Raw genomic sequence first — 1,144,952 nt, 5'->3', positions numbered from 1 at the left:
TAAGCGTAGCTGTGAGTTTTTACCTCAAGTTACTTGATTTACACACCAAGTCAGCACTTGGTACTACAAACGCTAGATTGGCTAGCTAGCTATCGTCACTCAAAAAAATCTCTTTATACCAGCCAGCCAAATACAATGGTCAGCAACAAGTGTAGCCTATGTATCAGACCACAATAATCTGCTGTTGATGTCAACAGCAATGAACCACGTGTGAATTTGCACTGTGTTCCTACCGTGGAAGGAACTTTGCCCAATAAGTGAGTGATTTGCAGTTCATGTTTCAAACCAAAATATTCAAGTGTGACAGTGTTACCAATTTGGGTTGACACTGAGGGTTGGCATGCCAATTGAAACTGCACATCATGTATCTTTTGCTTACTCAAGACCATAACAAGACCATGGCGGGTAGGAGCGTTGGGCCAGTAATCGCAAGGTTGCTGGATCAAATCCCCGAGCTGACAAGGTAAAAATCAGTTCTGCCCTTGAGCAAGGCAGTTAACCCACTGTTCCCCAGGCGCCGATTACTATTATGGCACCCCTCCGCACCTATCTGATTCAGAGGGGTTGGGTTAAATCCCGAAGACACATTTCAGTTTCCTAGTGTAGATTCCTCTGACTTATCCTGTGTCCCCAAGATGACTGAAAGGGTTCAACGCTGTTGAAATTACACAATAAATTACATGCATTTGTACTGTCCTCCTTAAGGTGTATGCAATCATAATTTGACAGCTAGCCAAACTCCAATCAAGAACTGAACCAGAGTCAGGGATAGGCTTTTCATAAACCTCCAGTTTTATAGTTGAAACGGTGTAAAACTAACAATACAGATTTTTTTAATTATTGGAGCGGCTCAGACTAAAAGGCAACATAAATGCACAACAGAGTCTAACCAATGTTTCATAGTTGCATAGTGACAATATAATACTTGACAAACACTGTATAGTCATGGCCAAAAGTTTTGAGAATGACACAAATATACATTTTCACAGTCTGCTGCCTCAGGTTGAATGATGGCAATTTGCATATACTCCAGAGTGATCAGATGAATTGCAATTAATTGCAAAGTCCCTCTTTGCCATGCAAATGAACTGAATCCCCCTGAAACTTTTCCACTGCATTTCAGCCCTGCCACAAAAGGACCAGCTGACATCATGTCAGTGATTCTCTCGTTAACAGAGGTGTGAGTGTTGACGAGGACAAGGCTGGAGATCACTCTGTCATGCTGATTGAGTTCGAATAACAGACTGGAAGCTTCAAAAGGAGGGTGGTGCTTGGAATCTTTGGAGTTTGGCTGGCTACCATGGTTATCTGCAAGGAAACACGTGCCGTCATCATTGCTTTGCACAAAAAGGGCTTCACAGGCAAGGATATTGCTGCCAATAAGATTGCACCTAAATCAACCACTTATTGGATCATCAAGAACTTCAAGGAGAGCGGTTCAATTGTTGCGAAGAAGGCTTCAGGGTGCCCAAGAAAGTCCAGCAAGTGCCAGGACCATCTCCTAAAGTTAATTTAGCTGCGGGATCGGGGCACTACCAGTACAGAGCTTGCTCAGGAATGGCAGCAGGCAGGTGTGAGTGCATCTGCATGCACAGTGAGGTGAAGACTTTTGGAGGATGGCCTGGTGTCAAGAAGGGCAGCAAAGAAGCCACTTCTCTCCAGGAAAAACATGGACAAAGTAGCACAACGTACTACACGCTAGCGGCTACACAAAACAGCCACTGGATGGCGCCAAATCAAAAGGCACTTGGCCAAAAGAATAGAAGGCCAAATACCATGGTCAGCAACAAGTGTAGCCTATGTATCAGACCACAATAATCTGCTTTTGATGCCAACAGCAATGAACAATGTGTGAATTTGCACTGCGTTTGTACTGTGGAAGGAACTCTTCCTAATAAGTGATTGGCAATTCATCTGAAAGAGGCCACTATTAATTAATGTTACACACATACCTCAAAGACTAGCAAACCCTCAGTCTTCTTGGGCTAAAAGGAGTATGATCCCTGAGATGTGTCTCAGGAACTTCTTAGTGGTCCCCTGTATAGTAATCTTGAGTTCCACTTTGCGCACTTTACTGTCACTTCTAGTGAAGGTGGAAGAGACCAGTGCCATGGGCCACACGTTGCGGGTGACTTGATTGTCTATTAAGAGCACAAGATCTCCCTCTTGTAGGTTGCAGTGAGCTTAAGTTCACTTTTGTCGGCCCTGCAAGGTGGGGATGTACTCACGGCCCCAGCAAGACCAGAACTTTCTGGCGAGGCTCTGCACCCTTCTCCACTGGCTCTTGAAGAGGTCTTTGTCAGTGAAATCTCTGGGAGGAGGAGGTGCGCCAACCTTTTGGGTAAGCAGCATAGCGGGAATCAGGATGAATGGTGAGTCTGGATTGGTGGATAGAGGAGCTAGAGGTCTGGCATTGATAATGGCTGTGACCTCAGCCATAAGGGTGCACAGAACTTCATGTGATAGTTGAGGAGACTTATTCTGTAGCAGCATGGAGTCAAGGATTCTGCGTGCCATTGCAATCATGCGCTCCCAGGCACCTCCTATGTGAGAAGAGTTGAATTCCCATGTACAACCTTGCTCACTTAGGTAGCTCTGGACTCTAGGCCTCTGACGCTGCTCCTTTCCGAGTTCCAACTCCATACAGTCTCCTATGTTCCACAATCTGATCTTAGCTGTTTTGCTAGTCCAGAGATGGCGAAGAACCTCCTGAGGGCGTTGATGCAGCTGGAGGAAATGCAGCTGACACTATGACTTCGATGTGCACTGCCCGAGTGCTCATGCAGGTGATAAGCACTGTCCAGTTTTTGCTTTGAGCTTGACCTCCTCTGGTACGGCGAGCAGTGACTGTCCAAGGGCCAAAGACATCCAAGCCCACATACGTGAAGAGAGGGGATGTGCTGAGGCGTTCAGGTGGCAAGTCTGCCATTTTCTGTTCTTTCTGATTCCCATGGAGCTTCTGGCATGTGATGCACTTGTGTAGGACAGAGCTGATGAGCGTCTTACCCCCGACAATCCACAGGCCTGCTGCTCTGACGGTTCCTTCTGTGAAGAGACAGCCTTGGTGTTTCACCTGCTCGTGGTAGTGCCGTATTAGCAGTTTGGAGATGTAGCTGTGTCTTGTTAGGATAAGTGGATTCTTCTTGACACTATCCAGCCATGCATGTTTTAGACGGCCTCCTATTTTGATGAGACCCTCATCCGAGATGCGATTCTGCTTTGAAAGTGTACTGCTCTTAGAAGTTTTTATTTTCTCTTTGTGTGCAGTGAACACTTCAGCGTAGGCTTCTTTTTGAACTGACCTGAGGATTACATTATTGGCTTGAGACAGCTCTGCTGGGGTGCGGAGTTTGTTGCACTGATGCCAACCTCTGCATTTGTTCGGCTGGCCCGTCGGGTTTGGCTTGAGGGAGCGAGCAACAATGTTGAGCAATGCAACAGCTCTCAGTATGGAATTACAGGTGGAGAAGCGCGTGAAGCGCTCTGAGGTAACTGGTTTGTCTTTGACTTGAGTGATGTAGCTTTTCACCTCGGGGCGGATTTCCACATCCAAGTCTGGACTGACCAGCTCAAAGGGAACTTGTGTCTCTGGGTGAGCTTGGTTACGTTTGTACAGGAATGCTGGTCCTGTGAACCATGATGTACTGGTGAGCTTGGATGGAGGAACCGACCTTGAGGTGTGGTCGACGGGATTGTATTCTGTGGGCACGTAGTGCGCATCAGTATGGTCTCTCCCTCAACAACATGCTGCTCACAGGCCCAGACCTAAACAACATTCTTCTGGGAGTTCTCATCTGCGTCAGGAAAGAACATGTAGCAATAACGGCAGATATCCAACAAATGTTTTTTTGTGAGAGAAGATGCGTTGGACTCTGTTGTGCACATACATGTAGAAGTATTTAGTCTCATTGTATATGTATCCTGTGGCAGACCAGTGGGTTTGGTCAAAACATTTACACAGATCAGACACAGACAGAGTAGGATTAGCTCAGTTTCAAAGGTGTTTATCAAAATAATAGTCCAAAATAAAATAATAGGTCTCCCCCAAGAGACCCTCTCTGGGAGACCGTCTTCTGGGCTCCGGGTCTTGCTGTATCCTGTGGGGATCAAAAACTGAACTCACTCCTGTTACCTCTGCAACCGTTCCCAACTAAACAGAAGTCCTTTCTTCCCCCAGTCTCTCCCCTGTGTGCTGCCCTTCTGGCAGCTTTATGCGACTTGTACAGCTGGTGAGCAATCAGCCCTTGATTACTTACCAACTCCCAATCAGCCCCAATTAGTCCTGGCCGGAGAGACCGTCGAGACCTGGCACGTCCAGCAGATGGAGCCATCGCCTCGTGACGTATACTCCGTCTGTCACCAGGCCTCGACGAGTCTCCCTCTGGTGGCTGACCTGCTGTACGCCACAATCCCAAGACTACTTTACTGTCGCAATATAAGTTAACAATGTCTGGTTTGAGGTTTATTTAGTCTAGGATGAGCTCTGCCATTCCTACTGCCAACTGTTCCACATAGTTTGAGGCGGGATATGCTCCGCTCAGATTGAGGGGTTAACTTGGCTTTTCCCAAAACAAAGCCCACTTCACTTTGTCCATCTTTATCAGTGGCTCTGTGGTACGCCACTGCATCGATGGCTTTGTTGGAAGCATCTGAAACCACACATAGCTCTGTGCGTTTTGCCTATGAGAGGGAATTCTTAGTGTACAATGGTTCCTCCTTTAAAAGTTGCGTCATACTGCAGCACACCTTGCAGGCTGCAGCAGAATTCTATGGCACGTTATTTAATTGTCAGACATTTTTACCATTAATGCTCGTTAGTGCTAGTTTGACCACCAGAGGGCATCTTTGAGAAGCACTTGATAGTCTTCAATATTGGCATTAGTAGAGGATTTAAAACCTTTTTTGTAAGAACATAGTATATTGGATTGATTTTAAGAAATGTAGCTTAAGGAATTTGCTTAATATTATGGTGTTTCTATTCCAAGAAAAATGGTGGGGGAAAACCCTCAGGGTTTCCGTTAAGATGGAAAGGAAAATATGGCGCTGTACAACTTGACGGTCCGGAGTAGGCTACAGTACTAAGAGCATAAGAGGAATGGAGGATTTTAAATAAATATCTAAGGGGCATTTTTCTTTAGGGCAAATCTGATCTGAGAGATTTTTTGTATTTTTTATATATAATTATAAATTAATTAATTCATAATATTAATCGCTTTCATTTAAAAAATATATATATATTTTGGAGATTATTTTGTTTTCATTAAACCTAGAGTGAGTGAGAAAATGGCCATTCTTGAACATGGGGTGAGACATTCTCCCTATTTTTAAATAAAGCCAGTTTGTTATTTAGATTTTTTTTCTTATGTTTTTAGAGGGAGAGAAACTAAAAGCTGCCTCATGGGTCCCCCATGGCCGGCACAGGTATCGAACCAGCATGTGTAGCAACGCAGTTTGCCCTGCGATGCAGTGTCTTTTTATTTTATTTAACTATGCAAGTCAGTTAAGAACAAATTCTTATTTACAATGACAGCCTACCCCGGCCAAGCCCGGATGACACTGGGCCATTTGTGCCCCGCCCTATGGGACTCCCAATCATGACCGGATGTGACGCAGCCTGGAAACGATGCTGTGAGCCTAGAGTGAGAGAGAAAAATGCCTTTTTTAACATGGGGTGAGACAGGTATCAAACCAACATCTGTAGCAATGGAGTTTTCACTGCAATTGTAACGACGCTCCTCCTCCTCTTCATCCGAAGAGGAGGAGCAGGGATTGAACCAAACTGCAGCGTTTTGAAATGACATATTTTAATTAAATAAGACGGGAAAAACACGAAACGAAAACACTTGAACAATTAACAAAATAACAAAACGAATGTAGACAAACCTGAACATACGAACTTACATAAAACACGAAGAACGCACAACAGGAAAAATGACTACATAAACCGAAGAACGCACGAAACAGTCCCTTATGGTGCAACAAACACTGACACAGGAAACAACCACCCACAACCAACAATGTGAAACAACCTACCTTAATATGACTCTCAATTAGAGGAAACGCCAAACACCTGCCTCTAATTGAGAGCCATACCAGGCAACCCTTAAACAAACATAGAAACAAAAAACATAGACTGCCCACCCAAACTCACGTCCTGACCAACTAACACATACAAAAACTAACAGAAATAGGTCAGGAACGTGACAGCAATGCAGTGTCTTAGACCACTGCGCCACTCGGGAGGCCCCATCCAGAAAGTTTTTAATGCTGATCAATTGCCTTGCACAAAGTATCAAAATACAGAGAGGTGTTGGTAAGCGTATATTGTTCTGCTAATAGCCCAAATAGGCTATTATAATACTGTACATAATATCCAGGTCAGGATAACCAAAACTTTATTTAAGACTATCAGAAAGAATGTTGATACTTATTTATTTTGATCTAAAGCCATGAATGAGTGAGTCACTCAGCTTTATGTAGGTGCCGAGGCTATATGGCTATGCCATTAACTTGATTATTTAGCAGACATCACTTGCTTATATTCAGTCAACACATAAACTCAGCAAAAAAAGAAACGTCCTCTCACTGTCAACTGCGTTTATTTTCAGCAAACTTAACATATGTAAATATTTATATGAACATAACAAGTTCCACAGACATGTGACTAACAGAAATGGAATAATGTGTCCCTGAACAAAGGGGAGGTCAAAATCAAAAGTAACAGTCAGTATCTGGTGTGGCCACCAGCTGCATTAAGTACTGCAGTGCATCTCCTCCTCATGGACTGCACCAGATTTGCCTATTTTTGCTGTGAGATGTTACCCCGCTCTTTCACCAAGGCACCTGCAAGTTCCCAGACATTTCTGCGGGGAATGGCCCTAGCCCTCACCCTCCAATCCAACAGGTCACAGACGTGCTCAACGGGATTGAGATCCGGGCTCTTTGCTGGCCATGGCAGAACACTGACATTCCTGTCTTGCAGGAAATCACGCACAGAACGAACAGTATGGCTGGTGGCATTGTCATGCTGGAGGGTCTGGTCAGGATGAGCCTGCAGGAAGGGTACCACATGAGGGAGGAGGGTGTCTTCCCTGTAACGTACAGCGTTGAGATTGCCTGCAATGACAACAAGCTCAGTCCGATGATGTTGTGACACACAGCCCCAGACCATGACGGACCCTACACCTCCAAATCGATCCCGCTCCAGAGTACAGGCCTCGGTGTAACGCTCATTCCTTCAACGATAAATGCAAATCTGACCATCACCCCTGGTGAGACAAAACCGCGACTCGTCAGTGAAGAGCACTTTTTGCCAGTCCTATCTGGTCCAGCGACAGTGTGTTTGTGCCCATAGGCGACGTTGTTGCCGGTGATGTCTGGCGAGGACCTGCCTTACAACAGGCCTACAAGCCCCCAGTCCAGCCTCTCTCAGCCTATTGCGGACAGTCTGAGCACTGATGGAGGGATTGTGCATTCCTGGTGTAACTTGGGCAGTTGTTGTTGCCATCCTGTACCTGTCCCGCAGATGTGATGTTCGGATGTATCGATCCTGTGCAGGTATTGTTATATGTGGTCTGCCACTGCGAGGACGATCAGCTGTCCGTCCTGTCTCCCTGTAGCGCTCTCTTAGGCGTCTCACAGTATGGACATTGCAATTTATTGGCCTGGCCACATCTGCAGTTCTCATGCCTTCTTGCAGCATGCCTAAGGCACGTTCACGTAGATGAAGGGACCCTGGGCATCTTTCTTTTGGTGTTTTTCAGAGTCATTAGAAAGGCCTCTTTAGTGTCCTAAGTTTTCATAACTGTGACCTTAATTTCCTACCTAATTTGCCTAAGCTGTTAGTGCCTACAGGTGCATGTTCATGAATTGTTTATGGTTCATTGAACAAGCATGGGAATCTGTGTTTAAACCCTTTACAATAAATATCTTTTATTTGGATTTTTACAAATTATCTTTGAAAGACAGGGTCCTGAAAAAGAGACGTTTCTTTTTTTGCCGAGTTTATATTTTAAGAATATCATGGAATATAATTGAAAATGTTCATTTCTCAATTCTTTTCTCAGAGCAGCACAAAACGGTGCTTAAAAAGTTGACAAGCAGATATTTTGGAGAAATAAAAGTGAGTGTTTGTAATCTGAATAAAGGTCAAAATAATATTTATCAAGGCCAAAATATTTATTTATGTTTTTTAGAGAGAGAGAAACCAAGGACATCACGGCCAGCCAAACCTGGATGATGCTGGGCCAATTGTGCACCGCCCTATGGGACTCCCAATCATGGCCAGATGTGATACAGCCTGGATTCAAACCAGGGACTGTAGTGATGCCTCTTGCACTGAGATGCAGTGCCTTAGACCACTGTGCCACTCAGGAGCCAGGACCAATATGACCAACATATATTGTCCTGCTAATAGCCTATCCTAGAAACGTTTGCAGAATTCACAGCCTGCTACACATGTAAAAAAACATGGTTAATAATAATATTAATAATAATAATACTTTTTCCCCCTTCCACATGTTAAAGGTTCCAATTGATAATGTTTTTTTAATCAATTAGTATATTTGAGTTTACCCACAATATTTGTTATATTATTTGTTCTGGTGGATAAAACTTGCAACAAATCACGGCCGGTTGTGATACAGCCAACCTAACTAAGAAATATATTTGATGATAGTATTCTCCCCCTACCCTCCTTCTAGGCAAGTCTATTGTCCTGCTAATAGCCCTGCTAATAGCCATAATGGCGCTGTACAACGTGACTGTGTGTGTTTGAAAGAGTATTTTCCAGTAAGCAACAATTTGTTTACCTTCATTAGCCTTCTTTTTTCCCCAATATTTCTGTCATTCAGTGATATTATTCCCATAGTAATTCATTATGGATCCATAACTAAATAAACATCTGCATTTTGAAATAATATTTTTATCATTATTTTATTAACGAAAACATAAAGATGCTGATGAAGAAATGCAGTACTGTATAGTATATGCTTTATCCGACATTTTGTGATTGCATGAGGCTGCCCACACGCACTTTAAACATTTTGGTAATAAATTATTTAAAGCATTTTGAAGATAGAAGCCGCCTGCATTTGTTTATTAGGCTACTGTGCAGTCTGACAAGTAAACATAGCCTACAGTACATACTGTAGTAAACATGGTCAAGTGCCTAAATCCTTACATAAGGGAGAGCAGGCCATGTCCAGACTTTCTCGGTGACCTCAAGTACTCATTAACTCTGTCTTTAATGTTTTTTCGGGTTGCATCAGTCATGGACAGTACTTCAGTACACTTGTGAAAAACAGATGTTTGAAAACCTGTTTTCAAAATGCCTCCCGCTGTCCATCGCCACAGCATCTTGTTCTTTATTGTAACCACAATGTCACAAATAATTTGTATATACCGCTCCAATTATGTTTAGAGTTTGGGATTTGGGATTTACAAATGTGCGCTTTTCATGTCATTTTTCATTAAATCCAGTTTGGATTTAAGTATAACTTTTGACAGACGCCTTTAGTGTTTTAGTTTGAACGTGCAGACAGGCACTAAGAACAGCGGGAATGTTTCCCTAGTCAGCGCCATTATTAATGCAATGCCCCTTAAAGTGTTGCTCTGTGCTACCCAGTGGGGCGGGGTGGGGGTCCACCCCCTTTCTCCCTTCCCCATGGTCTAGGTCCGTCTTCTGTGCGCTGCTCTGCGGCATGTCCTGTGCTTCCTGCCCTCGTGCCTTGAACCTTGTGCGCTCACCGCTATCTCAGTGGATAAAGCTGGAGAACTGCAAGGCAATCCCATTGTGCGCCACTCGGGAGCCATGACCAATATGACCCACATATATTGTCCTGCTAGAAACAACCTGCTACTCTTGTGAAAAACAGGGTTAATAATATATCTGTGAGAATATCTAAGGGGCTTTTATATAATTCTAAATGAATTAATAATAATAATTATAATAATAGCTTTGTTTTAAAAAATAACTATATTTTGGAGATGATTTCGTTTTCAAATAACGTAAAGTGAGCGAGACAAAGGCCATTCTTGAACATGGGATGAGACATTGTTACTCATTTGTACATGAAGCCAGTTTGTTATTTAGAAGGATTTATTTCTGTTTTTTGAGGGAAAGAAATCAAAAGCTTACCATCACCTCATGGGTCTCCCGGTCGTGGCCGGCACAGGCAGGAACCAGCATCTGTAGCACTGCAGTTTGCACTGCGATGCAGTGTCTTAGACCACTACACCACTCAGGTGCTGTACAATGTGACTGGTCGGGAGCAGGCTACAGTACTACAGTCAGAGCAAAAATAATCCTAACATTTCCACACCGTAATTGTAGTCTAAGTTTCTTTTAGAATAAAAACCTTAGTGTAACAACAGTTTTAGTAAGTAATACTGATGAGTAGTAACAAAAAAAGAAGTGTATTTTTAGAGACACAGTAGCGCCTTGAGACCCAAAAGCATAATCAGTGCTCTAACTCATTCATACTCTCTGTTTATCTTATATGCACAGTCACTTTAACTATACATTCATGTACATACTACCTAAATTGGCCCGACCAACCAGTGCTCCCGCACATTGGCTAACCGGGCTATCTGCATTGTGTCCCACCACCCGCCAACCCCTCTTTTTACGCTACTGCTACTCTCTGTTTATCATACATGCATAGTCACTTTAACGATACCTACATGTACATACTACCTCAATAAGCCTGACTAACAGGTGTCTGTATATAGGCTTGCTACTCTTTTTTCAAATGTCTTTTTACTGTTGTTTTATTTCTTTACTTACCTACACACACACACACACACACACATACCTTTTTTTCCCTTATTTTTTTCGCACCATTGGTTAGAGCCTGTAAGTAAGCATTTCACTGTAAGGTTGTATTCGGCGCACGTGACAAACTTTTATTTTATTTTATTTGACCTCCCCCTTGCTCTGGTCTGGAGCAATGAAGTAGTGACGCAGGGTACCTTACTAAACCAAAAATTACCTCTAAGTCCCGCAGCATATTCACAAAACTTTTAGTTGAGCAACCACTGTAGGTGTGTGGGATATGCAGCTGCTTCAGATCTTGTAGTGAGGCCTTCCATGCTTCCCATTTTTTCAGATTTTTTTCAGTTCCCGCAGTATGCCTGTGTACTGTATGTTTACTGGAGTTACCAGGCTGAGAGAGTCGAAGAGGCTGTTTGCCGTTGACAGGACTCCACGTCGTGTGAATGGTTTGCTGCTGACTGATACTCTGAAGGTGTCTGTTGCTATTTCCCAGCATAAACCAAGACTGCGTTGCATGGGTGTGGTTTCTCCCCCAGAGGCCTAAATATTTTATGCCCTTGGTATGGTCTTCTGGGGGAAATGCCTTCATTACAATCGCAAGGTTTGATGCAATCTTGTGCAGTCGTAGGTTTGACTCTGCGAGTGATGCTTGTGTTCTTCATAGCAGGTCGATGGCCTCTGTGTCTGTGGGCAGAGACTTGAGCCCATCATCCACATATAAATGTCTCGTCATGAACTGTTGAGGGTCTGCTCTGTGGTCTTGCTCACCTTCTTGAGTGGCTCGCCTGAGCCCGTAGACGGCGACGGCAGGAGATGGGCTCTTGCCGAAGACGTGGACCATCATCCTAAATTCGATGATGCCTTTTGTGATGTCATTGTCTCTGTACCATAAGAATCTCAGGTTCTTTCCTGACGCGGATGAGAACTCCCAGAAGACTGTTGTTTAGGTCTGGACCTGTGAGCAGCATGTTGTTGAGGGAGAGACCATACTGCTGCGCACTGGAGTCGAAAACCACCCTGATCTGTGGAACCACCCAGCTTTTGTGGATGGTAGACCCAGAAAGTCGGGAGGTACCAACACTCTTCCCCATCCTTCAGTGGGGGTGCTGGCTCTGCATGGTTGTTTACGAATATCTTCTCCATGAAGGTAACAAACTGCTCTTTCATCTCAGGCTTCTTGTCCAGGCTACGGCGTAGAGAGTTGAGACGGGTGAGTGCCTGTGTGCTGTTGTTCGGGAGAGTTGGCCTGGGTACTCTGAAGGGGAGAGGAGCTACACAGCTGTTTCTCTTGTCCTGTTGCTCCCCGCCATAGATCACCTTTTCTTTCAGATGAATGTAGCTCTGACACGGAGTGAGGAAGGAGGGCCGTCCGTTCTCCAACACATTCGTTTTGAAGCTGTTCACGATTGGCTTGTGTGCGTTTCCCGGGCATACTTTTCCTACTAGGACCCAGCCTAAGTCGAGTCTCTGAGCAAAGGGACATCGTGTGGTTCTTTGGTTTGTTGTCTCACTTTATGCACTCTGACGATGTCTCTCCCAAGCAACAGAAGGATCTGGGCATTTTGATTGAGCTCTGGAATGTGGGTGGCCACAGACTTGAGGTAGGCGTAGTGAAGTGTTACCTCTGGGGTTGGTATTTGTCATCTGTTATTGAGGATCTCATTGCACTCGATGAGTGAAGGAAGGGCTTACCCCTCTATTCACTGCCTCGATCTGGAAGCTGTCCTCATTTCTTCCTGCCATTTCCATGATTCCAGCTCAGGTCCTCAGAGAGTTGGGTGTAAGGCTGTAAGCCCCTTACCACATACCTTCGTACATTGGGAGCTGATTGTGGGTGGACTGGTAGGGTTTCTTTCCCCCTCCCCGCCGTTCTCTGACATAGAGCCGGGGGGCTGTTTGGTCCGAGGGGCAGGGCCTGGATTTATTGCTGTGCTGTGCCGTTTACGTTCACACTTTTTACTTTTCAATGCCATGGTGGTCATTTTCCAGGTGAGAGGATGAAGTACAGCACTTTAAGTATATTCCCTTCTCTTTGAGAATGACCTTGCGCTCATCGATGGCAGGCATTCTTCATACCGAATCACATTAACTTTGTTTTGGAGGTGTTCAGAACAAGGTTAAGGGCAGAGAAAGCTTGGTGGACACTAAGAAAGCTTTGTTGTAGAGTGTTTAACACAAAAGCCAGGGAGGGGCCAGCTGAGTATAAATATGCATCATCTGCATATAAATGACTAAGAGAGCTTCCTACTACCTGAGCTATGTTGTTGATGTAAATTGAGAAGAGCGTGGGGCCTAGGATCGAGCCTTGGGATACTCCCTTGGTGACAGGCAGTGGCTGACACAACAGATGCTCTGACTTTACACACTGCACTCTTTGAAAGAGGTAGTTAGCAAACCAGGCCAAAAAACCCTCAGAGATACAAATACTCCTTAGCCGACGGACAATGGAATGGTCTACCGTATCAAAAGCTTTGGCCAAGTCGATAAAAATAGCAGCACAACATTGCTTAGAATCAAGGGCAATGGTGACATCATTTAGGATGACAGCCAATCAGCCTGAGTGTTTGTGTGCCAAGCTTTCACCAAATGGTGTTCTTAAGGTGGAATAACTCTGCCAGATCACGATCCAACCAGGGGCTGAACCTGTTTTTAATTATCATTTTCTTTATGGGGCGTGCTTGTTAACAATACCACTGAAAAGACAAAAAAAGAAGGTCCAAGCATCTTCGACAGAGGGGATCAAGCTGATTCTATATTAATTTAAAGAGGCCAGGTCATGAAGGCTTGCACATTAAAGTTTTTCAGCAAGCGTAGCCTTTTCTGGAGGTTTGGAGTAATATCTTGTGGAATTGGTAATAATCAGAGAGATTTAGGGAGTGCCATTGTTTTAAGACTTGGTTAAGTGGTTTAAGCATGTCCCAGTTTAGGTTACCTAGCAGGACAAATTCAGACTTAGGGTAAGTGGCCAGGAGAGAGCTTAGGGCAAGGACGGTACAGGCCGGTGCTGATGGTAGACGATAACACCCAGCAACAGTCAACAAAGAGCAACTATCATACAGTATGAGTTAGCAAGACAGCATGAACAGATTTGGGACCAGGCTAGAGCATTTCTAAGACCTTCACCACTAGCCTGGTGTGTACAGCAGCCACCTCCACCAGCATCAACCTAGGAAGGTTAGGGGGGAACCAGATCAGCTGCTTCTCTGCCAGTCGATGTTCACCTGTCTGTCTTGTGTGTGTGTGTGTGTGTGTGTGTGTGTGTGTGTGTGTGTGTGTGTGTGTATGTGTATGTGTATGTGTATGTGTATGTGTATGTGTGTGTGTGTGTGTGTGTGTGTGTGTGTGTGTGTGTGTGTGTGTGTGTGTGTGTCTCATCTTTACCAAAAGCATATTCCTCTAAGAAGTCCATGACCTCATGGCCCTTCTCATCCTGCAGATCTTCCTCAGCGATGACCCTTAAGCACATAATAAAGGGGATCATGAATAGAAAGGAATTATGTAGCTACAAGTTATCAATCTGTTCGCAAAGCTATATTTTATAATCCTAAGGCTTTCACTCTTACATTTGAGAAAGCATGTAACATATATACTTAAATAATATGATAATGTATTCCTGTAAGTAGCAAAGTCAGAAACCAGCTAGACCAGGATGATTTAGCTACCAATCTGACCACAAAGCCTGAGCTTTCATATATGATCTATTATAATTTAGGCAATACAAAGACAACATACTGAAGTGCTGCTTGTTTACCCTTATGCTTCAGGTTCTTCTTATGCTGAAAAATAGGTAAGAGTTAAAACATGTATTCATTCATTGCCTGTTGACTGGTTCAGCTGTGCTAAAAAGCACCAGCTAATTACCAGCAAGCTACCTCGGTGAACATGCAAACAATGACCTAAAAGGAATTGTGTAATGTTAATCCAAGCTAGCTAGTCAATTTAGTTAATAGCCAGTTTGTACCACTGACTCATCATGGGCTTCGATTAACATGCTAACCGATTAGCATTTGAATCACAGTGAATATTTTCGGCAGTGAACATGACAAACTGACAATAAAGGTGATCATCTTAGCTAGCTAACACATGAGCTATCAACATTAATCCAGCTAGTTAGTACATGGAGCTGCCGGTCAGCTAGTTAGTCGTTATCTTCCTGATTGGCCGCCCCCAGGTGGTAAGGGTAGGTAACAACACATCCGCAACACTGATCCTCAACACAGGGGCCCCTCAGGGGTGCGTTCTCAGTCCCCTCCTGTACTCCCTGTTCACTCATGACTGCACGGCCAGGCACGACTCATTAAATTTGACCGTATAGTGCCAGGACAACAACCTCTCCCTCAAAGTGATCAAGACAAAGGAGATGATTGTGGACTACAGGAAAAAGAGGACCGAGCACGCCCCCATTCTCATCGACAGGGCTGCAGTGGAGCAGGTTGAGAGCTTCAAGTTCCTTGGTGTCCACATCAGCAAAAACCTAGAATGGTCCAAACACACCAAGACAGTCGTGAAGAGGGCACAACAAAACCTATTTTCCCTCAGGAGACTGAAAAGATTTGGCATGGGTCCTCAGAACCTCAAAAGGTTCTACAGCTGCACCATCGAGAGCATCCTGACTGGTTGCATCGCTGCCTGGTATGACAACTGCTCGGCCTCGGACCGCAAGGCACTACAGAGGGTAGTGCGAACGGTCCAGTACATCACTGGGGCCAAGCTTCTTTCCATCCAGGACCTCTATATCAGGCGGTGTCAGAGGAAGGCCCTAAATATTGTCAACGACTCAAGCCACTCCAGCCACCCTGGTCATATTGTTATTTTACTTCTGCTCTTTAATTACTTGTTACTTTTGTCTCTTATTCTTATCCATATTGTTTAGAAACTGCATTGTTGGTTAGGGGCTCGTAAGCATTTCACTGTTGTATTCGGCGCATGTGACTAATAAAATTTGATTTGATTACCTAGCTCTTATTCTTATGTACTGCCATTTTAAAATAAATTAAGTGGACCCTTTTTAATGTTCAATTTTGTTTCACGCTGGGACCGTTATATACAAAAAACCTTCAAATGTCACTGGCAGAAGGAACACTGTTAGACTAAAATTCTCACCATATTCTTTTTAAATGTGACTTGGTGTGTATTTGACTGGTTACTAACCTGCCTGAGGCGGCCTGTGCCAAAACAGATTTAGCTAATCCGCCACAGTGGCACCAGGAGGATCAAATCAAATCTTATTGGTCACATACACATCGTTAGCAGATGTTAATGTGAGTGTAGCGAAATGCTGGTGCTTCTAGTTCCGACTGTGCAGTAATATCTAACAAGTGATCTAACAATTTCACAACAACTACCTTATACACACACAAGTGTAAAGGAATGAATAAGAATATGTACATATAAATATATGGATGACCGATGGCCGAATGGCATAGGCAAGATAAAGTAGATGGTATAGAGTACAGTATATACATGAGATGAGTAATGTAGGGTATGTAAACATTATATAAAGTGGCATTGTTTAAAGTGACTAGTGATACATTTATTACATCTAATTTTTTATTATTAAAGTGGCTAGAGATTTGAGTCAGTATGTTGGCAGCAGCCACTCAATGGCCTTGAGAAAGAAGCTGTTTTTCAGTCTCTTGGTCCCAGCTTTGATGCACCTGTACTGACCTCGCCTTCTGGATGATAGCGGGGTGAACAGGCAGTGGCTCGGGTGGTTGTTATCCTTGATGATCCTTTTGGCCTTCCTGTGACATCGGGTGGTGTAGGTGTCCTTGAGGGCAGGTAGTTTCCCCCCGGTGATGCGTTGTGCAGACCTCACTACCCTCTGGAGACTCTTACGGTTATGGGCGGAGCAGTTGCCGTACCAGGTGGTAATACTGCCCGACAGGATGCTCTCGATTGTGCTTCTGTAAATGTTTGTGAGTGTTTTTGGTGACAAGACTAATTTCTTCAGCCTCCTGAGGTTGAAGAGGCGCTGCTGTGCCTTCTTCACCACGCTGTCTGTGTGGGTGGACCATTTCAGTTTGTCCATGATGTGTTCGCCGAGGAACTTAAAACTTTCCACCTTCTCCACTACTGTCCCGTCGATGTGGATCGGGGGGTGCTCCCTCTGCTGTTTCCTGAAGTCCATGATCATCTCTTTTGTTTTGTTGATGTTGAGTGTGAAGTTATTTTCCTGACACCACACTCCGAGGGCCCTCCTCCTTGTAGGCCGTCTCGTCGTTGTTGGTAATCAAGCCTACCACTGTAGTGTCGTCTGCAAACTTGATTGAGTTGGAGGCGTGCATGGCCACGCAGCCATGGGTGAACAGGGAGTACAGGAGAGGGCTGAGAACGCACCATTTAGGGGCCCCAGTGTTGAGGATCAGCCGGGTGGAAATGTTGTTTCCCACCCTCACCACCTGGGAGCGGCCCGTTAGAAAGTCCAGGACCCAGTTTCACAGAGTGGGGTCGAGACCCAGGGTCTCTAGCTTAATGACGAGTTTGAAGGATACTATGGTGTTAAATGATGAGCTGTAATCGATGAACAGCATTCTTACATAGGTATTCCTCTTGTCCAGATGGGTTAGGGCAGTGTGCAGTGTGATTGCGATTGCGTCGTCTGTGGACCTATTGGGGAGGTAAGCAAATTGGAGTGGGTCTAGGGTGGAGGTGATATGATCCTTGACTAGTCTCTCAAAGCACTTCATGATGACAGAAGTGAGTGCTACGTGGCGATGGAGGAGAGGGCAATGGCCCAGACCAGTGTAAAGGCCCAGTGTGGCTACACGTATCACCGATTAAACCTGAGGGGCTTGTAGTCCACCAAGTAGAAGATGAAGCAACTCTGGGAAGATTTGGAGCATAAGTAAACAGTATTGATAAAGGGGAAGTTATATATTGTATAGATCAATAAACTATTAAAGCACCTTATTTTTTTACATATATTATGTGTCCCTAAGTTTTATGAACAACCTGTAAATTTGCACTGTGTTTGTACTGTGGAAGGAACTTTGCCCAATAAGTTAGTGAGTTGCAATTTAAGTTTCAAACCAACATTTTGAAGTGTGACAGTGTTACTAATTTGGCTTGAGACTCGGGGTCGGCATGCCCATTGAAACTGCACATCATGTTCATGATCATGATGTATCATTCGCTAATTCAAGACCAAACAACTAGTGTAGATTTCTCTGATTTACCTTGTCACCCCACTGTCCTGAAGATGACTGACTTAGAGCATATTGAGTGTTCCTTATTTTGTAAAGATCAGAATGGAAATACCTTTTATTGTGAACGAGTTATAACTGTTTTAGTGACTGATGGTACTTTTCAAAAATTCAATGGAATTATTTGTGATGACGCAATAATTCCATCAATCTTGTGACTCTACAAACTTGGATGCATTTACTGTTTATTGTGGTTGTGTTTCAGATAATTTTGTGACCAATATAAATGAATGCTAAATAATGTATTGCGTCATTTTTTTGTCACTTTTATTTTAAATGAGAATGGAATATGTTTCTAAAGACTTCAGGGAGACTTTTGCAGTCTTGATTTTTCATGACATTTGACTGTGCATCAGATGCCAAAAAAATCATATTATACAGCAATTTCATCAGTTAACTGTGAATACACAGATAGACCGTTTGTATCACTGACTCAACATGGACTTCGATTAGCAGGCTAATCGATTAGCATTTGAATCACAGTGAATATTTTCAGCTGTGAACATGACAAACTGACAATAATGACAAAGGTGATCATCTTAGCGAGCTAACGCATGAGCAATCAACATTAACCCAGCTTGCTAGTACATGCAGCTGCCGGTCAGCTAGTTAGTCGTTACCTAGCCCTTATTCTTGACACCAATTCCATTGTATTACATTGGTTCATTGGACATCCCCTTTAGCCTTGTGAGGGAAATGCCCTGAAGCTGCCCAAATGCTCTGTCTAAACACAAATACAAAAGATACACTTACTGTATGCAGTTTAGCAAAGTTGCACCTGGCTGTGTTTTGAGTAACAACTGTTTACGACCGAAAATGTTTCATGGAAAGGTCCAATGGATATGTAAGAGCAAGGTGAGAGGATGTGTCATACTTAGGCAGGAGGCTGTTTTACAGCCAGAAGCAACTGTGCTAAACTACATACAGTACGTGTATCTTTTGGATTTGGAAGATCATTTTGCGCTGGTATGAAAGTTAAGTTCCAAAGGTTTACAAAATGCTATTCTCAAGTAAGGATTTTCTATATGTTAAAACAGATCGTCGTGATTTTAGTTCACATGGAGCCAGCTGTGGTCCATACCTTCAGTCGAGAATCCAAAAGGGGGGCCGGCTGTAAGCCCCCTTGGGTTCTCAAGAGCTAGTAGTTACATAGCTAGCTAGCTACCAATAAGCAGCTGGCTATCTAGCTAACAATATAGCAGTCAAATAAAATGACTTGATACAGTTGAACAAAAAATTTATGCACACGTAGCTATCTAGCCAATTTAACTGTAACAGTCTCTTAACTGTGCATGGATGAATGATTCATTGCAGAACACTGAAAGTGAAACACATTATTCTCACTGGCATGAACTTGGCATTTTTTCTGACATTCTTGACTGAGTTGCATTGATGGCACTAGCTGAATTCAGGGCAACACATTGTTAAAAACTGTAGCTTTACTTTTCATGTTGTCCATGATGAAAATATGAGTAATCCAAAGATCTGTCATTAATTACATATCTATGGTAATGTTAGTAGGGCAGGACGTGTTATTTGAGAGGCCTCTATCTTGTTCTAAGAGGATACATATGCAAATAAAAGATGAACTGTCATTGGTCTATTATAATCAGATTCCGGGGGAAGTTATGTGACGGGCCAAAACTTGACATCCCCAAAACAAGATTAAATTCCAAGTGTTTAAAAAAAAACATCTCTTACTCTAAATGGGCATTATCATAATTTTCACAATTTCATAGTACCATTTCAACCTCATAGAGTGGAAATACTATGTAAAACACAGGAACATCTATTTTTTGACTGTACTGCCATTTTAAGATAAATTAAGTGGACCCTTTGTAATGTTCAACTTTGTTTCACGCTGGCACCATCATATACAAAAAACATTTCAATGTCACTGGCAGAAGGAACACTAGGCCAGAGTGTTAGAGTAAAATTCTCACCATATTCATCTCTATAAATTTGACTTGGTGTGTATTTGACTGGTTACTAACCTGCCTGAGGCGGCCTGTGCCAACATAGATCCTGCCAATCCACCACAGTGGCACCAGGAGGTTCGAGGAGAGGGCCATGGCCCAGCCCAGTGCCAAGGCCCAGTCTGGCTACAGGTACCACCATTTAAACCTGAGGGGCTTGTAGTCCAGTAGAAAGTAGAAGATGAAGCAACTCTGGGAAGATATGGAGCAGAAGTAAACGGTATTGTTAAAAGGGGAAGTTATATATTGTATAGATCAATAAGCTATTAAAACACCTTTTTTTAGCATATATTATGTGTCCCTAAGTTTTTTATGAACAACCTGTGAATTTGCACTGTGTTCGTACCGTGGAAGGAACTTTGCCCAATAAGTGAGTGATTTGCAATTCAAGTTTCAAACCAAAATATTGAAGTGTGACAGTGTTACTAATTTGGGTTGACACTCGGGGTCGGCATGCCCTTTGAAACTGCACATCAAGACCATAACACTAGCGTAGATTTCTTTGACTTATCTCGTCTCCTCACTGACCCCAAGATGACTGAAAGGGTTCAACGCTGTTGTAATTCTGCTATAAATGTAATGCATTCATTGAACAAAAAAATATACTTTTCAGAACCTTTATTATACTGAAGTCCATGTAAGTCCGCTCACAAATGTTCATATTACTCTGTTAGCCTGGTTACTATGTCATGATAGTTTCCATCTCTGCTTTCTGGCCAGGGGGGAGTTATTCATCAGGATGACAGAGGATTGCCAAACGCAGGTAAAGTAAAGAAAGTATTCATATTTTGATTCAGTCTTTTTAATACATTTTTTAAAATCATCACTATATGGCTAATCACGGTGTGTGTTTATTTCATGAAAATAACTCCAAAATGCAGTATATATTTCTTATCACTGATTTCCGCAGTGGCGGTTCTAGCTTGTATGGCTCGCTGGGCGAACCCCCCCCCCCCATAACATTTAAACTATAGAAATATAAAAACATATACAAAAATAAGACTCAAAAATATCCAAAAGAACAAAGACAAATAGAAACAAATTTGTGTTGATTTGGTACTCGAGCATCAATACATTACCCATCCCCCAACACTGTCAACCAAAAGTCAAGGCTAAACTAATTCACCTTGGTGGTGTGCAGACTGGTTTTATATTATTCTTAACGATTTTGCACAAACCAGAAAACAATGTCTGTGAAACTATATATTCACAGTATTATGAATGAATTGTGGTTTATTTGGTAGCATTTCGTAGTGTGACTGATTTTACTAATTGCATTAGTACTGTATAAAGTTTTAGGTGCGCTATTTGATAGATTCCCCCACTCCCCCTACCTCAGACTTTCAGTGGGGAGACCTGAGGTCAACCTACCTCCGCCCCATCTCTTACTTCTGAGTGAGAGACCTTTCCAGGCAGTAGCCTGTCGAGCTCACAAACTAGAATCAGGCCGCCCACTCTGACAAGATTAATTGACCCACAGTCCCACACGGTGACATGAAATGATTGACGTGACGTGCAAATCATTGATAGAAAACCAATCGCGCAAATGTCACCATTCCCCCAAAAATCGTGCGGGAGCCCCGTGCAGCCCCTGGCAAGATGCCGCCCTGGGCAGCTGCCCATGTCACCTACACCTAAATCCCTGAGCCTCCTTTTGCAATTGAAATGCTCAGTCTACCATATTTGAATATATTTACATACGAAGACTTTATTTGCTGATAGGATCGACTTGACTCTCTAGAGCCCACCCCTTTAAAAAAGTATGTTTTCAGGCTGGCACATGGTATTCAACTTTATCAGTTCGAGCCCTTTCCTGCACGAACAGAATGTCTTTTTTTTACTGGATCATGCCCTCTGTGTGCATTAATGAGCATAATTTGCTGGTATCAAACTATTATTAAATCATGTATACACTGCCATTCAAAAGTTCGGGGTCACTTAGAAATTTCACAGAACTTTGCAAGTCCTCAACTGGCAGCTTCATTGAATAGTACCCGCAAAACACCACTCTCAACGTTAACAGTGAAGAGGCGACTCCGGGATGCTGGCCTTCTAGGCAGAGTTCCTCTGTCCAGTGTGTGTATTATTTTGCCCATCTTAATCTTTTCTTTTATTGGCCAGTCTGAGATATGTCTTTTTCTTTGCAACTCTGCCTAGAAGGCCAGCATCTCGAAGTCGCCTCTTCACTGTTGACGTTGAGACTGGTGTTTTGCGTGTACCATTTAATGAAGCTGCCAGTTGAGGACTTGTGAGGTGTCTGTTTATCAAAATAGACACTCAATGTACTTGTCCTCTTGCTCAGTTGTGCACCCTGGCCTCCCACTCCTTCTATTCTGGTTAGAGACAGTTTGCGCTGTTCTGTGAAGGGAGTAGTACACAGCATTGTACGAGATCTTCAGTTTCTTGCCAGTTTCTCGCATGGAATAGCCTTAATTTCACAAAACAATAGACTTGGCGAGTTTCAGAAGAAAGTCTTTGTTTCTGGCCATTTTGAGCCTGTAATCGAACCCACAAATGCTGATGCTCCAGATCCTCAACTAGTCTAAAGAAGGCCAGTTTTATTGCTGCTTTAAATCAGCACAACAGTTTTCAGCTGTGCTAACATAATTGCAAAAGGGTTTTCTAATGATCAATTAACCTTTTAAAATGATGAACTTGGAATTAGTTAACACAACGTGCAATTGGAACACAGGAGTGATGGTTGCTGATAATGGGCCTCTGTACGCCTATGTAGATATTCCATTTAAAAAAAACATAACAAAAAAGCTGTTTCCAGCCACATTCTTTCAGCCTCCTGAGGTTGAAGTGGCGCTGTGGCGCCTTCTTCACCAGACAGTCTGTGTGTGTGGACCATTTCAGTTTGTCGGTGATATGTGTCACGAACAGGCTCGTCATAAATGGGGGTCGCCACATACAGTTGAAGTTTACATACACCTTAGCCAAATACATTTAAACTCAGTTATTCACAATTCCAGACATGTAATCCAAGTAAAGAATCCCTGTCTTAGGTCAGTTAGGATCAACACTTTATTTTAAGAATGTGAAATGTCAGAATAATAGTAGAGAGAATGATTAATTTCAGCTTTTATTTCTTTCATCACATTCCCAGTGGGTCAGAAGTTTACATACACTCAATTAGTATTTGGTAGCATTGCCTTTAAATTGTTTAACTTGGGTCAAACTTTTCGGGTAGCCTTCCAGAAGCTTCCCACAATAAGTTGGTTGAATTTTGTCCCATTCCTCCTGACAGAGCTGGTGTAACTGACTCAGGTTTGTCGGCCTCCTTGCTCGCACACGCTTTTTCAGTTCTGCCAACACATTTTCTATTGGATTGAGGTCAGGGCTTTGTGATGGCCACTCCAATACCTTGACTTTGTTGTCCTTAAGCCATTTTGCCACAACTTCAGAAGTATGCTTGGGGTCATTAACCATTTGGAGGACCCATTTACAACCAAGCTTTAACTTCCTGACTGATGTCTTGAGCTGTTGCTTCAATATATCCACATAATTACCCTCCTCATGATGCCCTCTATTTTGTGAAGTGCACCAGTCCCTCCTGCAGTAAAGCACCCCCACAACATGATGCTGCCACCCCCGTGCTTCACGGTTGGGATGGTGTTCTTTGGATTGCAAGCCTCCCCCTTTTTCCTCCAAACATAACGATGGTCATTATGGCCAAACAGTTCCATTTTTTTTCATCAGACCAGAGGACATTTCTCCAAAAAGTACGATCTTTGTCCCCATGTGCAGTTGCAAACCGTAGTCTGGCTTTTTTATGGCGGTTTTGGAGCAGTGGCTTCTTCCTTGCTGAGCGGCCTTTCAGGTTATGTCAATATAGGACTCGTTTTACTGTAGACATAAATACTTTTTACCTGTTTCCTCCAGCATCTTCACAAGGTCCTTTGCTGTTTTTCTGGGATTGATTTGCACTTTTCGCACCAAAGTACGTTCATCTCTAGGAGACAGAACGCGTCTCCTTCCTGAGTGGTATGATGGCTGCGTGGTCCCATGGCGTTTATACGTGCGTACTATTGTTTGTACAGATGAACGTGGTAACTTCAGGCATTTGGAAATTGCTCCCAAGGATGAACCAGACTTGTGAAGGTCTAAAAAAAAAATGCTGAGGTCTTGGCTGATTTCTTTTGCTTTTCCCATGATGTCAAGCAAAGAGGCACTGAGTTTGAAGGTAGGCCTTGAAATATATCCACAGGTACACCTCCAATTGACTCAAATGATGTCAATTAGCCAATCAGAACTTCTAAAGCCATGGCATAATTTTCTGCAATTTTTCAAACTGGTTAAAGGCACAGTCAACTTAGTGTATGTAAACTTCTGACCCACTGGAATTATGATACAGTGAATTATAAGTGAAATAATCTGTCTGTAAACAATTGTTGGAAAAATGACTTGTGTCATGCACAAAGTAGATGTTCCAACCGACTTGCCAAAACTATAGTTTGTTTACAAGAAATTTGTGGAGTGGTTGAAAAACAAGTTTTAATGACTCCATCCTAAGTGTATGTAAACTTCCGACTTCAACTGTACTTACACCGATAAACGTAAAACTTTCCACCTTCTCCAGTGCGGTCCCGTCGATGTGGATAGGGGGGGGGGGGGGGGGGGGGGGGGGGGGGGGCTCCCTCAGTTGTTTCCTGAAGTCCACGATCATCTCCTTTGTTTTGTTGACATTGAATGAGAGGATATTTTCCAGACACCACACTCCGAGGGCCCTCACCTCCTCCATGTAGTCTGTCTCGTAGTTGTTGGTAATCAAGCCTACCACTGTAGTGTCGTCTGCAAACTTGATGATTGAGTTGGAGCCGTGCATGCCCATGAAGTCGTGGGTGAACAGGGAGTACAGGAGAGGGCTGAGAATGCACCCTTGTGGGGCCACAGTGTTGAGGATCAGAGGAGATATTGTTTCCTACCTTCACCACCTGGGGGGCGGCCCATCAGGAAGTCCAGGACCCAGTTGCACAGGGCGGGGTCGAAACCCAGGGTCTCAAGCTTAATAATGAGTTTGGAAGGTACTATGGTGTTGAATGCTGAGCTGTTGTAAAGGAACATAATTCTTACATAGGTATTCCTCTTGTCCAGATGGGATAGAGCAGTGTGCAGTGTGATGGTGATTGCATCGTCTGGACCTATTGGGGCAGTAAGCAAATTGGAGTGGGTCTAGGGTGGAGGTGATATGATCCTTGAATAGTTTCTCAAAGCACTTCATAATGACAGAAGTGAGTGCTACGGGGCGATAGTCATTTAGTTCAGTTACCTTAGCTTTCTTGGGAACAGGAACAATGGTAGCCATCATGAAGCATGTAGGGACAGCAGACTGGGATAAGGATTGATTGAATATGTCCATAAACACACCAGCCAGCTGGTCTATGCATGCTCTGAGGACGCGTCTACGGATGCCGTCTGGGCCGGCAGCCTTGCGAGGGTTAAGACATTTAAATGTTTAACTCATAGTCGGCCACGGAGAAGGAGAGCCCACAGTCTTTGGTAGCGGGCCGTGTCAGTGGCACTGTATTGTCCTCAAAGCACGCAAAGAAGTTGTTTAATTTGTCTGGGAGCAAGATGTCAATGTCCGCGACGGGGCAGTTCTTATTTTTGTAATCCGTGTTTGTCTGTAAACCCTGCCACATACGTCTCCTGTTTGAGCCGTAGAATTGCGACTCCATTTGTCTCTATAATGACGCTTTGCTTGTTTGATTGCCTTACGGAGGGAATAACTACACTGTTTGTATTCAGTCATGTTTCCAATCGCCTTGCCATGATTAAATGTGATGGTACGTGCTTTCAGTTTTGCAGTATATACATATGAGATGAGTAATCCAAGATATGTAAACATTATTCAAGTGGCATTATCAAAGTGACTAGTGATCCATTTATTAAAGTGGCCAATGATTCCAAGTCTGTATGTAGGCAGCAGCCTCTCTGTGTTAGTGATGGCTGATTAACAGTCTGATGGCCTTGAGATAGAAGCTAAATGCCTTTTCGAACATGTGAATTTTCATGTGCCATAATAACAAACTTGTATGCCATCTGTAAATATGAATAAAATTGTTGGTTTGCTACAGAAAAAGTCAGCAACCTTCCAGCTAGCCATGATTGACTGAGATAATGAGTGGGCTGGACATGCCGGGAAATGAGTTTGGATTGGTCTGCCATATAGCATGCTTCTGTCTATTTGAGCTGGTCAGTATTGGTAGGTAATCCTGTCTAACGTGGCTTTTATTTATTTTTTATTGCTTTGTAAAACTGCAAAGTTTTGCTCTCCACATTCTGGAGGACTGAGTTTTGAAATCAGTGGAATTCGATTATGATAGCTAAGGAGATGGAGAAAACACTTGTCTCCGGATTACATCTTCAAACTAAGCGCAACCATGGCATTCGTGACAGGGTGACGCGTCCATCCATGAATGATGTATACAGGTAAGATAGTCTAGCGTTACGTGTATGATCTTATTATTCATATCACAGAGCCATTTGCATTGCTAGTTATAGCCTAGCGTTAGCTAGCTAACATTGAACCTGGTTGGTTAGCTACCTGCAGATTCATGCAGGGTAGTAACATCATGAGTTGGGATTATGGTTAATTGTTTAGCTAGCTAGCTAGCTACATGTCTTAACAAAAGACTCCACTATGCATGTATCCATTTCAATAGAATGTCACTGCAACAACTGTTGATATACGTAGCTGGTAAATTCGCTCTGGCTATCCACTCCGATTTCAGACCACTGGTAAGATAGTCTAGCTAGCTACATTTTTAGATACATTAACGTTTATAATTTTGACATCAAGTCTTTTTATTTCAAGTTAAAGTGTACTGTTAGCTAGCTAATGTTAGCTGGCTCGCTAGCTAACGTTACGTGTATGAACTTATTATTTGTATCTCAGAGCCATTTGCTTGGCTAGTTATAGCCTAATGTTAGCTAGCTAACATTGAAGCTGGTTGGTCAGCTACTTCAATCAAATGTATTTATGAAGCCCTTCTTACATCAGCTGATGTCACAAAGTGCTGTACAGAAACCCAGCCTGAAACCCCAAACAGCAAGCAATGCAGGTGTAGAAGCACGGTGGCTAGGAAAAACTCCCTAGAAAGGCCAGAACCTAAGAAGAAACCTAAAGAGGAACCAGGCTATGAGGGGTGGCCAGTCCTCTTCTGGCCGTGCCGGGTGGAGATTATAACAGAACATGGCCAAGATGTTCAAATGTTCATAGATGACCAGCAGGGTCAAATAATAATAATCACAGTGGTTGTCGATGGTGCAATAGGTCAGCACCTCAGGAGTAAGTGTCAGTTGGCTTTTCATAGTCGATCATTCAGAGTATCTCTACCGCTCCTGCTGTCTCTAGAGAGTTGAAAACTGCAGGTCTGGGACAGGTAACACATCCGGTGAACAGGTCAGGGTTCCATAGCCGCAGGCAGAACAGTTGAAACTGGAGCAGCAGCACGGCCAGGTGAACTGGGGACAGCAAGAAGTCATCAGGCCAGGTAGTCCTGAGGCATGGTCCTAGGGCTCAAGTCCTCCGAGAGAGAGAAAGAAAGAAAGAAAGAAAGAAGAGAAAAAGAGAAAGAGAATTAGAGAGAGCATACATAAATTCACACAGGACACCGGAAAAGACAGGAGAAATACTCCAGATAGAACAGACTGAGCCTAGCTCCCCGACACAAACTACTGCAGCATAAATACTGGAGGCTGAGACAGGAGGGGTCGGGAGACACTGTGGCCCCGTCCGACGATAATCCCGGACAGGGCCAAACAGGCAGGATATAACCCCACCCACTTTGCCAAAGCACATCCCCCACACCACTAGAGGGATATCTTCAATCACTAACTGACCATCCTGAGACAAGGCCGAGTATAGCCCACAAAGATCTCCGCCAAGGGGGGGGCGCCAACCCGGACAGGAAGATCACGTCAGTGACTCAACCCACTCAAGTGACACACCCCTCCTAGGGACAGAATGGAAGTGCACCAGTAAGCCAGTGACTCAGCCCCTGTAATAGGGTTAGAGGCAGAGAATCCCAATGGAGAGAGTGGAACCGGCCAGGCAGAGACAGCAAGGGCGGTTCGTTCAGTGCCTTTCCATTCACCTTCACACTCCTTGCAGTTTCATGCAGGGTAGAAACGTCATGAGTTGGGATTATGGTTAATTGTTTAGCTAGCTAGCTACATGTCTTAAAACCTGTCTAGGACTGGGGTTCCGCTAGTGCAATATTTAGAAAGATTTCACTTTCACACATTAACAAGTCCAACACAGCAAATGAAAGATAAACATCTTGTGAATCCAGCCAACATGTCCGATTTTTAAAATGTTTTACAGCGAAAACACCACATATATTTATATTAGCTCACCACCAAATCCAAAAAAGCACAGACATTTCTTTCACAGCACAGGTAGCTTATACAAAACCCACAAATAGAGATAGAATTATTCACTAACCTTGGAAAATCTTCATCAGATGAGTCATATAACATCATGTTACACAATACATTTATGTTTTGTTCGATAATGTGCTTATATATATATTAAAAAAATCTCAGTTTACATTGGCGCGTTATGTGCAGTAATGTTTTGATTCCAAAACATCTGGTGATTTTGCAGAAATACTCATAATAAACATTGATAAAAGATGCAAGTGTTATTCACATAATAAAAGATAAACTTATCCTCTATGCAGCCGATGTGTCAGATTTCAAAATAAACTTTACGGAAAAAGATTCATCTGAGAACGGCTCCCAAAGCCCCAACCAGCCAAAGAAATAGTCACTATTTTGGCGTCAATAAAAGCTACAAAAACACTATAAATATGCACTTACCTTAGAATAACTTCATCAGAAGGCACTCACAGGATTCCCAAATCGACAATAAATGACTGAAAAGTTCCATAAAGCCCATCATTTAGCCACTTGTTGTTAGCATGTTCAGCCCAGGAATCCATTTTCATGATGCACGAGCAAACCTCCAGGCAAAAACTCAAAAATTTCCGTTACAGGTCGTAGAAACAGGTCAAATGATGTTTGCAATCCATATTTAGTATGTGTTTTACATTAATCATCAATACGGATCCAACCGGAGAATTTCATTGTCTGTAGAAAGAGCATTGGAACGAGAGCGCTCTCTCTCCCTCGCGTGCAAATCCTGACTGAAAAATCTGACGACCACTCACTAGAACAGCTCTTCTGAGCCCCTCCCTTATAGTAGAATAACAAGACTAAAATCTAAAGACAACGACATCTAGTGGAAGCCCTAGGCAGTGTTTTTTCAGCCATATCTACAATGATTCTCATTTGACACTGTTTTGAAAATCGAGTTCTCATTTCCTGTTTTGACCTCTTCTCAGGTTTTTGTCTGCCAAATGAGTTCTGTTATACTTACAGAAATAATTCAAACAGTTTTAGAAACTTCAGAGTGTTTTCTATATAATAGTAATAATAATATGCACGTATTACCTTCTGGGACAGAGTAGGAGGAAATTTCGTTTGGGCACGCAATTTGTTCAAAGTTGAAATGCTGCCCCCTATCCCTATGAAGTTCTAACAAAAGACTCCACTATGCAAGTAACCATTTCGGGTGCGTTTGTAAATTCAGTCTGGCCATCTACTCCGATTTCAGACCACTCTCGTCTGAGTGTGCCAGAGCACAGAATAACTGATGAATTTACGAACGCTCAACACCGGTTGAATATAGCCAGTAAACGCCGGAAGAAAAACGTAATACAATTTTTGGCAGCATTTTTCATGAGCATAGCTTCCACATGTATGTACCAGCTCACGATTTGTGTGTCATCCGTTCTCTTTATATTTTACAATGGAAGGGGAGGGGTAACAAGCCGTCATATCGGGTTAGTCCACTAGGGACTTTTAATTGCATTATGTTAGTAATCAATTCAAAGTATATTGTGTGTGTGTGTTTATGTATTTTTGTGTGATTATTTAGTTAGTTAGTAAATAAATTAAGCCAATTTGTGTATCGCTGAATCATCATTTAGAATTGTGCGATGTTCAGAATGAGACTGATATGAGGTAATAATGATTCATGGATGACTGGTATGATAACGATATATTCTGATATATTCTTGAGTTAATTTGGGAAGGTAACTCATTAAACAAACTTTTTCCAAATTACTAATGAGTTACTTGATGAATTTAATCACCTAATAATTAAACATAGTTCATTGATTTGATAAAATAGCCGTCATCACATTAATGGGAGTCACGTCACGACAGTACTTTTCAGGAATTATTTGTGATGACGCAATAATTACATCAATCTTGTGTCTCTACAAACTTGTTGGAAGCATTTACTGTTTGTTTTGGTTGTGTTTCAGATTATTCTGTGACCAATATAAATTCATAGTAAATAATGTATTGTCATTTTGGAGTCACTTTTATTGTAAATAAAAATAGAATATGTTTCTTAAAACTACAATAATGTGGATGCAACCATGATTATGGATTAATTATGAATGAATCGTGAATAATAATGAGTGAGAAAGTTAGACGCACAAATATCATACCCTCAAGTCTTGATTTGTGCGTCTGTACAGCAGCCACCTCCACCAGAATTAACCTTGGAGGATTAGGGTGGAACCAGGTGTCATGACGTGGGCCTGATGTGGGTGAGGTTTATGACCCCCATAAATACCTTTCCCATTTTTCCTCTCTCTACTCTACTGATGTGACTATTGAAAATCCCTTTGTTAACATGGAGAGTCTGTTGACATCAAAAGATGGGAAACGGAACCATATTTCGGTAATCCAACCAGTTGAAAATATATGCGTTAGTACTAAATGAATATGATGCCAGATCAGTTGGCGTCTGAGACATTATTACTGATGATAGGACGACATAAACTGTATCTGTCACGACTTCGACCGAGGCAGGCTCTCCTTCCCGTTCGGGTGGCGTTCGGCGGTCGTCGTCACCGGCCTATTAGCTGCCACTGATCCTTTTCTCCCCCTCCCTATGTGTTTATTGGGCGCACCTGTTTTGTATGAGGGTTAATTAGTTGGGCTTATTTAATCAGCCGGCATACACGTTTCTTTGTGCGGGATTGTTTGTTTGTAAGTGGTGGTGTTTGTTTCGTGCATCGTGTTTGCTGTACTGTTTTCGTATTCCCCGTGTCTGGGGTTGTTTAAGTGGTCACCCAGTGTGTTAGTTGGGTGGCCTAGTTTTCTACATGTTCATTAAAGAACATTTGGTTATTGCACCTGCTGTTGCCTGCGCTTGACTTCCACTCCGACACCCAGGCCTTACAGAATCCCGCACCACAAAAAATATGGAGTCAGCAGGAGCAGCGGCCAACCCTCTCCCATCGATGGAGGAACAGGTGTTCCATCACACCACGGTTATCCACCGTATTGGATCAGCGATGGAGTCAATAATGGAACGTATGGATCGATGGGAGAGGAGTGGTTTCCTCTCTCCACATTCGGCTCCTCCAGCCCAGGACTCTCCATCCCTCGGCTCCAGCGCTCTCCATCTGACACTCCCGAGGGATTATGATGGATCGGCGGCGGGGTGCCAGGGGTTCCTACTCCAACTGGAGCTGTACCTTGCCACCGTAAGACCCACTCCCTCGGGAGCGGAGAGGGTGAGTGTCCTCGTTTCCTGCCTCACGGGTCGTGCTCTGGAGTGGGCGAACGCAGTCTGGAATGGCCCAGACTCAGCGAAGGAGCACTACCCAGAGTTCACCCGCCGTTTTCGGGCCGTATTTGACCATCCTCCAGAGGGCCGAGCGGCGGGAGAACGACTGTTCCACCTTAGGCAGGAGAAGAGGAGCGCCCAGGATTACGCGCTGGAGTTCCGGACCCTGGCTGCAGGATCTGGGTGGAACGACAGGGCCCTTATTGATCACTACCGGTGTAGTCTCCGGGAGGACGTCCGCAGGGAGCTAGCATGTCGGGACACCGCTCTTTCCCTGGATGAGCTGATTGACATGTCTATCCGTCTGGACAATCTGCTGGCTGCCCGCGGGCGTTCTGAGAGGGTCCTGTACGTTCCACCACCCAGCCCCTCCGCTCCTATTCCGATGGAGGTGGGAGGGGCTGGGCAGAGGGGTACCGGAGGAGGAGGCTCTCCCTGCACCAGCTGTGGTCGGAGAGGACACACGGCCGATCGGTGCTGGGGGGGTCCGTCTGGGAGTCGAGATGGCAGGCGGAACACTTCTCGATCACCCCAGGTGAGTCCGCACCAAACTCACCCAGAACCCCCTGTTAGTCACATGTTTGTCTTGATTTTTTTTTCTTAAATTTTTCCCCTCTTCCCAGCATAGGGCGCTAGTCGATTCAGGCGCAGCTGGGAACTTTATGGATCGCGGACTCGCTTTTAGGTTACGGGTTCCGCTTGTGCCGATAGATTCTCCCTTTCCCGTGCACTCCCTAGATAGCCGGCCATTAGGGTCAGGGGTGGTCAGGGAGACCACGGTTCCCCTGGACATGGTGACGCAGGGGAATCATAAGGAGCGTATTAGCTTTTATATTATTGATTCGCCTGCGTTTCCGGTGGTACTAGGGATTCCCTGGCTGGCCCGGCACAATCCTAAAATTTCGTGGAAACAGGGGGTTCTCCAGGGGTGGTCAAAGGAGTGTTCTGGAAGGTGTTTGGGAGTTTCCATCGGTGCCACGTCGGTGGAGAGTCCAGACCAGGGTTCCACGGTGCGCATTCCCCCCGAGTATGCCGATTTGGCAATCGCTTTCAGTAAAAGGAAAGCGACTAAATTACCACCTTATCGACCGGGAAGGGATTGTGCGATAGATCTCCAGGTAGACGCTGCGCTTCCCAAGAGTCACGTGTACCCATTATCCCAAGAGGAGACGGTGGCTATGGAGACATATGTCACTGAGTCTCTGGGACAGGGGTACATTCGGTCCTCCATCTCACCCGCCTCCTCGAGTTTCTTTTTTGTGAAGAAAAAGGAGGGAGGTCTGCGTCCGTGTATTGATTATAGAGGTCTAAATGCCATCACAGTGGGGTTTAGTTACCCACTACCTCTCATTGCTACGGCAATGGAATCATTTCACGGAGCGCAGTTCTTCACAAAATTGGATCTCAGGAGCGCGTATAGTCTGGTGCGTATTCGGAAGGGAGACGAGTGGAAAACCGCATTTAGTACCACATCGGGCCATTATGAGTACTGCGTCATGCCGTATGGGTTAAAGAATGCTCCAGCCGTTTTCCAATCCTTTGTAGACGATATTCTCAGGGACCTGCACGGGCAGGGAGTGGTTGTTTATATCGATGACATTCTGATCTACTCAGCCACTTACGCCGCGCATGTGTCTCTGGTACGCAAGGTGCTTGGTAGACTACTGGAGCATGACCTATATGTCAAGGCTGAGAAGTGTGTGTTCTCCAAACGAGCCGTCTCTTTTCTGGGTTATCGCATTTCCACCTCGGGCGTGGTGGTAGGGAGTGACCGCATTAAGGCCGTGCGTAATTGGCCGACTCCGACCACGGTAAAAGAAGTGCAGCGGTTTTTGGGTTTTGCCAACTACTACCGGAGGTTTATCCGGGGTTTTGGCCAGGTGGCAGCTCCTATTACCTCACTGCTTAAGGGGGGTCCGGTGCGTTTGCAGTGGTCAGCAAAAGCGGACAGAGCTTTCAACAGGTTGAAGGCGCTGTTCACGGATGCGCCCGTGTTGGCGCATCCGGATCCCTCTCTAGCATTCATAGTGGAGGTGGACGCGTCCGAGGCTGGGGTAGGTGCTGGTACGCCACCAAAACTCCACCCCTGTGCTTTCTTCTCGAAGAATCTCAGCCCAGCGGAGAGTAACTATGATGTGGGGGACCGGGAGTTGTTAGCAGTGGTCAGTGCCCTGAAGGTGTGGAGACACTGGCTTGAGGGGGCTAAGCACCCTTTTCTCATCTGGACCGACCACCAGAATCTGGAGTATATTCGGGCAGCCAGGAGACTGAATCCACGTCAAGCAAGGTGGGCCATGTTCTTTACCCGATTCCAGTTTACCTTAACCTGTCTAGGATCAGCGTGGCGCTAGCGGCACCCCCCCCCCCCCCACTGAAAAACCAGTGCCGCGAAATTCAAAAAAAATATTTTTTTAAAATATTTAACTTTCACACATTAAAGTCCAATACAGCTAATGAAAGACACAGATCTTATGAATCCAGTCAACATTTCCGATTTTTAAAATGTTTTACAGGGAAGACACAATATGTAAAGATGTACATCTATTACCTAAAAACACATTAGCATAATCCACCATCTTTTATTTGTCCACCAACACCAGTAGCCATCACCAATTCGGCTAAACTAAGATATTTATAGCCCCTAACCAACAAAAAAACTCATTAGATGACAGTCTGATAACATATTTATGGTATGGGATAGGTTTTGTTAGAAAAAAGTGCATATTTCAGGTATATGGCATAGTTTACAATTGCACCCACCATCACAAATGGACTAGAATAATTACAATGAGCAACGTGTTTACCTAACTACTAATCATCAAACATTTCGTAAAAATACACAGCATACACGAATCGAAAGACACAGATCCTGTGAATACAGACAATATTTCAGATTTTCTAAGTGTCTTACAGCGAAAACACAATAAATCGTTATATTAGCTTAGCACATAGCAATTAGCAGCCCAGCATTGATTCTAGCCAAAGTGAGCGATAAAAGTCAACATCGCCAAAAGATATTAATTTTTTCACTAACCTTCTCAGAATTCTTCCGATGACACTCCTGTAACATCACATTACAACATGCATATACAGTTTGATCGAAAATGTTTATATTTAGCCACCAAAATCATGGTTAGACAATGTGAAATGTAGACAAGCTGGTAAAGAAAACGTCCTTGCGCCACTTAGACAGTGATCTACTCTTATACATAAATACTCATAAACGTGACTAAAAAATATAGGGTGGACAGGGATTGATAGACAATTTAATTCTTAATACAATTGCGTTATTACATTTTTTAATTTATCCTTACTTTTCAATACAGTTTGCGCCAAGCGAAGCTACGTCAAAAAACATGGCGTCCTAAGCCACTAAAATGTTTCGACAGAAACACGATTTATCATAATAAAAATGTCCTACCTTGAGCTGTTCTTCCATCAGTATCTTGGGCAAAGGATCCTTTCTTGGGAGAAATCGTCTTTTGGTGGAAAGCTGTCCTCTTGCCATGTGGAAATGTCAACTACGTTCGGGATGAACTGAAAAGCGTGCCCAACTTTTCACATCGTTGCAAAAATTAATGTCCCAAAATCGCACTAAACGGATATAAATTGCTATAAAACGCTTCAAATTAACTACTTTGTGATGTTTGTAACTCCTATAACGAGTGAAAAGATGACCGGAGAAATATAACAGGCTAAACTAACGCTTGGAACAGGAGAGGGTCGGTGTCTTCCACGCGCGTTACGCAGCAAGAAAAGACTTGCTAGCTAAAGGTTTTTTTCATTTGTAGGGCCTGTGAACGAGCAATCGAGCCCGTTGGAATCGTCATCACGTAAAGGCATCCAGGGGAAGACGTAAGAAGTGTCCGTATAGTCATAGCAACGACAGAGCCCTTTTAAATGACTTCAGAAAAGTGGCCAACGTTTCTCAAATCTGACTCCATGTCAGGGAAATTGCTGTAGAATGGGCTCTGTTCCACTTAGAGACAAAATTTCAACTCCTATAGAAACTATAGACTGTTTTCTATCCAATAATAATAATAATATGCATATTGTACGATCAAGGATTTTGTGGGAAGCCGTTTAAAAAATTAGCCACATTAGCATAAATAGTCTAAACAGCGCCCCCATCCCCAACAGGTTAACGTATAGACCGGGCTCCCAGAACGTAAAGGCGGATGCACTGTCCCGTTTTTACGACTCGGACGATCGGCCCACCGAACCCACTCCCATCCTTCCCGCCTCTAGGCTGATAGCACCAGTGGTGTGGGAAGTGGACTCGGACATCGAGCGGGCGTTACGGGCGGAACCCGCTCCTCCTCAGTGTCCGGTGGGGCGGAAGTACGTGCCGCTTGGTGTCCGGGACAAATTGATTCGGTGGGCTCATGTTCTACCCTCCTCGGGTCACCCTGGGGTGAAGAGGACAGTGGGGAGCCTTCGGGGGAGGTATTGGTGGCCTACCTTGGCAAGAGACGTTAGGGTTTATGTTTCCTCCTGTTCGGTATGCGCCCAGAGTAAGGCTCCTAGGCACCTTCCTAGAGGGAAGTTACAACCCCTCCCCGTTCCACAACGGCCTTGGTCGCACCTGTCCGTAGATTTTCTGACCGATCTTCCCCTGTCTCAGGGGAACACTACGGTACTGGTGATTGTGGATCGGTTCTCGAAGTCCTGTCGTCTCCTCCCGTTGCCCGGTATGCCTACAGCCCTACAGACTGCGGAGGCATTATTCACCCACGTCTTCCGGCACTACGGGGTGCCGGAGGACATTGTTTCTGATCGGGGTCCCCAATTCACGTCCCGAGTATGGAGGGCGTTTATGGAGCGGTTGGGGGTCTCGGTCAGCCTTACCTCCGGTTATCACCCTGAGAGTAATGGGCAGGTGGAGAGAGTGAACCAGGAGGTGGGTAGGTTTCTGCGGTCGTATTGTCAGGACCGGCCAGGGGAGTGGGCGAGATACATTCCCTGGGCCGAAATGGCCCAGAACTCACTACGCCACTCCTCTACTAACATGTCCCCCTTTCAGTGTGTATTGGGGTACCAGCCGGTCCTGGCACCATGGCATCCGAGCCAGACCGAGGCTCCTGCGGTGGAGGAATGGGTGCAGCGCTCCAAGGAGACATGGAGAGCCGTCCAGGAATCACTCCAACAAGCTAGTGGACGGCAGAAGAGGAGTGCTGACCGCCACCGCAGTGAGGCCCCCGTGTTTGTACCGGGGGACAGGGTCTGGCTCTCGACCCGAAACCTGCCCCTCCGCTTGCCCTGCCGGAAGCTGGGTCCGCAGTGTGTAGGGCCCTTCAAAGTCCTGAGGAGAATAAACGAGGTGTGTTATCGATTACAACTCCCTTCCTATTATCGTAATAACCCCTCGTTTCATGTGTCTCTCCTCAGGCCGGTGGTAGCTGGTCCCCTGCAGGACGGTGAGGTACCGGAGGTCCCTCCTCCCCCTCTGGACATCGAGGGGTCCCCGGCGTACACGATACGGGCCATTCTGGACTCGAGACGCCGGGTGAGGGGCCTGCAGTACCTCGTGGACTGGGAGGGGTACGGTCCGGAGGAGAGGTGCTGGGTACCGGTGGGGGACATTTTGGATCCGTCTATGTTGAGGGATTTCCATCGCCTCCATCCGGATCGCCCTGCGCCCCGTCCTCCGGGTCGACCTCGAGGCCGGTGTCGGCGCGCTGCGGGAGCCGCGCGTCAGAGGGGGGGTACTGTCACGACTTCGACCGAGGCAGGCTCTCCTTCCCGTTCGGGTGGCGTTCGGCGGTCGTCGTCACCGGCCTATTAGCTGCCACTGATCCTTTTCTCCCCCTCCCTATGTGTTTATTGGGCGCACCTGTTTTGTATGAGGGTTAATTAGTTGGGCTTATTTAATCAGCCGGCATACACGTTTCTTTGTGCGGGATTGTTTGTTTGTAAGTGGTGGTGTTTGTTTCGTGCATCGTGTTTGCTGTACTGTTTTCGTATTCCCCGTGTCTGGGGTTGTTTAAGTGGTCACCCAGTGTGTTAGTTGGGTGGCCTAGTTTTCTACATGTTCATTAAAGAACATTTGGTTATTGCACCTGCTGTTGCCTGCGCTTGACTTCCACTCCGACACCCAGGCCTTACAGTATCTTGGAAAGTCTACACATTCTAGTTATCAGATTCACATGGAATTGTTATGCAGTTGCAATGTTTAAATATGAAGCTATTTGTGAAAGATTAAATGTAATTTTAGCTTCTAAATGAGAGAATTGGGTTTTCATGAGTGAACTATGCTCAACTCAGTGGCCCTGCCCATGTGAACAGACATTGGTTATAAACTATGAAACACACCCTTCTCTCCCCTCCTATATAAGCCCTTGACGAAAATGTAACCTTCGGTTCCGAGGACGTAGGGCGACGGTCCTACGTTAAAAGGGCTCAGATAACCTAACGAAATCAGCATTGAATTTCAAGGTGAAGATGACGGTCAGCACGCCGAAAGGATGAATTTCGACTATACCAGCCAGAATATAGCATGAGCTTAACCTGTCTAGGATCAGCGTGGCGCTAGCGGCACCCCCCCCCCCCCCCCACTGAAAAACCAGTGCCGCGAAATTCAAAAAAAATATTTTTTTTAAATATTTAACTTTCACACATTAAAGTCCAATACAGCTAATGAAAGACACAGATCTTATGAATCCAGTCAACATTTCCGATTTTTAAAATGTTTTACAGGGAAGACACAATATGTAAAGATGTACATCTATTACCTAAAAACACATTAGCATAATCCACCATCTTTTATTTGTCCACCAACACCAGTAGCCATCACCAATTCGGCTAAACTAAGATATTTATAGCCCCTAACCAACAAAAAAACTCATTAGATGACAGTCTGATAACATATTTATGGTATGGGATAGGTTTTGTTAGAAAAAAGTGCATATTTCAGGTATATGGCATAGTTTACAATTGCACCCACCATCACAAATGGACTAGAATAATTACAATGAGCAACGTGTTTACCTAACTACTAATCATCAAACATTTCGTAAAAATACACAGCATACACGAATCGAAAGACACAGATCCTGTGAATACAGACAATATTTCAGATTTTCTAAGTGTCTTACAGCGAAAACACAATAAATCGTTATATTAGCTTAGCACATAGCAATTAGCAGCCCAGCATTGATTCTAGCCAAAGTGAGCGATAAAAGTCAACATCGCCAAAAGATATTAATTTTTTCACTAACCTTCTCAGAATTCTTCCGATGACACTCCTGTAACATCACATTACAACATGCATATACAGTTTGATCGAAAATGTTTATATTTAGCCACCAAAATCATGGTTAGACAATGTGAAATGTAGACAAGCTGGTAAAGAAAACGTCCTTGCGCCACTTAGACAGTGATCTACTCTTATACATAAATACTCATAAACGTGACTAAAAAATATAGGGTGGACAGGGATTGATAGACAATTTAATTCTTAATACAATTGCGTTATTACATTTTTTAATTTATCCTTACTTTTCAATACAGTTTGCGCCAAGCGAAGCTACGTCAAAAAACATGGCGTCCTAAGCCACTAAAATGTTTCGACAGAAACACGATTTATCATAATAAAAATGTCCTACCTTGAGCTGTTCTTCCATCAGTATCTTGGGCAAAGGATCCTTTCTTGGGAGAAATCGTCTTTTGGTGGAAAGCTGTCCTCTTGCCATGTGGAAATGTCAACTACGTTCGGGATGAACTGAAAAGCGTTTCCAACTTTTCACATCGTTGCAAAAATAAATGTCCCAAAATCGCACTAAACGGATATAAATTGCTATAAAACGCTTTAAATTAACTACTTTGTGATGTTTGTAACTCCTATAACGAGTGAAAAGATGACCGGAGAAATATAACAGGCTAAACTAATGCTTGGAACAGGAGAGGGTCGGTGTCTTCCACGCGCGTTACGCAGCAAGAAAAGACTTGCTAGCTAAAGGTTTTTTTCATTTGTAGGGCCTGTGAACGAGCAATCGAGCCCGTTGGAATCGTCATCACGTAAAGGCATCCAGGGGAAGACGTAAGAAGTGTCCGTATAGTCATAGCAACGACAGAGCCCTTTTAAATGACTTCAGAAAAGTGGCCAACGTTTCTCAAATCTGACTCCATGTCAGGGAAATTGCTGTAGAATGGGCTCTGTTCCACTTAGAGACAAAATTTCAACTCCTATAGAAACTATAGACTGTTTTCTATCCAATAATAATAATAATATGCATATTGTACGATCAAGGATTTTGTGGGAAGCCGTTTAAAAAATTAGCCACATTAGCATAAATAGTCTAAACAGCGCCCCCATCCCCAACAGGTTAAAGTATGGCAACTTGGTATGAACTTTGAACTCTTATTCACTCCAGAAGTGATACCTCCTAGCCGTTGAGTTAGCAGCAGTCGCTAAATGTGGGCTAGGAGAGGACGGACAGAGTATCCATTCTACCACGCTCCAATTCACCAATAGACAGTCTTCAGAGGACCAGAGATCCATGCTGGACCACCCGGCCTCCCATCTACCGAAGCGCAGCTCAGAGTAAATATTTATTGAATTCTCCTTTTTCAAATGGCCGGTTATTTAGAATGCATAAGATACTGTATTAATGATAGCATAGCTTCTCCCTAAGTTGCTCAGTCTTCCCGCTCTTTCACTCAAACCCCCCCTTTTCTTTGTGTAACCACCCGCTATATCGGCTCCGCTCACCAGGTCCATCAATGTATGATTCATTCTGTGTATATGTAATTCTGTGTGATTAGTTAGGTATTTAGTAACTAAATAATTAAACCAAATTTTGTATTGCTGATTCAACTTGTTAGCCAGGGTTCGTGAAGATAACCAATAATTTACAACCTTCAGATGAGACTAAATAATGGGAGGCTTAAATATTGACTGCTACTGACATAAAAGATTACCAGGTCTTTAAGAGTTTATTCGGAAGATAACAGCTCTATAAACATTCTTTCGTGGTGCCCCGACTTTCTAGCTTAAATCAGGTAATATTAATTACAGAGAAATGATTTTATAGAATAGCATGTCATATCACTTAATCCGGCATAGCCAAAGACACGACACAGGCCAGCTGCTTCTCTGCCAGTCAATGTTCATCTGTCAGTCCTCTGTCTGTGTGTGTGTGTGTGTGTGTGTCTCATCCTCCTTGTTAAAGATTGTCACTCCACCACTTTTGGAAGATCTAAATTTCCCGAAAAAAGGTTATGATCAGATAGAGTGTTCAGAACACTGATGTTAACCTTTCTTAAATCATGTCTACGTAATGACCAACACATCTGGATTGGAGCTGTGAACCCAGATTTTCAATTGATACATTTTAGGTAATAAGCTTCTAGTGTTAACGTGCAGAAAACCCAGGCTTTTACGAGAGCAGACATCAGTGAAGCAGATAGAGCACAAGTCAGAATTGGGGCTAGCAACGTTTAATGGGCCAGGGTGTACATGCACATTTCCAGATATCATCAGCAGTAATACAATCAGTGCACGGCAGAGGACAAGGATAGCTCTGCAGTGTTCATTTATGACATTTGGATGTGCATTAGATGGCAACAAGATCATTTTGTACAGCAATTTCATCTGGTAACATGAATACAAAGCCGGCGAGAGATGGTCAGAATAGGATGGAAAGCCAAGAGTCTGTGTAACCAATAGAGAGTCCCAAGTGTGGGAACAAACAGTCTGTCCCACGGTTGGGTTAACAAGCAAGTTCATAGTCAACAAAGCATGCAGGAGTCATGAGGCAAATAGCATAAAGCACAAGAAAAATATACAATGACTTAAGGCTAGCCATTGTAAGTTCAGAGTCATTCACCCTTGACAGTGCCTCTGGAAAAAGCTTTGGAGAGAGGGGGGAGTGTAGCAGGGGTACCAGTACCAGACAGGGGGAGACAGGCCAGGGCAGACGACGAACAGATTACTAGGTGGAATTCAAGCAGCAGTGCAGCAGGCAAGGGGAGTAGGTGTCACACCCACTTGGGAGAAGCTTTTTTCAGGAGGCAGATTCCTTGTAGAAAATCTCAGCTAGCTAGCTAACATAGCGAGCAAGTCTCTGTCCACCGTTTTGTCCCACGTGGTCATTATCTAGCTATATCTGTTCAGTTTCAGCCAATGGTCCTTTACGACGTCCAAACAAAATTGTTCTGTGGCTGTTGTATTTTAGAGATTGTAATGAGGATATCTTCTGATGTGATCAAAGCAACAATATTATTTCTTATTGAGGTAATTTACAATCTAAGTGTCCTGGCTGCATATCAGTTCAACATAGAGATGAATCCAGGGGTTACTGTCGTCTAATTGTCACGACTTCCGCCGAAGTTGACTCCCCTGCCTGTTCGGGCGGTGCTCGGCGGTCGTCGTCACCGTCCTACTAGCCGCCACCGATCCCTTTTTCGTTTGTCTGTTCGTTTTGTCTTATTTAGTTGCAACTGTTGTTTTTGTTTCTTTATGAGCTTCCCTGTAATTAGGAGTTTGACCCGCCCTTGTTTTGTGCGGGATTGTTTTTGTTACGTGTGTGTATGTTGGGTGTTTGGCAAGTGTTTTCACTGCGCCCTGGATTTTTGGGCTTATTCAGTTTGTTGTTAAAAGAAAAAATAAGGAATATTTTTCCCAAGCGTCTCTCTCTCTCTCTGCGTCTGGTTCTTTCGCTCACCTAGTCCCGCGTGACACTAATGACATCTGCACAGCTGGAGGGGGCTTCAAAGGCCTCTGCTTTGGGTGGGGGAAGCTGTGAAACTCCTGCCATTAATGGGCTCAAGGGCGTTGACACCTCTCACGTCACACCTCAGTGCTAATTGATCTAATCTGTTCTGTCCTAGCAAGCTTGGTAGCCTTAACTTAGCATTAAGTCCTTATAAAGTAAAATATATAATTTTAATGTATTTTTTTCTTGGCTTTAAAAGTAGCTTCAGACTAAACATTACTCACTCAGTTCCAGGTTGGACTGTGTTTTCAGGTTTCTTGTACTTATTTTTCTGGTCATTGGTTTGCCAGAGCATTTGCTGTATAGACCTTGGAAATTAGTATCTTTGGTAGTAGTAATCCTTCCAGGTAATTTTGTCCAAAATCAGGTTGTAGGTTTGGAGTTTTGATTTGGAGTGAAGGTTATCTTGTGGAGGGTAGAATCCTGTATATGTCCTTGCAGAAAAATCCAAGTTTATCTAACTCTATCTTTTTGTCAAAACATGCTGAAAAATGCAGGAGCCCATCTGCTCATGATCCCTCTCTCTTTCTGCCCTAGTAAGTACACAGTGGTAGAATACCTGACCACTGTGACTGACCCCCCCAAAAAACAAGACAATCACGGATTACAAAGAGAAAATCAGCCACGTCGTGGATACTGACGTCTTGCTCACGGACAAGCTAAACACCTTCTTCACCCGCTTTGAGGATAACACAGTACCACCGACGCGGCCCGCTCCCAAGGACTGTGGGCACTGTGGGCTTCTCCATGGCCGACATAAGTAAGACATTTAAACGTGTTAACCCTCGCAAGGCTGCCGGCCCAGACGGCATTCATAGCCACGTCCTCATAATCTTCAGAGCATGCGCAGACCAGCTGGCTGGAGTGTTTACGGACATATTAAATCTCTCCCTATCCCAGTCTACTGTCCCCACTTTCTCCACCATTGTTCCTGTATCCAACAAAGCAAAAGGTAACTGTGTAGCGGTATTTATTAAAGAGGGGTAAAGATAAAGATTTTGTTTGGGCACCAGTCAGGTATTAACCATCCCGAAAGGAAAATAGTAGAATAGAGAGAGAGAGTACCACTACCAGACCCACACACATCAGCAGAAGAGACTGCCTAGAGTATAGCCTGTTTACCAGATAGCCAGTGGAGAGAAAAGAGAATACACACCATATAAAACCCACGTCACAGCATAGGGGTAACCCCACCAATAATACCTCGTACAATAATAATGGCAGAGCAATTGAACAGCAACTTCATTGAAACAATTTACAACAAAGAACCCAGTCATCAACAGAGGATTTGCAATCTGTATTACCTTCCAGTGGAGGAGTGCAGAGGCTCTGAATGTGAGGGGTATTCATAGACAAAACAAAGGCCTTAAAATGTCCACAATCTTCTCGGCAACATGTCATTAGTACACACCACCTCAATACAGTTCAACTAACAATACACAACTTGCAAGCAACCTCCCTTTTAAGTAAAATGTCAACCCAAATAGTTCTGGCAGGGCAATAATAGTCCAGCGCTAATGAACATCAACAGGAAGTGCATTTGGTTTTAAAAATAGAAAGTCTGCTGCAGTGTAAAGCACTGGAATGATAGAGGGAAGAGAAAGAGAGAGAGAAAGAGATCTTAGCTGTTGACTTCAGGCTTGTCTCCACTGACAGTTGTACTGTCTGACTGTCTGATGGTTTGTTGGCTTGTATGTCAAAGCTTCGCAACAATGTTGCTACTAATCCATGCGATCCATAACCGGCGCGGTCCCAAACGATAATAGCCACGACCTAGAGCGGTCACACGATGGTTGAGTTAAACACTTTATAAACTAAACACGCTGAACATAAACAAGGACTTCTACAGCATAGCACACACATTAAAACTGTCGCGCCAACCAAGAGATCCTTCCCAGAGAGCTGAAAGAGCTGTCTTTATCTCCTCCTTCCTTACTGCTGATGCGCTCTTAAAGTGGCAGCTCATGGTGAAGGCCATACAGGATTTCGCCACAACTGAACTAAATGACTATCGCCCCGTAGCACTCACTTCTGTCATCATGAAGGTCTTTGAGAGGCTAGTTATGGATCATATCACCTCTACCTTACCTGACAGCCTAAACCCACTTCAATTTGCTTACCGACTCAATAGATCCACAGGCGATGCAATCGCCATCGCATTGCACACTACCCTATCCTATCTTGTCAAGAGGTAAGAATGCTGTTCATTGATTATAGCTCAGCCTTCAACACCACAGTACTCTCCAAGTTCATCATTAAGCTCGGGCCCTGGGTCTGAACCCCACCCTGTGCAACTGGGTCCTGGACTTCCTGTCGGACTGCCCCCAGGAGGTGAAGGTAGGAAACAACACCTCCACTTCGCTGATCCTCAACACAGGTGCCCCACAAGGGTGCATGCTCTGCCCCTTCCTGTACTCGCTGTTCACCCATGACTGGGTGACTGACCAAAGACTGACCAACTCAATGATGACCCATGACTGACCAACTCAATCATCAAGTTTGCAGACGACACAACAGTTGTAGGCCTGATTACCAACGATGATGAGACAGGCTACGGGGAGGAGGTGAGGGCCCTGGTGGAGTGGTGCCAGGAAAAGAACCTCTCCCTCAACGTCAACAAAATAAAGGAGCTGATCGTGGACTTCAGGAAACAGCAGAGAGAGCCCCTATCCACATCGACGGGACCGCAGTGGAAAACGTGAAAAGCTTCAAATTTCTCGGCGTACACATCACCGATGATCTGAAATGGTCCACACAAACAGTGTGGTGAAGAAGGCGCAACAGTGTCTCTTCAACCTCAGGAGGCTGAAGAAATTCAGCTTGGCCCCTAAGCCCTTCACAAACTTTTACAGATGCACAATTGAGAGCATCCTGTCGGCTGTATCACCGCCTAGTACGGCAACTGCACTGCCTGCAACCGCAGAGCTCTCCAGAGGGTGGTGCCGTCTACCCAATGCATCACCAGGGGCACACTGCTTGCCCTCCAGGACACCTGCAGCATCTGATGTCACCGAGAGCTGGGACCGAGAGACTGAAAAACAGTTTCTATCTCAAGGCCATCAGACTGTTAAATAGCCCTCACTAGCTGGCTACCACCCAGTTACTCAACCCTGCACCTTATAAGAGGCTGCTGCCCTATATACATAGACATGGAATCACTGATAACTTTAATAATATTTACATACTGGTTTACTCATTCCATATGCATGTACTTCTACTGTATTTTAGTCAATGACACTCCAACATTGCTCATCCTTATATTTATACATTTCTTACTTTAGATTTGTGTGTATTGTTTTGAATTGTTAGATATTACTTCACTGTTGGAGCTAGGAACACAAACATTTCGCTACAACCGCAATAACATCTGCTAAATATGTGTATGTGACCAATAACATTTGATTTGATGTATGGAGCCTACATTAAACAGTCAGCATAAATGTGGTATTGACACTAGAATGCTGCTGGTCTCTTATCCCATGTAAGCCTACTATCTCCTGCCATTGTGCCCTTGATCAAGGCACTTAACCCCCCACAAAGTAGAATAACTGCACTGTTAGGCTACTGTATAAAACAACCCTCTATCGGGAGAGCTACTGGGTGTGCTTGCTTTTGATCCAGCCCTGAAACACACCCGAGTCGGCATTATCAAGGTCCTGTTGAGTAGCTGATGTTTAGGCTACAATTCTACTGGGCACATACGTCAGTTTAACTTCTATTCCACGTCTGTTCAACAATGTTAATTCAAGTGTGTGCCAAATGGGAATGTAGTGTGTTAGAGCAGGGCTCAAACACAAGACTGCCCACCCAGTAGCTCTCCAGGAGTATGGTTGGCCACCCTTGATATAAAATATTGCAAAATTACAACCAAATACTTGAATGTCTTTATACAGTTATTCCCTCATTCAATGAATCAGGGATAAAATAGATAAGGTAGGCTACTCCAAAGCATGGTAGCTAAGACATGTTTATTTATAACCTTACAAGGTCAAAATATTCATGTTTCAGTGGAGATCTATGCACAGCATGGACGTTATTCGTCAATTAGGCTATTCAATATTTGTTTACGTTGTCGGAATTACATAGCTAGACTACTGTTTAATAGAGGGGAATCCCAGCTTTCCAAAAACAGTGTCAGATGTATTTATCAACAGTGCCGGTGCAAAGGTGACAATTACATCAATGCTTGTAACTAAATAGTGAACTAGCGAGATGGCTTGTAGAATGGCTAGTTATGTTTTGAATTGGCAATATAGTTTATCATTATTTTATAGGTTACCTGTTGCTGAAATGTCTCTCTCTTCGGGCAATGGTCTACTCTCGCACTGGCACAAATGCAGATGATGCACAGAACACAGAGACGAGCTAAAGGTTATAGGTCTAATTCTGATCATTGCAGATATGTCAATTTTTAAAGCGGCAATCAGCAGATGAAACAATAACAAAGCGGCCTGGAGCTGGATAAATGTAATCACTCTCAAATTCATAAACAGAGCAATGGATGCAAGGATTGACCATCAATGATATCCAAATTATAAATTGAACCATGTTTTGAGGCTATATTGTATTTGTTTACATTGCAGTAAAACAAGCTTAGCCTTGCAAAAGTAATAATCCCCCTTGGCATTTTTCCTATATTGTTGCATTACAACCTGTAATGTAATTAGATTTTTATTTGGATTTTATGTAATAGAACACAAAATAGTCCAAATTGGTGAAATGAAATGAAAAAAATTACTTGTTTAAAAAATATATAAAAAATTAAATATGGAAAAGTGATGCGTGCATATGTGTTCATCCCCTTTGATTTGAAGCCCCTAAATAAGATCTGGTGCAACCAATTACCTTCATAAATCACATAATTAGTTAAACAAAGTCCATCTGTGTGCAATCTAAGTGTCACATGATCTGTCACATGATATCATGATACCTGTTCTGAAAGGCCCCAGAGTCTGTAACACCACTAAGCAAGGGGCACCACCAAGCAAGCGACTCCATGAAGACCAAGGAGTTCTCCAAACAGGTCAGGGACAAAGTTGTGGAGAAGTACAGATCAGGGTTGGGTTATAAAAAAATATCCAAAACTTTGAACATCCCACGGAGCACCATTAAATCCATTATTAAAAAATTTAAAGAATACGGCACCACAACAAACCTGCCATGAGAGGGCCGCCCACAAAACTTACGTACCAGGCAAGGAGGACATTAATCAGAGGCGCAACAAAGGGACCAAAGATAACCCTGAAGAAGCTGCAAAGATCCACAATGGAGATTGGAGTATCTGTCCATAGGACCACTTTAAGCCGTACACTCCAAAGAGCTGGGCTTTACGGAAGAGTGGCCAGAAAAAAGCCATCGCTTTAAGAAAAAAATAAGCAAACACCAAAAGGATTGTGGGAGACTCCCCAAACATATGAAAGAAGGTACTCTGGTCAGATGAGACAAAAATGTAGCTTTTTGGCCATCAAGGAAAACACTATGTCTGGAGCAAACCCAACACCTCTCATCACCCCGAGAACACGATCCCCACAGTGAAGCATGGGACTGGGAAACTGGTCAGAACTGAAGGAATGATGGATGTCGCTAAATACGGAGAAATTCTTGATGGAAACCTGTTTCAGTCTTCCAGAGATTTGAGACTGGGACAGATGTTCACCTTCCAGCAGGACAATGACCCTAAGCATACTGCTAAAGCAACATTTGAGTGGTTTAAGGGGAAACATTTTGTCACGTTCGCTGGAATAATTATCGGACCAAACTGCAGCGCAATATGGTTTCCACATAATATTTATTTGAAAACGCACAAAACAACAAAGAAAGAACGAAACAAACAACGAACCGTGCCTACAGAGGTGCTACGTGCACTAACTCAAAACAATATCCCATAAAACACAGGTGGAAAAAATGCTACTTAAATATGATCCCCAATTAGATACAACGATAGCCAGCTGCCTCTAATTGGGAATCATACCAAACACCAACATAGAAAACTAAACTAGAACCCCACATAGAAAATAATAACTAGAAAACCCCCCAGTCACGCCCTGACCTAGTCTACCATAGAAAATAATGGCTCTCTATGGTCAGGACGTGACAGTCAAGGAAGACTCCTGCCATGGAGTGAGACTGGACACCAGATCTGGACTGGACATCAGTGCAGAGGAAAGCTCCTGCCATGGAGCTGGACCGGACGCCGTGCCTGGAATGGGCACCAACGCAGAAGAAGACTCTGGCCTTGGAGCTGGACTGGACACTGTGCTTAGACTGGGCATCGGCGCAGTCTGGAGGTGGAGGTTCCGGACCGTTGACCGTCGCAGGAGGTTCCGGACCGTTGACCGTCGCAGGAGGTTCCGGACCGTGGACCGTCTCAGGAGGTTCCGGACTGTGGACCGTCTCAGGAGGTTCCGGACTGTGGATCGTCTCAGGAGGTTCCGGACTGTGGATCGTCTCAGGAGGTTCCGGACTGTGGACCGTCGTTGGAGGTTCCGAAATGTGTTCCGGTGGCTTCATCACTGATCTCTGTTCTGCCTGCGGCTATGGAACCCTGACCTGTTCACCGGACATGCTACCTGTCCCATACCTGCTGTTTTCAACTCTCTAGAGACAGCAGGAGAGGTAGAGATACTCTGAATGATCGGCTATGAAAAGCCAACTGACATTTACTCCTGAGGTGCTGACCTGTTGCTCCCTCTACAACCACTGTGATTATTATTATTTGACCCTGCTGGTCATCTATGAACATTTGAACATCTTGGCCATGTTCTGTTATAATCTCCACCCGGCACAGCCAGAAGAGGACTGGCTACCCCTCATAGCCTGGTTCCTCTCTAGGTTTCTTCTTAGGTTCTGGCCTTTCTAGGGAGTTTTTCCTAGCCACCGTGCTTCTACACCTGCATTGCTTGCTGTTTGGGGTTTTAGGCTGTGTTTCTGTACAGCACTTTGAGATATCAGCTGATGTAAGAAGGGCTTTATAAATACATTTGATTGATTAAATGATCATTTGGAGAAATAACGATTTCTCAGGTGCACACAATTTTCGAATTTCGGAAGGGTTGAGGACATTTGAGTCATAGACTTGTCACGAATTTGCAGAGAGAGGAGGGTTCTCATTCTAGTATCTTTTCTAACATATCTCCCCCGAGAACTTAATCGAGCATCACACAATTGCGCAACATTTCTGTTCTGGGTTTCAGAGATTAGTCTACACATAACAACAACCATAGTAGGCCTAGACAATACACATGCAACTAGAATGTAATAGCTTTGTCAGGACCATTTTCATTTCCCATATCAAACATTAGTGTAGAGATCATGTCTTGAACCATGTTGTTATTTGCATGACTCTGCCTATACTTAATAACCACATGTGTAAGTGCATGGAAAGTAATGAGGTTTGAGATCCAGAAGGGGGGAAATAATAGATTTCCTCTAAGGCATTTAACTGAATATCAATGTGACTCTTCAACAAATCTGTTTGCCTTTTATCAGACACTCTTATCCAGATCAACTTACAGTAGTGAGAGCATACATTTTCATATATTAATTTTTCCGTACTGGTCCCACGTGGGAATCAAACAAACACACGTTGCAAGCGCCATGGTCTACTGAGCTACATTCGACTATTAGTCTAATGTTCAAAATGTATTTGCAAAGCAGCACATACACAATTTAAATGTAAAATATTTTATTAGTCTCGTGATGCAGATACAATGAGGCAAAGACCACTCAGAAATGGTCTGACTAAGAAATTTAGTCAATCCGCCAAGTTCATACAAATTCTATTATGTATTCTGACTGATTCTCAGCCACTGGAAATAGGCCAACAGTTAATGTGACCTATCTAGATGCATGATATCACTGGCATTAGGCCTAAACATTGTTATCTTATCTTTTCCCAAACTAAACTTCAGGACATATTTAGTTTGGTCAGTAGGTGGCAGTAGTAGATCATGCTAAGTGGCACCTCAAATGTATTTCTTCTTCACTGTGGTTGTGCATCTCAAAGGGTAGTGTAGCCTATAACATTAGTGTATGAGTGTATTTTTTTGCCCTTTGTAATGTATGAAGAAGCTGATCAGATTTGGGTTTAGCTTAGCTAGATATGCAAAGTATTTATTACAATTTTGCCTGGAACATGTTATGTTGTACACTAAATCAGTGTTTCCCAAACCAGGTCCTTGTGTATCCCCAACAGTACACATTTGTATTGTAACCCTGGACAAGCACACCTGATTCAACTTGTCAACTAATCATCAAGCCCTCAATGAGGTGCATTTGTCCAGGGCTGCAACAAAAATGTGTTCTGTAGGGGGTACTCGAGGACCAGGGTTGGGAAACACTGCACTAAATCATAATCAGAAGTGTCCAAAATACAAAAAGGCTACAGGGGAAGTACAGGACATAATTTATTGATAATTATGTTACAACCAACTGTGATTGTTTTCAAATGAGCCAAGGAATACCCTTCAATATTTTTAAAACCTTAAAAAACATTACAACATTTTAATTAGGCCTAATCTCATTATTGCATTGGAAACTGACTGTTTTTCAATTACACAAAGTAATCAAAATGAAGAAGATAATACAGTGCTTATGTAAATTTAGACAAGGAAAACTCATTTTCCTCACTAACAAGCACAAAAAAAAATATGGGTTCATTCTTCACTCAACAATGGTACAAAGCAGGTAATTGAGCCTTATTCACATATTGGAAAATTAATTGTGCTGTCAGCAGACGACTAGGCAAATTTTGGTGCTTTCCGAGTAACTGCCGTCGTAAGGCAAATTTGATTTGATTTTGTTGGAGGTTATCACAATAAGCGGTCACTCTCCTGTCCATTAACTGGCTGGCGCTTAATTGTCAACACGCCAGAGACCTCCCTGATGCAGGAATCTGAAGAGAGGACCCCACGTCTGTTTCTCACTCTCCCCATCTACTCAAATTGTTTCCTCACTGGCATCACAATAATAATTTCACCCTAAACAGAGACAGGCTATCCTCTCATTGTTGTTTCGGGGTAGATTGATGCCTGCCAATTGATCCACTTCACCATGTATACCCACATTGTTTCAGTGAAAATGACCATCGCAGATCCTCACAAAAGGGTCCATTTCAGATTGTCTGATAGTCTCATATCCTCACAATTGACCGGCTCTGTCCTCAAAGACGGGCTTCCCCTTTGACAACAGTGGACATTTTACACTCATGTATAGCCTACTTGTCATTCAATCAAAAGCCTCCCTAATGTCCCCATTCAAGCACCTCTATTCATTAAGTGCAATATGTTTCTCTGTTTACCTTGCAATTTCTTTAGAATTCTGATGAAGAAACACATAATCTCTTTTTACTTCCCACACAGTTCAGTTTTTAGTCTAAACTGTTTCATGAAAGCAACCGAGTACCTATTGTGCATGGTGGTAGTGGTTGTGTGGCTGGTCTGTATCTCGGCTGCCATACAATAGCCAATGGGTGTTGTTTTGTGCACGGTAAAGAAGGTGTCGCCCAGCTGTGTTGCATCCATAAAACATTCTCCAGCTTGTTGCAGTTGAGTCATTACTGAGCCATCCCTTACCCTTTTGGCCTCATTGAGTGAAGTGCCCTACACCTAGGAAGCCCCACGCAGGGGCATCATGAGATGAGGAGTATGATTCCCCTCATCTGCAAAGCAGCACAACAAAGAGGCACTCTGCTAATTATTTTAATGAGATCTTTTCATCACCGTTAGAAGGGGCACATTAGGTAGCAATTCCAGTCCATTTTATCAGCTGAAAATGTCCATTTGTGAACCATTCGCCGGTAGTAGTCTTCAGACACTCCCTCATTAGTGGATAAGGAGGTGAAAATACGGAGATTAGGTAGAAATACTGGCAGATAATGTGCTGATGTCAAATTCAATTTGAAACAGCGGCTTGTCTGTTCAAAGTAGGACTCACTCGCATTGTTTAAGGACACCATCAGTATCATTGCGGTGTACAGTAACACCTCTTGTACTTCTGACCTTTCAAAGCTTGTTGTGTTCTAGTTTTCCCCAAATCTTTATTTCGGGGATGGTGGCCTACTTGGTCCTAATACTTTTGAATTCAATGATAATAATAGGATCTTCCATTTCTATTTTATTTTAACAAAGGCCAGCCTATTATACCTTTGCTTATGTTTTAATCAGTCACATTGAGCTTTGACATTATAGTGTTCTGATTGAGGTTGGTAACTAAAGAAAATTAAAATTCCACTAGTTACACTATTTATACAAAGTATGTGGACACCGCTTCAAATTAGTGGAATCGGGTATTTCAGCCACACCCGTTTCTGACTGGTGTATAAAATCGAGCACACCGCCATGCAATCTCCATAGACAAACATTGGCAGTAGAATGGCGTTACTGAAGAACTCAGTGACTTTCACCTTGGCACTGTCACAGGATGCCACCTTTCCAACAAGTCAGTTCGTCAAATTTCTGCCCTGCTTCCACAGTCAACTGTGCTGTTATTGTGAAGTAGAAACGTCTTGGAGCAACAACGGCTCAGCCGCAAAATCGTAGGCCACACAAGCTCACAGAATGGGACCAGTGGGTGCTGAAGCGCGTAGGACGTAAAAATAGCCTGTCCCTGGTTGCAACTAGGGCTGTGGCAGTCACTCAATTTTGTCAGCCGGGGATTGTCAAGCATATAACTGTCAGTCTCATGGTAATTGAACGTTAATTAACATAAACACATTTGGCATCTCCTGGTTTCCACACATAGCCTACAAGCTACAATACCTTTGGAATATCTACATTTTAAAAAGTCCAATAAATCCATGTGCTATAGCTTACACCTTCACAATAAATCCATTATTTATTTTAGACAGTTCTAAAGAAGCATGATTTGAAGAAAATGTAGTCTATTTCAGAAGAAAAGAATAGCATACTCTGAGTTGTTCTTATTTTAGGTCCTGACGTGTCTATGCCAAATGGCTGTGGTCTACACTAGTTAATTTACCAGACAAGATTTGCTTAGAATTCCATGGCATTATTTTATATTATTTTATAGTATGAAGAATACAATTGAACAAAGCTGAATATAATATAAATATTTTCTCCAAATTATTTGAGGGAGTGCGCACATGCGGCTATCTGTGTTGAGCGGTTAACAAAGAAATAGCTACTCCTATATGCTTAATTTAGAGATATTAATGTAACTTTAATTGTTCTACAAACGTTGGGCTATATGTTTTGATTTTAAATAAATTGGAAGGCTGCATGTTGAGACTAATGATGATTTGAAAAAAGTCACTTGAAGGGCATGAGTCTGCTTTATTTTTTTGTGCAGGCTGTACACACTTCAATAGTCTTTCATTTACAATTTCACAAGCACTTGATAATGCCTCAAACTTCCCGGTGGCATCCCCTTTGTGGCCGTAATGCAAATAAAAAAATCCAGGTATTTTGTGGCTCGGAGTGCTGGGTTGTGCCATTGTCTCTGAGTTCCGCGCAACCCGAAGCGCCTATCACTCACATGGCTCTCCATCAGGTGATCAGGTCTTTCTCACAGGCTACAAGTGAAGACAGACACATCAGGTACGCAACTGCGCGTGTCCTTATCCAATTCCGAGGTGCATATTGAAGTTACTGTCCACATTTACTTTTCATCAGCCAACAAGATGAGTAGGCCTAACAAACAGCAAAAGCACTAGCCTATGTCAATCTACTATCCCCCATAGTACAAAAGTCAACCTATTCTATTCTGTGCAAGAAATAAATATTCCAAACAGTCTGGGACAGTTGTGGTGTGCAATAGATCCCAAATTAATTAAAAAATAAATAAAAAAATGTTTTATGCAATGTGGCTGACGCAACAGATCAGAACATTTAGATTAAAATGTTGATAAACTATTAGGCTATTTCTTCACATTATAAGCACAGCAATGCAACACATGGCAGTAGGCTATAAGCGTGAATGTTCCATTAGAGGGAAAACACCATAATCAAAAGTGACTGCACTTAAAACTCACCACTGCTTATGTATACCAGTTAGGCTCTAAACCCCTTGTTCTGATGGGATCCTCCTATTTTTAGTTGAGGTCATCACTGTTTTCTCACGCAATTGCATAGCCTATAGAAAAGAGAGCTCATGGGATCTCATGAATTGTTTGATTAGATTTTCGAATACATTTGCATTGATGTCAGAGTGATTAGAGGAACAATAGAGTGTTGAGTACCAGACAGTTAGCAAGTTTGGTAGGCTACTAATGACCATCAGCAGCATCAGAGCTTGGAGAAGCCTAATTACCATGACTAAACAGTCACATGGAATTTGACTGCCTTCATGACTCGTGACCTCCGGTGTAGTGGCAATACGGTCATCGCAAAAGCCCTAGTTGCAACACTCACTACCGAGTTCCAAACTGCCACTGGAAGCAACGTCAGCAGAATAACTGTTCGTTGGGAGCTTCATGAAATGGGTTTCCATGGCCGAGCAGCCACACACAAGTCTAAGATCACCATGCGCAATGCCAAGCGTTGAGTAGTGTAAAGCTTGCCGCCATTGGACTCTGGGGCAGTGGAAACGCGTTCCCTGGAGTGATGAATCACGCTTCACCATCTGGCAGTCCAACGGAAGAATCTGGGTTTGGCGGATGCCTGCCCCAATGCATAGTGCCAACTGTAAAGTTTGGTGGAGGAGGAATAATGGTCTGTGGCTGTTTTTCATGGTTCGGGCTAGGCCCCTTAATTCCAGTGAAGGGATATCTTAATGCTACAGCATACAATGACATTCTAGACGATTCTGTGCTTCCAACTTTGTGGCAACAGTTTGCAAAAGGCCCTTCCTGTTTCAGCATGACAATGCCCCCGTGCACAAAGTGAGGTCCATACACAAATGGTTTGTCGAGATCGGTGACATCATTGAATGTAACAGAGTGACACTGGGGATCAACTCAGCCAGAAGGAGGTGAAATCAGATAGCTCAAATCAGTTAGATTTATTTGGTGAGATAAGCTGTGTTTTTTCATTACAAGGTTTCTGAATTCGTGGATTTGTATGCAGTTATTCTAGGTTGAAGAGAAAGAAGACCACATGTGGGCTCTCCTGCTGTTCACTCACTCCCTTGCTCCATTATTTTTGCCTCTCTCTCCTTGAATAGGTTGCAGTTATAAAATCTGTCACTAGGAGCTGCACAAACATAGTGATAAATTCACATCCTTTCACCTAATCTCTACTAAACCCACTCACTACCTGATGTGTGTGTAGTGTAAATCAACAGGATGTTTAATGTTTTGTTCTGTACTCCAATTTAAACGAGCTGAGGGGGATTAACCAACAGACATTTACATGTGAAATGTACATTTTTTTCCCTCAAGAAGGTGCAAAAATATACACACGGCGAATGGAAGGAGAAAGTCTCCCATGTCTTTCATTTTACAAGCTTCCAGTTCCCTTAGATGTAGCAGCAGAAAATGGCGTTGTCCTCAAAGGGAGTTTTTGTTTTTGCACAAGACATGTTTATATACAAAATAAACAACACTTACACAAGAATAGACAATTATTTAAATTTTTTTAATAAAATGACAATTTCAATAAGTCACACAATCTCACCGGTCCAGTGAAAAACAAGTCATATTCTACTCATAGACCTACAGAATGAAGACATTTTACTGTTGAAAATGAGAGAGAAATTGTTAGTTATAAAACCCCACTGTTCACTGTAACCTATTACATGCCATTACGGACTTAGGCTATTTGCTATTGGATAATGATCATTTCAAATGGCTAGGATAGTTCACACTCTCACTGGATTAGTGAAAGTCATGTCCCATACCACTCATACACTATGGCATTTTTTATTGTGGAAATTAACATTTGGGCTAGTCGTTTTGAAATTATTGTGGTAAGGTGCTGTGTCTCTGTATAGGGCAATGGCGAAAGTGTGGTATAGATATTTGGGTGGACAAACAATAGACGTGGAGAGAAATGTGTAGTTTTATAGCTCATCTCGTGCTATTCTTCACATTTTGCCATAAGGATGAAAGAAAACATTTCAGTTTTAAAGCAAATTTCTTGCTACTCTACACATTTTGCCATGAGGCTGAGAGGAAATGTTGCACTTTTAAATTAACTATCCAGTGAAAATCTCACTTTTAAAAGTACATATTCTGTTAACTCATTCCCAAATAATGTTGCTGACTCATCCTATACTCGCATTTGTGGCCAAAGCATAATTTGGATAAAAAACACTTAAAAAACAACAAGGAGGATGAGCTGGCCAATCAGCGGTCTATTCGCATGAATATTTTTAATGACCGGTATACACCCACACCATTCTGTTGTTGGGTTACGCCCATTCCAACACAGGAAGCGGCTTTTTAACATACTTAATTAAAAACTTTTGTAAGGAAAAATATTTCACTCATATTGTAATTAATTATAAGTCATATTTAATAGAAATCTGGAAACACTGGACAGTTAGTTTAAAGGTTGACTTTGGGCAAAAATTCTAAAATAACGGCTTTAAACTGTATAACTGATCGATGCACCATAATAGCAGGTCATTTCAATGCTTAGAAACAAAATACAATATGAATACGATATTTGGCTACAGAAGTGCCATTTCTTATCAATTTCTACAGCTTCCGTCCCCAAAAAATTCCTGTGAAATTACATATTTGTATTTATTAAGGATCCCATTAGCTGCTGGCAAGGTAGTTACATCCAATACAAAATATTACATGACATTACATTTCATAACACATTAAGTGTGTGCCCTCAAGCCACTAATCTACTACCACACTACTCATATTTTTTTAAATAGTAAAACATTAAAAAAATACTTTTTAGGTCAAACTATACTAAATATAATCACATCACCAAATAACTATTTTGCAATGAAGGTCTACAGTAGCCTCAACAGCACTCTGTAGGGTAGCACCATGGTGTAGCCGGAGGACAGCTAGCTTCCATCCTCTGGGTACATTGACTTCAATACAAAACCTAGGAGGCTCATAGTTCTCATCCCTTTCCATAAACCTACACAGTAATTATGACAACTTCCGGAGGACGTCCTCCAGCCTATCAGAGCTCTTGCAGCATGAACTGACATGTTGTCCACCCAATCAAAGGATCAGAGAATTAATCTAGTACTGAAAGCATAAGCAACAGCTAGCTAGCACTGCATGTGGTGAGTAGTTGACTCAAAAAGAGAGAAAGACAATAGTTGAACAGCTTTGAACAAATACATTTCTTCCTAAATGAAAGAGAAGCAAGAGAGAAATAGAGGGAGCAAGAGATTGTCATTTTTTTTCAGTTTCACTTACTTATCTAGCAAATGCAGTTGGCTAGTTTAGCCTACAGAATCACCCTGCTCAAACAGAGGGATGCTATGTTAGCTAGCTGGCTACGAGTATCCAACACAACACAGGAACTCTTCCAAGTCAAGGTAAGCTTTTGGTATTACTAATTTATTGCCAGCTGGGCCCACCGGTGTAACTGCTTACTGACTGTACACTAACGTTACTGCATGATTGTAGCAGATTTACTAATGCGTTAGTTCGATTATCTATGCTGACTATGACGTTACTTTAGCTAAAACGGTGACAACTATGTAGGCTGTGTGTAGTGGTTTGGCTTGGAAAGGTTTTTTCACCTGGTCACATACAGCTGATGTGTTGTGCATTGAAGTCCTGTTATGAGATTGAACGTGGCTGTTATGAGAGTCAACTCTGTTTACGCGTGATCGGGGGTGTATTCATTCTGCCGATTCTGTTGAAAAACTTTTCTTAAAAAGAAAGCAAACAGAACAAAAGGGGGATAAACATACCTGCATGTGTACAATAGAAACTCTTGTTTGCAACTGTTGGACTAATGATTACACCCTACATCAGCTAGATGCAGACAAGAGTGTAGTGTGCAAGGCGGTATTGAATGTCACTGTCTGCCACCTCAAATTTGTTTCTCGACCTGTGTGCACCTACTTTGTAAACTTTCATTCATAGACTAGGTTGTAGCAACCTCATATCGAGTATAGGGAAAATGTGAGTATTATGTAGTAGCCTAAACCTAGTAGCCTAAATCGCTGTTACATTGAACTGGGTGAATGGAATATGAATGAGAGTCATCCAATATGCTGTAATAGAAATAAGGCCACTGGCCGCCACTGGTGTATGTGTGTGTAGAGTGCATGTGTCATCATGTTTATGTGTATACATGTGTCTGTGCCTGTGTGTGTGTGTGTGTCTCTTTACAGTCCCCGCTGTTCAATAAGGTGTATTTTTATCTGTTTTTAAAAATCTGATTCTACTGCTTGCATCAGTTACTTGATGTGGAATAGAGTTCCATGTAGCCATGTCTCTATGTAACACTGTGTGCCTCCCATAGTCTGCTGTGGACTTGGGGACTGTGAAGAGTCCTCTGGTGGCATGTCTTGTGGAGTACCCTATTTCGCCTATGGTATAGGGGATGGGAGGGGGTTGTCTTGGTCTTGGGTCAATGCCTATTTTATTTACATTTTATTGCACCGTAGTATACTGGTATTTGATACCTATGATGATACCTGTTATGTGTTTTTTAATTCCATAATACTGACTTTAAATGCTGCCTGGCGTCTCTGGAGAGAAGTCATTTACATGTGCTAGGTCAATATTCAGTCTTGTTAACGTCTGTAAACCTATACTTTGCCGTTTAAAATATATATATATATTAGTCTGAGTTTGGCATTAATGACGCAGACGGAGGCTTTGACATTGACCACTGATATTCCGCTAGAAGGATTGCAGAGTAGACTGCACCTCACTGAAATATATAATATATGAAATTATTTTTTGTCAATGGTTTTTAAATTCTTATGAGAATAACAGATGCTCGTTCAGTCAACAGCAACAATTGGCTGTTGAAGATAAAGGCTCAACAGTGTCTTAACATTACATGATCCAACACCTTAGTATTCACACTCTCCTGATGTGAAGATTGTCAGATTCTTTGGAAAAAGCCTTCTCTAAACGTATCCATTGTGTTCCTGAATATTAAACGTCGCCATTATCAATAGTCAGCCTCAAATTTCGATTATCTTTTGAATCCTCTCAATGGCAAATATGAGCAAAATGATAGACTGCCTTTCCTTAACCATAATATTTGAACACATCTTCCTAGGTTATCCTCATATCTTTTTAAATAAAAGAAAGCAAAAGGCAAAAACTTTTATCAAACCAGACTCACGCCCGTCCATTTCTATCATCCAAAACATGAATATGTAATTTCGGCTCACATGGAAACAAGAATATGCAGCAGTGGTCTCTGACCCAGTCTGGGAAATTAATTTGGCAGGGGCAATGCTGTTTTCAATTGCCATCCACTCTGAGAAGGGAAAGGGAGCCATGTCTGGCTATGTAGTGCCTATTATGAGTTGATCTGTACAACAGTAGCTATTAAGAACATCAGAGAGGCATGGTTACCAATAGCCTCTTAGATATTCCCCTGCACCTGGCACAGGGGCATAATTGGCTGAGGACGGTAACCTGCTCCCTCTGTGCTGGGGTATATGCTTCTCTGGTAGCTATATCTCCAAACCCTTTTTCCCCATCTACCATCTATCCATCTGAGCCCCTAGGCCTGTCACAATGTCTTGTATCATCCAGATTAGCATAGTCAAGAGCCGTTAGCATTGTACAGCAAAAAGAGCCTGCTCCCTCCCCAAAACTGTATGTTTTGGCAGTCTCCTCTGACTTAGCTTGTTAGTTTCAAATTGCTACTACTGACTACACAACATATTTTACTCAAGGGCTGACATTGTGGATAAAAGTTTCGGTCAACCATTTGCATGTAGTGTAGGCTAAATCCTTTTTTAGTACATTCGTTTGAGAATGATCCAGCTTGTGGGTGTTACCGCCTCCTTGATGAAACCCAGCAACATGAAATGAAGCAGTCCAACATTCTTAGAACATTTGTAGAAGGATTTGTTGTTGTATAATTTGTATAAGGATAGCCATTCGGCGAAGATGGAGTTGAACTCTTCAAACAGCCAAAACAGCAGAACAAACACAAGTCACAATTACCAGGCCTACTCATTCTGTTCTGATATCATTTTAGGTTTGGATACTTCTGCTGCACATTTTGCGCTTCCTTCTCTTTGTCCACAATGTCCTTCAAAAGAAGCCAATTCCCTAGCCAAATCGCATCAGTTTCACCACCATCATTATCCGAGCCCAGCTAAGCATGCTCCTTGGGCTCTCTTTAAAAGGCCCAATTTGGTATTTGACCGACGAGACCGTTGGAAACCAACTTGCGATAATTAGCAGTGTTATTAAATGTACACAATCTTGTAATGCGCCAACTTTGTAGCCGGCGAGTGGCAGGAGCAACGATGGGCTCCAGCAGTGGCCCCCTTTGATAAAGACAGAAGTAGCAGCAGCAATCTTCAGCTATTGCACTCAGCCCGCCGAGTCCCTCGCCTGTCTCTCAGGCCCTCACTTCAAAGCCATGGGACATAATGTACAATCTCTTAATAGCTTTAGACCAAAGCCTCCCGGGGGCTCTCTGCCACTATATACCCTACCTCAGTGTAAACACCTAATCAAGATTGCCTGGGCCTGGCCACAATAGCAAGCAAATAGCAATCCAAGATCCGCAGCCCTTTGAAGTCTTCATTGCAAAAGCTGATATTTCCTGGGCGGCTCGAGGTAAAATGGCATGCCGCGATTGCCTGGACTTTGTTGTGGCCCATCTCGCCGAGAGGAGGACAATTACGACCCCAATTTAGCAGAATAGATATTACACAGCTTACGATGCTCAAAATGCAATTTGGCTTAGATCATTTGGCTCCAATTGATTGGGACTTTTATAATGGGTGACAAAAGGCAGTGGCAGGGGGCACGGGCAGAGGTTGTGGCCTGTTTTGCCATGGGAGAGCTGGGGAGAGAGGTGGGTGTGTGGGTGGATGGATGGATGGATGGATGGTGTATGTGGTGGAATCATTGACACCTGTTACTGATCTATACACAAAACAGCTGCTGCTCCAACAGTGTCACACCTGGACACTGTTAGGATCACCTTGAGTTTGATGTGCCAAATGACCAACAGCTAACTCAGTTACAAAACCAATCTTTAAATATCAGCATTTAAAGAGACCTGTTTTTCAAATATTTGCCATTGAAATGGAAATGATACATACAATATAGGCCTAGTTTCCCCTGGTTTCACATTGAGAAGTTAGGCTACTACTCATAAAATGTATTTCTACTGATTTTTTTGGTCCACCTAGATTAGCCGGCAGCCATTTTAGCACCGGTTTCTGATAGAGGACAGGCCATAACGTCACATGTATCCTGCACCAAATCCCACCATGATAGTAATACAAAAATGTCCCTCTTCAGACCAAAATAGAATATCATTCAGTTACTTCTTTCATTTGCTTTTTATTGCAACACCGGTTCTGCTTTTTTCGCCGCTTAGCTATCATCTGTGTGCCTTCTTGCCCAGATAGGGAGGACACTGCATCGTGTTATCAGCCCAGCTCCCCGCATACCTGGCCTTTCAGCAGATAGACAGAACAGTTTGACGCCACACTTATTGATGGATATATTACAACTCCATCCACTCACTCTCTCTGACCTTCGCCTATTCACTCTCCCAGAATTAGTGGCATTCAACAAGGAACTCCTCAGTCTGTCAATACCATCGATCCTCTCAGATTGTCCTTGGGATGCCAAGGGAGGCCTCCAAGTTAACTAAATGATTTTCATTACGGCATTAGCTGAAGACATTCTCTCTCAAAAACGGTGCATTATAGGACAACATGAAGGAGATTGGATATAATGTGAGGGTTTGTGGAAGCTTAGGCCGAAACGTGAGGGAATTGATTGTTGTGCAGGCTACTAAAATTATTTATATATATATACATATACATATAGGTTAGGCCTATGCTACAGATTTGACAGAGTAGAGTGGGTTTGGTGGCTAGCGAAGCATCAATACTATGTTTTTGCCCAGTATTCTTGTAACACATTTTAAGCATGCAGTTTAGTGCCTTAAAATGCATTCTCTCAAAATAGTATTTTTCTTTGGAATGTTTTTGTCATTATTTGGGGAAAATAAGGGATACATTGGGCAGTTTTGAGTATTGTGCACCTGACTGGACTGTCATTGATTGACTCGCAGTTTATCGTGCCTTGAAATGTTTACCTCCAATATGCTTTGCTCTTATGCAAACCATGTATTTAAACAGTGTTACACAGCACAGACAAAAATGTTCCCATCTAGATACCTGATGTCTTTCAATCTGTCCCATGAGGGGCTCTTTAATTTTGAATGACACTTTTTGCCCCACTCTCCTTAATCTTTTCTCCATTTCTATCCGAAGATTTGGGATACTACTGAGGAGATTACCATTGGTGGGAGCCAGGAGAAGGAAAGCCAAGAGGACAATTCAGACCCAGAGCTGAGGTGGCTCCAAAAAACCCAGCAACTCAAGGTGGGACCCTCTCCACTCCTTTTCACATTATGATCCCATTGATTTTCTCTCCTGTGTGTTTTTGGTGGGGGTTGCTTACGAAAACACCCCCATTGCCTTATAACGCATAACTTCCAGCGCGGGGCTTTCTGCTCAAGATGAAAATGTCTGCACAGTGGGTGCACTACTGTCACCTGGGATTTTCATTTTACCCCCACGACAGACCCAATCTTCGTCTGATGGAGTTGTCGAGGCACAATAGGGCCTTCGCCTGAAAACACTCCTGAAACGGAGCCTCTACAGGCGGGAAAAAGCGAGGGGAATGGAGAAGCATCATTATTTTGAGCACTTGAGCGGTCACCCTAATGCCGCCTTGGCAGAGGAGAGGAGTGTAAATATTTTCCCATTAGAATGAGGGAAAGCTGGTGTTTGCTAAATCAGAGGCATTAGATGCTGAGGCACACAGCTTCGGAGCCCGGCAGAATAATTTGTGAGGGCCATGCTCAGAGGAGCTCCGACATTACATGAAAGGCCCTCTCTGTACATGGCCACGACAATAGCCACAAAGCATCAGTTACATAAGGAAAGAGGGGTATTTTTTCTGCATTTTGGGTGGAATCTTCCATCCATCGTCCCACTGATACGTTGAGTTAAGGAACAGATGATACCCCTCTTATGTTGTTCACAAATTGAAAATGTGATGGTTTAAAATAATAATTTTAAGTGTATTTTTTGTTTTTCTCAATCATGGGAAGTACATTATGAAGTTGTATTTTTCTAAATAATATTTTGAAGTACTTTTTGGGTTTTCTCTATCATGTGAAGTACATTGAGGTTGTATATCAATTAAAGAAAATGTCCAGTACATTGGCATCCTCCTGGTTCTTGAAATATTTGGTTATTATTACCATATTTTCCTTGGTCAGATAGGGTCCTTCTTAGATGCATTACAGACTGTAAGACTCATCGATCAAGCGTTATTTCCATTTCCTACATCATTGATATTGACCTAACCCTGAACTAGTATTTAGTTTTTTCATTATTGTCGTTGTTGAGCTGATCATATCGCTGTTAGCCTATTGGTTACTTACTGTGATGTTATTCCACATGTGTGTTCTGTTTTTTACAACTCCTACTCACAGGTTACTCAGATCTCCAAAGACAATAGAGCTCAGTGGACAGTCAATCCCAAACTCAGGTGGGCAAAGCCAGACAGAGAGACTGCTACCTGAGCCCCCCCACTGACATCCCTAGACCCACAGCCAGGATCAAGGCTCACTCCCACTCCTACTCCCACCCCCACTCTTACCCTCACCACCAACCACAGCATTAACCCCGCCTCCAAGCACAGTGGCACAGACTTCCAATCTAGCATACTGGAGACCGGCCACACCAGTGCCAACGCATATCCTTAAGACAGCCCCCCCACCGTCCACCTCAACATCAACCTCAACACCTCTCCCTTTCCTGCAACACAATCACCAGGACGTGGTTCTCACCATAACCTCACCCTGTAGCGGTACCGGGCCCCAATGGAAGCCCCAGTCTACAGATGGATACAGGCCTAATGCTAACGTACCGCTTAGGAACGCCATCCCACCCAAGCACTCACTCCTTCCACCAAGACGGTTGGGTACAGCTCGCTTTGGTTCCACAGGCTGCTGTGTCTCCACCAAGCCCAGGTTGGGGCTCTCGCTGCAAGCAGGGCTTCCAAGGGATGCCCCTCTCTCCCAATGCAGCAGAGAACCACTGCACCTCTGGCACCAGGAGAACGCCCCATGGCACAGTGAAAACCTCATTGTCCTGCAGTATGATGATGAGGATGGTCACACGTCTACTTACACCTCTTAGACGCAATGCTCCTCTGGCTCCTACACAGTGCTGCCCTCTATAGGTAAAACAATGATGGGAGCTGGGCAGTGACAGAACCGCACAGAGATATACCTCCATGCAGAGAAGCAGCTCTGAGGGCTACCTGGCACAGATGAGTAGAGAGAAACAATTGAAATGAGAGAGTCACTTACAAGGTGTGTGTGTGTTAATTTGTAATTGCCACACTAACTAGCCAGGCTATTGTTACATTTCTCAATATGGTTACTGGGATAATTACAGTACATGACAGCCATTTGCCTAATCTCAAAGGGCATAATCAGTCACACAAGTCGCACAAACAATGTGCTTTGACGACAGATGATATCCTCACATTCTCCTTTATAAACGGAACAACTAAAGGAGGGGCCCTTTAGTGGCAACGAATGCAAAACAGCAGGTTAATTGTCTAATTCCTGTAAGATGCACTTAAAGCTTTTACTGCAGTGGAATAAATCAGGGACACGTAAAGTATTTCTTGGTAGTCTTAAACAAATCTACTTTGAAACAAAAGTATACACCTCACACACATGGTTATGGGCTTAAAAAAAGAAGACACCAGTACCATGTCAGATATAGAGTTGAAATGTGTTCAATTTGGAGTTTTCATCCCAATATTACACTTTATATACATCACAGAGAAGACTGAAATATAACAAAAATATTTGACATAGAAAGACCGGATTTTTCGTCTGTAAAAAATAAATAATGTTTATATTTAGAAAATGTGCTACTAGCACTGAGATGATGAGGTAAGAAAACTATTTTGAGACGTGTTAGAGCAGGGGAGTCAAACTAATTTTGCCCCGGGGGGGCGCATTCGGTCGCATTCGGTCTCACACAAGGGGGTGGGAGGTGCGCACTGAAAATGAGTTATATTTCTTTGCCCTCATAAAGATTGTCCTCTATCCTTTGTTTTAACATTTTTGATACTCCCTGACTGTAGCTTTAATTTAGGTGATTATTAGCTGGACACAGTCGATTTGGTTTTAGTCATTTTAAAGTATATTGAGTTTGTCCCCCCCTCCCACAGTGGTTTTATTTTTTAAATCAAACCACCCGCTGTCTAGATTTAACCCCCTCACAGGCCAGATCCAGTTGTTAGAAAATAAGGTGAATAAAAGAGAGCAAGTGAGGCAAAGACGTCCATTTGCATGTAATGACGGCCTCTTTGTCGTTCACCAGCTTGAGCCCTGCAGGTGTGTTCCACTGATGAACAGAGAAAGTCATCCCCGCTCCCATAAGGTAGTGTAGCACAGACTGCAGACATCCACATACAGTAGTAGATATTCACTTTCGAAGACAAAACACTCAGTTCATGTTATAACGTAAGTAACCTACTATTATTTATTTAGTAGGTAGCTACCGTAAATAGATACTCTACTGATAATTGTTAAGGTACCAATTAGTTTGAGAAAATGTATTTTATCACATTATTTCCATAATTTAAGCATAGATTGGAAACCCGGCGATAGTAGTAAGGGCCAGTGTATGAAAGGATATCGATAGGTAATTGATGCTCTTACGATGGTTACGGTTGCCAAGTTTTGATCTGACTAACTTTTGATCTGACTAACCCATCAGTGTATGTGTATTTAGAGGTCACTTTACACCACAATTGCCACTAGCCTCTCCCCCTGCCCTTTTTCTCTCCATGTATCCCCACTGTGCCATGTTCACCATCATCTGACAAGATTACAGGGTAGATTTGTAAAACACCCCAATGTGGAGGGTATCACAAAAGTGAAAGCGGATGAGGGTGGGGAGGGGGTTGAAAAGAAAGAAAGATAAAAACAAAACAAGAAGCCGTCCCACAGTGTCCATGACCAATGGCTAATTCCAAAGTGGCCTGAGCCCCTAAAAGGAGCCAGTCCGATCTGGAATGATTAGTCCCCTATTGTCTGGGGCAGCTTGTGGATTGCTTCTCGAGTGCACCTCAGACATACATAGCGGATTAAGGCGCTTACCCTCTCTCTCTGCCTAAGAGAGAGCATCTCTCTGTCAACCTGTCCCTGGGACTCCACTCCCCAGGGTACAATACACACTCCCTCTTTATACTAAAAGGCCCAAACATACAGGCACTTAGGAATGACCAGTGTAAAGGATAAATGTAATATTTTTGTACTTAGGCAGGCATCTTTTCCGGAACCAAGTTTAATGTATGTGTGTGTTTCTCATCACCTGCCTGTTTAATAACTATTCTCTAGTAATATTTAGCATTTACCTGTGTGTGTGTACGTGTGTGTGTACGTGTATTGTCTTAGGCCTCCTCCCTGAAGGACTACAAGCAGCTGTTTCAGGACGTGAATCTTGGCTGCCTTGGGCCTGATTACACCATCACAGAAATGTCAGTGTGCCTCTTCCCACCTTATAACCAGTAGCCATACCATCATAACAATATGGTCGTATGGCTTCCAGCAATCCTGTACTCTATGCTTTACTTCATTCAGCAATCTTAAATTGAACATTTGAAGAAATTATTATTTTTAACGTATAACTTGAAACACTTATTTAACTTTAACACTTAAAAAATAAGTGTTTGTTTTAATAAAACAACAATGAAGGTAGTTCTAAAACAGACAACAGCAATGACTAGATGGCCCATAAATCCATTTACCCAGTTCATTTTATTCGGCTGATGATCTTCAATAGTCTCTTTGTGCTTCCATTATCCCCCGCCCCTCTGTCCCTGTTTCTCATTAATGACTTGCCTCATTCTGAACAGATTAAATTGGATTTACAAAGCAAATGAGAGTAGCCCTGGAAGGTTGAGTGGTATTTGGGGTCTGATGTATCTTTTGTTAATCCCTGAGAGTAAAAAGTGAGCATGTATGGCCAATTTGCGCTAGATTGAGGCTGCCTCTGTCTCTAGGGCCGGCCCTATTAGTGAATGATATGTGTAAATGTTGATAGGCCCACTGAATGGTTTGTTGTATTTGGTTTTGTCGGGCGGTGTGGAGAGGCTCCGCCAAGGTATACACAAAGAGAATAGGGCCTTAAGGGAGAAATGGCTCAGTTAATTAAACCCACTCTTTTGTAATCTCCCCCTCTGCTCTCTCTCTCTCTGTTCTTTCACAACATGGCCCAGGACAAGAAAATGAGACGACAGAAGCTGTATTCAAATGTGATCCGTGAGCAGAACAAGAAGATAAGTAGGATTACCTTTCTGTCGGACGCCAAGAACCCATTGGGCAGTGGCAACAAGGACAACATGGTTCCCAGAAGGAAGGTAACAGAGAGAGAGACCGAGAGAGAATCAGACAGACAGACAGACAGACAGACAGACAGACAGACAGACAGACAGACAGACAGACAGACAGAGAATTAGAGAGACAGAGAGAGACTCAGGGAGACAGAGAGAGACTCAGGGAGAGAGAGAGAGTGGGGGTGAGAGAGAAAATTACTTAGAGGTGAAGAGACAGAGACAAACAGAGAGAGAGAAAGAAAGAAAAAACAAACAGAAAGAGAGAGTACATTGCTTCATAACAAGTTCATCCATCTCATCCCGGTTTCCTCAGTCAATTTGTCCATCATCATCATCTGTCAGCTTGAGTGTATTGCAACTCCAGTCCCCACTTTTTGTTATTTACAGTACCAGTCAAAAGTTTGGACACACCTGCTCATTCAAGGGTTTTTCTTTATTTTTATTATTTTCTACATTATAGAATAACAGTGAAGACATCAAAACTATGAAATAACACATATGGAATCATGTAGTAACCAAAAAATGTTTAACTTTTAATGATCGGCTCCTTTTATTAAAATGTTCACCTAAAATGACATACCCAAATCTAACTGCCTGTAGCTCAGGACCTGAAGCATGGATATACATATTCTTGATACCATTTGAATCGGAAACACTTTGAAGTTTGTGGAAATGTGAAATGAATGTAGGAGAAAATAACAGATTAGATATCGTGAATGATAATACAAACAAATAAACATGCATTTTCAACAACAAAAATCATCTTTGAAATGCAAGAGAAAGTCCATACATTCAGATAGGATTTTAGGTGTAATTTAGATGTTGTCCACAAGATAGCAGCAGTGTGTATGCAACGTTTCATACTAATCCAGTGAAGAATTACAACACTACACAACATTTTGTATCAAGTTTGCCAGGAGTTTGCCCAAATGTGAAAAATTGGTCAATTATACATTTTCAAGTACAAAAAAATATAAAAAATGTAACTAGGCAAGTCAGTTAAGAACTAATTATTATTTACAATGACGGCCTACCCCGGCCAAACCCTAACCCGGATGACGCTGGGCCAATTGTGTACCGCCCTATGGGACTCCCAATCACGACCAGTTGTGATACAGCCTGGAATCATACCAGAGTCTGTAGTGACATCTCTAGCACTGAGTTGCATTACCTTAGACCGCTGCGCCACTTGGGAGCCCAACTATAGAGAACATACAAAAATGCTATGGATATAAAAAAATTACGTTTACACCTCCAGAAATGTCATACATTGGGGGGGGGGGGGGGGGGGGGGGGTGAGCCAGCAGTGGGGGTCAAACTGTAGAACCCAGTTCCAACATTTGAATACACATTTTTTTTTTTTTCAAACTAAACTATGCTACATTTTATCTCTGGGACCTCAGGATGACAAATCAGAGCAAGATTACTGAATGTAAGTACATTATTTACCTTCAGAGGTAAATGTAGCAAACCAGTTGTCGTGATAAAAGCGTTTTGTTGTGCACTCAAACAATAGCATGTTTTTTGTTGTTGTAATAGCTACCTTAAATTGGACACTGCAGTTAGATTAACAAGAATTTAAGCTTTTATTTTTTATTTTACTAGGCAAGTTAGTTAAGTACAAATTCTTATTTACAATGACAACCTACCCTAACCCGGACGACGCTGGGCCAATTGTGATTCCAGTTGTGGTACAGCCTGGAATTTAACCAGGTTCTGTAGTGACGCCTCTAGCACTGAGATGCATTGCCTTAGACCGCTGCGCCCCTCGGGAGCTTTCTGCCCATATAAGTTATGTCTATGTCCTGGAATTGGCTGTTGTTTACAACGTCATTCTAGTTACATTATCGCATATTGAGCAACAACCGTCCCGGATTAGGGACACCGATCCCTTAGAGGTGAAACAAATCAAAATATTTTTTATATTTGAGATTCTTCAAAGTAGCCACTCTTTGCCTTGATGAGAGCTTTGCACACTCTTGGCATTCTCTCAACCAGCTTCATGAGGAATGCTTTTTCAACAGTCTTGAAGGAGTTCCCACATATGCTGAGCACTTGTTAGCTACTTTTTCTTCATTCTGCGGTCCAACTCATCCCAAACCATCTCAATTGGGTTGAGTTCGGGTGATTGTGGAGGACAGGTCATCTGATGCAGCACTACGTGTTTTGGGGTCAGTGTCCTGTTGAAAAACAAATTGTAGTCCCACTAAGCAAAAACTAGATGGGATGGTGTATCGCTGCAGAATGCTGGGGTAGCTATGCTGGTTAAGTGTGCCTTGAAATCTAAATAAATTACTGACAGTGTCACCAGCAAAGCACCCCCACACCATAACACCTCCCCCTCCGTGCTTCAAGGTGGGAACCACTCATGCGGAGATCATCCGTTCACAAATAGTCTCACAAAGACACACGTTAGTTGGAACCAAAAATCTCAAATTTGGACTCATCAGACCAAAGGATAGATTTCCACCAGTTTAATGCCAATTGTTTGTATTTCTTCGCCCAAGCAAGTCACTTCTTGGGGCAGCAGGTAGCCTAGTGATTAGAGCGTTGGGTCAGTAACCAAAAGGTTGCTGGATCAAATCCCAGAGATGACAAGGTAAAAGTCTGAACAAGGCAGTTAACCCACTGTTCTCTGGTAGGCTGTCATTGTAAATAAGAATTTGTTCTTAACTGACTTGCCTAGTTAAATAAAAAATACATATTCTTATTGGTGTCCTTTAGTAGTGGTTTCTCTGCAGTAATTCGACCATGAAGGCCTGATTCATTCAGTCTCCTCTGAACAGTTGATGTTGTGATGTGTATGTTAGTTGAACTCTGTGAAGCATTTATTTGGGCTGCAATCTGAGGTGCGGTTAACTCTAACGAATTTATCCTTTGCAGCAGAGGTAACACTGGGTCTTCCTTTTCTGTGGCAGTCCTCATGAAAGACAGTTTCATCATAGCGCTTGATGGTTTTTGCGACTACACTTGAAGAACTTTCAAAGTTCTTGAAATGTTCCGTATTAACTGACCTTAATGTCTTAAGTAATGACAGACTGTCATTTCTCTTTGCTTATTTGAAGTGTTCTTGCCATAATATGGACTTAGTATTTTACCAAATAGGGCTATCATCTGTATACCATCCGTACCTTGTCATAACACAACTGATTGGCTTAAACACATTAAGAAGGAAATAAATTCCACAAATTAACAAGGCACACCTGTTAATTGGAATGCATTCCAGGGGACTACCTCATGAAGCTGGTTGAGAGAATGCCAAGAGTGTGCAAAGCTGTCAAGTTAACAGGTGGCTACTTTGAATAATCTCAAATATAAAATATATTTTGATTTGTTTAACATGATTCCATATGTGTTATTTCATTGTTTTGATGTCTTCACTATTATTCTACAATGTAAAAAAGTATTAAAAATAAACTAAAACCCTGGAATGAGTAGGTGTGTCCAAACTTTTGACTGGTACCTATAACAAATAAATCCCCATGCACTGAGATTGAGAGTCTGAGAACGATTACGGACACGTCAACATTCTGTCACAAAGTTGAATCGCCAAGTTCACTCAGCCATATGAAAGCCTAGTTGTTTATCAGCTCTTGCAGGTGTACCTTTCCCTCCCCCTCCATCTCCAAACTATTCTTCTGTAACAATTTACTTAAAGCCTACAGGTATAATGCTTTATTACTTGTTATAAGCATGAGCTTTTATGTCATCTTAAGTCTTTATAGCAAATGTTCAATTGACTCAAGGTTGCTGTTATTTAGTTAAGAGGCATGATATAGGAAATTATAAGAGCATCATACAGTCTTACAATCAATTATAATGGTATTATACTGCATCGTCATTATACCTGTCAGTGATAAATAAAATTTTACCTTTATTTCCATTGTGTTTCAGGCCCTGGAGTTTGCCAGGTGCATCCTGCGGCCCAAGGTGGTGCCCCTGCCTCAGCAGACCAAGACCAGAGAGCCAGAGTGGGCCCAGGAGGGCCCCAGGGGCCACACTCGCCTCCTGGAGGGCTTCGACATATCCCAGCTGGCCACACTGGAGGCCCTGAGGAAACGGCGAGAGCAGGAGAAACAGACCGTGGCCCACTTCAAGGTGGTGCACACCATCTGACACTACACCGACCCAGTTACTTTACAACACACTGGAATCACGCAACAACAGGTTTCCCCTTATAGCTGACACGGCCATCCAACTTTTGGGGAAAGGCAGTATATGGACTATATAGACAATATGGAGGAATAAGCAGGGAAATATTGCAGCAATCGTTCATTCATGCTTGTGTCAAAAACTGCAGTTTGGCGTGTTACAGAGTAGCCTGTCTGTATGTGGTTGTTGACATAAGCATTTACTGTATGAATGCATTTTTACGACTAATGAAGTCGTAGCTTGCTCGTTTGTTCATATGATTTGATGTACTTAAACCATAGGTAAACAGGGTACTTATACCACACCGTAATTTAAACTGTAGGCAAACATGGTACTGTAATCCCAAACCAAGTGTTGTTGTTTTTTGTTGAAAGTTGATTAGGTATTATATTGATGTTTGAATAATATGCAAATGTTTGTACATATTTCAGATAAATAATTCTCTGGCTATTGATAATGATTCCACAATTCCTTGAATATCTCTCTGCTAATATTCCTTACAATTGCTCATGAGTCATGACTTTAGTGCACATGATCTGAAAATGTTTAATACAGCTGCTCAAGTCAATTCAGGCATAACACATATGGTTTGTTGTTGTACAATATTACACATACAGGGTTAATAGTACAATACTATATACAATCTGAGAGAACATGTACACCTTCTAAAGCTTTGTGTAGGTTGTTTGATGACAAGGAATCGGCAACTGAGTACAAAGACCATGGCTAGTCCATTGGTAGAGATCTAATGGTCAATTTGTTGTCATAATGACAAAGGACACTTATGGAAACACTAAAAACACAGTGCGCTCCGCCTATTCTCATTTTTTTTAGTTTTGATAGCACTCGACATTGAAACATCCTTTGTAAATTCAACAATACATCATTAAATCGGAAAGCTTTTGGTACTGCGGGCTATATTGTCTCAGTTTTGGGGGGTACTAGTCGGTAATTCACACGTTGGCATTTTATCCACATTTCCAATTTGCCCCCTTTCACCCTCTCACGCACCTGGTTGCTGCTGTTAATCTGAAATAATCTGCTCTTTTTGTTCCGTGCCTGATTATTTTCTCCCTGTATCCCCCGTCTCTACTTCCAGATACAAATGAGTCAAACAAAGATGACCCTTTGAAGCCCACCTGATTAGGGCTCCGTAAACTAGTGATAATTTTCCCACCAATAAAACAAATCTCAAGCACCCCCCATGTCTTTAATAGAACCGTCAGATCATTATAAAAGAGCTATTTACTCCTATGTAATATTTTAATTTGATTATAGTCTCTATTTAACCCATCATGGCGTCTTTGATGCACTGTGTTTTTAGTGTTTAAGCCTCAGATGCGTGGGGGTAATAATAAATACCGGACCTTTTGAATTAATGAGAAACACTGCCTATCCAGACCAACTCTCTTTGCATCTTTCCCCCCACCCCTCTTTTGCCATAGAAATCCAGTTAATTGAAGGAGTCTCTCACCACCACACATGAAGGGGGCTAAATTAGCATCCCTTTCTGCCGATTGGAATAGCCTAGGCAGACGCGCACACTTTGATGTGAGGACAGCGCCTAAGTAGGCGGCAGACCCCTGAAAATGAGCTGATGGCCCCACTATTAGGCCCAAATGCAGATGCATCCATGTGTTGCAAAACGCTTAATCTTTTAATTGATCACCTTCCGCACAGCCTATTCTCTTCAACGCTTTTTATTTTCTCAGTAAATCTGCATCACGTTTTGAAAACGACATGATTTGCTTTTCAAAGGGCGGGAGAGTGCTGCATATCCTGTTTGGATGAGCCTGTTAATGTAAACCTTCTAAATTGATGGGGAGCTGCCTCCTGGTGCACATTTAAATGACTGAATAAATTAAATAATAGCTGGTATTGATGATTTTGGCCTGTGTGCGTGTGCGTGCGTACGTGTATGTGTATGGGTATGGTATGTATGCATGTGTGTGTGAGTACACATGTGCATGCTTTTAAAGGCTAAGGCCCAGAAGGCTAAGGCCGGCTCTGTCTGCAAGTGTGGGTATAGATGTGCGTACACAGACCCGCTAGACACTGCGGCCCCTCATGATGAGTTCAGATTTTTTGTGGCCATCAAAGTTGCCCATGCCTGCTATAGATGATCACAGTTCACTAATTGAGCTATGAACGATGACCATTGAAGTTCCATTACGTTCTGATCAAACCAATGTGTTCCCAGTGGTACCCTGAGTAGTGCTCTGGCCAGGTTCTCCATGATTAGGTTTTTGGTCTCAGGGATGACCTCTATGGATTGGAATCCACCCACTCACTCTTGTTACACTTTTGGTGTGCCAGGTCATCTAGAGGTTAGAGAGGTGGTCCAGCAACCGGAGGGTCGCCAGTTCGAATCCCAAGTCTGATAGGAAAATCTTGTGGCAAGTGGCATGCCATCTCCTGCCATTGCACCCTTGAGCAAAGCACTTAACCCATAATCTGCTACAGGGGCAGACCCTGGCATGCAACTCCTTGGTGTGTGTGCGTAGGTGTTTGTGCTTCTCTGGGGTTTGGGTTAAAAGTAAAATTGTCTGAAAATAAAATGGACAAGAAAGTATGTTTCTACTAGAGATGATACCTAAAGAAAAATGTAGCACTCATTGCCATAGCAGAAGAAATTGGCGTAGTTACTCAAATGGAAATCATTATATTTCAATGTTTACTCACCTGTAGGCCTAAAGGGTAGTGTTTGCATGCTATTGGTGAGTATTATCTAAGGTGAGTATCTTCTAAGAATGTGTACAAACAACAAACCAATTCAATGGGCCAAAGGCCCTACTGATCCTTATCATATTCAGAGAAAATGAAAAATGGGTGTGTTACGAAGGAGTTACTTTCACCAAGACATGGACATTATTTTCAATATTGTGATTTAAACTCCCAACAATTACTGTTGTGTTTTGATTAAAACATGCTACGTGTTATTGCTGTAACATATCTGTGTATCATTCATTATACAATGAAGAGCTATCAAATCCCTTAGCCTAATTTGTCCCAATCCTTTTCTGTTAAAGGTCCAATGCAGCCATTTTTATCTGAATATCAAATCCTTTCTGGGTAACAGTTAAGTACCTTACTGCGATTGTTTTAAATTAAAATGGTCAAGGGGGGGTCAAAAAGGAAGCATGACAGAATATGATGCATTTGAACAACAGCATAAATACAATTAATTCACTTGTGCATGTCAAAAACAAAATGACCCCCTGCTGCACATGCTGCCACTGTTTGGAACAGATTGATTATAACATTTAGAATGAGCAGCCAGCTCACAAAGGAAAGAGTGCACCAGGGAGAACTCAACAAGCCTGCAGATGCAGTTAGTGAAAACACATCATCTAACTGGGGATAGGTAGCTAATATAATGTCACAAAGCATGATGTGCTAGCCAGTTAACTTTCATTCTGAAATAGCTTAATATTTATGGGTTAGGCAGATATTAGTTTACATAGACTTGAAATTGGCATGGGAGCTAACATCAGCTAGCTGTAGCTTTCTAGCTGTTTATCAAAGGTAGATAACTGGTTAACTTGACCCAGAAAATATACCAAACTATTTCTCAATGTTTCTCAAAATGATTGTAGCTGGCTAATTAATTTGATCGTGCTTTGTGATACACCCTGTTTTAGGCTGTTTTAGTCCACACAAAATGTCACCCTGCCACCTACAGCACAATATAACCTAATGAACACCACGGGGGAAACAATAAAATTGACCATCCACATTCATGCTTTTTTGTCCTACCAGATCCGCGATGAGAAGGTTCAAGCTACTGTATCCCTCTGTCCTTTGACTCTTGTTGGATGTAGATGACCGTTATGACAGGCTTCAATGACTGTTATAATCGTTTATTTACAAGTTAATTACAACTGGCTTTTTGCTTTAGCGCCATCGGTACCTGATAGAGCAGATCTAGCCTCACGTGCAGAAGTAAGCCATCTGGCTCTAGAGACTCATTGGGAGGGAGACTAGAGCAGACCCAAAAGTTCTGACTGCACGCACATGTGAATGACCAAGGACAGTCCATTTACTTTGACTGTTACATTTTATGCTATGAAATCCTGCAAAACAATCCAAGCAATGTTCGCACAGCCTATGTGCTCATGGAGCTGCTGTTGCTGGCAGATTCACTGAGGGGCAGAGTAGTTAGTAAGATAACAGCTTGTTGTGAACAATATATTTTGCAAACAGAAAAATGTACACATTTACTGCACTCTTGAGCATTTAAAACATAAGCCATGAATTATATATAGAGAGTTTTAATAATACAAAAATATCAAATCGACCTAATGGGCCACACTAAGATTTAATTCAATGCATATTGTTTTCAAGTGTGGCAGTGGTGTGCAAGAGCTGACAAAATTCCAGGACTGTAGGCTACTGAATTACTTGCTTTTATCCTGAAATCTTTCCTTACTTCCAGAAAATAATTATGTTTTACAACATTCCTTAAATGTTCATAAAATTCTCTGGACAAATCAGCTGACTTGGGTGTCAAATGTTGTTTGTTTGGTGCTGGTGTCCTCGATTCATATTCTACCATGTAGAGGCAAAGACCAATTGTTGGTTTACTTGTAATTTCACCAACATTGTGCACAAATTATTTGAGTTAAATATCTGTCAAAATGTCTCCATTTAGCTTAGCATTCCAATTTTCCAAATGTCCCAAAATAGCTTACATTGAACGCAATGTTTTTGTGATAGACCCATGTTTTCTTAAGCCAGCTGCTTGAGTCAGTGGGCGAATTCTATTATGCTGAGCCGCTGGGCATCGGTCTATGGCCCTTGACGTGAACGGGCAAAAGCGGTGAGGGAGGAGCACCTTTCCCAAATCGAAAAGAAATCTGCACAGCTTGATCATGTTGTCAACAAGACAGCATTGTGTATCGTCCAGAAACATACATCTCTTTTCCATAAAACGATTGTTTTCATTTTCTGACTAGTTTTCGTTGGGAAGACAGATAAAGTTTTTTTTTTTTTAAATCAATCACTTTCGCATGTGAAAACACAGAATCCTACTCATGAATCATTGTGCTTAATTACGCCACTTTTGTTTTGAGCCGATTTCCCCGTGGGCTTTGAAGGGGGCACTTTTTGTTCACGCCCGTTCCGAAACGAAAGCAATCAACTTCACCCGGTGCAAAACAGATTATTCGAATCCCCTCACTGCTCCTTTCAAGACATTTGGTGATCCAGTAGGCCTAGCAGTAACCAATAATAGCCTAACTCAAGTTCAATAAAAGTCATGACAATGTTTATGAATAGCTACCGCTCTACGTTACATGCAACAACTATTTGTTATTGTATGATGACGTATTTATTTTATTCCACAGCGGGGTCCCAGCTACCAAGGCGTCTACCACAGCATGAGCAAATTTAACAGATAGCGTCCAATTAATATCTCCTCCACTGCTAAGTGACTCGTGTAGTAGTGGTTCTGGTCCATGGCCTCGTTTCCCAGAGCCTTCGTAGCGTTAAGATCTTACGATGTACCTTTAGTAGCCGAGCTGTTTAACAAAGCCTTTGTTAGTAACGTGATTCTTAATTAAAAACCTTCACACATCTATGAGTGATCCAGACTATTCGTTGAGCAGCCAAAGTGCATCGTTGGATGCTGTTTTGCCCTTCTGCATCATTATATTCACAGAAGATCTCCGCTAAACATTGAATCAAGATTCTTATATCTGTCTGACTGACCGCAATTACCCCAGAACAAAGTTGACTACAATTATAAAGCTCGCAGTGTTTGCACTTGTTACGAACAAGTGAAAGATTAAACGATGCTTCAAATAAAAACCGACATGACTTCGTTAAACGATAAATAGGCTACATGTGCCTATTTCAATCATATCGAGTTATATTTTGCCAATAGGCTACTGTCTGTAATTTTGTCTTCAATACGGTTCATGATGTGTGACAAGATGTGCACAGTGATATGCCAATCTGTTAGTTAGTGCATTAGTATTGGGTAAGCATAATAAGCCGCCTCAATATTTGCAGAAATAGGTGTTAATATTTCTCTAGGAGCTGATCCTTCGTCAGTAATGGGGAATAATTATAATGTTAAAGTAGATTTGAATGGAGAAAGCTGATCGGAGAGCAGCGCTACTTTTCTTTCGATCCTATCAATATCGACACATGGTCTAATGATGCACTTAGGCTTCTCTACGTGCATGTTTGGGAAACACTGTTTGGCTCGTAAATAACGATGCATTGGGTAGCCTACGATCATCGCAATTCTTAATTTACACCGAAACTGGGAGACGAGGCCCTGGCTCTTCAAGCAGGTGGGGTTATTTTAGTAAAACGTAATTACAACTGACCTCTCAAGATACGGCCGGGGAATTTTCTGTAAAGCCTAAGGTAGGCTATGTGAATGTCGAAAGGCCTATGCAAAATAATAGGCTACTTAAAAATATTATTATAACCATAATTCGTAGCTATTATTAATTAATTATCATTATTCGTAATATTATTAAAGTACAAAGAGATCGTAGAATCGGACTGCCAGGAAATAATCATTGTCTATAATTGCTTTTCAAAAGTAGGGTTAGGCATACTTCCCGAAATATAATTATGAGTTATGAGTAGGTATTCCAAGAAACTATTTCAATTAAATACAAATATATCTATTCAAATAGTTATAAATCTCTAGCGTCCTATAAGGATTGATTTATTGACTAATAACTAACTAATACTAAAGTATTAATGGCATTAAATTGAAACATTGGTCAGTTCATCCAAGTTTATAGGAAAATGCAACTGCAATCCCTTAGCCTAATAATAAACCGACAAATGTACATGATCAATGGTACAGGTTAAACAATTAGTTATGTTTATCATGCACGTTTTAATAGTAAAGCAATAACACTTCAAAAGGCATATGCTGCAACATATTTCGATTACCAGAACGAAAGTGCAAAAAGAAAGGGTAAAAATGTGACATGCTGAAATTAAGAGCTAAGTTGTTTTTGTTTATCAAAGTAGGAACATACAAATGTATTTTCTCACAGATTGTCTCCCAAAATAATCAACTGGTCCTGCATGGGTCAACGTAAGACGTCTGCATAACTGGTGGCTTCAAACATTCACCAAAAACTATCTTAAGATGAAAATGACTGTTTTTTGTTTGATTCGAAGTTGATGATAATAATAATGATAATAGTATCCTAATAATGAACATGGCTTCAGATTATATTTTGTAGGCCTATGTACAATTGTTTGACATGATGCATTTTACACAGCCACGGAAATTATAAATATAGACAGCCTAAAGGGAATGTGTAGTGAGTGACATATTACGCATAGACGCTTGAATAAATAATACTTTGCATTATTGTCATTGATTTGTTTAAAAAAGCAATATATCATTTCATATGTAGCCTAAAATACACGATTCAATATTGACATTTACACTGGGTTATGGCTATTTGTTTTTAAAACAACTTGCCACTTGCACTATAGTGAACGTTCTGGCGAGCAAATATCATCCTCGATATCAACATCGTCCTCATTTTCCTCTAACATGTATGAGTCTGGGTCGATTCCACTGTTTAGATCATCTGTGTTTTTTTCGTTGAGTTCACTCTCACTTGAGTTCTCCATGGATCTATCTAAGTCATTCGGATTTTTCTGGTCGTCTTGTGTTTTCCTCAGTTGCTTTTTATGCTTCATCCTTCTGTTTTGAAACCATGTTTTCACCTGTGTGACAAAGGTGGAATATTTCATAAACTTGCTTTGCAGCACAATGCGACCATCCCGAAAGGTATGATTAGTGTGATGTAGTTTAGGTTTCTTACCTGGGTTTCCGAGAGACTTAACGCGGTTGCCAACTCCACTCGTTCTGGTGTGGATAGGTACCGTTGTATCTCAAATCTCTTTTCCAGACCAGATAGCTGCGAATCCGAGAAGACCGTTCTCGCCTTCCTTCGTCTGCAATGCTTGCCGGGTAACTCCGGATGATGCTGAAATAACCCCGGCATTTGCATCCCTGTGAAATATATAAGGCATTCAACATTGAAATTTCAACACAACTTTTGCAATTATATTAACAGTTTATTTGTTTTAAGTTAAATTCAATGTACTCCATGCAATTTCTTCACATTGTAGAATATTACTCTAGGCCTCGTTATATTTAGCACACCATTATATAATGGAGTATGATTTTTTTCCCTGATTGAGTTGGATTTATTCGAAAACGTTTTGCACTAACTTTTACGCACGAAAAGGCCAATGTACCTGTTGCAAAACGCCCAAGACCACTCCATCGTTTTGTCAGGCTGTTAGGATTGGTAGACTACTAAAATGGAAATTATACATGCACCAACATTATGAAATAACATCCTTTTGGAATGAAATCATTATAGGCCTAATGAAATGTCGACGTTGGCTTAGCTGTTCTTGCACTCTGTAACTGCCTTCGCTTCATTGAATGCATGAACCAATCCAGTGCCTTCCTACTTACCAGACGTGAAGAAATACTGGTGATGGTCCGGCTTGTGTAGATGATGGTGCGGGTGAGGCGCTAGTATCGGAGTGGGCATCAGTGGGTATCCATATTCTAGGAGAGGCATCCGGGAAGCCAGAGAGCTTGAGAATGGCAAGTGGAATACCTCTCTCAGGGGCTTTGGTTTGTGTAATAAAATATCTTCGATGAAGAACGACGTTGACCTCTGGGCTGGCATCTGAGGCACCGGGGACGTGTAGTTCAGATTCATCTTATATCTCTGAAAACACCTTCACAATTGAGTCCGTGTGGTGTTGATTATATGTGCACCCTAACAAACTAAGGAAGGGAAGCACTAAACTTCTTGCCTCCGTCTCCTCAGTCTCAAACGCTAGAATGGTCGTCTGTGTGGCAGCCAGTGAGTGGTGCCAGGTAGATTAGCCTACTATTTATTCAGAGGGAGGTAGATTACTATTTATCCAAGTGGAGCGACTGTGGCAAATTATAAAACTGATGTGTACTCAGCCAATAGCACGCCGGTGGGGCGGAGAATGGAATTAGTTGTGTATGGATTAATGATGGTGACGACGGAGAGGGAGGGTCGCTCGCCATGGTGCTGAAACAGCCTTCCCACCGGAGCCCTGCAGTCTTTCCCTCCTGCACCTCAGTCAAACTTGCTTTCATTCGTCCCCTTTCCAGTGAATATAAACTATAGACATATATCCTACTGTTTTAGGCCGTTAGACTATTATTTATATTGTCATTTTACCAGTGTTTTTTATTTTTATAAACAAACATCAACGTTTATAACAAGGCATATGCTACACAATTAGGCAACACTAATGATTAACAACTGGAGGTGATTTGTATAACGTTTCACTTTCTACATGTAGCATATCTTATCATGTTTAAATGACCTCAATAGGTGGGATTGCTGTTGGCATCCCCAAGTATACGACAGAAAACTAACATTTACTGATCTGAATAGCATTTTATTTTTGTGCAACAGTTCCTACCTGTTGTTTCCCTAATACCTAGTAGGGTGTCTGTCTCCTACTATCTTTTCATAGTCATCCCCCGGATCACTGATGCGGGGGATGACAGGTGTATTTGCTAATTCCGCCATAAATTGGCTGTAATTGTTGGTATTAAAATCTGGGAGAGTACAAGTGGTGCTCCTGCGCCATTTAAGCGACGGAAGCCTTAATTTGTTGATATCGTGTTGTCATCACATTTCCAATCACGCTAGCTAATGTGAAAGTGTCTTAATGCAGGCAGTATTCTCGCTGCAACGCTATTAGGCAATTAGGGGAGATGTTAGAGCGGAAGTAGTAATCCTTGGGCGCGAGGACAGGATTTCCATTTGATCAGGTAGGCATAACAAATTAATTACTGAATTCAATTACTCACGAAAGTGCATTACTGCGCCAAATCTAAAACACGTCCTCCATATGCATGAGCTTATATAAGGAAAATGGGTGTAGACCTTGCAAATGACTCAAAATGTCAGTTTAAAGAATATGGAAATGTGACAGATTTAGATACTGTTTTAGTTTGTGTTTCTTTCCCTGAGCACAGAGTCCATACATCAGAGAGTACACTTTTATGGCAACCACAGAATTAGACAGTTGAATGAGTAAAATGGAAGAGTGAACAGAGAAATGAAGTGATGTAAATATAACATGACTTGAAGGGCTTAGCTCACTTTGATAATGCTCTTGATGCCTATTTCATTTAATTTTTTACATATGGCCTATCTGTAGAAGGCAATTTGTATAAACATTTGTTGAAGATAATTGACCTATAGGACAAATGATCTGTCTGAAAAAAACTTGCAAAGCATATTAGGCCTATTATTTTAAATGTCAAATAAATAAATCGTGGACTAATACGTGAAGGCCTCAGATGCACGTGCATCTCCTCTATCCCTAAAGAAACATCGGGGTAACTAGTTGATTTTAGATGAAAATTTGAAAGTGATTGAACAAATGGCAATTACATCGTCTTTGCACGGATAGTCAATAGGATCTGTTCCGTTCTTAAGGTGGGGTTAAGCTGCTTTTGCAGCCAACTTCATCAAGTAAAATGTGGTGCCTGGGAGCCATTGCGTCACTCTAAAGTAAGTGGCGTATTATTTTCGTTCGATAAGAGGCTTGCAGCATTGCATTTGGTAATACGTCGGTTAGCTTCAAAGACGACGGGTCAATCTTAGCAGTTACAATATTTATTGATCTGGTAACAAGAGAAATCAAATTCAATCTAGTGGAAATAAGTAGTTTTTGTTGTTGTTGCAATTCATCTTTGTTTCATGTCAGGGTTAATATCACGCACCAGTGGCTCGGGCGCATGGATAGGTTCTATTAGATCATTACGTTTCAGTGACTTTTTGGCATCAATAAGATGATTGATTGTGAAACACCAGAGGACATTGTTATGTCATATTCATTTAAATATGTGTCAATTTTTCCAATACCTTTATCTCAAAACATGGTCCCAATAGGCCTAAACCAGCATTTCCCAAACTCGGTCTGGGGACCCCAAAGGGTGCACATCATGTTTTTTGCCCTAGCACTACACAGCTGATTTAAATATTAAACTCATCCTCAAGCTTGAATATTTGAATCAGCCGTGTAGTGCTAGGGCGAAAAACTACATGTGTACCCCTTGGGGTTCCCAGGGTTGAGTTTGAGAAACGCTGGCCTAAACATTTCTGACATCCATCAATTAACTCCGGTCAATGTTTAACCAATCGAAGTGACATCTTCACACACATTTCACACACAATATGGCTGTGTTTACACAGGCAGCCCAATTCTGATATTTTGCCTTAATTATTGGCAAAAGAGCTGATCTGGTTGGTCAATAGATCAATTAGTGGAAAAATAATCAGAATTTGTCTGCCTGTGTAAACGCAGCCTACAGTATGTGTTTTGCGAATATGTATACCTGGCACCAGTGCATCATCTTGCATGCAATCTATTTGGTTTCCTTGTAAGCCTATATGACATCTGGGTCTTCCACTTAACCAATCCTGTTAGTCTGGACAAAATATCATCCATCATGTTGTACAAGAATGCCTGCCACAAGAACACAACATTGGTGTATGATCCAAACACATATATATATATATATTTTACATAGTTCAACATAGCAACTTGTTGTGCATCCCCTACATACTATACAAAAATATTTTGAAAGATATACACATGAAAAATACTATGTTTTTCTGCTGTAGGCTGACCCTGGACAGTAATGTTGTATAATTTCTTGATGCCTCCCAAACTCTGCTAAAGCGCTAAATAGGTTGTTATAGCTATTCCACAATATGGATTGTCATACCTGGAGACAGTGCATCTGTCAAAATTTATTTTAGGTACTTGGATCACTTAACTTGACCAGATCTGGGATAGTTTGTCTGTATATAGTATATCAGACCTGTATAGTCAAAATGGGCAATATGTCTGACGTGTAAAAATGGGCCCGTACAAATATAAAAGACAAGCATTTAATCATTGAAAAGGTGACACGTTTACCCCCAACGTCCTTTATTCATATAATTTAAATTCTATAATCCATGTTCCAAAAGTAAATAGTGGGTTGATCCATCTTGACTCTCAAATACGGGGAACAGCCACAAGTCAGTGGCTCTCAAAATCATAAGATATTGATGATCATTTCTGAAGTCTTCTAGTGAGAGTTTGAGTTTCTGGGGCATTCGTGCATCCGATAGGCACACATATAGAATATACCTTTATAAAAAAAGACAAAGACATCACGTTGTACTTTTGCACACACACACATACATTGAAGGACCTAGACCAAAATGATATAAAACACAATTCAGCTGCCATTAAAAATTCTATATTCCAAAAAAGCAGATAGTCTGTAAGGAGATTGAAGCATGTTGAAGTAAATAGGAGCTGTACATATTCAGCCTGGAATCGATGTAGCACACATTTGTTCTCACTGAATTGCCTGGCTGGATAAAGGTTAAATAAATATAACAACAATATATTATTCCTTTATAATACTCTTGGGTCCGTATTCACAAAGCGTCTCAGAGTAGGAATGCTGATTTAGGATCAGCCCCCCCCCCCCCCCCCCCCTTTTATTCATCATGATTAAAAGGCAAACCTGATCCTAGATCAGCAGTCATTTGCTCTGAGACACTTTGTGAATATGGGCCCTGGATTGACCATTGACTATAATACATTTTCTTAAATAAAACATTTGTTCACAGCTGAATGTTATGTGGGGAGTGTGACCAGTGATGTCTTGGTTTTACCTGAGAAGAAGGTTAGCACCACTGACACCCAGCCGATGATGTAGGACCAGGAGAACCTCCAGTTGCCATAGCGTTTACCATAGTAATTAATCGTCACACCAGTGTATACTGCCATTGCTAGCAACACGAAAAAGCCTGGAGAGAAAGAGGAGATCAAACTACTTAATGTAACATTACATCATTTAATGATGGCATCCACAGGCATCCATGTTTTTGCATTCTTTGATTCTTAAAAGATTTTCCTGCTTTAGGTTTTAACATGGAAATGATTATGCACAACCATTTAGTGAACAGTTTGCATTGGGGGAGGCCCTGTGTTAAACTCACCTGCATGTAATTCTCACAGAAACCACTTTATGTCACCTCATATCCCACCCCGGCTGCCTCTACTTTTGCTCAACTAAACATTTCATCTGTCTCATTTCAACTTGGGAAGTCACTCCAACATAACGATGTTGAGGTACATTGATCTTATATTTGTTATTTAGAAAAAGTTATATTTAATCTAATGAAGTTAAATCTATAAACATTTCTATATATATATATATATACACCATGGGGGCGCCTAAAGATAAATCATTCACTTGATTAGAGATATATTTTTAAATCAGTTTTTGATAAAGTAGTAACACTTAAAGTTAGCATGTTTGCGGCAACCCACATGGGCAGTGACATATTTTTTGTTGTTTTGTACTTCTATACTTGATTTGAAATGATACATACTGTCAGCTTTAATTTGAGGGTATGTTCATCCATAAAACGGGAACCGCTTAGAAAATTACACCACTTGTTGTACATAGTCCTTCCATTTAATGGAACCAAAAGTATTTTGACAAATTTACTTACAGTGCCATCAGAAAGCATTCAAAGCCCTTGACCGTTTCCACATGTTGTCGAGTTACAGCCTGAATTTAAAATAGATGAAATTTAGTTTTATTTGTTCACTTGCCTACACACAATACCCCATAATGTCGTAGTGGAACTATGTTAAAAAAATTTTTTTACAAATTAATAAAAGATGTTAAGCTGAAATGTCTTGAGTCAATAATTCAACCCATTTGTTATGGCAAGCCTAAATAAGTTTAGGAGTAAACATTTGGGTAACACTTTATTTGACACCTAGCATCATAACACACCATGACATGGTCACAACCATGTTATAATGTCATAACAGCTGATATAACCTGTCATAACATTGTCATAACACTGTCATGACACATATTTAGACTTTCTGTGACAAATATTGCAACATTTTATGGCTGGTTATGAGAAAACCTACCACAAAAGGCAAACCATTCAAATCTACTTGTAAATAATATGTTATATAACATTTCCTAAAATTGGTAATTTTTTACCATTGTAATTGTACACACATTGATGTCCAACATTTGCCTAGCCCAATGCTCTGTCGCTGATGACTGGGGTGAATGCAGGAGCAGGACAAAACACTCTCTTTGGGACTTATGTTGACATATGGTCATGTAAGTGATAGGCCTATCGGGCTTATATTATTAGCCTTACAACAACAACACATTTTCTGTGATAGATTCTATAAATGTTCATATTTTGGAATCAAAGTTTGTTTGTTCACAACAATTGTATTGTAGTCCTCCATGGTTTTGCTTTAATATACATGTATACTTAGCGCTACCACTAGGGGGAGACATTCAAACTGTTAGCAGCAGGCACGCACCTCATACGTTGGAAGAAGAGAAACAGGATGAGAAGCCCAGTGGAAAAGGTTTAATTTTCCATGTCTCATTCATCTTGTTTTCAGGTTTATAACATTTATAGCGATAACATGTTTATTACAAAATGATGAGTTTTCTTGTAATTTTGACGGATAATTTAAGTGTTTTGACAGTGAAAATGGAGTGAGATTTTCCACTTCATATGAATGTAGCCAAGTAAGCTAGCTAACTTTGTATATAAGTCAATGAGACAAGATGAAGTCTCGGGTTAAATGTGTTTTCGTTAAAACATTTTGTCTCTTAAATGGTTTTATTTTTTGACAAAAGATGGCTTGTATTAAGTGTATTTACATGAGTACATATGAACCACGCTAATGATATGTATTTAAGAAGGTTACTTTTTATGAAATGTGTATCTAACGGTTGCTGTGAGCGTTATTTAAGAGGTAGGGTTCCAGAAATGTTGGAAGATGGGCAGGGACTCAGCAGTCCTGACTTTAAGGGCAAGGTTGTTCCACCATTGGGTTGCCGGGACACAGAAGAGCTTTGACTGGGCTGAACGGGATTTGCCGTCCCGTAGGGGTGGGAGGGCAAAGAGACCAGAGGTGGCAAAACGTGCTCGGGTTGGGATGTAGGGTTTGAGCATAGCCTTAAGGTAAGGTGGGGCAGTTCCCTTTGCTGCTCCGTAGGCAAGCACCAGGGTCTTGAAGATGATGGAAGTCAGTGGAGGAGCAGGTGACATGGGAGAACTTAGGCAGGTTGAACTCCAGGCGGACTGAGGCATTCTGGATAAGTTGCAGGGGTTTGATGGTACAAGCAGGGACCTCAGCCAACAGAGAGTTGCAGTAGTATAGATGGGAGATGACAAGTGCCTGGATTAGGACCGGCGCCGCTTCCTGTCCGAGGAAAGGTCGTACTCTATGGATGTTGTAGAGCATGAACCCGCAGGAGCGAGACACTGCTTTGATGTTTGCAGAGAATGACAGGGTGTTGTCCAGGGTCACACCAAGGTTCTTTGCACTCTGTGAGGGGGACACCGTGGAGTTGTCAACTGTGATGGAGAGATCTTGGAGAGAGCAAGCCTTCCCCAGGAGGAAGAGCAACTCCGTTTTGTCGAGGAGCTTAATATGGTGAACTGACATCCAAGCTGAGATGTCTGCCAGGCACACAGAGATGTGTGTCGCCACCTGGGTGTTGCTGTTGTTGTTTTTTTGTCATCGTATTTTTTATAAATTGTATGACACTGTCACCATAAAGCATTGTGACCATCCTGTGTCACTTTACTTGGACTAAGAAAATACACTTTATGACACTGTCATGAAGCATTATGACCAGGGTTGGGGAGTAACGTATTACATGTAAACTCTAACTGTAATCTGTTACTTTACCCGCAAAAATATTGTAATCAGATTAGATACTTTTGAAAAACAAGTTGATTACTTCGAGGATTACTTTTGAATCCCGAAAGGATGTTTGCATAAAAAAAATCTTTGACACTTCTCTGTTTTCTCAATGTGATTCAAATCAGCATTGAAATAATTTGCAAATTTAAATTTGTTCAATGTGAGCGAGTCTGACCATAAGTCAGAGACCACTATGATGACAGACAAAATGTGTTTGATGGATCGTGGGAAAAGAGCAGGAATAGGCTTTTGTAGGCTACAGTCCAAGCTATGCCTTCCAATGGTGTGACTGCTGTCGGCATCCAAAGATTATCCAACTTGAATAAAAACTTGGAGGTAAGGATGACAGCAGTGGTTTAGTCTACGGCGATACGGATATCACTTATTATTGATATCTACACAGCGCATTGATGTGAATCACACTGCTGCTCTCTCATTTAGCTATTTGTGCCTTACGGATTGTGGTTGTTGTGGATGGCTGTTCACAAATCTAAATTTGTATTTGAACCCAATAATTCAAGAAGTTTAAACTGCCTAACAATCATTGTTTTTGAAACCAGTGGACAGCAAGTGAAAAATGCACTCTTTCATCAGCTGCATAGTGCGGATCCCAGCCTACGGAATAAAAGTGAGGCTTTTATTGCTTAATCTAATTCATGTTGATAAAAAAAATCCATAGGCCTAATGGACACATGCTCAAACTCGCACCGTTTTGATATACTGAAAGGGGCAATCTGTAGTTGCTACATCCATTTTTGGACTTATAAAGTATATATACTGTACACTACCGTTCAAAGTTTGGGGCCACTTAGAAATGTCCTTGTTTTTGAAAGAAAAGCACATTGTTAATGTTGTAAATGACTATTGTAGCTGGAAATGGCTGATTTTTTATGGAATATCTACATAGGCCTATAGAGGCCCATTATCAGCAACCATCACTCCTGTGTTCCAATGGCACGTTGTGTTAGCTAATCCAAGTTTATAATTTTAAAAGGCTAATTGATCATTGGAAAACCATTTTGCAATTATGTTAGCACAGCTGAAAACTGTTGTGCTGATTAACGAAGCAATAAAACTGATCTTCTTTAGACTAGTTGAGTATCTGGAGCATCAGAACTTATTGGTTTGATTAGAGGCTCAAAATGGCCAGAAATAAATAACTTTTTTCTGAAACTCATCAGTCTATTCTTGTTCTGAGAAATGAAGGCTATTCCATGCGAGAAATTGCCAAGAAACTGAAGATCTCGTACAACGCTGTGTACACCAGTCTCAATGTCAACAGTGAAGAGGTGATTCCCGGATGCTGGCCTTCTAGGCAGAGTTGCAAAGAAAAAGCCATATCTCAGACTGGCCAATAAAAATAAAAGATTAAGAAGGGCAAAAGAACACAGACACTGGACAGAGGAACTCTGCCTAGAAGGCCAGCATCCCGGAGTCGCCTCTTCACTGTTGACGTTGAGACTGGTGTTTTGCGGGTACTATTTAATTAAGCTGGCAGTTGAGGACTTGTAAGGCGTCTGTTTCTCAAACTAGACACTCTAATGTACATGTCCTCTTGCTTAGTTGTGCACCGGGGCCTCCCACTCCTCTTTCTATTCTGGTTAGAGAGAGTTTGTGCTGTTCTGTGAAGGGAGTAGTACACAGCATTGTACGAGATCTTCAATTTCTTGGCAATTTCTCGCATGGAATAGCCTTCATTTCTCAAAACAATAGACTTGACGAGTTTCATAAGAAAGTTCTTTGTTTCTGGTCATTTTGAGCCTGTAATCGAACCCAGAAAACCTGATGCTCCAGACATTCAACTAGTCTAAAGAAGGCCGGTTGAATTGCTTTGTAAATTAGAACAACAGTTTTCACCTGTGCTAACATAATTGCAAAAGGGTTTTCTAATGATCAATTCGCCTTTTAAAATGATACATTTAGATTAACTAACACAACGTGCCATTGAAACACAGGAGTGATGGTTGCTGATAATGGGCCTCTGTACGCCTATGTAGATATTCCATAAAAAAATCAGCTGTTTCCAGCTACAATAGTAATTTACAACATTAACAATGTCTACACTGTGTTTCTGATCAATTTGATGTTATTTTAATGTACAAAAAAAGTGCTTTTCTTTCAAAAACAAGGACATTTCTAAGTGACCCCAAACTTTTGAACGGTGGTGTATATCCATTGATTCATGAAGAATAGAACTTATAAATGCCTCATGAGCTTAGTTCAACTGTCACATTCCATGAGAACCCAAAATATAAGCTTGTTTTTCTCAGAACAAGGTTAAAACAATATTTCTGATGTCATGGAAGGTCTATTAATCTGAACAGAGTCAGGGGCAGCCATTTTGCCATTATTTCATCTGTGGATTTACCCTTTAAACAGCTGCATATTATCAAGATATCAAAGTGTCACCAACAAAAAGGTAAAGAATAGGCCAATAGCAAATGCAGCATATGGCATTGATTTTTCACGTGTAAATAACACGTTTCAGTAGTGCTCAAAGCATGCCATTCCATGAGCGCAGCATTTATTTTTCAACTCAAATCAATGAGCCCAATCAGTCCTCCATGGCAACAAAATCATAAACAACAGAGTAGGGCTGGCTAATAAGTCCTTAGTTTTCGGGTCATGCTCAGGTAAAACAATTTTGCTAATCTATACTTCCATATTTCCACGTCCTATTCTTGAAGATCAAGGGGTCATTTATCAGAATGACTGAAATTCTGATAGACTTTGGTTTTTAATTAAAATATATAATTTCACTATTATATGTAGTAAAAAGAGATGAGTTAGAAGAAGCCTACATAACCAATCCATAAAGTAAAATTGAACATCCATATATGGCCAGCTATGTAAATTTAAACTTTGAATTATCCTGCAATAGATGTCGTTCAATTGGTAACATACATTTTTGTCTTCTTCTAATGGCTCTTTAGGGGAAAGTAATCTGTAACTGAATGTAATCAGATTACGTTACTGAGTTTGGGTAATCCAAAAGTTACATTACTGATTACAATTTTGGACAGGTAACTAGTAACTGTAATGAATTACATTTAGAAAGTAACCTACCCAGCTCCGATTATGACCATCTTGTGTCACTTTACTTGGACTAAGAAAATACACTTTATGACACTGTCAAGAAGCATTATGACCATCCTGTGTCACTTTACTTGGACTAAGAAAATACACTTTATGACACTGTCAAGAAGCATTATGACTATCCTGTGTCACTTTACTTGGACTAAGAAAATAAATTTTATGACACTGTCAAGAAGCATTATGACCATCATAATCCTATAAGCCAGATAGTTCTATCATGTACATGTCCTTATGTCAGGGATCAGTCACAAAGAGGGTGTCTTTTCCTGCTCCTGAAATCTGCTCCTGCATTCATCCCAGTCATCAGAAACAGAGCATTGAGGTAGGTGCATGTCTGACATCAATGTGCACGCAATTACAATTATAATTTAATATGGTACATTTCAGAAAATGTTATATAACAATCATACTGTTTACAAGTAGGCTATGGTGTAATGAAGAGGTTTGCCTTGTGTGGTAGGTTTTGTGGGTTTTGACAATCTTATGTAGGTGTCATAACCAGCCATAAAATAATGCAATATATGTCACAACAGGTCTAAATATATGTGTCATGACAGTGTTATCACAATATTGTGACAGGTTATTTTAAGTTTTGTCAGCTATTATGACATGGTTATGACCGTGGCATAACGTGTTGTGACGCTAAGAGCGAAATAAAGTGTTACCAAAATTTGCTTAACAAGTCAAATAAGTTGCATGGACTCACTCTGTGTGCAACAATAGTGTATCACTACCTCATCTCTGTACCCCACACATACAATTATCTGTAAGGTCCCTCAGTCGGGCAGTGAATTTCAAACACAGATTCAACCACAAAGACCAGGGCACCTAAAAAAAAGAATGGTAGATGAGTAAAAAAAAATACTAATTTGAATATCCCATTGAGCATGGTTAAGTTATTAATTACACTTTGGATGGTGTATCAATACACCCAGTCACTACAAAGATGCAGGCGTCCTTCCTAACTCAATTGCCGGAGAGGAAGGAAACCGCTCAGGGATTTCACAATGAGGCCAATGGTGACTTTAAAACAGTTACAGCGTTTAATGGCTGTGATAGGAGAAAATGGAGGATGGATCAACAACATTGTAGTTACTCCACCATACTAACCTATTTCATAGAGTGAGAATAAGGAAGCTTGTACAGAATAAAAATATTTCAAAAATGCCTCCTGTTTGCAACAAGGCACTAAAGTAATACTGCAAAACATGTGGCAAAGAAATTCACTTTTTGTCCTGAATACAAAGTGTTATGTTTGGGCAAAATCCAGTACAACACATTACGGAGTACCACTCTCCATATTTTCAAACATAGTAGTGGCTGCATCATGTTATCAGTATGCTTGTTATCGTTAAGGACTGAGGTGTTTTTCAGGACAAAAAAATATGGAATATGGAATATGCAGCTAAGCACAGGCAAAATCCTAGAGGAAAACCTGGTTCAGTCTGCTTTCCACCAGACACTGGGAGATGAATTCACCTTTCAGCAGGACAATAACCTAAAACACAAGGCCAAATCTACACTGAAGTTTCTTACCTAGAAGACAGTGAATGTTCCTGAGTGGCCAAGTTACAGTTTTGACTTAAATCTACTTGAAAATATTGCTAGACCTGAAAATGGTTGTCTATCAATGATCAACAACCAATTTGACAGAGCTTGAAGAATTTTGAAAAGAATAATGGACAAATGTTGCCAAATCCAGGTGTGGAAAGTGCAACATTGCCAAAGGTGCTTCTACAAAGTATTGGCTCAGGGGTATGAATACTTACGTGAATTAGATGTGTGCATTTCATTTTCAATACATTTGCAACAATTTCTAAAAACCTGTTTTCACTTTGTCATTATGGGGTATTGTGTGTAGATGGCTGATAAATAAAATGAATTGAATGCTTTCTGAAGGCACTCTGTATGTGTATTAAAGTAGTCAAAAGTTTAGTATTTGGTCCCATATTCCTAATGTGCAATGACTACATCAAACTTGTGACTACAAACTTATTGGATGCATTTGCAATTGGTTTTAGTTGTGTTTCAGATGATTTTGTGCCCAATAGAAATTAATGGTAAATAATGTATTGTGTCATTTTGGAGTCACGTTTATTGTAAATAACAATATAATATATTTCGCAACACTTCTACCATATTGTGGCTGCTACCACAATAATAATTATTGATAATCCTGAATGAATCGTGAATAATAATGAGTGAGAAAGTTACAGAGGCATAAATATCATACCCCCCTAACCTCCCCTGTTATTGGTAATGGTGAGAGGTTAGCATGTCTTGGATGCATGTCCCTGCAAATACATCACAATGTAATCGTCTGGCTATGACGTCATAGTCTGGTAGTATACTGATTTAATTTTTTTATTTTTATGTATAATTTAGGTGACCATAATAAAAATACAAATAAATTACACAACATATATGAGATTTTGCAAAGTGGACAAAAATACCCAGATAACAACCAAAATATTGCCTTTTTATAGTCCTGACATTGCTTCAACTAGAAACATATTTAAACCAAATAACATCATTATGAATTTTGCCTGTTGGGTTTAAGTGGTTCATAAAAACAATTTGATACCATTCCATTGACAAAATCTTTGAAAAGACAGATAATTTGAACTAAAAGTTGTGTTCTTCATCCAACAAAGTACTGCATAGATTATCAAATAAGGACAACAACATTACATCAAGCAGTAAAAGGTGTAAAATAAGTGAAAATAAGTAAATTAACCAAACTTACATGAGATGAAGAACAATATGCCTGCAGCAAAGGTTTTGTCAAACCTGTCGAAGGACGAGTAGTGGATGAAGGCCATGATGCCGATGATGATGCCCATGAAACACGCCAAGAGGGAGAGGATCATGAGTGCTCGGGTGGCATCCATGTGGGCTGCAGGGGTCAAAGGTTAACAGGGGTCGTCAGGGTACAAGAGTGGCTGACCCTGGCCTGTTCTGACCTGACAAACTACCCATATTGGTAAAACATTTGAATTGGGCTTGGCAAATGATAATCTTATTATGGAAAGCATGTCTTGATGCTTATGCTGTGACTAGGATAATGACTCTTTTGTGCCAAAATCACCAATTCAAATGCAATTGTTCACTGATGGATAAGGCGTAAATGCAGTTTAGATACAAAGCGTGATATAAGAATAGTTTTAGTCAATGGAAGTTCAAATCAATCCTTTCTGTGGGTTTTCGGGTTACACTTTGCTTCCTGGACTTTGCCTTTTTATAAACAGATGTGGTGTGATTGACATAGCTTCAATCACAACATATCGTGATTCTTAAGTGACAAGCCGTACCAATGACATGGCACAAAAAAATTAAAAAGCACCTTTCATTTGTTATGGCTTGTTATGAACAGTTATGACATGTGATGGGTGTTATCACAGTGTTATGACATCATTGTGTTCACTGGCCGTAGTCCTCACCAATACTTTCGTTGTGTGTGAAGCATTTCCCCGGCATGCAGTACCGCCACAGGCCCTGATGCATGTAGTTATTGGAGTGCCGGTACTGAATCCAATAATCGGTTGCCGTGGAAACAATCAGGAGGATGTTCCCCACGCCTGCACAGAACAGCCCTCCGCCCATGAAGCTGTACATCCTGCACCTGCAGACTGACAGAAACACACACACACACACACACACACACACACACACACACACACACACACACACACACACACACACACACACACACACACACACACACACACACACACACACACACACACACACACACACACACACACACACACACACACACACACTGATGAGAATGAGGTCACTTAGCATACGGGGGTCAGCTGCGGCCCCCTCTCAACATACACACACACTTCAGGGAGAGAGGGCCAAAGTGTCTGTAATTGCATTGTAATGAACACATCATTTCCACTGGATTGAATCGAGGGGTCACAGGCATGGGTCTACTCTGAGGTCCACTTTGTTCTCTGGGAGATCAGTGAGAAAGGATGGGCCCTCACAGGCACCTTTTATATTATCGAGCTTCACTCAGGGCATCTGCCCAGGATAACTTTGATATTTGATACATGGATTGTCTACTTGTTCCACCTGAAAACAATATTGTCTACCAAACCCTAGTTGTTCTCATTTAAATGTCTCAATTTATTTCAAATTCAATAGATTTACATGGCAGGTTATGTCTGGTAAAATATTGTTAATAAACATTGCAAATATAGTATATCCACATTTTAATGCAGATTTTTTTTATGTCTCTATGTATTGTTGTTCTAATAGCAGAATTTGTCAAATACATTAACATTAAATCTGTCATCCCTCTCAAATTCAGCTCTACTTTTCCTCTTACTGTGAGAATAGACACTAATTTGCCATAGATACTCCTATCAATCAGCTATCGGTTTTACACTCGCCAGAAGAGGGCAACCTAGTTGTTTTTGGTGTCACCCATATGGATTAAATCCATATTACCCTAATATTCCATCCATACCCTATTTACACCAACAAAATGGCTGTTTATGATTTGGTGGGGATTTTACAAAGGTCTATAACTGATTCTACAGGCTAAATATTTGGTAAATATTTCTCACAGTGGTTCAATAACCAGAGTATTTCCAAACGCAAATAATTGTATTGCTCTTTTTCCAATACAGCAGATAGCATGTGCCGATGCTATTAATGCAAGTTGGTGATATCAACAAGTACATCTATATTCTCCTGAATTTATGTAGTATAGTCATTCATTTGAATATTTAGAATATAAATCTACATTTATACTGGAAAGAATCAGAGCTTGACTGTCACACACAATCACACAAAATAATTATTTCCAAGATGTCATTATTGCATAAATTCAACCACACGCTGACGAGCTTACCTTTATTGACCCCTTTTATGAAGACTAAGTGACTCTGTATTGAAGTCGGGTTGCCTGACAAAATACAACAAGGCCCCTATAATGCCAAGACAGGCAGATTTCCAGCAGGCTAATAGCGCTAACGTTTGAGTCGGTGAATAGGGAAACGCGGGATAGAACAAACGGAGAGGGCAGACAAAGGGACCGGCGGAGAGCTAGCCAATCAGCGTGGACTAGTTTTGTCGTTTGGGAATCTGCTGAAAAAACAGAAATGTCCAAAGCTGGCAGGTTGAAGTTAATACTGATGACTGGGTGGTTTCTATTGAAAGTGGAGGGCTGAAGCAGCTATAATGGAGAGCAGGCCAGGCGTTAAATCAGAGACTCTGCCTCAACCAGTAGTGCTTATTTTAATTTCCAAAACAAACAAAAGTCACAGAAAATTCAGCAAATATTCTCCCAATTAGTCTTTCCTTGTCCCATTTTTGTATCAAAGGTATTTGTTTATAGATGCAAGCTGTAAGAGGTACTCATATCATTTTGTGAGGCATACTCACAATTTCAAGATATACTCTATATGAGAGTTGACCATGATTGGTTCTATATACAGTCAGGACCATCATTATTTGCATCCTTGATTAACATGAGCCAAAAAGACTGTATAAAATAAATAATACAAATACTGAGCAATATTCTATGATTTTTTTATTTTTTTATTATATTATTTTATACAAATACAATTGCTTAGAGAAAGAAATTTAAGTAATACAAACATATCAAAGGGGGGTAAAAATGATTGTCATTCCTGTTTTCAATACTCTAGCATCTTTCCCTTGCGAGGTAACGACGCTGAACCTTTTTCTAAAATGTTTTACGAGATTGGATAACACATTGGGAGGGATCTTGGACCGTTCCTTCATACAGAATCGTTCCAGATCCTTGATATCCTTCGTCTGTGCTTATGGACTGCCCTCTTCAATTCAAACCCATTTTGATTAGTGTTTGGGGTTATTGCCTTGCTGGAAGATCCACTTGTGGCCAAGTGTCAGCCTCCTGGTAACCACGTTGGTAACCAGGTTTTTGGCAAACATTTCCTGGTGCATGGTAAAGTTCATGATGCCGTTGACCTTAACAAGGGCCCCAGGTCCAGTGGAAGCAAAATAGCTCCATAACATCAAAGATCCACCACCATATTTTACTGTAGGTATGAGGTACTTTTCTGCATATACTTTTGTTTTTCAAGTCCAAACCCACCACTGGTGTGCATGGCCTAGGAGCTCTATTTTCATGTCATCTGACCATAGCACCATTTTCAATCCAAGTGCCAATGCCGTTTATAAAACTCCAGGAAGTGCTATGGTCAGATGACATGAAGATAGAGCTCTTTTATCCTCTCAAGGGGAGGGTGCTGGAGTATTGAAAACACAGGTGCCACTCATGTTGACCACGATCAAAAAAATATATATAATGATAGTACTTTCTCTGAGCAATTGTATTAGTATAAAATATAAAATAATATAATTTCCCTTTTTTTTGCATAAAATATAGCTATTTATAATATAGCAGTTCATTGTATACAGTCTTTTTTGCTCATCTTTATCAACTGTGCCAATAATAATTAATGTTCGACAAAGTTGCACCACTAATAGGTTTGACAACCAGATATAGCACTAAAATGTCAAGCTATGTTGAACTAAAATGGTGCAGAATATGTCCAATGTGAACCAATATGTCAGAGAACCATGGTCCCCTAACCCCCTTTTCTGGAAATTCACCAATAATTTGGCACCCAACATCCTTTTATCATCTATAGAGGGCCCTGGGGCACCCTCAACACAAAAGGGTATTTCCTGAAAGAAAGAATGTAACCCATGGCAATAAAAATGTATGTTTTAATTTGCACACTCAAATGTTATGAATATCTGTGGCTGTAATAAAAACAGGATTCAAAACTTTTGTTTGATTTTAATTGGCCTTACCTTAAAGTTGTAATTGAACCGTTTTTTCTCAATATCAAATCATTTCTGGGTAACAATGAAGTAACTTACTGTGATTGTTTTCTTAGCAAAGACCAATTTCTAAAGCAAGATTTTTGCTAAGACTGTCTGGGAGTGGTCTGCGTGGGGAGGAGAAAACGGATAACTAGCTGTTATTGGCAGAGAGGTTTGGAACTCTCTTTCTTATTGATTGATTAATTATGTAATTTACTGCCTGATGATGGCAACATGAAAGGCCAAAACTCCACATCACCGAAACAGGCTGACATTTCAGGCGGTCTTTTCAAGTAGCTCTTACACTAAAAGAGCATGATCATAATTTTCACATTTTCACAGTATTATTCCAACCTCATAGTGTGGAAATATATATCAAACACAGACAATCTTATTTTTGACTGCACTGTGCCTTTAATGCACAGTTCTTTAAATTGTACTCTTAAAAGCAAGAGAATAAGCATCAGACTGCTATATCGCTCTCCTCAACCACTGAAGCTCTCCCCAAGTGAGAGAATCAATCATTCGGTAACTCTGCATCGAAAAGATACAAACTGCCCCCAGCATCAAAGCACATTTCCTCTGTATCATTCATCATCATGAGAGATTACAAACAAACACAAACTAGCTAGGCTAGTTGATTGCTCTTTTTAGAATAAGGGTTTGTTTTTCCCTCATATATCCATGCATGTCCGTTACGACTGATCTGCCTCTCCTGTTGGGCCTTCCCTCGCCTCAGCACACACTCACCCTGAAGATGAAAGGAGAAGAGTTGCTCCATTACCTGCATTACAGCAAGTTGCACAGACCAATTGACGACTACAAAATGTCCTGGGAAAAGGATTTCTCCTCCTCATAGATGTGAGTGGCGTACTTACTTCCAACTTCATTTTTATAGACCCCCGCCTATTTTTCTTTCATTTCAACTCAGCAGCCAGGAGGGTATTTGATATCATCCTGCACCATCAAAGTGGACAATATGCCTCTGTGCTGGAAGAGAAAATCCATCTTCTACAAATCCATCTAGCTTTTGACAGATGAATGTTGTTATGGAAAGCACACATTTATGCAAGCTGGGGAACGATCAAACAAAATATTTTAAGAGAGGTTCATAACATTAATGGTTTCATGAGCAATTAGAAATTATAATTTTGGCAGGCTTTGACTGAGAGTTACATGCATGTGTCCATTACGATGCCATTGGCTTTTATCTCCGCTTGTTGCGTAGCCTTTTGGCTTGCCTCCCTCTGCCTAACATCACCAGCCATATACTTCCCTGGTCTGACCAGTCTGTCTGTAAATCACCAGTGGCCATTCTACTGGTACTTGACATAGAGCCTCCTGGCCACTGTGTCCATACAGGACTGGGCCCAGATTCATAAAACACTTCTTAAGAAAAAAAAAGGATAATAAGATAGTTTGTAAGTGTAATTCCTCAACAATAATGTTCATGTTTTTCTTATTAACTTCTCAAATAGCTTCTTACCAACTTATTAACTATCTTCTTAGATGATTGTCGCTAGGCAACCAATCTAGTTAGCTATCTAGCTAGTAATGGCAATCATGCTTGCATATTTATTACTGAGATTAATGTTCTAAAACATGTTCTTGGGTTTAAAACAACCAGTACTGAAACTTTCAGATTAAGTTTGTTAGTGAATTAAACATGTTCAATGTATTTCATTGTCTTTCACTGCCCTGAGTTGAAGACCGGCTATCTTGGAATTACGAACATTTCCAAGAAGAAATCAAAGAACATGATCAATAATCACATTTCTATGTATCTTTTGAGGAATAGTAATTTTTCGTAAATCTCTTCTTAAGTATAAACTTAAGGGAAAAAGAAGGTTATGTGAATCCAGGCCTAGGGTCAACATCACTCCCATCTTTCGAGCTCCTTCTTTTTTATACCGACAAAACGTTAAGCTGCCGTTACTATCTTTAATAAGTCAATATAGATTGTGTAAATTGGGATAATTTAAAATTTTAAGTTGACTAAACTGATGCAGCAAAAAACGTGAACTAGTTATTTGAGACTACAAATCATTTTGCACAGTGTACTTCGCATATATCAGATTTTCTTGGCCTTTTTTCCCTTCTGGATCATGACAACTATGGGTAAACATGTTGCAGCCTTCATCACAACAATATTATGCACTGCTTATTGACGAGAAAACGTAGGAAGTGACACACAGGCACTGTTGATTACAAAATTGGATGATTGTTGTAAACCAAAAATGTATTCAGTATAGGCCTATACAATTACCAGGGAATAAAGCCTAATATTCTATTGTTATCAAATAGATTTTAAAGGCTATGATGATATTATATTTACCTTATTATAGAGGTGGGAATACATATTAAATAATTTGACCTCACTCTATATTCACTGTCCTCACTTTGCATTGCACGATAACAAACCATCATGCTAGCCATGACATGTAAAAGTTGTTGAATGCAGCCGGGAAAATGTTTTTGAATCCTTTAAGTTGCCAGCCGTATTCTGCTTAAATGCTTAAATCAACTCTTTCTAATTGGATTTTGAAGCCTTCGGATGGCTAATTTGGACGGCAAGTGCGTTCAGCGTTTTCCTCAGCATTTAAGTGGTGGCTTTAATCAAAAGAGCATGCGGACGATGCTCCCCCCATCCTGCTAGACAGCGCCGTGGATGGGGAGATAAACCCTTCCACTTAACCACTTAAATGAATATATCAAGAAACTAATTTGCCATTTTAATTGCGTGATTTAAGGAGACGCTGCTTCACTCTCCCTCTTCCATTTTGGTTGATTTCCAATGTGAGCGCACATTAGATTGATCTAGGAAAGACTGCAGAAATCACAACACTTAAGTCTTTTCATTTCCCCCCTAATGAAATAATTGAAATTCCTGTCACTGTCTGCACTTTAGCGGCACACATACACACACATACACACACCGGAGGCAAATGGATCGTGAAAGGTTTTTGTTTTTCCTTTTTTTCCTCCGTTGCTTGTTTCCTTTTCTTTCCTCTGTCTATCTATTTTCGCCCTTGCAAGAGCCAAAGATTCATTCCCTCTGTCAAACCCCAAAATCGCTCAATGCATGTCCATTTTGTCAACATTTGCTGGTCCCATTAAGTGATTGCTTGCAGAAATTACAGGGGACATTTCTCCTGATACGTTCCCTGAAACACCGCTGTGAACATTAAGGAGACATTATTGGGTTCCATTTTCTCCCGACTACAAGGTTATCCATTAGGGTGGCACACAGCCCTAAATTTTTCAATTTTCTCCCTCACCAAACTTGACTTCGCACATTATTACAGCCTCAAATTATATCCGAAAAAAGCTATCTCGCTCCATGTTGCTCCTCTTCCTAGGGCTATTTGCCCACACTGATTCTGGAGTGTCAAAATGGGGACATAATTTGGCCTAATAATGATTGATAGGTGGATGCTTTAAAGGGTAGGAAGCATGAGTTTTTACTCACCAATGTAACATTACACAGTGTGGTCAAACACTTCGTTGTAGTCACAATCTGGTTACCTATACTACAAACATAGTTATGTTTTTGGGTTATTATATATTTATTAACTTATTTCCGGATATCTTCTAAACTACCCACAATGCACTATTTCTCAACGTCATATGGAGGATCTACTCTGTACTACCGAGTTTGTATGCTAGCTTGGTAGCTAGCTCAAGCTGGCTAACGTTATCCACTAGCCATGCTAGCATGTAATTACATTCCAGACCAAGCATACTCTTCACAGACTTTGTGGCTGTGTTATCTAGTGGGAACTTGTTAGCACAACAGGCTCTGGTGACTTCTTCCCGTAGGCTCAAAACAAAAGAGAACATCCTACGTGCTTGCTCTAAGTTGGTACTATCTCATCTCATATTGGCTTTGTGCTAGTGCGCTAGCTGATGGACATCTGGACTCTATCTATTTGGGATTTCCCTGACCTTCCATCGGCCAGTGAAGCAACCGTCTCCCCCTGGGTTTGGTAGCTAACTCAGCCTGCATGCTTTTACAAGTTTTAGTTGTGTTGTGTTAGTTGTGTTCAAACAGTTCTCTTTTAGTTGGCTAGGCTGACTAGGCTAATAGCTAATTGGCTAAATAGCTAACGTTAGCTGGCTGGCTAGCTTGCTGGCTAAGATAATTGCATATAGCTAACATTATTTAATAACTGGTTATTATGCATTTCCAAATCTTTGGTTTACTTTAACACCCTAAGGTCAATGTCTGCACACCCGTGGAAATCTAATTAGCATTAAAAAAAATCCCCATAAAAATGTGCCAGTTTAAGATAGAGATATCGTTTTTTTTGCATTGGAGGCGTCTCAATCCACCGCATCCGCCTGTCGCACTTCCGTATCTGCAGTGAAAGGTGACAGAGCTAGAGCGGTGTTTTTCAGACCATGGCCCGAATATTGGTCTTCTCACAAAATCGTCTGTGGCCTCTAAACGGTTTGTCCTACAAACTATTATGGAAAGGCAACAAATAAATACTTTGCCTGAACTAACCCTTTAATTAAATGTGTGTAAACTTTTGGGCTGTGAATAAGGAACCTCGAATATAGGAGTGAGCAGAGTTCAAGTGAAGGCTTGATGGTTTTATTGTAGAATAAAGACATTTCCGCTTACCTTTTGCTGCTCCCACAAGGGATCTTTTCATAAAGCTTTTAGTGAGACAATTTTGACCGACAGTCTGTATTTCTATCTCACTAAAAGCTCTATTTTAAGATCCCTTGTGAGAATGGCAAACAGTAACTGAACATTACTTTATTCTACAGTTCTTTTATGTTCAGCTCCTGTGCTAAGATGGCTGTACGTAAAACACTCTCCTTTCATTTATAAGAGTCGTTTAAAAAAAATATTACCATAAGAATATACTTTGTTTAGAACAAATGTTTTTGTTGTCTTCATACATCATTTGACACCCTTTTTCTTAAATGGTTTTACTCCCTTCTACCTTTTGAATGCATAATGGCCTTCCAACATACATCTATATGCATACGTGGTACCCTTTTTTCTGCACATTCCCACAGAGTGAGAAAATGACATATTACAGTGGTAAACATCTTGATACACTGTGGGTGTGTTCCTTGGACAGACTGAATAAAGATAAATAATAAATAGAGATACATTTAAACGGCTTAATCTTGGATTATGGAACTAAACCAATGAGAATTAAACCAATGAGGGACAAGGTTTATGTTATGTACATATTCCTATAGACCTGGAGTTATTTTTAATAATAATTAAAAGACACATTTTCAAAGACTGGGAATGTGTTCATGCAACCACTTTCAGTAGTTTGGTTTTGATCAGTTTAGGCCAGGAGGCTGTGTAATCTACCTAGAAATTATGTACAATTTGGAAGATCACTTGGTCAGATAAACATTTGAATAATGTTTTTTTTTTTTTACGATCAGCAAACACATATGGTGTTCTTATTATAGCAAGCCAAATCAATGATATGCCGAATATTTAACTACATTTGATAAAATACTCTGCGCCAATATTTTGTTATTCAAAAGATAACCTTGATGTGCGGGTCACTGGGTAAGCGACCAAATAACCCAAACTGAGAGAAATTGTAAACCCAATACAGCGACTTACGCATTCAAAACAAACAAGTAAACACACAAACAGGTCAAGCCTCGTCAAAGCGCTTTGGGAGAGCGCCATCGTATTGGCGGTGGAGGCAGGCTCAAAGGCCACACACGCCCCCTGTGGCGCTGACATTCTCATCGTGCCTTGCCCATTAATTCTGCCATTGTTGATGCCCCGGTCTCATGGGGTCCTATCAAGCACTCAATAACCACTGCTTATCCAAAGTCCACTGGCAATTCCCCTCTCTCTGTGTGTCTGTCACTGGCTAACCCGGGCCAGCTGACAACACATGGGAGTACATTGCAACTGCCCGGGCTGCAAGCCTTTCACTGGCACTATTCAAAAGGCATTATTACCCTTTAATTGTAAGAGTCAAACTCAATTAAGCAAATCTGTTTTGGGGCAGATGCCACTCTCTGTATTTCCCTGTCGCTCTGCATGACCAAGCTGATCTCCGAGGCCTCCTGAAACAAGCCTTTGCATCGACCCCCGGCCGGGGGGGAGACATGTTGCTAATTGAGTTATCGCTGGTCATTTGCTCCCCTTAAGTGAGCAAGAAGAAAAAGGAGTTCGCCGCCTCCTCTGGGGAAGTGAGGAGTTTCCCAGCCCTGGAAAGGGAGGGAGCAAGCACCACTTAATCCACAGGGATGGGATGAAGGAGAGAGGGCTGAGGGGGTTTAGGGCAGCTCACCGGCAGCCCCGTTTCAGCAGGGCGCCAGACAGCCATGGATCACCTTTCTTTCTGCTCACACGACGGGACCCGCAGGCCCACTGCTCCTCGAGCACTCTCTAACTGTGTGAAAAAAAGAGTCAACTGCTCCCATCTACTGTAAATGTATTGTACACGTGAAACAAAAACTCTTGTGGTTTGAGATTATAGTCATGTGATTGTTAATGCTATAATGCACAACAATGCCAATGTTCATTAGGCTTGTGTCCAAATTGTATATGGTAGCCTAAGTATTATGATTGCCTTCAATGAAAACAACCACAGAAATTGATGACATAGTGATACGACTAGCAACACGTATCTTAATCACTTGTTATATAGCCGTCACTATATCCTCCCCATCACTTTATAATAGTGGCAGGCACACAACTGGCATATTGTCAGTATTCACCCCGGTGGGGATTGAGTGAATGAGAGCACCCACCCAGTTGATTTAAATGTGTGTGATATCATGCCTCTTTCACTCCCACCTTTGTTGCTGTCAGAATGGCGAGGTCGTCACGGGTCAGCAGAGACACATCCATTGGCAGGGGGGCTGCTTTGTGTGTGACTCTGCCCCTACTGAGGGGATGGATGGGATTTGATCTTCCCCAGAATGTACAATTGTTTAAGCAGCCACACAAACATGCCCCCCTCTCGACCCCTTCCATATTCCCAACCAGAACAACCAGGATGACCAAGACCCAGGGAAGTACAAGGGCTCATGTTGGGAGGATTACCCCTGAATTGGTGAGAGAATCTGGGGGGAAAAGCCTGACAACGCCACTCCTTCCTGCCTCCCGCCAGCACCTTTAGCTTAGCCTAAAGCCCCCTCACTCTATCCAGTCTGGCCGTTAAGCAGATGAGCAAACAGGCTAGACAAATGGTGGTGGAGGAGGGGTTAAGTGAAACAAGTGTTTTGTCACCTTCAACATGTGTGCTGAGGCTGCTCCATTTGGGGCCCACCACATGGTACATCTACAGGAAACTTCCAAAATAAAGGAAACACCAACATAAAGTGTGTTAATAGGGTGTTGGGCCATCACGAGCCAGAACAGTTTCAATGCACCTTGGCATGGATTCGACAAGTGTCTGGAACTCAATCGGAGGGATGCGGCACCATTCTTCCATGAGAAATTATATAATTTGGTGTTCTGTTGATGGTGGTGAAAAGCGCTGTCTCAGGCACGCACTCCAGAATCTCGCATAAGTGCTCAATTGGGTTGCGATCTGGTGACTGAGACGGCCATGGCATATAGTTTATATCAGTTTCATTCTCATCAAACCATTCAGTGACTATGTGTCATGTGGATGGGGACATTGTCATCCTATGGGGGCATAGCAATGATAGCCAAAATAATGGCCAACCCAGCATTTTTATACATGACTCTAAGCAATGGAGATGGGATGTTAATTGTTTAATTAACCACACCTGTGTGGAACCACCTGCTTTCAATATAGCCAACTTTGTATCCCTCATTTTCAAGTGTTTCCATTATTTTAGTAGTTACCTGTGTATTGCCATTGAAATGTTGCATATGGCTTCAGAAAAAAAAAACACTTTCAAAATGTGAAAAGTTACCGTTATGTCTGAAAGTATTATGCAAAATAATTTCAAATAATTACAAATGTAGTGTAATGAAACAATACAGTAAGCTACCATGTACCAATGTTTAACACATACGACATGATTTAAAAACATTTCCCAAGAAAGAAAATTGAATTGAACCTTGATTCCATGCCAAATTTAATTTCAAAACTACTATCAATGCTTTATGAAGCGGTTACAGAAGTAGCTTTTAGAGGCTCACTTTTTGTCAAGAACTGAAAGGACGACTAATTCAGAGACCTCCATGTTGTTTTTGCAGTCCTCGATATAAGAGGCTTGTTAGTGCCACTGCACTCTGACTTTCCCTTGTAAAACGGCTTAATCATCACCCACATTAATTAACAACTTGTTTTGCGTTAGTAAATGGAACCCACAGTTAGTGCATAATTGAGTGTGCATTTACGTTTTTTTTTTCTTCCCCAGCCCCCCTCTCCTGGTTCCTCCTCCGTCAATCACGAAATGATGGCGGCTAAAGAACAAATGTGCCACTTTAGGGAGAATCGGGGCCAACAGTCAGCAAAGTAATTAACTAGATCATAAGGCAATCTTTTTAATTATCCCCTTCAGTGGCGAAGGCAAACTCTGGACTTCCTGATTACATGCCTATTGACTCTGAATCCTATAACGAAATGTTCAGCTCGTCGCTCAACTTCCTAATGGAGTCTAAAAGAGGAGTCATTTACAAATGTTGGGCGGCTATATTAAAGCAGAGTGCCTGCATACAACCTTTAAAATGTTACCGCCAATGCAATTTAGCCTGTCAAGTAGGCTTTCATGTACTTAAGCTGGGGTTACCCAAGCATCAATGCAATTAGCGAACCTACATTTTTTGCCCAAGTACAGTTGATGGTTGATTTTAAACATGTTACACACCTGTTCTGCATACTCCTTTAAATCATTAGGCAATTATTTTTCTGAGGTGGGATTTATGGCTCTGAAAGACATGTTATTCAGGCTTGTGTTGTATTGTGGACACTGCATGGGGCTCTTTGAGTGGTTTTGTTTGCCGTGGACATCATGGCAGGGAAATAGGAAGTAGTGTGGCTAGTCTAAAACCCAGATGGTTTAGTTCAGATTGATTGGCAGCCTTCGCTAGACAGCATGCCAATGATCATTCCAACTCACCTATTTTGTTTTATAGTGGGGTTTCTCTGTAGCCCAGCCTTCCCAGTTTCACAATGTGTGGCTTGATATGAGCAAAAAGCTCATCGCTTCCTTCATGTGTTGCTTTTCCTCATGAAATATGTTTAGCAGTGGAACAAAGGGGAATCAGTTGGCATAATTATAAGCACAGAACCAGGTAGCGTTTCTACATTAATTTGGACACCATAGAACAAGAATAGATGTGGTTATTTAAGACAACATATTGGTTGAATCCACAGCCACAGTATCCACATTCTCAGTTTCCCCTCTTACAACATTGCCAAATCGCTCAATATTACCACTTTAAGTATAGTAATTTATCAGTAAAGGGCATATAGTATTCCAATAACTAGTTGTAATACTAGTAAGTATAAGTACATGTTCTCCTGTAAATATCAAAAATATCTAAGCAAACTCTAAACACAGAAAGCCATTGAATGAGCTTCCATTGGTTTTTAAACAATAAGTGCCTTCGGGCACAGTAGCAACCTGCATGAACCTCCCCTATCGTCTATTGCACTATCAAAAGCAATTAAAAACAACTTACTAGTCCATTGTGAAGCAGCTAGATGAAATGGTAAATGCAGGCAGGGCTGAAGTTTCTTGAAACCCCATCGAGACACTCAGTGTGACTCTAAATGCAGATAATGAAGAAATGGAAAATTGAGGCCAAATTGACCCTTTCACAGCATGTTAAGTCAGTTTGTATGGGTACCTGTGGAGGCCATCCCCTTTCCCATCAATAAAATAATTTAAGAACACATTATACTTCTTTGAAAGGCCCCATTTGTCTGACCAGGTGACTCCTAAAAGACCTGTTGGATTAGAGACACCCTGCTTCAGGTACTTTTAAATCAACACACAAGCAATGACTTAGCAACCATTGTGTTCGAGTGAATATTAAAGAAAAAAAATAGAATATGCTGGTTGAAATGTTTTTAATTTGGATAAGAACTAGGTCAATGGACGGATAGGGGCATGTTAATGCTGTGTGCAACAAACACTCAGACTGAGTACATGATCAGGAAACAGATGCCATAGTTCGACAAATATAACTTAGGTTATTAAATGAAGCACAAAAGGCTGAGGTGGTACACATTTCTTACTGTTACACAGAAGCTAGATCAATTACACCAAATGTTCAAAATAAAGAGTCAGGTCTAAAATAGACACCCTTGATAAAGATCAGCAAAAATTCCTAAAATAATGTAAATACTGAGCTATATTGTATGCTCAACATTTCTCAAAAAAGTAGGGGTCAAAATTATTACAATACCTCACCCTGTGAGGATACGGGCGCTGATAAGGGCGCTGGATCTTGCCAGAAGGCCAGAAGTGGATCTTCTAGGAAGACAACCCAAAGTGCACATTAAAATGTTTAATTGGTCTCAAAAATGTACATTTTGTAATGGCCATCTCAGTCACCAGACTTGAAGCCCATGGTTTAAATTGAAGAGGGCAGTCCATAAGCGCAGATGAAGGACAAAAGGATCTGGAAGGATTATGTATGGAAGAATGGTCTAAGAACCCTCCCAACGTGTTCAAGTCATAAACACTTCAGAAAAAGGCTCTGTGCCGTTACCCTCTGAAAGTGAGGCATCTCTCTCTTAACAAATGTATTAGTGTAAAATAGATTTCAATTTTTTTTTTGCATACAACATAGCTATGTATATTCATTATTTAAGAACCCCTGATTTATAGAGTAATTTTTGCTAATCTTTATCAAGGATTTCAATAATTTCAGACCCCACTATATAACACAGCACTCAGGTTGGCTTAAAGAATACACAGCACACGTGAGGATGCCACGAACTACAATACATTTAAAACTAATAAAAGCTACCAATGAATCAGAATGAAGTCAAAAACAAAATGGTAGCCTTGTCCTTTAAAAGGTAAAACTACAATACAAACATTGAAAATAGAATCTTGTTGGGCTCCAATCTGCAATACCTAGTTACAAACAATACACTTTACTTCACCAAAATGGTCCAACAACAATTCACTAACGCTCAACCATCATTGGGGCCGCTACCTCTCCCTGGTCTGGCTTGCACCTAGAACACACCATGTGCTCCTCATCTATAGGAAGGGGCACAGGTGTGCTCAATCACCTCCTTACCTGGAAGCAAGAACACACAAATAATCAATCCCAGAGCACATTCAATACAATAGCAACAATGCAAATGATGTAGACGTTCCAAACTCATATTGTTTGTGCCGAGGCCTATCTATCTATATGACAAAATGTGCATATTTATTTCTTACCCTGTACGAAAAATTTCAGACAGCTTTGTTTTTGTTAACCTGCCTGCTGTCACCCTTTAAATTACCTACACAAATCATCTTAAAGCAGGGCTGCCCAAACCTCTTCCTGGAGATCTACCTTCCTGTGGGTTTTCAGTCCAACCCTAATTTAACACACCTGATTCTACTAATTAGCTGCTCAACAAGACCTTAACTAGCTGAATCAGATACCCTAAATTAGGGTTGGACTGAAAACCTACAGGACAGTAGATCTCCAGGAAGAGGGTTGGGCAGCCCTGTCTTAAAGTAATCCTTGACCTAAAGAATAAATTTTCCAAAAATGTGGGAAATGTATGCTGCTCAATATGCTTTATGGGGGTTATTGACTTGCCCTTTTTTGTTTCATTTTCAAATTTTGGAGAAGCATAGTATTTCAGTGTATATTAGGATTGGACGTGTTATTTGCACATATCACAAGTTAGCTCATGTTGACTATTTCCAAGCAAATACTTATCAACGACATGCGGCACTTGTCATGGCACATCTCCATGTCTCCACCTGTCTGGCGTCAAGTAGAACCCTGTGTTACCTCGCCTGTCTTCCCCGATTGGAGCTCTCGGTGGCCAAACAAAGCAGTGATTTGGCATGTTAGCGTGGGTGTTGAGGCTAATAAGACAGAGGGGCCGCCGTAATGGACAGAATCTGGGCGGAATCACAGCTAGCCTTGTCGCAGCAGGGAACCAGTAATACAACTAATTTCTCCTCTGTCTCAGTAACCGCACAGACTGAAACGGGGTCAGCAAAGGTGCAGGCAGCTCCAAATGAACAGCTGTTGCCTTCACGGAGCAGAAGAAGCGACACATACCAAAGCATAGAGACAGGACAATACCCCTCCCTTTCCCGCTCCCCCTTTTTCTATAAATGCAGAAGTTTGTATGTTCAAATTAGGGTCAGGACCTGTGCATATTTCTTTCATACTTCGGTAATCATTTTACAAAGCCATCCCTATCATCCACACTGTGTTTTTGAAACACTCAATATGGGGATGTGCAATGAAATGTAGGCAGGGGTCATGGTAAATTGCTTGGCCAAGGTTCGGATTGTTTGTTGGGATGTGGAAGCAATTGGTTATTACATAGATGGCTCTCGTAGGGAAATAAGGGACAAGAGTCTACATTGGAAATCCTTAAGGTGGCTACATGGAGCAAAAGCCATGGTGGTAAGAAGCCGTATATACACTAATGAAACAATATACAGGTAAATTTGTAGGGTTCTGAGTGAATACAGTGTCCATCTTGCTGTTTGATTGGAATGTATTACACAGAACATGAAGATATGAATTTCTATTTTACATGGTGATTGCTACAGTATGTCATTGGAATATTGGCAGCTGTATACTTGAATGTGTTGTATATACAATTCTAGTGCTGTAGTACTAGACCAGGGGTTGCCAAACTTTTTCACTCAGCCCCCCCCTGCGCACCACATTTATTTATATTGGCACAACCAATGTTCATGACACAGACTGTTCACACCCCTCTTGTGGGTGAAGAGAAGATGTTGCAGGTTTAAAGCTTATTTCCTGCAATTATACACATTTTGTCATGGGATGCAGATAATCTTTTTCAGTTTAACAGCTAATTTTCTTGCTATTCTATACTTTTCCCCATGTCTGATGTGTATTCATGTGATATTTACGTGACTCAAGCATTACAACAAAATATATGGGCTAAAAAACCAAGCTAAAACACGTTATTAATAGCTGTCTAAGGTATGCAATGACTGACATGATAAGAGAAAAACTGGTGATGGACTACCCAATTTCGAAATTGCACCTTGTGCATCCTACCATTACAACTTTCAAGAGTAAGTTTAAAGCCGGACTACACCCCCACCCCCCTGCCAACCCCACATTTTGGGAACCACTGTACTAGAGTATTAGTGCTTTAACAAACAAATTCAACACTGTAACTAAAGGTATTGATCAGAATCACACTGCCAAGTGTAACGGATGTGAAATGGCTAGCTAGTTAGCGGGTGCGCGCTAGTAGCATTTCAATCAGTTACGTCACTTGCTCTGAGACTTAAGTAGTGTTGCCCCTTGCTTTGCAAGGGCCTTGGCCTTTGTGGAGCGATGGGTAACGATGCTTCGTGGGCAACCGTTGTTGATGTGTGCAGAGGGTCCCTGGTTCGCGCCCGTGTCGGGGCGAGGGGACGGTTTAAAGCTATACTGTTACATTGATGCTGTTGACCCGGATCACTGGTTGCTGCGGCTTTTGTGGAGCGATGGGTAACGACCGTGCTTCGTGGGTGACTGTTGTCGATGTGTGCAGAGGGTCCCTGGTTCGCGCCCGCGTCGGGGCGAGGGGACGGTTTAAAGTTATACTGTTACACAAGCTTGGTGGTACGTATCAACACTAGCTACATCATCATACATACAATGCCTTGCAAAAGTATTCATTCCCCTTGGCGGTTTTCCTATTTGTTGCATTACAACCTGTAATTTAAATGGATTTGTATTTGTATTTCATGTAATGGACATACACAAAATAGTCCAAATTGGTGAAGTGAAATGAAAAAAATGACTTGTTTCAATTATTTTTGTTTTTTTTAAGAAACGGAAAAGTGGTGCATGCATATGTAATCACCCCTTTTGCTATGAAGCCCCTAAATAAGATCTGGTGCAACCAATTACCTTCAGAAGTCACATTGTGTGAAATAAAGTCCACCTGTGTGCAATCTAAGTGTCACATGATCTCAGTATATATATACATGTTCTGAAAAGCTCCAGAGTCTGCAACACCACTAAGCAAGGGGCACCACCAAGCAAGCAGCATCATGAAGACCAAGGAGCTCTCCAAACAGGTCAGGGACAAAGTTGTGGAGAAGTACAGATCACGTTTGGGTTATAAAAAAATATCTGAAACTTTGAACATCCCACGGAGCACCATTAAATGGAAAGAATATGGCACCACAACAAACCTGCTAACAGAGGGCCACCCACCAAAACTCATGGACCAGGCAAGGAGAGGACCAAGCATTAATCGGAGAGGCAACAAAGAGACCAAAGATAACCCGGAAGGGGCTGCAAAGCTCCACAGCGGAGACTGGAGTATCTGTCTACAGGACCACTTTAAGCTGTACACTCCACAGAGCTGGGCTTTAAGGAAGAGTGGCCAGAAAAAAGCCATTGCTTGAAGAAAAAAAATAAGCAAACAGATTTTGTGTTCACAAAAAGGCATGTGGGAGACTCCCCAAACATATGGAAGAAGGTAGTCTGGTCAGATGAGACTAAAATGGAGCTTTTTGGCAATCAAGGGAAACGCTATGTCTGGCGCAAACCCAACACCTCTCATCACCCCGAGAACACTAATCTCCACAGTGAAGCATGGTGGTGGCAGCATCATGCTGTGGGGATGTTTTTCATCAGCAGGGCCTGGGAAACTGTACAGAATTGAAGGAATGATGGATGTCGCTAAATACAGGGAAATTCTTGAGGGGAAACCTGTTTCAGTCCCCCAGAGATTTGAGACTGGGACGGAGGTTCTCCTTCCTGCAGGACAATGACCCTAAGCATACTGCTAAAGCAACTCTTGAGTGGTTTAAGGGGAAACATTTAAATGTCTTGAAATGGCCTAGTCAAAGCCCAGACCTCAATCCAATTGAGAATCTGTTGTATGACTTAAAGATTGCTGTACACCAGCGGAACCCATCCAACTTGAAGGTGCTAGAGCAGTTTTGCCTTGAAGAATGGGCAAAAATCCCTGTGGCTAGTTGTGCCAAGCTTATAGAGACACACACCAAGATACTTTCAGCTGTAATTGCTGCAAAGGTATAATATAATATAATATGTCACCTGTCATATCTGTTTCCGATGCATGCACCATGACACGATCTTGTCACTTCAGACATTCAGTGAAATAAGATGTGTTTTCTTGTTCCTTGACATTTGGTGACATTTACAGCGTTGTTTATGTCTTGTTTGTTTATGTCAGTTAAAATAAAGTATTACCAAACTATTTATGTCATACATTTCCTGCAGCTTAACACTACTTTATCCACTTAGGGCTGAAAAACCAGGTGAACACGACAGGAATCAATTAAAGCCTGTTCGTTCAGTCAGGATACAGCACTTAATGCTGATGCAGCGCTCTCATAGCAACCAACCACCAGTTCAGCCCGAGAGCAAGGGAGAAAGGGGGATGAAGGAGGTAGAGAGGGACTGAAATGCAAATACAATCTACGCTGGTGACGCATTACGCCCTCCCCGTTAGGAGCTGTAATGGATTAAAGGCCGCAGTCGCTCCACAGTTTGCCAGTCAATGTTCTTTATTTTCTTTATTTTCCGTATCGTCCCCAATCTCATCCCCTTCCCCATTCGTTCGGATGCCATTGGAAAGAGTCGATTTGCCGTCAATCGCCATCTCGGCCAGCGGCATTAATGCGCGTCCACAAAAGGATGACACGCCACATTATCACCTCACTTGCTTTCAAATTAGAGGGGCGAGCAGCGCTCCGGCGCAGCTTGTGACTGGTTAACACTATCAGCTATTTGTTGGGGATTGGCCCTAATACAGCACCGTCTAAAGATTTCATCAGGCATTTGATGACGGAAATAAACCACTGCCCAGAGGGAAATTGCTCTGATTAATGGAATTAGGAGTTGGAGGGGAATCAATAAGGACAGGGCCCACTCACATGGGGGACGAGCCTAGCTGCAAATCATGGCAGAGGGAGACGAGTGTGGCTGCTCCAGTCCAAGGAGCTCCGCCCAAGGCCCACGGCAGCACACGGTGGCCCACCGGCACACGGCCCCCTCGGCTCTAATAGGGTCGGGGCACCACCGTGTGCGCCTCGAAAAGCCAGGGATTAGCGCCGGGCCCCGCGCCATGGTGGCCACTAGCAGCCGGTTCCCTTCAAATGGCCGACCATATGGGTCCTTCTAGATGCGGAGCATTTCAATACAATGCAATCCATCTCCGGAGGAAAAAATATACTGTAAAGCTTTTAAAGCAGGAGACAAACAAGCATAAAAACCGTGTGCCTATTACCCAGGCATTGTACTCGCAGGGTACCGGGGCCCATCTCCACCCCTCTCTCGTCCCAGCATTCTTAGCCAGTTAAGTGCTCTCATGGTGGAGCCTTCCCCTTAATGCACCTCTGCCCCTCACCCCGACTCCCCACCAACCCCCTCACCCCGAACGGCTTTGTGTCCAATTCCGGTCCTTTGCATGAACTGCTGCTGGCGGGTGACTAGGGGCAGATAGGGGTGGGGGTGGGGGTGGGAGACTCTCTTTCTTCCCTGCCCCCCTGTTTGTCCATATGATTCTCCCATTACTGAGTGACAATCAGATGAGAGAGGCATCATGCCCATTGAAGGCCATACACTTGTAGCTAGACATTAGAATATTAGAGTAGTTTGTTTTATGTCAGTCACAAAGAGGGTTGTTTTTGAAAGTACTACTGCTGCAGTAAATTTACCACCACACCGGTCTTTTGAAAACTGTTCTGGAAATTCACACAGATTGGGTTGATGCATGGACTGTTCTCAGAGAACCACTGTTCACATACCATAGTTTATTATATAGTTGCTATCTAAATAAATAGTATAGTAAATAGTTGCTATTTAAATAAATAGGCTACATATTCTGTAGTTCAAGTCTGGTGAATAACTGAAAAACAAGAGAGTGTTTGCACCCCTAGAAATGAGGAAGATCCTGTGTGTGTGTGCGTGTCTGCGTGTGTGCTATCACGGATCATTGATATCATTCAATTGGCTTGCTTCTTTCTCTTTCAAAATGATTGAGATAGACCTCTTACCGCTCCCACCCCTTACCACTCAAACGCTGGCAAGTTTTTGTTCGAGGTCACTTTCCTATTCCAGGTAGCTAACCATGTTTGACAGGTGTTCTAAGACCTGTGTGAATGTCTGTAGAGATCTTTCACCATAAACTATGCATCTTACCTAAAAGTTATAGAATTAACAAATAACTTTGGATGACTGACATGTTATTCGCTGTCTACTGGGTTCACATAATACTAGTTTTGTTACAAGACTACAAGACTACGACTCCAGACAGCGACTCTTGGCTGTACCTGACTGACACCATGTAAGCTTTCTTGAGAGACTTTTCCATGATAGTGAATGCAGTTATACCCTTGTCATTGTCTGCCAGGCAATTCCTGCTCTTGTAAACTTACAAAGGCCATTTGAGCCAGTGGTGTATTGGTGTTAATGATGTTTGATGAACTAATAACTACTGTGACTTTTCTATGTTGGTGAACTGAACACCTCAGTTCAGGAGATCCACAGAGTGTGCAGACCTTTGTTCAATCTCAGTACTTACACACTAACACAACTAATCAAAAAATCATCAAGCTCTTGGTTTGTTAAGTCTGGTGTGTTGGTACCCACAAAGCCTACACTCCATGTCTCTCCAGGCTCAGGTTGAAAAACACTAGTTAAATGGTTTGTTTAATCATTCTCAAATCTGCAGCAGTAGTGACCCCTGCTGTCTACTGTTTGTTTTCACACTGTTGTATCAATGTCTTTTATTACATTGGCTCAAAAATGTTGACATAGGTTTACATACTGTACAACAAGCAGGTCTGTGTTGACGTCAACAGGTATGTAAAATAGAAACAGAATGGACCATAGAGGTTACAAATCAGCACCCATAGGCCAGGGTATTTGGTAAGAGCATGGGCTGGATCATTTAGAATCATTCGTGGGTGATGCTGCTGAATGTTGGTGATACATTAACCTAGTGGAATACTGTCAGCACCAAGAACACCCATCATATACTACAAAACAATTTAGTATAAAACTTTAGGAAATCTTGATTGATAAAATTAGTATGGTTACAACTTACAAATGCCTTTAAAAGAACTGTAGCGAATAGCCTACTTACCTAACTGTACATTATCCAATACAGTAACTAGCCTAATAGATGCAAAACATCTTAGGACCCTAGAGATCTGCAGCTGATCGCACTACATGGAAAAAATGCTTTGCTTATTAAAATGGTTTAACGAACAACCAATTGTAGCAGAAGGATAAGATATATCTATCTCTAAATCCCTTTAGTCAAGGTTACTCCAGAGTGATCTGCTTTGCTGCAGGATCCGGCTGAGCTTGAGGTCCAGCATCTCCAGTTTGCAGTCAACAGGACTTTTCACCCATGTAAACCCCAACCGCCCTGCTCTTTTTCAACAGGGGTGTATTTACTAGGAACCAAACGGAAGCAAATGGGCAGGAACGGGGAGGGACTAACCTGAACTTGGCGTGTACTAATGAATACACCCCAGCATACTGTACCCAAGTTTTCCAGAAGCCTCAGAGAGAAGAGATGGGGCTGAGGGTATCCACCAATGCTTGCTAATCTGGAATTAATGGTGAAAACCTGCAGGGAACAGAGGACTGCATTGTGGGAGTTTCTGGCAGGTGCTTTGAAATGGCTGAAGGGGAAGAAAGGGACTTCGAGGTAATCACTGCAGATTTGTTCCTCCTGGTTTCATCCCTCCCTATGAAGATTAGACCCATACGCTCAAATGAGTCCTACCAGCAACATGACACACAGACATATTGCACATGGACTTGACAAGAGGAATAAAAGAGAGTCTCAGCTTTTGGCCTGTGGTGGTTAAAGTGAGACAATGTGAGAAATAATATCACTGACTGGGATAGCCCCATAGCATTGTGTCTAAGCCCCTCATGGTGTATTCATCAAATGCATTAAAGTAATCCCATTGCCAATAGCGTCTCCATAATGAGCTTACACAGAGGCTCTTTGGAGATTGAAACGAGCAAAACAACACCACAATTTGTCATGCTCAAAAATATAAATGATGTCAAAGAGAAGTAGAAGACCCGGGTTTGATCATGTTTCAACATCAAAGAAAACTTAAGCATGTCACCAACAAAGGACCAAATGAATGCCATCATATGAATACACAGAAACCTTGAAACTGTAAATGTAAACTCTTGGACTAACGAATGTTGTTGAATATGATATGTCGACAAACTGTCCACTCAATTGCAACAAAAACACATCTGACCAGAGAGGATTTTTACTAAGTAGAGCTACAGATGTAGAAATAACCGGCCAATATCTCCTGAAATGAAACTGATAGATGAAGGCTCTCTAAGATCTTACGCTCCTTGGAAATTATTGTTATATCTGAGCATAGCGATAGTCTGCTGTCACAAAATATCTTTCGCTTTTTGCCTCGAAAAAGGCCTTCCCATGACTCCCCTCAGGAACATTGAAGACACCCCACTGTTTAAGTGAGATGAAGCAAGCAGGATATCACACTAACACACAGAGACCTCCTCAAAAGCTCTTGTTTGATTCAATTCTCCCAATTCTCCAAAAATGGCTTGACAGGATTTCTAAATGGCTAACCACTGTTGAGGAGCTTGCGAATCAACTCCACTTTTTTTCTCTTCCATAGATTGTAGTTTAAAGAGGCAATCTGGGATTTGTACATCCATTCATGAAGAATCCTTTAACGAAGGGGAACAGGCAGAATAAGAGTTGGTGAGGAACATATTTTAGTCGTTTTTTTAAAACTTCATGTGAAATAATACACTGCCTGCTAATTGAACCTTAAAATTGAGAGGGCCATACGTTTAAGGCGAGGAATATACCTGGCTGAAGCACAATGATGTGCTCTCCAAATGAAGGGGATTTTGTACTAGTGACGTTAACCCAACATCTAGCAACCTGAAGAGGTTTGGGTCATTTGGCATAACGGCTAAGTTGGTTGACATTCGCAAAGTCCTGGGATCAAGCCCCACTTCGGACTACCTCCTGACTTCGCTACAATATTGACAAATATAGTAGACAATATATAAACTCTATTTCCCATACGTCATCTTCTTCAGTAAATTCTTATAGCATCCCATAGAAGAACATTGCTGCCACCTATTGTACAAACGTGTAACATTCTCCATGTTCTAAAACACTAAATACTGGTAAATCCAGCACCTGTTTGTATGCTTACCATTCTCCATGTTATTTCAGGGACTCCCTATATCTTCCAGAAACAACCCCTAGCCTCTTATCCCCTAGCCTATGCACTTGACTAGTAGATCTGAAAGGATTGGATTGGTATGGCCATATGGCTCTAGGTATGGCAAACATTTAAACTGGTTTAGGCCTATCAGAGGAGAAAACGAGAGCTATTACCTATCCAAATCTAATTCTTTCAGATCTACACAAGGGGCTAGTGGTTGCTTTTGGACATGGTCCTCATGAATAGTCCCTTGATCTTGCATCATAAACACCTTGATTCAAATACAATAACAACTTACCACCAGCAAAAAAATGAATGAGAACATTGTGCTTCATGGAATTAGAGTATTGAGACACACAAAATAAGTATAGGCTACTCAACAATATATTAAAATACCATACTTTAACCTACTTATGGATAGCCTTTTTAACGTACTGTACTGTATATTCATATCACAGCAGGTTGATGGCACCTTAATTGAGGAGAACGGGCTTGTGGTAATGACTGGAGCGGAACCGTTCCGGCCATTATTATGAGCCATTTTCCCCTAAGCAGCCTCCACTGATTCATAATTTTTAAAATGTTAATAATTAAATTATTTGATATAAATCATTTTAATGTTTGATATAAGAAAGGAAATATCTATATAAAACATTTTAATGTATCTATATAAAACATTTTACAGCTCTTTGGGCAACATATCCATTGTTTTTGTCAAAATTACACAAGCTCAGGAAATTTGGTTGCGAATAATTGATGGACAACAATATTCCATGCTTGTCACTGATTTTCAAGCAGATTTAGCAGACTATGGCATGTTTTCCTCTAACTTTGTACCTCTCCTTTACTCCTTTCATATTTCTTTTGATCATATTATACTCCCAAGCCCCTGCCGGTAACAAGCATACCCATAACATGGTGCTGCCACCACAATACTCATCTTATTCAAAAATATTCACACCTGTAATGACTGCCAATGGTGCTTCCACCAAGTTCCCCTATTGTATTCACACTGTATACAAACGACTGCGTCTGCAGGCACCCCAACAACTACGTGGTTAAGTTCTTGGACGACACCGCTGTCCTCTTAAACAAGAGCTCTGACACCAACGGCTACAGTGCAGAGATTGAAGGATTTATCAGATGGTGTAATGAACATCACCTATAACTGAATGTGGAAAAAAACAGAGGATGTGGGAAAAAAACTGAGGAGATGATCCTTGACCCTGTCCATTGGGGACCACAGCCCCATAGTGGTACACAGAGAGAACGTTGAGCAACACCATAGTACCCTCCAAGCTCATCATCAAGCTGGAGGCCCTGGGTCTCTCAACCCCTCCCTGTGCAACTGGGTCCTGGACTTTCTGACGGGCCGCCCCAGGTGGTGAAGGTAGGAAACAACATCTCCACAAGGATGTGTGCTCAGCCCTCTACTGTACTCTCTGTTCACCCACGACTGCATGGCCATGCACGCCTCCAACTCAATCATCAAGTTTGCAGATGACACAACAGTAGTGGGCTTGATCACAGCAGTGGAGAAGGTGGAAAGTATTAAGTTCCTGGGTGTACACATCACAGACAAACTGAAATGGTCCACCCAGACAGACAGTGTGGTGAAGAAGCCGCAACAGCGCCTCTTCAACCTCAGGAGGCTGAATAAATCTGAAGAAAACCCTAAACCCTGACAAACTTTTACAGATGCACAATCGAGAGCATGCTGTCGGGTTGTATCACAGCCTGGTACGGCAACTGCACAGCCCTCAACCGCAGGCTCTCCAGAGGGTGGTGCAGTATGCACAACACATCACCGGGGGCAAACTACCTGCCCTCCATGACACTTACAGCACCCGATGTCACAGGAAGGCCCCTAAGATAATCAAAGACAACAACCACCTGAGCCACTGCCTGTTCACACAACTATCATCCAGAAGGTGAGGTCAGTACAGGTGCTTTAAAGCTGGGACCGAGAGACTGAAAAACAGCTTCTATCTCAAGGCCATCAGACTGCTAAATAGTAATCACTAACTCAGAGAGGCTGCTGCCCACATTAAGACCCAATCACTGGCCACTTTATTAAATGAATCACTAGTCACTTTAAACAATGTCACTTTAAATAATGCCACTTTAATAATGTTTACATATCTTACATTGCTCATATCACATGTATTTTATACAATCTACTGCACCTTGCCTATGCCGCTCGGCCATCGCTTATCCATATACTTATATGTACATATTCTCATTCACCCCTTTAGATTTGTGTGTATTAGGTAGTTGTTGGGGAATTGTTAGATTACTTGTTAGATGTGTGTGTATTAGGTAATTGTTGGGAATTGTTTGATTATTTGTTAGATATAAATGCACTGCCGGAACTAGAAGGACAAGCATTTCGACTACACTCGCATTAACATCTGCTAACCATGTGCATGTGACCAATAAAATAGGATTTGACTTGAAGTGAACTCCTATACGTACCTGGGGGTCCACATTGACAGTGGGCTGTGCTGGCACACCCATGTGGAGAGCATGTACCACAGGAGGTTGGTGGCACCTTAATTGGGGAGAGCGGGCCTGTGGTAATGACTGGAGGCGATTTCATCGGAATGGTATCAAATACATGTTTTCTAGGTGTTTGATACCATTCCATTTACTCCGTTCCGGCCATTATTACGACACATTCTCCCCTCAGCAGCCTCTACTGGCGTGTGCTCATGCATCCAACAGCGCTTGCACTTCTTGCATTGACTCAGGGTCTATGGAGTCAACCAGATGATCATGCTCCTCTTGTATAGATCCACCATTGAGTCAATCTTACACTACGGCATTGTTACATGGTTTGGTAACCTGACAGTGCAGGTCAAAGCCCAAATCTTGAGACTGATGAAGACATCAGGGAAGATTATAGGCATGACACTTTTCAGAGAGGCCAGAAAGGTAATATCGGACCCCACACATGCATTGAACACAGAGTTCCAGCTGATGGCATCGAGGAGGCATTACAGGGTGCCTATATGCAGGCTGAACAGATATAAACATTAGTTTGCACCACTGTCAATAAAACTGCTTAACAGCAGGGGGATCCTTAGTAAAAAATAAATACATACTGTACAGTCACAGGACAGTTTAAGGTACACGACCCCATTCACGAAAATGGATCGCTATATAAAGCAGGTAGACAGGCATCGAGGCATTCAGTTACTGTTCGATTGAAAGCTAGAATGGATCCAGTATCTCAGAGACGGCAACCCTCCTGGGCTTTTCACGCACGACTGTCTAGGGTTTACCGAGAATGGTGAGACAAACAAAGAACATCCAGTCAGCCACAGTCCTGTGGGCGAAAAACATATTGTTGATGAGAGCAGTCGAAGGTGAATGTCAAGAATCGTGGAAGCTAACAAATAAACTCACAAATAATGGCACAGTTTAACAGTGGTGTGCAGAACAACATCGCGTAACACATAACTCATCAATCCTTGTCACGGATGGGCTTTTGCAGCAGACGACCACACCGGCTCCACTCCTACCAGCAGAAAACAAGAAGAAGCGGCTCCAGTGGGTACGCGGTCACCAACACTCGGCAATTAAGGAATGGAAAAACATTGCCTGGAACATGACAGCGAGTTCAGTTTACTTGAGTGGCCTACGCAGTCCGCAGACCTCAACCCAATAGAGCATCTTTGGGCTGTTCGCAACGTGAATGTAACGCCGTCCAATCTGCAGCAACTGCGTGATGCCATCGCGTCAGCATGGACCAACATCCCTGTGGAACGTTTGCGACACCTTGTAGAATGCCACAAATAATTCAGGTCGTTCTGGTGGCAAGACCCAGTACTAGATTGGTGTACTTAATAAACTGGCTGGTTTTTCACCTAGTCGGCTCAGGGACTCAAACCAGCAACCTTTCTGTTACTGGCACAACACTCTTTACCTCTAGGCTACCTGCCGACAGACATGTACTTAACCTTTGTGTGGGGAGGGGGGTGTATGATGGGGTGTTATTCTCAGTTGATTCTATAATTGTATGTATTTATGTGGAAGCAGCAGCACTTTCTATTGTCCAAGCCAAATATCATATTAACTATGGGGTGAGAAGACAGTACTTAGTCAAGACACCTATGTATTTATTATTTTAATGAATTTTTAAAATGTTTTATACATTTTCTTTCGCTTTAGAAATTTGCAGTAGGTTGTATACATCTATATATATTGTTGCGTACAGCAGGTCAGCCACTGGGGGAGATTCGTCGAGGCCTGGTGACAGATGGAGTATACATCACGAGGCGATGGCTCCATCTGCTGGACATGCCAGGTCTCGACGGGATCTCCGGCCAGGACTAATTGGGGATTGGGGGTAATCAAGGGATGATTGCTCACCAGCTGTACAAGTCCCATAAAGCTGCCAGAAGGGCAGCACACTTGGGAGAGACTGGGGTAGGAAAGGACTCCCATATAGTTGGGGGCGGTACCAGAGGTAACAGGAGGGAGTTCAGTTTTGATCCCCACAGGATACAGCAAGACCCGGAGCACAGAAGACGGTTTCCCGGAGAGGGTCTCTTGGGGGAGACCTATTCTTTTCTTTTGAGCTATTACTTTAATAAAAACTTTTAAAACTGAGCTAATCCTACTCTGTCCGTGTCTGATCTGTGTAAACGTTTTGACCCAACCCCCTGGTCTGAAACTTTATATATATCATTATATATAAACAGTTGGAGTCATTAAAACTTGTTTTTCAACCATTCCACAAATTTCTTGTTAACAAATATAGTTTTGGCAAGTTGGTTAGGACATTTACGTTGTGCATGACACAAGTCATTTTTCCAACAATTGTTTACAGACAGATTATTTCACTTATAATTCTCTGTATCACAATTCCAGTGGGTAAGAAGTTTGCATACACTAAGTTGATTGTGCCTTTCAACAGCTTGGAAAATTCCAGAAAATTATGTCATGGCTTTAGAAGCTAATTGCTTAGGCTAATTGACATCATTTGAGTCAACTGGAAGTGTACCTGTGGATGTATTTGAAGGCCTACCTTCAAACTCAGTGCCTCTTTGCTTGACATCATGAGAAAATCAAAAGAAATCAGCCAAGACCTCAGAAAAAAATGTGTAGGCCTCCACAAGTCTGGTTCATCCTTGGGAGCAATTTCGAAACACCTGAAGGTACCACATTCATCTGTACAAACAATAGTACGCAAGTATAAACACCATGGGACCACGCAGCCGTCATACCGCTCAGGAAGGAGAAACGTTCTGTCTCCGAGAGGTGAACATATTTTGGTGCGACAAGTGCAAATCAATCCCAGAACAACAGCAAAGGACCTTGTGAAGATGCTGGAGGAAACAGGTACAAGAGTATCAATATCCACAGTAAAACAAGTCCTATATCGACATAACCTGAAAGGCCGCTCAGCAAGGAAGAAGCCACTGCTCCAAAACCACCACAAAAAAAGCCTAACTATGGTTTGCAACTGCCCCTGGGGACAAAGATCGTACATTTTGGAGAAATGTCTTCTGGTCTGTTTGGTCATAATGACCATTGTTATGTTTGGAGGGAAAAGGGGGAGGCTTGCAAGCTGGAGAACACCATCCCAACCTTGAAGCACGGGGGTGGCAGCATCATGTTGTGGGGGTGCTTTGCTGCAGGAGGGACTGGTGCACTTCACAAAATAGATGGCATCATGAATTAGGAAAATTATGTGGATGTATTGAAGCAACATTTCAAGACATCCGTCAGGAAGTTAAAGCTTGGTTGCAAATGGGTCTTCCAAATGAACAATGACCCCAAGCATACTTCCAAAGTTGTGGCAAAACAGCTTAAGGACAACAAAGTCAAGGTATTGGAGTGGCTGTCACAAAGCCTTGACCTCAATCCTATAGAAGATTTGTGGGCAGAACTGAAAAGTGTGTGCGAGCAAGGAGGCCTATAAACCTGTCTCCGTTACACCAGCTCTGTCAGGAGGAATGGGACAAAATTCACCCAACTTATTGTGGGAAGCTTGTGGAAGGCTACCCGAAACGTTTGACCCAGGTGAAACAATTTAAAGGCAATGCTACCAAATACGAATTTAGTGTATGTAAACTTCTGACCCACTGGGAATGTGATGAAAGAAATAAAAGCTGAAATAAATCACTCTCTACTATTATTCTGACATTTCACATGCTAAAAATAAAGTGGTGATCCTAACTGAGCTAAGACAGGGAATTTTTATTTTGATTAAATGTCAGGAATTGTGAAAAACTGAGTTTAAATGTATTTCGCTAAGGTGTATGTAAACTTCAGACTTCAACTGTATTTATTAAATAAATTCTATTTCCGATATCAATAACACGTATATCATCAATATACTTTTCTATATCGGAAATATTTTTTATAGATATTTTTCCTGTTTTTGATTTCGATATTAATTGTTTTCATAATATGAATAATAAAAAAAGGCATATGATGATTCAATATCGGATATATAAAAATATGTTTTTGTAGCATCCCGGAGTTGCCTCACTGTTGACGTTGAGACTGGTGTTTTGCGGGTACTATTTAATGAAGCTGACAGTTGAGGAATTTTGAGGCGCCTGTTCCTCAAACTAGACACTCAATGTACTTGCCCTCTTGCTCAGTTGTGCACCGGGGTCTCCCACTCCTCTTTCTATTCTGGTTAGAGCCAGTTTGCGCTGTTCTGTGAAGGGAGTAGTACACAGCGTTATATGAGATTTTCAGTTTCTTGGCAATTTCTCGCATGGAATAGCCTTAATTTCTCAGAACAAGAATAGACTGACGAGTTTCAGAAAAAAGTTATTTGTTTCTGGCCATTTTGAGCCTGTAATCGAACCCAGAAATGCTGATGCTCCAGATACTCAACTAGTCTAAAGAAGGCCAGTTTTATTGCTTCTGTAATCAGAATAACAAGTTTTCAGCTGTGCTAACATAATTGCAAAAGGATTTTCTAATGATCAATTAGCCTTTTAAAATGATAGACTTGGTTTAGCTTACACAACGTGCCATTGGAACACAGGAGTGATGGTTGCTGATAATGAGCCTCTGTATGCCTATGTAAATATTCCATAACAAAATCTGCCGTTTCCAGCTACAATAGTCATTTACAACATTAACAATGTCTACACTGTATTTCTGATCAATTTGATGTTATTCTAATGGACAAATTTTTTTCTTTTCTTTCAAGAACAAGGACATTTCTAAGTGACCCCAAACTTTTGAACGGTATTATCATTTTTTAAATGATTGATATCAGAAATATTATTCAAATAAAAAAAGCTTAAAACACCTTTCCATTGCCTACAAGGCTACTCATACCCTAACCCATTCATAGATGCTGTCGACCTCTAAACGCATCACTTGAGGTACGGTTCTGGAAACATAAAGGAATGTATCTTTCATATCAGGTACAGTTTAGGAAACACAAGGGATGTATTTTTCATTTCATTGCGAAATAATTTTCAAAAAATAAAAGGTTAAATGTCTACACACCTTTATAGTGTTCCCACATGGCCATATTTCCATGTTGCAGTGCTTCTTCAGGGAAAACAGACACCTGTATTAATAAGCTGGAAGACGGACGCCAAAAATGTGTTGTCACTGAAAAATACTGTTGACTGCAACTGTGTTAAAACTGGTTAAAATACTGTACAGTAAGAGTATATTTTGCATTTGTGAAATTATTCTGATATGATATGAAAGTTCAGGGCTTTATGTTTCTAGAACCGTACCGCAATTGAGAATTGATTCACGTTTAGATGGAGAGCTTTCAATACTAGATTCATTCTCTGATCCTTTGAATGGGTGGACAACATGTCAGTTCTTGCTGCAAGAGCTCTGATAGGTTGGAGGATGCCCTCTGGAAGTTGTCATAATTACTGTATAAGTCTATGGAAGGGGGTGAGAACCATGAGCCTCCTCGGTTTTGTGTTGAAGTCAATGTACTCAGAGTAGGATGGAAGCTAGCTGTCCTCTGGCTACACCCTGGTGCTACCCTACAGAGTGTTGTTAAGGCTAGTGTAGACCTTCATTGCAAAACAGTGTATTTGAATCAATTATTTGGTGACGTGAATATATTTAGTATAGTTTTATCTACAGTAAAAGGATAACTTTTTGAATGTTTTACAATTTTTATTTTTATGAAATTCACTGAGGAGGATGGTCCTCCCCTTTCTCCTCTCAGTAGCCTCCACTGGAAGAGAGAGAGAATGACATTGTGAAGGTTGATGTGTCTGTGAAGAGTGGGAAGAAAGAAAAGATGGGGCTTGAAAGGAGTGACATGTCAGTGATTCTTTGCTGATAAGAATAATAAAAAAATAAAAAAAAGTAAGGTTTTTTCAAAGAAAAAGTAAGATGTGGGGATTTGTCTGACCTGTATGAGGTGTCAATGTAACAGTTTAGCTTCTGTCCCTCTCCTCGCCCCTACCTGGGCTTGAACCAGGGACCATCTGCACACATCAACAACTGCCTCCCACTAAGCATCGTTACCCATCTCTCCATCAAAGCCACGGCCCTTGCAGAGCATGGGGAACAACTAGTTCAAGGTCTCAGAGCGAGTGATGTCACCGATTGAAACGCTATTAGCGCGCACCCCGCTAACTAGCTAGCCATTTCACATCGGTTACATCAAGGTAGGGGGAATGTAGGCTGGGGAAAGTGCAGTCTATCAAGAGTGATTCTTTGCTAATAGGAGTATGATTCAAATAAAAAATAAAGCATGGGATTTGTCTGACCTGTGTGAGGTGTCAGTACGATAAAAAAAGTCGAGCATGCGTATTTGTCTGACACTATGAGGTGTCGAGGTGGGTTTGAAGTAGCCTAGAGAAAGTACAGTCTATCCAGGTACTAGATTCATTATGATAGGGTGTATCTCTATCATGAAGAGGGACTGAGCATTGCATTTGGTTCAACTGGGGGCACAAGAGGTAACATGTTTTAGCTTGAGGAAAAGGGCTCCTCTCAAGAGGGTGATAACAGTGCCGTTAAGTATAAAGGTTGAGCAACTTAAGAGGAAGGTTCCCGGTGTGTGTGAGGCCAAGCGGCTTAGCCGCAATGACAATGGAGTGAAGGAAGAGAGCATGGCTGTGTTGTTGTACTTTAAGTTGGAGGTTCTCCCTGATAGGTTTTTAGAATATTGGAGCTATCAGGTTAGAGCCTTCGTACCTACAGCATTGCAGTGGTTTCGCTGCCAGAAGTTTGGTCATGCAATGACAGTGTGTATGGCAGGATCAACTGAGATGTGTTAGATGTGGGGGTTTTCATTTAATGGAAACATGTCTGGAGGACATAGTAATTGTGGAGGTAGTCATGAAGCCAGGTCTACAGAATGCATGGAAAAAGTGAAACAGATACAGATAGCTAAAGTCAGAGTAGGACAGGGTGTTACATATGCAGAAGCAGTGAAGGGTTGAGGGTAGAGAATGCTCCCTCGGCCGCTGTTACAGAAGGGCAAACGGCAAAAGTGAATGTTCCCATTTCAGCGTGTGTACCTCAGAAAATGTGCGTTGACAAATACCTTCATCGCGATGGTCGTGAACTGTGCAAGTAGAACACACCTTTGGACACACCTAGTCATTCAAGAGTTTTTTTTTTTTTTTTTTTACTATTTTCTACATTGTAGAAGAATAGTGAAGACATCAAAACTATGAAATAACACATATGGAATCATGTAGTAACCAAAAAAGTTTTAGATTGTTTTAGATTTGAGATTCTTCAAAGTAGCCACCAGTCACCTGCCTTGATGACAGCTTTGCACACTCTATTTCTGGTGTCCCACTATCTAAGGCAAAAAAATCCAGGAGTAGTTAACTTCTCTAGGATAGGGGGCAGCATTTTCATGTTTAGATGAAAAGCATTCCCAAATTCAGCTGCCAGCTACTCATCCCCAGAAGATAAGATATGCATATTGTTAGTAGATATGGATAGAAAACACTCTGAAGCTTCTAAAACTGTTTGAATCATGTCTGTGAATATAACAGAATTTATTTAGCAGGCGAAACCCCGAGGACAAACCATTCAGATTTTTTGTTGTTGTTGAGGTCACTCTCTTTTCAATGGACTTTCATTGGGAATACAGATTTCTAATTGACCTTCTTGCAGTTCCTACCACTTCCACTGGATGTCAACAGTCTTTAGAAATTAGTTGAGGGTTTGAAAGGGTTGAAATATGGGGGTTGAAATATGCTTATCTCTCTTTGTTTACAATGGTGCTAACTCAGATAATAGCGTCGTTTGCTTTCGCCGAAAAGCCTATTTGAATTTCGTCATATTGGCTGTATTCACAACCAATGTAGCTTTAATTTGGTATCTTTCATGTGTGATTTAATGAAAGTTAGATTTTTATATAATTAATTTGAATTTGGTGCTCTGCATTTTCTCTGGCTTTTTGCCAAGTGAGACAGTAGCGTCCCGCCTAAACTCAGATTTTTGGATATAAATATGAACTTTACCGAACAAAACATACATGTATTGTGTAACATGAAGTCCTATGAGTGTCATCTGATGAAGATCATCAAAGGTTAGTGATTCATTTCATCTCTATTTCTGCTTTTTGTTACTCCTCTCTTTGGCTGGAAAAATGGCTGTGTTTTTCTGTGGCTATGTACTGACCTAACATAATCGTTTGGTGTGCTTTCGCCGTAAATCCTTTTTGAAATCAGACATGTTGGCTGGATTCACAACAAGTGTAGCTTTAATTTGGTGTCTTTCATGTGTGATTTCATGAAAGTTTGATTTTTATAGTAATATATTTGAATTTGACGCTCTGCATTCTTACTGGCTTTTGGCCAAGTGGGACATTAGCGTCCCACATATCCCAGAGAAGTTAATGCACGCCACTTGACTCGTATGGAGAAGGGGAAAAATGAGCAACGTTTATCTGTGTCATTGATGTTTGATGAGCATTTAACACCCTATGTAAAGTTGGGATTTATAAGATGCGTATCTTATCGTAAGAGCGTTCATGTAAAACCCGATGCAATGCAAGAAGTGTAAAAAGTTTGGCCATGTGTCAAGTGTTTGCAGACGGAAGGAATATGTTAGTGAAGAGTCTGTGAATGTAAAATGTTGCAACTGTGGTGGGGATCATATGTCCCGAATTCCCTGAGGGCCCTGTTAGGGTGAAAGAGGTTGAGGTGTCAAGGATCGGGCCATGGATCGTCACTGGAGGCGCATGGAGCTGGCATGGAGCTGGCACAGGATATACTGGACCGTGGAGGCGCACTGGAGGTCTGGAGCATAGAGCTGGCACAACCTGTCCTGGCTGGATGCTCACTTTAACCCGGCAAGTGCGGGGCGCTGACACAGGACGCACTGGGCTATGCAGGCGCACTGGAGATACCCTGCGTAGAGCCGGCGCAGGATATCCTGGACCGAGGAGGCGTACTGGAGACCTACTAGTGACACCCCCCTCCTAGGGACGGGATGAAATAGCCCTACTAAGTCAGAGACTCAACCCCCGTAATAGGGTCAGAGGCAGAGAATCCCAGTGGAGAGAGAGGAGCTGGCCAGGCAGAGACAGAAAGGACGGTTCGTTGCTCCAGTGCCTTGCCGTTCACCTTCGCACCCCTGGGCCAGACTACACTCAATCATAGGACTTAGACTTAAAGGTCTCAATCTATTGCCAGAGGGCTGAGGACACACCACTGGGGGGGGGGGGGGGGGGGGGGGCTGTGTTAAGAGATAGTGTGGAGGAGGTGTTGTTGCCAATACCCACAGCATGTGTTCTGCCCGTCAGGAAGTCCGGCATCCAGTTGCAGAGGGTGGTGTCCAGATCCAGGGCTCTGAACTTGGTGTCGAGCTTGGAGGGAACAATAGTGTTGAATGCTGAACTGCAGTCAATAAACAGCATTCTCACATAGGTGTTCCTCTTGTCCAAATGTGATACCGCCGTTTGAATACTGAATAGCAATGGAGAAGGCACCTATCCCTCAATGTAACCAAGACTAAGGAGATGATTGTGGACTACCAATCAAATCAAATTTTATTTGTCACATGGTTAGCAGATGTTAATGCGAGTGTAGCGAAGTGCTTGTGCTTCTAGTTCCGACAATGCAGTAATAACCAACGAGTAATCTAACCTAACAATTTCACAACAGCTACCTTATACACACAAGTGTAAATGGATGAAGAATATGTACATAAAGATATATGAATGAGTGATAGTACAGAACGGCATAGGCAAGATGCAGTAGATGGTATAGAGTACGGTATATACATATGAGGTGAGTAATGTAGGGTGTGTAAACATTATATTAAGTGGCATTGTTTAAAGTGGCTAGTGATAGATGTATTACATAAAGATGGAGTAGATGGTATAGAGTACAGTATATACATATGAGATGCGTAATGTAGGGTATGTAGATATTATATTAAGTGGCATTGTTTAAAGTGGCTAGTGATACATTTTTTACATGTATGGCAGCAGCCACTCAATGTTAGTGGTGGCTGTTTAACAGTCTGATGGCCTTGAGATAGAAGCTGTTTTTCAGTCTCTCGGTCCCTGCTTTGATGCACCTGTACTGACCTCGCCTTCTGGATGATAGTGGGCTGAACAGGCAGTGGCTCGGGTCGTTGTTGTCCTTGATGATCTTTATGGCCTTCCTGTGACATCGGGTGGTGTAGGTGTCCTGGAGGGCAGGTAGTTTGCCCCCGGTGATGCGTTGTGCAGACCTCACTACCCTCTGGAGAGCCTTACGGTTGTGGGCGGAGCAGTTGCAGTACCAGGCGGTGATACAGCCCGACAGGATGCTCTCAATTGTGCATCTGTAAAAGTTTGTGAGTGCTTTTGGTGACAAGCCACATTTCTTCAGCCTCCTGAGGTTGAAGAGGCGCTGCTGCGCCTTCTTCACCACACTGTCTGTGTGGGTGGACCAATTCAGTTTGTCCGTGATGTGTACGCCAAGGAACTTAAAACTTTCGACCCTCTCCACTACTGTCCCGTCGATGTGGATAGGGGGGTGCTCCCTCTGCTGTTTCCTGAAGTCCACGATCATCTCCTTTGTTATGTTGATGTTGAGTATGAGGTTATTTTCCTGACACCACACTCCGAGGGCCCTCACCTCCTCCTTGTAGGCCGTCTCGTCATTGTTGGTAATCAAGCCTACCACTGTAGTGTCGTCTGCAAACTTGATGGTTGAGTTGGAGGCGTGCATGGCCACGCAGTCGTGGGTGAACAGGGAGTACAGGAAAGGGCGCAGAACGCACCCTTGTGGGGCCCCAGTGTTGAAGATCAGGTGGGTGGGGGTGGCCCGTCAGGATGTCCAGTACCCAGTTGCACAGGGCGGGGTCAAGACCCAGGGTCTCGAGCTTGATGACGAGTTTGGAGCGTACTATGGTATTAAATGCTGAGCTGTAGTCGATGAACTGCATTCTCACATGGGTATTCCTCTTGTCCAGATGGGTTAGGGCAGTGTGCAGTGTGGTTGCGATTGCGTCGTCTGTGGACCTAAGTAAACTGGAGTGGGTCTAGGATGTCAGGTAGGGTGGAGGTGATATGGTCCTTGACTAGTCTCTCAAAGCACTTAATGATGACGGAAGTGAGTGCTACGGGGCGGTAGTCGTTTAGGTCAGTTACCTTAGCTTTCTTGGGAACAGGAACAATGGTGGCCCTCTTGAAGCATGTGGGAACAGCAGACTGGGATAAGGATTGATTGAATATGTCCGTAAACACACCAGCCAGCTGGTCTGCGCATGCTGTGAGGATGCCGTCTGGGCCTGCAGCCTTGCGAGGGTTAACACGTTTAAATGTTTTACTCACGTTGGCTGCAGTGAAGGAGAGCCTGCAGGTTTTGGTAGCGGGCCGTGTCAGTGGCACTGTATTGTCCTCAAAGCGAGCAAAGAAGTTGTTTAGTCTGTCTGGGAGCAAGACATCCTGGTCTGCGACGGGGCTGGTTTTCATTTTGTATTCCGTGATTGACTGTAGACCCTGCCACATACCTCTCGTATCTGAGCCGTTGAATTGCGAGGAAAAGGAGGACCGAGCACTCCCCCATTCTCATCGACAGGGCTGTAGTGGAGCAGGTTGAGAGCTTCAAGTTGGTGTCCACATTGGTGAATCTTTGTATTAAATTCATTAGTTGAATATGTGGGGGCAAAGGACAGTCTTTTAGACAATACCCTTATGCAATCATCAGAAAGGGGTTCTCCAGAAATGTTAATCACAGCCTTGTTCTGGTCCTGCTCTGTGTGGTTGGATAGTCTTGATTTCTTCCTCCGCCTCCGTGTTGGCCTCTTCTGCGTCCTCTCCCTCTCTACTCTACTCAACAAATTGGATGCAGTCTATCACAGTGCCATCCGTTTTGTCACCAAAGCCCCATATACTACCCACCACTGCGACCTGTACGCTCTCGTTGGCTGGCCCTCGCTTCATACTCATCGCCAAACCCACTGGCTCCAGGTCATCTACAAGTCTTTACTAGGTAAAGCCCCGCCTTATCTCGGCTCACTGGTCACCATAGCAGCACCCACCCGTAGCACGCGCTCCAGCAGGTATATCTCACAGGTCACCCCCAAAGCCAATTCCTCCTTTGGTCGCCATTCCTTCCAGTTCTCTGCTGCCAATGACTGGAATGAACTGCAAAAATCACTGAAGCTGGAGACTCATATCTCCCTCACTAGCTTTAAGCACCAGCTGTCAGAGCAGCTCACAGATCACTGCACCTGTAAATAGCCCATCCAACTACCTCATCCCCATACTGTATTTATTTATTTATCTTGCCCCTTTGCAACCCAGTATCTCTACTTGCACATTCATCTTCTGCACATTTATCACGCCAGTGTTTAATTGGTATATTGTAATTACTTCGCCACCATGGCCTATTTATTGCCTTACCTCCCTTATCTTACCTCATTTGCACACACTGTATATATACTTTTTCTACTGTATTATTGACTGTATGTTTGTTTATTCCATGTGTAACTGTGTTGTTGTATGTGTCGAAATGCTTTGCTTTATCGTGGCCAGGTCGCAGTTGTAAATGAGAACTTGTTCTCAACTAGCCTACCTGGTTAAATAAAGGTGAAATAAAATTTTAAAAGTATGACGCTACAAGCTTGGCACACCTGTATTTGGGGAGTTTCTCCCATTCTTCTCTGCAGATCCTCTCAAGCTCTGTCAGGTTGGATGGGGAGCGTTGCTGCCCATCCAACCTGGCCCATCCAATTTTCAGGTCTCTCCAGAGATGTTCGATTGGGTTCAAGTCCGGGCTCTGGGTGGGCCACTCAAGGACATTCAGAGACTTGTCCCGAAGCCACTCCTGCATTGTCTTGGCTATGTGCTTGGGGTCATTGTCCTGTTGGAAGCTGAACCTTTGCCCCAAGTCTGAGGTCCTGAGCGCTCCGGAGCAGTTTTTCATCAAGGATATCTCTGTACTTTGCTCCGTTCATCTTTGCCTCGATCCTGACTAATCTTCCAGTCATGGGTGCTGAAAAACATCCCCACAGCATGATGCTGCCACCACCATGCTTCACTGTAGGGATGGTGCCAGGTTTCCTCCAGATGTAACTCTTGGCATTCAGGCCAAAGAGTTCAATGTTGGTTTCATCAGACCAGAGAATCTTGTTTCTCATGGTCTGAGAGTCCTTTAGGTACATTTTGGTAAACTCCAGGTGGGCTGTCATGTGCCTTTTACTGTGGGGTGGCTTTCGTCTGGCCACTCTACATAAAGGCCTGATTGGTGGAATGCTGCATAGATGGTTGTCCTTCTGGAAGGTTCTCCCATATCCAAAGAGGAACTCTGGAGTTCTTTCAGAGTGACCATTTGGGTTCTTGGTCACCTCCCTGACTAAGGCCCTTCTCCCCCGATTGCTCAGTTTGGCTGGGCGGTCATCTCCTAGAGGAGTCTTGGTGGTTCCAAACTTCTTCCATTTAAGAATGACTGAGGCCACTGTGTTCTTGGGGACCTTCAATGCTGCAGATATTCTTTTGTACCCTTCCCTAGATCTGTGCCTCAAAACAATCTATGGACAATTCCTTCGACCTCATGGCTTAGTTTTTGCTCTGACATGCACTGTCAACTGTGGGACCTTATATAGACAGATGTGTGCCTTTCCAAATCATGTCCAATCAATGGAAACAGGATGCACCTGAGCTCAATTTCGAGTCTCATAGCAAAGGGTCTGAATACTTATGTAAATAAGGTATTTCTGTTTTACATTTTTTATACATTTGCAAAAGTTTCAAAAAATCTGTTTTCGCTTTGTCATTATGGGGTATTGTGTGTAGATTGCACATTTTTTGTTTGATTCAATCATTTTAAGAATAAGGCTGTAATGTAACAAAATATGGAAAAAGTCAATGGTCTGAGTACTTTCCAAAGGCACTGTATATGATCAAATTAGGCCTATTTGTGATTTCAGGTTAGATATTGGAAATGTAAATACTGCTACCTGTATTACCCCATTGTCTCTCAAGTAAGACGACAGAAATCAAGCAAAGCAGAACATTTTGAACACACAACATTCTCTGCTCTCATAAGCCCATGCAAAATATCCTGTGATCTATTGGCACATGCAGTCAATGTCCAGCAGAGGGCACCATGCAGCTGCATAAAATACTTTTGTTCAAACTAGAAGTCTTATATTGACCTAAAGTATGACCCTCCATAATGTGACGTTTTTGGCAATATATTGTGCATAGATAAGTTCTTAGTTGCTATGCTTAAATATCTGGTTGATAGGCCTACTGTAGGTCAGTTCAGGGGTGCATAACTCTGGCCCTGTTGTATCACTGCCCTCCTGTTGGATTTCATCCTTGCTTTTTCACTCAACTGATTTCTAGGTCTTCAGTTGACCAGTAACATGTATTGGTCAATGAGGTGCCATGGAGAGGAAAACTGTCTGTATTGCGGAACTGGAGTTGTGCAATGTGCATCTCTGCTGTTGGTCGTGATAAAGCTATAGCATGGCCAGTATATTCTACTGCTGAATATTACCCATATTTCCATTTTTATCCCAGTCAGCAAAGGCTATTGTAATGCAGTGCTCATCTTTTGTTTCATGAATGTAGATGAATGTCCTCGCATTAGGATTCAGCAGTGCTACAATTATGCACATTGCAATACTCTGTTCCAACCAAAGCCTTTGTCGAGATCTCTATTGAGTAGTACCGTGTTCAACTGGGAGAGGTAAGTTAATTATTGATGAGAACTGAATATGGTATAAGTGGGGCCACAGTTTAATGGTTATATGAATAGTGTAGTGCAACCCATAGATCTGCTATGGCATAGTTATTCCACATCAGTGGAAAAGAGTCACAGTCTTTGTGTGTCTCATTCTTAGCTTGCATGAACCTCCGTCTTAAGCCTTTTTTCTCAAATTCTCTCTGTATTTATGTGGTTATTTTCATAATATATGGTGTCTATTAGATTGCCCAAGCTGATTATCATGCCAAAGTCAAAAGAAAATAAATGTCAGAAATGTCAGGCCATTCATCCATCTCTCTGGGACCGAAACGCTGTGTCATTTACCATAAAAATGATTAATTATGACTGGGACCGCCAGAGCGTGGCACCCATCAACAGCCCGAACGGTAGCACACCTTGGCGACGCAATTCAAACTCACTGTGTGATCAGCTTCTCAATTCCTTGTCCAATTCCATAACCCTCTCTTTCCCAGTACAGTACCACATTCTCCACCCTCTCATCTTCCACTCTCGTCCTAGAGTCACTCCAACACATACAGTACCAGTCAAAAGTTTGGACACACCTAGTCATTCAAGTGTTTTTCTTTATTTTTACTATTTTCTACATTGTAGAATAACAGTGAAGACATCAAAACTCTGAGAACACATATGGAATCATGTAATAACCCAAAAAGTGTTAAACAAATCAACATATATTTTATATATGAGATTCTTCAAAGTAGCCACCCTTTGCCTTGATGACAACTTTGCACACTCTTCAATAAAGAAAAACCCTGGAATGAGTAGGTGTGTCCAAACTTTTGACTGGTACTGTACATATCTACCTACATTTTCCTCGTACCCCTGCACATCGACTTAACTGGTAACACCATGTATATATCCAAGCTATCATTGTGTATTTAGTCCCCGTGTTACTATTTTGTTCTATTGTTCTACTATTATTATTTCTTTGTAAAATGTGTATTGTATTCTGCATCGTTGCAAAGGGCCAAGAAACAAGCATTTCACTGTTGGTCCCACCTGTTGTTTACAATAAAAAAAATATTTAAATATGCAGTTTATCTCCCCGCAGGTCCCCACAGTGCCGGCCCCTTGCCCAATATATCTGCTTTTTGGGGGGGGATGCCCGTACTCGTAACTCAGTAGGGAGAGTGGATGTCTACTTTTCCTTCTTTGCTTCAGCACACAAGATAATTTATCAACATCTGACTGTCTCATCGCAGATGGGGGCAAGATGAGGTATAAAATGCAAACTGGTGGAAGACAACTTGAAATATGCATGAGGGACTGCGTGGTGTAGCCTAGTTGCCTGCCTGCCTAGCTCCTCATATTCCTCTCTTCGTAAAGTATATGGGTGTGTGGTGGGGCTCAAACTAGTGAATGTAGAAATTAAATGAAGGGATCACTGAGCCAAGCGGGCGGCTCAGTGATCCCTTCATTTAATCGGTACATGCACATTCATGCTGAGTTGCCATCGTAGAGCAACAGCAACAAGGAAACAGTCGGTGATTGTATTTGATTAACGCTTTATAAAACAGTATGGATTTCAGCAAACAATGAAAGGCATGCAACAAGAGGACAAACATAGGTACACGGTAAGGGTGTAAGTAATTGAAAGGTGTACATTTTGAAGTATCGACTGCATAGCAACTCGAAGGAGTTGGAGGTTCACTCCAAAAACTTTTGTCTGCACTCACCTCCGAGGACGTGGTGTCGTGGAGTTGAAATATACTTGGCTAGCCGCAGCAAGATCCCGGCACCATCCTAGTTAACCTCCAAATCTGACTCCATCACATTACACCTGCAGTAGTAGAGATTGGAGCCCTATCCTTATCTCCTTTACTCTGAGTCCTTTCACTATTTCTTTTACATGGCGCAGGGCCTTCTCGGTTCTATCTCAACTGCCATAGACATTCCTGCCTGTTACCAAGCCCCTCAGGCTGGCAGAGTATTTGTCAGCGAATGTCAATGAATACAATAATAATTCTTATGGCTTGCTTTGACGTGTGGTGCTAAGCAGGATTGTCAAAGAATCTATTTTTCCCGCATGCCTTATTTTCAGCTGCAGCAGCCCTGCCATTCCTATTGAGATGTGGCTTCAGATTTTGACAATTGATCTTGTGGATTTCATTGACACTTGGACTTGACTGCAGTTGCACTTCGCTGAACCTGACTGGAGTTGCACTTGCCCGAGCTGGTTAAACCTTTTTACCATTTGCATTAAAAACATATTTACCCTTACAAAAATACATTTGTTGCTGCAAACTAAATAGTGTGGCACAAAATGTTGTCAGATGTTTGCAAACGTTTTCCACTAGTGGTGAATCTGCGGCAAACCTTTGGCAACAATAATATTTATTGCCACTAGTGGCAAACAATTTACCAGAAGTTGTTTCAGGTGAACACATGAGTTACAAAACCAGTAACCATAGATTACCAATCAACCAACCTATCGAGCTAGCTACAGTTCTTACCAAAGTTGTCCGGTGAGTGTCTAACTTATTAATTAAACTTCCTAAATGATGCCTAGTTAGTAATGTCATGTTTTATGGGATAGAGTAAAACATATTTACTTGATAACAGTTTTAAACTGTCGGCACTACTGACTGATTAGTGCTTAGCCAGCTAACGTTAGCTATCATATTTTTGGCACAGTTCATGTGATTGGAAGCTAGCTAACTAAAGATTTGCCTAGACACTTATATTTTTAGGTGAATACATTGCTTTCAATTAATACCAATATGCATGTCAATACGATAGTGTCACAGTTCAGTAGCATGTTAGCTAGCAACAATATGAGTTGATCTGCCATCAAAAGCAAAACTTCACTTGCAGATGAATACCCTTCCCTTACCCGTGGTGATGGAAGAGGCTGTATTAGGAGGAGGATGCATAAACACCCTGGAAATATTTTTGTGGTGCACTCCCTCATGACTTTTTGTTTGTATAAATGAGCCTGTCATCTTCAAGAATGATAAGGTACAGTTGAAGTCAGAAGTTTGCATACACTTAGGTTGGAGTCATTAAAATTCATTTTTCAACCACTCCACAAATTTCTTGTTAACAAACTATAGTTTTGGCAAGTCGGTTAGGACATCTATTTTGCGCATAACACAAGTAATTTTTCCAACAATTGTTTACAGACAGATTATTTCACTTATAATTCACTGTATCACAAATCCAGTGGGTCAGAAGTTTACATACACTAAATTGACTGTGCCTTTAAACAGCTTGGAAAAATCCAGAAAATAATGTCATGGCTTTAGAAGATTCTGATAGGGTAATTGACATCATTTGAGTCAATTGGAGGTGTACCTGTGGATGTATTTCAAGGCCTATCTTCAAACTCAGTGCCTCTTTGCTTGACATTGTGGGAAAATCAGCCAAGACCTCAGAAAAAGTCTGGTTCATCCTTGGGAGCAATTTCCAAACGCCTAAAGGTACCACGTTCATCTGTACAAACAATAGCACGCAAGTATAAACACCATGGGACCAAGCAGCCATCATACCGCTCAGGAAGGTGACGCGTTCTGTCTCCTAAAGATGAACCTACTTTGGTGCGAAAAGTGCAAATCAATCCCAGAACAACAGCAAAGGATCTTGTGAAGATGCTGGAGGAAACAGGTACAAAAGTATCTATAAAAACGAGTCCTATATCGACATAACCTGAAAGGCCGCTCAGCAAGGAAGAAGCCACTGCTCCAAAACCGCCATAAAGAAGCCAGACTACGGTTATCAACTGCACATGGGGACAAAGATCGTACTTTGGAGAAATGTCCTCTGTTCTGATGAGACAAAAATAGAACTGTTTGGCCATAATGACCCTCATCATGTTTGAAGGAAAAAGGGTGAGGCTTGCAACTTTGCTGCATGAGGGACTGGTGCACTTCACAAAATAGATGGCATCATGAGGTAGGAAAATTATGTGGATATATTGAAGCAACATCTCAAGACATCAGTCAGGAAGTTAAAGCTTGGTCGCAAATGGGTCTTCCAAATGAACAATGACCACAAGCATACTTCCAAAGTTGTGGCAAAAGGGCTTAAGGACAACAAAGTCAACGTATTGGAGTGACCATCACAAAGCCCTGACCTCAATCCTATAGAAAATGTGTTGGCAGAACTGAAAAAGCGTGTGCGAGCAAGGAGGCCTATAAACCTGACTCAGTTACACCAGCTCTGTCAGGAGGAATGGGACAAAATTCACCCAACTTGTTGTGGAAGGCTACCTGAAACGTTTGACCCAAGTAAAAAAATTTAAAGGCAATCCTACCAAATATTGAGTATATGTACATTTCTGACCCACTGGGAATGTGATGAAAGAAATAAAAGCTGAAATAAATCACTCTACTATTATTCTGACATTTCACATACTTAAAATAAAGTGGTGATCCTAACTGACCTAAGACAAGGAATTTTTACTTGGATTCAATTGTGAAAAACTGAGTTTACATGTATTTGGTTAAGGTGCATGTAAACTTCCAACTTCAACTGTAAGTAAATGCATGTATTATTCTCATAAATGTAGCCCATACATTGATTCTTTGTAACAATTATATATTTAACCTGTTTTGGAGACTGTTTTTTTGTTCGGAATTTCGGATGATTGACGTGCCCAAAGTAAACTGCCTGTTACTCAGGCCCAGAAGCAAGGATATTCATATACTTGGTAGCATTGGATAGAAAACACTCTGAAAATAATGTCTGTGAGTATAACAGAACTGATATGGCAGGCGAAAACCATAGGAAAATCCATCCGGAATCTTTTTTGTTGTTGATGTCACAGGCCATTTCAGTGCTAACCTATGGGAAATACAAATAGATAGGACCCAAATAACAGTTTCTATGGCTTCCACTAGATGTCAACAGTCTTCAGAAAGGGTTTCAGGCTTGTTTTTTGACAAAAGAGCAAGTAGTTGGAAAAACTACAAGGTGTCTCTCATTAGAAAAGTAGTCTTGTTGGGAGGTGTCACGACTTTTGCCGAAGTCGTTGCCTCTCCTTGTCCGGGCGGTGTTCGGCGGTCGACTTCACCGGTCTTCTAGCCATCATCGATCCATTTTTCATTTTCCATTGGTTTTGTCTTGTCTTCCCACACACCTGTTGTCAATCCCATTCATTACCTGTTGTGTATTTAACCCTCTGTTTCCCTTCATGTGTTTGTCAGAGATTGTTCGTTGTCAAGTGTTGTGTTGATTGTGTATAGGTGTGCGACGGGTCTTCGTACCCAGATTTGTTTTATATTTTTTTCCGTGAGTGTTATGGAGCAGATTACTGGGACTTTAATTAAAGTACTCCATTCTACACTCTATTTGACTCTCCTGCGCCTGACTTCCTCTGCCACTTATACACGCCATTGTGACAGAATCTCTGACCATAAAAAATTAAGTCAGCAGGAGGAGGCACTTCGCTAATGGAGGTTGAGGAACGCGTCCTGGAACACGCGGCGGAGATTGACAGTCTGTGCGCTGCCATGGATCGCATTGTCCAGAGTATGGACCGCTGGGAGAGACAGGGAGCTTGTCCAGTACCTCCACCACCACCTGGAATTCCTTTGAACGTTTTTTATCCTCCGGAACAGAACAGGATCCAGTTATCCCTACCCACGGGATACAATGGAGATACTGCCAGCTGCCAGGGTTTTCTCCTAAAACTGAACTTGTATCTGGCCACGGTCTCTCCAGTACCATCAGACCGTGAGAAAAGCTTCGCCCTCGTCTCATGCCTTACCGGGAAAGCCCTGGAGTGGGCCAACGCTGTGTGTGGAGAGGATAAGGCGTTGGACCATTTTGAGGAGCTCATCTGCCATTTCCGGAAGGTATTCGACCACCCATCCGAAGGCAGAGCAGCAGGTGAGCTCCTCTATCATCTGAGGCAGGGGAAGAGGAGTGCTCAGGAGTTCGCGTTGGAGTTTAGGACTTTGGCTGCCGGCGCTGGATGGAGCAACAGGGCTCTGATCGACCACTACCGTTGTAGTCTACGCGAGGACGTCCGTCGGGAGCTGGCCTGTAGAGACACCACCCTCAACTTCGACCAACTGGTGGATATGTCCATCAGGCTGGACAACATGCTGGCTACTCGGGGACGTCTAGATCGGGGTCTGGTTGTTCCATCCTCCCGCACTCTCTCTCCCGAACCTATGGAATTGGGAGGGATGGTGCGCAGGTCGACCGGAGTGGGTACCCGCTCGAGCACCATCTATGATCGCAGAGATCACACTGCTGATCGGTGCCGGGTTGGTTCCTCTGGGAATAGAGAAGGCAGGCAGGGCACTCTGGCATCACCCCAGGTGAGTAGGCACCATACTCATCCAGAGCCCTCTGCTGCACTTATGTTTGTCTCTGTCACCTTTCCGGATTTTTCCCTGCATTCCCAGTATAAGGCGCTAGTAGATTCAGGCGCGGCTGGGAATTTCATTAATAAAAATTTTGCTCATAGTTTAGGGATTCCTGTTGTTTCTGTGGATATGCCTTTCCCTATTCATGCCTTAGATAGTCGACCAATAGGGTCAGGGTTTATCAGGGAGGTCACCGCACCTTTGTCTATGATAACGCAGGAGGGTCACAAGGAGAAGATTAGTCTTTTCCTTATTGATTCCCCTGCGTATTCTGTGGTGTTAGGCCTACCCTGGTTAACTACTCATAACCCCACTGTTTCTTGGCCACAGAGGGCTCTCACGGGGTGGTCGCGAGAGTGCTCAGGTAGGTGTGTAGGGGTTTCCGTTGGTGCTACTACGGTGGAAAGTCCAGACCAGGTTTCCACCGTGCGCATTCCCTCAGAATATGCCGATTTGGCACTCGCCTTCTGTAAAAAGAAGGCGACTCAATTACCACCCCATCGACAGGGGGATTGTGCGATAGATCTCCTGGTAGACGCTGCATATCCCAGGAGTCATGTGTATCCTCTGTCGCAAGCGGAGACAGTGGCTATGGATAATTATATCTCTGAATCCCTGCGTCAGGGGTTCATTAAGCCATCCATTTCACCCGCCTCTTCGAGTTTCTTTTTTGTGAAGAAGAAGGATGGCGGTTTACGCCCGTGCATTGATTATCGAGACCTTAATAAAATCACGGTAAAATATAGTTACCCGCTACCTTTGATCAATACAGTAATGGAGTCAATGCGCGGGGCCCGCTTCTTCACAAAATTGGATCTCAGGAGTGCGTACAATCTGGTGCGTATTAGGAGGGGTGATGAGTGGAAGACGGCATTTAGCACCACCTCAGGTCATTATGAGTACCTGGTCATGCCATATGGGTTGATGAATGCTCCATCAGTCTTCCAATCGTTTGTAGATGAGATCTTCAGGGACCTGAACGGGCAGGGTGTAGTGGTGTATATCGATGATATTTTGATATACTCTGCTACACGCGCTGAGCATGTGTCCTTGGTGCGCAGGGTGCTTGGTCGCCTGTTGGAGCATGATTTATATGTCAAGGCTGAGAAATGCTTGTTCTTCCAACAATCCATCTCCTTCCTAGGGCATCAGATTTCCACTTCAGGAGTGGAAATGGAGAGCGACCGCATTACAGCCGTGCGTAATTGGCCGACTCCAACCACGGTAAAGGAGGTGCAGCGTTTTTTAGGGTTTGCCAATTACTACCGGAGATTTATCCGGGGTTTTGGTCAGGTTGCAGCTCCAATTACCTCACTGCTAAAGGGGGGACCGGTGCGCTTGCAGTGGTCGGCCGAGGCGAATAGGGCTTTTGGTAAACTGAAGGCTCTGTTTACCTCGGCGCCTGTGTTGGCTCATCCGGATCCCTCTTTGCCATTCATAGTAGAGGTGGACGCATCCGAAGCTGGGATAGGAGCAGTGCTCTCTCAGCGTTCGGGTGTGCCACCGAAGCTTCGCCCCTGTGCTTTTTTTTCGAAGAAGCTCAGCCCGGCGGAGCGTAACTATGATGTGGGGGACCGAGAGCTGTTAGCTGTCGTAAAAGCCTTGAAGGTGTGGAGGCATTGGCTTGAGGGGGCTAATCACCCTTTTCTCATCTGGACTGACCACCGCAATCTGGAGTACATCCGGCAGGCGAAGAGACTAAATCCTCGCCAGGCAAGGTGGGCCATGTTTTTCACTCGTTTTGTGTTTACGCTTACTTACAGACCAGGCTCCCAGAACGTCAAGGCAGACGCATTGTCTCGGCTGTATGACACAGAGGAGCGACCCATGGATCCCACTCCCATACTCCCAGAGTCGTGTTTGGTGGCGCCAGTAGTGTGGGAGCTGGACGCGGACATTGAGCGGGCGTCACGTGCAGAGCCCTCTCCTCCTGAGTGTCCAGCTGGTCGTCTGTACGTTCCGTCTGCTGTCCGCGACCGATTGATCTATTGGGCTCACACATCACCCTCCTCTGGTCATCCTGGGATAGGTCGGACGATGCTCTGTCTTGATGGGAGGTACTGGTGGCCCACTTTAGCTAAGGACGTGAGGATTTATGTTTCCTCCTGTTCGGTGTGCGCCCAGTGCAAGGCTCCTAGACACCTGCCTAGAGGTAAGCTTTTACCTTTACCCGTTCCTCAACGGCCGTGGTCGCACCTGTCAGTGGATTTTGTGACTGATCTTCCACCTTCACAGGGTTACACCACGATCCTGGTCGTTGTGGATCGGTTCTCTAAGTCCTGTCGTCTTCTCCCTTTGCCCGGTCTCCCTACGGCCTTACAAACTGCGGAGACTCTGTTTACACATGTTTTCCGGCATTATGGGGTGCCTGAGGATATAGTGTCTGATCGGGGTCCCCAGTTCACGTCAAGGGTCTGGAAGGCGTTCATGGAACGTCTGGGGATCTCGGTTAGTCTTACCTCAGGTTTTCACCCCGAGAGTAATGGGCAGGTGGAGAGAGTTAACCAGGATGTGGGCAGGTTTCTGCGGTCCTATTGCCAGGACCGGCCAGGGGAGTGGGCGAAGTTCGTGCCCTGGGCAGAGATAGCCCAGAACTCGCTACGTCACTCCTCCACTAACCTTACCCCTTTTCAATGTGTATTAGGGTATCAGCCGGTTCTGGCTCCTTGGCATCAGAGTCAGACCGAAGCTCCTGCGGTGGACAATTGGTTTCGGCACGCTGAGGAAACTTGGGAGGCAGCCCACGTCCACCTTCAGCGTGCCATAAGGCGCCAGAAAATTGGCGCAGACCGTCGCCGCAGTGAGGCCCCGGTGTTCGTACCAGGGGACAGGGTCTGGCTCTCGACCCGAAACCTGCCCCTCCGCCTGCTCTGCCGGAAGCTGTGTCCGCGGTTTGTGGGGCCGTTTAAAGTCCTGAGGAGAGTGAACGAGGTATGTTATAGATTACAACTGCCCACTAATTACCGTATTAACCCCTCGTTCCATGTGTCTCTCCTCAGGCCGGTGGTGGCTGGCCCGCTCCAGGAGGCTGAAGTGCGTGAAGTTCCTCCGCCTCCTCTAGACATCGAGGGGGTCCCGGCGTACGCTATTCGATCCATTTTGGATTCGAGACGTCGGGCGAGGGGCCTTCAGTACCTCGTGGACTGGGAGGGGTACGGGCCGGAGGAGAGATGCTGGGTTCCGGTGGAGGACGTTTTAGATCCTTCCATGTTAAAAGAATTCCACCGCCTCCATCCGGATCGCCCTGCACCTCGCCCTCCGGGTCGTCCCCGAGGCCGGTGTCGACGCGCGTCAGGGGTGGGGGGTAATGTCACGACTTCTGCCGAAGTCGTTGCCTCTCCTTGTCCGGGCGGTGTTCGGCGGTCGACTTCACCGGTCTTCTAGCCATCATCGATCCATTTTTCATTTTCCATTGGTTTTGTCTTGTCTTCCCACACACCTGTTGTCAATCCCATTCATTACCTGTTGTGTATTTAACCCTCTGTTTCCCTTCATGTGTTTGTCAGAGATTGTTCGTTGTCAAGTGTTGTGTTGATTGTGTATAGGTGTGCGACGGGTCTTCGTACCCAGATTTGTTTTATATTTTTTTCCGTGAGTGTTATGGAGCAGATTACTGGGACTTTAATTAAAGTACTCCATTCTACACTCTATTTGACTCTCCTGCGCCTGACTTCCTCTGCCACTTATACACGCCATTGTGACAGGAGGTGCACGCTCTTCGTTATTTATCTTCCCTATTGAACATACTATTCTCCATCTTAAAACTTCTTGCGTATCAGTGGGACGCTAGCGTCCCATTTCGAAAACTTCCGGTGAAATTGCGGAGCGCCAAATTCAAATTTACTATAAATATTAAACTTTCATGAAATCACAAGTGCAATACCTCAAAATAAAGCTTAATAAAAGTATAGAACCTCCTTTTGATAGAAGCTGTAATCTAATTCTTACCTTAACATTTAACAATAATTATCACAGAGTGATAAGAGGGATTATGAGGGTCATTTTTTTGGAGCTTTTCTAATAACCATTTCACCTGGGTTCATGCAAGTGACTGATTGATGGTGCCTGGGAGGATTCTCAGTATTTGGCATTATGCACAGAAAATTTTTAGAGTTTCAAGGTCTCAGCTTGGAGAAAAGAGGACTCGTGACATATTGGTCGGTCACATGGATGAACCAAACGGTAATGATGAATAATGCAAATATAACTTGTCTGCGTAACTAGTCTGTGTTGACCCCCCCCCCCCCCTCCTAACGGGACTGCCCTGATGGAGCTCCTGACAGACGTGTACTACTTGGTGCATGAAGCTTGTTGGAACCTCTTCAGCTTGCTGATAATAAATAATTATGTATTTAAGATTTGGTTTTCCATCAAAATAATAAATATTGCAAGTTTAAGAATATGTCTCAAGGGAAAAGATAAATCGTCCTTATTAAGCTCTCCAGATCAATTTCCATCAATGGATGTCGATTTAACTTGTTTTGACTGTTATGATTAAACAATAAGGCCAGAGGTGTGGTATATGGCCAAAATACCACGGCTAAGGGCTGTTCTTTGGACAAAGCCCTTAGCCATGGTATATGGGCCATATACCACAACCCCCTGAGGTGCCTTATTGCTGTTATGAACTGGTTAACAATATAATTAGAATAGTAAAAAATATTTTGTCATTCCCATGGTACACAATCTGAGCCACCACATTTAACCATGGAAACTTGACTGGGAATATGGCCTAATATAGTAGTTATTCCCCCTGCAAGGCAATCAAAAAAGCGTAATGTCGGTATAGGGACAAAGTGGAATCGCAATTCAATGGCTCAGACACGAGATGTACAGTATGTGGCAGGGTCTACAGGCAATTTCGGACTACAAAAAGAAAACCAGCCACGTCACGGACAACGACGTCTTGCTTCCAGACAAACTAAACACCTTCTTTGCCCGCTTTCAGGATAATACAGTGCCACCGACGTGGCCCGCTACCAAGGACTGCGGGCCCCCCCTCTCCTTATCCGTGGCCGATGTGAGTAAAACATTTAAACGTGTTAATCCTCGCAAGGCTGCTGGCCCAGGCGAACTCCCTAGCCGAGTCCTCAGAGCTTGCGCAGACCAGCTTGCTGGTGTGTTTACTGACATATTCAATCACTCCCTATCCCAGTGTGCTATCCCCACATGCTTCAAGATGGCCACCATTGTTCCTGTACCCAAGAAGGCAAAGGTAACTTAACTAAATTACTATCGCTCCGTAGCACTCATTTCTGTCATAATAAAGTGCTTTGAGAGACTAGTCAAGGATCATATCACCTCCACCTTACCTGCCACCCTAGACCCACTTCAGTTTGCATACCGCCCCAACAGGTCCACAGACAATGCCATCACACTGCACACTGCCCTATCCCATCTGGACAAGAGGAATACCTATGTAAGAAGGCTGTTCATTGACTACAGCTCAGCATTTAACCCCATAGTACCCTCCAAGCTCATCATTAAGCTTGAGGCCTTGGGTCTCAACCCCGCCCTGTGCAATTGGGTCCAGGACTTTCTGATGGGCCGCCCTCAGGTGGTGAAGGTAGGCAACAACATCTCCACTTCGCTGATCCTCAACACTGGGGCCCCACAAGGGTGCGTGCTCAGCCGTCCTCCTGTACTCCCTGTTCATCCATGACTGCATGGCCATGCATGCCTCCAACTCAATCATCATGTTTGCAGACGACACAACAGTAGTGGGCTTGATTACCAACAATGACGAGACAGCCTACAGGGAGGAGGTGAGGGCCCTCGGAGTGTGGTGTCAGGAAAACAACCTCTCACTCAAAGTCAACAAAACAAAGGAGATGATCGTAGAGTTAAGGAAACAGCAGAGGGAGCACCCCCCTATCCACATCGAAGGGACAGTAGTGGAGAAGGTGGAAAGTTTTAAGTTCCTCGGTGTACACATCAGGGACAAACTGAAATGGTCCACGCATACAGACAGTGTGGTGAAGAAGGTGCAACAGCGTCTCTTCAACCTCAGGAGGCTGGAGAAATTTGCCTTGTCACCAAAAGCCCTCACAATCTTCTACAGATGCACAATTGAGAGCATCCTGTCGGGCTATATCACCGTCTGGTACGGCAACTGCACCGCCCTCAACCGCAAGGCTCTACAGAGGGTGGTGCGGTCTGCACAACGCATCACTGGGGGCAAAATACCTGCCCTCCAGGACACCTACAGCACTCGATGTCACAGGAAGGCCAAAAAGATCATCAAGAACAACAAACACCTGTGCCACAGCCTGTTCACCCCGCTACCACCCAGAAGCCGAGGTCTGTACAAGTGCATCAAAGCTGGCACCGAGAGAATGAGAAACAGCTTCTATCTCAAGGCCATCAGACTGGTAAACAGCCATCACTAACACAGAGAGGCTGCTGCCTTCATACAGACTCGAATCATTGGCCACTTTATAAAAGGATCACTCGTCACTTTAAATAATGCCACTTGAATAATGTTTACATATCTTACATTACTCATCTCATATGTATATACTGTATTTTATACCATCTATTGCATATTGCCTATGCCGCTCGGTCATCGCAAATCCATATTCTTATTCCATCCCTTTAGATTTGTGTGTATTAGGTAGTTGTTGTGGAATTGTTAGATTACTTGTTAGATATTACTGCACTGTCGGAACTAGAAGCACAAGCATTTCGCTACACTCACATTAACATCTCCTAACCATGTGACCAATAAAATTTGATTGGTTGAAAGCCATGGTATATCAAATCAGCATTCAGGGCTCAAACCACCCAGTTTATAATTGTAAATAAATCCTGTTTGCGCTTGTGCATAACTATAGATAAATCCGACAGCAGAGTTTGAGTGATAAAAGTTGGACAGAGGATCTCAATCTCTGTGCAAGAAACACTTGGACGAACTTCAAAAAACGAATGTTGGGCTATTTTCTGGCAATTGTGCCATTATTATGTGCCAGATGTTAAGACTACAAACCCTTGTAAATGGCTTATTTACAAGATTGACTTGTTATTCAATAGGCATTGGCTACTGACTAAAATCTGGGTTTATAATTGCAATTCAACTTTGCCATGGTTTGCTGATCTAGATGCAGGCAGCGTATAGCCCGTGCTAGGCCAACATCTCATTTCAGGGAAAGGTCTACAATGAAACTGACATTTAAAATGTGGAGAATGATACATTCGCGATAGAGCGGTGACCACGATCACAATTGATACCTTGCAATTTAATAAACTAAACATGGCCGTGAACAATTAAATAATAATAAGGCTACAACAACAAACTGCTATATATTAAATCCAGATCCAGGTGGGCTACACAAGTGGACCAAATTGATTTACAATGACTCCAGTGATATCGTAATTTCAACATATTTATTGTACTGTATCAAATGGTAGGCTACAATGTCAGTCGCCTCCAATGGCATAGAAATGAATAGCCTACTTGATGGCCAACAAATGCAAATGTAGCCTATCATTCTCCAAAGTTAATGTCATTTTCATTGTGGAAGCATGTGAAGGAGTTCCATAATTTCCATTTACGCAGCACTTCAGACCCTAGATCTGAGCATGAGTAAAACCTTTCGCTTGATACAGTTATCCATAAGAAAAGTTGACATTAGAAGGCAGTTTATTTTAAACCACCTCTGAGCGAATGTATCTAAAGAGCTCTAGAGCGCCTTTGAGTTTTTTTCCATTGCTTTGTCACCGTTATTTAAGTTCCAGTGTGTTAATTTAATATGTTTTATTGAAAAAGGGTGTCTCCACAATGACCAATCTAAATAGACTACCTACAACTAGTTAAATGGTGTCACAATGTGTGTGCCTGCTGCTCTGTCTCCATGACTCAAGCTGCTTTTTCTGTAGCACTCTCTCAACCCCCACATAACCCTCTGGCCCTCCCCACCATTTCCTCACTCACTCACTAGCCCAATTTGCCGGAAACCGAGAACATGGCAACCCTGCACATAGCCTACACACCCAACCCTCTACTGCTCCTGCAGCTTTTTTTGCAGTGAGAACGTGCAGGGAGGTATTTTGCCAACATCTATTTAGGCATATTAAAACACTTCCGTTTTTTCAGATGACGAGTAGAATCCGATCCAACAACCAACTGTCAGTCATGTGCTGTCAAAATAACTCAACTGTCTAGTTTGCCTGTCTGTAAAGAGAAGGGCGGGCTGTATGTTGATCCTGCTGCTCTGATTGGAGAGAGTGAAGCTGTATTTCTTGTCCACTAGCTCCAAAATATCACCGATCACTTTTCCGTTTTCGGTCTGATCATTTACATTGCTGCTGCCTGCTAGTATGATAATCACATGGTGAGGACGTTTGCTATCAAGCTATCAATGTGCATAATATCTAATAAGTGTGGCAAGGGTAGGGAAAAAATATGAAACTAACCCAGGTAGCACAAACATCTGGCCCACATCTGGCCTGATTCCGGCATGCCAGATCTAAAACTGCTGGCCCGGGTCTGGCAGCCAGATTAGGACTGAGTCCGAAATGAATGACGGTACAGACTAGGCCCGAGTCATTCGGCCCAGATCTGGCAGCCTGAACTGAGCCAAAACAGCCATTTTAGAGCCAGAATCAGCCCAGCAATGGCCCAAATCCACTCGATTTCCTCCCACCACTCAAATGTTTTTATATTAAATGTAAGTAGTAATATTGCAGCTATCAACAGAACTAATGACAACAAACATAAAAAGTTCTCATTTTAAAACAAAAATATAAACGCAACATGCAACAATTTCATAGATTTTGCTGAGTTACAGTTCATATGAAGAAATCAGTCAATTGAAATACATTCATTATGCCCTAATCTATGGATTTCAAATGACTGGAATACAGATATGCATCTGTTGGTCACAGAAACCTTAAAAACATAGGCCTCACAATGGGCCTCAGGATCTCATCACAGTATTTGTTTGCATTCAAATTGCCATCGCTAAAATGCAATTGGGTTTGTTGTCCGTAGTTTATGCCTGCCCATACCATAACCCCACCAACACCATGGGGCACTCTTCACAACATTGACATCAGCAAACCACTCGTCCACACAACGCGTAAGGGTGGTTGTGAGGCTGGTTGGACATACTGCCTAATTCTCTATAACTTCATTGGAGGGAGCTCATGTGTCACGTTCGTCGTTTGGATGAAGAGAGGAGGACCAAGGCGCAGCGTGATAAGAATACATTCTTCTATTTATTTAACGAAACGAAGAACACTTAAACTTCATCACCCTCCCGGATACGGGATCCTCCTCATCAAAAAAGCTGACTAGCATAGCCTAGCCTAACGGGACAGGGATATCATATAATATCATTTTCATGAAATCCCAAGTCCAATACAGCAAATGAAAGATAAACATCTTGTGAATCCAGCCATCATTTCCGATTTTTAAAATGTTTTACAGCAAAAACACAATATGTATTTCTATTAGCTAACCACAATAGCCAAACACACAACCGCATATTTTCACCATGTTTCCACCGCATAGGTAGCTTTCACAAAACCAACAAAATAGAGATAAAATTAGTCACTAACCAAGAAACAACTTCATCAGATGACAGTCTTATAACATGTTATACAATACATTTATGTTTTGTTCGAAAATGTGCATATTTGAGGTATAAATCATAGTTTTACATTGCAGCCACCATCAAAAATAGCACCAAAGCAGCCAGAATAATTACAGAGAGCAACGTGAAATATATAAATACTCATCATAAAACATTTATGAAAAATACATGGTGTACAGCAAATGAAAGATAAACATCTTGTGAATCCAGCCAATATTTCAGATTTTTTAAGTGTTTTACAGCGAAAACACAATATAGAATTATATTAGCTTACCACAATAGCCAAACACACAACGGCATTTCTTCATCGCAAAGGTAGCTTTCGAAAAAAAACAGCAAAAGATATAAAATTAATCACTAACCTTTGGACAACTTCATCAGATGACAGTCTTATAACATCATGTTATACAATACATTTATGTTTTGTTCGAAAATGTGCATATTTATAGCTACAAATCCTGGTTATACATTGTGAATACGTAGCAACGATTCACCAGAATCTCCTGAGATATTTTGGACACTCACCTAATCTGACCAAAGAACTCATCATAAACTTTACATAAAAATACTTGTTGTATGGCAAATGAAAGATGCACTGGTTCTTAAGGCAACCGCTGTGTTAGATTTAAAAAAATAACTTTACCATAACATACAGCTTGCGTTATTGTGAGACAGCGCTCACCAACCCGGCGGAGAATAGGAGTCAACATTTTACACAGAAATACGAAATAACATCATAAATGTTTTCTTACTTTTGCTGAGCTTCCATCAGAATGTTGTACAAGGAGTCCTTGGTCCAGAATAAATCGTTGTTTGGTTTTAGAATGTCCATTTCTTCTGTCGAATTCGCGCCACAATGCTAGCCAAGGTTGCTAACATTCCCATCCTCTCTTGGCGCAAAGAACGGAAAACTCCAAAAGTCCCAATAAACGTTGAATAAACTGATAAAACTCTGTTGAAAAAACCTACTTTATGATGTTATTATCATATGTATCAAATAAAATCAGAGCCGGAGATATTCGCCGTGTATACTGAACGCTTTTCAGAAGACAATGTCGAGGTCCCTCGCGCGCCGTCGAAGACAAAGAAAATACCGGACCTGTCACTCCAAAAGCTCTTGTTCGGCCTCAGAACAAGCTAGACACCCCAGTCTACCTTCCACTGCCTGTTGACATCTAGTGGAAGGCGCATGAAGTGCATACAGATTGATAAAAAAAAGCCCGTTGAATAGGCAGGCCTTGAAACAGAGCCTCGTTTTCAGATTTTTCACTTCCTGTATGGAAGTTTGCTGCCAAATGAGTTCTGTTTTACTCACAGATATAATTCAAACAGTTTTAGAAACTTGAGAGTGTTTTCTATCCAATAGTAATAATAATATGCATATTGTATGATCTAGAACAGAGTACGAGGCCGTTTCATTTGGGCACGATTTTTTTCCAAAGTGAAAACAGCGCCCCCTATTGACAAGAAGTTTTAAACAAACTATGCAAAACAACAAACGAACGTGAAGCTATATACTGTATTAAACAAGTGCAGACACAGGCAACTTACATATAGACAATAACTCACAAAATACCCAACGGAATATGGCTGCCTAAATATGGTTCCCAATCAGAGACAACGATAAACAGCTGCCTCTAATTGAGAACCAATCTAGGCAACCATAGACATACAAACACCTAGACTAGTAAACACCCCATAAGCATACAAAACCCCTAGACAAGACAAAACACATACATCCCCCATGTCACACCCTGACCTAACCAAAATAATAAAGAAAACAAAGATAACTAAGGTCAGGGCGTGACAGTACCCGACCCCCCCCCCCCCCCCCCAAAGGTGCGGACTCCGGCAGCAAAACCTGACACAGAAGGGGAGGGTCCGGGTGGGCCTTCTTACGGTGGCGGCTCGGGTGCGGGACGTGGACCCCACTCCACCATAGTCATTAACCACTTTGCTGGCACCTCTGGAGGGGGGACCCTTGCAGCGAGTCCCGGACTGAAGACCATCGTAGAGGACGACACTGGACGGAGGGGCAGCTCCGGACTGAGTGGGAGCTCCGGACTGAGGGGCAGCTCAGGACTGAGGGGTAGCTCAGGACTGACGGGCAACTCCGGACTGACGGGCAGCTCCGGACTGAGGGGCAGCTCCGGACTGAGGGGCAGCTCCGGACTGAGGGGTAGCTCCGGACTGAGGGGCAACTCCGGACTGAGGGGTAGCTCAGGACTGAGGGGCAGCTCCAGACTGACAGGCAGCTCCGGACTGAGGGGTAAATCCGGACAGAAAGGCAGCTCCGGACTGAAGGGCAGCTCCGGACTGACGGGCGGCTCCGGACTGACGGGCAGCTCCGGACTGACGGGCAGCTCCGGACTGAGGGGCAGCTCCTGACTGGCGGGCGGCTCTGGCGGCTCCTGACTGGCGGGCGGCTCTGGCGGCTCCTGACTGGCGGCTCCTGACTGGCGGGCGGGTCTGGCGGCTCCTGACTGGTGGGCGGCTCTGGCGGCTCCTGACTGGCGGGTGGCTCTGGCGGCTCAGGACAGACGGGCGGCTCTGACGGCTCAGGACAGACGGGCGGCTCTGACGGTTCAGGACAGACGGGCGGCTCTGGCGGCGTTGGACAGACGGGCGGCTCAGGCGGCGCTGGACAGACAGGCGGCTCAGGCGGCGCTGGACAGACGGGCGGCTCAGGCGGTGCTGGACAGACGGGCGGCTCAGGCGGTGCTGGACAGACGGGCGGCTCAGGCGGCGCTGGACAGACGGGCAGCTCAGGCGGCGCTGGACAGACGGGCAACTCAGGTGGCGCTGGACAGACAGGCAGCTCAGGCTTGCCGAGGCGCACTGTAGGCCTGGTGCGTGGTGCTGGAACTGGTGGTACCGGGCTGGAGACAGAGCACCTCAAGCCGAGTGCGGGGAGAAGGAACAGGGCATACTGGACTGCCGAGGCGCACTATAAGCCTGGTGCGTGGTGCCGGCACTGGTGGTACCGGGCTGGGGGCACGCACCTCAGGGCGAGTGCGAGGAGCAGTAACAGGGAGTACTGGACCCTGGAGACGCACAGTAGGCCTGGTGCGTGGTGCCGGAACTGGTGGTACCGGGCTGGGAACACGCACCTCAGGGCTAGTGATGGGGAGGAGGAACAGGGCGTACAGGGCTCTGGAGAGGCACAGGAAGCCTGGTGTGTGGTGTTTGCACTGGTGGTACTGGGCTGGAGACACGTACCTCAAGGCGAGTGCGGGGTGCTGGAACTGGAGGCCTGGTTCGTGGCGCCGGCACCGGAGGACTGGTGCGAGGGGCTGCCACAGGAGAGCTGGTGCGTGGGGCTGCCACAGGAGAGCTAGTATGTGGGGCTGCCACAGGAGGTGCAGGACTAGGGAGGCGCACAGGAGGCCTGGTGCGTGGGACTGGCACTGTCATTACCAGACGGTTAGCACGCACCTCAGGACGAATATGGAGAGCTGACTCAGGTAACATCAAAACCCGGACACGCTCCGTCGGGCGGATGTCGTGTCTCATGCACCAACACAGCAACTCCCTCATTTCACTCTCCTCCAATTTCCCCATGAATTCCTTCACAGTCTCTGTTTCACTCCCCTTGCTCACCTCCAATTCCATCTTTCAACCTATAGAATGTTGTTTTATATTATACTTATAGTTAGTGGAAGGTTAAAATGTATTGATAACCATAATGGATGGACTTTAATTGTTGTTCAACAAACAATACGTTATTGTGATAACTGTTGTGTCACATACGTTTCTGGCTGTGAACTGTCTGAGTATTTGGCGCATGGTGGTGTAAGGTGAAGACAGTTCGTCAGAGAGGCTGAGGGTGGAGAGAGAGTCTGCTGGCAGGAAGACAAACAAGCAGTGGTGTGGACTCGAGTCACATGACTTGGACTTGAGTCAGATTTGAGTCACAAATATGATGACTTGCAACTCGACTTTGACTTTAACACCAATGACTCGTGACTTGGACTTGAGCCTTATGACTCGACCTGACTTGATACCCTCCCCAAGCCCAAATATAAAAAATGATGCTATTAAAAAAAGTGTGCAGCGCATCAACTCTTCATTTAACTTCTTATGGCTGCAAGGGGCAGTATTGAGTAGCCAGATAAGATGCCCATTTCAAACGGCCTCGTACTCAATTCTTGCTCGTACAATGTGCATATTATTATTACTATTGGATAGAAAACACTCTCTAGTTTCTAAAACCGTTTGAATTATTTCTCTGAGTGAAACAGAACTCATTCTGCAGCACATTTCCTGACCAGGAAGTGGAATGTCTGAAATCGATGCTCTGTTCAACTTCCTGCCTATACATGGGCATAAAACGTAAGAGTCTACGTACACTTCATAGACCTTCCCCTGGTTGTCAAGAGGCTGTGAGAGAAGAAATTTTGTGTTCATCTTATTCTGAATTGGAATACAAGCTCTTTGTATGACGTGTCCCTCATTTCCGGTACTCTTGGCAGCGCCAGTTGGACAGTGGGATTGCCTTCTGTTTAGCTGCCGTTATGGACGACTACTATCTCCGGTTTAGATTTTATTTGATACATGTGACCATATCATCGTAAAGTATGTTTTTTCAATATAGTTTAATCAGATTATTTAAATTTTTTCGGGAGTTTTGCCGTGTTCCGTTCTCTGACTTTGTTGACGTTGGAGAGATCCGTGCCACTTGGCAAGTGCCCATGCTAAATGAAGAAGGAAATTTGCCGTTCCAGATCCAAACAACGACTGTTCTGGACAAAGGACACCTTGTCCAACATTCTGACGGAAGATTACCAAAAGTAAGAAACATTTTATGATGCTATTTCTAATATCTGTCGTGCATGTGAACTGGTCGTCGGCGACCAAGTGTTTCTGGCTATTGTGGCTACGCTAATATAACGCTACATTTTGTTTTCGCTGTAAAACATTTAATAAATCGGAAATATTGTCTGGAATCACAAGATGCCTGTCTTTCAATTGCTGTACACTATGCATTTTTCAGAAATGTTTTATGATGAGTAATTAGGTATTTGACGTTGGTGTCTGTAAATATTATGACTGCTTTCGGGGGAAATTTCTGATTGTAGCTGAAATGTAAACTATGATTTATACCTGAAATATGCACATTTTTCAAACAAAACATATGCTATACAATAAATATGTTATCAGACTGTCATCTGATGAAGTTATTTCTTGGTTAGTGGCTATTTATATCTTTATTTGGTCGAATTTGTGATAGCTACTGATGGAGTAATAAACTGTTATAGTAAAAAAAGTGGTGTCTTTTGCTAACGTGGTTAGCTAATAGATTTACATATTTTGTCTTCCCTGTAAAACATTTTAAAAATCGGACATGTTGGCTGGATTCACAAGATGTGTACCTTTCATATGCTGTATTGGACTTGTTAATGTGTAAAAGTTAAATATTAAAAAATAAAATCTTTTGAATTTTGCGCCCTGCACTTTGAGCTGGCTGTTGTCATAAGTGTACCGACGTCGGGCTTGCACGCCAAACAGGTTAACGGATTCCAGCAGCCAATCAAATTGTGCCAGCGGAGAAAAGGTTGTGCGTGGCAATGCAGAGGAACGTCAGCGGGTGAATTCAGATTGAGCCATTGGAAAGATGATACCTAAAAGGATTTTCAAATATACAGACTACGCTGTAGTCAACAAAAAACAGATTGCAACTTGCAAAACATGCAGGAATAAAATTACAGATGGAGGCGCAACAACTTACAACTTTGTTCGACATTTGAAGCTACGCAAAGAACGGTAAGTCGTGGCTAATATAGCCAACAGCTACAGTATATATAACTTTGAAAGTATAGCATGTAGGCTAACATAACGTTAAATCAATGAGCCTCCACACAGTTAGCCAGTGCGGGAACGTGATCATTGCACCCAAGATTGAGACCAGGCAAGATTGTGCTACTGCCCCGCTCAATATTTTTTTTTATATGCTTACAGATTTGAACAATACCAGATGAACAAAAGTGTCACAAGAACCACGACATTCTCCAATCTCACAGTTCATGGAGACCTGTGTAGGGCAGTACAGCATGAATAATCCACAGCAGAAAGCCATCAACAATGCAATACTGTCCGACCTGGTTATCGATTGCAACTGGCCTCTATCTATTGTGGAAAACAAGAGTTTTCATCACTTTCTGTCAGTGGTTGACAGTAGGTACAGCCCAGTGTGTCATAGAACATTGACATCAAAAGTAGAGAACCTCGCTACAGAGAGACGTTCAAAACTGAAAACTCAGTTGAGCAACACAGACCATGTTTCAGTCACAGTGGATATTTGGTCCAACCGAAAGATGAGAGTGTTCCTTGGTGTCACTGTGCACTGTATGGAGAAAGATGGAGAGAGGATACAGCTCAAGTCCAATCTCTTGGCTTGTGACCGCTTCAAACGCCCACACACGATCAAAAGAATCTGTGAGCAATTTGAGGCCATATGTGGTGAGTACAGCATTAAAGATAAATTGGACCATGTCATTAGTGACAATGCTGCCAACATGAGAAAAACATTCACAATGTGCTTCCCCATTGAACAAGAAGATGAAGTACATGACGAAGATCACCTTGATGACCCAGAGCTCTGGAATAACCTAACCCTGGAAGACCAGCAAACAGTGGATGCTGCTATTGCCTAAAACAGCGCTTGCAATGTTTTGCCCACACTCTCCAGCTGGTGGTGGGAGACGGCTTGAAAGAAACAAAAGTGATGACTCCTTCTCTTTTAGAGTTATCAAAAATCAGCTCACTGCTACATACAACCACAACATTCAAAAAGGTGTTTGAGGCTGAATTTGGGGAAAGAGGCATCCCTGCTGCTGTCAACACAAGATGGAACTCAACACTGAGACAAGTGAAAGCAGTTATCCAATGTGACCATCTAAAGCTCAGTCATGTTCTAGAAAAGGCTGGGCACAAGGAGTTGTTGTTCCCAGTACGGGAGTGGAATAAGTTAAAGCAGTTGGTGGACATCTTGAAGCCATTTGGAGAAGCAACAGATATGACACATGGGGAGATGTTCCCTCGGTCCTTTCCCTGAATCACCACCTGGAGCAGCGGAAGCCTCAAGTCCATTTCCTGAGTGGCCTGGTCAGAATTCTCCAGGCATGCCTGAACAAAATATTTATTGGAATCTTCATCAATGTGAAAATGGCCAGGACACAAGATGGAATCACTGCCCCTTTTCAGATCCAGTCTACCTCAAAGCACCTGCCTTGGATCCAGCTCTTTCTCTGATGTGGATGGAGCACCATGTGCTGGTCAAGGAGGAGGTGGCACAAAGAGTGAAAGGTAACTATTATTGAGTTTAATTTTTTTCTCATAATTTAATCCAATTGACTGCAACAATAATACTTTTTCAGTTTAACCCACTGCATCACCAATACTCTAATACCGGCCTTTTTTGTTTCTGCTATGCTTTTACATGTTTTGCCAGAACTGATTCTGCAAGATGCTACAGGGACTGAGCAAGCTTGGCCTCTTGTCGATGAGGAAGAGCGAGAGGATCAAAGTCTTGGACGAGTAGAAGCGCTGTTTGCAGCATACTGTAAGAGGCTGTTGGGACCACTCCAGCACTACAGCTAAGTCACTACCTTGACATATGCGAAGGACAGAATGCCCTCTTCCTTCACTGTCCCGAGTGGCCATCAGGGTCTTGGCAGTGCCTGCCTCCAATGCTCCGTTGGAGCGTGTCTTCAGCCATTGTGGCATCATATTGCGGCCTGCACAAATGACTGACAGACCTTTATCGAATTTGGTCTTTTGCAAATGCAATGCATCATAAGGCGCTGATAAAAAGATAAGATAAAAAATGAAAAATGTTTATGCATTACACACACACACACGTAGTCTCCATGTTCAGGTTTTATCTCCCATCTTTGGGATCTGTATTTTTTCTCAGACATTCAGGCCAGTGTTCAAATTGTAGGCCTACTTGTAGTTCAGTGTCAGTTGTTTTGATGTATCTTTTAATAAATTATTGTAACTCTTATGGCTGCAGGGGCAGTATTGAGTAGCTTGGATGAAAGGTGCACAGAGGTGCCCAGAGTAAACGGCCTGCTCCTCAGTCATAGTTGCTAATATATGCATATTATTATTGGATAGAAAACACTCTGAAGTTTCTAAAACTGTTTGAATTATGTCTGTGAGTATAACAGAACTCATATGGCAGGCAAAAACTTGAGAAAAAATCCAAACAGGAAGTGGAAATTCTGAGGCTGGTTGATTTTCAACCAAGATCGTATTGAAATCACAGCGAGATATGGATGAGTTTGCGCTTCCACTAGATGTCAACAGTCTGTAGAACCTTGTCTGATGCCTCTACTGTGAATGGGGGCCGAATGAGAGGGGAATTAGTCAGGTCTGCCATGACCTGACCATTCTTTGACCATGCGCGTTCACATGAGAGGGAGCTCTGTTCCATCGCTCATCTGAAGTCAATGTAATTCTCCGGTTGGAACGTTATTCAAGATTTATGTTAAAAACATTCTAAAGATTGATTCAATACATCGTTTGACATGTTTCTACTGACTGTTACGGAACTTTTGGACATTTCGTCAGCTTTTAGTGAACGTGCTTCCTGACGTTGGATTTGTTTACCAAACACGCTACAAAAATAGCTATTTGGACATAAATGATGGACATTACCGAACAAAACAAACATTTCTTGTGGAAGTGGGAGTCCTGGGAGTGCATTCCGACGAAGATCAGCAAAGGTAAGTGAAGATTTATAATGCTTTTTGTGAGTTTTGTTGACTGCACAATTTGGCGGGTAACTGTATGGCTTGCTTTTGTGGCTGAACACTGTTTTCAGATGATTGAATATTGTGTTTGCATCTTTAATTCTATGTAAAACATGTATCTTTCATCAAAGTTTATGATGAGTATTTCTGTTATTTGACGTGGCTCTCTTCAATTTCTCCGGATATTTTGGAGGCATTTCTGAACATGGCGCCAATGTAAACTGAGGTTTTTGGATATAAATATGAATTTAATCGAACAAGACATATATGTATTGTGTAACATGAAGTCCTATGAGTGTCATCTGATGAAGATCATCAAAGGTTAGTGATTCATTTTATGTCTATTTGTGCTTTTTGTGACTCCTCTCTTTGGCTGGAAAAATGGCAGAATTTTTCTGTGAGTTGGTGGTGACCTCACATAATCGTTTGTGGTGCTTTCGCTGTAAAGCCTATTTGAAATCGGACACTTTGGTGGGATTAACAACAAGATGACCTTTAAAATGGTATAAGATACATGTATGTTTGAGGAATTTTAATTATGAGATTTCTGTTGTTTGAATTTGGCTCCCTGCACTTTCACTGGCTGTTGTCATATCATCCCGTTAACGGGATTGCAGACATAAGAAGTTATGGCAGGATTGTTTTAGGTGTCTAGAGTATATCTGGAGAGAGAGAGAGCACTACAATATTTTTGTGTTGTCATATTGATGTCTTTCTCATGGCTACCCATGTATTTCCATGGAAATATAAAGTTTATATTCATGATTTGCGTAAATTGAATATACTATTACTCTTGTTAAATATTTAATGGTATTACGTTTGGTGAAGAGCACATTACAACTTGTTTAGAACTCGAAACTCAAAGTTTAAGACTTGACTTGATACTTGACCGTCTTGACTTGGGACTTGAGTGCTAAGACTTGAGACTTGTGACTTGTAAAACAATGACTTGGTCCCACCTCTGCAAACAAGAAGACATGCATGTATTGTCAAGCACATCACTTTATATGGGGTTCAAGTGAGGAATGGGATCAGCTGGAAACACGAATCATTCAACCTATAGAATGTTGTTTTAAATGTTCCTTATATTTTCTTTTCAATGAAGAAGGCAGCAGCTGATTCACCATTGACGGTGTAGGGTCAACCATGAATAGTTTCGCAAAACTATTTATTGTTCTGTGGTCGACCACTAACCATATGCAAATAATTTAGGTAGCTAACGTTACACAGAACCACCAGGACCATAAATATAAAACATATATATTTTATGTGTTACTGTAATTCAGCGTTTAGCTTCCATAGTACACATGAAACTAAATAAACCATTGTCATCATTATTGAATCTTGATGCGCTCTTTGCCATCTCAGGGTTGCAAGATTCCTTTGTGACTCACTGGACATAGCTAGCATAGCTAACTGTGACTGTTAACAGGGTGCTTTCTTGCCTAGTCTTAGCTAGACTACCGATGTTTTAAAAACAAAAGCTAAATTAGCTACCTAATATCACATAGGCTAGACCCTAAACATATTGACTTAGCTAGCTACCTTTGCTCTAACAGTTAGCTAAGATCGTTAACTGATGTTAATGTAGAAACTTTGACAACAACCATGACCAGCTCAGAAATAAAGCTAGCTACAGTGTCACAAACTAATTAGCGACTGCGACAAAATACACTACTACAAATATAATAGTTACAATGACCTATTTTGAACTTTTTGGTATCTTCTCTGTCTGTCCTCGACTGTTAACCAACTGACTGACTCTCACAACGACCGCTGGAAAGTCAGGCGCCGTGTGTTTTTGGTTCCTTTAGAGGTAATGTTAGGTACCTATTAAGGATACTTCAGAAAGTATTGATGTTGGCAATTGACGATACATGTATGCTGCTATTTGCTATGTTGAAAATTACAAATCACAGATTTGTAAAACAGACAAGAAATAGAAGCCTATTTTTGACTTGGTGTCAGGTCTCAATCCCAATGTAAAACTACATCTATGTTTAGGTTCAGCAACAATTTGGCATGCAACCTTGGGTTATGACAAAGAAACACTATAACAAAGTTACAGAGCTGGGGATACAATACCTGACTTACGTTGTTTTATTTTATTTAGTCTTCTCAGAATGTGCAGGCAGCCCATAGCCCAATGTTCGATGTCTCACAAATATGAGGTGTGCAAAAATAATACACGTGACATTAAGCAGATGCTTTTTTCCAAAGCGACAGTATGCATGCATTATTTTTTCCGTTCGTGGCCCAGGGAATCGAACCCACAATCATGACGTTTTGAGCTCCATGATTTTTTTCTGCCATGGTCGTTATTTATTTAGCTATTATAATAGGCTATAGACTAAATTTGTAACAGTTTAATAGGCTATTGAAATAATTCAACATGCACGGTTGTAGGCTGCATCACTCCTTCAGCCTAGGTAGCAGATGATCAAATGGAAGATATAGGCCTGTGCGTTCCTCCAGGCTGCTCTCTGCATTCCCCCGGGCACGTTCCACTATTGATATCATTAAGCCTATGTTTTTCGAAAATACAATTATTATACCACAACTGTCAGTTGGATGAATTGCCTTGGCAAATGAGAAATGCTCACTAACAGGGATGTATACAAATGTGTGCACAAAATTAGAGAGAAATAAGCTTGTTGTGCCTATGTCAAATTTTGGGGATCTTTTATTTCAGCTCTTGAAACATAGGACCCAGACTTTACATGTTGTGTTTATATTTTTGTTCAGTGTAGATACATTTCAATGTTTTTTAACACACAGTAACCAAAAACCTGATAGAATTTGCAAAACAAAATGTTCGCCACAAGTTTCCCAGAATTGTTTTCCAGAAGTTCATAAGTTGCTGCAAATTAACCGTAACAGTTTGTCACAAAACTTATTTGCATGTGAAAATATGAGCTTGCTGCAAATTGGCTGAAGGTTTGCCACAACTGTTTGCCAGAAGCCTGTTTTTCCAGTTAGGGTACTTCTGTGGCTCCCCTTTTGTTTAGGCTTACATGCTGACCAAACCGCGCGTACGTCCGCCTGCGCTATTGTGTGCAAGTTGATTTTGTTCACCCACATCAGAAGCGATCAGGACATGCAGGTTGAAATATAAAAACAACTCTGAACCAATTCTATTAATTTGGGAACATGTCAAAAAGCATTAAACATGTATGGCAATTTAGCTTGCTAGCTTGCTGTTGCTAGCAAATTTGTCCTGGTATATAAACATTGGGTTGTCATTTTACCTGAAATGCACAAGGTCCTCTACTCCGACAATTAATCCACAGATAAAACGGTAAACCGAATTTGTTTCTCGTCACCTCTCCTCCTTCCTTCAGGCTTCTTTTTCTTCTTTGGACTTCATATGGTAGTTGGCAACCAACTTTATAGCATTACTACAACTCACCGGAGTGTGGACCTAAGTTCATCTTTCAATCACCCACGTGGGTATATGCTCCTAAAAACCAATGAGGAGAAGGGAGAGGTGCATTGCAGTGCATTGAGCGTCACAAATAGAACCAATTTCTATTTTAGTGCATGGCCAAGCAGACAATGATTGAATAACATGTGTGTGTACATTTATTTTGCAACGGAGCGGTGTGGTCAGCATGTTAGATGAACAGGCGAGAAAGGAGAATGTATACAAGAAATGTCTGACAGACAATTCTGTTTTCTTTGCCAGGCCAAAAAAGGCAAGTTTCCCTTTATGTCCTTTTACCTGCTCTTAGTCTCTCAGGGACATAGCACGTAATGTTGGCTCTTCTGCTTTTTCTATTCCCAGAAAATTGCCCTGCAAATGATGGTGAAAAGAATTATAATCAAAGTGAATATTTTGGACAGTAACCATAGTGTAGTGAAATGGCACAGTTTTTCAAAGCAAAAACATATAATTGTAGTGCATTAGCAATGCAGTTGATGGCCTCTCGAGTGAACTGTTTGGTCGTCAAAGTGTTAGACCGGGCAGGTTTGTCAATATGGAATTATTTTAATGGGTTTTCACAGGAAAGGGGCTCATTTAGGACAATTGTGTGTTCTGAGTGGGATCTGCTGAGTAGGTGCTGATTTAATGCTTTACGTAATGTTGTGTTATTTTACAGTCTGACACACACAGTCCACCCACAAGGATATTGATGGGATTGCACAACATCTTCATTGGGCACATGTTTAACCCATTGCAAAGGAACTATACTTAAAGTCACTTTTCAGTAAAAATCTACTTTTAAAAGTTAATATTCTGATAATACATACCCAAATAATGTTGCTGACTCATCCTACAGTGTATACTTGTATTTGTGACAAAAGCATACATTGGAGAAAAAAACATTTTAAAATCCCCAACTTGTCTCTCAAACAGACCGTTTTAAAAATGCTTGCTATTTCCTTATAGAGGATTATGTCATCCTCCTGATGAGGATGAACTGGCCAATCAGTGGTCTACTTACATTAATATTTTTTATGTATACGGTATACGCCCACGCCATTCTGTTTGGGTACGCTCACACATTTCCAACACAGAAAAACTGCTTTTCAATATACTTAATTACCCTTTTTGGAAGGAAAACTATTTCACTCATATTGCAATTCATTTTAGGTCATATTTCATAGAAATCTGGAAACACTGGACAGTTACTTTAATGCAATTATCCCAACACTTGGTGTACCATAGAAATGTGTACAGTAAGCATGGATATGTTAACACTATAAGGGTCATTCTTGGGCTTGGGTAATATTTCAGTCCCCTGACTTTTTATATTATATTATATACATTGGGTCACCAAAATGAAAATATTTTCTATATAAATTGAAATGTCCAGTATAATGAATTGAAATAAATATAGCATTCATTTCAACTCTATTATTAAAAAATCTTATTTTTTAACTGACAATAAGAATTGTGTCATGTCCCCCAGGCGTTTTACAAAATGTTTACTTGGGAAATTAATATTGAAATTTGCACATAATTAATAACTTTTGCCATTAATGCAAACATATATTTGTGTTCTTTTGTTGAGAAAGTATTTTTATCAAATAAATGCATGATTATTGATTAAAATCACACAATTTAGCTCTGTCTCTCAGTCTACACTCAACCTCGTCACGCCAACCAAACTCTGACAATAAAAATGGGCAGTCCACCCTTATGTGCCATCATTAACAGGAAGTGACATCATTCAACCATTTTCAACTGCATGGTAGAGAAACAGGCAAGTAATCACATTGTTTTATTTCTGTATTTTGATGTTTTTTCAAGTCAGGTGGGGATCGTCGAGGTGACTAACTCAACCCTGTTACATGAAAATATTGTTACTACAACACAGTCTGCACTTGGGTCTTACCTGAACCCTGATAGTACGAACTGGCCATGACTGACCTAGCAGACTTGGACCAGCTACACATCGCCATCTCCTCCCAAGAAGCTCTCTTTGGTAGATGTGAGGAGTTGCTTCGTGGTCTGATGGAAGGGTTCCAGGATGTGGTCGAATGTCACAACCTAGCATTGGACACTTTGCGAGAGCAATTCCGTGGGTTGCCTACTTGGCAGCCTACCACGACAGTAACCTCCCAGCCCCTCAGTAACCCGGCTGGTTGCAGCGCCGTCGCCCCGGGTTCCCAGAAACCCCGCTTACCTCCCTCGGAGCAGTACGATGGATATTCCAGAACCTGCCGAGCCTTCCCCCACCAGTGCTCTGTTTTCGAGCTGCAGCCTTCTTCGTTCAACCTCGGACCGCTCAAAGATAGCGTACATTATTACGCTGATATCCGGGAGGGCACTCGCTTGGGCCACGGCGGTGTGGGAGTGACAATCCGCCGTCTGCCTCAGTCTGGAGGTATTTGTGGTGGGGGTGAGAAAAGTTTCAGGCTCTGGTGTCCGGAAAGGAGGCTTCCCGGAAGTTACTCCAGCTTCGGCAGGACTCCCTCAGAGTGGCAGACTATGTGGTGAATTTCCACACACTATCAGAGGAGGGTGCCTGAAACCCTGCACGGATTATCGGAGGAAATAAAGGACGAGCTTGCAGCCCGGGAACTACCGACGGATCTCGGCTCACTACGGGAACGTAGGAAGGATAAGAGGTCTGATTGCGGTCCCAATCGCTCACTCAAGGATCCCACCTTGGATCTGATGAACTCCGAACACCGCCCTTTTGCTCCTTCCTAAGCCAATACAGCTCTGCAGGGCTAGGCTGTCTCCAGCCGAACGCGTATGCAGGCTTAACACCCAGAGTTGTCTGTATTGCGGTCGTGCTGGTCATTATGTGTCTACCTGTCCCTTCAAGAGACGGAGTAATGTAAGAAAGGATAATGTTGCTTCTCCCCCTACTCGCCCCCCTCTCCAGTCCAAGTCTCTCCAGATACTCGGCGGCCGATGTGAGTCTTATGGACGTTACCCTGGCATCTGAGCTGGGCATCCCCATTCAACCCCTCTCCATTCCCATGGATGTTAGAGCGCTGGACAGGCGCTCTATAGGCTGGGTCACCCCCCCATACCACCCCCATCAACCTACGAGTGTCGGGGAACCACAGTGAGACGATCCACCTCCTGCTAATTGAGTCTCTGCAGGTTCCTGAGGTATTGGGATTATCAAATCTAATTTATTTATGAAGCCCTTCTTACATCAGCTGATATCTCAAAGTGCTGTACAGAAACCCAGCCTAAAACCCCAAACAGCAAGCAATGCAGGTGTAGAAGCACGGTGGCTAGGAAAAACTCTCTAGAAAGGCCAGAACCTAAGAAGAAACCTATAGAGGAACCAGGCTATGAGGGGTGGCCAGTCCTCTTCTGGCTGTGCCAGGTGGAGATTATAACAGAACATGGCCAAGATATTAAAATGTTCATAGGTGACCAGCAGGGTCAAATAATAATAATCACAGTGGAGGTCGAGGGTGCAACAGGTCAGCACCTCAGGAGTAAATGTCAGTTGGCTTTTCATAGCCGATCATTCAGAGTATCTCTACCACTCCTGCTGTCTCTAGAGAGTTGAAAACAGCAGGTCTGGGACAGGTAGCACGTCCGATGAACAGGTCAGGATTCCATACCCGCAAGCAGAACAATTGAAACTGGAGCAGCAGCACGGCCAGGTGGACTGGGGACAGCAAGGAGTCATCAGGCCAGGTAGTCCTGAGGCATGGTCCTAGGGCTCAGGTCCTCCGAGAGAGAGAAATAAATAAAAGATTAAGAAAGAAAGAGAGAGAGTTAGAGAGAGCATACTTAAATTCACACAGGACCCCGGATAAGACAGGAGAAATACTCCAGATATAACAGACTGGCCCTAGCCCCCCGACACGCAAAAATACTGGAGGCTTAGACAGGAGGGGTCAGGAGACACTGTGGCCCCATCCGACGATACCCCCGGACAGGGCCAAACAGGCAGGATATAACCCCACCCACTTTGCCAAAGCACATCCCCTACACCACTAGAGGGATATCTTCAACCACCAACTTACCCTCCTGAGACAAGGCCGAGTATAGCCCACAAAGTTCTCCGCCACGGCACGACCCAAGAGGGGGTGCTAACCCAGACAGGAAGATCACGTCAATGACTCAACCCACTCAAGTGACGCACCCCTCCCAGGGATGGCATGAAAGAGCACCAGTAAGCCAGTGACTCAGCCCCTGTAATAGGGTTAGAGGCAGAGAATCCCAGTGGAGAGAGGGGAACTGGCCAGGCAGAGACAGCAAGGGCGGTTCGTTGCTCCAGTGCCTTTCCGTTCACCTTCACACTCCTGGGCCAGACTACACTCAATCATAGGACCTACTGAAGAGATGAGTCTTCAATAAAGACTTAAAGGTTGAGACCGAGTCTGCGTCTCTCACATGAGTAGGCAGACCATTCCAGAAAAATTGAGCTCTATAAGAGAAAGCCCTGCCTCCAGCTGTTTGTTTAGAAATTCTAGGGACAGTAAGGAGGCCTGTGTCTTGTGACCGTAGCATACGTGTAGGTATGTACGGCAGGACCAAATCGGAAAGATAGGTAGGAGCAAGCCCATGTAATGCTTTGTAGGTTAGCAGTAAAACCTTGAAATCAGCCCTTGCCTTAACAGGAGTAGAGAGGCTAGCACTGGAGTAATATGCTAAAAAATGTTGGTTCTAGTCAAGATTCTAGCAGCCGTGTTTAGCACTAACTAAAGTTTATTTAGTGCTTTATCCGGGTAGCCGGAATGTAGAACATTGCAGTAGTCTAACCTAGAAGTGACAAAAGCATGGATAAATGTTTATGCATCATTTTTGGACAGAAAGTTTCTGATTTTTGCAATGTTACGTAGATGGAAAAAAGTTGTTCTTGATATGTTCATCAAAAGAGAGATCAGGGTACAGAGTAACGCCGATGTCCTTCACAGTTTTATTTGCAGCGACACAATCCCTCGATTGACTGGTCTACTGGTGCCATCGTGGGCTGGAGTCCGTTCTGCCATGCCCATTGCCTGAAACCAGCTCTGCCTGCCCCTGGACGTCTTCCTGGGGGCTTGGAAATAGCCCCTAACCTCTCTGCCATTCCTGCGGAGATCCAGGACCTCCAGGAGGGGTTCAGTAAGGCCCGGGCCACTTCGCTTCCACAACACCAACCGGTACCCAAGGAGGTTAAGCCGGATGCGCTGGCACGCCGCTATAGTCCCACGGCTACACCCAAGGAAGCCGAGACCTTTCCACCCTGCTCCAAAATCAATAGCCCCTCTGCTGTTCATCCTCTGTTGCCCTGTACCCTCCTTATACTTCCTACTTCTCATGTGTCTAGATCTAAACCCATGTCTCACACCCCTTTGTCTTCTGTCTCCACCCCCCTCCAAGTGACGCCCATCTTCCCCACATATTTATACCTGTTTTTTCTGTCTGTCTGTGCCAGTTTATCTTGTTTGTTCAAGTCAACCAGCCTTTTTCTCAGCTGCTGCTTTTCTCCAGTCTCTCTTTTTCTCAGACTCTGAGCCTGCCTGCCATCCTTTGCCTTTGCCCCTACACTGGATTTCCGACTTCTGCCTGACCTGACCCTGGGCCTGGGCCTGCCTGCCGTCCTGTACCTTGGCCCCACTACTCTGGATTATCGACCCCTTACTGCCTTGACCTGAAGCATTGTTACTTCAACACAGTCTGCACTTGGGTCTTACCTGAAACCTGATGAAGGCAGTGGTGAGCACGTCAAAATACTGACCCAGAAAAAAGGGAACAATACCTTGAGAGAGAGCATCAGAGATGGAAAAGGCAGGGAAAAAGAAGAAGATCAGTGATTTAAGTGAGAGACCAGAGTCAGAAGTGTAAACAGCGGAAAACAGCATACAAAAGAAGCAGGGAGCGGAAAGGAGTACTGAGGACCTTGACCACTCCTCCACAAAGTCCAGATCATGTTCCAGAGCAGTCCCCACAGCCAGAAATGTTGAAGAATGTGGCGGACTGGTTGGTGGCTGTGACATCAGTGATGCACAGGACCTTTAGAAAGCCCTCAGTGACACGAACATATCAGTGAAGCTGATTGCCAATGTTGAATGTGTGATGGAGATGATGCCAAGCCCAATTAAAGCAGTGCCCTCCAGCATGAGAAGACACCAGGTCATCATCCTTGCTCCTGGTGAGCTGATGTCTCATGATGTCAGCTGCCTTTGTTCAACAAAGGACCTAAACCGTACATGCTTTAAAACACAGCACTTCAGTTTCAGGCAGAAGGTCCTGGCTGCTCCAGAACAGCCAGCCAATGAGAAAAATCAACAACCTAGGGAAAAAATCCAGTGGGGAAATCCAGGTCTACTTGGGCAGTGGTGTGTAGTGGAATATGATGATGACCTTTATCTAGGCATCATCCTCGGCACGGATGAAATGAGTCTACAAGTGAAATGTATGCATCGTGTAGGACCAAACCTTGAGATGATTCCACCCCCACAGCGTGTGACATTCCGCCACATAGAGGTTGAGAGAGATGTGTGTGCCAGACTCTCAGGAAGAAAACCATGAATTAATGAATATGGTGCTCCTGAGAAGGATAGTTATGCTGACACTAGTGCTGTAGTTACAGCTGTTCTAGCATTCTAAATGCCATTAGAAAATTGTCCTACAGTTTGATGACACGTTGAACTTTTCTGATGAAACCTGTTGAATTGTTTTAACCTGTTTTTGATAGGAAATTATATAAATAGGTAGGGTAGTACTTACTTGTTTGTTACTATTTCAACTCAATTGGACACTACCAAATTGAGTTGAATACTTCTGGTGCTAGGTCCAAAGAAACAAAGTAATTCATGTGCAATTGTGTAAGTGATTTCTAAGTAAATGCCTTGTCATTGCTGAATTGTAATTTAGCTATAAACATTTGAATTAGAATACTAGAATGGACATTAACCTTCTGATAATGGTCTAAAGGTCAGCCATTTTGGTCAGGGAGTTGGTCAACCATGTGCTATGATAAGATATTGTGTAAAACTAGATGGTAACTTTACATGAAGTAAAGTTGTGGGGCTTTCTTTAGCTCTTTAAAAATATGTTTGTGGTTGTGGAAGAAGTTCAAAACGTTTTACATTACTATTCAAAGCAAAGCAGTTACATATAGTCAAAGTTCAATTTAGTTAAATAATTGGTCTGATTACTTCAAGACTACTTTATCAACCTTATTCCTTTGGATTGTGGGGCAGTTAGATGACAATAATGTCATGACTGTCCTGTGAGGATCAAATGGCTCAGATCAGCTTGACAATGGTTGACAGAGACTTTTGCCCGCCCAAAACTCTAACGTCCAAAAAGTTAATACATAACCATTTGGGGAATGGTCAGTGGGGAACTATGGAAAACAAATGTAATATTGGTTTACATTTTGTGATATTTTTTTTTTGATGGGGACAAAATACTGTAACTTGGAAAGTATATCCCCTTTATCTGTCAGGTTTCCATCCAATACGTTGTGCATATAATATGAACAATTATGAAAGTATTTTTGTTAAGATATTGAACTGATTTTAGGAGGTATAATCTATCTCCTATAAACTGTGTATAAGTAAGTAGCCACATCCCGAGTGAGGTCGGAGAGTGTGTCAGACGGACGGAGCGTATAAAAGCCTTGGTAACAAAATTAATGTTAGACCAGAAAAGCGTGGTGTGATCGATACACGTCTGAAATGGTTGGAACTTTGAACCCCAACACGAGGTGAAGAAAATGATCTCACCTACCAGACCAGGACATCGCCAGTCTGCAGCTGTGCGTGTAACGTGGTTCAAACTCTGGTTATCCACACGAGGTGGAGAAAGGATTAAGTTTATATCTAACATGTTGGGAAAGTGGCCAGAAGTTGGAAAGAAAAGAAAAGCATGATACATGATACCCAGAATGCATTGTATGATATCAACAAACATGGCTCCACAAATAGCTGGCAGTTAGCTTAGCATTAGCTCGTTATAATCAGTACAACCTTCAAAGAATAATTTTTCACACATCATACGTGTCCATTACAATCTATGCAAGAATTGGAATGCATGATTTGTCACCAGTACTTGAAAACAAGAATAAAACAGTAAATACATTTTTACTACACAAACCATTTTCTGATAATGATTTATTGATACAAGTGGTGCATGCCAGCAGTCAATCACTTAACCTCTGACGCTCACTTGGAGCCATTCAGTGCTGTTATTAATGTATGTAGCTAGTGGACTAAGCTGTAGCGTTCACATGTCAGAAATGCAGAAATTCTTGGGATTTAAAAAAAGTCTGAAAATGAAAGTGAGGACGTCCACGTCTCCTGATGTACTGGCCTGTCTCCTGGTAGCGCCTCCATGCTCTGGACACTACGCTGACAGACACAGCAAACCTTCTTGCCACAGCTCACATTGATGTGCCATCCTGGATGAGCTGCACTACCTGAGCCACTTGTGTGGGTTGTAGACTCCGTCTCATGCTACCACTAGAGTGAAAGCACCGCCAGCATTCAAAGTGACCAAAACATCAGCCAGGAAGCATAGGAACTGAGAAGTGGTCTGTGGTCACCACCTGCAGAACCACTCCTTTATTGGGGGTGTCTTGCTAATTGCCTATAATTTCCACATTTTGTCTATTCCATTTGCACAAAAGCATGTGAAATTTATTGTCAATCAGTGTTGCTTCCTAAGTAGACAGTTTGATTTCACAGAAGTGTGATTGACTTGGAGTTACATTGTGTTGTTTAAGTGTTCCCTTTATTTTTTTGAGCAGTGTAGTATACTATTATATGAAATTATATGAATATACTAACATTATATCATTAATATATTAATATTATACTAACATTATATTTTTTATTTAATGTAATACTATTATACTGATATACTTGTCAAGGCTGTGGGTAACTGGTGAAAGCAGTCAGGCGCAGGAGAGCTGAGATGCGTGGACAAGGTATTTAATACAAGATAACACCAGTATAAACACAATACTATGGTGAGGGGGAACAATACCGGTACCATGAAATAAACGGGCGTAATAACAAAACCCGGCAACAAAATACCAGCTGTCAGTAACAGCCTGAACACGCACACAAACATGGGGGAAACCAGAAGGTTAAATAATGAACATGTAATGGGTGAACTGAAACCAGGTGTGTAGAAAACAAAGACAAAACAAATGGAAAGTGAAAAGTGGATTGGTGATGGCTAGAAGGCCGGTGACGTCGACCGCCGCTCGAACAAGGAGAGGGACTGACTCCGGCGGAAGTCGTGACAATACTAATTTACTAGGATAGTGGATAGTGCATCTGCAGTGGACAGATGTAGATTGAGCCAGAGTCAGGATGCCACTGCCACCCCAATATTTTCTTATTTTAAGAGGCCGAAGTCAGGAGACCTAGATATGTTTTTTAATTTCCACCCCCAACAAAAGTGTGAAAAGTCTGTGGTGCAGAAGATGGGACCAACAGAAGTGGCTGTCATACAGTGAAGAGAACCATTCTTTATTCTGCTTCAATGGCAGACTGGAAGCATATCCATCAGAGAGTGGAAGAGCACGAGAAGAGCATTATGCATAGAGGTTATGCTGAGGCCTACTTTCTAAGGTCCTCCAAAGGTAACATTGAGAGCCTGTTCATCGGCAGTCAGATGTCTGCTCATAGCACTCACTTCTGTCACCATGAAGTGCTTTGAGAGGGTAGTCAAGGATCATATCACCTCCACCTTACCGGCCACCCTAGACCCACTTCAGTTTGCATACCGTCTCAACAGGTCCACAGACGATGCAATTGCCATCACACTACACACAGCCCTTTCCCATTTGGACAAAAAGAATACCTACGTAAGAATGCTATACATTGACTATAGCTCAGAATTCATGGCACGAAGCCTCCAGTGATGATCCATGGCAAGAAGCAAGCCTCCAGTGGTGATCCATGGCAAGAAGCCTCCAGTGGTGATCCATGGCACGAAGCCTCCAGTGGTGATCCATGGCACGAAGCCTCCAGTGGTGATCCATGGCACGAAGCCTCCAGTGGTGATCCATGGCACGAAGCCACGAGGGTCTACGTCCCGCACCAGAGCCGCCACCACGGTGAAATGCCCACCCAGACCCTCCCCTCCAGGACCAGGGTTGGAGAGCCTTGGACTAGTGGATCTATTTCTTATATCAATGCATTTGGAATTTGATAAGTCACTATAAAGGTGCAATTCCCAGAAGTGGAGCTGCCACTTAATGCAATGGATGGGAAGCTTTATCATTGCATATAGTTCTAATTCAAGGATAATGGTTTAAAAGTTGAGTCACACTGCGGTACACCTTGCGTGCTGCTGCAGCATTCTGTGGCACGTTATTTAATTCTCAGCCATTTCTTCTGTTTCTGCAAGTTATTGCTAGTTTGACCACCAAAGGGCATCTTTGAGAAGCATTTGATAGTATTCCGTATTGGCATTACCAGAGAATTGAAAACCTTTTTTGTAATAACATAGTATATAGGATTGATTTTAGGAAATTTGGCTTAATTCATTTGATTAATATTATGCTGTTTCCATTCAGAGAAAAATTGTCAGTTTGTAAATTCAGACCGTTTCGCTCTCGAAGCGCACACTGGACATTCGGGCCGAGGAGTAGGGTTGATTTGAGCGTTCTGGCCTTACAACAGCAGTCAAGCACCCAAGCTAACGTTGGCTAGCTACTTCCAGACAAAAATGAGACCACTGACCATTTTACTCGCCCTAGCTAGAGCTGGTAAGGCAATTTTAGTGTTAACCAGAGCGTTGCTGACTGTAAATGTGCTACTGGAAACAATTTAGTTACGCTTTTTTCCCCGACGTTTACTGACACTGGCCATATTCAACGAGTGTTGAGCACTGTTAAAGTAATTATTCTGCGCTCTGGTACACTCAGACGAGAGTGCTCTGAAATCCGTGTAGATAGTAGGCTTTTGTGGAGCGATGGTAACGATGCTTCGAGGGTGGTTGTTGTCTATGTGTGCAGAGGATCCCTGGTTTAAGCCCAGGTAGGGGCGAGGAGAGGGACAGAAGCAAAACTGTTACATGGGTATCATTTTAAATCAGGAGAATCTCCTCTTTGTATTTATGTAAGTCTGGGCAGCGAGCTCGTTTGTCATCGATCGCTAGACCAGAAATATACGTTTTTATTTTTCCCCTACTTTTTCATTACGCAGCATAAACACAGTTTACACCATCGAGGTGCGGATGTGCCGTGGAGCCCAGTTTCATAATATGACCATATTTCCCAGCTGCTTGCCGTCGTTTTGAAGTAATGGCGAAAAAACAGGCCTTATTTTTTCATCCTTTTTTTTCATCCTGCCAGCTCCTATTAGTTCTATTGAGCACCGTGGCACCAACTCGCTAGTTAGCGGGGTGCGCGCTAATCGTGTTTCAATCGGTGAGGTCACTCGCTCTGAGACATTGAAGTAGTTGTTCCGTTTGCTCTGCAAGGGCCGTGGCTTTTGTGGAGCGTTGGGTAATGATGCTTCGAGGGTGGCTGTCTGTGTGCAGAGGGTCCCTGGTTTGAGCCCAGGAATATTAGTTCAGAATCTAATGTTTTAGAGACCATACACAGATCGGCTACATACTATAGCTAGCTACACATCCATAGGCAAACAGTTATGCTTATCCTCCACTACACAATAAACAAGTAAATAGTTAGCTAGCTATGTAACTTCAGCTGCATTGCAAGGCAAGCTTACACAATTGTACATTCAATTTTCAGTAAATGCTTTAGCTCGCTAGATTCTATACATCCACTGTTTCACAAGACGACAGCCTGGTTAGCTGGTTTTCTCAGGAGTCCCTAAAACATTATAGAACACAAATTTCAAATTCATTCTCCAAACACTAGCTAGCTGGCTAATGTTAGCTAGTCTGCTAAATAGCGATTTTCGTAAATTAACTTTATGACAAAAAATATGCACAAACGTTTGTCTCTACATTAAGTAACATATTCCTCTCAATTGTACATTTTTTGATTTCTTGACATGTTATGACAACTTACATCTGGTTCCACCGTAATGTTTTGTCAGCCATCTTTGTTGAAGAACGACACAAGGCAAGGGTGGCTTGCGTCAAAATTCGTCATTGGAACCACTCGATATGATTGGTCATATAAAAACCTTGGGACCCAAATGCATAATGAGTGCTCTCACTCCCCCTTGTCGTGGTCTGGAGCAATGAAGCCGTGATGCTGGGTTCCTCTAAGTCCCGCGGTGCAAGCTCACAACTTTTAAAGGAGGAACCACTGTATGAAAAGATCCCTGGTGGCATAAGTGTGTGTGTCTGAGCTGTGTGTAAGTTGACTATGCAAACAATTTGGGATTTTCAACACATTCATGTTTCTTATAAAAAGAAGAAGTGATACAGTCAGTCTCTCCTCAACTCTTAGCCAAGAGAGACTGGCATGCATAGTATTTATATCAGACCTCTGATCACAATGAAGAGCAAAACGTGCCGATGCAGATGGTGTCGTTGATTGGCTGAGATAATGGATGGGCTGGACATGCCGAGAGATGAGATCGGATTGGTCTGCCATGTAGCATGCTTCTGTATATGAGCTGCTACGTATGTGTGGATAATCCTGTCTGCTGCAGCTTTTTTTAAAGATATCATGAAGAACTGAAAAATAGCGCTATCGGCAAAGCTCAGTAGGAAACGTTATGATGGACTTCCCCCCAGGTCCTGAGCGCTCTGGAGCAGGTTTTCATCAATGATCTATCTGTACTTTGCTCTATTCATCTTTCCCTCGAGCCTGAGTAGTCTCCCAGTCCCTGCTGCTGAAAAAAATCCCACAGCATGATGCTGCCACCACCATGCTTCACCATAGGGATGGTGCCAGGTTTCCTTCAGACATGACACTTGGCATTCAGGACAAAGAGTTCAATCTTAGTTTCATAAGACCATTTAGAATCTTGTTTAGGTGCCTTTTGGCAAACTCCAAGCAGGCTGTCATGTGCCTTTTACTCAGGAGTGGCTTCCGTCTGGTTGCTCTACCATAAAGTTACAATTGGGGGAGTGCTGCAGAGATGGTTGTCCTTCTGGAAGGTTCTCCCATCTCCACAGAGGAACTCTGGAGCTCTGTCAGAGTGACCATTGGGTTCTTGGTCACCTCCCTGACCAAGGCCCTTCTCCCCCGATTCCTCAGTTTGGCTGTGCGGAGGCCACAGTGTTCTTGTGGACCTTCAATAATGCAGACATTTTTTGGTACCCTTCCCCAGATCTGTTTCTTGACGCAATCCTGTCTCTGAGCTCTACAGACAATTCTTTTGACATTATGGCTTGATAGTGCATGTCAGAGCAAAAAACAACTGTGGGACCTTATATAGACAGGTGTGTGCCTTTCCAAAGCATGTCCAATCAATTGAATTTACCACAGGTGGTGTCACGACGTTCGTTATAGCGATGAGACCAAAGCGCAGCGTTATTTGAATACATCTTCTTTAATGAAGAAAGAACACTGAACGAACTATACAAAAACAACAAAACGAACGTGAATCTATATCATAATAGTGCTGACACAGGCAACTAACCATAGACAATCACCCACGAAATACTCAAGGAATATGGCTGCCTAAATATGGTTCCCAATCAGAGACAACGATAAACAGCTGCCTCTAATTGAGAACCAATCTAGGCAACCATAGACATACAAAATACCTAGACTAGTGACAACCCCATAAACATACAAAAACCCTGGACAGGAGAAACATATCACCCTTGTCACACCCTGACCTGAGCACAAATAATAAAGAAAACAAAGAATATTAAGATCAGGGCGTGACAGGTGGACTCAAATCAAGTTGTAGAAACATCTCAAGGATGATCAATGGAAACAGGATGCACTTATATAAATAAGGTATTTCAGTAAAAAAAATACAAAATAGCTTTTTCATTATGGGGTATTGTGTGTAGATTGATAATGATGTTTTAAATGTATTCAATTCATTATAGAATAAGGCTGTAACGTAACAAAATGTGTAAAAAGTCAAAGGGTCTGAATGCTTTCCGAATGCACTGTAGCCCCTCTAGTAATTTACCCTTCACTAAGACCCACCTCCCTCTTGGGTACTATTGCAACCTCGGTCAACATGTTCCAGGCATTTCAGGAATCACAAGAGTAAGTACCCCATTTAAACAATTTGATTTTGGATGAAAACAGTTTTTGCAATACCCTCAATGGCTTTCATGCATTTAAAACCCAAGCTTGTTGGAGATGTCAGACTCGACAACAGTTGCTATCCATTGGAGCGCTGCGATTGGTTGCCCCAAATTCTGGGGCGGGGCTTAGCGAAGGGTCAATTTAATAGGATCTCTATGTATAAAACAGCACATTTTTCTCTCTGTCACATGGCAAAAAATAAATAATCCCCCCACCGCCATTAGGAACACCTGCTCTTTCTATGACAAAGACTGACCAGATGAATCCAAGTGAAAGCTATAATCCCTTATTGATGTCATCTGTTAAATCCACTTCAATCAGTGTAGATGAAGGGGAGGAGACAGATTAATGAAGGATTTTTAAGCCTTGAGATAATTGAGACATGAATTGTGTTTGTGCCATTCAGAGGGTGAATGGGTAGAACACAATATTTAAGTGCCTTTGAACGGGGTATGGTAGTAGGTGACAGGTGCATCAAGAATGGTCCACCACCCAAAGGACATCCAGCCAACTTGGCACAACTGTGTGAAGCATTGGAGTCAACATGGGCCAGCATCCCTGTGGAACGCTTTCAACGTCTTGTATATTCCGTGCCCTGACAAATTGAGGCTGTACCAAGGGCAAAAGGGGTACAATTCAATATTAGGAAACTGTTCATAATGTCTGGTTCACTCAGTGTATATTTTTTGGGGTTGGGCTGGGACCTTGCTCGAACCTAGCAGGGCCCTGTGAAACTGTTCTATGCCACTGTTTACATACTGTTCTCCACTAACACAAGTAAACTCAGGAAAAGAGCAAAGCTGTTTTTGAGCTGAAGGGTTTTAAGTAGGTCCATAAATGCTGAGTATACACTACATGACCAAAAGTACGTGAACACCTGCTTGTTGAAAATCTCATTTCAAAATCATGGGCATTAATATGGAGTTTGTCTCCCTTTGCTATAACAGCCTCTGGGAATGCTTTCCACTAGATGTTGGAACATTGCTGCAGGGACTGAATTGCTTCCATTCAGCCACAAGAGCATTAGTGAGGTCGGGTACTGATGTTGGGCGATTAGTTCCGGCTCGCAGTTGGTGTTCCAATTCATAGCAAAGGTGATCGATGGGGTTTAGGTAAGGGCTCAGTGCAGGCCAGTCAAGTTCTTCCACACTAATCTCGAAAAACCATTTCTGCATGGACCTTGATTTGTGCACTCGGGCATTGTCATGCTGCAACAGAAAGGGCTGTTTCCAAACTGTTTCCACAAAGGTGGAAGCACAGAATCGTCTATAATGTCATTGTATGTTGTAGCGTAAAGATTTCCCTTCAATGGAACTAAGGGGCCTAGCGCGAAAAACAGCCCCAGACCAAACTTTACAGTTGCCACTATGCATTGGGGCAGGTAGTGTTCTCCTGGAATCCGCCAAACCCAGATATACAGTGGGGGAAAAAAGTATTTAGTCAGCCACCAATTGTGCAAGTTCTCCCACTTAAAAAGATGAGAGGCCTGTAATTTTCATCATAGCTACACTTCAACTATGACAGACAAACGAGGGAAAAAAATCCAGAAAATCACATTGTAGGATTTTAAATTAATTTATTTGCAAATTATGGTGGAAAATAAGTATTTGGTCACCTACAAACAAGCAAGATTTCTGGCTCTCACAGACCTATAACTTCTTCTTTAAGAGACTCCTCTGTCCTCCACTCGTTACCTGTATTAACTTCTTGCAACTATAGGGGGTGCTGTTTCGCATTAGCATAATTTGCTCTACAGATTAAACTGCCTAGTACTCAATTCTTGCTCGTACAATATGCATATTATTATTATTATTGGATAGAAAACACTCTCTAGTTTCTATAGCCGTTGGAATTTTGTCTCTGAGTGAAACAGAACTCAATCTACAGCACTTTTCATGATAGGGAGTCAGATTTCAGACATCTTGACCCCTGATCTGGAGTCAGTTTAAAGGTCCGTGTAAATGCTATGGAGAAACAGACACTTCTTACGTCTTCCCCTGGATGTCAGTACGTGATGACGCTTTGAATGGAGTCGATTGCGCAATCAGTGCCTCTATAAATCACCAAATACCGGAAGTAACTTCCTTTGGCTGCCTGCGCCTGGCGTGCGAAGGACATCGCACTCGCCTCCTTCCAAGCTTTAGTTTAGCCAGTAATATTTCTCCGGTCATGTTTTTACTAGTTATAGGTGTTAACAGCATTATAAGGTAGTTAATTTGAACCGTTTTATGGCAATTTATATCCGTTTAGTGCGATTTTGAGGCATTGCTTTGTTGTGCACTTTGAAGCGCTGGGCACATTTCGGGGTCCCGGTCGTACGTTAGTGGGCATTTCGACAGACAAGAGGACATCTTTCGACCAAAAGAAGATTAGACCCAAGAAAGGATACATTGCCCAAGATTCTGATGGAAGATCACCTCATAGTAAGAAATATTTAAGATGATAAATCGTTGTTCTGTAGAAAAATGTTAAACGCACGTTCCGCCATTTTGTTAGGTGTAGCTTCGCTTGGCGCAACCTGTATTGAAAAGTAAGGATAATTTAAAAAATGTAATTCCGTGATTGTATTAAGAATTAAATTGTCTATCAATCGCTGTCCACCCTATATTTTTTAGTCAAGTTTATGAGTATTTATGTATAAGACTAGATCACTGTCTAATATGGCGCACGACATTTTCTGACCAGTTGGGCTACTTTTGTCATTGTCTAACCATGATTTTGGTGGCTAAATATGCACATTTTCGAACAAACTCTATATGTATGTTGTAATATGATGTTACAGGAGTGTCATCTGAAGAATTCTGAGAAGGTTAGTGAAAAAATTAATACATTTTGGCGATATTTACGTTATCGCTCTCTTTGGCTAGAATCAATGCTCTGGTAATGTTTGCACATGTGGTATGCTAATATAACGATTTATTGTGTTTTCGCTGTAAGACACTTAGAAAATCTGAAATATTGTCTGTTTTCACAGGATCTGTGTCTTTCAATTAGTGTATGCTGTGTATTTTTACGAAATGTTTTATGATTAGTAATTAGGTAATACACGTTGCTCTGTGTATTTATTCTAGTCGAGTTGTGATGGTGGGTGCAATTGTAAACTATGATTTATACCTGAAATATGCACATTTTTGAAACAAAACCTATCCTATACCATAAATATGTTATCAGACTGTCATCTGATGAGGTTTTTTCTTGGTTAGTGGCTATCAATATCTTTATTTGGCCGAATTGGTGATAGCTACTGGTGGAGAGAGAAAATGGTGGACAAAGAAAAATGGTGTCTTTTGCTAACGTGGTTAGCTAATAGATTTACATATTTTGTCTTCCCTGTAAAACATTTAAAAAATCTGAAATGGTGGCTTTATTCACGGGATCTGTATCTTTCATTAGGTGTCTTGGACTTGTGATTTAATGATATTTAGATGCTACTATTTAATTGTGACGCTATGCTAGCGATGCTACTCAGTGTGGGGGGGTGGGGGGTGCTCCCGGACCCGGGGTAGATACTCGTGAAAGGTTAATGGCACCTGTTTGAACTTGTTATCAGTATTAAAGACACCTGTCCACAACCTCAAACAGTTACACTCCAAACTCGACTATGGCCAAGACCAAAGAGCTGTCAAAGGACACCAGAAACTAAATTGTAGACCTGCATCAGGCTGGGAAGACTGAATCTGCAATAGGTAAGCAGCTTGGTTTGAAGAAATCAACTGTGGGAGCAATTATTAGGAAATGGAAGACATATAAGACCACTGATAATCTCCCTCGATCTGGGGCTCCACGCAAGATCTCACCCCGTGGGGTCAAAATGATCACAAGAACGGTGAGCAAAAATCCCAGAACCACACGGGGGGGACCTAGTGAATGACCTGCAGAGAGCTGGGACCAAAGTAACAAAGCCTACCATCAGTAACACACTACGCCGCCAGGGACTCAAATCCTGCAGTGCCATACGTGTCCCCTTGCTTAAGCCAGTACATGTCCAGGCCTGTCTGAAGTTTGCTAGAGAGCATTTGAATGATCCAGAAGAAGATTGGGAGAATGTCATATGGTCAGATGAAACCAAAATAGAACATTTTGGTAAAAACTCAACTCGTCGTGTTTGGAGGACAAAGAATCCTGAGTTGCATCCAAAGAACACCATACCTACTGTGCAGCATGGGGGTGGAAACATCATGCTTTGGGGCTGTTTTTCTGCAAAGGGACCAGGACGACTGATCCGTGTAAAGGAAAGAATGAATGGGGCCATGTATCGTGAGATTTTGAGTGAAAACCTCCTTCCATCAGCAAGGGCATTGAAGATGAAACGTGGCTGGGTATTTCAGCATGACAATGATCCCAAACACACCGCCCGGGCAACGAAGGAGTGGCTTCGTAAGAAGCATTTCAAGGTCCTGGAGTGGCCTAGCCAGTCTCCAGATCTCAACCCCATAGAAAATCTTTGGAGGGAGTTGAAAGTCCATGTTGCCCAGCAACAGCCCCAAAACATCACTGCTCTAGAGGAGATCTGCATGGAGGAATGGGCCAAAATACCAGCAACAGTGTGTGAAAACCTTGTGAAGACTTAAAGAAAATGTTTGACCTCTGTCATTGCCAACAAAGGGTATATAACAAAGTATTGAGAAACTTTTGTTATTGACCAAATACTTATTTTCCACCATAATTTGCAAATTAATTAATTAAAAATCCTACAATGGGATTTTGTGGATTTCTTTTCTCATTTTGTCTGTAATAGTTGGTGTACCTATGATGAACATTACAGGCCTCTCTCATCTTTTTAAGTGGGAGAACTTGCACAATTGGTGGCTGACTAAATACTTTTTTGCCCCACTGTATCCGTCGGGCTGTCAGATGGTGAAGCGTGATTCATCACTCGAGAAAACGCATTTCCACTGCTCCAAAGTCCAATGGCAGTGATCTTTACTGTGAGCTTTATTTTAACCAACTCTTGTCATTGTGCATGGGGATCTTATGCTTCTGTGCGGCTGCTCGGCCATGGAATTCCATTTCATAAAGCTCCCAACGAACAGTTCTGGTGCTGACGTTGCTTCCAGAGGCAGTTTGGAACTCTGTAGTGAGGATTTTGGTTGTAATACAGACCATTTATGAACTGAATTGTTGGACAGGTGGCGTCCTGTGATGGTGCCATGTTGAAAGTCACTGAGCTCTTCAGTAAGGCCATTCTACTGCCAATGTTTGTCTATGGAGATTGCATGGCTGTGTGCTCGGGGGGGAATAGGTTTTGTCGTGCCCTCTTCACGACTGTCTTGGTTTGCTTGGGCCATGTTAGTTTGTTGGTGATGTGCACGCCAAGGAACTTGAAGCTTTCAACCTGCTCCACTACTGCCCCGTCGATGACAATGGAGGCGTGCTCGGTCCTCCTTTTTCTGTAGTCCACATTCATCTCCTTTGTCTTGATCACATTGAGAGAAAAGTTGTTGTCCATGCACCACACGGTCAGGTCTTTGACCTCCTCCCTATAGGCTGTCTCGTCGTTGTCGATGATCAGACCTACCACTGTTGTGTCACCGGCAAACTTAATGACGGTGTTGGAGTCATGCTTGGCCGTGCAGTCATGAGTGAACAGGGAGTACAGGAGGGAATTGAGCACGCACCCCCGAGGGGCACCCGTGTTGAGGATCAGCGTTGCGAATGTGTTGTTACTTACCTTTACCATCTGGGGGTGGCGCGTCAGGACGTCCAGGATCCAGTTGTAGAGGGAGGTGTTTAGTCCCAGGGTCCTTAGCTTAGTGATGAGCTTTGAAGGCACTATGGTGTGGAATGCTGAGCTGTAGTCAATGAACAAGATCAGTTTAGTCCTGAACCCTTATATGAAAAAGTCCCTGTGATAAACTCTGCAGATTCTATTGACATAAATCTGATTTTGAAGTAAGAAAGTAAATATTTTGACCAAATGTGTCTTTGTGATGGCATGAACTGCTTCATAGTTCCATTCACAAAACTTATAGCAAGTTAATAACTAGTCTGTGTAGAGATATTTCATGCAAGTTAGTAATGCTAACGGTTTTGGGTTGTATGGCATATGTCATGTGACTCTGTACAGATTCTGCAAAGAGAGAAAGGGGTTGAGAGAGCTTATTATTTATGCCCACTGCTCTCCGGCCCACCTCTCCAGCTGCCTCCCAGCCCACCTCTCCAGCCACTTCACAGGGCACCACCCCGCATGTACAGTATCAGGCTGTGGCTGGGAAACAGCAGATTACTCTTCTGATTTTAACCCAGTTGATGTACGCCCCTTCCAAAAAGCAGGGCCTTGGAAAATTACAACAAGGGGTAGGAAGAGGAGAACAACTGTGATTTTGGTGGATAAACCTGTCAAGCAGGCATTGGAAGAAGTGCATCAAAAGTTAAGCACTCAACAACAACAAAAATGGCCCTGCCTTAAAAAACAGCTGGAAAGAAGCAAGCCAAGACAAACCACACTGAACAACAACAAAAACTGTCCTGCTCAAGAAAAAATCCAAAACAAAGCAGATTGAACCATAAGATTCCGATTCCTCCAACAAGGAAAACTTCTGCATTGTGTACATGGAGCACTTTAACAATTCCGAGTCCAAGGAGGTCTGTGTGCAGTGCTGGGAATGCATATTATGGGCCCACCAAGCATGTATCCCAGGACAGCCAAACAGTACCACTGTCACAACTGTGGTACTGAATGTGAACATGTCCAACATTCAGTGACACACACACACAGACACACACCACAAACATCCAGGTGTTTAGTCTAGCCTAGTTGTCGTTTGGTTGAGAAAGACCATTTAGTGGAGGGTAAATTTATTAATTTTTCTGCCAAACAAAATGTTAAACATGGCAATGTTGCTCTCATGGTCTCAATAAAGGCATCCAATAATTAGTTGAATGTCATGATTTATGCACTTTTTCATTATTTTACAATTCACCTCACTGTTACAACTAACCCAGACCATGGGGTAAATTGTAACACTTCACTCCTTGTATTTAAGACAACACTATGCATTTACAGTTTGATTTACATATATAATAACCACGCCAATTTGTAAAGGACATATGTATATTGTTTGTATCAAGTTTTGAATACACTACCATAAATGATCTCTGAGAAACTGACGAAAAGGTGAAACGTGTTACCATCCCCAGTCTCCCCTAGTGGTGCAAGGGTCAGCTGCTCCTGCAATTGCTATTAACCCATCTGCAACCGCCCACATATGTGATGAAGTGAAAAACTGAGGCCATCACCCGACCCTAACCGACAAATATAGAAAAGGCGCTGTACTGTAGGCTACAGTCAGAGACAGCAGAACGATTTTTTGACAAGGGGTGCAGGATATTCTTTTGCCCAATTTCGATATGTTTCTGTTAATAATTTCAGAAATTTTGGCAGGGTATTTGTTAGTCAACTTGTCTATAAGTAAATACATGCAGCTTCTCTTCCGTCATTTTATATGTTGCCACAGAAGACTAAATAAACATTTGCTCACCAGAATAATATTATAGAATAAATTATTCAAATGAGTTGACATCGGTAATGTTTTCTCTGTCATCTCTGTTTATTTCTTGGAGCAAATACGTTTAGGGAGCAGGGAGAAAATACAATAGGTTATAGACATACAGTCAGTGTCCAGATTTCAGTTTCCATTTAACCAATCTAAATAGGAGGCTACAGTTCCCTTGACGTGCCATATGCCTATTTGAAGTCACATCTTGTGACAGTCGAATTTGTATAGCACCTCACAACCATCACACGTATAGGCACTGCAATCATCATCCTCTTTTACCACTTCACCAAATCATTCTCAAACATGACTTTTCTGGACCTCTCTTCTCGTTGTTTTCAGCTCTCCGTATCGCAGCTTTCCTCTTATTGAATGAAACTCCGACATTGTCCTTTTTGCCTCAGTGTAACTACGTTAACTTTTTCTGCCTGTTTCCAAAAGCGTTTGGATGTAGGCTATTTGGGGCGCGTAAAGTTAGGCCCCAAAGCTTAGGCTTACGCATCAATGCCAGATAGCCTGAAAATAATTAAAGAAAAACCTCAATGTAGCCTATAGATATATAGATTTTTATGTATTGGTTTTTCTTTATTCAACCCTACGGATATATATCCGTGGGGACTGCAGGTTATGAATCAGTTATGAGTCAACCTGCGCACCACTACCTGATAGTTCCTAAAAGAAAGCCAATAGCAAATTTGATCACATTTCTGTAGAGGTGTGGGAAGAATGTGGCAGTGACTTTTCCCAACAAACAATGCATGCCGCCTTATTGTGCCAAACACTGGCCGCGCATTCTGCATGATTGATTGTCCTTTAGAACAATTTAAAAGTAGATGCTACACTCTACACTTCTATGCAAAATACGAATTGTTGTTCAATATTTTGTTTATCAATACATGATTGTGTTTCTATCTCCTGCCTTGGTAAGTATACTTTAGGCTCTGAAATGAAATAGACTAGGCTATGATGTCGCGCTCCTAATATCGCACAGCATTTCTGTAACCTACCCATATTGTCACATAGGCTACTGTCTATGCTACCCGTCTATTTACTTTAGAGCATGCTTGGGTATTGAATGACCAATTAATCAATTTGTTGTGTATCCGGAATAATTTAAACCAATTATGTCAGCAAAGGAGAGACATGTCCTGCAATATGATTATGATTTAGGCATATAGGCTGTAATAAAAGTACAATAAATATTAGACGACATCCTGCTATGCGATCTACCAATGTCGAATGCATCTGTTTAATCATTACGCCTACGTTTTAATGTTTTTGCCTAAAATTTTTATAATCCCCTGTCCATCAAACACCTCCCATTTCCCCCAAACGAACAATAAGCATATTTGCTTGCAATACAGCTGATAAACCTTCTAGAAGTTGTGCGGACGAATAGTGTGAGATTGGCGTGGAGATATGTACACTTCCCTTCAAGTACAAAACTGATAAAAACCAACCTTTGCGGGAAAACTGGCGCACACAAGATTTAGAGTATGTTTGTGCGCACGCACCTTTGATAAATGAGGCTCCTGGACAGCAGCGTCTTTGTACGCCACTGGAAGCCTATCCAAGCAACCTCTTACAAATCACGACCAATACATTAGTGAAGGAGGGACTTGGTACTGCTTGTGTTGGTGGCTGCTTTACAGTCAGAGGGACCCGGGACATAGTCTGGTACACTTCACTTTTCCCAGGATTTGCGTTTGTAGTAGCCTATATCCGAGCGACAACACCATCTTCTACTACTACACAGATAAACGACCCGTCAAATCACCATGAAGAATCCTATGTTCTGGGTTTTGCTGACCGGAATGACCATTCTTCTGATTCAACAAGGTAGGCTATTTTAATTTTGCTGGAGAAATGGCAGGTGCCATTAGTGTAATAGCTATTGCATTATCATGTAGCATATATTAGGTTAGCGCGCACCTCTTCTAGAGATGCGCGCGCTTTTTATATAGGCTATTGTAGAACCCTTACATATTGCGTGGATCCGAGATTTGACATCACATGCCAAAAAAGTGGCAGCGTAGACCAAGCGATTAGTGTGGGACTTGACTGTCATAATGTTGGTGGCCTTAGTCATCAAGCAATTTCGAGGTTTGTCTCACTAGTATAGCTCCAAGTGCTTGTAAACCCAATTAAGGCTACATTATGAATATGTTCCCTATCATTGCTTCTCTGATGCAGCAATTCGTCCGTGTCTCTTGATGCACCTTGTGACTCTAACCGCCGAGCTTATTGACGCATTGTAAATCGCACTCTGACAGGAGGACTTTGCGTAAAGTTGATTAAGTATTAGTGGTTAATCCGCATCTACAACGTGTTCAGGCCATCGAAGTTAAGCCGTGTTAGCCCTCACAGGCAACCCCCGTGATTGGAAATGCGACATTTGCTATTGAGGGAGTATCCTAGCCTACTTTATTAGTGACATGTGGCATGCTTCTAATGTTTTCTCTGTAGGCCTAATTGTTGTGGGCAGCTTCACTGAATGTTTTTCTATTAGCCAACAAGTTGCTTCTTCACATAGTCCATATGTTTTAATAGTTTTGTAAATACTGTAGAATCTTTTTACCTGGGGCGGTAGGTAGCCTAGAGAGTGTTTGGCCAGTAACGGATAGAACGCTGGTTCGAATCCCCGAGCCGACTAGGTGAAAAATCTGTCGATATTCCCGTGAGCAAGGCACTTATCCCTAATCGGTCCTGCAAGTCCCTCTGGATATGAGTATGGACTAAAATGGAAATGTTATAGACTCCATCAATCTAATTTAATCACCTGTCTTCTTATGCGCCATCATGAGAATGCCAAGGCAAGTGAGAATGGGACACATTAGGCAATGTAGGCTAGTGGATGAGCAGTTTGGTAATCTGTTTTTTTTGGTAAGTGGCATACCGTATGTCACTTACACAAAAAAGAAGATTACCAAACTGCTCATCCACTAGCCTACATTGTCTAATGTATCCCATTCTCACTTGCCTTGGCATTCTCATGATGGCACATTAGAGAGCCACAACAATGTGTAGAGGACAGGGATGTCCTTTGTGGAAAACAGCCCTATGACAATTTCCCCCTCCAACCACTCGGCTCTGTGTGTTGAGAATTGAGTGCATTAGACGAGCACAAGTGGCAAGGCTGTGCCTCGTTGTCTAGGAGGCTGAGCAAGCTTGTGTTTTCCTCCCCTCTACCCCCTCCCTCTTCCCCCTCCTCTCCCTTGAGCCTCTCTGTGTGGCTCCGAGGCAGATCTGTCCGAGCGTTGCCAGGATGCAGCACATATTCCTGTGGCGCTCCGGCCAAGATCCTCGCAGGTCCTGTCTATTGTGTCCCCCAGTCCTTCCACCAGCCTGCCTCAGCCAAAGGCGAGAATTATTGGTGGTTAAATCGAAATTTGGAGCAACAGCTGTTGTTCGACTTCCAACCGAGAGTGCGGGGGGGGGGTAAGCATTGTGAGGGTGTTAAGCTTCCCATGTGAAAAGACATGAAGATCCTTGCTGATGGGTAGAGTGTCCTTTTCTTATAACAAGGCTACTAAATAGAGATGACCTCCCCTGGCAAAATATGCTGTTTTAGTGCGCCCTCCCTGTGAAAAGTTTACATTTGTACATTTTAGCAGACGCTTTTATCCAGAGCGACTTAGGGTTAAGTGCCTTGCTCAAGGGCACATCTACCAATTTTTCACATAGTTGGCGAAGAGATTTGAACCAGCGACCTTTCAGTCACTGTTCCAACGCTCTTATCCACTATAGGCTACCTGCCGCCCAGTCAGTCTATGCCCACTGTGCCCATCTCTTTGTACACAATGCACATAATACCTTATAGTGCTTTTGAAAAATTAATCAATGAGCATAACACACAGATGGAACACTATTACTAGCCAAATCTGACCAATCTGCATTGAAAAGTGATGTTTAAAATTTGACGAGAAAGAGGAACATGACCAATTCACATTGAAAAGTGAGGACGTTATACAGTAGAACACCAGAAATGACCTATTATTTTCCTTTGCTTTAAGAAAGTGCCATCTTATTGGGTTCGCCCTCATTTTTCCAAAGTGACACTTCCCCTGTGCTTCCCGGCACAATATGTTATTAAGCAAATTAGGTGCAGATGAGGATCGTGAATAATTTACACCGGTTACTACCCAGATGTGAAATTGCCACTTTGCCCGTTTCATCAAAATAACAACAGGGCTTGCTCATTTCCTGAAGGCGCAAATTATAAGTGAGAGGTTTTTAGAGGTCATAGTTATAATAGTGGGACATTTGTCACTGTTGTTTGGGACAATTTATTGTCGCAGCATTACAGTATTATAGCACAGTATTTCAACACTCATACATGTTTGTAACTTGTTGATGTGCTTGTGCTCTGTAGACACTTCGTCATTTAAATCCAATCATATTTAATACTGTCTATTGAAACACCATCAGGTATGCATCAGAGATGGTCTGTAAACCCGATTGCATGATGAGAAATCTTGTCTGAAACCTGACTTGTGTTAGCTCCCCGAGTGAATGTCTAAGCTTTAGCTCAGGGAACTAACACAGTCTTGTGGCACGCAGGAGACTAACCCTGGTTGGTCACATATAGAATCTGATAATTATCAGGAAAAATATTCACAGTGCTTAGGCCTACCCTTAGGCATGACATTGACAATGCTATTGACTGCCATAAAAGTATACTCACTATTCAAATGGGATGTCGATATTTTATCAGTAAATAGCTAAGCAATATGATGAAAAGATTCCAAATATTTGCTTCTTGCAGCTTTTCCAAACCAAAGACATTTAATGAATTAACATAAACCCTTCACCTCAAATCCATATTAATTTACCGTGTGCACAAATTGCATTCTAAAGCCGTTAAATATGTCTTCGCGGGAATTTCAATGTGCTGAATTTGCCCCGTCCTTGTTGCAGTTGGCTCTGCGCTTCCTGGAAAGAAGAAAAATGCTGCACTGTCATTACGCCACATTATTGTTATTGTTATTGTTTTTTTTTTTTTTTTTACAACTATTTTTTATTGTTTTTCCACAGCGCCCCACAAACAACACAAAACAAAGACAAAACTCCCACTGTACAACACATTCCCCAAGGTGATCAACATATGGTTTCCCAATTTTCTGGGGTTTTGTTTAACTTTATAATATACACTGATCAAAAACTTAAACGCAACATGTAAAGTGTTGGTCCCATGTTTCATGTGCTGAAATAAAAGATCCCAGAAATGTTCCATACCCATAAAAAGCTTATTTCAATAAAATGTTGTGCACAAATGTATATACATCCCTGTTAGTGAGCATTTCTCCTTTGCCAAGATACTCCATCCATTTTATTTATTTAACTAGGCAAGTCAGTTAAGAACAAATTCTCTAATGGTAGATAGCTAGATTGTTCATTTCAAATATAGTATCTGTGACCAATGATTCTCCTCAATTTCTTACTTTAGATCTGTTTCCCATTTTTTCCTTATAGGTTCTGAAACATCAGGTAGAGTTTCAATCAACCCTTGATATAACTTGGAAATCATCTTCTTTTGGTAATTCAAAAATATTTCTGAGTTGTAAGATAAGACAGATAAGATCACGTCGACAGATATGGTGCTCTGCTTCTAGCTCTTAAGCAACTTTGCAGTATTTTTATTTTTTTGTGTGTTATTGCTTACATTATTAGCCCAGAATTTGTTTTGTGTTATTACACACAGCGGGAAATACGTTTTGGATATCAGAGTGCCAGTAACTCACCAGCATTACAACCAGAAATAAAACGTTCCCAAATTGGATCCTATGTTCGTACCCCCCAGGGCAATTAAAATTATTCCAGAGGCTGCTCCAAAACACCCCTGGCGGATTCAAGATATACGGAGTGGATTGTAGTCCGACTCAGGTGGCGTGCACACCCTCCACCACTTCTGAGTATATGACTCGGTAATGTTCAGTCTCTGGATAATAAAGTAGATGAGCTCAGGGTGAGGATCTCCTTCTAGATCGACACCAGGGATTGTAACATACTCTGTTTCACGGAAACATGGCTCTCTCTGGATATACTGTCCCCGTCCATTCAGCCATACTGCTTTTTGCTGCTCCCTTCCTATAGGCAGAAACTCAAACAGGAAGTACCCATGCTAAGGTCTATTCAATGCTGGTCTGACCAATCGTAATCCATGCTTCAAGATTGTTTTGATCACGCGGACTGGGATATGTTCTGGGTAGCCTCTGAGAATAACACCAGAAAGTGTATTGCGGATGTTGTTCCAATTGTGACTATTAAATCCTACTCAAATCAGAAACCATGGATAGAAGCCACATCCGCGCAAAACTGAAAGCACGAACCACCTCATTTAACCATGGCAAGGTGACTAGGAATATGGTGGAATACAAACAGTGTAGTTATTCCCTCCGTAAGGTAATCAAACAGGCAAAATGTCAGTACAGAGACAAAGTGAAGTCGAAATTCAACGGCTCAGACACGAGACATATGTGGCAGGGTCTATAGACAATCACGAATTACAAAGGGAAAGCCAGCCACGTCGCGAACACTGACGTCTTGCTCCCGGACAAGCCAAACACCTTCTTCGCCTGCTTTGAGGATAACACAGTGCCACTGTAATGGCCGACTCCCAAGGACTGTGGGCTCTGGTTCTCCATGGCCGACCTGAGTAAAACATTTAAACGTGTTAACCCTCACAAGGCTGCTGGTGCAGACTGCATCCCTAGCCACGTCCTCAGAGCATGCGCAGAAGAGCTGGCTGGAGTGTTTATGGATCATGCCCCTATTCACATCAGCGGGACCGCAGTGAAGAAGGTGGAAAGCTCCTCAGCGTACACATTACTGACGGCAAACTGAAAAACAGCTTCTATCTTAAGGTCGTCAGACTGTTAAATAGCCATCACTAGCCGGCTTCTAGCCGGTTACACAACCCTGCACCTTAGAGGCTGCTGCCTTATATACATAGACTTGGAATCACTGGCCACTTTAATAATGGAATGGAACACAAGCCACTTTAATAATGTTTAAATAATGTATATACTGTATTCTATTCTACTATATTTTTGTCAATTCCACTCCAACATTGCTCAATCGAATATTTATATTTCTTAATTCCATTATTTAATTTTTAGATGTGTATATTGTTGTGAATCATTTTTAGATACTACCCCACTGTTAGATACTACTGCACTGTTGGAGCTAGGAACACAAGCATTTCACTACACCCGCAATAACATCTACTAAATATGTGTATGTGACCAACACAATTTGATATGATTTGTTTTTAAGTACTTAAAAAATTTACCTTGGATAATCCAAATATTTTTTGTAATTGATTGAATAACAGTAGAGATCCTTCATAGTACACATGTTCAAAATTCATGATGCCACTTTGGAATCAAGACTTAAAGGTGTTGTCAACACTGGAGGTAAGGTGGGGTTATTCCAAATAGGGGTATCTGGCGATATCAATTCTCTCCACCTCATGAATTTAGGTAAATTTTCCCAAATACGAATGGAATTGAGAATCATTGGATGGTCTGTTTTTTTCTTCAACACATTGGACCCAAATTGGTGAATATATTTGAGATCATAAGGTAAAACATGTATTGCTTTGATACTCCTCCATGCACAAGGATAGTCTGCTGTCCATTGTTTAAGTGAACGCAGTTGTGCAGCCCAGTAATACATCTTTACAAGAGGTAGTTCAAGACTTTCAGCTTTATAGGGTAAGTCTAAAACAGTCAAATTGACTCTTTAGATCTTTCCATTCCAAATAAAGTTGGAGAGCAGGCCGTTTATTTATTCAAAAAGTTGGTTGGAATTTAAACTGGCAGAGCCTGGAATAAATACATCAACCTTGGTAGTATATTAATTTTGATTTTGACCCTACCTAACATAGAAATAGGGAAAGATCTCCATCTCTGAACATCAGATTCAATTTGATCTAAAAGGAAAATGATAAAATGTATATGCCTCTTCCAGAATGGATGGTATCAGTACACCAAGATATTTCACATGTGTCTTTGTCTATTTCCACTTAAATTGACTTTCTAAACTTGAGAAGTCATAATTAGAAATGAGGAATTATTTTAGTTCTCCCAATTCACTTTGAATCCTGATACCGAACCATATGTGTCCAACAGTAGTCAAATAAATTATAGAGAATGTTCTTGTTCAGATAAATAAAGTAAAATGACATCTGCATACAATGATATCACATGTTGATCACCAATCTCTATGCCCCAGATTGAGCCATGAGTTATAATTATTGACGCTAGGGGTTCTGGCAAAGGAAATACATAACTAGACAAAGAGCATCCCTGTTTTGTCCTTCTTGATAACTTAAATGATTCAGAGATCTGTCAATTTGTTTGTATAGATGTTTCAGGGATTTGTACAATAGCTCAATCCAGGAAAGAAATACAACACCAAAACCAAACTTGCCCATTCCACCCTATGTGACGATCGTCGTAATCCTCCTCCTCGGACGAGGAGGAGAGGCGAGAAGGATCAGACCAATATGCGGAGTGATTAGTGTCCATGATTATTTAATGAATCGAAACTGAACACGAAACAAAAGAACACCATGAAACAATCGACAAACAGTCCCGTGTGGCACGAATGCAGACACGCGATACAACCACCCACAAAACACACGTGAAACCCCGGCTGCCTTAGTATGATTCTCAATCAGGGACAAACGATCTACAGCTGCCTCTGACTGAGAATCATACCAGGCCGAACACAAAAACCCCAACATAGAAAAACACACAGACCAACCCACCCAACTCACGCCCTGACCAACTAAATAAATACAAGAAAAAAGGAAAACAGGTCAGGAACGTGACACCCTATCAAATGCTTTTTAGCATCTATTGATACTGCCACTTTTGGAGAGTTTGAGTTCTTAGTATGATGAATTATATGGAAAAACGTATAAACCATTTTTGATCTGAGTAAATTTATTTTTGTATTACTGTTTCTATACAAAAAGCCAATACGATAGCAATGATTTTGTAATCCACATTCAATAGGAATACTGGTTGGAAGGATCTGCATGACAATGGATCCTTATCTTCTTTTAAAGTAGGGTGATTATAGCCAAACAGTGACTAGGGAAGTACATTTTTCTGTCAAGATGCTATGAGCATAAGTAACATAGGCTTTAGTAATTTGGGATGAAAGTGTCTATACAATTCCACTGGGAATCCATCAGTACCAGGAGATTTCCCATTTTGGAGATTATTGATGGCCTCCAACAATTCACCTGGGGTTTTTATCAATATACATTTTCTCTTGTTCACTTATTGGTAAAATGGCCTTAAGGAAATTGTCTATATCCTCCTTTGAACTTCTGTTTTTTGGATTGATACAGTGTGTGATAAAATGTTTTATTAAAGACTGAGCTGATTTCAGAAGAATCCATTGTTATGCTACCATCTGGGATTTGGATGGTACATTCCTCTTACTCTTTAATTTGCTAATAAATTAAAGGTGAATTTACACCTTGCTAAACACATTGTTGCTTTGATTCCATGGCAGCAATCTCTGCAGATCAGTTATATTCAAGCTTTAAAGTATCAACTGTTGAAGTGTGCTAGCATTTCTATCTAACTGTTTTCTTTCTAAGTTGTGAAATTTCTGTTCTACTATTTCTAATTTGTTATGGTCTTCTTTTTCTTTGGGGAAGAGTAAGACATCATACAACCTCTCATATATTCTTTGAGAGCTTCGCAGACAACAGTTGGGCATACTAAATGATCAACATTTATTTCCTAAAGCATCCCGGAGTCGCCTCTAAACTGTTGACATTGGAACTGGTGTTTTGCAGGTACTATTTAATGAAGCTGCCAGTTGAGGACTTGTTAGGCGTTTGTTTCTCAAACTAGACACTCCAATGTACTTGTCCTCTTGCTCAGTTCTGCACCGGGACCTCCCACTCCTCTTTCTATTCTGGTTAGAGCCAGTTTGCGCTGTTCTGTGAAGGGAGTAGTACACAACGTTGTACGAGATCTTCAGTTTCTTGGCAATTTCTTGCATGGAATAGCCTTCATTTCTTAGAACAGGAATAGACTGACGAGTTTCAGAAGAAAGTTCTTTGTTTCTGGCCATTTTGAGCCTATAATCGAACCCACAAATGTTGATGCTCCAGATACTCAACCAGTCTAAGAAGATCAGTTTTATTGCATCTGTAATCATCACAACAGTTTTCAGCTGTGCTAACATAATTGCAAAAAGGTTTTCTAATGATCAATTAGCCTTTTAAAATGATGAACTTGGATTAGCTAACACAACATGCCATTGGAACACAGGAGTGATGGTTGCTGATAAGGGGCCTCTGTACAGCTTTGTAGATATTCCATAAAAAAATCTGTCGTTTCCAGCTACAATAGTCATTTACAACATTAACAATGTCTACACTGTATTTCTAATCAATTTGATGTTATTTTAATGGACAAAAAATGTATAAATGACCCCAAACTTTTGAACAGTAGTGTAAGTATTCAGCTCCTTTACTCAGTACTTTGTTGAAGCACCGTTGGCAGCGATTACAGCCTCGAGTCTTCTTGGGTATGACGCTACAAACTTGGCACACCTGTATTTGTAGAGTTTCTCCCATTCTTCTCTGCAGATGCTCTCAAGCTCTTTCAGATTGAATGGGGAGGGTCGCTGCACAGCTATTTTCAGGTCTATCCAGAGATGTTTCATCGAATTCAAGTCTGGGCTCTGGCTGGTTCACTCAAGGGCATTCAGAGACTTGTCCTGAAGCCACTCCTGCATTGTCTTGGCTGTGTGCTTAGGGTTGTTGTCCTGTTGGAAGGTGAACCTTCGCCCCAGTCTGAGGTCCTGAACGCTACAGAGCAGATTTTCATCAAGGATCACTCTGTACTTTGCTCCGTTCATCATTACCTCAATCCTGACATGTCTCCCAGTCCCTGCTGCTGTAAAACATCTCCATACCATGATGCTGCCACCACCATGCTTCACGGTAGGGATGGTGCCTGATTTCCTCCAGACATGACACTTGGCATTCAGGCCAAAGTGTTCAATCTTGGTTTCATCAGACCAGATAATCTTGTTTCTCATGGTCTGAGAGTCCTTTAGGTGCCTTTTGGCAAACTCCAAGCAGGCTGTCATGTGCCTTTTACTGAGGAGTGGCTTCTGTCTGGCAACTCTACCATAAAGGCCTGATTGGTGGAGTGCTACAGAAATGGTTGTCCTTCAATTGTCATTTACCTCCAATCAAGTTATAGCTCAGAGTTATATCTCCAAGTTATAGCTCCAATCAAGTTATAGTCTGGCTCAGAGCCTGGGGAACATGGGCCGTGTGTGTGTGCCTGAGTCACCAGCACTATCTACCCCGTCGACCCCAACACCCTGCAGATTGCTGAGGTGGACAGAGGCACATACTGGCGCAACCCATTCAACAGCCTCGTTAGTCCACGGCAACTGGAGGAGTTTATTGTCATGGGTACTGACGTCATCAGGAACCAGAAGCTGGGGGCGGGAGCAGGCATAAGGTCCAATAAGCACATCCTGGCTGAGGTGTGAGTGCAGAAGACCTCAGAGATGGACACGGCTCAGCAGTACCACTGTCGCAACTACCTGGGCCACCTGCTCAACATGACTTTGCCAATTCCAATGTTACTGACAAGTTTCTGAACAAGATGAACCCTAGTCATATTCCTGACGTGGTGCTGATAAAGAAGAGCTACGACTGCAGCAAGAGGGTGAATGGCTACTATATTGTAGTAGCTACTATATTGTAATCACTACATCCTATGGATTTGGATACTGCTTTAAAGCAACTTTCTGCAGCATTAGTAAAGATGTGATCAATACATGTTGATGATTTCATTCCTGTGCTGTTTGTAACTAACCCTAGTACAGTGGATTGTGAAAGTATTCACCCCCCTGGAATTTTTACTATTTTTGTAAAGGCAGTCATTGTTGTTCTCCCCCTTAGACGAGGAGGAGCATGGATAGGACCAAGATGCGGATTGAGGGAAATAAGCCATCTTTTAATGACAACAGCAAACAAGACACTACAAAACTACAAAACAACAAATGTGACTAACCTTCAACCGTCCTGTGAGGACACAGGAACAAACACCCACAAAACCCCAGTGAAACCCTGGCTGCCTTAGTATGACTCTCAATTAGAGACAAACGATACACACCTGTCTCTAATTGAGAATCATACCAGGCCGAACACAAAAACCAACCTAGAAATACAAAACATAGACTACCCACCCAACACTCACGCCCTGACCAATAAAGACATACAAAACAAGAGAAAACAGGTCAGGAACGTGACAATTTTGTTGCCTTACAAACTGGAATTAACATTCATTTTTGGGGGGTTTGTATAATTTGATTTACACAACATGCCTACCACTTTGAAGATGCAAAATATTTTGTATTATGAAACAAACAAGAAATAAGACAAAAAAATGGAAAACTTGAGCGCGCGTAACTATTCACCCCCCAAAGTCAATACTTTGTAGAACCACCTTTTGCAGCAATTACAGCTGCAAGTCTCTTGGGGTTTGTCTCTATAAGCTTGGCACATCTAGCCACTGGAACTTTTGTCCATTCTTCAAAGATGAACTGATCCAGCTCCTTCAAGTTGGATGGGTTCCGCTTGTATACATCAAGCTTTAAGTCATACCACAGATTCTCAATTGGATTGAGGTCTGGGCTTTAACTAAGCCATTCCAAGACATTAATTGTTTCCCCTTAAATCACTTGAGTGTTGCTTTAGCAGAATTCTTAGGGGCATTGCCCTGCTGGAAGGTGAACCTCTGTCCCAGTCTCAAATCTCTGGAAGCAAAAGTTATAGCAGGAAGCACCAGTGACTAGATCAATAAAAAAAGTGGTCAGATGAAGCAGATGCTAAGCTACAGCACTGTTTTGCTAGCACAGACTGGATATGTTCTGGGATTCCTCAGATGGCATTGAGGAGTACACCACATCAGTCATTGGTTTCATCAATAAGTGCATTGATGATGTCTTCCCCACAGTGACCCTACGTACATACCCCAACCAGAAACCATGAATTGAAGGCAACATCCGCACTGAGCTGAAGGCTAGAGCTGCTGCTTTCAAGGAGTGGGACTCTAACCCGGAAGCTTATAAGAATCCTGCTATGCCCTCCGACGAACCATCAAACAGGCAAAGCGTCAATACGTGTGCTCCCTCTTTGGCCTCTAGGTCACCAGGCTGCTCATTAGGGCGCACACCTGTCACCAGCGTTAGGCGCATAATGACACTTACCTGTACTCCATAACCTCCTTGATTACCTGCCCTATATATGTCACTCCCTTTGGTTTCTTCCCCAGTCGTCATTGTTCCTGTTCTATGTCGGTGCGCGTGTTTCTTGTTTTGTTCATTTATTAATTAAATGTATTCACTCCCTGAACTTGTTTCCAGACTCTCAGCGTACATCGTTACAACAGGACTAAGATCAAATCGTACTACACCGGCTCTAACACTCATAAGATGTGGCTGTTACGGCTGTCGTCGGAATGAGACAAAGGTGCAGGGTGGTAGGCGTACATTTTGAATTTATTAAATTCCAAAAAAACAAGAAAGAAAACAAGAAAACAAGAAAACGACACGTAAAGTATTGTAGCGCTAAACCAGCAACTAACAAAAACAAGATCCCACAACAGAAAGTGGGAAAAAGGGCTGCCTAAGTATGATTCCCAATCAGAGACAACAATAGACAGCTGCCTTTGATTGGGAACCATACTTGGCCAAAAACAAAGAAAGACAACATAGAATGCCCACCACAAATCACACCCTGACCTAACCAAATAGAGAAATAAAACAGCTCTCTAAGGTCAGTGTGTGACAGTAGCAGTGCTTGCAAACCATTAGACTACAAAGAGAAGCACAGCCGAAAGCTGCCCAGTGACACGAACCTACCAGAATAGATAAACTACTTCTATGCTCGTTTCGAGGCAAATAACACTGAAACATGCATGAGAGCACCAGCTGTTCTGGGAAGACTGTGTGATCGACGCTCTCCGCGGCCGATGTGAGTAGGACCTTTAAATAGGTCAACATTCACAAGGCTTCAGGGCCAGACGGATTACCAGGACGTGTACTGCAAGTATGCTCTGACCAACTGGCAAGTGTCTTCACTGACATGTTCAACCTCTCCCTGTCCGAGTCTGTAATATCAACATGTTTTAAGCAGACCAACATAGTCCCAAGAACACTAAGGTAACCTGCCTAAATAACTACCGACTCGTAGCACTCAAGTCGGTAGCCATGAAGTGCTTTGAAAGGCTGGTAATGGCTCACATCAACACCATTATCCCAGAAACCCTAGACCCACTGCAATTTGCATATCGCCCTAATAGATCCACAGATGATGCAATCTCTATTGCACTCCACACTGCCCTTTCCCACCTGGACAAAAGGAACACCTATGTGAGAATGATATTCATTGACTACAGCTCAGCGTTCAACACCATAGTGCCTTCAAAACTCATCAATAAGCTAAGGACCCTGGGACTAAACACCTCCCTCTGCAACTGGATCCTACGACTTCCTGGCGGGCCACCCCCAGGTAGTAAGGTTAGGTAACAACACATCCGCAATGCTAGTGCTCAACTCAGGGGCCCCTCAGGGGTGCGTGCTCAGTCCCCTCCTGTACTCCCTGTTCTCTCATGACTGCACAGTCAGGCACGACTAACACCATCATTAAGTTTGCCGATGACAACACTGGTAGGCCTGATCACCGACAACGACAAGACAGCCTATAGTGAGGAGGTCAGAGACCTGGCTGTGTGGTGCCAGAATAACAACCTGTCCCTCAACGTGATCAAAACAAAGGAGATGATTGTGGACTACAGGAAAAAGAGGACCAAGCATGGATTCATTCTCATCGACAGGGCTGTAGTGGAGCATGTTGAGAGCTTCAAGTTTCTTGGTGTCCACATCACCAACAAACTTACATGGTCCAAGCACACCAAGACAGTCGTGAAGAGGGCACGACAAAACCTATTCCCCCTCAGGAGACGGAAAAAATTTGGCCTGTGTCCTCAGATCCTCAAAAGGTTTTATAGCTGCACCATCAAGAGCATCCTGACTGGTTGCATCACTGCCTGGTATGGCAGCTGCTCGGCCTCTGACCGCAAGGCACTACAGAGGGTAGTGCATACGGCCCAGTACATCACTGGGGCCAAGCTTCCTGCCATCCAGGATCTCTATACCAGGCGGTGTCAGAGGAAGGCCCTAAAAATTGTCAGACCCCAGCCACCCCAGTCATAGACTGTTCTCTCTGCTAACGCAAGGCAAGCGGTACCGGAGCGCCAAGTCTAGGTCCAAGAGGCTTCTAAACAGCTTCTACACCCAAGCCATAAGACTCCTGAACATCTATTCAAATGGCTACCCAGACTATTTATTTCTCCCCACCCCCTTTTTTACACCACTGCTACTCTCTGTTATCATCTATGCATAATCACTTTAATAACTCTACCTACATGTACATATTACCTCAATAACCTCGACTAACTGGTGCTCTTGCACATTGACTCTTTACCGGTACCCCCCTGTATATAGTGTCGCTATTGTTATTTTACTGCTGCTCCAATTACGTGTTACTTGTATTTCTTACTCTTATTCTTTTTTTTAACTGTATTGTTGGTTAGGGTCTCGTGAGTAAGCATTTCACCTGTTGTATTCGGCACATGTGACAATATTTTACATTTTCTATTTGAAAATGACTGTAAAAACTGTTAAGACCCCTTGGATTGATGAGGAATTGAAAAATTGTATGGTTGAGAGGGATGAGGCAAAAGGTAGGGCAAATAAATCTGGCAGCACATTCGATTGGTAAACGTACTGCAAATTGAGTAAGCATGTGACTAAACTAAATAAAAAGAACAAGAAATTATTCTATGAAACAAAAATAATGGATATAAAGAATGATGGTAAAAAGCTTTGGAGCACTTAAAATAAAATCTTGGGCAAAAAGGCAAACTCCATCATTCATTGAATCAGATGAATCATTGGCAACATTAGACATGCCAGCAACAAAAGCTGACACTACACATCCAAGTATATCTGACAAAATTATGAAAGACAAGCATTGTACTTTTGAATTCTGTAAAGTGAGTGTGAAAGCGGTGAAAAAATATTGTTGTCTATCAATAATGACAAGCCATCGGGGTCTGACATCAAAGAGCTGCAGTTAGTGGCACAAAACCCTAAACAGCTAAATATTGTAATGAATGATTTGGAAATTGACTGAACTACTTGGAGTTCCCCTAGATTGTAAACTGTCATGGTCAAAACATATGATACAACAGTAGCTAAGTTCGCTAAGAAGTCTGTCCATAATAAAGCACTGCTCTGCCTTCTTAACAGCACTATTAACAAGGCAGTTCATACTGGCCCTAGTTGTCACACCTGGACTGCTATTCAATTGCGTGGTCAGGTGCCACAAAGAGAGGTACTTACAAATTACAATTGGCTCAGAATAGGGCAGCACAGCTGGCCCTTAAAAGTACTGTGTGTTTACAATTTCAGCATCTAGGCTGTATGGCATTTGAAATTCTTCCATTCCGGTTGTTCCACAGATTTCGGGGAAATTCTATGAAACAAAGATTTGAATCTTTCAGTAATCTTTTTATCCGCTGTTCTCTGGAGCTTTTCTCTCGATTTTTTTTTACATTATCAGATATTTTCTTAATCTGCTTGAACAGTTTGCCAGTGAGGATTTCTGTTATTAATGTCTCTAAGCTCACTTTGTCAGCTACTCTGTGGAGATTTCTGGTATGACGACCGTGAGATAGTCAGGTGAAGGTGATCCGTTTGACATTCCCTTTCTTTACAAAACATCTGCCTCTTGTATACATGTAGGAAAGAACTCGAATACAATAAATAACTGAAACGTTATGTTGGCAACTGCATGTTATGGCAAATATTAGATTGAGAAATAGAGACAAACAAACATAGCGAAACAACGTGACCATGGACCAAGTAGCTGGCGACAATACTTTCAATCACACAACATTTCAGGCTGCTAATAGTGATGTGGGAAAAAGATCGATACAGTTACATATCGGAACATTCTTTTTTAACAATATATCGTATCGTTTTGATAATATCGCAATATTATTTTTCCGCTATTTGGCTGTAACTGTTTGGAACATCAAATCACAAAATCACAGAGTCGAATCGCAACACATATCTTATCGGCACCTAAGTATCGTGATAATATTGTATTGTGAGGTCCCTGGCAATACCCAGCCCTACAGTAGCTGCTAACAAACATGGTCAAGTTCAGTGGTGTGGTCACTTGGCGTGTGGTATGGTTTAGTAAAGCAGGAAGACTGATTAATAATCCGTGCAGAGGACGACTTCAGAGCAGGCCATTCATGGGTTGTCATGTCAAAGGAATGCTCAATGGAGTTCTGCCATCCAGGACCTCTACACCAGGTGGTGACAGAGGAAGGCCCCACATTTCTTTCTTTCTCCAGCCACCCAAGCCATAGACTGTTCTGTCTGCTATCGCACGGCGGTAGCCATAAGCCATAAGACTGCTAAATAACTAATCAAATGGCTACCTGCATTGACCATTGTTTGCACTAACTCTATGCACACACACTGGACTCTACCCACACATACTTACACTGACACCCCAACACACACACACACACACACACACATGCTTTCACACTCACCACATACTGTCTCTTATCTATCCTGTTGCCTAGTCACTTTACCACTACCTATATGTACTGTACAAACAGTGGTTCTTCCTGTAAAAGTTGCGTCATACTGCAGCACACCTTGCGGGCTGCCGCAGAATTCTATGGCACGTTATTTAATTGTCAGCCATTGTTGCCATGCTAGTTAGTGCTAGTTTGACCACCAGAGGGCATCTTTGAGAAGCATTTGATAGTCTTCAATATTGGTTGTACTAGAGAATCTAAAACCTTTTTTTGTAACAACATAGAATATGGGATTGATTTTAAGAAATTGTGCTTAATTCATTTGATTAATATTTTGGTGTTTCTATTGCAAGAAAAATGAAACCCTCAGGATTTCCATTAGGAAAATGTGACGCTGTACAACTTGACGGTCGGGAGTAGACTACCCTAATTGTAGTCTAACCAATACACAAACGGACCTTTATTTAACTAGGCAAGTCAGTTAAGAACAAATTCTATGTACAATGATGGCCTACACCAGCCAAACCTAAATGACGCTGGGCCAATTGTGCGCTGCCCTAAGGGACTTACAATCACAGCCAACCTAACTAAGAAATACATTTGAAAATACAATTCTCCCCCACTCCCCTTCATGGAAAGAGTATTGTCCTGCAATACTCTTGGAAAGAGTGGAAAGATGGAAAGAGTATTGTTCCCCGCCCTCTTCAACGCATCATTCTCCGCCTGACTCTCTGCCAATGACGAGTGACTCTCCGCTAATACCGCCTGGCTCTGGACAATGCATCAGCTGTTGCCCCTATCTCTGCACACAGATAATGTTTATCTTTTGGATGTTATGGGTGGAGTTTGGGGCGGGGTGAGGAGTACTGGAAAGGTGTGGCTTTCAGGTTACAATGGGCCATAAGTATACAGCAGATCGCCGATTGTCCTCACTTTGAGTATGCTGTAACAACATACTGTAGCACGATGACCAGGATCTCTATTCATTTAAGTGAGCAGACTAGGGCTTTCAGGAGGAACGGGAAATCTACTGGAGATATTTCAAAAATACTGGTAGACTTGGGGATTTTGGTCACGGACAGTGCTATTCGCAAACACTATCATCAGATGCCTGTGTTACGCCGAATGCAAAAGCCTGGGAAAATTAACAGGTACAGTAGGCTACAATACTGTAAAGTAGGCCTAATAATGCTTAAATAAATCGACTGCTGGTATTTACTGTATGCTGCACATTTTTACGTTGTATTCCATTTCCAGCGAGACTATTCAAGCGATCAACTCACTAATGGATGAAGATGCACTCTGCAAAGGCCATCAAAATTGCTACAGAAAAAAGGAAGAAGATCAAGCATGCTGAGTCCCAAGCATCCCCTCAAACTCCATGTGTGGGTGGAAATTTTTCGCCAGGGACCAGGCTCATATTTAATTTTTTATAGGAAGTTTAGCTATTTACAAAGCAAGATGTACATAAAATATTGTAGCCTACACCTCACGGACTGCTATGTGTTCCACAATAATTCACTGTTGCCTCCTTTTTCAGGTATCATGGCTCGAGATTTCTTTGAGGAAGAAATCATTAAGTGATATGCTGGACCTTATGTCAGAGAGGTATTTCTGGGACCACATTGTTTCTTTCAAGGTAGGATTATAGCAATATTTGGTTTAGGCCTATTTACATGTATATTTCTAGTATTGTACCTGATGTTACCTGTTAGGCTAAATGTATTTTTTTTCTCCTCCAGATGCAGACAATGACTCAAACCAAATTGTGGGATTTACACACCTACAGTAGCCGGGCTATGAAGAGTCTATTGTCCTGCTAATAGCAAACATTGTTTGCATGATGGGCTACACCTGCTACAGTACTACAGTGCACTTGTGAAAACCTGTTTTTAAAATGCCTCCAGCTGTCCATCACTACTGTAAATAAAAATAAAGCATCTTGTTTCCATTCTGTATTGTAACCACAATGTCACAAATCATTTGTATCTATCTTTCCAATTACTTTTAGTGTTTGGGATTTACAAATGTGTGCTGTGAGAAAATCTAATAATAATAATGGCTTTGTAAATAAGGATGAATTATGAAAGGAAAATGACATGCGCAAGAGACGGTGGTAATATTTTTAGAGACTATAATACATGTTGTCCAGGTCAGGAAGAATGCTGCTACTTATTTATTTTGATCCAAAGCCATGAATACGTGAATCACCCAGCTTTATGTAGGTGCCGAGGCTATATGACTGCGCCATAAACTTGATTATTTAGCAGACATCACTTGCTTATATTCAGTAAACAAATACACTACCGTTCAAAAGTTTGGCGTCACTTAGAAATGTCCTTGTTTTTGTCACGATCGTTATATAAATAATCGGACCAAGGCGCAGAGTGCATAGAGTTCCACATTTTATTTATCGTGAAACTTCAAGAAAACAACAAAGAAATAACGAACGTGAAAGATCGTAGCGCACATACAAAAAACAATATCCCACAACGCAGGTGGAAAAAGGACCACACTAAGTATGATCCCCAATTAGAGGCAACGATCATCAGCTGCCTCCAATTGGTAACCATACTCACACCATCATAGAAAATAAAAACTAGAAAACCCCCTAGTCACGCCCTAACCTAAAACACAGGGCGTGACAGTACACCCCCCCCCCCCCCCCCCAAAGGTGCGGACTCCGACCGCAAAACCTGAACCTAGATGGGGAGGGTTAGGGTGGGCAACTAGCGTCGGTGGTCAGGGTGTGACAGTTTAAAAAGCACATTTTTTGTTCATTAAAATAACATCAAATTGATCAGAAATACAGTGTAGACATTGTTAATGTTGTAAATTACTATTGGAGCTGGAAAGGGCAGATTTAATGGAGTATCTACACAGGCATACAGAGGCCCGTTATCAGCAACCATCACAGAGAATAGGTCAAAGCAATATGGTGGATACCTATATTGAGCAATTGTTATAATCTGTCCAGGTCTTTCAGTATAGATGAAAGGGAGGAGATGAGGGGAGGAAGCCAGTTTCGAGATGGCCCCATATGTCTCCTCAGTCCTCATCCACCCTAACAGTTGGGCGTCGTCACTCAATACTTTTCTGTCAGCCGAACATCCCTACCAGTGGGAAAAGTGCCTTTTTTGCATTTGGATCTGTCCTAGTGAAGCGGAACTGTAGTGGTGAACGTTATCGTGGACCAGATGGAAGAGTTAGCCGTTTGCTAGCACATGGTCAGTGCAGTTAATCCCTATATGTCTGATTGCTGGGAGCCTGCCCAGCGCTGGTCCGTTTGGGTGCAGGGAATGGGATAGGGCCGATATTTCAATTAGTGCTATCACTGATTGTGCTGGAAATCTTGGCAAGGCTTCGGCATTGGCAGTCTGCGAGAGTGTCATTAGGAGGCTTTTGAGGCACTGGAGACTGAGAGTAGTGTTTTCGGAAGTTGTGAGATGATGACACAAACCACGTTTCCATCTAGCCATTTCATGTGGATGAATTACCTGAAGCATGAAAAAAGTCACGACTGGGCTGATGGAAACATGAAATGCCAGGACAAGATTATAAAGGCCGACAGACAATTAGTTCGTATGACATGGTGGGACCTTTTTCTGTCGGTAAAATTAAATATGCGAGAAAGGGCAGGTCTTATTCTGGTGACATGATGATTGATGTTTGGAAACAAATATAAATAATATTGCTCTTATCCATAATAATATCATAATGTAGGTAGCCTACCCGCACTGTATCTAGGAGCTGTTGGCTAGAGCGCATATGCCCAGACCTGAGTGGGCACATTTGCTATACTGCAACAGTTTCTGTGACAAAACAATAGAGTTGAAAATGCGATGGAAACCCATTTAAATTTAATATTCAGTACAATGTGAATGTAAATATATTTTACAGCAAAGGTAATTTTTTTGTGCACTATATCACACACAGCATTTTATCCTCAAAACTTCATATTGTTTGATGCAGATTTTAAAATATTAGCATTAAACTCTGTTGAAATTTGGATGGAAACCTAGATTTGAAGTCTTAAGTTTACATACACCTTAGCCAAATACATTTAACTTGGGTCAAACGTTTCGGGTAGCCTTCCACAAGCTTCCCACAATAAGTTGGTTGAATTTTGGACCATTCCTCCTGACAGAGCTGGTGTAACTGAGTCAGGTTTGTTGGCCTCCTTGATCGCACATGCTTCTTCAGTTCTGCCCACACATTTTCTGTAGGATTGAGGTCAGGGCTTTGTGATGGCCACTTCAATACCTTGACTTTGTTGTTCTTAAGCCATTTTGCCATAACTTTGGAAGTATGCTTGGGGTCATTGTCCATTTGGAAGACCCATTTGGGACCAAGCTTTAACTTCCTGACTGATGTCTTGAGATGTTGCTTCAATATATCCACATCATTATCCTACGTCATGATGCCATATATTTTGTGAAGTGCACCAGTCCCTCCTGCAGCAAAGCACCCCCACAACATGATGCTGCCACCCCAGTGCCTCACGGTTGGGATGGTGTTCTTTGGCTTGCAAGCCTCCCCCCCCCCCTTTTTCCTCCAAACGTAACGATGGTCATTATGGCCAAACAGTTATTTTTTTGATTCATCAGACCAGAGGACATTTCTCAAAAAAGTACGATCTTTGTCCCCATGTGCAGTTGCAAACCGTAGTCTGGCTTTTTATGGCGGTTTTGGAGCAGTGGCTTCTTCCTTGCTGAGCGACCTTTCAGGTTATGTCGATATAGGACTCGGTTTACTGTGAATTTAGATACTTTTGTACCTGTTTCCTCCAGCATCTTCACAAGGTCCTTTGCTGTTGTTCTGGGATTGATTTGCACTTTTCGCACCAAAGTACGTTCATCTCTAGGAGACAGACGGCTGCGTGGTCCCCTGGTGTTTAAACTTGCATACTATTGTTTGTACAGATGAACATGTTACCTTCAGGCGTTTGGAAATTGCTCCCAAGCATGAACCAGACTAGTGGAGGTCTACCATTTTTTTCCTGAGGTCTTGGCTAAAAATCTTTTGATTTCCCCATGATGTCAAGCAAAGAGGCACTGAGTTTGAAGGTAGGCCTTTAAATACATCCACAGGTACACCTCCAATTGACTCAAATTATGTCAATTAGCCTATCAGAACCTTCTAAAGCCATGACATCATTTTCTGGAATTTTCCAAGCTGCTTAAAGGCACAGTCAACTTAGTGTATGTAAACTTCTGACCCACTAGAATTGTAATACATTGAATTATAAGTGAAATAATCTGTCTGTAAACAGCTGTTGGAACAATTACTTGTCATGCACAAAGTAGATGTCCTAACCGACTTGCCAAAACTATAGTTTGTTAACAAGAAATTTGTGGAGTGGTTGAAAAATGAGTTTTAATGACTCTAACCTAAGTGAATGTAAACTTCTGACTTCAACTGTAGCGACTGTGATGCAAAACTTGAGTGTGTCCTTTTTAGAGGATCATCATTGCCCTCTATGGCAGTTTTATTTTCACATTGATAATCCAATTAATTTGTCATCGTCCAAACACGCCTGAAGCTGACAGAGACATTTTTGGAAATGTACAGTACCATTCAAAAGTTGACACACCTACTCATTCAAGGGTTTTTCTTTGTTTTTACTATTTTCTACATTGTAGTATAATAGTTAAGACATCAAAACTATGAAATTACACATGGAATCATGTAAGAACCAAAAAAAGCTAAACAAATCAAAATATATTTTATAGTTGAGATACTTCAAAGTAGCCACACTTTGCCTTGAGGACAGCTTCGCACACTCTTGGCATTCTCTCAACCAGCTTCATGAGGTAGTCACCTGGAATGCATTTCAATTAACAGGTGTGCTTTGTTAACTTAATTTGTGGAATTTATTTCCTTCTTAATGTGTTTGAGCCAATCACTTGTGTTGTGACATGGTAGGGGGTGTATACAGAAGATAGCCCTATTTGGTAAAAGACGAAGTCCATATTATGGCAAGAAATTTGAGTAAGTAAAGAGAAACAAGAGTCCATCGTTACATTAAGACATGAAGGTCAGTCAATTTCAAGAACTTTGAAAGTTTCTTCAAGTGCAGTCACAAAAACCATCAGGTGTTATGATGGAACTGGATCTCATGAGGACCGCCACAGGAAAGGAAGACCCAGATTGCAGCCCAAATAAATGCTTCACGGAGTTCAAGTAACAGACATATCTCAAAAACAACTGTTCAGAGGAGACTACATGAATCAGGCCTTTGTGGTCAAATTACTGCAAAGAAACCACTACTAAAGGAGACCAATAATAAGAAGAGACTTGCTTGGGCCAAGAAACATGAGCAATGGACATTAGACCGGTGGAAATCTGTCCTTTGGTCTAATGAGTCCAAATTATTTATTTTTGTTTCCAACCGCCATGTTTTTGAGAGGTAGAGTAGGTGAACGGATGATCTCTGCATGTGTGGTTCCCACCATGAAGCAACGGTCCATTAAAATAACATCAAATTGATCAGAAATACAGTGTAAACATCGTTAATGTTGTAAATGACGTTTGTAGCTGGAAACGGCAGATTTTTTATGGAATATCTCCATAGGCGCACAGAGGCCCATTATCAGCAACCATCCCTCCTATGTTCCAATGGCATGTTGTGTTAACTAATCCAAGTTTATAATTTTAAAAGCCTAATTGATCATTAGAAAACCCTTTTGCAATTATGTTAGCACAGCTGAAAACTGTTGTCCTGATTAAAGAAGCAATAAAACTGGCCTTCTTTAGACTAGTTGAGTATCCGGAGCATCAGCATTTGTGGGTTCGATTACAGGCTCAAAATGGCCAGAAACAAAGACCTTTCTTCTGAAACTCTTCAGTCTATTCTTGTTCTGAGAAATGAAGGCTATTCCATGTGAGAAATTGTCAAGAAACTGAAGGTCTCATACAATGCTGTGTACTACTCCCTTCACAGAACAGTGTAAGCTGGCTCTAACCAGAATAGAAAGAGGAGTGGGAGGCCCCGGTGCAAAAGAAATCTGCGGTTTCCAACTACAATAGTCATCTACAACATTAACAATGTCTACATTGTATTTCTGATCAATTTGATGTTATTTTAATGGACAAAAAAATAGCTTTTCTTTCAAAAACAAGGACATTTCTAAATGAACCCAACCTTTTGAACGGTAGTGTATTTTGATTTGTTGAAAACCTTTTTGGTTACTACATGATTCCATATGTGTTATTTCATAGTTTTGGTGTCTTCACTTATTCTACAATATAGAAAATAGTAAAAATAAAGAAAATTCCTGAAATGAGTAGGTGTGCCCAAACTTTTGACTGGTACTGTATGTGTCCAGATATGTTGGTCTTGGTAATGTATTTCTGACCTGTAAGGAAAATCAACATATTGTTTTGTAACATTGAGACTTAATTTTGTTTACTGTATGTGATGTTGACATATATGGATCTTCTGCATAATACAAAATGTGAGTGTATTGCTGAACTGAAATGAGTTAGGCTCGGAAGTTTACAGATTGTGTGTGTGTATTCGTATGTGCGCACGGGGATACATACAGTGAGCAAATGTTTTGTTATTTTGTCTCTGTACTCCAGCACTTGGGATTTAAATTATATAAAGACTATGAGGTTAAAGTTCAGACTGTCAACTTTCGGGTGAACCATTTAGAAATTTCTGCACTTTTTGTAAATAGTCCTCCCATTTTATTGGGACATATTCACTTATATGTGTATTAAAGTAGTCAAAAGCTTAGTATTTGGTCCCATATTCCTAGCATGCAATCATTACATCAAGCTTGTGACTCTACAAACTTGTTGGATGCATTTGCTGTTTGTTTTGGTTGTGTTTCAGATTATTTTGTGCCCAATAGAAATGAATGGTAAATAATGTATTGCATCATTTTGGGGTCACTGTTTTTGTTAATAAGAATAGAATATGTTTCTAAACACTTCTTCATTAATGTGGATTCTACTATGATTACGGATAGTGAATAGTGAATAATGATGAGTAGGAAAGTTACCGATGCACTAATATCATACCCCCAAGATATGCTAACCTCTCACCATTACAATAACAGGGGAGGTTAGAGGTATGATATTCATCCCTCTGTAACTTTCTCCCTCATTATTGTTTAAACCTCATATTCATTGTATAATTTCAAATTAAAAGTGCTGGAGTACAGAACCAAAACAACAAAAAATGTGTCAGTACCAATACTTTGAGCTCACTGTATGTGTGTGTGGTGGAATCATGCAACGCAATGCTAGTGATTTGTGTCACACCCCCAAGAGTGGAGCGCCAGCATTACTCAGGCAAATCATGTTAATAATATTTTTTATCACTATATCATATCATCATATCAACAGCTGTCATAGATGAGCTCCAATGGCATTTACAAACATAATTAGGCTGTATGTGGGGATGCTTATATGGATGTGCTGTCAATCGGTATTGGTTGCCTCAGCAGGCTTCCCAGAGCCCTTAGTGGGTAGGAAGATATCCTTAAGCTAACACTGTGATATTATGTTGTCAACTGATGGGTTTTACATTCACTGGAAGAGGGACATTGTCCCAATATTGTTATAGCATGTACTGTGTATGGATGACAGATTTAATGCTGTGGTTGCGTGATATCTTGATATGAATAGGCCATTGTCAAAGGTGACCACACTCAATAATCAGCTCTAGTTAACGGTGGTCCTCCTGTGGTAAAAGGGTCATTGGCGGCATGCTCAATCAATACAGAGATTGGCTCATCGAGTTGTTGTTTATGGTTTCACATTAGTGAGATTCAACTAATCTGTATTTATTTCTCCCCTTTTTCCCCCTTTTAGTTCGATTCAAGCTTCTCCGTCTGTTTTGTTAGTAAAATTGCAATGTCTCTAGAGAAATATTAGACCTAATACTGAAAAATATATAATTAGTAGGTGTGTATATTGAAAACACACTAACGATGAAAGTTGAATGTGGATGTTGATTCAGCACCTCATTTGCATCGGAACTTCTCCACAGGTCTCTTTGCGTGACTTAACACTGCAATGTCAAACCAAATCAAATCAAATGTTATTGGTCACACACACATGGTAAGCAGATGTTAATGCAAGTGTAGCGAAATGCTTGTGCTTCTAATTCCGACAATGCCGTAATATCTAACAAGTAATCTAACAAATTCACAATAACTACCTTATACACACATATGTAAAGATGTGAATGAGAATATGTACATATACATATATGGATGAGCGATGGCTGTGCGGCATAGGCAAGATGCAATAGATGGTATAGAATACAGTATATACATATGAGATGAGTAATGTAGGTTATGTAAACATTATTAAAGTGGCGTTATTTAAAGTGACTAGTGATACCTTTATTAAAACATGTTACGGCTAGACGTGCCACTAGCGGGACACCTTGACAACATCCGGTGAAATTGCAGAGTGCGAAATTCAAACTACAATCAATCAATCAAGTTTATTTTATATAGCCCTTCGTACATCAGCTAATATCTCGAAGTGCTGTACAGAGACCCAGCCTAAAACCCCAAACAGCTAGAATGCAGGTGTAGAAGCACGGTGGCTAGGAAAAACTCCCTAGAAAGGCCAAAACCTAGGAAGAAACCTAGAGAGGAACCAGATTATAACAGAACTATGCCAAGATGTTCAAAAATGTTCATAAGTGACAAGCATGGTCAAATAATAATCATGGATAATTTTCAGTTGGCTTTTCATAGCCGATCATTAAGAGTTGAAAAACAACAGGTCTGGGACAGGTGGCGGTTCCATAACCGCGGGCAGAACAGCTGAAACCGGAACAGCAGCAAGGCCAGGCGGACTGGGGACAGCAAGGAGCCACCACGCCCGGCAGTCCCGACGTATGGTCCCAGGGCTCAGGTCCTCCGAGAGAAAGAAAGAGAGAAGGAGAAAATTAGAGAGAGCCAAGATTTTCAAAATGTTCATAAATGACAAGCATGGTCAAATAATAATCAGGAATAAATCTGTTGCCTTTTCATAGCCGATCATTAAGAGTTGAAAACAGCAGGTCTGGGACAGGTAGGGGTTCCGTAACCGCAGGCAGAACAGTTGAAACTGGAATAGCAGCAAGGCCAGGCGGACTGGGGACAGCAGGGAGTCGTCATGCGCGGTAGTCCTGACGTATGGTCCTAGGGCTCAGGTTCTCAGAGAGAGAGAAAGAAAGAGAGAACGAGAGAATTAGAGAAAGCATACTTAAATTCACACAGGACACAGGATAAGACAGGAGAAGTACTCCAGGTATAACCAACTGACCCTAGCCCCCCGACACAAACTACTGCAGCATAAATACTGGAGGCTGAGACAGGAGCGGTCAGGAGACACTGTGGCCCCATCCGAAGATACCCCTGGACAAGGCCAAATAGGAAGGATATAACCCCACCCACTTTGCCAAAGCACAGCCCCCGCACCACTGGAGGGATATCTTCAACCACCAACTTATAATCCTGAGACAAGGCCGAGTATAGCCAACAAAGATCTCCACCACAGCACAAACCAAGGGGGGGCGCCAACCCAGACAGGAAGATCACGTCAGTAACTCAACCCACTCAAGTGACGCACCCCTCCCAGGGACGGCATGAAAGAGCACCAGTAAGCCAGTGACTCAGCCCCTGTAATAGGGTTAGAGGCAGAGAATCCCAGTGGAGAGAGGGGAACCGGCCAGGCAGAGACAGCAAACTACAGTATTATAAATATTCAACATTCATGAAAATATTTGTGCAATACATCAAAATAAAGCTTAACTTCTTGTTAATCCAGCCGCAGTGTCAGATTTCGAAAAGGCTTTACGGTGAAAGCACACCATTCGATTATCTGAGGACAGCGCCCTGCATACAAATGCATGAAAAGAATTTTTCAACCAGGCAGTTGCGACACAAAAGTCAGAAATAGCGATATAATAAATGCCTTACCTGTGAAGATCTTCTTATGTTGGCACTCCAAAAGGTCCCAGTTACATCACAAATTGTCCTTTAGTTCGATAAAGTCCTTCTTTATATCCATAAAAACTCAGTTTAGCTGGCGCGCTTCAGTCATTAATCCACCGGTTTCCCTCCATCAAAATGCATACAAAATGAATCCCAAACGTTACAAATAAACTTATCTAAACAAGTCAAACAACGTTTATAATCAAACCTTAGCTACCCTAATACGTAAATAAACGATAAAATTTAAGACGGAGTATTGTTATTGTCTTTACCGGAGATAAACAAAAAGAACGCGCTCTCGTCCATGCGCATGGAAACACTACAGCCAAAATGGGAGTCACTTAGAAAAACTACAACTTCTACCTAATTTTTGCAAAAACCAGACTGAAACTCTTTCTAAAGACTTGACATCTAGTGGAAGCCCTAGGAACTGCAATCTGGGAGGATTTTGCCTTATAATAAAAGTGACAGTCATTGAAAATAGTGGAAGGCAGAATTTTTTGGGGGGGGGGTGGTTTGTCCTCGGGTGTCGCCTGCCATTTCAGTTCTGTTATACTCACAGACATTATTTTAACAGTTTTAGAAACTTTAGAGTATTTTCTATCCAAATCTACCAATTATATTATATAGCTTCTGGGCCTGAGTGACAGGCAGTTTACTTTGGGCACGCTTTTCATCCGGACGTCAAAATACTGCCTCCTAGCCCAAAGAGGTGGCCAGAGATTTGAGTCTGTATGTTGGCAGCAGCATCTCGATGTTAGTGATGGTTTAACAGTCTGATGGCCTTGATAGAAACTGTTTTTCAGTCTCTTGGTCCCAGCTTTGATGCAGTGGTACTGACTTCGCCTTCTGGATGATAGCGGGTTGAACAGGCAGTGGTTCGGGTGGTTATCGTCTGTCGTGTCTTTGGCTATGCCGGATTAAGTGATATGACATGCTATTCTATAAAATCCTTTCTCTGTAATTAATATTACCTGATTAAGCTAATCATGTAAATGTAATTAATTAGAAAGTCGAGGCACCACCAAATAGTGTTTATAGAGCTGTTATCTTCCAGATAAACTCTGAAAGACCTAGTAATATTTTACATCAATATTAATCATGACCTTATTTCAGTTTCATCTGAACATCGTAGAATTCTTGGTTATCTTCACGAACCCTGGCTAACAAGTTTAATCAGCAATACAAAATTGGGTTTAATTATTTATTTACTAAATACCTAACTAATCACACAGAATTACATGTACACAGAATGAATCATACATTGATTACACATTGTCATAAAGGAAAACGTCCCTAGCGGACAGAACAGATATGACAGCTGGTTACACAAAGAACGTGGGTTGGGTTTGAGTGAAAGAGCGGGAAGACTGAAGAACAAAGGGAGAAGCTATGTTTCTATCGGGCCATAGGCAGCTACTCTATCGTAAATATAGAATCTTATGCATTCTAAATTACCACCCATTTGGAAAAGGAAAATGCAATAAATATTTACTCTGAGCTGCGCTTCAATAGGTTGGTGGTAGATGGAAGGCCGTGTTGTCCAACAGAGTCCTTTGAAGAGTGTCTCTGATTGTAACGGAATACGTTGTAGTGTTGTCGTTGTGTGGTAGACGGGATACTCTGTCTGTCCTCTCCTATCCCACGTTTACAGCGGCCGCTGCTAACTCAACGGCTAGGAGGTGTCACTTCTGTAGCGAATAAGAGTTCAAAGTTCATACCATTCGCAACCAAAGCTCACGCTGAGATTGGCTTCGTTCTGTAGTTATTATCTGAATCCTTCTGACATCGGACCGTCGTCCTAATGTACCCGGAACAGGAGGTTACATTTTCGTCAAGGGCTTATATAGTGAAGGGAGAGAAGGGTGTGTTTCATAGTTTATAGCCCATGTCTCTTCACAGGGGCGGGCCACTGATTGAGCAGAGCTCTAATCTTATGAAAACCCAATTCTCTCATTTGGAAGCTAAAATTACATTTTATTTTCACAAATAGTTTCATTTAAATTGCACAACAATTCCATGTGAATCTGATAACTATAATGTGTAGACTTTCCCAGATACAGTTTATGTCGTCCTGTCATCAGTCATAATGTTTCAGATGACAACCCAACTGACATCATATTCATTAAGTACCAACGCATATTTTCAACTGGTTCTATTACCGAAATATGGTTCCTTTCCCTCCACTTGTTTGATGTTCCCAGACTCTCTATGATTAACAAAGGCTATTCAAGAGTCCCTCAGTAGAGTCAAGAGAGATGGAAGGGAGAAAGGTATTTATGGGGGGTTCATAAACCTTACCCACAGGCCAACGTCATGACACGTCCTTGATGATCTTTTTGGCCTTCCTGTTACATCGGGTGCTGTAGGTGTCCTGGAGGGCAGGTAGTGTGCCCCCGGTGATGCGTTGTGCAGATCGCACTACCCTCTGGAGAGCCTTGCGGTTGAGGGCGGTGCAATTGCCATACCAGGCAGTGATACAGCCCGACAGGATGCTCTTGATTGTGTGTCTGTAAAAGTTTGAGTGTTTTAGGTGACAAGCCAAATTTCTTTAGCCTCCTGAGGTTGAAGAGGCACCGTTCCTGAAGTCCACGATCATCTCCTTTGTTTTGTTGACGTTGAGTGAGAGGTACTTTTCCTGACACCACACTCCGAGGGCCCTCACCTCCTCCCTGTAGGCCATCTCGTCATTGTTGGTAATCAAGCCTACCACTGTAGTGTCGTCTGCAAACTTGATGATTGAGTTGGACGCGTGTATGGCAACACAGTCATGGGTGAACATGGAGTACAGGAGAGGGCTGAGAATGCACCCTTGTGGGGCCCCAGTGTTGAGGATCAGTCGGGGTGGAGATGTTGTTTCCTACCTTCACCAGATGGGGGTGGTCCGTCAGAAAGTCCAGGACCCAGTTTCACAGGGTGGGGTCGAGACCAAGGGCTTAATGACGAGTTTGGAGGGTATTATGGTTTTAAATGCTGAGCTGTAGTCAAATCAAATCAAATGTATTTATATAGCTCTTCTTACATCAAAGTGCTGTACAGAAACCCAGCCTAAAACCCCAAACAGCAAGCAATGCAGGTGTAGAAACAGGTGTAGTCAATGAACATCATTCTTACATAGGTATTCCTCTTGTCCGGATGGGATAGGGCAGTGTGCAGTGTGATGGCAAATGCATCGTCAGTGGACCTATTTGGGCGGTAAGCAAATTGGAGTGGGTCTAGGGTATCAGATAGGGTAAAGGTGATATGATCCTTGACTAGTCTCTCAAAGCACTTCATGATGACAGAAGTGAGTGTAATGGGGCGATAGTCATTTAGTACAGTTACTTTAGTTTTCTTGGATACAGGAACAATGGTGGCCATCTTGAAGCATGTGGAGACAGCAGACTGGGATAGGGATTGCTTGAATATGTCCGTAAACACACCAGCCAGCTGGTCTGCACATGCTCTGAGGACGTGGCTAGGGATGCCGTCTGGGGTTAACACGTTTGAATGTTTTACTCACATTGGCCATGGAGAAGGAGAGTCCATAGGCTTTGGTAGCGGGCCATGTCAGTGGCACTGTATTGTCCTCAAAGCGAGAAAATAAGTTGTTTAATTTGTCTGGGAGCAAGACGTTGATGTTCGCAACGGGGCTGGTTTTCTTTTTGTAATCCGTGATTGACTGTAGACCCTGCCACATACGTCTCGTGTTTGAGCCGTTGAATTGCGACTCTACTTTGTCTTTATACTGATGCTTTGCTTGTTTGATTGCCTTGGAGGGAATAGCTGCACTGTTTGTATTCGGTCATGTTTCCAGTCGCCTTGCCATGATTAAAAGCGGGGGTTCGCACTTTCAGTTTTGCTCGAATGCTGCCATCAATCTATGGTTTCTGGTTAGGAAATGTTTTAATAGTCAGTGGGTACGACATCTCCGATGCACTTGCTAATAAACTCGCTCACCGAGTCAGCGTATACATCAATATTTTGTCTGAGGTTATCCGGAACATATCCCAGTCCACGTGACCGAAGCAATCTTGAAGAGTGGAATCCGATTGGTCAGACCAGCATTGGATAGACCTGAGCACGGGCGTTTCCTGTTTTAGTTTCTGTATATAGGCTGGGAGCAACAAAATGGTGTCATGGTCAGATTTGCCGAAGGCAGGGCGGGGGAGGGCTTACTATGCATCACGGAAGTTAGAGTAGCAATGATCCAGAATGCCAGCAGCTCGTGTCGCGCATTCGATATGCTGATAGAATTTAGGAAGTCTTGTTCTCAGGTTAGCTTTGTTAAAATCCCCAGCTACAATAAATGAAGCCTCAAGGATGTATGGTTTCCTGTTCACATGAAGTTCTTTCAGGGCCGACGATGTACCAGCTTGGGGGGGGGGGGGGGGGGTGTAACAAATAATACATTACAAAAATAACTGCATAGTTTCCTAAGGACCTGTAGCGAGGTGACCATCTCTGCCGGCACCATCTTAAACTTTGTTCATTGAATTTCATGGAAACTTATGGGGGCCCTCGTAATAAATGTTCAATGCTTGAGTGGCAATCTTAATGGCCTTTTGAGGTCAATATAAAAATGTATGTTTCTCATTAATCACAATCCCATTGTTGTGGTTTCTCCAAAATCATTTTCTTAGGTAAGTAAAACACATTATTCAATTAGGCCACAAAGAAATAGTTTTTTCGAAACCGGTCTCATTTTGCGTTTAGAAAAATCATTGTTTTCATCAAAAGCCTTAGACTGATTTTCATATGCAAATATATTTTAATGATCAGCACTCACCAAAAGGGCTGGCAGCATGTTCCAGTTTTGCAGACTGAAGCCGCTGGGATGTTAGCCATCCCAAGTGAGGGGGCAATTAAAGCCGTTACACATGTGTGGCTCTCAGCTATTATAGTGATGGTACTACAGTAGTCTAATTCTGAAGATTCTATTAGCAAAATGCTCATTCTTCCACGACAACAGACATGTGTCTTTGAAACACATACGTGAATGACAGCCCAAATTGAAGATGAGTGCTGTTAAAGTCCCTCTCTGTGTTTTTTTCTCCTGATTATCCAAGATAATTGGACAAAATTAGCCAGTCAGTCAATCAGTTCACAGAACAAAGGTTTGGATTTGAATAGACTTGACACCTTTCTCTAGCCATTAAATACAGTCGGTGGTAAGTAGTTATCCATCAAGTGAAGCAATTACAATTGGTCATTCTGTAGGCTACTCATCCACCAAGGTGCTTCCATTTGAGTCAGGAGGCAAAATTGAAAGATTCCCAGGCAAGATTCTTGATTGACCATTAAACAGGTGTCTGAGTTGAAAATGGGGTACGAAAAAACTGAAAATGGTAATGCTTTCAGAGTTTATTGGGAAGTAAGAGCTTAGAGCTTGTTTGGGGAGAAATACATTCATTTCATACCACGGTCAAGTTCCTTTTGTTTGAACAAATAGATTAACTCAGAAAAACCATTGACTTCTCTTCACCATAATGTTATTTTTTTCTGAATCATTCTTATTAAACCAACACATATTTGACTCGGGACTTTTGTCGATTGGAAAGAAAAAAATGCAGGTCATCATCAATTTAAAAAAGTGAAATGTACTGCATATCATCACTCCTGAAAGTTGGATTTATATTATAATTTGATGATATCAGTCTACAATTGGGGGCCAGTCTATAATTCATATGTATAACATTTCCCTGAGACCCTCAGTATGCTAAATATGTAATATATTCGCCCATTCTTCTTAATCATAGCAGATTGCACTTGGCCTCATACTAACTCATCTCATTAAAAGTTGACACGTAAGTGAGAAACGTTTGAAACACACTCATTTTCATGTCCCCAATGGATTTTGCAGTGGTGCTTGAACATTTAAAATTTGATTGAAAATTTATGTCAGCTTTTCAGTGTCCAGGAGAGAGGATGGCAATACATTAAACATTTGTATTTTTTCTTGTCCTCTGAACTGGTGTTGCTCTTTTTTTTATTTTTTAAATACATGGATGTAAAAATTGTATTTAAAGGTTTGAGACCACTAAGACAGGAAGGGGATATATGGTCTGTGTTTTTACCACAATCATCAGAAAATGAATAATTTTCCCTGCAGGTATTTCTTGAAAGGCTAGTTCTGTTCTGTGATGGTATCTATTTTTAGTGACCAGGGTATAAGTGAGTTGAATGTCTCTTTCATCCTAGAGACATCAAACATACAGTTTATAGATAAGACTTGAATACAATGATAGCCGTAACAATGTACATTTGTCTTGAGTTGATTTGTCAGTTTAAACATCAGATCATATTGAACTTCCAACCTCATATATCAGCATCCAACTTCAAAACTTCAAACCTGTCGGCATACATGTTTAGCTAACCCATATTGGGTTCTAGATGACACTTAGAGTAGTGTTTGTCGCTAGTCTTATCTTTCATCTCAACTGTACTGTAAGTTATGTGCAGAAATTGAATAGTGTAAGACTACTCTGGTGTTATGAAGCAAACGGTGGCAATAAGATAATATGACATGGGCACTCTGCTGCCAAACGTGTCAAAGCACTTTTTATTTTAAATCTCACTTCTCATCTACTAGATTTGAATATCTCATTACCGGCTCACAATGAGATTTGTGTAGAACAAGATGAATTGTGATATAATAAAGACTCCATCCAGCATTAGGCTCGTTGTACAATTTCAATGAGCTAACGCCGCGCTAATGAAAGTGTAATGTGATGAACCTGTGTGCTGAGATTTGCTGGGTTTTTAAAAAGAGCTAGGGTTGGAAACATGAAGCACTGTCAAAACAGACATTCAGACACTGGCGACCGCTGATTGGCTGAATAAATGGGTCGCGAAGTGGTTGGAGTTGTCAAAAAAGCAGCATAACAGAAATATGATGCCAAGTTTTCTAATTACTGGTAGTTTCTTTGAGAAGATATACAAAGAGATCTAGTCTTATCGGGGAGGTCCGGAACAACAGCATAAATACACCTCTTTCACTTTAGCATGTCAAAAACAAAATGACCACTTCTGCACATGCTGACACCGTTTTGAACAGATTTGATTATACTATTAAGAATGAGCAGCCAGCTCACGAACGAGCGAGTGCACCAGAGAGAACGGTCGTCACTCGTTACCACAGCTACAAAGTCATGAAGCCCGCCTATTTGTACAATTTCTCTTCTTAAAGTTTGATTTAAACCTAGCCCTAACCACACTGATTATCTTATACCATACCCTAACCTTAAATAAATGTTTGTTTTCATACATTTTTACAATATAGCCAATTTTGACTTTGTGGCTGTGGTAACTAATGGAAAGCAAGGAGAACACAGAAAGCATGGATGCAATAAGTGAAAACACATTATCTAACTGAGGATAGCTATTGTAGCTAACAAAATGTCACAATGATGTGCTAGCCAGGTACCTTTCGTTCTGAAATAACTTCTTATTTCTGAGTTTAGAAAGACTATGGAGCTATCTAGCAAGCTACCATACATGTGTAGCTCGCTAGCTAGCTGCTTATTTGACAAGCCCTTAACCAACAATGCAGTTCGAGATAGAGTTGAGAAAATATTTACTAAATAAACTAAAGTAAAAAATGTTTAAAAAAAAGTTACAATAAAATAACAATAACGAGGCTATATACAGGGTGTACCGGTACCGAGTCAATTTGCGGGGGTACAGGTTAGTCGAGGTAAACTATACATGTAGGTACGGGTAAAGTGACTATGCATCGATAATAAACAGCGAGTAGCAGCAGTATAAAAACATTTGTAAATAGTCGGTCCGGGTGGCCATTTGATTAATTGTTCAGCAGTCTTATGGCTTGGGGGTAGAAGCTGTAAAGGGGTCCTTTGGACCTAGTCTTGGCACTCCGATACCACTTGCCTAGCGGTAGCAAAGAGAACAGTCTATGACTTGGGTGACTGGAGTCTTTGACAATTTTTGGGGCCTTCCTCTGACACCGCCTAGTATATAGGTCCTGGATGGCTGGATGCTTGGCCCCAGTGATGTACTGCACTGTACGCACTACCCTCTGTAGCGCCTTAATGTCGGATGCTGAGCAGTTGTCATACCAGGCGGTCAGGATGCCCTCGATGGTGCAGCTGTAGAACTTTGATCTGGGGACCCATGCCAAATCTTTTCAATCTCCTGAGGGGAGAAAAGGCGTTGTTGTGCCCTCTTCACGGCTGGTGTGTGTTTGGAACATGATAGTTTGTTGGTGATATGGACACCAAGGAACTTGAAACTCTCGATCCGCTCCACTACAGCCCTGTCGATGTGAATGGGGACGTGTTTGGCCCTCTTTTTCCTGTTTTCCTGCTCATGTTGAGGGAGAGGTTGTTGTCATGGCACCACACTGCCAGGTCTCTGACCTCATCCCTATAGGCTGTCTCGTTGTCGGTGATCAGGCCTACCACTGTTGTGTCGTCAGCAGACTTAATGGTGTTAGAGTCAAGCTTGGCCACACAGTCATGGGTGAACAGGGAGTGCAGGAGGGGATTAAGCAGGTCGTCTGCTTGAAACGTGTAGGTATTACAGACTCGGTCAGGGAGCGGTTGAAAATGTCAGTGAAGACACTTGCCAGTTGGTCCGCGCATGCTCTGAGTACACGTCCTGGTAATCTCTCTGGCCACGCGTCCTTGTGAATATTGATGTGTTTAAAGGTCTTACTCACATCGGCTACGGAGAGTGTGATCACACAGTCATCCAGGAACAGCTGGTGCTCTCATCCATGCTTCAGCAATTCATTGTACTCATCTGGACTCAATCAACTGCTCTCCTTACCTCCCCTATATCTGTCTGTTCCCCAGCTCTGTTCCCCGCTTCAGCATTATTGTCATCATGTCGTTTTGTTCCCCGTGTTCTGACGCTGTTCCTGTCCTGTTCCATGTCCGTTCATTAAATGTTTAACTCCCCGTAACGGCTTCTCCTCTCCAGCGTCGGTTCTTACACTAATAGACACACACCACAACCCCTCGTCTTACCTGACGTAGCTGTTCTGTCCTGCCGATGCACGGAAAACCCAGACAACTGTATATTATCCGTGTCGTCGTTCAGCTACAACGCAGTGAAACATAAGATATTACAGTTTTTAATGTCCTGTTGGTAGGATATTCTCGAGCAGAGCTCCACCAGTTTATTCTCCAGTTATTGCACATTGGCCAATATCACAGATGGTAGAGGCTGGTTACCCACTCACTGACAAATTCTCACAAGGCACCCCGATCTCCTACCCCTGTACCTCCGTCTTTTCTTCAAGCAAATGACAGGGATTTGGGCCTGGTCTCGCAGAAACAGTATATCCTTCGCGTCGGACACATTAAATAAAACATCTTTGTCCAGTTCGAGGTGTGTAATCGCTGTTCTGATATTGTCACGCTGGTATGTACAGTTGAAGTCGGATGTTTACATACACCTTAATCAAATACATTTAAACTCAGTTTTTCACAATTCCTGACATTTAATCCTAGTAAAAAATCCCTGTCTTAAGTCAGTTAGGATACCCACTTTATTTTAAGAATGTGAAATGTCAGAATATTAGTAGAGGAGTCGCTTAGGGCGGCTCACAATTGGCCCAGCGTCATCCAGGTTTGGCTGGTGTAGGCCGTCATTTTACATAGAATTTGCTCTTAACTAGTTAAATAAACGTCAGTTTAGGTATTGGTTAGACTACAATTAGGGTGTGGAAATGTTATGCTCTTAGTACTGTAGCCTACTCCCGACCGTCAGGTTGAAGAGCGCAACATTTTCCAAACAGAAACCCTGAGGGTTTTGTTTTTCTTGGAGTAGAAACACCATAATATTAATCAAATGAATTAAACACATTTTTTTTTTAAATCAATCCCATATACTATGTTCTTACAAAAAAGGTTTTAAAATCTCTAGTACAGCCAATATTGATGACTATCAAAAGTCTTCCCAAAGATGCCCTCTGGTGGCCAAACTAGCACTAACTAGCATGGCAACAATGGCTGACAATTAAATAACATGCCATTGAATTCTGCGGCAGCCCTCAAGGTGTGCTGCAGTATGACAACTTTTACAGGAAGAACAACTGTATGTACAGTTGAAGACAGAAGTTTACATACACCTTAGCCAAATACATTTAAACTCAGTTTTTCACAATTCCTAACATTTAATCCCAGTAAAACTTCCCTGTCTTAGGTCAGTTAGGATCACCACTTTATTTTAAGAATGTGAAATGTCAGAATAATTGTTGAGAGAATTATATATTTCAGCTTGTGTTTCTTTCATCACATTCTCAATGGGTCAGAAGTTTACATACACTCAATTCGTATTTGGTAGCATTGCCTTTAAATTGTTTCACTTGGGTCAAACGTTTCGGGTAGCCTTCCACAAGCTTCCCCCAATAAGTTGGGTGAATTTTGGCCCATTCCTCCTGGTAGAGCTGGTGTAACTGAGTCAGGTTTGTAGGCCTCCTTGCTCGGGCACGCTTTTTCAGTTCTGCCCACATATTTTCTGTAGGATTGAGGTCAGGGCTTCAGCGACTTCAATACCTTGACTTTGTTGTCCATAAGCCATTTTGCCACAATTTTGGAAGTGTGCTTGGGGTCAATGTCCATTTGGAAGAACCATTTGCGACCATGCTTTAACCTCCTCACTGATCTCTTCAGATGTTGCGTCACATAATTTTCCCTCCTTCGTGATGCCATCTAATTTGTGAAGTGCACCAGTCCCTCCTGCAGCAAAGCATCCCCACAACATGATGCTGCCACCCCCGTGCTTCACGGTTGGGATGGTGTTCTTCGGTTTGCAAGCATCCCCCTTTTTCCTCCAAACATAACGATGGTTATTATGGCCAAACAGTTCTATATTTATCTCATCAGACCAGAGGACATTTCTCCAAAAAGTACGATCTTTGTCCCCATGTGCAGTTGCAAACCATTGTCTGTCTTTTTTAATGGCGGTTTTGGAGCAGTGGCTTCTTCCTTGCTGAGCGTCCTTTTAGGTTAGGTCGATATAGGACAAGTTTTACTGTGAATATAGCTACTTTTGTACCTGTTTCCTCCAGCATCTTCACAAGGTCATTTGCTGCTGTTCTGAGATTGATTTGCACTTTTCGCACCAAAGTACGTTCATATCTAGGAGACAGAAGAGTCTTCTTCCTGAGCGGTATGACGGCTGCGTGGTCCCATGGTGTTTATACTTGCGTACAGATGAACGTGGTACCTTCAGGTGTTTGGAAATTGCTCCCAAGGATGAACCAGTCTTGTGGAGGTCTACAATTTTTTCTCTGAGGTCTTGGCTAATTTCTTTTGATTTTCCCATGATGTCAAGCAAAGAGGAACTGAGTTTGAAGGTACACCTCCAATTGACTCAAATGATGTCAATTGGCCTGTCAGAAGCTTCTAAGCCATGTCATCATTTTCTGAAATTTCCCAAGCTGTTTAAAGGCACAGTCAACTTAGTGTATGTAAACTTCTGACCCACTGGAATTGTTATGCAGTGAATTATAATTGAAATTATCTGTCTGTAAACAATTGAATGACAAATTACTTGTGTCATGCACAAAGTAGATGTCCTAACTGACTTGCCAAAACTATAGTTTGTTAACAAGAAATGTGTGGAGTGGTTGAAAAACGAGTTAAGTGTATGTAAACTTCCGACTTCAACTGTATGATTCAGGAGACAGGCGCAGAAATGCGTAATAGTTTTTTTTTTGCCCAAAATTATGGAGTGCTGTGTAAAGGCACGGGGACAAAGACCAAAACATACACGTAACAAAAACACAGGGTTGAAACCCAAACAAAAGAGCGAGGAGTACCTCTAATAAATAACACTAGTGCACAATGATTATCACACGGAACGAGAAATGTAATCATCTACGCAAACGACAAGGGCACGAAAGCCCAAAACACACAGCACAGGTACTCACACGCTAATCGACAGCCCAATGGAAGCCGAAGGGCACACTTATACAAGTACTAATCAGTGGGAATAGGGGCCAGGTGTGCACAATGAAAGTTCCAGAGGGATCCGTGACGATATCCAGAAGCTCTTTTCAGTCATAAGTAGGGCTGTGGCGGTCACAACATTTCATCAGCTGGTAATTGTCAAGCAAATAACTATGGGTCTCACGGTAATTGACCGTTAATTATCATAAACACATTTGCGTCACCTGGCTTCCACACATAGCCTACAAGCTACTGATGCAGACCTTTGGAAAATCTACATTTTCGAAAGTTTAATAAATCCATATAATTTAGCCTAGACCTTCACAATAAATCCATTATTTATTTTAGACTGATCTATAGAAGCATGATATGAAGAAAATGTAGTCTATTTCAGAAGAAAAGAATAGCATACTCTGAGTTGTCCTGATGTGGCCATGGCTGTGGGCTACACTAGTTCATTTAGCAGACAAGATTTGCTTAGATTTCCACGGCATTATTTTATCGTATGAAGAATACAATTGAACAAAGCTGAATGAAATTATATATTTTCTCCAAATTATTTGAGTGTGCACATGCGGCAATTCTGTGTTGAGCGGTTAACAAAGAAATAGGTACTCCTATATGCTTAATTTATTTAATGTAATGTCAGGACCCGGTACGAACTCGGGTCTTCGGTGAGAAAAACAGTGACTTAGCAACCTGAGCCAAAAAATAGTCAGCAGAACCCAGAAGATGAGGCAGACACAGCAGTACTTGAGACGGTGTTTTAATAAAGTAAAAAGGAAAGTACTTCAGGAAAAAATATAAGTCCACAACGTCAAAAGTAATTCCAAGAGAAAAAGGTATAACCTCCAAGACAAAAGATAAATCCACAAAGTGGTAAGAACAGCAGGGGCAAAAAACCTCAAAAGAAAAATCTAAATAAATAAATAAACGAGAACAAAAACAGAGTACCTCAGAGAATCCAACGGGAGAAACAAAAGTTCACAGCATGGTTGGGGATGGGTGCTAACATTCAAACACAGAGCAAAGAACTGAGGAAAACTAAGGGTTTAAATACATACAAGGGAAATGAGGCACAGCTGCAAATAATAACTGGAAATAAGGGAAAACAAAAGGGTCAAAAAAGCCCAATGGGGGCATCTAGTGACCAAAACTGGAACAATCCTGGCCAAATCCTGACATGTAACTTTAGTTGTTCTACAAACGTTGGGCTATATGTTTTGATTTTTAATACATTGTAAGGCTGGATGATGCAACTCTAATGATGCAAAGTCACTTGAAAGGCATGAGCTCTGCTTTGTTTTTTGTGTAGGTTGTACACACTCCAATAGTCTCTCATTCACAATTTGACAAGCACTTGATAATGCATCGAATTTCACGGAGGCATCCCCTTTGTAGCCGTTATGCACCCTAAACAAATCCATGCCTTTGTTTTGCCCTTCTCCCTGAGTGCTGCTTGCTCTGAAGCACATCCTGAGCGAGATTAACGAGCTTCATTTTCAGAAGTTTTTTGGCCACTTTAGTTGTGATACCTTATCAAAATATATAGGCTACATGAGGTGTGCGACTATGATTCTAAAAAGTAAACAAAAAAAGTATGTTTCTTATGCTGGGCATCATTCACAAGCGATAGTCATTCACACGTGATAGGCTAATATTGTGACTCAGACTATTCTTGATTTTATCCTGTCTTTACATATACTGAACAATATATGTGTGAAATTTGTTCTGATTTAGAATGGACCATTATCATGCGCCTCTCTCAAAACATGTCATCTATGCACTTAAATAGTGGATGGAGGATACTTTTCCCATGATTCATTTTCATGCCAGCCAGGTAGGCTATACTCCTGTTGTAAAGATAAGCAATCTGCTTAATATTAGGATAGTTGATAAATAAATATAGTAGGCCTAGCCTATAGATAGCTCATGGGATCCTCCTCTATTTAGTAGAGGCCATCATTCTGTTTTCTCACGCAATTGCATAGCTTATAGAATGTTGCGCAACATGAGCTCACTGGCTCTTATGAAGTGTTTGATTTGATTTTTGATTACATTTTCATTGATGTCAGAGTGATTAGAGGGACAATAGAGTGGTGAGAACCAGGCAGTTAGCAAGGTTGGTAGGCTACTAATGACCATGAGCAGCATCAGAGCTTGGAGAAGCCTAATTACCATGACTAAACGGTCACGTGGAATTTGACTGCATTCATGACTTGTGACCGCCGGTGTGGTGGTAATATACTCACCGCAACAGCCCTGGTCATAAGAGACTGTAGCATTAACATTAGGTACAAAATAAGTTACAAACAATGTGAAAAAACACACAAAATAGCACAGTTTGTTTGGAGCCTGTAAAACGTCAGCCATCCCCTCCTGGAGTCATTCTCATCATCCACCATTTTTGTCCTACCAGATCCACAATAAGAAGGTTCTAGCTAGTGTATACCTCTGTCTTTCGACTTTTGTTGGATGTAGTTGTCCAGTTTATCAGGTGCCAGGCTCCCATGACTGTTATGATTATTTGTTTACAAGTTAATTACAATAAGCTTTTAATTTTAGCTCCATATGTAGCTGATGGAGTAGTTCTAGTGTCACGCGCGAAAGTAAGCTGTCTGGCGCAAGAGACTAGAGCAGACCCAGAAGTTCTGTTATAATTTATACTATGAAATCGTGCGATTTAAATTGGGGCAGTTCCCTCATAGCAAATTGCCGGCAAGACATATCCAAGCAATGTTTGCACGGCCTGTGCGCCCATGGAGGCACAGCTGACGCTGCTGGAAGTCACTGCGGGGCAGAGTACTAACAGACCAGCTTGTTTTGAACAATATATATCTTTTTTAAACAGTAAGATGTGCACTTTTACCACGTTTCCTAAGGGATAACAGGTGTGGAGATACATACACTTAGCAGCATCATTAGTAAGGGGAGTTTATTTAGCTTGATTGGCTAGTAGCGTCTACCACTTTCCTTCAATAAACTGTCCCATGTCTCCATATCACCACTGTTAGCCGAAATCCCGTTCAGACCAAACACACAGTCTTAATTATGTGAAATGATTTCTCACTACGGTAGGTTTTGTGTATCCACTCTAGAGGTCGACCAATTATGATTTTTCAACGCCGATACCAATACGATTATTGGAAGACCAAAAAAAGCCAATACCGATTAATCGGCCAATTTTTTTTATTTATTTGTAATAATAAGAATTACAACAATACTGAATGAACACCTATTTTAAGTTAATATAATACATCAATAAAATCAATTTAGCCCCATAAATAATGAAACATGTTCAATTTGGTTTAAATAATGCAAAAACAAAGTGTTGGAGAAGAAAGTAAAAGTGCAATATGTGCCATGTAAGAAAGCTAACGTTTAAGTTCCTTGCTCAGAACATGAGAACATATGAAAGCTGGTGGTTCCTTTTAACATGAGTCTTCAATATTCCCAGGTAAGAGGTTTTAGGTTGTCGTTATTATAGGAATTATAGGACTATTTCTCTCTATACGATTTGTATTTCATATACCTTTGACTATTGGATGTACTTATAGGCACTTTAGTGTAACAGTATAGCTTACATCCCTCTCGTCGCCGCTACCTGGGCTCGAACCAGGAACACATCGACAACAGCCACCCTCGAAGCAGCGTTACCCATGCAGAGCAAGGGGAACAACTACTCCAAGTCTCAGAGCGAGTGACGTTTGAAACGCTATTAGCGCGCACCCCGCTAACTAGCTAGCCATTTCACATCGGTTACACCAGCCTAATCTTGGGAGTTGATAGGCTTGAAGTCATAAACAGCGCAATGCTTGAAGCATTGCGAAGAGCTTCTGGCAAAACGCATGAAAGTGCTGTTTGAATGAATGCTTACGAACCTGCTGGTGCCTACCATCGCTCAGTCAGACTGCTCTATCAAAACATAGACTTAATTATAACATAATAACACACAGAAATACGAGCCTTAGGTCATTAATATGGTCGAATCCGGAAGAGAAGAGAAGTGACACAATTTCACCTGGTCAAAATTGCCTGCTAACCTGGATTTCTTTTAGCTAAATATACAGGTTTAAAAATATATACTTCTGTGTATTGATTTTAAGAAAGGCATTGATGTTTATGGTTAGGTACACAGAGCAACGACAGTCCTTTTTCGCGAAAGCGCACTGCATCGATTATATGCAATGCAGGACACGCTAGATAAACTAGTAATATCATCAACCATGTGTAGTTATAACTAGTGATTATGATTGATTGATTGTTTTTTTATAAGATACGTTTAATGCTAGCTAGCAACCTACCTTGGCTTCTTACTGCATTCGCGTAACAGGCGGGCTCCTCGTGAGGCAGGTGGTTAGAGCATTGGACTAGTTAACCGTAAGGTTGCAAGATTGAATCCCTGAGCTGACAAGGTCAGGGATTGTCGTTCGGCCCTAGGCAGTTAACCCACCGTTCCTAGGCCGTCATTGAAAATAAGAATGTGTTCTTAACTGACTTGCCTAGTTAAATAAAGGTGTAAAAAAAAATGCAAAATCTGCGTCCAAAATTACCGATTTCCGATTGTTATGAAAACTTGAATCAGCCCCAATTAATCGGCCATTCCGATTAATAGGTCGACCTCTAATCCACTCCCACGTGGAGCCGATACGCAAGGTACATGCCGTTTCACTAAAAACAAGCCCACACTGGATCGTCAATAGTCTGAAACCCTGTTGGGGAGGGGGGTTAAAATAATATCTAAATCAGGAAATCCGGGGAGCCAAGACAGAAATGAATCACTCCTGTCTCTTAGCATATTTTCCTGTGCTTTTCTTTGATACCCCAACACACTGTATCTCTCTCTCCAGATGGAGCGCCTTTTAGAAGTTTTTTGCTTTGCCACTAGGTACTGTGTGTGAGAACGGAAGAAATAATATGGCTATTAATTTGCAAAAGGGTGGTTAGCCATTCCCCCCCTATAACTTGAGCCCATTTACTTTGTAATTCACTATTGGAATTTGCCCGAGCAAAATAATTTAAACAAGATCTTTTTTTCTCCAGGGGTTGCAGGTAGGCTAGTGGTTAGAGCTTTGGGCCAGTAATCAGGTTCCTGGATCAAATCCCCGTGCTGACAAATCCCCTAAACTACCCACAGTTCCCTGGTAGGTAACCATTGTAAATAATAATTTCTTCTTAACTGGCTTGCCTAGTTAACAAAAAATGTATCAGACATTGTAAAGGTCTATGTGTAGCTGGTGCAGCGGAGTCAGGTGCAGGACAGCAGAGATGAGTAAATAAAAGTAACTTTACTCAAAGTCATCAAAATACAAGATAAATCCAACCCCACAATACAGACCACAATACAACAAACAATCACTCACAACCAAACATGGGGAACAGAGGGTTAAATAAAAAACAGGTAATTGGGTGAGTGAAACCAGGTGTGTAAGACATAGACAAAACAAATGGAAAATGAAAAGTGGATCGGCGGTGGCTAGAAGGCCGGTGACGCCGAACAAGGAGAGAGACCGACTTCGGTGGAAGTCGTGACAGACATTTAATTTTAAAAACAATATTGTATTAAATCAGCAAAATGAGGCTGTTAACATGTCGCTAGTGTCTGTGTGGGTTGATCAATTCAATTCAAAAGTTGCTGATGGACGAAACCAACCAATGCTTACAAAATAATGGGGATTCGGGGCCTTCCAAACACACACACATTGAAATGCATGACTTTAAATAGAAACTCCTAAAAGATTTTCCTTTTGCAAACTTTCAGCGCAACGGCCCAAAATAGCCATGGGATTGATGACCAGTCCCCCCCCCCCCCACCCCACCGCGTCCCATTCTACACTAACAATTATGACCCGTTGTATAAAGCAATTTGTGCAATCGCTTTGAGAGGTGCAGCATTTCTTTGCATAAAATCTGATTGGATTTTTACAGTCTGCTCCTGGCATGGTCGTGATTATCACAGAGAGGTATTCTCCGTCAATCTCCTGGATTTATTTGCCACTGTGGATGATTCATGGTCTGATAGCCCCGATTTAATTAAGAAATGCATCAGAGTTTCCAGATTTAGGAAGAGCTTAACAGGGGACGGCAGGTAAGGGCACAGCTAGGCCCTCCAGGCTTAACAACAAACAATGTGCTCTAATGTTGCTTATACTCTAGCCTTTTTTCCTTCCTAATCCATTCAGTGAGAAATCAAAGCAAGACTAATGGGTGCAACGAGAAAAGGAGTCCCCCCCTTTGGGGGAACCTAGAATTACACTCATGTTTTATAGATTGCTTGTGTAGATTGAAAGTAAACATGTTATTTTCCAATCCAGGCTGTATATCTTTCCAGCTTTAGGGATGTAGGCGTATGTGCCACTGTATTTCTTTGTCAATGTTGTATTTAGTTCCCATAATGTTGCTTTCGGTCAAAAACATAAGTTCCAGCGTGTGAGAACAGTGTAATTGTGTCCCGGCTTTGTCTCAGAAAATAAATAGGAAAACATTAGGGTGAAAGTAGCCATTTCTAGAATAATGGAGGAGGAAATATTTAATGGGAGCTTTAAACGGCTTCCGGGTATTCTTGTCACGTTGTGTTTCCTTTGTAACAAAAGTTTTCTTTGTCATAACTTGTTTTCGTCATAATTAACAGAGATCTGGACTTAGCTGACATAACCAACATTTTTCCTACATCAAATTCAATGGCTTTCAATGACATTTTTGGGCATTGAGTTGTGCAACAAACACAATGGCAGAGCAGGATGAGGAATGTGTGTGGAGCAAGCAATGTACAAATAGAATTGGTTTTACAGACATTCTGGATGTTTGTCAAAAATTGTTTTATTTCTTTGAAACGGATTCATGTCCCACTTCCTCCAATTTATCTCATATCCATTTGCAAAACAAATGGGCACAGCCAACCTAATGTATTAATTTTTGCCGAAGCCAAAGGAAGTGCATTGCTATCTGTATTATGATATTGGCTTATACTGTTCAATGGTATAGGGCAAAAAACCGAAAAGTATTAACCAAGCAATGCCACATACATATAGAATTTTAATATAATGCAGTGGCACATAGAAGAAAACTAGTTTTGACGTTAACTGTAATCAATGATGGCAACAACCTTTCTGTTTGAATTAGTTGTGTCGTCCTCCAACACGTTTCCACTGTGAGTGGTGATGCTCCAACCAACAAGAGACAACTCTGAGGGCGAGACACTTTGAGCTGACAGGTAATTTTGTCTTTGTCCACGGGGCTGCAGAGTACCACCTGATTCCCTGAAACATGGTCTGTTCTCTTGTAATGTAGAGCTTTTGAAACGCAGTGCAATAAGACCTTAGACTAGGAGGGACAATGAGTCCAGACTGTCACTGAGAAAATGGACTCAACTCCAGCATTCTGTCTTTTCCATCTCCCTATAATACTGGAGGGTCCTGGAGAGCTGCAGTTTGGGCAGCAAAAGCTTAAAGAGTGAATTCTTCCATTAAGTTTTCTCAACGCTCCGTCCGTCGAGCTGCTGCTAAATATACATAAGGCATGTTATAGGACAAGCCAGGGCCTTTTTGTGGCGAATTTGTAAAGTGATGTCCGGCCTCCACCAAGGGGATAAAACCTGGGACCCTTCCAAGTGCGTTGGCAATCAGTCTGGCGCTTGTTTCTTTCCAGCCAAAGTCACAGGTAGCAGTCAGTTGGGCCGTCGATATTCAATTAGTTTACCCAGGAATTCTTTGCATGAGCGCCCGCGGGGGGTGGGCATTCCTCCTTATACTCCACCTCTTTCTTTCTACACTCGCTTATGTCAGCCTTGGCTGGACGACTGGACTGTCTTTATTGGATAAACATCGGAGGATGAGTGAGTGACAAAGGGCCCTCCTGGATCTTATCTCTGTGGCAGGGGAAGAGTACCCAGTGTGCAAAACCTGGTTGATATGATATCATTACAACCAGTTTACAACCCAAACTGGTTGAGAGAGTGGGGAGGGAGAGTGAGAGAAAGCAAGGTTGTTTTATTTTCTAATTACAATCTCAGCATCAGATCGACCTGGATACCCTCAATGTTCTGTTGAAATGGGGTTTGAAATAGCTTTCTGCTGCAAAGCTTGTTAGAAGATGCAGGCACTACAGACAGTTTGTGTTTTGTTATGTGATTTGATTACAGTAGTAATTTAGAACATTCACAAGGGGTGTTTCTCAACATGCATACCACCGTGCTCCGAGCACGCAAATTGGAGCACGGGGAACAGTCGGATTAAATCCAAATCAAAGTATGTGATACGGAGCAAAAAGGGCAGTTCTCAGATGCTTACTTCATTTATACACATTTCGATTTCCATATACACAAAAATCGTATTTCTCTCATTTTGTGAACACATTTGTTTACAGTACATCCCTCGTGGTGAGAATTTCTCCTTTGCCAATATTATCCATCCACCTAACAGGTGTGGCATATCAAAAAGATGATTAAACAGCATGATTATTACACCTTGTGCTGGGCACAGTATAATGCCACACTTAAATGTGCAGTTATGTCACAGAACATAATGCCAAAGATGTATCAAGTTGAGGGAGTGTGCAACTGGCATGCTGACTGCAAGAATATCCACCAGAGCTGTTGCCAGATAATTGAATGTTCATTTCTCTACCATAAGCCGCCCCCACCGTCATTTTAGAGAATTTGCCAGTATGTCTAACCAGCCTCACAACCGCAGACCACGTGTAACCACGCCAGCCTAGGACCTCCACATCCGTCTTTTTCATCTGTGGGATCGTCTGAGACCAGCCACCAGGACAGCTGATGAAACTGTGGGTTTGCACAACCGAATAATTTCTGCACAATTTGTCAGAAACCGTCTCAGGGAAGCTCATCTGCATGCTCGTCATACTCACCAGGGTCTTGACCTGATTGCAGTTTGGTGTCGTAACCGACTTCAGTGGGCAAATGCTCACCTTTGATGGCCACTGGCAAGCTGGAGAAGTGTGCTCTTCACGGATTAATCCTGGTTTCTATTGTACCGAGCAGATGGCAGACAGCGTGTATGGCGTTGTGTGGGCGAGCGATTTGCTGATGTCAATGTTGTAAACAGAGTGCTCTATGGTGGCAGTGGGGTTATGGTAGGGCAGGCATAAGCTACGGACAATGAACACAATTCCGTTTTATCGATGGCAATTTGAATGCAAAGAGATACCGTGATGAGATCCTTGGGCCATCACCTCATGTTTCAGCATGATAGCTCCCGAGTGGCACAGCTTTCTAAGGCACTGTATCTCAGTGATAGAGGTGTCACTACAGACCCTGGTTCGATCCCAGGCTGTATCACAACGGGGTGTGATTGGGAGTCCCATAGGGTGGCGCACAATTTGCTCTGTGTCGTCCAGGTCAGGGGAGGGTTTGGCCAGGGTAGGCTGTCATTGTAAAATAAGAATTTGTTCTTAACTGACTTGCCTTGGTTAAATAAAAATAAATAAAAAATGATAATGCATGGCCCCATGTCACAAGGATCTGTACACATGTCCTGGAAGCTGAAAATGTCCCAGTTCTTCCATGGCCTGCATACTCACCCAGACATGTCACCAATTGAGCATGTTTGTGATGCTCTGGATCAACTTGTACGACAACATGTTCCAGTTCCAGCCAATATCCAGAAACTTTGCACAGCCATTGAAGAGGAGTGGTACAAATATCAACAGCCTGATCAACTCTATGTGAAGGAGATGTGTTGCGATGCATGAGGCAAATGCTGGTAACACCAGATACTGACTGGTTTTCTGATCCACGTCCCTACCTATTTTTAAAGGTTTTGTGACCAACAGATGCATATCTGTGTTCCCAGTCATTTCAAATTCATAGATTATGGCCTAATTAATTAATTTAAATTGACTGATTTCCTTATATTGTCACGCCCTGACCATAGAGAGTTTTTTTATTCTCTATGTTGGTTAGGTCGGGGTGTGACTAGGGTGGGACATCTAGGTGATTATATTTCTATGTTAGCCTGGTATGGTTCCCAATCAGAGTCAGCTGTTTATCGTTGTCTCTGATTGGAGATCATATTTAGGCAACCATTTCCCCTTTGTGCTTTGTGGGATCTTGACTATGTATAGTTGCCAGTGAGCACTATAGCAGCTGCACGTTTTGTTATGCATTTATTGTTTTCTTTGAGTTTCACTTCAAAATAAAGAGGATGGAACCATACCGCGCTGCATCTTGGTCCACTCATTGTAACGATCGTGACATATATGAACCGTAACTCACTAAAATCTTAGAAATTGTTGTATGTTGCGTAATTTTTTTGTTCAGTGTATATATATTTATATAAACATTAAAATACAAAAAGTTATGGGAAGCACAAATAAAGCATCACAAATCACCTAGAAAAAAAGGTACATTCCTCCACAAGTAAGTTCCCAATCAATACTATAAATTGGACGAACGCACCAGAACATCAAGATTTGTTTTGTCCCAGCAATAAGGTGCATTTAAACTAAAACAGATTTACCTAGCTCTGTGGAGACCCTACCAACTTCAAGAGTTAATCAATCCTATGAATGGGTTAGGCAACTCAGTTGTCTGTACTTCAACAGCAAAGTTGGATAAGACGAAAGTTTAGGAAGTACGGCCTTGTAAATAAAAAGGAGAAATGTAGAGATCTACGGGCCTTCAGCGAAGTCCAGCCAACCTTTTAGATTCAGGATGCTTAACTACCTTAGACCGCAGGCTAACTGACAAAGAATGGGTAGTTATCTAGCTACCCACAATGGATTTGTAACTAATGTTGGCCATCTACCTTTCATAACAACATTAGTTTTAGGTCATTTTGTACATGTAAAACTAGCTGGCTAGCAAGGTTAATATGATTCACATACAACTGGCTGTTAATTGTGAAGTTACAAGCTTGCGTTTGCTTTATGTAGTTATCTTGTTTGGTCTGTATTGATTAACGGTAATGCAGTAGCACGGTAGTGCGCAGTGCTTCTCAAATGTACATTTCTATGCGTTCTCCACACACTTGTCCTCACAAGAACGTACTCCAGAGAACGTCCTCGGAGAACGAGCATGATAGTGTGGAGCACAGTAGCAGGCATATTGAGAAACAACCAAGGTCACGTGATAACGTCAAACAGTTAGATCATAAGACAAGAATATTCAAAAATTACCCCAAGGCTACCATTTTTTGAGAAAACGAATGCACCTGCATTACATTTTTTTAAACTATAGATAACCCTTCAACCTCTCTCTGTATCTCCCAAAAAAGGAGAGAGAGAAGTGATAAAATAAGCCACAGAAACAGCATATTCTGTTTGAACTGCTGCAGATAACAGAGTTCATTGTGGAGAAACAGAGAGATGGGAAAGTGAGAGAAGGCAAAGATGATTCTTAAAGGTAGACTCAGCGAGATGACTTTGCCTGCACCAAGTAAATACAATAGTGGGTCAATTTTCGCAAGAAATAAGTGTTAAAGCGTGAGGCTTAACTTCTCCTCTGTTTTGGTCCCGTAGCTACCATGGTGAAGTGCACATGTGCAGATACTCTATGAGACTGTGAGAGCGAAGACTTGCATCCCGCTCATCTCAATATCTGCGTTGCTGCTTGTTGCAATGTCATCTCGCTGAGTCTACATATCAACACCATGCCCTTTGATGGAAGAGAGCGATCAGATTCATTTCTCCATGTCCTCCGTAGCCTGCAAATAGATAGAGCAGCAGCAGGCGTTGCCCTCCCTTTTGTCCGCTTGAAGAGCTGGAGGGGCCACTGTAGTGTGTTTGTGGCACCTTTAAAACGCTGAGTGTTAACTTTGCCCCCCCCCACACACACACACACACACACACACACACACACCCACTGACCCACACACCCACTTGAGGTTAGACAACAGCTAAAGAGCATGTAATACATGGTTAAGTCACTCCCTCAGTGTGTCATGAAGGTTGACAAATGAGATTGCGGTTGCCATATATAGGCTACCCACAAAGCATATTTTTAATATCTCCTATTGGATTTGCGCAACGCTGATTCATTAACATAAACACATACTTCAACATGAACATACATCTTAGAAGAGCATCTGTCAGTATTAAATTGTGCATGTTGATGCTTTGTCTGGTGCACTCAAACTAGACAAATCATGTGAAGGTGATCAGGTTTTGGATATATTATGCAACACAATGGTTTACTGCCCATTAAAGATACATGAGAGTTTAGCTATGCCCCATCAACTTGTGACCGGTAGAACCATAGCAGAGGCTGGAAGCAATGATTTATTTAATGCTCAGTCCCCGCTATGGACATGTGGAGCCAACACACACGCAGACAGCAAAGACGCAGCCTGACTTCGTTGGAACACATCCCTCACCGCCGACACATTGGAAAAACTGCTGATGACAGAGGTTGAAACACCTCCCTCTTCCTCCATTCTGAAAACAGTAGAAAAACAAATACCCATTCCCTCCCCATTCCCTTGTGTTAGCATTGAAATTAGCTTTGCATACCACTAGAGCATCTGTCCGTGGCGGGAGGTAGCAGCCTAATCCTATTACAGGACGCATAGATGAGCAGACTTCTGCCTGCACAATTCTAATCTGGCCCAGCTCCCAGCGTAAGCACTTTTTTCCCTGAGCAAACTTTAGCTCAAAGGAGAATTTAGGTGCTTGTCGACCGCATTTTTTTCCTCTCCTTCGTAGAGAAAGATCATACAAATGAGTTCAATCATTTTTTTACTCTGCTGTTTTTCTTTTAAGTGACCCACCATGCCAAAAGCAGGGCCAGAGGCTCTCCCTAAAAAGCTTTGACTGCTATATAAAGTCTGTCAACAGCACTTTGACTATGAGATAGCCCCCTGAATTATTTCCTTCAGTAGGAGAGACTGATTAGACTGGGGTGAGATACATGAAGCCTGATGCACAGTCCCACTGGACACGGGATGTCAAATGGATTACACACATATGTGACTCGTTTCAGGAAACTGGGAGTATGTCGCACTTCACAAGAGAGGAATTTCAACGTAAACAATTTTTAAAAATCAAAATGCATTTTTGGGCAAAAATGCTTTCTGGAAAATGTGAACTTTCATGTGCCTTAATAACAAACTTGTATTCCATCCGTAAATACAAATAAAATTTTAAGAAACCTAGTTGGTTTAGCCATGGAAAAAGTTAGGAACCTTCCTGATAGCCATGATTGGTTGAGATAATGAATGGGCTGGACATGCTTGGAGATGAGTTTAGATTGGTCTGCCATGTAGCTTGCTTCTGTTTATAACGTGAGCTGATCAGTATGTGTTGATACTGCTTTCTACCACGCCGTTTATATAACGTTAGCCATTGAGAACTACAAAAGTTTTGAACTTTTCTCAACAACATTGATGCCTTGTATTTAGCAGTTGGTATCGACAGATCAGTTGGAAAAAGTGATTTGCTATTTTCTGCACACACCACGGTCAGTGAGATCCGGAGTGACTTGACACAACACTGGCAAAACAAGATGTAGCTACAAACAAAACAGAGTTACTGTAAATGGTCCAGTCGGCTATGAAGCGTTCATCCAAGTATACTGGTAAGAGTCTAGCTACATTTTCAGATATTATACATTTCTAATTTTGTCAGAAAGTAATTTTCATTGCAAGTTAAAGTATACTGTTAGCTAGCTAGCAAATATTAGCTTGCTGGCTTGCTAGCTAACATTACATGTAAGATCTGTGTAGTAATATTATTCTAATCAGAAAGCCATTTTGCATTCTTAGTTTTGCCTAATGTTAGCTAGCTAACATTGAACCTTGTTGGTTAGCTTTAGCTAACTGCAGATTCATAGTACAGCTATGACAATGTTTCTACTGGTTGCTAATAGTATGAGTTGGGATTATGCCAGTTCATTGTTTAGCTTGCTAGCTAGCTACATATCTAAACAAAACACTTTGTGATTACATGACTCATCAAGTTAGCCAGGTATGTCTGGGGGTGATTACGGCCATCTATTGTATTTAATGAACATGTGTACATGTCTAGACAATTGTGACCCATCCACTTAGCTAGATGTGTCTGGGGGTTGGTTATAGCATTTCCTTCACATGACCCATCAATTTAGACAATTGTGTCAGGTAAGTGTCATCTAATACACTTTCTGTTTTTGATATTGCTACTATGCAAGTAACCATTTTACTGTACTGTTTACACCTTCTGTATCATGTGACAATCAACTTTTTAGTTTATTGATATAGTGGGTGTTTACCAGAGACAGTAATGTCAAGAAGGATATAGGATATAGGCCTAGGACTAGATAAAGTGGACTTTTTCATTATTATAGGCTATTACTTTCACCACTTTCAGTCTTGAAATCTTTGGTTGTTTACTAAACAAATCACTTTGTTTAGCAAATTGCCTCACGTGAATTTTTAAAGAGATGGGTGGGGCTAAGGCTTAAGAGGGTGTGAACGATGCTGAATGGGTGTAGACAAAGAGGAGTGCTCCAGTAGATGTACCAAAACATTCAAGGGACATTTTCTCAAAAGTGGGGTTACAAGTTTATCAACTTTCCCATTGTTCTTCAACTGTAGTGTTTGATATACCATTTTCTAGTCTTTACTTTATCCTATGTAAAAAATAAAAAAAAAGACAATTTCAAATGTTGCTTCTGAATCGAGGCGGTCGTTCACAAATTAGCTTTAAAATAAAATATGGTATAAAGTGGTGACCTATGCCTGCGGCTTGCACATTGCTTTGGCAATATTGGGAGCTCAAGGCAGCCAGTTCACCCGTGATGCAAGTCAGTATTCGACGTCCATCCATCTCTGATGACATCAGGAGATGAGATGGAAACCGGTGACTAGGGGCATCAGTGAGCTCTGTTAGCTTCAAGTAGGTTTCGGTTTTGCTAGGGAGTTGTGGATGGGGATGGTGGATGCATTTGTGTCTGATTCCAAAGGTTGCAACGCCGAATCCAGCTACAGAAATGTGTTTTTGAGAAATATGTTTTAAGCCTATCCCAAACATTAACCCTTACCCTAACCATTCGGGGTGAATGCCTAACTTTAAGATTTTGGAGTTAATCCCTGAACTTAACCTTCAACACTTGATGTTTGCAACAACTTCTAAATGTCACGTTTGAGAAACATGGATGAACGTTTAATTCTTATGTGAGAGCTAGATGCGCCAAGGACTACCAGTGCCCCTTGTCTGGCGACGTGATTTGTGTGCTACGCATTTCTTAATGCTATTGCAATCCTTCTTCGACTTGGATTTGCGCAATTAAATGTTGAAAATTTATGCCTGTAACAGTCATCACTGTGTATCTTTCTGTAATAGGCAATGTCTATGCAACAATAAATCTCTCCTGAAAAGAAATCAGTACAGACGTCAAACATAGCACCTGAAATCCCCTTTTATCCAAATGTGGATCTCTTGTCATTATCTGGAAAAATGACATGTCTGCACTCTGACTGTCGGCTCACCAATCGGACAAAAGCATAATTACGGCGGATTAGTTGTACAAATGTAGAGGGGAGAGAAAAGGGAGTACAGAATTCGTTACTCATCAAATGGTCACGCTTGACCTTTTGGATTTTGACGTCAGTACGTTTTAGAAAGCATTGAATCCTAATGAATAGAACATGCCGTCTCTCCTCTTTCTCCTTCCCTCTGATTTGAAGATAATGTGTCACCTGTGTTAGTCTGAGACAACAGATTCCTGCCACAAGGGCAAACACACTTTCGCAGCCTTGCATCGCTATGCAGGGTTTATCAACCTGTTCTTAAACCCTCCAACCCCTCCTAAATCCACCGGAAGTTACAGGAAAACGTGCTCTGAGTGCCTGTCAGCCAATGGAAAATTAAAACCTTTCCGGGGACACTGTGGAGCCGTGACAACTGCATTACGGCGATAACGTGGCACCGGGCTGATGGGTGAGGCAGATTTCCCTGCATCCCAACGTTAACGATATTTTAGGATTGCTTCTGGGGGTGAGGAGATTCTCCTCTCTCTCTCTCTCTCTCTCTCTCTCTCTCTCTCTCTCTCTCTCTCTCTCTCTCTCTCTCTCTCTCTCTCTCTCTCTCTCTCTCTCTCTCTCTCTCTCTCTCTCTCTCTCTCTCTCTCTCTCTCTCTCTCTCTCTCTCTCTCTCTCTCTCTCTCTCTCTCTCTCTCTCTCTCTCTCTCTCTCTCTCTCAGCAATAACACATTCAATACACATTTGCAGGGGGTGCGGGAGAGGGGCAATGGTACATTGTGATTAAGTTGGGTTTTAGGCAAGTGGAAGCTGAATTGTGTGGTCTGTGAAGGGTGGCAGAGCTCAGTACTTATGACATTTTCTGGGACCTGCGCTCTCCTGGAGAGGCTTGGAAAACATGACCATGGAGCACTCTCCGCGGAATGATAAGTGATGGGACGGGATTTCGCCGGCATATTCAGTAGCCATGCTCAACCTTACAGAACGCTCAAGATGGAAGCGGACAACCTAGAACAGACGCGGTTCTCTTATCTGGACAAGTAAACCACATTTCCTGCCAAGTCCTGTATTTGCCCTCCGGGGGCAGTCCATGTGACCTTGGCTGCATTAATTTGAATTCACTTGGTATTTCATCTGATTCTAATTCACCCGACCAATCTGATTCTGTTAATTCTCAGAAGCATATTCTCACTTCTTTGGACTATTTTGTCTGCACTCTGAAAACAAGACCAAATTAAAAGGGAATGGATTAGCCTTAATAAGAACCACAACTCATGCTAAATGAGTCGTATCATGAATCAAGTGTATACTCAGAAAGCACCTGGTTGTATTTTTATAACTGTGAATATATAACAAAAGGAGATGTCCTTGCTGGAATTGGACCTTCTTTTCTATGATGAATGAACAAAAATAACACAATGCTATACATTTGATGAGAGCCCTATTGAGTGATAGTTTCTATGATTTCAGAGTAATTGAATGTGGGCTCATGAACCTTTATGCGAGTCTAAAATAAACGCACACTTTATTGCATTGTGCTTATAAATCATATTTCCAAAAATACAGCACTGAAGAATCAGAAGGAGGATGTTGGTTCTCATACTAGACCAGTCAATCCAGTTAACATAAAGATTGATCAAATCTTTAGTGCCAAAGTCTCGAATAAGGGGTGCAGATAAAGTGGTGTGTGTGTGGGGGAAAATTGCTTCCTGTAGACAGTTTTCCGTCTGCGGAGACCTGCACGCACCAAGCTAATTCACTTTGAGTGTGCAGATGGATCGGAGCACCCGCTAAATACTCAATAGACTGATAAATAGCATTCGCAGTGCTCTTGGCACGCTATCATGGCTGCAAGAGCTCTGCCGTGGTCAGAAAGTGGTAGTCTCTGGTTGCCTCTTCTACTGAAGCCTAATGCTTTGCTATATAAGCCCCAAACTAAAGTCATCTCTCTGCTTTGATAGAGATATGAGCCAATAAAATAAAGAGTAATGACTAAAAGGTTAAAAGCAATATCCTTTCAGAGCTGCCATTTGTTTCTTAATACCTCTGAAACTCTGAACATTATTGATCTCTGGTGCTGCATGACTTTGCAAAGTAATTACTAGGTTATAGGATGGGATTTTGTTCCTCAAAGGATACCTTTATTACTACAATATAACCTTCTCCCCAAAGAAATACTATGTATTCCATACAGCATGTTTATTTTGTGTGCAAGGGAGATTAAGTAATGTCCAATTTATATTTGCAATTTATAATATAGAGGTTTGGAAAATAAAATAATTTCCCCCGTCAAAATCCCCCCTGTAATATTTCTTCACATGAAATTTGGTCCCTCCCTATCTGACGTGCGGCATCTCATACGCAGGAAAGCAAACCTCTATATACATAAAGATAATAAAGCCTCTTTTTATTTCGCTGTTTTTGACTTGAAAGTGAGGGGAGAGGAGGAGAGAGAGGCATATACATGACTGGTCTTGGAGGGAAGAGAGTGTTCTGATTATTGTGCTCCATGCTGTTGCGCATGGCTCCTCTTCCCAATAGCCCGGAGCGGCCTGCTTCGACTCGGGCTGCCAACCAACCAAAGGTGGAAATCAGTATTCCTCTGAGGCTTTCCCGCCTTTCTTCCCCTCCAACTGTGATGTCGTCCACACAGGAAACTTATTTGGTTATGTGAATTATTTTTCTTCAAGTATAGGAGTAAGATGATGCTCTATCCAATGCTCAAACCAATTGAATCCAAATACATATTCATTATCCTATAGTATCAGTGTTGCAAGTTTATAGTTACCATAGCAACCCCTGTCAAAAAGGGGATGCAGGTGAAATGGGAGCTAAAGAAAATATGGTGTTATAGTGAACAGAATTGTAAAATGTTCTGTTTTGGTCGGACTTGGGCCCAGCTGCTGATAGCGAGATAATATGGACAGCAAGCTTGACCAGACCCATGCAGATGCCCAGAGCACGGCCACTAATTTCTGTACTGCATATTCTCAGGAAACATACATTTTGTATAGGGGAAGGTTCCATTGTTGGGAGGCTTGAACTCAATTAACAATTATGCATGAGGCTCCACCGAATAGCATTCAACAGCATGGAGGAGGGTAGGATGGCTGAAAACAGCATAAAATAACCAGTATCAGGTTGATAATTGTAATAGTTGTTTGCATGAAGACAAAATATATCCAGGTCAACATTTTCAGGCCTAATAAACTTCACAGGCCTCCTGATACCTCAGGTATAAGTTCTAGCCCATATGCATCATTCTCTGTACAGGTTACATAAACACCTGTGATATTAAAATCTCTGTTGTATAGCCCAGTCAAGGCACATACAGTCAGGTCCAAAATTATTGGCACCCTTGATAAAGATGAGCAAAAAATACTGTATAAAATAAATAATACAAATACTGAGCTATATTGTATGCAAAAAATGGGGGACATTTTATGATATTCTAATATAATTGCTAAAGAGACATATATAGAGGTCAAAATGATTGGCAACCCTGTTTTTAATACTCTTGCACATTGGGAGGGATCTTAGACCATTTTACCATACATAATCTGTCCAGATCCTTGATATCCTTTATCTGCTCTTATCGACTGCCCTCTTCAAGTCAAACCACAGGTTTTCAATGGGGTTCAAGTCCGGAGACTGACCACTGACCATTGCAAAATGTCTTTGTTGATTTTGATTAGTGCTTGGGGTTATTATCTTGATGGAAGATCCACTTGTGGCCAAGTGTCAGCCTCCTTGCAGAGGCAATCAGGTTTGTGGATAAAATGTCCTGGTACTTGGTAAAGTTCATGATTCCGTTGACCTTAACAAATAATATCAAAAATCAAATCAAATTATTTGTGACATGCGCCGAATACAACAGTGAAATGCTTACTTACAAGGCCTTAACCAACAATGCAGTTTTAAGAAAAAATAAGTGTTAAGAAAGTATTTACTATAAACTATATAAACTGAAGTAAAAAATAAAGAAGAAAGTAGAAAAATAACAAACAGTTAGAGAGCAACAACAAAATAACAGTAACGAGGCTATATATAGGGGGCACAGGTTAGTCAAGATAATTGAGGCAAATATGTACATGTAAGTAAGGTGACTATGCATTGATAATAAACAGAGAGGAGCAGCAGTTTAAAAATAAAAGGTGGGGTTCAATGCAAATTGTCCGGGTAGCCATTTGTTTAGCTGTTCCGGAGTGTTATGGCTTGGGGGTAGAACAAGGGCCCCAGGACCAGTGGAAGAAAAATAGATGCATAACATCAAAGATCCACCACCATATTTCACAATAGGTATGAGGTACGTTTCTGCATATGCATCTGTTTTTCAATGCCAAACCCATGACTGGTGTGCGTGGCCAAAAAGCTCTATTTTCATGCAATCTGACCATAGCACTGGTTCCAATCCAAATGCCAATGCCATTTATCAAACTACAGACGGGGCTATGGTCAGATAACATTAATATGGAGCTCTTTGGCCACACACACTAGTGGTGGGGTTAGCGTTGAAAAACTGAAGCATCTAAAATATGGTGGTGTATATTTAATATAAAAATATTTTTGAAAAAGGCTCAGTGTCATTATCTTCACAATGGTAGAGCACTGAAAACAGGGTTTCCAGTACATATTTTGAATGTATTACTTGTTAAAAGTCCAATGCAGCCCTTTCTTATCTCAAGATCAAATAATTTCTGGGTAACAATTAAGTACCTTACTGTGTTTGTTTTAAATTAAAATGGTCAAAAAGAAACAAAAATAGGGGGGGGGGGGGGGGGGGGGGGGGCTGAAAATTAGCTGTTATTGGCAGATAGGTTTTGAACTCTCATTCTTATTGGTCTATTAACTTTACCGCATGGTGATGTAACCGTGGAAAGCCAAAACTCCATCCCATCAAAACAGGCTGAAATTTCAGGCAGTCTTTTCAAACTGCTCTTACACTAAAAGGGCCTTATCATAATTTTCCAAATTTCACAGTGCTTATTATTACAACCTCATACTGGGAAATATATATATGAAACCTAGAAAAAAAATCCAATGTTTGACTGCTGTTGGCAATTCTGAGCTTGCAATATAGGTCAGTATTTGTATTATTTATTTTATACAGTCGTTTTTGCTCATCTTTATTAAGGGTGCCAATAATGATGGACCTGACTGTATACACTGAGTATAGTAAACATTAGGAACACCTTCCCGCCATTTTGCCCTCAGAACAGCCTCAATTCGTCAGGGCATGGACTCTACAAGGTGTAAAAAGCGTTTCACATGGATGCTGGCCCATGTTGACTCCATTGCTTCCCACAGTTGTGTCAAGTTGGCTGGATGTCCTTTGGGTAGTGGACATGTCCATTCTTGGTACACACAGGAAACTGTTGAATGTGAAAAACCCAGTAGCATTGCAGTTCTTGACACAAACCAGTGCACCTGGCACCTACAGTACTATGTCTCAATTGTCTCGAAAAAATCTTTCTTTTAGCTGTTTCCTCCCCTTCATCTAAACTGATTGAAGTGGATTTAACATGACATGGGATCATAGCTTTCACCTAGATTTACCTGGTCAGTCTATGTCATGGAAAGAGCAGGTTTTCTTAATGTTTTGTATACCCTGTGTATATCACGCCAACAGTTCACATTCACACTGTAACACACGCCTATGAAGATTAGGCTGCATCTTTTCAGAGGATTCCAATGTTCTGCCTAAAAACGTTGTTCTCTGCTGGCTAATCATCATAGGCCAATGTTTTCTCTCCACATAATTAGAATGGAGAACACAATTACAAATCCTCCAGTCAACGTGATTACCTCCTGTCACTCCCGGCACCTCGTTCCCTAATTTAATGTATTGCTCAATGATCACTCCACAGTCATAAAGGCAAGAGGCTCACTGTCCCCACTTGAAGTCCATTTCCTAACCATCAGCTTGTGCTGTCTGATAAATGCCAGCTCTGGGAGGGCACACTGTGTTTTGAAGCTATTACTGCAACCCCTGACCCACTCTCAGACACTAGTGATTAATGCCCAGGCCCTTCCCTCTGGGCACACTGGTAGAATCAACGTTGTTTCCACATTTCATTGAAATTACATTGAACCAATGTGGAATAGACATTGAATTGACGTCGGTGACCAGTGGGTTTGCTGTTCACCCCCATGTAACGTACGATACAGGATTAACAAGCCCCTGTCATCGCCAATGAGAGCAATAAATGGCTGCCTGAACTACAGTTTGGATACTGATGAGTTCTGTATATGCAATGTTATGTAAGTACTGGTGTTTAATTACACTGATGGTTGCTTGCAGTCCTGTACTAGCTAATTTGGCTTTCATCTTAAACCTACACCTGCTCTATTGGATTCTCAGGAGATGAATTTGACATTCAGTTGTAGGTGTTTGTTGGCATCCAATATCAATCAAGGATTGAAGAAAAGTAAGCTACTTTCTTTCAAACGTTAAAGATGGGCTGCTATGAAGTGAATCCATTCTATCAACCATGTAGCTTAACTAAAATATCCAGATGCTGATGTGAAAGATAACAGTTCATAACAAGCGTGAATATCATGATAAAAAAATCATGTATTATTTTTTAAACCTATACCATACCACCTGCATAATTACCGACACAGCTCTACAGACAGCAGTGCCTTGTATAATTGAAAAGGTGTATGAATAATCTCTTGTAATATGTAAATGGCACACCAGGGAAACACCTTGCGGTCAATTAGACTGTAAAAAGCAGAAGCCAGAGCCTAATGTAATGAAGAGATATAGGCTTGTATGGAATGACTTTCAATCAGCAGTATTCAGAACAAAAGCGACACGCCTCGTCAGCAAGTACAAGGGTTGGTAATATGTGGAGGTTAATTTCATGCGAGGAAAGTGGAGAGGAAATCAAAATTTCATCCACAAATGGACACCCTTTGAAAGACTCCCGGCAGGAACAGTGTTTTTACATGCTGTGACATTTGTGCTGTCTATTCTGATAATTTTTGGTGAGACAGGCTGCTCATTGTCAGTTCTGTCAGGATATTGGTGACATTGCAGGTGTTGAATGTCATGTCAGCGAGAAAAGTGGATTATATTTGGTCAACAGAAGTAGGTTAGATATTGGCATGCAGCTGCCCAAGCATAGTCCCCAAAAGATCAACAAACACTATTATTTGTATTTTGCTGCCTTGGTGCATAGCATAGTTGAACTGGTGTTTTGCATCATAACCTTCATGTTCAGTGCATGCAGTTAATGTATTCAGGCTATTGTACAGTGAAAAACAGTCTACAATAATACATTAACTGGTTTTAAAATGGTGCAAGTAACTTATTATATTTTCCTTTAAGGGGCAATCTGCCTTTGGAACATACATTTTGGACTTTTAGATGAATGATATTGATGCTGTAAGAATATAACTTATAAATGCCTCATAAGTGTAACTACTGTCATACTCCATCAGCACCCCAAAAATAAGCTTGTTTTACTCCATTGCTTGTAAACAATGGATTTGAAAACAAACACTGTACACCCTCAAAACAAGGTCAAAACCCTCACTGTCTATGAACTTCAGAGTGGTTACATTTCTCCTGCCCCGAACCTCAGCTGTTTACCAAAACAGTGGTGGGTTAGATATTGTTTGAATTGCAGATTTCCCCTTTAAGTGGTCCATGAAAACTAAGAAGTTTTTTCTAACACTACAAGATGCTGTCTGCAGGTTACCCAACTACTCACACAATTCATCAATGCTTACTTTGCTGAATTAGATGACACATCTGATAAATTTGTCTCAGAATATCATCCATCAGTGAACATGCCAACAGTAAAACCCATATCCTCACCACCACCTATTCTTCATCCCACTGTCTTTCTCTCTTTAGTAGCAGTCTTTGGTCATATCCTTCATGTGTCTGGCAAGGATTACTGGGCTTGCGGGAGATCTTTGGGGAATGGCTAATTTTGTGACTCAAACCTCTCACTAGATAAACGGCTCAAGCTGCTGTACACTGAATCGGAGAGCTTTCCACATTGCACATTCCGAGCCTGCGCTGAAAGCCTGATATTAATGAAAAGGTCAAAGCAGGTGGGTGGTTTGATAGTGGCGGGCAGAAACTGCCAATTCTCTCTCTTTACCGCCACGGTGCAGAGCAAAGTAAGAAACGAAGAACTGAGCTCATGGGGTGGGGGTATTACTTAGGAAGCTCACTTAATTCACAAATGGTTTTCTGTTGCAGCCACCTTCAAATTGTAATTCAAAACATGCCAGCCAGCTTTTGTCCATCTCCTTCTAACAGCAGTCATAACTCATCTTCTTACCTCATCTTTTGTCCTTCTTTGGTGTTTGCAGCTAGATTGAGATATTAACATCCCTCAAATGTCTCAAACTCCCGACACAGACAAATTCATTCATTTGCGTATTTTAATCTATTATCCATCCGAATTAAGGTCAGTTGTAAGGCTACTAATTGGTTCTTGGATTTGAGTATCAGACTATTCTCTGTGGCACTAATGGAAATGAATGGGCAGATCTCTGGTCTGTCTAATTTGGCAATAGAGGAAAAAGACAAGACAATGATATCCCCAGCCCTTTTATTTGCTCCGAAATTTGAACTAGCAATTATACCACAGAAACAAAGGACAAGGACCTCCGCAAGTCATTTTGTTGTAGGGGTTATTATAAGTGGTCCTTTATCTTTTTCAAATTTGTTTCAAACGACTTAGTCCATTTGTATCACTACAAGATAAGTGAAGGACATTTGCCTAAGACTTAACCAAGAACTTTGATATTTATTTTATGACTGTTTACAACTGCTATATAGACCAAAAGATCCAGTTCTGTTGATGCAAAGCTAACACATTGAGTGGTGATTATAGAATTTTGGGTAACGATTAATAGTCATGCAAATCGCAAGATTATAGTCATAATTGTCATTTTTGTTGAAAAATGTTTTAAGCTTGTAATGTATCATAATGCATCTTTTCAAATTAGCTTTGACATACCTACTGAATATAACACCGTTTGGTTACACCACTGTCCCCCCCCCCAAAAAAATTGACAGATTTTGACCTTTTAGAAATGAAGCTTCACCTCCTGAAGTGTCGTTCTGCTCATAAAATGATTACCAACTTTAACGTAAAAATGTTAAACTGCTTGAGTAAACTATATCTACTTGAAAATAACGTTGAGACAATTATGCATTAAAGATAATTATGACTGTCCATAATTGTCTGTTACACGATTATACCATTATTGTGCCAGACCTAACATTGAGGATAAATGAATAAGCAGTTTAGTTACAGGGTTTGGCACAATAATTTAAATCAGGACCATGTGTCTTGATAGCAAGCAATACAAACCACTCCAGCCCGGTGCGTTCAATAGCCCGAAAGTTGTGTATAAACGATTACCAAGGTGTCACGGCCGTCGAATGAAGTAGACCAAAGCGCAGTGTGGTGAGCGTACATATTCCTTTTTATTAGGATGACGCCGACAAAAACAATAAACAATACAAAAACAACCGTGAAGCTTAAGGCTATAGTGCCACAAACAAAGACAACTTCCCACACTGAAAGGAGGGAAAAGGGCTACTTTAGTATGGTTCCCAATCAGAGACAACGATAGACAGCTGTCCCTGATTGAGAACCATACCCGGCAAAAACATAGAAATACAAAACCCCCCCCCCCCCAAAGGCGCGGACTCCGGCCGCAAAACCTGAACCTATCGGGGAGGGTCTGGGTGGGCATCTATCCGCGGTGGCTTCTCAGGTGCGGGACGAAGATCCCGCTCCACCACTGGTGCGACTCTGGATGGTTCCGACGTTGTGGGCCCCGGACTGGGCACCCTCATTGTGGGCCCTGGACTGGAGGCCATCGCTGGGGGCTCCGGACTGGGGACCGTCGCTGGGGGCTCCGGACTGGGGACCGTCGCTGGAGGCTCCGGACTGGAGGCCGTCGCTGGAGGCTCTGGACTGGAGACCGTCGCTGGAGGCTCCGGAATGGAGACCATTGTGGGAGGCTTCGTGCCATGACTCCTCACTGGAGGCCGTCGTGGGAGGCTTCGTGCCATGACTCCTCACTGGAAGTTTCGTGCCATGGATCATCACTGGAGGCACCCTTGCCATGGATCATCACTGGAGGCTTCGTGCCATGGATCATCACTGGAGGCTTCGTGCCATGGATCATCACTGGAGGCTTTTTGCCATGGAACATCACTGGAGGCTTCGTGCCATGGGTCATCACTGGAGTGAGGAGACGTCTGGTATGTGGAGCTGCCACAGGGCTCACCAGGCTGGGGAGACATACAGGAGGCCTGGTTCTGGCAGCAGGCACAGGACTCACCAGGCTGGGGAGACATACAGGAGGCTTAGTTCTCGGGGCGCAGGCACAGGACTCACCAGGCTGGAGAGACATACATGAGGCTTTGTCCTTGGCAGAGGCACCGGATACACTGGGCCGTGGAGGCGTACTGGAGGTCTCGAGAGACATAAAAAGGCTCTCTAAGGTCAGGGCGTAACACAAGGGAGGAATACATGTAAGACACAAGTTTGCATGCTTTAATGTAGCTGGTTTTGGGCCCTCACTTTCAAACTTTCCAATAATGTTAGAGTCAGAATTACCCAGACAGTGACTGAGTATTGATAAACCTCCACAATGATCATTGTTTTCAGTATATTCATTTAATGTCACTTGGACTCCCAGTGTTGGGGAAGCTATTCTGAAAATATAGTTTACTAAGCTACCAATTACTTCACACTGGAAGAAGTTAAGCTACACTAAAGTTACTCTAAAGCAGCATATTCACCCCCTTTGCTATGAAGCCTCTAAATAAGATCTGGGGCAACCAATTACCTTCAGAAGTCACATAATTAGTTAAATAAAGTCCACCTGTGTGCAATCTAAGTGGCACATGATCTGTCACATGATCTCAGTATATATACACCTGTTCTGAAAGGCCCCAGAGACTGCAACACCACTAAGCAAGGGGTACCACCAAGTAAGTGGCACCATGAAGACCAAGGAGCTTTCCAAACAGGCCAGGGACAAAGTTATGGAGAATACAGATCAGGGTTGGGTTATAAATAAATATCCGACACTTTGAACATCCCACACAGCACCATTAAATCCATTATTAAAAAATGGAAAGAATATGGCACCACAACAAACCTGCCAAGAGAGGGCCACCCACCAAAACTCACAGACCAGGCAAGGAGGGCATTAATCAGAGAGGCAATAAAGAGACCAAAGATAACCCTGAAGGAGCTGCAAAGCTCCACAGCGGAGATTGGAGTATCTGTCCATAGGACCACTTTAAGCCGTACACTCCACAGAGCCGGGCTTTACAGAAGAGTGGCCAGAACAAAATAAGCAAACACATTTGGTGTTCGCCAAAAGGCATGTGGAAGACTCCCCAAACATATGGAAGAAGGTACTCTGGTCAGATGAGACTAAAATTTAGCTTTTTGGTCATCAAGTAAAACACTATGTCTGGTGCAAACCCAACACCTCTCATCACCCCGAGAACACCATCCCCACAGTGAAGCATGGTGGTGGCATCATCATCAATTCCTGACATTTAATCCAAGTAAAACATTCCTTGTCTTAGGTCGGTTAGGATCTCTACTTTATTTTAAGAATGTGAAATGTCAGAATAATAGTAGAGTGACTTATTTCAGCTTTTATTTCTTTCATCACATTCCCAGTGGGAAGTTTACATACACTCAATTAGTATTTGGTAGCATTGCTTTTAAATTGTTTCACTTGGGTCAAACATTTCGGGTAGCCTTCCACAAGCTTCCCCCAATAAGTTGGTTCAATTTTGTCCCATTCCTCCTGACAGAGCTGGTGTAACTGAGTCAGGTTTGTAGGCCTCCTTGCTCGCACACACTTTTTCAGTTCTGCCCCAAAAAATTCTATAGGATTTGAGGTCAGGGCTTTGTGATGGCAATTTCGATACGTTGACTTTGTTGTCTTTAAGCCATTTTGCCACAATTTTGGAAGTATGCTAGGGATCATTGTACATTTGGAAGACCCATTTGCGACCAAGCTTTAACTTCCTGACTGATGTCTTGAGATGTTGCTTCAATATATCCACATCATTTTCCTACTTCATGATGCCATCTATTTTGTGAAATGCATCTGTCCCTCCTACAGCAAAGCACCCCCACAACATGATGCTGCCACCCCTGTGCTTCATGGTTGGGATGGTGTTCTTCGGCTTGAAAGCCTCCCCCTTTTTTCCTCCAAACATAACGATGGTCATTATGGCCAAACAGTTCTATTTTTGTCTCATCAGAACAGAGGACATTTCTCAAAAAAGTACGATCTTTGTCCCCATGTGCAGTTGATAACCGTAGTCTGGCTTTTTATGGCGGTTTTGGAGCAATGGCTTCTTCCTTGCTGAGCGGCCTTTCAGGTTATGTCGATATAGGACTCCTTTTATTATAGATACTTTTGTACCCGTTTCCTCCAGCATCTTCACAAGATCCTTTGTTGTTGTTCTGGGATTGATTTGCACTTTTCGTACCAAAGTACGTTCATCTCTAGGAGACAGAATGCGTCACCTTCCTGAGAGGTATGACGGCTGCTTGGTCCCATGGTGTTTATACTTGCGTACTATTGTTTATACAGATGAACGTGGTACCTTCATGCGTTTGGAAATTGCTCCCAAGGATGAACCAGACTTTTTCTGAGGTCTTGGCTGATTTCTTTTGATTTTCCCATAATGTCAAGCAAAAAGGCACTGAGTTTGAAGGTAGGCCTTGAAATACATCCACAGGTACACCTCCAATTGACTCAAATGATGTCAATTACACTATCAGAAGCTTCTAAAGCCTTGATATCATTTTCTGGAATTTTCCAAGCTGTTTAAAGGCTCAGTCAACTTAGTGTATGCAAACTTCTGACCCACTGGAAATGTGATACAGTGAATTATAAGTGAAAGACTCTATCTGTGAACAATTACTTGTGTCTTGCACAAAGTAGATATCCTAACCGACTTGCCAAAACGATAGTTTGTTAACAAGAAATTTGTGGAGTGGTTGAAAAACGAGTTTTGACCTGTTTTGGCTGCAGCCCGACGTCGGTACACTTATGACAACATCCAGCTCAAGTGCAGGGCGCGAAATTCAAAATATATATATTTTTAAATATTTAACTTTCACACATTACCAAGTCCAACACAGCATATGAAAGGTACACATCTTGTGAATCTAGCCAACATGTCCGATTTTTTAATTGTTTTACAGGGAAGACACAATATGTAAATCTATTAGCTAACCACGTTAGCAAAAGACACCACTTCTTTACTCCATCATTTTTTTACTCCATCAGTAGCTATCACAAATTCGACCAAATAAAGATATAAATAGCCACTAACCAAGAAACAGCTTCATCAGATGACAGTCTGATAACATATTTATTGTATAGCATATGTTTTGTTAGAAAAATGTGCATATTTCAGGTATAAATCACAGTTTACATTGCAGCTACAGTCAGAAATTGCACCGAAAGCAGACAGAAAAATTACAGACACCAACACTAAATACTCATCATAAAACATTTCTGAAAAATACATAGTGTACAGCAATTGAAAGACAGGCATCTTGTGATTCCAGACAATATTTCCGATTTCTCAAGTGTTTTACAACGAAAACACAATATAGCGTTATATTAGCGTAGCCACAATAGCCAGAAACACTTGGGCGCCGACGACCAGTTCACATGCACGACAGATATTAGAAATAGCATCATAAAATGTTTCTTACTTTTGGTGATCTTCCGTCAGAATGTTGGACAAGGTGTCCTTTGTCCAGAACAGTCGCTGTTTGCATCTGGAACGGCAAATTTCCCTCTTGATTTAGCATGGGCACTTGCCAAGTGGCACGGAACACCGCAAAACTCCCGAAAAAATTTCAATAATCTGATTAAACTATATTGAAAAAACATACTTTACGATGATATGGTCACATGTATCAAATAAAATCTAAACCGGAGATGTTAGTCGTCCATAACGACAGCGAAACAGAAGGCAAATCCATGTCCTCTTTCGCGCGCTCCAGAAACAGGAAATGGACGGTCACGTCATACAAAGAGCTTTAATTCCACCTCAGACCAAGATAAACACGAAATTTCTTCTCTCACCGCCTCTTGACAACCAGGGGAAGGTGTATGAAGTGTACGTAGACTCTTACGTTCATTGCCCATGTATAGGCATGAAGTTGAACAGAGCATAGATTTCTGACATTCCACTTCCTGGTCAGGAAATGTGCTGCAGAATGAGTTCTGTTTCACTCAGAGAAATAATTCAAACGGTTTTAGGAACTAGAGAGTGTTTTCTATCCAATAGTAATAATAATATGCATATTGTACGAGCAAGAATTGAGTACAAGGCCGTTTGAAATGGGCACAATTTAACTGGCTACTCAATACTGCCCCTTGCAGCCATAAGAAGTTAATAACTCCAACCTAAGTGTATGTAAACTTCCGACATCAACTGTAAATGCATATTTGATCTGCGCAAGCATGAGTGAAGTGCAGTGGGCTCTCCTCAAACTGAGAAGTTTATCCGGCTCAGTAAAGCCTCAAACATAAATTGTCCACAATGCAGAAATGGACTACTTCTATGTGAATTAATGAGGAGGTGGAACACACCACAATAGAAAGTGTTGTAAGACAATACAACTTTTTATGAAAATAATTTGAAATTGACAAGTTGAAACATAGCCTATAGATAATTAGCAGGCAGTGCGTGTTAACGGTACTGTTGTGTAATAATCACATTTTGGAACAGTGAGTGCATTCTGACATCACGTGCATGAAACAACTCACGCTGGGGGTGACCGTTAGAGATCTTTGGAACTCAAGTGTGAAAAGGTTAAAGATTGCAGTACACCAGTGGAACTCATCCAACTTGAAGGACCTGGAGCAGTTTTGCCTTGAAGAAAGGGAAAAAATCCCAGTGGCTAGATACCCCAAGAGACTTGTAGCTGTAATTGCTGCGAAAGGTGGGTCTACAAAGTTTTGACTTTGTTTGGGTGAATAGTTATGAACCATCAAGTCTTATTTCTAGTTTGTTTCACAATAAAAAATATGTTGCATCTTCAAAGTGGTAAGCATGTTGTGTAAATCAAATGATACAAACCCCCCAAAAATACATTTTAATTCCAGGTAAGGCAACAAAATAGGAAAAATGCCAAGGGGGGTGAATACTTTCGCAAGCCACTGTAGAACGCTGATCTATCGGTAGTCTAAACTGTGGCAATTAATGGAGGTGTTTTCAGTCTGAGTATCTCTCTTCTCTGGCACTAGAGTCCTGCATCAGCCAACAACAATAAAACTGTCGGTGGTCCTGGAGTTAAGAGAGAACTTGGGTAAATACAATGGGGGAATTTCACATGACATGTTGACTGACAATTTTCAAAAAATATTCAGTGGGCTTTTGGTTTCTCTCCCTCTAAAAACAGAAATAAATAATTCAAAATAACAAACTGGCTTTATTAACAAATGTGTAACAATGTCTCACCCCATGTTCAAGAATGGCCTTCTTCCCTTTATTCAGATTACAACCGCTCACTTTCTGTTATTTTAAACGAAATCATCTCTATAATATAGTTAATTTTTTAACAAGCCATAAAAGTTGGTTGTAATTTCAGTTTAATCCACCAGAAAAGACAGAAGTTAGGAACTTGTCTGTCGGCCCTGTATTAAAGACCAAAATTGGTTAAATAAAATTGTGATAAATAAAAATATATACCAGTTTAATTTAAGGACCAAAAAATTGACAGCTGTGTCATATAGATTGCAAAATAGTTGGAAAGAGATTTTCGATATACAGATTCCATGGCACATGCTTTATGAAGTCAAAGGTGCCCTCTGGTGGCCAAACTAGCACTAACTAGCATTACTGGCCACAATGATTGACACATAAATAATGTGCCATAGAATTCTGCGGCAGCCTGCAAGGTGTGCTGCAGTACGACGCAACTTTTAAAGGAAGAACCACTGACAGAAAACATTATCTACTATTTCTATTGGGCACAACATTATCTGAAACACAACTAAAACAAACAGCAAATTCATCCAAAAAGAGTGTAGCGTCACATGCTTGATGTAGTCATTGCAAGCTAGGAATATGGGACCAAGTGCTAAATTTTTGAATACTTTAATACACATACAGTGGTTTCGGAAAGTATTTGGACCCCTTGACTTTTTCCACATTTTGTTACGTTACAGCCTATTCTAAAACGAATTACATTTTTTCTCCCCTCATCAATCTACACACAATACCCCATAATGACAAAGCAAAAACAGGTTTGTAGAAAATGTTGCCATTTTTTTAAACAAATAATTACAATTACATAAGTATTCAGACCCTTTACTCAGTACTTTATTGAAGCACCTTTGGCAGCGATTAGAGCCTCAAGTCTTCTTGGGTATGACGCTACAAACTTGACACACCTGTATTTGGGGAGTTTTCCCCATTTTTCTCTTCATAACCTCTCAAGCTCTGTCAGGTTGTATGGGGAGCATTGCTGCACAGCTATTTTTAGGTCTCTCCAGAGATATTCGATCTGGTTCAAGTCTGGACTGGCTGGGCCACTCAAGGACATTCAGAGACTTGTCCCGAAGCCACCCTGCATTGTCTTGGCTGTGTGCTTAGGGTAGTTGTCCTGTTGGAAGGTGAATTTTCACCGCAGTTTGAGGTCCTGAGCACTGGAGCAGGTTTTCATCAAGGATCTGTCTGTACTTTGCTCCGTTCATCTTTCCCTCAATCCTGACTAGTCTCCCAGTCCATGCTGCTGAAAAACATCCCCACAGCATGATGCTGCCACCACCATGCTTCACCGTAGTGATGGTGCCAGGTTTCCTCCAGATGTGACGCTTGGCTTTCAGGCCGAAGAGTTCAATTTTGGTTTCATCATACCAGAGAATCTTGTTTCTCATGGTATGAGAGTACTTTAGGTGCCTTTGCCAACTCCAAGCGGGCTGTCATATGCGTTTTACTTTTACTGAGGAATGGCTTCCGCCTGGCCACTCTACCATAAAGGCCTGATTGGTGGAGTGCTGCGGAGATGGTTGTCCTTCTAGTAGGTTCTCCCATCTCCACAGAGGAACTCTGGAGCTCTCTCAGAGTGACCATCGGGTTCTTGGTCACCTCCCTGATTAAGGCCCTTCTCCCCCGATTGCTCAGTTCGGCCAGGGAGCCAGCTCTAAGAAGAGTCTTGGTGGTTCCAAACTTCTTCCATTTTAGAGTGATGGGGACCTTCAATGTTGCAGAATTGTTTTGCTACCCTTCCCCATATCTGTGCCTCAACACAGTCCTGTCTCGGATATCTACGGACAATTCCTTCGACCTCATGGTTTGGTTTTTGCTCTGACATGCACTGTCAACTGTGGGACCTTATATATCATGTCCAATCAATTAAATTTATCACAGGTGAACTCCAATCAAGTTGTAGAAACATCTCAAGGATGATCAATGGAAACAGGCTGCACCTGAGCTCAATTTCGAGTCTCATAGCAAAGGGGCTGAACATTTATGTAAATATGGCATTTCTGTAGTTTTTTTGTAATACATTTGAAAAAAATTCTAATAACCTTTTTTGCTTTGTGATTACTGTCTTGTGTGTACAGTACATTGATGAGGGAAACAAATTGTTTAATACATTTTAGAAAAAGGCAGTAAGGTAACAAAATGTGAAAAAGGGAAGGGGGGCTGAATACTTTCCGAATGCACTTCATAAGTGAATTTGTTCCAATACTTTCGATCCCCTAAAATGGGGGGTCTATGTGCAAAAAGTCCTGTAATTTCTAAACGGTTCCCCAGATATGGATGTAAATACCCTCAAATAAAGTACCAGTCTGCACTTTAACCTTATAGTCAATGTAACATTTCAAATCTACGGTGCTGTAGTACAGAGCCAAAACAACCAAAAATGTGTCACTGTTCCAATAATTATGGAGGGCACTGAAGTTTACCTAACAAAATTAAATGTCATAGACTACAAATTGCTCTGGAGTAAAATATTAACAGAATGTGTAATTTAGCCTATTAAACACAAGTGAAAATTTGGCACGTCTGATGCCAAAAAAGAAAAATATTCTTGTCTCCTCTTTTCTTTCTGCTAAAAAAGTAGATGTGTAGTTTCAGCAGTTAGTTACACCACTACATGGCAAATAAATAAAATAATTACTGAAAACACTACCAAGATTAGAATTTACCACCAAGCCACAGCAAAATATAATTAAATTTGTAATTAAAATACATGTAGTTCACTACTCCCCAACACTGTGGACTCCCTGTATTTATCTATTGGCACAACATCTTCCAACTTCTTGTTTCTTGGGACATTTATCTTCATTTGTGTCTGTCCTCTTTCCTTTCTTCATTCCTTCCTCCTACATTTCCTGCATCCTCTTTTTTCAAGCCTTGGTTTGTAGGTGCAGTACAAGTCAAAAGTTTGAACACACCTACTCATTCCAGGGTCTTTCTTTATTTTTACTATTATCCACATTGTAGAATAATAGTGAACACATGAAATCTAAGAAATAACACATTTGTAGTAATGAAAAGTGATAAGCAAATCAAAGTAGCCACATTTTGCCTTGATGACAGCTTTGCACACTCTTGGCATTCTCTCAACCAGCTTCATGAGGTAGTCACCTGGAATGCATTTCAATTAACAGGTGTGCCTTGTTAAAAGTTAATTTGTGGAATTTCTTTCCTTCTTATTGCGTTTGAGCCAATCGGTTGTGTTGTAACAAGGTAGCGGTGGTATACAGAAGATCGCCCTATTTGGCAAAAGACCAAGTCCATATTATGGCAAGAACAGCTCAAATAAGCAAAGTGAAATGACAGTCCATCATTACTATAAGACATGAAGGTCTGTCAATCCGGAAAATATCAAGAACGGATGTAGTTGTGTAGTTCCCACCGTGAAGCATCGAGGAGGAGGTGTGATGTGTGGGGGTGCTTTGCTGGTGGAACTGTCTGTGATTTATGTAGAATTCAAGACACACTTAACCAGCATGGCTACCACAGCATTCTGTAGCAATACACCATCCCATTTGGTTTGCGCTTAGTGGGACTATTATTTGTTTTCAACAGGACATGACCCAATACACCTACAGGCTGTGTAAGGGCTATTTGACCAAGAAGGAGAGTGATGGGGTGCTGCACCAGATGACCTGGGTTCCACAATCACCCGACCTTCAACCAAATTGAGATGGTTCGGGATGAGTTGGACCGTAGAGTGAAAGAAAAGCAGCCAACAAGAGCTCAGCATACTTGGGAACTCCTTCAAGACTGTTGGAAAAACATTCCAGTTGAAGCTTGTTGAGAGAATGCCAAGAGTGTGCAAAGCTGTCATCAAGGCAAAGGGTGGCTATCTAAATCTATTTTGATTTGTTCAACACTTTTTTGGTTACTACGTGGTTCCATATGTGTTATTTCATAGTTTTGGTGTCTTCACTATTATTCTACAATGTAGAAAATAGTCAAAATAAAGAAAAACCCTTGAATGAGTAGGGTGTCCAAACTTTTGACTGATACTGTATGCTCCGGGTCAAACCCGATAATTGTTCTCCAAAATATTTCCATCGGAAAAGTCAAATGGGCAGGATGTCTTTATTTGAAGAGCTTATTGGTTGTGTTCGGCACTGAGTCATTCTAAGAGGCCCTCTTTGATCTCAAGGGGTTCAGCTAATGGATGTCAAAAGCATGACACAGTTGTTGACAGCATGATGCCAGGTTCTTAGTTATTAGTGTCAAGGTTTAGACACAAGGCACTCAGGGAATACCTGGTTCTCTCAAAAATCGATTTTGAAATATTCAAACTAGTGCATTCAAAATATTTTTCCTTTCAAGCCATAGGCCTATGCTGAAATAAAACTGTCCAAAACATATCTTGTAAAAGCAATGTGTCTTTCGGAAATGATTGGCAAACAGATCTGCTCTCTCTATGCCAGTACATTAGTAATCATATTAGGGATGCAGATTATATCTCGGCATGAATGAATAAAATGTTCATGACATTGTAATCTGTTACACAAACTTTGAAGTAAACGCACCCTCCCCTTCTGCAATTTAAATACTTAAATTATGTAATTGGGTCAAGTTGAAAATAATATGGAATTCTCATTTCACAAAGACCCGCTGAAACTGAGTTTGTATTCATTTATTTGTGATTACTCCACATTTGCCACATATGTTGATGCTTCGTGAAGACTATTAGCAACAGCCTGCAGCTCTCAGAACCCCTCAAATCACGTGTTCTAGTTGTGAAGGTGTTCCACTCAGGGAAAGCATTCCACAAAGCTTGCTAGGGGCAGGTAGGCTACTGCGGAACAGATAAGCCGTGTCATTTTGCAGCACAGAACCGCTCTCAGGTATTTTCTGCCACAGACTGGCCAAACTGTAAACGGTCCGTTTGCGCCTTAAATGTAGTTGTACAGTACACTTTCATGGATGACGGCATGAGCACGGGAAATGGCCTCGAGACTACATGTACCCCATGCAACCTCGTAATTGAGACAAAAAGGGAACCAAGTTGAAGGTGCTGGGTTTATTAAATCGTAAATCACGCTTGGACAGTATAGCAATGATGGATGTGTCACACTGGCCGAAAGTCGGGCATGTTGATTTGAGTTACCTTTTGTTGGAAACCCTACTGTTTGCATTGCGTTGGCTGTATATGCCCACATCCCTCATTTATCTAATATCCATATCCATCTCCAACTCTGGTACTAAGATTGTGCCTGCTAACACATTGGACCCCATCTATGGCCACTGAATCACACTTGAACTGAGTGATATATTGTACCAGAGCCCTTACGCTCCACTGCATGTAATATTCATGTCCTCACATAAGAGACGTTTGGTGGCTCTTTCAAGTTCAGTGAACCAACAGTTTATAATGCACTATGACCAGTTTTACAATGCACTTTACCCTCTCTGTGCAATGTATTATGAATGCATTTCTAGATTTAAAGCTTTTATAAAGAAAAACGTATGTGGCCATGAGCTATAATTAATTGTGTTATAACAAAGTTGTATAGACAGTTTTGTAATGCACTAGGCATCATATCTACACTGTTGTTTTCAACAAAGTGCTTCCAGATTATCAGCAGCTCATTTAGTGTAATTCAGTTCCTGCTTAGGGACTGAGGCTATGAGACAAGCATGTTAGAGGAGAGAGAGCTGGACACAACAGCAGTACAGGGAAGGTGTGCCAAGTACAGCCAAACACACGCTCTTGTAAAAAGCGATATGTGGATATTAGAAACATTTATTTTCCATTATCTTTACTTTTAAACAAATACTCCAATACCTTTATGTTGAACGTTGAGTTTATAGATGACCTCTCATGGACATGCGTAGGTATAGTTGATTGCAATTGGTTGGAACCGGATACATTTTTTTTTTTTTATGTCCTGTGTAAGCTTGAGCAGTTACTAACTATCCATATTCATTTACAACCCTTGAACCCAACTGTATGCATCAATTGTTTGCCGTTATTCAATAGCATTGAGCAGCCTAATTGAGATGTGTTATCTAAATTTGCATCCATAAGGGAGTATCATATATGAACAATACTCATTAATCTTTAAACCCCTTTGGAGGTTTCCACCTACGTTTGACTGCAGGTATCAATGAGGGGAATGAACAATTTGAAATAGGCTAAGGAAGCTAACCGCCACAGCTGTCAATCTACATTAGCACTTTTATTTCAACCATATGAATGGTCCTCTGGCAGACAGTTTCACTTTAAGCTGCCAAGTAAACATGTTAACAAAATAATTCACGGTTAATTGTCATGCAAGGTGCCACTTTGGTGCTGTTGCTAGGAGTGGAGGCAGCTGGAGTTGGAGGATTGCTGGCGCACTCAAGGTGCACTACACACCCCATTGCCTTGGGAGAGTCTGACATTGTGGTGTGAGCCAAGGCACGGATCATAAAAGCTGCCGGGGCAATGTTTCTTCACCTTAAAGGGAAATATCACCCAAATTACAACTTGACACTGGTTTCCTTATCCTGTAAGCAGTCTATGGACAAGGTATGACAACAATCCATGCATTGGTTTAGTTTCCTTGGCACTTTATCCACATACTGACATTTGTGGCACAAATGCCATTCAAATCATGGGGTCGATAGTAGCGTTTCTTGCGCATCATGTTCAAATCATCAATAAGTGACGTTGTTGAGCTTCACAATCAATTTGAGGTACTTTGGGATTAACAAATACAAATACAGTTCTGTACTCTTACATCTGTCTGTCATGTTCATTCATCATACAGAAGCTCAGCTGCTCAGCTTTCTCTATTTTCTTTGCTAAGAAAGTATATTTGAGAGAGGGACGCAGGGAATCATGGACTGGCCTGGTTTCTAGGTGGAATTTGCTTTTCAGTGCACAGAAGAGCCAAATGACTTGAGAGAACTTGATGGGTGTGATGTTTCCCTCACCACTCTAAAGTTATACCAAATGTTATGCGAAGGACCATAAGACATGTCTTGATGTTGTGAGCATACGTTACGACTAGCTAGCTGTCGTTGGACTGGCAGCTAAAGGATAAAGATATTTAAACAGCACTCCCATTGAGAGCATGTTGACATTTCTCTAATGGCCCACAGTAAGATCAGCACAAAATAAAATGCGCTTCCCTAGCAATACATAATTCCACATTTTGTCCCATCTCTAGTAACGTGTTACTGCTCTGCTGACTTCAATGCAAAGTTTGAAAATAATCCAGTATTTTAAATTGGTCTTTAACCTTTTTCAAATGCTTGGCTCAATCAATTATTAATCAAAGAACTCAAATTGAACAAGCTCATTTCTGCATATGTTAGTGAGGACCCTGTGGAATTGAAAGCGGTAAAAAAGCAGAAGGGCATACGTGTAATTTTTTAAAAGAGAATGAATGTTGTTACATTTTGAATTAAACATGAAAGGAGCCATGTTGAATTTTCAACCGTCACAGCCCTCTTGTAGTTATTCCGTTTATTGTGACAATTGACGGTCGAGTAGCAACACACAGCTCCTCTTATCACTGCTACTCAGGGTCTCTCTCAGCTTAAGGATATGTGTATGTCTCGCCGACTGTTGGCAAGTGACAGGACATGGGGAGTGGTTGTTTCCACAAAATTACCATATAAAAGTGTGCCCAAATTGTCTTGAATTGAGCCTTGCCAGTATGATATTAGTATTGTTCTGTAACAACATGGCAGCTGACAATTTAAATGTTAGGACTCGGTCGCTCACAGCACCGACTGTAAAAGTACAACACCCATTGGTTCACAGATGATGTAATCAAGAATCAGGCGATGTCAATCAGGGTCAAACTGAAGGGAGGATATGTCAGGGCTTACCCCTCTCTCTGCATGAAGACAGACAGGCCTGGTATAGATCCTTATCCATCGGTCTGCAATCGGGCAATCCAATTCACAATGAGATCCCTCCGGACTGAGTCAAAGTCCAAGCAATTGGCCAAGCCGAGCCTGTAATTTATATTTTCCAGAGGAAAGGGTGGATCCATGTCAGCTCAGAGACTGCTCTGGCACATTTCGAATGGCAGTGCAAGGATAGAAGAAACCTGCAATGGTGGAGGTGTCCATTAGATATGCCATCTGCAGGAGTATTACGAAATAGTGGACAAGTCAGGGCCAAGTCACAAGCAGAGTGTTCAAACTCAGTATGATAGTCTCTTGACTTTGCTTTCACTTATCTATGTCAGAAAATATAATTTTCCTGGTGTTTGTCCTTTTGTTCCAAGCACCAGGCCCACTCTGAAAAGGGAGCTTGACACGCTACAACTGACTCTGGAACCAATGCGGGAAAGAGCTCTGGGAACACGACAGCTAGCTGAGTGTTTGAGAACAGTCATCATGGTTTCCCCACTGTGTTTGAGGCCCTAGTTATTTCCTCAACTGTTGACCTTGTGGAAATTGGTGGTTGCTCCCTGGATACCTCGTGGTTCAGGTCACAGCAGACTGCATCTCATCCTGCAGGAAAGCCTCCTCTAAGCTCGGCTGTGTGAAGTGCCCCTCAGAACTCTAGCTAGTACTCAACAGACTTCTTTCTGCTAGAACCCAAGTGATCATTGAGTAACTGTGAGATGCTTCATGGGCCAATCCCTATATTATTAATAAGTAGATATGGCTATTTTTACAACAGAACAGAAGAGAATGAGCACAATAGAGTTTCATGTATTATTAGCAGTTTAGATGCAAAGTGTTCTTGTCAATATACACTACCGTTCAAAAGTTTGGGATCACTTAGAAATGTCCTTGTTTTTGAAAGAAAAGCACATTTTTTGTTCATTAAAATAACATCAACTTGATCAGAAATACAGTGTAGACATTGTTAATGTTGTAGATTACTTTTGTAGCTGGAAACGGCTTATTTTTTATGGAATATCTACATAGGCGTACAGAGGCCATTATTATCAATCATCACTCCTGTGTTCCAATGGCACGTTGTATTAGCTAATCCAAGTTTATAATTTTAAAAGACTAATTGATCATTAGAAAACCCTTTTGCAATTATGTTAGCACAGCTGAAACTGTTGTGCTGATTACAGAAGCAATAACACTGGCCTTACTACATCTGTCCATAGAACATTCTTCCAAGAGTCTTGATGATCTTCCAGGTGCTCTTTGGCAAACTTGAGTCAACTATTTGGATGAGATGGGTCCCATTATGTCTGTTGAAAACCAAACACTGCAAGACTCGAAAATGGCTGTCTAGCAATGATCAACAACCAACTTGACAGAATTTGAAGAATTTTAAAAATATTAATCTGCAAATATTGTACAATCCAGGTGTGCAAAGCTCTTAGCGATTTACCCAGAATAACTCACAGCTGTAATCGCTGCCAAATGTGATTCTAGCATGCATTGACTTAGCGGGTTGAATACTTACATTATGTAATCAAGATAATGATTAGTGTAATTTTATTTTTACAAATGTTTGAATTTTTGTACCACTAGGACATTACAGAGTATTTTGTGTAGATCGTTGACAACAAAATGACAATTAAATCCATTTTAATCCAACCTTGTAAGACAACGAAATGTGGAAAATGTTAATGTAATAAAATTGTATTTTTTTTATCAGAATTTTATCAACAACTTCTCAACAGCTATAACAAGTTGTCCACCACAGGAAATTCTGACAACCTAATTAATAGAAATGCCCTTTTGGAGTTGCAGCTAAAGCTATGGGATGTGCAAAAACTTTTGGTTTAACAAGCCATCCGTCTTTTACTCTCTTTGAGAATGTAGACTTTACTACTAAGATTAAATGGGTTATTTCTGAATACAATCTCCTGGTGTCTGACCTGTCTGTGTCCCCACTCTCCCCCTGAGGGGGATTTTAGTAGAAGAGACTGAGTCTGGTAAATGATAGAGCTGAGGTAAACTCAGGTGTCAGAATGTGCAATTGCGATCCCCTGTGTTATGAATAGGCTTGTCTGAGGGGAGCCTCCAAGATGGCGGAAAGCGACCTTGAGGCACAAGGTACGATAGATATAAATGTTATGACAGTGGCTTTTCTCCTCCCCTATCATAATTAGAACAGGATATACCATTAGGGGAGTGTAGAGGAGAGAAGAGGGTGAGGCTCTACAGTGCAGCCCACACACTTTTGTTTTTCTCTTGTAGGCTTTGGGAACTGAGAAGGGCCCCCTTAGCATTTATTGCAAGTTGCAATCTGTAGTGTCAGTTTTGGTCAAACAAATACATGTTTTTAACCCAGTAGGTTGAAGGGGAAGGGTAATTAAGGGAGTACTGTGTACTGATTGGATTAAATACAGCTACATGTAGAGTTGTGTGTGCACAAGTGTGCATGCTTGTGTGTGTGTGTTTGAGCATATAGCTACAATTAGACATTACATATGAGAACAATACATGTACACAATTGATCCCTGGGAGACAGTCAACTTCAATTTGCCTTTGGGCCAATGATAAGGCATTTGTGGAGCATCTCAGTAATGCTTGTAAGCTACACCTCTTCTCAGAGACCTATAGTATTGGAGACTTGAAGAAGAGTGTGTTAAACACAACTTATTGTTCCCAGCCAGGCAGGCACTACATTAATGGTTGCCTAGGGTGGTATTAAAAATGTATCAGTCACCCAGTGATAACAAGCTGCTGCTGTTCATGAGCTTGCTACTACAGCTCTATAAAGGCTTTCCAAGAACAGATGTGAGAGGTGTTTGGCCCTCGAACAAAACACAGGCTTCAAAATGATGATCCTTTGGGAAGAGAGACTCCTAGCTCTCAACCTATGTCTGTTTCCCACTGATTGTACTGACTAAAATACTGCTTAGTTTACAGTTCAGTATATTAACTCCTAATGAAATGAAAACGATTCTTTGATGTCATCGTATCACCTCAAAGTAATTGTAAAACCTTATTTCTGCCTGGATACTGGATATCTCACAGCAAGAGGAAGCCAGGGGATAGACATAGCTGCTATTACGGCTATAGTGCCAGTGTCGGTTACATTTATCTGTAGAGAAACTAAAATGGCATTCCTCTTAGGCTCTCTCTTTCCAAGTCCTGAAAGTAATTTCATCTTGGCGCTGATTTTATGTATTGGCGGTGATGGCTACACCCAGAGTCCAATACCGATATTAAATAAAATGCTGACTGCTTCTGCTGTGCATACTAACTGCTTGTGAGAATATGAAAACCAATTCACCAGAGGGAGCCATGTCGGGGCCTTAACAGCCTGTGGGGCTACCAGATGTCCCGTGACACCGATGCTTTAAACAAGACCAATTACCAACATACAGGAATAAGGATTGCAATTTTTTTTACAACACTCTCGGTTCAGGGAGGCTGCCGTTTATTTCTCACAGTGAACCTTAAAACTTTTCAGGACATTGAGGTTAATAGCGACAAAAAATCGTAGAAGCATACTACCTCAAGATAAAATACTAAGAAATGTTAATGTATGTGATTTTTTCTTTACAAGCCATTACGTTGTGCAGACTGCAGTTTTTTTTAATGATATGCATTCATCATGTCCTCTCCATTGTAAGACTAGAAGGCTGTAAGCATTGTGGCATATTAAAGGCAGTTTTTTGTAATCCCACTTCAGAATTATATTTTGTGTACCATGTGAGGTGCATAAAAAAAGAACATTTCTGCTTAATTTAGTGTTCCCCCAGATTCTGGTAAGGGACTAGAAAATGCATGGTTTGAAAAGCAGTTATTGGGTCATAATCCTCTACAAGGGGCACCTGGAGAGGGTTAGGGGGAACTGGAGGCCAAATTCAGGGGACACAGATGGGACTCATGGCCAAATTCCATATCTTTGAATTAATGCTGCGTGAAATGGTCTACAACTTGTATTTTGCATCCTAAATATGGATAAAATTTGCTTCAATGGGCATGACACCTTAGACCCTCTCCAATACATCACATTGATTGTCAAGTTTCCTCTTATGACAGACAACACAGTCGTTTCCTTGTCCCATATTTCGAGAGACTGACCTCGTCATACCTGCCAGTGCTGACAAGATAAATTGATACCATGCTGACCTGTGGTTTTGGATTTTCTTCCTCTTCCTTTTCTTGGGGAAAAGTTGCGGTACTTCCTGATGCAAAAATGATACATCAGTGCCCTAGAAAAACAAGTAATTATATCAGTGGGAGTAGAATCCCAGTGAGAGAAATCTCATCTCGCTAGCATAGCAGCAGGTCCTCAGAATCTGCCTCTCCCTTTCAAATACCCAGGAAGCAAATTGGGACGGTGACACCGGTGTGCCATATGGGGAGAATATTGTAAACAGACACATTTTTTGAGATTGCAGACTTTAAAGATGTTCTATGTGCATGTTGTTGTTTTGATGGATGTTTTTCCATCTGAAGTGCTACGCCATTGTATTATTCACTCTGCCTCGAGTGCACAATACACAGAGGCGGCACCCGCATTGATGTGGACTGTCATCTATACATACAGTGGGGTTTGAAATTATTGACACCTTTGATAAAGATGAGCAATAAAAAAATATTCAAAATCTGAGCTATATTGTATGCTACAAAAAAAAAAAAAAATCTATTTAGACCAATACAATTGCTCAGAGAAGTACATTTTGTTTAACAAGTAATAAAACTAATTCTCAAAAAGGTAGGGGTCAAAGTTATTGATACCTCTAAAGATTCTTACACATAAAGTAGTAAAAAGTGTAGTGTTTGGTCCCATATTCCTTGCACGCAATGACTACATCAAGCTTGTGACTCTGTTTTGGTTGTGTTTCAGATTATCTTGTGCCCAATAGAGATGAATAGTAAATAATATATTGTGTCATTTTGGAGTCACTTTTATTGTAAATGAGAAAATAATGTTTCTAAACACCTCTACATTAATGTGGATGCTACTATGAGTACAGATAATCATGAGTGAGAAAGTTACACTGTTATTGGTAACAGCCTTGCCTTAAGATGTTGCAGCGTAGTGGTCACCTATTCGGACTTGTAAAAAGGGCCTGTTCTTTTATGTTGCATGACAGCAGATCCCAGCAAAGTCACATTTTCCCCCATGTTCCTTCAAAGTAATGTCTACAAACGAGGAGTCTCTACATGATGAAGCTGGAGAATAGAGATGTAGGGTGCACTGGATTACGCACTAAGATGGAGCCGTGTAATGGCGTTCCTCCATTGGGATCATAATGTCTTAGTTGCTGAGGTGTAGCTGGCCTTTGTTTGCTTATGGAGTTCTATAGATTGGCCAGACCTACAGTACTTTCATCATGTGGATAAAGGCCAACCAGGAACTGCACATACAGGAGCCCCTGTTAGTGGCTGAGCTATGTGGGCTGTAGGCCTATCTTATTGATATTCCAGACATGTCCTTGACACCTCCCAGAGTTAATTTTATCAGATGCTGGAATTTGAGAACTACCATCTGTGTCCCAATTTACTCAGATGTGGGAGGTGTTCTTTTTTCTGCAGCTGACAAACTACACCTTGAGCTCTGTATTAATATAACTTGTATAACACCTAACCGTATATTTAGTGCTCTGTGTTTAGTGGAACCCCAGACAGACTCAGGTGGTAGTGCCGTACTCTGTTGAAGATACTTTTTTGTCAGAAGCAGCGCGTGTGTGCGTGTGTGTGTGTGTGTGTGTGTGTGTGTGTGTGTGTGTGTGTGTATGTAGTGGCTTTGGCCTTCTTCAACAGCCGTTTGTACAATTAGGCCTCTGCCTCTTTTCCATTAAGGAGATAAAGCCGCCCATAACAGCAACAGACTCTCTTGCCAATAATTATTTTGGAGTAGTGATCAAACATTGATGAACAAAACTGTGTTTTGTGTTTTGCAAGGAACAAATGCTAAATAATATTCCTCTTGAGAGTTGTAAAACACAAAATAAATGTGGGGAGTGCCTAACTATTGCGTTAATGACACTTGTTCGAACATTGAGATGGCATGTATTCTCAACAAGACGATAATTTTGAACTAGGTAAACACTATAAATAATGGAATATGATTTGGTACATTAAGTCTCAGTGCATGAATGCGCAGAACTAGGCTATATTCCATATTACTTATTGAATTGTTCTTTGGTGTAATGATGCTTGCTTTAGGGAGATGATAGTGAGACTGCTTCTTTTAAGGAGGTTTTAAGTCCTAGGGTTTGTTAGGGGATACATTAATGTATTCCTTTCACCTGCTTTTTCTTTAATTCGGATGTTATTTACTTCGCAAATACGTATGTCAAATTAGAGATGTATTTTTTTTAAGAACTTCAGCTTGGAATAAAATGATCAGCCAAGCGCAAAGGGGAGGAATCATGATTTACCTCAAAGATATCTGCACAAGGTTTATCTGTTCATGTACATCAAGCTGTGAGCAAAGCTTGTACTGAATAAGAAATGATATTCTTGGAATGTGACCATGTTGTTCTCTGGAGGGGTTACAGCTATCAGTGATATGGAGGAGAAAACAATCACAACAGCACTGATGGTTATCATTGTGATATTACAGAGCTAATGTCCTTTTTGACTCTGCCGTAGTTGGTTTGCTACCAGACCTCCTCAGACTAGCATTTCCATTGAACAAATACACGTGTCCATATATTCTCTATGCTCCTCTCCTATGGTCTTGGCTAACTTCATTATTTTGGCAAATTAAAATAATTTCTCATATTAAGCTTGAGTGTTCAACGCATTATTAAAACTGATTCCAAAGAACTCTATAGATTCTATGAACTCATCATTACTCAGGGTGAGACCGAGATGCAGACACTTGAGGCAGATTTATTGAGGACACTGGGGCAGGCCAAAGGCAGGTCAAGGACAGGCCTGGGTTCATAATCCTGGTAAATAGTTGGTAGACATAGACGGCAGGCAGGGTCAGGACAAGCAACTGGGGAGACTAGAGCAGAAAAACGCTGGCAAGACTTGACGGGACAAGACAAACTGGCAACAGACAAACAGACCTACTCTCGGCCCAGACAAACATTTGGGCAGAGGGGTATGTTGACATTTTCCTCTACCAGTGGCCGAGCAGGGAAGGGTGTTCTGGGCATACGTCACCCTAACAAGTTGCTGGCTCCAGGTGGTGGGGGTTGGCCGAGATGAGGCACAGAAGAGTTGTTATCAGGTTCTGATTGGCACGCTCCGACTGGCCTTTAGATTGAGGATGAAACAAGGAGGACAGGCTGGCCCGACGACCAAGTGAGGGTGCAGAACGGCTTCCAGAATCGTGACAAGAACTGAGGACCATGATCGGAGTCTATATCGTCAGGAAGTCCATGGATTCGGAAGACATGCTGTACCATGAGTTGGGCTGTCTCATTGGCTGAGGTTAACAGATGTGGAGAACATGCTCCTGAACCGAACGGGAAAAGACAAAGATGTCGTCAAGGTAGACAAACAAGATCCGGTTCAACATGTCACGAAGCACATCATTGACCAGAGCCTGGAACACTGCGGGAGCGTTGATCAGTCCGAATGGCATAAGCAGATACTCGTAGTGCCCTCTAGCTGTGTTAAAGGTCGTCTTCCATTTGTCTTCTTCCTGTATCCGAACCAGATGGTAGGTGTTCCGAAGGTCCAACTTCGAGAATACAGTCGCCCCCTGGAGAGGCTAAAAAGCCGAGAAGAGAAGTGGTAGCAGGTAATAGTTATTTATCATGATGTCATTAAGGCCCCGGTAGTTGAAACAAGGGAGACGGGTTTTGTCCTTCTCCACAAAGAAGAACCCTGAGCCGGCAGGGGAGGTAGAATGATGAATGATCCCTGCCGTCCATGGTCTTGGTCTCCAGACCAGACAGGGAATAAAGCCACCTCCAAGGCAGTGTAGTGCAAGGGAGGAGGTCAATGGCGCAGTCATACGGTCAATGCGGCGGAAGAAATGTGGTGTGGGCCTTGTTGAAAACCTCCCGGAGGTTCTAATACTCCGCGGAAACGGCGGAGAGATCTGAGGCTTTACCCAAGCCTGCAGGAGGACATCCAAGGGTGGGCTGCGCCGCATTGAGGCAATATGCTTGGGAGAATCGGCTCCAACCCCTGATTAAACCGTAGCCCAGTTGATCAGGGAGTTGTGCCTCTGGAGCCATGACAACCCCAAGTGCATGAGGAAATACAATGAGTAGAAACTGCATGAACTCACTGTGATTCACTGACATTCGCAGGTTGATAGGAATCGTACTGTGAGTGATCCTGCCAATAGAGCGTTCGTAAAATGCTCTGGCATCCATGGAAACGGAGAGGAGTTGTTTGGAGATACCCAGCTCCGACACCAGGGTAGTGTCCATAGAGCTCTCGTCGGCCCCAGAGTCTATGAGCACTCGTTGAGATTTAATCACCCCATAACAGGATAGCACGGAGAGGAGTAATGGGAGATGGAAGACTCCCTGTATGGCCCAATAGCATACTCGTACCTACTGATGATCCTAATGGCTTTTTACTGGACAATACAGCCAGATTTTAGAGCTCAGTCTGCGTAAACATTCCTCGGGACAATCTAGCCCTGCCCAATTGCATGGGAGCCGGAGGAGGCGAGTCGATAGTCCTTGATGTTTTCTGAGGGAACTCGGGTGACATCGGACTCTCTCGAGAGTGCAATCATTCCGGGGTTCTTTGGAGGTGAATGTAAAAATGTTGGGAACAGACCTCCTCTCCCTACTGCGTTCCAGTAGTTGCCCATCGGTCCTTATGGTCAAGGCTATGAGAGAGTTGAGGTCCAATGGCAGCTCCCGGGCTGCAAGCTCGTCCTTAATTCCCTTCGATTATCCATGAAGAAATGTGTCAAACAGGGATTCCGGGTTCCAGGCATTCTCGGCGGCTAAAGTGTGAAAGTCTACCGCGTAGTTTGCCACACTGCGGGAATCTTGACACAGTTGAAGTAACTTTTGGGGCGCCACTCTCCCAGACAATGGAGAGTCAAACAGCTCCCTTACTTCCACCACGAAATCCCCCAGACTAAGGCAAACGGTGGATTGTTGCACCCACACTGCCGTAGCCCAGGTGAGTGTTCTCCCGGACATCAGTGTTATACTATACTCTTTGAACGGTCCGACGGAAATGAAGAGAGCTGCAGCTCGAAAATGAGGGAGCACTGGGAGAGAAAAGCCCGGCAGGTTCCGGGATCCCCAGCATAGTGTTCCAGAGAAGGTAAGCGGGGTTCTCGGGAAGCCGGGGTAGGCTGGGGAGAAACACCGCTAGTACCGGGGTTACTGAAAGTCTGGGAATTTTCCGTTGTGGGTTGCTGCCTAATAGATAGTCTGCGGAATTGTTCCAACAATGCACTGATGGCATGGGCATGGTGTTACGCCAAGGTGTGGAATCCTTCCATAAGGTTATGTAGAAACTCCTCGTGTCTTCCAATGGTGGCTCCTTGTGAGGAGACAGTGTTGAAGAGCTGGTCTGAGTCTGCTGGGTCAGTCATGGCCAGTTAATACTATCATGACTCAGGGTGAGACCCACATGCAGACACGTAAGGCAGATGGTTCAAGTCTCAGAGATGTATTGGCAACACAGGGGCAGGGCAAAGGCAGGTCGAGAACAGGCATGGATTCCTAATCCTGGTAAATAGTTGGCAGACGTAGTCGGCACGCAGGCTCAGGGTCAGGACAGGCAAAATGTCGTAACCGGGGAGACTAGATAAAAACCAGAAAGAGGAAAAAACCCGGAGAAAAACGCTGGCAAGACTTGACGGGACAAGACGAACTGGCAACAGACAAACATAAAACGCAGGTATAAATACACAGGGGATAATGGGGGAAATGGGAGACACCTGGTGGGGGTGGAGACCAGCACAAGACAGGTGAAACAGATCAGGGTGTGACAGAACTACTCTCTCTTTTTATTATTCTTCATAGTCGTATTTCATTAAGGTAATTCTTGAGAAACTTGTTTGTCGACTTGAGTTGTATAACTGCTATTATGTGTTTTATTGGAATAACTTTGTATAGCCACTCATATTATGTGTTTTGATAGAAACTGAAATAGATTAACCTAGTGTTGTATAACATCAAGCAATAAAATCAAGAACATCCGCAGAAAGCTCCACACAACCCTTTGGAACATGTACTTGACTTTTATCAGATAGACACAGCATGGAACAAGACATTTTCCCAGAAATGTTGAGAAGTCTATCTGACTGGGTAAGACGTGATATAATTTTAGAATGCATAGCTAGTTCTCAATGCTCTCGCACAACACCAATTACAGTTAATTCTCCAGGTCAGTGGGGCTTGTCAAATTTATACAGACTGGACCTGCCTCTCTGCTTATGTAGATTTTAAGTTGATTAGCAATCTTTGTGCCTTTCCCTCATTTATTTGCAGACTACGAAGCCAGCTAGGTTCAAGGCACAAATAATAGGCTGAGAAAAAAAAGTTATGATGATGCCAGAATAGAAGTCTTTTGAGGGAAATAGTACTATGACCTCAGTACTTCAAACATGATATTGGTGAGAGGAGAAATGTTTCTGAAGATTTTCTGTATTATTTTTCTCCCTTTGTCATAGTTTCTATTCATAACAAACTCTCTATAATCTCTGGGGAAATTAAGCTTAATAAAATACTGATTATTGATATAGAAACACATATGAATTAATGAACAAACATATACACTACATGACCAAAAGAATGTGGACGCCTGCTTGTCGAATATCTCATTCCAAAATCATGGGCATTAAAATGGAGTTGGTCCCCCCCTTTTCTGCTATAACAGCCTCCACTCTTCTGGGAAGGCTTTCCACTAGATGTTGGAACATTGCTGCGGGGACATGCTTCCAATCAGCTACAAGAGCATTAGTGAGGTCGGTCACTGATGTTGGGCGATTAGGCCTGGCTCGCAGTCCGCGTTTCAATTCATCCCAAAGGTGTTTGATGGGGTTGAGGTCAGGGCTCTGTGCAGGCCAGTCAAGTTCTTCCACACCAATCTCGACAAACCATTTCTGTACGGACCTCGTTTTGTGCACAGGAGCATGGTCATGCTGAATCAGGAAAGGGCCTTCCCCAAACTGTTGCCACAAAGTTGAATGCACAGAATCGTCTGGATGATTGGATGTCATAAGGTGAATGCACCAATTTGTAAGTCGCTCTGGATAAGAGCGTCTGCTAAATGACTTAAATGTAAATGTAAAATGTCTAGAATGTCATTGTATGCTGTAGAGTTAAGATTTCCAATCACTGGACCTAAGGGGCCTAGACCGAACCACGAAAAACAGCCCCAGACAATTATTCCTCCTCAACTAAACTTTACAGTTGGGACTATGCATTTTGGCAGGTAGCATTCCCCTGGCATCCGCCAAACCCAGATTCGTCCGTCGGACTGCTAGATGGTGAAGCGCGATTCATCACTCTAGAGAATGTGTTTCCCCTGCTCCAGAGTCCAATTGCGGCAAGCACCACTCCAGCCGACGCTCGGCATTGCGCATTGTGATTTTATGATTGTGTGTGGCTGCTCTGCTATTGAAACCCATTTTGTGAAGCTCCCGACGAACCACATCTCTCTCTGTTTGAGCCTGGTGTTTGAGTAGGCTAAAATAGCTAGTTGCATTTACTAGTTAAGTAAGTGGAAGTGAAAAACTACAACGAAATATAGCTAGCTCTCTCTCTCTCTCTTGCTTCTCCTTCATTTTTGAAGAAATTAATCTGTTAGAAAATGTTTAACTATTGTCTTTCTCTCATTATTATTATTATCTTTTCTCACATTAAGTAGTTGACTCACCACTGCAAGGCTAGCTAGCTGTAGCTAATGCTTTCAGTACTAGATTCATTCTCTGATCCTTTGATTGGCTGGGCAACATGTCAGTTCATGCTGCAAGAGCTCTGATAGGTTGGAGAATGTCCTCCAGAAGTCGTCATAATTACTGTGTAAGTCTATTGAAGGGGGTGAGAACCATGAGCCTCCTATGTTTTGCATTGAAGTCAATGTTGCTAGAGGAGGATGGAAACTAGCTGTCCTCCGGCTACACCATGGTGCTACCGCAGAGAGTGCTCTTGAGGCTAGTGTAGACCTTCATTACAAAACAACGTGTTTTAATACATTATTTGGTGACATGAATATACACTGAACAAAAATATAAATGCAACATGCAACAATTTCGGATATGTTACTGAATTACATTTGACATAAGGAAATCAGTCAATTGCAATGTATTAATTAGACCTTAATCTATGGATTTCATATGACTGGGAATACAGATATGCATCTGCTGCTCACAGATACCTTCACAAATAGGTTGGAGCATGAATCAGAAAACCAGTCAGTATCTGGTGTGACCACCATTTACTTAACGCAGCGTGTCACATCTACTTTACATAGAGTTGATCAGGCTGTTGATTGTGGCCTGTGGAATGTTTTCTCACTCCTCTTCAATGGCTGTGCGAAGTTGCTGGATATTGGCGGAACTGAAACATGCTGTTGTACTCGTCGAGCCTTCCATACATGCTTAATGGGTGACTTGTCTGGTGAGTATGCAGGCCATGGAAGAAGTGGGACATTTTCAGCTTCCAGGAATTGTGTACAGATCCTTGCCACATGGGGCTGTGCATTATTATGCTGAAAAATGAGGTTATGGAGGCGAATGAATGCTCACCTTCGATGGCCACCAGCACGATGGAGAAGTGTGCTCTTCACGGATGAAACCCTGGTTTCAACTGTAACTGGCAGATGGTAGACAGCGTGTATGGCGTCGTGTGGTCGAGCGGTTTGCTGATGTCACCGTTGTGAACATAGTTCCCTATGGTGGCGGTGGGGTTATAGTATGGGCAGGCATATGCTAAGGACAACGTACACAATTGTATTTTATCAATGGCAATTTAAATGCACAGACTGACAAGATCCTGAGGCACATTGCCATGCCTTTTCATCCAAAATTCCGAATGCTGCCCCCTACCCTAGTGAAGTTAAGTATTGCAGTAATTTAATTCGGTGTAGTAGCTGACGTGTACGGTGTTGAGTCATTCGCATACGTAGACACACTGGCTTTACTCAAAGCCTGTGGCATGTCGTTAGTAAAGATTGAAAAAGTAAGGGGCCTAGACAGGTGCCCTGGGGAATTCCTGATTCTACCTGGATTATGTTGGAGAGGCTTCCATTAAAGAACACCCTCTGTGTTGTTAGACAGGTAACTCTTTAACCACAATATTGCAGGGGGTGTAAAGCCATAACAAATACATTTTTCCAGCAGCAGGCTATGATCGATAATGTCAAAAGCCGCACTGAAGTCTAACAAAACAGCACCCGCAATCTTTTATCATCAATTTCTCTCAGCCAATCTTCAGTCTTTTGTGTAAGTGCTGTGCTTGTTGAATGTCCTACCTAAACGTGTATTACTGACTATAAATTTGGATTTTGACCCCTCCCCCCCTTTGTTCAGGGACACATTATTCCATTTCTGTTAGTCACATGTCTGTGGAGCTTCTACTGCACTGTTGGAGCTAGTAACACAAGCATTCTGCTGCACCTGCCACTACACCAGCAAATCTGTGTAAGCGCCCAATGAACTGATTTAAGACCTTAGCATACCCACCGACTAATTAAATTAAAACGCTTAAGCCTAGAGACTTAGCATTGACATTTTAATTCAGATAAACACCTGTCAAAACTCTTTATACTTCTTCACATCATATGCATGAGCTTCTCTATCTACAGCAGAGTGTAACCTAACCTAATCTACACTATACAGTGCCTTCACAAAGTTGACCTTTTCCACATTTTGGTAAGTTACAGCCTTATTCTAAAATGGATAAAATAAATACAAATCCTCAGAAATCTACACACAATACCCTATAATGACAAACCCTATAATTTCATTGGTCATCCTTGAGATGTTTCTACAACTTGATTGGAGTCCACCTGTGGTAAATTCAATTGATTGGACATTATTTTGAAAGGCACACACCTGTCTATATACGTTCGCACAGTTCACAGTGCATGTCAGAACACAGTGGCCTCCATCATTCTTAAACTGAAGAAGTTTGGAGCCAGCAAGACTCTTCCTAGAGCTGGCTGCCTTGCTGAACTGAGCAATCGGGGGAGACAGACCTTGGCCAAGGTGGTGACCAAGAACTCGATGGTGACTCTGACAGAGCTCCAGAGTTCCTCTGTGGAGATGGGATAACCTCCCAGACGGACAACCATCTCCGCAGCACTCCACCAATCAGGCCCTTATGGTAGAGTGGCCAGACGGAAGCCATTCCTCAGTAAAAGTAACGCACATGACAGCCCGTTTGGAGTTAGCCAAAAGACACCTAAAGGACTCTCAGACCATGAGAAACAAGATTCTCCGGTATGATGAAACCATGATTGAACTATTTGACCTGAATGCCAAGCGTCACATCTGGAGGAAACCTGGCACCATCCCTACGGTGAAGCTTGGTGGTGGTAGCATCTTGCTGGGGGGGATGTTTTTCAGCGGCAGGGACTGGGAGACTAGTCAGCATCAAGGGAAATATGAACAGTGCAAAGTACAGAGAGATCCTTGAGGAAAACCTGCTCCAGATTACTCAGAACCTCAGACTGGGGAAACGGTTCACCTTCCAACAGTCAAAGACCCTACGCACACAGCCAAGACAACACAGGAGTGGCTTCGGGACAAGTCTCTGAATGTCCTTGAGTGGTCCAGCCAGAGCCCGGACTTCAACCCTGATCGAACATCTCTGAAGAGACCCTAAAATAGCTGTGCAGCGACGCACCCCATACAACCTGACAGACCTTGAGAGGATCTGCGGAGAAGAATGGGAGAAATTCCCCAAATACAGGTGTGCCAAGCTTGTAGCGTCATACACAAGAAGAATCAAGGCTGTAATCCCTGCCAAAGGTGCTTCAACAATGTACTGAGTAAAGGGTCTGAAAACCTATGTAAATGTGATATTTACATGTAAAAAAAAATATAAATTAGCAAAATCAATTAATTCGTTTTTAGAAAGGGCTGTAACGTAACACAATGTGGAAAAAGTCAAGAAGTCTGAATACTTTCTGAAGGCACTGTGTATAGAAAAGTATGGACACCCCTTCAAATTCATGGATTAGGCTATTTCACCCTCCCGCATTGCTGACAGTTGTATTAAATTGAGCACACAGCCATGCAAACTCTATAGACAAACATTGGCAGTAGAATTGTATTTATTTACTTTTTTATTTTCACCGTTATTTAACCAGGTAGGCCAGTTGATAACAAGTTCTCATTTACAACTGTGACCTGGCCAAGATAAAGCAAAGCAGTGAGACAAAAACAACAACACAGAGTTACACATAAACAAACATACAGTCAGTAACACAATAGAAAAGAAAAATCTAAAAAACTATGTACAGTGTGTGCAAATGTAGAAGAGTAGGGAGGTAGGCAATAAATAGGCCATAGAGGCAAAATCATTACATTTTAGCATTAATACCGGGGTGATAGATGTGCAGATGATGATGTGCAAGTAGACATACTGGGGAGCAAAAGAGCAAGAGGGTAAGTAATAATATTGGGATGAGGTAGTTATTTACAGATTGGCTGTGTACAGGTACAGTTATCGGTAAGCTGCTCTGACAGCTGATGCTTAAAGTTAGAGAGGGAGATATAAGACTCCAGCTTCAGTGATTTTTGCAATTTGTTCTAGTCATTGGCAGCAGAGAACTGGAAGGAAAAGCGCCCAAAGGGAGTGTTGGCTTTGGGGATGACCAGTGCAATATATGACCTTACTGAAGAGCTTATTGACTTTCAACCTGTCAGTTCGTATATCTGGGTTTGGCGGATGCCTGGAGAATGCTACCTGCATAAATACATAGTGCCAACTGTAAAGTTTGGTGGATGAGGAATAATTGTCTGAGGCTGTTTTTCATGGTTCGGTCTAGGCCCCTTAGTTCCAGTGAAGGGAAATCCTAACGCTACAGCATACAATGACATTCTAGACTATTCTGTGCTTCCAATTTTGTGGCAACAGTTTGGGTGTTTCGAGATCAGTGTGGAAGAGCTTGATTGGCCTGCACTGAGCCCTGACCTCAACCCCATCGAACGCCTTTGGGATGAATTGGAACTTAATGTCCATGATTTTGGAATGAGTTGTTTGACGAGCAGGTGTCAGCAACCTTTTGGTCATGTAGCGTACATTGTAAACTTTAATTTGTAGGCTAGGTTGTAGCAACCTCATGTTGGTATAGAGAAAGTATAAGTATCATGTAATAGCCTAAACCTATCAATGTTACATTGCGCTGTGTGAATGGAATATGAGTGACAGTCATCCAATATGCTGTAATAGAAATAAAGCCATGCTGATAAAAATAAAATCATCCTCCCTAATCTTAAATATCACCGTTCACCACTGATCTACAGTAGTAGGTATATTAGGATCAGCTATGTCGAGAATACTGTGAATTCGTACAAGGGAGTAAACAACAGCACTTACTCATCCATACTGAGAGGGTCCTCACTTCTAATCTTTAAGGATTCTGTGGCACCACTGCCTGACTTTCAAACAGCATTAAAATAGATCTGAGCTCAACCATTGGCCGTGGAATGGTAAAGCTCTTATGTTGGGAGGTGGCTTAGAAAGAGTCAGTCAGTTTCGTTTTCACGACACTTTCTCTCTTTGGTCTTATCCATTAATCTGTCAAAGGAAGAGCATACATATTTCCCAAATAAATTAGGCCCGGTTTTTGGTATCTTAATAATGGGCTACCCTGCCTGTAGACATCTTTGGTATTCATGATGATATGTTGGATTAAGTCAAGCAGCTGCTTACAAGAACATTGCTTTGTGCCCATTTGTTTCTGCCTCCAAATGTCATTTCACTTTGGAAAGATTAAGAATGACATGTCTTCTATATCATGGTCTGCTTATTTCTCTTACGGAATATCTCATCGAGGCTCTCCTTTGAGTGTCATTTCTTTTATCGTCCTCATTTCATATTGCACCATAGCAACCATTTGAAGGGACATCTGAGAATTCTGTTTTAAAGGAAAAGACCTAGAGTATAATTAAAGAGCAAGCAGAAAATAAGAAGGCATCTATGATGAGACCTCAATCTTCATGATATAAACATTCACTTTCAGTCTTCATTTGAGGTGTAACTTTTTCAGTACAGCTAAAACTAATCACTGGATCTAAAGGGCTACCAAGGTGGATATGAAATAAATTAGGAGACTGTACAGTTGGTGAGATGAATTGCTGAGAGCAGTACTAAACTTAGGTTTTTGCATGTGCCAATGATATGGGGCCGCACTCATACTGTCTGTGATCAACGAATTCAACGGAACAGAGACATCAATTAGACTCCAATGACACATGTCTGAATAGGTTTCTCATCCCATTAATGTATCTTCTGACGTAAAAGAAGTTACACACATTCACCACAGAAGCCCTTCATTCTGGGAGAGGCTGTCACCGCCTGACTCTGAGTTAGGGCCTAAAGAGTATCAATGATCAACAGAACGACGTGGCAACAAAGAAAATGGTACAAAAACTGGGCGCACCGTAGGATAAAAGCATGTCACTTAACGAGCGATGAGGAGGAATTCATTTTCGAGTTCCAGGGCGAGTTCGCTGCACTCCCGCTCAAGGCCAACAGACCTTTATTTGACCGTCCAGTTCACTCCTCTTTCATGGTATCACTAATGGATGGAGAAGCGCTGTGTAGCCTTACCATTGATTATTTCAGCGAATTCCCTATTCTCTCACTTTGTTTGCTTTGATAGAGGAAGTGTGTGAAAGAGACTGAAGCGGGGCACTGTCTTTCCACTGTTGGGGGCCTGTTGTCTGGAAGAGGAACCAGTGAGATGGAAATTGAATGATCTACTGCTGAGCTTTGCAATACCTGGCTGAGATGGTTTTTGTAGGTTTCTTGTTCTTTAACATGTACCACTCAACTTGAAATACTAATATTTTGTGATGTTGTCCATAATACAGGTTAAATATGTATTTGTATTAATAATCATCAATAACTAATTTGGTATAAATACGTCAATGGAATATTGTAGACTGTAAATCATAGACGGCTTTATGAAATACCCATAATCAAGCCAAGAAACACTTTGAGGTGTCAGTTTGTTGTTTTAAATAGATGTTCAGTGAGTCCTAGATAAACATACACAATGATAAGGATGTTCTGAAAATATAATATAATCATTGTAGATTGGATTGAAGTTAGACCAAGACTATTACACTGTCAAATTGAATAGCATTACACAGTGTCTTCTTATCAGATACAGTGTGACACATTGTTATCCATGGCTGTGAATTATTGTTAATTAAATGAAATGGATTCCTTGTTCTCCATAGCATGTGTTTGAAAGTAGAGCTGAGGGTTGTCATTTTGACTGGTTACCTCGCCTCGAATTGGTAAAGTACATTTTTATCTTCTCTGGACTTTAAAAAAATATTGTTCAGTAGATGTCTGTGCCAAACGACTTCAAAGTGCTATATTTAGCTTTTTAACTCTAAGTCAATTATACTTTTTTTTTTAAGTCCCTCAGAATTTCTGTGGTAATTTCTAACACGTCAAAAACATTCTCAAAGATAGTTGAATAACTCCAGTAGGTACATCCAGAATTTAATGAGGGCCCAGAACAGACGAAAACAAAAAGGAACACACAAAAATGCTAAATAAATGCAAAGACAGTTCCAATTTTCCTGTCCTCAAGCTTTTTTTGAGAGTGGGGTAACTGCAGAGCTAATTTGTAACACCCAAGGGATCCTTCAATGTATTTGCCAAACCTCTGGAGAAGCCAGTTGGCACAAGTAGTGTCTGCTATGGGTGTCTGCTAGGGGGGGGGGGGGGGGGGCAACTGAGCACACATCATACAAACTCTGCTTTATTTGGGATTATACTATCTTGCTCCCTAGAAAATATGACAGATTCATGTTCTGCTATAACAAACTCTGGTACGCAGTTATGTTTGAAGGCTAAGTAGAGATTGTGGGCTTTTGGGCATCTTGGAGGGATGTAGAAGTGTGAAGAGTAGGCTATAATTCTCCCAGGTATAGATGCCCACTGGTGTGCCCTCCCACTCCTACCACCAGCATCAGATCTACATAGACTGTCATGGTTGCTTGATTCCCTGTTAATTGCTTTGTTTTTGATGTGTTCATGTTCACTCCATGACTGAAAATACCCATAAGCCTATGTGATGATGTTCTGATATTTTTTTTGAATGAAGGACCTTTGCATAACCCTTGCATACGAACGTGTTATGGACACACATTTTGTCGTCAGCATCTTTGAACAGAAATGGCAGAGAAACAGTTTGTGCCATTACAGTGGAGTGTTGTGTGGTCCCATGCATTCCCATCCACACACCAGGCCTCCTCCCCTCTGTAGTTATTGGAGAGCCCTCCCCAGTTCATCGACTGTGGTGGGGTACACACATCTCACTAGCTCTCTATCACATGATCTGCAGCACACTGATGATACAGCCTTTGAGACTTTTGACATGAACCCATAACCTCCCCCTTTCCCCATGAACTCCCCACCCTAAACCCAAGGCCCTGTCTCTATCCCGCTCTGAGAGGGATACAGTACAGAGATCTCTCCTCCCAGCCCCACCATACCCCCTATTTGGAGGAGCAATTTCCACCCTCCTGGCAGAACAGCAGGGACCCATGATTGATGTCGCTCTCCAGGAGTCAAGATTTTTTATGAGTTCCAGGAACTTGCGAGAAGAAAAAAAAGAAAAATAAAAGAGGTAAAAATAACAGCAAAAAATGACAAACAAGAGAAGATAAATGAAAATCTTGTGGCAGTGAGCGAGCTTGGCATCCTCTAGGAGGATAAAACTCCCTTTTTCTTTACCGTTTGACTGGATAAGGAGAATTAAACAGGGGGCTGAAGGGATTATTTCTTAAGGACTGTACTGTAGAGTTACAGTACCTTCAGAAAGTATTCATACCCCTTGACTTATTACACATTTTGTTGTGTTACAGCCTGAAATCAAAATGGATTAAAAATATGTTTTTAAATATATCACCCATCTGCACACAATACCCCATAATGACAAAGTGAAAACATGATTTTAAAATGTTTTGCAAATATATTGAAAATGAAATACAGAAATATCCCATTTACATACTGTAAGTATTCACACCCCTGAGTCAATACATGTTAGAATCACCTTTGGCATCGATTACATCTGTGGGTCTTTCTGGGAAAGTCTGTTATAGCTTTCCACACCTGGATTTTACAGTATTTGCCCATTATTATTAAAACAATTATCTTCAATTTCTGTCTAATTGGTTGTTGATCATTGCTAGACAACCATTTTCAAGTCTTGCCATATATTTTTAACTAAAAGCTGCTTGAAAATCTAACTCAGCCACTCAGGAACATTCACTGTCTTGTTGATAAGCAACTCCAGTGTAGATTTTCCCTTGTGTTTTTGGTTATTGTCCTGCTGAAAGGTGAATTTATCTACCTGTGTCTGGAAAGCAGACTGAACCAGGTTTTCCTTTAGGATTTTGCATGTGCTTAGCTCCATTTCTTTTTTATCATGAAAAACTCACCAGTCCTTAAAAATTACAAGCATACCCATAACATGATGCAGCCACCACTGTGCTTTAAAATATGGAGAGTGGTACTCAGTAATGTGTTGTATTGGATTTTCCCCAAACATAACACTTTGTTTTCGGGACAAAAAGTGAATTGCTTTGCCAAATTTTTTTGTAGTATTACTTTAGTACGTTGTTGCAAACAGGATGCATGTTTTGGAATATTTTATTCTGTACAGGCTTTGTTATTTTCAATTTGCCAATTAGCTTAGTATTGTGGAGAAACTACAATGTTGTTGATCCATCCTCAGTTTTCTCCTATCACTACCATTAAACTCTAACTATTTTAAAGCCACCATTGGCCTCATGAGCGGTTTCCTTCCTCTCCGGCAACTGAGTTAGGAAGGACACCTGTATCTTTGTAGTGACGGGGTGTATTGATACACCACCCAAAGTCTAATGAATAACTTCACCATGCTCAAAGTGATACTCAATCTCTGCTTTAATTATAGTTTGGGGATGGCAGGTAGCCTACTGGTTAGAGCATTGGGCCAGTTACCGAAAGGTTGCTGGATCGAATCCCTGAGCTGACAAGATAAAAATCTGTTGTTCTGTCACTGAACAAGGCAGTTAACCCACTGTTCCCCAGTAGGCTGTCATTGTAAATAATAATTTGTTCATAACTGACTTGCCTAGTTAAATAAATATTTTTTTATATAGTTTCCCTTCTTTGCGAGGCATTGGAAAACCTCCCTGGTCGTTGTGGTTGAATCTGTGATTGAAATGTCCTGCTCGACTGAGGGACTTTACAGATAATTGTATGTGAGGGGTAAAGAGATGTCAAACACTAGTATTGCCCACACTATTCAATCAGAAGCTGCTTCTTCTCTGTTGATCCTTTTCTTACATAAAAAATAAATGTACAGTATATTGAACGCCTATGTAGCTACATGCATAGCCTACCTGATTGCTGTGCGTAAAGGAAGGATCTTGATCAAGAGCAGACAGACTATTTTGTTCCCTTCAGATTCCAACTGCTGTGATTGATGTATGCCGGGTCATGGACAATATCACTCTAGTTACCAGAGGGGATCTGATAACAAACTACACTTTAAGTACCCCTAACCACACACACACACACCCACACACACCAACTCCATACTGTCAGTCTTTTAAGACAAGAAAAGTTTTTATATCAGCTTAGACTTCCCAACAGATTTCATTCATGGTTACTTAAATAAGGAAAGCGCTGTGAGCTGCACCTACAGTATTTAAATATAAAGCTGAGGATATCAAATGTTATTAGCCTACTAACTGTGAACTTGTAATGGAATGGTATGTGACCGTGGTACATTTTAAAAGCCACAACAGTGGCAACGAAAGGGAAAATACCAAGAAAGGGCATATTCAAATCTAATGTCCTTATCACAACTGCACACAAAGCACGTTTGACTGTGAAATGTCAATGTTTAAGTGATGCACACAGATAATTCTTTAGTGTTATTTTTTTTTGTCATTTGACTCATTGAGCTACAAAAATGACGAAAGCAGTCCTTTTATATTAAGGAAAAGAAAGATGACACATTGACAATAATGTGTTCATTTTGAATACTATACTGTAAGTTTAGTACGATTCAGCTTTGAGTCCTTGATCCTTCTACTAAATGGCATTAACAACGGACCTATTTATGTATCAAATCAAACTGTATTCGTCACATGCGCAAAATACACAAGTGTAGACCTTACCGTGAAAGGCTTACTTACAAGACCTTAACCAACAGTGTAGTTCAAGAAAGAGTTCAGAAAATATTTATCAAATAAACAAAAGTAAAAAATTATAAAAAGTAACACAATAAAATAACAATAACGAGGCTATATACAGGGGTTACCGGTACCGAGTCAGTGTGCGGGGGTACAGGTTAGTTGAGGTAATTTGTAGATGTAGGTAGGGGTGAAGTGACTATGCATAGATAATACCCAGCGAGTAGCAGCAGCATACAAAACAAATGGGGGGGGGGGTCAATGTAAATAGTCCGGTGTCCTTTTGATTAATTGTTCAGCAGACTTATGGCTTGGGGGTAGATGCTGTTAAGGAGCCTTTTGGTCCTAGACTTGGCGCTCCATTACTGCTTGCTGTGCGGTAGCAGAGAAAACAGTCTATGACTAGGGTGGCTGGAGTCTCTGACAATTTTATGGGCTTTCCTCTGACACCGCCTATTATATTGGTATTAGATGGCAGGAAGCTTGGCCCCAGGGATGTACTAGCCGTACACACTATCCTCTGTAGCGCCTTACGGTCAGATGCCGAGCAGTTGCCATACCAGGCGGTGATGCAACCGGTCAAGATGCTCTCGAGGGTGCAGTTGTAGAACTTTATGAGGTTCTGGGGACCCATGCCAAGTCTTTTCAGTCTCCTGAGGGGGAAACGGTTTTGCCATGCCCTCTTCAGGACTGTCTTGGTGTGTTTGGACCATGATAGTTCGTTGGTGATGTGGACACCAAGGAACTTGAAACTCTCGACCCACTCCACTACAGCCCTGTCAATATTAATGGGGGCCTGTTCGGTGTGCCATTCATGTAGTTCACAATCACCACCTTTTTCTTGCTCACATTGAAGGACAGGTCGTTGTCCTGGCACCACACTGCCAGTTCTCTGACCTCCTCCCTATAGGCTGTCTCATCATTGTCAGTGATCAGGCCTACCACTGTTGTGTCGTCAGCAAACGTAAGGATGGTGTTGGACTTATGTTTGGCCATGCAATTGTGGGTGAACAGTGAGTACAGGAGGGGACTAAGTACACACCCCTGAGGGGCCCCAGTGTTGAGGATCAGCCAGGCAGACGTGTTGTTGCCTACCCTTACCACCTGGGGGCGGCCCATCAGGAAGTCCAGGATCCAGTTGCAGAGGGAGGTGTTTAGTCCCAGGGTCCTTAGCTTGGTGATGAGCTTTGAGGGCACTATGGTGTTGAACGCTGAGCTGCAGTCAATGAATCGCATTCTCACATAGGTGTTCTTTTTGTCCAGGTGGGAAAGGGCAGTGTGGAGTGTGATTGAGATTTGCATCATCTGTGGATCTGTTGGGGCGGTATGCAATTTGGAGTGGGTCTAGGGAATCCGGGAGGATGCTGTTGATGTGAGCCATGACCAGCCTTTCAAAGCACTTCATGGCTGCCGACGTGAGTGCTACGGGGCGGTAATCATTTTGGCAGGTTACCTTTGCTTCCTTGGGCACAGGGACTATGGTTGTAGGTGGACATGGCTCTGGCTTCTTATTCTTCATGTTGCCAAGGAGACAGATTCCACTGGATCTTTGCCACTTAATTCATATCAACTCCTTATTTTCAATTTGTTGTTGCAGATTTTTACAAAATGTAAATGTTTGTGGTGTAAAAAAAATGGGTTGTGTTTAGAATGGTGAAAAGCTTCTGGAAGTTGTTTGGGTACTTGGGGATTGTCACGTTCTGACCATAGTTCTTTTGTATTTTCTTTGTTTTTAGTATGGTCAGGGCGTGAGTTAGGTGGGTTATCTATGTTTTGTGTTTCTATGTTGGGGTTTGTCGTTTGGACTGATATGGTTCTCAATCAGAGGCAGGTGTTTGTCATTGTCTCTGATTGGGAACCATATTTAGGTAGCCTGTTTTGTATTGTGGGTTGTGGGTGATTGTTCCTGTTCGTGTGTTCCTGTGGTCTGTGTTCACATTTTCGGGACTGTAGCGGCTTCGGTTGTTTTTGTCAGTTTATTGTTTTGTTCGTTCTTGAAAGTATTCGATTAAATATGAATACACACCACGCTGCATCTAGGACCGACCATTCTAGAACGAAGACTATCGTTACAGGGATGGTCCTCAAAGAACTACTAAGCCCCTAACTTTACAGCATATTAATCAAAAGTATTTTTTGGTGACATTTCCTGGACCTGAATAGAGCAGAATCTTAGTTTGCCGCCATGTATGCTGGCTAATTTTGTTTGCACAACCTCCTCCACAGATGTACCGCCTCCTCCAAGACTTTAGTTCCAAAGAAAATGTATTATATCAAACTGAGTATGGTGGAACACATGGGCACTGTCTAATGTCCATTGCTCATGTTTCTTGGCCCAAGCAAGTCACTTCTTCTTATTGTTGTCCTTTAGCAGCGGTTTCTTTGCAGCAATTCGACCATGAAGGCCTGATTAACGCAGTCTCCTCTGAACAGTTGATGTTGACTCTATGAAGCATTTATTGGGCTGCAATTTCTGAGGCTGGTAACTCTAATGAACTTATCAAATTGTATTTGCCACATGCGCCAAATACAACCTTACAGTGAAATGCTTACTTACATGCCCTAACCAACAATGCAGTTTAAAAAAATTAAATAAGAATAAGAAATAAATGTAACAAATAATTAATGAGCAGCAGTAAAATAACAATAGCGAGGCTATATACAGAGGGTACCGATACAGAGTCAATTTGTGGGGGCACCGGTTAGTCGAGGTAATTGAGGTAATATGTACAAATAGGTAGAGTTATTAAATTGACTATGCATAGATAATAACAGAGATCCTCTTATTTTTCTTTTCTTATTTCAGCTGTTCTTGCCACAATATGGACTTGGTCTTTTACCAAATAGGGCTTTCTTCTGTATACCACCCCTACCTTGTCACAACACAACTGATTGGCTCAAACGCATTAAGAAGGAAAGAAATTCCACAAATGTACTTTTAACAAGGCACACCTGTTAATTGAAATGCATTCCAGGTGACTACCCCGTGAAGCTGGTTGAGAGAATGCCAAGAGTGTGCAAAAGCTGTCATCAAGGCAAATTGTGGCTACTTTGAAGATTCTCTATTTGTTTAACCCTTTTTTGGTTACTACATGATGCCTTATGTGTTATTTCATAGTTTTGAGGTCTTCACTATTCTACAATGTAGAAAATAGTAAAAACAAAGAAAAACTTTTTGCAACTGTTGGTAGCGTTAGCTAGAGCTAGTCGGCTGTACCTGCCACAAAACCCCTCTATTTTTTAGTCTATAGCTTGTTCTCCATCTTCTTTTTAAATATTGCGCATGTATTTCCCTGGCTGTTCAAAACTCATTTTCTCATGTTCTCTCTTGTCTCTCTGCAGCAGACACACTGTATAGTGAGCAATATGTTTGGAACATCAAATAGCAATACTTATAGAATCATGAGAATCACAATACATATCATATCGGCACTAAATATCATGATACTATTGTATCGTGAGGTCCCTGGCAATTCCCAGCCCTAGTGCTATGTCTCTGATGTTACTGGTGGGAGGTTGTTCCAGCTAGCGTAGTCTGTTGCCCTGTTGTTTCCTGTAAGATCTCAGACTGCTCTTCATCTTACTGTCCATTCCTGTGAATGATGGTGCATGAGGAGACACCCCTGGCATTCTGACAGTCATTCCACCTCCAATGTTTCCTACCTGTCCCCAAGTGGAATTGTGTGCTGAAAGCCTCCCCCCCAAAAAGGCACCTTCGTTTTATCTCAGCACCAGCAAACTGTGAATCCTTAAGTGCATCTTATAATGGATCCTCTCACATTCAAGTCAACAGAGCATCCTGACACCTACGATCTGGGGAAATCTAGAGAAAACATGGCTGGTAATGATGAATTTAAATGCAAACGGCAAGTTGACACGGGAAACAAATTACACCCCTCACTTGGCTAAATTGCTCCAAATCGAAGACGAGTCCTGAAACTTGAGCAAATTGCATCCCTGATTTATGAAAAAATTGAATATGGGAAACAAGGTAATGGCTAATTTCTCCCCCTAGTCCAATTGACTGTGGTGGCGGGAAGATACAGGCATCGATTTGATGGATGATTACAGAATCGTTTTGAATACGTGCCATTTTTGCTCATTCCCTGATCGACATGTAGGTTAGCTATTTTAGGCCTGATTCATAGATTATGAACCCTCTTATACCCATCCATTATGGCCAACCAGGGTATTCACAGTGTTTATTCAGTTTCAGGAAATGTCTCTTTCTGCTCCTATACTAATGCAACTTTGATGATTATTGATGCTCATCAGAAACATGGTAGTCATACATGTAGTAGAAAAATAAAGGAGTGAACAAATGTGAAAGATGATGAAGGCCAGTGATGAAGATGCGTCTAGCGACTTGCTGGCACCGAGGCCCAACGTGACGACTCAATCACGAATTATGGCATTGTGCTGATGGCTGACCATATGTTGGCTATCACAAGAGTCAAACACATCTTATTCGTGGCTTTCTCTGGGGCGGGATATTCCCACAGAACCCTGGGAGCACGGACACCGTTCGAGGTATGAAGACAGATTAAAACTTTAATGGACAAAATTAATGTTACCGTGTGAATTAAATTGTCTTGTTTGGTTTATTTCAAGAGTTCACGAAGAGCTTCACATTTTTATATGTTCTATTGTAATGTACGAGTTATCAATGTCTTTTTACAGAGTTACTTTGTTAATCTCTTCGCCAGACGGCGGTTAGTTCAGATGTGCGCTCCTCTCATTTAGATAAGAGTTGTGATGATTAGATTCAAGAATGCGTGTGATGTTTTTATGCCCTTTGTGTTTTATTTTAGCCAAGCAAAGTGATGGTAAATAAATGATGGGGGTTATTGAGTTCCGCCGTAGTCAGGATAAAAATTGAAGGGATATTTCATTCGGCACGTCATTGTAAACCAATCTTCTGGTATAGTCTATGTTACACCACAGTGTGTTTTTATACAAAATATCTAAGTATACAAGTATCTTTTCACATTTGTAGCCTTCTGGTATGTACCATTTAATAATTGTATTCTTATTGCTTAACTGTAATAAATCAGATTACTTTTAAATAGATACGTACGGTAGTCTGTATATTGCTGAGTAATATTTCATGAATTATTCTTTGATGTATGGTCTAATGGTAAAATATATTCCTAGCCTGGCAGGTAGGAGCTTAGGGCCAGAACCGAAAGGTTGCTGGATCGAATCCCCCGAGCTGACAAGGTAAAAATCTGTCCTTCTGTCCCTGAGCAAGGCAGTTAGCGGAAGACACATTTCAGTTGAATGCATTCAGTTGTACAACTAACTCGGTACACTCTAAAAAATAAAAGGTTCCTGGAGTATCCTTTAGGGGTTCTTCAAATTGAAACTGTAGGGAACCCATATAAGTTCGTTTAGGATTAGGATAGGATTAAAAGGGTTCTTCAAAGAACCCCTTTTAATGGATCCTCGAAGAGCCTGTTGAAGAACCTTTTGGTGTAAAATTCTTTATTATCCCCCCTCCCCTATTATTATTATTTGTATTATTATTCATAATAATATACATGACAATAACACAATATTTTAGTCATCAGTGTTTAATATTATTTTTGTGGAAAAGCAGAATACAAAAATGTAAATATGAGGTAAACTCCTAGCAGAGCCCGAAGTCCAATGGGTATATCCTCTGGCATGTTGTTAGTGTTGATGTTCTCCATAGCCAGAATGATTTTGCAGTGCATGGTGATCAAACAGGTTTCCTGTTATATTCAGAGGTGTAGGGAGGGTGAAGTCTGTGAATCCATTTTTTTTTATTATACAGATGTTTAACAAAACATGCACACGACAGTATTAATACCTTGGTTTTTGTGGTAAATGTGAATGACAAAAACTTTTCATACACATACCTTGTCCATAATGTAGAGGCCTATTGGATTTTCATTGAAAAGGTAGAGGAGGATGGTACATGTGATCTGCATAACATACCAATACCAATTGGCATACCTTTAAAGCATCCATATTCTTACCTCATTGTTGATTGATATCCATTGATTTGTGCCCATTTTCTGTTTTAGAAAGATTTGCACGAATATGAAAAGCTAGATGGTATCATTATAAAACAATATACATTTAGATCATACAAGGGACAAACCTTACCTTAAATTGAGGAGAATATGACATTTTTCAGTTAAGTGCCTGCACCTGCTGTCTTTTCAAATTCAAATCCAAATATTTCAGTTGGGCAGTTAGGTTCCTGCAAGAACCCCCACCAACTAAGGAGGTTTCTTGATGAACCCCACCTCCTATGGGGTTCTTGGAAGAACCTTTTGGGGGGAAATTTCAGTGCCAAGAACACGAAGGTTCTTTGAAGATCTTAGAAGAACACTTGTTGAACCCCTAATTGTTTGAGTGTATCCCCCTTTTCCTTTCCTTTCCCATAGCATATATGCTTGGCCTCAAACTGTGCAGCTTTGAGCTAAGGTTATCTCTATCATTTAATGCTGGGACATTCATCGCAAGATATTAGCTATTTGTCTCTTAACCACTTAATAATTGTATAAACGTAATCCTAGACACGTGCAATAGTACTCCATGTGGGGACGATAAGACTTGCTATCTTACTATCCAATGGGCATGTTTATTGGCCTATAGCATTCACATGATAATGGAGTCCGATTGATTATTATATTAGGGTCGTATTCCTACACAAATCCTACACAAATTTCTGTCATCCTCAGTCGAAGTGGATTTTCACTAATCTACATACACATAGAAAGGTGTTTCGTGTACTATCACCACACCAAGCAGTTTCCCCACTCTGAACCGGCAGAACAATACAGTCAGCTCTAGCACCTATGGATCTCTGCCGACACTGCTTGCACTCAGTGTAAGACATCCTATTAAAGTGCCTGGACAGAGTAATGGGAAATCATGCTCACTTGTTTATAGCGCTTTCTTTCTTCTGTGGGGCCCGAATAAGAATGTGGCAGGTGTATCAGTGGGATTGAACAAGCACCTCCCGGTTGTCTGATAGATTGATTGCTTGACACAGGGCTGACCTTTATCTTCATCCCATTTGAGCCCTCTTCCATTTCTTTCCCACACCTCCCACTAAAAGTGGCTGTCCATTGAAGAACACTAACATGTAGGAATATTGTCTTACATTTACCCCCATTAAACTGAGGAGGATATAAAAAAATACAAAAACAACTCCGCCATTACACCCCAGTTAATATTATCCTCAGAGAGAGACGTGGCTCGGAATACATAAGGGCAGCCGGGAGTTAACTGGTGCCCAGCCTATTTAGCATACCTAATTGACCTCTAGCTCAACGCCCGTTTCTGTATTCCCCTTTCCTAATATTATTTTCTGACTCAGTGCGAGCAGACATTTTTGTGATTCGCAAGCTTAATCACGGTTCAAGCCACCGTTCCTGTTTTGCTAAAGATGTTGATGCAACTAATGCGACACTGTGGCCTTCGGTATTGTGTGTTCTCTTCTTTTCTTCCTCAGACAGTTGTAGTGAACGGGAGCCAAGTTCACTCAGGCTTGAATGGAGGCACTGTAATTTAATAGGCCTTGCACAGTTCAAGGGTACGATTTGAAAGTGCCAAAGCAGCAATCACTGATTAATAAGTTGTAAGTTACAGTATAACTATTGCTGTGTTTGGCCATTATACATAACATTGTGTACAATGGCACAAATCCAATTAACTTTTCCAGATAAATGTAAAACAAAACAATAACACAGCATCATTACACCAAATAGGTTTTTTATTTTTATTTCAAAGAATTAGTGCTGGACACATTTGCATGATTTAACAGAATAACAATAGGCTAATTCATTTCTTGTCTGCTTCTTGGAATCACCCATCAGATATTGGACACTGTCACATTGAACTATTTAGCGCATGAGTACTGGCCTCAAATAGCCAGTCTATCACAATGGGATATCTCCGGAGAGACTTAGCATACTAAAAATACTTACATCGTCCTAATGGGGATTATTAACCTGAAAACACAGAGACATCTTATTTTAAGCATGGCGAGGAAAATGACAGGAAAGAGGTTTGGATTTGCCGATAATCATGAATAAACGTTCCACAGAAATGACAGATTTTCATATTTGTGAGCCCTAGTCAGTTTTATTTACCTTTCCAAACTTTCCATTGAAGTTCACTTTGAAAGGCCATTTTTTTGCTCATGGTGAATAATCATGAGAGGTACAGTCAAACATACCTGTATCTTTCTGTTGATATTGCTTTTATGCATTAGACAAAGGCTGATCATATATGCACCCTGCGTGCTGATATGTTTAACTGTTAGTTAATGAAAGGCCTGAAGTTCAGCCACCGAGGCTCAGACCATTTGCCTTTAACAAAGGGTACTGTAATGGAGATCTGAGTGGCTCTGAGTCGGCTCCGTTTACCACCCCGGTTGTGGTTTAATTGATTTGGATTGCAGAATAAGGCCGGCTGACACGGTAGTAAATGCTCGGCCCCACAGTTGTTTGCCGCTCAGCTAAACGTCCCCGGGCCAATGCTGCTTTGCATGGGCAAGACACCACCTTAACAGCTCTGTTTGGGATTCATAGACTGTGGCCACCGCTGGTTCAATATTTAGCAGACTGAGGAACTCATCGAGAAAGGACTCTCTTTTTGGCCCCCAGCCAACATCCTTCCCCAAGAAGGCCTTGAACCTGTGAGGGTATCGTGGCAACAAACTGCGGGCGAGATGGACATAGGCTGCTAATGCTGCTCCTGCTGCTTAATGAAACCAGGTTTCTCTATCCTTAAGCCATTACACTGCCTCTGTGGTGTCACAGGTAGTAGTAGCTACAGCTCTGAATTGGCTGTCACGGTACCAATTTAGGCTACACACAGCAGAGGTCGAAGATTGGAACAGATGATATGACTCATGGGTCTGCACTGCGTCGCCAGATGTATCACTCGAGCGGCTCCATAACCGTCCCATTATCCCCTGATTTAAGCTTCTCAGGGCTAATCTGTCATAACAAGCAGACCGGCCCAGCGGCCCCCAGAGATGGGCCTTGTACAGTCCCCCCTGGCTCCCTCATTCCACTTCCCAACATTCACTAGATGTTTAGTACCCCACACCTACTCCCTCCCCCTCTTACACCCATCATCCCTCAGATAGGAGATCAATCAATCTCTGAAGGCCAGAGGGACCCTGGTTGTTGAGGGGAGGAGTGATAAGTTGAAGAGGCACGCGGCCAAATGCATTGTGATTAGCTTAGTATCAGTTAGAGATGCTCTGTCAGCGCGCGATTCCCCGTGCCAGGGAGGGCTAGCGTTAGATAAATGAGACAGGCTGGCATAAGGACATGCACACCTGCACTTAACAACAAGCACAGGGCTAGAAGTGGCACCTATCAATCAACGGCGACGCAGGACGGGACAGGCTCACGGTGTCACGTGACACAATATGAAGCAAATGTCCAGTGTGCTTTGTAGAGAGGTGCGCCGCGCTGTCACTGCCAAGATGGATGATCATCCTACATCACTCTGTGCTAGGGGTCCAGTCTGAAAACAACCAACACACAATGATAACAATAGTATAAACCACAAGCCTCTGTCTGTTGCATACCGTGTCAGTTGCCACAATGCTATTTATTCATGGAATTTTAACACGCTTCCCCCCACCCCGCCTCAGTTCTTAAAAAGAGATAATCAAATTCTAAATGTCCAACAGACAAATCACATTGCGACTGCTACTCCCCCCCCCCCCCCCCCCCCCTCTATTGTAGAGGAATATAATCTCCCGGTTTGATCTTCAAACACATCTGAGCAGTGATCATACTGACACCTCGGTGCCAGCCTGTGTTATTCGCAACGTGTTGTCTGTGGCATGTGAAATTAATGCACAGGGGTGATTTATTGGAGCCGAAGCAAAGACTTGCTGCTGGGCACGTGCGGCGCGCCGGGGTGCAGGTAACCCCTTCTGCACACACTTGCACGTACACACATCTCGTTCTCTATTTCTCTCTACCTCCCTCCTGCTTGCTGCCTGTGCCGCATTTCATTTGTCATTGCCTAAGTAATCTGAGGAACGTGCTGAAAGCACGGCCGGCCGCCCACTGATAACCCTGCCAAACCTGGAGGACCCCAGCTGGCAGCTCTCAGAGGGACGTTGTTCCCGAGTTAATAGAGACTGACTATAGCTCGGCTTCAAGTGGACCCTAATGTGCATCAGGAACAGAATACTTGTTTACACTTGAGAGATCTGTGAATATGAGAATTAATCAGCACCACCAGTAATCGGCAGTACCGCAAGTAGGAAACATGTCCTCCTCGACTGCTGGTTCTTTGAATCATGCTGCCATTGATTAAAAGTCTAATCGGGCTATGGAAATCTGTGATAAATATATGGATGTATTTTTTGGTTGGTTGATTGAGATTGAAATAGATAGATTAAGATTGATAAATTGACAGACAGACGGGAGAGACCGGCTGATAGTTTCCTATCATATAAGGTTAAGGAGTGTGGAATCCTTTTCGAAATCTTGTTTTCGACATCTCCCAGGCTCCTCGGCCCTTTGATTTATAACCCATTCATCTTCCATGTAGCGGGAGGTGGGTTGGACGCACTGCCATCCTCTGTTGATTATTCAGTCATTTACTCATTTAGACACAAAGTCACTATTGGAGAAAAATGTTGGCTAAAGGAATGACTGCATAAATAATCTATCTTATTTTGTTGACATCAGAGAAGTCAGATATTTAACAGGCCCTCCCACCTAAAAACATACAGATTGGGAGATTGTGTGTGTGTGTGTTGGGGAGGTGGGGGTGAAAAGACATGTCTTTAGAGTGGCCGATCATGTGATTAGATGCAGGAATTGAAAAGGCATGGGTTTTACGGCAATGTTGAATGTGTTAATGTGCTGTTAAGGAGAACTATCCTCAAGGTACGTTCATTTAAGGGAGGGGGGAATTCTACCTCAAAGCCCACACCATCACTTTTCTTTAACCAACTATGGATGTATGGATGTAGAGAAATAAATTGAACAAGCCATCACGCCTGCTGTTCTCATAACCAAACACATTTTTGTTGCATACCAAAACCAAGTTGTTATAACCGCCACCTTCCCAATATGTGATGTCTCATGTGTACATAGCTACTGTATAGCTATGTTGGGGCTGGCAGAACCAATAGACAGACCAATATTGGATGATGTAGATAGCAATTCTGATAGCAAACCACGGCAATCCGATTGTGTGTAGGCTACTTTTTACCACATGCCCCTTACCTTACCAGGCTTTTGAAAGTGATCGCCAAGGTGTTTTTTTGTGCCCTGACAGACTAAACAGTGGGAGTTTAGTCTATATGAGTATTCTTTGCCCCTGGTCCAGGAGGGCAGTGTGTGTGTGTCTGTGTAGTCAAGTGTCTGTGTTGGTGTGACCGGTGTAGATTGCCTCTGCGTTGTGTTTTGATCGGCTTACATATGAGCATAGGATCAGCGTTGGTGTCTTTTATTCTCTCTTTTATTCTCTGATAAGGACAGGAAAAACTTACATAAACAAATGCTGTGCTGCCCTTATCCACCAACTCCTCTCTCCCACATGGGAATAGTAGACAGGGTGCAATAGAACAATCAACTTGTCTCACATAACAGTACAATATAAGGTAAATGCAATGTACAGCATGACATAGAAGTGTACAGTATAGTCTATGGGCCTAGGCTAACCAACTTTCTCAATGACAGCCAGACGTTATGTACAGTGACATGATATGCACATGCGAACAGCTGTCAGTAAGTAAAATATCGTAAAAGTATCTTAACAAACAAAAACTCATGACCCACCTGATAATGACAGGACAAACTTACATAAACAAATGCTGTGCTGCCCTTAAGTGCCAACTTCTCTACAAAGTACACATCAACAATGAAAAGGGACAAGAATAACCACGCTAGCATCTACAGACACAAATGCAGTAGCTAGCTAGCATGTACTGTACAACATTTACAAACCAGAAATGACTGAAATGCATACATACCACAATATAATTGTGGGATTGCTGACAACGTCACGAAAATGATGCACGTGCATCTATGTGGTCGGAAGGTGTGGGTTCTTTTAATTATGAACGGTCAGGCGGCAGCTTCTTCTCATTGTTCTTGTTTTGAGGTGTTTTGACTGATGTCATGTCTATGCTAATACGGCAAACCGTTGCTAGTTAACTAATCAATAACTGTAACTGTAACTTTTTTGAGAGACAACATGTGCTCATTGTGCAAATGTATTTATATTTTCAATAAACATTTGGAGACTAAATATAGTTTACATGTTGTCAACCCCGTCTGCTTTGCCACATAGTTGCGTACCCATCTGTTTTGTTGCTAAACAACCAACATGTCGATAGGACTGATTATGATTTTCAGTCTTTTTTTTAAATGTTTTTTAAATTTTTTTACAGTTACCGACCTCTTCCACATGAGTACAGTGGAAGAGGTTTATGAGGGGGAATGCAGAAGGAGAAGAAATTGTGCTTCATTAAAAAGTGCACTTACAACTACAAAATGAATGTACACTAATATCAGGCAAGGGAACTATTCAGATTGTGTAATTACAGTCGTATGAAAAAGTTTGGGCACCCCTCTGAGGCTGCATAATAATTTACTCTGTCGTCACAGAAAATGATCACAGTGGCATGCCATTAATTTTCTAATAAAAGCCAAGTACTGGGTTATTGTCCAGACAAAGATTTTTAGTGTAGCAATATTAAGTTGTATGAAATTAAATCAGATGTGAAAAATAGGCTATGCAAAAATGTGGGCACCCTTGTCATTCTGTTGATTTGAATACCTGTAACTACTTAGCACTGAATAATTGGAACACACAATTGGTTTGGTGAGCTCATTAAGCCTTGAACTTCATAGACAAGTGCATCCAATCATGAGAAAAGGTATTTAAGGTGGCCAATTGCAAGTTGTTGTTGTCTTTGACTCTCCTCTGAAGAGGGGCCTCAAAACAACCCTCAAATGACCAGAAAACAAAGATTGTTCAACATTATGGCTTAGAGGAAGACTACAAAAAGCTATTGCAGAGATTTAAGCTGTCAGTGTCCACTGTGAGGAACATATTGAGGAAATGGAAGACCACAGGCACAGTTCTTGTTAAGGCCAGAAGTGACAGGCCAAGTAAAATATCGGAGAGGCAAAGGCGAAGGATGGTGAGAACGGTCAAAAACAGCCCACAGACCACCTCCAAAGACCTACAACATCATCTTTCTGCAGATGGTGTCACTGTGCATCGTTCAACAATTCAGCGCACTTTGCACATGGAGAAGCTGTATGGGAGAGTAATGCGGAAGAAGCCTTTTCTGCACACACGCCACAAACAGAGTCGCTTGAGGTATGCAAACGCACATTTGTACAAGCCAGCTTCATTTTGGAAAAAGGTGCTGTGGACTGATGAAACAAAGATTGAGTTATTTGGTCATAACAAGGGACGTTATGCATGGCGGCAAAAGAACACAGCGTTCCAAGAAAAACACTTGCTACCCACAGTAAAATTTGGTGGGGGTTCCATCATGCTGTGGGGCTGTGTGGCCAGTGCCGGTACTGGGAATCTTGTTAAAGTTGAGGGTTGCATGGATTCCATTCAATATCAGCAGATTCTTGGGAATAATGTTGAAGAATCAGTCACAAAGTTGAAGTTACGCCGGCGCTGGATATTTCAACAAGACAACGACCCAAAACACTGCTCAAAATCTACCCGGGCATTTATGCAGAGGAACAAGTACAATGTTCTGGAATGGCCATCCCAGTCCCCAGACCTGAATATCATTGAGAATCTGTGGGATGATTTGAAGCGGGCTGTCCATGCTCGGTAACCATCAAACCTAACTGAACTGGAGATGTTTTGTAAGGAGGAATGGTCCAAAATACATTCATCCAGAATCCAGACACTCATTAGAGGCTATGGGAAGCATCTAGAGGCTGTTATTTTAGCAAAAGGAGGCTCTACTAAATATTGATGTGATTTTTCTATTGGGGTGCCCAATTTTATGCACCTGTCTAATTTTGTTTTGATGCATATTGCACATTTTCTGTTAATCCAATAAACCTAATTTCGCTACTGAAATATTACTGTGTCCATCAGTTATTTGATAGATCAAAATGGAATTGCTAATCCAAACACCCAATTATTTATAAATGGAAATTGTCAGGGGTGCCCAAACTTTTTCAAACGACTGTATGTTACATGGCCAATCGTCCCAATTCAGCACTAACACTGAACAGCCTGTAACAGGTCAACAAGATCTTGATTAGTAATTGATTAGGTTGAACTACGTGTTAAAGTGTGAAACTGAGACATTAGCCCACACACAAACTCCACATCAAGAACAGGAGAACACTGGTTGTTATAGGTCATTTCCATGTAAAAGGACTTATGAGTACCAACATGTGAAGTTCAAAGGAGCATATCAAATTGGGTGTCAAATGAAAGCTAAGAGTCTATATTCTTGGTAAAAGAAGGCATAGATACATTTTTCAACCATTTTCCATAAAAATGTTTTGGCATAAGTAAGGGGTTGATTTCTTGTCAAACCGATGGGAAAGGGGTCTTAGAAAACATCTACCAGAAAATGTCTTAAAAGGTATTATAAATACTTCAAAACACAATAATGCTTAAGTACATATTTAGGAACTTAATTTGATCACCCAGTTTCAGGATAACTTTCCTGCAATTTGAGGTTTAAAAAGGCTTCTGAAGATTGTAATTTCCACTTTGAAATTTCAGACTTGATTTTCCATTACGAGAAATGTATATACCCCTACAAAATTGTCCATTAATTATAATCCACATAATAATTTACATTTCCCGTTGCATTTATATTTAGTTGGAGAAATTTGTCTTGTGCGTTGTAAATCCGTTACCAAAAACCCACATATCTTTAAGATATTCAGTAATTTCTCTCCCTCGTGAGGAGGGAGGAGAATGAAAGTTCACAGAAGTAACACGTAAAGGTAGACCTACCAATTAGTTGTAGGGCTCTGTTTTAGGCTGTCATTAAGGCAGCACTAGTCTACAGTCGTGGCCAAAAGTTTTGAGAATGACACAAATATTAATTTCCACAAAGTTTGCTGCTTCAGTGTCTTTAGATATTTTTGTCAGATGTTACTATGGAATACTGAAGTATAATTACAAGCATTTCATAAGTGTCAAAGGCTTTTATTAACAATTACATGAAATTGATGCAAAGAGTCAATATATGCAGTGTTGACCCTTCTTTTTCAAGACCTCTGCAATCCACAATGGCATGCTGTCAATTAACTTCTGGGCCACATCCTGACTGATGGCAGCCAATTCTTGCATAATCGAAGCTTGGAGTTTGTCAGAATTTGTGGGTTTTTGTTTGTTCACCTGCCTCTTGAGGATTGACCACACGTTCTCAATGGTATTAAGGTCTGGGGAGTTTCCAGGCCATGGACCTAACATATCTATGTTTTGTTCCCCGAGCCACTTAGTTGTACCTTATGGCAAGGTGCTCCATCATGCTGGAAAAGGCATTGTTCATCACCAAACTGTTCCTGGATGGTTGGGAGAAGTTGCTCTTGGATGTGTTGGTACCATTCTTTACTCATGGCTGTGTTCTTAGGCAAAATTGTGAGTGAGCCCACTCCCTTGGCTGAGAAGCAACCCCACACATGAATGGTCTCAGGATGCTTTACTGTTGGCATGACACAGGACTGATGGTAGCGCTCACCTTATCTTCTCCGGACAAGCTTTTTTTTCAAACTACCGGAAAGGGGATTCATACAAGAAAATGACTTTACCCCAGTCCTCACCAGTCCAATCCCTGTGCCTTTTGCAGAATATCAGTCTGTCCCTGATGTTTTTCCTGGAGAGAAGTGGCTTCTTTGCTGCCCTTCTTGACACCAGACCATCCTACAAAAGTCTTTGCTTCACTGTGCGTGCAGATACACTCACACCTGCCTGCTGCCATTTCTGAGCAAGCTCTGTACTGGTGGTGCCCCAATCCCGCAGCTGAATCAACTTTAGGAGACGGTCCTGGCACTTGCTGGACTTTCTTGGGCCCCCTGCAGCCTTCTTCACAACAATTGAACCGCTCTCCTTGAAGTTCTTGATGATCCGAAAAATGGTTGATTTAGGTGCAATCTTACTGGCAGCAATATCCTTGCCTGTGAAGCCCTTTTTGTGCAAAGCAATGATGATTGCACGTGTTTCCTTGCAGGTAACCATGGTTGACAGAGGAAGAACAATGATTCCAAGCACCACCCTCTTCTTGAAGCTTCCAGTCTGTTATTCGAACTCAATCAGCATGACAGAGTGATCTCCAGCCTTGTCCTCATCAACACTCACACCTGTGTTAACGAGAGAGTGGCAGGTCTGAAATGCAGTGGAAATGTTTTTTGGGGAATCAGTTTATTTGCATGGCAAATAGGGACTTTGCAATTCATTGCAATTCATCTGATCACTCTTCATAACATTCTGTAGTATATGCAAATTGCCATCATACAAACTGAGGCAGCAGACTTTGTGATTTATTTGTTTTTTATTTGTGTCATTCTCAAAACTTTTGGCCACAACTGTACAATGCACACTCTTTGGCAATTTCGACTTGTAAAAGCCAGCGCTCTGCTATTTTCTAACCCTGACGCCAGGGTTGGTAATTTACCTGTCTTTTATCAGCTAGCTTGCGCTGAAGTGGGAGGGGTGGAAATTTATGAGGTACAGTACACCAGTCAAAAGTTTGGACACACCTACCCATTCTACATTGTAGAAAATAGTAAAAATAAAGAAAAACCCTGGAATGAGTAGGTGTGTCCAAACTTTTGTCTTTAAAAACGTGTGCCAATGTTCCAATTTCAAGCAGCACTACTAGAGATATTTAAGACTCTTAGGAGTAACGCAATTGGTTATGACATTGATTTTGCCAGTGGAGGTTCATAGTAGCCTATCTGCAGCCTATAACCAATGTTTTATTAAAATAACACGAGCAGCAAGTCAACATTTCAGTTTTTTCTTTATATGAGACATTCTTTTTGTCCATGCATCTTCCGTAAAAACTTTAGACTTGTTAGGCTTATGGGTGATGCCTATTGGATAAAGTGAATGTAGGAAGTCTGTTTAGGAATATCAAGTTATTACAATATACTGCTTATTGTTATTCCTTTATCATTTACAAAAACAAAAGGCATCTTCTACTTTCATCTGTTAGACGTTTAACTGTCAAATCGTGGGAATTCTTGGTGCTGAATCTGCTTGTTGCCCAGGTTATGTTCCTGTTTGTTTGTTAACCTTTCACATGGCAAAGTCAGTAACAGGCCATATAAACAGTGTTGGTAGGCTAAACTTATTATAAAGTTTGGGCTATGTCAAAATGTCCATGGCTCGCACATGCAGTGTATTGCGAATGCAATGTGTATAGACACATATTTCCATGTTGAAGCCAAAAAAACAACTAGATTGGCTACATGTTTGTTATAACTAGGCCTATCGTAGTGTTACTGTATACTTCGATGGATACGACAAACATCCATGCCTCCTGACGAAGAGTCTTTAGGCCTACTGTACGCACACATTTGCTTATGCTCATGGAACGAGAGATGCGATTTATGATATCATGCTTCTAACCCGATCCTTCTTAGAAATATTGTTGTTTTAAAAAAACAGATTGATTATTTGTTTAATTTGATTTTAAAAAACACATTTATTGAAAAGATTCACCGTCCATGGGTTAATATTATGAATCTACATGGCTCCAATGCAATTTCATCTTCTATTTCTGGAGATGTGCAAATATGATCTGTAAGATGGTTGCATTATGCTTATAAAACATTACATTTGGAATCAGTAAAAGGTTGAGTGGACATTCCCATTGGGCAAAAATGAATGCAGTAAGCTAAAAATATCAGCACACTAGGATCATCATGAGAATGCGTAGTCTAATGTGCAATTGCGTTGATTCCCGCCATTCGTTCATTTTGGTACAGCGTGCCCCTCAGCTGATTATCAGCTATTGACGAACACACCTGGGTCTCCAAAGACAATTCTCCTCCTCGATAGTGTGCAACGAATTCTACTAGATGATAAGCCAAAATGAGTTTGCCTTCCTGGCATTTAACACTAGAACCGCCGTAGGCCAACAGCTACTTACGTTTGATGTTGTAAATTTAAAATATCGCCTCCAAGAAAGCTATGTCCTTCTCCCAAGTGTTTGTATTTTGCATTGCTCATTTGTCAAAATGTTGAACTCACAAACAGAAAAGTATTAAAGCCTTTTTTACCAGTTTTTTCACACCTATTCCCAACTTAACTTCTCCTTACTGAATGAATGACAAATGGATGAATGGGTGATAATTGTGCACATTACTTCCCGATTGAATTTAAATTAGGCCTAAATGAATGATAAGGTGGGTGAAGAGGTTGATTTAATTTAGAAATACAATAGTGTAATGATGAGTTTGTGTTATGCCTATTTATCAGCTTTGGCGCTCATGTTTGTAGGAAATAATTGAACCGTGCACCTTGCGAATTGATATCATTTTCTTTCACGTTTTACTTTGTAAAAAGAAGCTGTTACGGGACTGTTTTATTCACTATAACTCTGTGACTAATCACATTTATTGTAAGGGAAACTAAAATATGCTACGTGTTACAATAAGCCTTTAGAATAATGAAAAACATATCCTTGACTCTATCCGAGTTGATGAGCGAAGAGGAAGCATAAGATGCCAGCCCACTGAATGAATGACAAATAGGCGAATGGGCAATAATTGTGCATGTTACTTCACAATCAAATTTAAATTAGGTCTAACTGAATGATGAACAATAGTGTAATGATGAGTTTGTGTTATGCCTATTTTCTCGTTACTGGTGCTCATGTTAATCATTTGACCAAGCGCCTTGCGGGTTGATACCAATTCTCTTTTACGTTTTACTTTGTAAAAAGAAGCTGTTATGGGAATGTTTTCTGGCCAAGATTAAATTGACAAAAGTGTGATGAGTGACAGTATTATCAGTTGTAAAATTGTACATGAAGAGAAGGGCGCATCTTATAATTGACAGTTGCAGGGAACGAAGCCTTACTTTATCAAATCCTCCTTCAGATTCACATGCAGTAAAACATTTTGATTTCTATATAGTATCAGAAAGAGTGTATTCTGCATTTTCTATGACACTTACCTTTGTCAAAATTCAAGAGGTGCAGCTTGGGCTGTGGCGGTCATGACATTTTGTCAGCCGGTGATTGTCAAGCAAATAACTGCCGGTCTCACGGTAATTGACCGTTAATTAACATAAACAAATGTAGCATTTCCTGGCTTCCACACATAGCCTACAAGCCACTGATGCAAATCTTTAAAAAGTCTGATAAATCCATGTAATATATCCTACACCTTCACAATAAATCCATTATTTATTTTAGACAGGTCTAAAGAAGCAGGATATGAAGAAAATGTAGTCCATTTCAGAACAAAATAGCATGCCCTGATCTGGCTATGCCACATGGCTGTAGGCTACGCTAGTTAGTTTAGCAGACAATATTTGCTTATAATTCTGTAACATTATTTTATAGTATGAAGAATACAATTGAACATAGTTGAATAAAATAGTAAGGATATGTGCACATGCAGCTATTCTGTGTTGAGAGGTTAACAAAGAAAGAGGTACTACTATATGCTTAATTTAGAGTTATTTATGTAACTTCAGTTGTGATACAAATGTCGAGCTATATGTTTAGATTTTTATTACATTCTAAGGCTGCATGATACGAGTAATGATGATTTGAAAAAAGTTGCATGAAAGGCATGAGCCTTGCTTTTTTGTGCAGGCTGTACACACTTCATCAGTCTCTCGTTCACAACTTGACAAGCACTTGATAATGCCTCAAATTTCCCGACTGCATCCTCTTTGTGCGGCCGTAATGCCCCCTAAAAAAATCCATGCCTTTTGAGGCCAAGTGTGCCCTTGGGCTGAACGTAGCCTAATTATGCTCAGCCCAAGGAACCATGTGAGTGCCGAAGCACCTGTTGCACTCACATGGTTCTCCGTCACATGATCGGGTCTTTCTCACAGGCTACAAGTGAAGACAGACACATCCGGGACGCAACTGCATGGGTCCTTATTCAATTCCCTTGTGCATATTTAAGATATTGCAAGAACTGTCCACATTTACTTTGTCAGCCAACAAGACGATTAGGCCTAACAAACAGCAAAAGCACTAGCCTATGTCTATGTACTATTCCCCACCGTACAAAAGTTGACCTATTCTATTCTGTGGGTGTCACGTTGTATAAGGATCAGAGACAGGCACAGGAATACAAAATCGTTTTTTTATTACTCCACCCAAAATACAACATGTCATGAAAAAGGCACAGGGACAAAGCCCAAAACAAATGTGTATATAAAATATACAGGGAATAAACCCTAACAAAAGAGCGAGGTTTAAACCTCTAAAGATTGCACGGGACAAGACCCATAATAACACTACATGGGACAAGACCCGATAATATAACAAGTGCACAATACACGTCGCACAAAAGCTGAAACAACAAATCACAGGTACTCACAAGACCAACGGACATGGGAACAATAACCGACAAGGACAATGGGGAACAGAGGGCATATATACGTATATCATACTAATCAGGGGGAATGCGAACCAGTTGTGCGAAATGAGACAAGACAGTCCGGGGTTGGTGGTAATGAAACCAGTTCAGTGACGCCTAGAAAGCCGTAGACGTGAATGAGCAGCAATACTGGGGGAATCCATGACAGCGCGAGAAATAAATATTCCAAACATATTCTGTGACAGTTGTGGGATGCGATAGATCCCAAATTAATAACACCACTAGCATCAAAAAAACTGTTTTAAGCAATGAGCCTGACACAACAGATAGCTTAAAATGTTGCTAAACTATAAGGCAATATCTTTCACATTATAAGAGCAGCAATGCGCACACAGCAGTAGACTATAAGCGCAAATGTTCCATTAGTAGGAAAACACAATTCTCAAAAGTGACCGCAAATGCGATTATGCATGTAATGCCTTTATTATAAAGGTACATGTTAATGGTGAAATTATCTTTCCCAAACTTGAAACTCACATGTTGCATATTTATTTATTTATTTTTTATTTTACCGTTATTTTACCAGGTAAGTTGACTGAGAACACGTTCTCATTTGCAGCAACGACCTGGGGAATAGTTACAGGGGAGAGGAGGGGGATGAATGAGCCAATTGTAAACTGAATATGAATGCCAGTTAGGCTCTACACCCATTGTAAAGTGGATTAACTTCTTCTGGCTGCAAGCCCGAGGCCGGCCACAATATGACAACAGCCACTTCAAGTGCAGGGCGCGAAATTCAAAATATATTTTTTAGAAATATTTAAATGTTCACACATTAACAAGTCCAATACAGCAAATGAAAAGGTACACATCTTGTGAATCCAGCCAACATGTCCGATTTTTAAAATGTTTTACAGCGAAAACAGCACGTATATTTGTGTTAGCTCACCACCAAATACAAAAAAGGACAGACATTTTTCACAGCACAGGTAGCATGCACAAAGCCAACCTAACTAACCAAGAACCAACCAAACTAACCAACAAACAACTTCATCAGATGACAGTCTTATAACATGTTATTCAATAAATCTATGTTTTGTTCGAAAAATGTGCATATTTCAGGTATAAATCATAGTTTACATTGCAGCTACAATCAGAAATTGCACCGAAAGCAGACAGAATAATTACAGACACCAACGTCAAATACCTAAATACTCATCATAAAACATTTCTGAAAAATACATTGTGTACAGCAAATGAAAGACAGGCATCTTGTGATTCCAGCCAATTTTTCCGATTTCTTAAGTGTTTTACAGCGAAAACACAATATAGCGTTATATTAGCTTACCACAATAGCCAGAAACACAAGCCATTTAGCCAACAGCAAAAGTTAGCGATCGTAACAAACCAGCAAAAGATATATAATTTTTGACTAACCTTGATAAGCATCATCAGATGACAGTCCTATAACATCAGGTTATACATACACTTATGTTTTGTTCGAAAATGTGCATATTTAGAGCTGAAATCAGTGGTTATACATTGTGCTAACGTAGCATCTTTTTCCCACAACGTCCGGATATTTTTCTGACACTTTTTCTGACACACATATTCTGACCAAATAACTATTCATAAACATAACTAAAAAATACATGTTGTATAGGAAATGATAGATACACTAGTTCTTAATGCAATCGGCGTGTTAGAATTCTAAAAATAACTTCATTACGACATCCAGCTTAGGTATAGCGAGAGAGTACCCAAAAGCTGGGCGCAAACGACTAGCACAACATGTTTGACAGATATATGAAATAGCATCAGAAAATGGGTCCTACTTTTGCTGATCTTTCATCAGAATGTTGTACAAGGGGTCCTTTGTCGGGAACAATCGTTGTTTGGATTTAGAACGGCCTTTTTCCCTCTCGATTTAGCAAGCACACTTGCCAAGTGGCGCGAATCTCTCCATCGTCAACAAACTCAGAGAACGGAACACGGCAAAACTCCCGAAAAAATTTCAATAATCTGATTAAACCAAATTGAAAAAACATACTTTACGATGATATTGTCACATGTATCAAATAAAATCAAAGCCGGAGATATTAGTCGTCTATAACGACAGCTGTACAGAAGGCAAATCCAGGTCCCTTGACGCACTCTCCAGAAAACAGGAAACTGGTGACACGTCATACAAAGAGCTATTATACGAGCCCAGTGTAACGGCTTTCCTCCTCCTCTTCATCAGAAGAGGAGGAGCAGGGATTGAACCAAAATGCAGTGGAGTTTGTAGACATTATTTATTAAAGAAAAACACGAACTCGACTAATACACTAACAAAACAAATAAACGGTGTAGACAGACCTAGACGACGAACTTACATAAAACATGAAGAACGCACGAATAGAGAAAATAGGCTACACAAATGAACGATGAAACAAACAAACCGAAAACAGTCCCGTGTGGCGCAACGACATACACAAACACAGGAGACAATCACCCACAACGAACACTGTGAAAACACCTACCTAAATATGACTCTTAATTAGAGGAACGCCAAACACCTGCCTCTAATTAAGAGCCATACCAGGCAACCCATAAACCAACATAGAAACAGAAAACATAGAATGCCCACCCAAACTCACGTCCTGACCAACTAACACATATAACAAACTAACAGACATAGGTCAGGAACGTGACACCCAGATCAAGTTACACACTCCATTTCTTCTCTCACTCCTTGTTGACATCTAGTGGAAGACGTATGAAGTGCATCTAAACGAATAAATCAAGGACTTTAATAGGCAGCCCCTAGAAGAGAGCTTCGATTTCAGATTTTCCACTTCCTGTCAGGAAGTTTGCTGCAAAAGGAGTTCTGTTTTACTCACAGATATAATTCAAATGGTTTTAGAAACTAGAGAGTGTTTTCTATCCAATAGTAATAATAATATGCATATTGTACGAGCAAGAATTGAGTACGAGGCCGTTTGAAATGGGCACCTTTTATCCGGCTACTCAATACTGCCCCTGCAGCCCAAACAGGTTAATGCACTTCATTTTAAGAAGTTATTTGGCCACTTTTGTAATGATACAAACCTTATCAAAATATATAGGCCTATGGGCTAGGCTACTTGAGATGTGCGACTATGATTTGAAAAAGTCGCAAAAAAAGCATTCACTGTTTCTTGCCTTAAGCTGGGCATCATTCACAAGTTATAGGATAATATTGTCACCCATCACACTATTCTTGATTTAATCTTGTCTTTACATATACTAAATAATATATGTGTGAAATTTGTCTTGATTTAGAATGGACCATTATCATGCACCTGTCTCAAAACAGGGGCAGGGGGAAAAATACCGGTCATCTATGCACTTCCATAGTTAATTGTCATGGCAGCCAGCTAGGCTATACTCCTGTTGTAAAGAGAAGCTTAATATTAGGAAAGGTGAGAAATAAATATAGTAAGCCTAGCCTATAGAAAGCTGATGGGATCCTCCTATTTTTAATAGAGGCCATCAAAACTCTGTTTTCTCACACAATTGCATAGCCTATATAAATGTTGCACAACATGAACTAATGGGCTCTCATGAAGTGTTTGATTAGATTTTCGATCACATTTGCATTGATGTCAGAGTGATTAGAGAGACAATAGAGTGCTGAGTACCAGGCACTTAGCAAGTTAGACTACTAACGACCATCAGCAGCATCAGAGCTTAGAGAAGCCTAATTACCCTGACTAAACGGTCACGTGGAATTTGACAGGCCATCATGACTTGTGACCGCTGGTGTGGCGGTAATATGGTCACCGTAACAGCCCTAGGTGCAGCTCTGTTTCCAAATGTCACTTTTTTCATGAATATAATGCGTTGTTCATGCATTCAGGGCATGGCAGCATTGCTCTGGCTACTAAGCAGACTAGTAACATAATACATGTAAAATTCTCTGTTCGGTTTTCTTTTAAATACATTTTCTTATTTCCACAATGTTTCTTTAGACCTGCCAAAATGAAATTAAATGGACTTTTTTGTGATGGAATGGAACTCGTGGTTTTTAGTTTTTACTTAAAGATAGGGTAACATAAATTCATGAAAATGCTATTATGTTCTTTGAAATAATAGTTTTTAGTTTTCAAATGTTACCTAAGACCTTTATAAACACAACCAAATTATTATTGTTCTAAGTTCTTTGGAAAGTATTCAGACCCCTTTACTTTATCCACATTGTGTTACATTACAGCATCATTCTAAAATGGATTATATAGTTTTTTCCCCTCATTAATATACACCCAATACCCCATAATGACAAAGCAAAACAGGTTTGTATATTTTTTTGTAAAAAGAAAAGTATAAAAAAAGAAGGAAATGTCATATTTACTTTAGTATTCAGACCCTTTACTAAGTACTTTGTTGAAGCACCTTTGACAGTGATTACAGCCTCAAGTGTTCTTGGGTATGATGCTACAAGCGTGGCACAACTGTATTTGGGGAGTTTCTCCCATTCTTCTCTGCAGATCCTCTCAAGCTCTGTCAGGTTGGATGGGGAGCGTCCATGCACAGCTATTTTCAGGTCTCTCCAGAGATGTTCGATTGGGTTCAAGTCCGGGCTCTGGCTGGGCCACTCAAGGACATTCAGAGACTTGTCCCGAAGCCACTCCTGTGTTCAATCTTGGTTTCATCAGACCTTTGGGTGCCTTTTGGCAAATTCCAAGCGGGCTGTCATGTGCCTTATACTGAGGAGTGGCTTCCTTCTGGCCATTCTACCATAAAGGCCTGATTGGTGTAATGCTGCAGAGATGGTTGTTCTTCTCGAAGGTTCTCTCATCTCCACAGAGGAACTCTTTCTACTATTTAGAACGCAAGTACAGGTATTCGGACATGGTCCTGGTCTGAAGTAAACTAGGACCCGGTCTAGCCATTGCATTATCAATTATTTAAGCAGTATTTGAAATGAATGGAAATGTTGAATATCTAGTCAATTTCTACACAGTAATTGTTTTACTACCCTCTGGACTCTCAATGTGGTGGGTTTTCACGAAACATGATTGATTGTAATCGCTGATTGACAGGGGAGATCCACAGAGTGATAACGCTGGCACGTGCGACTAAGGACCTGACTTTGCCTTGGATACAAATAATACATAAAAGATGATAAGGCTGCACTGAGACACAGGGCTGCTGCCTCGGCTCATTCAGTGTGTGTGCTTGTGTGTGTGTGTGCTGGGACACTGATTTGTGTTTTATTATAGCTATGAGTCTTGTACATGTCACACTTTAATTGAACGAGAGAAACAGATCATGTTCTCCTGGTTCGAATGGAAAAGAGCTTTGACTTCTTGGTTTAAGTCATGCTATAACCGATCTGTTCAGTAGCCAAATGTTTAATTTATAAGCCACTTTTTTTATAACCACCAAAGAAAGACTGCTCTTGCTTGTCAAGCTATGGCTCTGATTTCACATACATTCAAGCCTTTTAAATACCCTTCAGTTTACAAACCATCTCTAGCTTTTTATTGAAGCACAACTTCAACTAGTATTTGAGCTCAGTTTGAAAACCTGATTGATTTGGTCTCTTTTCATCTCCATTGCCTATGGTAAAAAGCAGTCCTTCTACATTTCAAAATGCGTTAATTAGACAAATAAATCAGAGGTAGACTGCTGTTCTGGATCTAAGGCCGTCTACAGATGGGATACGCACATCACTATCTGGAGTCGGTCGGTGTGGTGATTGTCTCACTGAACTGTAGCGAAGCTTTCATCCCGTTGATATTCACAAGCATCACAACGATTTACTTAAATGGGAAAGAAGGCTGGAGCTTCTCGCACCCTTTGTAAATATGCTCTAAAGTGGCAAGAGCATCAAAGGAACTGTCCGGGACTGTATGGGGAAAATGTAATGCTGGGAGGGAATCGCACACAGAAAGCTATTACAGACTACGCGAGCAACCTACTCTCTTGTTTTTTAATCAGTGTGAATGTTTGGGTGTAGATGTTTTTGGGGTTTGATAGTCGACATTTCGAAATTGAAAGGAAAGGAAAATGCAATGAGAAACAATGTCTGAGTGTTCTACATTGAGAGATTGTCTCCTTCCTATGAGCCTACATCTGGTCGTGGGTTTCTTTGTATCTAGTGGCTCTGAATCTCTGTGCCTCTTCTAATCACTGGCTTGGGGGGTGACAAAAGAGACAATGTCACAGCCAGACCCCCGTGGACCCCTGTCACTTGTCATGTGTGAGTGAGCCTCCAGGACACCTTTATTTGCTCCACGAGGTGCCAGTGTGTGTGTGAGATGGTGTATGTGTCTGTGCACGCCAGTTTGTAAGTGCTCGTCGGTGTGTCTATTTGTCCTCTGTACCCGCCATGCTCCCAGCGCTACACTAGGGCTACTCTCTGGGGGTCCGGCCAGTGCTTCTGCAATAAGAGCCCTGCTGGGTGGAATAACAGAGGGCCGAGACTGAGAAAGCGAGGGGCTGCAGCAGCCACTTTCCCTCTGTCGTTTTGGTTTCCGCTATTATTCTATGGACTTTGCTCGCTGAGGGTCACTTAACTAGCAGCCACCCCAACCCTCCAACAATACTGAGTCATCTATGTCATACTGTATGTCCCCAATTGAATCTTCAATCCCCCCACAACCACCCTTCCTCCTTTCTCCTCCGGCATTTTGGAATCCTTATGGCCCCAGCCAACAAGACTGATGGTGATCTGCATCGATTTCCTCTCGGCCGGTGAACGACATCGGCGGGAAGTTCATCAGAGGTGCAGGTCATGGTGACATTAATGAAGATGACAACAATGCGCCGGCTCAAATTGATCTCGATCTCTCTACCCTCTCACTCTGCTCTCTCATTCTCTCTCTCTCTCTGCTCTCATTCTCTATTTTCTGTCTATCTTTACCCTCTCTCTCTCTGTCCTTTCAATCGAACGGCGGGATTATCTCTGCGCCGGTTTGTGACCGCTGAATATTTTATTATCGTTGGACATTTTTAAAAGTTGGGATGTCTGATTAACGAGCGTGCTTTAACCCTGCTCCGTTAAGCGAGTTGGGGAAAATATCTCTTGAGATCTGTGCATGCTTTTTGTTTCTCCTTTTTCTTCTCTGGATCTGTTAGGCAGATTGTAGGCCAGCATACATTTTTAACTGTAGAGTGGCAGACTGTAATTTTTAATGGCATGTTTCACTTCGAGTGCCAGTGGCAAAAGTCTCACTTGTTCCATTAGTAACTGGTCTGTGAGGAATAATTGGTCCCAGTGTGTAAACCTTTCAATTAGTGTGTGCAATCTGGAGCTTTTTGTCTTTAACTGTAGAACCTAATATCTCTTATATTGATCTCATCCATTAACAAATCCTGAAGAAGGCTTAAAGGGTCATTACATTTCAAAATACAAGTTTGTCAGATATTTTCAGACCTCTAAAGTGGTCTTATTTTGAAAGAGTTTGATTTTGTTTGTCTTAAGTGAAGACAGCATTCATTTTTCAAAATGGTTGAATAATTTGTTATTCAACTTTGATCAAGGGATTCCCATTGAGGTCAAAATACCTCTTTCACAAGGGAGACCTAGCCAAAAAAGGCAACTAAATAATAAACACACAGATCATTCAACAAATACAGTGCATAATAGGACCAGGATGATACTCGTTAGGATCGTGGCAAGGAAACAAAACACAAAGCAGATTTCACTTAGAAAAACATCCCTAATGTTGGAAACAAACATCATTATGTTGTCAACTTGAGTCCCATTTATTCATTTTCCAAGCTATAGCACACAATATTTTATTTACAGCAGGCTTGAAAAGGACCAAAGAGTTTGGTCGGCTTCCTGTTTTCATTTTTTGTCAATTTTCTTTAATATCGATATCAACAAATACCCAACATCGTTGTAAAACATGTAGACATCAATACTTTAAACAGTTGCTCACTTGCTGCAATAAGTCTGTAGCTTTGAATTCCTCTAAATACAGTTTATTTGTCATTTTCACAGCAATATTTTCCTACCAATTCAGGAAGTAGAAACATTCAACCTGAATGGAGGCATCAAACTCAAAGTATAATAACCATGCCCTTCGACATTACAAATATGTAATTGTTGCCTTTTCAGAAGTCTTCCTATAGACATTATCGGGGAATTTGCAAGGCACCCGTCTACTCATTGAGCCTCACTTGTGTTATTGGCCTCAGTGAGAGGAGAGGAAGCTAGTGTTGCATAGTGTTGCATAGAACCTTATCATACAATTCTGCCACAGCCTAAGTTGTTTGCTGAATAGTCACAAATGCATTGCCAAGGGCATTCCCAAGGCGACAAGCCAAATCAATGTCAGTGTATTTGCTGGGGGTTCAACAGGCACTAAGGCAGTCATTTAACACAAACTACTTTTACTGACCCAGGTGGACTCTCAAAGGCACACATTCTCCCGCTGTTTTCAGTCAATGTTGCCTGTGGAAAATCCAGACATTGACCATTTTGTCGGGTCACACTGCATGACGGTTTTGTCAAAGTGTTGGGATATGAGACATTTCTCAAGAAGCGCAGATGAAATTACTGGTGTATTACATTGCAACTACGGCAGACTGCTGGAAAAATACATTTTTCTTTAGCTGCAATATGTCTGGCCAAATGAAGGCTTTACAGGAATGGTAAAACAATGGAAAAATACTTTTGTAAAGCATCTATATTGGATGACCATGGACTGATGTTGGTCTGATGATGGTGTTGCACCTGGAAACTGGGTTTTGATCCTGATCAGTCCTGGACTAAAAATCACTTTTAATGGAGAATTTCCCTTGATCATGCTTTTAGTCCAGGACTAGGCTTAATCTGTGTCCAGTTCCTGGACCCACATTTAAAAACAGATAGATATTGTGTCTGAAATTAGGTTTTGTTAATTTTAATTGTTGATGTTGATAAGAGGAACGACTGAAAATATTTGTGAAATACTGTTTGCCTGTTATTGACATGTGTTTTTGGTCATTGGTCCATTCCAAGTATTTATTAAATGAAAAAGAAAAGATGGGATTGAAGACATTGGCAAAATTCATCTAGCCTACTTTTCTGAATTTGGCCTTGATCAAATCCCGGAAACGAGCCAAGAGTACCCTTTCATCTCTCAACATATTGTTTGATTTGATGTGTCAGTGGCAAGGCTAGCAGTTTAGTCTGTTACCTCTGCCCACTAGAGTCCTCCTCCGAATAGGACAGAATACAGTTTCTAAAGCGAATTGTAATGTTCACTGGCAATGAGACTGAACTGAGTCTGACTGTTGATTCCGTCCAAAGTTTGACAAAGCGTTAGATGAGTTCAATACAAGGCAAACAAGGCTTTTGTCCAACCCTTAAATGGTATTCGTTCAGAACATGTTTGTACGGCGTGTACTTCGCCCTCCATTCACTCCTTTTGCCTCTGCTAGTGAACTGTACAGTAATTCAAATGTTTTATGGGTTATCCCAGTGCACAAAAGGCAGGAAGGCAAGGAGGGAGTCATTGAAAAGGGCAACTATCGTGGTAAATAATGTACTACATTCGGCTGTGCTCCCACCAACGGGCAGAGATTAGTGCGTGTTTAACCATTGTGTGGTGTTCATGTTTTTGTTATTCACCCAATGTTTGCGGGTCTGATGGACCCACAACATTATTTTTATTTTTTTAATAACACAACCATAATAATTTATTTAAAAATACTTCATACTTAATACTTAGATATTGCAATATAGACAGCATAATGTACTGTCCATGGTTAATATTTGCCATTTACCTCTGCTAGATCACATTTATCAATAAAAGCGCTATTCATTTTTTTTTAAATAAAAAGTGATTATTGTAAACAAAAATCAATTATAATCAAGAAATGGGTGGAATAAATCATGTTTATCTTGAAAAAATATAATGAAACAAGGTTTTCATCACTATTGATGTTTATTGCTTTTAACTGAACAAATTGGAAGGACAAATTTTACATACTGTACAGTTTTTTATGGAAATGATAAATGAGCCCCATTGAACACAAATGAAGGCAGGTCTACACACCACACCATGAGGGACAGAGTTTTACTGTGTGTGTTGCAAATGTATTTCTTGCACTTGATGCATGTGTACAGTGTCTTCCTGTCCTTCTTGAGTCCACACACCTCACAGTGCTTCTTCTTGTTGCTACCTGCTATCTAGAATGATGAAAACACTTAGTTCAGGAATTTTACTGACTTATCTCACTCACTCACTCACATATATAGTTACAACAGGCCAAGGTAGGAGAGTCAGACACACACACATGCAACAACATCACTCACACTTACTTCTGGTATTGGAGTTGTTGGTTCTGTGGGTCGGGCAGATGGGGCACCAACATCCTCCTCCTGAACCCTCCTCATGATGGCTGCATATTATTCCTTGGGATATGTTGCCTCCTCTATATTTGAGGTCTTACCAATGCCTTGCCCAGCTCCTTTAGAAAGAGCTGTCTCTTCTGGAGCTTCCCTCTGTTCCAATCTGTGTTCAACGCCATCCAGATGACAACGCGTTGTGTGCTGAGATGTCCAAGATCTTGAAGAATATCACAAGTGGCCAGCGTAGGGTTCTTCTTTTGCAGCTGTAGACAGTCACCAGCTTGTCTAAATTGTCCACCCATCCTTTTGTAGCATTGTAATCCATTATGATTTCTGTTTTTTGATGTTCCTGGCCACAGATTCTCCCATCAACATGCAGCGTACGCAAGAGTACCACATTTTTGCCTTTCTTTGACACGTAGGACACTAGGGACGTGTCGGTCGTGAACACAAACTTTAAGGAATGGATGTTCCATGTATTCAACAGCTGAGGTGGGAGCTCTGGCTTGTTTTTTCGTATTGTTCCTACTATCGTCAGCTTCTTCTTGAGGAGCTCCAGTCCCAGCTTGTGCGAAGTAAAAAAGTTATCGCATGTGATGTTGTGGTCACGGAGTCCCTGTGTCACGTCCAGGACAACCCGCATCCCTTGGTTCATCTCAGGGGCTCCTCCATCTGACTTCCCCATATACACTTGCAAGTTCCACGCATATGATGAAGCAGCATCACAGGCAGCCCAGATCTTGATTCCATATTTTGCAGGTTTAGACGGTATTTATTGCCTGAAGGGGCAGTGGCCCCTAAATGCATAAGCTGCTCATCAACAGTAATGTTGGGCCCAGGGTTGTAAAACAGGGGAAGGTGGTCCACCCACTTGTCCCACACTGACCTGATTGCAGCTAGCTTATCTCTCTGCCGCCGAGCTGGTCTGGTGTCTCGGTTATCGAAGCAGATAATCCTGGAAATAATGTGGAAGTTTTCCAGAGACACCAGTTGTCTGCCAGTTTCTGAGTTTGGCCCATTTCCTTCCAACTCTCTCCAAAAACATGCCTTCCCTCCAAATTAGTGCAGTCCAGAATGATTTTCTCAATGGTGTCTGGGATGAACAGTTCAAAAGAAGACTTTATGTCCTGCACATGAGTAACCGCCATCCACGTCGGCCCTGGTTGCATCCTTATCACATTGGCAGCCATGCGGGTGGCTCATACCTTGGGCAAGTAGACCATTCCATTTCAAAATGTTTTGACATCCATATTTCTCCTCCTGCAGGCTGCTGATGAGCTAGTTGCTGACGAGCTGGTCCTGGGGCTGGCTGAGGGTGAATCTCATCCTCTTCTTCCAACTCACTGTCAGACTCCGAATTGACAGAGACATGATCCTCATATTTGGAAAATTCTTCATCTTCCACAGTGGAAGACACTCCTTCCACACTAGCTTCTCTTCCTGCAACAATTATTTCTATGGCCCTCCGAGCAGAGATGATTTTTGCCATACTGATTTATTGTGGTAAGGAGCCGGACATGCAAAGCTATTTATTTGTTGTGTCCCTCCACCAATTTGAACCTGGCTGGGGTAGAGTGTGGGAAAATAAAGAATTTTTCACAATGTATCGAAATAATGTATTGTAATAACATTGTGCAGGTTCCCGCAAGACATTGTATAGTTTCACACACTACAAAGGGTAAATAGTGTGAGAAAAGCGGGAGACAGGCAGACCAGCAGGGAGACAGACAGGTTCTTCGTGCTATGTTGAAACAGCAGGCCCAGAGAGGTGGAAGACAGAGTGAAGGCACACAGCAAACCTTTTTTGTTTCATTTTTACTTGTTTTCATCTACACACACACTTTCCCACACTTTTATTACCCTTGGCTCTAGTGGACCCGAACACCACATATGTAATATAAATGTGTAGGGGGGTGCACAGTGTGAACTCAATGAAAATGTGTTATTTTACATGTTCTTCACAGAAAATGAGCCAAGGCCAATGAGTCTCAGGTTGAAAAAATGATTCATTGTATAATTTTTCTTTTAGTAAACATTGAAAATGGGTCCCACAGACCCGAACACCACACAAGGGTTAAAAATGTGCCAGGTCAAGGGAATATACACTGAGAGTACAAAATATTAGGTACAACTTCCTAATATTGAGTTCCACCCCCTTTTGCCCTCAGAACAGCCTTAATGTTGAGGCATGGGTTCTACAAGGTGTAGAAAGCGTTCCAGAGGGATGCTGGCCCATGTTGACTCCAATATTTCCCACAGTTCTGTCAAGTTCGCTGGATGTCCTTTGGGTAGTGGACCATTTTTGATACACACGTGAAACTTTTGATTGTGGAAAACCCAGCAGCGTTGCAGTTCTTGACACCCTCAAGCCTGGCACCTACTACCATACCCCATTCAAAGGCACTTTAATATTTTGTCTTGCGCATTCACCCTCTGAATGGTACACATGCACAATCCATGGCTCAATTGTCTCCTTCAATAAGGGATAGTGACATCAATAAGGGATAATAGCTTTCACCTGGATTCACCTGGTCAGTTCATGTCATGGAAGGAGCAGGTGTTCCTAGTTTTTTGTACAATCAGTATAAGTTATTCAGCATGGTGATGCATTTTAAAATCACATTGTTATTAAGTACAGACATGTGTTCAAATATAGTAGGCCTATTTGTTTTCTTTCAAATACTTTGAGCATTTGATTGAGCCTGCCTGTAGTGCGAGAAAAGGTGGGGTTTTCACTTTTGGGACTATTCTGTTGGTTCCATTGATTTAACTACAGGTTGAAGTCGGAAGGTTACATACACCTTAGCCAAATACATTTAAACTCAGTTTTTCACAATTCCTGACATTTAATCCTAGTAAAAATCCCTGTCTTAGGTCAGTTAGGATCACCACTTTATTTTAAGAATGTAAAATGTCAGAATAATAGTAGAGAGAATTATTTATTTAAGTTTTTATTTCTTTCATCACATTCCAAGTGGGTTAGAAGTTTACATGCTACCAAATACTAATTGAGTGTATTGCCCTTAAATTGTTTCACTTGGGTCAAACGTTTCGGGTAGCATTCCACAACCTTCCCACATTAAGTTGGGTGAATTTTGGCCCATTCCTCCTGACAGAGCTGGTGTAACTGAGTCAGGTTTGTAGGCCTCCTTGCTCGCACACGCTTTTTCAGGTCTGCCCACACATTTTCAATAGAATTAACGTCAGGGCTTTGTGATGGACACTCCAATACCTTGACTTTGTTGTCCTTAAGCCATTTTGCCACAACTTTGGAAGTATGCTTGGGGTCATTGTCCATTTGGAAGATCCATTTGTAACAAAGCTTTAACTTCATGACTGATGTCAGATATTGCTTCAATATATCCAAATCATTTTCCTGCCTTATGATGCCATCTATTTTGTGAAGTGCACCAGTCCCTCATTCAGCAAAGCACCCCCACAACATGATGCTGCCACACCCGTGCTTCACGGTTGGGATGGTGTTCTTCGGCTTTTCCTCCAAACATAACGATGGTCATTATGGCCAAACAGTTCTATTTTTTTTTCATCAGACCAGAGGGCATTTCTCCAAAAAGTACGATCTTTGTCCCCATGTGCAGTTGCAAACCGTAGTCTGGCTTTATTATGGCGGTTTTGGAGCAGTGGCTTTCCCCTTGCTGAGTGGTCTTTCAGGTTATGTCGATATAGGACTCGTTTTACTGTGGATATAGATACTTTTGTACCTGTTTCCTCCAGCATCATCACAAGGTAATTTGCTGTTGTTCTGGGATTGATTTACACTTTTCGCACACAAAGTACGTTCATCTCTAGGAGACAGAACCCATCTCCTTCCTGAGCGGTATGACGGCTGTGTGGTCCTATCGTGTTTATACTTGGGTACTATTGTTTGTACAGATGAACGTGGTACCTTCAGGAATTTGGAAATTGCTCCCAAGGATGAGCCAGACTTTTTGGAGGTCTATACATTTTTTTCTTAGGTCTTGGCTGATTTCTTTTGATATTCCCATGATGTCAAGCAAAGAAGCAGTGAGTTTGAAGGTAGGCCTTGAAATACATCCACATGTACACCTCAAATTGACTCAAATGATGTCAATTAGCCTATCAGAAGCTTCTAAAGCCATGACATCAGGCACAGTCATCTTAGTGTATGTAAACTTCTGACCCACTTGAATTGTGATACAGTGAAATAATCTGTCTGTAAACAATTTTTGGAGAAATGACTTGTGTCATGCACAAAGTAGATGTCCTAACCGACTTGCCAAAACTATAGGTTGTTAACAATATTTTGGGGGAGTGTTTGAAAAACGAGTTTTAATGACGCCAACCTAAGTGTATATAAACTTCCGACTTCAACTGTATATGAACCCAGGCCTGATATGTAGCCTATGCCACTGGCCCGTCTTCAACTGTTTTTATTCAAGTCTATCTACCCCCGCAGGCAAATTTTCCGACAATGAAAAACTCCAACATTGTAACCTCATGAATCACAAAATATACCAATGGCCATACTCAGTAAAAAACGCTTACCGGGTGTCTAATAACAAAGCCATATTTCTCTTCTGCAAAATGGTTGAATGGCTACACATTTGGATCCACATAGTCAATATGGATCATATCTGATGTCTGAAACTCAAATAAACACCACCACATATGATCGATACCACTAAACTTACTCACTGCACACTGAAAATGTATTTATTTTGACACATCCCTGGCCGGAAACTCTCGATTGCCAGTTTTGATTGAATATTGTCCAAAGTAGAGGGAATAATTTGTTGTCCTCAAAATAACTGCTCTTGGTCATCAGCTTAGCAGCAACGATTACACAGAGCTTCCCAGAATTACAATGAATAATTTAACAGACAAACAAAGTGGATTATTAGCTAAGCTTTGAATTCTCAACCAACTACAACTGTGATCAGTGACCATTTTCCTGGGTAGGGATTATAGTATAAACTATATCCTAGAAAATGGTTGCTGTGCTTGGCAGTAGCCCAGGGGAGCCTTGGTGCACATGTGTATTTGTGTGTGTCTTTTCTGTGTTTTCTATGTTTGACACATACATGTGTGAATGTTTGTATGTGTAAGGTTCATGTGTGTTTCTGTATTGCTGCCTATATGTTTTTGTCTTGTGTGCATAGTTTCATGACTCTTTGTGTGTGTGTGTGTGTGTGTGTGTGTGTGTGTGTGTGTGTGTGTGTGTGCGTGTGTGTGTGTGTGCGTATCGCTGCCATTTTGCTTGCGCTAAGCATCCCTAACCTTTGTTACGCTATGCCAGATCCTCTGGGAGAGCCTACTCTTTGACACACACTCAGGTAACTAGTTCTCCCCTCCTCTACGGCAGCCTATCCACTTCATGAATGATCTACGGTAGCAACAGGGGACACCACTGTAGTCAGCAGGGGACACCACTGTAGTCAGCAGGGTCCTTGATATCATGCATTGCTCTAGAGGTTGTGTGAGCTTGTATTTATCCTAATACTTCTATTTCAATCGCTATTTTTTGTTGGGCTATATTGACTCGCCCAAGTTGAATATCAAGATGGTTTACATTAATGTTTATCCTGTATAAGAGCTTATATACACTGCTCAAAAAAATAAAGGAAACACTTAACCTGTTGAGGACAGAGGGCGCTGTTTTCACTTTGGGGGAAAATCGTGCCCAATTTAAACGGCCTTGTACTCAATTCTTGCTCGTACAATATGCATATTATTATTACTATTGGATAGAAGACACTCTCTAGTTTCTAAAACCGTTTGAATTATATCTGTGAGTAAACCAGAACTCCTTTTGCAGCAAACTTCCTGACAGGAAGTGGAAAATCTAAAATCGATGCACTGTTCTAGGGCCTGCCTATTAAAGTCCTTGATATTTATTAGTTTAGATGCACTTCATACGTCTTCCACTAGATGTCGACAGGCAGTGAGAGAAGAAATGGAGTGTGTAACTTGATCTGGTGTCGAATAATAGCTCTCGGCATGACTTGTCACCAGTTTCCTGTTTTCTGGAGAGCGCGTGAAGGGACCTGGATTTGCCTTCTGATAAGCTGTCGTTATGGACGACTAATATCTCCGGCTTTGATTTTATTTGATACAGTGTTGGCAATCGAGAGTTTCACATGCTGTTGTGCAAATGCAAAACAACAGGTGGAAATTATAGGCAATTAGCAAGACACCCCCAATAAAGGAGTGGTTCTGCAGGTGGTGACCACAGACGACTTCTCAGTTCCTATGCTTCCTGGCTGATGTTTTGGTCACTTTTGAATGCTGGCGGTGCTTTCACTCTAGTGGTAGCATGAGACGAAGTCTACAACCCATACAAGTGGCTCAGGTAGTGCAGCTCATCCAGGATGGCACATCAATGCGAGCTGTGGCAAGAAGGTTTGCTGTGTCTGTAAGCGTAGTGTCCAGAGCATGGAGGCGCTACCAGGAGACAGGCCAGTACATCAGGAGACGTGGAGGAGGGCGTAGGAGGGCAACAACCCAGCAGCAGGACCGCTACCTCCGCCTTTGTGCAAGGAGGAGCAGGAGGAACACTGCCAGAGCCCTGCAAAATGACCTCCAGCAGGCCACAAATGTGCATGTGTCTGCTCAAACGGTCAGAAACAGACTCCATGAGGGTGGTATGAGGGCCCGACGTCCACAGGTGGGGGTTGTGCTTACAGCCCAACACCTTGCAGGACGTTTGGCATTTGCCAGAGAACACAAAGATTGGCAAATTCGCCACTGGCGCTCTGTGCTCTTTTACAGATGAAAGCAGGTTCACTCTGAACACGTGACAGATGTGACAGAGTCGGGAGACGCCGTGGAGAACGTTCTGCTGCCTGCAACATCCTCCAGCATGACCGGTTTGGCGGTGGGTCAGTCATGGTGTGGGGTGGCATTTCTTTGGGGGGCCGCACAGCCCTCCATGTGCTCGCCAGAGGTAGCCTGACTGCCATTAGGTACCGATATGAGATCCTCAGACCCCTTGTGAGACCATATGCTGGTGCGGTTGGCCCTGGGTTCCTACTAATGCAAGACAATGCTAGACCTCATGTGGCTGGAGTGTGTCAGCAGTTCCTGCAAGAGGAAGGGATTGATGCTATGGACTGGCCCGCCCCTTCCCCAGACCTGAATCCAATTGAGCACATCTGGGACATCATGTCTCGCTCCTTCCACCAACGCCACGTTGCACCACAGACTGTCCAGAAGTTGGCGGATGCTTTAGTCCAGGAGGAGATCCCTCAGGAGACCATCCGCCACCTCATCAGGAGCATGTCCAGGCGTTGAAGGGAAGTCATACAGGCATGTGGAGGCCACACACACTACTGAGCCTCATTTTGACTTGTTTAAAGGACATTACATCAAAGTTGGATCAGCCTGTAGTGTGGTTTTCCACTTTAATTTTGAGTGTGACTCCAAATCCAGACCTCCATGGGTTGATAAATTTGATTTCCATTGATAATTTTTGTGTGATTTTGTTGTCAGCACATTCAACTATGTAAAGAAAAAAGTATTTAATAAGAATATTTCATTCATTCAGATCTAGGATGTGTTATTTTAGTGTTCCCTTTATTTTTTTGAGCAGTGTATATTTATCAATACACACGTTGTGGATGTCTTACTTCAGTAAACAGGAAATGATAATGCAGACAATCCAGTACCCAAAGCCGCTATCGCTCTCCACAGAACAGCAGCGATCTGATAGGGGGACTGTGCTCCAGCCCATGCATGTAGCAGCATAGTCAACATAGTCACGTTATCTCTCTCTCTGTTTGGGCTTCTCTAACCTAATATAGCAGGCATAGAAAGACGCCTGAACGGATTCCCACTTCCCACAATGGAAGTTAGGTTGAAAATACCTGCCTCTCTCGGCCCGACCACGGTGAAACCTGCGTCCTGCCACAGGACACGTCATAAGACCAGCTCCTTTTGCCCTGTGTCCTATCCGCCTGCGTGAAGCGTGGCGACAGTGTGGGCCTTCATGGCTCCTCAAACCCAAACCTAGGCTCCTACTGGACATCAGTGTCCTCTGAGCCCATGTAGATTCTTACAGATGTCCAGCCATGCACACACACACACACACACACACACACACACACACACACACACACACACACACACACACACACACACACACACACACACACACACACTTGTTTTACTATCCTTGTGGGGACCAAATGATTGATTCCTATTCAAAATCTTATTTCCCTAATCCTAACCCTTAACCTAACCTAAACCCCTAACCGTATCTCCTAAACCTAACCCGTAACCCTAATTATAACCCTAAACCTAAACCTGACCCCTAAGCCTAAAATAGTATTTTTCCTTGTGACTTTTTCTTGTTTTACTATCCTTGTGAGGACTTCTGGTCCCCACAAGGATAGTAAAACCAAACACTTACACATACCTCTTCTCTCAGCTTCTCTCTGGCTGCTATTTTAGTGCAGTGGCTTCATATCAGAAATAAAGCAGGATGATAATGATGATGGTGGTGGTGGTTTTGGTGGTGGGGAAGGGGTAGGGGAAGGGGGAGGCTTTCCTCTGTGGCTGGGCATTTTCATACTGATTGATGAGAAAGGCAAGCTGTGTTCTGGGCAGGCTGGGGGTCCATCCTCTGGCTGTGTCTGATATACTTATCTTGGTTCAATGGGGAAATACCATAGTATAGCTGGGGGATTAGCACAGAGAGCATCACACAAACGTGACAGGGGCCCCGAGTGAAACACAATCTGGACAAGGGGGGAAAAAGCATAGAGGGGGTGGCTCGTGACAGAAAAGCATCTGGTTTGAGTGGGGGTTGGAGGGAGAGAAGGGGACTGAAAGTCCATGTTTTCTGTCTCTCTTGTCAATGGGTTTAAAGAGAATATGGCAATATCAACTGGGTGACAGAGCGGAGAGGGAGAAACTGAATGACAGTGTAACTGGGTTGGGGATTTACTCACGATTGATGTGATCCTGTGTGAAATTCTGACTGTAAAGTCTCAGGTCCCTTTGGTAAATTTCATTACCATCTTTGTGTTCGTGACAGTTGTTTTTTTCCCATCATTTTCTAGTCGTGTTTTTCCCAGCAAATTCAGCATAACATGCCTCCCGGGCTTCAAAAGAACAATACAGCTTGTTGCCATGTCACAAAATTACATTATTTGTCACAGCAACGACTTGCTTAACTACAGGCCTTCACGTTATTGCATCAACTTTCATAGCAGAGAGGATTGTAGACAAGTTAAGAAATAAGCTCATCGTATTCCCAGTTTGATACACAGGTGTGGTTGGTAATCATGATCAAATGTGGAGTTACAAGACCATGCAAATTAAATTAAATTATCTGTTACCTTGTTTTGTTTTCAGCAATCTATTTATTATTTGGCTCAATGCTATTTCTGTATTCCACATTGACTGCTCTTATAAGAAATGAACATTTGTCTCACACAGAGAAGCTTTGATATTCTGTCTGTAAACAATGGAGATTTGTAAGTCCTTAATGCACAGGATCAAAGCAGGACCTATTTGGTTCAGTGATGTCATCCACGCTTGCATGCTCGCACAAACAGAGATGCAGGCTCGCGCACACATTCTGAAACACGCAGAAACACACACCGACATTCAGAAAAATGCCAACACACACATACACAGATACACATTATCTGTAAGTGTGAATGTTCGTATGTTCATACACTGAGTGTACAAAACATTATGAACACCTGCTCTTTCCATGACAGACTGACCAGGTGAATCAAGGTGAAAGCTATGATCCTTTATAGATATCACTTGTTAAATCCACTTCAATCAGTGTAGAAGAAGGGGAAGAGACAGGTTAAAGAATGATTTTAAATTAAGCCTTGAGACAATAGAGACATGGATTGTGTATGTGTGCCATTCAGAGGGTGAATGTGCAGGACAAAATATTTAAGTGCCTTTGAACGGGGGTATGGTAGCAGGTGCCAGGCGAAACGGTCTGTGTCAAGGACTGCAATGTTGCTGAGTTTTTCATGTTCAACATTCTCCCATGTGTATCAAGAATGGTCCACCACCCAAAGGACATCCAGCCAACTTGATTCAACTGTGGGAAGCATTGGAGTCAAAATGGGCCAGCATTCCTGTGGAACGCTTTCGACACCTTGTAGAGTTCATGCCCCGACAAATTGATGCTGTTCTGAGGGCAATATTAGGAAGGTGTCCTTAATGTTTTGTACATTCAGTGTATACTGCAGTACAGAACATCCTTTTGTAACATGGCTTGAGGGATGGGGAAATGTTCATTTACACAAGTCAGAACAAGAGAGATGGAGAGAAAGAAACTCATCCAGGGATATTATCTACAGCAGAATCATACAGGGCAAAAATATCATGAACCCACTGCATCACTCTAGAGACTTAACCATAGAATAAACATTGCTAGATGTCTTTTTCAATACCTACACTGTCATTCATATTTTATACATCCCTCCTTGTCATCTTGGCGTAGGGCTTACTGGTCATAATATAGGTGTCTGGAGATAGCAAAGTACAGTACCTCTGAGAGATCTGATGTGCCAATATCCCACTTTAGACTCTTCCCTGTTTCACACTCAGCCAGGCTAACAATGTCCCAGTGGTCACTGAGGTAGGATTCAACATCTCAAGAATAACAATGCTCCAAACACTTTCACTACATGCTCACTTGAAGCAAAAACAATGGCCTTTGTAAAGATTTCCAAGCAAACGTGGTTGTCAAGGTGGTGTTCCAACAGACAAGCACCAGTGTTTATAAAGGATTATAAATCAAAGCAAGATAAATGTTTCATACAAGAATAGTATAGTATTGATGTCCACACCTATTCTATAACCTCATGTAGTTTTCCAGATTATAGTTAATTCTGCAATATTTTCAGTAATCATCTTTAGGATGCCTCTAGAATGTCCTTGAAGAAAGTAAAGTATCTTCTACATCCTCAATACAATCTTGTGACATTTATGACCTTCAGAAACATGGCAGTGTATCTTGTAGTCTGCAACTGAAAGTAAAGTGTACAATGGAGAACATTTTGCATATGTTTGGGTATACAATACAAGGAAAAAATCTAATATTCCAGATTGATTAAGTGATACATTAGAAAGTGAGAATAGAGGTCATTCAGAAAATCAGCCTTCTGTAATGAGTTGTTAGCCCAATTCCCTCAAAAAATGTTAGTTGTCTTCTTTAACAATAATGTCTGTAATGGTGTGCCCCAGGGCTCTGTACTTGGTCCTCTCTTATTCCCTATTAATATAAATAATTTAGACAAGAATGTGCAAAATACGCAACTTCACTTTTATGCTGATGATACTGTTATTTATTGTTGTGCCTCGTATCTCACAAAAGCTTTCCAGAACTTGCAAACTGCTTTTTATACTGTTTAACACACCTTGTGTCAATTGAAGCTTATCCTCAATACTGACAAAACTAAACTAATGGTGTTTTCTAAAGCAAGAAATAGATCTCTGAACCTTTCACCTATTACTACCTGTCAGGGCAATGAGATTGAGACTGTAACCTCATAACTATCTTGGAATTTTAATTGATGATGGCCTCTCTTTTAAATTGCATATTCAACAACTTACAAATAAATTTAAGCTGAAGTTGGGATTTTATTTTAGGAATAAGGACTGTTTTTCTTTTGAAGCCAGAAGGATGCTAGTATCAGCTACATTTATGCCCTTTCTAGACTATGGGGATATTTTATATATGAATGCTTCCGCTCAGTGTTTGAAATCAATTCACAACCTCTACAATGGCGCTTTGTGTAAGGCCTGTGTGTCGGAGTGTGAAGTCAAGCGCAGGAAACAGCAGGTGCAATAACAAATGTTCTTTAATGAATACAGAGAAACTAGGCCACCCTACTAACCCACTGGGTGTACTCCTTAAACAACCCCAGACACGGGGGGAAACGAACACAGTCCAGCAAACACGATGCACGAAACAAACACCACTACTTACTAACAAACAATCCCGCACAAAGAAACGTGCGGGCCGGCTGACTAATAAGCCCCACTAATACACCCTAATACAAAACAGGTGAACCCAATAAACACATAGGGAGGGGGAGAAAAGGATCAGTGGCAGCTAATAGGCCGGTGACGACGACCGCCGAACGCCACCCGAACGAGAAGGAGAGCCTGCCTCGGTGGAAGTCGTGACAGTACCCCCCCTCTGACGCGCGGCTCCCGCAGCGCCCCGACACCGGCCTCGAGGTCGACCCGGAGGACGAGATGCAGGGAGATCCGGATGGAGGCAATGGAAATCCCTCAGCATAGACAGATCCAAAATGTCCCCCACCGGTACCCAGCACCTCTCCTCCGGACCGTACCCCTCCCAGTCCACGAGGTACTGCAGGCCCCTCACCCGGCGTCTCGAGTCCAGAATGGCCCGTATCGTGTACGCCGGGGACCCCTCGATGTCCAGAGGGGGAGGAGGGACCTCCGGTACCTCACCGTCCTGCAGGGGACCAGCTACCACCGGCCTGAGGAGAGACACATGAAACGAGGGGTTAATGCGATAATAGGAAGGGAGTTGTAATCGATAACACACCTCGTTTATTCTCCTCAGGACTTTGAAGGGCCCTACACACTGCGGACACAGCTTCCGGCAGGGCAAGCGGAGGGGCAGGTTTCGGGTCGAGAGCCAGACCCTGTCCCCCGGTACAAACACGGGGGCCTCACTGCGGTGGCGGTCAGCGCTCCTCTTCTGCCGTCCACTAGCTTGTTGGAGAGATTCCTGGACGGCCCTCCATGTCTCCTTGGAATGCTGCACCCATTCCTCCACCGCAGGAGCCTCGGTCTGGCTCGGATGCCATGGTGCCAGGACCGGCTGGTACCCCAATACACACTGAAAGGGGGACACGTTAGTAGAGGAGTGGCGTAGTGAGTTCTGGGCCATTTCGGCCCAGGGAATGTATCTCGCCCACTCCCCTGGCCGGTCCTGGCAATACGACCGCAGAAACCTACCCACCTCCTGGTTCACTCTCTCCACCTGCCCATTACTCTCAGGGTGATAACCGGAGGTCAGGCTGACCGAGACCCCCAAACGCTCCATGAACGCCCTCCATACTCGGGACGTGAATTGGAGGCCCCGATCAGAAACGATGTCCTCCGGCACCCCGTAGTGCCGGAAGACGTGGGTGAATAATGTCTCCGCAGTCTGTAGGGATGTAGGCATACCGGGCAACGGGAGGAGACGACAGGACTTCGAGAACCGATCCACAATCACCAGTACCGTATTGTTCCCCTGAGACGGGGGAAGATCGGTCAGAAAATCTACGGACAGGTGCGACCAAGGCCGTTGTGGAACGGGGAGGGGTTGTAACTTCCCTCTAGGAAGGTGCCTAGGAGCCTTACTCTGGGCGCATACCGAACAGGAGGAAACATAAACCCTAACGTCTCTCGCCAAGGTAGGCCACCAATACCTCCCCCGAAGGCTCCCCACTGTCCTCTTCACCCCAGGGTGACCCGAGGAGGGTAGAACGTGAGCCCACCGAATCAATTTGTCCCGAACACCAAGCGGCACGTACTTCCGCCCCACCGGACACTGAGGAGGAGCGGGTTCCGCCCGTAACGTCCGCTCAATGTCCGAGTCCACTTCCCACACCACTGGTGCTATCAGCCTTGAGGCGGGAAGGATGGGAGTGGGTTTGGTGGGCCGATCGTCCGAGTCGTAAAAACGGGACAGTGCATCCGCCTTTACGTTCTGGGAGCCCGGTCTATACGTTAACGTAAACTGGAATCGGGTAAAGAACATGGCCCACCTTGCCTGACGTGGGTTCAGTCTCCTAGCTGCCCGAATATACTCCAGATTCTGGTGGTCTGTCCAGATGAGAAAAGGGTGCTTAGCCCCCTCAAGCCAGTGTCTCCACACCTTCAGGGCACTGACCACTGCTAACAACTCCCGGTCCCCCACATCATAGTTACGCTCCGCTGGGCTGAGTTTCTTCGAGAAAAAAGCACAGGGGTGGAGTTTTGGTGGCGTACCAGAGAGCTGTGATAGCATGGCCCCTACCGCAGCCTCGGACGCGTCCACTTCCACTATGAATGCTAGAGAGGGATCCGGATGCGCCAACATGGGCGCATCCGTGAACAGCGCCTTCAACCTGTTGAAAGCTCCGTCCGCTTTTGCTGACCACTGCAACCGCACCGGACCCCCCTTCAGCAGTGAGGTAATGGGAGCTGCTACCTGGCCAAAACCCCGGATAAACCTCCGGTAGTAGTTGGCAAAACCCAAAAAACGCTGCACCTCTTTTACCGTGGTCGGAGTCGGCCAATTACGCACGGCCTTAATGCGGTCACTCCCTACCACCACGCCCGAGGTGGAAATGCGATAACCCAGAAAAGAGACTGCTCGTTTGGAGAACACACACTTCTCAGCCTTGACATATAGGTCATGCTCCAGCAGTCTACCAAGCACCTTGCGTACCAGAGACACATGCGCGGCGTGAGTGCTGAGTAGATCAGAATGTCATCGATATAAACAACCACTCCCTGCCCGTGCAGGTCCCTGAGAATATCGTCTACAAAGGATTGGAAAATGGCTGGAGCATTCTTTAACCCATACGGCATGACGCAGTACTCATAATGGCCCGATGTGGTACTAAATGCGGTTTTCCACTCGTCTACTTTCCGAATACGCACCAGACTATACGCGCTCCTGAGATCCAATTTTGTGAAGAACTGCGCTCCGTGAAATGATTCCATTGCCGGAGCAATGAGAGGTAGTGGGTAACTAAACCCCACGGTGATGGCATTTAGACCTCTATAATCAATACACGGACGCAAACCTCCCTCCTTTTTCTTCACAAAAAAGAAACTCGAGGAGGCGGGTGAGATGGAGGACCGAATGTACCCCTGTCCCAGAGACTCAGTGACATATGTCTCCATAGCCACCGTCTCCTCTTGGGACAATGGGTACACGTGACTCTTGGGAAGCGCAGCGTCTACCTGGAGATCTATCGCACAATCCCTTCCCGGTCGATGAGGTGGTAATTTAGTCGCTTTCTCTTTACTGAAAGCGATTGCCAAATCGGCATACTCGGGGGGGAATGCACACCGTGGAACCCTGGTCTGGACTTTCCACCGACGTGGCACCGATGGAAATCCCCAAACACCTTCCAGAACACTCCTTTGACCACCCCTGGAGAACCCCCTGTCTCCACGAAATTTTAGGATTGTGCCGGGCCAGCCAGGGAATCCCTAGCACCACTGGAAACGCAGGCGAATCAATAATATAAAAGCTGATACGCTCCTTATGATTCCCCTGCGTCACCATGTCCAGGGGGACCGTGGTCTCCCTGACCACCCCTGACCCTAATGGCCGGCTATCTAGGGAGTGCACGGGAAAGGGAGAATCTATCGGCACAAGCGGAACCCTTAACCTAAGAGCGAGTGCGCGATCCATAAAGTTCCCAACTGCGCCTGAATCGACTAGCGCCATATGCTGGGAAGAGGGGAAAAAATTTAAGAAAAAAAATCAAGACAAACATGTGACTAACAGTGGGTTCTGGGTGAGTTTGGTGCTGATTCACCTGGGGTGATCGAGAAGCGTTCCGCCTGCCATCTCAACTCCCAGACGGACCCCCCCCAGCACCGATCGGCCGTGTGTCCTCTCCGACCACAGCTGGTGCAGGGAGAGCCTCCTCCTCCGGTACCCCTCGGCACAGCCCCTCCCAACTCCATCGGAATAGGAGGGGCTGGGTGGTGGAACGTACAGGACCCTCTCAGAACGCCCGCGGGCAGCCATCAGATTGTCCAGACGGATGGACATGTCAATCAGCTCATCCAGGAAAGAGCGGTGTCCCAACATGCTAGCTCCCTGCGGACGTCCTCCCGGAGACTACACCGGTAGTGATCAATAAGGGCCCTGTCGTTCCACCCAGATCCTGCAGCCATGGTCCGGAACTCCAGCGCGTAATCCTGAGCGCTCCTCTTCTCCTGCCTAAGGTGGAACAGTCGTTCTCCCGCCACTCGGCCCTCTGGAGAATGGTCAAATACGGCCCGATAACGGCGGGTGAACTCTGGGTAATGCTCCTTCGCTGAGTCTGGGCCATTCCAGACTGCGTTCGCCCACTCCAGAGCACGACCCGTGAGGAAGAAAACGAGGACACTCACCCTCTCCGCTCCCGAGGGAGTGGGTCTTACGGTGGCAAGGTACAGTTCCAGTTGGAGTAGGAACCCCTGGCAGCCCGCCGCCGATCCATCATAATCCCTCGGGAGTGTCAGACGGAGAGCGCTGGAGCCGAGGGATGGAGAGTCCTGGGCTGGAGGAGCCGAAGGTGGAGAGAGGAGACCACTCCTCTCCCATCGGTCCATTCGCTCCATCATCGAATCCATCGCGTATCCAATACAGTGGAGAACGGTGGTATGATGGAGCACCCGTTCCTCCATCGATGGGAGAGGGTTGGCCGCTGCTCCTGCTGACTCCATTTAGTAGGTGCGGGATTCTGTAAGGCCTGGGTGTCGGAGTGTGAAGTCAAGCGCAGGAAACAGCAGGTGCAATATCAAATGTTCTTTAATGAACACGGAGAAACTAGGCCACCCTACTAACCCACTGGGTGTACTCCTTAAACAACCCCAGACACAGGGGCAAACGAACACAGTCCAGCAAACACGATGCACGAAACAAACACCACTACTTACTAACAAACAATCCCGCACAAAAAAACGTGCGGGCCGGCTGACTAATAAGCCCAACTAATACACCCTAATACAAAACAGGTGAACCCAATAAACACACAGGGAGGGGGAGAAAAGGATCAGTGGCAGCTAATAGGCCGGTGACGACGACCGCCGAACGCCACCCGAACGGGAAGGAGAGCCTGCCTCGGTCGAAGTCGTGACACTTTGAGATTTATTTTAAACTGCAAAACTTTTACGCACCACTGCACTTTGTATACCAGGGTTGGCTGGCCTTCTCTAATCACTCGTAGGCTCAGTCACTTGTATACTTTTATTTACAAAGCCATTTTGGGTTTACTACTATTTTATTTGGCCATTTTTATTGCTCAGAAATGTGGTGGGTACTCTCTTCAACTGTTCCAAATGTCCGAACTGAATTTGGTAAAAGGGCTTTTATGTACTCTGCGCCATCGTCTTGGAACGCCTTACAAAATACTTTTAAACTGGAAGAACTTGTTCCAATTGGTGTTTTTAAATCACTGATGAATGATTTTGAGACTGATTCCCTGACCTGTCAATATTATTACTTTGCTGTTTTATGATTTTCTTTTACTCTTGTGATTTCTATGGTTTTTACTAGATTACTTGTAGTTTTTCATGTTGTCTGTCTGTAATTGTGTAATGACTTGGTGCTGCTCATCTTGGCCAGGACGCTCTTGAGAAAGAGATTTCAAATCTCAATGAGCCCTTCCTGGTTAAATAAAGGTTAAATAAAAATGTAATTCAATTTAAGATTGCACTCACTTCTTGTTTCTCTTTATTTTTCTTGGTGCTCTGCTTGGCCTTACTGGACCTCTAAAGGTAAGATATTGTAGCCTTGTATCTCTCTAAAAGGGTTATTCTGGCATGTACATTGTGTACTGTTCCCCAGGCCTATTGAATTGATCATACGATTTACTTAGAACTAGCCACCGTGCTTCTACACCTGCATTCTAGCTGTTTGGGGTTTTAGGCTGGGTTTCTGTACAGCACTTCGAGATATTATCTGATGTACGAAGGGCTATATAAAATAAAATTGATTGATTGATTGATTGATTGAACTGTTGGCGAGATAAGTACATAGGCAGGCAGTGGGCATAAAGGATCTAGCCCAGAAGTCTAGAAATACTGTGATACACAGTTTGCTGTTGGTATGATCAGTGGCTCTGCTCATCATCATCATGGTGTTGATCCAGAAACAATCAATCAATATACATTACAGGATGATCTTTGACATCGTGTTATTGTTGACATCATGTTCAACCGATTGGAAATTGTACCCTTCACAGTATCTCCAATCAGATTGTGCTGGTACTTGCACAGACATATTCAAATGATCTAGTTATATTCAGAAATTGGCCTTTGTTCTGAAGACGGTCACTCCAATAAGCCACCCTATACATCACAGATGTCTAATTGTTTTCCACCATTCCACAAATGCCTAATGAACGATCCTCAATAAGAGAGCAGAAGGGAAGCGAAAAATGAAAGTACATTTTTTTTGGAGCAGTCGGATGGGCAGATCTTTAATCCATCGCAATGCAAGGGGCCACTGGCAATCAAATTAACATAATTATTCATTAATATGCAAATAAGCCCAGATGTTCAATGAGCAACAGATGTGCTCTTTATGTTTCACAACAGCACAATATGATGAACTGCCGGGGGAAAGCACTACTGACTGGATAGAAAGCATGGGTAATTTATTACAATGTGTTTTTAAAGATCTCAAGTTATTATTATTTCAAAGCAGGCATAACATCAGATGCCCATACAAAATTAAACTTCCCTTTCACCACCACGCCAAAAAAGCTCATTCTAATCTACTGCCACAACATCCGGGCGATGCAGGCCCAGCAATGTTACACAAAAGGCTGCAAAACAATTACTTTAAGCAGGACTATCAAATCAGTCTTGGCAGAGAACTGCCAGGCCAATACAAAAATTAGAAATAAGCGGGCTTGAATAGAGCTATTTTACTCGCTGATGAAGATGTGCCGTTAATGTTTTAGAAAAGCACATTTCACTTACAATTACAGTACCTTTGCAATGTCCAACTGAGAAGGCACTCTTGAAGCCCAGTAAGTCATGAACACTTTTAAAAGTGATGAAGGGATAGGTTTTGGGTTATTTGGGGTGTTAACATGAGTATCTAGTATGTTCTCTCACCATGTGGCTCTCCCAGAAAGATGGATCGATGACAGCCAGCTAATTATCCAAAATTGTGTGAAATAAGGTTTATACCACAGCGTTTTCTGACAAGAATGCAACTCCACAGAAGGTTAGTGCCACTCAGCTGTGCGTCGTGGCAAACACCTTGCGTGTCGTGCATTATTTTCCAGAGAATGCATAAAATGTACAAGGTATAATTGACTCAACAACAAGAACCAATATACAAATGTAGCATTCTTAATCAACCAGGAAATCAAGTCATATGTGGCTGTTTATCAACGTTAGCTGGCTAACTTAGGTTATTCCAGAAAGCAGGATAATTATGTTTTTGCTTTTGGCAAACCTTTCACCTTAAAGTGATAGATCACCCAAATTACAAAATGACACATTGGTTTCCTTACACTGTATGGACAATATATGACAGCAATCCATGGTTTGGTTTCCTTGGCACTGTTTCCAAATGATAATGTTTTAACATTTGTGGCACAAATCCCATTCAAGTCATGGTGTCGATATGTCCAACTCATCTGAAAGCAGGACTCTAAATTAAAATGTTTGATTGGTAGCACTGGTGCTCCATAACATTTAGGACCACCAGAAAATATGTTTAAATTGATTGAGATACAGCCTATATTGGGCCTATACGAATTCTAGCTACTTTTTTAATACTTTTCCTTTCGTTCTGTGCCCCTAAATGTTTGGATTTTTATGTATTTACTTAATTTATATTTTATCAGGGAGTCATAATGAGATCAAGGTCTCTTTTACAGATCAGCCCTGAATTACATAAATTACAGAAAATACACAGATCAATATAAATACAAAATGCAAGCAGAAAGAAAAACAGTCATAAAAAACTAACAAATTCATCTGTAATAAGGTCCTCAATCAGCTTTCTGAATTCCCCTAGAGGCACAAATAAAATTGTTCCACAAATAAGGTACAAGAATTACCTAACTCATTATTAGAGACCAAAATCCTTTCCAGAGTTAACCATCTCTGAGACTGGGTGTGTTAACTCATATTTGAAGTTTATTAAAGATGTTAGGTACAGTGAGACTTTTTCTAAAAGGGTTTTATAAATGAAAACATAGCAATGAATGAACATACGTGACATCGGGCAACCAACTTTCTCGTAGAGAATGCAGTGATGAGTACTAAAATTGTTGCCTGTAATGAAGTGTAGTGCTCGATTATAGACAGCATCTAATTGCTTTAATGAAGTGGCAACTGCATTCATGTAGATGATGTTGCCATTATCTAAAACCGATAGGAACGTCGACTGAATCATCTGCTTTCTATCATGACACAAGGCGAAACCCAGATGCAGACACAGGATGCAGATGGTTGGAATCTTACAATGTTTATTAATCCAAAAAAAGAAAAGGCAGGAGAATGGCCGTGGACAGGCAAAAGGTCAAAACCAGATCAGAGTCCAGAAGGTACGGAGTGGCAGACAGGCTTGTGGTCAAGGCAGGCAGGATGGTCAGGCAGGCGGGTACAGAGTCCAGAAACAGGCAAGGGTCAAGACTGGGAGAACTAGGAAAAAGGAGAATAGCAAAAAGCAGGAGAACATGAAAAACACTGGTTGACTTGGAATAACATACAAGACAAACTGGCACAGAGAGACAGGAAACACAGGTATAAATACACTAGGGAAAATAATCGACACCTGGAGGGGGTGGAGACAATCACAAGGACAGGTGAAACAGATCAGGGCGTGACAGCTTTCTACTATTTAGTGAGAGGTAGCACCTATTTTAGCCAATATTTATTCCCAGCTTCTTTACTAACTCATCAATATGCCCTTTAAAATACATATTTATATCCATCCAGATGCTCAGATATTTGTAAGCAGTGATACGATCAATATGGACACCATCCAAAGTACATACTGTATGCTTAAATCGTCTGAGTTATTTCTGGGCGCTCTAGAGAAGAACATATACTTAGTTTTACCAGCATTCAATACTAATTTCAGGTCAATAAAGTTTTTCTGTAATACAAGGAAGGCAGACTGTAGTTCAGATAGAGCCTGGTCAACCGTGGGGGCAATACCATACACAACAGTATCATCAGCATACACATTTTTTTTATAGACAAGTCAATATTGTTAATGTTAACAGTTAAAAGTACAGGACCCAGAATTGACCCCTGCGGGACACCTTTTGTAATATCCAGGAACCCTGATTTAACACCATCAGTAGATACACATTGAGTTATATATGTCAAGTAATTTTTAAACCAGTTACATGCAGCCTGGTCTAGGCCAATTGAGGAAATCCTCGGAATAGTTTCTATCAAATAAAAAGCCTGCCGAGATAAAATGAATTGAAAAGCAACACTTATCGCATTCCTCTCAGTTATGATGCCAGAATCAGACAGAACTTGCTTAGGCAGGGAAGAAGAGAAATTTGTATGATTAAGTGCATTAACTGTTTTCCAAAATTTAGAAGGATCACCAGCAGAGTCAAAGATATAGCTTAAAAAGTAACTTGATTTAGTTTTCTAAAACGAGATAGTTCATCTGTTTCAGAATTGTCTGAAATATTGCCAGTCCACTACAATCAGTTTTCCTGGTTCAGACCTGCTTTCTCATCTTAATGAGCTCAGATAGCTCTGAAGAAAACCAAGCGTTAGATCTATCTTTGACTCTGAATTGTTTAAAAGGGGCGTGTTTAACTGCCAGAGGATTACATATGGAGGAGAATTTTTCCAGAGCCAACTCAGGGTCATGAATACAGGAGATAGTGGCTAAATCAGAGTAGAAAATGTCATGTAAAAACGCGAGGAGAAAAAATGTATCTTCTTAATTAAATAAGGATTTTGTCAAAATGAGTAGGTGATGAGGGTAAGGCGGAGTCAGGCGCAGGACACAGAAATGAGTAATAACCGTTACTTTACTCAAAAACAATATTCCATAAAGGAGACAAATAATTCAGGTCACAAAACGAGACAACTTGACGATAACAAACACGCACAAAACCAAGGGGGAAACCAGAGAGTTAAATAGGGAACAATGATATTGAAATGGAAACCAGGTGTGTATAATGAAGACAAAACAAATCAAAAATGAAACATGGATTGGTGGTGACTAGAAAACTGGTGACGTCCGAACAAGGAGAGGGACCAACTTCGGAGGATGTCGTGACAGATTTGTATTTTGCTGTTTTGTCTCTCTATGCATACTATGGGACAATGATCACTGAGATCATATGCAAATACTCCACTAGACAAATATTTATAAGGGTTATTAGTAAGAATTACATCAATCAATGGATATACTGGTAAATTACCAGATTGTTAGCTAGCTAGCTAATGAGGTAACATGAATGAACAAGGTGTTAACAAATGGTTAATGGCCCACGATTAGTTTTAGAAAGCCCCACGACATGGTTTATGAATGTAAAATTTGTCCACCAAAGCATGATAGAAGGAAATAACGGTTTAGGCTAGAAACAAGCAGTTTTGTCTTTAGTAATGGTGTAACCACGGCAATCATGACGTTCACTTTTTTCTCTAAGCCACACGGAAACAGTGGTACAGCGAAGCCTAATCATTACAAATGATTACATTCCAGCTCTCACAGAAAAATATTTAGGCGCATATGCAACAAAAATGGTCGCAATTTAGAGCCCTGTCCGAGAGTACCTAAAATGTATTGTGAAGCTCAACAAATTCACTTATAGATGATTTAAACAGGATTCGTGAAAAATGATATCTGTACCATGAATTGAATTGTGCCAAAAATGCTAAAATGTTAGCATTTGGAAACAGTGCCAGGGAAACTAAACCAAGGCATGGGATGCTGTCATACAGGACAAGGAAACATTGTAAGGAAACCGATTTATAATTGAGTAATTTGGTGAACTATTCCTTTAACCACTTGCTTGCGTGCCTACACCTAACCTTACCCAAACCCCCAACAACCCTAACTACTCGCCCACTCCCTAGCCTTCCTCAACTTAACCTGTCGCGCCTGCATGTACTGTAAATATTGGACATTTTACGATTTAAAAAATATTGCTGTTGGAGCCTGTTGGAATCCAGGAAATGTGAGTATTTGTTGTGAGATCAAGTTTAAATGTCATAGGACACAACCCGGCCTATTGTATAGTATATAGCCAGACTACCTTTTGTGAACTTTCAACGAGTCCTAACAAATGAAAGACACCTCCACACATTACCTACTCTGTCATTCCTTTTGAAACTGGCGTTAATATGCATTGTGTGAGGTCTGCTGGGTTACTGTGCAGCATGACAATTGCTGGGACTGTTTCAAATGAATACAGTATGACACCACATGAAATTGAAATAAGCATTGTAATTCAATGGCTCAAATTATATTCCATTTCTCTCTTTTTCTCAAATTTTCTTTTGCTCTTCAATCACCTCTGATTATTTAGCTGTCAGCGGATGTCTTGTGTCTGTGAACAACATCATTATTCATCATTGGCCCTCTGCGGCTGAAAAGCAGCTCGTTCCTTCAAAAGATTTTGGCAGCTCACAGTCTCAATCAACGGGCCTTAGTAGTGAGAGGATGCGTCAAGATCACAATATGATACTTGTAATGGCATGCTCCTGGTAAACACATGAATAAGGCGGTGAGGAAAGATCCCCCATGCTGCTTCGAGTCATTTACATCTGATAAGAAAACACTGGCTGAGACACCAAAGCAAGCCTTTCAGGCCTGTTGCTCAGAGTCAAACATAGGGTACACAACAGTAACTATAAATCTGTATCTTCCACCACTGGCGGAGAACATGCTCCCTCAGAAAAGATCCTACAGGCAGCAGGCAGACAGTGTTTTTTCTTATGATGGGAAAATAACTAGGTTCAGTGTCATTTGGCGTAACCTCACAGTGCAGTTATATCGGTGTCACTAGGAAGCACCCAGACGTATTTGACAAAGGTTTCTCCTGCAGTGTCGTGAGTTTATAGATGTCAGGTCCAACGATCGCTCCTCTAATGAGATTGTTTCATTGGGTCTTTCAGACAGTCGCCACATGGCATGCAGGTCAATAACAAAGATGAATCTTTTAGTAAGCCTGTTGCTAAGTTACACAGTGGTACAAGGCCACTGGTTTTGGCTCCTATACTGCATGTACTTCAGACAACACTGAAACATCACCTCGCACATGCAGTAAAGCAACATTGGAGCTGAGAACAGAGAATGGGTTTCATCGATCCAATTCATTCTAAATCGAAAAAACAAGATGGCCGTCACCCTTTTGTGGGGCACTATGTCCATGACGCCTCTTGAAATGCATGTCTGAAAGCACATGGAACTAGCCTGTGATCATCAATACAATACGCTACATTTAAAAACATTTTTTTTTTAAAGCTTAGGATATTTAAAACATACAACATACTTGCAGTGAAGCCGCTCAACAACTACATCACATTAAACATCTAACAGACTCACATCCAGAGCGACACACATAATGGGATATAAACACATATATCTCTGCTGGCCGCCCTCTTCGGATTTCTACGCACCATATATCTTTCAACTATGCTGTGATGTTTAACATACAATTTCAATCTATCCAATCGAATAGAATCCACAGATTGTGAGTTGAAGATAAATAAATATATTATTTTCAGCCATACCTGAAGCTGAGACCAGAAACAGACTACCTGAGGGTAATACCAAAATAAATGGTCTATTGATTCTGTATCCTCACAACAAAATCTGCAGAGCTTTGATGGTTGTATGCCCCAAATATTCAACATTTTGTTAGTGGCAAGAATTCTATATAATAATTTTAGCTGAAAAGCACGAAGTCTTCAATTTTGCGTCATTTTATATATCAACTCCTTCACCCTGTACCACGGAATCGGTACATCAAAAATCTCTTCCCAACTATTTTGCAATCTGTATGGCATAGCTGTCATCATCATGGTACTCAAATGAAACTGGTATGCTTTCCTATTTATGCTATTTTTATTCCTCTGCCAGTTTTGATCCTTTATATTGGGCAGACAGACCAGTTCCCTACCTCCTCCCGCTGCCACCTGCCACCTCCATTTTTGGGGTAATATGGCAATCAATTGGTTGTAATCTTGGATTGAGCAGACCTTCCCGTGCAATTATGATAACTCCATTAAAAACATATCTCTACCATTCCAATTTACAATATCATTTAAAAACAAAATACCCTTTTCAAACATCTTTCCCATAAATACAGGTATTTTATTAACCAGCACATTTGAGTTCAGCCATAATATCTGTTGTAATATTTGTTCTATCTTTACAGGGGGATGAAATACGCTTAATTTACCATTGTCCATGTGGGGGAATAACACACAAAAGGAATGGCCAGCTTTAAACTCAAAGTACATTGTTTGTTGTCTTTAGCATGACCTCTATGGTCCCAACCACAGTGCCCACCCTCACACACACATCTTCCTGACATGCAGCCCATTGTGCAACCATTAGAGAACACACAAGGATACTCATCTCCATTTGTATTTCTTCCCTTTCTCCATGGTCAACTGAATTCAGGGACGACCTTGCATCCCTCCTGAACACTTTTCCCTTTGTACCTTTTAATTAAAATCGTTCTCAACTGTTGAACGAGACCTCGCTTTAGATGTATCACTGATTCCCTCCTGTTTCATAATTGTCTCTCCTTGAAGTTCAATTTGTGTTCTGAAGCCACACAGGGTGTATTTGTACCTGAAAGTGAACACAGTTTTTTTTTATCACTTTCTTAGTTAACAAAAACATACTGTATATTGAAAAAAAACACCCACAGCCACCCACATTGTTTTATGTGCAGTATTGAAGTGAATGGCAACACTGTGGTTGAGGGATTATAAAACCAACATGATGCTGATCTGTCTTGAGGGATCATGGCAATCATATACAACACCATATGAGTTTGTGTCTACTCTTCATGGAATGTATCACCAAAAAAAGTTGAAAACATGAGGCTGTGCTCTAGTATGCCTCTGTTTTGGGATTCATTAGTAAATATTTTGGTTTTGACAGTGGAGCCAGGTTGGCTGTGCACTGTCACAGATAATCTGGTAGTTAAAAAAAAGCTGCCATATTCAACTGTAGTGTCTCAAGTGACAGAAAAAAGTTAGGAAGTGGGTTTTAGTGGCTGTGTACCTCGCAGTTGGGAAATCATAAGCTAATATGATAATAGGGAGAAATCCTACAAAACACACTTCCACAGTACTCCTCCGCGTTTAATGGAATGTGCTTGTTAATTTCCCAACTTTTTCAATTTTGTGCAGAATATATTTCCAGTACCATTTCAGAGTTTATAGGTGGTGAGGAACATATTTTGGTGGGACCACGGCCACCGGAATTGCCTGTTTACCGTTTTGGCGAGGCAATGGTAATTATGGTCATTCAACGGCTGATAGCGCAGCGCTCTGCCTCATGTCTTCATCCCTAAGGCAAGCCATGTTATTACATGTCAACCTGAATCAATATCGCTGGACACCTTACATTTTCTATTTGCCGTAGATCAGTGCCCTCCCTCAAGACCCCTTTTCTAAATGAGGTCAACCCCTGGCCCTCACCTGGAAATGTATTAAATTATAGCCATATATTTCAAATGACACTCGGCTGCCGCATTTTAATGATTTACCCAATATGACTGAGCACTGCTCCCTAGACATTTACAATGCTTCTTCTCCTCCCCCCCCTTCACCCCTCAAGAGGTGAGGACTACTGAGAAATGGTGCCTTTGTTTGTCGATGCTGAGGTATGTTGGTTCTTTAACCTACAGTATGAGGCATAACCTTCTCCCGAGGGAGCCTTGAAGGAGGCAGAATTCTAATAACTATGACCTTGCAGCTACCGCTTCTCAAATTGATGGTGGTCTATGCTTGCTGGGTGATGTAATCCTCAGATTTTTTGTCTGGCCATTTGCCAGCAGCATGTTATTAAAACGTTTAATGTATTGGAAAAATCATTCATTATACATGGAGATTCCAGAACTTAACGTGTGGGTTGGTAGACTCACATTTGGGGAGGATCAAGGGATGGGTTTGGGTGAAATACTTCCAGGAGGTCTAAACAGATCAGAGGGGTTAAGGTTAACAAAGAGGTCTGTCTCCCTTAGAGAGTGCCGATGTTCAATGGTTATTTATGTTTGGGACCTGTGGTAGGTTTATTGGCAGTTACTAAGTGAGGTATTGAGTGTTTGTTTGCATTGTCTCTGATTGAATAATTGTAATTTTTCTCCGGAGCGACCACAACAAATAACCGTCTTCTGCATTGCTATTGATTGCTTCTCCTTGACCGTCAAATCGATAGCGACTGGTATCTGTGTTCAAGAACAACGAATCACATTATAAATAAGAGAAAAACATTCCCTTTGTAAATGAAATGGGTCCAGAAAATAACAGAGCAAAATCTGAAAAGTTTTTGGGGAAAATCAAACTTTTAGTTACATGGTAGTGAGTCATTCCACAAGTTCTAGTAGTGCATATTTGGAAAACATTTCAGTAAACTTCAATCATAACATAAGTATGTGATACATTGCACCTGTAAGTAGGCCGTCATTGTAAATAAAAATGTGTTCTTAACTGACTTGCCTAGTTAAATAAAGGTTAAATATATATATATATATATATTTTAATCTGTAATACGTGTAAAATACATCAGAATAAGGGTCCATCGAGAACAATATCTGAGGATAGCTCGTGGCTATTTACCAAAATACCATAATCTTTAAAGTAGCCTCATGATTGATGGTGCATTTCTTTTGGAATGAACATTGCCTTCAGGGACATATTTCCTTGATTCATGGCAAGGCTTTCTTACCAAACATTCTCTGTATCATACCGCGATGCAATATCTTCTGACTGAATGCTTGTAACATCTAAACAGGAATCTAGTTGTTGTTATGATGTTATGATTCAACGCTACCAATATAGCACGAGACCTCCAACGTTCCCTTCTCAAAGTGAGTCACGGTGTTTTGCCACAGAAATCGAAGTTGGACAGAACTTCTGTGACCGGGTCAAGTGAAACGACTACTTAGCCCCAGTGCCGGTTTGGGTTTAGCCCTGTTTTACTGGGCCTGCCAAGAGGTGTCACTGTCAAAATCCTGTCCAAAGAGAGAGAGGGGGGCTTCAAGCGACGAGCCTAAGCAGGAGGCTCTTTCATAGAAAACCTCAGCAAAGCCTGAATTAAAAAGCTCTACAGTGTTCCGGAAATTGATTCCCCCCTCCTACTTTTCTCTCCATCACTCGATACCCACCCGAAAGCTTTTCAGCTGTAGTTTTTTTGGCACAGCTTGTGCCCATCACTGATCTCTTAACTCTTAAATACAAAACCCCATGGAAACCCGCATTGGTGTCATGTCAGTCCACTGTTGAAGCATTCAAAGTGAGAGATTAGAATTGTGAGGAGTCCTTTTTTGTGTTTAGTGGCTTCGCCGTCCAAAGCTGGCACAAAGCACTGTAGTCACAGCAATTTGGCATGGGCAAGCATTTAGTGAGCAAAGCCTCCACAAACAGCTGTGATTGTGGCCAATGGCATAGAGTGCATTGTGTTTGGGCTTTGCTCGTATTGCTCGAGTCAATTGTGTAAGCCAGGCTTTAGAAAGAAGAAGCAAACTGTACTTATACCACAAAGAATAGGACAATCCAGTGTGAAATTAAAACTGTGAAACAAAAGACGGAAGAGAGAAATTCCAGTGTTCTTCCTCCTTCTTTTCTCAATCTTATATTATAATTCATTTGCTGGGCATTGAGCTCATTAGTTTATGTGTCTGTATAATGCAGTATTCCACATTGAGATGTTCGTAGATAAAATTAACAACATACTGAAGAGCACCATAAAGAAAAAACAGTTTTACAGAAAAGCAATACAGCACTCAATTAATTTAGTCTCAGTCAAGTGCAATATACTGATAGGTACTCTCTCCCTTTTTGCAGACAATATTTGATGTTTTAGTGAGATGTTGTGGTGATGTTTTGCAAACTCCTGTGGACAGAAGATAAACTCGAGGGTAATGTGCTGGTGCTTATCTTATCTGCCAACTCTGCCACACTGCTTACTACAGCTGTGGGCACTAATACGAATTAACTGTAACACACAACTCCATTCAAACTCATATTATTCTCTACTCATAACAACAAAGCCATGGAAAACAAGTGTATATGGATTCTCTCTGCACTAGATCTTGATATTGTATCGTTGTCCATGCAATTACCATCCCTCTCAATTGTGCTTAATTCAGTTATCGGATTGCAGCAGAGTAGCAATAGCATCAGACCTTGGGCCATGATTTGGGCCTTGCACAACTGGATTTGTATTTAGAAAATCAAGTAAAAAGATTTGGGGTATATATGCCATTTGTGCATTATATTGATTTCTATTATGTTCAGTCTAGTATGTGTTTTTCGACATATAGAAAGTGTTTCACAGTACAGCTGCTCATTTTCAATATGTAGGTGCCCATTGGGACCATTTAGTAACAGAACATCTGACACTTGTACAAAGAACCCTACCTAACTACCTTATGCAGTGAGCACATTAGCCACATCCCAAATGTACAATAAAAAGTCATTGGATCTATGAAATCATGGAACTAAATCATATTATAATCCAGAATCCATAGGAAAGCATTAGGTTAGGTACTCCTTGGAGAAGATCTAGGATTCCTAGTGGCCACATTAGAACCGTGACCTCTGCCAGCCCTGTCTAAACCTTTACAATACATTGGATTTTCTCCATTTGCTGTCTCCCTTTGAAGTGGTTTCCATACATTGATTGAATAGGCCCTCAGCTTCCCCATGCTCCTCATCTCTCAGGGCTGCCAACCCTATCCCTCTATCTGACTGGGGCACCTGAATGTGTGCCAACTCAATTGGGTTTCACTATTGGCAGTGGGATTTGCCACGGTAAAAGGAACTGTCCCCAAAATGGCAGGCCAGAGGCTTGATTAAGTATCACAGGTGCATTAGTTCAGTCCAGGGCATATTGGATTCACACCTATGACCAAAGTGAGTATGGCCAAATGGGCCATGCGAGGGAAGGTCCATGCGAGGACAGGTCCGTCTGAGCCTGAGCCCCTCAGTTTCCCCCTTGGCTTAAAGGGAATGATAGCACATTGAGGGCCACAGTCCCCATTCAGGCAATAACAGCTCTTTAATGGTGCCTGCCCATTCAAAGCCATTCAACGGTGCACAAAACGTCCTGCCTTGTCCATTTCTTCTGGGCCTAGGGACTCTCTAGTATTTGGCCTCAGAGGTTCTTCAACAGATCACTGTCAAAGGCTTCTCGGTGGATAGCTATATGGCCTCACTTTCAAGCAGAAGCGTCCAAAGCCAAGTCAAATATATATGATGGCATATAAATTGCATGTGAGGAAAAATTCATGGGACACGGAGAGACAGAGCTCACGCTGTGAATCATTCTATGGGGACAGTCAGAAAAATAGGTCACAGACAACAGTAAATCGGAGGCTGCTTTTGAAGGAAAGATGATTGCAGTATTGCTGCTCTGTGGCAATTCAAAAGAAAAGAGGATCTTACATTCAGGAAATTGTGAGGAGACACATAGTAAAGTTCAAAAAGGTCTCGGGAAGAGAACTCTTTTAAGATTTGACAGTAGCACTTGTTCTTCCTCATAATCAACGTTGTACTGTGTTTGGAATGGAAATTGTCTCTGCTAGGAGGTTGAAACTTGGACGTAAGTGGATCTTCCAACAAAACAATAACCCCAAGCACTAATCAAAATCCACAAAGAAATGGTTGTTTGACCACAAAATCAACATTTTGCAATGGCCATTTCAGTCTTCGGACTTGAAGAGGGCAGTCCATAAGCTCAGACGAATATCAAGGATCTCGAAAGATTCTGTATGGAGGAATGGTCTAAGGAATGGTATTTTTTTATCAAGGGATACAATAATTTTGGACCCCACCTGTACACACTCACACACATACTGTACATATTTAAATGTCTGAACAGAGCCAATCTGCACTTCCCTCCACTCAAATGTGCAAAACACTCTTGGGTATCCACCCTTTGCTCTGTGTTGTGCTTTGCCTTTGTAAACCTTTGCCTTGAAGGCTAGGCCATGCTCCCCTGCGACAGCATGAATAAAAGGAAATCGACGCGTCTGCTACGGTGCGCCTGTGTGTGCGTCCTTCAGGGACGTCCAACTCCAAGCAGACACTCTAGTCACTGGAGTTCCACACCTGATCAACTTAACTTTTGATTCATAGATGGTTTCTGCTAGGTAAGGAATCATGCAACAGTATACATATTTTATGTTAACAGAATGCTATCTCTAGAAACATTGCAGGAACAGTCCAGTGGGACTATAGTCACTGCATCAATTGAAGAGAATGTTTTTTGCTCTAATAATGTTTCATTCTATCCACTGTCACCTTGCAAACAAGACAGAATTTACCCCCTATACATTCCGGGACGGTTTCCTGTTAGCTCTGGATGCTCAATGCACTTCCAGCCCAGCATCCACCACAGCACGGGAGCACATATTGTTCCACCTTTCAGTAATGTTGGACGGGAGTGAAAGCTCCAACGTTAGCGATATTAGCTCAGTTGTGACGTCTGTGGCACAGCATACTCCCTGCCTGTTAATGAAGCCATTTTATCCATGGCTTGCCATCCATGGCGGGTATGGTTATTTCAGAACTCTCTCAGTGATACGCTCGTTAAAGCCCCAGTGTCTCAGATCAATTGTTTCTTTGCCGAAGTGAGTAAATTTCAGTCTTGAATAGAAGCCACATCTTCATATTAAAGCTACAGTGTGTAAAAAAAAAAGAAGTGTAAATAGGGCGAACCCTGTTTCTGTTAAGAGACGGTATGAGAATGATGTTCGCTACACCAAAACTAGAGTTTGGATAGAATACGCCATCATTTCATATCGTCATTTGAAACAATATATGGAAATACGCAATGCATTGTAACTAGGTGAGGCCTATAAATGCATTCATACTCCACCCATCCACTCATTATGGTAACTCAGTAGCCTTATTTGATCAAAGGAAAAGTAATCAGTGTGACACACACAGACAGACACACACACAAACACCGTCATTGTGGCGCACAGACATGCACACGGCCACACAAAAACACTCAAGACACCGAAACAAATAAACAAATTAAAAAGCCAATTATGGCACGTGGCGGCATTGTAGCAAAGAGAGAGATGGAGCGAGACAGAGACTGCCGACCGTATTACCTCCCGAGAGAATTCTCAATATAAATCGTCACAGCTGTGCATTTTCCCCCTCAAGCCAATACCACGGCTCTCAAGGAAGTACACTGGACTGGAAACTGCATATCCTGACGCCGCGTTTATTGTAGTTGGGGACTTTAACAAACAAATCTGAAGAAAACACTATCGAAGATCTATCAACACATTGGCTGTAGTACTCGCACTTCAAAAACTCTCAGCCATTCTTACTCCCCCTCTCGGGATGGCTACAAGGCCCTCCCCCGCCCTCCCTTTGGCAAATCAGATCACGACTCCATTCTGCTCCTCATTCCTCAAACAGGAAGTACTCGTGCTAAGGTCTTTCAACGCTGGTCTGACCACTGATATCATGCTCACGGACAAGGTAAACACCTTCTTCGCCCGCTTTGAGGATAACTCAGTGCCACCGACATGGGCTGCTCCCAAAGACTGTGAGCTCTCGTTCTCCGTGGCCGATGTGAGTAAGTGAATTAACCCTCGCAAGGCTGTGGGCATCCCTAGACGCGTCCTCAGAGCATGTGCAGACCAGCTGGCTGGAGTGTAAACGGACATATTCAATCTCTACCTATCCCAGTCTGCTGTCCCCACTTGTTTCAAGATGTCCACCGTTGTTCCTGTACCCAAGAAAGTAAAGGTAACTGACCTAAATGGCAATCGCCTCATAGCACTCACTTCTGTCATAATGAAGTGCTTTGAGATGCTAGTTAAGGATCATATCACCTCCACCTTACCCGACAGCCTAGACACACTGCAATTTGCATACCGCCCCAATAGATCTAAAGATGATGCAATCACCACTGCCCTATCCCATCTGGACAAGAGGAATACCTATGTAAAAATGCTGTTCTTTGACTACAGCTCAGTGTTCAACACCATAGTACCCTCCAAGCTCATCATTAAGCTTGAGGCCCTAGATCTCAACCCCACCCTGTGAAACTGGATCCTGGACTTCCTAAAGGGTCACCCCAAGTTGGTGAAGGTAGGAAACAACACTTCCTCTACGCTAATCCTCAATACAGGGGCCCCACAAGTGTACGTGCTCTACTCCTTCCTGTACTCCCTGTTCACCCATGACTGCTTGGCCACCCATGACTGCTTGGCCACGCATGCCACTAACTCAATCATCAAGTTTGCTGACGACACAACAGTGATAGGCCTGATTACCAACAATGACGAGACAGCCTTCAGGGAGGAGGTGAGGGCCCTGGCAGAGTGGTGCAAGGAAAATAAGCTCTCCCTCAACATCAACAAAACGAAGGAGCTGATTTTGGACTTCAGGACACAGCAGAGAGAGCATGCCCTCATCCACATCGACGGGGCCACAGTGGAGAAGGTGAAAAGCTTCAAGATCCTCGGCGTACACATCACTGACCATCTGAAATGGTCCAACCACAACGTCAGCGTGGTGAAGAAGGCGCAACAGCGCCTTAACGACCTCAGGAGTCTGAAACTACAGATGCACCACTGAGCGCATCCTGTCGGGCTGTATCACATCTTGGTACGGCAACTGTACCGTCCACAACCACAGGACTCTCTAGAGGGTAGTGCGGTCTGCCCCAACGCATCACCGGGGGCACACTGCCAGCCCCCCAGGACATCTAAAGCACCCGGTGTCACAGGAAGGCCAAGAAGATCATCAAGGACCTCAGGCACCTCAGCCACAGCCTGTTCAGCCCACTATCATCCAGAAGGCGAGGTCAGTACAGGTGCATCAAAGCTGTGAACTAGAGACTGAAAAACAAGTTTTATCTCATAGCCGACAGACTGTTAAATAGCTATCACTAGCCAGCCTCCACGCAGTACGCTGCCCTGAACTTAGTCACTGTCACTAGCCGGCTACCAACCCGTTACTCAACTCTGCACCTTAGAGTCTCCTGCCCTATGTACATAGACATGGAACACTGGTCACTTTAACAAGGTAATACTGGTCACCTTAATCATGTTTACATGCTGTTTTAACCATTGCATAGGTATATACTGTATTCTAGTCAAGGCCATCCTTTTCAATTGTTGCCGCACATGTATCCTACGTATTCTTCAGATATATTACATCATGTCTATACATCCCATCACATACACTGTTTCTATATTTACAGTACCAGTCAAAAGTTTGGACACACCTACTCATTCCAGGGTTTTACTTTATTTTTACTTTCTACATTGTAGAATAATAGTGAAGACATCACAATTATGAAATATCACATATGGAATCATGTAGTAACCAAAAAAATCGTTAAACAAATTAAAATATATTATATATTTGAGATTCTTCAAATTAGCCACCCTTTACCTTGATTAATGCTTTGCACACTCTTGGCATTCTCTCAACCAGCTCAACAGCCTTGAAGGAGTTCCCACATGTGCTGAGTCCAACTCATCCCAAACCATCTCAATTGGGTTGAGGTTGGGTGATGGTGGAGGCCAGGTCATCTGATGCAGTACTCCATCACTCTCCTTCTTGGTCAAATCACCCTTACACAGTCATTGTCTTGATGAAAAATAAATGATAGTCCCACTAAGCGAAAACCAGATGGGATGGTGTATCGCTGCAGAATACTGTGGTAGCCATCCTGGTTAAGTGTGCCTTGAATTCTAAATAAATCACAGAAAGTGTCACCAGCAAAGCACCCCCACACCATCACACCTCCTCCTCAATGCTTCACAGCGGGAACCACACATGCGGAGATCATCCGTTCATCTACTCTGCGTCTCACAAAGACACAGCAGCTGAAACCACTCAGACCAAAGGACAGATTTCCAAAGGTCTAATGTCCATTGCTTGTGTTTCTTGGCTCAAGCAAGTCTCTTCTTCTTATTGTCTCCTTTAGTAGTGGTTTCTTTGCAGCAATTTGACCAAGGCCTGAGTAACACAGTCTCCTCTGAACAGTTGATTTAGAGATGTGTCTGTTACTTGAACTATGTGAAGCATTTATTTGGGCTGCAATCTAAAGTGCAGTTAGGGGTGTTGCGGTGACCGTATTACTGCCACAACGGCAGTCACGAGTCATGAAGGAAGTCAAATTCCACATGACCCTTTGGTCACGGTGATTAGGCTTCTCCAAGTTCTGATGCTGCTGATGGTCATTAGTAGCCTACCAAACTTGCTAAGTGCCTGGTACTCAGCACTCTATTGTCCCTCTAATCAATTTGACATCAATGCAAATGTAATCGAAAATCTAATCAAATACTTCATGAGAGCCCATGAGCTCATATTGCGCAACATTTCTATAGGATATGCAATTGTGGTAGAAAACAGAATGATGGCCAGTAATAATACAAAGACGAGGATCCCATCAGCTTTCTATAGGCTAGGCCTACTATATTTATTTCTGAACACTGTAATGTACTTGTACTCTTGCTCAGTTGTGCACCAGGGCCACCCACTCCTCTTTCTATTCTGGTTAGAGTCAGTTTGCGCTGTTCTGTGAAGGGAATAGTACACAGTGTTGTAGGAGATCTTCAGTTTCTTGGCAATTTCTCGCATGAAATAGCCTTCCTTCTCAGAACAAGAATAGACTGACGAGTTTCAGAAGAATGTTATTATTTTCCGGCCATTTTGAGCCTGTAATCAAACCCACAAATGCTGATGCTCCAGATGCTCACAGGAGATAATGGGCCTCTATACGTCTATGTAGATACTCCATAAAAAAAATCGGCAATTTCCAGCTACACTAGTATTTTACAACATTAACAATGTCTACACTGTATTTCTGATCAATTTGATGTTTTCTTAATTGACAAATGTGCTTTTCTTTCCAAAACAAAGACATTTCTAAGTGACCCAAACTTTTGAACGGTAGTGTATATTGTCGAGAATACTTTGCATCTAAACTGCTAATAATACTCTATTGTGCATATTCTCTTCTGTTCTGTTGTAAAAATAGCCATATCTACTTATTAATAATATAGGCATTGGCCCAATATCATTTTCACCATAGAAATGCACATTTATAGTAAAAACATTACATGCTTAGTTGGATTTGCAGTCTCTTTTTATAATGTTGTTCCCCACTAATGGAACATTCACGCTTATAGCCTACTACCATGCACACATTGCTGTGCTTATAAAGTGAAGAAATAGCCTAATAGTTTATCAGCATTTTAAGCTAAATGTTCCGATCTGTTGCGTCAGCCGCATTGCAAAAGTAAGGTTTTTTGATTCTAGTGGTTTTACTAATTTGGGATCTATCGCATCCCACAACTGTCCTAGATTATATTTGAAATATTTATTTCTCACACAGAATAGACTAGGTCGACTTTTGTACTATGGGGGATGGTAGATTGACATTGGCTAGTGTTTTTGCTGTTCGTTAGACCTACTAATCTTGTTGGCTGACGAAAAGTAAATGTGCAACATTCCTTTAATATCTTCAATATGCACCTCGGAATTGGATAAGGACCCGCGCAGTTGTGTCCCTGATGTTTCTGTCTGCACTTGTAGCCTGTGAGAAAGACCCGATCACGTGACGGAGAACCATGTTAGTGAGAGATGCTTCGGATTACGCAGCACACTCAGGGAGAAGTGCACAATGCGGCACTCCGGGCCGCAAAAGGCCTGGATTTTTTTAGGGCGCATTACGGCCACAAAGGGGATGCCGCTGTGAAATTCGAAGCATTATCAAGTGCTTGTCAAATTGTGAATGAGAGACTATTGGAGTGTGTACTGCCTGCTCGTGCGTTTCAAGCAACTTTTTACAAATCATCCTTAGTCTCATCATGCAGCCTTACAATGTATTAAAAATCTAAACATATAACCCAATGTTTGTAGAACAACTAATTTACATGACTAACACTAAATTAAGCATATAGGAGTACCGATTTCTTTGTTAATCGCTCAACATAGAATCGCTGCATCTCCATACTCCATCAATTTGTTTGGAGGAAATATTTATATTTTATTCAGCTTTGTTCAAATGTATTCTTCATTTTATAAAATAATTTAAATAAAGCCATGAAATTATAAACAAATATTGTATGCTAAATCAACTAGTGTAGACCACAGCCATTTGGCATAGCCACATCAGGACCTAACAAAGACAACTCAGAGTATGCTATTCTTTTCTTCTGAAATAGACTACATTTTCTTCATATCATGCTTCTTTACACCTATCTAAAATAAATAATGGATTTATTATGAAGGTGTAGGCTATGTTACATGAATATATTTGACTATTTTAAATTGCTTGTAGGCTATGTGTGGAAGCCAGGAGATGCTAAATGTGTTTATGTTATTTACCGGCCAATTACCGTGAGACCGACAGTTATTTACTTGACAATCACCAGCTGATGAAAGTTCTTGATCGCCATTGCCCTAGGTGCAGTTAACTCTAATGAACTTATCCTTTGCAGAAGAGGTAACTATGGATATTCCTTTCCTGTGGCGGTCCTCATGAGAGCCAGTTTCATCATAGCACTTAATGATTAAGAAAGAAATGTTAAAAGTTCTTGACATTTTTCGGATTGACTGACCTTAAAGTAATGGACGGTCATTTCTCTTTGCTTATTTGAGCTGTTCTTGCCATAATATGGACTTGGTATTTTACCAAACAGGGCTATCTTCTGTATACCACCCCTACCTTGTCACAACAGAACTGATTGGCTCAAACGCGTTAAGAAGGAAAAAAATTCCACAAATTTACTTTTAACAAGGAACACCTGTTAATTGAAATGCATTCCAGGGGACTACCTCCTGAAGCTGGTTGAGGGAATGTCAAGAGTGAGCAAAGCTGTCATCAAGGCAAAGGCTGGCTACTTTAAAGAATCTAAAATCTAAAATATGTTTTGATTTGATGAACACTTTTTTGGTTACTACATGATTTCATATGGGCTATTTCATTGTTTTGATGTCTTCACTACTATTCTACAATGTAGAAAATAGTAAAAATAAAGACATAGCCTTGAATGAGTAGGTGTGTCCAAACTTTTGACTGGTACTGCATATATTTATAATCCGGACTCCGACATTGCTCGTACTAATATTTTTATATTTCTTAATTCCATTATTTTACTTTAAGATGTGCCTGTACTTTTGTGTATTGTTAGATATTACTGCACTGTTGGAGCTAGGAACACATGCATTTTGCTATACCCGCAAACCCATCTGCTAAATATACTAAATATGACCAACACAATTTGATTTGATTTGATTTGAGGGGGAGAGAGGGATTAGTGAACGAGGCCAGATGGCAGAGGGAGGGAGTTCAGATGGAGTCATCTGAAGCCAGGACCTGAGGAGGGCTGAGCAGATTGGAGGATAAGCGTAACATAAACCATATTACTGGTGTTATTATTATTGTAATAATCAGAGTAATGATACAAAAGAGTCAGCTTATTATGTCAAATGGTGGCAGTCAAGAGACCTGAGCCACTGATGGTGCTCTGCTCAGGGCAGAGATGAGCTCTAATGCCATTTTTCTATTTGATATGCTTTGTGTGTGTGTGTGTGTGTGTGTGTGTGTGTGTGTGTGTGTGTGTGTGTGTGTGTGTGTGTGTGTGTGTGTGTGTGTGTGTGTGTGTGTGTGTGTGTGTGTGTGTGTGTGTGTGTGTGTGTGTGTGTGTGTGTGTGTGTGTGTGTGTGTAAATTCAATGGAGCTAGAATTTAGTCGAGTCCATAATGGCTTAAAACTGCAGTGCAGGAGAACAATATTTGCTCCGATTCTGATATATTGCTCATAGTATTGCTCAGTAGAATGTGTAAATAAAAATAAACCCAGTCCTTTGAAATATTTTGCAACTTTTTACCAAACTTCGCCGACAAAATATTTTACAGGTCTTTGACATATTTCACAGCTTTTTACTGAACTTCACAGCCTTAAATATTTAGATGGCCTAAATATTTTGCAGACCAAAATATTTTGCTGCTGTGAGATCACTCAGAATGTTACCTGATGTGTTACAGTGCCTTCAGAAGTATTCACACCCCTTGACTTTTTTTAATTGGATTTTAAAATGATTAAATGTAGATTTTGGCACTGATCTACACACCCATAATATCAAAGTAGAATTATGTTTTTATATATCTTTACAAATTAATAGAAAAATTAAAAGCTGAAATGTCTTGAGTCAATAAGTATTCAATCCCTTTGTTATGGCAAGCCTATATAACTTCAGCAGTAAGAATTTGCTTAATAAATCAGATAATATGTTGGATGGACTAACTAACTGTGTGCATGATATTTGAATGAATACCTCATCTCTGTACCCCACACATACAATTATCTGTAAGGTCCTTAGTCGAGCAGTGAATTTCAAACACAGATTCAACCACAAAGACCAGGGAGATTTTCCAATGCCTCTCAAAGAAGGGCACCTATTGGTAGATGGGTAAAAAATAAAGCAGACATTGAATACCCCTTTGAGCATGGTGAAGTTATTAATTACACTTTGGGTGGTGTATCAATACACCCAGTCACCACAGAGATACAGGTGTCCCTCCTAACTCAGTTGCCGGAGAGGAAGGAAACCGGTCAGGGATTTCACCATGAAGCTAATGGTGATTTTAAACCAGTTCCAGAGTTAAATGGCTATGATAGGAGAAAGCTGAGGGTGGATTTTCATTGTATTTATTCCACAATACTAACCTAAATGACAGAGTGAAAAGAACGAATCCTGTACAGAATTAAAATATTCCAAAACATGCATCCTGTTTGCAATAAGGCACTAAAGTAAAACGGCAAAAAATGTAGCAATGAAATTAACTTTTTGTCCTGAATACAAAGCATCATGTTTTGGGCAAATCCAACACAATACATCAGTGAGTACCACTCTTCATGTTTTCAACCATGGTGGTGGCTGCATCATGTTATGGGTATGCTTGTCATCGGCAAGGACTAGGGATTGTTTTAGGAAAAAAATAAAAGAAACAGAGCCAAGCACAGCAAAGTCCTAGAGGAAAACCTGGTTCAGTCTGCTTTCCATTTCTTTGAATTGTTCTTCCACTCTGACATTAGAGTATTTTGTGTAGATCAATGACAAAAAAATGACAATTAAATACATTTGATCCCAGTTGTAACACAACAACATTTTGACAAAGTCACGGGTTGTGAATACTTTCTAAAGGCACTGTAAAACTAACACCACACAAGCTGTTCACACCACGCAAGCTTGTGGACATTGTGATTGTATATTGATGCTGTTATGTATGTTATGTAGTAAACGTGCAATCACACCAGTTCTGAGTGAACTCTGTGCGCATTCTGTTACCTGCAATTGATTGAATTGGGGCCCAAGTTCTACAGTAATAATTTACTCATTCATCTCCACCGATTACTAAACATGTTTGGCATTTTTTATGGAAGTTAGTCGATGGGAAGTTGGTGTCAGTCAATGCATCCTTTATCCAAGTATAATCCTTTTATTGATATGGTCCTGTTTGGGATAAACATAGCAGAGGGGAAAACAAGCTTGCTTGCTCTCAATATGCGCTGATCTGCCCACAAGGTCTGAACAGAAGCAAATGCAGAAAAGTAACTCATTCCTATAGTAAAATGTGGTGGTGGATCTTTGATGTTATTGGGCTATTTTGCTTCCACTGCTCCTGGGGCCCTTGTTAAGGTCGACTTTAGCTGTGTGTGTGTATGCGTGTTTGTGTGTGATCTGATCTATCTAGTGAAGATTCAGTGTCTCGCTTCTCATGTAATCTGTCACTGTCTATATGAATGTGTGCATACATGCTTGTGCATGCATGCATATATGTATTTGCCTGCATGCGCGAGCAGTCTCTGTTCTGCCAAGTGCATGTTAAAATATTTGTAATGTAATTACTTACATTCTCCGGCTGCATTGCTTAGCATTAGAGTGGGCAGGGGGACATCCTCCTGCACTGTTGAATAATACAACAAGTTCATAAACCATGTCCCAAGAACATACCTCACGTGAACGAACACAAGGAGAGAAAAAAAACTAAAATCTGTGATGGAAATGTTGCAGAATAAAGTGTCATGAATAATTGAAGAGGTTTTTGAAAAATGTATAATTACCCCACTAGTTTGAAGGTCACATATGCACTCGAAGGGGAAATTGAGTTAAAACATTCATTTCTTGAAAAAGTGATCGATGACCAAGGGGGAACAATGATTGAGATTTTGGCTAGGCTCCATAGTTGACAAAGGTTGGGGGGAAAGAATAGTGGATTGTAGTGAATGAGGATGTTATCTATCTGCTGGCTTCTCTTATTAATGACGTGATATATGAGTCATGCACAGCTGGGATGGAGTAAGCCTACCACCGGAGCCCTCGAGACGCAGACCAAGACCCAGACTAGATATTTTGAGACCCAGACCCAACCTCTAAAGACCCAGACCAAGACTGGATCTGATGAGACACAGACCCAACCTCTGAAGACAAAGACCAGGGCTAAGTGTATCAGGACTGTGACAAGACAGTGACAAAGTGCATAAGGCATCTTTTCCCCAACTGTTAGTCATTGCATGCCCAAACAGCTCTCACATTATACTGACTCTTGTGTTGTGTCATTATTGAGCCAATAATGCTGACACGTGATGCACTGGTACCACATGAGTTGAGAAATGCCTAAGACTATGGTATTTTCTGAAACCATTAACCAAGACTAGAACAGCAGGTGCCAAGAACCAGACCTGGGCACTCAGCCAGACCAGGACCACTGTTCTGTGTTCTCAGGACCAGGGGCCATATGTATCAAGTGTGGGATTGCTGATTTATTATCAGTTTTGCCTTTTAGATCACAATTTTTAAGATTACAAGGACAGGGGGGACCTGATCCTAGTTCAGCATTCCTTCTCTGAGAAGCTTGATACATAGGGCCCCTGGACATCAAGATTTTATACCTGATGCTCGTGTTATATAACAAAGAAGGCACACCAGGCATGTGTTAAGATATTTCAAGGCCAGGGTAACTACAGGGCTCCATAAAAAAAAACTACTTGTGAATTAATGTACTGGAGCATTTAACCCTACTAACTATGATTCTCATTTGGGCTTTGACATAAGCACACATACATGATATGAAGGAAAACACTGCAGACGTCTTCACAGGAAATTAAATTCCCTTAAATTGCCCTTAAATTGCTTTTTGCTATTTTGCCACTTATCAGGCAGTTTTAAAAGGCTGTTTCTAATATGCAGCAGGAAGATAACTGCTCTGCTAGTGTATCCAACACGACTTGACAGGTCTCTGATGATGTAAGGGTGGTAAACATAAGGCTAGTGAGCTTTTACAACAAAACAGTAGACAACATGTATATTTCTGTAAAGTACTGTATCTGTGAATATAGAGCCCTTTAAAAACTCTCTCCGGGTGAAATGTTCCTCTGTGGAAGACAGTCAGAAGCAAGCAAGCTGTATGAAATGTGAAGGAAACATTCCAACAGAGAGAATACTGTTATTTGAAACCTTATTGCCCTTTCCACTTTGTTATGGAATCTAAGGTCTTGTCATATGGAGGGAAAATACACTATGGTGCTCTATTCCACAACTTGTAGTTTGTCTGGTTGGTGACATAACATCCATATGTTTTGTTGAGGATTTGTTAGCCTGTCAATTTTCCATCCTTTGATGGGGAACAGTTTTAACCCTCTATTTATCTTCCCTTCGATCCCCCTCATTTTAATATGAATCGGCTGTTGTGTCTGGGCAAATATCTTACATGATAATTAGTCTGCCCAAATATGATCAATAAAAAGTCATTAGTATGGGAATTTAGCACTGTTTAATTATTGATCACTCTTCAGAGTCGGGATCGGCACTGCATATTAAAAATACTTCAGATTGCCATCATCGAGAGTGGAATTCATTTGAATTGGTCAGAGCACCAGCTAATCTCAATGTTTTTTATTAAATTATCAGGATTTGAATTTAGTTCACATCCAACGAAGTGAGACAAGAGAAGAATACTAACTAAGAAATGAGAAAAGAGGGGGAGGGCTTTCTTCAAAAGCTAATCTTGACAATAGCGGTTATCATTATGATCTTTTATGTTCTTGGGATCAATTAGAATTACTGCAGATTTTCACTTTGCCTTACTTTGTTTAGAAGTTCAAATATGGGGTGTGGAGATACGTAGAGAGAAGGGGAGTGTGACTCTCCTTGTGAACTGTTGCTCATAATCATTTTTTGTTGTTACCTTTGTGGAAGAGGCCTGTAGAAAATTAAAATAAATAGCAAACCATTTTAAAGTCAAGGCTCCTAGCTCGGAAGCTTCCTCAAATCAAATCAAATCAAATGTTATTGGTCACATACACATAGTTAGCAGATGTTATTGCGAGTTTAGCGAAATGCTTATGCTTCTAGATCCGACAGTGCAGCAGTATCTAACAGGTAATATCTAACATTTCCACAATAAAACCTAATATCTAACAAATTCAACAACAAAACTTAAAACACACAATCTAGTACAGGAATGGGATAAGAATATATGAATATAAAATATATGGATGAGCAGTGACAGAGGGGCTAAGATGCAATAGATAGTGTAGTATACAGTATATACAAATGAGAAAAGTAATGTGAGATATATAACATTCTTAAAGTGGCATTATTAAAGTGACAAGTGTTCCATTTATTAACGTGGCCAATGATATCAAGTCTGTAGGTAGGCAGCCGCCTCTCTGTGCTAGTGATGGCTGTTTAACAATCTGATGGCCTTGAGATAGAAGCTGTTTTTCAATCTTTCTGCCCTAGCTTTGATGCCCCTGTACTGACCTCGCCTTCTGGGTAGAAGCTGGGTGAACAGGCAGTGGCTCAGGTGGTTATTGTCCTTGATGATCTTTTTTGCCTTCCTGTGACACCAGGTGTTGTAGGTGTCCTGGAGGGCAGGTTGTTGTAGGTGTCCTGGAGAGCAGGACGTTTGCCCCCGGTGATGCGTTGGGCCACCCCTCTTCACCACCCTCTGGAGAGCCCTGCGGTTGTGGGCAGTGCAGTTGCCATACCAGGCGGTGATACAGCCCAATAGGACGCTCTCGATTGTGCACCTGTAAAAGTTAGTGAGGGTTTTCAGTGACAAGCCACATTTTCTCAGCCTCCTGAGGTTGAAGAGGCACTGTTGCGCCTTCTTCACCACACTGTCTGTGTGCGTGGACCATTTCAGTTTGTCGCTGATAAGTATACCGAGGAATTTTAAACTTTCCACCTTCTCCATTGCTGTCCAGTTGATGTGGATAGGGGGGTGCTCCCTTTGCTGTTTCCTGAAGTTCACGATCATCTCTTTTGTTTTGCTGACATTGAGTTAGAGATTAGTTTCCTGACACCACACTCCGAGGGCACTCACCTCCTCCCTGTAGACTGTCTCGTCATTGTTGGTAATCAAGCTTACCACTGTTGTGTCGTCTGCAAACTTGATGATTGAGTTGGAGGCGTGCATGGCCACGTAGTCGTGGGTGAACAGAGAGTACCGGAGGGGGCTGAAAATGCACCCTTGTGGGGCCCCAGTGTTGATGATCAGCGGAGTGGAGATGTTGCTTCCTACCTTCACCACCTGGGGGCGGCCCGTCAGGAAGTCCAGGACCCAGTTAGACAGGGTGGGGTCAAGACCCAGGGCCTCAAGCTTAATGATGAGTTTGGTGTTGAATGCTGAGCTGTAGTCAATGAACAGCATTCTTACATTTTTTAAATATATTTTTTTAATTTCACCTTTATTTAAACATGTAGGCCAGTTGAGAACAAGTTCTCATTTACAATTTCGACCTGGCCAAGATATAGCAAAGCAGTGCAACAAAAGCAACACAGAGTTACACATAAACAAACGTACAGTCAATAACACAATAGAAAAAAATCTATGTACAGTGTGTGCAAATGTAAAAGAGTAGGGAGTTAAGGCGAAAAAAAACGAGGAAGAATTTATATATTTACATGGGACAAGACGGGACAAGACAAAATACACGTCCGACTGCTACGCCATCTTGGATAAGGTATTCCTCTTGTCCAGATGGGATAGGGCATTGTGCAGTGTGATGGCGATTGCATCGTCTGTTGACCTATTGGGGCGGTAAGCAAATTGAAGTGGGTCTAGGGTGACAGGTAGGGTGGAGGTGATATGATCCTTGACTAGTCTCTCAAAGCACTTTATGATGACCGAAGTGAGTGCTACGGGGTGATAGTCATTTAGTTCAGTTACCTTGGCTTTCTTGGGAACAGGAACATAGGTGGACATCTTGAAGCATGTCGGGACAGCAGACTGGGATAGAGATTGATTGAATATGTCCGTAAACACTCCAGCCAGCTGGTCTGCGCATGCTCTAGGGGTGCCGTTTAAATGTTTTACTCACGTTGGCCACGGTGAAGGAGAGCCCACAGTGTTTGGTAGTGGTTCAAGTCGGTGGCACTGTATTGTCCCCAAAGCACGCAAAGAAGTTGTTTAATTTGTCTGCGACGGGTCTGGTTTTCTTTTTGTAATCCGTGATTGTCTGTAAACCTTGCCACATACGTCTCGTGTTTGAGCCGTTCAATTGCGACTCCACTTTGTCTCTATACTGACACTTTGCTTGTTTGATTGCCTTATGGAGGGAATAACTACACTATTTGTATTTGGCCATATTCTCAGTTGCCTTGCGATGATTAAATGCGGTGGTACGTCCTTTCAGTTTTGTGCGAATGCAGCCATGAATCCACAGTTTCTGGTTAGGGAAGGTGTTAATAGTCACAGAGGGTACATCATCGCCTATACACTTCCTTATAAACTCACTCACCAAGTCAGCGTATACTTTAATGTTGTTATCTGAGGCTACCCGGAACATATCCCAGTCTACGTTATCGAAGCAATCTTGAAGAGTGGAATCCGATTGATCAGACCAGCGTTGGATAGACCTAAGCATGGGCGATTCCTGTTTTAGTTTCTGCCTATAGGAGCGGAGCAACAAGATGGAGTAATGGTCAGATTCTTTAAAAGGAGAGCGGGGGAGGGCCTTATATGCATCGTGGAAGTTAGAGTAGCAATGGTCGAGCTTGTTACTCTCTCGTGTACTGTAATCGATATGCTGATAGAATTTAGGTAGCCTTGTTCTCAAATTAGCTTTGTTAAAATCCTAGGCTACAATAAATGCAGCCTCAGGATATATGATTTCCAGTTTGCATAAAGTCCAGTGAAGTTCCTTGATGGCCATCTTTGTATCCGCTTGCGGGGGGATATACACGGCTGTGACAATAACGGAGGAGAGTTCTCTTGGGAGATAATACGGTCGGCATTTGATTGTGAGGAAATCTAGGTCAGGTGAACAAAAGGACTTGAGCTCCTGTATGCTGTTACAATTACACCATGTGTTGTTTATTCCTGTTGGCGCAATGCACTGAAAATCCTGACAGCATGTCCCAAGCTAGCCATGTTTCCGTGAAACAGAGCATGTTACAATCCCGGATATCTCTTTGGAAAGCAACTCTGCCCTAATTTCGTCAACTTTGTTAAAACCTCTAATGCCTCACAAACCCGGATCCGGGAGCACCCCCATCAAAAAAGCTGACTAGCATAGCCTAGCCTAAAGCCACAGGGATATCATATAATAAAATGTTCATGAAATCACAAGTCCAAGACACCAAATGAAAGATACACATCTTGTGAATTCAGCCATCATTTCTGATTTTTAAAATGTTTTACAGGGAAGACAATATGTAAATCTATTAGCTAACCACGTTAGCAAAAGACACCACTTCTTTACTCCATCATTTTTTTACTCCATCAGTAGCTATCACAAATTCGACCAAATAAAGATATAAATAGCCACTAACCAAGAAACAACTTCATCAGATGACAGTCTGATAACATATTTATTGTATAGCATATGTTTTGTTAGAAAAATGTGCATATTTCAGGTATAAATCATAGTTTACCATTGCAGCAACTATCACAACTCTCACCAAAGCGACTAGAATAACTACAGAGACCATCGTGTATTAGCTAATTACTCATCATAAAACATTTCTTAAAAATACACAGCGTACAGCCGATGAAAGACACAGATCTTGTGAATCCAGCCAATATTTCAGATTTTCTAAGTGTTTTACAGCGAAAACACAATATAGCGTTATATTAGCTTACCACAATAGCAAACATCACAACAGCATTGATTCAAGGCAAAAATAGCGATAACGTATAAACCACCAAAATATATTAATTTTTTCACTAACCTTCTCAGAATTCTTCAGATGACAGTCCTATAACATCATATTACACAATGCATATAGAGTTTGTTCGAAAATGTGCATATTTAGCGGCACAAATCGTGCTTATACAATGAGAATAGTGTCCAAAACCTCAAGCAATCTGTCCCGCGCCATCTTGGAGAGGCACCTATTCTAATCGAACACTATTCATAAACTTGACAAAAAAAATACAGGTTGGACAGCAATTGAAAGACAAATTAGTTCTTAATGCAATCGCTGGGTTACATTTTTAAAATGAACGTTACTTCAAGCATACAGCGTGCGCTAAAGCGAGACCGCACCTTAATTCATGGCGGAATTATTATTTGACATTTGTCAACATAAGTACGAATTAACAGCATAAAGACTGCTTACTATTTGTTGAGCTTCCATCAGAATCTTGGGCATGGTGTCCTTTCTCCAGAACAATCGTTGCTAGGTTGGAGAACGTCCTCTTCCACGTTGCAATTAGCAGTAAACAATAGCATGAGAGAGATACCCAACCCCCTAGAACGCCAGAAAATGAAATACCCGAAAATCGCAATATACTGACATAAACTGATATAACTCGGTTTAAAATAACAACATTATGATGTCTTTAACACCTATATCGAATAAAAACAGAGCCAGATATATCTAAGAGCTAAAACAGGAGCTTCTAACACGACATGCCAAGATCCTCCCTGCGTCAGAGCGAAGAGTCAAAAGAGGGGACACCTCGTTTCCAAGCAATTTATAAACTTTCAGATCTGCCTAGAGACTCCATTTCAAGTCCCTCTATTCGCTGACACCCAGGGGAAGGCGTATGCAGTGCATCTCAACCAATAGAGGACAGGCAAATTAATAAACTGTTCTGGGAACAGTGAGCAGATTTCAGCATTTTCAAATCCTCATAGGAAAATTGCTCTAAGTCCAGTTCTGTTTCACTCACAGACATAATTCAAACGGTTTTAGAAACTAGAGAGTGTTTTCTATCCAATAGTAATAATAATATGCATATTGTACGAGCAAGAATTGAGTACGAGGCAGTTTAATTTGGGCACTATTTTTTACAATGGTGAAACAGCGCCCCCATATTGACAAGAAGTTTTTAACTAGGGACTGGACATTAGCGAGTAATATACTCTGAAGCGGTGGGTGGTGTGTGCGCATCGGAAGCCTCACTTGAAGACCGCTCTGGCACCCTTTCCTCCGGTGGAATTGTTTTGGGTCGGCCTCTGGAATCAGTTTGAATATCCTGGGAGGTGCAGACAAAGGATCTGCTTTGGGAAAGTCTTCCTGATCGTTGTGCTGGTTGTGCCGGTACGTTGACGTCTCTCTGATATCCAATAGTTCTTCCCGGCTGTATGCAATAACACTTCAGGTTTTCTGGGCTAACAATGTAGGAAATAATTCATAAAAGAAGAAGCGAAGCTGCCATCTCTATTGGCGCCATCTTATTGTATTGCTTTTCAAGAGGGTTTTATTGCACTGTAAACGTAGATTTATTTTCTCTAAACAGTAGTAACAATGAATTTCTATCAGTTTTAATGACCACAAAACAGTGCACGAATGTCATTGAGCATAACCATGTCAGACTGAGTCTCAGTGGAATTAGAGTTGGGAGGGTTCAGAATTCGTTTAGTCATCACTATGTTTGACATGCTATTCCTTATACTATTCTCCCTACACTGGATCAGTTAGACTACACTATTTATGATGAAAAATGTAAATGTAAGATCTGGGAATCATTATGACCATCATTCATGATAAGAGACTTCACAATAGTCCAACTGCAATCAAATGTTTTAATGGACTGCAAGCAACAATGAGAGAGAATTTTAATTGGGCGAGCTGGACATTTTTCAAAACACAGCTAAGTGCACTCCTCTGTATGATAAAGGAGTACACGTAGCAAGCAGATAATTTGCAGTATGCGTGTTTATTGTACTGGTGTTTGAAGCTGATATTTAAAAAGCAATTTCTGGCCTCAATTACATAGTCAAGTCTGTTTCAATATGCTGCCTATTATGGTAGGTAGTAAAGCGAACAATGTCATTGACAAAGCAAACTCTTTCAATCCGGGAAATTCCAGGCCCAAATGAGAGGATGTCTAGAACAGAACAAAAGCCAGGGCCAAGGATATTTTTGAAAGTAAAACATTTTCCTCTCTTCATACATTAACGTTGATCAATATTTAATGTGTGGTATAGCAGTGTTTGTTTTCTAAATGAAAAGATCTGAGGTTATTGTGATTATTGTAGCTATGTATGATAATCATGGAAAACTTTATCGGAAAACAGTAATTGTCTTGCAAGCAAAATACAGGCATTTATTGACGTTGTGTCGTAACATCTTTCTTCCGTAGTGTATGTATGTATGTACAGTATGGTCATGTTCTTGTTCACAAATAAAATATGTTAGATTGAACACTGTTTATTGAAAGCAAGCCTTCTTTACAGTATGTTCAGAACCCCAATTAATTCCTTCGTTTCTCATGTTCAAGCATTTACTTTTGCAAATCTTGTAGCCAGAGTTTATACGTCTCACAACTAACTTTGGACTGAGCTCAAGCCTTCTCCTCATTCTTCTCACAGTACTTTTGTTTAGATATTCAAACACTTCATTTCTTGTTGTGAGAATGGGAAAGTCAAGGACGACATGAAAATATAGTTGTTTGGCGTTGACACAAAGAAGCATATGCAGAAAAGTACCTCAATCCAATGGTAAAATAGGGAGGTGGATCTTTGATGCTATGGGGCTATTTTGCTTCCACTGGTCCTGGGGCCCTTGTTAAGGTCAACAACATCAGAACTTTACCAAGTACCAGGACATTTTAGCCCAAAACCTTGTTCCCTCGGCCAGAAGACTGCCATTTGGCCGCAAGTGGATCTTCCAGCAAGACAATAATCCCAAGCGCTAATCAAAATCCACAAAGAAATGGTTAATTTACCACGTCCATCTCAGTCTCCGGACATGAACCCCATTGAAAACCTGTGGTTAGAATTGAAGAGGGCAGTCCATAAGAGCATACGAAAGATATCAAGGATCTAGAAAGATTCTGTATGGAGGAATGGTCTAAGATCCCTCCCAACCAGTGGAGGCTCCTCAGAGGAGGAAGGGGAGGACCACCCTCCTAAGTGAATTTCAGAAAAATAAAATAGTGAAACAATAATAAAGTTTATCAGCCTCAGAAATGGCAGCCCAAATAAATGCTTCACAGAGTTGAAGTAACAGACACATCTCAACATCAACTGTTCAGAGGAAACTGCGTGAATCAGGCCTTCATGGTTGAATTGCTGCAAAGAAACCACTACTAAAGGACACCAATAAGAAGAAGAGACTTGCTTGGGCCAAGAAACACGAGCAATGGACATTAGACCGGTGGAAATCTGTCCTTTAGTCTGATCAGTCCAAATTTGAGTTTTTAGTTTCAACCTCCATGTCTTTGTGAAATGCAGAGTAGGTGAACAGATGATCTACGCATGTTTGCTTCCCACCATGAAGAATGGAGGAGGTGGTGTGATGGTGTGAGGGTGCTTTGCTGGTGACACTGTCTGGAATTTATTTAGGATTCAAGGCACACTTAACCAGCATGGCTTCCACATTATTCTGCAGCGATACACCATCCCATCTGGTTTGCGCTTAGTGGGACTATCATTTGTTTTTCAACAGGACAATGACCCAACACACCTCCAGGCTGTGTAAGGGCTATTTGACCAATACGGAGAGTGATGGAGTGCTGCATCAGATAACCTGGCCTCCACAATCACCCGACCTCAACCCAATTGAGATGGTTTGGGATGAGTTGGACTGCAGAGTGAAGGAAAAGCAGCCAACACATGCTCAGCATATGTGGGAACTTCATCAAGGATGTTGGAAAAGAATTCCAGGTGAAGCTGGTTGAGAGAAATCCAAGAGTGTGCAAAGTTGTCATCAAGGCAAAGGGTGGCTACTTTGAAGAATCTAAGACATAAAATATATTTTGATTTGTTTAACACTTTTTTAGTTACAACAGTACATGATTCCATATGTGTTACTTCATAGTTTTGATGTCTTCACTATTAGGTGTGTCCAATCTTTTGACTGGTACTGTATATAAAAAAAGAAATCATGCTCATAAAAAAAATCATCCTCCTCATCCACTGCTGTCAACATGTTTTCCAATCTTACAAAATCTTTTTGAAAAAAGCCATTATCCTCACAAAGGGAGGGCGCTGCAGTAGTGAAAACAGTGGTGCCAATACATTTGACCCCTGTCTTTTTTATATTTATTTTATTACTTGTTAGACAAAATCTCTTTCTCTTAGCACAGTATTTTTTTTCTTTGTCTTTTTTGCTCATCTTTATCAAGTGTGCCAGTAATTATGGACCCGACTCTTTATCCCATGACTGAATAACTAGTGCCAATGTGCAGAAATGTAGGTAGATCATGGAAATTGTTGAATGCAGAAGTTAAGTCTATTTTGTAAAAAAATTAAAACTAAAACCACGTAGCTAGGCGGTGTACAATTGACTTTCAATTGCACCATGATAAAGCAGAAACGAGACAGAAACATAAGACAAGTAGACCACGTTTTTTTTGTCTGGCAGATGGGGGGGGGGGGGGTCTGCGCCCAGTGGGCTGTTTGGTAACTACATCATTTGGAACCTGCACCTGCCCTCTCCATTCTCTCCAAGGAGGCAATATACTGTAGGCTATACTGTAAGAGAGCTGGGACATAGTTGCCAGAGGCTGTGTCACCTTTCTGCCTTGTTGTCAGTTTGCAGTGGCTAAACAGCCCTGAGCTTATTAAGTGGGTGACCAGGAGGTTAGAGACCCTTGGTATAGTAGGTAATCTGCTAAAAATGGATTTAGCCACCCAGCAATAGGCAGTGATACTTCTTGCTGATCATTGTACAATGAGTCTTCGGCTCAGAAGTATCCGTCCCATGGCAGCCTCTATGCTCATGTGGCTTCAGTGATGCACGCATGCAGACACAGGCAAACGTATACACACAGACACACACACACACAGAATATTGTGTCGAAGCTGAAATAACTGTCACCAAAAAAAAAGAGAAACTTCAGAGGAGGCACCAATTGAAAGCTTAGTGTCGTCTCTGCGACTTGAGAGATGATGGCGCTCATTCCCCAGAGATCTCTCTGAGAGTAAGCAAGTCATCATCTGATTGGCTTCAACTATCCTCTCCTCAAAATCCACCTCAACCTGTACTCTTCTTGCAGATGGCCACAACGCACCGGTACTGAGGTGCAGTCATGAGGGATCCGTAAATCCTATCTCCCCTTTGGCTGCGATGGTAACAGGGTAGTTACCTCTTGCAAGTCCTCTTAGTCAATTCATTCAAGTGTGAGCGAAACCTCAAGTAGAGTAATTATTCTTAATTTGTTCTTAACCGGTCCCTGTTACAATTTTTACCTGGATGATTTCACCTTGACTTCACCTTGATGGAAGGTTAGGAAGACCAATTGCCTACAAATTAGAACAGTCCTTAGCAAACCCTCCATCAACAAGACGAACAAAATGCCTATCAAGTGACCTGCTGATATGGTCATCAAACAGGAAAGGCAAAGACCTTTTCCATGTTTGGACTAACAGTAAATGCTCACGTTTGGCTGATTCTGACAGAAAGTACTGTAAATGAACATTGAAAGCATGCAACATTTTAAAGCACAGATTGTGGGCATGCTGGTTTCCCTTTTGGGAAATTGCCTTTTAATTTCTAATGAGCAATTGCACATTAGAGCATAATAGTCTCTAATTGAAGTAAATTTTGCTCCCTCGAGGGGATTCAAAATCAAGCAGCATCAAACAATATGTGGTAATGGAATTGAAAAAGATTATATGAATTATGATAATATTAATTATTTGTAAAAATACAGTATAATTGTGTAATATAATCTTGCACTAGAAAGAACAGCTAAGTGCACTTTTAACGTTTTGTTATCAGTGATGTTATTTTGTACCACCCACAGTTAACACATTTGAAGATAAATCTCAAGGATCCAATAGCCACGTTGGGTCATACTGAACTAGAATGGAGCTAAATGAAAAGACCAGTCTAACGAGGTTAATTGCTATATCAAAGCACAGTTCATTTGATTATCTACATGAATAAACCATGAATTGATCAATAAAAAGTAAATGCATGTACTGTATACTTGAAATTCAGAAAAAAAGGTTTATTATGGAATAAAAGTGTAGATATACATACATCACAAATCAATGTTCAAATTTACATTGAATTATTTTGGAAAATCAGTAAACATATAGAATCATATCCCAGAGGCAACATGCATGCACATATATTGAATGAGTACATTTTGACAGTCAAAATGTTCAAAGGAGTTTCTTCAGTCTAATTTTTTCCTCAGAGGGAGCCTGTGGTCGATTATGTAGACCACATATCTTAAAACTTAATCTCTCCAAATGAATCTTGTATAAGTAGCTAAGTGGAGGTCTGAGGCCTAGGGGGGACCCATTAATGTGAGGCATTGCCTGAATCAAGACATAATTCTTGCTAAAAGTTTGTCGTATGTGGCTGATACTTTAGCATGACATTTATAAGGCATTTGTCAAAGTAGCATTCTGTAAAAGGCAGACAGATTATGAAGTTGAAAATAAAGGAATGCCAGAGCAGTGCTTTGCTCTGTATTTTGATGCACTCAAACGGATTGTTTCTCTAGAACGTAATGTGTGGTTGATGAGGCCTACACATACAGTAAATGTCTGCACTGAGTGTACAAAACATTAGGAACACCTAATCTTTCCATGACGTAGACAGGCCAGGTGAATCCAGGTGAAAGCTATGATCCCTTATTGATGTCACTTGTAAATCCACTTCAATCAGTGTAGATGAAGGGGAGGAGACAGGTTAATTAAAGAAGGATTTTTAAGCCTTGAGACAACTGAGACATGGATTCTCTGTGTGCTATTCAGAGGGTGAATCGGCAAGACAAAATATTTAAGTGCTTTTGAACGGGGTATGGTAGCAGGTGCCAGGCGCCCCGGTTTGAGTGTTGAGGCTGTTCTGAGGGAAAATGGGATGCTACTCAATATTAGGAAGGTGGTGTCCCTAATGTTTTGTACAGCCAGTGTATACTGAAGTTTGGACAAATCAGTGTTATTGGTAACTTGCCTATGGGAAGATTAAATCCAACACACTTTTCATGTGTGCTGTGCTGTAAAAGAAAAATGATGATAAGGTAGAACATGCACACTCAGATACTAAAACAAATGTCATTTGGATCGAAAAATGGCAAATTTAAAGATCAACAAATAACGGTATGGGTTGGAACTTTGAGTGTGAGGACCCCACTTTACCTAACCACTACCTTGTCTCCCATGTTCCTTTACGTTGACTTAATAGTCTCAGAGAAACTATCAATCACACTCCACACTACCTTTTCCCACCTGGACAAAAGGAACACCTATGTGAGAATGCTGTTCATTGACTACAGCTCAGCATTCAACACCATAGTGCCCACAAAGCTCATCACTAAGCTAAGGACCGTGGGACTAAACACCTCCCTCTGCAACTGGATTCTGGACTTCCTGACTGGCCGCCCCCAGGTGGTAAGGCTAGGTAACCACACATCTGACACACTGATCCTCAACACTGGGGCCCCTCAGCAGTGCGTGCTTAGTCCCCTCCTGTACTCCCTGTTCACCCATGACTGCATGGCCAAATATGGCTCCAACACCATCATTAAGTTTGCTGACAACATTGAGACAGGGAGGAAGTCAGAGACCTGGCAGTGTGGTGCCAGGACAACAATCTCTCCCTCAATGTGAGCAAGACAAAGGAGATTATCGTGGACTACAGTGAAAGGAGGGCCAAACAGGCCCCCATTAACATCGATGGGTCTGAAGTGGAACGGGTCGAAAGTTAAGTTCCTTGATGTCCACATCACCAATGAACTATCATGGTGCATACACAACAAGACAGTTGTGAAGAGGGCACGACAACACCATTTCCCCCTAAGGAGACTGAAAAGATTTGGCATGGGTCCCCAGATCCTCAAAAAATTCTACAGCTGAACCATCGAGAGCATCCTGACCGGTTGCATCACCACCTGGTATGGCAACAAATACCCCAGTCACCCAATTCATAGACTGTTCTCTCTGCTACCGCACGGCAAACAGTACCGGAGGGCCAAGTCTAGGACCAAAAGGCTCCTTAACAGCTTCTACCCCCAAGCCATAAAACTACTGAACAATTAATCAAATGGCCACCCGGACCTGTACCCCCGCACATTGACTCGGTACTGGTACCCCCTGTATATAGTCTCGTTATTGTTATGAAAATATCTTTTGATACTTTTTGATTTGATACTTACATTTTTTTTGTAAATACTTTAACTCTTTCTTAATTTCTTGAACTGCATTGTTGTTTAAGGGCTTGTAAGGACGCATTATACGGTAAGGTCTAAACACCTGTTGTATTCCGGGCATGTAACAAATTTGATTTGATAGACCCCAGGGCAACGTATGTAGCCTAAACTTTTGAAAACCCTATACATCATCAAAGCTCTAAGCAATCTGAAACAATCTGTGCGTGTTTGGCAATTTTATGTGTGATTCCAAAGCCACCAGCAGCCGTTTTCACATAAAAACACTGTTTGAAGTGAGATGACAACAAAGTGAATGACATAAAAGCCTAGCACAGCTACATTTAGTGTTCCATCACAAACCTATTGTTGCAAGTGTTCCAACCCACTGGGAACAGTCAATTCAACATTTATTCCATAGTTAAACGTAATTTCATAAACATGATGTGGAAACAACGTTGATTCAACCACAGTGTGCTCAGTGTAGGGTGACTACATTTAAAATATTCAAATGCGGGACAAAATGATTTTGCAGGACATTTGCGATACAATGTAACCTATATGCATTTTTTGGGGGGTGGGCAGAAACCCGAAAATTCATTTAGATCTTCTTGCAATTGCATTACTGTTTCATGAGCAAATTAGAGCAGATGGTGTTATTTTCACTACATGAGAGTTTTCTTGTTGGACTATTCAGCTAACCATCCGAAAATCTCATAACAAATCAAGTGGTGTTTTTGGTGTAAGAGTAACGGTATACTATGCTATTATATTTGTTTTTGTAATGTAGAATACTAATTAAGTATTGTGTTCTTCCAAGACATTGATTCAGCCAGTGGCGTGTATTCATGGATGCCAAGGGAAGCCAGGCTTCCCCAAATATTTGACTAATAAAAAAAGAGAAATTATAAATCTTTCGTCTCTCTGTTTCCTTCAATTCACAAGTGGCTCACCGGAGAAATCATCAGAGCGAGGGAAACAGCGCTCCTCTGTCTCAGTATGTGTAGCCCACGTATCTGATGCTGTCTTCACCAAAAGAGAATGACATGTTGCCACATTAGTATTTGATTGATTGATGCCATCAAGCATTTGGCCTAATACAGCTATTTATTTTCTTTTGTAGCTCTTCATCAGAAGCACGCTTTTGTAAGTAGTGAGGCCGAGCTGTCCTCTCCATGTTTAGCTGGAATTTAGCCCAAAAAAGGGTTTTGAGAAATCTGATTGGTTGACGATAGGCCTATGACATCGGCCTACGTTCTGTCTTGCGCTGCAAAGAATATAAAATCTCAACAACGATTGGAGAAGTGTTTAACATCACCAGTACCACATCCTGATGATATACTGTATATTTTTTCATAAGCGCAACGTGACCGCAAGAGACAGGCTGGAATGTCTGACTGAAATACGGGACAAATCAATCTTTTTATTTTTTTATTGGTGGTGTTTGAATTTGTTGATAAAATTAGAGAAGTTTTTTGGGTTGTGGTGTAAAGGGCCAAAATGTGGGACTGTCCTGCACAATCTAGGACATGTGGTCATCCTAGCCCAATGGGAAGAAGTATCTTACAAGGTTTTTGGGACAGCGAATGCCCATGAATATTGCATTAGCTTTCATACTTAACTAAACTCCTTTTATGTTACTGCCTGAAACTAAAAGGTAGCTGTCCTCTTTATGGATTAATAACGTTCAGGACAGATTTGCCATATTTATTTACTCCTATTTAATTGTACTTCCTACTGATTTCCACAACAGAAGTGAAGTGCAAATGTGCTTGGGAGCGTCAAACAGACGGAATAGCACCAAATTGAAATTGGTGCCACGAATCAGCACTGCCAAACTTTGTTGTTTGGCTAGCAGGATGTCTTCGCTCACTCGTAATGCTGAGCACCTCCAAAAGTCAATAGCTTCAAGGCCTTTCCGGGAACACTTCCGTATGGAACCTCATCTGCCAAGAAAACTGCACAAACGCTTAGCCCGACTCGGTCTGCACATTGAGTAAATAGCTGCTCTGAACCTTAGTAAAGGTACGACAAGCATTAAATACTTCCAGATTTTTTTAAACATAGGCAATCATCACATTTCTTTCTCTCTGTGGAAAGCAGGACTGTATTGCGGTTGCTTAATATTCTCGCTTAGTGAATATGAAATGGCGGGGCCTGTCTATTTGAAGGTACCATTTAAATGAGGCAGGGGCCAGTCGGGCTGCCATAGCTGTGCCCTGGCACGACAAGTCACTATGGAAAAAACCTCATCAGAATAAACCTGCCAGTCATCTTAGCCACCTGACATTATGTTTTATGCCTTAAAAATAGTTAATCCCCCCTCTCTCTCCTTTGGAACTCGGAAACCGGGGAAAGAGATTAAGCAGCGGATGTTTATAATATCAGCCATAGGTGCACTCATGCGCCGGGATGTTTTAAATCAGGCATGAAATTCATTTTCAAACTCCCTTTCAAAGGAGGCCTATGTAATGAGACCAATATGCATTGTGTTTTGGATCTGACGGCTAGCAGTCGCACTAGTAGTCTTTTATAATCTGCGCGAGTTGTACGTCTCTGTCACTCCCTTGTAGGCACCAACTGCTTTTCATCCAAACATCAGAGGCAAAAAGACTTTGACTTTGCTTGTGTTTATGTGTGTGCGGTCACAGACGGGACAGTTGTGGTAGGACTGTGTTGTGCTGGGGCTTTGTCTTTTGGTACATGTGCTAAATTATGGCACTTTGAATGCTAAATTATGTCACTTTGCTGTGATCTGGCACTTAGATTAGGCTTGCTTGGAATTGATCATGCGGCTGTCAAGGTGTCTATCGCAAGAGCCTTTAGCTAACTTGTCTGTTTCTTTCAGTCTCTCTTTCTCACACACACTACAGTATCTCTCTTTTTCTTTCGTTCTCCCTCTCTCTCTCTGTCCCTCCCTCCTCTCTATCATTCCTCACTTCTCACAGCTGCTCGGGCAGTAACTTTAGTTCGCTGCACATCATATACAGTATAATCAGTGTCATACTCTCAGGCATGCTACACTTTGGTTCATGCTACACTCAGGCCCAAGTCCATTACAATAGCTTAGACACAGTGCCTTGCAAACGTATTCAGACCTTTTGAATATTTTCACATTTTATTGTATTACAAAGTGGGATTAAAAATAACTTAATTGTCATTTTTTTGGCAGCAATCTACACAAACTACAATGTAATGTCAAAGTGGAAGAAATATTATAATATTTTTTAAATATTAATACAAATTGATTAACTAAAATATAGTTACATGTTGGGATCATCTTTTGCAGCAATTACAGCTGTGAATCTTTCTGGGTAAGTTTCTAAAATCTTAGTTTGCACATCTGGCTTGTGCAATATTTGTCCATGATTTTGGGTAGCATGGCTAGACAGCAATTTACAAGTCTTGCTATAGATTATAAAGCAGATTTTAAAGCAAAAGTCTAAACTGGCCACTCAGGAACATTCACTGTCTTCTTGGTAAGCCACTCCAGTGTAGATTTGGCCTTGTGCTGTAGGTTATTGTCCTACTGAAAGGTGAATTCCTCTCCTAATGTCTGTTGTAAAGCAGACTGAAGCAGCTTCTCCTCTAGGATTTTTCCTGTGCTTTGCTCCATTACATTTATTTTTTATCCTGAAAAACTCCCCAGTCCTTAACGATTACAAGCATACCCATACCATGATGCAGCCAAAACCATGTTTGAAAATGAGGAGGCAGTTACTCAGTAATGTGTTGTATTGAATTTTCCCCAAACATGAGGCTTTGCACGTAGGCCAAAAACTGTATTCCTTTGCCGTGTTTTTTTTACAGTATTACTTTAGTGCATAGAAGATGTACTGTATGTTTAGGAATATTTTTACTCTGTATATTTGTATTCTTCTTTTCACTCTGTTGTTTAGGTTATTACTGTGGAGTCACTACAATGTTGTTTTCTCCCATCACAGCGATTGAATTCTGAAGCTGTTTTAAAATCCCCAATGGCCTCATGATAACATCCCTGAGCAGTTTCATTCCTGTCCTGCAGCTCAGTTCAGAAGGTTGACTGTATCTTTGATGTGTCGGGGTGTTTTAATACATAATCCACAGAATAATTATTAACTTGACCATGCTTAAAGAGATATTTAATGTCTGATTTGTTATTGTTACCGATCTACCAATAACTCTCCTTCTTTATGAGGCTTTCGAAAAGCTCCCTGGTCTTTGTAGTTGAATCTGTGCTTGAAATGCAATACTTGACTGAGGGACCTAACATATGTTGTTTGTATGGGGGACAGAGGAAGGATTATTCATAAAAAAATCATGGCAACTGCTTTTATTTCAGAGTCCATATTACTTATTATGTGATTTGTTCAGCCACATTTTACTCCTAAACTAATTTAGGCTTGCCTAAACAAAGGGGCTGAATAATTATTCAATGACTATATACTGGGTGGACAAAACATAAGGGACACCTGCTGTTTCCATAACATAGGCTGACCACGTGAATCCAGGTGAAAGCGATGATCCCTTATTGATGTCACTTGTTAAATCCATTTCAATCAGCGTAGATAAAGGGGAGGAGACAGGTTAAAGATTGATTTTGAAGCCTTGAGACAATTGAGACTTGGATTGTGTATGTGTGCCATTTGGAGGGTGAATGGACAAGACAACAGATTTAAGTGCTTTTGAATGGGATAGGTGCCAGGTTCAACGATTTATGTCAAAAACTGCAAAGCTGCTGGTTTTTTCTTGCTCAACAGTTTCCCACCACCCAAACGACATCCAGCCGACTTGACACAACTGTGGGAAGCATTGGAGTCGACATGGGCCAGGATCCCTGTGGAAAGCTTTAAACACTTTGTAGAGTCCATGCCTCAACGAATTTAGGCTTTTCTGAGGGCAAAGGGGCATGCAACTCAATATTAGGAAGGTGTGCCTAATGTTTTGTACACTCAGTGTATTTTAGTTAATACATTTGTATTAATCTTTAAAAAAGTTTATTCCACTTAGACATTAGAGTATTTTGTGTAGATTGTTGACGAAAAATTACATTTAAATAAATGTTAATCCCACTTAGTAACACAATAAATGTGAAGGGGTCTGATAATATTATCTTGATACTGAGAGAGGGTAATCTTTAATGTTGTTCAATCTTTGAAACATTATTGAATTGTAGCAAACACCCTGATAGGCCTAAACTCTTTTAAGCTCTTTGTTATGCCAGTATGTGAAACCTGTATGATAATTACGCAATGGTTTGAAAAAACTAACAAAAATGTACATTACTCACTTCAGCTATTCAGATTAGTTTCACTTTGAACAGGGGTGGAAAAAGTACCCAATTGTCATACTTGAGTAAAAGGAAAGAGACCCTAATTGAAAATGACTCAAGTAAAAGTGAAAGTCACACAGTAAAATACTACTTGAGTAAAAGTCTAAAGGAATTTGTTTTTAAATATACTTCAGTATGAAAAGTAAATGTAATTGCTAAAATATATATAAGTATCAAAATTCCTTTTATTAAGCAAGCCAGACGGCACTATTTTCTTATTTTTTAAATGTATTTCTATGGATAGCCAGGGGCACACTTCAACACTCTGACATTATTTACAAAAAACGAAGCATGTGTGTTGAGGCAATAGGGATGACCTCTTGATAAGTGTGTGAATTGGACCATTTGCCTGTCCTGCTAAGCATTCAAAATGTAACAAGTATTTTGGGGTGTCAGATAAAATGTGTGGAGTAAAAAGTAAAAACATTTCTTTAGGTATGTAGAGAAGTAAAAGTAGTCAAAAATATAAATAGTAAAGTAAAGCACAGATACCCATAAAACCTACTAAAGTAGTACTTAGAAGTATTTTTACTTAGGTACTTTACACCACTGACTTTGACCAAGTCCAGGAGATAAATCATTTTGTAACAGCCCCATCAACTCATCTTGCGTAGCCTACTGTAGCATACACCAAGGCGAGTTAAGAGGTTTACCTGGTTGGAGGTCAGTTAATTTAATGTAAGGTCACATATTTTCCTTATTATCTTCCCACATGCATAATGATCAAATCCACAATGACATTGTGTCCACACAATGCATCCCATTTCCTCTCCCCACGCTATATTTACTGTATATATGTATATGTTTTGCATAAATATGCTTTTACCTCAAGTTCAACTCATCAGATTCCACTCCCCAGTGACATGTTAGACGAATGCTCGAGAAAGGTTTTCCCTGACGTATTTGACTAAACTGACAAGCGTCGGCTGAGCGCAAGCATAATAATGACAATCTCAGGGGACTTCAACTGACACTGTATCTGACTGCAAACGTCCATGCAGAGGCTAATACTGAGACTTCTTACCCTTGCCTTTGCCATAGACCTGCTATGCCCCCAGAACTACTGATTTCAATATCCAAACCTCTGTATTGGAATTATTCTGTTGACTGAAGTTGAGGTCAATTCAGCACAGTATTTTAGATCATGTTTACGTCACAGCTTTGGTTGACCACAATCACTGTATACAAATCACGTGTACATATTGTTTACATTGCTACAGCTTAATGGGAAGGGAAAACATTCACATTCTTAAAATAAAGTGGTGATCCTAACTGACCTAAGACAGGGCATTTTTACAGGGATTAAATGTCAGGAATTGTGAAAGACTGAGTTTAAATGTATTTGGCTAAGGTGTATGTAAACTTCCGACTTCAATTTGTATATACCCCAAAAAATATATAGGGGATTGGAAATGGATGGAAGCCACAATCTATCTGCAATTTTAAAACTTATCTACCCCCTAAATGAAAGAATGTACAGATCACAGTGAAAGGGATGGATACTTTTATGAGGTGTGTCTACTGTATAACGTAGATGTTCATTGTGAAGCTCTAACAATTGCATCCGATGATAGTTACAACAATTTGAATTTAAATGCAAATAAAATGTTTGACTTTGTCACATATCAGTGTTTACTTATGCTTTAGAATAATTTCAATACCTTTTACTATTCCTGTCCATGCGATAAACATGTTTTATTCTTAATGTAATGCATGTGTTTTTATTTTATTCTCTTTCTTAGGTAAGTGAAACAAATTGTTCCAACTGATTGAAAGCGGACCACCTCAAGCGATCTCATTCAGCTGCACCGTGCCGCCGGTAGAGTATTTACGCTTCACTCCCATGAAGGTTGTATTTCTTCCCAATTAATGACAAACAAAGTGAAAAATGTTACAAAGGCCAACATCGGGCATCATTATGCATTTGCACTCGTTTACAACAGGGCGTAAGTGTTCAAAATAGTCCTCTGTAAATGTGAACCTTTCTTTGACTCCGATGCCCTTTCCAACTCATTCTTATTGCCATCTATTACACAAAATGTTTTGTTACAAGCAAAGCAAAGAGTTAGCAAAGATTGTTGATGTGGGCTTAGCCTGTCTATTGATTCAGTGCCACAAGGCAGTGAAAAACTAAAGGCGTTACACAAACATCTTTCAACTGTACCATTGTCAGGAGTTGTAGATGTGGTAGTAAGATGTGGTAGTAAATTACATTTTAGGGAAAGGTAGTGCTTTGCCAGTGTGCTGATGTCCCTCTCACATCTGTGTCATGCGGCGTAATTGAGTGCAAATTGCATATCAGCTCCCCATCAATGCAATTAATGCAGGAGTTGATTTTGTCTCATGGGGCATAGGTTGAACGCATATGCTCTGTGATCAGATGGTATCTTCCACATGGGCACTGAGACAGTGGCATTACAGACACTCAATTTTGACAACTGAATAGATAATTGGCAGGTTGAATCAAGCGCAGACCCTGTTCAAGTACTGAAGCATCCTCCCTTCCTCCCTCCATTCACTGATCGGACTTGATCAAGCTTTCCTCTGCCAGATGTCATCATGTCAGATCAGTGATTACCACAAGAAACCTTGAACGAAGGAAGAAAGGAAAGAAGGATTCATGTTAGGATTAGACGAACAGGTCCTCAGTCTATGCACTGGTATAGAGGACTGAAAGCATTGGTTTGTTTAGTACTGTAGTTAGAGGTATGAAAATGCATTTCGATGAACAACAGAAACATACGCTGCATTTAATCATGAATTGCATTTCCTGATAAAAATGTTACTTTAGTTCAACGGGTCCTTTGATAAATCCCTCCTTTGCCTTATTTAAAAATATATATATTTTTTAACCTTTATTTAACTAGGCAAGCCAGTTAAGAACAAATTCTTATTTACAATGACGGCCTACCCTGGCCAAACCCGGATGACGCTGGGCCAATTGTGTGCCACTCTATGGGACTCCCAATCACGGCCAGATGTGATACGGCCTTATCTGTGTCTTGTCTGTTTTGTTTTCGGATGAACAGTCTGGTTATTGATGCACACTGCATATTACAAACAGCACGTGTTCAATCCTGGGCAAGCGCAGTGAGGGCAGCATGATGAAAACCTTTTAATTGTTTGAAAAGATTGTATCAAATAATAACATAATAACATAGAAAAAGGGAAATTGATTGCCACAGGCTATGTTCAATTCAATGCGTATACAGGTCTCTATTAGGTCTCTCTGTTTGAAGCGCTTTTGAAATAGGTTTTCAATATCACATTTCCACTCTTTTATCATTTCCCATTGTGCTCTAGCATGTATCGACAGGCTCCAGCCATGCCATTGTGTTGCTAATTTGGTGTTTTCTGATGTTCCATTTTGGTGTTGCCTGTAAACAAATTAGTATGCACCAAGTTGATAAAACACCCATCAGGGGAGGCGAAAGGGGGCATTAATTGAGAAATGTTACTTAAATGTGCTCAAACCAAACAATACTATCTCCTTCCAACCTCTGCTTCTACTCTCTAAATCTCTAAAAGTCCAATGCTGCCATCTTTTATCTCAATATCAAATAATTTCTAACAATTAAGTACTTTACTGTGATTGGTTTAAATTAAAATGGTCAAAAATCAATAAAAATAGCTTCTTAGCAAAGAGCAATTTCTCAAGCAAAAATGTTGCTAGGACTGTCTGGGAGTTTCAGTTGAGATGGGAAAGCCGAAAAATATAGTTATTGGCAAAGAGGTTTGGAACTCTCTTTCTTATTTCCCTATTAACTAATTTACTGCATGGTGATGTCACATGGAAAGCCAACACTCAATCAAATCAAACTTTATTTGTCACATGCGCCGAATACAACAAGTGTAGACTTTACCGTGAAAGGCTGTCTTACAAGCCCTTAACCAACAGTGCAATTCAAGAGGAGTTAAGAAAATATTTACCAAATAAACTAAAGTAAAGAATTATAAAAAGTAACACAATAAAATAATAATAACGAGTCTATATGCAGGGGGTACCGGTACCGAGTCAATGTGTGGGGGTACAGGTTCATCGAGGTAACAGAACATCATCAATCAATAGACAAGAACAGCTCAAGGACAGAACTACATAAAAAAAAATTAAAGGCACATGACGCCTACATATCAATGCATACACACAAACTATCTAGGTCAAATAGGGGAGAGTCGTTGCTTTATCTGTTTTTTGAAACCAGGTTTGCTGTTTGAAGGGGTCTATATAATACTGTACGCATTCTTGAATTTGAATTTGTTCTGGATTTGGACCCCTGGTGGCATGTTTGGTTTTGTAAGAGTGTGTGTCAGAGCTGTGTGTAAATTGACTATGCAAACATTGTGGGATTTCCAACACATGAGTGTTTCAAATAAAAAGAAGTGATGCAGTCAATCTCTCCTCAACTCTTATCCAAGAGAGACTGGCATGCATAGTGTTTACATCAGCCCTCTGATTACAATGAAGAGCAAAACGTGTTGCTCTGTTTTGGGCCAGCTGCAGCTTACCTAGGTCTTTCCTTGCAGCACTGGACCACACGACTGGACAATAATCAAGATTAGACAAAACTAGAGCCTGGAGAACTTGCTTTTTGGAGTGTGGTGTCAAAAAAGCAGAGCATCTCTTTATTACGGACAGACCTCTCCCAATCTTTACACCCATTGAATCTATATGTTTTGACCATGACAGTTTACAATCTAAGGTAACGCCAAGTAATTTAGTCTCCTAAACTTGTTCAACAGGCACACCATTCATTACCAGCTTCATTACCAGTCTAGAACTTAAGGAATGATTTGTAGGAGACATACACATTGTCATGCTTCTGCCAACAAATCGCCTGATACCAACAGGATCGGACATACACACACACACACACACACACACACACACACACACACACACGCTACACACAGATCACAACCGCTGCTACCAGACTCTTATTCTGATTGCAAAATTCTACACAATGTAATCACTTGTCCCCCAATTCCGCTTCCCTAAAACACGTGTAATTTTTGTACTATAAATTGTGCCTTCCTGTATTATACTTACGCAAAGACAATTATTCAATTCTACTGAGCCATTTACTTTATATTCGTATTCATTTGCATTTCATTGGACAGTGTATACCATGTACATATAACTAATACAACTTGAAACTTATCTGTCAAACAGGTAGGAAATTATGCCTTTCTAAGGCCCTTCTCAGTAGTTGGTATTAATACTTATCTTATGAAGGTGCACAATGGGCTTTACAGACGTGGTTCCTTTGCGCTCGTTGAATACATGTAATTCAACCATTGAGAACCCTCCCACTTGCTGGCCAACTCATGGAGTTTTCATTCAATAGGGTTTTCAGCAGTAGCGGTTGGTGCCGTTTAAGATGAGAGAGGATGATTTTTTTTCTTATTTCTATTACAGCATATTGGATGACTGTCGTATTCCATTCACCCAGCTCAATGTAACATCGATAGGTTCAGGCTACAACATGCTACTTAAATTTAACTGCATCTAGCTGATCTAGGGTGTAATCATTAGTCCAATATTTGCAAATTAGAATTTCTATTGGACAAATTCAGGTATGTTTATACCCGTTTTGTTCCCTTTGTTTCCGTTTAAGAAGCGCTTTTCAACAGAATCGGCACATTCTCCTCCTATCAGCTTTCCTCTTCTCTTGTGGACAACACGTCAGCTGTCTGTGACCAGGTGAACAAAAAAAAACATTTCAAGCCAGACCTTCATATCATGACCACTAACCGCTACAAACAGCCTACATTGTTGTCACGTCATAGTCAACATAGCTGCTAGAATGAACGTGTAAGTAAACCCGCTATAATTATGCAGTTCAGTGTACAGTCAGGAAGCAGTTTAGCAGTTACACTGGTGGGCCCCGGTGGCAATAAATTAATAAAAACAAAAGATTCCCTTGACTTGGAAGAGTTCTAGTGTTGGATAGCCATAGCCAGCTAGCTATCATAGCGAGCCGGGTGTTTGAGTAGGCTAAACTAGCTAGCTGCATTCACTTGCTATTTAAAATCAAATACAACCAAATATAGCTAGCTCTCTCTCACTCTTTTGTTTCTCCTTAATTTTTGAAGAAATTAATTTGTTCAAAACTGTTCAGCTATTGTCTTTATCTCTCTTTGAGTCAGCTACTCACCACATTTTATGCACTGCGGTGCTAGCTAGCTGTAGCTTATGCTTTCAATACTAGATTCATTCTCTGATCATTTTATTGAGTGGACAACATGTCAGTTCATGCTGCAAGAGCTCGGATAGGTTGGAGAACGTCCTCCGGAAGTTGTCATAATTACTGTGTAATTCTATAGAAGGGGGTGAGAACCATGAGTCTCCTAGATTTGTATTGAAGTCAATGTACCCAGAGGAGCTCAGAAACTATCTGTCCTCTGACTATTTTATTTTACATTTTTATTGAACCTTTATTTAACTAGGCAAGTTAATTAAGAACAAATTCTTATTTACAATGACGGCCTACCCCGGCCAAACCCTCCCCTAACCCGGACAACGCTGGGCCAATTGTGCACCGCCCTATGGGACACCCGATCACGGACGGTTGTGATACAGCCCGGGATCGAACCCAGGTCTGTAGTGACACCTCTAGCACTGCGATGCAGTGCCTTAGAACGCTGCACCACTTGGCCCCCTACTGTAGACCTTCATTGCAAAACAGTGTATTTTTAGTGACTATGTGACTATATTTAGCATAGTTTTATCTAAAAGGGATTACTTTAATGTTCCACTTTTTAGTTTTATGAAATTCACTGAGTAGGATGGTCCCCCCTTCCTCCTCCGAGGTTCATCCACTGGTTTTCAGTACATTTATCTTAAGCCATCCTTTTAAATAGAGTAGAATACATAGGGAGAATGGATTCAGAAAATAGCGTCTTTGTCTCAATTTCAGCACAAACTGGTAGATTAAAAAATACTCTAATCTTGTAGATTATTTAGGAACATTTTATGGTTAGGAACGTATGTATGAATCATTAAAAAAAAAACTGGTTTGGAGCGTCTTTGCGCACAGAATACATTGATAAATAAAAAAATAGTGGTTTGATTCATCATAAAAGTTGTCATATTCATGGTCAATCTATTAAATATTTGAAGATAAAAAAATTAAAAATTACAATAGGGGTTGAACAATAGTCCTATAAATCTACCCTAATTCTCTCTAATCATGGATCTGTATGACAGTTCCATAACTGTTAAAATAGGTTACATGTCCCAAATTATTGCACAATGTTAGCCTAATGATCCATTAATGCTAGCGATATTTAACATGATACAAATTGTAAAATAAACCAGAGAAAAGCACATACATCAAGCCGTTTCAGTCCTACAGAAGCCTATAGCTTGAGTGTCCAAATTTCACCCGCTTAAATTATGAGGGCAAACAATTAAAATTCGGAATAACAGCACAGCTATTTATATCCTAATTTACTGTGGAAAAGGGGCCGTAATACAAGTCATGTTGATAGGATTTTCAGTTTGCTCCCATATGGCTGGTTTCACATTATAATCTAAAAATATAAATCTAAAACAAAAACAAAATATAAAACAAATATAATCTAAAACAATTACTATGTGTATTTACAATCCTCTTCTCCAAACGGATTATTCATTTACCCAGCTCTTATCAATAGGGCTTATCCATAAGTTACAGTGCAGGGAGAATGCTGTTATTTCTATCAGAATAAAAATTAGGTAGATGCTTTTTCCACTGGTTTCCTCGCGCGTAAAGGTGGTGGAATTAAGTATCAGTAGACACCTCCGCCATGCCATCATTTATTCAATCGCCATCCTTCCTAACGAATAGGATGAATAGCTGGTTATTCTCATGCTTAAGTTCAAGGTCAGGATACGCATAAAGAGAACTAGAAAGGGAATACGGCTCCATTTACACATGCCTAACTTGGGTCGGAATCAGGGCCTTAGTAAATAAATAGAAACATTTAACAGGCGTATGGACAACGCTGCATTGACAGGAAACAGAATGGCTTTTTTTATACCTTCTCGCAAAACTTTTGATCGACGTCCCCTTGGGCGAAGGGGGGTTTGAGGTGTTGTCATGCAGCCGGAGTATCAAGTATCTTCTTGCCCCCACTATTAGACAACAGCAACTTTGAAACGAGGGCAGAGAGCGAGAGAGAGAGAGAAGCCTGTGGCTGACAATAATTGCCTGCCCACAGAGAAGGTCGTTTTCAGATGGCGGGGGCTAAAAAAGTCATTAGTCCGGGGCCTTCTGTCAGCCCCTATGCTGATCAGTTCTCTTGGATTGAGCCGGCAGAGTAACATACCTCAATCATAGTTACAGCGGTCGGAGTGGATCTCAAAAGAATACCTATTTGAGACCTTGATGACTGATACAATGTAAGATTATTATTGGTCGAACCAGGGAGCGAGGGCTCATTTGTAGCGGTGCAGAGAGCGACGGCATTAGAGTGAAGCAACCAGCCAGAATTTAAAACAGAGAACCAGAATTAGAGAGAATTATCCAGAAAAAGAGAGAAGAAGCCAGCAGACAAGCAATGATGCTACTATTAAGACTTCCATCTCTCCACACAATGGAACCTCCACTGCAGTAGAAGTCTCTCTCCTCTCTCCAATTTCGATTACCATCACTTTTTCGTTATCAGCAGCACCACACAGCTTTGTCCTCTTGTTTGATATTGTCCCTGAAAGGCTTGTGTTGTGTCTTCGTCTAGGGCCTGTTCATTGTTATGATATCAGTTAGGCTGTAAGTAACTCTCCCTCTATCTATCATATACTGTAGCTACATGCGCCTTCACTCAACATTATAGACAAAAAAAACTTGTGTAGGTGATGATATTGTACTCAGCAATTATACCTGGCCTACGTCTGTGTTCTTGCCCAGACTCTGAAATTACACAGGCATGAATAATAGGTACAGCACAGTCCCACTTCAGAAGTGAAATGTCATGCAGGTAGTGTAGTGCCACAGAGACAACCTTTCCATTTTAATACTGTATGCTCCATTGGCGGCTCCATTATGCTAATGTTTAAGGCGATGCTGTTGAAATGATTCGTTAACATAATAACGGGGAGCTAATTGGGCGAATTCCACGCCAGATTACTGGGAGTGGTAAATCACCTGCCATAACCTCCCAGTCATATGTGGCCACACACACACACACACACACACAAACAAACACTTGCACATACACAAACAAATGCATGCAGGCACCCACACACACGCCAGCATATGCATGCACGCAAGCACGTGTACACTCACACAATACAGAGTTTAAATTTGAGTTCTACTTGTGGTTACCCGAATCGCTCTCTCTGGGTTGTAGCATAGCGAGGTAGCCTGCTCACAGTACAGGGACAGACACAATGTGAGAACAGAAGTGACTGTGAAGGGAGGAAAGTCCGTCTGAATACTGAGTCAATGCCTGTTGTGTAGCTCAATCACATGGAAACCTAAGCAAATCTGACCTGACACTTTCAGATAACTTTTTACCTCGCTGACACCGTAATCACAGAATAATCTAACAATCTCACGGTTTAAAAACAGTTTATATTCATCAAAGGTGTTAATAATTTTAGACGCCACTGTATGCTAATGTAACATTATCTATTTAACTCACTGTAGTATTTCAACATGAAATCCCATCACAATCATGGAGCTGGAGACTGTTCAAATGACTAATAGACATCTTTCATCTGAGGCTCTCAAGAGTCAAGGGTGTCAATCATTTTGGAACCGGTGTATATCCTCTCATTGCTGTGCCTTCCATGTTGTGTGGAAACGGGCCCATTGAGTTAACCAACTCCCCCCAGTATGTCTTCCCTGTAATCAGAAGGCAGTCATGTGTTAACCCAGGTCTGATAAACTGTAATACACAAAGGGACAGGTTTGCCACAATGTTTTTCATATGTGCTACATTTGCAGCTGCGTGTGTGTACAGTAACTGTCTATGAATATATGGGTGAGTATACACAAGTGCGTATTCATGCATGTACGTGTGTGTGTGTTCGTGGGTATGTCTGTGCGTGTGTGCATTGATTAAGAAATGATTAATGCCAGTAGACACTGAATCCTGTAATTGAAAATCCTTGTTGAAAGCTATCCTTAGTTGACTCTGCTGCTCTACTATGTTGATGTACATACAGCATTGTCTTTGAAGAATCAGATTGTATTCCACCATAATCAAACAAGAAAACGGTCACCCAGAGGCGGCGCTCCTAGTAGCCGGGGACTTTAATGCAAGGAAACTTAAATCAGTTTTACCTAATTTCTATCAACATGTTAAATGTGCAACCAGAGGGAAAAGAACTCTGGACCACCTATACTCCACACACAGAGATGCATTCAAAGCTCTCCCTCACCCTCCATTTGGCAAATCTGACCATAATTCCATCCTCCTGATTCCTGCTTACAAGCAAAAATTAAAGCAGGAAGCACAAGTGACTCGGTCAATAAAAAAGTGGTCAGATGAAGCAGATGCTGAGCTACAGGACAGTTTTTGTAGCACAGACTGGAATATGTTCCGGGATTCATCCAATGGCATTGAGGAGTACACCACATCTGTCATTGGATTCATCAATAAGTGCATCGATGACGTCGTCCCCACAGTGACCGTACATACATACCCCAACCAGAAGATGGCAGGAAGGCCAAGCTTCCTGCCATCCAGGACCTCTATACCAGGCGGTGTCAGAGGAAGGCCCTAAAAATGGTCAAAGACTCCAGCCACCCTAGTCATAGACTGTTCTCTCTGCTACCCCACGGCAAGCGGTAGCAGGGCACCAAGTCTAGGTCCAAGAGGCTTCTAAACAGCTTCTACCCCCAAGCCATACGTTTCTTGAACATCTAGTCAAATGGCTACCCAGACTATTCACATTGCCCTCCCTCTGCACCACTGCCACTCTCTGTTGTCATCTATGCATAATCACATTAATTTATTAATTCTACTTAGATGTACATACTACCTCAACTACCCGGTACCGGCACCCCCCTGTATATATTGTTATTTTTTATTGCTCCTCTTTAATTACTTGTTACTTTTATCTCTAATTCTTATCCGTATTTTGTAATCTGCACTGTCCGTTAGGGTCTCGTAAGTAAGCATTCCACTGTAAGGTTAGTGGAGTTGTACATACAGGACAACATACCTGTTGTATTCGGCGCATGTGACTAATAAACCGTGTAGCGCGATACAACTCCAGACAGTCTTCATATGGAATGTCTTGCATGCTAATGTCAAACCCACCATCTCCACTAACCGCCAAACTCTAAATCGCCCCTTTGTTGAGCCAAACCCCCATTGATAGCCATCAATATGCATATATTATATTCACACATCTATGCGGGTACTGTAGATCTAATGCCAGTCAATCCATATACTTTTGGTCTCTCCAGCTTTACCCACCATGTCAAGTCATGAATAGGCCATTGTATTCCGTTTCTGGGGCTACAAAAACATACATCAGACCGTAGGAAGTCCATTTATCGACATAACCCATGTACACAAAAGGAGTCATTCAGTGTTTCCCACATAGTCATCATGTGACGTCTGATATTCTAGAGACCACCTACGTCCCTTATTGAATCGATATTGCCCTGTAATGAACTCTGAAAGATTGAGTTTGGGAAGCCAATTTGCAATGTCAATGCCTACCGTAGCTAACACATTCTACTTGTATTATCATCAGTGGTGGAAAAAGTCCAAAATACCTTAATTAAAGTGAATGTCACCCAGTAAAATACTACTTGAGTAAAAATCTAAGTATTTGGTTTTAAATATACTTACAGTTGAAGTAGGAAGTTTACATACACTTAGTTTTGGAGTCATTAAAACTCGTTTTTCAACCACTCCACAAATTTCTTGTTAAAGTCGGTTAGGACACCTACTTTGTGCATGACACGAGTCATTTTCCTAACAATTGTTTACAGAAAGATTATTTCACTAATAATCCACTGTACCACAATTCCAGTGGGTCAGAAGTACACATACACTAAGTTGACACCGCCTTTAAACAGCTTGGAAAATTCCAGAAAATGACGTCATGGCTTTAGAAGCTTCTGATAGACTAATGAACGTCATTTGTATCAGTTGTAGGTGTACCTGTGGATGTATTTTAAGGCCTACCTTCAAACTCAGTGCCTCTTTGCTTGACATCATGGGAAAATCAAAAGAAGTCAGCTAAGTCCTCAGAAATAAATTGTAGACCTCCACAAGTCTGGTTCATCCTTGGGAGCAAGTTCCAAACGCCTGAAGGTACCACATTCATCTGTACAAACAATAGTACGCAAGTATAAACACCACGCAGCCGTCATACCGCTCAGGAAGGAGACGCGTTCTGTCTCCTAGAGATGAACGTACTTTGGTGCGAAAAGTGCAAATTAATCCCAGAACAACAGCAAAGGACCTTGTGAAGATGCTGGAGGAAACAGGTTCAAAAGTATCTAAATTCACAGTAAAACGAGTCCTATATCGAAATGACCTGAAAGGCCGCTCAGCAAGGAAGAAGCCACTGCTCCAAAACCGCCATTAAAAAAGACAGACAATGGTTTGCAACTGCACATAGGGACAAAGATCATACTTTTTGGAGAAATGACCTCTGGTCTGATGAAACAAAAATAGAAATGTTTGGCCATAATGACCATCGTTATGTTTGGAGAAAAAAGGGGGATGCTTGCAAGCCGAAGAACACCATCCCAACCGTGAAGCACGGGGATGGCAGCATCATGTTGTGGGGGTGCTTTGCTGCAGGAGGGACTGGTGCACTTCACAAAATAGATGGCATCATGAGGTAGGAATATGATGTGGATATATTGAAGCAACATCTCAAGGCATCAGTCAGGAAGTTAAAGCTTGTCGCAAATGGGTCTTCCAAATGGACAATGACCCCAAGCATACTTCCAAAGTTGTGGCAAAATAGCTTAGGGACAACAAAGTCAAGGTATTGGAGTGGCCATCACAAAGCCCTGACCTCAGTCCGATAGAACATTTGTCGGCAGAACTGAAAAAGCGTGTGCGAGCAAGGAGGCCTACAAACCTGACTCAGTTACACTAGGTCTGTCAGGAGGAATGGACCAAAATTCACCCAATTTATTGTGGGAAGCTTGTGGAAGGCTACCCAAAATGTTTGATACAAGTTAAACAATTCAAAGGCAATGCTACCAAATACTAACTGAGTGTATGTAAACTTCTGACTCACTGGGAATGTGATGAAAGAAATAAAAGCCGAAATAAATCATTCTCTCTACGTTTCACATTCTTAAAATGAAGTGGTGATCCTAACTGACCTAAATCAGGTAATTTTTACTGAGATTAAATGTCAGGAATTATGAAAAACTGAGTTTAAATGTATTTGGCTAAGTTGTATATAAACTTCAGACTTCAACTGTAAGTATCAAAAGTAAATGTAATTGCTAAAATATACTTAAGTGTCAAAATTAAATAATTTCAAATTCTTTATATTAAGCAAACCAGATGGCACAATGTTAGTGTTTTTTTTAACATTTATTTACAGATAGCCAGGTGCACACTACTACACTCAGACATCATTTACAAAAGATGCATTTGTGCTTAGTGATTCTGGTGGATCAGAGGCAGTAGCGATGACCAGGGATGTTCTCTTGATAAGTGTGTGAATTGGACCATTTTTCTGTCCTGCTATGCATTCAAATGTAACAAGTACTTTTGGGTGTCAGGGGAAAAGTATGGAGTAAAAAGTACATTATTTTCTTTAGGAATGTAGTGAAGTAAAAGTAAAAGTCGTAAAAAATATAAATAGTAAAGCAAAGGACAGATACCCCCAAAAACGACTTGTTGTAATTTTGTACGTACCCTTTTCCTGCAGTCAAATGACCTAGTGGCCTCATGGGTGGAATGTTATTCATATCTTTCATAATTTCATAAACATACAAAATAAACGCTGGTGTTTCTATGTCAAACCGTTTTGTTATATTTCAGTCTTCTGTGATGTATATAAAGTGTAATATAGGGATGCAAACTCAAAATGGAATACATTTAGACTCTGCAGTATATCTGACATGGTGCATGTGTTTTCTTTTTTGTAAGCCCATAACCATGTGTGTGAGGTGTATACTTTTGACCAAGATCAAGAAACACTCTGTGTGACCCTAATTTAGCCCACTGCAGTATACGGTTTTAAGTACTTTTCACCACTGATCATCATCCACGGGTTGCCTGGTTTCATTTTGTCGACTGGTGTCCATGTAATCTTGTCTCATAGCGTGAATGTAAATATGTACTGTATTACCGTGCTTTTTCTCAAGCAGGGGTGGCTTACAATTGGCAATTGAAAAGAGGAGTTTCGACAGATCAAACTCATCAACAGAGGTCGCACAGTGATTTTCAGTGCAGTCCTTACTATTCATAAATTAATGCATGATCTTGATACTAGACAAATTGATGGCACATTTATTCATGACTTAGTCAACTCAGTGGGTGGCTTTTGAATGTTCCATTGTTCCAGACTTGTAACAGCATATCAATACATAGCATTCCATTGTAGTCTTCCACAGACTCTAGTTATGAGGCTGTGTGGGCAAATACTGTATTTTGGGCTTGTTGGGTTTGGAATATTTAGTCATTTGACTGTAGGGGGAATTTGGCATGCCTCGAAAGTCACTTTCTTTATTGGACAATAATTTTGATGGCGTCGACCAAACGCATGCATGTGTGTGGTCAGCCCCTCTAGTCTGAAAATGTATGTTATGCCTTGTGTCTGAGTTAATGGGAGTTGTCAATCAAACGGACTAGTTTTGTGTCATATTTGCAATCTTTGGTTGGACTGAGACACGAAAGGAAAGTGCGCACACAGCATTGTAAAACAATATTATTCTGATTAGACTACAGGGGAAGGATTATAATGAGTTGTTTTGCTGACCTCAAGACCCATATAGTGACTTTTAACCATTTTAGTTGTATGTCACTGAAGCTGACATTAGTTATATGTCACAAGGATAACAGGAGAAATCTGGTGATAGGGAGGAGGTGGGGATGTATTGGGGTCATTCAACACCGAGTGGGAAACTCACAAAATGTGGTTTCCCACTCGATGTTGCATGCCCTAAATAACACCCCCACTTCCTCCCTAGCACCAAATTTGTCCTGTTATTCTTCAAGCCATAGCCGTGGCATGATCCTGTGTGGCTCAAGTGGTAGACCATGGCACTTGCAACATCAGGATTGTGGGTTTGATTTGCGCTGGGGTTTCCCATACAATAAATGTACTCTTACATACTCTCACTTTGGATAAAAGTGTCTGCTAAAATGACATGTAATTGAACTAGAGGTGAGGTGACGTATAACTACTATGGTTAAATGTCAGCATTCTGACATATTTCTAATGATATGTCTGGATTTTAAAACCTCTGTTCTGTCTCAGATGACACAGGTGGAGTTTTGTCTGTAATGTGCTTCCGAAGGCTCACAAAAATATATTAACTATGCCTCGTAATTTTGTTTGTGTGGACCTGCTTGTGAGTACATACAGTAGAGCACTCCGCAGCCCTTTCTCCAATGCAATTTGAACTAGTTTAACTCAAGTGTATCTAGAATTGGTTCAGTAGCTGATTTTAACATTTTCCATGCTGTTTTGCAATTAACTTTTCTTTTTAAATGTCCCATTGAAAATGCTTTGACAATTTTGGGCCCCTACTCTCCCAAACTGACTATAATTAATTTCCTCTAAACTCAATTTTCATAACTACAAAATGCTGGGGAAACCAAATTGCAATGTTGATTTCTAATTTATTTCCTCTCCAAATTGTGTGCAGGGAGACGTTGATGTATTATCAGCAATCCATTAACTACATTTCTAATAAGACACCTAATCTAAGGGGCATAAGGAGACTTCCGATAATGAAAGCGATTTAATGTCACTGTATAGACCTGTATATATCCCAGACAATGTGTAGAAAACAAAATAAATCATAGGGAATTGCATTATTTTGGATCGAAATGTACTTAAATGCTAAATTAATTTAAATACATGCCTTCTTTGTTTCCAAAACTTCACGGAAACACGGTGGAATTACACAGAGAGGGAAGGTACATAAACTGCACTGCGTCAACACAAATCAATGACAGCTAATTAAATGGTGAGGACGGGGTAAACAATGTATTGGACCACACCTTTAATGGTGACTGGCATATATTCTGCTGTCCAGGCCAATATTCCCAACAGTGAACAACGGACCCAGAATCACTGTATTCTCTAACGTTTGTTCTATTGGATTGTGGATACGTTCATTTTATTGGTTGTCTTAAAGGGACATTTTTCTAAATCATATCATCTTCAGCACCACCCCAACATCAAGCTATGTGAAAATGGCTCTATTTTATGTTTTGTAGTAAATCATCAACCAATTAGTTGACAATTAGTAGGCAATTAGTAAGCACTGCCTACTCATAATTGGTTAAAATCACATGATGCACACCGATCATGTAGTTGGAAACACTTATCTTCTGTTATCTTTTTTATTACAAAACATAGGAAACCATTTTCACATATGTTGATGTTGGGGTGGTGCTGGAGATGATGAATATGAAGTTGAAACATTTCCCTATCACGGAATACGTCAGTACAGTATTCCCAATGGAAGGAAAAACTAAATCAACAACTTAATGAAAGGAGTTTGAGAAAGACCTTTGTGTAACATCGAAAATTATTGAAGTAAATCTTACTTTTCTTGACCAGTTTAGGTGCTTTGCCATCTTGTCCAAGGCACACAACTGCTCTACTTTATAAAACTACAGTTGAAGTCGGAAGTTTACATACACTTAGGTTGGAGTCATTAAAACTCGTTTTTCAACCACTCCCCAACGTTCTTATTAACAAACTATAGTTTTGGCAAGTCGGTTAGGACATCTACTTTGTGCATGACACAAGTAATTTTTCCAACAATTGTTTACAGCAGATTATTTCACAAATTATTCACTGTATCACAATTTCAAAGGGTCAGAAGTGTACATAGAGTAAATTGACTGTGCCTTTAAACAGCTTGGAAAAGAAAAGAAAATTATGTCATGGCTTTAGAAGCTTCTGATAGGCTAATTGACATCATTTGAATCAATTGGAGGTGTTCCTGTGGATGTATTTCAAGGTCTAACTTCAAACTCAGTGCCTCTTTGCTTGACATCATGCAAAAATCAAAAGAAATCAGCCAAGACCTCAGAATACAATTGTAGACGTCCACAAGTCTGGTTCATCCTTGGGAGCAATTTCCAAATGTCTGAAGGTACCACGGTCATCTGTACAAACAATAGCACATAAGTATAAACACCATGGGACCACGCAGCTGTCATACCACTCAGGGAGGAGATGCGTTCTGTCTCCTAGATATGAACGTACTTCGGTGCGAAAAGTGCAAATCAATCCCAGAACAACAGCAAAGGACCTTTAAAAGATGCTGGAGGAAACAGGTACAAAAGTATATCCACAGTTAAACGAGTCCTATATCGACATAACCTGAAAGGCTGCACAGCAAGGAAGAAACCACTGCTTCAAAACCGCCTTAAAAAAAGACAGACTACTGTTTGCAACTGCACATGGGGACAAAGATTGTACTTTTTGGAGAAATGTCCTCTGGTCTGATGAAACAAAAATATAACTTTTTGACCATAATGACAGTATGTTTGGAGGAAAAAGGGGGATGCTTGCAAGCCGAAGAACACCATCCCAACTGTGAGGTGGCAGCATCATGTTGTGGGGGTGCTTTGCTGCAGGAGGGACTGGTGCACTTCCGACTTTAACTGTAGATTTTTATGCTTCATATTCTTCTTATCCTTCCACTATATTGCTATTTCAGGCCTTCTATCCTGAATGGGCACACCATCAATGATGTGTCTTCTGAAGTGTGGCAAGTAAATGCAAATGGTTCATCGTATACATAAATAATTGAGCAGTGTGAAAAGGCAAAAAGTATCTAATTAAACTAAAATGTTGAAATTGCCTCTTACTGTCCTACATATCGTTAAGAGCAAATTTGCATATTTTAAATTAAGTTTGGGCGAGTACACTAACTTCACTAACACCTACGGATCCAGCATCAGTCAAGCTATGGGACTTTTATTATTATTATATAGCTCAGTTATTCATAGAAGGCTGCCTCTGGATAGAGAAGCGTACAGTATCCTGGGAAAGTGCCACTGCATGAGTTGCTGGCCAGGAACTACTGTATCTGGCTACAGGCTGAGTTAGTGTTTTAATTGGTTAACTGCCATGTAGTATGTTTTGCATATGTCAATGCTCTTCCACGTTTACACGGAGGGGAAAACATGTTTTCTATTCGGTTTGCTGTCAGCCAAAACATGTTTCTCCCTCTCTATAGCAGATCATTAACATAAACATGACATACATATGGGTCTTTGAACAAATCACTGTGTCTCTGAACATATTTCCCCTTAGAAATAATGACTACATTTGTTTAATGATTTTATGTGATTGATGACCCTGGGTGGTTCCCAATGCTCTTCGTAGCAGTCAGACCATCACAAAATGATATTGTATATTACTGTATCAGTCTATGGCGCTCTGGCATTGCTCGTCCAAATATTTATATAATTTTAATTCCATTCCTTACTTTAGATTTGTGTGAATTGTTGTGAAAATGTTAGATATTACTGCACTGTTGTAGCTATAAACACAAGAATTTCACTACACCCACAATGGCATCTGCTAAACACGTACAGTTGAAGTCGGAAGTTTACATACACCTTAGCCAAATACATTTAAACTAAGTTTTTCACAATTCCTAACATTTAATCCTAGTAAAAAAGGTCAATTAGGATCACCACTTTATTTTAAGAATGTGAAATGAATGAGAATGATTAATTTCAGCTTTTATTTCTTTCATCACATTCCCAGTGGGTCCGAAGTTTACATACACTCAATTCGTATTTGGTAGCATTGCCTTTAAATTGTTTAACTTGGGTCAAACGTTTTGGGTAGCCTTCCACAAGCTTCCCACAATAAGTTGGGTGAATTTTGTCCCATTCCTCCTGACAGCGCTGGTGTAACTGAGTCAGGTTTGTAGGCCTCCTTGCTCGCACACGCTTTTTCAGTTCTGCCCACAAATTTTCTATCCGACTGAGGTCAGGGCTTTGTGATGGTCACTCCAATACCTTGACTTTGTTGTCCTTAAGCCATTTTGCTACAACTATGGAAGTATGACCCATTTGCGACCAAGCTTTAACTTCCTGACTGATGTCTTGAGATGCTGCTTCACCATATCCACTTAATTTTCCTACCTCATGATGCCATCTATTTTGTGAAGTGCACCAGTCCCTCATGCAGCAAAGCACCCCCACAACATGATGCTGCCACCCTCGTCCTTCACAGTTGGGATGGTGTTCTTCGGCTTGCAACCCCCCCCCTTTTTTCCTCCATACATAATGGTGGTCATTATGGCCAAACAGTTCTATTTTTGTTTCATCAGACCAGAAGACATTTCTCCAAAAAGTACGATCTTTGTCCCCATGTCCCCATAGACAACTGGTGTCCTTTATCTTTACAGACTTTGAGATCACTTTCATGTGTGAAAGTCAATACCAACCATTTCCTGAGTTATTCAACCAAACAACACTATGAAGATATTACAACAGTTTTCAAATCATGCTTAGAATGATACCGTAGTCTGGCTTTTTTATGGCAGTTTTGGAGCAGTGGATTCTTCTTCTTTTCTGAGCGGCCTTTCAGGTTATGTCGATATAGGACTTGTTTTACTGTGGATATAGATACTTTTGTACCTGTTTCCTCCAGCATCTTCACAAGGTCCTTGTTGTTCTGGGATTGATTTTCACTTTTCACACCAAAGTACGTTCATCTCTAGGAGACAGAACGCTTCTCCTTCCTGAGCGGTATGGCGGCTGCGTGGTCCCATGGTGTTTATACTTGCGTACTATTGTTTGTACAGATGAACGTGGTACCTTCAGGCATTTGGAAATTGCTCCCAAGAATGAACCTGACTTGTGGAGGTCTACAACTTTTTTTCTGTCTTGGCTGATTTATATTTTTCCCCATGATGTCAAGCAAAGAGGCACTGAGTTTGAAGTTAGGCCTTGAAATACATCCACAGGTACACCTCCAATTGACTCAAATTATGTCAATTAGCCTATCAGATGCTTCTAAAGCCATGACATAATTTTCTGGAATTTTCCAAGCTGTTTAAAGGCACAGTCAACTTAGTGTATGTAAACTTCTGACCCACTGGAATTGTGATTAAGTGAAATTTTCTGTCTGTAAACAATTGTTGGAAAAATTACATGTTCCATGCACAAAGTAGGTTTCATAACCGACCTTCTAAAACTATAGTTTGTTAACAAGACATTTGTGGAGTGGTTGAAAAACGAGTTTTAATGACTCCAACCTAAGTGTGTTAAGTTCCGACTTCAACTGCATGTGACCAAGAAAGTTTGATTTGAAAACAAGGATTTAGTTTGAGGCTTGCTCTATCTTATTTGACATTGTCCACCTGAATCAACACTGCTGGCCTGAGTAGATAGATGGAGATGATTCATTCATACCCTTCAAATAGTCCCAGGTCAAACACATGCAAAAGAAGCCTGCACCGTCGGTTGTCTGTGTGGTTTACAATGATTCTTTGTGCTTTATGATATGATTATGCCGTGCCCCCCAGTCAGGCCCCGCCGACGAATCAGTATACGTGTAAATTGCTGATGAGTTTGATTAAAATTATTGTAGCGACGATTATAATGCAATTAGCATAAGCCATTTAATGAGTGGCCACGATATTGTCACATTGTTTTATCAGCTGCGGCTTAACACTAGAAGCGCAGAGGCAGTCATTTTGACTGCATATTAATTTAAAATGGAAATATCATTTTTAGAGTCACTCCGTCCTTGACTTTACCTAAATAAGTGTATTTAACGGACGTATTCTATTTGAATTTTTTATAAAGACGTTTTGATTTCTATATAGTATTAGAAAGAGCAGATTCCACGTTTTCTAAAACAATTACCTTTTTTTCAGAATATCACTTTTTCCAAGACTAACCGCTGTTCCATGTGCTCCACAAGTGTGAGCACCCAGCAGCACATAGCATACAGTAACATAAGCTCACGAAAATGCTATTGTGTTCTTTGAATATACATTTTTTTCATATTCTAATATTACCCAATACTTTCAAAAACACCCAATACTTTCAAAAACACAACAAAATGATATTTTTTTCTGATAGTATATATAAAATATATTTATTACTGTTAGAATGTTGCTGTCAACTTGGCTGCTCATTGATGTTCTAAGGGGTTAGCGAGGCCCGACAGTACTGTGCAGCCGTATTTATTGACCTGGCCAAGGCTTTCGACTTTGTCAATCACCACATCCTCATCAGCAGACTCGATAGCCTTGGTTTCTCAAATGATTGCCTTGCCTGGTGCACCAACTACTTCTCTGATAGAGTTCAGTGAGTCAAATCGGAGGGCCTGTTGTCCGGGCCTCTGGCAGTCTCTATGGGGGTGCCACAGGGTTCGATTCTTGGGCCAACTCTCTTCTCTGTATACATCAATGGTGTCACTCTTGCTTCTGGTGAGTCTCTGATCCATCTCTACGCAGACGACACCATTCTGTATACTTCTGGCCCTTCTTTGGACACTGTGCTAACAACCCTCCAGACGAGCTTCAATGCCATACAACTCTCCTTCCGTGGCCTCCAACTGCTCTTAAATACAAGTAAAACTAAATGCATGTTCTTCAACCGATCGCTGCCTGCACCTGCCCGCCCATCCAGCATCACTACTCTGGACGGTTCTGACTTAGAATATGTGGACAACTACAAATACCTAGGTGTCTGGTTAGACTGTAAAAACTCTCCTTCCAGACTCACATCAAACATTTCCAATCCAAAGTTAAATCTGGAATTGGCTTCCTATTTCGCAACAAAGAATCCTTCACTCATGCTGCCAAACATACCCTCGTAAAACTGACCATCCTACCGATCCTCGACTTCGGCGATGTCATTTACAAAACAGCCTCCAATACCCTACTCAACAAATTGGATGCAGTCTACCACAGTGCCATCCGTTTTGTCACCGAAGCCCCATATACTACCCACCACTGCGACCTGTACGCTCTCGTTGGCTGGCCTTCGCTTCATACTCGTCGCCAAACCCACTGGCTCCAGGCCATCTACAAGACCCTGCTAGGTAAAGTCCCCCCTTATCTTAGCTCACTGGTCCCCATAGCAGCACCCACCTGTTGCACGCTCTCCAGCAGGTATATCTTTCTGGTCACCCCCAAACCCAATTCCTCCTTTGGCCGCCTCTCCTTCCAGTTCTCTGCTGCCAATGACTGGGATGAACTACAAAAATCTCTGAAACTGGAAACACTTATCTCCCTCACAGGCTTTAAGCACCAGCTGTCAGAGCAGCTCACAGATTACTGCACCTGTACATAGCCCATCTATAATTTAGCCCTAACAAATACCTCTTCCCCTACTGTATTTATTTATTTTGCTCCTTTGCACCCCATTATTTATATTTCTACTTTGCACATTCTTCCACTGAAAATCTACCATTCCAGTGTTTTACTTACTATATTGTATTTACTTCGCCACCATGGCCTTTTTTGTCTTTACCTCCCTTATCTCACCTCATTTGCTCACATTGTATATAGACTTATTTTTCTACTGTATTATTGACTGTATGTTTGTTTTACTCCATGTGTAACTCTGTGTTGTTGTGTGTCGAACTGCTTTGCTTTATCTTGGCCAGGTCGCAATTGCAAATGAGAACTTGTTCTCAACTTGCCTACCTGGTTAAATAAAGGTGAAATAAAATAAAATAAATAAACAAGTGTTTTAATCAATGTTGCATAATTACGACACTGCATAGCGCCAAGAAAACTCTGGTCAACACTCTGTGGTGCAGCAGGCAAGAATCCTCAAGAAAGTGTGTGCGTTTCAAGGATAAACAAACGTGTAAGAGGATATGAAACAGGAGAATTTGAGTGAAAGACCGTAAGTCTGTTTTGGGATATTTGGACCAGTTTTACCCGTAGTTTTACCCGTAATGTCATTGGCTCCTAGAGGATGTCAAGAATCTTAGGTAATAAACAGAGAGCTTAGTGCCACCCCGGCTTAATAAATGTCACTTTTTGAATCTTATTACTCCAAACAGCCCCGAAACGCATGATTAATGACACCCCTCTAATTATACATGCAGTGTTGGAAGGCGTTTGATGATCTCATCTCCAGCAATATTTATAACATGTTATTGCCAGTGGTGTTCAGATAATTCCTTTACCGACCACCCCTCACCCTCATATATGGACACATTCAAAAATGTAAAATGTGTCAATAGAATAAATCGAAAAAGGCAGCAACATTAACTGGTGGAGATTCCATCATGGTGAGAAGAGACACTAAATATTAGGCGAGAAGGGACGTTAGGAGTTTATAGCCGTCTATGACAAGTCATTCATCGTCGCCAATTGGGTGGCTGAAGGGCAGACTCGTAAATGTTCCCAAATATATGTGACAAAAAAAACAGGTCATCCTTGGAGGGCGAGTCGAGCACTCCAAGGATGAGCCCGCACATGTCCTTAGCTAAAGCTCTGTGTTGACATTGCAGATTACCTACAGTATTAGGAGAGGGAGAGGCTATTGCTTGCCAATTGCTGTCACTGATTCTCTTAAATAAAATTACACATGATTGGATGGACTGAGAAAGTGTTGTTTAACACTGTATTCTCTTTCTACCCTTTCTCCAAGCAGAGATTTGCATTCATGTATTCTTCTAACTATGTTTGATTCTTCAGATCTGCAACCTTAAAATGTTACTCTTCTGTTTCTCTGACTTAAACGTGTCTTGAATATTCTGAGTACTTATTATACATTTGAAATCTGCATAATGGAGATTTAAATGCAAGCTTTCCTCAGAGTTGACGCTAAAACCACACACACTGGATTGTGTGTTTGTGAAGTCATGGAGAGGTGGACTGCTTTGCATCCATCAACGTCAATAGGTTCTGTCTCCTCTCTTCCTGTTATCAATCACACGGCTCCAGGAAAAATATTTCCGCCACACCCAAGGGGGAATGAGTTTGAGAAAGAAATCCATGTAACATTTAAAGGTTGCTGGGCTCATTAATGTATAATGAGGTGTCCTGAATCTTGCTTAGTTGGAGTCCAGTGTTGATTACTGTCCAGGAGTAATGTGGAGCTAAGGGCAAAGTATCTTTGGAATGAGGGGCTCATTTTCTACAAGGAGGATAGTTAGGGGGGTATGTTCCAATATTATCTCCGTACAACCAGGTGTGTAAAACAAAGACAAAACAAATGAAAAATGAAAAGTGGATTGGCAATGGCTAAAAGGCCGGTGACGTCGACCGCCGAAAGCCGCCCGAACAAGGAGAGGGACCGACTTCGGCGGAAGTCATGACATCGTTTGAGGATGCTCATGGCATAGGCCATAAGTGTTTCTCTTCTCAATCCTTTTAGCATATTTATTTTGTCCTAAAACTCCTAGTACCACCTCTATCAATTTAGAATTGCCCTGGAAGCTTTCCATGAAAGTGCGTACAGTACTTTAAAAATGGATAATGGTTCCTTGAAATTGAAATGATGCACGTGCCTACTGTAAATTGGTCATATCTCAAGGATGTTTCCATTTGAGTAATATTGTGTTTTTTCAACATACTATATAGACAATTTATTTTCATAATCAAACTTCCTGTGTGCTGTTGATTGCAAATTGAAATTATGTAAATTCTCATTTAGTACCGGTCTCTTTTAGATGTGGTACTTACAACAAACAATCACCAACAAGGACATGAGGGGGAATAGAGTGTTAAATACACAACAAGAAATTGATGGGATTGGAACCAGGTGTGATGGAAGACAAGACAAAACCAAAGGAAAATGAAAAGAGGATCAGCGATGGCAAGAAGGTCAGTGACTTCGACCCCCGAACGCCGCCCGAACGAGGAGAGGGACCAACTTCGGCGGAAGTCATGACACTCTCCATTTAATGCTATCGCCACTTGGTCCATTGACAATATCATTTCCATTGGTGGTTCCCCTAGAGCAGTGGTTCCCAAACTTTTTATAGTCCTGTACCCCTTCAAACATTCAACCTCCAGCTGAGTACCCCCTCTAGCACCAGGGTCAAGGCACTCTCAAATTTAGTTTTTTGCCATCATTGTAAGCATGCAACACACACACTATATGATACATTTATTAAACATAAGAATGAGTGTGAGTTTTTGTCACAACTCGGCTCGTGGGAAGTGACAAAGAGTTCTTATAGGACCAGGGCACAAATAATAATATAATAATAATCAATCATTTAGCTCTTCATTTAGCCATCTTACATATAAAACCTTATTTGCTCATCAAAAATTGTGAATAACTCACCACAGGTTAATGAGAAGGGTGTTGTCACGTTCCTGACCTGTTTTCTGTTGTTTTTGTATGTGTTTAGTTGGTCAGGGCATGAGTTGGGGTGGGCATTCTATGTTATGTGTTTCTATGTTGGGTTAAATGTGTTGCCTTATATGGTTCTCAATTAGAGGCAGGTGTTTGACGTTTCCTCTGATTGAGAACCATATTAAGGTAGGCTGTTCTCACTGTTTGTTTGTGGGTGATTGTTGCTGTGTCTGTGTTTTGTTGCACCACACGGTACTGTGTCGTTCTTTCATTTGTTTTTTCTGTTTGTGCGTTCTTCGTTATATGTAGTTCTCATGTTCAGGTCAGTCTACGTCGTTTGTTTGTTATTTTGTAAATTATCAAGTGTAGTTCGTGTCAGTGTTCGTCTTGCCTATTAAATTCATTATGTCTACATACCTCGCTGCGTGTTGGTCCAATCCATGCTACGAGAACGAAAATGACGACCGTTACAGGTTTGTTTGAAAGGATGCCCATAACTCCACAATGTTGGGTTGTACTGGAGAGAGTCTCAGTCTGTTTCCACACACAGCCTGTGCCTGTACTTAGTTGTCATGCTAATGAGGGCTGAGAATCCACTCACATACGTACATGATTGCAAAAGGCATCAGTGTCTTAACAGCACGATTTGCCAAGGCAGGATACTCTGAGCGCTGCCCAATCCAGAAATCTGGCAGTGGAATTTAGATGAGGCTTTCTTGTTCAGATATCAGTAAGTGGACTGGAGGCAGGGCATGAAAGGGATAATGAATCCAGTTGTTTGTGTCATCCGTTTTGGGAAAGTACCTGCGTAATTGTGCACCCAACTCACTCAGGTGCTACGCTATATCATATCTGACAATGTCCGTAAGCTTGAGTTCATTTGCACATTAAAAAAACATACAGTGGTGGAAAGACCTGTGTGTTGTCCTTGTTAATGCAGACATTAAAGAGCTCCGACTTCTTAATCGTAGCCTCAATTTTGTCACGCACATTGAATATAGTTACGGAGAGTCGCTGTACTCCTAGATTCAGATCATTCAGGCGAGAAAAAACTGTGTCCAAAACGTCTTTCAAGCTGTCGGGCATTCCCTTGGCAGCAAGAGCCTCTTGGTGGATGCTGCAGTGTACCCAAATGGTGTCAGGAGCAACTGCTTGCATGCACGTTACCACTCCACTGTGTCTCCCTGTCATGGCTTTTGTGCCATCAGTACAGATACCAACACATCTTGACCTCCATTTGATGTCACAAAGCTCTCCAGCTATCCAAATATTCCCTCATGTTGTCCTGGTTTGCAGAAGAGAATGTCTTCCTTAATTGAACCCCCATAAACATTACTGACATATACCAGGAGCTGTGCCAGGCCTGCCATGTCTGTTGACTCATCCAGCTGTAACGCATATAATTCACTAACTTGTATGCAAAGCAGTAATTGTTTCAAAGCATCTTCTGCCATGTCACTGATGCGTCATGAAACAGTGTTGTTTGATGAAGTCATTGTCTGTAGAGTTTTTTTGGGGCCTTTTCCCCCAGCATTGTCCCAGCCATATCCGCGGCAGCAGGAATAATTAAGTCCTCCACAATAGTATGGGGCTTGCCTGTATTAGCCACTCGGTAGCTCTCCATATAAGACGTTTCTAGCCCCTTCTTATTAATGGTATCTGTTGCTTTTATACATGTCTTATTACTCAAAAGTCGTCCTTATTCTCGCTCAAAAAACCCTGGAGAATTAGTCAGAGTGTTAAAAGCTTTCAAATGCAGCTATCAGCTGCTGAAACACAGACTGAAGGAAAGAATCTTCTATGCGTTTCCGGTGTTGATATCATTTTAATATTGCTTTCAAAGATGATAACAGTTCACAAGGGCAATTAGTCTAGTTTTATCACGTTTTCTTTGATATACAACACTCTTAAAGATGGAACGTTGCATTGATAGGACTATTAGGCCTACATAGAACTTTATTTTATGAAAAAGTGGTTTCTGTATTTATTGATGCTGTCCTCTAGTGTGAGGCATAATGCTCAGAGTTTCCACATTATGCAACCATTTCATAGAGCTGATATATTCCTTTACTTTCTCAAAGCTACGGAATAAAGTGGACCTCTTTACTCTGGGTAGCGCTGTCCCAGATCAAATTGTCAGGATGAGAAGAACTGAGGAGGTAGAAAATTGGCTTTAGTTTTTTGATGTGTGTGTAGGCAGATGCTACTGTTCTCAGTCTCAGCTCATCGGGACAAATCTCTATTCAAACCCTGAACTAACCATGCTTTAATGAAGGCACATTAACAGTAGGTTGATGTCGAGGGAATATTGGCAATTGAGAGCATGTTTTACCTGTTCTCATTTTATTTTACCTTTATTTAACTAGGCATGTCAGTTAGAACAAATTCTTATTTTCAATGACTGCCTAGGAACAGTGACGGCCACATAACAACAAAGTAGTCGATGTGGTGTGAGGACAAGACACACACATTGTGGAAGATGCAGGCAGGGGAACAGAGGTGATTGATTTCTTGTTATTGTACAGGCCAATTGTTATTGGGACAGTGAACATAGCAGGGAAGCTCCTCCCTATCTAATCCAACTACTGACAGAAGAAGAGCTTTCAAATGTGGACCGAGGTTAGTCGAGAATGAGCTCACCTTTTTTGCTTCCCGTCGATCCTGTCATGACTCCCAGACTCCAGAACCCAACGTCTGGGAGGGGTTTTAAGAAGTAACACCGGCCATAAAAAAAATCATGACAGCTATATGTTCCCCTCTTTCTCTTAAAAGTGACTTTAACACAGTTATAAGTCATGAAAACTACGTTTTCCCATTTGATCCATCACCATCTTATGCCCCTAATAGTGACATAGGGTTATCATTAGCTGCGATATAACAAGTGCTGCATCATTCTTATGACATTGTTATCTAGCTTAACGGCTCCCTTGCTCTGGTGAAGGTAGCGGACATATGTCACTGGTCCTCAAAATGAATAAGGGTTGTCATTAAATCAAATTATTTATTTGCCACATGCTTCGTAAACAACAAGTGTAGACTATCATTGAAATGCTTACTTACGGGTCCTTCCCAACAATGCAGACAATGCATTAGCTGCCACGATGCCTTATTTCAAGTGTTGCATCATTCTTATGAAAGTGTTAGCTATTTAGCTTCATGGCAGCTGAGTTGAGGTGAAGTGTTAGCTAGCTAGCTTCATGGCAGCCAAGTTGAGGTGAAGTGTTAGCTACTAGCTGAGAGTACAGAGCTAATAAAATGCACAGCATGGAGCCAGACTGTTCATCTCTGGGCCTCATCGACAGGGAGAAGGAAGGGGAGTCTGGTCCCTGACACAATAACTCAGCGCCGTTTACCATCCGCCTCCGAATGAGGAGTAGAGGCAATAGGGGAGGCATAAATCTTGGCTGAAATCTCTTAGATTGCATCCGAATGGCCCTTTAAACAACCACCGTGGCTGCCACTGCGACTCCATCAGAACGATCCATCGCCTTCGGCCTTGTACGATGAGTCTCTCCACTCCAATCACAGATAACAACAAAAACAAGGTGCCCCTGTGTAGAAAATGGGTGTTGGCGCTTTTCTTCTGCACTCGGAATAGCACTTGTCCTTTAGTGCACAAGTGAAAAAGAGTACTTACACATTCGAGTAGGGTTTGGCTTGGGTTTGAATGTAAAATCCATAAATGCAGAGAGCTATGTCGGAAGTAAGGTTTGTCAAGGTCAAGGAGAAAAGTGCAGCCACTTCAATCATGACTAGGCCTGTTGAAATGAGCAAAGGGAAAAAGTATTGCGCATAATCTGTCAATTTATGAGCAGCCATGCATTTCAACATCAAATAATAGAAGCAGTAGAGAAGGGATTATGTTACTCAAGGTGTTCTGTGAAACTGAGTAAATCATTTCTGTTCTTTTACTCCCCTTTTTTAAAATTGATTGGTTGCTGACCATCCTTATTTTTTCTACTGTCCTGAAAGGTATATTACCAAAAACCATCAAGTCAACTTAGCAAAGTCATCATTTGGATTTTCCTTTCTTGCTGAAATGGATAATACCACAACAAAGTATTATTATTTATTCATAAGCAGTTGTTGTCTGAGTTAACACTAAGAATGGAAAATTACTGTGCTGATCAAAACTATACTGTGTTGCAATTTAAGGAACACTAATTACAATTTGAGGAGTGGTTTGATCGTTAGCGCCGGTGAGGCGACCATAAGACAAATTATTAATTTCCTTATTCACGGCTGTTGGGAATGAAAGGGAAACCTATTAAAGCGGGTGAAATGCACACTGTCCGATCCTGGGGAAACTGACGAAGGCATGACCTTTCAATTCGGCAATAAAATCGGAGTGTATTGCTGTGCAATGAGGAAATGTTTTTAATCATAACAAAGTTGCTGGGTTGAAAGTCAGTCCCAATGAGGTCGTTTGTGATTTATTATTTATGATGTAAACAATTATGTCCTCGCCATATGGCGTGGCATCTGCGAGGAATACGATATGGCGGCTAAAGTTATTGGATTTCACGACCTGTCACTGACTAATGCAATGTGAAATGTCATGTGACAGTGTTGAGTGGGCAATCAGTGTTAAATAGAAATTTGACATATAGTACATTATATAATAACATTAACCATTTAATGCCTAATAAGATTTTTGTCCCACTACACCGTTCCACAAACTGCATTGGACTGCTTTGTCTAAGTGTTGGGCAGCCTATGGATCTTTCAATTGATTGTTAGTTTCAAGGCCATGATCATAGTTTGGAATGTGAATGGAATGATAGCTAGATAGTTAGACAGGCGGACAGAAAGACAGGAAGGCAGGGAAGTGCACAGGCAGGCAGGCATTGGGATAGACAGGCATTTTTTATTTAATTTAATTAGGATCCCATTAGCCGACGCCAAAGGTCGACTGCTAGTTTTCCTGGTGTGCATCTATCAGTTACACATACTTGTAAGTACATATACAGTGCATTCGGAAATTGAGACCCCTTGACTTTTTCCACATTTTGTTACTTTAAAGCCTTATTCTAAAATGTATTACATTGTTTTTTCGTTCATCAATTTACACCTAATACCCTATAATGACGAAGCAAAACAGGTTTCCCAAAAATTTAGCAAATATCACATTTACATAAGTATTCCTTTACTCATTACTTTGTTGAAGCACTTCTTCTTGGGAATGACACTACAAGCTTAGCACACCTTTATTTCGGGTGTTTCTCCCATTCTTCTCTGCAGATCCTCTCAAGCTCTGTCAGGTTGGATGGGGAGTGTCGCTGCACAGCTATTTTAAGGTCTCTCCAGAGATGTTCGATAGGGTTCAAGTCCGGCCTCAGGCTGGGCCACTCAAGGATATTCAGAGAATTGTCCGGAAGCCACTCCTGAATGTCTTGGTTGTGTGCTTACGGTAGTTGTCCTGTTGGAAGGCAAACCTTCGCCCAAGTCTGAGGTCCAGAATGCTCTGGAGCAGGTTTTCATCAAGGATCTCTCTGTACTTTGCTCCGTTCATCTTTCCCTCAATCCTGACTATTCTCCCAGTCCCTGCCTCTGAAAAACATCCCCACAGCGTGATACTGCCACCACCGTGTTTCACCGCAGGGATGGTGCCAGGTTTCCTCCAGACGTGACGCTTGGCATTCATGCCAAAGAGTTCAATATTGCTTTCCCCAGACCAGATAATCTTGTTTCATGGTCTGAGAGTTCTTCAGGTGCCTTTTAGCAAACTCCAAGCGGGCTGTCATGAGCCTTTTACTGAGGAGTGGCTTCCGTCTGGCCACTCTACCATAAAGACCTGATTGGTGGAGTGCTACAGAGATGGTCTCCCATCTCCACAGAGGAACTCTGGAGCTCTGTCAGAGTGACCATCGGGTTCTTGGTCACCTCCCTGACCAATGCCCTTCTCCCCCGATTGCTCAGTTTGGCCGGGCGGAGAGCTGTAGGAAGAGTCTTGGTGGGTCCAAACTTCTTCCATTTAAGAATGATGGAGACCGCTGTGTTCTTGGGGACCTTCAATGTTGCAGACATGTTTTGGCACCCTTCCCCAGATCTCTGCCTCAACACAATCTTGTCTCTGAGCTCTATGGACAATTCCTTCGACCACATGGCTTGGTTTTTGCTCTGACGTGCACTGTCAACTGCACGACCTTATATAGACAGGTGTGTGCCTTTCCAAATCATGTCCAATCAATTGCATTTACCACAGGTGGAAACCAATCAAGTTGAAAAACATCTCAAAGTTGATTAACCTGTCTAGGATCAGCGTGGCGCTAGCGGCACACCCCCCCCCCCCCACTGAAAAACCAGTGCCGCGAAATTCAAAAAAAATATTTTTTTAAAATATTTAACTTTCACACATTAAAGTCCAATACAGCTAATGAAAGACACAGATCTTGTGAATCCAGTCAACATTTCCGATTTTTAAAATGTTTTACAGGGAAGACACAATATGTAAAGATGTACATCTATTACCTAAAAACACATTAGCATAATCCACCATCTTTTATTTGTCCACCAACACCAGTAGCCATCACCAATTCGGCTAAACTAAGATATTTATAGCCCCTAACCAACAAAAAAACTCATTAGATGACAGTCTGATAACATATTTATGGTATGGGATAGGTTTTGTTAGAAAAAAGTGCATATTTCAGGTAGATGGCATAGGTTACAATTGCACCCACCGTCACAAATGGAATAGAAAAACTACTTAGAGCAACGTGTTTACCTACTTACTAATCATCAAACATTTCGTAAAAATACACAGCATACACGAATCGAAAGACACAGATCCTGTGAATACAGACAATATTTCAGATTTTCTAAGTGTCTTACAGCGAAAACACAATAAATCGTTATATTAGCTTAGCACATAGCAATTAGCAGCCCAGCATTGATTCTAGCCAAAGTGAGCGATAAAAGTCAACATCGCCAAAAGATATTAATTTTTTCACTAACCTTCTCAGAATTCTTCCGATGACACTCCTGTAACATCACATTACAACATGCATATACAGTTTGATCGAAAATGTTTATATTTAGCCACCAAAATCATGGTTAGACAATGTGAAATGTAGACAAGCTGGTAAAGAAAAAGTCCTTGCGCCACTTAGACAGTGATCTACTCTTATACATAAATACTCATAAACGTGACTAAAAAATATAGGGTGGACAGGGATTGATAGACAATTTAATTCTTAATACAATTGCGTTATTACATTTTTTAATTTATCCTTACTTTTCAATACAGTTTGCGCCAAGCGAAGCTACGTCAAAAAACATGGCGTCCTAAGCCACTAAAATGTTTCGACAGAAACACGATTTATCATAATAAAAATGTCCTACCTTGAGCTGTTCTTCCATCAGTATCTTGGGCAAAGGATCCTTTCTTGGGAGAAATCGTCTTTTGGTGGAAAGCTGTCCTCTTGCCATGTGGAAATGTCAACTGCGTTCGGGATGAACTGAAAAGCGTGCCCAACTTTTCACATCGTTGCAAAAATAAATGTCCCAAAATCGCACTAAACGGATATAAATTGCTATAAAACGCTTTAAATTAACTACCTTATGATGTTTTTAACTCCTATAACGAGTGAAAAGATGACCGGAGAAATATAACAGGCTAAACTAACGCTTGGAACAGGTGCGCGCCGGTGTCCTCTAGGCTCATGACGCAGCTCCCAAAGAATGACTAGCTTCAGGGTTTTTTCATTTGTAGGGCCTGTGAACGCGCAATCGACCCCGTTGGAATCGTCATCACGTAAAGGCATCCAGGGGAAGACGTAAGAAGTGTCCGTATAGTCATAGCAACGACAGTGCCCTTTTAACTGACTTCAGAAGAGTGGCCAACATTTCTCAAATCTGACTCCATGTCAGGGAAATTGCTGTAGAATGGGCTCTGTTCCACTTAGAGACAAAATTTCAACTCCTATAGAAACTATAGACTGTTTTCTATCCAATAATAATAATAATATGGATATTGTACGATCAAGGATTTTGTGGGAAGCCGTTTAAAAAATTAGCCAAATTAGCATAAATAGTCTAAACAGCGCCCCCATCCCCAACAGGTTAATGGAAACAGGATGCACCTGAGCTCAATTTCGCGTTTCATAGCAAATGGTCTGAATAATTATGTAAATACTTTTTATTTTTTATAAATTTGTTAACATTTCTAAAAACCATTATTCTGGAGTGTTGTGTGTAGATTGATGAGGGGGGGGAGTATTTTATCCATTTCAGAATAAGGCTGTAACGTAACAAAATGTGGAAAAAGTCAAGGGGTCTGAATACTTTCCTAATGCACTGTACACAAACTAGGTTTGCTGTTCACTTGCGCTACATGAGATGGAAGTTCCATGCAGTTCCATGGAGTTCCTATCAATCTTGGCTCTGTATAACACTGTACATTTCCTTTATTTGACAGACAGACAGGCAGACATACAGGTATGTGGACAGACACGAAGGCATGCAGACAGGCTGGCATGCAGACAGACATGGGGACAGACAGAACAAACACAACAGAAAAAACAAAAGAAAAATAACAAACAGAAGAAAACCTGTGCAAAACAATTGTTGACTGATGATGATCCTTGATACAATCATTGAAAATGGCTTTGAGTGGGTTCAAAATAACCATTTCCCCACACATCTTGAGCCTTTACACCATGAACATGAGGTGAGTAGCAGACTACTACAAGCCTTTGCATACCATTTCAAACCCCTCAGAGTGGATGAGGAATCTCAGAATTTTGGAATGCTCAATACAGATCACATAATCAGAAATACGCCATGTGTATGCACATACTAATGTGTTTGTAAGTGGAGTGTCCCCATTGTAGTTCGGTACAGCTGCAAAATAGAGGAAAACCACGTGGGGATGCATGTACGTCTGCCCCCCCACCTCACCTAGACAGCTGTGCGCCCACCGATGCCATGCCGCAGACTGTGTCAAACGCTCCCACAGCGCCATATGGCACAGGCTCCACCCTCTATATAGTCCCCGCTAATTAGTACAAATCAAACTCATTTGACTCCAGACGAAATTGACTATTCATACTTTGTTGCTAGAAATTAATTATAGGCAAATTAATGGCTCATTTTTCACATTCAGCAAATTATCTGGAACTGATATGGCTACAACTGATGGATGATGCTATAGTATAATTACAATTAGAATTTTGTGGGGAGATATCACCATTGTGGGGTTTGAATAGTATTTGTTAGCCGCGCTTGATTGAGCTTGGCTGGTGCAATGGAGCCAATAGAATAGTCCCAAAAGTGTAAACCTTGCCATCTGGATGGACAGGTTTTCAAATACTATGAAATAACGATTATTGACAGTGAAGGGTTCAGCCTAGAACATGAGGGAGGGGTGACCCTAAGTTAAGAAAAGGGAAGTTCAATCAGAGACATGAGGGGAGACTGCTGGGCAGGGACCAACCAGGGTTGAGAAAATGGACGTTTAAGGAAAGGGAAGCTCGATCAAGGATATTTAATGTTAAAGTGGTTTTAAAAAAAAAACATCTGTAAAAATATATATAAAAGAAAGAATATATCTTGATTACATAATTATTCTACCCCCTGAGTCAAATCATGTTAGAATCACATTTGGCAGCAATTACAGCTGTGAGTGAGGCTTTCTGGGTAAGAGCTTTCCACAGCTGGATTGTGCAACATTTGCCCATTATACTTTTCAAAATTCTACGCCAACCAAGAGCATCAACCCAGATCCAGAAGAGCTATCTTCATTTTCTCTTTCCTGACTGCTGATGCGCTCTTAAAGTGGCAGCGCACTGTGAAGGCTCCGTTCAGGATTCCGCTACACTGTTTGCGACAAGGCAATAAAGTAATACTGCAAAGAATGTGACAAATCAATTAACTTTTTTTTCTGAATACAAAGTGCTATGTTTGGGGCAAATCAAATATAACACATTACTGAGTACCATTCTATATTTTCAAGCAGTGGTGGCTGCATCATGTTATGGGTATGTTTGTAATCGTTAAGGACTGGGGAGTTTTTCAGGATAAATAAGAAACTGAATGGAGCTAAGCACAGGCAAAATCCTAGAGGAAAACCTGGTTCAATTTGCTTGACATTGGAAGATTAATTAATCTTTCAGCAGGACAATAACCTAAAACACAGGCCAAATCTACACTGGAGTTGCCTACAAAGAAGACAGTATATGTGGCCGAGTTACAGTTTTCACTTAAATCTGCTTTAAAATCTATGGCAAGACCTGAAAATTGTTGTCTAGCAATGATCAACAGCCAATTTGACAGTGCTTGAAGAATTTTGAAAAGAATAACGGGCAAATGTTGCACAATCCAGGTATGGAAAGCTCTTACCCAGAAAGTCTTACTCACAGCTGTAATCGCTGCCAAAGGTGATTCTAACATGATTTGACTCAGGGGGTAGAATACTTATGTAATCAAGATATCCTTTCTTTTATATATTATTTTACAAATGTTTTTTTAAACCACTTTAACATGACTTATCTTTGATTTGAGCTTCCCTTTCCCTAAACATCCCTGTTCTCAACCCTGGTTGGTCCCTGCCCAGCAGTCTCCCCTCATGTCTCTGATTGAACTTCCCTTTTCTTAACTTAGGTTCAGCCCTCCCTCATGCTCTAGGCTGAACCCTTCACTGTCAATAATCGTTATTTCATAGTATTTGAAAACCTGTCGGGCCAGATGGCAAGGTTCACACTTTTGGGACTATTCGATTGACTTCATTGCACCAGCCAAGCTCAATCAAGCGCGGCTAACAAATACTATTCAAATCCCACAATGGTGATATATCCACACAAAGGTTAATCTCCCCACAAAATTCTAATTGTAATTATACTATAGCATCATCCATCAGTTGTAGCCATATCAGTTCCAGATAATTTGCTGAATGTGAAAAATGAGCCTTTAATTTGCCTATAATTAATATCTAGCAAAAAAAGGTATGAATAGTACATTTTGTCTGGAGCCAAAATAGGGAGTCAAATGAGTTTGATTTGTACTAATTAGCAGGGACTATATAGAGGGTGGAGCCTGTGCCATATGGCGCTGTGAGAGCGGTTGACATGGTCTGCGGCATGGCATCGGTAGGCACACAGCTGTCTAGGTAAGGTGGGGGGGCAGACGTACATGCATCCCCACGTGGGATTAGGCTATTCTGCAGCTGTACCGAACTACAATGGGGACACTCCACTTACAAACACATTAGTATATGCATACACATGGCGTATTTCTGAATATGTGATCTGTGTTGAGCATTCCAAAATTCTGAGATTCCTCATCCACTCTGAAGGGTTTGAAACGGTATACAAAGGCTTGTAGTAGTCTGCTACTCACCTCATGTTCATGGTGTAAAGGCTCAAGATGTGTGGGGAAATGGTTATTTTGAACTCACTCAAAGCCATTTTCAATGAGTGTATCAAGGATCATCATCAGTCAACAACTGTTTTGCACAAGTTTTCCTCTGTTTGTTATTTTCTGTCTGTCTCTGTCTGCCTGTCTGCATGTCAGCCTGTCTGCATGCCTTCCTGTCTGTCCACATATGTGTCTGTCTGTCTGTCAAATTAAAGGAAACGTACAATATTATACAGAGCCATGATTGCATGGAACTCCCTTCTATCTCATCTTGCGGATGTGAACAGCAAACCTGGTTTCAAAAAAAGAATAAAGCAACACCTCATGGCACCATACCTCTTCCCATGTGACCTACTTTTTGTGTACAGTGCATTTGGAAATTATTCAGACCCCTTGACTTTTTCCAAATGTTGTTACGTTACAGCCTTATTCTGAAATGGATAAAATACAACGAAACAGTTTTTTTGACATTTTTGCAAATTCATAAAAAATAGGAAGTATTTACATAAGTATTCAGAACATTTGCTATGAAACTCGAATTTGAGCTTAGGTGTATCCTGTTTCCATTGATCAACATTGAGATGTTTCTACAACATGATTGGAGTCCACCTGTGTTAAATGCAATTGATTGGACATGATTTGGTAAGGCACACACCTGTCTATATAAGGTCCTGCAGTTGACAGTGCAGAGAGACTAGTCAGTATTGAGGGAAAGATGAACCGAGCAAAGTACAGAGAGATCCTTGATGAAACCCTGCTCAGGACCTCAGACTGGAGGGAAGGTTCACCTTCCAACAGGACAACTGGTCAGGTCGCAGTTGACAACTGTGTGCAGAGATATCCTTGATGAAAACCTGCTCAGGACCTCAGACTGGTGGGAAGGTTCACCTTCCAACAGGACAACTGGCCAGGTCGCAGTTGTAAATGAGAACTTGTTCTCAACTAGCTTACCTGGTTAAATAAAGGTGAAAAAATACATAAAAACAATGACTCTAAGCACACATCCAGGACAACACAGGAGTGGCTTCCGGAAAAGTCTCTGAATGTCATTGATTGGCCCAGCCAGAGCCCGATGAAACATCTCTGGAGAGACCTGAAAATAGCTGTGCAGCAACGCTCCCCATCCAACCTGACAGAGCTTGAGTATCTGCAGAGAAGATTGGGAGAAACTCCCCAAATATAGATGTTCCAAGCTTGTAGCGTCATACCCAAGAAGACTCGAGGCTGCCGAAGGTGCTTCAACAAAGTACTGAGTAAAGGGTCTGAATACTTATGTAAATTTGATATCAGTTTTTATATTTTAGCAAAAATTTGTATAAACCTCCTTTGCTTTGTCATTATAGGGTACTGTGTATAGATTGATAGAATGATGAGGGTAAAACAATGATTTAACCTGTCTAGGATGAGGGTGCCGCTAGCGGCACTCCCCCCCCCCCCCCCCCCCACTGAAAAGGCAGAGCCGCGAAATTCAAAAGAAATATTTTTTTTAAATATTTAACTTTCACACATTAAAGTCCAATACAGCTAATGAAAGACACAGATCTTGTGAATCCAGCCAACATGTCCGATTTTTAAAATGTTTTACAGGGAAGACACAATATGTAAAGATGTACATCTATTACCTAAAAACACATTAGCATAATCCACCATCTTTTATTTGTCCACCAACACCAGTAGCTATCACCAATTCGGCTAAACTAAGATATTTATAGCCCCTAACCAAGAAAAAAACTCATCAGATGACAGTCTGATAACATATTTATGGGATAGGTTTTGTTAGAAAAATTTGCATATTTACCTGTGTTTACCTACTTACTAATCATCAAACATTTCGTAAAAATACACAGCATACACTAATCGAAAGACACAGATCCTGTGAATACAGACAATATTTCAGATTTTCTAAGTGTCTTACAGCGAAAACACAATACATCGTTATATTAGCATAGCACAGGTGCAAACATTACCCCAGCATTAATTCTAGCCAAAGTGAGCGATAACGTCAACATCGCCAAAATATATTCTTTTTTTCACTAACCTTCTCAGAATTCTTCAGATGACACCCCTGTAACATCACATTACAACATGCATATACAGTTTGTTCGAAAATGTGCATATTTAGCCACCAAAATCATGGTTAGACAATGGGGAAAGTAGCCCAGCTGGTGAGAAAATGTCCGTGCGCCATATTAGACAGTGATCTACTCTTATACATAAATACTCATAAACGTGACTAAAAAATATAGGGTGGACATCGATTGATAGACAATTTAATTCTTAATACAATCGCGGAATAATTTTTTTTAAATTATCCTTACTTTTCAATACAGTTTGCGCCAAGCGAAGCTACGTCAAAAAACATGGCGTCCTAAGCCACTAACATTTTTCGACAGAAACACGATTTATCATAATAAAAATGTCCTACTTTGAGCTGTTCTTCCATCAGTATCTTGGGCAAAGGATCCTTTCTTGGGTCTAATCGTCTTTTGGTGGAAAGCTGTCCTCTTGCCATGTGGAAATGCCAACTGCGTTCAGCATGAACTGGAAGCGTGCCCGGCGATTCACAGCGTTTCAGAAATAAATGTCCCAAAATCGCACTAAACGGATATAAATTGCTATAAAACGCTTTAAATTAACTACCTTATGATGTTTTTAACTCCTATAACGAGTCTTAACATGACCGGAGAAAGATTACTCCCAACACTAATGCTTGGAACAGGTGCGGGTCGGTGTCCTCCACGCGCATAACGCAGCTCCAAAAGAGTGACTAGCTACAGGGTTTTTTAATTTATAGTGCCTGTGAACGCGCAATCGACCCCATTCAAATCGTCATCACGTAAAGGCATCCAGGGGAAGACGTAAGCAGTGTCCGTATACTCATAGCAATAACAGTGGCCTTTTAACTGACTCCAGATCAGGGGCCAAAATTTCTGAAATCTGACTCCATGTCAGGGAAATTGCTGTAGAATGGGTTCTGTTCCACTTAGAGACAAAATTTCAACTCCTATAGAAACTATAGACTGTTTTCTATCCAATAATAATAATAATATGCATATTGTACGATCAAGAGTTTTGTAGGAAGCCGTTTCAAAAATTACAAGATTACCATAAATAGTGACAACAGCGCCCCCAGCCTCAACAGGTTAATCAATTTTAGAATAAAAATGTAGCCTAACAAAATGTGGAAAAAGTCAAGGGGTCTAAATACTTTCTGAAGGCATTGTAATATGGTCTGAGAATAACAATATTGTCAGGCCAGGCATTTTGCCAATATGCTAGTATGGTGTATTAGGCCTACTGCCCAAACCTCATTCCTACAGATCTTTTTTTATTACGCTGATGATACATTTTTCATGTAATGTTTTAAAAAGATTCAGAGCGGTAGATCTTGGCTTGCTTTTTGACTGCTAAAGTGATCTTGACTCAGAAAAGGTTGTCGAACACTGCTGTACACACTCCAGGCGGTGGTGTATGTTTCATGATTTTGATAATGTACAGGAACTCAAGTCCTTTTGTTCACCTGACCTAGAATACCTCACAATCAAATGCCGATTTTCGGTTATAGTCACAGCCGTGTACATTCCCCCCAAGCCGATACCACCACGACCCTCAAAGAGCTACACTGGACTTTGTGCAAACTGGAAAGAACATATCCTGAGGCCACATTTATTGTAGCTGGGAACTTTTATAAAGTAAATCTGAGGAAAATGCTTTCGAAGTTATATTAACACATTGCCTGTAGTACTCGCGCATCCAAAACTCTCTACTATTGTTACTCCTCCTTCCAGGATGGCTACAAGGCCCTCTCCCGCCCTCCCTTTGGCAAATCAGATCAAGACTCCATCCTGCTCCTGCCTTCGTATCAGCAGAAACTCAAACAGGAAGTACCCGTGCTAAGGTCTAGTCAACACTGGTCTGACCAGCATGAGTCCATGCTTCAAGATTTTTTTGATCACGCGGACTGGGATATGTTCTGGGTTGCCTCTGAGAATAACATTGACGTACAGTATACATGGACACAGTGAATGAGTTCATCAGGAAGTGTATAGGGGATGTTGTTCCCACTGTGACTATTAAAACCTACCCAATCCATCAATCGTGCATAGATGGCAGCATTCACGAAAAACTGAAAGAGCGAACCACCACATTTAACCATGGCAAGGTGACTGGGAATATGGTTGAAAACAAACAGTGTAGTTCTTCCCTCCGTCAGTCATTCAAACAGGTAAAACGTCAGTAAGGAGACAATGTGGAGTCACAATTTCACGGCTCATAAACGGTATGTATGTAGCAGGGTCTACAGACAATCACAGATTACAAAGGGAATCTGATGTCTTGCTCCCGGACAAGCTAAACACCTTCTTCGCCCGCTTTGAGAATAACACAGTGCCACAGATGCAACCCGCTCCCAAGGACTGTGGGCTCTCGTTCTCCGTGGGCAAAGTGACTAAGACATTTAAGAGTGTTAACCCTCGCAAGGCTGCTGTCCCAGACGGCATCCTTAGCCACGTCCTCAAAGCATGCGCAGACCAGCTGGCTGGAGTTTTTACGGACATATTCAATCTCTCCCTATCTCAGTCTGCTGTCCCCATTTGCTTCAGGATGTCCACCATTGTTCCTGCACCCAAGAAAGCAAAGATAACTGAAGGCAAACGTAACTGAATACCGCCCCAATAGACCCACCGACGATGCAATCGCCATCGCACTGCACACTGCCCTATCCCATCTGGACAAGAGGAATACCGATGTAAGAATTCTGTTAATTGACTATAGCTCAGTCTTCAACACCATAGTAACCTCCATGCTCATCATTAAGCTTGGGGCACTGGGTCTGAACCCTGCCCTGTGCAACTGGGTCCTGGACTTCCTGACAGGCCACCCCAGGTGGTGGATGTAGGAAACAACACCTCTACTACGCTGATCCTCAACACAGGTGCCTCACAAGGGTGAGTAGTCAGCCCCCTCCTGTACTCCCTGTTCACCCATGACTGCATGGCCACGCACGCCTCCAACTCAATCATCAAGTTTGCAGACAACACGACAGTAGTAGGCTTGATTACCAAAAATGATGAGACAGCATACAGGGAGGAGGTGAGGGCCTTGGCAGAGTAGTGCAAGGAAAATAACCTCTCCCTCAACATCAACAAAACAAAGTAGACTGGACTTCAGAGGGAACACTCCCCTATCCACATCGACGGGACCACAGTGGAGAAGTTCCTCGGCGTACACATCACTGACAGTGTGGTGAAGAAAATGCAACAGCGCCTCTTCAACCTCAGGAGACTGAAGAAATGTATCTTGGCCCTTAAGACCCTCACAAACTTCTACAGATGCACAATTGAAAGCATCCTTTCAGGCTGTATCAACGCCTCGTACAGCAACTGCACCGCCCACAAACACAGGGCTCTCCAGAGGGTGGTGCGGCCTGCACAACGCATCACCAGGGGCAAACTACCTGCTCTACAGGACACCTACAGCACCCGATGTCACAGCAAGAACATGAAGATAATCAAGGACAACAACCACCCGAGCCACGGCCTGTTCATCCACTATCATCCAGAAGACGAGGTCAGTACAGGTGCATCAAAGCTTGGACCGAGAGACTGAAAAACAGCTTCTATCTCAAGACCATAAGTCTGTTAAATAGCCATTACTAGCCGCCTCAACCCTGCACCTTAGAGGCTGCTGCCCTATGTACATAGACATGTAATCACTGGTCACTTTAATAATGTTGACATATTGCTTAACTCATTTCATATGGCAAAAAAGTATTTAGTCAGCCACCAATTGTGCAAGTTCTCCCACTTAAAAATATGAGAGAGGCCTGTAATTTTCATCATAGGTACACTTCAACTATGACAGACAAAATGAAAAAAAAAAATCTGAAAATCACATTGTAGGATTTTTAATGAATTTATTTGCAAATTATGGTGGAAAATAAGTATTTGGTCACCTACAAACAAGAAAGATTTCTGGCTCTCACAGACCTGTAACTTCTTCTTTAAGAGGCTCCTCTGTCCTCCACTCGTTACCTGTATTAATGGCACCTGTTTGAACTTGTTATCAGTATAAAATACACCTGTCCACAACCTCAAACAGTCACACTCCAAACTCCACTATGGCCAAGACCAAAGAGCTGTCAAAGGACACCAGAAACAAAATTGTAGACCTGCACCAGGCTGGGAAGACTGAATCTGCAATAGGTAAGCAGCTTGGTTTGAAGAAATCAAATGTGGGAGCAATTATTAGGAAATGGAAGACATACAAGACCACTGATAATCTCCCTCGATCTGGGGCTCCACGCAAGATATCACCCCGTGGGGTCAAAATGATCACAATAACGGTGAGCAAAAATCCCAGAACCACACAGGGGGACCTAGTGAATGGACTGCAGAGAGCTGGGACCAAAGTAACAAAGCCTACCATCAGTAACACACTACGCCGCCAGGGACTCAAATCCTGCAGTGCCAGACGTGTCCCCCTGCTTAAGCCAGTACATGTCCAGGCCCGTCTGAAGTTTGCTAGAGAGCATTTGGATGATCCAGAAGAAGATTGGGAGAATGTCAGATGAAACCAAAATATAACTTTTTGGTAAAAACTCAACTCGTCGTGTTTTGGAGGACGAAGAATGCTGAGTTGCATCCAAAGAACACCATACCTACTGTGAAGCATGGGGGTGAAAACATCATGCTTTGGGGCTGTTTTTCTGCAAAGAGACCAGGACGACTGATCCGTGTAAAGGAAAGAATGAATGGGGCCATGTATCGTGAGATTTTGAGTGAAAACCTCCTTCCATCAGTAAGGGCATTGAAGATGAAACGTGGCTGGGTCTTTCAGCATGACAATCGTCCCAAACACACCGCCCGGGCAACGAAGGAGTGGCTTCGTAAGAAGCAATTCAAGGTCATGGAGTGGCCTAGCCAGTCTCCAGATCTCAACCCCATAGAAAATCTTTGGAGGGAGTTGAAAGTCCGTGTTGCCCAGCAACAGCCCCAAAACATCACTGCTCTAGAGGAGATCTGCATGGAGGAATGGGCCAAAATACCAGCAACAATGTGTGAAAACCTTGTGAAGACTTACAGAAAACGTTTGACCTCTGTCATTGCCAACAAAGGGTATATAACAAAGTATTGAGATAAACTTTTGTTATTGACCAAATACTTTTTTTCCACCATAATTTGCAAATAAATTCATTAGAAATCCTACAATCTGATTTTCTGGATTTTTTTTCTCATTTTGTCTGTCATAGTTGAAGTGTACCTATGATGAAAATTACAGGCCTCTCTCATCTTTTTAAGTGGGAGAACTTGCACAATTGGTGGCTGACTACATACTTTTTTGCCCCACTATATACTGTATTCTACTGTATTTTAGTCAACGCCACTTCAACATTGCTCGTCCTAATATTTATATATTTCTTAATTCCATTATTTTACTTTTAGATGTGTGTGTATTATTAGATACTACTGCACTGTTGGAGCCAGGAACACAAGCATTTCGCTACACCCGCAATAACATCTGCTAAATATGTATGTGACCAATACATTTTTATTTGATTTGAATCCCTATATGAACACTGTCACACATAGGAATTGTCGTATTCTTGCTAATGCTCCAGACTCATGTCATGGTCCATTATGTGCCGATTGCTTTCTTCTAATGGTAGAAACGGAATCAGGGTTTGCACTCTGAGATTATGCTGCATTTGGTCCTCTGTTTGATCTAGAATGTGGGTTCACGCTTGAAAGTATTTTAATTCCAATGTTATACGTCTTTAACATGAATAAACCATGAGGGGCCAAGCTGGTTGAAGTCTTATCCAGTCATTTACTGTTATGGGCTTTTGTTAAAAAATTAAGTCAAAGTCATCTCACGGGGCCCTGTGGATGTGTTTCATGTATCTGTTCATCAATGCTGGTGCTAAATGGATTTTGCAGTTATGTATCCTATTCTGTTTTGTCATAGATTGAGTTTGTATAGCTGGAAGACTGGTACAATGTTGCAAATGAGGGGAGGCTAATTAGCGTCTGACTGCAGCACATGTCACATTAAAGATCCTGCAAAGGCATCCTATTTCCCAAGTAAAAATAGCCTTTTAATGACCAAAACATCACCCATAACATTTGTACAATGCTACTGTTAAAATACTACTGTACCAATAGGCCACATATAATTCCGAGCCTAAATACTATACCTCACCCTATTATCTCTGCAAAATGCCCTCATGGTCAACTGATAAGACTGATAAGAGCTGATAATGGACTGTTGGATATCAGACCAACAAGCAGTAATACACAATTGCATTTCTATTGTTTTGTAACGAAGTACAAAATACAGTTAGTTCACTGATACAATTCTTCATCTTCACAAGAATTAGTAAAGCTTGAGTCATCTTAGAACAGAGTTTCCCAAACTCCGTCCTCAGGACCCCAAGGGGTGCACTACACAGCTGATTCAAATAATCAACTAATCATTAAGCGTTGATCATTTGAATCAGCTGTGTGGTGTTATGACAAAAAACAAAATGTGCATCCTTTTGGTCCTGAGGACCGAGTTTTGGAAACGCTGCCTTAGAAGCTTGAGACATAATGGAATGTATACTAAACAAAAATATAAACACAAAACGCAACAATATAAAAGATTTGACTGAGTTACATATGAGGAAATCAATCAATTGAAATAAATTCAGTAGGCCCTAATCTATGGACTTCATGTGACTGGTAATACCGATATGCATCTGTTGGTCACAGAAACTTAAAAAAATGGGCCTCACAATGTGCCTCAGGATCTCGTCACAGTATGTCTGTGCATTCAAATTGCCATTAATAAAATGCAGTTGTGTTCTTTGTCCTTAGCTAGTGCCTCCCATACCATGATCACAAGGTTGAAATCAGCAAACCGCTCGCCCATACACATCGTCTGCGGTTGTGAGGACGGTTGCACGTACTGCCAAATTCTCTCAAACGATGTTGGAGGCAGCTTACGGCAGAGAAATTAATGTTAAATTCTCTGGCAACCGCTCTGGTGGACATTCCTGCAGTCAGCATTCCAATTGCACACTCATTTAAAACTTGAGACATTTGTGGCATTGTGTTGTCTAGCAAAACTGCACATTTTAGTGTCTATAATATTGTTCCAAGCGGTGTGGCGGTCACGAAATTTCGTCAGCCAGTGATTGTCAAGCAAATAACTGTCGGTCTCATGGTAATTGACCGTTAATTAACATAAACACATTTAGCATCACTTGGCTTTCACACATAGCCTACTAGCCATTTTTTGTAATGTCTAATAAATCCATGTAATATAGCATACACCTTCACAATAAATCCATTATTTATTTTAGACGGGTCTAAAGAAGCATAATACGAAGAAAATGTAGTCTATTTCAGAAGAAAAGAATAGCAAACTCTGAGTTGTCCTGATGTGGCTATGCCAAATGGCTGTGGGCTACACTAGTTAATTTAGCAGACAAGATTTGTTTATAATTCCATGGCATTATTTCATATTATTTTATAGTATGAAGAATACAATTGATCAAAGCTGAATAAAATATAAATATTTTCTCCAAATGATTTGAAGGGGTGCGCACATGCGGCTATTCTGTGTTGAGCAGTTAACAAAGTAATAGGTACTCCTATATGCTTAATTTAGAGTTATTTTATTAATAGAACTTTAGGTGTTCTACAAACGTTGGGCTATATGTTTTGATTTTTAAACTCCACGGGATCAGTGTCCCTATAGACAGTTGTTGCTAACGTGCGCCCATGTGACTAAAATTACATCCAACTTTCCAGAACATAGACATGTCTTATATGTGCAGAAAGCTTACATTCTTGTTAATCTAACTGCACGTTCCAAATTACAGTAGGTACTGTATTACAATAAATAAATACCATGCTATTGTTTGAGGAGAGTGCACAACAACAAAACTTTTATCACAGCACTTGGTTTGATACATTCACCTCTGAAGGTACAGTTGAAGTCGGAAGTTTACATACAGTACACTTAAGTTGGAGTCATTAAAACTTGTTTTTCAACCACTGTGTGGACATTTCTTGTTAACAAACTATAGTTTTGGCAAGTCGGTTAGGACATCTACTTTGTGCATGACACAAGTAATTTTTCCAACAATTGTTTACAGGCAAATTATTTCACTTATAATTCACTGTATCACAATTCCAGTGGGTCAGAAGTTTACATACTCTAAATTGACTGTGCCTTTAAACAGCTTGGAAAATTCCAGAAAATTATGTCATGGCTTTAGAAGCTTCTGATAGGCTAATTGACATAATTCGAGTCAATTGGAGGTGTACCTGTGGATGTATTTCAAGGCCTACCTACAAACTCAGTGCCTCTTTGCTTGAAATCATGGGAAAAATCAAAGGAAATAAGCCAAGACCTCGGGAAAAAAAATTGTAGACCTCCACAAGTCTGGTTCATCCTTGGGAGCAATTTCCAAATGCCTGAAGGTACCACGTTTATCTGTACAAACAATAGAACGCAAGTATAAACACCATGGAACCACGCAGCCATCATATCGCTCAGGAAGGAGATGCGTTCTGTCTCTTATAGATGAATGTACTATGGTGCGAAAAGTGCAGGCGGCGGTTTTCAACTGCGCATGGGGACAAGATCGTACTTTTTGGAGAAATCTCCTCTGGTCTGATGAAACAAAAATAGAATTGTTTGGCTATAATGACCATCGTCATTATAGTCCGACCAATCGGATTCCACGCTTCAAGATTGCTTCGATCACGTGGACTGGGATATGTTCCCGCACTGCATCGAACAACAACATTGATGAAGACGCTGATTCAGTGAGCGGGTTTATTAGCAAGTGCATCGGCGATGTTGTACCCACAGCGTCTATTAAAACATTCCCAAACCAGAACCCGTGGATTGATGGCAGCATTTGCACAAAACTGAAAGCGCGAACCACTGCTTTTAATCAGGGCAAGCTGACCGCAAACATGACCGAATACAAACAGTGTAGCTATTCCCGCCGCAAGGCAATCAAACAAGCTAAGCGTCAGTATAGAGACAAAGTAGAGTCGCAATTCAACGGCTCAGACACGAGAGGTATGTGGCAGGGTCTACAGTCAATCACGGACAAAAAAAAGGAAAACCAGCCCCGTCGCGGACCAGGATGTCTTGCTCCCAGACAGACCAAACAACTTCCTTGCGCGCTTTGAGAACAATACAGTGCCACTGACACGGCCCGCTACCAAAACCTGCAGGCTCTTCTTCACTGCAGCCGACGTGAGTAAAACATTTAAACGGGTCAACCCTCACAATGCTGCAGGCCCAGACGGCATCCCCAGCCGTGTCCTCAGAGCATGAGCAGACCAGCTGGCTGGTGTGTTTACGGACATATTCAATCAATCCTTATCCCAGTCTGCTGTTCCCACATGCTTCAAGATGGCCACCATTGTTCCTGTTCCCAGGAAAGCTAAGGTAACTGAGCTAAATGACTACCGCCCGTTAGCACTCACTTCCGTCATCATGAAGTGCTTTGAGAGACTAGTCAATGGGCCTACCGGGTGGCGCAGTGGTCTAGGGCACTGCATCGCAGCGCCAGCTGCGCCACCAGAGAATCTGGGTTCGGGAGGTCCGTGGGGCGACGCACAATTGGCCTAGCGTCGTCCGGGTTAGGGAGGGTTTGGCCTGGCCGGTAGGGATATCCTTGTCTCATCGGGCACCAGCGACTCCTGTGACTACCGCCCCGCTCCTGTGACTACCGACTCCTGTGACTACTGCCCCTGTGACTACCACAAGATCATACTTTTTGGAGAAATCTCCTCTGGTCTGATGAAACAAAAATAGAACTGTTTGGCTATAATGACCATCGTCATTAAAGTCCGACCAATCGGATTCCACGCTTCAAGATTGCTTCGATCACGTGGACTGGGATATGTTCCCGCACTGCATCGAACAACAACATTGATGAAGACGCTGATTCAGTGAGCGGGTTTATTATCAAGTGCATCGGCGATGTTGCCTGGCGCAGTGCGCGCTAATCAAGGGAGCCAGGTGCACGGTGTTTCCTCCGATACATTGGTGCGGCTGGATTCCGGGTTGGAGGCGCGCTGTGTTAAGAAGCAGTGGCGGCTTGGTTAGGTTATGTTTCGGAGGAAGCATGGCTTTCGACCTTCGTCTCTCCCGAGCCCGTACGGGAGTTGTAGCGATGAGACAAGATAGTAATTACTAACAATTGGATACCACGAAATTGGGGAGAAAAGAGCATAAAAAATCATTTAAAAAAAGAGAGACTAGTCAAGGACCATATCACCTCTACCTTACCTGACACCCTAGACCCACTCCAATTTGCTTACCGCCCCAATAGGTCCACAGACAACGCAATCGCAATCACACTGCACAAACCCATCTGGACAAGAGGAATACCTATGTGAGAATACTGTTCATCGACTACAGCTCAGCATTTAACACCATAGTACCCTCCAAACTCATCATCAAGCTCGAGACCATGGGTATCGACCCCGCCCCGTGCAACTGGGTCCTGGACTTCCTGACGGGCCGCCCCCAGGTGGTGAGAGTAGGTAACAACATCTCCACCCCACTGATCCTCAACACTGGGGCCCCATGAGAGTGCGTTCTCAGCCCTCTCCTGTACTCCCTGTTCACCCACGACTGCGTGGCCATGCACGCCTCCAACTCAATCATCAAGTTTGCAGACGACACTACAGTGGTAGGCTTGATAACCAACAACGAAGAGACGGCTTACAGGGAGGAGGTGAGGGCCCTCGGAGTGTGGTGTCAGGAAAATAACCTCACACTCAACATCACCAAAACAAAGGAGATGATCGTGGACTTCAGGAAACAGCAGAGGGAGCACCCCCCTATCCACATCGGCGGGACAGTAGTGGAGAGGGTAGAACGTTTTAAGTTGCTCGGCATACACATCATGGACAAACTGAAATGGTCCACCCACACAGACAGCGTGGTGAAGAAGGCGCAGCAGCGCCTATTCAACCTCAGGAGGCTGAAGAAATTTGACTTGTCACCAAATACACTCACAAACTTTTACAGATGCACAATCGAGAGCATCCTGTTGAGCTGTATCACTGCCTGGTACGGCAACTGCTCCGCCCAAAACCGTAAGGCTCTCCAGAGGGTAGTGAGGTCTGCATAACGCATCACCGGGGGCAAACTACCTGCCCTCCAAGACACCTACACCACCCGATGTCACAGGAAGGCCAAAAAGATCATCAAGGACAACAACCACCCGAGCCACTGCCTGTTCACCATGCTATCATCCAGAAGGCGAGGTCAGTACAGGTGCATCAAAGCAGGGACCGAGAGACTGAAAAACAGCTTCTATCTCAAGGCCATCAGACTGTTAAACAGCCATCACTAACATTGAGTGGCTACTGCCAACATACTGACTCATCTCCAGCCACTTTAATGATGGAAAGATTTATGTAATAAATGTATCACTAGCCACTTTAAACAATGCCACTTCATATAATGTTTACATACCCTACATTACTCATCGCATATGTATATACTGTACTCTAGACCATCTACTGCATCTTGCCTTTGCCGTTCTATACCATCACTCATTCATATATATTCTTTGTACATATTCTTATTCATTCCTTTACACTTGTGTGTATAAGGTAGTTGTTGTGGAATTGTTAGGTTAGATAACTCGTTGGATATTACTGCATTGTCAGAACTAGAAGGACAAGCATTTCGCTACACTCGCATTAACATCTGCTAACCATGTGTATGTGACAAATACAATTTGATTTGATGAAATAAATAAAAGCTGAAATAAATCATTCTCTCTACTATTATTCTGACATTTAACATAGTTAAAATAAAATGGTGATTCTAACTGACCTAAGACAGGGAATTGTTACATGGATTAAATGTCAGGAATTGTGAAAAACTGAGCTTAAATGTATTTGGCTAAGTTGTATGTAAACTTCCTACTTTAACTGTAAATAATGTACTTACATTCAGTAATCTTGCTCTGATTTGTCATCCTGAGGGTCCCAGAGATAAATTGTAGTACAGTTTTTTTTGATAAAATACATTTTTATATTCAAATTTAGGAACTGGGTTCTAAAGTTTGAACCCCTGCTGTTTCTGTAGGCTGTGTGTAGTGGTTAGCAGTCAATGGTAATGATATGAAGGTTTGGCTTGGAAATGTTTTTTCGGATGTCCGGGGTAGGTAGGGAAAAGGTGAGAGTAGGAGAGTGCGTAGATATTGTAGTTGTGAGAAGGAATTATATTTACAACAAGCAATGTGATCATGCTGTTATGTGGCTGCTATGAAAGTTAACTGTGTTTACGTGTGATGAGGGTTGTATTCACTTCGCCGATTCTGTTGAAAAATCTTTCTTAATACATTGTAAGGCTGCATGATGGGACTCTAATGATGATTTTTTTTTAAGTTGCTTGAAAGGCATGAGCCCTGCTTAGTTTTTCGAGCAGGCTGTACACACTCCAATAGTCTCTCATTCACAATTTTACAAGCACCTGACAATGCCTCGAATTTCACAGCGACATCCCCTTTGTTGCTGTAATGCCCCTAAAAAATCCATGCCTTTTGTGGCCTGGAGTGCCGCTTTGTGCCCTTCTCCTTGGGTGTCCTGCGCAATCCAAACCTTTCTCACTCACATGGCTCTCTGTCAATTGATCAGGTCTTTCTCACAGGCTACATACAAGTGAAGACAGACACATCGGGGACTCAACTGTGCTCGTCCTTATCCAATTCCAAGGTGCATATTGAAGATATTGGAAGAACGTTCCACATTTACTTTTCGTCAGCCAACAAGATGAGTAGGCCTAACGAATAGCAAAATCACTAGTCTATGTCAATCTACTATCCCCCATAGTACAAAAGTGGACCTATTCTATTCTGTGTGCGAAATAAATATTCCAAACATAGTCAGGGACAGTTGTGGGATGCATAAAAAAAATGTTTTATACTATGTGGCTGAAGCAACAGATCAGACCGTTTAGCTTAAAATGTTGATAAACTATTAGGCTATTTCTTCATATTATAAGAGTAGAAATGTGTGCATGGTAGTAGGCTGTAAGTGCCAATGTTCCATTAGCTTAAAACACCATTATCAAAAGTGACCACAAATGCTATTATGAATGTAATGCTTTTATTATAAAGGTGCATTTTTATGGTGAAAATTATCTTCCCTAAACTTGAAACCCACCCACTGCTTATTTTTACCAGGTAAGTTGACTGAGAACACATTTTCATTTACAGCAACAACCTGGGGAACAGTTACATTGGAGAGTAATGAGCCTATTGTCAACTGGGGATGATTAGGTGGCCATGATCGTATGAAGGCCAAATTGGGAATTTAGCCAGAACACCACGGTTAACACCCATACCCTTACAATAAATACCATGGGATTATTAGTGACCACAGAGAGTCAGGACACCAGTTTAGTCCCCAGTCACTGTCCTGGGGGATTTTTTAGACCAGAGGAAAGGATGCCTCCTACTAGCCTTCCAACACCCCTTCCAGGAGCATCTGGTCTCCCATCCAGGGACTGACCGGGACCAAACCAGCTTAGCTTCCGAAGCAAGCCAGCAGGGGGATGGAGGGTGGTATGCCAGTTAGGCTCTATACTCCTTGTAAAGTGGATTCATGTGCTTCATTTTAAGAAGTTATTTGGCCACTTTAGTTGTGATGCAAACCCTATTAAAACATATAGGCCTAGGGGCTAGGCTACATGAGGTGTAAAATCAAATCGAATTGTATTTGTCACACGCGCCGAATACAACAGTGAAATGCTTAATTAGGAGCCCCTAACAGTGCAGTTAAAAAAATTGGATAAGAATAAGAGATAAAAAAAAGAGCAGTAAAAAATAACAATATATACAGGGGGGTGCCGGTACAGAGTCATTGTGCGGGGGCACCGGTTAGTTGAGGTAGTATGTACATGTAGGTAGAGTTAATTAAAGTGACTATGTGTGAGACTATGCTTAGAAAATGTCGCAAAAAAGCTTTGTTTCTTATTATTCACAAGTGATAATATAGAATTCACAAGTGAAAGGCTAATATTGTCACCCATCAGACTATTCTTGAAAAAATACATGTCATCTATGCACTTAAATATCGAATAGAGGATGCTTTTCCCCATGGTTTATTTTCATGCCAGCCAGGTAGGCTATACTCCTGTTGTAAATATAAGCAATGTGCTTAATAATAGGAAAGTTGATATGTAAATATAGTAGGCCTAGCCTATAGAAAGCTGATGGGAGCCTCTTTTTATTAGTGGCCATCATTCTGTTTTCTCCCGCAATTTCATAGCCTATTGAAATGTTGCGCAACATGAGCTCATGGGCTCTCATGAAGTATTTGATTCAATTTCCGATTACATTTGCATTGATGTCAAATTGATTAGAGGGACAATAGAGTGCTGAGTACCAGATAGTTAGCAAGTTTGGTAGGCTACTAATGACCATCAGCAGCATCAGAGCTTGGAGAAGCCTAAATACCGTGACTAAACGGTCATGTGGAATTTGACTGCCTTCATGGCCACCGGTGTGGCAGTAATGCAATAGCCCTAGGTGCACCTGTTTAATGATCATGCTGTTTAATCAGCTTCTTGATATGCTACACATGTCAGGTAGATGATAAATGCTCACTAATAGGTTTGTAAACAAAGTTGTACACAACATTTGAGAGAAATAAGCTTTTTGTGCGTGTGGAACATTTCTGGGAACTTTTTTATTTCAGCTCATGAAACATGTTTACAACTTTACATGTTACTATAATTGTACTGGGCAATTCTTTGAAGCCTGCCTTTGCATTATAAATGACAATATGTTCCGAATTGTACAGTATATATTGATCAGACATTTATTTGATCATTTACAATAGGCCATCACAGACAAAATATTGATCAACATATACACTCTTGAGAAATAAAGGTGAGAAATAATGGTGAACTGTCATCTGACAGAAAAATTTATATTAGAACAATAAGACAAATATATTGTAGACACCCCATTTGATTCGTATAATTTGTAACCCTCATCTCCCATCCGAATGCTTAAAAACCAAACAAAAAAAAGAACGTGATATCATGTAAAAGTGAATTACTTATGCTTCAGGAAATACAACCAACTACAGAGATTGATGGGAAGGGAGCCGGGAGAGGAGAGAGACCCATGTACCCCACTTCAATCAAGCAGGCTTCAGTCACACACTTGGCTTCAGTCACCCCCAAGATTGAAGAGGGAGACAAATCCAGCATTGGCCTCCTGCTTGTCAGGCCTCTCACACTGGGCAGATGGGTCCTGGGATGGACAGCTTGCACAGCTTCCCCACATATGACGATAGATCAAGGGTGACCTCATTGAGGAGGAGATTCAGGAGCCTGTAATGTTTTTGAAAGGGAAAATGTTTGTTAAATGGGTAGTGAATTGAATTTCCTTTTATCTACTGTTCTGTGTTATGATGCTATCAATTTGTTGATGTAGTGATCTACTCATTCTACAATGTGTTTTCTGGTGTTTTTGAAGTACTCAATGTGCAATATTTGGTTGTGCACGTTTTGGTGAAACTTTTCAATCTTTGTATTTGGAATGCGTGTACCAGAAATTATCAATTGATTTGAAATGAATAACTATGACTTACTGTCTTCACAGGCTTCACAGCATATCCCCCTTCTTTGGTCTGTTTTCAATCAGAATATCCAATCAGCATTGCCTTGGGGAAAGCTGATTTTTGTATCACAGCATTGCTGCTGTGGTGGTGGCCTGGAAAGCTGTGCAGACAGGAGATGTAGACATTTTTGAAAGGTCTATCATTACAGCTTGATGATAGTGGAAAGACGAAAGAAGATGGAAAGTGAAACAATAATAACCCCCACCCCATCATCATGATTAGCCCCAATGACACAACCTACATCAACTGTAAGACAACAACCCACACAATGGAATGGCAAAATATGATTTTCAGGGGTATATTACAAAGAGTATACACACCGCAACTTCTTTTGTGGACAACATTCATTCGTGTCAGCTGTGTGCTGGCAATTCTCAGACTCAATGTAGAGGGCTTAGGGATGGAAGAACTAAAACCATATAGTGACTATCAAGTGTGCTACGGAAAATGTCCCATTCACAAGTCAAAGCAGCCACAGTTACAGCCACCGTGTCAGACTCAACAAACTCTGATACTTACATTATGACCAGCGCTTGAAAGATCCACTGATAAAGATGGTACAGCATCCGTCCTCAGGATTAGCTTCCTGGCAAAACCCATCGAATGTTCTTCCCAATTGATGAAGCAACTTCGCTCGATATGTGCACTGCACACACGTGTGACATGATCGTAATTTTCGGTGCAGCCTGTCCGCCCGAAATGAAAAGCAGCCACTGTTGTTGGATGTCTTCATTCTTTGTAAAATAGTGTAATGTTGAATGAACACTATGGAATCCAGTCACAGCACAGTGTGCTTTTTCCGGGTTAGTTGCCAGTATTGTTCTGCCACGTTCTGCTTGAGCTATCTTACGGTTTGTAAACAAAGCTGTACGATGTGCATATGTGATGAAGGTTTTAAGGCGTTACATGTTTAAATGAGTTAAGATTATAAGATGCTACCATAGGTGTATAAAATGTATGGCATTACATGACGTTGCATAATACCTGAAGTAATGCCTGCCCACTGAATCCTAGCGTTTGACATGGGGGAAGGGGACCAGTGACTTTATGATCGACTTTGTGAACGTACCAGCTACAGTAATTCTTCATACTTGGGCCAGTCCAATTTGATGAAAAACATGATTTTTAACACTTTAAACAAAAAAATAAAAAGGTTAAAAAAAGGTATGTCAATATTTATGCAATGTCTTATCTACAACATCCTGTGTACAAGTACAACCAAGTTTGTTGTCACAAAATATATTCAGAAATAAATAAATACTGCATGTATTGTACAGCCTCCCCGCTACTCTATGATGTTGAATCGCCCCACCCACAGGGTAGCTAGCTAGTAGTTAGAGCCCAGCTCATGACAGCCAGGCTGCTGATGTATAAAGGGCCTGTATCTTTATTGCATATCCCAGTCGGTTCTGTGTTGTTATCCATCTGCGGGCCTCGACTTAATTGCGTCCCAAATGGCACCCTATTCCATATTGTGAGCTAGTAGTGGACCAAATAAGGAATAGGGTGCCATTTGTGACACATTCTGAAGCCTTCTCCCTGTGCTCCTTCTGTACGCCTCAATAGAGTCATCAACCCTGGAGCTTTGGTAGGCCATAGACTGACTTGTGTGTATATATGTGAGTGTGTTTGTACAGTGTGTATGAATACATACTGTGTGTTTGTGCGTGCGTGTGCATTGAGTCTCCCTCACTCTGATATTCACCAAACAGAAATAAATGCCATTAACTACGTTTCTTTTAAATGCACAATTTCTCTTTTATGTCAGCTGGAGGAAAATGGAACACCTCTATGGGGATGCCTCATTTCCAACCAAGTTTGATTTGGAGCAAATTAGGATTCCTGAGGAGTGATGAGTAAATACCTGTTGATATTTATCACAACCGGGAAATAACAATAAAAGATGGCATCTGGGAGCATCTGATTTTGCTGATTCTGTACTGGGAGGGAAAAGTTGGTAATTGGAAGAAAGTGAAATATACTATATTTATAGTCAATTAATTCCCATGATGTCTCTTAGCAACACATTGATGTTGAAGAGTCTTTCAAATGAGTTAAAATAAATTCTAAACACAGAGGATTCCAAGAAGTAGCAGTGTAAAGGAGAATGGTTTTGAGACAGATTGATTAAAGCAGGGGTGTAAAATCCAGGTCTAAATGAAGTGTTTATGACTGAACTTCAGTGAGTACCATAAAGATTGCGCAAAAAAAATATATAAAGGAGAGCAACATTATTGTCATGGATGAGACAGCAGTGTGGTTTGACATGGTCGGTTCAACTACTGTATGGGGGATACGGAACAAGATCTCACGGTCTCCCTTCAGTGTTCAACATTTTTCCAGAGAAGGGGGTTTAGGTTGTTAAACGAGAAAAAACATGATAGTTCATTTTAGGCATTAATTCTGACTCAGGGACCAGGACAAACATCAAATACTGACATGAGACAGATATTGTTGCAACTATGGGGGATACAAGGCACAACAAGGCATATCGAGTGACAGAATGGTGCTTACGTGTGAAATCGGTGTGTGTGATAGTCAGTCCAGTTTTTACAAGTCTGAGCTGCGATGGATTTGCTGTCATAATAGTCATACTGGTCATAAACAGTGTGGTAGTCTTTTCAACATTTTATTGAGCGAAAGCTGTGTGCATTAAGGAAATAGACGCCTGGCTGAAATGGAAGAGTCTCTAAAAAGCGACGTTGTGTTCAGTGATTGAAGCAAATAAACACCCGGGCTATTAATTCAAGTTTTACCGTACTCTCTTTTTCTGGTTGTCTGTCTTGCCTCTGTCATCCAATATGCTCACAGGTCCAACCTAAGCAATTAAAGACAAAATACACCAATACTCTCTCTCTTTCTCTGACCAACAGGTTGTTACATCAATCTAATTTCAACATAATCATCAGCACTATGTATACATTGATTCAGTGTTGATAGTAAAATGGTATGTTTGAATCATCGTAATTGTCATGCCATCAACCTAAATAGAGGTAAATTGAAGTAAACTGTGAAGCCAGATTGCAATGATTCATGCCTGAACATTGACTCCTTCAGGTACATGAGGGTTAATGCACTTCAGTGAGAAAACAAGTCGACCATCCAGATCAAAACTATGTTCGATTCAGCTAAACTATCAGCAGCTTCCATACTTATTTGCGTAGACTACCTAAATGACATTGAATAGAAAGTAACCCCAAAGGACACCATGATTTCAATGTGAAGGTATAATATCATTCATCCATGGTTAATTGTTTTTTTTAAACTTAAGTAGTACTTTAGAAGTAGGTACACACAATTCCTTCGACCTCATGGCTTGGTTTCTGCTCTGACATGCAGTGTCAACTGTGGGACCTTATATGGACAGGTGGTGCCTTTCCAAATCATGTCCAATCAATTGAATCTACCACAGGTGGACTCCAATCAAGTTGTAGAAACATCTTAAGGATGATCAATGGAAACAAGATGCAGCTGAGCTCAATTTTGAGTCTCATACCAAAGGGTCTGAATGTAAATAAGGTATTTGTTTTTTATTTTTAATACATTAGCAAAAATTTATAAAAACATGTTTTTTCTTTGTCATTATGGGCTATTGTGTGTAGATTGCTGAGGATTTTCTTTCCATTTAATACATTTTAGAATAAGGCTGTAACGTAACAAAATGTGGAAAAAGTCAAGGGTTCTGAATACTTTCCGAAAGCACTGTACTATCCAAGCAGAAGATGCATCTCCTTCAAATGTTGATGTTTGTTTGCGTTTACAATTCAATATCCAGTTTGTCTACAATTGTAATGATTGATATGTTGGATTCACGTCTCCAACTTAACCAAAAATCGAAGTAAAAAAATTGCACTAAATCAAATCAAACTAAATGCACTTCAAATAAAGTTTGATTTGATTTTGTCCTATTAATTAACTTAGATTTTAAATTGAGATAGAGATGGGAATCCAACACATTAATTACTTGTAGATTACATTTGAAATCGACCAATATACAAGACAATATCTAAGGTAAAAGTGTATTATTAATATCATGACTTTTGCATTCTATTTGTAGGGCTAATGTTACTACTTCTAAACTTACAAAGATCCAATCAACCATGGATGAATCATAGTATACCTATCTACACGTTGAAATGATGGTGTCCTTTGTGGGGCAAATCAGATGTCAATCACAGACGGTTGGTGGCACCTTAATTGGGAGGGAAGGACAGGCTCGTGGTAGTGGCTGGAGCAGAATGAGTGGAATGGTATGAAATACATCAAACACATGGTTTGATGCCATTCCATCTACTCCGTTCCAGCCATTCTTATGAGCCGTCCTCCCATCAGCAGTCTCCACTGATGTCAATGTAGCCTACATAAACCCAACCTCAATCTAAATGTACTTTCACATACAGCTTGTATAAGAAAAGTTTGAGGAGTTACTTTCAACTATACAGTGTTATTTATGGAGTCTACGCAAATGAGTATGGAAGCTGATCACTGTCTAAATGTGTTGACATGATAGCTCAGCCAAAATGAACACAGCTTGTTTCCAAAACTAAGCAGGGTACATACAGTTAGGCATCTGGATGATAGACTTGTTCTTGTTGAAGTGCATTTGCTTTCATATTTTTTATTGAATCTTTATTTAACTAGGCAAGTCAGTTAAGAACAAATTCTTATTTGCAATGACGGCCTAGGAACTGCCTTGTTCAGGGGCAGAACGACAGATTATAACCTTGTCAGCTCGGGGATTCAATCTTTCAACTTTTCGGTTACTAGTCCAACGCTCTAACCACAAGGCTACCTGCCGCCCCATATACCAGTAGGAGTCACTGTTCAGGCAGAAATTGTTGAACTGTAGCTTCACATTTTATTTCAATATACCTCTTTATTTAGATTAATAACATGATGTTGAAACAATGACGTTGATTCAAACATGCCATTTTGCTATTAACATTGAAACAACGTCAAATAAAATATGTCTAATCAAATCTAAAATTTCAACCACCCAATCAATATATTGAATATAGGATCAAAACGATTGAATGCAATTTCAATGTATACAGACTTCTGATATTGAAGTTAGAATTATGTAACAACCTGTTAGTCAGGATAAGTCAATGTATTTTTTTTGCATTTCTACGAGGTTTAATAGACTCTTGACATATTTTAGGTAGGCTAATTAATAATAATAATAATAATAATAATAATAATAATGAATAAGGAAAAGAAAGTCCAGACCTGATTTCCCAAAATTATATTCCGCTAGCAAATATTTTTTATTATGATAATTTATATGAATTTATTTATACGTTTTACAAAAAGTGTTTAGATCAATTGATAGCGACAGAGTTATACATTGTATAATATTATTTCCCATGTGCATCAGAGTCACATCTTCATCTGGCATTTTACCACTTGTTTCTAGCCTAAAGCATCACAGATTTATTAAAAAAACAACATTATTATTATTAATATTTTCTTTTTACTCCTCAATCAAGGAAGAGCCGCACCCCCCACAAAATGTTGGCGCCCCCTAGCTCTGGAACCTATCACATTTCAGGGAAGACCCAGATGCAGACAATGTCGAAGTAACAAAAGTGTATTACTAGTCCAAAAGGTACAGAACGACAGGCAGTCTCGGGATAAGGGCAGGCAGAGATCAATAATCCAGGGTGGTGTGACAAGGTACAGAAACGGCAGGCAGGCTCAGGGTCAGGGCAGGCAGAATGGTCTAAACCGGGAAAACTAGAAAACAGGAACTAGAAACAGACAGGAGCATGGGGAAAACTATTGGTAGGCTTGTCAAACAAAAGTAACTCTCAACAGACACTGGGGATAATGCGGAAGATGGGCAACACTTGGAGGGTGCACAACACCTGGAGGGTGCACAACACCTGGAGGGTGCACAAAGACATGTGAAACAGATCAGGGTGTGACAGAACTCCTGGTCTAGATTGAACCTGATTGTCTCGCTCCTGGCAGGGCTGGGAGAAGAGGAGTGCTAACTCGAAGCGCCCTTGCCTTGCTCCCGTTCCCCATGCATTAGCTCCGTGCATGGTGGAAGGTGACTGGGGGCTAATAAATAGATTTTTCATTCCTCTCCAGTGGAGAGCCCGTAGCACGCTGGGCCCGGGCTGAGGTGGTGGTGGAGTAGCGGCCCACTCCACCGGCTGTCTGATTCCTTGCCCAATGCCTCGGCCCCCTTTTCTCTTTTTCCACTGGGTTTTAGTGTGGATTGATACAGGCCTCTATGTTGTTTTGTTCACCACTATTTGTTGAGATGGGACATTATAACCCTGCTCCATGTCCTGTTATTTAGAAGGGTTGATATATGGTCATATTCTTTGTCAAAATTCTAGATCTATATAGTCGATATTCCTTGAATTGATGCAGATTCTCAATGTTCCTTGAATTGATACAGATTCTCCATGTTCCTTAAATTGCTATGGCCCTATTCCTTGTTGTACTTTTTATATATATATGTATTTTTTTATTTAACCTTTATTTAACTAGGCAAGTCTTGTGACTCTCTTACCTGACTCTCCATGGTCAGTGGATTGATACTTACCTTTGTGCCACGTTACTTGTCGAGGGGTTAATACAGCTGTGTCACATCATATCATGTGTTCTATTTTATTCTGTCATGTTGCCCTATTCCTTGCCTGTCAGCCTCTTTCGATCTAGACTCTCCATGATTGATGCAGGTGTGTGCTGTGTCACATATTTTGAGGCGTTATTACAGCCTTATGCCACATCTTCTCTCTTTAGCCTTAATATGGATTAAGAAAGTAGACCCCGTTACTTATTTAGAGAGGTATATGTGTAACGGATGTGAAATGGCTAGCTAGTTAGCGGGTACGCGCTGCTAGCGTTTCAATCAGTTACGTCACTTGCTCTGAAACCTAGAAGTAGTGTTGCCCCTTGCTCTGCAAGGGCCGCGGCTTTAGTGGAGCGATGGGTAACGACGCTTTGTGGGTGTCAGTTGTTGATGTGTGCTGAGGGTCCTTGGTTCGCGCCCGTGTCGGGGCGAGGGGACAGTTTAAAGTTAAACTGTTACATATGCAGTCCTATGGCTTCCCAACTCCTCTTTTCAGACTTACTATGGCTTAAACTAGTCCCCTTCACTTCTTTAGAGAGATTAGTAAAGCCATATGGCTCGATCCCTCTTATGTGAAATGCCAAACGTCACCCCTCCCAGGCCTATGCTGTATGTTCTTCTCTCTGCAACCTTTTTATTGGTCAATAGTAATTTTCTCTAAGAGATCCAATAGAATTGTATAGATCTGTCATTCTCATTGAAAGCATGTTTGATAAGCGGTAGATCTGTTCTATGTGCACTGTGCAGTATTTCTATGCTTCCCCTCTACAAATTTAGTTTGTGCTTCTTTTTACTTTTGGTTTTGTACATCAGCTTCAAACAGCAATTTTGCAACAGAAACATATATTTTTGCTTATTTAAAATATATTTCAGTGCGGTTTCGATGGTACAATGATTCTCTACACTATACATTGCTTGTTGTGTCACATAAACTGAAATCTATTTCGAATTTTTGAACCAGGAAATGGCTGAGATATTTCTATATATGGCGGCTTTAAGTTATTCTACACCGTATGTAAGTCACCCACTGTAGGCCTTTCTATAGATATACCTAAATAATCCTAGCTGCAATTGCAGCCCAGTCCTCTTTTTTATTAGAGGGGTACGTATGGTACTATACTGTACCCATATTCTCTTTACAGATCTTCACTTAACTAAGACAGCCTTGCATTACTGTCACATCCCTCTACGAACATCCAATGAATAATTGCAGCCCAGTAGCATGTACAACTCTGGTGACAGGCTTTCAGTGGACAGATACAAACACAGATTCAGTCCACACCTCCCTTCTCTCTGGAGATATTTATGGTTAATGGCAGCTTCACAATATGCCCACATTTACTCCCCTGCCTTCAGAAGGATGGATTCTGTGGCATGGCGCTTGCAACGCCAGGATTGTGGTTTCGATTACCGGGGCCAACCCTACGTAAAACGCATGCACAAATGACTGTAAGTTGCTTTGGATACAAGCGTCTGGTGTATGGCATATATAATTATATTATACTTATGCCACTCTTATGGGCCCTGGTCAAAAGTAGTGCACTACATAGGGAATAGGGTGCCATTTGGGATGCATGGTATGTGGGTGAAACGTTCATATGCCCCTATCTGTTGCCTGTAGATCAGGTTTGGGCAATCATACAGTATCCTGTGAGGGCTGGTGAGGTGCAGGCTTTTGTGCCAGGCAAGCAGTGACACACCTGACTCTCCTAATCAAAGTCCTGATTGAGGATGGGCAATCTTACCATGCGAGGGTCAATGTGGTTGCGGGCTTTTGTTCAGGCTTTTGTTCAGTCAATGGCTTGATTGAAGTCTATGACCAGTTGATGAGTAGAATCAGATGTGCTATCGCTTGGCTGGAACAAAAACTAACTTCGCCACATAAACCTGTCTACAGTAGGATAGATTCTGACTCCTGCCTTATGCTTCATTCCACTCTCTGCCTTCCAGCTCTAAACCGCCCATGTACCCTTCTTTCTACCGTATTTAGAGAGTAAAATACAGCCTTTTACCCAAAGCCTGCCTAACTATCCACTTCGTAAACAACTGTTGTAGACTAACAGTGAAATGCTTACTTATAAGTTATTTTCCAATAATGCAGAGTTAAGATAAATGATTTAGTGACATGAGGAATAAATACACAGTGTATAACAAAACAACAATAATGAGTGAAAATAACATGGCACCAGTACTGAGTCAATGTGTAGTGGTACGAGGTAATTGAGGTAGCTACTATATGTACGTAGGGGTAAAGTGACTAAGCAGCAGTGTATGTGTGTTGCGTCAGTAGCAGTGGAGGCTAGTAACTTGAAACATTTAAGAGGATGGGAGACCTACGGTATAGGTGTGGAACGCACGGAGACAACGAAGTGTGTTTAAAAAATTGTCATAGACAAATTTTATAAAGACATAGTAAAATATTATGTGGAATGGGAATCAGAAAGCTACTTACACAGTGTTGGAAAGGGATCACAGCAATGATTGAATGAGGGTATGAGGCATGAGATGAGGTGTTCAGAGGCTTGACCAGTGCAGGTGTAGTGGTCTGGGTGTAGCTGGTGCAGAGGAGTCAGGCGCAGGACAGCAGAGATGAGTAACACAAGGAACTTTACTAAAAGATTCCAATAACATGTCGTAATACCGAGCCCACAATAACGAGCCGGACAAACATAAAACAATCACACACAAAAACCATGGGGAAAACAGAGGATTAAATAATGAACATGTAATTGGGGAATTGAAACCAGGTGTGTAAAACAAAGACAAAACAAATGGAAAATGAAAAGTGGATCGGCGACCACCGAACGCCGTCCGAACAAGGAGAGGGACCGACTTCGGCGGAAGTCGTGACAGCAGGACAAGATTTGACTGGGAAGATAAAAAACAATAACACAACACACTACACAGAGCTAAGAATGAGTTAGTCCAAGCAAGGGGTAAAATCATTGATGTGTAATGTGATTTGTGTATATGATTGATTCTACATACAAAATTGATAGAGGTACTCGCAGTGCTTGGAGTGGAAACATTCAATGTGCCAGTGGATGAGCGGGCAAATGAGAAGTGGCTTCAGTTCATATCAGGAGAAAGTTAACAATGGTCTCTATTGCACTCCACACAGCCCTTTCCCACCTGGACAAAATGAACACCTACAGTGGGGCAAAAAAGTATTTAGTCAGCCACCAATTGTGCAAGTTCTCCCACTTAAAAAGATGAGAGAGGCCTGTACTTTTCATAATATGTACACTTCAACTATGACAGACAAAATGAGGAAAGAAAATCCAGAAAATCACATTGTAAGATTTTTAATGAATTTATTTGCAAATTATGGTGGAAAATAAGTATTTGTTCAATAACAAAAGTTTATCTCAATACTTTGTTATATACCCTTTGTTGGCAATGACAGAGGTCAAACGTTTTCTGTAAGTCTTCACAAGGTTTTCACACACTGTTGCTGGTATTTTGGCCCATTCCTCCATGCAGATCTCCTCTAGAGCAGTGATGTTTTGGGGCTGTTGCTGGGCAAAGTAACCCCTGAAACGTTCCTGAATAAATACCTGATCATTCACATACCTGACGATAACTGACAACTGCAGCAGACTGGTGGCACCACACGTCCCAGAGTGGTGGGGCAATTTTTACCTCCCAGGGCCTGGAGTTTTTCCTTATATGAAACCTAACTAGGAAAACTCTGGACCCTATAAGGCATGACAGTGATTCATCAGTTGTAAAAAAAAACTGATATGGGCTATCATGGGACCAGTTTTTCCTAATCAGGTCACATGGTTTTAAAAAAACTCCTGAAAAAAAAATTCTGGTCCTGGCGGGAATGAAAACCCTTCCAAACTGCAGCTACCTTAAATTTGTTCATATAAATATATTTAGACTAGATTAGGAGGGGGATTTCCTCTACCCAGACACATAGACAACAACTGATAGACAACAGAACTCACAGGGCTGAGTTTGTTTCATGCATGTTTGCATCATGCAGGCCTATGCAACTGTACAGCAGGCCTTATAAAACATGTACTCACATCTGTCATCACAATTATGTTGACTGAATAATTCCAGTTAATAATTTAAAACGTATAGGCAGCCTAGACAGCCCAATTTGGAATATTAACCAAATTTGATCACATTCACATTTTCTCCTAACACACAAATGGACAATAAATACATAACGTTACCAATTAGTTTACCCTGACCAGATGGACAGGGTGCATAGGCTATATCCAGCTGCTCTTACTAGTAGCCTACAGTTGATCAGACTGAAAAATAGTCTCATTTTTTAACAGCATGACAGATTTCCAATGTTTAGGTGTAGCCTAGGCTGCTGTTACATTTATGTCATGGGTTTTTGCTTGTGTCTATCCGGAGTGATTATGCGTTATCTTTGCTAAATAAATACCAGCAGAAAGTGGAAATCCTACTTAAGCGCAGGTGAAAAAATGTGCTGCGTCAACCTCTCTCTTTAATCTAACTTTTAATGGATGATGCGATGGAAGCATTCAAATCATTCGGAATTGTTTTCGATATCCCAAAAAAGACAGTTGAATGTTCGATATGTTCAGCAAGTAAAGCAAATGTAACGTGCAATTACCTCGGCAAGCTCATTGTAGTTGCCCTTGTTGGCTTCCCATCTCGTCGTGTCTCATAGTGTAAAACCAAATTCTTGCATGCCCAAAAATGCAGTGGTGGTGATAAGCCACTTTGAATACACAGACCTTTGTCATAATCGATGCAGCTTTTTCCCAAAAGCTTGAATCTGATGTGGGCATTTAAATTCTCCCTGCTTTTGTTTAGTCGTTTAACTGAACGATCAATGTTCTTCAGGTCACTGTACCCACCTTTCGACCAAGACTCAGACTTTCCAAAAAGCAGGCAAGGCCAGCAATACAGGCGGCTCAATGAAAGGCTCCCTTTTAACCAGCTATACTTTTGATACCAGTTTGTATTGAACGCCCTCACCTTTTCATCAAGAAACTGATCTCAGGCAAAGGTTGACCCTTGCTTTTAATTCGCACCTTTTCCGTGTATCCCAGAGAATGAAAGGGGTTCTCAAACAAAAAGTCCACAACATTTTTGGCAGCACTGACCATTCTGGTGGAGAAAACTGCACACTCGCATTGGTAGCAAATGTAAATAAATTGCACTAACTGGACACAAAAATAAAAATAAAAGCAAGAAAACTATTTATAATATACCTCCTCCATCTCCTGTAATTTGAAAAAAAAATGGAATTTGAATTGAATAATATCTAAAAAATGCTCAACTATCACTCTTCATAATGCTCTGTGGCACAATCCCAATACAACACACTAGGTTCATTCTCTGATCCTTATTCTATGAGTGGATGGACAACATGTCAGTTCATACTGCAAAAGCTTTGATTGGTTGGATGACGTCCTCCGGAAGTGGTCATAATTACCCTGTATGTCTATGGAAGGGGGTGAGGCCTCTTAGGTTTTGTATTGAAGTCAATGTAGCCAGAGGAGGACGGAAGCTAGCTGTCCTCAGGCGTCAACATGGTGCTGCCCCACAGACAGCGCTGTTGAAGTTACTGTAGACCTTAATTGCAAAACAGTTTATTTTAATAAATTATTTGGTGACGTGAATATATTTAGTATAGTTTTATCTAAAAAGCATAACCTTTTTAACGGTTTCACTATTTGTATTTGTATAACATTTCACTGAGGAGGATGGTCCTCCCCTTCCTCCTATGAGGAGCCTCCACTGGTCAGTAGACGTGTGTGTGTGTGTGTGTGTGTGTGTGTGTGTGTGTGTGTGTGTGTGTGTGTGTGTGTGTGTGTGTGTGTGTGTGTGTGTGTGTGTGTGTGTGTGTTGGATGTCAGTGTAAGTAATGTATGTATGAGTGTCTGGGTAGAGTCCAATGTGTGTGCACAGAGTCAGTGCAAGATAGTTAGTGCAAAAAAAGGGTCAATGGACGTAGTCCGGCTAGCCATTTGATTAGCCATTAAGCAGTCTTGTTTAGAAGTTGTATGGCTTGGGGGTAGAAGCTGTTCAGGGTCCTGTTTGTTCCAGACATGGTGCACTGGTACCACTTGCCGTGCGGTAGCAGAGAGGACAGTATGTGGCTTGGGTGGCTGGAGTCTTTGACAATTTTTTTGAGGTCCTGGATGGTAGTGAGCTCGGCCTCAGTGATTTACTGAGGAATAGCAAGCAGGCATTCCGAGAAGAAAATGTATTCCCCAGGTCATGTCTCCTCTTCTTTCCTTGACTGCATCCCAAATGGTACCTTATTCCTAATATAGTGCACTACTTTTGACCAGAGCCCCATGGGCCCCAGTCAAAGGTAGTGCACTATAGGGAATAGGGTGCCATTTGAGACGGAGGACTTCTCTCTCCAGGCTGTCAATGGGTACATGCCCATTTGGGTGACTTTGGAGGGGTAACATTAAGCCCTTACTCTGTGTCCTCTCCAGTTTCAACTCCTTCCTGCTTGCTTTCTGAGGGGGTAAATCCAAGACCTGTGCCTGGTCTTCACTGCTGCTTCTTCCTAAAGCTGGATTAATGCCTAATACCAGGGCTTTTAATCCTCTCGGGTTGTACTGTAGGCTGTGAAGTAGAGGTCTGGCTGAGTGATAAACCAAACGAAAGGGAAAGAGAGGGTGATCCCTGTGTCTTCTTCTCTTATTATGTTATGGATGAATGAATATGAGTAGCGGAGCATTAGTGCACACTATTATATTATAGCGAGCTTCTCCGTGAACTTGAAATGACTTGACGTTCGCCACCCTTTAAATAGTGATTGGGATGATGCATTTCTTCCCAGTTCATACAATGCTTTGTTCCGCAACTACATTCAGTCAGTGTGTCATTAGTTGTTTTTTAAGAATGAGCTGTGTGGGTGGCCATGGTCTTATACAGAAATACAAAGGGGACAATCTACATTTTGAAATATCAAGAAATATGTGGGCCTACTTGGAAAATAGACATTTTAACAGACTATAATCTGAGTTTTCAGGGAACAATATAGCCTACAATGCAATTTCAAATGACAGCTACAACACAATAGTACATGGAGCTTCTGAACATTACAATAATTAATGCATATGGTTGGTTGGCACATCTACAATACTCTCAACAGTGGTTCAACTGGAAAATGTGGTTCTATCGCCACCTGCAGGCAGACCCAGGGTGGTGCTGTTGGCTCTCACTGACTTTCCTAGCAGGGGAAAACATTTAAATGTTATATTATATTGACTGTTTATTTTTATTTGTTTATGCAAGCTCTGTACTTTGCAGAAATGTCTGCAGACATCCTTTTGTAAATTATTTCATTAATTCCTTTCATTGCTGTAAAACCTTTGTACTACTAACAAGGCCAAGTACATTACAGGGTCTGTCATTGAATTTCATGTCACTCATGTTGTGGAGTGCCTCTGTCCCCGACCATTTTCTTTTTAAACTAAGAGGGGAAGGAATGTGAGTATAACATAACGTCAAACCTGGGTATAGTACTTGAGAAAAAAAACGAGGTACGATTGACTGACTTGATTGTCTGTCACAATGGAACTAACGCAATAGTCCCCCACCCATCTGGCACTCCAGGCAAGCTCAGCCAAATGTTCAAAACATCTGAAAGATTTCCAATACCATTTGAAACAGGGTTTGCATAACATAACATAATTCAACACAATAGAATCCCTTTTTAATCTGAATTGAATGTGAAGAAAATCTATCCCCAAGGGGCCTTAAAAATGCATAGGTAATAGTAAGGCCCAGTATACGGCCTAGAATGTGGATGAGAAATGAGCTGTGTTAGCCTTATCATCTAAATGTTAATAGCTTTACTACTGGAAAATACTATTGACCTCCCATGGGGAAAGTAGTTAGAACCTGGAAAATACCTTCCACCTCTGCTATACTATGGACTATTATGTTGAGCATATTGATAATTCCATTAACATTTCCATGTGTTGACCTGTCCTTTCCACATCACTGTTTGTTGCAGAATAGTTTGTACTCAGTAATGTGTTAAATGTTTTGATCTTTGTGGGTTGGAAAAGGACTTCACATCAATTTTGGGTCAACAACATGTTGTGGGCTGCTGTAAGGCAGTGAGATATGGCTTGAATGGAAATTGAACATAAGCCTGAATAATTAAGCTACTTCAGCGATTAGTTATTTTGTCCGGATGTGTGACTACCGTAGCTCATGTGGTTTTAGAATGGCAGAGGAAATTATTGTAGAATGGCAGAGGAAATTATTTAAGCTTAATTGGTATAGCATTATCATACAAAAAAAACGACTACTACTGTTGCTGCTGGTACTACTACTACTAAAACTACTACTACTACTACGAGGCTGCAGCTACTAATACCAAAAATCGCTACCACTTGGCTGCTTCTCCTTTACCCACTACTACTACTACTACTATTTACTACTTTAAGCATTTTAAAGGCCATTCCCACAGAGACAAGTGAATAATTGTTTAGCACAAATCTTCCTATTCTACCAAGTCATAAACTCCACACTGCCTCTGTAACCCTTTCCCCTGCTGCCGTCCACAACTCACAAGCTGAGGCATTTTCTTCTCTATATGCTACTTCATTGTCAAGAACAGAGAGTACTGTGCAGGAATTAAAATAGATTCAACCCATTTGCACAGCTGAGAATCTATCCTACCTTTGGTAGCTTAGCAACTGGCATTGGTATGCGGTATAGAGAGTTTAAGGTTGAGCGGAGGGTTAATGGAACGTATAGAGACTCGTCCCCACATGTTTGCCATTATCATCCCTGATCACTATAAGCCTGGTGGAATCGCTCTGTTTAATGGGGGATATCTGCCTATCTCCCTGTGTCCTAATGACACATGCATCATCCTGTCACTCAGCAGATGTAAATATGGACCTGGCCTTTGGCGGTGCGGTGGCAGCGTGCTTATAGGATAAACTTAAAGCAGCTACTGTGGAATAATTTGGAAGGCTTCCTTCCTTCTTGAGATCAGTGATCGGATATGTTGGATATTTTAAAGTGAGGTTTGGCAATGCGTTGCTTTCACGAGGCCTAATTGTTTCAAATTAGGGATCTCTTCAGTTTGGAAGGAAAGAAGGGGGCCATTTGAGGGGACTTGAGAAATTTGAATGGGTCCTGTACGGTAACTGAATTTTGTCACTTCAACACGTTCTCAATTGGTTGTTTTTGTTGCATAGAAATAAATAAATGAGATGACGCAAACCACATTTCTTGAGAACGGAGGCAGATGGGTCGTCTGCCTTGAACTATCTGAATCAATGACTCGTGAACTGAGTACACAAAAACTATTTCATGTACTGTATTGTTTGTGTACATTTCACTCTCGCAAAACATATTTCACTGGAATCTGTCGTGTCAAGTCGAAGCAACATTCACGTGTTCGCACCACAACACACACACACCCCATCCCGCATGTTTTCAATCATTGCGAGAGAGCGCCTCGGATGGCCTCACATACAGTGTCCCCTTATTCCCCTATTGTTAAGAGCCCCCCACTCCTGTCCATCTGATGCGGGAAAAAGCAATTTCCCATTTAAATACAGTATGCTCGAAATTGCCATTAACTCCCACCACTGCAGCAATCCAAGTTCGCTGAATCTTGCAAGGCTTGTGGCGGCTGTAGTACCCTTTCATGTGGTTCAATTCTGAGAAGGGAAAGGCAACACTGAACACTGAGAGCAATCCCGTAGACGGCCTGTTTCAGGTGTTCACTGTAAATTCCAATCGATTGATGCTATCGAGCGCTGTGCTGCCTGAATCCAACTTGACGGATCCCGCGGAGGCCAAGGCGTCCAAATGGCCCGGCGAATAAGGTTGTTTTGACAGATCCGTTGTGGTTAAAAGGCCCTGTATTGAGCACAGGGAGTGACTGGAGCGCAGGAGCTGCGAGACGAGAGCATTTTAAAGGCACTGCCATCAGGCCGTCACCGCCATTCACTCGGTTCAATGGCATGGTAAACCCATTTAGACCATTTGAAAAGTCACAAACACTCTGGGAAAGACTAGTTCTCCAGCCAACCCTAGTGGGACTATAGATATTGGAGTTTGGCTTTTTAGTAGATTTGGCTTCTCTAAGGTATTCAGAAAGTGGGATATAGAAAAGATGGATAACTTACGCACACCTTTTCTTATGGCTCATCAGCTTCATCTTCAGACTATGTTTAGAAAAGACAATTGTCGTTATCATGAGAACAGTCAGTTCTCTCCCGGTTGTATGAAGAAACCATATTCTCTTTCACTTGAAATATGCAAAGATTTAGTTCGGTATTCATGTATTCAGCCATTCAGATGTATGCATGTGTTCACTGCAATTTGCATATTCAGTAGTGGACTCATCGTCATTGCATGTTCAGAATTATATCCACTGTATTGGTTACATGTTAAAAAAGATCCATTGTGAATAACATCAGTGGTGTATGTGGATCACACAGTGAGCTTCAAAAGTATTGGGACAAGTGGCACCGTTTCTGTTGTTTTAGCTCTGTACTCCAGCACTTGGTACAATGGTACAATGACTATGAGGTTAAAGTGCAGACTGTCAGCTTTAATTTGAGGGTATTTTCATATCGGATGAACCATTTAGAAATTACATCACTTTTGTACATCGTCCCCCCCATTTTAGGGGATCAAAAGTATTGGGACAAATTCACTTATAGATGTATTAAAGTAGTCAAAAGTTTAGGATTTGGTCCCATATTCCTAGCATGCAATGATTACATCAAGGTGTGACTCTACAAACTTGTTGGATGCATTTGCTGTTTGTTTTGGTTGTGTTTCAGATTATTTTGTGCCCAATAGAAATTAATAGTAAATAATGCATTGTGTCATTTTTGAGTCACTTTATTTGTAAATAAGAACAGAATATATTTATAAACACTTCTACATTAATGTAGATGTTACTGTGTTTACGGATAGTCCAGAATGAATCGTGATGAAGAGTAATAAAGTTACAGACACACAAATATCATACCCCCAAAGACATACTAACCTCTCACAATTACAGTAACAGGGGAGGTTAGTATTTATGGGGGGTATGATATTTGTGCATCTGTAACTTTCTCACTCTTCATTTTTCACGATTAATTCAGCTTCCACATTAATGTAGAAGTATTTAGAAACATTTGAAACATTTGTTTGTGCTGGGCTATAACAAAAACATGCCCACCCAGTGGCTCTTCAGGACCGGTGTTGGAGACAGCATGCTGAAGCTGGATTACTAGAACATACAAAAGACATTGATTCTAAAAAAAGCGGCACTATGCACAGGCAACACTGCATATGTACAGTGTGGGCTTATTTGTGGTTCTATTTGTGGCAACAGTGTGAGAAGCTGATAAAGTGGTAGATGTGGAAGTGTTGGTAATGAAACGGCAACTGTAGCCGCAGTAACTGAATATATTGAGATTAACTGAATTAAGCTTGCTCCATGCATCCCCCTGTCACGAATATCCGACTGGTTATCTTAGACAAACTTCTGGTTCACTAGGGTCAGCGTGAGCAAGACTCTACCCATACTTATTATCTGGTTTATAAATCAGCTCAACTACCAAACCACTGGGCATGATCACATCCAAATGATGGTTAGCATCTACGCCCGTTCAATTACTAGAGCGTGTCATGGAACATTAAGATGCCGCTGCAGTGGATAGCAGCCGTTTTACGGGATCCTGACCAATTCTGCTATTTTGTGTATTTTTTAACGCTGATCTTAACTTTTTATGTACATGTCTCCACCATCGTTTCCTATGACCAAAATCAGCTTCTGGAGATCACAACAGCGATCTCTAACCTTGATTCGGATTACAATGTCTAATTCAACGAGTCGGCAGCTCTGGACATTCTGCTTTCTCCGGACCAGGCCCTAATCCTCGGGACTCTAAAAAAGTTTTGTTGAGTCTGTAATGGTCAAGCTCAATCAGGGCAATTTAGTATGGAATGGGGAAGAATCTAGTTTTTTTTTTTTTACCTCAAAAGTTTTGGTGATCTCGTTATTTTTCATCACACATGTTTGATCTGATTGAGGAACAGTATGTTTCTTGGGATAGATGTCCATGTCATTGCAAAATAGATCACACTTATTTTCTCTCTCTGTCAATCCATGCCTGTGAAACCATTGCAGAGATTGTGTCTGTTCGGTCAAGGTTGTAGATTCATTCTTGTTTCTTAATATTCCATTTTGATGCTCCAGTAAAAAAGACAGCACTTTATTTGGAATACCGTAAACCAGAAGAGGCATATCTCTATGTGGGCAGTTCAGTGTCCTACTACTGCGTAGGCCTACTGTGCACCTTAAATAATTTTCCTATTCACAATAGTCCTACACATACAGTTATTCAAAGTATAATCGAGATTACCTTCTCTGACCCAAATTACGTTTATTTGATTATTTTTCCATTTCCACCTTTAATTACATTAGATCATCATTCCACAGGAGTGAGTCTGATGAGCTGAGGGATTGATACAGAGCAAAAAAGCCTTTATACTTTTGACTTCATCAAACTACATTTTTTTCTCTTTTTTATTGTGAGTATCTCGGCGCAGTTTTTTAACCTGAGTAAAATGTAAAATAATGGTCGGGAAGGAGCTCGAGTTCACTGGAGCGTAAGGGAATAGGAATTAGCCGAGGTTGGTTCTAATCAGCCCGTGCCATAGGTGGCTGGGAGACTATCAGCCCGGAGAGAAACTGCTTAATAACAGCTCATTAAGAGAATAGTCCATCACTGATAAGGGGGCCCCTGGGACGTGCTAATTAAAAAGAAGGGCTGTCAGGGGCTGAATTGTACCTCGGCAGTACCAGATGAACATGTAAGTTTAAGTGCGAGACAAAAGGTGCTATATGCTCTCAGTTTTCCATTGTTCTACCCACCGTGAGGCGAGGTGACCCCAGATACACTGTGCCAGGTTCCTTTAGCTGTTGTTTAACACTGGTTGTATTAAAAGTTGAAAAGGTTACATTTGTACAATGATTCCACAAAATAAGTTTATTTTTTTTGTCCGTTTACTGTAATGTCATTGTGTGCAGGTCTGCATAGTGTGTGACTGTGTGAGCATGTGTGTATGTGTGCGTGTGTGTGTGTGCCGTGTGTGTGTCATCCCCCACTTGGTGGCAGAAGAGTTCTACTGAATGAACCTGGTTCTTCCTCGATCATCACCACATTGTTAAATGCACTGGTCCAAAAACACCATATGAGATGATTCAAGAGCACACACTTCAGTCGCCAGAGATCAACATTTGATCATTGCAGGAGTGATGAAGTTCACCTGAGTTTCATGTTCAATTTGAATATGTCCAATGTGTGCTGAGCTCAATATATTTGTTTTTATTTGGTGGTACTTTAATGGAGGTGGTGGACTTCATTGTTATGGCCTCATGTTAGATAACACTTCATTTGATGCTTCACCATGACATGAACATGACCGTTTCACCATGAAATGTAGTCTACCATGCTATAGGAAGGTTGTTAAGCAGCTGTGTAATATCAGTACAGTCAAAATGCTAACTGATACCTCTGTCATGACAAAGGTCATCTGACTTGCGTGATCACGAATGGACATGACACCCATAGAAATAGAAGCACTAAGTCACACCAACACATTTCTTAACACACTAAGATATTTCCATATTTTCAGTTTGAATATTAGTATTCACTCACAAAGACCATCCAAAGTGGAGTAGCAAATTCTTATTCCCCGTTATGTGCAGGCAAATGAATAACAGATGACAGAAGAGAGACTTACAGCTAGATAGAGAGGTAGAGAGACATTGATCAGGGTTAAATGTATCTCTCTTATCTCTCCATTGCCAGAAGCCATGAATTTTATTCCATGTCTGTTAAAAGCATCTGATCACTGGGTGGCACCCACTCTAGGCCACCGCAAATAGATAGGCTGAGAGGCTTGGCAACACTGTCACCCAGACGCTTCAGCTCCAGTGACCATATAAAAGGAAATCAAATTAAAGGTGCTCGGGATTAAGATTCTGTTAGAGACCCACCATCTCCCACATGGAGTTCGGAGTTGGAATATCAGTCTTCTTGATATTCTCTTCTTCGGTGACGAACAGCTGATTTTGCCCAGACAGGACTTAGTTAATATGATTTAGAATGTGTTTATATCTTGGTTGTTTTCCCCTTATTCATTTCATTGGTGCTGCTGCCATTGATAGTAGGGCCAAGGAGCATTCATACACAATGCATTTATATTCTGGGAAGAATTGACTTAATGACAACCTCCTTTGGCCGCAATCGATGGGGAAGAAGGCGAAAGGTGCATTATGAAGCAAAGAAGACACATAATATCACATCACACAGTCATCGCCATCACTCTAAACTAGCGTCCTTAAAATGTCACCTCCAGAAAAGTACCCACCACATTCCTATAATGCATTGCAGATGTCACTACAATATATTTTTTTTCGAACGTGCTCCATTATTTAAAAGCAGTAGGTTTAGTGCATTCAAATGCTTCTTGTACTGTCAGAAAATCACTTTTGGATTCATGCACCGAACAACATATTTTTCGAACAAAATGAAATGACTGCATAGTGATTCAAACATGCTTTTCTACTTTGCGGGAAGAGGTTTTTAACTTAACTGTATCTTAGAAAATATGTACGCTGCTTTACTGTATCTTAGAAAATATGTACGCTGCTTTACTTTGAATAGGTCTCAAATAGCACTGTTACCTTGAAATGTCACAGGTTTTTATAAACCATTAATTCAACACAAGTTCTTTCCTCACCACTAAGGTCACTTAATCATATAACCATCAGCAGCTAACCTTTGTGTATTTACAGCAGTTGTTTTTCATTGTTTAGTTCAGAATGTCCGTCACATATTACCTTGACATTTCCTGCCATTTTCAGAGTTCAACAAAAGCCAAACATTACCACAACACTTTAACGGTGAGTGGACATTCCCACTTTATCTTTATATTGTATATCTCTATCCAGCTCCTGTGAAAAGTCTAAGTTGCCTTGTATGTATTATACGCCCACAGGGAGTAATTATGGTACCTGTAACTTTATTTAGACAGCCTATTTAAAACAAGTTGTTGTTTAGTTTTTATTAAAATTTGATTAGAATTAGGCTATACACTGTCTTATTAGGCCTTAGCTATACACTGTCTTGTTAGAGCCTAGTGAATTGAATCTTGCTTATTGACTATGTTGCCCATGTCCAGATGGCAATTTACAATATGCCTATGTTTAACAATGTCTTTCCATGTTGAAGAAATGCAATTAGAACAATGCGGACTGCTAATTTTCATTTTCATTCGTCTTTAAACGGTGTTGGAATGTTTATTTTAATATCTTATGTTGTTCTTGTCTATAACTGTTCGGTACTTTATCATGTATTTGTATATTGTATGTGGACCCCAGGAAGAATAGCTGCTGCATGTGCAGTAGCTAATGGGAATCCTAATAAACTAAACTAAACCTCGTTGGTAAGCTAGCTAACTTTACCATTATATCCAAACATTTAGGGGCACAGAAAGAAAGGAAAAGGGATAGCTTCTTCAGGAAATCAATGATCACAGCAAGGAATGAATGACAGACCTCTTGCATGTGGTCGTCACAAACCACAACAAGAGACAATGTATAATTTCCAATTGAATGCACCTCATTAGGAAACTTGTGCTTTTACACAGATAACTTTCAATGGCAGGTATTTGTGTCAACATTTTAACTTTTATAATAAGCAGATGTCTTTACAGTATTACATATTCGTTTCCAGGGTAGAACATGTGCTTCAAAAGTAGCTAGAATTTATAAAGGCCCAATAAATGCTGTATCTCAATTTTAAAAAGTATTTTCTGGTGCTTCTACATTTCATGTGGTGCACCAGGGCTACCAATGATTTTTTTTTTTTATTTAGAGCCCTGGATGGCACCATTATTTAATGTTAGACATTTGAGGCAAGACCAGCCGTGTGGGTATGTTTGGCTTAAATGTGTATACAAAATGTAGCACTATCAACACCTGCGTTTTGCTGCTGTATGTTGATAGTGTAGCACATGGAGATGTGTGAAACTTCCTCTTCAACCTGATGTTTCCCCACTAACTGGTACGACACTTCAGGAGGGCGGTCACGTGCTAGCAAGGCAGAGGTCCTGGGGCCTCGTTTATCAACATTGCGTAGAAACTATTCTAAAATACTACTTACGAACGGAATTTAGAATGTTCATACACATATAGAAAAAGTGATTTATCAAACCATCCTACCAGCGTCATACACACATCTAGAAGATAACCATAAATAAATACTAATTGTTCTCAGCCTCTAGATGCATTTTGAAATGCACATAATTAATCATATGGTCAAAATCATCCCTTTAAAGCCTGTGGGGAATATACAACGCCGTACCATGAAATACAATGTCGCAACCAAAAAAAAGCTAAGAAAAAAAAAACATTTCAGAGTTTGAAATAGAGGTGCTAGTGTCAGAGATTGAGTCCAACCAAAATGTTTTATTAAGCTTAGTCAGTTAAGCTCAGTCAGTTGTGAAAATAAAAACGTAGCTACAAAGAGAGGACCGTTAAGACAATTAGTTGCTTTAGTTTTAAATATACTTTTAAAAGAGTAGTGAAAGACAGCGACCCGGCTCTATGCGTTTAACTGGTTTGTGACTCACTGACACCACCCCTGGTATTAACAAGGGAAGGACTGTATGAAGATGTATATGCTACCTGCATGTATTACAATACAGCTATACACAAAAGGCAGCATACAACAATAGTAACTAACTATTAAGATCAATATACAAATGTCACACAACTCACTTTGTGCACGCACACCATCCCACAAGTCCAGAAAGATGTTATTGAGTCCAGTTGTTGATGGGCAGAGATAGAGATGTTTCTCTCTGTCACTGCTTGTACTGTGTGACCTGTATAGCCAAGAGGATGGGCAGATGTCCGGCCCCTTACTAACATTAGGGTTGTGAGGTGCTGATAACAGTCACTGGCAGGGAATTCGTAACAAGCAGGCAACACTCACCAATAAGCCATTCATTCTCAGCAGCTCAGTCCTACAGGCGTATAGCCATGAACGACATTCAGCACCATCTTTTAAGCATCACCAGCACATTAAGAGTGGAAGCATTTTCTGTTCACAGAGTTGAACTCATTTTGGGATGGTGCTTTTATGGTGATGTGGGTGCCTTCTATTATTCTGTTTGTATTTGGGAACACATTGTTGGCAAAGAAACCCCTCTTGACTTCAACCTGTAGTGCGATGGTGTATGGAAATGATATGTTACAGTTTGTTTTGCTGATTGCATCCAAAACATTGGCTCATCGCGGTCTGTGAGATGCCGATCGGCAATCTCCCGCTGAAAAGTGTCCATTGCCAAAAACCTGAGGGTAGATAGCACTTGGAATGGCATGTGTTTGTCTTTCTAAAGTAGGTCTTAAATCCTCACAAATCCTCTTAAATCCTATAAGATTGGTTTTGGGAAACAATATCTGATGAGCCAAGCTGTACTTTCTGCAAAAAGTCCCACCTGTCTCTAAAAACACCAGAGCAAGATCAGCCTCTCTGTCACGCCTGCTTCCGCTCTTCCCACCTGGCGCTCGAGGGTGCCAGGCTGCCTTGCGCACCCCTGCCACCATCATTTACGCACACCTGCCTTCCCTCCTCACGCGCTTCAGCGATATTGGACTCACCTGGACTCACTCAATCACCTGTTTATTACTCCCCATACCTGCTTCTATTCTCCAGCGTCATTCCTTACAGAATGCAGCAGCCATCGCACAAAGCATTGGGGAGAACTGGCATTTTGGTTGGTGGTGACATCGGTCCTGGGTCGCCGCCGATGGAACCGGGGGTCCCTAGACAGCTCGTCGGGCTTCCACGTACTAGCTGGCTCGAGAGGTTTCCTTGCCCCGGTTGGCTCAGAAGGCGCCCATTCCACATCGGGCCTCAGCTGAATCGTCAGGTATTGTTCGCCCAGCCGGCCCATGAGTTCTTGTTTTGTTGGTGACGTCGGGCTTGGATTCCGCGGCCGATGGAACCGGGGTTGCCTAAGCCGGCTCATCAGGCTTCCACATCCAAGCTGGCTCGAGGTGTTTCCTTGCCTCAGTTGGCTCTGCAGGTTCCCATCCCACGTCATGCTCCGCCAGATCATCGGGATTCCACAACACAGCGGGATCGACAGGCGTTTATGCCTCAGCCGGATCGTCAGGCTCCTACGCCTCAGCCGGCTCGCCAGGCTCCCACGCCCCTGCTGGTTAGAGGGGAGGTTACCCCCAGCCGGCTTGCCCAGCGCAAGCCGGCTGGAGGGGGGGGGCGGGGTACTGTCACGCCTGCTCCTGCTCTTCCCCCCTGGCACTCGGGCGCCAGGCTGCCCTGCATTACGCACACCTGCCACCATCATTTACGCACACCTGCCTTCCCTTGTCACGCACTTCAGCGAAATTGGACTCACCTGGACTCACTCAACCACCTGTTTATTACCTCCACTAGATTTGTCAGTTCCCCAGCTCTGTTCCCCGCTGCTGCATTGTTTGCCAACTGTCTTTGTGTTTCCCAGGTCTGATGCTGTTCCTGTCCTGTTGCATGTCCGTTCCTAATTAAATGTCAACTCCCCGTACCTGCTTCTATTTTCCAGCGTCATTCCTTACACTCTCATACGATTTCCCATTATCTCAGTCTTTTATAGTATTTCACAAATGGTTTCACTTTCCCACGTGCCTCTAATTTAACAAATGACTGTACTTTATATGGATTATTATCATAACAAATGCACTGATGTAGTCAAATTATATGATATTGCCTGTCAAGATACAGTTGCATGAATTCACAATGGAAAAACCAATAAATCATTTCACACATTTTCAACATATACACTGAACAAAAATATTAACGTAACATGTAAAAGATCCCAGAAATGTTTCATATGCACAAAAATCTTATTTCTCTCTTGTGCACAAATTAGTTTACATCCCTGTTAGTGAGCATTTCTCATTTGCCAAGATAATCCATCCATCTGACAGTTGTATATCAAGAAGCTGATTAAACAGCATGATCATTACACAGCGGCACATTGGGCTGAGAACAATAAAAGGTCACTCTAAAATGTGAGGTTTTGTTACACCAGAGCTGTTGCCAGATAATTGAATGTTAATTTCTCACCATAAGCCACCATCGACGTCTTTTTAAAGAATTTGGCAGGACGTCCAACCAGACTCACAACCGCAGACCATGTGTATGGAGTTGTGTGGGCGAGCGGTTTGCTGATATCAGCGTTGTGAACAAAGTGCCCCATAGTATGGGCAGGCATAAGCTACGGACAATGAACACAAATGCATTTTATCGATGTCCAATATCCAGCAACTTCACACAGCCACTGAAGAGGAGTGGGACAACATTCCACAGGCCACAATCAACAGCCTGATCAACTCTATTCGAAGGAGACATGTCTTGCTGCATGAGGAAAATGGTGGTCACACCAGATACTGACTGGTTTTCTGATCCACTCCCATACCTTTTTCTAGAGGTATCTGTGACAAACAGATGCATATCTATATTCCCAGTCATGTGAAATCCATAGATTAGGGCCTAATGAATTTATTTCAGTAAAATGGTTGAAAATGTTGCGTTTATATTATTGTTCAGAATATTTTTGTTCAGTATTTTCCCCCCGTTCACGAGGCTAAGTAAGCTTCACAAGCAGTTCCCTTATTCCTCCACTTGTCACTGTCCTTACGCATGGTCATGGCTGTGCGTATATCTACTCTCAAGCAAATGTTCATATTGATAAATCTCAGACTTTGCGTGGAAGTGATCCCATGCATGGTTTACGCACATATTTGCGCCTACGCATGATTGATAAATGAGGCCCCTGGTTCTCACACCTCTGATCACCCTCTGCTGACACCATAACGGCTACTTCTGTATCAAAACAATGTGTGAGCTCAGTGGCCCGAGTGAGTCCTCATTCCTCTAGCTTTGTTGGGGGAAAAAGGAGCCTACAGACTTTCCGAATCATCTTGAGCACTGGGAGAGCACAGGTGTTGGCCAGGAACAGCTTGTGTGTTGGGCCCGTGATATTGTGATGAAGTGACAGTTAGTAGCCTCTTTGGAATTCCACCACCTCCATGTGGTGGCGTTCTGGGGTGACATGGCAGATCTTCGATTCACACAGCTGGCCGTGGCGAGTGCCAACTGTGCCCGCCGACCGCTCCCTCCCACAGATGTCAGTGCCGGGACCCGTGACCGTATGTCTTGACCTTGTTCTCTCGCCTTAATGTCGCTGAATGGGAAGTGAAATGTGGATACTTGTAGGTGTCCCTTGAAAAATTTAAATTTGAATCTCAATGGGACAACATGGTAGAATAAAATTATCCAAAAATGAATGATTTGAGATGCACCGGGCTGCTTCACGACACACGGCAAAGCTGTGGAGAAACGGAACATATTGCTTTCTCTCTGTACACCGTCGATAAGAATAAGATTATCGACGAAGTAACATGTTTGCAATAGCAGACCTGCAGTAGTCAGAATGGTTTTAAAGGCTTGAGAGAGACTGTTGAAATGCAGCTCTCCCAATTGTGGTTGCGGTTCCTTTTCTATTTTCCTTTCGGACAATGGTATTTAATTTGTCTTCAGTAAAACTATCTATGAAAGGTGTGAAAGCTATATGCTCAGTTTTGAGGAATGTGTGTGTGATAGGTTATTTCAGCGTGTGGCTTCCGTCGTTCAAGATGTCTACAGTATTTCACTCCCTGCTGTTTTTATAGCTGTACACTGTTTTAAAATGGGTCACCTTCATGACAGTCAAATATCTCCATAGTATGAGATTGCATATTCATTCCAACAGCAGAGGGCCCTAATTATTTATTGGTTCCTATTCATATTGGCCTCCACGTGCTGCTATAGCCTACATTACCAAGCTACAGCATCCCTTCATCATTATAGACACAAGCTCATATCCACGCCATCCACCCCTCAAACTGGTACCACCACAATCACTGCTCTTTATCCGTTAGCACACTTCAGAGTCGACTGATTTAGACTGAGAATCCCCGTGGAATCACTGATGGGGAGCAGGTGCTGTAGTGCAGGGTTTCTCAAACTCGGTCCTGGGGCCCCCCCTGGGTGCACATTTTGGTTTTTACCCGAGCAATACAAAGCTGCACTACACAGCCAAGGTGATAATGGCCAAGTCATTTTTTGCTTGTTTTTGCTGTTCTTCTAATAGGATTTTAGAGCTTTTAAATTGTATACAAGCCCATTAGGCCTAAATCAGCTTTCAAACAATGTATTGGACGGGGGAAAAATTCATTACCACTGAACATGATGCATCTGACTTGAATATTTTCCTTATCTTCATTTTCAAATGGATTTAATTGAATAAATTAGGGCAGATACCAATTAATAGTTGAAATAGTTATTCAATACAATGGATCTGTAACGGCGTTCCTCCTCCTCTTCATACAAAGAGGAGGAGTAGTGATTCGACCAACGTGCAGCGGGTTGTGCATACATACTGATTTATTAACACAAAGACGAAACACTAAAACAAACACTTGGAAGGATTACAAAATAACAAACCGACCTAAACAGACTTAAACTTAAGAACTTACATGTAACACGAAGAACGCACGGACAGGGAAAACAGACTACACAAAAACCGAACAAACATACCGAAACAGTCCCGTGTGGCGCAACATACACAGACACGGAAGACAACCACCCACAACGAACACTGTGAAACAACCTACCTTAATATGACTCTCAATTAGAGGAAACGCCAAACACCTGCCTCTAATTGAGAGCCATACCAGGCAACCCTTAAACCAACATAGAAACAGAAAACATAGACTACCCACCCAAATTCACGCCCTGACCAATTAAGCATATACCAAAACAACAGAAAACAGGTCAGGAACGTGACAGGATCGTAGTTGAGGCAAATTTTCAACACGGTTTGTGGTATAATTTACTGATTTCCCATTGCCACCCATGAATGGTTTTCGGTCCCCCCTTTGCCACCCTACTAAATAAATCCTAGAATCGTCCCTGACAATAGTTTCTTGCAATACTGTACCTTGTATGGCATAAGTATGGCATAAATTTTGTCTGACAAATGACAATTTCCTAATATGGATGCTGTAACATTGGACTTAGTTTGCAAGCTCAAGTCAACGTCTTCTATCTCAAAGTCTTTACCCGCTGTCATTAAATAGTCATAATGCCACATTCTTAAAGTGGCATTACACCATTTTTAAAAAATCAGAAATGCATAACCTTTTGGCTTTAGGGGTGCTTGTGAGCAAACCCATAAGCATTTTACGCCATTTGTTTGAAAGGTTTGGTATCCTAAAATAAAGGATATTGTGGTTTAATGATGTAAGTAATGTATACATATTGTACCTCAACCATACAGAAATGTATACATATTGTACACAAACCATACAGAAATGTATACATATTGTACACAAACTATACAGCCTAACTGTATGGTAAACAATTATCAACTAACTTCCGTCTGTAATGTACCTTTAAGACCCCTGATACAACAAATGCAGTAGCTCATAGAGTTGGTGCTCATACCTGAATCAAGGGCTCTCAAAGACAAACCAAGAGCTTGAAACCATCCGTTGATTCACAGTACAAACAATAAGCAGTTTGGAGGGGTCATTTGTCAAGGTAAACTAATTGGTGGTAAATATACATAATATATTATAAATGCGTCATGGCAAAACATCAACCAACTCTGCCTTTGGAAAACGATCTAAGTCTAAAGTCTTCCTCGTTTCCTCATGTCATCCACATCTGTCTGGCTGTACAAACAACCCAAGGCTGCCAATATGCAAATCCAATGGTCCGTTTTGGAGGAAAGTGTCGACTGGTGTTTATATCAGTCAGAGTACTGTTTGTTTGTTCTCCACTGCTTAACATTCTGCTAAGGTGCCATTTTCCCGGGGTCTCTCTTTTGAAAGAGGGAGCGACAGCAAACTTTTTAAATCTCTCTCCCTTTTCTCTTCATGAATATCCAGATTTTTTCTCTCCTTTTGCTCTGACAGATTATGCATCATGATTTTTAATTGATCCCTCTGGGGTGGGATTTTCAATGTTTGTGGGATTTAGCATTGCTGCGGTTTGAACTCCACGCTGTGATTCCCACAGAAAACACGAACCCTTGAATACCTGACTGACTGGGGATGCATCTAATTGTCTATAGGATGATGTATACATCGCTTAAGCATGTTCTCTTTTGTACAATGTTGTTTTTTAGGGCATTTTTAAGGGGAAAGTGAATTTGAGGTGTCGGGTTACGGAGAGATGGAGGGAGAAGGAAAGCATTTTAGGTATTAAATATTAGGTAGGAACTAGACAGCCCCCTCTTAATTTTTATCCTCCAATTTTTTATCTAGCGAGAATGAGCTTTATGGAGCGGTACTGGACTTTAATCAGTTTCCTGATGCCAAGCAGCCTGGTGCCCTATTCAATGCCGATGGCAAAGTTGCCTCAAAACAAAGTGACGTATGTTAAGCACGTGGAGTAATGACTCAGGATTCCGATGCGAAAGTGTTTGCTCTCGTGACAAAAACTCATACAGTGCATTTGGAAAGTATTCAGACCCTTTGACTTTTCCCACATTTTGTTACGTTACAGCCTTATTCTAAAATTGATTCAATATTATTTTTTTCTCATCAATCTAAACACAATAATCCTGTTTTCGCTTTGTCATTATGGGTTTTCTCAATTTTGGAAAATTCATGAAAATTTAAAAACAGAAATACCTTTATTACATAAGTATTCAGACCCTTTGCTATGAAACACGAAATTGAGCTCAGATGCATCCTGTTAACATTTCTCATCCTTGAAAGGGTTATTTAACTCGATTGGAGTCCACCTGTAGTAAATTCAATTGATTGGACATGATTTGGAAAGGCACACACCACACTATATAAGGTTCCACAGTTGACAATGTATGTCAGAGAAAAACCCAAGGCATGAGATTGGAGGAATTGTCCGTACAGCTCCGAGACAGGATTGTGTTGAGGCTCAGATCTGAGGAAGGGTACCAAAAGATTTTTGCAGGATTGAAGGTCCACAAGAACACAGTGGCCTCCATCATTCTTAAAAGTTTGGAACCACAAAGATTCTTCCTAGAGCTTGCTGCCTGACCAAACTGAGCAATTGGGGGGGAAGGGCCTTGGTCAGGGAGGTGACCAAGAACCCAATGGTCACTCTGACAAAGTTCCAGAGTTCCTCTGTGGAGATGGGAGAACCTTCCAGAAGGACAAACATCTGTAGCACTCCAACAATCAGACTTATCTGGTAGAGTGGCCAGACGGAAGCCACTCCTCAGTAAAAGACACATGAAAGCACGCTTAGAGTTTGCCAAAAGGCACTTAAAGACTCTCAGACCATGAGAAACAAGATTCTCTGGTCTAATGAAACCAAGATTGAACTCTTTGGCCTGAATGCTAAGCGTCACATCTGGAGGAAACCTGGGACCATCCCTACGGTGAAACATGGTGGTGGCAACATCATGCTGTGGGGATGTTTTTCAGTGGCAGGGACTGGGTGACTAGACAGGATGGAGGGAAAGATAAACGGAGCAATGTACAGAGAGATCCTTGATGAAAACCTGCTCCAGAGCGCTCAGGATCTCAGACTGGGGTGAAGGTTCACCTTCTAACAGGACAACAACCGCAAGCACACAGCCAAGACAATGCAGGAGTTGCTTAGGGACAAGTCTCTGAATGTCCTTGAGTGGCCCAGCCAGAGCCCGGACTTGAACCCAATCGAAAATCTCTGGAGAGACCTGAAAATAGCTGTGCAGCAACGCTCCCCATCCAACCTGACAGAGCTTGAGAGGATCTGCAGAGAAGAATGGGAGAAACTCCCCAAATACAGGTGTGCCAAGCTTGTAGCGTCATACCCAAGAAGACTCAAGGTTGTAATCGCTGGCAAAGGTGCTTCAACAAAGTACTGAGTAAAGGGTTGAATACTTATTTAAATGTGATATTTCCTTTTTTAAGAAAAAAATATGTAAAAAATTCTTTAAACCAGTTTTTGCTTTGTCATTATGGGGTATTGTGTGTAGCTTGATGAGGAAAAAAACAGATTTAATACATTTTAGAATAAGGCTGTAACGTAACAAAATGTGGAAAAGGTCAAGGAGTCTGAATACTTTCAGAATGCACTGTATGTACTTTATCTGCCTTCCCAATAAAAAACTGGTTGGCAAATTCTAACATATAATTTATGGGGAAAACATGTTATGTGTTTATGAAAGATGCACCATGCTGCCTTGTTGACAATATGACCAGGTGGCGAAGATTACTGTTCAATTTTCAAAGCGCGCTCCCCCGTCACCGCTTTTGCCCCCTCAACGCTTTTTTCACGTCATGGGTCACAGCCCGGTGCACCCCGTTATATCTTAATAAAACTCCCTCATTGACTGTATCCATCTTAAGATAGCCAACATCCAACCTACATCTCAACCAATGACTCATCAGATCATCCAGTGCTCTCTCCCATGCCCTTTGGTATTAATGTCTTCATCCCTGCCCTCTGGGTTTTTGAGGCTTAGAGGCCAGATGATCCATGCTCATTAATGTCATACGGTCCGAGGTCATGTGTCATTGTGGTATTCCCTCGTCATTACCGCTCGTGAGTAACTTAATCTAACAAATCCTCTTAGGATGATATGAGAATGATATCTTCATATCAGTCTGTCCGTTAGCCCTCCCCACAATCCCCATGACCGATGTGGTTCTCTCTCTCTCGACATCGATCAGATGGCATAGTGATGTATTAGGATGACAGGCCATATGGATGACTTGTAATACATTATGAATATATTTCCCTAAAGCGTTTTAGCCCGGGGCTTGATGTCTGATGCATGGCGATCTGAGTTAATTTCGTCTCGTTGGCATGCAGATGAAGAGTTGGGCCTCCAAACCATCAACCACAATAATTGAACTGTCGTCCAAAAAGCTGAATTCCCTATTCATAAAATTTGCATTAGCCCCGTATCGGGCGAGTTTTCTCTCCTCGACCTCTTTTACTCAAGTAGGTTGAGTGCATTTTTAAGATATACAGTAACTGTCAGAAGACACGATTCAGAGCCTCAATATTTCAGATAGAGGTGAACAATTCAAGAGAGAGGAAACAAAGTTTTATAATGATGACCCCAAATTTGTAAAAAACAACAACAACAATTGTTTCCTGCCACTTCTAATCTGAGCCAGCTACTGGGTGACTGATGCTGACTGCAGGTCGGTGTGATACTTTGTGGGCACGGTGAAAGCTACAGAATAGCACTACCAGGAGGTGTGAGGTACAGTACATTCAGTGAGATAACATAACGGTAGGAGGAAGAAACAGCTCAATCCCTAAATCAAATGTTAGGAAATGTGACCTGTATGTTATCCATAGGACAGTGGCGGGATATTTTGGGCGACATGTCAGTTGGAAGATTCTATGCGCTAATGACACAGACAATGCCTGCATAAGCGATGACATAACATCAGCATGACCATTTGACCACTACAGTGCCTTCAGAAAGTATTCATACCCCTTGACTTATTCCACATTTTGTTGTGTTACAGCCTGAATTCAAAATGGATTAAATAAAATACAAATCTCACCCATCTAACCACAATACCCCATAATTACAAAGTGAAAACATGTTTTTAGAAATGTTTGCAAATGTATTGAAAATTAAATAAATAAATATCTTATTTACATAAGTATTCACACCCCTGAGTCAATATATGTTCGAATCACCTTTGGCAGTGATTACAGCTGTCAGTCTTTCTGGGTAAGTCTCTAAGAGGTTTGCATACCTGGATTGTACAACATTTGCAAATAAAAAAAAAAATGTTTCAAGTCTTGCTATAGATTTTCAAGCCGATTTAAATCAAAACTATAACTAGGCCATTGAACCTTCAATGTTGTCTTGGTAAGCAACTCCAGTGAATAGCTGAAAGATGAATTTGTCTCCCAGTGTCTGTTAGAAATCCGACTGAACCAAGGTTTTCCATTCTGATTTTGCCTGTGCTTAGCTCTATTCCGTTTTATTTTTATCCTAAAAAAATCCCTAGTCCTTGCCGATGACAAGCATACCCATAACATGATGCCACAACCACCATGCTTGATAATATGAAGAGTGGTACTCAGTGATATGTTGTGTTGGATTTGCCCCAAAAATAACGCTTTGTATTCAGGACATAAAGTTAATTTCTTTGCCACATTTTTAACAATTTTACTTCAGTGACTTATTGCAAATAGAATGCATGTTTTGGAATATTTGTATTCTGTTCAGGCTTCCTTCTTTTCACTCTGTTGTTTAGGTTAGTATGGTGGAGTAACTACAATGTTGTTGATCCATCCTCAGTTTTCTCCTATCACAGCCATCAAACTGTAACTGTTTTAAAGTCACCATTGGCCTCATGATGAAATCCCTGAGCGGTTTCCTTCCTTTCCGGATGCCTGTATCGCTGTAGAAAATGGGTGTATTGAAACATCATCCCAAGTGTAATTAATAACTTCACCATGCACAAAGGGATATTCAATTCATATTCAATTTATTTTACCCATCTACCAGGTGCCCTTCTTTGTGACGCATTGAAAAACCTCCCAGGTCTTTGTGGTTGAATCTGTGTTTGAAATTCACTGCTCGACTGAGGGACTACAGATAATTGCATGTGTGGGGTACAGAGAAAAGGTAGTAAATCAAAAATCTAGTTAAACTCTATTATTGCACTCAGAATGAGTCCATGTAACTTATTATGTGACTTGTTAAGCACATTATTACTCCTGAACTTATTTAGGCCTGCCATAACAAAGCGGTTGAATACTTATTGACTCAAGACATTTCAGCTTTTCATTTGTAATTGATTTGTAAAAATGTCTAAAAACACAATTCCACTTTGACATTATGGGGTACTGTGTGTAAACCTAAATTTTATCCATTTTAAATGCAGGCTGTAACATAACAAAATGTGGAAAAAGTCAAGGTGTGTGAATACTTTCTGAAGGCACTGTATATGAAATTAGTACATTCTGATGTGTCACAGTTTATTCCATCATATTTATTTTGTTTACATTTACATTTTAGTCATTTAGCAGACGCTCTTATCCAGAGCGACTTACAGTAGAGTGCATACATTTTATTACATTTTACATACTGAGACAAGGATATCCCTACCGGCCACACCCTCCCTAACCCGGACGACGCTATGCCAATTGTGCGTCGCCCCACGGACCTCCCGGTTGCGGCCGGCTGCGACAGAGCCTGGGCGCGAACCCAGCCCAGCCTGGGCGCGAACCCAGAGACGGGAGGGCGGCTGGTTATAGCTTTGATTAGTGATTACCTCTTTCTACGTTTCATAGTTTCCTTCCAGGTTAGGAGCAGTTAATCAGGTTTTATGATCGAAAAAATAAATGACATTGCCAGACCCAAAATAGATTCCCACTAAGTATTTGATGTCAGGCGATGTCTTTTGGACGTCTTTTTTTGGTCCTCTGTCTTTTTTCCCGTTTTTTTTAGGTGGTCCTGATCCACCTTGAAATCCTAACTAATCTTAGACATCCACAGACTATCGGACGGCCTATATTTGACCCAAACATAGACGCTCAGATTTTGTCCGGTCCGGACTGTCCTTGATTTAGCCCAAATTTTAGGCGTCTATAATTGGTTTAGATTTAGTCCTTACCGGACCGGACCAAATCTGAACCAATCGTCGACATCTATGTTTCACAAGTTTGGACAGTACAGTACAGTAGAGTACAGCACAGTACAGTACAATACAGTAGAGCACACTAGAATACAGTAAAGAAAAGTAAAGTATAGTGTACTGTATTGTACCCTACTTTACTCTAATGTACTCTACGGAATTAAACTCTACTGTATTGCACGGTACTGTATTCTACTGAATTAAACTATACTGTACTATAGCATGCTTTACTGTACTGTACTATAGCATACTTTACTGTACTTTACTGTACTTCACTTATCTACTCTACTAAATTAAACTGTACTGTACCGTACTGTCATGCAGCCTTATTTACAAGTTCGAACACTGGAATGTAAGATGTAATCTACACCTCAATTAAGCAGTTAGAAATCCTCAGTATTTAATTGAATGATTTTCTATTTGAGTGCAATAATTTCTTTATAGCCTACACTTTCTCGTTCTGGAGTTCTAACGCAAGTGGGATGGGTGTGGCTTCATGACAATGATCAAGTACAGCTCCAACGCAGTTACACCTCCAACATCGGCAAAATATCAGGGGCGTATTCATTATGCCGGTTCTATTGCAAAACGTTTCTTACGCGGAAGCAAACGGAACAAAACGGGGAGGGATATACCTGAATTTGTCCAATAGAAGCTCTTGTTTTTCTCTGTTTGCCTCCGTTTGGTTCTTAAAAGGTAAATGGTTTCTGTAATGCTTAAGCCCCTGCTATGAGGGTGTCAGCTATTGCCGGTTAACACTTGATCTGATTGAATCTAGGCCTTAAACAGCTGCAAATTATCGAGATATCAAAGTGTCACCAACAAAGCTAATAGGCCTGCGGCATTCATTTTTAACTTGCAATTAGCACTTTTTGGTAGTGCACAAAGCATGCCATTCCATTAGAGCATCATTTATTTTTTAACTCAAAGCAATGATTCCAAGTCCTATTGTTGAAGATCAAGGGGTACTAAAATAATTGTAATGACTGGAAATCTATATCTTTAATATAAAGATATATCCTAATCATATTATTATCTGTACTGAAAACAACCAAAATACGAAATCTATATAGCTAAAATCTACAATGCCATGTAAAAACAAGTTGCCGTTGAGGTCTGCTTTCTAAATGAACCTAATATTGCTAATTGTTATTTAGACAAAATCAAGACGTCAATATTCTTGTAATGTTTTTTTATGAATGTTTTTTTATTACAACTCACTTTGAGCAAATTCTGAATTTGCGATTAATCACCGCAAATCCTGCGATTAGCTCGATTCATTGTTTTTAACGTTTGACAGCCCTAGTTATAATCCAATACCTTGTAATTATTATAGTGGAGGTTTTAATGGATTCTACCGTATAACCCTCTACTCCTCCACATGTCCCATTTAGTGCAAGAATAAACATGATGTTTCTTTTGGTGAAATCATGTTAATATTGAGTATATTAAAAGTGTTTTCATCAAACAAAGCCTTGTGATTTTCATGACAAGCAAAATGGGCTCCAAGTACCTTGACTGGCATCAATGTATTGACTTGTTCCAAGTTTTAATTCATAAATATGTATGCATATGTTTGTGCATTTGATGTAGGCCTACTGTGGCATCAACGCCTCTAGAGGCGAATGGAATTCTTCATGATCACATTGTTGCATTGATATAACTGAGGTAATAGTGTTTGATACAAAACAAACAAACATGAATACAAACATGAATAAAGGCATGAATAATATATTGATAAATTAGGGATAGAATGAAAGATGGAATTAAAATGTTCATGAGGTGGGAATTGAATGTGTTTGTGAACAGCTGCAGAAGAGAGAAGAGTTCCAAATGCTAGGTAAACGACCCACGAGCATATTCTCAACGGACCAGGACCTCATTTCCCAGAGCCTTCGTAGCATTAAGATCATCGTTAGAACAATCTTATGATGTATCTTTAGCCCAGAGTCTTAGATAGTAACATGGCTCTTATAAACCTTGGACATGTACGAGTGATCCAGACCAAAGTGTATCGTTAGACTTCTAATGTAATATTACAAATACAGTACCAGTCAAAGGTTTGGACACACCTCATTCAAGGGTTTCTTTATTTGTACTATTTTCTACATTGTGGAATAATAGTGAAGACATCAAACTATGAAATAACACATGAAATCATGTAGTAACCAAAAAAGTGTTAAACAAATCAAAATATATTTTAAATTTCAGATTCTTCAAAGTAGCCACCTTTTTCCTTGATGACAGGTTTGCACACTCTTGGCATTCTCTCAACCAGCTTCACCTGGAATGCATTTCCAACAGTATTCAATGAGTTCCCACGTGTGCTGAGCACTTGTTGGCTGCTTTTCCTTCACTCTGTGGTCCAACTCATCCCAAACCATCTCAATTGGATTGAGGTCGGGTGATGGTGCAGGCTACGTCATCTGATGCAGCACTCCAACACTCTCCTACATGATTCCATATGTGTTATTTCATAGTTTTGATGTCTTCTCTATTATTCTACAATGTATAAAATAGTAAAATAAAGAAAAACCCTTGAATGAGTCCAAACCTTTGACTGGTACTGTATGTATTTGAAATTTTTTGTCAAGCTTAGTTTTATCCAAAGCTGAATCCTATCTGGTACAAATTGGAAACACCTGGAACACTATGAATGCCAAGCTTTTGTCAGAGGTCAGGGGAACAACAATAATACAGCATGCTCTCCAATATAACCAGCGGTACAGTCGGTTGGTGTATATAAATGCGCATATTTGCCACAACCTGAGCCCATTGCAAACTCACAATGATGGAGCTATCCTTAAAAAAATACAGGCTCCCACGAGAGGAGATACTCAGACTACTCGACCTGCACTGACATTCACAGGCAATGTGTACAGGGACATTCTATGGGCGAAAAAAAAACTAATCGAGCAGTTAGGATCATACCATCTGATAGTGAGGACAGTGAGCTTAAGGGCAGTGATAGTGAGGAAGAATGGATCAATGTAATCACTGCCAAAGGTGCTTCAACAAAGTAGTGCTTAAAGGATCTGAATTCTTATGTAAATGTGATCTGTTTTTTATTTTAATACATTTGCGAAAATTTCTAAAAACCTGTTTTTGCTTTGTCATTATGGAGTATTGTGTGTAGATTGATGAGGAAAAAAGTATTTAATTTATTTTAGAATAAAGCTGTAACGTAATATTTTAGGGGGGAAAGTCAAGGGGGTCTGAATACTTTCGGAATAGACCATAAGCTAAAATGTACATTCTATTCTCCTGACATTTACTTTATCTTCATATTCTTATCTTGTATTATTTCTTATTGTTGTTGCATTGTTGAGAAGGAACCTGCAAGTAAGCATTTCATTGGGTGATGTATACCATGCTTATCCCGTACATATAGCTAATGAAACTTGAAACCTGAAATGTGAATAACTGAACACGGCCCTTAGCTCTTAGCTGTCACACTTACAGGTTCACTCTGTGCTTGTTTGGGAAACACTCTTAACGTTTTAATCTCTGACTCCCTCTGGTGGCATTTTCTGAGCTACACATAAATTGTAAACTACCTACATTAGATACACTTCAATTTCAAAACTAGTCCTACAAACGTGTTTAGTACTGTTAGAATGCTAGGAACAGTGGGGTTCTGATTCAGTTCTACATCAACAACGCGACTACAGAGCCAGAGCAACAGCAGGCAAAGAAAAGCGAAATAAAAATATTTAAGATATAAAATTGTGTGGTTTTGGTTTCCAAATTGTCCCCTTGTTGGGAATAAGAGTTTTGAATGTCTCGATTTGAAATAAAATATGTTACCAATTACCATTCCAAAAGGATAAAAAAAGGACAAAAAAATGATCTCTTACCTGGCGGCGGTGGTGCTCTAAGCAGGCACAAATTCTCATAGGAACACAGCCATTTTAAAAGCGCTTTTGCAACGTGCCATGCCTTCATTGTTTGTCTTACAGGAATGACATACATATGAGGAGAAAGCTGAAGTCGTAACCTTTTCCCTGGTGTAATCAGAACTCCTGTCTGATTTCCAGTTTGTCCATTAGAAAATCACATGACGTGACATGGCCACTGGAAACCAGATGTGTCTGGTGTGATCTGGTTTGGGTAGTACCTCACTGTGCGAAAATGGCTGAATGGATTTTCAAGCCTAAAAATGGCCCTAGCGATCTGGACTTTTGAGTTATCAAGCAGCTGGGAAGCGAGGCCCAGAAACGGATCAGTGCTACTGAAAGCCAGCCAAAAGCCCCCTGTGTGCTCCTTTTGGGCTGAATCTAGGACCCAATTACAGGTCACACAATCACCCGGAGGTGTCCTGTGCACAAATATAGACATGTATGAGGGAGAGAATATGCCTTATTAATCCTTCATGATGAGATCCACATGAGATCCATTATGAGATCCGCTCTCTACTTATTTCTGTTAATCCTCTTTCCTCCGTCTGACTGAAAACTGTCTTGGCACGGTGAGGATGAAACGCGGCCCGCCGCCATCTGCTCAGAACAGCTAATAAAAGCAACGCAGTCAGACTGTTAAATTATGCCTTTTTATGATCATGATGTCTGATGGGAATGTTTGGCTACTATTGACGGCCGAGGCATTCTCTGATGGCTCACTGTCCGTTGACTCCACCCACCTATTCCCTTTTAGATCATTCTCAGATGAGACATGGTTGACTGAAATACTTTTTTAGGTCAGAGACTGATCCTATCAATTTGACTGGGCTGCCTGTTCTCCAGTCACTCCTCGACCCCCCAACTGCCAATTTAAAACCGGTTAATATGCAGCTTATTGTCTGATGTCCCTCGTCTGTAGCACTCAAACATTACCGTGGCAACAAGTCAGGGGAAGATGGATGAGAAAAGGGGGGTGGGGGGGGTCAGTTCATCGCTTGCTGTTGTACAGAAACACACCAGTCGACTGATGGTGGCCCGTCTGGTCCGAAGCTGCCCGCAGCTTTCTGTGTGTCTGTCTCATTTCACAATTCATCAAGCAAGCACAACTGTCTTCAGCCCCAGCCATCCATCATGGCCTGTCAGCCAGCCATCAAAACCTGAGAGATGAGGCCCTGGTGTTGGAATTCCATTAGTCCCAGTAGCTAGCCATCCCACCTTGTTTTGCCCTCAACGAGATAATAAAACCATCAGCAAATCAGGAGAGCTCCCCCCTTGGGATGTGAATCAGTATTAAAGCCGCATTGACTTACATTCGTTATATTTTTTTATCCTTTTGGGTGTTTGCTCATGAATGAAATACTTTAGCTTTTTCCCCACTCCATTTTTTTCTTTCTGCCTTCTATTCTTTGCATATAGAAGGGTTATTCCCCCCCCCCCCCCCCCCCCACAAAATGCAGGAATAGTTTAGCTTAGTGATTCTATGGCAGCTCAGACTCCATTACGTGGCTGCTGGGCGTATGTAGAACAGATGACTTAGGCTCATAAACAGATTTTGTTTCTAAATATAACTTTGCATGTCTGTCAAATGACAATTTGTCTAATAATGGGGGATGGTGAACAAATATCACAACAGGTGTTTCGAGACGAAAGATGGCACAATGACAGTGTTTAGGGGAGACCGGGTTTGGTTGTCACAGTGCTTATTACTCAAAATCTGGGGAGGCTGTCTAATAATTTCAAGATAAAAATGTGTGTCCTCTATGGGAGAGGTCATCCATGTGGTCAATTCAGGTCAGGATCACAAAACATTGAGGTGAGAAGAATATTTGCATTTGTCATCGTTGAAAGTAAATACTCATATGCTTGTTATTTCTTTATTAAATAGTTGTATAATGGGAGTATCCATAAACAATTACTTTTATTGAAAAGAGCTTCATTTCAAGCCTATTGTTAAGTTCCTAGGTCAAGCCAACTAGCATCTTAATTAGCATGGGGGGGGGGGTTGTCACAATGGGCGGATTCGATTATACTGAGCCGCGGGGCACCGGTCTATAATCTACCCGGTGAGGTAGGAGCGCCCTTCTCAAATTGATCAGTAATCTGCACTGCTCGGTCATGTTGTCAACAAGGCAGCATGGTGCATCATCTAGAAACATACAACATCTCTTTTCCATAAAACATATGTTTTGAAGGCAGATAAACTGTTTTTATCAAAACCAATCACTTGTCCAGGCCAGATTGTCACAATCTGACAACCATCCCCATTGTAACAATCTACCCAGTAAGCTAAATGGTGTTGAAAAGACGCCTACAGTAGAAGGCTTCTTTTCCAGTAGTTGAAAAGATATCTTTGTTTCACAAGTTGGACAGCACAGTACAGATCAGCAGAGCACAGTACAGTGCAGTTCAGAACAATGCAGTGCAGTACAGTTGTCACGTGTGCTCCCTCTCCGGCCTCTAGTTCACCAGGCTGCTCATTATGGCACACACCTGTCACCATCGTTATAGAATGACGCCTCACCAAAGGGACGCATCAGGGGGTGTTTATTTTTTTGTTTTTGTGTTGGAGGTGATACCGGGTCCGGGTGTCTGAACCGGAGCTACCTGGGAGGCCTCAGACGTTTATTGGAATCCCATACCTCGGCGGATTCGACGGGTTCCCCTGCCTCAGCTGGCTCGATGGGTTTCCATACCTCAGTGGGATCGATAGGCTGCCATGCCTCAGCTGCCTCGATATGCTATCATGCCTCAGCTGGCTCAATAGGCTCCCATGCCTCAACTGGCTCGATAGGCTACCATGCCTCAGCTGGGTGAACAGGTTCCCGTGCCTCGATGAGGCAACCGGGGAGGTCTCAGCCGGCACATCAGGCTCTCACGCCTTAGCCGGTTCATCAGGTTTCTGTGCCTCAGCGGAGGTGACCGGTTCGCTCCTGATCCCCGGGATCGTCCCTGTGGTTGAAGTCCTGTGGTCGGGGAGGGGGTACTGTTACGTATACTCTCTCCGGCGCTCTAGGTCGCCATGCTCTCGCCCCTCAGCCGGATTGACAGGTTCCCGCGCCTTAGCAGAGGTGACCGGTCTGCTCCTGTTCCCCAGGATCGTAATTTTTGTTGGTGTCCTGTGGCTGGAGCCGCGAGTCGGGGAGGGGGTACTGTCACGTGTGCTCCCTCTCCGGCCTCTGGGTCACCAGGCTGCTCGTTATGGCACACACCTGTCACCATCGTTACAAGCATCAGCGCATAATGACACTCACCTGGACTCCATCACGTCCTTGATTACCTGCCCTATATATGTCACAACCTTTGGTTCCTTCCCCAGGCGTCCTTGTTTCTGTTTCTGTTTCATGTGTGTGTGTCGTTCATGTTTCTTGTTTATTAATTAAATGTTTCACTCCCTGAACTTGCTTCCCGACTCCCAGTGCACACGTTAAAACAGTAAAGCAAAGTAGAGTACAGCTGAGTTTAATTCAGACATTTCTAAGTGACCTCAAACTTTTAAATGGTATTGTCTGTTGAATTCAAAAGGTACTCGCACTCAAAACCATGAAAATTGATAACCCAAGGAGGTTGAGATGCAAAAGAATACAAAAAGTGTCATGCCCTGATCTTTTCACCTGTCCTTGTGCTTGCCTCCACCCCCCTCCAGATGTCGCCCATCTTCCCCACTTAACCCCTGGGTATTTATGCCTGTGTTTTCTGTCTGTCTGTGCCAGTTGGTCTTGTTTGTTCAAGTCTACCAGCATTTGGTCTCACCGTCTGCTTTTCCCCAGTCTCTCTTTTTCTCATCATCCTGGTTTTGATCCTGTCTTGACTCTGAGCCTGCCTGCCTGTCGTCCTGTGCCTTTGCCCTTACTCTAGATTACCGACCTCTGCCTGACCTGACCCTGGGCCTGCCTGCCGTTCTGTACCTTGGCCCCACTACTCTGGATTATCGACCCCTGCCTGTCGTTTGCCTCCCCCTGTTGTTGCAATAAACATTGTTACTTAAACACAGTCTGCATTTGGGTCTTACCTGAAACCTTGTCACAGCCGTCGTAAGAAGTAGACCAAAGCGCAGCGTGGTGAGCGTACATATTCCTTTTTAGTTAGGATGACGCGGACAAAAACAATAAAAAATACAAAACAACCGTGAAGCTTAAGGCTATAGTGCCACAAACAAATACAACTACCCACAACGAAAGGAGGGAAAAAGGGCTACCTAAGTATGGTTCCCAATCAGAGACAACGATAGACAGCTGTCCCTGATTGAGAACCATACCCGGCCAAAACATAGAACCACAAAATCATAGAAAACAAAACATAGAATGCCCACCCCAAATCACACCCTGACCAAACCAAATAGAGACATACAAAGGCTCTCTAAGGTCAGGGCGTGACAGTACCCCCCCAAAGGTGCGGACTCCGGTCGCAAAACCTGAACCTATAGGGGAGGGTCTGGGTGGGCATCTATCTGTGGTGGCGGCTCAGGTGCGGGACGCAGACCCCGCTCCACCTCTGGCTCACCACACTTTGGTGGCACCTCTGGTGCGGGGATCCTCGTTGCGGGCCCCGGACTGGGGACCCTCGTTGCGGGCCCCGGACTGGGGACCCTCGTAGCTGGCCCCGGACTGGGCACCCTCGTTGCGGGCCCCGGACTGGGCACCCTCGCTGCGGGCCCCGGACTAGGGACCCTCGTTACGGGCCCCGGACTGGGCACCCTCGTTGCGGGCTCCGGACTGGGGACCGTCGCTGGTGGCTCCGGACTGGAGGCTGTCGCTGGAGGCTCCGGACTGGAGGCCGTCGTTGGAGGCTTCGTGCCATGACTCCTTACTGGAGGCTTCGTGCCATGGATCATCACTGGAGGCTTCTTGCCATGGATCATCACTGGAGGCTTCGTGCTATGGATCATCACTGGAGGCTTCTTGCCATGGATCATCACTGGAGGCTTCTTGCCATGGATCATCACTGGAGGCTTCTTGCCATGGATCATCACTGGAGGTTTCTTGCCATGGATCATTACTGGAGGCTTCTTGCCATTGATCATCACCGGAGGCTTCGTGCCATGGATCATCACTGGAGGCTTCTTGCCATGGATCATCAATGGAGGCTTCTTGCCATGGATCATCACTGGAGGCTTCTTGCCATGGATCATCAATGGAGTGAGGAGACGTATGGGCAGTCTGGTACGTGGAGCTGCCACAGGGCTCACCAGGCTGGGGAGACATTCAGGAGGCCTGGTTCTGGCAGCAGGCACAGGACTCACCAGGCTGGGGAGACATACTGGAGGCTTGGTTCTTGGCGGAGGCACCGGATACACTGGGGCGTGGAGGCGCACTGGAGGTCTCGAGCGTAGAGCCTGCACAACCCGTCCTGGCTGGATGGTTATCTTCGACCTGCAAATGCGGGGCGCTGGCACAGGACGCACTGGACAGGGCAGATGCACCGGAGACACAGTGTGAAGAGCCGGCGCAGGATATCCTGGGCCGAAGAGACACACTGGAGACCAGGCGCGCTGAGCCAGTAACATCCGTCCTGGCTGGATGCTCACCCTAGCCCGGCAGATGCGGGGAGCTGGGATGTAGCGCACAGGGCTATGACCACGCACTGGAGACAGTGCGCTCCACCGCATAACACAGTGCCTGACCAGTACGACGCTCTCTCCGGTAAGCACGACAAACATTTTGGGGGCTACCTCTCGTGCCTGCTCCGTTGCCGTGACTCCAGGTAGCGAAGTCGTTCCTCCCTCGCTACTTCAGCCTGTTTCCACGACAGGGTCTTGTCCCCTGCCATTACCTCCTCCCATGTCCAAGATGTCCTCCATTCTCTCTTCTCCCGGGCCCAAGATCCCTACTCCTCCTGGCCACGCTGCTTGGTCCTTTGGTGGTGGGAAGTTCTGTCACGGTCGTCGTAAGAAGTAGACCAAAGCGCAGCGTCGTCAGCGTACATATTCCTTTTTAGTTAGGATGACGCCAACAAAAACAAGAAACAATACAAAAACAACCGTGCAGCTTAAGGCTTTAGTGCCTCAAACAAAGACAACTACCCACAACGAAAGGAGGGAAAAAGGGCTACCTAAGTATGGTTCCCAATCAGAGACAACGATAGACAGCTGTCCCTGATTGAGAACCATACCCGGCCAAAACATAGAACCACAAAATCATAGAAAACAAAACATAGAATGCCCACCCCAAATCACACCCTGACCATACCAAATAGAGACATAAAAAGGCTCTCTAAGGTCAGGGCATGACAAACCTGATAAAAAGTGAAAGTGCAATGTGTTATTAAACAAAAACGGCGAATACGTTTTTGCTTATGCCTTCATCAGTGCTGTTCAAACAAGTTAGGAAGAAACATACTTAAGGAGACATAACATAACAGGCGCAACAGGTGCAAGCAGATAGTTGATTAGATACTGGCGAATAGGGAGTCAATGCATATTAACAAGGAATATGTAGAAGACTATAAAAAAATTGACAATTCAAATGTCACATATAATTAAAAAAAAAAATATCAGAAGGTAATCAACTATCTGCTTGCACCTGTTGTGCCTGTTACGCACAGCAGGTGTCTCCTTAAGTACGTCTCTTCCTAATTTGTTTGTACAGCACTGATGAAGGCATAAGACGAAACTTATGCACCGTTTTTGTTTAATACTTATTACGTAAAAAATACTGTTCACTAAATAAAGGCTTAACTTTTTTTATATATATATAAAGCCTTTACTTTTTCAATTGTTGCTGATAAAAAATGGCAAACACTGTGACAAATAAATCTAATTTGATTTGTCTCGTTTTGTAAACAACAGGCGTAGACTGACAGTGAAATGCTTACTTACGGGCCCTTCCCAATAATGCATAGAGAAAAATTGAAAAAATTATAGAAAGATAACATGAGGAATAAATACACAACGAGTAATGATTACTTGGCTATATACACAATCCCATATGTGACAACCAACCCTGGGATCGGGCTGGTTGTCACAAGTGGACAGAGTGTGTTTAATGGCTTATCACTCCAATGTTGGAAAAGATATGAGGATAAAAAAGGTCCCTATTTCAACCCAAAACCTTAGTCTTGTAAGATATACTGGTGCTGAGAAATACACACATTTGTAAAAAGTGTGAAAACCAACCCCGTTCTCCCCTACCCAATAACAGCATTGTGCATTTGATTCAATGTTTATTTGTGCAGGATAAGCCTGTTTTTTTTCAATGTGCTTTTGCAGTGTAAATAGGATGTCAGTCCCTCCATTTATGGCCCACTGTGAGCAGTATTATGTCCCTCTGTTATAGCAAATGTAATGTCTATCTACATTCTTGTAGCAAATGAGATGCACGGCACTGGTGTCCTAGTGAGAATGGAAGGGAAGGTAACATGATGTTGCCTAAGAGACAACTGAAATTGATTGACAAAAAAAAAAAACATGCAACATGCAACAATTTCAACAATTTGACTGTATTACAGTTCATATAAGGAAGTCAGTAATTTTTTAAATATTCATTAGGCCCTAATCTGTGGATTCCACATGACCTGGCAGGGGCACTGCATTTGTGGGTGTGGATGTGGGTACGTAGATCCGCGAGCCACTGCAACCCCTCATGATGAGTTCCACATTTTTGGCGGGCCAATCCCTGCTTTAGAGGCTGAGTAGACACATTTTTTTATGATTTTGTATTATTTCTGGCCCTTTTCAAAGAATAGAAGAGATCTCATGTGATATAATGATGTTTTAGGATAGCTCAAGGTCTAATTCTTATGGACATATTTATTCACAGATATTTAGTAAAATATTTTCTTTTCACTAAAAGAGGGCCTCATATCAGTGGGAATAAGCGTCCACTAGAAAGTGAATTTTCAACTCAAGAATATTCCCACTAATAACTTAAGGGACAGATTAAGGCTCACATTTACAAAGGAGACTTTGGGGAATATTTGACTTTGCGAGGTGAATTTCTGCACTCTACAGTCTTATATTATACTTGGGGGTTCCTCTTTGCTGCTCACTGGAGAGAAAGTCTTTCTATGGACGTTGTTCCAAGCAAATGTATGCCCTGCCGTCTTTCCCCTTGTCGCCCCTGGTGACAGGATTATGTCCTGTCATTGCGCCTCTCTTTGGCCCAACGGAACGAGCCCCCAATTCTGAAATCACCCACTCTGTGGTGTTTTAGTAGGTAGAGAAGATGAGCAATGTTGTCTCATCTCCCAGCAATGGCATTACTCCTTTTCCTTAATCCCTAAAATGGACCTTCAGGCAGTCAATTTGCAGCCAGCCGAGTGTGAAGCTCATCTAATGATGGGTTATTGACCCGTTTCCTGTTTTGGGGCGACGAGAGTAGAGGCAAACTGAAAGAGTTCCTGTTTTCACACATCAGGTTCGTAACGTCAGCCAACCCTCTTTCCAGTCAAACATGTACATTTCAATAAGGAAGGCTTTTTTCGGGCCACATTTCTCCCGATCGGTCATCTTCATGTCAAAACGGGCATGTCATGTAATCCTCCTGCTGTTTTAGTTTTTTTTGTCAGCCGTCACCAGCTAGCCCTGGGTCTGTAATTAAATGCCAAGCAGATGGAATCATCCTTCATAGTTATTTACATTAATTCATGCGGGGTGTAATTGAATCGGGAGGGCAGGGCTTGGATGGAGGACAGGTCTCAAGGAACTCAAGAAAAAACACATGATATCATAGCGGGATTTTTTACCATCTTCTACATAAATCTTCAGATAAAGATAGACAACCCATCATGCCTCTGTGCTAGTCAATGTTAGTCAACAGATTTAGGTGATTAAGGAATAACACTTAACTCTGGCAGAGTGCCAAAATGCCACTGGGCCATTGCACTTTGCTCTCATTTTTTGATCTGTTGCCAGCAGGTTTACTCACTCACAGAGCACTGATTCAATTAAAATATATTAAGCTATTAGTTATATGCCGCATATATTACTTAAATGCCCAGTGCGGTCAACATTATGTTTTACCTATGTTTTATGTCATATTGTACAACAGCCGATGAAAGTAACACTGTAAAAGTGTGACATTTTTTTATCAGTGTTATTTCCTGATAGTTGCTGGTTGAAAATACAAACTACACAGGACCTTCTAATCAGCAGGTTTGAAATAAATTGGTTAATAGACCCAAGAGAATCCCAAACCTCTCTGCCAATTACAGCTAGTTTTTAGTTTTACCCTCTCCACTCAGACCACTCCCAGACACTCATAGCAAATTCTTGCTTAGGAAATAGTTTTGCCCATTTTAATGGAAATCTATTACAGTAAGGTACTTAATTGTTACCCGGAAATGATTTGATATTGATATAAAAACAGCTGCATTGGAACTTTAAATCTCACAGTAAAAAAAAATATTAGAGGAATTTGGATCCCTTTACCATTCAATCAATTACTGGCACAATGTTGCATTCAAAGATGCAAGTAAATGAGCATAAAGTAAGTTTGTGATTAAATCGCATTCCCAAAGGGGATTGGGGACATCATCTGGTGGTAGATCGATCTCTCTCCCTCTCTCTCTCTCTGTCTCCCCAATCTCCCTTTAGCTGTGTTTGAATACTCATACTAACATACTGTATACTACATACTTAATGAGTATATACTACATACTATTAGTTAATTTTAGTATATTGTAAACTAACGGTATCCTTTCAGTTGAGCGTACTAGCACTTTGCCTGTCTAACGGAAGTTGATGCTGTTGCTATGCAACTTCTTGCTAGCTTGTTAGCATAACAAATTACTAGCTAAACATCTTACGACTTAATTAACAATCTCCATTAAGAACGCACAACGACTATACCACTTAGATAAGCTAAGAATGACATAAATAATCAAGTCAACTGGTTGCGTTCGTAAATTCACTCTCGTCTGAGTGTGCAAGAGCGCAGAATAACTGACAAATTTACGAACACTCAACACCATTGAAAATGGCAGATGTCTGTAAACATCGGAAATTAAGCAGCATTAAATTGTTGCCAGGAGCACAGTTACAGTCACCAACAATTTGGATATTATGAAAAAAGCTTAACCATCTCTGCAACGGGTGAGTAAAATGGTCAGAGTGAGGTGTTCACTAATGTATGTCTGGAAGTAGCTAGCAAGCTAGCCAACGTTAGCCAATTAGCTTGAGGGCTTGACTGCAGTTCTGAGGTCAGAACACTCGCTCAGATCAACCCTACACCTCGGCCAGAGCGTCCAGTGTACGCACTGAACGCTCCGAGATCAAAACGCAATTTACAAACACACAGTTGGGTAGTTGGTTAGATAGCATCTAAACTCAGCAAAAAAATAAACATCACTTTTTCAGGACCCTGTCTTTCAAAGATAATTCGTAAAAATCCAAAAAACTTCACAGATCTTCAATGTAAAGGGTTTAACCTGTTGGGGATGGGGGCGCTGTTTAGACTATTTATGCTAATTTGGCTAATTTTTGAAACGGCTTCCCACAAAATCCTTGATCGTACAATATGCATATTATTATTATTATTGGATAGAAAACAGTCTATAGTTTCTATAGGAGTTGAAATTTTGTCTCTAAGTGGAACAGAGCCCATTCTACAGCAATTTCCCTGACATGGAGTCAGATTTGAGAAATGTTGGCCACTCTTCTGAAGTCAGTTAAAAGGGCACTGTCATTGCAATGACTATACGGACACTTCTTACGTCTTCCCCTGGATGCCTTTACGTGATGACGATTCCAATGGGGTCGATTGCGCGTTCACAGGCCCTATAAATCAAAAAACCCTGTAGCTAGCAAGTCTTTCCTTGCTGCGTAACGCGCGTGCTGGACACCGACCCGCTCCTGTTCCAAGCGTTAGTTTAGCCTGTTATATTTCTCCGGTCATCTTTTCACTCGTTATAGGAGTTAAAAACATCATAAGGTAGTTAATTTAAAGCGTTTTATAGCAATTTATATCCGTTTAGTGCGATTTTGGGACATTTATTTTTGCAACGATGTGAAAAGTTGGGCACGCTTTTCAGTTCATCCCGAACGCAGTTGACATTTCCACATGGCAAGAGGACAGCTTTCCACCAAAAGACGATTTCTCCCAAGAAAGGATCCTTTGCCCAAGATACTGATGGAAGAACAGCTCAAGGTAGGACATTTTTATTATGATAAATCGTGTTTCTGTCGAAACATTTTAGTGGCTTAGGACGCCATGTTTTTTGACGTAGCTTCGCTTGGCGCAAACTGTATTGAAAAGTAAGGATAAATTAAAAAATGTAATAACGCAATTGTATTAAGAATTAAATTGTCTATCAATCCCTGTCCACCCTATATTTTTTAGTCACGTTTATGAGTATTTATGTATAAGAGTAGATCACTGTCTAAGTGGCGCAAGGACTTTTTCTTTACCAGCTTGTCTACATTTCACATTGTCTAACCATGATTTTGGTGGCTAAATATAAACATTTTCGATCAAACTGTATATTCATGTTGTAATGTGATGTTACAGGAGTGTCATCGGAAGAATTCTGAGAAGGTTAGTGAAAAAATTAATATCTTTTGGCGATGTTGACTTTTATCGCTCACTTTGGCTAGAATCAATGCTGGGCTGCTAATTGCTATGTGCTAAGCTAATATAACGATTTATTGTGTTTTCGCTGTAAGACACTTAGAAAATCTGAAATATTGTCTGTATTCACAGGATCTGTGTCTTTCGATTCGTGTATGCTGTGTATTTTTACGAAATGTTTGATGATTAGTAAGTAGGTAAACACGTTGCTCTAAGTAGTTTTTCTATTCCATTTGTGACGGTGGGTGCAATTGTAACCTATGCCATCTACCTGAAATATGCACTTTTTTCTAACAAAACCTATCCCATACCATAAATATGTTATCAGACTGTCATCTAATGAGTTTTTTTGTTGGTTAGGGGCTATAAATATCTTAGTTTAGCCGAATTGGTGATGGCTACTGGTGTTGGTGGACAAATAAAAGATGGTGGATTATGCTAATGTGTTTTTAGGTAATAGATGTACATCTTTACATATTGTGTCTTCCCTGTAAAACATTTTAAAAATCGGAAATGTTGACTGGATTCACAAGATCTGTGTCTTTCATTAGCTGTATTGGACTTTAATGTGTGAAAGTTAAATATTTTAAAAAAATATTTTTTTTGAATTTCGCGGCACTGGTTTTTCAGTGGGGGGGGGGGGGGTGTGCCGCTAGCGCCACGCTGATCCTAGACAGGTTAAACACTGTTTCCCATGCTTGTTCAATTAACCATAAACAATTAATGAACATGCACCTGTGGAACGGTCGTTAAGACACTAACAGCTTACAGACGGTAGGCAATTAAGGTCACAGTTATGAAAACGTAGGACACTAAAGAGGCCTTTATACTGACTCTGAAAAACACCAAAAGAAAGATGACCAGGGTCCCTGCTCAGGCATGCTGCAAGGAGGCATATGTGGCCAGGGCAATAAATTGCACTGTCCGTACTGTGAGACGCCTAAGACGGCGCTACAGGGAGACAGGACGAACAGCTGATCGTCCTCGCAGTGGCAGACCACGTGTAACAACCCCTGCACAGGATCAGTACATCCGAACATCACACCTGCGGGACAGGTACAGGATGGCATCAACAACTGCCCGAGTTACACCAGGAACGCACAATCCCTCCATCAGTGTTCAGACTCTCCGCAATAGGCTGAAAGAGGCTGGACAGAGGGCTTGTATGCCTGGTGTAAGGCAGGTCCTCACCAGACTTCACCGGCAACAACGTCACCTATCGGCACAAACCCACTGGACCAGACAGAATTTGCAAAAAGTGCTCTTCACTGACGAGTCGCAGTTTTGTCTCACCGGGGGTCATGGTCGGATTTGCGTTTATCGTCGAAGGAATGAGCGTTACACCGAGGCCTGTACTCTGGAGCAGGATCGATTTGGAGGTGGAGGGACCGTCATGTGCTGAGGCGGTGTGTCACAGCATCATCGGACTGAGCTTGTTGACATCCTCTTCCCTCTTGTGGTACTCTTCCTACAGGCTCATCCTGACATGACCCTCCAGCATGACAATGCCACCAGCCATACTAATCGTTCTGTGCGTGATTTCCTGCAAGACAGGAATGTCAGTGTTCTGCCATGGCCAGCGAAGAGCCTGGATCTCAATCCCATTGAGCACGTCTGGGACCTGTTGGATCTGAGGGTGAGGGCTAGGGCCATTCCCCCCTAGAAATGTCCGGGAACTTGCAGGTGCCTTGGTGGAAGAGTGGGGTGACATCTCACAGCAAGAACTGGCAAATCTGGTGCAGTCCATGAGGAGGAGATGCACTGCAGTACTTAATGCAGCTGGTGGCCACACCAGATACTGACTGTTACTTTTGATTTTGACCACCCCCCTTTGTTCAGGGACACATGATTCCATTTCTGTTAGTCACATGTCTGTGGAACTTGTTCAGTTTATGTCTCAGTTGTTGAATCTTGTTATGTTCATACAAATATTTACACTTGTTAAGTTTGCTGAAAATAAACGCAGTTGACAGTGATAGGACTTTTCTTATCTTTTTTTGCTGAGTTTAGTTAATATACTGGCAGGTTCGATGTATTAGTAGCCAACTAACATTAGGTAGCTAGCTAACATACCGGTACATTCTTCTGTAATGATTTGCTATGAGGTTCATGAGGATAGAGTAGCTAACACGTTTTCAGCCAACATAACCTTTCAAGGACACACGTTCCGCTAGCGGCACACCCCCCCCCCACCCCCACTGAAAAGGCAGAGCCGCGAAATTCAAAAAAAATATATTTTTTTAAATATTTAACTTTCACACATTAAAGTCCAATACAGCTAATGAAAGACACAGATCTTGTGAATCCAGCCAACATGTCCGATTTTTAAAATGTTTTACAGGGAAGACACAATATGTAAAGATGTAAATCTATTAGCTAAAAACACATTAGCATAATCCACCATCTTTTATTTGTCCACCAACACCAGTAGCTATCACCAATTCGGCTAAACTAAGATATTTATAGCCCCTAACCAAGAAAAAAACTCATCAGATGACAGTCTGATAACATATTTATGGAATAGGATAGGTTGTTAGAAAAATGTGCATATTTCAGGTAGATGGCATAGTTTACAATTGCACCCACCGTCACAAATGGACTAGAATAATTACAATGAGCAACGTGTTTACCTAACTACTAATCATCAAACATTTCGTAAAAATACACAGCATACACTAATCGAAAGACACAGATCCTGTGAATACAGACAATATTTCAGATTTTCTAAGTGTCTTACAGCGAAAACACAATAAATCGTTATATTAGCATAGCACATGTGCAAACATTACCCCAGCATTGATTCTAGCCAAAGAGAGCGATAACGTAAACATCGCCAAAATATATTATTTTTTTCACTAACCTTCTCAGAATTCTTCAGATGACACCCCTGTAACATCACATTACAACATACATATACAGTTTGTTCGAAAATGTGCATATTTAGCCACCAAAATCATGGTTAGACAATGGGAAAGGTAGCCCAGCTGGTGAGAAAATGTTGGTGCGCCATTTAGACAGTGATCTACTCGTATACATAAATACTCATAAACGTGACTAAAAAATATAGGGTGGACAGCGATTGATAGACAATTTAATTCTTAATACAATCGCGGAATTACATTTTTTAAATTATCCTTACTTTTCAATACAGTTTGCGCCAAGCGAAGCTACGTCAAAAAAGATGGCGTCCTAAGCCACTAACATTTTTCGACAGAAACACGATTTATCATAATAAATTGTTCCTACTTTGAGCTGTTCTTCCATCAGTATCTTGGGCAAAGGATCCTTTCTTGGGTCTAATCGTCTTTTGGTGGAAAGCTGTCCTCTTGCCATGTGGAAATGCCAACTGCGTTCGACATGAACTGGAAGCGTGCCCGGCGATTCACAGCGTTTCAGAAATAAATGTCCCAAAATCGCACTAAACGGATATAAATTGCTATAAAACGCTTTAAATTAACTACCTTATGATGTTTTTAACTCCTATAACGAGTAGAAACATGACCAGAGTAATATTACTCCCTACACTAATGCTTGGAACAAGTGCGGGTCGGTGGCCGCCGCGCGCATGACGCAGCAAGAAAAGAGTTCCTAGCTACAGGTTTTTTTTATTTATAGTGCCTGTGATTGCGCAATCGACCCCATTCAAATCGTCATCACGTAAAGGCATCCAGGGGAAGACGTAAGCAGTGTCCGTATACTCATAGGAATAACATTGGCCTTAAAACTGACTCCAGAACAGGGGCCAACATTTCTGAAATCTGACTCCATGTCAGGGAAATTGCTGTAGAATGGGCTCTGTTCCACTTAGAGACAAAATTTCAACTCCTATAGAAACTATAGACTGTTTTCTATCCAATAATAATAATAATATGCATATTGTACGATCAAGAATTTTGTAGGAAGCCGTTTAAAAAATTACACGATTACCATAAATAGTGACAACAGCACCCCCTAGCCTTAAGAAGATAACGTGTAAAGTAACTTCTTTGAAAAGTCATTACTTTATTAGATTGCTTAACATTTGTCATAATTAGTTAAAGAAATGAATTTGTATCTGCTCTCGTCGGCTGCATATTTTCCAACATTTTCTTCAAATCTGAAAATGTTTTATGAAGCCACACCCATTTTCGGAAGAATTGCATTATGGGCCCTAAAAGCACGTAAATCGTGTGCACTGCTTGTATACTTCGTATTTTGTCAAATGTAGTATGACATCCGTGAACTTTTAGCATTCTACCTATATCCATACTATGACCAATAAGCATAATTCATACTCAATTTACTTCACAAATAGTATGGTTAGGGTGGTTAGTATGAGTATTCGAACACAGCTTTTCTCTCTCTATTATGCTCTCTCACCCTCTCTCTGTCCCGGGTCGTTCCATTTCAGCAAGCCATGACACCCACCTTCTCAGATTGTTCTGAAATTGTTTCTGTAGTTAGAAACAGATAAGTATTCCTGCAACATTATTTTATTGAAAGAAATTAAGCTAATTGATTGCACCCAAATTGGCCATTTCAATTTATTGGATTCATACTGTATAATCTTCAATAAATATAGTATCCAAAGTCCGATTTGGACCAAAACTGATTAAGGCGTGAGGAATCCCAAAAATTGGTCAAAAGCTACCCACGGACCCCCCAGACCCAACACCAAATCCACCCCAGTGGCCAGTATACAGTATCAGTTCCCTATGTTTGACAAGTAGTATGAAGCTGCTGTTTGGATAATTATTTATTCAACCTCTATGTAATGTATTCTCAGTGAATTTGGTGATGTTTTCCTTTCCCTGTTCAGAGAAATTAGTCATTGAAGTTTTTAGGTTTACAGTGCATTTGAAAACTATTCAGACCCTTTGACTTTTTTCACATTTTGTTATGTTACAGCCTTATTCTAAAACGGATGACTTTTTTCAATCTACACACAATACCCCATAATGACAAAGCAAAAACAGGTTAAAAAAAATATATATCACATTTACATAAGTATTCAGACCCTTTACTCAGTACTTTGTTGAAACGCCTTTGGCAGCAATTACAGCCTCGAGTATTCTTGGTTATGACGCTAAAAGCTTGGCACACCTGTATTCATCTCTGCAGATCCTCTCAAGTTCTGCCAGGTTGGATGAGGAGCATCGCTACACAGCTATTTCCAGGTCTCTCCAGAGATGTTCGATCGGGTTCAAGTCCAGGCTCTGGCTGGGCCACTCAAGGACATTCAGAGACTTGTCCCAAGCCACTCCTGCATTCTTGGCTGTGTGCTTAGGGTCGTTGTCCTGTTGGAAGGCGAACCTTCGCCCTAGTCAGAGGTCCCGAGCTCTGGAGCAGATTTTCATCAAGGATCTCTCTGTAACGGAATTTACGAACACACAGTTGGATAGTTGGTTAGATAGCATATAGTTAATATACAGGCAAGTTCGGTGTATTAGTAGCCAACTAACGTTAGGTAGCTAGCTAACATACTGGTACATACTGCTGTAATGATTTGTTATGAGGTTCGTAAGGATAGCGTAGCTAACAAATTGTCGGCCAACATAACATGTAAAGTAAATTATTTGAATAGTCATTACTTTATTACATTGCTAAACATTTTCTTAACATTTGTCATAATTAGTTAAAGCAATGAATTTGTATCTGCTCTCGTTGACGTCGGCTGCATTTATTCCCCCATTTCCGAACAAAAATCTTAAAACCTGTTTTTGCTTTGTCATTATGGGGTATTGTGTGTAGATTGATGATGGGGGGAAAAAATCATAAATTTTTGAATAAAGCTGTAACGTAACAACATTTTGAAAATGTCAAAGGCTCCAAATGCACTGTAAACCTTCAATGACAAATTTTCTGAACAGGGAACGGAAAACATCACCAAATTCACTGAGAATACATTACTTAATATATACTGGTCATTTTGTGGGATTTTGGGGGTCCGTGGGTGGCTTTTGCCATTTATTTTGATTCCTCACATCTTTGGTCCGAATCAGACATTGTGTACTATAGTTACTGAATATAATATGAATCCTATCAACTAAAATGGCCAATTTGGGTGCATTCAATTAGCTTAATTTCTCAAAGTTCAATTTCTTTTAACAAAATAATATTTCAGGAATGCTGATATTATCTGTTTCTAACTACAGAAACGATTTTAGAACAATCTGAGATGGTGGGTGGCTGTCAGAAATGGTATGAAGAGAAAACCACCTCCCATGCAATCCAAGGAGAGAGTGTGTGTGTGTGTGTGTGTGTGTGTGTGTGTGTGTGTGTGTGTGTGTGTGTGTGTGTGTGTGTGTGTGTGTGTGTGAGTCCCATTTTAGCTGATGTTCAAGTGTATAAAGCCCCTGCACATCAAGGTCCTTGCCTGAGTAGTTGAAACCAGGATGTTTCAGTCAGAGCACTTCTCCTAAAAGGTCAACTCCTGCACAGTTTCCGAAGAACCCTGATGAACCCTGGTCCTGATGCAACATGAGTTATGGGAGAAGAAAATGCCCCAGTGATAGTATTTCTCTCTTCACCTTTGATTCAAGATGGCCAACAGATAGTAAAATCTACCCACCATGATGGACCATGGGTTTCTTCTTTGTTTATAGTTATGAGAGGTTAAATGGAAATCAACCTACAGATGAACATTGGCAAACAAAGAGGCCAGTGATGAGTCACGAATCCCAGGGCGAAAATGAATAAAACAATGAGCGCACGGGCTGTAATCATGGGCCACACTGACACACAGGACCATCCAGTCCAGGGCCTGATTATGTATCTGTAGTGTATATGATAACAATGCTTAGATAAAGAGCATATGCATAACAAGCCTGAGGGTATTAAGATGAATGTGATGCTAGAGATGCTAGTCTTGTATCAGGAAGATAGTCTACTCTCGTGCCTGGTCTATAAAATGTCAGAGTATCTGAAAGATGTCAGAATGGGGCTCCAGTTGAATGAATGTAGATTTCCGCCTAAATAGACATACCCAAACAATTTTTTTTCATTAAAAATAACTGGTATTGTTGCATAGTTTTACAAAAATCTGAAACTCACCTTTCTGGTGAAAATAGTTATACATTGCTGAGGTGTACTAACGTTTGAGGACACAAGCTGAAGTACATAGTAGAAAATTATGAAAATATATAAAATTATTACAGAAAAATTATATTCAACAAGTGGGCTTGAAATGACTGAAATGCCTTCTAAATTTAGTAACAATCAAATTGTAAATTACTTACTATAAGATGTTAAATGTTTTAGAACTATAAAATAAATATGATCATACTTAGTGACAGTGCAATATTGGCACTAAGTCATATAACTGTCGACAGAGAATTTCCTCCTAAATATCCACTGGGAGGCGAAGAGACATTTTTCAAATGTGTGCAGACTCGTTACAACTTCAGCTTTAAGCACAAAGTGATTTAGAGAAAAGTGTCCAAGAAAAAGTGATCTTAGTTCAATTCTATGAAATTATGTAGTATTTTTTCATGCTGAGTTTTAAATCTGGCTGAAAATATAACAGGGATGAGATTCACACACACAGGAAATAGTTATTTTCTCTGGATAGGCCAGAGAATGTGACACGTCACTCGCAAATGTGGGGTTTGAAACCTGACACTTCAAGTCAGCTCCCCTGGGAGAGTGGAAGCTGAGAGCAGAGAGATGGGGCTCTCTGACATTATAAGACACGGGACTTATAGGAATGGTTGCAACTCTTCTAAACACTTGGCAGGTCTTTTCAAATGTTTTCAAATGTATCATATCAAAATGCAACTGATATTGCATTTTGCAACTGTGTAACTCTGTGTTGTCTGTTCACACTGCTATGCTTTATCTTGGCCAGGTCGCAGTTGCAAATGAGAACTTGTTCTCAACTAGCCTACCTGGTTAAATAAAGGTGAAATAAAAAAATAAAAAAAATAAAAAAAAATATTGATACCGACTTTCTGTGTTGGTGCCCACCACTTCTGTTTACAGTACCTTATTCAAGACGATGGATTTACCATCTTTAAATTGCAGATGGAAAAGAAAGATAGGGTCGCCTGAAATTAATTCAAGCGAGAATTGGTCATCTTCTATATCCCCTCAAGCCTCCTGTCTGCAATCAACATTGTGCAATGATATACCAAGAAACCAGTACCTTTGGTCCGTCTGTCTCTGCTTAAAGGCAGTTAGCCCTGCAGACCTTCAGTTCCTTTAAGTCTTTGTCTTGTGCAGATGAGTGATCACTGGAAAGGTTTCGGTCCCATTGCACTGATGAACTAGTTAGATACCTCACAGCTACACCCTGTGTTTTCGACTGGCGTGTTGTGTATACAGGATGACAGTGACCACCTCTCTGCTTCTAGGCTTTCAAATGTAGAATTGGGGCTCCTGTGTCTGAACTTAGAGGATGACTGTACTTCTGACTATTAGAGTGACAGGAGCGATATCCAATTCAATTACTTTGGGAGACACTGGCTATGGCTGGGATGTGTCTAGAGGCTAACCCCTATAAAAGATCAGCTTTCCCTTGCCCAGCTGTGTCCTCACTCCGCCTCTGGTACCTGCTACTACTAACCTACCTCGCTCATAAATGCAGATGGCAATTTTCTATTTGATCATTTCAAAGTGTTCCTTATGCACAAAATCAAATGGATTCCGGTAGTGTGAACGATATGGAAGAAAAGATAAGTAACGTCTCTTAGTCTCGTGGAATATTTCAGAAACGAAAGTGGAGCGAGAGCGAGAGATTGAAGAGTAAGGGGTAACTGAAGAGTCTTGGAAGCAGATCGATCAGGTCCGATGGAATATGTCTAGGGTTATTCAGGTGGTTTCACTATGTCATTAAGACTGTGTTTACTGACAGCGTTGTTTGGGATCAGGCCGGCGAAGTTGTTTGGATTGGACAGGATTGTGGCCTGATCAGAGGAGCATAGCCTCTGACTGTGATATATGAGTTTGCTGTGCTGGACCCTCACCTTGGGCTGACTTTGTTACCATATTTATTGCGCCGGGATTGCTGACGACTGCCTTTTTTTTCTAATTGAACATCATCCGACCTAATTCACCTCATTCTCGTGAAAGAACCAGCCAAGAAGTTAAAGAACAAAACAGGTCAAGGTTGTGGGAAGTGGTGCGCATTTAGCATATTGAGAGAGTAGAGGAAATAGTGCATCTTCTTCCTTAAAATTATTGCAAGTAATAAAAGTTAGATTTTTTTTAAAATGCTGTGGCGCATCTTGCAGTTTGTGCTGCTCCCTTGTCAAACAAAAATTGCAGTGTTTTTCTTCGCCCCGAAGCCTGACAAAGGCTCATGTCTGGTATCAGTAGCAGCACCACAGTGGTAGACCTGCTGAGGTTTATGCATTATTATTGGGGGCGGGGGGGGGGGGACAGTGAGCAGAGCTTGTTATCTTTGCTACATGTGTGACCTCCCCCAGGAAACTCCTCCTGTAATAACTGCTCAGTGTGTGTGCTGAGTTTCTGAAACATATCCGTGGTCCGCCACATCTAAGTGTCTGTACTAATACTTTTACCCCACATTTAATGCTTGATGGGAAGATCTCATGAATTTCCACTCCTTATGTAATTGAAGGGGAGGGAGGGAGGGGTTATAATTCACCAGATAACATGAACACATTAGTATTTTTGTTGATGAGAGGGGCAATATTTTATCCCTAAACAAAGAAAACATATAGGATTTAGGGTACAATGTTCTCATACTGTGTCATACTTCGATCAGTCAAGCAGACACTCTACGGTAGACCCATATCGTTACACTGATATGCTTATGGCTGTAGCAATTATTGCACATATGGCTTCAGCAATTGGTGTACCCTTCATAATGTTGTTTACATTTGCCCTTAAGCATAATGATGTGGGGTAGAATATTCAATTCAACACGTATCTAATGTAATAATTTCAGTAGCGTATCGTAAAGTAATTCCAAGGTTTTAACTGTTTATATACTGAATGTACCTGGCTGTGAAATGGGGTCAGAATAAGAGTTGCAATTGAATCCTGAAGCAGCATACGACTCTCGTGTTTCTGCATCCTGATGGGTTCAGTGTTATACTGTTGGTGTTATCAGTTTACACAATATTCATTGTGAGATGAACGCAAGAGCACTGCTGATCATTGGGCCTCGTAGACAATACGAGATAGTGATGACCACGAAGAGGGAATGAATAAACACTCCATTTTCTTGTTGTTGGACTCTCCCCAGCAACAACCATATTTGTGGCCACTTCTTATTTGATCTTCATGTAAACACCTTCCAATGTTCACATCCTCCATCTAGTCCCCTCTGTACCCAAACCCATGGCTGTGTGGCCTGCGCTTTAGCAAAATTATGGTTTAAGATGGGTTCAAATGGCTTAAAGTGCAGATTGGCCACGCCACACAAAATGTCCTGTGAAGGCCTTGTTCTCGGTCCGGTCTGTATCAGTTGTCGGCAGCTTGTGCTCTATGCAATATGGATTTGAACCATCTGCCGAGGGTTTGAGCTGCTCCTCCCTGTCTGCCTCTTGGGCTGACATCAGAGGACAGGACACTGGAATGAGCAGGCTATGTAGGCCACTCTGAGCATTCCATCTGAGTATCCAAGGTTGCGAGTACATTATGGAGGCTTTGCATTTCTGGCTGTCTGTTTGTTGGCATATTATCAAGAGCCACAGCCATGCAGTGGGAGATATAAAACAGGGATCAATACGTTTATGATAAAAGTTTGTGCAAAACACAGAGACAATTCATGTGGTCAGGATGCTAGCTGGCTAATTTGTTCACACAGTCTTTAGCTACGTTCATTAACTTGTCCAGGGATTTGTTGTCGACATTTAGAAAGTTTGCATAGAAAACAGATGTGAAGATTGCCTGCTACGGTGTTTTTCCATTGGTCTGTCTTATGTCAATAAAAACAACTGGAAATAATGACGTCACAAAAAAAGTGTCTGAAGTGTTTCTATTATCAATTTTGGCAAATTGCGCTTTAATAAATTGCCGACAGCCTCTATGCCCTCCCACCTATCTGTTTCATGTCTCAAGTAGTCCGCAAAAGCCAGCATGAATAGAATGTACAAATGTACTAATACATTTCATATTCTAATAATTCTCATGTGCCAAAGTATCCTCATGGTCCATGCCATTGGGAAACTTGCTCTCCTGTAGATCTGAATGAATTGGATGGAATAAAACTTGCATCCAGCCAACCAGAAATGCAACGTCAAGCAATTCAAGCATTCTTGAAAGTTAAGACAATCCTTGTCCTGCAAAGAAACATTATTTTTTATAGTTGAACATTTTATTTAGCAAGCAGTAGGCATTTAGAATTAAACGTGGAGTGGAGCTTTATAGTTACGTGATGACATCACCTGCCCCGCGGACCTTCACAATTATTCAGCAATCCTCATTTATTCGAAAAACACAGTTTATCATAATTTGATGCAATAAAGAAAGTTAGACAAAATAAAAATCTATCCTTGTCGAACGGATACAAATGTTATCCATCTTTAGAACATTTCTCTTAAAGCTGCCATTTCCATTACACATGTTGCAAGAATTTTTGTTGTTGCAACATTGCTTTTGTCGAATAAACCTGGGTCAATGGAAACCTGCCTAATGAGTGAACAATATTTTGGAGCCATTTTGACATTCAGGCTTTTGAGCAGGACCAGAAACTATTTTATCAGTCTTTTCTCCATCGAGTGCTGGGTTTATTGTAGGTGGCCATTTAATCGATTTTTTTGTGTCTATATATTTTCCAGTTATTTTTCATGTCCTCTTGGTTTATTTGTGACAGGAAAAGAGACAGGAACAGTTTTGAGAGTATGGACGATGACTTATGTCAATAGATTTTTATGTCTGCTTCTTCTAAAGTCTCCCAAAGGTTGCGCCAAAGAGCATATAAAGCATAAGTGTCTTCAGTTTTGAACTTTTTGAAATGTAGTGTTATTTTTTCATTAGCTAGAGATACGACTTCAAAGGAAATCTTTAAACTACTGAAGGTGTGCGTTAGTGGTGAGTAGTAGTATTAGTATGAGTGGTAGTAGAGGTAGCAATGAGTTGGGGTTAAATGCATATGCATTTCTTTAGGATACATTAAAAGAAGCACCACTTCGTGCCATTTACTACTATAGTTGGCAGTTAGCCAAGTAGCCCAAGTACAGGCTGAGGGCACATATTACCACTATTCTGCAGTCCTGTTTCCGACTGGTGTTATTTACTGAGAAATAGTGAGGTAATAACAGTGTTCAGATTTAATGGAAGATGTTTAGTTGTGTGGGAGTTATTCCAGTAGGCTTTCGCCTCCAAATGGGGGTTAGCTAACCTTGGTTAGGTATCCTCTATATAACCTGCACTGTGAACTGGCATTAATTTTACAGTAGGTATAGGTATGAAATCGACTCGAGAGTCTGGGCCCACTTGTCCCCTATAATCTTTTTCACAGTGGTGAAATGGAACAGGATAGGAAGAAAGTGTTTTCCCTCCAAGGCTTGTCAAAAAAGCTCTCTGAGGCACAGCAACTTATCAGAGGAGTTTACCACCATGTTTTGTTTTTTACGTGAGAGGGCAAATAAAGGATGCTATCATATGAGGTGAAAGAAAAATCTGTTGATGTGGTATAGACTTAACTAGCCATCGGACACACACCCACTCACACACTCATGAGTGTGCACATGCGCGCACACACACACACACACACACACACACACACACACACACACACACACACACACACACACACACACACACACACACACACACACACACACACACACACACACACACACACACACACACACGTGTGCAGTCATCCATGCACACAAACACATACCCAGCCCAGCTGTGCATCTTCCCGCTGGTTCGTCTCCTCTAGAGAAACCAGGTGACACACCGGGAAGCCACGACAACAACCCTCAGGGTAGACATCGCTGTCTCATGTCTGCCACACTTGCACCTAATTCCTCCAGCGCGTAATGAGCCACTTGATCATCATGCCACCTTTGGCTGGATCAATGCAGAGAGAGAGCAGGGAATGGAGTGTATATTTCCCCTGCTGAGGACTCCTTCTTATCAACAAAGCATAGAGTTGCACAATGGGCCAGGCTGACCCCAATGGCTTCATGTACCGTTGTGGATCAGTATGAGAGGAGACAGCGAGAAAAGCCAGTCGAGGGTGTTAAGTGGTGGAATGCAGAGAGAGGTTATCTCTGAGTGTGGGGATTTGAACTTTCGAACACATTTCTGGTTTAAAACATCCTTCATGGTTCAAATGAGTTTTGTGAATCCTCTCAATCACTCTAGCCAGCATCACTATATTGCGTATACATTTACTGTAAGTTGAAATTTGGTTACAGCAACTAAGACCAATAAATGTAGTTTTATAGTTTTTATATAGTTTTTTTTCAACTTTGTTGAACAAATTGTGAAAACATAATGGCATTGAGTGTCAACGAAAAAAATACATCGTTATGACTCATACTCTTTGTGTTTTGCATATGTTGTCCGTCAGATAACAATGAATCAATGACAGTATGACATCATACTGCCTGCTGTCCACTCTCTTTAAATGCTAACTAACAGCTATTCACATTTTCCAGCTGTTTCTATGTCAGACAGAGATGTCCTTTGTACTCGGCTCATAAGTAAAACATTTCCTTTCAAAAGGGAAAGGTTAACTTTTGATGTCCATGTATGTAGTCTATTGAAATGGCATGCCAAGACCGCACAATGACAGGTGTAATAAAGGAAAATGAATAGCTGCTGAATATCATAAATAATTGGATGCCTAACAGGTGCTATGACATTTGTTCACTTTTGATTGCCATACAATGGCATTCGTTTCATAATTGCCGTGCTCACGACTGAACTCAGCATCTAAACGGACTTGCTAGCCAATACTACCTATAGCTCAGGGTAAACAACTATCTTACACAGTAAACAACTATCTTGATGTGATAACAGTGAACACTTATTGAATGGAATTCGGAGGAGAATATACAGTTGAAGTCGGAAGTTTACATACACCTTAGCAAAATACATTTAAAATCAGTTTTTCACAATTCCTGACATTCAATCCTAGTAAAAATTCCCTGTCTTAGGTCAGTTAGGAACACCACTTTATTTTAAGAATGTGAAATATCAGAATAATGGTAGAGATAATGATTTATTTCAGCTTTTATTTCTTTCATCACATTCCCAGTGGGTCAGAAGTTTACATACACTCAATTAGTATTTGGTAGCATTGCCTTTAAATTGTTTAACTTGGGTCAAACATTTCGGGTAGCCTTCCACAAGCTTCCCACAATAAGTTAGATGAATTTTGGCCCGTTCCTCCTGACAGAGCTGGTGTAACTGAGTCAGGTTTGTAGGCCTCCTTGCTCGCACACGCTTTATCAGTTCTGACCACACATTTTCTATAGGATTGAGGTCAGGGCTTTGTGATGGCCACTCCAATACCTTGACTTTGCTGTCCTTAAGCCATTTTGCCACAACTTTGGAAGTATGCTTGGGGTCATTGTCCATTTGGAAGACCCATTTGCGACCAAGCTTTAACTTTCTGGCTGATGTCTTGAGATGTTGCTTCAATATATCCACATCATTTTCCTGCCTCATGATCCCATCTATTTTGTGAAGTGCACCAGTCCCTCATTCAGCAAAGCACCCCCACAACATGATGATGCCACCCCCGTACTTCACGGTTGCGGTGGTATTCTTCGGGATGCAAACCTCCCTCTTTTTCCTCCAAACATAACGATGGTCATTATGGCCAAACAGTTCTATTTTTGTTTCATCAGACCAGATGACATTTCTCCAAAAAGTACAATCTTTGTCCCCATGTGCAGTTGCAAACGGTAGTCTGTCTTTTTTATGGTGGTTTTGGAGCAGTGGTTTCTTCCTTGCTGAGCGGCCTTTCAGGTAATGTCGATATAGGACTCATTTTACTGTGGACATGGATACTTTTGTACATGTTTCCTCCAGCATCTTCACAAGGTCCTTTGCTGTTGTTCTGGGATTGAGTTGCACTTTTCGCACCAAAGTACATTCATCTCTAGGAGACAGAACGCTTCTCCTTCCTGAGCGGTATGACGGCTGCGTGGTCCCATGGTGTGTATACTTGCGTACTATTGTTTGTACAGATGAACGTAATAATTGCTGGAAAAATTACTTGTCATGCACAAAGTAGATGTCCTAAACGACTTGCCAAAACTGTAGTTTGTTAACAAGAAATTTGTGGAGTGGTTTAAAAACAAGTTTTAATGACTCCAACCTAAGTGTATGTAAACTTCCGACTTCAACTGTAGATGATTCTCAGGGTTTCCTGTTCAGAAAAATATGATTAGATTTCATATCTACATGGCCATGTAAATACTGTATTTGGGTAATATTGCAGACTAAAAAGCTATATATTCAAGGCGGTTACATACGCATTTCTGTGAGACCTTGTTGTCTTTTCCTGATTCCATCTGGTAGTCACTTTAGTCATTACCATTCTCTTTGTCCTGGGAGCTGAATCTGACATGCACAAGGTTAACCACAGTAAATGCATAGCCTTGACTCTGGGATCGTAATAAGTATGTCCAACATACCTCTGCACACTCACCGGCATTCTGCCTCCACTTCGAATAACCAAGGTTACTGTGTAATAGCTACTACAGTCTGTGTATTACTGGAATTGTATGCATGTAGAGTGAACAGTGCAAGCTTCACAAAAATGCCTTTGAACATAGAAGAAATGTGTTCAAAAAACTCATATCATTGTATTTTCAAAATATTTTTTTTCTGATAGCACTTCAACAATTATGTCATGTCACATTCCATGAGTTGTTTGTCACCATGATTTTTAAAATTTGATTTGCATCCACACCTACCATTCTGTACTATTTAGCCAAGCCTATTTACATGTATACAACTCCAAGGCCTTAAACATACTCTTGACACTTCAGTCTTTTCAGTTTTTTTAAACCCTTTCACTTCTCAATTAAATCAGTCAGTTAAAGGAGGTAGATACAAAGGAGAACCATCTAACTAGTGTTCCGTTAAATGCTTGTTGTAGATGTGAAAATTTAGTCTGCACTTGTTTTCAATGACCTGCAGCGATATAGTTTTTTTTACCTGTTCCTAGTTCTGAAGAGACAAACAACTTGAACATTCATGACTGTAACGGCAGATTTCCTCCTCTTCGTCTGAAGAGGAGGTGTAGCAGGGATCGGACCAAGACGCAGCGTAGTTAGTGTCCATGTTTTAATAATAAACAACTGAATAAGACACAATACAAAATAACAAAAGTGAATCTAACCCAAACAGTGCTATCTGGTGCAATGAACACAAAGACAGAAGACATCACCCACAAAACCCAACACACAACAGGCTACGTAAATATGGTTCCCAATCAGAACAATGACAAACACCTGCCTCTGATTGAGAACCATATTAGGCCAAACAACAAACCCAACATTGAAACACAACATATAGGTAACCCACCCAACTCACGCCCTGACCACACTAAAACAAAGACAAAACAGAGGAAAATAAAGGTCAGAACGTGACAATGACATTGGCTAAGTTCAGAGAGTAGGTTATTCAATTGCATATTTTGAGTCGGAAAGATAGCAGGCTGAGCCTGATAAGCCCAGAGCCCTTGGAATGTTAAACGATTAGGTGATCAATAAAATACCTTATATTTCAAAGAGCTAATCCCAACATTTTAGCAAAAGTTTCTCCCAGGGAAGCAAACATATCACTAATCAATCAATCGCTCAATATTTTCCGCTGCTTGGCAAAGGGGTGCCGTGACATTAACATAATCTTAGATGGTAATAAGTACAAGGCATTTCCTTAATTCCAGCAAGATTCAATTAGTCCACATTTAATTTGTTTTAAATTGGTAAAAAGCATGTTGTAAATCCAATCTCCATACCAAGTAATTGCTGCCAAACTCTCTCTGTGTGTGCTTATGCATGTGCGCACATGTGCTGGTTTCACCACATGAAGTAGAAAGACCTACTAGGGAAAACGTAATCTGGCAATTTTATACCTGGCATTTTAAGAGAAACTACTATGTATAAATGTAGGATCTTAATTTCACCTATATTGTAACAGTAAAATAATTCTTTGATAATAATTTGAACGTTTCAGCTCGTTGCTTTCTCTGTCTGAGAAAGGTCCACTTTCTTTGGGAGAGATGTCAAATGGAACTTAATGATGGGATATATGGATGGTGACAAATTAAGTAGATTTTTTTTGTACCCACACTACTGTAGGAGTTGAATGAGTCTGTTCACCCTGGGGAGTGGGGCTGTAGAAAATGGACAGAGGCTAAGAAGGAATGAATGAGAGTGGGGTTTAAATGGACCTTGTGAGAGACAAATGTATATCCAAGAGGTAGATGGGATGCTTTGAACAACGTAAGCACAGCTTTTGAAAGAAGTGCTCCAAGATACAGTACTTTATCTCCCTGCCGCACTGAAAAACAACCTTTTCACTTGTTGTTGAATTGGTTAATGAACTGGATTGCATTAATACACAACTTCCTTATGATTTAACAATCCATTTGAAGCAATTTGTTTTAATATAAAGTCCTTGATGAAGTGGGAAAAATTGAATTTCAATCAACGGAATGTATTGTAGTACAGTCATAATGAAATAACGTAGAATAATCTGTCACACATCCGACTGTAGCTGAGGCGCAGGAGATGACGAGCAATACTGTAATGGAATGAAGTGTCCACGCACTCAGGATCACGGCACACGTTTCATTTTATTAGGCTAAGCTTTCGGTCGCAAGACCTTCATCAGAGCATGCTTAGTCTAATTATATGACAGTGTGCATTGCGCCTGCGTGTGTGTGGAGACTTCATTCCATTACAGTATAGTCATAATGAACCACGTAATCAGCTATGATTTTGATCATTATATCACTACCATTGTTTCGTTGATTAGCTAGACCACCCAATTTGGCATTTTACATCTTTGAGTGGCTATGGTTGATATTTAAGCTACCAATGCTAAATATCAGGACAAAATACATAAAAATGCACCAAATTAAAACTATTCAATTTAGTTGAACAAGAGTTATAGGTAAAACTGTTTTCTTAGACTGAATGGATTATTCCTCATTAAAACCATTAATAATGAACGGGTAGCAGCTCATGAAGTTGTCTTGCTGCTATGCTGACGTGCATTAGACATAATGCACATCAGCAATATTATGAATAATAGATAAAATCATAAGATTAAGGCCATAAAGATACAGTGGCTCTCATTGTACAGTAAATAAGGTCAACATGAAATCTAAGGTACTAAGTCATATTTCCCTTATATTCCTTAAATAAATCACTGCAATTAAAAACAAATACAAATATTAATAATACTAATCTTTATCGGGATGATAAAAAATTGTCAGTGTAAACTTAAATGACTAAAACCAGATATAAAATATGTAGAACAGATAATGGAGCAATATTCAGTTGAAGTCGGAAGTTTACATACACTTAGGTTGGAGTCATTAAAACTTGTTTTTCAACCACTCCACAAATTTCTTGTTAACAAACTATAGTTTTGGCAAGTCGGTTAGGACATCTACTTTGTGCATGACACAAGTAATTTTTCCAACAATTGTTTACAGGCAGATTATTTAATTTATAATTCACTGTATCACAATTCCAGTGGGTCAGAAGTTTACATACACTAAGTTGACTGTGCCTTTAAACAGCTCGGAAAATTCCAGAAAATTATGTCATGCATTTAGAAGCTTCTGATAGGCTAATTGACATAATTTGAATCAATTGGAGGTATACCTGTGGATGTATTTCAAGGCCTACTTTCAAACTCAGTTCCTCTTTGCTTGACATCATGGGAAAATCAAAAGAAATCAGCCAAGACCTCAGAAAAAAAGTTGTAGACCTCCACGAGTCAGGTTTACCCTTGGTAGCAATTTCCAAATGCCTGAAGGTACCACGTTCATCTGTACAAACAATAGTACGCAAGTATAAACACCATGGGACCACGCAGCCGTCATTCCGCCCAGGAAGGAGACGCGTTCTGTCTCCTAGAGATGAATGTACTTTGGTGCGAAAAGTGCAAATCAATCCCAGAACAACAGCAAAGGACCTTGAGAAGATGCTGGATGAAACAGGTACAAAAGTATCTATTTCCACAGTAAAACGAGTCCTATATCGACATAACCTAAAAGGCCACTCAGCAAAGAAGAAGCCACTGCTCCAAAACCGCCATAAAAAAAGCCAGACTACGGTTTGCAACTCAACTACACATGGGAACAAAGATCGTACGTGAAACACAAGGATGGCAGCATCATGTTGTGGGGGTGCACCAGGGACTGGTGCACTTCACAAAATAGATTGCATCATGAGGAAGAACAATTATGTGGATATATTGAAGCTACATCTCACGACATCAGTCAGGAAGTTAAACACTTGGTTGCAAATGGGTCTTCCAAATAGACAATGACCCCAAGCATACTTCCAAAGTTGTGGGAAAATGGCTTAAGGAAAACAAAGTCAAGGTATTGGAGTGACCATCACAAAGCCCTGACCTCAATCCTATAGAAAATGTGTGTTTAGACCTGAAAAAGTGTGTGCGAGCAAGGAGGCCTAAAAACATGACTCAGTTACACCAGCTCTGTCAGGAGAAATGGGCCAAAATTCACCCAATTCATTGTGGGAAGCTTGTGGAAGGCTACCCGAAACGTTTGACCCAAGTTAAACAATTTAAAGGCAATGCTACAAAATACTAATTGAGTGTATGTAAACTTCTGACCCACTGGGAATGTGATGAAAGAAATAAAAGATAAAATAAATCATTCTCTCTACTATTATTCTGACCTTTCACATTCTTAAAATAAAGTGGTGATCCTAACTGACCTAAGACAGGGAAATTTTTACAAGGATCAGATGTCAGGAATTGTGAAAAACTGAGTTTAAATGTATTTGGCTAAGTTGTATATAAACTTCCGACTTCACCTTTATTTTTTGAAGAACAATCACCAAAATAAAAAGTAAACAGTCAGGGAGAATCAAGAATTCACAAAATATCCTTCCATTTTGTTGGCATTGATTTTGTTATAATGTTTGCGTCACTCAGATTGCATAAGCATGGCAGAATGTGTAGAAATTCACTTTAAAACTGCACATGATCTCTCAGCCCCATGGCAAAATCTGTTGAATTGCAGGAAATGTGGTTTAATACAGCAAAATATTCTATCTGTGGCCAAGAGGACGCCCTTTAAAACCACACCATTGGCCATTCCCACTACCCCAGACAGATTGAAAGATCAACGGAAGAGGGGAAAAATGTGATTTTAATCATTTTCAAATGGATGGCCCGCTGACATTACATTTAGTGTTATTATTGGTTGTCTCAGATTTCCCAAGGTGAAATAAATACTTCTGACAGCTTTACTGCTGCATAGGCAGGGCAGTTATGTGTGACCTCTCCATGTTATTGCTAAGGGAGTATAGGACAACCAGTGGTCTTAGATGGTAATATCCATCCAGTCATATTCAGATTTCCCTATTCCACCCGATAAATATACTGTGCAGCAGTCAAAACATAGCCTTGGCATAGACATGATCCTATTGTGGCCACAGAGAAGATCAAAGGTTGCAGATGATGGTAACGATCATGGATTAACCAACAGATGAAAGACTACTAGAGCCTTGAGTCAAGGCAGTGACAAATACCACCATCCTTTCTGTTCACCCTTGGAAAGAGAGAGAAAAAGAAAGCGAGAAAGAGCAAGCGAGTAAGAGAGAGAGAAAAAGAGAAGGCAAGCCAGTGAGAAAATTGAAGAGGGATGTGGGAAGCAGGTAAATCAAAGGGGGTTGTGTGGATTTCCTAAACCAAACAAGTTGTTCCAAGCGGTGTGTAATTCACTCCACAGATGATGGGTTTTACAGCCCTTTTGCCTGTATTCTATGCAGCGGTTATCTGTAAATCTGTCAGCGAAATAATAAATTCCATTCCCCCTCTCCATAATCTAATTTGCCTTTGGTGCCAACGGTGCATCAAATGCCTCTGACTTCTTCTCCGGTGGTGGAATCCTGCACTAGTTGCCTTGGCGCTGGCTGCTGTCGCCGCGCCGACGGAGCCCGGGAGTAAATCCCACCTGTCCCACATGAGCCGCTCCGTCAACTGCCCAAAAAATCCATTATCTCGGAATGTTTTAAGGGCTTAATGGAGTCCTTATCTTTATTTTGCACTGGGAAAAATATTAATTACACAGCGTAGTAAAAGTTCCTTGGTTATCATCACCCCCCCCCCCACATGTACTGTATCTATCTATGCTTTTCAGTGCTGAATGCAAATGTTTGGTTCAGGCAGGTGTCGACTAAAGCCGACGTGTGCGTTTTCACAGTACTGGTGGCTGCCAATCATTGTGTCTGTTCTTGCACATCGCAACCAACCTCTGAACACAGGAGTTACTATCAACGAGATAAGGGAAAATAACAAGCATGTGAATGTCGCTTCTGTCTGGCAGGGTAGTTTGTTAGAAACCAAGGTGAGGTTTTTTGTTGTTGTGTGTTTTCCCCTTCACACAGCGTGGTGTGACATTTCTCGACAAACCTTTGGAGTGTTGTAAAGGATAAAAAAACATAATTGGTACTGTATGCTAAGATATCTACGGTGATGTATACATAGGAGATTCAGAGATCAAGCAGTATACACTTTCCCATTGTGTTCCTCTCCATAACAAGCCCTTTCCTACAATCCCTTGGTCTTAATGACTTTGTACTTCCTTTCGCATTTCACTGAAGCACTAACAGGCTAGAGCAGGGAGGCAGGCAGCATCCCTTCAGTAAGGCGAGTGCAAATGAAACCCCATAATTACTAGTCACATTGAGAGAGAGAGAGGACACAAAAACAGCAATGTTTGGTTTTTTATTTGTACTGGAAGCATAGCTAACACGTCTGTGGATGCTGTGAATTCAATAGGAGCAGGCTCATTACAGCACAACACTTGCATCCTCTACGTTGGCGGGGTCTCCATGGTGATTAAGGTCTCACAACCTGGTCTCAGAACATTTTGTATTATTCTGTACGTAAATCCAAGACACTCCATTTAGTATGATATGTTATGTTTCGTATGGCATATATTCATTTGTGGATGTCCATCACCCATTTTGTATGATATGTTATGAATTACAATTTGTATTACATTACAAATTTGCAAAACATACAATATGTTACAAATTTGCAAAACGTATGATATTTACAAATTCTAGGTAGGTGACTAGGTGGCTAACGTTAGCTAGGCTAGGAGTTAGGGTTAGAGGTTAGGGTTAAGTTAAAGGGTTATGGGTAGGGTTAGGGAATGGTTTAGCTAAAAGGGTTAGGGTTAGGCAAAGGATTCACTAAATGAGTTAAGGTTAGGGTTAGGGGAAGGGTTAGCTAACATGCTAAGAAGTTGCAAAGTAGCAAAAAATGTGTAAGTAGTTGAAAAGTTGCTAGTTAGCTAAAATCCTAAAGTTGTCTGTGAAGAGATTCATCAAACTCGCAGCCTTTGGGTTGCTAGACATTCACGTTATACGCCCACCCATCAACCTCGACCAACCACCCTCCTAAGTAACCATATCAAACCTAATATATCATACTGAATGAATCTACTTGCACATCATCATCTGCTAATTTATCACTCCAGTGTTAATCTGCTAAATTGTAATTACTTCACTATTATGGCCTATGTATTGCCTACCTCCTCATGCCATTTGCACACACTGTATATAGACTTTCTTTTTTTCTATTGTGTTATTGACTGTACACTTGTTTATTCCATGTGTAACTCTGTGTTGTTTGTGTCACATTGCTTTGCTTTATCTTGGCCAGGTCGCAGTTGTAAATGAGAACTTGTTCTCAACTAGCTTACCTGGTTAAATAAAGGTGAAATAAAATAAAAAAAATTAAATGGAGTGTCTCGGATGTATGAACAGAATAATACAAAATGCTCTGAGACCAGGTTGGGTCTCATCACATTGAAGTTAAAAAAGGATAACTATGACACGTGGGTAATTATAGGTAATATTGCAGAAGAGGTGAGATAAAGAAGACGAAAATGTCGACACGCATTGGTTTAGAGCTTAATGAAGGCTTATGGTTTTCTTAGCAAGAAGGTAGAAAATAACTGTGGGGGTGGGCTTAAACAACTGCCACATCTTTGATGTTGAGGTCTTATTAACTGACCAGTAAAGCGGTCCATACTTACGCCTCTGTCTTCCAGAAAAGGTGTACTCAGCCGTTTTACTTCAGATCAGTCCAGTTCAGACGAAATCAGCTGTGTTTTCTGTGAAAGGCTTATGGTTGGTTCTGTGAAAGGGTCAAGGTTGGTTCTGTGAAAGTGTTAACTTCTGGACTGACTTACGTTTTCTTTTTTCCTTCTGACTTCTCAGACTACCGAGTGAGCTCATTTGGAATACTTTCATAAACCCACTGTGCTATTATTACAGATAAAGAATGAAACAGCAAGGGAGCTATGTAACAGCATTCAATCAAAAGCACATTAAAGATGATTGACTAATCAAAGTCGGGGAATTGAATAGGGAAACACAGTGAACCAGATGACCCTGCGCTGCACATACACTTTTCTACTTTATAAACTGTGAAAGAGATGTAGAAATATATATTTTTAGATGCCTTATGACTGTGCTCCATAGTCACTGGAGACGTCTATGTAAGGCCTACTACACATGTTATGAGTTAGCTGACCATGACTCCATCTGCATGAACACTACTGTTGGAAAATTTATTTTAACTCACAAAATTAAGTTCTAACAAAACCTTACCAAACTGTGTGTTTGTGTGTCTTTGATAGTCAGAGTGAAATGAACTAGGCGTGAAAGCAGCTGAAGTTTATATATCATTATGGGTTCATGATGGTACATTATTAGTGACAGGGAGCAGCTTTCTCCCTCCAGAGGGAAATCTCGTCCAAGAAGATGGTATTATGTCCATGAGAATAGAACTCTATAACGAATAGCCATGTGCACAGTCCCGTCTCAAGCAGACACTTTTACAATGATCTACTGCAAAATCCCTTAGAACAGCAAAACGTGTTTATTAAAGTGCAATCGTCGAGGGAAACAAACCTTCGAAGCGGAGCAGCTGTTGTGTCGCTGGATGTCGCTCACCCTCGAAAGTGCTGAGGTAAAATAATCACACACACACACATCCTCACAACTCACTCACAATTCTCATTAATCTGGTCCTCCCCTAATAGCCCCAGTATAAATCTCCTATTGCCTCTAAGGCTGCGTTTACACAGGCAGACCAATTCTGATCTTTTTTTTCTCATTTGTCTTTTGACCAATCAGATCAGCTCTGAAAAAGAGCTGATCTGAAGTGATTAGTCAAAATACCAATAAGAGAATATCAGAATTAGGCTGCCTGTGTAAATGCAGCCTTAGACTCGATTAAAGATACAACAGTAAAGTCAATTTTCTTATCAGCGCATTGGCAACTGCATGTGAATAGATTCAAAACAGTACCAGGCTACATGTTTCTTTTTTTCTCTTTTTTTTGTGGTGATGATGCTTGCTTAACTGCCCATGCTGGAGACATACAGCACTGCGGTATTGAGTGTTTCAAGAGATATGCTCCCTATAGAATGATATACTGTACAGAGTGCAGCTATTCTCTCTTCCCACAAAACTCTCTCGTAGAGACAGATTCAAACGAAGACACTTTAGAAAATACATGTAACTCCCGCCTAACCTGTGGTCAGGTAGAACGCATGTTCATCTCTCAAAACGAGTTGGTGCTCATACTGCCCAATACCTTTACTGCCCCCACACTGTGATGGCTGAATATAGTGTCACTGCAAAGTGCACTTAATCTGCCTTCCGTAATCTGCCTTGCCTTCCAGTCAGGGAGACATTACCAAGGGGTGATAAAGAGGAGTCCATAGACATCATTCTTTTTATTAGAAACTAATGGTCTCTTCCACTTCCAAGATGTCCACCGGGCACCTTGAGCTATAGGGCCTTCTCTCTTGTCGATTGCTTGAGCCCCTCCTATGATTGAGATCTGGGAGATGACTCATCCCTGTGGGGCGGGGGTACACCATCACATTCCGAATCCCGAGCGACTTAGAGTCCCTCTCCAAAGCCATAACCACCGTCTTCTTCAACAGACTCCTTTTGGTGACTGACGCCTCTCTGGACGTTTTTTCACGTCTTGTTTGCTTACTTCTAATTATAGTTTTTTTCCTGGAACTCAAAACTCTAGATGAGCATATCGCGGTCGCGCACCTTCCCGGACGCGCCAAAAGCAATTCCAGTCATTCCACACTATGGGAAAACTCAGTAAAACATTCCAATTTGCTGTATTGGCTTTTCACAAAGTTCGAATGGAATGCAATTACACTGAACAAAAATAAGCATCATCAGCCGGGCGCATGACCATGGAGGACCTTCCCCTTTTATGACTTGTCCAGACAGAAGTACAGACTGACATACACTTAGCTGCCACATACATTACTTTACATGAACTGTGACAGACTGTGCATATGCGTGCCTTTTGTTGAAGACCTAAATTAGGCTAGATTAAGCAAATTGCAATCTATTGTTCACTGAATTTCAATGGCTCCGATGACATATACTGTATGTGGCAAATATGTGTGCGTGTATCACAAAGGGTCATTTCTACATCAGGGAACATTTTGGGTTATAAACATAATCAAATACACCCAATTTTATAAAATGGCTGAAAATAAATATTTTGACTGACTCATAGGACTGATATCAGCAATAAATACGGTAAAAAAGTTGCAATTGTGTATGCCTTTACTTTAGGTGCTAAAACTATATGAAGCCTGTTTTTTTCTTTTAATAATGCATAAAGAAAGACATTGAGCAAGTAGTTAGTTGTTGAATGATATTGAGAATGTACAAAAGCAAACTATCCACCCAGTGGTAATTGCTCATTGCATACCTGCTACAGTAATTGTTCAACTGTGTGGATGTGTTTCTGTTTCCTGATTGGTGGTTGTGTCCATATAAATAGAATCTCATTCTGTGATTGCGTCATTGTGTTTGACAGACACAGGGTCATGTTCAGTAGTCACAAAATGGCGGTTGTAACTGCATTTCTACTATAAAAACACTCATTTTTGGTTTCAAAGTGTTTCCTGTTCCATACTTTTAATAACGACTGCCTATAATTTAATTTGGCCCTCCTTAAAAGATAGGCTTAAAGTGTATAGGAGAGTCTTCCACTAAATAACTGCCGTTGAACTGCCAATTTTTAAGGACCTACCCTTCACACTCATTTAAACTTTGGCTGCACAAATGATTTTTAGGAATCAATAATGGAACTCCTGGAATGATGGCTCGCTTAGGCTATATAAATGCACTGCTATTAGGCCTCCCGAGTGGTGCAGCGGTCTAAGGCACTGCAGTGCTTGAGGCATCACTGCAGATCCGGGGTCGATCCCGGGCTGTGTCGAAGCAGGCCGCGACTGGGAGACCCATGAGGCGACGCACAGTTGGCCCCAGCGTCGTCCGGGTTAGGGGAGGGTTTGGCCGGAAGGGACTTCTGTGGCGGGATGCTGACACGGTTGCCAGTTATACAGTGTTTCCTCCGACACATTGGTGCGGCTGGCTTCGGGGATAAGCGAGCAGTGTGTCAAGAAGCAGTGTGGCTTGGCAGGGTCGTGTTTCTGAGAATGCATGGCTCTCGACCTTCACCTCTCCCGAGTCCGTACGGGAGTTTCAGCGATGGTACAAGACTGTAACTACCAATTGGGGAGAAGGGGTAAAAATAAAATAAATGCACTGCTATTAGATGATTGACACAAATGTAATAGCCAGGGGTGTGAAAATGCATGTTATGAGTCATGGGCAGTATATTTAGTCCGCATGCCTTTATCCACACCACCGAAACAGTTGAGTCATACCCAGCAATTTCACTTAAATTTCCCCGGTTCAAGGTTTGAATAATATAGTCTATCTGTAGGTCTAGTCTATAGCATCTGCATAAAAACACACACAGTTTATCCATGTTTACAATTGCATCCTTGATTAACAGTAATGTCCACACACCTGTACAGCTATTCACCAAGGTCCCTGCTACCATGACAACCCCACCCCCTCCCCCATTCTCCCTCCTCTTGCCAGAGCTCTTACTGTGAGGGGGTTTAGCAACAAACTCAAATTGGTGGTGCATACTTGTAAAGATTGGGGAAAATAATGGATTCAATGAACCTGATACTCGTTTTTGGTTTTGAGTGAAAATAGAAAGGACATTAGTGCTGCTATCCCTGCCTATTTGAAATGTGCAACAAACCCCAAGTGCTGAAGGGATAGTGGAGATTACTAAAACTATATTGTATAGAGTCAATCACAAGAGTTAATCACGCATGTGTGTTGTTGTTTGTGCTCTCTTCTTCGGATTTGGCACCAGTGGTTTAAGTTTTATCACGTCATCTCAACCGAAATACCTGTTTTAGGTTTGCTCTGCGTGCTGTCCACGACTGCAACCGTTCATTTTCAATGAACGTGAAATTGCGCACTGTCATCATCAATACAAGCATTTGGACCATTCGGAAAGGAAAAGTAAACATTTCCATGCGAGCTGCGGAACAGAATGGAACAGACTGCCAATATATTTTGGAGTGCGCAGTAAGGATAGCTACCCTTGCATAGACTATGCTGTACCTGGAAAACATATTTGGATTAACAGATGAACAGTAGGCTATTAACTAACCCGCGCTCGCTCCACAGGACCGCTATACGCATTTGCCTTTTAAAACAACGGACGCATTGTCTCGACAAGCAGTGGGATTTATAAACCGAAGATGGGTATTTGTGGATACTTTACCGTGTCTTGGAAGTGCCTGGTGGTTCTGTCTTTCAGACTGCTGTTTCTTGTCCCCGCAGGTTTGCCTGTCCACAGTCAAGGGGAATCCCAAACCGATAGTAAAGTGATGGACAATATTACCGTCAGGCAAGGCGAAAACGTCTTTCTCAGGTAAAACACTTTCTCATTATTCTTACACTCACTATAATAAGTTGTATTAACTATGAGTCCAACGTTGCTTTACCGATTTAAAGTAAAATAAGGGTGGTTTATGTCTGGTTAAACGATACGATTCTAAGTGTTGGCTGTGCTTATGATGGAAGAAGCCCCTATACAGGCATGTGCACAGATAGGACTTTACCTTTGCAGAGCACATGCTCCTTTGCACTTCCAGTAGCCAAAGTGCTGCTTTTGGCTGGTGAAATAATTTCCCCCCCAAATATTATTTTTAATATTTATTTTGTCATTGTTTTTCAGAACCCACTGCCTCAAGTGCTCTTGACATGGTCAAATTCGCCCCCGTCCAGTCCATTTGTTACACCTGTTGATTACGCAGGGCCAGCTCTAGCCTTTTGGGGGCCCTAAGCGAGATTTGGTTGGGGGTGCCGCCGTCTGTTGGAAATTTTCCAGTACCTTGAGAATTTTCCAGTATCTATACTGTTTTCTTAGAAGTAGTAAGCATAATCAATATAGGGTTAACCATTAGACATATGTAAGCAGAATCCATGTGATTGTGCAAAGCTGGATCAACACAGGCCTGGTCATTCTGGGTCATGTGAAGGACTTTGGATCGTCTACCTCACAGCAAATCATTTTAGTGGCCCCCCTCTTGACGGCAGAGATAATTTTTTTGTTTTGAAGTTCATTTCCTGCAATTTTACACAGAGGTGGTTCCACAGGTTCAAAAGATGTGTGGCAAAAAGCCTATGTGTCTTTTCTGGGGCTTGGAGTTTTTCCTGATCTCATGACCTGGTCAGGTAAAACTCTGGGTTCTATTCATAGGCTATGACAAAATATTATTATTATTATAGATAGCTTCCCTTTTCATCTGAGCTATGACTATAGGTCTGGGGGTTTTCTTGTCGGGTCATGTGAATTCTAAACTCACCTGACCTGAGGTGGGAAAAAAACTTTCCAACTACCACAAACCTTGTTGTGATTCATTATGAATCTGATGTCAAAAGAGCCAGAGAACAACTTCAATGGACAACATACTCTGTAGTTTAGTGAACTCCTATGGCAGGGCTGAGCGTTATGCAAAGAATGGTTACAGTGTATTTTTAAATATTAATTTCAGTCTACACACACACACACTGTTAAGCAGTTGACTTTGAAAAATAAAAAAGACAGACAGGTTTCAGTGTAGAAAAGTATTTACATTTTATGTCCTGAAAACTATTAGTTCATCTCATTACAGTGCTCTTCTGCAATTATTCATTCTGGAAGCTTTAGTAAGGCAGGGTTACATTTAACACTATACACAGTAGACTTTGTAGCAAAGTATTTTTGTTATGTGTAAGTAATAATACCACTAACCTTGTGTTTTCCTGATTGGTTCCCTGGCGCTCACTGTAGGAACTGATTGCCTGTTAAATCTATATATTCAATCATTAAATCAACTATTTTAATTGAAAATAATATCCCCGTTTTAATGAAGTAGATTTTATTGAATGTCACTCATTCTATTGCACTCTATTCTAACCTAACCTGCTAGTCGAAAAATACTGACACCATGGTTGCCTATCGTATTTGTGAAAGTTATGGTTGTTCCAGAATCTACCAATTCTCTCTTTCTGCATTAGCCATCCATTTTGTTATGGTTGGACAAATGTTTTCAATTGATCTGTGCCGACTGCTCTGTGGCGAATTTGTTGATTTTTTACTTTTATGACAGTGAAATTTGTGCCACAAATATGTGTGAATAATCACCAGCAGTGGAAATATAATAATATGCCAAAAAACATTAATGGACTAACAAAATGTCTGACTAACCTTTTCAGGCACTTCAGTATCCATTGGCCTTGGATAGCAACAGCAGATAATTGTATCTTCTTTATCCTGTGTCAAACACATTTATTCAGTGAGTCTAAATTATTAATATTAGCGGCTGGCTGCATGATTGCATCAACCTAGCTAGCGGAAGTTAGCTAGCTATCTAGCTAGGCTACTCTAAAGCTAACGTTAGTAGTTTTGTGACCTAGCTATAGATTGGATCATTCTAGATAGTTTTAGACGACTTACTAAACTGCTTTTATTAAAACATATAGTGCCTTGTTAGCCCTGAACACTCTTTCATGAGGCAGGCAGGAGAGAAGGGTTTCCACTAAATAACACAGCCACAAAGTCAGATTCCGTCAGGATTCTATTACGTTTCTTTTTATCTTAAAAAACTGCTGATTCCTTGCCAATGACAAGCCTACCCATAATACAGTAGAGGTTGTTGACTTGAAAAATTGAGGAGGATGGGAGACCACCGGTATAGGCGCAGACCGCACGGAGATGACAAAGCATGTTTCAAAAATCAGCAAAGACTAATTATTTTAACCTAAAGCATTTAATAAAGACATTTATTGTATAATATTATGGGGAATGGGAATGAGAGGGCTACTTACAGTGTTGGGAAGGGATCACAGCAGTGATTGAATAAGGGTATGAGGCATGAATTGAGGTGTTCAGAGGCTTGACTTCAGTGCAGGACAGGGGTTGAGGTGTTCATAGGCTTCAGTGCAGTACAGGCTCATCATGGATGGATGGTGTTGGAGAGTTAGTCCTAGTAAGGACTAAGAATGACTTAGTCCAAGCAAGGACTAAAATCATTGATGCATGTTCATCCCATACAGCATGTCAGATCTCTAATGTTTAGGTATAGCCTGGGCTGCTGCAACATTTATGTAATGAGTTTTTACTTCTGTCTGTCCGGAGTGATTGTGTTATCACCTTTGCTAAATAAATAATGGAAGAAAGTGGAAAGAAAGCCTACTTGAGCGCATGCAAAAAAATGCCCTGCGTCAAACTCTTTTTAATCTCACTTGTAATAGATCATTCTGAATTGATTTCTACATCCCAGAGACGACAGTAGAAACTTCCATATGCTCAGCAAGTAAAGCATCGTAACGTGCAATTACCTCTAAAAGCTTGTAGTTGCCCTTGTCAGCTAAACTTTCCCTTTTGTTAGCAGTTGATGTTATTCTTCAATAACACAGACCCCAAAGCAAATCAGGAGGAGAAACATATATTTATTCAAAGAGAACAAATCATAGTTGTTATGCTGCTAAGTAGATGGTAGATGGTCATGCTTCCCTGTTCTAAATGTCTTGTCATCTGAACAAAGAGACAGGATGTAGTTTATAACCCAACCCTACCCTGTGGTTGATCAATTTGAAATCCTTGCAGTAAAATTGGGCCAATGGCCAAATAATAAGTATCCCATTTCAGGCTCAATGTATAGACAATTTGGACCAATGAGAACCTCCCACATGTAGCTATGAGTCCTGGACTGAAATTCCTCCCGTGTCCCTGGCCCATTAATCTTCAGTTCCCCATTACAGAAAAACAACTTTTTTTCCATTTGATTATTATTTCCCTCTTGACCTTAAGTCCTCTACGTTGTATATTCATCTTTGAATATTCTTACACTTTCTTTGTGCCTCTATGTAAAAGCCAACTCTTGCCTATAAGCTGCTTGTGACCCTGCAAGTCCCTGCAGCAATGTTCCAACATCTAGTCGAAAGCCTTCCCAGAAGAGTGGAGGCTGTTATAGTAGCAAGGGGGGACCAACTCCATATTAATGCCCATGATTTTGGAATGAGATGTTCGACGAGCAGGTGTCCACATGCTTTTGGTCATGTAGTGTATGAAGAGTGGTACTCAGTGGTGTGTTGTATTTGCCACAAACATAATGCTTTGTATTCAGGACATAGTTAATTTCTTTGCCATATCTTTTTCAGTTTTACTTTAGTGCCTTATTGCAAACAGGATGCATGTTTTAGAATATTTTTATTCTGTACAGGCTTCCTTCTTTTCACTCTGTCATTTAGGTTAGTATTGTGAAGTATGTAATTGATCCATCATCAGTGTTTTCTCCTATTACGGCCATTAAACTCTGTAACTGTTTTAAAATCACCACTGGCCTCATGAAATCCCTGAGTGGTTTCCTTCCTCTCTGGAATTGAGTTAGGAAGGATACCTGTATCTTTGTAGTGACTGTGGGTGTATTGATACGCCATCCAAAGTTGAATTAATAATAACTTCTCCATGCTCAAAGGGTTATTCAATGTCTGCTTTTTTTACCCATCTACCAATAGCTGCCCTTTCTTTGCAAGGCATTGGAAAACCTCCCTGGTCTTTGTGGTTGAATCTGTGTTTGAAATTCACTGCTCGACTGAAGGATCTTAGAGATAATTGAATGTATGGGGTACAGAGATGAGGTAGTCATCCAAAAATCATGTTAAGCACTAGTATTTGGCATGAACATAATTCCACTTTGACATTATGGGGTATTGTGTGTAGGCCAGTGACACAATCTCAATTTAATACATTTTAAATTCAGGCTATAACACAACAATACTCTCTTCCTGAGAGGTGTTAGCCATACAGTGCATTTGGAAAGTATTCAGACCCCTTGACTTTTTCCACATTTGTTACGTTACAACCTTGTTCTAAAATGTATTAGATTAAAATGTTCCCTCATCAATCTACACAAAATACCCCATGATGAAAAAGCGAAAACATGTTTTTAGAATTTTTTGCAAATGTATTGAAAATAAAAAACAGAAATACCTTATTTACATAAGTATTCAGACCCTTTGCTATGAGATTCGGCTCATGTGCACCTGTGGTAAATTCAATTGATTGGACATGATTTGGAAAGGCACACACTTGTCTTTATAAGGTCCCACACTTGACAGTGCATGTCAGAGCAAAACCAAGCTATGAGGTTCAAGGAATTGTCCGTAGAGCTCCGAGACAGGATTGTGTCGAGGCACAGATCTAGGAAAGGGTACCACAAAATGTCGGCAGCATTGAAGGTCCCCAAGAGCACAGTGGCCTCCATCATTCTTAAATGGAAGATGTTTGGAACCACCAAAACTCTTCCTAGAGTTGTTCGTGCACTAAACTGAGCAATCGTGGGAGAGGGGCCTTGGTCAGGGAGGTGACCAAGAACCAAATGGTCAATCTGACAGAGCTCCAGAGTTCCTCTATGGAGATGGGAGAACCTTCCATAACGACAACCATCTCTGCTGCATTCCACCAATCAGGCATTTTATGGTAGTGGCCAGACTGAAGGCACTCCTCAGTAAAAGGCACATGACAGTCCACTTGAACTTTGCCATAAGGCACCTAGATACTCTCAGACCATGAGAAACAAGAGCTCAAGGGTCTGAATACTTAAGTCAATTATATTTCTGTTTTTTATTTTTAATATCATATGCAAAAATAAAAAAATGACCCGTTGTTGCTTGGTCATTATGGGGTATTGTTTGTAGATTGATGAGGGCAAAAAAAACGATTTAATACATTTTAGAATAAGGCTGTAACGTAAGAAAATTTGAAAAAAGTTTAGGTGTCTGAATACTTTCCAAATGCACTGTAACTATACATACTGAGGGCAGGCTGCATTCAAAATCTGTTATCCTGGTGTTTCCCGGGTTAAAGGGGCAGTGCAGTTCAGTTGATTTTCCTATTTTTTTAATGATATTTCATATCTGGAATTTTAGCATGTCCAGGTGGGATGTAGTTTTTGTCCCAGAACATGACATCACAATCTGATCGGATTATCTTGACCAATGACCAGTCATCTTTTATTTGCATAATGTATCCTCCATACAATTAGGAATTAGAATAGTAATTTAATTGATTGTTATCAATAAAACGTCACAACAAGGTGCAGAGTGTTCAATTTGCCTGCTGGTGGGAATCGAGACCCCGGCTCCGCTAAAACCATTGACAACTGTGTGCCGTTTTCAATGGATTGTTAAATAAACATGAACTATTTGGTTGTAATACTGTATCATCACCTCTTGAAGAGCATAGTCAGAACTACACATTTTGGATTATTCCATGTAAAACAATTGCACACATTTAGCTCCATCATCAGAATTATACAGCAAGAAACTGCATGCGTTTCATGATCAGTAAACAATTGATCATGTAATTTCAGTTACGTGAGAGTAGCCTCACGATATCTCTCAATATTGGCCACCATTAACAGTGGTGAAAAAAGTACTCAATTGTCATACTTGAGTAAATGTAAAGATACCTTTTATAGAAAATAACCAAGTGTAAATTAAAGTCACCCAGTAAATACTACCTGAGTAAAAGTCTAAAAGTAAAAACGTAAATATCAAAAGTAAATATATTTAATAAAATATACTTAGTATCAACAGTAAAAGTATAAATAATTTCTTATTCCTTATATTAAGCCAACCAGACGGCACAATGTTCTTGTTTTTTATATTTATGGATAGCCAGGTGCACACTCCAACACTTACACATAATTTACAAATAAAGCATTTGTGTTTGAGTCCACCAGATCAGAGGCAGTAGGGATGACCAGGGATGTTCTCTTGATGTGTGTGAATTGGACCATTTTCTGTGCTGCTAAGCATTCAAAATGTAAAGAGTACTTTTGGGTGTCAGGAAAAATGTATGGAGTAAAAAGTACATTATTTTCTTTTGGAATGTGGTGATGTAAAAGTTATCAAATATATATTGTAAAGTACAGATACTAAAAAAAGTTACTTATGTAGTACTTTAAAGTAATTAAGTACTTTACACCACTAACCATGAATGTGATATGAGTGATATAAAATAAAAGTGAACTATACAAGTATGAGTGGTTTAGTTTAATTTCCTGTTCTTTGGGGTCTCTGCCTGTCAAAGAGCAGAAGGGCTGTTTCTTCAACCAATGTAGGCCTACTTAGCAAAGTTAGCTAACATCCTCTTTTCAACATTGTTTTTAATGGTGTTTAATCACAATTGCTGCTGACAGACATGATAGATTATAATAGCTAATTAGCTAACAACAGATCACGTCAATATGTCTAGTTAACAAGCTAACTTTCAGTGGATAAACTAGATGATTATATATCCAAATATTGTTTGATTTGCTTAACATCTATAGTGGTGATGACAGTAGTCCGACTGACAACTTAACCAGGACGAGGACTTGCTGATGTCAAGCTCTTTCCAAAAGCCTAATCTCTGATCAAGAAAACCAAATGACACGTTGTTTGCTTACCTTGCTAGCTACATGCCAAATGAATTCTACCCTCACGTATCTGAAATTACTGATCATGAAAAGCATGCAGTTACATGCTGTATAGCTCTTATGACATCTAAATGTGGAATAATCAGAATTGTGTAGTTCTGACTATGCTCTTCAAGAGGTGATGATATTAAAACCAAATAGTTATAATATTTATTTAAAAATCCCTTGAAAACGGCACATAGTTGTCAATGGTTTAGCAGAGCTGGTGGTCTCCTTTAGTCTTGCTAACACCAGCCTCTCTACGTCCTTGACTTGAGTCACAGCTCGCTGTGTAGTCCAGATGATCCTATCCATAAATCAGGCCTGTGTATGTACATATAAACAAATGTGTATCAACACACCCACACTGAGCATTTCAATGGCAAAAGGAGGTTCAGGGATAAAAATATATATATTTGGACTTATTTTCATTAAATAAAATCAGTAATGCATTAGACATACAGTGATGATTTAAAAAATACAATTTAAAAGACTGCATGGATGGGGGCTTTAAGAAAAAGTAATCATGGTAGCATCCACATTAATGTAGAAGTGTTTACAAACATATGTGATGGACTGGCTCCATTCGGTCTTATGTTTTTTACATTGCATAAAGGTAGAGACTCAGAGCTAGAAAATTGTATATCATACTCTACAGTTGAGGAACAATGGGAAGGTAATTCTGCTTTGAAATTTGATAAACTTCACTTTTGAATGTTTTGGTACATACTCTTCTTTGTCTACACCCATTCAGCATCATTCACACCCTCTTAAGCTTTTGCCTCACCAATCTCTTTAAGGATTCACGTAAGGCTACATACTAAACAAACAAAGAGTTCAAGACTAAAGCAAGGTTTATACTACAGGTGTGTTCATTCGTTTAATCTGGAGTGCCAGATTTGGCATGAACATAATGAACATAGCTAGCTAACAGTACACATAATCTTACCCGTATACATGGATGGCCGCTTCCCTGTCACGAATGCCATGGTTGCCCTTAGTTTGAAGATGTATTCTGGAGACAAGTTTTTTTATACAAAAGCCTTCTGTGTGTTCTCTTTCCGACTCCGTCTGCATATTTGCAATCAAATGCCAGAATCTCCTTAGCTATCATAGTCTAATTCCACTGATTTCAAAACGCTGTCCTCCAGAAAGTGGAAAGCAACACATATGCAGTTCTACTACTTGATATCTTTAAAAAAAAGCTGCGTTACTAACTACCTCATGTTATAGATAGAGCGTGCTACATGGCAGACCAATCGGAACTCATCTCTCTGCATGTCCAGCCCACTCATTATCTCAGCCAATCATGGCTAGCGGGAAGATTGCTGACTTTTTCCATGGCTCCTAATTTAACAATTTATTTGTATTTACAGATGGCATACACGTTTGTTATTAAGGCACATGAAAGTACACTTGTTCCATGGCATTTCTGCAAAAAAAAAAAAAAACGCATTTTCATTACAAAAAAAAAGTTTACGTTCAAATGGCCCTCCTGTGAAGTAGTCATGTGTGACATACGCCTAGTTTCCTGAAAGGAGTCACATATTATATTCTTATTTATAATAAAAGTGACTCCAAAATGACACAATACATTCTTTACCATTAATTTCTATTGGGCACAACATTTTCTGAAACACAATCATAACCAACTGCAAATGCATCCATCGAGTTTGTAGTCACAAGCTTGATGTAGTTGTTGTAGTTGCGTGCTAGAAATATGGGACCAAGTACCAAACTTTTTAATACTTTATTTCTGAGGCTTTTATGGGTGTCAGTAATATTGACCCTTGGCTTAAAGAAAATGTATTACTTCAAATAAAAAAAATCTCTGAATAGTTATATTAGTATAAAATAATATTTGTACTTTTTTTGGAGCATTACTTCAGGATTGGAATATTTATTTTATACAGTCAATATTGCTCATCTTTTTCAAGGGTGATCATTTCAGACCCCACCATATATATCTTTATGACTAGGTTTCAGGAGTATATACTTATACTTTTAAGTGATAATATTGCCATGTGTTTTGTTAGGCCCGAGACACAGGGTTCGAGGGTGTTCTCACTTTTATGCAACAGGGTACCAGTATATTCAAATAATGATTGATATATTTTCATTAAAAACTTTCTTTTGATGAATATATTCATACTATTTCATCCTTCCAAAAGATATATCCCCGACACAAATCTAGGGTTGCTACTCAACGCGGTTGGTCGATCGAACTATCGGTTCGGTTGCCAGAGACACGACCCAGTCATTCGTTCTAAATGTTCCATTGCTATACTGGCTGGCAACGTTCTTATCCCTTGCTTGTTAGCTAGCCAACTACGACTGACTTACAGTCACTTCAAAAAGAATACCAGCAAAGTAGTTTCATTTGCATTTGTTTAAGCTGTTATCTAGGGACATTCATTTGGATACATCCATAACAATGAGCTAAAGAGGTGTAATTTTGCCTGTCGTAAAAATTGTGCTCACTTGTCAGGACACTGTTGTTCAGAGGAGCTAGCCAACAACACAATCACTTCAAACTGAACCTTTTTTCAATTTACATTTCTTTGTATATAGCCATAAAAATTATGCCAGCTGATTCATGATTTCAACTGGCTGAGAAACACTGCCTGCCTGTCTGTCTCTTCCCGACCTGTTCATTACTATGGAACAGCTGGAGATCAAATTTGAATATTGACACAATGTTGCAAATGTAGGACGGACAAAATCTCTGCTGTTGAAAACTAAATGTTAGTCTTAAAGAAATGTGAGATAATGTCCAGATGATTTTTATAGTGGAGATCAAGTTTATAAATTGCTTGGCTGGGCTGATGAGACAGTGGACTCCACGGTCAGATGAAACAGAGTAAATAGGCATTTTAACGTCATAGATGTAGACGGTTGTAATTTGTGGAATAGACACCAGCTGGAATGTGGTTTTAACCAATCAGCTTCCAGGATTAGACCCACCCTTTGTATAAATCAGCAAGAGTGTAAATAATCACATACTTATTGCAGAAAACCTTTCTCTCATTTGGTGGAGGGGAACTCTACCCAGTACTTTGCCTCAAACGCTCTGATACAATCTTTGATACAATATTTCCTCAGCCATGGTGCTTGTCCCTTCCATGTTGTCAGCTAATGTAGCTGCTCTCCTTATCACTGTATATAGCCTCGTTATTGTTATGTTATTGTGTTACTTTTATATATTTTTTTACTTTAGTTTATTTGGTAAATCTTTTCTTAACTCTTCTTGAACTGCACTGTTGGTTGTAAATTGCTTGTAAATAAGCATTTCATGGTAAGGTCTACACTTGTTGTATTCGGTGCATGTGACAAATAAAGTTTGATTTAATTTGAAATCCGAAGTTACTGGACTGTATCAAATCCGCACAAATTTCCAGAGCAGAGGTGCACTGCTCACTTAACTTAAAACAACACTGGCTGCTGCATGCCAATCAAGCTGTGGCTTTTCTCCCTCGTCCTCATTTCAAATATAGCACTAAATACATTTATTGAATGACTCTTGGGAGATGTGGATGTACAAAAATTACCAGTGTGGCTGCCTGATGTTTGCACATTTGCAAAACTAAGTGAATGACTAGACATTTTGTGTTCCATCCCCACCTAATTGTAATATGAAAATTCTGAGGTTAGCGATTAGCACCCAGCGGTGAATGTCACTATGGCGACCGTGTATTGAGGGTCTTCTGAGCTGCTTATCTTCCAGGAGAGATGAGTATAGTCCCACAGCCATGTGACCTCTCTCTGTGGTGGTATAATCATCATCAACTTGCTGAACAGCAATCATTAGCCACATTTTTAGGTTGGGTTAAGCACATACGTAAGCCTTCATATGCTAACTAGCCAAGATATTTGTGTCTACTACATAATATAGTGCAGTTTCTGCATTGTGCTATGTCTTAAAATGGACATTTTCAGCTTTATTGGCTTGATTGATATTCAATTTAAGGCTCGGCACACAATCATTTTGGTAATCTTTTTTTTTGTACAACAGCCTCTGTCAACCAGTGACGTCATTATTGCAATGTAAACCTTGAATATTGTGGTAGTTTAGCAAAGACTCTGGCAATGCCCCACATTATAAGTCAATAATGATTGTTGGCAACAAGAAATCTCACAGGAAACATTAATTTATCTTTCTCCTGATTATTGTGTTATTGATTTTCATTCATGTCCATTTCCATTTAAAATACTAGATGTAATTTAATATACTAGACGTTTTCTTTAAAGACTAGCCATCAAATCTGTTAGTGCAGAGTAATTAGTTGGTGCATATAACTCCTTGCTGTTCAACAATTTCAAAATGGAGATGTATTTTGCAGGCCCATGTTTCTGTCAGAGTTGTTCGAGTTCTCTTCAAAGAAATATTCAATTTCTCCCAAAAGTTACCCCTAGACCAAGGTGATAATTTGATTTCACAGAGGGATGTTAGGGATTCTCTTTGTAATCCCATTTCCCCCACACCTTGCCTCATCTAGTCTTGCATCTATCATCTCCACGATTTCATGCATTGTCCTCAATTTGCAATTAACCTGATGCTGTAATCTGGAGACCAAGACAGGTTTGGAGATGTCGTCAGAGAACACTCAGGGGAGACATGAAATTTAGTAGCAGACTGGATGTGGAAGGAAATGGATACTCAAGACAAACTATAACAAGGTTTTGAGAAGCCATTATGCAAATTAATGGTGCAGTGTCGCTGTACATGCACGTCCCTCACGTCTCTTGTCTGGCTTACCGATGATAAGGTACTGTAAACCTGTTATTTTTTACTTTGGCCTTATCAAAGACGAAGCGAGGAGAGGGAGTGCTGTCCGGCTGCCATGGGGTATGTCTTTGAGACAGCTGTTCGTCAGCTATTTCTATCCACAATGTCAGGGGGCTAATGGCATTGTGCTGCCATTTGCCTGGTCTGGCTTGGAACCAAAAAGCTCAATATCAAACCCAGGGCTGTGAATTCGCCACAGCTCCTTAGCTAAGGGGCCCTGGCATGCAATAAGGTCTGGCATTAACCCACTGCAGCCAACAAACACTGGCAGCTTCTCGTTATCCCCGCAGTGATAACAATAATCACAAAAAAACGCAATCATAGAGTTCCACAAAGGCTTCCCCCAGGGAATGGAATTTGCGGTCAAACATGATTTTGTTTGTGTCATTTCCACGTCTGTGGACAGAATATGATCACTTTCAGAATTGACTATCTACCTCAGTACACCTTTCCACAAGACTTAGGCCTATTCCATTCTGACAGCCACAGGACCCATTTGGCCCGGGCCCTAATGACACAGGACAGTTTTGCTGACTGCAGTTTTGTCGGCCGTAATAAATTGCATGTTTTTTCCTGACTTGTGTCTTTCCTTCCCTTTAAAAGCTCGGGTAAGGCTGACTTGTATTATCAAAACAAATGGGTGAACTTGCCAAATCATATAAACCCGCAAAATTGCCAATCTTCAACAGAGAAAGAGGAAGACACAGTTCGCTGGCATTGGATTTGATTGTATTGTCTCCGGCATATGCAGTGGAACCAGCTTGGCCTACATTCACCAGCAATTTTTTTTTTTATGGAAATAATCTTGTATTTCCTGTGGATTACAGGAGTGGGGATTCTCTAAACTGAGGAACAGGGTCGGTTCACAGTATGATTTCTTGATGACTTTTGTCTTTCTCTCTTTCCTTCTCACTCCCCCGCTTTAAAGACATTTTAAGGCCTCTGGTAAACTATTCAAGAAATTACCAAGACACTAATGTGGTGTGGGAAATTGAAATTGACAGATTCAGGTTTAGCTACCCAGGAAATGTTATAGGATTATTTAGGTTGATACTGTGAGAACAGAACTACTAAGCAAACCCTGAAGCACATGAAGACAGACTCTTCTACTGTAATTTGTTAGCCATTTGTTAGCAGTCCCACATAGCTGATAACCCCAGATCAATCTCTCAATGGAATGGCCAAGTTTGCTTTTATTTGTTGGGTGTTATGGTCAAAAAGTATCATGATAAATTGACCCATTTTGCTCGATAACAATAATACAATAAAATAAAATATAGTTATTTTCCATTAGCGGCAGAGCTGTATGATTCAAGAAATACATTAGCTATTTCATCTAATATTTTCAGGGAATGCATAATTGAAATTGATGTGCTACCTGTCAAAATAGGATCAAGAATGATTAGATTTATTTTTGTCTCTAGAAATTAATTTGTCTTAATCTTTTTTGTACATATTAGCCTAGGCCTCAGCTATATAATTCACCACCTGAGATACAGTGGTGTAAAGTACTTAAGTTAAAATCTTTAAAGTACTACGTAAGTATTTTTTTGGGTAGCTGTACTTTACTTTATTATTTATATTTTTGCTTACTTTACCTTCTACTTCACTACATTCCTAAAGAAAATAATATACTTTTTACTCCATACATTTTCCCTGACACCCAAAAGAACTCGTTACATTTTTAATGCTTAGCAGGCCAGGAAAATGTTCCATTCACACACATCAAGAGAACATCCCTGATCACCCCTACTGCCTCTGATCTGGCAGACTCACTAAACACACATGCTTCGTTTGTAAAGGATGTCTGAATGTTGGAGTGTGCCCCTGGCTATCCGTTTTTTTTTTTATTAAACAAGAAAATGGTGCCGTCTGGTTGCCTAATATAAGGAATTTGAAATTATTTATACTTTTACTTTTGATACTTAAGTATATATAAAACCAAATACTTTAGAAATTTTACTTGAGTAATATTTTACTAAGACTTTTTCCACCACTGCTGAGATAGTGAGAACTCATTACCTAGATTGCTAACTCAAAATATTAGTGCTGAGCGATTATTGCTTTTTGAGGTTGATTTGGTTTAGGTTCGTCCTTTGAAAAATAATCACGGTTTTCATCTTCGGTTTAGATGATTTATTTATTTTATAAATGCATTGTGGGTTGAATGCTGTAACAACACAGAATAAAGCAAATTATGGTAGTGACTGCCCATTATGTCTACTTATTTAAACCTCTTAAGGATCCTCCCCTTCGCCTAAAATGAGAGACCCAGATCTAACAGGCGTTAGCATATTCTTGGTAATATTTTAAATGAACCACTTTGAAGTTTGTGGAAATGTGAAAGGAATGTAGGAGAATATAACACAATAGATCTGGTAGAAGATAATACAAAGTATCTAAACAACTGTTCTTTTGTTTTTTTTTGTACTATCCCATTTGAAATGCAAGAGAAAGGCCATAATGTATTATTGCAGCCCATGTGCAATTTAGATGTTGGCCACTAGATGGCAGCAGTGTATGTGCAACGTTTTAGACTGATACAATGAACCATTGCATTTCTGTATTTTTTTTAAAATCAAGACTGCCCAAATGTGCCAAATTTGTTTATTAATAGCTTTTCATGTTCAATATTGTGCACTCGCCTCAAACAATAGCATGGTATTCTTTCACTGTAATAGCTACTGTAAATTGGACAGTGCAGTTAGAGAAGTGCAGTGCAGTAACAAGAATTTAATCTTTCTGCCAATATCAGATATGTCTATGTCCTTGGAAATGTTCTTGTTACTTACAACTTCATGCTGATCGCATTAGCCTACATTAGCTCTCCGATCACGAAGAAGTTTGCCATCCATAATTATTAACATTACTTTACTTAAGAGGGCTAGGCGTCCCGTCAGCGGGACACCTGTCGACAACATCCAGTGAATGGACGTCAACATATTTTTCAACCAGCACAAACTTAATAAAATCATAAATGGCGATTAACTTACTTTTTGAAAATATTCCTCTGTTTGCAATCCCGAGGGTTGTTTTGTTAGATACAATCCTTCTTTACAACACAAAAAGACGCCATCAATTTCAGTAATCCACTCGTTCAACATGCAGACAAAGGAATCCAAAAAGCTACCGCTAAACTTTTTTAAAACAAGTCAAACTACGTTCCTATTTATTCCTCAGTTACCTTAAAATGTAAATAAACTATAATATTTCATAAGGAAAGAAGTATGTTCAACAGAAAAGTAAAATTAGCAAGTGTGCGTCCTCTTTGTCGCGTGCCCATAGACTGATTTCCAACTGTGACTCTTTGCACTAAACTCACATTTCTTCCTACTTTTGGAAGAAATAAGCCTGAAACCTTGAACAAAGACTGTTTACATCTAGTTGACGCCATAGGAATTACAATCTGGGAGCTGGAATTACATAGGACCCATAGGTTTCCATTGAAAGAGCATGGGGGATCTCAACAAAAAAAATCTGTTTGGTTTTTCTTTTGAATTTCGGCTACCGTATCAATTGTGTTATTGTCTCATACTTTATTTTTTACATTTCTACAAATTTCTAAGTGTTTTCTATTCAATGATATCAATTATATGCATATCCTGGCTTCTGGGCCTGAGTAACAGGCAATTTACTTTGGGCACGTCAGTCAGGCCGAAATTCTGAAAAAAGGACCCTAGCCCGAAGAAGTTTTAAATAAAATATTTTGTTTCTGTAAATTACATATTTGTTCTTAGCATGATGACTTTATGCAATTAATAAAACCCCAATGACGGTAGTGACTGCCCATTACTGCTTATCACTTAAAAATAAACCAACTTTGATAAAATATATACATTTTATTAGATTACTTTTTTATTTCATTCCCAGTCATTATCTCATCTCGACTCAGGCAGTATCAGCCAGCCAGCCATCCATCTCTGTGCTCCTCAAAGATTCATCCTATTTAGCTTAGTAGCCTAACGGTGACTAACCTCGATCGGTACACATTTTCTCCACTACAACATTCAAACGAGGCTGCAATGAATACTAATGGGACTGTAGCGACTGTGTTGGCATCAAAATATGGGGTGTGAACTACATTTCTATTCAAGTGTTGATTGACATGGTAATAGACCAATAGAAATTATCAATGGTGATTGTAAAGTTAATTACTTGTCAGTTTATCAATAGTTAATTCAACAATTGTGCGAGCCATCATGTCTCAAAAACCGTGACAGCCGCAGTTTAATTGTGAAGATACATTTAGCGTTGCTCTAAAAACTCTATTCATATTTGACACAAACCTTCAAATAGGTATAAGGGCACACTGCGAGACCCGGGAGGCAGATTGTTTGAGTCTTGATATTTATTAAACAATCCAAAAGGGGTAGGTAAGAGAATGGTCGTGGACAGGCAACAGGTCAAAACCAGTTCATAATCCAGGAGGTACAAAGTGGCAGGCATGCTCGAGGTCAGGGGAGGCAGAATGGTCAGGCAGGCGCGTATGGAGTCCAGAAAACAGGCAAGGGTCAAAAACCGGGAGGACTAGCAAAAGAGAATAGAAGCAGGAGTACTGGAAAACCACTGGTTGACTTGAAAAACATACAAGACGAACTGAGAGAGGAAACACAGGGATATATACACCGGGGATAATAAGCAACACCTGGAGGGGGTGGAGACATCACATGACAGGTGAAGGTGTGACAAATAGGTATGTAATGAGACAATTTATAAACTCTTTATAGTGTTTCATTGACATTTTAGAGGTGATAAGTTGGACAAATCGGGTGAAAACAGTCATTTCCTCACACATTTCCACACCTCCCTTTCACTATCACGCAGTAGCTTTCGCTTCCCCACCTGGCATTTTTAAATAGACCTGGTGGAGCTCCATTGCCTTCTTGGTTGGAACATTGGCCGCAGGTAGCCTAGTGGTTAGAGTGTTGGGCCAGTTAACCGAAAGGTTGCTGGATCAAATCCCTGAGCTGACAAGGTCAAAATCTGTCATTCTGTCCCTGAGCAAGGCAGTTAACCCACTGTTCCCTGTGCACTGAATATGTGGATATTAATTATGGCAGCCCCCCACATCTCTCTGATTCAGAGGGGTTTGGTTAAATGCAGAAGACACATTTCAGTTGAATGCATTCAGTTGTACAACTTCAATCATGAAGAGCTGGGCAGCATGAATGTCTTGTCAATGATTTTGCTGGAAAGGGGAGAAATTGTGCTTTACAATGGTATTCATATTACAGTTGTATTATGTTTTTAGACAGGCTTTCCTGACCAAGGCTTTCCTGACCAAGAACCAATTAGACCAGGCAGCTGTAGGTGCAATGGATTCTTGTCATAGTAGTTAATTACCACATTTTCTGCACTTAACTATGATGCATATTGCATCCTGTTGAAAAATTAATCTTCCTACAACATTCCACAGTTCATGCTTGATTAGATTTCTGTGTAGAGAAAAGGCGTGTTGAGCTCAAACACACACAAAAAAACAATTTAAATTGAAATTTCAGCTAATTGCTCAGAACTACTATGATTTTGTTGCTAGATAGCCATGTAATTGATTAATTTAACAGTAAATGTAATGTCCTCCAAAAACTTTCCATTGGTAGTAGGGATATAACGATTCGCCAATATGTATCAGTCTATGATTCAAATGTTTAAGACATGAGTGCATTGGTCCACAGGAACCAAAACCGATCCAAATGTAGCATGTAGTGTAATATGAAAATCGATTCAAACTTTACATCTCACCGGTTCACTAACTTTCAAATGACATTTTCTATCTTCCGAAAAAATAACTAATCTTTTGTGACAAATGACACGTCTTCTACTTCAATGTAGAACTAAGCATCAAGCATGTAAGAGCTTTATAGTAATTGATCTACAAGTCATTTTGTATGCCGAACTTCCCCAGGCAATAACAATAGCCTAGTCGAGCTGCGCACTGTGTGTAGCATCACGCGCTGACTAACAAGAGGTTGGCATATTCCTGATCTTGCACATCTGCGTGGCACCTTCCGCATTTAAGCGCTTGTAAAATGGTTTGCGCAATATTAGGCTTTATTAGTTGTAATTTGCTAGGTTATTGTTATCAAATGCAATGCATACAAATTATTTGACCGAAATAAAAGTAAGCTTCCGGAGACACAACTCTCATCTGGCTATACCTGCTTGTCTGAGCTTACATTACATTTTACCTTCACCAATAGTTTGGTAGCTTTGCTTTAAACAATCAATGTATATGGTAATTTCTTAGATATAGTGGTTACTGTGATCATTTTATTACGAGGACAGCAATACCTTTTGCTAGCCCCACTACATGGTCGAAGAAGGGGAAGAGAAGCTCACTCCCTAAAAACTTCCAAACGGTCAAAACCATTCGAATGGGTGGTAGATGCCCATTCTACCTAATATGGCTCAACTCAGGTGCCTACATACACCATAGACATATTTACACACACACACACACACACACACACACACACACACACACACACACACACACACACACACACACACACACACACACACACACACACACACACACACACACACACACACACACAGAGAAAAAGAGAAGTCAGCTCAGAGAGGCCCAGCACATGCGTTCCATCAGCAGTAGATTTTAGTTTAAAAAAAATAAGTTTATGCAAAACAAATGTGGGAATCAAATTGTATCGCATCGAACCAAATCGCATTGATTTAAGGAGCGTTGTATAGCCTAATCACTGAAAATTAACCCTGAAGCAAAAATCCTTCAGTAAGAGGAAGGCAATGATGGTGACGGTAATTTCCGGTTTATCGTCCCAACTCTACTGTTTCAAGTAGGATTAGCTTTTTTGGCTAATGGTTACATCTCCTTTTCATATGGTCTTCGGTCATTTGCTCTCTGCCAGTCATGTCTTTCAGGCTAAGTCAGTGGAGAACTAACCATGAACCTGCTACAGCACAATACAGTCAGCATTTCCTCAAGCAGGGCTTCAGCTTTGCTGCATTATTGTGGTAAACTGCATTAGACTTGTCTGGCCCAGGTGCAGAGTTCAGAGAGCATTTGCAGTGCTGTAATGTTAGCGTAGCCTACTTATCGAAGACTGAAACCTTGCCCAGGTATTAGCTAGCAAGCGTGGAGAGGGAAAGGGAGAGGGTGCCCCGGATAATGTGCTTATGGGACATACGGTTCCACCTCCCTTTTCAGCCCGAATATATTCAGTATCAATACTGAAAGAAATACAGAGCATGCAGCATACCCGCACACACACTCACTGTAAGCTACTGGTATTCAGAATGACAGACAGAGTCTAACAGATGGATGCATTCTGACTAACACATACACAGTCAAGACACGCACACGCACAGACACATACACACCCACAATCAACTGCAACCAAACATACCCAAAGTACACTGCAGTTTGTAGCAGTGGTTGGAAGTTGTTTCTTCATACATAATTAAGTGGCTTTATGGATTGAATTTCTCACACTTCATTCATACTGATGTTCACATTTATAGTACACGCCAGTCACCACACACACTCACATCCATAACTTCAGCTAAATGGCTGTCGGATGTCGTGGCAAAGATGTAGCTCATTACAATTTGTCTTCCTTGACGTTCACTTGAGTTCGAAGACTCAAGGGTTTGTTTTATAGTTAGTGCAGAGGTCCGCATCATAATAGTTTCCTAACGCGAGGCAATTTGAGAAAGAAATACCAGTGCCTCCCTACTTATTGCTCTGGGGAGGCTCCCCTACCATTAACAGAACAGAAGAGGGATGTTAGAGATCCGTCTCTGGGATAAGAGAGAATCAGATGGTATTTAAGACATAAACTGGGTGGTTCGTGCCCTGAATGCTGATTGGCTGACAACCGTAGTATATCAGACCGTATGCCATGGGTATGACAAAACATGTCTTTTTACTGCTCTAATTATGTTGGTAACCAGTTTATAATAGCAATAAGGCACCTCAGGGGTTTATGGTATGTGGCCAATATATCACGGCTAAGGGCTGTGTCCAGGGACTCCGCGATGCATCGTGCATAAGAACAGCCCTTAGCCCTGGTATATTAGCCATATACTTCTGCCCCTCGTGCCTTATTGCTTAATTGTATCTTCCCAAATGGCAGTCAGCTTGCTATGCCAACACAACCAAAGTGATACACAACCCCCCCCATAGTGGGAACAGAGGGATGAGACTATTGTAAAGCACTGCTGGGTTTAAGGCATCTGGTAAGACTGGAATTTCTTATAGTTCGATATCACCTAATGTTCAAAGGCCAGTCGCTCAGTACCAAGCGGTTCAATAGAAACTCATTGTTGATTCTGTTTCTTCCCTATACCATGAATATCATAAATAATAAACAGTACATCATATCATAAATACTGATTTTCTACTGATTTTAGGATTGAAAATACAATATTTTCAACATACAATATATGCCAGTTAAAGACGACTTTCTACAAAATATTTAGATTTGCATGATCATATTTTTACCAATCATTCATGTTCATAAGCAAATTTCGTTTTTAGTTTTTTTTTTTTCACCCATAGTGTGTGCTTTGAGGTCCCTAACTAGTATGCCTGGTGATGTAACATATTGTATTTATGCCCAAGTGTACTGAACACAATTTGGGCCAAATAAAGTGGCTTGCGAAAGTATTCACCCCTTCATGGCATTTTTCGTATTTTGTTGCCTTACAACCTGGAATTAAAATTTATTTTTGGGGAGTTTGTATCATTTGATTTACACAACACGCCTACTACTTTTAAAATGCAAAGTATTTTTTATTGTGTAACAAACAAGAAAAAATACATTACTATTCACCCCCCCCCAAAGTCAATACTTTGTAGAGCCACCTTTTGCAGGAAATACAGCTGCAAGTCTCTTGGGCTATGTCTATAAACTTGGCACATCTAGCCGCTGGGATTTTTGCCCATTCTTCAAGGCAAAACTGCTCCAGTTCCTTCAAATTGGATGGGTTCCGCTGGTGTACAGCAATCTTTAAGTCATACCACAGCTTCTCAATTGGATTGAGGTCTGGGCTTTGACTAGGCCATTCCAAGACATTTAAATGTTTCCCTTAAATGACGTGAGTGTTGCTTTAGCAGTATGCTTAGGGTCATTGTCCTGCTGGAAGGTGAACCTCCGTCCCAGTCTCAAATCTCTGGAAGACTGAAACAGGTTTCCCTCAAGAATTTCCCTGTATTTAGCGTCATCCATCATTCCTTCAATTCTGACCAGTTTCCCAGTCCATGCTGATGAAAAACATATATCTTTGGTCTCTTTGTTGCCTCTCTGATTAATGCCCTCCTTGCCTAGTCCATGAGTTTTGGTGAGTGGACCTCTCTTGGCAGGTTTGTTGTGGTGCAATATTCTTTCAATTTTTTAATAATGGATTTAATGGTGCTCCATGGGATGTTCAAAGTTTCAGATATTTTTTTCATTTCACTTCACAAATTTGGACTATATTGTGTATTACATGAAATCCAAATAAAATTCAATTTAAATTACAGCTTGTAACGCAACAAAATTGGGAAAATGCTAAGGGGGATGAATACTTTTGCAAAGCACTGTATTTGGGTAGAATGTGTTAAATGGAAATTAAGTCTGGATATCAATATATTGTCACTGCAATTCCCCATTTTGCAAATATACTGCAGTAGTCTACCACTAATTATACACTATATTTTGATGAAATGTTTGTGTTTGTCAATGTAAGTGACAATGGTGCCATTAACAATACAGATGTTTACATTTATATTGATGGCTAGATTGAAAGAAAGAAATCTAAGGCCACCGATTGATTACACAAACAGCTATTCTACTTCATACTCTTTATTGCTATCGCATGCAGTGCTATCATGAAGAAGGAGCATCGCAAATTACATGCATACATTCATGACTAATTCCAGGCAGTGTGCTCTCTTAAATTTTAATCATATAGCAGAAAACCCATCAAAAACGTTTTGAAAAAAGTACTGTGACATAGGATGCATAACAGCATACTGTACATCTAAAATAGTCTTCTATGTGCTTCAGTGTCGGTCTATTCCACAGAGGACGTCAGCAGTGTTTTCCACTAGGTTAAACAATCAATTAAACAGTCTAATTTTCAGGCAACTATCTTTTCCACTTAAATTAACTAGGCTATTTTTGGAAATCAAAAGGAGGTGGTCTACGGAGATAGGTGGGAAGGGCTGAGAGTAGCAGAGGGCTGGGTTTAAAAAGCTCATGATCGGTAATGGTTATTACTGAAAACTCTATATTGATGTCTGAGTACTAACTATCCCAAATGTTATGTGTATATCAAAAAAATATAAATGTCTTTGTTATGTAACAGTGTAAAAAAAAGTACCATGTTGGTAAAATGTATATGTTACATATACAGTATGTAACGAGTGGCAAAGTGGTCTAAGGCACTGCATCTCCGTGCTAGAGGCCTCACTACAGACCCTGGTTCGATTCCAGGCTGTATCACAACCAGCTGTGATTGGGAGTCCCATAGGGAGGTGCACAATTGTCCCAGCGTCATCCGGACTAGGGTTTGGCTGAGGTAGGACATCATTGTAAATAAGAATTTGTCCTTAACTGACTTGCCTAGTTAAATAAAAATGTAGTAAAATCTGCAAAACCAACATTTTTAAAACAATGTCACTTTTGTCCTCCAAAGAGGGGTGGTGGTGGATGAGCTGAAACACCGCTACCCATTCATTTTCAATGGAAGGAAAGTGCTGAGAAACGGAGAGGGCGGGGGACCGTTGGGCGGCCGAACGTGGCGTTGGAGGCGGTGAAAAAGTTCAACATTTCCCAACTTTATGCAAATCACTAGCGGTGACCGCTGGGCAATGACCAATCATATTGTGTGGTTCCCATGACAAATTTGACGCTATGCGACCCAAGGCTGGAGACTATCTTCGGCAAAGATGGCTGATAAAAATACGAGGATGGAAGCAAATGTAAGTAATTATAACGTCCTAACGAATCATGCAAAAAATTACAGTTGAGAGAAATATTTTAGGTAATGCAGAGAAAAACAATTATGCATATTTCTTTGGTCATAAAGTTTATTTACAAAAATCGCTATTTAGCAAGTTAGCTGACTAGCTAACATTATCCAGCTAGCTGACTAGCTAACCTTAGCCAGCTAGGTGGCTAGCTTTATGGGTGTTGTGACATGAGTATGAAATTGTAATTCTGGGTGTCCCTAATGTTTTAGGGACTCCTTAAACAACCAGCAAACCAGGCTGTCATCTTGTGAAACAGTGGATGTAAAGAATCTAGCTAGCTAAAGCGTTTGCTGTAAATTGAATGTAACATTTTGTAAGCTTGCCTTGCTGATATTTACCATGCAATGCAGCTGAAGTAATGTAGCTAGAGAAGTATATTCTTGCTTTTTGTGCAGTGGAGGATAAAAAATACCTGTATCAGCTATCATAGCCAGTTGTATCAACTTCAAAACAGTCTGAATGACATTAATGAAGCATATGGATTGAGTAGAATATAATATAACTTTGTGCTAAGGATGCAAGTCGTGTATATACATGTAGTTATTACCATGCATGAGATCCCAACATTGTAGCATGTACATTTAATATATTCACTGATCATGTACTCTACCTTGGTAAATAAAGGTGTAGTTCAGGTATGAATGTCTGTGAGATTCTTTTTCAGTCATATCTAATTCCAGCAGTATCAAATTCCAGTCTTTGAATGATGCTGTGTCTGCATGTATGTACTACAATTATACACTTCAACAGTGTTTACCAATCCTGGTCCTGGGACATCAGTGGTTACACATTGTAACTATGCAATAGACTAGACACATGATTTAACTAGTTAAAGGCTGATTTGTAATTCGTATATACATAAATAGTATTTACAAACAGTACACTACACTTCCTATGCATCATGTAAATACTCTAAAACTGGTTCATCTCAATATTTAATTTCCTTCATCTGCATTGATCTGATAAACACAGGATAGGTGTAGTATTTCATCAAATGAGAGATTTAATTTCAACCAGTAGAGAATCTAAAATGCTTTATAGAAAGAAGATCATTACCCAAGGGTTATAAATACATAATAGATGCATTATAAATTATATTATTGTAATATTATATTATAACTACAAGTTAAATCTGTATTTCAATGCACATATGGTGTGCATTATAAAAGCAAAGGAATAAAGAGGATGTGGCAAGCAAGAGTGGTGTAAAAGACAGAAAGGGAAAGAGGTGAGAACAGAGGAGCAGGGAAGACAGCATATGATTAATGAATCACAAGGCAACCCTAATATTCTCTCAGTTCATCACAATTACATAATAGCGTCTTTAGTGGTGTCTCCTAACCAGCATTGGGCTCCCAGTCGGCCCAAAGGTTATCTTAAGTGCGTGTGAGGTGGCGATGACGGGACTGGGGGTTGGCATCCTCTCTCACATCAAAACATACCTGCAGACGAGAGACAGATTGAGAGAGAGAGCATGTTTTTTTCTAACACTGTCAGTCATCATAATCATCAGGAAAACTGACCTTGGATCCTTACCTCTGGGACTACTACATCTATATATGTATTTCAATGTAAAGCATCTCTTTAATAATACTTCCTGTTGAGCGGACCAAGCTACCTCTCTCACCTCTGATCATGCTGTGCCCTCTATGTAACCAGTTCAGATGTGGGAGGGGTTCGGCTGATATAACCTAGAGGATTTAGGGAGAAGGGGAGAGAGACTGTTATTGAGAAAAATAAGGTAGTTAAAAAGACAGTGTTCAACAGGAATGTGTGTGTGTGGCCTCACTTGGTAGCCACACTAAGTGGCTAGAGAGTACTGTATGCTGAAAAACATGCACAGACACATGAGGACAAATAATATAACGTAGTTATAGAAATAATGAAATGTCTTACTGTTCTCCATGGTTGGCCTTCTTGCCTATTCTTTGAAGGTGGAAGGAGCCACAGTTATACACCTGAGCCTGCTTACTGCACAACACAATCCATCAATCAGATTGATACATGAGTGTGTAGGTGTGGGTTATAGGGTGTCTAATTGTTCAACATTTTTTCAATATGGGTGACTTCAAATAGTCTGTTTTTGTTTTTGTACAGACATCACACTTTAACCTAAACAGCACCCTCCACCTGAGAAGTAGAAACTTTGAATTGAATAACTGCAGTTGACATAGCTAAGTAAATGAAATAATAGTCTTATTGCAATGTGGATGGCTCTTAAAAGAGGATTTGGTTGTTCATAGTGTAGTCTATGGTGTTGCCAGTGAACACCACCCTCTTCGAAGAAGTGGGAGATGAAGATCTCCTGCACACGGATTGCCTCTCTTGCTGCATTGTTGGACCATCCAGCAACATACAGCAGACTTCTCCTCTGGCACACGGCGGCGAGCTGCAGATCCTCTCCTGGTCCTTGTGTCCATCCTCATGAAGTTATGCAGGACACAGGTGGCCTTCACACACCTGAATTCCCCCAGGAGGCAGTCCCAGATGGCCCTGGTCACCCAACCTTGCAGTGCCCTACACGGTAACTGTAGGCAATTGTTTTGAAGGAATCTCCAGTTACAAAGTATATGTAGGAATATGGAAGAGAATGTCTTTATTAGAGTTTTACATCACCAGGTAGATCATTGTCGATTACTACAGTATAATATCCCTTATAACAAATCATGGATAGATAGATAGATGCATGTGCACACACATGTGCATGTGTAATCAAATTGGTCACATACACATGGTTAGCAGATGTTATTGCGAGTGTAGCGAAATGCTTGTGCTTCTCGTTCCGACAGTGCAGCAATACCTAACAAGCAATATTTAACAATTCCACAACAGAAACCTAATAAACACACATCTAATTAAAGTAATGGAATATGAATGTATAAATATATGGATGAGCAATGTCAGAGCGGCATTGGCTAAGATGCAATAGATAGTATAGAATACAGTATATACATATGAGAAGAGTAATGCAAGATATGTAAACATTGTTAAAGTGACATTATTAAGGTGACTAGTGTTCCATTTATTAAAGTGGCCAGTGATTTCAAGTCTGTATATAGGCAGCAGTCTATCTATGCTAGTGATAGCTGTTTAACAGTCTGATGGCATTGAGATAGAAGCTGTTTTTCAGTCTCTCGGTCCCAGCTTTGATGCACCTGTACTGACCTTGCCTTCTGGATGACAGTGAGGTGAACAGGCAGTGGCTCGGGTGGTTGTTGTCCTTGATGATCGGGTGCTGTGGGTGTCCTGGAGGGCAGGTAGTTTGCCCACAGGAGAGCCTTGCGGTTGTGCAGGTGCTGTACCAGGCGGTGATACAGCCCAACATGATGCTCTCAATTGTGCATCTGTAAAAGTTTGTGAAGGTTTTAGGTGACAAGCCAAATTTCTTCAGCCTCCTGTGACATCGGATGCTGTGGGTGTCCTGTTTGGACCATTTCAGTTTGTCAGTGATATGTATGCCGAGGAACTTAAACTTTTCACCTTCTCCACTGCTCTCCCGTCGATGTGGATAGGGGGGTGCTCCCTCTGCTGTTTCCTGAAGTCGACGATCATCTCCTTTGTTTTGTTGACATTGAGTGAGAGGTTATTTTCCTGACACCACACTCCAAAAGCCCTCACCTCCTCCCTGTCTCGTCGTTGTTTATTTTTTTTCTCCCCAATTTCGTAGTATCCAATTGTTAGTCTTGTCTATCTTGTCTCAGCGACGAAGGTCGAAAGCCATGCGTCCTCCTAAACACAACCCAACCAAGCCGAACTGCTTCTTAACACAGCGCGCACCCAACCCGGAAGCCAGCCGCACCAATGTGTCGGAGGAAACACCGTGTACCTGGCGACCTGGTTAGCGCACACTGCGCCCGGCCCGCCACATGAGTTGATAGTGCGCAATGAGACAAGGATATCCCTACCGGCCAAACCCTCCCTAACCCGGACGACGCTAGGCCAATTGTGCGTCGCCCCATGGACCTCCTGGTCGCGGCCGGCTGCGACAGAGTCTGGACTCGAACCCAGAGTCTCTGGTGGCACAGCTAGCACTGCGATGCAGTGCCCTAGACCACTGCGCCACCCGGGAGGCCTGTCTCGTCGTTGTTGTTATCAAGCCTACTACTGTTGTGTCGTCTGAAAACTTGATGATTGAGTTGGAGGCATGCATGGCCATGCAGTCATGGGTGAACAGGGAGTACAGGAGGGGGCTGAGCACCCACCCTTGTGGGGCCCCTGTGTGGAAGATCAGTGAAGGGGAGATGTTGTTTCCTACCTTCACCACCTGGGGGCGACCCATCAGGAAGTCCAGGACCCAATTGCACAGGGCGGGGCTGAGACCCATGGCCTGAAGCTTAATGATGAGCTTGGAGGGTACTATGGTGTTGAATGCTGAGATACAGTGGTTGCTCAACTAAAATTACTGTGTTTATGCTGTGGTATAGTACAGTACCCTGCATCACTTACTTCATAGCTCCAGACCAGCGCAAGGGGTAGTTAGAGCACTGATTATGCTTTTGGGTCCAAAGGCGCTACTGTGCCTCTTAACTGACAATGAATGGGCGACATAAACCAAATAGAAAAGGATAATTGTGCACAACTTCAGTATTACTTACTAAAACTGTTGTTACACTAAGGTTTTTATTCTAAGAGAAACTTAGACTACAATTAGGGTGTGGAAATTTTAGGATTATTTTGCTCTTACTGTAGTACTTTAGCCTACTCCCAACTGGTGACATTGTACCGTGCCCAAGACACTGCACCGCAGTGCTACAGATGCTGGTTCTATACCTGTGCCGGCCGAAACCGGGAGACCCATGAGGCGACAGTAGGCTTTCGGTTTGTCTCCCTCTAAAAACAGAAATAAACAATTCTAAATAACAAACTAGCTTTATTTACAAATTAGTAACTATGTCTCATCCCATGTTCAAGAATGTCCTTTTTCTCGCTGACTTTACATTATTTGAAAACGCAATCATCTCCAAAATGTAATTTCTTTTTTTAACAATGTGATTATTATTAACAACGTTTCTAGGATGGGCTATTAGCAGGACAATAATATTGGTCATATTGGTCATGGCTCCCATGTGGCGCACAATGGGATTGCCTTGCCTTCTCCAGGTTTATCCACTGAGATAGCGGTGGGCACACGAGGTTCAAGGCACGAGGGCATGGGGCACGGGACGGGCCGCAGAGCAGCGCACAGAAGAAGAACCTAGCCCATGGGGAATGGAGGCAGAGGAAGGGGGAGCCCCACTGGGTAGCACAAAGCAACACCTTAAGGGGCATTGCACTAATAATGGCGCTGAATAGGGAAATGTTCCCGCTGTTCTTAGTGCCTGTCTGCACGTTCAAACTAAAACAATGTAACTAATAATGGTGTGGAAAAATGGCCCTTAGATATGAATTCGGAGGGCAGAAATTATTAAATATTAAAGCTTTAGACCTCTCACTAAAGGCGTCAGTCAAAAGTTATACTTAAATCCGAACTGAATTTAAGGAAAAATTACATGAAAAGCGAACATTTGTAAATCCCAAACTCTAGAAGTTATTTGTGACATTGTGGTTACATTAAAGAATGTAAACAAGATGTTGTGCTTTTATTTACAGTAGTGATGGACAGCTGGAGGCATTTTGAAAACAGGTTTACAAACACTTGTTTTTCACAAGTGAACTGTAGTACTGTAGCAGGTGTAGCCCTATTAGCAGACCAATAGACTCTTTATAGCCCGGCTACTGTAGGTGTGAAAATCCCCCAACTTGCAATGTATTCGTTGCTTAAGTACTCTAAAGTGTTACATTTCTAACTCAAAACAGCAGTACAGTATTTCTTCATCAACATCTGTATGCTTTCATTAATACAATAACAAGACATAGTGTCCAGCATATCTCTTGATGATTTCTTCCTTAAAGAAGTCTTGAGCCATGATACCTAAAAAAGGAGGCAATAGTGAATTATTGTGGTACCCGTAGCAGTCCGTGCGGTGTAGGCTACAATATTTGATGTACCTTTTGCTTTGTAAATAGCCAAACTTACCAAAAATAAAATATGGGCCTGGTCCCTGTCAAGAAATTGCCCCCCACACATGAGCGGATGCTTGAGACTCGGTTTGCTTGATCTTCTTCCTTTTTTCCTGTAGCAATTTTGAGCAAATTGCTCAAGGGCCACAGTTGATTCGTCTGTGAAGATGACATCATTGAATGTCTAGCCAGCTTTGATCCATGTCTGGGACTGCAGACACGAAGTTCTTTGTTTGTCAGATAAATCATCTTGTCGAAACTAGAGAACAGTACAAAACAAGCGAACACACATGGTTAATGTTCTGAAAAAAATATATACATACTGTATATACAGCATATATATAAAATGTCTTACCATAAATCCACACAAGTTTCTTCAACTGTCTTCTGACTGATTAGAGCGACTTTGTGCAGTGATGCCAGCAGATTACAGATTGCCTTGCCGATCGCTCATCATCTTCATTTATTAGTGAGTTGATGGCTTGAATAGTCTCGCTGGAAATGGAATACAATGTAAAAATGTGCAGCATACAGTAAAGATCAGCAGTCGATTTATTTCAGCTTCATTTGTAGCATTATTAGGCCAACTTTACATTACTGTACCTGTTCATTTTCCTGGGCTTTCGATCGTGTTTGCGAATACCACTGTTTGTGACCAAAATCCCCAAGTCTACTAGTATTTTTGAAATGTCTCCAGTAGATTTTTCAGTTCCTCCTGAAAGCCCTAATCTGCTCACTTAAATGAAATGAGGATCCTGGATGTCGGTTTTGATGGATGGATGTAATTTTGATGTGCAGGCAGTCCTTGATTGACTTATGTGAAAGCTGGTTCCTGTCGTGAGTCTATATTGCGTTCATAGAGGAAAATGAGGACTCGCAGGTGTATGTCGATCCAAACATTGTTAGCACATAAAATGCAAGTTTCTTTATTGTGCTGTATTCCTCTGAGTATGCCACCTACAACACACACAAGGACTCGGCACTCCTGAGCTCATCTCTGATTTGGCTCGATGTCTGGAATTCAATCAGCTCAGTTTGAATTGCGGCCTCATCCAGCGAGGGTATAGTTTTCTTAGCAAGGGAGGAGTATCACGTACAAACACAATGATATCCTTGGGCATGCTGTAGTCTTCAAATCTGGTGGATAAGTTGTCCCTCAGCTGCTTGATAAAATCTTACATTACCTCTGTGACAATGCTGTGGCCTGGTCCAAATCCAACAACTCAAGCTTCCTAGTAAAGGCCTCAAATTACTCCACCATGTCCACGACTGTTTCTCTTTTCCTTGTAACTGCATATTTAACCCGTTTAAATGACGGAATATGTCCGCGAAAAAATCTTTGTGTGCATCTTGCAGTTAACGATTCAATGTTTCTGCGTAGGGATTCTATATGGGGCAGGAATACCACTGAAAGTTCAATGCTTAGATTCACAATTACGTCTGAGATTGAATGATTTGCAAACAGCGATATTTTCATTACAAATAAGACACACTGGCTTGGCATTGGGAAAAGATGGAGAGATGAACGCATATCACTCTGTACATTCTTCTCTGAAACTTCGATTTTCATTATCCACATTTCTTGATACTTTTTGAGAGCGACATTTTATCTTGCTATCAAGCAAATTATTTTGAACAAATGTTTACTTTAAAAAAAGTAGTGTAGCCTACAGTAGGCTACATACTGTAGACCTGTTTTTCCCCACCAATCAACACACAGAGAAATAGACAAAAAATAATAATTGAATAGAGACATAGTGATTTTATGAGAGTAATCAGATCAAAATTATTATCTTATTGTCACTGAATTTATTATGTACTAAGCATATGTGTTAAACATGTTACATTTGTAGTGTAGGCCAATTCATTGTGATAATATTACAGTGGCTTGCAAAAGTATTCACCCCTTGGCATTTTTCTTATTTTGTTGCCTTACAACATGGAATTAAAATAGGTTTTGGGGGGTTTGTATCATTTGATTTACACAACATGCCTATCACTTTGAAGATGAATCAAACCCCCCAAAAATAAACTTAATTCCAGGTTGTAAGGCAACAAAATAGGAAAAATGCCAAAGAGGGTGAATACTTTCGCAAGCCACTGTAAGGTGGAGGTGATATGATCCTTTGATTAGTCTCTCAAAGCACTTCATGATGACAGAAGTAAGTGCTACGGGGCAATTGTCATTTAGTTCAGTTACTTTTGCATTCTTGGGTACAGGAACAATGGTGGCCATCTTGAAGCATGTGGGGCCAGCAGACTGGGATAGGGAGAGATTGAATATGTCTGTAAACACACCAGCCAGCTGGTCTGCGCATGCTCTGAGGACGCGGCTAGGGATGCCGTCTGGGCCGGCAGCCTTGCAAGGGTTAACGCGTTTAAATGTCTTACTCAAGTCGGCCACAGAGAAGGAGAGCCCACAGTCCTTGGTAGCTGGCCTTGTCGGTGGCAATGTGTTATCCTCAAAGCGGGCAAAGAAGGTGTTTGTCTGGAAGCAAGACTTCGGTGTCCGCGATATGGCTAGTTTTCCTTTTGTAACCCATGATTGTCTGTAAACCCTGCCACATACGTCTCGTGTCTGAGCCGTTGAATTGCGACTCCACTTTGTCTCGTTATTGACATTTTGCCAGTTTGATTGCCTTGCGGCGGGAACGACTACTCTTGTTTGTATTCTGCCATATTCCCTGTCACCTTGCCATGGTGAAATGCGGTGGTTCGTGCTTTCAGTTTTGCGCGAATGCTGCCATCTATCAACGGTTTCTGGTTAGGGTAGGTTTTAATACTCATAGTAGGTACAACATCTCCTATACACTTCTTGATAAACTCATTGACCGTTTCGGTGTGCACGTACATATTATTCTCAAATGCATTTGGAGTTTGTTTTTTACAGTGACAAATACATCAAGATAGCTAATATGAATTTAGGTAGCTGGTGATATTGTATTCACTTAGCTAGCTATCTATATAGTATGTAAAGTTGTGTAGATAGCTAGCTAGCTACGTTAGCAGCTCATTCCGTACAAATGTGCATAACTGCGACATTCAAACGAGACTGCAATGAAAACGAATGGGACTGTAGTGACTGTGTTGGCATCCGGGGTGTGAACCACGTTTTGATTCAGCGTTGATTGACATGGTAACAGTATTGGAGAAAATATGAAAAAACGGATCCCTCTGACGCTGTACGTTACATCGTGATGTGTCACTACGTAACGTACAGCGCGCATTTGCAACTCATTTTGTGCCGTACAGCCTCTTTCCACCAGGGGTAGCCCTTCTCTCACAGATTAAAATCATGCTTAACCATATACACTTGTAAGAAAACTTAATTATTCATGATTTTTGTCTAAATTAATATAATTATTGCTAATATTAAGCGGGCATTTCATGGCTAGGGTGCCAATTGCATTTTGTTGCGCATCATTACTGCGAGCCATCATGACACTCAAAGCCAGAACAGCTGCAGTTCACTTGTGAGGCTAACGTTAGCGCAGCCCTAAACCCCTCTTCAAATTCGACACAAACCTTCTAACAAGTATGGGAAGAGACATTACATAAACTCTTTGTTTTATTTACATTTTAAAGTTGATTAGTTGGACAAATCGGGTGAAAAAACCTGTTTCCTCACACAACATATTTCCCCCTTTCACGATCAACTCGTAGCCTTCGCTCCCCACCCGCCATTTTTAAAAAGACCCGACGGAGCTCATTGCCTTCTTGAATTATGCAGAGATGGGCATCATGAAGGTCTCGTCATTGATTTTGCTGGAAAGGGGAGAAATGGTGCTTCACATTGGTATTGATATTACAGTTGATCTGGAAGTATTAGGTTTTTTGGTGCGCAAAAGTAAGGTCAATTGTACGGACCAAGACGATGTACAAAAGTGAGTGAGTTTACGTTAGTTAGCTAATAATACATTGTTTTTTAACATTTTCGAAATATAATTTACTTACTTAAATAGGTTCTCCCGGCCATGTGGACGATTGGAAACAGGGCAGCAAAGTTTGTTTGTCAACAGAGCGTTTTAGAGCATATTACTATTTACCTCTGAATAAATTCATGAAATGGAGAATATATTAATCTATTTACCCATTTAATAACCAGACCTTCATACAAACTTGCTATGCTGATACCTTGATGCACAATCGAACATGCTGCCATATGCTGCCAGCACGCCCACAAGCGAGCCACTTTGGGCGGCACGCGGCAATTTACCGCGTGCTAGTGTACACGAGCCGTAAGAGAGACATTTAGCTCCCTAATTTAGCTCCCTAATTTGCATACTGGTAGGCTTTTTGGTGAATATCTGCAGATAAACTATGAAAACATTCGATGAAGATGGTGAATCCTCCTCACTGTAGGAACAAAAAGTAGGCTTGTGGAGAGAGAGCCTCAATCTCACAATATTATAAAAGAAAACAGATTGAATTGTTTTAAAAGCTAATGATATATGGTATTTTCAAAGATAATGATATAGGTACTGATTTAATCAAAGTTTTGACCTCACTGTCAAGGTGTGTGTGTGTGTGTGTGTGTATTGTTCACTTATGCCATAAACAGACATGTCATAATAGCAACCACCTTTCCTGCCTCCCTTTTTCACCCAGTGTACTTTTTTATTAAATATGAAATCTCTAAAATGTCGTTTTTAAATAACTTGAACCTATGAAATTAAATTTTAAAGTGGAACTGACAGCGATTTAACCACTTTGCAAATATGAAACAAAGAGACAATCATAATATCAGAAAAAAATGTAAAATTCACAGTTTATGCTTCAAAAACATAGGTTCTATTCGACTCAAAACTCCATGACGTACATTACGGAATAGATGGATGCAGTTCAATGCATGATTGCTATAGTTCACTAATACGTGTCTTGGTAATCCCCAAAATATTACTATCAGGTTGTTAATCACAGCTGGATGGGTACATTGTTTGTTGCTTCCACCCATTCGGGATGCACTGTTTCAGTTTTAATGGCTCAATATTTTGAACAAAAACAGACAACTGTAACTAAGGCTGGGAATGTCAATACAATCAAACTAGCAAGGGCAATGATCACAAGTCAGTTATAACGTGACTAATAGGCTAGCACACATGTCAAACACAAGGCCCGTGGGCCGAATAGGACACACAAGCGAGAATAAATTATTCAAAAGTTGAGTCATCTACTTTATGAAATTACAGCCTGAGGCGCTCACATTGGTGAATTCAACTTCAACTGCACCTCCCGTTTGCAGCTGTGCAGAGGAGAGAAAGTGTACAGATACATGCCACAGTTCTAGCTAGGCTACTAAAGTGTTGCAATCTGGCTTCGGTTTTTAAAGCTTGACAATGAATAACTAAAAAACAATATCTGCAACAAAACACCATGCAAGGGAGAAATATAGGCCTATTACAGCAACATTTGAGCAGTAGTTTAGGCTGGCTACTCAACTACAAGACATTTTGAGTGCACCATACATCAATGCTGCATTTAACTGCACCGGTGATCCATGCAGTGCAACAAAACTGTTAAACATGTTTTAAGTTTAAATTTTACAACCAGCCTATAGTTCAGTTTTTGTTATTTGGAGTTATTAAGTAATGTCATTGGAGTAATGGGTGAGTGACCAACTTTTCCCCCTCATATCGTTTTTTTGGTGGCTACAACTAGAGATGCAGGTGTAATTTGGTTAGCTAGCAAGACATGTTATTACAGTTAGCATATCTCTTAGTCGTCAATAAAATGAACGAGCAGGCAGGCAAGTTCCCATGCAGTTGTCAAAACGTGGGTTGGGACGAGTAGCAATCTGCAGAAGCACGAGCAGGCTACTATTCCTAATTTTGACGGCCAACCAACTCAAAACATTTGAGAGGGTTTAACTAATGTTCCCTCATTAGATTTTAGCTTATCTCGCTCTGACTAGCATTAGTTGTTGATCTTGTTGTTGTAGATATCTATTAATTGTCCAAACGCACGGCCTCTTTCCTACTCTGTATTGCTACAGAATTTTAACAAATGCTTTACTATACTATTCACAAACATTCTATGAATTTATGAAAATGTGAAAATGACCATATCTAAGTGCTTGCTTGTCAAAACAAAGTATCATTCTTCCTGGAGGTGTATTTCAATACGATTTCATGTTACTAAAACGCTGTCAGTTCCACTTTAACTTTCATTGTCGTGAAACACTTTTAATATAAACAAGAAGTTTATTTTAGAGATACCATCATCTACTCCTCAAACTCCAGTGTTTGTACAAAAGCTGGATTTCACATTGATGATATGTTAAACCAGTTGTACTCTTCAAAAACCAAACAGTAAATCTCAGAAGCTAAGATTATATGCATGTGTGGAGTATGTGGCTCCTTCAGAGAACTGTGACTACCACTCCACGCGACGGGTTCAAAGGACCCATATTGACTCCCCTGAGCAAATTGGCCCCTCAAATCTGAGTGCTGTTGTCTTTTTGTAGAGTCAAGTGTCTTTTAAGTCCCTGGGAAGCGAGGGCAAATGGGGCGAATTGACAAGCAGACGAATCAATCTGGAGAAATTTCCACATCACAGAGGCTCTCAAGGCTCGCACGGAGAACAGGAGCATGTGAAGAAGATGAAGGTGCTCCAGCCGGGTTCTTCTAATCAGCCAGGGCTCCAGGAGTGACGCCATCCTTGCTCTCCCATGTTCTGCTCTGATAAAAGCATCCTTTCTTCCCTAATCAATGAAGAGAGAGGGAAAGGGCGAGAGTGAGCTAAGCTGGGGAGCTAGATCTGCAAGCTCTGCATGGTTTTAAGGGGGGGAAAGGATGAGGTTTCTAACTTTTCTTTGTAATCATCTCCTGTTTGCGTTGATGGCAGGATGACATCCAGCTGAACGTAAAACCTTGGAATAGCATTGATATGGTGTAGTGCAGTAATCGTGTTCCAGCGTAACAGTTAAAAAACAATAACAATGCTCTCTTGTCTGCTGACGTATTTTCTGATGAATTCGAGCACACCTGAGGTTGTAGACTTTCCTCCCCTTCAAAGGTGAATGTTTTAATCAAATTTTAAAATGGGTTCATTTAGGTCTCTCATGCTGAGAAGGAAGCATCTCTACTTTGAAGTTGGCCGTTTTAATATATACATTTTTTTGCCTCTCTGGAAAGTCAAAAACGCTAAGCCACTTAGATAACTATTTTAGTATTTGGAAAATGTATGACCTTCTATAGGGTGTTCTTTATAGCAAGTTTTGACAAGAGCACAAAAGGTTTAAACTTTTAAGAGCTCCTTCAAAGATCTCCTTGTTTCAGGTCAGATGGAAAATAAGGTTACTGTTAATTAAACTAGTTTATCTTCTCCTGTAACCTTGTTCACTCCCATAATGATGCCGGGAGAACAACTTCCACCAAGGGTTTTATTAAGGCATTTAATATGGTGCCTTGGTAACTGCTGCACACTATTGTAGTTATTGCTTTTATTTTTGTCCTGTAATATAACTCAATGATATGTTGTGCGCCTCCATCAAAGCAACATAAATCTGGCATTTGAACATGCATTAAGACGAACTGCCAAACCCATTAAAACAATTACAAGCAACCCAGTCAGAGACATCAACTTGGCTTAGCACTATTATGGCAACTAACAACTCAACTCCTTAATTGAACCTTTCAACCGAAGAACCATATACAGTAGGTCCTTTTTGGAAAATATTGGTGATATGGTATATTTCCAGTTGTATAGTCACAATATAAATCATCCAGAGTTTTGATATTGCATACAGACTATGAATAGACAACATGTATAATACATTTACATGTCAGTTGAGAACTCTGGACATTATAGTAAACTTATAATAAGATACAAAATCAGTAATCATCTGAAAATGAAAAATGCACATATGGTTCTTCGGTTGAGGGGTTACATTTGAGGTGTAATCTGTTTTGAGCAGAGTCGTTTTTTAACAAAAGCCTGAGTGTTATGGCCAGGTCGGCCAACAAAAAAACCTTGCGGTTCAGCCAGCTCTCCGCTGCACCTGAGGAGCATCCTGGAGAATGATTGTATATTCTGCTGAGGTAAGCCAGAAGTTGCGCTCTCTCCCTCTGTTCTCTAACTACTCTTGAGCCAGCTGCCCCCTATATGTTTCATGATCTAAATGTTGGCTGAGCAGCAGCAAATGTTACTTGGTATTATTTGGGATCTGCCAGAGGATTGGCTCTCGCCTCTGTTCCATACCGCCTTGGCTGCATCTCAATATTTTTGAGGCAGTGTCGGCTTGCCTTTGTAGGGACTTAAAAAAATATATATTTTGACATATACAGCAGGACAGGGTCTGCTCGTGTATTGGTCTATTCATCAATTGGAAAGTGTTATTCCAGCCGGCGACTCCTGGCTGCATGCAAATGCAATGGTGTCGGTGGGAAATTAATTATCACAGATCGGAAGCATCCGATGCGCAGGCTGACTGGCGTGAACACGGCATCCCCATGTGTGCCTTTGCCTTGTCTTATCTCGAAGGTTAAGTGTAGCTTCACACCAACTGTCTGGTCGACTGTTGCACATGGCTAGCTCCATCATTACGGCCCTGTGCACTCTTGACATTTCCATTATTTCTTATCGTGTAACAGGGCCTTTCTCCATAGTGAGCCGCGGATAAGTGTGCCTCTCGGAACGTTGGCAGTGGTTACAAGCACAATAGGAATCATGTACAGTGCATTCAGAAAGTGTTCAGAGCACCTGACTTTTTCCACATTTTGTTACATTACAGCATTCTTCTAAAATTGATTAAATTACTTTTTTATCTCAATCTCCACACAATAACACATACTGATAAAGTGCAAACAGGTTTTTAGATTATTCTTTAAAAAAAACATATATACTTATTTACATAAGTATTCAGACCCTTTGCTATGAGACTCGACATTGCGCTCAGGTACATCTTGTTTCCATTGATCATCCTTGAGATGTTTCTACAACTTGATTGGAGTCAACCTGTAGTAAATACAATTGATTGGACATTTGGAAAGGCACACACCTGTCTCTTTAAGGTCCCACAGTTGACAGTGCATGTCAGAGCAAAAACCAATCCTGTGCCTCAACACAGGATTATGTTGAGGCACAGATCTGGGGAAGGGTACCAAAAAATATCTGCAGCATTGAAGGTGCCCAAGTACACATTGGCCTCCATTATTCTTAAATGGAAAAGGTTAGGAACCACCAAGACTCTTCCTAGAGCTGGCCGCTTGGCCAAACTGAGCAATCAGGGCGAAAAAGTGTATTGATCAGGGAGGTGACCAAGAACCCGATGGTCACTCTGACAGAGCTCCAGAGTTCCTCTTTGGTGATGGGAGAACCTTCCAGAAGGACAACCATCTCTGCAGCACTCCACCAATCAGGCCTTTATGGTAAAGTGGCCAGACGGAAGCCACTCTTCAGTAAAAGGTACATGACAGCTCGCTTGCAGTTTGCCAAAAAGGCACCTAAAGGACTCTAGGACCATGAGAAACAAGATTCTTTGGTCTGATGAAACCAACATTTAACTATTTTGCCGGAATGCCATGCGTCACGTCTGGAGGAAGCCTAGTACCATCCCTACGGTGAAGCATGGTGTTGGCAGCATAATGCTGTGGGGATGTTTTTCAGTGGGAGACTGACTGGGAGAATAGTCAGGATTGAGGGAAAGATGAACAGAGCAAAGTACAGAGAGATCCTTGATGAAAACCTGCTCCAGAGCGCTCAGGAAATCAGACTGGGGTGGAGGTTCACATTCCAACAGGACAATGAACTTGCCTGTGTATTAACTATGCTATTTAACCTGTTGGGGATGGGGGCGCTGTTTAGACTATTTATGCTAATGTGGCTAATTTTTTAAACGGCTTCCCACAAAATCCTTGATCGTACAATATGCATATTATTATTATTATTGGATAGAAAACAGTCTATAGTTTCTATAGGAGTTGAAATTTTGTCTCTAAGTGGAACAGAGCCCATTCTACAGCAATTTCCCTGACATGGAGTCAGATTTGAGAAACGTTGGCCACTTTTCTGAAGTCATTTAAACGGGCACTGTCGTTGCTATGACTATACGGACACTTCTTACGTCTTCCCCTGGATGCCTTTACGTGATGACGATTCCAACGGGCTCGATTGCTCGTTCACAGGCACTACAAATGAAAAAAACCTTTAGCTAGCAAGTCTTTTCTTGCTGCGTAACGCGCGTGGAAGACACCGACCCTCTCCTGTTCCAAGCATTAGTTTAGCCTGTTATATTTCTCCGGTCATCTTTTCACTCGTTATAGGAGTTACAAACATCACAAAGTAGTTAATTTAAAGCGTTTTATAGCAATTTATATCCGTTTAGTGCGATTTTGGGACATTTATTTTTGCAACGATGTGAAAAGTTGGGAACGCTTTTCAGTTCATCCCGAACGTAGTTGACATTTCCACATGGCAAGAGGACAGCTTTCCACCAAAAGACGATTTCTCCCAAGAAAGGATCCTTTGCCCAAGATACTGATGGAAGAACAGCTCAAGGTAGGACATTTTTATTATGATAAATCGTGTTTCTGTCGAAACATTTTAGTGGCTTAGGACGCCATGTTTTTTGACGTAGCTTCGCTTGGCGCAAACTGTATTGAAAAGTAAGGATAAATTAAAAAATGTAATAACGCAATTGTATTAAGAATTAAATTGTCTATCAATCCCTGTCCACCCTATATTTTTTAGTCACGTTTATGAGTATTTATGTATAAGAGTAGATCACTGTCTAAGTGGCGCAAGGACAAATTCTGACCAGCTGAGTTACATTTCACATTGTCTAACCATGATTTTGGTGGCTAAATATAAACATTTTCGATCAAACTGTATATGCATGTTGTAATGTGATGTTACAGGAGTGTCATCGGAAGAATTCTGAGAAGGTTAGTGAAAAAATTAATATCTTTTGGCGATGTTGACTTTTATCGCTCACTTTGGCTAGAATCAATGCTGGGCTGCTAATTGCTATGTGCTAAGCTAATATAACGATTTATTGTGTTTTCGCTGTAAGACACTTAGAAAATCTGAAATATTGTCTGTATTCACAGGATCTGTGTCTTTCGATTCGTGTATGCTGTGTATTTTTACGAAATGTTTGATGATTAGTAGTTAGGTAAACACGTTGCTCATTGTAATTATTCTAGTCCATTTGTGATGGTGGGTGCAATTGTAAACTATGCCATATACCTGAAATATGCACTTTTTTCTAACAAAACCTATCCCATACCATAAATATGTTATCAGACTGTCATCTAATGAGTTTTTTTGTTGGTTAGGGGCTATAAATATCTTAGTTTAGCCGAATTGGTGATGGCTACTGGTGTTGGTGGACAAATAAAAGATGGTGGAATATGCTAATGTGTTTTTAGGTAATAGATGTACATCTTTACATATTGTGTCTTCCCTGTAAAACATTTTAAAAATCGGAAATGTTGACTGGATTCATAAGATCTGTGTCTTTCATTAGCTGTATTGGACTTTAATGTGTGAAAGTTAAATATTTTAAAAAAATATTTTTTTTGAATTTCGCGGCACTGGTTTTTCAGTGGGGGGGGGGGGGGTGTGCCGCTAGCGCCACGCTGATCCTAGACAGGTTAACCAACTATCCAACTGTGTATTCGTAAATTCCGTTACAGAGAGATCCTTGATGAAAACATGTTCCAGAGCTCGGGACCTCGGACTTGGGCGAAGGTTCACCTTCCAACAGGACAACGACCCTAAGCACACAGCCAAGACAATGCAGGAGTGACTTCGGGACAAGTCTCTGGATGTCCTTGAGTGACCCAGCCAGAGCCCAGACTTGAACCTGATCAAACATCTCTGGAGAGAACTGAAAGTAGCTGTGCAGCAACACTCCCCATCCAACCTGACAGACCTTGAGAGAACCTGTAGAGAAGAATGGGACAAACTCCCCAAATACAGGTGTGACAAGCGTGTAGCATCATACCCAAGAAGACTCGAGGCTGTAATCGCTGCCAAAGGTGCTTCAACAAAGTACTGAGTAAAGGCTCTGAATATGTATGTAAATGTGATATTTCAGTAATTGTTTTCTAAATGTGCAAAAATGTCTAAAAAACCTGCTGTTGCAATGTCATTTTGAGGTATTGTGTGTGTAGATTGATAATTAATTTTAGAATAAGGCTGTAACGTAACAACATGTGGAAAAGTCAAGGGGTCTGAATACTTTCCAAATGCACTTTTAAGGGGCAGGTATAGCAGTTACAGCATGTAGTTGTTGCCTTTTTCTATGAAAAATCCTGTAGTAGGTTGATAGGTGAGAGGGCTCAATGATTACACAGAATCACAGCACAAAGCATATTACAGAAGAACATCCTCAAAAGCCCAAATGTTAACTGCATGTGCCATGTGTCCACCGGCAGGTCTCTACCTAAAACTGAAATAAACACCATCCTTAGTAATATTGTTATTTTTTCACTTACTCCTTATTGTACAGGCAAACTTGTCCTTGAGCTCATATTCAATCATTCAGTGTTTTCAATAGCTACTTGCAACACTGGGATTATTGTTTGACATTATATGACCTCCAAAATGTAATAGTTTGTATTTGTAATAAAAACCTGGCCTCAAGGGGCTTAAAATTCTCCATGTTGGATAACTGCAAACATTTAGTGGTTGGGCGACTAGTCAAGTGAACTCTTAAAATAATTTCAATTTTTTGTTTATTTTTACTTTTCCTCACGTTCATGGAGCTCAACTAGAGAGACAAAATGTGGCTGATACCCAAACAGAAACAGCAGGTGTCTGAGTGGTGTTCAGTGTCACCACCTATTGTATGCAGTAATCATGCACCTATGAGCTATACTGTTAGCACTGAGGCAGATTACCATAGTAGGAAGTCCACTGTGTGAAGTTCACCCTGCATTATCAGTTAAAACATAAATATCACTGTCATGTATACCTCTGATATGCCTCCCAGTAAAGCAATAAAAAAAATCTAGAATCACAGAAAAGTGCTAAAAATATCCATAATTAACATATGTGACTCGTTTCAGGAAACTAGGTGTATGTTGTGCGTCACTACTTCACAGGAGAGGCATTTAAACTTTTTTTTATTTTTTTATCAGAATGCGTTTGGGAGCAGAAAAGCCTTCTACAACTTTTATCCTTTCATGCGCCTTAAAAACAAACTTGTATGGCATCTGTAAAAACACGAGCCTAGTTGGTTTAAGGCTCTCCACTTTCTGGAGGACCGAGTTTTGAAATCAGTGGAATGCCCGGTGGATGCAGAGTATAATAGCTAAGGAGATTGAGAAAATTCAGGTGTTTGATTGCAAATGCGGAGGGAATCGAACACAGAAGGCTGTTATATAAAACACCTGTCTGGATTACATCTTTAAACTAAGGGCAACCATGGCAAGCATTCATCCATGTATACGGGTAAGAGAGTCTATTTGGATGCATTTTCAGATATTACACATTTCTAATTTTGTCAGAAAGTCATTTTCATTGGAAGTTAAAGCATACTGTTAGCTAGCTAGCTAATGTTAGCTGGCTGGCTGGCTTGCTAGCTAACGTTCCGTGTATGATCTGTGTTATTTGTATCTCAGAGCCATTTGCATTGCTATTTATAGCTAGCTAACTTTAAAAATAACAAAATTATTTAACCTTCATTTATTGACCCTAGCTAGTTGGTTTGCTTTAGCTACCTGTAGATTAATATAGGGTAGTAATGTCATGAGTTGGGATTATGGTTAATTGTTTAGCTAGCTACATAACTCTGATATAAACATTATAGCCAACAAACATTGGATTTGTATGATAACTACATTTAGTTTAGTTATTGTTGGCTGTCGTGATAGATATTAATCTAACTGGCTAACGACACAGCTCTGAGAGGCTGCACCGAGCACTAACACATAGCAAAGAACAGCCGGCGACCTGACACTCATAACCGACCCTGACATCACCCGCCCACCTGCACTTCTCTCTCGCTCTTCACATTCAACGAGAGACAGACAACAACACAGTTGTGCAGGGGGCAGTGGAGGGAGCATCTTATTCCCCGGTGGAGCCTGGAAATGTTTGTTCCCTTGTACTGCGTGCAGCAGTGAAAACTCATTTGAATCTGTTTGGTACTAGCATGCTATTAAATGTATAATCTGTGACATGTTCGTTGTTGTCACGGGGAAAGGTCTGATGGATACCTTCATTTGTGAAAAATGTATTGAACTTGATGCAGCTAAAGAAAGGATTGTTACTCTTCATGAATAAATAAATAATTTGACCAAGCACTTTGAATTGAATAAGGATTCAATGAGACTATCGGCATCTTTAAATGCTTCCTATCAAAACATCCAAGAGGATAATAAAGGGACCTTCCTGGACAATAATCCATTTCTGCCACTGCACCCCTCTACTAGCTTGAACCAGAAAATGGCTTCTCATTGTTCGTCTCCAGGTGAGCGTAAATGGATGTGTGTCGGTGCTCCTGCCTTCTTCCCCTGCGTCCGGACTTAAGAATTTCAAATTGCTTTGAGCCCCTTTACCAGCTGTCTTTTGCCGGGGGCTTGGGTGTTCCCTCCATGGCTGTGGATGCCCCTCCAGCTACCTCTTCCTGTCCTAGTCAATCAACTGCCTGGGCACAGCCCGGATCACCGCGGCCCCCCTCCGCTTTTCCATGCTCTCTGGATCAGAGCTATGTCCCTTTGGCTGTTATGGCCTGCATGCAGTCGGTGTCTCAGCAGCCCTCTTCTCAGGTGAGTACTGTGGCTCTGGCCTCGCAATTTGCTTAGAGACGTGGCAGAGGCCGGATCATTCTGGAAATTGTGATAGGGAGTTCGATGGTGAAGGATATATCAGTACCTGGGGAAAATAGTTTGTGTTTTCCTGGGGCAAAAGTTCAGGATATCACCAAGTTGCTTCCCGAGGCTGTGAGTCAGTCACCGGGGGCTGATACTGTCATGGTTCATGTGGGGTCAAATGACATTATGAAGGGCAGCTCAGAACAGCTGAAGATGGATTTAAAAGAATTGATTGGGTCTCTACTTGACACCAACAAACCCCCCCATAATATCTGGCCCTCAGCCCTCCCTAAATCGTCACTTTGAATGGTTCAGCAGACTTTTAGCCCTCAATAACTGCCTACGAGACTATTGAATCTCTGTAAAATTCACATTTATTGACAATTTTGATACCTTCTGGAAACAAAGCTCCTATTATAAGGAGGATGGGATCCACCCAAATAATTTCACAGCATTATAAGGTGCCGTTTAGACAATGACTTATCAATGACCCAAGCCCAGCTCAGTTCATCCCTACCATTGTTTCGCTGAGTTGTCATAATGCTTCAGCGAATGTACATTATCCTAAGGGTGTTGGAAGACAATGTAAATAACCTAATTTATGTCCCTCTTACTGCCCGGAATGCCTCTGCTGATCCTACAGCTATTGTATGAAATATTCATATGCCTATGAACCAGAGTAATACAGTTGGCACTGAGTGTGCCCTAGTAGGAAGTCCACGGTGTGCAGCTCACCCTGCACTAATAAAAATAACCTGAGTATGTCTATCTCTGCTTAGCTTTCCAGTAAAGCAAGAAAAATAATCAAGCATCCCAGAAAAGTCTTACAAATATCCCACGTTAACATATGTAGCTTAAGAAAAAAGGTTAATCAAATCAATCATTTGCTAGTAACAGATGACATTCATATTCTGACAATCTCTGAAACTCACTTAGATAATACCTTTGATGATACAGTGTAGTAATACATGGTTATAAGATCTACAGAAAAGACAGAAATGCAGAAGTTGGAGGTGTAGCTGTTTATATTCAGAACCACATTCCAGTAAAGCTTAGAGAGGATCTCATGTTAAATACTTGTCACGTTCCTGACCTTATTTCCTTTGTTCAGTCTTGTTTAGTTGGTCAGGACGTGAGCTGGGTGGGCATTCTATGTTATGTGTTTCTATGTTTGGTTTTGGGTTTTCTAACTATCCTGATATGGTTCTCAATCAGAGGCAGGTGTTTTACGTTGTCTCTGATTGGGAACCATATTTAGGTAGGCTGTTCTCACTGTTTGTTTGTGGGTGATTGTTCCTGTTCGGGCGTTCATGTGTTTATGTCCTCAAGTTCAAGACTGTAGCGTCGTTGGTTTCGTTCTGTTTATTGTTTTGTAATTTGTTCCAAGTGTTCTTCGTGTTCGTCTTCGTTTATATATGAAAGTATGTATTCAAACCACGCTGCGCTTTGGTCCGATCCTTGCTCCTTCTCAGACGAGGAGGATTACGACGAGCCTTACAATACTGTTGAAGTAATATGGCTACAGGTTCATATGCCTCACCTAAAGCCCGTTCTGGTGGGAAGCTGCTATAGACCACCAAGTGCTTACAGTCAGTATCTGGATAACATGTGTAAATGCTGGATAATGTATGTGATATCAGTAGAGAGGAATACTTTCTGGGTGATTTAAATATTGACTGGCTTTCATCAGGCTGCCCACTCAAGAGAAAGCTTCAAACTGTAACTAGTGCCTGCAACCTGGTTCAGGTTAACAATCAACCTACCAGGGTAGTTACAAACAGTGCTGGAATGAAATCATCAACATGTATTGATCATATCTTTACTAATGTTGCAGAAATTAGTTTGAAATCAGTATCCAAATCCGTCGGATGTAGTGATCACAATATAATAGCCATATCTAGGAAAACCAAAGTTCCAAGGGCTGGGCCTACTATAGTGTATAAGAGGTCATACAATACATTTTGTAGTGATTCCTATGTTGTTGATGTGGAAAATATTTGTTGGGCCATGGTGTGTAATGACGAGCAACCAGACACTGCACTTGACCTATTTATGAAATTGCTTATCAGAGTTTCTAATAAGCATGCCCCCATTAAGAAAATGACTGTTAAGTCCCTGTGGTTTGATGAGGAATTGAACAATTGAATGGTTGGGAGGGATGAGGCAAAACGATGGCAAATAGAAATGGCTGTACAACCGATTGGCAAACGTACTGCAAATTGTGAAATCATGTTACTAAACTGAATAAAGAAGAAGAAGAAACTACACTATGAAACAAAGATAAATGACAAAGAAAGACAGTAGAAAGCTTTGTAGCATCTTAAATGAAATGTTGGGAAAAAAGGCAAACTCAGCTCCATCATTCATTGAATCAGATGGCTCATTCATCACAAAACCCACTGATATTTTCAACTACTTTAATTAATTTTAAATTGTCAAGATTAGCAAATTTAGGCATGGCATGCCAGCAACAATCACTGACTCTATACAGCCAAGTATATCTGACCAAATTATGATAGACAAGCATTGTAATTTTGAATTCCATAAAGTGAATGTGTAAGAGGTGAAAACATTATTGTTGTCAGACCCAGGTGGCCTGTACTTGTTGATAGACATCTCGGATGGAGAATTACTGAGGATGACAGTAGACGATATTTTCATTCCTATTTTCCATCTCTTCAATCTAAGCCTACAGGAAAGTGTGTGCGCTCAGGCCTGGAGGGAAGCGAAAGTCATTCCGCTTCCCTAGAATAGCAAAGCACCCTTTACTGGCTCAAACAGCTGACCAACAGCCTGTTACCAACCCTTAGTAAACTTTTGGGAAAAAATGTGTTTGACCAGATACAATGCTATTTTCCAGTAAACAAATGAACAACAGATTTTCAGCAATCTTATAGTGAAGGGCATTCAACATGTACGGCACTTACACAAATGACTGGTGATTGGCTGAGAGAAAATGAAAATAAAAAGATTGTGCGAGCTGTTTTGTTAGACTTCAGTGCAGTTTTTGACATTATCGATCATAATCTGCTGCTGGAAAAACATGTGTTATGGCTTTACATCCCCTGCTATTTCTATATTTTTCGTAGCTGTTGTTAGGTTCTGAATAAACAGAGTAAAAAAAAATGGACGGCTAGGAAAAGCTCAAATTAAACTTTATTCAACCCACTAGGTGCTTCAGCTGCAAGCATAACATACAATCACCTCCTTGCATGTCTAAGATAAACTATCCGTCTCTGACGCTAGGCAGGAACCCAGTCTGTTGCTCTTAATGGTATTGTCATGGCCCTGCCTAAGTCTAGAATCTTCATGTGTGGAAATGTGTGTGTGCAAGATAGGACTGTAGTTGGAGAGTCCCCCCCCCCTCCCAGAGGTTTCTTCTCTCTTCGACTGTTGATCTTATCTCGAGTTGAGTTCCACATCCCTCCTCCTAGTTTCACCGACCTTGGGTTTCCTTATCAGAAACTGAGACTTGACTGTTGCTCTTTACCTCCTTTCTTAGGAATTTAATATTCAGCAATAACATGTTTGAACAAACAGAAATATCTGTACTTCCTCTTGTCTTGCTCAGTAGCTTTTCATACACAAAGCAAGTTAGAACCCAACATTCCCCCTTTACTGTTCAACATTACATAAGCTTTGAAATTACTTATAAATTAAACACCTTCGAGACTTAGGGCCTCTGTCTGTATAATCTTCACCCACGGCTTAAGGCCCTGGTCTCAACATTATAATCACGCCAACCACACTCTTACTTCCCCCTTTCTGTCATTACACCTCCCATTGTACAACTGATAATGCCATTTCAGCTGAAGCTTTTGACTTTCTCTTCCTCCTTCGGGTTCCTAAGAGAGTGATAACAAAAGACTTGGAAAAAAGAGAGAGAACACAAAGTATTGCAATTGTTATTAATGTCTTAAGCTTAATATATGGCAACAATCTAAGTTTGACAACGTGACGATTCCCACTCTCCCTTATTCTGACTATACCTTCGGGAGAATTTCTACTGGGGTCCACAAAAATAAAGGCTTTTTTCACCTCCTCATGCTTGTACCCAGACCCCAGTCCCCCTTAGGCTGTTCCCACCCCATGTCATCCTCACTTGGCCCTTCGTCTCCCTCCATGGCCACACGATACACACGTGCTGTGGCCTTAATCAGCTTTATCTCTTCTTGAGGCAAGTCTGAACATTTCAGCATTAATGCTTTCAGAAGATGATATCCCAGCAATGCCAACAATGTCACTCCTGCTACTACTAACACTGCCCCTGCTGCATACTTCAAGATACTCCTCACTTGTTCAGTGGTCCAATTCCAAGCTGTTACTATAGCATTCTTCACCACCCCTACTGAGTGTGATGAAATAGAACTACGGACGTATTCAAATAGACCCAGTTAATTTAGCTGTCACTGACACACAGCCGAAATAGATTGCCACTGGGACAGTGACGCATTTGATGACACTCCTCCCCTTGAACCCCATGAAAGTGTGCTTCTCGTTGAGTCTATCACTCAAATTTAAGACCCTTAGCACAAACAGACACTGGCAGAATGTACATTTACAGGCAGGGAGTAATACTAACGTTAACATAAACTACATTCATCTTGTGTTTCTAGCATTAACTTTTCTCAGTACGGTCCCGTGTGTCCTTGTCATATACTGTCGCGCGTGGCATGTTAATGACAGATCGGTATCAATGCATTTCTAGTCTAAATTACTATACATTTCCCCAGTGTGCAGACCTCCACAATCAACCCGATACCCCAAATAAAACAATTTTGGCCAATTGTAAATCAATTACAGCCAATGATGACCCCCCCCCTCCCCCCCGGCACACATTCTTCTGGCATCTTTTCATTTTCTTCTTCAGATACACTACATTACCAAGAGTATGTGGACGCCTGCTCGTCGAACATCTCATTACAAAATCATGGACATTACTATAGAGTTGGTCCCCCCCTTTGCTGCTATAACAGCCTCCACTCTTCTGGAAAGGCTTTCCACTAGATGTTGGAACATTGCTGCAGGGACTTGCTTCCATTCAGCCACAGGAGCATTATAGAGGTTGGGCACTGATGTTGGGTGATTAGGCCTGGCTCTCAGTCGGCGTTCCAATTCATCCCAAAGGTGTTTGATGGGGTTGAGGTCAGGGCTCTGTGCAGGCCAGTCATGTTCTTTCACACCAATCTCGACAAACTATTTCTGTATGGACCCCTTCCCCAAACTCTTGCCACAAAGATGGAAGCACAGAATTGTCTATACTGAACAAAAATATAAACTCAACATGTGAAGTGTTGGTCCCATGTTTCATGAGCTGAAATAAAATATCCCATAAATGTTCCATACGCACAAAAAGCTTATTTCTCTCAAATCCACCCATCTGGCGTGGCATATCAAGAAGCTGATTGAACGGCATGATCATTACACAGGTGCACCTTATGCTGGGGATGATAAAAGGCCACTCTAAAATGTGCAGTTTTGTCACACAAAACAATGCCACAGATGTGTTTGCAATTGGCATGCTGACTGCAGGAATGTCCGCCAGAGCTGTTGCCAGATAATTGAAATGTCCATTTCTCTACCATCATCGTTTTAGAGAATTTGGCAGTACATCCAACCGGCCTCACTACCGCAGACCATGTGTAACCACGCCAGCCCAGGACCTCCACATCCATCCTTTTCACCTGCAACTCCATGCCCATGATTTTGGAATGAGATGTTCGATGAGCAGGTGTCCACATACACTATATAACCAAAGGTATCAACAATAATGAAGTGTTATAATGCCAGGCTTCGCCATCAGCTGTGTCCTTGATGACCTCTGTCTTCATCAATTGCACAGTGATTAATGCTAGCAGCTAGCACCAGTCGTTGCTACAAAAATAATCTCAACACCATACTGTCGCATCCCATTTCATTTGCCTTGTTCATTAGATGCGCAAAAAAAAACACTCGATGACCGGCAGTGGCTGACTATTACAGTCATTTACTCCATGGGAAACAAATGGTTGTCTATTTTGGCGTGTCGTCAGGCATGTTCCAGCATGCCACTTCTCTGCTCACAGCAGTGGCGTGTGGCAGGCTGGCGCTGCCTTTTGTCCTCCACAGGAAACTCAAAGTGCCAATTCACCCAAGGGGTGTGTGTGGCGAGCGTGGGCACCAGATCAAACCCCCTCCACGGGCACGTGTACCATACCAAACCCAATGCACATCAAAGGCTGGAATGACATGAAGATTTTTAATACATACATCATATAGATGTAGTATTTATCTGTGGGGTATAAATACAGTGTGACAGAGGTAGGGTTACACATTTTGGGGAATATTCAGAGGTGTAAACTTTCCATGGGAATTACATTTACATTTAAGTCATTTAGCAGACGCTCTTATCCAGAGCGACTTACAAATTGGTGCATTCACCTTATGATATCCAGTGGAACAACCACTTTACAATAGTGCATCTAACTCTTTTAAGGGGGGGGGGTTAGAAGGATTACTTTATCCTATCCTAGGTATTCCTTAAAGAGGTGGGGTTTCAGGTGTCTCCGGAAGGTGGTGATTGACTCCGCTGACCTGGCGTCGTGAGGGAGTTTGTTCCACCATTGGGGTGCCAGAGCAGCGAACAGTTTTGACTGGGCTGAGCGGGAACTGTACTTCCTCAGAGGTAGGGAGGCGAGCAGGCCAGAGGTGGATGAACGCAGTGCCCTTGTTTGGGTGTAGGGCCTGATCAGAGCCTGAAGGTACGGAGGTGCCGTTCCCCTCACAGCTCCGTAGGCAAGCACCATGGTCTTGTAGCGGATGCGAGCTTCAACTGGAAGCCAGTGGAGAGAGCGGAGGAGCGGGGTGACGTGAGAGAACTTGGGAAAGTTGAACACCAGACGGGCTGCGGCGTTCTAGTTGACATATTATCGAAACTATATGCTAATTAATAGTAATACCATTTAAATATATATGTTGTTTGTATTGGACATATTTACCATATCAAATGGAGACAGAAACATAAACATTTTACCTTATCATAAGTAGACATCATTGCAAATGATTAAAAATCCTTCCAATAAAAATAATTTTTTTAAAATGTAGTTATGAATTGAACTTTAATTAAATGAGTTGACTCTTCACATGGGATGATTTCACTGAACAACAAAAGAGAATATTGAATGATCCCCAATGATCCATCGCATCTCTCAAAAATTGGGGAAAATGTATACAATTTATTTTTAGCTTTTATTTATTTCATCACATTCCCATTGGGTGAGAAGTTTACATACACTCAATTAGTATTTGGTAGCATTGCCTTTACATTTTTTTCACTTGAGTAAAACATTTCTGGTAGCCTTCCACAAGCTTCCCACAATAAGTTGGGTGAATTTTGGCCCATTCCTCCTGACAGAGCTGGTGTAACTGAGTCAGGTTTGTAGGCCTCCTTGCTTGCACACGCTTTTTCAGCTCTGCCCACACATTTTCTATAGGATTGAGGTCAGGGCTTTACACCATAGGCCTTGTTGATCTCTGCACCAGACAGGATGCTCTTGCCAGCATATTTGGGGTCCAACATGTACGCTGCGGCGTGTATGGGTTTCAGGCAGAAGTCTTCACGCTTTTTGATGTATTTCAGAACTGCAGTTTCCTCTGCTTGGAGCAACAGTGAAGTGGGCAGGGCAGTACGGATTAATTTTCTTACATCTGCAAGCAGAGTCTGAACATCAGACAGGATAGCATTGTTTCCTTCAATCCGTGTAATGGCTACTGCTATAGGTTTCAGGAGTTTCAGGCTGCTTTCCACTCTCTCCCAAAATACATCATTCAGGAGGATCCTCTTGATGGGGCTATCCATGTCGGAAGAATGTGATATGGCCATTTCTTGGAGAGACTCCTTCCCCTCCAGGAGACTGTCAAACATGATGACAACACCACCCCACCAAGTGTTGCTGGGCAGCTTCAATGTGGTGATCTTATTCTTCTCACTTTGCTTGGTGAGGTAGACGCTGCTATAACTTGATGACCCTTCACATACCTAACCATTTCCTTGGCTCTCTTCTAGAGTGCATCCATTGTTTTCAGTGTCATGGTGTCCTTGAGGAGCAGATTCAATGCATGAGCAGCACAGCCAATGGGTGTGATGTGAGGGTAGGACTCCTCCACTTTAGACCAAGCAGTCTTCATGTTCGCAGCATTGTTTGTCACCAGTGCAAATACCTTCTGTGGTCCAAGGTCATTGATGACTATCTTCAGCTCATCTGCAATGTAGAGACCGGTGTGTCTGTTGTCCCTTGTGTGTGTGCTCTGGTTGAGGGGTGGAAATTATGTAGGTAATTATTCCTTGACCACGAACATTTAACCACCCATCAGAGATGATTGCAATACAGCCTGCTTTCTCTATGATTTGCTTGACCTTCACTTGAACTCTGTTGAACTATTCATCCAGCAAATTAGTAGATAAAGCATGTCTGGTTGGAGGGGTGTATGCTGGGCAAAGAACATTCAGAAATCTCTTCCAATACACATTACCTGTGAGCATCAAGATGTGAACCAGTTGTATACTCAGCTCGAGCAAGACATTCATCAGCATTTCTCTGACGATGTTCCTCCATTGAGTCAAAAAACTTCTGATTCGAGGAGGACCATGAGCTGTTGCTATCAATAAGGTGTCTGATTCATCATTTTCACCTCAAATAGAAGTAGACACTTTTGTCAGAGGTTGCTTGTTGTGAGCGCTGAGGGAAATTTATGCACTTGGACAGATGATTCTGCATCTTTGTTTTATTCTTCACATATGATTTGGCACAGTATTTGCAAATGTACTCAGCTTCTCCTTCTACATCAGCTGCAGTGAAATGTCTCCACACATCAGATAGTGCTCGTGACATTTTCCTGTTACGATTATATATATATATTTTTTTTTTGAACAAGTACAATTCCATGTACATATAAATAGTTAAGCAGTTAGATTAAATAACTCCTTTGTATGATAAATGTTTTAAAATGAAACATGTATTGGAACAGGTGAATTAACACTCCTCAGTTAGCAGACTCAAGCAAACTAAAACCCACATGGTAGCAAAAACTAAATAGCATAACTTGTTCACAAGTTAGAAATGATTTAAACACACTTTGATGTAGGCTACTATTTACTAGTTAACAAAAAATCATGCAAAAATCACCCAGTATTGTAATCAAAACTTACCAGAAAGCATGTAGTCCTTGGCTCAGACAGTGTAGTAGTGTGGGCTCAATAGCATCTCATTCTGTGTGCAAGATATTGAGAATCAGCTGTACATGTGATGGAAGAATGCACTGTGCATGCAGAGGGTTGCAATTCCATTGAATTGGGTATAGTTTAACCAAAATATGCCACAAGACCCATAATTGTCTTATGTGTATCCCACAAAAAGGTTCATAAGCTAACTTTTTTGATGAATTTAAGCTATATTTCCAAAATTCCAGGGCTAACTTCCCATGGAACATTTCTGGAAATTTCCCGGAAAGTTTCCAACCCTATGCAACCCTAAACAGAGGCCCCTTTCACAACACCACAACCAAGTATCAGAGAGAAACCCCCAAAAATACTGTTAAAGGGGCAATCTGCAGTAGCTGCAAATATTTTTAGACATATAAATTAATGATATGTACCCATTGATTCTTGAAGAATATAACTTATAAATGCCTCATGATCAAAGTTCAACTGTTGTACCCCAACAGAACTCAAAATATAAGCTTGTTTTACTCCCAATGTTTGTAGACAAAGATAATGTAAAAAAATCTATATAGCCTCAAAACATGGTTAAAACTATCATTTTAAAAGCATGGATGGTCAATCCTTGCATCCATAGCTGTGTCTATGAATTTGAAAGGGGTTACATTCTTCCAGCCCCATCCTTCAGCTTGTTACTGAAACAGAGGTGGGGAGGGTACTTTGTTATTGTTTCAACTTCTGTTTGCAGCTTTGAAGGAAAAAAGACCCCCGTGGACACGTGTACAGTACCAAACACAATGCTAAACAAAAGCTGTAACGACATGAAACGTACTATACATCTCACTACCACATAAAAAGTAAGTACGTCTTACACTAGCCTTAGCTTGTGCAAGCTTTAATGCCTCATTGGAGCAGGAGCCTATCTCCTGTTTCTGTAGTGTGAGGTATCCACAAGTACACCCCCTGGATAGAACGCTAGTCTATCGCAGGGCCTTACCTCCAGTCTATCATCTCAAGCAGACACACATCGGGTCCCATTTTTACTAGGGTATGCCTCGGCTGGGAATCAAACTCCCAACTTTCCAATCTCATGGTGTACACTCTACCTACGAAGCCACTGAGTGTGACATTACCACATACTAATTATTTGTGGGGTATAAATACAGTAACAGAGGCCTCTTTTACGACATCAGAACACAGTATTTCTCAAATCGATAACATCTGGTAAATGAGAAGTAATGAAATTATCTATCTTTCTCAAATTCACGTGACATTGTGTCACGATCGTGTACTGGAGAGAATGAGGACCAAGGCGCAGCTGGATATGAATACATCTTCTCTTTTTTTATTTAAAAGACGAAGATGAACACGACACGAAACACTTTAACAAAACTATACAAAACAACAAAACGACCGTGAAGCTACAAACGTTGTGCACATACAAACAGGCTACAAACGTTCTTACATAGACAATTACCCACAACCAATGAGAGCCTATGGCTACCCTAAATAAGGCTCCCAATCAGAGACAACCGAAATCAGCTGTCTCTAATTGGGAACTCATTCAGGTAACCATAGACTCTCCTAGATAACTAACCAACATAGACAACGCTAGACATATACACTCAACACAAAACCATATACTCCACCCCATAACCCCTTTACCAAATAAACACCCAAAACCAACAAAAACATAAACATAACCCATGTCACACCCTGACCTAACTAAAATAATAAAGAAAACCAATAATACTAAGGCCAGGGCGTGACATAACCCCCCCCTTGAGGCGCGAACTCCGGGCGCACCATACACAGTCTAGGGGAGGGTCTGGGTGGGCTTCCATCCACGGTGGCGGCTCCGGCTCTGGTCGCGGTCCCCACGTCACCACAGTACCTAAACACCTCCTAGGCTTCCTCCAAACGACCCCCCTCCACCTTAACCCCATTGCATTCAGGGGCAGTTCCGGACTAAGGGGCAGTACCAGGGTAAGAGGCAGTACCAGGGTCAGGGGCAGTACTAGGGTCAGGGACAGTACCAGGGTCAGGGGCAGTACCAGGGTAAGGGGCAGCACCAGGGTAAGGGGCAGCACCAGGGTAAGGGGCAGCTCCGGACTGAGGAATGGCAGCTCCGGACTGAGGGACTGCAGCTCCGGACTGAGGGACTGCAGCTCCGGACTGAGGGATGGCCCATGGCTGGCTGACGGATCTGGCTGCTCATGGCTAGCTGACGGATCTGGCTGCTCATGGCTAGCTGACGGATCTGGCTGCTCATGGCTAGCTGACGGATCTGGCTGCTCATGGCTAGCTGACGGATCTGGCTGCTCATGGCTAGCTGACGGATCTGGCTGCTCATGGCTGGCTGACGGATCTGGCTGCTCATGGCTGGCTGACGGATCTGGCTGCTCATGGCTAGCTGACGGATCTGGCTGCTCATGGCTAGCTGACGGATCTGGCTGCTCATGGCTGGCTGACTGATCTGGCTGCTCCTGTCTGGTTGGCGGCTCTGGCAGATCCTGTCTGGTTGGCGGCTCTGGCAGATCCTGTCTGGTTGGCGGCTCTGGCAGATCCTGTCTGACGGACGGCTCTAGCGGCTCCTGTCTGGCTGGCGGCTCTAGCGGCTCCTGTCTGGAGGACGGCTCAGTGGGCTCATGGCAGACGGGCGGCTTTGCAGGCTCATGGCAGACGGGCGGCTTTGCAGGCTCATTGCAGACGGATGGCTCAGATGGCGCTGGGGAGACGGATGGCTCAGATGGCGCTGGGGAGACGGATGGCTCAGATGGCGCTGGGGAGACGAGCAGTTCAGTCATCGCTGTGCAGACGGCAGACTCCTGCCGGCTGAGGCGCACTGTAGGCCTGGTGCGTGGTGCCGGGACTGGTGGCACCGGGCTGGGGACACGCATCTCAGGGCTAGTGCGGGGAGCAGGAACAGGGCATACTGGACCCTGGGGACGCACATTAGGCCTAGTGCGTGGGGCCGGAACTGGTGGTACCGGACTGGGGACACGCATCTCAGGGCTAATGCGGGGAGCAGCAACAGGATGCACAGGACTCTGGAGACGCACAAAAAGCTTAGTGCGTGGTGCCGGAATTGGTGATACCGGGCTGGAGACACGCACCATAGGACGAGTGCGTGGAGGAGGAACAGGGCTCTGGAGACACACTGGAAGCCTGTTACGTGGTGTATGTACTGGTGGCACTGAACTGGGGCGGGAAAGTGGCGCCGGAAATACCGGACCGTGCAGGCGTATTGGCTCCCTTGAGCATTGAGCCTGACCAACCTTACCTGGTTGAATGCTCCCCGTTGCCCGACCAGTGCGGGGAGGTGGAATAACCCGCACCGGGCTATGTAGGCGAACCGGGGACACCATGCGTAAGGCTGGTGCCATGTAAACCGGCCCGAGGAGACGCACTGGTGGCCAGATATGTAGGGCCGGCTTCATGACATCCGGCTCAATACTCAATCTAGCCCTGCCAGTGCGGGGAGGTGGAATAACCCGCACCGGGCTATGCACACGTACAGGAGACACCGTGCGCTCTACTGCGTAACACGGTGTCTGCCCGTACTCTCGCTCTCCACGGTAATTACAGGGAGTAGGCGCAGGTTTCCTACCTGACTTCGCCACTCTCCCTTTAAGCCCCCCCCAAAGAAATTTTTTGGGTTTTCCCACAGGCTTCCTACCGCTTCGTCGTGCTGCCTCCATTCGCCGGTATCCCTCCTCGCACTGCGCCAGAGAATCCCAGGCGGGCTCCGGCACTCTCCCTGGGTTGATCGCCCACCTGTCGATCTCCTCCCACGTAGTGTAGCCCAGATCCTTTGTAGGTTCCTTTTCCTGTCTCCGAGCTAGCTCCTCATATCGCCGCCTCTCTGCTTTCGCTGCCTCCAGCTCAGCTTTGGGGCGGTTATATTCTCCTGGTACCTCCCGGTCTAAAATTTCCTCCCATGTCCATGAATCCTTGTATTTCTCCTGTTGCCGCTGGTCATGCCGCTTGGTCCTATGGTGGGTAATTCTGTCACGATCGTGTACTGGAGAGAATGAGGACCAAGGCGCAGCTGGATATGAATACATCTTCTCTTTTTTTATTTAAAAGACGAAGATGAACACGACACGAAACACTTTAACAAAACTATACAAAACAACAAAACGACCGTGAAGCTACAAACGTTGTGCACATACAAACAGGCTACAAACGTTCTTACATAGACAATTACCCACAACCAATGAGAGCCTATGGCTACCCTAAATAAGGCTCCCAATCAGAGACAACCGAAATCAGCTGTCTCTAATTGGGAACTCATTCAGGTAACCATAGACTCTCCTAGATAACTAACCAACATAGACAACGCTAGACATATACACTCAACACAAAACCATATACTCCACCCCATAACCCCTTTACCAAATAAACACCCAAAACCAACAAAAACATAAACATAACCCATGTCACACCCTGACCTAACTAAAATAATAAAGAAAACCAATAATACTAAGGCCAGGGCGTGACACATTGGTTAACATTATGAGCGAAGAATAGCAATAAGGTGCTTTCACATTGACACAAGAATGAGACAATTGCTCTGGGGGAGATCCCATTTTATTTTCACTTAAGCAAGAGATTAGTGCTTTCATCAATGAAGATTGGTTAATCACTTCCTTCATAATGGATACAGATACATAAAAATGGTATCCACGAGTTCATCTGACTCTGGGGAAGTAGATAAAGTTATTGTTATTGCCAAAATCCCAAACTATCCCTTCAATACATTTTTATTACCATTGCATTCCTAATGGTTTATGTGCAACAGAGTGCATTCGGTTTTGTTTCAAGGGGGGCTTTAACACACAACCTTCTACGCAACTCAAAGCCAACAGTCTTAGAGCCTATTTATTATTGATCCAAAAATGTGGTCGCAGGCACTGTATGGAAGGTGTGACGCAATTGCGAAGCCTCCGGAGGCACGCAGAGGCTCCGTACCGCATCGCTGTGCACCTCTCAAACTTTGTAACAATGTGGAGGGCTCCGTATAGCTCCGCATTGAGATGATTGGTTGACAGTAGGTGAGGACAGGATGTCCTGTATAAACAAACTCACTTCCTTGACAACAGCTCTGGCGCTGCTCAGCGTAGCACAAGAAGTATGAATGCCCTGACTTCTGCAGAAGCCATTACACTGTAAATGCTGCACGGTCAATGCAGACATTGGAATGACCATACAGCGCCTTTTATCCAATAAAGCAAGAAACTGGTCTGTCAGCATGAGCGACAGTTGGGTTCAGATCTCAGGGAAGGTGATGTCACCAATGTACTCCAGCAAATAAACTGAGGGTGAGTTTCACATCTAATATACAGTGGAAGTGGGAAGTTTACATACACCTTAGCCAAATACATTTATACTCAGTTTTTTACAATTCCTGGCATTTAATCCTAGTAAAAATTGCCTTCCACAAGCTTCCCAGAACAAGTTGGGTGAATTTTGGCCCATTCCTTCTGACAGAGCTGGTGTAACTGAGTCAGGTTTGTAGCCCTCCTTGCTCGCACACGCTTTTTCAGTTCTGCCCACAAATTTTCGATAGGATTGAGGTCAGGGCTTTGTGATGGCCACTCCAATACTTTGACTTTGTTGTCCTTAACCTGTTGGGGATGGGGGCGCTGTTTAGACTATTTATGCTAATTTGGCAAATTTTTGAAACGGCTTCCCACAAAATCCTTGATCGTACAATATGCATATTATTATTATTATTGGATAGAAAACAGTCTATAGTTTCTATAGGAGTTGAAATGTTGTCTCTAAGTGGAACAGAGCCCATTCTACAGCAATTTCCCTGACATGGAGTCAGATTTGAGAAATGTTGGCCACTCTTCTGAAGTCAGTTAAAAGGGCACTGTCGTTGCTATGACTATACGGACACTTCTTACGTCTTCCCCTGGATGCCTTTACGTGATGACGATTCCAACGGGGTCGATTGCGCGTTCACAGGCCCTACAAATGAAAAAACCCTGAAGCTAGTCATTCTTTGGGAGCTGCGTCATGAGCCTAGAGGACACCGGCGCGCACCTGTTCCAAGCGTTAGTTTAGCCTGTTATATTTCTCCGGTCATCTTTTCACTCGTTATAGGAGTTAAAAACATCATAAGGTAGTTAATTTAAAGCGTTTTATAGCAATTTATATCCGTTTAGTGCGATTTTGGGACATTTATTTTTGCAACGATGTGAAAAGTTGGGCACGCTTTTCAGTTCATCCCGAACGCAGTTGACATTTCCACATGGCAAGAGGACAGCTTTCCACCAAAAGACGATTTCTCCCAAGAAAGGATCCTTTGCCCAAGATACTGATGGAAGAACAGCTCAAGGTAGGACATTTTTATTATGATAAATCGTGTTTCTGTCGAAACATTTTAGTGGCTTAGGACGCCATGTTTTTTGACGTAGCTTCGCTTGGCGCAAACTGTATTGAAAAGTAAGGATGAATTAAAAAATGTAATAACGCAATTGTATTAAGAATTAAATTGTCTATCAATCCCTGTCCACCCTATATTTTTTAGTCACGTTTATGAGTATTTATGTATAAGAGTAGATCACTGTCTAAGTGGCGCAAGGACTTTTTCTTTACCAGCTTGTCTACATTTCACATTGTCTAACCATGATTTTGGTGGCTAAATATAAACATTTTCGATCAAACTGTATATGCATGTTGTAATGTGATGTTACAGGAGTGTCATCGGAAGAATTCTGAGAAGGTTAGTGAAAAAATTAATATCTTTTGGCGATGTTGACTTTTATCGCTCACTTTGGCTAGAATCAATGCTGGGCTGCTAATTGCTATGTGCTAAGCTAATATAACGATTTATTGTGTTTTCGCTGTAAGACACTTAGAAAATCTGAAATATTGTCTGTATTCACAGGATCTGTGTCTTTCGATTCGTGTATGCTGTGTATTTTTACGAAATGTTTGATGATTAGTAGTTAGGTAAACACGTTGCTCATTGTAATTATTCTAGTCCATTTGTGATGGTGGGTGCAATTGTAAACTATGCCATCTACCTGAAATATGCACTTTTTTCTAACAAAACCTATCCCATACCATAAATATGTTATCAGACTGTCATCTAATGAGTTTTTTTGTTGGTTAGGGGCTATAAATATCTTAGTTTAGCCGAATTGGTGATGGCTACTGGTGTTGGTGGACAAATAAAAGATGGTGGATTATGCTAATGTGTTTTTAGGTAATAGATGTACATCTTTACATATTGTGTCTTCCCTGTAAAACATTTTAAAAATCGGAAATGTTGACTGGATTCACAAGATCTGTGTCTTTCATTAGCTGTATTGGACTTTAATGTGTGAAAGTTAAATATTTTAAAAAAATATTTTTTTTGAATTTCGCGGCACTGGTTTTTCAGTGGGGGGGGGGGGGGGTGTGCCGCTAGCGCCACGCTGATCCTAGACAGGTTAAGCCATTTTGCCACAACTTTGGAAGTATGCTTGCGGTCATTGTCCATTTACGACCAAGCTTTAACTTTCTGACTGATGTCTTGAAATGTTGCTTCAATATAACCACACACTTTTCCGACCTCATGGTGCCATCTATTTTGTGATGTGCACCAGTCCCTCCTGCAGCAAAGCACCCCCACAACATGATGCTCCCACGCCCATGCTTCACGTTTGGAATGGTGTTCTTCGGCTTGCAAGCCTCCCCCTTTTTCCTCCAAGCATAACAATGGTAATTATGGCCAAACAGTTCTATTTTTGTTTCATCAGACCAGAGGACTTTTCTCCAAAAAGTACAATCTTTGTCCCCATGTGCAGTTGCAAACCGTAGTCAGGCTTTTTTATGGTGGTTTTGGAGCAGTGGCTTCTTCCTTGCTGTGCGGCCTTTCCAGTTATGTCGATATAGGACTCGTTTTTACTGTGGAAATAGATAATTTTGTACCTGTTTCCTCCAGCATCTTCTCAAGGTCCTTTGCTGTTGTTCTGGGATTGATTTGCACTTTTCTCTAGGAGACAGAACGCGTCTCAATCCTGAGCGGTATGACAGCTGCGTAGTCCCATGGTGTTTACACTTGCGTACTATTGTTTGTACAGATGAATGTGGTACCTTCAGGCGTTTGAAAATTGTTCCCAAGGATGAACCAGACTTGTGGAGGTCTACAACTTTTTTTTCTGATGTCTTGGCTGATTTATTTTTTTCCCCATGATGTCAAGCAAAGAGGCACTGCATTTGAAGGTAGGCCTTTAAATACATCCACAGTTACACCTTCAATTGACTCAAATGATGTCAATTATCATATCAGCAGCTTCTACAGCCATGACATCATTTTCTGGAATTTTCCAAGCTGTTTAAAGGCACAGTCAACTTAGTGTATGTAAACTTCTGACCCAGTGGAATTGTGATACAGTGAATTATAAGTGAAATAATCTGTAAACAATTGTTGGAAAATTTACTTGTGTCATTCACAAAGTAGATATCCTAACCGACTTGCCAAAACTATTGTTTGTTAACAAGAAATTTGTGGAGTGGTTGAAAAACTAGTTTTAATGACTCCAACATAAGTGTATGTAAACTTCTGACTTCAACTGTATATGCAAAATAGCATTATAAAACTTGCTGTAGGCATTTGTAACAGCTCATGGTTTCTTACAACAAGCATTACATTCATAAAACATTTCACATACACAACATGACCAAGAGTATGTGGACACCTTCTCGTCAATCATCTCATTCCAAAATCATGGGAATTCATGCGGAGTTGGTCCCCCCTTTTGCTGCTATAACAGCCTCCGCTCTTCTGGGAAGGCTTTCCACTAGATGTTGGAACATTGCTGCTGGGACATGCTTCCATTCAGCTACAAGAGAATTAATGAGGTCGGGCACTGATGTTGGGCGATAAGGTCTGGCTCGCAGTCGGCCTTCCACGGGGTATTGTCTTGCTAAAACAGGACAGGGCCTCCCCAAACTGCTGCCACAAAGTTGGAGGCACAGAATTGTTTAGAATGTCGTTGTATGCTGTAGCATATAGATTTCCCTTCTCTGGAACTAAGGGGACCCAACAATGAAAAACAGCCACAGACCATTATTCCTCCTCCGTCAAGCTTTACAGTTGACACTATGCATTCAGGGAAGGTAGCGTTCTCCTGGCATCCGCCAAACCCAGATTCATCCATCGGACTGCCAGAGAGTGAAGCTTGATTCAAGTCCAGAGAACGCGTTTCCACTGCTGCAGAGTCCAATGGCAGCGAACTTTACACCACTCTTAGGGTTATGTGCAGCTGCTCGGCCATGGAAACCCATTTCATGAAGCTCTCGACGAACAGTTATTGTGCTTAAGTTGCTTCCAGAGACAGTTTGGAACTCAGTAGTGAGTATTGAAACCGAGGGCAGATGATTTTTACGAGCTTCAGCACTCGACAGTCCCATGCTGTGAGCGTGTGAGGCTTACCACTTCGTAGCTGAGCTGTCGTTGCTCCTAGACGTTTCCACTTCACAATAACGGCACTTACAGTTGACCGGGGCAGCTCTAACAGGGCAGAAATTTGACGAGCTGACTTGTTGGAAAGGTGGCATCCTATGACTGGGCCACTTTGAAAGTCACCGAGTTCTTCAGTAAGGCCATTCTACTGTCAATGTTTGTCTATGGAGATTGCATGGCGGTGTGCTCGATTTTATACACCTGTCAGTAACGGATGTGGCTGAAATAGCTGAATCCAGTCATTTGAAGGGGTGTCCACATACTTTTGTGTATTTAATGTAGGTTGTTCATAGAATGTGAAGAAAAGAACAATAGCAGACTAACCAACAAGGCTATTATTCTAGATTTAAAGTCAATTGTCCTGGCTTGAATGCCAAACATATCCAGGGTTTTCAGAAAATGTTATTGCATTATACACTGAGTATAAAAACATTAAGAACACCTGCTCTTTCCATGACATAGACTGAACAGGTGAAAGCTATGATCCCTTATTGATGTCACTTGTTAAATCCACTTCAATCGGTGTAGATGAAAGGGAGGAGACATGTTAAAGAAGGATTGTAAGCCTTGATACATGGATTGTGTATGTGTGCCATTCAGAGAGTGAATGGGCAAGATCAAAAAATGTAACTGCCTTTGAACGGGGTATGGTAGTAGGTGCCAGGCCACCCGTTTGTGTAAGGAACTGCAACGCTTCTGGGTTTTTATTGTTCAACAGTTTCTCGTGTGTATCAGGAACGGTCCACCACCCAAAGGACATCCAGCCAACTTGACACAACTGTGGGAAGCATTGGAGTCAACATGGGCCAGCATCCCTGTGGAAATGCTTTCGACACCTTGTAGAGTCCATGCCTCGACAAATTGAGGGGGGATGTAACCCAAAAGGGAGACAAGTCATACATACACTCTGCCCTCTCTCAACTTCCCTTTGACTACGTGATAGGCACTCAAGTGTATAGCAGGGACATTTCATCACTTGACTGCCAGTGAGTGCAGTGCTGAAAGAAACCACCATGTATCCAGTCAATTTAGCCTTCCTCATATTAGCCTGAGCATCTAGTAGGGGGCGCCAAATGCATTTCCCTCTGTATTAACCTCTACACTCAAATGTTACATGCTAATATTCATTTCATGTAACCCCCTGCGATACTTGACCAAACCTATTGAACAAATATTTTCCTTTGTCACAACAACAGAGCCAATAATATTCCAGCACATATTTTTAAGTAAGGATTCAACCCATATTAGATTGCAAAAGAGCCAGTTGGAGACCTCCATTGGACATTAGAGGGGCTATAGCTTTTTTCCTTGTGGTGTGGAATGCCTGTCGCTTGCTGTTATTTCCCTCCTCTGTTTTTTATGTGTATTACAGGGCCTTATCACTTCCTACGTAACAAGGCCAATATGTTCTGTCTTCTTTAAATTTCAAGCTTATTAACAGGGGATGAAACTAACGCGGGGGGGTATTAATGGGTAGAATTAACATTTGTAGACATGATCCTCTATGAAATTTCAGTCGAGCAGCGGCAGCCCCAACTGCTTCCAACTCTCCCTCGCTCTCTCTCTGTCCCTCTCTTGCATGCAAATATATAGATTGGTTTACTTGTTGGCTGCTGTCAAGGGATCAACTTGCAAGTGAGCTTGTAGATCTGCTACAGTAATCTCAGACCAAATCATAGGAAAACCCTATTTCCCTATAACCCTATTTCCTCTGGAAATGTTTGTGTATTGTTAGGTTGTTTACTTATAAAGTTTTTGCACTTTCACAGCTACACCGTGGACGCCTTTCCACTCTGAGTTTTTTCCATTTTATTGAGAGGATTTGAAGTGCCGCCAGTTTACATGCAAACACATTGAGAGCTGCCTTTGTAGTGTTGAAGGACAAATCAACAAGCTATTCAGGCTCGTTGATGACGCATCAGGGACAATTCAGCAAACAGCTTGATTTCCTGATTGCAGCCTTTGATTCGTCTGCCGAAGGTATTTTACCCAATTGTTTTGTTCCCTTTGGACTTGGCCTGATCGAGTGCTCTTGGTTCCCTGATCGAAGTACCCCATATAGCCCCACGGCAAATGTATGATTTGATTAAAAGCTGCTGCCTTTTGAGAAGGAAAATTGTTTGAAAATTGTTCAAGGAACCAAAAATGGCATGCTTGTAGAAATGGTAGGAAGCAAAAAAGTACAATAGATTACATCAAGGAGACATGGAAATTGTGGCAACAGATAAATAAAAGGATTCATTCTAATGCCCACAATGGCTATTCACAAAAGAGTGAATCCTCACCAAGGGAGGACAAAAAAATACCATGATTTTCACAAGATTTAATCCATAGTATGGTTCTTTGGAGAAAGGATTGTTGACATATATTTGACATTTGTAAATAAAGCATAATTGAGAAAGCATAATTGAGAAATAATTCAAAGTTGGTATATTTATGACATTGTGGCCTTACCCAGGCCTCCTTTAAGACTACATAATGTTTAATCTGTAGGTTCTACAGATTTGTAATATGAGTAGTATTTTGATTTCAATAACAATTTTTATTTATTTTATTTTATGAATATATAAAATAAAAAATACAATATTGGTCACATACACATGTTTAGCAGATGTTATTGTGGGTGTAGCGAAATGCTTGTGTTTCTAGGGAAATTATTTTAAAATATAAACATGAATATAGAAAATATAAAAATGTGATTTGGCAAATGTTTCAAATTATTGTTGAACATAATGTACTCTACTGGCATATACAAGTTTCAGAGTTGGATCTCTGCTAGTTTGAAAGATATGGCCCATTTTATACAGAGAAATTGGCATAGTAGGCAATGTAACCAATCACAGCCCTCCTTTTATTGTATCATTGCACATCCTGCAAATTACCAGCGAAGGGGACATTTTTTATCCATTTTCACATTCACTCTGTTGGCTTACAAATTGGACTAAAAGTAGCACTCTGGAACTTTGATATGCATATAGAGTATTATGTTCAACAATATATTGACACATTTGCTGACCCAACATTTTAATGTTTTTATATTCATGTTGATATTTTTCCATTTTTATTGAAAATTGTGATTGATATCAAAATACTACTCATATTACAAGAAAGGGTAATGTTTTATATAACACTAAGTTTACATTCTCACACCTTTAATGGGAGAGGAAGTACAAAATGAACAGTGGTGGAAAAAGTACCCAATTGTCATACTTGAGTAAAAGTAAAGATACTGACTGAAGTAAAAGTGAGTCACCCACTAAAATACTACTTGAGTAAAAGTCGAAGTATTTGATTTTAAATATACTCAAAAGTAAAAGTATAAATAATTTCAAATGTATTATATATGGCAAACAGACGGCACAATTTGTATTTTATTTTAAATTTACGGATAGTCAGGTGCACACTCCAACACTCAGACATAATTTACAAATGAAGCATTTGTGTTTAGTGAGCCAGCCAAATCAGAGGCAGTAGGGATGAGCAGGGATGTTCTCTTGATAAGTGCATGAATTGGACCATTTTCCTGTCATGTTAAGCATTCAAATTGTAACGAGTGCTTTTGGTTGTCAGGGAAAGTGTACGGAGTAAAAAGTACATTATTTTCTTTAGGAATGTATGGGTGTAAAAGTGAAAGTGGTCAAAAATATGAACAGTAAAGTGCTGATACCATCAAAAACGAGTTATGTAGTACTTTAAAGTATTTTTACTAAAGTACTTTACACCACTGAAAAGGAAGGATAAAGGCTTAGACACTGTAAACTTAGTTTGTTCCAGGGACCTGACATTTGAAGTGTTTTGTATTATTAAAGTAATTTCTGCACTACTGGTTCCCTGAATGGCTTTGGTTGATTTGATCAGTGTATTCCCCGAGGAACTCTACAGGTGTTTGAAAAGAAGAATGATCATGTTCACCATGGTAATAATCATACCTTAGGATTCTCCCTGGTGTTGAATGAATACTAAACATTTTTAGTCCTTCTGTAATAGGCTTTCATTGATGGGAACATTTCAAAGCCAAATGAATGGACAATCAGGAGGTCCAAGTTGAAACATGTCCTATTGTGCCCAATAACAATACATATGATTTCACAGAAATAAATTACATTGCAACTAATGAACACAAATCAAAGGTAATGCAAGTTTATGAACCATGATTAGGCCAAGGTATGAGGCACATTTCAATTATATATACAGCACCAGTCAAAAGTTTGGACACACCTACTCATTCAAGGGTTTTTCTTTATTTTTACTATTGTCTACATTGTAGAATAATAGTGAATACATCAACACTATGAAATAACACATATGTAATCATGTAACGAAAAAGTGTTAAACCAACACTTTTTTAGTTACTACATGATTCCATATTTGACTGACTGCGTTGATTTCAGTCTTATGTACATTTGAAATTGTGTTTTTTACGTTGGATAAAAGCAGAGACACAGAGCTCCAAAATGGTACTTCATACACTGCATTTGAGGAACAATGGGAAAGTATTTCTGCTTTGAACCTTCAAATGTCCTTTGAATGTTTTGGTACTAACTGGAGAGCTTTTCAATTCAATTCAATTCAATTCAATTGACTTTATTGACATGGCAAGTTCGTTATTACTTACATTGTCAATGTATACATATCGAAAATAAAAATCAAATATATATGTATATATATACAAAATATATATATATTTATATATAAATAAATGGTGGGACCAACAGCAAAAATAACAGTAGTAGTGGACATGGGATTACCATTAACAACAACTACAACAACAATATTAATCAGAACAACAATAAATTAAAGCAACAGTAGTAGACCAGTGTCAATATGACTTGAGAAGACATATGACCTGGTATGAAAGACAAAACAAAACTAAGCTAAACGGGAAATATTATCAACATTACTTTGCATTTTTCACTGGCTGTCCCTCAGGTTGTGGCAGGAAGACACACATTTGGCTGCCAAAACTGCACATTTTGGCTTTTCACCCAATAAATATTTGATTTTTTCTTCATCTTTTATAGTTTCAAATTCTTTGTATTGAGTTATAATTTTGGGAAAGAAATATGCTCTTAGGTCTGAGTATTTGTCACAGTGTAGTAGGAAATGCACCTCTGTCTCTACCTCTCCTCTGGAGCAGAGTGAGCACAGCCTGTCCTCTCTGGGCAGCCAGGTTTGTCTGTGACGACCGGTCTCTATAGCCAGACGGTGCTCACTGAGTCTGTACCTAGTCAATGTTTTCCTCAGTTTTCTATCAGTCACAGTGGTCCGATAGTCTGCCACCATGTACTGTCTGTTTAGAGCCAAATAGCATTGAAGTTTACTTTGATTTTTTGTGGTGTCTTTCCAATAGGTTATATATTTTTCTTTTTGTTTTGTGATGATTTGGTTGGGCCAGATTTTCTGAGGGCTGTCCCGAGGCTCTATGGGGTTGGTTTGGGTTGGTGAACTGAGCCTCAGAACCAGCTGGCTGAGGGGACTCTTCTCTGGTTTCATCTCTTGACATTGTAGAGCTGTGTGATGGAATGTTTTAGGGTCACTTGTTTTTAGATGGTTGTAAAATTTGATGGCTCTTTTTTCTATTCGAATGAGGAGGGGGTATTGGCCCAATTCTGCCCTACATGCGTTATTTTGAGTTTTTCTTTGTACTTGCAATACAGTCTTGCAAAACTCTGCATGCAATATTTCAGTTGGATGTTTGTCCCATTTAGTAAATTCGTTATTAGAGAGTGGACCCCATACTTCACTGCCATATAGAGCAATTGGTTCTATAACTGATTGAAAAATTTTGAGCCAGATTCTAATTGGAATTTCAATTTTGATGTTCCTTTTAATGGCATAAAATGCTCTTCTTGCTTTGTCTCTCAGCTCATTCACAGCCATGTGAAAGCTACCTGTGTTGCTCATATTTAGTCCTAGATATGTGTAGTTTTTGGTGTGTTCTAATAGAACTGTGTCCAAATAGAATTTATATTTGTCATCCTTATTTCCCGACCTTTTTTGGAATATCATTATATTTGTATTTTTTAGGTTAACGGTCAGAGCCCAGGTCTGACAGAACCTGTGAAGACGATCTAGGTGCTGCTGTAACCCCTCTTTAGTGGGAGACAGCAGCACCAGGTCATCTGCGTACAGCAGACACTTGATTTCAGTGTTGTGTAGGGTGATACCAGGTGCTGCCAATTCTTCTAATGTTTTTGCCAATTCATTAATGTAGATGTTAAATAATGTTGGACTTATTGGGCAGCCCTGTTTCACTCCCCGCCCCTGAGAGAAGAAGTCTGTTTGCTTGTTGCCAATTTTAACCGCACATTTGTTTTTAGTGTACATTGATTTAATAAAATCATATGTTTTTCCTCCAATACCACTTTCTATTAGTTTATAAAAAAGACTTTCGTGCCAAATTGAATCAAATGCTTTCTTGAAATCTACAAAACACGAGTAGATTTTGCCTTTGTTTTGGTTAACTTGTTTATCAATTAGAGTGTGGAGGGTGTAAATGTGGTCTGTTGTACGATCATTTTTTAGAAATCCAATCTGGCTTCTGCTCAGGACGTTGTGTTCGTCAAGGAAATGATGTAGTCTGCTATTTATAATACTGCAGAGAATTTTGCAGAGACTTTTCTTTGTCTACACCCATTCAGTATCGTTCACACCCTCTTAAGCTTTAGCCTGGCCCCATCTCTTTAAGGGTTGATCCGATTGATCCGAGTGTTCTGTAGTAACAACAGCAGTCAAGCAGCCAAGCTAACTGGCTAACTTGCTAGCTACTTCCAGGCACAAATGAGAGAACAGCTCACTGAACATTACTCTCCCTAGCACAGCAAGTTAAGGAGTTTTTATGTTATCCAGAGCATTTGTGACTTTAACTGTGCTGCTGGCCACATTTTAACAACACTTTTTTCCTGACGTTTACTTACGGGTGTTGACCATTCGTAAATTCATAATTTCTTCTGCGCATCTGGCACACTCAGTCGAGAGTGCTCTGAAATCGGAGTAGATGGTCAGGCTTAATTTATGATCACATCCGAAATGGTTCCTTGCATAGTGGAGTCTTTTGTTGCAGATAGCTAGCTAGGTAAACAATGAACCATAATCCCAACTCATGACGTTACTACCCTGCATGAGCTATCTAACTTTAGGCTATAACTAGCCAAGCAAATGGATCTGACATACGATTAAGATAATACACGTAATGTTAGCTAGCGAGGCAGCCAGCTAATGTTAGCTAGCTAGCTAACAGTAGACTTTAACTTGAAATGAAAACAACATTGTCAAAATTAGAAATGTGTAATATTTGAAAATGTAGCTAGATTATTTTACCCGTACTTATCATGGTTGGACGCATCTCCCTGTCACGGATGCCATGGTTGCCCTTAATCTGGAGACAGGTGTTTTCTACATCTCCTTAGCTATCATACTTTAATTCCACTGATTTCAAAACTTGGTCCTCGAGGAAGTGGAGAGCAACACTTATGCAGTTCTAATAAGCAATATACAGTTGAAGTCGGAAGTTTACTTACACCTTAGCCAAATACATTCAAACTCAGTTTTTCACAATTTCTGACATTTAATCCTAGTAAAAATTCCCTGTTTTAGGTCAGTTAGGATCACCACTTTATTTTAAGAATGTGAAATGTCAGAATAATAGTAGAGAGAATTTTATTTCTTTCATCACATTCCCAGTGGGTCCGAAGTGTACATACACTCAATTAGTATTTGGTACCATTTCTTTTAAATTGTTTAACTTGGATAAAACATTTTGGGTAGCCTTCCACAAGCTTCCCACAATAAGTTGGGTGAATTTTGGCCCATTCCTCGTGACAGAGCTGGTGTAACTGAGTCAGGTTTGTAGGCCTCCTTGCTCACACATGTTTTTCAGTTCTGCCCACACATTTTCTATAGGATTGAGGTCAGGGCTTTGTGATGGCCACTCCAATACCTTGACTTTGTTGTCCTTAAGCCATTTTGCCACAACTTTGGAAGTATGCTTGGTGTCATTGTCCATTTGGAAGACCCATTTGCGATCAAGCTTTACCTTATTGACTGATGTCTTGAGATGTTGCGTCAATATATCCACCTAATTTTCCTTCCTCATGATGCCATCTATTTTGTGAAGTGCACCAGTCCCTCCTGCAGCAAAGCACCCCCACAACATGATGCTGCCACCCTGTCCTTCATGGCTGGGATGGTGGTCTTCGGCTTGCAAGCCTCCCCCTTTTCCCTCCAAACATAACGAAGGTCATTATGGCCAAACAGTTCTATTTTTGTTTCATCAGACCACAGGACATTTCTCAAAAAAGTACAATCTTTGTCCCCATGTGTAGTTGAGTTGCAAACCGTAGTCTGGCTTTTTTTATGGGGGTTTTTGAGCAGTGGCTTCTTCCTTGCTGAGCAGCCTTTCAGGTTATGTCGGTATAGGACTCGTTTTACTGTGAATATAGATACTGTTGTGCCTGTTTCCTCCAGCATCTTTGCAAGGTCCTTTGCTGTTGTTCTGTGATTGATTTGCACTTTTCGCACCAAAGTACGTTCATCTCTAGGAGACAGAACACGTCTCCTTCCTGATGGGTTGGACGCTGTGTGGTCCCATGGTGTTTATACTTGCGTAGTATTGTTTGTACAGATGAACGTGGTACCTTCAGGCATTTGGAAATTGCTCCCAAGGATGAACCAGACTTGTGGAGGTCTACAATTATTTTTCTGAGGTCTTGACTGACTGGCACTGCGTTTGAAGGTAGGCCTTGCAATACATCCACAGGTACACCTCCAATTGACTCAAAGGATGTCAATTAGCATATCAGCAGCTTCTACAGCCATGACATAATTTTCTGGAATTTTCCAAGCTGTTTAAAGGCACAGTCAACTTAGTGTATGTCAACTTCTGACCCACTGGAACTGTGATACAGTGAGTGAAATAATCTGTAAACAATTGTTGCAGAAATTACTTGTGTCATGCACAAAGTAGATGTTCTAACCAACTTGCCAAAACTATTGTTTGTTAACAATTTTTTTTTGGAGTGTTTGAAAAATGAGTTTTAATGACTCCAACCTCAGTGTATGTGAACTTCCGACTTCAACTGTACATGTATATTATTTTTTTTACAAACGCCATATATCTCGAAGGTCTTTCCCTAGCAACATATTCCCTCGGAGGGTAACAGAGTCACATTGGAAGATTTTAAAATGGAGGCTATTTGTTTTGAAGGGTTCCAAGTCCTCAATTGGGTGCACGTTATTAAGAACTTGTTAGCAGTAAATATTAAATTGTTTTGTTTTCATCACTCTATGTCATTATTGTAGCGCAGAGCAATGCCACGCTACTCACCATTGTTTTCTACCCACAGCTACAATAGACTAGCCTCGTGATTACCAGACTGATTACAGCAGCGCTATCATTCGGTGGTAGCGAACATTCATGTCATCTCGCAAGATCATGCGGCTTGCGAGGCTAACAATAGACATGCTAAAGTCAGTTTGTGTTGCATGTTGAATGAGCACTGCATCTCCTCCATATGGCTAATTGAAAACATGTAACAGAAGCCATTATTTGAAATTGTGCGATACCTGGAAACAATGTCTCAATTGCAGAAAAGTGAATCCACTCAAGAGCTTCACTTGCAAATGTGTTTGTTTCATGGCAAGTGACTTGAGCACAGCAATCACAACAACATTGTGTCTTAATTAGGTTTTCATAAACATGGAAAAGGCAAGTGGGGGGGTGACGAAAAAATACAAACCAGCTTTCTCTGTGAAAGGTAGATGGGATCCAAAAGAAACAAAACCCATGTGACAACAATGTTATAAATCACAATTTACTGTAAATAAGGTCCTATGTTAAAATATAAGATGGTGTTCCGTCAGTGCCTCTGACAAAGCCCACCAACAGAGGGCGACACCAACACTACATAGAACAAAGGGCAATTCAGCTTTCTGTGTTGATGTATCTCACAACCATAACCCTTTTGCCTGCAATTATTTTAGGGAATTGGTTGCAGTGGTGTCTTAGTTTTGATCCTCTACACATTTGTGAACTAGTTAGAAAGGACTGGGTGAAAGTGACCTGGCTGTATAGATATGACCATTACTTCAGAGATGTACTGTAGGTCTAGTAGAATTAGCACCAGGAAACAAACACTGTGTCACTTGATATAGGACTGAAAAAGTTATTGCATGTCAATAAGTGCATATGTTATGCTATCTATAAAATGTAGACTGTGAATCAATCTATCGCTCTCTATCCCCCTCCTTTTGTTCTGTATGTCTCTCTATTCGCCTCTCTCTCCTTCCCTTACTTTCTCCTTTCTTCTCTCTCCCTCCTTTACTGTCTTCTCTCTCTTTCTCTCATCTCTCTCTCTCTCTCTCTCTCTCTCTCTCTCTCTCTCTCTCTCTCTCTCTCTCTCTCTCAGATGCTTAAAACACTTGTCATGTGTAGTGAATAATGCATGCTAGCATGCACATGCAAACACACATCTCCTGTAGTGAGACCACAGCAGTTGCGCTTACCCCTTAGTCATCTTTTATCAAGTGAGTATTGTAATCATCACGTGTATTCCACTTAAGAATACACATTGAACTGATAAACACAGGGCTCCATTCACTCGAGTTCTAGAATGTGCGCTGTAGTCCTACTATTATCTTTGGGGTTCATTGTGAAAAAAGCAACAATGTGCAGTTAGAGGAAAGTCGTATTACGGTGATGACTGTTATTCAACATTGAAAATCCACCCCTAGCATTTGAGGAGCAGATTGTTGTCAGCTGGACTGGCTGGTGGAGCATGTGTATGTGTGATAACCTGGATGTTGCTGTGGCAGATCAGAGCGTTAGGGGATCTAAGACAATCTTGCGAGGACATTGACTCTGTTGCCACTCGGGGCGCAGAGCTTGATCCGTGATGAGTATGATGGCAGACACATAGGCATAGCCTAAGATCAGACGATGCTGTTTGATCCTCAAGGGGGAGACATGGACCCCCATACCCCCAAAAAACCTAGCCCCTATAACCCCTAGGCACGTCATAGCTAGATCCAAAATAATTGGATATGTATAAGCAATATAGTAGCGGGTACGCCTTACCCTCTGATAGGCTAGTTGGAATTTTTGCCATATTACTTAAACCAATCCAATCTATTCAGATTTACAAGTGTATACAGGGTTTTGGAGCTAAAGTGTCTTCAGAAAGTATTCACACATTGGACTTTTTCCACATTTTGTTGTGTTACAACCTGAATTTAAATTGGATAAAGTTTAGATTTTTCTCACTGCCCTACACACATAACCCATAATGTCAAAATGGAATTATATATTTCACATTTTTTACAAATTAATTAAAAATGAAAAGCTGAAATGTCTTGAGTCAATAAGTATTCAACCCTTTTGTTATGGCAAGCCTAAATACATCCAGTAGTAAAAATGGACTTAAGTCACATAATAACTTGCACGGTCTAATAAGTGTTTAACATGATTTTTGAATGACTATGTCACGATCGTTATAAGGAGTGGACCAAGATGCAGCGTGGTATGTTTCCATCCTTTATTTGGAGCAGAAACTTAAAGAACAAAAACAATAACACGAACAAACGAAATGTGAAGCTCAGAGTAGTGCTCACAGGCAACAATACCAAGACAAGATCCCACAAAGCACAATTGGGAAAGGGCTACCTAAATATGATCCCCAATCAGAGACAACGATAAACAGCTGCCTCTGATTGGGAACCATACCAGGCCAACATAGATATATAATACCCTTAGATAACCCACCCTTAATCACACCCTGACCTAACCAACATAGAGAATAAACAGCTCTCAATGGTCAGGGCGTGACAGAGTACCTCATTTCTCTACCACACACATACAATTGTCTGTAAGGTCCATCAGTCGAGCAGTGAATTTCAAACACAGATTCAACTACAAAGACCAGGGAGGTTTTCCAATGACTCGCAAAGAAGGGCACCTATTGCTTGATGGGGTAAAAAAAATCAAAAAGCAGACATGGAATGTCGCTTAGAGCATGGTGAAGTTATTAATTATACTTTGGATGGTGTATCAATACACCCAGTCACTACAAAGATACAGGCATCCTTCCTAACTCAGTTGACGGTAATGAAGGCAAATGTTGACATTAAAACAGTTAGAGTTTAATAGGAGTGATAAGAGAAACTAGGATAGATCAACAACATTGTAGTTACTCCACAATACTAACATAAATTACAGAGTGAAAAGAAGCAAACCTGTACAGAAAAAACTATATTCCAAAACATGCATCCTGTTTGCAATTAGGCACAAAAGTAAAACTTTGTATCCTGATGTTTGGGGCAAATCCAACACAACACATCAAGCATGGTGGTGGCTGCATCATGTTATAGGTATGCTTGTCATTGGCAAGGACTAGGGAGTCCGTTTTTTGGGATAAAAATAAATGGAATAGAGCTAAACACAGGCAAAATACTAAAAGAAAACCTGCTTCAGTCTGCTTTCCAACAGACACTGGGGAACAAATTCAATTAAAACACAAGGCCAAGTATACAGTAAACTGGATTTGCTTACCAAGACAACATTTAATGTTATTGAGTTGCCTAGTTACAGTTTTGACTTACATTGGCTTGAAAATCTATGGCAATATGTGAAAATGGCTGTCTAGCAATGATCAGCCAACAATTTCACAGAGCTTGAAGAATGTTTTTAATAATAATGTGCAAATATTGTACAATCCAGGTCTGCAAAGCTCTTAGAGACTTACCCAGAATCACCCACAGCTGTAATCACTGCCAAAGGGGATTCTAACATGTATTGACTCAGGGGTGTGAATACTTACACTACAGTACAAAAGTTTGGGGAGACTTAGAAATGTCCTTGTTTTTGAAAGAAAAGCACATTTTTTGTCCATTAAAATAACATCAAATTGATCAGAATTACAATGTAGACATTGTTAATGTTGACCATGAGCATTGTAGCCGGAAACAGCAGATTTTTTATGGAATATCTACATAGGCGTACAGACAGCTGAAAACGTTTGTTCTGATGCAAGAAGCAATAAAACTGGCCTTCTTTAGGACTAGTTGAGTATCTGGAGCATCAGCATTTGTGGGTTTGATTACAGGCTCAAAATGGCCAGAAACAAATAACTTTCTTCTGAAACTCGTCAGTCTATTCTTGTTCTGAGAAATTAAGGGTATTCCATGCTTGAAATTGCCAAGAAACTGAAGATCTCGTAAAACGCTGTGTACTACTCCCTTCACAGAACAGTACAAACTGGCTCTAACTGGAATAGAAAGAGGAGTGGGAGGCCCCAGTGCACAATTGAGCAAGAGGACAAGTACATTCGAGTTCTAGTTTGAGAAACAGATGCCTCACAAGTCCTCAACTGGCAGCTTCATTAAATAGTACCAGCAAAACACCAGTCTCAACGTCAGCAGTGAAGAGGTGACTCCGGGATGCTGGCCTTCCAGACAGAGTTGCAAAGTAAAAGCCATATCCCAGACTGGCCAATGAAAATAAAATATTAAGATGGGCAAAAGAACATAGACAGTGGACAGAGGAACCTCTGGCCGCCTGGCACCACGCTTATTGTCACTTAGGTCACTCGTTTTGCCAGTTGTAACGTTCAATCGAACAGTGACTAAATGCCTCGATGCCTGTCTGGCTGCTTTCTATAGCAAGCCACGGCCACATGACTCACTGTCTGTAGGAGCGAACAACTTTCCTGAACAGGATGGTGTACCGAATAAACTGGCAACTGGTTGTACTTTGCCATGCTATATGAAGCAATACAGTGATATATACAGTACCAGTCAAAAGTTTGGACACACCTACTCATTTAACTTCTCTGGGACGCTAATGTCCCACGGCCAAAAGCCAGAAAAAATGCAGCGCGCCAAATATATTACTATAAAAATCAATCTTTCATGAAATCACACATGAAATACACCAAATTAAAGCTACACATGTTGTGAATCCAGCCAACATGTCTGATTTGATACATTCACCTCTGAAGGTAAATAAAAAGAGGGTGTGATTGGGGTAGGTGGGGATGGGGTTTGGAGCTGTTCTTTGTAAAATATAAATATGAAAAGAACTGCAGCAAAAGTTTAAAATCTGTAATAAAATTATATTGAAAGAAAGTATAAATGCTATTTCATAAACCATTATAAGACATACGTACCAGTAAAGTTAATTTTATATTGTGAGGGTAATGACAAAATTACATATTGGTTTGCACAAAAAAATGCTATTATAGATACAGTACCATGACTTGTATGGGATTTGTACCACAAATGCCAAAATGTTAGCAGTTTTAAACAGTATCAGGGAAACCTAAAGTATGGATTGCTGTCAGAACTTGCCCATAGACTGCTTACAGGGTAAGGAAACCAATAATTGGGTTAACCACTACTTTAAGCAATAAGGCACAACAGGCAAACTATAATTGTTTTATTAATATTTAGTTATATCCATAACAATGATGCTTATGCGTGATTTTGCTTGGCTCAGAAAAAGTTAATGTCTCATCTGGACTCCGTTTACTCTCTATTGTATAGGGGGACTGCATTTCACAATTGAAACACGGTTTTCTGATGTCGGACAGGCAGACAACAAGGTTTACACAAACCCCCGCTGTTACAAACCAAATGCTAGGCTAGAAAAAGGGGGAAATAATGTGCAAGTTGAGATATATTCAGACAGTCACTTGAACATAATTATATTCTTATGACGCGCAGTGATTATTCCAATTGAACTGTTAGCAGGAACAGATATGCCAATATCTGTGAATATAGCATGGCTTGGAACGCTGCTCATCCAATCAGCATCTAGGATCCAAACAACCTGTTTTATCATTTATTTTACCGACATGTATAATCAATCAAATGCATGATACCTATTATTACTGTTGTTCATCATTCAATAGGTTAGTATTGTCAATACAATGTTTCCCAGGGCAGTCATACAGTAGCCTATCCATTTCAGCTGTCAAAGTGGAGTAAAGAAAACAACAAGGCCCAACACAATGGCAAAAAAAGTCCATCCATTTCTATTGTACGCACAGACTCGGCCTGGATGCTTTGCGTGTTGTCTCCTTTACCCTCTAATAATATTACATACATGTCAGTGAATGGCTGTCACGACCGTCGAAATGAGTAGACAAGGGCGCAGAGGGACAGTCGCTGGAGGCTCCGGACTGGGGACAGTCGCTGGAGGCTGGCACAGAACGCACCGGGCTGGAGAGACGTACTGGAGGCCGGGTGCGTGGAGCTGGCCCAACGCGTCCTGGCTGGATACCCACTTTATCTCGGTAACTGTGGAGAGCTGGCACAGGACGCACTGGGCTGTGAAGGCGCACTGGAGGCATAGTGCGTAGAGCCGGCGCAGGATATACTGGGCCGTGGAGGCGGACTGGAGGTCTGGAGCGTAGAGCTGGCACAACCCGTCCTGGCTGAATACCCCCTGTAGCACGGCAAGTGCGGGGAGCTGGCGCAGGCCGCACTGAGTTGTGCTGGCGAACTGGGGATACCATGCGTAGAGCTAGCGCAGGATAACCTGGGCCGAGGAGACGCACTGGAGACCAGGACCGCTGAGCCGGCACAATCCGTCCTGGACAGATGCTCACCTTAGCACGGCAAGTACGGAAAGCAGGCACAGAACGCACCGGGCTTAGGGTGCACACTGGAGGCACGGTAATTACAGGGAGTTAGTTCTTGTTCCCCCCTTTGCTCCGCTCGCCACCCCGTGTGCCGCCCCCCGCCCATTTTTTTTTTGAAACTGCCTCTCAGGCTTCCGTCGTTTCCTTGATTCCTGGTCTCGTCGCCGTTCCTCTCTCGCTGCCTCCGCCTGCTTCCATGGCAGGGTCTTGTCCCCTGCCATTACCTCCTCCCAGGTCCAGGATGTCCTCCACTCCTGGGCAAGCTGCTTGGTCACTTGATGGTGGGATCTTCTGTCACGACCATCGAAATGAGTAGACCAAGGCGCAGCGTGCATAGAGTTCCACATGTTTTATTCCGATGAAACTCACAAACAAAAATAACAAAGTGCAACGAAACGTGAAGCTATGTAGTGCTCGAAGGCAACTAGACATAGACAAGATCCCACAATCTAAGGTGGTAAAGGGCTGCCTAAGTATGATCCCCAATCAGAGACAACGATAACCAGCTGCCTCTGATTGGGAACCATACTAGGCCAACAAAGAAATAGAAACATAGATTTGCACACCCAAGTCACACCCTGACCTAACCAAATAGAGAATAAAAAAGTCTCTCTAAGGTCAGGGCGTGACAATGGCAGATAAACAAGCAGCCTTTTACTGTTTCACTTGTATGCATATTCTCCAGTGTGTCTGTGTGTGTGTGTGTGAGTGTGTGTTGTTTACCTGCACCAGGGGCCACTGTTCTTCCTTGCTTCTCTGCCCGTGTCCAGATTGATGTTCATCAGCAGAGGCCAGACATCACTGTAAAGGCCTGACAATTGTACAGTATTGATTAGGCCCCCAGACTAATTTAAACCGCATATGGTATTATCAATATCAGGTTTCTGGCGCGGTTCCGGTAGGCTAGCACATTCAATCACCTGGGTTTAGAGTTGGGGGCGGATTGGAGGATTGGATGGATGAGTGGAGCTCTGCAGCTTGAATATGGGATAATTAAACTGGAGGGAATATCCCAGACACACAGACCTTTATATTTGCAGCTAGGTGTGGTTTATGTTTTTGTGCTTTTTTAAATTCTTTGAACTTGTTTTGAGGTTGTTTTGAGATTATGGGACTGTTTGGTTAAATGATAGAAATATGGTTAATTGATGTACGTCAAATGGAAGGGCTAATCAGTGTCTTGACTAAGTTTAATGGTAAATGTGTATCTGCATTTTACAGTTGTTGTTAATCGTATTTGCTGGGTGTTTTGATAATGGTCATTCATTTGGCTGTGTGTTCTTTCTGCTAAAAGGTCATGCAAAGTTCAACACCAAACAATATGTAAGCTAGTTAAACTGGACACAGTATGTTCAGATTCATATACATTCCAAAATGTAATACTATAATTATCCAAGCTGCTAATTAGCCAAACTTAAGTTCTCAATTTTGGGGTCCCATTATCTAATGTAACTGTTAAACTATTGTCTGTGGTTGCATTGCCCACAGTGGGCTTGAAAGTTGGAGCATCAAACTGTGGCTCCAAAACGTAAAGGGGCAAATCCGAGGGTCAGGGCTCACATATTAACGGGGATAGCAATTATCCGAGTGAATGAGGCTGCGATTTCATATCCATCAAGTCTACAAAACTCTCCACTGGTAATCCTTCTTAAACTTTTCACCAGCAATTATGTCGTCGCCCGCCACATTCTACTTTAATGCCTCTTTCATCTTTCTTGGCCAACTTTTCCATAATCTTGGGCTGATTAAAAGATGGAAGTGTGAAACTAATTAAAGATCGGTTGATGCCAATGGAATCACTGTTAAAAAATAACTATACTGAACAAAAATATATAAACGCAACATGCAACAATTTCAACGATTTTACTGAGTTACAGTTCATATAAGGAAATCAGTCAATTTAAATAAATAAATTAGGCCCTAATCTATGGATTTCACATGACTGGGCAGGAGCATAGCCATGGGTCAGCCTGGAAGGGCATAGGCCCACCCACTTGGAAGCCAGGCCTAGACAATCAGAATGAGTTTTTTCTCACAAAAGGGATTTATTACAGAGAGAAATACCCCTCAGTTTCATCATCTACCCAGGTGGCAAGCAGGTGAAGAAGCCGTATACGGAGGTCCCAGGCTGGCATGGTTAGACGTGGTCTGCGGTTGTGAGGCCGGTTGGACGCACTGCCAAATTCTCTAAAACAACGTTGTAGGCGGCTTATGGTAGAGAAATGTATGTTAAATTATCTGGCAACAGCTGTGGTGGACATTCCTGCAGTTAGCATGCCAATTTCAAGCTCCCTCAACTTGAGACATCTGTGGCATTGTGTTGTATGACAAAACTGCACATTTTACTGTCCCCAGCTCAAGGTGCACCTGTGTAATGATAATGATGTTTAATCAGCTTCTTGATATTATCACATATACTCCCTCGCCGGCCTCTAGGTCATCAGGCTGCTGATTATCCAGCACACCTGTCACCATCGTCAAGCGCACCAGTGCCTCATGACACTCACCTGGACTCCATCACCTCCTTGATTATCTTCCCTAAATCTGTCACTCCCCTTGGTTCCTTCCTCAGGTGTTATTGACTCTGTTTCATGTCAGTGCGTTGTTTGTGTTTCGTGTTTATTGTTTTGTTCATTTATTAAAACACTCACTCCTTGTACTTGCTTCCTGACTCTCAGCGCACTCATTACAGATATGCCACCCCTGTCAAGTGGATGGATTATCTTGGCAAAAGATAAATGCTCACTAACAGGGATGTAAACAAATTTGTGCACCAAAATTGAGAGAAATAAGCTTATTGTGCGCATGGAAAATTTTGGTGATGAGTGCGACACGAAGGATACACTGCTTTCCCTAAACCAGGCCCAAATCTCCGTCATTTGCGTGAAGAAAAGACGGAGATACCGGGGGCGGAAGTCGGGGTGCCTTGTGAGAATTCGTTGGAGGGTGGGTAAACCCCCACTACCCTCCGTCCTATTAGCCAATGTGCAATCACTGGAAAATAAACTGGATGATCTACGATCAATTCTATCCTACCAAAGGGACATTAAAAACTGTAATATCTTATGTTTCACCTTGTCATGGCTGAATGACAACAAATAATATAGAGTTGGCTGGGTTTTCCATGCATCGGCAGGACAGAGCAGCTATGTCTGGTAAGACGAGGGGCAGGGGTGTGTGTCTATTTGTCAATAACAGCTGGCGCGCAATGTCTAATATTAATGAAGTATCAAGGTATTGCTATACTGAGGTATAGTACCTCATGATAAACTGTAGAACACACTATCTACAGAGAGAGTTCTCATCTATATTATTCGTATCTGTGTATTTACCACCACAAACCGATGCTGGCACTACGGCCGCACTCATCGAGCTGTATAATGCCATAAGCAAACAAGAAAATGCTCATCCAGAAGTGGCGCTCCTAGTGGCCAGGGACTTGCAGGCGAACTTAAATTAGTTTTACCTCATTTCTACCAGCATGTCACATGTGCAACCAGAGGGAAAAAAACATAGGCCCCCTTTACTCCACACACAGACAGAGACGCATATAAAGCTCTCCCTCGCCCTTCATTTGGCAAATCTGACCATAATTCTATCCTCCTTATTCCTACTTACAAGCAAAACCTAAAGCAGGAAGTACCAGTGTCTCGCTCAATATGGAAGTGGTCAGATGACACGGATGCTACGCTACAGGATTGTTTTGCTAGCATAGACTAGAATATGTTCAGGGATTCATCCAATGGCATTGAGGAGTATACTACCTCAGTCACCGGGTTCATCAATAAGTGAATCGACGACATCGTCCCCACAGTGACCATGCGTAAATATCCCAACCAGAGATATGGATTACAGGCAACATCCGCACCGAGCTAAAGGATAGAGCTGCTGCTTTCAAGGAGCGGGACAGTAATCCGAACGCTTATAAGAAATACCGCTATGCCTTCCGACGTACTATCAAACAGGCAAAGTGTCAATACAGTACTAAGATTGAATCCTACTACACTGGCTCTTACGTTCGTCGGATGTGGCAGGGCTGGCAAACTATTATGCACTAGAAAGGAAAACCCAGCCGCGAGATGACCAGTTACGTGATCCTACCAGACGAGATAAATGCCTGTTATGCTCGCTTCTAGGCAAGCAACAATGAAGCATTCATGTATGCACCAGCTGTTACGGACAACTGTGTGATCACACTCTTCGTAGCTGATGTGAGCAAAACCTTTAAACAGGTCAACATTCACAAGGCCGTTGAGCCAGATGGATTACCAGGACGTGTACTCAGTGCATGCGCGGACCAACTTGCAACTGTCTTCACTGACAGTTTCAACCTCAGCCTTCAACCAAGTCTGTAATACCTACATGTTTCAAGCAGGCCACCATAGTCCCTGTGCCCAAGAAAATGAAGGTAACCTGCCTAAATGACTACAACCCGGTAGCACTCACGTCGGTAGCCATGAAGTGGCTTAGAAAGGCTGGTCATGGCTCACATCAACACCATCATCCCGGAAACCCTAGACCCACTCCAATTCACATACCGCCCTAACAGATCCATAGATTAAGCAATCACAATCGCACTCCACACTGCCCTTTCCCACCTGGACAAAAGGAACACCTCTGTGAGAATGCTGTTCAATGACTACAGCTCAGCGTTCAACACCATAGTGCCCACAAAGCTAATCACTAAGCTAAGGACCCTAGGACTAAACAACTCCTTCTGCAATTGGATCCTGGATTTCCTGACAGGTCACCCCCAGCTGGCAAGGGTAGGCAACAACACATCTGCCACGCTGATTGTCAAGACTGGGGCCCCTCAGGGGTGCGTGCTTAGTTCTCTCCTGTACTCCCTGTTCACCCTTGACTGGGTGGCCAAGCACGACTCCAAACGATGAGACAGGACAACAACCTTTCCCTCAATGTGAGCAAGACAAAGGAGCTGATCGTGGACTACAGGAAAAGGAGTGCCAAACAGGCCTCAATTAACATAAACGGGGCCGTAGTGGAGTGGGTCGATAGTTTCAAGTTCCTTGTTGTCCACGTCACCAACAAACTATCCAAACATACCAATAAAGTTATAAAGAGGGCACAAAAATACCTTTTCCCCCTCAGGAGACTGAAAATATTTGGCATGGGTCCCCAGATCCTCAAAAAGGTCTACAGCTGCACCATCGAGAGCATCCTGACCGGTTGCATCACCACCTGGTATGGCAACTGCTCGGCATTCCGACCGTAAGGTGCTATAGAGGGTAGTGCGTATGGTCCAGTACATCACTGGGGCCAAGCTTCCTGCCATCCAGGACCTATATACTAGGCGATGTCAGAGGAAGACCCCAAAAATTGTGAAAGAATCCAATCGCCCAAGTCATAGACTGTTCTTTCTGCTTCCGCACAGGCAAGCGGTACCAGAGTGCCAAGTCTAGGTCTAAAAGGCGCCTTAACAGCTTCTACACCCAAGCCATAAGACTGCTGAACAATTCATCAAATGGCCACCCGGACTATTTACATTGACCCCTCCCCCTTTGTTTTTACATTGCTGCTACTCATTGTTTATTATCAATGCATAGTCACTTTACCCCTACCTACATGTACAAATTACCTTGACTAACCTGTACCCTCGCACATTGACTCGGTACCGGTCCCCGTGTATATAGCCTCGTTATTGTTATTTTACTGTGTTACTTTTTATTACATTTTTACTTTACATATTAAGTTTATACACATGTGCTTCTTATTTACCCATCATTATGTCCAGTGTATTACATCCCTTTTGACTTGATGTTGTTTTTGTTGACCTCTAAACTGTTTTAACTGCACATAGCATACACTGGGTCAAGTTGTATGTAAAATACCGTCTCTTACAACTTCCTGATATAGAGTTGATATGAAGCCAACAATGTATAGAATAGAAACCAGAAGTTTAAGCCACACTTCGAATACTAAAACAGTGATAAATCACTGAGTTCTTTCTCATTCTAAACCTACGGTATGAAAGCTTTTGTGTTTTTAACTTGGCAAGTCAGTTAATAACAAATTCTTATTTTCAATGACAGCCTAGGAACAGTGGGTTAACTGCCTTGTTCAGTGGCAGAACGACAGATTTGTACCTTGTCAGCTCGGGGATTCGAACTTGCAACATTTCGGTTACTAACCCAATGCTCTAACCACTAGGTTACCCTGCCGCCTCCTAACGTTTGAGGATCCTTATTCTCATTCCGAACTCACTCAAGGTTTTTGAATTTGCATTCGGGAGAGACGGTCCTCTGGATAATTCTTCTTCTATTTAACCATCTGGTGAAGCCCTCTCAACTTTTTCCCGCCATCTGTTCAGCCGAGCAAGCACCGCCGAGACGCTTTGGAATGTTTGTACAGTCGTGGCCAAAAGTTTTGAGAATGACACAAATGTTAAATTTCACAAAGTCCGCGGCCTCAGTTTGTTTGATGCTATTTGCATATACTCCAGAATGTTATGAAGAGTGATCAGATGAAATGCAATTAATTGCAAAGTCCCTCTTTGCCATGCAAATTAACTGAATCCCCCCAAAAAGCTTGTCCGGAGAAGCTTGTCCGGAGAAAAAAAAAAAGCTTGTCCGGAGAAGACAAGGTGAGCGCTACCAGTTGCTTCTCAGCCAAGGGAGTGGACTCACTCACAATTTTGCCTAAGAACACAGCCATGAATAAAGAATGGTACCAACACATCCTCCGAGAGTAATTTCTCCCAACCTTAATCCCATTGAGAACTTGTGGTCAATCCTCAAGAGGCAAGTGGACAAACAAAAACCCACAAATTCTGACAAACTCCAAGCATTGATTATGCAAGAATGGGCTGCAATCAGATGTGGCCCAGAAGTTAATTGACAGCATGCCAGTGCGGATTGCAAAGGTCTTGAAAAGGAAGGGTCAACACTGCAAATATTGACTCTTTGCATCTACTTCATGTAATTGTCCATAAAAGCCTTTGACAATTATGAAATGCTTGTAATTATACTTCAGTATTCCATAGTAACATCTGACAAAAATATCTAAAGACTGAAGCAGCAAACTTTGTGAAAATTAATATTTGTGTCATTCTCAAAACTTTTGGCCACGACTGTAGATCGCCGCTGTGACTGTCAGTTTCCTTGTCGCACAGATATGAAAAAAGTTTCTGTGACTGTCTCAACGTCCGTTGTCGTGGTTACCAGACTGCCACAGCAACCTGACCAATCCTCCTGTGACAAGACGATACAGGAATTCTAAAATTATTAGATAGAATGACCTACTTTTATTTTGTCACACTGTGGCAGTAAGCTACTTTCTGTACGCTACAGTACGCTACGTTACCTTGCAAATAATTATGTTGTTGTGGGTTTATTTTCCTGCAATAATTCATAAAAAAATTGTTAAAGTTAACGACATCAGCTGTCGTCTGGTCATTATTTGATTAGCTAACTAGCTAGCAATGAACATAAACATTGATTAGAAAATTGCTTTTAGTTGCCTAGCTTGCTACATTGACATTTAGAGAATAATTTTTTTAACTGATGTGATTATTGTTGTTAAAATAGAGAAAGTATGCTATTTGGAGCACTGGGTTGCCGATGTCATGCAGAGGCTGTTGTTTTGTGTTTGTACTTTTTCATAACATAAGTTTGATGTTGGGAGACAATAGAATGTCCATGATGTCGCTACGACAATTGTCTACAGACATGTCGATAGACGAACTGTAAACCACCATAAGACATATTTTTCGAGACAATATCCCATAGAAGGTGGAAAGGTGACGAGGGCCAGGCCAACATTTTTGCACACTGCAGAACCACGTTTGAACAATGTGTTACTATTTTATAGACTATTGATAGGCCCACAGGGTTTCCTCCCTCCCACATTTGACCCAGAAAGAGCACAGAGCATGAGTTTTGCTGAGAGAGGCCTAAATCTTTCCAGGGTTGTTAAAATAGATAGGAAATACACAGATATTAACTCCAAATCAAATGTATTTATATAGCCCTTCTTACATCAGCTGATATCTCAAAGTGCTGTACAGAAACCCAGCCTAAAACCCCAAACAGCAAGCAATGCAGGTGTAGAAGCACAGTGGCTAGGAAACACTCCCTAGAAAGGCCAAAACCTAGGAAGAAACCTAGAGAGGAACCAGGCTATGAGGGGTGGCCAGTCCTATTCTGGCTGTGCCGGGTGGAGATTATAACAGAACATGGCCAAGATGTTCATATGTTCATAAATGGTCAAATAATAATAATCACAGTAGTTGCCGAAGGTGCAGCAGGTCAGCACCTCAGGAGTAAATGTCAGTTGGCTTTTCATAGCCGATCATTCAGAGTATCTCTACCGCTCCTGCTGTCTCTAGAGAGCTGAAAACAGCAGGTCTGGGACAGGTAGCACGTCCGGTGAACAGGTCAGGGTTCCATAGCCGCAGGCAGATCAGTTGAAACTGGAACAGCAGCACGGCCAGGTGGACTGGGGACAGCAAGGAGTCATCATGCCAGGTAGTCCTGAGGCATGGTCCTAGGGCTCAGGTCCTCCGAGAGAGAGAAAGAAAGAGATGGAAACGACAGGCAACAAATAAAAGTGTCTCTCACTGTCTCTCACCCACATTTCTCACAAAAATGGATACAAAATGCAATCATGGATAATTATAAGACAGCAGGAGAATTTATAAATTGGCTACAATAATTACAAGGACTTTTCAAGCACCAAATTGATTAAAATTCAGATTTTCAAGGTAGGCCTATTCCAGTACTTGAATTTCTGAGCTCCAAATTCAAATTCAATTAAGTTACTTCAAGCCCCTTGCATTGTTTAAAATTGCAGGTGTAACATGGAAACCAAAATATATTTGTCATGTTATTTCATTATCAGATTATATTTTGAAGAAGCCCACTAGACTATGTAATTTGTTTGCATTATATCAAGGATAATTAATAAGAATAGGATTTGGTGTTGCACAATAGTCTATCCTACACAATTGCTCACAGTTGATTCAGTGTCCAATCCTAGGCACAAAAACATATGAAAACAATCATCACCTTGATGCGTTCTCTGTTAAATCTAACGAGACCCTGCTGAAAATCAAGCCGACAACAACAGATGATCAGCATCAATTCGCTAGGGATATTTCTAGGCCGTCATTGTAAATAATAATTTGTTTTTAACTGACTTGCCTAGTTAAATAAAGGTTAAATAAAAATAAAATAATATTTTATATACACAGACACATTACCAGTCCAAAGTTTTAGAACACCTACTCATTTAAGGGTTTTTCTTTGATTTTACAATTTTCAGATGATGATGTGTGAAAATATCACTCCATAATTACAGCGTGACACCAAATGTGCATGCAACAAGTACTATGCATAATTATTGAAGAACCACATTAACCCTCCTGCTGTGTTCCAATTGAATTTGACCGATTTACAAGTTTTCTCTCTGAAAAATGTAGTTAATTTAATCTGATTGTCAGGTTCCGTGACTTTGTCCACACAGGGCATCTGAACACACAAAATACATTTGGATGATTTTCATTCGATTTTTTGTGTTTTATTTAACTTTTGTACACCTGTGGTGTTCCCGGTCTTGAGTTTAGGCACATGCCCATTCATCAGATGGACACAATTTCTCTCCTAGACCCCCACATGTGTGTTTGAGCGCACACACACATGCCTCACTCCCCTTCTTGGCTTCCATGGCAACCCCCACGGGAACCTTTCCCCAATAGAATCTTTCCCCCACAAGAACCACACCTGGTGGCATTCTCACAAACAATCACAACATTGTTTCAATAATATATAGAACTTTTCTGGAAGCTCTTGTTTATAAAGCTTTTTTGAGGCCTTGCTCATAATTCATTCTGTGGCAGCACAATGACCAAACGATATACTGTATGTGAGGCTCTTGATCATATCTTTGATCATGACACCGGTGAGGAGGAGAGAGTCCTTGTTAAACTTTGACACAAAGTAGTCTGTGATAAATAGTACAATATGTTTCATCTGAGTATTTGTTATAGTCAAAATAATCCATACATTATGCTTTTTTTTAAACTCAAAAACGAGTGGTATGAGCTCTGGTCAATGAGGCCTACAGGCCATAAACAGCAAATATAAGTTCAAAACTTGTAATGTTCACAAGAACTTAAGTTGATTAAAAGATCTAACACAACATTAGGTGATAATATATGTATTATTATGGATGTATAATCAGCTATAATGGGGCGGTCATTTTGGACCGGGAACACAGAATGAATTAACCTGAAACAAACACAACAGGTGGGTTAATGACAGTATCATTATAGGTTTTAAGTATCAAGTAAAGGGTAAAGTGTAAAGTTAAAGTGACTTTCGGTTAGAAGCATTGGATTTTGCAATCACATACTTTTTGGGGGATTTGTGTGTCATTGAAAACTGTTTTCACCCCATAGCATAAGGAGACACAACATTTTACATAGTTACATTGCATTTCCGAGATCTAGGATCCAGGATTCTTACAGGGTTCAAGTTCAATGTCAAATTTAACTGATTAATGCGTAATATATGATATAACAACAATTTACACAGCCATTAATGCAACGACAGAAAAGTAATGTTTTATGTCACCAGATGTTGGGCAATCTGTCAAGACACCAACCATGAGAAAGGGTCAAACAACGCGTCAATTTGATTGAATATGTTCCCCCCTTAATGTTATGACATCAAAAAAATTGGCTGATTATTATCAATGACTTATCAACAACTGTAACAAGTTGTAGGAAATACTCGCTGGTACCCTAGTTTATAGAAAGACTCATTTACTGTAATGGAAGTTTATTTGCCTGCTCGGTAACCAGGAAACCATTACAATTTCCAGCTGATTACAGTTTGGGCCATATGACACCGCTTCATTACGGATGAACAGGGGTGCAGATTGTGTATATTTCCTTTTTTGTATGTATATGTGGATATTGTTTATGATTGACTGTATGACACAGGGTGCTCAAATTACTTGTTTTTGCACTGCAGCCCTTGTATACCAATAGAGGACCACAAGTCTTTAGACTTTGTGTGTGTATAATCCTCTGCAATTTTAGTATATGTATTTGATGCCTAGTGTAACAATTGTGTGTATTTTAAATTGTCAAAGAAAATACATTAAAACAAAAAACTTTTTGATCGACTTTAAATCTTAAGGCTCGGTAAATCTAAGTGCTGTAGGCAGCGCTAAAGGTTCGTGCTGTGTCAGAAATATGTTTACTATTTTCACAACCAGAATTATGGGTGCAGTAGCTGGCACTGGAGCGAAAGGGCTGGGTTTTGATTAGGAAACAAGTTGAAGGTGTGTGGGCTTGACCCCTCACTGACCTATTAGAACATGCTCCCTGGCTAAATATGTGGTTGCTTCAAGTTGTGTATTTACTGTTTTTTATGTATTGCATTGTCATCAACTCCAATTCGAATGTTAGTCCATTATAGCCTAGTTTCTTAAATACCCTACAAAAACAAAATATGGTTACCACTGCCCTTCAGAAAATCCATTTATATTGTGTTTTAATGCAATTTTTTTCCCACCCTGCTCCTATGTATTCAATGTATTCTATTTCATATTTGGCTCCCGCTCTACTTCTTGGCTATAATGACGCATCTGGCAGTTCCTCCGCTATGTACTCTTAGAACTAGGGCTGTGGCGGTCATGACATTTTTGAAGCCGATTATTATCACGCAAAATTCTGTTCTCAATTTAATCTTGTCTTAACTAGTATGTAAAATTTGTTTTGATTTAGAATGGCTCATTATCAAATGGGCAGGAACAGTGGCAGGGGTAAAAAGACATGTCATCAGTACTCGAATAGCAAGTTTTGCCGGGTAGACTACTCCGGTTTTATCTGCTTAATATGAGCAGCTGAGAAATAAATATTGTAGTAGCTGGAATCCAATTATTTTTAGTGGCAACCATCAAAACTCTGCTTCCACACGGGGTTGCAGATAGAAATGTCTGGGTTTAGTGACTGTACATTATTTATAATGAGGGATACCTGGAAATGAAAATGGATTGCCCTCACTTCAGTAAAATATATATTTTACCTGACCTTCCTTGAACACTTGAAAAAATAAAAAAGTGACCCTCCCATCTACCCCAAAAAATAACTAAAACATAAAGTGGATAGTAGAGAACACGCCTACTGTTTAACCTCACGACTAGGATCGAACAGAGCCTCTAGATATGCAGTTTTAGAAACTGTTCTTTGTGTTGTAAGTATTAGCCTACATGGCAAAGTAGCCAGAAGGTTGTGGATTCACATTCCACCCGGACAAAGGTAGGGGTGAAAAGATCCTCATTATAAAAGCACTGCATGACTCAATCATTTTATTTGGTGTCCGATTAAAAAATAGACAAAACCTAGCTAACACAGAGTGGGATTGCCTTCACTCAACAAGTGTGTTGCTATGATAATAATCCCCGTTACAACAGTTCTTAGCCACGTGGTTCCGCTTGCCTTACCATTTCCCCCGCATAATGAACACGTAAACAATTCATACAAAAAGAACGACATAGACTGACAGGTTAATTGTCAGTTACACTCCCACCAATCACCTGTGATTTATGTGAAGGGGTTCTGCAGTTCTGGGTCATTGCCTGAGATCTCTCCCACATTGACTTGTCCTTTGGGAGGTTCCTCCTGCCAAAGAAAGTCTGAACCTGTGAACCAGTTGGAAGCCATGAGCTGTTCTGATATCAGACCTATGGAAGCTTTATCTGCAGGATTGTCTTCAGAGGTCACATATCTCCATTGTTCAGGATCGGTGCTTTGATGAATGCGTTGAAACGGTTAGCTACAAAGATGTGGAATCTACTGGCTTCATTGTTGATGTAGCCAAGAACTACATTCGAGTCTGTCCAGAAGTATTCCTGTAGACCTTGTATCTCTAGCTCCTTTTTGAGTATGTCACTTGTTTGAACAGCTACCACCGCTGCTGAAAGATCCAGTTGTGGTATGGTTGTAGCCTTGGAAGGGACGACTCTCGACTTCCCCATAACTAGGGAGCAATGAACTTCTCCTGCTGTGCTGATTGTTCTGAGGGATGAGCACTCTCCATAACCTGAGGTACTAGAGTCAGAGAAGTGATGGAGCTCATAACTCTGAACCTCCTTGAAACTTGATGGCAAGTAGCCTCGTTGGATCCTTACTTCAGACAAGTTTTGTAGACCTTGGAGCCATAATTCCCACTGGGGACATAGGTCATCTGGAAGGGGTCATCCCAGTCGATCTTGTCACAACACATCTGCTGCAAGATCTGCTTCCCTGCTAGGACAAAGGGTGCCACAAACCCAAGCGGGTGTTGTTCTGAGGCTACTGTAGACAACACTCCTCTTCTTGTGTGTGGGCGCCACTTGACAGCTCCTCTGAACTGGAACTCATCTGATGCTACACACCACAGTACACCAAGCACTCTCTCCATGTGTGGTTCACCCAGAGCCATATCCAGGTCTTTGGTACCCTCGGCACGTTCTTCCTTGGGAATTGTGGCTATAACTTCCTTGCTGTTGGAGATAAACTTGTGCAACCGAAGTTTGCCGATGCTGCAAAGCTCCGTTGCTCCTTTCACCAGCTGGGCTGCTTCAGCTTCAGACGATACGCTGGTCAACCCATCATCAACATAAAAGTTCCTTTCTATGAACTGGATCAACTCCTTGCTAAAGCTTCCTCGTCCTTTGGCTGCAAGTTGGCGCAACAAGGAGATGAAGCTGCGCCAAAAAGGGGGCCTTCATATGATACACTGAGGGTTGAGACTCTAGATCTCCGTTCTCCCACCAAAGGAACCACAGATAACCTTGGTCTTCTGCTTTCACATGAAACTGGTGGAACATGCTCTCTCACATGATTGCGACTGGACTCATACAGAAAACGGCAAAGGACACCCAGCAATGTGTTTGTCAACTCTGGACCGGTAAGGAGATGGTCTTCAAGCACGTCTCTTGAAACTTCGCTAAGCAGTCAAAAACGACTCGTATCTTCCAAGGCTTTTGTGGGTGATAAGCCCCATGGTGCGGGATGTACCATACTGGATGCTTGTTAATTTCCTCCTCGGAGACCTTCTCAGCATCTCCACAAGCTATGTTCTCTTCCATGAAGGCTGTGTAGTCCTTGTAGTACTGTTTGTCTCTCCTTAGCCTCCTTTCTTGGCACTTGAGACGGTGAACTGCACATGTCTTATTGTTCGGCAGGTTGGGTCTTTCTTCCTTAAACGGCAGCGGCATCTCGTAATGTCCATCGTCCTTGCGTCTGATGCCTGCTTTAATTTTTGTCAGGAACTGGATATCCTCTTGAGATTTGAGGTCCTCTTCTGCGGCCCTCATTAAAGTCGGATTCAAGCGTCTTGATAATGTCCAGTGATTACCTCTCTTACGTGTGTTCTACAAAGATAGTTTACTTGATTTGTGAGGTTGGAAGAGGATTGAAGACTTGGCATGACCTGTCTAACAATAACCCGATGACTCACTCCAATAGCGTCGCCATAGTCGATACATGGTTTTCCACAGCTGACTATGCTCCAGCCAAGGTCTGTTCTCTGAGCAAAATAATGATGTCCCTTACCAGACACAATTTCTCTTGGAAGGAGATGTAGCCAAATAAGAGGCCGACATCACAGCTCTGTTGAGAAGCAATCTCCTCTGCAATGTGTTCAAGATGAGACCATGCTCTTGCTGTCTCTGGAATGGGAATATGATCACTGCTTGTGGGAATAAACTCTCTCTCGTTGGGAGAGGGATTTTCTTCTCCATGTATTACCTTCTAACCTGCAAACCAGAAAACTTCTGGCAGGGCACTATGGTTTTCCTTGAAGCCATCGTAGAAAGTTTCAGTTGTACTGGCTCCTTCCTTGTATTGAGAGCTTTTGTTGTCTCTTCAAGTGTAAAAGTGGTGTCGCTCTGGGTGTCAAGAAGTGCATACCCATACTGGAATGATTGTGGAGGTGTGAGTGATGTTATTGTCCCTTACGATATGGCCTCACTTGACGCCCTTGTTTCCAACAGGCAGCTTCATTAAATAGTCCCCGCAAAACACCAGTCTCAACGTCAAGGCGACTCCGGGATGCTGGCCTTCTCGGCAGAGTTGCAAAGAAAAAGCCATATCTCTCAGACTGGCCAATAAACAGAAAAGATTAAGATGGGCAAAAGAACACAGACACTGAACAGAGGAACTCTGCCTAGAAAGCCAGCATCCCGGAGTCGCCTCTTCACTGTTGACATTGAGACTGGTGTTTTGCGGGTACTATTTAATAAAGCTGCCAGTTGAGGACTTGGGAGGTGTCTGTTTCTCAAACTAGAACTCTAATGCACTTGTCCTCTTGCTCAGTTTCCTCTATCTATTCTGGTTAGAGCCAGTTTCCGCTGTTCCGTGAAGGGAGTAGTATACAGCGTTGTACAAGATATTCAGTTCCTTGGTAATTTCTCACATGGAATAGCCTTCATTTCTCAGAACAAGAATAGACTGACGAGTTTCAGAAGAAAGTCTTTGTTTCTAGCCATTTTGAGCCTGTAATCGAATGCACAAATGTTGATGCTCCAGATACTCAACTAGTCTAAAAAAAGGCCAGTTTTATTGCTTCTTTAATCAACAGTTTTCAGCTGTCCTAACATAATTGCAAAGGGGTTTTCTAATGATGAATTAGCCTTTTAAAATGATAAACTTGGATTTGCTAACACAACGTGCCATTGGAATACAAGAGTGATGGTTGCTGTTAATGGGCCTCTGTACACCTATGTAGATATTCCATGAAAAATCTATAATTTCCAGCTACAACAGACATTTACAAAATTAACAATGTCTACATTGTATTTCTGATCAATTTGATGTTATTTTAATGGACAACAAATGTGCTTTTCTTTCAAAAACAAGGACGTTACTAAGTGACCCAAACTTTTGAACAGTTCTGCCCACAAATGTTCTATAGGATTGAGGTCAGGGCTTTGTGATGGCCACTCCAATACCTTGACTTGGTTGTGCTTAAGCCATTTTGCCACAACTTTGGAAGTATGCTTGGGTTCATTGTCCATTTGGAAGACCCATTTGCGACCAAGCTTTAACTTCCTGACTAGCTTACATTTACATTTAAGTCATTTAGCAGACACTCTTATCCAGAGTGACTTACAGTAGAGTGCATACATTTTATTACATTTTACATACTGAGACAAGGATATCCCTATCGGCCAAACCCTCCCTAACCCGGACGACGCTATGCCAATTGTGCGTCGCCCCACGGACCTCCCGGTTGCGGCTGGCTGTGACAGAGCCTGGGCGTGAACCCAGAGGCGCAGTGGTCTAGGGTGGAAGCTTAACTGGCGCTTCCAGGAATGCAGCCTCTCTCATCGTCACCCAATGCCTAGGTTTACCTCCACTACTTACTTGCACCCTACCATGCCCCTGTCAGTGCATTATGCCCTGAATCTATCCTACCACGCCCAGAGGTCTGCTCCTTTTACTCTCTGTTCCGAACGCACTAGACGACCAGTTCATATAGCCTTTAGCTGTACCCTTATCCTACTCCTCCTCTGTTCCTCTGGTGATGTAGAGGTTAACCCAGGCTATGTGTGTCCCCAGGCGCTCTCATTTGTTAACTTCTGTAACCGAAAAAGCCTTGGGTTCATGCATGTTAACATCAGAAGCCTCATCCCTAAGTTTGCTTTATTCACTGCTTTAGCACACTCCACCAACCCTGATGTCCTAGCCGTGTCTAAATCCTGGCTTACAAAGGCCACCAAAAATTCAGAAATGTCCATCCCCAATGTCATGAACCAATATACACAGTCAGTTAGGAAAGCAAAGGCTAGCTTTTTCAAACAGAAATTTACATCCTGCAGCACTAATTCCAAAAGGTTTTGGGACACTGTAAAGTCCACGAAGAATAAGCACCTTCTCTCAGCTGCCCACTGCACTGAGGCTAGGAAACACTGTCACCACCGATAAATCCACGATAATCGAGAATTTCAGTAAGCATTTCTCTCTTTCTCTTCTCCACTATGCAATCCGGTTTCAGAGCTGGTCACGGGTGCACCTCAGCCACACTCAAGGTCCTAAACGATATCATAACCACCATCGATAAAAAACAGTACTGTGCAGCCGTCTTCATCGACCTGGCCAAGGCTTTCGACTCTGTCAATCACCGCATTCTTATCGGCAGACTCAACAGCCTTGGTTTTTCAAATGACTGCCTCGCCTGGTTCACTAACTACTTCTCAGATAGAGTTCAGTGTGTCAAATCGGAGGGCCTGTCGTCCAGACCTCTGGCAGTCTCTATGGGGGTGACACAGGGTTAAAATCTCGGCCCGACTCTTTTCTCTGTATTTATCAATGATGTCGCTCTTGCTGCAGGTGATTATTTGATCCACCTCTACGCAGCCGACACCATACTGTATACATCTGGCCCTTTGGACACTGTGTTAACAAACCTCCAAACGAGCTTCGATGCCATACAACACTCCTTCTGTGGCCTCCAACTGCTCTTAAATGCTAGTAAAACTAAATGCATGCTCTTCAACCGATCGCTACCCACCCACCCGCCCGCCCGCCTAGCATCACTAGTCTGGACGGTTCTTACTTAGAATGTGTGGACAACTATAAATACCTAGGTGTCTGGCTAGACTGTAATCTCTCCTTCCGGACTCATATTAAGCATCTTCAATCCAAAATTAAATCTAGAATCGGCTTCCTATTTCGCAACAAAGCCTCCTTCACTCATGCTGCTAAACATACCCTCGTAAAACTGACTATCCTGCCGATCCTTGACTTCGGCGATGTCATTTACAAAATAGCCTCCAACACTCTACTCAGCAAATTGGATGCAGTCTATCACAGTGCCATCCGTTTTGTCACCAAAGCCCCATATACTACCCACCATTGCGACTTGTATGCTCTCGTTGGCTGGTTCTCGCTGCGTATTTGCTGCCAAACCCACTGGCTCCAGGTCATCTGTAAGTCTTTGCTAGGTAAAGCTCCGCCTTATCTCAGCTCACTGGTCACCATAGCAACACCCACCCGTAGCACACGCTCCAGCAGGTATATTTCACTGGTCATCCCCAAAGCCAACACCTCCATTGTCTGCCTTTCCTTCCAGCTCTCTGCTGCCAATGACTGGAACGAATTGCAAAAATTACTGAAGTTGGAGACTGATATCTCCCTCACTAACTTCACGCATCGGCTGTCAGAGCAGCTTACCGATCGCTGCACCTGTACACAGCCCATCTGTAAATAGCCCATCCAACATACTACCTACCTCATCCCTATATTTGTCTTTTGTTTTTTCTGCTCTTTTGCACACTAGTATTTCTACTTGCACATCCTCGTCTGCACATCGATCACTCCAATGTTAATTGCTACATTCTAATTACTTGGCCACTATGGCCTTTTTATTGCCTTACCTCCTTACTGAATTTGCACACACTGTATACAGATTTTCTATTGTGTTATTGACTGTATGTTGTTTCATACCATGTGTAACTCTGTGTTGTTGTCTTTGTCGCACTGCTTTGCTTTACCTTGGCCAGGTCGCAGTTGTAAATGAATACTTGTTCTCAACTGGCCTACCTGGTTAAATAAAGGTGAAAAAAAAATAACCTCCCCATGGGCGTCTCATCCTCTGAGTATCATCTGACCACCCCATCTCTTGGACTACACCATGTGCTACATTCTCCCCATCTATGGCTCCTTCCCCCTGACCACACCAAGTGTCTGTGTCAGGTGCACGATTGGCATTTGGAATGAAAACAAGGCTAGTTTAGTCTGTGTCTGCAATAACTAAGGGTTCTTTGTTTCTGTTACTACAGGTTCACTGTTGGGTGACTGGACTGTGCAGTGTCCTGGCCTTATGAGCACCGCTCTCTCTTGTCTTCTTGCCCTAACATAGCCTTTGCACTGCTTCACCCAGCTCTTGACATCCTTACTCATTGTGGGCCAGTAATAGCTCTGTCTCTTCATTTCAAGGGTGCTTCCCTCACTATAATGCCTTCCGTGGTCAGGTTGTGTCCCATACACTTGGAGACGCAGTGGCCCAGGCACAACTAGCTGGCACACTCTCTCGCTGTCCCTAGGGTTATTGATGCGTCAGAATAGCACTCTTCAGATGTTTCCACTGATAAGTCAACTTATTCAGCTTCGGCCCCACACCACGCAGCTGATCTCATCCTGGTTAGGCATTTGTCTTCATAGCAGTGAGGACAGGACCAATGGTGGGGTCATCCCTCTGGAGTCTTTGGATATCTTTCCAACTGTATCCATGGATTTCCCCTACCAAATTAACTTCTTTCATTGCGGTCCCAGGTATGCATGTACCTCTCCTGTCATCGCCACCCATTTAGGCTCTCCCTGAGGAGGGATCCATGACAGGACTTTATTTGGCTTTAGCATTCTGCTTCCTGGTGGCCGTTACCTTGACACAACCAGTTTTTCCACAGTCCTCTGTGTGTGCTACCACATGTTTCAGGTTGGCTTCCTCTGAACACTGAGTGTGGCAATCCATCTTCCTCGCACCCTTTGCCTTGATGACGAGATCTTGCAGTTCACTAATCACATTCATCCCTATGTGTGTAATTACGAACACATACTTTCCATGCAGTGTTCTCTCCATATATTCAATGTCTGCTTCTAACCACCAAACAATGGGGATGTCTAGTCCAATTGAAGCGTTGAGTCTGACCTATTTAGCGGACCCTCTACCTTTGAAATATTTCCTGAAGTATGATTATTTGATGTTGGTTACCTCTGATCCAGAATCCAATAGAAAGTTTTTGTCTTTATTCCATTGATCATCATTTCAACAGTCAGGCTAGCCCCAAATGCTTTACTTTGGCGAGACTGTGTCACCCAACCTTCTGCCCATTCTGCTCTTCTGCTTCTTATCATGAATGAGCCCTGGGTACTTCTGTAACATCAACTGAATATGTGACAGGCTTGGATTTGTGCTCTGCACCTTTGTCTTGCTGGCACAGCTTATTAGTATGTCCTGGCTATCCACAAGTGTAACAGATGAACCTCAAGTCATTGTCTTTTGGAGGGGACTTTTTAGGTTTACCTTCTGGGTTATGTACAACCTTGAAAAGCCCTTCTTGACGAGCAGTCAGCTTCTGTATTGCCTCATGTAGCAGTTCCAAGGTTAGGGGAGAATTGACATCTCCAGCAGCTACAGCTTTCACAGCGGATCCAGCACACCCACTGTTCCTGGATGAAAGTACTACTCTTCTTTCTCAGACCAGGTGATTGCGGCCTGCATGAGCTCAATGAAACTCAGTTTTGTGTCCTCCTTTTGTTTTCCGATTGATTTCCCTCCTCAGGAAATAGTCCCTGAAGCCCAGTACAAGCTGCTCCTTCAGAGCTGTGTCAGTGTCAGCACTTTTGAGTTCATCCTGCAGGTTGCTGGCATACATGCGTCTCGCCAGACATCTGTCTCCTAACATATTAGTCTTATACCAATAGGGACATTATCACCATATGTTTCTTCTAAAATACGGAATATTTATTCTATGTCAGCCTCTCCTGCACTGAGCATGGACTTCAGGGTTAGCTTGGCTTCACCCTTTAGATGCTTTTTGACTAGCTCTATTGGGTCCTGACACTCTTGATACTTTGAATGCAGAAAGCATGGAGGCTATCCACACTTCGACACATAACTCACCAGTCTGGGTTGGGTAACCGCTACAGTCTGGGAATGTTCAGTTTTTTGGGATCTACAGTAGATCGTAGCTGGTGCCTGGTGAGCTGAGGCCTGCTTGTCAATTACAGTTTTCGCCAGGGAGATTGCCTGCAGCAAGGCACTAGATTGTTCTAACAGCCTAACCTGTAGCCTTTCAAACTATTTCTTTAAATATTCTTGCTCGGCCATGTTCGAGCCCTCAAAGACCTTTAACTCGTAGTACAGCATTTAGGGGGCTGTATTTAAGGATTATTTATATTTTTGTGATGCCAGATTTGATGACGGGTAGACTAGTGCTCCTACTCGATACTCTATTGCTATGAAGTCCATTTTGTTTCTCTCACAATTACATATGATAGCCTATTAGTTAGTTCACATAAATATTAATTTATTTATTTGGACGTTGAAGCTAAAATGTTTAATTTGGCTCTACTCCAGCAAATGTTTTATATAAGGTGACAGTACTGAATGTCACTTTTTATTTTATGGTATTTTCTTACATACACTATCTTGAGGCAGCAGGGTAGCCTAATGGTTAGCGCGTTGCGCTAGTAACTGAAAGGTTGCAATTTCAAATCCCCGAGCTGACAGGTACAAATCTGTCGTTCTGCCCCTGAACAAGGCAAGTAACCCACTGTTAACTGCCTTGTTAACACATTGAAAATAAGATTTTGTTCTTAACTGACTTGCCTAGTTAAATAAAGATTTAAAAAAGTTTGAAGTCACTTATAATGTCAATAATGTCCATTAAAATACCATAAAATTGATCGAAAATACAGTGTACACATTGTTAATGTTGTAAATGACTATTGTAGCTGGAAACGGCAGATTTTGTATGGAATATCTACATAGATGTACAGAGGCCCATTATCAGCAACCATTACTCCTGTAATGGCATGTTGTGTTAGCTAATCCAAGTTTATATTTTTAAAAGGCTAATTGATCAGAAATCTATTTTGCAATTATGTTGGTACAGCTGGAAACTGTTTGTGCTGATTTAAAGAAGCAATAAAACTGGCCTTTTTTAGACTGGTTGAGTATCTGGAGCATCAGCATTTGTGGGTTCGATTTTCTGGTTTCAAACTGGCCAGAAACAAAGAATTTTCTTCTGAAACTCGTCAGTCTATTCTTGTTCTGAGAAATTAAGGCTATTCCATGCGAGAAATTGCCAAGAAACTGAAGATCTCGTACAACACTAATCACAGAACAGCGCAAACTGGCACAACCAGAATAGAAAGAGGAGTGGGAGGGCCCAGTGCACAAATGAGCAAGAGGACAAGTACATTAACAATGTCTACACTGTATTTTGGAAGAGTTTGATGTTATTTTAATGGACAAAAATGTAGCTTTTCTTTCAAAAACAAGGATATTTCTAAGTGACCCCAAACTTTTGAGCGGTAGTGTATGTTTTACCTTTTAGAAATGAATGCACTTATGTATCTAGTCCCCCCATTTGAAGGTGTCATAAGTATTTGGACAAATTCACTTCTAGTGTATTACATTTTGTCAAAAGTTTAGTATTTGGTCCCATATTCCTAGCACGCAATGACTACATCAACCTTGTGATGCAAACTTGTTGGACGTATTTGCAGTTTGTTTTGGTTGGGTTTCAGATTATGATGTGCCCAATACAAATAAATGGTCAATAATAGATTGTCATTTTGGAGTCACTTTTATTGTAAATAAAAATATAAAATATGTTTCTGAACACTTCTACATTAATGTGGATGCAACCATGATAATCCTGAATGAATCATGAATAATAATGAGTGAGAAAGTTACAGATGCACAAAGATCATGCCAACAAAACATGATCATTTTTGAGAGGTATGATGTTTATGCTTGTAACTTTCTCGTTATTCACAATTCATGATTATCATGGTGGCATCCACTTGTATAAAAAAAAAAATTGTATTCAGTGCTGGGCTTCTGCTTTAAACCGGTTTGGGATAGGGGGCAGCATTTTCACGTTTGGATGAAAAGCGTGCCCAGAGTAAACTGCCTGCTACTCAGTCCCAGTTGCTGGGATTTGGATAGAATTTGGATAGAAAACACTCTGAAGTTTCTAAAACTGTTTGAATGATGTCTGTGAGTATAGCAGAACTCATACGGCAGGTGAAAACCTAAGAAATATCCAACCAGGAATTGGGAAATCTAAGGTTTGTAGTTTTTCAACTCATTGCCTATCGAATATACAGTGTCTATGGGGTCATATTGCACTTCCTAAGGTTCCACTAGATGTCAACAGTCTTTAGAACCTTCTTTGATGCTTCTACTGTGGAGTGGGGGCAAATGAGAGGGGATTGAGTAAGGTCTCTCCCAGAGTGCCATGAGCTGACCATGCTCATGGCATGAATTTGAATCATGTGAGAGTTAGCTTGAGTTCCATTGCATTTCTGAAGACAAAGGAATTTTCCGGTTGGAACATTATTGAAGATTTATGTTAAAAACATCCTCAAGATTGATTCTATACTTCGTTTGACATGTTTCTACGGACGGTAACGGAACTTTTTGACTTTTCATCTGCTCCAAGTGATCGCGCGTCATGAATTTGGATTACTGTGCTAAACGCACAAACAGAAAGGAGGTATTTGGACATAAAGATTAACTTTACAAATCAAACATTTATTGTAGAACTGGGATTCCTGGGAGTGCATTCTGATGAAGATCATCAAAGGTATGTGAATATTTATAATGCTATTTCTGACTTCTGTTGACTCCAACATGGTGGATATCTGTTTGGCTTGATTTGTTATCTGAGCGCCGTACTCAGATTCTTGCATGGTTTGCTTTTTCCGTAAAGTTTGTTTGAAATCTGACACAGCGGTTGCATTAAGGAGAAGTATATCTTTAATTCTGTGAATAACACTTGTATCTTTTATCGTGAGTATTTCTGTGGCTCTGTGCAAATTTACGGGATGTTTTTGGAGGCAAAGCCAAATGTAAACTGAGGTTTTTGGACATAAATATGAACTTGATCGAACGAAACATAAATGTATTGTGTAACATGTTGTCCCGGGACTGTCATCTGAAGAAGAATGTCAAAGGTTAGTGATTCATTTTATCACTATTTCTGCTTTTTGTGACTCCTCTCTTTGGTTGGAAAATCGCTGTATGCTTTCTGTGACTAGTTGCTGACCTAAAATAATGATAAGTTCTGCTTTCGCCGAAAAGCCTTTTTGAAATCGGACACTGTGTTTGGATTAACGAGAATTTTCTCTTTAAAAGGGTGTCTAATACTTGTATGTTTGAGAAATTTGAATTATGAGATTTCTGTTGATTGAATTTGGCGCCCTGCAATTTCATTGGCTGTTAGCGAGGGGTTCCACTAGCGGAACGGGGTTCCCAGACAGGTTAATTGATCATGCATAGTGCAAGGAAGAGGAGCGAGCCAGCCAGGCAGTGTTGTAGTACTCGAGACAGGTCTAGGTCTCGAGTCCGGTCTCGACCATATATTGAGTTTCTCGGTCTTGTCTCTGTGTCAGATACTTTTTTGTCTCGGACAATGAGGACTCATAATTTCTTCCCATAATTTATTCCCGAGACCAGCTGAGTCTAGCAGTCCAGCGGAGTAAAAGACTCAGTTTCCATTCAGTCAGCGGATAAAACCGCTTAGCCAGGCCAAATATATACACCACAGGAGGTTGGTGGTACCTTAATTGGGGAAAACGGGCTCATGGTAATGGTTTCCAGGTGTTTGATGCCATTCCATTCGCTCCGTTCCAGACATTACTATGAGCCGTTCTACCCTCAGCAGCCTCCACTAATATACACTCCTTTCAGACGGCCTCTTAACAGGGCCAACTAGCTGGAAAAGTTTGAGGGTTTATCTAATGTTCCTTTGTTAGATGTTAGCTTATCTTGCTCTGACTAGCATTAGTTGTTGATCTTGTTGTTGTTGATGTGTATAACTGTGGCCTTTTCATGGTTGTTTGATCAATAGGACTGTAAAGTTCCCAAATGTAAGAGGACTCCCGTGGTGTTTACATATTTGCAGGAATCTATTCAGGTGTATTTTGTGGCTTTTGGCGAATGCGTTCTAATGATCTAAAGTCGCACTGTTGCAACTGCCTGTAAACGCAGAGTAAGTTTCAAAGTGAATGTTGGCAGGCCTGTGTGGCAAATGGCTTGTTTGTATAAAGGCCTACTGTAGCTCTGATTGGCTATAGCGCACCGGTTTGTGGTCCCGTGTGGCTCAGTTGGTAGAGCATGGTGCTTGCAATGCCAGGGTTGTGGGTTCAATTCCCACGGGGGGACCAGGGTTCAATTCCCACGAGGGGACCAGGATGAATATGTATGAACTTTCAAATTTGTAAGTCGCTCTGGATAAGAGCGTCTGCTAAATGACTTAAATGTAGACTCCGGTCCTGGACAAGACAGATATTTTTATTCTGTTTTATTTACAGCAATGTCTGTTAATTGTCCGGATGCATGGACACTTTTCCACTCTATATTATTATAGAATTTTCACAAATGCCTTAGTACACGTCATCCCAATCATTCTAAGAATTTATGAAAATTTGAAAATGACCATATCTAAATGGTTGCTTGACAGAAAATGTTTTTAAAAAGTGTCATATTCTTCCTGACGGTGTATATGAACAGTTTTTAAAAAGATTTCATGTTGCTAAAATGCTGTCAGTTCCACATTAAATGCAACAATGTTTCACACACAAGTTATTTTTAAAGAGATTGCTAACAGCAAGCGTGCTGCAATAAAAACACAGTTCCACTCACCAGATGATGATCATTTGAAACTTAACTTCAAAGCTGACAAATTAGCAACAACATCCTCTTTGAAAACACCTGATGCAGCCATTGCAAACTAGCCAACAAGCAAGCTAGCTAGACCGTGGGAAAACTCCTGCTCGCTATTGCGTAGTGACCTGTTGGCCTTCAAGAAGGCAGAAGTTTCCATACGTTTTTGTAAAAACGGACCCACCCATTGTCAAAATGTGATGCTAAAATGTTGCCCAAATAAAGTTGAATGGCAGATGCCTTTATCTAGCTTCTGATGACCTTAGCTAGCTAGATTTATCTTCCCAGAGAACAGCAAAAGAAAAATCCTGATTGGATATTTTTTTGTCTTCAGTGTTAACCCTTTCCTTTCCAACAAAATCTGAACAGATTAAATCAGAACATCATTGAAAATAATTATATCATTATAATCATTATTTTATAGATTACTATGAAGGCATAGAAGGCCCGTTGTTCCCCACTGTTTGGGTTTGTAATAATTTGTAGAGTGGCCCTATTTTCCCTCAGCATGCATTTTTTCACTTCTGAATGTCTAAAAAATCGATATCTTGTTCTGAAAGATGGACACAGAAATACTGGACATTTTGAACTCTTATGAACCCTTCCTCCGGTTTTGACTCAGACTCAACTTGCTCCGGTCATGGTCTTGAATCGGTCTCGCTTTAGGTGGTCTCGATCAATTATTTGTAGTTCTTTAAAGTAAATAATGCATATTTTTATGACTGCTGAATACCACCAAATAATCACTTAGATCATGTATTTTCTGGTAGAGATACATTGCGAAGAAACTGCTCTCCCTCTCGATCGCACATTATTCAACCTCTTCTCTCCATGTCTGCCCATACTAACCTAACCTAGCAGACAGAAAAGAAACACACAGACAATGCATTATCTGTGCTTGTTTTTCGAAGTGGAACAGGGGAACCCAAGAGCAGTCGAGGAGATTGGGATGAAGTAACCAAGGTATTTATTGAAACACATGAGGAAGATGGAGTGCAGGCCAGGGGAAGCTCGGGTGGGTTGCAGCAAACCAGGTGCAGAGGCTGAGGCTGGAGCGAGAGGGGTTGGTACAGGGTAAGCAGGTCCTGAGGGGAATCCAAGGGAGTAGTAGAGTGGGGATTCCAGGACAGAGTAGCAGGATGACAAGACGTGGTACTGGAGACAGGGACCAGAGTCAGAGCGGGCGGAATGAGCAGATATTACGATCTGGCAGCGTGGAAGTGGCAGGGCTGAGTATTTGTAGAGGTCTTGATTCTGGAACAGGTTGCAGCTGGCGGGTATCTGCTCTGAGGAGAGGAGGAGACACAGGATGATCAATAGAGGGCGTTGCAGGAGCAGATGTGACAGTGCTAAACTATGTAGAATATTGGCCTTTTGGAAACTACAACTCCCTACTACTTTGCACAGTTCGGGCTTGATCTGATTTGTCTAGAAAAACTGTTCAATGTGCACATTGAGCTCAGAGAAAAATAAAACAAAATGGAATTCAAATCATTGAACCCAGATTGGTCAATAAGTTGTTCAGAAAATGAAAATTGCTAAGCGCTTATAGCTAACCTGCCTTTGTAGGAAGTAGTCCCGTTCATTTATCATGCTGCGTATCAGCAAAGCCAAGAAATTGTATTAGGTTTTATTGAGACAATTGATGCCTTTCAGCACATTGTTGGTTATGGTGGATGGTGTGAGGAATTTTAATTGGTACACATCCTGACATAAATATCATGCCGTTCTGTCTGAAGTGAATCATACATGTCTTTGCCTGTGAAATGTTAAACGGGGGAACAGAGAAGAGGAATGCCAAAGTACAAAATATAGTCAATGGCTAATTGAGCTGAATCATAATTGGCTGTTGTCCCTGATGGGTGACCTGGATCACTGGAGAATTTTGTGGTGTTTTTTTAAAGGTGAGTTGCTGCAAAGTGCCAAGCCAGCCACCAAGCGTCTCGTGCCGCTGCGCCACCTCCATGCCACCCCGGATGCTGTGACTTTAGAGAAGCCTAATGGGTATTTTTTTGCAAAGTGCACCTTTATTTGTGTGTGTGTCTGTTCCTCGAGAAGACAAGGTGATTTTCAGCTGGCAACTAATCCGACTGCAGCACGCTACGAGCAGTTGATCTGTCACACTTCATTTTTAGGCCCTGGCAAATCCAACCGAGTACTTTAATTGACCATTAATTGTGCAATAATTATTTCCTCCCTCTCCGATTATTTCAACCCTCCCCTTGGTTAGGTGGAAACAAGGGGACTTTCATGCTTGCCGTGGATGTAATTATAACACAATTACTAGTTTGGTCCAGTATAAACAGATGTACTGACATGTTATGCTGCTAAAGAGAAAATGGAGATGTAAGCGTGGACGATAGGGCTATGTATGAACTTAATTGTATTCGTCTCATTTGGTTCCTAGCATTAAATGAATGAGGCAGCCGTGTCTACAGTATGTATTTCCCTATTCACTGTCGGAGCACTCAGTATGTCTACTGTATCTTCATGAAAACATGTATCTGACAAAAACATATTTTTGGGGGATATTCAAAGTCCCTGAGAAACCATTTAATAAAAATGATGAATACCATTATGTCACTGTCTCTACATGTGCGCTATTGGCATTCCTTTTTAGATTCATACAACTACACATATCTCACATTTCAGTACATTCTAACATTTTTGTTGTTGAAAATTGTCTACTTTTAGCCATCAAAGCGAGTTGCTAGTTCAAGGGAACGTGTGTCTGTATTGTGCCTTCCTGTCCTCTTCCTTACTAACTTAAGTGCTGGGAGTTTATTCAGACATATAAATGGCTTTGAAAGTCTAGGAAAAAACGACAACTTTTGCCCAACTTTTGCCCAGGCACTTTTTTGTGCGCCTCAAAAATGTCTGACTTTTACGCACCTTTGTTGCACTAATACTGTACATTGGATTAGTTATTGTTATTCGCTGGGAAAAGGGAAACAAGGGCCTCCCTTGTCTCTGATGCCTTGATTAATTGTGTTTACCCTGGTCCTGTGTAAAACATTTGTACAGGCGTGCAGAAGCTAGCGCCCCAGTGGTCTGGCCTCTGTGTGTGGGGAGCTACGAGAGAGTTAATATGATTCATGTGGGTGCTGGATCCTTGGCTGGGTTTTGTGTCCAGCTCAATTAACCGAAGGTTCATACACCCCCCCACACGCCGGGAGACCGCAGCCCATCAGCCCATCCCAATAGTTTACTGTGTGTGTGTGTGTGTGTGGTGTGTGTGTGTGTGTGTGTGTGTGTGTGTGTACGTGGTTGGTTGGATGGCGTGTGTGCGTGCACAAGCTAACGGTTTTGATGTGTTAATTTGGGACATGAAAACATGTGTGGGTGGATGTTTTCTTTCCTTTCTTTCCTGTTTTCTTTTCCACGGTGTCAATTGCTTTCACCCAGTGAAGCCAGCTTCGGACAATTCTCCTATTCCCCAAACAAGTGTACCGCCATCTCATTTAAGTGCCCCCACGGGGCCCAAAGCAAGCAAGTCAACCCAGCCTATATGACCCGCTGGTGACCCCAGCTAGGAGCGGATATAAAACCAGAGATGCAGTATAGTGCATTCATCTCGGAACACATGGGAAATCCCAGTGTTATTACACAGTAGCATCACAGCTTTAGCTGTGCTTGCTAATTGCAGCTTGTGGTTCTATGTAAGAATTGAACCAATGAACAAGTCAGTTTTTACACTCATGCTGTCTTCATTCCTTTTAGGATGGCAATTTGCACTGGCAATGGCAAGGCTGTTTCAAATATGGCCTGAAAACATTACTCGTACATTGTTTTCAACTGTCATGTCATCTCCCAGAGTGACTTTCCAATTGATCTCACTGAATTGTAAGCTACAGACAAATTTTTCCACCTGCTTTTTTGATTTGTGTTCTAATGAAAGGCTTTGGCCATGATAGTACTGGTCTATGAGATCACTAGTGAATCGTACTGCATGCGGACATGTGAAGTCCCCCATTGTTTTAAATGAGGGCCGGATCCACTCTATTGCCTGTGTGTGTGTGTGTGTGTGTGTGTGTGTGTGTGTGTGTGTGTGTGTGTGTGTGTGTGTGTGTGTGTGTGTGTGTGTGTGTGTGTGTGTGTGTGTGTGTGTGTGTGTGTGTGTGTGTGTGTGTGTGTGTCACAGATTTCGCACAAGTATTTGTGTCTATTTCACGATAATTTGTGATAGCGAGTTAGTGTGTCTGTGTGTGTTTGGGGTTGGAGGCTCAGGGCTATGGATCCAGCCGGCACATCAGCTCATCCACCTCGCCAGGCATCCAGAGAAACGAAGCGATCACCATAGTAACTATGGAGGCAGAAGCCGTGTGGGGTTGGTTCACCAGTGTGGTTAAAGGGAATAGAATCAATGAACTCTGACTGACTGAACAGAGCTAGGCTGGGGTGTCTCGGTGGAAAGTCTCTCTCTCTCCCTCCCTCTCTGCCTTTCTCTCTCGCTTGCCTTTCTCTCTCGCTCCCACTCCCTCTGCCTTTCTCTCTCGCTTGCCTTTCTCTCTCGCTCCCACTCTCTCTGCCTTTTCTCTCTCGCTCCCACTCTCTCTGCCTTTCTCTCTCGCTCCCACTCTCTCTGCCTTTCTCTCTCGCTTGCCTTTCTCTCTCGCTCCCACTCTCTCTGCCTTTCTCTCTCGCTTGCCTTTCTCTCTCGCTCCCACTCTCTCTGCCTTTCTCTCTCGCTCCCACTCTGTCTGCCTTTCTCTCTCTCTGCCTTTCTCTCTCGCTCCCACTCTCTCTGCCTTTCTCTCTCGCTCCCACTCTCTCTGCCTTTCTCTCTCGCTTGCCTTTCTCTCTCGCTCCCACTGTCTGCCTTTCTCTCTCGCTCCCACTCTCTCTGCCTTTCTCGCTTGCCTTTCTCTCTCGCTCCCACTCTCTCTGCCTTTCTCTCTCGCTTGCCTTTCTCTCTCGCTCCCACTCTCTCTGCCTTTCCCTCTCTCTCCCACTCTCTCTGCCTTTCTCTCTGCCTTTCCCTCTCTCTCCCACTCTCTCTGCCTTTCTCTCTGCCTTTCTCTCTCGCTCCCACTCTCTCTGCCTTTCTCTCTCGCTCCCACTCTCTCTGCCTTTCTCGCTCGCTTGCCTTTCCCTCTCGCTTCCACTCTATCTCTCTCATCTTAACTGAGCCCACTATGTAATCAGAACATAGTTGTTTATATATGTTTTATAATTAGAATGATAAAGAAAAACAAATTCTAGTCGTAGGATGTTGTTGTATTTGTTGTCTAAAAACACATTTCTGAACTGTAGTGTTTGTTTCTAGAGTTCACATTTAAAGTTATGCATTCAGTTATGTAAAAAAAACTCTAAGAACAATTGAATATTGCCTGATAATGGCCACCTGCCTGATAAATGCAGGACCATTATAGAGAACTGTATTCTCAATCGAATGTGTGCGTTGCCCCCCATGAAATGGTTCATGGCCACTTCTCACCTTGTTAATACCAAATCCCCCATATACTCAGCAATCATTCAGTCACCATGTTTCGCATGTTTCGCATGTTAGGGCAGATTTACAGTGCACAGACACACATGAACATTGTGTGTGAGAGAGCGCTTTTCTGCCCTCACTAAATAATCAAAACAACAATGGGTCCAACTTGTTTTCATGAAACAAAAGTCTCTATTTGACATTCTGTACTATGCTATCCTAAATGCTATGCTATGCTAAATCATTTTGTGAAATTGACCCGACTGAACAGATACCGATTCATGATCAATGGTGAAACAGTAGACAATAGCAGACATACATATGGCCTAGCACTTGCGGGGACGACTATTCCAAAGACTAATGTCGCCTGGAAGTTAGGGCTGGGCGTTATTGCCTAAAAATATATATATATATATATATTTTTTTTTTTTTTGAACTTATGGGCAATTCACAATATATATCTCATTTAAAAAAATGTTTTCTCTAAATAAGTGTTGTAGTACAATTAAAGCTCAAATACAATGCATTTCAAACAGACAGCAAAAATCTAATGAATTCAGAGCTTGTGAAGTTATACCTAGGCTAAATATAAGTCTTCCACAACCATAAGACCCACTAATAATGTAATGTTATTTTATCAAATAGTTTAATTAGCTTTTTGTTGTTGCAATAGTCACTTTTCTGGCTTCAAGTCTGTCCTTGAAAATTCCCTTTTTTTGTTACAAATTTAACTAGAACCGGACTAGACAGATAGTATAACAGCTTTTGCCAAAAATGCTGCTAATGGTATGTGCTACAAATGCTGTTTGCGACAAATTGAGTATTCATTTTTCAGAATCAATGTTCATTGATACTAGAGATATAAAAAGGGTATTGTTTGAAAATGTAACTTCTCTATTACAGTGAATGAATGCCTTAATGTGTTTTGTTGTCCATATTACCGATAATTTTGGACCAAACCTCAAATGAAAATAGCGAGTTGAAACCGTTGGCATAGAGGCAGGGGGAGGTGCTTGGTGTGTGTGTAAACCATAGAGGAAGAGGCGAAGCGCTAAAATCTGTCCAAAATAAGGACAATTTGTTTCTATGGGCTTATTTTTGACCTAAACTTGTCACCTGCCTTCCCGCCTTTGGGACAACGAATCCCATTGTTAGGGCAGAGAGACGTAAAGCTCATCATTATATACAGATCTCTGGTGTAAATTGGGAATGTATGTGCACACAGCCCAGAGGAGCGAAGGAGAGGAGACCAAAAATGCAACATGAGAACAAGCGGACATAAACGCTCATAAAAATGAAAAAACTTTGATTCTTGCGATACAGGCATTTGGAATAACGCGCAAAAACATACATTCAAATGAATTTGATCTATCGCCCAGCCCTACTGGAAGTTATCCAGGAGTTATACATTACAGCTGTTTATTTATCCTGGGTACGTGGATGCTTAATCAATCTAAGCCAAGCAAAAATAAATATAGAACTTTGTCGCAAAACAATCAAGGCTGTTTGTTGTAAAACATTTTCCAAATAAGCTTACTGTATCCTCTGATGCTGATTCTAAAGTATTTTCCCAGGAAATGCCATTTTACCCTACATGTCATGTAATTGATTTATTTGTTCAATCTCAGGTATTTCCACACAAAACAGAATAAATAGTGAGGCTCTCATTATATAGTGAATCTCTTATTATGTTTTAAATGACCTCAACTATTCAGCACTATGGACTTCTTTCTGTTCATTGGCAAGTTTATGGAATGTCATACAGGTATAGCTTGTACTGTGTATGAGAGACACCTGTATAAGTGTCACTAAACTAGTAGTTTGTTGTACACACAAGTATCCTGCAGAAGGTAACTGTAAGACAAGAAAACACACTGCACATATAGACACTTGCTCTAAGGCTAATGGATTGACATGCACTTTGGTAAAAACATTATTTTCTCCCTTTCAGGGTTAGTTTAGATCACCGAAAGCATGATGATGTGTTTGTTTGTTTGAGGTACAGTATGTAGTTATTCCTCTTAGCTGTTACCTTGGAGCGCTAACGCTGACAGATACCCATTTGTGTTGGTAAACCAAAAAATAATACAGGATTGACCATGACGATCTTGTCATTCCTTTAAAGTGCATTTAAATTACATTAGCGACCTTTTCTATTTGAGAACTAAAGTTACGCCTCTACATAAACACTGCCAACAAAATCTATTTCAAGGTGCATCATTTCAAGGTTGAATAAACAATCTTTTTTACTTTACTTGCAACAGAGACTCTTAAAATGCACTTTTCATACAACAAAAACACATATATGATGTTGAATTTACATAGTGCTGGGGGCATGTTCAGCAGGGCACAACGTTCTGGACCATTCTGTTAGAAATATGTTATGTAGAACAAATCCGATATTTTTTCCACTAATTGGGTCTTTTGACCAATCACATCAGATCTTCTCACATCAGTTATTTTTCAGAGCTGATCTGATCGGTCAAATTGGGCGGCTTGTCTAAACGCAGCCTCTGGCATGTAGACTAAGGAATCATATCAGTTCTATTGATGACATTTCTATCAGCAACATTCCTCAATGTTTGCCAACTGACACAACTGATGTGAAATAACACAGGGTATCCTTTGTGTCACGGTACTCCTCCTCCTCCGAAGAGGAGGAGCATGGATTGAACCAAGGCGCAGCGTTTTGAAATGACATAATTTTAATTAAACAAGACGGGAAAAACACGAAACGAAACCACTTGAAATAATTAACAAAATAACAAAACGAATGTAGACAAACCTGAACATACGAACTTACATAAAACACGAAGAACGCACAACAGGAAAAATGACTACATAAAACAAAGAACGCACGAAACAGTCCCGTATGGTGCAACAAACACTAACACAGGAGACAATCACCCACAAACAAACAGTGAGAACAACCTACCTTAATATGACTCTCAATCAGAGGAAACGCCAAACACCTGCCTCTAATTGAGAGCCATACCAGGCAACCTATTAACCCAACATAGAAACACAACACATAGAAATGCCCACCCAGCTCACGTCCTGACCAACAAAACAAAGGATAAACACAATAACTAGGGTCAGAACGTGACACTTTGCCTTTATATGCAATGCTTTTACATGCAGATGGACTAAACAAGTAAGAACAGGTTGTGTCAAAGCTTATTATGCAACTTTATGTAATTAATACAGACCCCTCAAATGATCATGACCTCACATTTGTCATGCAGTGAAGTTCATATGACAAGCGATAGTGTGAAATTTAAGTGACAGCTACTGATTCAAATATAATGGGGTTAGGAAAGGGGGTACCATTGTTATTCAGAGATAGTACCTGAGTTAATGGACTGTTGATATCGTCTCATTTAGCTTCACTTCACCTTGTTATGGTGCTCTCAAATAAGGAAGCAAGCACGTGTGTTTGTGCCTCTTGTCTTCTTTCGTCATGGGATGATACTATTTATATGGATATCATTGATGTGAGACATTTGTGTTTGTTGTTGATTATTATTTATTTTTGTTTATTCCCTCCAAGATTGAGTGACCAATGAAAGCTCTCCCTTCCTCTGAATGCTTTCACATTTATTTTTTACATGTTTGAATCATGTTTCTTTTCTTACGACTCTATTTCTCTTTACAATTTTTGTTGTAGTTGTTGATCTAAAAAGGCACATTTATTTCCTTTTGCTTTCAGTTTGTATTTGTTTGGTTACTGATATGAATAATTTCAACTCAATACTATTGGCATCAAGTTGTCTTCATAGAAGATGACCTCTAACTGATATTGGTTGATCAAAGACGTAGATCTGTGAATTAAAATAGCTTAATAGAATACGCTGGTCAAATCAATGCATCTCCCCTGATCTGCAATGACCCACAAGCTGTGCATCTCTGCAATGTCTGATGTTTACAGGCAATGGCAATACATCCCCAGACAGTCTCCGTCTTCAAATTCATGGGAAACCCTCTGACTAATAAGCTTAGTTTAGCACCACATTTTGTTTGATATTCTCCAGTACATAGCCCTTCCATTAACTTCCTGTGGATATTCCAAACTGCGTAAAAAACAGCAAGACCAGCCAACACCCAAATATAAAATATGTATGTCACAGGAAACCAATATTTACCTTCCTAGTTTTTGTATTTGAACAGTATTAGTTTTACAATTGCATGCAGACTCTTTTTTTAGAGCCGTCCATATTGTTTAATAAATGTCAACCATACAAAATGAATCTTTTGTAGTACTTAAAACATAAATTGTTGTATTCCCTATGAACTAGCCAATGACGACACTGCATTAAACATTAACCAACTCCATTGGAGCTCGCACTGAACAAAGTATACTAGAAACCTCTAGTTGTGGGGAAGAGAAATGACATGCATTTTTTATTATATGCACAGTGCACCAAGGAAAAGGCAAGAAGTTGTTTATCTCACTGCTTCATTTTCACTTTCTCATAGCGCTGAAAGGGTCAACACTTTTCAGGATTAAATTGGTTTGCAGTCTGTGCGACGGTGTTGAGGGAATAATGCAGGATAAAATATTTATTTGTAGGAATTATGGGGATTTGGTGTGGAGGTTGAACACACCCTATTGTATGATGACCTTGCATAGCACATGGTTTGAAAAGCAGGGCTCTTGCTCAACAGCACCCCATAGCAGGCGAGGGCTTTTTGCAAGTCGAGAATCATTTTACCATATAATCAATAACATGCAACCTGAGAGAGATATTGTTTGTTCTCAACAGGCTTTGCAATCTCAGAGACCCAGGTAAGTGCTACAACATAAGGGGACATCTTCCTCATGTTATGTCTGTTTTATCATCCTCATATCACCTTGTCAATTACAAATTCTTAACCAATATCTGTGACTTTCCTATTACTTCTCCCCCAGTGTCTCTCAACATGCTGTTGAGTTATCTTTACATTTATATGTACCCAGTAGGATTCTTCAATCTCCTGCTGTGCTCTCCTCGGTTTTATCTTCTGTAAGGTTTCTGGAATCATAAATAAAATCCTAACTATGGCACTTTGAGCATTTGCAATTCTGAAAAACTGAGAAAGAAGGGGCTGAATATTAAGTAAATAGTTGACTCTGGTGACATCATTTCTATTTTGAGTCGAACCAGAAGGTCCTGGGAGAGTTGCTAATGCACCATGTGTCTCTCTCGACAACCTTGTACTTTTTGCACCTCGCAATGCATCTCCTTTAGGTATTACTGGTAACAAATCCTTGTAGAGGCTTTGTGGTTACGTTCACCATGGGACACATTTGTCACAGTAGCCAGGTCCCAGGATTCATTCTTGATTCACTGTGGTGCACTTCAGAGCAAGAAGACAAAAATAGTGTCATACTTGGAGAACATTAAAAAAAATATTTAATGTTTCCATGTAAGGATAGCCCACAGTATATTATAAAAGAACATCCCACTGGGGAAACAAATGATCTTCACACTTTTAACACCCGCACATTACAATGCATGACCGGAGCTCTACCCAGTTCCCGTGCCCTTGACTGGCAGTCCAAAAAAGGCAAAATCAGCTACACCTCAGCGCGCTCCCAGGTGATTTTGGAGGTTACCCTTTGTGAAAGAAAGTAGTCCAACAGGGTAAATAAGGCAGGAGACACCATTATGCCATCAACTGGCAACTGGGTCAGGGATTCATCAAGATCATTTCTATTTCATAATGAAGAATTAGGAGATGTTTTATAGAACGTGTTGTTGCCAATGGCTCTCTACCTTGAAATAGCGTTTGATGAATTATTAAACTTCCTGTCAAAGAGGTGGTAGTCTGTGTATTATGTGAAAGGACCCCTCCAGAGGAAGTTGCCGTCACTATTTCTTCTTAATTCCTGTCCTAGTGTGGTTTAGTTCAACCCTCCGAACACTGAGTTATGGCTCCTTATATATATATTGATTAATCAGGCATGCACATCTCCACCTTCCGTTTGCACGGCCCATATGTTCTCTGGCACAGCCCACACTCCGCAAATTGTAAACACAGCAAAAAGCCACGGCCAGGGTTGCTTTGCTAATGCTACGGAGCATTACGGTTTTACCGTCGAAGCTAGAGGCTAGCTAACCTCCTCCCTGGACCAATAAAGCTATCTAGTTACTAATACAATAGCCCAACTTCTTGCACATTGTTTTGATGTGTCGGTTAAAATAAGGCTGTCAGTAAAAAACTGAATAATCAGCTTCCATTCAGTCAGCGCATTAAACCGCTTTGCCAGGCCAAATTTCTACACTCCTTTCTTGAAACATTATTATCTTAACAAGCTTTATATCTATCATAGACATGTTTGTGCAGTGAAGAACTGATAGGCCTTCAGTGTGTGACAGGTTTGTGATTCTGAAAGGACAGCAACTGTAATACCGGCACACTCATGTAGGAGAGTGCGTTTTTTGTCAAACACAAAGGGCCAGTGGTGTAGTGGAGGGTATAGCAGGTATAAACCGTATACCCACTTTCTTTTCAGTGGGTATTGCGTATACTCACTTCTTCATACCTACTGATGCGTATCAAAGTGGTGTAGTGGAGGTATACGACTTATCAATTATGTAGTACAATAGAGAAATCATGCACAAAGTAGCCTATACAATCGCAAAGCATGTGAAATAGCCTAGTTTCACCGTGATATCATCTGCAGGCAGCAAGAGTGTGCAGCTCTCAACTGATTTTGGCATGGAGCATCTCACAGAAGAATGACATCGGTAGCCGGTAGGGTAGGAGAGATGTTTCATCTTGTGATATCAACAATGGGTATGCAAACCAGGTATTGAAAAAGTTTAGTCGGAAGTGTTGGTTAGTAAAAGGGGATACATAGTCAGTTGTACAACTGAATGCATTCAACTGAAATGTGTCTTCTGCATTTAACTCAACCCCTCTGAATCAGAGAGGTGCGGGGGGCTGCCATAATCAGCATCCACGTCTTCAGTGCCCGGGAAACAGTGGGTTAACTGCCTTGCTCTGGGGGAGAATGAAAGATTTTTACCTTGTCAGCTCAGGGATTCAATCCAGCAACCGTTCAGTTACTGGCCCGACACTCTAACTACTAGACTACCTATTGCTATTTATGATGCGCAATTGTCATCATTACCTGCTTGCCGTAGAGGTGTAGACATGGATGGGCCTGGGTGGACACAGGTCCACCAACTGGGCAGCCAGGCCCTGACAGGCCCACCCAATCAGATTGATTGAGAGTGAAAATCAGAAAAATCTAGGATTTTAGGAAAATCTAGGAAAATCTAGGATTTTTCACACAGAATGCCTTTCCTTTACTGGGCAGGCCATTTGAGAACTTTTTGGCAAAATTAGAGTATACCCACTTCTACAGGCACCCCTGCATAGGGCCGATAGAAAGACACCAGTCACACACAGCATGATGTTAAAGAATAAACAGTCCATGAACTCGGACGTAATAAGCCAGTCGGTCCTAATCATAAAAATACAACCATTAAGCATTTCCCAATCGAAATGTACAACTATTCATTTCCATTGCAAAAAAATATTTCATGTTTAGCACACAAAGTAACCAGAGACCTAAAGTTTAATGTGAAACTGACAAACAGACAATCAGTCAAACATATCCAATTCCCAATTTATGCTACGAAACCAACTCTAAGAGGTTTTAAAAATAGGTTATATTTGACTCAATGTTCCATGACGTACACTAAAGCATTGTTGGCACAATAGATGGATGCAGTTCAATGCATCACTAATATAATTCACCAATACATTTCTTGGCAGTCCCAAAAATATTGCTATCAGGTTGTAAATCACAGCTGGCCTGGTATGTCGTTTGCTGCCTCCATTCGGGATGCATTGTTTCAGTTTCAATGACTCAATAATCTGGACAAAAACTGATGAATGTAAGTAAGGCAGGGAATGTCAATACAATCAAACTAGCAAGGGCAATGATCACAAGTCATTCATAACGTGGCTAATAGGCAAGCGTATATATTTATGTAGCAAGCTAAAAACACAGAGCCTAACGTTAGCTAGGGTGAGTGGCTGACTTTTTCTTGGCTATACAGAGCTAGGAATAAAGGTGTTATTTGGTTAGCTTGAAAGAACTTGAACGACTGTTATCCAGTTAGCATATCTCTTGCATTCGCAAATTCACTCTGGTTATCTACTCCGATTTCAGAGGACTTTCGTCTGAGTGTGCCAGAACACAGAACAACTGCTGAATTTACGAACGTGCAACACCTGCTGAATATGACCGGTGTCAGTAAACGTAGGCAAAAAAAAGTAAGTTATTCAAGAACGCTCTAGATAACATGTAAACAGCCTAACCAGCTCTGCTACGGCGAGTAAAATAGTCAGAGTGAGGTGTTCTCTCATTTGTGACTGGAAGTAGCTAGCTAGCAAGCTAGCCAACTGTAGCCAGTTTGCTTGGGACGAGCATGCATTGGCAGGGAAGCTGGAGAAGGACTAGGAGGCTACAATTCCCCATCATTTATCAGTGCAATTTTAACGGCCATCTAGCTAAAAAAGTGGAAGAGGATTTATTTAATGTTCCTTCGTTAGATTTCTATTAATTTACTTTTGAGTCATTTAGCAGACACTTATCCAGAGCAACTTATAGTAGTGTAGTGAATACATTTTCAAACTTTTTTCATACTTGTCCCCTGTGGGAATCAAACCCACAACTCTGGTGTTTCAAGCACCATGCTCTACCAACTGAGCTACACGAGACCAAGCTCATCTTGCTGTGCCTAGCATTAGTTGTTGATCTTGTTGTAGCGGTGCATAACTGAGGGAGAGCGAGACTACCTTTTCATGGTTGTTTGATCAATTTGACTGTCAAGTTCCCAAATGTAAGAGGACTCCCTTGGTGTTTACATATTTGCAGGAATCCATTCAAGTGTATTTTGTGGCTTTTGGTGAATGCGTTCTAATGATCTAAAGTCACGCTGTTGCAACTGCCTGTAAACACACATTCCAGTTCAAAGTGAATGAATGCAGACCTGTGTGGCAAATGGCTTGTTTGTATAAAGGCCTACTGTAGCTCTGATTGGCTATATTCCGTTTAATTTACTGCACGGCGGCTTTCCCACTCTATATTCTATAGAATTTTCACAAATGCTTTTGTATTCATAATTCCCAAACACTCTAAGAATTTATGAAAACATGAAAATGACCATATCCAAGTGGTTGCTTGTCTGAAAATTTTTAAAACATGTCACAATCTTCCTGGGGGTGTAAATGAATAGATTTCATGTTGCTAAAATGCTGTCAGTTCCACTTTAAATGCAACAATGTTTCACACACATATGTTATTTAAAAAGAGATGGCTAACAGCTGCACCATCGAGAGCATCCTGACCGGTTGTATCACCACCTGGTATGGCAACTGCTCGTCATCCGACTGTAAGGCTCTACAGAGGATGGTGCGTACGGCCCAGTGCATCACTGGGGCCAAGCTTCCTGCCATCCAGGACCTAAATACTAGGCGGTGTCAGAGGAAGGCCCAAAAAATTGTCAAAGACTCCAGTCACCCAAGTCATAGACTGTTCTCTCTGCTACCGCACGGCAAGCAGTTCCCGGAGCGCCAAGTCTAGGTCCAAATGGCTCCTTAACGCCTTACATTTACATTTTAGTCATTTAGCAGACGCTCTTATCCAGAGCGACTTACAGTAGAGTGCATACATTTTATTACATTTACATACTGAGACAAGGATATCCCTACCGGCCAAACCCTCCCTAACCCAGACGCTATGCCAATTGTGCGTCGCCCCACGGACTTCCCGGTTGCGGCCGGCTGCGACAGAGCCTGGGCGTGAACCCAGAGACTCTGGTGGCGCAGCTAGCACTCCCGCCACCCGGGAGCCTTAACAGCTTCTATCCCCAAGCCATAATACTGCTGAACAATTAATCAAATGGCCACCTGGACTATTTACATTGACTCACTATTTATTATCTATGCATAGTCACTTTACCCCACCTACATATACAAATTACCTCTACTAACCTGTACCCCTGCACATTGACTCGGTACTGGTAACTCCTGTAAATAGCCTTGCTATTGTTATTTTATTGTGATACTTTTTATTACATTTTTTAAAATGTAGTTTATTTCGTAAATATTTTCTTAACTCTATTTCTTGAACTGCATTGTTGGTTAAGGGCTTGTAAGTAAGCATTTCACGATAAGGTCTACCTACACCTGTTGTATTCGGCGCATGTGACAAATAAAATTGGATTTGATTTGAACAACAGCAAGCGTGCTGCAATTAAAAGCACAGCTCCACTCAGCAGATGATGATGATTTGAAACTTAACTTCTTGTTGAAAGTTATTCTTGAAAAGGGAGAAGCTAACAAATTAGCAACAACATCCGCTTTGATATGACCTGCTGCAGCCGCTACAAACTAGTCGACAGTAAAAGCAAGCTAGCTAGACCGTGGGAAAACTACTGTTCGCTATTGCGTTGTGACCTGTTGGCCTTCAAGAAGGCAGATGTTTCCATACATTTTTGTAAAAACGGTTCCACCCATCAAGCCAAAATGTGATTGGTTGATTCCAATGTCACTCCAAAATGTTGCCCTAATACAGTTGAATAGCAGATGCTTTTATCTAGCTTCTGATGGCCTAGACAATGGCTGACTTAGCTAACTAGATGTATCCCCCCAGAGACCCGCAAAACAAAATCCTGATTGGATATTTATTTATCTTCAGTGTTAACCCTTTCCAATAAAAACTAAAGAGATTAAATGAGATCATTGAAAATATAAATATAATTATTATATTATAATAATAATTTGATCAATGCTTAGCCCTTCTCTGAAGGTGTAGAAGGCCCATTGTTTCCCACTGTGTTTGAGTTATTAATAATTTGTAGAGTGGCTCTATTTTCGCTCAGAATGCATTCTTTCACTATTCTGAATGTCTACAGAATCCATATGTTGTTCTGAAATGTAAACACAGAAATACTTGACATTTGGAACTCTTATGATGGTGGTGATTTTACAAAATTACAATCATAGTCTTGAATTGGACTGGCATTTTTCTGGTCTCAGTCTTGACTAGGTCTCGGACCCCTTGTCCCCCCTCCGGTCTTGGTCTTGACTCTGTCTCGCTTTAGGTGGACCTCAAACGCAACACAGGTTATAGCCAAGAGAGGAGGAAGTGGTGGCTTGTTAGAGCACAGACATGGTTCTAATTTCAGTAGTGCTCATGAGGACCCCAATAGTCAAACATATTGTAATATTAGGAACTTTCAGTAGTCAATGTGTGATGGGTCCTGAGCGTAGGAGTAGACTATAATGAACATGTGGACTTTCTGTACATTGTAATGATTTATTTTCCATTGTTTGCTCAGCTTGTAACTGTAGTTGGTTATGTTAACATTATCAGAACAAGTATTGAATGATAAACAGAACAAAATATGGACCCATTCTGTGATTTATATTTTTTTATGATCCATTTAATCCACATCCTCACTTTATGTCAATATTACAATATTGCTGCTTGGCCAGCCTCTGCCTTTGGTCTGCATCCCATAGCCCGGGAGTCCTCAGTCCTGCATGGCACATGAAACAGATAGGTAGGTTGTTGAATTGTCATTATGTCTGTCATGGATCCAGTCCTACATTACCATTTCACTGTTTTTAGTTTAGCCCAGAGAACTGAGAATCAGGCAGCTATTCTCTCTGTCTGTATACAGTCAAGACAGTGCTGTCAGGTTCCTACCCACTGTGTACATCAACACCTGGGTCATGCCACCCATGATTGTCCAGCCTTGTTGTAGTCCTGACTCTACTTCACCTAGGTGGCGTAGGGATTTTAGCAGCGTTGGACAATCATAGACAGTGACCTGACTTGCATTGTTGGGGAGATAATCCTCTGTCAGTTTTCTGGGCTTGTGTGAGTTGGGATGTTACTTACAGTGAAATAGGCCTACCTTCACAATAAGCTACTCAAAGCTACTCAAAAAAATAACCCAAAGGTGGAGTTAGTGAATAGTCACATTGTCTGTCTGCCTTGGATCAATGTATAGCCTAAATTCTATGAATTTGCTTTCTCCGCTTGAATATGTCATGGTTTCACTTTAGTGGCTTAGAGATAATGGCATATAGGCAACTACAATATTAGTTCTCACATTTGGAGCCAGTTGGATAGGACAGAATATTACTCTGCTAAACACAAATGTGCAAAATAACTAATTTCACTAGCCATATATACCTAATCTCTTTTTTTAAAGCAAGCTAGCTAGCTAATTAAAATGATCTATGCAGTAATCACTCCTCCATTTCCTGGTTGCTAAAATTCTAATGGTTAGCCTAATTTCAGTTTGTGACAAACAAGCAAGTATAGTGTAGAGCATCATTGTACCATCTAATCCGCTGTGAAATAGATTTTACATAATCATAAATATTGTATTTGGTGTACAAAATAAAAGCAGAGAAATAGCGCACATAGAACAGTCCTACAGATCTATCACATTTCTATGTGAATTTGGTTGGGTCGCCCAAAAAGTAACATATTGCAGCTTTAAAACATAATTCTGTTTTGTCCTGAACTGTAGTTTGCACGTTTTGATATTACTTTGCAACATTTTGTATCACATTGGCCGGCAAGCACACGTTCACTTTGACAGCTAGGTTTACTGTAGAGACACTTTGCAGTTTTGGAGTCAGCTTCATATTTTGTAACATAAAAGGGAAAGGCGATACCAAGTCACGAATAGTGTCTTCCGCATTTAACCCAACCCCTCAGAGAGGTGCGGGAGCTGACGTCATCGGCAGTGGTGCAGTAGCATTAGCTACTACTGGTAAAACAGTGATTTACTTACTGAGCTATATATAAACTTAGCTACTTCATATGGATTTACTTCACTGTACTGTTACCTACAGCGCATTCGGAAAGTATTCAGACCCAATTACTTTTTCCACATTTTGTTACATTACAGCCTTATTCTAAAATTGATTAAATAAAAATGTTGCCTAATTAATCAACACACAATGACCCATAATAACAAAGTGAAAGCAGGTTTTTAGATTGTTTAGCAAATGTATAAAAAACAAAAAACAGATACCTTATTTACATAAGTATTCAGACCCTTTGCTATGAAACTCAAAATTGAGCTCAGGTCCATCATGCTTCCACTGATCACCCTTAAAATGTTTCTACAACTTGATTGGAGTTCACCTGTGGTAAATTCAATGGATTGGACTTGATTTGAAAAAGGCACACACCTGTCTATATAATGTCCCACAGTTGACAGTGCATGTCAGAGGTTGAACCAATTGTCTGTAGAGCTCCGAGACAGGATTGTGATGAGGTACAGATCTGGGGAAGGGTACCAACAAATGTCTGCAGCATTGAAGGTCCCCAAGAACACAGTGGCTTCCATCATTCTTAAGTTTAAGAAGTTTGGAACCACCAAGACTCTTCCTAGAGCTGGCCGCTTGGCCAAACTGAGCAATCGAGGGAGAGGGGCCTAGGTCAAGAAGGTGACCAAGAAGCAGCTCTGTGGCGATGGGAGAACCTTCCAGAAGGACAACCATCTCTGCAGCACTCCACCAATCAGGACTTTATGTTTGAGTGGCCAGATGGAAGCAACTCCTCAGTAAAAAGGCATATGACAGCCCGCTTGAAATCTGTCACAATACACCTAAAAGACTCTCAGACCATGAGAAACAAGATTCTCTGGTCTGATGAAACCAAGATTGAACTCTTTTGCCTGAATGCCAATCACCACATCTGGAGGAAACCTGGCACCCTACGGTGAAGAATGGTGGTGGCAGCATCATGCTGTGGAGAGGTTTTTCAGCGCCAGGGACTGGGGGACTAGTCAAGCTAAGGGAAAGATGAACGGAGCAAAGTACAGATAGATCCTTGACAAAAACCAGAGTGCTCAGGACCTCAGACTGTGGTGAAGGTTCACCTTCCAACAGGACAATGACCCTAAGCACACAGCTAAGACAGAAGGAAATAAACAATTGAATCAATTTTAGAATAAGGCTGAAATGTAACAAAATGTGGAAAAAGTCAAGGGGTCTGAATACTTTCCAAATTATATATATTTTTCACCTTTATTTAACTAGGCAATTCAGTTAAGAACAAATTCTTATTTACATTGACGACCTACCCCGGCCAAACCCTAACGACACTGGGCCAATTGTGCGCCACCCTATAGGACTACCAATCACGGCCAGTTGTGATACAGCCTGGAATCAAACCAGGGTGACAGCTCTAACGCTGAGATGCAGTGCCTTAGACCGCTCCGCCACTCGGGAGCCCATAGTATTCTAATTCACAGTATACTATAACTAGCTAGCTAGCCAGCAAAATGTTTATATAGTTAGTGACCCATGGGCCTACTCTTGATGCTGTAGCACTGATATGCATAACATGTCTCCAGAAACGACGATGTATCCCAGCTGTGTTGACATTTCACCTGTCCACGTCTTCATCCACTTTTGATGTCACTAGCTAGCTATCCAGCTAATGTTAGCTAGGTGACGTTAGCCATGAGGCTAGCCCCTGATATGTCGTTTGCCTAATGTATGCCTAGCCAGGCTGCTTGCTTTAATGTTTGCTCTTTTTTAAGATACAGCTGATGTGTTATGCATTGAAGTCCACAAATGAAGTGAAAAGGTGAGAGAAGGAATACAACGTGGCTGCTATGAAAGTGAACTGTGTTTACGCGTGATCAGGGCTGTGTTCATTCCGCCGATTCTGTTGAAAATCGTTTCTTAACAACTGTTGGACTAATGATTACACCCTAGATCAGCTAGATGCAGGCAAGAGTGTGCAAGGCGGTATTTAATGTGTCACTGTCTGTCACCAACATTTTATCTCGACCTGTGTGCACCTATGTTGTAAACTTTCATCATAGGCTAGGTTGTAGCAATCTCACGATGGGTATAGGGAAGATTTGAGTATCATGTAGTAGCCTAAACCTATCAATGTTACAATGAACTGGGTGAATGGAATATGAATGACAGTCATCCAAAATGCTGTAATAGAAATAAGGCGAAGCTCGTGATAAAATGTTTTGTCCTCCCTCATCATAAACGGCACTGATGCCTATGCTTTTCCCATTTCGGAGGAATGGCGTGAATGAAGAACAAGGAAGGTGACCGACCAGATATGCCAATCAGCCAAAGAAGTTAATGTGTTCTGTTGGATCTCTTCCAGTAAAGTGCCTAAGGAAGTTCTCAGCTTTCCATTAATTGGAGTTGCATGGCCAGAGATGCACACACACACACACACACACACACACACACACACACACGCACTACCCACGTTGTAAGTCTTCTTGTGTGACCTCCAAGTCAAGTCATCATATAACAGTAAACCTAAGGTTACCCAGGCGTTCCACAAATAGAGTATGATGAAAATTCCATTAGCTCCTACTGTAATTGCATATGATTTAGCATAGTTAACATAATCAATATAGTAATCTATTGACAGATATTAGTGATTTGTCAAACACTTGACATGGATAGCCCTGGACCAACACCTCCAAAAAGTTAGCTGAATATGGGTTAATGACTATGACTATGACTATGATGAAAAGGATATTGGCTTTTACTGTATCTCACAGAAGATGTTTGAATGCACCACATGCAGTACATATTTCTAAAGCAACAAAGGTCGGGTTCTCTTAGATATCCTAGAGAAATACGTCCACAGAGGCATCACAAGCACTGTGGTCATTTGCTATGACCGCCATCGACATTCGATATCGAGCCTACACAAGCATGTAACTTCTGACTTATTTTCCCTTCATGACACAACAGCCTCCCTTGACACTGTCCCACCCCCCTCACTCTCATCACTGGAACAGGTTGCCATAGAGGGAAAGCTGTGACATCGCAAATGGGGCCTGCTGTGGTCTCTCACCTGCTGCAAAGCAATGCGTTACTTTTCCATTTGTATTTCAACTTGTGTTTGATTTGGCAATGTTCCTTCTTTCTTGTCCTACAGGTGCGCACAGGGGGACATCGTCACACACACGGCCTGGCTCAACCGGTCGAGTATACTGTACGCCGGCGAGGATAAGTGGTCTGTGGATCCCAGGGTGAGCCTGGTTACACTCAATCAGGAGGAGTTCACCATCAAGATTGAGGACGTGGACATGACAGATGAAGGCCCGTACATCTGCGCGGTGCAGACGAGCAGCAGACCGAGGACGACGTCAGTGCACATCCTCGTCCAAGGTAAGCCAACGCCTTAGAATCTAGATACAGTCTGGGCGGATGATGGAGAAAAACATATTTTGTCTGATGTACAGTATGTGTGTGTGTCTATCTCTTCGATCTCTCTCCCTCTTTGTGTGTGTGTCTTTGTGCCTGTGTCGCTCTCCCGCTCGCTCTTTCACTGTATATGTGTGCATCTCCCACTCTGGTGTAGTTGGTGGCCTTCATACCCCTCAGTGAATGAGAACCTCTTATTACCCCATAGAAAAACAAATTGGTATACTTTCTCTTTCACTGTGGGATGTAAAATTGAATAAATATAAATAAAGGGAGAAGCACATGTAGAACAACACCAGTCTGCGAATGCACTTCACTAAGTCATCCGTTATTATCTGTGCAGTCGGTGGTGTACTTGTTTTATTAGCTTTTACAATCTCCCAGTAGATTCCACCTAACTTGTAAAAACTTACAGTATGGAAAGCATCCATCGTGTGGTGCTCGTTCACAGTCTAATCAATTATATACAGTACCAGTCAAAAGTTTAGACACACCTACTCATTCAAGGGTTTTTCTATATTTTTACTATTTTCTACATTGTAGAATAATAGTAACGACTTCAAAACTATGAAATAACACATAAGGAATCATGTAGTAACCAAAAGAGTGTTAAACAAATCCAAATAGATTTTATATTTTAGATTCTTCAAAGTAGCTACCCTTTGCCTTCATGACAACTCTTTGTCACGTCTGCTCACGCTCTCCCTCTCTGGTTCTCGAGGGCACCAGGCTGCCCTTCATTAAGCACACCTATCACCATCATTACGCGCATCAGCACTCATTGGACTCACCGGGACTCCTTCATTTTGTTGATTGACCCATCTACTGTATATCTGTCTGTTCCTCCGTTTGTTTCCCGTGTCAGTATTATTGTCGTTTACGTTTCCCCTATCCAGACGTTGTCCGTGTTCTGTTTCATGTCCGTGTTTCATTAAATGTTCACTCTCTATACTTGCTTCTAGTCTCCAGCATCTGTCCTTACAGAATGCTGACACCAATATGTGAAGCATCAGGGAATTATTATTATTATTTTTTTGTTGGTGACGGGTCCGGGTGCCGTCTCCGATGGAACTGGGGGTGCCTCAGCTGGCTCGTTGGGCTTCCACGTCTTAGCTGGCTCGAGAGGGTTTCTTGCCTTGGTTGGCTCGGCATGACGATCCCACGTCATGCCTCAGCGGGATCGTCGGGCTCCCGCGCCTCAGCCGGCTTGTCCAGCGCCTGTTTCATGTCCGTGTTTCATTAAATGTTCACTCCCTGGACTTGATTCTCATCTCCAGCATCTGTCCCTACACTCTTGGCATTCTCTCAACTAACTAGTCTTGAAGGAGTTCCCACAAATGTTGAGCACTTTTTGGCTGCTTTTCCTTCACTATGCGGTCCAACTCATCCAAAACCATTTCAATTGGGTTGAGGTCAGGTGTATTGTGGAGGTCAGGCCATCTGATGCAGCACTCCGTCACTCACCTTCTTGGTCAAATAGCCCTTACACAGCTTGGAGGTGTGTTGGGTCATTGTCCTGTTGAAAAACAAATTATAGTCCCACTAAGCACCAACCCAATGGGATGGCGTATCGCTGTAGAATGCTGTGAATGCTCATCAGACGAAAGCACTGATTTCCACATGTCTAATGTCCATTGCTCGTGTTTCTTAGCCCAAGCAAGTTTCTTCTTATTATTGGTGTCCTTTAGTAGTGGTTTCTTTGCACCAATTTGACCATTAACGCCTGATTCACACAGTCTCCTCTGAACAGTTGATATTGAGATGTGTCTGTTATTTGAACACTGTCAAGCATTTATTTGGGCTACAATTTCTGAGGCTGTTAACTCTAATGAACTTATCCTCTGCAGCAGAGGTAACTCTGGGTCTTCCTTTCTTTTGGCAGTCCACATGCACTTGAAGAAACTTTCAAAAGTTCTTGAAATTTACCGGATTGACCTTCCTTCATGTCTTAAAGTAATGTTGGGCTGTCCTTTCTCTGTGCTTATTGAGCTTTTCTTGCCATAATATGTACTTAGTATTTTACCAAATAGGGCTATCTTCTGTATACCACCCCTATCATCGAGGCAACGGGTGGCTTCTTTGAAGAAATATAGTTAACACTGGTTAACATTTTTGGTTAACACTTTTTTGGTTACTACATGATTCCATAGTTTAGATGTCTTTACTATTATTTTACAATGTAGAAAATTATAAAAAATAAAAAGTATGTGTGTCCAAACTTTTGACTGGTAATATGGTTGCGTATAATGTTATGTATTACTGCACTGTTGGAGCTAGCATTTCGCTGTACCTGCAATAACATCTGCAAAATATGTGTATGATAAAATTTGATTTGTTGTCATAATGGAGCAGTGGCGAACATCTGTTTTGAGGTAGGCTAGCTATAATATTCTATAGGCTACATGTCTTATCGTTGATGTTTGATGGCAGACTGTGATACTCATGGAACCACATGTAGAAGAAGGTTTAGTTATAAATATATGTAATGGAACTGGAACTGTGCAATAGATTAAGCATATTGTTAACCGGGCCCCTTTGTAACAGGCAGCCAGACAAACACTGTGTCACAATATTGCAGACCGATTATTAGCTAGTTTACTCTATAAAAGTATCCTCGACTACCGTGGTCTTCCATGCAATAAGAGCTAAAGATATGGGAAGTAGCTATAAACTGATCATAACCCTAATGTTATAACGTTTATGTGTGTGGCTCAAAACTCATTTCTGGGATTGGTTATTAGTGCATTCAATGTGTAGTCAGTGTAGTGTACTGGTTTCGATGCATATAAGCTTTGTTGATGGAGTTTGCCCCAGCAATATTTTAATGTTAAAACCGACAGTGTTCAAGCCATATGTTCTAATGAAGTGGATAATGGTCTGATTTGAGCCCCATTAACGGCATTGCACTCCTGAGATAGTATATTTTTCCTAATCAGCGGATCCTGAGGCAATTTGATTGATGGCGGTGTCATTGCTGAGCACCAGAGCATTAGGGCGGAACAGAAGAGAACTGAGCAGGCTGAGATGCAAGGCTAGTCTGTACAGTGGGGTCCAGAATGCCTTCTTAAAGATGAGCAAGAGACTGTATATAATATATATATAGTATTAATGCAAATACTAAGTTATATTGTATGCTTATTTTATTTTTTATTATATTAATACAATTGCTAAAGGAAATGGATTTTGTTGAACAAGTAATAATAATAATAAAGATAGGGGTCAAAATTATTGACATCCCTGTTTTCAATACTCTAGCACCTTTCCCTTGCGAGGATAATGACGCTAAACCTTTTTCTAAAACGTTTTATGAGATTGGAGAACACATTGGGAGGGATCTTAGACCATTCCTCCATACAGAATCTTTCCAGATCCTTCATATCCTTCGTCTGCGCTTGTAGACTGCCCTCTTCAATTCAAACCACAGGTTTTCAATGGGATTCAGGTCCGGAGACTGAGATGGCCATTGAAAAATGTTTATTTTGTGGTCATTTAAACATTTATTTCTGGATTTTGAAATGTGTCTGGGGTTATTTTCTTGCAGGCAAGTTTGAGCTTCCTGGCAGAGGCAACCAGGTTTTTGACTAAAATGCCCAGGTACTTGGTAAAGTTCATGATGCCATTGTCCTTAACAAGGGCCCCGGGACCAGTGGAAGCAAAATATCCCCATAACATCAGAGGACTATTACCATATTTTACAGTAGGAATTAGATATTTTCTGCATATTGTTCTTTCGAAGGCCAAACCCAAATCTGGTGTGCGTGACCAAAGAGCTCTATTTTCATGTCATATGACCATGTGATTCAGTATTTTCTACAGTCTTTCTTGCTCATCTTTATCAAGGGATCCAATAATTCTAGACCCCACTGTATGTTCTCTAATAGCTTGAAAAGTCATTTTCTCCCAGCTTTGATGGAAATTAGATTTAAATACCGCTGTGAGCCATAAAAGGGAAAAAATGGTATGATGTAGAATACCGAGATAGGTGCAAATTCTGCGGCTTGGTTTATGATGATGTTATGGGGAATTTGAGGACAGTGATCTTGGATGTTCTTTGGTGCAATATTGCTTACACTTACAGTATGTAGTCTTCTCAGATCTACACAGGTGCATAGGGGGTATAGGGGCTAGATGTTCTCTGGGGCTAGGGTTTTTCGAGAGATTCAATCATGAACTCTAGAATGCTCCGGTGGTGTCTGTTCCCAGTTCCACAATATTAATTACCTGCATGTATCAAGGCACAAGGCGAGACCCAAATGCAGACAGAGGAGGCAGATGGTTGGAGTCTTACAATGTTTATTAATCCAAAGGCGTAGGCAAGAGAATGGTCATGGACAGGCAAAAAAGTCAAAACCAGATCAGAGTTCATGAGGTTTCATAGTGGCAGACAGGCTTGTGGTCTAGGCAGGCAGAATGGTCAGGCAGGTGGGTACAAAGTCCAGAAACAGGCAAGGGTCAAAACCGGGAGGACTAGAAAAAGGAGAATGCAAAAAGCAGGAGAACGGGAAAAACGCTGGTTGACTTATAAACAAACAAGATGAACTGGCACAGAGAGACAGGAAACACAGGGATAAATACACTGGGGAAAATCAGCGACACTGGAGGGGGTGTAGACAATCACAAGGACAGGTGAAAGAGATCAGGCGGTGACAGAAAGGGTATTGCATATGTGACCAACCGGCTCGATTCAGTCTCATGTAGCAAAATTTGAAATTGTGTTTTTAACATTGGATAAAAGTAGAGACACAGAGCTATACACTATCGTTGAGGAACAAAGGGAAAGTAATTCTGCTTTGAAAGTTGATAAACTTTCAACCTCACTTTTAAGGAAATTACCTTTGTATGTTTTGGTACCTCCTGGAGAGCTCTTCTTTGTTTACTACACCCATTGAGTATCATTCACACCCTCTAAAGCAGGGGTGTCAAACTCATTCCACGGAGGGCCTAGTGTCTGCAGGTTTTTGGTTTTTCCTTTCAATAAAGCCCTAGACAACCAGGTGTGGGGAGTTCCTAACTAATTAGTGATGTTAATTCATCAATCAAGTATAAGGGAGGAGCGAAAACCCGCAGACACTCGGCCCTCCGTGGAATGAGTTTGACACCTGTGCTCTAAAGCTTTATCCCCACCCATCTCTATAAGGGTTGATCCGAGCGTTCTGTCCTAACAACATCAGCCAAGCACCCAAGATAACTGGATGACCTCTGGCTAGCTACTTCCAGACACAAATGAGAGAACAGCTCACTCTGACCATTTTACTCGCCCTAGCAGAGCTGGTTAGGCTGTTGTTATGTCATCCAGAGCATTTGTGACTGCAACTCTGCTGCTGGCAACAATTTACGTTTGTTTGCCAACGTTTACTGACACCGGCCATATTCAACGGGTGTTAAGCGTTCGTAAATTTGTCAGTTGTTCTGCGGTCTAGCACACTCAGATGAGAGTGCTACCACAACAGATCCACAGACAATGCAATCGCCATCGCACTGCACACTGCCCTATCCCATCTGGACAAGAGGAATACCTATGTAAGAATACTGTTCGTCACCCACAAGGATGCGTGCTCAGCCCCCTCCTGTACTACATGTTCCCCCATGACTGTGTGGCCACGCACACCTCCAACTCAATCAAGTTGGCAAACGACACAACAGTAGTAGGCCTGATTACCAACAATGAAGAGACATCCTACATGGAGGAGGTGAGGGCCCTAGGAGTGTGGTGCAAGGAAAATAACCTCTCACCCAACGTCAACAAAACGAAGGAGCTGGTTGTAGACTTCAGGAAACAGCAGAGGGAGCACCCCCCTATCCATATCAACGGGACCACAGTCAAGAAGGTGGAAAGCTTCAAGTTCCTCGGTATACACATCACTAACAAACTGAAATGGTCCACCCACACAGACAGTGTGGTGAAGAAGGTACAGCAGTGCCTTTTCAACCTTAGGAGGCTGAAAGAAAATCAGCTTGGCACCTAAAACTCACACACTTTTTCAGATGCACAATTGAGAGCATCCTGTCGGGCTGTATCACCACCTGGTATGGCAACTGCACCGCCTGCAGGGCTCTCCAGAGGGTAGTGTGGTCTGCCCAACGCATCACTGGGGTCAAACTACCTGACCTCCAGGACACCTACAGCACCCGATGTCACAGGAAGGAGAAAAATATAAATCAAGGACAAAAACCACCCGAGCCACTGCCTGTTCACCGCCCTATCATCCAGAAGGCAAGGTCAGTACAGGTGCATCAAAGCTGGGACCGAGAGATTGAAAAACAGCTTCTATCTCAAGGCCATCAGACTGTTAAATAGCCATCACTAGCATATAAGAGGCTGCTGCTCTATATACATAGACTTGAAATCACTGGCCTCTTCAATAATGGAACACTAGTAACTTTAATAATGTTAACATATTTTGCATTACTCATCTCATATGTATATAATGTATTTTATCCTACTGTATCTTAGTCTATGCCGCTCTGACATTGCTCGCCCAAATATTTATATATTCTTAATTCCATTGACATTGACAATACACATAGATTTGTGTGTATTCTTGTGAAATTGTTATGTATTACTTGTCAGATATTACTGAACCATAATCCCAAATCATTACGTTGCTACCCTGCATGAATCTGCAGGAAGCAAACCAACCAGGTTCAATGTTAGCTAGCTAACATTAGACTATAACTAGCAAAGCAAATGGCTCTGAGAAAAGAATAATATTACTACAGAGATCATACTCGTGACGTTAGCTAGCGAGCCAGCTAAAATTAACTAGCTAGCTAACAGTACACTTTCACTTGAAATGAAAATTACTTTCTGCAAATATTGGAAACGTGTAATATCTGAAAATGTAGCTAGCTAGTCTATCTTACCCGTATACATGGCTGGACGCTTCTCCCTCTCTGTCACGGATGACATGGTTGCCCTTAGATTGAAGATGTAATCCGGAGACCGGTGTTTTCTCCATCTCCTTAGCTATCATGCTCTAATTCCACTGATTTCAAAACTCGGTCATCCAGAAAGTGGAGAGCAACACTTATGCAGTTCTACTACGTAATATATTTTTTTAAAGCCGTGTTAGACAGGATTACCTACACATACTGACCAGCTCAACTAGACAGAAGTGTGGCAGACCAATCCGAACTCATTTCTCGACATGTCCAGCCAAATCATCTGTCACGATCGTCTAAGGGTGAGAGAGAGGACCAAGGCGCAGCGTGTGCAAAATACATCTTCTTTCATTTTAGAAGAGAGAAAAAACAAGAAAACGAACAACTATACACAAACTAACAAAATAAAAAACTGACGACCGTGACGCTATAAAGACAGATAGTGCTGACACAAACACTACACATAGACAATTACCCACAAACAGCCAAAGCCTATGGCTGCCTTAAATATGGCTCCCAATCAGAGACAACAATAACCAGCTGTCTCTGATTGAGAACCAATTCAGGCAACCATAGACTTTCCTAGACTCCTACACTGAACACTAACCCATCTACTCTACTTAACCCCCTAAACCATACAACCACCCTAAACAATACAAAAACCACATACCTTCCCCCATGTCACACCCTGACCTAACTAAAATAATAAATGAAACAAAGAATACTAAGGCCAGGGCGTGACATCATCTCAGCCAATCATGGCTAGCTGGAAGGTTGCTGTGTTTTTCTCTGGCTAAACCAACTAGGCTTGTATTTTAACAATTGTATTTGTATCAACAGATGACATACAAGTGTGTTATTAAGACACATGAAAGTTCACATGTTCCAGAAGGCATTTCTGCTAAAAAAAAACGCATTTTGTTTAAAAAAAAAAGTTTACGTTCAAATGTCTTTGCTGCACAGGTACAGCACTAGATTACACTTGGAACCTTTCATTTTGACAAAATGCACCATGAAAGTAGTTTATTTACTTTAGCGCTTGATGATAACTGCCAAAAGAATGAAACTGCCAGCCCATGACTCAGACAGCAGGAGTAGTTGGCTATTGGCTAACCCTCTGAGTTTCTAGATATTAACAAAAAAAACTGAAGTTGTGTGGTGAAACATCTCCTAATAAGTGGAGAGAGCTGTTAGATTTCTAATTCAGAGGGATGCTTGCTACTGTGTTGGGAGTAGGATGTGCTCGTTAGAACAGACTTTTTGGAACAATTCATCATTATAGTCGTCATGCTTCATTCCAAATGGCACCCTATTCCCTATTAGTGCACTACTTTTCACCAACGTCCAGGTTAAAATAGGGCACTAAATGGGGAATAGGGCGTAATTTGTTTCACAGCATAGTCATCGCAGTCAGTCTTCTTATGTGGGTTTTCAACATGAATAGTTGATGTCTTCTCAAACCTCGCTGATCATAATCTGACATTGTGGTTTTCAGATCTCCGTGTACTTTAATTGAGTGTGCTCCTATCAGGCGACTGTGCACGTGTATTTACATTTGTAAATGTGTAAACTCTAATAAAAGGCAGATCAGAGGAACGGAGGGAAAAAGTCACATGTGGGATGGAAGCAATGGGGAGGTGTCAGCGAGGGGGGGGGGGCATCCTCATTACTGAGCAACCTTATGATTGGTTGTGCCCCCCCCCCACAATTGCACTGCTCACACCACCTTTCTACTGCAGTCACTTCCACCTACCTACTACAACCACAGTAAATTGCTCTGGCTAAAGCGCGGGGCATTTGACAAACACATCTGTGGAAAGATAAACTTACGGACGTCAAACGTTCAGCCGGCTGCACAGACCCTATGGGCGCTCTAGTCTAGAATGCCTTGTTAAAATTGTGCTTTGGAAAAATATGTGAAAGTAGAAAGAAAGAAAATCTGAGTTTGCTTCATCCTAAATTAAGAAATGTAATTATTTTTCCATATATAATTAACGTACACTACCGTTCAAAAGTTTGGGCTCACTTAGAAATCTCCTTGTTTTTGAAAGACAAGCACATTTTTTGTCCATTAAAATATCATCAAATTTATCAGAAATGCAGTGTAGACATTGTTAATGTTGTAAATGACTATTGTAGCTGGAAACAGCAGATTTTTTATGGAATATCTACATAGGCGTACAGAGGCCCATTATCAGCAACCATCACTCCTGTGTTCCAATGGCACATTGTGTTAGCTAATCCAAGTTTATCATTTTAAAAAAGCAAATTGATCATTAGAAAACCCTTTTCAGTTATGTTAGCAGAGCTGAAAACTGTTGAGCAGATTAAAGAAGCAATAAAACTGGCTTTCTTTAGACTAGTTGAGTATCTGGAGCATCAGCTTTTGTGGGTTCGATTACAGGCTCAAAATGCGCAGAAACAATTAACTTTCTTCTAAAACTCATCAGTCTATTCTTGTTCTGAGCAATGAAGGCTATTCCATCCTAGAAATTGCCAAGAAACTGAACATCTCATACAACTTGGTGTACTACTCCCTTCACAGAAGAGCACAAACTGGCCCTAACCAAACTGGCTCTAACCAGAATAGGCCCCGGTGCACAACTGAGCAAGAGGACATTCGAGTGTCTAGTTTGAGAAACAGACGCCTCACAAGTCCTCAACTGGCAGCTTCATTAAATAGTACCCGCAGAACACCAGTCTCAAAGTCAACAGTGAAGAGGCGACTCCAGGATGCTGGCCTTCTAGGCAGGACAAAAAAGGACATTTCTAAGTGATCCACAACTTTTGAACGGTAGTGTATATTAGCTACTTTCCATGATGTGGACACGTGTTACTACAATACACAAGCTGACCAGTATGAAAAGAAGTTTGAAAATGTATGAACTCTGGATAAGAGCATCTGCTAAATGACTCAAATGTTAAATGTAAATGCATTTGACCACATAGAATTAGGGGGAATTACACATCCTATAGTTAACACGATGACACAAGATCAGTTGCTTAAAACAGATGAACATCTTTGGTTTGGTACAGTTGATTTTGTCATACGCGTTGGGGGGGGAGGGGGTCGTAGGACTGCAGCTATTATTTTCTTTCTCAAATCGAACAGATATTTCGCATTGGGCTCTCTATACAAGTAGCTGGGCACACACCAATACACTGATTTGAAAGTGAAACTATTACTTACATGGCAGTCAACCATTTTCACTGTGATTCGTTGAAGTTAACAGAAAAAGTTGTTTGTTCCCTTTTCCATGATGGCAGCCCTCCGATATCAACATCCACCATTCCAAAATATAGATGAAGCCTTGTACAAATGTTCATCTAACCAACCATGTATAGGTTATTCCAAGCTTCAGTGAGGCCTTTGAATAGTGTTTGTTTAAACATCTCTACACCCCAAATGTTTGCCCCCTGTTCTATTGATATCAGCGTGATATCGATGGAAGTGATTACCAAAAAAATTGTTGCGTTACACTTACCGTGTTGGCGACCCACTTGAATCAAAATGCAACACTTCATAATGTAGGTAGCTGTCTTCTACAAATTGCCCTCTAACCAGTGATGTACACATTATTCCCAGAATCTGTGTGGTTTTTGAGCTGTGTTCATGTTAACAGGGCGTGCAATCTCAGCTCCCCCCTAGATCCATTTGACCATGTGTTTTTTTGAGTGGTGGTAGTTTCAACCCCCCCCCCCCCCCCCCCCCCCAATCGATGAGTTATTGCCACTTAACAACACTACAGGGTTTTTGGTGCATGTGCAGTTTATAAGATGCTTGTTTAAAAGAATGAAAGTGATATGATTACTATTGTTGCACATGTATGTGTAGACAGTACATTTTATGTTTATGTTTTCAATATATCACAAACTGTTTCTGCATATTGGTTATTGATTTGGACACTTTAAAACTGTTTTGACATTCGGCTATTTATCAATATGTCTTGTCAACATGAAGTCGCGACATAATTTTCCACTAAAGTTGTAGTAAAATATATGTATATATGCATGTGAGCTTTGAAGCCCACAACCAAATGTTTACCGTATTGTGTACACAAAAAGTACGCTTTCTTGTACTCCTTTCTGCCACCTCTGGTCTCATGCTCCTCCCACCCATACGGAAGGGAAGATCCCACTCAGCCCAGTCCAAATTGGTGGAATGGTGGAACCAGCTTCCCCCTGAAGCTAGGACAGCAGAGTCCCTGCCCCATCTTCCCGAAAACATCTGAAAACGTACCTCTTCAAAGAGTATTTTAGATAATCCCACAGCACCCCCGCACCCACACATTTGTTTTGCCTTTCGTGACCTAACACTTGCACTTCACTCCCCCCCACCCCCCATACTAGTACTGACTTTGCTAATATCTACTTTATTGAGGAAAAATGTACTTATGAGTGAGATATGTAGTTGTCCCACCTAACTATCTCAAAATGATTGCACTACTGTACCCGTCACTCTGGATAAGAGTGTCTGCTAAATTAATAAAATGTGTTGAAAATGCATTTGAAAATGTATTCAACTTTATCATCTGCCAAAACAAGCCGCTGCCACTTTATAATAACCATGTTTTAGTTGTTAATGAGAATGGTTGAGTACTTCATGGCTATTATATTGAATATGAATAAGGGCTGTGTTTAGCGATCCTCAACTAACTGACTGACATCCAATGGCTTGACCCGGGGGTACAGGTGTGATCAGATAACGATGAGATCATGACCATTTTAGAGAGATGCAACGCTGGCAGTCCTAATCAAAGACTCCCCAGACCGTCAACGTTGCCAAGTGCTAATTTTGCTGCCTCTAGCGCTATATACGTTTCAGAGATAATTTACTGTAGCTGTTGACATATTCACAATCCTCTCTCCTAGTCTTGTTTTGCCTCCGGGCTATTAGACACAATGCCAATATCCATAAAAGAAAGCATGGACAATAGAAGTGTCTGTACTATACATGCAGTCCTTGTCATATTATGGCACAAGAGGCCAAAATATATATATATATATATATATATATATATATATATACAGTGGGGCAAAAAAGTATTTAGTCAGCCACCAATTGTGCAAGTTCTCCCACTTAAAAAGATGAGAGAGGCCTGTAATTTTCATCATAGGTACACTTCAACTATGACAGACAAAATGAGAAAAAGAATTCCAGAAAATCACAATGTAGGATTTTTAATGAATGTATTTGCAAATTATGGTGGAAAATAAGTATTTGGTCACCTACAAACAAGCAAGATTTCTGGCTCTCACAGACCTGTAACTTCTTCTTTAAGAGGCTCCTCTGTCCTCCACTCGTTACCTGTATTAACGGCACCTGTTTGAACTTGTTATCAGTATAAAAGACACCTGTCCACAACCTCAAACAGTCACACTCCAAACTCCACTATGGCCAAGACCAAAGAGCTGTCAAAGGACACCAGAAACAAAATTGTAGACCTGCACCAGGCTGGGAAGACTGAATCTGCAATAGATAAGCAGCTTGGTTTGAAGAAATCAACTGTGGGAGCAATTATTAGGAAATGGAAGACATACAAGACCACTGATAATCTCCCTCGATCTGGGGCTCCACGCAAGATCTCACCCCGTGGGGTCAAAATGATCACAAGAACGGTGAGCAAAAATCCCAGAACCACACGGGGGGACCTAGTGAATGACCTGCAGAGAGCTGGGACCAAAGTAACAAAGCCTACCATCAGTAACACACTACGCCGCCAGGGACTCAAATCCTGCAGTGCCAGACGTGTCCCCCTGCTTAAGCCAGTACATGTCCAGGCCCGTCTGAAGTTTGCTAGAGAGCATTTGGATGATCCAGAAGAAGATTGGGAGAATGTCATATGGTCAGATGAAACCAAAATATAACTTTTTGGTAAAAACTCAACTCGTTGTGTTTGGAGGACAAAGAATGCTGAGTTGCATCCAAAGAACACCATACCTACTGTGAAGCATGGGGGTGGAAACATCATGCTTTGGGGCTGTTTTTCTGCAAAGGGACCAGGACGACTGATCCGTGTAAAGGAAAGAATGAATGGGGCCATGTATCGTGAGATTTTGAGTGAAAACCTTCTTCCATCAGCAAGGGCATTGAAGATGAAACGTGGCTGGGTCTTTCAGCGTGACAATGATCCCAAACACACCGCCCGGGCAACGGAGGAGTGGCTTCGTAAGAAGCATTTCAAGGTCCTGGAGTGGCCTAGCCAGTCTCCAGATCTCAACCCCATAGAAAATCTTTGGAGGGAGTTGAAAGTCTGTGTTGCCCAGGAACAGTCCCAAAACATCACTGCTCTAGAGGAGATCTGCATGGAGGAATGGGCCAAAATACCAGCAACAGTGTGTGAAAACCTTGTGAAGACTTACAGAAAACGTTTGACCTCTGTCATTGCCAACAAAGGATATATAACAAAGTATTGAGATACACTTTTGTTATTGACCAAATACTTATTTTCCACCATAATTTGCAAATAAATTCATTAGAAATCCTACAATGTGATTTTCTGGATTTATTTTTCTCATTTTGTCTGTCATAGTTGAAGTGTACCTATGATGAAAATTACAGGCCTCTCTAATCTTTTTAAGTTGGAGAACTTGCACAATTGGTGGTTGACTAAATACTTTTTTGCCCCACTGTATATATACAGTATATATATAATTCTGCATTGAAACTATTCTAGATGGCAGAATCTTTGTATAAAAATGTGTGTTGTGTAACAGGCACATCAGCAGAATAACCCTTTCTTTGCAGGGCCTCTAGTTGATGCCAACAAGTCTATTTGTGGAAAAATCACCCTGATTAACTCTTTAGTCATATCCCAGTTTACCTATTTGCTTATGGCCCTACCTACGCCTAACGACTTGTTTTTTTAAAATTATGAGCAAAAAAATATTAATTATTAACAAATAACACAATAAATATTATGGTTAAACTTAAATATTAGTAATTGATAAAAACAAACATTATAAAAAATGTTATATATATATACACACACACACACACACACACACACACACACACACACACACACACACACAGTATAATCTTTGTAAATGACATCATAAATAGGACTGGTGGAGTTATGTGACACTCCAAAATTACAAATCAAATTTCATTGGTCACATACACATATTTGGCAGATGTTTTTGCGGGTGTTGCGAAATGCTTGTGTTCCTAGCTCCAACAGTGCAGTAGTATCTAAAAATGATTCACAACAATACACACAAATCTAAAAGTAAAAGAATGGAATTAAGAAATATATAAATATTAGATCGAGCAATGCCGGAGTGGCATTGATTAAAATACAGTAGAATAGAACACAGTATATACACAAATGAAATGAGTAAAGTAGTATGTAAACATTATTTTAACATTATTAAAGTGACTAGTGTTCCATTATTAAAGTGGCCAGTGATTCCAAGTCTATGTATATAGGGCAGCTGCCTCAAATGTGCAACATTGTGTAACCGGGTGAAAGCCAGCTAGTGGTGGCTATTTAACAGTCTGATGGCCTAAAGATAGAATATTTTTTTCAATCTCTCAGTCCCAGATTTGATCATCGAATCTTTATATAGCCCTTCTTACATCAGCTGATATCTCAAAGTGCTGTACAGAAACCCAGCCTAAAACCCCAAACAGCAAGCAATGCAGGTGTAGAAGCACGGTGGCTAGGAAAAACTCCCTAGAAAGGTCAAAACCTAGGAAGAAACCTAGAGAGGTGCTGGATGATAGAGGATAGGGGTTCTGGATGATAGAGGTGTGAACAGGCAGTGGCTTGGGTGGTTGTTGTCCTTGATGATCTTTTTGGCATTCCTGTGACATCGGGTGCTGTAGGTGTCCTGGAGGACAGGTAGTTTGCCCCCGGTCATGCGTTGGGCAGACCGCACCACCCTCTGGGGAGCCCTGCAGTTGCCGTACCAGGCGTCAGCCCGACGTGATTCAGCCCGACATGATGCTCTCAATTGTGCATCTGTAAATGTTTGAGGGTTTTAGGGGCCAAGCCAAATTTCTTCAGCATCCTGAGATTAAAGAGGCGCGGTCGAACCTTCTTCACTACTCTGTCTGTGTGGGTGGACCATTTCAGATCGTCAGTGATGTGTACGCCGAGGAACTTGAAGTTTTCCACCTTCTCCACTGAGGTCCCGTCGATGTGGATAGAGGTGTGCTCACACTACTGTTTCCTGAAGTCCATGAACAGCTGCTTTGATTTGTTGACGTTTAGTGAGAGGTTCTTTTCCTGGCACCACTCTACCAGGGCCTCACCTCCTCCCTGTAGGCTGTCTCATCATTATTGTTAATCAGGCCTACTACTGTTGTGTCATCTGAAAATTTGATGATTGAGTTGGAGGCATGCGTGGCAACGCAGTCATGAGTGAAAAGGGAGTACAGGAGGGGGCTGAGCACGCACCCTTGTGGGGCCCCTGTGTTGAGGATCAGCGAAGTGGAGGTGTTGTTTTCTACCTTCACAACCTGTGGGCAGTGAAGTCCAGGACCCAGTTGCACAGACCCAGGGCCCTGAGCTTAATGATGAACTTGATTGGTACTATGGTGTTGAATGCTGAGCTATAGTCAATGAACAGCATTCTTACATGGGTATTCCTCATCCAGATGGGATAGGGCAGTGTGCAGGCGATTGCATCGTCTGTGGATCTATTAGGGCAGTAAGCAAATCGAAGTGGGTCTAGGGTGTCAGGTAAGGTAGAGGTGATATGATCCTTAATTCGCCTCTCAAAGAACTTCATGATGATAGAAATGAGTGCTTCAGTGCGATAGTCATTTAGTTCAGTTACCTTTCTTTTCTTGGGTACAGGAACAATGGTGGACATCTTGAAGCAAGTGGGGACTGCAGACTGGGATAGGGAGAGATTAAATATGTCCGCGAACACTCCAGCCCGCTGGTCTGCGCATGCCGTCTGGGACGCCACCATTGCGAGTGTTAACACGCTTAAATGCCTTACTCAAATCAAATCTAAGTTTATTTGTCACGTGCGCCGAATACAACAGGTGTAGGTAGACCTTACAGTGAAATGCTTACTTACAGGCTCTAACCAGTGGTGCGAAAAAAAGGTGTGTGTGTGTGTGTGTGTGTGTGTGTGTGTGTGTGTGTGTGTGTGTGTGTGTGTGTGTGTGTGTGTGTGTGTGTGTGTGTGTGTGTGTGTGTGTGTGTGTGTGTAAAGAAGTAAAGAAATAAAACAACAGTAAAAAGACATTTGAAAATAACAGTAGCAAGGCTATATACAGACACCGGTTAGTCAGGATTATTGAGGTAGTATGTACATATGGGTATGGTTAAAGTGACTATGCATATATGATGAACAGAGAGTAGCAGTAGCGTAAAAAGAGGAGTTGGCGGGTGGTGGGACACAATGCAGATAGCCCGGTTAGGCAATGTGCAGGAGCACTGGTTGGTCGGGGCAATTGAGGTAGTATGTACATGAATGTATAGTTAAAGTGACTATGCATATATGATCAACAGAGAGTAGCACCAGTGTAAAAGAGGGGTTGGAGGGGGGCACACAATGCAAATAGTCCGGGTAACCATTTGGTTACCTGTTCAGGAGTCTTATGGCTTGGGGGTAAAAACAATGAGAAGCCTTTTTGTCCTAGACTTGGCACTCCGGTACCGCTTGCCATGCGGTAGTAGAGAGAACAGGCTATGGAGAAGGAGAGCCCACAGTCCTTCGTAGCGGGCCGCGTCGGTGGCACTGCGTTATCCTCAAAGCAGGCGAAGAAGGTGTTTAGCTTGTCCGGAAGCAAGATGTGGCTGGATTCTCTTCGTAGTCCGTGATTGTCTGTAGACACTGCCACATACGTCTCGTGTCTGAGCCGTTGAATTGCGACTTCACTTTGTCTCTGTACTGACATTTATCCTTTTTGATTGCCTTACAGAGAGAATAACTACACTGTTTGTATTCGGCCATATTCACGGTCACCTTGCCATGGTTAAATGCGGTGGTTCGCTCATTCAGTTTTGTGTGAATGCTGCCATCTATCCACGGTTTCTGGTTTGGGCAGGTCTTAAACTTTGAGTTTTTCAATGTAAATGATTATACAAAATTCTTGCAACTAATAGAAATGTTTTGCTGCTTAGAGACCTTGTTTTGGTACTGCCCATATGTAATTTGTTTTTGGTCGTAGGTTCAGGAATGGCTGAAGAACTGCAACATTTACCTGAAGCTAACTCTTCAAATAGCACTTCTGGGTGATTTGAAAAGTCATAACCAATTGATCAAAAATACTCTTAGCACAAATGTTTACCGTTAATTTATAATCTGTAGACACTATGAGAATAGAAAGGTTCAGAACATTTGTGAAATATCACAGCAAAATATTTGGCAATTAGGAATAAAAACGGGATGGTTTTCAGAGGTAGATGGGAGGGGATGAGGGTAGCTGAAGGGTGGGACTAAAAATAAACAAAAAAGATAACTCATGTAAAATATACTGTGTCCGTAAAGTGTATATTGTACAGTACCAGTTGAAAGTTTGGACACACATACTCATTCCAGGGTATTTCTTTATTTTTACTATTTCCTACATTGTAGAATAATAGTGAAGACATCACAACTATGAAATAGCACATATGGAATAATGTAGTAAAAGTGTTAAACATATCAAAATATATTTTATATTTGAGATTCTTCAAAGGAGCCACCCTTTGCCTTGATGACGGCTTTGCACACTCTTGACATTCTCTCAACCAGCTTCATGAGGTAGTCACCTGGAATGCATTTCAATTAACAGGTGTGCCTTGTTAAAAGTTTATTTATTTTGCCGACGACACACAGTGGTTGGCCTGTTTACTGACAGCGATGAGACAGCCTATAGGGATGAGGTCAGAGACCTGGCAGTGTGGTGCCAGGATAACAACCTCTCCATCAACGTGATCAAGACAAAGGAGATGATTGTGGACTACAGAAAAGGAGGACCGAGCAGGCTGAGCGCTTCAAGTTCCTTGGTTTCCACAGCTGCACCATCGAGAGCATCATGACTGTTTAAATTACCACCTGGTGTGGCAACTGCTCGGCCTCTGATCGCAAGGCACTACAGAGGGTAGTGCGTATGGCCCAGTACATCATTTGGGTCAAGCTTCCTGCCATCCAGAACCTCTATGCCAGGCGGTGTCGGAGGAAGGCCCAAGAAATTGCCAAAGATTCCAGCCACCCTAGTCATAGACTGTTCTCTCTACTACCCCATGGCTACCGGAAAGCTTGCCGTCTAAGTCAAAAAGGCTTCTTAACAGCTTCTACCCACAAGCCATAAGACTCTTGAACAGTTAATCAAATGGCTACCCGGACTATTTGCATTGTCCCAACCACACCCCCCATTTTTACGCTGCTGCTACTCTGTTTATTGTCCATGCATAGTCACTTTACCTCTACCTACAGATAACCTCTAACCGGTGCCCCCGCACATTGACTCTGTACCGGAACCCCCTGTATATAGCCTCCCTACTGTTATTTTATTGTTGCTCCTTAATTATTAAAACTGCATTGTTGGTTAAGGGCTTGTAAGTAAGCATTTCACTTTAACGTCTACACCAGTTATATATGGCGCATGTGACAAAGAAAATGTGATTTTGAATGAGTAGGTGTGTCAAGACTGGTACTGTATGTATAAGCTGGAAGTAGAAGCCTAAGTATTCTTGTCCATTAATTTACTCCAATTAGGGCAAGGTGGTAGGGTTAGGGGAAAATAATAAAGGATATATTTTTTTATAATAATAATGTTTGCAGTCTGGCCACTTAAACAATAAAGTCAAAGGGTGTTATTATTATATTAAAACAAAAATTGATAGGTACAGCGATTATCTAATAGCCTGGAAGAAAATTAATAACAATCTTTACGTATTTTGTGGTTCAAGATCATTTGTATTTTATCATTGTTTTGAGAGAGATAGAGAGGGGTTAGAAGCTGGAATGCGCTTCCTTTCTCAGAGGTAGTTTAACACAGCTGTTTTTACAAAACAAATTCAATGAATTGCAGATAAAGGCATACTCGGTCCTGTCAGAATGTTTACAATGTATCTGAGGTGTTAACCATGTTAGGAGAAGATGCAGACAGTTTCTAAGTAACATACGTTTATTACTAGAACAGGGGGCAGGCAAAATGACAGGTCAAGGGCAGGCAGAGGTCAGTAATCCAGATCAGAGTCCATAAGGTACAGAACGGCAGGCAGTCTTGGGGTCAGGCAGAATGGTCAAACCGGGAAAACTAGAAAACAGGAACTAGAGAAAGACAGGAGCAAGGGGGAAAACACTGGTAGGCTTGATGTATAAAACAAACTGGCAACAGACAAACAGAGAACACAGGTATGAGTACACTGGGGATAATGGGGAACATGGGCGACACCTGGACGGGGGTGGAGACAAGCACAAAGACAGGTGAAACAGATCAGGGTGTGACATGTTAGAACTGACACAAGCTGTTCTTCTAATGTGTTCACATGAAATTGCATCTGTCCTTTCAATAGAACATAAACATTCCTGTTGAACACACAGTAAGGCACTCTTTAATCTGCAACTGATTGTTTTAAGGCCATAGCCAGACATTCTGAAATGGAAAATGGCTTATGCCTTATCTCCAATTCAGTGTGTTCTGTCTTGGTGGTTCAGTGTCATAGTCCCTCATGACTGTATATGGCACAAGGTAGATTTTTTGTTGATGGGAGATTGCATCGCATCATGAAATAGTCTCCTCACTTCACCACTTCAAAAGAGTAGTTCGCATCACCCGAGCAAGGGAATCAGATGTAGACATCAAGGATTTGTTGAGTTGTGTTTTTTTGGGGCCGTTTTGAAGAACTGTCATTCTGGGGGATTGGATTCTCAACCTGCCTTGGTGCCTTCCATGCCTACAAACTGTTAGGGTTGCTGGGGTGGAGACGCAGTCAGGAGATTGTTGATGGGAAGCAATTACACAAATTTACACGTTGCAAGCTTTTGAATGCTTGCTTTGCCGATTTTAAATCAAGAGCCCGTTAAGTACATCAATGTCTCTCCTATTCATGTGCTAATTCATTCTTTCAAGCCGGTTTTGCTGATGTGGGAGGAAAACATCTCCACGATGATGTTTGTAGAGGGGGCAGGGAAATGTAGCCGTGAGTTTATGCCAAGATGCTAGACGCGCTGATTGAAAGGCCCAAGCTCGAAGTAGTTTGGAAAGGCAAGAGTTACTGGAGGATATTTAACATATATATCTATATATATATATATTCTTTAAGTAGTTGCTCGTTGTGTGTGATAAGGAGAGGAGGTCCAGGAGAAATAAAGCCAATTAGTCATACACACAAACAGCACTTCCGAGCTTTCACCACTGTCACCGCATTCACGAGGGAAGATGAGAATGTTAGGCTACGGGACCGCACGGCATGTTGTTTGGTCTCTTTTCCCATAGTTGTTGTTTTTCCCTCCAATTCGCTCAGTGCTTACAGTTTGAACTTGGTCTAATTCCTCCGCACGCTTTCTTTCTCGCCCATATATTATGCTGGAAACTCATTCAAATTGACATTTAGAGCATGAATTAGTCTGAGCTGAATAAGGATAGGATTTGCCTGAGATAATCCCTTTAAACTGTGCTTTGGCTTGAGTTAACATTCTAATGTATTGTCTAATGGTAAAGGGATCATTGACTGGTTTTTATGCAGTGTGGCCAACCTGTCGACAAAATTACTTCAGGTGTTTGACTGAATGACTTCAGATATCACTTCATTTGAAATACAGTGCCACACCAGTAGATCACTGCTTTATGATGAATAAGATAGAGTGTAAATCATAACACCTCAAGTATCTACCCAGATGAACCGTTCAAATTCATTTAAAGTAGCCCAAGTAACTGCCACAGTGTTTTGGTTGTTGTCTGCAAGTCTAGTTGATGTACACGATTAGGAAAAAAATAGGTGCTATCTAGAATCTAAAGGGGTTATTTGGCTGTCCCCATTGGAGAATGCTTTGAAGAACCCTTTGAGTTCAGGTAGAACCCTTTTGGGTTCAATGTAGAACCCGTTCCACCCTTTTGGGTTCTACCTGGAACCCAAAAGGGTTCCCCTATGGGGACAGTCGAATAACCCTTTTTCTTAAGAGTGTATAGTGGTTAGAGCGTTGGGCCAGTAACCGAAAGGTTGCTAGATCGAATCCCCGAGCTGACAAGGTAAAAATCTGTCGTTCTGCCCCTGAACAAGGCAGTTAACCCACTGTTCCTAGGCCGTCATTGTAAATAAGAATTTGTTCTTAACTGACTTGCCTAGTTAACTTCTTGCGACTACAGGGGGTGCTGTTTCGAATTAGCATTTTGTCGTCTCCAAATTAAACTGCCTAGTACTCAATTCTTGCTCGTACAATATGCATATTATTAATTCTATTGGATAGAAAACACTCTCTAGTTTCATAAACCGTTGGAATTATGTCTGTGGGTGACCCAGAACTCTTTCTACAGCGAAATCCATGACAGGTAGTGCGAAGGTCTGAGAGCGAAGCTCTGGTCTCAGATCAGTTTTTAAGGTTTGTGTGTATCCTATGGAACGACATGAACTGCACCCGCCTTCCCCTGGATGTCAGTAACTAATGAGAAGTGGAATGGGCTTTCTGCGTAGCTCTCAGAGGTTATAAAAGGCCAAGGAGTGAGGGTAGCCTTCCTTTCGACGCTGACCATTACGCAGAAAGGGACCTCCGGATGCCATTTTCAAACGCTCGGTTATCAAAGTTAAATGTATCCGTCTGTAATTTAATTCAAAGTAGGTGTTAGAAACATCATAACGAAGCTATTTTAAACCGAGTTATATCAGATTATGCGAGTATATTGCTATTCTTCGGAATTTCCTCAGTATTGCGTCTTGAGGATTTGGACATGCTGGGGCAAAATAGCTATTGTTAGCAATTGTTAGCTGCTAAATCCGAAGTTGAAGACAACGTTTTACAACCAAGCAACGATTCTTTTGGACAAAGGACCACTTGGCCAAGATTCTGATGGAAGCTCGTCGAAAAGTAAGAGCCATTTATGATGTTATTCCGTTTTTATGTGGAAAAATGTAAACTCAATAATGGCGAATAGTGACGCCATTATTGCGGCACTAGTCTGGCTGTAACGCACACTGTATGTCTAGTAACGTTAATTTTAAAAATCTAACTCAGCGGTTGCATTAATAACTAATGCATCTTTCATTTCATGTCCAACCTGTATTTTTTTTGTCAAGTTTATGAATAGTTTTCGATAAAAATAGTTGTATATTCAATATGGCGCCGGGCAGATTGCTTGAGTAGTTGGGCACTATTTCCATTGTGTAAGCACGATTTGTGCCGCTAAATATGCACATTTTCGATCAAACTCTATATGGTTGTGTAATATGATGTTACAGGAGTGTCATCGGAAGAATTCTGAGAAGGTTAGTGAAAAAATTTATATATTTTGGCGATGATAAAGATATCGCTCTCTTTGACTTGAATTCATGCTGGGGTAACGTTTGCACATGTGGTATGCTAACTTATGATTTATTTATTGTGTTTTCGCTGTAAAACGCTTAGAAAATCTGAAATATTGTCTGAAATCACAAGATCTGTGTCTTTCCATTGCTATGCTTTGTCTATTTTTATGAACTGTTTTATGATGAGTAAATTGGTCTGTTATGTTATTAATGTTTTATGATTAGTAATTAAATATGTTATCAGACTGTCATCTGATGAGGTTTTTTCTTGGTTAGTGGCTATCAATACCTTTATTTGGCCGAATTGGTGATAGCTAGTGGTGGAGAGAAAAAATTGTGTATTTTGCTAACGTGGTTAGCTAATAGATTTACATATTGTGTCTTCCCTGTAAAACATTTTAAAAAACAGAAATGATGGGTTTATTCACAAGATCTGTATCTTTCATCTGGTGTCTTGGACTTGTGATTTAATGATATTTAGATGCTACTATTTACTTGTGAAGCTATGCTAGCTATGCTAATCAGTGTGGGGGGGGGTGGGGGGTGCTCCCGGATCATACGAAAACCAAGACAATTCCTAGAAATCCAAATCAATAATGAAATATTGATCCTTTGCTCTAGTAGCTGCGGGTTTTTGGGATACGCCTTAAGCAGATAACATGTTAAGATCATCAGTACTTATTTAATGGGTCTGAGAAATGAAAAGGGAATTCTCTGCAAAGTAGCTATCTCGCTCAAAGGAATGACGCAGGCCTGTTTACGATAGAAGGCAAATTGCATCAGTGGAAATGCAGATGCCGCAAATATGTCGTGCTTGATTACCAAATTTACATGTTAATCAATGCCTGGAAGAGGTCATCATTTGCATGTCAAATCATCTGACATTTCCACAAGATGCAAACAATGTTGCCGCAGCTGTGGAGCCAACATTTGAGAAGATTAATTCACTCTAAGGGTGTATATTTCTTCACCGAGGAGCAAGAACATCTTGCCTTGTCACATTGGACAAAATAAAGTGGATTGCTTACGACTTCAGTGACTGTATATGAGATGTTACAGCATTGGAATGATTGGTTTCACCTGGATGTGCAATGAAACAATATTTTTGTTGGCAATCACAGTCAAGATGACTGTAGTTGTTATTCTGGTGGATATCCTAGTTTGCTAATTGAGATGTCCTGGTTTTAGTGATCTCTACGGGCCTGAGCTTGGAAATAATTGGGTTCCGTGTCTCATAAGGCCTTGTTCAGGTAAGGGCTTCATTTCATAACAGATCAAAATCTCGAAGACCATACCACCAGGGGGTAATCTCCATTTTCTGTAATAATATGTTCTTTTCCCCTGGCTTCCAATGGTGAAGCAGCTGGGATTCTAGGTTAAGAATATAGGGCTAATACAGCCAGCTAGACACAAGCTAATTATTTTTGATTCAGCATAGCAGCCTGCTGACTTAAGAATCCTTTGAAGCTCTGAAATCCTCCATCAAAAGTGAAGGGAAGGGACAGCTCTATTATAAATAAATGTAACATGCTTTACCTCATATAAAAGATTGGAGAATTCCAATCTGGTGGCAACACATACACAAGGTGCATCCCAATTCACACCCTATTCCCTACATAGTGTACTACTATTGACCAGGGCCCAAAGATTGCCATTTGGGACACATTCTGGACACATTCACATAGGCCGATCTCTTTATTGGCCGTGTGACAGACTGTGCAATATAAAAGGAAAGACCCTCACAGGAAGCACTTTATTGGCTTTGAAAGGGCTTTTTGTGCACTCGGCTGGTTATTCCAGTTTGTAAAAATATGGTTGGTAAATAGGCCTATATGACTACCAGTAAATATGCGTATATTTTGAATGATCCGTCACACTCGTGCAGCTTTCTTTAATTGAGGATGTTTTGATGAATAAAAAAAGGGTCCTTTATTTCACACAGTCCTTTATTTGTAACTGTTTAATTAATTCAAGAAGCACCGTTGATGCACGTTTTTAGCGAAATCTGTATGTAAGACCTCCAAAGATAAGAAAATTGAATACAGTCGATTCATCAAAATAAAGACATGATTGTCATGAATATTGATGCTCACTTACTATTCAAAGTAAAACATTGATAGAACGATATGTTTTACCAATTACTTGAAACACGTCATCTACTATAAATGAGTGCCGCTGGTAAAACCCCTCAGGTCATTATAACTAACACACAGAGGGGTAGATAATCACACAATGGAGGGGGTACAGTGAATACAAATATGAGACACATATTTGACATATAGTCAGATTTGGGTTGCACAGTTGGAGAGGGCAAGAGGGTGGGCTGTCTTTGATACAGCAGCCTCCAGTCGTGTTGGTGTGTTCTTTTCTGTCAGTAGACTGGATAACTCAAATGTTTTTAGATTATGTCATATTTCCTGCTGGGACAACACCCAAATATATATTTTTTTCATGCCTGACTGACAGGCAATATCTGGAAAATACAGGCATTAGTACACCAATTTGACAGTATCAAGTGAGTTTAAACTGTGTCACTGGCAGAGGATATGTCACATCCATGTAGACTACAGTCTGTTCGATAGGAGGATTTCAATTGAATATCAGTTTCTATTCAATTTTGACACATGCACTGACTAGAATCTAGGAATAGAAATTGAACGGAGCTATGCCATGGCAAATGATAAGAGCAGTCAGAGGAAGTTCTGCAGTGACATGACAGCTCAAATTTAGTTCCTAAACTGAAGGTATTTTTTTAGCTCGAGAAATATTGGAAGATTCACCCCTAACTCGAAGAACTACTACAGGCCGGGAGAACCAAGACAAACAAAGTGTAGCTGACACACTTTCTGGGCACTTGTCATTCATACGGGAGGGAACTAAGGATTAACTTGACATGTGATACATTATTCATGGCAAATGTCTAGCAAAACAAGCCCAATGTGACAAAACAAGATAAAATAGTGGTGTTGCAGTTTTGATATTTATTCAGTTAGTGATCGTCAAACTTTGTATGATGGGACGCATTACTTTAAATTGTAAATACCAAATCTAGGAAACAGACACTGAAACAGATACATACAGTCCCAGTCAAAAGTTTGGACTCATTCCACGGTTTTTCTTTATTTTTACTATTTTCTACATTGTAGACTTCAACACTATGAAATAATGAATATGGAATCATGTAATAACCAAAAAGGTGTTAAACAAATCAAAATATATTTTATATTTGAGATTCTTAAAAGTATCCACCCTTTGCCTTGATGACTGTTTTGCACACTTGGCATTCTCTCAACCAGCTTCATGAGCTAGTTACCTGGAATACATTTCAATTAACAGGTGTGCCTTGTTAAAAGTTAGTTTGTGGAATTTCTTTCCTTCTTAATGCGTTTGAGCCAATCAGTTGTGTTGTGACAAGAAAGGGGTGGTATACAGAAGATAGCCCTATTTGGTAAAAGACCAAGTTCATATTATGGCAAGAACAGCTGAAATAAGCAAAGAGAAAGGACAGTTCATCATTACTTTTAAGACATGAATGTCAGTCAATACTGAACATTTCAAGAACTTTGAACGTTTCAAGTGCAGTCGCAAAAACTATCAAGTGCAATGGCAACTGGCTCTCATGAGGACCGCCACAGGAAAGGAAGACACAGAGTTACCTCTGCTGCAGAGGATAAGTTCATTAGAGTTACCAGACTCAGATTGAATACCAAATAAATGCTTCACAGAGTTGAAGTAACAGACACATCTCAACATCAACTGTTCAGAGGAGACTGTGTGAATCAGGCCTTCATGGTTGAATTGCTGGAAAGAAACCACTACTAAAGTACAACAATAATAAGAAGAGACTTGCTTGGACCAAGAAACATGAGCAATGGACATTAGACCGGTGGAAATCTGTCCTTTGGTCTGATGAGTCCAAATTGGATTTTTGGTTCCAACTGATGTGTCTTTGTGAGACACAGAGTAGGTGAACAGATGATCTCCGTATGTGTGGTTCACGCCATGGAGCATGTAGGAGAAGGTGTGATGGTGTGGGTGCTTTGCTGGTGACACCATCTGTGATTTATTTAATATTCAAGGCACTCTTAACCAGCATGGCTACCACAGCATTCTGCAGCGATATGCCATCCCATCTGGTTTGCGCTTAGTGGGACTATCATTTGTTTTTCAACAGGACAATGACCCAACACACCTCCAGGCTGTGTAAGGCCTAATTGACCAAGAAGGAGAGTGATGGAGTGCTGCATCAGATGACCTGGCCTCAACGCAATTGAGATGGTTTGGGATGAGTTGGACCGCAGAGTGAAGGAAAAGCAACGAACAAGTGCTCAGCATATGTGGGAACTCCTTCAAGACTTTTGGAAAAGCATTCCAGAAGAAGCTGGTTGAGAGAATGCAAAGTGTGCAAAGCTGTCATCAAGTCAATATATTTTGATTTGTTTTAATTCTTTTTTGGTTACTACATGATTCCATTTGTGTTATTTCATAGTTTTGATGTCTTCAATATTATTCTATTATTCTAAAATGTCAATCCTTGAATGAGTAGGTTTGTCCAAGCTTTTGACTGGTTCTATACTGTAACTGTTTTGACTTGTGGTTATTATTTGTAGGGGTGCCAGGTAGGTTGGGCCTACCGGAGAAAATATTGATTTCTCCTTTTTGTTTGGGAGGGAATGAGTCCCGTCTGGTCCGTCAAGTTTACACCAATACAAAGGACTCATGTAAAAGTCAGTATGGAAATACTCTTTTCATATACCCTTAAAACATTGGAAATAATTTCAAAACAACTGTTCTTTTGCATTAGGTGTATTACCCGAAATAAATGATCACACAAACAATGAGCTCTGGTTCCTCAAGAAAAGCCCCGTACCTCTGGCCCAAAAGAGTCCAGCCCGATAAGGAGTACAGTGAACCCAAGTGACCTTGTCCTTTCATAAAGTGATGCGTAATTACGGTCTCATTAATACAATCAGATTGCAATAAACTATTTTACCACACAACTATAAAGAGTGTCACATCTCTGTAGTCTTCATTAGAACTCAACACATAAATCATTACGGTTTAATCACACCAAAACAAATGGAAATACCGTATGTAAAAAGTTGTAGTCAGTCAGACAATCCAATATGCCAACAGATCTCCAGCGGGGAAAGGCCATGAAGATACAGCAGAGACCAACGTAAATCAGTAGTCCAACAATAGACATAGGTAGATCCAATAGTGGTTGATCCTGCGTCACGTTTACATTACACACTTTTTACTACAAACAAAACAAACTGGGTCTCAATGAGCTTCCAAGCTGAGGGTAGAACACTTCCCCTCCCGGGCCACTGTCACAAACCCACTTTTGTGCAGCTGATGCTGGTTATTTAATAGGGAATTAAAGGGGAAGCGCCCTATTGGAAGGAGAAGTACGGAGACGGTTCAGACAAATTCAGGGCCGTTACATGCCCCCTCCCCTGGAAAAAGCCGACCATTGCCTTGGAAGGGACATCTTGGTCTGGGAAACCGAGAAAAGTGTCCTCATCACTTTCCCTTTCAAAGATATCCAGGACCTTGCGGTGCTCAATCTCCTCCAATTCCTCAGCCGAGGGGTTAAAGGCCTTATGGCGTGAGACATGGACAACGCGCATATCTTCACCTGTGTCATCATTCATCACTCGGTAGTTCAGAGGGCCCATAAGCTCCACAAGCCTACAGTGGTTGCTCAATGATGCAGGACGTAGAGGTAATTTGTGGTTTAGTACGGTACCTTGCATCACTGCTTCATTGCCCCAGACCAGCGCAAGGGGGAGTTAGAGCACTGATTATGCTTTTCGAGTCCTAAGGCGCTAATGTGCCTCTAACTGACAATGAATGGGCGACATAAACCAAATAGAAACTGATAATTGTGCAAAACTTTATTACACAACTTTATTTTAAATAACCGAATGATTAGGACGAAGAAGGTGATTGAATTTAGAACAATAGTGTAAGAATTGCTATTCCACACCCTGAAAAATACACATATTTTGGGGTTTTTACTCGTCAGTATTACTTACTAAACCTGTTGTTACACTAAACCTGTTGTTACACTTTTTATTCTAAGAGAAATTATATTCTATGATATTCTTAAAATATGTGTTGACTGATTATCACATGCACCGAATAAAACAGGTGTAGACCTTACAGTGAAATGCTTACTTACGAGACCCTAACCAACAATACAGTTTTAAAAAATATAAGGAGAAGAATAAGAAGTAAAAGTAACAAGTAATTAAAGAGCAGCAGTAAAATAACAATAGCAAGACTATATACAGGGGGTACCGGGTCAATGTGCGGGGGCACCGGTTAGTTGAAGTAATATGTACATGTATGTAGAGTTATTAAAGTGACAATGCATAGATGATAACACAGAGTAGCAGCAGTGTAAAAGAGGGGGAGAGGGGGGGGCAATGCAAATAGTCTGGGTAGCCATTTGATTAGATGTTTATGAGTCTTATGGCTTGGGGATAGAAGCTGTTTAGAAGCCTCTTGGACCTCCGGTACCCCTTGCCGTGCGGTAGCAGAGAGAACAGTCTATGACTAGGGTGGCTGGAGTCTTTGACAATTTTTATGGCCTTCCTCTGACACCGCCTGGTATAGAGGTCCTGGATGGCAGGAAGCTTGGCCCTGGTGATGTACTGAGTCGTTCACACTACCCTCTGTAGTGCCTTGCGGTCGGAGGCCGAGCAGTTGCCATACCAGGCAGTGATGCAACCAATCAGAATGCTCTCAAAGGTGCAGCTGTAGAACCTTGTGAGGATCTGAGGACCCATGCCAAATCATTTTAATCTCCTGGGGGGAATAGGATTTGTCGTGCCCTCTTCATCACGGTCTTGGTGTGCTTGGACCATGTTAGTTTGTTGGTGATGTGGACACCAAGGAGCTTGAATCTCTCAGCCTGCTCCACTACAGCCCCGTCGATGAGAATGGGGGCGTGCTCGGTCCTCTTTTTCCTGTGGTCCACAATCATTTCCTTTGTCTTGATCACGTTGAGGGAGAGGTTGTTGTCCTGGCACCACACGGGCCAGGTCTCTGACCTCCTCCCTATAGGCTGTCTCGTCGTTGTTGGTGATTAGGGCTACCACTGTGTCATCAGCAAACTTAATGATGGTGTTGGAGTCATGCCTGGCCGTGCAGTCATGAGTAAACAGGGAGTACAGGCGGGGTCGGAGCACACACCCCTGAGGGGCTCCTGTGTTGAGGATCAGTGTGGCGGATGTGTTGTTACCTACCCTTACCACCTGGGGGTGGCCCGTCAGGAAGTCCAGGATCCAGATGCAGAGAGAGGTGTTTAGTCCCATGGTCCTTAGCTTATTGATGAGCTTTAGGGTACTATGGTGTTGAACGCTGAGCTGTAGTCAATGAATAGCATTCTCACATAGGTGTTCCTTTTGTCCAGGTGGGAAAGGGCAGTGTGGAGTGCAATAGAGATTGCATCATCTGTGGATCTGTTGGGGTGGTATGCAAATTGGAGTGGGTCTAGAGTTTCTGGGATAATGGAGTTTATGTGAGCCATGGCCAGCCTTTCGAAGCACTTCATGGCTACAGATGTGAATGCTACGGGTCGGTAGTCATTTAGGCAGGTTACCTTAGTGTTCATGGACAAAGGCACTGGTGGTCTGCTTAAAACATGTTGGTATTACAGACTTGGACAGGAAGAGGTTGAAAATGTCAGTGACGACAATTGCCAGTTGGTCAGTGCATGCTCGAAGTACACGTCCTGGTAATCTGTCTGGCCCTGCGGCCATGTGAATGTTGACCTGTTTTATGGTCTTACTCACACCGGCTGCGAAGAGCGATCACACAGTCTTCCGTAAAAGCTGCTGCTCTCATGCATGTTTCAGTGTTATTTGCCTCAAAGCGAGCATAGAAGTAGTTTAGCTCATCTAGTAGGCTCGTGTCACTGGGCAGCTCTTGTCTGTGTTTCCCTTTGTAATCTGTAATCGTTTGCAAGCCCTGCCACATTCGACAAGAGTCAGACACTTTGCAAGTTTGATCGTTCATCAGAGGGCATAGCGGGATTTCTTCTAAGCTTCCGGGTTAGAGTCCCACTCCTTGAAAGTGCCAGCTCTAGCCTTTAGCTCAGTGCGGATATTGCCTGTATTCCATGGTTTCTGGTTGGGGTATGTACTTATGGTCACTTTAGGGGACGACGTCATTGATGCACTTATTGATGAAGCCAATGACTGATGTGGTGTCCTGCTCAATCCCATCGGAGGAATTCCGGAACATATTTCAGTCTGTGCTGGCAAAACAGTCCTGTAGCTTAGCATCTGCTTCATCTGACCACTTTTTTATTGATCTAGTCACTAGTGCTCTGGGTGAGCGTTTTCATGTTTGCTTATTGCGGAATACAGCTCATTCAATGCTGTGCTCTGCCAACTGAGCCACACGGGACTAATCGAAGGTTAGTGATTAATTTTATCTCTATTCTGGTTTTTGTGAAGCTATCTTTAGCTGGAAAAAATGGCTGTGATTATTGTGGTTTTGTGGTGACTTAACATAATCGTTTGTAGAGCTTTCGCTGAAAAGCCTATTTGAAATCGGACACTTTGGTGGGATTAACAACAAGATTACCTTTAAAATGATATAAGAAGCATGAATGTCTGAGGAATTTTAATTATGAGATTTCTGTTTTTTGAATTTGGCGCCCTGCACTTCGACTGGCTGTTGTCATATCGATCCCGTTAACGGGACTTCAGCCATAAGAAGATATCTTACATTACTCATATCACATGTATTACTGTATTTTATACCATCTACTGCACCTTGCCTATGCCGCTCGGCTATTGCACGCTCTTCACCCGCCGGTGCGACTAGCATCACTACTCTGGACGATATGTGAACAACTACAAATACCTAGGTGTCTGGTTAGACTGTAAACTGTCCTTCCAGACTCACATTAAGCATCTCCAATCGGCTTCTTATTTCGCAATAAAGACTCCTTCACTCATGCTGCTAAACATACCTTCGTAAAACTGACTATCCTACCAATCCTTGACTTCTGCGATGTCATTTACAAAATAGCCTCCAACACTCTACTCAGCAAATTGGATGTAGTCTATCACAATGCCATCCGTTTGGTCACCAAAGTCCCATATACTACCCACCACTGCGACCTGTATGCTCTCGTTGGCTGGCCCTGGCTTCATATTCGTTACCAAACCCACTGGCTCCAGGTCATCTATAAGTCTTTGCTAGGTAAAGCCCCGCCTTATCTCAGCTCACTGGTCACCATACCAACACCCACCCATAGCACACACTCCAGCAGGTATATTTCACTGGTCATCCCCAAAGCCTACTCCTGCTTTGGCCACCTTTCCTTCCAGTTCTCTGCTGCCAATGACTGAAACGAATTGAAAAAAATCACTGAAGCTGGAGACTCATTTCTCCCTCACTAACTTTAAGCATCAGCTGTCAGAGCAGCTTACAGATCACTGCACTTGTACACAGCCCATCTGTAAATAGCCCACCATACTACCTCATCCCATATTGTTATTTATTTTTGCTATTTTGCACATCATCATCTGCACATCTATTACTCCAGTGTTAATGCTAAATTGTAATTATTTCACCACTATGGCCTATTTAGTGACTTACCTCCCTAATCTTACTACATTTGCACACACTGTATATCGATTTTTATATTGTGTTATTGACTGTATGTTTGTTTATGTGTCAATCTGTTGTTGTTTGTGTCGCACTGCTTGGCTTTATCTTGGCCAGGTCGCAGTTGTAAATGAGAACTTGTTCTCAACTGGCCTACCTGGTTTAATAAAGGTGAAAAATTATATATATAAGCAAGGGATGTCTGCTAAATAATCAAGTTCATGGCACAGGCATATAGCCTCGGCACCTACATGACGCTGAGTGACTCACACATTCATAGCTTTGGATCAAAATAAATAAGCATCAACATTCTTTCTGATAGTCTTAAATAAAGTTTTGGTTATCCTGACCTGGACACTATGTACAGTATTATAATAGCCTATTATGGGCTATTAGCAGGACAATAGACTCTTGCCAACACCTCTCTGTATTTTGAAACTTTGTGCAAGGCAATTGATCAGCATTAAAAACTTTGTGGATGGGGCCTCCCGAGTGGCACTGTGGTCAAAGACACTGAATCGCAGTGCAAACTGTGTTGCTACTGATGCTGGTTCGATACCCGTGCCAGCTGCGACCGGGAGACCCATGAGGCGAAGGGGGGCTTTCGGTTTCTCTCCCTTTAAAAACAGAAATAAATATTTCTAAATAACAAACTGCCTTTATTTACAAATTAATAAGAATGTATCACCCCATGTTCAAGATTGGCCTTTTTCCTCGCTCACTTTAGGTTATTTGAAAACGTTATCTCCAAAATATCATTATTTTTTAAACAAGCCATAGAAAGTTGGTTGCAATTTCAGTTTAATCAGAAAAGACAGAACAAATAATACAACAAATATTTTGGTTTAACTCAAATATACTAATTGATAAAAAAAAAACATTGGCTGTACTACATTTTCCATTCCTCCTGAAAGTCCTAATCTGCTCACTTAAATGACTAGAGATCCTGGTCATGGTGCTACAGTATGTTGTTACAGCATAATCAAAGTGAGGACAACCGGTGATCTGCTGTATACTAATGGCCTATTGTAAGCTGAAAGTCACACCTTTCTAGTACTCCTCTCCCCGCCACAAACTCCAAAAGAAAAAAACGCATGGTTGCCAAGAAAGCAGTTAGTTTTGATAGATTGTGTGTTGAAGTCACTTTTAATTCTTAATTGATCTATCGTTTCTATCATGGGCCACTGCAATCGATGGGGGCTTACGGTGGTACCATTCTGCCCATCTGAGGATGATGCACATGGATCAGATTCAAACTTTGAAGACCGAGATCAAGTCATTGAAGGCAGAACAGTAGAAAGAGAAACATTATATTAGGGCAGAAATATGGGCAACAGCTGATGCATTGGCGGAGAGCCAGGCGGCATTGGCGGAGAGCCAGGCGGCATTGGCGGAGAGCCAGGCGGCATTGGCGGAGAGCCAGGCGGAGAATGAGGGCGAGGAACGAGATGGAGTCACAATCCATGCCAGACACACCTGTGAGCTCTGGAACTCCACCGCTGACAGGCAGAGTCAACATACGTGGCGGGTTCGTCAGGTTGTCGGTTCACCCTGACATTTCCATTCCTCTTCTGACAACAGAACTTGACCAACTGCTCACCAAGCACAGCAAGGGCCATCCGGACCAGTAGGCTGTTCTGCTATTCCAAGGATGTGCAACTGAAAAGAGATACCACGAGTGGACACAGAATACCAACAGGGATGGATCCCGAGGCAAATGTGGCTTACCAGTGAACCTCTCTATATCAAGGCACAAGGCGAAACTCAGATGCAAACACAGGAGGCAGATAGTTGGAGTCTTACAATGTTTAATAATCCAAAGGGGTAGGCAAGAGAATGGTCAAGGACAGGCAAAAAGGTCAAAACCAGATCATGGATCTGGCTCTGGACCAATGCATCAGCTGTTGCCCGTATGTCTGCCTTTTATATAATGTTTCTCTTTCTGCTGTTCTGCCTTCAATGACTCGATCTCGGTCTTCAAAGTTTGAATCTGATCCACGATCCAGGAGGTACAGAGTGGCAGACAGGCTCGTGGTCAAGGCAGGCAGAATGGTCAGGCAGGCGGGTATAGAGTCCAGAAACAGGCAAGGGTCAAAACCGGCAGGACGAGAAAAAAGGAGAATAGCAAAAGGAGTACGGGAAAAACACGCTAGTTGACTTGACTAAACATACAAGACGAACTGGCACAGAGAGACATGAAACACAGGGATAAATGCAATGGGGAAAATAAGCGACACCTGGAGGGGGTGGAGACAATCACAGGAACAGGTGAAACAGATCAGGGCGTGACACCCTAGTGTTCATCATTAATACTGTGTCTCAGAAGTTTCTGTCCATGACTGATGCAACCTGAAAAAGCATTAAAGACAGAGTTAAGGAGTACATGACCCTGGACATGACCCGTTCTTCCTTATGAAAGGAATTAGGCACTTTACCATGTTTACTACAGTATGTACTGTAGGCTATGTTTACTTCTCAGACTGCACAGTAGCCTAACAAACAAATGCAGGCATATTTCTTCATCAGCCTCTTTATGATTTCGTTAATAAAATAATGACAAAAATACTCTTTCAAATGCAGATGTTTATTTTGTTATGGATCCAGAACGAATTACTATGGGAATAAATATCACTGAATGACAGAAATATTGGAACAAAGTAGGCTAATGATGGTAAACAAATTGTTGGTTACTGCAAAATACTCTTTCAAAATTAATGGAAGAGACAGCATTCAGAGGTCAAGACAGCGCTACTCTGAGATGAGCATGGGGACTGGTCTTGATAAATCAACAAGATTTTTATTTTCACTGAATCTCGGTTTGGGTATTGGTTAGACTACAATTAGGGTGTGGAAATGTTATGCGCTTAGTACTGTAGCTTACTCCCGACCGTCATGTTCTACAGCGCCATATTTTCCTAACGGAAACCCTGAGGGTTTCATTTTTAGTTTTTCTTGGAATAGAAACAGTATAATATTAATCCAGTAAAATAAGCTACACTTCTTAAAATCAATCCCATATACTATGTTCTTACAAAAAAAGTTTAAATTCTCTACTGTCCTCGGGTGGTTAAACTAGCACTAATGTTAACAATGGCTGACAATTAAATAACCATAGAGTGCCATAGAATTCTGCGGGAGCCTATAAGGTGTACTTCAGTATGACAACGTTTACAGGAAGAACCACTGTATATGGTCCTTGCAATTTAGGAGTGAGCTTGGCTGAGAAGAATTGTTCAGCTTTTGAGTATGGATGAGAGCGAAGCCACACCCGATCACTAACCTGGAACTGCATGTCTTGTCTCTTATCATAATTTATCTTATGCTTGAGATGTGCCTTGATCATGTTCTTTGAGACAAGAGCTCTCAAGTCGTGAAGATGGCCTACCTAGTTATAGCATGCAGAGTCTGGAGTAATCTGCTGGGGCTGTAGCACCATATCCAAGGGTTCTCAGTGGTGATGACTCAGGTTCAGGTCTGCATGGGTGACTCCAGTGGACTCTTGCACAGCAAAATTCAGGGCAAATCGAAACCCGTGAAGGTGTTTGTCCCAGTGTTTGTGCTGGGTCCCAACATAGGAAGCAACCATTGTCTTCAAGGTTCGATTAACCCTCTCGGTGAGGTTCGTTTGTGGATGATAGGCCGTGGTCAACATCTGTCTCAGGTTCCATCTTTGGCAGGTCTCAAAGAGATCAGAGACAAATTGGGAACCTCGGTCCAGCGAGTCAGGATCTCTTTCGTGAGGATGTTAGAGACGGTCCTAGCTGTAGCCTGATGAAGGGTAAAGAGCTCCACCCACTTGGCATATTAATCAACAAAAACAAGGATGTACACATTCTGTTTGGAGCTTCTAGGAAATGGACCCATCAAATCCACACCCAACATTTCCCAAGGTCGGGTTTGCTGCAACGTACCAGCAGTCTTTTTTCCTTTTTGTTTGTACATTTGACAAACCTGACATTTTCAGATGTGTAACTTCACATCCATGCTCAGATGTGGCCAGTATAGTAATGCTTGCAACCACTTGTAGGTTTTGAACCTGCCCTAATGACTAGCTAACGGGTCTTCATGGAAATGTTGCAGCAGTTGAAGGCGTAGAGGTTCAGGTATGTACATTTGGTAGAGTGTTCTGTGAGGTCGCTGTACAACTCGGTAGACTTTGTCTTCAATGATGGTCAGCTTTGTGGTAGGATTGACCATCTTTTCTCCATCTTCCAGGATAGTCTGGTACAAAGCCTGTACTTCTGGATCATCCTGTTGGGCCTTCCATATGGCCTTATGAGAGATGGGAAAGTCAGTTTTGGGTGAGTCTTGACTGCTAGACAGGACAGTAGCCCATGTACAGTGGTTCATCCTTAAAAAGTTGAAGTGTACTGCGGCGAAGCTTGCATGGTGCGGCAGAGTTTTATGGCATGTTATTTAAGTGTGAACCACTGGTACCATTAATGCTAGTTAGTGCTAGTTTGACCACCAGAGGGCATCTTTGAGAAGCATTTGATAGCCTTCAATAGTGGCTGTACTAGAGATTTTTTTTTTTTTGTAAGAACACATGCTGTCAATACTCCTCAAGGAAATGTTGGAGGACATTTATTTGAGTGGGAATGTACTAATCTTTGAAGTTGATTGCTTGTTGAACTATACAGCAGTGGGTGGCAGGTAGAGAGGCCGGCCAGCAACGGGAGAGTTGTTGTTTCGAATCCCAGGTTGTTGACAGGAAAAATCTGGTGGGAGTGGGTGGATAATCAGATGATTGCTGGTATTATTGTCCTGACCTAGTCACCATCTCCTGCCGTTGTGCCTTTGAGCAAGGCACTTAATACCTAAACTGCTCCAGGGGCGCTGCACTGTGGTTAATCCTGTTCTCCAACCTCTCCTTGGGTATGTGTGTAGGTGTGCATCTCGGGGGGAGGGGGGACTCAGTGAAGAGTCACCAAATCATTAGATATTCCTCTGGCTTGTTGACTAAAGTGATGGTGTGACATTTGACACGCATTTAGTTCACAAATTTCCAACAAATTCTAAACGGTGCTTCAGCATTTTAGGGAGTGGCACGGGCTTACGCATCACATGCCATTCTGTTCCCAGTGACTCCCTAAATAATATGATTATTTGTATATTTGTACTGACTGTTTATTTATATTTGTGCTGACTGTTTCCTTTTTGTTCTCTGCAAGGGTTCCACAAAGACAAGGAGTAGGCCTTGCACTGCACTCTTCTCAAATAGTGTTCAAAGCACAAAGGCAATCAATACATCAGCCATGAGGTGAATTGTGTCTTGTTTGCATTTTTCTGGTACTGAACCCACATTTTTGTTGGGCTCCTCTCAGAAAAAAACATACATTTCACTGTCTTCTTGGAAAATAAATCCTTGATAGTTGAAAAAGAATAAAGAGAGAGAAAACAAAACGTGTCCGTTGACAGGACATATTGGAGATGTCGAAACACGAGGACACCTCTCTTTGGTCTGGCAGATACCTTGCCTGTCACTTGCTGGTGGGATGAAAAGCATCACAGGTGGGGCACATTGTTCTTGGTAAATAGCTTGTCAGTCCGCCATTACACTTCCTCAAAATAAAAGTGGAACAGGGATGGGAAACTCCAGTCCTCAGGGGCCTGATATGTGGTGTCACACTTTTGCCCCAGCTAACACACCTCCAACTAATCAACACATTTTCATTTGCGAATGCAATTAGTTTAATCAGCTGAGTTTGCTACAGATGGGGAAAAAGTATGACACCACTCCAGTTCCTAATGTGGAACATATAGCGCCTCATTTAAATATAGCCTACAATATCACTATATTTCCATGTCACATTCAAATTAAGTTGTCACAGCTTTTGTCAAAATTGAGTTTTGGTAGCAGGTTAAGGAGAACTTATACAGCAAGTTAGGATAATTAATGTAGCAGGTTAGGATAATTAGGTAAAGGTTAGGGTTAGTTAAAATGTTTTTTTTTAAACATCCACTTTGGACATCAATTTCACAAAAGCTGTATCCCATCTACACATGACCATAAAAAGGGGATACATTTTAAGGCTTGCTTGCAGAAGTCCCTTCTTGTATAGTAGCTCACTGCTGAACTCGCTCCCCTTCACACTTGGACTGTTTTTAGGTCAAGGTGCTATTCCTGGTGCTTCTGCTTTTTGAAGAATAAAAAATGTTTCAAAGACTAGTTTCCGGATCTTTGCAGAATTTCAGTGCTTTGCACTGTCAGGAGTGAGCTTTTGAGTGAAGTGCAGGTGTAAAGTAAAGCTGAAATGTGTGTTCTGGTAAGAGACTCCTGAAAGTGGCTGGCTGTTTCTCTTTGGATCTGCACTAGCAAAGCTCAAGGTCATACTTTTCAGATCACATCTGTGGTTTGCAACCATGTTTTGCTCTCTCTGTACCACATTCTAAAACCCCTTGTTTATGATCTGTAGAAATGGTTTCATCTGAATGTACTCCAACCAACCATAGTAATGTTTAGTGTACTTTGTTCTTTGTTCTTACTTTACATTCACCCCCAACTTGAGTAGGCCTAGTTCTAGCTGAACTTATCTGAGTGTATTGATGGTGAGCAGGCTACGGTGGCCCTTAGGTGCACCCATGGCCCAAACAGCAAACTAAGGCCTATTTAATACACTATCTCCCTTTGAGGTGGAATAACTCCTGTGACACGGTCACATTTTGATTGAGGTTATGGTTGAATAACTCTGGCTCTTTGTTCAGTCCACTGTACCAGCAGTGAATGCTTTTAAGGGTAAACTGTAATGTCAGGAAAGGCTATATTTTTCTGAGTGCTCCTCCACTTTTCGGAGGCTGGCTTATAGGTTATAAGAGACACTGATGTAGCTGTCACAACGCTAACTTGATATCAAGATTCAGAGAACTCCTTTGCTCGCAACTGTCATATTTACAGTATTTTATATTTCAATATTTTTTATTTATCTTTTATCCAAATTCTTGGTAACAAGTTTACAATAATAATGTTCTATTAAAATGGTCAAATAATGTATGTTTTTGTTAATTGTCCAAAAAAGTCCAATAAAATGGTCAAACATAGCAAATAGCAAACAAGTGTTATTTTCTGTGTTTTGCAGTGCCCCCCACAATCATCAACTTGTCGAAGGACATCGTGGTCAACGAAGGCTCCAACGTCACCCTGATGTGCCAAGCCAGTGGCAAACCAGAACCCTCGCTCACCTGGAAACTCCTCTCTCCCTCAGGTAAGACAAAACCTACAAGCCTCTCACCTCAATTACTTGTTTAATTACATTCCCGCTCTTTCTCTCTTGCTCTCTCTTTCTCACACTCTCTCGCTCATTCCCCAACCCCCCCCCCCCCCCCCCCCACACACACACACACACACACACACACACACACACACACACACACACACACACACACACACACACACACACACACACACACACACACACACACACACACACACACACACACACACACACACACACTCCCTCCCTCCCTCCCTCCCTCCCTCCCTCCCTCTCTCTCAACTATGCCCAGTCTGTCACCTTGACATTAGGTAACCCCAATGACACTTGGTGAACTGCATCCTTCTCCTTTATGAGTATCTCATTATCTGTCTACTACCTGTTCCCTAATCACCATTACCCACTATTGATATGTATAGAAATACATTGCTGTCAATTCATTTGGGATAATTCATTGGAGAAATGTAATGTTTTGGAGGCAAGTTCATGAATGATGGAATACATTTCAGAATCATTTGCATATTGGGAGCATTGTTGCAAAGGGAAACATGTCACGGTTGACATCGAGTAGATTTAAAGCACTGTGCTCAAACATACCGCTATCTTGTCAAGAGGACAGAAACCACAAAATAGTCTGCCTATCTATGAGTCTATGCTTCACTTAATCAGGCGAGAGGAAGCTTGCATTTGTAATGAGCTACATTTCACGTAGATGTTATTGCGTAACAGTTTCCTCCCCTCTCTCTCTCAATCTCTCCTTTTTTTGTCGCTACAAGGACCGCAGAATTTAAATGTTAATAAGACAAGGATGTGACTGGCCCTGTCTTTTAGGAGATAAGTGGCGAATTGCTTTGATAGGGCTCTATTTTCCACGCACTCCAGGATTCTTCTCGACTGGGGGAGCCATAATTGGGCCCAGTGACTGAAAAAGAGAAACTGTCACTTGTTGTGCCAGTACCCCCTGAAAACATCGAAGATGTATGCACATTTACGCAATTATTGCCTCCTTCGGTGTCTACACTTTATAGAATGGCTAAAGTGCGCAAACAAGCAGTTAGTCTTTGAGCTATATCACTTGGCATCAAAAAGGTTGATGTGCATGCAGCCAGTTGGAGGGACGGGTGGGGATGTACATACAGTGCTTTCATCCAAAGTGTAATTAATAACTTCACCATGCTCAAAGGGATATTCAATGTCTGCTTTTTTATTTATACCCATCTACCAATAGGTGCCCTTCTTTGCGAAGCATTAGAAAACCTCCCTGATCTTTATAGTTGAATCTGTGTCTGAAATTCACTGCTCAACTGAGGGACCTTACAGCTAATTGTATGTGTGGGGTACTAAGAGGAGGTACTTATTAAAAAATCATGTTAAACACTATTATTGCACACAGAGTGAATTCATGCAAGTTATTATGTGACTTGTTAAGCAAATGTTTACTCCTGAACTTATTTAGGCTTGCCATAACAAAGGGATTGAATACGTATTGACCCAAGACATTTCAGCTTTTCATTTTTTATTAATTTGTAAAAATGTCTAAAAACATAATTATGGGGTGTTGTGTGTAGGACAGTGACACAAATTCTAAATTGTATCCATTTTAAATGCAGGCTGTAACGTAACAAAATGTGGAGAAAGACTAGGGGTGTGAATACTTTCTGAAGGCACTGTATATGAACTGAGTACATTCTGATGTGTCACAGTATATGCCTTCGTTGTAACGTCTGCTTCCAACTCACACTCTCAAACACGTAGATCCCCTGAACGCAGCTCACTCTCCAGATCCCAATCACCTGAATTCCTATCACCTGTTCACACACCTGTATGTCATTATCATACACTATTTAGTTCAGTTCTTTGCACCCCATCATTGGGAGGTATTGTTTGTTTTGTGATGCACTTCTATTGGGAGCGCTGTTTTTCCACGTAATTTAACACGCCCGTCTATGATAGTTTTCGCCTGCCTCACAAGCAACGCCTATTCCCTGCCTGTACTTTAGCCTATCAGATTTCCTGTTATCAACCTATTTCCCGATCTCCTGGATGACGTTACTAGCCTTTTCCCTGCCTGTACTGTTGCCTTTTTGGACCCCCTGTGTATGACCTTCTGCCTGCCCTTGGACCCAGCTACCTGGCTCCTCCTGTGGTCCTTTACAATAAACACCTGCTGCACCCTGTGCTTGAAACCAGCTCTCTGTCTCCCTTCGTGTTCATTATAATCATATTTATTTTGTTGATGTTAATGCTTTGATTAGTGATTACCTCTTTCCACGTTTCATAGTTTCCTTCCAGGTTAGGAGCAGTTAATCAGGTTTTATGATGGAAAATAACAATGACATTGCCAGACCCAAAATCGATTCCCACTAAGTATTTGACGTCAGACGATGTCTTTTGGACGTCTTTTTTTGGGTGGTCCTGACCCGCCTTGAAATCCTAACCAATCATAGACATCCGCAGACATCCTGATGACCTATATTTGGCCCAAACGTTCAGATTTGGTCCGGTCCGGACTGGCCTTGATTTAGCTCAAGCATAGACGTCTATAGTTGGTTTAGATTTAGTCCTTTTCGGACCGGACCAAATCTGAACCAATCGTAGACATCTATGTTTCACAAGTTTGGAAAGTACGGTACAGTGCAGTAGAGCACAGCAGAGTACAGTAAATTACAGTGCACAGTAAAATGTAGAGTACAGCACATTACAGTACAATACAGTAGAGCAGTGACAGACTCTCAGTTTAATAAATTCAGGTGGTAACAGTGAATACTTTATAGCTCATTACGGCTGTTATCCCAGAGGCAGGTTTTACGTTTTGTATCTACATGAGTTCTCCCCCAATTTCCCCCCTGGGTGTAGGCCTTCTCTACTGAATGCTGTATATGAGGTCATTCTAATGCTTGTGAACCATACTGTAACTGCACTAGATTGTTACTGCATTATATCCGCGTTTGGCATGCACTGATGGGATACATTATGTTCATGCCACACATTATAATCATCATTATTCAAAAACTGTCTCAATCAACATTACGGCGTTCAACTTGTAGAATTGACTATCTAGCTATACATGTAGTCTGTTGCCTGGGTAACAGTACGAGGACACTCTTAGGTATTCTTTTAGAATCAGAACCATAGCATTTTAAAGTACCTTCCAATGTTTTCCCTTTTAATAGCATGTATTACTTCCATATTTCCCAGTGTCTAGTGATTACTAGTCCTCACAAGCCCTTTTTGTGTGTAAGTGGTCCTGTGTGGTCCCATGTGGTTCAGTTGGTAGATAATGGTGCTTGCAATGCCAGGGTTGTGGGTTTGATTATCACCAGTACAAAAAATGACAAATGTATGCCCCCACTACTGTAAATTGCCCTGCTGAAATGAAAAAGTGCACATATCCCAATACAGAATCCTTTGGAAATAATGACAGCTGTTGTGTTTCTCTCCCACACGTCTACATTTCATACCTGACATTGTGTGCTCTTAAGATACAGGATACTGAACGTTATGAGTGTTACACCTTTAACAAAATCTGAATCTAAATAGAATATAAAGAGGGCACGGACTTGTTCGTGAGTGCACGAGATAGTGACTGCATTAACTTTGTATTTAACCTTTACACCAATATTACACATGGCTGGATTTTCTTTGTTTTCTTTTAAATGTTTATGTTTATCATTAACCACTGATTCCTCGTCTGGTCTCTTCTCTGCACCTTGGTCCAACCTCACCATGTCACAGCAAGCTTCTGTCTCAACATGGACCCATGGACTCATGCAGGATGGCTGCTGCCTCTACTGTGGCGCTCTCGGCCATCTCCGTTCTACATGCCCAGAGATGACGGGAAATGCTGGGGATTGCCAGGACAATGGGAGACCCTGCTGAGCTGTGCAGTTTACACCCCAGCTACCCGATCACCGTCTGACACTACCCGCAACCATCCATTGGGACAACCGTCAGCACCACATTCAAGCCTTTGTGGACTCCTGGGCTCTGACTTCGCCAGAGAATTACAAATCCCCTGCATGAAATGTCCCATCCCTCTACAGATTCAAGCCCTCGATAGACGCCCCATTGGCTCCGGCCAGGTGGAATATCAGTCCAAGCCCATTCAACTGCAGGTTGGGGTGAACCACTCAGAGACTCTTAGTTTTCTTTTGATCACTGCTCCCGAGAACCCCCTTATCCTAGGGTATCCCTGGCTAGTGCTACATAACCCACTATTCTCCCGGTCCACGGAACACCTACTAGATTGGAGTAAGAACTGCCAGACTAAATGCCTAAGATCCCCATCAAGAGCCTCGCCCTGTTGCCCGGCATGCATTGAAAACCAAGACTTTTCCGCTCTTCCTCCCGAGTACTATACCTCCGGTCAGGCCTTCAGTAAGAGGCAATCCACCACCCTCCCTCCTCATCGTCCATACGACTGCGCCATAGAACTTCTACCCAGCTCCACCCCTCTCCGGGGCTGTCTGTACTCCCTCTCGACCCCTGAAGCAGCAGTCATGGACAATTACATCCGAGAGTCGCTGGAGGCAGGTTTCATTCGCTCCTCCACATCCCTAGCTGGTGCAGGCTTCTTCTTCATGGGAAAGAAGGATAGAGGTCTGCGTCCCTGCATCGATTAGAGGGCTGAACAGGATTATGATTAAGAATCATTACCCCCTACCCCTGATGTCCGCCACCTTGGAGTTGGCCCATGGGGCCCAATTCTTCACCAAACTGGACCACCGCAACGCTTACAATCTGGTGAGGATCAGGGAGGGAGATGAATGGAAGACTGCCTTTAACACCCAGAGTGGCCACTATGAATATTTAGTCATGCTCTTCGGATTATCAAACTCACCGGCAGTCTTCCGAGCATTGGTCAATGACACGCTTAGGAATATGTTGAATCGGTTCGTCTTTGTTTACCTCAACAACATCCTGATCTTCTCCAAGACCCATCCGGAACACATCCTGCACGTCCGCAAGTCCTGAGATGCCTCCTGCAGAGTCAACTATACATCAAGATAGAGAAGTGTGAGTTCCATGTATCCCAAGTTTCTTTCCTCTACCGCCAGCATCCAAATTGACCCTGTAAAGGTGAGGGCGGTCACCGACTGTCCGCGTCCCGCCTCACTCAAACAAGTTCAGCGGTTCCTCGGGTTTGCACATCTTTACAGGCATTTTATACACAACTTTGGTGCAGCGCCTCTCACGCACCTAACCCGCAAGTCCCAGAACCGTTTTTGCTAGACCCCGAGGCTGACAGGGTATTCGGGAAGATCAAGGGACATTTCACCTCTGAACCCATCCTCGTCCATCCTGATCCTACCCGTCCCTTCGTGGTAGAGGTGGACGCCTCGGACACCGGAGCAGGGGCGGTTCTTTCATAGCAGAACGAGGGGGACAAAAAACTGCACCCATGTGCCTTTCTCTCCAAGCGGTTCTCGCCAGTTCTCGAACGCAATAACGATGTAGACAACCGGGAGCTCTTGGCAGTTCAGTGGGCCCTTAAGGGGTGGAGACACTGGTTGGAGGGGGCACCTCGTCCTGTCGTGATCTGGACGGACTATAAGAACTTGGTTTCCATTCAAGAAGCCAAGAGGTTGAACACTCGCCAGGCTAGGTGGGATCTGTTCTTTAACAGGTTCAATTTCACACTAGCCTATCGCCTGGGATCCAAGAATCAGAAAGCAGACGCCCTGTCCCGCCAACACGATGTCTCTAATGAGGAGAGGGACTCTGAGCACATCATCCCCAGATCTCGCATTGTGGACCCCATGATATGGAGTTTTGAGACCACGGTCCGACAAGGCCAGACCCGAGAACCTGACGCTGGTGGGGGTCCCACTAACATACTTTGTTCCGTGATCAGCCCGTTCCTGAGTTCTACAATGGGGACACACATCCAGGGGTTAATCGGACACTGGAGTTCCTGAGGTGGAAATTCTGGTGGCCCAACATGATTGAGATGTGAGATCCTTCATTACGGCCTGCTCCACCTGTGCCTAAAGCAAGTCCTCACAACAGCGACCGGCTAGGTTGCTCCAACCTCTGCCCATCCCCAGCCTTCTTGGTCCCACGTGTCCGTAGACTTTATCACAGGGTTCCCCCATCTCAAGGGCTTACCACTATCCTAGTGGTCATCGGTCGGTTTTCCAAGGCAGCCCATTTCATCGCCTTACCCAAGTTGCCCTCAGCGAAGGAGACCGCTGATCTCATGATTACCCATGTCTTTCGAATACACAGACTTCCCCAGAATATTGTCTCAGAACGTGGGCCCCAATTCGTCGCACGGTATTGGAAAACATTCTACTCCCTGTTGGGGGGCATCGGTGAGTCTCTCCTCGGGGTTCCACCCACAGTCAAATGGGAAAACATAGCGAGCCAGCCAAGAGCTGGAGAAGTTCCTCCGCTGTCCCAGTCCTAAGTCAATGGATACTGTAATGGCATTGAATAAAAAACTACAAAACCAAAAAATAAACTACTTCCTGAATGCATTTCTCAGGTTTTCTCAGGTTGAAAGTGTTTCACCAGTTATATGCATATCATATCTTCATATCTTCTGGGCCCAAGAAGCAGGCAGTTTAATTTGGGCATGCATTTCATCCAAAATTCAGAATGCTGCCCCCTACCTTAGAGAAGTTAAACAGGTCAACACTCACAAGGCCACAGGGCCAGATGGATTACCAGGACGTGTACTGCGAGCATGCGCTGACCAATTGGCAAGTGTCTTCACTGACATTTTCAACCTCTTCCTGTCCGAGTCTGTAATACCAACATGTTTTAAGCAGACCACCATAGTGCCTGGGCCCAAGAACACTAAGGTAGCTTGCCTAAATGACTACCGACCTGTAGCACTCACGTCTGTAGCCATGAAGTGCTTTGAAAGGCTGGTCATGGCTCACATGAACTCCATTATCCCAGAAACTCTAGACCCACTCCAATTTGCATACCGCCCCAACAGATCCACAGATAATGCAATCTCTATTGCAGTCCACACTGCCCTTTCCCACCTGTACAAAAGGAACACCTATGTGAGAAGGCTATTCATTGACTACAGCTCAGCGTTCAACACCATAGTGACCTTAAAGCACATCACAAAGCTAAGGACCCTGGGAATAAACACCTCCCTCTGCAACTGGATCCTGGACTTCCTGATGGGCCGCCCCCAGGTGGTAAGGGTAGGTAACAACACATCCACAACGCTGATCCTCAACAGAGGGGCCCCTCAGGGGTGCGTGCTCAGTCCTCCTTCTTTACTCCCTGCTCACTCATGACTGCACGGCCAGGCACGACTCCAACACCATCATTAAGTTTGCCGATGACACAATACTGGTAGGCCTGATCACTGACAATGACAAGACAAACTATAGGGAGGAGGTCAGGGACCTGCACATGTGGTGCCAGGACAACAACCTCTCCCTCAACGTGATCAAGGCAAAGGAGATGATTGTGGACTACAGGAAAAAGAGCACCGAGCACGCCCCCATTCTCCTTGACGGGGCTGCGGTGGAGCAGGTTGAGAGCTTCAAGTTCCTTGGTGGCCACATCACCAACAAACTAACATGGTCCAAGCACACCAAGACCGTGATGAAGAGGGTACGACAAATCCTATTCCCCGTCAGGAGACTGAAAAGATTTGGTATGGGTCCTCAGATCCTCAAAAGGTTCTACAGCTACACCATTAAGAGCATCCTGACTGATTGCGTCACTGCCTGGTATGGCAACTGCTCGGCATCCGACCGCAAGGCACTACAGAGGGTAGTGCGAATGGCCCAGTACATCACTGAGGCCAAGCTACCTGCCATCCAGGACCTCTATACCAGGCGGTGTCAGAGGAAGGCCCTAAAAATTGTCAAAGACTCCAGCCACCCTAGTCATAGACTGTACTCTCTGCTACCGCATGGCAAGCGGTACTGGAGCACCAAGTCTAGGTCTAAGAGGCTTCTAAACAGCTTCTACCCCCAAGCCATAAGACTCCTGAACAGCTAATCAAATGGCTACCCAGGCTATTTGCATCCCCCCCCTTGTTTGTTTTTAGTGCTATTCTGAGAGGCTGATCCAAGTTAGACATGTCCATGACAATTACATTTGAGTCAATTTCATGAAATCACACATGAAAGACACCAAATTAAAGCTACACATGTTGTGAATCCAGCCAACATGTCTGATTTCAAAAAGGATTTATGGGGAAAGCACACCAAACAATTATGTTAGCTCAGTACATAGCCACATAAAAACACAGCCATTTTCCCAGCAAAAGATAGTAGTAACAAAAAACAGAAATAGAGATAAAATGAATCACTCACTTTTGAACATCTTCATCAGATGACACTCATATGACATCATGTTACACAATACATTTATGTTTTGTTCGATAATGTGCATATTTATATCCACAAATCTCGGTTTACATTGGAGCCATGTTCAGAAATGCCTCCAAAATATCCGGAGTAATTACAGAGAGCCACGTCAAATAACAGAAATACTCATCATAAACTTTGATGAAAGATACATGTTTTACATATAATTAAAGATACACTTGTTCCTAATTCAACCGCTGTGTCAGATAAAAAATTTAAAAAAACTTTACTTAAAAAGCCCACCATGCAATAATCTGAGACGGAGCTCAGATGTAACAACATTTCTCCGCCATGTTGGAGTCAACAGAAATACGAAATTACATCATAAATATTCCCTTACCTTTGATTATCTTCAACAGAATGCAGTGCCAGGAATCCTAGTTCCACAATAAATCGTTGTTTTGTTCAAACGCTCGCGCAGATGCAGGCAAACGTCGGACGAAAACGTCAAAAAGTTATATTCCAGGTCGAATAAACTGGTCAAACTTAGTAGAGAATCAATCTTCAGGATGTTGTTATCGTTTATATCCAATAAGGTTCCAACCGGAGAATTCTTTTCAGTCTCTATAAGTAATGGAACGCAAGACGATATAATGAGGAAAGCGCACGACCAAGAACTGGCAATCTGCCAGACCACTGACTCATTCCCCTCCCATCCGGTCCCACAACACAGCATAAGCTTCATCCCATGTTCTACTGACTGTTGACATCTAGTGGAAGGCATATGAAGTGCAAACATATCCATATATTACAGGGAATTGAATAGGCGATGACTTTAACAACGACCACTCTCAGAATTTTCACCTCCTGTTTGTATTTTTTCTCAGGTTTTTGCCTGCCATATGAGTTCTGTTATATTCACAGACATCATTCAAACAGTTTCAGAAACTTCAGAGTGTTTTCTATCCAATAGTAATACTAATATGCATATATTAGCATGTGGGACAGAGTAGGAGGCAGTTCACTATGGCCACGAAATTCATCCAAAAGTGAAAATGCTGCCCCCTATACCAAAGAAGTTAAACCGTAGCCTAGGATCATCTACAATATATTTTGAGTGCACCATACAGCAATGCTGCATTCAACCGCAGCGGTCATCCATGCAGTGCAAAACAAAATTAAAATGTTTTAAGTTTAAATGTGACAACAAACCTATAGCTACATTTTTGTTATTTGGAGTTACTAAATATTTTTTGATTAGGGTCGCAGCATATTATACAATCTGCAAGCATGGCAGCAAAGGCTGTGATAATATGATTTATCTCCTTTTGTTTTAATATGTTAAAATGCTCTATACAGTATTCTAAGTACATAAGTGGACATTATATTTTTTCTAATAAAACAATGGCCAGTTTGGGGGGGTTGTAAAAACAAAGAGGCTATGTCTGGCACGCAAAATGTATTGTTTTTTCAATATGGCCCATGTTCTAATTGAGTTTGATTCACCTGGGCTAGTGTATCTATTTATCTAGTTAGCTATTTATTTAGCAAGCTAAAAACACAGAGCCTAATGTTATCTAGCTAGCTAGCTGCAGGGAAGATGTCATGTCATTGCATGAGTGGGTCAGTGACTGACTTTTCCCTTAATATTGTTTTTCAGTGGCTACAGCTAGAGAGGCAGGTGTCGTTTGGTTAGCAGGCAAGTTCCCATTCAGTTGTAAAAACATGGGTTGGGACGAGTTGTCACGTCCTAACCATAGAGAGCCTTTATTTTCTATGGTGGACTAGGTCAGGGCGTGACTGGGGGGTTAGTCTATTTTGCATTTTCTATGTGGGGTTCTAGGTTGTTTTTTCTATGTTGGGGTTTTGGTATGATTCCCAATTAGAGGCAGCTGGCTATCGTTGTCTCTAATTGGGGATCATACTTAAGTAGAATTTTTTTCCACCTGTGGGTTATGGGATATTGTTTTGTTTTGAGTAGTGCACCTCTGTAGTCACGGTTTGTTGTTTGTTTATTGTTTGTTTTGCTAAGTTTCACTTTATAATAAATTATGTGGAACTCTACATTCGCTGCGCCTTGGTCCATCTCTACAAACGAACGTGACACAAGCATGCATTGGCAGACAAGCTGCAGAAGGACAATCAGGCTACTATTCCCCATTGTTTAAGTGCAATTTTGATCGCCAACTAGCTTAAAAAGTTTGAGAGGGTTTAGCTAATGTTCCCTCATTAGATTGTATCTTATCTCACTCTGACTAGCATTAGTTGTTGATCTTGTTGATGTGCATAGGTAACTGAGAGAGAGAGACTACCTTTTCATGGTTGTTTGATCAATGGGACTGTGATGTTCCCAAATGTAAGAGGACTCCCATGGTATTTACATATTTGCAGAAATCCATTAATTTGTATTTTGTGGCTTTTTGCGAAAGCATTCTAATGATCTGAAGTCGCGCATACCACAAATACCTTGTTGAGTATTGTGAAGTTCACTTATATAACCCAAGGCAGTGTATCTATCTACATGCTTTTGTAGCCTAGCCCCATACTGTATGTACTGTAGTCAACTCTTCCATTGTTGTCAAGCCTTACGTATGACGTGTGTTAAAGATATAAGAGATGGCAACAGCACACACATGGGACTGAGTTCATTATTATGCACTTATGAACCTGTCTTTTCATTTGAATATATATTATTTGAATTATATAAGATACTGCCATTGGGATCCAATGAATAGAAAGAGTGTGCAGAGGCTCATTGTCAAACGACCAAACAGACGGAGCAATCCAGTCATCTTGAATACGAAGTTACTGCTGATTTGTTAAGTAGGTTAACGAAGTACAGAAATACCCACCCGCACTAAACAGTACCAGACAAAACAGGTTGCACTTACTACAAGATAATTAAACCAAATGACATGACGCCAATTTACGCTAATCAATTTCCATTCCAAATGGATACTTGCCGTATTAAAAGTTTACGGGGGGTGATCATGATGTGTATTTATTTTTCAAATGGTGAAATAAGTAAGCCGATTTGAATAGGACCACAGCTGGATGTTAAAAACTGTCTTATATTTCCATGTGGGTAGTTTGGCGTTCCAGCTGGGAAGTTAAGAAGATAACATTCTCCCTAATTAGGAAAAGCTGCTTATTCTGTTATTCCCTTGAACAGTCCCATCACTAGCCTATAAAACCAACAGAGGGAATATTATGTTTATAACAAGAACATATTCCACATTAAAATACTATTTCAATTTGAGCTGGAGCATCAAGTGCCTCCATTGCTTTAGAATACCATTAACGGAGTGTGCCGCCAGTTGGACTCCTCAGCAGAGCTAACTTAGGAGTCCTCTGATAGATTACACCCGAATTTGCCAAACTCAGGAATTTTATAGATTCAATTCATCATAATTGCCTATAAGAGGGGAAGCCGTTTTAAATGTGTGTTGTGTGTTTATGTGTGTACTGTGTATGTTGAATCATGGAGAACATTTTATAGTGATTGCATAATGGGAATAATAACAATGCAGATTGTATTTACCACAGAAAGGGGAAATTTACAGTACAACAGTGCTGCAGTGGACACTGTACTTGTTCTGCTCTTCTTACTTTTCTTACTTCAAGGTCCTCTGTTTGATAGTGCTATATTTGTTTATGACTGGCTGTTTTTTTGTTCATAGTGTAGCTGTCATAACATGATGTTTACTATTGTGTAAAGCAAAGGTGTAGTCTTTTGTAAAACTTGCTGAAGCATGTGGTAACACCTCTGACACCAAGCATACCGTATATTAGAGAGCATACAGTATATTACAGTATATTACTTTGGCTTCCCCTGCTGTTTCTGTACTGTCTAAATAATAATACAAATGCTGAAGGTGTATAGAAGGTTACTGGAATTGTGCACAATTAATTAGTGGACCCATAATTGCACCCTACTACTACATACACAGTATATTGTATTACGCTTTAGTTGAAATGTGTTGGCTTGCTAAATTAAACCGATTGTAAAATAATCAGTCATGACACAGATAATGAATACTATTAGACCCACATTTATGGCCTACCGTAGTGTTTTTACATTTGATAAAATTAGAGACTCAGAGCTAGAAAATGGTATATCATACACTACAGTTGAGGAACAATGGGAAAGTAATTCTGCTTTGAAAGTTGATCAACTTTGTAACCTCACGTTTGAGAAAATGGCCTTTGAATGTTTTGGTACCTACTGGAGAGCTCTTCTTTGTCTACACCCACTCAGCATCGTTCACACCTGTTTAAGCTTTAGCCCCACCCATCTCTTTAAGGATTCACATGTGAGGCTATGTACTAAACAACCAAAGATTTCAAGACTAAAGTCTGGCTTATACTATGGGTGTGTTTGTAAATTGAATCTGGAGTGCCAGAGTGTGCTCTGGGCATTCGTAAACTCAGATTGTTTGGCTCTCGGAAAGTTCAGAGCACAGACTGGACGCTCTGGCTGAAAAGTAGAGTCGATACGAGCGTTCTGCCCTAACAACAGGATTCAAGCACCCACGCTAAGTGGCTAACGTTGGCTAGGTTGTTAGCTCCTTCCAGACACAAATGAGAGAACAGCTAAATCTGACCATTTTACTCGCCCTAGCAGAGCTTGTGTAGGCTTTTTTTATGTTATCCAGAGCATTGGTGACTACAACTGTGCTGCTGGCAACAATTTAATTACACTTTTTTGCCAACGTTTACTGACACTGGCCATATTTAACAGGTGTTGAGCATTCGTAAATTTGTCAGTTATTCTGCGCTCTGGCACATTCAGACGAGAGTGCTCTGAAATCAGAGTAGATAGCCAGAGAAAATTTAATTTACAATTGTCTATCGACAGTTGTCTCGGTGACATTATTAACATTCTATTGAAATTGCATAATGGAGTATTTTGTTTAGATATGCAGCTAGCTAGCTAAAAAATTTACCATAATCACAACTTATGATGTTACTACCCTGCATGAATCTGCAGGTAATGAACCAACCAGGTTCAACGTTAGCTAGCTAACAGTAGGCTATAACTAACAAAGCAAATGGCTCAGATATGAATATTATTACTACACAGATCATACATGTAATGTTAGCTAGCTAGCTAACAGTTTCACTTTAACTTGAAATGAAAACTAAATTAAAAACATGTAATACCCATATACATGGATGGACGCTTCTCCCTCTCTGTCACGCATGCCATGGTTGCCCTTAGTTTGAAGATGTAATCCGGAGACAGTTGTTTTATACAACAGCCTTCTGTGTGTTCTCTTTTCGACTCTGGCTGCATATTTGCAATCAAACGCCAGAATTTTCACCATCTCATTAGCTATCATACTCGAATTCCACTGATTTCAAAACTCAGTCCTCCAGAAAGTGGAGAGCTACCTTGTGTAGTTCTACTACGTGATATCTTTTTAAAAAGCTGCATAATAAAGGATTACCTACACATACTGACCAGCTCATATTATAGACAGAACTGTGCTACATGGCAGACCAATCCGAACTCATCTCTCGGCATATCCAGTCCACTCATTATCTCAGCCAATCATGGCTAGCGGGAAGGTTGCTGACTTTCTGTGGCTAAACCAACTAGGCTTGTAATTTAACAATTTTGTTCGTATTTACAGATGGCATGCAAGTTTGTTATTAAGGCACATGAAAGTTCACATGTTCCAGAAGGCATTTCTTCCAAAAATAGCATTTTGATTAAAAAAAGTTTAAGTTAATTAAAATGGCTCTTCTGTGAAGTAGTGACGTGCGACATACAACTAGTTTCCTGGAACGTGTCACATTTTGCTTTAGTATGATAGGGAGTTTGACCCAATATTGGATTCAGGATACTATCCAACTGCAAAACGTACAGAATCTCCATCTAAACCTGTTTGATTGAAAGTGCAATTAGCTTGGAAATACAATGAATTCAATTGTTTGTTTTTGTTTTCATTCAACTGAAATCAATGAGCATTATTCTAGATTTCATATTCCCAGAAGGTTGGCATGGAAAGTTAAAGCATTGTTGTTATTAGCTACTTTTAATTCCTCATAAATACAAGTGATAGTGCAATACAAAACGTCCTAATAGAGACACATCTCCATATGAAACAAACCAAATCAGACATTTTCAGAGGTTTTACCTTTGCACCCCCAAAGCATTCTCCCAGATGCTCTCCTGTGATCAAAACAGGCGCCCTGACAGCTTACTTCTTTTTTATTACTCTCTTAACCATCCCCAACTGGGAGCCGCCACTGACATTAATGGAAGGGATTTGTTATATTCCTTGCACTAATCAAAACCAACAAACTGAGAGATGTAGAGGTCGAAGTCTAGGGCAAGGGGCATTTAGTGGAACGGGGGAAGGGAAGTATAAATAACCAGCAGTCTGTTGTATCGACTTGAAGTTAAAGTATGCTGTTGTCAATGCTTTGTGTCCCTTAGACAGCACAAGGACGCCAGTGATTCTGACTGTATCCAATTGTTTTTTATTTCCAACTACGTATATGGCACTATTTAAGTTGTTTATGGTGTTGCATTGTCATGGTGTTCAGACAAATTGGTGTTATCCAAAGTATTTTGCTATCCAGGTTGGCGTGTTTACTGTAGTTCCATGGCAACTCCAAAATGTGTGCGATTGATAAAGACAGGAGAAATGTTAGACTATTCCAATACTCTGATAATTTAACTGCTCACTGTTCTGTTTCCCTAAGATACAGGCAGTACACACAACCGGATTCAGCTGAATACAGCCAAACCTAATGCTTATTTTCATTGCAGTAGCAGTGCAAGCTTCAATCTCTCAGCCCCACCACCACCATCACAAACAGTTCCAGTGCACTGCACTATCCTCTTGCCTCGAGGCCATTCAGTGTGGGCCCAGTTATTACAAGGCTTTTTCAGAGTGACAAATAAAGAATAAAATACGTATCCATCCCAAAAGGAAGAGGAGGGAGGGAGGGAGGACAGAGGAGGAGTGGAAGGAGGGGAGGAGGGATTGGTGATATTTCCGGCCCTGAATGGAGCTCTCGATGTAGTCATGACCAAGCTCAGCAGCCGCCCTGCCGCCTCACCGCTTCTCCCCGCTTCATGATAGATAGATGGCTTAGAGGCTTCTGCCAGATCAGAAGGGATCCCTGGTATCTCACACCACCACAGTACCTGACTGGCAATGTTTGTCCGCTAGACCAGGGGTGCGTCCCAAATGGCACTATATTCCCTATTTACTGCACTACTTTGGACCAGGGCCCATAGGACTCTGGTCAAAAAAAGTGCAATTTATAGGGAAAAGGGTTCCATTTGGGAGGCTGACCTAAAACCATTGGTAGTGGCCTCGGATGAATTAATATAGCCTCTCCCAAAAATGAATATATATGATGGAAATGGGGAATGAACGCACTAATAAAAAGCCACTGAAATTGACTTGGCGTCCACGCTTCTTTTTTTGAGGGGGGGTATTTGCATGTCTTGGTACTAAGACTTTGCCAGCTATTACAGACTACAAAGGGAAGCACAGCCGAGAGCTGCCCAGTGACACGAGCCTAACAGACAAGCAAAATTACTTCTAGGCTCGCTTCGAGGCAAGTAACACTGAAGCATACATGAGAGCATCAGCTGTTCTGGACAACTGTGTGATCACGCTCTCCGTAGCCGATGTGAGTACGACCTTTAAACAGGTCAACATTCACAAGGCCGCAGGGCCAGACGGATTATCAGGATGTGTACTCCAAGCATGCGCTGACCAACTGGCAAGTGTCTTCACTGACATTTTCAACCTGTCCCTGACCGAGTCTGTAATACCAACATATTTCAAACAGACCAACATAGTCCCTGTGGCCAAGAACACTAAGGTAACCTGCCCTAAATGACTACCGACCCATAGCACTCACTTCTGTAGCCATGAAGTGCTTTGAAAGGCTGGTCATGGCTGATTTGATATAGGATGGCCGTACACTTCACCTCACCTCGTTGTTGTTGTTTACCTCACATGTTGGGGTTGTTGTTGTTGCTTCTTACTGCACCTATTGTTTACCTCACCTCGTGTTGTTGTTTACCTCCACAGTTGACTTGGTATCGGAGGACGAGTACCTGGACATCCCCAGTATCTCCAGACAGAGAGCGGGGACATACGAATGCACCGCCATCAACGAGATCGCCACAGACGTCCAGACCGTGGAGATCACAGTCAACTGTGAGTTCAATGTCAGCCCAGTCCTGGCGTGTATTTACTAGGAACCAAACAGAAGCAAACAGGCCAAAACGGGGAGGGGCTAACCTGAACTTGTCCAGTAAGAGAGACTTGTTGCCAAACGGTTTGCTACAATATGCACTAAGCATTCTATTCTCTTGCAGACAGTCACTGAGTCAATGGTTTCATAAGCAGGGATTTAATATAGACACATGGATGACGCACATGGTGGCCGCTGATTGGCTGAAAGCGCGGGGTGGTTGGAGTTGTCAACAAAGTAGCGTGACAGAAATATGATGCAAAGTTTTTGAACTACCTGTTTCTTTAAGACGATATATAAAAGTTCTGTGAATTTGAACAATAGCATAAATACACTTATTTCACTTTTACATGTAAAAAGCCGAATGACCACTGCTACACATGCTGCCACTGTTTTGAACAGATTAGATTATAATATTTAGAACTAGCAGCCAGCTCATGAATTAACTAGTGCACCAGGGAGAGCGCAACAAGAATGCAGATGTAATAAGTGAAAACATATTATCTAACTGGGGATATGTAGCTAATATAATGTCACAAAGCACGATGCGCTAGCCATCCTGAAATAATTGAAATATTTCAGAGTTAGTCAGATATTAGTTTAGAAGGACTTGAAATTGGCATGGAAGGTAACTAGCTATCAAGCTACCAGCTAGCTATAGCTGATGTACAATACAATTGGCCAGCCACAGTAATGCTTTTTGTCCTACCAGATCCGCAATGAGAAGGTTCTAGCTAGGGTATCCCTCTGTCCTTGGACTCTTGTCGAATGTAGATGTCCAGTTTATTAGGTCCCAGGCTTCCATGACTGTTATGATTATTTATTTACAAGTTAATTACAATTATCTGTTTGCTTTAGCAGCATCTGTACCTTCTAATCTCTAGTGCAGAAGTAAGCTGTCTGGCGCGAGAGACTCATTGGGAAGGATACTAGATCAGACCCATAATTTCTGACTGAGCGCACTTTTGAGGTCTCTAGGATCGTCCATTCCCTTTGTGCTGTTATAATTTATGTTATGAAATCCTGCGGTTTCATTGGGGCGGTTCCCCCTGATAGCAAATAGCTGACAAAACAATCCAATACAATGTTCGCATGGCCTATGCGCCCGCGGAGCTGCTGGCAGTCACTGGAAGGAGTGTAGTAAGTAACAACTTGTTTTGAACAATATATATTTTTTACAGGAAAATGTACACATTTACCAAACTTTTATGAGCATTTCAAACATAATCTATGATTTATAGTATATATATATATATTCCCCCAAAAATATATTATATATATTTTTTTTATTGACTAATAACAATTAGGCCGCGGCCCCTAACGCACATGTGGGCGGACCGCTCAGTTTGTGTTTAGCTTTATTTTGTTGCAGTTCATCAGAAAAATTTGCAAAAGAGGTTATGCATGCTATGCATCGTGTCTTATTGGACAATTATGGATTACGGTATTTGTTGCATGTTGGAAATTATTCTACCCTACATTCAAATATGTAGTGTGACTTAGTAACCTAATAAAGTCAAATAAAAGCATTGCAAACTATGCACACTACAGATAATTCAACTAGATGTTGTATAACAGGGTTGTGATGTGGTTTCAGTTCATTTGGTTTGATTCTAATCATTATAACATTAATTGTGCTATACTTGGAATGCAGCCCACATGCTCTGAAGTACCAGCTCAATTAAACGCCACTGCATTTACAAATTTGTTCTCCAAAGAATCACAATTCAACTTGATACCAACTGTTCAACTGTATTTACACATGACCCCCATGTGATACCTTATTACCCCCATGTGATACCATGTGATACCTTACCCCCATGTGATACCTCACATGACCCCCATGTGATACCTTTATACCGGTAATTAGGCTTCTTCAAGCTCTGTTGCTGCTCATGGTCATTAGTAGCCTACCAAACTTGCTAACTGGCTGGTACTCACCACTCTATTGTCCCTCTAATCACTCTGACATCAATGAAATGTAAACCGACTATATTTATTTCTTAACTTTCCTAATATTAAGCACATTGCTTATCTTTACAACAGGAGTATAGCCTACCTGGCTGGCATGAAAATAAATCATAGCAAAAGCATCCTCCACCTGCTATTTAAGTGCATATAAGCAAGGTTTTTCCGCTGCCCCTATTTCGAGACAGGTGCATGACAATGGTCCATTATAAATAAATACAAATTCACACATTATTTAGTATATGTAAAGACGAGATTAAATCAAGAATAGTCTGATGGAGGTCAATAATATCACTTGTGAATTACAGTTGAAGTCGGAAGTTTACATCCACTTTAGCTAAATACATTTAAACTCAGATTTTCACAATTCCAGACATTGAATCCTAGTAAAAATCCCTGTTTTAGGTCAGTTAGGACCACCACTTTATTTTAAGAATGTGAAATGTCAGAATAATAGTAGAGAGAATTATTTATTTCAGTTTTTATTTATTTCATCACATTCCCAGTTGGTCAGAAGTTTACATACATTAAATTAGTATTTGGTAGTATTGCCTTTAAAGTGTTTAACTTGAGTCAAACGGTTTGGGTAGCCTTCCACAAGATTCCCACAATAAGTTGTGTGAATTTTGGCCCATTCCTCCTGACAGAGCTTGTGTAACGGAGTCAGGTTTATAGGCCTCCTTGCTCGCACACGCTTTTTCAGTGCTGCCCAAAAATGTTCTATGGGATTGAGGTCAGGGCTTTGTGATGGCCACTCCAAAACCTTGACTTTGTTGTCCTTAAGCCATTTTGCTACAACTTTGGAAGTATGCTTGGGGTCATTGTCCATTTGCGACCAAGCTTTAACTTCCTGACTGATGTCTTAAAATGTTGCTTCAATGTAACCACATAAATGTCCTTCCTCATCATGCCATCTATTTTGTGAAGTGCACCAGTCCCTCCTGCAGCAAAACACTCCCACAACATGATGATGCCACAGCCGTGCTTCACGGTTGGGATGGTGTTCTTCGGTTTGCAAGCTTCCCTCTTTTTCCTCCAAACATAACGATTGTCATTATGGCCAAACAGTTCTATATTTGTTTCATCAGACCAGAGGATATTTCTCCAAAAAGTATGATCTTTGTCCCCATGAGCAGTTGCAAACCGTAGTCTGGCTTTTTTATGGCGGGTTTGGAGCAGTGGCTTCTTCCTTGCTGAGCGGCCTTTCAGGTTATGTCGATATAGGACTCGTTTTACTGTGGATATACAGTATATTATCACTTGTGAATGATGCCCAGCATAAGAAACAGCCTTCGAATCATAGTCGCACACCTCATGTAGCCTAGCCCATTGGCTTATATGTTCTGATAAGGTTTGTATCACAACTAAAGTGGCCAAATAAGCACATTAATCCGCTTTACAATGGGTTTAGAGCCTAACTGGCATACATAAGCAGCGCATGAGTTTCAAGCTTTGGGACAATAATTTTCACCATAAAATTTCAAATTTATAATAAAAGCATTACATGCATAATCGCATTTGCAGTCACTTTCTATAATGGTGTTTTCAGCAAATAAAACATTCCCTCTTATAGCCTACTGCCATGTGCGCATTGCTGCGCTTATAATGTGAAGAAATAGCCTCATTGTTTATCAACAATTTAAGTTAAATGTACTCATCTGTTGTGTCAGCCACATTGAGTAAATTTTTGGGGGGATGCTAGTGGTTATATTAATTTGGGATCTATTGCATTCCACAACTGTCCCAGACTATGTTTGGAATATTTATTTATTGCACAGAATAGGTCAACTTTTGTACAATGGGGGATAGTAGAGTGACATAGGCTAGTGCTTTTGCTGTTCTTTAGGCCTACTGATCTTGTTGGCTGACGGAAAGTACATTTGCACCTCGGAATTGAATGAGGACGTGCACAGTTGCGTTCCCGATGTGTCTGTCTTCACTTGTAGCCTGTGGGAAAGACCCAATCATGTGATGGAGAGCCATGTGAGCGAGAGGCGCAACACACCCAGGTAGAAGGGCACAACACAGCACTCCGTGCCGCAAAAGGCATGGATTTTTTAGGGTGCATTAGTATATGACATTAGTATATGACATTTTCAAAGGGGATGCCGCCGTGAAATTTGAGGCATTATCAAATTGTGAATGAGAGACTATTGGAGTTTGTACAGCCTGCACAAAAAAACAAAGCAGAGCTCATGCCTTTCAAGCGACTTTTTTCAAGTTATCATTCAAGTCTCATCATGCAGCCTTACAATGTATTAAAATTCAAAACATATAAACCAGGGGGAACAAAACAACATTAATGCTGACACGGGATGTAACTGAGGCAATCGATTAAGTGATGGTGTCCAGGTGAGTCCAATGAAGCACTAATACACGTAATGATGGTGACAGGTGTGCGCAATGACGGGCCGCCTGGTGCCAGAGTGCCAGAGAAGGGGAGCGGGAGCAAGTGTGACAGCGTAGATGTCTTTGTTGTCTCTCTGTTGAACTCGATGGTGCTATGGTGAAGTTATCTAGGGATGTAAGACTCTAGTTTGTCCACCAGAGGTCACAATGTCCTTTTTAGTAGAGCTTTTCTCATTTTGGGGTGTTCATTGGAATACATACTTCAGGTGTACCACATGGTGGTCAGGGGGATCTGTTCTTCCCCCTCGCCTTTGGTCAAATGTCCTAGACTACTTTACATGCAAAGCTGCAGACTGTGAATGTTCTGGTCTAGTCTTTCATAGGTTCCAACCATTTCGTAATGTTCAGCTCATGCTGAACTTAGGGTCTCACCATTTTCAGCCATGTAGCCACTGCCACACACTGTCTGGTCTCAATGGTTGATTATTTAGCGTTCAGCTCCCAACCACTTTACATGCCAGCAGTAACCCGGCATGTTTTTGTCTAATGTAAATTTTGTTAGCGAGTCCTTTGAAGCACTCTGACCAAAAGGGGTGTTCTGGGCACAAGTTTATATAAAAAGCCATTATCTCAGTTAGAAGGCTAAAATCACATTGCTATCTTCACAAAATTATTGTCATACTTAATCATATATTTTATACAATACATTTAGATACAAACCTGAGAACTAGAATGTGTACACCCTCAGAGATACAGTTATTTAGTTGTACCATCCTTAATGACGTCACAAAATAATAAAATAATAAACGCTTTGACAGGATTGTTCTTCAATCATTTTCTACATTCTTTATGTTAGAAATATTGTTTCAATGTCCAATCTTTTGATGTTAGATTTTTTAGGCGGACCATACTCTCTCTAGACAAACATTCCTTTGGTGGATACTGAAAGGCAGAGGGGGAAAGTTCCCTCCTGCTTACGACCAAGTGTTAAGGTGTAAAGACCGGCACAGCCCCCCCCCCCCCCTTTTCTGTGGGAGAGAGGGGTCTGGCTATCTTCAAACATGTGCCAAGCTGATCTGGCACCTTTGATCCTCACCAAGGAGAGAGAGTCAGGACAAACTAAAGTTACATAAATAACTATAAATTAAGCATATAGGAGTACCAATTTCTTTGTTCAATTGTATTCTTTATACTATAATATAATATAAAATAATGACACAGAATTTTAAGCAAGCCTTGTCTGCTAAATGAACTAGTGTAGCCCACAGCCATTTGGTATAGCCACATCAGGAACTAACATAAGGACAACTCAGAGTATGCTATTCTGTTCTTCTGAAATAGACAACATTTCCTTCATATGATGCTTCTTTAGATCTGTCTAAAATAAATAATGGAATTATTGTGAAGGAGTAGGCTATATTACATGGATTTATTAGACTTTTTAAAATGTAGATGTTCCAAATGTCTGCATCAGTGGCTAGTAGTGGAAGCCAGGATATGCTAAATATGTTTATATTAATTAATGGTCAATTACAGTGAGACCGACAGTTATTTACTTGACAATCACCCTCTTGTGTGCTCGTAGATGCCCCCAGTGTGTCAGAGGGCAGAGACGTTGGCGTGACCCTTGGCCAGAGAGGGGTGCTGGAGTGCGAAGTGGATGCGGTGCCCAAGGCGGACTTTGAGTGGTATCGAGACGACAGAAGGTAAATTGTTGTGCATGTTTGCAAACATGTTGAATCCATGCTTTATCCAGGGTTTTAGATTTTCCTGGAAGTTGATTTTCAAGGAAGGTCATTGGGTCATCAGCATATATATATATATATGAGAGAGAGCGAGCGAGAGAGAGAAAGTCTTCCCTACAAGGACGTTTTGTGTATTTTTTTACTCGCATGGCGGAGGCAGCTCTATATGCATTTTAAATTGGTCAAATAAATTAATAAATGTATTCACTGACAACAGAGCTGTTTCCTTCTCTCCCAAGGATCTTCAACGGTTTAGACGGCATGGAGATCGAGGACGCCGGGCAGCTCTCCAAGCTGACCTTCTTAAACATCTCAGAGGCAGACTACGGCAACTACACGTGCATCGCCATCAACAAACTCGGCAGCTCCAACGCAAGCTTTGTCCTGTATGGTGAGTACATTATACCATTCAAGGTGCAAAAAAATGTGAATGTTGTGTTGGTAACACTTTCATGAATAAGCCATTCTACATGCTTCTAAATGCTTCGTAAATTATTAAAGATGTTAATTATGAATGTTTACAAATAATGAAATGTTTATTTATTATTAGGTTAGAAATCATTTATGAATGCCTATTCATGAAAGTTATGATAAAGTGTACTGAATATTTCTTACTTGTGTTATTTCTACACAGTGCATGACTAACACAGAACCCAAACCGGCTGCGCACGTGCACCATCGTGCGCTATCGTGCATAAATTTATTTTGTCCCCCAACACCAAACGCGATCACGACACGCAGGTTAAAATATCAAAACAAACTCTGAACCAAACAAATTAGCTAGCAACAGCAAGCTAGCTGAATAGGACAAATTAGCTAGCAAGTGCAAGCTAGCTAGCGAAATTGCCATAAATGTTTAATGCTTTTCGACCTGTCCCCAAATTAATGTAATTGGTTCAGAGTTTGACTTGATATTTTAACCTGCATGTCGTGATCGCGTTTGGTGTGGGGGGACAAAATAAATGTATGCACGATGGCGCACGTGCGCAGCCGGTTTTGGTTCCGTGTAAGTTTGGGAATCTGTGCCTTAATCTAACGCGACATCATCATAATGATTTAGGTTAGCAGCAACACCTTTCACATCACTGTATACCTTTAATACTGCACCCACAAAGCTAAAAACATATTGACCAGCTTGACTTTCACATTAAGGTAACATTGTCAGTGATTGTTTGCTTTTTGTTTGTTTTATATATTTTTCTGTGTTCTGTTCTTCTGGTGTAGAGGTTATTGAGCCTACTAGCTCAACACTAGTGCAAGGTTAGTACCGGTATTCAGCATGAGCATGCTTTTTGACTCACTCTCACCTATCTGATGCGCTAACAGAATTCTAACAACGCATCTTAAACATTGCCATTTTCACATTGACAACAAACTGATTAGATGCCAATATCACTGGAGTGGCACTCAGTGCTAATTCTGAGGTGACAGGAGGAATATGTTTCTGCCACTGGAAGGGGCCAGATAATGTTTGAGCAGTGCCTGACAAAATGAGATTGTCAGAAGGTTACTGGGCTGCTCATGAAAACTTTATTAGCTTCTCATCCCATTTATTAATATTGATAACAAGTTAAAAATGTATGTCTGACAAGTGACATTACCTGGAAGAGTGCCCGATGAGGAGAAAGGAAGTCAGTAAAATCCCTGTGGAAATGGTAAATGAAGAATTCTGTACCTTTTTTAAATGTTTTGCTAAATCTGTTTTGTTTGTCTTATTTCAACCGCCTAACCGCCTCGCTATGTGGCATGGCTTTATTTTTATTTTGCATGTGCTTCATCTACTGTGTAAGTATCTATCTGTCCTAAAACTATCATTTGTGTTGTGTGTGTTAAAGCTGTTGTGACAATTTGTTCAATCATTTGTCTGTCTGTTTGTGAAATGGTGTCTTAATAGGAATCACAGAGACACATTCCTAATTCCCTTTTTTTATCAATGCCATGTGTTCTTTTCCATTCCGAACTTCCCTCTAGTTAGTTGTAACTAATACTTGTAATGAACGTTACTACTATAGCGTAGCCCTACACCTGACCTCTTAGCAATGTGTTAGCAATGCACATTTCTATGATTGATTTGATGCGTGCTCAACGTCATTGTATTAATTAGACAGATGTTTGGAATTTAAGTGAAACTGGATCATTAACTGTGGGGCCGCTCTTCAGAGATGTATTACTTGCTTTGATTTGGATTGTGGGGGGAAAGCGGCACTATTATTGTAATTATCCACATGCAGGATTAGGAATAATCTACTGTGGCAGCATAATTGGATAGATGTCCCAATAGAATAGCTGGTGAACTCCAAGAAAATCCAAAGGAAATTAGAAATCATTGTGTTACTCGGCTTCAAAGTAAAAAACTGCAATAATTTCATCCCTCTCTCTCTCTCAATAATGCTCCATGTAGTCCAATATTTTTTTATATGGGATTTCGAAAGCTCTTCTGAACCATACGACCCCGCAAGGCCAAAGAATGGAAATCTGTTTAACTCATATAAGCCTTATTATATAGATCATCTCGTCAGCCTCCGAAATACAGTATAAATTCACATTCAATATGAGCTTCGCACAAAGATCATTACTGAGATTAAAAATTTCATCTTGAAAGGTGACATACCACAATAGCTGTGACAATTGTCTCTAGAATTGTACCTCTCTAGCCCTCAAGAAAACTTGTCCCAAATCATATACAATATGATAAGTGTTCCAAGCACTTGGATGCTTGGAGGGCATTAGTTTATGGAGTTCGAGGACTACTCTACTTTGGCCTGGATTGTTGTTGTCTGGCCTGGATTCAACTCTTAACATTAAGAGCAAATCAATAATTCTACATTTTGTCTCTAAATGAACAAGTCTTCGTCCCGCTCTAGGTGAATAAAATCCCAGACCTTATGGCACCATATTTTTTATGCAGTACATGATGGATAAAACATGACATACAGGTGACAAAACAGTCCTATACATTATTGTTATTAAATACTGATGACAAAACAATTCTATACACAGTTTATTAGGTACATCCATCTAGTGCCACCATTTGCCTCTAGAACAGCCTGAATTATTCGGGCCATGGATACAAGTCAGAAATGCTCCACAGGGATGTTGGTCCAATAGGACCTGATGGCATCACACAGTTGCGGCAGATTGGATGGTGATGCACCACCGCCACCATCCTGTTCCGTTGACACCCGGCAGTATGAGTCCAGGAACTTATGCTGCTCATGCCAAATCTTTGCCAAATCTCTGCCATCAGCATGACGCAACAGGAACCGGGATTCGTCGAACTAGGCAATTTTTTTCCTTCCACTCAACTGTCCTGTGTTGAGGATCGCGTGCCCAACCGAGCCGCTTCGTTTTGTTTTTAGCTGATAGGAGTGGAACCCAGTGTGGTCGTGTGCTGCAATAGCCCTTCTGTAACAAGGATCAACAAGTCGTGCGTCCCGAGATGTCGTTCTGCACAACACTGTTGTACTGTGCCGTTATTTTTCTTTTTGCGCTCCTCCTGTTAGATTGCACAGTTATTGCCATTCTCCTTCGACCTCACTCATCAATGAGTTGTTTTTGCCAACAGGACTGCCGCTGGCTGGAGGTTTTTTGGTTGTTGCACCATTCTCAGTAAACTCTAGACACTGTTGTGCGTAAAAAGCCCAGTAGGGCATCCGTTTCTGAGATACTGGATCCGGTGTGCCTGGCACCAATCATACCATGCTCAAAGTCGTTTAGGTCACTCGTTTTGCTTTTTACATGTTCAATCGAACAGTAACTGAATACCTCGATGCCTGTCTGCCTGCTTTATATAGAAAGTCACAGCCACATGACTCACTGTCTGTAGGAGCAATCCATTTTTGTAAATGGGGTGGTGTACCTAATAAACTGGTGAGTGTACTTTACTGTTATTATATACTGGTGACAAAACAGTACTACACATAATTTTACTATATACTGGTGACGAGGGTGTTATGGGTGGGCCTTATGGGCCCTGGCCCGCCCTACCGTACCTCCTTGCCCATCCAAATAAAATATTGAAATATTGATAATATATTTGAACAAGACGCGAGCCGACAGAAAGACTCATCAGTTTCAGTTAAAGCATCCGAGCGAGAGAAACAGCACCCCTCTGTCTCAGTATGTTTACAAAAAAATAAAACATTTAACCAGGAAGGGCTCATTGAGATTTGAAATCTATTTTTCAAGAGCATCCTGGCCAAGATAGGTAGCACCAAGTCATTACACAATTACAGACAGACAACGTGAAAAACTACAGGTAATCTAGTAAAAAAACATATAATTCACAAGAGTATAACAAAATCATTAAACAGCCAATTAAAAACATTGACAAGTCAGGAAATCAGCCTCAAAATCCTTCATCAATGATTTAAAAACACCAATCGGGACAAGTTCTTCCAGTTTAAAAGTATTTTGTGAGGCGTTCCAAGCCGATGGCGCAGAGTACATATAAAAGCCCTTTTACCAAATTCAGTTCGGACATTTGGAACAGTTAGCAGGATAAAGTCCTGCAAGCGGAGAGAGTACCCACCACATTTCTGAACAATAAAAATGGCCAAATAAAATGGTAGTGTCACGTTCTGACCTTAGTTCCTTTTTTATGTCTTTATTTTAGTTTGGTCAGGGCGTGAGTTGGGGTGGGCATTCTATGTTGTTTTTCTATGTTTTTGGCCTAGTATGGTTCTCAATCAGAGGCAGGTGTCGATCGTTGCCTCTGATTGAGAATCATACTTAGGTAGCCTGTTTTCCCACTATGGGTTGTGGGTAGTTATTTTCTGTTTAGTGTTTTTTATTTGCACCTTACAGAACTGTTCGTTTGTCGGTTTGTTGTTTTTGTTCAGTATTCATTCTTTATTAAATTATTATGAATACGTACCATGCTGCACTTTGGTCCTCTTCTCCTTCCACCAATGACAACCGTTACAGGTAGTAAACCCAAAATGGCTTTGTAAATAAATGTATACCAGTGACTGAGCCTACGATTGACTAGAGAAGGCCAGCAAACCGTTGTATATAAAGTGCAGTGGTGCGTAAGGGTTTTGCAGTTTAAAAAAATCTCAAAGTACCATGGTAAAGGGTGTCAATTGATCTCAAACACTGAGCGGAAGCATTCATATATACAATATGGTTTAAACCATGTATCTGATGCTGTCTGGACTAAAATAGTGTGGCATGTCATACAGCATCAGATACATGGGCTACATATAAAGGGGCGCTGTTTCGCTCGCTCGGATGCTTTCTCCGTTGATATAGTTTCAGCAGAGAGGAATAGGCGAAGCCAGAGGGTTCACTCTCGAAAAATCTGTTCAGAATAAGCCCAATGCGTTTACATGGGAATAATATTCCAGACCTAAGCTTGTCGCCTGCCTTCCCGCCTTTGGGACAAAGACTCACATTGTTAAGGCGGAGACATGAGCATCTCGTCATTACATAGGCTACAGAGCTCTGGCTTCAGCCTCTTGCAAATTGGAAAGTAAAGTTGGTGGGTGTTAGGATGCTGGATTGCCATAAAGTAAAATGTTTCGCCAAAATTACATAATTACTCCTGTCTAAATAAAATCTGACAAAATACTTCACCAGGGAGCATGACTTAGCCACAGAGGATCATTAGCTTATTTAAAAAAAAATTGCTGTGTATTGTTTCAAATCAGAAGTGTCTAGGCCTATGTCTATTTGGGAAGCCCGCAATTTTGGAAGTGCGTGTGGCAATAGGTCTAGCTGATTGAGTTGCGGCTGTCAGTGAAAAGAGTCTAAAATATGTGTGAAGATAATGTGTCTTTGGTATTATTTAAAATGTTGCCTCAAGAAGAAGGGGAGGGGTGTGTGGCGAAGATATCTCTCAAGAATGAATGCATATTTATGAAAGTGCCCATTTGGCAATGTCTGATTTCTGATTGTCTTAACTCACTACGTACACCACTAATAAACTGAGCTTTCAGTCATTTTTTATTTGCTTCACACAAGTCAATGAAGTCTGTTTTTTAACACCCATTGCGAAAGATAGTTCCTCATTATTTGAAAAATCTTTCCAACACTCCCGGCCTCCACATGGACGAGGATATTGGACATTTTCTCAAAGCCTATTGGATGATAACTTATAACTTATAATTGGACAGAATAATTTATAATTTACTTTTTCCAACATAATAGGTACAGCTGATCCCCTTATTGTATGAGACACTTTTAAATGTGCCTTTAGATGCCATGCAATTCCGTACTCATCTCTAAAACAAAAGCAATTTAGGTCAAAGAGAACAAATTAACAAATTAAATGGATGGCAATACAAACTGTACCATAGAGGCACAGAATAAGTTAGAAAAAAAACTAAAATAAATGTAGGAAATTACTCAAGAACGATGAAGTGTAATATATTATAAAAATAAAGTGAACTGGATGAATATGGGGGGAAATGCACAAAATTATTTTTTAATCTTCAACATAGAAATGCTATCAAAAACTATTTACTGAAACTTCTTAAAAATTACAGAGTCACCCATGATTTACCAAACAATATTTTGAAAGAGGAAGCAAAGTACTTTAAGCATGTTTTAGTTTCAGTCTCCTCCATCTCCACTAACCAAAGTTAATTGTATGGATTTTTTTCTATTAAATAAATTAAAATGAACAACTGTACAGAAAGACTCATGTGAAGGCCAAATTACAGAGGAGAAACTCCTTGATGCAATTAAAGCCTTTAAGTCTTGGAAAATTCCAGGGCTGGATGGCATACCAGTGGAGGTATACCAAAACTTTTTTGATGTACTCAGAGGACCGTTATTAGCATGTTTTTACCACTCCTTTAAACATATTAGATTATTAGATACTCAACAAGAATGTCTGATTTCATTAATACTGAAACAGGATCCAAGGTGTAAATATAAAGATCCAGTCCATTAAAAAAATTGGAGGCACCTTACACTTCAGTGTAGTGATGCAAAGATTCTCGCAAAATGCATAGCGCATAGAATTAAAAAGGTATTGTTGAAATGTTAGCTATTAAAATCAGATCCAACAATAATATCAAGGGGTTAGAAATCCATAGGCTCTAGATATTTTTTCTAACCTCTCTGGCTTACAACCAAATTATGTGTACTATATTACGTATTGGATCACAAAAATATATAACTTTTACATTATTGCGTAGTTTACCAATAAAATGGTCTGACGGTGATGTGGACATACTCTGTATACATATCTCGAAAGAAAGAAATGATCTCACTACAATACATTTTAATAGAAAGTTAACAAAAATAGATAAGATATTGCTATCATGGAAAGGAAAATACCTGTCTATTTGTGATAAAAATCTGTGATTAACTCTTTAGTCATATTCTAGCGACCTGTTTTTAAAAATTATATGAGCAAAAAATATTAAATATTAGAACGGCAAGACAGACAAAAGTAAACAGGCCTATTTATATAATGAATATGAGTTTGGTGTGTAGAAATGATTAAATATTAAAGCATTAGACCTCTCACTAAAGGTGTCAGTCATACAAAAGTTATACTTAAATTCGAACTGGTTCTCTAGCGGATAAGTAAGAATGTCTCACCCCATGTTCAAAAATTGCCTTTTTCCCTTTATTCAGATTACAACCTCTCACTTTCGGTTATTTGAAAATGAAATAATATCCAAAATATCGCTATTTTTAAAACAAGCCATAGAAAGTTGGTTGAAATTTTAGTTTAATCAGAAAAGACAGAACAAATAATATGACAAATATTGTGATTAAACTCAAATATACTACTTGATAAAAAAAATGTATAATATATATTTTTAAATCATCGTAGTAAATGTATCATAAATAGGACTGATGGAGTTATGTCACACATGCAGCTAACAAAATATATGTAAATGTCTGCTCTACCCAAAGTTACAACCAACTAATTGCAACATTACCGCAAAAATGGAAGACGGAAATGTAAGGGGGGAAATGTAAGGAACTTGTCTGTCGGCCCAATGGTTAAAGAAAATTGTGAAAAATAAAAAAGTATACCAGTGTAATTTAAGGACCAAAAAAATTACAGCTGTGCCATATAGATTGCAATCTGGTTTATGAACTGGATTCAAAACGTTGGATTTTCTATGTAAATTATTATACATAATTCATGCAACAAATATAATGTTATATATATATGGGGGATACAACCACCTCAGCTCTGCAAATTTTGCTGCGAAGAGACAGAATCATTAGAACAGTGTCCATATGTAGCTTGTTTTTGGTCGCAGGTCCAGGAATGGCTGAAGGATTGCAGCATTCACTAACTCTGAAGATAGCACTACTGGGTGATTTGAAAAGTCATAGTCAATCAATCAATAATATAATAATACTTTTAGCAATAATGTTTATATTTTATTTACAATCTGTAGAAACTATGAGAATAGAAAGGTTCAGAACTTTTGTGAAACATCACAGCACTGTTGAAAGATATATGAAAAATAGAACTCAGTCTGGATGGTCTTCAGAATTAGATGGGAGGGGTTGAGGGTAGCGGAAGGATAGAAGTAAAAACAAACAACATTTTACTATTGTAAAATAGATTGTGTCCATAAAATGTATGTAGTATGTACAGTAGAAGCCTAAGTGTTGTTGATCATTAGTTTACTCCAAATGGTGGAGGGGTGGTAGGGTTAGTGGAAAATAATAAATGAAAATCACCCCCTTTGCATTTTTCCTGTTTTGTTGCCTTACATCCTGGAATTAACTTTTTTCTTTGGGGGGGGGGGGGTTGTATCGTTTGATTTACACATTATGCCTACCTCTTTGAAGATGCTATATATTTTTTCTTGTGAAACAAACAAGAAATACAGAACTGGAGCATGCACAACTATACACCCCCCAAAGTCAATACTTTGTAGAGCCACTTTTTGCAGCAATTACAGCTGCAAGTCTATTGGGGCATGTCTCTATAAGCTTGGCACATCTAGCCACTGAGATTTTTGCCCATTCTTCAAGGCAAAACTGCTCCAGCTCCTTCAAGTTGGATGGGTTCCGCTGGTGTAGAGCAATCCTTAAGTCATACCACAGATTCTCAATTGGATTCAGGTCTGGGCTTTGACTAGGCCATTCCAAGACAGGTAAATGTTTCCCCTTAAACCACTATAGTGTTGCTTTAGCAGTATGGTTAGGGTCATTGTCCTGCTGGAAGGTGAACATCCGTCCCAGTCTCAAATCTCTGGAAGACTGAAACAGGTTTCCCTCAAGAATTTCCCTGTATTTAGTGCCATCCATCATTCCTTCAATTCTAACCAGTTTCCCAGTTCCTGCCGATGAAAAACATCCCCACAGCATGATGCTGCCACCACCATGCTACACTGTGGGGGTGGTGTTCTCGGGGTGATGAGAGGTGCTGTGTTTGCTCCAGACATAGCGTTTTCCTTGATGACCAAAAAGCTACATTTTTTGTCTCATCTGACCAGAGTACCTTCTTCCATATGTTTGGGGAGTCTCCCACATTCCTTTTGGCGAACACCAAACGTGTTTGCTTATTTTTTCTTTAAGCAATGGCTTTCTTTCTGGCCACTCTCCCATTAAGCCTAGCTCTGTGGAGTGTACGGCTTAAAGTGGTCCTATGGACAGATACTCCAATCTCCGCTGTGGAGCTTTGCAGCTCCTTCAGGTTTATATGTGGTCTCTTTGTAGCCTCTCTGATTAATGTCCTCCTTGCCTGGTACGTAAGTTTTGGTGGGCGGCCCTCTCATGGCAGGTTTGTTGTGGTGCCATATTCTTTACATTTTTTAATAATGGATTTAATGGTGCTCCGTGGGATGTTTAAAGTTTCAGATATTTTTTTATAATCCAACCCTTATCTGTACTTCTCCACAACTGTGTCCCTGACCTGTTTAGAGAGCTCCTTGGTCTTCATGGTGCCACTTGCTTGGTGGTGCCCCTTGCTTAGTGGTGTTGTAAACTCTGGGGCCTTTCAGAACAGGTGTATATATACTGAGTGCCCCCACTTAAACATTCCATCAGCAGGAATCGGGATTGGAATATTCCTTAGTATGGGAATGACCTGATTAGCATGGCTATATTAGCTAACCTAGCTGTGCCAGAAATACCGTGGACATACAGTGTCTTCAGAAAGGATTCACACCCCTTAACTTTTTCCACCTTTTGTTGTGTTCCAGCCTGCATGTAAAATGTATTATTTTTATATTTTGTTTACTGATCAACAAACAATAGGATACCCCATAATGTCAATCAAAATATATTAGTGTTTTATGTTCCATTCAGTTATAATATATATAACTGAATGTATATATATATATATATATATATATATATATATGTGTGTGTGTGTGTGTGTGTGTGTGTGTGTGTGTGTGTGTGTGTGTGTGTGTACACTTTCTTACAAATTTTCTTCCCTTTTGACATTATGGAGTATTTTGTGTAGATCGTTGACAAAAAAAATACAATTAAATCCACATTAATCTCACTTTGTAACACAAGAACATTTGGAAAAAGTCAAAATGTGTGAATACTTTCTGAAGGCACTGTATCTATGCCGGGTAATAAGTAAACAGAACTAAAAATAACAATAATGTCCTCTTTTGAATTGGGTACCTAATAGATCTGGGTTAAAATATATTTGTGCTTGATATTTAAATGATTATTTTGTAATGTGGAGTATTTTCAAATAATATGGCACAAATCAACTACTTCTAAATGAACTATTTAAAACTTTTTTCAAATAATTTCCTATACATATGCTACTATTTGAATGTATTTTCAAATACTATTCCCAAATACCTGGATTAAATGCATGGGAGTGTATTTGCGTCAATGTATTTGAGTATTTTCAAAGACTTTCAGAGTGTATCTCCAAATACATTCATATATTCAACTACTTGTTTTTTCAAATAAAAAACATCTAAATAATTACTTCCAAATGTCTTTAAAAGTCATAGAAATACCCTAAATAGTATTTGAACCCAATGACACTAGCAACCGTTTGGCCCAAGGGGTAGTTTATTATGTGCTGAGTGTCAATTACTCTGATCATTTTGCATGTGAGCAGCATTTGCTTGTGAGCTGCTCTGTTGCCATTTTTTGAGTGCCTTCTTTCATATGATCTCTCTTTTTAGAGGGGTCAACCAATGTGTTATTGTTGACTTCATCTGTGTTAGAAAAGACAACCTCTGAAACCTTTGCATTACCGGCAGGTTTGTAATGAATCCACTTTCAAATCTAACCTAATACCCACAAAACTAATTATTTAAAAAAATGTGATCAACACATGATAAAATACTAACCCATAGATTAACAGTACTGATACCTGTAGGTGACGTTAGGGGAAAGGGGGATGTAGTTGTATATTGTTGTACTACCACACACATTTGCGAATATCAGTGAGACACACCTCTCCTTGAGCAGGCAGCGAGTTAAGAGTTGGTGAGAAGGTATTAGAGCAGTGAATCACTTGTTATCAGAAGATTTACATAGTGATATCCATCCGACAGGTTTAGGCAAGACAAAGGGCAAAACCAATCTTGAATGCCTCAAACTCATCCAAATGTTTTGTTCCCTCTCCTCCGCCCTCCACCTTCGCCATGACAGGACCCGGAGCAGTGCAGGATGGGAACAGCGGCTCGATGGGGACACGCGTACACACCTACACCTGTCTACTTCTGGTCACCCTCCTTCCGTTTCTGCTCAAGTTTTGATGCAGTGGGCTTTCTGGCATCCGAGGGCAAGGTTGCATGTTTTGTGTGTTTTCTCTCACCTGGAACCACAAACGTGATGCACAGAGTGCATGGGCTACCCTACTACATCATGTCGAACCGCTAAAAAGTATTATGTAACATATACTTTTAAAATTAATTTTAGTTCAGTTTTAAGGACATAACAAGTTGCTTTTTTAAAATTTGTTTAGTTTCACCTCCCATTATGATATGATTCTTAAATGTTTATTCATGTGGGTCTCAAAAATAGGCCTGTCCGATGTGGTTTGTCTGTTATTTACATTTAATTTATCTCAATTTCCCCTGACTGACAGTCGTCTTAGCCCCGAGAGTCTTAGCCCCAAGAGTTAAGTGTACGAGGTGAACTAAACAAACACCTCAAACACAGGCAAGGACCAGAAGGACTGAAATCCCTCTAGGGCCTAAAAGCCTGTAATCATGTTTGTTTTTGCTGTAATTATTTCGGATTCTGATACATTCACAAACCACAACGGTTAAGAAGAAATGGAATTTTGACAAATGTTCTTCTTCCTCTCATCATTGTAAATTGTGATCTTTTCAGTTGTTTGTGCTATGCTATTTTTATGTTGTTTCTAACACATATATTGAAAGGGGTAAATAAAATATAAAAGTTGTATTTATTTGTGCAAAGACCATGTTTGTCTTTTCTTTTAACTTGCACAAGTCTATACAATGTGGTTTGAAGAATAATTACTTAACTAGTTATGAATGGAAAGGGAGTTTATTTCCATTTTTGTGGACATATAACTTCAGCTAATGTAATCACTTGCAAAGTTTATTAATGTCTCTACAGCTGGTGTTACCTTAAGGTACTTTGTAAGTTATAATGTATTTACAATGGTCAATTCTGAAGTGTTCCCATCTAAACTAACCAGTGCTGGTAGCTAAGGAGTAAGATCGTGTCCAATAGCAACTCTATGGATCACTCTAAGTGCAAATCCTAACTTCCACTTCAGTCACTTACTGATGCATTGATGTCAGTGGGAGACTAAGTGAAAATTGGACTGAAGTGGAAGTTAGGATTCTCCTCTGAGTTTCTCAGCTGTTAATATCAGTATTTTTGTACGGTCATTGTTTTGAGTTTGTTCCAAAATACTCTCTCATAACCAATAAGTATTAACTGTTTGGTTGTGTTGAACTGGTACGTTTTGACTGGAAATTCAAATAGATTGCTTATATTGTCTCCCAATAGAGTGCAGATACATTAAAATATTCTCATACAGTGTGGTATACCGAGTTAAATAACCAGGGTTGAGTTTGGATTGATTTGAAATCGGGTATATCTTCTAGTCGATGTCTCTGTGACACTCAGGAGCTACAATAAAACATTCTATAACCATCCACTTAATTTTACGCAATTAGATTTTGTTTAACAGGCAAGCACAATCCATGCTCCATGAAATCACTGAACAAAAATATCAACGCAACATGTAAAGTTGGTCCCATGTTTCATGAGCTGAAATACAAGATCCCGGAAATGTTCCATATGCACAAAAAGCTTATTTATCTTAAATGTTGCGCACAAATTTGTTTACATCCCTGTTAGTGGGCATTTCTCATTTGCCAAGATAATCCATCCACCTGACAGGTGTGGCATATCAAGAAGGTAATTAAAGAGCATGATCACAGGTGCTCCTTGTGCTGTGGACAATTAAAGGCCACTCTAAAATGGCAGTGGGCGAGCAGTTTCCTAATGTCAAAGTTGTGAACAGAGTGCCCCATGGTGGCGGTTGGGTTATGGTATGGGTAGGCATAAGCTACGGACAACGAACAAAATTGCATTTTATCTATGGCAATTTGAATGCATAGAGATACCATGACGAGATCATGAGGCCCATTGTCGTGCCATGCACAGCCCCATGTCACAAGGATCTGTGCACAATTCATGGAAGCTGAAAATGTCCCAGTTCTTCTATGGCCTGCATACTCACCAGACATGTCACCCATTGAGCATGTTTGGGATGCTCTGGGTTGACGTGTACGACACTGTGTTCCAGTTCCTGCTAATATCCAGAAACTTTGCACAGCCATTGAAGAGGAGTGGGACAACATTTCACAGGTCACAGTCAACAGCCTGATCAACTCTGTGCGAAGGAGATGTGTCGTGCTGCATGAGACAAATGGTGGTCACACCAGATACTGACTGGTTTTCTGATCCACACTCCTACCTTTTTTAAAGATATCTATGACACACAGATGCATATCTGTATTCCCAGTCATGTGAAATCCATAGATTAGGGCCTAATACATGTATTTCAATTGACTGATTTCCTTATATGAACTGTAACTCAGTAAAATCTTTGAAATTGTTTCATGTTGCGTTTATATTTTTGTTCGGTATACAAGGATTTTGCCGCTTTCTGTGCAGTGCATCAACTCTTTTTCCCAGTTTATAAACCACATAGCAGTTTCTCCTCTTCATGATCATTTTTTAAACTTTATTAAAATATCTGTGCCCATATTCACAAAGCGTCTCAGAGAAGGAGTGCTAATCTGGGGTCAGTTTTGCCTTCGAAATGAATGTGTTGACATGGACAGGGGGGAATTGATCCTTAACAGCACTCCTACTCTGAGACCCTTTATGATTGCTGACCCTGGTCTTGATTTATTTCAGTCTGTCCTCTAAACACCCTGTTTTCAATAGATACATGTACTGCAATGTAAATGTAAGCAAGACCAATGTTCAGAGTAGCGTTGACAGATGTAATAAGGGATGGATTACACACAATGAAAAGGGATATACTTGCTGTGGTATTGCTATTCCACAGTTCTCTGACAGGACATTGCAGACACACTTGAATGTTCATCTCTCATCGCTGTCTCCTAAATGATTAATTCCTGTGTTGGTTTTAATGTTGCCTATATCAGACAAAGCACTTGTTGAGCTCATGACAAACAAATCCTAATTCAGAGGTCTTAAAGGTAGACTCAACATCATGAACAGCGGGGAAACTTCCTGCTTTCTCCCAGAAATCAACAGCAACAAAATCTAATCTGCCAGGACTGCTGGTATTGCCTCTTCCTTAAGTGGGAATGCCTCAAGGAAGGTGTCCGTTTTGTCAGTCTTCTGTTGTTGATGTCAGCACGCGTGTACGATGAAGTCTGACTTTAATATTGTATTCACAAATGTGGAGAAAGGGAAACATTTAGATTTTTCAAACCTGTGATGCTGCCATCAAAATAGGCCACATTACATCCGATATATGGGTGCATTTATCACACATTTCAAATGGGCTATGTCTGTGTGAGGGTCGCATTGATTTGATAATGATTAGAAATATACAGCACTGCAATTTAGGATTCCCAAGGCATCGGCATCATTGTAAATTATTCTTGAACTTGGATTTCATTTGAATACATTGTTCCATATGGCAGAGCACTTAGCTAATAAAGTGAGATAGCGCACCTATTATCCACTCCACACCGGCATAATTTTTTTAACCCCAAATCCATTTAGAAATAAATACCACATGAGTATTACCCTAGTAAAATAGGTATTCAGACCTCAATGGGATAAATAAAGGTTAAATAAGTACCACATAATTATTCAAGTGTTCTACTGTGGTAAATGTACTGATAAAACAGATCCCAATGTCTGTTGAAAGATAAGGTCATTCTAGTGACTGAAACTATATCATATGGGCTCAATGAAGGCCATGCTAAGGGTAGATTCAATAAAACTTGTCTTACTTTTTTTGTAGTTGTTTTAAAACATATGTACAGAAAGCAACATCTGGGGCTTCTGAGAAGTCCACGGTATAACCATTGCAGAAACTTATTTCCAATTATTATTTTTGACTGAGCTTATATTGGACCTACCCTATAGTATAGTGCTGTTTGTGACGTGACATTTAAGTATGCATTGGAGTTTGGTTTAATTTATTTTTGAATAGGGACATTAGAAATAGCAGTGAATTGAAACAAAATTGTAGACATTTACGGCATACGGATGCACTTTCGTCTCAGTTATCAAGAGAAATGTCTTTGTTGGTTTCTTGACCAAATCTCATGATCAAAATCATTTGTATCTCTGGTGACTGGCACACACACATTCCCTCTACCCCAATACAAGACAGTCAAGTCATTCACCCGACACAGGTCAGTCAAAGTCGTTCCTTTGTTCTGGTTGATTCCACAGTGAATGGAAAATTACATTCTATTTGACTCCCTGTAATGTAAAAGATTGTTGGTTCATATGTATTTTCTTGTTGAAGATTGTGTGTTCATATTTCAAACTGACAATAATAATAAAAAATGATCTTAAATGCCCCATGCTTTGACCATCTTTGTTTGAGTGCACACATTGCTATGCTTTGGAATGGCAAGTCAATCATTCACGTGTGTTTGCTTCGTTGGGTAATTGAACTAACCTGGTGTCTCCAGTTACTGTGTGGCTCCATCTTGTCAGCCATACAGTACCTGTCTAGGACCCACATGACAGACCTGCATATTGTGTATTTTTCTGTTTGGGAGACATCTCCAATCTGCTAACCTGCGTTAGGTAAATCAATCCCTTTTCACGCCAGGTGTCTGTCAGAAAGTGTAGAGAGTAGGCAGGGCAAATCCGTATTTCTGGTATATCATCAAAATAAATCAATTGCAGCATGTTTTTGGACCAGTCGCCCCAGTCTGAGGTCCTGATTCAGCAGTTTTTACCAGATTAAGTACAATACCATTGGAAATAATGTTGAAAGTTCAAATGATGTTCCTAAATAGCCCAATGTAAAAATACAGTTTTAATGTGTCCAAATCAATAACTAATATGCAGAAACAGTTCATACTATATTGAAAACCTAAACATAAAATGTCCTATCTACACATACTGTACTGTACATGTGCAACAACAGTGATCATATTACTTGTAAACTTTTTTTTATGAGCACCTTATAAACTGCACACGTACCAAAAACCCTATTGTTTTGACAAATGGCAATAAATCACCCATATTGATTAGGGAGGATATCAGGTTGTATACGCTGTTGAAACTACCACAACTCAAAAAAACACTTGGAAACTGGAGATATTTTGACATCATTGGTTAGAGGAAAACCTGCATTAGACTGCCAGCTATTTTTTTATAATGTTGCAATTTGATATGAGGATCACCAACAAAGAGAAATGTAACACTGTCTTGTCAATCACTCAAATATCGATTATCAGGTTGAAATCAAACGCGCAAGCGGGGGAAATGAGGTTGCAGGTCCTGTTACAACTAACACAGCTCAAAAAACACATGAAATCTGGGAATAATGTGTACATCACTGGTTAGAGAACAACTTGCAGAAGACACCTAGCTAAATTTGTGTTGCATTTAGATTCAAGTGGGTCGCCAAAAATATTTTTTTATATATCCTGAAAACTTGATTGCTGACATTCAAGACATTTTGGGACTAAATCAACAAGGGACTAATGAAACAAATGTTCATGTAAGTGATAGTTTGACTCTCAAATCATTGTATTGGTGTGCGACCATCAACTTTTATGCAGAGTGGCCCGAATTTTCTGTGCCAGTTGACCTTAAAAATAATTGCGTTGTAAGTCCTACAAGAGACAGGCACGTATAAAAAAAATTTACGGTAACAAACCAAATATATTAATGTTTAAAGCGATCAAATTAATTTATTTGTGATGACTGTTACTTTTATATCAAAAAACACCAATCTGAAAGAAAAAGTAATTCCACTAAATGTTGTGCTTTTATGAAAATGGCAGTTGTAGTAACAAATGTAGTATGTAGTAACAATGTAGTAACAAAAACTGTCGACATTGGGGAAATTTGGGACAAACTCTACTTTTTGTTCACAAATATTTTTCATAATATTTACAACATTTGAAGTAAATATGTCGATAGATTAAAGTATCAGCTATCACAAAATGTATGCAACTAACTGGATTTATCCTTTACGGCATCGGTGTCCCTGTACCGGGGAGGTTGAGCTAACGTGTGCTAATGTGATTAGCATGACGTTGTAAGTAACAACAAACTTTCCAGGACATAGACATGTCTTATATGGGCAGACAGCTTAAAGTCTTGTTAATCCAACTGCACTTTCCAATTTACAGTAGCAGTGAAAAAATACCATGCTATTGTTTGAGGAGAGTGCACAACAACCAAACACTTTTGTCACGGCAACTGGTTTGATACATTCACCTCTGAAGGTAAATAATACACTTACATTCAGTAATTCTGCATCGATTTGTCATCCTGTAGGTACCAGAGATAAAATGTAGCATAGTTTTGTTTGATAAAATACATTTTTATATTCAAATGTAGGAACTGGGTTCTACAGTTTGAACCCCTGCTGTCTCTGGGCCCACACCCAACCTACCTCACCATCTAGATGTGTGAAAGGTAGTGTATAGGCTAATGATCCATCATGTATGACATTCCTGGGAGTTGGGTTGGGTTGAGGTCGGGTGATTGCGGAGGCCAGGTAATCTGATACATCACTTGAATTCTGAATACACTGCTCAAAATAATAAAGGGAACACTAAACAACACAATGTAACTCCAATTCAATCACACTTCTGTGAAATCAAACTGTCCACTTAGGAAGCAACACTGATTGACAATAAATTTCACATGCTGTTGTGCAAATGGAATAGACAACAGGTGGAAATTATAGGCAATTAGCAAGACACCCCCAATAAAGGAGTGGTTCTGCAGGTGGTGACCACAGACCACTTCTCAGTTCCTATGCTTCCTGGCTGATGTTTTGGTCCCTTTTGAATGCTGGCGGTGCTCTCACTCTAGTGGTAGCATGAGACGTAGTCTACAACCCACACAAGTGGCTCAGGTAGTGCAGCTCATCCAGGATGGCACATCAATGCGAGCTGTGGCAAGAAGGTTTGCTGTGTCTGTCAGCGTAGTGTCCAGAGCATGGAGGCGCTACCAGGAGACAGGCCAGTAAATCAGGAGACGTGGAGGAGGCCGTAGGAGGGCAACAACCCAGCAGCAGGACCGCTACCTCCGCCTTTTTGCAAGGAGGAGCACTACCAGAGCCCTGCAAAATGACCTCCAGCAGGCCACAAATGTGCATGTGTCTGCTCAAACGGTCAGAAACAGACTCCATGAGGGTGGTATGAGGGCCCGACGTCCACAGGTGGGGGTTGTGCTTACTGCCCAACACCTTGCAGGACGTTTGGCATTTGCCAGAGAACACCAAGATTGGCAAATTCGCCACTGGCGCCCTAGGCTCTTAACAGATGAAAGCAGGTTCACACTGAGCACGTGAGCACATGTGACAGACGTGACAGAGTCTGAGATGCCGTGGAGAACATTCTGCTGCCTGCAACATCCTCCAGCATGACCGGTTTGGCGGTGGGTCAGTCATGGTGTGGGGTGGCATTTCTTTCGGGGGCCGCACAGCCTCCATGTGCTCACCAGAGGTAGCCTGACTGCCATTAGGTACCGAGATGAGATCCTCAGACCCCTTGTGAGACCATATGCTGGTGCGGTTGGCCCTGGGTTCCTCCTAATGCAAGACAATGCTAGACCTCATGTGGCTGGAGTGTGTCAGCAGTTCCTGCAAGAGGAAGGCATTGATTCTATGGACTGGCCCGCCCGTTCCCCAGACCTGAATCCAATCCCAACATCTGGGACATCATGTCTCGCTCCATCCACCAAAGCCACGTTGCACCACAGACTGTCCAGGAGTTGGCGAATGCTTTAGTCAAGGTCTGGGAGGAGATCCCTCAGGAGACCATCCGCCACCTCATCAGGAGCATGCCCAGGCGTTGTAGGGAGGTTATACAGGCACGTGGAGGCCACACACACTACTGAGCCTCATTTTGACTTGTTTTAAGGACATTACATCAAAGTTGGATCCACCTGTAGTGTGGTTTTCCACTTTAATTTTGAGTGTGACTCCAAATCCAGACGTCCATGGGTTTATATATTTGATTTCCATTGATAATTTTTTGTGATTTTGTTGTCAGCACATTCAACTATGTAAAGAAAAAAGTATTTAATAACAATATTTCATTCATTCAGATCTAGGATGTGTTATTTTAGTGTTCCCTTTATTTTTTTGAGCAGTGTAAATCAGACAGTGTCACCAACAAAGCACCCCCACACCATAATTGTTTTACATAATTTTACATAATTCTTCAGACCCTTTACTCAGTACTTCGTTGAAGCACCTTTTACACCCTCAAGTTTTCTTGGGTGTGATGCTACAAGCTTGGCACACCTGTATTTGGGGAATTTGTCACATTCTTCGCTGCAGATCCTCTCAAGCTCTGTCAGGTTGAATGGGGAGCATCGCTGCACATCTATTTTCAGGTCTCTCCAGAGATGGTTGATCCGGTTCAAGGGCATTCAGAAACTTGTCCCGAAGCCACTCCTGCGTTGTCTTGGCTGTGTGCTTTGGGTTGTTGTCTTGTTGGAAGGTGAACCTTCGCCCCAGTCTGAGGTCCTGAGCGCTCTGGAGCAGGTTTTCATCAAGGATCTCTCTGTACTTTGCTCGGTTCATCTTTCCCTCGATCCTGACTAGTCTTCCAGTCCCTGCCGCTGAAAAGCATTCCACAGCATGATACTGCCACCCCCACTCTTCACTGTTGATAATCAGGCCAAAGAGTTCACTCTTGGTTTCATCAGAACCGAGAATCTTGTTTCTCATGGTCTGGGAGTCCTTTAGGTCCATTTTGGCAAACTCCAAGCAGGCTGTCATGTGCCTTTTACTGAGGAGGGGACTCGGTTTGGCCACTCTACCATAAAGGTTTGGTGGAATGCAGGAGTGCAGCAGAGATGTGTGTTCTTCTGGAAGGTTCTTCCATCTCTACAGAGAAACTTTGGAGCTATGTCAGATTGACCATCGGCCCTGTGCCTCGACACAATCCTGTCACAATTCTTTTGACCTAATAGCTTGGTTTTTGCTCTGACATGCACTGTCAACTGTGGGACATTATATACATTCGTGTGTGCCTTTTCAAATCATGTCCAATCAATTTAATTTACCACAAGTGTTCTCCAATCAACTTGTAGAAACATCTGAAGGATGATCAATGGAAAAAGGATGCCCCTGAGTTCAATTTAGAGTCTCATAGCAAAGGGTCTGAAAAGTTATGTAAATAAGGTATTTCTGTTTAAAAACCTTTTTTCACTTTGTCATTATGGAGTATTGTGTGTAGATTGATGAAGAACATTTTTATTTAATACATTTTAGAATAAGGCTGTAACGTAACAAAATATGGAAAAAGTCAAGGGGTCTGAATACTTTCAGAATGGACTATACATTGGAGAAAGATTACCATTTAAGTACTGTGGTCAGTTTGTTTCAACTTATAAATTAAATTAAAATCTAGTGGCTGGTGCTTCGGGAGAGTGGGTCCACCGGGAGACTGAAATGGGATGAGTGGAGGCCCCACTCTCACCTCAGAGAAGAGTCTGATGCCCTCCCAGTCACCCCATCCCAATCCCCCGGATAAACCCCCTCGCCATTCTCCCCAATAACCACCATTGAATCTTAGTTATAATGACAAACAAGGAATAATAATAATAATTCGACTGTAAGGGCTGTTGTCCTCCTCCTCCTCAGATGAGGAGAGGAGAGAAGGATCAGTGGACCAATACGCAGCAGTAGGGAAATAAGCCATCTCTTTATTAGAATACGACGGCAACACGAAAAACAAAACACTTACAAAATTACAAAATAAGAAAACGACGTAGACGAAAACCTGAACATGAACTTACATAACTAAACGTAAAACTCACGGACAGGAACAGACTACATCAAAACGAACGAACAGCCAAACAGTCCCGTATGGTACAGACATGGACGAAACAGGAGACAATCACCCACAAACAAACAGTGAGAACACCCTACCTAAATATGACTCTCAATTAGAGGAAAACGCAAAACACCTGCCTCTAATTAAGAGCCATACCAGGCAACCCAAAACCAACATAGAAACAGAAAACATAGACTGCCCACCCAAAACTTACGCCCTGACCATTATACACATACAAAAACAACAGAAAACAGGTCAGGAACGTTACATCGACATCCTTTCCTAATCTCTCCAGAACTCTTATTCATTTTTCAGCGGGTTTGCAAGTCACAAATAAGTAAATTAAATTACACTGTAATATTATTAAGTCCTTCTCTCTCTCCCAAACCAAATCCATCCCTCTCCACCACACCCTCACAGTTCCCACCCCTTTACCCCACCCAAGTCAAGCTAATCACCAACTCCCATACTTGCCCTCTCTTACCCAAGTGTTTCCCAACCTCCCATCATTTCCCCCCTCCCTTCTTCTCAGTCACATTTACACCCCTCTATACATCTACTAACTCATCTATTCTTATTCATTCATACACAACATATACCTATGCCTCCTACACATATTCATGTTCACCCTCCTTCACTCTCTCATTCATATGCACAGACACATACACACACATACACCCACGCACAACCTCTCACCTACACACACACACACACACACACATCAATAGAACAATTATTGACAATTATTTACATACATGCTATATTTCTCCTTTTATATTGTCTTTTCACTGTCCATGTATCTCATTGCCATAGACTAATTGCATCATTACTTCCTAGAGAAGAACAGTTACTTGGGGACAATAAAGTCTAGATTGTATTGTTGAGAGAGGGAAAGAATATTGTCTCAACTTACGATAAACTGGTCTTGAGCATCACTGTATGTAGCCAAGTGTGCTTATCACTTTTTTCTGCTTCTTCCTCTCCTCAGGTCACTGGGCTCTTTTTCAACTGGAAAGGTTTCCTGCAGCCTGTTCAGGGCTTCATCGGTGCTTGTGAACTCCATCCTCTGTGTTCCCTTCCATACCGACAGCACTGCCGGGAATCAGAGTTGAGATTTGATTCCTTTTTCCTCCAGTGACTATGCGATCGTAATGAATTGTTGACGTTTTTTTCCTCAGCTTAGCAGAAAAGTCCTGGACGAATCAAATGGGCTGGTGTTAGATTTTGACTTTGGTCTGATAGTTCCAAAGCTTAAAGATTACCATGCAAGGTTATTTAGCGTTCTTCTGTTTCACGCCGATGCGATGGTATCGCTCCAGATCCTCCGGGGATACATCCATGCCAAGCACCTCCGATATCAGCTTGATCATGTAGCTGGAAAGGTCTCCTTTTTCTTCGTCTTCTGGTAGGGACAATATTCTCATGTTGTTTTGTCTCATTCTGTTTTCTTGCTGGTCCAGTTCATCTTCTAAAGTTTGCACCTTTGTTTCCAGAAGGCCAATTTTGTTGTCCTGTTCGTCCACATGCCCATATCTGACACAATAGACTCTACTTTCCTTTCAAGAAAATCTCCTTTTTAACAACGTATTGTAACAGTTTGTTTGTTTTGGTGAGCATTGAGAGCCTTTTAGCTATGTTTTCCTGTATATTTTTTAGCTGTTCATTGCTCTCATTTGCATCTCCAATTGTTCTTTGTCTTTTCCTCTAAGGGAAGCCATGACTTACCCACAGATTGGTTCGCTGTTGTATATAACTGACCATTTACTCTCTCCCTGTTGCTTTTGAAGATATTGAGTTATAGATTATAGAGGCTTAATATTGAACTATGTTGTAAATATAATCACAGTTTTGACAGTACAAAACGGAGTTTCTCACTCCCCATCGGTACGTGCATGCGCCTCTCTTGATTGTTTTTTTCTAATATTAGGTTATTCAAATACTCTATGTAATACAAATCTCCAAACTTCTTTAATTTTTTTTATTTTACAGCGCTATATAATGCTCCAGGGCTAATTTAGTTAGCATTTTGGCATGTTTTTTTAGTTCTAAAGCAAACATTATCCCTTAGATCTAACACAGCATATATGTCAATAGTTTAAGCATATGTTGCCGAACAGTGATTAAAATATTATTTCATAATATTGACCCCAAAAAATTATCATCAGGGAGTTAGCCATCAGTGATAGAGTGACAAGCCACTGACGGAGTTTACAGCAAAAACTCAAGACAGACATATTTTTAACTCTAAAAAGAAAAATATTGAAAATATATAGAAAATTATTCATTTGAAAATGAAAATGAAAAACAACCATCTAATCAGATCTTTCAGCAATCTGACAGAATTTATGTTTTACGGTGTTGACAAGAATTGCATTCTTCTCTTTCTTCATTCAAGTGGTACACAACGTAGCAATGTTCTTTTTCCTCAGTTGCATCATGATTCTATAACCTAATTAAAATAAACATATTTTAACCAGAATTCATATCCTATCTTAATCTATCAGGGAGATGAAGTTGACAGTTTATGGTTGTGACCATGGTGATTTCAATATTGTTTGTTTAAATATATAAAAAGTAGAGAACTTTTACTACATGTAATGAGAACATGAAATAGGGGTGCTTATGGTGTAGTTGACCTTGCTCATTCCTGATTAATTTTAGACAAATCCGATGGAGTTCTCCAGACACATATTTTAGGAATCATAGTTTTGAGAGAAACATTCTTTAAAGTCAGAGACGGCTAATGTAAAAAACGACATAAGATCTTTTTTCAGTTAATATTCATTATTGCCAGCTAAATTTAATTTTTGGGTTTAAAAATTGGATCCTTTACAAGGGCCTTTCCATGCATAGGGCCAACATAGAAAATAATAACATTGAAAATATTTGGACATTTCCAAAGCAAATCATTTCCTTCATAAAATACCCCTAAACATATTTTTTGGGGCTCAAATAATGCAACACATTTTCTTTCTTTTTAATTCAATGTTTTAATTAGGATGATACTAAATAAAACACACTCAGTCTTTTACAACTATGACATCTATTTCTTACTGCTTTAGCCATGGAGAGAATTGAAAAATACTGTGTGCTCTAGACTAGAGCTTCCTTAGTGCATTAGCCTGAACATTTGTCGTCCCTAGAGAGGGTGTGTGGTGACTGTCACAATAACCGGAGAGCCCCATTGATTTCTCACTGACCCTGGCCATGACTGACTGTGGCCCGATCCAAATAACAGTGCCAACTCCAGCTAATGGCCATGCCCCCAATGACTGGCTTCTTGATTCTGAGTACAAACTGTAGTGGTCTGTTTCAAGTGCTCTCCTCTCACCTATCAATTATGTACCATTACAGCATGGGGACTTCCTTAATAGGTTGAATCTTGTTTCTCTACCCTATCATACCACCACAACACCGGTTGTTAATTGCACAGAGTACAGAGCGACATTTTCACATTCTCATTCATTTCCCCATAGATTATACATGTGAAAAGAGGCTCAGAGCGCCTAGTGTTCTCCTCCAAAGACATCACTTAGAGAATAGGTCATTACCAGGAGGAATGCTATGCAGACAGATTATTATTTAAAGCCACATTTTTCCATTGGGTGTACAGTTAAGTGTGTAGCACATCTTTAGGTTTGTGTTGTTTATTGCCGTCTTTTTTCCCCCAAAATGCTTCCAAATTGGGCTCCTCTGCTGCTCTGCACTCGCTACCCTGCTGTTCTACTTCATCCTCAACCGATATTTAATTCATGCAAGCATCTGTTAGCTGCAGTTGTCAGAAAGTACAGAACGGCACCGTTAGAAAGAAAATGGACCCATCGATAAGATTACATATTTAACTGTACGGTACTTTCTATGTTTTGCAAAGGGAATCACATTCCTTTAACAGGCAATTTTCCAGGAAAAGTACATAATAAATTAGGGAGAGGTTTAGTAAATACAATGGAAGTCAATGCATGTCTGTTTGGAGTCATGTTGGCTGATAATGAAAGGAGTCTCCACGCTGTAACTTACTTCATGATCAATGCAAACAGTCTATCCTCAGTTGACAGTCAGCACAGCTGGTTGCCATCATTAGCAGATAGATAGGCAGACACTTCCCTGCTTTTATAGGCATTGAAGCACTTGTTGGTTCAACATTTAAGAAGTATATGAATAAGGCAGACCAAAAGAAAACGACAATGTTACACTTCTGAAACCATAATGACTGAATGTTTGTCAGTAATTTGACCCGTTTTTGAAAGTTAAACGCACAACATGTTGAATGTGAAACTTAACATGCCTAACTCCAAAAGGGATCCACTGAATTCTGTATATTTATTTACTCACATATTGCAAACTGGCAAGCTGAACTCAAGTTGTGTCATATTCAGGCTAACATGTGTGATGTGTATTGGGTCTTGTAAATAACAACACGTGTATATTCAAGTGTTTACCACTTTATATTTAGCTGGAAATGGCTTTCCCACAGCTTACATTAGTAGTTGTCTCTTCAGAAGCCGAATGTTAATGTTAGAGAGTGGACAGGTGGATTGGTTATGCACCCAAACCCATGATAGACATTTAAACACGGGAGAAAAGTCATAGCTGTTTGCTTCCTGGCTCCCCGCAGAAACCATATCTCCCAGTGTTATTCCCCCTCCTAATTAGTGTCAAAATGGAGTCACAAAGTTAGAAATCCTTCCTTACCAACTGTTTATTTCTCTCCCCCCCAATTGTATCACTCTTCAAGGCAGTCTTAATGGCAGGTAAAAATATTTAATTGGCCCGAAAAAAATTGCATCAAATCAAATGTATTTATATACCCCTTCTTACATCAGCTGATATCTCAAAGTGCTGTACAGAAACCCAGCCTAAAACCCCAAACAGCAAGCAATGCAGGTGTAGAAGCACGGTGGCTAGGAAAAACTCCCTAGAAAGGTCAAAACCTAGGAAGAAACCTAGAGAGGAACCAGGCTATGAGGGGTGGCCAGTCCTCTTCTGGCTGTGCCGGGTGGAGATTATAACAGAACATGGCCAAGATGTTCAAATGTTCATAAATGACCAGCATGGTCAAATAATAATAATCACAGTAGTTGTCGAGGGTGCAGCAGGTCAGCACCTCAGGAGTAAATGTCAGTTGGCTTTTCTTAGCCGATCATTAAGAGTATCTCTACTGCTCCTGCTGTCTCTAGAGAGTTGAAAACAGCAGGTCTGGGACAGGTAGCACGTCCAGTGAACAGGTCAGGATTCTATAGCCGCAGGCAGAACAGTTGAAACTGGAGCAGCAGCACGGCCAGGTGGACTGGGGACAACAAGGAGTCATCAGGCCAGGTAGTCCTGAGGCATGGTCCTAGGGCTCAGGTCCTCCGAGAGAGAGAGAAAGAAAGAAAGAGAGAATTAGAGAGAGCATACTTAAATTCACACAGGACACCGAATAAGACAAGAGAAGTACTCCAGATATAACAGACTGACCCTAGCCCCCCGACACATAAACTACTGCAGCATAAATACTGGAGGCTGAGACAGGAGAGGTCAGGAGACACTGTGTCCCCATCCGATGGTACCCCCAGACAGGGCCTAACAGGCAGGATATAACCCCACCCACTTTGCCAAAGGACAGCCCCCACACCACTAGAAGGATATGTTCAACCACCAACTTACCATCCTGAGACAAGGCCGAGTATAGTATGGGGGGGGCAACCCAGACAGGAAGATCACGTCAGTGACTCAACCCACTCAAGTGACGCACCCCTCCTAGGGACAGCATGGAAGAGCACCAGTAAGCCAGTGACTCAGCCCCTGTAATAGGGTTAGAGGCAGAGAATCCCAGTGGAGAGAGGGGAACCGGCCAGGCAGAGACAGCAAGGGCGGTTCGTTGCTCCAGTGCCTTTCCGTTCACCTTCACACTCCTGGGCCAGACTACACTCAATCATATGACCTACTGAGGAGATGAGTCTTCAGTAAAGACTTAAAGGTTGAGACCGAGTCTGCGTCTCTCACATGGGTAGGCAGACCATTCCATAAAATTGAGCTCTATAGGAGAAAGCACGGCCTCCAGCTGTTTGCTTAGAAATTCTAGGAACAATTAGGAGGCCTGCGTCTTGTGACCAAAGCGTAAGTGTAGGTATGTACGGCAGGACCAAATCGGAAAGATAGGTAGGAGCAAGACCATGTAATGCTTTGTAGGTTAGCAGTAAAACCTTGAAATCAGCCCTTGCCTTAACAGGAAGCCAGTGTAGAAAGGCTAGCACTGGAGTAATATGATACAATTTTGGGGTTCTAGTCAGGATTCTAGCAGTCGTATTTAGCACTAACTGAAGTTTATTTAGTGCTTTATCCGGATAGCCTGACAGTAGAGCATTGCAGTAATCTAACCTAGAAGAAAAAAAGCATGGATTATTTTTTCTGCATCATTTTTGGACAGAAAGTTTCTGATTTTTGCAATGTTACGTAGATGGAAAAAAGCTGTCCTTGAAACAGTCTTGATATGTTCGTCAAAAGAGAGATCAGGGTCCAGAGTAACGCCGAGGTCCTTCACAGTATTATTTGAGACGACTGTACAACCATCAAGATTAATTGTCAGATTCAACAGAAGATCTCTTTGTTTCTTGGGACCTAGAACAAGCATCTCTGTTTTGTCCGAGTCTAAAAGTAGAACGTTTGCAGCCATCCACTTCCTTATGTCTTTAACACAGGCTTCTAGCGAGGGCAATTTTGGTGCTTCACCATGTTTAATTGAAATGTACAGCTGTGTGTCATCCGCATAGCAGTGAAAGTTAACATTATGTTTTCGAATGACAAGAGGTAAAATATATAGTGAAAACAAAAGGTCCTAAAACGGAACCTTGAGGAACACCGAAATTTACAGTTGATTTGTCAGAGGACAAACCATTCACAGAGACAAACTGATATCTTTCCGACAGATAAGATCTAAACCAGGCCAGAACTTGTCCGTGTAGACCAATTTGGGTTTCCAATCTCTCCAAAAGAATGTGGTGATCGATGGTATCAAAAGCAGCACTAAGGTTTAGGAGCACGAGGACAGATGCAGAGCCTCGGTCTGACGCCATTAAAAGGTAATTTACCACCTTCACAAGTGCAGTCTCAGTGCTATGATGGGGTCTAAAACCAGACTGAAGCATTTCGTATACATTGTTTGTCTTCAGGAAGGCAGTGAGTTGCTGTGCAACAGCTTTTTCAAAAAAAATTGAGAGGAATGGAAGATTCGATATTGGCCGATAGTTTTCTATATTTTCTGGGTCAAGGTTTGGCTTTTTCAAGAGAGGCTTTATTACTGCCACTTTTAGTGAGTTTGGTACACATGCTGATATGGTCACTAGTGTAACCAGGAGGTGAGGCCTCATTTAACAAAGTAAATTCATCAGGCTTAAGCCATGTTTCAGTGAGGCCAATCACATTAAGATTATGATCAGTGATTAGTTAATTGACTATAACTGCCTTTGAAGTGAGGGATCTAACATTAAGTAGCCCTAATTTGAGATGTGAGGTATCACGATCTCTTTCAATAATGGCAGGAATGGAGGAGGTCTTTATCCTAGTGAGATTACTAAGGCGAACACCGCCATGTTTAGTTTTGCCCAACCTAGGTCGAGGCACAGACACGGTCTCAATGGGGATAAATGAGCTGACTACACTGACTGTGCTAGTAGGGGCAGACTCCACTAAGCTGGCTGCCTGGCCTGCACCCTATATCATTGTGGAGCTAGAGGAGTTAGAGCCCTGTCTATGTTGGTAGATAAGATGAGAGCACCCCTCCAGCTAGGATGGAGTTCGTCACTCCTCAACAGGCCAGGCTTGGTCCTGTTTGTGGGTGAGTCCCAGAAAGAGGGACAATTATCTACAAATTCTATATTTTGGGAGGGGCAGAAAACAGTTTTCAAACAGCGATTGAGTTGTGAGCTTGTTGTATAGCTCATCACTCTCCCTAACTGGGAGGGGGCCAGAGACAATTACTCGATGCCGACATCTTTCTAGCTGATTTACATGCTGAAGGTATGTTGTGCATGGTGACCTCTGACTGTTTCATCCTAACATCATTGGTACCGACGTGGATAACTATATCTCTATACTCTCTACACTCGCCAGTTTTAGCTTTAGCCAGCACCATCTTCAGATTAGCCTTAACGTCGGTTGCCCTGCCCCCTGGTAAACAGTGTATGATCGCTGGATGATTCGTTTTAAGTCTAATACTGTGGGTAATGGAGTCGCCAATGACTGGGTTTTCAATTTGTCAGAGCTAATGGTGGGAAGCTTCGGCGTCTCAGACCCCGTAACGGGAGGAGTAGAGACCAGAGAAGGCTCGGCCTCAGACTCCGACTCGCTGCTTAATGGGGAAAACCGGTTGAACGTTTCTGTCGGCTGAATGAGCAACACCGGTTGAGCATTCCTACAGCATTTCCCTCCAGAAGCCATGAGAAAGTTGTCCGGCTGCAGGGACCGTGCGAGTGGATTTGTACTAACGTTACTATCTGTACTTACTGGTGGCACAGATGCTGTTTCATCCTTTCCTACACTGAAATGACCCTTGCCTAACGATTGCGTCTGAAGCAGGGCTTGCAGCACAGCTATCCTCGCCGTAAGGTGATCGTTCTCCTGTATATTATGAGTACAGCGACTGCAATTAGAAGGCATCATGTTAATGTTACTACTTAGCTTCGGCTGTTGGAAGTCCTGACGAACCATGTCCAGATAAAGCGTCCTGAGTGAAAAAGTTGAATGAAAAAAAGTTGAGTGAGGGAAAAACTAAACATATAAACGGTAATTAAAAAGTAAAAACCATAAAGTTGTCAGGTAGCAAAGTAAGGTTGGCAACAAAACGCACAGCAACACGTAAACAAGTCTGCAAGTTGTGACCGGAAATGACAAATCCAAAGGAGGTCCGTGCAATGCCGACTGAGGAACAGAGGTTCACAGTCCGGGTATTTGGTGCTTATCAGAACCAAAGTGAATACCATCTGTGTTGAAAGGTACTAGGGTGCAGCTCCTTCCATGTGGGATCTCACTCAGATGGAAAATGATTTTTTTATACTTGTACTTTCATGTTTTTGATTGTGGAGTGCTAATGATGATTGGGAAACTGTGTTTCACACTAGCAGCCTTTTGCTCCCCCAAAACAGCACAAAAAAACTGTTTTAAAAACAAGGTGGGGTGGTATAGAGAAGATAGCCCTGTTTGGTAAAATACCAAGTCCATATTATGGCAAGAATAGCTCAAATAAGCAAAGAGAAATGACATTCCATCATTACTTTAAGACATGAAGGTCAGTCAATGCGGAAAAGGTCAAGAACTTTCAAAGTTTCTTCAAGTTCAGTCACAAAAACCATCAAGTGCTATGATGAAGCTGGCTCTCATGAGGACCGCCACAGGAAAGGAAGACCAAGAGTTACCTTTGCTGTAGAGGATAAGTTCATTAGAGTTACCAGCCTCAGAAATTGCATCCCAAATAAATGCTTCACAGAGTTCAAGTAACAGACACATCTCAACATCAACTGTTCAGAGACTGCGTGAATCAGGCCTTCGTGGTCAAATTAATGCAAAGAAACCACTACTAAAGGACACCAATAAGAAGAAGAGACTTGCTTGGGCCAAGAAACACGATCAATGGACATTAAACTGGTGGAAATCTGTCCTTTGGTGTGATGAGTCTTTGTGAGACGCAAAGTAGGTGAACGGATGATCTCCGCATGTGTGATTCCCACCGTGAAGTATGGAGGTGCAGGTGTGATGGTGCTTTGCTGGTGACACTGTCGGTAATTGTTTTTGAATTCAAGGTACATTTAACCAGTATGGCTACCACAGCATTCTGCAGCGATACGCCATCCCATCTTAGCTGGACTATCATTTGTTTTTCAACAGAACAATGACCCAACACACCTCCAGGCTGTATAAGGGCTACTTGACCAAGAAGGAGTGTTGGAGTTGGTTTGGGATGAGTTGGACCGCAGAGTGCAGGAAAAGCGGCCAACAAGTGCTCAGCATATGTGGGAACTCCTTCAAGACTGTTGGAAAAGCATTCCAGGTGAAGCTGGTTGAGAAATTGCCAAGAGTGTGCAAAGCTGTCATCAAGGCAAAGGATGGCTACTTTGAATAATCTAAAATATATGTGTTATTTCATAGTTTTTCTGTCTTCACTATTATTCTACTATGTAGAAGACAGTAAAAATAAATAAAACCATTGAATGAGAAGGTGTGTCCAAACTTTGGACTGGTACTGTATATAAATGACATATTTCATTTTCAATTCAGTATTTCATTTTCAATACATTTGCAAACATTTCTAAAAACATGTTTTCACTGTCATTATGGTTTTTTTTGTGTAGATGGCTGTAACACAACAAAATGTGCAATAAGTCAAGGGGTATGAATAATTTCCGAAGGCACTGTAGGTACAATATTCAGCCCTGCCATTTGCATGTTCAACCCGACCTTTCACGTCAAATATTTATGTTCAATAGACCTGGATCTAAAACCAACTGTGGTGGATTCCCTGACCTCACTTGTCAATGCTACAGCAATTTGTTTTTTCAAATGTTCCACTTGTTTGATTGTTTACTGATATTAATTTTCAATATTAAATATAGCTTTCTGGATTAGGAATAGTGTTCAATAGTTCATAGGCCAAATGTTGTAAAGCTTCCTATCTGCATGGGGTGCAGATCTAAAAATCAGCTGCAGCAAGTTCCCTGATCACTATTGTCCATGTTACAGCAATTCATTTCTTAAATGTCCAATTGTTTGATTGTCGACATAAACAATGTGTACATACCAAAGGAATAACTACACAAAAAAATCTGAATCATGTCTACAATTCCCTAGCCATGATTTGTCCCTTTATTACTGCCATAGGCCTACTCACACCCCATCACAGTAGGTGAGGCCCTTGAGTATATCAATTAACACTTGATCTATTTCCTGGAGTAAAAAAAGGCAGACTTGGTATATTGAACTTGTGAGGTCCTCTTGATATTTTGTGTGACTATCCCATGCCTTAATAACATCTATACACGTGAAGGTCAGAGCACTGACAATTTTCCTGTGAAATCAGGAGTGGAGTGTTAAACGGTAACATAATTAGAGGCATGGATAGGGATAATTAACTAGCACAGATCACATGAAAACTCATAAAGACAAGAACATTAATTTTGTAGAGGTGAGTTCATTAACTCTTTCAAACAAGACAATACGTTGTACAATTTAAGATTTAATGTACGGACTAGATTGTAAGAAAATCCCTTTAGTCTTCATTCCTTCATACAAATTATATTAAATAAAATGTATATGTTAAAGTAGTTATATTCATATATTCATTATATTAAAGTGTGTGATATCACATCAAAAAAGGATGGTACTGAACATACTGATACTAAATCAACATACGAAAGTTAATTCAATGATCAAGCTACATAAACGGGTATGAGAACACATTTATTAAAGATGAATCTTCGTACAGTACCACCAAGTCATCGTAATTGAGTATCAATACAATTGAGATGGATTTCAAGGTGATTTGTTATAAGGATGTTTGGTGGTTGAAGTAGCAGGAATGGCTAATGTACTTTGGTGTTCATCCTTGAAATATGGCACATCTTCTGTGTTGCAAAGTCAAGGAGCAAAACAATTACAATGAAGTCTGGGCTTAATTTGGTTTTGCACGATTCATTGGCTACATAGGCCAACACTGCCTCAAAACAAAAGGCGATATGAGCAAAGAAATACACCAGTGCCGAGGCATCCGGAAAATAGCCCCTCTTTGTGGAGGAAACCAAAACATGATTAATGAGGTGACAGTCATCTATCTACCTTCTCATCCCTTTTGTCAAGGGCCAATGAATGTGTTGTCTGAGCACAAAAGACAGAATCCAGGGAATGATCACCCTATGTGCTCCCTATGTATTCCAAATCCCAACCAAACAACTGTGTGTTTAACTATGCTTCCTGGATGATATTCCAGATTGAGTTCTTTATCTAATGCCACAGCAGTGACCTATTGGGCCAACTAATGCCTGGTGGTGAGATTGACGAAGCCAAATGCATGCAGAAAGCCAGATAAACAAACAAACAAGCATTTAATTATCTGTTTAGTACATGACATGTATTTGTTTGGCAGGGGCAGTCATGAGTCATGACCACAGTAAAATTCCATGCAATCTCCTTTTATGCACTCTGGACATGACTTGGTAGTACCCAACTTGCTAACAATCATCAGGTCGCTAATGGCCTGGTACTTGGGGCTCTATTGTCCCTCTAACCACTCTGATATCAATGCAAATGTAATCGAAAATCACATCCAACACTTATAATGAAAATACACTGCTCAAAAAAATAAAGGGAACACTTAAACAACACAATGTAACTCCAAGTCAATCACACTTCTGTGAAATCAAACTGTCCACTTAGGAAGCAACACTGATTGACAATAAATTTCACATGCTGTTGTGCAAATGGATAGACAAAAGGTGGAATTAGAGGCAATTAGCAAGACACCCCCAATAAAGGAATGGTTCTGCAGATGTGTGGCTGCAGGTGTGTGGTTGGTAGAGCATGGCGCTTGCAACGCCAGGGTTGTGGGTTCAATTCCCACGGGGGGACCAGGATGAATATGTATGAACTTTCCAGTTTGTAAGTCGCTCTGGATAAGAGCGTCTGCTAAATGACTTAAATGTAAGTGTAAATGTGGTGACCACAGACCACTTCTCAGTTCCTATGCTTCCTGGCTGATGTTTTGGTCACTTTTGAATGCTGGCGGTGCTCTCACTCTAGTGGTAGCATGAGACGGAGTCTACAACCCACACAAGTGGCTCAGGTAGTGCAGTTCATCCAGGATGGCACATCAATGCGAGCTGTGGCAAAAAGGTTTGCTGTGTCTGTCAGCGTAGTGTCCAGAGCATGGAGGCGCTACCAGGAGACAGGCCAGTACATCAGGAGACGTGGAGGAGGCCGTAGGAGGGCAACAACCCAGCAGCAGGACCGCTACCTCCGCCTTTGTGCAAGGAGGTGCACTGCCAGAGCCCTGCAAAATGACCTCCAGCAGGCCACAAATGTGCATGTGTCTGCTCAAACGGTCAGAAACAGACTCCATGAGGGTGGTATGAGGGTATGAGGGTATGAGATTTCCGAACTGCACTACCTGAGCCACTTGTGTGGGTTGTAGACTCCGTCTCATGCTACCACTAGAGTGAAAGCACTGCCAGCATTCAAAAGTGACCAAAACATCAGCCAGGAAGCATAGGAACTGAGAAGTGGTCTGTGGTCACCACCTGCAGAACCATTCCTTTATTGGGGGTGTCTTGCTAATTGCCTCTAATTTCCACCTTTTGTCTATTCCATTTGCACAACAGCATGTGAAATTTATTGTCAATCAGCTTTGCTTCCTAAGTGGACAGTTTGATTTCACAGACGTATGATTGACTTGGAGTTACATTGTGTTGTTTAAGTGTTCCCTTTATTTTTTTGAGCAGTGTAGTATGTGCTTTTAAAACTCACCTCACTGTCATTGATCAATTTGAAGATAGAAGTTGAGCGGAAAACATGACCATTGTGGATGTTGTTTCAAAGCCTAATGCAACAAAATGGACAGCGCTTTCTAAGGTAATGATTGATTCAAAACACACATATGCATATTAGAGCTTATGCATATGCATAGGCATAAATAGTGTATGATCCTTAAAACAATTACTGAATTAAAAATAATAATTGTGCCGTAATACAATACATAGACTGCCTAATATTTTGCAAGGAAGAAAAACATTAACAACGGATTTATGATGTCTTTGGTACATAATTGGTCTAGCCTATACTCCAAAATTAAACAAATTCAGACTTAGCCTACAATTATAGTGAATTTGTATTTGATTTTGAATAGCCTATTATTTTTCACAATTAATAATGAATACATTAAAATTTTCATAATTAATAGGCTGAAATTACATTTAGCAGAATTTCTCACCTCCATGCGTTTCCCTCTCCTCCCCTCTCTCCTTCAAACCTTTCTCAAGTGCGCAGAGAGAGGGGCTGTCAACAGTTTAATTAAATATTTTTTGTTGTGAAAACAATCTTCCTGAACAGATTTGACTTGGTTTCCCAAACTAAGCACTGGGTAGATGGAGGAACAGGGTTGGAGAGCCCATGGCATTGTTAAGGCTGTCGCTCTCCTCATCCTCGGACGAGGTGAGGAGAGAAGGATCTTCAGACCAATACGCAGCTTCAGGGAAATAAGCCATCTTTTTATTTATAAACGAAAAACTGATGACGATGGCAATACGAAAACAAACACTTTACCAAACTTACAAAATAAGAAAACGACGTAGAACGAAACCTGAACATAAACTCACATCACTAAACGTAAACTCACGGACAGGAACGTTACATCAAAACACACGAACAGCCAAACAGTCCCGTATGTGAAAATACATCGACAACGACGAAGACATCACAGGAGACAATCACCCACAAACAAACAGTGAGAACGCCCTACCTAAATATGACTCTTAATTAGAGGAAAACGCAAACCACCTGCCTCTAATCAAGAGCCATACCAGGTAACCCAAAACCAACATAGAAACAGATAACATAGACTGCCCACCCAAAACACATGCCCTGACCATAAACACATAAAAAACAACATAAAACAGGTCAGGACTGTTACAGAACCCCCCCCTCAAGGTGCGAACGCCGGGCGCACCAGCACAAAGTCCAGGGGAGGGTCTGGGTGGGCAGTTGACCACGGTGGTGGCTCCGGCTCAGGACGCTCTCCCCACACCACCATAGTCACTCCCCTCTTCTGTCTACCCCTTCCACTGACCACCCTAAAACTACCTTCCCCTAAATAAACAGCCAGCACCGGGACAAGGGGCAGCACCGGGACAAGGGGTAGCACCGGGACAAGGGGCAGCACCGGAACAAGGGGCAGCACCAGGATAAGGACCAGCACCGGAATAAGGGGCAGCACCGGGACAAGGGGCAGCACCGGGACAAGGGGCGGCACCGGGACAAGGGGCAGCACCGGGACAAGGGGCAGCACCGGGACAAGGGGCAGCACCGGGACAGGGGGCAGCACCGGGACAAGGGGCAGCACCGGGACAAGGGGCAGATCCCGGCTGAAGGACTCTGGCAGGTCCTGGCTGAGGAACTCTGGCAGGTCCTGTTTGGACGGCTCTGGCAGGTCCTGGCTGGACGGCTCTGGCAGGTCATAGCAGGACGGCTCTGGCAGGTCCTGGCTGGACGGCTCTGGCAGGTCCTGGCTGGACGGCTCTGGCAGGTCCTGGCTGGACGGCTCTGGCAGGTCCTGGCTGGACGGCTCTGGCAGGTCCTGGCTGGACGGCTCTGGCTCAGGCAGATCCTGTCTGGTTGGCGGCTCTGGCAGATCCTGTCTAGTTGGCGGCTCTGGCAGATCCTGTCTAGTTGGCGGCTCTGGCAGATCCTGTCTGGTTGGCGGCTCTGGCAGATCCTGTCTGGCGGGCGGCTCTAGCGGCTCCTGTCTGGCGGGCGGCTCTGGCAGATCCTGTCTGGCGGACGGCTCTGTAGGCTCATGGCAGACGGGCGGCTTTGCAGGCTCATGACAGACGGGCGGCTTTGCAGGCTCATGGCAGACGGATGGCTCAGACGGCGCTGGGGAGACGGATGGCTCAGATGGCGCTGGGGAGACGGATGGCTCAGATGGCGCTGGGGAGACGGATGGCTCAGATGGCGCTGGGGAGACGGATGGCTCTGTAGGAAGGAGAAGGAGAGACAGCCTGGTGCGTGGTCTAGGCACTGGCTGCGCTGGAGAGGAGGAAACAGCAGGAGAGAGAACCCGGAGAGACAGCCTGGTACGGGGGGCTGCCACCGGAGGACTGGTACATGGAGGTGGCACCGGGTCTACCGGACCGTGAAGGAGGACACGTGCTCTTGAGCACCGAGCCTCCCCAACCCTACCAGGTTGAATGATCCCCGTAGCCCTGCCAGTGCAGCGAGGTGGAATAGCCCGCACTGGCCTATGCAGGCGAACCGGGGACACCACCTGTAAGGCTGGTGCCATGTACGCCGGCCCGAGGAGACGTACTGGAGGCCAGATACGTTGGGCCGGCTTCATGACATCCGGCTCGATGCCCAACCTAGCCCTCCCAGTGCGGCAAGGTGGAATAGCCCGCACTGGGCTAAGCACGCGTACTGGGGACACCGTGCGCTTTACCGCATAACACGGTGTCTTACCAGTACGACGCCTTCTACCTCCACGGTAAGCACGGGGAGTTGGCTCGGGTATCCTACCCGGCTTTGCCACACTCCTCATGTGCCCCCCCCCCAAGAAATTTTTTGGTCTGACTCACGGGCTCCCAACCGCGTCGTCGCGCTGCCTCCTCATACCAGCGCCTCTCAGCCTTCGCTGCTTCCAACTCCTCCTTTGGACGGCGATATTCCCCTGGTTGAGCCCAAGGTCCTCTACCGTCCAGGATCTCCTCCCAAGTCCAGAAGTCCTTGTTGCTCCGTAGAGCATTCCCATACCGCTTGGTCTTAGCGTGGTGGGTGATTCTGTTAAGGCTGTCGCTCTCCTCATCCTCGGACGAGGTGAGGAGAGAAGGATCTTCAGACCAATACGCAGCTTCAGGGAAATAAGCCATCTTTTTATTTATAAACGAAAAACTGATGACGATGGCAATACGAAAACAAACACTTTACCAAACTTACAAAATAAGAAAACGACGTAGAACGAAACCTGAACATAAACTCACATCACTAAACGTAAACTCACGGACAGGAACGTTACATCAAAACACACGAACAGCCAAACAGTCCCGTATGTGAAAATACATCGACAACGACGAAGACATCACAGGAGACAATCACCCACAAACAAACAGTGAGAACGCCCTACCTAAATATGACTCTTAATTAGAGGAAAACGCAAACCACCTGCCTCTAATCAAGAGCCATACCAGGTAACCCAAAACCAACATAGAAACAGATAACATAGACTGCCCACCCAAAACACATGCCCTGACCATAAACACATAAAAAACAACATAAAACAGGTCAGGACTGTTACAGGCATACAGAGTTTGGGCGTAATGTCACCTGTCATGCAACTGGAGGCATGCTCATCAAACAGTGGTTGATGTGTGGAGTGAAATAATCGGAGTAGCCTTCCCAGCATGAGTGAAAAACGAACCAGCGGAAAAGTGGCCTCCATTCGCTATTCGGGTGCATATATATGATATGTCTTTTTTCCCATGTTCCTGCCCATTTGATCATGGAACATTCTAAATCGAAACTCATTTGAGATATTAGTAAAGATAAGATTAAATTGAGAATAGACTAATGGGTGAAAATATTATCACTTGATGAGATAACAACATCATTAGCCTACAGTCACATCATGTAGTCCGTATATCTTTAGATCGCTAAGAGATTGTAATGTTTGTGTCATTCACAACTAAAGCTGCCAAATAACTCTTAATCTAGCATATAGGACCTGTTTCAAATGATCACTCGCATCAGAATGGGAAAAATATAATTTCTATTTTATTCACCTAAGTTTATTCATATTCTTCTTACTATAAAATCATATAATATAAAACAATGACTTATAAGCATATCTTGTCTGCTAAATGAACAAGCCTACAGCCTATGGTATGGCGCATAGCCAGATTGTCACGACTTCTGCCAAAGTCGGTTCCTCTCCTTGTTCGGGCGGTGTTCGGCGGTCGACGTCACCGGTATTCTAGCCATCGACAATCCATTTTTTCATTTTCCATTTGTTTTGTCTTGTTTTCCCACACACCTGGTTTTCATTCCCTCATTACGTGTTGGTATTTAACCCTCTGTTCCCCCCATGTCTTTGTGCGGAATTGTTTGTTGTAAGTGCTTGTGCACATTGTTGTCTGGTGCGCGACGGGTTTTGTACCCATACGTTGTTATTCTGGATGCCGGTGGTTTTGTATATTAATAAAACTGCTCCGGGTTTTACCCAGTTCTGCTGTCCTGCGTCTGACTTCTCTGCCACCTGTTACGCACCCCTTACACAGATAAAATATAGTAGGCCAATTTGTATTCTGTTCTGAAATACATTTTCTTCATATCATAATGTTTCTTTAGACATGCCTAAAATAAATAATGTATTTATTTTGATGGTGTATATTCAATTGCTTTATTAAACTTTTTTAAATGTAGATGTTCCAGAGGCGTGCATCAGTGGCTTGTATGCTGCTTGGATACATGAAGATGCTAAACGTGTTTATGTTAATTAACAGTCAATTACTGTGAGACTGGCAGCCTTTTGCATGACAATAACCAGCTGACAACGTTTCATGACCACCGCAGCCCTAATTCTGAATACCGGTTTACTTGCTTGCTGATTATTGGCTTTGGTTGTACGTGGCCTGTAAAGTCATAAATACAGTGTACAATACAAAATATTGTTTCTGAGCATTTAAAAACCCACTCCAGATGTTTTTTCAACTTTTCCAGTTGAAAAAGGATATTCAAAGTATAAATACAGTAGTAAAGCAAACACTTAATTGGGTGATCTGCAATTGCTACATCCATTTTTGGACATTTAAATTCATGACATATACCTATTGATTCTTTAAGAAAATAACTTGTAAATTCCTCATGAGCTTAGTTCAATTTTCTTACCCCATCAGGACCCAAAATGTAAGCTTGTTTTACTCCTTTGTTTGTAAACAAAGTAAGTCGAAATAAACACTGCATATAGCCTCACAACATGGTTAAAACTGTCAATGTTATCTCATGGATGGTCTGTCCTTGCTTACATTGCTCTGTCTAGGAATTTGAGAGTGGTTACATTTCTCCAGCCCCATCCCTCAGCAATTTACCAAATCATTGATGGGGTGCCACTTTGTTATTGTTCAAGAAGTTGGCAATTCAAGGAGTTGGTCTGATGGGCGCACTCTGATATCATCGGCCTCCCCCTTGTGGGAACAATCGAGGACAAAATAGTACATTTTCAAAAAATGCATTCTTGGACATGTGAAATTGAATGTGCCTAAACTACAAACTTGTATGGGATCTGTAACTATGAATAAACATTTTAAATAATGAGCCTAGTTTAGCCAAGGAGAGGCACTGGGCTATGTATATAAGGAGAAAGACAGGATCCTTCCAGGCTAGCCATGAATGGCTGAAATAATTGAGGGGTTGACAATGCTGACGGTAGGCCATGCGTTTACATGTCAATTCTTAAAGAGATGGGTTGTGAACGACGCTGAATGCGTGTAAACAAAGAACTCTGTAGCAAATTTCTATGCTGCAATATTTCAACAACTAAAAAATAGCTTTAAACATTACACATTAAGATAGAACAAAAGGCCTACAACAGCTCATTAATTTACTATTTCAACACAACCATTGCTTTTTGTTCGTTTTGTCAGGTGCAAGGCACATTCTGTTATCATTTAACAGATTCCCATCAAATGTGTACACATTCTTTCTTGTCTAAGGAATTGGATGTAAAACATTTTGACATCTGTAAATTTAATTAGGCGTCTGCTTGTTGCTGTAAATACACAATGGGTCTGTCTTTGATGACATTGTCGTTTTGTGATAAGTTCTACCTTGTGACAGCTGTCATCAGGCCTGTGCTGTGAAACCATTGTCTTCTAAAAAAGAAATCTGTAAAGTACTCTAGAGCCATTTAAGTGTTTACAAAAGAAGCACACCGAGAATGACAAATACAAGACAGCAATGCTGGAGTTATTGGTCAGATTGTGAGTAAGGACACTTCCCCTAGCTTCTGTACTAGAGATAAGAGGGGTTTCAGTTTCAATGAACATGTTTATATTTATTTTATTTATTTATTTTACCGTTATTTTACCAGGTAAGTTGACTGAGAACACGTTCTCATTTGCAGGAAAGACCTGGGGAATAGTTACAGGGGAGAGGAGGGGGGATGAATGAGCCAATTGTAAACTGGGGATTATTAGGTGACCATGATGGTTTGAGGGCCAGATTGGGAATTCAGCCAGGACACCGGGGTTAACAACCCTACTCTTACGATAAGTGCCATGGGATCTTTAATGACCTCAGAGAGTCAGGACACCCGTTTAACGTCCCATCCGAAAGACGGCACCCTACACAGGGCAGTGTCCCCAATCACTGCCCTGGGGCATTGGGATATTTTTTTAGACCAGAGGAAAGAGTGCCTCCTACTGGCCCTCCAACACCACTTCCAGCAGCATCTGGTCTCCCATCCAGGGACTGACCAGGACCAACCCTGCTTAGCTTCAGAAGCAAGCCAGCAGTGGTATGCAGGGTGGTATATATAACCTTTTATATATACCTTTTCAGTTTTCACTTCATTTATTATTTCATTTTTTATATTTTTTATATAAATATTATGTTGAAGGCAGTTCTCTAACTTCGCAGACAGTTTATATTTGAAGAATGCAATGGACTCATTACATTTTACAAAATTGTTCTTCGGCTTTCCCAATAGAACCCTTTTTGGTTCCAACTGCCAGGTCGCAGTTGTAAATGAGAACTTGTTCTCAACTGACCTACCTGGTTAAATAAAGGTGGAATAAAATGTAATACATTTAAAAAGGGTTCTTCAAAGGGGTTGAAGGACCCTTTTAGGTTCTAGGTAGCACCTTTGTTTCTAAGAGTGTAGATGGAAACCTAATAGATGGACCCAACAGATGGTTTATGTTGACAGGCATCTTGTACATTTTAGGACACCCTCATCACAAACCTAGCTATCAGCCGGCACTGAAGATTAGTGGTGAAGGATAGCATCTGTTCAGTCTCAATGTCTTAGTAAAAGCCCAAAGCAAGTTCCTATGAGAGTGCACATTGCTATATATAGAGTTATGGGTTATAAACAAGGGATAAAACACTTATTTAGAGGAAAATATCATTAAGCTTTATTACACTGAACAGATACAACCATCTCTTACTCATTCTCAAATAGAAAAGATACAACTACGCCTTAACATGCACAAATAGTTCAATACTATTACGTTCATTTTGTTTCTTACCAAAAGTCATTGACATACAGTTTTTGTTAATACTTTTGACAGAACAGAAGGGAAAAATAGAAAAAGTAAATGTACAATACCATTTCATTTACAGATAGCGAATAACTTGACAAGTTACGCTGAAAAACAAATGTGCAGCATATTATCTCCTGTAGTCAATAAACGAGGCAAAAGTATTTGAACATTTGAATGTTAATAAAGTTGATCACTTACAAATTCCTGTTCCCAGTTTGAATGAATGGGATGAAGATCATAATTTAGGGTAGAACACTTTGGTGCAAACCTTTCATTGACATCATTGCATGGTTTACGCAAACGTTTGATTATTGTGCATATCTCAAATTATGATTTGTCCTATGTGCAACTGCCAAATAGTTATTTGAATTCTGCAGTAATTCCTCCCAAAACCCCCCCACTCTCACTGGTTTTGGGGTAGTTACAATATAATTCAAATAACTATATGGCGGTTACATTTGCCAAGACCCACAAATGTTTACAAACGTATGTGTTAGGGGCTCACTGTGGGTGGAAACTGAGATTGAGTAGTGCTCCTTTAAAGTGCAAATACTTATGTGTCAGATGTGTTATCGTTCTAGCATGACATTTGCACATGTGGTTGGTTTATTGTATGTTTTTATTCAGATGTGTAATAATCATAGCAGAATGGTTAATGTTGCATGTATTTCATCTGAGAATGCAAGTTGCGGTGATGATGTCAAGGGTATCATGCGGAGACACTGATAGTGTGTTGCTCTTCTTTACAGTTTGATACATGAATGTACTTTATATGTTGTGAGGCTACAATAGTAGGAACCCCCTTGGTTTGAATAAACATCACTGGCGTAGCACACACCACACAGCCCCCACAAGGCAGGAGGGCCCACAAGCTTTGGGCGGGGTCCCCCGGAGGTCGGGCCCCTCAAATAGTATATGAAAGCGTTATAAGCCATGAAAGAAAAGTTTAGAATTACAGGAAATTATCTTTAAAACTGCAGCATTTTCTTTCAACCTCATGGAAAAATTTGTAGAATAGTAGAAAATTAGCTTAGAGGAAGTTAGTACAATCCTTTTCCGACAGGGATTTTTTTTTTTTTTTACAGTAGATTTTTGGGGGGAATTTTGTTGCATTATTTCAGCTTAACATGTATATTTAGGGCAATTTTATAAGGGAAAAGATCGGACCTTGCGGGGGTCCTGTGAAACTGTGCTACGCCACTAATCAACACGATGCCGATAAGTGCAATTGACATCCGTTGTTTTCTACTGTATGGATTATAAAATAATTGTTAAAAATTGCCACGTTTATCGTAACCTGAAATTAAAAAATAGACATCAAGAGTCAGCAAACTCCAAAACAATTGATATTGGAAATTGAAACATTCACAATATGCATTTCTGATGAAATTGCACCCACTGTTTCCAGATAATACCTTTGTTGTTGAGTGTGGTATACTTAACCTGTGGACTGTGGTCCAACTACATTAATCATTTCAACAACAAAAAAGCAAACAAGGCACACTGCTAGCGTGATATAGATCAGGGATGGACAACTTTGATGGGGATGGGGGCCACAAAAAAATGTAACCTATCATGAGGGGCCGCAGTAGCCCCCCCCCCCCCCACCTTGCGAGCAAAACATTTTAGTGGCCCCCTCATGACAGCAAATTTGCTGACTTGCCCGTAATTGAGTGACTGCTGATGCGCGACCACATTTTTAAATTGCAAATTAAGTTGAGACCCCGACTGAGTAAAATTTTTTATAATAACAATATGTATTATTATTTATTTTGGGGGATGAAATTGGTCCACAGACCTACAAAAGAGGGGCCGCCAGTTGCCCATCCCTGATATAGATAATTTGACCCCCTCTTTCAGTTAAACTGCATACCTTTCATGTTTCATGATAAACATACTTCCATGTGGTATGACACTGCAATACATTATTTTGAACTTAATTTAGCCAGAGAACAAATTACTTTTGTTAGGAAGTATAGCATTTTCCAATTGCATGAAGCCAAATGTGTGTTAATTGTTTCCAATTGAACAAGTTATACTTGAAAGTGGATCCCCATGGTAACTCTGACCCTCATTTTACTTTTGGTTTATTTACAAACTCAAATCATGGATTGCTATCTGTAAAACCCCTACTGTATAGTCATTTTTAGAAAATGAAACCTTTCATTAGGTATGACATTTTGGTGAACTATCCCTTTAAAATAATGGTGCAGGAAAAACGAAGAGACGGTTTCTGATTGCGTATTAGTTGTGTTGTATTATGTTGGTTCTGAGGGGTATTATGTTCATACTGTTAGCTGGACATAATTGTTTTTCGCACACAGACATACTACTTGGTGACACTTCCTATCTGTGTGCCATTTGCTAAAGGAATCATTAACAAACATGAATGGAGTCATGTAAAACAATGAGAAAACGTGTATAGATACTTATTACTTGCCAAACGCTGAGCCTTGTTACAAAAGGCTTATGATTTGACAATTAATAAAAGGTTTCCTATGCAATTTCTGTTTGTTGTTTATAGTTTTTTACATAATTGATTAATGCATACGGGTTCATTAACTATTAATAGACCATTAATTAAGCTTTTATTGACAGCATATGTACAGTTTTGCCGAGTACCCAGTATGGTTAAACATTTGACACTTTTGTACAGTAAACTGGATGAGATTTGATCAAAAAGAGAAAACAACAACAGCTCCCTAGCTAGCCAGTCATTTGCATATGTGCTGCTTAGTTTAGTTCAATAATGTACGTTGACTCCAGGCATGGAACAGTCTAAGTAGATATGACATCGCTATTGTTGTTTTACTGCTGCTCTTAAATTACTTGTTACTTTTGTTTCTTATTCTTATTCGTATTTACTATAATATTTGTTTTTAACTGCATTGTTGGTTAGGGGCTCGTAAGTAAGCATTTCACTGTAAGGTCTACACTTGTTGATATTCTGTGCATGTGACCAATAAGATTTGATTTGTTTCCCAGGGATCTAAATCTATCTTTCGACCCTCTCTTTGTCATAACTGCAAGATTACAGTTTTGACTAATCCACCGTTCATGATCATTTATACACAGATTCGCAGTATCACAGAACTTATGTTGGCTAAAAAAGCTTTCCTTTGAGTTTTCCTCAATTGACAGAGACATTTATCAAGAGTTACGACACTCTGGAGAACTTTGAAGAAATACTCATCAAAGGGCCACTGTACATGGGTGGGAGAGGGGCAAGAAAAACAATACAGTTTATCCTTCTGACCTAGGAGACACCAGTCTTGATAATACTCATGTTTTACATATAAACATCAAGTTCAAAACCATGTGTATTGTGTGTTGACAACATTTCATTTGATCCGTATTCATCCAGTAATAGTAAATCATTGAATGTTCTCTTTTATAAAACACAATGCACTACATAACCTTAGTTTGTTTTCTCTTCCTTTGCATGGTTAGGGCTCTATTCAATCAGATCCGCTTTAGCCGACATCCACATAGCAGTTGTTTTGGCGGCGGCGGAGGTGGAACTGTGTTAAAGCTGTCAAATCCACAACCGGCTCCTGGCATACCTAAAGTGGACATTGCCATTGGCTGCACGGAGTCACATTAACAGAAATCCCACGCAGCCTTGTTTAAAAGGTCTAACGCTGGGATGTGAGATGTAATCTATACCTCAATTAGGATGATAGAAATACTCATTATTTCAGTTAAGGATTTTTCAGTTTGAGCATAATTATATATATATATATCCCACACTTTCTCATACACTACAGTGAGTACTGTAGTATTTACAGTTAACTAGAGTATAAATACTGTGGAAATGAATTCCCAAGACAGGGGGCCCAATTTTAACCCATTATAGTCTTCAAAATGACATAGTCTGAAGGGTGTCTGTGTGTGTGTTTACGTATATGCCTGCACATGTGTCTGTCTGTGTGTGTGTTTACGTATATGCCTGCACATGTGTCTGTCTGTGTGTGTGTGTGTATGCACACTCTTCTCTGCTGCTGCCTGATAACCAGGCAGTTTTGGGACGAGACCAACATGCAACAAACCAGGTGGTGATTGCATTGTGGGGTGGCTGTGCGAAGGCTGATCAGAAGTGACAGCTGTGACATTGAATGGTTCTTATTCATTTGAAAGAAAAGGAGAAGATATAACAGCTTGAGCCCCCCAAATAGATAGAGTTGATAGAGATACAGGGGACATACCTATACTCACCCTTTATTATTCAACCCTCTGATTGATAGATCACTGGGGTCAGGGCAAAAAATGTAGAGATCAAATGGCAAGCTACATTTGTTATGGCAAATTAATTGTTTTTCACTGGACATTTTATAATGAAAGAACTTTAGAGCCTGCATTTGATACGCATGTGATCTTAATTGGATTCAAAGCCTCCTCCAACACTTGTATGTTATTGTTTCATTTTGTGTGGGCTATCATGGGAAGTAATGTGTCACATAGTCAAAAGGACTAAGGACTTTGTTTTCACAGTTCATAATTTATGGACAATGTAAAACTTTATCTTGAGCTGACATGTTGATTACTCACCATAACGGTTACATCATTGCGATTCATGGACTCACTTGTACGTATGTTTTAAAGTACATTTCCTGCAATTCCACACATTTTGCCATGGGGCAGGGAGAAAAAAGGGCGGTTTTACAGCTAATTGGGTGGAGATACTTTATTTCAGTTTAAAGCTAATTTCCTGCAGGTCTCCACAATTTGCCATAACTTATGCCATGTTAATGATAAGTTAATGATATCTGAGTGAGAGTGTCTAATCAAATCAATGGGGGCTCCCTTGAGGTCAGGGCCCGTGGGCACGTGCCCTGTGTGCCTGGTCGGTGTTCAGCCATGCTTACTACAAGCGTAGATAGCTGGCTAGACTAACTTACCAATCTAAAAATTGTTAGCTGACATGGCTAATTGAGATAAAAATTGCTGATGCACAACCAAATGTTATACTGGCACCTTGTGTATTCTACTAGTTTAACTCTCAACAGTAAGTTGAGATCCCCGAGTTCCTTAAAAAAAAAGTGTTTTGTTGTTGCTGTTCTGGGGCACCCTAGCAGCCTGAGGCCGTAAGCGACCGCTTATGCCTGGAGCCGGCCCTGGCTATATCAAACAGTTAACCATGCAGGTAAAGTACATGAGAAACATTCTAAACTAGAGGAAATAAATAACGTGGTTCAGTGAATTTCTGCTAGGCTCTTTGCAGAATTTTTAGAATTGATTGTGACAGTAATTTAGGTAATCAGGCAATGTCATTTGGAAACGGTTCCTAAATCAGAAACCTTTGTGTCTGTTCAATAGATATGCAGATATATACATCCACATCCATTTCAATGTTTATTTGAATAGGGCCTGAAACAGTGAGAGGACACAAACCGACAGACATTCACAATGTTTCAATCTCTGGTCAATGCAGAGGGCTAGAATGACTTCTGGGTTTATACTCTTGTTTTCTGCAAGGTTTTGCCATTTAAAGAGAGATCAGAACATTTGATCAATGACTCTCAATGACTCATTTCTCTTCACTTCTTGTAGTGGGGAGCGCAGTACGCATTCTTACATGTATCCTGTTGGAATCATGTTGTTTTTACTTTACCGTTTGCGGTTTGTTCGTAGACACCCACATTAGCTGAATGGGATTGTGGGATGTCACTGTAGTCGGTGAGAGAACAAATCACTTGTGCAGTGAATAAACTGTTTTCTTTGCACATTTCTGCCTGTGTATATCAGTCTTTTCTGTCTCAAAACTTCCTTTTCAAAAGGCGTTAGCCAATTTCAGACAACTTAAAAAGCACTGTCATCATTTGTCTTTGACTATGCAGTTCTTCTCAGTGACAACCCCCAAAACTGTGTCAGTGCTGTTTATGTTTCAACAGTGCTTTTTCTGCTGTGTATGAACTTCATTTGTCACAAATAATCCTTAAATATTTGATATTGTATTGTTCTGCCACTGAAGTTGACATTGTTTATATTGAATGGTCTGTTTTTGTTATTATTCTGTTGCATACAACTGTAAAAATACAGTAAAATGAACAATCACATTGCATGTTTTATTTTTTTGTAATTTACTTTAAAAAAGCTTATGTTATTGTACAGAGAACAAACAGGACAGGACACACCAGTAATCTGAATGTACACCTCAATATTTGGGCAAAACCAGTCAACTATCAACACTTACATTAACTTTTTGTTTCCCCTTTTTTACATACAAAAGGTTGGAGTGACACAAACTTGGTAGTACTACCATCACCTCAGATCAGCTTCCAGGTCGACCCTCTCCCTCCCCACCCTCCTAGATATGTCCCGTCTTCTGGTTTTTGTCCAAAAGAAGACATACCGCCAATGCAAACCCCCCAAAAAAGAAGAGCAAACCAACGATGTTATTGGTGGTTCCTTTTGTTCCATTTCTTCTTCTGGGACCAAGAGTCTTGTTGTTTTTCAGTGCTGATAGAAGCTGAGGATGGCCTGTGTTGCATCAAAACTTGAGTAGGAACAAAAGGAAAACAGTCAGCAGTAGGCAGAATGAGCAGTGGGGCGACAGGGCTGCCCTGTTCACATCGTGCATCATGGTCCCGGGGCCTGTTGGAAAACATATTTAGATATTAACTTCACAGTAAGGCATCTAAAGAGGCAGTGCTTCCCCCACTTAGCTCTCTTACTGCGTCTACCCCCCCCCCCCCCCACCCCCCTCCACAGCTAAAAAAAGTGTGGGATCTATTGGCTTTAACTGACAACAAAACTGGATGTTGGCTTTAGGGCCTTTTCTTGGAAAGTAATCTAGGGGAAGGAGGACTGCAAAGAGGTCATGATCAGCAGTAACGTTCGGTAAAGAACCAACAAGATGCATTGCTCCTGCATATTGAATAGGTCAGTTCGCTTTGAAAACTGAGCATATGCTCCATTAGACACTGACCATCTTAACAAAGCATAGCCAGGATCTCAAATAGCTTTTTAAACACAAATCCCTCATTCATATCAGAGGTGACAGGGTATTCTATACTCTTTGATGATCAGAAAGGAACATGCAGTACAAGACACACAACATTCCTCAAATACCTTGGCATGTGAAGTGAGGAGCACGACTGAGGCTAGAGGAGATATTCACGATTATAACATTGAGAATAGAATAGTGTAGGATGGCTAAAGTTGCTTCTTAATATGTGTTTCTGTTGAAGTTTGTTACTCTCTGTAAACTGCTGGAGCTGCATTCAAAGGAAAAGTTGACAATGCACTGTAATGCTATCCTAAGAGTTTTATTCTATGACTCAACAAATTTGTATACTGAGCAATTGCATTTTGCTATTGTATCCAAAGAGGCTCAGCTCATTCACACGATATGCCTCTAGAGATAATCAAGAAGTTGGTGCTTTTTGTCCTATTTACGGCAACAATGTTACAATGAATTAATTCATGGCTTTATTCTACATTACAAAACTGCAAGTTTGGTTCACTGTGGATTATTCCCCCACAACTATAAATAAGACCACTGACAAACAAAAGGTACAGTAAATGTCTGCTTTATACCCCACCATACAGACACATCTACATTTAGGCCAGGATTCAATCAGATCAGCGTTAACCCCCAGTTACCAGCAACTGCATAGTATATAATTACTTTTGTTTACGCAATGTGGGAGGTGTAACTGCAATCTGTAGCAAATCTGTAACCATGAAGTGCTTCAAAAGGCTGGTCATGGCTCACATCAACACCATTATCCCAGAAACCCTAGACTCACTCCAATTTGCATACAGCCCTAACAGATCCACAGATGATGCAATCTCTATTGCACTCCACACTGCCCTTTCCCATCTGGACAAAAGGAACACCTATGTGAGAATGCTATTCATTGACTACAGCTCAGCATTCAACACCATAGTGCCCTCATCTCATCAATAAGCTAAGGACCCTGGGATTAAACACCTCCGTCTGCAACTGGACCCTGGACTTCCTGACGGGCCACCCCCAGGTGGTAAGGATAGGTAACAATACATCCGCCACGCTGATCCTCAACACTCAGGCCACTCAGGGGTGTGTGCTCAGTCCCCTCCTGTACTCCCTGTTCACTCATGACTGCACGGCTAGGCACGACTCCAACACCATCATTAAGTTTGTCGATGACACAACAGTGATAGGCCTGATCACTGACAACGATGAGACAGCCTATAGGGAGGAGGTCAAAGACCTGGCCGTGTGGTGCAAGGACAACAACTTCTCCCTCAATATGATCAAGACAAATTAGATGATTGTGGACTACAGGAACAAGAGGACCGAGCACGCCCCCATTCCCATCAATGGGGCTGTAGAGAGCTTCAAGTTCCTTTGTGTCCACATCACCAACAAATGAACATGGTCCAAGCACACCAAGACAGTCGTGAAAAGGGCACGACAAAACCTATTCCTCCCCAGGAGACTGAAAAGATTTGTCGTTGGTCCTCAGATTCTCGAAAGGTTCTACAGCTGCACCATCTAGAGCATCCTGACTGATTGAATCACTGCCTGGTATGGCAACTGCTCGGCCTCCGACCGCAATGCGCTACAGAGGGTAGTGCGTATGGCCCAGTACATCACCGGGACCAAGCTTCCTGCCATCCAAGACCTCTATACCAGGCGCTGTCAGAGGAAGGCCCTAAAAATTGTCAAAGACTCCAGCCACCCTAGTCATAGACTGTTCACTCTCCTACCGCAAGGCAAGTGGTACCGGAGCGCCAAGTCTAGGTCCAAGAGGCTTCTAAACAACTTCTACCCCCAAGCCATAAAAGTCCTGCACATCTAATCAAATGGCCACCCAGACTTTTTGCATTGCCTCTCCCGTCCCCTTCTTTTACACCGCTGCTGCTCTCTGTTGTTATCATCTATGCATAATCACTTTAATAACTCTACCCACATGTACATATTAACCGGTGCCCCCGCACATTGACTCTGTACCGGTACCCCCCTGTATATAGTCTCGCTATTGTTATTTTACTGCTGCTTACTTTTTCTCTTATTCATATTTTTTTTAACTGCATTGTTGTTTAGGGTCTCGAAAGTAAGCATTTCACTGTAAGGTCTACACCTATTGTATTCGACGCATGTGACTAACACAATTTGATTTGATTCAATCAGATCCAAGTTAACCTGCGGTAACCGACAACTGCATAGCATATCAGTGCTTTTGTTTAGGCAATGTCGGAGGTGTAACTGCATCGTAATTGTCAAATCCACAAGTGGCTCCAGGCGTTATACCTATCGCAGACATTGCCATTGGATGCATTAGTAGAAATCCCATGCAGCTGTATTAGAAGATCAAACACCGGAATATGTGATGTAATGTAAACCTTGATTAGGCTGAAATAAATCCTTATTATTATGTTTAATGATTTTAAGTTTGAGTGTCATTATTTCTATATAGCCTACAAAAGCCACATTCGTTGCTGACAGGTGTATAAAATCGAGCACACAGCAATGCAATCTCCATAGCCAAACATTGGCAGTAGAATGGCCCGAACTGAAGAGCTCGGTAACTTTCAAACTGGCACCGTCATAGGATGCCACCTTTCCAACAAGTCAGTTCATCAATTTTCTGCCCTGCTGGAGCTGCCCCGGTCAACTGTAAGTGCTGTTATTGTGAAGTAGAAACTTATTGTCTCAGCCGCGAAGTGGTAGGCTACACAAGCTCACAGAATGGAACTGCGGAGTGCTGAAGCTCGTAGCGCGTAAAAATCTTCTGTCCTCAGTTGCAACGCTCAATACTGAGTTCTAAACTATTTTTCATGGTTCGGGCTTAGCCCCTTAATTCCAGTGAAGTTGAAATCTTAACTCTACAGCATACAAGACAATTCTGTGCTTCCAACTTTGTGGCAACAGTTTGGGTAAGGCCTGTTTCAGCATGACATTGCCCCTATGCACAAAGAGAGGTCCATACAGAAAAGATTTGTCGAGACCCGTGTGAAATAACTTGACCGGCCTGCACAAAGCCCTGACCTCAACCCTATTGAACACCTTTGGGATAAATTGGAACTCCGACTGCGAGCCACGCCTAATCGCCCAACATCAGTGACCAACCTCATTAATGCTCTTGTGGCTGAATGGAAGCAAGTCCCCACAGCAAGGTTCCAACATCTAGTGGAAAGCCTTCCCAGAAGAGTGGAGGCTGTTATAGCAGCAAAGGCGGGACCAACTGCATTTGAATGCCCATGATTTTGAGCATGTGTCCACATACTTTTGTGTTTAAACTACAGCATCTTCAATTGCTATAATTGCATCCCCAGTGCACACAATAACACAATAACATGTACAGTATTAAACCGATATTGTACTTCAACAGTAACAGTAAGGCAGTCTTACCATAGAGGATTATACTTGCATTGGTGATCCCCATGGTGTTCAGGGCAACACACGTGTAGTTTCCGTAGTCCTCTTCAGAAACGTTCAAAAACATAAGCATGGATTGTTTACCTTGGCTCTCTATCTTAACCCCATTCAGTCCATTGAAGAGTCTGTAAAGAAGAAAATACATTCTTAAAATATTGGTACTGGAATCCCATATCTACTGTATATGTTTATCCATAACAAATCCGTATAGCCGTGAAGTTAAAAGCTACGTCTTATCTCAATCAAATGTGGCCAGTTGGGGGATATGGTTTGAAGGTGTAGTCCTGGGGTGTCAAATACATTTTGCCCCGGGGGCCGCATTTCCTTGCCGTCAAAATGAGCAAAAAATAGCTCTCTATGCATTGTTTTGGTAATTTTCTATTCTCCACTGACTGTCTAGCTATTATTAGCAAGCTGTAGTCAAGAAACGGTATAAATATAAGTCCATTATCATTTCTACACAGTTTCGATTTGGTTTTAGTCATATAAGACATATTGAGTTTATCCCCCAGATTGGACGCCCGTATGTTTGAAACCCTTGGTGTAGTCTGTAAACAATGTCAGTATAATCCAGTCCAGTTTGAGGCCCATTGAGTGCATTGCTGTGTAGGTATTTGTGTATGTCACAGGAGGTTGGTGGCAACTTAATTGGGGAGGATGGGCTTGTGGTAATGGCTGGAGCGGAATAGATGCAATGGTATCAAATACTTCAAACACATGTTTTCCGTGGGTTTAATGCCATTCCATTTGTGCCGTTCCAGCCATTATTATGAGCCATCCTCCCCTCAGCAGCAACCACGGGTGTATGTGTATGTCCTTGAGAAGGGTTTAGCACAAGCATGGCTGCTAGGTAAAGACTATTAGTCTCGGAACTTACATCGACAAAAATACTTCTGAAATAAGTCTCCAGAGCTCTAATACTGAACACAGCTCATTGGGTCATGCTGAGACGACAGCTCTGGATCGCTGTATAACAATCTGCATTGTGTACAAAAATATTTGGCTGCATCACTAATATTCCCCACACTTCACTGGCTTGTGCCGGTTCATTTCGAAACAAGATAGTGTAGTGATTTATTATTAAAAAAATTATACTTTCTCAGAGGTTGTCCAAGCAAAGCAGCCCATTGACAGAAACAAATTATGCAAAAACAAACAGAACTCGACTTTGGTGGCCATGATGATTCTCGTCCAAAGAAAGTAAAGTAATTTGAAAATTCTAATAGTAATTAAATAGTAAATTATAATTATGCAAAATTAAATATTGCCTGTTGAAAATAAAAACAACTGCGGGATATAAATCTACTAACAAAAGGCTGAGACTCTTAACGGCCCAGTGCAGTCAAAAACATGAATTCCTCTGTTATATGCATTTCCAGACTATGTTGGAATAATACTGTGAAAATGTGAAAAGGATGACAATGCCCTTTTAGTGTAAGAGCTGTTTGAAAAGACCTCCTGAAATGTCAGCCTGTTGATGGGTGTACATGGGGTGTGGTATAAGGCCTATATACAATGGTGGAATAAGTACCCGGCTGTCCTACTTGAGTAAAGTAAAGATACCATAATAAAAAATGACTTAAGTAAAAGGGAAAGTCACCCAGTAAAATACTATTTGAGTAAAAGTTAAAGTATTTGGTTTTAAATATACTTAAGTATAAAAGTTAATGTAATTGCAAAATATACTGAATTATCAAAAGTAAAATGTAAAAGTATAAATCATTTCAAATTGCCTATATTAAGCAAACCAGATGGCACAATTACATTTTTATTTATGGATAGCCAGGGACACTTTCCAACACAGACATTTACAAACAAAGCTTTTGTGTTTTTGTGTTTAGTGAGTCCACCAGATCAGAGGCAGTAGGGATAACCAGGGATGTTCTCTTGATAAGTGCGTGAATTTGTCCTGCTAAGCATTCAAAACGTACTTTTGGGTGTCAACAAAAATGTATGGAGTGAAAAGTACATTATTTTCTTTAGGAATGTAGTGAAGTAAAAGTAAAAGTAGTCAAAAATATAAATATTAAAGTAAAGTACAGATACACCCCAAAAAATATTTAAGTAGTACTTTAAAGTATTTTTACTTGAGTACATTACACCGCTGCCTATATACCACGACTAAAGGATGTTCTTATACACAACGCAACGCGGCCCTTAGCTGTGGTGTATAGGCCATATACCACTAACCCCCAAGGTGCCTTTTTGCTTTTAGAAACCATTTTCCAACACAGTAAGACAAAGAACGACACATCTATATTGAAAATGTTGTTTTAATAAATAAAATCTTAATACATTCCGCCAGAAAAAGTAGTCTCGTTGCTAGACTGGTTGCTATGCAACATAACCACAGGCTAGCTAGCCAACTTTCATTAAATGTATGCAAAAAAAGAGCATTAGCGCCACTTCTCAGGTGACTAACACACAGCAATTATTTATTAATGTTGATCTGAATGATGCCTTTGTTTGTGCACGGATAAAAAAATTGCCCCATGTTATTGTTTGTTGTTGGTTTGCCCATGTTGTTGTTTGTTGGATCCATGCTGCTGGAAATGGATGTCATTCTTCTAGTTGGGGAAGTTGCTGCTTTGCTGTCAGAGAGAATAGTGCTCCACCGCTTCGTCGCTTCCAGATTTGGCATCCATTAACTTTGAAGATAGGTTTCAGTGTCCACTGACAGACATTATTTCTCGTACCTCTAGTCCGACATCCGACAGTTTCTGGATCATGGTGGTTCGGAGGCAGTGGTTTTTCTAAGTCTGCGACTCCCATCGGCCTTTTGATGTACCTGAAAGATATAAAAGAAAATAATGTTAGCTAATAGTTAGGCCTACATAGCTACCAGTTATATTGTCAGGGTAAATTTGATTTAGCTAGCTAGCTAACAGTTACATACCATATGTATCCATTCACTGCTTTCCGTTGCGGGAGGAGGTACAACGCAGGGGCGATGGTGGGAAGGAGGGACAGATGCTACTTAAGCGTAGCTATCGGGCAGAGGGGATCAGCCAGCAGTTCAAACATGTATCCCCGTCCACTCTCCCTGTTCCTCTCCTGCGGGCTCTTGTGGGTTTTTTGTGGGTTTGTTGAACGAGAGAGTCGCATACTGTACGCCGTTCTTGTCTGTACATATATTAAATGAGTCAGGTTTCAACAGACGGTTTCCCTCCTTCCCCTTTCGCTCAAAATGAAGTTGAACATCAAACCATACTTTGTTCACCAAACCATCAGGAGTTTCAGTGTCCAGAACCTTGGATTGTTTGATGAGCTGCATGTCGTTTTCAGTTATGGCTGAGTGGTGGGCAGCTTTGTCGCGTGCCGACAAACACATTGTTGCTTGTTGTGAATTCGGTGTCCTTCTGTATATTCCATGCCAAACTGATAGGTGGGGTCTAACCAGCTCTGATTCCAGCGTAGCTGCTAATCTCATATTCTTCGCCATTCATGTTCCTGACTGAACCATAAAAGTCCTGTAAAATGTCGTTCAGCTCCGTTTTTTGTTGTATTCCCAGACTCACAATGTATCCCTTTTTCCACACACCAGTCAGTGAAACAGGTAAGAGCCCACCCATAATAGTTACTAGACGAATAAGAAATACACTTCCAAACCTCTCTGCCAATAACAATTTTCAGTTTTCCCCTCTCCACTCAGAACACGTCCAGACAGTCCTAGCAAAATTCTTGCTTGAAAAATTGCTCTTTGCTAATAAGATATTTTTGTTTCTTTTAGACCATTTTCCTTTAAAAAACAATCACAGTCAGGTACATAACCTTTTCACACGTACCAACAAACAAGTGTGTTCATCTACAGTTGTCCCTGCAAAGTACGCTCAAACCGGTGGGATTACAACACTTATTTAGAATGTCAAGTTTCGATTGACGCAACAGTCAGCATTTGAGCTAGCCGCACTGTATTTTTCACAGAAACATTTTGCACAAACGCAGTCCTTACTAAGTTATGTCCTGATGGTGACCAGTTTATTTTATTTTGTTTATTTTTTCTGGCGCCAGCAAGAAAATGTTCCAGTTTGTGCAAGACTGTGTAAATATCTGCATACTTGATCTGCGGAAACACTGTGGAAGTGCTTGGGCTCTCGAAGAGAGAAGTTTGTCCGGCTAAGTAAAGGTTCAAACATAAATTCCCTGAAATGGGCTACTTTAATGTGAATTAATGAGGAGGCGGAACACACCTCAATAAAATTGTATTACATTTTTTTTTGTTATAAATAATTTTCAATTCACAAGTTGAAACATAGCCTATAGATTAATTAGCAGGCAGCGCGTGCTAATAGTCCTGAAATCATGTGCATAAAACAACTCACGCTCGGGCGACCGTTAGAGATATTGTCACGCCCTGGCCTTATTATTCTTTGTTTTCTTTATTATTTTAGTTAGGTCAGGGTGTGACATGGGTAATGTTTATGTTTTGTTGGATTTGGGTGTTTATTTGGTAAAGGGGTTATGGGGTGAAATATATGGTTTTGTGTTGAGTGTAGATGTCTAGCGTTGTCTATGTTGGTGAGTGATCTAGGAGAGTCTATGGTTACCTGAATGAGTTCCCAATTAGAGACAGCTGATTTCGGTTGTCTCTGATTGGGAGCCTTATTTAGGGTAGCCATAGGCTCTCATTTGTTGTGGGTAATTGTCTATGTAGAACGTTTGTAGCCTGTCTGTCTATGCACAACGTTTGTAGCTTCACGGTCGTTTTGTTGTTTTGTTTTTTCGAAATAGTGTTTTTTTGTTTCATGTTCATCTTCGTTCGTTTAATTAAAAGAGAAGATGTATTCATATCCAGCTGCGCCTTGGTCCTCATTCTCTCCAGTACATGATCGTGACAGATATTTGGAACACACAGGTGAAAAGGTTAATTGTTACCCAGAAATGATTTGATATTGAGATTAAAATGGCTGCATTGGACATTTATAACATAGACTATTTAAAAAAAAAAATATTTTAAGGACTTACCTGCGGTCCTCTTTGTACCACTCAAAATCTGCCCCAGGAACAGCAGAGGCCTCACATTGGAGCACCCCTTTTTGGCCCACTGGGGTACCTGTACTCCTGGCATTCGAAATGAAGGGAGCGTCTGTAGGATGCATGACATTAAATTAGTTTTATAGCAGTACATATCCAATTTATCATTAAAGGTAAACTCAGCAATATGACATCATCACACACAGCTGGGCAACTTTCTGCTTACAGAAATCAACAACAATATTCTGATCTGCCAAGACTGACACTATTGGGTCTTCCTAATGTGGGTATGCCTCACGGGATGGTGCACATTGGAAACAGCCTATTTTTGCAGTCTTGAAAGATTGAAATGATGCTTTTATGAATTATGTCATATTGCTGTGTCTACCTACCTGATAACCATTCATTTGCTGTCCTTCAAACTGAACTGTTTCAAACAGATGAAGTATCTGTTATCCTGAATAATCTGTGAAGTCCTTCAATATGTTTACTGTTGATACCAATGTACACGCTAGCTAACATGTTAAACTAATAAAAGACTTCTTAAATGAATTTATTTACCCCAGTAAGCTCTTAAAACAAGCTTGGATCAACAACAGCCTTGAAATACCATGTAGCTGATAAAAGAGCCACATTAGCTGACTATTTAGCTTTGTTTGAGTGTTGAGCTGTTTGCCGTCATTGTTTGTTTTTATGCTTACAATTGACTGTGACTTTCACCGTCCTCACATCTGGGGCTGAGATGTCATTGGAGGAGATGCATTCATACGATCCCGACTGTTCTTTAGTGATCGCTGTCATATCAACGTATTCCCCTTCAGTGACAAATTTGTGGCCTAAAAAAGAACACAAAACATCAGTGATTAAATGTAGAAAGCATACAGAGGTGCACAAGGTATTACCAAAAACCCCAGGTGATTGAAATGCAGTTTCAATACGTGACTAATCATTTCTATGTGACCTAAAATGGCTCCCCAAAAGCCACATAACAACTCAAACCTTGATAATTACATAAAAATACATAGAATCATAACAAATTCCTAGCAGCAGCCGTTGAATTTGACATACACATATGCACGTACACATACTTCAGTTTTCTAACTGTCTACTGATTATGAAACAGTACTTGCAACCAGGTTAAACAGGTGTCATATCCAAGATTCATGGAAATCAACCTTTCAAGCTGTCTGCCACATTGACAAAGGTAGCGTGTAGGCTATACAACCTTATGATGTATTATTGCAAGAGATTGTGGACCGGACCTTATCTCTATACATTAGACACTACAACATAACATTTCTTCACCTGTTCGTTAAATATTTGAACGCAGGAGCCACTCAAGGGGGAAATTCTCAAGAGATACAGTAGCAGGGTCTTGTACACAACATCAGCAGGTACCACATTACAGAAACACTGACACTCAAAATGTTATCGAATGTCAACACACATAGCATAAAATCAAATTTCCCCAGACATCAGCAGTCTTGTAGGATAATCACTGCTCTCGCAATGGACATCATAAAGTCTCTAAAGTCTTGCTATTCAAAGAAACGTGCCAGTATCAGTTATTTATCCTCTGTGTGTGTGTGGATGACTGTGTGTGTGCGTGTGTGTTTCTTTCTGTGTGTGAGGAGGGGGAAATGGGGCTGAGACTAAAATGGAGAGGCACCTTTACTTGGAGATAACTCCTTCCCAATCAGCTGAAATGTCACATACAACATTAGCATGATCTCATTACTTTCCAAAAGCCCTGGTCCCACCAGCAGCTGCTACTGCAGCTTACAGGGGACTGACTGGAAAGGTTGTGCTGGGCTGGGTTGTTACTTTTAACTTTAATGGGAAAGGGAAGCACAGGTAATTGAACATTTGTATTTTGTGTTTCTATCAACATTACGCAGATTGAGGCGAATAAGTGGAAATTGAGTTATTGACCATTACAGTGTTATTTTATGGTTGCAGGGTGAGTGATGGCAAGGTTAACCTAAGATACTTTGGGCTTTAGCGTGACAGCAATTCCTTGTCCAAAAGAGGGCCGGAAATGGTTAGGCCTGTATTTTCAGTTCAATCGATGAAATAATGATGTTAGGTTGTTAATGAAAGGGGAAAAGTTTGTGTACTTTCTTAAGATTTGTGATAGAGTTACTCTGCTTTTGTATCTCAGCAGCATATTCTACTTTAAGATTGAACAGATGGTAAAGGCATATATCACAGCAATTCATTTGGAACGGGAGGTCACCAAGGGTAGGACACTTTAGCCTTAGAGAGAAATAGCATGTGCAGGCACTCTTGATTGTTGTGATTTTGCTAATTGGCCCAATGAAGACCATGATGAGTTGAACCAGGTGACAAAACAACTAGACCTTCTGGCATTCTATGTTTACCTACCCTGACTCCTGTTGGGGTTTCATTTATACATTCATATCAGTAGTGGTATGTAAGCTACACTAACCAGAGTAAGCAAAGAAATATTCAGGACTTGAGTAGGAGAAAGTTTGAAAGTAAAGTCATGTCTCTCATGGTTGATCTTAAAATGAACCTTGTGTCAAAGCAAAAAACATGTCTTCTGTTCTAATATTCATGCCAGTTTTTGGGAGGTCTGGAGGGATTTGAGAAACACATCAAGCTTGACTACATATTCCCAAAATATTATGCCAATAACTTGCTACACAGATGAGCCATATCCTCCAAACACTGTTTCCTTCTCTTTTGAAACTTTTGTAAGAGTTTGAAATTTGCTGCGCACACAGGCTCTGCCTGACTCAACCCTATTCATATTTTATTATTTTCCTTATCATTGAACGTTTTCATATTATTTCTACAACACTGCAGAAAAACAGCACCGCTGGTATACAATTGACAATAATTAATGTTTGCAGAGCGGTTTCTGCTTCAGCATAAGTTGTCTTAGCAACCAAGGCTCTTTCACCTTTTGCTGCTAAACCAGTTAACAATTCTAGAGAGAGAGAATGTTTTTGTAATGCTACCCGTAATGGTCCCCAGATGTTTGTGTCCAGTTTTCCGTTAGTAAGGAAGCATGTACAGTATGTGAGCAAAAACCTAATGTGAATCTATTTTGCATGTTTTAGAGTTAGAGTTAGGAGAACATTCCCTAAATGTCAAACAGAACTTACCCAGAACTCAGTTGCAATGTTCACTTAAGTGAAAATACCTTAAAGTACTACTTAAGTAGTTTTTGGAGGTATCTGTACTTTACTTCACTATTTATATTTTTGAGAACTTTTACTTTTACTTCATAACATTCCTGAAGATAATAATGTACTTTTTACTCCATACATTTTCCCTGACAGACAAAAGTACTCATTACATTTTGAATGCTTAGCAGGACAGGAAGGTGGTCCAATTCATGCACTTATCATGAGAACATCCCTGGTCATCACTATTGCTTCTGATTGAGTGGACTCACTAAACACACAAGCTTTGTTTGTAAATGATGTGTGAGTGTTGGAGTCTGTCCCTGGCTATCCGTAAATAATAAATAAAACGGTGGTTTCTGGTTTGCGTAAAATAAGGAATTTGAAATTATTTATATTTTTCCTTTTGATATTGAAGTATATTTTAGCAATTACATTGACTTTTGATTCTTAAGTATATTTAAAACCAAATAATTCTAGACTTTTACTCAAGTCATATTTTATTGGGTGACTTTCACTTTTACTTGAGTCATTTTCTACTAAGGTATTTTGACTTTTACTAAAGTATGACAATGAGGTACTTTTTCCACCGCTGCCATGTTCTCAGAATATCTATTATTAATGTTCTAGACACGTTTCACTGGAAGGCTGCAAGAACATTCCTGTGTCCAGTTTTCTTAGGGTTAGGGCAATATTCCATCAACATCCTACCAAACATATACAGAACATGATTGGTCTAATGTTGGTGGGACATTTTACACTGTTTTATTTTATATACACTACCGGTCAAAAGTTTTAGAACACCTACTTATTCAAAGGTTTTTCTGTATTCTTACTATTTTCACATTGTAGAATAGTAGTGAAGACATCAAAACTATGAAATAACACATATGGAATCATGTAGTGGTCAACACTTTTTTGGTTACTACATTATTCCATATGCGTTATTTCATAGTTTTGATGTCTTCACTATTATTCTACAATGTGAAAATAGTAAAAATAAATAAAAAACAATTAATCAGTAGGTGTGCCCAAACTTTTGACTGGTTCTGTATTTACAGTGCATCCGGAAAGTATTCAGACCCTTTGACTTTTTCCACATTTTGTTACGTTACAGCCTTATTCTAAAATTGATTAAATCGTTTTTCCCCTCACACAATAACCCAAAATGACAAAGCAAAAACAGATTTTTAGAAATGTTTGTGAATTTAGACAAAAACAATGGAAATATCACATTTACATAAGTATTCAGACCATTTACTCAGTACTTTGTTGAAGCACCATTGCCAGTGATTACAACCTCAAGTCTTCTTGGGTATGACGCTACAAACTTGGCACACCTGTATTTTTGGAGTTTCTCCCATTCCTCTCTGCAGATCCTCTCAAGCTCTGTCAGGATGGATGGGGAGCGTTGCTGCACAGCTATTTTCAGGTCTCTCCAGAGATGTGTTTTGGTACGCTTTACCAGATCTGTGCCTCGACACAATCCTGTCTCGAAGCTCTACGGACAACTCCTTCGACCTCATGGCTTGGTTTTTGCTCTTACATCCACTGTCATCTGTGGGACTTTATATAGACAAGTGTGTGCCTTTCCAAATCATGTCCAATCAATTGAATTTACCACAGGTGGACACCAATCAAGTTGTAGAAACAGCTCAAGGATGACCAATGGAAACAGGATGCACCTGAGCTCAATTTTGAGTCTCATAGCAAAGGGTCTGAATACTTATGTAAATAAGGTATTTCTGTTTTTTAAGTTTAATACATTTGCAAAAATTTCTAAAAACCTGTTTTCACTTTGTCATTATGGGGTATTGTGTGTAGATTGCTGCGGAATATTTTTTATTTAATCCATTTTAGAATAAGGCTGTAACGTAACAAAATGTGGATAAAGTCAAGGGGTCTGAATCATTTCCGAACGCACTGTATATACTGTATATATATATATTTTGTAACTTTTTACCCCTTTTTCTACCCAATTTCGTGATATCCAATTGGTACTTACAGTCTTGTCCCATCACCGCAACTCCCGTACGGACCTGGGAGAGGCACACTTTTCTTTTAACAGAGCTGAGAAAACACAGTTCTCAACTTCCATACTGTCATTATCACAACGTGACTTAAGTGTGAGAACCACTCACCCAGCTGCTGTTTGGACGATAAGTCTTGCAAGATAGCCTAAGCCTAGATACCCTGTGGTTAGCGTTGAAGAGAATTAGGTTCAGTATCTTAAGCAATGACACTGGTAGTTCATTCAGAAGATTAGGCACAGCCACTGTAGCACAGCTACTCAAATCAAGCAGTTAGCCACTACTGCATGGCCTGTATGCCCCAATTCTATTATTGGAAAGTCTGGAGGGACTCCTTGCCCCCCTTAAGGCTACATTTAGGATCACTAGAAAGCTTTGTTAGTGCTTTACAACACTGACCTTAAGGTCTGCAAACCAAAGCAAACATGACACCATTTCCATGTTATTTAACCCAAATATTGTACGTTAAGTCGCTAGCCGTTAGCAATGTACTGTAGCTGCTAGCTGCAGAACTGTTGCTTGCAACCATTGCAACATATTAACTGTTATATTTTTGTATCAAATTAATACCTGCACAACTTCACTATATTTGTGACATTGTAAAATGGTGTTGTTTTTCTTAATACAAATCAGTATTTTCCAAGTTTCGAGCAGTTTGTTTGGGTTTGGATCGACTGCTTGTGAAGCTTCACAAACTCTTTCAAGAGAAAGCTTGCTGTGAAATATTATCACATTTCACATGGCTTTGTGTAGCGGCTCAAATCACCTTAGAGCATTGAATAAAAAAATAAGAAAATCTGCCAGCAGTCATGAAAAAGGTGAGAGATTTGTTATCTAGTGTTTATCCAAGAAGTTGTTCTATTGCCTGATTCGAAACAAACGACAGAGCACCATCAGAGAGGAAAGGGCAAGATTCTCCAAAGGCAATTCGGGCTGATGGTTCTGAGTTTTTCATCTCAGAGCCTTTTACCTGGGAACATATTCAAAGAACAAGTTCTTAACTTCTCACGAGTCACCAACCCTGATCCGGTAGCACCCCCCCCCCCCCACCCCCCACTGATTAGCATAGCTAGCATAGCGTCACAAGTAACTTGTAGCATCTAAATATCATTAAATCACAAGTCCAAGACACCAGATGAAAGATACAGGTCTTGTGAATAAAGCCACCATTTCAGATTTTTAAAATGTTTTACAGGGAAGACACAATATGTAAATCTATTAGCTAACCACGTTAGCAAAGGAGAGGATTTTTTCACTCCCAACAGTTTTTCCCTGCGTCAGTAGCTATCACTAATTCGACTAAATAAAAATATATATAGCCACTAACCAAGAAACAAATTCATAAGATGACAGTCTGATAACATATTTATGGTATAGCATAGTTTTTTTTTTTTAAATGTGCATTTTTCAGGTATAAATCACAGTTCTACATTGCAGCTGCAATCTGAAAAGGTGCCGACCAAGCCAGAACAATTACAGAGACCAACGTCATATAACTAATTACTCATTTTAAAACATTTCAGAAAAATACACAGCGTACAGATATTGAAAGCCCAACATCTGGTGAATCCAAACAATATTTCAGATTTCTTAAATGTTTTATAACGAAAACAAAATGTAGCGCTAAATTAGCATAGCTATACCAGGCAGATTCGGCTGGGCGCCCACGGCAAGATCACATGCACAACAGATATGATATAACATCGTAAATTGGGTCTTACTATGGCTGATCTTTCATCAGAATGTTGATCAAAGTGTCCTTTGTCAAGATGAGTTGTTGGTTCCGTTCAGAGTCGTTCCTTTCCCACTCCATTTAACACAGGTACCGGTCGAGTGGCACGGGTTTCTCAAACGATACTAAAATCTAACAACGGAACACCGAAAAACTCCCTAAAAAATTCAAATAATCTGATTAAACTATATTGAAAAAACATACATTACGATGATCTGGTCACATGTATCAAACAAACTTCGACACGGAGATAGTAATGGCCGCACAACAGAAGACAAACGTAGCTCCAATTTCCATGCAACAGAGAACCGGAAGTTGTCGGTCATGCCAAAGATTTTGCTCTCATTTCACGTCAGTCCCAGATAGACAAGAAATTTTTCCTCTGACGTCCTCTAGACACCCAGAGGAAGGCCAGTGAGTTGTGTTTCGGGTCATAGGAGGCACGACCATATATAGGCAGAGCTTTGAAGCCAGCATAAACATCTTGATTTTATGTTCTTGGTCATGGAAAGTGCTGTTGAATGACTTCTGTATCACTCAGAGACAAAATTGAAACGGATTTAGAAACTAGGGATTGTTTTCTTTCCAATGGTATGATTCATATGCATATAGTAAGAGCAATAATTGAATAAGAGGCAGTTTAATCTGTAGAGCAAATTATGCTAATGCGAAAATAGCACCCCCTGTATTTTAAGAGAATGGATATACAGTAGGCTTATATGATCAGTGCCTTGGGTGACTGTTACTCCGCATCGCTTGTATGTTAGTTATTAAACATAACACTCTAAAGCTCAAGTGCACTTAGTCCATAGGTATATTAGGAAAAACACAGACAGAACTACTGGACTGTTGCACTTTGCATCACTACCCATTCCTGAAACAGGGCCAGATAAGGTCAGCCAGTGGCTACATCTGCCATGTGGGTTGTTCAGCTCTTCACGTTACTCCTAAAAAAGAATGGTATGATGGAATAGAAATCCTAGCCAATATTAGAAAAACATCTTAAACATCTACAAACATTTGAAACCAAAGATGTATCAGTGAATCATTTGAATCATATTGATATTAACACATACCAATATTCAACTAGAATGTAACATTTCTAAGTTAATCACACAAACAAAAGAATCCCACAGGAGTTGATAAACATACATCATCATATTTAATCCAATTTCACCTCCCCACTTCTTTTCTTTCAGTAACACATTCTTGATTTGCTTCAGAAGACAGGACATTGTGCCTCAAAAAGTGCCTCAACTTTTCTAAACTGAATGACAGATTTGCCTTGAATACTCTGACACAGGCAACAAAGGAACTGGAAATGACCTGTAAATTGTCAACAGCAGAGCGATTTCTCCAAAGTCCCCGCTAAATTCAAGACAAGAACACAAAACCACAATCTTTACAGATCAAATCAACTATTTTCAACCTACGATACTCACTTCCCTTCAGTGTGGTTCTACAACAAAGTGATTGCATTGACAACGGAGACAGATCATCTGTGCATTAGAAAAGTAAATGAGAAACATATAAATAAACACCCAATGGGAGAATGCAGCTTTTGATTGACTCCGATGCCGACCGATCGCTGATTTGAGTTAGGTGTAAACAAAGCCAGAGGCCCATTGCAATTACAGCCACCAGCCTCCCTAAGAATCCTGCGGCCATTATGGAATTGTTTGTCCACAGTGAGAGAAGGCTTATTAGATTGTTAAAGGGCGAGAGTGACTGGGACATTATGAGGAGAAATGACTAATAGAGCCATCCCATCTCTTCCACCTCTGGTTTAAAGCCCCAGTGATAAGTTAGGTCCCGGCTACATTATTGAGATTAGCATCGAAAACAACGGGCTCTCCACGTTACACTTCATGTGGACTTGTTTGCATCAATCACTGAGTTCTCTGAGGAGGATGGAGTAGCTTGATGAGAGTGGAGAGTGAGTGCACGTTTGCCATAGACAAGTCTCTTGGTTGTAACAACCACATCTTTGGGGTTTGGCACACTTTATGAGGGAAAACAACACGCACACATGCATACACACAGCATCAACATAGACAGACACTGACCTGTGGTATTTTAACCCTTCAACCAAAGACCCATATACACTGTCCTTTGGGTGGTGGAACATTATTGATACACATGGAAACTGCTGGGCATGAAAAACAGTTCTTGACACACTCAAACCAGTGCGCCTGGCACCTACTACCATATCCCGTTCAAAGGCACTTAAATATTTTATCTTGCCCATTCACCCTCTGAATGGCACACATACACAATAATCCATGTCTCAATTGTCTCAAGGCTTAAAAATCCTTATATAACCTATATCCTCCCCTTCATCTACACTGATTGAAGTGGATTTAACAAGTGACAACAATAAGGGATCATAGCTTTCACCTGGATTCACCTGGTCAGTCTGTCATAGAAAGAGTAGGTGTTCTTAATGATTTGTACACTCAGTGTATGTTGGTGTTTCCTTTATTTTGGCAGTTATCTGTATATCTTATTCAGTCAGTTAAAATGGGCCGTTGGATACTGTTACACTAATCTGATATGAAGTCTGTCTATAATTGAAGCCCATGGTCTGTCTTGTTGTATTCTCCGTATTTCCCCAGTCCATTCAGCTTGAGCTGGCTAAGGGGAGCAAGGTTGTCTGTCGCTTTACCTCCTACCTTTCTGGTTTGCGGTAAATTAATATAAACGCATTATGGGATGACGTTCCACTTATAATGAGATTTTAGAGTGCTAATGATTTTATAATAAACCATTGACCATTATTAATGTTTGTCAACAAATCAAATTGCAGTATGCAATCATCGCTGGATGGAATGGTCCCTAATAGGTCTTCAAAGCGTTGATTATGACTTGTCTGCATAAACCACTTAGGAGACTGCTGAGAAACTTGATAAGGGGTGGTTATATTGAAAATAATGGGAGTGCACCGGGGACTTAGCTATTACTGTATAGCAGAAAAAAGAGGACAAAGCATTATCTTAGCAGGATAGAGGCACATTCACACACAGGCACACAATAGGCTCGCTTCAAGTGATTTACACCCTGGTTCATTCATAACCTTGCTATTTAGATCTATAGTCTTTTTGCAGGGCAGATTAGGACACTTCAGAATTTGTGCAGTTAACAGGTGTGTAAGTGTAGTGCTGTAATGCATGTAAACACTTAGGTACTTTACCTGGAAATTAAACCGGTAACTCTGAAAGCACTTTGAATCCACATTGTAGCACTATTACATCACAAGTTTCTGTTTCACATAACCTCTGATGAGCAAAGTCAAATATGTTAGCCAAACAGTATAGTTGTGTGTTTCTCAAAATATTCCTCTCATTGAGCACTCTGACCTCTCCTCAATGCTCTGGGCATCAATCCAACACACTAAAAATAATAGCACATGGAAGTGAATAGGAAATGTGATTCTAAGACATTACAATGTTAATTGGAAACGGCCTGTATACATGTATAGCTGTATTCTGTCAAAGCCTGTCAAATGAGTTATTAATATTTGTTGGTTTAATATTGGCTAATATAAGGCTTAATGATGTAAGTAAGTACTACATACAGTATAGATGGAAGATAATCATGGACCGTGAATCAATTATGTTCATCACAGCCTTTCATCAAGAGTTGTGTATGGATCTCTGTTGTCATTTGTGGAAGCCTTCCCAATATTTATACCTCATACTGTTATGTCAATCCATTACCATGCTGTGAGTCTCATCCATGTAAAATCTTGTCAAAATATAAATAATAATAAATACAAAAATTCTAATGACAGAAAAAAAGTGTCCATATTTAGAATACCTACAAGCTATTCAATTATTTGTCAGCTCTTGTTCAATTATTTTACTAGTCTCATCCCAATGCATTATGATAGGCGTGTAATTCCCCTTCCTGTCCAATTTGTGGGATATTTTTTTTAAAGCCTTTTGAAATGGAATTGCTCTCTCAATGATCCTCATTTCATTAATACTAGCCCTACATTGTGAAAACTGCTCACCAGTTCAGTTAATTTTTATTATATCTTAATCGCCAAACCTTTTGCATAGAGGTCAAAGGCTCATATTGTGAGGGAAATCCTATTGTTACAGCCAGTGGACAATTGGAGACCTGAGTTGTATTCAGTAGGCACTAGAAGGGAGAATACGTTTTGATACGAGGAGTGAAATGGGGATTTAAAACTTGACCTTGTGCAGTAACAACACACAGCTGTTGGATAGGGCACATAAACGGTGTGCCCTACTGAACACCATCTGGTTACTGAATTGGTTTTTCTATACACTTTAGCCTTCTTCACTGTAGCTCTGTAAAGCTGTGCCAGTTGATAACAAAACCATTTAAAACAAACTTGGATCAGAATATGTCTGTACCACATCATACAATAAGACCGCAGTAAAAACTGCACATGGTCAATGATTTCAGGGGTCATATGGTTGGGTAACCACTTACTAATTCAGCTTCCCTCTTACATATTATATTGATTTATAAATGAGACAATAATGCTTAATACTATTTCTTGAACTACCAATGCATTAAGGGGGGAATTCCGACCCAAGTTAAGCGTGCGTAAATGAAACGTATTTCCCTTTTTATGCACTTTTTTTTCGACACTTATTATTTTCCACTACATTTTTTTGACCAAATAAAAGAGAAACAAAGAGGTAGGCCCACCCAAACTCCCCTTCTTAACATGTCTCCTTCCAAACCCCATATTTATGCTTCTCTAACTTTCTCACTCATCATTATTCACGATACGTTCAGGATTATCCATTTCTTGGAGCATTATTATATCAATATGGTTTCTTGCTAGAATATCAAGACAGCTGGAACGCATGATAGGAATATTAAGGCCTTTGCAATTCCATGAGAGAATATAGTGTTGCCATTATTTTTCTAAAATGTAATTGTTATCTTTAGTGTTGATAAACCCATGTGAGTAAAATAAAAAGCAGGACACACAGGGAAACCCACCCATTTGTCCCTCTCCACCCAGAAGACCCTCTCTATAAACTGTTCCCCCTTCGCCCCCCCTTCCCCCCTAGGCCCCAGCCTTTCCTCCCCGGTTCCCCCTGCCCTGCACTATAATTACAGGGTTGTAGCTTAATGGCGAGTGGCAGCCTTACATATGAAATCTCTTAAGCAGTATATTTTTGGTCTTAAGGTATTAAAACAAGTTCGATGCTCAGCAATAATAGTAATTTTCTTCCTTGTACCCACACCTGGACTTAATTCCCTCATAATTCAAACACCTTTACGTGCGGTCAAATGATGAATAAGCTCGAGCAACATGTCGATTCCAAGTGGAACAACATCTACTTCCTGTTTTTTCGATAGAAATAACACTATTCTCCATGCACTGTAATTTACACATTTTTAAGAGCTATTGATAAGGGCGAGGTAAATGAGTAAGCTGTTTGGACAAGGTGATTGTAAATCTAAATTACAATTGTTTTATATATGTTTTACCTTATGATCGCTGGAGATAAATGTGAAACCAATCAGCAAACTAAAGCACATCAGCTTTTCCACAGTAAAGTTTATGAAATTCTGGCCTCATAACTTGCAGGGATGAAATTTGGAGACCCAAACTATAGGCTTCTGTAGCCATTCGTATATAGTATAGCGCCAAACCTACCAAGTTGATTTGTGATTTCTAGAAATATATGCCTGGACTTTTCACTGTATTTTTTAAAACAATTTGTATCATGTTAAATATTAGACACTATCAGATGCCTCCATCAGTCATACCCACATACATTTATAACTGTCACTTTAGTGTTCATTTCCTTACATTTTGCATCATGCCATTACATTGTTACCTTTCTTTCCTCTGTCACGTTTGACTAGTAGTTCCTGAAGATCGCTAGCAAAAGTGGATCATATTAGGCATTACAAGTTGTGCAATAATTTGGGATATCATTATGTAATGCAGACCATATGCAGCAGTTTATACCTGGAGGATGGTGCTAGGTTTACGATGACTGGACCGTTGTCATCACAGTTCCATGATTAGTGAGGATTATTAGGGTAGATTTATAGGACTATTGTTCAAATCAAATAACATTGTATTTGTCATATCTTATTTGTAAAAATGTGGTGTAGACTAACAGTGAAATGCTTACTTACGGGCCCTTCCCAACAATGCAGAGACATTTTTTTATAATAGAAAGGTAATATAACACGAGGAATAAATACGCAATGAGTAACAATAACTTGGCTATATAAACGGGGTACCAGTACTGAGTCGATGTGCAGGGGTACGAGATAATGGAGGTAGATACAGTGCCTTCAGAAAGTATTTATGCCTCCTGACTTATTCCACATCTTGTTGTGTTACAGCCTGAATTCAAAATGGATTAAGTTGATCTTTTTTCTCACCCATCTACACACAATGCCCTATAATGACAAAGGTCAACAACAACAAAAAATCGAAATTTTTGAATATTTTTTGAAAATGAAATACAGAAATATCTAATTTACATAAGTATTCACACCCCTGAGTCAATATTTTGAAGAAGCAACTTTCTGGATAAGTCTCTAAGAGCTTTCCACACCTGCATTGTGCAACATTTGCCCATTATTCTTTTCAAAACTCTTCAAGCTCTGTCAAATTGGTTGTTGATCATTGCTAGACAACCATTTTTAGGTGTTGCCATAGATTTTCATGCAGATTTAAGTCAAACTGTAACTCAGCCACAGTGAATGTTCCACTGTCTTCTTGGTAAGCAACTCCAGTGTAGATTTGGCCTGGTGTTTTAGGTTATTGTCCCGCTGAAAGGTGAAATCATCTGGCAGTGTCTGGTGGAAAGCAGACTGAACCAGGTTTTCCTCTAGGATTTTGCCTGTGCCATTCCGTTTATTTTTTCCCCAAAGAAACTCCCCAGTCCTTAATGATTACAAGCATACCCATAACATGATACAGCCACCACTATGCTTGAAAATAGGAAGAGTGGTACTCAGTTTTGTTGTATTATATTTTCCCCAAACATTGCACTTTGTAAAATGTAATTGCTTTGCTACATTTTTAGCAGAATTACTTTAGTGACCTGGTGCAAACAGGATGCACATTTTGGAATATGTGTATTCTATACAGGCTTCCTTCTTTTCACGCTGTCAATTAGGTTGGTATTGTGGAGTAACTACAATGTTGTTGATCCATCCTCAGTTTTCTCCTATCACAGCCATTAAACTCTATAACTGTTTTAAAGTCACCATTGAAATCCCTGAGCATTTTCCTTCCTCTCCGGCAACTGAGTTAGGAAGGGTGCCTGTATCTTTGTAGTGACTGGGTTTATTGATACACCATCCAAAGTGTAATTAATAACTTAATCAAAGGGATATTCAATGTCTTCTTTTTCCCCCATCTACTAATAGGTGCCCTTCTTTGCAAGCATTGGACAACCTACCTGGTCTTTGTGGTTGAATCTGTGTTTGAAATTCACTGCTCGACTGAAGGACCTTACAGATAATTGTATGTGTGGGGTACAGAGATGAGGCAGTCAATAAAAATAATGTTAAACAATATTATTGCACACAGAATGAGTCCATGCAACTTATTATGTGACTTGTTAAAGCACATTTTTACTCCTCAACTTATTTAGGCCTGCCATAACAAAGGGGTTGAATACTTAATTTGTAAACATTTCTAAAAACATAATTCCACTTTGACATTATGGGGTATTGTATGTAGGCCAATGAATCAATTTAAAATGCAGGCTGTAACACAACAAAATGTGGAAAAAGTCAAGGGGTGTGAATACTTTCTGAAGGCACATACTGTATGGGTAGGGGTAAAGTGACTAGGCAACAGGATAGATAATAAACAGTAGCAGCAGCGTATGTGATGAGTCAAAAGAGTTAGTGTAAATGGGGGTCAATGCAGATAGTTCGGGTAGCTATTTGGTTAACTATTTAGCAGTCTTATGGTTTGGTGGTGGAAGCTGTTCAGGGTCCTGTTGGTTCCAGACTTGGTGCATCAGTACCGCTTGTCGTGCGGTAGCAGAGAGAACAGCCTATGACTTAGGTGGCTGGAGTCTTTGACACATTCTTTTCAAACCCTATTGTACACTTTTCTCACCTTCCAATATTTCATGGATTGATCAATTGAATCTGGCAACTTTCAGGATGAATCTGTATTTTTGATTCACCGATTTTAAAAAATGCGTAAAAGCTCTCCAAAACAGTTTTTTTTTTTTTTCATAAATAACCCTAAATAATATATAAGATCAGAATATTTTAAAATCTACCAATTGGGGCTGAAAATGAATATGCGTGTATTTACATGGCTTTCCTTCATTGATCCCTAATATTCTGAACCGTTTTCTCAATATATTCTAGTGATTCTGTCAAGAAAATGTTAATTAAAGGTACACCAAATTTAAAGGAATGGCTTTAGATAAATGTACTGAAAACCCTATTGAATGAAAACTCCACGAGAAAACCTGTTGGCCAGCAAGTGGGAGGGTTTTCAGCAATTTATTTAAATGTATTCAGCGCACGCAAGGGAACCAAGCCTGCTAAGCCCGTTACACACCTGCATAAGGTACTGTAAGTCTGAATACCAACTTCTTAGAAGTGCGTAGGAAAGGCGTGCATAGGAAAGGCATACATTTCCTGTCTGAATCGGGCCATTACTCTTCAAAAGGATTTCTTCCTTGTAGATTCAGAGCGTATTCTGATATTTCCTTGAACAGCGATATAACAGAAAAATTCACAGAATTCTTTTTAAAGTACTCGTATTTTTCAAATGTGTTTTTGCCTTTCAAAATAGGGAAATTACTTATCAAGAACCAATTTAGGGAATGACATCCGAATATCATGGACATTACTGCACATAGAGAGAGAACTGAATAATTTTGATAGCGTATAGAGCAACCGTTGAAAATACTAATTTAAAGCGGCTAAGTTCTACACTCTAAGAACAAAAGGTTCCAAAAAGGTTATTTGCTGAGGGATAGGGTTCTACCACTTGGCTGTCTATTGTATCCCCCTGTCACAGGCTCTCCTAGTCAACCCCACCTCATAAGAAGAGGAAGTACATTGTTTATGAGGATTGCCTGCTGCAGTTGTACAAGATATGTCTAGTTAGCAGTCGAATATGAAACATAGAGAAGACCAGCAAGGGGACACTGAGAATCACGCAGACATGTCCACTTTTTGAGCATTCCTATAAATGGAACAGGCCAGACACTTGAATCTGGTTGGTGACATTTGACCTGGTCAAAGGTCAAAACAGTTTAGAGTTGTGTCCCAATTCACCTCCATAACCTTGCCTGGTCGACCCCAGCCTGATTGCTGCGTTTACCATTCTATATCACTTCACATATCATGATATCTGAAGTGAAATCGAAAGGTGAATGCTGCGATCAGGTTGGTTCCACCATGCTTATCATAACCACCATTGATAATGTAATCAGTGCTCTGTGTGTGTTTATGTGTGAACGACGAGTATTGTTGATTAGGGTCCAGGAGCGGATCTACGTTGCCATGCCCATCAATGGGGTGCTGGCAAATACCTTACCTCCAGCCTCACCTTTTGCCTGCTCACCAACGGTCATCGATGGGGAGACCAGAATTAGGTAGGTTTAGTCTGACTGAGAAGTTCAAACTTCAACATGTATAATAACGTGAGTATATTCTTGTATGTCAGATATCAGCTATTCTAACTGTCATTGGTAATAGGTGTGGCTGCTTCGAGTGATGTATTGTTGTCTCTACCTTCTTGCCCTTTGTGCTGTTGTCTGTGCTCAATAATGTTTGTACAGTACCATGTTTTGTGCTGCTACCATGTTGTGCTGCTGCCATGTTGTTTTGCTACCATGATGTTGTCACGTTGTGTTGCTATCATGCTGTGTTTTCATGTGGTGCTGCCATGCTATGCTGTTGTCTTAGGTCTCTCTTTATGTAGTGTTATGGTGTCTCTCTTGTCGTGATGTGTGTTTTGTCCTATATTTATTTATTACATTTGTTTTAAATCCCAGCCCCCGTCCCCGCAGGCCTTTTGCCTTCTGTTAGGCCGTCATCGTAAATAAGAATTTGTTCTTAACTGACTTGCCTAGTCAGATAAAACAAAAAATAGAACAGTGACTGTATACGTGTTCACAGATGCATCTATGGAGCCAGCACTTGGAGACTTGCAAGATGATGTGATGATGTCCAGACTGACAGACGGGCTTAATACTGATGTCTCTAAATGGAGAGAGACCTGGCACTCGGCATACATTTTCTACCAGACACAACTTTTACTTGTATTGTCTTTTTTTATTATTGAATTGAATCGTATCAGTCAATATGGGGAGGGAGAACCTTGGGCACCAGGATCAGGGACACCACACAAGAAGATATGACCACCCTGACATGTTTGCCAAGGTAGCCCCATTACCACCAGACAAAATGCAGATAGGCACAGTATCTGTATCGGCTGGGAATGACAATGAAAGGTGAAAGGTCCACATTGCTCTATTAGCAGAACACTGCTTCTATGGTATTATGTAAATGGTTGTGTATTCTACATGAACCGGTTACTACATTTGAAAGTTGTCAAAACACTTAGTTTAGAATATCTACATAAGTTAGGAATTGTATTATTCTCAAATAACTCTGTAGGCTACTGACCAATTCAAAGCTTCCTCCGGCATTTCACCATACCTGCAGGACATTTATTCATTGTGATTGAGTGGGGGGAAACAACTGCGGGAAAGGTTCTGACAGATGGGTGTGTTTTGGTGGTGGCAAAGACACACACAGGAAACACCCACATCAAACCACACCCCCAAGCCAATTCACATTTGGCTCCCATCAAGCCAAGCCATAAAACGACCCGAATCAGCAGGTGCAGTTCCCCTTTAATAACCAGAGTTGAGGATGATTGTGTAAAATACTCAAAACCTCACCCATCATTATCATATTTCCCAGCATGCTCTATTGCAGGTTAATTTTCAGATGTATTTTTGTTTCAATGCTGTGTTTTTGCATATACATTGATTGGTTGATTAATCTTATGCTACACAAAGATTAATATATTTTTTATAAACCAATCTGTTAGGATTTGTACTTATTGCACCTGTTACTAAAATAGTTGTCCTAGTTCAGATAATTTAGGTAGTCCCATTAATCAAGCCTCCTTATCCTGGCAGCTATTCTGAATGCAGGTTGTGGGTGATTAAAAGTTCAAATTGTTGGATATCCTCAATCTAGCAATAGGAATTTCACATCACTTTTGCAAGCCAGCATAAGGTGAACTGCAGGCTTGATGTGGCCTGTAAACTAGGAGTTTCCTAACACCACTGTGTTAGGGTATAACTAGTCCCTCAAGGAAAGGCATTATGATGTACACTACCGTTCATATTTTGGGGTCACTTAGAAACACCTCACAAGTCCTCAACTGGCAGCTTCATTAAATAGTACCTGCAAAACACCAGTCTCAACGTCGACAGTGAAGAGGCGGCTCTGGGATGCTGGCCTTCTGAACCGTGGTGTATGTCATGTCCTTTCATAAAGTGTTTAATTTTAAAGGCTAATAAGGCTGGTGGAACCATTAATGGAGGGTTCTAGGAAGAACCCTTCAAATATAAAAGGGTTATCTTTCAAACCCTTCATAGAGGGTTCTAAGAATAACATTTAGAGGATAAAGGGGTTGTTAGGAGAGGCAGAACCCTTCATAGACAGTTCTAGGTAGAACAATTTACAGTGGATTCTATGAAGAACTCTACATAGAGGGTTCTAAGTAGAACACTGCAAAGGGTTCTACCTATACCAAAAAGGGTTCCCTTATGGGGACAAACCGAAGAACCCTACACAGTTATACTTAGCACTTTTCTTTCTAACAGTGTAGTGTTTTGCTTGCTCGCTGTCACCTCTCACTGGGATGGGGCAGAATCCCCCCCAATCAGCTTGCGGATAAGTAATGGGTCACCATGGTTATGCAGTTCAGACCGACCTATCCTCAAATGCCTCCCTGAACCCCCTTGATTCTGCATCTTGATCTTTAACAAGGCACTGGGAGATAAATGGCCTCAGCTCTTTACAGTACAAATATATCTTCATTAGGACAGTCATCGCCAAGACAGGGTATAATTACTGAGAGGTTTTGATTACTGACTGCCAATCAATTACTCTGATGTAATTCCTCACCCCTGAGATGGGCTGGAGTGATTACCGCTTCATTGAGTCTCTGTCTTTCTGTCTGTCTGGAGTTGTTGTCTGGGGGTTTTGTCTTGAAGGCATAAACAGCGAAGAGGTCGGAGGCACGGAGAGACAAAGAGACCTGTCAGAGCTAAAGATTAGTACCAGAGCCGATCCATTCCCTGGCTGGCTTTTCTTTCTCTTCCATGTCTGGTCAGAGCGTTTGAAATCATTCTTTGTACCAGAACTAAAAAACGTCGATAAGATTTACACACATTTGTTGCCAGACTGGCTGGCTGGCCCTTGAGAATTGTGGGCAGTTAGTTAAGAATAGAGTGTCAGCACTGAGGAAGAATGCCTCAGGTACATTGCTTTACCTGGCATAAGCTATAGCTACAGATGCTATTCAAGATATATTAGGGAATATTACTTGAACAGCTTGTTCAATTTACAAGCTGTTGATTATAATCAATAGGTTGTCCAGCAATGTTTTTTCATGTGCATTATCAAATCACATAACTACCAAACCTTTTGAATAATCAAATAATCAGGCCATTACCTCTATAAAAAACGTATAACTATTTTGCATATCAAGACGTAATGTTTAACTACAGTCTAACTTTTCAAACATCAAGGTGGAAAACAATTGACACATCTTTGGCACTGCTGTTATGCCTGTCACGTAACAAGGAACATTCGATGGCAAGACCATTTTCTTCTTGTAAAATAACATGCCCACCAATCAACTACAGATTTGAGCTGGACACATCACAGCCGAGAGATACACGACAGGATGTGAAATTCCTGGGGTGGTGTTGTATCAGCCCATTAATTGTACCTGATGATAATTAATAATGATCCTACCAGTGAGGCTTTCATGCGGTCCCTTTCGAAGGGAACCGTGACAATGCTCTGTGCGGGGATGGGAAGGCACACATCAGAATTTGGAAAGGAGAAGATAAGGGGGAACAGGGAATCAATACGAACAGGCTTCATCAGGTATGCGACTGGTTTAATAACGTGAGAATAGAGTGATTGTGCATGAAACACAGTGTAGCATGGCTAGCGTAGCATGGCTCGCTAATGATGTGGGAGGCTGATGTAGGATAGAGTTAGGTTATGTCGGAGAAGTTAGGCAGATATAGTACTCTGGAGAGACCACAAGCCATTAGCCATTGCATTGGGGGCCAAAGAGAGACAGTGTATTGAACTGGTCATTGTTGTTTTTTCTTAGGAACCATACATACGGGAAGAGTAGCTTCCAATGTAGCTACTCCTGAGGGATTTCTGAGAGTGGTCATTAGGAAAGAAACACAGGACACTGTTATTGAACTACAGGGCGGAAAGTCAGGTTGATGGTAAAACCCAGGCACAAGTATTTAGGCCTACTCTTTTCCAATGGTGATGATCTAATTATACTGAACAATAATATAAATGCAACATGCAACAATTTCAACAATTTGACTGAGTTACAGTTCATATAAGGAAATCTATCAATTTAAATAAATTCATTAGGCCCTAATCTATGGATTTCAAAAGACTGGGTAGGGGCACAGCCATGGGTGGACCTGGGAGGGCATAGGCCCACCCACTTGGGAGCAAGGCCCAGCCAATCAGTATTAGTTTTTCCCCACATAAGGGCTTTATTACAGATAGAAATACTCCTCAGCACCCCAACCTGCTCCACCTTCAGACGATCCAGCAGGTGAAGAAGCCAGATGTGGAGGTCCCGGGCTGGCATGGTTCCACATGGTATGCGGTTGTGAGGCCGGTTGGACGTACTGCTAAATTCTCTAAAATGACGTTGGATAGAGAAATCTAGTAGAGTTTCTACAAACAGCTCTGGTGGACATTCTTGCAGTCAGCATACCAATTGCAAGGCCCCTCAAAACTTGAGATGTATGTGGTATTGTGTTGTCTGACAACAGCACATTTTAGTGGCCTTTTATTGTTCCCAGCACAAGATTTATAATGATATATAATGATCATGCTGTGTGGATGGATTATTTTGACAAAGGAAAAATGCTCACTAACAGCGATATAAACCAATTTGTGCACCAAATTTGAGAGAAATAAGCTTTTGTGCGTATGGAACATCTCTGGGATATTTATTTCAGCTCATGAAACATGGGACCAACACTTCACATGTTGCGTTTATATTTTTGTTCGGTAAATAATGACTGATTCACACAATAGGGCTGACCTGAACCTCTATGCTGGCACATATCATTTTCTTTTCACATTGTTCTTTCTTTGGCCAAAGAATGAATCAGGCATAATAGTCATTCTCAAAACATGTCAGTGGGATGTCTACTCTCAGTGAGAGATTAAGCGAACAGATGATAAAAGTAGAGGGCTGTTCCCGCGGGAAACCCGCGGGCCCTGACAGAGATCATTGAGGTGTGGTCTGCATTTTTCATGCTGATGGCGGGAGCAGGCCGTCAGACAGACAACTTTGGGATGAAAATATGTTTTAGTCCCGCACATTAGGCTACTTGGAAACTGACAACTTTCTGTTTTGTAGGTTATGATTTAGTCAATCTATTGTATTAAAACTCCTCTTTGTCGCACTATTCACACACTCTCATAATTCACTGCTTCAAGTTCAGCAGCACCTCTCCTCTCCTAGTTGGGCGTGCAAGATCAAGTGTGCCTATAGGCTATGTGTGTGGTTTCAATTAAATGCATAGGCGGAGAAGCACAGCACAGTTATCATTCCAAAGGAGAAAAAAAGAAAAATATGATTCGTTTACTACAGTTTTTCTAAATAAATATTGATAATTGAAAAAGGTGGAGGCCGGTCAACCAACATGAGTCGTGGTGCACCCAAAACATTTGATCATCATTTATAAACTATAAATATTGATAACCCATTTATTTGTTTCTGCCTGCAAATTGTCCCGCTCCTAAAAGGTAGGCTATAGCTATGCAAAACGTGAGAGAAAGTGCAAGTGTATGCTCTCATCATTCTTGCTGCTTCAAGTTCATTAGCCATATCTCGCCTCTCCTAGTTGGGCGTGCAAGATCAGGCGTGCGTATGGTCTCTATTAAATCGAGTGGGCTTTAGCCTGTGCATGGGCGGAGAAGCATGGGGCAGTTATCTTTCCAAGGAAATGAACTTCCTAAATGTGATTAAGCTATAGATTAGGCCTACTACATTGTCTGGAAATAGATATTGTCTCTGCCTGCAAATTGTCCCGCTCCTAAAACGTAGTTCAAGAGAACGAGAAAGTGCAAGTGTTTGTTCTCGCTCCAACTTTGGCTCTCTTTCAAACTATGTCTAGTCTATTGGCTGATATAGCCCAGTAATACCTATAGTGGTGCTGAGCGATTAACCGATTTTTAAAAATGTTTTAAGTAGCTCTCATGCTAGGAAAGTTTGGAGATATTTGCGCTAAGTGATTGATTGCCTCAGTGGCAACCCATCATTCAGGGTAGGTGGGGCATATCACATATCAGTTTGCAAACAATGTAAAAAATATATATATAATTGAGTTAATAAAGCTGCATACAAACATGCTCTCTTTTTTGTTTTCTTGAATAAGGCAGCTCCAAAATGCAGTTTTCAGCCTTGCCAATCACGTTCCACCGTGATTGGCTCATTGTTGTGTCACTCATGGGAACACTACGTCACCACCTCATGGGGACACACACTACGTCACCGCCAAATCTAAGGGTAGAGCTCAAAACATCCAAGAAGGCTCAAGGTCATTGGCCACAGATAAAATGACATTAAATCATGTTATATCTAGAGTAGCTTTGATTGGACTGATCATGTCAACATCATACTTTCAAAATCTTAGCTAGCACTTATCATCATGAAGTTGACAGCCTACTGGCAAATATTTTTTATCCTTGTCATATGAAGAGAAATAATGAAGAGAAATTATAGATAAAATGTATCAGTGCTCATCGGCCATTGGACATAAACATTACACAACAAGTTGGAAATCGCAAATTCAACAATGAGTGGTTTGGAAGGAATCAGTGGCTAACTGCAAGCATCGCCAAGCAATCATTAGCCTGCTATTCAGTGGAGTGGCTGTGTGGTCCCAAGTCTAAGACTAAGGGTCTCTTTTCCTAGTTTAAAATGAAAAAACATTCAACATTGGCCATGCTGTCAATGAAGCATGATTTGTGCCACGCTCAAAACAACTGTTAACTCGGAACTGCAAAATCTGACTTTAGTGAGTTCAAGACAACTGGGACTCTAAAAAAATTAGCTACGACTTCCATTCAACTCAGAATTGTAAATTGGGAACTGGGCCTCTTTCTAGAGCTACGACCTGGAGATCACTGACATCATCATGATTCAACTTTTTTTCCCCTAGTCTTGAAAGCACCATAAATCCAAAGAATGTCAGACTTTGATGACAAAGCTTGATGACAAAATTTGCCCACGAAGGACAGCCGCGCCACCTTCCTGTTCAAGTGAGCACAGCACAACAATGTGAGTCCAAAAATGTATTGTATGGTGCTGAATAAATTATGTATTATGCCAGGGAGATATGTATATTGTAGCTAAGAAAGTAATACTAAGTGTATGTTGTGTAGTAAGCTGTTAGTAGCCCATGTGCCTCACCCTAATAATTTGGTCTATTATCACTTCTTAATTTGGTCTACTGTTCTGACTTGGTGGTGCATATGTAACCTATAACCTGTTTTTGAGAAATGTAATCATCAAATATTGTAAGAGCTTTCATTGTCTGCTTATTATGCCCCCTTTATATATCCTACGGTTCTGACTTGGTGTACAGGGAGCACACTGTAAGAACGGCCCATGTTCTGAATTCTGTCGCTGTACATTTCAAAAGTGTTGAACAAATAGTTATATTGACTACGTCCGTCCTAGCTTGCTCATTAACGTCTTAATCGAAATTACGGATTGCCTCTTATCCGCTTGTCGTCCCCTTATGCCATAGTTTGCACATCTCAAAAACGGCAGTAAATGAGGCTGAATGAACTGTTTCGCTGCCAGACAAGGCTCCGCTGATAGCAGTGGTAAGGTAGCAGTGGTAAGGTGTTGGGATTGCTGTTGGGACTCTGCTGTTGGGACAGCTTTATGTAGGCTCTAACAGTTTTGTGGGCACCATTTGTCACCGTTATAGTGCAATAATTTTTTTGCCCCACCAAGATTTACATGGTAAAATCGCCACTTGATTGCCTTATTCACTTTGAAGAACTACTAAAATTGTGATTTTGTCAGACGGCATCGGCAGCAGCTCTATAGAGGTGAGATGATGACTTGTAATTAAATAATAAAGTTATCAAATAAAAATGATAAAGTAAGTAGTGTGAATAAATGATGTTTAATAAGTGATCAGCAGTAAAGGCAGTCACTACCATCATGGGACTTTTAATAATTGTTTTATTATTCATCCCAAATAATCCCACATTCATCCCACATAATGAATAGTGCATTCAATGTCCAAAAAATGTGCGATTCCGAAATCCGCATAAAAAAAAAAAAATCCAACCGAAACCAAACCGCCCTCAAAAAACACGAATCGCTCAGCACTAACCGATAGCCTAATAATGGGCCATGTGATAATCTCTGGTAATTTAACCCGTTTCATGGGTTATTTTTACGCATTTTGATATTGCATATTATATATGTGCATTTTACCAGTATGCATATGGTCTCGTGAGTCTTCTCAAGTATCCCCGGTTGGGAACCACTAGCCTATAGGGTGCAGAATTGCTTGGACCATGGCTGCCAAGCAAGCTGCGTCACATACGCGGGACTGCGGTCGGTTTTAGGACTTCTTGCGTGAGCGGGTAGAAGTAAAAAATAAATAAAAAAGCCAGAGGGTGTGGTATGAAAAGCCGCAGGATGAAAAAAATCAGTCCCATGAAGACCTCTAGATCAAAGCATCATTGCTGTCACGATCCATAACTGATGATAGATGGCTAGGGGCTCTATTCAATCTGTCTCGCGGAAGTTCAGCGTTACAGCGTGATTGAAATTTAAAGGCAATGTTTCTGCTTTAGCTGAGATTGCATTCGAGGTAAAGGCTGCATATGTCAGCTCAATCGGAAATTACCATCAAATTTATTTAGAGCAATCTGTAACACTTCAGCAATACTGATTCAATAGAGCCCTAAATCCTTTTAAAGTGAATATCTCAGTGATACATTTATTCAGACTGGGGTTATTTGATTTGCCTGGTACATAAATGCACTGATGCAATCAAATAACTGATTGAAGTGGTTATCCCTTAAAAAAGTAATAGGCCTAAAAAAAAAAGAGACATACTTCTGAAGTCAGCTGACAGACTAAACTGCTCTCGAAGCGCCAGACGTTCTGATTCGCCGCTTTAATCACAATTTCCCTATTTAGTGCCAGCCTTGACATGGGAAACATTCAAACATTCCACTGGCAGCAATTCCCCCAGCGTAGAAGACCACGTGTCCCCCCTAAGTGACTGTATCCTGGGCTTTTTACAAAAGTATGACAGCCACTCAGCGTGTTCCCTTTTCACCTGTCTCTCTGGCGGCCCTGGGAAGCTCTGTCATCCATGAAGGGGGATGAGGACACCTGTCAGAGGGGCCAAAGCCATAAAGAAAGCCTTCACTTAGCGGGAACACTGCAAAATGAAAATGACAATGCTACTGACGAACACCGCCACCCAATGCAGCACAACCATCCTACACTCTTAAAATAAAGGTGCAAGTTGGAACCAAATAAGGTTATTGAGAGCAATGCCATATAAGAACCATTTTAGGTTCTCTGAAGAATCATAAATGGGATGGTTCTATGAAGAACCATACAAAAATCCAAAACCAGAAATGTTTCGGCCCTCCAGGACTGGAATTGAATAACCCTGCTGTAGGGTTTTAAGCTTTATTTGCATATTTCCCAGGGTGCCTTTCGAGTGAATTTTAGAGTTACAATTACCACCCATGACCATGTTTGTTGCATTCATCAATTTTCAGTCCTGTGGCCTTCATCAAGTGAGACACAAAGTGAAGATGGTGTCATTAAATATATTTTTTGAGACAACACATTTTTCGTATTAGTGATGGGCATTCCGGCTCATTTCAGTGAGTCGGCTCAACTCACCTAAAAGAGCCGGCACTTTTGGCTCCCAAACGGGTCTTTAAAAAATTTGTTTTGTATTTTTTCAAGACAATTATTATTAAATGAAATCATACTCTACCTTAACCAAAATGTATTTAAAAATGCATTGGTTTGTTATGAAAAAGAATGCTATTAAACATTTGCATTTAAAGTCTAACTTTTTAATGTATATAAACAAAGTGCATATAAATGTAACCATTCATAACTAATACAATCTGAACAGCATAATAGAATATTGCACCATATCAAAGAAAAATATATAACAATTTGAAAAACTGCAGCATCGCACTTAAAACATTAAACTGGTCCCTCTTTTCTCTCTCTTTAGTGCCATGTTATAACCAGCAGCACACAGCAATGCTGACCATATTTTGCTTTTAAGAGAGATTTGCATTCAGAAATGCAAGCTGCCTCACTTTCGAGGGGCTGATGCGGTTTCTTCTCTCAGTAATTATTTGTCCCGTTTTCGAGAAGACCCTCTCTGAGGGAACGGATGTGGCCACTATGCAGAGTCTTCCTGTCATGACTTTAGTAAACCGTGGGTAGACAGAAGCCTTGTTCTTCCACCAGGAGGGGCTCCTCCAAATAGGATTGGACCTCCATTATGGCATCAGCTGAGGGATTCCTTCGTGCTGCATCCCCAGTTGCTCTCTCGTCAAACAGCATCCAAACAGTAGACGTTTGTGGCACTACTGCTGGATTTTCTCTCCATCTGATCCCTCTTATTTCTGTTGCCCTGGCGCCTGAGCCAGCTGACTGCTGGGGCTGTCCTTCCCTGTTGCTGAAGTTATTCTTTGAAGAGCCTCATCAATCGCTCTGGCATCACTGAAGGCTAACTTCTTAAACCCAGGGTCAAGTGCAGCGGTTTCTGATAGCACGTTATTATATTCCATTCTGTGGAACTTTTTGTCCATTGATGAACATAGGGATCATCAACTCTGTCACATTTCCTGTGGTTACATTTGCTTCTCTCTAGCGGCTGGCTGTGATTCGCTGCAGACCCTTACACAGGAGTATCATTTTTGAGGCTGTCACACAGCTGAAAAGAGAGAACAGTAACTTATTAGTTCAGGTTCATGTTTTGTCTACTGATACTACATTCTCATCTACTGCTCATATACATATATAATACTGGATTAAATAATGATGTAGTAATAACTGCTTACTGTACCTCTCTCCACTGATCTCCACAATGACCTGCTCAAAGGGTTCCAGGACTCTGCACACCTCCTCCACCACCTCACATTCCTCTTGGGTCATAGCATCAACAGGTGCATTGACAATGCCCAGGGTAGAGATGATGGCATCCTTTGACTCAAGAAACCGCTTCAACAAATAAAATGTTGAATTCCACCTTGTAGTGCAGCCTTGTTTAGGCCTCAGCTCAGGCATCCCCATCTGGTGTTGTGTAGACTTTAGTTTTTCAGCACCTACTGTGCTCCTGTGGAAGTATTCCACAACTGCTTTCACTTTGTCCACAGTGGGCTTCATCACCTTCAGAGCATCTCTTACAATCATGTTGATTGTGTGGGCAAGACATGGATGATGGGTTCATTTTAAAATGTTCATGGCTTTGGTTATAATAGCTGCATTGTCGCTAACACAACAAATCACTTTCCCATCTACTTGCCATTCTCTGGCCACTCTCAACAGTTCCTCTGCCAAGTTCTCTGAGGTGTGTCTGTCACTGAACTCAACGCAGTCCAGAAGACAGCTAGACATTGAAAAATCTTCAATGAAGTGACATGTAACCGACATGTAAGAAGTGGTTACCCTTGATGTCCAGCAGTCAGTGGTAAGGCAAACTGCAGTAGCTTTTTGGACACTTTCCCGCACTGAAGCCTATGTGCTCTCGTACAGTTGCGGAATAAGTGATTTTTAAAGGATTTTCCTACTTGGAATTGTGTACATTGGATTTAGACTATTGCTATAATTTCTAGAACTTCTGTCCTCCACGATCGAAAATGGCTGGAAATCGGTGGCAATCATTTTAGCCAATGCAATATCAATTTGGCCTTGTTTTGCTACAGACATAGACTTTGGTATAAACTGGTCCATAGAAGACGGTGGGTCGCGGAGTAGGCCTACTTGACTGAGTGGATACATCTCCACGTCTGGTGTGCTGGCTCCACCACTATCACTAGCAGGCCCGCTAGTCTCTCGAAGCTCCGCTACAGCTAGCTTCACAGTTGGGTGCACAGTTCGCATATGCCGGTGTAGGTTATGCGTAGAACCGGCTTTATATGAGATTTTGTTTTGGCAAATTCTACACTGTGCTCTAACATTGTCTACATTATTAAAATGCATCCAGATGCTACTGTGCTTCCGACTCATTTTCCAGCTGTTGTTTTCACAGCTGTCCTTCCTCTCTCTCCTCGGCTGCTAAGTGTGTGACTGTGAGTGAGTTGGCTCGGCCCTCCCTCACGCATCTTTGGGTCATTGGTTTGCATCTTTGGTTCTCTTAGAGCCGACTCGTTCGCGGACGACTCATCACTATTTCATGCGGCCTTCTTTTACCCTATTACTGTCGCCCTGATCTGTTTCACCTGTCTGTGTTGCTTATTTCCCCCAGTGTATTTATCCCTGTGATTCCTGTCTCTCTGTGCCAGTTTGTCTTGTCTGTTTCAAGTCAACCAGTGTGTTTTTCCCGTGCTTTTGTTATTCTCTCTTTCCTCACGGTTTTGACCCTTACCGGTTTTCTGGACTCTGTGCCCGGCTGCCTGACCAGTCTGCCTGCCCTGACCTCGAGCCTGCCTGCCACGCCGTACTTCCTGGACTTTGATCTGGTTTTGACCTTGTGCCTGTCCACAACTATTCTCTTGTCTACCTCGTTTGGAACTAATAATTATCAAACACTCAAACCATCTGCCTCCCGTGTCTGCATCTGGGTCTGGCCCTGAGCCTTATAAATACAGTGGCCTGAAACTCAGGATACAGGCCACATCAGGCCTGCACGTCACATTATGCTGGCTTGTAAAGTGATGTGTAATTTCCATTAGAATCCAATTTTATTCACCTGCATTCAAAATGACTGTTTGGGAAGACTAAGACAGAAGACTACCTTAAACATCTAAACTGGAACAACCATTTCAGTAAAGGGTGCAATATGGCCAAGTAACAGATTGGAATAGTTTAGAAAAATGTATGTTATTTATGTTTCAGTAGTATAAGATTAATTAATCAATCAATTTACATACAAAAACATAGATATTTGGGGGAAAAAATACTCTAAAAATCAACCAGCAGTAGAGCAAGCTGGGAAATATGATAATGATAGCGGGGTTTTGGTTAAACTCTGGTTATTCAGCACTGGGGTTATTTTACACCACTACGTGTAAATTTAACTCTTTACAGTGTTAATGTAACTTTTGAATCAATACTAGAAATGTTACACTGAGAAATCAACACGAGTTAACACTGGCCAATTTGCTGTGTGCTATGAAAGGGACACATCTGCAAGCTTCCATACATTTCAAGTACCTTTTAGAATACTGAAAAAACGCAGATGCCACGACAAGAACCCAACTCTTAATTCAAAGGTTCTTTCTTGGGAAAAAGTTATCCAAGGAACCTTAATAGCTGAAGAAGAACCATTTTAAGAACTTATACTTTTTCAGTGTATCTAGAAACACAACACATTGTCGCCACTGAAATACTGAAATTCCCAGGCCTATCAAGGGTGTAAATCAACACAGCACATTGTCGCCACTGAAATTCCCAGGCCTATCAAGGGTGTAAATCAACATCGACAGGAATATGTGTCCTTTTCATCACTTGACGAGGTTGGATACAGTTTGAAACCGGCAAACCTAAGAGGACGTGACACGTGTTCAAACCTCTATTTTATATTTAATCTTATTCCTCAAAAACAGAACCTTTTTAATAAAAGGGTTGTTTTGAATTGAATTCGATACTTTAAAAAAAATCTATCCCTCCTCCATTTCTTGAGGTAATTACTAATCTGCATGTCAGTGGATAAGTGAAGACAATGCTTCCATCCTATTACTTTCACCAATCAAACCTTGGCAGATCCGTAATTATTTCAAGGAGGTGAGGACTCCTTCATACTGAGCCCCACATCTTCAACTGCCATGCTTCAACTGTTCCTGTATCCTATGTATTTTTGTTCTTGTATGATATAGGCCTAACTATTGCTGCTAATCCCATTCTGAGCAGGAAAGTGTAGCGGACGGTCAGACGCTATATATTTCACAGTGGCAGTGCTCTTAGTCATGCCCTGGAGGATTAATCATTGTCTGTTGACAGCCCAGCATTGATCTCTACAACCCATATGACACAGTCCTGACACACAGACTTCCCTTGACTCTCTAGGTCACTCTGCTACAAAGACCCACGGAAGCATGAGCACACACACACGTAAGCAGGGACATACACAAGCAATCACACATGCACAAGTAAGTACACATGCATGTGCACACACACACACACACTCAACAGCCCCCCACCCCATAAGACGTAGGCAGTGTTCACTGTAGATAACACAGACAATAATGTTGAAGAGCATATCTTTTTGACATAGTATGTTCATAATGTGGGGGGGTATTGGATAGGAACAACTTGACAAATCTACATTTGAAACTTAATTTTTACAAGAAAGGAATGTATTTGTGAATATTTGCTATTATACATATTTAGACTTTATCATTAGGCAATATTCCATTTCATGTTATGGTTGGTATAAATACTAGAGCAAACTATAGACAGCGTATTACTTATGGTTCAATGTAGATTTTTTTTTTAACTGGATGAATATTCCGATGTTCACAGACTAAACCCAGAACCAATGCTAATATGGATTTCCATAACAAACATACTTGCCAGAGGCAAGTATAAGAATCCAGGCATTGAGGCACAACAAAGGAACTGCCTCAGTACTCTTATGCAAAACATCTACACTGAAAAAAAACAAAAATAATGCAATTGCTTTTTATGGCTGGTCTCCTTAAGCCAATATTTAACAGAATGTCTCCTGAAGGGGAGAAATTTAGAAGCATAAAGAGCTTAGAGTAAGCCATTGATTCAGTGAAATCTAACCCCAAGGTGATATATTTGTTAATTAGACAATAAGAACAATAAAGACAGAAAAAGCTGTCCTACTTAATGACTTAAACCTTTTCTGTAGAAAAGTATTTCCCTAAAGTTTCCATCTACCGACAAACCCCCAAAAACAACCTCCTCGCAGGCATAGGGAGGAGAACGAGAGATAAACAAATATTGTCTGTTCTTTTGGCCGCATCTAGTTTAAAGAATACATCTGCTTGGTCTCACACTTGCTTTTGACCCACATCCTCCCTGAGCAAAAAAAAAGAAAAGAAAGAAAAATCCATTTGCAGCCAAGAAAGTACTTCCACTTTCTTGGCTTTGAAGAAATTGACAGAATGGAGACAGTTTCAATTTGATTTAATACAAATATTGCTTTCTCAGCAGAGCACAAAAATAAACAATTGAAAAATATTCACACTTTTATTTCCACAATGCCCTAATTACGGGGAGATAGCAGCATAGTCATGTGAAAAACGTCTGTCACTTTGCAGCTAAGTAGGTTGTTTTAAGGTTTGACAAACAACACAAGGAGAAAGAAAAGCAGTCAGAATGTGGCAAGTCCTGGAATACCCCAGGAAACATTACGACACTGTCTTGCAACTTTGCAGAGCAGGAGAAAAAGAAGAGAGATTTTACTTTCCTTGTTGCCTGCTGAGAGAAGTGATTACACTATAATCATCACATTGTAGAACAGAAGGACAGAAAAAATATATTTTCACACCTGACTCCGCAGGTTCTGCGGGCTTTTTATGACTGAAATACACATACAGGTCGAAGAGATGATCAATCGAGTTACCTCAGTCCTGTACACATTGTAAAAGCAATATCATCATGGTATTCCTGATTGCTCCTGCTATGTACAAAGAATAAAAAATCCCCTTCCTTCCTCTATAAGTCTCCCTCTTGAAGACATGAGTTAGAGAGCAGATTTAAGTTCAAACATCATCACTATACCATTTTAATTATCAACTGTACCTGAGAATCAATATCGGCCTGGCATGATGGAACTTAATGACCAATGAGATTACCATATTCATGAGTGACCACAGAGGACATCTAATATAACAGTAAATGTCAAATTTCAATAAACATCCGTATGGCAGTAAGAACCACCGGTGAACAAACTCAGTTGAATTAAAGCTGGGACCGAGAGACTCAAAAACAACTTCTATCTAAAGGTCATCAGACTGTTAAATAGCAATCTCTAGTCATCTTCCACCCAGTACCCTACCCTGAACTTAGTCACTGTCACTAGCTGACTACCGCCCGGTTACTCTACCACTAAGAGGCTGCTTCCCTATGTACATAGTTATGGAACACTGGTCACTTTAATAATATTTACATACTGTTTTACTCATGTCATATGTATTCTAGTCAAGTCCATCCTATTCAACTATTGCTATATATAGTATATATACAGTTGAAGTCGGAAGTTTACATACACTTAGGCTGGAGTCATTAAAACTCGTTTTTCAACCACTCCACAAATTTCTTGTTAACAAACTATAGTATTGGCAAAATGGCAAGAAACAAAGAACTTTCTTCTGAAACTAGTCAGTCTGTTCTTGTTCTGAGAAATGAAGGCTATTCCATGCGAGAAATTGCCAAGAAACTGAAGATCTCGTACAACGCTGTACAAGGTCTTTGTTTCTGGCCATTTTGAGCCTGTAATCGAACCCACAAATGCTGATGCTCCAGATACTCAACTAGTCTAAAGGCCAGTTTTATTGCTTCTTCAATAAGCACAACAGTTTTCAGCTGTGCTAACATAATTGCAAAAGGATTTTCTAATGATCAATTAGCCTTTTAAAATTATAAACTTGCATTAGCTAACACAACATGCCATTGGAACAGAGGAGTGATGGTTGCTGATAATGGGCCTTTGTAGATATTCCATAAAGAATCAGCCGTTTCCAGCTACAATAGTCATTTACAACATTAACAATGTCTACACTCTATTTCTGATCAATTTGATGTTATTTTAATGGCCAAAAAATTTGCTTTTCTTTAAAATACAAGGACATTTCTAAGTGACCCCAAACTTATGAACGGTATAGTACCAGTCAAAAGATTGGACACAACTACTTATTCAAGTGTTTTCTTTATTTTTACTATTTTCTATATTGTAGAATAATAGTGAAGACATCAACACTATGAAATAACACATATTTTATTTGTAATTTATTTCACCTTTATTTAACCAGGTAGGCTAGTTGAGAACAAGTTCTCATTTGCAACTGCGACCTGGGCAAGATAAAGCAAAGCTGTTCGACACATACAACAACAGAGTTACACATGGAATAAACAAACATACAGCCAATAATACAGTAGAAAAAGTATATATACAGTGTGTGCAAATGAGGTAGGATAAGGGAGGTAAGGCAATAAAATATGCCATGGTGGCGAAGTAAATACAATATAGCAATTAAACACTGGAATGGTAGATGTGCAGAAGATGAATGTGCAAGTAGAGCTACTGGGGTGCAAAGGAGCAAGATAAATAAATAAATACAGTATGGGGATGAGGTAGTTGGATGGGTTATTTACAGATGGGCTATGTACAGGTGCAGTGATCTGTGAGCTGCTCTGACAGTTGGTGCTTAAAGCTAGTGGGGGAGATATGAGACTCCAGCTTCAATGATTTTTGCAGTTGGTTCCAGTCATTTGCAGCAGAGAACTCGAAGGAAAGGCGGCCAAAGGAAGAATTGGCTTTGGGGGTGACCAGTGAGATATACCTGCTGGAGCGCGTGCTACGGGTGGGTGCTGCTATGGTGACCAGTGAGCTGAGACAAGTCAGGGCTTTACCTAGCAGGTCAGATGACCTGGAGCCAGTTGGCTTGGCGGCAAGTGTGAAGCATACAGGTCACAGTGGTGGGTAGTAAATGGGGCTTTGGTGACAAAACGGATGGCACTTTGTAAGACTGCATCCAATTTGTTGAGTAGAGTGTTGGAGGCTATTTTGTAAATGACATCGCCAAAGTTGAGGATCGGTAGGATGGTCAGTTTTACGAGGGTATGCTTGGCAGCATTAGTGAAGGATGCTTTGTTGCAAAATAGGAAGCCGATTCTAGATTTAATTTTGGATTGGAGATGCTTAATGTGAGTCTGGAAGGAGAGTTTACAGTCTAACTAGACACCTAGGTATTTGTAGTTGTCCACATATTCTAAGTCAGAACCGTCCAGAGTAGTGATGCTGGACGGGCGGGCAGGTGCGGGCAGCGATCGGTTGAAGAGCATGCATTTAGTTTTACTTGCATTTAAGAGCAGTTGGAGGCCACGGAAGGAGAGCTGTATGGCATTGAAGCTCGTCTGGAGGTTAGTTAACACAGTGTCCAAAGAAGGGCCAGAGGTATACAGAATGGTGTCGTCTGCGTAGAGGTTGATCAGAGAATCACCAGCAGCAAGAGCGACATCATTGATGTATACAGAGAAGAGAGTCGGCCCGAGAATTGAACCCTGTGGCACCCCCATAGAGACTGCCAGAGGTCCGGACAACAGGCCCTCCGATTTGACACACTGAACTCTATCAGAGAAGTAGTTGGTGAACCAGGCGAGGCAATCATTTGAGAAACCAAGGCTGTTGTGTCTGCCGATAAGAATATGGTGATTGACAGAGTCGAAAGCCTTGGCCAGGTCAATGAATACGGCTACACAGTAATGTCTCTTATCGATGGCGGTTATGATATTGTTTAGGATCTTGAGTGTGGCTGAGGTGCACCCATGACCAGCTCTAAAACCAGATTGCATAGCAGAGAAGGTACGGTGGGATTCGAAATGGTCGGTAATCTGTTTGTTAACTTGGCTTTCGAAGACCTTAGAAAGGCAGGGTAGGATAGTTATAGGTCTATAGCAGTTTGGGTCTAGAGTGTCTCCCCCTTTGAAGAGGGGGATGACCGCAGCAGCTTTCCAATCTTTGGGAATCTCAGACGATACGAAACAGAGGTTGAACAGGCTAGTATTAGGGGTTGCAACAATTTCGGCAGATACTTTTTTTTGAATCATATGGCATCATGTAGTAACCAAAGAAGTGTTAAACAAATCAAAATATATTTTATATTTGAGATTCATCAAAGTAGCCAGCGTTTGCCTTTCTGACAGCTTTGCACACTCTTGGCATTCTCTCAACCAGCTTCACCTGGAATGCTTTTGCAACAGTCTTGAAGGAGTTCCCACATATGCTGAGCACTTGTTGGCTGCAATTTCTTTCACTCTGCGGTCCAACTCATCCAAGAGGTCGGGTGATGGTGGAGGTCAGGTTATTTGATTGCAACACTCCATCATTATCCTCCTTGTTCAAATAGCCCTTACACAGCCTGGAGGTGTGCTGGGTCATAGTCCTGTTGAAAATAAATGAGAGTCCCACTAAGCGCAAACCAGATGGGATGGTGCATCACTGCAAAAACTGTGGTAGCCATGCTGGTTAAGTGTGCCTTGAATTCTAAATAAATCACAGTCAGTGTCAACAGAAAAGCACCCCCACACCATCACACCTCCTCCTCCATGCTTCACGATGGGAACCACACATGCTGAGATAATCCGTTCACCTACGTTGCGTCTCACAAAGACACGGCGGTTGGAACAAAAAATCTCAAATTTGGACTTATCACACCAAAGGACCAATTTCCACCGGTCTAATTGTCCATTGCACATGTTTCTTGGCCCAAGCAAGTCTCTTCTTCTTATTGGTGTCCTTTAGTACTTTTGGTTTCTTTGCAACAATTCGACATGGAAGGCCTTATTCACGCAGTCTGTAAATCCACATCCCGTCCCATCCAAAAAGGAAGAAACAATAATAACTTTAACACTTAAAAACACTTTATCACTTAAACATTAAAATCATATGAATATTGCCTTACCAGTATGCTGGCTGAAACAGTGAACTGTGCCTGTATTGTAAGTGAGTGAGAGCAGTGTGATTAGCAGTGAACCACAGCAGCGGTAGCTCTGGGTCATAATGACTACAGGCCCCAGATTGTCCACCCTCCTTCCCTTGCAGCCTCAGATGGCCAGAGTCATTTCTCGTCGGCTCTTCAGACCTCTGATGATTGGGTTCAATCTGGCCCACATTGATCACACTTTGTTCCACTTGAGTCCCACATGAGTAACCCCCTGCATTTGAAATGCATGACCTTTGTGGAAAACAATGACCAATCAATATGTGCTTTTCCTCATCTTACTACCGCAGATGCAGGAGTAGGTGAAAATATGAGTAAAAATGGGAAAATACTGTGAGAGGAATTGGAATTGTTTATGAACATGATTTAAAAAATTAGGACTGGGACGTTTGATCATGGGCAAACTATCACAGAAGTCAGTAAGTTATGGGCGAAACGACTATAACAGTGGTTCAATAACGTTATTTTGGTAATAGTCTTGGTATTGTTGGTCATGTTGGCTTTATGGACTACTAGCGTGTAAAAGCATTTATAGCAGTTCAAAGGAGCTGTTGTATGAATGCCTACAATACCTACCATGCAATAACCCACTATGTAATATTCCGCCTGGGTACAATGCATTCGAAATACACGGGCATTTTATATATTAATACAGGTTATACCACAGCGTTATCGAACACTCATTTCTGATTGGCTAGAAGGGGATTCTAGAAAAGACATTAAAACCAGATAATGGGACAGTTGGAAAAGATATCGGGACACCATGCAATCATGACTCAATAAGCGCCTACACATGCAGACCGTATTTGCTACAAAGTTACAGAAAGCTAAACCAACAACCACACAACCCGAAATTGGATACATTGTAAACAGAGGTCCAACTAGGAAAAAACTTAGCTAACTAACTAGTATTGATTTGTCTTTGCAGATAAATGTTTTTTTGGAGCATCTGATGACCTAACGTGGTGAGTGATGAACATTCATTTATCTGGTCCCTACTGTTGCAGTCATGACGCAAGTGGCGCTATGCTGTCAAATCCTCCCATGTTTCTATTTTGACCAGCTGTTTTCAGTAACTGATATTTTTCAATTTGGTTGTCATATTAGCAACAAACTATTTAGCTAGCTTCTAGCCTAGTGTTTGATATGCAATGAGATATCCTCGCAATGAACAGTGTCCAGTGTCCTGACGAAAAGGCAAACTTTCCTAGCTATGCCAGGCAAAATCAGGCATTCATTTTTTATTTAACCAGGCAAGTCAGTTAAGAACAAATTCTTATTTACAATGACGGCCTAGGAACAGTGGGTTAACTGCCTTGTTCAGGGGCAAAATGACAGATTTTTACCTTGTCAGCTTAGGGGTTCGATCTATCAACATTTCGGTTACTGGCCCAACGCTCTAACCACTAGGCTGCCTGCCACCCTGATTATCAGCTCCTTGTTAGGGATGTGTCCAAATGGATGTCAATAGAAAACAGCTACTTTGCTATTATTCTGGCAGCAGAGGTCGTGACTGTGTAGCCGTAGCGACGAATAAGATCGTTGCCATGGAACATAAAGAGCGAACGAAAGGGTCGCTCCATAAATATCAAACTAATTGAATGAATGACTGGGTCACGTCTCTAGCAACCAAAAGTATGAATTTGCTTATAAAAATGAAAATGTCAACGAAAATAAAGTATTTCTACCAGTAAATGTGTGTTTCATATTGTTTTCTTATCGACAACTGTGGTATAAGCGGGATAAACGCCTCCGTTCTGTACATTACCTGGGGAAAATGAACCCCGCAAAGGGACTCAGCTCTGCCTCTTCCCGCTGGGTTGTCCATTATTTCCAAGGTAAAGTACAGAACATTGGCATGTATCCACTACTTATATTATTGAGCCATGATGCATTATGAATGGTTGGTTATGTGGTTCATAACACTACCAATAGTGTTAGTTTAATACATTATTTTAACAGAGTGGGTGGTGAAAATATGTTGTTCAGTAAAGTTTCACCATCACTGCACATAATCTCTCAACAAAACAAGCCCTACTAGCTGTATCTGAACTGAGATGGAGACAGACAGCCTTTGTATCAACAGACAGACAGACAGAGAGAGAAGACATCTTGTAGGAGGCCTGGAGATCCTCCAAGGAGTGATGCATTATTAATCACTGCCGTTAAAAACACAGATGTGTCTGCATCTGGGCCCAGTTGAGAAGTTTCCTAGAGGTCTGTTGATTATGCAACCTTGCCTTCTGTGTTTTAGGAAGAGGCATCTGCAAGCTGCACCACAGGTACAGCTTTATCACTGCAGTGCAATCTGGGAGATTCATGAAGGAGAAAGTTTGTGTTCTTCTCCAAATATTCCGTTTCCAAACTTCATGTCTCTACATTTTACTCCATTGTTGTACATTTTTCATCAGTAACACTCAAGTTTGTATGGAGATCATTTTGTATTCATTATTGAAGGCCACTGGGTGGTTTTTAGCAAAACATGTATTGGTAGTGGGTGAGGGTTACTACTGTTATTGAAACTATGTAGTACTGTATCTTCGCCCTAACAATTTTTTAAGAAGAAATTGGTATGACCTATGCAGCAAACTTTAAAGTCAACCATTCACCTGGTACAGTACTTTTACCAACACAAGCTGTTGTTGTGCAATGTTCCACTTTTTAATCCAGAAAAAGCAATTGCTATAACCAAATGAAAGAAATGAAATAATAAATACATTACCGTAATTTTACTGCAGTGGGCTAAATCAGGGTCACGCATGGTCATTCTTGGTAGTCTTAAACAAATCTACTTTGAAACAAAAGAATACATCTCTCACACATGGTTGTGGGCTTAAAAAAAAGAACACACCTGTGCCTTGTCAGATATAGAGTTGACATGTATTCAATTTGACGTTTGCTTCCCAATATTACACGTTATATACATCACAGAAGACTGAACTCTAACAAAACTGACATAGAAAACACTGGATTTGCCAGGTAATTTTTTTTAATCATCATTAATTATGAAATTAAGAAAAATATGAATAACATTCCACCCATGAGGCCAAAGACCGCACCTTTGGTCATTGACTGCAGGAAAGGGCTACAGTGTTTACTTACTACTCGAGGTTAAACACTGAACATAAAATGAATAGTTTTGCCATTCAATTTGTTTCCTAGAAATGTTTCCATGTTTTCTTTTCTGGTTCTGCTCCCATAAAAATGAAGCTGTGTAGTGTTTAGGGCTGAAGTACTTGACTGATGTGATATTGCCAGAACAACGCTCAAGAGCCTCATAGGATAAGAATCTCCAAACAACAACCCAACACAAATTACAACAAACGTGACTAAGCCAAACAACGCAGACATAATATGCCAAGAGAGGTAAATCAATCTTGATTTGTTTACACTTTTCTTTAAGGAGATAAAGCCTTCACACACAAAACAAATGCTTTAGGAGAACCGATGGCAGAGGACAAATACAAGGCTACCCGTTGAGTCCTAAGCAGAACTTTGTGTATGCTGAGTAACAAGCTTTTATAATACAACACACCCTGGGCAATATTGTATCAGATTTAGGTTTCATCTTAAATGTCATGTCCTTTCTCGCCTAAGTCACTTCTAATCTTTCTCAGCAAGTGCCTTCTGAAAGACACCCACAACCCAACCAGTTGTTCAAACCTTCAGGTTTTCTTAGTGCTGGGAAGATGGCCAGTGGTGGATTAAAATATTGACATGTAACTAGATAAAGGGAAGCCTTAATGGATTTACACCCCACATTATTGCACGGGCCATGTTACTCAGCTCACTCAGGGGACCATCCGGGATGTAGGGATGGATTTCAGCCTTCCGTAGGCCCTACCTCAAAACAATCATTACATACAGTCGGGAGGAACTACTGAATATAAGAGCAACGTCAACTCACCATCATTAGGTGCAGCAGCGCCTCTTCAACCTCAGGAGGCTGAAGAAATTCGGCTTGTCACCAAAAGCACTCACAAACTTCTACAGATGCACAATCGAGAGCATCCTGTCGGGCTGTATCACCGCCTGGTACGGCAACTGCTCCGCCCACAACCGTAAGGCTCTCCAGAGGGTAGTGAGGTCTGCACAACGCATCACCAGGGGCAAACTACCTGCCCTCCAGGACACCTACACCACCCGATGTCACAGGAAGGCCATAAAGATCATCAAGGACAACAACCACCCGAGCCACTGCCTGTTCACCCCGCTATCATCCAGAAGGCGAGGTCAGTACAGGTGCATCAAAGCAGGGACCGAGAGACTGAAAAACAGCTTCTATCTCAAGGCCATCAGACTGTTAAACAGCCACCACTAACATTTAGTGGCCGCTGCCAACATACTGACTCAACTCCAGTCACTTTAATAATGGGAATTGATGGAAATTATGTAAAAATGTATCACTAGCCACTTTAAACAATGCCACTTAATATAATGTTTACATACCCTACATTACTCATCTCATATGTATATGTATATACTGTACTCTATATCATCTACTGCATCTTGCCATCTTTATGTAATACATGTATCACTAGCCACTTTAAACTATGCCACTTTATGTTTATATACCCTACATTACTCATCTCATATGTATAGACTGTACTCTATACCATCTACTGCATCTTGCCTATGCCGTTCTGTACCATCACTCATTCATATATCTTTATGTACATATTCTCTATCCCTTTACACTTGTGTGTATAAGGTAGTAGTTGTGGAATTGTTAGGTTAGATTACTTGTTGGTTATTACTGCATTGTCGGAACTAGAAGCACAAGCATTTCGCTACACTCGCATTAACATCTGCTAACCATGTGTATGTGACAAATAAAATTTGATTTGATTTGGTTTACCTACAGGAGCCACATGTACTGTAGTTTTGTCTGTATAGTTCACTTCCCTTACAAGTATCACATCCATCATGGACCATTTGATTGAACTACATTGTTAGTATTGTTTGACCACTATGAGAGGATGGTGTTCACATCCGTGATTCGTACAAGTGGAGTGCACTGAACTGAAGGGTGTTAAAGACAAAGGACTGTACTTTTCCCCAATTTTTTAAATCATTCACCACATATCCAACAGCAGAGTGAAGTAATTCCATTGATTCAATAGTAATTCAGAATGTGTGTTTTTTTTTTACCAAACATCAACTTTTCTAATCTAAGACACATTACAAAGAACAGTTCTTCAGTTCTTGTGCCACCGCCACATGGAAACCCCCAGTAAGATAATCAAGTTAAGAAATTGAATTATGAACCCCCATCACCTCATCCCCCTTTCCCCTAATCCCTCCACCCTGGCATTGGGGAATCCCATCCTGCTGACCAACTGTTTCTCCCACCTGCTTCGAGATTCCTGCTCCTTCATCCCCATCACCTGAGGGTCCAGCTCATGGGGTTTCTACCACAGGCCAGTACCCCTCGGTCTCCCTCTCACATCAAGCTTTGAGGGTGTCTGAAGCTCTCCAGCCCCCCTGTTCGGATGTGGGTGGTCGGTCCTCAAGGAGGCTCAGAAAAGGCCGGATGTCCACGGCCACTCACCGTCTTGCAGCCATCATCATTGGTAGCTCCATGGTGAGGCACATCTCGATTCCTGGAGTAAAAACCCTGTGCTACCCGGGGTCTACAGTTTAGAATATCACAGGATTTCTTCCGTCCATCCTACATAAGCAACCATGGGCTGCTGCTGTCGTTGTGCACGTGGGATCAAATTATATCAAAAAGGGTCAATCAGAGCTAATAAAACAGGATTTTATTGGGCTGACCAACACCATGAAAGGCTCTCAAAAGCAGCCGATTATCTCTGGTCCCGTGCGAAAAGTTCAGCATGCTCTTAGCGCTTCATATCTGGCTTAAATACTACTACCACTCTGTTGGCATAACTTTTATTGACAATTTCAAATATTTTTGGAAACAAAAGAGGCTCTACAGTGATAGTGGACTCCACCCAAACCATCTAGGAGCCTGGACCCGCTCATCACATTTCAAGATATTGACTCAGTGGCAGACCAAACCCTGCTTAGGTAATACCTCCCATCCTTTCTAAGTGTTATCAGCGTACCCATTCGTTTGAACTCCACTCCTAGGTCTGCTATTGTTGGCTAAAAAGAGAAGCCCACTGTGGTCTGCTCACCCAGTGCTTTAAGTTCAAATGTGAATTCCATAAACTTGAATACCCCCTCGGTTTTCAAATCAAGTATAGGGCTTGGGCTGCAGCATGATAGCAACCAAAGCCCATGTAATTCAGTTTATAAGATTCCATCATTGGTTAGTCTGATATTTCCCCATATTGACATCGCCTACGGCCTCAGGCCCTATGGTGCTAACCTTGGAAAAGTAATTTCTACTATTACTAATAAGGATAGACCACATGGTGCAGTTCTATGCAATCTTATAGCCATACCGACTATATCAATATCAACCATCAGACAGGGCCTGCAACCGCCTATTGAACGTAGCTTGTTTGAGTTGGAGATTACATGTGACTTAAAAAATTGTAAAGGACTTGGGTTTATGCATCTGAACATTAGGAGCTTACTTACTTAGAGGTGGTGGAGTGGCCATTCTTCAAAAAAATCATTTCTCAGTCTCCTTACTGAAATCCATTTCCCTTGCCAAAAAATTGGAGCTACTATCTTTAAGCCTTTGTCTGGAGAAAAATGTATCTATAACTGTTGTAAGGGTCTACCGTCCTCCCTCGTCTAACCTTTGTGCATTCGAGGAGTTAACTAGTTTGTTGTCTTCTTTTATTAAATCAAACATTATTATTCTGGGTGATCTAAATTATGATTGGGAAATGCATGCTTCAGACAATCTAAAAGACATGTGTAAGGATCTAAACCTAACCCAGTTGGTGACTAAGTCCTACACGGCCCAACCCTAAAGATTCTTCAAGTCAACTCTGATTGATCTTCCTAACAAATACACCAGAGAAATGTGTTTTTAATGGTGTCTTCGCCCACGGCATTAGTGACCATTGCCCAGTTGTTTGTGTGAGAGATTTGAGAATAAAAAAAATCTAAGCCTTGTGTCACTTTAAAAACTTCAGTGAACAGGCTTTTTTAGTGACCTTGCTTGTATTTCAGCTATCCCTGAACCTGAGTTAGCTTTAAGCCTTTTTGCATATGTTTTCAATATAATTGTGGATAATAATGCTCCCTTCAAAGAATTAAGGGTTAAAGGTTACTCCGGAATTATCAGAAGTTTTTTATAAAATAGATGATGCTTCGGTCAGGGCCAGGAACACAGGCTTCGGCCCGGACTGACACGTTTTTAAGCTACTGGGGAATCATTGTGTAAGACAAATCAGAAAGGCTAAATCTGATTATTATGTAACCGCTCTTTCGGATTGTAGTGGGAACCAGGCTAAATTCTGGAAAACTGTCAAATCCCAGAAGGGTTCTAGTTCCTCCACTCTGTCAAATAAATTATATCAAACACTGGACTCATTACGAAAACAAAATGCCATCATTGATGCATTTAATCACCATTTTATGTCTTTGAAATAATTTCCAAGCCTATTCTGTCATGTTTTGTCATTGATTTTCATGTCTTGTCCCTGTGCTTCCCTTCTATTCGTTTCCCTCTGCTGGTCTTATTAGGTTCTTTCCCTCTTTCTATCCCTCTCTCTCCCCCTCCCTCTCTCCCTCTCTCGCTCTCTCTCTCTATCGTTCCGTTCCTGCTCCCAGCTGTTCCTCATTCTCCTAACTACCTCATTTACTCTTTCACACCTGTCCCCTATTTTGCCCTCTGATTAGAGTCCCTATTTCTCCCTCTGTTTTCCGCTTCTGTCCTTGTCGGATCCTTGTTTGATGTTTGCTGTTCTGTGTCCTTGTTCCGCCCTGTCGTGTTTTTGCCTTCTTCAGATGCTGCGTGTGAGCAGGTGTCTATGTCAGCTACGGCCTGTGCCTTCCCGAAGCGACCTGCAGTCTGTGGCCGCGTCTCCAGTCGTTCCTCTCTACTGACGAGAGGATTTCAGTTTTCCTGTTTTGGATTTACCTAAGATAATATCCAGGAGTATCGGTTTTTGTTTAAGACTGGAATAAAGACTCTGTTTCATTTAAGTCGCTTTTGGGTCCTCATTCATCTGGATAACAGAAGGATCCGACCAAGAATGGACCCAGCGACTACGGATTCTCGCAACACTGCCGTCGAGTTCCAGGGAGCAATGCTCGGCAGACACGAGCAGGAATTGTCTGCTGCTCGTCATGCCGTTGAGACCCTGGCCGCTCAGGTCTCCGACCTCTCAGGACAGTTTCAGAGTCTTCGTCTCGTGCCACCAGCTACTTCCTGGTCTTCCGAGTCTCCGGAACCTAGGGTTAATAACCCACCATGTTACTCTGGGCAGCCCACTGAGTGTCGCTCCTTTCTCACCCAGTGTGATATTGTGTTCTCTCTCCAGCCCAACACATACTCAAGAGAGAGAGCTCGGATCGCTTACGTCATATCACTCCTTACTGGTCGGGCTCGGGAGTGGGGCACAGCTATCTGGGAGGCAAGGGCTGAGTGTTCTAACGATTATCAGAACTTTAAAGAGGAGATGATACGGGTTTTTGATCGTTCAGTTTTTGGGAAGGAGGCTTCCAGGGCCCTGGCTTCCCTATGTCAAGGTGATCGATCCATAACGGATTACTCTATAGAGTTTCGCACTCTTGCTGCCTCCAGTGACTGGAACGAGCCGGCGTTGCTCGCTCGTTTTCTGGAGGGACTCCACGCTGAGGTTAAGGATGAGATTCTCTCCCGGGAGGTTCCTTCCAGCGTGGACTCTTTGATTGCACTCGCCATCCGCATAGAACGACGGGTAGATCTTCGTCACCGAGCTCGTGGAAGAGAGCTCGCGTTAACGGTGTTCCCCCTCTCCGCATCTCAACCATCTCCTCCCACCGGCTCAGAGACTGAGCCCATGCAGCTGGGAGGTATTCGCATCTCGACTAAGGAGAGGGAACGGAGAATCACCAACCGCCTTTGCCTCTATTGCGGTTCTGCTGGACATTTTGTCATGTCATGTCCAGTAAAAGCCAGAGCTCATCAGTAAGCGGAGGGCTACTGGTGAGCGCTACTACTCAGGTCTCTCCATCAAGATCCTGTACTACCTTGTCGGTCCATCTACGCTGGACCGGTTCGGCTGCTTCCTGCAGTGCCTTGATAGACTCTGGGGCTGAGGGTTGTTTTATGGACGAAGCATGGGCTCGGAAACATGACATTCCTCTCAGACAGTTAGGGAAGCCCACGCCCATGTTCGCCTTAGATGGTAGTCTTCTCCCCAGTATCAGATGTGAGACACTACCTTTAACCCTCACAGTATCTGGTAACCACAGTGAGACCATTTCCTTTTTGATTTTTCGTTCACCTTTTACACCTGTTGTTTTGGGTCATCCCTGGCTAGTATGTCATAATCCTTCTATTAATTGGTCTAGTAATTCTATCCTATCCTGGAACGTTTCTTGTCATGTGAAGTGTTTAATGTCTGCTATCCCTCCTGTTTCTTCTGTCCCCTCTTCTCAGGAGGAACCTGGTGATTTGACAGGAGTGCCGGAGGAATATCATGATCTGCGCACGGTCTTCAGTCGGTCCAGAGCCAACTCTCTTCCTCCTCACCGGTCGTATGATTGTTGTATTGATCTCCTTCCGGGGACCACTCCCCCTCGGGGTAGACTATACTCTCTGTCGGCTCCCGAACGTAAGGCTCTCGAGGATTATCTGTCTGTTTCTCTCGACGCCGGTACCGTGGTGCCTTCTTCCTCTCCCGCCGGAGCGGGGTTTTTTTTTGTTAACCTGTTTGGGCTGTAGGGGGCGAATTGGAAAAACTGGAAAATATGCGCAAATTTTCAAACGGCCTTTTAATCAATTTCTGCTATTACAATATGCATATTGTTAATAGTATTGGATAGAAAAGAGTCTCAAGTTTCTAAAACCGTTTTAATTTTTTCTCTGAGTGGAACACAAGTCCTTTGGCAGCACTTTCCCCGACCAGGAAGTAAAATGCAAGATGTTTATGCTCGCTTCAACGCTCTGCCTATACATGGTCATGCCACTTATGACCCGAAACACACCTCGTACGCCTTCCTCTGGGTGTCAAGAGTACGTCAGAGGAGAAATCATGCGTTTATCTTGTTCTGACGTGAAATAAGACCTATTTCTTTGACGTGACCGTCAATTTCAGGAAGTCAGAAGCGTGCGACTTGGGAGAGATATCATGTTTTGTTTTGCTGCCGTTTCGGATGTGAACTATCTCCAGCTCGGATTTGATTTGATAAATGAGACCATGTCATCGTAATGTATGTTTTTTTAATATAGTTTAATCAGATTATTTGAATTTTTTCGGGAGTTTTGCCGTGTTCCGTAATGTTTATTTTGTTTACGTTGGAGAGTTCCGTGCCACTCGACGAGTACCCCTGCTAAATGAAGATGGAAAGTTGCCATTCTGAAGGGATTGAACGACTCTTCTGGACTAAGGACAACTTGATCAACATTCTGATGAAAGATCAGCCAAAGTAAGACCAAATTTATAATGTTATTTCATATATCTGTCGTGCATGTCAACTGGTCGCGCGCGCCCAAGTGTGTCTGTCTGGCGTGGCTATGCTAATTTAGCGCTACATTTAGTTTTCGGTGTAAAACATTTAATAAATCGGAAATATTGTCTGGAATCACAAGAATCCTGTTTTTCAATTGCTGCACAGTATGTATTTCTCAGAAATGTTTTATGAGGAGTAAATAGGTATTTGATGTTGGTGTCTGTAAATGTTATGGCTGCTTTCTGATTGTAGCTGAAATGTAATTTATGATTTATACCATAAATATACACATTTTTCAAAAAAAAAATATGCTATACAATAAATATGTTATCAGACTGTGATCTTATGAAGTTGTTTCTTGGTTAGTGGCTATATATATCTTCATTTGGTCGAATTAGTGATAGCTAGTGACGGAGTAAAAAACTGATGCAGTTAGAAAAGTGCTCTCTTTTGCTGACGTGGTTAGCTAATAGATTTACATATTTTGTCTTCCCTGTAAAACATTTTAAAAATCGAACATGGTGGTTAGATTCACAAGATGTCTGCCTTTCATATGCTGTATTGGACTTGTTAATGTGTAAAAGTTAAATATTTTAAAATAATGTTTTTTTGAATTTGCCGCTCTGCCTTTTCAGTGGAATGTGGGAGGAGTGGCGCTAGCGGCACTCCCGTCCTCAACAGGTTTAAGAAGAAGGACGGTACTCTGCGCCCCTGCGTGGATTATCGAGGGCTGAATGACATAACGGTTAAGAATCGTTATCCGCTTCCCCTTATGTCGTCAGCCTTCGAGATTCTGCAGGGAGCCAGGTTCTTTACTAAGTTGGACCTTCGTAACGCTTACCATCTCGTGCGCATCAGAGAGGGGGACGAGTGGAAAACGGCGTTTAACACTCCGTTAGGGCATTTTGAATACCGGGTTCTGCCGTTCGGTCTCGCTAATGCTCCAGCTGTCTTTCAGGCATTAGTTAATGATGTACTGAGAGACATGCTGAACATCTTTGTTTTCGTTTACCTTGACGATATCCTGATTTTTTCACCGTCACTCGAGATTCATGTTCAGCACGTTCGACGTGTACTCCAGCGCCTTTTAGAGAATTGTCTCTACGTGAAGGCTGAGAAGTGCGCCTTTCATGTCTCCTCTGTCACATTTCTCGGTTCTGTTATTTCCGCTGAGGGCATTCAGATGGATCCCGCTAAGGTCCAGGCTGTCAGCGATTGGCCCGTTCCTAAGTCACGTGTCGAGTTGCAGCGCTTTCTCGGTTTCGCTAATTTCTATCGGCGTTTCATTCGTAATTTCGGTCAAGTGGCTGCCCCTCTCACAGCTCTGACTTCTGTCAAGACGTGCTTTAAGTGGTCCGGTTCCGCCCAGGGAGCTTTTGATCTCCTCAAGAAGCGTTTTACATCCGCTCCTATCCTTGTTACTCCTGACGTCACTAAACAATTCATTGTCGAGGTTGACGCTTCAGAGGTGGGCGTGGGAGCCATTCTGTCCCAGCGCTTCCATTCTGACGATAAGGTCCATCCTTGCGCTTATTTTTCTCATCGCCTGTCGCCATCGGAACGCAACTATGATGTGGGTAACCGCGAACTGCTCGCCATCCGCTTAGCCATAGGCGAATGGCGACAGTGGTTGGAGGGGGCGACCGTTCCTTTTGTCGTTTGGACTGACCATAAGAACCTTGAGTACATCCGTTCTGCCAAACGACTTAATGCACGTCAAGCTCGTTGGGCGTTGTTTTTCGCTCGTTTCGAGTTCGTGATTTCTTATCGCCCGGGAAATAAGAACACCAAGCCTGATGCCTTATCCCGTCTCTTTAGTTCTTCTGTGGCTTCTACCGACCCCGAGGGGATTCTCCCTGAAGGGCGTGTTGTCGGGTTGACTGTCTGGGGAATTGAGAGACAGGTAAAGCAAGCACTCACTCACACTGCGTCGCCGCGCGCTTGTCCTAGTAACCTTCTGTTCGTTCCTGTCTCTACTCGTCTGGCTGTTCTTCAGTGGGCTCACTCTGCCAAGTTAGCTGGCCACCCCGGCGTTCGGGGTACGCTTGCTTCTATTCGCCAGCGGTTTTGGTGGCCTACTCAGGAGCGTGACACGCGCCGTTTCGTGGCTGCTTGTTCGGACTGCGCGCAGACTAAGTCAGGTAACTCTCCTCCTGCCGGTCGTCTCAGACCGCTTCCCATTCCTTCTCGACCATGGTCTCACATCGCCTTAGACTTTATTACCGGTCTGCCTTCGTCTGCGGGGAAGACTGTGATTCTTACGGTTGTCGATAGGTTCTCTAAGGCGGCACATTTCATTCCCCTCGCTAAGCTTCCTTCCGCTAAGGAGACGGCACAAATCATCATTGAGAATGTGTTCAGAATTCATGGCCTCCCGTTAGACGCCGTTTCAGACAGAGGCCCGCAATTCACGTCACAGTTTTGGAGGGAGTTCTGTCGTTTGATTGGTGCTTCCGTCAGTCTCTCTTCCGGGTTTCATCCCCAGTCTAACGGTCAAGCAGAAAGGGCCAATCAGTCGATTGGTCGCATATTACGCAGCCTTTCTTTTCGAAACCCTGCGTCTTGGGCAGAACAGCTCCCCTGGGCAGAATACGCTCACAACTCGCTTCCTTCGTCTGCTACCGGGCTATCTCCGTTTCAGAGTAGTCTTGGGTACCAGCCTCCTCTGTTCTCGTCCCAGCTCGCCGAGTCCAGCGTTCCCTCCGCTCAGGCTTTTGTCCAACGTTGTGAGCGCACCTGGAGGAGGGTCAGGTCTGCACTTTGCCGTTACAGGGCGCAGACTGTGAGAGCCGCCAATAAACGTAGGATTAAGAGTCCTAGGTATTGTCGCGGTCAGAGAGTGTGGCTTTCCACTCGTAACCTTCCCCTTACGACAGCTTCTCGCAAGTTGACTCCGCGGTTCATTGGTCCGTTCCGTGTCTCTCAGGTCGTCAATCCTGTCGCTGTGCGACTGCTTCTTCCGCGACATCTTCGTCGCGTCCACCCTGTCTTCCATGTCTCCTGTGTCAAACCTTTTCTTCGCGCCCCCGTTCGTCTTCCCTCCCCCCCCCCTGTCCTTGTCGAGGGCGCACCTATTTACAAGGTACGGAAGATCATGGACATGCGTTCTCGGGGACGTGGTCACCAGTACTTAGTGGATTGGGAGGGTTACGGTCCTGAGGAGAGGAGTTGGGTTCCATCTCGGGACGTGCTGGACCGTTCGTTGATTGATGATTTCCTCCGTTGCCGCCAGGGTTCCTCCTCGAGTGCGCCAGGAGGCGCTCGGTGAGTGGGGGGGTACTGTCATGTTTTGTCATTGATTATCATGTCTTGTCCCTGTGCTTCCCTTCTATTCGTTTCCCTCTGCTGGTCTTATTAGGTTCTTTCCCTCTTTCTATCCCTCTCTCTCCCCCTCCCTCTCTCCCTCTCTCGCTCTCTCTCTCTATCGTTCCGTTCCTGCTCCCAGCTGTTCCTCATTCTCCTAACTACCTCATTTACTCTTTCACACCTGTCCCCTATTTTGCCCTCTGATTAGAGTCCCTATTTCTCCCTCTGTTTTCCGCTTCTGTCCTTGTCGGATCCTTGTTTGATGTTTGCTGTTCTGTGTCCTTGTTCCGCCCTGTCGTGTTTTTGCCTTCTTCAGATGCTGCGTGTGAGCAGGTGTCTATGTCAGCTACGGCCTGTGCCTTCCCGAAGCGACCTGCAGTCTGTGGCCGCGTCTCCAGTCGTTCCTCTCTACTGACGAGAGGATTTCAGTTTTCCTGTTTTGGATTTACCTAAGATAATATCCAGGAGTATCGGTTTTTGTTTAAGACTGGAATAAAGACTCTGTTTCATTTAAGTCGCTTTTGGGTCCTCATTCATCTGGATAACATATTCACTATTCACAATGATATTGGGCTGGATGCTGATAGGAGAAAATTGCTGAATGATTAGAGAAATGATAGTCAAAGCTTTTCTTTTAGGCTATTTACAGAAAAAGTCCTGGATGCTTTGCTAGCAATAGACAACAAGAAATCCACAGGGGCCGACCAATTGGATCCCAGTCTGCTTAAGTGTGCAGCGCCCATCATTGTTGGCTCAATAACCCACATTTTTCATTTAACATTGTTATCGGGAAATATTCCAAATGTATGGAAATCAGTTATTGTGCTCATAAGGGCGGGGATAGTAGTAATGTTAATAATTGTCACCATTTCAAGGCTTCCTTACCTAGCTAAGATTCTTGAATCCTTGGTAAATGTACAATGTTGAGAAATGTATTTTGAATGTAAACAAATCAGGATTTAGTTCTGGGCATAGCACTATTACAGCAACCACTTTAGTTAAGGATCTTATCAATGCTTTAGACACTAAAATTAAATGGGCTGCTTTGTTGTGGACCTGTCAAAAGCTTTTCATACTGTCATGCTATTTTATTGAATAAGTTGTCCTCGATAGGCCCGAGCTCTGACACCTGTTCATTGTTTCATGATTATCTTAGAGACAGAACTCAGGCCATCGTGATTGATGGGGTTAAGTCTGAATTTCTTGATGTACATACATTTTTTGAGACCTATTCCCTTCACTACTAATATAAACACCATTGGTCAATCTGTTAAAAATAGTTAACTTCATCTATATGCGGATGATACCAGAGGTGTAAAGTACTTAAGTAAAAATACTTTAAAGTCCTAATTAGGTATTTTTGGGGGGTATCTGTACTTTACTTTACTATTTATATTTTTGACTACTTTGACTTTACGACATTCCTTAAGAAAATATTGTACTTTTTACTCCATACATTTTCCTTGACACCCAAAAGTACTCGTTACAATTTGAATGCTTAGCAGGACAGAAATATTTTACCTTGTCCATTCACCCTCTGAATGGCACACATACACAATCAATGTCTCAATTGTCTCAAGGCTTAAAAAATATTTTTTAACCCATCTCCTCCCCTTCATCTACACTGATTGAAGTGGATACAACAATTGACATCAATAAGGGATCATAGCTTTCACCTGGATTAACCTGGTCAGTCTATGCCATGGAAAGAGCAGGTGTTCCTAATGTTTTATATACTCAGCGTAGATGAGATGGTTAAGAAGCTAGGATTTAAATTGGGTTTTTCTACAGAAACAGATTGTGCCTTTCTCAAAGCAGTAGGAAGCAGATTATTCAGTCAACCTTTTTATCTGTTCTTGATTATGGTGATATTATTTATCAAAGTGCAGCTGGTACTGCACTTAAACCATTGGATGCCATCTCCCATACCAACTCTTGGATATTCTAACCCTGGGCTGGAGTCCAATAGGAATTACACATCACTTTGCAAGCCAACATATAGTGACGTGCAGGTAGGGTTGCAAAATTCGGGTACATTTCCCAGGTTTTCCAGAAATCCCAATTGGAAGATTCCTGGAAATCCTTCAACCAGGATTTATTTTCTCAAATCTGTGAATTTTGGGAAAGTTAGCGTAATTTAGCTAGGCCTCAAAATAAGGCCTTATGAGATATGCAATATATTGTCATAAAAAGTTTTATATATTTATAACATTTGCCTAGGAACTCACTTGGTGAAGGCCACAGGACTTCACAAACGGGACATTAAAAACTGTAATATCTTATGTTTCACCGAGTCGTGGCTGAACGACGACATGAAGAACATACAGCTGGCGGGTTTTAAACTGTATCGGCAGGATAGAACAGCAGCCTAGGGGTAGCGGTCTATGTATGTTGGGAAACAACACCTGGTGCACAATATCTAAGGAAGTCTCAAGGTTTTGCTCGCCTGAGGCAGACTATCTCATGATAAGCTGTAGACCACACTATCTACCTAGAGAGTTTTCATCTGTATTTTTCGAAGCTATCTACATACCACCACAGACCGATGCTGGCACTAAGACCGCACGCAATGAGCTGTATACGGCCATAAGCAAACAGGAAAACGCTCATCCAGAGGCAGCGCTCCTAATGGCCGGTGACTTGAACGCAGGGAAACTTAAATTTGTTTTTACTAAATCTCTACCAGCATGTTAAATGTGCAACCAGAGGGAAAAAAACTCTAGACCGTTTACAATTCTATCCTCCTGATTCCTGCTTACAAGCAAGATGAAAGCAGGAAGCACCAGTGACTCGGTCGATAAAGAAGTGGTCAGATGAAGCAGATGCTAAGCTACAGGACTGTTTTGCTAGCACAGACTGGAACATGTTCCGGGATTCATCCAATGGCATTGAGGAGAACACCACATCAGTCACTGGCTTCATCAATAAGTACATCGATGACATCATCCACACAGTGACCGTACATACATACCCTAACCAGAAGCCATGGATTACAGGCAACATCCGCACTGAGCTAAAGGGTAGAGCTGCCACTTTCAAGGGGCGGGACTCTAACCCGGAAGCTTATAAGAAATCCCGCTATGTCCTCCGACAAACAATCAAACAGGCAAAGCGTCAATACAGGACTAATATCGAATCGTACTACACCGGCTCCGACGCTCGTCGGATGTGGCAGGGCTTGCAAACTATTACAGACTACAAAGGGAAGCACAGCCGAGAACTGCCCAGTGACACGAGCCTACCGGACGAGCTAAATTACTTCAATGCTCACTTCTAGGCCACTAACACTGAAACATGCATGAGTGCATCAGCTGTTCCGATGACTGTGTGATCACACTCTCCGCAGCCGATGTGAGTAAGACCTTTAAACAGGTCAACATTCACAAAGCCGCAGGGCGAGACGGATTACCAGGACGTGTACTCCGAGCATGCGCTGATTAACTGGCAAGTGTCTTCACTGACATTTTCAACCTCTCCCTGTCTGAGTCTCTAATACCAACATGTTTCAAGCAGACCACCATAGTCCCTGAACCCAAGAACACGAAGGTAACCTGCCTAAATGACTACCGACTCATAGCACTTACGTCTGTAGCCATGAAGTGCTTTGAAAGGCTGGGCATGGCTCACATCAACACCATTATCCCAGAAAACCACTCCAATTTGCATACCGCCCTAACAGATCCACAGATGATGCAATCTCTATTGCACTCCACACTGCCCTTTCACACCTGGACAAAAGGAACACCTATGTGAGAATGCTATACATTGACTACAGCTCAGAGTTCAACACCATAGTGCACTAAAACTCATCACTAAGCTAAGGACCCTGGGAATAAGCACCTCCCTCTGCAACTGGATCGTGGACTTCCTGATGGGCCACCCCCAGGTGGTAAGGTTAGGTAACAACACATCCGCCATGCTGATCCTCAACACGGGGGCCCCTCAGGGGTGTGTGCTCAGTCCCCTCCTGTACTCCCTGTTCCCTCATGACTGCACAGCCAGGCACGACTCCAACACAATCATTAAGTTTGCCGATGACACAACAGTGGTAGGCCTGATCACCGACACTGACGAGACAGCCTATAGGGAGGAGGTCAGAGACCTGGCCGTGTGGTGCCAGGACAACAACCTCTCCCTCAACGTGATTAAGACAAAGGAGATGATTGTGTACTACAGGAAAAGGAGGACCGAGCACACCCCCCATTCTCATCGATGGGGCTGTAGTGGAGCAGATTGAGAGCCTCAAGTTCCTTGGTGTCTACATCACCATCAAACTAACACGGTCCAAGCACACCGAGACAGTCGTGAAGAAGGCACGGCAAAACCTTTTCCCCTTCAGGAGACTGAAAAGATTTGGCATGGGTCCTCATATCTCTAAAAGGTTCTACAACTGCACAATCGAGAGCATCCTGACTGGTTCCATCACTGCCTGGTATGGCAACTGTTCGGCCTCCGACCGCTTTGCACTACAGAGGGTAGTACGTACGGCCCAGTACATCACTGGGGCTAAGCTTCCTGCCATCCAGGACCTCCATGCGGTGTAAGAGGAATGCCCGAAAAATTGTCAAAGACTCCAGCCACCCTAGTTATAGACTGTTCTCTCTGCTACTGCACGGCAAGCAGTACCGGAGCACCAAGTCTAGGTCCAAAAGGCTTCTTAACAGCTTCTACCCCTAAGCCATAAGACTCCTGAACAGCTAATGAGAGGCTACCCAGACCCCTCTTTTACACTGCTGCTACTCTCTGTTTATTATCTATGCATAGTCACTTTAACTCTACCTACATGTACATAATACCTCAATTACCTCAACTAACCGGTGCCCCCGCACATTGACTCTGTTCCGGTACCCGTATATAGCCTCGCTATTGTTATTTTACTGCTGCTGTTTAATTATTTGTTACTTTTATTTAAAAAATATATATTATTTATTTTTTACTTAACACTTATTTTTCTCAAAACTTCTTACAGCATTCTCGGTTAAGGGCTTGTAAGTAAGTATTTCTAAAGTTGTTGTATTTGGTGCATGTCACAAATTTGATTTGATTTGACTGAAAATCTAAGAATTTAATAATCATGTCTCTCTCACTTACCAATACAGTCATGGGTGGTAACTATAATTCAATCAAAAAGGCAAGACACACTGGGACATTTTATTGGAGGTGTGGCCTTAGTTGGGGTGTTACACAAAATGTTCACGCTGATACAACTCAAATCTGGACCCCCCTATAGTGTCACAGTGACTCGATTGGTTTGAGTAATGACTACAAAATCACTTTGTGAGTGTACACTCAGATATTTTAAGTGCAACGGGTTTCCCCAAAGGTTTTTAGTAATGACAGCACATTGGGGTTTACAGTGTTGCACCATTCTACTATAGTGAACAGCTACCACTAAATGGCAGTCATTAGGCTTTATAGGCAATTGAGTTATCTGGTTTCTTCAAGATAAAATCACTACGTTTTAGAGGCATTGCCAAGCAGCTGCTTTGGATATTGAGTGCGGAATGTTTTCCAATCCCCTTGGCCTTTTTTGAGGCACGGCCAAGCAGATATAAATGCGTGGGATATAGTCTGCCACAAAGCCACTGTTTTCTACCATCATTGAAAAAAGCTCTGTCTAAGGCAGCTTTCACTGGCCCTTCCCATAGGGCGGCGCACAATTGGCCCAGCGTCGTCCGGGTTAGGGGAGGGTTTGGCCAGGGTAGGCCGTTATTGTGGATAAGAATTTGTTCTTAACTGCCTTGCCTAGTTAAATAAAGGTTAATAAAATAAAACATTCTAATGGCAAGCTAATGGTGCTGAAGGAGTGGAACACATATTCTGATTCCATTGGAGAATAAAATAGGTATTAGGTTAGGTAAAAAGTATTAGGTGTTTGGTATTAGGACATGCAACAATGGAAGTTGTGTTAGAGTCACTTGGAATTGGTGTCAGAGACACTTGGAGATGGATGTGTGACTGTCCTAATATGGACACTATATACATTGATTATTGACGTCATATCCGTCCTGATGTCAGCCTCTGACGAAAACCATGAAGAAGTTTACTTGAAGAAATAAGCAGAAGGTGTCACAACTGGGTGAGGTTATCACCAGCTGTAATAATTGCATAAAATATCTGTCACAGTATGCAATCATAATAACAGCTTGGATCATATGGTGGATGTGTCACATAAAGTGTTACTGATTCCAGATAAGCTTGGTAGATCAGACACACACTCCAAACTATCAACAAGTCATGGGAGCGTTTAAAACCTTCTATTACGGACATTGAAAATAGTTTTAGACAATGGTTATGACTGTACTTCACACAGACTTTTATCGTGTCCTGTTTTTCACTGCAGGTGATAACTGTAAAAACAGATAATATTATGCAGCAGATGCACACAGAGGAAAGTGGAGCACCAGGCGTTTAGTTTCAAAGGCATCCAATTTTACACACGGGATAATGGCATAGAAGTTACTTCAAGTAATATGTGAATCTCATTTTGAGAATGAATGGGGCATTCTTATATCCTCCCAGCATAGTTCAAAATCATTAGAGGGACTTTTTAAACTAGGTCAGGATTCTCAGTATTTACCACAGTATAATTGTTACATGGTAATCCTATTAAATGCCCAGCGCAGTCAAAAATGTGATTTTCCTGTGTTTTATATATAAATTATTCATAAAATACAAGGTTGGACTAATACTGTAAAATTGTGAAAATTATGATAATGCCCTTTTAGTGTAAGAGCTGTTTGAAAAGACCGCCTGAAATGTCAGCATATTTTGGTGGGATGGAGTTTTGGCCTGCTTGGTGACATCACCAAGCGGTAAATTAGTAAATAGACCAATAAGAAAGAAAGTTCCAAATCACTCAGCCAATAACATCTAGCTTTCAATTTTTCCCTCCCCACTCAGACCTCTCCCAGATAGTCCTATCTAAATTCTGGCTTGAGAAATTGCTCTTTGCTAAGAAGCTATTTTCGTTTCGTTTTGACAATTTTGATTGAAAACAATTACAGTAAGGTACTTAATTGTTACCCTGAAATTATTTGAAATTGAGATAAAAACGGCTGCATTGGACACTCATTGGAGACACTAATGTGTAAGATGTGTTTTTTGTTTGGTTTTGGTAAGTGGTTATGATTATACCTCCAATAAAAACCAGAACATGAGATTAAGGTGGAATATTGTCAATTATGAAGGATTTTCAGACAAACCAGGAATCAAGCCTAAATTCCCTGGTTTTACAGATATCCTGGTTGGAGGATTACGGATTTCTTGCTTATTCCCTCCTGATTCCGAGAATCCTTCAACAGGGATTTCGGGAAAACCTGGGAATTTATTGAAAGTTCACAGAATTTTGCAACCCTACTAATTATCTTATCATATTTTTAACCTAATGACAAGACAGTAATGTTGATGTCAGTGTATTAGATTTTTTTCCCTTCTCAGAGTGTTGCCAGTATTCATCGTTCTCTGTCCAATGGATAATCCCACATGATCAAATACTACAGTTTAATATAGAATACTACAGTAATGTCCTCAAAACCACTACAGTCCACAAAAACACTACCGTTTTTGAACTATAGTAACGCTGCAGTATCAATTTGCATATACCCTTCCCATTCCCCTACCCAATATCACAATTTGTGCCACCCATAAGTGAGAAACCTACATGCCAAGTATAGACCATATATTGTGTTCCCTACAGATTATAGAAGAGAGCAGAACTGCTGAACCGATCCATTCAGACCCCAGTCCTACCTACAGTACCTATCCTGAGCAAGGCAGTTAACCCACTGTTCCCCAGGCTCCGATGACGTAGATTCACAGGGGTTGGGTTAAATGTGGAAGACAAATTTCAGTTGAATGCATTCAACTGACTAGGTGTCCCCCTTTCTCTTACAGGTTATGGAGAATTTGCTCTTTTAGTGTTTCCTCAAGGAGAACACTTCTATGTCGAAGATAATAAAACAAAACACTATAGTAAATACTCCAGTATACTAAAGTCAGCAAAAACAGTACTATATATATATTTTTTTTTACTAGAGTATTTATACTATAGCAAGTCCGCAAAAACACTACAGTGAATTGGAGCTCTGTTACCCGACCCGAGCCCGATGGGCCCTGACATTATACATTGGGTTAGGGCCGGAATTGGCCTGTTTTTTCATCAATAATTAGAGTAAGGTTAGGGCTCGGCATCACTAAATTGATAATTAACATTTTGAAGCTGAGCCCATATCATGGTGTCAGAAGTGCTTCAGCCTCAACGTGGTCAAAATCCACAGGAGAGATTATTTGACCAAAATAATGAACTGAATGCTGATTGGCTGACAGCCGTGGTATACCACAGGTATGACAAAACCTTTATTTTTACTGCTTTAATTATATTGGTAACCAGTTTATACTAGCAATAAGGTACCTCTGAGGTTTGTCGTATTATATGGCCAATATACCACAGCCAAAGGCTGTATCCAGGCACTCCACATTGCGCGTAAGACCAGCCGTTAGCCGTGGTATATTGGCCATATACCACACCTCCTCATGCCTTATTGCTTAAGTATACTATAGTATTCTTTCATGAGGGAGACTGCAGAGAAAGCCAGCAGAGAGGACCCAGTGTATTACATCCTCCAACAGCATGATTTTCAGAATATAATTTTATGCAGCACTGCAACTTCAATTCATCAGAAATGAATATGTCTCTCTGCTTATGTATCCTGTGGGCACTCACCAATTGCACATGAATTGTCGAGTGCCATTTTGTAAAGTGTCAAATGCTTCAATGTCAAAGGAAAAGGGACGAATCAAATTCTCTGCCATATGTGGCGAATGAGGAAGTCTGCAAACAAATTACAACAGTTGGCTTCTAGAAAAAATAGTGTTTTCACTGAGGCTTTGGATCACTTTGGCTCTGCCTAATTCAATGGTCATTAAGGACAATGAGCTTACAGTAATGCCTATTAACAAATACACGCGTACATAGATGCAGGCACACAAACATGCACACACATGCAGTGTTAGTAATTACCAATCATGTCTAAGTGTTTGACAAATGTGTCAAAAGCCTTTGCAACATGATTGCAGACAGTTTTCTATGATTCTTGCAAGCAACCGTATAAACGTGGACAATATTGTGTTACAAATATTGTTCGCCGAGGAGAACAAGGCGATATGAAACATTTGTGTCATCTCTGACTACATTACCTTTAGCAAAGAGTATTGATATTTATTCACAATAAATGGAGATACAGGAAAGTGATAATGAAGAAAGCAACCAAGGGGGACTACATGGAAGCAAAGGCACCTTGCTTGCCAACCTCATTTGTCTTTTCCATCCATAAGTTTCCAGTACAGAGAGATCAGAGTCGATGCTCTTGAACATACCCCCAGATTCATTGCCTAGAGACCACATGCCCTGTTTCTAATGCTGGTTTGTCATTGGCTAATGGTTATTGGTTGATTTGCAATGAGGAGAAAATGGAAATGTGTGAAAAGGTTTGTTTTCTTGACTTTTTAACCTTACACATACCTTTCATCAAACCAATTTAAGTATTGATCAAAAGGCCTAAAACTGACGTATATGTTTTGCACTTCAACTGTTTTGCAGCCTTTCCTTTCATGATTGACCTTCTTTCATGGACTCCTGACATCAATCTTGTCCAGAAATGGATCCCCTCTTAGACTATGAGCGTCTTCGATAGTGAATGAAAGGCAGCATAGAGGGGAGAAAGTTTGTGTTTTGCGAGTCAGTCATACAGTCTTGTTACTAAACCAGTGTCCACCAGTGATCAGAGTGATGAGCTAGTTTCCCCAAGTGATCAGGTGGATCAGGGGACGGAGTCTCTCAAGGAGAGTTTTGAGGTATCCCTTGTTTGTGAAGTTTCTCATGTTCAGAGGAGTGTTGATGGCAAACCAGATAGGGAGGATGATTTTTGTGGGGACTTGGAGGAAACATTATTTGCCTAGACAGTGGTTCCCAGAAAATAGTTCTCCCCAGTCAGGAAGGTGAGTCTTGTGTGTCTCTAACTGAGACCTGTGCAGAGAAATGTGATGTAGTGTCGCCTCGGCAGATTGAGGATGAGGTTGATTCAAGTGTCACTGAGCAACTAGGTGGTCTTAGTGGTATGATAATGGATTTGATTCCCCCAAGTGATCTGTTAGACTCAGAGATTGTCAGTGATTCTTTTGTTCCTTTAGCTGACACGTTCTTAGCCTAAGTAGAGGAGGTTGTGGTCAGCAGGCTGACCATGAGGTTGTTTGGGTGTCAGGTGTTGATTTGGCTGACACACTTCTCACCGCGCTATGGGAGGGAGGAGATTCTTCCCAGTCGTGTTGTGAGGATCCGTTGGAAGATCCGGTCTGGGTTTTGCAGGGTGACATGGCTGTGTCTTGTGATGAGAATCAGGAGCTTGAAGAAGTAAGGTTGGTGGAGAAGCCAGATCCTCCGGTGTTGTCACTTCCTGTCATTGAGGAGCAGTTGACAGTTCCTGCAGCATGTAGACCTAGTGTGTTTAGTGTTAAGGTGGAGGAAAGTGAGGAGGATATGGCTAGAGGTTCCCCTCCAGTGAGTGTGCAGGGCTGGAGCAAAGAGGCATTGGGCAACATGGATGGTGTTCCTAGTGAATGTTGTGGTCGATGTTCGAGTGTCCCTGCTGATGGTTGCTTCAAGTCTCTCATTGTTGTCTACGTATCAGATGGAGCTTGGCGCTTGTGACCATAGGTCGAGTGAATGGAGTTGGTCTCTCAGTTCAGAACCAAAGGGATTACAGGTTGTCCTATGGTTTGTTCAAGTCAGATACTTTTGGCAGGAAGAAATTACCTGAATGCAGAGCAGTGCATTTGATGGTTTTTATTTTGACTGGCTTCTTGTTTTGAGAATGGCTTTATCTCAGAGTTGAGTGTTTCTGTAGTCAGGTTGTGTAACTGCAGCTCTAGTGTTTATAGTGTACATATTGTGTCTTGGCAGTTAAATAAGTTTAATAGAAAATAAATAGGAGGGAAAAAAGTATTCAAGTTTTGACAATTCAGGAAAATAGAAATGGGTGACAGTAGCTAGGTTTAGAAATGGGTGACAGTAGCTAGGTTTAGAAATGGGTGACAGTAGCTAGGTTTAGAAATGGGTGACAGTAGCTAGGTTTAGAAATGGGTGACAGTAGCTAGGTTTAGAAATGGGTGACAGTAGCTAGGTTTAGAAATGGGTGACAGTAGCTAGGTTTCAATACAATAGGCAACAGATTTTCATGCAGATATTCTAAACTCCACGTAAAAACAATATGTACATTTTTTCACCAGAGATGTGTTACCATCAAATTGACTTGTTACAGATAAAAGGCTGTGTGATGATGTAGTGCACATAAAAATAACGTTTGCTTCCCAGAGTCAAAGTGTGACAACCACACAACAAACACATCATCGCGTGACTCCAAATTTACTTTGATACGATGGTTATTATATCAATATATGGCATAAAGGTGTTCCCACCACGATTTCTCGCATAATTCATTTTAGTTCTTAGTTTTGTCGACATTTTGGAATGTTTCCAGACAAATGTGCAGTTTCCATCAGGCCTGTCGTGACATTTTTATATCACATAAACCTGGTTTATGTGACTTTTTATATTTTGGGATGTGTTGGGGAATAGGTTAGGTAGTTTAGACAGCACACTACAGCTCACTACCACTTCCACACTCCAGGGGACAGCATCAACCTTGTCCAGATGCTGAGCCTGGTTGATAAGCACATCGGGTGCTGCCAATTAGTGTGATCGTCAGTCAGGGTTTCAGGTTTCAAGCCATGGGGCTGCTGCTGCTGTTTGGTGGCAACGACGCCTTTAGTTTGTTTTTGAGTCTTTATTCCGGGCATGCCTTTGGTATTTTTTCCTTTTGTACATATTTATCTTTTTTTACCATCTGAACAAATGTGACCCGTATCAGGAAACTAGGCGTATGTCGCGTGTCACTACTTCACAGAAGCACCATTTGAACGTAAACTTTTTTTTAAATCAAAATGCATTTCTGGGCAGAAATGCCCTCTGGAACATGTGAACTTTTATGTGCCTTAATAACAAACTTGTATGCCATCTGTAAATACGAATACAATTAATAAATGACGTGCCTAGTTGGTTTAGCCATGGAAAAAGAGGCAACCTTCCCGCTAGTCATGATTGGCTGAGATAATGAGTGGGCTGGACATGCCGAGAAATGAGTTTGGATTGGTCTGCCATGTAGCTCGCTTCTGTCTATAATATGAGCAGGTCAGTATGTGTAGGTAATCCTTTCTAACGCAGCTTTTTTGAAAGATATCACATAGTAGACCTGCATAAGTGTTGCTCTCCACTTTCTGGAGGACAGAGTTTTGAAATCAGTGGAATTAGAGTATGATAGCTATGGAGATGGAGAAAATTCTGCTGTTTAATTGCAAATATGCAGACGGAGTCGTAAAGAGAACACACAAAAGGTTCCGGATTACATCTTCTAACTAAGGGCAACCATGGCATCCATGACAGAGCGGGAGAAGCGTCCATCCATGTATACGGTTAAGATAGTCTAGCTAGCTACATTTTCCGATATTACACGTTTCTAATTTAGTCAGAAAGTCGTTTTCATTTCAAGTTAAAGTGTACTGTTAGCTAGCTAGCTAACGTTAGCTGGCTGGCTAGCTATCTGACGTTACCTGTATGATGTGTGTAGTAATATTATTCATATCTCAGAACATTTGCATTGCTAGTTATAGCCTAATGTTAGCTAGCAGATTCATGCAGGGTAGTAACGTTATGAGTTGGGATTATGGGTCATTGTTTAGTTAGTAACATGTCAAAACAAAAGACTCCACTATGCAAGTAACTATTTCAATATGGAATGGGTGTAGAAAAAGAAAAGCTCTCCAGTAGGTACCAAAAACATTCAAGGGCCATTTTCTCAAAAGTGAGGTTACAAGTTGATCGACTTTCAAAGCAGAATGGCTTTCCCATTGTTCCTCAACTGTAGTGTATGATATACCATACACTACAGAGTCTCTTTAATCCAATGTAAAAAATGACATTTATATTGTTACTACATAAGACCAAATCGAGCCAGTCGGTCACAAATAATAATCCACTTGGACTGGAAAGAGGTCAAGAGAGACAGAAGGTAAGGTTGCTGTCTCTCTGGGCACATATACAGTACATTCAACACCTAGGTGCTTACACTGATTTCTCACATAGATGCATATCAAAAATCAGGTTACAGACCAGTTAAGTAGGCCTAAGACCCAAAGACATAACGAGTACAGCACAATCAGTAGGCTAGTTATCGGTTTCGTAACATAGGTTAGGCTTGGACTGAACCTATAGGACAGTAGATCTCCAGGAAGAGGTTTGGGCAGCCCTTCTTTATGCCCTTAAAAAACAGATCTTCTGTAAAAGCATGAAGCAAATTGGGCCATGCTCATCCAAGACAGTACCAATAATTACATCAGGTAAAAGCCTTTTGCCAGTGGTAGACAGGACATTGGCCAATATCTTAACCCAAACCTTACAAGAAAACCTATGCTCATCCCTGCATGTTCACTTTACATTGTATACAATCCATTGCTGTTTGTAGAACTTTCCCATCCCACTGGGTAAGCAAACCTTTAGCATTCTGACTTTTCTCCCCACTGATTACGTGATCACTCCACTGACAGACAGCAATCAGTAATAATGTAAGATTGTTCCCATTGAAAGACATATCACAGCAAATGGAATGCCATACGTTTTCCCCTGTATAATAGTCTGATTGCCACTCATCATGAGAGCTGCCAAGAGCCAAAAACGTCAGTCCACAATGCCATAGAGCTGTCAATCATCCACTGACACTGCCAAATTAGAGGGCACAGACCTTCAAGCCTCCAACAGGAACTTTCCTAACTGGCAATTTTGTCTCCCCCAAGAAACAAATTATAACACAATTTAGAAATAAAAGTGGATCGTTGAAGGAAAGTAGACAACTTGATTGACGGCCGCTGTCACTTCTGTGTTGTCTGTGCTGTGTCGTGTAAAAATAGCAATCTTACAACAACATTGAATGGGAGAGTGGATAAGGCAGCAAAAAGAATATCAAGCTGTTGATCAGATTGTGACAGTGCAGCAGGCATGGTGTAGGCCGCACAATGCAGCACTCATTTGCAAACTGCAAAGTCTTTAGTATTTACCATCGTTTTAAATTAGGAATGTCCAATATGAAGTTTCTGACAGTTGGACGAATGGACACTCGTAACCTCCTCCATATAACATGTGCCCCCTTTAATGGCCCACATTGATCCATTTGGCCCGGCAGTGCATTGTCCTCTACATGCACTGTTTTCCTCATGCATACATCTTCTAATCCTTTTAGAGAGGCTGGCAGCCAAAGATGAAGGGGCAGCGTTGAATAATTCACGGTTGTCCCCGATAAAAAAGAAGTGGAGACACAGGCTTGTAGTGCACTGAATCAATATTAAACTTGAATTGATCACATGCAAATAAGGGAATGACTGAGGGCAACTACATATACGGTATTAAGGGAATGGCTGATGCCCCCCCCCCCCCCCCCCCACTGGGATGTGGACTGTAAAATGTCAACAGCAGTATTGAAAATATAATTTAGCTAATATTGTTCTCAGTGATGGCTGCTCTCCTGTCCTGTCACTTGTCATCCTCCACACTGTGAGGTGAGGTGCCTTTCTGCTTCAGTAGCTGCTTCAGTTACATTTCCTCATGTTCTTGGCTGACACCACTGAATGTGATACTCAATATTCACACCAGATAGAATAATCCCCATTCGATGCCTTGGAGGTTCTCTCATTGATTGTTTGATATTTAGTCATGCTTGTTTAGCTCAGTTATGTATAATTTGGTTTATTGGACTTATTTTCAAATGTGTAGTCAAAATATAGCCCAGTCACTTAGCAGTCACTTTACTGCAATTCTTACAGACATAAATGCTTTTTGGGAGTGGTCCATAATCAGAAGCGACAGAGATGGAGGCAAACTGGGAAAAGAGTGGAGAAATGTCACTCTAGAACGCATTTAAGTTCCTACACACGTCTGAGAATTTCTTTCCGAGGCAGCCAAACATCCCTCATCTTCTTCCTTTCTTTCTTTCATTACAGCTCGCACATAAATGCCAAGTAAGATAACCCGCCATATCTCTGCATTTCCCTGACATTAACAGACAGTCTCAGCTAAAGACATTGCTTATTGGTTTTCACAGAAGTGATTTGTGATGCTTTTGTTGGTGCTGCGTGTCCGTCTATGGCTCCTGTAATGACAACTAAATTAATATTGGTTTCCTTTCTCTGTTATTGCCCAATTCAATAGAGTAGAGTTGGTAGATCAACATTGCCACCATAATGTATGCATTGCATTGAAATGGAGTATGGTTTTAATTACACTCAATTCCAATCACGCAGAATGACACCATCTGGTTTGTTGGTGCTGCTTTATTCATACAGGGCTTTCATTAAACAGTTACCCTTTAACTCTGGGTTGTAATGAGACAAAAGTTAGCAGGAAAATGATGATATTCAATTTAAATATTGGAAAATCTGGGCATTTGTTTTAGGGTGGTTGTAAATTAATAAGGATTGGCCCTTTTTTTTCAATTTTTGCCTAAAAAGACATCCAAATCTAACTGCCTGTAGCTCAGGCCCTGAAGCAAGGATATACATATTCTTGGTATCATTTGAAAGGAAAAGCTTTTAAGTTTATGGAAATATTGAGAATATAACACATTAGATCTGGTAAAAGACAATACAAACCAAAACAACTGTTTTTTTCTTTGTACCATCATATTTGAAATGCAAGAGAAAGGCCATAATGTATTATTCCAGCCCTGGTGAAATGTAGATTTTGGCCACTAGATGGCAGCAGTGTATGTGCAAAGTTTCAGACTGATCCAATGAACCATTGCATTTCTGTTCAAAACGTTGTATCGAGACTGCCCAATTGTGCCTAATTTGTTTATTAATAACTTTTCATGTTCAAAACTGTGCACAATAGCATGGTATTATTTCACTGTAATAGATACTGTAAATTGGACAGTGCAGTTAGATTAAAATAAATCAAAACTTCTTCAGGATCGGTGGGCCCCCTACGGGATGGTTGAGCTAACGTAGGCTAATGCGATTAGCATGAGGTTGTAAGTAACAAGAACATTTCCCAGGACATAGACAGATCTGATATTGGCAGAAAGCTTAAAATCTTGTTAATCTAACTGCACTGTCCAATTTACAGTAGCTATTACATAATCCAAGTCCTTTATACTGCAGCATTATATGTTTATGCATTGTTTAAAGGAATTAGGGCAAGCAAATTGGCTTGTCCCAGCAGTGATGAGTACACGGCAGATTGGCCAGTGTTACCTAGTGTTGATTTTTCAGTGTAACATTTCTAGTGTTGATTCTTGCGGTAAATTTACTCTGTAAATGTTAAATGAACACTCATTGGTGTAAAATAACCCCAGTGTTGGTATTACGTTGAGTGTGAGTGTGTCAGTCTTACTCTGTGGAGAGTAAAACATTCCCATCAAAACCACACACATCATTATCGTATTTCCCAGCATGCTCTACTGCAGGTATATTTTTTGGGGGGGATCATTCTTATTATATGTGTTTTTACAAGTACATTGTTTGATTGATTAATCTTATGCTACACATATAATAACATACATTTGTCTTAAGTAATCCAATCAGTTAGTTAGTTTTATTCCCACCATTACTGAAATTGTTATTCCAGTTTAAAGGGTTTTGGTAGTCTCCTTTATCAATGTTTATAACTCTGATATTCAATCTGAATGCAGGTTGTGGTTGAATGAAAACTCCCACTGTTGGATATCCTAACTCTTGCTGGATTCCAAAAGGAATTATACATCAATTTGCAAGCCAGCATAATGTGACTTGCAGGCCTGATGTGGCCTGTAAACAATGAGTTTCAAGCCACTGTATTAGGGTAAACCTAGGGCATAAAAGTAAGGTTTTATGAGATATGTAATGTATTGTCATAAAGAGCTGAATTTTAATGATAACATTTGCCTAGGAACTCACTTGGTGAAGGCCAAAGGACTGAAAATGAATTCAATATTGTTTATAATATTGTAACGTCCTTAACCCAACACTAAGCGACCTTGTCAAGAGATGCGGACCTCTTGGAGTAATGGTTAAAAATACTATATGAGCAGAACACCATTGGTGCAAACTATATACACTTCGTAGTGTTAAAAAAACCTTTGATGTGTTATTGCATAACACTAAAAGTGTTAATTCCCTAACACTGACAACGTGTAACAGTGTCAGCATTAAGCACCACACTGTCAATTTAAAGAGTTACTGAAACTGTTTTAACTGTACAGAAATGAAACAAACATATAATCATAATATTAGTCTAAAATACTAAAACCAACTTTATAAGAGGTTTTAAAAATAGGTTCTATTTGACTCAAAATTCTATTACGTAGAGTAAGGCACTGTTGGTAAAATTTCATGCATGTAGTCAATGAATGATTAATAAAATGATCCAATAGATCGCTAGGTAGGTCGTCATTGGAAATGAGAATTTATTCTTAACTGACTTGCCTAGTTATATAAAGGTTAAATAAAATAGGTAGTCTCATAAAAATTGCCATCAGGCAGTAAATCACAGTTAGTACATCATTTGGCAAGTGACTTCACTGACATTTTCGACCTCTCCCTGTCTGAGTCTGTAATGCCAACATGTTTCAAGCAGACCACCATAGTCCCTGTGCCCAAGAACACTAAGGTAACCTGCCTAAACGACTACCGACATGTACATATTACCTCAATTACCTCGACACCGATGCCCCCGCACATTGACTCTGTACCGGTACCCCCTGTATATAGCCCCGCTATTGTTATTTACTGCTGCTCTTTAATTAATTGTTATTTATATATATTTTTTGTTGTTGGTATTTCTTAAAACTGCATTTTTGGGTAAAGGCTTGGAAGTAAGCATTTCACTGTAAGGTCTCCACCCGTTGTATTATGACAAATAAAATTGGATTCGATTTGTTGCCTCCAGTCATCCTGGCGACGAACTGTTTCAGTTTCACTCACCCAATATGTTGGACAAAAACGGATGAAAAGGGAAGTGATTGGGAATCTCAACACAATCAATCCAACTATGTAGTATGTGGCTAAGGCTATTGCTTATCTATTCACTCTTTATGCAGGTCTACTTATTATGCCAGCTAGCTACAGTCTATGACTTGATAGCTCAATCATTAAGCTAGCTGGAACCTAAAATGACACAGAGCCATGTACTGTAGCTGCTGGAAGGATGTCATCGCCTGGAAGTGGGTGAGTGTCAGACTTCTTCTGCAAAACTTTTTCCCAGCTTCGGTGGCTACAGCTACTGGGATTGCAGTCATTTGGTTAGCTACCAAGAAATGTGACTCATTCACTAATAAAATAGCTACTCATCTACTCAAACTTGAACGACTGTTAGCATATCTCATAGTTGTCCAAATGTATTTGGCATCGATCAAATGAGCAGGCAGGCCAGCTATAAATCACATCACTTGTTAAAACGTTGGTTATTATGGGATTGGGGCAGGCTGCTGCAGGCGGGGCAGGGAACAATTCGTCATTGTATTCACAGTGCAATTTAGACTGGCAACTACACGCTGAAAAGTGTGAGGGTTTATCTACCGTCCTCTTTGCTAGATTTCAGCTAATATGGCTCAGGCTAATGTTGTTGTTGTTGTTGTGCATAGGCAACTGAGGGATAAATAGCCTACTTCTTGGTTGTTGGATTCAATTTAAAGTTCCCAAAAGTAAGACGTGGTATTTATATATTTGCAGAAAACCATTCAGGTTTCTTTTGTGACTATGGCTAGTGCTTTCTAAATAATTATCTAAACAAAGTTGCATTGTTCTGCTGCCTGTAAGCACAGTCCAGTAGTGCAACATCAATGTGAATGGCATAGGCTATATGGCATGGTCTTTTTGCATAACAGGTCTACTCTAGCTGTGATTGGTAATGGAGCACCAGGTCTGTGTAGAGTCCGACCTGGACAAGACGGACAAGTTTTATTTGCTTTTATTTACTGCAGTGTCTATTAATTGCCCAAACGCATGGCCACTTGCTCATTCATTACTATAGAATTTTCACAAACACCAACTACTTAATTTCCAAACAATCTATGAATAATGAAAACATGAGCATGTGCATATCTATGACCTCGTCACAAAATGTCATTACATTTGATGGTGCTAAATCTGTGTCAATTCCTCTTTAACACTGAAAAGTGTGGAACCATATACACACTGGTCCAGGGTAAATTTATAAAATGTTAATTACCTTAGATTTGAGCATCTGTGGCCTCCATTTAAGAACACCCTCAATTTTCTTAAAATGTGTCATTGGTGTAACCATCATTGATGTTACTACTCCTAGCCTACTGCTTAAAAATTATTGAAAGTCATCAAGCTGCCATATCAGTTGATTTAGAATAGAAAAATTCTGTTAATTTGATCAAAAATGACATGCCCAAATGCCACTGCAATTCAAGAACGACCCACCTCAAAGGTTTGCAGAGTTAGTATTGGTTGAGGCCCTGTCTTACCTTTTGCCGAGCGATGCTTCCATATGATGTTGGGTTCTGGTCGTCCAATGGCAAGACACATTAGAGTAATGTTGCTGCCCTCGTTCACTGTGATGTCCGTCGATATGTTTGTGATCTTTGCAGGTACTAAGGAAAGTGGAGAAAAAAAACATAGTACTTTCAATTATAATTTCATTCAATCATTCAATAATACATTTAGTAAGAATATAGGTACAGTACTTTTGTTAGAAAAATGTTGACCTCATCTCAACCATCACAATTCAAACCATCAAAACTATGTGGTAAGCTTACAACTCATTTATGGTCATTACCATGTAGAACATTGTACATTCTCACGAGACACTATATCATGTATAAATGTATAAATATATACTTTAGATAGGCATATGCCATTTGAATGTTGGATTTCAGTTTGCATTGACTGCTATGTGGGTGTAATAAAAGTCAAACTTGAACCTGGACTTATATGTTGCAATTGTCACATCCAGTGTAGCTAATAATGGTTATTATAATGGATAGGAAAGGCAGATAGGTAGGTAACCAGTGACTGGGGACCATGGGGTGAGTGGTTTGCTCTCCTACATCTCATTGACCTTTGGATCTCATGCTCTAATTATTATGCATTTCTAATGTTCACTTTTGGCTCATTTAGGGGACAGTTCCTAACCTACCTTTAAATGCCACAGAATATCTTTCTCCAATCCTTACAGATTTGGCTTGTCACCTAAACCCTCACAAACTTTTACAGATGCACAATTGAGAGCATCCTGTCGGGCTGTATCACCGCCTGGTATGGCAACTGGACCGCCCACAACCGCAGGGCTCTCCAGACACATCACCGGGGGCAAACTACCTGCCCTACAGCACCCGATGTCACAGGAAGGCCAAAAAGACCATCAACAACCACCCAAGCCACTGCCTGTTCACCCCGCTACCATCTAGAAGGCGAGGTCAGTACAGGTGTGCATCAAAGCTAGGACCGAGAGACTGAAAAACAGTTTCTAGCTCAAGGCCATCAGACTGTTAAACAGCCATCATTAGCACAGAGAGGCTGCTACCTACATACAGACTTGAAATCATTGGCCACTTTAATGAATGGAACACTAGTCACTTTAATAATGCAACTTTAATAATGTTTACATATCCTGCATTACTCATCTCATATGTACTGTATATACTGTATTCTATACTATCCATTGCATCTTCACCTATGCCACTCTGTAATTGCTCATTCATATATTTATATATTCTTATTCCATTCCTTTACTTAGACTTGTGTGTATTAGGTATTTGTTGAGGAATTGTTAGATATTACTTGTTAGATATTGCTGCACTGTTGGAACTAGAAGCATTTCGCTACACTCGCAATAACATCTGCTAACCATGTGTATGTGACCAATACTATTTTATTTTATTTTATTTTGATGAGACGTTCCGTTACAAATCAATGAAGAAAATACAAGTAAATTACTGAAAGTATACTGAGCAAAAATATAAATGCAACATGTAAAGTGCTGGTCCCATGTTTCATGAGCTGAAATAAAAGATAAACAAAAAGCTTATTTCTCTAAAATGTTGTGCACAAATTTGTTTACATCGCTGTTAGTGATAATTTCTCCTTTGCCAAGATAATCCATCCACCTGACAGGTGTTATATCAAGAAGCTGATTAAACAGCATGATCACTAAACAGGTGCACCTTGTGTTGGGGACAAAAAAAGGTCACTCTAAAATGTGCATTTATGGCACACAACACAATGCCACAGATGTCTCAAGTTTTGAGGGAGCGTTAAATTGGCATGCTGACTGCAGGAATGTCCACCAGAGCTGTTAATGTTAATGCCAGATAATGAATGTGCAGTTCTCTACCATAAGCTGCCTCCGACATTGTTTCAGAGAATTTGGCAGTACGTCTAACTGGCCTCACAACCGCAGACCAACTGTAACTACACCAGCCCAGGACCTCCTCATCTGGCTTCTTCATCTGCGGGATTGTCCAAGACCAGCCACCGGACAGCTGATAAAACTGTGGGTTTGCACAACTGAAGAATTTCTGAACAAACTGTCAGAAACCATCAGGGAAGCTCATCTGCGTGCTTGTTGTTCTCACCAGTGTCTTGACCTGACTGCAGTTCGGCGTCGTAACCATCTTCAGTGGGTAAATGCTCACCTTCGATTGCCACTCACGGATGAATCCTGATTTCAACTGTACCGCAGATGGCTGACAGCATGTATGGCGTCGTGTCGGTGAGAGGATTGCTGATGTCAACATTGTGAACAGAGTGCCACATGGTGGCGGTGGGATTATGGTATGGGCAGGCATAAACTACAGACAACTAGACAACTAGGTATCTGAGACCAACATATGTATATCTGTATTCCCAGTCATGTGAAATTCATAGATTAGGGCCTAATGAATGTATTTAAATTGACTGATTTCATTACATGAACTGTAACTCAGTAAAATATTTGAAATTGTTTCATGTTGCGTTTATATTTTAGTTCAGTGTAGTTCGTCTTTATGTATAGTCAATTTCACTTAAGAATTTGGTGCTGGAAATATCCGTTTTGTTGAACTCTTTACTTTTGCAAAGTAAGCATCTGAAGATGGTCAACACAACATGTAAAAATCAGAGCCTGATTTTAGTTACAGACACCTTAATCAGCCATCACTGGTTCTTATCACATCAATAATGCCATAAGTACATTACAAACCATCTCCAACCCTCTATCAACCTTAGCCGGTCAACAGTAGCAACAGCAGTCAAGTGCTTTCAAAACAGGTATAACACCTCAACCAAGGAATCTGACATTTTGTTGTAAAGCGAAGGGACACGCTAAACTACACTGCAACTCCCTCAGCGGGTCTTAACCTTTGGCAGTCTACTTTCCCTCAGTGTGACTTCAGAGCGAGGAGACCTGACCAGACTAACTGGCTGATGAAAAGCAGGGAGCAGAGTCTACACATCTCGGCCCTCCAATTCTCCCGCTGAGATGAATGGGCTGGAGAGTCTGTGAAGGAACAGTTGACCGTAGTCTAGAGGGTTGAGATCATTGTGTCAGCATTTTTCATGCTGCGGTTGGGAGCGGGTAGTAAGACAGACAACATTGGGCTGAAACTATATTTTGTCGTCCCGCAGATTATTTGGAAAAGGTCGTCTTTCTGCTTTGTGTGAGTTAGCCTAGGCCTACCTATTGTATTAAAAGCACAACTTTGTCGCATTATTCACACACTCTCAAGATTCGCTGCTTCGAGTTAAGTAGCCTACCTCTTCTCTCCTAGTTGGTCGTGAGAGATCAAGTGTGCCTAGTATACTGTATGTGTGGTCTCAATTAAATAGTGTAGGATGCCTATGCATGGGCAAAGATACTCAGTTATTGGAGAGGAAGGAAACGCCTCAGAGATTTTACCATGAGGCCATTGGTGACTTTAAAATAGTTAATAGCTGTGATAGGAGAAAACCGAGGATGCATCATCAATATGGTAGTTACTCCACAATACTAACCTAATTGACAGATGAAAAGAAGGACGCCTGTACAGAATAAAAATATTCCAAAACAAGGCACTAAAGTAATACTGCAAAAAATGTGGCAAATCAATTCACTTTTTGTCCTGAATACAAAGTGTTATGTTTGGGGAAAATCCAATACAACACATTACTGAGTACCACTGTTCATATTTCCAAGTATAGTGGTGACTGCATCATGTTATGGATATCTCTCTAATCGTTAAGGACTGGGGAGTTTTTCAGGATAATTTTTTTTATGGAATGGAGCTAAGCACAGCCAAAATCTTAGAGAAAAAACCTGGTTCAGTGTGCTTTCCACCAGACACTGGGAGATGAATTCACCTTTCAGCAGGACAATAACCTAAACCACAAGGCCAAATCTACACTAGAGTTGCTAACCAAGAGGTAGTGAATGTTCCCGAGTGGCCGAGTTACACTTTTGACTTAAATCTGCTTGAAAATCTATGACAAGACTCGAGTCTTGGTTGTCTAGCAATGATCAAAACCAATTTAACAGAGCTTGAAGTCTTGGGAAAATATTGTGCAATCCAGGTGTGCAAAGCTTTTAAAGACTTACCCAAAGGTGATTCTAATGTGTATTGGCTCTAGGGTGTGAATAGTTATGTAAATGAGATGTCAGTATTTCAATTTCAATACATTTGAAAATAATCTACAAATATGTTTTCACTTTTCCATTATTGGGTATTGTGTGTAGATGGGAGAGACACAAATTAAATGAATCCATTTTGAATGTAGGCTGTAACACAACAAAATGTGGATTAAGTCAAGGGGTATGAAAACCTTCTGAAGGCATTGTATTTGTCTCTGCCTGCAAATCATCCTCATAAAAGGTAGGCTATATCCTATATACAAAACGTAGCTCAAGAGAAAGTGCAAGTGTCCGCTTTCATCATTGTTGCTGCTTCAAGTTTAGTAGCCATACGTGTGAGATTAGGTGTGCGTTTGGTGTCAATTAAATAGAGTAGGCTTACTTGTCCCAAAATTGCTGTCACATACGCATAAAATAACATTACGGGACTGCGGTTGGGTTCGGGACCAGCTCTTTCAGTAGCGCCCAGCGGGTGTGGGCAGGTGCGGTATGAAAATCTGCAGGTGCGGGCAGGAGCCAATGACTAAATAAGTCCTGCTCAAACCTCTACCGAAGTCATCTAGCTTGATCATGGCGGATGCCAGAGATTAAAACATGCTCAGTTGCAGTGCCCTGATGGTAGTCAGAAATCAAGACCCCAGGAAATGCGTCACTCTGTTCATGTCAGCACAGCGAGGGTGGGAGCTGATAATCAAGGTCTGTGGATGTTGGAAGATCTCTTTTGGGTGTTTATTTCACAATGGAGCTTTTAAATTTTCTGTTCTTATATGAATGGCTCCAAATGGAAAAAGTTACATACAGTTGAAGTGGGAAGTTTACATACACTTAGGTTGGAGTCATTAAAACTCGTTTTTTAACCACTCCACAAATGTCTTGTTAAACAAACTATAGTTTTGGCAAGTCGGTTAGGACATCTACTTTGTGCATGACACAAGTAATTTTTCCAACAATTGTTTACAGATTATTTCACTTATAATTCACTGTATCACAATTCCAGTGGATCAGAAGTTTACATACACTAAGTTGACTGTGCCTTTAAACAGCTTGGAAAATTCCAGAAAATTATGTCATGGCTTTAGAAGCTTCTGTTAGGCTACTTGACATAATTTGAGTCAATTGGAGGTGTACCTGTGGATGTATTTCAAGGCCTACCTTCAAACTCAGTGCCTCTTTGCTTGACATCATGGGGAAATCAAAAGAAATCAGCCAAGACCTCCACAAGTCTGGTTCATCCTTGGGAGCAATTTCCAAATTCCTGAAGGTACCACGTTCATCTGTACAAACAATAGTACACAAGTATAAACACCATGGGACCACACAACCGTCATACCGCTCATGAAGGAGACGTGTTCTGTCTCCTAGCATATTGTGATGCGATAAGTGCAAATCAATCCCAGAACAACGGCAAAGGACCTTGTGAAGATGCTGGAGGAAACAGGTACAAAAGTATCTATATCCACAGTGAAACGAGTCCTATGTCGACATAACCTGAAAGGCAGCTCAGCAAGGAAGAAGCCACTGCTCCAAAACCGCCATAAAAAAAGCCAAACTACGGTTTGCAACTGCTCATGGGGACAAAGATCATACTTTTTGGAGAAATGTCCTCTGGTCTGATGAAACAAAAATATAACTGTTTAGCCATAATATTCATTGTTATGTTTGGAGGAAAAAGGGGGAGGCTTGCAAGCCGAAGAAGACCATCCCAAACATGAAGCACGAGGGTGGCAGCATCATGTTGTGGGTGTGCTTTGCTGCAGGAGGGCCTGGTGCACTTCCCAAAAATAGATGGCATCATGAGGCAGGACAATTTTGTGGATATATTGAAGCAACATCTCAAGACATCAGTCAGGAAGTTAAAGCTTGGTCGCAAATGGGTCTTCAAAATGGATAATGACCACAAGCATACTTCCAAAGTTGTGACAAAATGGCTTAAGGACAACAAAGTCAAGGTATTGAGTGGCCATCACAAAGCCCAGACCTCAATCCTATAGAAAACTTGTGGGCAGAACTGAAAAAATGTGTTTGAGCAAGGCCTACAAACCTGACTCATTTACACCAGCTCTGTCAGGAGGAATGGGTCAAAATTCACCCAACTTATTGGGGGAAGGTTGTGGAAGGCTACCTGAAATGTTTGACCCAAGTAAAACAATTTAAAGGCAATGCTACCAAATACTAATTGAGTGTATGTAAACTTCTGACCCACTGGGAATGTGATGAAAGAAATAAAAGCTGAAATAAATAATTCTCTCTACTATTATTCTGACATTTCACATAGTTAAAATAAAGTGGTGATCCTAACTGACCTAAGACAGGGAATTTTTACTCTGATTAAATGTCAGGAATTGTGAAAAACTGAGTTTAAATGTATTTGGCTAAGGTGTATGTAAACTTCCGACTTCAACTGTAATTCATCATTAGCTAGAAATTGTCGAAGACTCCAGCCACCCAAGTCATATACTGTTCTCTCTGCTGCCGCACGGCAAGCACCAAGTCTGTGACCAAAAGGCACCTGAATTGCTTCTACGACAAAGCCATAAGACTGCTGAATATTTTATCAAATTGCTACCCGGACAATTTACATTGACCCCCTTAATTATTTATTTAATTATTTATGTTAACTGACTCGCTCTGGCTCTATGCACACTCACTAGACTCTACCCCCCCCCCCCCCCCCCCCCACACACACACACACAAACCCACATGCATGCATATTGATGCCACACACACACTTACACATAGACACACTTTCACACTTCACATACCCTGCTGCTACTCTGTTTATTATACAAGTATATCCTGATTGCCTAGTCACGTTTACCCCTACACATGTACATACTGTATTACTTCAATTACCTCATCTACCTTGTACCCCTGCACATTGACTCAGTGCTGGTTCTCCTTGTATATAGTGTCATTATTGTTTTTATTGTGTTACTATGTCCTTTTTCATTTAGCAAATATTTGTCTCACTTTTTAACTCCGCACTGTTGGGAATGGGCTCGTAAGTAGGACAAAACTATAGGTAGAAACTGTAGTGTAAAATATTTTTGGAAGTAAAACGTAGCTGGATTCTCAAGCTTGGCAGCGACGATTCAGAAATCTCAGGTTTTATAGTAGGATGCTCTAAAGAGCCAAACAGCAGAGGATATTCTGAAGAGGTCAAATACTTTACACTAAGGAATAGAGGAGTATGAAATACATGGCCACATTGTTTCCTCAGAAAACGCAGCAGAGCAAAACGTGTGTGTGTTTTTTTATGTGCGTGCATGCGTGTGTTTGTATGTCTGTGCAACCTTTGACTACTTTTTACAGCGGATGTGCAACCTATAATAGACTCAAAATCCACAGATTTCGATTTAATTACTATATAATTTGTATTCGACATTAGTGGAATATTTTACCTTAGAAATCATGACAATCTACTTTTGGCAATTCTCATCCATTGACATCTGCCCACACATCAAAGGCATTGTTACAGCTATGTTCTACAAATCTATAGTTGATGTTCATTTATAACCAATCCAAAATGCAGCAAAAATGTCAAACGGATTACTAAAGATTTTCCCACCTTACTACCTGTACACCTAGTCCCCAAAAACATCAGAGACAACTTCTAGGGTCTCACCAACATATGTACTCATATGTACTCCTAAACTAAGTATGTACTCATTGTCAATTCAGGGAAGCACCCAGAGTCATAGAGCAGTAACATCTCCAAATATTTGAGTCTGGGAAGCATCATAAAACACTGGGGCTTGGGGCTGCTTGAGCATTGACGGGAGGAAAAACTAGGCCGATATCCTACTGGTTGGTGGGAGGGAAAAGGGTGACACCTGCCTTTAAACTTCCAAGCTCTTCAATTCAAAGGCAGCTCTGCTCCAGGGACTGGAACTCATACAGTAGCATGCCTGTGTTCTAGGCTCCAGTCCAAATAATGATGTTGCATGAAAGTCAAATGGAATTATTATTATTTGACCCTGCTGGTCATCCATGAAATTTTGAACATCGTTGCCATGTACTGTTATAATCTCAACCTGGCACAACCAGAAGAGGACTGGCCACCACTCAGAGCCTGGTTCCTCTCTAGGTTTCTTCTTAGATTCCTGCCTTTTTAGGGAGATTTTCCTAGCCACCGTGCTTCCACATCTGCATTGCTTGCTGTTTGGGGTTTTAGGCTGGGTTTCTTTGTGACATTGGCTGAAGTAAAAAGGGCTTTATAAATACATTTGATTGATTTGATTGAATAACAAAGGTATGGCTTATGCTTATAGCTGTATTCCATTTATTTTTATCCCCCCAAAAAACTAATATCACAACCATTATACTCTGTAACTGTTTTCAAATCACCATTGGCCTCATGCTGAAATCCCTGAGAAGTTTCCTTCCTCTCCAACAACTGAGTTAGGAAGGACGCCTCTATCTTTCTAGCGACTGGGTGTATTTATACACAATCCAAAGTAATAGTAGTTAATAACTTCACCATGCTCGAAGGGATATTCAGCATATGCTTTTTTTTATTTTTACACATCTACTGTACCAATCGGTGCCCTTCTTTGCGAGGCATTGAAAAACCTCCCTGGTCTTTGTGGTTGAATCTGTGCTTGAAATTCACTTCTCGATTGAGGGACCTTACAGGTAATTGTATGTGTGGGGTACAGAGATCAGTTAGTCATTCAAAAATCATGTTAACCACTATAATTGAACACGTAATGAGTCCATGCAACTTATTATGAGATTTGTTAAGCACATTTTTACTCCTGAACTTATTTAGGCTTGCCATAACAAAGGGGTTGAATACTTATTGATTCAAGACCTTTCAGCTTTGAATTTTTTATTAATTTAAAAAACAAATCTAGAAACTAAGTTCCACTGAAATTATGGGGTATTGTGTGTAGATCAGTGACACAAAATCTCAATTTAATAAATGTTCAATTCAAGCTGTAACACAACAAAATGTGGAAAAAGTCAAGGGGTGTGAATACTTTCTGAAGGCACTGTATATGCAGACACGTGCACAGATAGGGGTCTATGTGTGCCCTCCCACCTGCCCCTTTGCCCTCCCACTCCCCATGCGCCCTTCTGGGAGGTGGTATAAATTAGGGCAATAATTGCGGAAAAGGAATTTCATCATGGGTCCCTGATATGTAATACACAGAAATGTATAATTATGGATATCAATGTCATTCTCTTCATGGTGATATATTATAAATAGGTACACAAATGTAGGAACATGTAATATCCTCCTTTGCATGTTTGGGTATTATTCTACAAATTATTCTACATTATTTTAATGATGTAACAAGACCAAATTTAGTTGGTATGGGCCGGACCAAATCTAAACCAATAATAGACAAGTTTGGACATCAAAGTACCTAGTTTAACGTTTGCTTCCAACTCACACCCTCAAACACGTAGATCCCCTGAACGCAGCTCACTCTTCAGATCCAAATCACCTGAATTCTAATCACCTGTTCACACACTTGTATGGCATTATCACACTATTTAGTTCAGTTCTTTGCACCCCATCACTGTGAGGTATTGTTTGTTTTGTGACACGCGTCTTTCTGAGCTCTGTTTTCCCCCTGATTTACTCCTCTCGTGTATGATAGTTTTTGCCTTCCTCACTAATGACGCCTTTTGCCTATTCCCTGCCTGTACTTAAGCCTATCGGATTTACTATTATCTACCCATTGCCTGATCTCCCGGACTACGTTACTAGCCTTTCCCTGCCTGTATTGTTGCCCTTTTTAACCACATGTGTATGACTTTCTGCCTGCCCCTGGACCCAGCTACCTGCCTCCTGTGGTCCTTTGCAATAAACACCTGCTGCGCCCTGCGCTTAAAACCAGCCCTCTGCTTCCCCTCGTGTTCAATATACCTAAGGCTTGGTGGTAAACCATATTTGACTATATACCAGTTATGATACACGGACCGGTTTTGGTTTTTATTTTACCTTACATAATGGTATTTCACTGTTTGGTTTGTTAAGTGTTCAAAATATACCAAGGCACGTGGCCTGCTAATTATCTTTAAGTTATGTTTTAACTTGTCAATTTCAAATTATTTTTCATCACAGTGTTATTTTCAAACAACCATTTTAAGTGAGGTGTGTTCTGCCTCCTCATTAATTCACATAGAAGTAGCCCAGTTCACTGTGGCAAACAATTTACATTTGAATGCATGCTATGCTAATATAAGATGAGGACTAGCTAGATTAGCCGGATAAACTTCTCTCTTCGATGAGAGCCCAAGCACTCCACCTTTGATTTCCCAGATCAAGTATGCAGACATTTGCACATCTCCAGTCAGAACAGAAAACTGCACAAACATTTCCCCGTCACATTTTCTGTCTGGTGCCTGCATTGCCTTCATTGTTGTTTTCCTTACTTATGATACTTTGATAGGAACGCACACATGTCCAGAGTTAACTGCCTTATTGCATTATCATAATAGTATCTGCATATTGTGTTATGTCGTTTCTACTGTTGTACACAGTATGTACAGTGCATTCGGAAAATATTCAGACCCCTTGACTTTTTCCACATTTTCTTATGGTACAGATTTATTCTAATATAGATTTTTTTTTAAATTATTCCTCATCAATCTACACACAATACCCTGTAATGACAAAGCAAAAACATGTTTTTTGAAATTTTAGCAAACGTATAAAGGCCTGATTGATGGAGTGCTGCAGAGATGGTTGTCCTTCTGGGAGGTTCTCTCATCTCCACAGAGGAACTCTGGAGCTCTGTCAGTGACCATCACGTTCTTGGTCACCTCCCTGACCAAGGCCCTTCTCCACCGATTGCTCAGTTTGGCTGGGCGGATAGCTCTAGGAAAAGTCTTGGTGGTTCCAAACTCCTTCAATTTAAGAATGATGGAGGCCACTGTGTTCTTGGGGACTTTCAATGCTGCATACATTTTTTGGTACCTTTCCCCAGATCTGTGCCTCGACAAAATCCTGTCTCGGAGCTTTACGGGCAATTCCTTCGACCTCATGGCTTGGTCTTTGCTCTGACATGGACTGTCAACTGTGGGACCTTATATAGACAGGTGTGTGCCTTTCCAAATTACGTCCAATCAATTGAATTTACCACAGGTGGACTCCAATAAAGTTGTAGAAACATCTCAAGGATGGTCAATGCAAACAGCATGCAGCTCAATTTCGAGTCTCATTGCAAAGGGTCTGAATACTTATAGAAATAAGGTATTTCAGTTTTTTAATTTTTTATAAATGTGCAAACATTTATAAAAATCTGATTTCACTTTGTCGTTATGGGGTATTGTGTGTAGATCGATGAAAAATCAATATTTAATCAATATTAGAATAAGGTTGTAACGTAACAAAATAGAAAGGGGAAGGGGTCTGAATACTTTTCAAATGCACTGTATGTATGGAGCATAATGTATTCTGTTTGTATCCCTTTATAGCCGCAGACATGCAAGGTACGAATGTCATTACCTTCATGGTGTTATACTCAATTGTGCTTATGTAGCTAACTACATTCGTCTATTAATTCTGTAAAACAATGCTAATGGCGTCAGATAAGTATTAGCTTGTCTTGAATCCTTTGAAGCTGCCCTGGCATTATCATGACCATGGCCTGTGTATTCAATTGGCCTGTCTAGCATAGCTCTGCTCTGCCCTGCCCCCTTGTGAAGCCTTTGTGGAGCTCTTCAGTTACTGTTTCTTATATCATTCATAATTGTGATTTCATCAATGCAACTTATTATTTTTTTATAGCAGTGTTATCATGTTACTTCATTGTAATATTGTTTTCTTGCTATATCCTGATATTGTATTGTAATTACTAATAATCCCTCTGTATTCTGTACTTTCAGAAATCACACACACAAAAAGTATTGAACATTATTTGCCAGCATCATAACTGGAACTGAACATCTTTCATGGGCAGCTTTAGTATGCTAGCAACATACTGTTTGAACATACACAAAACAGCAAGAAAAGACGTAGCATGTAATGTATGTAATATGTAATGGTTGTCTATTTTATTGAAGTATTGGTAGTGGTTAAACAGCAGAAACAAAACCCCCCAAAAACTGCAATAAAACACTAACCACTTATTAATATGCATAACCCATATTTCAATATTCATGTAACGATTGAACAACACCTGCATTCCCAGCCCCCACCCCTAAAGGCATAGTATCATGGCAGGTCACCTGTCAAGTCAGTCGGTCAGTAATTGCTGCAGATCTGCTCAATAGTGCTTGAGCGTATGGTACTCCCCAAAGCATTGCGCAACACACAGGAGGTTGTCACGAGCTAAACACATGGACTTTGTCAGCCTCCTCTGCTTCCTTCTCCTGGTACCGGACAGACAGACTTCGCAGTGCCTCCGTGTGCGACTGCCTTGAGCAGCAGTTTGAGGGACTTCGGAGGGTATTGTTTGCAGTAGGACGGCCCCCAGCGGATGGATGCCGAGTGGTGTGGTGCTCCTCCAGTAGCTCTCTCATGATGTTCTCTCTGTACTTTTGGTAGGTAATCACCTCACCTATGGGGGAAAGGGGGAGGGAGTGGGGATGATGAGGGAGTGGAGATGATGATGAGTGAGTGGGTAGGTGGGTGAGATATTGTCAATATAATTACATAATGGAACTGTATGTGACTTGTACAGCATGTGAACTGTATGTCCATTTACAAACAAAATGTATTCAGTAATCATCTCACCTGTTAGCTGGCAATGAACCGTGTGGCCATTGAGGACTGCAGTGTCAATCAGATGGAAAAATATCTTATGCCATTCCACAAATCTGTTTATCATGTTATAGTCAAGTTATAGTCAAGTGCAGAGTCTGGTTTGGTCTTTCTCTCTACCGTCAGGTGGTCCACCTTCCCTGTGGCCGACATATTTGCTGTATGGACAGTGGAGTGTACATGGACTTCTGTTGGGCCAGTAACCAAAAGGTTTCTGAATCGAATCCCAGAGCTAACAATGTAAAAATCTGTCGTTCTGCCCCTGAACAAGGCAGTTAACCCACTGTACCCCGGGCGCCGAAGACGTGGATGTCGATTAAGGCAGCCCCCCGCACCTCTCAGATTCAGAGGTGTTGGGTTAAATGTGGAAGACACATTCAGTTGAAGGCATTCCCTTTCTCGATTGTCATGCCACTTTACTGCCACCTCCCCTTTCTGCATCTTCCTGCTTCCGAATGCCGGCATCCCCTTCCTGTTCAACCGGACTGTGCTACAGGACCCTATGCTGTTGGAGAGCAGATGCTGGAAGAGTGTGGGATCTCTGTACCAATTGTCCACATACAAGTGTGGCCCTTCCCAAGATGAAAAGCCAGCATGGTCATCACCACAGACCTGGACAACCAAAGCCCCTCATAATGTTGATGTTAGTGGTGGACCTTGTGTAGACTATAATGTCCTGGAAAAATCCTGACTTCATGTCGCACATAACAAAGAACTTGACCCCAAACCTGTGTTTTTTGGAGGGAATATATTGACGGAACACCAGCCTACCCTTCCATAGAATCAGGGACTCATCAAAGCATAGGTCCTTGTATGGCAAAAATGTCCAACCAAATGGCGATGTCAGGCTGGTTAGGTTGGCAGTAGCATTGTTGACGAAATGTAGGCATCGCAACAGAACTAGGAAGCAGTCTTGGGAAAAGAGAGTTGCAAATATGAGAGTTTAAACATAGGATCCGTGCTCCATTATTCCCTTAGGCAGTTCATCTTCACTATTCCCATGAGAAGGACTGTCACCAGGAAGGTTTACATTTCACTAATTGTGGTTGTCATCCATTTAGTGAGCTTCCCCCTCACTCCTGGCTCTCTCTTCTCCTGTAGCTCCAAGGCATAGCGATTGGTCTCCTCCACTATGTCTCCCACCAGCTCCTCTGTCAGAAACAACTTGAAGCACTCTGCATCAGAGGGAGATGGAAAGGGGCTTTGCACTCCAGACTGGGACTCAAAGCCAACGGCAGGACCAGGAGGGGTGAAATGGCTGACGAACTTCCAGCTACCGCAGACCTGTACTTCACCCAGTGTTGGTCGGCCTTCATCAACACCAGCATCTTCAGAGGGCCCTGGGACTTTGTTGGCGGGCAAGGGGTCCTTAGATTCTTGGCAACAAGGATGGGGGGCAGCACCTAACTGTCACTGTCAGAATCTGATTCCTCACTTTCATACTCAGACTCATTGTTAGAATTGACAAAAATCCAAAAAATGTCCACATTTGTGAGTTGTCTCCTTTTGAAAGACATTGCTAATGCTACAGCTTAGCCCACTAGCTACATACAGTATACACACAACAACACTGAATGTGAGTTCCAGAGGTTAAGTGAGTGACTGCCAGCACTCGCCATTTGTATCAATAAATCATGATCAGAAAATAGTTTGTGCAGTAATAATTTATTTACGGTTTTATTCACATTTTCAAGTGCTGGTGACAAATCATGGATTCCGATTCTTGCATAGATTGTAATGGACACATATGATGAGTGTAAAATCATTTTCTGAAGGTTGTACTGATTATGATGAGCTAATGCTAATCTAATTGCCAGCTGTGTATGGAGCCATTTTGTTGACATTAAACAAAGCATTCTGGGTGTCACGTAAACATCTGACAGACCAAACATGTTATAACAAAATGAGGTGAAGGGATGGTTCACTTGTTTTTCGAGTAAGCTTCCAGAAGTGAATGATGGGAAGTGAATTATGGTAGATGACACACCCCCTTCAACATGCATATTGCAAACAGACCCAACTCATCTTGTCACCTCTTTTTATCTTTGGTTAACGTGGAAAAACAAACATGGCGCCGTGCACAAACTCTACCAACCGTGGGATTACTTTCAACTTTTAGTAGGTGTTTTACTCAATTATTTAGAACACTGGTGAGCCCGTGATGTGAATTGTAAATAATATTTGCTATTAGCTAATTCATATTATGGTTTCTGTCAGTCGAGAGTTAGCTAAATATGTCTTATGTTAGCTCACCGTTTCTCAGTCAGCGACTAATGTAGCCTGCATTTTCCGATTTGGGTGAGAATTGTTATACTGTTGCTACTTCTTTCAAAGTCTGAACATTGCATCCAAAAATAAACTGCTCATATTGAGGACATAAAGACTGTGTTTCTGCAAAATGTTTCTGTTAAAAAAAACTGTGTGGCCATCTCAAACCCTAACTGTTGGAATCAGTCCTAACTAGTCGTTCTATGAAGTGTTCTAATCACACCGGTTTGAATATACGCTGCAGGGACCACTATAAATTGATCACGCCCGTGTGCTCATACACATCATAGGGGTAAATGTAATATAAAAATTATGTCAATCATTCGTTCTTACCACCAGTAATAGACTGCGAACAGTTAAAATGCTAATTTGCTAGCAAGAGCTTTGGGTGAACCTTGCCTGCGAGGCATTACTGATGCCAAAAGCACCCTAGAAATGGGCACAATAAGAACTGCCATTGAATCCATTTAAAATACATGGTCATAAAGGAGAGTAATTATTCTGATAACTGAAAAGTGACTTTTTCACAAAATAGAGGGATACAAAGACAACAAATGGGGTACAGTGTGGAAATTATATAAAATTAGTGAATGAAATGCAGAAATGTATGGAAATGTAGAAATTGAAAATGCAGAACATTATTTTTGGTTGAAGTTTGAACAGTTTATTGGTCGCATACACGTAATCAATTTTAGAATAAGGCTGTAACGTAACAAAATGTGGAAAAAGTGAAGGGGTCTGAATACTTTCCGAATGCACTGTATGTTCACCAGATGAATTTACACAAGATATACTAAGAATGTTATGTACAGTAGTAGATATATTAGAGTGAGCTATGTCAAGAATCCAGTATATAAATAAATATGTGGTGTGTATAAAACGTGTAACTAAAATGCAATGTACAGTAGTAGAAGTATTACAATCAACTATGGCGAGAATACAGAATTTAAATACACAGTTTGAAATAGGAAGTGTCCAGTGGTTTAATGTCTTTATAACATGGGACAGTAGCGTTGGCTGTGCATGCGTGTATGTGCGTGTGTTTGTGAGTATGAGTTGTGTGTGTGATAGCTTGTGTGTGCGTTTTATGTGAGTGAGTGTGCTTCACCTGGTAGACGGATAGTCTCTCGGTCTTGGCTCTGATGCACTTGTACTGTCCCCGTGTGTTGGACAGTAGCCAAGTGATCAGTCGGTGACTGAGGTCCTTAATGATCTTCTTGGCCTTCATTTGACAGCGAATGCTGTAAATGTTCAGGGCTCGGTTTCCCAATAGCGATGGAACTTAGGCTCACGAGTGCTTTAATGATCTTTCCTACTGTAGCCGAAGATATGTGTCTTTCCAAATACACCATGCAGAGAGAACGGTCGCTAAGTGCGTTGTTGGAGCATGTGTCAATACTGACAGGATCAAAGGAAAGGGAGCAATGCTGTCGGATCAGCTTTCTCCATTCAAATCTTACCTTTGCATTCAAATTATTTCACAATACTGATGACGGATCAGATCCTAGAGAGATATTACCACCTACGGCTGGAAATATTGAGGTGTCTTATTCTAATGCTTACCCAATAAAAATTCACAAAATCTCAGATTTGACACATCATTGCGCACAGGTTAGTCTCCACATCATGAAAATATATTGAGACAAATTACAGACAGTAACCTACAGGTAGCAAAATAGAACTGAATTGATTGAAAATGAAATGTATTTCAGTATGATTGAAATAGGTGTCACACCAGCCTTCGCTTTGACTCCCCCTCCTGTCCAGTTCGGCGTCGCCAGCCTTCTAGCTGCTGCCGAACCTGCTGCTGGCAAACGCCCTTCACTCATCAACCCCGGACTTGTCTCGTCATCATTACACACACCTGGTTCCAATCCTCACTCTATCACTGTATATATACTCCCTCTGTCGTTGGTCTTTGTCGGTCATTGTAAATGTTGCTTGATTTCCTGAGAGGAATCTCGCCTACGATTTCCTGAGTACTTCATTATTTTGCACTTTGGGTTTCGTCCCGCTTTTATATATATATATATATATATATATATAGTGCTTTAATAAATGTCGTAGTTCTAAACCTGCGACTGCCTCCTGCCTACTTCTCTATACACTTGTGACAATAGGCCTATAACCTACTGCTTATTTCAATGCAGTCATCTCGGTTTTCATTTTAAGCATTTCTTTGTATGCGTCACTTGATTGTATCAATTGCAAAGACAGTGGACACTTCATATTTGTGGTCAACTTTGTTCTGAAATGATCGGCGTCGGCGGTCACAGAGACGGATGAACCATGTGATTCTATGTTGAGCAGAGATCTTCTGTGTATAAAGTGACGTGGGAAAGGAAAAAAGCATCTAACACGGCACTTAGCTGTTCTATGAGTGGTCTGAGGCAGGCGTTAGATTACGAGCATTTTCAAGTGCACCATTAATAAAGATGGTTTTGGGAAACAGCTCAGAGATTTAACGATGCTCCTACAAAAGGTTCTAACGATGAACTTAGCCTTAAGATGCTTTTGGGAAAGCGGGTACTGGAGGGCAGGCAGCGTGCCTCTGGTGATGTGTTGGGCTGACCGCACCATCCTCTGGAGAGCCCTGCGGTTGCGGGCGGTGCAGTTGCCGTAAACAGCTTGACAGGATGATCTCAGTTGTGCATCTGTAAAAGTTTGAGAGTCTTAGGGGCCAAGCCACATTTCTTGAGCCTCGTGAGGTTGAAGAGGAGCTGTTGTGCCTTCTTCACCACACTGTCTGTGTGGGTGGACCATTTCAGATTGTCAGTGATGTGTATAACGAGGAACTTGAAGCGTTCCATCTTCTCCACTGCGGGTCCCGTCGATGTGGATAGGGCCGTGCTCCCTCTGCTGTTTCATGAAGTCCATGATCAGCTCCTTAGTTTTGTTGACGTTGAGGGAGAGGTTATTTTCCTGGTACCACTCCGCCAGGGCCCTCTCTTCCTCCCTGTAGGCTGTCTCGTTATTGTTTGTAATCAGGCCTACTACTGTTGTGTCGTCTGCAAACTTGATGATTCAGTTGGAGGCGTGGCCACGCAGTCATGGGTGAACAGGGAGTACAGGAGGTGGCTGAGCATGCACCCTTGTGGGGCCCCTGTGTTGAGGATCAGTGAAGTGGAGGTGTTGTTTCCTACCTTCACCAACTGGGGGCATCCCATCAGGAAGTCCAGGACGCAGTTGCACAGGGCGGGGTTCAGACCCAGGGACCTGAGCTTAATGATGAGCTTGGAGGGTACTATGGTGTTGAATGCTGAGCTATAGTCAATGAACAGCATTCTTACATAGGTATTCCTCTTGTCCAGATGGGATAGGGCAGTGTGCACTGCGATGGCGATTGCATCGTTTGTGGATCTATTGGGGCGGTAAGCAAATGGAAGTGGGTCTAGGGTGTCAGGTAAGGCAGAGGTGATATGATCCTTAACCAGCCTCTCAAAGTACTTCATGACGACAGAAGTGAGTGCTACGGGACGTGCCATCAGTCTTGTGTGTTTTCATGTTCATCACTCACTCACTGTCAAAGTCCCTACCCCAGCACATAGCTACTCTGCTACAGGTTTTTTTTATGTGAAAATACAAACGCATCACTCAAACGTCACAATTGCTTGTAAACAAAAAGATTACTCTATACCCTTTCATTCTCATAACACACATCGCTAACTGAGTTATACATTTACATAAAGATTTGTTTTTAAAAGGATAAAATCATTTAATTGGGATTATATTTTGATATATCAAATTGCTATGGAAACATGAAATATCTGGGAAACGGTGAAGTAGTGATCGACAGCATCACCTTGAAAGGCAAACATTTCTCAGAGACGCAAGCTTGTGAATGTCACTCCAATCCCTGTTTTCCCCTTAGAGATGCCACCGGAAACCCCAAGGGTGAAAACTAACTAGTACCCTCAACATTGATGCGATATTAAATCCTTACATGGGCGATAGATTTATTTCTGGCCTTTATTATAATTGCTTGCCTGTTACTACCTCTGGGGGATCATGGAAGCTAAGCTGTTTGTGCAGAACATGCTGAGTGAACGTAACAGTGGGTTTGTGTAGCAATTGCCCCATCCCTTCCACTCTAATAATGTTATTAATGGGGTTGTGTTTATGGCAGTGGAATGGGCCACTGCTTCATCACCCTTGTTAAAGTGGATCATTTGGGCTGCTATCACGTTATTAGAGGTTAGGAAAAACTAGGTAATTACATTTGCTGTCTTTGCTGTCAAAAACAGCAGTCTGTTGTAGATGTGCAGGTATTTGTCTATGAGAAAAAAGCTGACATTTGTTTACACAAATGTTGTGGTTTATGGTATCGAGAGTTTGGTACTATAAGGTTCTATCTGCATTTTTGTCACCTACTGAGTTATTGACTAAGCCTCGTTCTGTTCAATGTTCTCTACATACTGTATATAGTACTCTAAATACCCCAATTCATGTTAAGTTCAATAGATTACAAGATATAAATTGCTGACACCATTCAAACCAATGAGAGTTTGAAACTTTGCAGCCAATTATCTCAAAATTCTCTTTTTGCAGATAGAACATCATAGTCCCAAGCTCAAACACACACATATTTTTTAAAACCGCAATAGACTTGAGTTAATTTTGATTGGGGGAAATCTTTGGCATTGTGACATGGATATGGTTGGAAAATATGTAAATATAGATAGTTTCATGGCCGGTTCCAGGCATAAGCGACATAAGAGACCACTTAGGCTCCTACAGATGCAAAGCCCCCTCCTCACAGAAAATAATTAAGTATATATATATAACTAAATACAGTGCATTCGGAAAGTATTCAAACCCTTTGACTTTTTCCACATTTTGTTACTTTACAGCCTTATTCTAAAATTTATTAAATATTTTGTTTTTCATGAATCTACACACAATACCCCATAATAACAAAGCAAAAACAGCTTTTTAGACATTTTTGCAAATGTATAAAGATCACATTTACATAAGTATTCAGACCGTTTACTCAGCACTTTGTTGAAGCACCTTTGACAGCGATTACAGCCTCGAGTCTTCTTGGGTATGACGCTACAAGCTTGGCACACCTGTATTTGCGACATATGCAATGACATCACCTGGTTTAAACGTCTCTAGAGACTATAGCTCTCTCATCATTACTCAATGCCTAGGTTTACCTCCAATGTACTCACATCGTACCTTACCTGTGTCTGTACACTATGCCTTGAATCTATGCTATCGTGCCCAGAAACCTGCACCTTTTACTCTCTGTTCCGAACGTGCTAGACGGCAAGTTCGTATTGCATTTAGCCGTACCCTTATCCTACTTCTCCTCTGTTCCTCTGGTGATGTAGAGGTTAATCCAGGTCCTGCAGTGCCTAGCTCCACTCCCACTCCCCAGGTGCTCTCATTTGTTGACTTCTGTAACCGTAAAAGCCTTGGTTTCATGCAAGTTAACATTAGAAGCCTACTCCCTAAGTTTGTTTTACTCACTGCTTTAGCACACTCTGCCAACCCGGATGTCTTAGCCGTGTCTGAATCCTGGCTTAGGAAAACCACCAAAAACCCTGAAATCTCCATCGCTAACTATAACATTTTCCACCAAGATAGAACTGCCAAAGGGGGCGGTGTTGCAATCTACTGCAAAGATAGCCTGCAGAGTTCTGTATTACTATCCAAGTCTGTACCCAAACAATTCGAGCTTCTACTTCTAAAAAGTCACCTTTCCAGAAACAAGTCTCTCACTGTTGCCGCTTGCTATAGACCTCCCTCTGCCCCCAACTGTGCCCTCGATACCATATGTGAATTGATTGCCCCCCATTTATCTTCTGAGCTCGTGTTACTAGGTGACCTAAACTGGGACATGCTTAACACCCCGGCCATCCTACAATCTAAGCTTGATGCCCTCAATCTCACAAAAATTATCAATGAACCTACCAGGTACAACGCAAAATCCGTAAACACGGGCACCCTCATAGATGTCATCCTAACTAACTCGCCCTCCAAATACACCTCTGCTGTTGTCAATCAAGATCTCAGCGATCACTGCCTCATTGCCTGCATCCGTAATGGGTCTGCGACCAAACGACCACCCCTCATCACTGTCAAACACTCCCTAAAACACTTCTGCAAGCAGGCCTTTCTAATCGACCTGGCCGGGGTATCCTGGAATGACATTGATCTCATCCCGTCAGTAGATGATGCCTGGCTATTCTTTAAAAGTGCCTTCCTCACCATCTTAAATAAGCATGCCCCATTCAAAAATTTAGAACTAGGAATAGATATAGTCCTTGGTTCACTCCAGACCTGTCTGCCATTGACCAGCACAAAAACATCCTGTGGCGTTCTGCATTAGCATCGAATAGCCCCCGTGATATGCAACTTTTCAAGGAAGTTAGGAACAAATATACAAAGGCTAGCTAAGGCTAGCTTTTTCAAACAGAAATTTGCATCCTGTAGTACTAACTCAAAAAAGTTCTGGGACACTGTAAAGTCCATGGAGAATAAGAGCACCTCCTCCCAGCTGCCCACTCCTCTGAGGCTAGGAAACACTGTCACCACCGATAAATCCACTATAATTGAGAATTTCAATAAGCATTTCTCTACGACTGGCCATGCTTTCCACCTGGCTACCCCTACCCCGGTCAACTGCCCGGCACCCTCCACAGCAACCCGCCAAAGCCCCCACCATTTCTCCTTCACCCAAATCCAGATAGCTAATGTTCTGAAAGAGCTGTAAAATCTGGACCCCTACAAATCAGCCAGGCTAGACAATCTGGACCCTCTCTTTCTAAAATGATATGCCGAAATTGTTGCAACCCCTATTACTAACCTGTTCAACCTCTCTTTCGTATCGTCTGAGATTCCTAAAGATTGGAAAGCTGCCACGGTCATCCCCCTCTTCAAAGGGGGTGACACTCTAGACCCAAACTGCTACAGACCTATATCTATCCTACCCTGTCTTTCTTAGGTCTTCGAAAGGCAAGTTAACTTCTCTAGGGTAGAGTGCAGCATTCTGAATTTTGGATGAAAAGCGAGCCCAAATTAAACTGCATGCTTCTCGGGCCCAGAATATATTATATGCATATAACATGTAGATTTGGATAGAAAACACTCTAACGTTTCCAAAACTGTTAAAATAGTGTCTGTGAGTATAACAGAACTGATTTGGCAGGCGAAAACTTTAGAAAAATCCATTCGGAAGTATTTTTTGGAGGGGTTTTGTAGTTTTCTATTCAATGCCATAACAGTATCCATTGACTTAGGACTCAAATTGCAGTTCCTATGCCTTCCACTAGATGTCAACAGTCTTTAGAAATTGTTTCAGGCTTGTATTCTGAAAAATGAGGAAGTAAGAGCAGTCTGAATGAGTGGACCCTAAAGTGTCACAGAGCTTTTTCATGTGCGTGACCGAGAGAGTGCCTTTCTTGTTTACCTTTTATATTGACGACGTTATTGTCCGGTTGAAATATTATCGATTATTTAGGCTAAAAACAACCTGAGGATTGAATTTAAACATCGTTTGACATGTTTCTATGAACTTTACGGACACAATTTCGATTTTTTGTCTGCCTGTTTTGACTGCGTTTGAGCCTGTGGATTACTGAAGAAAACGCGCAAACAAAACAGAGGTTTTTGGATATAAAGAGACTTTATCGAACAAAAGGAACATTTATTGAGTAAATTCATGCATGCTGAGTGCAACCATATGAAGATCATCAAAGGTAAGGGATTAATTTTATCTCTATTTCTGACTTGTGTAACTCTTCTACTTGGCTGGTTACTGTTTGTAATGATTTTACTGCTGGGCTATGTTCTCAAATAATCGTAAGGTATGCTTTCGCCGTAAAGCATTTTTTAAATCTGACACCGTGGTTGGATTGACAAGAAGTTCATCTTTAAACCTAGGTAAAATATATATATTTTTTAAATATTTTGTTTTCTGAATTTTTATAATGAGTATATCTGTATTTGAATTTGGCGCCCAGCAGTTTCACTGGCTGTTGAAGAGGTGGGACGCTAACGTCTCACGTACCCAAGAGAGGTTAACAAACGGATTACCGACCATTTCGAATCCCACCGTACCTTCTCCGCTATGCAATCTGGTTTCAGAGCTGGTCATGGGTGCACCTCAGCCACGCTCAAGGTCCTAAACGACATCATAACCGCCATCGATAAGAGACATTACTGTGCAGCCGTATTCATCGACCTGGCCAAGGCTTTCGACTCTGTCAATCACCACATTCTTATTGGTAGACTCGACAGCCTTGGTTTCTCAAATGATTGCCTCGCCTGGTTCACCAACTACTTCTCTGATAGAGTCAGTGTGTCAAATCGGAGGGCCTGTTGTCCGAACCTCTGGCAGTCTCTATGGGGGTGCCACAGGGTTCAATCCTCGGGCCGACTCTCTTCTCTGATTACATCAATGATGTTGCTCTTGCTGCTGGTGATTCTCTGATACACTTCTACGCAGACGACACCATTCTGTATACTTCTGGCCCTTCTTTGGACACTGTGTTAACTAACCTCCAGACGAGCTTCAATGCCATACAACTCTCCTTCCGTGGCCTCCAACTGCTCTTAAACGCAAGTAAAACTAAATGCATGCTATTCAACCAATCACTGCCCGCACCTGCTCGCCCGTCCAGCATCACTACTCTGGACGGCTCTGAGTTAGAATACGTGGACAACTATGAATACCTAGGTGTCTGGTTAGACTGTAAACTCTCCTTCCAGACTCACATTAAGCATCTCCAATCCAAAATTAAATCTAGAATCGGCTTCCTATATCGCAACAAAGCATCCTTCACTCATGCTGCCAAACATACCCTCGTAAAACTGACCATCCTACTGATCCTTGACTTCGGTGATGTCATCTATAAAATAGCCTTCAACACTCTTCTCAACAAACTGGATGCAGTCTATCACAGTGCCATCCGTTTTGTCACCAAAGCCCCATACACTACCCACCATTGCGACCTGTAAGCTCTCGTTGGTTGGCCCTCGCTTCATACTCGTCGCCAAACCCACTGGCTACAGGTTATCTACAAGTCTCTGCTAGGTAAAGCCCCGCCTTATCTCAACTCACTGGTCACCATAACAGCACCCACTCGTAGCACGCGCTCCAGGAGGTATATCTCACTGGTCACCCCCAAAGCCAATTCCTCCTTTGGTCGTCTTTCCTTCCAGTTCTCTGCTGCCAATGACTGGAACGAAATCACTGAAGCTGGAGACTCATATCTCCCTCACTAGCTTTAGGCACCAGCTGTCAGAGCAGCTCACAGATCACTGCATCTGTACATAGCCCATCTGTAAAAAGTCCATCTACCTACCTCATCCCCATACTGTATTTATTTATTTATCTTGCTCCTTTGCACCCCAGTATCTCTACTTGCACATTCCTCTTCTGTACATCTACCATTCCAGTGTTTAATTGCTATATTGTATTTACTTCGCCACCATGGCCTATTTTATTGCCTTAACTCCCTTATCTTACATCATTTAAACTCACTGTATATAGACTTTTTGTTTTCTTTAGTTCTGCTGTATTATTGACTGTATGTTTTGTTTATTCCATGTGTAACTCTGTGTTGTTGTATGTGTCAAATTGCTATGCTTTATCTTGGCAAGGTCGCAGTTGCAAATGAGAACTTGTTCTCAACTAGCCAACCTGGTTAAATAAAGGTGAAACATAAAAATAAAACATTTGGGAGTTTCTCACATTCTTCTCTGCTGATCCTCTCAAGCTCTGTCAGGTCGGATGGGGAGCGTCACTGCACAGCTATTTTCAGGTCTCTCCAGAGATGTTCGATCGGGTTCAAGTCTGGGCTCTGGATGGGCCACTCAAGGACATTCAGAGACGTGTCCCGAAGCAACTCCAGCGTTGACTTAGTTGTGTGCTTAGGGTCGTTATCCTGTTGGAAGGTGAATCTTCGCCCCAGTCTGAAGTCCTGAGCGCTCTGGAGCAGGTTTTTATGAAGGATCTCTCTGTACTTTGCTGCATTCATCTGTTCCTCTATCTGGACTAGTCTCCCAGTCTCTGCCGCTGAAAAACATCCTCACAGCATGATGCTGCCACCACCATGCTTCACCGTAGGGATGGTGACAGGTTTCCTCCAGACGTGACGCTTGACATTCAGGCTAAATTCAATCTTGGTTTCATCAGACCAGAGAATCTTGTTTCTCATGATCTGAGAGTCCTTTGGGGGCCTTTTGGCAAACTCCAAGCAGGCTGTCATGCACCTTTTACTGAGGAGTGGCTTCCATCTGGCCACTCTACCATAAAGGCCTGATTGGTGGAGTGCTGCAGAGATGGTTGTCCTTCTGGAAGGTTCTCCCATCTTCACAGAGGATCTCTAGAGCTCTGTCAGAGTGACCATCGGGTTCTTGGTCACCTCCCTGACCAAGGCCCTTCTCCCCCGATTGCTCAGTTTGGCCGGGCGGCCAGTTCTAGGAAGAGTCTTGGTGGTTCCAAACTCCTTCCAATTAAGAATGATGGAAGCCACTGTGTTCTTGGGGACCTTCAATGCAGCAGAAATGTTTTGGTACCCTTCCCAGGTCTGTGCCTCAACACAATCCTGTCTCGGAGCTCTACGGACAATTCCTTTGACCTCATGGCTTGGTTTTTGCTCTAACATGCACTGTCAACTGCGGGACCTTATGTAGACAGGTGTGTGCCTTTCCAAATCATGTCCAATCAATTTAATTTACCACAGGTAGACTCCAATCAAGTTGTAGAAACATTTTAAGGATGATCAATGGAAACAGGATGCACCTCAGCTCAATTTCAAGTCTCATAGCAAAGGGTCTGAATACTTACTGTATGTAAATATATATACAGTGGGGAGAACAAGTATTTGATACACTGCCGATTTTGAAGGTTTTCCTACTTCCAAAGCATGTAGAGGTCTGTAATTTTTATCATAGGTACACTTCAACTGTGAGAGACGGAATCTAAAACAAAAATCCAGAAAATCACATTGTATGATTTTTAAGTAATTAAATTGCATTTTATTGCGTGACATAAGTATTTGATCACCTACCAACCAGTAAGAATTCCGGCTCTCACAGACCTGTTAGTTTTTCTTTTAGAAGCCCTCCTGTTCTCCACTCATTACCTGTATTAACTGCACCTGTTTGAACTTGTTACCTGTATAAAAGACACCTGTACACACACTCAATCAAACAGACTCCAATCTCTCCACAATGGCCAAGACCAGAGAGCTGTGTAAGGACATCAGGGATAAAATTGTAGACCTGCACAAGGCTGGGATGGGCTACAGGACAATAGGCAAGCAGCTTGGTGAGAAGGCAACAACTGTTGGCGCAATTATTAGAAAATGGAAGATGTTCAAGATGACAGTCAATCACCCTCGGTCTGGGGCTCCATGCAAGATCTCACCTCGTGGGGCATCAATGATCATAAGGAAGGTGAGGGATCAGCCCAGAACTACACGGCAGGACCTGGTCAATGACCTGAAGAGAGCTGGGACCACAGTCTCAAAGAAAACCATTAGTAACACACTACGCTGTCATGGATTGAAATCCTGCAGCGCACGCAAGGTCCCCCTGCTCAAGCCAGCGCATGTCCAGGCCCGTCTGAAGTTTGCCAATGACCATCTGGATGATCCAGAGGAGGAATGGGAGAAGGTCATGTGGTCTGATGAGACAAAAATAGAGCTTTTTGGTCTAAACTCCACTCGCCGTGTTTGGAGGAAGAAGAAGGTTGAGTACAACCCCAAGAACACCCTCCCAACCGTGAAGCATGGAGGTGGAAACATAATTCTTTGGGGATGCTTTTCTGCAAAGGGGACAGGACGACTGCACCGTATTGAGGGGAGGATGGATGGGGCCATGTATCGCGAGATCTTGGCCAAAAACCTCCTTCCCTCAGTAAGAGCATTGAAGATGGGTCGTGGCTGGATCTTCCAGCATGACAACGACCCGAAACACACAGCCAGGGCAACTAAGGAGTGGCTCCGTAAGAAGCATCTCAAGGTCCTGGAGTGGCCTAGCCAGTCTCCAGACCTGAACCCAATAGAAAATCTTTGGAGGGAGCTGAACGTCCGTATTGCCCACCGACAGCCCCGAAACCTGAAGGATCTGGAGAAGGTATGTATGGAGGAGTGGGCCAAAATCCCTGCTGCAGTGTGTGCAAACCTGGTCAATAACTACAGGAAACGTATGATCTTTGTAATTGCAAACAAAGGTTTCTGTACCAAATATTAAGTTCTGCTTTTCTGATGTATCAAATACTTATGTCATGCAATAAAATGCAAATTAATTACTTAAAAATCATACAATGTGATTTTCTGGATTTTTGTTTTAGATTCCGTCTCTCACAGTTGAAGTGTACCTATGATAAAAATTACAGACCTCTACATGCTTTGTAAGTAGGAAAACCTTCAAAATCGGCAGTGTATCAAATACTTGTTCTCCCCACTGTATATATATTTTTTTATACATTTAATATATTTAAATATATATGTACATATGTTTTTGTTTCGTCATTATGGGGTGTTTTGTGTAGATTGATGAGGAAAATGTTTAATTTAATTAAATTTAGAATAAGGCTGTAAGGTAACAAAATATGGAAAAAGTCAAGCGTCCTGAATACTTTCTGAATGCACTGTATATATACTCTACCAAAAATGTTCTGCAGCACTAGCCAATGTCAGCAAAACATTTTTTGCCAGCTGTCTAAACTTAGTTATCATGGTCGAATTACTGTCGCGGGGCATGTGCCCAGTGTCCCTGACCTCCACGGGCCCCACTTGATGTTGTTCGTCACTCTCACTCAAATGCCATATTAAGATAGCATAAATCATGGCAAAATGTGTAGATTTGCAGTTAATTCGTTTCAAAACTGCAAAGTTTCTCTCAGCCCCATGGCAAAAGGTGTGGAATTGCAGGAAATTGACTCGAAAACTTTTTCGCTTTGCCATCATGAAGGGGCCACTAAAATGTATGGCTTAGGGCCCCCAAAAAGCTAGAGCCGGCCATGGTTGGTTTAGTAAAGTCCCAGTCACTACTGTAACATGTTAAGGAAAAATCTTAGAGCAGCTGATACTTATTAAGCATCAGACATTATGTACATGCATCATTTGCATCTCTGCCTTGGATAAAATCCCCAAATAAAGCTTGGCAAAATAGCCTTGTATGTGCTCCTGGTTCACACCCGCTCTAATATCATTATGTAAATGAGTATGGGAAGGCAGCTCTAAGCAGGCCAAATAGCCGTAGAACTCAATAGGTGAGAAATTGACTCCCCACTCCCTGTGGTAGGAAAAAAAATGAAGAGAGCACTTCTTAATGTGTTACAAAGAAAAAAGCTTAGGAGCTGACTCTCCAATTTCTATTCTCCTAATGTCGCCAGAATATTTCAAATGCCTCATTACTTGCGTTTGAGGGACTAGATTAGAGGCTCTTCTCCATCCAATAATGAGTCCTAACGCTTATTACGCCAATGTGCATTAAATTGAGGCCAATCCTTCCTCTTTTAGACTCCCCTTATGCTAGAGTGCTAGGGCCTAATCTAAAAACAGAGAGTCACATCATTACACTTGAGGAAACCATAGAGGATAATCCAGTAGTCCGTTTAGAGGGCTTTATAATTGAATTGAATTATGCTTGCCCTCTGACACGCCACATTGTGAGTGACATTTTGCTCAGGAGATGGCATACGTTTTGAGGCCAGCCTGGAAAGACTGCCAGAATCCACCACTGTTAGGAAGGCTAAAAGGATTAGCGTTGTCTGAAATAACTCACCGAATCAGGTTTACAGGCAATGGAAGCCAATGTAATTTTGGTCAGATATGAACATTTTATGCTATATACTCTTATCTACAGTTGAAGTCGGAAGTTTACATACACTTAGGTTGGAGTCATCAAAACTCGTTTTTCAACCACTCCACAAATTTCTTGTTAACAAACTATAGTTCCGGCAAGTCGGTTAGGACATCTACTTTGTGCATGACACGAGTAATTTTTCCAACAATTGTTTACAGACAGATTATTTCACTTATAATTCACTGTATCACAATTCCAGTGGGTCAGAAGTTTACATAGACTAAATTGACAGTGCCTTTAAACAGCTTGGAAAATTCCAGAAAATGATGTCATGGCTTTAGAAGCTTATGATAGGCTAATTGACGTCATTTGAGTCAATTGGAGGTGTACCTGTAGATGTATTTGAAGGCCTACCTTCAAACTCAGTGTCTCTTTGCTTGACATCATGGGAAAATCAAAATAAATCAGCCAAGACCTCAGAAAACAATTGTAGAAGTCTGAAGGTACCATGTTCATCTGTACAAACAATAGTATGCAAGTATAAACACCATGGGACCATGCAGCCGTCATACCGCTCAGGAAGGAAACGCGTTCTGCCTCCTAGAGATGAATGTACTTTGGTGTGAAAAGTGCAAATCAATCCCAGAACAACAGCAAAGGACCTTGTGAAGATGCTGGAGGAAACAGGTACAAAAGTATCTATATCCATAGTAAAACGAGTCCTATATCGACATAACCTGAAAGGCTGCTCAGCAAGGAAGAAGCCACTGCTCCAAAACCGCCATAAAAAAGCCAGACTAGGGTTTTCAACTGCACATGGGGACTAAGATCGTACTTTTTGGAGAAATGTAATCTGGTCTGATGAAGCAAAAATAGAACTGTTTGGCCATGCTGACCATCGTTATGTTTGGAGGAAAAAGGGGGAGGCTTGCAAGCCGAAGAACACCATCCCAACCGTGAAGCACGGGGGTGGCAGCATCATGTTGTGGGGGTGCTTTGCTGCAGGAGGGACTGGTGCACTTCACAAAATAGATGGCATCATGAGGTAGGAAAATTATGTGGATATATTGAAGCAACATCTCAAAACATCAGTCAGGAAGTTAAAGCTTGGTCGCAAATGGGTCTTCCAAATGGACAATGACACCAAGCATATTTCGAAAGTTGTGGCAAAAGGACAACAAAGTCAAGGTATTGGAGTGGCCATCACAAAGCCCTGACCTCAATCCTATAGAAAATGTGTGGGCAGAACTGAAAAGCATGTGCAAGCAAGGAGGCCTACAAACCTGACTCAGTTACACCAGCTCTGTCAGGAGGAATGGGCCAAAATTCACCCAACTTATTGTGGGAAGCTTGTGGAAGGCTACCTGAAACATTTGACCCAAGTTAAACAATTTAAAGGCAATGCTACGAAATACTAATTGAGTGTATGTAAACTTCTGACCCACTGGGAATGTGATGAAAGAAATAAAAGCTGACATTTCACATTCTTAAAATAAAGTGGTGAACCTAACAGACTTAAGATAGGGAATTTTTACCGGGATTAAATGTCAGGAATTGTGAAAAACGGAGTTTAAATGTATTTGGCTAAGGTGTGTGTAAATTTCCGACTTCAATTGTAAGTAAAAAAAATCCACTAAAATGTTAAGTTAGAGAACAAACAGCTAGAAGGTGCCAGTAAGATATTCTCTTCATAAACTTTAGTGAAAATAAATGTATGCTATGGGCTTAATCAGGTCTAACCTGTGTTACAGTATTGTCAAATAAAATGGAAGAATAATGTAGTGTACTATAAGACTCTCCTTACAGGTAAAAGCTTTCAGTTTTCAGAATAGCATGCGTTTGTGTGGAAAGGAGCTGGGAATACAAAGACGGAAACAACGCCTGACAAAGCTAATTAGTACTCTATGTTGCCCAAGGCCAGTATTTAATCAAACCTGTCACAGACATACTGAATATTGCAGTATCTTTATTTTACACTACTATTACTACTTCCTGTGAAAACTGAAGTCTCCTTCGAATTTTCACTGTACCCAGAACCATTCCGCCATTTCATTTCCTGATGGAAGGAATGGAAAAGTACAATGACTCAATCATTCATGTCTTCCGCGAGTGCTATAACGTCCAAAAGTTATGGGAAGAGTTAGAAAGCTGTCTCTAAAAAGTTTTACGATGTAAGTTTACTTTTAATCCGTCTATCTGCCTATTTCAAGACTTGGCATATGGGGGTGCGGTAAGATACCCAATGGGTTGGGCAATACTCTTTCCGTCACTTATATTGAAGAAGCTATTACTTGAATACTGGAAGTAAAATGATACTCCAACGTTAAGAGAATGGAAGAATCAAATACTTTATTATTTAAATATTGAAAAAAAATCTGGCCACAGACAGAAACAACATAACACAATTTGAAGTCATATGGGGTAGAATCTTACAAGTATTAGAAACAACATTGGGTGTGGATACAGTGTGAACATGTGGGTCTGAGCAAGTGTGATGTCATTAATGTTTGTGGAAATGTATCAAAACGTTAAGTTGTTTATTGTCTTTGTCCATGTATATTTTTTAATTGTTTAAAAAAAATGTTCAATAAAATATTACAAAAAAAGGAATGGAAAAGTACATTTGCACGCTACTGGGTAAATATGCCAATGTGGATTTGATTGAATTTAGCCCTTAGTACCTATTGATGTCTACTGCTCACAAATTGCATTTGTTGCTACTGAGCTAATGATCCAACTCCTAACGACTACCCCATGTTATTAAGAAGGCAGAGATTTGATTGCTTGATTGTGTCTCTTAGAACACAGTTAGAAAGTCTGCTCAGAGGATAATGACTTTGTTTTCTCTCTGTTAGCCAAGTTGATATTAAATGCATCTCGTTTCATGTCTTCAAAGAGTTCCACACTTTGTTACTAAGCATGATAAAAAGCACGCAAAAAAGTATTCACATGATCAATTGTTTCAATTCTTCAGAACCTGCTTCTATTGATATCCTTCATATAGTATTCAAGAGTTATGAATTAAAAGGAAAGCTTATGTTCTCTGATGTTTGAAGTATAACCTACACTTCAAAAACAATCCATAAACTGGGATATTCAAATCAATTGACTGAAATACATGCTTCTGAGTACTCTCTCAAGTTTTAACTAGGCATCACATGTTAATACCTATGAAAACATGATTTGAGATTAAACAAACAAATTTGAGCTCAAACAACCTCATAGCTAAAACTTCAATATATAACAAATGTATTCCCAAAATGTACTGGCTCTGTATCACTTATCCATCACTATTAAACCAAACAGCAGACTAATACCTCACATACTAAATAAGACAGCAGATGTACCTTGCACAACTTCATAGATACATTTCAATAAGAATTCCCAAAATGCACTAGCTCTGTATCGCTTATTCATCACTTAACAAACACATGAGAAATGACTCATATTAAACAAAATAGACTTAAATGGTAGTCCCATTTTATTAGTGTGGATTGTGATGTCAACTACATTGTAGGTGTGGCGTAAATATGCCTTTCTATCGTAGCACAGACGCTTGAAAAAATACCTATGTTATTTATTCCAGTGTGTTAGAGGGAGATTACATCTGTGAAGTGTTCTAAATTATTCACATGGCATCCTATTGAGCATATGGCCAGCCACCTTATTACCTCTAGCACCTGTCCTGAACCCTGTCCCCTGCACTCTTTCCTCTTACGTCCGAGTCACTGTCTGCACTGGTGTGACGGCAGTACATCCCATGGTACCAAGCAGGGTTATTTATAGCCAAACAAACCTGGCCTGTCTCTGCGTGGGATCACACCACAACTCAGTCAAATTTTCTAGCTGCTATTACCATGAGTTTAGGGTCGGCAGTCATTAGTGAAATAGGGCCGGTAGCATGCGCATGTTTTATAAACCATAGAACCTGGGGAAAATTCCAGTTGTGTACACGGTTTTTCATTTTAATAATCCCCTTAATAAATATCTAAATTCCCACTAGAAATCAATAAATATTTTATCTAAATTCCCACTAGAAATCAATCAATATTTTAAGGGACCACAATCAAAAGGAGCCTCTTAACTAATCTACATGTTGCACATTATTTGGTTCTATCACTTGTGATTTGCCTTAGCTAGGATTGACTGTTCTATTGAATCTCAAACTAACTGGGACAGAGAGTAAAGGCAAATGGAGTTGTGGCCACGCATGTCTCCAACTCAATCAACAACACGTAGGGTCTCAGAGTGCTGCTTTTTCTCCAATGACTTTTCAAAGATTATGTTTTCATCCCCCTACCCCACTACAGGGTGCTAAAATGTCAGTTTATACAATCCAACATGAGTTTAATTAGTAATAGAAGTAGTTTTTAGTGTTGCTAATTTTCCTATTGCAAGCAAATAAATACATTTTCCAATTGAATGTCAATAAGTAGAACAAAATGGCTGTACTCGTTTTCCCATCACATAGCTGATAGTAGCATAGGAATGTACTAGTTTCGGCAGTATTCCATTCGGAATTTGTGAGTTCCCTATTTTGAGCATTGGAATGCACTCAAATTTATAGCAGAAGTGGTTGACTACCACCTCACATCTTTTCCACTTACATCAACTCTAGTACTGGAAGTAGACGGAATAAGATATGCAGCAACGAGCTTCAGATAACATATTCCTTTTGGTAGTGTTCAACACCATAGTACCCTCCAAGCTCATCATTAAGCTCGGGGCACTGGGTCTGAATCCTATCCAGGATTCAGGACTTCCTGGCGGGCATCAACATCTCCACTATGCCGATCCTCAACACAGGGGCCCCACAAGAATGCGTGCTCAGCCCCCTTCTGTACTCCCTGTTCAACCAGGAAGGCCAAGATGATCATCAAGGACCTCAGCCACCCAAGCCACGGCCTGTTCACCCCGCTACCATTGAGAAGGCGAGGTCAGTACAGGTGAATCAAAGCTGGGACTGAGAGACTGAAAAACAGCTTCTATCTCAAGGCCATCAGACTGTTAAATAGTGACCACTAAAACTTGGAGTCCACCTGTGGTAAATTCAATTGATTGGACATGATTTGGAAAGGCACACACCTGTCTATATAAGGTCCCAAAGTTGACAGTGCATGTCACAGCAAAAACAGAGCCCTGAGGTCGAGGGAATTGTCCTTAGAGCTCCGAGACTGGATTGTTTCGAGGCACAGATTTGGGGAAAGGTACCCAAAATACTTCTGCAGTATTGAAGGTCCCCAAGAACACAGTGGCTTCTATCATTCTTAAAATGAAGAAGTTTAGATATTCCAAGACTCTTCCTAGAGCTGGCCACACGGCAAAACTGAGGAATCGGGGGAAAAGGTTCTTGGTCAGGGAGGCGACCAAGAACCCGATGGTCACTCTGACAGAGCTCTAGAGTTCCTCTGTAAAGATGGGGGAACCTTCCAGAAGGACAACCATCTCTGCAGCACTCCACCAATCAGGCCTTTATGGTAGAGTGACCAGACGGAAGTCACTCCTCAGTAAAAGACACATGCCAGGCTGCTTGGAGCTTGCCAAGTGGCACCTAAAGACACTCAAACCATGAGAAACAAGATGCTCTGATGGAACCAAGATTGAACTATTTGGCCTGAATATACTTTATATAATGTATTCTAGTCAATGCCTATCCTATTTAATTGTTGCTGTATATACACTATTCTTCAGATATACTACATATTCTATCCATGTACTGTCCATATTGTCTATATATCCCTTCACATACAAACACACATATATATATATATATATATATATATATACAGTATACTGTTGAAGTCGGAGGTTTACATACACCTTAGCCAAATACATTTAAACTCAGTTTCACAATTCCTGACATTTAAATCCAAGTAAAAAAATCCCTGTCTTAGGTCAGTTAGGATCACCACTTTATTTTAAGAATGTGAAATGTCAGAATAATAGTGGAGATAATGATTTATTTCAGCTTTAACTTCTTTCATCACATTCCCAGTGGGTCAGAAGTTTACATACACTCAATTAGTATTTGGTAGCATTGCCTTTAAATTGTTTAACTTGGTTCAAACGTTTCAGGTAGCCTTCCACCAGCATCCCACAATAAGTTGGGTGAATTTTGGCCCATTCCTCCTGACAGAGCTGGTGTAACTGAGTCAGGTTTGTCGGCCTCCTTGCTCGCGCACGTTTTTTCAGTTCTGCCCACACATTTTTTATAGGATTGAGGTCAGGGCTTTGTGATGGCCACTCCAATACCTTGACTTTGCTGTCCTTAAGCCATTTTGCCACAACTTTGGAAGTATGCTTGTGGTCATTGTCCATTTGGAAGACCCATTTGCGACCAAGCTTTAACTTCCTGACTGATGTCTTGAGATGTTGCTTCAATATATCCACACAATTTTCCTTCATCACTATCTATTTTGTGAAGTGCACCAGTCCCTCCTGCAGCAAAGCACCCCCACAACACGATGCTGCCACCCCCGTGCTTCACGGTTGGGATGGTGTTCTTTGGCTTGCAAGCCTCCCCCCTTTTCCTCCAAACATAACGATGGTCAGCATGGCCAAACAGTTCTATTTTTGTTTCATCAGACCAGAGGAAATTTCTCCAAAAAGTACGATCTTTGTCCCCATGTGCAGTTGCAAACCATAGTTTAGCTTTTTTATGGCGGGTTTGGAGCAGTGGCTTCTCCTATGCTGAGCGGCCTTTCAGGTTATGTCGATATAGGACTCGTTTTACTGTGGATATAGATACTTTTGTACCTGTTGCCTCCATCATCTTCACAAGGTCCTTTGCTGTTGTTCTGGGATTGATTTGCACTTTTCGCACCAAAGTACGTTCATCTCTAGGAAACAGAACGCGTCTGCTTCCTGAGCGGTATGACGGCTGCATGATCCCATGGTGTTTATACTTGCGTACTATTGTTTGTACAGATTACTGTGGTACCTTCAGGCGTTTGGAAATTGCTCCTAAGGATGAACCAGACTTGTGGAGATCTACAATTTTTTTCTGAGGTCTTGGCTGATTTCTTTGATTTTCCCATGATGTCAAGCTTAGAGGCACTGAGTTTGAAGGTAGGCTTTGAAATACATCCACAGGTATACCTCCAATTGACTCAAATGACGCCAATTAGCCTATCAGAAGCTTATAAAACCATGCCATAATTTTCTGGAATTATCCAAGCTGTTTAAAGGCACAGTCAACTTAGTGTTTGTAAACTTCTGATCCACTGGAATTGTGATACAGTGAATGATAAGTGACATAATCTGTCTGTAAACAATTGTTGGAAAAATTACTTGTGTCATGCACAAAGTAGATGTCCTAACCGACTTGCCAAAACTATAGTTTGTTAACAATACATTTGTGGAGTGGTTAAAGAACAAGTTTTAATGACTCCAACCTAAGTCTATGTAAACTTCCGACTTCAACTGTATACACTACCGTTCAAAAGTTTGGGGTCACTTAGAAATGTCCTTGTTTTTTAAAGAAATGCATTTTTTTTGTCCTTTCAAATATCATCAAATTGATTATAAATGCAGTGTAGACATTGTTAATGTTGTAAATGACTATTATAGCTGGTAACGGCTGATTTTTAATGGACTATCTACATAGGCATACAGGAGCCCATTATCAGCAATCATCACTCCTGTGTTCCAATGGCACATTGTGTTAGCTAATCCAAGTTTATAATTTTAAAAAGCTAATTGATCGTTAGAAAACCCTTTTGCAATTATGTTAGCACAGCTGAAAACTGTTGTTCTGATTAAAGAAGCAATAAAACTGGAATAAAACTACATTAGAGTGTCTACTTTAAGAAACAGATGCCTCACAAGTCATCAACTGGCTGCTTCATTAAATAGTACCCGCAAAACACCAGTCTCAACGTCAACAGTGAAGAGGCGACTCCGGGATGCTGGCCTTCTAGGGAGAGTTCCTCTCTCCACTGTCTGTGTTCCTTTGCCCATATTCATCTATTCTTTTTATTGGCCAGTCTGAAATATGGCTTTTTCTTTGCAACTCTGCCTAGAAGGCCAGCATCCCGTAGTCGCCTCTTCACTTTTGACGTTGAGACTGGTGTTTTGCGGGTACTATTTAATAAAGCTGCCAGTTGAGGACTTGTGAGGAGTCTGTTTCTCAAACTAGACACTCTAATGTACTTGTCCTCTTGCTCAGTTTCCTCTTTCTATTCTGGGTAGAGCCTTTGCGCTGTTCTGTGAAGGGAGTAGTACACAGCGTTGTACGAGATCTTCTGTTTCTTGGCAATTTCTCACCTTTATTTCTCAGAACAAGAATAGACGAGTTTCAGAAGAAAGGACTTTGTTTCAGGTCGTTTTGAGCATGTAATAGAACCCACAAATGCTGATGCTCCAGATACTCAACTAGTCTAAAGAAGGCCAGTTTTACTGTTCTTTAATTAGAACAACAGATTTCAGCTGTGCTAACATAATTGCAAAAGGGTTTTCTAATGATCAATTAGCCTTTTAAAATGATAAACTTGGATTAGCTAACACAACGTGCCATTGGAACACAGGAGTGATGGTTGCTGATAATGGGACTCTGTACGCCTATGTAGATATTCCATAAAAAATCAGCAATTTCCAGCTACAATAGTAATTTACAACATTAACAATGTCTAACCTGTATTTCTGATCAATTTGATGTTATTTTAATGGACAAAAATGTGCTTTTCTTTCAAAAACAAGGACATTTCTAAGTAACCCCAAACTTTTGAATGGTAGTGTACATATTTATTTATACTCACGATTCCGACTTTGCAAGTCCGAATATTTCTATATTTCTTAATTACATTCTTTTACTTTTTAGATTTGTGTGTATTGTTAGATATTACTGCACTGTTGGAGCTAGGAACACAAGCATTTCGCTACACCCGCAATAACATCTGCTAAATATGTGTATGTGACCAATAAAATTAAATGTGATTTGTGTCATGAATGCGGTTGGCTCATCTTTAGCTTTACAGGTGCCTTATTCCTGGGGTTATCAGTGGACAAGGTCAATTTGCTGATTGATGTTTGCCTCTGGAGGCCTTCCCTCTGTGCAGGTTAACATGGATCTCCATTTCATTGGAGGTGGTAGAGGGGATTGCCTGCAGGGGCCAGAAGGACGACTAGAGCAGTACTGTCCCCATAGACTTTCTGATGTTTCGCTCTCCTGCCATAAAGGTAGCTTCCTAGCTTCCTGGTGCCAGTTCTGAGGAACTCCAATGTATCCCTCTCACAACCTAAACTGCAGTGAGTGCACTTAGGCTGAAATGTTCCATTAGCTAAGTGAGCTAAAGCCTTGCTATTGAGTTGCATAGACCATGTTGATGTATATCATGTTGATGTTTAGCCGTCCACGATGTGTAGAAGTTTGTCTAAATAATAACTTAGACAACATTTGCTCATGCATTTACGCATTTCTAAAACATCTACAAGCACATGATGTGTTCTTCTGTCATACTGGTTTGCAGCACTGCACGTCTGAGTCTGGCGTAGGAGGTTGCTAGTAAGAGTTCATTGGGTTTCCTTTGAAAGAGGCTATCAGACAACTGGATCAGGTATGGAGAGTGTCTCAGTATGAAATATGCATGGTTCAGCATCTTTCAATGTAAGGGTAGCATGAAATACCTTGTAATGTGCAATACGATGCTTATTGTAGTAGGCATACATGCCTTTGTAAAATTGCTTTTTGTTGATGAAATTCCTGAGGTGTGCCCTTTAATAATCTTGCACTATTCTGCCTTCTGTGGTTTTATGTAATCCATTTTATGACTTTATAGAATACACTTCATAATAACTATGGTTACATGCACACAATAAAATTACTATTGTGAGTAGTCATTAATATAAACTTTGATTCAACGTTTACATGTTTTGCAAGAAGAATGATTTCCACTAATAATCCTGTTTACATGGACACAACTGAAATCAGGCTTCCTGATGGGACTTCAGGAAATCCCCAATCAAAATAAATGTTCTACCCTCTCCGTACGTACCGTTCCCGAATCAACCCTGTAGGATCCAGACCCGGTACGATCCAAGTGAGGGAAGCAGCAGAAAAGTCATGTTTTAAGATAATTTATTAACCAGAGCTGATAAAGCGTGAGATGAGGGAGAGGTGACACTCTGGCAGGCAGGGGATGGACAGTAACCAACCAAGCCGACTCGCGCTGGAGTAGAGTAATAGCTGCTATAGCTAGATTATTTATCATCAAATATGATTACGTAGTACCTGTCATGGACTGCATCAAACTGGGAGAAGTTAGTTAAGATAGCTAATTTCTTTCTCTCTCTCTCTGCTGCAGTCACGTTCAGATCTGTATGGGCCTTCCAGACAAATCAGTTATAATTACACATACCCGAGACCTGTGACAATCATATCAGATCTGACCCAGACCCGTGACATTATTTAGAATTCTGGATCTGCTCAGGTCCCAGATCGGGTCTTGAGTATTCGGGTACTGGTGGATCCGTGAAGATCTCTAACGCAGAGTAAGGTGTTTACATGACTAATGCCATACTAGTCCTAATGCCATATGTCTAATTGTACCATGACTACTAATGATGTTTAATATCTAATTATTAGTGTGCATGTAAACATACGCAATGTTAAAAAGCCACAGAGAAGTTATACCTCACAATGTGAGATCAGGGCTGAGAAACAAGTTACACTGAACAAAAATATAAACGCAACATGCAACAACTTCAAAGATTTTACTGAATTACAGTTCATATAAGGAAAACCGTCAATCGAAATGAATTCATTAGGCCCTAATCTATGGATTTCACATGACTGCGAATACCGATATGCATCTGTTGGTCACAGATAGATACCTTAAACAAAACGTATGGGTGTGGATCAGAAAACCAATGTCACGCCCTGATCTGTTTCACCTGTCCTTGTGCTTGTCTCCACCCTCCTCCAGGTGTTGCCCATCTTCCCCATTATCCCATGGGTACTGTATTGCGGTATTGTGAGTCATTATGTGTCTACCTGTCCCTTCAAGAGACCTAGCTCATTGATAGGAATGAGTACTCTGGTGGGTCTTAAAGATGATTTTGCTTCTCCCCCTACTCGCCCCCCTCTCCATGCCACCCTGCGGTGGGGCGACCAGTCCAAGTCTCTCCAGATACTCATCAACTCGGAGGCCGATTATGAGTCTTATGGACGTTACGCTGGCATCCGAGCTGGGCATCCCTACACAACCCCTCTCCATTCCCATGAATTTTAGAGCGCTGGACGGGCGCCCTACAGGCCGGGTCACCCACCATACCACCCCCATCAACCTACGTGTGTCAGGGAACCACAGCGAGACGCTCCATTTCCTGCTAATTGAGTCTCCACAGGTGTCTGTGGTAATGGGATTCTCTTGGCTGCAGCAACACAATCCCTCGATTGACTGGTCTACTGGTGCCATCGTGGGCTGGAGCCCGTTCTGCCATGCCCATTGCCTGAAATCAGCTCTGCCTGCCCCGGGAGGTCTTCCTGGGGGCTTGGAAATTGCCCCGAACCTCTGCCATTCCCGTGGAGTACCAGGACCCCCAGGAGGGGTTCAGTAAGGTCCGGGCCACTTCACTTCCGCAAAACCGTGCGAGGTGCGCTGGCATGCCGCTATAGTCCCACGGCTACACCCCCGGAAGCCGAGACCTTTTCCCCCTGCTCCAGAGTTATTAGCCCCTCTGCTGTTCGTCCTCTGTTGCCCCATACCCTCTGTATACTTCCTACTTGTCATGTGTCTAGATGTAAACCCGTGTCTCACAGCCCTTTGTCTCCTGTTGCCTGCCGTCCTGTGCCTTTGCTCCTACTCTGGATTACTGACCTCTGCCTGACCTGACCCTGAGCCTGGCTACCGTCCTGTGCCTTTGCCACTACTCTGAATTATCAACCCCTGCCTGCCTTGACCTGTCATTTTCCTGCCCCTGTTGCTGTAATAAACATTGTTACTTCAACACAGTCTGCATTTGGGTCTTACCTGAAACGTGAAAACCAATCAGTATCTAGTGTGACTACCATTAGCCTCATGCAGCATGACATATCTCCTTCACAAAGGCTGTGTGAAGTTGCTGGATATTTTCGGGAACTGGAACATGCTGTCGTACACGTCGATCCAGAGCATCCCAAACAATCTCAATGGGTGACATGTCTGGTGAGTATGCAGACCATGGAAGAACTGGGACATTTTCAGCTTCCAGGAATTGTGTAGAGATCCTTGCGACATGGGACCGTGCATTATCATGCTGAAACATGAGGTGATGGTGGCGGGTGAATGGCACAACAATGAGACTCAGGATCTCGCCACGGTACAATGTCTCTGTGCATTCAAATTGCCATCGATAAAATGCAATTGTGTTCATTGTCCTTAGCTTATGCCTGCCCATACCATAACCCCACCACCACCATGTGGCGCTCTGTTCACAATGTTGACATCAGCAAACGCTCACCCACACAATGCCATACACGCTGTCTGCCATCTGCCCGGTGCAGTTAAAACCGGGATTCATGCATGAAGAGCACACTTCACTGGCACACTGGGGGCCATCGAAGGTGAGCATTTGCCCACTGAATTCTGTTATGACGCCGAACAGCAATCAGGTCAAGACACTGGTGAGGAAGTCTCTAGATTTTGCTCGCCTGAAGTAGAGTATATTGTGATAAGTTGCAGGCCACACTACTTGCCTAGAGAGTTTTCAGCTATACTTTTCGTGGCTGTTTATTTACCACCACAGACAGATGCTGGCACTAAGACCGCACTCAGTCAGCTGTATAAGGACATAAGCAAACAGGAAACCAGAGGCGGCGCTCCTAGTGGCCGGAGACTTTAATGCAGGGAAACTTAAATCAGTTCTACCAAATATCCATCAATATGTTAAATGTGCAACCAGAGGGAAACAATTCTAGATCACCTGTACTCCACACACAGAGAAGCGTACAAAGCTCTCCCCTGCCCTCCATTTGGTAAATCTGAACACAACTCTATTCTCCTGATTCCTGCTTACAAGCAAAAATTTAAGCAGGAAGCACCAGTGACTCGGTCTATAAAAAAGTGGTCAGATGAAGCAGATGCTAAACTACAGGACTGTTTTGCTATCACAGACTGGAACATGTTCTGGGATTCTTCCGATGGCATTGAGGAGTACAACACATCAGTCACTGGCTTTATCAATAAGTGCTTCGAGGACTTGGTCCCCACAGTGACTGTACGTACATACCCCAACCAGAAGCCATGGATTACAGGACACATTCGCACTGAGCTAAAGGATAGAGCTGCCGCTTTCAAGGTGAGGGACTCTAACCCGGAAGCTTATAAGAAATCCTGCTATGCCCTGCGACGAACCATCAATCAGGCAAAGCGTCAATACAGGGCTAAGATTGAATCATACTACACCGGCTTCGACGCTCGTCTTATGTGGCAGGGCTTGAAAACTATTAAAGACTACAAAGGGAAGCACCGCCGCAAGCTGCCCAGTGACACGAGCGTACCAGACGAGCTAAATCACTTCTATGCTCGCTTTGAGGCAACCAACACTGAGGCATGCATGAGAGCATCAGCTGTACCGGACAACTGTGTGATCACGCTCTCCGTAGCCGACGTGAGTAAGACCTTTAAACAGCTCAACATACACAAGGCTGCAGGGCCAGACGGATTACCAGGACGTGTGCTCCGGGCATGTGCTGACCAACTGGCAGGTGTCTTCACTGACATTTTCAACATGTCCCTGATTGAGTCTGTAATACCAACATGTTTCAAGCAGACCACCATAGTCCCTGTGCCCAAGAACACAAAGGCAACCTGCCTAAATGACTACAGACCCATAGCACTCATGTCCGTAGCCATGAAGTGCTTTGAAAGGTTGGTAATGGCTCACATCAACACCATTATGCCAGAAACCCTAGACCCACTCCAATTTGCATACCACCGAAACAGATCCACAGATGATGCAATCTCCATTGCACTCCACACTTCCCTTTCCCACCTGGACAAAAGGAACACTTATGTGAGAATGCTATTCATTGACTACAGCTCAGCGTTCAACACCATAGTACCCTCAAAGCTCACCACTAAGCTAAGGACCCTGGGACTAAATACCTCCCTCTGCAACTGGATCCTGGACTTCCTGATGGGCCTCCACCAGGTGTTGAGGGTAGGTAGCAACACATCTGCCACGCTGATCCTCAACACTGGAGCTCCCCAGGGGTGCCTTCTCAGTCCCTTCCTGTACTCCCTGTTCACCCACGACTGCATGGCCAGGCATGACTCCAACACCATTATTACGTTTGCAGACGACACAACAGTGGTAGGCCTGATCACCGACAACGATGAGACAGCCTATAGGGAGGAGGTCAGAGACCTGGCGGGTGGTGCCAGAATAACAACCTATCCCTCAACGTAACCAAGACTAAGGAGATTATTGCGGACTACAGGAAAAGTAGGACCGAGCACGCCCCCATTCTCATCGACGGGACTGTAGTGGAGCAGGTTGAGAGCTTCAAGTTCCTTGGTGTCCACATCAACAACAAACTAGAATGGTCCAAACACACCAAGACAGTCGCGAAGAGGGCACGACAAAGCCTATTCCCCCTCAGGAAACTAAAAAGATTTGGCATGGGTCCTGAGATCCTCAAAAGGTTCTACAGCTGCAACACGGAGAGCATCCTGACTGGTTGCATCACTGCCTGGTACGGCAATTGCTCGGCCTCTGACCGCAAGGCACTAGAGGGTAGTGCCTACGGCCCAGTACATCACTGCGGCTAAGCTGCCTGCCATCCAGGACCTCTACACCAGACGGTGTCAGAGGAAGGCCCTAAAAACTGTCAAAGACCCCAGCCACCCCAGTCATAGACTGTTCGCTCTACTACCGCATGGCAAGCGGTACCGGAGTGCCAAGTCTAGGACAAAAAGGCTTCTCAACAGTTTTTACTCCCAAGCCATAAGACTCCTAAACAGGTTATCAAATGGCTACCAGTACTATTTGCATTGTGTGCCCCCCCAACCCCTCTTTTTACGCTGCTGCTACTCTCTGTTTATCATATATGCATAGTCACTTTAACTATACATTCATGTACATACTACCTCAATTGGGCCGACCAACCAGTGCTCCCGCACATTGGCTAACCGGGCTATCTGCATTGTGTCCCACCCACCACCCGCCAACCCCTCTTTTACGCTACTGCTACTCTCTGTTCATCATATATGCATAGTCACTTTAACCATATCTACATGTACATACTACCTCAATCAGCCTGACTAACCGGTGTCTGTATGTAGCCTCGCTACTTCTATAGCCTCGCTACTGAATATAGCCTGTCTTTTTACTGTTGTTTTATTTCTTTACCTACCTATTGTTCACCTAATACCTTTATTGCACTATTGGTTAGAGCCTGTATGTAAGCATTTCACTGTAAGGTTGTTGTATTTAGCGCACGTGACAAATAAACTTTGATTTGATTTGAGCACGCAGATGAGCTTCCCTGAGATGGTTTCTGACAGTTTGTGCAGAAATTCTTCAGTTGTGCAAAGCCACAGTTTCATCAGCTGTCCGGTTGGCTGGTCTCAGATGATCCCACAGGTGAAGAAGCAGGATGTGGATGACCTGTGCTTACTCATGGTCTGCGGTTGTACTGCCACATGTCTAAAACAACGTTGGAGGTGACTTATGGTAGATAACATTCAATTATCTGGCTACAGCTCTGGTGGATGTTCCTTGCACGCTCCCTCAAAACTTTTTAGAGTGGCCTTTTATTGTCCCCAGTGCAAGGTGCACCTGTGTAATGTTCATGCTGTTTAATCAGCTTCTTGATATGCCACACCTGTCAGGTGGATGGATTATCTTGGCAAAGGAGAAATGCTCACTAACAGGGATGTAAACACATTTGTGAACAAGATCTGAGAGAATAAGCTTTTTGTGTGTATGGAACATTCCTGGGATCTTTTTTTTCAGCTCATGAAACATGGGAACAACACTTTATACGTTACATTTATATTTTTATTCAGTGTAGAATGACTAAGAATTCCTCAAGAGATAATAACTTGCATATCAGAGGTTCCAGGTTCAGAAGCATGGGTGAAGGTTACAGCTATGAAATCTTACTAAGAAACACATGTGAATGTTAGGAATTGCCAGGGCTTCCTATAAAGTCTGTCTTTTCTGTGAAAGTGGCATTGTTATCTTGTGAATACAAACTGTGATTCTCTCACTTCTCTCAGGTTTAAATGGTTGAGAGATAAATGTAGTCAAATGCCGCCTCTGCAATAATAACAACCTTGGTCCCCTTTGTAAGTATAAAGCCTTGTTACAATACTTCTTTGTGTTCTCTACAAAATTAAAAGTTTGAGGTTAAATCCAAGTTTCAGGTTTCTGTCTGGGGCTCCTGTACATTCTCCTTTGTTACTTATACCCTATTGAATTACTTCTGATCGATATCACAGATGGATGTTTCTGGAAGTGCATGCAGGTTTTCGCAAAGATATGGTTTTCCAGTTGGCGTCATTCTCAACCAAAATAGATGTAGCACTGACATTACAGCAATATCTAAGCCGATCATAATCCAAAATAGTCTTTACCAACAGAGGTTTAAAAGTTGGATAAAAACACCCATTTGCAGAAAAACACGTTTTAATGTAACTCAGCATAAGATCTATATATACAGTAATTATGAACGAGACAAGAACAATCCTACTCTTACCTCTTCCCTGTGGTGTATAAATAGGCAGGATGTCAGAAAAGGTGGTGCGGAGAGAAATGTGATTAAAAAAACAAACATCTGTGAAGCATTTCATGGCTAAACACAGCATGAAATATTAAATATTAAAATGTCCTAGCACCCATGAGTCACCTTTGCTCTCACATAGCGTTCCTCAGAGCGCTGCTCTCCATTGCAGTCCCTTTGGTTCATACAATAAAAGCCCCCCGACAAGTTCAGCCATGTTGTAGCCACCAACTTAAGAGTTGTGCAGTATCTGAGAGGGTCACGTTTAGGACGCATATAAAGTACAGGCGAAGGTCTGCCATCAGAAAACACAGCGGTTGGGAAAGCTGATTCCTTGTGTGAGAGTTATTTTTCTTTAGGCAGTGGCTGCGGAACCGACCTTTCAGGACCTTTCTTCCCGGTCAAACGTCCATGCAGCCTTCCAACCATTTGTTCTCCATCAGTTTCATGGGGATATGCATTTAGATCGTCTTGAGTTATACAGTGTTGATTCAAAATAACCTAAAGTGTTGTTTTGAATGATGTACAGTGAGTGAATTTTAGAGCAGATTCGGTTCAACTGTAACATAGCCTACCTGTGTATTTTGCCTAGCAGTGTGCGCTGTTGAATTTTGGCCACATGAGAGAAATATGTGGTGGTGTTTTTGTCTTAGAGCAACGTTATACTATGCTATTATATTCAGTTCTGTTAGTGCCTTCAGAAAGTATTCATCCCCCTTGACTTATTCCATATTTTGCTTTGTTAAAGCCTGAATTCAAAATGGAGTAACATTAAAACTGCCTGGTCTTTCAGCCTATAAGTACCCGCTAGAGAACGTTGAGAACGTTGCCGGGCGTTCCCTTTAGCATCAGATGCATATCAACCTGCAAGGTGCCAAAACATAAGCACCAACGTTTGATAAATAGTGCATCAACAATTGTAAAGCATGAATTGCCTGAATAAATATTTGTGGAAATATATCCATGTAAAAATATAACAACAACAGTTATTTGTTTAGATAGAATCAATGATATGTTTTGTATAATTCTACAAGTCCTAGTGAAAAACGTAGGCCGAAAGCTGAATTTTCGACACTTCAAGCAAATGACACAAACATTCTAAAGGTCTAATAAATACATTTCATACATGCTATTAGAATAATAATAATTTGGCTGTGTTTATAAAGGTCTTAGGGAACATTATAATAGTAAATAACTATTATTTCAAAGAACATTACAGCATTTTCTGTAGTTTGTTACTCTAGGCTATAAGTAAAAATGAAAGTTGAAAGTTGAAGTCCATCACAAAGAGGTCTATTATAATTTCATTTTTGGCAGGTCTAAAGAAACATTGTGGAAATAAGAATTTTTTTTTAAAAGAAAACAGAATAGCATACTTAAAGTTTATTATGTTACTAGTATTTGCTTAGTACCCAGATTAATGCCGCCGGGTGAGTGGTCATGTGCTGAACGCATGGACAGCACAGATATTCTTGGAAAAGTGACATTTGGAAATAAAGTGCCACCTCTTGAATGTTGAGTTATTAGACAAAGGTAGGTGCCACAGAAGCTGCAGAATATGCTGCTTCTGGTACTATACAGAAACATTTTACCTGCATGTGACTCTGAAGGAGGATTTGATAAAGTGATGCTCCTTTCCCTGCATCTGTCAATTACAACTTTGGTATAGTTCAGGTGTAGTTTCGATGTGCAAGCTGACTGAAATAGTTGTTTCCCGCTCATCAACTTGGATAGAATCAAGGATATGTTTTTTATTATTCTAAAGGCTTACTGCAACATATTCATTTCCCTTACAATAAATATGATTAGTAAAAGAGTTAGTAAATAAAACAGTCCCGTAACAGATTATTTTTACAAAGTAAAACGTAAAAGAGAATGGTATCAACCCACAAGGCGCACAGTGAAATTATTAACATGAGCACTAACACTGATAAATATAGGCATAACTAAAGCTCATCATTACACTATTGTTGTTGTACATTAAATCAACCTATTCATCATTCAGTTAGGCCTAATTTAAATTGTAAGTAACGTGCACAATTATCACCCATTCATTCATTTGTCATTCATTCAGTGGGCTGGCATCGTTTGCTTCCCTTCGCTCATCAACTCGGATAGAGTCAAGGATATGTTTTGCATTATTCTAAAGGAATACTGTAACATGTAAGCATGTTTTAGTTTCCCTTACAATACATTCAACTAGTAATAGAGTCATAGTAATTAAAACGGTCCCATAACAGCTTCTTTTTACAAAGTAAAACTTAAAAGAGAATGATATCAACGCACATGGAGCACGGCCACATTATTTGCTATAAACATGAGTGTCAAAGCTGATATATAGGCATAACACAAACTCATCAATATTATCTTCCTAAATTAAATCAACCTCTTCACCCTCCTTATCATTCAGTTAGGTCTAATTTAAATTCAATTGTGAAGTAAAGTACAGGATTATCACCCATTCATCCATTTGTCATTCATTCAGTGAGGAGAGAGAGAGACGCATTAGCACCTGGCTAGGTACCAATGTCCCACATCACGTCATTTTGGCGGTTTAAGTTGGCAATAGGTTTAGGGAAAAAGAGGAAAAAGGCTAAATACTTTTCTGATTGTGTTATCAAAAATCGGACAAATGAGCAATGTAAAATACAAACATTTAGGAAAAGTCAGGGAAGGAGTAGGACGTAGCTTTTGCCTTATTTTTTTACATTTACAAAATCAAACATCAGTGGCCGTTTGTGGTTCTAATGTTATTGATTTTTGTCTCACCCATTTATAGACAATACCCCATAATGACAAAGTGAAAACATGTTTTTAGACATTTTTGCAAATGTATTGAAAATGAAATACAGAAATGTCTCATTTACATAAGTATTCACACCCCTGAGTCAATACTTTGTAGAAGCACCTTTGGCATCGTATTTCTGGATAAGTCTGGGTAAGAGATTGCTTTCCACACCTGGATTGTGCAACATTTGTCCATTATTATTTTCAAAATTCTTCAAGCTCTGTTAAATGTGTTGTTGATCATTGCTAGACAACAATTTTCAGGTCTTGCCATAGATTTTCAAGTATATTTAAGTCAAACTCGACCACTCAGGAACATTCACTGTATTCTTGGTAAGCAACTCCAGTGTGTATTTGGCCTTGTGATTTTGGTTATTATCCTGCTGAAATGTGAATTAATCTCCCAATGTCTGGTGGAAAGCAGAGTGAACCAGGTTTCCCTCTAAGATTGCCTGTGCTTAGCTCCATTCTGTTTCTTTTTTTATACTGAAAAACGATTACAAGCATACCCATAACATGATGCAGCCACCACCATACTTGAAAATATGGAGAGGGGTACTCAGTAATGTGTTGTATTTGATTTTCCCCAAACATAACATGTTGTATTCAGGACAAACAGTTAATTGATTTTGTCAAATATTTGCAGTATTACCTTGTTGCAAACAGGATGCATGTTTTGGAATATGTTTTATTCTGTACAGGCTTCCTTCTGTTCTGTCATTTAGGTTAGTATTGTGGAGTAACTACAATGTTGATGATCCATCCTCTGTTTTCTCACATCACAGTCATTAAACTCTGTAATTTTTTTAAAGTCACCATTGACCTCATGGTGAAATCCCTGAGCGGTTTCCTTCCTCTCCGGCAACTGAGTTAGGAAGGATACTATGGTGTTATTTGCATATTGCATCCTGATTGGCCATATACTAATGAGGGCATGTGGGAATGTAGGGGTTCATGAGGAAAGCATCACACTCTCTCATGTGGCTTGTAATGTGAAGCAACATCAAGTTAGCAATACATTTGCCTTCATAAAGATACATCGTTGGTAGTTATTTTACTCACGTATAGACATGTCTGATTACACGACAAACACCTGTATCTTTGTATTGGCTGGGTGTATTGATACACCATCCAAAGTGTAATTAATAAATTCACCATGCTCAAAGAGATATTCAATGCCTGTGTTTTATTTTACGCATCTACCAATAGGTGTCCTGCTTTGCGAGGCATTGGAAATTTTCTCTGGTCATGCGCAGTAAGTGATCCGGACATGTGCAGAAGGTTTGGGACCTTCAGCGCTCAGAAAAAAAGGTCAGAGAAAATGTCGGATCCGCAGCCACTCCGTGTTCTTTATCTTAAAACAAGCACCTTTACAATCTGATAGTGAAGTGTGAAAATATAATAAGGTAGCATTTAAATCAATCTGTAAATCAAGCTTCAATAATAAACAACAATAATATATTCATTATATATTATGAAGAGTAATCATACAGTGTAGCTGACATTCTCATCAATGATCTGTTAATTACAGTTGGAAAAAACAATTTGTTCTGGGTTTACAGACTGAACAATTGTTTTAATCTGCATGCCACTGCTAATTAGGGAACATCTAATATTTTCAAATAAAATGCACTGGCTATTATTTTAGAAATGTTTCCTGTAATTAGTGTCAGGGCTAAATTCAAAAGGTTAATGAATAACAGATAATACATTGTTTTCTTAGCAAAATGTTCCATTTCCAAACAGGACAATAAACAATCCTTGGTGACTCTTGAGCAAGAAATAGCTATTGCCAAATTATGTCTAGTCCAGCAGTTATCAGTTGTTTTATGATTGCATTGCATTGTCTGTTGTAGCATTGGTCCCTTTCTAAATGCAAGATCCTGTCATCGTGAGTTTATCATGTTCAGTTTTAATTCAATGTTAAATGAGTGTGTCTACATGATCTGTACCTCAAAACCCGACAAAGGGCAGTGGTGCTAATTGTTTTTGGAAACTGAGCGTAAGGGAAATTGATTTCACTGTAAATTATAACAAAAGTCCAGGTATCGACAGCTGATTTAGCAAGCCCTTGCTCTGAAACTGGGGCACGGTTATCCAACTTGCTGTGCCCCCAAATCAATACCTATCAACGATCTGAAATGAAACCTAGATTAAATCCCAATTAATCTAAGGGAGTCACGTTTGGCGAGTTCCAGTTAATTACATCATCCTGGCAAAGGTTTTTCTTCTATTTATATATCATACCTCCCCACCGGTTAAGTCAAAACGATCACAGCCACGAGTTTGAAATATTGCATCTGTAAATTCAACACTAAAGTCTGACTACCATGCAAAGACAGTGATATCAATCAGCCCTGTAAGTCTAGATGACAACTTGACTAAACTCTAATCGCAAACCCCAAGAGAACTATGAAAAATGGGCTGAATCTGACTGAAGAAAAAGTGCAGTACCTTGAACAATGAGATGCACTTTGGACGATTTGGGTTTGTTGCTCATGAGGATGGAGCACACGTAGGGCCCCTCGTCGTGTACATTCACGTTCTGGATCTTTATGCTGTACTCTGTCACGGGTGTGTTGTCCATTCGGACAACGCGAGGGTCCAGAGACCACTTGTCAGTGCCCGCATAAAGAATGGTGGTGCGATTGAGCCAAGCCACCCGCGATACCTTGCTGTCCACAGTACATCTGTGAGATAAAGAGAGAAAACAGAGAGAGAAGAGGATGAGTGTTAAGCATTCCAGCATATTTTTACAGTGGTCCATGGTGTTCATTCTATTGTAAAGCACGAGTGATACTCATTGACTGATATGTCTGACTGATAATATTGTGTGAGGATGTGGCTTTTGTATGACATTTTTGATAAAGTAAGACCTTGGGCACTCTTATACAATATAATGTTCTTCACCACTGTGGCTGGGGACCCACATGATGGGCATGCTTTTGTTTCAGACCAATACTATGCCCTTGAGTATTTGAATCACCAGGATCACCAGGATCTTGATAAAATAACTGACTTCATAGAGAGGATAGCTCTCAGTGAGGCTATACATCCACAATAGACTTCTATCTCTGGAGAGTGGCACACCAATACAAGTAATGTACACGGTTGAAGATTGTTCCTCTGTTAATCTGGGCAGGAATACTCATTGACAGTAGATGCATCTTGCATGATAACATATTCCTTGAGGTTTTGCATTGAAGGGGGATGGCAGAAGTGTGTTCAACAAGTTTCCTTTTCATATAGCTTCTCATAACCTCTAATTATGGCAGAGGTAAGTGTGTAAGAGTGTTGAATTGAGAAGTTCAAAACCCACTTAACAGACCTCCCACAAAGTTCCACTCCAGAACCTCTTCACCGCTATTTCCTAGGAGTCTGGGGGGTAACACTTTACATTAAGTTGCCCCTATAACTATGCAACTATCACAGTAATAACCGTGTTAATAATCTAGTAGTTACATAATAGGGTTGATGTGGAATCAGTTCACACAATTGGAACAAGGACTGTGTAATTACACATTCACTTACTGAAGGTTATTCCACCTGTGTAACTACTGATGTTATTACACATTGTCTTGTTCCACTGTGTAACTAATGTTTTGTAATGACACGTTTGAAAGTCACCTGTGAGTTACCATGTTAATAACTCAAACCAAAATATGACCTTGTTACATGTAACTACTGTACAAGGTACCACTACCATTGAATCCACATGTAATAACAGGGTTGATAAATAGACTAGGACCTGGTGAAAACAATTGTAACCAGGCACATCCTGTCATTAACTACCAGTCATTTTAAATGTGTTTATTTCTGTGTTATGAACTGGTTCAAAGGCTATACAGAATCAAGTGTAATGTAAGAACGATGAAGTTACATAGGATATACTTAATTATCATGTACAGTACCAGTCAAAAGTTTGGACACACCTACTTATTCAAGGGTTTTTCTTTATTTGTACTATTATCTATATTGTAGAATAATAGTGAATACATCAAAACTATGACATAACACATATGGAATCATGTAGTAACCAAAGAAGTGTTAAACAAATCAAAATATATTATATATTTGAGATTCTTCAAAGTAGCCACCTTTTGCCTTGATGACAGCTTTGCACACTCTTGGCATTCTCTTAACCAGCTTCACCTGGAATGCTTTTCCAAAAGTCTTGAAGGAGTTCACACAAATGCTGAGCACTTGTTGGCTACTTTTCCTTCACTCTGCGGTCCAACTCATCCCAAACCATCTCAGTTGGGTTGAGTTCAGGTGATTGTGGAGGCCAGGTCATCTGATGCAGCACTCCACTGTTAGTCCAGACAAGCCCTGGACTAACAATTGAGTAAAACAAGATTATGTTTTGGGATCTGATGGGGTACAACAGTTGAACTAAGCTCATGCGGTATTTATAAGTAACATTCTTCAAGAATCAATGAGTATGTATCATTTAGAAATGGATATACCAGTCGCAGATTGTCATTTTCAGTGAGTTTATACCCTATATTTTAACTATACTTGCGCATGTGTCCATTGATTGGTGGTAAATGTTTGCTCATAAATTCATTTTATTCACACTTAACACTAAATTACACACACGAGGCTTAATTAGAAGTGATTCATGCATTCTATGGAAATGAAACATATGCTTAGCATTTTACAAACAAATTCTGTCACAATTACCATGGTACATTGCTTTAAATGTCAGCACATGTGCAAATTTCCCATTTACACTGGGAACCTACGCCAAGTCCGATTTGTATATCCTTGGTATTCTCCGGTTACCAGGCCCTGTGGAAAAGCCCAGTCGAACCATGTATTTGAAAAAGAGAGAAGCCTAACAAACAAACAACGTGATTTAAATTCAGGACAGATTTTTGGATCATAACCTCCATGCCTAACCTTCAATGAACTTCAGTGGAGGAATATCATAACGCTCATAATTCCATTTCCACTTCCACTGCATACTAAACAGGGACAGAGGAGAGCAAGAAAGGGAAGGGTGGGAGTACAGCTACAGTGGTGTATCTGACAGTATTTGCAGACAGATATCAAAACAATTGGAGAACTGTACTTCTGTACAAACGTGCAATGCAAATCTAAGGCTAAAGGTTAATGTATGTGATTGAAGTATTACCTAAGGAAAAGCAAAATAACAATATTCAGCAGTATAACAAAAGTTAATTCTATTGACAAAAGGCCAACAACCTTTGCTCTGTCCAGAAATGCAGCCTTATAGGATTGTTTTAGTGCAGTGAGTCTTCGTTCACTTTGCAATCTCTCATCATATCATATTTGTTCTGAAAAATTGGTTATGCATTTTATCTGACAGGATAAATAACTGACTATGGATTCCCATTATGATCTGTAGATTGTAGACCATCAGCAATCCCCACTAGATTCATTAGTCAACTGCCATTCTGTTGGTATGCAGTTACTAAGTCGTCTTTGTTGTAATCAATGTTCAAGTTTATTTCATGAAGTTAAAGAAGTCCGAGTAGACGGGCAGAGACAACAGTACCATCCTCCCGTTTCTCTTAAACTAGTTACTACTACCCTTGCTGTAAAAGTTTGTTCCATGTTGCAGTTAATGAAACTGGCAGTAAGTGTTAATTAAGCTGAATATGTACAGAGCAGAGATCTCCAAAGTTGGTCCTGGTGAGCTACTGAGTATACAGGCCTTCAGTCAGAACCACGATTAGTTTCATTAGAATAGAACATTTCCTCTTCTTGTAATTGAAATACTAATGTATAGCCACTCAAGTCATTCAATTTTTTGACTGAGAGACTTCACATTTATTGTTAATCTAAACAACGTCACAATTCATTTTCAAATCAGTTACATCACTACGTGACCACTTTAAACATGAAATTAAATGTTGAGTTTGCGCATACCCAAAACAATCAGCTATACTGTAGATCTGAGAAGAAAGAAAAAAATGGTCGTTTGCACGACTTCATTGATTGTTTTGTCTAATTAGGCCTAATTTGTTATGCAGCAACAGTGACCGTTGCTGCAGCCATTAATTCAATGATTATATCCATTGATATGATTATTCATTAAAAGCTATTTGATAGGTCTGCTTTTGAATGCATGTACGTGGGCCAAGAAGATCTCACAGTTTTACCAATTTCACTTCAGATTCTGATGTTTATCCACATTTGTCCAAATGGACAATTTTCAAGTTGATCCAAATGTCACATTCCAAAGTGTTTTTGACACCCTGGGTTGCTCCTCCTGCTCAGCATCATCCTTCCGAGGGTCGCAGGGTTACTCTTCCTGCTCAGCATAGTCCTACCGAGGGTCGCGTGCTCGATCCCAGTGGTAGTGATACCCTATCCCAAACCTTAACTCTTAACTAAGGCATTCGGAATTAATAAAGGATGACACTGAGCAGGGGGGAGAAGTAACCCAGGGTGTCAAAAACCCTTTCACATTTTACGTTTGGAGCAACTTCGAAATTTGACGTTTTAATACTACGTATTAATTGGGGAATGGACTCCACAAGGAGTCGAATTTATTCCACAGGGATGCATTCCACAATTCCACAATGCTTCCCACAGTTGTGTCATGTTGGCTGGATGTCCTTTGGGTGGTGGATCTTTCTTGATACACGCAGGAAACTGTTGAGCATGAAAAACCCAGCAGCGTTGCAGTTCTTGACACAAACTGGTGCGCCTGGCACCTACTACCTCGTTCAAAGGCACTAAAATCTTTTGTCTTGCACATTCACCTTCACCGCACACAAACAATCCATGTCTCAAGGCTTAAAAATATCCTCTTCATCTACAATGATTGAAGTGGATTTAACAAGTGACATCAATAAGGGATCATAGATGGATTCACCTAGATTCACCTGGAAAGACCAGGTATTCTTAATATTTTGTATACTCAGTGCAAACTGCTCTTCCTTCAAAAAGCAAGGCATGAAATTATGATACATTATTTATTGGGTGTTCAGCAGTGTTGGATGTGTACACATTCTCACTGCATCTTACTGTAATATCACAATTAATGATAGGGAACATATGATAGCTGTCAGAGCCGCTTGTAACCCTGTGTCATGGCTTTTGCTTCGCAGTACAATGGTGGGTGTCAACGTGAACCGCTGACAGCAAAAACTGTCAGATTCACTGTGTTCTCTGTGTTCACCCCATTCAATCAGCATTCCAAGAGAGGATTAAATGGGTGTTAACAGAGTAAAACATGGAGATGTGAAGAGTGTACAGAATGTTTGAAATGCAACGAATGACCCAAGGTTGGAAGTATTATATGGGCATTGAACATTGTTTTTTTTTTTACAAATCAGATCTTGTGACTCCAGTATAGTTCAAATAGTACAATGCCTACACAAATTGTGTTTCTGATAAACTACAGTAAGAAGGCAAAATAAGGATTCTGCAGCAATACAGACAAAAGCCCTCTTTAAGAATTAGAAACAGTTTGACAACAACACAGCAAGTGAGTACATTTTATTCACAGGACATTCTATAAAGAAGCATCTAATTAACCATGAGTGCTAATGTGCAGCAGAAGTGTAGGCAAGGGGATTGGAACCAATGACAACTACAAGATTAAACAGCTCTCAGATCTCAGACACTCTGACGTCGCTTGGCAATGACTACATTCACAAACAAAAGAGTCATTCCATTTGATTTCAATCACTTTTTGACCGCAGCCCTTTTGATTTGAACAAAATTTTCTATACATATTTCCCAACGGTAGATGTGGTCAGAAAGTTACTTTTTTAAAACCTAATTTCCCAAACATTCCGGAGATAGAGGTGCTCAAAGTTCACCCATTTTGCATACCCCATGATACCATGAGACATCCACGCCTTCATCACCCACAAAGATTAACATTTGAGTTTGATATAATTTAAAAGCTTACAAACAAACTATACAGAACTAAAATACAAACACAACATGCAACAATTTCAACGATTTTAATTAGTTAGTTCATATAAGGAAATGTATGTAAGTTTTATAAATTATATACATTTATATAATTTATATAAGTAAATCAGTCAATTGAAATGCATTCATTAGACCATAATCTATGGATTTCACATGACTGGGAAGGGGGGCAGCCATGGGTGAGCCTGGGAGGGCACAGGGCCACCCACTTGGGAGGAAGGCCCACCCACTGGGGAGTCAGGCAAAGCCAATCAGAATGAGTTTTTCCCCACAAAAGGGCTTTATTATTATTACTTTATTTATAAATTCTCTGGCAACAGAGAATTGCATGCTTCCTCAAAACGTGAAACATCTGTGTCATTGTGTTGTGTGGCAAAAATGCACATTTTAGAGTGGTCTTTTATTGTCCCAGCACAAGGTGTACCTGTGTAATGGTCATGCTGTTTAATCAGCTTCTTGATATGCCACACGTGTCAGGTGGATGGATTATCTTGGTAATGGAGAAGTGCTCGCTAACAGGAAAATAACACATTTCTTCACAACATTTGTGTCATGTTCCTGACCTTATTTCCTTTGTTTTGTCTTTATTTAGTTGGTCAGGACGTGAGCTGGGTGGGTATAGTCTATGTTCTATGTTTCTAGGTTAGGTTTGTCTTATTGGCCTGATATGGTTCTCAATCAGAGGCAGGTGTTTTACGTTGTCTCTGATTGGGAACCATATTTAGGTTGCCTGTTTTCACTATTGGTTTGTGGGTGATTGTTCCTGTTCGTGCGTTCATGTGTTCTATGTTCACTAGTTCAGGACTGTAGCTTCATTGGTTTTCGTCTGTCTATTGTTTTTGTTCGTATTGAAAAAGTATTCCAATAAATATGGAAACGTACCACGCTGCGCTTTGGTCCTCCTCTCTTTCCACCGACGAAAGTCGTTACAATTTGAGAGAAATAAGCTTTTTGTCATATGGAAAATGTCTGGGCTCTTTAATTTCAGCTCATGAAACCAACACTTTACATGTTGTGTTAATATATATTTTAAATAAAACTTGTAATTTTAGAACCTTTAATGTCAATTATCTTAAAACGTGTAAACTCCGATTTATTTTTCATTTTCACATATGTTGTAGCTCAGACCCTAATTTACATGATCTGGGGTGTTTGTGTAGTGCCCGCTATCGTTTGAGACACAGCATGGTCTTGAATACAGGGTGGTTGTCATTTCAATCATAGAGATTCATAGAATGGACCTATCCCTTCAGATCTCTGCAATTTAGCTGGTTCACCATTTAAATTTTAATTGAATTTAAATTGTAACTTTCAATTACTACCACAAAGATGGCCACTGGTCCACCCACGTTGAATGTCAACTTAAAATGGGAATGTCTATTCTATTATCTATATTTACTATATGATTGCAACAGATTTCCTATGGAAGGCTGACATAATAAAAAATATTCCCATTCAAGTCAAAATTCCCCGATGTGTGGACCTCCAACCATCTTTGTGGTACCATTTAAAAGTTGACATGTCAATTTTATTCCCATTTTAGTACATTTATCAGCTCCAGAATGACACCAACCCTGTATTCCAACGCATGTTGTGTCTCAACCGATGGCGGGCACAACATAAAATATCAGTTTCGCGTTTTAGATAATTGACGTTAAACAGATATATAACACATTATAACGTTTGTCATAAGCCGTCATAAGTAGGTTTCAATAGTTTTCAGTCACATCATGACATGTTATAAAACCGGTTATAATGACTGTTAAAAATTACTGTTCATCCTGTTGTCATATGCTCCAATGTCAACTGTTAATAACAACTGCTATCATATAGCCTGCATGACAACTTATGTCATATGTTAGTACATGCAGTCTACATACAGATGTTATAACAGGGTGTTATGTAATTTACTAACCTCTGTGTCACATTAATACATTGAATGAAATGATGGGTGTCATAACCATGTCATATGCCCTCATAGAGTGTGTATTGACACCTTAAGTATAGTTACATTAATTCATGTGTTCATACCACAGGATGAGTTGTGAGTATCACATAACTTTACCATTCAAATTATCTATTTTTTTAAGGACACATTATAATACCAGCAACTTGACAAGAAAACACAGTAACACTATTTTAAGGTACACCTATTAGCCACTACTTAGTAGTGTGTATATACGTAGCTAATAAGTATTTATTCTATGTTATTAGTCATGTATTAGGCCTTAATTAAGTATTGTCTTATAAAAACATTATACTGTAAGTCAATTTACTGGTCAATCATTAATAACATCATTGTTAGCCATAAAAAATACATATTAATTGTTAATTCATTCAAGATACACAAGAAACGGGACTAATACGGACATAGTACCTTAAAATGTGTTCCTTATTCTGAAGTGTGACCAAATTTTGACTTGCATAAAACATGTCCAGCAATGATGTCATTGGACAGAAAGGGGCACACCTTCCCACATATTTGTCATACAGCCAACATTCAAGTCAAAATTTGATGTAAACATGACTAAACTTCCTTAAACTTCCATATACTGTATATGAATGCTGGCTGTATGGCGTATATTATGTAACATGAAACATAAAGGGTCACACCTCCCCACACTCAGGAGCAAAAGCATACAATGCTTGCATGAAACTGAAAATGTTTGTCATTTTATGAAATAAGAAATGTATTCATATATATGCCATATAGCCAACAATCAAGTACACATTTGACATGAACAATTAGCATCTAAACTTCCATAGTGTGTCTTCAAATCAGAATGACCATAATATTATTAATAATCGTGGCAAGTATATCTATGGACGTTTCGTGGCTAATTGTTGACGTCACATTTTCATTTGCGCTGGGATTCATTCTGATTGCGTATTGAAGCATGATTGACTTTTACAGGTAATTTATTGCTAGCTGTTCTGGCCTCCTGAGTGGCGCAGCGATCTAAGGCACTGCATTGCAGTGCTGAAGTGTCACTACAGCCTCGGGTTTGATGCCAGGCTGTGTTACAGCCATCCGTGACCGGGAGACCTATGAGGCGACACACAATTGGCCCAGCATCGTTAGGGGAGGGTTTGGCCGGCCGGGATTTCCTTGTCTCATTGTGCTCTAGCGACTCCTTGTGGTGGGCTGGGTGCCTGCAAGCTGACTTCGGTCGTCAGTTGGACAATGTTTCCTCCGACACATTTGGTGCGGCTGGCTTCCGGGTTAAGTGAGCAGTGTGTCAAGAAGTCATGCAGCTTGGCAGGGTCGTGTTTCGGAGGACGCATGGCTCTCAACCTTCTCTTCTCCCGAGTCTGTAGGGGAGTTGCAGCGATGAGACAAGACTGTAACTGTAACTTCTAAAAATAATAACAATAATAATAATGCTAGCTGTTTCTGTAGACTTCCAGTCATTGCTCAAATGCTAGTTATTAATGCTAACATCCTTCATATTGGACACCAGGGGTTGGAAGCGGTTCAGGGAACAGAACCAAAAACCGAAAAAGAACACGAAACCTATCCATCCGGAAAACAGAACCATTATTTTAAAAGCATGGGAACCGGCTAATAACATTATTTTACATCCCAGGCAAAAGAATGCAACAAAGCGCTTATGTAAAGCCCTCACTCTGTCACTCAGAAACGTATTCCAGTGTCTGCCTGCAAGCTGAAAATCTTTGCCAGTGTGTCTGAGTGTTTTGGCTACCTGCCCCTCCCTACTGACATTACAACTGTGATTCAGAAGATCGAGAGAGAGATTTTTAATTAGCTAAAGAAGAATGGATTACATTTTCCAATGCCAGTTAAGGATACTATAGGCCTAGTTATCAGGTTTCTCTAGCTCAAAGGACATTCAAAGTTCCTCCATAGAACCTGCTCCTCCTAGGTATAATTCTGTGGAGCTAATTTAGATAATGCACGTTATAACAAGATGCCCAGCACTTCAAGCATTCTCCTCAACCCTCTCTTGCTCTCTCCCCAACCGCATCTTGCGCCTTTGGTTACACTTGTCTTTCCATCACGCATGTAAACAACTAGCTTGCCTACTCTATTGTAATATAATGAGCTAAATGTAAAAAAAACAGGTTAAAAGGAACGGAATAAATATTTTCTGGTTCTGGTTACTTTTTCTGGTTGGAACAGGTTCAGGACTTTATTTTGCTGGTCAGAACAGGTTCAGGACTTTATTTTGCTGGTCAGAACAGGTTCAGGACTTTATTTTGCTGGTCAGAACAGGTTCAGGACTTTATTTTGCTGGTCAGAACAGGTTCAGGACTTTATTTTGCTGGTCAGAACAGGTTCAGGACTTTATTTTGCTGGTCAGAACAGGTTCAGGACTTTATTTTGCTGGTCAGAACAGGTTCAGGACTTTATTTTGCTGGTCAGAACAGGTTCAGGACTTTATTTTGCTGGTCAGAACAGGTTCAGGACTTTATTTTGCTGGTCAGAACAGGTTCAGGACTTTATTTTGCTGGTCAGAACAGGTTCAGGACTTTATTTTGCTGGTCAGAACAGTGGAATGGAACAAAAAACATGTGTGGTTGTGTTCAGAATGAAACGATTGAGAAATAATTTCACTTTCCAACCTCTGCTGGACACAGAGACATACAAATGATATCATCTGACTCTGGGGAAGTAATTAAAGGGCTTCATTGCCAAAATCTCCAACTATCCCTTTAAAAAGTGCATCGTCAACATTGTGCGATCAGATTGAATCCCAACCTCGAATGTGTTGGCTATATGACAGGTAAATTAATCCATTTCTTATCTAATGAAACTACACAAATCCTCAGTTCCAGGCAAACAATATATGCTGTTGCTCACACCAATCTCGACAAACCATTTATGTATGGGCCTCGCTTTGTGCATGAGGGTATTATCATGCTGAAATAGGAAAGCGCAGAAACAGAAAAGTTGGAAGCACTGAATCGTCTAGAATGTCATTGTATGCTGTAGCGTCAAGATTTCCCTTCACTGGAACTAAGGACCATTATTCCTCTTCCACCAAACTTTACAGTTGGCATTATGGTAGCAATCTCCTGCTATCCGCCAATCCCAGATTTGTACGTCAGACTGCCAGATGGTGAAAGGTGATTCATCACACCAGAGAACGCATTTCCACTGCTCCAGAGTTCAATGGCGGCGAGCTTTACACCACTCCAGCTTGGCCATGGAAACCCATTCCATGAAGCTCCAGACGAACAGTTCTTGTGCTGATGTTGCTTCAAGAGGTAGTTTTGAACTCGGTAGTGAGTGTTGCAACCGAGGACAATATTTACATACTACCTGCTTCAGCACTCGGCGGTCCCGTTCTGTCAGCTTGTGTGGCCTACCACTTTACGGCTGTGCCGTTTTTGCTCCTAGATGTTTCCACTTCACAATGAAAGCACTTACAGTTGACCGGGACAGCTCTAGCAAGGCAGACATTTCACAAACTGACTTTTTGGAAAGGTGGCATTGTATTACGGTGCCACGTTGAAAGTCAATGAGCTCTACAGTAAGGGCATTCTAGTGCCAATGTTTGTCTATGGAGATTGCGTGGCTGTATGCTCGATTTTATACACCTGTCAGCAATGGGTGTGGCTGAAATAGCCGAATCCAGTCATTTGAAGGGGTGTCCTCATACTTTGTATATACAGTCGTGGCCAAAAGTTTTGAGAATGACACAAATATTAATTTCCAAAACGTTTACTGCTTCAGTGTCTTTAGAAATTTTTGTCAGATGTTACTATGGAATACTGAAGTATAATTACAAGCATTTCATAAGTGTCAAAGGCTTTTATTGACAATTACATGAAGTTGATGCAAAGAGTCAATATTTGCAGTGTTGACCCTTCTTTTTCAAGACCTCTGCAATCCGCCCTGGCATGCTGTCAATTAACTTCTGGGCCACATCCTGACTGATGGCAGCCCATTCTTGCATAATCAATGCTTGGAGTTTGTCAGAATTTGTGGGTTTTTGTTTGTCCACCCACCTCTTGAGGATTGACCACAAGTTCTCAATGGGATAAGGTCTGGGGAGTTTCCTGGCCATGGACCCAAAATATTGATGTTTTGTTCCCCGAGCCACTTAGTTATCACTTTTGCCTTATGGCAAGGTGCTCCATCATGCTGGAAAATACATTGTTCGTCACCAAACTGTTCCTGGATGGTTGGGAGAAGTTGCTCTCGGAGGATGTGTTGGTACCATTCTTTATTCATGTCTGTGTTCTTAGGCAAAATTGTGAGTGAGCCCACTCCCTTAGCTGAGAAGCAACCCCACACATGAATGGTCTCAGAATGCTTTACTGTCGGCATGATACAAGACTGATGGAAGCGCTCACCTTGTCTTCTCCGGACAAGCTTTTTTCCGGATGCCCCAAACAACCGGAAATGGGATTAATCAGAGAAAATAACTTTACCCCAGTCCTCAAATGTCCAATCCCTGTACCTTTTGCAGAATATCAATCTGTCCCTAAAGTTTTTCCTGGAGAGAAGTGGCTTCCTTGCTGCCCTTCTTGACACCAGACCATCCTCCAAAAGTCTTCGCTTCACTGTGCGTGCAGATGCACTCACACCTGCCTATTGCCATTCCTGAGCAAGCTCTGTACTGGTGGTGCCCCGATCCCGCAGCTGAATCTTCACAACAATTGAACCGCTCTCCTTGAAGATCTTGATGATCCGATAAATGGTTGATTTAGGTGCAATCTTATTGGCAGCAATATCCTTGCCTGTGAAGCCCTTTTTGTGCAATGCAATGATGATGGCATGTGTTTCCTTGCAGGTAACCATGTTGACAGAGGAATATCAATGATTCCAAGCACCACCCTCCTTTTGAAGCTTCCAGTCTGTTAATCGAACTCAATCAGCATGACAGAGTGATCTCCAGCCCTGTCCTCGTCAACACTCACACCTGTGTTAACGAGAGAATCACTGACATGATGTCAGCTGGTCCTTTTGTGTCAGGGCTGAAATGCAGTGGAAATTTTTGGGGGGGATTCAGTTCTTTTGCATGACAAAGAGGGACTATGCAATTAATTGCAATTCCTCGTCATAACATTCTGGAGTATATGCAAATTGCCATCATACAAACTCAGGCAGCAGACTTTGTGAAAATTCATTTTTGTGTCATTCTCAAAACTTTTGTCCATGACTGTACAGTTGAAGTCGTAAGTTTACATACACCTTAGCTAAATACATTTAATCTAAATTTTTCACAATTCTTGACATTTAACCCTAGTAGAAATCCCTGTCTTAGGTCAGTTAGGATAACCACTTTATTTTAACTATGTGAAATGTCAGAATAATATTAGAGAGAATGATTTATTTCAACTTTTATTTCTTTCATCACATTCCCAGTGGGTCAGAAGTTTACATACACTCAATTCGTATTTGGTAGCATTGCCTTTAAATTGTTTAACTTGGGTCAAACGTTTCAGGTAGCCTTCCACTAGCTTCCCACAATAAGTTGGGTGAATTTTGGCCCATTCCTCCTGACAGAGCTGGTGTAACTGAGTCAGGTTTATAGGCCTCCTTGCTCGCACACACTTTTTCAGTTCTGACCACACATTTTCTATAAGATTGAGGTCAGGGCTTTGTGATGGCCACTCCAATACCTTGACTTTGTTGTCTTCAAGCCATTTTGCTACAACTTTGGAAGTATGCTTGGAGTCATTGTCCATTTGGAAGACCCATTTGCGACCAAGCTTTAACTTCCTGACTGATGTCTTGAGATGTTTCTTAAATATATCCACATAATTTTCCTTCCTCATGTTACCATCTATTTTGTGAAGTGCACTAGTCCAATCATGCCAATTAGCCTATCAGAAGCTTCCAAAGCCATGACATCGTTTTCTGGAATTTTCGAAGCTGTTTCAAGGCACAGTCAACTCAGTGTATGTACACTTCTGACCCACTGGAATTGTGATACTGTGAATTATAAGTGAAATAATCTGTCTGTAAACAATTTTTGGAATAATTACTTGTGTCATGCACAAAGTAGATGTCCTAACTGACTTGCCAAAACTATAGTTTGTTAACAAGAAATTTGTGGAGTGGTTGAAAAACGAGTTTTAATGACTCCAACCTAAGTGTATGTAAACTTCCGACTTCAACTGTATAATGTAACTAGCGCTAGCACACTGCTAGGTAGGTAGCTAGCACTAGCAGTTGCCAGCTAGATAGCTAGCTAGCCATCAGTGGGCCAACAAAATGTTGCATTTGCAACATCAACTACCTCATTTTATCTACCTCATTTTATCACAATTTATTTCATAATATAGCTGTCATTATTACTGTAGCCTGCACATCTTTTTCACAGCTGTCACAAATCCTGTTGTGCCCCAGCAACGTTGATTTTGTTGTACATTTTGTTTCAAAATTTGCCCATGTTTCTTGGAGATCATTTGAATAGTAAAGTTTTGTGATACTCTCAACGCATCCTCGTGTGGTATAAGCACATTCATAACTGTTTATAACACCTCAAATTATTGTCACTTTACTTAAGGTGGCTGTGAAAACTATATTAGGGCATATGACATGGTTATGACGCCCATCATTCCATTCTATGTAATAGTGTAACATAAAGGTTGGTAAATTACAAAACACCATGTTATAACATCTAGTATGTAGACTCCTATGCTGCATGTAATAACATAAGTTGTCATGTAGACTGTGTAATAGTAGTTATTAATAGTTTACAGAGCATATGACAACAGGATGAACAGTCATTTTTAACACCCATTATAACCGGTTTTATAACATCTCATGCCGTGACTCATAATTATTTTAAACTACTTACAATAGATCATGACACATGTTATGTGTTATATAGATGTTATAAAGGCTTTATGAATGCATGCATAACTACATTAAAGTGTAAATAGTTTATAAAATAGTTTGACAACCCTGTTTGTAAGCTTTTAAATGGCATCATACTCAACTGTTAATCTTTTCCAATGATGAACACTTGGATGTCTCATGGTGTGGTTGGGTATGCAAAATGGGTCAACTTTGAGCACCTCTATCTTCTGAATGTTGTGGCATTCGGGTCATTTTCTGACCACTTCTACCATGGTCAAATATGTATGGTAAGTTTTGTTCAAATCAAAAGGGGTGCGGTCAAAAAAGTGATTGAATTCAAATGGAATGACACAAAAATATGTTTCCTCCTTTTTCCCCCTCCACTTCCTTCAGCTCACACCCCCTCGTTTCCAAAATAACTACGTCATTTTGGGATTGTGTTTCGACTGCTGCAGTGAAGACAGTCATGTCTGTAAGCCATCCAGTGTTGCTGCCTCTCCATCCTTCCCTAATGATTATAGTATGAGCTCTTACACCATAAATCCATTTAACTGGAGCGGACATCCAGCAGGTTTTTTCTGGGCCTATCAATTCTGGCCGCCATCAAATATATGGTGGTGCACTCGAGCATACCTTCATGTGTGCCTCGATGATAAGTGTTACTTATGATGTGGCCTCAATTCTTCATTTAGGAATCTGGGTTGAGACATATACAGAGTTTACCCACCGCCATAGAAGCCCAACCAGACAAACACTGTTGATTAAGCGGCCCACAAAATCATCCGTTCTGGAAGGTCATTGAAAGGCGATAAATACTAGGGAATAACGAGTTGATAAAATGTTTGGGAGTGATGTCTGTGCTTCAAGGGTGTTTGCAGAGACCAGACGGCCCATTTTCCGCAACAAGCAACATTCTCATTATTGACTGATACTTTTGCCTTGGCCTCTAATGGTGAGGCCACATTGACATCATACACCATGGGCTAACGAAGTGTCAGACACTCGAGTGGAGGGACATTCAATAGAAGGATTACTAGAATTCCACTCAAGATTCCTTATTACCATTCAACAGACAGATGCCTTATTTACAGTATATAAAAATCATCCTTAATTCTTCCCTTCATCTAATATTCATATAGGTTATATTAGACAACATACAGTATTTAGTTTGATTAATAGGTTATGCATTAAACAGCAAAACCCAGTAAGTTATGCAGGAGAGAACATTTCACTTCAACTGAGCAATGCACAATGGGATTCCCCTCATGGTTTAGTGCGTTGAATGAAATATAATAACATATTCATGTACTTTGTTCCTCCTTGGGAGAACTGCATAGAGAGAAATATTTAGAAATATTGAGAATTAACATTCTATGAACCAGGATATTTAAATGTACAGTTTTTTGGCAGGCCAACTTATTGATTCAACATAATTAAATTGCCTAAATTGCCACCCTTAAGCATTAGCCAATTCAGTATGTGGTCTTGAGTTGCCAGCTACAATAGTAGAAGCAATTGTTTAAAAAAAGTATATCATACTTTGCATTTACAAGCAAATACTATTCAAATTGGATGTGTGCTGCAATCACCTAAATCTTTAGATGACCTAAATAGAACCCCAATGGCAATAGAACTCTAATGGTAAAACAACACTGTAGTGTAAACAGACCTGTCAAACTGGCCATTTACATTTCATTATGTTACATGGTTTTAGTATCTGATGAAGTCATATTACTCTTCAATGTAGTTTACTCTGGGATCGCAAGCTGTAATTCTATTTGACTCTCACTCCAACAATATCATTCTATCCGGATTGAAACGCAGACTAGTAGTGACAGCGGCATCAATTTGTGTTCATTTGCTTTCTAATAGACAGTATAAACCTATTTTCGCAAAATGTTCAGACTGATTTCTATGTCCTCACATTTTCATTTCCCTTGTGTCACTTTTTTATCAGGTTGCGGAGTGCCATGCAGTTTAAACTTTCCAAACTGATTGACTCCAGCATGCTTCAGTGGGTTAATAGCACTACTGGGAAATCTAAATTGTTGAACATTATTAATGGCCAAATGCAGATCCAATTTGGAGACATCTTGAATAGATAGAACATAAAATACAGAATCAACCTGGCACAGCAGCAGCATAACATGTAAGGGTGCAGGCAAACATATTTGGTTGATAAAAACGGAAAATGCCTTGTACTGTACATGTTATTAGTAGTATAACATTTTTTTGGGGGGTATATTGATTCACAGCAACAACATATGTGAAACCCAATGTAAAAACACCAGTATCATCCTAATGATAAGTATCAGCAATTGTTTTCACTCCAGTACAATGACTGTCCCTTAAATTATTAATCATGTCATAACCAGAACACAACTTTGGAGAAAGCTCTAAGCATAAAATGTTGTATACTAGTAGCTAGCTTATTATTTATCTGTGGACTACAGCTCTAAGATATGGATAGGTCACCAAATCGCAGCAGAGGACATTTAGTGATTGCAGATCATTGTCAGTAGCCCGGGCTGCTCCCAGGGCCCCAGCCAAGAGATAAATGATAGCCCGGCTCTAGTTGCTAGGTGGATTGATGACCATCATTACATTGGCTACAATGTACGGTAGCAACTTTGTTGGGCGCCCTCAGATAGGAGATACATATAAATGATCTCGCCACTACCTGTTACTAGCTGTCAAATCCTTGCTTCCTCCATTCTTGTTACCTCGCCTCCTCTCAAAAGGCATTGGAGGAAAGGATCCAAGGTCACTCCCTGGGACCTCCTCTTGCAATACGCTTTGCGAGGAATAGAGGAAACGAGGACAGAAGAAGGATTTCACAGCTACATGAGCCCCAAAGGATCATGGGACGGGATGACAATCTGATAACATAGTCACAAAATAATAACAAAGTAAGTAAGTAAATGACAAAGCACAATCAGGTTCAATTAAAGAGGAGTCCACTAACGAGAGCCTTCAATTCTGTTGTAAATTAAAAATGTAAATGAATGATCTAATGTCCGAGCTACTAATTAGCAGCCCTGACATTGTGAGCTTGATTTGGGCATTAGTTTGAACTGTAATTATTGAACGTACCTGGGATTCTCTCTGAACTCCCTGTGTTTGGCGTGTCTGAATTGTCGATTTTAGTGGTCAAGTGAATATGTTGTGTCATTGTCAACACAATGTGCATTATTATATCACACACTCACATAATAAAGCAAAAGGTGTATGTTGTCGTACCAGAGGGCCTATCGTGTCATAACACTGCTGCACCGGGTACGTCTCTTGTGGATCAGCAATGGAAGATCTTCTGCCATTAGTTTCAACACACACATCTTGTCCCTATCTGGCTTTTCATAGTGTTTTGCCACGTGTGAAGTTAGTAATCAACTGCACACAACAATCTGCATTTGTTATTTAGAGAACAATAACTTTGGTTTGTTGAATTGATTAATCTGCGTTCATCTGAGTTTAACGTGACTGTTATTTCACTCAAATCTATTCTGTATTGTGGGGACTATCACAACAAAACTATAGTTTTGTGATTCAGAGGGTCACTGAGATTGCAGTATGATATTGAAAGCTGATAAATTATTTATTCACTATAACTATAATAAGAGCCTTTCAAGAAAACTCAAAACCTGGAATTAATGCACATACAGCAAAGCTATTTTTCAAAATGTTCAACCATCTCAGGTCTCAGAGTCAATGTTTCTGTTGCTTTACCTACCACTAAGAAATCAGAGCTTTGTTCTTGCCAAACAAAAACTGAAATAGTTTCTGGTTAATCCTTATGTCCATTCTAACATAGTATCTTAGTGGCTATTTCTTCACATTATAAGCACAGCAATGCACACTTGGCAGTAGGCTATAAGCGCAAATGTTCCATTAGCAGGGAAACACCATTCTCAAAAGTGTCCACAAATGTGATTATGCATGTAATGCTTTTATTATAAAGGTGCACTTTTATGGTGAAAATTATCTTCCCCAAACATGAAAATCACACGCTGCATATGTATGCCGGTTAGGCTCTTAGTTCCAGTGAAGGGAAACCTTAACGCTACAGCATACAATGACATTATAGACGATTCTGTGCTTCCAACTTTGTGGCAACAGTTTGGGGAAGGCCCTTTCCTGTTTCAGCATGACAATGCCCCTGTGCACAAAGCGAGGTCCATGCAGAAATGGTTTGTTGAGATTGGTGTGGAAGAACTTGACTGGTCTGCACAGAGCCCTGACCTCAACCCCATCGAACACCTTTGGGATGAATTGGAACGCAGACTGTGAGCCAGGCCTAATCACCCAACGTTAGTGCTCGACCTCACTAAAGCTCTTGTGGTTGAATGGAAGCAAGTCCACGCAGTGGAAAGCCTTCTCAGAAGATTGGAGGCTGTTTAAGCAGCAAAGGGGGACCACCTCCCATGAGTTTGAAATGAGATGTTCGACGAGCTGGTGTACACACACTTTGTCATGTAGTGTAAAAGACAGATTATTGTCTCATCAGTTCTGAATCCCAGTTCGGTTGTGCCTTGTGAGTACTTGCTCTATTAGGACAGTGAATTTGCACATGAAAAGAAAAACAATTTTTAAAAATCGAGAAATAGCAACCGGCATTTATTCCAGGGGTTGATAATAGTATTTTAAAGCTGAAGATGCCTGTCTAAAAGCTGTTTGCACAAGCCCTAATTGGTATGTGTCAGGTGAAATTCATTCTCTCTTCAGACCTTTTAAATATTATCAAAGTATAACATTTTATAGCGTTACCCCATAGTTTAGGGAACAGAGATCAGCTCTGTTTTCCATTACCAAACACAAGACAACGCTAGACAATTGTGCACTGTTGCAATATTAAACATCCATTTTAGTTTAAGGGTGATCAAACCATGCAATACTATTTAAGGGCAAATGCTTTCACTGGCTTGTGGACTCTGAAAACAGAGTAGCAAAACAATTATTTCATTTTTTTTTTACACTTTGTTTTGAAGGTTTGCTTATACCTTCCTTTGAGTACTATGACAGAAGTAGGATTATTATATCCACTATACTGTATTTTCTTTAATAATAAAATATAAAGTTGAAATTAAACAGAATGTTGTGATTTTATTACAGATCCCTCTTTCTCAAGGATGAATGATGGAGTGCCCTTTATTTGGAGAGTGAACACATGACACTGAGGATAATGACAGTGCCATTTGTCAAGTCCTGACCAAGACTAGACCAACAGAAAATATTAGATATGTGCTCCACTGGTGGGCTGTCTGTAGGGAATACAGCTGATTGAGGAAATTGAGAAGTGAAGCAAGAAAACCATCAAAACTTCAATACCCTCTTTTCACAGAATTATTGGCTTTTCTTGAAATGTGAAAATGGCACTCTAATCCTAGTTCCCTCTAGAGCTGTCAACAAAAGAGAAGGGCTGGCATTATCTTGTAAATCTAGGCTAGCTATGAAGCTTTGTGAGGCTTTGTGTCTATTATATCACGTTGGCTCACTATTACCTGTTTATGTTAAAGTGCTGGTCAAAGAAGTCAAATAAATGTATATATATGTTATAATGTTTATATACAGTACCAGTCAAAAGTTTGGACACACCTACTCATTCGAGGGATTTTCTTTATTTGTACTATTTTCTACATTGTAGAATAATACTGAAGACATCAAAACTATGAAATAACACACATGAAATCATATAGTAACCAAAAAAGTGTTAAACACATAAAAATATATTTAATATTTGAGATTCTTCGAAGAAGCCACCCTTTCACTTGATGACAACTTTGCACACTCTTGGCATTTTCTCAACCAGCTTCATGAGGGAGTCACCTGGAATGCATTTCAATTAACAGGTGTGCCTTGTTAAAAGTACATTTCTTAATGCGGTTGAGCCAATCAGTTGTGTTGTGACAAGGTAGGGGTGGTACACAGAAATAGCCATATTTGATAAAAGACCATGTCCATATTACGGCAAGAACACCTCAAATAAGCAAAGAGAAACAACAGTCCATCATTACTTTAAGTCAGTCAATACGGAAAATGTCAAGAACTTGTGCAGTCGCAAAAACTATCAAGCGCTATGATGAAACTGGCTCTTGTCATGGATCCCTCTGGAACTTTCATTGCGCACACCTGGCCCCTATTCCCACTGATTGTATTTGTATATATGTGCCCTTTGTTCACCATGGGGCTGTCCATTATGTTTAAAATGTCTGTTGGTGCGTGTGAGTACCTGTACTGTGTGGGCTTTCATGCCCTTGCGCAGATGATTACGGGTCTCGTCCCGTGTGTTAATCATTGTGCGCGTGTGTTATTTATTCAAGGTACTCCTCGCTCTTTTGTTTGGGTTTCAACCCTGTGTTTTTGTTATGTGTTTGTTTGGTCTTCTTCCCAGTGACTTTACACGGCATGCCGTAATTTGGGCTGAATAAAGAACCTTATTACGCATTCCTGCGCCTGTCTCCCGAATCTCTTCATACCAGCGTGACAGCTCTCACGAAGACCGCCACAGGAAAGACCCAGAGTTACCTTTGCTGCAGAGGATAAGTTCATTAGAGTTACCAGCCTCAGAAGTTGCAGCCCAAATAAATGCTTCACAGAGTTCAAGTAACAGACACATCTCAACATCAACTGTTCAGAGGAGACTGCGTGAATCAGGCTGTCACAGATTCCACCCGGTACTACTGCTCATTCTGTGCACCAGCTCTGGAGGTCTACGTCATCGGCCTCTAGGCGCCACTGAACTGTTTCATTACGCACACCTGGTTCCCATTCCTCCTGATTAGTAATTGCATATATGTGCCCTCTGTTCACCATTGTTTTGTTGGTTATTGTTCCCATGTTCGTTGGTCTTGTGAGTACCTGTGCTTTGTTGTTTCGGGCTTTCGTGCTTCGTGTATTGTGTACTCGTTATTACGGGTCTCGTCCCGTGTATTGTTGTGCATTTGTTATTACGGGTCTCGCCCCGTGTAGTGTATTGCGGGTCTCGACCCATGTATTTATTAGAGAATTAACCTCACTCTTTTGTTTGGGTTACATCCCTGTGTTTTTGTATACATGTTTGTTTTGGGCTTCGTCCCTGTGCCTTTTCATGGCATGTTGTATTTTTGGGTGAAGTATTAAAGCCCCTTATTATGTATTCCTGCGCCTGTCTCTGATAATTTATACAACGTGACACAGGCTTTCATGATCAGACTGCTGCAAAGAAACCACTACCAAAGGACACCAATTAGAAGAAGAGACTTGCTTGGGACAAGATCCATGAGCAATAGACATTAGACTGGTGGAAAACTGTCCTTTCGTTTGATGAGTCCAAATTTGCGGTTTTTGGTTCCAACCTCTGTGTCTTTGTGAGACGCAGAGTAGGTGAATGGATGATCTCCGCATGTGTGGTTCCCACCGTGAAGCATGGAGAAGGAGGTGTGGGGGTGCTTTGCTGGTGACACTTTCAGTGATTTATTTACAATTCAAGGGAAAATAATTTGTTTTTCACCGGACAATGACTGAAAACACCCCTCCAGGCTGTGTAAGGGCTATTTGATCAAGAAGGTGAGTGATAGAGTGTTGCAACAGATGACCTGGCCTCAAAAATCACACCACCTCAACCCAATTGAGATGGTTTGGGATGAGTTGAACCGCAAAGTGAAGGAAAAGCAGCCAACAAGTGCTCAGCATATGTGGGAACTTCTTCAAGACTGTTGGAAAAGCATTCCTCATGAAGCTGGTTGAGAGAATGCCAAGAGTGTGCAAAGCTGTCATCAAGGCAAAGGTTGGCTACTTTGAAGAATCAAAAATATATTTAGATTTGTTTAACACTTTTTTGGTTACTACATGATTCCGTATGTGTTATTTCATAGTTCTGAAGTCTTCACTATTATTCTACAATGTAGAAAACAGTACAAATAAAGAAAAACCCTTGACTGAGTAGGTGTGTCCAAACTTTTGACTGGTACTGTAGGTCAGGATTCAAACCTGCTACTTCACTATGGGCCGAATCCTTAATTAGGATTTGGCTCTATATGCACCCACTAGTTGCTAGCTTAATTATTCACTAGTTGCTAGCGTAGTTACTTATTTGCAGGATTGGGTAGGTCACCTTCTAAATGTAATTTATTACAATTACTAGTTACCTGTTCAATATTGTAATCAGTAACGTAACTTTTGGATTACCCAAACTCAGTAACGTAATCTGATTACATTCAGTTACTTTAAGATTACTTTCCCCTTAAGAGGCATTAGAAGAATACAAAAGTGTATGTTACCAATTGAACGACATCTATTGCAGGATAAATCAATGTTAAAGTTTACATAGCTGGCCATATATGATTTTATTTTCTGGGTTAGTTATGCAGGCTTCTTCTAACCCATTGCTTTCTACTACATATAATATGATTCAATTACATCAATTACAAGTCCAAAAAGGTATGTAGCAACTACAGATTGCCCCTTTAAGTCTATCAAAACTGTGCGAGTTTGAGCATGTGTCCATTTGGCCAATGGATAAACATTTTTTATCAGCATGAATTAGATTGAGCAAAAAACACCCCACTTTTATTCCATAGGCTGGGATCCGCACTATGCAGCTGTTACAAGAGCTCATTTTTCAAAAACAATGATATATAAGCAGCTTAAACTTCTTGAAATCAAATACATATTTAGATTTGTGAACAGCCATCCACAACAACCACAATCCGTAAGGCGCAAATAGCTAAATGAGAGAGCAGCAGTGTGAATCACATCAATGCGCTCTGTAAATAACAACAATAAGTGATATGCGTATCGCCGTAGACTACAACACTGGTGTCATCCTTACCTACAAGCGTTTATTCAAGTTGGATAATCTTTAGATGCCGACAGCTGTCGCACCATTGGAAGGCATAGCTTGGACTGTAGCCTACAAAAGCCTATTCCTGCTCTTTTCCTACAATCCATCAAACACATGTGGTGTGTCATCATAGTGGTCTCTGACTTGTAGTCAGACTCACTCAGGTTGAACAAACATGAACTTGCACCTTTTTCAAAGCTGATTTGAATGTCATTGAGAAAACAAAGTGTCAAATATTTTTTTTCACAAAGATCTTTTCTGAATGTAAAAGTAATTCTCGAAGTAATCATCTAGTTTTTCAAAAGTATCTAATGTTTTTACAATATTTTTGCTGGTAATGTAACAGATTACAGTCACCGGTTTTGTAATCCCTTCATTTCTGTGCAATTTCCGGCATGTGATTATTGTGAACACTGAGGCTGTACCCACTTTAATTTACTCTTTTAACAGTGGCCAATCAGGCTACTGTGGCTATTTCATCAGAATGTAGGCCTACAGTGCCAAAGTGGCCTACCATCAAAAACATTGGAGAAAATGCATCCTATAACATTTTAACATGGAAATAGCGGTTCTATCATTCAGCCTACAGTAGCAGCCAATGTGTGGTGTTCAGTGTAGGCTGACATTCCATGAGACTTTTGAAAAAAACATGCAGGGCTTGATATTAACCTGTTTATCCACTTGTCCTTCAGACTAAGAGGTGACTGAACATTTTGTTTAGTTTGATGCAAGAAACCACTTTTCAAAATCAAATTCATTATTATTCCCATACCCTTATTATAGAGAATCAGACAAATTATACTACCCTCTGCCTATTGGCTACTTAGCTTATTCAAGAATGTCTCATCAAGAATGTTTTAAGACATAAAAAAACTCTTTACCTGACTCTCTTTTCAAAGATGGCTAGAAATGTACATGTTTTGTAGGAAGCAATCACTCCCAGATTGCTGACTACAAATTAGCTATATTTGGACTAATACCTCAAAAACTAGCAAAGATTATGAACAAATATGCACACGTAGCTACTAGCAGCTCTCGCTTTGATCTCAAAACAAGCGCATAATAATTGTGACCACTCATGCTGTAAAACAGTCCAGTTCAAAGTGAATGGCACAAATCCATATATGGCAATGGTCTATTTGTATATAGACCTACTGCAGCTCTGATTGGTTATGGCACACCGGTCTGTGTAGAGTATGGGCCTGAGTTGTGCCTGTCAGTGCAATAGAATCCTACTCTGATGCGCTCTGCCTACAACAAAATCTCTTGCATAGTTCATTTTGTTTTGGTATGTTGCATTGAAAGAGGCTAATATTGTGTTGATTCGATCACAATTCCCACAGTAAAGGGAAAGGTTGATAGTGTTAACTAACGGGGAAAACTCTGAACTTCACTCAACTTTCTAATCTCGTGCTTCTCTGGGTGGGCTGATTTTTCTTCTGGGCAGCAGTCCCTGGGGAGCTGCGCGCCTGCACACACGCGCAGCTTAGAGGGAACATTGGATAGAGCTTTTGTCAAAATGTACTTTTCATAACAGGTTTAGGAGATCTTACACAGCAGGTTAGGATAATTAAAATATCAGGTTAGGAGAATTAGGTTAAGGTTAGGAAGAGTAAAAAATAAATAAACAACTTTTGACGTCAATTTGACAAAAGCTGTATGCCATCTAGACAGACCCCACATACCAGCAATCACATTGGAGAGGTGAAGATTGATTCATGCCAATTAGAAATCAGTATGGTGAAACAGTATGATAACTGCTACTACTGAAATTAGAATTAGTCTTGTCTGTGCTTCATTCAGATTGGTGTCGTGCAGCTGCCTGTCCACACCAATATAGACATACTGTATGCATGATCTAATCCTGACTTTGTAATGCTTTTCATCAATAACAGCCTTGTACATTGTAATACACGGCTGGCATTCCACAAAGAGTTCTGTTGGTATTTATTTGCTATTCATTTCTCCTAAAAATTGGTTTAGAACCATTGTTGTGTATAATTCATGATTGTGTGTAATACATCATAGTCTGGGTGTATCATGACTCGATGTTCCCTCACATACTGTATCTGTACATTAAATAAGGTAAAGAGGATTTCATGATGGTTTGAGCACGTTTTATAGTCATACCGATAAGCTAACAGTAAGGGGAGATACATTTAATCTGGAGCATATTAGTGTAATTACCGATAAAATGTTGCCACTTTACGGTAAATGTCTCTAATACCTATACTATGTTGTATTAAAACTGGTTATATCTCGGCATCTTCATATGCCGGAATGTACGACAGCGTCATCTACTATAATACAAATTCCACACAAAAAAAGTTTCGGAATGTTGCTTATTGTCAATTCATTGAACTGCAATGCTAAAAGGCATCTGACAACTGTCTGTGTGCATCATCATTTGGCAGCTTTGAACTAATTAGACAAATAATTAACAAAATATCTGTAATACGCCTTAATGAAAGAATGATAAGGTCAAAACAGTATTCTAAAGAAATCCTTTACACTTATTTGCAATTTGCTCTAACCACACAGCTTTCACTGCTGGAAAGAATTCCAGCTGAAGTTAAATATAATTATTTTCTCAGACAGGTGATAGAAGCCAGATGGCTTGCTTTGGTGCTAATGCATATTTATTCAGTTGCATCTTGCCTGAATTTCTTCATAGCTCTATTGTATTCTCTGGGACCTATTTCCCCACCTAATGAGAATCTTTAAAGAACAAAATATTTAACACAGAATTCCAAATTATATTGAGAAATAGAATGGAAACAAAAACATTAATAATGAATGCCTTCGAAGTGGTTTAAACTGCAAATATGTGCACAGATGGACCAGAAGGCCTATTTTGCAAACAAAATTATAGAGTTATACAGTATCTTGGACTCTGGGTTTTACAGTTCTTGGATTCCTTTTCTATCTACCTGCTCAATCATTATTGGCATTATTATGACATAATACCATGGACAAAAAAGCTTACATGTCAAATAATATATTTACAGTAGCCTATATGTACAACAAGAGATAAAGATATTATACTCATTGGGAGTATACCACAGCAATAATTTCAACGTTTGTTTTGCATACACAAATCAAACAAAGGTAATTTGTTTTTCAGAACATAGCCAAAAACTACAATGAACAGACCAATAACAGGCCACAATGGTGTAGTTTGTCCTTGGAAGTCTGATTGGTGTAAATTTGCATTGCAAAATGACCTAAAACGTGTTTAGCAGACCAAATGGTAACGGTCTTAGATTACAAATAGAGGAATAACTACCACAGCAAATGGACATGATTATAAATAGCCAAACAATATTTTGCAAAGTTCCAATATCAACTGTAACTGCCAAAAGTGACATTTAAAAAGATTGTCAGTCAGTGCTTTCATATCATTGTTAAGCTCTTCGTACAAATTGTAACCATTCAATTATCCAATCGTCCAAATATCATCATATAAGGAACAAATCATGCTGACAGAGGAGTGATATCTTATATGGTTTGTTTGTTTGTAAATATGCATCAAAGATGTGTCATTTACCATTAATCAGTCCATTGCCGTAGCAAATCAATCAGCTGGGAGAAGAAGGCCTTCACCTCAAAAATATATTTACATAATTGGAATGGTGAAGCACTCAGAGGCAAAGCCACGAAAGGGACAGGCTGGGCAGAGGCCCTAACAGATTGAACATTGGGGCCAGTGTAAAAAATGATACCTTCATTTGATTTGTTCTTTGTATTGTGTCCTGACTACTCAGAAATGTTGAGAAATGCAGTAGGATGTTCCCGGGATGTAATTGCTTAGATCACAATCATATGGTATCACTACATTACATCCCCACCCCCTCCCCCTTCCCCCACTACCTCCATCGACCCATGAAGAGACTAGCACGTCAGCGGCAGTCCATGAAGAGGTTAGCAAGGTTACTGCTTCGACTTCCACAGCCCAGCTAGCTCACTATCGCCCAGCCCGGCCCCGCCTCGTCACGGTAATGTTTTAAATCAACTTAACCACGAGGCCATGGACTATTCATTTATAGAGAAGAATCGTGATCGCGTTAAAGTGATTCTGGACATTGATATGCTATGCGCTAAACAGGACATAGCACTACGTCTAACACACCCAGTTCAAGGAGGATCAATAAGGAATAATGAGAGCTGCAGCTGCCTGTCTGCCAGGGTGTAGGACCTTTGCACTGAAATAATCACTGCTGGTCACATGTGATCACTATCATATCTCTGTTGAGGATGCTGAATTAACATGTGATCACTATCATATCTCTGTTGAGGATGCTGAATTAACATGTGATCACTATCATATCTCTGTTGAGGATGCTGAATTAACATGTGATCACTATCATATCTCTGTTGAGGATGCTGAATTAACATGTGATCACTATCATATCTCTGTTGAGGATGCTGAATTAACATGTGATCACTATCATATCTCTGTTGAGGATGCTGAATTAACATGTGATCACTATCATATCTCTGTTGAGGATGCTGAATTAACATGTGATCACTATCATATCTCTGTTGAGGATGCTGAATTAACATGTGATCACTATCATATCTCTGTTGAGGATGCTGAATTAACCGTGTTTATTCAGCTACTACTTCGGAAAGTGACGTTTTGGACAGCTGCAGCCCTGACATTTTCCCTAACATCAATAAACTACTAAGGGCAAGCATCATCACCCTTCCTATGACTTCATGTAGTGTTAGGAAAACTCTTCTCCACTACAGACCATATCAAAACATCAATGAGTATTGCATGCCTACTGTACATCTCAACAATCTAGCCCTGTTGTCCTTTGAAAGGGAACTCGGTGACTCTTTGGACAACATTTGGCAAGCTAACAAACTATGTCAGTGTCTGTAACGGTAGCTAGCTAAAGTTAGCTGGCAAGCTAAGTCTGACACCTTTTCTGGATTTTACTCATTACCTGGCTAACTTTTTAAGCGTGAGGGGGAGTTTTGGGGTAAAGAAACAACGATTTTGATTGACCCTGTGTAAAACAATCAATAACCAATAGTACAACCTTAATGGAAACTTGAAATACTTAGCTTAGAACCATTCAGCCATTTTGGGACTAGATATGTTACATGCACAGCTACTATAGATATTCTGGCCTTCATTTTATCATACTTGCTTTATTGGTAATTTGCATAGATATTCTGTCACAGTGACCAACCTGACACAAAACACACACATCACACAGGCTGGGAGCAGCTCATGGGCACTTATAAGTAAAGTGCCTTGCTCAAGGGCACAACAGCAGTAGGTAGTATACAGAGATATTTTAGCTGGTAACCCTCTGGCTGCCGGTTATCATCCTGCCTTTCTAACCTCGAAGCTACTGCCACCCCTTGGTTTTGCTTTCCTTACTCCCTTGCCTTTGTTCAACCTTTTCACCTGGCTTATCAACCCTTCCCTCCTCAAAGTATGTAATTAAAAAATGCGGGTGAAACTATCCCTTTAAATCTCCCCCCTAGTGGTTAAGCCTAGTGTTTAAGCGCTTTAAGCGTAACAAAAAGGTTGCTGGTTCAATTCCCGGAGCCAGCGAGGTGGAAAACTCTGCCTTTCTGCCCTTGAACAAGGCGGTTAAACCCCAACAACTGCTCCCCCAGCACCGAAGATTTCGATTAAGGTGGCCCCCCGCACCTCTCTGATTCAGATGGGTTGGGTTAAAAGCGGAAGAGACATCTCGGTTGAATACATTCAATTGTGCAATTGACTAGGTACTCCCTTTCTCTTTTGCAGCAGAGGAGATAGACCAGGAAACACTCTTGTTTTTGGACGACTTGACTACAGCCTGAAGTTAAAGAAAATATGATTAAAAAAAACATGACAACAAAGGATTTAAGAAACAAACTTTCAAACAAAAGGAAACTTCTTGTCAGGGATTTTTTTTAAATAAATGTGGGGTTTGACACTTATGTAGGTGTCATAACCAGCCATAAAATAACGTATTATACGCTACATGACCAAAAGTATGTGGGCACCTGCTTGTTGAACATCTCATTCTAAAATCATGGGCATTAATATGGATTTGGTCGGGCACTGATGTTGGGCGATTAGTCGTGGCTCGCAGTCGGCGTTCCAATTCATCCCAAAGGTGTTCGATGGTGTTGAGGTCAGGGCTCTCTGCAGGCCAGTTAAGTTCCTCCATACCGATCTCGACAAACTATTTCTGTATGGATCTCGCTTTGTGCACGGGGGCATTGTCATGCTGAAACAGGAAAGGGCATTCCCCAAACTGTTGCCACAAAGTTAGAAGCACAGAATCCTCTAGAACGTCACGGTATGCTGTAGCATTAAGCTTTCCCTTCACTGGAACTAAGGGGCCTAGCCCAAACCATGTAAAACAGCCTCAGACCATTATTCAAACGTTACAGGTGCAGGTAGCGTTTCCACTGCTCCAGATTCCAATTGCAATGAGCTTCACACCACCCAGCCGACGCTTGGCAGTGCACATGGAGATCTTCGGCTTGTGTGCGGCTTCTCGGCCATGGAAACCCATTTCATGAAGCTCCTGACGAACAGTTCTTGTGCTGACTTTGCTTCCAGAGGCAGTTTGGAACTCGCTAGTGAGTATTGCAATCGACAACAGACAACGTTCTGTCAGCTTGTGTGGTTTACCACTTCGCGGCTGAGCCATTTTTGGTCCTAGACGTTTCCACTTCACAATAACAGCCGTGGCAGGTCTAGAAGGGCAGAAATTTGACAAACTGGCTTGTTGGAAAGGTGACATCCTATGTCGGTGTGTCACGCACTGACCTTAGAGAGCCTTTTTATTTCTCTATTTGGTTAGGTCGGGGTGTGATTTGGGTGGGCATTCTAGTTTTTCTATTTCTTTGTTGGCCGGGTATGGTTCCCAATCAGAGGCAGCCTTTTTTCCACCTTTAGTTTGTGGGATCTTGTTTGTGTGTAGCTGCTTTCTGCACTGCATGTAGCTTTACGTTCGTTTTGTATTTTGTTGTTTTTTTCGGTGTCATTTAAATAAAAGTAAGATGTACGTCACCTTGGTCCAATCCATCTCTAAACGATCATGACACGGTGCCACGTTGAAAGTTACTGAGCTCTTCATTAAACACATTCTAGTGCCAATGTTTGTCTATGGAGATTGTGTGGCTGTGTGCCCAAAATGGATGTGGCTGAAATAGCCGAATCCACAAATTTGAAGGTGTGTCCCCACACTTTTGTATATATAGTGTATGTCACAACATGTATAAATATATGGGTCATGACAGGTTATTACAAATTATGTCAGCTGTTACGACATATGACATAACTATGATCGCGTGATAACATGTTATGACACTGGGTGTCAAGTAAAGTGTTACCAAAAAATGTAATGATTTTTAACGAACAAGTTGGGACCAACATGGTTGAGTATCTGCTCCAGGCAGAGGTGACTAGACCCTACCCATTTGTGTTGGCTCTTGGGGACTGCTCACAGGTGTTTACAGTCATTAGTGGACAGGTATTGGAGCAAGGTACATTGTTTGAGCCACTCAATGTGTGCTTGAAGTCCTATTATATGTTTGATGTCAACTCTCCCAGACTATGTGCTCCAGCATGGTAATTCCTACAGACTACAGTGTATCCGCTGCCTGGAACAGAATCTTCTGCAGTAAGACTGTTAGGAGCATATATTTTTACCACTGAACAATAGTGGATAAGTATATCTACTCTATGTAGTGTGAGAAGTGACTGGAGGAAGCACAGCCTTTCCGGCTGATGTGTTTGTGTTTCTGTGAATTAATAAATCAATGGATGGATGAGCCATGAGTGTCTCTGATTCAGATGGGCTGGGTTAAATGCAGAAGACACATTTCGGTTGAATCAAATCCCATTTTATTGGTCACATACACATATTTAGCAGATGTTATTGCGGGTGTAGCGTAATGCTTTTATTCATAGCTCCAACAGTGCAGTAATATCTAACAATACACACAAATGTAAAAGAATGGAATTAAGAAATATATCAATATTAGGATGAGCAATGTCGGAGTGGCATTGACTAAAATACAGTAGAATAGAATACAGCATATACATATGAGATGAGTAAAGCAGTATGTAAACATTATTAAAGTGACGAGTGTTCCATTGTTGAAGTGGCCAGTGATTCCATGTCTAAGTATATAGGGCAGCAGCAGCCTCTAAGGTGCATGGTTTAGTAACTGGGTGGTTGTCGGCTTGTGATGGCTATTTAACAGTCCGATGGCCTTGAGATAGAAGCTGTTTTTCCGTCTCTCGGTCCCAGCTTTGATTCACCTGTACTGACATCGCCTTCTGGATGATAGCGGGGTGAACAGGCCGTGGCTCGGGTGGTTGATGTTCTTTTTGGCCGTCCTGTGACATCAGGTGCTGTAGGTGTCCTGGAGGGCAGGTAGTTTGCCCCCCCCCCCCGGTGATGTGTTGGGCAGACAACACCACCCTCTGGAGAGCCCTGCGGTTGCGTGTGGTGCAGTTGCCGTACCAGGCGGTGATACAGCCTGACAGAATGCTCTCATTTGTGCATCTGTAAAAGTTAGTGAGGGTCTTAGGAGCCAAGCCGAATTTCTTCAGCCTCCTGAAAAATTCAACTGTGCAACTGACTAGGTATCCCTTTTCCCCTTAATATTCTAATGCTAATATGATATTAGTGCACTATTTATAGCTCTGTTAAATTGACTTTTAGTTTATTTCAATGCATTTTTGCCTACTGGACAGTATGTACTTATTTGCCTTTACTTCAACTTCTGTTGCACATAAATCTTTATATTTGTATGATAATATATAATGGTATTTTTTGTTCAAGCTGGCTAAAGTGCGTTCTGGTACGCTTTCATTCTATCACGATTTATTTTCAATACGTAATGAACGCCATTAGTCATTAGTAGAGTGACTTAAACATCATATTTTACACTTGTTTTGACTCAACCCACATGTAGACCATTATTGTATGGGAAAACAGCATGATGTGTGTGTGTTGTCACCTAAAATAGCTGAACTGTGTCAGTGAATGGGAATACGTGTATCTATTGATTAGAACTGGCACTATCTGTGTTAATAACACTTAAAGCAGACGGTGTCAAGCCCAAATCAACAGGAAAGCCTTTTTACGCGTGTGAACGAGTGTGTACACGCTGGAATTAGAATGCATGGTAGTGAATGGATGAAAACAGATGGGCCGCGAGCATCAACGGCGTCATAGCGTATAAAATTAGAAGTCTATTTTTCTCACGTCTACGCTAAGCAATGCAGGTAGAATGAACGGATACATTTCCCGAAAATACACTCTTTGTGCATTGTTACCTCTGGAATTGTGACATGTATAGTTTGTGTTGATAATAACAATACTGTCAGTGCCAATAATACATATTTGAAAACAATAATGTTATGCCTACCTGTGTTGATTTCGATCACAGTCATATAGCCTTGGCAGGCTACGGCTGGGAAACTCAAGGAACTCAAAAGACAGATTTCAAGAGAAAATACTGTTAGTAGAAAGAACGAGACTAGCTACATTCTTTATAAACTGCTTGGGTGGATTAGCAGCAACTATCCTCACGTTCGTAAACTAGCACAGCAACTGTTTAGCGCAGGAAGGTACGTTGGCTCCGTTTGACCTATAAATTGAGTCAAAAGGAAAGGAACACAGAACAATAATTCAGGGCTACATAGTGAACATAACAAATACAGCTGTTTATTATGGCATATGCTACGCAGTGTACTGTATGTGAGTTGACACTCTCTAATCTCACGTGCAAATTTTTACGCAGTTGACATCGTCTACGTGTGATTTGGGCTTTACAGGCAGGCATGTTTTGTTTTTCTCAGATTGCAATCAGAGTGTGAACATCAAGTTCAACTGAGGTTTTAGTCTGATGTTTGGACTGTTTGCTTCATGAAATCATATAAATAAATTGTAATAATCAATCCTATCTCATTACATCTTATTTGATGAAATAACACATACTTACACAATAGGGCTTTGTTTCATTTTGCGATTTACATGTTTTACATATTGTACACTGTGTACAATTCTCTGACATTCTGTGATGTATTTTCTGAAATGCAGGCAATACAAATGAATGATTTGACATTCAACATTGTATCTTGACTGTGTGTAGGAAAGGGAGGGGGTGGGATGGTAGAGAAGGTACAAATATATAAGCAACATTTTAATCAGCATTACACTGACAATAACCCAAGGATTAAATAAAAAATTAGCCAGCTGCTGGGTTAAATCCCCCAACCCAATGTGATGGGTTTTGTCACAACCCAACACACTGGGTGGTTTCAACCCAGCAATATAGTCTAATTTTCCCAGCAGCTGTGTCAAGCACTCAACACCAGGCACTTGGTTACAATCACAACCCTGCTGGGTTGAATTTAACCCAATGCTGTGTTTTGTCAAAATTGACACAGAGCTGGGTTATTGAAATGACCAGTATTGGGATATTTGTTACCCACAATAATTAATTTTGGAAAAATAATATGAATTGTCATATTAGGCATAACTCAATTTCTACCTTTTTTTACGATGGCAAAATAAATAATGTCAGTATAATAATGTTGTTTCTTTGCATTTTCTGATTGAATGCATGCACTGAAAACACATGCTTTTGCCGAAGGGCTTCCACAGGGCCGCTCAAAAAGACAATAGTTCTGAACTGGGATTGATTTAGTTTCGTTTTAATTATTTCAATTTTGTTAATTATCTTTTAAACTTCCATTGGTTGAAATCTATTGCTCAGCTCAAAGAGGCACTGAGTTTAAAGGTAGGCCTTGAATTAAATCCCCAGGTACACCTCCAATTGACACAAATGATGTCAATTAGCCTATCAGAAGCTTCTAAATGCATGACATCATTTTCTGGAATTTTCCAAGCTGTTTAAAGGCACAGTCAACTTAGTGTATGTAAACTTCTGACCCACTGGAATTGTGATAGTGAATTTTAGGTGAAATAATCTGTCTGTAAACAATTGTTGGAAAAATTATTTGTGTCGTGCACAAAGTAGATGTCCTAACCGACTTGCCAAAACTATAGTTTGTTAACAAGAAATTTGTGGAGTGGTTGAAAAACGAGTTTTAATGATTCCAACCTAAGTGTATGTAAACTTCCGACTTCAACTGTATATATATACAGTGGGGCAAAAAAAGTATTTAGTCAGCCACCAATTGTGCAAGTTCTCCCATTTAAAAAGATGAGAGAGGCCTGTAATTTTCATCATAGGTACACTTCAACTATGACAGACAAAATGAAAAAAAAAATCCAGAAAATCACATTGTAGGATTTTTAATGAATTTATTTGCAAATTATGGTGGAAAATAAGTATTTGGTCAATAACAACGCTTGATGGTTTTTGCGACTGCACTTAAAGAAACTCCATATTGACTGACCTTCATGTCTTCAGGTAATGATGGACTGTCGTTTCTCTTTGCTTATTTGAGCTGTTCTTGCCATAATATTGACTTGGTCTTTTACTAAATCGGGCTATCTTCCCCACCTACCTTGTCACAACAGAACTGATTGGGTCAAACAAGTTAAGAAGGAAATAAATTCCACAAATTAACTTTTAACAAGGCACATCTGTTAATTGAAATGCATTCCAGGTGACTCATGATGGTAGTCACCTGTCTTCACTATTACTCTACAATGTAGAAAATAGTAAAAATAAAGAAAAACCCTTGAATGAATAGGTGTTCTAAAACGTTTGACCGGTAGTATATATATATATATTTTTTTAAATGCATACAAAGATAAAGAAAATTTTAAAAAAATCGTATTTTGTATGCAAGGAAAATAAACAAAAAGTATCCCCCTCCCCAACCCTCTGTTCTAACTTCTAATACTAACTGTATGCACAGGTAAAATGGAAGAGAGTGAGGTGGTTGACAACATTATTATGGCAGCTGTGCAGTAATCTTCCCTGATTGATTGAGGGATTCAAGGAGCCATCATCATTAAGTAGCATAATGGTTGGGGAGCATTTAATATTTAAATTCATGCTCTTTGAAATTAATTTTTGTAATTTCATCCCAAAAGCATTCAACTGCAGGGCACGCCCACATCATATGAATGAATGTGCAAACTTGAAAATAATAAATTGATGGTTTGGATTACAGGATGCCAAAGTCATATTTTTCCATATTCCTTGTCCAGTTAAAGGATGATTCAGTTACATTTAGATCTGTGGCCCATATTTTTTTAATGAAAAGCTCAGAGTATGATCCTTCCTATAGTTTTATATATTGCAGAGATTAGTCCTTTCGGGAGATCAGATAATCTTTTTACAAATTCCATCATTGGATAGTTCGACAGCTGGGTATCCCATGGAACTTCATATGCCAGCATAGCTAACCTAAATTGGAGATGAATAAAAAAAAGAGTAACCTGGTAATATAAATGCTTCTTTCAGATCTTGGAATGTCCTCAAACCATTATTATCCATGATATCGTCAAGGGTACAGATATGGCATTTAGACCATTCGGGTGATGTGCAAGGCATTATTGTTAAATATTGGAGTCTGGGCATGCCATTTTATTTCCCAGTTGCATAGTTTTTACATTTTGTGCCAAAAATAAATTGTTTGAGCAATTATAGAAGCAAAGAGTAGTTTACATTTTTAAGAAATCGATGAACACCCCTTTTTCCAGGGCAATGGGAGCCATCATATTTCTCTCCATTCTCAGCCAGGGAGCAGAAGAGTCATGCCTAAACCAATTTATAATTGGGCGAAATGCTTGTGCCCTAGAAATACAATTTGAAGTTTGGAATGGATAGTCCTCCAGCATCTTTCCCTCGCTGTAAATTTGTTAATTTAATCTGAGATCTCTTACCTTTCCATATACATTTTTATAATGCAGTGTGGATTTTATCCCAATAGCCAGAAATGGGAGACATAGGAAGCATTGAGCTCACTAAATTCAACCGAGGCAATATATTTATTTTCACAATAGTAATTCTGCCGGTTAGAGAGACTAGGATGTTAGTCTATCTACGAGGTCTGATTGAATTGATTTGAGCGTTCTGTGCGAAGGAGATGTGTCGTGCTGCATTAGGCAAATGGTTTTTGCCAATGGTTTTATCTAAATAAATAAATATATTCCAAAGTATTTCAAATTAGAAAAAAAGTATTTCAAATTGGGATTCAATAAGTAGAGATGGGGTCCTCTGTCAGGTTCTTGAGGGAGAGTAGGGCAGATTGTTAGATTTATTTTATAACTTGAGATGGAGCTGAATTTGTCTATGACGTTCAAAGCGTTTGGGAGAGTTTATATATATTGAGTAGATAAAGTAAGATATAGTTGACGTATAATGAGATGACGTGATCTGTAGAATTGAGAGATATTGGTGTAATTTCTTTAGATTTTCAAATTGCCTGGGCCAGAGGCTCCATAGACAAAAATAGCAGAGGTGAGATGGGGTCACCTTGCCTCCTACATCTACTTATTCTGAGTGGAGCGGAGCAGATATTGCCTCTTATTACTATGGCTGAGGGATTGCCATATAGTATTTTAATCATATTAATGAAATTGGAGCCAAGTCCCATATGTTCCAAAACCGGCCAAAGATATGACCATTCTAGTCTATCAAAAGCTTTTTCTGCGTCGAGAGATTGAACTGCCTAAGGAGCTTTGGTTTCTGATGAAGCATGTAAGATATGTAATAGACAACAAAGGTTATCTGAGGATAGTTGTTTTTTAACGAACCTGCTTTGGTCTGGATGTACCAATTTGGGTAAGTTTCGAGACAGGACAAAATAATTGTTGAAGAAAGTTTGAAATCTGTGTTTATCAAAGATAGGGAGCAATAGTGAGAGGACTGGGTTGCGTCCTTACTTTTTGTTTTATAAAAAAAGTGAAATTAGCTCTGTATTTACATCCCTTCCAAATGAACCTTAGTAAATGGTTGTGTTAATCATTAAGAAATAGTTAACCAAATTGGTTCAACAATTTTAAACAGACCAATGGAGGAATACTGTCCAACCAGGTGATTTGCCTTTATTCATGTTAGCCAACGCCCTTTTGAGTTCATGGAGAGAGATTTGGGCTCCCAGCAAGCCGGCTTCCTCAGTTGAGTTCTTATATATTTTAATAGGGACTCAATCTGGCTTGGTGTTGATTTACAATCAGAGGTGTACAATTATTTATAGAAATGGGAAAATTGATTTGGGTTCTGACTGTAATTCACCTGATTCAGATTCAATGGTTGCAATATCCACTAATTGATCATTACTGCGAAGCTTGTTGGCCAGTAAACGACTGGGACAAATTCCATGGAAATAATGGTTGAGTCTAACTCGATGGATGGCAAATTCTGCACTCTGTCTTATCAATAGATTTCCTTGACTTTGGAGATTGTAGTCGCTACCTGGTCTGAAAAAAGTATTTGTTGAGAACGCTCTAATGTCATTAACAACTTTTCCAATTCTGATATCTTTTTTAATTGTGATTTAATCAGCCCAGATGCAAATGCAGTTGCATTGTTTTGAAAAAAAACTTTGATGGCGTCCCATAAAATCTGAGGATCATCAACTTAATTTTTTCTAATCAGTATGAATTCATTCAATTCAGTTTAAAATTGGAAACATTAATAAGGAAACATTAAAGCGCCATCTTGTGGCTATTTTAGGAAATGCTGACATTGTTAGCTGGCAGTAGTAAGAATGATGATCAGATAGGCTCATATGCTGAATTTCTGTTTTCTTGATCAAAGAAAATAGAATAGATAATAGTACAACATCGATTCTGAGAATGTTTTGTGCCTGTTTGAATAGAAAGTGTACTCGGTTTCATTTGGATTATGTGGTCGCCAGGCATCAATGAGGTTGTAATCAGAGTGTGTATGTTGGAGAGCCTTGGTTGAGTATGGATTTTAGTTGGTCTTATTAGACGTCCAAAATGGCATTCACATCTGTCCCAATAACCAGTTGGAATTCAGTTAATTCTAACAATATGCTGTTCAGAGAATCAAAAAAACATAGGATCATACACATTAATAAAAGCAATTTTCTTTCCATATGGATAAATTTAAGGAAAGTGATTCTTCCTTCTTGGTCTTCACCTTTAGCAAGGCTGGTGATTGTGAGTTTCTTATGTATCATTATGATTACACCCTTAGTTTTGTTTGGGGCTGATGAAAAAGCAGTCCGTTTGTATAAATGGTTCTCTATTCTAGGTGCTTGGAGCAGGTGTGTTTTTGGAGCATTGCTATATCAATATGGTTTCTTCTAGAATATCAAGACATCTGGAACATTTGATATGACTGTTAAATGTCCCAGCAAATTCCACAAGAGAATAGCTAGTGTTGCCATTGTTTTTCTAAAAGGGAATTGCTATCTTTAGTGTTGATGAACCCATGGATATGAACTAAAAAGCAGGACCCACAGGGAAACCCACCCATTGGTCGCTCCCCACCCAGAAGACCCTCTCTATAAACTATTCCCCTTAGTATAATGCCTAAACAGTCAAAAAAAAATAAGATCGCTGTAGGAGCAATAGCACTTAATCTTCATCTATGATTAGAAACATGCTTTGATATGCAAAATAAATATTTTTAAATCTCAATGTGTCATGTCATAGCCGACACTCCATTATTTTTGCAGACATCTTTGAATCTTAATTCGGAGCAGATATTTACCAGTTTTTGGAAAACGTGGTCGCATAAAAAACTGTGACATTTCATCTGCACAGTTCTTCCAGTAAATGTGTTTTTGTGATGTTTTTTGTGTACATTTTTCAAAGTAGTCCTTGTGCGTAGAGTTGTATGGTTTGTTCAAATCTGTAATCAATGTTTTTTTGTTGGACAAAGTGTAATTCCGTTTACGTGGAATTGCCCATATTGAAAGCAGGTGCTTCCTCAGAGGTGTGGTTCCTGAGTTAATTAAGTAATTAACATCCCATCATATGTAGGGTCATGTAAAAAAATGCTGGGAAGGCCATTATTTTGGACTGTTTTTCCAAGTAGCTTATCTGGAGAAATGCTACGGGCGCGCGCGCGTCAGCCATCGCCGATGAGTAGCTTAGGCTTCATCTTCATAATTTGGTGGTGATGCAGTGCCACTGGAAAGTTCATTTAGTAGCTTACTGTAGCCTATGATATACACAGGAAAAAAATATCAACTCAACATGTAAAGTGTTGGTCCCATTTTTCATGAGCTGAAATAAAATACTTTCCATTAAAAAAAAGCTTATTTCTCTCAAATGTTTACATCCCTGTTAGTGAGCATTTCTCCTTTGCCAAGATAATCCATCTACCTTACAGGTATGGCATATCAAGAAGCGGATTAAACAGCATGATCATTACACCTTGTGCAGGGGACAATAAAAGGCCACTAATGTGCTGTTTGTGTTTGTCACACAACACAATGCCATATATCTAATCAAATCGAATGTTATTTGTCACATGCGCCGAATACAACAGGTGTAGACCTTAGAGTGAAATACTTACAGATCCTTAGGCACATTGTCATCCCATTCATCCGCCGTCATCACCTCATGTTTCAGCATGATAATGCATGGCCCCATGTTGCAAAGATCTGTACACAATTCCTAGAAGCTGAAAATGTCCCAGTTCGTCCATCGCCTGCATACTCACCACAAAAGTCACCCATTGAGCAAGCTCGGGATGCTCTGGATCGACGTGTACGACAGCGTGTTCCAGTTCCCGCCAATATTCATCAACTTCGCACAGCCATTGAAGAGTGACAACATTCCGCAGGCCACAATCAACAGCCTGGTCAACTCTATGCGAAGGAGATGTGTCGTGCTGCATTAGGCAAATGGTGGTCAAACCAGATACTGACTGGTTTTCTGATTCACGCCCCTATTTTGTTTTAAGGTATCTGTGACAAACAGATTCATATCCGTATTCCCAGTCATGTGAAATCCATAGATCAGGGCCTAATGAAGTAAAATCTTTGAAATTGTTGCATGTTGCGTTTATATTTTTGTTCAGTATTCCTCCTAATTTTGTACAATGTGTGTGTCTTCATTGGCCAGGGCTATTGTTTGCATTCAACACCAGGTCGTTTTTGTTGCTCTCAGTTAGTCACAGTCAGAATAGCCACTGAAATTTGTTCACAAAAGGCAATATTCCCATGTGTGGAAATCCTAAAAACATCTCTGCTAAACTGTATGCCACTACACAAATGCGATAATAGATGCATGCAATGCTTTATTATAAAGGAAAAAATGTTCTAATTATATTTCATTGGGACAATTACACAAATATTAATGCGGAAGACACACCAGAATCACTTTCCAAGAGGTGTTGAGTGTTCTTGAAGGGGCCAGTCTCAGTCCTGACTAAAATATGCTTGAAAATCAGAGACAAGGTTTGAATATTAATGTCCATCAATGATTCCCAACTAAAGTTACTGAGCTTGAGCAATTTTGACAAAAACAATGGATAACTTTGGAGCAGGTCGTGTAGATCTGTAGGGAAAAAAGCATAATTTAATCACTTCTTAGTTAAAAAATTTAAGGCAGCAAAATGAAACAACTGTTCGCGGGGTGTGCCAATATAGCATCAAAGACCATTTGTCACGATATCCCTAGTTTGAATGACTTCAGTAAACGATTTTCACTGCTCAACATAATATCCATACTTAGCATATTATATATGAGCACAAGCCAATACGATTCAAACACTAATAATTTGCTCTTCAGCACAGTATCTTGGGATATCACTTTCAGAGTTTGCCACTGATGAGCCCTAACCCTACATATTGTAGCACGTACACTACTTTCAGCAGTGAAAAAGGATCCATAAGAAAAGGGGATGCATTCTTCTTTTCAAAAAACATGCATAGCCCCAAACAATCAGTACGAATCAGAGCTTTTTCACATCCGTTTTATGTTGAACAGTCCATTTCATTTGCATCACATTAGCCATTCTAAACTTTTTTCACCACAAATGTTTCCTACCACGGTCTAACAGTTTCTCGCCTATCAAAGGAGCAATAGTCATTTGAGAGTAACAAGCTCCACACTGTACACATCATGGACAAAAATTGCAACGTGAAATTCGGATTCCTAGCTACTATTCAGAACGAACCGCACAGCACACATTGGTGTAGCTGAACATTTCTTTGGTGCATTTTTTGTGTCAAAACTGTCGGGCTGAGTTCTATTGCATTCTTTTTGTGTCAGCCTACAAAAGATTCCCTTGAAGGTTCCTGCCCACCATGATGGCTAACTAGTCGAGTGGATGATTGATCCGCTGCAGTATGTGACGATACAGTCTGTCAATAATAAAAAAGAATGGGAAACGGCCTGCCAATAAACGGGTATGTGTCCACAAACTCTAATTACCACTCTGCTCACCAAATGGGGATGTTTCATCACACCATAGACCAACAAAGAATTCTTGACAATATAGCTTGATGATGTATAGCTAGCACCACACAAAATGGATTGATGACATGCCCTTAGAATAACCGAATAATAAACACCTAACAAAATCTCCAGTGTTAGCACAGATTGGAAATAACCCTCAATACCCTGTTGATGATTGGGAATAACCCTAAAATAGCTTCTGTCTGATTCCATTCTACAAAAGGTATACATGAGTACAGAGGTACTGTAACGACGGGAACATTGTCTCCATTTCATGACCTAAAAATAGCAGCTTGATATGTTTGACAGTGGCACAGATCCCTACACACTATGGGGATTGTGTTGCATTAGAGAAACACATTCTCCAACACGTCCATAAACCGACTGAAGTTTGGCCAAAACGTGTTTTACAGTTCAACGCACACTATAGTATATTGTGTGCCAGATTTGAATTGAATATCAATGCCATACACATGCACTGCTCTTTCTAAAATCACAATTAATACGTGGATGTTGAAGGCATTCGCTCTGTTGCTTCAGACAGCATGTATGCAAATACATTTTATTCTTGTTTTGCACTTTGTTGAAAATAATAACCCAAAACGTACTACCACAAATACTCCCTCAAATTACCCCCTCTCTGTACAACATGTTTTTAAGCAGAATCTTAACATTAAACTACAAGAGGTGGTTTAATCAACAGAGTACTCTAACACAAAGGTTTGCCAATTTAAGATCTGACGGTATCGATATAAAAGCAATCCATAAATTCTAAGCACTCATGGAGATGCTGTTCGTAATCCAGTGGGATCTAGAATCATGCACTGAGCAAGTATCACTCGATTATTGAAATTCCTTGTCATTAGAATTGAACTACTGTCATTCCATTCAGACATGCGAGCATTGGAGTGGGAAACAGCATTCCTTGTCCTGGCTGAGGTAAAATGTATGTTTTGGGATTTCCAATGCAGATTAAAGAGGATGACGTGTCTCCTGGATATATGGTGCAGTGAAATAGGTATATTCTTAAAGTTCCCCCCATGCAATGACACAATCAGCCACTCAACCAGAGTTCTTCAATTCATTTTTTTGTTCTTTTCTCAGTTGGTAGTGGGGCCTGTCAATGCAATGCAGCAATGTTGCTCTTGTATTATCTATGCTACATATACTGTTATGATATGAAGTGGGCCGCTGTTTGTGGTCAACTTTTCTCCCGTTACAAGTCTCTGCGTAATTTGTATTCACGTTACAGATGAATTGTGTTCCATTAATACACACTAACATTACAAATGACACAATGTCCAACAGCCACAGCACCATAACCAATCACATGCAGATTAATTTGTCGATAACAGCATCTCAGATTCTGTGTATGGATACCATATCAGATTTCTTAAAAATGGCTGTTTATTGCAGCAGTATAAATCACAGGAAATTGGTATCAACTGTACATAATTGGCATACTGTGTACCGTCACACCCAAATACAAATCCATGTCTAAAGTTTGATCAAATATACAAATAGATACAGAATAGAAAGACTAAAATAGTGTAAATACCAGAGAAAAAAACTATGACTCCAGTGATTTCAAATTAAAGATAGAGAATACAAACTATATTACATCACAGCACACTTTTACATACAGAACAGTATATTGACCCTGTATAAACAAATGTGGTGACCTGCATTCCCTTCACAAGTTATTATTTTCCATAAGCCGGGGCCATCCCCCGTGTTGGTCAGCCTTGACACCACTGTTGTTATCAGTTTCGACAATTTACATTATTTTACACGCATTCCACCGGAGCGCAGGGACTTTGCTGCTTTCAATCGAGTGCAGAAAACATTTCGCTAACACCCATAACGGAGGCAGTATTACTTGCAGCATCTGCCATGAATATAAAAGAATAGAAGCAAGACGATGTCCCTGTGGTGAATGTGTGGCCCATTGGAGATAACCTGATCAACTTCTGATACGTAGCTGTCCATCATCCAGACGATACCATTGCCTTTTCTTTATCTTTCATCAATCTGAATTAATACGGATGGAGTGAAGGTCTAATACTAGAAGCCAAGCCTAGCCACAGGACATGGAAGTTAAGGCCTCTCATTCCATGAGGTGTCTCATTTCCCCAATGTGTGTAGCTAAAACTGATTTCTAGTCTGATAAGTGTCAAAAGGGGAGATTTATTAACTGGACCACCGATCATTCATGATGTGGTTCTAAATGACTTATGGAATCTAAATATATAATGTAATGTATAATCTACACGTGCCAAGATATTGTATCTATGGATCATCTTCATATCATGGGTCACCATGCAACTACACCGAACAAAAATATAAACGAATGTAAATTGTTGGTCCCATGTTTCATGAGCTGAAATAAAAGATCCCAGAAATGTTCCATATGCACAAAAACCTTCTCTCTTTCAAATGTGCACAAATGTGTTTACATCCCTGTTAGTGAGCCTTTCTCCTTTGCCAAGATAATCCATCCAACTGACAGGTGTGGCATATCAAGAAGCTGATTAAACAGCGTGATCATTACACAGGTGCACCTTGTGCTGGGGACAATAAAAGACCCCTCTAAAATGTGCACACAACACAATGCCACAGATGTCTCAAGTTGAGGGATAATGCAATTGGCATGCTGATTGCAGGAATGCCCACCAGAGCTGTTGCTAGATAATTGAATGTTAATTTCTCTACCCTGAGCCACCTCCAACATCGTTTTAGATAATTTAGCAGTACTTCCAACCGTCCTCACAACCGCAGACCACGTGTATGACATCGTGTGGGGGAGCGGTTCGCTGATGTCAACATTGTGAACAGAGTGCCCCGAGGTGGCGGTGGGGTTATGGTATGGGCAGGCATAAACTACGGACTATGAACACATTTGCATTTTATCGATGGCAATTTGAACGTGCAAACACACCATGATGAGATCCTGAGGCCCATTGTGAGGCCCATGTTTTTAAGGTATCTGTGACCAACAGATTCATATCCGTATTCCCAGTCATGTGAAATTCATAGATTAGGACCTATTACATTTATTTCAAATGACTGATTTCCTCATATGAACTGTAACTCAGTAAAATCAATGAAATTGTTGCATATTACATTTATATTTTTGTTCAGTATAATACATTTCATGACTGGACAGTCCTAAACTGAAGATTTATCCTTTGAGATTATATCTAAAGACTTCAACCAAATCCAAAATGTGTGTACTGTACACACAACACAATTTCTGTTCTTTAATCCACCCACTGCTGAACTATAATCATATCTTAATCACACCAGACACTCACAGGTACTCTCCCACTGGGCACATACGTCAGATCAATGTTCATTTTTATTTACATTTGGTTGAGTTGTCAACAAACATGAATTCAACGTGGATTTACGTTAAAAGTTGGGTGAAAAAAACACGAAATTCCCTTAAATTTATGATTTTTTGCAAATCCAATCAGTTTTCCACATTGATTCATCATCATCATATTGAACTTTTTGGTTGAAATGACGTGGAAACAACCTTTCAACCAGTTTTTGCCCTGTGTGCTGTGACGAAGACTTAGAATAATGAAGTATAACTGTAGTGCTGTATGCAAATAACCATGATCCAGACAATTAGCTCTAGATGAGACTTGTCAGTATCGCTGACTAATCTTAATTCTTTCCCCATGTCATCTCCCACTTTCCTCTGAAGCCGGTTGCTCTAACAAACACGGGCTGTGCTGACAAATGCCATCTAAGCTCAGATAAGTTTACCACATTCCCACTGGGCACACACTGGTTGAATGAACATTGTTTCCATGTCATTGCAATGAAATTACATTGAATTACATGGAAAATGCCCAATGGGTTGTTTCCTGCATGGGGAATGGAAAAAGTGAAGCGATACTTAATTATGCTCAGCATTAACTAACACTTAGCCCAATGATGGCATTGCTTGCCTCATTTGTGGGTTTGAAGCAGCCTTCCAGCACAATAACAGGGAGCACATGACTTTCACAGCTTATACTCGGTTCATAACACACACCATGATTATCTTTGTGGTATAAGTGAGATAACAAAGGTGATATGCCATCTGCTTTCCAGCAACAACAAAAAAATGTAACGTGTACCCATTGTGGTGAGGGATCGCGGTATTAGATGTGAAATGGAGAGTGACAGGAAATATGTAAAATGCCCAGCCCACACACCGCACCAAGGGGATGTGTGAAGCAAATAATGGGCAAAGCAGCAGCGCAATAACCACATTCTAACCCTTTGAGCACGAGTTGGAGCTGAGGAGACACATACAATTGATTATATGGAGCAGGGTGGAAATAAGCGCATTAAAACACCCTTTAAATGTATTTTCTGGAAAGGCTGTGGTCACCATTCATGCAATACAGCAGTCGCCAACCGGTCGATTGCGATCTGGTCGATCTTCAAGGCATTCCTAGTCAATCACCAAACATTTATATAGAAACGCCAACGATAAAGGCTTGCGCTCCTTTTTTGAAATTCGTTTTGAGCTATTGGTCGCAAGTGCACTTGATTCAGAAGCCCTGCGCACCGGGTAAGCAAAGTGTTCCCATTTTTAATAATTTAATTTGTCTGAAAATAAAAACTCCACCTACCCGGCGGATCGGGAGATATGTGACTAAATCGAGTAGGCCTACTGCACTGGCAAATCGGAAAGCTCAAATCACAGTCCTACAGAGCTTCTGCGACCCCAGCCACAGCAAATATTGATACTAGCCTATGTAAGATTTAATAACTTTTAAAACCATGACCACAGAGAGACTATCAACGAATACAGCAAAGAGCTGCTGATTTTATGAATGAGTTCATGTTTACGTTTTTATTATTCAGCACTGTCAACCCTGTTTTTATTCAACACTTACACAACATAAAAAATGCTTATCCGTTATTCAACTCGCGCTGCAGCTCCAATGAATGAGTCGCCAAGTGTATCGATAGCCCTGCGTTTTTATTATTATTTGCAGATCGACGTGTCTATTTTAATACCAATGAATATTTAACTTTCTCTGGTCATAGGAACAACATGAATTTGTGCATGAGGCAAATGCGGTCCGACTCGAGTTACGCCATCAGGTGGAAGACGGTGTCCCCTCTCTCTGGTCAGAATTCCAATAGGGCATTTTCTAGAGCTCCGAGTTTCCGACCTGAGGATCACTGACATCATGATTTGACCTCATTTTCCCCCCGACTTCTCAGTTATCTTGAAAGCACCATGATCATCAGATGTAGGTGTCATACCATCAGTCCAGTAAAATAAAAAAGCGAATTATTTAAATGTACGCTCCGCAGTGCCTAGCAAGTGCTACACCAACTGATCTGTTTTGTTATCAAAGCTTGTGTTTTGAAATATAATATAGTCTGAGAATAACAATATTGGCAGGCCAGGCATATAGCCAATATTCTGTGATAATGTACTATTAGGCCTACTGCCCAAACCTCATTCGTACAGAACTGTTTAATTAGGTTAATGTTACATTTTTAAGTCATGTATAAAAAAACATTGGAGCAGTAGATCTCAGCTTGCTTTTTGACTGCAAAAAAGATCTTGACTCAGAAAAGGTGGGTGACCACCGATGTAATACATTTAAATACTGTACATCAGACAGTATTGGGGAGCTATTTCATAGTTTTTTCACAGGTATATTATTTTCCCATTTCAATCTTATAGCAACCCTAAACTTTTTGACGTGACTGTTATGGGAAGAGCAGACAATCCGATATGCCCTTAAATATTTTGATATGCATCCTGGAATTAACATTTAAGAGGACCATTGCTTCTATACAAATCTCACATATGGGCAGTTTACAAGCGACGTTGTTAGGCTACATTGTATTGTTGTTTCTTCTTCAGAGCGCACTGGCGAGCAACAACATAATTTCACTCCAAGGAGTTCAAGTTTAGCACTGTATCCACACATTTCTGATTGATCGAAATGATGTTGAAGGTGAAAGGGGTGATTGAATTTACAATATACAATGGGGGTTTGTAACTAGGTTGTCACACCCTGATCTGTTTCACCCGTCTTAGTGATTGTCTCCACCCCCCTCCAGGTGTCGCACATCTTCCCCATTATCCCCTGTGTATTTTTACCTGTGTTCTCTGTTTGTCTGTTGCTAGTTCATTTACCAGTGTTTTCCCCTCTGCTCCTGTCTCTCGATTGTTCCTGTTTCCTAGTTTCCCGGTGTTGACCATTCTGCCTGCCCTGAGCCTACCTGCCTGTCCTCCTTTGCCCCACCTTTCTGGATTACTGACCTTTGCCTGCCCTGACCCTGTGCCTGCCTGCCATCCTGCACCTTTGCCCCACCTATCTGGATTACTGACCTCTGCCTGCCCTTGACTTGCCCTTTGCCTGACCCTGTTCGATTAATAAACTGTTGTTATTTCGACGTTGTCGGCATCTGGGTCTTACCTGAAAATGTATAGGTTTGTGCTCCAGACAATTTGTTCCTGAGCTTTTAGCTATAGTCGGCAGGCCAGAACATAATTAGCTATTTGCAAATAGCTTATATACTAGCGGCCCAATTCATGGCCACATTTAACACGTGGTTAGTGGGCTAAACAATTCAATAACATCATTTTGATCTGAATACAGCGGTGCAATCACCAATGTCTCTACTAATAGGCCTACCTACCATAAAAGATATTCAACTTACTGTATTTCTCCAATGCCAAACCAGTGTCTCTTGTTTACAACGTAACTGTCGCTGTTTGCAAATAATTAAATCTGATATGTCATTATAAATCCAAGTATGAAGTTGATTTCTCACCCCAGACATGAGGCCTGAGTCCGACGCAGAAAGAAGGTATAGGCCTATTTAAGGAGTGCATGGCGACAGCATTGGAGGAAATCGCTATACAGACAAATATATGGATAACATAATTGTGTCTGTCAAACAGGCAAGCCTACATCTTATTTCTTAGTGCACAAACAAAGCCCACCTGTTGGTAAATTTGTCTACTCAACTTTCAGCACCGGACTCTGTCCATATTGATTTTAGAAATAGCGATCCACACGCGAGTGCTGGCTGTATCTCAACTAATCTTTTTAATGTATTTATCCAATTATATTCCATGCGCTTGTTTTTATTACATAAATATCCCCACTAATATTGTAATTACGTTTTTAGAATTGTATTAAGCTGTTGGGTGCTTGCTTCTAGGTTGAGATTCTTGTTTCCTAATATTATTCCTTTACAATCTTCTGTAGCGAATAGAGCAGACCATATATCCATCACATTCTACATTATGTTAATGAAGTCCCCATGTAACTCAAATGTGTGTTTGGATTGCGAAGGTGTGAAACGTATCAATGAGAGAAAGAAGCCAATCAATCGTGTAAGTTCCCTTCAGTTTATGAGCCATCACTCCTCATGCAATGAAGGAGAACATAATACCAGCATTCAACTTTGATTCATTTACTGAATGACGCCTTATCAATGCATTTGAATTATGACGATCACCTTTGTCCTACAGGAAGACATCTTAGCACTACTCACACATCACATAGGCCTAAACAAAACATATAGAAAACACAGCAGGAAACAAACAATATGAACAGTCAGGCAAATACCTTTTCTACCCTACCATCCCACCCCACGCCTGCCCATTTGGGGAGTTGTTCATAATAGTGTTAGCCCCTGGCATGACACACCTCCCGAAGCGCGCAGTGAGCACCATTTAATTGTCTGATTTCTCCGACCTAATTGGAGATCAAAGCAGCGGTGGAGTGGGTGGTCTGGGCTGGAGCTCATGTGGCAGGCATTGCACTAGTTTCGCATTCTTTCAGTAGGTGAGGGGGATCCAATCAGTTTAGATGCCATGAAAAAATGAAATAGTAGGCCTATAGGCTACTCCAGTGGCATGTTATAGCCTATACATTTTAGTGTTATACAAACCTTCAGAACATACAGTGCGAAACTTGAAAGAACTTGTGGTTCTCATGGTCAAGCGAAATGATCAAATGTATCACTTGTGCACTAGTGCGCTCTGAAGAGGAAACAACGATATGTAGTCTAACAACATCGCTCCCAAGTGGCACAAATATGAGATTATGTTTCGCTATAAAAGCACTGGTCCTCTTAAATTGTAATTCCAAGCTGTACATCAAAATATTTAGGGTCATATGATGGTCTGCTCTGCCATTCCTCCCTTTCACACCAGTGCTGCCAAGAATATAGGGTTGCTGTAAGACGTAAATGAGAAAATAATGGACCTGTGAAAAAACTATTAAATAGCTCCCCACTACCATGAGAAGTTTATATTTAATGTATTCATTGAATGGTGATCACAGCCCTTCCGGAAATACATTTAAATAGTGTTTTAATGCGATTTTCTCCGACCTGCTCCATGTATTCAATGTACTCCATTTCAAATTTAGCTCCCAATGCGGCTTTACTTCCGGGATATTATGACGCATCTGGCAGTTCCTTCTCTGTATGTTCCTAGATCACAGAAACTGGACAGCCTCCATCCTGATGAGAGAACACCAAATGACCTCTATTTAAAATAAAATAAAATAGTTGCACAATTCAAAAGCTAGTAGAAACACACAGCATGAGCCATTATCTTCACCATTCACCCCAATACAGATAGATGAGTGGCGCAGCAGTCTAAGGCACTGCATCGCAGTGCTAGAGTCGTCACTACGACCCTGGCTCGAACCCGGGCTGTATCGATTAGGCCTGGCTCGCAGTCTGCGTTCCAATTCATCCCAAAGGTGTTCAATGGGGTTGAAGTCAGGGCTCTGTGCAGGCCAGTCAAGTTCTTCCACACGATCTCAACAAACCATTTATGTATGGACCTCACTTTATGCACAGGGGCATTGTCATGCTGAAACAGGAAAGGGCCTTCCCCAAACAAAGTTGGAAGTACAGAATCATCTAGAATGTCATTGTATGCTGTAGCAATCAGATTTCCCATCACTGGAACTAAGGGGCCTAGCCCAAACCATGAAAAACAGCCCCAGATGATTATTCCTCCTCCATCAAACTTTACAGTTGGCATTATGCATTCAGGGAAGGTAGCGTTCTCCTGGCATCCGCCAAACCCAGATTCCTCCGTCGGACTGCCAGATGGTGAAGTGTGATTCATCACTCCAGAGAACACGTTTCCACTGCTCCAATGACGGTGAGCTTTACACCCCTCCAGCCGACGCTTGGCATTGCACATGGTAATCTGGCTTGTGTGCGGCCATGGAAACCCATTTCACAATGCTCCCGACTATCAGACTTGTGCTGACATTGCTTCCAGAGGCAGTTTGGATATCGGTAGACGAAATGTACACCCTACGCACTTCATTACTCGGCTGTCCCGTTCTGTGAGCTTGTGTGGCCTGAGCCATTGTTGCTCCTAGATGTTTCCACTTCACAATAACAGCACTTACAATTGACCGGGGCAGCTCTGGCAGGGAAGAAATTTGACAAACTGACTTGTTGTAAATGTGACATCCTATGATGGTGCCACATTGAAAGTCATTGAGCTCTTCAGTAAGGCCATTCTACTGCCAATGTTTGTCTATGGAGATTGCATGGCTGTGTGCTCGATTTTATACACCTGTCAGCAATGGGTGTGGTTGAAATAGCCTAATGCACTAATTTGAACATACTTCACATACTTTTGTATATACAGTATTGTGTACCTGAACACGAAAAACTTTAATTTTGACCAGAATTAGGCTGTGAATCATGCCACATAGAGAACCTTGTCAAAAGTATTCACACTGTATGCTGATTCATGATTGCTTGGTTTTCTTCCTAAATAATGTAAGAGACTATCCTAGCTAGCACTGATTTTGCTGTGGGATCTGATTCATGGGAAGACACTGTGGCACTTTCTTATATTGTTTGGTCTTTATTAATCTACAGTGGCTTGCACAAGTATTCACCCCCCTTGGCATTTTTCTTATTTTGTTGCCTTACAACCTGGAATTAAAATTTATTTTTGGGGGGTTTGTATCATTTGATTTACACAACATGCCTATCACTTTGAAGATACAAATATGTTTTATTGTGAAACAAACAAGAAATAAGACAGAGAAACTGAAAACTTGAGCATGCATAACTATTCACCCCCCCAAAGTCAATACTTTGTAGAGCCACCTTTTGCAGCAATTACAGCTGCAAGTATCTTGGAGTATGTCTCTACACATCTAACCACTGGGATTTTTCCTCATTCTTCAAGGCAAAACTGCTCCAGCTCTTTCAAGTTGGATGGGTTCCACTGGTGTACCGCAATCTTTAAGTCATACCACAGATTGTCAATTGGATTGAGGTCTGGGCTTTGACTAGGCCATTCCAAGACATTTAAATGTTTCCCCCTAAACCACTCAAGTGTTGCTTTAGCAGTATGCTTTGGGTCATTGTCCTGCTGGAAGGTGAACCTCCGTCCCAGTCTTAAATCTCTGGAAGACTGAAACAGGTTTCCCTCAAGAAATAATTTTCCTGTATTTAGTGCCATCCATCATTCCTTCAATTCTGCCCAGTTTCCCAGTCCCTGCCGATTAAAAACATCCCCACAGCATGATGCTGCCACCACCATGCTTTACTGTTGGGAAGGTGATTCTTGAGATGATGAGAGGTGTTGGGTTTGCGCCAGACATAGCGTTTTCCTTGATGGCCAAAAAAGCGAATTATTAATAATTATTTTGTCTCATCTGACCAGAGTACCTTCTTACATATGTTTGGGGAGTCTCCCACACGCCTTTTGGCGAACACCAAACGTGTTTGCTTATTTCTTTCTTTAAGCAATGACTTTTTTTCTGGCCATTCTTCCGTAAAGCCGAGCTCTGTGGAGTGTACGGCTTAAAGTGGTCCTATGGACAGATACTCCAATCTCCGCTGAGGAGCTTTGCAGCTCCTTCAGGGTTATCTTTGGTCTCTTTGTTGCCTCTCTGATTAATGCCCTCCTTGCCTGGTCTGTGAGTTTTGGTGGGCAGCCCTCTCTTGGCAGGTTTGTTGTGGTGCCATATTCTTTCCATGTTTTAATAATGGATTTGATGGTGCTCCGTGGGATGTTCAAAGTTTCTGATATTTTTTTATAACCCAACCCTGATCTGTACTTCTCCACAACTTTGTCCCTGACCTGTTTGGAGAGCTCCTTGGTCTTCATGGTGCCACTTACTTGGTGGTACCCCTTGCTTAGTGGTGTTGCAGACTCTGGGGCCTTTCAGAACAGGAGTATATATACTGATATCATGTGACAGATCATGTGACACTTAGATTGCACACAGGTGGACTTTATTTAACTAATTATGTGACTTCTGAAGGTAATTGGTTGCACCAGATCTTACTTAGGGGCTTCCTAGCAAAGGGGGTGAATACATATGCACAAACCACTTTTACGTTTTTATTTTTTAGAATTATTTGAAACAAGTAATGTTTTTGATTTTCACTTTACCAATTTGGACTATTTTGTGTATGTCCATTACATTAAATCCAAATAGAAATCCATTTAAATTACAGGTTGTAATGCAACAAAATAGGAAAAACGCTAAGGGGAATGAATAGTTTTGCAAGGCATTGTATTTAACACCAGTAAAGAAAATGGGAAAACAGCTAGCAACTTCTGAAAGGGACAGTGAACCTCAGACTTTTAAATTCCATTAACCCACGAATGACTAATGACCTCAGGCATGTTGTATGTTGTTACTTCCTAAAGGTGGTTTCTTCAACCCATACACATCTCTCTGTTTTGCATTAATGTGGAATTCTGGTTAATACTTGGTCTTGGTTGTTTCAATTAAGAAAAATATTCTGGTGATGATTTTAATGAGATAAAACTTTAGATTTTATAGGTGGTTACTTGACGCTTGAACCCTATTCAATCAAACCAGGAAACCGGGATAAGTACAACATGTAAATGTTCTGATATGAAACAAACTCAACTGCTTGTTCATTGAAATAATGTTCTCTCTTTGGGCTGGATCAACAATGTACATTTTTACTCACGGAAAACCTGCTTGTGTTTGAATAAGGCCCATGGACTCAATTACATTCCAAAATATTGTATATTAAAACTCTCTCAATCTCTCCCCCTAACATGCATAGACACATGTACACACACACATGTACACACACACACACACACACACACACACACACACACACACACACACACACACACACACACACACACACACACACACACACACACACACACACACACACACACACACAACTGCAAGTCACTGCGAGTCTGTTTTTAAACGCATGTGGACTTGCTGTCAGTAAATCCAATCCTTAATTGGGGATAATGGTGTGCCAACCAGGCCCTTACAGGCAGTGAAACAGCAATCGAGGCTTGACTTCTTGAAAAACAAGCCCACACTAATAGGAATCAACAATGCCTTGCCTTCTCTCCCTACACCTGGACTGCTTTGCATGTTCATGTGTGGAGTCTGTCTTGTGAGACAAGAAAGCTTCCCCAGCTCAGTGACCATCCTCCCAAACTGATGGTAAATGGGCCTTGTTTTTTTTCTCAAAGCCACATCCTGCTAGGAGATGGGGAGGGGAGGCAGAGATACTATAATTCCCGCTTAATCAATGCAGTATTATATGCAGCCCTTCTAACACACGTGTAAGAGGATCTCTGGCGCCCTGCTGTGCTGCGAATCAGATTTCAATGATATGCTTCTTTTCCCAGGGACCCCTGGCTTCACAAGTTGGCCATGTTTTCTGAGATGTTTCACGTGAAATCTGCAGGTAAATCTCTTGTAAGTTATTGTCAGGAAAGGGAATTTGTAGCAGTCTTCCCTGCCCACTTAACCACCAAAACCAAAAATGTGGAACACGGAGTGAAATCCTTTCTAGTGCATTGTAGCGACATTATGAAATTTAAAAGGATTACTAGTGATTATGGTGTACGAATATTATGACATCCTCGGCGTCACAAGGAGTTGGTCCGAGTATGAACAATGTAAAAAATAAAATACAAGTAAAGTGCAGTGCCAAACTGATGTACAGTTTCCATTCAAAATGGGATGTCTTAAACTACAGCAGTGTTAAGAGTGACAGAGAGGAGCTATCACTGTAATTATTTGAAACAAAGTGATTTACAGATACCCAGCCTAAAACCCCAAAGAACAAGCAATGCAGAGGCAGAATTACAGTGGCTAGGAAAAACTAAGAAACCTAAGAAGAAACCCAGAGAGCGGAACCAGACTCTGATGGGTGGCCAGTCCACTTCTGGCTGTACCGGGTAGAGATGTAAAAGTGCTCTTCCGTCATCACAGACTGACATTGTCACAGACAAAGAGCATCTGTTGTTAAAGCAAAGGGTTCAATTCAAGTCAATCCAACTTTATAATTAAGAAGGCGCTGCCAGATCTCAAATAATTTCAGGTTATAGCTAGCTAGTTATCCAATTCATTTTGATGTTGTGACCCCATAATAATATTGTAATATTGTAAATTCTGCCCCAAAAACATTGATTTCTATTCAATGCTTTCGTTCAACAGTTTTCTGTTCAACACTTCATACCAAGGAAAACATTTCCAATATGTCCAGAAAAACATTGTGCGAAATGGTGTGTATGTTCTTTTATTGCTTTTTGTCCGCTTGTGATGCTTTCTGACACCAAAAAAGGTCTCTCTCTCAGAAGTCTGTAATAATAAAACTAGCTACTTCTGTGCTGTCAAAAATGAATGCATTGGCTTTCTACTAGAATTCTTTGCAAAGCAGAATGAGTTTGTGATTGTCATCCGTACAGAGAACCCAAAACATAATCAACTTTTGAACACACTTTCTCCCCCCCCCCCCCCCACACACACACACACACACACACACACACACACACACACACACTCTCTCTCTCTCTCTCTCAGACTGCTACCTGCAGTGCAGCTGGCCGTAATTGAGGCGGTCTGAATCGAAAAGCGGAACTCATTTTCCTTTAATTACAGGCCATGCCATTCTCGGGGACAGAACAACAGCTATTCCTTATGCCCTGTGGGCAACCTGGGAGGCTCAAACTGAAGATGATTTTACACTCTGAGCCAGGATTCCTTCTGCAGTCAAATGGCTGGTGCCCCAGTAAGAGCTTATCATTGTGCAATAATAATGTCAGAGAAAATAGAGCACCTGAAGCCTTTAGTGCGCCCATCTTATGGAGACTTATTGTTTTTCATTGTGTTGACCTCTGTCGTGGTAAACACAGGCAATTGGATATGAATCTGCTCACCTCAGATTACAAAGTTTATTGCGTTTACAGAGACGGTGCAATTTGGTGTCTAGCTGCCAGCTCTGTGAAATATTGAGCTGTATCAGTAGAACACATTTACAGGTCTGGAAAGCCAGCCTTGGTCACTCTCATACTGTCAGCAACTTACGAGTTTTAACGGCTTATCAGCAGTGCCTAAGGCAGTGTCCACAATTCCGGTTCTGGAGAGCTATTGGTTATACAGGCTTTTGGTTCATCCCAGAACTAATACACTTGATTCACATAACCAGATTCCAGACTGAATCGCTTGAACCAGTGTTGGAGACACATAGGGTCAGTTGCAAACAAAACACAGAACATAACGAGCAGCTGCTGGTAAGCACTACGTGTTCAAATAAACTTGCTTGCAACCAAAAACCCACAAGAATAAACCAGCAGATCAGTTAATCTCCCATTGTTACTGTCAAACAAGTTAGATACCAGACTGTTGCGTTTGAGTTATCTACTCTCGGCCCCAATGAAATATCGATCTATAAGGAAAATAGCAAGGCTGGTAATTAATCACAAATATTTATTGTAAGAATATAGAACCAGAACCAGTGAATTGTAAGAAAGATACTCACAGTAGAGTACAGTACAGTTCTGTACAGTAGAGTACAGTACAATACAGTAAATTATAGAGGTCTATGTTTGGGCCACATTAGAATATTATTTGTAATTTGACATACATTGATTAGACTAATTTAATGAAAACACATTATATTAACTCAATCAGGATTGCCTTGATTTAGTAACCAATTTTAGATGTTAACAGTTCAGGAATACTAAGTATACCAACCCAAGATTTACATTCTTAAAATGTGTAAAATATACTTTATTTCAATTGTGCGGAATGATTGTCAAATAGCTAAATCACACTTAGTCTGCTCATATAGTAGAACTATATTTTTCAGATGATAATGTAATGAAACAGGCAGGGAGCAGGTCTCAAACCCTCGACCTTCTAGCCCGAGGTCCGGCGCGCTATCGACTGTGCCGCAAAAGCATGCTCAAGCGGCAGAGTCGATTTCCGCGCTTATAAACCCAGGGTCGTTACACTACTCCCTCCTTTCAAAGAGCGCGTCCTCGCTCTAGCTTGCGACTTTACGTCTTACAGGAACGCGCTCACCGGCCAAGCACACGCACTGTCGTGGATGCGAGGTCTGATCCCACTTCTGACACCAATGTAATGAAACAGGCAGGGAGCAGGTCTCGAACCCTCGACCTTCTAGCCCGAGGTCCGGCGCGCTATCGACTGTGCCGCAAGAGCATGCTCAAGCGGCAGAGTCGATTTCCGCGCTTATAAACCCAGGGTCGTTACAATAATATCAACCAGGGGGGTTAGCTGCAATCAAGACCAAAAGATAACCTTGACATCCTCCTTAGCGTTGTCCAATGTTTTTTACAACAAATCAGCTGTGAGGGTGATTTAGTGCGTATTGATGGTTTAACGAGAGATCAGTTGGCGATTATCTGGTGGATTTCGATGGTTTTAATTGGCCCATGGTCGAAGGATTGCGGGTTTCGGTAATATTTGGAGGAGACATTGATCAATGAGATTTCAACCATTATTCACCCACTCAAAAAGACACCCAGATGTTTGTTGAAATCCCAAAGTGTTATCACTATGCTTTCAACCATCTATAGTGGCTTACGAAAGTATTCACCTCCCTTGGCATTTTTCCTATTTTGTTGCCTTACAACCTGGATTTAAAAATGATTTTGTGGGGTTTGTATCATTTGATTTACACAACATGCTTACCACTTTGAAGATGCAACATATTTTTTTATTGTGAAACAAACAAAAAATGGGACAAAAAACTGAAAACTTGAGCGTGCATAAATATTCAATACCTTGTAGAGCCACCTTCTGCAGCAATTACAGCTGCAAGTCTTAAGATATGTCTCTATAAGTTTGACACATCTAACCACTGGGATTTTTCCTCATTCTTCAAGGCAAAACTGCTCCAGCTCTTTCAAGTTGGATGGGTTCCACTGGTGTACCGCAATCTTTAAGTCATACCACAGATTGTCAATTGGATTGAGGTCTGGGCTTTGACTAGGCCATTCCAAGACATTTAAATGTTTCCCCCTAAACCACTCAAGTGTTGCTTTAGCAGTATGCTTTGGGTCATTGTCCTGCTGGAAGGTGAACCTCCGTCCCAGTCTTAAATCTCTGGAAGACTGAAACAGGTTTCCCTCAATAAATAATTTCCCTGTATTTAGTGCCATCCATCATTCCTTCAATTCTGCCCAGTATCCCAGTCCCTGACGATTAAAAACATCCCCACAGCATGATGCTGCCACCACCATGCTTCACTGTTGGGAAGGTGATTCTTGAGATGATGAGAGGTGTTGGGTTTGCGCCAGACATAGCGTTTTCCTTGATGGCCAAAAAAGCGAATTATTAATAATTATTTTGTCTCATCTGACCAGAGTACCTTCTTACATATGTTTGGGGAGTCTCCCACACGCCTTTTGGCGAACACCAAACGTGTTTGCTTATTTCTTTCTTTAAGCAATTACTTTTTTTCTGGCCATTCTTCCGTAAAGCCGAGCTCTGTGGAGTGTACGGCTTAAAGTGGTCCTATGGACAGATACTCCAATCTCCGCTGAGGAGCTTTGCAGCTCCTTCAGGGTTATCTTTGGTCTCTTTGTTGCCTCTCTGATTAATGCCCTCCTTGCCTGGTCTGTGAGTTTTGGTGGGCGGCCCTCTCTTGGCAGGTTTGTTGTGGTGCCATATTCTTTCCATGTTTTAATAATGAATTTGATGGTGCTCCGTGGGATGTTCAAAGTGCAAATGCAACAAAATAGGAAAAACGCTAGGGGGAATGAATACCTTTGCAAGGCACTGTAAAAGCACAACCTAATTCCAATGGGAAAACTATGTTAGCAGTTTGGTTGTGGTGTCATCAAAATGTGTTATCACTGAGCTTTCAACCATTTAAATGTTCAAAGTTCAAATGGGAATACAATGTCAGATATTTTATTTTAATACAACAACTTCAAGTGGTATCACTGTGCTTCATCTAGTAGCACAGCCAAATGATTGCAGTTTAGATTACAATAAAAGTACATAGTGCAAGTGATCAATGGTGTTCAAGACTCAGAACAGATTATTACAGCAATTGTGAAAATATCCACAGACCTGGGACCTTTGCATGCCATCTTGAACATGCACGCTTTCTATGATTACATAAGAAAACATGTATAGTTACAGTAGCCTAACAATGTAGCCATGGGTGTTACTCATTTTCTGATTGAATAAATACTGTTACATTAGTTTGTAAGATGGCCTTAACTGTAGGTTATTTACAGTATTACAAAAATATTATTGAACTGTGTTTGGTTGGCAACACAACCAAATATCAACATTTAAAATATATCTAATGCTTGGATAGTTTCATCTGAGCCACTGGCTTAATCCTATTCTGGAACTTTTTGGGTTTAGATGGCGACGTGAATCCAACATATTATTTGTTAACTTGTCAACAAGATAATAGGCTATTTACTGTAGAAAGAGGAGGAAGGGAAGCGCTACTAAGGTACACTATAGTATATTTTGGTAGATAGAAGGTGCTCTTTGGTAAAAGGGGTATATTGGTCATCAAAAAGAAAGGAGGACCAAGGCACTCTTCATATAATTAATTAAAATGCCTTTATTAGTATGGCATGTTCAATAGAAACAAAGTTTTTTTTAAACTGACGCGTTTCGGCTGCATGGCCTTCGTCAGGGAGTACTCTATTGAACATGCCATACTAATAAAGGCATTTTAATTAATTATATGAAGAGTCCCTTGGTCCTCCTTTCTTTTTGAAGGCTATTTACTGTATTGTATAAGTGATATTGAATTGTTTTTCGTTGTCAAAAAATTCAAGTTTGTCTACAAATTAATCATTTATATGTTGAATTCATGTCTCCTTCTCAACAAAGAATCAAGGTTAAAGAATAGGACTAAATCAAATCAAACTTTATTTAAAGTGCATTAAAGAACAGTAAGTTGAGACCCCGACTGTGTTCCCCCAAAACAAGCATATACAGTGCCTTCAGAAAGTATTCATACCCCGTGTTACAGCCTGAATTTAAAATTGATAACATTTCTATTTTTTTGTCACTGGCCTACACACAATACCCCATAATGTCAAAGTGGAATTATGTTTTTCGAAATTTTTACAAATTATTAAAAAATGAAAAGCTGAAATATCTTGAGTCAATAAGTATTCAAGCCTTTTGTTATGGCAAGTCTAAACAAGTTCAGGAGTAAAAATGTGCTGTGAGGGAAATTGCATATGTTTGTGTGTATCAGATTGTACACAGATCGTATGTCTAGCATACAGTTGAAGTTGGAAGTTTACAAACATCTTAGCCAAATACATTTCAACTCAGTTTTTCACAATTCCTGACATTTAATCCACTTTATTTTAAGTATGTGAAATGTCAGAATAATAGTAGAGAGAATTATTTATTTCAGCTTATATTTCTTTCATCACATTCCCAGTGGGTCAGAAGTTTACATACACTCAATTCGTATTTGGTAGCATTGCCTTTAAATTGTTTAACTTGGGTCAAATGTTTCGGGTAGCCTTCCACAAGCTTCCCACAATAAGTTGGGTGAATTTTAGCCCATTCCTCCTGACAGAGCTGGTGTAACTGAGTCAGGTTTGTAGGCCTCCTTGCTCATACACGCTTTTTCAGGTTTGCACACAAATGTTCTATCGGACTGAGGTCAGGGCTTTGTGATGGCCACTCCAATACCTTGACTTTGTTGTCCTTAAGCCATTTTGCCACAACTTTGGAAGTATGTTTGGGGTTATTGTCCATTTGGAAGACCCATTTGCGACCAAGCTTTAACTTCATGACTGATGTCTTGAGATGTTGCTTCAATATATCCACATAATTTTCCTACATAGCCATCTATTTTGTGAAGTGCACCAGTCCCTCCTGCAGCAAAGCACCCCCACAACATGATGCTGCCACCACCGTGCTTCACAGTTGGGATGGTGTTCTTCAGCTTGCAAGCGTCCCCCTTTTTCCTCCAAACATAACGATGGTCAGCATGGCCAAACAGTTCTATTTTTGTTTCATCAGACCAGAGAACATTTCTCCAAAAAGTACAATATTTTTCCCCATGTGCAGTTGCAAACCGTAGTCTGGCTTTTTTATGGCGGTTTTGGAGCAGTGGCTTCTTCTTTGCTGAGCGGCCTTTCAGGTTATGTCGATATATGACTCGTTTTACTGTGGATATAGATATGTTTGTACGTGTTTCCTCCAGCATCTTCACAAGGTCCTTTGCTGTTGTTCTGGGATTGATTTACACTTTTTGCACCAAAGTACGTTCATCTCTAGGAGACAGAATGCGTCTCCTTCCTGAGCGGTATGAAGGCTGCGTGGTCCCATGGTGTTTATACTTGCGTACTATTGTTTGTACAGATGAACGTGGTACTTTCAGGCATTTGGAAATTGCTCCCAAGGATGAACCAGACTTGTGGAGGTCAACAGTTTTGGCTGATTTATTTTGATTTTCCCATGATGTCAAGCAAAGAGGCACTGAGTTTGAAGGTAGGCTTTGAAATACATCCACAGGTACACTTCCAATTGACTCAAATTATGTCAATTAGCCTATCAGAAGCTTCTAAGGCCATGACATCATTTTCTGGAATTTTCCAAGCTGTTAAAAAGGCACAGTCAACTTAGTGGACCGACGCTGGAGGTGAGAAGCAGGTACGGGGAGTTGACATTTAATACGGAACAGACAGGCAATAAAACAGGAACAGTGTCAGCACATGGGTAAACAAGGACATATGACAATTAATGCTGCAGCAGAGAATAGAGTGGGGAACCATATAGATATAGGGCAGGTAATGACAGAGGTGATTGAGTCCAGGTGAGTCCAATAATCGCTGATGCTCATGACGGGGAAAGCCAGGTGTGCATACTGATGGTGGTAGTAGTGCGTAATGCTGGGGTACCTGGCGCGTGAGGGAGACCGTGACAGTACCCCCCCTCTAGGGGAGCCACCCGACATTCCCACCTGGGCAAGCCTGATGGGCTGGCCGAAGCACGGCCGCTGAGCAAGCTGGCTGGGCGTAAACTCCCGACGAACTGGCAGAGGCATGGGATCCTGGCGAGCCGGGTGAGGGCTTAGGAGCTTGTCGATCCCGTTGTGGTGTGGGAGCCCGTTGATCCGGCTGAGGCGTAGCAACCTGACGAGCCGTCTGGGCATAAAAACCTAACCCCGGCTGAGGCCCGACATGGGCTGGGCGCCTTCTGAGCCAACCGAAGCTAGAACCTCTCGAGCTAGCTAGGACGTGACAGCCTGACGAGCTGGCATAGGCACCCCCGGTTTCATCGGTGTTGGCCCCCAGACCCGAAGTCACCACCAACCGGAACGCCAGCACTCCCCGATGCTTCGTTAGATGGCTGCAGAATTCTGTAAGGACCGATGCTGGAGATGAGAAGTCACTGTATCCGTGTATTCGTCGATGTTATTCTCAGAGGTTACCCGGAACATATCACAGTCCGCGTGATCAAAACAATCTTGAAGCATAGATTCCGATTGGTCAGGCCAGCGTTGAATATACCTTAGCACGGGTACTTCCTGTTTGAGTGTCTTTCTATAGGAAGGATGGAGCAAAATGGAGTCTTGATCAGATTTGAAGGGAGGGTGGGGGAGGGCCTTGTAGGCATTTCGTGTTTTACCAGCGCGAGTACTACAGTCAATGTCTTGGTAGAACTTCGGAAGCGTTTTCTTCTTCGTTAAAATCCCCAGCTACAATAAATGCGGCTTAAGGATATGTGGTTTCCAGTTTGCATAAAGTCCAGTGTAGTTCTTTGAGAGCTGTCGTGGTATCGGCATGAGGGGGAATATACATGGCTGTGACTATAACCAAAGAGAATTCTCTTGGGAGGTAATTCAGTCGGCATTTGATTGTGGGGTATTCTAGGTCGGGTGAGCAAAAGGACTTGAGTTTCTGTATGTTATCACAATCACACCATGAGAGGTTGATCATGAAACATACACCCCCGCCTTTCTTCTTCCGGTTCTTTATCTCTGTCTGCGAGATGTACTGAGAACTCAGATTTCTGAATAGACAGGGACAGTATATTCCGAGAGAGCTATGTTTCCGTGAAACAGAGTATGTTACAATCCCTGATGTCTCTCTGGAAAGAGATCGTCGCTCTGAGCTCGTCTACTTTATTACCCGGAGACTTAACATTAGCGAGTAATATACTCGGAAGCGGTGGATGGTGTGTACGCCTCCTGAGTCAGACTAGAAGTCCACTCCGAATACCTCTTCTCTGCCGGCGGTGTTTTGGAGCAGCCTCTGAAAGCCGTATTACTGGTTGTACGGTTAATATCCAATAGTTATTTCAGGCTGTATGTAATAACTGTCGTGACAATTTCCTGTATTACCAAATGATGAGAGAGCAAACCACACACCAGTCAGTTATACTTAAACTTTACCTTTAATAATAATTAAGCTTTTGCAATAGCATTTGACTTTCAACATTTCAGTATCTCTAATGAAAAGTTGAGAGTGGCCAACATAATGGCAACTGAGATCTTTTATAGCAAAGATCCACCCCCCTAGTCGACATGACAAACCACAGATAATAGGAACTGTTCACAAAGAAAGACTTTTACTTGAGAGAGGAGTATCCCATAGCTAGACAGCATTCGCTATAAATTATCGTTCAGTTTGGTCTCCTAAACAAGGTTCTTATCTCGTTCTTGGTACTTCATAGTACTAAAACATTACCTCATTCAATGGCATATATCAATTGTCAATTCTAGATATACCCATCACAAATACACCCCCTCCTGGACAAGCTCACTGAAGACAGTGAGCCTCTTAGGTCATATACTAGGTCAAGATAAGGGCAACATCAGAGGGGTAATACAATGTTTCCAGACACTGCCATACTCCTCCCCCAATGAGAAAAGGAGGGAGTGACTGGCGTACAGACATTGTATGAGATAACTAACTGGTTCCCCATTAATCATGCCATCCCTTCACATAGTTTAGGAATAGTTACAGACACATTCCCATAAGAAGACAATGTTCCATTTTGTCCTCCTCCCCTTCTGATATTCTGCATAGCACCACATGGTTTAACAGATACATTGACATATGAAGACAAGCCTGACCTCTCCCCTCTCTGGGCCCCAAGTGACTAAGCCCTAGCTGAGAAGTGATAACTGCAACTGCCAACCCTATAGTCCAAAGGGAAACATTCTAATGACAAGTATCTCACAAGCATATGATGAAAATAAAACATATTATCTATGTTACCCAACTAATTCTGATTCATCCCCAACATAACACACAAAACAAATTGTGGGCTAATAATGTAAGAAATAAAACACAAAAAAACTAAATTCTGCAAAGTTGCTGAAGAACTAGAAGCAGAGCTGCTATATCCGTCGGCACCATCTTACATATCCTCAAATGTGCTTTTGTTATCATGCTGAAATATGAGGTGATGCCAGAAGATGAATGGCACAACAATTGCCATCAGGATCTCGTCACGGTGTCTCTGTGTATTCAAATTGCCATCGAAAATGCAATTGTGTTTGTTGTCCGTAGCTTATGCCTGTCCATACCATAACCCTAATGCCACCATGGGACACTGTACACAATGCTGATATCAGCAAACCGCTTGCCAACACGATGCCATACACACTGTCTGCCATCTGCATGGTACAGTTGAAACCAGGATTCATCCGTGAAGAGCACACTTCTCCAGCATGCCAGTGGCCATCGAAGGTGAGCATTTTCCCCGTGAAGTCGGTCACGACGCCGAACTGCAATCAGGTCAAGACCCTGTTGAGGACGATGAGCATGCAGATGAGCTTCCCTGAGATGGTTTCTGACAGTTTGTGCAGAAATTCTTCGGATGTGCAAACCCACAGTTTCATCAGATGTCCGAGTGGCTGGTCTCAGATGATCCCGCAGGTGAAGAAGTCAGGTGTGGAGGTCCTGGTCTGGCGTGGTTACATGTGATCTGCGTTTGTGAGGCCGGTTGGACGTACTGCCAAATTCTCTAAAACAACATCGGAGGCAATTTATGGTAGAGAAATTAACATTAAATTCTCTGCCAACTGCTCTGTTGGACATTCCTGCAGTCAGCATACCAATTGCACTCACCCTCAAAACTTGAGACATCTGTGGCATTGTGTTGTGTGACAAAACTGCACATTTTAGAGTGTCCTTTTATTGCCCCCAGCACAAGATGCAACTGTGTAATGATCATTCTGTTTAATCAGCTTCTTGATATGCCACACCTTTCAGGTAGATGCATTATCTTGGCATTATGGGGTATTGTGTGTAGGTGGGTGAGAATTATTCTTTTTTGAATACATTTTGAAGTCAGGCTTTAAATAAGACAAGGAGTATGAATACTTTCTGAAGGCACTGTATATTTTTTTAAATAAGAAAACGTTACAGCGGTACGGACCTTGGTGTCTTCATATGTAGCTATGGCCCTGTATGTAGCTAATTTAATGAGTTTGGTTATGCGGATATTCCTTGAACACCTTCTACTTATCATTGCCCCAGGCAGACGGCTCAACTGGCTGGTGAATGGGCCCCAGCTGCACCCAATAGAGAAATCAAGGCTGTGGTTGGCCACTGAATTAGCCACTACATATTGACATAAAAGGTGATCCTTCTAGTCACTACGTACCAGTAGTTTGTTTCCTGAAAACCATCACTACTCCACACATGCAGGCTCAGATGAGAGTACCCTTCGTCTAGGACTTCACTCTTTGCCTACTGAGGCTCCATACCTCAAGACCCTGTATAGCTATGGTTTGTGTCAATGGCACTCACAAGATGCCCCAGCGGCATCCAAGCAGGGCCAAATGTGATACATTTGAGAACTATCAACAAAACCCCACAAAAGGACTCTTTCTTTTTCTCTGAAAAGGACCTGAAAAAAATCCGACCAGCAACCCAGTGAGGCTGAGGTAAAAGGCCATCGTTCCCCTCGCTGCGTAGTCTTATTCCAAGGCTGCCACTCAACCGGCTGCCTCCCCGAGAACTTATTCTGTGGTCAATCAGAGATCCGCTCAACCTTGGAATATAAGTTAATACCAGGCCCCCCGCTTCTGTTGTGCAGCTTCAGGTAAGACTGACAGGGGTTGGCGTATCCCAACCCCCCAACATTCTCTCACTGAGTCACCATCATACTCTCTGCCTCTATTTAAGCTGTCAGCATCGTCAGTACAAAACAGCCCAGATGGATTCGCACAACATTTGCATACTAAGATTGATGACAGCGAGTGTGGCCAGTGGAGTGAAAATTACTTTTTTAAAATCACGCTTGTGTCGATAAATTCGTGCTTCACAGTGTGGTAATCTTTACAGTGGGCCTTTGTGTATGTCTGTGTGTACACATAATTTTCTCTAATTCCACTGGAGGCTTTACGACGGCAGATTAAATGACATAATTAATTTGCCGTCAACTTTGGTGGTGGGTACAAGTTAAAATTGAATATGTTCATGTGTATTCAATATTTCCTAGTACTAATCGTGCATGAGTTGTAGTACTAATCAACGCTGTATAATAATATCACCATGAGGAACAACAGATACCTACTTTTTCCAACAAAAATGTAGTGGTGGATGGTATCATGGTCCATCAAGCTCTGGTAGCTGCTTAGTGACTTCTTCTATGCTGTTTTGACATTTAAGATATGCCATAACCCCAAAGAAGATGCAGAGGTATTGTCAGGGGTGGAATTAGTGGCTAACTAGGAGGATATTTTTACAGCCTCACTCAGTATTACTCCCTCCCTGTTCCGTGACCAGAGGGGTTGCATTGAGAGTTAGACTACATTAGTTTCATATATTATTCTATCAATTAAACTTTCCAGTTTCCATCACTACCAATCTGATGTCATGATGATAGGAGGTTAGCATTAGTAACAAGAATCTTTTCTCACTCATCTAGTCTACGTTCATCTTAAACATATTTTTCTGATGTTTCAGTTCAGAGTACAAATGCAATACAATGCTGGTAAAATGCCTATTGACGCTATCAAACAAAACAACTCCTTAGCAATCCCTTTTCACTCAAAGAAAGAGAGGCGCAATGGCCATATTAATCATTGTCATTGCACTTTAGAATAGAGTGGAGAGCCAAGTATAAAATAAATAATTGCCTTTCCACTGTAATTCTAGACAGGACACACTGTGAAAAGTGATCTTACTTGTATGAGTGGGCCGGTGAATAGACCTTACAGCCGTCATAGTCTCATTGAGATTTTTTCCCCTCGCTCCGAGACGACGATGAACCGATTAAGGACAAGAAAACCCCTTGGCAATGGGAATGAAGTTAAATCTCTCTCTGCTTTGAACTTTTCCCATCATGCTTAGTTATCCGGCTTCCTAATGTTTGCAGTCCATTAGACCAGCACCCAGTTTCTGAAGGGAATGCCAGGGAAATATTAATAGATAAACTGATAGTCTGAATGGAGTCACACATACGCATGCAAAAGCAAAGCACTCATACAGCATGCAGAACATCCAGGAAAACAGGCTTAGTATAGGCTGGGGAGGGGGAAAGTTGCACAGAGAGTGGACTGCGTGTTGGACATTAGCATAACATTATTTCAATGTAATTTATTTAACCCTGAGATTTGTTGAATGTGTTGGTTGGTAACACTTTGTAATTACTCTCTGATCCTTATACATATTTAAATAGTATATATACACTACTTATAAATATACTGAACAAAAATATAAACACAACATGTAAAGTGTTGGTTCCATGTTTCATGAGCTGAAATAAAAGACAACAGAAATTTTCCATACAAACAAAAAGCGTATTTTTCTCAAATATTGTGCACAAATTTGTTTTCATCGCTGTTAGTGAGCATGACTTATTTGCCAAGATAATCCATCCACCTGACAGATGTGGCATATCAAGAAGCTGATTAAACAGTATGATCATTACACAGGTGCACCTTATGCTGGGGACAATAAAAGGCCAATCTAAAATGTGCAGTTTTGTCAAACAACACAATGCCACAGTCTCAAGTTTTGCGGGAGCGTGCAATTGGCATGCTGACTGCAGGAATGTCCCCCAGAGATGTACCCAGAAAACTGAATGTTAATTTCTATATCATAAGCCGCCTACAATGTTGTTTTAGAGAATTTGGCAGTAAGTCCAACTGATCTCACAACCGCAGACCATGTGTAACCACGCCAGCCCAGGACCTCCACATCCGGCTTCTTCACCTGCGGAATTGTCTGAGAACAGTCACCCGGACAGCTGATCAAACCGAGATCGGTGTGGAAGAACTTGACTGGCCTGCACAGAGCCCTGAGCTCAACCCCATCTAACTCCTATGGGATGTATTAGAACGTCGACTGCAAGCCAGGCCTAATCGCCCAACATCCGTGCCCGACCTCACTAATGCTCTTGTGGTTGAATGTGTCGTGTCTTTACTGTCATGAAATTGAAGACTTATAGTTTTTATCAAAGATTCTCTGTAATTAGTTATTACGCGATCAACTAAATAATAACGTAACTAATTAACTAGGAATTTGGGGCACCAAGGAAAAATATTCGGATTACAAAGTTATCATTTCCTAAAATAACTTTTCAGATATTTTATCTGATCAATTAGTCTTCGAATTAATAAATTATTTACTTTACCTCACGTTAGTCTCATTCCAAACGTCGTAAATTGTTGGTTATCTGCACGAACGCAGTCTTCACTATGAGTCATCCATACATCAATTGTCTTAAATAATTTATTTATTACTAACTAAGTAATTCACAGAAATGCATAAACAAACAAACAAACTTAAAATGGTTACATGAAATGATAGGAGAAATATGCCCTAGTGGGCTGAACCGGCATGGCGGCTTGTTAGACAAAGGGAAAATTGGGGGTCGACCAAGAAGTCACTACAGAGTTCATAACTATAACAATTGACATGCTAATCCTTTACAAATGAACGCTCACTCATTCGGGAACAATTGCAATCAATATATATATATATTTACACTCAGTGTGTCGTCTTGATCGCTGGAGAAAAGTTAGTTTCTGTTGGAGAGTTTCGTCTGTTTCTGTCTTGGTTATTGTGGATAGTTCAGAGTGACATTCGTTATAGAATGGATGTTTCGGCGGTTGCCGTTCTTCGCGTTCAATGATACCGAATTCCTAGCTGCAGACTAGTAGTCAATATCAAAGACTTGTTCTTATTCGTCTAAGAGTTTAACCAAGTGGTATGGTTAACAGATTCAGCAATGGTACTCAACCTTCGTTCTCCTCCTATGGAGAAAAAACATGGTCTGGTGATAATTTCTCAAGTTGGGTTTTTATTAGGAATTGCAGAAAGGGGCTGTCCCAGGATGTGTGATCCAACTGGGCTCAGGGGCGCGTCCTCGGATTTAGTTCAAATCAAAAGGGATTTGTATTTTTCTTCATTAAACAGTCCAAAATCATATTACACAATTATACAAACAGTATCATACTCACTCATTCATTTTATACAACAATTAGATGTATATAATTATATAAACAGCGGTATGGTAATGTAGCCACACAGTCTCCCATGAGTTTCCCAAGTTGTGACAAACGGACATGTTAATAGCTGGAATCTTCACCGATCTTTTATACTTTTTCCGGAACATGAAATCTGTTCGTACCTCAAGTTCTGTGAGGTGGAAGAAATCCCTTTGTTCTCTATGGAAGTTTTACCCTCTGCTATACTGTGTGTCCATGAGGAAATTCTCAGGAATTTACGACGTCTCTCTGTGACCACAGCAGCCTAGTTTTAGGGGGCAGGGAGAGGCAGGGAGAGGGGGTGGGGCTTGCTATACCCAAGCAGGCAACGTCATGACAAATGGAAGCAATTCCCCGCAGCAATGTTCCAATATCTAGTGGAAAGCCTTCCCAGAAGAGTGAAGGCTGTTTTGGCAGCAAAGTGGGGACCAACTCCATATTAATGTCCATGATTTTGTAATGAGATGTTCAATGAGCAGTTATTGCTAGTTAGACCAGAGAGGGCATCTTTGAGAAGCATTTCATAGTCTTCCGTATTGGCATTAGCAGAGAATTTAAAACCTTTTTTGTGATAACATAGTATATGGGATTGATTTTAAGAAATTTGTCTTAATTAATTTGATTCATATTATGGTTTCCATTAGGATGGGATGGAAAATATGGCGCTGTACAACGTGACGGTCGGGAGAAGGCATGAGGATTGGAGGATTCTAAATTGTTTGCCTTCATGAGACAACTTTGTTCCAATATTTCTGTAAATCAGTCATATTTACAACGTGACGGTCGGCAGTACAGTACTGGGCTATTTAGCTAAAGAATCCCCACAGGGAACACGGGAGACCGTGGTTCAATTCCCTGACAGGGAGGAAGGAGTAGGCTGTCCTTGTAAATAAGAATTTGTTCTTAACTGACTTGCCTAGTTAAATAAAGGTTACACTAAGAGCATAACATTTCTGCACCCTAATTTTCTAATTCTTGTCTAACCAAAACCCAAAAGGAAATTAATTAAGTGAAAATAAAAAATCTCATTGATTTATCAAGACCACTCCCCATGCTTGCCTCAGAGCAGTGCGAAACGGTGCTAAAATAGTTGTAGGCTTTTGCTTCTAACTTCAATATGCTCTTTAAATAAATAAGACCTACACCATTTTTAACAGCACATTACTCAACACTAGTGAGACTCATTTCGCCTATGGTAGGCCTACAGTATATCGAAAAATATATTTTTCAATGACGTGGCTCTCCTCCAATAATTACATTTAGAGGATTGGAGGACTCTAAATTAATATCTAGGGGCATTTTCCGTCAGGATCTGTGAGAATGTCTAAGGGGCTTTTATATCATTCTAAATTAATTATTAATAATCACTTTGCCTAAAAAGTAACAATATTTTGGAAATGAAGTATTCATTTAAACTAGATTGAGTGAGAAAAGGGCAATTCTTGAACATGGGGTGAGACATTCTCACTAATTTGTAAATAAAGCATTTGCTACTGTTATTAATTTCTTATTTCTAGAGAAACCTAACATGATTACTTAGCAAACATCACTTGCTTATATTCAGTCAACACATATTTTAAGAATATCATGGAATATTTGAACAAGTAATTCATTATGAATCCATAACGAAATAAACATCAGCATTTTGAAAGAGTATTATTATAATTATTTTATTAACGAAAGCATAAAGATGCTGATGAAGAAATAGGGCACTGTACAGTATATGCTTTTACATTTGGTTAATAAAGCATTTAAAGCATTTTGAAGATATAAGCCACCTGTTTTTGTTTTTTAGGCTACTGTGCAGTCTGACAAGTAAACATGGGAAAGTGCCTAATTCCTTACATAAGGGAGAGCAGGCCATGTCTAGACTTTCTCGGTGACCTCGAGTACTCATTAACTCTGTGTTTAATGCTTTTTCGGGTTGCATCAGTCATAAACGGAAACTTCTGAGACACAGTATTAATGTAGAACACCTGGAGGTTCACTGGTAAGCCACATTTGCCTCAGGATCCATCCCCGTTTGTATTCTGTGCCCACTCGTGGAATTTCTCTTCGGTTACACATCCTTGGAATAGCAGAACAGCATAACGGTCCGGGCAGCCCTTGCTGTGCCTGGTGAGCAGTTGGTCAAGTTCTGTTGTCAGAAGAGGAATGGAAATGTCAGAGTGAACCGACGAAAAAGTGACTCCAACACACAAATGCTGCGTACACATTTTAAGAATCTAGCTTAACTAACCGCTTTCTTGGCAACCAAGCATTTTTCCGGTGCGGCACGTTGTCCAGCCCTTTGTACACTGATCTCCACAGATGCTTGTCGAAATGGTTGTAAGCTCTGCAAAAACACATTCATGTTTTTAATACACATTGATAGGCTATATACCTTCTTTCTTTTAATTATAAAATGCTCTGAAACCAAAATACCTTTAGTATTGGTGATCCTCTCAGCTCCGGCTCATCACTCGAATTACAGTCAGAAGACAGTTGAAGAACCTTGCGTGGACTTATGGAAAGGCTCTGTCACGTTCCTGACCTGTTTTCTGTTAGTTTTGTATGTGTTAGTTGGTCAGGACGTGAGTTTGGGTGGGCAGTCTATGTTTTCTGTTTCTATGTTGGTTTAAAGGGTGACCTGATATGGCTCTCAATTAGAGGCAGGTGGTTTTCATTTCCTCTGATTGAGAGCCATATTAAGGTAGGTGTTTTCACACTGTTTGTTTGTGGGTGGTTGTCTCCTGTGTCAGTGTCTGTATGTTACGCCACACGGGACTGTTTTCGGTTTTGTTTGTTCGTTCGTTTTATGTAGTCAGTTTTCCTGTTATTGCGTTCTTCGTGTTTCATGTAAGTTCGTCGTCCAGGTCTGTCTACATCGTTTATTTGTTTTGTTAATTATTCAAGTATAGTTTGTTTTTTCGTCTTGTTTAAATAAATTATGTCATCACACAACGCTGCATTTTGGTTCAATCCCTGCTCCTCCTCTTCGGATGAAGAGGAGGAGGAAAGCCGTTACAGGCTCAGTAAGAAATGTTTTATATATATATATATATATATTTTTTTTAATACATTTTTTATAATCAGAACATTAAGCATGTGTGTTCGCTTGTTTTGTACTGTTCTGTAGTTTTGACCCAATGATTCGTCTGACAAAGAAATTTGCGTCCTGCAGGCCCAGGCATGGATCAAAGCTGGCGAGACATTCAATAATGTCATCTTCACAGACGAATCAACCGTGGCCCTTGAGCAATTTGCTCAAAATTGCTACAGGAAAAAAGGATGAAGATCAAGCAAGCTGAGTCCCAAGCATCCACTCAAACTCCATGTGTGGTGGGCAATTTTTCGCCAGGGACCAGGCCCATATTTTATTTTTGATGGTAAGTTTGGCTATTTACAGAGCAAAAGGTACATCAAATATTGTAGCCTACACCTCACAGACTTTTATGTGTTCCACAATAATTCACCTTTGCCTCCTTTTTCAGGTATCATGGCTCGAGATTTCTTTGAGGAAGATATCATCAAGAGATATGCTGGACCCTATGTCAGAGAGGTGTTTCTGGGTACACATCGTTTCTTTCAAGGTAGGATTATAGTAATATTTTGCTATGTTTAGGCCTATTTACATGTATATTTCTATTATTGTACCTCATTTTGGCTGTTAGTGTAACGGCTTTCTTCCTGGGGTGAAGGAGAGGACCAAAGTGCAGCGCGGCTAGTGTTCAACATGTTTAATAGAAGAACAAGTGAAACACTACAAACAACATACAAAATAACAAAATGTGCAAAAACCGAGACAGACCTATCTGGTGCAGACAACCACAGAGACAGGAAACAAACACCCACAAAATCCCAACACAAAACAAGCCTCCTATATATGATTCTCAATCAGGGACAACGATTACCATCTGCCTCTGATTGAGAACCATATTAGGCTGGACATAGAAACAGACAAACTAGACACACAACATAGAATTCCCACCCAGCTCACGTCCTGACCAACACTAAACAAGCAAAACACATAATAACTCTGGTCAGGACGTTACAGTTAGGCTAAATGTCTTTGTGGAATTGCAGTAAATCAGCTTTAAAACAGCTACATTTTGTCACTGTGGCCAACAGGAGGGCCTTTAACATTTTCAGTCGGCAACCACACCATTGGCCATGCCCATGACTCTGCCATGACCACCACCTAAGCCCCATTTTGATCCATGTTTCATGATACTGCTTTGGAGGACATTGAAACCTTTGTTGGGACTTCTGAAATAAATATATAAATAAATAAGACACTAAATGATGTTTTCCGAACCTCTGAATAAGGCATCATAGCTTGGAGTAAAATACGTTCCCATTTGCAGATGGGGTATTTGTTTCATCTAGAGTCTAGACCAACACTGAAACTCATTGCACCTGGCTGCACTTACTGCAGTGTCAAATGCTAACACTCACAGTTTTAGGAACAAAAACAAAAATCCATTAACTACTTAAGTGTAAAAGTTTTTGCATATCAAGGGAGTGAGTGGGTGTGTTTGAAGCGCTGTTTAAAGTCTCTGGGGGTCAGAATGAGCAGATGGGCACCTTTTTGTGAATAAGTGATGATAAAGGAGGCTGATATTAGGCCAGACCCATCCAGCCAAATTGAGAGTGATGGTGGTTTGCAATGTGGGGAGGTGTTGAGGATAGATTAGACAGCCCTCTCGCCGTAAAGCAGGCCTTGCCAATCGATAAGACAAACTTCAACCAAACATATATTTTATTTACAAAGTAAGAGCTCCTCTTTTCAAGCTGAAGGAAGAACTTTCTAGACTTAACCGCGTGAGGTGCCAAGCAATGAGAACTTGGGCCAATACCATCTCTTATGTCCTCCTTCATCTGTTCACGTTGAAGTTCCAGAGGCTAAGCAAAGTACATCTGCATTTTTATGTTACCCACTTGCCAAAACTTTGTAGCCAATTTGACTAACCACTCAAGAGCACATATAATGAATCTGACCTTTGTAAGCGCTATTCTTTACTTTGTAAAGCGTTAATACTCCAGTTTATAATTGGGTGGATAACGCTTCCATTATTTATTTAAATCAGTTTTCTCAAGTTGTAAAGTAACAAACTAAAGTAAGGCTTAACCCTTGAGACATCTTAATAAATTAGTGACACTGAGTGATGATAACTTGAACAGCATTGCGAAATGTGCTCATAAACGGAAGCTTAAAATGAAAGTGTCAGGATCTAACATCGCGCATCGGTCACCGCTGCACCAAATTAATAACTGGGTAGTTCATATTTCAAATGGTGTCACAAAATGTTTATACTGAATTTTAGGGCAGGTTGAAGTAGTATAATTTGAGATCTTAATTTTTTACAAGCTTGAAGTATAACTCGAGATTTACACAGGCTATAAACAAAAGCTAAGCGGTGTAGGACCTGATTGGTACTTGGACGGGAGATCACCCTCATTCTTCCCTGTACTTGAAGGAGATCCAAATACCCTCAGGCCAAGACAGGGACACACTTTTGTAATTCCGTAGTGGTGCTCGAGATCATCTATTTTTCAATTGTGCTGCACATCTCAGAAGATGTCCATAGAAGGTTAATGTGTTTAATGAGACTTTCAACACTGTTAATCTGTGCAAAATGACTTCCAAAAAGACAACCTGGAACACCATCAAATCAAATGAATTTGTATTTGTCACATACACATGGTTAGCAGATGTTAATGCGAGTGTAGGGAAATGCTTGTGCTTCTAGTTCCAACAGTGCAGTAATATCTAACAATTCCCCAACAATTACCTAATACACACGTATCTAAAGATGTGAATGAGAATATGTACATATAAATATATGGATGAGCAATGGCCGAGCGGCATAGCCAAGATGCAATAGATGGTATAAGATATGTAAAGATTATTAAAGTGGCATTATTTAAAGTGACTAGTGATCCGTTCATTAAAGTGGCCAGTGATTTGGTCTCAATGTAGGCAGCAGCCTCTCTGAGTTAGTGATTGCTGTTTAGCAGTCTGATGGCCTTGAGATGGAAGTTGTTTTTCAGTCTATTGGTCCTAGCTTTGATGCACCTGTACTGACCTCGCCTTCTGGATGGTAGCGGAGTGAACAGGCAGGGGCTTGGGTGGTTGATGTCCTTGATTATCTTTTTGGCCTTCTTGCGACATCGGGTACTGTTGGTGTCATATAGGGCAGGTAGTTCACTCCCGTTGATGCGTTGTGCAGACCGCACCACCCTCTGGAGAGCCTGGCGGTTGAGGGCGGTGCAGTTGCTGTACCAGGCTATGATACAGCCCGACAGAATGCTCTCGATTGTGCATCTGTAAAAGTTTGTCAGGGTTTTGGGTGACAAGACACATTTCTTTCTTTCCGACTCTCAGCGTACATCATTACAGAATGACGACTCAACAAAGGGAAGCATCAGGAAGTGTTTTTTGTTTGTTTTTGTGTTGGGGGTGATGTTGGGTCCGGGTGTTGGAGCCGGAGCTACCTGGGAGGCCTCAGCCGGTTTGTAGGCTCCCATGCCTCAGCGGGTTTGATAGGCGCCCATGCTGAAGCTGGGTGAACAGGTTCCGTGCCCCAGCCGAGGCAACCGGGGAGGTCTCAGTCAGCTCATCAGGCTCACTCCTCAGCCGATTAGTCAGGTTTCTGGCGACCGGTGACCGGTCCGCTCCGGATCCCTGGGATAGTCCCTGTGGTTGGCATCCTGCTGCTGGAGCCGAACACACCGGGAAGGGGGTACTATCACGTATGCTCTCTCTCCGGCCTCTAGGTCACCAGGCTGCTCTTTAGGGCGCACACCTGTCACCCGTGTTATGCGCATAATGACACACCTGGACTCCATCACCTCCTTGATTACCTGCCCTATATATATATATCACTCCTTTTGGTTTCTTCCCCAGTCGTCATTGTTCCTGTTTCATGTCGGTGTGCTGTTTGTGTTACGTGTTTGTTTCATTTATTTATTACATTTATTCACTCCCTGAACTTGCTTCCAGACTCTCAACGTACATCGTTACAGTATGGAAAATGAATTCAAAGCTTGCAAAAGTAATGTAATGAAAAACACGTATTTGGTTCCCCTTCTCTCACAGATGAGATTTAAATGTTCAGTATGACTTATTAACAACCTGTTATGGATATGCAAATAATGTTGCTTAAACTACTAACAGGGTGGGAAATTAACTTTTTGGTCCATCAGCCACTGTGGCAGGTAGATAAAAAAAAACAGCCACCCAGTTTTTTTTAACAACCAAAATATTTTGTGACTTTAAAAAAAAAACATTTATAAATAAAAGATGAGCATGCTTTGTTTTTTAAAACAACAAATGTATTACTAGTAAGACGTAATGGGGTATTATTGTTTAATTTCATATTTGTGTCCTACGTCTTTTTAACCAATGTTCAATCAAGCACAATCATTAGGCGAGACAAACATGTACAGCTTCCTTTTTAAGGGACAGGCCATTATCGTGGTAACTTGGGCACTCAACTATCTGTGATTAAAAAAATCTCAGACTGCGATGTCTTCCGAGCAGCAGACAGTTGCAGCAAACTCATACTAACATTGTAAAACAACCTAGCAGGTGAACAAAACGATACAAATGGCCAAGAAACACGAGGACAAAGTCGCACTTTATTAGCCTTTCTTGTTAATTACATGGCTTTTTTATTTTTTTATTCGACCAAACTTCTACATACTGTATGGCCTTTGGAAGAAAATACAACTTTTCCAAAATTCTTTGTGTGACCCTCCACCAACGTGGCTGGTGAAATAGACATTCTTACCGGCCAATGACAAAATCTACCCGCACCTGTTTTGTAATGCAAGAGAAAACCAAACTCACCAACAGATTTCAACTGGTCCAGAAATCTGCTGCCAGATCCTCAACCGCACCGCACCAGACCAACCAAACACATTACACCAATCCTCATCAATCTACACTGGCTCCCTGTGCAATCCAGTATTAACTTTAAGACACTCCTCCTTACCTACAAAGCACAGACACAATTTGGCACCCACCTACCTCTTACCTTCTCCCAGTCAATGCCCCTTCCCGCTCCCTCCTCCTCTGCTGGTCTCCTTGTCTCCCCCCATTCCGCCTCTCCACTAGCTGCTTCAGCTGCTCTGCACCAAGGCTTTAGAATGCACTCACCCCACACATACAACATGCAGACACAGTCATCTCATTCAAAAATCTCCTAAAAACACACCTCTTCAAGGATGCTTATAACTATAGCCTATGTTCTATGATCGACTCTGCCCCTCCCCCCCCTTAAGTGCATACTTATGTGTCCCCAACCTACACCCTTACCCTAAACCAAGTCCATATCCTATTCCCAACCTTACCCTACCCTAAACTGGGTTTGTATCCTCTACAGAACCCCTCCATATACATTGTATTTCGGCCATCAAATCGAAATTGATTAAAGGGTAGGGAACATCTGCCACCTTTGGAAGGCTGTAAAAAGAGATTGATGATGTTTATAATATTTCTATAAAGCTCCAGAAGTGCCTTCACAGCCTATTCATACCGGCCCTCTAAATCAATAGCTGTAAAACTGACAAGTGAAAGCTGATGGAGGCATGATTTGAGTCAAATGTGCTTGTTTTTTATATGTCAGGAATTGAAGCATCTGGTATGCCCGCTACATCTATCCTGTGTAGAAATGAGTTTGAAACTATTAGGTTCTTATTTTTCAGAGTAAGTAACTCATGGACACTAGAGAAGCTTTAACCAAGTTTAATCTGTACGGCTGTACGGCTGAAATCAGACATCACAGTTTATATGCATCCTACTTAAGACACTTTTCCTCCTTACAGTTTATGGCTCCACAGGAAATAAGGTAACCAGATACCAACCCTGATTACTCCCTTAAGGGGAACTGACCTCACCCCTCACCTCCTAATCCACAGATATCCATCTGTCTTCACTATATCAACACATCGCTCTCCTCTCCTCCATCAAACACATTCCAAAGCCTTCTGGCTTTTTACAAACTCTTTCTTTTCAAGGCTCTATCGTTTATTTAATATCTCAATGTTCAAAGTTTAGCCGATTCCAACAAAACAAACCAATAAGCTGGCTGGAAATGGGCTAGCCAAACTGTGGCTGGATGCATTCGTACGATTAACTCCATCATAGCTGGGAGAAAAAAAGGGACGTGAAATCAACTTGTGGACTTGAACCCGGTACATAGGGCCCCATCTGGACCTGTGGTTCCCATCTCCGAGAAAAAAATACACTACAACGAAATACAGAATATACCACACCAGGAGTGTAACCTATATTCTAATAATAAGGTTATATCCAAGAATAACACATTTCATTATAGAGTGAAAGTATACCTGAAAGCTGCCAACGCCTTCAATTGATATGACCTGCTCACATATCCCATTTCCTCCCGGAGAATGATGGGACCATGACTCGTCAGGTAAACGTTGCCTGAGTGTTAAGATGCTTTTGATGTTAACCCTTTCCTCCCACTTAGAACATACCGCAATCATAGTTATGTCAAATCTTTAACATTACCAGAATATTATTGTCACGTGTGCTCCCTCTCCGGCCACTAGGTCACCGGGCTGCTCGTTATGGCACACACCTGTCACCATCGTTAAGTGCACCTGCTCGTCATCAGACTCACCTGGACTCCATCACTTCCCTGATTACCTTCCCTATATATCTCACTCTCTTTGGTTCCTTCCCCAGGCGTTATTGTTTCTGTTTCAGTTTCATGTCTGTGCGTTGTTCGTGTTTCTTGTTTTGTATTATGTTACGTTTATTTATTTAAACACTCACTCCCTGAACTTGTTTCCCAACTCTCAGTACACTCGTTACAATTATCTTATACTGTAGGTCATTTGTTATCAAATATTTCTATGCAGGGTGGGATAGTTAATTTTAGCAGGATGAGACAATATTCACATAAGTAGTGTCCAACTGATGAGAAAAGGAGATAAATGAATTGATACAAATGTCAATCTGCACAGGTTTGTGCTGAATTAATATTCACTCAAACTACTCAGCATGGGGATCAACATTAAAACAAAACATGTCTTACATTGTACATTGTCAAAAGTCCTCCTGGTGACTTAATACAAAATGTAACCACATCAGAATGGGTGAGGCGCCCAACTGTACTTGCTTACCCTTTTTTTGTTGAATGTTTAAAACATACAATATACTTGCAGTGAAGCCGCTCAACAACTACTACATACTAGTCATCTCACAGACTCCCATCCAGAGCGAGGCACAGAAGCAACCAGGGTCAACGCCCTGCTCAAGGGCACGTCGACAGATCTCTCACAAGGTCAGAAAACAGGGACCCGAACCAGCGGTCCATCAGCCACTGGCCCAAGCTCCCAACCGCCAGCCTTCCAAGATCCCCCCCCCCCCCCCCCCCCCCCACAGTTCCCCAAGAGCTGCTCCTCAACCATCCGAGACCCCCCCCCCCGATAAAAATTAAATAAAAAAGAATAAAATCCATTCCCCCCCAAGACCTCCCCCCCAGTGCACCAACAAACCAACAGAATGAACATAAAAGAAAACAGAGAAGGACGAAGGAAAACAGAAAACAACAATGCAAAAAACAAAGACATCAAGGACAACATAAATCATAACAGCAAGGCCAACTAAATATGTTTGAGTGTATGTATGGCACTATTTACATGTGTGTCCTGTGTATGTGCACGTGTGCATTTGAATGAGAGTGTGTGTATACGCATGTGTACAAACGCCTGCACGGCATCAGCCTCAGGAAAACCGGCCTTAGCAGTAAAAACACTGCCCCTCAGTGTCATTCAAACATACTTTTTGTTATGTTTTATTTTGACTTTATTTAAAAAAATACTTTTATCTTTGACCTTCATTCTATCTCCCGCCCAGCAACTCCACTCCCACTTGTCTCCAATTCCACATCCCAACCCTCAGCTTCTCTCAGCCCCTCCCACTTATCTCTGCTGGCCACCCTCTTCGGGTTTCTACGCACCAAATATCTTTCAAATATGCTGTGATGTTTAACATTCAATTTCAATCTATCTAATCGAATAGAATCCACAGATTGCGAGTTGAAGATAAATATTTTTTACTAAGAGTATTAGTATATTATTAGTTGACTGACGCGGTCTCTAGAGATCTCCCAAAAGTACTATTCCCAGGGTCAATTTTAAATCGATGTCTTGCATTTTGAGCCATTCCTGAACCTGAGACCAGAAATAGGCTACCTGAGGGCAATACCAAAATAAATGGTCTATTGATTAAGTATCCTCACAACAAAATCTGCAGAGCTTTGATGATTGAATGCCCCAAATATTCAACATTTGTTGGTGGCAAGAATTCTATATAATCATTTTAGCTGAAAAGCACAAAGTCTTGAATCTTGCGTCATGTTATATATCAACTTATACACCCTGTACCATTGAATCGGTACATCAAAAATCTCTTCCAAATTATTTTGCAATCTGTATGGCACAGTTGTCAACATCCTGGTCCACAAATTAAACTGGTATATTTTCCTATTTGTGCTATTTTTATTCCTCCAGAAGTTTTGATCGTTTATATTGGGCAGACAGACCAGTTCCCTACCTCCTCCCGCTGCCACCTGCCTCCTACATTTTTGGGGTAATGCTGTAATCAATTGGTTGTAGTCTTGGATTGAGCAGACCTTCCTGTACAATTCTGATAACTCCATGAAAGACTTCTACCATTCTAATTTACAATATCTCTATGGATTGGATTATAGTTCATTTAGCTATCTAGCTAACGTTAACATGACATGTCTAAACAAAAGATCCGAAGTTAAAGCTTGCTGTTAGCTAGCTAACGTTAGCTGAGGTTAGGTGGCTGGCTTGCTAACATTAACTTGTGTGTATGAAGTGTGTGTTACGTTAGTGATGTTTTCTCAGAATTCCATTTCGCAATGCTAGTTATAGCCTAATGTTAGCTAGCTAACATTGAACTTATTGGTTAACTTTAGCTAGCTATAACAATCGGTTTGTATTGCTAGTTAAAGCATTCTGTTAGCTAGCCAGCTGACGTTAGATGCCTGGCTAGCTACAGTAGCTAACATTACCTGTATGAACTGTGTGTAGTGATGTTATCTCAGAATGCCATTTCACATATATTGTATAATAATGCTCAAATATTTGATAGCAAGCTAAAGTTGTTAGTTAGCAAGCCGGCCATCAAACTCCAGCCCAGCCGGCAGTATAATATCTGAATCTGTAGCTAGATTCTTACCTGTATACATGGATGAAAGTTTTACGTTAGGTTCATTGTTAGTTAGTTCATTGTTAGTTAGCAAGCCAGCCATCGAACTCCAGCTGGCTAGCTAACAGCAAGTTTTAGCTTGTAATGAAAACATTAGAAACGTTTAATATCTGAATCTGTAGCTAGAGTCTTACCTGTATACATGGATGAAAGCTTCACGGCAGACTGCAAACCTTTTTATAAGACACCCTGTGTTGTTTCCGTTTAGTTTGAACAGCTTGTTTGGCCCGTTGTGTTCCACTGATTTCAAAACGTGTTACGAAATGAGAGAGTCAGCATTGCATGGCATGATCGTCGTCCAGAAAGTAGTCCATCACAACTTTTTTCCCACTGACCTTTGTCGATAGCACCTGCCAAATTCAGGGCAGCAATGTTATTGAGAGCAGTAGCAACATATTTGCAGTTCTCCATGGCATCCCCTTACATTAAAAGGATCACATACTCATACATACTCACGTCATACACGTTTAAACCAGTCAATCCATCATATTGCATACACTAAAAAGGACATTGATACATTCACTCACAACTGACCGCTGTCCCAACTGCACTGGAGAGATAAGTACATATACCGATACAATTTACATTGCATTTAGTAGTCCAACAGCACAAGGAACGAATGAAAAAACTGCAGTACAAGCAGCTCATTTTATAGACACAAGATGCAACACCGACCAATCCAAACTCATCTCTCGGCATGTCCAGCCCACTCATTATCTCAGCCAATCATGGCTAGCGGTAAGGTTGCTGACTTTTTCTGTGGCTAAATCAACTAGGCTCGTAATTTAACAATTTTATTCGTATTTACAGATTACATAAGTTTGATATTAAGGCACATGAAAGTTCACATGTTCGAGAAGGAATTTCTGCCAAAAAACGCATTTTGATGAAAAATATATTTTTACGTTCAAAAGGCTCTCCTGTGAAGTCGTGATTTGTGACATATGCCTAGTTTCCTGAATCAGGTCACATTTTATAAGATAATCACCGAAATTGAAAAAATCCAGGCATTTATGAATAAAATCCAGTCTTACTTTATCAAAGGCCTTGTCAAAGTCCGCTAGAAATACCAGGCCTGGCTTCTTAGATGTTTCATGATGTTCTATTATTTCTAGTAGTTGTCGTATATTATTTCCAATGTATCGTTCATGTAAAAAAAACTGTCTGATCAGGATGAACAATACCTGGTAAAACCTTTTTAATTCTGAGTGCTATAAATTTCACAAGTATTTTGCTTTACAACATTGAAGTGTAAGGGGCATCCAGGTTTTTAGATAGATTGGATCTTTATATTTGCCATCTGGGTCTTGTTTTAATAATAGTGAAATCAGACCTTCCTGCTGAGTACCTGCCAGACTACCATTTCTATAGGAGTAGTTCAAACAAGCTAGCATTGGAGCTTTGAGTATATCAAAAAAGTTTGATATACCTCTACCAGTATGCCATCAAGTCTGGGGGTTTTCCAGACTGAAAGGATTTAATAGCCTCAAAAAGTTATTCCTCTGTAATTTGGCCATCGCACTGATCTTTCAGTACATTTGTTAATTTAAAAAAATCTATATATTTGGAAAGAATTCCTTACAATAATTGTCAATCAGTGGGTGAGGATGAGAAGGAAAAGAGAACATCTGCTTGAAATATGTATCTTCCTCTTTTAAAATATAATTCGGAGAATCATAGATGGCTCCATCTTCAGTAACGAGATTCTGCAAATAATTTTTGTTAGTGTTCCTGTGTTGGCGATTCAGGAAGAATTTGGTTAATTTTTCTTCATATTCCATCCAGTTTGCTTTATTTTTGTAATAGATTACATTAGATCGTTCTTGAATAAGTTCCTCCAGTTCTTGTTGTTTTTCCTCTAACTTATTTTGTGTCTTTGTAGTATCGTTTTTATTGCTATCTACCTGTACTATTAGTTCATGTATTTCCCTTGTTAGTCTGGTCTCTTTAGCCAGAAACTGCTTTTTCATTATTGTTGAATATTGAATTGAATGACCTCTGAAGGTATATTTAAAGGTATCCCAAACAATAAGGGGATTTGCTGAACCTATATTATACTGGAAAAATCTAATCATAAATTATTTTGTCTTAGTTAAAAAATGAATGGTAATCTCCAGTAAACTTTGATTACATTTCCAATATCCCCGTCCACGTGTAAATTCTATAAGACTTATGTGAAAACAAATTAGATGATGATCCGATCGCATTCTGTCTCTTATTAAAACTTTTTTAACCTTTGACGCAAGAGAGAAAGAGACAAGAAAGTAGTCAATACGACTAGCTTCTTTAAGTCTCCTCCATGTATATCTCAATAGGTCTGGGTTTTTTAGTCTCCAAATATCCACTATTTCTAATGTGTCAATAATATTTGTGATTTCCTTAATGGCACGGTGATGATAGTTTGTAGAGTGATTTCCATTATTGTCCATTGAGGTACTTAACACTGTGTTATAATCTCCCACCATAATGATTTGATCATTTGTTGCCTGTAAATTCAATAAATTGGCCTGATTTGGACCATATACAGTGGGGAGAACAAGTATTTGATACACTGCCGATTTTGCAGGTTTTCCTACTTACAAAGCATGTAGAGGTCTGTAATTTTTATCATAGGTACACTTCAACTGTGAGAGACGGAATCTAAAACAAAAATCCAGAAAATCACATTGTATGATTTTTAAGTAATTAATTTGCATTTTATTGCATGACATAAGTATTTGATCACCTACCAACCAGTAAGAATTCCGGCTCTCACAGACCTGTTAGTTTTTCTTTAAGAAGCCCTCCTGTTCTCCACTCATTACCTGTATTAACTGCACCTGTCCACAACCTCAATCAAACAGACTCCAACCTCTCCACAATGGCCAAGACCAGAGAGCTGTGTAAGGACATCAGGGATAAAATTGTAAACCTGCACAAGGCTGGGATGGGCTACAGGACAATAGGCAAGCAGCTTGGTGAGAAGGCAACAACTGTTGGCGCAATTATTAGAAAATGGAAGAAGTTCAAGATGATGGTCAATCACCCTCGGTCTGGGGCTCCATGCAAGATCTCACCTCGTGGGGCATCAATGATCATGAGGAAGGTGAGGGATCAGCCAGAACTACACGGCAGGACCTGGTCAATGACCTGAAGAGAGCTGGGACCACAGTCTCAAAGAAAACCATTAGTAACACACTACGCCGTCATGGATTAAAATCCTGCAGCGCACGCAAGGTCCCCCTGCTCAAGCCAGCGCATGTCCAGGCCCGTCTGAAGTTTGCCAATGACCATCTGGATGATCCAGAGGAGGAATGGGAGAAGGTCATGTGGTCTGTTGAGACAAAAATAGAGCTTTTTGGTCTAAACTTCACTCTTCATGTTTGGAGGAAGAAGAAGGATGAGTACAACCCCAAGATCACTATCCCAACCGTGAAGCATGGAGGTGGAAACATCATTCTTTTGGGATGGTTTTCTGCAAAGGGGACAGGACGACTGCACCGTATTGAGGGGAGGATGGATGGGGCCATGTATCGCGAGATCTTGGCCAACAACCTCCTTCCCTCAGTAAGAGCATTGAAGATGGGTCGTGGCTGGGTCTTCCAGCATGACAACGACCCGAAACACACAGCCAGGGCAACTAAGGAGTGGCTCCGTAAGAAGCATCTCAAGGTCCTGGAGTGGCCTAGCCAGTCTCCAGACCTGAACCCAATAGAAAATCTTTGGAGGGAGCTGAAAGTCCATATTGCCCAGCGACAGCCCCGAAACCTGAAGGATCTGGAGAAGGTCTGTATGGAGGAGTGGGCCAAAATCCCTGCTGCAGTGTGTGCAAACCTGGTCAAGAACTACAGGAAACATATGATCTCTGTAATTGCAAACAAAGGTTTCTGTACCAAATATTAAGTTCTGCTTTTCTGATGTATCAAATACTTATGTCATGCAATAAAATGCAAATTAATTACTTAAAAATCATACAATGTGATTTTCTGGATTTTTGTTTTAGATTCCGTCTCTCACAGTTGAAGTGTACCTATGATAAAAATTACAGACCTCTACATGCTTTGTAAGTAGGAAAACCTGCAAAATCGGCAGTGTATCAAATACTTGTTCTCCCCACTGTAGATTAATGAGCCAAATCTCTTTTTCGTTCACTTTCATATTAAAAAAGATCCACCTTCTTTGCGAACTATTTGCACATTCAGATCAACATTTTTTTGTTAATTAATATCACACCTTTTGACTTCCTTTGTCAATGACAGAAAATTATTTCACCACCCCATTCCTTTTTCCACACAACTTAATCTAAGGATGTAGAGTGAGTTTCCTGTAAACAGTATATAGTGGCAAGAAAAAGTATGTGAACTCTTTGGAATTATCTGGATTTTTGAATAAATTGGTCATAAAATTAGATATAATCTTCATCTTAGTCACAACAACAGACAAACACAGTCTTCTTAAACTAATAACACACAAATTGTATTTTTCATGTCTATATTGAATACATAATTTTAAAATGTAGGTTGGAAAAAGTATGTGAACCCCTAGGCAAATGACTTATCCAAAAGCTAATTGGAGTCAGGAGTCAGGTAACCTGGAGTACGATCATTGAGACAAAATTGTAGATGTTGGTTAGAGCTGCCCTGCCCTATAAAAAACATTGACAAAATTTGAGTTGGCTATTCACAAGAAGCATTGCCTGATGTGAACCATGCCTCGAACAAAAGAGATCTCAGAAGACCCAAGATTAAGAATTGTTGACTTGCATCAAGCTGGAAAGGGTTACAAAAGTATCTCTAAAATCCTTCATGATCATCAGTCCATGGTAAGACAAATTGTCTATAAATGGAGAAAGTTCAGCACTGTTGCTACTCTCCCTTGGAGTGGCTGTCCTGCAAAGATGACTGCAAGAGCACAGCGCAGAATGCTCAATGAGGTTAAGGAGAATCCTAGAGTGTCAGCTAAAGACTTACAGAAATCTCTGGAACATGCTAACATCTCTGTTGACAAGTCTACGATACATAAAACACTAAACAAGAATGGTGTTCATGGGAGGACACCACGGGAGAAGCCACTGCTGTCCAAAAAAAACATTTCTGCACGTCTGAAGTTCGCAAAAGAGCATCTGGATGTTCCACAGCGCTACTGGCAAAATATTCTGTGGACAGATTAAACTAAAGTTGAGTTGTTTGGAAGGAAGGAACACAAAACACTACGTGTGGAGAAAAAAAGGAACAGCACACCAACCTCAACCTCATCCCAACTGTAAAGTATGGTGAAGGGAGTATCATGGTTTGGAGCTGCTTTGGTGCCTCAGAGCCTGGACAGCTTGCTATCATCGACGGAAAAATGAATTCCCAAGTTTATTAAGACATTTTGCAGGAGAATGTAAGGCTATCTTTCCGCCAATTGAAGCTCAACAGAAGTTGGGTGATGCAACAGGACAACGACCCAAAACACAGAAGTACATCAACAACAGAAGAAAATACGCCTTCTGGAGTGGCCCCAGTCAGTCCTGACCTCAACCCGATTGAGATCCTGTGGCATGACCTCAAGAGAGCGACTCACACCAGACATCCCACGAATATTGCTGAACAACCAGTTTTGTAAAGAGGAATGGTCCAAAATTCCTCCTGACTGTTGTGCAGGTCTGATCTGCAACTACAGAAAACGTTTGGTTGAGGTTATTGCTGCCAAAATAGGGTCAACCAGTTATTAAAACCAAGGGTTCACATACTTTTTCTACCCTGCACTGTGAATGTTTACACGGTGTGTCCAATAAAGACATGAAAACTCATAATTGTTTGTGTGTTATTAGTTTAAGCAGACTATGTTTGTCTATTGTTGTGACTTAGATGAAGATCACATCAAATTTTATGACCAATTTATGCAGAAATCCAGGTTATTCCAAAGGGTTCACAAACCTTTTCTTGCCACTGTATGTTATAATCCTTTTCCTTTTAGCCACGTAAAGACTGTTCCTCTTTTTTTATAATCTGCTAAACCTTTACAATTATAACTGGCTATACTTATTTCACCCCTTACCATAACTAGATACTACTCTGTCTAAATTGACCATAATGGTGCTTGTAAATTTACTGCCGTAAGAGGTATTATGACGGTCAAAATTAGAGATTTCAAAATGTCTGATATTTAGAATTCAAGAAACAGGTTCTAGCAATATGTTTTATATTCCCTATTCCCTACTTTCCCATACAATAGGGTATTATTCCACAATGTCTCTGTTCTGATATCTCCCCCTTGCTTGTTGTAAACATAAATAAACAAGTAGATAAAGACATACTGTAGAAAAGATAGACAAACAAAAAACATTCAATTATAGAAAACTTAGAGAGGGAGAGAAGAGGAGAGAAAGAGAGAGAGAGATATCAAGTGTGTATGTATAAGTCCGTATGTGTAAATGGGCATCTATTTGAGTGTGTGTGTGTTCATATCAACTTCATAGTGTTCACATATTCTTACAGTTCCCATACTTTTTTTTCGTAACCTGACGTCACCGTAGAATTTAGTACAGCCATGGTGTTATGGAGCTGTCTCGGAAGAGCTATCCGTCTATAAAGAGTTTGTCCACAATGAGATCTTGTCACTCTGATCTCCAAGTCTGTGTAGTTGGTGGAAAGTCACCTTGTTTACAGTCTCTAGAGGAAGTTTCAAGGCGGATTGTATGAACTCTCTGATCGCCCCCTCTGGATTATTATAGGCTTACTGTTTATATTTACTGAGTATGAGTCTGGAAATGAACTGTGACAACCGCCCAGAAAAGCATGGTGCCGCTGTAATATGCATCAGGTCATGCAGATATAGATAAGGTTGAATCGTTCCTTAGATTTCATATTCGCTGCACATCACACTCTTTTACTGTAAATCCTGCCCAGTTCGGATAAGAAGTGCTGTACTTATTGTTTTGGAATCTAAGTAGATCTGATCCTTATCATGGCTTCATGTAACTGTTCTGCATTAATATAAAACATTTTGTGCCGCTTTAAAGCAGAGAGAAAAAAATCTAAGCCTGGCGAGACGGACTACTGACGTGAGCGACACCGAGACGACTATTGACTGCAGGGTTATCTTCACCCCATCGCCGATGTTATCCTCAAGGATGGCGATATGCATCACTCTCCAAGAAACCTTGGAAGACTTCCTGCCTTGAGAAAGAGTGACCTTTTCAACTTCAAATGAGTGCAGGTTTAAGTCAATTGCATGGGATAGTACTTGTCATTTTGCACTTCTCCTTACCCCCTGTCTCCTTGCCTGTCACATAGAACATGGGAAGTAAGATAAGGTCCCTTCAGTGACGACTCCAAATGAACACTCATTCGCACATTCAATTCCCAAGGGAGAGTCGGTAAAGTGAAAAGTGCATCAGTAAGACAGTATGCTACTAAGGTTTATGAAGGTGGAATTGCTCGTCCTTGCTCTGGAGCTAATTTTATCAGATGTACCGACATGGTCTGGAAACATTCTATTATTTGCAGGACAAATGTGCCTCCCCTTAGGCAGACAAATGTGCGCAATGCACTCTACTGAGAACACCGTTGGCCCCTGCACCTTCACAGCTATAGATCCTCCTCCAATGCGAGCTCTTATATCCAACACGCCATAAACACCGACCCATCCAAATTATTAATTAAACTACTATCAGTGCCTATTCAGATATTCATCTTTAGGAGGGCACCTTCCCAAAGCATTTCACATGTCAGCAAATGACCATGTTATTTAATGCGGTACCCTCTTAAAATTAGATGTTTATCTTTTATTCATAGCTTCCCTGTGCCGTGGTCTGACTAGGTGTACTAAAGGTAAGAAATATTTCAGACGAGCACCATATTTCAGACGAAACATTTTCCCTCTTGATGTTCTTTCTTCTTGAACATTACTGGGCTGGATTTTCTGCAAGATAGGAACATCATCAAGGGGTGAAATAAAAGCTTTGTCATACGGCTGTTGATGTAGAGAGATCACACTTGTGGGAAGGCTCTGGCAATCCTTCACACTGACACGCAGGGCAGGGGGTGGGCACTTACAAGTACATCATCCTGGCTGGCTGCTGGGAAAAAAGCACCTTGAGTCATTCCGATAAGAAGTTTCTCTTCCTTGTTCTTTTTCCAGTTTCACAAAACTGTGTCCGAAATGACCACCATAGGCTACAGTAGGCGTGTGAATTGTAAGTATCCATGTAAGGTAAAAACATTGATATAAAATAGTACATAAAGAATGACTTCTCCAAGCTGGAATCAATATGAAATTGTTTTGAAAAACTCTGCTTAGAGTGTACAGTACAGTATCACATCGGCAAAAAAAGTATTAACATAAACACTATAAATAATGTTCTGACTTTGTAAATGAAGAATCTGCTCACTGAAAGCACAACTATTATACAGAACCGCATGATAGAACAGCACATACTTGTTGGCAGTCCATTGCATAGCCTGCCCTGTATACAGACAATGTAATTTACATCCAGGCAAATCCATCCACACCTGTGTATAACATCCCTACAAGAGAGAGAATATGTTGAGGATGCCATGATTTATCTTGTGGGTATATTAAGAGTCACTTTGCTTCTTCCTCTGGGTAGCAACTCACTTGACTACATTGCCCTTGTCCATACAACACTCGCTTTCCCTTGCAAGTATACCCCATTCATGTTTATTTGAAAAATATATATAATTAAGAACCAGATGGGCTCGACTGTAGATTTCGTCTGATCATCTTGGTGGGTTGTCGTTATCGCAGACTAAAAAGACACCTCCGGGCAAATGAAACAGTGATGGACACAGTACCTTTGACCTCAGAGAAAGGTCACGTCTTGCCTCCAACGTGATCACTGTACATGTAATATGGGAGTCGGAGGGGTCGCTGTAAACAACCTGCCTTTTATTGCTCTCATTTCCAATGCCAAGTGAGGGACATTGGATTCTACAGATGAGGAGAATGACTAGGAGAGAGCAAAACCATTAAGTGAATAGGCAATATTCTTACATTATGCTACAGTGGTTCTTCCTTTAAAAGTTGCGTCGTACTGCAGCACAGCTTGCGGGCTGCCGCAGAATTATATGGCATATGTGCATATTATTATTGCCAATTAACTTCCCTATGGGATGTGTTGCTGTGTTGCTGTAAGGTTGTCACAGTCTCTGCAATTTAGTGAGAACAGTATGCATGTATAAGTGCAGTTTAACACTAGGACTGCTCATTAATAAAAAAATTAAATTACTCTGCCATTTTAAATGGTCCTTACCTTTTCCTACATAAGTCTATATAATACACGGTTGTTGTTAGAATCTTAATATCACAGACAGAACTGGAGTTATAACCAGGGCACGTCAGTTGATAATCACCCCGATTATTGCCTCGAAACTGAACCTAAACTATACCGAAACTAATTTCACACATATAACTACAGATTAAATAAATGAAGGAAATAAAGTATGATGGGGAGAGAGGGAAAATGGTTGAGTTGATGAGCGAGGGGAAGCGAACGATGCATAATTATCATTTAGGCGCAAAAAAGCCCATATTGTTTCGCACAGAACAGGTGCTTGTATCACTACCAAATGAAAAGCTGAGAGACAGAAGAGAGGAAGGGACTGCACCGTTCGGATAGATAGAACAAGCCGGTGACAATGCTACGGGCCTATTATCAGCACGAGATGTCATCACTGAGAGAACAAAAAATAACATCAGAAACGCACATACCAGCTTATGTGACATGTACATACTCCAACTGATGTCATTACGTGAAGATGCACATGTAAGCACGAGCTGACAATAATTGACTATTTTTGACTGCTGTCATATCGAAACATATTTATTATAATGCCATTTTCTTTTGTGCTGATTTTCACTATTTATAAATCACATTTGGCGCTTATAAAGATGTATAGGCTACTGATGTTTTCATCCTTTGCATATATGAAATCTATTAAATACAATGTTAGAATGTTGCAGGCAGAATGACTGATCATTAGCTTGAAGGTGGGGTCCCTCGAGGCTCATCAATAGAGGTCGTCATGGATTCACCTGTACCCGAATCTGATATGTTTGTCATGGGTCTCGGATATGTGTCATTTTAATTGACTTGTCTGAAAGGGCCTGTACAAATTCTGAATGAGGCTGCTGCGAAAGAAAGAAAGAAAGAAAGAAAGAAAGAAAGAAAGAAAGAAAGAAAGAAAGAAAGAAAGAAAGGCGTAGCTTGTTGTTCTTGGCCAAACATAAGTCATCAAAGCGGCAATAGGTCACAGTCATAGAGCCTCCGTGTGTGGGAAAGGTTAGGAGATATCTAATCAATGGAAGATGTAATTAAAATGATGGAATAAAAAATTAAAGGAGAAGGATAGGCTACAACGACCAAGACTCAACAGGTAAGCTGCTACTTAATATTCTGAATGGAGTGCTGTTATTTGTAACTGTAGGATGAGAAAGCGCATGCACTGCAGCATCATTTAGCCTAACTAGCTAGCCAACATTACTAGCTTAACTAGCTTCTCCCGGTTTGACAGGTACTATGTAATCATATTTGATGATAAACAACTTAGCTATGGCTGCTATTAGTTCACTATAGTGTGAGTCAGCTTGGTTGGTTGCTGTCTCATCTCTGCCCCCATCCTCCCCGTGTCACTCGCTCACAGTACGGCCTCTCCGCCGCCTGCTAGAGCAACCCCTCTCTCTCCCTCCTTTCTGCTGCTTCCCTAACTCAGATTTGACTGGGTCTGGTTCCAACCAGGACTATACGGAAAGGTTCTAGTTGTCCTCGGGTCCGTTCGGAATGGGTCTATATATTTTCAAAATGTATTTATGCATATCAGGTCCGGATGGGAAAGCCCCAGGTCCAATTTGGAATGGGTCAAACTTTTTGTACCCCTGAAGACCTCTACCCAGCAGTTCTAGTGTTAAAGAGTGTACAATGCTGTCTCGGATAAGAGTCACAGTGTGTCGTAATTCTTTACTATTCCCAGTCAATATGTGGTGCAAAGGCATATTTTTTCCTTTTCATCCTCCCAAGAACGAAGTGCAGGCAAATGTATAACAATGATACTGAAGTTCAATGGCTCCATTTCCTCTGCATTTCAAAAACCTTTTAAAACTGCACACACACACACACACAAACAAACAAAAACCACACACACTTAATCTCTCTATACACACAAAAAGAAAAGCCTAGATAAATGTTACATATGCTCTCGGTGCTCCTGAAATGACAATCTAGGCACAAACATCAATAAGAGATGTCCAACAAACAAAGTATCCAGCAATGCATCACACTCCCACAAAGACTCCTCATCGACTCCCCGTGCTCCAGCACACTCACAATGACACTGTGAGAGCTCCTTCATTTTGTCAAGGCTCTGTAAATGCAGCCAGCTCTGTTGTGTTGTGATGAAGGCCCACGAGGGGGCAACACGGGGTGATTTACAATTACACCTTAATCCAGGAACCAGGTTCACCCTTCCTGTCTTTGAGGAGTTTACCAGAGCTGGAATGCCGGTTCCATGATATGGTGGGGCCATGAAGTCCACTAGGGACAATAGCTCATCTGTCACCCCCCCCTTCCCCTTTCTTTACCACCCTGAGGAGATCGGGAGGTAGGAGATAGAAGCCTTGTTATCAGATACTTTAGTCCCAAAGCGGTGTTCCAAGAAACAAAGAAGAGTCAGGGACTTATACTTCACGGGGGCATTGTCATGCTGAAACAGGAAAGGGTCTTTCCCAAACTCTTGGAAGCACAGAATCGTGTAGAACGTCACTGTATGCTGTAGCGTTCAGATTTCCCCTCACTGGAACTAAGGGGCCTAGCACAAACCATGAAAAAGAGCCCTAGACCATTATTCCTCGTTCATCATACTTTACAGTTGGCACTATGTATTCGGGCAGGTAAAGTTCACCTGGCATCCGCCAAACCCAGATTCGTCAGTCAAACTGACAGATGGTGAAGCATGATTCATCACTCTAAAGAATGCCTTTCCACTGCTCCAGAGTCCAATAGCTCGAATTTTACATTGGCATTGCGCATGGTGATCTTAGGCTTGTTTGCAGCTGATCAGCCATGGAAACCCATTTCATGAAGCTCCCAACGAACAGTTATTGTGCTGACATTGCTTCCAGAGGCAGATTGGAACTCGGTAGTGAGTGTTGCCACCGGGGACAGACAATTTTTACGTGCTACAGCACTCGCCAGTTCCATTCTGTGAGCTTGTGTGGCCTACCACTTCGCGGCTGAGTCACTGTTTCCATTTCACAATAACAGCACTTACAGTTGACCGGGTCAGCTCTAGCAGGGCAGAAAATAATTAGGGAGGAGTGAGAATTTGGGCCGAGGTCAGGTCAGAAGAGGTGATAAGGAACAGTCCCCACTTAAGTTCCTGCCTAGCAAGTGAGATGTATTGGCTGTCTAGACGTGCGAGGAGGGGACCACCTAGAAGAAGGGTATACATATATGTGCTTGTGTAAACATGTCTTTGTGTTCTGCAGCTGTTTGACCCAGTGGGTGAATAAACTTGGTTTGAGCTTTGACTAGTTGTCCGTAAGTTTATTCTGTTTGTTAAGAACCTAACTCTACAAAGTGTAAATAGGATAACATTGGTCATAAGGTCAGTCTCTTCTAGAAACAGAGTTTGGAACCTCAGTGCATCACAATAAGTAAATTAAGATTGGGTTTTGGATTACATGCCCCCTTTTGCCAAGCTCCACATGCAAATTGCCCCTCCGCCCACTTAGCTTCCCTTCATTGAAGAGTTCTATTATGCTGGCCCGGGTTGAACCGTGCAATGGCTCGTCACGTCATCGGGCAAAAGCAGAGAGGGAGGAGCATCCTTCTCAAATCAAACAGTAATCTGCGTCGCTTGGTCATGCTGTCAACAGAGGCAGCCTGGTGCATCGTCCAGAAACATACATCTCTTTTCCATAAAATAAATGCTTGAATTTTCATTGTAAAAGCAGATAAAGCAATCACTTTGAATGTGAAAACACAGAATCCTACTCATCACTCCACATACTTGATTACGTCACTTTTGTTTTGAGCCGACTTCACAACTGTCTCACGGCCGGCAGGCAGCCTGGTACCAAAACAAATGCAATCACTTTTCACCCGGTTGAAACTCCTCCCACCGTTGTAACCAGGGACAGATTCATGAACCCCCTCATTGCTCCCAACGCGCTCAAAGAATCACGGACGTTTGAAACTGAAAATATATGAAAGGACAAACTATGGTTTGCATGCCCTGCTGAAGGACCCTATCATGCCGAATAGGGTCCTTCGTTGGTCCCCAGTGCTGGTGAGTATACCAGTAGCTAGACCATAGACTGTTGTTTATGTAACATTATCATCGCTAGCATAGCTGATGTTAGAAATAATTGTAAGAAAACCTTTTGTCATGATTATGATGTTGCCAGATTGACTTTAGATTCGGTATAACCACCGTATTTTTAAGCTAGCTAACATTAGCATTGCTTGCTATTTTTGACAAACTTTCCTAGCTAGTAACAGTAATGGCAACATTGCCATATCTATGAAGTAAATTTGACGATGTGATAATGCTTCAAAGTTGTTTCCTAGTAATGATTTGCCTACTATAGCAAAGTCATCATATTTCCATGTTACTCAAAGTTAGTGTAATTTAGATGACAGTCACATTAGCCTCTGAGGTGCAACCCATGTCTAGGGCACATATAAATATTGGATGCAGCTATGGTGGTACTCACGTCTGGCAACAACAGTGTACTAACTAGCAGCAACAAACGCAAATCAACCCAGGGCCATAGTAAAACATGTCACAGTTGGTTACATAGTGTAACGGCGTCACCGGCCTGAACCTAATCCAATCTGGAGCCAGTCAGTCTACATCTGTAAAGCATGGAATTAGCTTCCAACAAGATTACATTATTTCTCAAGATATGTTTATCATTGAGGGATGATGACAATCGTCTACCCTGTTTTTCTGTTAGACAAGGTGGGTGCCAGACTGATCCTCTGGTCATGAACAGATGCTTGGACCTACCAGAAGGAGAAAAGGTTGGTATCATAACATGTCCAGCACCGTGATTGCAGTGGTTTAGCGATCTATCCAACTGGTAGTTACAGTCTTGTCCCATCGCTACAACTCCCATACGGAGAGGCGAAGGTCGACAGCCATGTGTCCCCCGAAACACGACCCTGCCAAGCCGCATTGCTTCTTGACAAACTGCTTGCTTAACCCGGAAGCCAGTCGCACTAAAGTGTCGGAGAAAACACCGTACAACTGGCGACCGTGTCAGCATGCATGTGCCCGGCCCGCCACAGGAGTTGCTAGAGCGCGATTGGACAAGGACATCCTGGCCGGCCAAACCCTCCCAAACTCGGACGATGCTAGGCCAATTGTGCGCCACCTCATGGGTCTCCTGGTCGTGGCAGGGATCGAACACGGGTCTGTAGTGACGCCTCAAGCACTGCGATGCAGCCACCTAACTGGCTGCTGTGCCACTCAGGAGGCCCTTCAAAAATAATTGAATTCACTGTTCACTTGCTATGTTTGAATCAAATCAAATTTTATTTGTCACATATATGTGTTTAGCAGATGTTATTGCGGGCGTAGCAAAATGCTTGTGTTTCTAGCTCCAACAGTGATTGTCCACAGCTTGCTAGGCAATACCTCTGAATAAAAGTGTGTCATGTGACATAAGTGACATACCCTTGTGACACCTCCTCCACTGTTGCCAGTCTCCCTTGACTCCTATGAAAACTCCATCGTGAGGCATCTGATAGTGACCGGAGTTACTGCCCTGATAACACAGATGGCTTCCTCAACAACAACAGGTAATGTGTGTTATGTGAAAAGTTGTATTCAGAAATACCCGGCTTGATAAACTAGTAGATAGACTAATTCCCCAGGTAAGCAGATATAACTAGTAGAGTCATATTGTTTGTGAAGTCCATTAGCAAAAAGCTTTGTCCTTTCTTTAGAACAAAATGCAATTTACCAACTGTCTGACTATTATATCACTCTGTCACAGGCCCTCCCAGTCCACACCATTTCATAAGATTGCCTGCTGCAGTTGTTCGAGAGATGTCCAGTTTGCAGCAGAACATGCAGCATAAACAAAACCACCAAGGGGGCCCTCATCAGCATCATGCAGACAAGCCCTCACTGTGAGCATTCCTATGAATGAAACAGTCAATCACATGTTGGCAAGTATCCGGCGAGCAACCTTCACCTGTAATCGGAAACAGCTTTCACAGGCTAATCATTTGTACAAATGCAGAAAGTACTTTGATACATTTGAGAAGCCAATTGTGAAACATAATTTACAGTGCATTCGGAAAGTATTCAGACCCCTTGAGTTTTTCCACATTTTGTTACATTACAGCCTTATTCTAAATTTGATTAAATTATTTTTTCCCCCTCATCTACACACAATACCCCATAATAACATTTTTTTGTAAATTTTTGAAAATGTATAAAAAACTGAAATACCTTATTGACATAAGTATTAAGACCCTTTGCTATGAGACTTGAAATTGACCTCAGGTGCATCCTGTTTCCATTAATCCTTCTTGAGATGTTTCTACAACTTGATTGGAGTGCACCTGTGGTAAATTCAATTGATTGGACATGATTTGGAAAGGCACACACCTGTCTATATAAGGTCTGACAGTTGATAGTGCATGTCAGAGCAAAAACCAAGCCATGAGGTCCAAGGAATTGTTTGTAGACGTCCGAGACAGAAATATAGACAATATCTAACTACTTTGGAATTATACACCTCGACATTTCTAAGCATGGCAGGAACAGGACAGTTACCTAGGCATATACTGTATACATACTGTAAATTCAAAACACAAAGAAGCAGAGCACAACTAAATACATGTTTTGTTACAGATCTTAAACGGGATCCAATCCTTCTAGAAAACATTCTTCCTCGACCGAGTCAAAGTCCTTCTCGTCCAAGTTGCTCCCATCATCTGAGTTTGACTTATTATATTCAGTGTCACTATGTCTGTAAATATCCTCCAACGCCTCTTTATCGGTATACCTAAATTTTGGAAGCAAATCCTCCCTGCACAATATTCTTAGTTTTTGCTTTGTTTTTGCTTCCCTAGGGAGCAATTTTTATGCCAAAGTGATGAAAAGAATCTGTTCAAAATAGCAGGAATGAACCATTCAGAGCGCTCTGGATGCCCATAGTCCGTAGGATAACAACAACAAAATGTGTGTGCAAAGATTTAGTCAGTGGGTGGACATTCGATGTTCTAATTCTGTAATACATTATCGGAGAACACTGAAAATAGGTTACTTTTGTTCATAAGAACCAAACAATGTAGCTCTATCTCAAACACAGACCAAATCGAAGCTGACCTGATCTTGACTCTCTGGGCTGTTGATAATGCTATTTCACAGGCTGACAACTAAGATATCCTTATGATCTGTGGAGTCTCAGCTTTCAGCTCATATCAACATTCTTTATGACTTACAGTACCAGTCAAAAGTTTGGACACACTTACTCATTCCAGGATTTTTCTTTATTTTTACTATTTTCTACATTGTAGAATTATAGTGAAGATATCAAAACTATGAAATAACACATATGGAATCATGTAGTAACCAAAAAAGTGCTACACAAATCAACAAAATATTTAATATTTCAGATTCTTCAAAGTAGCCTTCACTATTTTGCCTTGATGACAGCTTTGCACACTGTTGGCCTTCTCTCAACCAGCTCCATCTGGAATGCTTTTCCAACATTCTTGAAGGAGTTCCCACATATGCTGGGATGGGATGAGGTTGGGTGATTGTGGAGGCCAGGTCATCTGATGCAGTGCTCCATCACTCTCCTTCTTGGTCAAATATCCCTTACACAGCCTGGAGGTGTGTTGGGTCATTGTCCTGTTGAAAAACAAATGATAGTCCCACTAAGCGTAAACCAGATGGGATGGCGTATCGCTGCAGAATGCTGTGGTAGCCATGCTGGTTAAGTGTGCCTTGAATTCTAAATAAATCCAGACAGTGTTCACTGCAAAGCACCCCCACACTACCTCCTCCATGCTTCACGGTGGAACCACACATGCGGAGATCATCCATTCGCATACTCTGCATCTCACAAAAACACAAAGATTTCCAACGGTCTAATGTCCATTGCTCGAGTTTCTTGGCCCAAGCAAGTCTGTTCTTCTTATTGGGTCCTTTAATGGTGGTTTCTTTTCAGCAATTTGACCATGAAGGCCTGATTCACGCTGTCTCCTCTGAACAGTTGATGTTGAGATGTGTCTGTTACTGGAACTCTGTGAATCATTTATTTTAATCATTTATTTCTGAGGCTGGTAACTCTAATGAACTTATCCTCTGCAGCAGAGGAAACTCTGGGACTTCCTTTTCTGTGGCGGTCCTCATGAATGCCAGTTTCATGATAGCACTTGAAGAAACTTTCAAAGTTCTTGACATTTTTCGGATTGATTGACCATGTCTTAAAGTAATGATGGACTGTCATTTCTCTTTGCTTATTTGAGTTGTTCTTGCCATAATATGGACTTGGTCTTTTACCAAATAGGGCTATCTTCTGTATACCACGCCTACCTTGTCACAACACAACTGATTGGCGCATTAAGAAGGAAAGAAATTACACAATTAACTTTTATGAAGGCATACCTGTTAATTGAAATGCCTTCCAGGTGACTAACTCATGAAGCTAGTTGAGAGAATGCAAAGAGTGTGCAAAGCTGTCATCAAGGCAAAGGGTGGCTACTTTGAAGAATACAATATATTTTGATTTGTTTAACACTTTTCTGGTTCCATGTGTGTTATTTCATAGTTTTGATGTCTTCACTATTATTCTACAATGTAGAAAATAATAAAAATTAAGAAAAACCCTTGAATGATGAGGTGTGTCCCAACTTTGACTGACAAACATATAAATGCAACATGCAACAATTTCAAAGATTTTACTAAGTTTTAGTTCATGTGTGACCCGTTTCAGGAAGCTAGGCGTATGTCGCACGTCACTACTTTATTGGAGGGGCCATGTATCATGCTTCTGTCTATAACGTGAGCTGCTCAGTATGTGTTGATAGTCAATTCTACCGCAGTGTTCTTGAAAGATATAACATTAGCGATCGAGAACTACAAAAGTTTTGCTACTTTTCTCAACAACATTGATGCCCTGAATTTAGCAGGCGCTATCGACAGATCGGTTGGAAAAAGTGATGGGCTCCTTTCTGCAAACGCCAGGGTCAGTGTGAACCAGAGTGACTTGACACAACGCTGGCCAAACAAGATGTAGCTACAAACAAAACTGAGTTAAATGGTTCAAGTCTGCCGTGGAGCGTTCATACATGTATACGGGTAAGAGTCTAGCTACATTTTCAGATTCTATAGATTTCTAATTTTGTCAGAAAGTCGTTTTCATTGCAAGGTACAGAGAACAGTTAACTAGCGAGCCAACGTTCGCTAGCTAACATTACGTGTATGATCTTTGTAGTAATATCATTCAAATCAGAAATTAGCTAGCTAACATTTAACCTAGTTGGTTATTTTTAGCTACCTGCAGATTCATACTACAGCTATTACAATGTTTGTATTGATAGTAGTATGAGTTGAGATTATACCGGTTCATTGTTTAGCCAGCTAGCAACATGTCTAAACAGAAGACTCCACTTTGTCAGATGATTACATGACCCATCAAGTTAGCCAGGTGTGTCTGGGGAGGGATTACGGACATCTATTGTATTTCATGAACATGTGCACATGTCTAGACAATAGTGACCCATCCACTAAGCTAGATGTGGGTGGAGAGTGGTTATAGCATTTCTTTCACATGACCCATCAATTTAGACAAGTGTGTCGGGTCAGCGTCATCTAAAAATGATGTAATATTTATGACATATTTTGATCTGGACACTTTCTGTTTTTGATATTGCTACTATGCAAGTAACCATTTCACTGTTCAGTTTACACCTTCTGTATCCTGTGCATGTGACAAATAAACTTTGATTTGATATAGTGTGTGTTTACCAGAGACGGTAATGTTTTTTACATTACCGTCTCTGGTAAACACATGCACCTGCACCAAAGTCAGATCAGGATATAGGCCAAGGACTAGATAAAAGTGTATTTTACCTGGAGTTTTTCCTTATTGTAGGCTACTACTTTTACCACTTTTAGTCTTGAAATCTTTGGTTGTTTACTACACTACTCACTCTGTTTAGCACATGACCTCCCTTGTGAATCCTAAAAGAGATGGGTGGGGGTACGGCTAAAGAGGGTGTGAACGATACTGAATGGGTGTACGCAAAGAAGAGCCCTCCAGTAGGTGTATCAAAACATTCAAGGGTCATTTTCTCAAAACGGATGTTTTGAAAAGCAGAATTACTTTCCCATTGTTCCTTAACTGTAGTGTGTGATATACAATTTTCTAGCTCTGTCTCTACTTTTGTCCAATGTAAAAAAAAAAAAAAAAATATGTTATATGAGACCGAATCGAGCCAGTCGGTCACAAATGAGGACACTCCAATAATGATGGGAGAACCAGACACTGTAACATATCTAGCATTCAAAGTCCTCCTGTATGTCCCATTTTGCATAAGTGATGGGTAAGATGGGTAATTCACATTTCACACAGGGGAATACTTGTCAGTTCTCTTATGTTTGATCGAGTATTTATTTCATCCAGTATCAATATGATTGCGTTCCTTGTTGCACCATATCACAATTTCTCTTTGCTAATAAAGCAGAGGTTCTCCGTGGATGACATGACACATTTAATTGAAGAATGTGTATGTGTTTGCAACAAATGTGTCAACTTCATACTTTGCTATAAGATTCAATAGAGGAATATACGTTTGCGGTCATTTGCTTCACATATGAAACATTATCATAACATCTGGATTTGATTAAATACTTGCTGTTGATGCATGTGACAGCACAGAGTAAATGAGGATGTGTGAGACACAGTGTGCATCCAGATTCCGATCAGCACACCTTGCTATTGAAAGAAAAAAATCTCTGCTTTCTGACAGATAGCCAAATATACATAATGCTACATTTACTTGCTGGTTAGTAAAATGCACAGAATATAATCGAAAACAGAACTGGTAATTAGCAACAGAAATGTAATATGTACTTTTTCCCTCACCAAACACATACAATTACAACAATAATGCACAGGAACGGCTTAGAATATCAATAGATTGATTACTGCGGAGGGAGTTAATTGCAATCATAAATAATGATCCCATTGTCTTGACTGTCTGATTGTAATTACATCTAATTACATGTACTAATTGTTATCATTACACGGCATGATGGGGGACTGGATGAAATGTGCTTATAATAATTTCTCTAAGTCAACACCCTCCCTTTCTGTCTGTGAGTGAACATAAGACCTAACTGTATAATGTAAAAAAAATAAAAAAATAAAAGACCTAATATTGTTTTTCGTCCCTTTGGTCAATATGTTTAATTTCCGGTGGATATGTGTCAATGTCATATCACAATATTGCAGTTTGGGCCTTTGGTCAATATGTTTGCTGTGGATGTGTCAATGTCATGTGCAGGGTTTTGGAGTGTATTTTGATTGTTTCAGGAGAATTCATTCATGTAATGAAAAACAATTAAAGCGTTGTTTCAATGAGGTTATGGTAATTTCATGTATATGGTGTAGGAATATTCAAAGATATTCAGGTACGTATGGCAATATCTGATTGGTTCAAACTATCTATACATTGAAGCCTGAAACGGGATACTTTGTATTTGGCCATTGGTCCAATTTTACTGCAATGAATTCTAATTGGTGAACCACAGGCTATGTTTTGGTCAAAAACGAAATCCTTTCTCTTTGTTCAGAGGAAAAACAACGAGAACAGGAAAGAACGAACGTTGAAGATACACTTTCAAGCATAACAACTAAGATTTGTTCTCTTTGAATAAATATATTTTTCACCCCTTGATTTGCTTTGGGGTCTGTGTTGTTGAAGAATAACATCAACTGATAACAACAGTTCACACGGGCTACCAAGTGGCGCAGCGGTCTGCATCTCAGTGCTTGAGGAGTCATTACAGAAACCCTGGTTCAAATCCAGGCTGTATCACAACAGGCCGTGATTGGGAGTCCCATAGGGCGGTGCACAATTGGCCCAGTGTCATCTGGGTTTGGACGGTGAAAGCCGTTCATTGTAAATAAGCATTTGTTCTTAATTAATTGACTTGCCTAGTTAAATAAAGGTTACATTAAAAAATGTATATAATAATTATGTATTGCCCATTAGTTATGATTAAATAAATACTGTTGATTGAAAAGGCAAGTAAATATACTGTATGACTGACTAAGATGAAGATGCATTTTACTGGGTGAATCTAACAAATAAAACATGCTTTAGAGTTTTTACTACAAAGTCAAAAATACATGTTCCCACACATGAGGTTTGTTATAAAGAAATGACAGCTCTAGTCCCTACTGATGAGAATTGTTGGCCGTACTGGTCACACTGTCATCTTCTGTATTTCTAACTGCCATTTGAGAGTAGCAGTGCATGCATTCCCACACACATTTTAAATCGCCTTTATTTATTTACTCAATGTCAACTGTAACAAAGGAGCCATAGCAAGGAAAATGTCTGAATATCAAAAGTTTGTACGTCTTTTCGAACATGGCTGTCACGCTCTGACCTAAGATATCTATGTTTTCTTTATATTTTGGTTAGGTCAGGGTGTGACGAGGGTGGGTATGCTAGTTTTCGTATTGTCTAGGGCTTTTGTAGTTCTAGGGGTTTTGTAGGTCTAGGTATTTGTATGTCTATGGTGGCCTGATATGGTTCCCAATCAGAGGCAGCTGTTTATCGTTGTCTCTGATTGGGGATCATATTTAGGTAGCCATTTTCCCTTTTGTGTTCGTGGGTTCTTGTTCTATGTTTAGTTGCCTGTCTGCACTATTCATATTAGCTTCACAGTTTGTTTTGTTAGTTTGTTCAGTGTTCCTTCTTTTAATACATATAGAATGTACGCATACAACGCTGCGCCTTGGTCCGATTCGTATGACGAACGTGACAATGGCAGACAAAGAGTAAGAATAATGGACATCTCTCATCAGACGTCAATGTCAAATTATGATTAACTATGTCATCAAGAACTATGAGATCAACAGCACTAATGGAATGAATCGATAAGGTATTATGTTTTGTGAAGGAATGTGAAGTGTAGAGAATCTAATGACTGCAACAGGTTGAAAGACAAGATAATGATTCTGCAAAAGTATGTATGGTGAGGTATCTGCGATACTTACAAATCTTGTTACAGGTCTCCCGAGTGGCACAGCAGTCTAAGGCACTGCATCGCTAAGGCACAGACCCGGGTTTGATCCCAGGCTGTGTCACAGCCGGTCGTGACCAGGAGATCCATGAGGCGCCGCACAATTGGCCCACCATTGTCCGGGTTAGGCCGGCTGGGATTTCCTTGTCTCATCACTCTCTAACAACTCCATGTGGCGTGCCGGGCGCCTGCAAGCTGACTTTGGTTGCTAGCTGGACAATGTTTCTTCTGACACATTGGTGCAGGTGGCTTCCGGGTTTAGCGAGCAGTGTGTCTAGAAGCAGTGCGGCTTAGCAGTTTGAGGACACATGGCTCTCGACCTTCGCCTCTTCCGAATCCGTAGGGCAGTTGCAGCGATGGGACAAGACTGTAACTACCAATTGGATATGATGAAAAAGGGGTAACTTAAAAAATATATATATTTTACAAAACAGTGATGCAGTTGACAATATTGGTCAAATATATTATTGTAATTTATTCAATCCTATGTTGACACTAAGTGCAAATAAAAATGTTAATAAAGTTTAACATTAGTGTTGCTATTCAATCAAAACCTGTATTTAGATTTCCATGATATTACAAATAATTGTACACAGCGAGAATGTATCAGTTGAAAGCAGATTTCTTTTACTTATCCCAAAAATCAACATTCTGTTCTGATCAAATAAATGTCTGTTTGTGTTATGTGTGTGTTGATTAATACAGGTAGTCCAGTTTGCCATTTTATAGCTATTTAGCAGGCTTGGCGGTAGAAGCTGTTTAGGGTCCTGTTTGTTCCGGACTTCATGCACTGACACTGCTTGCCGTGCGGTAGCAGAGAGAACAGTCTATGGCTTGAGTGGCTGGAAGCTGTAGCGCCTTGCAGTTGGGTGCATTGCAGTACCAAGCGATGATGATGCCAGCCAGTCACGATGCTCTCAATGGTGCACCTGTATAACTTTTTGAGGATCTGAGGGCCCGTGACAAATCTTTTCAGCCTCATGAGGGTGAAGGGGTGATGTTATGCCCTCTTCACAACTGTGTGGGTGTATGTGGAACATGTTAATTCCCTAGTGATGTGGACACCGAGGAACTTGAAGCTCACGACCCGGTCGACTACAGCCCCATCTACTGTATGTGGATGGGGGCGTGCTCACCCCTTAGTTTCCTGTAGTTCACGATCAGCTCCCTTGTCTTGCTGACGTTGAGCGAGAGGTTGTTGTACTGGCAGTCTCTGACCTCCCTATAGGTTGCCTCATTGTCATCGGTGATCAGTCCTACCATTGTTGTGTCGTCAGCACACTTGATGATGATGTTGGAGTCGAGATTGGCCACGCAATCGTGGGTGAATAGGGAGTACAGGAGGGGACTATCCACACACCACTGAGAGACCCCCATGTTGATGGTAAGCGTGACAGATGTGTTGTTGCTGACCATCACAGCCTAGGGGCATTCCGTCAGGAAGTCCAGGATCCAGATGCAGAGGGAGTTGTTCAGTCCCAGGTTCCTGAGCTTGTTGATGTGCTTAGAGGTGACTATGGAGTTGAATACTGAGTTGTAGTCAATGATCAGCATTCTTACATACAGTTGAAGTCGGAAATTTACATATACTTAGGTTGCAAAACTCGTTTTCAACCACTCCACAAATTTCTTGTTAACAAACTATAGTTTTGGCAAGTCGGTTCGGACATCTACTTTTCGGACAATCATTTTCCCAACAATTGTTTTACAGACAGATTATTTCACTTGTAATTCACTGTATCACAATTCCAGTGGGTCAGAAGTTTACATACACTAAGTTGACTGAGCCTTTAAACAGCTTGAAAATTATGTCATGGCTTTAGAAGCTTCTGATAGGCTAATTGACATAATTTGAGTCAATTGGAGGTGTACCTGTGGATGTATTTCAAGGCCTACCTTCAAACTCAATGCCTCTTTGCCTGACATCATGGGAAAATCAAAATAAATCAGCCAAGACTTCAGAAAAAACATTGTAGACCTCCACAAGTCTGGTTCATCCTTGGGAGCAGTTTCCAAATGCCTGAAGGTACCACGTTCATCTGTACAAACAATAGTACGCAAGTATAAACACCATGGAACCACACAGCCGTCATACCGCTCAGGAAGGAGACGCGTTCTGTCTCCTAGAGATGAACGTACTTTGGTGCGAAAAGTGCAAATCAATCCAGAACAACAGCAAAGGACCTTGTGAAGATGCTGGAGGAAACAGGTACGAAAGTATTTTTACAGTTTTGAAATTAACCTATATCACTATAAAAAAAAATCAGGCAATAGCCAGTATTGTGCACAAAATTGTGTTTTTGTAACACTGCCACTGCACATATAACAACCTGTATACAATTTGCAGACAATCTTGTTTAACCACAATAGGCCTTTGTTCGACCATTAACATTTGTCTTGGTGGGAACAAAAGGTCAATAAAAGTCAGACAAAGAAAAGTTGGTCGGAAAATACCTAAAACAGTGCACTGAGGGAACTAGGAGGAGAGTTCAGGTGGTGGAGAGAGAGAACATTTTCCAGGGAAGAGTGATGACACGAAGGAGGTTTTGCCACTGATGAGAATTAATTAACGATGTTGAAAAGGTGCAACTAAACATGCAGTAGGAAGGGGAGGGGAGCACAGGACATAATACATTTAGATGCAGGCTGGCATCAGAAGAGGAGGAGCGGCTAGGATTACACTGCAGTGCCAAGGTGGCCGGATATAAAACATTTATGACAATCAATCTCTGTGATTTACGACAACACAGAAAAGATGAAACCTAACTTGTGTTAGATGGATGTCACGGTCGGTGTGAACAGAAGACTGATGTGTGCTCAGATGACTTTCAGAGACGAAAAACACAAAAAAGTCACTCGTGGATAATATCTAATAACTGCAGGTACAGTATCTCCCTGTAAAATGTATTTACCTTCCTTTGAACCAAAAATGTTGAAGGTTGGTTGTTTCATTGATGCAAAACCACTCAAAAATGCAACGAATGACGAAGTTAAGATGTCACCATTTCTATGAACTTGGGTGATGCTGAGGCACCAGTAGTGCACCACCAGTTCTGCGTACACTCTTAGAAAAAACTGGTGCTATCCAGAACCTAAAAGGGATTTTCGGCTGTCCCCATAGGATAACCCTTTGAAGAATCCTTTTTGGTTCCAGGTAGAACCCTTTTGGAACTCTTTTTTTCTAAGAGTGTACCTTACAAACTGCTGTGTACCATTGTCTCCAACATATTTAAATGGGATGCAACTTTGGGTCCTACTGTTTCACTATAATTTCAATATTTTGGTCCAGATAATGTCAAATAGAAGAATAAGAGCCAAATATAGTTATATTGTCAATCATCTTCAATGTAGAATTTAGCATGACGATTGTGATGTAATTTTGCCAAACAACAGTTATGGGTGAGATCAAATGTTGACTCAGGCTCTGTATCGTATCCTTCAATGTATCTCCATTCAATGTTCCTACCATATTTTCACATTGTTGTTTATTATGGTGCAAATGTTATCTTTTCAAACCCGTTTTGATTGCTGATTTCTTGGCAACCAATATCAAAATCAAGCCCCTAGAGCCCAGCAGCTCAAGCTAATGATACCCCCTGGTGCTTAAATGAGGGTATGTGGGGCCTCTGCATGTTCAACACTTCATTTATGTTATTACTCTGAGTAATTTGGCTTCATAACAATAACTCATATCCAGCCAAGCTAATAATGGAAACCAGAGCCCAAGGACCATCTGCTTGTTCCTTGGATCCAGCTGTCAATTCTCATTGATAGATTATTATCAAAATATCAATTTTCTATTTTGTGCTCTGTCATCCACAACACACAAACAGAGTTTGAGGGAATTCAGTGAGATGTGTTATTCCACGAATAGAGTGCCATTTGAGTAGTGTTATTGTCACTCTAGTGTAATTTGGTTCAAAATAACGATTTATCTCACCTAATGAGCACATGTTAAACTTTATAAAAAACCTGTTTTCCCACATAAAGAGATTAACTTCTTATGGCTGGGGGCAGTATTGAGTAGCTTGGATGAATAAGGTGCCCAGAGGTGCCCAGAGGTGCCCAGAGTAAACTGCCTGCTACTCAGTCCCAGAAGCTAAGATATTCATATTATTAGTATATGTGGATAGAAAACACTCTGAAGTTTCTAAAACTGTTTGAATGATGTCTGTGAGTATAACATAACTCATATGGCAGGCAAAAACCTAAGAAATCCAACCAGGAAGTGGGAAATCTGAGGTTGGTCGTTTTTCAACTCATTCCCTATTGAAGATACAGTGGGATATTGGTCATGTTGCACTTCCTAAGGCTACCACTAGATGTCAACAGTCTTTAGAAACTTGTTTGATGCTTCTACTGTGTAGTGGGGGTTAATGAGAGCTGATTGAGTAACAGGTCTGCCAGAGTGGCATGAGTTGATCACGCGCGCTCACGTGAGAGCGACCTGCGTTCCATTGCAATTCTACAGACAAAGGAATTCTCCGGTTGGAACATTATTGAAGATTTATGTTAAAAACATCCTAAAGATTGATTCTATACATCGTTTGACATGTTTCTACGGACTGTAACGCAACTTTTTGACTTTTCGTCTGGACCTAGTGATCGCGCATCATGAATTTGGATTTGTGAACTCCAGCCGCGAACAACAAGGAGGTATTTGGACATAAATGATGGACTTTATCGAACTAAACAAACATTTATTGTGGAACTGGGATTCCTGGGAGTGCATTCTGATGAAGATCATCAAAGGTAAGTGAATATTTATAATGCTATTTCTGACTTCTGTTGACTCCGCAACATGGTGGGTATTTGTTTGGCTTGTTTTGGTCTCTGAGCGCCGTTCTCAGATTATTGCATGGTTTGCTTTTTCCGTAAAGCTTTTTTTGAAATCTGACAAAGCGGTTACATTAAAGAGAAGTATATCTATAATTCTGTGCATAATACTTGTATCTTTTATCAAAGTTTATTATGAGTATTTCTGTAAATCGATGTGGCTCTGTGCAAATTCACGGGATGTTTTGGAGGCAAAGCCAAATGTAAACTGAGGTTTTTGGATATAAATATGAACTTGATCGAAGAAAACATACATGTATTGTGTACATGTTGTCCCGGGATAGTCATCTGATGAAGAATATCAAAGGTTAGTGATTCATTTTATCTTTATTTCTGCTTTTTGTGACTCCTATCTTTGGCTGGAAAATGGCTATATGCTTTCTGTGACTAGGTGCTGACCTAACATAATGATATGTTGTGCTTTCGCCGAAAATACTTTTTGAAATCGGACACTGTGGTTGGATTAACGCCTGAAGGTACCACGTTCATCTGTACAAACAATAGTACGCAAGTATAAACACCATGGGACTACACAGCCGTCTTACCGCTCAGGAAGGAGACGCATTCTTTTTTCCTAGAGATGAACGTACTTTGGTGCGAAAAGTGCAAATCAATCCCAGAACAACAGCAAAGGACCTTGTGAAGATGCTGGAGGAAACGGGTACAAAAGTATCTGTATTCACAGTAAAACGAGTCCTACATCGACATAACCTGAAAGTCCACTCAGCAAGGAAGAAGCCACTGCTCCAAAACCGCCATAAAAAAGCCAGACTATGGTTTGCAACTGCACATGGGGACAAATATCATACTTTTTGGAGAAATGTCCTCTGGTCTGATGAAACAAAAATAGAACTGTTTGGCCATAATGACCATCATTATGTTTGGAGGAGAAATGGAGAAGCTTGCAAGCCGAAGAACACCATCCCAACCGTTAAGCACGGGGGTGGCAGCATCATGTTGTGGGGGTGCTTTGCTGCAGGAGGGACTGGTGCACTTCACAAAATAGATGACATCATGAGGTAGGAAAATTATGTGGATATGTTGAAGCAACAACTTCCAAAGTTGTGGAAAATGGCTTAAGGACAACAAAGTCAATGTATTGGAGTGGCCATCACAAAGCCCTGACCTCATCCTCTAGAAAATGTGCGGGTAGAGCTGAAAAAGCGTGTGCGAGTAAGGAGGCCTATAAACCTGACTCAGTTACACCAGCTCTGTCAGGAGGAATGGGCCAAAATTCACCCAACTTATTGTGGGAAGCTTATAGAAGGCTACCTGAAACGTTTGACCCAAGGTAAACAATTTAAAGATAATGTTACCAAATACTAATTGAGTGTATCTAAACGTCTGTCTATTCTGAGACTCTTGATAGATATAGCCCCTGGTCTCCCATCCACAGATTGACCAGGCCCAACCCCAGATAGCTTCAGTCGAAATGTGCAGCATATTCAAGGTGAGCAGAAATACTGTTATCATCATCTCCATACTTTGGAGAAATGAGGTTCAGTGACATTCACTTTTGTTTTTAGCCATAGCGTATAAAATATGAGGGTTACTGATGCAGTCCAGTTAACTATGACATCTCAAAGCACTGCTTATTCTGCAACCGCTTGCCCCCACCAGCTTCCTAATGATATTTTCAGACTGATCACTAGAAATAGATGGGTGATTTGGGACGTTTGAAAAGGTCCCCAGAACGTCGATATATGCCTCACGAAAAAGTATTGCCCAGCACTGGGAGCAAACTCGTGATGCTCAGAGCCGGAGCTTGCTGCTTAGACCACATGCTAGAGTTCACAACGCTCTAGTAAGCCGCAATAATACTTGAAGATACTTGATAGTGATAGCACGTCATTTTTAATTACTTTGTTTTAAGCCTTCCCCAAACCATAGCCCGAACCATAACCTCTCAGACTAAAAACTTAAACTTAACCCTTTGAGTTGTTTCTGTTTTAACCCATTACAGTCTAAGCTGGGGGGATCATTTTGCGATTTGATTTGGAATTTTAAGACCCCTTAGGTATCAAAAAAATGTATTTGAAAAAGAATTTTTGAAAAATTGTATTTAGCCTTACTGCTATTAGCCCATAAAAACACATTGAATAAAATATCCACTAAAAATTTAAAGAAGGTTTGTTCTTAAGTGTCTGTCCTATATCTGAGAGATATATGAAAGATAAGGAAACATTTGTTCTTTTTATACATGTATTTAACCCCTTATTTTTGTCACTAAACAGACTCCATAAGTACTTCCATTAATTTTCTCAACTGGTACCGGGGAACCTTCAGATGAGTCTTGTGAGGCCTGTGGGCATCCTAGAGCACATGTACGTGTTCATGAGAGTCTCCCCCTTCCACCGAGGGGTCATATTAGTGTGTAGCCCAAACTGTTTGGATGCTACAGACAGAAGTTGGCAGATCGGCTGTACCAACTTCAGATGAGTCGCAAGACGCTTGAGGGGGTCGTAGAGCTGGTTATTTTATAGTACCTCAATAATGTGCCTGTCAACAGCCCAATAGTACAGCAGAAGCAAACTGAAAAAGGTTTGAAATGTTTTGATGCAAAAATGGAAGACAACCTAATGCTTTTATTTTTTACCCCTTTGTATCCCCAATTTTGTGATATCCAATTGGGTAGGTAGTCTTGTCCCATCGCTGCAACTCCTGTACAGACTCGGGAGAGGTAAGGTCGACAGCCATGCATTCTCAGAAATACAACCCTGCCAAGCCACACTGCTTCTTGACACACTGCTCGCTTAACCCGGAAGCCAACCGTACCAATGTGTCGGAGGAAACACTGTACAACTGGTGACCGTGCCAGTGTGCATGTGCTCGGCCTGCCACAGGAGTCGCTAGAGCACGATGGGACAAGGACATCCTGGCTTGCAAAACCTTCCCCTAATCCAGAAAACGCTGGGCCAATTGTCCGTCGCCTCATGGGTCTACCGGTCGCGGCCGGCTGAGACACAGCCCGTGATCTGTAGTGACGCCTGGACCTGGATCTGTAGTGACGCCTCAAGCACTGCAGTGCCTTAGAACGCTGCGCCACTCAGGAGGCCCAACCTAATGTTGTTTGGCAGAAACATGGGATTCATTCTTAGCATTTTGACAGGTTATGCTCCCTAATTGCATATTCTTGGGAGAAACAAATTCTAGGCACAGTCCAAATGTAAATACTGTAGATTCAGATTAAATGTGATGGCTTGTATGTCATTACTCCAAATAGCAGACACCGTAAATTAGCAGACTGCTGTAAATCAGAATTTACTTGCATACAGAAATGTGTAGATGGTATTAAGATTCTATCTAAATGTTTATGATTTAAATCAAATCTAATTTTATTTGTCACATGTGCCGAATACAACAGGCTTTACCGTGACATGCTTACTTACAAGCCCTTAACCAACAATGCAGTTCAAGAAATAGTAAATAAAAATCTTGTCAATCAAAAAGTAGTACAATAAATGCACATATCAATAACGAGGCTATATACAGGGGGTACCGCTACCGAGACAATGTGCGGGGGTACAGGTTAGTCGAGGTCATTTGTAAAGAGACTATGCATAGATAATAAACAGCGAGTAGCAGCAGTGTAAAAACAAAAACAAAAAAAATACCCTCTGTAGTGCCTTACGGTCAGATGCCGAGCAGTTGCTATGCCAGGCAGTGATGCAACCGGTCAGGAAGCTCTCGATGGTGCAGCTGTATAACTTTTTGAGGATCTGGGGACCCATGCCAAATCTTTTCAGTCTCCTAAGGGGGAAAAGGTGTTGTCGTGCCCTCTTCACAACTGTCTTGGTGTGTTTGGACCATGATAGTTTGTTGGTGATGTGGACACCAAGGAACTTGAAACTCTCGACCCACTCCACTTCAGTCCCGTGAATGTTAATGGGAGCCTGTTCGGCCCTCCTTTTAGTGATTAGCATTCCAGCATCCATAATAAGATGTGAAAAATCCATTATGCCTTTAACAGCAGACTACATACATACAGCTTTGTTTAATGGTCAAAATAAAGTTCTCTCAAGGATGGCTCTCCAAGACTCTATTATGTGTCAGGAGAGGCCACCCCACGCAACTTTCTCTTTCCAGAATGGCTCTTACTTTGCATGGTGCCAGGTTCTTGGCAAACCCAGCTGGGATGTGACATAAGATCCACTTTTCCTTCAGTCACCCCAGGCATGAATACACAGTTTGATAGCACTGCTCCTCTCAATTAAGTCTTACATGACTTGGGAGATTCAGATAGAATTTGATCACATTGTTTTCCCTCTCTAATTTTTGTGATTTAGCAGACACTCTTAACTAGAGTGACTCTCCCTCTCTATCTCTGAGTGTATACATTTCCATACTGGCACCCCATGGGAGTTGAACCCACTATACTCTACCAACTGCGCCACTTGGCTGTGGGTCTCTCTCTCTCTCTCTCTCTCTCTCTCTCTCTCTCTCTCTCTCTCTCTCTCTCTCTCTCTCTCTCTCTCTCTCTCTCTCTCTCTCTCTCTCTCTCTCTCTCTCTCTAATGTATTCCATCCTGAATAATCCAAATGTTTGCCCTATTCAATATACAATAAAACATTGCATTAAGATCATCTGACGACCCCATCCCACCCCTCCCTACCCCCACATAGATAAGAGTATCCCAGCAGCCCACAGCATCCTTAAAAATACATTAACCGAATCAATAACATGGACGGACAATTAAACAAGAGGCGGGTCTGCGTTAAGCATGCTATAGTTATTGCTTGAGATGAACATATGAGATAGTTATTTTTAAATTGATTATCTCTTACAAATAATAACACTATCACATACCTAAACATCACGCTTGCAACGTACATGTGTGGATATAAAGACGACTTCGTAATGAATTCCAAAACACTTTGACTAACTATAGACCACCACGCAATATGGCACGATTCACCAAGCCAATAAGGTAAAAATTAAATGACTTACTTCAAGACGGCGCTGTCCCCTTGTCTGACAGTGATGTTGTCCTTTGAAAAAGAATCCCCGCTCCTCGCTGGCACTCCTGCAGGTACAAGGAATAGCAGTCTTAGACCGATGACAACAAGGCATTTCCAAGGCGCCACAAAATAACCATAAATGCCCATTTTCCGTCACTGCTCAACTTCCACGGAAACTTGAATGTCAAATATTCCTTGCTCGGTGCAAAGTAGGTATGGCCACAGCAATTCGACTCCACTCAAGATGCTGTTGTGGTGGTCGACCTCTATTTCTTTGCCTCAAATAGAAGGTGAGAATGTGGCGTGTTATCGTTCAATATATTAAAGTAGGCAATATCTGCGGCTCCGGTACTCTTGGATATCTCCAAGAAATGTCCAGCAGCTACAACAGGCGATGTGTTTTTTCGGAAAGCTGATGTAGGCTAGACTGTTTCCCCTGCTCTGTGTATGTTATTTGTATTCGCCAAGAGATGGATGATCGCGCAAAGATGCATCAGCAAAGTCTCCACTTGGGTAGTTCTCCCGATAGCCTACAGCACAACACTGCAGTGACTCCTGAAACAAGTATGCTCTGAAATCAGTTGTGTATTCTTATTTGTCAAGTAGACTACATAAACTAAATCCACCAGACAGCGAGCTCCGCGGAATCAAGTGAAATCACTCCTTCATAATGAGTGTGTGCCTTGCGCAGGCTAGTCAGTGCTCTCTGGCGCGCAGGTTATACAACTGTGAACCATCTGCGCAGCATCCCTACTCCCGCTATTTTTACTACCCCAGTGGATGATCAAGCAAGCGATTTGTATTGATACATCTATAGGCTGTGTATATAATTCTATATATCTTAGTCTGCGTTATAATGCCAATAACCACCACAATTAATAGGCTAATCGGGTTGCCTAAATCATTAACATAATGCAGTCAATTATTTGAATACTGTATTGGGAACGCTTAGCTAATCGACTGACATGTACTCACTTTAACATATCAATGATGATCTATGCTCTGCTGAATAGTATAAGTGGAAGGCTATACTATTGTGTGTGGTGTGTGTGTGTGTGTGTGTGTGTGTGTGTGTGTGTGTGTGTGTTGGTGTGACTGCACATGCGTGTGTGAGAGATGGGAGGGGGGCATGTATTTGGAGATATATTTCACAATTTATTTTCAAATACTTATAAAACGAACATAATTGTGTACATTTAATGCTTAAATAGTATCGGTAAGAGATTTTGTTTTGTGTGTGCAGCTCATTGCCTAAATGTATATATGTAACCCTGAGACATACTGTCAATGTTGAAATTACACAATATTTGGTCCCAGTGAAGTTTGTGAGTAAATACATTTTACCTATACCTGCAGTAGGTACCATACATAGGTTTTTGCAATGTACGGCATGAGCTGGTTGTTGAATAGCTCTGCCCAAACATCGTTCCATAGCATTATCATAAGCACTTATGTGTCCTCAGGGTCTTGGCTGCAAGTAACCCTATTCCTGGAGAGCTGATGACCTGTAGTTTTTCCCTCCAACCCTAATCTAGCGCACCTGATTCTAATAATTAGCTGGTTGATAAACTGAATCAAGTTAGTTACAACTGAGGTTAGAGCGAAAACCTACAGGGGGGTAGCTCTCCAGGAACAGGATTGGAGAGCCCCGAACTAGGGTATGCAGTGCACATCACTGTGCTAGGAGAAGTTTGCATTGTTATTGTAAGCATGTTATTCCATTCTGTTATTCCATCCCAGATCACATATTAACACACCCAAAGCATTGCCCTTCTAATTTCATCCACGGAAAAATGCATATTTGTATGCATGAGGGTTGATTTGGCAGACGGAGCCAGGGATATAGGGGTCACTGTTTGTTTTGACATGCACACAGTCCCTTGGATTTACTGAGGCGGTGTTCAATTTATTATAAGGTTGTTAGTGGGGGAATTATGATGATGACCCGATCCGAAAAAATTGTGCTAAGATAAGAGTTAATTAAAACGATGTCCACGTCGAACTCAATGGCTTTTTAATTAAAACCCCTCATTCTGACCTCAGCAAATCTAAGATATGTGTTCTTAATTAACGTGGGTTGCTAGGTAGGGGGGAACGTCTCGGTGAAACACTTGTTTCCAAAACACCCCCAGCTGATTAGGGTGACAACATTGTGTGTATGATAGACTTACTATAACATTAGAGCTGTTTATCAGCTTGAACAACCTCATCTTAATTAAAAGGCCTACTCTGTGATATTTACAGACATTCTGGATAATGTAAATTAATTATACAGTATATACAAATATAACTTATAAATACCCCATGCCATGAGCTTTGAGCAGCTGTCTAACCCCACCATAACCCAACATATAAGGACGTTCTACATCCCTCAACTTTATAGCAAACCAAGTGGCAGGGTTGTGGTTTTACTGTTTTTCGAATTGCGTAGTGGGCCTTAAAGCTACAATATATAGGGCGATGGAACATTACATTTTTAACTATATGGCTGAGTCTACCATTTCAATTACCTGGGGGTTAGGAGTAAATTCACAGGTATACTTAGCAAACTTACAGTACTTTTAAAGAGTATTTAGTCACAGTAAGACTGTGTAATCCAGAGGAAATGATTTAAGCATATGGTGCCCTTCAATTAATTGAATGTGCAGTCATCTTCTTTCTGAATTATCAATAGCTCTATTCACTCAGTTCCCTGGAGAGATATTCAACATAGATATGCTGATACCTTGTATTAGGTAGGCATGGCTCATCTGACCTTTATATGACTTCCCTAGGAGGAAATGATATGCATGCTAACTAGAGTATCATTGATACTGAGCCCAGTCAATGAAGGTCTTGACCTTGAGCTCAACTCTGAATATGGCATCAATTAAGAAGTTGCTCTAATTTAGACTAAACATGCAAGAAACATGATTTTTTGGCAACTTGTTAATTTTCTAAATGTCTGAAAATAAACATTTGTCTGCATATGTAACTTTTGAAGGCAAAGTAATAAAGCGGTACTTTTTGAAGGCTTTAGCGATTTTCCTAAGCTATGCAGTCTACATTTATTTTGACAGTAGGCAAAGCATGAAAGATATCAGCAAGCACATTGATGGGTACACGGCCTGGTGAGCACTAAAGCAAATGAAAGTACTTATTTATTCCTAAGAAGTCCAGGGACAGAGAGAATGGTGGTGTTCTTTCACCCTGAAAGGGCCTGCACACAGTACTTCTTGTGCAACAGTAAATGTTGTTGTTCCTCATCTGTGATTATACTTAGTTGGGTGGAAACTCAACTGTCATCCTAGGATGGATTCCACTCCCTTGAAGGTGAATGCATTTTAGATGTAATTTCCATCAAAATGTTACTCAAATGACTATGACTAACTATAATCCCGGGATGGATGGAATCAACCACTCTGATCAAATTTGGAATGGGAAAGTGAGCAAAAATATGCTTAAATTGTCAAATATTTCAAAAGAGATTAAGAATAATTTCATATGGATAATTGTCCATATTCAAGAGAGGACACCAATGCAGTTTTGGGCAGCTCATGCAATCGGCAGAGACTATTAATAATGAATGACCATTCTAGGCCAATATAATGGCCCCCTACCACACTGACAAGCAGAGCCCACACTCATGATAAAAGCCTTGACCCTCAACCTTTTCTTTTGCTGGTTTTGGGGCATCTTCTACCTTAAGTTGCTTAGAGGTTCATGTTGTTTCTCATAATCAGCAGAAACATACCCCCATGGTAACCGCATGTAGCACGCCATGCTAGGCCTGAAGACACTGTAGAAATGTTGATGATGAACGAGTAAGACTACACAATGTTATTTACCGTACACTTGCTGTGGCCATACTAAGCTTGCAGATGAACATCAGATTTAGTATAAAGGGACGATTGCATACCTGGTCTATGTGTTAAGGTAATGTATTTATTGAGAAAAGATTTCTTATTATGACGTTGTCAGAAATATGACCCGCCCCAAAAATTATGAAAGCGAATGTTTGTGTGAGATGAGAAAATTGGCAGGTTGGCCTCCAAAGCTTCCCATAGGAGACGTTTCTGTTAGAGTTTTTTTTTCTACTTGTAGCATGTTAGAACAAGTTTGAAAAGAAGACTCTTTGCAGAAAAAAATATGGAAAAATTACTGTCTTGACAGTACTGGCCAACATTAATTGCTCTTTTCTGCAGTTGGAGACAAACTTTGTCCAGACCATTTTAAAATACAGTACATACAGTAAGTAGTAGGATTATTTTGCCTGAATATTTCTAAGTGCCCTCAATGGAACACTGTGTGATGCTAACACACTTCACACACTGTTTGCGGTATCAAAGCTGCCATGCCCCATAATTATAGAGCCCCGCAATGGACTCGTCATAATACCAATAAAACCGGTCAAACACGGAAATGGTTCCAATCGTTTTTTCACCATTCATTTTCCCATAAGGGATTTTAGAACCACTTCAAACAAGGTCTGTGTTTCATGTAGGTTTTCCCCGATGTGACGTTTTGATAACCGTGTAAATCTCTCTCATACAAGGTGACTTTTGTCGATATATTTGTCTCTATTTACTCTCAGATTTGAAAATGTTAATTAGCATCAAAGTAGACATCATGCAAGACTACAAATCCCCGCATGCTCCTGAACTTTATCTCTAGCTGACACCTTTGCTGTCAACTAGCAAGCTAGCTACCTTGACCCAAAACAAAAGACATGTTGAACAATTTCATTTACTGTTCCATCATTTATTTAAATAATATTTGTTGGCTTATTTATGCACTCAATGCAGTCAAATATTATGCAGTCAAATATTTTCAATGTTCCATGAATGCTAAGCAAATTGTTTCCAAAGAACCAAGTTACCTAGCTACCTCCCTAGACAGTATTGGGACACACCCTTTTCACGCCATTTCGCCCAGTGGGCGGTGCTATACATCACGGTGGGCATGGATTTCAGAGCGTATATGGGCACACACAGTGTTGAGAATGAGTCAAGCACTCTTTTAAGTCTGAATTGTGGAATCTATTCAACACAACGTTCTAGGTTGGCTAATGTCGGGTGTACACCACGCAATTTTCAAGATCCTAACATTGCTGAGCCTCTCAAATTAAATAACCGTCTGTAGTTAAATACATTTCCTGTAGTTTTTTTGTCCTGTAATGGATGCTACTGTTTCATCAGGGAACCACAAAGATTAAGTAAACAAAGGGCATTGCTGAATTCACATTATGTTTGATATTTCATGCAGCCACAGAATAGAAAAAAGCTAAACAATGATTTTGTTTTCAAATTTCAAATTGTTTAAAGTTGAAAGATATCACTCACGCAAAAAAAGGGAAGGTACAATGAGTCTGAGTTATGTAAGTATGCCTACAGGATAATATGGTACATTTGGCCTCATGATAGGACAAACAAATATATAAGACCAAGGAAGCCAGCGACGCTGATAGCAAATTATTTTTCTAGAAGAAACATTGAGAATTTGGGAGAGAGAGAGTACTTCATCAACTTTTAGATAGCATAATTTGACTGGTGTTTTAAGCAAACTGTGAAACCTTTACAATATAATCAGCAGTTCAGACAGTAGGCTAGAGTCAGTTAATCTGATTTTGTTCAATCTAATCTCAAAGAATTCATTTTAGTGATTGATAGTATACAGGTATTGTTGAATGTTGACTAAACAAATGCAGTGAAATTAGTTTAAATCGAGTCATGATCAGTTTTATATATTTCTTTCAGAAAGCAGCATTCATTGATGTTGTTGCAAAACTTGATTTTACACATTGTTCACTTTTGGGAAAAACCGTCCCATTCACTTGGTAGCTAGCTATCATTAGTTCAAATAAAGCAAAATGATGTACTAAAATGAAAGTATAAACCCACTTTAGTGATGTCGGTTAGAAGTTATGAATGAGGTCCCAGGCGAAGGGTTCTCTGTTGAACGTGGACACGCATCGGACAGTCCTTGCACTTTGAAACCCACGCCCACTGTGGCATATAACACCGCCCACAAGCAAAATCCTCTTATTTTACCAGATCCCCTTCTTCAGCCAGTGGAGGTCGATATTTAATCCCTTATAAAGTCTGCCAAATAAATGAACAAGTTGAAATCTATTTCAATTAATGGTGTCAGAATGCACTGCTGTATTAAAGCAATTCAGAACTAACTTGTTGACATGTTCTTTTACAGATTTAAAGCCAGATTAACACATTGCAGAATGTATCCATAATCATGAATGAATAAGCATATTACCCATCAATTACTTGAAAAACCTGAACTCCAACAATTGCACTGTTGTGATTAAATCTAAATAGTAAACAATGCATACATATGCATTTCATACATAACATAACATATAAATATCTGACTCGAAGTAAAGATTAAATTATTTATTCATCAATGCCACAAACCTAGGACATCGAAAGTACCATATGAACTATAATTACTATCCGAGGGCACACAGATTCTTTTACTTTTCCATTACAGGAATTAGACGAGCACCAACAACACAACATCAGCATATTGTGGTTTTTGGTGGGTGAGTTACAAATGGAGAAACAACTGGATGCATATGGTAGGTTTAATATAAAATACTAGGTCAACTCCAGCAGAACGAGAAACACACTTAACACACTCAAAACAAGGAAGCCATACGTAAACACAGCTATATTTACACACTTGAACCCCGCTGTCAATTGTGAGCAGTACATTTACCATTGCATTCACTCAGAATAAGCAGGACAGCATTACACAGGTAAAAAAAAGATGATAAAAACAGTACCCGACAACACTTTTAAACGTGTTACTGAATCTAAATGCTATTAAATCAGGAGAAGTGAAGGAAGCAGCATAGGGAAAATAGGTGAACGTAGGCTGGGTTTTAAGAGATAAGACTGAGTGTTCCAAAGTGATGGAAGTTGAGGGACCATGGGACATAAAAGGCATATTGTGGAATAAGGGACAGCTAGAGAGATAGTTGGCCATAGAACAAACATAAAATGGGGTGCTGATGTGCTTCTACACCCCTTTTAGGTCGATGTCACAAATCCGGTTCATGTCCAGTAATACTCTTGAGTCTCAGTGTGTGTCCCTCAACGTCATTCCGTCTCAGTTGTAGCATTCAAATCGTGGTCATCGTGTGTCTGTGACTCACAACATTAAAGACGATAAGTGATCACAGCATTTCAACAAATTGAGCCATACATAATACAACTTAAGCATTGAGGACAGCATTTTGTTGACATCATGGACATTTACACTTTGTCTACTGTGTGTGAATGATGGAATAATCTTACCCCGGCTGTAGGTCCATTTGAGAGTGTGTGGTCACTAAATGCCTGTACATCAACCAGTACTGAACCGTTGGAGACTTGGGATGCTTGCTCTCTCTCTCAAAGTGCTGCTTGAATGTCTCCGGGTCTGCGTCTATAAAGGTCAAGTACAAAATGGAGGAAGTAAAAAAATCTGTGTCTTAGATGCATTCTATTGCTTTGAATTCCGACAAACTACTACACATATGAAAGACTGTACCACACAGGCCAGTACAATAGCCTACATATGGAGAGGAACCTAAAGGCACATACAGTACCAACCAATACTACTCACTCGACAGACAAGGTAGGTGTGGACCAGTGCTGCCTTGGAAGCAGTCTTCTGGTCTGCAGCTGCTCCCTTCTTCTTAACTCAAATCATATTTTATTGGCCACATACACATATTTAGCAGATTTTATTCCGGGTGTAGCGATATGTTTGTGTTCCTAGCTCCAACAGTGCAGCAGTATCTAACAGTTCACAACAATAGACACAAATCTAAAATTAAAAGAATGGAATAAAGAAGTATATGAATATTAGGACGAGTAATGTCGCTCGTCTTTTCAGTTCGCTGCAGCTTGTTATGTTCATACAAATATTTACATGTTAAGTTTGCTGAAAATAAACCTAGTTGACAGTGAGAAGACGTTTCTTTTTTTGCTGAGTTTGTGTATGTCAGCAATTAAATTTGATTTGATTTGTCCAGATGGGATAGGGCAATATGCAGTACGATTTTGATTGCATCGTCGGTGGATCTATTAGGGCAGTAAGCAAATTGAAGTGGGTCTAGGGTGTCAGGTAAGGTAAGGTAGCAGTGGTTATTAAGATGGCACTGGAGGGGAGGGCTGCTATCTTATTGGCTCTTAACCAACCATGATTTATTTTTTTACGTTGTTCGTAACTTGTTTTGAACATAATGTTGCTGCTACCATCTCTTATGACCGAAAAGAGCTCCTGAACATCAAAACTGGGATTACTCACCTCAAATTGGATGAGGAGTTCTTATTCAAGAGTCGGATGCGAGGGATATACTAGACAGCCGACCAGGCCCAGATCCCTGTGATTCGCTGGAAAAGGAAACGTAGGTTTCGCAGAAAGAGATCAGGATGCCTTGTGAGGATCAGGAGACGAGTGGCTAATCTTCCCTTGCCTTCTGTTCTGCTAGCTAACGTTCAATTGCTGGAACATAAATGGGACCAACTGAAAGCACGAATATCCTACCAACGGGACATTAAAAACTGTAATATCTGTAATATCCAGGTTGAAACAGCTTACCTAGTTGAGAGTTGATAAGACTCAGGAACACCCATTGGCTTCCCACCCCTTACCCACAGACACAAATAAACATTATCAAGAACACCTACTTTCACCATCTATGTTAGCTAGCTAGTTAACTAGTCAGCTAGACTGTTGGTTTATAAAGCCAAAGAAAGCTAAACTCGTTTGTATGAATTTCTAACGCATTTAAATGTCTAGACAAATAGATGGCTAAAGTAGTCATCTAGGCAGGCTAATGTTGCTAACTATCTAACCATGAGCTAGCTAGCTAGATAACAGGTATTGTGTACATTTAGAACTGTCAGTTTAAACAAATGTATTAATTACTTAATTTAGCTAAATTAGACTGTTAATTCCAAGATACTTACCTTCTGCAGTCTCATCCAGATCCCCAAGGCCCTGGTGAGTGACGTGAAGCTTGAGACAGGCATTTGTACTTCTATATGATAGCCACATTAGCAGCTAATTAGCATTTCATTTTTGGGGGTGGGGGGTAAACGCAGGCAAATATATTAATTAAAGTCACCCTTTCCGAGAGCGATTTAAACGGTTATCAAAACATCCCGCCAGGCTAAGCCTACACAAAACACAGCCCTTATTGGAAGTGTTTATAAAATCCCCTATGAGAAAAATGAATGGTGGAAAAACAATTAGAACTATTGCCATGTTTGACTGCTAGGTTTAATGGGTATTATGACTCATACTGTGATACTCTATAATCACCATGTACTGCAGGCAGACTATCTTAAGTCTGCCTGTTAGGAGGCTCATCAAACACAAACACACACACACACTACTGACTACTCTGGAATTGCGACAGTCTGACATGTTTCATTCCTCAACCACTCTCTCCGCCACTCTCACTGAGACAATAACAAATACAATCTCAACCAAAAGACAATGAAGTAAAAAGCCAAGAGAGCCCACAATGACATGCACTCGACATGCAGAAATGTATTTCACAATTCTTCCAGACAGTTATCCCTTTGGAAGAATGGGTGGTAATCAGGTAATGAAATTAGATATTTTCCATATTTAATTTCTTACGTGTAAATGGATTAAGTTATTTGGCAAAGTTTTAAGTTACTTGTTTATGAAGCCAGAACCACATTTTTCTCTTACTGTCACTAACATTTCCATATTTGATTATATTAACTCAATATAAGATGATTGCTTTCCAGCATATTTCACTGTAACACAGGCAAATGGCCTGCCCACTATGTTATTTTCTTAGGCTAACCAATTGCAGAGCACTGTTATATGAAAGACTGGGGGGCACAATTACAAATGGCAATTTAAAGGAACATTTTGGAATTGAGAAGAAAAATGGGGTTAAACGTCTACATTTTCTTATCTCTGAAGTAGTCCAAGAGGCCTGAGAGAGTATATTGCATAAGTGGCCTGATATCATCTACTTCCATAAACACCATACTACCATATTTTTACTTTTTCACTAGCCTATATTGTTATCTGTTAACTAACTTCTGACATTTGATGTCAGTTTAAAAAATGTCCTTTCTTTGAGCCAACTGCATTATGAATGCATAGGAATCGATTAGATATTATGAAACAATACAGCATGTTATATAATACAATGCATTATACTACCTGTCTGTGATTCAAATAGTATTGTATGTGGGTCATTGCACCAATTAGGTGCCTTTTGAGAAGTGTAACTTCAAAATAAATACTATAGTAAGTGCCTATTAAGTGCCAAATAACGAAACAGGGTTGATGCCTGCCTTAAATCCCCTTGTGACAGGGGGAATGGAAGCTTGATGTGTGCATTGTTTTAAATTGTTAAAACATTTGCGGAGGGATAGGGTTCTACCAAGAACCGTTTTGATCCGAAGAACCCTATTTGGAAGACAAGGGTTCTTTGTAAGGCAAAAGGTTCTACTTAGAACCTTTAACATCCTAAGAGACATTTGTGGAAGAAAAGGCTCTTTTATGATTCTTTGGAAGTCTTCTTTGGAATGTAAGAAGGGCTCAACATGAAACCGTATATAATATTTTCATGCTCTATTGCAGGGATAGTTTCAGAATTGTTTGTTTTAATATAATATTTGTGTTTTTGCATGTGCATTGATGGGTTGATTAATTGTATACAACAAAGATAAACAACATACAGTTTTCTAAACTAATCCATTCTGTTAGTAATTGCACTTATTGCACCCGTTACTGATAAAGTTGATTGAGGTAGTCTCAATGTTCTCTACCCTGGCAATCATTCTGAATGCAGATTGCGGGTGATTAACAATTCCACATGTTGGATACCCTAACTCTGGCTGGATTCCAATAGGAATTACACATCACTTTGCAAGCCAGTATAATGTGACTTGCAGCATGATGTGGCCTGTAAACCAAGACATTCCTAACACCACTGTGTTTGGGTATAACTAGGCCCTCAAAGCAAGGCATTATGATACGCTACATGACCAAAAGTATGTGTACACCTGCTCGTCGAACATCTCATTCCAAAATCATGGGCATTAATATGGAGATGGTCCCCCTTTGCTTCTGTAACAACCTCCAGTCTTCTGTGAAGGCTTTCCACTAGATGTTGGAACATTGCTGCGGGGACTTGCTTCCATTCAGCCCCAAGAGCATTAGTGAGGTCGGGCGATTAGGCCTGGCTCGGAGTCGGCATTCCAATTCATCTCAAAGGTGTTCGATGGGGATTAAAATAAAAAGTATATATCTTTTTTTAACCTTTATTTAACTAGGCAAGTCAGTGAAGAACAAATTCTTATTTACAATGACGACCCAAACCCAGAAGATGCTGGGCCGATTGTGCGCCACCCTTGGGACTCCCAATCACGTCCGGATGTGATGCAGCCTGGATTCGAACCACGTACTGCAGTGATGCCCCTTGCACTGAGATGCAGTGTCGTAGACCACTGCGCCACTCGGGTCAGGGCTCTGTGCAAGCCAGTCAAGTTCTTCCACACCGATCTCGACAAAACATTTCTGTATGGACCTTGCTTTGTGCATGGGGACATTGTCATGCTGAAACAGCAAATGTCCTTCCCCAAACTGTTGCCACAAAGTTGGCAGCACAGAATCATGTAGAATGTCATTGTATGCTATAGCGTTAAGATTTGCCTTCACTGGAACTAAGGGGCCATTCTACTGCCAAAGTTTGTCTATAGAGCTTACATGGCGTTGTGCTCGATTTTATACACCTGTCAGCAACGGGTGTGGCTGAAATAGCCAAATACACTAATTTGAAGTGGGGTCCACATACTTTTGATTATATAGTGTATATGTAATATACTGTCATAAATAATAAAAATGTTATGTCTAATAAGGCTGGTGGAACTGTTCATAGAGGGTTCTAGGTAGAACCATATCCTGTTGGGGACAAGGGGTGATATTTTCACTTTTGCTGAAAATCGTATGATTTTTAAACGGCCTCGTACTCAATTCTTGCTAGTACAATATGCATATTTTTAGTACCATTGGATAGAAAACAACCTCTAGTTTCTAAAAACGTTTGAATTTTTTCTCTGAGTGGAACACAAGTCATTTGGCAGCACTTTCCCTGAGCAGGAAGTAGAATGCAAGATGTCTATGCTCGCTTCAACGCTCTGCCTATACATGGTCATGCCACCTATGACCCGAAACACACCTCATACGCCTTCCTCTGGGTGTCAAGAGGACGTCAGAGGAGAAATTTTGTGTTTATCTTGTTCTGACGTGAAATAAGACCTATTTCTTTGACGTGACCGTCCATTTCCGGAAGTCTGAAGTGCGCGACTTTGAAGAGAGATTGTGTTTTGTTTTGCTGCCGTTTCGGATGTCAACTATCTCCGGCTCGGATTTGATTTGATAAATGAGACCATATCATCGTAATGTATGTTTTTTCAATATAGTTTAATCAGATTATTTGAATTTTTTCGGGAGTTTTGCCGTGTTCCGTCGTGTGACTTTGTTTACTTGGAGAGATCCGTGCCACGCGACTAGTACCCATGCTAAATGAAGTGGGAAAGGTACCATTCTGAATGTAATGAACGACTCATCTGGACTAAGGACATCTTGATCAACATTCTGATGAAATTTCAGCAAAAGTAAGATCCAATTTATAATGCTATTTCATATATCGGTGTGCATGTGAACTGGTCGTGGGCGCCCAGCTGGTTCTGGCTGGCGTGGCTATGCTAATTTAGCGCTACATTTTGTTTTCGCTATAAAACATTTAATAAATCTGAAATATTGTCTGGAATCACAAGAATCCTGTCTTTCAATTGCTGCACAGTATGTATTTCTCAGATATGTTTTATGATGAGTAATTAGTTATTTGACGTTGGTGTCTGTAAATGTTATGGCTGCTTTCGGTGCAATTTCTGATTGTAGCTGAAATGTAATTTATGATTTATACCATAAATATGCACATTTTTCAAAAAAAACATATGCTATACAATAAATATGTTATCAGACTGTCATCTTATGAAGTTGTTTCTTGGTTAGTGGCTATATATATATCTTTATTTGGTCGAATTAGTGATAGCTGGTGATGGAGTAAAACACTGATGGAGGTAGAAAAGTGGTGTAATAGATTTACATATTTTGTCTTCCCTGTAAAACATTTTAAAAATCGGAAATGTTGGCTTGATTCACAAGATGTGTACCTTTCATATGCTGTATTGGACTTGTTAATGTGTGAAAGTTAAATATTTAAAAAAAATGTTTTTTTTGAATTTGCCGCTCTGCCTTTTCAGTGGAATGTGGGAGGAGTGCCGCTAGCGGCACCCGTGGCCTAGACAGGATATACAGAGGGTTCTTTGAAAAACCCAACACATGGAGGGTTCTAGATAGAATAGAATGTTTTGTAATGTAGCCTGTCTATCTATGGGTAACAGGATTGATGTGTTTTGTAGTGTAGCCTGTCTATCTATGGGTAACAGAATTGACGTGTTTTGTAGTGTAGCCTGTCTATCTACGGGTAACAGGATTGACGTGTTTTGTAGTGTAGCCTGTCTATCTACGGGTAACAGGATTGACGTGTTTTGTAGTGTAGCCTGTCTATCTACGGGTAACAGGATTGACGTGTTTTGTAGTGTAGCCTGTCTATCTACGGGTAACAGGATTGACGTGTTTTGTAGTGTAGCCTGTCTATCTACGGGTAACAGGATTGACGTGTTTTGCCCGACCAGCTCAGCTTTCCACCAGAAAACACCAGAAAATGGCCAAGAAGAGTAGAACCAACTCACCTGCTTTTACACTGTTATTTGACTGTTAGATGTTCAATGTTTCTATAAAAAACAGGCTTGACCTTAAAATGAGGGACAGATATAAATGAATAACTAATCACATTAAATAAATAATAATCTTAAGAAATAACTTTGTAAAAGCAACAAAATAACTAGCACTTTACAATGATGGTGAATTTGGAGAAATGTTGGGGTTAAGAGGGTTAAAATCTTCCTACAAGTCACAGAGGGTTCACGAAGGGACAAGCAGAGAAGGGTACCATGCAGAGATACCATGCACAGATTCCAAACAATCTTAATATTGAAGAATGGTTGGAGAATGGTGAAAGATAAGATCTATGAAGTTCCAATGATACCAGGAAAGGGCATTCACTAAAATTGACTTTAGTCAAACCCTCATAGATCTCATTTAACTTAGCATGGCCGTGTACAGTGCTTTTGGAAAGTATTCAGACCCCTTCTCTTTTTCCACATTTTGTTACATTACAGCCTTATTCCAAAATTGATGAAATAAAAACATTTCCTCATCAATCTACACACAATACTCCATAATGACAAAGCGAAAACAGGTTTAGAATTTTCTGCAAACGCATTAAAACAGGAAAACAAAAATACCTTATTTACGTATGTATTCAGAACCTTTGCTATGAGTTTTGAAATTGAGCGCAGGTGCTTCCTGTTTCCATTGATCATCCTTGAGTCCACCTGTGATAAATTCCATTGATTGAACATGATTTGGAAAGGCACACACCTGTCTATATAAGGTCCCACAGTTGACAGTGCATGTCAGAGCAAAGACCAAGCCATGAGGTTGAAGGAATTGTCCGTAGAGCACCGTGACAGGATTGTGTCAAGGGAAAGATCTGGGGAAGGGTACCAAAACAATTCTGCAGCATTGACGGTCTCCAAGAACAGTGGCCTCCATCATTCTTAAATGGAAGAAGTTTGGACGTACCAAGACTCTTCCTAGAGCTGGCCGCCCGGCCAAACTGAGCAATCTGAGGAGAAGGGCCTTGGTCAGGAAGGTAACCAAGAACCTGATGGTCACTCTGACAGAGCTCCAGAGTTCCTCTGTGCAGATGGGCGAACCTTCCAGAAGGACAACCATCTCTGCAGCACTCCACCAATCAGGTCTTTATGGTAGAGTGGCCAGAAGGAAGTCTCTCCACATTAAAAGGCACATGACAGCCCACCTGGAGTTTGCCAAAAGGCACCTAAAGGACTCTCAGACCATGAGAAACAAGATTCTCTGGACTGATGAAACCAAGAATGAACTCTTTGGCCTGAATTTCAAGAATCACATCTGGAGGAAATCTGGCACCACCCCTACGGTGAAGCATGGTGGTGGCAGCATCATGCTGTGGGGATGCTTTTCAGTGGGAGGGACTTGAAGACTAGTGAGGATTGAGGGAAAGATGAACAGAGCAAAGTGCAGAGAGATCCTTGATGAAAATCTGCTCCAGAGCGCTCAGGACCTCAGACTAGGACGAAGGTTTACCTTCCAACTGGACAACATTCCTAAGCACACAGCCAAGACAACGCAGGCGTAGCTTCGGGACAAGTCTCTGAATGTCCTTGAGTGGCCCAGCCAGATCCCGGACTTGAACCCGATCGAACATCTCTGGAGAGACCTGAAAATGACGCTCACCATCCAACTTGAAAGAAGAATGGGAAAAATTCCCCAAATGCAGGTGTGCCAAGCTTGTAGCATCATACCCAAGAACACTTTAGGCTGTAATTGGTTCCAAAGGTGCTTCAACAAAGTACTGAGTAAAGGGTCTGAATACTTATGTAAATGTGATATCAGTTTTTTATTTTAAATACATTTGCAAAAATAAAAACCTTTTGTTTTTTCATTATGGGGTATTGTGTGTAGGTTGCTGAGGTGGGAAAAAATAATTTAATCATTTTTAGAATAAGGCTGTAACGTTACAAAATGTGGAAAAAGTCAAGGGTTCCGAAAACTTCCCGAATGCACTGTAGATTGACTTTCCATCAACTTGATTTGCTCACAAGAGTCAACGCAAGTCACTTTTGGTAAAGCTGGAGGTCATCATCCCATTTGAAACATTTTCCTTCAAGTTCACGATTTCAAATGCACTACTTAAATTGTAGAGTTTGAATATTCTCAAAGGACAAAACAATGCTCTTGTCTATTGCTAAGTTACAGATATATTACGATAGATACATTCCATGACAGCAAAAGCGGCATCATAGTGGAAGTATTTTCAGCTTAGCTCTTTCCATGGTAATAATAATGCAACATTAGGTTTTATGACTTTTAAATTGAATGTTAAAGCATGTCTGTTCACAGAGTCAATGTAAGCAATTATTAAAATCTTCATCGTTTTAATGTCAATTAATAGGAAAGATGCATTTCAGCCTATGAAGTGTAGGCTGACAGTATTTTCCCTTTCCTCTTCCGGTCAACAGAGGGAATAAACATTACCAACAGACAATCCTTCATAAGTGTATATTTTAATAGCTCCGAAGGCAACATTTAACAAATTGTTCTTCCACCAGCCAAAAGTATCTGATTTAGGCACCAGTGTGCTTACAAACCTTTTTTATGACAGAACTGAGGATGCATTGAAGCCCTTTAAATTTTCTCAATGTCTCTGACAAGGATGAGTCAAAAAGCCTGAAGGACGTTTTTTTTTATCCTTATCAATAGCAAAACCGCAAGTAAATATAAATCATTCTTCTTCTATTCTCTGCCTCTCTTGCAGTGGAAATGCCTGAAGGAAGCAGCGAACGTGGCAAGACATGGATATCTAAAAAAGTATATTGGAGAAAAGGCTATAAACTGTTGCACTAACATGATAAAGTATATAAAATATTACACTGTAGCAGTCATATTATAGTCTCTCTATTAAGCCTATAGTGGAACATTTAATATTATGATTGACTGGTTTTGTGACAATGTTCCAGAAATGGTTTATTTGTCTTTATTAGCATTGTGGCATCCTTTTGGTGATCTACTTGCCATCACAGCCAGGTGTGATCTGCGCTTGTTCAAACATGAGATAATTGCCAGAATAAATGACTTAAGTCATATATTCTGTTAAAAGGACATACAGTTCATTCAGAAAGTATTCAGACCCCTTCACTTTTTCACATTTTGTTACGTTACAGCCTTATTCTAAAATTGATTAAATCATTTCCCCCCCCCCACCTCACCAATCTACACACAATACCCCATAATGACAAAGCAAAAACAGGTTTTTAGATTTTTTTGCAAATGTATAAAAATTATATATTTGTAATTATTTTCTGGTCTCTTCAGATATGTTCAAGTCCGGGCTCTGACTGGGCCACTCAAGAACATTCAGTGACTTGTCCTGAAGCCACTCCTGCGTTGTCTTGGCTGTTTGCTCAGGGTCGTTGTCCTGTTGGAAGATTAACCTTCACCCCAGTCTGAGGTCCTGAGCGCTCTGGAGCAGGTTTTCATCAAGGATCTCTCTGTAGTTTGCTCCATTCATCATTCCCCCGACCCTGACTAGTCTCACAGTCCCTGCCGCTGAAACACATCCCCACAGCATTATGCTGCCACGACCATGCTTCAGGAATGGTATCGGCCAGGTAATGAGCGCACCGTCCTCCAGACGTGACGCTTGGCATTATTTGTTTCATCAGACCAGAGAGTTTTGTTTATCATGGTCTGAGAGTCCTTTAGGTGCCTTTTGGCAAACTCCATGTGGGCATATGTGCCTTTTACTGAGGAGTGGCTTCCGTCTGGCCACTCTACCATAAAGGCCTGATTGGTGGAGTGCTGCAGAGATGGTTGTCCTTCTGGAAGGTTCGCCCATCTCCACAGAGGAACTCTGGATGACCATCGGGTTCTTGGTCACCTCTCGGACCAAGGCCCTTCTCCCCCGTTTGCTCAGTTTGGTGTTCTTGGGGACCGTCAATGCTGCAGACATTTTCTGGTACCTATCCCCAGATCTGTGCCTCAACACAATCCTGTCTCTGAGCTCCACGGACAATTCCTTCGACTTCATGGCTTGGTTTTTGCTCTGACATGCACTGTCAACTGTGGGACCTTATATAGACAGGTGTGTGCCTTTCCAAATTTACATTTACATTTAAGTCATTTAGCAGACGCTCTTATCCAGAGCGACTTACAAATTGGAAAGTTCATACATATTCATCCTGGTCCCCCCGTGGGGAATGAACCCACAACCCTGGCGTTGCAAGCGCCATGCTCTACCAACTGAGCCACACGGGACAAATCATGTCCAATCAATTTAATCTACCACAGGTGGTCTCCAATCAAGTTGTAAAAACATCTCAAGGATGATCAATGGAACCAGGATGCACCTGAGCTCAATTTCAAGTCTCATAGCAAAGGTTCTGAATACTTATGTAAATAAGTTATTTCTGTTTATTTTTATTTTTAGTACATTTGCAAAAAAATCTTAAAACCAGTTTTCGCTTCGTCATTATGGGGTACTGTGTGTAGATTGATTAGGAAAAAACATATTTAATACATTTTAGAATAAGGCTGTAACGTAACAAAATGTGGATAAAGTCAAGGGGTCTGAATACTTTCCGAATGGACTGTATGCTACAATATAGTAGCAGTTGTGTTTAAACTGATTATAAAGTATGACAATTCAATGCTAAACTCAATCAGCGGTCTTGAGAAAACCTAAGAGACCTACTGCAAATACAACTTGATGGATGTTCCTTCCTTCTAACGTCAGCTCTACTCATTCCAAGATCAGCTCTGTGCTGTATCAAGAAACAAGACTACACTGCCCTTTCATCAAAAAACACTTTTTGTGATCTTGAAATGATTGTAGGGCTATGGCATTAGCCTATAATTTTCCCTCTTAGTCAACAAATTGCTGTCCCAGTGATATACAGTGCAATCAGAGCGGCTGCTCCAGTGAAGGTGTGAAATCATTATGCTATGGACATGCAAGATGACCTCATAAAGATGGCTGCCACCCAGAATGAAGCAAATAGCTTCAGGCATGGAAGAGAATTTCAGCTCTCACATTAATTCGACAAGATATTCACCGTTTTTTCCATTTCATTGGAAGGTCTGCTGTATTGTTATCCTACAGTTGTCCCATCTTGAGAGATAGGGTCCTTTTGACCTAAGCCGAAGATTGTACTTGAAGAGCATGCATTACCGACTATCAAACATATTTGCCTGTTTAGTGAACGATTTGAAAAATACTGTCCTACTTGGGAAGGTAAAATACTCTAACCTTGGCACAGACTGAGAAATGGTCCTTTATATAACCAGCTTCAACAAAGATCAGAGTTGGTAGGAAGAAATGTACTTGTCAATGTCTTTTACATAGGAGTATTGAATAGCTCTGTTAACTATTTCATTCCCATGTATTATCAAATGTTGATTAGCTGTTCAAATGCAGTTACTATGTCATTACAACAATAATTTTTAATCTGGTGTACATTTTGCTGGACTTTCCTACAAGTTAACGTTTTTGTTAATAGAACTCAGGAAAGAAGTGCATGCTTCACTTAGTTCCAAAAGTTTGCCCATTAACAGTATTAGGTACAGTAAAGTTCACACCCGTCCTAATTTAGGCTTAAATTGGGCCTATTCTCAACGGGGAGGGAAAGTAGACCAGAGAGATGGGACATGACTATCAAACATCTTACTTAAAACTGCCCCCATAGACAAAATCGGCAAACCCTATCAGATATGGTTTGAGTTTGGGATTTAAAAAATCTCATTGGTATGCAAACACTATCTTTGCGCTTTTTACTCTGACACTCAGGAGTATTCCTGGAGATGCTTGGGACCACAGTGTGTGGTATTGGGGGTAATATTTGAGCTCCTCTTTCGAAAATTACCTTTCTTCATGTAAGTGCCTATGAGGTTTAGGCAATGTGAGAAGTGGTTAGTGCATTGTGGAAATGAGGTTGTTCTGTTGTTCATTCACTGCCTGCAGGCAGAATATTTGAAACAAATACGGGTGAAGAAAATTTGAATCTGTCTCGAACAGAACAACATTTATCTTGGAATATTGAATGTTCTCAGAAGCAACCGTTGAATTTTTTGTCATGAAGTCTTTGTATCGTTTATTTCAGAGCCATTTATAGAGACATGGCTCTGGATCTTATGTATAGTATTTCAATGCTTCTGTAATCCAGGAATGTTGGCCTTGAATGTTGCAGACCAATTTCAATAGTATTATCTTATAAGGTTTATGCAGATATGAGTATGGGTCAAATCCTATTCTGTTCAATCCAGGATGTTACCTTTTGTGTGAGCCTCATACAGCTGCTCGATAAACAGATCTGGCATTCCTGACTATTCAATTATAAAAAAATATAAAAAATTGAAACATTTGAGATGTTAGTTTGTGACAATTGTTCTGTCCATCTATTCTCTAGATACGTGGCAGTGGTGGGGAGGTAGGGAGGCTTTCATCATAACAAAAAAATAACCCTACAATCTGTCTGACCTCAGTTTTTAACCACACATTGTAAATAATGAAGGTCGTCTGTGACCTGATGCAACACCGACTTCTCCCGACCCCACCCCAAGCCACCGGGGCATTGGTTGCGTTGTTCATAAATGCCTGAATCCTAGGTCGTACTGTCACTCACCCAGACTCTCTCAAGTCATCCCAAGATGAATATGTGCCCTAACCCTGAAATGATTGAACTGGAGATTGATTAATATTGCACAGGGAAGGACGCGCAGTGCCCCAATCCTTCACTGTCACAAAGTTGTGCTCATCCCGAAACTGCACAGAGGGGAGACAGTCAGTGATAGCCATCTTTGATGGTGGCCATATTGGGTTAAGCGGCTGCATTTTTGGGAACAAGCAAGGGGATGTTGTGTAAAGGTTTTTATGACTCCAAGTTCTGTTGACACCACACAGTAAAGTTTTATAACAGAGACGTGACTGGTTTATTAAATGTTATAGCACAGCAGGGAGTTGTAGAGATGCCTGTCTCTCTGTTATGTGGAGGAATTGTAGAATTCTACCCGGAGATTCTCCACACTCCACTTTCATTGCAGCGCCTTATACATACAGTGCTTTCAGAAAGTATTCACACCCCTTGACTTTTTTCACATTTTGTGGTACAGTCTGAATTTGAAAATTGATTAAATTCAGATTTCTTGTCACTGGCCTACACCCAATGCCCCATCATGTCAAAGTATAATTATGTTTTTGGGAATTTTTACAAATGAATAAAAAATGAAAAGCTGAAATACCTTGAGTCAATAAGTTCAGGAGTAAAAATCATGTTTACATGATTTTTGAATGACTACCTCATCTCTGTACAACTATCTAAGGCCCCTCAGTCGAGCAGTGAATTTCAAAAAACAGATTCAACCACAAATACCAGGGAAGTTTTCCAATGCCTCGCAAAGAAGGGCACCTACTGGTACAGTAGGTGAGCATGGTGAAGTTATTAATTACACATTGGATGGTGTATCAATATACCCAGTCACTACAAAGATAAAGGCATCCTTCCTAACTCAGTTGCTGGAGAGGAAGGAAACCGCTCAGGGATTTCACCATGAGACCAATGGTGACAGTTACAGAGTTTAATGGCTGTGATAGGAGAAAACTGAGGAGGGATCAACAACATTGTAGTTACTCCACAATACTAACCTAATTGACAGAGTGTACAGAATAAAAATATTCCAAAACATTGTATTCAATTTGTATTCATTAAGGATCCCCATTACTCTTCCTGGGGTCCAGCAACATTAAGGCAGTTACAGTATACACAATAAAAAATATTTCATGACATTACATTTCATAACACTTTAAGTGTTCCCCCAGGCCACCACTCTACTATCACATATCTGCAATACAAAATCCATGTGTACGTGTGTGTAGAGTGCCTGTCTTGTCATGTGTATGTGTGTCTGCGTGTGTCTCTTCACAGTCCCCGCTGTTCCATAAGGTGTATTTCTATCTTTAAATAAAAATCTGATTCTACTGCTTGCATCAGTTACCTGATGTGGAATAGAGTTCCATGTAGCCATGGCTCTATGTAGTATTGTGCGCCTCCCATAGTCTGTTCTTGACTCGGGGATTGTGAAGAGACCTTTCCTATCTTGTGGTGTATGCATGGGTGTCCAAGCTGTGTGCTAGTAGTTTAAATAAACAGACACCTCGGTGCATTCAGTATGTCAACATTTCTTACAAAAACGAGTAGTGATGAAGTCAATCTCTCCTCCACTTTGAGCCATGAGAGATTTACATTCATATTATTAATTTTAGCTCTTCATGTACATTTAAGGGCCAGCCATGCTGCCCTGTTCTGAGTCAATTGTAATTTTCAGACGACCCTCTTTGTGGCACCTGACCACACGACTGAACAGTAGTCCAGGTGCGACAAAACTAGAGCCTGTAGGACCTGCCTTGTTGGTAGTGCTGTTGTTCTCCCCATCTTAGCTACTGTTGTATCAACATGTTTTGACCATGACAGTTTACAATCCAGGGTTACTCCAAGAAGTTTAGTCACCTCAAATTGCTCAAATTCCACATGATTTATTACAAGATTTAGTTGACGTTTAGGGTATAGGGAATGATTTGTCCCAAATATAATGCTTTCAGTTTTTGAAATATTTAGGACTAACTTATTCCTTGACACCCATTCTGAAACGAACTGCAGCTCTTTTTTAAGTGTTGCAGTGATTTGACTTGCTGTAATAGCTGACGTGTAAAGTTGAGTCATCCAAATACATACAGTGCATTCGGAAAGTATTTGGACCCCTTAACTTTTTCCACATTTTGTTACGTTACAGCCTTATTCTAAAACGGATTAAATATGTTTTTCCCCTCATCAATCTACACATAACAGGTTTTTAGAATTGTTAGCAAATGTATAAAACAAAAAAACTGAAATATCATATTTCCATAAGTATTCAGACCCTTTACCCCTTACTTTGTTGAAGCACCTTTGGCAGCGATTACAGCCTTGAGTTTTCTTGTATATGACGCTACAGGCTTGGCACACCTGTATTTGGGGAGTTTTTCCCGTTTTTCCTCTGCAGATACTCTCAAGCTCTGTCAGGTTGGATAGGGAGCGTTGCTACATAGCTATTTTCTGGTCACTCCAGAGATGTTCGATCGGGTTCAAGTTCGGCCTCTGGCTGGGCCACTCAAGGACATTCAGAGACTTGTCCCGAAGCCACTCCTGCGTTGTCTTGGCTGTGCGCTTACAGTTATTGTCCTGTTGGAAGGTGAACCTTTGCCCCAGTCTGAGGTCCTAAGCACTCTGGAGCAGGTTTTCATTAAGGATCTCACTGTACATTGTCCCGTTCATCTTTCCCTCGATCTTGACTAGTCTCCCAGTTCCTGCTGCTGAAAAACATCTCAACAGCAAGAGGTTGTGCCAGGTTGTCCTTCTGGAAGGTTCTCCCATCCCCACAGAAGAACTGAAGCTCTCTCAGAGTAAACATCAGGTTCTTGGTTACCTCCCTGACCAAGGCCCTTCTCCCCCAATTGCTCAGTTTGGTTGGGTGGCCAGCTCTAGGAAGTGTCTTGGAGGTTCCAAACTTCGTTAATTTAAGAATGATGGAGGCCACTGTGTTCTTGGGGAGCGTCAGTGCTGCAGAAATGTTTTGGTACCCTTCCTCAGATCTGTGGCTCGCCACAAACCTATCTCGAAGCTCTACGTACAATTCCTTCGACCTCATGGCTTGGTTTTTTGCTTTGCATTTCAAAATCATGTCCAATCAATTAAATTTACCACAGGTGGACTCCAATCAAGTTTTAGAAACATCTCAAGGATGATCAATTGAAACAGGATGCATCAGTTACATTTTGAGTGTCATAGCAATGGGTCTGAATACTTACGTAAATCATTTATTTCTGTTTAAAAAAATATATAAATTTGCGCAAATTTCTAAAGAACTGTTTTTGCTTTGTGATTATAGGGTATTGGGTGTAGATTGATTAAGAATTATTTTAGTATAAGGCTGTAACGTAACAAAATGTGGAAAAGGTCAAGGGCTCTGAATACTTTTCTCAAGGCCAGTGGCATGTCATTAGTAAAGGTTGAAAAAAGTAAGGGGTCTTGGCAGCTGCCCTGGGGAATTCCTGACTTTACCTAGATTATGTTGGAGAGGCTTCCATTAAAGAACGCCCTCTGTGTTCTGTTAGAAAGGTAACTCTTTATCCACAATATAGCAGGCGGTGTAAAGGCACAACACATGTGTTTTTCATTTAGTTCAGTTATCTTTGCCTTCTTGGGTACAGGAACAATGGTGGCCATCTTGAAGCATGTGGGGAGAGCAGACTGGGATAGGGAGCGATTGAATATGTCCATAAACACACCAGCCAGCTGGTCTGCGCATGCTCTGAAGATGCCGTCTGGGCCAGCAGCCTTGCGAGGTTTAACACATTTAAATGTCTTCCTCACGTCGGACACGGAGAAGGAGAGGGGGATTGCCCGCAGTCCCTGGTAGCGGGCCGCGTCGGTGGCATTGTATTATCCTCAAAGCGGGCAAAGAAGGTGTTTAGTTTGTCTGGAAACAAGACGTCAAGTCTCTGTGACGTGGCTGGTTTTCTTTTTGTAGTCCATAATTGCCTGTAGACCCTGCCACATACGTCTCGTGTCTGAGCCGTTGAATTGTGACTCCACTTTGTCCCTATACTGACATTTTGCTTGTTTGATTCCCTTGCGGACGGAATAACTACACAATAAATGCAGCCTCAGGATATATGGTTTCCAGTTTACATAGAGTCCAGTGAAGTTCCTTGAGAGCCGTCAAGGTATCTGATTTGGGGGGGGGGGGTATACACGCCTATGACTGTCGTCGAAGAGAATTCTCTTGGGAGATAATGTGGTAGGCATTTCATTGTAAGAAATTCTACGTCCGGTGAACAAAAGGACTTGAGTTCCTGTATGGTGTTATGATTACACCATGAGTCGTTAATCATGAAGCATACACCCCCGTCCTTCTTCTTACCAGAGAGATGTTTGTTTTTGTCGGCGCGACGCATGAAGAAACCCGGTGGCTGTACCGACTCCGACAACATATCCCGAGAGAGCCATATTTCCATGAAACAGAGAATGTTACAATCTCTGATGTCTCTCTGGAAGGCAACTCTTGCCCTAATTTCGCCCACCTAGTTGACTAGAGACTGGACATTGGTGAGTAATATACTCGGAAGCGGTGGGTGGTGCGCACGCCTTCGAAGTCTGACCAGGAGGCCGCTCCGTCTACCTCTCCTGCGGCGACATTGTTTTGGGTTGGCCTCTGGGATTAGATACAATGTCCCGGGTGGTGGTCCGAACAAAGGATCCGCTTCGGGAAAGTCGTATTCCTGGTCGTAATGTTGGTAAGTTGACGTCACTCTTATATCCAATAGTTCTTCCCGGCTGTATGTAATAACACTTAAGATTTTCTGGGCTAACAATGTAAGAAATAATACATTTAAAAAAAAATACTGCATAGTTTCCTAAGGACTCGAAGCGAGGCTCATCTTATTTATGCTAGTGCAGGGTGAGATGCACACAGTGGACTTCCTACTAGAGCTCACCGCCTCTGTGCTAACAGTAGAACTCTGGTTCATAGGCACATGATTACTGCATACAATAGCTGTAGGATCAGCAGAGGCATTCAGGGCAGTTAGAGGGACATAAATTAGGTTACGTACCCCTGGGAAAATGTATATTTGCTGGAGCATTATGATAACCCAGCGACACAATGGTAGGGAATAACTGAGCTGGGCTTGGGTAATTGATCATTCATTGTCTCAACGCAGCCTTATAATGCTGTGAAAGGATCCAGGAACCTAAATGATTTGGGTGGATCCCATCCTCCTTATAAAATGAGCATTGTTTCCAAAAAATAAAAGGAATAGAGCATTGGCAAAATCCTAGAGGAAAACCTGGTTCACTCTGCTTTCCAACAGACAATAGGAAAATACACTGGGGTTGCTTACCAAGAAGAGTGTGAATGTTCCTGAGTGGCTGAGTTACAGTTTTGTCTTAAACCTTGGAATAGCTCCATTCAATTTATTTTTTAACTTGAAAAACTCCCCAGTACAAAAATACCCATAACATGATGCAGCCACCACTAGTGGTACACTAGTGTGTTGTTCAAAACAACACTTTGTATTCAGGAGAAAAAGTAAATTGCTTTGACACATTTTTGGCAGTATTCCTTTAGTGCCTTTTTGCTTCCAGGGTGTATGTTTTGGAATACTTTTATTCTGTACACTTTTATTCTGTACAGGCTTCCTTTTTCCCCCACTCAATTAGGTTAGTATTTTGAAGTAACTACAATGCAATTGATCCATCCTCAGTTTTCTCCTATCAAAGCCATTAAACTCTTTGGCCTCATGGTGAAATCCCTGAGCGGTTTCCTTCCTCTGAGTTAGGAAGGACGCCTGTATCATTGTAGTGACTGGGTATATTGATACACCAACCAAAGTGTAATTAATAACTTCACCATGCTCAAAGGGATATTCAATGTCTGCTTTTTACATTTTTACTCATCCTTTACCCAGTTTGACTCAAGACATATAATTGTTTCATTTTTATGTAAAATGTATATCACACATGTTAAATGCTTTGGAAAATGTAATTTAAAAAAAATCACATGTATTTATATATTTTAAAATGTGTTTGGAAATGTTTTGTAAAATATATTCCAACATGCATTTGAATGTATTTGTAAGAAATATGTTATTTTTAAATTAAAATGTATGCAAACATAACTAATTAACCAAAACATAATGTAACAAATTGGTGACTGTCTTAAAAACCAAACTTTACTAGGTGCTATGGTATCACATGCACTTATGTCAGTTTCATGAATATGTCTGAAGAACTATCCGTGTACAAGCTTAACCTTTAAACACATAACATATTAACTGTCATGACAATCCATCTTATGGGAGGCCCAAAAACACGAAGCTACGCCCCCAACACCTCTCCCCTATTTGACCTAGATAGTTTGTGTGTATGCATTGATCTGTAGGCTACGTGTGCCTTTTTAAAAATGTATAGTTTTGTCCCTGAGCTGTTCTTGTCTAATGATGTTCTGTATTATGTCATTCTGTATTATTTTTCATGTTTTGTGTGGACCCCAGGAAGAGTAGCTGTTGCTTTTGCTGATTGGGATCCTAATAAAATACCGAAAATACCAAATACCAACACTAACATGTATTTAAGTTAATATAAAAATGACTACAAACATGATACATTATAGGTCATGTGGTGACTCCATGTCTTTCATGTGCATATGACAAATATACAAATGAACTTGACAAGAGCATTGCAACCAACATCCAAAACTTAAAGGCAGTGCAGTCAAAAACATGATTTATGTGATACACACTGAGTATACAAAACATTAAGAACACCTGCTCTTTCCATGACAGACTGACCCGGTGAATCCAGGTGAAAGCCATGATCCCTTGTTAAATCCACTTCAATCAATGTAGATGAAGGGGAGGAGACCGGTTAAAGAAAGATTGTTAAGCCTTGAGACAATTGAGACATGAATTGTGTATGTGTGCCATTCAGATGGTGAATGGGCAATACAAAATATTTAAGTGCCTTTGAATGGGGTTTGGTAGTAGGTGCCAGGCGCACCGGTTTGTGTTAATAACTGCCACGCTACTAAGTTTTTCACGCTCAACAGTTTCCCGTGTGTATCAAGAATCGTCCACCACCCAAAGGACATCCAGCCAACTTCACACAACTGTAGGAAGCATCGTAGTCAACATGGGCCAGCATCCCTGTGGAACGCTTTTGACACCTAGTCCATACCCTGATAAATTGAGGCTGTTATGAGGGAAAAATGGGACGGGTGCAACTACATATTAGGAAGGTGTTCCTAATATTTAATATACTCAGTGTATATTTCCACTATAGAGGTTGGAATAATACTGTGAAATTGTGAAAATTAGGATAATTCCCTTTAAGTTGTTTGAAAAGTGCCAGAAATTTCACCAGGCGGTAAATTAGTTAATAGACAAATAAGAAAGAGTTCCAAACCTCTCTGCCAATAACAGCTACATTGAACACAAATATAAACGCAACAGTTTCAAAGATTTTACGGAGTTACAGTTCATATAAGGAAATCCGTCAATTGGCCCTAAGTCATTCATTAGGCCCTAATCTATGGATTTCACATGACTGTGAATATAGATATGCATCTGTTGGTCACAGATATGTTTAAAAAAGGTAGTGGTGTGGATTAGAAAACCAGTCAGTATCTGGTGTGACCACCATTTGCCTCATGCAGTAACTCCTTCGCATAGAGTTGATAAGGCAGTTGATTGTGGCCTGTAGAATGTTGTCCCACTCCTCTTCAATAGCTGTGCGAAGTTGCTGGATACTGGTGGGAACTGTAACACATTGTCGTACACGTCGATCCAAAGCATCCCAAACATGCTAAATGGGTGACATGTCTGGTGAGTATGCAGACCATAGAAGAACTGGGACATTTTCAGCTTCCAGGAATTGTGTACTGATCAATGCGACATGGGGCCGTGCACTATCATGCTGAAACATGAGGTGATGGCTGCGGATGAATGGCACGACAATGGGCTTCAGGATCTTGTAGCGGTATCTCTGTGTATTCAAATTGCCATTGCTTTCTTCCATCTGCCCGGTACAGTTGAAATCGGGATTTATCCGTGAAGAGCACACTTTTCCAGCGTGCCAGTGGCCGTCAGCTACGACGCCAAACTGTAGTCAGGTGAAGAACCTGTGGAGGACGACGAGCAAGCAGATGAGCTTCCCTGAGACGATTTCTGACAGTTTGTGCAGAAATACTTTGGTTGTGCAAACCCACAGTTTCGTCAGCTGTCCGGGTGGCTGGTCTCAGACGATCCCGCAGCTGAAGAATCCAGATGTGGAGGTCCTGGGCTGGTGTGGTTACACGTTGTCTGCGTTTGTGAGGCCGGTTGGACATGCTGCGAAAGTCACTAAAACAACGTTGTTGGTGGCTTATGGTAGAGGAATTAAATGATCCTCTGGTGGACATTCCTGCAGTCAGCATGCCAATTGCACGCACCCTAAAAACATAAGATATTAGTGGCATTATGTTGTGTGACAAAACTTCACATTTTAGAGTTGCCTTTTATTGTTCCCAGCACAAGGTGCACCTGTGTAATGATCATGATGTTTAATCAGCTTCTTGATATGCCACACTTGTCAGGTGGATAGATGGATTATCTTGGCAAAGGAGAAATGCTCACTAATAGGGATGTAAACTCATTTGTGCACAGAATTTGAGAGAAATAAGCTTTATGTGAGTATGTACAATTTCTGGGATCTCTTATTTCAGCTAATGAAACATGGGACAAACACTTTACATGTTGCGTTTATATTTTTGTTCAGTATAGTTTTCAGTTTTCCCCTCCCCACCCAGACAGTCCTAGCAAAATTCTTGTTTGAGAAATTGCTCTTTGCTAAGAAGCTATTTTTGTTTAATTTTTATCATTTCAATATAGAACTGTCACAGTAAGGTACTTGATTGTTACCCTGAAAGGATTTGATATTGAGATAAAAAAAAACTGCTGCATTGGACCTTTAACATGCAACTGGGTCATTCCACGAAGTGAGTCCCTTTTGCATTTGTTTGATATAACTAGAAATTATATTGAAATTTTAAAAATCTGTTGTATGAAATTAAGTGCCCTTTAATATAGACCTTGTGGAGAATTCAATAAAACAGATTTTCAATATGAATAAAGACTTGCTAAAGTTCCAAAATTCAGCATTTTGACATTTCCCTCCTTGCACCCTCTGTGACTTCTTAACCCACTAACCCCCAGAAATACTTCATGTTTTCACCATCATTGTAAAGCCCAAGTTTTGGTAACTGAATTAAATGACTATCGCCCCGTAGCACTCACTTCTGTCATGATCAAGTGCTTTGAGAAGCTAGTTAAGGATCATATCACCTCTACATTACCTGACACCCTAGACCCACTTCAATTTGCTAACCGCCCCAATAGATCCATAGACGATGCAATCGCCTTCTTACTGCCTTATCTCATCTGGACAAGAGGAATACCTACGTCAGAATGCTATTCATTGATTATAGCTCAGCCTTCAACACCATAGTACCCTCCAAGCTCATCATTAAGCTTGGGTCCCTGCGTCTGAATCCCACCCTCTGCAACTGGGTCGTGGACTTCCTGACGGTCCGCCCCACAGATGGTGAAGGTAGGAAAAACATCTCCACCTCGCTGATCATCAACACAGGGGCCCCACAAGGGTGCGTGCACAGCCCCCTCCTGTACTCCCTGTTCACCCATGACTGCGTGGCCACGCCTCCAACTCAATCATCAAGTTTGCAGACGACACAACAGTAGTAGGCCTGATTACCAAGAATGAGAGACAGCCTACAGGGAGGAGGTGAGGGCCCTGGCGGAGTGGTGTCAGGAACATAACCTCTCCCTCAACAACAACAAAACGAAGGAGCTGATCGTGGACTTCAGAAAACAGCAGAAGGAGCACGCCCCTATCCACAGACAGAACCACATTGGAGAAGGTGGAAAGCTTCAAGTTCCTCGGCGTACACATCACTGACAATCTGAAATGGTCCACCCACACAGACAGTGTGGTGAAGAAGGCGCAACAGCGCCTCTTCGACCTCACGAGGCTGAAGAAATTTGGCTTGGCGCCTAAGACCTTCACAAACATTTACAGATGCACAATTGAGAGCATCCTGTTGTACTGTATCACTGCCTGGTACGACAACTGCACCGCCCGCAAACGCAGTGCTCTCCAGAGGGTGGTGCGGTCTGCCCCACACATCACCGGGGGCACACTGGCTGCACTCCAGGACACCTACAGCATCCGAAGTCACAGGAAAGCCAAAAATATCATCAAGGACATCAACCAAACGAGCCACGGCCTGTTCACCCCGCTATCATCCAGAAGGAGAGGTCAGTACAGATGCATCAAAGTTGGGACCGAGAGACTGAAAAGAGCTTCTATCTCAAGGCCATCAGACTGTTAAATATCCATCACTAGCCGACCACCACCCGGTTACTCAACCCTGCACCTTAGAGGCTGCTGCCCTATATACTTAGACATGGAATCACTGGCCACTTTAATAATGGAACATTAGTCACTTTAATAATGTTTACATTATGCTTTACTCATCTCATATGTATATGCTGTATTCTATTCTATTGTATTTTAGTCAATGCCACTCCGACATTGCTAGTCCAAATATTTATATATTTCTTAATTCTGTTCTTTTACTTTAAGATTTGTATATTGTTGTGTATTGTTAGATGCTACTGCACTGTTGGAGCTAGGAACACAAGCTTTTCGCTAAGTCGCTCTGGATAAGAGCGTCTGCTAAATGACTTAAATGTAAATATGTGTATGTGACCAATAACATTTGATTTGATTTCATTGCTTTGACTAAGTTATTTCTCAAGATTATTATTTATTTCATGTGAAATTTTAAAAAATGCCCCTCATTTTAAGGTCAACCGTGAACTGAACTCTTATTTTAATATGGTCAAACTATTCATATTGTCATATCATAGCTAAAAGCATCCTAGTGCCCGATAATTTAAAATCACGCGATGATTACATCAAGCTTGTGACTCTACAAACTTGTTGGATGCATTTGCTGTTTGTTTTGATTGTGTTTCTGATTATTTTGTGACCAATAGAAATTAATGGTAAATGTATTGTATAATTTTAGAGTCATTTTTATTGTAAATAAGTAAATAATATGTTTCTAAACACGTATGCATTAATGTGGACGCTACCATGATTACAGATAATCCTGAATGAATATTTAATAATGATGAGTGAGAAAGTAATTTTTTTTGGGGGGGGTGATATTTGTTCGTAGCAAGCTTAATGTAATTATCACATGCTAGGAATATGGGACCAAATACTAAACTTTGGACTACTTTAATACACATAAGTGAATTTGTCCCAATACTTTTGGTCACCTAAAATGGGGGGGCCCATGTACAAAAAGTGCTGTAATTTAAAACAGTTCACCCGATAAGGATGAAAATATCCTCAAATTAAAGCTGACAGTCTGCACCTTAACCCCATAGTCAGTGTATCATTTCAAATCCAAAGTGCTGGAGTACAGAGCCCCCCCAAAAAAAATATGACACTGTCCCAATACTTTTGGCGCTTACTGTATATCACTGCCTATGTTTTGGATTGGTAGCCCCCCCAAAAATATCACCTTTCATCAATCCTTAAAGAGTCATTTAAGAAGCTGAATTCAGAACCACTTTGGCCACCTTGTAGACTAGATGTCATAGCCATGCATTTCTGGAATATTGTCAGCCATTACATGGATTTGAGCAAAGATGCAAATGTGTCTGCATGCATTTGAAATAGATTTTAAGTGACGTTAAATATATAGAACTTTTTTTTTCTTCAAAAAGGGAAGAGTTTAATTCCAAAACGCTAGATATCAATTTTCTGAGATGTTGGTAAATTGGCTATTTATTTTTTATTTTTATGAACTTACGAAAGAGGTTGTTAAATGACAGACATGTATTTGTTTGAAACCTATCACTGCATGGTTTCATTTCAGAGAGACAAACAATCACATTTTGTGGCAAAACGAGATATATCCACCTCACTCTCTGAGAAAAAAGTTGCACTGCAAAGTTTTACACAGTCAAATGTGACAACTAATTACATTTTTAGTAAAGAAGTGTACAAAGGATACATGTGACATCATATTTAAATACATACACTACTGTTCAAAAGTTTGGGGTCACTTAGAAATGTCCTTGTTTTTTAAAGAAAAGCACATTTTTTGTCCATTAAAATAACATAAAATTTATCAGAAATACATTGTTAATAATGTCAATTACTATTGTAGCTAGAAACAGCTGAAATTTCTAAGTGATCCCAAACTTTTGAACGGTAGTGTGTGTATATATATATATCAATACAGTAATATGACATCTGGGCTCTGGTCAAAAGTAGTGCATTGTACAGTATAGGGAATAGGGTGCCATCTGTAATGAGGCTAGATTTTTAAATGATATGTTAAATATAGAGGATACGAACATTCCATTCCAGCTAAACAACGGATATACTGTATAGCGTTTTGCAACAAAACCAGTTGTAATACATATCTCAAATCTATACATTTTAAATCTGAGGACAGTAATATTTTACACACACACAAAGGTACCCGTAAGCATTCATTCCTGATGAAAGAACACAAATGTGAAAAATTGGTGGATAATAACTAGGCTACAACATCCTATTCCTTGAATTTATTTACAATTACTTTCAAGTCCAAAAATGGCTGTAGGAAAATTAAAAAAAAATCGCAATAGGCCGTGTTCAATACCGAAATAGTGCCTTATGATATAATTTGAAGGAGTACAGTGTCTGATATCTAACGTTTTGTAACTGCAAGAATTGGGAATGTTTCAAAGTGCATAACATGATGTACTCAAGGAATAAGGGCCGAGGGTGTTTGGTATATGGCCGATGTACCACTGCTAAGGGCCGTTTTATGCACGACGCAACGCTGAGTGCTGGGACACAGCCCTTAGCTGTGATATATTAGCCATATACCACAAACCCCAGAGTTGCCTTATTGCTATTATAAACTGGTTACCAACGTAATTAGAGCAGTAAAAATAAATGTTTTGTCATACCCATGGTATATGGTCTGAAATTCCACGGCTTTCAGCCAATCAGCATTCAGGTCTCGAACCACCCAGTTTATAATGTAGTTTATACTTAATTGGGTACTGGTTGTAAAATTGTCTTTAGCTTGGGGGAAAAATAGATTTAAATTACAAACTGAATCACCTGTAATGAATTCTTCATGCTTCAGATGATTAATTTGTGAAAGAATGATGTCATGACGACTTGTTAAATTAGCCCTTGTTGACATTAACTGGCTACACTGTGCCCAACAGTAATTATTATTCAAACTTCTTGCTGTGTTTTCCAAAGGTGTCTAATACCGAGATATGGTATTAATTTAAATTGTCCCCATATAAAGTTTAAATTCAATTTGATATAGGAAGTTGTCACAATAGTTAGCCAAGTAAAAGCAATTTAATGCTCCCTTATTAGTCGTTATTATGCAGTATATGGCATTGTCTTTCTCGCTTCTCATTTCAAAGTCATATATGCAAAGTATTCAATTTAGTTGTCCATAACAAATAAAGACTATTACGGTTGGCCATGAATCCACATAACCTTGAACGAAATGCTAGGTAACCTGCGACGAGAATAGGGCTGTGAGTGAAGGATGTTGAACAATGTACAGAGTTCTTGCGGTCGCAGTATCACTGATTTCGCTCTCGCAAAATGGACTGAAGCTTGCTTGGATAAGCAGCTGTCATTTAAAGCGCTGCTATCTACTGACAGTTTGCAAGGCTCATCGAAAATAGGATGGGATGCTTGTGTTACTGGTATGGAAGGGTCTACAAAGACGGACAACTTGGCTGAATTCAGACTAAGGGCCGCAGTCAATCAAAATAGTCCTTTCTACGCTTAGTCAGTCTGTGTTTACAGAGGGGCTAGCTATAAGGTACACACAAATGGACACGTATGCAGGCAGGCACAGACACACACACATACACCTAATTTAACCCTCACCCTAACCCTAACCTTAAACCTTACCTTAACACTTATTCTGAACCTAACCGTAACCTTAGCAAGCATTTGTTTATCAACTGATCGCTTGTTGATAGTATGACCATCTGTAGATCATCTATATGGGACTATCCAAATATAGTGTGACCAAACTATGTAACAACCACAGATAGTCAGACAGACACATACATGAAAAAATATCTGGCTGTGAGGGAGGGCAGTCAATCAGGGGGCTTATTCAGTGGGCTGCAAGATAGGAAAGTGATGTATAGCACTGATACGATACTTTATCCTACCTGCCAGAGAAGCATGTGGGCTCTACACAAAGCATTTCTTCCTGAACATTCTGTAAAGCTGAGTCCTCCTGAAGTAATGCCTGGTGTCCTTGGAAACCAGACTGCAATTGTATTTAACAACAGGAAAAAGAAAAGCTATTCCTATTGCATAAACACTACAATGTGGGTTTAACTGAATAGAGCAATGAGTGCACTGCAATAATTTGCGAGGGGCACAAAAATAATACAACCTACGATAAGGTATAGCCCCTTACATTAGCCAAAGCACAATAGCCACTAAGCAGACAATTTCAAAAGCATACGATCTCATACCTACATCCAGTTACCTTAAGTGTGTCGAATCAGAGCAGGAAAATAAAAAACACACCTTTTTCAACGTCTCATTCTTCAAGGTGTGAAATAAGAAATGATAACAGTTAATCATTCACACACATCTACTTTATTTAACATCAAGCAAGTCATAGAACTGTTCTTATAAGCTGTAACATTTCAATGCTACTCTATAATCAACAACAGGAGAGGGAGGAACAGCTTGAGAGTCCATAGTCACAGCCTTGCTGTATTTCAGATTACAAACAAAACTAACCATTTTCTCCACATACAATATCTACCGTATTAAATAATAACCAAGTCAGAGAAATGTTCCTCAAAGGTTACCATATAACTTTGATCAGCTTAAATGAAGAGAAGAAAGAGCTGTACATTAATCATTTATAAGAAAACAAACAAACAATGCAGTATAGACAGGTCCCCAGATGGAGCCACAGATTTCTCAAGTGCAATGACCTTGGAGATACAGTCAAGGCTAAACTGGTTGCCAGATTCTGTCTGATCCAATCAGCATCTTACAAGAAATCAAGGGCTCCTGTTTCACTTGCTGTTCCAGCAACTGCCATTCCCTTTGAAACTAACAAGCTGAGGGAAATACAAATAATACCAATAGTTTTGTACACACTTGTGTCCATAGCATCTGATTTCTGTGTGTGAATCCAGCTAAAGTCTACCCACTAAAATAACCCCAAGCGACATGTACTGGAATTGTGTATTATAGTGTATATAGTGGTTTGACAATCTGTTTGCAACATTTAGCATTCTCAAAAAACACAACATAACCTATATGATATGTTACAAATGATGCCCGCAAATTAAAATACTGCTAATTAAATAATAGCCATTTGTGGGGGAACAAAGTACATCTGACTATAATTTACCGTAAAACTGAAAGTACAGTAGGTGATTAAATTGTAATCTCTAATTCCAAAAAAGGTACACAACAATTAGGGCATGTGTGTATAAACATGTGGTACCACTTTGAGGTGTTTGAGCAGTACTGCTGCTGCCTAATCATCTGAATTCAGCGATTGTTTTTGTATAGCCTAAAAATAGCTAATAATTCCATGCCTCAAACAGCTGTGGCTGCTTACGTACCATACACAAACACTGTGATGAGGGCGTACAAGTGACCTTACGTTTCTTATCTGCGAAGGCGGTGAGTGGACCCGCACCTACAAGAGGTTTTCAAACATCCAATTCCGTTATGTTTACAGAGTGCGATTCACAGGAAGACGCAGACAGCATCGCAGCCTGGGTGAAATCTATAGGTCTCGGAGTGATGGATATTTCCGTAGGGTAATCGGTAGCGGAAGGTGGACGGCAAGCTTTGGTTACAACTGCCATGATTCCATAATGTTAAGAAAGGAGCATGCTGCAGTTAGATGTGGTGTTTATTTGTGTGAAGTGTATGGTAGCAGCATGTGTATATGTCTACATACAGTACTGTAGCATCTACAGGTACTTTCTTACAATTATAAAGCGGGAGAGAAGGGTATTGACAAAGCACTTCATAGCCTTGGGGAGGGGTTAAACTATGGACTGATAAGAGCCTTTTTATCTAAGCCCTGATGATGCATAGTACTGCAGAGTAGAACAATATGGATTGCGGATTCTGTGATCTATTAAGCCATTGCGTAATCGTTGATTGATGACGATTTTAAGGCAGATACAATGCACTGTGATTTTATTTTGTGATTTTATTCATGCTTGGATTATTTTTTTAATCTACTGAGCCAAACATAATTCCCCAATGTCATCACAGTGTCTGGTACAAATGTGTTTATGTAAAAAGGCTCCTGTGATGGTTTTTATGAGAGAAGGAGGGAGTGTTAGTGGAGAATGAGGGTTGTCACCAGATCCCTTGAGACCACACTAGGCTGTACTGTCCTACTCCGTTCTGTGCTTGTCCCACAGGAATAGAGAACACGATAAATCAAATACATTTCGCTGCTTAGATGCCCCCAAAGTACAGTTCGGCAATATTTTTAATTCCATCATATTTTGCATACCGTTCAATTCAATGTGATTCTGATGGCTAAGTTCATTTGAGCATGGTGTTTGCAAGACCAATGTCAAGGATTTGAATTAATATGGGCTGATATATTATATTGACTGAGTGGCTTTGAATTTAAAAAAAAACATGTTGAGGATTATTGAAGGCTAAAACAAGGCAAAACAGGCAATACACAGTGTAGAGATGACCTTGACCCTTGTGTTTCAGACATCCACCCATCTGACAAGACACTAAACCGTCCATGTAGGGGGAAGGTATTACGCTAACAGCATATATTAGCTCAGGTCTGTTTGGTTTACTATATTGGTTTTATGATACAATCATTCCATGTTTTACTCTTTCTGCTAGGGTATTACTGCTGAGGCAGTGGTCAAATAAAATCTTTATTTTACCTTCAACTCAGGCACTGGTAATGGCATAGGTCGATCAACAGTGATGGTGAGAGAGCGAGCGAGAGAGAGAGTGAGCAAGTGAGACGGAGAGAGGGGCATTTACCGAGAGAGTGAATCGGTCGCGCTAATTATCTGGTGGTATTAACAACAACCTTGCCTCCATCAATCTCTCTTTTCAGATTACCAAGCAGATTTTGGTAAACGATGCAGGGGTATTAAAACTAATGGTGACGATTTAAGGCAGGCGGTAAGGGACCTGGCATAGGAACGTGATCTGAATTCGCGATAGCAGTAACTACTGAGAGGAAGTAAGAAGGACACAGATAATCATGTTGAGGCCTTCCATTCCCCTCACTTTCCTCTTGTAGTTTTAAAAATCTGTATCAGCTTTGACCATGGGAGGATTTCCTAACTAAAATTCCTCTGGGTTGGGAGAGAATTTCTTAAATATTTTAAAATGCACAGTTTTAGGTTTAAATTAATATAAACATGAAGTTGTCTACCATGCATTCCAATTGATTTGGGACCCTTTTCTCCCCCTCCTCAAATACGGACTTTCAACAGAAGCCCAAATCTAATGGGGCAAACATAACACCCCCTTGCCATATGGCAGAACTGAGTAGCTGTGGATGTGGACCTGTTGAGGAGGAACTTGCGAGACTAGCAGTGACGCAAGGCTCCTTTGAAGGATGACTCTCTGTTATATTAGGTTTGGGAAATTGGAAAGCACTTGACAGATCCCCTTGATCTTCATTGACTTTCATCGAAGGTTGCGGACTGCATAGGAAGATTGGAGGATTACTTCAGAGTGTTTGTAGGCTTTGGTGTTAAATTAGTCATGGTTTAGAACACAGAGAACCTTCCTGCCATTTAAAAGCTACACTTGTTCGGATATTTAGGAGGCAGGCTGCTGCTCCTGCCGGGGCAAGGGCTCTGTGGATGATTACCCTGTGAAAGCATGAACTGAGATCATTACAGTTCCCTGCTCTCCTCATACACCAAACGAAAGGTATCATCAGTAGCCAGATGGAGGTAAAAAAAAAAATAAAAAAAAAAGTGGGATTAAATTAGGTACAGTATTCAATTCTATATTCCTTGTTTGGAAGAGAGAATGTTTTAGTTTATATGCACGTCCAACTTTGCAGTACCTCATAATGAGGGATATGAACTATGGACTATACAATTGGTTTTTTTCCATTATTATCCTTAAGCCTTTTTTTCAATTTGCATGAAAAGACAAAATTATACACTGATGAATTCTGTTTTGGTCCAGAGACACACTTAACTTTATTTGAAATGTGCAAAATTACATTAAACCATTGTACACCGGATCTGAGGCTTTTTTTCAAAGACATGCTGTATTTCTTACAAGACCCACGGAACTATTGACGGGCATGTGGTTTTGATGCTCTAAATAAAGAAATGTTAATTATCTTTCTTCAGAAAAATCTACAAGAGGCGTATTGATAAAAGGGCTGTTGTGCTTGAGAGTGAGTGATGTTGTTTCCTCACGAGGCATAAATACAGTATTGATTACCCATCTCCAGAGTTTTGGCTGTCATTTTTCTCTCCGTTCACAGTGGGACTACTGCTGGACTGTAATCACTCGGCACTCCACTGGCACTAATGTCGTCCATTAGAGCTATACCGAAATAACGAACACAATATGGTATTCCATAAATCACACGCAGCCACTTCCAGCTGTCTCGCCGAAAAGATTTACGAAGTAGTGCATGGAATGTTAGACTTCGCTCTCGTTTGCTGGCCTGAGGACGAGGTCAGGGGATATTTTTCTGATGTATCAACTTTTGGGTTCTTAATTTATGTGCTCGGAACAAGGAGACCACGTATCGCATTTCTACCATGTCTTGTTTCGTTTGGGGTGCTAATTTGCCACAAACCAAAAGTGGCTAAATTAGTCACACAGACAACAGGATTATGCAAATTAAGCCCAACGACTCCTATCATGGTTAATAGGGTCTTGAGGCTCTCCTTTGCGTGGGTGCTTTAAAAAGGGGAATTTAGTCCTGGAATGACTCCTGCATTTCCTGGAAAGAAACAAATCCTCCACTAGAACGTGTAAATTGTGGCTGGCTGTGTTGTTGAAGCCACCTGGGAGCAGCCCTGCTCTGTTGGGAAACCTAGTCTGTCTGAGGAAGAATGAGATGCAAGCTTAACATGAATAACTAATGTAGCCTACCATTGGGGCTGGAACTGCCTTTTAAGGGGCCAAACAACACAGACAATGAGGTTTCGATCATAGAAATATGCCTACTGAATTCTGAACAGCCTCCTTTTACTTCCTGGTATGGGGATAATCAATATGGTTGCCGGTTCAGCCATCACGGAACATGGACATGGAAAGCCAATGTTAGTCATCCTGTACCTATCCAGGGAGTTGGTTCCATCCTATACAGATCTGTGCTGCTCTGAATGACTCTGGCAGTCGCCATGACAGAAAGGCACACACACCTCACACTTAATGATGTCATCTCTGCCATCTGGTGGCGGTATGAAGTGTCATGGTCCCTCATGCTGTGATCACTGATGTTGTTGATCTGAATCCATTACTGGAGGCCTACAGTACATGACACCATTTCCATTTTTTGGGACTGTAAAAAACTGTTGTGATGGTTGTGTGTGTGGTGATGCAGTGTGATGAAATGTCAAACTGTGTTTTCGACGTGATATCAGCGTATTAGACAGCTTGTGAGTCAACTGACTATGAACATCATTCCTGTGGTTCCCACTTAGCCCTTCTGCTAATCTTTTCTTACTTTTCTCACTGACGCGACTCTATGTTATGTTTCCAAACTGAGATAGATTACAGAAAATTACAGGATCAAGCTCCGATTCCGAGCAAGTATACGAGGGTAATCACAAGTATTTTGTCCTTGGAAGACTAGACTTGGACGATTATAACTCACTAATGACCCACTTCTGCGGGCTAAAAGAGATGCTAATAACCGTTACACACCAATGTTCATGACCAGCTACAGTATATAAGACATTCTCAAAGACATGCATCATTCAGTATTAATGACAGGATTTTTTATTTCTTAATAATTCATCTTAAAATTGGAAGTATGGCATTTGAACGTGTTTTTATTGATATTACTGATATTAGCCATTCAGGCTTTTTTATTTTACAATAGATGATTGATCTCATCATGGGGATTTTTGCATTCCTCTGTTACAGCCTTAAGTATAGGTTTTACTTTTTAAGGTTATTAGTGGCCTCGTGTTCGTATCTGAAAAGATGTACTCCTTGCCGCTCTATTTCACAATTGGGTGATTAATAGCTACTTTAAAACAGTAAAAATGTACATGTATCTGGCCAGGAAAGTGGGGATTAACATTTATTTATTAAATGAATCATGCCCATGATACGTTCCATGAACTGATGTCCTTATGAACAAGTTATTTTATTCAATAAATCCCTTTGTATGGGTCTCTGAAAAAAATGGAAATAGGAGCGGCAAGGGATGAAGAAAAGAAGAGGAGAATGACAAGAAGAATAGCCTTTGTAGAGAAGAGTAAAGCAGAAAGAAACTAGTTACTCGTCGTTCTCTCTGCACCTGTTTCCAATTCTCCCGGACAGTAGTTGATTCATCTCTCTTCTTTATATCTGTTTCAAAAGATTTTCAACTTTATTTTAAGCAACTGGAGTACCATTGTTTGTGCTGCAGTTTGAGGCATTAGATAGTATCTGCGGGGTTGTGTCATTCCCTGCTGTGACAGAATTGCCTACACAATAAATGAGACGGATGATTTAACATCCACAATACCCCAACTGAAACATAGCTCGAACCTGGTGCGCCATCTTCCATGAAGGGAGAATAACATGACGTCAACAGTGAGGGAGTGGCGTGCAGACTTGACGTAGGGGGAAATTCTCATTTCACTCGTTGAATATACAGATACAGTAGCTCTATATTATGTGGAAAATATCAACTGGTTTGTCATGTCCAGTGGTGCATTTGAATTCCCTTCTCTCTGTTATATTCCTTGTGTGATATCTATATATGCAGTTTATAGCACACGCCATACATAGAAATAGGAGCTGCACCATGTTTTGTCTATTTTACAGTGTTTGATGGATCAATACACTATTTCTCTGTAGACTCCGAGAAAAAAAGGAGCTATCTCAAACCGAAAAGGGTTCTTCAGCTGTTCCCATAAGCAAACCCTTTGAAGATCCCTTTTACCTCCAGGTAGAAAGAACCCTTTTGAGATCTGTGTAAAAACCTTTACACAGAGGGTTCTACATGGAACACAAAATAGTTCTACCTGGAATCAAAAAGGGTTCTACCTGGAACTACAAAGGGTTCTCCAATGTGGACAGCCGAAGTACCCTTTTGGAACCCTTTTTTCCAAGAGTGTACTATGGTTGTCAAAGTACTGTACTGTACACTTCAATCAGTGTAGATGATTATCAATGAGGGAGCATAGCTTTCACCTGAATTCATCTGGTCAGTTTATGTCATGAAAAGAGCAGCTGTTCCTATTTTTTCAAGCCTTGAGACAATTGAGACATGGATTGTGTTTGTGTGCCATTCAGAGAATGGGCAAGACAAATGTTTTAAGTGCCTTGAACAGGGTATGGCAATAGGTGCCAAGAGCACTGGTTTGAGTGTGTCAAGAACCTCAACACTACAGTTTCCCGTGTATCAAAAATGGTCCACCACCCAAAGGACATCCAGCCAACTTGACAGAACTGTAGGAAACATTGGAGTCCTGTGGAATGCTTTCGACACCTTGTAGAGTCCATGTCCGACTAATTGAGGCTGTTCTGATGGGTAAAGGGGGTGCAACTCAATATTAGGAAGCTGTTCTTAATGTTTTGTACACTCAGTTTATGTACACCATAATATGTGACTCATTTCAGGAAATGACTGTGTCGCGCGTCACTACTTCACAGGAGCGCCATTTGAACGTAAACTTTTTTCTTTTTTTGGCAGGGGTACCGGTACAGAGTCAATGTGCGCGGGCACTGGTTATTTGAGGTAATTGAGGTAATATGTACATGTAGGTAGAGTTATTAAAGTGACTATGCATTGATAATAACAGAGAGTAGCAGCAGCGTAAAAGAGGGGGGCAATGCAAATAGTCTGGGTAGCCATTTGATTAGATGTTCAGCAGTCTTATGGCTTGGGGGTATAAGCTGTTTAGAAGCCTCTTGGACCTAGAGTTTGCGCTCCGGTACCGCTTGCAGTGCGGTAGCAAAGAGAACAGTCCATGACTGGGGTGGCTGGAGTCTTTCACAATTTTTCGGGCATTCCTCTGACACCGCCTGGTATAGGAGGTCAAGCATGGCAGGAAGCTTGGCCCCAGTGATGTACTGGGCCGTACACACTACCCTCTGTAGTGCCTTGCGGTCGGAGGCTGAGCAGTTAACATACCAGGCAGTCATGCAACCCGTCAGGATGCTCTTGATGGTGCAGCTGTCAAACCTTTTGAGGATCTGAGGACGAATGCCAAATATTTTCAGTCTCCTGAGAGGAAATAGGTTTTGTTGTGCCCGCTTCACGACTGTCGTGGTGTGCTTGGACATAGTTTGTTAGTTTGTTGATGATGTGGACACCAAGGAACTTGAAGCTCTCAACCTGCTCCACTACAGTCCTGTCGATGAAAATGAGGGCGTGCTATGTCCTCCTTTTCCTGTAGTCCACAATCATCTCCTTTGTCTTGATCACGTTGAGGGAGAGGTTGTTGTCCTGCACTACACGGCCAGGTCTCTGACCTCCTCCCTATAGGCTGTCCCGTTGTTGTTGGTGATCAGGCCTACCACTGTTGTGTCATCGGCAAACTTAATGATGGTGTTGGAGTCGTGCCTGACCGTGCAGTCATGAGTGAACAGGGATTACAGGAGGGGACTGACCACGCACCCCTGAGGGGCCCCCGTGTTGAGGATCAGCGTGGTGGATGTGTTGCTACCTACCCTTACCACCTGGGGGCGGCCCGTCAGGAAGTCCAGGATCCAGCTGCAGAGGGAAGTGTTTAGTCCCAGGGTCCTTAGCTTATTGATGAGCTTTGAGGGCACTATGGTGTTGAACGCAGAGCTGTAGTCAAGGAATAGCATTCTCACATAGGTGTTTCTTTTGTCCAGGTGTTAAAGGGCAGTGTGGAGACCAATAGAGATTGCATTATCTGTGGATCTGTTGGGGCGGTAGGCCAATTGGTGTTGGTCTAGCGTTTCTGGGATAATGGTCTTGATGTGAGCCATGACCAGCCTTTCAAAGCATTTCATGGCTACAGACGTGAGTGCTATGGCTCGGTAGTCATTTAGGCAGGTTACCTTAGTGTTCATGGGCACAGGGACTATGGTGGTCTGCTTGAAACATGTTGGTATTATAGACTCAGACAGGGAGAGGTTGAAAATGTCAGTGAAGACACCTGCCAGTTGGTCAGTGCATGCCCGGGGGAACACACGTCCTGGTAATCCGTCTGGCTCTGCGGCCTTGTGAATGTTGACCTGTTTAAAGGTCTTACTCACATCGGCTGCGGAGTGCGTGATCACACAGTCGTCCGGAACAGCTGATGCTCTCATGCATGTTTCAGTGTTACTGAATATAATTAATTTAGCTCATCTGGTAGGCTCGTGTCACTGGGCAGCTCTCGGCTGTGCTTGCCTTTATAGTCTGTAATTGTTTGCATGCCCTGCCACACCCGGTGAGCGTCGGAGCCGGTGTAGTACTATTCGATCTTAGTCCTGTATTGACGGTTTGCCTTTTTAATGGTTCGTTGGAGGGCATAGCGGGATTTCTTATAAGGTTCTGCGTTAGAGTCCTGCTCCTTGAAAGCGGCAGTTTAGTGAGGATGTTGCCTGTAATCCATGGCTTCTCGTTGGCGTATGTATGTACAGTTACTGTGGGGACTGAGGACAGAAGCTGGGAGACGAGAAGCAAGTACAGGTTGTGAAAATGTAATACATAACAGACACGAAACAAAACACGGACAGCGTCTGGACAAGGGAAAAATATTGATATTAATGCTGACACAGGGATGCAACTGAGAGATAGACAGATCTAGAGGAGGCAATCAATAAAGTGATGGAGTCCAGGTGAGTCCAATGAAGCGCTGATGAGCTTAACGATGGTGACAGGTGTGCGTAACGATGGGCTGCCTGGCGCTCGAGAGGGGGAGCAGGAGCAGGCGTGACAGGGACGACGTCATCGATGCACTTATTGATGAAGCCAGTGATTGATGTGGTGTACTCCTCAATGCCAACGGAATAATCCCAGGAACATATTCCAGTCTGTGCAAGCAAAACAGTCCTGTAGCTTAGCATCTGCTTCATCTGACCACTTTTTTATTGACCGAGTCACTGGTTATTCCTGCTATAATTTTTGCTTGTAAGCAGGAATTAGGATATAATTATGGTCAGATTTGCCAAATGGAGGGCGAGGGAGGGCATCTCTGTGTGTATGCATCCACACACAGAGATGCATCTGTTTGTATGTATGGAGTAAAGGTGGTTTAGAATTATTTTACCTCTGGTTGCACATTTAACATTCTGGTAGAAATGAGGTAAAACATTTTTAAGTTTCCCTGCATTAAAGTCCCCGGCCACTTGGAGCGCCGCCTCTGGATGAGCCTTTTCCTGTTTGCTTATGGCCGTATACAGCTCATTGAGTGCGGTTTTAGTACCATCATCGGTCTGCGGTGGTATATAGACAGCTACGGAAAATATAGACGTCAACTCTCTTGGTAAATAGTGTGGTCTACAGCTTATCATGAGATACTCTACCCCAGGCGTGCAAAACCTTGAGACTTCCTTAGATTTCGTGCACCAGCTGTTGTTTACAAATATACATAGACATAAGTTATGAGCCTAGTTGGTTTAGCCATGGAAAAAGTCAGCAACCTTCCCGCTAGCCATGATTGGCTGAGATAATGTGGGCTGGACATGCCAAAAGATGAGTTCGGATTGGTCTGTCATGCAGCGCCCTTCTGTCTATAATATGAGCTGGTCAGTATGTGTAGGTTATCCTTTCTAACACAGCTTCTTTTTTTAAAGATATCATGTAGTAGACCTGCATAAGTGTTACTCCACTTTCTGGAGGACCTAATTTTGAAATCAGTGGAATTAGAGTATGATAGCTAAGGAGATGGAAAAAGTTCTGCTGTTTGATTGCAAATATGCAAACGACATAAAATGTTATGATGGGAGTGAAGTGTTATGCCAGAGAAAACACACAGCTCCATACCGTTTCCTAAACCCTGACGGGTTGTTCTCTTTAGGAAGGAGGTGGAGGGAAGGAAGGAGGGATGGATGAAGGGAGAGTGGGGAGGGCAAAGCCCATGTCTGCTGAAATGACACATCCCTAGCTCAGTGGGTTCTGTAAGCCTCTTTTCAGCCTCTTTTCTCTGGCATATCCCCATCGGCTGCCTGTACGCAAATATGAACGTGTGTGGAATAAGTCATGCTCCTCAGTGATTATGTCCCAAACATTGCCTCTATCCCCACCGCTTTAGGGTGCCGCCTCCTCTCCATTTTGTGCGAGGGACAGCTTTCTCCTCTTTTTCAAGAGAGTTAATTGCTTGACAATAAAAGCAAGGGCACGGAGAAGGTCATGACAGCTCCAATGCCAGTAAAGAACATTTCACCATCATAATGTACCCACATTCAAATAGAATGTATTGAGAAAGCCTTGGCACTGAGGCTAGCATTGTCAGGCCTCACAATGATTTATCTGCTGTTGGCTCAAAATTGTTCTCCACCTGCCCTGTGTTTAGAACGCCCATCATTTTGCCAGATAGCTATTTATGAGCCACTCAGAGGGCGTTAGTTGTTTAAGTACAGCCAAACCACACTCTCCTCTCTCTCCAACTGCTGTTTCTCGGGCCAGTCAACCCTGCGCTACAAGTGGAGGTGGATAGGACGTGTTCTTTTGTTCCCGGGTGAACTCCGAGTGGCTCGCCACACCCTACCATGTAAAAAGCATTTATAATGGATTAGTACATTGTTTATTCAACATTTATTAATCATTACCCCCACATTTGTAAATGTTAGTAACCTAGTTATTCACACTCTTATAAAAGCATTTAATAATGATTCAGAAAAATGCTCCAGAACATGCTCAATTGCACTCCACACTACCCTCTTCCACCTAGACAAGAGGGATACCTATGTTTGAATGCTGTTCATTGACTACAGCTCAGTGTTCAACACCATAGTGCCCTTCAAGCTCATCAGCAAACTCGTGACCCTTGGACTGAACACCTCCCTCTGTGACTGGATTCTGGACTTTCTTACCCCAGGATGTGAAGGTAGGCAACATCAAGTCTGCCACACTGACCCTCAACACGGGACCCCAAAGGGGTGTGTGCTTAATCCCCTCCTGTACTCCCTATTTACCCACGGCCGCGTGGTCACGCACGACTCCAACTCCGTCATCAAGTTTGCCGATGACACGACGGTGGTAGGCCTGATCACTGACGGCGATGAAACGGTCTACAGGGAGGAGGTCAGATACCAGGCAGTGGTGCCACGACAACAATCTCTCCCGTAAAGTCAGCAAGAATAAGGAGGTGACTGTGGACCACAGGAAACAAGAGGGGCTGCACACTACCATCCACATCGACAGGGCCGCAGTGGAGAGGGTCAAGAGGTTCCTCTGCGTTCACAACACTGAGGACCGAACATGGTCCTCTCACATCAGCACAGTCGACAAGAAGGCACAACTGTGTCTCTTCCCCCAAAGGAGGCAGAAGAGATGTCATGACCCCTCAAATCCTCAGTGACTTTTAAAATGTGCCATCGAAAGCACCCTGACAGGTTATATCCCCACCTGGTTATGCATCTGCTTTGCCCTGAACCGCAAGTCCCTACAGAGGGTGGTGCGGACGCCCAGCGCATCACTGACATTTATCCAAGACATCACTAACAATCCAAGACATTTATGCCAGGCGGTGCCTGAGAAAGGCCCAATAAATTGTCAATAAATTGCCAAAGACTCCAGCCACCTTAGCCTGTTCTCTCTGCTCCCGTTTGGTAGGCAGTACCGGTTCTACAGGTTCTACATAGCTATATGGAATTGTTTTTTTAAAAGGTCATACCAAGGATCATTTTTCTATTTGATTCTGAATTTTAAGACCCCTTGAAGTATACAACAATAGATTTTGTTCTTTATTTGGCCTTACTGTTATTAGCCCATACAAACGGATTGAATAACAGATTTTTGGGGGGAATAGTTTAACATAACTTAGCCTACTTCAATATAATCAATCAATCAATCATTCATTCATTCATGCCATTAAACAGCATACGGGTCATTCATGCCTTTAAATACAATCAAGCGTTTTATTATTATTCCTCTTTCGTAAAATGTGCAATTAAAGGGGTATTAAAAAACCCAGAATTAGTTTTTTTTGCCCTCAAAAATTGTCTTATGTGATTTAAGCATTGACATGGACTCCCTATGAATAATTGTAATATTGAGAGTGAAAAACTGGAAAAATAATCCAAAACATGGAAAATGGAATATGGGAATATGCTATTTGAAAGTAAGGGGAAAAATGAGTAGCTCGCAACATGTCTCATAATTTAAAAGTAGCTCTCCTGCTAGAAAAAGGTTGGCGATCCCTGCTCTATACCCAACCACACGTCTCTACCACTCAGCCACACTGACACTCTTCTAATTCCCACATACAGTAGACACACACACATGCACCAGCGCTCACACACTCACTACTGACAACACACACTCATTACCATGCATACACCACATACGCTGCTGCCATAATTGATTATAGTGATTTATATTACCATTTGCTGCTGCTATATTGTTTATTACAATTACTATTGCCATTAGTATTTATTCTGCTACCAGCACTTTATCACCAGTGGGTGGTGAAGACGGCCCAGTACATCACTGGGACCGTGCTTACACCCATCCAGGACATCTACTGGAAACGGTGCCGGAAGGCACGCAGCATCATCAAGGACTCCATACACCCCAGTCACGAGCTGTTCTTGGGTAGACATTATTGGAGCATGAAGTCTGATACCAACAGGCTCGGAGACAGTTTCTATCTAACCCATCAGACTGCTGAACACTTGAACTGGACTGACCACCTGCTCAGATTCTCCTCACCTAAGCACACATGCACTCACTCAAGCACACAACCATACACATATACATTCATTCTACACAGACACACATCACAACTGCTGCTACCAGACTCTGATTGCCCTGCTCAGTTTATACACCGTGCCCCATCCCCCCTTTCCCCAATACAGATGTAAATATAGGACTATTAATTGTGCCTTCCTGTACTATACTTATGCTAAAATGTATTTTTTTCTCTTCAACTGCCATTTACTTTATGTTTGTATTCTTAACTTGTAATATTTCTTATTTTTGTTGAATTGTCGAGAACGAACCTGCAAGTTGAAGTTCAATAAAACTTGAACTGTTCTATTATTATAATTGATATTTAAGCTACCAGTAATTTTTACCCATTTACAGTGCATTCGGAATGTATTCAAACACGTTGACTTTTTCCACATTTTGTTACAGCCTTATTCTAAAATGGATTAAATCGTTTTTTTCATCAATTTAGACACAATACCCCATAATGACAAAGCAAAAACAGGTTTTTAGAAAGTTTAGCAAATTAATTTAAAAAGAATTATAATACTATGAAATATAACATTTACATAAATATTTAGACACTTCACTCAGTACTTTGTTGAAACACCTGTGGCAGTGATTACAGCCTTGAGTCTTCTTGGGTATGACACTACAGGCTTGGAATGGGGATTTCTCCCATTATTCTCTGCAAATCCTCTCAAGCTCTATCAGATGTCAGATTTGGATGGGGGGTGTCGATACACAGTTATTTTCAGGTCTCTCCAGAGATGTTAGATCGAGTTCAAGTCCGGGCTCTGACTGGGCCACTCAAGAACATTCAGAGACTTGTCCCGAAACCACTCCTGTGATGTCTTAGCTGTGTGATTAGAGTAATTGTCCTGTTGGAAGGTATACCTTCACCCCAATCTGAGGTCCTGAGCACTCTGGATCAGGTTTTCATCAAGGATCTCTCTGTACCTTGCTCCGTTCATCTTTCCCTCAATCATGACTAGTCTACCAGTTCCTGAAAAACACCCCCACAGCATGATGCTGCCACCCTTCTTCTTCATCAGACCAGAGAATCTTGTTTCTCATGGTCTGAGTCCTTTATGTGCCTTTTGGCTAACTCCAAGTGGGCTGTCATGTGCATTTTACTGAGGAGTGGCTTCCATCTGGCCACTCTACCATAATGTCCTGATTGGTGGAGTGCTGCAGAGATGGTTGTCCTTCTGGAAGGTTCCCCCATCTCCACAGAGGAACTCTGGAGCTCTGTCAGAGGGACCATCGGGTTCTTGGTCACCTCCCTGACCAAGGCCCTTCTCCCCCGATTGCTCTGTTTGGCCGGGCGGCCAGCTCCAGGAAGACTTTTGGTGGTTCCAAACTTGTTCCATTTAAGAATGATGGAGGCCACTGTGTTCTTGGTGACCGTCAATGCTGCAGACTTTTTTTGGTACCCTTCCCCAGATCTGTGCCTCAACAAAATCCTGTCTCGGAGCTCTACTGTCACGACTTCCGCCGAAGTCGGTCCCTCTCCTTGTTCGGGTGGTGTTCGACGTCACCGACCTTCTAGCAATCACTGATCCATTTTTAATTTTCCATTGGTTTTGTCTTGTCTTCCTTCACACCTAGTTCCAATCCCATCAATTACATGTTGTGTATTTAACCCTCTGTTTCCCCTCATGTCCTTGTCAGAGATTGTTTTATTGTATGTGATTGTGCTAGTATGTGTTGGTGTGCGACGGGTTTTGTACCCACTTTGTTATTTTTATATATTTTGGTTTTTGGAGTTTGGTCAGCACTTATTAAACGACTCTGTTTATACCAAGTTCATTCTCCTGCGCCTTACTTCGCTGCCACCAACACGCACCCATTACATCTACGGACAATTCCTTCAGCCTCATGGTTTGGTTTTTGCTCTAAAATGCACTGTCAACTGTCAGACCTTATATAGACAGGTGTGTGCCTTTCCAAATCATGTCCAATCAATTGAATTTACCACAGGTGGACTCCAATCAAGTTGTAGAAACATCTCAAGGATGATCAATGGAACCAGGATGCACCTGAGCTCAATTTCAAGTCTCATAGCAAAGGGTCTGAAAACGTATGCAAATAAGGTATTTCTGTTTTATAAATTAGCAAAAATGCCTAAACACCAGTTTTCGCTTAGTCATTATAGGGGAGTGTAGATTGATGAGTATTTTTTGTATTCAAATCAATGTTAGATTAAGGCTGTAACGTAACAAAATGTGACTAATTTCAGGGAACTCTGCGTATGTCGCGCGTCACAACACACAGAAAAGAATGCAGGAAGACAACACACAGAAGGCTGTTGTATAAAACACCTGTCTCCGGATTACATCTTCAAACTATGGGCAACCATGGCATCCGTGACAGAGAGGGAGAAGCATCCATCCATGTATACGGGAAAGAGAGTCTAGCTAGCTACATTTTCATATATTACTAACATTACGTGTATGATCTGTGTAGTAATAATCTTATTCACTCAGAGCCATTTGCATTGCTAGATATAGCCTAATGTTAGCTATCTAACATTGAACCTGGTTTGTTAGCTACCTGCAGATTCATGCAGGGTAGTAACGTTATGAATTTGGATTATGGTTCATTGTTTAGCTAGTTAGCTACATGTTTAAACAAAATACTCCACTATGCAAGTAACTATTTCAATGGAATGTTTATGATGTCACTGCGACAACTGTCGATAGACATAGCTGGTAAATTCGCTCTGGCTATCTTCTCCGATTTCAGAGCTCTCTCGTCTGAGTGTGCCAGAGTGCAGAATAACTGACGAATTTACGAACGCTGAACGCCATTTGAATATGGCCGGTGTCAGTAAACGTTGGCAAAAAAAAGCGTATTTCAATTGTTGCCAGCAGCATAGTTGCAGTCACCAATGCTCTGGATAACATAAAAACAGCCTACCCAGCTCTGCTAGGGCGAGTAAAATGGTTAGAGTGAGCAGTTCTCTCATTTGTGTCTGGAAGTAGCTAGCAAGCCTGCCAACACTAGCCAGTTAGCTTGGGTGCTGTCGTTAGGTCAGAACGCTCAACCCTACTCCTCGGCCAGAGCTTCCAGTGTGCGCTCTGAACACTCTGAGAGCGAAACGCTTTTACCTGCACACTCCTGCACTCCAGATTAAATTGACGAACACACCCGTAGTATAAGACAGCCTTTAGTCTTGAAATCCTTGTTTGTTTAGTACAAAGCCTCACATGTGAATCCTTAAAGGGATGGGTAGGGCTGAAGCTTAAGAGGGTGTGAACAATGCTGAATGGATGTAGACAAAGAAGAGCTCTCCAGTAGGTACCAAAACAATCCAAGGCGATTTTCTCAAAAGTGAGGTTACAAGTTTATCAACTTTCAAAGCAGAATTACTTTCCCATTGTTATTCAACTGTATTGTATGATATACCATTTTCTAGCTCTGAGTCTCTACTTTTATCAAATGTAAAAAACACAGTTTAAAATTTTGCTACATAAGACCGAATCGAGCCGGTCTGTCACAAATGTGGAAAAAGTAAAGGGGTCTTTCCCAATGCACTGTACATACCTACCTCAATCCCTCCAGTATCCCTGCACACTGTAATAACGGTACTGGCACTGCACTGACCTGGATATAAATGCATTTCTCTGTTTCTCTTCTTTTCTTCTTTATTCTCTCGTATTTTATGTGGTTTTCTTCTTATCTATATTATTACCTTATTGTGCATTGTTGGGAAAGACTTTGCAAGTTAAGCATTTCACTTTCTGCTGTATCCTGCGCATGTTTTATGATTAGTTCATGTTCACAAGGTTGACAACACTAGCAAAACATTCACATTACAAATCTTCCTCAAGTCCTTGCAACAGTTATAAACTGATCAATATATTTCCTTTCACATCCTGTGTTGTGTGCTTTGTCTTTTACCATTGATATGTTCTAGGCTATTTTGAGACCTTAACGAACGTCAGGTAATGCTGGAATTTCTACCAATGGCATGTCTATCTTTTGTGAGAAATTACACTGGTCACTCAAAACATTTAATAAGTGTTTATAAAGTATAAATAGCCCACAGTTTAAACGAGGCCACATAGAAATACTTATCTAATGATTAGTAAATGGTTTATAAGAACCTATATTAAACATCTTCTGAATGGATTAAAGATGAATAAAGATGAATAAACAATTTGCTAATCCATTATAAATGCTTTACTAAGTGGAGTTATTATAAAGGGCTACCTGTACTGTCTTACAGTAACATTACAATAACATATCTCCAGTGTAGCAGGCCTGTAATAAATGAAGCTAGTTGGAGGACCTACATTGTCAGCTTGCATTATAGCTATGACAATTAAAGATGCAACATGACTGCCTTTACGTATTCATCCAAGAGGATAAATAACAAGCTAGAGGAGAAGTGACCGGAAGAGATGAGATGAATATTGTTCATATATTGACTAAGCCTCAAAATATCCGCTCGAACAGCCAATTAACAAAACATGTCAAATCAAACGTGTATTTAGAACATTGCAACCACAGAAACCGGTGAAAAGTGTGCTCAATATAATAGTTTTGCTGAGCGTGACATGTGCCATAGATATTGTAGCACCTGCCATGCTTACTTTTGTCTGGAGTCTGGTGCTTTTATACAACAAAAAAACAACACTTTGATTATCTCAACGCAATTTCCGAGACTGTGACAAGAGTGCCAAAAAGTTAAGTGGAAGAGCTTCCAGTGGGAGATACTTTGCTAATTAGCCCACTGCATAACTATAGGGCGCCCATCCCATTCTCTCAGTGGCACCAATCTGCCAGTGCCAAGCTCATTCAATGCCTCATCCCGCAGGAGTGTAGATAAAGGGTGGGCATTGTCCCTGCACGCTATACTGTAGCTAGTTAATTCCGTCTCTGCCAATCCCTCTCTCTCTCTTCCCCCTGTCTCTCTCTCCGTCTTTCTCGCTCTCTCCCTCCACCCCGACTTTTTCTATCTGTGTGTCTCAGTCTCTTGCCCTCTATCTCTCTCACCCTCTCTCTCACTCTGTCCCTCTCTCTCAAATGCCAACATTCCCTCCCATTAGATAAGCTGCAGCTGGATCTCCCTCTCCCACCTTAAAATTGCCAAGCAAGAGGTGATTGACATCTGAATCGAGGGTGTCAGAAAAATCTGAATATTAATCTGGAGTGTAGGTGAAAGCATGTACGTGTCTTCATGTCACCTGCTCACTTTCATTACGCTAAATCATTCTGAAACCCTACCTTTCTGATCCTCCGGGGATTATAAACAGTCTGTCATGTTTCATGAGCTCTCCAGCTAATATTGCTCTGCTCCAGCTGTTTGAGGGATGTTTGAGAACCAAAGGAGCAATTTGGAAAAACTATTATCTACTTTTTGCTCCCGTCGACTGGAGATGTCAGCTCTGGTGGAGAGGAGCTTCATGCTCAAAAGGCCTTCTTTCAATATGATATCAAATATTTCGTACTAATGCGATGTAAGCAGAACATTTAGGACAAAACTCCACTTGTTTATGCCAAGACTATTACTTTGACATTACTCGTTGAGATTCACTGAACGTCATTTTCTGAGCAATTAAATATGATTATGATAACTACTGGCTTGGCTGGTTGCCAGCTTGTTTTAATTTCAGCAAATGATTCTCCATGTTGTTGTCTTGCAAACAATCTGGCTACAGCAGAAACAGACTGACAACCAGGCTACTGTGATAGCCATGTAAACAAGTATGGAGTGACTGGTACAGTGCCTTCGGAAAGTATTCAGACCCCTTGACTTTTTCCACATTTTGTTAGGTTATAGCCTTACTCTAAAATGTATTAAATCGTTTTTTCCCCCTCATCAATCTACACACAATACGCCATAATGACAAAGCAAAAATAGCTTTTTTGACATTTTTGCTAATTTATTAAAAACAATTTAAACGAAATATTACATTTACATAAGTATTCAGACCCTTAGTACTTTGATGAAGCACATTTGGCAGCGATTACAGCCTTGAGTTTCCCTGGATATGACACTACAAGCTTGGCACACCTGTATTTGTGGAGTTTCTCCCAATCTCTGCAGATCCTCAAGGTCTGTCAGGTTGGATGGGGAGCATTGTTGCACAGCTATTTCCAGGTCTCTCCAGAGATGTTTGATCAGGTTTAAGTCTGGGCTCTGGCTGGGCCACTAAAGGACATTCAGAGACTTGTCTCGAAGCCACTACTGCATTGTCTTGGCTGAGTGCTTAGGATCATTGTCCTGTTGGAAGGTGAGCCTTCACCTAAGTCTGAGGTCCTGAGAGCTCTGGAGCAGGTTTTCATCAAAGATCTCTCTGTAGTTTGCTTCTCAATCCTGACAAGTCTCCCAGTCCCTGACGCTGAAAAACATCCCCACAGCATGATTCTACCACCATGCTTCACCATAGGGATGGTGCCAGGTTTCCTCCAGACATGACACTTGGCATTCAGACAAAGAGTTCAACTTGGTTTTATCAGACTAGAGAATCTTGTTTCTCATGGTCTGAGAGTCTTTAGGTGCCTTTTGGCAAACTCCATGCAGGCTGTCATGTGCCTTTTACTGAAGAGTGGCTTCCGTCTGGCCACTCTACCATATGATCAATGGAAACAGGATGCACCTGAGCTCAATTTTCAGTCTCAGAGCAACGGGTCTGAATACTTGTTAAATAAGGTATTTCTGTTTTTATATATTAATACATTTGCAAAAAATTCTAAAAACCTGTTTTCACTTTGTCATTATGGGGTATTGTGTGTAGATTGCTGAGGATTTGTATTTATATAACACATTTTAGAATAAGGCTTTAAGGTAACAACACTTGGAAAAAGTCAAGGGGTCTAAATACTTTCCGAAGGCACTGTATATCAACTCAATAAAGTGGCATAATATACAATACATGCAATCATCCATTTTAGATTGGAAGACCCGTGGGACTGAAAGTGGAAGATATTACATGAGATGTGTGCAACAGTTATTTTGATATGAGTTGTGTGCATTGAGCATTGCACACGTAACAACCATGCTGAATAGAACTGCCAGAATAGAGTCAGCTAAGAGGTATGCGTAGGGTTGCAAAGGGAGGAAACTTTCTAAGTTTACCAGTAAAATACCAGAACGTTGGTATCTTTCAAGTATTTTCAACCAACGAAGAAGCTAAAAGTTATTTTGTTTGTCTCTATTGTACAAATATACCCAATGAGAAATTCCTCTCGTCTTGTCTGTTTGTGAGAAGGTGATTTCCCCAGCTGTGATTAAGTAAACTCAATGTTTTGTTTACCGCTCAACCCCATCTCGGTGGATTTAGCAATAGGGCATTCTCTAATTGTTCTCAGTGGCTGTAAAAAACACAGCACGGAATGTGGTTGACTAGACGTAAAATTTAATAAAAACGTATAAACCGTCAATGCCTGTTTATTTCCTTTTATAGATTCATCTATAAGTAGTGCAACTGCAAAATTTGGTTTTGGGGAAAACAGCCAACAAACAGAGGCTATGATGATCTAATGTGCCCTAAATCAGAGGTTGACGTTTGTCCGTGAACTAAGCAGGCTGCTGACTGTGGGACTGAGAGCCGCTGCAGCAAAGATGACAGTTGGCGAAGCTAATCCACTGCAATAATTTGGTCTGCCGTTTGAACTTTAGCATTATCTTCCTCCTCCTTCCGCGTGCCGCCAACGACTTAAACGCCTAAGCCCGATTTGACAGGTAAATTCCAAGTCTGGAACTTTCCTTATAAGAACGCAGTCAGACATTAATGAATAGCCCTGTTTTTTGGCCCCAAGTTTTCATTTCTGTGATATGTCAGATGTGAGACGAGAGTTATTCTTTTAGATCAGGGAAAGTTTTGGCCAGGCTGAGAGAGCCAGCGGGTGCTGAGCCACAGAGCTGGAATATGCTTGCACAGCTACTTCTTTGGTTTCAAGGCATCAACCGGTAACAGCGGATGGCATTATTTACTGGTTACCCGTCAGTACACAAACACGACAACATATCTTTATTTAGTATGTTCCCTCAAGTAAGGAGGAACTGCAACACTTGCTAAGCTAAGGATGGGGAATTGTTGATTATCTAGTCAGGTAAGTAAATAAATACGTCACTCAAAGGAAAACAAGTGAGGATGTAATATTGCTTGCATATCTTTATTGCAATCCATTTCACATGAAAACATGAAATGGATATAGCATTGTAATAATACTAATAATAATATTTGTCCTGTTACACATAATTGTGTAATGGAAATGTCATTTTTTTTGCATATCCCAACTCCACCGAGACACCCTCAGGGAGTAAGGTCACGGCCAGAGTCACCATTGTACAGCGCCCCTGGAGCAATTAGGGATAAGTGCCTTGCTCAAGGGCACAGCCAGATATATATATTTGTTTAACTTATCGGCTTCGGTATTTGAACCATCAACCTTTTGGTTATTGTGTTATAGCTTGAATTAAATTGATTCAATTGAGAGTTTGTGTTACTGGCCTACACACAATTCCCCACAATGTCAAAGTGGAATTATGTTTTTCATGTTTATGTTTTTTTACAACAACAAAAATGAAAAGGTGAAATGTCTCGAGTCAATAAGTATTCAACCCCTTTGCTATGGCAAGCCTACATATGTTCAGGAGTAAGAAAAAGTATTGTTGACAAAAATTGTGCAATTAAATACATTTTAATCCCACCTCGTAACACAACAATGTGGAAAAAGTCAAGGAGTGTGAATATTTTCTAAAGGAACTGTATATTTCCTGCACTATGAATGCTGTCTTCTGCCATTGTCATTCACCTGTATGGCTGAATTGTACTCCTATATTCGGATTTGAATTCTCTGCGGTATCCACAAACTAGCAGAAGTCGATTTATTTTGACGTCGAGCTTTCTAGCTAGAGTGCATTATTTCCTTACACCAGACAAGTGACTGTAAACAAGAGAGCTCAACTGCAAAGATCTAGCCTGTCTTTAAAGGGAAGCAGAGAAGCACCAGGGGCTGTCTCGCACTATAGCCCCACATCACACTGCATCACACGCCACATGCAGTCTGCCGCGCTGTGTTTTTCCTCCACAAACACCAAGAAGTAGGCTAAGGCCTTGAGAAGTCCCCCAAGTTACTTATCTCAGCAGTACGGCTGAGGATGAGCCTCCGCCTTCCTGGGATTACTAAAGTTTTAGAATGTCACAGTGTTGTCCTGCAACCTGCAGCGCATGTGTGTATAGTTGCACAGCTATTGTTTCTCTGCACAGCAGCAGCACAGCCTACAGAGTAACAAATACATTTGATTTTAAATCACTCGACTAGTCTTCGGTAATGCATTATTGAAAAGCACATTTCTCTCGCGGTTTTGCTCATGAGCAAGGCTTCTATTTGTAGCATTAACATTGAATAATCATGTTCATTCGATGTGCATAGTTTAAAAAACAAATCAGTCTCTTTTTACTTGAATAAAAGAGACAATTATTTGCATGAAAAAAACCCGGTCTTATCGAACCAGCTCTATTGGAACACTATGTTCTCTCAACAGATTGAACAGACCCCTGGTGTCCGAGAGACTGACCCTCAGCGCCATCCATCCAACCCCCAGCTAATTTCTCACACGCCCCAGGTGCCTTCCATCTCCTCTGTCTAATCCCGACCGCCGCTGTGTGGTCTTTTCATGCCCTAGTTAATTCTCACGCATCCTCCTCTCCCCTTGGTCTGGGCTGCAGTATAGCCCAGCAGAGCAGGCTGCCTCTGAAGATTTCAGACACAATCAGTAGCCACGCTGGAGCACTCGCTAGCTGGAACACATTTCAATTTGCCTGCTTCCGGGTGCTTGGGGTTCATCAAGATTTCATGGAGGACGCAAACAATTAGCCGCGAGCCATGCAAATGACCCTAGGGGACAGCCTTGCCTAGTACACAACTGACAGTAAGCAAACATTAAGAGTGGAATAACTTTACAGTCATATAGCCAAAGGATGCATCTCTCTACCAAACTATTTATAGTCCTTTCCCCCCTTAGTGAAAGCAAAAATGCTAATCTTAAACCGACATCTCTTTGAAGTGTAAGATGATACTTGAGGTGGATTATTTATGGCCATGTAGATGGAGTTGAAATCCAGTTGAGTATGCACAAATGGTCTCCCAAGGACCCAACTGACAGGACGTTAGAGAAAAAAATAAAGCAACATTGCCATCCATTTTGATGTCATGGCGCATATACGTGTCAGTTACTGCGAAGTCAGTAATCAGGCGCCCACCCTTTTTAAAGCCTCTGCTTTCTCCTTCCCCCTGACGTTGGCTCTATCTGTCCCCTCTAATGACGGCTCATCATGGAGTCTGTTTGTTCCTCAGTAGTGTTTGATGCAGGTGCATTGTTAATGATATGCTTGGCCTTTTTGCTATGACACAGCAGCATCCGGGCTTGCAAAGAGGATATGGTAATGGTATTATTGTATGTTTATGCGCACGTACACATTTTAATTTCAAAGAAAGACAACAAATACCTGAGCTCTGAGCACAAGCGTTTGAAAAATAGGTCATTGCCACAACTTCTCGGAGCGTCCGTGGCACTACTTTGCCCCCCAGTGGCGCACAAGTAAGCAGCAAGTATAGATATTATTTTAATATCCTGCAGGCTTGACATTTTCTGTCTAAGACCCTATGGAGTAAATGCATATATGATCTTGCTTTCAGGGGTCAAATGGGATGTGTTGGCACACATTGAAATTGAAATGGTGTGTGTATTAGTATGGTGGTTCTAAGAGGCAAAGTAGCCAAGTAGTAGTAATGAAACGCATCAGACCAGATCATTTGTAGGAGTCCCAAGTAATGAATTACTGTTGTTGCCTAACTATTTTGACCGCTATCTAGCTTACATTATATGTAGGTAGTGGTAAACGACAGATCTTTTACAACTGTTTCAACAATCAATCCCTTTAGGAGGACCGAAGAGTATACAGTATGTAGATGAGCAAGTGCCAAGGAATTTGGACAATCTTGATATTGACCTTATTTTATGTGTCACCACTCAAATAGTCAAGGGCAGCTTATTTTATGGAATACTTTGCCCTTAACAAAAGTCCACACTATGATAGCACAAACATATTCACAGCTAAAAATAAACAATAACAAATGGTGTTTTAATCAGTGATTTATGCTGGAGTTTCTTTACTGTAACAATTTCTCTACTCCAATATGATAACATTGATTGCTTATTTTTCCCCATCTAATTGAGATGAGTTGATATTCGCCTCGTGGATTTAAAATCATGCCCGTAGCTTGAGGTCCCGACTATGATTCCCTCAACTAATTACAGTCCAAAGCCTTGAGAAGCACCATGGGTCACTGAAGGATTTACATATTTGAACTAGGGTGGAGCTTGGCACGTATGGTGTTTACCCATCAATGTGTCGTGCACCTATGACACTAGAGCAGAAAAAATGAACATGATGCATGCTGTTCTGCATGACACATAGCTTTAGTCTTTTTATAGAACTACAGATGTATGTTTGCTGTTGAGGCAAAGGAAGAGACAAGTCTCTCTCCCTCTCTCTCTCTGGCTGTGTGACTCACTGTCACGCCTCAGTCCTGCAGTAGCCAGCCTTGAACAGCAACACAATTAGCTGGCTCGGTGGTGTGTCTGTATTCTGACCCTGCAGTAAGTCATGTGAACTGGCTGTCACGAGTGTGAAGGGTCTGGCGAGATGTAGATTGTGTCACATCATTGACAGGTATGTAAATGCCCTTGGGAATGTGAGATTTTTGTGTATTTTGTTTTGCTAGTCTACCATCTTTCTTCCAAAGTTTCTCACACTATTTTATAGCTTACGAGATTTAAATCTGAAACAGAGTACTCCCTCTTTATGGGTGATGCCAGCCCCTAAGAAGCAAGCCATTGTCATCCCTTATCATTCCAATCCCTTCAAAAACAGAGAATCCCCTCATATTCCAGCAACATCTCGAAGTGATAGAAATATCCACAGTCATCCGAAACCACAACATCACCATTTCAATCGTACTCTCCTCCACCCAAAACATTTGAGATTCACTATTTGATTGTGTTGTTTTGTTTTAGTAACTCCGAAGATGGCTATGACGTTGGGTCTTGAATACAGCATCTAATACAGGCTCAGTTTGAGACAATTAGACTGTTCCAGACTGCGATTACCCACTGATGAAAGAGAGAGTGGAAATGATAGGTGTGAAATTCAAATGGGCCGGACTCCTCATTAGAGGAGGAAGAAGGCAATCTTGTGCTTTTTGGTTTACATAACATTACTCCACAGCTGCTAGGTCATCGGACATGGAAACGTGCGAAATGTGAATCGATCCCGGGAGACTACAGGTTTTAGTTGTTTTAAAGTCGTTTGTACCCAGATAAAGTCACAGATGTGTCAAAATGGAAAGATAGTGCATGTGTTATTACAGGTGGGAATTGTCATGTATTTTACTGGTGTATTCATTTCTGTAAAGTAACATCTTCATGAGAAACACAGTCGTAACATTCATGATTGCTTAAAGGGATACTTCGTTATTTCCTTCTTACCCAGATTCAGATTAACTCATGGATGTTAGCTTAGCGCAATTGCTGGAAGTCTATGTGTATCTACTAGCCAGCTCCTCCCAAAATAGCTCCTCTCTAACTACTCCAAAGCGGGGTGGTTGGTAATTTATACTCTTACAAAGCTACACATACAGTTGAAGTCGGAAGTTTACATACACCTTGACCAAATACATTTCAACTCAGTTTTTCACAATTCCTGACATTTAAACATAGTAAAAATTCCTTGTCTTAGTTCAGTTAGGATCACCACTTTATTTTAAGAATGTGAAATGTCAGAATAATAGTAGAGAGAATTATTTATTTCAGCTTTTATTTCTTTCATAACATTCCCAGTGGGTCAGAAGTTTACATACACTCAATTAGTATGTGGTAGCATTGCCTTTAAACTGTTTAACTTGGGTCAAACGTTTTGTGTAGCCTTCCACAAGCTTCCCACAATAGGTTGGGTGAATTTTGGCCCATTCCTCTTGACAAAGCTGGTGTAACTGAGTAGGTTTATAGGCCTCCTTGCTCGCACACGCGTTTTCTATACGATTGAGGTGCTTCACGATTGGGATGTTGTTTTTCGGCTTGCAAGCAAGCCTCCCCCTTTTTCCTCCAAACATAACGAGGGTCATTATGGCCAAACAGTTCTATTTTTGTTTCATCAGACCAGAGGACATTTCTCCAAAAAGTACAATCTTTGTCCCCATGTGCAGTTGCAAACCATAGTCTGGCTATTTTTATGGCGGTTTTGGAGCAGTGGCTTCTTCCTTGCTGAGTGGCCTTTCAGGTTATGTCGATATAGGACTCGTTTTATTGTGGATATAGATAATTGTGTACCTGTTTCCTCCAGCATCTTCACAAGGTCCTTTGCTGTTGTTCTGGGATTGATTTGCACTTTTCCCACCAAAGTACGTTCATCTCTAAGAGACAGAACGCGTCTCCTTCCTGAGCGGTATGATGGCTGCGTGGTCCCGTGGTGTTTATACTTGCGTACTATTGTTTGTACAGATGAACGTGGTACCTTCAGGAGTTTGGAAATTGCTCCCAAGGATGAACCAGACTTGTGGAGGTCTACAGTTTTTCTTCTGAGGTCTTGGCTGATTTCTTTTGATTTTCACATGATGTCAAGCAAAGAGGCACTGAGTTTGAAGGTAGGCCTTGAAATATATCCACAGGTACACCTCCAATTGAATCAAATGATGTCAATTAGCCTATCAGAAGTTTCTAAAGGCATGACATCATTTTCTGGAATTTTCCAAGCTGATTTATGGCACAGTCAACTTAGTGTATGTAAACTTTTGACCCACTGGAATTGTGATACAGTGAATTATAAGTGACATAATCTGTCTGTAAACAATTGTTGGAAAAATGACTTGTGTCATGCACAACGTAAATGTCCTAACTGACTTGCTAAAACTATAGTTTGTTAACAAGAAATTTGTGGAGTGGTTAAAAATTAGTTTTAATGACTCCAACCTAACTGTATGTAAACTTCCAACTTCAACTGTAGTAATCAATATTTTATTAATCCGTAAATATGACTGATAAATGTAAGGAATTAGATTATATCAATTTCCTCATTTATAGACTACTTTGGGTTCTGCCTGCGCTCTCTTCCTGTGAGATTTTGCGTGGTTTGGTAAACAAAACTCCCTGAAGGCAGCCAGCTGTTGCCTACTCTAGTAGCTAAATTAACTAGCTTGCTTGCTTCTTGGCAAATCGTCATATTAACATTTGATCAATCATGTCAGACTTTGAGGTAGACGAAGAAGATCAAGGGTTGGAACCGGATGAGGGAACAGAATCGAAAAGCTTAAAATAATGTAATCTTTCGAGGAACAGAATTAGAACCGGGAGCGATAGTGATCTATACTCGTCCAGAACAGGGCCCAGTTTCCCAAAAGTATCTTAAGGATACATTAAATTATTAAATCGTAGGTGCATCATTAAATCTCGGAGCTGGTTCCCAAAACCATCATTATTAACGTTGCACTTGAGAATGCTCGGAATCTAACGCCTGCCTCAGACCTCTCGTAGATGTTCGTCATTCTATGCTTTTTCGCACTCCCGCACTCCGCTAAAAATAGAATCACATGGATTATCCATCTCTATGTGACCACCGATAACTTCAGAACAAAATTGACTATCAACACAAAGTTGTGAATGTCTTTGCAACAAGCGACGTATACAAATATGCTTAAAATGAAAAGAGGAATGCATTAAAATATAAACAATCGTCTATAGGTCTATTTCAATGATATTGAAAAACATTTCATGTTTAATCAACTGAGTTCTATTTTGCTACTTGTAGACTACTGTCTGTAATTTGTCTCAATTTATTTCATGATGTGTAGCCTAACATGTGTGCAATGATGTGCCAAATCAATGATTTAGTGCATTTTCATTGGGTACGCATTATAATAAGCCACCTCAATATTTGCAGCTGTAGATGGTAATATCCCTCTGGGAGTTGATCCATTGTTAGTATTGTGAATTAATTCTAATTCATTCTAAATATTTTAATTGAGAAAGCTGACCCGAGAGCAGCGATGCCTTTCTTTCGATCCTATCAGGATTGACAACACTGAGATATAACTCAGTGGAACTGGAGACTGCATCCAAGATGTCCGACCATTTTCTTCAAGGTAATCTACTCATGTTCGCATACGCCGATTCATGGACCGTATATATCCGGGTTGCATTCGGTTTACAGACCAACATCACATGTTCACTAGCACAGGGAACAGGGTCGACGTCATCACGCCACCAAACAACATGGCAGACATTGGATGAATATAAAATGTTTATATCTTCAGCTTCTAAGAGAGATAGCGAGAGAGTTGGTCAGAGACAGCACACTCAAGTAGCTTTTGACATCAGAGGGGTTGAGTGTTGGTTCCTTGAGAAGGGGAGCAAATTGGGCCACTTTGAAGTCAGAGGGGACGCAGCCAAAGGTCATGGATGAATTTATGAGGGGAGTGAGGAATGGGAGAGAAGGGAGGAGGTGATGGGGTCGGGCGGGAAGGATTTCAGGAGGCCTCACCTCACTATTCGCAGGATTTCATCTGGAGAGAGAGGGGAGAAAAAGGTCAAGACGTAGGGTAGTTGTGTGAGTGGGACTAGTCGATTCAATAGGCTGAGTGAATGAGGAGCGGATGTCCTCAACCTTTTTTTCAAAGTGGTTGACAAAGTCGTCCGCAGAGAGGGAGGAGGAGAAGGTGGAGGATTCAGATGAAAAAATGAGTTTCCTAGGGTTAGAAACAGAAGCTTAAAAGTTAGAGTGATAGAAAGTGGCTTCATCAACGAATACAGAGGAAGAAAAGATAGTGAGCAGAGAGTGAAAGAATGATAGGTCCTTTTAGGTTTAGTTTTCCTCCATTTTCACTAAGTTGCCCACAGCCCTGTTTCATAAGTTTGTAATGAGTCACGCAGGAGGGGAGGGCCGAGCCGGCAGGGAGGAAAGGGAACAGTGCGAGTCATAGGATGCGTAACGGGAGGATAGTAGGGTGGAAGAGGCAGAATCAGGAGACAAAAGGGAGAAAGATTTACCAGAAGGGAAAGATGATAGGATAGAAGAGGAGAAGAGTAGTGGGAGAAAGAAAGCTAAGTTTGCTATGGTGCATAACCATCTGGGTAGGGACTGAGTGGCTAGGGTTGGACGAGAGGGAGACAGAAAAGGCAACAAAGTAGTGATCAGAGACCTGGGGGGGGGGGGGGGGGGGGGGGCCGTGAGATTAGAAGGCGAACAACCTCTAGTAAAGATGAGGTCAAGCGTATTGCCTGTCTTGTAAGTGGGGAGGGACTGGGAAAGGGGGAGGTCAAAAGAGGCAAGGAGGGTAAAGAACGCGCTGTAAATAAATTAATCAAAGGCAGAGGTCGGGAGGTTGAAGTCGCCCAATATGAAGAGCGGTGAGCCATCGTCAGGAAATTAGTTTATCAAGGAGTCAATCTCATTGAGTAACTTTCTAAGGGCACCTGGTGGGCAATAGATGACAACAGTAGCAAAGCAAAACTGTAGGTGCAGATCTACACATCCAACGACACACTTAGCGACCGTTCTCTCTGCATGGTGTTTTGGGAAAAGCATGTTACAGCTTTTGGTCGTTGTAGGAAAGAAGCATCATTAAAAGCACTTGTAAGACTAAATTCCACTGCTATCAGGAAACCGGATCCGAACCGTTATTTTAAAAGCATGGGAACTGATTAATAACGTTCTTTAACGTTCTGGCATTTTTCAGTCCCACAAAAAAAAGCACCTACGCAAAGCCCTCACTCTGTCACTCAAACGTATTACAGTGTCTGCCTGCCAGCTGAAAATCTTTGCCAATGTGTGTGGGTGTAGGCCCCTCCACCGAAGCATAGTCTAGTAGCCTATTGACGTTACAAGCGTGATTCAAAAATTAGGGACGGAGATGTTTTTATTATTTATAAATAAAACCCCATTTGCTGCTGCCAAGGCAGCAGCTACTCTTCCTGGGGTCCAGCAACATAAGACATTAACATACAGTTTAAAATACTGCATGACATTACATTTCATAACACCTTACCCAACACATTCAGTGTATTCCCCTATTCTCAGAGAAGAATAGATTGACATTTTAAATGCTAGTTAAGAATACTATAGTTATCACGTCACACATTGGATTTATTAACTACAAAAAGGTAAGACGTTTTGATTCTAGCTAGCTGGTAGAAGCCACTCCTCTGCCCAGCGCTTCAAGCCAAGCCTCCTCCTCCACCCTCTCTCCCCATCAGCAAAATCTCAGTCGCATCTCGTGCCCTACACTCCGCTGTTGAATGCATATGAATAGATTGACCACTCCATAGCAAGCTGCTCTATTCACACTGATTGCTTGAGTAATTTAATGTTGAACTAAATGTGCAGATTGCCATGCCTCATTTTCCATTACTTGATAATGAAACCTTGTTCAAAGTATCTCTCTTTTTCAAACAAGCATTGCAGAGCTGGTTACAATTTCAATGGAAAGAAGAACAAAGATAGATATACAAAGATATAGAACAAATATTCCAACAAATAAAATACCTGTATTTATGGAAAATGGTATTTTGTTTTTACATGATATTGTAAATTGGAATGGTAGAGTTGTCCTTCATGGAGTTATCAGAATTGTATGGAAAGGTCTGCTCAATCCAAGAATACAATAAATTGATTACAGCATTACCCCAAAAATTGAGGAGGCAGGTGGCAGTAGGTAGGGAACTGGTCTGTCTGCCTAATATAAAGGATCAAAACTGGAACAAAAATAGCATAAATAGGAAAGTATACCAGTTTCCTTTAAGGACCAGGAGGTTGACAGCTGTGCCATACAGATTGCAAAGAGACCTTTGATGTACAAATGCCATGGCACATAGTGTATGAATTGATATATAAAACAACGGAAGATTCAAGACTTCGTGCCTTTCAGCTAAAATTATTGCAAAGAATTCTTGAATATTTGGAGCATACAATCATCACAGCTCTGTAGATTTTGTTGGGAGGATGCAGAATAAATGGACCATTTGTTTTGCTATTGCTTCAGCTAGCCTGTTTCTGGTCTCAGGTTCAGGAATGGCTGAAAAAGCATAACATTAATCTAAAATTGACCCTAGAAATAGCATTGTTGGGAGATCTGGAGAGACCTGGTCAGTCAATTACTAATACTCTTAGTAAAATGATTTATCTTCAACTCGCAATCTGTGAATTCTATTCGATTACATCAGTGGTGGAAAAAGCACCCAATTGTCATACTTGAGTAAAAGTAAAGATACCTTCATAGAAAATGACTCAAGTAAAAGTCACCCAGAAAAACACTACTTTTTAATTCATTTTATTTAACTAGGCAAGTCAGTTAAGAACAAATTCTTATTTACAATGACAGCCTAGGAACAGTGGGTTAACTGCCTTGTTCAGGGACAGAACGAGAGATGTTTACCTTGTCAGCTCAGGGATTCGATCTCGCAACCTTTCGGTTACTGGCCCAACACTCAAACCACTAGGCTACCTGCCGACCCACTTGAGTTTAAGTCAAGAAATATTTGGTTTTAAATATACTTAAATATCCAAAAGTAAATGTAATTGGAAAAATACACTTAAGCATCCAAAGTAAAAGTATAAATCATTTCAAATTGCTTATAATAAGAAGATCAGACTGCACAAATTGTTTTTTTCACGGATAGCCAGGGGCACACTACAACACGCAGACATCATTTACAAATGAAGCATTTGTGTTTAGAGAGTCCTCCACATCAGTCCTCCAGATCAGAGACAGATCAGAGACAGTACGGATGACCAGGGATGTTCTCTTGACAAGTGAGTGAATTGAACCACTTTCCTGTCCTGCAAAGCATTGAAAATGTAACAAGAACTTTTGGGTGTCAGGGAAAATGTATGAGAGTAAAAAGTACAATAGAAATGTAGTGAAGTAAAAGTAAAAGTAGTCAAAAATATAAATTGTAAAGGACAGATACCTAAAAAAAACTACTTTAGTAGTACTTTAAAGTATTTTTACTTAAGTACTTTACACCACTGGATTACATAGATTAAAACTGTATGTTAAATATCACAGCATAGTTGAAAGATATACGGCGCGTAGAAATTCGAAGAAGGTGGCCAGCAGAGATAGGTGGGATACGCTGAGGGAAACGGAAGGTTGGGATGTGGAACTGGAGACAAGTGGGAGTGGTGGACGGGGGATATAATAACAGTCAAAGATAAAAGTAAAAAATAAAAAAAGTATGTTTGAATGACACTGAAGGGCAACACTGTTGCATCCTATGCCTGTTGTTTCCTGAAGCTGATGCCCGCGGAGGTAATTGTATGTGTGTACACATGCATACAGTATACACACACACTCACATTCAAAACGCACACATGTGCACACACACGGACACACATACAAGCATGTAAATAGTGCCACACATGCACTAAAACATATACAGTTGGCCTTGCTGTTTTGTTTTTGCATTGTTGTTTTCCTTTGTATCTCTTTTTTTTCTATTTTGTTAATTTTGTTGTTTGTTGGTTCATTGCGGAATGGAGGGAGCGGTGTTGTTTTGTGGTTTTTTCGTGAGGGGGGGAGACTGTAGGGGTGGGTCACAGATGGTTGTTGGCCTGGCGGTTGGGAGCTTGGGCTGGTGGCCGATGGGTCTCTGGTTCGGGTCCCCGTTTGACTTTGTGGGGGCGGGGCGCTTAACCTTGGTTGCTCCTGTGTGTCGGGATACAGTTAAATGACTGAATGTAACGTAAATGTTGAGCGGCTTCACTGCAGGTATGTTTTAATATAAAAAATAATAATATATACATACAGGCATTCGGGAAGTATTCAGATACCTTGACTTTTTCCACATTTTGTAACGTTACAGCCTTATTCTAAAATCTATTAAATTGTTATTTTCCCCCTCATCAATTGAAACACAATACCCCATAATGACAGAGAAACACAGGTTTTTAGAAATGTTTTGCAAATGTATTAAACATAAAAAACAGAAATATCACATTTACATAAGTATTCAGACCCTTTACTTAGTACTTTGTTGAAAGAACTTTGGCAGCGATTACAGTCTCTAGTCTTATTGGGTATGACACTACAAGCTTGGCACACCTGTTTTTGGGGAATTTCTCCCATTCTTCTCTGCAGATCCTCTCAAGCCCTGTCTGGTTGGATGGGAAGCATCGATGCACAGCTATTTTCAGGTCTCTCCAGAGATGTTCGATTGAGTTCAAGTCCAGGCTCTGGCTGGGCCACTCAAGGACATTGAGACTTGTCCTTGAGGCTTATAGTGCTCATAGTGCTATAGAGAGCACCTACCAGACTCCCCCCTTAACGTTCAGAGACGAGATGTTCCACAAGACTCCTGCATTGTCTTGGCTGTGTGCTTAGGGTTGTTGTCCTGTTGAAAGGTGAACCTTTGCCCCAGTCTGAGGTCCTGAGTGCTCTGGATCAGGTTTTCATCAAGGATCTCTGTGTACTATGCTCTGTTCATCTTTCCCTCGATCCTGACAAGTCTCCCAGTCCCTGCCGCTGAAAAACATCCCCACAGCATGATGCACCCCCATGCGTAGGGATGGTGCCAGGTTTCCTCCAGACGTGATGCTTGGCATTCCGGCAAAATAGTTCAATGTTGGTTTCATCAGACCAGAGAATCTTGTTTCTCATGGTCAGCGTCCTTTAGGTGCCTTTTGGCAAATTCCAAGCGGGCTGTCTTGTGCCTTTTACTAAGGAGTGGCTTCCGTCTGGCCACTCTACCATAAAGGCCTGATTGGTGGAGCACTGCAGAGATCGTTGTCCTTCTGGAAGTTTCCTCCATCTGGAGCTCAGTCAGAGTGACCATCGGGTTCTTGGTCACCTCCCTGACCAAGGCCCTTCTCCCCTGATTGCTCAGTTTGACCGAGCGGCCAGATCTAGGAAGAGTCTTGGTGGTTCCAAACTTCTTCCATTTAAGAATGATGGAGACCACTGTGTTCTTGGGGACCTTCAATGCTGCATACATTTTCTGGTACCCTTTCCCAGATCTGTGCCTCGACCCACTCTTGTCTCAGAGCTCTATGGACAATTATTTTGACCTCATGGCTTGATTTTTGTTCTGACATGCACTGTCAACTCTGAGACCTTATATATACAGGTGTGTACATTTCCAAATCATGTCCAAATCAATTGAATTTACCACAGGTGGACTCCAATCAAGTTGCTCAATTTCAAGTCTCATAGCAAATGGTCTAAATACTTATGTAAATTAGGTATTTGTTTTTTATTTTTATACATTTGCAAACATTTCTTAAAACCTGTTTTTGCGTTGTCATAATGGGGTATTGGGTGTAGATTGATGAGGATTTTTTTTCATTTCATCCATTTTATAATAAGGCTGTAACATATTAAATGTGGGAAAAGTCAAGGGGTCTGAATACTTTTCGAAGGCATTACGAATGTGCAAAGTGTACTATATGTTACAAATTCTGGCTAGCTGGCTAATGTTAGCTAGGCTAGGGGTTAAGTTTCGGGTTAAGTTTAGGAGTTAGGTTAAACCGTTACGGTTAGAGTTAGGGGAAAGGTTAGCTAAAAGCGTTAAGGTTAGGGGAAGGGTTAGCTAAAAGGGTTAAGGTTAGGGTTAGGAGAAGGGTTAGCTAACTTGCTAAGTAGTTGCAAAGAAGCTAAAAAGTAGTAAGTAGTTGAAAAGTTGCTAATTAGCAAAAATGTGAAAGTTGTCCTTGATGAGATTTCAACTCGCAACCTTTGAGTTGCTAGACCTTCGTGTCTTTTGGGATGCTATGCGTTCACGTTATACGCACACCCATCCAATTATCTTACTTTCGTTATTGCCTTATGTAACCATGTCAAACGTAACATATGATACTAATTTGAGTGTCCCGGATTTATATTTACTATGTTACGCCTAGTCTATGACACAAGGCTGTTTAGAGAGGAGCTGGCAAGTAGATACCCATAGACTTCCAGCAATTGCACCAAGCTAAAGATATGTTACCTTCAACTTCCTTCAAACTGCATGCAGGGACATAAAAATGGTGTCCATGAGTTTGTCTGACTGGGTAAGTAGGAAATTACCCAGTATCCCTTTAAAATCTTAGCAATGCAGGATGGTGTTTATCAACAGTTTTGCTAGAATTTGAATGACGTGTTTCTGTATGTACCGGTAGTACAAAAATATATTTTTTAAATGTGAGACAATGTATGCATCCTTATTTTATTCTTGCCATAAAAAGGTTAGCAGTGTTTTCAAATCCAAGCAACAGTACAACAACCCGGAGAAGGCCTGGATTCCTAAGCAGTAAACATTGTGTGTTTCACAGTGAGTTTCCTCCTGTAAATACTGTGTCTGTTTGGAAAACATTTCAGCAAAGCAAATGGAGTTGGTTACCCTGCGTGACAATGTTCAGTGACCTTATCAGACAGTGATAAACTGGAAATGGGAAACAGAAATCAAAATACCATCGGAGACAGGCTACATCAGTCGCTCGATGGGCTTTTGGCCGGTGAAAAATGGGTTGCCTTGTTGAAAAACAGACAGTAGGACTGTATTCCATTGCCCACACCAATACTCTATAGACGACTTGATTCAACCAGTATTTTGCTGTAGTATGTCACAGTCTGCCAGCACTGCCTGTATATACTATTCAGATAACGTCAAATTATTCAAAATCAGAAAACATTTTAAAACATTCGCTCTGCTATCTATGGGCAGTGTAGAGAAGCTTAATAGGAGAGCACACTCCAAAAGCAAAGCTTGTTGTCAGTTTTCTGCCTGAAAGTAGTTGAATGTCAAGATGAACCAACCCAAAATTAATGGAAAAGATAAGCACCACAAATCTGGAAATGGCAGGGTGCCTATCTTTTCCATTCATTTTGGATTTTGACATACACAGTGCACAAAACATTAGGAACACATGCTCTTTCCATGACAGACTGACCAAGTAAATCCAGGTGAAACCTATGATCTCTTATTGATGTCACTTGTTAAATCCACTTCAACCAGTGTAGATGAAGGGGAGGAGACAGGTTAAAGAAGGACTTTTAAGCCTTGAGACATGTATTGTATATGTGTGCCATTCAGAAGGTGAATGAGCGAGACAAAACTATTTAAGTGCCTTTAAACGGGGTATGGTAGTAGGTGCCAGGTGCACCGGTTTGTGTCAAGAACTTCTATGCAGCTGGATTTGTCACACTCAACAGTTTCCCATGTGCATAAAGAATGGTCCACCACCCAAAGGACATCAACACAACTTGACAACTGTGGGATGCATTGGAGTCAACATGGGCCAGCATCCCTGTGGAATGCTTTTGACACCTTGTAGAGTCCTTGCGCCGACTAATTGAGGCTGTTCAGAGGGAAAAGGGGGGGTGCAACCCAATATTAGGAAGGTGTTCCTAATGTTTTGTACACTCAGTGTTTAGGCCTATCTACAAAACAAATGGAACCTGGGACATGGACGTATCTCTACAGGAGACAACGTTTGACATCTGTAACACGAGACTGAGGTTATCCTAATATGGACACCGTACATTTGACTGGCAATGATCCATCGCAGCTCTACACATTTTTAATAACACACCTTCAGACTGTTGTACCGATGCTAAAGTCACTTGATTGATGTGCTCGTTTTACCTTGTTGAATGGATGTCCTTGTTGACAGCCAATACTTCATATCTCCAATTATTTTCTCCAGTCTAGCCGAAGGACTTCAACAATCTGAGATATTATTGATTTATTTGTTGTCCTCCTTGAGACTTAATGACTGATCCAAGCAAATATTAGCTCTGACTCACAATTATCACCCCCGACACTTTTTACATGTAAAAGTGACAGCTAAAACCCTAGAATTTATGATTTTGTTTGGGTCGTTCTTGAATTGCGGGTGTATTTGGCATCCCTTGCCTTTGCAACCATGATAAACATGTTCAAATAACAAATAGTTCCACATCATGTTTTTGTTTATATTGAACTAATCAATGATAAAGCATAAGTATTTTATGCTGTAAAACTGTATGTTAAAGTACTTAGTAGTGACATGTTTTGGGGATTTAGAGATATCCATCAATTATTTTGAATGCTAGAATGTGAACAAAATGATTTAATATATTATATTGATCAATTAAACAAATAAGGCTATTGAAATACCTATTTTTTTACCAGTATAATGTGTACCTCAGCATTATAATTGCTGTAACTACCTTGAAAATCATTCATTACAAAGATAGACAAAGACCGTGAGCATTTTCTCCAGAAAAGTATTAGCTACTCACACCCGTTCAATATGTCATACATTTGAGGATTCAATAATTAGGTGTGTTTAAATCCAAGGTGTCACATGGTGTTATTCAATTTAAATTAACATTGTGAGGCAAATTATTAATCATATCACTTTAGTAAATTATTTTTAAAGGATGGATGACCATAGCATTAATAAACTCATTCAGTATGCGTCTTTTAGGCCAACCACTAAGGTCACAGACGACTTAGCGTCTCAGTAGATCAGAATAATTCTAAATTGCAGCGATGCATATCAATAGAGGCACACGGACTTGAAATAAGCGGGGAGCAATGAAAGAGCTCGTCATAACCTCTCCCACTCCACCAACAGGGATATGTGGACTAATTCACCTTAAGATTGATTTATGTGTTTAAATGAATCAGAATGAAGTGTCAAAGAGTTGTATCTTGAGCATGATCAGCAGCTCCATCTTACTGTACAATACCCTATGGAGATAGAGGTCGCTCTTGGCTGTTCACAGTTCCACTGCTGATAGGGAGAAAGCTTTCTTACCTGAAAAGAGAGAGACATTGCAATCAGTGCTGGGAAGCTTGCACACATAAATAGTGCAATATAAATGAATGAATTTGTTTTGTATGGAAAAAAAAAAAATGTACTATCGCTCCTTACAAACGAATCATTGTAAACAACTCCTTACTGTCTCAATTCAGTTTTGATTTCCTTTTTTACTTCCATATTGTCCCAGCAGGTGTCAGTATTACTCAAGGTAAATACAATTTGAGTAGATTGCACTACAACTGCCTTTGACAGAAAACAATACACTTCTGGTTCAATTTTCTATCCAATGTGCACAACAAGAATGGCTCAAATGTCCTAACCAATTTCAATAACATTAATATGGAAAGCAAGTAGGTCACTATAGTGTTTAACAAATTAATGTTAAAATACACCAGCAGATTGTTGCAGTTGGCTGCCAACTACAGCTTATAAATCATTTCTAAAGGTATAATTCCATTCTAAAGGACTAAGTTGGAATGAAGGACTTGATTTACTGGGTCTCATCATTGATTTCCTTGTCAGCTTTTAATGAATGAAGGAGTGATTAACTGGTCCTGGAACTTTGCAGTAGCCGGGAGGTCATCATTTGATTAAAGATAAAAGGACACGAGACAGAAAAGGAAAATGGCTAGACTGTTACATTCATATTATCGTGGTGCAAAGTCTTCCTGTCTCCATTTTAAAATGAAGGGTAGTTAGAATGCAACTTATTAAAACTGTAAAAGTTCAACTTTGTACAGTTGTCTTACAAAATGATTACCACATAATACCATATTAAACAAAGTGTCAGGCTGTTGTGGCTTTAAATGTATTTATCTTTCAATTGATCTTTCACGACATTGGAGTGAAGGATTTTAAAGCTATTAAAATCCAATTTGGCTTCATTTGGTATGTAGAATAATCAAGTCCCCTTAAGAGGTTGTCTTGACAAAGGTCTATCACTGTCACATTTGTTATTGAATGCTTACTCCACAACAACAGTGTGTGGAAGCCTACTCCCTCTGAATTCTCTCGAAGGAAAGTATGGCTACAAATTCAATGGAAGAATCATATCACTCATACAGTGATCAAGCTTTTCTTTCTTTCATACCGTGTAAACACACCAGTCAGTCATAAGCACTACAACAGCAATAACTCTCAAGTGTGTGGTCTGTGGTCTGTGTATTTGGGGATTCTCTGCATACAGTTTTTTTCTTGACACCAAATGTCAGCAGGAGGGAGTGGGGAAGTGATATGAACAATTGTCTATGCACAATACTCCAGCGGCTATTGCTTGTTTCATCCTGTTTAGGCACAATGGAGTCAAGGCCCTGGAAATACGGCAGACAGAGACTAGCTTAAGTCACTGGAGCGCCAGTGTGCCCCCCCAAACCCTCATGCGCTGGCACACAGCAGCTGGCACACAGCAGCCAGACAGCCATGCTAGCCTTCAGGGGTGGCAGAGGAAGGGGCACAGCTTGGCAAAAGCTCAGGATGCCATCCATCCTTTTGAAAGGCAAATCATATTACATGGGTCTGAGCATTACCTTGCCAGCTAAATTGCCAATTTAATAGGATGTAATTGATTTATGGATACAAATTAAAGTAATTATCATCTGGGCCATAAGAGCAACATGCAGGAGGGGTTCATTAAAGGGAAACTTCAACAATTTTCAGCACCACCCCAAAATCATCATCCTGTAGTTGTCTGCATTTTGTGCTCCTGTCTGAGTGTTTCTGCTTCTGTAGAGAATAAGGTATTCATTTGGTCATTGAAGACAGTGGATTCTTTGCATTGCACTTTCAGAAGTATGCGTTTCATGTGTGTGTCGTCAATGAAGGGACATGATTTAGGGATTGCAGTCTTGTTGCTCACGCGAAATAGCTTCTCAGCTAGGTCCACCGTCGAGTACGGAACCAATCACACCAAAGGTCAAATCAAATTTGTCACATGCTTCGTAAACAACAGGTGTTGACTAACAGTGAAATGCTAACTTACAGGCCCTTTCCCAACAACGCAGAGAGTGAAGATAAATCATAGAAACATTTAAAAAGAATAACACAAGGAATAAATAGAAAAATAATAACATAAGGAATAAATACACAATGAGTAACGATAATGTCATTTGTCAAACTATTGTGACGTGGAATCTACGTGGAAAACTCATTTGGATTTGCAAAAAGTCATCAACCAGTACAGTACTCATTTCAAACAGCGTTGTAAACATTGACAGTAGGATCAAATGTAAACTCAAATACAATGACTTTACATCAATCTAATTTCAACATAATCAACAGAAATATGTATACTTTGGAATCACGTTGAAAATTACACGGAGAAACGCTAAAACATTCTTCCATCCTATATTCAATTGGGTGGTTGAAATTATGTTGAATTTCATATTGGATAAGACATTTTATTTGATCTCGTTTCAATGTGGATAGTAAAGTGGTATGTTTGAATCAACGTCATTGTATCAACGTGATACCGTCAATCTAAATAAAGAGGTATATTGACGTAAAACGTGAACCCACAGTCCAACGATTCCGGACTGAACAGGGACTCCTCCTACTGACACATGAGGGGTAATGCATTTCAGTAGAACAATTCTACCATCCAGATGCTTACCTTTATGTACCCTGCTTGGCTTTGTAAACGAGCGCTTTTCGTTTCACCTGAGCTATCGTGTTACATTTAGACGTTGATCAGTTACCATACTCACATGCGTAGACTACCTAAATAACATTGAATAGTTGAAAGCAACATTGTGAAACTCAGAGTGAGGTTGGGTTTATGTGGGCTACATTGACATGTGATTTGCCCAAAGGACACCGTCATTTCAACGTGTAGCTAGGTATAGTATCATTCATCGATGGATCTTTGGAATAATAGAAGTAGTTATCATTAGCCCTATAAATAGCTTGTCAAATTCATGACAATAATAATAATAAAACCTTTACCTTGGGATATTTGACTTCACTTCCTCAAATCCACCATCTGCAATGTGTGAGTTACAGCCTTAGTCTCCGCACAACAAAGTCAGTGTATGGCCAAGCTCCCGTTAGGGTGGCACTCTCCACTGCTGTCGGGTTTTCACCCCTCAATAAACAATTTGTTTTTGGCCAGGGGAAAAGCAGGTTAGGGGATTCTTTCACAAATACTACTTTAAATTAAATCAAAAGTACTGAAACATAGAAATCCAGATCCACTAACGCCAGGACCCAGAAGGACATTTATTTACTTCAAGTCTCTTTGTGGTGAATCGTCAAGTATCTAGATACAGATTTCAATGTATATTGGACTGAATGGCAATTCCACCTTGACTACCTCAATATGCATATGAGAAAAACACACTGCAGCCTGTAGTCTCTTTCAGTCTATTCAATGTCATTCTAACGGTCCTTTACAAAGAAAGAACCCCAAGGCTGTCATTTATATAAACTGACAATATTTTCAAGTCACAGTCAGGTACTGGTCAACTGCTGGCCACAGTAGTTAGAGCACGAACAACACTACCATCTCTTGACCCTGCATCACCCTTTGCTCTCTGCCTGACACAGTCACTGGTGGTCACTTCATGCTGCCAGGATTTGGGCCGAAGTCACGTTGTATTAGGCCCAAATACCGGTACAGTCGTGGGAATAAGTACTAAAGTTGCACTTACGTATGATGATGTAACATCTCAAGGACATGACAAAAACCAGTCGGTTGAAATCTGGTTGAAATTTCATCATCGCAATGACTTTTGTCCGCTGGAAAAGTCTATCATGTTAACACATTTAATCCCAATTTTTTTTCTCCAGCCATGAACATTTCCAAATAATGTGTCATTAGTAACCCTTTGAAATAATCAATCATTATTTTTTTTAATTTTCACGGAAACGTAGGTGAAAAAGCGTGTTTTAGGGTCAGTCACAATTGTGACCGGTGGGATAATCAAAATGCTTTTATATCCCAGCCCAGTTATTAAAACATTTAAAATGCTGTCACTGGCAGTCCCCAGCATTGCCACTAGGATGCCCCATCACATTCTAGTGTGACTATTTTACACATCAAAAACACTTATACAACGCTGATATGAATACTGAGAGCAAAGACAAAAAAACAACAACCATCAACATATTTCAACATTGTTACTTAATTGCAATATTCATTGTAACATTGTTACTTTAGTGCAACATATATTGCAATATTCATTGTAACATTGTCTTTGACATTATGCATTCAAGTAAAGGGCTACACTGAAGATGAAAAAAAAAAAAAATATATATATATATATATATATATATATATATATATATATATATATATATATATATATATACATCCACAGCTGAAGTTCGGAAGTTTACATACAGTTAGGTTGTAGTCATTAAAACTTGTTTTTCAACCACTCCACAAATTTCTTGATAACAAACTATAGTTGAGGCAAGTCGGTTAGGACATCTACTTTGTGCATGACAAGTAATTTATCCAACAATTGTTTACAGACAAATGATTTAACTTATAATTCACTGTATCACAATTCCAGTGGGTCAGAAGTTTACATACATTATGTTGACTGTGCCTTTAAACAGCTTTTAAAATTCCAGAAAAGATGTCATGGCTTTAGAAGCTTCTGATAGACTAATTGACATCATTTGAGTCAATTGGAGGTGTACCTGTGGATGTATTTCAAGGCCTACCTTCAAACTCAGGGCATCTTGGCTTGACATCATGGGAAAATCAAAAGAAATCAGCCAAGACCTCCGAAAAAAATGGTAGACCTCCACAAGTCTGGTTCATCCTTGGGAGCAATTTCCAAATGCCTGAAGGTACCACGTTCATCTGTACAAACAATAGTACGCAAGTATAAACACCATGTGACCACACAGCTGCCATACGGCTCAGGAAGGAGACACATTCTGTCTCTTAGAGATGAACGTACTTTGGTGCGAAAAGTGCAAATCAATCCCAGAACAACAGCAAAGGACCTTGTGAAGATGCTGGAGGAAACAGGTACAAAAGTATCTATATCCACAATAAAACGAGTCCTATATCGACATAACCTGAAAGTCCGCTCAGCAAGGAAGAAGTCACTGCTCTAAAATCGCCATAACGAAGCCTGATTATGGTTTGCAACTGCACAACTGGACAAAGATCATACTTTTTGGAGAAATGTCCTCTGGTCTGATGAAACAAAAATAGAACTGCTTGGCAATAATGACCATTGTTATGTTTGGAGGAAAAGGGGGGAGGCTTGCAATCTGAAGAACATCCTCCCAACCATGAAGCACGGGGGTGGAAGCATCATGTTGTGGGGGTGCTTTGCTGCAGGAGGGACTGGTGCACTTCACAAAATAGATGGCATCATGAGGTAGGAAAATTATGTGGATATATTGAAGCAACATCTCAAGACATCAGTCATGAAGTTAAAGCTTGTTCGCAAATGGGTCTTCCAAATGGACAATGACTCCAAGCATACTTGTTGTGGAAAATGGCTTAAGGACAACAAAGTCAAGGTATTGGAGTGGCCATCACAAAGCCCTGACCTCAAACCTATAGACAATTTGTGGGGAGAACTGAAAAAGCGTGTGCGAGCAAGGAGGCCTACAAACCTGACTCACTTACACCAGCTCTGTCAGGATGAATGGGCCAAAATTCACCAAATTTATTGTGGGAAGCTTGTGGAAGCCTACCCGAAACATTTGACCCAAGTTAAACAATTTAAAGACAATGCTACCAAATACTAATTGAGTGTATTTAAACTTCTGACCCACATGTATGTATGTATGTATGTATGTATGTATGTATGTATGTATGTATGTATGTATGTATGTATGTATGTATACATACACACACACACACACTATTCCAAAAACATTTCAGTCATTTTGATTGTCTTTTTCCCTTTTTCATCAACTTTTCATTTCTTCATCGAGTCCGTTGTACTGCTTCTCCTCACTCTTTATTGACTTTTATATTTTTTATCTTATTGGCTTTTTCAGGCATTTTTCATTTACTCCTATCTCCTTTTCTATTGTCCGTGGTATATCTTGAAGCACTCAATGTGCAGTGGCGCTTTGCATTTCTCACATGCATAGGTAGTGTGTTTGTCAGAATCACGACATCTCTGGAACCGTGCATCGTGTTGATTGGCCAGTGAGAAGCTTTGTCATATCTTGCCTGATCTTCAACAGTAGCAGCCGGTAGATATCTCCTTCCGTGGCTCAGTGGTTTTGTGCCAAACTTTTGCATAAGAGACTGTGCCACTATCCGTGAGAAGGTTGATGGTCCTTCCCATAACGTCTCTGTAAAATAAATGGCTGTTTACGAGTGCATTGTTGAGAGACCATGCAAAGATGGGCCACCACCACTTCCTAGACCTGGTGGAGATATGGTATCTTGAAACCTGTAGGTCGTGAAGGTCAACACCACCCATGTGCTCATTGTATCGGTTGATGCATTTTGGTTGTGGGACTTTGTCAAAGGCACTTTGCTTCTTGTTCCATCTCTTGACAGAGGTCTCACTGTATTTCTCCTCCATGTTTGTTGCCACTGTGACATTGTTATTGTCTTTCTAACGGACCAACAACTTGTCTCCTTGGTTCAGAACCTCAGAGGTTCCCCGGGGTAACTTCATGAATTCCTTCTGTGGCTTGAATGAGACATCAAACAGACAATTGTGCCTCATCGTTCCAGAGCTCCCATATCCTCTTCTTGTCATTTCATTGAGGAGTGCAAGCAAAGTGAAGAGGTTGTCATGAAGGAACTTGCAACCTTGAGGCACCTGAGACTGCTCTGCAAGACCAAGAATGACACTGGGTCCCTGACCCAACCCAGTCAAAGGGAGGAGAGTGTGGGATCCACCACATGGTTCCATGTGACCACTGGATGAGGCAAGGCTCCATAGCTTGTAACCAAAACGGATTTGTTTACCTCTTATGAATTGCTTACAGCCATGTCGGCCATAGTATCGGATCATGTATCAGAATGAAAGCCATTCCCGAAATTGCATGACTTTGTATGACTGATTGAGCTCAGAGAAGATGGGCCTAACCTTAAAAAATGGGTCGTCAGTGATCTTTGTGTTGTCAACCACATGAACTGAGGCCGTTATTAAATCAAAGCGATTTATCCGCATTGCATCTGAAATGCTTTCATTGTGTACATCACTGTCAAGTGACCAGTACATGTCTCTTCTTGGAACAGAGCTGTACCCAGATATGACAAGGATCCCATTGAATGTAAGGAGCTCATCCATACTCAGATACAGTTGTGTGTCCTTGGTCTGGGTGGAGTAGAGGTTGGACATTTCAATGATGATTTCTCTTAGTGTGGGTGGATATATTAGTAGGAAAACATCCATTGGGTTGGTGCAGCTTTGTTTTACAAATTCTGCAGCATTTGGGCTGTATACTATATGTTTTGGAATCACAGCGGTGGCAGGCCTCTTCTATCGTTTGAACACTCAATCTTTATTTTTGACCACCTGCAGCTTTGCCCATGGCTCTTCTGGCTGGCCCCAATGGCTTGTAGAGGCCCTTGGCTCTTCTGACTGGACCCTCTGGCGGGTAGAGGCCCTTGGCTCTTCATGATCAACAGTGGAGAGGGGTGGGGGAAGGGGGATGGTGAGGGGTAGGTAATCATCATTTATAACATTGTTCCTGTCATGATCTGTTTGCATAGGTTCAGCATATGCATTCAACAGCCTGGCTGGCAAATGGCCTGTCTCCCCCTCATAGTCCACATCTGACCCATCGCTATCACAATGACTGAGGACAGCATCTTTCTAATTTTGAGGGATAACTGCAATGCTGCATGCCTTGTCTGGGCGGTCACCTAGATCCAACATATCCAGAACTTGACTCAAAGTGAAACTGAAAGAAAAAACAGAGTAGAAGTTAGGTAGAAGTTAGGTAGAACAATAACTATGTATGTGTATAAGTATGTGTATACCTAGACGCACTGTGTTATCCCGCCGGTCACTATTGTTGCTGTCAACATGTTTACTCATTCTATAACCACACTGAACAAAGATGAGTAATTGCAAATGCATATATCACTACTAGACACCTTAAAGATGATATATTTAAAAAAAATATTTGTCCTATCTTTATGTTAACATACTTTACTAACCTTTTGTTTGGGAGCTTTGATGCAGCCATTCTCTTCTCATGGTGCAACCAGGAAGTAAACAGTTCTGGTCATGTGACAATTTACACATATTTCACTGAGACCCTTTTATTATTTCAATATTTGCTGGAAATGCATTGATACATGATTCAGTAATATTTTTAGAGCCTTAAAACGTTTTCTTTACGGTCACTATTGTGACTGATGGGATTAAAAGTGTCATTTTTGCATCATGCTCAGTCAGTATGGCATGTGCCTTGTGTACTTGTGGATGATTCCCAATACTGCTTATTTTTAGGATCTGGCCACCTGTACCAACACAGCTGTGTGGCACTGCCAGGGAGAGTCTGATTAGACTTGCCGTTTCTCTTCCCAAATTGAATTATAAAAAGGCTGCAATCTTCATATTCTCCCAAAAGTACATCTCAAAAGTGTGTATTCCTCTTTTCTTATCTAAGGGGCAGCAATCAGAGGCAAGGTGCAATCTATACCGCAATTACTGCTGATTACAGTCTGGTCTTCATGTATAATTACAAAGGCATTTGCTGCTAGTAGTTAAAGGAGTGACCATTTGTTATAGAAAAGTCAGTTTTACTTTGAAAGCAACTATTGGATCAAAGCAAATGCATTTACAACATTGTGAGATATGCAGTAAACATTTACAACCCAGTCTAATTGTTACCACAGAACAGCTAAATCAATACTTCGGTGTTGGCTTTTGTGTTTTACTTGTCAAAACACCGTAACTAAAACATTAATACATTTTCACAAAACAAATTCATGCTCACAGCACTGATTCTGTGACACATTCATTCTATACTTGGTAGCAACAGCACATTCCCATTCTCCTGTCAGTCTTTAAAATCCTAAATTAGATAGTTAAGCTGTTAAAAATTCTGATATGACCAGTGGCGATTTTAATATGTAAATCTTGGTGGGGCAAACTCAAAACATGTGTTTTAGATGCAGGACAGCAAAGCCACAACACAACACTAAACAATACATTGATTGGACTATAACGGTGACCACAAACTGTTAGGGCCTACATTAAGCTGTCCCAACAGCAGAGTCCCAACAACAGTCCCAACACCTTACCACTGCTACACCTGGCTATCAGCAGAGTCTTGTCTGACAGCGAAACAGTTCATTCAGCCTCATTTACTGCCTTTAAAAAAAACATAGCTGATATGGCTGACATGCTTAAACAAATGTGGTTTCTACTGACAATTGAGATGAACAAACTATGGCATATGGGGACGACGAGCAGATAAGAGGCAATCTGCAAATTTGATTAAGACATTAATGAGCGAGCTAGGACAGACGTAGTCAATATAACTATCTGTTCACAGCACTTTTGAAATGTACAACGACAGAATTCAGAACATGGGGCCGTTCTTACACTATTTTTCCTGTACATAAAGTCAGAACTGTAGGATAAATAAAGGGGGCATAATAAGCAGACAATGAAAGCTCTAACAGTATTTTATGATGACATTTCTCTAAAACAGGCTATAGGCTACATGTGCATCACCAAGTCAGAACAGTAGGCTAAATTATGACAGGAGAAGGGAGCAAATTATTAGGGTGAGGCAGATGGGCTACTAACAGCTTACTACACAACATACACTTACAGTATAACTACTTTCTTAGCTACAGAAAACATATCTCCCTGTCATATTACATCATTTATACAGCAGCATAAAATACATTTCTGGACTTTCCTTGTTGTGCTGTGCTTACTTGATCAGGAAGGTGGCGCGACTTCCTACGTGGGCAAATTTTGTCATAAAACTTTGTCATCAGTCTGGCAATCTCTGGATGTACGGTGCTTTCAAGACAACTGGGATCTCGGGAAAAAAACAAGGCCGAATCATGACGTTAGTGATATTCAGGTCGGAGCTCTAGAAAGAGGCCAGAGTTCCCGACTTGACATTCCGAGTTGGATGACCGTTCAAAACGCATTGTCCCTGTCTGAGCTCGTTTTTTTTCTGAGTTCCCAGTCGTCTTGAACTCACTGAAGTCTGAGATTTCCCAGTTCCAAGTTTCCAGTTGTTTTGAACGCAGGAGAAGTCATGCTGGATTGACAGCATGGTCAATGTTGAAGGTTTATCCTTTTAAGGTTGGAAAAGAGACCCTTAAACCCAGACTTGGACCAAGCATACACGCAACTGAATAGCAGGCTAGTAAATGCTTTGCAGTGCTTGTAGTTAGCCAATGATTCCTTGCAAACCACTCATTGTTGAATTTCCAACTTGATGTGTAATGTTTATGTCCAATGAGCACTGATACGTTTTATCTATCATTTCTCTATCATTTCTCTTCATATGACAAGGATTGAAAAGGATTTAACAGTAGATTGTCAACTTGTAGATTGTCAACATGATGATGACTGCTAGCTTGCTAGCTAAGATTTTGAAAGTATGATGTTGACATCAGTCAAATCAAAGTTACTGTAGATATAACATAATTTGACATCATTTTATCTGTGGCCAATGACCTTGAGCCTTCTTGGATGGGCACTTCTAATCTAACTCTATGACAGCACCCAAGTGGTTTGAATTTTTAAGTTCTCCCCGTATATTTTGTGGTGATGTAGTGTCCCCATAAGTGACAGAACACTGAGCCAATCACGACACAACTAGAGAACATTACAAACCCCCACGCTCCGTGTTTTCCTGCATTTTGGAGCTGCCTTACTAAAGAAAGCAAAAAAGAGACCATGTTTGTATGCAGCTTTATTAACTCAATTACATACTTATTTTTTTTTACATTGCTTGCAAACTGATATGTGACACATATTAATGCCAAAATAACATGCAAAACAGGCAACAAAAATATCCAATGACGGGTCGCCACTGGATATTATAACCGTAATAATTGTTTCGGTCCTTTCGTCAATATTATGTAATGGCATGTCCTTTGCTCAAGGCAATGACATTCCCCCAGCATTATGGCCAAGCTGGGGTATATTTGATACACAAGCTGAGGTCATTTCAATCTTTCTGCACTCTGTAGCCCAGAGATTGACTGAGACAACAGAACTAGGAGAGAGAAAGAACAACTGAGAACAAACCAGACAGGCCATTTGAATTAAGCAGGCTTCATCCACCACACATTTCCTCTAACTGGCACCCAGTCATATCTCACAAACGGATAACAGCATCATAAACTCCCCTGCCATCGCAATATACTTGCCCCAAATTCAATAACAAAAAGGTGAATAGACGTCTAGTTAGATATCACGGACAGGAGCCAAGAGCCCAATGTCTTTTCTGGAAATCTAAGTGAGGTGTAATGGACTGGCTATTTGCTATTTTATTCGTTTTATTAGCTTTTGTGGCTTTTACAGAGTAAGAAAAATACAAATATATCATACAAGAAAACAAGGTTGAAAACAATAGACAGGGTTATAAAGAGCATCATTTACAGATACAAAATATACAAGCAGATGCATAAAGACGTCAAACAAACAGACAATAAAAAATGTATAAAAAAGACCGTTCATAACTATACAGATCAGACACACAACAAGTGTCTGTCAGACTACGCAATCACAAAGACCAAGCATATAAATAGCCTACATAGATTAGGGTTATTCTCAAGTAGCCAAATCAGGCCAGGCCCGACAGTCCTGAAATTAAAACTTGGGCTTTGTTGGCAAGGATTATTTTTCAATGCTGTAGGAAAAGCCTCAATGGGAATTAAATCAATGACTCTTTGTTCCCTTTGACTATTTGACTATCTGACGTTTCTAAAACCAAATTATCAACTCCATTATACTTCACTCTGTATGATGTCGCTTTTTCTTCCCAAAAGCCGAATGAATGCTATGACTGGTTAATTCACTGGACTGGCTAGAGCCAGCCCTTCTAATCAGCACTGACACACACAGACAGTAAATGTAATGAATTTTGCAACAGAGTGAGCAATTGATGCATTGCTAAGTGACTCCCCTTGGCTGTCTCTGATTAGATACTCTACAGCTACTAAGCACATTATCATCCCATCATACGGGTCCAGGTTAAATGTCATTATTACCCACCTGGGGCCTACTTGAGTTCATTCTGACCATGCACCTGTAGTACTGAATATGTCTCTCTTGAAGGAAGGGAGTGACTTGCCCTTTAATTAGGTTGACCAAATAATAATTGTTCCTGAAATGTATGCATTCATAAGCCATATTTACATATACTGAGTATAGAAAACATTAAGAACACCTGCTCTTTCCATGACGTAGACTGACCAGATGAATCCGGGTAAAAGCTATGATCCCTTATTGGTGTCACTTGTTAAATCCATTTTAAATCAGTGTAGATGAAGGGGAGAAGGCAGGTTAAAGAAGGATTTTTAAGCCTTGAGACAATTGAGACACGTATTGTATGTGTGTGCCATTCAGAGGGTGAATGTGCGAGACAAAAGATTTAAGTGCCTTTGAACAGAGTATGGTAGGAGGCGCACCGGTTTGTGTCAAGAACTGCAATTGCTGCTGGATTTTTCATGCTCAACAGTTTCCCGTATGTATCAAGAATTGCCCACCACCCAAAGGATATCCAGCCAACTTGACACACTGTGGGAAGCATTGGAGTCAACATTGACATAGTCCAACCCCAAACATGAGCACAAGTGTTCACTGCACTCCTTCAGCCCACAGTTGGGGGCTTGTAGGGTCTACATTCATTTATATTCCTTTAAAGTTTATCAGTCGTGTTTCAAGTGCATTTTAAAGTCCCTGGAAGAACTGGAATGTCAGTCGAGAGAGGAATTAGGAATCCAGGAAGGTGACTTCTGGAATGTAATCAGACCCAAAACTCAGCTAAAAGCCATGATGACGCCATGAGGTGTTGACTGAATTTAGATCGTATTAACATAATAGACCTAGACGTGACACCAATTTGGCCAAGAAATAGAAAGTCTGCCAGTCTTGACAATACTGCTGGCAGAATACAGATGATTTTGGATATCAAACAAGAAGTTGTTTGGGAAAACCCGGAATCCTGAACTTCTGCTTTGAATTCAATGTATTTTTTTTGTGTGTGTGTCTTCTTAACTTCAGCCAACGGCATGCTCTCACAATCTGACTAAAGCCACCATCCAGACTCTCATGTAGAATTCCCTCTAACATATTATTTATTCTTCTCTGAACATCATAGAGTAAGACACCAGCATGGGGTGATACATGTTCTTTAAATATTATCACTGAATAACAAATGTCCTCTTAAACCAAAACCTTAGTTGCTATGGAGAAAACATGACAGGCAGATCAAAGGGAAATTGTCCTACTTTTCTGCAGGCTGTCGCTTCAGACTGAGCGTCATAAATCAATTCATCAATTGCTTAGCATCCTGTTATCTCTTTCTGTCTGTTCCTACAGGGAGCTAAAGCCTTTAGATCAGGGCACCAATTAAGAGGGTCTTCACATTTACTAGACATTTTGCAAAAATACCCTCAGCTACACATATACTGGCGTAGCAGTCAGACGTCTTTGTCCTGTCGTGTCCCTTATATATATTTTTCTTCGCATATCTTTTAAAAATATTTTCCTAAACCTCAACTTCTAAATACTCTCCTGCAACCCGCCTCACCCAATGTGGCGTGGATCTGTTTTTTTTTCTGAAGTATTTATATTTACTTCGGATCTGGAATGCCTCAACTGAAGCTAGCCAGCTAACTACCTACCAGCTATCAGTCAGCAAACCACTGCTAGCGGTCATCAGCTAACCTTTAGCTCGGAAAGCTCTTGCCAGTTTGTACAACGTGACTCAAACCAGAGCATAACGGACCTATTTTTTCTCTCCATATCCCCAGATTCCTACCGCAAACTCTGAAAGTGTTCATCTGGATCTTCGCAACTAGCTAACCGCAATCCCGGGTGACAACTCCTGGCTAGCGTTTCCATCCCGGAACAAGCACCAATTAGCCTGAAGCTAGCACGGCTAGGGCTCCTTGGCTACCACCGAAGCCCACTCCCGGGCTACGATATCCGGACCCCTTCTACTGCCGGTACGGGGCACGGAACCCAGCCGATTCTCTACGACTGGAATACCAACAATCTGCCCGAGGATTCTAACAGGCCCCTCAGGCGCGACGTCCTCTGAAGGCCCATTCTGCTAACCGAAGCCTGCTAGCTACCTAGAGCTACTTGGAACTCTACTATTCCAAGACTGGTCTATCGACGTCACCGCACGAAGAGGCACAAATAGACTTACCTCCATCGCGACGTCCCCCAAAGGCCCTTCTGCTAACAGCTAGCCCCGGTCTGCTAGCTTGATTACCCCGGTCTGCTAACTGCTTGCTTGCTAACCCGGTCTGCTAACTGCTAGCTTGCTAGCCCCGGTCTGCTAACTGCTAGCTTGTTAGCCCCGGCCTGCTAATTGCTAGCTTGTTAGCACCGGCCTGCTAACTGTCTGAATCGCCGTGTCCCCAGCCAGCCCAACCACTCACTGGACCCATATGTTCACTTGGCTACGCATGCCTCTCTCTAATATCAATATGCCTCATCCATTACTGTCCTGGTTAGTGATTACTGTCTTATTTCACTGTAGAGCCTCTAGCCCTGCTTAAAATGTCTTAACCAACCATGTTGTTCCACCTCCTACATATGCGATGACATCACCTGGTTTAAACGTCTCGTCGAGAGACTATATCTCTCTCATCATTACTCAATGCCTAGGTTTACCTCCAATGTCCTTGCATCCTACGTTACCTTTGTCTGTACATTATGCCTTGAATCTATGCTATCGTGCCCAGAAACCTGCTCCCTTTACTCACTGTTATGAACGTGCTAGACGGCCAGTTCTTATAGACTTTAGCCGTACCCTTATCCTACTTCTCCTCTGTTCCTCTGGTGATGTAGAGGTTAATCCAGGTCCTGCAGTGCCTAAATCCACTCCCACTCCCCAGGTGCTCTCATTTGTTGACTTCTGTAACCGTAAAAGCCTTGGTTTCATGCATGTTAACATTAGAAGCCTACTCCCTAAGTTTGTTTTACTCACTGCTTTAGCACACTCTGCCAACCCGGATGCCTTAGCCGTGTCTGAATCCTGGCTTAGGAAAACCACCAAAAATCCTGAAATCTCCATCGCTAACTATAACATTTTCCGTCAAGATAGAACTGCCAAAGGGGGCGGTGTTGCAATCTACTGCAAAGATAGCCTGCAGAGTTCTGTATTACTATCCAAGTCTGTACCCAAACAATTCGAGCATCTACTTCTAAAAGTCACCTTTCCAGAAACAAGTTTCTCACTGTTGCCGCTTGCTATAGACCTCCCTCTGCCCCCAACTGTGCCCTCAATACAGTATGTGAATTGATTGCCCCCCATTTATCTTCTGAGCTCGTGCTCATACTAGGTGACCTAAACTGGGACATGCTTAACACCCCGGCCATCCTACAATCTAAGCTTGATGCCCTCAATCTCACACAAATTATCAATGAACCTACCAGGTACAACTCAAAATCCATAAACACGGGCACCCTCATAGATGTTATCCTAACTAACTCGCCCTCCAAATATACCTCTGCTGTTGTCAATCAAGATCTCAGCGATCACTGCCTCATTGCCTGTATCCGTAATGGGTCTGCGACCAAACGACCACCCCTCATCACTGTCAAACACTCCCTAAAACGCTTCTGCAGGCAGGCCTTTCTAATCGACCTGGCCGGGGTATCCTGGAATGACATTGATCTCATCCCGTCAGTAGTAGCAGTATGATGCCTGGCTATTCTTTAAAAGTGCCTTCATCACCATCTTAAATAAGCATACCCCATTCAAAAAATGTAGAACTAGGAATAGATATAGTCCTTGGTTCATCCCAGACCTGTCTGCCATTGACCAGCACAAAAACATCCTGTGGCGTTCTGCATAAGCATCGAATAGCCCCCGTGATATGCAACTTTTCAAGGAAGATAGGAACAAATATACAAAGGCAGTTAGGAAAGCTAAGGCTAGCTTTTTCAAACAGAAATTTGCATCCTGTGGTACTAACTCAAAAAAGTTCTGGGACACTGTAAAGTCCATGGAGAATAAGAGCACCTCCTCCCAGCTGGCCACTGCTCTGAGGCTAGGAAACACTGTCCCCACCGATAAATCCACTATAATTGAGAATTTCAATAAGCATTTCTCTACGGCTGGCCATGCTTTCCACTTGGCTACCCCTACCCCGGTCAACTGCCCGGCACCCTCCACAGCAACCCGCCAAAGCCCCCACCATTTCTTCTTCACCCAAATCCAGATAACTGATGTTCTGAAAGAGCTGCAAAATCTGGACCCTTACAAATCAGCCGGGCTAGAAAATCTGGACCCTCTCTTTCTAAAATGATATGCCGGAATTGTTGCAACCCCTATTACTAGCCTGTTCAACCTCTCTTTTGTATCGTCTGAGATTCCAAAGATTGGAAAGCTGCCGCGGTCATCCCCCTCTTCAAAGGGGGTAACACTCTAGACCCAAACTGCTACAGACCTATATCTATCCTACCCTGCCTTTCTAAGGTCTTCGAAAGCCAAGTTAAACAGATTACCGACCATTTCGAATCCCACTGTACCTTCTCCGCTATGTAATCTGGTTTCAGAGCTGGTCATGGGTGCACCTCAGCCACGCTCAAGGACCTAAATGACATCGTAACCGCCATCGATAAGAGACATTACTGTATAGCCGTATTCATCGACCTGGACAAGGCTTTTGACTGTCAATCACCACGTTCTTATTGACAGACTCGACAGCCTTGGTTTCTCAAATGATTGCCTCGCCTGGTTTATCAACTACTTCTCTGATAGAGTTCAGTGTGTCAAATCGGAGGGCCTGTTGTCCGGACCTCTGGCAGTCTCTATGGGGGTGCCACAGGGTTCAATTCTCGGGCCGACTCTCTTCTCTGTATACATCAATGATGTCACTCTTGATGCTGGTGATTCTCTGATCCACCTCTACGCAGATGACACCATTCTGTATACTTCTGGCCCCTCTTTGGACACTGTGTTAACTAACCTCCAGACGAGCTTCAATGCCATACAACTCTCCTTCTGTGCCCTCCAACTGCATGCTATTCAATCAATAACTGCCCGCACCTGCCCGCCCGTCCAGCATCACTACTCTGGACGGCTCTGACTTAGAATACGTGGACAACTACAAATACCTAGGTGTCTGGTTAGACTGTAAACTCTCCTTCCAGACTCACATTAAGCATCTCCAATCCAAAATTAAATCTAGAATCTGCTTCCTATTTCACAACAAAGCATCCTTCACTCATGCTGCCAAACATACCCTCGTAAAACTGACCATCCTACCGATCCTCGACTTCGGCGATGTGATCTATAAAATAGCCTCCAATTTATCTTGCTCCTTTGCACCCCAGTATCTCTACTTGCACATTCATCTTTTGCCCATCTACCATTCCAGTGTTTAATTGCTATATTGTAATTACTTCGCCACCATGGCCTATGTATTGCCTTAACTCCCTTATCTTACCTCATTTGCACTCACTGTATATATACCTTTTTTGTTTTCATTTTTTTCTACTGTATTATTGACTATGTTTTGTTTATTCCATGTGTTACTAAATCTGTGTTGTTGTATGTGTCGAATTGCTATGCTTTATCTTGGCCAGGTCGCAGTTGCAAATGAGAACTTGTTCTCAACTAGCCTACCTGGTTAAATAAAGTTCAAATAAAACAAATAAAAAATTAAAACGTGTCTTCTCTTCTTCAAAAGGTAATGTAAACTCACCCCATTCCGTACAAATGTGTGCAACCGCAACATTCAAACGAGGCTACAAAGAAAACTAATGGGACTGTAGCGACTGTGTTGACTTCAAAATCGGGGGTGTGAACTAGGTTTCTATTCAAGCATTGATCGACATGGTAATGGCTCTATAGTATTGGAGAAAAGTTGAAAAAATGTACCCTCCGTTACATCGTGGCGTGTCATGTCGTAACGTACAGCACGAATAAAGCAACTATTTCTGTCTTACAATCTCTCTCCACCACAAGAAATGAACAGTGACGGGGGTAAGGGGGGAGACCTAGTCATTCATTGCCTGCTTGAATTATGCAGAAACGGGCAGCGTTTAGGTCATGTAAATGATTCTGTTGGAAAGGGGAAAAATTGTGCTTTACAATGGTATTGACAGTACAGTTGATCTGGAAGTATTACGTTTTTGGGGCGCTAAAATAAATGCAGAAATGATTCTGTTTAGCTAGTTAGCTTGCTAACGTTACCTAGCTGTGTAGCCTATATTATAATATGAATTACCCTGTATGATAATGTTACTGTACTTTTGTATTTGTATGGGAGGGGCAAACATTTATTATTGATATGCTAACGTCACGATCATGAAGCATGCTGCTAGCTAGTTAGCTGTGTATTGTTAGCTAATTTAAGGTGTATGGATGCGAAAATAAACAATTTCGAAAATTTTCCTCACATGCTTGTGGATTGTTGCATTATTCAAGAGTGCAATATGGTTCGGTTGCATTATTCCATTTTGGAATATGTTTTAGAAGAAAAGTTGCTTGGATTGTTAAATAGTTTGTGCTTACTGACTAGCGGCTACATTGATATTTGTGGCATCTACTGTGATATTGACGCCACAACAAAGGTAAGGCTGTCACGACTTCCGCCGAAGTCGGCCCTTCTCCTTGTTGGGGTGGTGTTTGGCGGTCGACGTCACCGGCTTTCTAGTCACCATCGATCCATTTTTCAGTTTCGTTTTGTTTTGTCTGCATTATACACACCTGATTTCAATTCCCCTATCATGTTCCCTATTTAACCCTCTGGCATTCATTTCTCTTTTGTCCGTGATTGTTTGTTGCGTTAGTGGTTGTTGTTAATACGTGTGTGTTTGTTATTATTCCATTTGAGGAATTTTGCTGAATTTTTGAGTAAACGCTGTGGTTTCGCTCAACACCTGTGTCCTGCGCTTGACTCCGCTACTTCTCTGCACACGACCCTGACAAAAGCAATGATATAATGTGAATTGAAAAGTAGAAATCTCTTTAGCCAATCTGCTCCTCTGATATCTCTCGTGGTGGGAATAGGGCCTAAAACAGGATAATCCGCACAAGGCTATAACAATCACCTCCTGCACTTGTATGACAGTCATCAGAAATTAAAGACTGTTTGCACACCGTGTACTATGTTCACATGTGATCTATTGGAAAACAACAGGTCTTTATCAGGTCCTAAGGGTTGAAATGTTGTTTGATAAATGTAACGTAAATGTTGATAAGCCACATGGGAACAATAGATCACAGGGTGCTTAGTCTGATTTTACTTTTTGCTGGAACATTTTCTTCGATCTCAAACACCTAATAATGTACTCATTGTACAGTATGTGATCCTTTCATATAGTAAACAATAACATTTGCATGAAATTCCACACAGAGGCACTGTAGTCAAAAATAGCACTGTGAAATGTCATGCTCTCATTCTCTATAGTACCAAGAGCCAATGTAAGGATCAACCGCAGGCCAGCCCCCCTCTAAGCTGAGGATGAGAAGTCCAGTTTTAAAGTTTGAAACAGAGCTATCAGCTGGTATTGGCCATGAAAAGCCTGCAGCTGACACTGATAGGCATGTCAAGTATCTCTGCAGCAAAATACTGTGTGTATTATTCCTTGCACAATTCCTTGCACACATCCGATGACTGAATGGGTTTGTGTGGTTCGTGTTTGGTGCGAGTTCTTTTCATTCTAATCTATAAGAATGTATTTAATGGACTTATACTGATTCAAAGATAACAGTTGATGATATAAATGTAATGTGTTACCATAAATGGGAGAGGATTCTCACTTGAGGATGACTTTCCTACGCAAAAAATACTATTTGACAAAATACTTAACCCTCCATGTGAGGCGTGTGTGTGTGTGTGTGTGTGTGTGTGTGTGTGTGTGTGTGTGTGTGTGTGTGTGTGTGTGTGTGTGTGTCTGTCTGTCTGTAAGATATGTCCATTTGTCTATACGAAAAACATTTGGCACATTAGTAGATTATTTATTCCCTCATGATAATTCATTAGCCGTAAGCGAACACCTTACGTGGTACTATGGATTGGCAAATAAGAGATCCGTTAGCTTGTTAGTGCTAAAATCACATTTAGATTGCACTATGAACACCACAGAGGTTGCATGGGAGGCTATTGGGCCTGTGTGGGAGACCGTGAGCAGTGTGAGGAGTCTCACCACTTTTAGCGTTCCAGCCCTCCTGCTGTCTGCAGGCTGTTCAGAGAACAATAATGCTCCCCTGTCTTAGAGCCGGCGCAACACGACCATCTGCCGTGTCATATGAGATTTCGGCTGAGAAAAGGTTGAGTCGTGTTCTGTCGCTGCATGCATATTACATAATAGTGGGCTGCCATGTTCCGTCTCGGGGGTTCAGGGGATTTGAGTCATTGACTCTAAGGTTTCGACCCGAGTGTGATATTCAATCGGCCGTAGATCATCCACGAACAACTACTGAAGGACGTCTTGTAGATGAGTATTTCTCAGTGGTCCTGGTTTTTGTCACAGCCTTCTAATCACCAAGCCCTTGACTTGTTGAATCAGGTGTGTTTGTCCAGGGCTACTAACCAGTCACTCCAGAAGCAACAGATCTCAGGATCTCAGGAAAGGAACACGACATTAGATAACCAATTAGCAAATCGGCTTGATTCCGCCACATCTGCTTCCCAGTGTTGAAAATAAGCAAAGACATTCTGGCACGACATAACTGAGCCCATGCTGGCCAAGAGAAGACTAACAATCAAAACGTCAACAACAACAACAAAAAATCTTTATTTCACCTTTTTTTTTTGTCCAACCACAACCCTGCTTTTTTGGAGATTCTGATTTCAAACCATTGTAGAGGAAGCCGGAATCATATAAAACTTTTAAAACTAACTTATAAAACTATAAAACTTTTTTTTATATACCAAAACTACTGTTGTTCTTTTGGACCTGAGCTGATAATGTTTTCACAGATCTGGACTGAGATACCTCAGTTCCGGTCCTCAAGAGCAGCAGTAGCTGGACTTTTTGGGTCATTTCAGCAGAATTTTTAAATGTCTAGACAATAGAGATCCTATTACATTACATACAAGAGGGGCTATGTCATAAACCCTCAAGGTTCCAGAATGGGGTGAAAATGACAGCCATATTGGTCAGGGAGAAATCCTAACCTGTTTAATTGGAATGCAGTAGAAGCATAATGCTGATTTTACTTATGCAGGAACTTAAAAGTAAGGGATGTGATATCAGACATTTTGTAATAGAATGAATGTAAATGTAAAAGAGTCATGTAATAATAAATACAGTTTATACGAGTTTTATAGAAATGTTCTGTATTGCTTCTAAAACATACAGCGAGTTTACAAAACATTAGGAACATCTTCCTAATATTGAGTTGCACCCCATTTTGGCCTCAGAACAGCCTCAATTTGCCAGGTATGGACTCGACAAGGTGTCCACAGGGAGGCTGGCCAATATTGACTCCAATGCTTCCCACAGATGTGTCAAGTTGTCTGGATGGGTGGTGGACCATTCGTGATACACACGGGGAACTGTTGATCGTGAAAAAAAACAGCAGCGTTGCAGTTCTTGACACAATCAAACTGGTGCGCCTGGCACCTACTACCATACACCGTTCAAAGGCTCTTAAATATTTTGTCTTGCCCATTCACCCTCTGAAGGGCACACATACTGTACACAATCCATGTCTCAATTGTCTCCATGTTTAAAAATCCTTCTTTAACCTGCCTCCTCCCCTTCATCTACACTGATTGAAGTGACATCAAGGGATCATAGCTTTCACCTGGTCTGTCGGTCATGGAAAGAGCATGTGTTCCTACTGTTTTGCCCTCTCAGTGTGTGTAAACAGACCATAAAAGGTTAAAATGTTTTTTTTATTTTTACCGTTATTTTACCAGGTAAGTTGACTGAGAACACGTTCTCATTTGCAGCAACGACCTGGGGAATAGTTACAGGGGATGAATGAGCCAATTGTAAACTGGGGATTATTAGGTGACCATGATGGTTTGAGGGCCAGATTGGGAATTTAGCCAGGACACCAGGCTTAACACCCCTACTCTTACGATAAGTGCCATGGGATCTTTAATGACCTCAGAGAGTCAGGACACCCGTTTAACGTCCCATCCGAAAGACGGCACCCTACACAGGGCAGTGTCCCCAATCACTGCCCTGGGGCATTGGGATATTTTTTAGACCAGAGGAAAGAGTGCCTCCTACTGGCCCTCCAACACCACTTCCAGCAGCATCTGGTCTCCCATCCAGGGACTGACCAGGACCAACCCTGCTTAGCTTCAGAAGCAAGCCAGTAGTGGTATGCAGGGTGGTATGCTGCTGGCGTGCTATTACATGACACAATATCAGTATTTGTAGCATTTACATCTCATCTACGTCCTGTCATCAACTGATTTCAGCCAGTGTTTGGCTTTGGATTGACTGCATTGTTTGAATGGAATGTTGGCATTTTGGCAACATTATAATGCCTATAAAACTGGTTGGCTAGCTAGCTAACAAACATATAGTGCAGATACATTTCAAATAAAATGTTCTAATAAAATTCAAATTCATTGTTTTACACTATCACAGCACTGGCAGACCATGGTTGTACAACTCCCTGACCAAGATGGCTGACCTTTTATTCCATCATAAGAAGGTTCAAGTCCATTCTATTATTCTAATTCCTAATTCTATGGTTTTGACTTCCTCCCCAACAGTTAACAATCGAAAACTATACAAACAATAATAATAGCAGTAGGCCTATGTGTTTCAATTATCAGTCTCACCTCAGTCTGAGCCCACCACAATCATGTTATGCGAGAAAGTGAGAAATTTGCAGATGGCGTTTCGAGATGAGATTGTTTTGAACATTTGTTTTATAAGGATGTCGAGCTGTTCTCCTTTAGGGAAAGCTGTGGTGAGGTGTTATCTCTCAGTGACTTGCTGTGCCCGGCTCCTGGAGAGCTTCCTTACTTTTCTATTAAATAATGAATTACTAATTGTGAAACAGAGAAGCTCAGCAGGACTTACACCGAGGCTGAGATGGAAGTCTGTTGCTCAGCTAGAGTGATACATCAATAGTCATACATCAATTGATGATAGCAATAAGATGTTTACTCAGTGGTAAGATGAATCACAGTCTTTGCCTTTTGAGTCTTAAATACTTAAACACCCTGTTGGGAAGTTTGGGGTGGCCTCGACTACACAAGCGGCAATGAGTAAACAAACAACAAAAGAGTTTCAAATGCTTTTACTTTAGCTTTTAGTCTTACAGCTTTTACAAAATAAGCTTTTTATTGTCGCTGGAGTTTTAGTCTACCAAGCCGTTCTGGCAAAAGGGTAGTTAAAGATGGATGCCACCTGTAGTCTCTTGCGTCGGCGTTGCTTCGCTAGAGATGTTATGTTTGATTCCGGAGCTCCGATGAATGCTTTGAAATCGCTAAGCAGTTTACTTCGAAGCAGTGTGCCAATGCCTGTATCACTTAATCAGAAGCACGTGATAAATGACGCCCGACGTTTCGTGTCGTCAATCAACCACCTTATTGGTTTGGTATTGGAATCGGTAGAAGACAAAAAGGCTACCCTGCGCATGCGCTATGGCATGTGGCACATCATCTATAATAATTTGCCTGCTCTAAATTATTTCGGCCAGCAGGTGCCACTAGTGTACACTGTGTTAATCAAACTCTTGGATAATGAACCTACAGTGACTTCAGAAAGTATTCACACCCCTTGACTTTTTGTGTTAAAACCTTCTTTTAAAATGTATTAAATTGAGATTCTGCTTCACTGGCCTACACATAATAATCCATAAAGTCAAAGTGGAATCATGTTTTTAGAAATGTTTAATTAATAAAAAAAGAAAAGCTGAAATGTATTGAGTCAATAAGTATTCAACCCCTTTGTTATGGCAAGCCTAAATAACATCAGCAGTACACGTTTACTTAACAAGTCATCATAATAAGTTACATGGACACAATCTATGTGCAAAACATGATTTTTTATGACTACCTCATCTCTGTACCGCAAACATACAATTATATGTAAGGTGCCTCAGTTGAGCAGTGAATTTCAAACACAGATTCAACCACAAAGATCAGGGAAGGTTTCCAATGCCTCACAATGAAGAGCTCCTATTGGTAGATGGGTAAACATTTAATAAAGCAGACATTTAATATCCCTTTGAGCATGAAGTTATTAAATACACTTTGGATTGTGTATCAATACACCCAGTCACTACAAAGATACAGGCTTCCTAACTCAGTTGCCGGAGTGGAAGGAAACCTCTCAGGGATTTCACCATGAGGCAAATGGTGACTTTAAAACAGTTACAGAGATGAATGGCTGTGACAGGAGAAAACTGAGGATGGGTCAACAAAATTATAGTTACTCCACAATACCAACCTAATTGACAGTGTAAAGAAAGAAGCCTGAACAGAAAAAAAATATTACAAAACATGCATTCTGTTTGCAACACAGCACTTAAGTAATACTACCCCAAAAATTGAAAAGGCAATTCACTTTTTGTCCTGCATACAAAGTGTTATATTTGGGGCAAATCCAATATCTTACTGAGTACCACTCTCCATATTTTCAAGCATAGTAGTGGCTGCATCATGTTATGGGTATGCTTGTAATCGTTAAGGACTGGGGAGCTTTTCAGGATAAAAAAGAAGTGGAATGGAGCTAAGTGCAGGCAAAATCCTAGAGGAAAATCTGGTTCAGTCTGCTTTCCACCAGACACTCAGCAATGAATTCACTTTTCAGCAGGATGAGAACCTAAAACACAAGGCCAAATAAACTGTACACTGGAGTTGCTTACGAAGACGACATTGAATGTTCTTGAGTGGCCTACTTCCAGTTTTTACGTAAATCGGCTTCAAAATCTATGGAAAGCAGAGGTCGACCAATTAATCGGAATAGCCGATTAATTAGGGACGATTTCAAGTTTTCATAACAATCGGAAATCGGTATTTATGGACGCCGATTTGCCGATTATTATTATTTTTTATTATAATTTTTTTTACACCTTTATCTAATCTTTATTTAACTAGGCAAGTCTGTTAAGAACACATTCTTATTTTCAATGGCTTCCTAGGAGGGCAGAACGACAGATTTTTAACATTGTCAGCTCGGGTGATCCAATCTTGCAACCTTACAGTTAACTAGTCCAATGCTTTAACACCTGATTACATTGCACTACATGAGGAGCCTGCCTGTTACGCGAATGCAGTAAGCTAAGGTAAGTTGCTAGCTAGCATTAAACTTATCTTATAAAAAACAATCAATCAATGACTGTATTTGCTCCAGTGTGTACTTAACCATATATATATTTTTTTTACAAAATTCACTTTGACATTATGGGGTGTTGGGTGAGAGAAAAAAAAGGTGTAATCCATTTTTAATTCAGGTTGTAACAACAAAATGTGGAATAAGTCAAGGGGTATGAAAACTTTCTTTAGGCACTGTATTTGACACAATTGGCTTGACACAAATGCTTCAGGAAGGTTCGTTTCCCTATCACTAGGCTTCAACTGGCAGAGTCTGTAACTCTCCTTCTGAGGAGTTTGTCCTAGGGGAGAGAGAAACATTGTACGTTGGAGAGTAGGACGCTATGTCTTCCTAACTGCTCCAGTTGAGTGAGGTCCAGCCTGCACTCTTGTGCCAGTCAGTTAATTAGGGATTGCCTTGCAGGTGTGCTGATTAGTAATCCTACACAGGTGTGTGGGTGAGCAGCACTGGCCTGGTGCTGAAGGGACTGCAGCTTTCCACAGTGCTGAACTGAGTGCCGCTGTCCATTGTGCTGTAGCCAGTACTGCTGTCCTTGGTCCATGGCCCTGAAGTGAGCGCATCGGTCTCCTGTACTGAAGTGGGTAGTTCTGTCCATGGTGCTGAACTGGGCATACATGTCTTCTGTGCTTTCGCTTGTGGTCCTGTCCATGGACCTGAACAGGGCATCCTTCAGCCACAACTATGCCCATGCCTCTCACGGTACAATATACCCAAATACCCCAATTATGTGATGTTTATTTACAAGACCATTATAAATGATTACATTTACTCCACAGAGAACTAAATGTAAGACACCAATTCTTGAAAATTCCTTCTTTATGCTACAGTATTAGTTGATAATGTAACCACAACAATCACTGAATGATATAACATTCATTTAAAAAAATCAATGATCCAAAGTTTCAATGTAGATTAGTTAATGTGTAATGAGCTAACACCTTGTTTCCTTTTCAAAATGCACGTTATGCCGAATCCTTGCATGAGACATCCAAAGTCATGTGAACACATTAATAGCCGTTTGAATCTGCAAGGAAGCTGCGGAGCGAGATATTATTTCCTCAATGAACATTAAATTAAATCACCATGAGGACAATGAGGCCTGATTGGGCTCTCAGACTCCCAAATGCATGTAATTGCTGTCTAATACCGCATTAGATCTAGCCACTGGTCACAGGCATAAAGGTAGACTATCATTTTCCGACCCAGGAAACACCAATACAAAAACCTGGCCACTTGAATCAAACCACTTTCAGGCCACTTGGTCACAATTTATTATGATCTGTAGAGGGAAACTCAATTTTTAATAATACATATAAAGTTGTCTCTATGAGTTTTAAAAGTAAAGTTACGTCATTATTGGAATTGAGCTAATTTAGTCATAAAGCCTTGCAGATTACGGTCACCAGTATCTGTTCTTCCAATATTAACCCCAAATATTTTTGCTTGTCTGCTTTATTCCCTCCAAAATAGCAGTCAATACAAATAACCCCAAGAGCATTCGCTTGAGTCAACCCCACTCCCGTCCAGTCCTCTGGCATGTACCCCATACTGTCACGTCACGCAGGTGCACCTGAGATTAGGTTAGTTGATTTGTACTGCTGAGTTGCAGGTGCATATGTTCTACTGGCATACTGTCAAACCTGCCTTGTCCCAGTGCAAGCTATATAGGAGGCTTTTATGTATTCCCTAGAGCTTCTCTAATCATACAACAAAATTATATGCATTTTAAACAAACAATAAGAAGAATCCATTTAAGCACCACATGTAGACACTTTACAAATGGTTATATCAACTACGAGCATCATCAGTTAGCTACTGCCATCTATCATTGAGTACCACTGGGATGCATCCAGTAGTCTAAAGTTGTTTCCTCTCTGTGACTCCTCTTCCTCATCTGCACTGATGTGAAAAGACAGGATGAAAGCATTGGTCAATCTGATGGCTGTAAGTCAGTATCTCTTTGGCTGATGCTTCGGCACCGCACCCAACGCTGACCCTAATAGATAATGGAACCAATTCATCAACGGTGTCCCGTGACTTTAAGCAGAGGCCTCTAAGGTGGAAATAATCAATCAACTTGTATGTCTCCTTGACATCTCATTACGCCCAACATAAATTGAAACCTTGATGATCATCCAATGACTAAGTGTGTCCTTAGCTGGTGCACCCTAAACACTCGTATTTTCCTTTTGAGTCTGTCGTCGCTGAGGACTGACAAAGGCTGCTTTTTGGATCCTTTCTCTGAGCATTCAGTTTGACTTGGAAGGTGTTCTCTCTTTTCAGTATCTCTCTGTCCTGAACATTTTCTCACTAATGAGGTTCGGGTCTCAAAATGCTGAGGAAGGTTTTGTATTAACATCTTTGTTTAAGCAGACAATGGTCTACTAGAGGATAAAAGAATGCTTGACAAAGTGATTGTAACTGTGGCATATTTATATAGTCTCTGTGATTGTGCCGATTCAGGTGAATCACTGGGCAGCTTTGGACACAGGTCTGTGTTTTGAACTTCTGTCTGTCATGAAGAAAACCGCAAGGGAGGGATGGCATGGCCTTAAGTAAAGGGTTAAGACACGACATGACCAAAAGTATGTGGACACATGCTCGTCGAACATCTCATTCCAAAATCATGGCCATTAATATGGAGTTGGTCCCCCCTTTGCTGCTATAACAGCATCCACTCTTCTGTGAAGGATTTGCACTAGATGTTGCAACATTGCTGTGGGGACTTGCTTCCATTCAGACACAAGAGCATTAGTGAGGTCAGGCACTGATGTTGGGTGTAGTCGGCGTTCCAATTCACCCCAAAGGTGTTCGAAAGGGTGGGGGTCAGGGCTCGGTGCAGACCAGTCAAGTTCTTCAACACCGATCTTGACAAACCATTTCAGTATGGACCTCGCTTGGTGCACATTGTCATGCTGAAACATGAAAAGGCCTTCCCGAAACTGTTGCCACAAAGTTGGAAGTATAGAATCGTCCCTTCACTAGAACTAAGGGGCCTAGCCCGAAACATGAAAAATAGCCCCAGACCATTATTCCTCCTCCACCAAACTTTACACTTGGCATTATGCATTGGGGCAGGTAGCGTTCTCCTGGCATCCGCCAAACCCAGATTAATCCGTTGGACTGCCAGACGGTGAAGTGTGATTCATCACTCCAGAGAATGCGTGGCATTGGCCATGGAAACCCATTTCTTGAAGCTCCCGATGAACAGTTATTGTGCTGACATTGCTTCCAGAGGCAGTTCGGAGCACGGTAGTGAGTGTTGCAACCGAGGACAGACAATTTTTACACGCTATGCGCTTCAGCAATCGGCGGTCCTGTTCTGTGAGTTTGTGTAGCTTACCACTTCACACCTGAGCCGTTGTTGCATTTCACAATAACAGCACTTGAAAACTGACTTGTTGGAAAGATTTGAAATTCACTGAGCCCTTCAGTATGGCCATTATACTGCCAGTGTTTGTCTATGTAGATTGCATGGCTTTGTCCACGATGTTATACACCTGTCAGCAACAGGTGTGGCTGTAATAGCCCAAATCCACTAATTTGAAGGGGTTCCACATACTTTTGTTTATATACTGTACCTTAAACCACCTCCCCATAATGGCCTGTTGGTAACTCTTCCTATGAATACCCTCTTCTAATTTAATTAGGAAGCTATTATAATGCATTATGAATTTGGTATTCATGGGAGGTTTTACTGACGTGTTGTTGTAAGTGAATAGTTAAAAGTCTTATTACTTGGCACCAAATTATGAACAATACTGCTCCTGGTGAGGACAGTGGTGGGTATACAGGAGTGACGGCACAGTTTTCTCAAAGGCATAGAGCCTGCACTGCACACATCTTTAGCATAAAATAAATTGCCCCATGAAACAAATAGACACAATTGAAATGAGGTTGCATATCTACTGCTGTCATTTATATGAGCTCATAAATCCTCAAAATGAAAATGTAATTTAGATTTCATTATGTTTCATGAGAAGAATGATTCTTAAATGTTCTCATTAGGCTTTGTAGATTAGGAGTAGGCTACTATATTACAATATCAGATCTGCCATTCATTTGCATTTATTGTAAAAAATAAAATGTACTTATTTACTTATTATTTGAATATACTTTTCACAACAAGCAATTCCCAATCCCAAATAGTATACCATGAAACAACTATCTTTGTTTTAAGATGATTACAATAGTTAGAAATGAATTCAGTACAATCCCTAGCCATGTAGCATACACATCAGACCTTTTGGCTTCTAAAGTTGCGATCAAAGTTCCAGGAGTCCGGATTCAGACCATGCATGAATTAAAATCACGGGTGGCACGCCCCACCATCTCCCGGTTGGGCGCCAGCCACTTTGCCTCTAGATTTATTCATCCAGCATCACCAAGGCATTGGGGCTTGTTTGATTGCTCAAACCTGGGCTTGATTTTAAATGTTTTTCTTTTTAGCATTTGGTGAACATGTCAGTAAGTTTCTCCTGAGGTGTACATAATAGTTTCCTTCAGTAGATGATTCAAAATAAAGGTATTTAGTATACATCTTCCTTACAATTTGCCAAAAATAGCCACTAAGTAATGAATGCAGCAGCACATACACGCTTTAATGACATACTTCCTTTGATTACAAAAGTGTCATTATTACAAAGTAAACAATGCCTGATTTTCCTGAGAGGCACTTTGTGTTTTCAAGGGCTTTCAGGTCAAGCATGCTGCCTAACATTAGGAGATATGATATTTCTCTGAAAGCACGCAAATCCTGTCAGTTAAGCTCTGAAAGATTTACCTGTAACGGCTCTCTTTCGGTGAGTGAGTAGACCAAGGCGCAGCGGGTGATGAATACATAATGTTTTATTGACAAGACGGAAAAACACGAAACGAAATACACTTGAAATGATTAACAAAATAACAAAACGAACTAGACAGACCTAAACTATGAACTTACATGAAACGAGGAACACATGAACAGGAACGACCGAACGAACGAGACGAGACAGTACCATGTGGTGCAAAATACACAGACACAGCGACAATCACCAAAAAACAAACAGTGAGAACAACCTACCTTAATATGACTCTCAATTAGAGGAAAACGCAAAACACCTGCCTCAAATTAAGAGCCATACCAGGCAACCCAAAACCAACATAGAAACAGAAAACATAGACTGCCCACCCAAAACTCACGCCCTGACCATCACACACATACAAAAAAACAGAAAACAGGTCAGGAACGTGACATTACCCATATTGTTATCAGTAATTCTTTAAAATTTGTCCACACGGTTAACAATGCTCTCTGGTCCTTTCCCCTTTTCCTTCTTCATGCCAGAATCTCTTCACCCTCTCAAAATAACATTGACAGTCCCCTCCAGTTACATTTGTGACATTTTAAATAGTTTGCCTTTTTCTTACCCTTCTAAGTGCATTACCCAGACTGTTAAACAAACCATAAAGACAAGCAATCTCTTCACAAACTGAGCGCTTTCCAAACACTTTTCTCATCTGATCAAAGTGGCTATACAGGTGTTATACACAAGGCTTTATTGCCTTCTCTGTAATTCTGTAGATACGTTTATATTGTTTTGTTTAACATTTACTGCAGCTGACAGAAAATGTGATGGGAAATATTAGGTTTCTTTTCCTATACTGAAAACCTGCAGGGCCAGATGGGGGAAAATGTTACATTTCTGGGATGGCTCTTATACTAGTAGTTCGTCTTGGCAAACATAGTTATCAGTTACTGTTTACATTGTTTGAAAGTGTAATGGTTTCTCTGGAACAGCAAATAAGAATTTTTCGGTAACATTTTACTTGACACCCAGTGTCATAACACGGTCATAACCATGTCATAATCACTGTGCCAATATATCTGCCAAACACCGGCTTCGAGGACATAATCACTTTTATACAACGGGTTACCAACATATTGACATATTTTCATAAAAAACATTATTTGGATGAATTTATTCATACTATTTCATCCTTCCACAAGATTTATTCCCAAAACAAATCTAGGGTTGTTACCCAAGCCGGCTGGTCACTCATTCTACCGGTTCGGTTGCCAGAGACGCGACCCAGTCGTTCAGTCTTTTTGTTCGGTATTTATGGGATCGACTCAGTCGTTTGTTCTAAATGTTCCATTGCCATATTGGCTGGCAACATTCTTATCCCTTCCTTGCTTGCTAGCCAACTACAGCTAACTTACAGTCATGTCAAACAGTGCAGCCAGAATAACAATGAGGTAGCTGCATTTGCATTTGTTTAAGCTGTTTTCTAGTGACATTTATTTGGATACATCCATAACAATGAGCTAATGATGTGCGTGTTCACCTGGCATAGAAAATGTGCTCTTTCGTCAGGACACTGTTGTTCACAGGAGCTAGCCAACACAGCTAACACAATCAGTTCAAACTGAAGCTGGAAAGACTTCAAACTAGCTGCACTTCGTTTCATTTAACTGTTCTCTATTGATAGTTCGTTGTATATATCCATAAAAAGTATGCTGATTCATGACTTCGACTGGCTGAGAAAAGCTGCCTACCTCGATCTCATCAAGACTCACGACAAGTTCATTACCATGGGACAGCTGGAGATCAAACTTGAGTACTGAAACAATGTTGCAAATTTCAGAGAGACAAAACACAAGGTTTATACAAATCTGCTGTTAAACTAAATGTTAGTCTAAAAGAAATGTGAGATAATGTCTAGATGCTTTTTATAGTGATCAAGTTTAAAAATTGAGATCAAGTTTATAAATTGCCTGGCTGGGCTGATGAGACAGTGGATTGCGCACTCAGATGGAACAGAGTAAATAGGCATTTTAACGTCATAGATTTAGCTGGTGGTAATTTAGCTGTTGGTAACGCGGTTTTAACCAATCAACATTCAGGATTAGACCAACCCGTTGTATAATATGTCATAACAGCTGACATATTTATCATAATATGGTCATAACACTGTCATGACTCAAATATTTACACCTGTTGTGACATACACTGCTCAAAAAAATAAAGGGAACACTTAAACAACACAATGTAACTCCAAGTCAATCACACTTCTGTGAAATCAAACTGTCCACTTAGGAAGCAACACTGATTGACAATACATTTCACATGCTGTTGTGCAAATGGAATAGACAAAAGGTGGAAAATTATAGGCAATTAGTAAGACACCCCCAAAAAAGGAATGGTTCTGCAGGTGGTGACCACACACCACTTCTCAGTTCCTATGCTTCCTGGCTGATGTTTTGGTCACTTTTGAATGCTGGCGGTGCTTTCACTCTAGTGGTAGCATGAGACGGAGTCTACAACCCACACAAGTGGCTCAGGTAGTGCAGCTCATCCAGGATGGCACATCAATGCGAGCTGTGGCAAAAAGGTTTGCTGTGTCTGTCAACGTAGTGTCCAGAGCATGGAGGCGCTACCTGGAGACAGGCCAGTACATCAGGAGACGTGGAGGAGGCCGTAGGAGGGCAACAACCCAGCAGCAGGACCGCTACCTCCGCCTTTGTGCAAGGAGCTACACTGCCAGAGCCCTGCAAAGTGACCTCCAGCAGGCCACAAATGTGCATGTGTCTGCTCAAACGGTCAGAAACAGACTCCATAAGGGTGGTATGAGGGCCCGACGTCCACAGGTGGGGGTTGTGCTTACAGCCCAACACCGTGCAGGACGTTTGGCATTTGCCAGAGAACACCAAGATCGGCAAATTCGCCACTGGCGCCCTGTGCTCTTCACAGATGAAAGCAGGTTCACACTGAGCACGTGACAGAGTCTGGAGACGCCGTGGAGAACGTTCTGCTGCCTGCAACATCCTCCAGCATGACCGGTTTGGCGGTGGGTCAGTCATGGTGTGGGGTGGCATTTCTTTGTGGGGCCGCACAGCCCTCCATGTGCTCGCCAGAGGTAGCCTGACTGCCATTAGGTACCGAGATGAGATCCTCATACCCCTTGTGAGACCATATGCTGACACATGCACATTTGTGGCCTGCTGGAGGTCATTTTGCAGGGCTCTGGCAGTGCACCTCCTTGCACAAAAGCGGAGGTAGCGGTCCTGCTACTGGGTTGTTGCCCTCCTACGGCCTCCTCCACGTCTCCTGATGTACTGGCCTGTCTCCTGGTAGCGCCTCCATGCTCTGGACACTACGCTGACAGACACAACAAACCTTTTTCCCACAGCTCGCATTGATGTGCCATCCTGGATGAACTGCACTACCTGAGCCACTTGTGTGGGTTGTAGACTCCGTCTCATGCTACCACTAGAGTGAAAGCATCGCCAGCATTCAAAAGTGACCAAAACATCAGCCAGGAAGCATAGGAACTGAGAAGTGGTGTGTGGTCACCACCTGCAGAACCATTCCTTTTTTGGGGGTGTCTTGCTAATTGCCTATAATTTCCACCTTTTGTCTATTCCATTTGCACAACAGCATGTGGAATTTATTGTCAATCAGTGTTGCTTCCTAAGTGGACAGTTTGATTTCACAGAAGTGTGACCATCCTGTGTCACTTTACTTGGACCAAGAAAATGTTCTTTAAGACACTGTCAAGCAGCATTATGACCATCATAATCATATAAAACTAGAAAGGCCTATCACGTACATGCCCTTATAAACTGGGTGGTTCGAACCCTGAATGCTGATTGGCTGACAGCCATGGTATATCAGACAATTTACCAAAATACAAAACATGTATTTATACTGCTCTAATTACATTGGTAACCAGTTTAAAATAGCAATAAAGGCACCTTATGGGTTGCGTCGTGCCTAAGAACAGCCCATAGCCGTGATATATTAGCCATATACCACACCTCCCCGGTAATGGAATGTTTTGCCTTGTGTTGTAGCTTTTGTGGGTTTTTACACTCGTATGTAGGTGTCATAACAAGTCATAAAATAATGCAATAAATATGTCACAACAGGTCTATATATATTTGTCATGACAGTGTTATGACCATATTATAGCAAGTTATGACAAGTTATGTCAGCTGTTATGAGCTCAAGATGGTGCCGACAGAGATGGTCGCCTCGCTTCGAGTCCTAAGGAAACTATGCAGTATTATTTTTTATGTATTATTTCTTACATTGTTACCTGAGGATATCGTAAGTATTTTTTACATATATCCAATAGTTCTTCCCGGCTGTAAGAGCGACGTCAACGTACCAACATTATGACCAGGAATACGACTTTCCCGAAGTGGATCCTCTGTTTGGACCACCACCCAGGACAATGGACCTAATCCCAGAAGCTGACCCAAAACAACAGCACCGCAGAAGGGGCAGACGGAGCAGCCTCCTGGTCAGGCTCCATAGACGTACACATCGCCCACCGCTCCCGAGTATACTGTCCAGTCTCTTGACAACAAGGTAGATGAAATTCGAGAAAGGGTTGCCTTCCAGAGAAACATCAGTGATTTTAACATCCTCTGTTTCACGGAAACATGGTTCTCTCGGGATATGTCGTCGGAATCGGTTCAGCATGGCTTCTCCATGCATCACGCCGACAGAGATAAACTCCTCTCTGGGAAGAGGAAGGGCAAGGGTGTATGCTTCATAATTAACCTCTCTTGGCTATGGGGCAGTATTTTCACGTCCGGATGAAAAGCGTGCCCAAAAGTAAACTGCCTGTTACTCAGGCCCAGAAACTAGGATGTGCATATAATTGGTAGATTCGGATATAATTGGTCGATTCGGATATTTTAACAGTTTCTACGACTGTTAAAATAATGTCTGTGAGTATAACAGAACTGATATGGCAGGCGAAACCCCGAGGACAAACCACCCCCCCCCCAATTTTTTTTTTTTACAAATTATATTTTCAATGGCTGTCACTTTTATTATAAGGCAAAGTCTTCCCAGATTGCAGTTCCTAGGGCTTCCACTAGATGTCAACAATCTTTAGAAAGAGTTTCAGGCTGGTTTTTGGAAAAATGTGCCAGAAATTGTAGTTTTTCAAGGTGGCTCCCATTTTGACGGTAGTGTTTCCAAGCGCATGAATGAGAGCGTGTTCTTTGGTATTTTTCTCCGGTAGAGACAATAACGATTCTCCGTCTTAAATTGTATCGTTTATTTACGTATTAGGGTACCTAAGGTTTGATTATAAACATTTTTTGACTTGTTTCGAAAAGTTTTAGTAATGTTTGGGATTCATTTTGTATGCATTTTGATGGAGGGAAACTGGGTGGATTATTGACTGAAGCGCCAGCTAAACTGAGTTTTTATGGATATAAAGAAGGACATTATCAAACAAAAGGACCATTTGTGATGTAACTGGGACCTTTTGGAGTGCCACCAGAAGAAGAGGTAAGGCATTTATTATATCACTGTTTCTGACTTCCGTGTCGCACCTGCCTGGTTGAAATATGTTTTTCATGTTTTTCATTGTATGCCGGGCGCTGTTCTCAGATAATCACATGGTGTGCTTTCGCGGTAAAGCCTTTTTGAAATCTGACAGCGGCTGGATTACAAAGAAGTTAAGCTTAATTTTGATGTATTACACTTGTGATTTTATGAAAGTTAAATATGTATAATTCTGTAGTTTGTATTTCGCTCTCTGCAAAATAAGAAGTTAACGACTCATGGTGTAATCATAACAACATACAGGAACTCAAGACCTTCTGCACACTTGACCTAGAATTTCTTACAATCAAGTGCCGGCCATATTATCGGCCAAGAGAATTCTCATCAGTTATCGTCACAGCAGTGTACATTCCATTTCAAGCAGACACCAAGACGGCCCTCAAGGAATTTCACTGAACTCTTTGTAAACTGGAAACCATATATCCTGAGGCTGCATTTACTGTAGCTGGGGATTTTAACAAAGCAAATTTTAGAACAAGGCTACCGAAATTCTATCAACATATTGTTTGCACTACGCAGTAATACACTCGATCACTGCTACTCTAACTTCAAAAGTCCTCCTCCACCTTCCCTTTGACATATCCGACCACAACGCCATCTTGCTCCTACCATCTTATAGGCAGAAACTCAAACAGGATGTACCAGTGACGAGAACCATTAAACGCTGGTCTGACCAATCGGAATCCACGCTTCAAGATTGTTTTGATCACGCGGACTGGGATATGTTCCGGTCAGTCTCAGATAACATCCATCTACATGCTGACTCGGTGAGTGAGTTTATAAAGAAGTGCATTGGAGATGTTGTACCCACTGTGACTATTTAAACCTACTCTAACCAGAAACCGTGGATGGATGGCGGCATTCATGCAAAACTGAAAGTGGGAACACCCGCATTTAACTATGGAAAGAGGTCTGGGAATATGGCTGAATATAAACAGTGTAGTTATTCCCTCCGGCAAGGCAATCAAATGTGAAATGTCAGCTCAGGGACAAAGTCGAGTTGCAATTCGATGGCTCAGACACAAGATGTATGTGGCAGGATCTACAGGAAATCACGGACTACAAAAAGAACCAGCCAAGTCACGGACACCGACGTCAAGCTTCCAGACAAACTAAACACCTTCTTTGCCCACACCCCCCTCTCCTTCTCCGTGGCCGACGTGAGTAAAATATTTAAACGCGTTAACCCTCGCAAGGCTACTGGTCCAGACGGCATCCCTAGCCACGTCCTCAGAGCATGTGCAGACCAGCTGGCTGGTGTGTTTACGGACATATTCAATCGCTCCCTATCCCAGTCTGCTGTCCCCACATGCTTCAAGATGGCTACCATTGTTCCTGTACTCAAGAAGGCAAAGATAACTGAACTAAATGACTACCACCCCGTAGCACTCCCTTCTGTCATCATGAAGTGCTTTGAGAGACTAGTCAAGGATCACATCACCTCCACCTTACCGGCCACCCTAGATCCACTTCAGTTTGCATACCGCTCCAACAGGTCCACAGACAATGCAATCACCATCACACTGCCCTATCCCATCTGGACAAGAGGAATACCTATGTAAGAATGCTGTTCATTGACTACAGCTCAGCATTCAACACCATAGTACCCTCCAAACTCCTCATCAAGCTGGAGGCCCTGGGTCTCAACCCCGCCCTTTTCAATTGGGTCCTGGACTTTGACGGGCCGCCCCCAGGTGGTGAAGGTAGGAAACAACATCTCCACTTCACTGACCCCACAAGGGTGCGTGCTCAGCCCCCTCCTGTACTCCCTGTTCACCTACGACTGCGTGGCCATGCACGGCTCCAACTCAATCATCAAGTTTGCAGATGACACAACACTAGTGGGCTTGATTACCAACAACGACGAGTCAGCCTACAGGGAGGAGGTGAGGGCACTCAAAGTGTGGTGTCAGGATAACAACCTCTCACTCAATGTCAACAAAACAAAGGAGATGATCGTGGACTTCAGGAAACAGCAGAGGGAGCACCCTCCTATCCACATCGAAGGGACAGCAGTGAAGAAGGTGGAAAGTTTTAAGTTCCTCGGCGTACTGAAATGGTCCACCCACACAGACAGTGTTGTGAAGAAGGCGCAACAGTGCCTCTTCAACCTCAGGAGACTGAAGAAATTTGGCTTGTCACCCAGAATCCTGTCAAACTTTTACAGTTGCACAATCGAGAGCATCCTGTCGGGTTTCATCACAGCCTGGTACGGCAACTGCACCACCCTCAACCGCAAGGCTCTCCAGAGGGTGGTGCGGTCTGCACAACGCATCACCGGTGGCAAAATACCTGCCCTCCATGAGGTCAGTACAGGTGCATCAAGTCGGGACCGAGAGACTGAAAAACAGCTTCTATCTCAAGGCCATCAGACTGCTAAACAACAATCACTAACTCAGTATAGCTGCTGCCTACATTGAGACCCAATCACTGGCCACTTTAACAAACGGATCACTAGTCACTTTAAACAATGCCACTTTAAATAATGCCACTTTAATAATGTTTACATATCTTACGTTACTCATACCACCTATTGCACATTGCCTATGCCGCTCGGCTCATCCATATATTTATATGTACATATTCTCATTCACTCCTTTAGATGTGTGTATTAGGTAGTTGTTGGGAAATGGTTAGATTACTTGTTTGATATTACTGCACTGTCGGGAACTAGAAGCACAAACATTTAGCTACACTTGCATTAACATCTGCTAACCATGTGTATGTGACCAATAAAATGACATGGTTATGACAGTGTCATAACGTGTTATGACACTGGGTGTCAAGTAAAGGGTTACAGATTTTTCTTCATACAGTAAGCAAAATCCTGGCACATTGGTAATTATCTAGGAAAGAAACAGTGAAGGCCACTGTCTTCTAAAGCTCTGTAGTATACAGAAGAGAGAGAGACAGACACACAGACACAGAGACAGACAGAGACAGACAGAGACAGACAGAGACAGACAGAGACAGACAGAGACAGACAGAGACAGACAGAGACAGACAGAGACAGACAGAGACAGACAGAGACAGACAGACAGACAGACAGACAGACAGACAGACAGACAGACAGGAATCTAAAAGACAAGAATTGTCCATGTCTAGTTTCAATTTAACTTCCCGGATTGCTTTTTGGCAGTAAAATATCTTCAAGTGTCAGTACTCTGCAACCGCTGCCCCCTGAAACATCCCTCTGTGTGTGATTTCATATTGCTGTCCATGCTACCTCTAGCCCTGTAGTGTGTGTCCGTGCGCGGGTGCCTGCAAGTGTCCATTCTCTTAGCCTGTAGTTTGTCTGCCTGTGTATATACAGTAGCAGTCCATGCTACCTCTAGCCCTGTGGTGTGTCAGCTTTGGCACAGGGGAGTGTATGCTGAGGCCTGCAGGTTCTGCCTGCACTGGGGCTGCTGTCTAATTAGATGCACATGCTGGGGCTTCCGCTCAGAGGCCTCCAATACCTGGGTCTGCACGCCCGCATGCCTTACCTCCAAGCCTGAGTCTGCACGCCCGCATGCCTTACCTCCACGCCTGGGTCTGCACGCCCGCATGCCTAACCTCCACGCCTGGATCTGCACACCCGCATGCATTACCTCCGCGCCTGGGTCTGCACGCCCGCATGCCTTACCTCCACGCCTGGATCTGCACACCCGCATGCCTTACCTCCACGCCTGGATCTGCACGCCCGCATGCCTTACCTCCACGCCTGGATCTGCACGCCCGCATGCCTTACCTCCACGCCTGGATCTGCACGCCCGCATGCCTTACCTCCACGCCTGGATCTGCACGCCCGCATGCCTTACCTGCACGCCCGCATGCCTTACTTCCACGCCTGGGTCTGCACGCCCGCATGCCTTACTTCCACGCCTGGGTCTGCATACCCACATGCCTAACCTCCACGCCTGGATCTGCACGCCCGCATGCCTTACTTCCACGCCTGGGTCTACACGCCCGCATGCCTTACTTCCACGCCTGGGTCTACACGCCCGCATGCCTTACTTCCACGCCTGGGTCTGCATACCCACATGCCTAACCTCCACGCCTGGATCTGCACGCCCGCATGCCTTACTTCCACGCCTGGATCTGCACGCCCGCATGCCTTACCTCCACGCCTGGGTCTGCACGCCCGCATGCCTTACTTCCACGCCTGGGTCTGCATACCCACATGCCTAACCTCCACGCCTGGATCTGCACGCCCGCATGCCTTACTTCCACGCCTGGGTCTACACGCCCGCATGCCTTACTTCCACGCCTGGGTCTGCACGCCCGCATGCCTTACTTCCACGCCTGGGTCTGCACGCCCGCATGCCTTACTTCCACGCCTGGGTCTGCATACCCACATGCCTAACCTCCACGCCTGGATCTGCCTGACAGCAGCCTGGGTCTGCCTGTCCCCAATACCTGACTGGGCCCCACACCTGGGTATGCATGTCCACCCGCTTGCCTCACATCTCTGTTGTCATCCTCTTCCAAAAAGCCTATTCATTCACACACGGACACACACGGACACACACACACAATTTGGAAATTACCTTCTGCTACTCCTAAACACTCTTCCCTCTTCAACAAAAGCTGCAGTTGTTGGTTTATATCATTCTGACTGCAAAGTGGGAACCCAACAACTGTCCTCGTAGTGCACTTGTGAATTTCACTTGTACTCAAAAGGTCACTGCAGTCATCATTGAGTGGCCTAACTATACCGAACAAAAATATAAATGCAACATGTAAAGTGTTGGTCCCACGTTTAATGAGCTGAAATAAAAGGTCCCAGAAATGTTCCATACGCACAAAAAGCTTATGTCTCTCTCATTTTGTGAAGAAATTGATTTACATCCCTGTTAATGAGCATTTCTTCTGTGCCAAGATAATCCTTCCACTTGACAGGTATGGTATTTCAAGAAGCTGATTAAAACAGCATGGCCATTACACAGGTGCACCTTGTGCTGTGGAAAGTAAAAGGCCACTCTAAAATGTGCAGTTTTGTCACAAAACACAATTCCACATATGTCTCAAGTTGAGGGAGTGTGCAATTGGCATGCTGACTACAGAAATGTCCACCAGAGAGCTGTTGCCAGAGAATCCAATGCTCATGTCTCTACCAATATGTTTAAAAAAAATTGGCAGTACGCATAACCGGCCTCACAACCGCAGACCACGTGTAACCACATCCGACTTCTTCACCTGCGGGATCATCTGAGACCAGCCAACCAGCTGACGAAACTGAGGAGTATTCCTAGCCATTTTGTGGGGGAAAAACGATTCTGATAGGCTGGGCCTGGTTCCCCACTAGGTGGGCCTGGTTCACATGCGCCCCTGCACAGCCATGTGAAATTCATAGATTAGGACATAATACATTTATTTCAATTGTTGATTTCTTTATGTGAACTGTAACTCAGTAAAATCCTTGCATGTTGCATTTATATTGTTGTTGAGTGGTTCTGCTGTCTTGTTTGAGTCATATTGTATATTTATTGGCTTGGGAAACAGAGACACATACCCTAATTTACGGCTTACACTTTTAGACATTTTATTTAATTTTCAACCGTGGTCTACAGACATAGATTGCCACCGCCAACTGGCCATTAACTGCCATGTCGTCTGCAGCCTCGTTTGTATTTTCTCCCACTTGGTAAATGTATCCAGCATTGTTACGCACGCCTCTATGAAGAGGGAACGCAACACCCTGCTGCAAATCAACTCCCCGTGAAGCAAAAGAGGTATGAACTGTAGGTGCGAGAAAGGACGACAAAGGCAGAATTTACCGTTTACTAGGATTTATTTCCTACACGGTAATATGGGGAAAAGGGGCTGGACGGAACCAAAGGAAAGAAAGTAAATATCTAACCTGTCTACCCACTTAACTTACCTAACTTAGCACCACCTGGTGCCCTAACCAAAATACAGGGGGTGGTCCGCCCAGGTCTTACCTAGTGTGCCTAGACATTGAATACACTACGGGTATATGTATGCCCGCGGGCCTCTTGCCCCCCCCAAAGCCATCAGCCTCCTCTCTCAGCAAATATCTCTCTCACGCTCTAATCTTTTCTCCAAAATATTACATCTTTTCTCCTTCTGAACAGAACACTGGCTTTTATATAGCTTCAGGAGTCTAATTGGATACAGCTGCATCTTGACGAGGGGGCGGGGTCAGCTCTCTAATCATCCATTAGCCATTGAGTCGACCAATCAGCTGGTTGGGGAGGCTTCCAGGAAGCCATCTCCTGAAACACACACACTCAAATACAACACAGAAACTGGGGAACGTAACAAGCATGATATCTGTTACATAAACACTGTCTGACAGATGTCCCCAAGTCATACACGTAATCTGTTAAATTGTTTTGCAGCCCCCTTAATAAACTACCTCTCCGTCCTCGACCTTGTGCAACTCCGACATTGCTCGCCATAATATTTATACATATCTTAATTCCATTCTTTTTCTTTTAGATTTGTGTGTATTGTTAGATGCTACTGCACTGTTGGCGCTAGGAACACAAGCACTTTGCTACACCCACAATAGCATCTACTAAATATGTCTATGTGACCAATAAAATATGATTTATTTTTGGCCTCCTCCCCCCCGACTTCTCCCCAGCAGCCTCTAAGCATAAATCAGCAAGGTGTCTTTCTATGTCTAAGCACACCACTGGTACTCCTCTCTCTCACCAGTGCCAACACCAGGAGGGCGAAGCAAGCGCCAACAATTAGTGAGCAGGTGCTGTCGTGCGACTTCTATGATAGCATTGCCTGTGCCTTTATTGCAATGATGCGTCACTCACCTAGTGGTTTAGCAGGCCTTTGATATTTTGTTCGATGACAGACACATTTGAGATGTATTTTCGTAGCGAGTTTACTGCCTCATCGAGTGCAACTGATTATCTGGCATAGTTTTTATTTCATCCACTACTTTCCACTTAGATCATTAATACTACCGCATTCGGGTCCGTCCGGGTAAGCTATACCATCTGTACATACATTTAAAAAACTCAACTCAGCTTATCAAATTGGAGCCCACTTCAACCCGAATGGCACTTTATTAAAGCTGTAAGTAATGCCCTCTTCAATAGTATATCCCACAGTCTGACTCTCAACATCTGACAGACACATTTCATTCACCAATGGGTTCACCAAACAATTACAGTGAGATGTGTTCCACTCTGTGGTTCCACTTTCAAACTGTGCTGAGTGGATCTTATTGCTGGTGGTATTGTTGGTCATGATGTTCACTTCAAAGCACTGGCTGTAAGTGCATCGCCACTCTGTACTTCATCTCCAGCTCGCTCTGCTGTATTTGGCATTTTCTCTCTTAGTCATGTCCTTTTCCTGATCTGACCTTGTGTTACATAGAGACTCCAATAGAGCATATTATGAACTCCTACTTCTTCCCTATTCTTCCCGACATTTCAAACCTCCTCCCAATAACTTGAGTGATGTATGTGGCAACTGTTTACCCTCACCGCAATAAACACATTTCCATTGTAAGTCACAAAGATGCTTTTGTCGTCATTTTCCAAGTCATTTGCATCATCCTACTGCGGGGACACAATACATTCCAGAGGACTGTTGATCTCTATCTGGAGAAGGAGAATTGAAGGACAGAGAGCAGTTATAGAGTTACAGACTTTTCGAAAAGTACTTTGTCTCTCTGCAGTTTGAGCCCCTGCTTGACCCTGAAAAGCCGAGCTATTTACATACTCACACATAGGGTACTCTCCTCTCTCCTGAGGTAGTGATGGGATGTCAAAAACTCCTGCCGTTTATGACAAGGTCATTAAGTTTACACATGAAACCAATGGCAAAGGAGCCACAACTTTCTTCAATTCTAGTATGCCAGTGTCTTCTAATAACAATTACATATTAACTATCATATTATTATTTTATTGATGGCGATATAAATGATGCAGTAAATGATCTCATACTGTCACGCCCTGATCTGTTTCACCTGTCCTTGTGATTGTCTCCACCCCCTCCAGGTGTCGCTTATTATCCCCGGTGTATTTATCCCTGTGTTTCCTGTCTCTCTTTGCCAGTTTGTCTTGTTTGTAAAGTCAACCAGCTTTTTTGTGTCTCCTCCTGCTTTTCCCAGTCTCTCTTTTCTCGCCCTCCTGGTTTTGACCCTTGCCTGTCCTGACTCTGAGCCCGCCTGACTGACCACTCTGCCTGTCACTGACCTCGAGCCTGCCTATCGTCTTGTACCATTTGGACTCTGACCTGGTTACTGAGCCCCTGCCTGTCCTGACCTTGAGCCTGCCTATCGCCTAGTACTGTTTGGACTCTCGCCTGTACCGGACCTGCCTTTTGCCTACCCCTCTTGTTACAATAAATATCGGAGCTCAACCATCTGCCTCTCGTGTCTGCATGGGGATCTCGCCTTGTGCCCGTATTCATACATGTGTAGGGCTTCCAAATTCCAGTAATTTAACAAAAATTACCAGATTTTCCAGAAATCCTGGTTGGAGGAATCCAGATTATTGCACCCAGATTATGGGAATCTTCCAACTAGAATGTCTGGAAAACCTGGGATTTTTGGAAAAAGGGGAAAATAAAAAATACAAATAAAAAGTGTGCAAAGCTGTCATCAGGGCAAACGGTGGCTACTTTGAATAATCTCATAACATATTTTAATTTGCTTAACACTTTTTTGGTTACTACATGATTTCATAGTTTTGATATTGTCACTATTATACCACAATGTAAACAAATAGGAGAGTTTTTTCCCTTATCGACATAGGCAGTGACATAATTCCTCTATAGCAAAATAGTCAATCATTGAAACCAGACCCTGTGTGTGTGTGTGTGTGTGTTTGTGTGCGCGCGTGTGTGTAAGTAGAAGAGAAAAAATGTTGACTCACCCTCACCCGTCTTTCATGTTGCTGAAATGGTCTATAACTCATGATACTGTACACACTTTTAGTTTTTGTTGTCCTAAGCTACCTGGCTAAAATGCTTCCGTGCTAGCCTAATTTACTTCATGGGCAACGATTCACCATTTATAGTTGGATCAGAATTTACAGTTGGATTAGAATCGCCGTTATAATCATTGGACAGTACAGGCAGTAATTAAGTAAAACCACAAGTCTCAATTCTTATCTTCATCCATGGCTACTTCGGGAAAGGGACGGTTTTAGCTAGCTAGCCACCAGAGAACAACAACACGACGAGATGCAACAATTAAAACAATTTCTGAAAATGACATTCTGCATTTGATGTGATGTGATTGGTGTGAAGCCAAATCCAAACTGTCTTCCATTGACACCTTTTTTTGTGTGCCAGGACCATTCAGAGTAGAGCTCACTCAGTTTAGCTCAACACTGATTGGCTATTCTATTATCTATTTTTTTATCAATTGAGGCCAAATGGATGCTGATGTCCCTTACGTTCAATGCAACAATGTTATACTATTTTTGAGCAAATTGCATCAGATAGATGGGCTACACATACTGAGACAGATTTCATTCACGGTCTTGCGAATTGAAGGAAATGTATGCATCACAGAGAGACGAACGATGCATGTTTTTGGTACATTTTTTGGGGAAGCCTGGTTTCCCTTGGCATCCATGAGTACACGCCACTGTGTATGTGGTCATCAGAAACAGATAATGCTCCATTGATATTCTACTGCACTGTTTCATTATCATGGTCTTTCCCACTTTCAGCAAATCTCTATCTCAATTTGTTTTCAGCACATACCAGCATGAAACTGAGGATCCGCGATCACTGCACTGCTTGACTCTTACAACTGTATTTTCTGTGATGACCAATTCAGACCGATACCTCAGCGAAGTGCAGTGAACCATTTCATTATTTAGAATGGCATGTCTCATGGCTCAGTGGAAATGAGCATCTGACGTATTGACAGGATCTGATTATGTATTTCATTCACTGTGAAATATATCACTGCATGTAAAGTCATTTAGACATTTGGCAAAGGTGGGCACAGATTGAAGACTATACCTACTATGTTGCTCAAGCCCTAATACCCATTCAGTTGTAATGTTTCATGTTTCCTAATACCCATTTCATCATTACAATTTCAACTTATGAAACAAAGACTATAACAATGTTCTGAAGATGATATTAAACCTACCAGCCCACAGTAGGCTTGATAGAAGACAATGGATATAGAGAAGAGATAAATAGAAAGGCTCACTGCAGACTAGTGAATAAATGTGTTTTTCGGAGCAGTAGAAAATACCCCAAAGCATTCCGACCCATGCATGCCACTGTTTCAGTGGTTCAGCATTATCAGGGATGCCAGCAAAGGAGAATGTACAGTACATGTCAATGTCTTGCTTTCTGTAAACAACATTAGCAGGGGAACTGGACTCTCTCTACAACAGCTTCCCTGATGTGGAGTACAAGTTTACTCCACTCCCTTCCATTGCTCTCTCTAGTGAGTTATGGCAGGAACACAAGAATACATGATACACACATCTGTTCCCTAGTGCTAGCGGCTCTTGGCTCATTTAGTGGGCATATCAAAAGGCATTCATATTCAAGTCTGCCACTGGGGGCCTGAGATGTGAGTTTGTATTAAGGTTTGGGTTCAACTGTCTAAGTGTAGCTGTGTTCTTTTCATTATAGCTGACATTTCTAAGGGTCACTGTCTGAGACACTGTCTATCCACAAATAGCCAGTGGTGTAAAGTACTTAAGTAAAAATACTACTAGTTTTTGGGGGTATCTGTACATAACTATTTATATTTTTGACAACTTTTACCTTTACTTCACTATATTCCAAAAGAAAATAAAGTACTTTTTACTCAATACATTTTCCCTGACACCCAAAACTACTCGTTACCCCCAAAAACTACTAGTATTTTTACTTGTATCTGTACATAACTATTTATATTTTTGACAACTTTTACCTTTACTTCACTATATTCCAAAAGAAAATAAAGTACTTTTTACTCAATAAATTTCCCCTGACACCCAAAAGTACTCGTTACATTTTGAATACTTAGCAGGACAGTAAAATTGTCCAATTCACGCACTTCTGAAGAGAACATCCCTGGTCATCCCTACTGCCTCTGATCTGGTGGACTCACTAAATAGACATGCTTAGTTTGTAAATGATGTCTGAGTGTTGGAGTGTACCACTTGCTATCTGTAAATAAAATTTAAAAGAACAAGAAAATGTTGCTGACTGGTTTGCTTAATATAAGGAATTTGAAGTGATATATACTTTACTTTAGATACTTAAGTATATTTGAGCAATTACATTTACTTTTGATAGCTAAGTATATTCTAAACCAAATACTTTGACTTTTACTGAAGTAGTATTTTACTGGGTGACTTTCACCTTTACTTGAGTTTGACAATTGGGTACTTTTTTCCACCACTACAAATATCACAAACAGAATATTCCTTCCTTCAGAATAGTTTCTCATTGTCTACTATTTGCTGCTGTGGACAATATGTCGGTGTCAGAAAATGTGTCTTCTACTTACTTAAACTACAAACTGTGTACTAATCGTACTACATACTATTTAGAACACACTGTTTAATAAACATTTCTGGAGTAAGCAACAAATATCACATTACTAGGCTCACTTATACTATGTCATCTAATGTGCGATTGCGTTGATTCCTACTATTTGCTCATTTTGGTACAGCCCATCTGATTATCAACTGATTATCAGCTGTTGTCAAACACACGTGGGTCTGAAAAGACAATTGTCTTCCTCAATAGCATGTAGATAATTCATACTACATGAAAAGCCAAAATGAGTATGGCATCGAAAGCATACTACATTTAAAAGAAATTCACATACTATAAAATGTTCTATTTAGCATTACCCAAAAGGCCTACTATTCACGATGCAAATATGGGTATCCGGACACGGCCTATGACATTCATTCCAAAGTCGTTTTCCCGCTTGTAATTTCTTTCCAGACGTAAATTCCCATTTACAGGTACTTTTGTACTTTTGTATAAAGACCCCAAAAATATATTTGATTGCTACTTTTTATACAGTATGGGCCTCAGAGAACAAAGCATATATGTTTGTATTAAAAAGACAATATCTATACAAAATACATACATCCATACTTACAAACAGTATCTGAGTGGAATCCATGATTCTCTCACAAATCCCGACATTATTCCTCTATAATACAGTTTAAATGGGAAAAGAGTATTACTGCTCAGCCATTCAGCTAGTGACGCATCATTTCCAATTATATAACGTATGACAAAGCACTCTGAGCAGGTTGTGAAAATGAAGTTTTTCAGGTGATTTGATGGCCCTTATCCAGATGGAGGAACATCTTTCCCTCCGAGAGGATCGTTAGCAGATGAGACCGGTTTGCTGAACAACCACTTCCTGATGGGGGAAAAAACAGTGCACGTACAAACTTCAATTTGAAAACCACAATTGCTGCAGTCTGTATAGGTGAGGGATTCTTAAGGATGGGAATGCTGCATACCAATTGCGTGGACGGAAATACTGGACCCATCTCATTATCATATCACTGATATAAGTTATGCGAGAATCATCCATTTCTGCCATACGTTTTCTAAACAGCTAGGGTTGCATTTCACAATACACAAATGCATTGTGTACACTTCACTCCAAATGGAAAAGTTGCAGTTAGTTTCAAACTTTTTTCTTCATCATCCCCCGTTATGGCTCTATAGCTTTCAAAGTCATCAACCACCACAATGCTTTCCCAAAAAGTCTCAGCGGAACAACAAAGCAACAACATAGAGGGCAATTCCACATCCCCAGCTAATTCTATTTGGTTAATGGTGCATGTCCATACATGACGGAATAACACATGTTACTGCACCAATGTGAGTCAGTAGTGTCATGGAGGCAGGACACGCCATAACAACAACCAAGCAAGGTCCACCCCAAACCAAACCTCAGCCATGACATTGCCTAATGGAAGATGTTCCTTTTAACATGGATGACATAATCGGCCTGAAGAAGCACTGGCTCCACCAATCACAGAGGCTCTTTGTGCACTGTTTATGACAGCAACCCCAGAAGCTACACAACACTAAATGCAATCTGACAGCTGAAAACATAAACGGACCAGCTGATTGGGCTAAAAACGGGTCATCTCCCAGTGCTAGAACATTGAGTACAAAGCCAAAAATAAGTCGTTTTTGTGTGTGTGAAATACACGAAAGGTCAACTAACGCTTGTTAGATAAGTAAACCTACTTCAGAGACTAAATGGCTAGAATAATGACACAAGAATACTTAAATTACGAATCATCCTTACAGCCCAGTCCAGCTAGAGTGTCTTTGAATTACCCTGAATGTGTGATGCCTTGTACACCTGGCAAGTTTCACATTTGGAACAGGATTGTCTGTCAGCCAAGATCGGAGCTGTCACCATGATACAAGGGGCGACTCTGAATGTGAAATAAACAAATCATAAGAGGCAAAGCCCTGATTACCGGCGTGACTCTGATGTACGATCAGAAAGGTCTGTTGTCCTGCTTTCAGACTGCTAAATCCATACTGTCATTATGTGTTCCCAATTGTTGGTATTTTATAGATCTGAAGGAACATGCCACTAGTTCAGGATGTGAATACTGGTATAACTTCATGAAGCCAGGCAGTGATAGTTTGAGATTCCAACAGTGGAGGCTCTTCAGGGGAGGAAGGGGAGCACCATACTCCTCAGTGAATTTTTCCGAAAACGTAAACGGTGAAACATTACAAAAAAGTTACCCTTTTTAGATAAAACTATACTAAATATATTCAAGTCACCAAATAATTGATTAAAACATACTGTTTTGCAACGAAGGTCTGCAGTAGCCTCAACAGCACTCCGTAGGGTGCGCCGTCCTATGCGACTTCCAATCACGGCCGGTTGTGATTCAGCCTGGAATCGAACCAGGGTCTGTAGTAACACCTCTTGCACTGAGATGCAGTGCCTTAGACCTCAGGAGCCCGAGGGATGTAGCCGGAGGACAGCTAGTTTCCGTCCTCCTCTGGGTACATTGACTTCAGTACAAAACCAGGTAGGCTGGTAATTCTTACTCTCCATAGACTTACACAGTAATTATGACAACTTCCGGAGGACGCCCTCCAACCAATCAGAGCTCTTGCAGCATGAAGTTACATGTTGTCCACCCAATCAAAGGATCAGAGAATGATCTAGTACTGAAGGCATAAGCTACAGCTAGCTAGCTAGCACTGCAGTGCATAAAATGCGGTGTATAGTTGACTCAAAGAGAGAGAAAGACTATAGTTGAACAGTTAAGAAATTCATTTCTTCAAAAATATAGGAGAAGCTAGAGAGAGAGAGATCACTATCGAATGCAGCTAGCTAATTTATCCTACTCAAACACCCGACTCAAACAGAGAGGGATGTTATGTTAGCTAGCTGGCTATGGCTATCCAACACTGGAACTCTTACAAGTCGAGGTGAGCTTTTGGTTTCATTAAAATATTGCCACTGGAGCCTGCCGGTGTAACTGCTAAACTCTGCTGACTGTACACTGTACTGCATGATTGTAGCAGGTTTACTAACGCGTTAGTTCTTGTAGCTATGTTGACTATGACGTTATAATATGGTGACAAAGATGTAGGCAGTTTGTAGCGGTTAGTGTTTATGATATGAAAGTTTGGCTTGCAAAGGTTTTTTCGCCTGGTCGCAGACAGCTGATGGGAAAAGGTGAGAGGAGGAGAGTGAGTAGATGCGAGAATAAATTATACAACGATCAAAGAGATTATGTTTTATGTATGTGGCAGCAGAGAGCCATGTCTGCCCTCCCTCCCCACATCTGTGTGTGACTTTTCCCACCTACGGCTGTGTGTTACATTACCCCAGTTACCTCCATGATACATCCCTCTTGGTGTCTGGGCCACACCCCCCCAGCCCAGCTACCCTAGACAGGAGAGGAGAGGACACTGTCCGCAGTGAAGGACAGTGTGGTAGTTTCTGTTGGATTTTGGACACAACTTTGCTCAACTTATAAGACCAGGCTTTTCCTTTGTTCTCTCTTTTTTCTTGTCCCAACAGTGCATATTACTTGTTGCTGTTTCTTTAGGGTTTTGTTTGGTGTGGGCTACGGCAGGACAGTAGCCTGTGAGAGTTTGCGTTCAATAAAGTGTTTTAGTTCGAGAACTGGCATTCGTTCATTTGTGATTTATCGAGGTCATTACAATATGTAAAATATGCGTTTTTCCCATTCAGTTTCACTCTTGACCCCCCCAGAACCTTCTCACTTTGAGAACCACTATGCTAGCTCAATCAACCTGTGTTAACTGACAGTTTGCTGGTGCAATCAGAGGGGCGAGTTTGCGTTCAACTAGCCAATCTGTTTTTGTAAGTTGATGCTGCGTATACAGTCTCTGGCTGCGTGGAGAGTATTGTACTGAGACTGTGCCACAAAATGAGTGACACAATATTAGAAAACCTAGCCAGATAATTTCAAGTCCTTTGTCTCAAGTCAAAGATGTGTCCCGAGTCTTGAGGCTCCAAGTCAAGTCTCAAGTTATTTTATATTAAGTCATTCAATTTGGGACTTGAGCCAGACTCGAGTCAAGTGACTCGAGTCCACACCTCTGAAAGTACCTAAACTTTCACATATAAACCACATGCCACAATAGCATATTGTGACTTGATTGCTATATTTCTGCTCTCAACACGTTTTTATCTAACAAAAGTAGAAGTCAACTGACTGCCATAAAAAGATGAGAGTGAAATGTGTGATTCCTTTAAGGCCTAGATTCAATCAGATCAAAAGTTAACCGACACCCGCATACTAGGTGTTTTAGTGGTGTCGGCGGTGTAACTGCATTAGAGCTGTCAAATCTGTGAGCGGCTGCTCATGTGGTCATTGTCAACAAGCCTTAGGGTTACACCTTGCCAGCAGCATACCACCCTGCATCCCACTGCTGGCTTGCTTCTGAAGCTAAGCACGGTTGGTCCTGGTCAGTCCCTGGATGGGAGACAACATGCTGCTGGAAGTGGTGTTGGAGGGCCAGCAGGAGGCACTCTTTCCTCAGGTCTAAAAAATTATCCCAATGTCCCAGGGCAGTGATTGGGGACATTGCCCTGTGTAGGGAGCAGTCTTTCAGATGTCCTGACTCTCTGAGGTCATTAAAGATCCCATGGCACTTTTTGTAAGAGTAGGGGTGTTAACTCTGGTGTCCTGGCTAAATTCCAAAGCTGACCCTCACACCATCACAGTCACCTAATCATCCCCAGCTTACAATTGGCTCATTCATCCCCCTCCTCTCCCCTGTAAACTATTTCCAGGTCGTTGCTGTAAAAGAGAACGTGTTCTCAGTCAACTTACCTGGTAAAATAAAAGCCACACTCGAGAAAGAAGTTCTGAACGAGAAAGTGTAGGCTATATAGAAATGACACTCAAATTGAAAATCATTAAATAGAATAATAAGTATTTATATCAGTGTTGGAACTTGTAACAAGGCTGCATGGGATTAATACTAATGCGACTCTGTGCCTCAAATGGCAATGTCCATGATAGGTATAGCGCCGGGAGACATTTTCTGATTTGACAGCTCCAATGCAATTACACCTCCAAAATAGCCTAAATAAAAACAATGAAACTGTTATGCAGTTCTCAGTTATCACGGGCTAATTGGGGCAGAACTGATTAAATTTAGCCCTTAGGGCTCTATTCAATCTGTACTGCTGAAGTGTTACAGATTGCGCGATAGAAATGTAAAAAGGTAATATCTGATTGAGCCGACATATGCAGCCTTCACATTTCAGTCATGCTGAACGTCGGTGAAACTGAATAGAGCCCTTAGTTTCCTCACACTCCTCTGAATCTCTTTCATTTTCTCTCCCTTCTTTTCTCTTACCCCCACCCACTCCGCATGAGGCAAGTTCTTAAACAACGTTTTTTTCCCTTCACGTTTCTCTTCAACCCAGCAAGCGATGACGTCTCTGACCTTTCTCTCCTTTCATATACTTCACCACCATAATGCCATTCGGGCATGAACAAAATTCATCCACATGTATCTCTCTATATTGCTCTTTTCTCACATCTATGCCTTGGTGCATTTAATTCTGATTCATATAATAAAATGTAACTCTTCTTAACGCTCCAGGTGAAGATGATGGATCGTCCGATAACTGACCTTTATCCAACCTGAATTTATAGTTTGCTAGAACTGTAAGGATAATTTAGAACATCCACTGGTTGTATCTCCCACTTTCACAATGCTTCCAAATTAGAACACACTTGGTAACAATGTGTATTTATTATGATTGTGTAGACTGAATGCATTATGACTTGTTGCTATGTAATTCGTGACATTTTGTTCCATGCTGGAATTTTACAGTGATAAATACATGACCAAACCAACAAACTAGAAAACCATAACTAGCTAACATATTTTCCAGAGGGGAGAATATGACTCTTATTCAAAGCGTTTCAGTCATCCAACTCCTATGAATCTGTTAATAACCTGTGAGTAAACGTTGCTGTCAAATAGAGCTACATGTAAAGTGAGTGTGGTGCCCTTCAAAATGATGCCTCTAGGGCTGTTCTCGCTTTCCTGTCTTACGAACTGTAATCACACAGATGGTGGCACTCGTACCGGGACTGTCCTAATATGGGCACCGTACACTTGACTTGATATCCTGAGAGAAAATCTATACTGAGAAAAGGGTGTCTGCGATGTAAGCCTGTTGAAACTTTCTAAGGGGTTAAACTGTTCTGCCCTCATCTGGGAAAGGCTGGCACTCAGTCAAATGCTTATCTCTGGTATTACCAGTTAGTCTTTCTCCTCAAAATGTTCTACAGCTACACCATTGAAAGCATTCTTGACTGGCTGCATCGTCGCTTGGTATGGCAACTGCTTGGCTTCCGACCGCAAGGTGCCACAGAGGGGTAGTGTGTACTGCCCAGTACATCACTGGGGAAGAGCTCCTAGACATCTAGGACCTACATATATATACAAGGCGGTGTCAGAGGAAGGCCCATAAAATTGTCCGACTCCAGTCGACTCCAGACAAAGACTCATAGACTGTTGTTTTCTCTGCTACTGCACTGAAAGAGGTACCAATGCACCACTATGGAACCAAAAGTACCCTGAACAGCCCCCCAGGCAATAAAACTGCTAAATAGTTAAGCAAATAGCTCCCCGGACTATCTGCATTGACCCTTTTTTCACTATCTCATTTGACTTTTCACATACTCTGCTGCTATGGTTTATTATCTATCCTTTGTCTTGTCACTTTACCCCAATCTACAGTATATGTACAGTGCCGTGAAAAAGTATTTTCCCCCGGATTTTCTATATTTTTGCATATTTTTTTTACTGAATGTTATCAGATCTTCAACCCAAAACAAATATTAGATAAAGGGAACATGAGTGAACACATAACACAACAATTATATACTTATTTCAATTATTTCATTCAAGTTATTCAACACCCAATGCCCCTGTGTGAAAAAGTAATTGCCCCTTTACACTCATTAACTGGTTGTGTCACCTTTAGCTGCAATGACTCCTACCAAATGCTTCCTGTAGTTGTTGATCATTCTCTCACATTGCTGTGGAGGAATTTTGGCCCATTCTTTCATGCAGAACTGCTGTAACTCAGCAACATTTGTTGGTTATCGAGCATGAACTGCTCGTTACAAGTCCTGCCACAACATCTCAATAGCGATTAGGTCTGGACTTTGACTAGGCCATTCCAAAACTTCAAATGTGTTGCTTTTTAGTCATTTTCATGTAGACTTGATTGTGTGTTTTGGATCAGTGTCTTGCTGCATGACCCAGCCGTGCTTCAGCTTCAGCTCACAGACGGATGGCCTGACATTCTCCTGTAGAATTATCTGATACAGAGCAGAACTCATGGATCCTTCTATTAAGGCAAGTCGTCCAGGTCCCGAGGCAGCAAAGCATCCCCAAACCATCACACTACCACCACCATGCTTGACCGTTGGTATGAGGTTCTTACTGTGGAATTCAGTGTTTGATTTTCGCCAGACATAATGGAACCAATGTTGTCCAAAAAGGTGTACTTTGAATCATCTGTCCATAAAACATTCTTCCAAGAGTCTTGATGATCATCCACGTGCTTCCAGGTGCTCTTTGGCAAACTTGAGTCAACTTTTAGGACGACATGGGTCCCATTTTGCCTGGTGAAAACCAAACACACCCTAACCCTCCACAGCGACGTGAGAGACTAATCAACAACTACAGGAAGTGTTTGGTTGCAGCTAAAAGGTGACACAACAAGTTATTGAGTGTTAAGAGGGCAATTACTTTTTCCACACAGGGGCATTGGGTGTTGAATAACTTTGTTTACGAAATGTCATTGTTGTGTTATTTGTTCACTCAGGTTCCTTTTACCTTAAATTAGGATTTGATTGAAGATCTGATAACATTCAGTATAAAGATTTGAAAAGGAGCAAATACTTTTCGAAGAACTGTAAATATCTACATCAATTACTTCGTACCCCTGCACATCGACTTGGTACCAGTACCCCGTGTAGACAAGTTATCGTTACTCATTGTGGATGTCTTCCTTGTGTTATAATAATAATAATAATTAGTATTTGTATTTTTTTTGCATTGTTGAGAAGGGCCCATAAGCACTTCACTTAGTCTACACCTGTTGTTTACAAAGCATGAGATTAATCAAATTTGATTTGATTGATATCAGCAATCTCTAGTCCATCTTGATTCCTTGCCTGATAGCGAAGCTAGTTCTAGAACCATAAAGAAATGGTATACAAAAGGTCTAAGACGATTTCATTGGTCCTCCAGGCTCCAGCTAACTCAATATCCATGCATTTCTAGTTGATAGGCGTGTATTGGGTGGCACTTTACTTAAAGGTAGACTTAGCTAAATGACGTGGTCTTGTCAAGAACTACAGGAAACGTATGATCTCTATAATTGCAAACAAAGGTTTCTGTACCAAATATTAAGTTCTGCTTTTCTGATGTATCAAATACTTATGTCATGCAATAAAATGCAAACAAATTACTTAAAAATCATACAATGTGATTTCCTGGATTTTTGTTTTAGATTCCGTCTCTCACAGTTGAAGTGTACCTATGATAAAAATGACAGACCTCTACATGCTTTGTAAGTAGGAAAACCTGCAAAATCGGCAGTGTATCAAATACTTGTTCTCCCCACTGTAGTATCTGCAGGAGTTCGCTTCACACTGTCTACAACGTGGTAGCCAGTTGTTGCGTAAATTAACCCACTATGCGGTTTACTTTCTGGATCTCCATCATATTACTGGGTCTACCTTTAATGTTAATAAATATGATCCATTATGATCAGGGATGTAGCTCTGATCGAGATGGTGGGAAGAAAATGTGATCATGAGAGAGAGAGAGAATGCCTTAGTAATAGCTTATTAATGAGTGAATAATGGATGTCATCATAGCTTAACCAAATCATAACTTTGAAATGTAGTGCAATTTGCCACAAACTGCTATTTAGAACACAAAACATACCTAGGTATAGTATTAAACTTATATTCAGGACTTGTTCATTTAAATCCTCCTAATTTAAATATGTGTTCAGGAAATATGTGTTCCCATTTAATTGCTGGTTGTTTGCAGATCGAACCTGGAAACTGCTGTTCTATTCATTCCAATGCCACATTTTTTTGCGCTAGCCTCATTCCCACTGCCCTTGAATACTGCTACAGGCAGCAGATGTCAAGATTTCTGTTTGAACAAAACAGAACAAAATGCCTATTTCTCCACTTTAAATAATGACAATTGCTACAGCGGGAGTGCTTTGTTATGAGCCCCCCAGTGAATGTCATTCTAACTGGGAACAATGTCAACTGTAGGACATTAGTCTGAGCATATAATCAACGGAATTACACACAATCTCTTTATTACTTTTTCTCCTATTTTAGGTACATAAACAACATGTGGTAGATGGTCGTATGTCTGGATAATAATTATACTCTAAATTGTTTCTGGTTGTGATCATTCGTTTACAACATGCATTTGCAAGTGCGTGAAAAAGCCCAACCCCTTTTATGATATTAAGTCATCTTTAGATAGTGGGTAGTTGCTTTAATAAGAGAGTTGACTATGCACTCATATCTAAAAAGGTATGTTATCAACCATTCACTTCCATTTAGGGATATTGAACAAGAGTTTAATTGTGGCAGAGATAAATAATTCATGGCGATGAACAATTATTTTCCAAAGGGAAAGGAACATTATCACAAGTGCAGAAATATTCCCTGTGGCTTTTGGCAGGTTGATTGATAAGGTTTGCCTTTGAGAAGTAAAGTGAGAGCGAGAAATAAGAAGGGCGAGGTAAAATAAGAATGATAAAGAGAGCGGGAGGAAGAAAGAGAGAGTGCTGAGGACCTGAAGTGGCTCCACCGGGGGAACGTGAGACAGGATAACAGCTCGTCTGAGTGGAGCCATCTCTACCACCATCACCTCCACTTTCATCCATATAAATGCATTATGCATTGCTCATAAGGTTTTATACATGTGCCTATAACCATAAAAACGGGTGTTCAAATGAAGTGTTACCAAAAATGTGTTATTAAATTATTTTTTATTTTTTTAAACATTGCATAGCTGAAATTGCACATGCCCCAAGAGTGTGCCTACATTCTCTAGTTATGCTTCCTTCCATATGCATCCCCAGTCAGGGATAAAAGCACTGTATCCTCCTTGCTTTCCTCAAACCAGCAGCAAACTAGCAGCTCAACAAAGTGAGGTCCTTTTTGAAGGCACAGGGTGTACACAGTGGCATATGGGGCTTGGTATTGAGCTTGTGGGCCTGGCACTCACTCCAGGGTTTCTGCCCCAGCACTCCAGCCTTAGACCTTGCAAGGATGAGTGGGCAAATGTGTATCTGTGCATGGAAGGTACCAGGACATTAGCAATGCAGTGTGCCCGTGCTTTGTCCTGCCTATCTGCCTGCCTGCCTGTCTGTCTGTGTGATTATGCAATACACATTGTGGATAGACAAGCTGTCAATTTCTGGCTCTCCCTTGCTGTGACAATATATCCAATACACACCATGGTCTCTCTGGAATTATCGGTTCAATATTCAAGTCCATGCTGTGATCCCATGAAATATTTCAGATGGTGACTTTGTTCAACTTCTTTTGCACAGAAGTAAAGTAATGTATCTGTCCAAAGGGCCTACAACAAAAGCACAGTAGTGAGCTAAATCCATTATCTTCCTGCATATCCCCTCAGTTAGTTGGCTGATAGAATAACAGTTAGGTTTTATCTCACTCTGACTCACATAATCAATTCTCCAGTGAATGATGATGCATTGTCACATTCATTCTGAATGATGGAGCTTTCACTGGTCCCACTTTACATTCATGTTAAACACTAAGCCACTGACATCTAAACTCTAGATGATGCAACAGGACATCGCCTTGTCTCTAGGCTGAGAGTGAAACATGGGCGAACTACAGATGTAGGATCTCAAATTAGACCTACACTCAACACCCCTATCACGAAAATGGATCTCTCCTACAGACAGTGAGTCACGTGGCCATGGCTTGCTATATAAGCATGCAGACAGGCATCGAGGCATTCAGTTACTGTTTGATTGAACATTATAATGGGCAAAACAAGTGACCTAAGCGGTTTGAGTGTGGAATAATTGTCGGTGTCAGGCACGCCGGATCCAGTATCTTAGAAACGGCTGCCCCTCCTGGGTATTTCACTCCTGACAGTGTCTAGAGTTTACTGAGAATGGTGCAACAAACAAAAAACATCCAGTCAGCGGCAGTCCTGTGGGCGAAAACAGCTCTTTCATGAGAGAGGTTGAAGTAGAATGGCAAGAATCGTCCAAGCTAACAGACGGGCCACAAACAGACAAATAACGGCGCAGTACAACATTGGTGTGCAGAACGGAATCTTGGAACGCACAACTCGTCGAGCCTTGTCACAGATGGGCTATTGCAGCAGACGACAACACCGGGTCCCACTCCTATCAGCTAAAAACAAGAAGAAGATGCTCCAGTGAGCACACAATCACCAACACTGGACAATTGAGGAGTGGAAAAACATTGCCTGGTCCGACGAATCCCGGTTCCTGTGGCATCATGCTGATGGCAGAGTCAGGATTTGGCATAAGCAGCATGAGTCAATGGACCCATCCGGCCTGGTGTCAACGGTACAGGCTGGTGGCGGTGGCGTACTGCCGTCCAATCTGCAGCAACTGCGTGATGCCGTCGCATCAGCATGGACCAACATCCCTGTGAAACGTTTCTGACTTGTAGAATCCATGCCCCGAAGAATTCAAGCTGTTGGAGGCAAAGGGGGGTCCAACCCAGTACGAGATGGATGAGTCTACCTAATAAACTGTCCATTGAGTGTATATTGTCACAGCAAAATAATCCTGCAGCAAAAGGATTTGAACATTTAGTCCATAATGTTGCTTGATTGTTGGTTAGGCTATTAGCTGGCCAAAAGTAGGCTGCATGAAGTGTTTTGAGTGAATTGATGTAAATCACAAAGCTCATCGGCATTTCCTGTGCTGCAAGAAAATTCTCAGCAGCAAAAGAGTCAAATTAAGATCCTGCATCTGTATTGGCTATACTCTCTAAGAATGCTAGTGAATGCTGGACAATGTTCTTACGGTATCAATGTCACCATTAGTGCTGAATAACTCACAGCAATGATGTGTGTCTCCTATTTGTCTAGTGTCGTCCAAGTGTGTGTAGAGTTTAGAGTGTGTGTTAAGTCTTACACAGTAACCCATTAGCTGGCCCTCCCTTCTCAGTAGAGGTGGGAAATTACAGCATTCCCAGAGGATAGGAAAGCACTCTTCACAGCTTCTTAGCCACATAATTAATTTACACTGCCTCCATTTTAGTACAGCCTCATGAGACTGACACAAGTCCTGCTGAGACTAATGTTTTCCTATTAAGGACACCTTAAATTTTATTTAGAAGTCAACAAAGGTGGGGCTACCCACAGACAGGCGTATAAAGAAGAATATAAGATTATATGTTTACTTCTAACCTGTGGTGATACAAGGTGTTGGATCTGTGCTGACAAGAGTTGAGTTGTTTGTCTCATTAAACTGCCTGTTTAACAATCCGTAGCTGTCAATGGTACCATTCAAATCGAATCAAACTTTATTATAAGTGCATCTAAACATCTCAATTGGCTTCACAGTAAAGTAGACAATTCCCAGCTCTCTCCAATGTTATGGGTATTTCAAATCAAATCCAATTTTACTTGTCACGTACACATGGTTAGCAGATGTTAATGTGAGTGTAGCGAAATGCTTGTGCTTCTAGCTCCAACCATGCAGTAATATCTAACAAGTAATTTGAATCTGTAATGTGGATAGATTTTACTTGATTTTAAAACGTGTACTTTAGAGAGGATATATTTTTGACAAAGTATACTAAATAAACTGAAGCCTCATTTTCACAACCAATTTGATCCCCCGATCATAGCAATCCATCATGTTAAGCCTAGCGGATCAATGAGCAGAAACAACCTGTACTGTGTGTTAGAGTTAGCAGGCTCTTAGCGTGATATTTTGATTAGTGATTCTATCAATTTAGACAGAAAAAAAAACTTAAATGTTCTTCGCAACTATGTCACTTAAATCAACCATTACCATCTGCTTCAACCAACAAGAATGGATAGATAGATACATTAATGAATACATTTAGGAAAAGTTAAGAGTGTGGAAAACAAGTCGCTGGCTTCTATGCTCTCAAGAGTGGTGGAGGAATTGTAGCTCATAAACCCACTACTTGACATCATAGGTCAAACGGCACAAAGGACATACATATTCCGCTTCATTTTTCATGACATGCTTTGACAGATAATGGCAACCCACCTAACAGTTATTTATAGTGCATTCGGAAAGTATTCAGACCCCTTGACTTTTTCCACATCTTGTTACGTTACAGCCTTTTTCTAAAATATATATATATTTTTTAATCAACACACAATACCCCAGGTTTTTAATATTGTTTTCAAATGTATTAAAAATGAAAAAACTGATATCACATTTACATAAGTATTCGGACCCTTTACTCAGTACTTTGTTGAAGCACCTTTGGCAGCGATTACAGCCTCGAGTCTTCTTGCGTATGACTAATCGTGTTACCGCTACACCGGCGGTCACAAGTCATGAAGGCAGTCAAATTCCACGTGACCGTTTAGTCATGGTAATTAGGCTTCTCCAAGTTCTGATGCTGCTTCTGGTCATTAGTAGCCTACCAAACTTGCTAATTGCCTGGTACACAGCACTCTATTGTCCCTCTAATCACTCTGACAACAATGCAAATGTAATCTAAAATTTGCCAAAGCCACATCAGGACAACTCTAAGTATGATATTATTTTCTTCTGAAATACACTACATTTTCTTCCTATCATGCTTCATTAGACCGATCTAAAATAAATAATGGATTTATTGTGAAGGTGTAGGCGATATTGCATGGATTTATTAGACTTTTTAAATGAAGATGTTCCAAAGGTCTGCATCAGTGGCTTGTAGGCTATGTGTGGAAGCCAGGAGTTGCTAAACGTGTTTACGTTAACTAACGGTCAATTACCGTGAGACCGACAGTTATTTGCTTGACAATCCCCGACTGACAAAATTGTGACCACCACAGCCCTAGGTATGACGCTACAAAATTGGCACACCAGTATTTGGGGAGTTTCTCCCATTCTTCTCTGCAGATCCTCTCAAACTCTATCAGGTCTGATAGGGAGTGTCGCTGCACAGCTATTTTCTGGTCTCTCCAGAGATGTTCGATTTGGTTCAAGTCTGGGCCAATCAAGGACATTGAGACTTGTCCTGAAGCCACTCCTGCGCTGTGTGCTTAGGGTCGTTGTCCTGTTTGAAAGTGAACCTTCGCCCCAGTATGAGGTCCTGAGGGCTCTGGAGCAGGTATTCATCAAGGATCTCTCTGTACTTTGCTCCGTTCATCTTTCCCTCGATCCTGACTAGTCTCCCAGCCTTGAAAAACATCCCCACAGCATGATGCTGTCACCACTATGCTTCACCAGAGGGATGGTGCCAGGTTTCCTCCAGATGTGACGTTTGGCATTCAGGCCACAGAGTTCAATCTTGGTTTCATCAGACCAGAGAATCTTGTTTCTCATGGTATGAGAGTCCTTTAGGGGCCCTTTGACAAACTCAAAGCGGACTGTCTTGTGCCTTTTACTGAGGAGTGTATTTCATCTGGCCACTCTACCATAAAGGCCTGATTGGTGGAGTGCTGCAGAGATGGTTGTCCTTCTGGAAGGTTCTCCCATCTCCACAGAGAAACTCTGGAGCTCTGTCAGGTTCTTGGTTATCACCCTGACCAAGGCCATTCTCCCCCGATTGCTCAGGTTGGGCGGGTGGCCAGCTCTAGGAAGAGTATTGGTGGTACGAAACTTCTTCCATTTAAGAATGATGGAGGACACTATGTTTTTGGGGAACTTCAATGTTGCAGACATTTTTTGGCACCCTCCTCAGATCTGTGCCTCGACACAATCCTGTCTCGGAGCTCTACTGACAATTCCTTCGACTTCATGGCTTGGTTTTTGCTCTGACACGCACTGTCAACTGTGTGACCTTATAGACAGGTGTGTGCCTTTCCAAATCATGTCCAATCAATTTAATTTACGGCAGTTAGACTTCAATCAAGTTGTAGAAACATCAAGGTTGATCAATGGAAACAGTATGCACATGACCTCAATTTCGAGTCTCATAGCAAAGGGTCTGAATTTATGTAAATAAGCTATTTGTTAATTTTTTTATACATTTGCAAACATTTTGGGTATTGTGTGTAGATTGGGGAGTAATTTGTTTTATTTAATTGATTTTAGAATATGGCTGTAACGTAACAAAATGTGGAATATGTGAAGGGGTCTGAATACTTTCTGAATTCACTGTAAATAGACAATGATATGTTGCTGAAAATAAAGGCAGACAAATGGCCACTGTTTTGTTAGTCACAAAAGTCAATAACTTTCATTATGGTGTTATAAATGTGCACCTAAAGTGCCTTTCATACGTTTCTTTCTGAGAGAAAATGAGAATGTACGTTGTCACTTCATATACAAAATCAAATGTGTTTTTTCATGTCTAAATGGCAATTCAAATGTTGTCGTAGCGTTTATTCTGTGGAATTCCATATACAGCTAAAGTCGGAAGTTTACATACACCTTAGCCAAATACATTTAAACTCAGTTTTTCACTATTGCTGACATTTAATCCTCGTAAAGATTGCCTGTCTTAGGTCAGTTAGGATGAACACTTTATTTTAAGAATGTGAAATAATAGTAGAGAGAATGATTTATTTCAGCTTTTATTTCTTTCATCACATTCCCAGTGGGTCAGAAGTTTACATACACTCAATTAGTATTTGGTAGCATTGTCTTTAAATTGTTTAACTTGGATCAAACGTTTTGGCTAGCCTTCCACAAGCTTTCCACAATGAGTTGGGTGAATTTTGGCCCATTCCTCCTGACAGAGCTGGTGTAACTGAGTCAGGTTTGTAGGGCTCCTTGTTCGCACACGCTTTTTCAGTTCTGCCCACAAATTCTCTACAGGATTGAGGTCAGGGCTTTGTGATGGCCACTCCAATACCTTGACTTTGTTGTCCTTAAGCCATTTTGCCACAACTTTGGAAGTATGCTTGGGGTCATTGTCCATTTGGAAGACCCATGTGCGACCAAGCTTTAACTTCCTGACTGATGTCTTGAGATGGCACCGCAGAAGGGGCAGACGGAGCCGTCTTCTGGCAAAGCTCCATAGACGGGCACATCGCTCCCCAGTATACTACTCCCCAATGTCCAGTCTCTTGACAACAAGGTAGACAAAATTCGAGCAAGGGCTGCCTTCCAGAGAGATTTTAACATTCTCTGTTTCACGGAAACATGGCTCACTCGGGATACCTTATCAGAGTCGGTACAGCCACCCAGTTTCTAGCATCGCTCAAGCATTGCACAGACAGAAACAAGCATCTCTCTGGTAAGAAGAAGGGCGGGGGTGTATGCCTTATGATTAACGAGTAGTGGTGTGATCATAACAACTTACAGGAACTAAAGTAATTTTGTTCACCTGACGTAGAATTACTTACAATCAAATGCCGACCGCATTATCTACCAAGAGAATTCTCTTCGATTATAATCATAGCCATGTATACGTATCTCCCACCAAGTAGACACCTCGACGGCCCTGAAAGAACTTCATTGGACTCTATGTAAACTGTAAACCACATATCCTGAGGCTGCATTTATTGTAGCTGGGAATCTTAATTCTTGTCAATATGGGGGCGCTGTTTCCCCATTGGAAAAAATAGTGCCCAAATTAAACTGCCTCGTACTCAATTATTGCTTGTACAATATGCATATTATTAAGACTATTGGATAGAAAACACTCTCTAGTTTCTAAAACCGTTTGAATTATGTCTGTGAGTGAAACAGAACTGGACTTATAGCAATTTTCCTATGAGGATTTGAAAATGCTGAAATCTGCTCGCTGTTCCCAGAACAGTTTATTAATTTGCCTGTCCTCTATTGGTTGAGATGCACTGCATACGCCTTCCCCTGGGTGTCAGCGAATAGAGGGACTTAAAATGGAGTCTCTAGGCAGATCTGAAAGTTTATAAATTGCTTGGAAACGAGGTGTCCCCTCTTTTGACTCTTCACTCTGACGCAGGGAGGATCTTGGCATGTCGTCCTAGAAGCTCCTGTTTTAGCTCTTAGATATATCCGGCTCTGTTTTTATTCGATATAGGTGTTAAAGACATCATAATGTTGTTATTTTGAACCGAATTATATCAGTTTGTCAGTATATTGCGATTTTCCGGTATTTATTTTCGTGGCGTTGTAGGAAGTTGGGTATCTCTCTCTCTCATGCTATTGTTTACTGCTAACTGCAACGCTGAAGAGGACGTTCTCCAACCTAGCAATGATTCTTTTGGACAAAGGACACCTTTCCCAAGATTCTGATGAGAGTTCATCAAAAAGTAAGAACTATTTATGCTGATAATTCGTTGTTCTGTTGAAAAAAGTCAAATGCATAAGCCGCCATTACTTGCCGTGCAGCCTTGCATTATCGCACGCTGTATTTTGAAGTAACGTTAATTTTAAAAATGTAACCCAGCGATTGCATTAAGAACTAATTTGGCTTTCAATTGCTGTCCAACCTGTATTTTTTTAGACAAGTTTATGAATAGTTTTCGATTAGAATAGGTGCCTCTCCAAGATGGCGCCGGACAGATTTCTTGAGGTTTTGGACACTATTCTCATTGTATAAGCACAATTTGTGCCTCTACATATGCACATTTTCGAACAAACTCTATATGCATTGTGTAATATGATGTTATAGGACTGTCATCTGAAGAATTCTGAGAAGGTTAGTGAAAAAATTAATATATTTTGGTGGTTTATACGTTATCGCTATTTTTGCCTTGAATCAATGCTGGTGTGATGTTTGCTATTGTGGTAAGCTAATATAACGCCATATTGTGTTTTCGCTGTAAAACACTTAGAAAATCTGAAATATTGGCTGGATTCTGTGTCTTTCATCTGCTGTACGCTGTGTATTTTTAAGAAATGTTTTATGATGAGTAATTAGCTAATACACGATGGTTAGTGGCTATTTATATCTTTATTTGGTCGAATTTGTGATAGCTACTGATGGAGTAAAAAAATGGTGGAGTAAAGAAGTGGTGTCTTTTGCTAACGTGGTTAGCTAATAGATTTACATATTGTGTCTTCCCTGTAAAACATTTAAAAAATCAGAAATGATGGCTTGATTCACAAGATGTGTATCTTTCATTTGGTGTCTTGGACTTGTGATTTCATGAACATTTTATTATATGATATCCCTGTGGCTTTAGGCTAGGCTATGCTAGTCAGCTTTTTTGATGGGGGTGCTCCCGGATCCGGGTTTGTGAGGCGTTAGAGGTTAACAAGGCTAATCTGAAAACAAGGCGCACTAAATTTTAGCAGCACATCGAATGTGCGACCAGGGCTGGAAAAATTATGGATCATTGCTACTCTAACGCGATGCATACAAAGCCCTCCCTCGCCCTACTTTCGGCAAATCTGACCATGACTCCATTTTGTTGCTCCCAGCCTATAGACAGAAACTAAAACAGGAAACGCCCGTGCTCAGGTCTGTTCAACGCTGGTCCCACCCATCTGATTCCACGCTTCAAGATGGCTTCGATCACGTGTACTGGGATATGTTTCCGGATAGCCTCAGACAAAAACATTGATGTATATGCTGATTCGGTGAATGAGTTTATTAGCAAGTGCAATGGTGATGTTGTACTCACGGTAACTATTAATACCTCCCATAACCAGAAACCGTGGATTGATGGCAGCATTCTCGCAAAACTGAAAGCGAAAACCACTGCTTTTAATCATGGCAAGGCGACCGGAAATACAAAACAGAAATACCAAACAGTGTAGCTAATTCCCTCCGCAAGGCAATCAAACAAGCAAAGCGCCAGTATAGAGACAAAGTAGAGTCGCAATTCAACGGCTCAGACACGAGATGTATGTGGCAGGGTCTACAGTCAATCACGGATTACAAAAAGAAAACCAGCCCCATCGCGGACACCGACATCTTGCTCCCAGACAAAGAAAACATTTCTGCTCACTATGAGGACAATGCAGTGCCACTGACACAGCCCCCTACCAAAACCTGTGGGCTCTCCTTCACCGCAGCAAATGCGAGTAAAACATTTAAACGTGTTAACCCTCGCAAGGCCCCAAGCACAGACGACATCCCCAGCGTCCTCAGAGCATGTGCAGACCAGCTGGCTGGTGTGTTTACGTGCATAATCAATCCCTATCCCAGCCTGCTGTTCCCACATGCTTCAAGAGGGCCACCATTGTTCCTGTTCCCAAGAAAGCTAAGGTAACTGAGCTAAACAACTATTGCCCCATAGCACTCACATCCATCATCATGAAGTGCTTTGAGAGACTAGTCAAGGATCATATCACCTCCAACCTACCTGTCACACTAGACCCACGTCAATATGCTTACTAACCCAATAGGTCCACAGAGGGCGCAATCACACTGCTCTAACCCATCTGTACAAGAGGAATAAGAATGCTGTTCAACGATTACAGCTCAGCATTTAATTAAAACCATAGTATTCTACGAACTCGTCATTAAGCTCGAGACCCGGAGTCTTGACCCCGGGTCTCGACCCACCCTGTGCAACTGGGTCCTGGACTTTGACGAGCCGCCCCCAGGTGGTGAAGGTAGGAAACAACATCTCCACCCCACTGATACTCAACACTGGGGCCCCACAAGGGTGCATTCACAGCCCTCTCCTGTACTCCCTGTTCAACCATGATTGCGTGGCCATGCACGCCTCCAACTCAATCATCAAGTTTGCAGACGACACTACAGTGGTAGCCTTGATTAACAAAATATTTCGCAAAGATTGGAAGGCTGCCGCGGTCATCCCCCTCTTCAAAAGGGGGTGGCACTCTAGACACAAACTGCTACAGACCTATATCTATCCTACCCTGTCTTTCTAAGGTCTTCGAAAGGCAAGTTAACAAACAGACTACCGACCATTTCGAATCCCACCGTACCTTCTCCGCTATGCAATCTGGTTTCAGAGCTGGTCATGGGTGCACCTCAGCGACGCTCAAGGTCCTCAACGACATCATAACCGCCATCGATAAGAGACATTACTGCGCAGCCGTATTCATCGACTTGGTCAAGGCTTTCGACTCTGTCAATCACCACATTCTTATTGGCAGACTCGACAGCCTTCGTTTCTCAAATGATTGCCTCGCCTGGTTTACCAGCTACTTCTCTGATAGAATTCAGTGTGTCAAATTGGACTGCCTGTTGTCCAGACCTCTGGCAGTCTCTATGGGGGTGCCACAGTGTTCAATCCTCGGGCCGACTCTCTTCTCTGTATACATCAATGATGTTGCTCTTGCTACTGGTGATTCTCTGATACACCTCTACGCAGACGACACCATTCTGTATACTTCTGGCCCCTCTTTGGACACTGTGTTAAAACCTCTTGGAACTATAGGGGGTGCTGTTCCGCATTAGCATATTTGTGTCTCCAAATTAAACTGCCTCGTGCTAAATTCTTGATCGTACAATATGCATATTATTGTTATTATTGGATAGAAAACACCTTCTAGTTTCTATAGAAGTTGAAATTTTGTCTCTGAGTTGTACAGAACAATTTCTACAGCACTTTTCATGACAGGGTTCAGATTTCAATTTTTTTTACCTCTGATCTGGGGTCTGTTTTTAAGGCGACAGTGAATGCTATGAAGAAACCGACACTGCCTACGTCTTCCTCTGGGTGTCTGTACGTCATCACGCTTTCAATGGAATCGATGGGATATTCACAGCCAGTATAAAAGACCAAAATGTATAGAGACCGCCCTTTCTCGTCGTGCGCCTGAAGCGTGAAGGGCATCGGACCTGCCTCGTTCCAAATCGTTTTCTAACCAGCAATATTTCTCCGGTCATGTTTTTACTCGTTTTAGGTGTTAAAAACATCATAATGTAGTTAATTTGAACCGTTTTATAGCAATTTATATCCGTTTAGTGCGATTTTTTTGGAATTTATTTGTTGTGCACTCTGAAACTTTGGACACGTTTTGGGGTGTCGGTCGTTGGTGGTGGACATTTCGAAGGACAGAGGACATCTATCGACCAAAAGACGTTTATAACATAGAAAGGATACATTGCCCAAGAATCTGATGGAAGAACAGCTCAAAGTAAGCAATATTTAATATGATAAATCGTGTTTCTGTCGAAATATTTTAAACGCATATTTCGCCATTTTGTTTGGTATAGCTTCACTTGGCGAACCCTGTATTGAAAAGTAAGGATAATTTTAAAAATGTAAATCAGCGGTTGCATTAAGAACTAATTTGTCTTTCGATTCCTGTAAACCCTGTATTTTTTAGTCAAGTATATGATTAGCTATTAATTAAACTAGATCACTCTGAAAGATGGCGACCGACATTTTCAGGCTTGTTTTGCTACTATTTTCATTGTGTAACCACGGTTTTGTATGGCTAAATATGCACCTTTTCGAACAAACTGTATATGTATATTGTAAAATGATGTTACAGGAGTGTCATCGGAAGAATTCTGAGAAGGTTAGTGAAAAAATTAATATCTTTTGGCGATGTTGACTTTTATCGCTCACTTTGGCTAGAATCAATGCTGGGCTGCTATGTGCTATGTGCTACGCTAATATAACGATTTATTGTGTTTTCGCTGTAAGACACTTAGAAAATCTGAAATATTGTCTGTATTCACAGGATCTGTGTCTTTCGATTAGTGTATGCTGTGTATTTTTACGAAATGTTTGATGATTAGTAGTTAGGTAAACACGTTGCTCATTGTAATTATTCTAGTCCATTTGTGACGGTGGGTGCAATTGTAACCTATGGCAGCTACCTGAAATATGCACATTTTTCTAACAAAACCTATCCCATACCATAAATATGTTATCAGACTGTCATCTAATGAGTTTTTTTGTTGGTTAGGGGCTATAAATATCTTAGTTTAGCCGAATTGGTGATGGCTACTGGTGTTGGTGGACAAATAAAAGATGGTGGATTATGCTAATGTGTTTTTAGGTAATAGATGTACATCTTTACATATTGTGTCTTCCCTGTAAAACATTTTAAAAATCGGAAATGGTGGCTTTATTCACAAGATCTGTATCTTTCATCTGGTGTCTTGGACTTGTGATTTAATGATATTTAGATGCTACTATCTACTTGTGAAGCTATGCTAGCTATGCTAAACAGTGTGTGGGGGGTGGGGGGTGCTCCCGGATCCGGGTTTCTGAGGCAGTAGAAGTTAACTAACCTCCAGACGAGCTTCAATGCCATTCAACTCTCCTTCCGTGGCCTCCAACTGCTCTTAAACGTAAAACTAAATGCATGCTATTCAACCGATCACTGCCCGCCCGTCCAGCATCACTACTCTGGATGGCTCTGAATTAGAATACGTGGACAACTACAAATACCTAGGTGTCTGGTTAGACTGTAAACTCTCCTTCCAGAATCACATTAAGCATCTCCAATCCAAAATTAAAATCTAGAATCGGCTTCCTATATCGCAACAAAGCATCCTTCACTCATGCTGCCAAACATGCCCTCGTCAAACTGACCATCCTACCAATCCTCGACTTCGGTGATGTCATTTACAAAATAGCCTCCAAAATCCTACTCAATAAATTGGATGCAGTCTATCACAGTGCCATCCGTTTTGTCACCAAAGCAATATACCTTAACCACCATGGCGACCTGTACGCTCTCGTTGGTTGGCCCTCGCTTCATACTCGTCGCCAAACCCACTGGCTACAGGTTATCTACAAGTCTCTGCGAGGTAAAGCCCCGCCTTATCTCAGCTCACTGGTCACCATAGCAGCACCCACCCGTAGCACGCGCTCCAGCAAGTATATCTCACTGGTCACCCCCAAAGCCAATTCCTCCTTTGGTCGTCTTTCCTTACAGTTCTCTGCTGCCAATGACTGGAACAAACTGCAAAAATCTCTGAAGCTGGAAACACTTATCTCCCTGACTAGCTTTAGGCACCAGCTGTCAGAGCAGCTCACAGATTACTGCACCTGTACATAGCCTATCTATAATTTAGCCCAAACAACTACCTCTTCCCCTACTGTATTTATTTATTTTGCTCCTTTACACCCCATTATTTATATTTTTACTTTGCACATTCTTCCACTGCAAATCTACCATTCCAGTGTTTTACTTGCTATATTGTATTTACTTCGCCACAATGGCCTTTTATTGCCTTTACCTCCCTTATCTCACCTCATTTGCTCACATTGTATATAGACTTATATTTCTACTGTATGTTTGGTTTACTCCATGTGTAACTCTCTGTTGTTGTATGTCGAACTGCTTTGCTTTATCTTGGCCAGGTCGCAATTGTAAATGAGAACTTGTTCTCAACTTGCCTACCGGGTTAAATAAAGGTTAAATAAAAAATAAAATACCATCTACTGCATCTTGCTTACACCGTTCGGCCATCGCTCATCCATATATTTATATGTACATATTCTTATTAATTCCTTTACACTTGTGTGTATAAGGTAGTTGTTGTGAAATTGTTAGATCACTTGTTAGATATTACTGCACGGTCGGAACTGGAAGCACAAGCATTTAGCTACACTCACATTAATATCTGCTAACCATGTGTATGTGACCAATAACATTTGATATGTTGCTTCAATATATCCAAATCATTTTCTCTCCTCATGATGCCAGCTATTTTGTGAAGTGCACCAGTCCCTCCTGCAGCAAAGCACCCCCACAACATGATGCTGCCACCCCCTTACTTCATGGTTGGGATGGTGTTCTTCGGCTTGCAAGTCTCCCCCTTTTTCCTCCAAACATAACGATGGTCATTATGGCCAAACAGTTCTATTTTTGTTTCATCAGACCAGAGGACATTTTTCCAAAAAGTACGATCTTTGTCCCCATGTGCAGTTGCAAACTGTAGTCTGGCTTTTCTATGGTGGTTTTGGAGCAGTGGCTTCTTCCTTGCTGAGCGGCCTTTCAGGTTATGTCGATATACGACTCGTCTTACTGTTGATATAGATAGTACGCGTTTACTCCAGCATCTTCACAAGGTCCTTTGCTGTTGTTCTGGGATTGATTTGCACTTTTCCCACCAAAGTACATTCATCTCTAGGAGACAGAATACGTCTCCTTCTTGAGCGGTATGATGGCTGCGTGGTCCCATGGTGTTTATACTTGCAAACTATTGTTTGTACAGATGAACGTGGTACCTTCAGGAATTTGGAAATTGCTCCCAAGGATGAACCAGACTTGTGGAGGTCTATAATTTATTTTCTGAGGTCTTGGCTGATTTCTTTTGATTTTCCCATGATGTCAAGCAAAGCGGCACTGAGTTTGAAGGTAGACCTTGAGATACATCCACCTCCAATTGACTCAAATGATGTCAATTAGCCTATCAGAAGCTTCTTAAACCATGACATCCTTTTCTGGAATTTTCCAAGCTGTTTAATGGCACTGTCAACTTAGTGTATGTACACTTCTGACCCACTGGAATTGTGATACAGTGAATTATAAGTGAAATAATCTGTTTGTAAACAATTGTTGGAAAAATTACTTGTCATGCACAAAGTAGATGCCCTAACCGACTTGCCAAAACTATAGTTTGTTAACAAGAAATTTGTGGAGTGGTTGAAAAACGAGTTTTAATGACTCCAAACTAAGTGTAGGTAAACTTCTGACTTCAACTGTAACTGTGGACTATTTTACACTGTGCGATTGAGACAAGGATGAATATTATGAACATGTATCTTACTGTGTCAAACACATTTCTGAGTAAACGCACACCTGGGAATTCCACACCTTGTCTTTTGAAAGTCTTAATTAGATGTTTCTGTACATTTGAGACGATGTTATTTCAAGGCTCATTATCTTACAACTAACAGAGAGCAAAATATTGTGCTCCAATTTCACAGAGCTGTCAACAATAATGAATTGCGTTGAGTATGCAAAATTGATGAGAACGCTTTGCAAATCCACCTGCAAGTTGCATTATTTTACGGAAATTAACAAGAGAAACCCAAGATTTAATAGGATCATATTAATCTGCCCTCTCATACATGTAATGAAAAGCGTCCTGCAAGGACCATATAGACAGCTGGAGTACAAAACAATATAATACATCATAGTTATATGATGTATTAGGGACAGATCACAATTTATTGGGGATGAGCGGTGGTCCAAAAAGAAGGGAGGGTTGCTTTGAGGAGGGTTGTGTGTTTTTTTATTGGGCACAAGGGAGGGTAGTGTTTTTTTCCTTCTGGTTAACATTTGCTCTTTTGCAGGTTTTACTATATAATTTCTTCTATCCCAGCCACATTTCCTCATCTTCTTGCATGCGCCTCCCCTATATCAAGGTGTTTTGGTACTTCCCTCATGTACTACGCTTTTCAGTGAGCTAACATTTATAGGCCAGTATAGTCTACCAGTCTGACTGTCTGTCTGTCCTGCCCTCTATCTACCATTCATAGTGACAATAGTGGTAAGTAGATCGTTTGCCCCGATCTGCAATAGTCTAACTAGTAATCATAACGCACATAAAAGCATTCAAAGCTGCATCAAATTTCTTAACTAGGAAGATGTTGGCCTTCTCCATTGGCACCATCTTTTCATCTTTACATGACAAGAGAACAGGGCTGTGACAGTCATGGAATTTTAGATGACGGTGATTGGTAAGCCAAATGACTACAGTCTCTGTAATAATTGTTCAAATAATAGTCAAAAGTGTGAACACACCTACTCATTCCAGGGATTTTCTTAATGTTTACTATTTTCTACACTGTAGAATAGTGAGGACATCAAAACTATGAAATAACACATGGAATAATGTAGTAACCAAATCATAATATATTTGAGATTTGAGATTCATCAAAGCAGCCACCCTTTGCCTTGATGACAGCTTTGCACACTCTTGCATTCTCTCAGCCAGCTTCATGAGGTATTCACCTGGAATGCATTTCAATTAACAGGTGTGCCTTGTTAAAAGTTAATTCCTTAATGTGTTTGAGCTGTGTTGTGACAAGGTAGCGGTGGTATACAGAAGATAGCCCTATTTGGTAAAACACCAAGTCCATATTATGGCAAATAAGCACATCTCAATCTCAAATAAACACATCTCAACATCAAATGTTCAGAGGAGACTGCAGGAATCAGCCCGTCATGGTCAAATTCATGGTCAAATTGCTGCAAAGAAACCACTACTAAAGGACACAAATAATAAGAAGACACTTGCTTGGGCCAAGAAACACAAGCAATGGACATTAGACCGGTGGAAATCTGTTCTTTGGACTTATGAGTCCAAATTTCAGATTTTTGGTTCCAACAGCTGTGTCTTTGTGAGGCGCAGAGTAGGTCAACGGATGATCTCCGCATGTGTGGTTCCCACCATGAAAGAGGAGGTGTGATGGTGTGGGAATGCTTTGCTGGTGACACTGACAGTGATTTATTTAGAATTCAAGGCACACTTAACCAGCATGGCTACCACAGCATTCTGCAGCGATACTCCATCCCATCTTTTTTTCAACAGGACAATGACCCAACACACCTCCAGGCTGTGTAAGGGCTATTTAAACAAGATGGAGAGTGATGGAGTGCTGCATCAAATGATCTGGCCTCCACAAATCCCCTGACCTCAACCCAATTGAGATGGTTTGGGATGAGTTGTACCGCAGAATAAAGGAAAAGCAGTTAACAAGTGCTCAGCATATGTGGGAACTCCTTTAAGACTATTGGAAAGCATTCCAGGTGAATCTGGTTGAATGAGTAGGTGTCCAAACTTTTGACAGGTACTGTATATATAAAAAAGACGCACATTTTCTCCTCTCCTTCACTCCTGACTAGAGGTCGACCAATTAATCGGGATGGCCGATTAATTAAGGCCGATTTCAAGTTTTCAAAACAATCCGTAATCGTCATTTTTGGACACCGATCATGGCCAATTACACTGCTCAAAAAAATAAAGGGAACACTTAAACAACACAATGTAACTCCAAGTCAATCACACTTCTGTGAAATCAAACTGTCCACTTAGGAAGCAACACTGATTGACAATAAATTTCACATGCTGTTGTGCAAATGGAATAGACAAAAGGTGGAAATTATAGGCAATTAGCAAGACACCCCCAAAAAAGGAGTGATTCTGCAGGTGGTGATCACAGACCACTTCTCAGTTCCTATGCTTCCTGGCTGATGTTTTGGTCACTTTTGAATGCTGGCGGTGCTCTCACTCTAGTTGTAGCATGAGACGGAGTCTACAACCCACACAAGTGGCTCAGGTAGTGCAGTTCATCCAGGATGGCACATCAATGCGAGCTGTGGCAAAAAGGTTTGCTGTGTCTGTCAGCGTTGTGTCCAGAGCATGGAGGCGCTACCAGGAGACAGGCCAGTACATCAGGAGACGTGGAGGAGGCCGTAGGAGGGCAACAACCCAGCAGCAGGACCGCTACCTCCGCCTTTGTGCAAGGAGGTGCACTGCCAGCGCCCTGCAAAATGACCTCCAGCAGGCCTGTTATGCGAGTGCAGCAAGGAGCCATGGTAAGGTGCTAGCTAGCATTAAACTTATCTTATAAAAAACATTCAATCTTAACATAATCACTAGTTAACTACACATGGTTAATGATATTACTAGTTTATCTAGCTTGTCCTGCGTTGCATATAATCGATGCGGTACCTGTTCATTTATCATTGAATCACAGCCTACTTCGCCAAACTGGTGATTTAACAAGCGCATTCGCAAAATAAGCACTGTCGTTGCACCAATGTGTACCTAACCATAAACACCAATGCCTTTCTTAAAATCAATACACAAGTATATATTTTTAAACCTGCATATTTAGTTCATATTTCCTGCTAACATTAATTTATTTTAACTAGGGACATTTTGACACTTCTCTTGCGTTCTGTGCAAGCTGCGTCAGGGTATATGCAGCAGTTTGGGCTGCCTGGCTCGTTGCTAACTGTGTTAAGACCATTTCTTCCTAACCCAGACCGTAATTAAATTTGCCAGAAGTGTACATAATTCTGACATAACATTGAAGGTTGTGCAATGTAACAGCAATATTTAGACTTAGGGATGCCACCTGTTAGATAAAATAAGGAACGGTTCCGTATTTCACCGAAAGAATAAACATTTTATTGTCGAAACTATAATTTCCGGATTTGACCATATTAATGACCTAAGGCTCGTATTTCTGTGTGTTATTATATTATAATTAAGTCTATGATTTGATAGAGCAGTCTGACTGAGCGGTGGTAGGCAGCAGCAGGTTCGTAAGCATTCATTCAAACAGCACTTTCCTGTGTCTGCCAGCAGCTCTTCGCAATGCTTCAAGCATTGCGCTGTTTATGGCTTCAAGCCTATCAACTCCCGAGATTAGGCTGGCAATACTAAAGTACTTATTAGAACATCCAATAGTCAAAGGTATATGAAATACAAATGGTATAGAGAGAAATAGTCCTATAATAACTACAACCTAAAGCTTCTTACCTGGGAATATTGGAAGGCTACCTAAAAGGTTTGACCCAATTTAAAGGCAATTCTACCAAATACTAAATGAGTGTATGTAAACTTCTGACTCACTGGGAATGTGATGAAAGAAATAAAAGCTGAAATAAATCACTCTACTATTATTTTTACATTTCACATTTTTTAAATAAAGTGGTGATCCTAATTGACCTAAGACAGGGAATTCTTACTAAGATTAAATGTCAGGAATTGTGAAAATCTGAGTTTAAATGTATTTTGGCTAAGGTGTATGTAAACTTCCGACTTCAACTGTATCTATATAATACATGAGGGACTATGGGTGATTGGACACCATTTTCTACATTGAAGACTAATAGTGAAGACATCAACAATATGAAATACACATATGGAATTACGTATGGAATCATCATCGTGGACCACAGGAAAAGGCGGGCCGAACAGGCCCCCATTAATATCAACGGAACGGGGTGGTAGTGGAGCGGGTCTTGAGTTTCAAGTTCCATGGTGTCCATATCACCAACAAATTATCATGGTCCCAACATACCAAGACAGTCGTGAAGAGGGCACGACAACACATTTTCCCCCTCAGAAAACTGAAAAGATTTGGCATGGGTCCTCAGATCCTCAAAAGGTTCTACAGCTGCACCATCGAGAGCCTCCTGACCGGTTGCATCACGGCCTGATATGACAACTGCTCGGCATCTGACCATAAGTCACTACAGAGGGTAGTGCGAACGGCCCAGTACATCACTGGGGCCAAGCTTCCTGCCATCCAGGGCCTATACAATAGGTGGTGTCAGAGGAAAGCCCAAAAAATTGTCAGAGACTCCAGCCACTCAATTCATAGACGGTTTTCTCTGCTACCGCACGGAAAGCAGTACCGGAGCGCCAAGTCTAGGACCAAAAGGCTCCTCAACTGCTTCTACCGCCAAGCCATAAGACTGCTGAACAAATAATGAAATCTCCATAAACAAAAAAAGTGTTAAACAAATCAACATATGATGACTTGATGACAGCTTTGCAAACTCTTGGCATTCTCTTAACCAGCTTCAACTGGAATGCTTTTCCAACAGTCTTCAAGGAGTTCCCACATATGCTGAGCACTTGTTGGCTGATTTTCCTTCACTCTTCGGTCCAACTCATCCCAAACCATCTCAATTGGGTTGAGGTCGGGCCATTGTGGAGGCCAGGTCTTCTGATGCAGCACTACATCACTCTGCTTCTTGGACAAATAGTCCTTAAAAAGCCAGGAGGTGTGTTGGGTCATTGTCCTGTTGAAAAACAAATGATAGTCCTACTAAGCGCAATCCAGCAAAGCACCCCCATACCATCACATCTCCTCCACCATGCTTCACGGTGGGAACCACACTTGCGGCGATCATCCGTTCACCTACTCTGCGTCTCACAAAGACATGACAGTTGGAACTAAAAATCTCAAATTTGGTTTCATCAGACCAAAGGACAGATTTCCACCGATCTAATGAACATTGCTCATGTTTATTGGCCCAAGCAAGTCTCTTCTTCTTATTGGTGTCCTTTAGTAGTGGTTTCTTTGCAGCAATTCGACAATGAAGGCCTGATTCACGCAGTCTCCTCTGAACAGTTGATGTTGAGATGTGTCTGTTACTTGAACTCTATGAAGCATTTATTCAGACTGCAATTTCTGAGGCTGGTAACTCTAATGAACTTATCCTCTGGGTCTTCCTTTCCTGTGGCGGTCCTCATGAGAGCCAGTTTCATCATAGTGCTTGATGGTTTTTGCGACTGCACTTGAAGAGACTTTCAAATTGAAATTTTCCAGACTGACTGACCTTCATGTCTTAAAGTAATGATGGACTGTCGTTTCTCTTTGCTAATTTGAGCTGTTCTTGACATAATATGGACTTTTACCAAATAAAGCTATCTTCTGTATACCACCCCTTCCTTGTCACAACACAACTGATTGGCTCAAACGCATTAAGGAAATAAATTCCACAAATTAACTTTTAACAAGGCACACCTGTTAATTGGAGTGCATTCCAGGTGACTACCACATGAAGCTGGTTGAGAGAATGCCAAGAGATTGCAAAGCTGTCATCAAGAAGAAGGGTGGCTAATTTGAAGAATCTCAAATATAAAATTTGTTTAACTCTTTTTTTGGTTACTGCATGATTCCGTATGTGTTATTTCATAGATTTGATGTCTTCAGTATTGTTCTAAAATGTAGAACATAGCAGAAATATCGAAAAACCCTTGAATTAATAGATCTGTCCAAACTTTGACTGGTACTGTATGTAAAATGTGTTTGTAGTTCGAAGGTTAACATCCCAAAATCAATAAGCATCGTTGCAGTGGCATATAAATAATCCAACAAATTGCCTAGAGTACTATCGAAATGGACCCTTCAATAACACAACACCAGATGCCCACATGGAGTTCTGCTTGACATCTCATTTGAGTGACAGCACCTCCTACACAGCAGTGTTCTCCTGATGTCATCGCCCAGGGGGGTGCAGTGCCCCCTATAGGTCCTGTGATGCCACCGTGGAACAGATGGAGTGTTAGTAATGCAGGATTGCTAGTGACTCTCACTCTCGGGGGGTAGGGGCCACCAGAAAACATCTGCATTACTACCTGTCCTGGCTATGCTGCGTCTTCATCCTGTGCAAGCTTTCTCATTAAGCGTAATTCAGAGTCCACAGATGCAGAGAAGTGATAGTCCGGCATCCCACTGTGACATAGCTAAGCGGCTCTGAGACCACCATCCATGGGGGACGCACAGTCCATACGCGCCCCTCCCCAAATTCCCAACAAACGCGGCTCCACATACTCGTCTCCTATTAATGTTTATGTGTTGATGTCTGGGGAAATTGCTTGAGAATTCCAAAAGTAGGCTATGAAAACCAACGTCCAATATTGTAGAACACTGCTGTTGGTACACGTACACATTTTGGACTCTGATAGATGCTTTCGTCTCTTACATCACCTCGGAGTTAGTTGGCTCACTTTTGAGTGCTAGATTGACTCCTAATGACAAACAATGCTAATGAACTTGGAGTGAGCAGTGAGGTCACCCCCAATACAGTATTGGTGCCATTGTTGTATGAATAAATATTGATACACCCCTGCAATGTAACCGTTTCAGCTTGTGCATTGACTTTCGGGAGTTTGTGTGCACAGGCGTAGGATCTTAAATTTGTCCAGTGTCTGTGCAGGTTTTCAGTAAATGTATGTAAATCATGAAGCTCATCTGCATTTCTTGCGGTGCAGGAAAATTCTCAGCAACAAAAGAGTGATTAAATTAAGATCATACATTTGTATGTTTGTGATTGCATGAAGAAGTAGGTACAATGTGGCATATGAGGCTAGTTTTGATAATATAATGTACTACATTGGGCTAATCCTGAAAAATATTACCAGCAAAACTTTCAGAAATTAGGAATTTTACTTAAATATTATATCAATACCAGAAGTAAATCCCCCCCATTTGTAAAACTAGACATGCTTCCCCTGAACATCAATGAAACACACTCTCTCTCCGTTGATTAACATGTCAAAGTCCCTCACAGACGCTGCATTTCCAGCTGCGACAGAAACCAATTATCCAGACCTTGAAGTCATGGATTGAAAAGTGTTGCCGTTACCCTGGAGAATATAGGCATCTCCTTTGACATCGTCCCAGAGTTATCAATATTAATTTCATTGGCTAGGATCAAAACGGGATTTGACAGTTAAGTATTTGAGGCGGCAGTTCATATGACAGACGTATAATTCACCCGACAACCTAGATCCAACCGAAGCATCATCACAACAAACTCAAAAGACAGTACAGTATATCTCGTTTAGCATTCCTAATACATGCAACATATCATCTGCATATCACTGGTATTCTGCATTATATGCTGTTGCCAATGCAAGCTTTTCTTCGCATCAATTTCTGTCAACATCAAAACCCAATAGAAGCACGTTTTGGCAACCCTGTGGGAGCTTGGGAAACAACTTAGCAAGGATCACATTGAACTAAGACCAAAGCGTCTTAGTAAAATCAACAATGCCTGGACCGACTTTCCTCCACTATGTTTCACCTGAATCTTTTCCAACAGCTTTGACAGTGACAGACCACTTCTCAGGAGAGAGAAAGAGGGGGAGAGAGAAAGGCAGTGTGTGATTGTCAAACGTAGCTCACCCAGTAAAACTCTGTTGCTACAGTGCATCACTTCGCAACAACAATACAACAGCCAACGAGCGGGAGATGGAGCAAAAGAGATGGAGAAGTCTTACCTGGGAACACGAGCAGAGCAAACACCCACGACAGGATGAGGAAACACATGGAATTATACATTCTTCCAATTGAATCAGTTGACACCGATGGACACTTATGTTTCTTCACTCTCTTCTGTATTCTTGTTTTTTCTTTCAGCAGGAATGCAGTCAACAGTGCTGTTTTGATTTCTTTCACAATTCTCAAATCTTTCAGCTTTTCCTTCGACTGGTGTTCTCTATGCTGAAGGTTATTTAAATCCAGAGCAGGTTGTGGCAGCATGCAGCAGCCGACTCCTCATTCAGTATTCACACACATACGCAGGGACCAATGCTCTGAAAGCCAAGGGAGAGGGGTGGTCCACCTCTGCTCCACTCTCATTGGTCAAGGCTTTTGGCTGTCAGTCAGACCCAGCCATTGCTCTGCTCTTGTACTATTGGTACATGAGAAGTTGTGTAATTCAGAAGTGTCAGATAGAAATTTAAGCCTGAACCCAGATTGACCTTTCTGGCTCTGATATGTCAATCTGCAGTTGCACCCCTCTAAAAAAAAAGTGACTTACAAATGTCTCAGGATTTTGAACTCACCACTTTAGGTACCTTTTTAATGAGTTATACAATAAGAATTCATTAGCAAACAGTTCTGAGATCTGGGATGGGAAAACTGTGATGATCGATATATCAGAACATTGCTTTGTGCAGACAGAACCGTATAGTCCCAAGGTCACGCAATGGCAGACCCCGCGAGATGCGGCAGTCTGAGTATTGCGCACATGGTGCACTGCCTAAGCACACTGTGAACAACATTGGGTGCAGTGAAATCCAGGCGACAAAACCTCACAAAAGTGTTTGGTGATGCCCAACTCACCGCAGCACAAATATCTCCTACAGTCAACCATTTAAACAACACCCAAGACTCTACCAGACCCCTGGTGGAGTGGGCGTGTACACCGCTATGTAACCCTTGGCCTTTGTTGCTATATGCCAGGGAGCTAGCCTCCACAATCCAGTGGGAGAGACGCTGCTTAGAGAGTGCTCTGCTGCGTGCTGGATTAGAAAAACAGACAAAAAACTGGTCACATATCCGGATACCGTGTGTCTGTTCAATGTAAATAAGTAAAGCTTGTGCCGAACAGAGGACATATGTGACCAGATTCAGGAAACTAGGCGTATGTCGCAAGTCACGACTTCACAGGAGAGCTGTTTGAACCGAAACATATTTTTTTTATCAAAATGCGTTTTTTGGCAGAAATGCCTTCTCGAACATATGAACTTTCATGTGCCATCATGTCAAACTTGCATGCCACCTGTAAATATGAATACAATTGTTAAATTACGAGCCTAGTTGGTTTAGCCACAAAAAAGAGCAACCTGCCATGATTGGTTGAGATAATGAGTGGGCTGGACATGCCGAGAGATGAGTTTGGATTGGTCTACCATATAGCACGTGTCTGTCTATTGGAGCTGGTCAGTATGTTTAGGTAATCGTGTCGAACGCGGCTTTAAAAAAAAAGTATTGCATAGGAAAACGGCATAAACCTAATGTCAAGTTAAAGTGTGCTGTAAACTAGCTAACATTATGTGTATGCTCTCCACTTTCTGTAGGACTGAGTTTTAAAATCATTGGAATTTGAGTATGAAATCTAAGGAGGTGGAGAAAACACCAGTCTGGATTACATCGTCAAACGAAGGGAACCATGCATGGCATCAGACAGGAGACGCATCCAACCATGGTGTATACTGGTAAAAATTTCAGATATTCCACGATTCTAATTTTGACAGAAAGTGGTTTAATTTCAATTGTACTGTTAGCAAGCTAACGTTATGTGTATGATCTTATTCTTCGTATCTCAGACACATTTGCTTGACTAGTTATAGCCATAGAACCTGGTTGGTTAACTACCTGCAGATTCATGCAGGGTTTCAACGTCTTGAGTCGTGATTATGGTCCATTGTTTAGCTAGCTAGCTACATGTCTTAACAAAAGACTCCGCTCTAATTTTGACAAAGTATTTTCATTTCAAGTTAAAGTGTACTGTTAGCTAGCTAGCTAACGTTAGCTGGCTGGCTCGCTAACTAATGTTATGTCATGCGTTGGGATTCATTGTTTAGCTAGCTAGCTAGCTATCTAGCTACATTTCTTAACAAAAGATTCTCGTCTTAGTGTGCCAAAGCGCAGAATATCTGATGCATTTCTGAATATGTCCGGTGTCAGTAAACGTCGGCAACAGAGCGTAATTCAATTGTTGCCAGCAGCA

The 1,144,952-nt window shown here is 41.3% G+C and overlaps 4 protein-coding genes and 1 pseudogene across 7 annotated transcripts; 2 read left to right on the top strand and 3 right to left on the bottom strand.

Moving 5' to 3' along the window:
- The first annotated feature begins 57,454 nt into the window (after positions 1-57,454).
- Positions 57,455-72,343, top strand: LOC129868844 (uncharacterized; annotated as a pseudogene).
- Positions 72,344-78,809: 6,466 nt separating this feature from the next.
- On the bottom strand, positions 78,810-80,858 carry bsx (brain-specific homeobox). Its single transcript, XM_055875828.1, has 3 exons — positions 80,444-80,858; positions 79,779-79,969; positions 78,810-79,680 (listed from the first exon to the last, which is right to left on the bottom strand). Exons 1-3 carry the CDS (start codon positions 80,694-80,696, stop codon positions 79,438-79,440), a joined length of 687 nt encoding a protein of 228 aa, XP_055731803.1. The 5' UTR covers positions 80,697-80,858; the 3' UTR covers positions 78,810-79,437.
- A 3,095-nt stretch (positions 80,859-83,953) lies between these two features.
- LOC129868841 (lens fiber membrane intrinsic protein-like) lies at positions 83,954-94,524 on the bottom strand. The gene is made up of 4 exons (XM_055943127.1): positions 94,341-94,524; positions 93,647-93,796; positions 84,711-84,845; positions 83,954-84,174 (listed from the first exon to the last, which is right to left on the bottom strand). The coding sequence occupies exons 1-4, from the start codon at positions 94,513-94,515 to the stop codon at positions 84,113-84,115; spliced, it is 522 nt and encodes a 173-aa protein (XP_055799102.1). The 5' UTR covers positions 94,516-94,524; the 3' UTR covers positions 83,954-84,112.
- Positions 94,525-186,451: 91,927 nt separating this feature from the next.
- On the top strand, positions 186,452-713,897 carry LOC129819489 (opioid-binding protein/cell adhesion molecule-like). 4 transcript variants are annotated; one of them, XM_055875804.1, is made up of 10 exons: positions 186,452-186,780; positions 511,123-511,213; positions 635,937-636,169; positions 675,213-675,338; positions 691,696-691,824; positions 697,764-697,884; positions 698,163-698,314; positions 699,148-699,183; positions 709,011-709,088; positions 709,483-713,897. In XM_055875804.1, the coding sequence occupies exons 1-10, from the start codon at positions 186,720-186,722 to the stop codon at positions 709,587-709,589; spliced, it is 1,134 nt and encodes a 377-aa protein (XP_055731779.1). In that variant the 5' UTR covers positions 186,452-186,719; the 3' UTR covers positions 709,590-713,897. The 4 variants fall into 4 exon arrangements, with proteins under 4 accessions (XP_055731779.1, XP_055731769.1, XP_055731793.1 ...); XM_055875818.1 differs by lacking the exon at positions 186,452-186,780 and adding an exon at positions 510,424-510,864; XM_055875794.1 differs by lacking the exon at positions 186,452-186,780 and having other exon boundaries at positions 510,422-511,213.
- Positions 713,898-740,194: 26,297 nt separating this feature from the next.
- LOC129819479 (opioid-binding protein/cell adhesion molecule homolog) lies at positions 740,195-1,143,013 on the bottom strand. Its single transcript, XM_055875784.1, has 8 exons — positions 1,142,716-1,143,013; positions 989,475-989,550; positions 876,011-876,246; positions 825,190-825,315; positions 756,395-756,529; positions 755,685-755,805; positions 750,693-750,844; positions 740,195-746,944 (listed from the first exon to the last, which is right to left on the bottom strand). Exons 1-8 carry the CDS (start codon positions 1,142,975-1,142,977, stop codon positions 746,841-746,843), a joined length of 1,212 nt encoding a protein of 403 aa, XP_055731759.1. The 5' UTR covers positions 1,142,978-1,143,013; the 3' UTR covers positions 740,195-746,840.
- Between the last annotated feature and the right edge of the window lie 1,939 nt (positions 1,143,014-1,144,952).

This window comes from Salvelinus fontinalis, chromosome 2 (assembly GCF_029448725.1).
Source record: "Salvelinus fontinalis isolate EN_2023a chromosome 2, ASM2944872v1, whole genome shotgun sequence".
Taxonomy (NCBI): domain Eukaryota; kingdom Metazoa; phylum Chordata; class Actinopteri; order Salmoniformes; family Salmonidae; genus Salvelinus; species Salvelinus fontinalis.
Note: the sequence above shows the minus strand (reverse complement) of the source record. Positions and strands in the feature narration are given on the sequence as shown.

Bases quoted from the DNA above. Each gene is read 5' to 3' on its own strand.
- LOC129819489 (XM_055875794.1), top strand. From the start codon at position 511,041: ATGGGTATTTGTGGATACTTTACCGTGTCTTGGAAGTGCCTGGTGGTT. The intron at 636,170-675,212 runs GTAAGCCAACGC...TGTGTTTTGCAG, and splicing joins AGTGCACATCCTCGTCCAAG to TGCCCCCCACAATCATCAAC. The intron at 699,184-709,010 runs GTTAGTACCGGT...CTCTCTTTTTAG, and splicing joins TAGCTCAACACTAGTGCAAG to AGGGGTCAACCAATGTGTTA.
- LOC129868841 (XM_055943127.1), bottom strand. From the start codon at position 94,515: ATGTACAGCTTCATGGGCGGAGGGCTGTTCTGTGCAGGCGTGGGGAAC. The intron at 93,797-94,340 runs GTGAGGACTACG...TGACCCCTGCAG, and splicing joins CACACACAACGAAAGTATTG to CCCACATGGATGCCACCCGA. The intron at 84,175-84,710 runs GTAAAACCAAGA...TTTTTTATAAAG, and splicing joins GGTGCTAACCTTCTTCTCAG to GTATATTCTATATGTGTGCC.
- LOC129819479 (XM_055875784.1), bottom strand. From the start codon at position 1,142,977: ATGCTGCCACAACCTGCTCTGGATTTAAATAACCTTCAGCATAGAGAA. The intron at 825,316-876,010 runs GTACTGCACTTT...CACTTTCCTTAG, and splicing joins AGTGCATCTCATTGTTCAAG to TACCTGCAAAGATCACAAAC. The intron at 750,845-755,684 runs GTAAGTCCTTAA...TCTTCTTTACAG, and splicing joins TGGTACAAAGAGGACCGCAG to ACTCTTCAATGGACTGAATG.
- bsx (XM_055875828.1), bottom strand. From the start codon at position 80,696: ATGAATCTGAACTACACGTCCCCGGTGCCTCAGATGCCAGCCCAGAGG. The intron at 79,970-80,443 runs GTAAGTAGGAAG...TATATTTCACAG, and splicing joins CCAGTATTTCTTCACGTCTG to GGATGCAAATGCCGGGGTTA. The intron at 79,681-79,778 runs GTAAGAAACCTA...TTTGTCACACAG, and splicing joins TAAGTCTCTCGGAAACCCAG to GTGAAAACATGGTTTCAAAA.